General features: G+C 43.3%; 1 protein-coding gene, 1 non-coding gene and 2 pseudogenes across 2 annotated transcripts; 2 read left to right on the top strand and 2 right to left on the bottom strand.

Moving 5' to 3' along the window:
* The first annotated feature begins 147,019 nt into the window (after nucleotides 1-147,019).
* Trnas-cga (transfer RNA serine (anticodon CGA)) lies at nucleotides 147,020-147,094 on the top strand. Its single transcript has one exon. It is a non-coding gene; the product is annotated as a tRNA-Ser (tRNA).
* Nucleotides 147,095-172,171: 25,077 nt separating this feature from the next.
* On the top strand, nucleotides 172,172-172,289 carry LOC126105175 (5S ribosomal RNA; annotated as a pseudogene).
* Nucleotides 172,290-284,667: 112,378 nt separating this feature from the next.
* Nucleotides 284,668-972,209, bottom strand: LOC126138580 (uncharacterized). The gene is made up of 5 exons (XM_049915221.1): nucleotides 971,999-972,209; nucleotides 849,800-850,334; nucleotides 835,775-836,034; nucleotides 830,521-830,881; nucleotides 284,668-287,654 (listed from the first exon to the last, which is right to left on the bottom strand). Exons 1-5 carry the CDS (start codon nucleotides 972,197-972,199, stop codon nucleotides 287,593-287,595), a joined length of 1,419 nt encoding a protein of 472 aa, XP_049771178.1. The 5' UTR covers nucleotides 972,200-972,209; the 3' UTR covers nucleotides 284,668-287,592.
* Nucleotides 324,379-324,496, bottom strand: LOC126103504 (5S ribosomal RNA; annotated as a pseudogene).
* Nucleotides 972,210-1,153,433: the final 181,224 nt, after the last annotated feature.

Below are 1,153,433 nucleotides of genomic sequence, written 5' to 3'. Positions count from 1 at the left end.
CAACTTATTGTACACACGCTAGTAATTCAGCTTAACGGAAGTATTTCGACTTATTGCTACACGTGGTTTCATTGTGACTGTTGGTCGCTTCCGAAGATTACTACGATCCCATTAATATTACCTGCCTGACATTTAATTCTCCCCACAAAAGTTCCTGAAATAGAGAAATTATTATTTCAAACTACTCTTAAATATTCCACATGCATACCATATCTCCACTCTTTTGTCTTTACGGAGCACAACTAAGACAGGTCTTAACAGCACAAGATCCAGCGGCAGAATGCTGAAACATGGCCGTTCTTCAGGTTCTCTCGCACCTCTGTCGAAGTGGGGGAGCACCTTGCTACCGTATTGGTCAGCCACATTTCAGGCACTCAAAGCTCAGGTAAATTTCATCTCTTTGGTCCCACCAAAGGTGGCCAAAGGATCGTCTCAAAGATGATCATATATTCACATTCACTATCTGCAGTTAGCAGACGACCATACATTCATTCATTTCACAGATCTCACCAAACTGGATGTAGGGATTTACTTTGTGGGAGTGCACATGTGATCAATTAAATAAATAAATTGTCATTCTTTCCCACACTGGTATCTGGCTTCGCTGTATTAATTGAAATTGAGTTATTTCACAAAAAAAGTGTTGTTCTGACAAAAATAATGAAGTATGTTGTACCTATTTTCAATGTCGGTCGGTACTGTACCCTTTCAACTTTTGACACTCAATAACAAAATATTTAATTCTTGGACATATTGAAAAGACGATCATTAAAATCGTTATCTCTACACATGAAAATTTTTTATCACAGGAAACAACGATTATTAAAAATCCACATTAGCTCATTTAAATCTAGGTTGTCATAGCTGGTCAATACACTGAGTTGGTGGAGAATAAATTTACTTTTTGAACCAACGAAAAAACTCATGTACTCAATGTGAGGGTAGGTTAGTATCCTAGCTTTTTATATTCAATGGTCAAAACATACGCAAGTTGGAGTGAGTAAAGTCTAGAATCAACATTTACTATGGCCTAATGCATGAGAATACTTTACCAAGTGGCATCTGCAACGGCGTTGTCTCCGTGCTGGATCTGAAATTCTAATTCCGTACTCTGGCCTTGACTGAATTCACCCAGTCACAACTTTCCCTAGTCGAAATAATGGCTATTGCACACTTGCTATGGGTTGGAGCGACGTGCACAATTTGTTTGTCCGCAAAAATTCCCGCAGGAATAATTAACTACCGCTTTGCTATCTGTTGCCACAATGCATGAGGTACATCGTCCTCACTTCATAGAAAGTAAGACTCTCAACGCCTTCGCTTATTTCCACACACCTGTGCCTCCACCGCGAGACAAGAAAGAGGGAGATAGAGATGTTATCTCTCAAAATGCTTTTATATAATGGGGATCTCCCCTCCGTGTCGCATCTGCGTCGCCAAGTATGTCTTCAGACGATCGCTGTCTTGCTAGAGGTGAATATCCCTTCTGTGCTGAAGCTCGCCGTTCTCTTGCTAAAAGAGTGTTTTACGATATCATTAACCACCTGCTCAGTTCGTCCCCAAAATGCATTTCACTTCAACTTGTTTGTTCATGCCAGTCCATATCCGTAGAGGTTGTTTTGTTAGTTTTCGGTACATGAGAGTAACTGAACTGCAATTGCCTTTTTTATATAATATAATAATTATTTTCTGAGGATCTCATACTGTATCGTCTTGTCGTTATGGATCAAGTTCATGTAAGGTCCGTAAAATCCGGACGCCTTCCAAGGTGCATAGCACTCAAAAAGCCTTTAACGCAAACAAAAGAAGGTGAAAGGATTGCAATGGGTACAGCAATATCAAAACTGGAGTGTGCAGCAATGATCCAAGGTGTTATTAAGGGAAGAATCTGAGTCTGAAGTATTTGCAACCCATTGTCGAATGTTTGTTCGTCTATTTCGTGGAGAACCTCTGAAGAGTCAGTGTGTGACATCTACTGTGAAGTGTGGTGGAGGATCGGTCTTGGTGTGGGAATGTTTGGCGAGTGATAAAGTCAGCGATGTGAAAATTAATGGAACACCAGCGAAGGAAGGTGTAACACCGATTTTACACCTATTTTGTATCTGTATCGGTATTTCTATATCAATATGTAGTGTTACTTATACTGGGTGTAACAAAAAGGTACGGCCAAACTTTCAGGAAACATTCCTCACACACAAATAAAGAAAAGATGTTATGTGGACATGTGTCCGGAAACGCTTAATTTCCATGTTAGAGCTCATTTTAGTTTCGTCAGTATGTACTGTACTTCCTCGATTCACCGCCAGTTGGCCCAATTGAAGGAAGGTAATGTTGACTTCGGTGCTTGTGTTGACATGCGACTCATTGCTCTACAGTACTAGCATCAAGCACATCAGTACGTAGCATCAACAGGTTAGTGTTCATCACGAACGTGGTTTTGCAGTCAGTGCAATGTTTACAAATGCGAAGTTGGCAGATGCCCATTTGATGTATGGATTAGCACGGGGCAATAGCCGTGGCGTGGTACGTTTGTACGGAGACAGATTTCCAGAACGAAGGTGTCCCGACAGGAAGACGTTCGAAGCAATTGATCGGCGTCTTAGGGAGCACGGAACATTCCAGCCTATGACTCGCGACTGGGGAAGACCTAGAACGACGAGGACACCTGAAATGGACGAGGCAATTCTTCGTGCAGTTGACGATAACCCTAATGTCAGCGTCAGAGAAGTAGCTGCTGTACAAGGTAACGTTGACCACGTCACTGTATGGAGAGTGCTACGGGAGAACCAGTTGTTTCCGTACCATGTACAGCGTGTGCAGGCACTATCAGCAGCTGAATGGCCTCCACGGGCACACTTCTGCGAATGGTTCATCCAATAATGTGTCAATTCTCATTTCAGTGCAAATGTTCTTTTTACGGATGAGGCTTCATTCCAACGTGATCAAATTGTATATTTTCACAATTAACATGTGTGGGCTGACGAGAATCCGCACGCAATTGTGCAATCACGTCATCAACACAGATTTTCTGTGAACGTTTGGGCAGGCATTGTTGGTGATATCTTGATTGGGCCCCATGTTCTTCCACCTACGCTCAATGGAGCACGTTATCATGATTTCATACGGGACACTCTACCTGTGCTGCTAGAACATGTGCCTTTACAAGTACGACACAACATGTGGTTCATGCACGATGGAGCTCCTGCACATTCCAGTCGAAGTCTTCGTACGCTTCTCAACAACAGATTCGGTGACCGATGGATTGGTAGAGGCGGACCAATTCCATGGCCTCCACGCTTTCCTGACCTCAACCCTGTTGACTTTCATTTATGGGGGCATTTGAAAGCTCTTGTCTACTCAATCCCGGTACCAAATGTAGAGACTCTTCGTGCTCGTATTGTGGACCGCTGTGATACAGTATGCCATTCTCCAGATCTGCATCAGCGCATCAGGGATTCCATGAGACGGAGGGTGGATGCATGTATCCTCACTAACGGAGGACATTTTGAACATTCCTGTAACAAAGTGTTTCAAGTCACGCTGGTACGTTCTGTTGCTGTGTGTTTCCATTCCATGATTAATGTGATTTGAAGAGAAGTAATAAAATGAGCTCTAACATGGAAAGTAAGCGTTTCCGGACACATGTCCACATAACATATTTCCTTCTTTGTGTGTGAGGAATGTTTCCTGAAAGGTAGCCGTACCTTTTTGTAACACCCTGTATAGAGTGTTGTATATGTCATAGAAATTCTTTGACCATGTATACATATTTCACTTCTTGAACGATGTTATTTAAATTGTGCTCGTAGATTTAAATAACTACTTGAATGATTATTATACAGCATAAAGCACTGGAAATGACTTGGTCCATAGTTAGAGTAGGTAGGGCTGAATGTAAGAGATGTGGGGAAGCCCTGCAGCTACGGAAGTAGCCTGGCGGAGTGGAGAAGATGAGGTTGGCGCGCCTGTGGCAACTCGTCCTTTGTGGTGGGTAAGGAGTCTGGGCTGAGCGGTGCTGTGGTTAACATCTCGCTAGCAAAAGCGGATCATTGTGGCTCATATTCTTTGGAGTTCTGAGGACAGAGGACCTTAAGAGCAGTATGTATGGGCCTTGGTGCTACAATTATCATGCCATGGTTTTTGGCCCTGTAAAAATATAATTCCGACCCCAAGAAGATCTGTAACAGGGCTAGGCCAACAGTACTGCCACGACTGCATCGCTGCATGTAAACATCCACTGCAAATTACGCCACCACCTCCACAGCCTTCCACAAAATTGTTTATATTTGGCTCTCTGTAAGTAGACCAGGTATTTCTGAAATTTGGGTGATTTTAATATTAATTGTGGTGTTGCTAAAACCTCTATCTTACACCAGTGATTTTCCCAAATCATAAACCTGGTCAGGAATCCTATCCTATCCTAGTGAATTTAATTCCGATTGTCCTAATTTATAATGGAAAGACATATTAGGCAGCTGTAAAAATAGTTATGATTGCTTTATAATGTGTGGAGTCGTAGTGTTTAAAGTTAAGTTTTACAGTTTGAGGAATACTCCATTTCCAGTGCACTTTTAAATCAATCTGCAGTCATTTTATTAAATAATTTTCCTTAATTGAAAAGCTGCCTGAAAATAGTAAAGTTGTTAGTTAAAAGAACAATAATACTGATCTGAAGTGAAAAAGATAATTAATTGTTGCATTTTTCTGAAGTGAAAAAGATAATTAATTGTTGCATTTTTCTGAAGTGAAAAAGAGAATTAATTGTTACTTTGATCGGAATTACAAAGTTTTATCAGTCTTCATTTCATGTAAGAGCTTTAAAAAGCTACAGCTCCCGTAGCACATTTGCTGATCACCTTATAGCCAACAATCGCCACCAAACCACAATAGAAACAGACTTAAGAATGCTAAAACCCAGCCAAAGGCTATACAGCAAACTAGCTGTTGAGGAAAACTTCCATATACAGAAGGCAATAGCAGAAGGAAAACAGGTCTTAAACGAATACACTACACTCTGCAAGAGCACACTATTTAACACATTAAAGGAAATTTACAAATAAAAACAGCACAAACAGATAAAGTCTACACAGACGCACACACACACACACACACACACACACACACACACACACACACACACACAGGAAAAATAATACACCAAAATCTGCGAAGACGCACCATTTACACACAAAAGGAATAGCATATAAAAGACAACACACACAGTTAAGGAAGCACACAGAAAACACACACACACACACACACACACACACACACACACACACACACACACACAAAGATAAAATTCAAACAAAATTCAAATTTGGCGCCGAACTCTCTGGTGAACAAACGAACACTGACTGGGCTTGGACACACAACAAACCACAAGCACACTGTGTTCTGGTGTAGTGAAAAAGTATTTTGTGGAAAATACTTGTTATAGTTATGTATGCATCACAACATCTCAGCATGACGTGGAGAATGGAAGCGCTTGCCCCACGAAAACGTAAGTAAATACGAAAATAGGCGCGGGAACATCGCGAAAAGCTAAATTACATTCTAGAAGATAGTGTTAACTCCCAGCAAAAAGCTTTCTCATCAACATCGTTTGGTTACAGATGACAAGCTACCTGCAGTAATTAACACAAAAGTGATCCAGAAAATTCATGCACACCAAATGTAAAGGTATTTACAAAAAGAAATGATCTGTTGTTTAAAGTAAAAATGCACATAATTTTACAATCATTTAACAAAATATTCACATTACAGAATAAATAAAAAAACGAAAACCCACTGATGATGGCACAGTGGCGCCGAAACATGTTTGGGTACTGAGAAAAACGGTGTTTTGCATAACTGGCGGACCTCACATCCAAAAAATTTTAACTGCAAACACGGCCAATACAAAGAGCTGCATATCAAAAGATGGAGATTAATAAGTAATGCTACAACTTGCTTTTGCGCTGGGAGAACGTCCGTTCCTGACTCGCCTGTTTACGGTTGGTTATATTCTGCTGGAGTGTTGTTCTGTTCCCATTAGGTTACTTCACGGTCACAACTTTCTCAAAAATTCCTCGCAGAGGTTTAACGTTATCATCGGTTGCCCTTTAAAGTGGTGGGTGTTACCGTTACAAAGGATGTCACTTGATACTAATGAATAATGCAGTTCCATCTGACAAGAGACTTATTGGTCATGGGTTTGTTTTGCAACTGGGTAATGATCCCAAACATGATTCAAAATTGTACAGAGGGTATATAAATAGGACAGATAAATATGGGGAACTAAAGAATATGATTTAACCAAATCGGTCAATTGACTGAAGTTCCATTGAACTCCTATGAGATGATCTTGACAGAGAGATAAGAAAAGTAAGGTTATTTAATGTTGAAGATCTATGGAACAATTTACAGACGTGTTGGACTGCAATATTGAAAAAAAAAACCACTACAAAATCTAATATCCAGAATGCAAACAGTTTGTGTAGCTGCTTTGAGGGCAAAGGGTGGATTCTTTGGAGAGGCTGAAACTTAAACTGTATTGTATTGCACTTAATGAGAGAAAGAATACTTATTTTATTGGTCTGTTTAGTTTTTACAAGTTGTGTCTACGTTGAACCAAAGTATTTAGTTCTTATCATGGGTGACCGAAAACTTTTGACCAGTAGCGTAGAATTTTTAGCGAGGCTGATTTGTATGTAATTATTTACGTGGCAGCTTTGTTCGTATTTCGTAATTCAAATTACTTTACTTCTACCTTGACAGTTTAATTTCCTAGTGGTTCGATATAATTTACCAACAATACGTGTTCTCCACTTTTCATTTGAAAGTGTCCCACAGTACGTTTCCTTTTTTCCGGCGTAAGTACTACACTCCTGGAAATGGAAAAAAGAACACATTGACACCGGTGTGTCAGACCCACCATACTTGCTCCGGACACTGCGAGAGGGCTGTACAAGCAATGATCACACGCACGGCACAGCGGACACACCAGGAACCGCGGTGTTGGCCGTCGAATGGCGCTAGCTGCGCAGCATTTGTGCACCGCCGCCGTCAGTGTCAGCCAGTTTGCCGTGGCATACGGAGCTCCATCGCAGTCTTTACCACTGGTAGCATGCCGCGACAGCGTGGACGTGAACCGTATGTGCAGTTGACGGACTTTGAGCGAGGGCGTATAGTGGGCATGCGGGAGGCCGGGTGGACGTACCGCCGAATTGCTCAACACGTGGGGCGTGAGGTCTCCACAGTACATCGATATTGTCGCCAGTGGTCGGCGGAAGGTGCACGTGCCCGTCGACCTGGGACCGGACCGCAGCGACGCACGGATGCACGCCAAGACCGTAGGATCCTACGCAGTGCCGTAGGGGACCGCACCGCCACTTCCCAGCAAATTAGGGACACTGTTGCTCCTGGGGAATCGGGGAGGACCATTCGCAACCGTCTCCATGAAGCTGGGCTACGGTCCCGCACACCGATAGGCCGTCTTCCACTCACGCCCCAACATCGTGCAGCCCGCCTCCAGTGGTGTCGCGACAGGCGTGAATGGAGGGACGAATGGAGACGTGTCGTCTTCAGCGATGAAAGTCGCTTCTGCCTTGGTGCCAAAGATGGTCGTATGCGTGTTTGGCACCGTGCAGGTGAGCGCCACAATCAGGACTGCATACGACCGAGGCACACAGGGTCAACACCCGGCATCATGGTGTGGGGAGCGATCTCCTACACTGGCCGTACACCACTGGTGATCGTCGAGGGGACACTGAATAGTGCACGGTTCATCCAAACCGTCATCGAACCCATCGTTCTACCATTCCTAGACCGGCAAGGGAACTTGCTGTTCCAACAGGACAATGCACGTCCGCATGTAACCCGTGCCACCCAACGTGCTCTAGAAGGTGTAAGTCAACTACCCTGGCCAGCAAGATCTCCGGATCTGTCCCCCATTGAGCATGTTTGGGACTGGATGAAGCGTCGTCTCACGCGGTCTGCACGTCCAGCACGAACGCTGGTCCAACTGAGGCGCCAGGTGGAAATGGCATGGCAAGCCGTTCCACAGGACTACATCCAGCATCTCTACGATCGTCTCCATGGGAGAATAGCAGCCTGCATTGCTGCGAAAGGTGGATATACACTGTACTAGTGCCGACATTGTGCATGCTCTGTTGCCTGTGTCTATGTGCCTGTGGTTCTGTCAGTGTGATCATGTGATGTATCTGACCCCAGGAATGTGTCAATAAAGTTTCCCCTTCCTGGGACAATGAATTCACGGTGTTCTTATTTCAATTTCCAGGAGTGTATTTTATAATCGAATAGAATCGAGGCAATGTGGTATATATTCGTCATAAATACACGTTGAAACGACAAGGAAAATCAATTATCGGAGATTGAGTCTGTCGTCGAACTTCCGATGTGAAGAGGGTCAGGAGAGGAAATTCAAGCGAGTGACGCGATTAACGGCTGCCCGTCCGATGCGTGACATCGCGTATTAAAAGTACGCGTTGCGCTACCAATCTGAGTGCACAATCGGACGGTATAGTAATATTAAAAAATTGAATCGGTGTGTATGCCTGTAATTCTTCCCTCCACTTGTCAATATATATTTAGCCAACTCTCGCAGTCCACTGCACTTTTGCCATCGTCTCTTTTTCGAATTTTCGAGCACCTGTATCCCTAACCTGCATGTCATCGAGATCCGAGAAACGTGCTTCGGCTTTAACATTTGTTGCTGGAACAGTTAAACAACGGAAGCTTACTGCTTATTTATAGTCCAGAATTAATCGAAGACTTAGAATCAGTTTTCATACAGGAAGAAATTCAATGAACACACCTGGCAATGTCTTCTACTTCGTATACCGAGTTTCAAAGGTCACCGCTATGTAATAACTCTTTCTTCACCACTTCATATGTGACAATTAGAAGAAGATTTGTAGAACTGACGGGATTCATCTCCCGGCCCGATCCGAATGACCTTACAATACCTGAAAACGCACGAATGCACGAATAGAAAACTTATCGTTATCGACGCTACAATACCCAATACTGTCTGCCAGATTACAAAAAAGGGGTGTTACTGTAGATACAGCCTTCGAAGCGAGCCATTAGGATAACATCTTTTATTCTTCAAAAGACTGAGGATGGAGAGCTCACCTTTCCTGAAGACAGCTGGAATGGTACGTCGAGTTAACGCTACCTTTCTCGTAACTCGTGACTCACGAAGTGTCCATTGGGCCGCTTTTCAGTTTGTTTCTCTGAATCATAGATCATTGGCTTATCGAAGAAGCCCATCTGACTTTAGTTTGAAGGAGCGTTAGAGTACCTGAGAGTACCTGACGACCCACTTTTGCTTCTGAAACTGCTTAGCAGCCGAAAACCATTCGTCTAGGCAACTACCGTAGTCATGCACGACTTCGTCCACACCGGTATTCACAGTCGGTTCTAATTGGCGCCTGTTCTTCGAAATATAAACTCCATTTGCCGAAAAGTGTTGTCATAGAATATGGGTTGCTTTTGTAAGTAGGCTGTTTATGTTTTCTTTATGTAAGTTTGATGTTTATGTTTTCTTATTGGCAACGTTACGTAGCGCTCTCTGTGGCTGTGCTGTGTGCAGTATGTGGCTAGTTTGCATTGTTGTCTGCCATTGTTGTCATGAACTGCTATAGCTGGATGCGAACAGCGCGTAGCGCTGGGCAGTTGGAGGGGAGCCGCCAGCAGTGGTGGATGTGAGGACAGAGATGGCGGAGTTTGAAATTTGTAAAAATTGATGTCATGAGCTGCTGTATATATTATGACTATAGATGAATATTAAGGTAAATACATTGTTTGTTCTCTATTAATATCTTTCATTTGCTAACTATCCCTATCAGTAGTTAGTACCTTCAGTAGTTTGAATCTTTTATTTAGCTGGCAGTAGTGGCGCTCGCTGTTTTGCAGTAGCTTGAGTAACGAAGATTTTTGTGAGGTAAGTGATTTGTAAAAGGTATAGGTTAAAGTTAGTCAGGGCCATTCTTTTGCAGGGATTTTTGATAGTCAGATCGCGTTGCGCTAAAATTATTGTGTGCCAGGTTAAGCACAGTCTTGTACAATTGTTCTAAGTGGACGTTTCATATGTATAAATGTTCAAAGGGGACGTTCCACTTTCATTGCGAAATAGTTTATCCTAGGGAGGAGGGAAGAAAGGTAAAGGTCTCATCGACGATGACATCATTAGAGATGGAGCAGAACCTTGGGGTAGGTGGGGGCCACGTCCTTTTGAAGGGAACCATCCTGGCATTTGCGTTTAAATTATTTAGTGAAACCACGGAAAACCCAAATTTGGCTGGACAGTCTTTAGAACCTCCTCCCTCCAGAATGACAGACAAATGTGACCCTACATTCGTCAGTTAAGTACTTACCTAGTTACATGGTTCATAGATTGAAATGACGTGGAGTCAGTCAATTTATAGGTAACGTGTAAATCACTATCTCCGGTGAATAACTACTTTCTTACCATTTAAATGTTTCTAAATGACACTCTGGCCCAAACTTAACATTAATGAACATATTATTTTTCAATTCTACTTTTGAAACTACACTCGAAACTAGTTTCTTTACATGCTGTCAGTTTTTAAATAAAAATTAGTCTATGGGATTGAAGGAGTTGTCCAAAAGAAGTGATATTAGATTAGATTAAAAACCTGTCAGACATATCATGTGATTGGGCAAGTGATCAGAATTTCTGTTTATACGTATTGAACTCCTTTCTGAGCCCCTGATAAGTTCAGTAATTGGCAATAAACGTAATTTGTTTTTCTTCTATTGTTGTAGGTATGGACATCACTGTTCTTCTTAAATTGTGATGGATTATTTATGACGAATTTCACTGGGGAATATGTGCATAATGTATACATAATGTGAAGATATTAAAATACATACTCCTTGAAGGGGCACTAACCAGACCACTGTAGGTAAATGTATCTATCTTACTGCTCCCTTTTGTGCAATCAGTATTTTATTTCTAGGTGGTGAGTTACCCCAGAAAATTAGGCCTTAAGACATTATTGAATGGAACCATACAAAATATGTTACAACTTTGATTCGCTTCTTTTCAAGACTAGCGATAATATGAAGAGGAGAAGTAACAACTAAACTCTTTGATGAGCTCAATGATGTATTTCTTCAACTTCAAGTTTTCATCAGCATGCACACCCAAAGATGTCGAGCATTATATTCTGTTTACCCACTCCTGTTCATGTCCTACATCAATAGATGCCATGAATCTATTTGCTGTACAGAACTGAATATAGTCTTTTTCCTCGAGATGAAGGGAAAATCCATTATCAGAGAACCACTTAATAATTTTTTGACAAACATAATTAAAATTTTTTCGCATTTTTGCTCTCTAATGGGGTTTATTATAACTCTAGTACCGTCTGCAAAAAATAAAAGTTCTGCTAATGAATGTCCAGTGAAGTGCACCATAAATAGAGTCCTATGGGGCTCCTTCCATGACTTGTCCCCAGTCACTAAAATTTTCTTCCCTTCCAACATTATTTCATCTATTCAGCACAATTTTTACATTCCATTCGTTAAATATAATTCATATCAGTTTTTCGTAAAGCAGTTACTGCCACAAAATTTAAGTTTTCCTAAGAGAGTAACGTGTTCTACACAATCAAATGCCTTGCAAAGACCACAAAACCTGGGAACATTTCATTATTTAATGCTTGTAACATATGGTGAGTGAATATACAAATGGCATACGCAGTCGAGGAACTCTTCTGGAATTGCAACGATAATGTACTAAGTGAATTGTTTCTACTTAAAGGTGAAATTCCTTTTTAGTGTATTATCTTGTTCGAATACTTTCGAAAACCCCCCATGAACCATGGACCTTGCCGTTGGTGGGGAGGCTTGCGTGCCTCAGCGATACAGATAGCCGTACCGTAGGTACAACCACAACGGAGGGGTATCTGTTGAGAGGCCAGACAAACGTTTGGTTCCTGAAGAGGGGCAGCAGCCTTTTCAGTAGTTGCAAGGGCAACAGTCTGGATGATTGACTGATCTGGCCTTGTAACAATAACCAACACGGACTTGCTGTGCTGGTACTGCGAACGGCTGAAAGCAAGGGGAAACTACAGCCGTAATTTTTCCCGAGGGCATGCAGCTTTACTGTATGATTAAATGATGATGGCGTCCTCTTGGGTAAAATATTCCGGAGGTAAAATAGTCCCCCATTCGGATCTCCGGGCGGGGACTACTCAAGAGGATGTCGTTATCAGGAGAAAGAAAACTGGCGTTCTATGGATCGGAGCGTGGAATGTCAGATCCCTTATACGGGCAGATAGGTTAGAAAATTTAAAAAGGGAAGTGGATAGGTTAATGTTAGATATAGTGGGAATTAGTGAAGTTCGGTGGCAGGAGGAACAAGATTTCTGGTCAGGTGACTACAGGGTTATAAACACAAAGTCAAATAGGAGTAATGCAGGAGTAGGTTTAATAATGAATAGGAAAATAGGAATGCGGCTAAGCTACTACAAACAGCATAGTGAACGTATTATTGTGGCCAAGATAGATACGAAGCCCACACCTACTACAGTAGTACAAGTTTATATGCCAACTAGCTCCGCAGATGACGAAGAAATTGAAGAAATGTATGATGAAATAAAAGAAATTATTCAGATAGTGAAGGGAGACGAAAATTTAATAGTCATGGGTGACTGGAATCTTGGTTTAAGAATCATGATAGAAGGATGTATACATGGAAGAACCCTGGAGATACTAAAAGGTATCAGATAGATTATATAATGGTAAGAAAGAGATTTAGGAACCAGGTTTTAAATTGTAAGACATTTCCAGGGGCAGATGTGGACTCTGACCACAATCTATTGGTGATGACCTGTAGATTAAAACTGAAGAAACTGCAAAAAGGTGGGAATTTAAGGAGATGGGACCTGGATAAACTGAAAGAACCAGAGGTTGTACAGAGTTTCATGGAGAGCATAAGGGAACAATTGACAGGAATGGGGGAAAGAAATACAGTAGAAGAGGAATGGGTAGCTTTGAGGGATGAAGTAGTGAAGGCAGCAGAGGATCAAGTAGGTAAAAAGACGAGGGCTAGTAGAAATCCTTGGGTAACAGAAGAAATATTGAATTTAATTGATGAAAGGAGAAAATATAAAAATGCAGTAAATGAAGCAGGCAAAAAGGAATACAAACGTCTCAAAAATGAGATCGACAGGAAGTGCAAAATGGCTAAGCAGGGATGGCTAGAGGACAAATGTAAGGATGTAGAGGCTTACCTCACTAGGGGTAAGATAGATACTGCCTACAGGAAAATTAATGAGACCTTTGGAGATAAGAGAACCACTTGTATGAACATCATGAGCTCAGATGGAAACCCAGTTCTAAGCAAAGAAGGGAAAGGAGAAAGGTGGAAGTAGTATATAGAGGGTCTATACAAGGGCGATGCACTTGAGGACAATATTATGGAAATGGAAGAGGATGTAGATGAAGATGAAATGGGAGATACGATACTGCGTGAAGAGTTTGACAGAGCACTGAAAGACCTGAGTCGAAACAAGGCCCCCGGAGTAGACAACATTCCATTGGAACTACTGACGGCCTTGGAAGAGCAAGTCCTGACAAAACTCTACCATCTGGTGAGCAAGATGTATGAAACAGGCGAAATACCCTCAGACTTCAAGAAGAATATAATAATTCCAATCCCAAAGAAAGCAGGTGTTGACAGATGTGAAAATTACCGAACTATCAGTTTAATAAGCCACAGCTGCAAAATACTAACACGAATTCTTTACAGACAAATGGAAAAACTAGTAGAAGCCGACCTCGGGGAAGATCAGTTTTGATTCCGTAAAAATATTGGAACACGTGAGGCAATACTGACCCTACGACTTATCTTAGAAAATAGATTAAGGAAAGGCAAACCTACGTTTCTAGCATTTGTAGACTTAGAGAAAGCTTTTGACAATGTTGACTGGAATACTCTCTTTCAAATTCTGAAGTGTGGCAGGGGTAAAATACAGGGAGCCAAAGACTATTTACGATTTGTACAGAAACCAGATGGCAGTTATAAGAGTCAAGGGACATGAAAGGGAAGCAGTGGTTGGGAAGGGAGTGAGACAGGATTGTAGCCTCTCCCCAATGTTATTCAATCTGTATATTGAGCAAGCAGTGAAGGAAACAAAAGAAAAATTCGGAGTAGGAATTAAAATCCATGGAGAAGAAATAAAATCTTTGAGGTTCGACGATGACATTACAATTCTGTCAGAGACAGCAAAGGACTTGGAAGAGCAGCTGAACGGAATGGATAGTGTCTTGAAAGGAGGATATAAGATGAACATCAACAAGAGCAAAACAAGGATAATGGAATGTAGTCAAACTGAATCAAGTGATGCTGAGGGAATTAGATTAGGAGATGAGACACTTAAAGTGGTAAATGAGTTTTGTTATTTGGAGAGCAAAATAACTGATGATGGTCGAAGTAGAGAGGATATAAAATGTTGACTGGCAATGGCAAGGAAAGCGTTTCTGAAGAAGAGAAATTTGTTAACATCGAGTATAGATTTAAGTGTCAGGAAGTCATTTCTGAAAGTATTTGTATGGAGTGTAGCCATGTATGGAAGTGAAACATGGACGGTAAATAGTTTGGACAAGCAGAGAATAGAAGCTTTCGAAATGTGGTGCTACAGAAGAATGCTGAAGATTAGATGGGTAGATCACATAACTAATGAGGAAGTATTGAATAGGATTGGGGAGAAGAGAAGTTTGTGATGATGATGATGATGTTTGGTTTGTGGGGCGCTCAACTGCGTGGTTATCAGCGCCCGTACAATTACCCAATCTTTGCTCAGTCCAATTTCGCCACTTTCCTGGATGATGATGAAAGGATGAGGACAACACAAACACCCAGTCATCTCGAGGCAGGTGAAAATCCCTAACCCCGCCGGGAATCGAACCTGGGACCCCGTGCTCGGGAAGCGAGGACGCTACCGCGAGACCACGAACGGCGGACAAGAGAAGTTTGTGGCACAACTTGACCAGAAGAAGGGATCGGTTGGTAGGACATGTTCTGAGGCATCAAGGGATCACCAATTTAGTATTGGAGGGCAGCGTGGAGGGTAAAAATCGCAGGGGGAGACCAAGAGATGAATACACTAAGCAGATTCAGAAGGATGTAGGTTGCAGTAGGTACTGGGAGATGAAGAAGCTTGCACAGGATAGAGTAGCATGGAGAGCTGCATCAAACCAGTCTCAGGACTGAAGACCACAACAACAACTACTTTCGAAAATGACGTAAGTAAGGTTATTTGGTGATAATTCTTCTTCGCCACCCTACACATCGTACGGTTCACATAATTTTCCTTCATCTCATAAACGTTTTCTGTGGTGTCCAGCCAAAGAGTTCAGTTTTTTACATTATCAAAATGTGCACTGTTTCAGTGACAAGTATATGCCTGTAATTCCAATCTACAGTCAAAATGAAAATGTGTCTGCCTATTAGCTAGGTAGAGTGGGTACAGGGTCCCTGCAGCTGCGCTGATCTTTTCTCAAACTTCCGCTGTTTTCCCAGCTCTTCAAACACTGTGCGGATGCCAGAATGACGAAGAGTGCTTAAAGTCGGATCATGATGACACATTTCCAATCATTGATGAAGGATACAAAGACGATGTCCAAGACATCCTCCAAACATTCAACAAAATGCACAAGAATATTAAATTCACTTGTGAACAGGAAATGAATAACACCATTAACTCCCTGGATTTAACCATCTGCAAACAAGATAACAAATGTGTCTTCCAGATTTACAGGAAACCAGTTAACGCAGACATAAACATACATGCTTCCTTCTGCAACCCCAACATGCAGAAACTAGCAGCTTACCGCTCACTGATCCAGAGAGCTCTAAAAATTCCACTGACTGATGAGAGCCTCCAGAATGAAGTAAATGTCATGAAACATATAGCTGAAACTAATGGGTGCAAACCCACATTAATAGACAATTAAGGTAAAAAATAAAACAAATGAACAAAATAACTACCAAGGACAAAATAAAACACTAACAACATGTATCACGCATCTCGGTAACATCTCCTAAAAATTGCCAACATCTTCAAGCCACCCAAAATAAGAATTGCATTCCAAACAAAAACTAAAATTTTCCAAAGACATCCTCATAATTTAAAAAGCAGTCTAGATAAAATTTCATTCTCTGGCATGTATAAAATCATATGCAGTACATGCCCAGCTCAATGCACAGGTCAAACAGGCCATAATTTCCACACCAGATTCAAAGAGCATATCGACGTCGTCCGATACAACACACCATACAAATGTGCAATAGCCGCCCTCGTGAAAGATACAGGACAGCCATTGGATAATGTCGAAAACAACCTTGAAGTACTATATACACGGAACACAGGACACAAAATGTCTCTATATGAAATGGAAATCCATATACATAGCAAGAAACTTCGGGAATATCTACTCAGCGACAATATTGAAACAGGCTCAACCAACTATTTCAAAAGCTTTGACAAAATACTGAAAGAAGTCTCATAATTTACAGTTTCACAGCGCAGCAACTAATGACACCACTCCTATTCATATGTCAATAAGTTCAACCTATAATACAAAAGCATAATCTGTTGTAATCTTTTTATATATAAGAAATTAACATAATAATTGAAGTGTACCCATATCTATAGTCAAGTGCAGCCCATTAACATTCTTTAAAACAAAAGGAAAACATATTTACGTATATAACCATTTAATCATTATTTTTGTATCAATTGTTACAGCACATTCAGACTTAAAAATGTGTACATAATATAGTAACTGAACTGCGCACATTTGAATATTCTGGTGGAACCCATTCATGTTTTTTAAAAAAGGAAAACATCTGTAGAAACCATTCAATCTTTTATCTCTGTATTCAATTCAAACAAACATATGTGCAATTTGTATAACACCTCTGAAGTGACATTATAACCGTAATGTGCAGTGGAGAGGACGTACATCAGGCAACAGTATACAGACTTTTTACATTTCTACCGTCCTGTCAGTAAGTCATTTTTCTAAATAAACAATTTTTATCATTAGCAAAAGATGCAAAATAACCTACTCTGCTCTTGGTCCGTAAAAAGGCAGAGACGTCCTTACTCTTCACCAATACCAGACATGTTAACAATTCTCCACTGAAACTAATGGTGTGAAACACATAGTGACTGAAGCAGGAATTATTTATTTGTATGGATCTTATGAGGTACATTCTTCACAGAGAAGATAAATCTCCCCACAACTCTTAATCGTATGCAGTCCAGCGTTTTTATTTCACACTGTAAGTTACATGTGGTCGTTTATTTTATCTAACTCTCAGCGAAGAACCTCAAGAATATGAACTATTTCACTCATTCTATATTCTTATATTCAGGAGCAACAATTAGCAGTAATAGGGGTCCCAGAAGATAAAGTGACAAGCTTTTAGGATTTGGTATAAAAACAGCTACTAACTATTTGCTTGACGACATTTTCAAGAATTTATTATTTCTTGCCATTACCGCTTTCGAATTTCTTGTTTGTCATCAGTTGGCTACATAATATTTGTAGGGCGAACTGTTAATCACCTGTTGAATGCTGTTTTAACAAAATCTTAAAATACAACCATGGAAACCTCAAATATCAACTGACAAAATGCACTGATGTGCAGTACTTAAGGACGACAGAAACTTTCGCATGTGTCACTGCCAGGGGAGGACAGCTCGATGAAACTTGAACCTTACGTAGAAAGAACTAGGACTGTGTATACAGAGGGTAACTGAGAGAACTACGCAATGAGACGAACAGAGACGACACTTTTCTTCAAAGACAATAATTATCCTGAAATCATCGCGATTTATAATGCTCCCCTGGACATTGGAGTACGGTTCTTGACAGGGCGTGTGACCATCAAGGCCGGCAGTGCCTGCTGTACAAAGCACGCCCATGGTGGCCACAGGGCTGATTAGGAGTTGTTGTGGCAGGGGGTTCCAATCCTCCACCAGCGCGTCTGACAGCTGGTGGACGGTCGTTGGTGCATGCGGAGGTGTTGCAATAAGTCTCCCCAATGCATTCCATTCCCATACGTGCCCGTTGGGATATAAGTAGAGGGAACGAGCAGGTCATTCCATTCACTGAATATTCTCTCGTTCCAAGAGCTTACCTACCTGCGTTGTTCGATGCGATCGGGCGTTGTTAAACATAAAACTGAAGTCACAGCTGAATGCACCCTGAAAAGAAGCACGAGAGGAACGCGTACAGTATCACAACATTGGCCGATCAGTGTACTGTGTCCATAAATTTGGAGGTTAGTACTCCCAGGCAATGTTATGCGTCCCCAAACCACAACACATGGACAACCAAAACGATAATGCTCGAACATGTTCCTGGGTGCATCACGTGTTCGCGCCTCTCACCTTATGGGGGTACGTCCAGAATCACTATTCAGACTGAATCTGCTCTCATCCGAGAAGAGCATGCCACCACTATTCCTCAGTAGTCCAGTCCTCATGCTCTTGGCACCATTGCATTGACATGGGTCACTTCTTGCCTGCTGTAGAATGTAGCTGTCACCTGCTGCTGTTCTTGATCAAGATCGGCCATCTCCTCTCCTTCAGACAGCAGTGTCTATGGATCGGACCATTCCCCATGCACGTTAAACAAGGCCACTGGCAATATCAAACTCCTAGGCTACACTCACCACACTTCGTCTTTCCAGCAGTTTCCCGAGGGTTATACCCTTTGTGAAGTCAGCCGGAAGTTGCCTCCAGGCCACGTTGTGATGAAAAACACCACCACAGTGCACCGAACCGCTCGCTTATTAACACAAATTGTCTTTTCCCGTTCCTTCAAATGCCTCGTGTTATGGGGCAAACCCCATTTGGCGCTATAGTCACGCTGACCTCACGTTGTGATTGGTAAGTTGCTTGATCCCGGAGAGGGGACTAAACAGCGATGTCATCCGTCCCAGCGGATTAAGGAAGGATGTAGATGTAAGTCGGCCGCGCCCTTTTACAGGAACCATTCCAGCATTTGGCTGAAGCGATTTAGGGAAACCACTGAAAACCTCAATCACGATCGCTGGACGAGTGTCTGAACTCCCGAATTCGAGTCCAGTTACAGGGTTTAGGTTAGCATCTCACTTTTGTAGATCAGAAATGGAGAAAGGAGGAGTTGCCACATTCATCAGGAACTGTCATAAATTTAAGAACATAGACATTCATAAATTTTGCCTAGAACAGCATATGGAAGCATGTGCAACAGAATTAGATTTTCACAAAAAATCTTTCATAATATTAAGTGTATATCGAGCACCTGCAGGTAACTTTAATCTGTTTGTAAACCACCTTGAAGCTGTACTGGCCCATTTAACAACCAAAAACAAAGAAATAGTGGTTGCTGGTGATTTCAATGTAGATTTCCTTAAAGACTCTCCCAATAAGAACTTATTTGAGTTAGTAACACTATCATTCAACTTAATTCCCACAGTAAAGTTCCCCACTAGGATAGCCACTTGCTCACAAACAGCCATTGATAATATCTTTATAGAAAAGTCAAATGAACAAAATTATATTACAAAACCAATAGTCAATGGCCTCTCAGACCATGACATGCAGTTCCTTCTGTTAAATGTTAATACTGAACAGGATATAAAATCTGTTAAATCTGAGCTCAAGAGGGTAATCAGTAAGCCAAAAATTGATTATTTTAGGACACTCCTCAGAGACATTCACTGGACTGATGTTTACAGTGCTCATGGCATGAATGAAAAATATAACATTTTTGCTAATAAAGTGCTTACCTTATTCGAACACTGCTTTCCCCCAAAACTTACCAAGGTTAGAGCAAAGTCTACAAAGAAGCCATGGATTACTCGAGGAATAGGGGTATCTTGTAAAACCAAAAGAAAACTGTATCTGTCAATCCGAAACATTTCCAATGTTGATGCTACAGCACATTATAAGAAATACTGCAAAATATTAAAGACTGTAATACGGATGTCAAAGCAAATATATTACAAGGAAAAGATAGTCATATCAGATAACAAAATAAAGACAATATGGGATATAGTGAAGGAGGAGACTGGTAGAACCAGACATGAAGAGGAACAAATAGCATTAAGAGTAAATGATGCATTGGTGACAGATGTGTATAGTGTTGCAGAACTTTTTAACAAACATTTTATAACTGTTACTGAAAAGATGGGGTTGTCAGGTTTGGTAGATGCTGCTATGGATTACCTTAGACCGACATTTCAAGTAACTTCCATAATATGAATTTGACCCTCACTACCCCAACAGAAATAATGTCCATCATAAAATCTTTAAAATCAAAAACATCTAGTGGGTATGATGAAATATCAACAAAGTTAATTAAAGAATGTGATTCTGAGCTAAGTAACATATTAAGCTATCTGTGTAACCAGTCGTTTATCAGTGGAATATTTCCTGAATGGCTGAAATATGCTGAAGTTAAGCCACTGTTTAAGAAGGGAGATAAAGAAATAGCATCAAATTTCCGTCCAATTTCACTGTTGCCAGAATTCTCAAAAATTTTCGAAAAAGTAATGTACAGTCGTCTTTATAACCATCTTATCTCAAATAACATACTGTCAAAGTCACAGTTTGGATTTCTAAAAGGTTCTGATATTGAGAAGGCTATCTACACTTACAGTGAAAATGTACTTAATTCATTAGACAAAAAATTGCAGGCAACTGGTATATTTTGTGATCTGTCAAAGGCATTTGACTGTGTAAATCACAATATCCTTTTAAGTAAACTAGAATATTACAGTGTAACAGGAAATGCTGCAAAATGGTTCAAATCTTATATCTCTGGCAGGAAACAAAGGGTGTTATTAGGAAAGAGACATGTATCAAGCAATCAGGCATCATCCAACTGGGAGTTAATTACATGTGGGGTCCCACAAGGTTCCATTTTGGGGCCCTTACTTTTCCTTGTGTATATCAATGACCTTTCATCAGTAACATTGCCAGATGCCAAGTTTGTTTTGTTTGCCGATGATACAAACATTGCAATAAATAGCAAATCAAGTGTAGTCTTAGAAAGATCAGCCAATAAAGTATTTGTGGACATTAATGACTGGTTCCTAGCCAATTCTTTGTCACTAAACTTTGAAAAAACACACTACATGCAGTTCAGAACTTGTAAGGGGTGTCCCAAGAGTATATGTCTAACATATGATGACAAGAAGATAGAAGAAGTGGACAGTGTTAAATTCTTGGGATTACAGCTTGATAATAAATTCAACTGGGAGGAGCACACCACAGAACTGCTGAAGCGTCTTAACAAATCTCTGTTTGCAATGCGAATTTTGTCAGACATAGGGGATATAAAAATGAAAAATCTGGCATACTATGCTTACTTTCATTCCATAATGTCATATGGGATTATTTTTTGGGGTAATTCATCAAGCCAAGCTAAAGTTTTCCGGGCACAAAAACGTGCAGTAAGAATTATATGTGGTGTGAACTCAAGAACATCCTGCAGAAGCCTGTTTAGGGAACTAGGGATACTAACTACAGCTTCCCAATATATTTATTCCTTAATGAAATTTGTCATTAAAAATATATCACTTTTTCAAACCAACAGCTCAATTCATGGAATCAATACTAGAAATAAGAATAATCTTCACAAGGATTTAAAGTCACTTAGTCTTGTACAAAAAGGTGTGCATTATTCAGGAACACACATTTTCAATAACTTGCCAGCAGCCATAAAAGCTTAACAACCAATGAAATTCAGTTTAAGAGAAGCCTAAAGGATTTATTGGTGGCCAACTCCTTCTACTCCATTGATGAATTTCTTAGTAAAACCAACTGATTTGTATATAAGTACAACATAACTTCTGCACAATTTCAGTGCAGTAATGTGTTCACTGAAAATTTGTGTGTGTGTGTGTGTGTGTGTGTGTGTGTGTGTGTGTAAGTATAATCTAACTTCTGCACCATTTCAGTGCAGTAATGTGTTCACTGAAAATTTGTGTGTGTGTGTGTGGTTGTATGTAAGTATAATCTAACTTCTGCACCATTTCAGTGCAGTAATGTGTTCATTGTAAATAAGTATTTCAGTAGTTGTATTACATGTTTATTACCTTATAAATAAATAAAAACTTTTTTATTTTAAATTCAGTGCATTAGTATTTGTAAAATGACTCTTAGTGTTCATTAAAATATGACGATCATTCCACTTGGGACCTGTGGAATGGTACATTAGCTTATTTGTTTTAGTTGTAAATATTTGTCATGTATTGTTGTTTTTCTGACATGTTCCACATCCTGGAGGACCTCCTCACTACGGATCAATTGGAATGAAAGTAATTCTAATCTAATCTAATCTAACCACTGCGCCATCCGCCTTTGGTAGCTCAGTGTTCAGCGCGACGGAATGCCATGCCTAACGGCCCTGGTTCGATTCCCTGCTGGGTCGGAGATTTTCTCCGCTCAGTAACTGGGTGTTGTGTTGTTCTTATCATTATCATTTCATCCCCATCGACACGCAAGTTGCCGAAGTGGCGTCAACTCGAAAGACTTGCATCAGGCGAATGGTGTACCCGACGGGAGGCCCTAGCCACACAGCATTTCCATTTACCACTGCGCCACCTCGCCCGCCATGTGACGTCCGGCTTGCTGTACACGACAGGGAGACCTGTCCTGCACCACTTTCATTCATTTCCACCGAGTAGTTAATATGTTACTTTACCTAGCTCATCCTGAAGTTTTACAGCACACTGTAGCTTGACGAACTTTTATTACATTACAAATCAGTGTATGACGTTTATAAAAAATATACTCGATCTTCTTGCCCCGGCCGGCCGGTGTGGCCGACCGTTACTAGGCGCTTCAGTCTGGAACCGCGCGACCGCTACGGTCGCAGGTTCGAATCCTGCCTCGGGCATGGATATGTGTCGTGTCCTTAGGTTAGTTAGGTTTGAGTAGTTCTGAGTTCTAGGGGACTGATGACCTCAGATGTTAAGTCCCATAGTGCTCAGAGACATTTGAACCACTTTTCTTCTTGCCCCGTTAAATGATAAACAACTCGAAATTTCGACAGTAAAGTCCATCTTATTCGTGACGAGTAACAAATACCGAGCGAGGTGGAGCAGTCGTTAACACACGACTTGTATTCGGAAGGACGACGGTTCACATCCGCATCCAGCTATCCTCAGTTAGGTATCCAGTGTTTTATCCTAAATCGCTCCAGACAAATGTTGGGATAGTGTCTTTCAAAGGGCACGGCCTATTTCCTTCCCCATCCACGAACAAACAGTACTTGTGCACCGTGCCTAATGACCTTGATGTCGACGGAATCTTCAACTCCAATCTTCCTTCCTTTTTTTTTTTAATAAGAAAATGTCGTAGCTGTAGTTTACAGTTTTCCCGTGATTCATCGGCCAACGTCGTCATCACGTCACGCTGCAATTCCGACAGACAAGTGTTGCCGGCTTAATAATAATAATAATAATAATAATAATATAATCAGTCATGATTAATAAGAGAAAATTTTTGAAATATTGGAATATTTTTTGCCGCCTTTTACGAGAACCTGGAAACTATTACTGTGGTCAGCCAGAAAGCGATGGAGAACATGCTGACCGTAAGTCCCAGTCTGCAAGTCCACAATTTTGTCCTGCCCCATGAAAGAAATGTATCTATTCTCTATTTGCTCAGCGGGATCAGGACTATAGTTATAAATGAAGATTTTGAGTTCTAATTGATACATATATTTGGTAAAGTTTCACACCACAACATTGTAATATTCATTATGTTCATACTGACAGTAAATCTCTTAATCCTAAACGGCACTATGAGCAGTTCAGAAGCGACCTCTACGGTAAGTTCCTATTAAATTGTCTTTTGCCCTGACTTCTGATATTCAAAATAATTGTGGCACTACTATCAGTGAACTGGGCACACTCGCTCGCCTCTATATTTCTCCAATGATACAGCGCTTGTTTCGCTACATCACCCCGTATTTCTTTTTGTGAAAATTTTTATTTTTAAACAAAACTAAATATTAGAAACAGGGGATGTTATTATAGCTGACCTCCTGACTTTTAGCAAAATTCCTTAACCCTATACTTACAATATAATTGTACATATATACATAGGAAAAATGGCATTGTGGACTTTTACAAATCATCTACATGAATTACATAGAAACATGAAATAAAATTTTCGATAATTACAAAATTTTTTTACATAAATTTTTCAGTCTTTACCTGAAAGAGAAAAACACAAAATTTTTCACTTTTCAGTAGTCACATATTGAATCACAATCGTAGGCACCAATATGAGTGTCCGAACCACACTTTCACTAAATCATTTGAAGTAGGGGGTGGGACTTTACTTCTCCATTACATTTTATTACAAGAAGGGGAAAAGGGGGGATTAACTGTAGCTCGTGCCGTCCTAGCTTCCTTCTCCACTACAGCTTGCAGGCTGCCTTTCATGAAGCTTCTATGTGCCTGAGAAACAGGTGACGTAGCCTAAGCTTCTGTTCTCAGCTTACATCTAAGGGAGGACAAAACACATTTTATAATCTATTTTCCTGCAATAGTTCCAATAACTGAGATGTTTCCAGAAAGAATTATTGGCAATAAGTTGCATCAGAAAAACTTGACTTTCTACTTCATTATTAAGCCTGAATCACAAACTGTGGAGGTTCGTTTTCTTTTATACCTGAGCCATAACTATTTTTTACTGAAGGTCAATTTATTGTCTTAAACAGCGACGTCTTGGGTTAGTTTGCAATTTGTTTTATTACTTAGATGTTGCTTTACTTAGAAAATTGAGGAACCTTTGTAAGTTTTTCCTTCATTTGGCTTCAATTATCGTATGTATTAGTATGCTAAAGAAATCATTTGTGTTGCAGCAGTTACTTTGCTACATCATTAGAAAGCTGTTTTTATTGTAACCTATCAATTTAACGATCTGCATTTCATAACAATTTCGTTTATTTCTATTTTATTGTCTGTATTTATCGGTTAAATGACCATCTGCCTTAAGCAAGACTACGCGTTTCTCAAACCTTTTCACGAGACATGTGGGAATTACTTATCAACATTTTCACCTTTTTACCATACATGTAAGCCTACTGACTTCATTTCTCCTATTTCTCCCCATTTTCATTTAAACATATCTTTCGACGATTCTCTCTGTATTTTACCTCCGTCATCCTACTGACATTATTTACTTGCACATTTGGTGTGACCCTCACAGCACTCCCACACATATCCTTTAATTAATATTAAAACGCTTGGCTGGCCTCTAATGGCACCAAATTATTACTTTCTTTTACCTTCAGACAAACTTATTAAATTGTACAGAGACCATTGGTTCAGATTTTTGAAAATTTCAGCTTTAATAATTTCTCTTAATACAAAGTGTCTCTCTATTTTCGTAAATACTGACCTTTTTTATACGGATTTTATTTGTTACTTATATACTTTAGCCATGGTTTTTATGTTATTGGTGCTGAAAAGTTAGCCATTGTTATTTAAAACTTTATAATTTACTGCTGCAAACTAACTGTCACATTCTTTTCTAAGTCCTCATTTGGGTATAGTCATGTTCGGCAATCACTCTTATTCACTAGGAAGACACTACAAACTAATAGCATATATACGACATGAAGACATACATTCCTTGCTTACTATGAAGAAGGGAAAGAAACTTGAAAGGGAAATAACGTTTCATCCAGCTGTACGCCAAACCCTGTATCCGCCAAAGGGTGGCAGACTCCCTACGGTAACAAGTTACCGTAATTTTTAAATTTCTGCAGATGTCCAATATTTCGTAGACCTAGTTCTATTCCATGCGGTATGCGTTTGCATGAGGCTTACTTATTACCCTGAATAAACATGCATAAACTTCTTTGTTTTTTCTGAAATTTTCTTAGATTTTTATTTAGTTTTGATCAATACTAGTTCACCAATGCTAAAACTAGTAGAGAAAGCTTATGCGTCATGCCTTCTTTTTCTGTCCAAGGCTCTTTTACGTATGTTTGCCCTAGCATGTGTCTTCTTCCCGTCTAAAGAGCTCTGAGTCTGGACTGGAAAATCAACCATGCCTGAAATGGTGTTAGGGGTTCCTGATTAAACATTAGTTCACACGAAGCAAAACCTGTGGCATCGTGTTTAATATTCCTTAATTCTGCTCTTTGTTTATCAGAAATTTAATTTGTTGACTGTATCTTTGCTTCTATTTCTTCTAGGATAAAGCTCCTTTCTGCATTAGTATCTTGCATATTATTACTGAATTCAGTATCTCCCTGTAAGTATCCTTTATTCCTCACCACCCTAATAGACAGTTTCCAGGTATAATTATTACTGACTATATAACTTCCTATAAAAGGGTCTTTTATTACCTGAGAGTCAGGTAAGGTTAACACTAAGTTGTTCTGGTCAAAATCAATCCTTCCCTGATACTTTGTTAAGAAATCTGTACATATTAATATCTCAACACTTAAAACGAGTACAATTAATCAAGGATGATCTATCATCACGTCACCTCTACCAATGGGTATCAAAACTTCGTGCTGTGCTGGTCTAGAAACTTTTACAGTAGCACCTGTTATTTTCAAACCACGTACTTTCATGGCAGTTAATTCAAAAGCACTTGCTTCACTGCCACTGTCAAGAAGACAATGTACTGTTACTCCTGAGATGTTAGTTTTTATAATAGGGTGAGTTATTTTACTCTGAACAGGTTTCTCATAAACATCTTCTAATAAATCCTTCTCAATTTGTTTCCAGCTAACGTAGTTTTGTTCAGTTGCAAGTACATTCACACTTAAATTCTGGGGTTCATCAATCTCTACATTTTTAGCTGCCTTTTCCAACCTGTCCACCAATTTTAAGTCAAAGCACTTGACGACTCCCTCTGCTTCCGTTTGCTGCACGTCAGCTAAACTATTCTCCACCTCTGAGCAACTGCGTCCCTGCGCAACATTCCCATCTATAATACAGTGTCGGTTTCTACAGTTTGTGGCAACTCAATACAGCTATCAGGTTCCTTGACCTCATTACTATTGCTACCCCCTTTATCCATCACTTCCTCCCCTCTAAAACCTTGCAAAACTGACTCTTCTTCCCTTACCGCAACTTACGCCTTCATATTGCTATAATTATCGAAGATGTAAGCCTTTATTTCATCTTCGTCCCTAATGAATTTAAACCCGTTAATTTCTTCCTCCCTATTAGCTATAGCGTTTTCTTTCTCTTCCTTGACCCATTTTTCCAAAGAGTCCAAAATGCTGTTAATTATATTATGGGAGTGGTTTAACACATCACTGGTACTGTCTGCTCTAATTTCATCATCCCTGTTTTCTGTTTGCGCGTATTAGCTGACTGTGGTCCGTTTGTTTGTTACTGGCTGTGTTACTGTTTCCGCCTTGTGAGCACCAGTTTCCTCATAGACGGCATTTAGTTTCCCATACGCGGCCTGTTATGTTCATTTGATACAGAATCAGATGGGGTAGCATTTTGCTCTCCATCTTGTCTCTACGGCACATTATCTACACTTCTGCTTTCGTCATAATAACTGTTGCGAAAGCGCAGTGACTGTCTACCCTCTCTTCCTCTATGACGGCCTTAATTACGATAATTAGACCTTGCATTCCGAATCTCCACACTTCTAACATTCACGTTCCCACTGTCATTATTTGCGTTGTTTACATGATTGTTAAAAGACCTGTTATTATTTTGCATCTGCTCCTCAGCAGCAGCTACTCTTTCTACTTGCTCTAAATATTCAGTGAACCTATCCACATTGCCCTTAGGTGCGGAAATGATTCTTTTCTGCCAGTACCAAGGCAGCTTACCTTCTAGTCCCATGATAATCATTTCCGGTTTCATCTTTTCTGTCAGATGTGACAGCCGTGAAACCCACTTCCTAGGGAACTATTTTACTGACTCACGTCATGGAGCAAAAATTTTACCACTCCAAAACTCTCTTAAAACATCGTTTTGTTTGTTGTATCACCAGTTCTCATTAAGAAATGCAGATCATAAAAACTTTTTGCATCTTATAATTACGGCAGCTGAACACCGCAAAGCATCTCCTCACAAATGACTTCTTATGAAAGAAATTTTCTCCTGGTCTGCCCATGCGTTAGGCAAAACATCCTGAAAATCATTCAAGGACTCTAATGGATGAATTTGTTTGTCTGGATCGAAATGTAAAGACTGGCAACATCCGATGAAAGCGTCGTCAACTGAAGCTACATGCTGTACAGAAGTTTATCTATTTTGTATGTTGGTAATATTAGTATTTAGTTCTTCAACTTGTGATTCTACTGCTTCCACTCTGTCAGAGAATCTTTTATCAACATCTTCACAAAATTTAGCACAGCCAGCTTTCATTTTCTTAATGTGTTTCTGACAAGCATTTACTTTAATATCTACTTCCTCAAATCGATCAGAGGAAAATTTGGATTCGTTGCCTATTCTTTCTGCCAGCCTCCCTTCCAGACGTTCATCTGCGTATTTGAAATATTTTCGAACTTAGTCAATTTCGCTTTTGAAAGTGCTATGCAGTTTATTTAACTGTTGCCCTACTTTGACTTGTAGATCATGATGGTTATCATCAATTTTATAGTTTAAACTACTCAATTTTGAGGTCATTTCATCTTGTAATGCTTTATTACATGACTCAATCTTACCACTTAACTGTTTAATATTGGATTCCGCCTTATGGTTCAGTTCTTTACTACATCTACATCTACATCCATACTCCGCGAGACACCTGACGGTGTGTGGCGGAGGGTACCTTGAGTACCTCTATCGGTTTTCCCTTCTATTCCAGTCTCGTATTGTTCGTGGAAAGAAGGATTGTCGGTATGCCTCTGTGTGGGCTCTAACCTCTATGATTTTATCCTCATGGTCTCTTCGCGAGATATACGTAGGAGGGAGCAATATACTGCTTGACTCCTAGGTGAAGGTATGTTCTCGAAACTTCAACAAAAGCCCGTACCGAGCTACTGAGCGTCTCTCCTGCAGGGTCTTCCACTGGAGTTTATCTATCATCTCCGTAACGCTTCCGCGATTACTAAATGATACTGTAACGAAGCGCGCTGCTCTCCGTTGGATCTTCTCTATCTCTTCTATCAACCCTATCTGGTACGGATCCCACACTGCTGAGCAGTATTCAAGCGGTGGGCGAACAAGCGTATTGTAACCTACTTCCTTTGTTTTCGGATTGCATTTCCTTAGGATTCTTCCAATGAATCTCAGTCTGACATCTGATTTACCGACGATCAACTTTATATGATCATTCCATTTTAAATCACTCCTAATGCGTACTCCCAGATAATTTATGGAAGTAACTGTTTCCAGTTGCTGCCCTGCTATATTGTAGCTAAATGATATGGGATCTTTCTTTCTATGTATTCGCAGCACATTACATTTGTCTACATTGAGATTCAATTGCTAATCCCTGCACCATGCGTCAATTCGTTGAAGATCCTCCTACATTTCAGTATAATTTTCCATCGTTAAAACCTCTCGATATACCACAGCATCATCCGCAAAAAGCCACAGTGAACTTCCGATGTCATCCACAAGGTCATTTATGTATATTGTGAATAGCAACCGTCCTACGACACTCCCCTGCGGCACACCAGAAATCACTTTTACTTCGGAAGACTTCTCCCATTGAGAATGACATGCTGCGTCCTGTTATCTAGGAACTCTTCAATCCAATCACACAATTGGTCTGATAGTCCATATGCTCTTACTTTGTTCATTAAACGACGGTGGGGAACTGTATCGAACGCCTTGCGGAAGTCAAGAAACACGGTATCTACCTGGGAACCCGTGTCTATGGCCCTCAGCGCGAGCTGGGTTTCACACGATCGTCTTTTTAGAAACCCATGCTGATTCCTACAGAGTAGATTTCTAGTCTCCAGAAAAGTCATTATACTCGAACATAATACGTGTTCCAAAATTCTACAACTGATCGACGTTAGAGATATAGGTCTATAGTTCTGCACATCTGTTCGACGTCCCTTCTTGAAAACGGGGATGACCTGTGCCCTTTTCCAATCCTTTGGAACGCTACGCTCTTCTAGAGACCTGCGGTACACCGCTGCAAGAAGGGGGGCATGTTCCTTCGCGTACTCTGTGTAAAATCGAACTGGTATCCCATCAGGTCCAGCTGCCTTTCCTCTTTTGAGAGATTTTAATTGTTTCTCTATCCCTCTGTCGTCTATTTCGATATCTACCATTTTGTCACCTGTGCGACAATCTAGAGAAGGAACTACAGTGCAGTCTTCCTCTGTGAAACAGTTTTGGAAAAAGACTTTTAGTGTTTCGGCCTTTAGTCTGTCGTCCTCTGTTTCAGTACCATTTTGGTCACAGAGTGTTTGGACATTTTGTTTTGATCCACCTACTGCTCTGACATTAGGATTTTCTGCCAAGTCAGTACATAGAACTTTACTTTCGAATTCAGTGAACGCCTCTCGCATAGCCCTCCTCACATCACATTTCGCTTCGCGTAGTTTTTGTTTGACTGGAAGGCGTTGGCTATGTTTATGTTTGCTGTGAAGTTCCCTTTGCTTCCGCAGCAGTTTTCTAACTCGGTTGTTGTACCACGGTGGCTCTTTTCCATCTCTTACGATCTTGCTTGGCACAGACTCATCTAACGCATATTGTACGATGGTTTTGAACTTTGTCCACTGATCCTCAACACTATCTGTACTTATAACAAAACTTTTGTGCTGAGCCGTCAGGTACTCTGCTTTTTGTCACTTTTGCTACACAGAAAAATCTTCCTACCTTTTCTAATATTTCTATTTACGGCTGAAATCATCGATGCAGTAACCGCTTTATGACCGCTGATTCCTTGTTCTGCGTTAACTGTTTCAAATAGTTCGGGTCTGTTTGTCACCAGAAGGTCTAATATGTTACCGCCACGAGTCGGTTCTCTGTTTAACTGCTCAAGGTAGTTTTCAGATAAAGCACTTAAAAAAATTTCACTGGATTCTTTGTCCCTGCCACCCGTTATGAACGTTTGAGTCTACCAGTCTATATCCAGCAAATTAAAATCTCCACCCAGAACTGTAACATGGTGGGGAAATCTACTCGAAATATTTTCCAAATTATCCTTCAGGTGCTCAGCCACAACAGCTGCTGAGCTAGGGGGCCTATAGAGACATCAAATTACCATGTCTGAGCCTGCTTTAACCGTGACCTACACCCAAATTATTTCACATTTCGGATCTCCGTCAACTTCCTTCGATACTATTGCACTTCTTACGCTATAAACACGCCTCCCCCTTCACTGTCCAACCTGTCTCTGCGGTATACATTCCAATCTGAGTTTAGAATTTCATTGCTGTTTACATCTGGTTTCAGCCAACTTTCTGTCCCTAGTACTATGTGGGCATTGTGACCGTTTATTAACGAGAGCAGTTCTGGGACCTTTCTATAGACGCTCCTGCAGTTTACTATCAGTACATTAATACTGTTATTCCCTATTGCATTTTGACTACTCCTACCTTGCCGCGTCTCTGGAGGCGTCTTGTCGGTCCTAGGGAGGGAATTCTCTAACCTAAAAAACCCACATGTGCACTCCACACGTACTCCGCTACCCTTGTAGCCGCTTCCTGCGTGTAGTGCACGCTTGACCTATTCAGGGGGACCCTACATTTCTCCACACGAGAGTGGAGGTCGAGAAATTTGCACCCCAGATCTCCGCAGAATCGTCTGAGCCTCTGCTTGAAGCCTTCTACTCGGCTCCAAACCAGAGGACCGCGATCGGTTCTACTACATTCAACTTACATTTCAGTTCTTTATTACTATCCTTTAGTACTTTACGACGCGATTCAATTTTAGCAAACAGTAATTGCATGCAATTTGGTGTCTCTACATTGCCACTTGGCATTTCCGCTGATTTTAAAGGAGTTTCTTGCACTTGGCTGAATCTGAGACATATTGAACTCAGTTTCATGATCTGATAATGTTATTAATTCTATTTTCTCCTTTTTGACCTCTAATTCAACTACTTCCTCATCATAAAGTGGTTCTAACCTTGCAGTATCATTGAAATTCAAATCAGATTCTACTTTTGACAAGTCACCCTTCGATTTTCGATTTATTGGCTCGACGGAACCATCCTCATTAAATTCAGTTTCAGATTGTGAGCATTAATTGTCAGAGACTGGTTCTATCTTAACCTTCTCACAGTTCTCCATTTTTAGGGCCTGTTAGCAGCAACTAACAAATACTTTAAATATTCTTGACTTAACTTAATTGCTGGACCTCGACGAATGGTGCCGGCGCGGTGTACCGGCAAATGTGATGCGACGCGTTGCGACGTAATGCAGACAGTAGCAGCAGCTGTGGCGGGTATCGCTTACTGCAGTAGGTTCAGGAAGGGGACTGGCCACCGGTGGGCGCGCGCAGCAGCTTGCAGGTGTATCGCAGGTCCACGCAGCTCCCTGATGACGCACAGTCCTTTTCGGACCTCAGTGCCGGTGGCAGCCGCAATCTAGTGTCGTCTTCTTCCATCCTTCCATCACGATCAAGGTTACTGTGGCTAACACTCTCAGTTTATGTATCACACTCGCGAGTAAATATTAGCATTGTTCTCGCACTGGTTTCTGCCTATTTCACTTCGGTATCCTGTTAGTGCCTACCTAGTTCCTTGTTTTCTACCGATCACTTCTAGTATTCAGTTTCCCGAACGATGCACACCACGTGTGGCATGGTGGGTTAATAATAATAATAATAATAATAATAATAATAATAATAATATAAGCAGTCATAATTAACAGGAGAAAATTGTTGATATATTGGAATATTGTCCACCGTCTTTTATGAGAGCCTGTAAACTATTTCTGTGGTCAGCCAGGAAGCGATGGAGAACATACTGACCATAGTTCCCAGTCTGCAAGTCCACATTCTTGTCTAGCCCACTGAAAGATATGTTTCTATTCTCTACTTGCTCAGCGGCATCAGGACTATAATTACACTCCTGGAAATTGAAATAAGAACACCATGAATTCATTGTCCCAGGAAGGGGAAACTTTATTGACACATTACTGGGGTCAGATACATCACATGATCACACTGACAGAACCACAGGCACATAGACACAGGCAACAGAGCATGCACAATGTCGGCACTAGTACAGTGTATATCCACCTTTCGCAGCAATGCAGGCTGCTATTCTCCCATGGAGACGATCGTAGAGATGCTGGATGTAGTCCTATGGAACGGCTTGCCATGCCATTTCCACCTGGCTCCTCAGTTGGACCAGCGTTCGTGCTGGACGTGCAGACCGCGTGAGACGACGCTTCATCCAGTCCCAAACATGCTCAATGGGGGACAGATCCGGAGATCTTGCTGGCCAGGGTAGTTGACTTACACCTGCTAGAGCACGTTGGGTGGCACGGGATACATGCGGACGTGCATTGTCCTGTTGGAACAGCAAGTTCCCTTGCCGGTCTAGGAATGGTAGAACGATGGGTTCGATGACGGTTTGGATGTACCGTGCACTATTCAGTGTCCCCTCGACGATCACCAGTGGTGTACGGCCAGTGTAGGAGATCGCTCCCCACACCATGATGCCGGGTGTTGACCCTGTGTGCCTCGGTCGTATGCAGTCCTGATTGTGGCGCTCACCTGCACGGTGCCAAACACGCATACGACCATCTTTGGCACCAAGGCAGAAGCGACTCTCATCGCTGAAGACGACACGTCTCCATTCGTCCCTCCATTCACGCCTGTCGCGACACCACTGGAGGCGGGCTGCACGATGTTGGGGCGTGAGTGGAAGACGGCCTAACGGTGTGCGGGACCGTAGCCCAGCTTCATGGAGACGGTTGCGAATGGTCCTCGCCGATTCCCCAGGAGCAACAGTGTCCCTAATTTGCTGGGAAGTGGCGGTGCGGTCCCCTACGGCACTGCGTAGGATCCTACGGTCTTGGCGTGCATCCGTGCTTCGCTGCGGTCCGGTCCCAGGTTGACGGGCACGTGCACCTTCCGCCGACCACTGGCGACAACATCGATGTACTGTGGAGACCTCACGCCCCACGTGTTGAGCAATTCGGCGGTACGTCCACCCGGCCTCCCGCATGCCCACTATACGCCCTCGCTCAAAGTCCGTCAACTGCACATACGGTTCACGTCCACGCTGTCGCGGCATGCTACCAGTGTTAAAGACTGCGATGGAGCTCCGTATGCCACGGCAAACTGGCTGACACTGACGGCGGCGGTGCACAAATGCTGCGCAGCTAGCGCCATTCGACGGCCAACACCGCGGTTCCTGGTGTGTCCGCTGTGCCGTGCGTGTGATCATTGCTTGTACAGCCCTCTCGCAGTGTCCGGAGCAAGTATGGTGGGTCTGACACACCGGCGTCAATGTGTTCTTTTTTCCATTTCCAGGAGTGTATAAATGAAGATTTTGAGTTCTAGTTGACACATATATTTGGTAAAGCTTCACACACACAACATTGTAATATTCATTATATTCATACTGACAGTAAATCTCTCTATCCTAAACAACACTGTGAGCAGTTCAGAAGCGACCTCTACGGTAAGTTCCTATTAAATTGTCTGTCGCCCTGACTTCTGATAATCACGTTAATCGCCACAAGAGTGGAAAATAAGTATCACCATTTGCCACGCGGATATGTTAACTTCTTGGGATGGCACACAAACAGTTATTTCTGTGAAATCTAAGCGATCCAGGACGGCGTACAGTCCTCGTGAGTTCACTTTCCATTATTACTGAAAATATGCTCTGACGTCATCCGAGGCAGCGCGCACTCTGGCGTTTGACTGACGCGGATCATACAGTGGCTGGGCGCAAAGTGAAGCCTGGTCTTGCATCTCGGGCTGTATTTATATACAGGGTGTTTCAAAAATGAGCGGTATATTTGAAACGGCAATAAAAACTAAACGAGCAGCGATAGAAATTCACCGTTTGTTGCAATATGCTTGGGACAACAGTACATTTTCAGGCAGACAAACTTTCGACATTACAGTAGTTACAATTTTCAACAACAGATGGCGCTGTGGTCTGGGAAACTCTATAGTACGATATTTTCCACGTATCCACCATGCGTAGCAATAATATGGCGTAGTCTCTGAATGAAATTACCCGAAACCTTTCACAACGTGTCTGGCGGAATGGCTTCACATGCAGATGAGATGTACTGCTTGAGCTGTTCAATTGTTTCTGGATTCTGGCGGTACACCTGGTCTTTCACGTGTCCCCACAGAAAGAAGTCACAGGGGTTCATGTCTGGCGAATAGGGAGGCCAATCCACGCCGCCTCCTGTATGTTTCGGATAGTCCAAAGCAATCACACGATCATCGAATTATTCATTCAGCAAATTAAAGACGTCGGCCGTGCGATGTGGCCGGGCACCATCTTGCATAAACCACGAGGTGTTCGCAGTGTCGTCTAAGGCAGTTTGTACCGCCACAAATTCACGAAGAATGTCCAGATAGCGTGATGCAGTAATCGTTTCGGATCTGAAAAATGGGCCAATGATTCCTTTGGAAGAAATGGCGGCCCAGACCAGTACTTTTTGAGGATGCAGGGACGATGGGACTGCAACATGGGGCTTTTCAGTTCCCCATATGCGCCAGTTCTGTTTATTGACGAAGCCGTCCAGGCAAAAATAAGCTTCGTCAGTAAACCAAATGCTGCCCACATGCATATCGCCGTCATCAATCCTGTGCACTATATCGTTAGCGAATGTCTCTCGTGCAGCAATGGTAGCGGCGCTGAGGGTTTGCCGCGTTTGAATTTTGTACGGATAGAGGTGTAAGCTCTGGCGCATGAGACGATACGTGGACGTTGGCGTTATTTGGACCGCAGCTGCAACACGGCGAACGGAGACCCGAGGCCGCTGTTGGATCACCTGCTGCACTAGCTGCGCGTTGCCCCCTGTGGTTGCCGTACGCGGTCGCCCTACCTTTCCAGCACGTTCATCCGTCACGTTCCCAGTCCGTTGAAATTTTTCAAACAGATCCTTTATTGTATCGCTTTTCGGTCCTTTGGTTACATTAAACCTCCGTTGAAAACTTCGTCTTGTTGCAACAACACTGTGTTCTAGGCGGTGGAATTCAAACACCAGAAAAATCCTCTGTTCTACGGAATAAACCATGTTGTCTACAGCACACTTGCACGTTGTGAACAGCACACGCTTACAGCAGAAAGACGACGTACAGAATGGCGCACCCACAGACTGCGTTGTCTTCTATATCTTTCACATCAATTGCAGCGCCATTTGTTGTTGAAAATTGTAACTACTGTAATTTCGAAAGTTTGTCCGCCTGAAAATGTACTGTTGTCCCAAGCATATTGCAACAAACGGTGTATTTCTATCACTGCTCGTTTAGTTTTTATTGCCGTTTCAAATATACCGGTCATTTTTGAAACACCCTGTATGTGGTGCAGCGGACGGCCAAGGGAACACCTGCGTTCATCCGCCCAATGCCCACAGTAGCAGCTTCTAAACGGCCGCTTTCTCGGACCCATAATATTTTATAACACTGTTTCATATTAATTTAAAATATTCCTAATTTTTGTATGCAAGTAGTTAAGTTCGTTAAAATCACAAAAAAATTTTAGCTTGCCTGCATTTAAAATTTGCCACCTAGAATTTTCAGAACGAATCTGACAGTACAACCTGATCTCTGAACGACAACTTTAAGAGACCTTGTATTTGTTATTATTTACATCCAGGCCTTGAAACTTATTATAGCTCTATTATTTAATCTGTTTCATCACATACTGTAACCAAAACTTTCTAGCATTAATATAACAGATACTTAATCTACCACAAATAAGGACATTTTAGTTACAAATTTATTTTCTGCGTATTGCTCAAAAACTAGTAGAGGTAGCTCAATGGGGTTACATGATTACTGTTTTTACCTTTAACTGAAGCTTCATACAAATTTTCATATTTCTAAGTCTAATACGAGGCGTATTCCGAAAGTAAGGTCCAATCGGTCGTGAAATGGAAACTACAGTGGAAATCAAAAGTCTTCTATTTGCCATAGCTACACCTTATAGCAACATAGTCGCCGCTCCGTCTGAAACATTTGTCGTAGCGTTGTACCAAATTTCCAGTACCCTCGTCATAGGAAGCAGTCGCCTGCACTTTTAGCTTATTCTCTACGCAGATCTGCAGTTCGTTGTCTGTGCCAAAACGTTGACCTCAGAGCCAGAGGTTCATCACAGCAGAGATGAAAAGAAGTCAGAGGTTCACCACAGCAGAGATGAAAATCAGAGGAAGCAAAGTCTGGGCTGTGTGGAGGGCGATCAAACACTTCCCAACGAAAACGAGGCAGGGTGTCCTCATTGCCCCTGCAGACTGCGGCCAAGAACTGTCGTGAAGAAGGAAAAGCATGACAGTTATGATGTGTGGGCTGCATCGAATCAGGCGAAATCTCTCACGGGCACTCTTGTACTTGGCGTGAGACATTATTTTCTAGGTGTCTTTACGTGCTCACTGTGCGCTCAGAACTGAAACCACATACGTGACGCGATCATTGGACATACTAGAGACGTTGTCCTACACAACTATGCAAAGCTTTATCGGATTTTCACTATCATTTGCATTTCGTGACCAATCGGACCTTACTTTCGGAATACGCCTCGTATTTAGCGGCTTCAAGTTTTCTCAAAAATGCGCATTCTGACCAAAATATTTCTTTAATCATGCTGAGACTTGTACCAGTTAGTTTTGACATATATCTGCACATTATGACAAATTTTTGGGTTTTTAGCTTTATTATTTAGCGCCTCTTATTTTTTACTTCAAATGATGTATTTTAAGGGAAAAATATTGACCTTATTATTCTGAGGTTTGACAGTTTACAAGTTAATATATTAAAGCACATGCTAACAGAGTTTGGAAAAGCAAGTTTATCTTTTAATTCAATTCTTAAATTATGGTCCAATATTTGTGATTCCATTCTTAAATTATGGTGCAATACTTGTGTGCTACTGTAGTGGGACGCGAAATTGAAGCGTCACCCATCTACCAGTGTCAGCCCAGTTTGCAGGTGAATATAAGTTTAATTTAGTGTTTTGTTTAGGTATTTTTTGTAATACACTCCTGGACACTCCTGGAAATTGAAATAAGAACACCGTGAATTCATTGTCCCAGGAAGGGGAAACTTTATTGACACATTCCTGGGGTCAGATACATCACATGATCACACTGACAGAACCACAGGCACATAGACACAGGCAACAGAGCATGCACAATGTCGGCACTAGTACAGTGTATATCCACCTTTCGCAGCAATGCAGGCTGCTATTCTCCCATGGAGACGATCGTAGAGATGCTGGATGTAGTCCTGTGGAACGGCTTGCCATGCCATTTCCACCTGGCGCCTCAGTTGGACCAGCGTTCGTGCTGGACGTGCAGACCGCGTGAGACGACGCTTCATCCAGTCCCAAACATGCTCAATGGGGGACAGATCCGGAGATCTTGCTGGCCAGGGTAGTTGACTTACACCTTCTAGAGCACGTTGGGTGGCACGGGATACATGCGGACGTGCATTGTCCTGTTGGAACAGCAAGTTCCCTTGCCGGTCTAGGAATGGTAGAACGATGGGTTCGATGACGGTTTGGATGTACCGTGCACTATTCAGTGTCCCCTCGACGATCACCAGTGGTGTACGGCCAGTGTAGGAGATGGCTCCCCACACCATGATGCCGGGTGTTGGCACTGTGTGCCTCGGTCGTATGCAGTCCTGATTGTGGCGCTCACCTGCACGGCCCAAACACGCATACGACCATCATTGGCACCAAGGCAGAAGCGACTCTCATCGCTGAAGACGACACGTCTCCATTCGTCCCTCCATTCACGCCTGTCGCGACACCACTGGAGGCGGGCTGCACGATGTTGGGGCGTGAGCGGAAGACGGCCTAACGGTGTGCGGGACCGTAGCCCAGTTTCATGGAGACGGTTGCGAATGGTCCTCGCCGATACCCCAGGAGCAACAGTGTCCCTAATTTGCTGGGAAGTGGCGGTGCAGTCCCCTACGGCACTGCGTAGGATCCTACGGTCTTGGCGTGCATCCGTGCGTCGCTGCGGTCCGGTCCCAGGTCGACGGGCACGTGCACCTTCCGCCGACCACTGGCGACAACATCGATGTACTGTGGAGACCTCACGCCCCACGTGTTGAGCAATTCAGCGGTACGTCCACCCGGCCTCCCGCATGCCCACTATACGCCCTCGCTCAAAGTCCGTCAACTGCACATACGGTTCACGTCCACGCTGTCGCGGCATGCTACCAGTGTTAAAGACTGCGATGGAGCTCCGTATGCCACGGCAAACTGGCTGACACTGACGGCGGCGGTGCACAAATGCTGCGCAGCTAGCGCCATTCGACGGCCAACACCGCGGTTCCTGGTGTGTCCGCTGTGCCGTGCGTGTGATCATTGCTTGTACAGCCCTCTCGCAGTGTCCGGAGCAAGTATGGTGGGTCTGACACACCGGTGTCAATGTGTTCTTTTTTCCATTTCCAGGAGTGTATTTTGTAATGATTGTGAATTTCCTAAAGTTTTTGTATTTTTTTATGTTTCATGTACGGAGAGGAAATTGCTGGCCACTATACGTCGCGGGTCGACAGCCAAAGAGCAACAGAAGATCCTGGAACCGAGTTGTTGCGTCGTGCTTCTAAAAATTAAAAAATGAATTTTTTTGTACTCTTTTTGTACAACAATGACGTCATAGGGAGCTTAATCTTATTGAAAATGTCAGTCCTAGTTTGTCGACGTTCAAGTTCACATCTGTATGTAGGAAGGTAATAAAATAGTGGATGCTACTAAAGTTGAAACACGTGTTCTGAGGATTTATTTATGAAGAATTATGTGAATTGATTAATAATATATTTGACAAGATTATTGAATTCTGACAGCGTTCATCGCAACTTTGAATCTCCAAGGTTTATTCAATATGTGATTCTGATATCGATTAAATCAAGATAACGTGTGTCAATATAATTTCTTAGGAGAAACAAACGAAATTTAAATTGAAAAAAGTTTACGCAAACCGATTGGCCCGTGTGCTGTAATTCTTTGCATACGACTCAACTGATGTTTTACAGTTTCGTTCAAGAACCATTCTGAGACAATTTAAAAAGAATAGAAATAATTTTGAAGTGGGTTGTAACTGACGTAGGTGACGAAGTCTGCACATGGTCATATATCAAAAGAAAATCGTTTATAAACAAACCTATACGTCGTTACACTACACCGTGGCGACCTTATAAACAGGACTTGTGTGCAACTAAGGCACACAGGTACGAAACAAAACATCAAGAGTCCTTCGGAAGTCAACGCGAGTTCTCGTGGAGCCTTCACCAGCCAGCGGCGACTTCGCGGGTGTGGGCATCTGACGGAGCGCAGCCGAGCAGTACGGTCACGCAGTTATTCCACGAGAAGGCGCATCTGTTGGGCAGCAGCTGAACGCTGCAAACCCCGACAACCTTTTTCTCCCTAAACTAACAGGCCCAGTACGTCAGCTGCGGGGCGTTCCTCCGGCTGGTATTAGAGGTGTTGCTGAGGGCTTCGCCTGTCTACGGCGGTGCCGGGGGTGGTTGCAGACAGAGACATCTCCGGTGTTCGACTCAGCGTCCTGCCGGTTGCGGAAGCGGGGTCGCAGCATCTCAGCGGCTGCAGCGACGGCTGTTACTTCTGCAGCCCATAGCAGCACACTGATCACCGAGAACTATAAACTACAATATTAGTGTCCGGTGAGTATGTTTCAAGTTGGAAGTGGAGTGTTGTACATAGGGAGTGTGCTTTTACAGGATTGTTGATTACAAGTCTGCGTGTGTAACTAGTTAATATCTTACAATAATGTCGGGAAGTGAAATGTCAGACGACGAGCAGTCTATGTCCGATAGGAGCATGAGATCCCTTTTTAGGGCGATTGCTAAATTAAAACAATCTAACGAAGAATCCATTGCTAGATTAAAAGAGGAACTAAAACAGGAATTAAAACAGTCTAACGAGGAATCTAGTGCTAGATTAAAAGAGGAACTAAAACAGGAATTAAAACAGTCTAACGAGGAATCTACTGCTAGATTAAAAGGGGAGCTAACAAAATCTACAGTCAGGCTACAGGAATATCTTAATGAAACCAGTCGACAATTAAGTGATAAAATAGAAGCTTCTAAAGTTGAAATGCAGGAAAAACTAGTAGGACTTAGTAATAAGATTGCTGGTAATTGTAAAAGGTTAGAAGAACATATCCAGGAATCGCGTGAGGAAAAAGCTCGTATGCGAAATGATATTACTGACTTAACCGAGAGACTAGATAATGTCAATATCTTAGTTGTAAATGAAATACAGAAAAATAACGATATGTTACGAGATGAACTTTCTATGCAAACAGAAACTGTTCGTAGAGAGTTATTAGAATCTATTAAAGAGGTCTCTACCAAACCTGTAGAGATTTCTTCAATAGATAATGTAGAATTAGAGACATTCACGCATCAAGTAGCAAAAGATCATACTGAAATAGAAAACATGAAATTTTTAATTACTGAAATATGCAGTAACCTTGAGACCTCCAAAGATAATAACATTGACGAAGGTACAGAGCGTTCACATCGTGAACATAGTGAAGAATCGATATTAGCTAACCGCGTATCCAATACAGAAATGAGAATACAGGAAATTACTAAACGGTTATCGGAATTAGATAATAATGAAAACATTTCAAGTAGTAGAAGTAATAACGTAATCAGAGACAACAGTCGCATCGTGTTTGCTAGCTCGAACGACAACAATATAAATAAAGAAATCATGGCAAGCAAATCCGACGCAACTCCGTCTCTGCAATCTAAACAAAATCCAACTATGTTTCTCGCAAAATGTTTGGATGATATAACGACAAATTCAAATGTGGCAAGTCGATTTCCTGCATTCAAACCAGGAGGCGAACTTCACCCTATAATCTTTATAAAAGCTTTTGAAACTTCATTATCGCCTAAATGGAGTAATGAAAAACGGATTCAATTTGTAATAGGACATTTAGAAGCAGAGGCTGCGGAATGGGCAGTACTGCATAGAACTGAATTTAGGGACTGGGATGATTTTGTTAAGCAGTTTAAACAACATTATTGGTCAAGAGGAAAACAAAAACACTTAACTTTAGAGTTGTTAGACCCTCCTCCATATTCTAAACGGTGGAGAGGTTATAGGAATTATTTCGAATGGCATTTAAACCGTGCTAAATTAATTGAAGAACCAATTATTGAAAGTCACCTAATACGAGTCCTAATTAGTAGGTTACCGTATTATGTAAAGGAAATAATGATAGAAAGAGAATGGTCACAACCTTGCGAATTATTAGGATATTTAGAACAGTTAGATATACTTAACAGAGAAAGGGAAGACGAGAAATTTAGATTTGGTAGAAATGACAATCCTCGAAATAATAATAATTCAGAACCACGAAAATTTAACAACAACAATCACAGCCGGTTTTGTTATATAAAACGTCAATCCAAAGATAAAGAGAGCCAGCAAAATCGTGGTAATAACTCTAAAATGCGGGAATTACGCAATAGCAATAATTTCGAAATATCACCCTCAAAGTAATTTAGTAGAAAGAGTCATGAAAGAATTAGGACGATTATGTAGAACTTATTGTGCACATCAACATACTCGGTGGGACTAATTAATGCCTGAATTCCAAAAGACATTAAATGAATTGCCTCACCTAACGACGGGATTATCACCTATAGAAATTTTAGGCAAACGAATTATAGGTGAGCCTTTACTAGCTGCTCTACCTTGGCCACCAGTAAATGAGATCCAACAATGCATCCCAGACGAAAAAATTTGCGAACAGATTGTTAAAAATGCCGAACGGAGAATTAAAAGTTATAATCAACATGCTATAGAACCCTCATTTCAGGTAGGAGATCTTGTGTTAGTACGATCTCATCCTAAAAGTTCTAAGATCGGTAAGGAATGTAGAAAATTCTTCTTTATCTTTGAAGGTCCATGTGTTGTACATAAGATTGTACATCCCAAAGCGTTACTTCTTATGGAACCATCATCAGGTGTAATTAAAGGATTATATAGTGTTGATCAAATGAAACCCTTCATTCCTAAACAAGTTAATATTTAGTATATGTTACACACGGAAGAGCGTTCATAGTTTATTCATGTGAAGTTTTTCGCGATAGTTACGTGTTATTTTAAAGAAATAATAGAAAGCTTAAACAAGGGTTCTACTATAATCTACTGGTACTTCAAAAGGAGAAAGATAACAAAAGGGGGGATTTATATGGAAGAAATTTTGCTATTAGGTCAAAAGGAATTTTGTATATTTTTATATTTACTCGGATAGTAGGAACCAAAGGGGATGGTTAATAATTTTAGGGACCAGGGGCGTCCAGAGCTATATGGCTCACAAGAATATAGCAGAGTGCCTTTAATAGAGGTTTGTAATAGTGTTAATATAGAACACACCAAACGGGACTCTCTCGCTTGTTTCTCCTAAATAAATTGCCATTACCCAAGAAAGTGTCCGAAGGTAAAGAAAGCCGTGCCGAGATTCTAAAGAAAGTTTTGCTTGATTTCTTCTTGACCTCTGGTATAAATAAGGCATTAGGGAAAAGAATGACGTAAAGTAAATAGTACTATTAGTTATTGTGAGAAACTTATTAGTAATATACATTTTTGGAAAGAATAACTCTAGTAAATGAATAAACTAAAACTAATTTATCACAATTTGAACGCTCTGTCCTAATGTAACAACGTTAAAGAACGTACTAAATTAGTATTTACTAGCAACTATTAATCGAAAAGGAGTAATCTCCATATATTCGGTAATGAATTACTATAATAGCACAGTTAAGAGTAAATGACAAATAGTCACAACCATATCGTAGTAAAAGGATTAAATCTATCTAAGAACAAGGACTCTAGATTACGTAAAATGTGAGGAAAATGTATTAACAGTTAAATATGGTGTATAGAAAAAGTTTTATTTTCGCTTAAAACCTGACAAACTGAGCTTGTGGGTGGGGTAAGTAGTGGGACGCGAAATTGAAGCGTCACCCATCCACCAGTGTCAGCCCAGTTTGCAGGTGAATATAAGTTTAATTTAGTGTTTTGTTTAGGTATTTTTTGTAATATTTTGTAATGATTGTGAATTTCCTAAAGTTTTTGTATTTTTTTATGTTTCATGTACGGAGAGGGCGGCGCAACGAACGGAGATAGCATCTTCGCTGCCGCGACCAGAGAGGAAATTGCTGGCCACTATACGTCGCGGGTCGACAGCCAAAGAGCAACAGAAGATCCTGGAACCGAGTTGTTGCGTCGTGCTTCTAAAAATTAAAAAATGAATTTTTTTGTACTCTTTTTGTACAACAATGACGTCATAGAGAGCTTAATCTTATTGAAAATGTCAGTCCTAGTTTGTCGTCGTTCAAGTTCACATCTGTATGTAGGAAGCTAATAAAATAGTGGATGCTACTAAAGTTGAAACACGTGTTCTGAGGATTTATTTATGAAGAATTATGTGAATTGATTAATAATATATTTGACAAGATTATTGAATTCTGACAGCGTTCATCGCAACTTTGAATCTCCAAGGTTTATTCAATATGTGATTCTGATATCGATTAAATCAAGATAACGTGTGTCAATATAATTTCTGAGGAGAAACAAACGAAATTTAAATTGAAAAAAGTTTACGCAAACCGATTGGCCCGTGTGCTGTAATTCTTTGCATACGACTCAACTGATGTTTTACAGTTTCGTTCAAGAACCATTCTGAGACAATTTAAAAAGAATAGAAATAATTTTGAAGTGGGTTGTAACTGACGTAGGTGACGAAGTCTGCACATGGTCATATATCAAAAGAAAATCGTTTATAAACAAACCTATACGTCGTTACACTACACTACACACGTGTGGTAAGACCCTATGGGACTAAACTGCTGAGGTCATAGGTCCCTAAGCTTCCACACTACTTAATCTAATTTAAACTAACGTACCCCAAGGAACACACACACACTCACGCCCGAGGGAGGACTCGAACCTCCGACGGGGTGAGCCACGCGATCCGTGGCAAGGCCCCCCCTAGACCGCGCAGTTACCCCACGCGGCTTGTGGTGACGTAGCGCTACTTGTAGTGAACCGTACGTCCAGGCACACTCGCTCTGCACTGTATTTCTACAATGATACAGCGCCTGTTTCGCCACAGTGTGCCTAGCGAAAGCGATGGAGGCCATCGTGGAAAACTTCAATTTTTATAGTAATTTGACGCCAGAGGAATATCTGACTTGGCGAGAACATTTATTGAAGAAACTTGTGGCGAGAAACTTCTCTCCCACACAACGTATGATGCTCAATAGGCAAAGAAGGTCAGGGAAAGACCAAATTTTTGAAAGGAGATACGAAACAGACGCAAGGTCGTGATCTGTATCATATCACAATGTATGATGCAGATTCAGTCATTGAATGTTGGAAACGATAGAGCTGTGGGCATAGTAGATGAACTCAGGCAATGATGGAACGGGTGGCGTACGTCGGGGCGCTCGTGTTCATTACTGCCGGAAAGTAATGATCAGCAATTACAAGAGAAGCACGTACGACACTGCTGGTTCCTGTGATTGTCCATCGTTGTGCGGAAAAAGAGTCAACTATCGCACTCCCGCTCACCTTTATTCGCCCAGTGAGTCGATCTTCCTGCCAAAAGACAGTTTTGGACGTTTAAATTTCAGCAAACCCCATTTTGCAGTTGCAGTCTTCTGGGTACAATTTGTACACGTAGGTCAGCCGCCATTACTAGAACTGATACGAACAGAGCAAAGTTTAAGGCCACTTTCAGCAGATGCTTGATCTGCTGACTCTACATCTACATCCACGTCATTACTCTGCTATTCACAATAAAGTACCTGGCAGAGGGTACAATACAATGTTCTGCATGCTGACTTGTAGAGGCGAAGTAGTCTGAGGACCCATGATAAAAAAAAGTGCAACTATTTTATACTACTTAGTGTTTTGGTATGCTGTTGTTGACGACTTAACAAAAAAAGCGCATTATCAAAAAGTTTAGATTCTGGGACGTGTGACGCCCAGGTGTCGTAAAATGAAATTTCCGGGAATTACCTTATCCCAGCTATAAATTTGTATGCACTGTTAGCAACATAAATTGTTGATGGAAATAGTCAGCAAGCACCTAGTTGGGACTAATACTGTCAGTAACCTTCCAAAGGTGTCAAAAAATGTTTATGGTGCAACCGTTGTTCTACTCTTTGAAACCTTTGTCTTCGGCTTCGGTTCTCATCATCTATATAAATAAAAATCTAAATGTTCGTTTGTTCAAAATCGTTTATCTCCGAAAGTTCTTGACCGATTGCTTTGAAATTTTGACACAATATTGAATTCTAATACAGGCGTGCTTTTAGGCACCTATTCCTTCAATAGTTGACACACATACATATACACACACACACACACACACACACATACACACACACACACACACACTTTCGTTTATCTCCGAAAGTTCTTGACCGATTGCTTTGAAATTTTGACACAATATTGAATTCTAATACAGACGTGCTTTTAGGTACCTATTTCTTCAATAGTTGACACACACACACACACACACACACACACACACACACACACACACACACACACACACACACACACACACACACACACATATATATATATATATATATATATATATATATATATATATATATATAGGGTGATACAAAAAGGTACGGCCAAACTTTCAGGAAACATTCCTCACACACAAAGAAAGAAAATATGTTACGTGGACATGTGTCCGGAACCGCTTACTTTCCATGTTAGAGCTCATTTTATTACTTCTCTTCAAATCACATTAATCATGGAATGGAAACACACAGCAACAGAACGTACCAGCGTGACTTGAAACACTTTGTTACAGGAAATGTTCAAAATGTCCTCCGTTAGCGAGGATACATGCATCCACCCTCCGTCGCATGGAATCCCTGATGCGCTGATGCAGCCCTGGAGAATGGCGTATTGTATCAAAGCCGTGCACAATGCGAGCACGAAGAGTCTGTACATTTGGTACCGGGGTTGCGTAGACAAGAGTTTTCAAATGCCCCCATAAATGAAAGTCAAGAGGGTTGAGGTCAGGAGAGTGTGGAGGCCATGAAGTTGGTCCGCCTCTACCAATCCATTGGTCACCGGAGCTGTTGTTGAGAAGCGTACGAACACTATGACTGAAATGTGCAGGAGCTCCATTGTGCATGAACCACATGTTGTGCCGTACCTGTAAAGGCACATGTTCTAGCAGCATAGATAGAGTATCCCGTATGAAATCATGATAACGTGCTCCATTGAGCGTAGGTGGAAGAACATGGGGCCAAATCAAGACATCACCAACAAAAAAATGGTTCAAATGGCTCTGAGCACTATGGGACTCAACTTCTGAGGTCATTAGTCCCCTAGAACTTAGAACTAGTTAAACCTAACTAACCTAAGGACATCACAAACATCCATGCCCGAGGCAGGATTCGAACCTGCGACCGTAGCAGTCTTGCAGTTCCAGACTGCAGCGCCTTTAACCGCACGGCCACTTCGGCCGGCACATCACCAACAATGCCTGCCCAAACGTTCACAGAAAATCTATGTTGATGACGTGATTGCACAATTGCGTGCGGATTCTCGTCAGGCCACACATGTTGATTGTGAAAATTTACAATTTGACCACGTTGGAATGAAGCCTCATCCGTAAAGACAACGTTTGCACTGAAATGAGGATTGACACATTGTCGCCCCCGCCCCGACCCTCGTCATGACCCTCCCCCGAAGTACGTCCATGATTATTCCCGTGCCGACTGGAATGCCTACCGGGATACCCTCTCCACCCAGGTCGAAGGCCACCCCTTCACCTACCACCACCCTGACGATGTTACCCACGCCGCCTCTTTTCTCCAGCAGACCTTGTCTGAGGCTGTGGAGGCCCACGTCCCTACTGTCGCCGTCCACCCCCAAGTCCTACCTTACCCCCACAGGCCGTCCTCCTCCTCCTCTGTGAATCCCGCCGTCTCTACCGTGCCTTCCTCCACACGCGTGACCCGGACACACTACGACGCCACCGGCAACTCCAGCGACACATCCAAAATTTGCTCGCGGCTAAGAAACGCCGGGACTGGCGACAGACATGCACCCGTTTAAATGCTACCCTACCTATAAATTCGTCCAAGTTCTGGTCAGCCTTCCATAGCCTTACCGGAACTAAACCCTCCCTGTACTATCCTCTTCTCCATGATGATCACCCCATCCCTGACACCCTTAGTAAGGCCAATCACTTTGCCTCCTACCTCTCCGATGTCTTTACCATTCCTGACGATCCCCAGTTCGATTTCTCCCTCTTCCCTGATGTCCGCGATCGGACTGACACCTCTGTCCCTCCCCTCGCACCTGGTTTCCAGTACTTGGACAACATTGCACACACAGAACTCAATGCCCCTATCACCGTACAGGATCTCATCGCTACACTCCGCACGAAATGCAACATCGCTCCTGGTCACGATCGTGTCACCTACTGCTGCCTTCGTGAAGCTCCTCACTCCTTCCTCTCCACCCTGGCCAGGCTCTACAATGTAGTCCTGTCCACCGGCTACTACCCCGACCTGTGGAAAAACTCCCATATCCCGATGTTCCTTAAACCCGTCTCCTCCTACCGTCCCATCAGCCTTACCTCAGTCTTCAGCAAGGTCCTGGAATCCATCCTCACCCGACGCATCCACCAGCATCTCCGCCAGCACCGCCTCCTTCCTGTTACCCAGTGTGGCTTTCGGCCGTCCTTCTCTTCCGATGACCTTCTCCTTCACCTCACTCATCTCCTTTCCGAACAGCTTAATTCCCGTCGCTCTGCAATCCTCCTCTCCCTGGACCTCGAACATGCCTATGACCGCGTATGGCATTCTGGTCTCCCCTTCAAGCTCCACACCTTCGCCCCTCCCATTAACTACGTCCGTCTGATCGGATCCTTTCTCTCCCACTGTCCTTCCTACGTCACCATCCATAACACGGATTCCTACACTTTTTTTCCCTCTGCCGGTGTTCCCCAAGGCTCCGTCCTCTCCCCCCTTCCGTACCTTTTGTATACGGCGGACATGCCGCCGCCGTCACCCCCCGTCCACATTCTCCAGTTTGCCGATAACACCGCCTTCCTTGCTCTTGCCCCCACCCTGCAGCGTTCACAACACCTTCTTCAATCCCATATTGACCGGTTCACCGCCTGGTGCAACCAGTGGTTGCTAAAGGTCAATCCCTCCAAAACCCAGGCGATCATTGTAGGCAATACCACCCCTTCCTTCCGCCTCCTCGATTTCTATCTAATCATCTATAGCCGTCCTATCACCCTCACCCCCACCCTTAAGTACCTTCGCGTCACCCTCGACCGTCGCCTCTCCTGGACCCCCCATCTCCGGACAACCCAAGCCAAGGCACGCTCCCGACTCCATCTCCTCAAGCTCCTTTCCGGCCGTACGTGGGGTCTGGACCCTCCACCATACTCCACACCTATAAATCCCTCATCCGCCCTATCCTTTGTTACGCCCATCTGGCCTGGATCTCCGCCCCCCCCTACCTTTTATAAATCCCTTCACATCCTTGAACGCCATGCTCTCTGCCTCACCTATTGCATCCGTCTCCCCTCCCCCACGCGGATCCTCTATGACCTCATTCCATTCCCCCACCTCCTCCTTTTACTTGAAAGGATACGGATCCTGTACACCTCCCATAAACTCGATCCTCTTCACCCGCTTGTCTCACCCATCCTCTCCCACCCCCACCCGCTGCCGCGCCTATATTCCCACGTCCCACCTGGTCTCTATCTCTCCACCCTCCTTACCCTCTCCCAAGGTGGCTTCCACCAGCTCCCCCTCCCTGATGATGTCCTCCTCCCCTCCATCTACCCCCCTATCAACTTTGATCCTCCCCTCCCACTTCCTGTGTCTTTTCCTTTGGGCACCCTCCCTCCCTTCTCTCTCCTTTTCCCCCCATCCCCCCTCCCTCTACCCCTCTTTCCCTGGGCTTCCCCTCCCCTTTCCTCCCTTCCCCCTATCTCCCCTGCCCGTGGCATCTCTGCTCTCCCCTCTCCCCCCCCCCCCCCCCCTCCTCTCTTGGCAGGCCGCCGGGTTCGTACACGATCAGTGGACATTCGCGCGCCGGAGATCATCGCCATCAGTGTCTCATGTGTGTGCCTTCGTTTTGTGTTTAGTGTTCTTTCGACGTCACGCCACCATTGTTTACCTGTGCCGTCGCAGTCGTCCGTGTTTTGTGCGCCGTGTCAAAAGGTTTTAGTGTTTTTTCTCGTCCAGCGTGAACGGCTTCATGTTTCTTGTTTTTCGTGACTACAGTTTTTGCCCGTCATTTTTATTGTAGTATCTGTACCACCTTTGTGTCATGTTTTTTGGACCACTCGCGGCTGAAGAGCAGCGTACTATGCTGCTGACAGCCCACCTTTGTATAAGATGATTAAAATAACAATAAAGAAAAAAAATGCGTTTGAACATATTATTTCGGTTGTTCCAATGTGATACATGTACCTTTGTGAACTTATAATTTCTGAGAACCCATGCTGTTATAGCGTGATTACCTGTAAATTCCACATTAATGCAATAAATGCTCAAAATGATGTCCGTCAACCGCAATGCATTTGGCAATACGTATAACGACTTTCCTCTCAACAGCGAGTTGTCAGGTGTTCTCGGTCGATTACGATAGCAAATATCCTTCTACTTTCCCCACAGATATAAATCCGGGGACGTCAGTTCCGGTGAACGTGTGGGCCATGGTATGGTACTTCGACGAACAATCCACCTGTCATGAAATATTCTATTCAATACCGCTTCAACCGCATGCGAGCTATGTGCCGGACATTCAACATATTGGAAGTACATCGCCATTCTGTCATACAGTGAAACATCTTGTAGTAACATCGGTAGAACATTACGTAGGAAATCAGCATATATTGCACCGTTTAGATTGCCATCGATAAAATGGGGGCCAATTATCCTTCCTCCCATAATGCCGCACCATACATAAACCCGCCGTGGTCGCTGATGTTCCACTTGTCGCAGCCATCGTGGATAATCCGTTGCCCAATAGTGCATATTTTGCCGGTTTACGTTACCGCTGTTGATGAATGACGCTTCGTCGGTAAATAGAACGCGTGCAAAAAATCTGTCATCGTCCCGTAATTTCTCTTGTGCCCAGTGGCAGAACTGTACACGACGTTCAAAGTCGTCGCCATGCAATTCCTGGTGCATAGAAATATGGTACGGGTGCAATCGATGTTGATGTAGCATTCTCAACAGCGACGTTTTTGAGATTCCCGATTCTCGCTCAGTTTTTTCTGTTACTGATGTGAGGATTAGCCGCGACAGCAGCTAAAACACCTATTTGGGCATCATCATTTGTTGCAGGTAGTGGTTGACGTTTCACATGTGGCTGAACACTTCCTGTTTCTTTAAATAGCGTAACTATGCGGCGAACGGTCCGGACACTTGGATGATGTCGTCCAGGATACCGAGCAGCATACATAGCACACGCCCGTTGAGCATTTTGATCACAATAGCTGTACATCAACACGATATCGACCTTTTCCGCAATTGGTAAACGGTCCATTTTAACACGGTTAATATATCACGAAGCAAATACCGTCCGCACTGGCGGAATGTTACCTGATACCACGTGCTTATACGTTTGTGACTATTACAGCGCCGTCTGTCACAAAGCGAAAAAAGTGGTTCAACCAAAACATTCATATTTCTTTACGTAATACACGATATGTAATAAAAAATGGGGGTTCCTATTTTTAAAAAAACCAGTTGATATCCGTTTGACCTATGGCAGCGCCATCTAGCTGGCCACCCATAGCGCCATCTGGTTTCCCCCTTCAAGCTGACAAGTTTCTTTCTTTGTAGTTTTTTCGTTTGACGCTTATTTCGTGAGATATGTGGCCCAGTGACTATCAATGGACCACCCTGTATATTGTGTGTATTATATATTGAACCAGAGGCTTCGTCCCGCCGTAGCCCCCAGTGGTTCACAACCCCACAACAGGCCACAGCAGTCCACGCACCTCACCGCCGCCCCACACCGAACCCTGGATTAGTGTGCAGTTCTGCCCCCAGTGGACCCTCAGACGGACGCTGGAAGCGTGACTGAATCGTGTTCTTGCGAATGCGAGTCCAGTGTGCTAGCCACTATACTATCCCGCTCGGTGAGGGAGGGAAAAGGAAATGGACAGAAGGGTGGGAGGAAATGGACATAAAAAACAGGAAGGAGGAGATGGACAGAGAGAGGCTGCAGGAGGTGGGGGGAGAGAGAGGGGAGGGGTAGAAGATGGATAGAGAAAGGGGGGAGAGAGAAGGAGACAGGAGGAAATAGAGAGGGAGGGAGAAGAAGAGAGCAGGAGGAAATGGAAAGAGAGGGGAGGAGGAGAAGATGGGCAGAGAGAATGGGAGGAGGTGATGGACAGAGAGATGGAGAAGGAAGAAGATATGGAAAAAGAAAGGAGGAAGTGTAGATGGACAGAGACGGAAACTGTGTTTTCCCTTTTCTTTCTTTATCGCTGGCCGTGGTGGCCGTCCGGTTCTAGGCGCTTCAGTCTCGAACCGCGTGACCGCTGCGGCCGCAGGTTCGAATCCTGCCTCGGCATGGATGTGTGTGATGTCCTTAGGTTAGTTAGGTTTAAGTAGTTCTAAGTTCTAGGGGACTGATGACCTCAGATGTTAAGTCCCATAGCGCTCAGAGCCATTTGAACCATTTTTTTCTTTCTTTATCATTTAAGCAGACTGAGCGACAGCAAAGCATAGCCAAGTAAAGCTATTATTGTTATCAAAAAAATTAGAAAACATAATTTCTTTTCTACCTGGACACTCAGCACAGGTGAAGCTGAAAATCTCTCGCTCCTAAGTTCTGTTCTTTTTCGTTTTTTTTTCAGTTCTAAGCTTTTTATTTACGCAGTACTTTTTTCGAGTTTCATTGTTCAAAATATTCGCGATTATCAACAAACATATATTGTTAATGTAATCTTATTTTTAACACTTAGAATGTAATATTGTTGTGATTGACAACATTCCTTACAATGAACATCATTTGAATCCAAGTATACAGACTAGTTCGTTAAACTTTTAATCAGTCATTGGGAGCGCGACAAAGTAATACCATCCCACAATATAAAACGGGAGAATAACAGTTTTGATAAGAGCTATAACTATCATAATCTGAAGGCGAACTGTGAAAACGGTTCTAGATGGTATTGAATGTCGTGGACGGGCACAATTTGGTGCTAAGATTGAGTGCAACGCCTGCAATATTAATAATGACTCTAATGGTTTGGTTCGTTGTTCCGATAGTAGTACTAAGTAATAGTAATTTTAATTGACATAGCCAACATGAAAAATAACAATTTGGATGGATATGGGCGTCGGAAACGCACAAAGATACAGTGACCTCCTACATTGCACGAAGAAGTGGGATAGTTGTTTCGTAGCCCACTCTCTGGTTTTCACGTATTCACAGTGTGTGATGTTTAGCCTCACATTCGAGAGAAAAAGGAAAAATGGCTGTCGACAATACTGATAAATTCTGAAAATATAAAGTGGCACTCAAAAAATGTAATGCATTTACCTGTGGAAGGAGAAGTTTCTCAGATTCTAGAAAACTACAATAGGAATACTGGACAAATGGTGTATTGCTCACTGAATAAGAAGCAGCCAGCTGATAAAATAGGAGCCGTATTTGACAAATTGAGAGTAGAACCCGTTCTCAATTGGTGCTTGCTGACATTTTTTATCATTAATTTACATCGTTAATAACGTATAAAATTTATGAGGCTATTATAAGTAGTTTTCGGACATCATATTTTATGACTCGTTTGAAAGTACGTGAGCGCTACATGTCAGAATCCGAACTTTAAGAGAATGGGCTTTTTTTTTGTTCAGACGTAAATAACACATTTTGAAACACTGACTAGTGTAAAACAGTTGCATGTTTTCATCACGAGCCCCCATGTTACAATGTTGTCGCCACCCTTGCGGAGGCCTGTTCCTCCCTTGCTGCGACGATTACTAGAGATACTATCATGCTGGCATTTCCATGTTTGTTGTATTTCGTTTTAGTCCTACGACAGGTCTACACCTACATCATACTCTGCAAGCCACCTAATGGTGTGTGGCGAAGGATACTTCTCGTACCACTAACCGATCCCCCCCTACCTTGTTCCGCTCGCGAATTTGGTGTAGTAAGAACTATTGTCGGTAAGTCTCCGTGTTGGCTCTAATTTCTTGAATTTTCTTGTCGAGGACATTTTGCAAGATGTGTGTAGGAGGAAGTTTGTTCAAGTGTGTGTGAATTCCTAAGGGACGACTGCTACGGTCGCAGGTTCGAATCCTGCCTCGGGCATGGATGTGTGTGATGTCCTTAGGTTAGTTAGGTTTAAGTAGTTCTAAGTTCTAGGGGACTGATGACCACAGCTGTTAAGTCCCACAGTGCTCAGAGCAATTTGAACCAACTTAAGGGACGAAGCTGCAGAGGTCATCGGTCCCTAGACTTAGACACGACTTACACTAAGCTTATGCTAAGAACAACACACATACACACACACACACACACACACACACATATACACACACACACACACATGATCGAGGGAGGACTCTTATCTCCGGCGGGAGCGGCCGCGCAATCCGTGACATGGTGCCTCTAACCGCGCTGCAAAGTACTTTCCCGAAATTTCAAACGCCTCTCTTCTAACGTCCGCCAGTGGAGTTTGTTGAACATCTCGGTAACGCTTTCGTGCCGACTAAATGAACCTGTGACGTAACGAGCCGCTCTTCGTTGGATCTTCTCTACCTCTTCTGTCAGTACTGCCTGGTTAGGATGACAATACTAAAAATCGGTCAAACAAGGGCCTTATAAGCCACTTCCTTCATGGATGAGGTACATTTCCTTACGATTCTTCCTGTGAACCTGAGTCTGGAGTCGGTTTGCCCACTGTTTTATGTGCTAATTCCTCTCACGGTAACTCTACATAGTTAATCCTAGATATTTTATGGTAGATTCTGTTTCGAGCAATTTCTCATCAATAGTGCAGTTGTGCAGTAGTGGATTTCTTTTGCTATGTACGCGCAATGCTACATTTATTTACGCTCAAAGTCAACTTCCAGAGCCTGCACGATTCATTTATTCTCTGCAGCTGATTCTGCAAATCGACGCTGTCTTCTGGCGTTACTACTTTCTTACAGACAACCGCATCATCTGCGAACAGCCTTAGAGAGCGTTCGACGCTTTCTACCAGATCATTTACATACATTGTAACAATAACTGTCCCATCGTAGCTCTTTGGGATACTCTTGAAATTACATTTACAGCTGTCGATTTTGTTGCATTAAGAACAACGTATTGAGTATTATGTGCAAAGAAGTCTTGCAAGCAGTTGCAAATCCACTCCGATGCTTGATAAAGACGTATTTTTTCACTAAACAGTAGTGCGGGGCGGTGTCAAATGCGTTTCTGAAGCCAAGAAACACGACATCAACCTGAACGCCGTCGTTTACAGCGCTGTCGATCTCATGGAGTAACAGGTAATAATTGTTTAATTATTACGTTCCAGGGATATTTGTCACATGTCTCATCAATGATAGTTATGTTCAATGTCAAAAAGTACTGTAGTTGGACGACAAATCTTATTTAGGAAACAGTATATTCTACAGTATTATCGGGGTGAACAAAGCAAATAAAAAATACACCTAGACGGAGAATCGAATTCACCACTTCAAGTATTCTCTGTACTCAGTTTACTAACTGTACACCAGACTTACATTGTTTTGAACGGAAATACTTGCCATACATGTGATTACAGTGTTGCCAAACATCCATTATCTGACGTCCATTTTCTACGGAAGAGATGCACGAGACGAAATTTTTGTTCAAATCATTTTTTTGATGCTGCTAGTAGTCAAGGGATCACGCTGTGACGTCCGTGTTCGCGAATTTCACTTCGCCAGGTATGTACAAAGAAGGAAAAAAAAAAAAAGAATTCATCCCGACTCCGAACACCATTTCACACGTGACGGAATGAGAACAGAATCACATAATAGCAATGCAGTTCACTTGAGCTGCCACGTGTGGGTGAAGAAGATTACTTCCGCCGCTTTACCACACACACACGCACACGCACATACACACACAAGTGTGGTGTATTTGCGAGAGAGGATTATGGTCGGCCTGGTCGGGCCGGAGAACGCGCCAGCTGCGCTGCTTGATGGACCGCCCTCGGCTTCTGGTACAGAACGCGGCAGTCAGCCGAGCGGCAAATATTCTGCTCGTACAAAAGCGACGGATCTGCACAGCGCGCAGCTTTTACGAAATACGCAGTGCCCATCACCGCACACACACGCACACACACACACACACACACACACAGAGTAGTTGGAAGAGCGCGCGCTGTTCAACACCAGCTGGCAGGTAAAAGCTTTGACGCAGCCCTTTGTTCCGACAGCACGTTGGCAAGCCCACTGGTCGCAAAACGCAGGGGTGATGTACCGATTTTCGCCTCGACTCGTTTCATCGGCACATTAACATGACGCTATCCTGTATTATCCAAAGAGACGTGCACACAGACACGCGTAGCTCTTTGGTCTAGCAGACGAGTGACATCTCCACCATAATTCCCTCAGAATTCCCTCAGAATTCGGCATGGCAGTGTGCCCCAGCTACTCTTGTTCTTGTATTGGTTCTGCTCATGCACATGGTCCCAAATTGATGTTTCACATCATGCTGATGTCTTGGTGAGATTTCGCTGTACTTCAACAAAACAAATTCGTGTTGTAAATGGATGAGTTGTCTGGCGTTGCTGGACTGACCATCTTATTGATAATGGTACTATCTCCACATAAACAGTCACTCGAAAAAGGCTTCCTTTTGTGCACATCGCTGTCACTAACACTAATAAAAAAGGAATTTTTGACATAAACCATCTTGATCGGAACCATTGTATTGATATCTGTACAGATGGGGCTGAGGAAATGAGTGGTAAAACGGCAGGAGCGGTATCGCTAGTAAAAAGAAAAGCAGTTCTAGCCATTGTATCCTGTTCACACAAGCATTTGCTATAAAGATGCCACCAAATGTAAAAATAATCAATTATGTTAAATCACTCCTTATTCAGTGCCGATTGCTTTCAGTATTGATTAAAGATAAGAGAAGCAGACGTTAAATACTTCTGTGTCACATCGAGTTTAGATGGTTATGCCGGGCTAAGATCTTGACAAAATAAAAACACAAGCATATGAGAATGTTTCCAAATCTGAGTACGAAGTGGCCTGAAGAGTTATCAGTCATCATTTCATTTGACTCAAGATTTGATAGAAGCATTACTAGTTAATGCTATGTTTGTGTAGGTCCATGCAGAGTTATGCGTTGTGTATTGTTGCTGATAACGATCTTTGTAAAGAGTAACGTACGTAACGTAGTGCCACCACTAAATTTGGGCCGTACCGTGCTTCTAATAGCTGCTCTACTGCAGCCGCGTTGTACACTACTGGCCATTAAAACTACTACACCACTAATATGACGTGCTACAGACGCGAAATTTAACCGACAGGAAGAAGATGCTGTGATATGCAAATGATTAGCTTTTCACAGCATTCACACAAGGTTGGCGCCGGTGGCGACACCTACAAGGTGCTGACATGAGGAAAGTTTCCAACCGATTTCTCATACACAAACAGCAGTTGACCGGTGTTGCCTGGGGAAACGTTGTTGTGATGCCTCGTGTAAGGAAGAGAAATGCGTACCATCACGTTTCCGACTTTGATAAAGGTCGGATTGTAGCCTATCGCGATTGCGGTTTATAGTATCGCAACATTGCTGCTCGCGTTGGTCGAGATCCAATGACTGTTAGAGAATATGGAATTGGTGGGTTCAGGAGGGTAATACGGAACGCCGTGGTGGATCCCAACGGCCTCTTATCACTAGCAGTCGAGATGACAGGCATCTTATCCGTAGGGCTGCAACGGATCGTGCAACCACCTCTCAGTGCCTGAGTCAACAAACGGGGACATTTGCAGGACAACAACCATCTGCACGAACAGTTCGACGACGTTTGCAGCAGCATGGACTATCAGCTCGGAGACCATGGCTGCGGTTACCCTTGATGCTGCATCACAGACAGGAGCGCCTGCGATGGTGTATTCAACGACGAACCTGGGTGCACGAATGGCAAAACGTCATTTTTTCAGATGAATCCAGTTTCTATTTACAGCATCATGATGGTCGCATCCGTGTTAGGCGACATCGCGGTGAACGCACATTGGAAGCGTGTATTCGTCATCATCATACTGGCATATCACCCGGCGTGATGGTATGGGGTGCCATTGGTTAAACGTCTCGGTCACCTCTTGTTCGCATTGACGGCACTTTGAACAGTGGACGTTACATTTCAGATGTGTAAGACCCATGGCTCTACCCTTCATTCGGTCTCTGCGAAACCCTACATTTCAGCAGGATAATGCACGACTTCATGTTGCAGGTCCTGTACGGGCCTTTCTCGATACAGAAAATGTTCGACTGCTGCCCTGGCCAGCACATTCTCCAGATCTCTCACCAATTGAAAACGTCTGGTCAATGGTAGCCGAGCAACTGGCTCGTCACAATACGCCAGTCACTACTTTTGATGAATTGTGGTATTGCGTTGAAGCTGCATGGGCAGCTGTACCTGTACACGCCATCCATGCTGTGTTTGACTCAATGCCCAGGCGTATCAAGGTCGTTATTACGGCCGGAGGTGGTTGTTCTGGGTACTCTGGATCTATGCACCTAAACTGCATGAAAATGTAATCACATGTCAGTTCTAGTATAATATATTTGTCCAGTGAATACCTGTCTATCATCTGCATTTCTTCTTGGTGTAGCAATTTTAATGGCCAGCAGTTTATAAACCATGGACAACTGACAGGCGCTGAGGCAATGGTACACCGACTTCGTCAACAGGTTTGTTTACCCACCACTAGGCGGGCTGGGTCATGCCTCGCAGTCCGGGCGATGTAGCATAAATGCAGCCCAACTGTAGAATACTCCTGGGGGTCTCTACATTAATGAGCCACAGGGGTGGTGATAAAAAACGTAGCACTAACCAGTCTAAATACCCGTTGATTTGAGCAGAGATAGGTAAAGTCTGGCAGCGCCCATCAGTCTCCACCAGGTTATGGGTCAACAGGCAACTGACGTCAGATGGACCTGTACGACCAGCAGACCAGCACCCAGTGCTCAGTCCACCGCCTGTGGAGCTGCCGCCATGCCACGGACGAGCAGCTCCTTGTCTCTCCAAAGTATTGTGCAGAGCGGTGCAGTCCTCTGCGATCCACTACTTGGGACAGCCTTCCAGCAACCGCCGACGTTGCATGCAGAAACGGGCTCTTCTTCCTCTGGCACTTACCACATGCCGTCGCATTGTGCGAACTGGTGGGTCACACATTGCTGAGCAGACAAAAAAGTGTCAGCAACGCTGAATCCTTACTACTTGTAACTCCTCCATGAAAGAACTGATTTACATCTCTGCAATACGAATGTTGTAGCACAAGTTGAATAAAAGTACTGTAGTCTTATTTTGAAAACCAATCTACACATCACCTCGGTTCCGAGAGTTCCGGAACCTGTACAGAAAAATGGAATAGAGATCAACATAAACATCATTTCCATCCTTTTTATTGCTCATGAAAACCACACATTGCAAGTTGTACCACCATACAGCGAGATCTTCAGAGGTGGTGGTCCAGACTGCTGTACACACCGGTACCTCTAACACCCAGTAGCACGTCCTCTTTCATCGATACATACTATCCCGAAGTTCACCAAGGCACTGTTGGTCCAGATTGTCTCTCTTCAACGGCGACTCGACCGTAGATCCCTCAGAGTAGTTGGTGGGTCACGTTGTCCATAAACAGCCCCTTTTAATCTATCTCAGGAATGTTCGAGAGGGTTCATATATGGAGAACATACTGTCCACTCTAGTCTAGCGATGGCGTTATCCTGAAAGACGTAATTCACAAGACATGCACGATGGGGCGCGAATTGTCGTCCATGAAGACGAATGCCTCGCCAATATGCTGCTCATATGGTTGCACTGTCGGTCGGAGGATGGCATTCACGTATCCTACAGCCGTTACAGCGCCTTCCATAACCACGAGCAGTGTACGTCGGCCCCACATAATGCCACCCCAAAACACCAGGAACGGGGTCCCGGGTTAGATTCCCGGCAGGATCAGGGATTTTCACCTGCCTCGAGATGACTAGGTGTTTGCGTTGTCCTCATCATTTCATCATCACTCATAAAAGTGGTGACATTGGACTGAGCAGCAGTTGGGAATGTGTACGGGTGCTGATAACCATGCAGTTGAGCGCCCCACAAACCAAAACATCATCATCATCATCATCATCAAAACAGCAGGGAACTTCCACCTTGCTGCACTCGCTGGATAGTGTGACTAAGACGTTCAGCCTGACCGGGTTGCCTCCAAACAGGTCTCTGACGATTGTCTGGTGGAAGGCATATGCGACACTCATTGGTGAAGAGAACGTGATGCCAATCCTTAGGGGTCCACTTGGCATCTTGTTGGGCTCATCTGTACCGGGCTGCATGGTGTCGTGGTTGCAAAGATGGACCTCGCCATGGACGTCTGGAGCGAAGTTGCGCAACTTGCAGCCTATGGCGCACAGTTTGATTCGTAACACGACGTCCTGTGGCTGCACTAAAAGCATTATTCAACATGGTGGCGTTGCTGTCAGGGTTCCTCCGAGTCATAATCCGTAGGTAGCGGTCATCCATTGCAGTAGTGACCCTAAGGCGGCCTGAGCGAGGCATATCATCGACAGTTCGTGTCTCTCTGTATCTCCTCCATGTTCGAACAACATCGCTTTGGTTCACTCCGAGACACCTGGACACGTCACTTGTTAAGAGCCGTTCCTAGCACAAAGTAACAATGCGGTATTGGCCGTCTAGGCATGGTTGAACTACAGACAACACGAGCCGTGTACCTCCTCCCTGGTGGAATGACTGGAACTGATCGTCTGTCAGACCCCCTCCGTCAAGTAGGCGCTCCTCATGCATGGTTGTTTGCATCTTTGGGCGGGTTTAGTGACATCTCTGAACAGTCAATGTGACTGTGTCTGTGATAACAATATCCACAGTCAACGTCTATCTTCAGGAGTTCTGGGAACAGGGTTGATGCAAAACGTTATTTTATGTGTGTATTTGCCAGTATTGCTGTGGTAACACAATTAACAGATCACTAGTTTCGCCAACTTGTATTGCCACCCTCAGATCCATAAAACTAGTCACTGGTACTTGTATCATATAATCCTTACACCATTCTGTCACATGAAGACTACACAATATACATAAAAAATCGAGACATCACAGTGACCAATCACAAGCCATGTGTTTCATCCTTCAGACGCGTTCGTCTAGCCAATACCACCATCCCCACCTCGCGCTATATCTCAACTTTTACACTGCACTACAGTAAAATACCCTGGAGGTTTCGTGTGTGGCGACCTACAGTGGAACGATCACATGAAACTAATTGGGAGAGAAGCAGATGCCAGGATGAGGCAGGAGGAAGAATCGGAACAACATGATCATATGGAACTCGTTGTGAGAGACACATATGCCAGTTGTGACGGAAGAATTCTTACGACATGTGACACATCCATGAAGGAACTGGTCCTCAAAACACTCGTTCAGCGTTCACTTAATGAAAGCAATTCTTCTGGTGGAGACTGTATATCAATTAGGCTCCATTCAGAGTACGCTGATGCATTAGCTCCATACTTAACAATCATATATAACCGTTCGCTCGATGAAAGACCATACCCAAAGACTGGAAAATTGCGCAGGTCACACTAATATTCAAGAAAGGCAGTAGGATTACTCCACTTAATTACAGGCCCATGTCACTAACGTCGATATGCAGCAGGATTCTGGAACATATATACTGTTCGAAAACTATGAATTACCTAGAAGAAAACGGTCTATTGACACACAGTCAACATGTGTTTAAAAAACATCGTTCTTGTGAAACACAAGTAGCTCTTTATTCATAAGAAGTGTTGAGTGCTATTAACAAGGGATTTCAGATCGATTCCGTATTTCTGGATTTCCGGAAAGCTTTTGACACTGTACCACACAAGCGGCTTGTAGTGAAATTGCGTGTTTATGAAATATCGTGTCAGTTATGTGACTGGAGCTGTGACTTCCTGTCAGAGAGGTCACAGTTCGTTGTAATTGACGTAAAGTTACCGAGTAAAGCAGAAGTGATTTCTGGTGTTCACTAAGGTAGTGTTATAAGCCCTTTGCTATATAAACGATTTGGGAGACAATCTGAGCAGCCGTCTTAGGGTGTTTGCAGATGACGCTCTCGTTTATCGACTAATAAAGTCATCAGAATATGAAAACCAATTGCAAAACGATTTAGAAAAGATATCTGAAGGGTGCGAAGATTGACAGTTGATCCTAAGTAACGAAAAGTATGAGGTCAGCCACATGAGTGCTAAAAGGAATCCGTTAAACTTCGGTTACACGATAAATCAGCCAAATCTAAAGGCCGTAAATTCAACTAAATATCTAGGAATTACAATTACGAACAACTTAAATTGGAAGGAACACATAGAATATGTTGTGGGGAAGGCTAACCAAAGACTGCGTTTTGTTGGCAGGACACTTAGAAAATGTAACAGACCTACTAAGGAGACTGCCTACACTACGCTTGTCCGTCCTATTTTAGAATATTGCGGCGCAGTGTGGGATCCTTACCAGATAGGACTGACGGAGTACATCAAAAAGTTCAAAGAAGGGCAGCACGTTTTGTATTATCACGAAATATGGGAGAGAGTGTCACTGAAATGATACAGGATTTGGGCTGGACATCATTAAAAGAAAGGCGTTTTTCGTTGCGACGAAATCTCCTCACGAAATTCCAATCACCAACATTTTCCTTCAAATGCGAAAATATTTTGTTGACGCCGACCTACATAGGGACAAACGATCACCACGATAAAGTAAGGGAAATCAGAGCTCGTAGGGAAAGATATAGGTGTTCGTTCATTCCGTGCGCTATACGAGATTGGAATAATAGAGAATTGTGAAGGTGGTTCGATGAACCCTCTACCAGGCACTTAAATGTAATTTGCAGAGTATGCATGTAGATGTAGATGTAGTGTAGGGCCCATCCCAAGTAGGACAGGTATAGAAAACAGAGAAGACTCAAAGGAGAGCGGTGCGTTTCGTCATGGGTTAATTTAGAAAGAGAAAGACAGAGAGGGAAAGGGAGAGAGAGAGAGAGAGAGAGAGAGAGAGAGAGAGAGAGAGAGAGAGTTAAGGATATGCTTATCAAAGTCCAATGGCAGACTTTACGAGAGAGGCATTGTATATCACAGAGAAGTTTACTATCTAAGTACTGAAAACGTACACTCAAAAGAAGTTTTGGGCAACGTATTACTTCCTTCCACACACGTCTCGTATAATAACGGCGACGAGAATGTGAAAAAAATGAAAGCTGTTATAACTGTAGGCTTCCACGGCCAGTATTTGCATCGTTTTCGGATTTTGTTTGACGGGCAATCGGCCATTGTTTAAGGATTATTTCTGTGCCTAGCGTTTCGTTATCCCAAAGACAGGAAGGGTAGATAAGTACGAGGAGTATCGCACAATCACCATAACAGCTCGTGCATGCAGAACAATGGACAAGAAAATTGTGTATCTCTTAGATGGGGATCAGTTTGGCTTTCGGAAAGGTAAGGCCACCACAGAGGCAGCATTGGCGTTAGGACTGATAATAAAAGCAAGACCGAAGGAAAATTAAGACACGATCATAGGATTTGTCGATTTGGGCGTTCGTCAGTGTAAAATGGTGCAGGATTTTCGAAATTCTGCGAAAAATAGGAGTAAGCTGTAGGGAAAGATAGGTAATATACTGCCTGTACAAGAGCCAAGAGAGAACAATAAGATTGGAAGAGCAAGAACGAAGCGCTCGATTAAAAAGAGTGCAAGCCAGGGATACAGCCTTTAATCTCCACTGTTCAATATATACATCAAAGAAGCGGTAACGGAAATAAAAAAGGCTCAAGAGTGGGATTAAAATTCAGAGTCAAAGGCTATCAAAGCTAAAGTTCCATGAAGGGATTTCTATACTCAGTGAAAGTGAAGAAGAATTACAGGACGTGTTGAATGAAATGAACGCTGTAATGAATAGAGAATATGGTTTGAGAGTAAATCGAAGAAAGAGGATAGTAACTAGGAGTTGTAGGAATGAGATTACCGATAGTTTCAACATAAGAATTAGTGACCAATAAGCAGAGGAAGTTAAGGAAGTCTGCTGCATAGAAGGGAAGTAACACATGATGGTCGAAACAATGATGACATAAAAAGCAGACTAATATAGGAAAAGAGGGTATTTTGCAAAAACAGACATAATGTCTTATGGGATAACAGCAATCAGTGATTTTAAGCAACATTATAAAAGAGGTATTCCTGGCTAACAGAATTCTGCTAGAATCGAACATCGGCCTTAATATGAAGAAGAAATTTCTGAGAATGTACGCTCGGAGCACAGCATCACATGGTCATGAATTATGGAAAACCGGAAAAGAAGAAAAATCAAGCGTTCGAGATGTAGTGCTACAGAAGGATGTGGAAAATTTAATGGACTGTTAAGGAACGAGGAGGTTCTCTACGGAATCGGTGGACAGGGGAACATATGGAAAACACTGCCAAAAAGGACAGGTTGGCGGGAGATGTGTTAAGACGTCATGGAATAACTACCGTGGTGCTAGAGATATTTATAGGCTGCAAAAACTGTAGGGAAAACAGAGATTGGAATACATTCAACAAATAATTGAGTGCGCAGTATGAAAATGGTACTCTGAGATTAAGAGGTTAGAACAAGGCAGGAATTCGTGACGGGCCACATCGATCCAGTTGTCAAAAGACTGATGACTCCAAAACAAACATTTCCTCTACTATTGCTGGTGGCATATCAGAGGCTACAGAGACTAAGATAACAGTTTTAAACGTTAGCAATCTCCGCAAACCGAACTGTTTATACGCAACCACGCAACTCTCATGTCGTTACGTCATCACAATTCTGCCCATAAAACAAAATACATGGAGGACGTAAATGGGAGATCTTAAAGAGGCCGACGGACAGTGGCAGTGTCCGCAAATGGAAGAAGAATGAGGAGAAATGATATTAAGAGGTATCAGGAGTAGCTACGGCACACGCACGCTGTAAGGTGGCTTTGGGAGTAAAGGTGAAGTTGAAACGGGCTGTCAGTACACAATTTAATTTCCCTAGAGGCTGCCGAGTTTACGTCCCATCCGGTGGAGGTTTCATCATCAATAGTTTCACGTGCTCTAAGTTCATGGGTCACTACGGAGAGGTTTGCCTCTTAAGACAGGATTAAGGTACACAGTTTGGTGATAAGCAACTTTACGACACCACCTACCTTACCCCTGCCTACCAAACACTGACGACGAATGTTTTTATTCGCTACTAAGGTTTGGGCACGCCATCTTTGAGTCGAGGGCCGCCGAACATAAATACGCTAACAACTTCGCCTGCCCTACAACCGACATATCATTTGGCACCCCGCCCTCACACTTCAGTAGAGTTCCCTTGAGCTTTTGGTAATACCTTTAAAAATGAATTTAAATATAGCTAGTGATAGTGGAAATAGGTTGTATTTTTTTCTTTTAATCCGTTGTTGTTTGTTGGAACTTCCCCACACCCTGGGCTGATAGTACGTTTAAGTACACGTCATGACGTCGACAAAGTTTGTCGGAAGACCACAACGCATCCCGCTATCTCAGGCTGATTAACGAAATGTCTAAAGTCGCTTTGGATTTTGGAGTGGTGATATAGAGAACCTTCGTACATCCGTTTATGGATTACGTCGTTACTTCAGACAAACTTGAGAAAGGTACCAAAAAAGAGTAGGTGGATGGGTGAGTCGGTGGGGGGGGGGGGGCTAAGGATGAAAGGAAGGGAACGAATGTGGATGGAGTAGATGAGGTGGTAGTAGGAGAAGGAGGAAGGAGTGGGAAAGGGTTGGAGACCATTTCCGTGGAAAGAGCGTGGAGATTATGGCGTTCATTTTCGTTGCTCCTCTACTTGTCTGGAAAATAGCCAACCTAAAACTCATTATTGAGACTAGAGTCGTTTCACTGCGTTGCACCGCACATAGGGGATATTATATTCGTTCTTGTATCGATCGAGATGCAGAAACGCTTACGTCAGAAGAAGTATGAAGAGAATAATGAGAAAATTCAGATTGTAGTGTGTTGCCCAAATGTTACATAAAAGCTATCTCTCATGGGTACTGAGACGCTTATTTCTTGATTTCAGCTACTAGGTGAATTATATAAGGTGATCCAACACAAATAATGTGAAAACTGTTTTTTTTTTTTGTATTTGTTGTTATGTTTGTTACAGCTTTGCAGTGATCGGTGGCGTAGCAATGAATGGTAGGGAATGAAAGTTTCGAATGCAGTGCTCGTGTGCTGCTTGTCACAGTGACGTCGATGAAATACGTACGTGATGTTAGGAAAAACTCCTCTTGCAGTTGGTAAAATTTTTGTTTATTAAAACACAACCGGTTTGGCGGCTTCAGGCATTATCATCAGGTGAACCTACATGGTAAAAAGCAAAGCACAGTGTCACCATGTTTAGTGGATTTTAAAACTAATAAATGAATGCCTAAAATATAAACACAACAAAAAAAAAAAAAAACCATAGGCCTACGCTCCTCGTCATAATTCGCTGTTCAGAGAATATCATCAGTACTATGGCGAGCGAAAGGTAAAGAAGACATGCTCCATTCTTTAAAATATGCCTGCAACTAAAAAGAAAAAAGAAAATATTTACAACGAGAGGACGCGAAATTTTTTTAAAAAAATAGGCTGGATCAGAGATAAAGAATTGGTACTGATAACATGATTAGATGCGGCACATGCAAATTACTGTGTGGAAAGTATCAGGTGGCAGTGATTTACCAGTGTGACAGCAGGGCAGTTGAGAGCTGGACAAGGCAAAAGCGTCTCGCACGAACGACAAAGAGAGACTAACTGGCTGGCGAAACGGAAGCGAACCACGTGGACAGTGTGTCGTCACATAATTATGACTAGGAGCGCTGGGTCGCTATCTTTACAAGCGACAATAATACAGAATTTAAAATCCAACAAAGGTAGTGACACTGCACTTTGCTTTTTACGGCGTGCCGGCCGGGGTGGCCAAAGGGTTAAAGGCGCTACAGTCTGGAACCGCGCGACCGCTACGGTCGCAGCTTCGAATCCTGCCTCGGGCATGGATGTGTGTGATGTCCTTAGGTTAGTTAGGTTTAAGTAGTTCTAAGTTGTAGGGGACTGATAACCTTAGAAGTTAAGTCCCATAGTGCTCAGAGCCATTTGAACCATTTTTTATCATGTAGGTTCACCTGAAGATGAGGCTTGAAACCGTGAAACCGATCGTGTTTTAATAAACAACAATTTGATAAGCTCAAAGCGAGATACTTCCTAGCACCATGCCTTTCAACGGCTGTGGTGTGGCGGAATATAAAACATTGTGTGATAAATACATACGAGTAACGCTGCAAAGTAACATGAAATGGAGAAAGCACGTAGGTTGGGTTCTAGCGAAAGCGAATGTCGGCTTCTCTTTATTGGTAGAACTCTAGGAAAATGACCTCATCTACAAAGAAGACCACTTGCAAAACACTTGTACGACCATTTTCTGAGTCCTGCTCTAATTTTTGGGATCTGCACCACGTCGATTTAAGGAAGACATCGAAATACTTCAGAGGCGTTGTGGGGCGGCGGGTGGAATGATTTTATTAGATGTTTCTCTTATCTATGCTGTTTGCTGTTCACAACACCGGCTCTCTAACTACAATATTGGCAACCAGAAAGTGATTAGCAAAACGTGAAGCCTGTAATTAGAATTCCTAGTGCCCACTTCATCTGAGAAATACATTTATAGCTACAGCTTATAGCTCTGAGGAATTAGGAGATTGTCTGGGATTCATAATAAAAAAAAACCATTCTCTCTAAAATGTTCACTATATTGTGAAAGTCACAGACCAAAAAGAATCCACACAATCCAACTACCAGAGCAGTTCAGAGTCTAATGCGCTGATGCAACTATAACTGTTCAAATTAAATGTTTAAGTGAATGCTCGCCATAATTTGATGATAATGTACATCAAACGCCACGCTAAATAATGGTAGAATGTCTGTCCCACGGCGGCACGTGAAAAAACGACATACACAAACTGAAGATAGATGATTAAAGTCATCCCAGAATTAACACTTCACTCGAAAACGATTTCATGGTTACGCGTATTCCGAGTAACTTATTACGGCATCTGAGGCTGTTTATAGCAATGATACCGACGCGACGCGACTCCTGGCACAGGTGGTGCGCTAATCAGCGTCTGGTGAGAACTGAGGCCTTTTTTTTTTCGCACAGCGTTCTTATATATAAAGCCGCCGTGCGGACGGCTAAGGGAACACCTGATCAAATCCGCTCTCCCGACTAGCCGCTGGGCTAGTAATGCACCACTTCAAGTTATCGAATAAATCATTGCTTCCTTTGCTGATGGCCGATGAAGCTCTCAATTTAAATGTGCAATCAGCACACAGGTAAGTAATCATAATAAAAATCTGACATGGCTAAGTCAAATTTTGGGCGAGAGAATTAATTTAATTACACTACACGCAGTAGACGAGCTCTGAACTTGCCCTTTGGAGATACGCTATCGCTATAGTTTTATAGTTATTCAGTTAAAACTTCTCAGATCTTTATGATTATAGCGGATCTCCCTTCTACTTAAATTTAAACATCCTAGCCTTATTTATTCGCATACTTAATCTATGTTGCTTCCTTAACTTTTACGACAAAAACCAGAAAATCATGAATTTCAACTAAAATTTTAATTTGTGAGATCCAGAATATTGTTTCTCCTAAATTATTATGAAAAAGGAATCTAAATATAAATTTTTAAGTTTCTAGCTCTTTTCTGTTGCGCCAATGATTTTTACAGAAAAACGTCCAAATTTCGAAAATGGTTGAAGTTATTGAACTGATATTCAACACATATTGATTTAGTATTACTCCTGACATGCTAGAAACGTTTCAGGTTATTTACTTGATTTTTAAAGTATTGCGCAACATTTATGACGTCAGAGCTAGTTACAGCGGACTTGGCTGGCATACAATGGAAAGACTGATGTGAATTTTATAACGCGTGAGTATGCTGCTTCCCTACATCACCCTCTACTTCATTTTTTTTTGAATGGAAATGGAAAAAAAAAATTAATTACAAAAAGTGAAGAAAGAGTACAGCTTAACTCCCTATGAAAAATTAAAATTTAAATGTAAACATATAGAAATATTAAAAGAAAATCTATTACCTACTTCAATTATTTAAATTGCTGGCATGTTCACTGCCTCTTAATAAGCAACATTATCGCTCAAAATTTAAGCAAAATCAATGAAACACTTTGGCATACATATTGCCTTAGACAGACAAACACATAAAATATGTAAAATTATGAAAAGCTTAAATCCATTAAATACATTTTTACATACACAAATTCCAAGAAAATAATACAGTTACTCATGGTACATAAACAGATAATTATATCTTAGCAGTCTTTTCTAAACCTGATAGAAAATTTCACATATCATGACAATTTCATTTTTACACACGTGGTTGTAGCAACTGTGGCTGGCGTTCTACACTTCCATTCACAAGGGTAGAGGGGGGGAATTTGCTTTGGGTTGCGTCCTTCACGTTCCCTCTAAATTATGTGGGGAAAGGGGAGGGGTCACTGTGAGTTGTGTCCAAGTCACTCCACGCTTTCACGCAGCTACCAGGCTGCCATTATCTGGTTTGTCCTGTAGAACAAACAAAAAGAGTGCCTCAGACTCTGTTCACTTAATATCTAAGGGTGGGTCACAATGAAATGGACATATATACATTTTATCTTTCAATATGTTACTGGAACAAAGTTAACAGAACTTTTTCAATTTTACTTTCGCGGTTACTTAATTGTCATAAAATCGGTCAACAAATGGCTCAAAACGCCATTAGTCACGTACCAGAGAAAATTTATGCTCAAGGCATACAATCATAATTCCTATTTAATCTCAATTTATTATTTCTGGGCCGGAACACTGAACCAATGCTCAGTAAAAATCCCTCATCATTTGTATTTTATTTACTTAGCTTACTCATCTTCGATTACCTTATTCTTAGAGATAGTATATTTGATTAGTAGTTGTCTTCTCAGCTTCTTTGTACATGTGAGTAACTTGTGGTAATAGTACAGTCCTGAGTGTTCAAAACACACTACGTTTAGTTGACTACTAAATCAACTTATTGGTCCTCTGCTGCTGTGTCAGTTCCACATCTGCAATTATGTACTTACTTCATCGAAGTGTATTTATGCTGAGCTATAAATAATGTTTCACGTCTGCCATTATGTTACTCAATTATGTTGCTAGTGTATGTACTTATTTAACACTCACTCTATTAACATTTAACGCATAGGATAGCACATTTATTTCATATCTATAGTTTATTGCAGCTGATCAGTTTGCTCACGTGGCAATCCATTTCCACTCAATCGGACGCTGAAAACACAGGTAGTCTCTCTCGACCTACCACTAAAGTGCATTAAGTATTTATGGACGAGCGTAATGCTAAATTCCTTAAACCTATAGGACACCATGAGCTGCCCTGTCTCATCTAACATAAGGGTACCTATGGTCGCATTCACGCCTCCAGCTCATAACCTCAATACATGTAGGTGTGTCACCGCACACCCAACACCAAACTAATGGCCAGCTCCAACCTTATAAATATTTCAGGGACGTGCCCTTCACGTCTCAACCACAAACACTACTCAATTCTATTACACTGCCATTCCTTGCTACACAAGGTGAGTTCATTCTTACAACTTATCTGCATACTTATCTGCAACCTTATAAATATTTCAGGGACGTGTCCTTCACGTCTCAACCACAAACACTACTCAATTCTATTACACTGCCATAGGTCAGTTGCTATAATTCCCGCGTCATCACATAGCTCCGCACTACCAGATAACCCATCAGCTAACAGATTGTCTTTCTCTTGAATATATCTAACTTCAAGGTCAAACTGCTGGAGATACAATGACCGTCTTACCAAACGAGCATTCCTCAACTTACAGGTCTTTAAAAAGGTCAACGCCTTATGGTCACTGTAAACAATTATCTTGTGACCTAACAGATACTGCTCAAATTTCTGTACCCCAAATACAATTGCCAATGCTTCCAGTTCTGAGATGCCATAATTTCTCTCTGCTGCCTGTAAAGATCGACTTGCAAAAGCTATAGTCTTGTGCACTTCTTGTTCGTTGTCTATTTCTACTTGGAATACCTCCACAGCTATACCATAGCCACTAGCATAAACAGACATACAGAATGGTTTTTCAAAATCAGGATGATGTAAAATAGGACTATTAATTAAAGATTGTTTAAGCACCTCTAACGCCTGTTGGCATTCTGCTCCAAACCCAAGGGGTATTCTTTTTCAGCAGGAGGTGAAGACAGGGCGCATTAAAAGCCTGATTACTAACAAAACGCCTGTAGAAGCCGAAAAGACCGAACATCAATCTCAACTGCTTCTTGTTTCTGGGAGCCTCAAATTTTTCAATGACTGCTAGCTTGCCTGGGTCAGGCAGAATACCTTTTCCACTTATCATATATCCCAAGAAACCTATTTCCTCTTTAACGCACTCTGTCTTTTCAATCTTTAGTTTCATGCCACCTCTCTCAAAAGCCTCTAACACTTCCTCTAATAAAACTATGTGTTCTTCCCAGGTAGGAGTTGCTATTAACAGATCATCTACGTAGACTGTTATTTTATTACTTAAGGCTGGTCCTAAAACATGGCACATCACACGTACGAAGGCACAAACAGAGATATTAAGTCCGAAAGGTACCACACGGTATTGGTAACAAACTCCTTCGTACAAGAAAGCTGTGTACTTCCTTGAACTTTCCGCCAGTGTCAAATTCCAATATCCACACGTGATGTCCATAGAAAGAATTTTACTCCCCGGAACTTTTGCAATAACTCGCCCATGTTCTGCGATCTATCACTTTCCCTAACCACTATTTCATTCAATCAACGAGCGTCCAAGACCAATCTGACGCTCCCGTCTCTTTTTGGTACAACAACAACAAGGGGATTATTGTACTCACTGACCTCTTTTTCAATCACGCCCCACTTTAGCATTCTCTGTATCTCCTTTCGAACCGCCTCCTTCCTAGCTACATGTATTTGGTATGGCTTCCTGAAAAACACTTGGCCAGGTTTCACCTTTAATTGACATTCATAACCTTTGACCACACCAGGTCGATTTGAAAATACCTTATGATGCCTTTTTAAAACCTGTCTCAGTTCTTCCTTCTGATTAGCTGAAATTTTATCGATTTCCTGCAATTTAGCTTCTATTTTATCCAAAATAATTGATTCTTCTATAACTGTTCAAATTAAATGTTTAAGTGAATGCTCGCCATAATTTGATGATAATGTTCATCAAACGCCACGCTAAATAATGTTACAATGTCTGTCCTGCGGCGGAACGTGAAAAAACGACATACGCAAACTGAAGATAGATCATTAAAGTCATCCCAGAATTAACACTTCACTCGAAAACGATTTCATGGCTACGCTATCCCGAGTAACTTATTACGGCATCTGAGGCTGTTTATAGCAATGATACCGACGCTACGCGACTCCTGGCACAGGTGGTGCGCTAATCAGCGTCTGGAGAGAACTGAGGCCTTTTTCTTTTTTCTTTTTTTTTTTTTTTGCGCAGCGTTCTTATATACACTCCTGGAAATTGAAATAAGAACACCGTGAATTCATTGTCCCAGGAAGGGGAAACTTTATTGACACATTCCTGGGGTCAGATACATCACATGATCACACTGACAGAACCACAGGCACATAGACACAGGCAACAAAGCATGCACAATGTCGGCACTAGTACAGTGTATATCCACCTTTCGCAGCAATGCAGGCTGCTATTCTCCCATGGAGACGATCGTGGAGATGCTGGATGTAGTCCTGTGGAACGGCTTGCCATGCCATTTCCACCTGGCGCTTCAGTTGGACCAGCGTTCGTGCTGGACATGCAGACCGCGTGAGACGACGCTTCATCCAGTTCCAAACATGCTCAATGGGGGACAGATCCGGAGATCTTGCTGGCCAGGGTAGTTGACTTACACCTTCTAGAGCACGTTGGGTGGCACGGGATACATGCGGACGTGCATTGTCCTGTTGGAACAGCAAGTTCCCTTGCCGGTCTAGGAATGGTAGAACAATGGGTTCGATGACGGTTTGGATGTACCGTGCACTATTCAGTGTCCCCTCGACGATCACCAGTGGTGTACGGCCAGTGTAGGAGATCGCTCCCCACACCATGAAGCCGGGTGTTGGCCCTGTGTGCCTTGGTCGTATGCAGTCCTGATTGTGGCGCTCACCTGCACGGCGCCAAACACGCATACGACCATCATTGGCACCAAGGCAGAAGCGACTCTCGTCGCTGAAGACGACACGTCTCCATTCGTCCCTCCATTCACGCCTGTCGCGACACCACTGGAGGCGGGCTGCACGATGTTGGGGCGTGAGCGGAAGACGGCCTAACGGTGTGCGGGACCGTAGCCCAGCTTCATGGAGACGGTTGCGAATGGTCCTCGCCGATACCCCAGGAGCAACAGTGTCCCTAATTTGCTGGGAAGTGGCGGTGCGGTCCCCTACGGCACTGCGTAGGATCCTACGGTCTTGGCGTGCATCCGTGCGTCGCTGCGGTCCGGTCCCAGGTCGACGGGCACGTGCACCTTCCGCCGACCACTGGCGACAACATCGATGTCTGTGGAGACCTCACGCCCCACATGTTGAGCAATTCGGCGGTACGTCCACCCGGCCTCCCGCATGCCCACTATATGCCCTCGCTCAAAGTCCGTCAACTGCACATACGGTTCACGTCCACGCTGTCGCGGCATGCTACCAGTGTTAAAGACTGCGATGGAGCTCCGTATGCCACGGCAAACTGGCTGACACTGACGGCGGCGGTGCACAAATGCTGTGCAGCTAGCGCCATTCGACGGCCAACACCGCGGTTCCTGGTGTGTCCGCTGTGCCGTGCGTGTGATCATTGCTTGTACAGCCCTCTCGCAGTGTCCGGAGCAAGTATGGTGGGTCTGACACACCGGTGTCAATGTGTTCTTTTTTCCATTTCCAGGAGTGTATAAAGCCGCGGTGCGGACGGCTAAGTGAACGCCTGATCAAATCCGCTCTCCCGACTAGCCGCTGGGCTAGTAATGCACCACTTCAAGTTATCGAACAAATCATTGCTTCCTTTGCTGATGGCCGATGAAGCTCTCAATTTGAATGTGCAATCATCCCACAGGTAAGTAATCATAATAAAAGTCTGACGTGGCTAAGTCAAATATTTTGGGCGAGAGAATTAATTTAATTACACTACACGCTGTAGACGAGCTCTGAACTTGCCCATTGGAGATACGCTATCGCTATAGTTTTATAGTTATTCAGTTAAAACTTCTCAGATCTTTATGATTATAGCGGATCTCCTTTCTACTTAAAGTTAAACATCCTAGCCTTATTTATTCACCTACATAATCTATCTTGCGTCCTTAATTTTTAAGACAAAAACCAGAAAAAACATGAATTTCAACTAAAATTTTAATTTGTGAGATCCAGAATATTGTTTCTCCTAAATTATTATGAAAAAGGAATCTAAATATAAATTTTTAAGTTTCTAGCTCTTTTCTGTTGCGCCAATGATTTTTACAGAAAAACGCCCAAATTTCGAAACTGGTTAAAGTTACTGAACTGATATTCAACACATATTGATTTAGTATTACTCCTGACATGCTAGAAAAGTTTCAGGTTTTTTACTTGATTTTTAAAGTAATGCGCAACATTTATGACGTCAGAGCTAGTTACAGCGGACTGGCTGGCACACAATGGAAAGACTGATGTGAATTTTATAAGGCATGAGTATGCTGCTTCCCTACAGCGTGTTCCTAGATTTGTTACCGGTAGCGTCGGTCAAAGCACAGGTATTACGGAAATGCTCTGTGAACTCAAATGGGAATCACTGGAGGGAAAATGACGTTCTTTTCACGAAAGACTGTTGAGAAAATTTAGAGGATCGGCACTTGCGACAGACAGCAGAATTATTCCACAGCCTCTCACGCACATCTTGCGTAAGGACAAGTTAAGAGAAACCAGGGCTCTTAAGGAAGCACATGGATAGTCGTAAGCCCCACTCCTTTTGTGAGTGGAAAAAGAAACAGAATGTCTCACAGTGGTACAAGGTAGCGCCCTTCATGCGACGTGTGGTGGTTTGCGTCGCATGTATGTAGATGTAGCTGAATAGAAAAGGAATGAAGTGATGGTCGCAAGCAATGAAACTTTAGAATGTGTGTTGATCCATGTTTTCAATTGAATTATATAAAAGAGAATTGCGTAGGGACTTCAGAAAGTAAGGCATACATGTCTTCCCACACATAGATCATTGCACAACAAGAGTTGGTCATTGTCAAGAGATAGTACATGGTTTCTGTTTACTGCAGATATAGTTTTGCTGTGGTACAGATAACAGATTTTCTCTAGTGTGGAGGTGAAAACGTTAAAGTACGTGGGACAGTGCAATTCTACTGGGAGAAACCTCTAAATTGCACACGGATTCGCCAGGAAATTCTAGCTATATATGGACCAGACGCAGTGTCCCGTCCAGCTCTCGTGAAATCTTGCAAACAAGTTGACGAAGGCCGCACACACTTGGCTGATGCTGATCGAAGCCTGTTGGTATGGGCCATAGAGGACAATATCCATGCAGCCAAGGAAGAAAGTCTGGGGAGAAAGAAATTTTCTAACGATGAAGACGTTTATGCTGCGGTTCTCGAATGGCTCCATGACCAAGCAGCGTATTTCTGTCGTCGAGGAATTGATTGACAGAACAATCCGACAGTTGTTTACAGAGACTTGGTGGCATTGTTGCAAAATAGCGTTACTGGTGACAGGTAGATGCGCAGACGTCAGGGGACGTGTTGGGAGAGTGGTAGTGGTGGGGGCTGCGGGAAGGAGCTGTAGGGGAAAGGCCGAGCCCTGGAGGGACAGTGCCGTTCTAACCTGAAGCTTTCATTCACTTTTCTTTGTAAATATTAAGTAGAGTCCCTCCACGCCCACACCTGCATGGTGACCATTCAGAAAGATCTGTCACCTCCGCTTTGATTAGTATCTAAAAAGAATTCCACCTAACATGCAATGATTTATCTTCTCCTGGCTTGTTAACCATTTGTAACTCTCAGAAATGCGCCATGAGTGGCGAATGTTGAGTAAAACCCACACCTTTTTCTTGCCGTCCTGTTAAAATTTACTTCTTTTGCCAAAATATAGCGGAGTTTACACTATCTCACCCCACAAACATGTGCAGACTCAACTGCAGAAGAATCCTGAAACAGTGGTTTATTAAGTGAAGAACTGAGGAAAACTAAGGTCAGTATCTTATGAAAAATGCACATCCTCCATACAAAATAAATGTGTAATATCTTGTTGTTCCAAAACCCGTAGCATTTCTTGCTTCACCAGCTATCGATGACCCTTAAAAATTATATTCTTTCATCGAAAAAGTCTGTGGTTAGTGGAATAACACGTTATAATGAAGTTATGTATAATAACGATACGGAAAAAACACTCTCCTTTTTGCATGCTACCATTTTCCAAAATCTCATTCAGGTATCTCAGACCGTTTATGAAATATCAGGAATGTTGTGGATATTTCACTCTAGCTTTATCACTGACTAGGCGCGATCTCAAATGAGTGTGTTACGGCAGCTAAATTTTCTCGTGATCGGTGACAGATAGAGACCTCCATCCAGGTCTAAAAAAAAGATTAATACACTCCTGGAAATTGAAATAAGAACACCGTGAATTCATTGTCCCAGGAAGGGGAAACTTTATTGACACATTCCTGGGGTCAGATACATCACATGATCACACTGACAGAACCACAGGCACATAGACACAGGTAACAGAGCATGCACAATGTCGGCACTAGTACAGTGTATATCCACCTTTCGCAGCAATTCAGGCTGCTATTCTCCCATGGAGACGATCGTAGAGATGCTGGATGTAGTCCTGTGGAACGGCTTGCCATGCCATTTCCACCTGGCGCCTCAGTTGGACCAGCGTTCGTGCTGGACGAGCAGACCGCGTGAGACGACGCTTCATCCAGTTCCAAACATGCTCAATGGGGGACAGATCCGAAGATCTTGCTGGCCAGGGTAGTTGACTTACACCTTCTAGAGCACGTTGGGTGGCACGGGATACATGCGGACGTGCATTGTCCTGTTGGAACAGCAAGTTCCCTTGCCGGTCTAGGAATGGTAGAACAATGGGTTCGATGACGGTTTGGATGTACCGTGCACTATTCAGTGTCCCCTCGACGAACACCAGTGGTGTACGGCCAGTGTAGGAGATCGCTCCCCACACCATGATGCCGGGTGTTGGCCCTGTGTGCCTCGGTCGTATGCAGTCGTGATTGTGGCGCTCACCTGCACGGCGCCAAACACGCATACGACCATCATTGGCACCAAGGCAGAAGCGACTCTCATCGCTGAAGACGACACGTCTCCATTCGTCCCTCCATTCACGCCTGTCGCGACACCACTGGAGGCGGGCTGCACGATGTTGGGGCGTGAGCGGAAGACGGCCTAACGGTGTGCGGGACCGTAGCCCAGCTTCATGGAGACGGTTGCGAATGGTCCTCGCCGATACCCCAGGAGCAACAGTGTCCCTAATTTGCTGGGAAGTGGCGGTGCGGTCCCCTACGGCACTGCGTAGGATCCTACGGTCTTGGCGTGCATCCGTGCGTCGCTGCGGTCCGGTCCCAGGTCGACGGGCACGTGCACCTTCCGCCGACCACTGGCGACAACATCGATGTACTATGGAGACCTCACGCCCCACGTGTTGAGCAATTCGGCGGTACGTCCACCCGGCCTCCCGCATGCCCACTATACGGCCTCGCTCAAAGTCCGTCAACTGCACATACGGTTCACGTCCACGCTGTCGCGGCATGCTACCAGTGTTAAAGACTGCGATGGAGCTCCGTATGCCACGGCAAACTGGCTGACGCTGACGGCGGCGGTGCACAAATGCTGCGCAGCTAGCGCCATTCGACGGCCAACACCGCGGTTCCTGGTGTGTCCGCTGTGCCGTGCGTGTGATCATTGCTTGTACAGCCCTCTCGCAGTGTCCGGAGCAAGTATGGTGGGTCTGACACACCGGTGTCAATGTGTTCTTTTTTCCATTTCCAGGAGTGTATTACGGTTTGTTGTGTAAGTTATTTCTAACATACGTAAGACAAAGACTTTAAAACGAAAGTAAATTACTCGCTCGTATTAAGCAAGGATATGTTGGAAATGCATCCTTTCGTTGTTCAAGGATTTCTGACTCTTGCTGACTCTAGCTTAGGAAATCGTCCATTACACTTTACGGTTCCCTCTGAGAAATGACGAATGTTAAAGGTCATCTAAAGTGCGTGAATTTGATTTATATTCTTTCTCTTTTAATGTCCCACAGAGATAAAAGTCGCAGGGGTCAAATCGGTGGAACGAGGGAGCAATATGTTGCTAGTGAGACGCGAAGTGTGTCCTGAAATAAGACACGAATTTCGAGTAATGAGAAGCTGGCTGTCTTTGCCGGCAGAGTCCTGCAGAAAGGTCGCGAAAGTACGTACTCTCTCAGTTAACTGCCCAAAATAAAGGCCGCAAAATGTTTTCCACGTACCTCTCACTGTTAATTATTTCCTGAAAAAAAAGGCCTTTTATTCTCCCACCGCTAATAGCGCACCTCACTCCCATGTTTTAATCATGCAGGTGTTCCTCGTATATTACGATATGCTTTTCAGAAGTCCAGTAACTGTTATTTTGTGAATTAACATACCCACTTTAATGGAACCTTGATACGTCTGGAAAAAGTTAGGTTGGTTGGTTGATTTGGCGGAGGGGACCAAACAGCGACGTCATCTGTCTGTCGGATTAGGGAAGGATGGGGAAGGAAGACGGCAGTGACCTTTCAAGGGAACCATCCAGCATTTGCCTGAAGCGATTTAGGGAAATTTTGAAAAACCTAAATCAGGATTGCCGTACGCGGGTTTCAACAGTCGTCCTCCCGAATGCGAGTCAAGTATGCTAACCGCTGCGCCACCTCGCTCGGTGGAAATTAGGTGAGAATCAATTTCTCCAACATGCAACCTATTCAAAATCCATTCACAAAACCCAAACCTTTTTATAGGGTCATATACTTTAAGTTCCCCCACTGCAGTTATTTTATAGGGCTGTAACTTGAATAACTTTGCAGCTATCTGAACAGGGCCATAGCAGATTCCCATTTCTCAGAAAGCCGTCCAGTAGTAACAAAAGTTTATTCCGTATGTCGTTGTCTATATTTCTGTAAAGAACACTCGCATTCACGAAATTTATTTACCAATCGATGAATGACACTGCGATTAGCAGCTGAACAACAGGAAATTTCTTTCGAAATAAGCTCCTTATTGCACATGCTGAATCTTTACACGTGTATGGATTATACACGAGTACTCTTAGGCGAATAGAATACTTGTATTTCCCCATTTCATGTGAAACTTCTGCGCAAGCATTGGACACAAACAATCATCTCGCTGCGGTGGCGGGAACAAAATCCCCGCCAGCGCCGCCGCCGGCCGGATGTCGGCGGGGAAAAGAAAATCCCCGCCGGGAGGTTGTGTTGACGGCTGATTACCCTGTATTACGAAGTACAATGAAGAGCCAGAGAAACTGGTACACCTGCCTAATATATTGTAGGGCCCACGCGAGCATGCACAAGCGCCGCGACAATACGTGGCGTGGATTCGACTAATGTCTGAAGTAGTGCTGGAGGGAATTGACACCATGAATCCTGCAGGGATACCCATAAATCAGTAAGAGTACGAGGGGGTAGAAATCTTGTAACAACAACGACTCTGTACTATTGTACATATAAGTAATTATTTTCATCTGATTTTACGATAAACTTGTGTAATTGATGTTCTGATTTCATTTCTTTTTGTTTCATGCCATTATGTTAAGAAAACTGTAAATAAGTTTCAATGTGAATATTAATGTTTATGTCAAAGGTCAAGTGATATTGTATAGAACTGAAATGTAACAAACGTTGAAACTGTTGTAAGATGTTTAAAATTGTAACTGTGCGTCTGGTCCATACGCAGACAATGTGTTAGGATATGTAGAATGCAAAACGTCGGGTGAATACCCGGTCTGTCAGGGAGCGGTAAAAGGTGGATGGCAGGCGAACGCGGGAAAATGCACGCGGGCACTGCACGGCACAACGGGCAGAGTTGTAGTTGGAGTTTGGCACTGGTTTGAGCAACACCTTCTGGAGAGAGGAGGCTCTCCTGGAAGACGTAGGTTCACTGAGCTTCGGGTATGCCGTTCCAACGCCCACACAGCATGGCAAAATTCCATAGGCACTAAATGAAAAAGTATAGCGACGCTAAGAAGAATTAAAGTGTCGATACGTCAAGAGCCATAGCTGTGGTTGTATGTGTGCTCTGAGCCTCGCCATCTTGCAGCCCGCCAACCGCCGCATCGATACCCTTTAGTACGGTATTCGTATGGATCAGAGAGTGAACTGTGTTTGTTTGGTGCAATAATAACCTAAATTTTACCAGAACTTTTCCATCATTTAATTATTTTCACAACTAACCAAGACAGGGTCCTTTCCAAACGTTGTGCAATCCGAGTGTCCCGAATGAAAATTAAAAATTGTGTTAATAATAATTATTTGCAGAACGAGCTATATTAGAATGGTGTTTAAAGAAATGTTTTGTTAATGAACCAGTAAATGAATAGCGAAGGTCTAACGAAGTCGAAAGATAACTTTAGTATTGATATAGTAATGAAGTTTATTATTTCGAGACAGATTTAAAGGCATTTAAATGAGGAGTAAATAAGATGAAAAGAGTAGTAACTTATACACTGGAAATCTTGAATCATTTCTTTAAATACAACGATCATAACAGTTTCAAGGTCTCCCCCCTTCATTCATTTGAATTCTGAAGTGTGCTAAATTGGTTTGAGCAGCAAAAGTTAAAGTTAATATAAAAGCCAAAATTTATCAGTTTTTTATCTTTATCTAAATTGACATTTTGTGTGTGGCATGAAAGTACAATTTCTAGGGTAACCTATGCCCGATTTTAATCAGATTAATAGACAGTATAAAGTTTTGTAGTAAACATAATAGTGTAGTATTATGTATTCATGAATTTTCATATCAGTACAGAACGTGAAACTATCAGTTCAATAGATTTTCTGGTTCTAAAATTCTACTACATTATGCAGTATTACAACTTGTTGTTTTGCATGAATATATACCAACTTGTACAGGGAAGAAGCTCACATAATGCCAAATTAGGCTGGCGACCGTATTATTGTCACGTTGGTAGCGTCTTCTGGTTTGCTTTTGATCCATCCTGACGTGTGATTGCATTTCGAACTTACTTGACGTATCATTGTTATTACAGAGTGGATGTAAGTCTGATTTGACTCCATTCAGGTATACGCGCTCGATATCTATGCGAAAATCCTTTCTCATAAGGTGAATCCTGCTCACTTACCATAGCACAGGCTTTAACGAGTACTGTGTCAGGGATTACAGTCTCTTCTGAACAGCACGTTACAAGGCATCCCAGATATGCTCAATGATGTTCATGTCTGGGAAGTTTGGCGGCCAGTGAAAGTGTAGAAAATCAGATTAGTGTTCCTGAAATCACTCTGTAACAATTCTGGACACGTCAGGTGTCACATTGTCCTGCTGGAATTGCCCAAGTCCATCTCAGTGCACAATGGACATGAATGGATGCAGGTGATCAGAAGGATGCTTTCATACATGCCAGCTGTAAGAGTCGTATCTAGACGTATCAGGAGTCCCATATCACTCCAAGAGCGCACGCCCCACATTACAGAGCCTCCACTAACTTGAATATTAGCCTGCTGACATGCAGGGTCCGCGGATTCATGAGGTTGTCTCCATACCCGTACACGCCCATCGGATAGATGTTTCCAGTCATAAACAATGCAATGTCGGTGTTGAAGGGCCCAGGTGAGGCGTAAAGCTTCGTGTCGTGCAGTCATCAAGGGTACACGAGTGGGCCTTCGGCTCCGAAAGCCCATATCGATGACGTTTCGTTGACTGGTTCGCACGCTGGCACTTGTTGATGGCCCATCACTGAAATCTGCAGAAAACTATTGAAGGCTTGCACTTCTGTCACGTTGAACGATTCTCTTCAGTCGTTGTTGGCCCCGTTATTACAGGATCTTTTTCCGGCCGCAGCGATGGCGGAGATTTGATGTTTTACCGGATTCACGCTGCAATCGTGAAATGGTCGTACGGGAAAATCCCCATTTCATCGCTGCCTCGGAGATGCTGCGTCCCATCGCTAACAATAACGCCACGTTCAAACTCACTTAAATCTTGATAACCTGCCATTGTAGCAGCAGTAACCGATCCGTCAACTGGGCCAGATACTTCTTGTCTTATATAGGTGTTGCTCACCGCAGTGCCTTATTCTTTCTACATATCTCTGTCGTTGAAATACGCATGCCTATACCAGTGTCTTTGGCGTTTCAGTGTAGTTAGTGATGTAAATCAACGGCCAGTCATCTTGGGCCGTCATATCTATATGCAAACAGTTTGTCTGAAGCTTATGAAGTAGACACGATTATCTGCGAAATTCTAAAATATGTATGCTACTTACAGTCAAAGTGAATTGACCCTTGAAGATCAGACAATTGTATAGTATACTAGTGGTCAGCTAGCTAGAGTTGCAGGTTACCTATCTAACAGCTTCCAGGGGTAAAGAAAGTCTGACTTTCAGTATTTCGTATAATCACTGTTCGAATATAAAAATTTAAAATATCATAAGGGATCATTGAGAAGTATAATTTTACATGAAATGTGGATTCAGTAGGTCAGATATTTAAGTTAGAAACTGTGCGAATGTCTTGAGGCAGCGCAACAGAAGGCGCGCGGATTACCCAGACTCTGTTCATAATGAGCACCTTCCAACAAACTTTACACCAAATTTCACTTTTTCGAAACTTTTTCTCGCTTTAAATGTTTTACATTCTTAACATTCAAATGGTTCAAATGGCTTTGAGCACTATGGGACTCAACATCTGAGGTCATCAGTCCCCTAGAATTTAGAACTACGTAAACCTACCTAATCTAAAGACATGACACACATCCATGCCCGGGGCAGGATTCGAACCTGCGACCGTAGCGGTCGCGCGGATCCAAATTGAAGCACCCAGAACTGCTCGGTCGAAGTGGCCGGCTCTTAACGTCAAATATACGATGCATTACCTCAGTGGTATTGCAACGAGCCGCTTTGTACTCGGGAGTTCCTTTCGTTAAGGAATCGAGTGTGGGAAGTTACTGTTGAAATTTGATCGCCGTACATCGTGTTCCGATAGACCATGAGATGACAGCTGTTACCGTTCCTTTGTGCAGCAGGGATGACACGTTCAACACTATTTATAGCTCTCATATTCTTTGCAGTCGCTTTTGGTGTTGCGTTACGTCAGCTACAGGCTCCTTTGTGGTGTCGAGACGTTCCTTTCCTCCACGGCACGTTTACTTTCAACATTTTACTGGCGTATTTAAGCGTATTCTAAGTTCGGCCTGTGACTTTCCAGAGGATTTTTTTTTTCAGAAATTCAGCACAGACATAGGAAAAAACTGATTGACGTGAAACAAAGCTTGCGTCATATGTACACGACATCTCGTAAACAATCATGTGGATTCTGGATTGTGATCATAATACATCTCATAAAGGGCATCATGGTGTGTAGAGCGGTGGCACGTTATAAACAGGAAAGAAGATGCAGAACAGCGGATGTCGATTTTTCGTTCCCTCTGTGACACGTACAAGTCTAATGATTACTTGGTATGCATATGAGCACCTGGTATCGTTCGCGATACTTATAAATACAGTAGAAGACGTCACTTCTACTACATACAGAATACAACCGAAGTAATATAAATTTTGTTTCACTGTTTTAATGTTTTGTTGCTGTTGAGGCGTCCGGCAAAATTTTTATATAAATCAAAGTTACAATGTCTGGAAACGTCTGCTCTTACTAGACGAATTTTACATTGTCGTTCTAGGTAGTTAAATGGAGAGTTTTTTCACGCTGTATTTTTGAAGCAAGTTGCACAAAAATCTTATTCGCTTTGATTGTACATGAATGTGTGTTCCGTCTATGCAACTAAATGAAAGGTTTGTTTTTTGCCATCGTGTTTCACTTCTTTTAGTTATGAGTCATCTTCAGTGGACTATAATATATGATTTTTTTTCAAATAATAAATGTATTATGTAGAATTTCCAATATGTTACTATGTTGCGTTTTGTCATCTTTTTCTCTTGTTTTTCGGATTAGAAACAACTTTTGTAGCACAAATTTCGTGATTTTAAATTGTCGTCTGGTGTTACTTACGTTGTTAGTCCATATGTGTGGTCCTGGAGAAGTCTTCATTCGGTCCCCATGCTCCATCTGGCCGATTTCCGGCGTTTTTCAGCCACATTTATTACAGCACATCACTTATACTTTTCATTTTGTGTGTTTAAAGCGTGTAGTGTTGCCAATTGTCGCAGTGTATGTTGATGTTTAAATTATTTTGTGTATGTGTGTGTGTGTGTGTGTATGTGTGTATAGACGATAATTTAACATCACGAAATTTGTTCTACAGAAGTTGTTTCTAATCATAAATAAAACAAGCGGAATGCGTATGGCAGGAAACAGACTGCCTTTCATTTACGAGGTGCCTTCAAGTTCTAAGGCCTCCGATTTTTTTCTCCGGACTGGAAAGAGATAGAAACATGCGCATTGTTTTAAAATGAGGCTGCGTACATTGTCAGTATGCCCCACAGATGGCAGCACCGTACAGCAGATGGAAGTTTACCGCCAGCGGCGAGAATGAGAACTGTTTTAAATACTTAAAATGGCGACGTTTTCCTTACTTGAACAGCGTGCAATCATTCGTTTTCTGAATTTGCTTGGTGTGAAACCAATTGAAATTCATCGACAGTTGAAGGAGATATGTGGTGATGGAGTTATAGATGTGTCGAAAGTGCGTTTATGGGTGCAACAGTTAATGAAGGCAGAACATCGTGTGACAACAAACCGAAACAACCTCGGGCTCGCACAAGCCGGTCTGACGACATGATCGAGAAAGTGGAGAGAATTGTCATCGCCTCCAGAGTTGGCATTTCTGTGGGTTCTGTGCACACAATCCTGCATGACGACCTGAAAATGCGAAAAGTGTCATCCAGGTGGGTGCCACGAATGCTGACGGACGACCACACGGCTGCCCGTGTGGCTTGTTGCCAAGCAATGTTGACGCGCAATGACAGCATGAATGGGACTTTCTTTTCGTCGGTTGTGACAATGGATGAGACGTGGATGCCATTTTTCAATCCAGAAACAAAGCGCCAGTCGGCTCAATGGAAGCACACAGATTCACCGCCACCAAAAAAATTTCGGGTAACCGCCAGTGCTGAAAAAATGATGGTGTCCATGTTCTGGGACAGTGAGGGCGTAATCCTTACCCATCGCGTTCAAAAGGGCACTACGGTAACAGGTGCATCCTACGAAAATGTTTTGAAGAACAAATTCCTTCCTGCACTGCAACAAAAACGTCTGGGAAGGGCTGCGCGTGTGCTGTTTCACCGAGACAACGCACCCGCACATCGAGCTAACGTTACGCAACAGTTTCTTCGTGATAACAACTTTGAAGTTATTCCTCATGCTCCCTACTCACCTGACCTGGCTTTTTCCAACAATAAAAGACACTCTCCGTGGTCGCACATTCACCAGCCGTGCTGCTATTGCCTCAGCGATTTTCCAGTGGTCAAAAAAGACTCCTAAAGAAACCTTCGCCGCTGCCATGGAATCATGGCGTCAGCGTTGTGAAAAATGTGTACGTCTGCAGGGCGATTACGTCGAGAAGTAACGCCAGTTTCATCGACTTCGGGTGAGTAGTTAATTAGAAAAAAATCGGAGGCCTTGGAACTTGAATGCACCTCGTAGTTGCATAGAAGGAACACACCTCCACGAATTTGGAAGGAACTAAGTAACGACGGACAGTGAAAAAAACGACGGCCTTTGTCTTGCTCCTTGAAGCACCCGGCATCTGCTTATCACCGACTCGCTGCCGGCGGACGACTGCTCCAGAGGCGGGCGGTGCTCCGCAAGTGTCTTTTTTAAGAAACAGCTGTAAGTTAACTATTACTAATTTAGCCTCTAAAATTACCCATTAAAGCTACCCTTCACTTAATATTCAAAAGGAGACATCTAACAGTTTTAATGAAAGAGAATAATAATAAAAAGTGAGAGATAGAGAGAAAATCGAAAGAACAGAAAATACTAGGGAAATTTGCCATTATTACAAAAATGTATCTGGGAAGCGACAAATACCATCACAGATTTTTAGTGATTTCAGTTGCCAGGACACTCATCGTCTAGTTGCTCTTTCATATAAACTTCAGAAACAGCGTGAATGCGAAGCCAAGTAGAAGGCGTAGTGCAGTATTTCCCATTCCACTACTGTGGTGATACTGAACATCAGGGCTCCCTTTCAAACTCGACTTTGGTTCCGAAGACAACTCTGCTTAGAAAACGAAGACAAACTAACGGCCTGTTGGAAGTACGAGGGTTGTTTTTTAAGTAAGGGCCGTTCGCGCGTATAGTCCCGTAGTTCGCGCGGACGCCGTAACAAGCCACCGCGCCACTTGCCGGCATCCTTCCCGTTCACACTGATGCAAGTTGCAGCTCTGTAACTGACGTGTACGCATCGCTGTGCTACTGTATAATGTTTACGATTATTGAATCGCCCGCCGCGTGTGAGATACGGTCAGTGATACGTTTTTTGACCGCGAGAAGCCTATCAGCTGCAGAAATTCATCGTCAGTTAACAGAAGTTTATGGCTTGAATGCAATGAGTGAAGGTAAAGAGCGTCAACGGGTTGGAGAGTTTAAAAATGGCCGTCAAAACGTCCATGACGAAGAACGCTCAGGCTGGCCCTCTGTGATCACTGATGATTTAGTGGCTACGGTCGAAACAAAGATTCGTGAGGACAGAAGATTCACAATTTCCACTCTTTCTTTGGAATTTCCACAAGTTTCAAGATCGGTTTTGTACAAAATTGTGTCTGAAAACCTAAACTTTAAGAAACTTGTTCTCGGTGGGTACCCAAACTCCTCACAGAGGACTACAAAGGGAAGAGATTTGCCACTTCATTGGACTTTTTGATTCCTTACGAGGAAGAAGGGGATGACATATTGAGTCAAATTGTCACTGGAGATGAAACATGGGTATCCCATATCACTCTCAAAAGCAAACGACAATCGATGGAATGGCGACACACAACCTCACCCATCAAGGTCAAAGCCAAACAGACGCTGTCAAAGCGCAAGATTATGGCAACTGTGTTCTGGGACCGGCGCGGTGTTTTGCTAGTGGACTTTATGCCACGAGGAACAACAATCTACTCAGATGCCTACTGTGCAACTTTAAAGAAGCTCCGCAGAGCAATTCCAAACAAAAGGCGCGGCATGCTGACAAAAGGAGTTTTGCTCCTGCACGATAACGCTAGGCCTCACACCTCTCAAAAGGCTCGGGATTTGATTGATTCTTTTGGCTGGGAAGTTTTGGACCATGCACCACACAGCCCTGACCTTGCACCTAGCGATTTTCACCTTTTCCGGTACCTGAAACACCATCTTGGCCGGCAGCGCTTCAATGATGACGATGAAGTGAAAGCGACCGTGAACTCTTGGCTGTCGGAGCAGGCGGCCGAATTCTTTGAAGAGGGAATTAAAAACTTAGTTGTACGGTATGACAAGTGCTTAAATAAACAAGGCAACTATATAGAAAAATAGGTAAAAGTGTGTAGAATCAGAAAAAAAAAGTTTTTACAAAAGTAATTGTATATTTAAAAAAAAAAAAAAACGGTCCTTACTTAAAAAACGACCCTCGTAGTTCCCTGCATTCCTATTCTGGTATTGAGCCCATCACCTTCTCTAAAGCACGTTTCCTTTAAACTTTTTATGGGAGTTTTTAAGCATCGTGTAAGTCAAGGCTGTTATTGTCCTAGAGGAAAACAAAATTTTATACAATCACGTATTTTATAAAAAGGCACTGATGTAAAACAAAGCTTGTTTAATAGATACACAACATCTTGCAAACCATATATCCAAAAAGCAGGAACATTCTGTCTTCCTGGATTCCCGCAAGGCATTCGATACTGTACGTTATCGGCTACTAAGAAAGATAAGATCACACCGACTGTTCTGAAATATGTGATTGGCTCTACAAATATTCGACGGACGGGACACAGACACCGAAAAGTTTCAGATTATGTAATGTAAGACAGAGATTTCGAAACCAGATTATAAACTTCAAACCATTTCCAGAAGCGGATGTGGATTCTGACCACACATTATTGATTATGAACTATTAACTAAAACTGAGAAACTGCAGACAGATACCTGTATAAACTAAAAGAACCAGAGTTGTTGAGAAGTTCAAAGAGAGTATTAGGAAACAATTGACACAGGTGAAACGACTACAATACATGACGAACAGGTAACTTCGATAGGCGAAACAGTGAATGCTGACTACGTGAAAACCGCAGGGACTTTAGGAGAAAAGAGAAGCAGCTGTACGCTGTTGGAAGAGAAGTGAGTAGTAAGGAAAGACAGGAAGGATGAATGATGGAAAGAATGCGTAGAATAGCTACACCTGCGAAATAAAGACAACGTTGTAGAGGAGGAAGTAAATCAAGACGAGATGGGAGATACTGTGAGTAAAGTTTGACAGAGTATTGAAAGACTTAAGTCGGAACAAGGCCCTTGGGGTAGACGACACATTGTCAGGACTGCTGAGACCGTTGAGAGAGTCGTCCATGATAGAACTCTTCTATATTGTGTGCAAGATGTATGAGACAGGTGAAAGACCTGCTGGCTACAGGAGAACGTAATAACTCCAGTTCAAAAGGAGGTAGGTGAATGTTAACGGACCATCGGTTTAAGAAGTCATGGTTCAAAATACTAACACGAATTATGTACAGAAGAAAGGAAGGACTGGTTCTGGGGATATTTACGAACACGTGAAGCAATAATGACCCTACGACATACACCGATGTGCCAAAACATTATGACCACCTGCTCAAAAGCGTGTTGTTCCCCTTTTCAGAAGAAGTACAACAGAGATCTTGCTCGGCATGGATTCTACAAGTCCTTGACAGGACTCCAGAAGTACGTGGCACCAGATGTCTACGTAGAGGTCAAGTGATTCCCTCAAGTTACGGGATGGTGGTTTACGCACACTCAGCTAGCGCCCGATATGTATTCCAGTGGGTACAAATCAGGCCAGGACATCAGTGTGAGTTCTCTGTAGTGCCCTACAAACCTCTGTAGCACTATTCTCACCTCGCAACACGGACACTTATCCTGCCGCAAGATGTCATCACCGTTTGGGGAGACTTCACGCATGAAGCGATGCAGGTGGTCCGCAAAAATATTCACATAGTTCACTGCCGTCGTGATGCCTTCGATTACCACCATACAGATGCCATGGAAGTACATCTCTGAGTACCTGACAGCATAATTCTGCCCTCAGCGGCCTGCATTGTGGCGCGATGCATGTTTCGTGCAGCCATTCGCTTGGATGACAGCGTGTAAGGACCCAACCATCGACCTGGTGTAACAAGAAATGAGATTCATTCGACAGTCGACACGTTTCCATCGATTCATGGTGAATACTAAGAGATGATGTGCCTACTGCAGTCATAACTGGTTATGTCGTTGTGTCAACACATAAAGACGTAGGGTCATGTGATACGGAGCTCCATGTTCAACACTCGGTGTGCTCCGAAACACTTGTGTCTGTACCAGCACTGTGCTCTGTCAGCAGATCCACCACAGATCCCTGCCTGTCTTGGATTACACAGTGGGGTGTCCTCAGACCTCTACGTTTTGTGATGAGATATGGTCGTCCAATACCTAATCGTTATTTCGCCATCCTTCAACCACTTTCCGCGGGTGCTCACGGCAAGCGTACGCCAACGGGCGACCGGATTCGGCATTTCACTGATTCTCGTTTACAGCAGCAGCGCCACAACAATGTACCCTTTCTCAAAACCGTATATCAGTGGATTTCCGCATTTGCGTCCCGTATCTTCGCTATAATGACTCCACATTTGTCCCTCTTTCGCTTACTGCATCAAGTGCCTGCAACACTACCAGGAGTCATTCAACGTTGCGGTGGGCAGTCGTCATAATGTCTTGGCTCATTACTGTATCTTAAAAGCTATGTTAAAGAAAGACAAACCTACGTTTGTAGATCATAGCGTGTAGGCTTTCACGGCCGGCATCTTAGCCCGGAAGTTTTAATTACTACGTTTGTAGAATTTATTGTGTTTTTGTCCCACTGTATTTTATTTTTCCTTTGCGTACTGTAGGGAAGCAGCATACTCACGCCTTATAAAATTCACATTAGTCTTTCCATTGTGTGCCAGCCAGTCCACTGTAACTAGCTCTGACGTCATAAATGTTGCGCAATACTTTAAAAATCAAGTAAATAACCTGAAACGTTTCTAGCATGTCAGGAGTAATACTAAATCAATATGTGTTGAATATCATTTCAATAACTTTAACCAGTTTCGAAACTTGGACGTTTTTCTGTAAAAATCATTGGCGCAACAGAAAAGAGCTAGATACTTAAAAATTTATATTTAGATTCCTTCTTCATAATAATTTAGGAGAAACAGTATTCTGGATCTCACAAATTAAAATTTTAGTTGAAATTCATGATTTTCTGGTTTTTGTCTTAAAAATTAAGGAAGCAAGATAGATTAAGTAGGCGAATAAATAAAGCTACAATGTTTAACTTTAAGTAGAAGGGAGATCCGCTATAATCATAAAGATGTGAGACGTTTCAACTGACTAACTATAAAACTATAGCGATAGCGTATCTCCAAAGGGCAAGTTCAGAGCTCGTCTACTGCATGTAGTGTAATTAAATTAATTCTCTCGCCCAAAATATTTGACTTAGCCATGTCAGACTTTTATTATGATTACTTACCTGTGTGCTGATTGCACATTTAAATTGAAAGCTTCATCGGCCATCAGCATAGGAAGCAATGATTTATTCGATAACTTAAAGTGGTGCATTACTAGCCCAGCGGCTAGTCGGGAGAGTGGACTTGATCAGGCGTTCCCTTAGCCGTCTGCACCGCAGCTTTATATGTAAGAACGCTGCGTGAGAGAAAAAAGCCCCAGTTCTTTCCAGAGGCTGATTAGCGCACCACCTGTGCCGGGAGTCGCGTCGCGTCGGTATCATTGCTATAAACAGCCTCGGATGCCGTAATAAGTTACTCAGGATACGCGTAACCATGAAATCGTTTTCGAGTGAAGTGTTAATTCTGGGATGACTTTAATGATCTATCTTCAGTTTGCGTATGTCGTATTTTCACGTGCCGCCGTGGGACAGACATTCTACCATTATTTAGCGTGGCGTTTGATGAACATTATCATCAAATTATGCTGAGCATTCACTTAAACATTTAATTTGAACAGTTATACAGTAGTTGCATCAGCACATTAGACTCTGAACTGCTCTGGTAGTTGGACTGTGTGGATTCTTTTTCTGTGACTTTCAGAATATAGTGAACATTTTAGAGAGAATGGTTTTTGATTATGAATCCCAGATAATCTCCTAATTCCTCAGAGCTATAAGCTGTAGCTATAAATGTATTTCTCAGATGAAATGGGCGCTAGGAATTCTGATTACAGGCTTCACGTTTTGCTAATCACTTTCTGGCTGCCAATATTGTAGTTAGAGAGCCAGTGTTGAGAACGGCAAACAGCATAAATAATAGGAACATATAATAACAATTAATTTCCACCCAGCACCCCACAGTACACTTGTAAGCGAACGTGTAACACCTACATAGATTGGAGGTAGGTTTATACTATGTAAATGTGTATCTATAATTATGAAGTGTTTGTTCTCTGTCAGTTAAAGTCATTGATTTGTGACAGGAAATATAAAGTCTGTAATGTATGTATGGTAAAAGCTAAATGATGTTTATAATAATGAAATTTTATAATATATGTATGTTCATAAAGAAAAATTTGTTTATTGGAAGCTGGTTCATGCTTAGGGAACTTGTATTGTGAAATATAAAAACTGTAGGGAAGTCCCTCTGCAACGGAAGTGGCGTGGCGCGAGGTAAAAGGTGGTTTTGGCGGTCGATCTAGGTGGCTCCTTGGTGGGAACAGGAGACAGTCAGTGGCTAGCCGTTGCACGGTAAACATCGAGGGTGCCAAGGGAGGCATTTGGAAGTTGTTTTGGTATGGAATTTTGCCTCTGATGTGGATTCTGCTGTTGCAAGGTGCCCTTGGCAATGAGGAATGGCTCTAATACGATCAAAAATCCGTCGCCAAGAAGAAATAGTAAAGAGCATTCAACTTCAAGAGCCCCGAGTACAGTTAGTCTCCACGTCGCTTGCCACCACTATTTCGTCACTGCTCCACCAACTTCAGGCACACAGATATGTATTGTAGCATGGACCACTTAATTTGTGTGAGTGTTTTCAATAATAATCCAAGTGCTATAAACCTGTGTTTTGAACCCTAACATTATCCTAATCACGAACCGATGCAGGATCCCCTCCTAAGTGTGCAGAAAACCCAGTATCCTGTTTCCAACAAAATAGTGATTTTTTTTTTTTTTGTATATTAAATGTGCCAGAATTCAGTGCCAGAGTGTGTAAATGTTACTGTCTAAAATACCTGCTTCACAGGTGATAAAAAGGGCACGTAAGTTTAAACTTATTTGAAATAATCGAGCTCACTGTTGAGTAAATTGCTTTAAAGGATTAAAACAAAAATTATTACGAGTGGGGCTAAGCATTAATTTTGGTTGAATTGAACCAAAGAAATCATAGAGTTTGGCTAGTGAGACAGTGTCAGTTTATGGGTCCCCATTATATTCTTCTCTTATTAGAAAGATAAATGGAATATTGTCACTGCTAAAGAAATCTGATGCATTTCCATAAATGAGAATATAAACAATGTAATTGTAATATTATTTAATTTTATGTGTGGTATTTGCATGTCAGTCAAGTCAGAAATCTTTTCATGGCCAACTTTAGTTCAGTGTTTCCTGCAGTAACATCCCAGTACTCAATCAGGTGATGGTAGTAATTGCAACTGTTATTATTATGAGTGGGGTACAATCTTGCTTTCTATGATTACTGGTTTGTGCATTAATAGTAACTACTGCTGCCCACAGCTTAGATCGCCCTGTACTCGTGTATATCCATTGTGCTATTCAAAGGGAGTCTTAACGAAAGTCACTACGATAGCTAATATTTAATTTCCTTAAACATAATGTTCCAAATTAATATGCCTAATTAGGCTGACGACCGTTTATTGTTTCATTTGTATGAACTTTTCTACTTTCATGAAACCCCTAAGTTAAAGCCTGTGTAGTTTTTCTATTAATTGCATTATATATCGAAATTACTATCTGATACTTTCATCCGTTAGACACACGAACGGTTAAAATCAAAAATCCTCCCAGAGTGTAACACTGGTTAGTATTAGTGTTCTAAACCGACCGATTCCACTTGTGACCGATTCGCCTTTTTGTTTCAAATGTTCAAAACGTGTGTAATCGACTCATTTTTAGTGTTATGTAGCAGGGAAAGGAATGCTTTCTAGCTAAGACCGTGACAATATTTACCTGGATGACTCGCTAGTATTGCTTAATATGAAAGTAATAACTTTCAGTGTAATTTCTGTACCGTTCTGTAGTGTTGGCCGCGCTACGGAAAGTGAATCCGTTTAGCTGTGGAATTTCGGCCCCCCACGAGTGTACCACTACCTGGCGGGACTGCCTTACAAAAAAGAATGACCTTCGTCCCTCACGCTGACCAACGTGTCGCTCCTCAGAGTAATCCAGCTTTTAGTTCGCTCAGTAGAACATTTTCATTAAGACTGCACAGCATTACACTGTTATTATTAACATTAACAACAATCTCTAACACAAATTTTGATACGTGTTTCCTAACAGACTACTATTATTAGAAAGGCACATATTTATGTTTTTAACTTCTATCCAAAGCGATGTGTGGATAATGGAGTTGCATTTGCTGTATTGGTCTGCCACACAAGATATTACATACACAAAACTTTATATGGCCTACATGGATTTGGTTTTATCCGCACCCCTGTAGCAAACAGCTTGCATCTATATAGCCTTACCTTACGGCAGATTCACTGAAAGAAAACTATATCTACGGAGATTGTTTTGGTCGACAGCTTTGATGCAGCTATTTCAATACTTTATTTGAGTTTATCTTTAAAACTGCCAGATGTAAATTTACTTTAACGACTTTTGTAGCAATAATTTTACTTGGAAATAGGATGGAAGTAGACTGAGATATTCTGTACGGGGTTTAATGGCTGCCATCTTTACTTTGAATAATTACATAAAGTGAATATTCTGATAAAGCAAATTTGAAGGTAAGAAATCTCATTAAGTTGAATTTCACAATGACATATTAACGCTTCTACACTTGTTGTCTCTTCAATTTAAAAGTAAACAACTATTATTGGAAGTTACTTTGATATGACACTGCAAGAATGTTGTAACACCAGTCACTAAGATTTCTTGGCCGTGCAGAATGATGCGAAATTTACATTTAATAAAATGGGCAGGGAACTTTGGATTGTTATATGACTTTTGGACAATGATTCTGACAATTAATTTTAACACAAATATGTTAGAACTTTGGCAAACCATGGGGTTGTCTGTAACATTCTCATATAGTGCTACAGACTGTTAATACGAAAATGTCTTGCCTCGTTCGTTGCAGTCGTATCGGAGTTTGCTGTATGAAAATCTGGATAGCCTCTTCAAGTCTCCTGTGATGGAATTAATTAATAACTACCACCCACTTGCAGTAGCCTTATTAACTTGCTATAACATTGGATCCATATTTAATCATATATAAAAGCAGTGGGATATTCTTGCTTTCCGACACAATATAGCCTGAGACAACTTCAGGAACTATAAACTATTGCCACACCAAATATTAAGCACGTTCACTCCGAATTGTTATTGCTTAAGGACCACATCGCCAGATATGGTATGCCTCGATACGTACTCCGTCTAGGCTCGACTGCAACTCCCTGGTTTTCCGTTCTTTCCTCCTTTGCGGTGCTCGCACCAAGGTTATCCTAAAGACTGGTGGTCGAAAACCCATAATGGGTTCCCTGCCTTTATGATTTCATTTGGTGTAACTGAATTATATGTTCTAATACCTTTAGAATGTTACATTCAGTACATTTATAGCTTACATTCATTTCTATATTTTATTTTCCATAAAATTATTAATTTTCATGAAATACTCTCTCCTTCCAACGAACATTTATCACAGACATTACACTTGTGCTTACTGACGTACTTACCCCTAGAAACACCAAGCACGGGCAAAAATTGCCCGTACAGTTCTATTTTTTAAAAATGTCATGGCAAATATCCTTCTATGTTCTTAGGTCTTTTTCTATTTGTCTGTTACCTTATAATATACACTGTGCTGTACGATTCTATGGTTAAATTTTTATAATTGCAAGTACAAAATAGGAATTTTACGGTCAAGGGCACATTTTGCCCGGGGTTGGTACTCCACGCGACAATAATTCTTATTATCTTCCCTACAACCACCAAGCATGGGCAAAATTTGCCCGTACGATTTTCTTTCTTTTATTCAGCTGGCAACCTCGAAAATGAGTTTTACAGTGGTTTGTTGAGCGTCTAATTGTTGAGTTTCACTTTCATTGTTGATTTTAGACTTGCCATTATTACTATTAGCAGTTTGTCACAGTAGAGCGACGCCTTTATTGCAAAGTAGACTTTGTAAGATGAGTTATAGAGGCTTGAACGACGCAGAAGTTCTTACAGAACTGTTACTCGACGACGAATTATCAGATTGAAGTGATTTTGAGTCAGATCATACAGAAGTAGAAAAGGATTCCAGTGAAGAAGCGGAGGACAATGAAGAAGAAACATACCATGCAGGTAACGCTCCAAATAAATATGTTACAAGTTCTGGCAGAGTGTATCTTGCAGAAGCTCCGAGACATAGTAAAAGGGATTTTGCTAACATAGTCCGTGAACGTCAAGGAATAAACAGTGCTGGGAAATTAACAAGCACATGTGAATCATTTAAAAAAAAATTCACTCCTGAATTAGTACAGAAAATACTTGACCATACAAAAGAAGAAGCTGAAAGAGAAAACTTATCTCCTGTTAGGATTCTGAAATATATGCATTCATGGGAATTTTAATTATAATGGGAGTTTACCAGGACACCAATATTTCTTTATCTGATTTATGGTCAAATTTATTGGGAAGAGCGATTTATAGAGGAGCTGTGGGTAAGACAAGAGCGTATCAGCTATTGAAAATTCTTCGCTTTGATGATAAACGCACCAGGTCAGAAAGACGTGTATGTGACAAATTTGCGCCGCTGCGTGAAGTATTTGAAGCATTGAATGGAATATCCCATGGTACTTCAGAAGTGGACCTGACAATACAATTGATGAAATGTTGTGTCTTTTCAGAGGTCGTTGTCCTTTCGAAGTTTTCCTCAAAGACAAACCTGGAAAATATGGAATATTAGTCAGAATGCTTTGTAGTGCAACTGAACGATACATAATAAAAATGGAAATGTATGCTGGAAAAGACAGTAAACCTGCCAGTAAACGAGGTCCTCTTGAGATTGTGAAGAGACGGGTGGAGTCAATAAAGAATACAGGCTACAATGTCACTACTGACCGCTTCTACACTTCTGTGGAGTTGACGGACATTCTCTATCAAGACTACAAACTTACCTTGGTTGGGACACTCAAATCAAACAGAAAATATGTACCGCAGGAACTTAAGACAACAGCAGGCAGAGAGCTGTATTCCTCCAGATTCGCATTCACAGACCCATTTTCTAAGAAGTCGCCAGTAACAATTGTCTCTTACAATACAAAGGAAAAACCAAAGAAAAATCTGTTGATGTTGTCTACACAACATCGTAATGCAGGAGTAGAAGTTGATACACCAAAAAAGAAAACACACATAAACCTGTACTATAATTCTACTAAGGGAGGAGTGGATGCCGTAGATCAAATGGTTAGGACATACTCTACGAAAAGGGGTACGAGAAGATGGCCACTGTCAATGTTCTACAGGCTACTTGATATAGCTGCAGTTAACTCATACACACTGTTCAAGATGAATGTGCCAAAATGGAATGAAGGGAAACCAAACGCCAGAAAACTGTATCTCCATGAATTAGGCCACAAACATTTGAAACCATACGTAGAAGAGCGAGCCCTGGATTTGAAAGGACTCCAGTTGCTAACTATTTGCGTCTTGGGGGAGATCCTAAGAAATAAACTAGAGGTAAACAAAATTGCTACAAATAAAGAACCAACTAGGAAAGCAAGGTGGTACTTATGCTTGAAGAATGCAAGTAACCAGAGAGCAAGAGACAACATCACTAAAACCAAGTTAACATGTGGAAGGTGTGGGCGCCATATGTGTAAGACTCATTTAGAATCAACCATTTTGTGTGCAGGAGGTAAATGTCATCTGTAAGTGAAAATATTCTCTCCAAGTGAAAAGTGTTTTCCGAGAGTTTTCAATGTACAATAACATGTATTTTAGCAATTGTTTTCATTTCTGATTTTGAAACTTTCTCTCAGTGACAATGCTGTATTATTCATTTAATAGATTAAAGAGTGCATAGAAACTTTAGACAGCCTTTGTATTCAATTACAAACCTTCTTATCTTGTTTACACAAACTTTTATTGACCAAGATTTGACCATTCTTGTTTGTTATATTCACCCTATGAGTGTTAAAAAATTAAGCTTTCAATTATGTTGTCACTATTTCCTGTTAAACTAATATCTCAATGGAAACAGAATTACATAAAATAAATACATATACAACAAATTACAAGATTTACAATTTTTTGTAACACAGGTAAAATTTGCCCTTGGTTGGTGCTCCGTGTAACCTAAAATACCTTGGTGTTTCTAGGGTTACAGAGGTTTCCTTAACTGTAATATTTTGTACAAGATCGATCGTCTTACTGTCTCGATTTTCGGTCGATACTGTTTAATTGAATAAAAATTTTTAGCCATTAAATTTGAATTTAATTTAACATCACAACAGGCCGTGTAGTTTGCTATCTGTAATACATCATTTTCCTTGTGTTTACAAATAATTCACTGCAAGTAACAGTATAATAACATCTGATCTCTTAGAGAACCACAAAAAAAACCTCAGCTCTCCTGTATTTCATTATAGTACTATTACCACCGGTTTGGGCTAGGTGGTGCAAGTGTCAAGAACAACTGAATACACCGAATGCATTATTTAATGACAAGCAGAATTGATTAAAATGTATGTAATCACATTTTCAAGGGGAAGGTCTAACTTACATTATTAAAATAACAAACGAATATAAAATTTGCGAATAACATTTGGAGATAACAAAAAGTAAAGTGCGAGCTAAAACAATGTCAGTCACGGAACTGCTGAAAGGAAAAAATTTGCAGGCATCTAAAGGGATCTTACATCGTGGCTAAGGTCATCAGAACCTGAGTGAAGTAATACTGCTACCAGAGTATTATGAGGTTACCATGGTAAAATATACAAAAGCGTCAATAAATGACCAAGAGTTTCACCGGAACGCTCTCTACCCTGGAGCACACATGTTCACGTGTTCCTAAGCCGTGTCCACCATACTGATCCGGTCTTGGCATATTAGGGTATCAATCTGTTGAAACGTCCCCTTAGAGAATTTATACACGACTGTGCTTAACCTGACACACAATATTATTTAGCGCAACGCAATCTGACTATCAAAAATCCCTGCAAAAGAATGGCCCTGAGTAACATTAAACTATACCTTTCAGAAATCACTTACCTCACAAAAATCTTCATTACTCGAACTACTGCAATACAGCGAGCGCCACTACTGCCAGCTAAATAAAAGATTCAAACTACGGAAGGCACTAACTACTGATAGGGATAGTTAGCAAATGAAAAATATTAATAGAGAACAAACAATGTATTTACCTTAATATCATCACAAGTCATAATATATGTAATTTCAAAACTCCGCCATCTCTCTCCCCACATCCACCACTGCTGGCGGCTCACCTCTAACTGCGCAACGCTACGCGCTGTTCACATCCAGCTGCCGTTGCCTAACACTACAATGGCAGACAACAATGCAAACTAGCCACAGACTGCACACAGCACAGCCAGTGATTTTCATACCCAGCGCTACGTAACGTTGCCAATAAGAAAACATAAACAGCCTACTTACATAAAGAAAACATAAACAGCCTACTTACACTGTTCACGCATTTTATTCGTTTTACATCCTTTTGCCTCCCATCAGTTTTCCCTTTTTTTCTTTCCCGTTTAGATTATTTTCGGTTCTGGCACGATTTTTAACGGGCTGACGCCTTATCTGTATGATTTTTATTCTTATTTTATCCCCTGTTGTGACAATTGATGAATTAAGTTTCTTCTGCTACATTTTTACGTGAATTTAGACGTATAGTATTATTGGCATGCGTGGCTACACTGTTTAAAATTATGCATCATTGCCTTAGCGTTTGTTAAATAAAAAAATCTTCTGTTCTATTCAGATGATCTGCAAATGCCTCACAAGGGCGAGAAGTGTAATTGATACTAATAAAAACGATTTTGCAAGCGAGACAGTCTGTATTCAGAAAATATCATAAGAGGTTGCTGTACCATACAGCCAATGATGGAAGGGATCCAGTGATAATATTATTATCACAATATTTCCACCAGGAAGGTCGGTGCCCTTATAGCGAGGCGGCTCCTCTCATCCACGACAGTTGTATAGTGTTTTCATCTCGGCACGTCCTCAGTGTGACCGCCGTCCCATGTTGAAGACACGCATCGTCCCCCATTTATTTGAACATAAAATACATTATTTGATAGGAATAGCTTATAATATTTTTACTATCGAATTTCACCTGTCTGATAGTGAAGACATGCATATGGTTCGCCTCAACCTTCTTTGGGTGAGTAAATTATCAGGAGCTGTAATTTTGGTAAAGTTTTTGACAGTGTTGACTGGAATTCACTCTTTGAAATTCCTGAGACAGCACGTATAAAATACAGGCAGTGAAAGGTCATCTACAACCTAACAGAAACCAATCTGCAGTTATAACAGTTGAATGACATGAAGTGGAATCAGTAGTTGAGACGGGGTGAGACAGATTTTAGTCGATCGGTACGTTGAGCGTGCTGTGAAGAAAGTCACAAGGAAATTTAGAGAAGGAAATAAAGTGCTTGCAAAAGAAATAAAAACTTTTTTGATGACATAGTTTTGTCAGAGACGGCGAAGGACATGAAATAGCAGCTGAACGGGTTGGATAGTGCCTTGAAAACTGGTTGTAAGATGAAGTACAACGGAAGCAAAACACGGGAATTGGAATGTAGCGGAGTTAAATCAGACGATGCTGAGGAAATTAGAAAATGAGACAGAGAAAGTAATAGATGAGTTTTGCTCTTGGGGCAGCAAAATAACTGATGAAGGCAGAAGTAGAGAAGATATGAAACGCAGATTGGAAATAGCAAGCAAAAATTTCTGAAAAGGAAATTTATTAAACGTTGGATATGAATTTAAGTGTCAGGAAGCTTCTTCTGAACGTATTTACCTTCAGTGTCGCCTTGTACGGAAGTGAGATACGGACAATAAACAGTTCGAGTAAGAAGGGAAGCTTTTAATACTTGGTGGGCCGGCAGCTGCGACCGAGTGGTACTAGGCGCTTCAGTCTGGAACCGCGCGAGCGCTACAGTCGCAGGTTCGAAGCCTGCCGCGGGTATGGATGTGTGTGAAGTCCTTAGGATGGTTAGGTTTAAGTAGTTCTAAGTTGTAGGGGACTGATGACCTCAGTTGGTAAGGCCCATAGTACTCAAAGCCATTTGAACCCTTTTGAATACGTTGTGCTACAGAGGAAGGCTGAAGATTAAGTGGGTAGACTGAGTAACAGTTGTAGACCTAGTGAATCGGGATGAGGAAAAATAAATGCACGGCACAAAAGAAGGGATCGGTTGACAGGACCCATCCTGAGGCATCAAGGAACCGTCAGTTCTGGAGTGGAGTATGGGAGGTAAAAATTGTAGAGGGGAACCCAGACTCCAATACAATATGCAGATGCAGAGTTGAAGACGCTCGCACAGGACAGAGTAGCGTTTAGACTTTCACGGGACCAGTCTTCGAACAGAAGAGAACAACAACACACATAAACAATTTATCAAACAGGATCAGCAGTAATATTAGATTATTCGCTGACGATGCACTCGCGTAGAAGTAAGTGTCGTCTAAATATCGTCGTTTGACAATTGTAATGAGTAGTGGAAAGACATGAATTTACACTTGGTATAATGAATGACAGCTCTCTCTCTAAATGGGGGTAAACGCAAGATAATGGTTATAACAAAGAAAAAGAACCTAATGGTATCTGATTACAGCATTAGTGATGAACATCTCCAGAACTGCACAAGATACAGATATTTAAGGATTATACTAATGGATTATCCTAATAATTTTATTCTTAGTGGATAATGAATAAGGTATGGATTTCTAGTTATTTCGATTTAATTGTGAAATGATACAATTTTTGGTTCCCTTTCATTTTTCTGTTGTTTAGGCGGCATCGGTCTAATTACTGTCCTCCGCAAGATCTTGCTTAATATTAAGATTGTATCCTGAAAGTTATTACATTTTGTGCCGTCACTAGACGTCACACAACTGCCAACGGGAGCGCCGCTACACCAGAGCCTTTCGGAGCCAACGTGAGAAGTCGACCACTAGAAAACAGAGTGTTGTTGCTGGTAGATTTGGGGGAGGGGACCAGACAGCGAGGTCATTGGTTCTATCGGATTAGGGAAGGATGGGGAAGGAGCTGCCGTTTCAAAGGAATCATCTTGGCATTTGTCTGAACCGATTTAGGGAAATCAGGATGGCCAGACACTGGTTTGAAGCGTCGTCCTGCAGAATGAGAGTCCAGTGTGCTAAGTACTGCGCCACCTCGGCAGAATGTTGTGGAGAGATCGAACAGTAAGCAGTGGAAGACACGCTTGGGCAGCCGTTGGCTGACGGACGGCTGGCAATATGAGCGTGTCGTTTGATGGCTGCACGTACGCAATGTCCGGTGCGATTTCAGCAGAGCTTTCTGTACTGTGCGCTTACTGGATTGTATAGGCTGCGGTTAGCCTGTGAGCTGTGTGTGTGTGTGTGTGTGTGTGTGTGTGAGTGTGTGTGTGTGTGTGTGTATGTATGTGTGTACACATGATTTGCATACATCTGTCGCCAAGCCGTGGCGCACGTTGTAAATCTGCCTGTTGCACGGATGGTATCGATTTTGAAGGAGGCAGACGGAAGTGTTGTGTGTGTGGAGTGTATATGCAATATCTCTGTGTGAGCTTGAGTGAGTTAATTCGCACTGCTGTTAAATGATTATGTGAATGACAGATCATGCATGATTTTGGTACAAGGTTTGAGTTGGACAACAGATTTATGTAGCGGTACTCAGTGAATCAAATTGTGTTTGCCTTGCTGATGCATGAGCATCTGGGCAATATACTTTTCAACATATGTCAGACATCATGGTAGTTCTAATTACTTGCCAGTGTGTAATTCAGCAGGGCTTTGGGCTCTGTTAACTAAAGCATTGGATATTTTGTGTACTGTAATGTTATTGGCTCTCTGCTTTTATTTATGTTTAGTGTGACAGTGTAAATTTAGGCAACGGCCTTGCCGCAGTGGCTACACCGGTTCCCGTGAGATTATCGAATTTAAGCGCTGTCGGGCGTGGTCGGCACTTGGATGGGTGACTATCCAGGCCGCCATGCGCTGTTGCAATTTTTCGGGGTGCACTCAGCCTCGTGATGCCAATTGAGGAGCTACTCTATGGAATAGTAGCGGCTTCGGACAAGAATACCATCTTACGACCGGGAGTGCGGTGTGCTGACCCCACGCCCCTCCTATCCGCATCCTCCACCGAGGATGACACGGCGGTCGGATGGTCGCAGTAGGCCACTCGTGGCCTGACGATGGAGTGTGACAGTGTAAATTTACTCTCTGTTTGTAATTTTTTTTATTATTCTTGCTTTCATTCTTTAGGGATTTCTCAGTCACCGTGGGCTTCAATTCTTTACTAGTGACAGCCTTGCCGCAATCGAAACAGCAGTTCCCCTCAGATCACCGAAATTAAGCGCTGTCGGGCTTGGCTGGCACTCGGATGGGTTACCGACCGGGTCTGACAAGTGCTGATGGCAAGCGGGCTGCACTCAGCTCTTGTGAGGAACTACTTGATTGGAAAGCAACGGTTCCGGTCACGACAACTGACATACTGCCGGGAGAGCGATATGCTGACTGCGTGCCCCTCCATATACGCATCCGGTGACGCCTACGGGATGAGGATGACCTGGCGGCCGGTCGGTACCGTTGAGTCTTCACTGCCTGTTCAGACGGTGCTTGTTTTACTGACTCTTGCATTTGGATTTTATTGTGGAAGCATTACCCTGCTACTAAAACTTTGTCTTATTTTGGTTACACAGGTGACTGACATAAAATTAAAACCATTTTATTGAAGTTTTGTGAACTTGTGTTTTATCTAATTATGAATTAAACTGTTGAAAGCTCAATCAAGGCCGACAAATCCCACTAGGATCTGTACACAACTGCACACTTTAGTATTATCAGACGGTGAATCTGCGACCACAGTGAGAACAAAGAATGAAATAGTTGACTTTAATACATATTTACGATATGATTTTAAATCAAATAACGGACATTTTTATACACTACTGGCCATTAAAATTGCTACACCAAGAAGAAATGCAGATGAAAAACGGGTATTCATTGGACAAATATATTATACTAGAACTGACATGTGATTACATTTTCACGCAATTTGGGTGCATAGATCCTGAGAAATCAGTAACCAGAACAACCACCTCTGGCCGTAATAACGGCCTTGATACGCCTGGGCATTGAGTCAAACAGAGCATGGATGGCGTGTACAGGTACAGCTGCCCGTGCAGCTTCAACACAATACCACAGTTCATCAAGAGTAGTGACTGGCGTATTGTGACGAGCCAGTTGCTCGGCCACCATTGACCAGACGTTTTCAATTGGTGAGAGATCTGGAGAACGTGCTGGCCAGGGCAGCAGTCGAACATTTTCTGTATCCAGAAACGCCCGTACAGGACCAGCAACATGCGGTAGTGCATTATCCTGCTTAAATGTGGGGTTTCGCAGAGATCGAATGAAGGGTAGAGCTAACACACCTGAAATGTAACGTCCACTGTTCAAAGTGTCGTCAATGCGAACAAGAGGTGACCGAGACGTGTAACCAATGGCACCCCATACCATCACGCCGGGTGATACTCCAGTATGGCGATGACGAATACACGCTTCCATTGTGCGTTCGCCGCGATGTCGCCGAACACGGATGTGACCATCATGATGCTGTAAACAGAACCGGGATTCATCGGAGAAAATGACGTTTTGTCATTCGTGCACCCAGGTTCGTCGTTGAGTACACTATCGCAGGCGCTCCTGTCTGTGATGCACCGACAAGGGTAACCGCAGCCATGGTCTCCGAGCCGATAGTCCATGCTGCTGCAAACGTCGTCGAAGTGTTCGTGCAGATGGTTGTTGTCTTGCAAACGTCCCCATCTGTTGACTCAGGGATCAAGACGTGGCTGCACGATCCGTTACAGCCATGCGGATACGATGCCTGTCATTTCGACTGCTAGTGATACGAGGCCGTTGGGATCCACCACGGCGTTCCGTATTAACTCCATGAACTCACCGATTCCATATTCTGCTAACAGTCATTGGATCTCGACCAACGTGAGCAGCCATGTCGCGATGCGATAAACCGCAATCGCGATAGGTTACAATCCGACCTTTATCAAAGTCGGAAACGTGATGGTACGCATTTCTCCTCCTTACACGAGGCATCACAACAACGTTTCACCAGGCAACGCCGGTCAACTGCTGTTTGTGTGTAAGAAACTTTCCTCATGTCAGCACGTTGTAGGTGTCGCCACCGGCGCCAACCTTGTGTGAATGCTCTGAAAAGCTAATCATTTGCATATCACCTGTCGGTTAAATTTCGCGTCTGTGGCACGTCATCTTCGTGGTGTAGCAATTTTAATGGCCAGTAGTGTATTAAGTTCGACTATAAGCCGGACCTTACTTTTGGATGTAATTTTTCGAAGAAAAAAGTGCGTCTTATGGTCTGTAAAATACGGTATGTGTGTGTTTCATGTCGTCCATCATCTCCTGTGATTACTCCTGTCGAACAATGTCTCCCTTCCTTAGCGATTTCCAAGCAGCGCAGAATATTGTTCCAGAGTTTGGAGTCCTTACCGAGCAGGCATGACAGTCATTTCACAGAAGCGCTGCTGGAGTGGTAACTTACGGAAATGCGACAGAAACGCCCGGCGAATCTAAATGGGAATACATCTGATGAAGACGAAGTGGTTCTTACGAAACTCTGCTGAGTATAGTTGATAATAATTTGAATTCGAGGATTTCTTTGGGCCTATTATGCTGCAACCAACGTATATCTCACTAGGGATCCTGCGAATACTGTAAGAGAGGTTAGCGCTTGCAGTATGGAAATGGAATGGAGAAGAACATCGAAAATACTGGTAAGATGTACCCTTCGCTATGTACTGCACAGTTGCTTGCAAAGTATTTACGTTAATGTTATGTAGATGGAGAAAAAAGTAATTGAAATGAAAAATATTGCTTAGCATTTTGATAAACATTGGAAGTGTTTTTCCTGAATATTTCATGGAATATAGTTCGAAACAACACGAGATTAGCTTATGGTTTCGCGCTTTTTGAATGCGGACGTTAAGGCATTAGCCACATCGCGTGTGCTGAGCAGAACCTTGCGCGCGCACAAGGAAAAGCTGCGCATGCCAGGAGTTATCGTGTTTTACATTTTTGTTGCTGGCGTAACCGTTTCCTGCTAGTAGAGATAAAAAGCCTTGCGAATTATTTATCTCTTAAGACTTGTTGCCCGTCAGCTGACTGGCTCTGACCACTATGGCTCTGAGCACTATGGGACTCAACTTCTGAGGTCATTAGTCCCCCCGTCAGCTGAGCCCGTATGTTATATTAACACTTAAAACCTCCTTTGCCCTGCCGTCCACTTTCTGACGTCATGAAGGCTGTCAGTAACCACAAATTCGTACTGAGACTTTTAGCCTACAATAAACATATTGCTGCAGTGTTCTCAGATACAACCATATCATGAGAATACAATCTTCAGCCACTTGAATTTCTGTGGAGACAACTTATTGCCTGTAATTTCGTACACGCTTGCAATGCGTGTGCCTTGGTGTTATTCATGGAAAAATCCGCGGAAGCAGAGTGTGTGCAACATCCACCGACAAAATTTCCAAGGTTTTACAGGGATATTTTCTGAATATTTTCGTATTAAGGAAACGGCGCTCTGCCGTGCCTCATGACTGAGTACTTGCATTTCGTTCGATTTCTTTCCCCATTTTATCTTTGTGTGTATAGCACTCAAAATACCTGCACATCAATGCAAATATCGGCGATGTATTCTTTGTGTCTTGTTTCGAAACAAACTTGTTGCAGTCTCTTGTTGCATTCATTTGCTGTTGACAATGGTGATACTCACGTTACAGTTCGTCCTCAGGCTCGGAATCCGTAATGCCCGCCTCTGTCTCTGGTTTATTTTTCCGACAGTGTTAGTTGGAAACTAACAATGGTACACAGTAGTATGCGTGGGTTAGGTTTACTGATGAATAGTTGGTCGGTATGCAACTCGTCAGGAATCTGTACATACGCTGGGATGACAGAAGTCATTGGTTGCCTTCTAATATCGTGTCGGACCTCCATTTGCCTGGCGTAGTACACCAACTCGACGTGGCATGGACTCAACAAGTCGTTGGAAGTCCCCTGCAGAAATACTGAGCCGTGCTGCCTCTATAGCCGTCCATATTTGTGAAATTGTTTCCAGTGCAGGAACTGACCTCTCGGTTATGTCCCAAAAATGTTCGATGGGATCAATTTCGGACGATCTGGGTAGCTAAATTATTCGCTCGAACTGTCCAGAACCTTCTTCAAATGAATGGCGAACAATTCCGACCCAGTGAGATGGAGCATTGTCATCCATAAAAATTGTATCTTTGTTTGGGAACATGAAATTCGTGAATGATTGCAAATGATCTTTCAGCAACCGAACCATAACCATTTCCAGGTAATGATCAACGTAAACACAGCCCAAGCCATTACTAACCAACCATCAGCTTGCGCAGAGTGCCTTGTTGACAACTTGTGTGGTTTGCGCCACACTCGAACCCTGCTACCACCAGAAATCGGGCCTCGGTTGACCAGATCACGGTTTTCCTGTCGTCTGGGGTTCAACCGATATGGTCACGAGCCCAGGAGAGGCACTGCAGGCAATGTCGAGCTTTTAGCAAAGGCGTCAGTCATATGCTGCCATAGCCCATTAAAGCCAGGTTTCGCCGCTCTGTCCTAACGGGAACGTTGGTCGGACTCCCAACATTGATTTCTGTGTTTGTTTCACGCAGTGTTGCTTGTCTGTTAGCACTGACAACTCTACGCAAACGCTGTTGCTCTCGGCCGTTAAGTGAAGGCCGTCACCTACTGTGTTGTTTGTGATGAGAGTAGATGTTCTCGGCACACTCCTGACACTGTGGATCTCGGAATATCGACATCTCTCACGTGTCCTATGAGTCTAGCTCCAACTACCTTTCCGGTCTGAAAGTCTGTTGGTTACCTTCTAGTGGCCATAATCACGTGGGAAACATTTCCACATCAATCACCTGAATACAAATGACAGCTCCGCCAATGCAATGCCCTTTTATATCCTGCGTACGCGATACTACTGCCATATGTGTATTTGTCACCTCAATGTAATGGAACAGCCGGCCGTGGTGGCCAAGCGGTTCTAGGCGCTCAGTCCGGAACCGCGCGACTGCTACGGTCGCATGTTCGAATCCTGCCTCGGGCATGGATGTGTGTGATGTCCTTAGGTTAGTTAGGTTTAAGTAGTTCTAAGTTCTAGGGTACTGATGACCTCAGATGTTGAGTCCCATAGTGCTCAGAGCCATTTGAACCATTTTGTAATGGAACAGCAGCGCAATGACGTTACGCTCACCTGTTCCGACAGCGGCGGCAACTTCTTCACTGTCTGTACTTCTGCGTGTTTATGTGAGAACCGCCAGACACCGCACCATTTCGCATTACAATGCAAGTTAGACGCCATGCGAGGAATGGCTGAACAGTGGACGGGGAAGAGAATGTGTCGTATGCTATTCGTGACAAACTGTGCCACCAACAATAGGCCCTGCACACAAGCAAGCAACTGTTCTGACGATCTTAAGTGACGAACAATTGCACCCGCACCACCCACAGAAGATGCGGTCAATGCAGCCAGAGGACTTCCTATTTCGAGAGCAATTTACAAGCTGATTCCTAAAGCGACGTGCAGTAATTCACAATGTTCCTGCGTTCGTGTTGTTTACAGAGGAGGCCATGTTTACAAGACAGCGAAATCTCAACAGCTATGTACAGGATGACGAAAACCCACACGTACTGGTGAGTCGATCCTGTTGTTGTTGCCGTCTTTAGTCCGGATGCCGGTTTGATGCAGCTGTCCATGCTACTCTATTCTGCGAAGGCCGCTTCATCTCAGACTAACAAATACTACCTGTTCTTTAGTCATCAGTCTTGTGACTGGTTTGAAGCAGCGTCCCACGAATATCTTTCCTGTGCGAACCTCTTCATCTCAGAGTAGCACGTGCAGCCTACGTCCTCAACTATTTGCTGGATGTAATCCAAACTCTGTCTTCAAAAAAGGGTTCAAATGTCTCTGAGCACTATGGGACTTAACATCTGAGGTCATCAGTCCCCTAGAACTTAGAACTACTTAAACCTAACTAACCTAAGGTCATCACACACATCCATGCCCGAGGCAGGATTCGAACCTGCGACCGTAGCGCTCGCGCGGTTCCAGACTGAAGCGCCTACAACCGCTCGGCCACATCGGCCGGCTCTCTGTCTTCATCTACAGTTTTTGTCCTCTACAGCTCCCTCTAGTACCACGGAAGTCATTCCTTGATATCCTGTCGCAGGTTCGAATCCTGCCTCGGGCATGGATGTGTGTGATGTCCTTAGGTTAGTTAGGTTTAAGTAGTTCTAAGTTCTAGGGGACTGATGACCTCAGACGTTAAGTCCCATAGTGCTCAGAGCCATTTGAACCATTTTTGAACCTTGATATCCTAACAGATTCTGTGCAGAACCTCCTCATTCCAGCCGCGCGGGGTGGGCGCGAAGCCTTGCAACAGTTCCCGCGGCTGCCCTTGTCGGAGGTTCGACTCCTCCCTCGGACATGGGTGTGTGTCTTGTCCTTAACGTAAGTTAGTTTATGTTAGATTAAGTTGTGCGTAGGCCTAAGGACCGATGACCTCAGCTGTTTGGTCTCATAGGAACTTACCACAAATTTCCAAAATTTACCTCATTGCATACCTTATCAGTCCACCTACTACCCAACATTCGTCTGCAGCACCACGTCTCAAATGCTTCGATTCTCTTCTGTTCCGATTTTCCGACAGTCTATGTTTCACTGCCATCCAATGCTGTGCTCTAAAGGCACCTTATAAGAAATTTCTTTCTCAAATTCGGTCCTATGTTTGATACTAGTAAATTTCTGTTGGCGAGGAATGCCGTTTTTGCCAATGCTAGGCCGCTTTTCATGTCTTCCTTGTTCCGTCCGTCATTGGTTATTTTGCTGCCTAGGTAACAGAATTCCTTAACTTCATCTAGTTCGTGACCATCAAACTCGCTGTTATCATTTCTGATACTTCTCATTACTTTCGTCTTTCTTCGATTTACTCTCAACCTGTTTTCTGCATTCAGCCCTTGGCTTACCTATACAATTTTAGCCCCTGCACTTTCCTTTAATACGAAACTGAAGATTCCTTGATGTCTCAGAATGTGTCGTACCAATCGATCCTTCTTTTCGTGGAGTTTTACCACAAACTTCTTCTCTTCAGTTCGACTCAGCACAGTGGTATCTGTTATACGATCTGTCCAGTCAACCTTCAGCATACGTGTGCAACACCAAATTTCAAAAGCTTCTATTCTATTTGAATCTTGCAGTGCTCCGTCCCTTAGACAGGTATCAGGTTCATCGCTATTGGAATATCCATTCTGCCAACACTGATAACTCTAATTATTTTTGGTCGTTTGGTCGCTGGACTCACCCCGTGAAATAAAGGAATTTATTCTAAACGGAAACCATTGACCCATCTGACACTCGCGAAGTCCGTCCATAACGATCGTCGAACCGTAGTGAAAACAATTCATAAAAATCATTAAGTACAGAGACTAGATATAAACATAGCCTAACATCACACAAAGATTGCGGCGGCCAATGAAAAAGAAATGACGGCACGTATACCATGTAACACCTACAGGTCGAGAGACCACCTATTAAAGAGACTTGGCAATATAAATTAAAAGTGATAAGAATTTTATTCACATCCTTCAGTAACGGTCCATGCTTCTACGCTTTGAAAAGTAGGGTTTCGTCTATTATGTGTATAAGGTGTGCGAGAAAAGTAATGAGACTGTGAAGACTGCGAGCTTTCTGGCAGCCCTGTGCTGTTCTCCTTGTGTAGGCCGGTGTGTTCGTCCCTTCCAGAGGCTCAGTCCTAGTTTCGGCTCAGAACAGCCACCACGTGTTTCTTGAGAGAGCCAATCAGTGAACTTGCTTTTGTTGTGTGTGTGGTGTCACCGCCAGACACCACACTTGCTAGGTGGTAACCTTTAAATCGGCCGCGGTCCGTTAGTATACGTCGGACCCGCGTGTCGCCACTATCAGTGATTGCAGACCGAGCGCCGCCACACGGCAGGTCTAGAGAGACTTCCTAGCACTCGCCTTAGTGGTACAACCGTCTTTGCTAGCGATGGTTCACTGACAAATTACGCTCTCATTTGCCGAGACGATAGTTAGCATAGCCTTCAGCTACGTCATTTGCTACGACCTAGCAAGGCGCCATTACCAGTTACTATTGAGATTAGGAATAATGTACCCTCAAGAGCGATGTTCACCATTTACGGATTAAAGTTAAGTATTCCAGCAGCAACGTACGTTTTTTGCTAAAGTCTAATTTCCTTGACCTGTTCCAGACCTCACGCCAGCCTGCGTGAGCTAAAACGCGTGCCTTTCGGCTTCCTCTAGTATACCGGGTTGGCTCTCTTGCCAATCCAGTGTGTTACGGAAATGGAAAAGCAGAATTTAGAGCAACGTTATGCCACGAAGTTCTGTGTTAAAATTGATGAACCCGCGAGTGTCACCTTCGAAAAGTTGAAACAGGCCTATGGGGAACATTCCATATCAAGACCACAAGTTGTACGATGGCGCAAATCATCGTTGGAAGGCCGAGAACACCTTGAAGATGAACCTCGCTCAAGGAGACCTTCAGCTTTAAAACCCGACGAAAACGTCGAATGTTTGCGTGCTCTTGTGCGATCAGACCGGAGTTTGACAATTAAACACTTTCACCGAACATCAAATTTTGACCGAAGATTTGCACATGCGAAAGGTTTGTGCCAAAACGGTGCCGAAGAACCTTACGACTGAGCAGAAGGATGATCAAAGAAACGTGTTGCGTTGAGCTTCTTGAGACGGTTGGCATGACCACGAATCGTTCATTCGTGTGATCGCAGCTGATCCTGGATTTTTCCGTACAATGCTGAGATAAAGTGGCAAAGTGAGAAGTGGCACACGTCATCGACGGAAAAAAGCTCAAATGAGCAAAACAAAGATCAAAATAATACTGATTTGCTCTTTTGACAATAGGGATATCGTGCATTAAGAATTAGTTTCTCCAGGACAAACCGTCAACCAAGTTGAAACGTCCCCGTAGAAAAAATTTATGAATTACTGTGGTGATAAAGCTCTTACATTATTTGATTTTCAAACAGCCGAGCAGAACTGAACGTACTCAGACATTTCGCTCTTTACTTATTCTGATCAACACTAAACTGACACACTATATTTTTAGCGCAACGCAATCGGACTTCGAAAAATCCCTACAAAAGAATGGCCCTAACTAAGAATAACCTATACCTTACATGAATCACTTACCTCACAAAAATCTTCGTTACTCGAACTACTGCAATACAGCGCGCGCCACTACTGCCAGCTAAATAAAAGATTCTAACTACTGAGGGCACTAACTACTGATACGCATAGTTAGCAAATGAAAGATTTTGATAGAGATCAAACAATGTATTTACCTTAATAGTGTTCAAAAGTCATTATATATATATATATATATATATATATATATATATATATATATATATATATATATCAGTTCATGACATCCAGTTTTACAAATTTACTGTCTCTGATGGACATACGTTCAGATCATCCGCTCTCAAAACTCCGCCATCTCTCTCCCCACATCCACCACTGCTGGCGGCTCACCTCCAACTGCGCAACACTACAACAGCAAATTCCAACAATGCCACCCAGCCACAGACTACACACAGCACAGCCAGTGATTTTCATACAGAGCGCTACGTGGCGGTGGCGTTACCAATATAAGAACCTAAAGAGCCTACTTACAAAGTAAGAGGCTGTTCGGAAAATGGTTCAAATGGCTCTAAGCACTACGGGACTTAACATGTGAGGTCATCAGTCCCCTAGAACTTAGAACTACTTAAACCTAACTAACCTAAGGACATCACATACATCCATGCCCGACTCAGGATCCGAACTTGCGACCGTAGCAGCAGCGCGGTTCCGCACTGAAGCGCCTAGAACCACTCGGCCACAGCGGCCGGCCTGTTCGGAAAGTAAGGTGTAATTGGTCGCAAAATGGAAACTACTGTAAAAATCAAAAAACGTTTGATTGATAGCAGTTAGCTACACCTTCCAGCTACTTGTCTACACAGTCGCCGCTCCGGCGTAGACAACTGCCGTAGCGCTATATCAAATTTTCAATACCCTCGTCATAGGAGGCAGCTGCCTATGCTTCCCGCCCATTCTTTAAACTGGTCTGAAGCTCGTCGTCTGTGACAAAACAGTGTCCTCGTGGCCAGCGATCGATGTGAGCAGAGATGAAGCTCAGGGAGAGCCAATGAGCGGGATGTATTGTGTGTGATCAAACACTTTCTATCGAAAACGCCTCAAGAGCGTCTTCATTGCCCCTGCGTGGTGCGGCTAAACTTCTCGTATAGAAGGAAATGCGTGATAGTTATGTTACGTGGGCTGCATAACATCAGGCTAAAATTCTCACTCGGTCCTCATACTTGGCAGGAGACACTATGTATCTAGACATCTTCACGTGCTCACTGTGCACTCACAACAGAAAAGATCGACGTGACGCGATCGACATGCATACTAAAGACACTGTCCAGAACATCTGTGCAGACCTTCACTGGATTTTCACTGTGGTTTCCATTTCGCGACGGATCAGAGCTTACTCTCCGAAAAGTCCTCGTATTTTACAAAGACCTCCTTGAAAGGCTCAGGAAACTGGTGCATCGTGAGAGACCTGTGGACGCTGCATCATGACGACGCCCCATGTCACACGACCAGTTCCGTCAGGGAATTTTTGACCTCAAAAGGCATTCCTGTTGTTCTACAGGCCCCATTCACCTGATTAGAGTTCTCGTGACTTTTTTCTTTCCCCGAAACCGAAAAACATATTAAAGGGGCGTCATTTTGGGACTCTGAAGAGCATTCAAGAGAATGTGAAAGTCACGTTAAAGGCCCTACCAGTTGAAGCCTTTCACCGTTGCTTGCAACACTGGGAACGACGATTCCGCCCATGTAGTAGATAGTGTCGGAAGTTCCATGCGGCTTTTCGCGGATGATGCTGTAGTATACAGAGAAGTTGCAGCATTAGAAGATTGCAGCGAAATGCGGGAAGATCTGCAGCGGATAGGCACTTGGTTCAGGGAGTGGCAACTGACCCTTAACATAGACAAATGTAATGTATTGCGAATACATAGAAAGAAGGATCCTTTGTTGTATGATTATATGATAGCGGAACAAACACTGGTAGCAGTTACTTCTGTAAAATATCTGGGAGTATGGGTACGGAACGATTTGAAGTGGAATGATCATATAAAATTAATTGCTGGTAAGGCGGATGCCAGTTTGAGATTCATTGGGAGAGTCCTTAGAAAATGTAGTCCATCAACAAAGGAGGCGGCTTAAAAAACACTCGTTCGACCTATAATTGAGTATTGCTCATCAGTGTGGGATCCGTACCAGATCGGGTTGACAGAGGAGATAGAGAAGATCCAAAGAGGAGCGGCGCGTATCGTCACAGGGTTATTTGGTAAGCGTGATAGCGCTACGGAGATGTTTAGCAAACTCAAGTGGCAGACTCTGCAAGAGAGGCGCTCTGCATCGCGGTGTAGCTTGCTGTCCAGGTTTCGAGAGGGTGCGTTTCTAGATGAGGTATCGAATATATTGCTTCCCCCTACTTATACCTCCCGAGGAGATCACGAATGTAAAATTAGAGAGATTCGAGCGCGCACGGAAGCTTTTCGGCAGTTGTTCTTCCTGCGAACCATACGCGACTGGAACAGGAAAGGGAGGTAATGAGAGTGGCACGTAAAGTGCCCTCCGCCACACACCATTGGGTGGCTTGCGGAGTATAAAGGTAGATGTAGATGTAGATGTATAGCTGCCCAAGGGAACCACGTGGAAGGTGGACAGTATTGTTGTTTGATAAAAAAAAAATATTGGTAGCTAATAAATCGGTCTCACACATCTTTTATTTATATTGTCTAATAAACGGTAACAAATCAAGTTTAATCTAGCCCCCATACACTCCCAGTTCTTCCTGGCAACTTGTAAAATCCACAAACTACCCGTCCTCCAGTTTTCGGTCCATCCGAACTACTTGCTCCCACCCACAAATGAAACCTTAGGAGCCGGCCGGGGTGGCCGAGCGGTTCTAGGCGCTACAGTCTGGAACCGCGCGACCGCTACGGTCGCAGGTTCGAATCCTGCCTCGGGTATGGATGTGTGTGATGTCCTTAGGTTAGTTAGGTTTAAGTAGTTCTAAGTTCTAGGGGACTGATGACCTCAGAAGTTAAGTCCCGTAGTGCTCAGAGCCATTTGAACCATTTGAAACCTTAGGAAGTGACTTCGTAGACTTTTCCGGCGTAATAATTCTCGAAACTGCAGAAAGTTTACTACAGCATTTTATCTTCGACAGTGAGCGATGTGCCTCTTCGTTCCTTGGCGCACTGCTATCCCCGCCCTCCGGGCCGCTTCCGACTCCCCACGCCGCTGTCACCACTTCACAGTTACGTAGTTACAGTCCGGACCAACACTCACTTCCTTCTGTACTCTTTTCACTACTGTACTCTCCGGTACACTACTTATGGCTCCTGCCCTCTTTTGATTAGCTGTCTCCTAAACAACAACAGCGACGAGGACTCGTTGGTCACTCAGTTCCTGCTATCCCCCTGCCTCTCCTGCTCCTTCCAAATGAAACCACAGCTATTACTGTGAACAGCAAACCAAAACTTCTTAGCTACCGAAAAACCTCCATTCTGGGTTTGGAAACAGTCTTGGAACTGCCATAACGATTCCAGGGGTCGCAAGGTGCCGTGAGAAACCCTTCCGAGAACGGTTTAACTTGGCTGTGTCTGGCGTTTGACAGGTCCCGAGAGACCTCCATTCTATGTCTGCGAAATAGCTTCGGAGTTCCCACAGCCGCTATGGTTTCACAGCAACTGCAGGGGTCGCAAGGCGTATTGACAAACGTTTCTAAGAACGAGTTGGCCACTCGTCCTCAAGCGAACGGGCAACCCTCACTCCATCGCCAGAAGCCGTTCTCAGGCAAGATATTCTCCTTTCAGCAGAAGCAGAATGTTTCCCACATTCTCCCTTTGACTAAAGTATGACCAATAACGAGCTTATCTCCATCTTGAGATCGTAGCCCCACTCAATCTGAACTGCTATTTGTTCACGTTTCACTTCTGTACAAGCTACATTCCAGACATATATCTTCAGAAAAGACTTTATGTTAGATGTTAACAAATTTATAGTTTCCAGAAGTGCTTTCCCAGTTTTGGAAAACCTGCATTCTACATCCTCTCTACTTCGTCAGTTATTTTGCTGCAAATCTCCTGTACTATGTTTAGCGTCTTATTTTCTAATCTAGTTCCCTTAACACCGTCTGATTAAATTCCACTACATTCCATTAACATTGTTATATTTTTCTTGATATTCATCTTACAACCTTCTTTCAAGATACTATCGATTCTGTTGAACTGCTCTACAAAGTCTTTTGCCGTCTCTGACAGAATTGCAGTGTCATGTGAGGATATACATTGAACGAATTGCACCACAAGCCACTAGTGGTAGTGCTCCTTGTCTACGAACGGTCCAGTCAGCAGACATGGTACTGATGTTCGTCTTCTTCTGGGGCGCACGTGAAGAGAGAGTTCAGTCGATGCACGCATGGACCTGCTTGCTAGAGATTGTCGCTGCTGCGGATGCGGTGCACTAAACTCCTGAGATTCTTGAGCGTGTGCGACGACGGTGGTTTCGTGGCATACTGGTCGACATGTTGGACCAAACGTCAAAGTGAATGCTTCAGCATTTGTTAAGTACTGTATTCTGCACTGACAGAGCAGACTGAAGACATTGCGATGAAAGTATACTTGTTTCGTCTGAGGGCTGTTGCATCACTCTGTGTTCGTGTTGTTTGTTTTGGTGATCGCATAATACAGGCTTTTTCACTTGTGTGAAGGGATATTTACAGAGCCAACGGTAAATGAGGTGGTGTTGTTGTGGTATTCAGTCCAAAGACTGGTTTGATGCAGCTCTCCATGCTACTCTATCCTGTGAAGCCTCTTCGTCTCCGAGTAACTACTGCGACCTACATCCTTCTGATCCGCTTACTGTTGTCAACTCTTGGTTTCTCCCTACGATTTTTACCCTACACCCCCCCCCCCCTACCATGCGTCCCTCCAGTACTAAATTAGTAATTCCTTGATGCCTCAGAAAGTGTCCTACCAACCAATCCCGTCTTCTATTCAGGTTGTATCGCAAATTTCTCTTCTCCCCAATTCTGTTCAGCACTTCCTCATTAGTTACGTGATCTACCCATCTAATTTTCAGCATTCTTCTGTAGCACCACACTTCAAAATCTTCTATTCTCTTTTTATCTAAACTGTTTATCGTCCATGTTTCACTTCCATACCTGGCAACACTCCATACAAATACTTTAACAGAGGACTTCCTGACATTTGAATCTATACTCGATGTTAACAAATTTCTCTTCTTCAGAAACGCTTTCCGTGCCATTGCCAGTGTACATTTTATATCCTCTCCATTTCGTCCATCATCAGTTATTTTGCTGCATAAATAGCAAAACTCATCTACTACTTTAAGTGACTCATTTTCTACTCTAATTCCCTCACCATCACCTGATTTAATTTGACTACGTTCCTTTATCCTCGTTTTTGTTTTGTTGATGTACAGTCGTGCTCAAAAGTATCCGAACGACCTGAATTGCATTTCGCCTGATTCGAATGCAACCCACATAACGCAGCTGTCTAGCAGGTCCTCTAATCGCCCCTCGGTACAGTCGTTTGACTATTGAAAATGGTTCCAACAAGTCACCACTAGAAAACAATGCTCTGTATTGCAATAACTGATGTAAAATAATACCAAAGTACTACAAATATCAGGGAACATCTTATCACAGATAAGACGGCCCTTAAGACTTGTAAGCTCACATTTATTACAATAAATGACATACCTGAAATGTTACCACTCTAATTATTACGTCAGATAGGTAATTCACGTAGTAAGTTCGTCGTATTCATGATTTCCTCTTCAAAGTAACATACCGTACTTATTATTTAACACAAAATGACATTAAAATTTTAAGTTATTCACGAGCAGCTAGTTGAGAATATGTATAAACTTCAAAGGACACGACGAACCGTCTCATTCTGCATATGGATTCAAACCTAGGTCATGCAGACTAAGCAACGATTTCGTAACTGAGGAAGCTAAGTCATTTCAGTCTAGGCATACAGAGAGTGATATACCTCGATTTTAGACAGTATCAGTTAGAAAATATCAACTTTAAATTACATAACGTAAACATTTTTAACGGACGCGAATTCCTACAGTTCGTGCAGTGCAAAAGAAAAGCTGTAACTGTCTGTCTGTCAGAAGTCTAGATCCGGCCATATGCATTCTCTCACAGCACTGTGCAATGCTGAAGTTCTGGAGGGCTTGTTGTTGACTTCTGGAGACGTTGTAGCTATGTGTCAGCTAGTAGCGTAATGGTAAGCGTCGCGCTCTGTTGATAACACGTCGTGAGGCCGGATCTAGACATCAGACAGACAGTTACAGCTTTTCTTTTGCACTGCACGACGTTTTCAACAAACAGATAGCGCAATAGAGTAGCTCAAGTCGAAAGGAACACTTCCTATTTAAAATTATGCATCCTACAATATTGGCAGTTCTGTGTAGGTGGCAGTTACGTGATTTTATTTCGGTGATTACAAAATAGAGTCGAATGTATGCACTGGGTAGCCGAGGCAGCTAGTTCATGGCGATTCGGTCAACCAAGTAAATGAATGTACTGAACATGCTGCAAACCACTACAGGGAGCCTGTGTGTCAGAATTCTCATGCAGTGTGGCGCAACATTGTTATGATAGAAAAATGAGCGCTAGAGAAGAGAATTTGGTGGTCTCTTGGGTTGATGCTAGGTTCATATACTTATGGTCTGGGTTCGATTCCAACTTCTGCTGATGATTTTTGATAAGGAGAGGCAGATTCTGTTCTCTTCTGGCTACGCCAAGTGAAGAAGGTATAATGGCATTGAGGTCTGACATTCACGTTAAACATGATATTCCTTCTCTACCAAGTAGACGTTAGGTTGAACCACAATAAAGTGAGAAGTCGCGACACGTAGAAACTCTATCAGCAGTAACCTTTCTTATATTAGTTATTTATTTCTAGTGACGAAACAAACGCTATGTAGGGTCACAGGACACTTATTTCATCTCTTATTTGAGCTTCTGTATGTCGCCAAAATTGGTTCTGAACTGGGAATGCAACTCAGACCGCCCTTAACGTGGAATTTGATTCCTTCGTGACCATACAGCTCGACTGCAATTTGTTGTTTGTTCAAAACTGCAGATTCCTCAACATCTCCACATATTGCGCGTGAAAGGGTTCGAATCCTGGCCCGGCACTAAATTTTTCATTATGTATTATCAAACTCTAGCATGAGAACATCTATCTGCTGGTGGATAATAATTTTGATTTTTAATGTATTTTTATTCGTTCTCAACACTAGCGGTATCTGACGTTTTTGAGTGCCAGTGAGACACAGAACTGTTTGCGAGATCACTGTAAGTTCAAGGATGCTATTCCGAGCTGCTGGTGGAGAAAAATTCGGTACCTGACGTCTCTTTGTGTGCAGTCAACAACGATACGTGTGGCGTTCGATTCCCAGTCAGCACTGAACTCTTCGTCATATTATTCCTAGTTCAAACATGCTCACATGTCGCTGCTGGTGTAACAAACCCATTTTTAAAGTTCGTTTTCTCTGCAATATAGCAGTGATAGGTGCCAGGTTGGAGTCCTGGGAAAGAAAAAATTAATGTTTCGTCTCGTCATTTCAGTTAACACATCTAGCTACTGCCGAGGAAACCCGATATGTCACAGTTGATTGTGCTTAGGTGACAATCCAATTAGGCTCTGGGTTCGAATCCCTGTCCAACACAAAGCTTTACCTCACGGCATTTCAAGTAAGTTACTTGTGCAGAAGCAATATTTAACATCTCTCGTAGTTCGTTAACAAGAACAATAGATGCTGGGTAGGAATTCGCGTCCGTTAAAAATGTTTACGTTATGTAATTTAAAGTTGATATTTTCTAACTGATACTGTCTAAAATCGAGGTATATCACTCTCTGTATGCCTAGACTGGAATGACTTAGCTTCCGTCAGTTACGAAGTCGTTGCTCAGTCTGCATGACCTAGGTTTGAGTCCATATGCAGAATGAGACGGTTAGTCGTGTCCTTTGAAGTTTATACATATTCTCAACTAGCTGCTCGTGAATAACTTAAATTTTTAATGTCATTTTGTGTTAAATAATAAGTACGGTATGTTACTTTGAAGAGGAAATCATGAATACGACGAACTTACTACGTGCATTACCTATCTGGCGTAATAGTGAGAGTGGTAACATTTCAGGTATGTCATTTATTGTAATAAATGTAAGCTTACAAGTCTTAAGGGCCGTCTTATCTGTGATAAGATGTTCCCTGATATTTGTAGTACTTTGGTATTATTTTACATCAGTTATTGTAATACAGAGCATTGTTTTCTAGTGGTGACTTGTTGGAACCATTTTCAATAGTCAAACGACTGTACCGAGGGGCGATTAGAGGACCTGCTAGACAGCTGCGTTATGTGCGTTGCATTCTAATCAGGCGAAATGCAATTCAGGTCGTTCGGATACTTTTGAGCACGACTGTACATCTTATACCCTGCTTTCAAGATACTGTCCATTCCGTTCAACCGCTCTTCGAAGTCCTTTGCTGTCTCTGACAGAATTACAGTGTCATCGGCGAACCTCAAAGTTTTTATCTCCTCTCCTTGGACTTTAATTCCTGCTCCAAATTTTTCTTTTGTTACCTTTACTGCTTGCTCAATGTACAGATTGAATAACATCGGGGATAGGCTACAACTCTGTCTCGCTCCCTTCTCAATCACTGCTTTCTTTTCATGGCCCTCGACTCTTACACCTGATATCTGGTTTCTCTACAAATTCTAAATAGCCATTCGCTCACTGTATTCTACCTCTGCCACCTTCAGAATTTGGAAGAGCGTATTCCAGTCAACATTGTCAAAAAGCTTTCTCTAAGTCTACATATGCTATAAACGTAGATTTGCCTTTCCCTGACCTATCATCTATGGGAAGTCTTAGGATCAGTATTGCCTCGCGTGCTCCTACATTTCTCCGGAATCCAAACTGATCTCCCCCGAGGTCGGCTTCTACCAGATTTTCCATTCCTCTGTAAAGGATTCTTGTTAATATTTTGCAGCCGTGACTCATTGAACTGATATTTCTATAATTTTCACACCTGTCAACACCTGCTTTCTTTGTGATTGGAATAATTACATTCTTCTTGAAGTCTGTGGGTATTTCGCCTCTCTCATACATCTTGCTCACCGTGTAGAAGAGTTTTGTCATGGCTGGCTCTCCCAAGGCTATCAGTAGCTTCTACTCCCGGATCCTTGTTTCGACTAGGTCTTTTAGTGCCTTGTCAAATTCTTCATACAGTGTCATATCTGCCATTTCATCTTAATCTGCGTCCTCTTCCATTTCCATAAAATTGCCCTCGAGGTAACAAACGAAAAAAAATCATAATTACATCGATACTCTATAACGAGTCATTTGCGACGGTACGTTTACTGCTGAGGTACTGGAGCAATGCATGACTCCATTTAAAGAACTCGATGTAGTCATAGGGTCGAGCCTGGCAGGTGTGTCCAGCAGCTAATTTGCTGCAGATAATAACCTGCAGCTGTGATCCTGTAGTCAGATAATCTGTGCATCGGCTAGAGTTGTGAATTAATAAAATACACAGCAATAGAGAATGAAAGCTAAATGAACAATTTAATAACAAGAATTCTATCCTAATGTCTTAATTGGTGTAGACGACAGAGAATTATGTCCAATAATATTTATTCAAGAAAAGGACATCTCCAACAACGGAAAATGATTCTACAATATTCAGTAAATATACGGACAAAAATACCCTTGCAGTAAGGTTACATTGAAAGTGTTACGAGAATGGTCACAAAATCCCCAAACTAAGCAGTCATCAAAGATGCGTGTAAACTAAGTTCATTTTGTCATCGCACTGTACGAAGTATTCATCAGCTCAAAAAGTTCAGAGTTCAACATGATGATTCACAAGTTAACATAAAGGGTACAAAGAGGAGTAACACATACTGTGTCTGTCCTCAGTTCCGTAGTATAAGCGGAGTACATTCGTGTCTCTCGTGAATTAGAGTCCCTTCAAAACTTATAAACTTATTGTAGCGATCGTTCACCCCCCAGAATCAGTCACTTGCACCACTGAATCACGCACGTTACCATAGGCAGTTTGCCTTCTTCCAGAATCACTCTCTTGAGTATTTCACTCGGAAAGTCCCAGTGTGCCGGCCGTTGCAGCCGAACGGTTCTAGGCCCTTCAGTCCGGAATCGCGCTGCTGCTATGGTCGCAGGTTCGAATCCTGCCTCGGGCTTGGATGTTTGTGATGTCCTTAGGTTATTTAGGTTTAAGTAGTTCTAAGTCTAGGGGACTGATGACCTCAGAAGTTAAGTCCCATAGTGCTTAGAGCCATTTGAATCATTTGATTCCCGGCCTCCACTTGACTCCAGCAGTGTTTCGCCTATGCCCAACTCTCATTGGCTGAAGGCCATCCCCACCAAGAATACATCGTTCTCAAGCCCTACAGACAATATTTGATTCACTTGAACACTTTGCCGTACTGAACTATATTTGACAATAATATTTAAATAAAATAAATGTTACCATCATTCGGTTACATTCATGCCATTTAAAAAAATATAAGTTGTGGTTGGGTCATAAGCAAATAATCCGCCATTCATGCGCAAGTGTGCTCACGATAAATGAGAACAGATTGTCATTATATATTATTTAAACAATTATTTATATGTTCCTGACAGAAGCGTCTTTTGGCTCACCTTACAGTTGTGGTGTCCGCTTTCAAATGCGACAGACCACTTTTAAATTAGTTTTTTAGTAGCACTTGCAAGCAACATTTAAATAGAGTTACTAGCGAAGTAGTGAACTATTCATGAACTAAAACACAAGTATGACAGTATGAGGTACTGACGCTGTATTCACTAGCTGTGTAAATGTGGAGAATGCGATGTTCTGACAAACATTTGCGCTATAAAAAATATCTTAGAGACGTAATAAATCAATAAATGATATAGATACAGATAAGTAGTTTTCAGCGACGACAGCTATAGTGCAGTGCTGTCATCTGAAATAATGTTTGTTGAAATTGCATGAAGCCATTAAAAGTTGTTGATTCAGAGGGTCATTCTGAAAATGTTGATTTGATGTGAGATATTAACTTCTGTAGTTTTAAAGACGATGAAGTATAATTGAGTCCATGGGTGCTCCTCATTTTTCTAAGATCGCAAATTTATTTAGACTCTCGTTAATATTTGATGTGAGTTATTGTCGAATCTCAAAGAGATTCGCCATCTTTAAGAGTGTCTGACACTGCGACGTTTCTTGGAGCAATGCGAACATCAGCCGTCCAAATTGCCAGCTCTAGGGTTTTCTCCACGTGCGCTCCTTTCCTGAAGCACGTGGCTCGTCTGGAGCTGCATGCATCAATTCTAGGCGACCGATAAGCTCGCCTGCATAAGCGTAACGCTACATCCCAGAATAACAGAACAAATATTTACAAATTATTTTAAAGAGGTACTGTCATATTTACATCAGCGATGAACAATAATTAAATATAATTGAGAACAAAGATGTATGTAGGTTAATTATCAAATTTTTGTAGTGTAAGTACGTTAAAAACATCAACTGTATAGTTATACAATAGCTTAGCTCGAAGGTAATGTGGTCATAAAATAGCGAAAAATCTTTTATAATTTATTCTACATTGAAGCACCAAAGAAACTGATATAGGCTTGCGTATTGAAACACAGAGATATATAAAGAATCAGAAGAAGGCGATGCGGTCGGCGCAGTTGTTAGACCCTAACTGCTGCTACAATGGCAGGTTATCAAGATTTAAGGGAATCTGAAAGTGGTGTTAATGTCGGAGCACGAGCGGTGGGACAGGGGTACCGGTGAAGTGGAGATTTACCCGTACGACCATTTCACGAGTGTTCTGTGAATATCAGCAATCCGGGAAACATCAAATCTCCGACATCTCTGCGGTCGGAATATAGATCCTACAAGAACGAGACCAATGACGACTGAAAAGAATCGTTCATTGTGACAGAAGTGCAATCCTTCCTCAAATTGCTACAGATTTCAATGCTGGGCAATCAACAAGCGTCAGCGTGCGAACCATTAAACAAAACATCATCAATGTGGGCCTTCGGAGCCGAAGGCCCACTCGTGTGCCCTTGATGACTGCACGACAGAAAGCCCTAAGCCTCACCTGGGCCCGTCAACACCGACATTGGAGTGTTGATGACTGGAAACATGTTGCCTGGTCGGACGAGTCTCGTTTCAAATTGTATCGAGCGGATGGACGTGTACGGGTATGGAGACAACCTCATGAATCCATGGACTCTGCATGTCAACAGGGGACTGTCAAGCTGGTGGAGGCTCTGTAATGGTGTGGATCGTGTGCAGTTGGATTGATGTGGGACCCTTGATACGTCTAGATGCGACTCTGACAGGTGACAATTACTTAAACATCCTATCTAATAACCTGCATCCATTCATGTCCATTGAGCATTCCGATGGACGTGGGGAATTCCAGCAGGACAATGGGACATCCCACACATCCAGAATTGCTACAGAGTGTCTCCAGGAATACTCTTCTGAGTTTAAACACTCCCGCTGACCACGAAAGTCCGCAGCTCGTGGTCGTGCGGTAGCGTTCTCGCTTCCCACGCCCGGGTTCCCGGGTTCGATTCCCGGCGGGGTCAGGGATTTTCTCTGACTCGTGATGACTGGGTGTTGTGTGCTGTCCTTAGGTTAGTTAGGTTTAAGTAGTTCTAAGTTCTCGGGGACTGATGACCATAGATGTTAAGTCCCATAGTGCTGAGAGCCATTTGAACCATTTAACCACGAAACTTCCCAGACACGAACATTATTCAGCATATCTGGGATGCCTTGCAATGTGCTGTTCATAATTGATCTCCACCTCCTCGTACTCTTACGGAATTATGGACAGCCCTGCAGGATTCATGGTTTCAGTTCCCACAAGCACTACTTCAGACATTATCGAGTCCATGCCACGTCGTGTATGGCACTTCTGCGTGCTCACGGGAGCCCTACACGATATTAGGGAGGTGTACCAGTTTCTTTGGCTCTTCAGTTTCTGGTAATTATATGCTCGTTGTAGGAGGAAGGACATACATGACGTAATATACCACTAAAGAATGGTCAGTAAAGTAAGTTACATTGCGCCTACTATACATACAGAAATGAGTTGTACCTATGTTAAAATCACAAGCGACACTAATGTGTCCAATGTATAATGCTTCCGTTTTATATGCTTGAAAATTGCCTGACGCCGAAATTGTAGAATTTCATATGAAATAAACATAACCGCAGCTGAAAGCATCATGAAATCATTCGATAAAATTCCTTACTTTTGTCAGTGGCTAAGCAAATACTGAGTCGCAACGCTGCACAATTTCTCTGCTTTCAATGGCTCCGGTAACAAAGTTCAATCGCACACCAACTTACCTCTACACCTGCAAATTTTATTTAATAAAATCCTCATGTCTTATTCGCTCTCAGCTTTAAATGCAGTTAACGTTAATGCAGTAGATTCTTAGAATTCTTAAGTGAACGCATCCGGAGGCATCTGGGACATGGAAGGTTAATTTGAACAGAGACAAGGGGAGAGCAAATAAGCTCATAAGATTTTCAAATGTTCAGTAATTGAATACAAAATGCTACTATTTCATGTACAAATACAATCCAGGGGACCATGTGTCTTTACATTGCTATAGCTGTCTAGTATGGCTTGGAGTGAGCAGTGATTCTCTACCAGAGATGGAGGTGAGTGCAACAGAAGAATGTTTTTCATGAAGCAAAAAACACAGTCGTCTACGCTGCTATTGATGGTCCCCAGTGTAAGCGGCTAATGCTCCGACTCGGTGTCTCATGGTGTGTTGACCTCAGAGCCCGGCTCCGTCAGCAGAAGTGCAGGCTGTGCGCTGTCACTGCTTCTGTTACAGGACTGACCTGCACCTGGATGGCTAGGCATCGGCCGTTGTCTCCGTGAATACGGCAGATCTCGTCTCGCCCTGATAGCAGAGGGAAACCTCGGAACATGTGAGGATGGTTGAACCCCAATGTCGTAATCCTATGAAGCCGGCAGAGTGCTGAACTGTCCAAGGACATGGGTGGTCAGGTGCAGGACAGAGGTTCGAGACCCGGTGACGGTAGTGACGGCAGCGTCATTGGTATGGTGCTGATTAGCGCAGGTTGGATGTCATCCTACTGCCCAGCTCCTCGACGACGATGGAACGGCCCTGACGGCTTAAATCAGGGATGGCCAAGAATTCGGCTCGCGAGCTGTGCCTTGTCACGAGTGCCACAGCACCCAGCCGGCTGACACACTTCCCCCACCACCAAGCCTCACTGTCCGAGCTCAAGGTGGAGGAAGAACAGGAAACTGCGAACGCCCCCGCACTTGTCGATGCACTCGCTTACAACTTGGTTAAATATTTCAACAAAATAGTGTAAGTAGGCTGTTTAGGTTTTTATATTGGTAACGCCATGTAGCGCTCTGTATGAAAATCACTGGCTGTGCTGTGTGCAGTCTGTGGCTGGTTTGCATTGTTGTAATACTCGCCATTGTAGCGTTGGGCAGTTGGCTGTTAACAACGCGTAGCGTTGCACAGTTGGAGGTGAACCGCCAGCAGTGGTGGATGTGGGGAGAGAAATGGCGGAGTCTGTGTGCAGTCTGTGGCTGGTTTGCATTGTTGTAATACTCGCCATTGTAGCGTTGGGCAGTTGGCTGTTAACAACGCGTAGCGTTGCACAGTTGGAGGTGAACCGCCAGCAGTGGTGGATGTGGGGAGAGAAATGGCGGAGTCTGTGTGCAGTCTGTGGCTGGTTTGCATTGTTGTAATACTCGCCACTGTAGCGTTGGGCAGTTGGCTGTTAACAACGCGTAGCGTTGCACAGTTGGAGGCGAACCGCCAGCAGTGGTGGATGTGGGGAGAGAAATGGCGGAGTTTTGAAATTTGTAAGACTGGATGTCATGAACTGCTATATATATTATGACTTCTGAACACTATTAAGGTAAATACATTGTTTGTTCTCTATCAAAATCTTTCATTTGCTAACTATGCCTATCAGTAGTTATTGCCTTCAGTAGTTTGAATCTTTTATTTAGCTGGCAGTAGTGGCGCTCGCTGTATTGCAGTACTTCGAGTAACGAAGATTTTTGTGAGGTAAGTTATTTGTGAAAGGTATAGGTTAATGTTAATCAGGGCCATTCTTTTGTAGGGATTACTGAAAGTCAGATTGCGTTGCGCTAAAAATATTGTGTGTCAGTTTAAACACAGTCATGTATAATTTTTCTAAGGGGACGTTTCTATAGATCAAAAACAAAACAAATTTTCAGTATTATTTAATTACACTACTGGCCATTAAAATTGCTACACCAAGAAGAAATGCAGATGATAAACAGGTATTCATTGGACAAATATATTATACTAGAACTGACATGTGATTACATTTTCACGCAATTTCGGTGCATAGATCCTGAGAAATCAGTACCCAGAACAACCACCTCTGGCCGTAATAATAGCCTTGATACACCTGGGCATTGAGTCAAAACAGAGCTTGGATGGCGTGTACAGGTACAGCTGCCCATGCAGCTTCAACACGATACCACAGTTCATCAGGAGTAGTGACTGGCGTATTGTGACGAGCCATTTGCTCGGCCACCATTGACCAGACGGTTTCAGTTGGTGAGACATCTGGAGAATGTGCTGGCCAGGGCAGCAGTCGAACATTTTCTGTATCTAGAAAGGCCCGTACAGGACCTGCAACATGCGGTCGTGCATTATCCTGATGAAATGTAGGATCTCGCAGGGTTCGAATCAAGGGTATAGCTACGGGTAGTAACACATCTGAAATGTAACGTCCACTGTTCAAAGTGCCGTCAATACGAGCAAGAGGTGACCGAGACAAGTAAGCAATGGCACCCCATACCATCATGCCGCGTGATACACGCTTCCAAAGTGCGTTCACCGCGAACTCGCAAAACGCGGATGCGACCATCATGATGCTGTAAACAGAACCTGGATTCATCCGAAAAAAATGACGTTCTGCCATTCGTGCACCCAGGTTCGTCGTTGAGTACACCATCGCAGGCACTCCTGTCTGTGATGCAGCGTCAAGGGTAACCGCAGCCATGGTCTCCCAGCTGATAGTCCATGGTGCTGCAAACGGCGTCGAACTGTTCGTGCAGATGGTTGTTGTCTTGCAAACGTCCCCATCTGTTGACTCAGGGATCGAGACGTGGCTGCACGATCCGTTACAGCCATGCGGATAATATGCCTGTCATCTCGACTGCTAGTCATACGTGGCCGTTGGAATCCAGCACGGCGTTCCATATTACCCTCCTGAAACCACCGAGTCCATATTCTGTTAACAGTCATTCGATCTCGACCATCGCGAGCAGCCATGTCGTGATACGATAAACCGCAATCGCGATATGCTACAATCCGACCTTTATCAAAGTTGGAAACGTGATGGTACGCATTTCTTCTCCTTACACGAGGCATCACAACAACGTTTCACCAGGCAACGCCGGTCAACTGCTGTTTGTGATTAAGAAATCGTTTTGAAACTTTCCTCATGTCAGCACGTTGTAGGTGTCGCCACCGGCGCCAACCTTGTGTGAATGCTCTGAAAAGCTAATCATTTGCATATCATAGCATCTTCTTCCTGTCGGTTAAATTTCACGTCTGTAGCACGTCATCTTCGTGGTGTAGCAATTTTAATGGCCAGTAGTGTATTCTTGGCGCACAGAAGACTTAATTTTTATCTGGTTCAAATTGTCAGCATACAGACAACTGCAGACAGTTTCACAGATTTATCCACTCAGGTTGCCACATAATCGTGACTTATGTAGTTTCATAATCGAAAACACGCGTTTCACACAGATACAAGGAGTCCCATTTATCTTGACCACCCTAAATAACTGTTTGTCCAGATGCAAATTTCAAAATGTTTCAAGCAAATTAATATTCTTTAGCCGTCAGGGGGGCGTCTATCAGCATGATTGCCTTCGTTGTATCTTTGATTTTTACAATGATATGAACAGCGGTATGACTTTTTAAATGGCACCCTGTACTTTTTATTTGGTCAATTCATTTCCTCTCCTAAAGACCCATTCAAATTGTATCACAGTGTACCATTCAATGAAACACAACGTTATTAATTACACAACACAAGATTGACTTTCAGCCCGGGATCAGAAATTCGTCCACTTGCTGGAGTTGTCAGAAAACAAATGAAAACCAAGTAAAAACATAACACAAAATGGACTTTGACTGTCCTGTACCACTGCCCAGGAGTAGAACATTCAATGGTGCTCAAAGTGGTGACCCTGGACACCGAGACACTGGTGCACTCGTCGAATGAAAGGATTATTCTGTAGGGAGCACATTGTGCTCATGTGGGAGCGATCTAGGTGGTTGTAGAACAATAAACCTAGCTTGCGCTTGTGTGTGATGGAGACAACATTTATAAGGACATCTCTCTTGGACCCCTATGTGCTACTTATGACAATTTTGTAAGGCCGGCGTGTTATAGGCAACTATTAACATCACCATTGTCTGCTTTGATGTTGTAAACTGTATGTGTCCTAAGATCCGATGATGGCGGCTTTAGTTTCGCCGAAACCGATAATCATGGAATAAAAAGAATTCCTGCGATCTTGGCTACCACTTTATTGTTCTAGAAAGGATTATTTACTGCTTCCAATGTTGCCTGCCGAAGAGAATTACAAGCAAGCACGATACGTTCCTACATGTCCTCTGAAGTTGTTGAAATATCGCGATAGACAATGTTTATAATGCATTCCCAAAGAAAAAAAGTCCAGAGAATGTAAATCAGGAGACCTAGCAGCCCAAGTAACTGTTCCACCTCGACCAATCTATCCGGCCGGATACCTTCGGTTCAGAACACGACGTGCACGCAAGGCATTATATGCTGGACAGCCATAGTGCTGATACCACATAAGCATTCTGGTTCCTAGCGGCAATTTATCCAGAAGAGGAGGAAGAATTCGTCTGAGGAAGTTGGCATACGCCGTGCTGTTTAGACTACCATTGATGAAATAAGGGTCAATAATTGTAGTGCCAAGCATCCCACACCAGACGTTAACTCTCCATTGACGCTGATGTTCCTTCTGTCTGAGCTATCGTGGGTTGTCGCTGGCCCAATAATGCATGTTTCTTGTATTTTTCTGTCCTTTGTTTGGGAAGGAACATTCATCGGTAAACAGAACACTGGAGAAGAAGTTCGGGTTGGCGAGGATTTGTTGCTGTGCCCGCTCACAGAACTGTACACGATTCTGGAAATCATTTCCATGCAATTCTTGACGTAGGTGTGCGTGGTAAGGATGGAACCGGTGACGTGTAAGAATACTATGTACACTGGTTCTAGAAATGCCAATCTCATGTTCAAGCTGTCGTGTGCTCACATGTGGATTCGTAGCAACGGAAGCGAGAACAGTAACTTCGGCAGCTTCGTCTGTGCGAGTGCTACGACGATTGCGTTGGGTGGGTTGAAACTTCCCGTTTCCTGAAGCATCGCAACAAGAAGAGAAAACATCCGTCGCGAAGGTGGGTTCTTGTCAGGATAACGCTCTCTATACAGTTCCGCTGCCTGCGTAGCGTTTCGCCTACCTTCAACAACAACAACAACAACAACAACAACAATACAAGAAACGTTATATGGATGCAGTTTGTAGGAAGGACAGCCTTTATTGTATGCCTGCTCTACACAACAGTATTTAAAAGGAGTAAACTACTGTGCTAAATGTACCAGTACATAAGACAACAGTATTGCAATTACTGTTCTGCTAACTTACATTCCCCATAGATGAGTAGCATTTCTACCTTCTATTCGTTTGTGTACGTTCTACTCACACAACTCTTCAACTGACGATGGTTGTCGGAATGACGGGTGTGCATTCTACTATTGTCCTCTGTCAACGTCAGCACGTGGATGTTTTCCATTACCACGAGTACCTGCACTAAGCGCAACGTCAGTGTTGTGGTATGTAAATGGTTCAAATGGCTCTGAGCACTATGCGACTTAACTTCTGAGGTCATCAGTCGCCTAGAACTTAGAACTAATTAAACCTAACTAACCTAAGGACATCACACACATCCACGCCCGAGGCAGGATTCGAACCTGCGACCGTAGCGGTCGCTCGGCTCCAGACTGTAGCGCCTAGAACCGCACGGCCACTCTGGCCGGCGTTGTGGTATGTAATTAATAACGTTGTTTTTAAGTGAATAGTGCAATGTGATACATTTTTGTGTAGGTCTTTAGGAGAGGAAATGAATTACCGAATAAAAAATACAGGGTGTCATTTTAAAAAGTCATACCGCTGTTTATATCTTTGTAAAAAACAAAGCTACAAAGCTGCGACACGCACACCCTGCACGCATGGAATCTGGCGCACTGTGGTTGGCCCTGGTTTAAATGTAGCTGTCTGAAGCTGACTACTTGGAAGGATCCACGTACCTGGGTCTAACGGAAATGTCTCAAACACGGGCAAGTGTCTGAGTCCCGACTGTTGTCGTGTGGTAGTGGGTCGAATGGCAGAAACGTCCTGAAGAGTGATTAGTGTCCCAGGACATTGACGCAAGGTAATCAAGTAGCACGGAAATGCCTCGCTCCTTCTAAATTGGCTGGTCAACACTGCAATTAGGGGAGTAGTTATGAATGTCCTAGATTTGGTGCATGGCTGTGGCTGTAGCTCATGCCATTACATTACCATCTGGGTACCACAAAAAAAGTCACCACAATTAACATAAATACCTGAAATACCAAATTGTTCAAATGGCTCTAAGCACTATGGGACTCAACATCTGACGTCATCAGTCCCCTAGAACTTAGAACTACTTAAACCTAACTAACCTAAGGACGTCACACACATCCATGCCCGAGGCAGGATTCGAACCTGCGGCCTGAAATATCATTTGATGATCAAAAAGAGGAGTGAACTTCGCAACTTGAAACTTTGGATGACTAAAACAAAAGTGGGTATTGATCCCATAAGTTCTGGAAAGGTGAATGCGTGAACTTGACCTTAAATTTCCCAAGTTAAACTAGACTACAAACTATATGGCAGAAATAAATCTAATGTAATATAATATGAAAACCAAGTAACATACAGTCACGTAAATGCAGCTCGATCTAACGACATCCCACCATAATTCAGAAAAAAGTTAGATGAATAAGTCGAATCCACTATCATAAGACAAAGCATCTATAATACAATATAGAACAGCCACGTTGACTGCAAGGCAGCAAGCAGAAGGCAAGGATATCTTTGTCGGCCACTAGGCCCTGCAGACCGATTCTGCCGTCAAGCTTCCGAATTAGTAAAGCCCCATCAAAGCTCAGACGACTTGTTAAGACATGTCTAACAGTTCCCACCCAGCCGAGGAGTAAGGTACTAAAGATCTTTGAGATGGACAAGTGCCTACCGACGCACACACGAATACGCGACATGAAAGGTGTCTAAAATGAAACGTCTCTCAACGTGAACGGGATGAAGTCAGACATTATGCTGGAAGTAGGCATGGCATTCGAACGCAGGAAAGGCGAGATATGTGTAATTCCAACACATGATCACAGCCAAAACTTAATTTACCTAAGCATGGGGCACTTCATCTCCGAGGTCGTCCAGGCACACTTGTCTCCGAGTCAAAAGCGTTTCGGCAGTATACAAGTTCGTGTAAAACTCGAGAGCCAACTGTGGTGGACAACAAGTTGTCGAACGAGGTGATTTGAAATATTTACTTCTTTATTTCCCATCTTATGTAAGGTTTTCCATCTATCTGCTGTGACGAAGCATGCAAACTACTACAGCAAGATAAGTATGATATACTATAAATCCAGAATACGGTCTGTTGTTACAAAAATTGCAACATAATATTTTACTGCTATTCCTGTTTCCAATTTATCTTGGTATCACCAGACTCAGATGTGCATATCCACAGCAATCAAAGCTGAATCTCTCTAGTTAACTGTGAAATTTAGTATGATTCAGACTGTGTGTTATTTTAAATACAATTTCTCTGACTGAATACACCGAGCGAGGTGGCGCAGTGGTTAGCACACTGGCCTCGCATCGGGAGGGTGACGGTTTAAACCCGCGTACGGCCGTCCTGATTTAGGTTTTCCGTGACTTCCCTAAATCGCTTTAGGAAAATCCCACGATGGTTGCTCTGAAAGGGCACGGCTGACTTCCTTTCCCATCCTTCCCTAATCCGATGGGACCAATGACCTCGCTGTTTGGTCCCCTTCCCCAAATCTATCGGCCAACCAACTGACTGAATATATGACCCTGTCTGACTAATGTTGAATAGAGAAGCACATCTGACTGATACTGACTACAAAAATACATCTGACTCACACTGAATACAAAAGCATATCTGACTGATGCTGAGTATAAAAGAACGTGTGAATAGTAACGCAGCGGACTCAAAAAATTGTATCTGACTATAATGATTGTTGCAGCTGACTTATTATTTACACGGGACGGCACTAATTTATTATTGTTTATACGGGGTGTTCAAAAAGTCTCTCTGCAGTGCCGTATGATTGTTAGCCGAGCGTGCCGTATGCCGCAGTGAATATACCGAAATGAAACTCGGTGAAATACAAGTAATTAATTTATTGAATATTCATTTTTACTTACAAATTTTCACATTAAATGTTGAAAGAGTCCCCCCTGTTGTTCAATACACAATTCAATTCGTCTGTCATGTTTCCAAACACAAGCTGTAACATTTCTTCTGTAACAGAAGCAGTGAAAGTGGATATTGCAGTTTTCAATTCATCGTTGGATTTTGGACGGTTTTTATAGACAGTTGCTTTCGCTGCGACCCAGAAGAAAAAGTCAGGTGGTGTTAGCTCAGGCGATCGTGGAGGCCAAAGTCCCTGTGAAATTATGCGATCACCAAAAACGTCAGCAAGCAGTGACATTGAAACGCGAGCAGTATGCGCGGTTGAACCATCTTGTTGAAAGTAAACGTTCAGTATTTCACTAAACACAAGTGCTCCTATGAATGGGTACAGAATATGACTGCAGTATCGTTGTGCGTTTATTGTTTCGTTGAAAGATACAGGACCCACAATCCGACGTCTAGAATTGCAATCGAAACTCCTATTTTCACAGAATGAAGTGGTTCCTCATGGATACACAATGGATTGGATTACTTCACGAACGAGAATTTTGCGAGTTCATGTACCCGGAGAAACGAAAGCACGCCTCATCAGTGGAAAACGTTTCATTAAGAATATCCCTTCCATTTTGTTGAACGAAATTTTTGAACCATTGACAATAATGCAGTCTCTTGCCATGATCAGTGTTTTTCAGTTCTTGCTCGACTGTCACTTTGTATGGGAAAAGTTGTAATTTTTTTCTTACAGCTGTGCGGGTCGTTCCGGCACTAACATCGATTTCCTGGGCGAGTTTTCTTACTGACTTGTTCGGACTCGTGAACATTTTATCGGAAACATCGAGTAGTTTATTCTCAGACAAAACGCTAGGACGACCACTACTCGGTGCATCTGTCTCTGAACCCGTACTTCGAAATTTGTTAATCAAATCTCGCACCGTATTGCGATGTGGAAGTGTTGTCTCCGGGAAAGCTGAATTAAATGTTTGACGAACTGAAACTGTGTATTTACAGTCAGCTTTGAACACTTGTTCGACAAAAAACACACGTTCTTCAACGATTAGCATTTTAACAGTGACAAAAACGAAATAAACGAACAAAGGAACTGAACTTAAACGTTCGCGTCATCACTTAACGACACACACCAACGATACTGCTGACGCTGGCTGAGATAAACGAAACGTAGAATGTTGGGAGAGTCCACTTGAAGGGAAGTAACGCAGGCAGGCGAACAATCATACGTCACGCGCGGTTAACAATCATACGGCACTGCGGAGACACTTTTTGAACACCCCGTACAAGAGCATACACCAGATGAAATTTCTGATGGCACAAGGACGACCTATACCAGGTGTTTTATTATTCTGTACCTCACCAGATCAGAAACGTTCCAGCAGCCATGTGGAGTTAGCAGGCAAATTGACGCTTGCCTGTAATTTTGTTTGCAGAGTGCTTGACACTGGCAACTAAGCCTGTAAGAAAAGCGATGCTACGGCTACCATGCCTCGCGGCAAATGGTCGTCCAGTGGACTTGCTTGGTCCTGACCACGTGTTTTCTAAAACCTTGAATCTCTTAATGCATGTCTTCTCATACTATTTCTCAGACCGTAATAATAATTCAATCTTCAGAGTGGTCAGTTTTAATAAAAATAATCGCAGTTACGAACAGACGACATGTGATGAAAGAAATGCGAAACAATTCTGCATAACACGTGAGTCAGACACAAGAAAAGGAAAATATGAGTGCATTATTCACATGCAACAAATTTACTTGCGTATTACTACGAGATAAAAGCGCACATGTTCCTCACATCTAGCACACTATTCGCCCTAAGACAAATCATGTAGGTTAAACGAGATCTCCATTACCAGACACACCAAGTCCATTTTTCATTTAGACAGCACATAAAAAAAGTGGACAAGTGCTAATAGGACTGGAGCTGTGAGGGTTGCGTACAAACTTGATTACATGTACTGATAGTTCATCTGTAGGTTTTGATGAGTTTGCGAGTATCAAAATACGTGACATAAATGGCCATATCTTTTGATTGCTTAGAAGCTTAATTTTTTTGCGCCGTCACTGGATCGTAGACCTTGCTATGTGACATAAATTTCAACTTCTTACGTCTTCCCCTTCCTGAGAAAAGGGAGTCTTAACAGACATACAGAAAGACAGACGGACAAAAAAGTGATCCTAATTTTAAGGGTCCCGTTTTTACCGACTGAGGTCCGGAGTTCTAAAAAATGGATTTAATAACAGTAATTACACGACACGAAAAATACAGATAATACTATACGTCAACTATTTAGATTCTCCGTCTCAGTCTACACAAGTGTGTGTCAGAAAGGCTTCTGTTCCCCACAGTTAGCAAAATAAAAACACCTAGAAATTGAATTAAATAACCACAAATACCTACGCAGCATGTGATAGCAAGCGTGTTTCGTACAATCGCAGGGATCCGGGCCTAATAATCAGTACCTGGTAACACAAAGGTCCTCGTGCTTACTAACCACCACGTGGTACGCAAAATCTTGATTTTACAAAACTTACTTTCCAGCATGTTACAGGCATACCACAAATAAGAATCTCCAATTAACGACAGTCAACGACTTGTTACGCCAGCTTCAAAACATTACACGTATAGAAACGAAACTATGCAAGGCACAACATTTATGTAATAAAAGAGCAAGGAAATGTAATCTGGAACTACTTGGCTGAGGGCGTTGTGTGGTCTGACGGAGAAACTGTTTTGACGGAGAAATGATTTTAATTATCAGCTTCATGGGTCAGTTTACGAAACTACTATCCAAATAGGAAAGGAGAATGTAATGACAGAAGTAATCGAGAGGTAAATCCGTCTCGTTTAAGCAAGAAACACTTACAAGGAGAGGTATGCAGCTGTGCGATCGACTTTTCGAAGGCAAATATACGATGATGTAGGTTAAAATCCCAGGTATCACACCCTGCAACCATTCACTGTGGTGGGCCGTCGTTTCCGAGTAATTGACGAAAAAAATTCCGGAATTTTGCGTGACACGCAGTAGCATTAAAACGTATGGCTCAAAGAATGTGGTTGTGCCGTGTGATCGGTTGAATAATAGCTTCACATGCAAGAGGTTGTGGGTTCGAATTTCGTCAGCTGCAGTAAGATTCTTTTATTTTTAAATCTGCATCTACATCTACACTTATACTCTGCAAGCCACCCAACGGTGTGTGGCGTAGGGCACTTTACTTGCCACTGTCATTACCTCCCTTTCCAGTTCCAGTCGCGTATGGTTTGCGGGAAGAACGACTGCCGTAAAGCCTCCGTGCGCGCTCGGATCTCTCTAATTTTACATTCGTGATCTCCTCGGGAGGTATAAGTAGGGGGAAGCAATATATTCGATACCTCATCCAGAAACGCACCCTCTCCAAACCTGGACAGCAAGCTACACCGCGAAGCAGAGCGCCTCTCTTGCAGAGTCTGCCACTTGAGTTTGCTAAACATCTCCGTAACGCTGTCACGCTTGCCAAATAACCCTGTGACGAAACGCGCCGCTGTTCTTTGGATCTTCTCTATCTCCTCTGTCAACTCGACCTGGTACGGATCCCACACTGATGAGCAATAGTCAAATATAGGTCGAACGAGTGTTTTGTAAGCCACGTCCTTTTTTGATGGACTACATTTTTTAAGGACTTTCCCAATGAATCTCAATCTAGCACCCGCCTTACCAACAATTAATTTTATATGATCATTCCACTTCAAATCGTTCCGTACGCATATTTCCAGATATTTTACAGAAGTAACTGCTACCAGTGTTTGTTCTGCTATCATATAATCATACAATAAAGGATCCTTCTTTCTATGTATTCGCAATATATTACACTTGTCTATGTTAAGGGTCAGTTGCCACTCCCTGCACCCAAGTACCTATCCGCTGCAGATCTTCCTGCATTTCACTGCAATTTTCTAATGTTGCAACTACTCAGTATACTACAGCATCATCCGCGAAAAGCCGCATGGAACTTCAGACACTGTCTAATGTGTCATTTATATATACTGTGAAAAGCAATGGTCCCATAACACTCCCCTGTGGCACGCCAGAGGTTACTTTAACGTCAGTAGAGGTCTCTCCATTGAGAACAACATGTTGTGTTCTGTTTGCTAAAAACTCTTCAATCCAGCCACACAGCTGGTCTGATATTCCGTAGGCTCTTACTTTGTTTATCAGGCGACAGTGTGGAACTGTATCGAACGCCTTCCGGAAGTCAAGGAAAATGGCATCTACCAGGGAGCTTGTATCTAATATTTTCTGGGTCTCATGAACAAATAAAGCGAGTTGGGTCTCACACGATCGCTGTTTCCGGAATCCATGTTGATTCCTGCAGAGTAGATTCTAGGTTTCCAGAAATGACACGATACGCGAGCAAGAAACGTGTTCTAAAATTTTACAACAGATCGATGTCAGAGATATCGGCCTATAGTTTAACGAGTCTGCTCGACTACCCTTCTTGAAAACTGGAACTACCTGTGCTCTTAGATTTGACTTTGATCATTATGTTTGTTCAATTAATTGGTTTAAATGTATTTTTTTTATTCTTTTGTCACATTACTTTAATCACCTCATGAACGTTTTTCATTTTCTTCATTTTCTCTTTAAATAATTCTTTTTGCAATCGTAAGTTTTGTGAATATGATTGTGATTATATCTGTCTGATAAAACATTGAGTTATTTGAAAATTCCGATCTCTCAGTTAAGAAAAGATCAAATAATCTATTTGTATTGACTGTGCAGTGGAGTGATTAATATATTTTTCGTTACCAAATGTGCAATATTTCTTGTATGGTATTCGTCATATAGACATTTAAAACATAACCTATATACCTACTGCACTATGGACAAAATCACGCAAATGAAGATTAAAATGGAAGCAGGGTTCATAAGTATAGCGAAATTCGAACAAAATTAGAGATAGATATAATGAACGCGATAATGTGCAGGTAAAAACAGGGTGATAAATCAAAAGAAATAAAATAAAATTGATACATAAAATTAATTAAAAACAAGATTGAAAGTGGGAAAAGAATGACAGAAGGAAAAATGAGAGCAAATGAAGAAGTTGATACTATGATTAAAATGATGTGACAAAGGAACGGATATAAAAACCTACACTTAAATCAATTAAATGAATAAAAATAATGATAAAGTCATTTCCATAAATAATAAGAAAAAAACTTCAGTGGACCTGACGTGAATCCAATTCACAACCTCTTACATGTGAAACTATTATCCTACCGATTACACCAGAGAACCAAACTAACTAAGCCACCTTTTTTAATGCTACGGAGTGTCACACAAAATTCCGAATTTTTTTTCTTCAGTTACTTGCAAATGAGGGCCCACCAGGGTGAATGGCTGCAGTGTGTGATATGTGGGATCTTAACCTGCATGACCGTTTAGATGGTTTCAAAAAGCCGATAGCACCGCTGGGGACTTCTCCTTGTTAGTCCAGCTACTCCAGCAGCTGCGGCGAGGTCCACCTCAAATTGTAACTCTGGACATACACTATGTGATCAAAAGTATCTGAACACCACAAAAAACATACTTTTTTTCATATTAGGTGCACTGTGCTGCCACCTACTACCAGGTACTCCATATCAGTGACCTCAGTAGTCATTAGGCATCGTAAGAGAGCAGAATGGGGCACTACGTGCAACTCACGGACTTCGAACGTGGTCAGGTGATTGGATGTCACTTGTGTCATACATCTGTACGCAGATTTCCACACTCCTAAACACCCCTACTTCCACTGTTTGCTATGTGATAGGGGAGTGGAAACGTGAAGGGACATGTACTGCACAGAAGCGTACAGGCCGACCTCGTCTGTTGACTGACAGAGACCGCCGACAGTTGAAGAGGGTCGTAATGTGTAATAGGCAGACCATCACACAGGAATTCCAATCTGCATCATGATCCACTGCAAGTACTCAAATGGTTCAAATGGCTCTAAGCATTATGGGACTTAACATCTGAGGTCATCAGTCCCCTGGACATAGAACTACTTAAACCTAACTAATCTAAGGACATCACACACATCCATGCCCGAGGCAGGATTCGAACCTGCGACCGTAGCAGCAGCGAGGTTCCGGACTGAAGCATCTAGAACCGCTCGGCCACAGCTGCAAGTACTATGACAGTTAGGCGGGAGGTGATAAAACTTGGATTTCATGGTCGAGCGGCTACTCATGACTCACACATCACACCGGTAAATGCCAACGACGCAGCGCTTGGTGTAAGGAGCGTAAACATTGGACGACTGAACAGTGGAAAAGCGTTATGTGGAGTGACGAACCACGGTACACAATGTTGCGATCCGATGGCAGGGCGTGGGTATAGTGAAAGCCGGGTCAACGTCATCTGCCAGCCTGTGAAGTGCCAACAGTAAAATTCGGAGGAGGTGGTGTTATGATGTGGTCGTATTTTTCATGGAGGGGGCTTGAACTCCTTGTTGTTTTGCGTGGCACTATCACAGCACAGGCCAACATTGATGTTTTAAGCACGTTCTAGCTTCTCACAGTTGAAGAGCAATTCGGGGATGGCGATTGCACCTTTCAAAACGTTCGAGCACCTGTTCATAATGCACAGCCTGTGGCGGAGTGGTTAAACGACAGCAAAATCCTTGTAATGGACTAGCCTGTACACAGTGCTGACCTGAATCCTATAGAAAACCTTTGGGTTGTTTTGGATCGCCGACTTCGTGCCCTGCCTCGTCGACCGACATCGATACCTCTCCTCAATGCAGCACTCCGTGAAGAATGAGTGTTCTTCCCAAAGAAAGCTTCAAGCAGCTGATTGAACGTATGCCTGCGAGAGTGGAAGCTGTCATCAAGGCTGAGGGTGTGCCAACACTATACTGAATTCCAGAATTATCGATGAAGGGCGCCACGAACTTGTAAGTCATTTTCAGCCAGGTGTCCGGATACTTTTGACTCGCCGCACTGTTCGAAGAACTCAATACTAGCCTGCGGGTGTGCGCAGAGAACGCTGGTTAGCCCGGCTAGTCAAGGTGCAGCAGTGCCTATACAAACGGAACGTAGTCTGCCTTGTCTGCAAACTTCCTCATTCGATTTTAAAGAGCTGTTCTGTGAAAGTATGTGATCCTTGCACATTTTATATCGTTGTTCGTCAGCTTCACGAAGCACTGCCTACCACTTCATTAATGATCATAGTTATTGCGATATTTAGAGAATACATACCCCACTGCACGAAATTCGAATAGTGCAAAAAGAAAAATAGGAATCGCTATGCATTTGCCTTCATTTGGTGCGTCTTACATCATACATTGCTGTTTATTAAATGTAGCTAAAACATTGCATTTTCCTTTAAACTGCCGGCCTTAGTGGCCGAGCGGTTCTAGGCGCTACATTCTGGAACTGCGCGTCCGCTACGGTCGCAGGTTCGAATGCTGCCTCGGGCATGGATGTGTGTGATGTCCTTAGGTTAGTTAGGTTTAAGTAGTTCTAAGTTCTAGGGGACTTATGACCTCAGCAGTTGAGTCCCATAGTGCTCAGAGCCATTTGAACCATTTTTTTCCCTTTAAACTGGTGATCAGATTTATATCTGCCCACAATCTCGACTAAATTGATTGTACATAGCGCGTTTACGTCCGCTCGCGTCTGCGTATCTCATAAACCATTCGAGATATTGAAACCAGATTTTAGAAAATGATAGCATGCAAGAGGAGAATATTTTGCTATGTGGTTAGCCTGTAGGACTTTCCTATCTGGTGCTATATATGAGTATCTGCAGACTTTTTCAGTGGAACAACGTAATTTTGAAGGGGTAATTTACAGCTGGTGAAATGAGAATTAATGTGGCTTCGCAACAACATAAGCGAAGAAATTTTAATTTAATATTGAGAATGTGATTTTTCATAAGCTATTGACCTGAGTTGTCCTGAGCTACTCGTTTAATAAACAACTGTTTCATGATTCTATCGTAATTGTAACTGCATTAGCATGTTAGGGAGGTAACATTGTGTAAATTTCTCCTTATTCTGGCTGAAGAAGCAAATTTAAACATGACAACGATAGAAATGTAGGCGTTACTCGAATTTCGCCACTGACGACGCTTCTCTGAAAGTAAAAAGCAAATCTCAGTGGAATCCTATAACCCAGTGTGATTTTAATAACGAACAGCTGGTACTGAAACTAGAAAAATATTTTCTTTCCACACCTCAACGATATGAGAAATATGAAAAAATTCACACCAAACCGCATACCATCTTTTCGATCATATGAATGAAGGACTACACATATTCATTTCATGTATCTTCTAGTTATGCAGCGATATTGATAATCTATTTTTATCTTGACGAGGAATCGATAGGATTCTCTAGGCTGTGAGATCTGCAAAAATTATTATTCTGGAGCCAAAAAGGTGCATAGTTCTGATCGTTATTAAAACTGTCGCTTCCTTTTATCAGTCGCTTGTAAGTGCACATCAAAATGGAAATTGACAATGACTTTAACGGATCTAAAGATACTTGAGGTGAAACTGTTCGGGAATTCACTTTGAATGGTGATTGGAACGCATACGAAAAAAATGGCTCTGAGCACTATGGGACTTAACATCTATGGTCATCAGTCCCCTAGAACTTAAAACTACTTAAACCTAACTAACCTAAGGACATCACACACATACGAGGGTTGCCCATAAAGTAATGTACCGCATTGTTTTTTTCTCAGCTATGCTACGAATGCGAAACGTTAGGTATGTATTATTTGAAGTCTCCTAAGTGAATGCACCAAGTTTCCGTCGGTTCCGACAGATAGCGTAGCTGCAGGACAGTTTCAAAATGGCGTCTGTAGGTGATGTACATTACAAGAAACGTGCTGTCATTGAATTTCCCACTGGAGAGAAAGAAACTGTGGCGAATATTCACAAATGCTTGTGAAAAGTGTATGCAGCATCTGCTGTTGACAGAACTACAGTTATTCGCTGCGCGGTGGGCGACGTATCTTGATGTGATTCACACAGTGAAACACTGACTCCGCCACGAGGACAAGGATTGGTACCCGACAGGGCAGACACGTCCTTGTTTCGTACTGGGGGGAAGGCCACGAAACAGAATGGTGATCACGTGGAACAGTAGGGTGTGTAGATAGAACACCATTCTTTCGTGTGTGTGTAATTCTCACTATGTTCAATAAACGATAGTTGAAGAAAAAATGCGTTGCATTACTTTCTGGGCAACCCTCGTAGATGGTGCACCCTGTGCTGTGAATCGTTTTCTTTTAGATCATTCAGGTAGAGAAATAAAATCCTTTGGCAAGTTTCAGTCCCCAATGTTCATTACTAAAAATACGCTGGGTTACAGGATATGGTCTAAATCACAGCGGAAGATTTATTTGCTCCAGACTTCTTACCTTTCTTCTTCTTCTTCAGAGAAGCATCATCAGTGGCGAAGTTTAGCTAACACCTATGTTTCTCTTGCTGCTATATTAAAATTTGTTTCTTTTGTCAAAACACGTCGGAGTTTACATAAAGCCATCTCACTGACATGGTAATACAGTTGCAGTTGCGACAGAATCACGAAACGGTAATTACAAAAAGAGGCAACGAGCTGAGTAATGAGAGCCAAGTATTCACAAAAAAGAGAAAGAAATTGAGAAGTAACCTTTAACTGACCTGGGGTTCGGAAAAAAATGTTAATGTAGCGTTAAGCCAACACAACCAGCCGGTAGATCTCAGGTGTCTGTGTTAAATAGTTTCTTTTTCTTTATTTTATGAGTGTTTATTGGCAAATGTCAGCAGACGTTTTGATACTGACATTGCTTACAGCAGTGACTGGCTGCCCTGGAGCGTGGGCGAGTTACAGTGCAAGGCTCATCGAGGGCACTTGTGAAGGGACGTGGGAGTCCCGCGGCACCTTTAAAGGGCAGAGAGCCAAGGGCTACGGTTGCCCAGCGCGCCTTGTGACTGACCGCTGTGCAGCAAATGTGATGTTTTTCGAATGGGCAGAAATATGCTCTGTACCTGGAACGGCATACAAAATCTGCAGTTGCGGCCCGTTACGATCCACTCAGCCTTGCAAGGCCAAATGAGAAGCTTGAGAGCAGTCCCTTTTCGAATACTCACGAACGGCACTGCCGATTTGATAATTTGTCGTCTGTTGCCTGTGACTTGTAGTAAAACATTTAATAATTCTGCGAAACGACAGGCTGCAGTTTTATATTTCAACTTCGGCCCCAGGCTAGAGTGTCATATATGTAACAGTACAGTAAAAAAAGGAATACTGAATCTCAGCTCTATTTGCACTTTTCCTGAAGGGCTTTATCCTGCTACCGGAAGATAAAAGTGTTGCCAGTGAAATTATCCTTTTTCTGCAAGTGCATATCCCTTTTACCATCACTGTAGGAAAGGGCTTGATTCTTTTATCTTTTGGTTAATAAAGTCTGCGAAGATAGAAAAAAGGTTTGCACCGCCACCAAATGATTTTCATAGTTACCTGAATTAATTTCTTTCTGTATTCATATCTTGAAATTGTGTCTGCCAGTCCATTACAGCAAATGAACTTGAGAAGTGTATTTCTTCTCAGCTTCCTGTAGACCGCCGATAACAGCTCGACATTACAAAGCATGATTAATTTTATTTGAAAGAAAACAATACTCTTAAATTACTTCCTATACTTTCTTTGAGATCCAACTATAATAATCACATGCTGTTGTCTCAGAGAACAGTACAGAGAAAAAAACAAAATATTATTTTACATTTAACATTACACTGAGGTGACAAAGGTCATGGTATAGCGATATCCACATACACAGGCGGTAGTAGTGTCCTGTACACAAAGTATAAAAGGCCAGTGCGTTGGAAGGGGTGTCATTTGTACTCAGGTGATTGATGTGAATAGGTCCCCGAGGTGATTATGGCCGCACGAGGGGAATTAACAGACTTTGAACGCTAAATGGTAGTTAGAGCTAGAAGCATGGGATATTCCATTTCGGAAATCGTTGGGGAATTCAGTATTCCGAGATTCAAAGTGTCAAGAGTGCGCCGAGAATACCATATTTAAGGCACTACCTCTGACCACGGCAACGCAGTGGCCGACGGTCTTCACTCAACGATAGAGAACAACGCCGTCTTCGTGGAATTCTCAGTGCTAACAGATGAACAACACTGCGTGAAATACCCGCAGAAATCAGTGTGGGACGTTCGATGAACGTATCCGTTACGACAGTGCGGGGAAAATTGCCGTCAATGGGCTCTGGCAACATGCGACAGACGAGCCATTGCTAACAGCACGATGCCTCCTGCAGCGTCTTTCCTGGCCTCGTGACCCTAGTCGACTGAAAAACCTTGGCCTGATCAGATAAGTCTCGATTTCTGTTGATAAGAGCTTACGGTATAGCTCGAGTGTGGAACAGATCTCGTCGACTGAAAAACCGTGGCCTGATCAGATAAGTCTCGATTTCTGTTGATAAGAGCTTACGGTATAGCTCGAGTGTAGAACAGATCCCGTCGACTGAAAAACCGTGGCCTGATCAGATAAGTCTCGATTTCTGTTGATAAGAGCTTACGGTATAGCTCGAGTGTAGAACAGATCCCGTCGACTGGAAAACCGTGGCCTGATCAGATAAGTCTCGATTTCTGTTGATAAGAGCTTACGGTATAGCCCGAGTGTAGAACAGATCCCGTCGACTGGAAAACCGTGGCCTGATCAGATAAGTCTCGATTTCTGTTGATAAGAGCTTACGGTATAGCTCGAGTGTAGAACAGATCCCGTCGACTGGAAAACCGTGGCCTGATCAGATGAGTCTCGATTTCTGTTGATAAGAGCTTACGGTATAGCTCGAGTGTAGAACAGATCCCGTCGATTGGAAAACCGTGGCCTGATCAGATAAGTCTCGATTTCTGTTGATAAGAGCTTACGGTATAGCTCGAGTGTAGAACAGATCCCGTCGACTGGAAAACCGTGGCCTGATCAGATAAGTCTCGATTTCTGTTGATAAGAGCTTACGGTATAGCTCGAGTGTAGAACAGATCCCGTCGACTGGAAAACCGTGGCCTGATCAGATAAGTCTCGAATTCTGTTGATAAGAGCTTACGGTATAGCCCGAGTGTAGAACAGATCCCGTCGACTGAAAAACCGTGGCCTGATCAGATAAGTCTCGATTTCTGTTGATAAGAGCTTACGGTATAGCCCGAGTGTAGAATAGATCCCGTCGACTGGAAAACCGTGGCCTGATCAGATAAGTCTCGATTTCTGTTGATAAGAGCTTACGGTATAGCTCGAGTGTAGAACAGATCCTGTCGACTGGAAAACCGTGGCCTGATCAGATAAGTCTCTATTTCTGTTGATAAGAGCTTACGGTATAGCTCGAGTGTAGAACAGATCCCGTCGACTGGAAAACCGTGGCCTGATCAGATAAGTCTCGATTTCTGTTGATAAGAGCTTACGGTATAGCTCGAGTGTAGAACAGATCCCGTTGACTGGAAAACCGTGGCCTGATCAGATAAGTCTCGATTTCTGTTGATAAGAGCTTACGGTATAGCTCGAGTGTAGAACAGATCCCACGAAGGCACAGACGCAAGCTGTCAACAAGGCACTGTGCAAGCTGGTGGTGGGATGTGTGTACTTGGCTGTGTGTACTTGGAGTGGACTGGGTCCTATGGTCTAAATGAACCGATCATCCAAGAACGAGATTTTCGCTCTGCAGCGGAGTGTGCGTTGATATGAAACTTCCTGGCAGATTAAAACTGTGTGCCGGACCGAGACTCGAACTCGGGACCTTTGCCTTTCGCGGGAAAGTGCTCTACTGGCAGAAGTAAAGCTGTGAGGACGGGACGTGAGTCGTGCTTGGGTAGCTCAGTCGGTAGAGCACTTGCCCGCGAAAGGCAAAGGTCCCGAGTTCGAGTCTCGGTCCGGCGCATAGTTTCAATCTGCCAGGAAGTTTCGAACCGATCATTGACTGGGAATGATTCTGCTCGGATACTTGGAGACCATTAGCAGGCGTTCATGACCTTCATTGTATGGATGACAGCGCGTCTTCTCACTCGGCCGCAATGGTTCGCGATTGGTTTGAAGAACATTCTGGAGAGTTTGAGAGAAAAATTTGACGGCCGAGATCACCATTTCTAGGACATAACTGGCTGGTCAGTTCGTGCACAGAATTTTGCACTGTCAACATTTTCGTGATTATGGACAGCATGGCTCAGTATTTCTGCAGGGGATTTCCAATGACATCTTGACGACACACCACTTCGAGCAGCTGCACTACGCAGGGAAAAAGAAGGTCCGACACGACATTGGGAGTTATCCCGTGACTTTTTTCACCTCAGTGTATGCCCCCCCCTTCTGCATTAACAGTTTTACAAGAGGCTCTATCTACATTATTTTTAAAAGATTGAAACGTCCCCTTAGAACGAATTATACATGACTGTACTTAAACTGACACACAATATATTTTTTTTTAGCGCAACGCAATCTGACTTTCAGAAATCCCTACAAAGGAGTGGCCCTGACTAACATTAACCTGTACCTTTCACAAATCACTTACCTCACAAAAATCTTCGTTACTCAAGCTACAGCAATACAGCGAGCGCCACTACTGCCAGCTAAATAACAGATTCAAACTACGGAAGGCACTAACTACTAGTAGGCATAGTTAGCAAATGAAAGATTTTAATAGAGAACAAACAATGTATTTACCTTAATAGTCATAATATACATATCGCAGTTCAGACATCTATTCTGTACTCAAAAATCCGCCATCTCATTTCCCACATCCACCACTGCTGGCGGCTCACCTCCAACTGCGCAACGCTACGCGCTGTTCACATCCAGCTGCCCAACACTACAATAGCTGACAACAATGCAAACTGGCCACAGACTACACACAGCGCAGCCAGTGATTTTCATACCGAGCGCTACGTAACGTTGCCGATAAGAAAACATAAACAGCCTACTTACATAGCCTACGTACATAGCCTACTTACAAGATGTCTTTTGGTTTTCAAAGATCTAGGTTCACAAAAATATTATTCTTTGTATCACAGTTTATTCCTATTAGTGTCTTCGTAAGTATTCCGCTGGCTTACGTTACTTAGGGAGCCCATACAGAGTGTACTTCACGCCGTCACAAGTATTTCACAGTCTTACTCTGGCTGAACCTTCGGCGATAGATACACAGCGAATGATTATCATTATCTGCCCACAATTATCCCTTGAACGAGCGTACTTGTATCCGACACGACGCGGGTGATTGTTGGTGATGCGGAAGCTGAATGGTCAAACGAAAGTTCTTACGCTCGTCAAGTACACACAGATATATGGTACCAGCCCTTCTTGACACTTGTAATAATATAACAATGTTCGTAAAAGTTAATTTATAGTTCAAAGTTCTCACTCGTACGAGCGTGCGCGTAACCGTTGCGACGCGGCTGATAGCTGATGATGCGGAAACGCGATGACCGCACGCATTTGCTCACGCCCGCTACAAGACACTGGCACTTGATTGCTCTCCTTTGTGGTAAACTGTTTTACCGATTCACATTAGTTTCATTCTGGGAGACCAAACACGACGCGGATGATTGATGTTGTACGTTACGACACGCAAACGGGCGGATACTCAGATACGTTATCGGCTGCACAGCTCATTTTTAATTTTTTCTTGACGCACTTTTCACTGAATCCACTTCCATATCTCATTACTTCACAATAATAGCAATTTCAGCCACACTTGAACTTCTATAATAATGCCTATCCCATGCATAGCTACCCACAACACAACATAGCAGCTCCGTGTCCCTTGTTCGACTCTGTAAAAGCTGCCTCTCGCAAAGATACCCCGCAACCAAGCCAGCGATATGACAATACCCTTACAAGGTGCAATGAAATAATTGTGTGCCGACAGTACCAGTCCATCGCAAGCTACTTGATAGAATAAGTAGTGTGACTGTGGCAAGCTGGTGAAGTGGGGGGCCGGCCGGAGTGGCCGTGCAGTTCTAGGCGCTACAGTCTGGAGCCGAGTGACCGCTACGGTTTCAGGTTCGAATCCTGCCTTGGGCATGGATGTGTGTGATGTCCTTAGGTTAGTTAGGTTTAAGTAGTTCTAAGCTCTAGGGGACTGATGACCTGAGAAGTTAAGTCCTATAGTGCTCAGAGCCATGGGAACCATTTTTGATATAATTGCACTGAAGTGTACATCAACACAACAACCTGTTCATAAAGCGTAAAACGTAGCGTGTTCGCCTGTGAGATGGGATTGTTAGCAGTGTAAGTAGGCTGTTTATGTTTTCTTATTGGCAACGTTACGTAGCGCTCTGTATGAAAATCACTGGCTGTGCTGTGTGCAGTCTGTGGCTAGTTTGCATTATTGTCTGCCATTGTAGTGTTGGGCAGCGGCAGCTGGATGTGAACAGCGCATAGCGTTGCGCAGTTGGAGGTGAGCCGCCAGCAGTGGTGGATGTGGGGAGAGAGCTGGCGGAGTTTAAAAATTTTTAAGACTGGATGTCATGAACTGCTATATATATTATGACTTTTGAACACTATTGAGGTAAATACATTGTTTGTTCTCTATCAAAATCTTTCATTTGCTAACTATGCCTATCAGTAGTTAGTGTCTTCAGTAGTTTGAATCTTTTATTTAGCTGGCAGTAGTGGGGCTCGCTGTATTGTAGTAGTTCGAGTAACGAAGATTTTTCTGAGGTAAGTGATTTGTGAAAGGTATAGGTTAATGTTAGTCAGAGCCATTCTTTTGTAGGGATTTTTGAAAGTCAGATTGCGTTGCGCTAAAAATATTGTGTGTCAGTTTAAGCAAAGACTTCTATAATTTTTCAAAGGGGACGTTTCATATGTCGAGCCTTAGTCTAGGATACCTCACTGGAATCTTCTGAATTTTTTCTTGTAGTTTGTGTAATTAGTGTAGCTATTGTTTATTGCTAGCGCATAATTATAGAGAGAATTTCTTTTGTAGTTGCAGCCTTGCATTGTTGTACAGTAAAACAGGTGTGGCACGCATGTAGATTTGCACCAAGTATTGCGCAGCTGCAATTAACTAGATATTATTTTCAGTGCTATGTTAATGTGTTCTCTTATTTTGCTCTTCAAATTGTGCTTTTCTGTGTTGTCGTGTGAAATATTGTGACAATAATGGTGTGTGAAAAACGTAATACTAGGCTCCAAAGTAAACTGAGAAATGACAGTGAAGACGATAGCAGTGTGTTAGCCCCACCATGTAATGAACTAACTAATATTCAAAGCAGTAATTTGGTAACTGTGCATAGGGAAATGGAGCGGGCGTCAAATAATGGAGTAGACAGTGAAACAGGTAGTGAACAGGGAAGCATTATCGATCAATCGGTCGGCAACAGCTCGCCTCAGGAATCGGGAATGACAGAATACAATATTGCAAATACTGTAGACTCAGGTTTTGGGTTCTCACCGTTTTCTCAAATGAGACAAGACACATTTTCCGCTTGTCAAAATGTGAATGTTGCCGGTGCAAATTCACTGCCGAAAAGCACTGAGGAACATGTTTCAGACACCAGTGCATTGTTATTACAATTAATGCAACAAATGGGACAAAAGCTTCAAAAGTTAGACTCAATGGAACAACACCAGAGGCAAACATAGCAACAGTTAGACACAATGGAACAAAAGCTTCAAAAGTTAGACTCAGTGGAACATAAGCTTGAACAAACACGTGAAGATTTAACTACTGAGTCACATAACATTGAATCGAAATGTCAAAAAGTCTGTAATGACGTAAAAACACAAATTTGTGAGCATTTTCAACCTATTTTTTCGCGGCATGAAAATGCATTACAGAATCACGAAGCAGCCATAAAAGAACTGCAAACTATTGTTCATGAAAATCATGAGACCTTGCAAGCTAAAATTGACTCAGTTGCATCTACCAATCTGGTTACGCAACTTGCAAAAACTCAAGAACACTTAAAGGACACAGTAGATACTCTGAAAATTGGTTCAGAAAGACACATGGAGGAAATTAGTTCATTATCAGAGAAAGTAGTTGAACTTTCGAATCAGCTAAATAATTTATCTACGAAGGTAGATGATAATCTGAATGACACAAAACCAGTAGTCTTTAATGACACAGAAGAGTGCCAACAAATTAGGAAATTCAAACAAAATCAGAATCAAATTAATACGCAACACCAAAGAGAAATCCGGGAAGTACAAGATCAGCTGACACAGGTAATACAAGAATTACGTATTTCAGAGGCCACTCGCGCTCCAACACGGGAAGAGGGACATAGAAATACGGAACAGCCACAAAATAATAACTCAGGGCACTTCAGAAATTATGAAAGAAATTGGCAAGGTACACCGAATTTTGAGATGGAACCGCCAACACGACGTAACAATGACCGATATGCTACTCAGCGACACAATGATTTTGACTATAAGCTGTTCATTACTACACGTAAATTCAAAACATTTAAGAATTCTGCCAACGACATTCATCCACAAGCGTGGCTCCATCAATTCTCTCATTGTTTTCCTCCCAACTGGTCATTGGAGCACAGGTTAGAATTTATGTGTGGCTACTTGGAGAATGAACCAGCTGTAAGAATGCGATCGGTCATTCACGATTGTCACAGTGAAGGAGATTTTTATCATGCCTTCCTCTCAGCATATTGGTCTCAAGCTACACAATACCGAGTAAAACATAGCATCATAATGATGAAACATTTCGAACAATCTGAATTTTCCAGTCTTGTGAAATATTTTGAAGACATGTTGCACAAGAATCAGTACCTTTCAAACCCATACAGCCCTTCAGAACTCATCCGCATTTGCTTAATGAAATTGCCTGAACATTTAAGAAATATTATTTTGGCAGGACGTTGCAAAGACGACATTGAAGCTTTTCAGGGACTGTTACAAGAACTGGTAATTGACACTGACAATCGCAGAACGCGAAAACAGGAACACAACAATTACAAGTCACATCCGTCACAATTCCGTGACGACAGAAACAATAACTGGACTCGACAATTCTATTCTGACAATGTAAATCGTGACCAAAAGAGACACCACCCGTATGACAACCACTGGCAGAGTAATAGTTACAGAGAGAGATCGCATTTCCGTAGTAATGAATATGACAGAGACACTCATAGAAACAGACAATTTGGCAACCAGAACAATTATTATCACGGGAGACAGAATAACTTCAGACGCAACGGTCCACCATGCAGTGATAATTCAGGGAGAAATTCTCCACCACTTAACCGACAAGAAAGAAACTACAGAATCTACCGATATGACGACAGACGATATGATCGTAACGGCAGACCTGAACTGCATCAGAACTGGCGGGATTTAAACAGGGCAGGGCCCTCTCATCACGGTGAATTTGTAGAAGTTAGGTCTCCTAATCCCAGTAACGACACGCGCCAACAAAGAAACAGACAATGACTCGCACCGCAGGCAGCCACTTGCGCCCGCTGGCTCAGGGAAAAATAACATAGACGCTAACCTTGAGCAAAATTCCAGTATTCTTTACGGACGAATACCACATGATAATTGCATTCAAGTTGAAACTCTGCATACTGAGAAGAGCAAAGGGTTACACCACATCTCACATGTAAAACCGTTTATTGAGAGATAAACTGTTTTTTAATTTAGTTTTTGCTATAAAATTTTTCACTTCACATTACTAGTACTCTTTGTCACACTTACAAACTGTTAACATGCAACTACGTTTTAAAGCTAACTAACTATCCAGTCAAGAACATAGGTAACTTAGACAAGTAATTGCGAATGCATTGTTATTGCGAACAGACGACACAGTGTTGTTATTTATACATTCTTCCTTGTTAGTTAACGATTACGTAACGAATATACGGCTTACATACTTAGAACATATACCGGCACTGCTAATGAGATTTTAATGCAACATTTTGGTTTACTTGAAAATACATTCTGAATTAAAGTACTTTCTGAGGGATACCAGATGACACAGTGGTTGGTTTATGTGACAGCTACACGATTATATCACGACGTTACAAATGAGTGACAATTTACAATGTTGCTTTTGCGGTGTATCTGTTTTATATCTGCACAGTTATTCTGAATTCTTCTGTAAAGTAAAACATGTTTTAGTAGTAACTTTTGTGGTATAGCTACAAGGAGACAGCCTTTTCCGTAGCACAACAATACGTTACAGCACAGTACTTTCAATCACAACAATAAGCGTAATAACTAAGATATCTATATGCAAAGCGTTTCACTTTTGTTTATCATGAGGTAAGTACATTGGCTTCTGCAGAACTTAGCTTTCGGAGGAAAATAAATACGACACTTCCACAGAGATTATCTTACAACAAGATGCACATTTAGCGCTACAGGACACGCATTTCAGTGATTAATTTTGTACTTAAAACATTTATTTTTAAATATTTTTGAATTACAAAGAAAGTTTTCCGTGATACATTTCATTCCATTGCTGTAATCTGTAACACCTGAGGGTATAATTACATTAATCCTCAGGGGGGTACACGCTTACTTTGTGTACCATGTGTTTGGCAAGCACAAGGAGCCCTAGCTAATATGGTATTTGCTTATACAACTTTACACATTGGTACCATATTTCTCTAACACAAAATTACACAGCTATCTGATTATTCAACTGAGAGACAAACATTTTTTTTTCTACATCAGTGACAGATGTTTACGTAATTACACCGTTGGATAACTTCACACTTACGAAATTGTATTTTGTCTGTACTTTGTGAACTGTTCATATTTTTTCGGACCCATTATGATACTATGAGAGCTTTGAATGATGTATTTGGTATGGGATCATGATTTTTAAAGTATGTTTGAGGTAGATGACACTATTGAAATGAGCAGAGAATTTTTTTTAGGTTTTGACATTATTGCAGAAAGCTACGACGTTTTTGAGATTTGACTGAGGTGTTATGATGTTATTATTACGACGACGATGTGTATTATGCTGCTGAGGTATGTTTATGATCAATATGCTGATGCTATATGAGTTATTTGATTATGCTACATATCTGTTATGATGAAATATTGAAGAAGTGTTGACGAATATGTATATGTGTAATAATGTAAGGAATAATGAGTAGTGGTTAGGGACTCTGGTTTGTGAAAAAGGTTGTTGGAAACCAAGAATCGTACTTTAAGAGTTATGAAATGTATGTAAATGCGTGAATGTATTACAATACCGACGAAAATTTTTTGGACAATGTTATATTCATAGGATTTTGTTTCTACACATTTGTAACGCAAATTCTTGACCTGTAAAATATTTTTATATGAGACTGTCACTGTAGCGGAAACTGCTGTCGTAAATATTTCAGTAAGAACGTTAAGTGACCACCTGCACGTAATGCGTCGTGGGCACCCAGCTGTGTCAGACGCCTGGAGAACAAGCCATTAGGGTGTGCCTTTTCAGAGGCACAGGTAGAAAAAAAAAGGGAGGCCCTTATCCTTGCTACTGACATTCCTTTGTAGAAAGCATCCCAAATACGACATGCTCAAACTTGAAAACATATGATTACACTGTGGAGCTCGTAATTTATGATTTACTGAAATGCCTAATGAAATGACGAGAAATATGTTATGTCTATACACCTGATTATGACTACTGTCTTTATAGTTGAGAGATTTTTTACTACCTTATGAAATGCCATATGGCTAATGAATGATGTTTCATGCCTTCCTTTGTACATATTTTCATTTTTTTTAATATCTAGTTTCTAGCTGCACTGCAGCATTGGTTAAAATAGAATTTTATAGATGTACTAATATAAATATTTTCTGTCTACAGATCCAGTAAATACTAATTTTGTAATACATTTTCCAAAAATGGGGGAGCACAAAGACATTTCCCTTCACAGGAATTGCATACGGATTTTTCTTTTCAACTACTTGGTAATTTTTTTTTGTAGAATAACTTCTTGTGGTGCACCACTTTAATTACATAGACATTAAGATGTGAACATACATTTCCCTTGTCTGCATTATTGTCTTTAGTGTAATGTTTTTTTCTGCTTGAGCTATGTCATGTTTAGATATAAGTTATTTCATTTGCTGCGGCTGTTAGCCAGGCATAGTGTTACTGAATTTGACCTTGTGTTACTCTGCTAAGCCAGTTTACTACTGATTTATTTTTCTTGCTTGCTGCTCATTGCCTTATATTAGTTGTAATATTGTTGCTTACTTTGCCAATTTGAATTTTTTTGTCATTGCTGTTCGTGTTAATTGTTTTGTGCTGCTGCATTGCCTCGTCCCTTAGTTTAACATCTGAGCTCAGTAGATTTAAGTTAGCTTAAGAGGGGGTAGCCTATAAGAGAATGAGTTGCGATGAATTTGAAGAAATGCACTGAGAGATTATACGAGAAAAATACAGAAAGCCTGCTTGGATAGGATTTTTTTGGCTGGAGCAAATATCGAAATAAGACGAAAGATCTATGGAATGAAGTTTTGTGTTGGACTGCAGTACCAAATGTTACACTGAAAACAAACCCTGTCCTTTCCTTTTGTGTTATCCCACTATGTGTTTGTGTACCTTTGTGTATTTATGTTCTTCCTGTCTTTATATGTTTATATGATAAGACTTATGTTGTAGAATTTTTCTAATACTCAGCTACATGAACTATGATGAGGAATACTGTTATCCTCAAATATAATTGGCATTAATAATATGTTATTTATCTTGTAAATATGCTTAGACATTATTTATTCTGTTTTGTTTTGATGCTTATGTGTAAAGTTGATGTTTCAAAAGTTATTCTGATCGTTTATGTATTTACTTGTCTCATAATTCCTGTAACATTGATGTATATGTTTATTTCTATTCTGTTGTAAAGCCTGTACCACAAATGTTATCTGTATTGTTATGTTCTTTAATGATATATTTTGTACCTTTGTAATTGTATTCTCATGTTATAATATTGTAATTGACACCAGTTCATCAAATTAAGTAACTTGTAAGCATTCATTTCACTGCACACATTTCTGTTGGTCATAGTAATGCACAATATGTGAGAAGTTGGGACTGTTAGTTTTTGCACGTGTGTTAATAATTCAGCAAGGGACTGGATAACAGCATTGCGGGTTCTAAGGACAATTCCAAAAACTTTGTGAGTGCACAAGTGGTGGTTACGGACTTGCTATATTGTCCGCAAGACTCTTCGATGGTGATTGTGCACCTGCACAGTTGCAACAGATGGCTGCTGGCCGTCTCTACAAGGACTACAGTGGGTCTGCATCTTTGATGGCCCACCATTACCATTATTTCTACCAGGACTGCAGTGGGTCTGCACCTCTGGTGGCCCACCAATACCGTAATCTCTAACAAGACTACAGTGGTCTGCTCTGTGATCACCTACTTACCAATATTCTTCAAAACGTCGAATGACTCTGCTGTGGGTTTGCTCTGTTGTGGCCCATTACCTGTCAGCATGTCAAGAGTCAGCACTGTCTTTTCTTCAAGATTGCATGGAAATCCACTACTTCCGTGTGCATTGTCTTTTACTGTTCAGACTTTGAGAAAAGAAACGGCAGTTTCACTGTGATGAATGATCAGGACTATCTTTATGGACTGTGAGAAAATTTTAGCTTTTGACCAACATTGTATCAATAAGTGTGTGCATTTGATTTCTTTGTTATTGTAATTATGAAAAATTTTATCAAATCATTATTGGCCACTGCCCCTAACAATTTGTAAAATTTTTTGTGGGGAGCATGGGGGCTATGTAAGTAGGCTGTTTATGTTTTCTTATTGGCAACGTTACGTAGCGCTCTGTATGAAAATCACTGGCTGTGCTGTGTGCAGTCTGTGGCTAGTTTGCATTGTTGTCTGCCATTGTAGTGTTGGGCAGCGGCAGCTGGATGTAAACAGCGCATAGCGTTGCGCAGTTGGAGGTGAGCCGCCAGCAGTGGTGGATGTGGGGAGAGAGCTGGCGGAGTTTAAAAATTTTTAAGACTGGATGTCATGAACTGCTATATATATTATGACTTTTGAACACTATTGAGGTAAATACATTGTTTGTTCTCTATCAAAATCTTTCATTTGCTAACTATGCCTATCAGTAGTTAGTGCCTTCAGTAGTTTGAATCTTTTATTTAGCTGGCAGTAGTGGCGCTCACTGTATTGCAGTAGTTCGAGTAACGAAGATTTTTCTGAGGTAAGTGATTTGTGAAAGGTATAGGTTAATGTTAGTCAGGGCCATTCTTTTGTAGGGATTTTTGAAAGTCAGATTGCGTTGCGCTAAAAATATTGTGTGTCAGTTTAAGCACAGACTTGTATAATTTTTCAAAGGGGATTTTCAACAGGAAGACGGATAGGAATGTGCAAGGCGAATAACGATCTTCGTGTTCGCAGCTCGTGATCTAGTGGCTAGCGTTGCGAACTCTGGATCACGGGGTCCCGGGTTCGATTCCCGACCGGGTTGGGGATTTTCTCTGCCCGGGGACTGGATGTTTGTGTTGTCCTCATGATTTCAAAAAATGGTTCAAATGGCTCTGAGCACTATGGGACTAAACGTCTGAGGTCATTAGTCGCCTAGAACTTAGAACTAGTTAAACCTAACTAACCTAAGGACATAACACACATCCATGCCCGAGGCAGGATTCGAACCTGCGAACATAGCGGTCTCGCGGTTCCTGACTGCAGCGCCTAGAGCCGCACGGCCACTTCGGCCGGCTCATCATTTCATCCTCATCATTCGTGACAACGCCTAGAGTGGACTATGAAAAAATTGGGACTTTATACGGGCACTGACGGTCGCACAGTTGAGCGTCCCACAAACGAAACACCACACAACAACAACGACCTTCGTTGCTACACCGGCGATCCAGATTGCGATTTTTAGCCGGTTTCCCACGCTTGTTTAAGCATATTCCGGGCTGGTCCCCATATCTGCCTCAGGAAATGCGATACATAAATATCTAAATACGAGCACACACAGAACAAAGCCTACACAATTCATAACTAGGGGGCGCACAAGTCTTCCATTCCTTACGTAACAGACGACAGCGGGGACAGGAACTGCTTCAGGTCGCGAAGTTAAAAATAAAACAAATTTGCCAGATCTTGAGAACAGAAGACCCCGTGCTAGACGTGACTAACACTGCGAATAACAAAAGTTTAAAATTTGTCTAACCACATACTGAGAGTGAATCTTCTCTGTGGACCTGAAACCTGGTTGGTAGGTTGTCAGAGAGCGCACAGGATAATGTTAAGATTGTGGATGAGGCCGTAAACAGTTACTGTGAATTGCACAATCAAACACACAACTTTATTTTCCTAAGAACCACTTATTTAACATTGGCTTAAAAGATCACAACTAAACAATACGGCTGAGGGCCTGGCTTGGAAATCAAAAGCGATGAAAAATAGAAGGTAAAATTTAAAAAAACCATGCAATGAAAATAATTAACGGCTGAAGGCCTACACTACATGTCTGAAGGACAACTATAATTAAGGCACGTTATTAAACAATTTTTTTAAGCAAGAAAATTTCTTTTTAAACTACAACAGCACGGCCGAAACATGATTAACTTATTGCACGGCTGAAGGCCACAAACAAATTTGAAACAACAGCTGAAGGCCTGAACAACAAGTTAGATAAATAATTTAGAATAAACCCCTTGCTCCTTATTAAAAAAAATTCCTTTAGAGAAGGCCTTATTAAGGGGTTCACACAAATTCTTAGCTGAAGACCACACATAACACAAGGAACAAGCAACGGCTTAGAGTCTGGATTACAAACAATTTCAGACAGAAAAATTTCTAAGAATTAAAAAAAAAATTTCTAAAACATTGCCCAAAATTTTAATTTAACACAGCTGAAGGCCTTTATGTAAAATTTCAAAAAACTGGATTAATACACGGCCAAAGGCCTCACACAATACTTCAACTAAAATGAAAATCACAATTTAAAACAAACAGAAGAAGTGGTGCTCAGATGTGTTCCAAGGGCCAGTCTGGGAAGGTAGCTCAAACGTAAGGTGAGGTGAGACAGGCAGCCAAGAGCTGAAGTTAGGTAATCCGATGGCAACCCAAACTAGGGACGGCCCAAGGATCGACTAACAATTTAACCATTCACTTCCGTACGACCAACGACACGATGATGGAGAATATCGGCCGAGGTCGAGAATACGAACAGCACTACACCTCCAGAAATTGGCGTCTAAAAACAGCCAGGGGAACAATAACCACTCTAAGCAAATATGGACCAAGCAACATAAAGGGCTGTCGAGCTACACGCCATGCCGGACAGCAACAACATGACACGGAAAAGGCACAAAATGGTTCAAATGGCTCTGAGCACTATGGGACTTAACTTTTAAGGTCATCACTCCCCTAGAACTTAGAACTACTTAAACCTAACTAACGTGAGGACATCACACACATCCATGCCCGAGGCAGGATTCGAACTTGCGATTGTAGTGGTCTCGCGGTTTCAGACTGTAGCGCCTAGAACCGCTCGGCCACCCAGGTCGGTGGAAAAGGCACACTGCCTACAAACTACGCTAACGACCAGGGCAGGTAACTGGAGCGTTAACGGCCACAGGACAGAAAATACCGCTGGAACACTTCACTGATAAGTAAAAGTGAATTTTTACAATTAATCACAACATAGGAAGACGGCTGCAAGATTTCGCTGACTCGAACACATCGTATGACGCTGCTAGCCCAAACGGCCAAGGGGTAACAGCCAGCAAATGGACGAATAGATGTCACAATAGTTGAGGTTTCATAACAGATTAACTGAACTCTCAACTTCAGCGTCCAGGTTCAGTGGACAACGAACTTGTCGCTCTCGCAGATAGCGCCTCACGATCCGACAGCGCGTGCTCACTGCCAGCGGCCCCGGCCTCGCCGCCTGCCGTGGAGACTTGCTTGCTGCTCCGTCCCAACCGATCCACTAGCACACGCACCACCATCCGGAAATACTAGTGGTCACAGTACTAGTATCGAGAAGCGCTGCTGCTGCCACCCAAGGAGGCAAGCCAGCAACTTGGTTACGCCAGTAAGGAAGGAAGAAACAAGACGCCTCCTGATGTAAAAATGCCAGAGAACCAATGGCATGAACACTAGCCATACACGGCTCAGGATCATTTAACAGTTTTAATGTAGTTTTACATGTACTGACAGTGCCTATCTTGGCTACAGGTTTTTTTATGTATCTCTTAGCAGTTTAAGAAAACAGACACATCTGATGATGATCTCATAGACCGAAACCAATGATAAAATAAAAGATAAAAAACTGCGTTCAAAGGCAGTTTTGGTTCCAAACAATTTGTGTCTATGAAAATATCTTCTCAACAACGAAAGAGACAAATATGCGATCACCAAAACGGACATTGTTAAGTGTTTTCGGGCATGGCTTTCACTTGGACGAGTCACCGTCGATTCTACCGAACACTATTGGCAAGCGGGGTGCGCTCAGTCCTTGTGAAGCCAACTGAGGAGCTGCTTGACTGAAATGAAATGAAATGTCGTGTGGCTGGGGCCTCCCGTCGGTTAGGCCGTTCGCCTGGTGCAGGTCTTTCGATTTGACGCCACTTCGGCGACCTGCGCGTCGATGGGGATGAAATGATGATGATTAGGACAACACAACACCCAGCCCCTGAGCGGAGAAAATCTCCGACGCAGCTGACCACTCAGCTACCGGGGGCGAGAAGTAGCAGCACTGGCGACGAAGACTAACATACGGCCGGGAGAGCGGCGTGCTCAGCGTGTGCCCCTCCATATCCGCAACCAGTGAAGCCCGAGATCTGAGGATGACACGGTGGCCGGTCGGTACCTTTGGGCCTTCACGGCCTGTTCGGACGGAATTAAAAAGAGGACAGTACAAATTAGAGCATCGCATCAAACCTCACAAGGGAACCTCCCCATCGCACCCCCCTCAGATTTAGTTATAAGTTGGCACAGTGGATAGCCGTTGAGAAACTAAACACAGATCAATCGAGAAAACAGGAAGAAGTTGTGTGGAACTATGAAAAAATAAGCAAAATATACAAACTGAGTAGTCCATGTCCAAGATATACAACATCAAGGAGAATGTGAACCCGGGAGCGCCGTGGTCCCGTGGTTAGCGTAAGCAGCTGCGGAATGAGAGGTCCTTGGTTCAATTCTTCCCTCGCGTGAAAAGTTTACTTTCGTTTTTTTGCAAAGTTATGATTTGTCCGTTCGTTCATTGACGTCTCTGTTCACTGCAATAAGTTTAGTGTCTGTGTTTTGCGACCGCACCGCAAAACCGTGCGATTAGTAGGCGAAAGGACGTGCCTCTCCAATGGGAACCGAAAACATTTGATCGCAAGGTCATAGGTCAACCGATTCCTCCACAGGAAAACACGTCTGATATATTCTATACAACACTGGTGACGGCATGTGCGTCACATGACAGGAATATGTTGTCAACCCACCTAACTTGTACACTTGGCGAATGGGTAAAAAGATTCTTCTACCTTGCCCGATTTAGGTTTTCTTGTGGATGTGATAATCACTCCCAAAAAAGTGATGAAAACATTAGCATTTGTCACATGAACTGAAAAAAAAAGTTAAATTTTGTACCCGATGGAGGGCTTGAACCCACGACCTCTCTGTCCGCAGCTACTGACGCTAACCACACGACCACGGCACTCTTGATTTGCTCTATCCTTGTTGTTGACTATCTTGCACATGGACTACTCAGTTTGTATATTTTGCTTATTTTTTCATAGTTCCACACAACTTCTTCCTGTTTTCTCGATTGATCTGTGTTTAGTATCTCAAGGGCTATCCACTGTGCCAACTTATAACTAAATCTGAGGGGGGTGCGATGGGGAGGTTCCCTTGTCAGATCCAAATGCCTGCCATTCGGGCCGGACAGGCATCGTGACTTCAGATCCAATGAAGTTTTTGATCTCATTGAGATAGGCAGTTTCGCCGTTAGCATGAACCGGTACACGTGTCTGCAGTCTTTGTAGTTCCCTCACGCTACTGCATCCCTTTGTAGCGATACTATTGAAAACGGATTTCGCATAGAAGTGCTGAAAGAGGTCCGCAAATTTCCAGACACGCGCTTCGCATTCTGAATGGATCCACGGAGCCACTCCTTCTCGTCAGTGTAACGTTCGTCGTCATGCTTTTTCGGTGCATAATAAAGAGAATGCTTGTGAGATGTCAGTTTGCGGATGTAAATTAGATTTGAAAAACACTCCCTAACAGTGCAGGAACATGATATTACTACAGAGATCGAGATTTTGAGATCAAATAGTGCAATCTTCGAAAAATGAAAGGCCCAAATTGATAAGGAAAGTATTCCATCGTTGTAAAATGGCATAATCCTAGTAAAATTAAATAGAGCGTCTAAAAAAGGTGACTGCTTACCAAACACTCGTGCCTATCATCTCCGAATATTTCTCAAGTTTTTGGGATCCATACTGTATAGCACTAACAGGGGATAGTGACGTAACCTTAGAACTGGCTCATCCAGCGTTCTTCGTACACCGGTGCAACTTGGCATTTTCAAGTTAATTAGTCGTTGCCACCGGTGAAAGAAGAGATAAATGAAAACAATAATTATGTAAGTAAACATGAATTTTTAATATACCACTTTTTAAATCACAGTAAGAAGTATAAACTAATTTTCCCTAGACGCACAAAGATTCCTAACCTCATACAGATAGTACTGAAAATTTGTGATTGTGTATTTTTAATAGTTGTGAAAATACAGGGTATTTGATAAAGAATATACGTCTTACAGTATGTTATTTTGTCCATACTATCGATCGCTGCCTCTCGGCTCGGCTAGTGGAGGAACGAATACGTAGTCTAGTTTATATTAATAGCCGTTAGATGTCACTTGTCTTCTGTTTTGCTTCGTAATCGTCATATGTTTAAAATGGCTTCTCGGCAGCATGAATAATTTTGTTTTCTCTATTTTGCGAAGTGAAATTCCGTGATCACAGCGCAAAGACGTTTCAGATTGAGGTACCAAAATGATCCTCCGAATGCGTGGAACATTCGCAGATGGTATCGACAGTTTCTAGATTCAGGGTGAGTACGTAAAGGAAAGAATCCTGACCGCCCTCGTGTTCCTGAAGAAAACTTTACATGAATTCAAACTGCTTTCCAACGTAGTCCTTCAAAATCAACTCGTCGTTGGGAGTTACAACTGCCTACAACAACAATTTGGCGTGTGTTGAGACGTCGGTTGGTTATGAAGCCGCACAAGTTGCAGGTGTTACAAGCTCCGCGTCCTGATAACAAACGCAAACGTGTCGCATTTTGTAACGAGATTCTTGATGCTATTGACAATGATAACACTTTCACACAACGCATCGAGTTTAGTGATGAAGCGACTTTTCACGTTAGTGGTCAGTTAAACAAACACAATGTTCGAATTTGGGGCCTACAGAAACCACATGCAGCCATTGAACATGTACGAGATTCGCCCAAAGTCAATGCGTTTTGTGCGATATCCCGATCATCTGTTTACGGCCCATTCTTCTTTGATGGAAACACGATTAACGGTCAGCAGTATCTCGCTATGTTACAAAACTGGATGTTTCCGAGGCTGCACGAATACAAATTCATTTTTCAACAAGACGAGGCACCCCCTCACTGGAGTCGACAAGTGCGTGAATATCTGAATGCTGAATGAAACTCTACCGAACCGTTGGATTGGTCGTCAAGGTGCTGGCGACTTGGCATGTCTCAGGTGGGCTCCACGGACACCGGATTTGACACCCTCTGACTTCTTCTTGTGGGGTTTCGTTAAAGACAACGTCCATGTACCACCAATCCCACAGAACCCGGAAGAGTTCAAGAACCGGATGCGTAGTGCCAGGGAAACATCAGTGACGGAGGACATACTTACCCGAGTGTAGGAGGAATTTGAGTATCGATGTGATATTGTTCGTGTCGCTGAAATGGGGACGTATTGAACATCTGTAATCTGAACTTGAGACGTTCGTAAATATGTGTGTTAAGTTTCACATTCGTATGTCTTCAAATTTAGTAAACATATGCGTTTGAAAAACGTACATTCTTTTTGAAACACCTTGTACTTTAAAGATCTAAAACGAAAAACGTGGGGTACACGCAGTAGATAATAATGAGGAAGTGCACTATTCATGCACCAGTTAGTGAGTAGTGTAATAGTAGGGGGGGGGGGGTTAATTATTCACGTATCAGTTATGCATTGCATGCACCCAAGTTTATCGTTTTAAATACTACAAATATTTTCGAAGTTATTCAAAATTCACAACGACAAACATTCAGGACTACTTCTATGGGGTTAGGAACCCATATGGGGCTAGCAGAAATTATTTTATACTATTTAGTCTCATTTGAAAACGTGGTATATTAAAAATTATTTTTATTTAAATAACTATTTAATGTTTTTAACTCTCCTGTGCCTGACTTTTTTCAAAACACTTTGATGAGATTTCGACAGAGAATGTGGTAAGTATCAAGTTTATTTCAGTTTCTCTTCACCTGACTCATCCAATATGCTGCTCCCTCCTACGTGTATCACGCGAAAAGAGCGGAAGGGAAAAAAATGAAAGATTCAAGCTCACATGGAGTTTGATCAACAATCGTTCTTACTGCGAAACGTTTGCGACTGGAACAGGGAAAGGGGGAAATGGCAGTGGTTCAAAATGGTTCAAATGGCTCTGAGCACTATGGGACTTAACATCTATGGTCATCAGGCCCCTAGAACTTAGAACTACTTAAACCTAACTAACCTAAGGACATCACACAACACTCAGTCATCACGAGGCAGAGAACATCCCTGACCCCGCCGGGAATCGAACCCGGGAACCCGGGCGTGGGAAGCGAGAACGCTACCGCACGACCACGAGCTGCGGACGAAATGGCAGTGGTACACAAAGTACCCTCCGCCACACATCGGACAAGAAAGCGAGTTAATATTGCTTGGCTATCCAGTTCCGCGCTGTGTTTAAAATGTCAAGTCCCTTTCTCGTCGAGAGCTGAGAGTGGTGAACAAAGTGCCCTCCACCGCACACCAGACAAGAAAGCGAGTCTGTGTTGCATTGCCGCCAAGTTCTGAGCACCATTTATAATTTCAGGTCTCTAGCTCATCGGGAAGTTAGCTTAATGTCAGTCAGACAGTTGCTCCCGATGAAGCCGATGCAGGTAATAATCGAAAGCTCGAGGGTTTACTCTGAACTGACGCGGCAAGAAGTCCGAGAACGCTTTACACAAAAATGTCGTAGCGAAAGACGTCATTCTCAGTTTAAAATCACCTGCTACATTTGTACTGAAGAGGCAGTCAAGAAAGCTACCTGACGTACCTCGTAAAGGCGGTAAAAAACTATAGAACTGGAATGGGATTGAATTCCAGTGTTTCAGAACATCGGAAAAGTATTTTCTAAGCGAGTTACTAAACTTGTTCACCTGTACTTCCTACTCGTAAGGCGGCGGCGGGAGGGATGGGTGGCGTTTGTGGTAGCCAGGGGGGGGGGGGGGGGGGAGAGGAGGAAGAGAGGGACGCTTATTTCTTCCTATAAAATTCAAAATGAGAATCAAATTGGCAGGTGTTCTCAGTTGCGAAGTAATAAATGGCAGCAATAGCTTCGAAATTTGCAGTGAAAGTGCCAGGTGAGGACATAATCAGCTGTTGAACGACCATGATAATCTGACAGCAGGGAGATCTCTCGGTTTGTGGACGACTAAGCTGCCTTTCTTATGACGTCAAGAACTTTACCCTGTCTGCCTCGAAGAGCGTCTATGCGGAAATACTGTGCTGTGGTTGTCGTTGCTGCGACAGCAGCATCACCATACCGTCATCGTACTGTCCTTCTATTGCATTCAGTGCATCTCATATCGGCAAACTCTTCACGAATAAACATGTCCGTACCGCTGTGTATCACTGTTAAAATATAGCTAACATTGCCAGAAAAACAAATCCGAAACACAACCGAACAGCACTAAACGCAAGCTCAAGAACAAAGAACAGTATGGGCATTACTTTTGTCGAGAGCATGTATCGTGCATGAAGGGAACAAGTTTGGCTCAAATGGCTCTGAGCACTATGGGACTTAACTTCTGTGGTCATCAGTCCCCTAGAACTTAGAACTACTTAAACCTAACTAACCTAAGGACATCACACACATCCATGGCCGAGGATGGATTCGAACCTGCGACCGTAGCGGTCGCGCGGTTCCAGACTGTAGCGCCTAGAACCGCTCGGAACAAGTTTGTTTTCAAACAAGAAACACAGAGCTTATAGTCGAAGGCTGCTCTGTTGTGTGGTTATTTTTAGTGCAGCACAGATACAAAGATAAATGGCGGAAACAAATGAAATGAAACTGAATTACTCTGGAAGAATCCACGGCAGACTACGAGGCACGTATACTAAACTACTCAGAAAACAACCCAAAATCAAACTCCGAAATTTTCTGTCTGGAGTTTGGGATGGCCCTGTAGAAAGACTTGCTGGGAGACTCAAAGCGGAGTAGGTCTGTGTCACTGCAAGTAGGAAGAATATTTCAAGTCGCAGCTTTTCACAGAGGGTGTTTGTCACGCAGGATGGCTGTTTTGTTTCATCCATAGCCTGAGGTTACCCGTGCTGAAACCACGAACATACCACCAGCCATCAGAAAAATTGTGCGCCTACTATTTACAACATAAACCACGCGCAGCTAGGTATTCATGTTAAGCATATAGTCTTTTCCTGATTACAAAACTTTATTTCTAAGGAACTACGCCAGGTACAGCTACGTAACTTGTTTAACTCATAAAGCTCTTTCATAGATACATTTCTACACATGCTCCGTTCGTTGCCCGTAGTACGTCTAGGCGATAATCAATTTCTCTCCATGTCTTTGCCAACATCTTTCCGTCACCGCCTCTGTATCATCTCGTATTCGAGCCGTAAGGGTATACACATTACGAACTGGTGAACTGAACACTTTATTCTTAATGTAATCCCACAAAAAGTCAATAGAGCTTATGTCGGGCTACGGTGATCGACCATTTCTGCCTATCCGTCAGTCCAGAAAGGTCTGTACAGAAAGAAATGGTGAACAATAACCATCACTGTGGGTGCACCATCTTGTTGAAACACTACCAACCGTTGAAAGTCCTGTAACTGAGGTGGAACGTGAAGTTCCAGCATTTCCCGGTAAATTGTTGCCGTAATTGTACAGTCAATGAAAGGTGTAATAATTGTAGTTGTGCATTAAGCCACGCCTTTCCGAGGCCCTTCCCCTTGCTGAAGGCTAGTTCTAGACCTACTGTTGGCTAACTAGGCCTCTCACAGCTTCACCGCCGGCCATGTGGCCGAGCGGTTCTAGGCGCTTCAGTCTGGAACCGCGCGACCGCTACGGTCGCAGGATCGAATCCTGCCTCGGGCATGTAGGGGACTGATGACTTCAGACGTTAAGTCCCATAGTGCTCAGAGTCATTTGAACCATTTGAACAGTTTCACCAAAGCCCAGTTAGCCGCCACTTTTCGGATTTCCTAAAGGGCCTTCACGACTACGCTATCGGTCCCGGGTCACTTAAAGTTCCCACTGTATTCCTCTGTACCCATCCCCTTCTTTGCGGCGTTGCCAGCCTCCCATGACTTGGACGAGGGATTAGTCTTCCGAGAGTCCTAGGAAGCAGACGACCAACAGTTTGCCCACTTTCTAATTATTAAGTTAGCTCCGACATGAGGCATTCACAATGATGCACTCACAACTACACAGGACACTGTTCTGATCGCGTCCGGCCGAAGTGGCCGAGCGGTTCTGGAACCGCGCGACCGCTACGGTCACAGATTCGAATCCTGCCTCGGGCATGGATGTGTGTGATGTCCTTAGGTTAGTTAGGTTTAAATAGCTCTCAGTTCTAGGGGACTGATGACCTCAGCTGTTAAGTCCCACAGTGCTCAGAGCCATTTGAAACATTTTGTTCTGACCGCAACTGACATCTGCAACGTATTGAGGACATTGCGCAGGTGTGAAGTAGGGAGTGGTTCCAGCAAGTAATTGGTGTGCATTGTCACCTCTCTTGTTCTGTGTGGTCTGTGATGAGATAATGAGTAAGGTAGAAAAACTGGGGAAGACAAGGCGAGAGCACTGGTGTTCACAGATGACTTGATGATCTGGGGAAGCAGGGAGGTGGAGATTCAGTAATAGCTGGATGCTTAGGAAGAGACTGTGAGACAGTACGGAATGAAACTTAATGTGAGCAAATGTTACAACTACGAAGAAAAATAGGGCAACTAGCGGAATAAGGATTGTAGGTGAATAAGTGAAGATGGTAGAAAGTGCAAGTATTTGGGAAGTGTGATAGAGGAAAATGGAAGAAATGAGGAGTGATTAGTGTACGTGGCAGACAGGCAGAAGCAATCCTACGAAGTGTCAGAAGTATTGTTTGGAACAAAGACGTCCCACAAAAACACAAAGAAGTAATAGGAGTTGCTACATCCCAATATTGACGTATGCACCTGATACATAGATAATCAAGGAAAGAGGTTTAAGCAGATTACAGGAAAATGAAATGAAGTTCCTCAGAAGTAAGACAGGAGTAACAAGGAGAAATAGAACGAAAAATGAGAGGGTAATGGAAATAGTGAAATTGGAACCGTTACGGAGCAGCGTAGAAATATCAAGACTAAGATGGCATGGACACTTAATGGAGAACAAGAGGATGCCCAAGAAGATACAGAAAATGGAGCTGCTGTGACCTACCCCCTTCTTCCTAGTTGCAGCTATTGTCCACATTAGTCTTTTATGAATATTTGAGAGGAGTGAATATTACTATAAACTTTCTAGTTTCCTTATTTTTTCACGTAGAGCTGACTGCGGCTCTACTTGTCTAGGAGTCTGATTCTTGAAAATTCTCACATTCTGGGTCCTCATGGTTGAATTGATGTAAATAAATTTGAAGATCGTTGTTGCAGAATTTTTGTTGTAACGTTAATATATTTTGTCACATTTTAGTATATCATATAGTCTTCTGATTTTTCGCATTAACAAAGTCGAAATTACATTGTTCGCACAAAATACAAATATACGTCGGATCATATCAGAGGCTTGCTTACTACTGTGTCACTCAACGGAAATAACAATATTTCAAAGGATTTATAATTTTTCCTGACAAATGAATTTCTACTGGTTTCGATTATTATTTCATAAATTAATCCAGAAATAAACATAAAAACAGTACTTGAATGCGTAATTAATAATAGAAATTTTAAGTGTGCTAAGTAATTCCTTTTCATAAATTTTAGCTTGCAATATAACATACTGTGAAATTATATAGAAGTTATCAGGAAAGTAGCTTATATAATACTGACCAGTCCAAAATTCGAAAAATGATACTGGTGTCGACAACTACTGTTGAGGAAAAGTAATGCTAGAGGATGATGTCCCGTTACAATGCGAAGGAAACGACCAAGAGAAAGACAAACGGGCAAACCCCTGTAAGTGTGGTTTGTATGCTGTGCAAAATTCGTCGAATAATCTCTCCTATTTATGAAGAAAAGTGTACGTATAGTAACAAATGCATCCAATATTATGTGAAAAAATGATGATATTTCAAACATAGGAAAAACAAAATTGTTACGTTTTTGAACCTCCACTGCCGAGAGTGTGAATCCTGAATCCTTTCTGGTCATGCTGACAAAGTTTTATGAATTTGTTTGTGAAAGTATAGACAGTGGAAGTTAAAATGTCCTGTGGTGCCTCTCCTGCTCCGTGTTGGCCCGTTTGACGTCCTACCCCCCTTAACCACTGCGCCACCTCACTCGGTGATTTAGAATTGTGTCTGAGCGCCTGTTCTAGTTAGTATTCACTGAAGCAGCACCAAATTAAATAGGAGGCCGAATTTCTCAGAAGGATGGACGTGTGTTGCGGCGCAGCCAGGGTGACAAGGAAATCCGGGACGCGGTTTTCCCCTTACCTTCCTGAACGCTCGCAGCCGGCAGTGAAGCCGACACGCAGAATGCGTCACGCGTTGCGTCAAAGCCTGGCACGGCTCTCGTAAAGAGAACGTCGACGCAGCAACACAGCAGCCGGCGCCGCATTCCTTCGGTGCCAGACAAGCAAACAAACGAGTCACCGGGGCGTTGTTTCCACGCTCCGCTGGCGTCACCAGCAGGCAGACGTTGGAGCAGTCGGCGACCGTGACCAGCCCGCGGCGGCCGAGCTGCAGGAGCTCCACAGCCCCCTGGGCAGCCGGCCCGCCACCTGCACGCCGAGATCTAGAGTTTGGGAGGCCGTGCCGAACCGCCCCGGAGCTGCCTCTCAGCGCTGCTGTCTTCGCAGGCCACTGCCAGACGGACCTCGAGGGTTTTATCCCCCTCCATTGTTATTTCATCTCTCCCCCCCCCCCCACACTACATATGGGAGGGGGGGGGGCTTGGCTGTCAGAGGTACATTATTCCAATCTTCAGCCAAGAGCTTTCGTACAGAGATAACAAATACACTCCTGGAAATTGAAATAAGAACACCGTGAATTCATTGTCCCAGGAAGGGGAAACTTTATTGACACATTCCTGGGGTCAGATACATCACATGATCACACTGACAGAATCACAGGCACATAGTCACAGGCAACAGAGCATGCACAATGTCGGCACTAGTACAGCGTATATCCACCTTTCGCAGCAATGCAGGCTGCTATTCTCCCATGGAGACGATCGTAGATATGCTGGATGTAGTCCTGTGGAACGGCTTGCCATGCCATTTCCACCTGGCGCCTCAGTTGGACCAGCGTTCGTGCTGGACGTGCAGACCGCGTGAGACGACGCTTCATCCAGTCCCAAACATGCTCAATGGGGGATAGATCCGGAGATCTTGCTGGCCAGGGTAGTTGACTTACACCTTCTAGAGCACGTTGGGTGGCACGGGATACATGCGGACGTGCATTGTCCTGTTGGAACAGCAAGTTCCCTTGCCGGTCTAGGAATGGTAGAACGATGGGTTCGATGACGGTTTGGATGTACCGTGCACTATTCAGTGTCCCCTCGACGATCACCAGTGGTGTACGGCCAGTGTAGGAGATCGCTCCCCACACCATGATGCCGGGTGTTGGCCCTGTGTGCCCCGGTCGTATACAGTCCTGATTGTGGCGCTCACCTGCACGGCGCCAAACACGCATACGACCATCATTGGCACCAAGGCAGAAGCGACTCTCATCGCTGAAGACGACACGTCTCCATTCGTCCCTCCATTCACGCCTGTCGCGACACCACTGGAGGCGGGCTGCACGATGTTGGGGCGTGAGCGGGAGACGGCCTAACGGTGTGCGGGACCGTAGCCCAGCTTCATGGAGACGGTTGCGAATGGTCCTCGCCGATACCCCAGGAGCAACAGTGTCCCTAATTTGCTGGGAAGTGGCGGTGCGGTCCCCTACGGCACTGCGTAGGATCCTACGGTCTTGGCGTGCATCCGTGCGTCGCTGCGGTCCGGTCCCAGGTCGACGGGCACGTGCACCTTCCGCCGACCACTGGCGACAACATCGATGTACTGTGGAGACCTCACGCCCCACGTGTTGAGCAATTCGGCGGTACGTCCACCCGGCCTCCCGCATGCCCACTATACGCCCTCGCTCAAAGTCCGTCAACTGCACATACGGTTCACGTCCACGCTGTCGCGGCATGCTACCAGTGTTAAAGACTGCGATGGAGCTCCGTATGCCACGGCAAACTGGCTGACACTGACGGCGGCGGTGCACAAATGCTGCGCAGCTAGCGCCATTCGACGGCCAACACCGCGGTTCCTGGTGTGTCCGCTGTGCCGTGCGTGTGATCATTGCTTGTACAGCCCTCTCGCAGTGTCCGGAGCAAGTATGGTGGGTCTGACACACCGGTGTCAATGTGTTCTTTTTTCCATTTCCAGGAGTGTATGATACAAAAATAAAAATTTGAGATCTGTTTACATTTTAGGTTACGAAGATTAATGATGGACAGCTAAAAGGGCGAAAAATATATATAGTTTAAAAAAAAACACAGTTGCGATGAGGTGATTTTCGTCTACTTAACATCTGAAGGGCAACGACCTTGCCTCAGTGGATACACCGGTTCCCGTCAGATCACCGAAGTTAAGCGCTGTCGGGCGTGGCCAGCACTTGGATGGGTGACCATCCAGGCCGCCATATGCTGTTGCCATTTTTCGGGGTGCACTCAGCCTCGTGATGTCAAGTGAGGAGCTACCTGAGCGAATAGTAGCGGCTCCGGCCCGAGAAAATCATCATAACGACTGGGAGAGCGATGTGCTGACCACACGCCCCTCCTATCCACGTCTTCAGCTGAGGATGACACGACCGTCGGATGGTTCCGATGGGCCACTTGTGGCCTGGAGACGGAGTGCTAACATCTGAAGCATCTGCACTGGGTAGAAAAGTATTGTGAGAGGAGAGAATATGTTCCATAGAAGCTGAGGTGTGTGGGTAACCTGGGGTCTATCTATGATAGGTAGAAGGCGAAGCAGTCAGTGGAAATACAAACGGTGGGAAGGACAGAGGGTTAGGAGGAGTGGTAGCATGTGGGGGGGGGGGGTAGTGATACCAGAAGAAAGGGGTAGGGGTGGGTGTGGAGGGAAAAGAAGAGATGAGCCCTGATATGCAGTAGGATGGGTGGGGAAGGGTTAAGATTGGGAGGAGGGATACGTATCAGGGCAGATCTCATTGTCTTTGAGAGAGGGATATATATATATATATATATGTGTGTGTGTGTGTGTGTGTGTGTGTGTGTGTGTGTGTGTGTGTAGGGATGGAGGGATATGGATATGTTTGTGAAAGTGTGGCCGCCGACCAAGGTTGCTGATCAGGGCGAGACACTGGGGTTATCAGTATCTAGTTTACAGAAAGTATAGGAAATGCGGAAGTGTTCTATATGTATGAGGAGGGCAGAGTTCTTGTCCAATGACATATATGAACAATATAGACTGGCCAAGGAACCACCATACTTAAAGCCAATTGAAAATGTAAGCGCCATGTTTTCCAGCATCATCCTGACTGATATAGTCCTCTGCTAGCACGGAGTCTAACGTTTTCGTTATTCTTACAGTAACATTTGCTAATGCCAGTCGAGAGTTTTTTTGGTATTTATTGTTTGTACCATACATTTCAGGAAATAATTCCCAAATATGAGCAGCATATTTCGTGTACTAAGACATCTTACTCATGATGTTTGTGATTTGCGAGATGCTCCATTACTCAGGCGACCGTAATGTAAACAAGCGCATATGTTAACCCTATACAAGGTGAACATAAATGCAATCGACAAATTGCAGGGGCAGATTCCTGACTGGAAATGGAACATGTACTGGAAATAGTTGGTTTGCGTGTAACGACAACAAATGTTCAAATGAGTGTGAAATCTTATGGGACTTAAGTGCTAAGGTCATCAGTCCCTAAGCTTACACACTACTTAACCTAAATTATCCTAAGGACAAACACACACACCCATGCCCGAGGGAGGACTCGAACCTCCGACACGACCAGCCGCACAGTCCACGACTGCAGAGTCCTAGACCACTCGGCTGACCCCGCGCGACGTAAAGACAACAAATTGTCCTGAAACACAATACGGAGATGCATAGCATCCATGTCACAACAGATGTTCAAAGTGCTCTTCATGGGGTGCAGATTGATGATGCCAGTTTTGGTAAAGGTTGCTTCGTCGGTAAAGAGGACTGATGACATAAATCCCATAAAGGTAATGGTGTGGTGCAAAAACCATCAACAAAATCCTTCGCATAGGGGGGAAACCCTCTGCTGATAAGCCTTGCACTCAGACGGCACGGTAGCCCAGCGTGTTCTGTCAGAGGGTTAGCTACCCTCTGTAATAAAAAAACTGAGTGAAAAGATCAACGAACGACATGAACGTTTGTCATCAGACGACCGCCCGAACAAATTCAACGAACAATGTAGAACAAAATGTAATAAAAAAAAGTGGCTAGCGTTGCTACCTCCGGATCACGGGGTCCTCGGTTCGATTCCCGGCTAGATTGGGGATTTTCTCTGCCCAGGGACTGGATGTTTGAATTGTACTCATCATTTTGTCATCATCATAATCATCATCATTAGTGACAGTGGCTAGGGTGGATTGTCCAAAAAATTGGACTGTGAAAAGCTGGGACTTTGTACAGGCGCTGATGACAGTGCAGTTGAGCGCCCCACAAACCAATCCATCACCGTCATATTCAACATCATCATCATCATTGTACGTGATAAGAGTAGTAGGGGGTGTCATCCAGAATACACATGATTGTACTTTGGCTTACACCTTGTTGGCCAGCCACTTGCCTGGAGCTTGTACTAAGGCTCATGCCAATATCCTGTAAAACCTGATCCACTGAATGTGGTGCGTAGGCACCCCGGTGATCCCGGTCGCCTACAGTGGACTGGATGGCCGAGTGGTGACCTCTCCAATTATCAGGATGCTAGCAAATGGCTGTAAATGCGTGAGAAACGTCAAAGAAACATTATTAATTCATAACACCTTCATTCCTGCCGAGTACGATGTGGCTTGGTGATATCAACGACCTTCCCCAGTCCTCGCTGACTCGTAGCGATGACACCAGCTCCGAGCCGCACCAGTCTTGCTAGCGCAGCGCCGCGTGCTGTGACGTAGCGGAGGAATGTCCTTACTTCGGCCGTGCGTGAATGGCGGCGCCCGGCTGAGCGGCCGGCTCGGCTGCGGACAGCAAGCTGCTGCGCGTGAGGCTCTGGGTTGGAGTCCCGACGCTGTCGGCACGAGAGGCGTTCTCGTACTGCGGAGTCCCTGTCTTCTTCCCTGCTCCTCCGGGTGGCTCGTCCGCGGTGGACGGGCGGAACGGACTACAGTTCCCCAGCGTCGTCGGCTCACCCGGTTGTGACGGCGGATGCACGGGGCCTAGGCCCCGCACGATCTCGACGACAGCTCACTGATGTGGTCAGCATTGGCGGCGAGTGGGTCTGCCGCGATGTCTGCTAATCCTGGGTTGATGATTGACAGCGGCGGAAGAGAGGACCAGAGCTGGTACTGTCCCCTCACGTCTGCTGCTGGATGGGTCGCCCTTAGTGCAACATCTCCTTAACAAAGATTAACATATCGATCACCAAGCTGAGCGCTACGCAACGACCCCGTACACATCTGACTGCAAGGCCAACTGCGAGTGCGAGTGTCTTGTTGCTATCAAAGCTGGCGTATTTAAAGGAAGCACGAGCGACGTCCTGACGTCATGCTCGTTTGTAATGAGCGCATTCGTTCCACTTATAGTGCTGACTTATCTGTCGTACTCGCCCCTTAGGTGTTCTTGCGACAGAGTTACGTGTTGTTACGGCAGACTTGCGCGAAGTTGTGAAATGCAGTACAGCTGACGCTATACCTCTGTCTTGCACTCTACGAAAGTCTCCGTCCAACACAAACCCACGTGCTAAGCAATTCTCTCTCGCCTGTTGTGTGTAACCAGGCCATTGCCGCTGCGTGACGACACATTCCATACATGCGCAATCCTCTTACCTCTTGGCTAACTTGCTGAGTCTGGCTCTCGGCATAGGCAACGAAACTTTGACAATATTTCCAAGGACTCGTTAATAAACGTTGGGTTCTGGCGAGGCAATATGTGTGGAGGTTCCTCTGGATAATAGAAGATAGGCTGTTTCACGTTAATCATTGTTGTACCCGTGAAAGTAGCTGGTAGGTGAAAATGCTTCCGCACTATTTCACATCTAGTACCATTAATCAATAACCCACTGCCCAGCAATTCAAGCTTGGATATATCTGTCAGTCTACCATTTTTGTAACAAGTGGCAACTACGGTCTCTAGTTCGAACACAGAGTAAATTCAATGTTCCCCAACTTTCTGAAATTTCGGTCTCGGAAGTAACACCTTCTTTTCGCATTCTAAGGTTCCCATATTCCCCAAGAACAACTGCATCTTACACGAATGATTGTGGGTTGCCACCACCTTTGCTGGACAAATAAAAACACTTCCCCTGAAACAGTCTGTCAAATCTTTCTTAGACATTACCACATGAGCACTCCTCCGTCTTGACACTAACAACACTTCCAGAGTTTGCACTTGCACCCACTTCCCAAGTGCACCCATCTAATTGGATATGGGTGTACTGTATAACACTGGTACCGCGAATTGATACCCATCACTGGTAATTGCACTTCTACGTGTATACTCGCCTGATCCATAATTACTCTCACTTTAGACATGCGTTAGAATAACGGTAAATTCCGCTTCGCCGGAGGCACGACATGATGCACTCCTTCCGAGAACTCTTTCTGCGCTTTCAGCAACGCCTTCAGCATCTGATCTGGACCTAACAAAGTGGCACTCAATTGCCTACGCACTGCGTGATGCATAGCTTCATATAACGCTTCCAATTCGACACGCGCATCATCCATCCTGTCTGCTAATGCCCTCAATAAAGCTGCTACTTGTATTTTCCCGTCTATTCGGCTCAATCTCGCCTGTATAGCCTCTATATCCCCATTCAACACTCTCCTGGTATTTGCTGCATACCGTTCCAGGTCTGACCTCAACTCCCGCACTGTTCCAGTGACATTCAATTTCCCCTGCTCCATGTTACCTACACGTGTCGTGTGCCAATCCACTTTCGTCTTTGTGTCCTCCGCCAACTCCTGCACCACGTCTAAAACACACAAATGACAAGTAAAAACAACACATACCCTATTACCTAAAAACAATAAATACGACATGTTCCTCCCCGAGGACACTTAATCTACTTATCCCTAGACCTAAGTGCGTAAGGAACGTTCCTCTGCTGTTCTTTTAGCTTCGGTACCCTCACACCCTTTGTTACTGCTGGAGGAATCTGCGGTAACGCATCCACTGCGCCCTTAAACGGCTTAATCCTACTCACATGAACTACTGACGACTTGGTTGGTAACTGCAACTTTACTTTCACTGGAGACACTATTTCATTTACCTGATACGGTCCAGAATATTTCGTCAAAATCTTCTTCGTTTTACCCTTCGGAACATCAGGATTAGGCAACAATACCCATTGACCAATTTTGTATTGCGGCAGTTTACCTGTTCTTTGCCCAATACTCTCTTTTTTCTCCAAAGCTTTAGTATTAGCACGCCGTACGCTTTGCCAAATCTCTCTCAATTTCTTGGCGAAATTCTTCACTGACTCATCCTGTGAACCTACCTGAGGTATGAGCACATCAAATGATAATGGCATTTTCCGACCATAAATTAGCTCATACGGAGAGAGCCCCGTTCCTGTATGAACTTTCGCGTTATGTGATTTAAATACACATCCCAATCCGTGTGTTCTGAATTTACGTAATGACTAATCATCTTAACTAACGTCCTATGAACCCGTTCTGTTCGACCATTCGACTGAGGATGAAATGGGCTTGTCCGCAATTTCTTAACTTTCAATAAACGGCATAACTGCTTCATCAGCTCCGACATAAAGTTACTACCCTGATCTGTAATTATAGTATCAGGCACACCATACTTCAGCAACCAGTTATTTACTAAGGCTTGCGCAACAGTGCTTGCCTTCTGATCTGGAATAGCTACCATTACCAGGTATCGGGAAAAATGATCTAATATTGTTGATACGTATCGATTACCCACTTGGGTCTTGTTAAATGCTCCGATTACGTCTAATCCTATGAATGCGAACGGACGATCCGCTTCCGGTAGTGTCTGTAACTGAATTTTCTGATGACTTACATCTGCTCTCTGCGCACACGGTATACAATTTTGCACATACTACTCTACATCATTGCGACGTGTCTTCCACCAAAACCTTTCAGCTACCCGTCTAGCAGTCGTTCTTTTACCACCATGACCCCACAATACATGGTCGTGCACTTGTTTCAGCACTTCTTTCCTCAGCGTCTCCGGTACTACGACGCGTAGTCCGCACTTCGTCTTCCTGCAAAGCAACCCATCCTGCATTTCAAACTGCGGTTGCGTTCGGAACAATTGACACTCTCTGTCAGTGGCTTGCGCCTTTATCCACTCCTTCTCACTTACGCCCACAACTTGTACAGCTGCTATTTTTCTACTAAGCGCATCTGCATTCGTATGTTTTACCCCTGGTTTGTGAATTACCTCGTAGTCAAATTCACTTAGTTTCAGTGCCCATCTCGTTAAACGACTCGAAGGATCTTTCAACCCCAACAACCACTTCAATGCTGCGTGAGCTGTAATCACCTTGAACTTACGCCCATATAAATAACAGCGAAAATACGAGATACCGTAAATCACTGCTAACATTTATTTCTCTGTAGTTGAATAATTCTTCTCTGCCTTATTCAGTTGCCTAGAAGCATAAGCCACTGGATGTTCCTGTCCATTAACCCTCTGAGAAAGAATACAACCTACAGCAATATTACTAGCATCACAAGATAGTATGAACTCTTGTTCGAAATCAGGAAGTATCAAGACTGGGTCTGATGTTAGTATCTGTTTGAGCTTCTCAAATGCCTCCTGACACTGTGCTGTCCATTCAAACTTAACACCTTTCTTTAACAATCTCGTTAATGGATGTGCAATTTCCGCGAACCCCTTTACATATCGTCTGTAGTAATTATATAAACCGACATATTGCTGAACTTGTTTAGTGGTCTGTGGTACTGGAAAACCACGCACAGTCGACGTTAGACGAGGATCCGTTCTTACACCATCCTGACTGACAATGTGCCAAAGATGAGTCACTTGCGTCTGAGCAAACTGACATTTCTCGACATTAAGCGTAAGATTTGCCGCTCTTAGCCTACTAAATACTTCGTTCAGTCGTTCCACATGCTCTTCTATATTACGCGAAAAAGTAACAATATCATAGAGGTATACCATAGCAACCTTCGGTTTCAGTCCCCGAAGCACACCATCTAACAGACGCTGGAAAGTAGCAGGACCGTTTTTCAACCCAAATGACATTCTGCGATACTGAAAGTGACCAAGGCTTGTTGTAAAGGCCGTCTTCGGTCTATCCTCGGGACTTACTTCTACCTAGTGGTACCCACTCTTTAGATTTAGTGTCGAAAAATATTTACACCGACCCAGGTTGTCCAATGTTTGCGTGATGTTCAGTATTGGATACGCATCTGTTACAGTTCGTGCGTTCAAAAAACGATAGTCACAACAAAATCTATACTTTTTAGTACCGTCCAGTGACTTCTTAGGAACTACCACTATGTTGTCAGACCACGGGCTTTCACTGTTCTCTATAATACCGTCCCTTAGCTGTCTTCCACTAGTGGTTGTAGGTGTTTCGCTATCCTGTATGGTTTTCTATAGACCGGCGGATATACGGTGCTGTGTAATAGGAGTTGCTGGTAATGGACCTTCTGAATTAAACAAATCTAAATACTCTAATAACAAAGCTTCCATAGCTTTCCGATCACCATTCTCCAAATGACGAATCTTATCACGTAGTACAGATGCCTTGACGGTTTGCTTGACGATATAATCACCTTGGGATTCACCTATATCCTCATCGTCGAGTATTTCCAAACTCGCTACCACTAAACCCTTTGGGACATCCACTTCATCTGTCCCATAATTATCTACACTGACCGGAATCATCAGTTCCCCATTTATATCCGTTACGCGCGCAACGCTCCTCCTAATAAAACAATCCATTTCATTCAATGCTTCATTGCTCTGCAGTGGCTCCACCACACACAGTCTCTGCTGTGGTACATCGGTACCTACTGACAACCAAACTAACTTCCCTGTACCCGAAGGCACTTTGACATGCGTAATCATCTTCAATGCCCTTGTACGCGGTTCAATTGGTGACATCTTAGCAACAGATGCAACTCGCGACGTAGAAACATTTGCAGCTGTTGTACCCATTGAATAAAAGTTTCCACTAAGTTCAACTGTACGCTGTGAAAGATTAATTTTGGCATGGTGTTTATCGAGGAAGTCCAGTCCGAGAATCACAGAATACCCTTGTCCCACAGTTGGCAACACTTCCATTTGCTCTCTGAACTCTACAGTTCCAATCTTAAAAACGAACTGTGTTGTACCCGATGATTGCAACTCATTATTCCCTACTCCACGTAATCTATACCTAGGAGTACCTAGTCTTCTCCTACCCACGAGGTCTAGACTAGCAACAGATACATGTGCCCCTGTATCAATCAAAAACTTACACCTGTTATTCCTTACAACACCCATCAAGCAACAATCCGTCTCTATTCCAGTTTTCACCGTACTTCTGCTTACCGGGAATGTCTTCCGACGGACGAAACACTCCCGTTCCCGTTTAATGCTTTTTCCTGTTTATTCCCGTTACAATTCTGCTTACTACGACACTCATTCGCCTTGTGACCGTAGGGTTTACAAGCATAGCACTGCGGCTGTCTGCATTGAGCCTTCACGTGACCTTTCCTCCCACAACGGTAACAATTCCTCTCGGACACAAAGATGCGTTTATCATTCCGAACCCTTGTTGCAATGTCTACCTCCTGCAGATGCGTTGCACTAGGCAGTGCTGTAGCTAAATCCCCAAGATTCTCCATCCTAACCCTAAGAGAAAATTCTGCAGGAATTCCCCTGAGGAATACATCAGTAGGGGGACAACCTTCGCGCCACCCCACTCTCCATTGTTGCCAAATTTATTCAAGATGGCGGCAATGACATCATCCAAGATGGCGGCATGTAGACTTGGTAACACCGCATGATGTCATCCAAGATGGTGGCTTTTGGCGGGAGAATAGTCCAATTGTGCTACCTCCACTAGCCTAACCTCAAGAAAAAATAGCGGTAAGTTTGAATTTTGGTGGGAAATAGTCCAATTGTGTTACGTCCACTAACCTAAGCCTCCAGAAGAAAAAAATGGCGGGAAGTTTGAATTCCAACAGGATAATGCATGCAAAGACCGTACTTGTCTTTATTATTATTATTGATTATCATTCATTAAAATTTCATTATCATTCATTATCATTTATTATTATAGGCCTACCTCCACTAGAAAATTGCACCAAATTCAAATTCCAATACGATTTTCTCTCGAAAACTGTACTTCTATATATTATTATCATTTATTATTTATCCAAGATGTCCGATTTTCTCGGTGAGAAAGCCATTCTCCTTACATCCATAACAAAACTCTATCACGCGGTCAAATCCCCAACACCATAATTGATCACATGTGCGAGCTTTCTCCGTCACTTATCTCTTTTCACAGGTAGCCTATCATAATCGCGTCAAATAATAAACTGCAATTATAGTAACGTAATTCACATCCTTTGATTTTGCAGGGGGGAAGGGACTGAAGACTTTATTTCAAGCAGTACGGCCATCACTTGTTCTCCAACTCAGTCAGCACACACATCTTTGATATCGCAGTGCAGTCACCACGACGTCCGCGCTCCAACTGAATTAGTTCAAATCCTCGTCACCCCTGGCCAGACACTGCCTACGCCTGTCACGTGAGGCGGCCGCCCACTAGCGATGGGGGGACGAGCCCAGCGATCGCTCCCACGTCGTAAACATGTTTTCGCTGGACATGTTGGAACTTGTCGAGTTTGACGTCACAGCATCCCCTTGTCTGCTCACCACGTGTATTCCTCGCATCCGCATGTTTCCCGCCAAAATTGTCTGCCTCGGAGCTGAATCACACAACGGTCGGCCGTTCCCTGAGAAGTCTGAACATGCAGATACCGACCTCACACAGCCGTTCGCCATGTTTCCTTGTGCGATCGAGAACGCAGTGCTACACTTTTGGTGGCAAACTTAGCTCGACAGTGGAATCCGCCATGACTATATAACAGCACGTTTGGACCGCACTAGAACGCCCACTACTTGACTCGCTCTCGCGCGCTCATAATAACTGTACAATCACTATGCCACCGCCCCGCTTACGTCACACACCCTCCATACACGCGACGGACATAGCCTCCTGAAAATACCTGGAAAATGACTCTTTATTTCAAACATTACCGTCATGCAGGTGTCTTCCAACTGACTTCTCCATGCTCACACAGTGAAACTGCAGAGCGCAGCTGACGTACGTGCGGCCGGCTGAGCCCGCTTCCTGGCCGGCTGACGTCAAGCGGTTTACGGTGCCCGCACAGTACCCACGGCCAGTGCGCCAGGTAGACGGCGGCGAGCGGCGCCACAAACGATCTGGCTACGTAAACATGCTCACCCGCTGCGAGGGATACGTTTGGCGCCAGAGTTTGACCGACAGTGGAATCCACCATGACCATATTAACTGCGCGTTTGCTCATCGCGAAAACGTTTGCTAATTCACTCTCACCACACCGCTATATTAAATAATTCAATTTACAATTTCATATACGTATGCAAACGTGTTCAACTCCCTAATTTCAACTACTTTTCGAGAACCAGACCACCACCACCTCCTCCTCCTAGGAACCAGCGCCAAGTTTGAAATCTGCCAGTAAACAAAGCTCACTTGCGCTTCCGCCACCAACGTAAGAAAATTGTTTCAAACTAAGCCACCAGCACTCAACCTCTTCCTACACGTTTCTGGTAAACGGAATGTTTTTTCTACCGAGTTGGAAACTTCCTTGACGTCACAACGCGCGATCGACCACGTGGCTCTGTCAGACAAAGAACGCTCTCACTAAGTTAATTGATCACCTGATTCTCATTATTCAGCCCACATGCATCGATTATGTAATCCAGGATTTTGGCGAAAACACACGTCCGTACACATGAGCCATCGCGCGCACCTAGCTTAGTACCTCCGCAAGTGAATGTAACAAAGTCAGCGTCACTATTTAATTAATCTGATCAATTAATTAACCTCCCTGATGCGGAAAACTGCCACGTCCACCTAGACTTGGAATCAATTTTCACCACTGCCACACCCACCTGGACTTGAAATGAAATAGTTAAAGTCTCTACCAACCACCACGTCCTTTTTACCGACCCATGTTCGTGGGCTAACATGTACTAATGCTTGCTTCCGTTTACTAACGTGCACTAACGTGTACTAACCCACATTAACTTATGTCACATTCTGTCTATACAAATAAGCCAAGCTTCAATTCTGATGGTCAGTTCGTGTTTCGCTACCAAACACAAGAAAATTGTGGCAAACGAAGCCACTAACCTAAGTCACCTGTGGTGACTCAAAATCGTCTGCTTTGCCTCTCTCACACACTACGAGCTCGAGACCACCCACATCACAGTCTGGACTTTTATACTAGCGTCGGACATACTCCTGTATAAATATTCTAGCTAAACTATGACCCTAATACCGTTGTTCAATGCACACGGTCTAGCACATGGCCAAAGCACCCCCCTCCCCCCCCCCCGCCCCCAGTACCTAAGCCGAGAACATTGCTCGCCCCATCTTTAGTTAACCGCTGAGAGACGGAGATATGCAGCAATTACATCCCTCACGCTCTCGTAGCTACTCACCTCAGCAATTCGATCTAACAAACCCTCCAAGTAGAAAAAATAACAACCAACTCGAACTCTATCATATTCTATAGCGTCCCACAAATACTTAACGTACATTTTATTTACGCATCGACTATACCTATCAATCTCATACAAAAAACACTAGTTCTGATATACCTGGTGTCATGTTGCACAGTCGGCAGAAACGCAAACTGCTCCTAATTTCAGTGCACAATATCAAACTGCTCCTAAATAATGCAGTACACATGACTGTAAACACCATCAGTACTCGTAATCTGTCCAAATAACGCACAGCAAAGTTACCCAACAGATGCGCGCAATCAACCTGTCCCACATTAAGTCACACGTCCGACAGCTCACAATTCGTTCAAAGGCCTCTGTTCGACCCTTCAAACATGTCTTGATGACAGCCTCCTTCACACCTAACACCTGAGAAATTCATATCACCTACACGCCGAACATGACTGTCCAAGCCAGGCCACGCTAGTCGTCTGTCACCGTCCTAACTCAGTGCGGTCCTACACCCATGTTAAGGCCACATTCCATTGCTTGCCGGCCTGTAGGCGACACATCTCCACCTTAACGTCTGTTGTCAGAAGAGCCGAGAGCGAGTTCACACACACACACCGTCCGCACACATTCCAGTGCTTGTCTCCCCTCTCAATCTGAAACGGTCATTTGAAAATTAAAGAAAAAAGCAGCCCAGTCAGCCTCTCCGAAATTGTATAGTACCCCCAAAAATAGTTAACGCTCGCTTTCGTGTTTTCTAAGCTTATTTGTAAATTCAAATTCTTACTCTAACAGAACTTGTTCACCAAAATAATACTGAATGCGCTCCCCACCTCCTACCTTTCCAGCTCTCAACATACGCAAATGTTCTCAACCCTCCTATATCCCAGGACAACCGATTAATCATTCTTATTCCTTCTTATCGAATTTACTGGCCTAATTTCCTAAGGATCCGTTATCGAAGTACCATCCTGCTTTTCTTTCTGATGCTTCCTGTGCTTATTTTTACAGAGATCGCTAAATTACCTCCACAGCCCCCCCCCCCCGCCTCAATCTACACACACACACACACACACACACACAAACACACACACACACACACACACACACACACACACACGATCATCCTCTCTTCTCATCCCATAACATAAGCAATAGTAACTTTACAATCCATTATATACAAACCCTACACAATGTAAGCCACATTAACTTTACAATACCCACTACATGCCCCAATTCTCTCAATTCCTAAGGAAGCACTGTGAACCTGCTCTTTCTTTCTACACACGCCACACTCAGCGATAATCAGCCCTTCTGCATCAACGGACGTAAGTCCCTCTCAGAACTGTTCCACAAATTCGGCGATCGCTTCCCCTCAACACAAATGCGTTATTCTCTCTGAAACGTCCCCTTCGAAAAATTATACCTGACTGTGCTTAAACTGACACACAATATTTTTGGCGCAACGCAATCTGACTTTCAAAAATCCCTACAAAAGAATGGCCCTGACTAACATTAACCTAAACCTTTCACAAATCACTTACCTCACAAAAATCTTCGTTACTCGAACTACTGCAATACAGCGAGCGCCACTACTGCCAGCTAAATAAAAAATTCAAACTACTGAAGGCACTAACTACTGATAGGCGTAGTTAGCAAATGAAAGATTTTAATAGAGAACAAACAATATATTTACCTTAATAATCATAATATATACAGCAGTTCATGACAACCAGTGTTACAAATTTCAGAACTCAGCCATTTCTCTCCCCACATCCACCACTGCTGGCGGCTCACCTCCAACTGCACAACGCTACGCGCTGTTCACATCCAGCTGCCGCTGCCCAACACTACAATGGCAGACAACAATGCAAACTAGCCACAGACTGCACACAGCACAGCCAGTGATTTTCATATAGAGCGCTACATAACGTTGCCAATAAGAAAACATAAACAGCCTACTTACATCTCTTCTTCTTCCTTGCCTGCTCGCTTTTTTTCTACAAACTTATCCAGACTCATAGACTACAAGAACACACCAATTTTTTTTCTAACTACAGTATCCTTTAAACCACTGAATAACTAGAAACAAACAGACCAAAAAATTATATTCGCACTCTCGAATACCGAAGTCGTTGATCTCATTATACTTATACAGTTAAATCTTACGATCGCGGCCTCATTTGATTGGCATTTCACAATGAGCTAAGTATCGGAAATACACTCTCTTGACCGCTGTTACTCTGGAAATATCTCTACCGTTCTTACGACTACCTCTCTACTCGTCACATAACATAATCAATATTAACTTTACAGTGCAGTATATACAAACGCTACACAATGTAAGCCACATTAACTTCACAATACAGTATATACACATTTGACACAAAACAGTGCACTTATCCAGTATATCTCTACAGCATGTAAAAAAACTATCCTATCCCTACAGTGTCTATATGCAGCAATGCTCCCCAATCCTAGGAAAGCACCGTCAACCTGTTCTCTCTGCAGACCCAACACTCAGAGCTAATCTTCCCTCTTATATCAGCGGACCTAAGTCACTGTCAGAACTCTTTTTTACAAATTCGGTATCGTCCCCTCCTCAGCACAAACGCCTTACTGTCTCTCCTTCCTTATCTGTTCGCTTTTCTACAAACATCCTCAGACTTATAGACTGCAAGAACACATGTACTTACTCCATAATATTACACCATTTTAGATGTACTTCTCAATATCATGCACTAGGCTACACCCTACCGATCACTAGTTCATCATAATTCCCAAGATATAGACTTCAAATTAATTCTCTACTAACGTCGAACTTTAGCTATTTGCAGCATGCTGTAAACCACTGACTAACTAGAAACAAACATACGCAAAATGATATTTCTACTCTCGAATACCGGTCTCAGTCATGTAACATTTTCGAGATCTTGGCTATAATTTACACGTCAACTAAGGTCTGTCCCAGGTCTAGAGAACAGACAAGCATGTATCCAACACACCACAATCGATCTTCACTCAGCTAGATAAAGGAAGCAAATGTGGCAGAAGTAGTCAACGGAACAATCTACATCCCATCTAATAACACTTCAACCCAAATCAATCATCTTCTCAAATTCTGTCTTGATCACCAAAGCCGCCAAACACATAATATTACTTCGTTATTCGGTCGTCTAGAGGACATCAAAGTTTGCTCTTACAGATCCATACACCCCAACAGGTCTCTGCATTCGGACAGCTGCTCCAGTTATTTATTATCATTTATGTTCATTTATTATTATTTATTATGATTTATTATTTATTATTATTTATATCATGTTACCTAACAAAAATGGCTTCAAGGTCAACTGTGTTTAGCTCCTATGACAACCACCAGAGTGCTCTGTCATCACGTCAGTTGATTACGCAATTACCATTATTCAAGACGGCTGCACCCAGTGCGAAACGTGTCACCTTTCCCGAACCTGCATGCTACATTAAAATTCCAACTTGGCTTTAGTCACACACTACACATCATTCAGCTGATCCCATTTCCAGAGCTTTGCGCACCTGATACATGCAATTTAAGTCGGAGAAAGACATATCAGGTACCTTCTGCAGCCTGTCTACAAGCAGAATGACCTCAGTTACTGCAACAGGACCTTGTCTTGACCGTTCGCCTGAAATTCAAGCGCCGCCGGCGGCATGTCAAAGCCACACATATGTCCATCTAAACAGCCGTCCACTAAGCCCCAGGACCAGCATGCCGTAGTGGGCTCTCTCTCTATACCTGCTCTCCAGCTATTGTCTAACGACATACACTGTACAGACGGATTCCTGAATAGCGCAGATCTCTATCCTCCTCTGTATCTCCAACTCGACATGTAAACAGTGTCTCCCGCAGCCAGCAAACCCGTCGTCATTCACGTTGCGCCGACAATTCTGTCAAAACTCACTTTCTAAGCAAAGATGAGTATTCATTTAGATCAAATAGACAAACATAACTCCAAGCAGAAGTTATATATATGATTAAAAAGAAAAAAATGACCTCAATTTAGATTATCCGACATTTATTTACGTGTCCTAATGATACAGTCGTAGATGGGTCGTGTCATCAGTGCCGTTTGTTGCATTGTAAAATGTTAATTACATCCGGAGATATTGTAACCTAAAGTTGATGCTTCAGTACCACTCCTCCGCTGTTCGATCGTGTGTATCGGAGAGCACCGAATTACGTAGGGATCCAAAGGGAACGGTGATGGACCTTAGGTACAGAAGAGACTGGAACAGTACATTACGTCCACATGCTAACACCTTTTTATTGGTCGTTTTCATTGATGCACATGTACATTACCACGAGGGGTGAGGTACACGTACACACGTGGTTTCCGTTTTCAATTACGGAGTGGAATAGAGTGTGTCCCGACATGTCAGGCCAATAGATGTTCAAAGTGGTGGCCATCATTTGCTGCACACAATTGCAATCTCTGGCGTAATGAATGTCGTACAAGCCGCAGTACATCTGATGTAATGTCGTCGCAGGCTGCCACAATACGTTGTTTCATATCCTCTGGGGTTGTAGGCACATCACGGTACACATTCTCCTTTAACGTACCCCACAGAAAGAAGTCCAGAGGTGTAAGATCAGGAGAACGGACTGGCCAATTTAAGCGTCCTCCACGTCCTATGAAACGCCCGTCGAACATCCAGTCAAGGGTCAGCCTAGTGTTAATTGCGGAAGGTGCAGGTGCACCATCATGCTGATACCACATACGTCGACGCGTTTCCAGTGGGACATTTTCGAGCAACGTTGGCAGATCATTCTGTAGAAACGCGATGTATGTTGCAGCTGTTACAACACGCAACTGAACGTCGGAGGTTTCAAGCGTCAACTTTAGGTTACAATATCTCCGGATGTAATTAACATTTTACAATGCAACAAACGGCACTGATTACGTATTTGTTTATATGTTCAGATGTGCTAACAAAACTAACGTGGTTCTATTTAAAAACAACGTAGGTTTGTGTTAAAAAACATACTTCCGTGCATTTTTGTATGGTTTGTATTAAACAATTACACTAGCCCCTCTCCTCACGTTCGGTCTGTGGAATCGGTTCGTCAGTATTTGATGTGGTTTACGAAATATATCCATCTACATCTACATTTATACTCCGCAAGCCACCCAACGATGTGTGGCGGAGGGCACTTTACGTGCCACTGTCATTACCTACCTTTCCTGTTCCAGTCGCGTATGGTTCGCGGGAAGAACGACTGTCTGAAAGCCTCTGTGCGCGCTCTAATCTCTCTAATTTTACATTCGTGATCTCCACGGGAGGTATAAGTAGGGGGAAGCAATATATTCGATACCTCATCCAGAAACGCACCCTCTCGAAACCTGGCGAGCAAGCTACACCGCGATGCAGAGCGCCTCTCTTGCAGAGTCTGCCACTTGAGTTTGTTAAACATCTCCGTAACGCTATCACGGTTACCAAATAACCCTGTGACAAAACGCGCCGCTCTTCTTTGGATCTTCTCTATCTCCTCCGTCAAACCGATCTGGTGCGGACCCCACACTGATGAGCAATACTCAAGTATAGGTCGAACGAGTGTTTTGTAAGCCACCTCCTTTGTTGATGGACTACATTTTCTAAGGACTCTCCCAATGAAACTCAACCTGGTACCCGCCTTACCAACAATTAATTTTATATGATAATTCCACTTCAAATCGTTCCGCACGCATACTCCCAGATATTTTACAGAAGTAACTGCAAACCAGTGTTTGTTCCGCTATCATATAATCATACAATAAAGGATCCTTCTTTCTATGTATTCTCAATACATTACATTTGTCTATGTTAATGGTCAGTTGCCACTCCCTGCACCAAGTGCCTATCCGCTGCAGATCTTCCTGCATTTCGCTACAATTTTCTAATGCTGCAACTTCTCTGTATACTACAGCATCATCCGCGAAAAGCCGCATGGAACTTCCGACACTATCTACTAGATCATTTATATATATTGTGAAAAGCAATGGTCCCATAACACTCCCCTGTGGCACGCCAGAGGTTACTTTAACGTCTGTAGACGTCTCTCCGTTGATAACAACATGCTGTGTTCTGTTTGCTAAAAACTCTTCAATCCAGCCACACAGCTGGTCTGATATTCCGTAGGCTCTTACTTTGTTTATCAGGCGACAGTGCGGAACTGTATCGAACGCCTTCCGGAAGTCAAGAAAAATAGCATCTACCTGGGAGCCTGTATCTAATATTTTCTGGGTCTCATGAACAAATAGAGCGAGTTGGGTCTCACACGATCGCTTTTTCCGGAATCCATGTTGATTCCTACATAGTAGATTCTGAGTTTCCAAAAACGACATGATACTCGAGCAAAAAACATGTTCTAAAATTCTACAACAGATCGACGTCAGAGATATAGGTCTATAGTTTTGCGCATCTGCTCGACGACCCTTCTTGAAGACTGGGACTACCTGTGCTCTTTTCCAATCATTTAGAACCTTCCGTTCCGCTAGAGACTTGCGGTACACGGCTGTTAGAAGGGGGTAACGTTAGGTGACTCACCCTGTATACTTAAACACAAACCAATGATACCCATATTCCAACGCACACCTTGTCCTCGTAATGAAGCACACTGGCCAATCATGTGACAGCATGTTTTCCTAATTTCAATGTCATAGCTAAACCATACCTACTCTACTTTGCAAGTATCATTGCGAGCATTGATAGACGACTGCTCAGTACGTCCATCCACACTTAATTCTCGAACATATAAAAACGACCAAAGTATACCAGACAACGATATACATATTTCTAAGACCTCGCGCATAGTACTCGATCAATCTCTCTGCCTATGGCGGTCACAGAGCAATCTCGCCCTCTTACGTTAAAAGACCATCCTCACTTCGGCGTTGACCACTCTACCCCGCAACGTCGCTACCCAATTAATCCTCAACCGAGCAGAGGAATATAGCTACACTTCACCTCTCTTGTCTGAATAGAGCTTTCCTAGGCCTAACCCCTCCAAGTGCACTACATTTCTCGAGATGTACCCAAGTGTTGGAGCTTAGCACACCATATCGATCTATAGTAACAGATCTCAAAGTGCCTTAATTTAATAGCATACAGTTAAGAAGAAGAAGAACGGAGTGATATTTATACACAACGTAGTTCGACACATATTTACGTAAATCATCCAATCTATCATGTGTAAAGTACTGTAGCTGCATATGGCTAGAACGCAGGCTATATCACGTGACTAAAGCATCCAGATAGAACACTGGAAAAAAATCGACCTTCAGCAACTTGTCTTTCTCCAGAATAAATGAGTCAACGTTTAAATCCTACTTAGTTACAGCTCTGTTTCAATTGATCATCCCGTACACTCTCTGTTATCCTTTAACACAGAGGTGAGTAAGTTTATACGTGAATGATTCTCTGTCCTCCTCAAAAGAATCAAATACAGTATTCAACTCGCGTGTATCACTGCTACCTCAGTAGACATACACTATAATACGAACTCAATGAGAAAAAATTGACCACCTTCCTCAGTCCGCTCCCTCCGATGTCGTCGTTTTCCTGCATTCCTCTTGTTGCAGCATACTTGACTCCATGTACAAATTCCCCCCTGCGAACCAGAAGATAAGCAAGTACGTTCCCATTTTCACCGCATTTTGGTGTATATTAGGTTAGTTTATATCTATGCGCGAATCAGTTTTCGCATTTCTTTCGATTTTATGTCAGATCCATCCATGCGACCGCGACATAAGTTATCGTTCTGTGTTCTAAAATTGTCTATAAATGTAACCATGGCGTATCCAGTCACCTCCACATTTGGAGAGCACTTGCTCTGTTCTCTGCATCTCTTTGCACATCACGCTTCGCGGACGGCTCCCAGGACCGGCGATAGAGTAGGGTTAACGTTTGAATGTGGATCCGCCGCGAGTTATATGCAGAGCGGTGTTCGAATTGCTGAGGTGAGTAGCTACGAGAGCGCGAGGGATGTGATTGGTGCATATCTCCGTCTCTCAGCGGTTAACTAAAGATGGGGCGAGCAATGTTCTCGGCTTAGGTACTGGGGGTGTGCTCTGGCCATGTGCTAGACCGTGTGCATTGAACAACAGTATTAGGGTCATAGTTTAGCTAGAATATTTATACAGGAGTATGTCCGACGCTAGTATAAAAGTCCAGACTGTGATGCGGGCGGTCTCGCGCTCGTAGTGTGTGAGAGAGGCAAAGCAGACGATTTTGAGTCACCACAGATGACTTAGGTTAGTGGCTTCTTTTGCCACAATTTTCTTGTGTTTGGTAGTGAAATACGAACTGACCATCAGAATTGAAGCTTGGCTTATTTGTATAGACAGAATGTGATATAAGTTAATGTGGGTTAGTACACGTTAGTAAACGGAAGCAAGCATTAGTACATGTTAGCCAACGAGCATGGGTCGGTAAAAAGGACGTGGTGGTTGTTAGGGACTTTAACTATTTCATTTCAAGTCCAGGTGGGTGTGGCAGTGGTGAAAATTGATTCCAAGTCTAGGTGGACGTGGCAGTTTTCCGCATCAGGGAGGTTAATTAATTGATCAGATTAATTAAATAGTGACGCTGACTTTGTTACATTCACTTGCGGAGGTACTAAGCTAGGTGCGCGCGATGGCTCATGTGTACAGACGTGTGTTTTCGCCAAGATCCAGGATTAGATAATCGATGCATGTGGGCTGAATAATGAGAATCAGGTGATCAATTAACTTAGTGAGAGCGTTCTTTGTCTGACAGAGCCACGTGGTCGATTGCGCGTTGTGACGTCAAGGAAGTTTCCAACTCGGTAGAAAAAACATTCCGTTTACCAGAAACGTGTAGGAAGAGGTTGAGTGCTGGTGGCTTAGTTTGAAACAATTTTCTTAGGTTGGTGGCGGAAGCGCAAGTGAGCTTTGTATACTGGCAGATTTCAAAGTTGGCGCTGGTTCCTAGGAGGAGGAGGTGGTGGTGGTCTGGTCCTCGAAAAGTAGTTGAAATTAGGGAGTTGAACACGTTTGCATACGTGTATGAAATTGTAAATTGAATTATTTAATATAGCGGTGTGGTGAGAGTGAATTAGCTAATCGTTCTCGCGATGAGCAAACGTGCTGTTATATAGTCATGGTGGATTCCACTGTCGAGCAAACTTTGCCGCCAAAAGTGTAGCACTGCGTTCTCGATCGCACAAGGACACGTACCGAACGGCTGTGTGAGGACGGTATCTGCATGTTCAGACTTGCTCAGGGAACGGTCGACCATTGTGTGATTGAACTCCGAGGCAGACAATTTTGGCGGGAAACATGCGGATGCTTGGAATACACGTGGTGAGCAGACAAGGGGCTGCTGTGACGTCAAACTCGACAAGTTCCAGCATGTCCGGCGAAAACATGTTTACGACGTGGGAGCGATCGCTGGGCTCGTCCCCCCATCGCTAGTGGGCGGCCGCCTCACGTGACAGGCGTAGGCAGTGTCTGGCCAGGGGGTGACGAGGATTTGAACTAATTCAGATGGAGCGCGGACGTCGTGGTGACTGCACTGCGATATCAAAGATGTGTGTGCTGACCGTGTTGGAAAACAAGTGATGACCGTACTGCTTGAAATAAAGTCTTCAGTCCCTTCCGCCCTGCAAAATCAAAGGATGTGAATTACGTTACTATAAGTGCAGTTTATTATTTGACGCAATTATGATAGGCTACCTGTGAAAAAAGATAAGTGACGGAGAAAGCTCGTACATGTGATCAAATATGGTGTTGGGGATTTGAACTTGTGATAGAGTTTTGTTGTGGATGTAAGGAGAATGGCTTTCTCACCGAGAAAATCGGACATCTTGAATAAATAATAAATGATAATAATATATAGAAGTACAGTTTTCGAGAGAATATCGTGTTGGAATTTGAATTTGGTGCAATTTTCTAGTGGAGGTAGGCCTATAATAATAAATGATAATGAATGATAATAAATGATAATGAATGACAATCAATGATAATGAATAATAATAATAAACAAAAGTAAGGTTTTGCAGCCATTATCGTGTAGGAATTTGAATTCGGATGGAATTTTCTAGTGGAGGCAGGTCAATAATAATAAATAATAATAAATGATATTAAATAATAATAGATGATAATGAATGACATTGAATGATAATGAATGTTGATAAATGATAATGAATGATAATGAATGTTAATGAATGATAATCATTAATAATAAAAAAGACAAGTACGGTCTTTGAATGCATTATCCTGTTGGAATTCAAACTTCCCGCCATTTTTTTTTCTACTGGAGGCTTAGGTTAGTGGACGAAGCACAATTGGACTATTTTCCAGCCAAAATTCAAACTTCCAGCCATTTTTTCTTGAGGTTAGGTTAGTGGAGGTAGCACAATTGGACTACTCTCCCGCCAAAAGTCGCCATCTTGGATGACGTCATCCGATGTTACCAAGTCTACCTGCCGCCATAGTGGATGACGTCATCGCCGCCATCTTGAATAAATTTGGCAACAATGGAGAGTGGGTTGGCGTGAAGGTTGTCCCTCTACTTACATCGAGGGCTCTGTTTTCTGCCTCTCATAATAATACACGATCCGCATCAGGATTACCCGATAATTCATAGGTCTGCGAATTAAAATTCCGTGTCCTATCTGAAAAAGACTCCACTGTCTCATTGAACTTCTGTGTCAAATTAGCTAAGTTCTCCCTAAAAAATCTTGCACTGTTCTACTTACGATATCTTTGTCGTAACCCATCTGCCAATTCTTCAAACGTGCTCGCCTTACTAAGCGTTTCATGGTACATCACGAACGTCTTGGCTTCCCCTGCAAGTCGCAAATTTGCCATACGTAACGTAGTTACGTTCGACCAATTGCTCATTGCAGCTGTTGCCAAAACATCGTTAATGATCGCTGTGACATCCTCTGTTGTTTTACCCGAGAAAGGCGTGATCAGGTTAGCTACTGAAGGATATATCGCAAGGTTGGACATTGCTACTGACTTGCACTCACTTGAACCCGTTTGCGACTCTTGCGCCGAACGCAAGGTTTCCATTTGCGTCATTAATTCTACATGACGTAACTTGTGCTGCGCATTCTTTTCTAAAAATTTTGAGACTTGCTCCGTCAGAGCAGCTATACTCACTTCTGTACTAACGGATCTTGTTTCCAGCATGATTTGTGCAAATTACCAACAACTTACTCTATACTGAATTTTGCTCCTCAGAGCAATAATTACACTAGCTACTCAACAACTTTGTCACAGTTGAGCACTACACACAAGAAGAAAAACAAGACTCACAATGCACAACTAAACAAAATTAATCCTTCCGCCTTGTTATTGCCCAGCGACACTCTCCACAACTGTGCGTTGCGTGACCAAACCGTCTACAAATTGAACATTCTACTGGTTTAAACTACGTGCATGGCTCCCCATGCCACGTTAAATTACACACAGTACATCTGACTGGTACCAAGTACGTTTCCCAACTGTTTCCCTTGACTCAGACAAATCTGCTGTTTCCGCAGGTCTCACAAAGTGCACTCCCAACAAAGAACGTGCATCCATAGTCATTAACAAAAATCGCCTGTGCACTTACCACTACACCAAATCTGTAGGCGGTGGGCGCGAGGACTTCTGACACCAAATCTGTAGGCACCCCGGTGGTACCGGTCGCCTACGGTGGACTGGATGGCCGAGAGGTGACCTCTCCAGTTATCGGGATGCTAGGAAATGGCTGCAGAAGCGTGAGAAACGCCAAAGAAACATTATTAATTCATAACACCTTTATTCCTGCCGAGTACCATGTGGCTTGGTGATATCAACGACCTTCCCCGAGTCCTCCCTGACTCGTAGCGATGACACCAGATCCGGGCCGCACCAGTCTTGCTAGCGCAGCGCCGCGTGCTGTGACGTTGCGGAGGAATGTCCTTACTTCGGCCGTGCATGGATGGCGGCGCCCGGCTGAGTGGCTGGCTCGGCTGCAGACAGTAGGCTGCTGCGCGTGGAGGCTCTGGGTTGGAGTCTCGACGCTGTCGGCACGAGAGGCGTTCTCGTAGTACGGAGTGTACTCTATTCCACCCTGTCTTCTTCCCTGCTCCTCCTGATGGCTCGTCCGCGGTGGACGGGCGGAACGGGCTGCAGTTCCTCAGCGTCGTCGGCTCACCCGGTTGTGACGGCGGATGCACAGGGCCTAGGCGCCGCACGATCTCGACGACAGCTCACTGATGTGGTCAGCATTGGCGGCGAGTGAGTCTGCCGCGATGTCTGCTAATCCTGGGTTGATGACTCACAGCGGTAGAAGAGAGGACCAGAGCTGGTACTGTCCCCTCACGTCTGCTGCTGGATGGGCCGCCCTTACTGCAACATCTCCTTAATAAAGATTAACATGTCGATACCGAGCTGAGCGCTACGCAACGACCCAGTACACATCTGACTGCAAGTCTAACTGCGAGTGCGAGTGTCTTGTTGCTATCAAAGCTGACGTATTGAAAGGAAGCACGAGCGACGTCCTTACGTCATGCTCATTTGTAATGACCGCATTCGTTCCACTTATAGTGCTGACTTATCCGTCGTACTCGCCCCTTGGGTGTTCTTGCGACAGAGTAACGTGTTGTTACGGCAGACTTACGCGAAGTTGTGAAACGCAGTACAGCTGACGCTATACCTCTGTCTTGCTCTCTACAAAAGTCTCCGTCTAACACAAACCCGCGTGCTAAGCAATTCTCTCTCGCCTGTTTTGTGTAACCAGGCCATTGCCCCTGCGTGACGACACTTTCCATACATGCGCAATCCTCTTACCTCTTGGCTAACTTGCTGAGTCTGGCTCTCGGCATAGGCAACGAAACTTTGACAATATTCCACGTTTCCAACTCTTTACTATTCCGCGACACTACAGGTGTACACACAGTCTGTCACTTCCATGCATGTTCATCAGTTTGAGAGGACCCATGATCACACAAACGCGCAGAACGGAATTGAAATGTTGTGTGATGTGGTTCGTGTCTGTGAGGGTACATGTTTTGGTATAGCGGAGCTGCCTCTCGACAGTTTTATCTGCATTGCTTTAGATGAACACCAATTTAGCTTGATCCCGACATGAATAATACCGGAGCATTCTTCTGCTTACGGAACGCTGCGTCAATCACACAGCCTGCAACACACAAGGAACACAAGCAGGTGGTAAGAAGAACTATCATTCGTCAGTACCATCTACCGTGGCAACCATGCATTTCCGGGCACACGTTCGTAGGACCTTTTTTCCTCCATTTCCTGTCAGGAATCCGTCCCTGCAGTTTGTCAGTTTTATTAATGTTCATCCTGTAGATACTGACAAATTTCTGTACAACGTCTCAATGTAGTTATTACAACTTTCACTTGGTTGACGTTCGGCCTGTATCACACTAGGGCGTTCTGTCTTAATATCTATCAAGAAATTTATTTACATGGGTCGTTACTATTTATAGAGAAAGCAGACGATAGTAGTAAATAAACATTGTAGTATGTGATCCGAAGCCGTAATTATCATCGCTGCTAAGAAGAATCCAATATTTATGGGCTAGATATTTTCGTTCTAGTGTCATGCTTTTTCTGTGTGGCTTTCAGCATTTCTAATGGGAAATGCGACTGTCGTGTTCCGTGTCACACTTACCTTAGGATTTTTATTTCTCAGAAAAGAGCACTAACAATACCTCTGGGACGAGAAGAGCAAGTATAAATACACAGAGTAGGCCACCAATTGTTCCAGCCTTAACGTTGGTTATGCATCGTTGTGTTAACCTTTGTTTTTCAAAGCAATTCTGTATAAAAAAGAAAAGACTAGCTTAATTAGAGTTTGTATATGTGCAGAGTCCATAAGTCCATTGTTGTTATCGTTCAAAACGTAACTTTACTCTCGACAAACAGGCGTATTGTCAATAGACTAAGACACACTAAATGCAGTAGAGAGGTGTACTTTAATAAAGTCGACTTACTGTCATTGCAGAGGCACATGATGTTCCAGAAAATATGAAATTTGGCAAATACGACAGTTATGTACAAAAAATGTAAGAAGTGAATATATGCTGGTACTTAGATGAAATATGTTCCAACTGTTTCACTGCTACTATTAACACAACTGTTCACTCCACATACACTGGACATGATTAATGTTCAGAAAAAACACTTTTAAATTATATTTCGATCGAAAAACATGTGATTTTCTAGGATTTGTTGTATTCATCCAACTCAAATATTAGGTGTGCTTCACGCTACAAAATATGGTGGTGAGTGTTGCCTGCTGCTGCCGTCCAGAGAGCTGTAAGTCACACATTGCCTCTCTATGTTGGTGATGCACCTGTTTGGTTTTGGCAGCCAGCTGTTGACTCAACTCCTGGTGTGTCAGCAACGCCGAGCCACCACGCCGTCGCCCAGACAGCGCGGCAGTGCAGCGTGGCGAGGTGGACGCCTGGCCACGGTACGTGCAGCATGGACGCCGCTGGTCGACGCCGGGCCGCGCCACCAGACAAGGGCGTGCACCTGTAACTGCTGTAGCCTTTCGGAAAAATTAAAGAGTCCACATGCGCGACGTCTGTCTTCGTGTAGCTACCTTCTCCTCATGCCGAACTCCCACGGCAATTGCCAACTCGTCGAAACCACAGTGCCCCTTGGGAAAGCCACTACCGTTACGACCACCACAAGAACGGCTTTTCCATCCTGCTGATGCGATCATTGCACCCCTTACTCACTACAGAAAACAAATGAAAGGTAACTAAACGTAAGACATCTTACTCTTTTTATGTCTCAGATGAAACTAAATGGTTCCAGACACCTTTTCAAGTCTGAAACTTCTAAGGCTTATATATACACAGACTGACGAAACGAATAAAAAATTTTCCCCAGACCAGGCACTAGGTAGATGCACTAACTACTCTGCCACTCTGGTACAGTGGCTTTGTGCAACTGTATGGACTACCCTAGCACCCCTGCCTTCTGAATCCAAATTCCCATTTATACTTGAGCCCATTTGGTATTCACCCTAAACTCGAACAACGTTGCACAGGCTCTGCCTAGTGAGCACAGACCCTTGATTCGAATCCCGGCCTCGGTACAAATTTTCATTTGTCACTTCTGTCAGCGTATACATTGTGACGACTAAAGTCATGGGATAGCTATATGCACGTTTACAGATGGCGGTAGTTCCGCTTACATAATATATAAAAGCGGAGTGAAGTGGCGAAGCTGGCATCGCTCCTGGGCATGACTGTGTCACCTACTGCCATCTCCGCAAAGCTCCCATTTGCTTCTTCACCATCCTGGCCATGCTCTATACTATGGTCCTGTCCACCGGCTACTACCCCGACCTGTGGAAAACCTCCCGGATCCTGACGTTCCCCAAACCCACCAATCCACCCTCTGATGTCTTTCCTACCGTCCTATGAATCTCACCTCAGTCTTCAGCAAGGTCTTGGAGTCCATTCTCACTCGACGAATCCACCAGCACCTCCACCTGCACCACCTCAAATGGTTCAAATGGCTCTCATCACTATGGGACTTAACATCTGAGGTCATCAGTCCCCTAGAACTTAGAACTACTTAAACCTAACTAACCTAAGGACATCACACACATCCATGCCCGAGGCAGGATTCGAACCTGCGACCATAGCAGTTGCGCTGTTGCAGACTGACGCGCCTAGAACCGTTCGGCCACCACAGCTGCACCACCTCTTCACCTCCACCCAATGAGGCTTCCAACCCTTCTTCTCTGGCAATGACCTTCTCCTTCACCTCACTCACCTCCTCTCCGAACAACTCAATTCCCGTTGCTCTGCTATCTTCTTCTCTCTTGACCTTGAACGCAATTACGACTGTGTATGGCTTTCCAGTCTCCTCTTCTAGAGCGAAACCTTTGCCCTTCCTATTCATTACGTCTGTCTGATCGCCTCCTTCCTCTCTTATCGCCCTTCCTATGTTACCATCCACAACACCGATTCCTACACCTTCTACCCCTCTGCCAGTGCGCCCCAAGGTTCCGTCCTCTCCCCTCTTTTCTACTTTCACTATATGGCAGACATGCCATCACCCCAACCCCCCATCCACCTCCTCCAATATGCCAATGACACTGCCTTCCTTGCCCTCACCACCACCCTTCAACCCTCCCAACACCTTGTCCAATCCCATCTAGACCAGTTCACTGCTTGGTGCAACCAGTGGCTGCTCAAGGACAATCCTTCCAAAACCCAGGCAATCATTGTAGGCAAAACCACCCCTTCCTTCCATATCCTGGATTTCTATCTTACCATCTATGGCTGCTCCATTAACCTCACCCCCACCCTCAAGTACCTTGGCGTCACCCTTGACCGCTGCCTTTCCTGGGCCCTCAATCTGCAGACAGTCCAAGCCAAGGCACGAAACCTTCTCTGTCTCCTCAAACTCCTCTCCGGCCGAACATGGGGTCTGGGCCCCTCCACAATCCTCCACCCCATCCTTTGTTATGCCCATCCCGCCTGGATATCCGCCCCTCTGACCTAGTATAAGTCCCTTCAAATCCTTGAATGCCATGCACTCCGCCTCGCCTATCACTTCAATCTCCCATCTCCCATGTGGATTCTTTAGGACCAGATTTATTTCATGCACCTCCTCCTTTCCTCGAACGGATATGGATCCTTTACATCTCTCACAAGCTTGATTCTCCCCCCCTCTCCCACTTGTCTCTCCCTTGCTATCCCACCCCCACCCGCTGCTGCGCCTGTACTCTTGCATCCCACCTGGTCTCCATCTTTACACTCTCCACACTCTTTCCTGAAGTGGCTTCTGCCAAGTTCCCCTTCCTGATGATGTCCTCGTTCCTTCCATATGCCCCTCCTATCAGCTCTAATCCTCCCCTTCTTTTCCTTCCCCTTTTCCTCCAGGGCTCCCTCTCTCCTTTCCTCCCTGGGCTTCCACACACGATCCTGCCCTCTCCCTCCCTTTCTCCCATTGGCTTCTTCCCCCTCCCCCTTCCTTCCTCCCTGCCCGTCTCCTGCACCCAGTGGTAGCCCCCCCACCCCATCTCCTCAGTGTGTTCAGTGTGCCGAAGATCATCACCAAGTCCGCCGCTCGTGGTCTCGCGGTAGCATTCTCGCTTCCCGAGCACGGGGTCCCGGGTTCGATTCCCGGCGGGGTCAGGGATTTTCACCTGCCTCGAGATGACTGGGTGTTTGTGTTGTCCTCATCATTTCATCATCATCCAGGAATGTGGCGAAATTGGACTGAGCAAAGATTGGATAATTGTACGGGCGCTGATAACCACGCAGTTGAGCGCCCCACACACCAAACATCATCATCATCATCATCATCATCATCACCAATGTGGTACAGTGTTCTCTTCGTCGGTGCATCAGTGTTCTTCTTCAGTGTGCTCCATCGTTCGCGTGTGAAACTGTTTGTCTACATTTGTGTGCACGGCTGAACTTATTTGTATAACCAGTGCCTTCTGCAAACGCCTTCACGTCATTTCTTATGTATGTCTCCTGTTTTTACCATTCATGTATATCTGTTTTTCTGTCTCCATGTTTACTGTGTGTTTTTCTGTGGCCGAAGAGCGGCGTAGATGGGCCGCTGCCGGCCTACCTTTTGTAAGGTATTAGAATAACGATAAAAAAAGCGAAGCTGTCATTCGCACAAAGGTGATTCGTGTGAACAGATTTACGACGTGATTATGGCCGCGCGACGGGAATTAGCAGACTCTGTACGCGAAATGGCAGTCGGTCCCGAGATCCACAGTGTCGAGAGTGTGCCTAAAACACCAAACTTCAGGCGTTACCTCTCACCACGGACAACGCAGTGGCCAAGGGCTCTCACTTAACGACCAGTGGCGTTTGCATAGGGTTGTCAGTGCTAAAAGACAAGCAACACTGCGTCAAATAAGCACAGAAATCGGTGTGGGACGTATATCCGGAACGACAGGGCGGCGAGTTGTGGCGTTAATGGGCTGTGGCAGCAGACGCCGACACGACTGACTTTGCTAACACCACGACATCGCCTCTCCTGGACTCGTGACCATATCTGTTGGACACTGGACGACTGGAAAACCGTGGCCTCGTGGGAGGAATCCCTATTTCAGTTGCCGGCCGAAGTGGCCGTGCGGTTCTAGGCACTGCAGTCTGGAACCGCGAGACCGCTACGGTCGCAGGTTCGAATCCTGCCTCGGGAATGGATGTTTGTGACGTCCTTAGGTTAGTTAGGTTTAACTAGTTCTAAGTTCTAGGGGACTAATGACCTCGGAAGTTGAGTCCCATAGTGCTCAGAACCATTTGGACCATTTTGAACCTATTTCAGTTGCTAAGAGCTGTCAACAAGGCAATGTGCAAGCTGTTGGTGGCTTCATAATAGTGTTTGCTGTGTTTGCATGGAATGGAACAGGTTCTCTGGTCCAACTGAACCGATCTGACAGAAAATTGTTATGGTCAGGTACTTGGAGACCATTTGCAGCCATTCACGGACTTCATGTTCCCAAACAACAATGGCGTGTTTATGGATGACAATGCGCCTTATCACCGCGCAGCAATTGTTCGCGACTGATTTCAAGAACATCCTGGACAATTCGAGCGAAGAATCTAGCCACCTAGATCATCCGACATAAATCCCATCGAACATATATGGGACATAATCGAGAAGTCAGTTCGCTCACACCATCCTGCACCGGAAACACTTCCACAATTATAAACGGCTATAGAGGCTGCATCGTCCAATATATAATCACCATTCAAACTATCACAAAAATTACAACAAAAAAGTCGAGATGCTGTGTTTCCAAAAGCCGCACAGCTGTATGAGAGTGCTTTATTCTCAAGTACCGGTTTCACGTTGATATAGACGCACTTCAGCTTTGTCTGCAAGAATACAAGTCAATTTGTGAATTTTAATGAAATGGTAGAAGTACAAAACGTAGACAACGCCGGCAGTCTACAAAAAACAGCGACTCACAATAGATCTACTTGCATAATGTAGGCGAAAAAGTACGGAGTCTCAGAAAACGGGAAGTTATCCGCGTTAAGAGTCAAACAAGATTGGTGGGCTGTCATGGTAAAATAAAGTAGAAATTACCCACAAGACATTTCTCGACAGTGTTCAAAGCATGACTACTGAATGAGATTGCGGCTTTTTTGTTATAATTTGTTTCTAATTGTTATAATTTTTATGATAATTTGAATGTCTAGTGAGTGGTTATTCAAAATTACTGAGATGTGGTTGCTCTCCCCAGAAATATGTTTCTGTTTTCGGGAGAGTTACAGCAACTACTTATAATTCTTTTGCTGAAATTTGATTTATTTCTGTCAGATAGCTAATGTACTTAACCAAACTGAGTAAAAAATCAGTTTAAATAAAATTTCTTTCAATTTTAGTTAGGGTGCTATAAACGTTCAAAATTTTTTGTATGGATGCAGTTCCGATAGATGTTCTGGCGGCAGAATGTTTATTTAAGTGAGATGTTCAAATGAGTGATCGTTTGCCTGAATGAACAACTTATTGCCGCTTCTAAACGTCTTGTGGAAGATATGTAAAGTTTCTGGCGTCATGGAGCAACAAACTTCCTCGATGCACTGTTTGAAATCATCTTTGGTTGTGGGTTCGGTGACATAAACAGCATTCATTTAATACTCCCACAAAGAGATATGCGCTGATGATAAATCGGTTGACTCTTCCGGCCGTTCCCGAGGATCACGGCATACTAAGAATCTTCGAGGAAATCTCTCATTCAGTTCTTGCACAATATCAAGTGCAGAATGGGCTGGTTGACCACTGTGCTGCATCCATATACGGCCTCCAACGTGTAGCTGGTATTTTCAAGAATAGCACGTGAACTGTCGACGGTAAGAGCTCCGTACGTCTCACGTATCACACTAACGGTGAAGTACTAGGTGCATTCAAGTTCTAAGGCCTCCGATTTTTTTTCTAATTAACTACTCACCCGAAATCGATGAAACTGGCGTTACTTCTCGACGTAATCGCCCTGCACACGTACACATTTTTCACAACGCTGACGCCATGATTCCATGGCAGCGGCGAATTCTTCTTTAGGAGTTTTGACCACTGGAAAATCGCTGAGGCAATAGCAGCACGGCTGGTGAATGTGCGGCCACGGATACTGTCTTTCATTGTTGGAAAAAGCCAAAAGTCACTAGGAGCCAGGTCTGGTGAGTAGGGAGCATGAGGAATCACTTCAAAGTTGTTATCACGAAGAAACTGTTACGTAACGTTAGCTCGATGTGCGGGTGCGTTGTCTTGGTGAAACAGCACACGCGCAGCCCTTCCCGGACGTTTTTGTTGCAGTGCAGGAAGGAATTTGTTCTTCAAAACATTTTCGTAGGATGCACCTGTTACCGTAGTGCTCTTTGGAACGCAATGGGTAAGGATTACGCCCTCGCTGTCCCAGAACATGGACACCATCATTTTTTCAACACTGGCGGTTACCCGAAATTTTTTTGGTTGTGGTGAATCTGTGTGCTTCCATTGAGCTGACTGGCGCTTTGTTTCTGGATTGAAAAATGGCATCCACGTCTCAACATTGCTTGGCAACATGCCACACGGGCAGTCGTGTGGTCGTCCGTCAGCATTCGTGGCACCCACCTGGATGACACTTTTCGCATTTTCAGGTCGTCATGCAGGATTGTGTGCACAGAACCCACAGAAATGCCAACTCTGGAGGCGATCTGTTCAACAGTCATTTGGCGATCCCCCAAAACAGTTCTCTCCACTTTCTCGATCATGTCGTCAGACCGGCTTATGCGAGCCCGAGGTTGTTTCGGTTTGTTGTCACACGATGTTCTGCCTTCATTAAACTGTCGCACCCATGAACGCACTTTCGACACATCCATAACTCCATCACCACATGTCTCCTTCAACTGTTGATGAATTTCAATTGGTTTCACACCACGCAAATTCAGGAAACGAATGATTGCACGCTGTTCAAGTAAGGAAAACGTCGCCATTTTAAGTATTTAAAACAGTTCTCATTCTCGCCGCTGGCGGTAAAATTCCATCTGCCGTACGGTGCTGCCATCTCTGGGACGTATTGACAATGAACGCGGCCTCATTTTAAAACAATTTGCATGTTTCTATCTCTTTCCAGTCCAAAGAAAAAAAAAATCGGAGGCCTTAGAACTTGAATGCACCTCGTACTGTGCACGGATAGTCTCATCTCCAAGGATTCCGCAGCGCATGTTAATGGACCACGTCCTTTGACAATCGATACGACGTCTTGTGGGCCAGCAAGTGCATACTACGACGTTTCATTGACCCATAATGTGAGAAATTCCTGTTTTTGCTGACGACAAATAAAATATTAAATTCATCACAGAATGTAACACCATTTAAGGCGTCAAGAGTGAAATTACTGTCTCCATTTTTGCAGAAAGTAACTCTCCACTCGTTGCCATGCTTCTACTGTGTCACTGATATATGCTAAGTGTGAAACTTACGACAGTGTGGATTTGGTCATGCAGTTACAAGGTTGATAAAGTGGACTGCAGTTACTTCTTGTAAACTGGCATGAGGATCGTGCTGAAAAACACTAAGACATCCTCACTTCTTGCTGCTCATTGTCTGTTATCGCCACGTCTGCCCAAACTGCAGGCAACTCAAAGTCGGTATTCAGCACGCAAGAAGGTAATGGCGCTCTTCGATTAGGATATCTCACAGCATAAGCGTGGCTGCTTCTTTTGCGTCAGAAACAGGTCAGTGAACTCGTTGCATGTGTATGCCTTCGTTATTTCACGTCAAAATCCGTGTCAGACTGTATCTCTTTTATCTGTACAGTCCAACAGCCCCTGTGTACTTCAGTGTAAGGATACATTCATGATCTAACCGAACACCGCTTCAGTTTTTCGAGAAAGCTTGTCTGCCTGTGACGCAAGCGACTTTACATCTCTTCCGCAGGTGCAATGATTTGTGCAGTCAGGAAAACGGGCATTCGTTTAAACGCTTCACTTAAATGAACATTCCAAAACTAGAAATCCTTTTTCACACAGTACTTTATGTACAGTATGTTGCATTACACCCCTAAAACTTTGAACGATTCTACCTGATTAACTAAAACTGATAGAAACTTCATTTCCATTGATTTGTGGACAGTTGGCTGAAATATCTCAGTCACACGATAAAATATCATCTTTTATTACAAAAGTTCTAACTCGTTGCTGTAACTCTCTGGACAATGTCTAAATCTACACTACTGGCCATTAAAATTGATACAACAAGAAGAAATGCAGATGATAGACAGGTATTCACTGGACAAATATATTATACTAGAATTGACATGTGATTACATTTTCACGCAGTTTAGGTGCATAGATCCTGAGAAATCAGTACCCGGAACAACCACATCTGGCCGTAATAACGACCTTGATACGCCTGGGCATTGAGTCAAACAGAGCTTGGATCCCGTGTACAGGTACAGCTGCCCATGCAGCTTCAACACGATACGACAGTTCATCAAGAGTAGTGACTGGCGTATTGTGACGAGCCAGTTGCTCGGCCACCATTGACCAAACGTTTTCAATTGCTGTGAGATCTGGAGAATGTGCTGGACAGGGCAGCAGTCGAACATTTTCTGTATCCAGAAAGGCCCGTACAGGACCTGCAACATGCGGTCGTGCATTATCCTGCTGAAATGTAGGGTTTCGCAGGGATCGAATGAAGGGTAGAGCCACGGGTCGTAATACATCTGAAATATAACGTCCACTGTTCATAGTGTCGTCAATGCGAACAAGAGGTGACTGAGAAGAGTAACCAATGGCACCCCATACCATCACGCCGGGTGATACGCCAGTATGGCGATGACGAATACAAGCTTCCAATGTGCGTTCACCACGATAACGCCAAACACGGATGCGACCATCATGATGCTGTAAACAGAACCTGGATTCATCCGAAAAAATGACGTTTTGCCATTTGTGCACCCAGGTTCGTCGTTGAGTACATCATCGCAGGCGCTCCTGTCTGTGATGTAGGGTCAAGGGTAACTGCAGCCATGGTCTCCGAGCTGATAGTCCATACTGCTGCAAACGTAGTCGAACTGTTTCTGCAGATGTTGTTGTCTTGCAAACGTCCCCATCTGTTGACTCAGGGATCGAGACGTGGCTGCACGATCCGTTACAGACAAGCAGATAAGATGCCCGTCATCTCTACTGCTAGTGATACGAGGCCGTTGGGATCCAGCACGGCGTTCCGTATTACCCTCCTGAACCCACCGATTACATATTCTGCTAACAGTCATTGGATCTCAACCAACGCGAGCAGCAGTGTCGCTATACGATAAACTGCAATCGCGATAGGCTACAATCGGACCTTTATCAAAGTCGGGTACGTGATGGTACGCATTTCTCCTGCTTACACGAGGCATCACAACAACGTTTCACCAGGTAACGCCGGTCAACTGCTGTTTGTATATGAGAAATCGGTCGGAAACTTTCCTCATGTCAGCAAGTTGTAGGTGTCGCCACCGTCGCCAACCTTGTGTGAATGCTCTGAAAAGCTAATCATTTGCATATCACCGCATCTTTTTCCTGTTGGTTAAATTTCGCGTCTGTATCACGTCATCTTCGTGGTGTAGCAATTTTAATGGCCAGTAGTGTACTACGAATACGTTCATTAGTCCGCAGAAAGAGCAACGGTTCTTACTTTTACCTATCTAAATAAATATTGCTTCCATGTATTATATTATAACTTACAGAGAAAATCACCTAAGCTGAATCGCTGCGTATGTTCTATGAGTCTACTATAAACTCACGCCAGTGAGGTAGGGCTACAGCTCTGTGTGTCTCTCTTCCGACCTTTCTTCGTGAGAGCAACGACTTGCGCGGTTTTCCTGACAATGCGTCCCCAGTAAGAACGAAAAACTGAACTCTGTTAAGTTCTTTCATCCAGCCACCTGCAGCAGATAGAGGCAGGTACTTCCGCTCTGGAAAACTACAACGAGTGATGGGAAACATGTTTACTTTGTTACAGGTCGCGCAAAATAATGCGGCGCCGGTGCAGAAACATATTCTTATTTTGAGGACTGGGCGAGTCAATAGAGCTATGGACGGAGGCGAACAACATACTGTGAGTGAAGTGCCCAAGTAGCCAATAACAATGGAATTTTATTTAGTCTAAGTAAGGAAAAACATTGACAGGTTCTTGAAACGTTCAGTCTGATAGTTGGTCACTGGCGTAGTGAAGTGTCCTAACAGGTAATCGCTGTATTGGAAGGACCTAACGGGCAGCCACTGACATTGCACGGGGATGCTTGTCTGTAGATGATGTCCATACTGACAGTGTCTTGTGAGGCAGTGAGCTCAGAGAGGAGTCGGAGATGAAGCCCCACGGAGCGGTGAGTTGCAATGGACCCTGTTGGATGGATAGCTAGGCGCTGCCAGCGTAGAGGACGGAACGTAGAGGGCACTCGGAAGAACTACTCTGATGGACCGCTGGGTATGCCCAGCATAGAGCCTGGAGCCTAGAGTGCGCTTAGCGAAAGAATTCCGATAGAGGGCCCATTAGACGTAGTCGGTACAAAACCTGCAGTGTGAACTGACTGCACAGTGGTCAGGCGGCGATCTAAATACCAGACTGGCGGAAGGATACTTCCGGAGGCACGCGACTCGCAGAAGCGAGGCAGTACTATCATGCAGTGCTGTTTGTGGCGATGCTTGTGCCTCTAGCGTCAAAGATAGTGCCACACGGTACCATGGCGGCTGCTGGAGACATGGTTGTAAACAACCGCGCGTGTTTGTATGTTGCTGCGAACTGTTTTCGTCTCAGCTGCAGAGGAAGTGGCGTTAGGGTGTTGGAGCTGCAGGAAACCGCAGTAGATACTTGTTTGATTGGTGGTTGTGTCGCCAGAAGTTATTGAATAGTTTGCGTAGCCATGTCAAAGGAGATGTGGCTATCGATTGGAGGTGGCGCCCTGGAGTCAGGGAGGTGGTCTCTGGGATGTATACTTGTGACTTGGAGGCCTGAACCCATTTAGCATTGGCCAAACGCAGGTGGTTTGACTGTGGCTGCGGCAGATGGATCTACACTCATGCTCATAAATTAAGGATAATTGCAGAATGTGGTGCCACACAACGTGGCACTACACAAAACTGGCGCTAATAGCATAGGTACATAGGGAGCACACACGACACAGATCTGTAAGTCCACGGTATTGGTGATAAGTTTAGGAAACCGTCGAGAAACAGATGCTACCAAACGCCACTGTTTCCTGCCCATGTACCTCGACATCAATACGGGATAAGATCACATGCACACGTATACAGGCCGCACAATGGGCTGGCATACTCTGTATCAGGTGATAGAGCAGCTGCTGGGGTATAGCCTCCGATTCTTGCACCAGGGCTGTCGGAGCTTCTGAAGTGTCCTAGGAGTTTGAAGACATGCAGCGATATGTCGACCGAGAGCATTCCAGACGTGATCGATGGGGTTTAGGTCTGGAGAACAGATAGGCCACTCCATTCGCCCAATATCTTCTGTTTCAAGGTACTCCTCCACGATGGCAGCTCGGTGGGGTTGTGCGTTATCATCCATCAAGAGGAAGGTGGGACCCACTACACCTCTGAAAAGGCACACATACTGATGCAAAATGACCTCCCAATACACCTGACCTGTTACAGTTCCTCTGTCAAAGACATGCATGGGTGTACGTGCACCAATCATAATCCCACCCCACACGGTCAAACCACGACCTTCATACAAGTGCCTTTCAAGGACATAAGGGGTTGATATCTGGCTCACGTCAGATGAAAACCCGGCGAGAATCACTGTTCAGACTATACCTGGACTGCCGACCGGTGTGGCCGTGCGGTTCTAGGTGCTTCAGTCTGGAACCGTGTGGCCGCTATGGTCGCATGTTCGAATCCTGCCTCTGGCATGGATGTGTGTGATGTCCTTAGGTTAGTTAGGTTTAAGTAATTCTAAGTTCTAGGGGACTGATGACCACAGATGTTAAGTCCCATAGTGCTCAGAGTCATTTTTTTAAATACCTGGACTCGTCCGTGAACATACCCTGGGACCACTGTTCCAATGACCATGTACTGTGTTCTTGACACCAGGCTTTATGGGCTCTTCTGTGACCAGGGTTCAGTGGAATGCACCTTGCAGGTCTCCGGGCGAATAAAGCATGTCTGTTCAGTGTCTGTAGACTGTGTGTCTGGAGACAACTCTTCCGGTGGCTCCGGAAAGGTCCTGAGCAAGGCTACCGGCAGTAGTCCGTGGCCATCTGCGGGCAGTCATGGTGAGATATCGGTCTTCTTGTGGTGTTGTACACTGTGGGCGTCCCGTAGTGTAGCGTTTGGACAAGTTTCATGTCTGCTGGAATCGTTGCCATAATCTTGAGATCACACTTTGTGGCACACGAAGGGCCTGAGCTGCAACCTGCTGTGTTTGACCAGCCTCCAGTCGCCGTAGTATTCTACCCCTCATAACGTCATCAATATGTGCTCTTTGAGCCATTTTCAACATACAGTCACCATTAGCACGTCTGAAAACGTCTGTACACTTTTTCCCTGCACCGTACTCTGACATGCACCCATACACCTCTGTATGTGGACTGCTGCCAGCGCCACCGTGCAACGACCGCAGGTCAAATGCACCGCATGGTCAAACCCCGAGGTGATTTAAACCCGCAAACCGCCCACCAGAGCGTTGTTTTACCGTGTATCAACATTATCCTTTCGCCGGCCGGAGTGGCCAAGCGGTTCTAGGCGCTACAGTCTGGAACCGCGCGACCGCTACGGTCGCAGGTTCGAATCCTGCCTCGGGCATAGATGTGTGTGATGTCCTTAGGTTAGTTAGGTTTAAGTAGTTCTAAGTTCTAGGGGACTGATGACCACAGGAGTTGAGTCCCATAGTGCTCAGAGCCATTTGAACCATTATCCTTAATTTATGGGCATGAATATAGATCGGAGGAGAATTGGGTGGAGCAAACCTGAAAAAAGAGAGACGTGCTGGGTTGTTGTATTGGAAGGCCGAACTGGTGGCTGAATGCAGGGAATGAGAGGTGGTCTGGCATGCCCAGGTCTGCGACGTAATTTCCAGGAGCGCACAACTGGAAAACCATGGAAGTCCTGCTGATCGTCTGAATGGGGTGTTCAGAGAAGCAACTGTTGCAGACTTGTATGACACGAAAAGACCCTATGGTCACAAACGGTGCTACTTGCACGAGGAGTCCTGGAGAAGTGACCAGGCAGCGTCTCGATCTTCAGAAGGCTTGTTGCATTTTGCTACTCTGAAAACAGCGCAAAAATATAATGTTTGTGACCTGTCCAGGAGAAAGGAGTGCGGTTTGCTAGAAGCGTTTTAGATCACGCGGGATGTGCAGAAGGGACCTGAAAGAATGGGTCGCAGGCAGCAGTAACCAGAGGTGGATAGCCTGCTAGAGCCAGACTGGAAACATGTAGGATAGGACGTGACACTAGAGAGGATGGTGCCACTGGAAGTGACGCTGCTGGTGGAAGTGACGGTGTCACTGGAGTCGATAAAGCAATTGGAAGCGATGGCGCCACTGGAGAAGAGCGTGCCGCTGGAGACGAAGGTGCCGCTGGAGACGAAGGAGCCTCTGGAGTTGATGGTGTCGCTGGAGATGCAGATTGCTGAGTTCAGACTTCTTGGGAAAGGGCAGCTTCCGCAAAAAGGACCCACTGAAGGAACAGAGGAAGGAAGGAAATGGCGTGGGGAGTGGATGGATGGGAACTTGAAGAGGTGCTGGACCAGAGGGCGGGGAAAAGCCGTGAGGTGGCGGAAGCGCCGAAAGCTTTAATTATATAGAGCGGAAAGATGTCGAGGAGTGATGCGGAGGATGTAAAACACATAAAATAGCGAGGAGTGGCGTGGAGCATGCCTCGGAATGTGTGTTGTGTCGAGAAGCGGCCTGGAGGGCACCGCAGACTGCGTAGGGTGCGTATGTGCACTCGGAAAGTGAGAAGGAGGATCGATAAAAGTTGAGGGAGACATCTCACAGTACGATTGTTTCACTGAAGCACGAAAATTGTCAGAATAAGCACTGAATGGGTTCCCAGAGTGGACATAGCTAAGGATAGGTCTACATTCACGTTAAGGAACTGAAGGACCAGAATAAGCTGACAGAAAAATCAAAGGAGACAGTGAGCGTTGAGAGCACGTGTATAAAGAGAATAAATATTAGCAACAGTCCAAGGCTGTGCACGGGTATGGAAGCAGAATAGTATGAAAGCAGAAAAGTATGAGACTCTGACAGTCTGGACGCTAATTGTGATGTCGTCAGTCATACGACCACACCGCCACCTGAGAGATCGATTCGCCGGATGCGATTCTCTCGATACACGGAACAGAAGAACGGCTGTGTTAGCAAAAGAGTACACAGCCAGTCGCAGTGCTTATGCTCGCCGCGAGGCGCCGCTAGGCCACTTCCTGTGCAGCTGGAGAGTAGTGTAGTTTTGCCAGTCTACAGTTCGTAGCCGCGCTCAGTGGTGAGCCAGCGCCGATGTTAGTCATCGTCTACAGCTCAGTCATTGCTGCCATCAAGTCTTTGTAGCTCGGTTCCAAGTTAGTCTTCAAATTCACCGGATTCGACATTCAAGATTACGAGAAATTAATTCGTCACTGCAAGACTTGTAAATTATGTCATTCTACAGACGCTTAGTCTAGTCGCGTCTTCTATAATTGTCAACCAACTGATCATGGACTACAGCAAAGTTAAGTAATAAATACTTTCTTATTTTGTACTCCTGCTAATTAATTGTGTTTTCCTGTTGTAGCTACCAAGCAGTCTTGGCATAGTAGGACCCACGTTTCCACCTCCTTGGCTACCTCATATTTGCCACCTCATGTTGATGGACTCTATTATGGTGGAAGATCGAGAGTCATCACTAAGCATTGGGTAGACATAATGCCCCAGTTAAGTGTCATTATCTCTATTGCAGCGGGGACGAGAAAGTTGATCCTTTGGCGATGCAAACTCTGAATAAACGTTGCAAATTTTGCTTCTCATTGTCATTGTAGGGACAAGGAAGGCACAAACGTTGATCCTCGTTCCCGTTGTAGTGTGACAAGGAATGAACAAACGGTAACACTCATCGTCTTTCTAGTATTCATGACCGATGGGAGCAACACCCCATGATTGACCACCTCTGGTTGCCAATAACAGTGGAATTTCAATGAGTCTAAGTAACAAAATGTAGGAACACTTTCTGGGAACGTCTGTCTCCATTACTTAGTTCTGTCTGGTAGTTAATCATTGAAGCATTGGAATGTTCCAGCAGGTAATTACTGGATTGCGAACTGACTGCATAGCGGTCAGGCAGCGACCTAAATACCTGTCTGGTGGAAGGATACCTGTGGTGGTACATGACTCGCGGAACTGAAGTGGTGCCACGGTGGAATCTCGGTCTGTGGTGATGCTTCTGCCTCCATCAGCGAGGCTGGTGACACGTACCAATTGCTGCTCGTTTTGTTGTGACAACCCAGCGCGTGTGTTGCTGCGGATTGTTTACGTTTCAGCTCCAGAGAAACTGGCGTTAGGGGCCAGAGCTTGACCACCTGACGTTCGCAACTAGGCAACTGTATGGTTGGGGCTGTGTCGCCAGGGGACGTAGCAGATTCCTTCTTGTTGCTCCTAAGGGCGGCAAACTCAGGTGACTGTCACCTGACGACCTTCACAGTCTGTGCTTTCTCATTGTTGTCTCTCTACTGCACTACGCTGTAGTCTTCACATTTTATAGGTGTTGCGAGGTGCCGGGGCAAGCAGTGTATTTAACATTAAATTCTTCTAGAATCTCCATATGTAAATGATCCTCTAAGCCTATTCTAACTCCGACTTTTGCTGTTGCACATGGATTAAAAAATATACGCGAACTGACTGTAATCAACCCTGCAAGTGGAGTAGAAAAGAGTTTGGAACCTGCAATAATTTAATTTGATAAATAAGTTAAATAAAGGAGGGTTTCATTAACGTAGTGAGAAATGATGGGTTGCTCTACCGATTAACAGAATGAAAGTTCTGTCCAAAATAACAATATGATTTATTAAGACTAAACACAAAATAATAAACAAAAACACATGAAACATTTATAATACATCAAATTGGCTCAAATTGGATACTCAATCAAGCGCTATGAAGGTGAAGTTGTCCCTAAACTAGATTGTGAGGTTTAAGACGAAGTGGTATGTGGAGCCAATTCCTTGCCACTCAAATCTTAAGAGAGACACACAGCTAACCCAACATTAATTGCTGCTACTCAAGACAGAACGAAGTTAAAAAAAGATGAACAGGCGTGCTCTGCTGAGCTCTGATTATCACCTAGGAAAATCCCTATCTGCCGGTGCTGCGGACATACATTACCAAACTGTCTTCTTAACTGCCAGAACACGATCTGGCGTACCGGAGGCGATGGCTGGTTGCTTCGACGTCCTCGACCGAAAGGCCAGAGCCGACTACCTAGAGCACCCGTACAGGCCGAACACACAACATTCCCGCCCCCACGACAGTGGCCGTGGTTAAACGTTCCAATCAGCAACTTGAAAACCGGCGGAAAATTCCACTGTATTGCCGGAGCACTACCATTCCACCAATGGAGATTCTTGGCGCCAATTTCTGCGCTGATTTTGCTACGTCACGGAGCTATGTCCTGAGCAAGCCAATCACAGTTACTATTTTGCAGAAAGCGCGGGAATTTTCCCGCCACAACTGCCTGGGTACACAAGTCATTCCCACGCCTCGCTGGTAGCCCCCCCCAGAAAGTGTTTTCGCTAAGTTTCTGCGAAGTAACGGAACCTCTAACCCAGCCGCTACTTCAGACCCCTCCGGGCGTGTCTTTTGACAATGTCGGCGTCTGCAAAGCATTCACTCGACTTTCTCACACCCGTCGGCTTAACCCTTTCCAGATCAGCAGAGCCCGCCTGTCACCGGACCACCCGGGTGACGAGAGACACTGCGTGGGAAGTCCGCGTGTGAAGGAATAGCGACTTTTCACTGCATGCATTTAGAGAGGAAAATCGTAAGATAGAAATATGAGAGGGGGCTCATGCCTCCTCTCAGTGTAAGAAAATTTCAAAGTCAGGCATGTGTGATTATAGGTGATGCCAGTGAATTTATTTTGGAAGAGGCACACGATGAAACGGAAGTCTCTTTAACATGTGGTTGAGTGGTTTACAGGAACTACTAGCTACTCCACTTACTCGGTAAATGGCGGGAGGTGTAAATGTAGCTAAAAGTACTTTCCAGAGCTTTCCTCCGTTGAAAAGATACGGAAGAACGAGAATAAAAAATTTTTCAAGGGGTTGACACACAACTTGCAAGTGATACATGTTTTTTTGTTTTACGTTTTCAGTAGCTCAGCAAGCGACATTGTTCGCTATGCTGCCTCTTTCTACCCCCTTTTCCTTCCGGCAGTGTGTTGTCGACCTTGTTTGGCTTTAGTTGATCCTTTGTTTATGTGACTTTTTTTCAGTACTGTAGTCCACGGATATGTCAAAACCGCACGCAGTGAAAATCTCACCCAGCCAGAAATCGATGAAATTCGCACTCAGTTTTGCTGGAAGCTACCTGCTCAAGGGCAGAGCCTACCTGCGCCCCCGGGAGTTGTCATCCACTGGAAACGATGCCTGCGCGGCGCGTCCTGCCTGCACTGGAGAAGTCCACGCCCACTCAAGTGGCTGACCGCTTGGCTGGTCACTGTCAGTGTGAGTCTAACTTTCGGAGTGTTCGACTCGTTCGCCTTTCGTTCGATATGGAACTGTCAACAACCACCCATGGTAAACCATGTGCCCACTACGATGGTTACTCGTACATCGTAGAGAGAACCAAAGCAGATGGGACTGTGGTATGGCGCTGTTCGAAACATAGAACAACATATTGCCGAGGAATGCTTAAGACCAAAGACTGTATCGTGCTTAGTTCAAACGAGCATTAATGTAGGGCTCCGGACTCTCGCTTTGAAGTAAGAAAGACATTAAATCAGGTGAAGAAGAGATCACGAGAGGAAGAGACTTCGATTTCTAAAATATATACCGAAGAGATAGGCGGCTTGCACAATCGAGGGTATGATTTTGTTACCGAAATGCCAGAACAGCAAGTAATAAGGAAGATATTATACATGCACTAGGCCAAATCACACGGCAATCAGAAAGAGCCAGAAACACGACAAGAAGTTAATCTTCAAGCAAAGTTACTAACCATGAATGATGGCAGCAGTTTTCTCTGAAGTGATCCTTTGAAAATAAGATCACAGTTTTTAGCGGAAAAGCAGGAAGAGTGGCTCTAAAGACTAAAAAGACTTTTTATGGATGGGACCTTCAAATGCTGTAGCAAGAAATTTTAACAAATATATACTAGAATGAGATTTTCACTCTGCAGCGGAGTGTGCGCTGATATGATACTTCCTGGCAGATTAAAACTGTGTGCCCGACCGAGACTCGAACTCGGGACCTTTGCCATTCGCGGGCAAGTGCTCTACCATCTGAGCTACCGAAGCACGACTCACGCCCGGTACTCACAGCTTTACTTCTGCCAGTACCTCGTCTCCTACCTTCCAAACTTTACAGAAGCTCTCCTGCGAATCTTGCAGAACTAGCACTCCTGAAAGAAAGGATATTGCGGAGACATGGCTTAGCCATGTTTCCAGAATGAGATTTTCACTCTGCAGCGGAGTGTGCGCTGACATGAAACTTCCTGGCAGATTAAAACTGTGTGCCCGACCGAGACTCGAACTCGGGACCTTTGCCATTCGCGGGCAAGTGCTCTACCATCTGAGCTACCGAAGCACGACTCACGCCCGGTACTCACAGCTTTACTTCTGCCAGTACCTCGTCTCCTACCTTCCAAACTTTACAGAAGCTCTCCTGCGAACCTTGCAGAACTAGCACTCCTGAAAGAAAGGATAATGCGGAGACATGGCTTAGCCACAGCCTGGGGGATGTTTCCAGAATGAGATTTTCACTCTGCAGCGGAGTGTGCGCTGATATGAAACTTCCTGGCAGATTAAAACTGTGTGCCCGACCGAGACTCGAACTCCGGACCTTTGCCATTCGCGGGCAAGTGCTCTACTATCTGAGCTACCGAAGCACGACTCACGCCCGGTACTCACAGCTTTACTTCTGCCAGTACCTCGTCTCCTACCTTCCAAACTTTACAGAAGCTCTCCTGCGAATCTTGCAGAACTAGCACTCCTGAAAGAAAGGATATTGCGGAGACATGGCTTAGCCACAGCCTGGGGGATGTTTCCAGAATGAGATTTTCACTCTGCAGCGGAGTGTGCGCTGATATGAATCTTCCTGGCAGATTAAAACTGTGTGCCCGACCGAGACTCGAGCTCGGGACCTTTGCCTTTCGCAGTCAAGTGCTCTACCATCTGAGCTACCGAAGCACGACTCACGCCCGGTACTCACAGCTTTACTTCTGCCAATACCTCGTCTCCTACCTTCCAAACTTTACAGAAGCTCTCCTGCGAACCTTGCAGAACTAGCACTCCTGAAAGAAAGAATATTGCGGAGACATGGCTTAGCCACAGCCTGGGGGATGTTTCCAGAATGAGATTTTCACTCTGCAGCGGAGTGTGCGCTGATATGAAACTTCCTGGCAGATTAAAACTGTGTGCCCGACCGAGACTCGAACTCGGGATCTTTGCCATTCGCGGGCAAGTGCTCTACCATCTGAGCTACCGAAGCACGACTCACGCCCGGTACTCACAGCTTTACTTCTGCCAGTAGGCAGACTATTCAGGCAGACTTCGGAAGTCCAAAGTACGAAACAAACTTCTATCCGGTGGCTTTTGCATCCTTACCAAACAAAACAAAAGAAACATACAGCTTTCTTTTCCGCAATGTTGCGGATAATGTACCAGAATGGATATCTAATAATGTCACAGTCATTTCCAATCAACTGCGATTTCTGAGCTAAAAGTTGTGATGCCGTCGGTTCAGGTGCATGATTGCCATTTCCATATGAAGAAATCTCTCTGGAGGAAAGTGCAAGACTTGGAACTTACTTGTAAATACAGAGAAAACGAAGAAGTAAGTCTGCAAAGTCGCATCTTTGCTACTCTGGCGTTCCTTCGACCAGAAGATGTCTGCTATATAACTGGCTGGTGATACATTCACAAGTACCGGATATCGCCAAGATTTCTGTTTTCGACTATTTTGTAGATAGATGGTTGGAAAATCACGAAAACTCGATCAGTCTTTGGAACTGCATCAGACGGCGCCATCGCACCACCAACGCTGCAGAAGGTTGGCACAAGAAAATTAATAATCTCCTCTGAAAAACGAATCCTAAAATTAAAGACGTGATTGAGTGTATGAAGACAGAAACAGAGAACTCGACATGTACATTAATGAGGTCAGAATTGAGTATGGAAGGCAAACGAAAGAAAACAACTTATGCGAAACTTGATGAAAGGCTGGGAAAAACAGTAGAAAAGAATGAAGAGAGTGGTGACATCAAGGCTTGTTTGAAAGATATCTCTTATATCAAAAAATTTGAATGAAGCCATATGTTAGTGTTGGACGATATATATGAAAAGGATGCACGAAATGTAAATACTCATAGTAACTTACAAATTTAAAAATAAAATAAAAATTAAAAAAAGTACATACAAAAATAACAAATATTTAAAAAGTACTAGCTAAATGGCAAGATCAAACTATCATTTAGACGCGTTTAAAATCAAAAACGTCTAAATGATAGTTTGATCTTGCCATTTAGCTAGTCCAAAGCCTGGATAAACTGTGATGGGAGTCTGTTTATTACGAAAAATCCATAGACATAACATTATCACTCCCTATAAGAAACGACGTGTCATGTATGGAGTACCATGACTGACTGATTGATATTTTTTTATTTTAAATACAAAATTTTCACATATGGACTGTATCGGCCAACGTCGTCCATCTCCATAAAAAATGTTATATATATAGGGTGGGCCATTGATCGTGACCGGGCCAAATATCTCACGAAATAAGCGACAAACGAAAAAACTACACAGAACGAAACTTGTTTAGCTTGTAGAGGGAAACCATAAGGCGCTATGGTTGGCCCGCTAGATGGCGCTGCCGTAGGTCAAACGCATATCAACTGCGTTTTTTTTTAAATAGGAACCCTAATTTTTTATTACATATTCGTGTAGTACGTAAAGCAATATGAATGTTTTAGTTGGACCACTGTTTTCGCTTTGTGATAGATGGCGCTGTAATAGTCACAAACATATGGCTCACAATTTTAGACGAACAGCTGGTAACAGGTAGGTTTTTGAAATTAAAATGCAGAACGTAGGTACGTTTGAACATTTTATTTCGGTTGTTCCAATGTGATACATGTACCTTTGTGAACTTATCATTTCTGAGAACGCATGCTGTTACAGCGTGAATACCTGTAAATACCACATTAATGCAATAAATGCTCAAAATGATGTCCGTCAACCTCAATGCATTTGGCAATACGTGTAACGACATTCCTCTCAACAGCGAGTAGTTCGCCTTTCTTAATGTTCAAACATGCACAGACAATTCGCTGACGCATGTTGTCAGGCGCTGTCGGTGGATCACGCTAGCAAATATTCTTCAACTTTCCCCAGAGAAAGATATACGGGGACGTCAGATCCGGTGAACGTGCGTGCTTCGACGACCAATCCACCTGTCATGAAATATGCTATTCAATACCGCTTCAATCCCACGCGAGCTATGTGCCGGACATCATCATGTTGGAAGTACATCGCCATTCTATCATGCAGTGAAACATCTTAAGTAACATCGGTAGAACATTACGTAGGAAATCAGCACACATTGCACCATTTAGATTGCCATCTATAAAATGGAGGCCAACTAACCTTCCTCCCATAATGCCGCACCATACATTAACCCGCCAAGGTCGCTGCGCTGATGTTCCACTTGTCGCAGCCATCGTGGATTTTCCGTTGCCCAATAGTGTATATTATGCCGGTTTACGTTACCGCTGTTGGTGAATGACGCTTCGTCGCTGAATAGAACGCGTGCAAAAAATCTGTCATCGTCCCGTAATTTCTCTTGTGCCTAGTGGCAGAACTGTACACGACGTTCAAATTCATCGCCAAGCAATACCTGGTGCATAGAAATACAGTACGGGTGCAATCGATGTTGATGTAGCATTCTCATCACCGACATTTTTGTGATTCCCCATTCTCGCGCAGTTTGTCTGCTACTGTCGTGCGGATTAGCCGCGACAGCAGCTAAAACACCTACTTGGGCATCAGCATTTGTTGCAGGTCGTGGTTGACGTTTCAAATGTGGCTGAACACTTCCTGTTTCCTTAAATAACGTAACTATCCGGCGAACGGCCCGACACTTGGATGATGTCGTCCAGGATACCGAGCAGCATACATAGCACACGCCAGTTGGGCATTTTGATCACAATAGCCATACATTAACACGATATCGACCTTTTCCGCAATTGGTAAGCGGTCCATTTTAACACGGGTAATGTATCACGAAGCAAGTACCGTCCGCAATGGCGGAATGTTACGTGATACCACGTACTTATACGTTTGTGACTGTTACAGCGCCATCTATCACAAAGCGAGAAAAGTAGTCCAACTGAAACATTCATATTTCTTCAGGTACTACACGAGTGTGTAATAAAAATGGTGGTTCCTATTTACAAAAAACGTAGTTGATATCCGTTTGACCTATGGCAGCGCCATGTAGCGGGCCAACTATAGCACCATCTGGTTTCCCCCTTCAAGCTAGACGAGTTTCGTTCTTTGTAGTTTTTTCGTTTGATGCTTATTTTGTGAGATATTTGGCCCGGTCAGTATCAATGGACCACCATCTATATGTAACGTAAAGTATATGACATGCGTTGTCGCATAATGTGCGAAGATGGAGGCGTCCTGCGCGTTTGTAGCGCTAGGTGTGACGTGAGAAGCCGTGTACAGCTAATTTCACCTACACTCCTGGAAATTGAAATAAGAACACCGTGAATTCATTGTCCCAGGAAGGGGAAACTTTATTGACACATTCCTGGGGTCAGATACATCACATGATCACACTGACAGAACCACAGGCACATAGACACAGGCAACAGAGCATGCACAATGTCGGCACTAGTACAGTGTATATCCACCTTTCACAGCAATGCAGGCTGCTATTCTCCCATGGAGACGATCGTAGAGATGCTGGATGTAGTCCTGTGGAACGGCTTGCCATGCCATTTCCACCTGGCGCCTCAGTTGGACCAGCGTTCGTGCTGGACGTGCAGACCGCGTGAGACGACGCTTCATCCAGTCCCAAACATGCTCAATGGGGGACAGATCCGGAGATCTTGCTGGCCAGGGTAGTTGACTTACACCTTCTAGAGCACGTTGGGTGGCACGGGATACATGCGGACGTGCATTGTCCTGTTGGAACAGCAAGTTCCCTTGCCGGTCTAGGAATGGTAGAACGATGGGTTCGATGACGGTTTGGATGTACCGTGCACTATTCAGTGTCCCCTCGACGATCACCAGTGGTGTACGGCCAGTGTAGGAGATAGCTCCCCACACCATGATGTCGGGTGTTGGCCCTGTGTGCCTCGGTCGTATGCAGTCCTGATTGTGGCGCTCACCTGCACGGCGCCAAACACGCATACGACCATCATTGGCACCAAGGCAGAAGCGACTCTCATCGCTGAAGACGACACGTCTCCATTCGTCCCTCCATTCACGCCTGTCGCGACACCACTGGAGGCGGGCTGCACGATGTTGGGGTGTGAGCGGAAGACGGCCTAACGGTGTGCGGGACCGTAGCCCAGCTTCATGGAGACGGTTGCGAATGGTCCTCGCCGATACCCCAGGAGCAACAGTGTCCCTAATTTGCTGGGAAGTGGCGGTGCGGTCCCCTACGGCACTGCGTAGGATCCTACGGTCTTGGCGTGCATCTGTGCGTCGCTGCGGTCCGGTCCCAGGTCGACGGGCACGTGCACCTTCCGCCGACCACTGGCGACAACATCGGTGTACTGTGGAAACCTCACGCCCCACGTGTTGGGCAATTCGGCGGTACGTCCACCGGGCCTCCCGCATGCCCACTATATGCCCTCACTCAAAGTCCGTCAACTGCACATACGGTTCACGTCCACGCTGTCGCGGCATGCTACCAGTGTTAAAGACTGCGATGGAGCTCCGTATGCCACGGCAAACTGGCTGACACTGACGGCGGCGGTGCACAAATGCTGCGCAGCTAGCGCCATTCGAGGCCAACACCGCGGTTCCTGGTGTGTCCGCTGTGCCGTGCGTGTGATCATTGCTTGTACAGCCCTCTCGCAGTGTCCGGAGCAAGTATGGTGGGTCTGACACACCGGTGTCAATGTGTTCTTTTTTCCATTTCCAGGAGTGTATATTCGTGCTTAACCCTGTACTTTTAGTTAGTATGACAAAGCATATGCTGATCCACGGCTGTGGATCATATTTTACTTTGTGTTTATTTTAAAGAATTCTTTGTCAAGTAAAGTGGTTATTTATTTAAATTCTGTGTCTGTAAATTGGTTTCTCTGTTTTCGATTGTAGTCTCTGAAGATATAATACTAAGTAAAAATCATCTAACAGAAAAAATGATCACTTCTCATAATAAGTAATGTGGCATTACGAATCTTATTCGTTCATCACTAGTCCCCTTCACCTGTACACCACGTAAAAATACGTTTACACGGACTGGCCGGCAGTGTTGCCTGGCAATATCACGGCCACACGAATTACTGCCAAATGTACGGCCACATTGCCGGCCACTGTCGCTCTGCAATGTTTGCGGCAAAACGTTTCTGGGCCAAATGTGTTTACATAAGCGACGCTACGGCGCGTAATGAACAAAAGCAAGATAGTGGGTGTGAGTGGAGCTCTCCTACATTTGCATTCTACAAGGAAAAAAATTACCAAAAACAAAAGAAATAGGACATGCCTCTTTTTTTAAAGCAGGCTAACTGCTTCCGAAACTTTAGCTTGTTAACTGATACTGGGAACATACCTTTTCTAGGATACTGAAATTCGATTTCGAATATATCGTTTAAAAGTAATTCTTCCGAGAATTGGTAAAACCAGTACCACTATTATCTACTATATAAGAGTTACAACCGTTCACTTTTCGGCTAGTGGAGGTTGACACAGAGGTCTGATATTCCTCTTTCAAGAGCTGAAAAAAACACATTTTTAAAAGTTTAAACCAGAGCTGTTAGTTACTTAGTGTTGGCTGACAAGTTTCGGGTTTTGCCTATTTTCAAATGCCACCTGTTACAGAGAATAAAATATGAAATGGGTCGATGCTCGAATGTGGATAATATAGCCTATCATTAGTAGTATGGTTCATATGGTAACTACTTACGTATTTTGTATTTAGGATGTGTTTGGCGTGGACAGCTCTATTTATGTCGTAACACTTACATGTATCTCAGATCTGTGTTAAAATATGTCACAATTGTAGTTACACCTTCCTGTATTATGTTAACGTACCTGCATAATATGCATACCCAGCATGCTTACCCAGCATGATGTGATTCACGTGACAACGATATTTTATATACAATGAAGAAGTTCCTCAATGAATTATTTATCGTAAACATTATCATAATTTTGACACATGTTGATGCAACGAATTTTATTATGTCTTATATAATCTTTGATGTATTTAATTTACTTCGCGATTGTATTAAGATCAATGACTGTATCCAATGTAAGACCGTGTTCCATTACATCACAGTTATACAATAAATATTTCATTTCCTTTCAGCGCTATTTGAAAGCAAACATATTGTTTAATTTGCATTTCAGTGAAATATACATACAATAATATTCTGCTGTTATAATTCTCACTGTGTAGATTGCGATTCATATGCTGATTAAGGCACTCTTGAAGGTTTCTGTGAATTGTTTGTAGTCGCGCATTTGATGATTAATGCATGGTGGAGTGTCTTTCATGTGCTGATTAAGGTGCTTTGGTGCTACGGAAATTTTCTATGGTTTTTGTGCTGCTCGATTCTGTTTGTTTATGTAACATTTGCTCTGGGAGCTTAGTCCTGTGAATATAGATTTGTACAGGTATTTCTTCTAGCATGTCCATCAATTGGCCTTTGAAGCCATCTGTAAAGTAGTGAAATTTCTCTCGATATCTTTAATGAAGTGTGTATTATTCTCAGAGGTGCATGCTGAAAACTGAAAGGTTATTTTCGGCCGGTCGGTGTGGCCGAGCGGTTCTAGGTGCTTTAGTCTGGAACCGCGCGACCGCTACGGTCGCAGGTTCGAATCCTGCCTCGGGCATGGATGTGTGTGATGTCCTTAGGTTAGTTAGGTTTAAGTAGTTATAAGTTCTGGGGGACTGATGACCGCATATGTTAAGTCCGATAGTTCTCAGAGCCATTTGAACCATTTTTTTGTTGTTGTTATTTTCGTTTCCGTTTATGTATCCCGTATATATCGTTTTAAGGTTACCTGGAGTTCAACGGGCTACATATCTACATCTCGCTTTCATCGCGTGTCACTCTTGATCTACAATGCGAAGGAAGTTGCGATTTAGTACCAACATTAACTAAAACTGTACAAGGAAAGCTATTTAATTATCTGTTTCAGTTTAAGAAATACGACGTTCTGTATAATAGACGGTTCACTCTGGAAGAATTTGGTGAACATAGCTCAAATCATTGTGGAGATATATGTACTTAATGTCCTGAAAATGTAGTTTCGTGAAAATGAGAAAAGACTGTTCACAATGTCTTTGACTCACTGTATGCCTCTTTCAGAACATTCCATTGGCATTATTCTTCCTGGCCAGCTGCTTCTTCATCCTCTGTGGACTTTTTCATAAACCTTTTCCTTACTGTGGACCGTTAGTGCTGACTTTCGCAACCCTTTCAGCTTTAACTACTTGCTGATAATCTACAACACAGCTATCATGTTATTTCCTGGTTGGATGCCTAGTTTGTCCATTAGTTTTGTCTTGCTAATTACACCATCATTGAAACAGATGACAATCCAACAAAGACTGTTTTTGGTTCTCTTTGTCACACGCAGTTGTTGAAACTCTCATTAGTGTTTGGTGTACGGCCATGTAGACATCTGCTAAGTGATTTTGTACCTGCTAGGTCCCTGTATATTGGCTTTATTGTTTCCATGCCTGTCGCAGGCAAGAAATGTTTATGGTGATATTCTTTGCTTGTCGCACGAGCGTGGCTGGTTCGCAGGCATTTGTTCAAAGAGAGTTTAAGACCAAATCAACAACTGAAAAGTAGCTAAAAAATACATTTTTTGAAAAGGGAGAAATTTGTCTGTCAGATGGTGACAAAAATATGTTTTCGAATATTTCAGTCATTTCACGTCCAGGTCCCCTTAAACGTCCGTCTGTCCAACGTAGGCTTTGTTACATTCGTTGCATTCTTTTTTTAACTGTCAGAATAGTTACATCGTCATGTTATGGCTACTTTATAAATGATGTTGGTGTCGAGTGTGTTTCTGTCAAAACTGCGAGAGTGCCTGCAATAAATAAGCCAGTGTAATCCAATAAGAACAAATTCTCCACTGTATTTAAAATATCGTTGTCACATGGATCACATCATGCTGGGTAATGATGACACAACAATTAAAAATAATATATGTTATGCAGATACATTAACATAACGCGGTACAGTAAGGTGTGAATACAATTATGACACCTTCGAACGCAGATTGAGGTACATTCAAGTGCGGTGACATAAATAAAACTGTCCACATCAAACGCATCCTAAATACAAAAAAACGTAAATAATTACAATACGAACCAAATTATTTATGATACCTTTATTATCTACATCAGCACATTCACTCGTAACAGATTTTACGCTCTGTAAGAAGTGGCTTGTGAAAATGGGCTAAGTCCGACACTAGTCAACCAACAAAAATCATTAATTAGCTACTGCATCGTAAATGTTTAAAAACGTCTTTTATTCCACATTTTTGAACTGCCAGGCGCGACGCACAGAAAAATTTTATATCTTTTAAGTTCATTTGTCATCCATAAGCTTCTTGGTAGAAGGCATTTGCAATGCTTTGGTGGAAGGGCTCAAGGAATTTATCAAAGCAGTAGACCAGAATTGACCAGAGTTATAGGGCGTGGAAAGTAATGTACAAAACCATCGCAATAAAATAATAACAGTTGGCAAATTGACGACCATTTAAAACACCTGATGAAGCTTCAAAAATGTAGACTAAAATTTTTGTTCAGTGCTGCAGATCTTCTAAAACGATAGCTGTGAGAATGTCCTTTTACGGAACTCGCTCTTTGTAAACATTAGTTTCTGTTTCTTTCGCTCTAGTTGTAGATCTATTTACCACGTTCATAGATTTCTCGTTGGTTGCCTCATTTGTCCAATTTTACATACCTGTAGCTGCTTCTGTATTCTTGGAGCAGTGGTTCGTGTAATTCATTAGATGAACCTAATCTCCAAGGACGAAATAATGCTGTTTCGCGTGACTTGAAACAGCAGCGCTGTCGGCTGAGGAAGAAGAAGGGAGGCTAAGAGTGAAAAGCAAACACATACAGACAAGAACTGAGACGGATATGGCCTGAGCATTGAGGCGTTACAGCAATGTTGCTGGCAACACTGTTGTGACCACACATTGCAGTAAAATAGGGCCTTCGGCTCTCCTAAAGTGCGCGTCATTTATGACGGCGGCGGAGTTTAGGTTCGTTCTGCGCATCTGACGTCACCAAACACAGTCAGCCAATGAACAGAGAACGACGTTGCCAGAGCTCGACTGCAGTGCAGAGCACGGACGAGTGTCTTCAGTTTTAGAAACGTTCAGTCATAAATAAAGTAATTGAACAAAAGCAATGTCTTGATAGCAGACTTTCTTTTATAGAAAGTTTGGAAAAAGCATTCTTTATACCAATTGCTTCATATTCTATTAATTAATTAAACCAAACAAGCAATAAGCCTCCTAATTCAGGCGATAGCAAGAAAGGTGTTTGTATCATTCTCACTAACCGCTTTTTCGCAATAAAGAACAGCGGTAATTGTTTATTTCCTATTGTATTTCGACGAAACTTGAGTAATTCATAATCATACCAACAGTTTAAAGTTTAAATGGCTCTGAGCACTATGGGACTCAACATCTTAGGTCATAAGTCCCCTAGAAGTTAGAACTACTTAAACCTAACTAACCTAAGGACACCACACACACCCATGCCCGAGGCAGGATTCGAACCTGCGACCGTAGCAGTCCTGCGGTTCCGGACTGCAGCGCCAGAACCGCTAGACCACCGCGGCCGGCTCATACCAACAGTGTTTGTCGGTATTTTGCGTGATATTTTAAAGTCCTCCAGGAGATGTATCGAATGATGAGCTGTGTTAGCGTAATGGTTAAAGTGTGTGGGTGCTAAGCAAAAGGTTCTGGGTTCAAACCTTGATCAGTGCTTAATATTTTCTTTATTTAAAAACAATATCGAAGTGTCTTACTTCATGAATTTTATTCTTTTGAATGTAATTTTTTGAAATTTCTAGTGGCAACTAAAATCGACCATACAGAAAGTATACGCTATGGACTTTTACGTCTGCAAACTCTTAAAAATTTCGTGCAATGGTTTTTTTTTATTTGGCCTTTGATTGTGTACTCAGTTTAGCCATTGGCAACACATAGGGACAATGTATACATAATTGAATAAACAAATTCAGAAATGCATATTTTCGAGAATGAAAAGCTTAACTGTTACAGTTTTGTACATAATGTATTAAAAAGTGAATTGAATTGAAGTGGAAAATAATTAAAAGTGTCTTGGCTTACAATTCACACCAATTCTGAAATATCTTCATCAGCAAGACATATTTATAAAATCCATACACCATTAAAACCTACAGATTGTAACCAGTACTCTTGATGAAGGTAACTATCACTTTATATAGACGAACGTCTTTAGTAGACAAAAGAGAAGAAGCTGATTGAGGAAGATGGTAGCTCATACTCAGCAATGTCTTCAGAAAGACCAATCGTTCACAGTCAAATTTGGGGCACATAAATAAGATGTGGTTGACATCAGCTTCCGACTCAGGATCACACTCACATGCTGGTGAACTGTAAACGTTAATCCGATGTAGATGTTGTGGGAAAGAGGCATGATTGAAGCGGAGTCTTATGATGGTAGAAATCGTGGATCGGTCCAGAATGATTTACTACATCTAATGCTGCACAATAACTGCGTTGAACATCGAAACAAAATTAAGTTGTTTATGGGGGGAAGGTATCAGTCAAGAACATACGTAAAAATCAAATTTTTGGGCCAAATAGGTTTTGTGAAATCGAATGACAAAGTGTGTCAAAGCAGTCGAAACACCACGTGTCTGCACAGGCGAGCAGTGCAATGATGACAAAATCGCGCACATCGCGGAATGCGGGGAGCACGTCTCTGTAGCAGGGGGCAATGCGGCCGTGGTGGCTTTACTTCATAAACTGCGCGCTCCCCCGTAAACGTAAGTTTGCGAACTATACTATGGCGCTGCTTCTCTTGGTGTGTACAACTGGCAACGCAGCAATATCCAGCGTCTGAGCGGGCATGCGCGAACCGCCAAGATAAAAGAATTGAACTATACCTGCCGAGAGGCAATTCTACCTGCCGGGTGGAGATCGGACGGAGAGATTAGAGGACCTTCCCTCGACCTTTTATGGGTGAGAATTTCACTGGGTGCGAATTTCAAACGGTGCGAATTTCAGGACACCGTAGTCTACATCTGTCGAATCACTGGACGTACTGACATAACCTGTTAGTACAATCGTTTGCAGACTCATTCTGTCTAGCTTATTTTTTTCTCGTACTTAATGTCTCTTTCGCGTGGTGGTTGCTCAGACCAGTGTCTCCACCACTATCCATGTCCCCTCTCCTACCGTGCCGCCTGCGTAGATGTTGACTTAGTTACTGTGTGCGCGCTCTGCGGTGGTAGTACTGCACAAAAATGCTACACATATACAAACCACAATATACAGAAGAGAGCTACATGCTTCATGGTAAAATGACGCTTGGTTCCCGTGAAGTGACATTTGCCGAATTAACTCCGGAAATTTGTTGGCAGATAGTAGGTAGATCAAATGCAGACAGCAGTGACTTAAATGATATTCTCTTAATAGAAGGGAAAGCGAGAATATCATTGCACACGTAAGTGTGAATGAAAGTGAAGAAGTGAGTGTATTTAGTGGCGTGGAGGTTGTCGATAGCATGGATGTGAAGGTGAATGTTGGTCATGAGGATGTGCGTGTGCAACCGACATCACAGAATCGTATCTTACCCTCACCAGAGCAACACAAAGTAGCCGGACAACTTAAGGTAAATGCAATTATTATTTAATTATTTGTTTTACTAGATTAAAGTCCTCCCTCGGTAGCTGAGTGGTAAGCGCTACATAATGTCAATCCAAAGGCCTGGGTTCGATTCCCGCCTGGATCGGAGATTTTTCTCCGCTCAGGGAGTGTTGTGTTATTCCAGTCGCCATTATTTCATCCCCATCGAAGCGCAAGCCGCCGAAGTGGCGTCAAATCGAAAGATTTGCACCCGGCGCACGGTCTACCCGACGGGAGGCCCTAGTCACACGACATTTACACCTTTTTTTACTAGATCAAAAATAATTTTTATTAATTTCCTAAAGCGTTTCGGCAATAGGCCATCTTCAAAAGAATATCAAACAGACTGATACTGTGCCACGTCTGCACTTGTCGATAGTCGCATCAAAGGGCAATGTCCTCTCTTCGGGTTGGGACGCTCCTGACGTTATTTGGCGCCGTGGTCGTCGGTGATGAAGGGTTTGTTGACCGGAGAGGGACAAGCCAGAAACGTGGAGGGCGAGGCGTGGCTGGTGGGCCGAGAGAAATGGCCGTTAACAGGTGATGTGCTTGCAGCCCTGCTCAAACAGCGTTATTGCCAAAGTATGTGCTTGACCGGAAAACGTGATAACTGCATTTGTGGCGATATAGCCACGTACGAAGTCTACGTCTGAATTAAGTTATGATTCTACTGTGCCCGTGCTGAGAGTTTATGAGAGGAGCCTCTTGGAACTCTTCGCCGCGTTTGTCACGATCTATCTCTTGTGAAATATGGCTCTGAGACAAGGTACTGAATTTAACAGTGATCAGTCCTTTGTAATGAGTCAATGGTATTTTAGAAGGAACAGTGAAGGCATCTTTATAAGGGACCAAAGTAATCGACTGGTGTTTCTCTAATAGCAGTCTGAGGCTACGACCTCATTACGTGTGCTTGCATATTGTTTGTTAAGCGGATGAAATGTTTCCAGTGTGTCACATACGCCTGTTTTATGTTAATGAACCCCCCCCCCCCCCCCCATGAACCATGGACCTTGCCGTTGGTGGGGAGGCTTGCGTGCCTCAGCGATACAGATAGCCGTACCGTAGGTACAACCACAACGGAGGGGTATCTGTTGAGAGGCCAGACAAACGTGTGGTTCCTGAAGAGGGGCAGCAGCCTTTTCAGTAGTTGCAATGGCAACAGTCTGGATGATTGACTGATCTGGCCTTGTAACAATAACCAAAACGGCCTTGCTGTGCTGGTACTGCGAACGGCTGAAAGCAAGGGGAAACTACGGCCGTAATTTTTCCCGAGGGCATGCAGCTTTACTGTATGATTAAATGATGATGGCGTCCTCTTGGGTAAAATATTCCGGAGGTAAAATAGTCCCCCATTCGGATCTCCGGGCGGGAACTACTCAAGAGGATGTCGTTATCAGGAGAAAGAAAACTGGCGTTCTACGGATCGGAGCGTGGAATGTCAGATCCCTTAATCGGGCAGGTAGGTTAGAAAATTTAAAAAGGGAAATGGATAGGTTAAAGTTAGATATAGTGGGAATTAGTGAAGTTCGGTGGCAGGAGGAACAAGACTTCTGGTCAGGTGACTACAGGGTTATAAACACAAAGTCAAATAGGGGTAATGCAGGAGTAGGTTTAATAATGAATAGGAAAATAGGAATGCGGGTAAGCTACTACAAACAGCATAGTGAACGCATTATTGTCGCCAAGATAGATACGAAGCCCACACCTACTACAGTAGTACAAGTTTACATGCCAACTAGCTCTGCAGATGACGAAGAAATTGAAGAAATGTATGATGAAATAAAAGAAATTATTCAGATAGTGAAGGGAGACGAAAATTTAATAGCCATGGGTGACTGGAATTCGAGTGTAGGAAAAGGGAGAGAAGGAAACGTAGCAGGTGAATACGGATTGGGGCTAAGAAATGAAAGAGGAAGCCGCCTGATAGAATTTTGCACAGAGCACAACTTAATCATAGCTAATACTTGGTTTAAGAATCATGATAGAAGGTTGTATACATGGAAGAACCCTGGAGATACTAAAAGGTATAAGATTATATAATGGTAAGACAGAGATTTAGGAACCAGGTTTTAAATTGTAAGACATTTCCAGGGGCAGATGTGGACTCTGACCACAATCTATTGGTTATGACCTGTAGATTAAAACTGAAGAAACTGCAAAAAGGTGGGAATTTAAGGAGATGGGACCTGGATAAACTGAAAGAACCAGAGGTTGTGCAGAGTTTCAGGGAGAGCATAAGGGAACAATTGAAAGGAATGAGGGAATGAAATACAGTAGAAGAAGAATGGGTAGCTCTGAGGGATGAAGTAGTGAAGGCAGCAGAGGATCAAGTAGGTAAAAAGAAGAGGGTTAGTAGAAATCCTTGGGTAACAGAAGAAATATTGAATTTAATTGATGAAAGGAGAAAATATAAAAATGCAGTAAATGAAGCAGGCAAAAAGGAATACAAACGTCTTAAAAATGAGATCGACAGGAAGTGCAAAATGGCTAAGCAGGGATGGCTAGAGGACGAATGTAAGGATGTAGAGGCTTATCTCGCTAGGGGTAAGATAGATACTGCCTACAGGAAAATTAAAGAGACCTTTGGAGATAAGAGAACCACATGTATGAACATCAAGAGCTCAGATGGAAACCCAGTTCTAAGCAGAGAAGGGAAAGCAGAAAGGTGGAAGGAGTATATAGAGGGTCTATACAAGAGCGATGCACTTGAGGACAATATTATGGAAATGGAAGAGGATGTAGATGAAGATGAAATGGGAGATACGATACTGCGTGAAGAGTTTGACAGAGCACTGAAAGACCTGAGTCGAAACAAGGCCCTCGGAGTAGACAACATTCCATTGGAACTACTGACGGCCTTGGGAGAGCCAGTCCTGACAAAACTCTACCATCTGGTGAGCAAGATGTATGAAACAGGCGAAATACCCTCAGACTTAAAGAAGAATATAATAATTGCAATCCTAAAGAAAGCAGGTGTTGACAGATGTGAAAATTACCGAACAATCAGTTTAATAAGCCACAGCTGCAAAGTAGTAACCCGAATTCTTTACAGACGAATGGAAAAACTAGTAGAAGCCGACCTCGGGGACGATCAGTTTGGATTCCGTAGAAATACTGGAACACGTGAGGCAATACTGACCTTACGACTTATCTTAGAAGAAAGATTAAGGAAAGGCAAACCTACGTTTCTAGCATTTGTAGACTTAGAGAAAGCTTTTGACAATGTTGACTGGAATACTCTCTTTCAAATTCTAAAGGTGGCAGGGATAAAATACAGGGAGCGAAAGGCTATTTACAACTTGTACAGAAACCAGATGGCAGTTATAAGAGTTGAGGGACATGAAAGGGAAGCAGTGGTTGGGAAGGGAGTAAGACAGGGTTGTAGCCTCTCCCCGATGTTATTCAATCTCTATATTGAGCAAGCAGTAAAGGAAACAAAAGAAAAATTTGGAGTAGGTATTAAAATCCATGGAGAAGAAATAAAAACTTTGAGGTTCGCCGATGACATTGTAATTCTGTCAGAGACAGCAAAGGACTTGGAAGAGCAGTTGAACGGAATGGATGGTGTCTTGAAGGGAGGATATAAGATGAACATCAACAAAAGCAAAACGAGGATAATGGAATGTAGTCGAATTAAGTCGGGTGATGCTGAGGGTATTAGATTAGGAAATGAGACACTTAAAGTAGTAAAGGAGTTTTGCTATTTGGGGAGCAAAATAACTGATGATGGACGAAGTAGAGAGGATATAAAATGTAGACTGGCAATGGCAAGGAAAGCGTTTCTGAAGAAGAGAAATTTGTTAACATCGAGTATAGTATTTGTATGGAGTGTAGCCATGTATGGAAGTGAAACATGGACGGTAAATACTTTGGACAAGAAGAGAATAGAAGCTTTAGAAATGTGGTGCTACAGAAGAATGCTGAACATTAGATGGGTAGATCACATAACTAATGAGGAAGTATTGAATAGGATTGGGGAGAAGAGAAGTTTGTGGCACAACTTGACCAGAAGAAGGGATCGGTTGGTGGGACATGTTCTGAGGCATCTAGGAATCACCAATTTAGTATTGGAGGGCAGCGTGGAGGGGAGACCAAGAGATGAATACACTAAGCAGATTCAGAAGGATGTAGGTTGCAGTTGGTACTGGGAGATGAAGAAGCTTGCACAGGATAGAGTAGCATGGAGAGCTGCATCAAACCAGTCTCAGGACTGAAGACCACAAACAAAACAATGTTAATGAAATTACTGCGAGTGAGATACAGATGAGGGCACGGTCTGTGCCAATGAACTCCATGTAACGCTGCTTCTGTAAAGGGAAAACATTCTGTATACACGTCGTACGCTGCTGAATTACTGGGCAGCATAGTGGCAGAGGTTTTGGCGTGCTGCAATAGAAGAGATGCATTATTTTGTATTCATTTTAGATTTCTGTAAATTATGCTGTAGAAGGGGTTCATCTACTGAGTTCTAACCTAGATCAACTGAGCAGTGGATTCCATGATTGTGGTTTGTTCCAGAGAGGAGACAACCCAAGATGATTGCATTAAGGTCTTGCAAAAGTAATACAGGGTTTTTCTAAATGACGGACTCATTTTCAAATATTCGTATGTATTCAAGAACAAACCCAAATGAACAACCTTCCTAGCAATGAAGACAGGAAGTTTCAAGGTTTCTGGCGGGCGGTGGTGCTTCCAGATGCGGCTGGTAGAGTTCGCGCGGCAATAGGGCCGCCATTCTGTTTCACTGTAGTTGTGACTGAAATGGCGACTGTGGAGCAGAAGGTTTTCGGTGTTCTTGAGTTCGCTAAAATGAGTCGCAAATTGCAGTGTAGCGGGCATTTCGTACCAAATTCGGTACTCAACCACGAACTCGCAAAAGCATTAGCCGTTGGCGTAAGCAATTTAAACAGATTGGGAGTGTGTCCAAAGGAAAAAGCACAGGCCGACCGCGATTATCTCTAACGGATTCAAGAAAGTTTTCAATTGATATCTAAAATGATGAAAAAGAACTTTGAAACTTCCTCTTATCATTCGTATAAAACTTGTTCATTTCGGATTTTTACTTGAGTAAATACGAAATTTTGAAAATGGGTCCATCATTTGGAATAACCCTGTAGTTTATTATTTTGTATTCGTTGCTATATTATACAAGTTAATGGTTGGAAACTGTTTTTTGATAAGATTTTGCTGCAGCAATTCAATTTTTAGTAGCCTTTTCCCGTCAATCATTCTCATATTAACTTGTAGACATTGCGTTGTACTAGTTGTGTCTTTGATACTTGGGGTCACTATCAAGTAATTTGATCAATAAATTTGATCTTATTTTGTACTCAATCAATAGACTCCACGAGTAATTATTTTGCGCCCAACTCTCTGCTACCATAACAATACAAATTATTTGATTAATTCCTAGAAGAAATTTTCACTCAGCAGCGAATCGTACGCTGGTAAATGTTGTCGGTAAAAATCACATGAATTTGCACTTAAGATCTGTACCGAAAACACTGACGTGATATTTTCCGTCGGCCAATGTAATAGCCTTATGAAGACGACCATTGGTCGAAACGTGCCAACATAATTAATAAAATAATCGTGCCTCAGACAGCCATACAATTAAGAGTTTTGAGTGGAGGTGTAACCGCTGTATCTAATTTTGCGTTCATGCAATATAGTTCCAAAACGCCGTGATGTTTCCTTTGAGAAGGACAGTACACTGTGTTGCCGACAGGCGAGCATCCATGCAGAGAGAGGCGCAGACGGCAACAGGCACTGTAGCGTCGGTTAGTTACCTGGGCCGAGGTGTGCATCAACCTGCGCCGGCAGGTAATTGATCGATTACCTACCCCAAGGGATTATCCCCTAGTCGCAAGCCGCAAATGGCCTCCCTCGACACTGTATTACTGAAACGTACCCCGGAAGCGGCCGTAGCGGAGCAAGAGCTGCATCAGTAAATTACAGTACTGCTTTAGTGAAGTATGAAGGCAACAACAAAATGTATTATAAAAACCTGGGAAGATTCAAATTTGATCATCGAAAGTATATAGAGCGAATTCCGTATAAAATCTCGTATCTCACAGCTTTGTCCTTTGGTGGAATAATGTTGTTTATTTACTCGAGTGAGAAACAAATACGATACATCGTTATTACCATAAAAAGCAGAAAGAATGCATAATCAATTTACACTACTTTTGACTAAGAGCTTGTTACTAAGATCGGAGTCGCTAGCAGAAGATATTCTGTGTAATATGCAAGGCACAGCTGACAGTCTGCTACATGCTCCATCGTCTGTGGTTTTCCGGAGGCAAAGTGGGTGCTGTCAACGCGGACGAACGAAGACTGTTGAGTGACTTCCACACGGTCCAATTCTGTTCGTGCCCAGGTGGGAGGGATTTACATTTACATTTACATTTACATTTATACTCCGCAAGCCACCCAACGGTGTGTGGCGGAGGGCACTTTACGTGCCACTGTCATTATCTCCCTTCCCTGTTCCAGTCGCGTATGGTTCGCGGGAAGAACGACTGTCTGAAAGCCTCTGTGCGCGCTCTAATCTCTCTAATTTTACATTAGTGATCTCCTCGGGAGGTATAAGTAGGGGGAAGCAATATATTCGATACCTCATCCAGAAACGCACCCTCTCGAAACCTGGCGAGCAAGCTACACCGCGATGCAGAGCGCCTCTCTTGCAGAGTCTGCCACTTGAGTTTGTTAAACATCTCCGTAACGCTATCACGGTTACCAAATAACCCTGTGACGAAACGCGCCGCTCTTCTTTGGATCTTCTCTATCTCCTCCGTCAACCCGATCTGGTACGGATCCCACACTGATGAGCAATACTCAAGTATAGGTCGAACGAGTGTTTTGTAAGCCACCTCCTTTGTTGATGGAATACATTTTCTAAGGACTCTCCCAATGAATCTCAACCTGGTACCCGCCTTACCGAAGAGAAGGGCCAGATAGAACTTTTCTCTAGTCGAGAAATCCACAATTATTGTTTCGTTGCTGTAGCTTTTATTTTTAAGGCTGATCTAGTCTCGAGGAAACTTCTTCTGGACTTCCATCTTGCAGTTGCTGCAACGAACCCATGTAATGGATGAGTTTCCCGATTAGTCCGATTTGTCCTCTCCGCGTTGGCAACTACTTCACGACGAATGCCTGGTGGGACTACACCTACCGGCTGGTAGGGTTTTACGAGTTGTGTAGGTTTCGAGCATCCTGTAACAAACATACAACTGTCGTTTAGCGTCTCATGTCTATGTACCAGACTGGCCAGCCATATTCTGCAGCCTGTAACACATTACTCGTGCCGTCGTACTCAGGCTGTATTGTCAAGAACCCCGTGAAGGATTCTGCTTCTGGGCTCCACCATTATTGTCGTACCCTCGCAGTGCTGTTTGTACGTCAGATAACGATGCAGAGTGACTCCAAAATATTTTGGGTGGGGCGTATTTACTAATTGTTTCCCTTGCCATGAGGTGCTAAATTTGCGATGTGCTCGTCTGTGCTTAAGATAGAATGCAAACAGCTGGGTTTTGGCTGGTGCTGGTAAATCATCGAGTAGAACAGAAGTGATATCTAGCGTTCGCAAGGTAGTGTCATAGGCCCTCAGCTATTCCTGATTTACATAAATGATCTAGGTGATAATCTGAGCAGCCCCCTTAGATCGTTTGCAGATGACGCTGTAATTTACCGTCTACTAAAATCATCAGACGATCAATTCCAATTACAAAATGATCTAGAGAGAATTTCTGTATGGTACGAAAAGTGGCAATTGGCACTAAGCAAAGAAAAGTGCGAGGTCATCCACATGGCTACTAAAATAAATCCGATGAATTTAGGGTATACGATAACTCTCACAAATCTAAGGACTATCAATTAGACTAAATACCTAGGAATTACAATTATGAGCAACTTAAATGGGAAAGACCACGTAGATAATATTGTGGGCAAGGCGAAACAAAGACTGCGCTTTGTTGGCAGAACACTTAGAATATGCGACAAACCCGTTAAAGAAACAGCCTACATTACACTTGTCCGTCCTCTGTTGGAACATTGCTGCGCGGTATGGGATCCTTACCAGGTAGGAGTGACGGAGGACATCGAAAAAGTTCAAAGAAGGGCAGCTCGTTTCGTGTTATTGCGCAATAGGGGTGAGAGTGCGACTGATATGATACGCGAGTTGGGGTGGCAGTCACTGAAACAAAGGCGGTTCTTTGCGGCGAGATCTATTTACGAAATTTCAATCACCAACTTTCTCTTCCGAATGCGAAAATATTTTTTAAAATATTTTGTTGACACCCGCCTAAGTAGTGAGAAATGATCATCGTGATAAAATAAGAGAAGTCAGAGCTCGAACGGAAAGGTTTAGGTGTTCCTTTTTCCCACGCGCCATTCGAGAGTGGAATGGTAGAGAAGTAGTATGAAAATAGTTCGATGAACCCTCTGCCAGGCACTTAAGTGTGAAATACAGTGTAACCACGTAGATGTAGATGTAGATGCAGAAGCTTCCTGATAGAGTGATAGACACTCCATTATGACAAAGCATTTGTCAGGCGTGCTTGTACGTGTTCAAAAGATTTCCGTCGTTTCACTGATGCCAGATCGTCAGCCGATGCCTGCGCGTGGTGCTGCTACATAGATACGTTGGCTAGAATTATAGATACTGAACGTCAGAAATCCAGAAGCAATTCTGTGACCAAAATAAACACTGTTTATTAATATCAGAGGATATTAAAAATACCAAAATCGGAAGGAAAAAGCAATAAGCGCAAACGTGCTATTTACTTTTAGTATAGACCCACAGAAAGCAGTACTATAAAACTGAAAGATCGTCGTAGCACAAAAAAGATTCCAGGATCTGTAGACAGCCAAGAACTTTGCAATGGAAGGGACGTCACAGAGTATAGGGGTTGCACAGAAATATGGAAATACTGCGAGAAATACGTGCTTGAGCGTGAATGAGATGGCAGCCAAGCCTGCAGGTTGTTGCGTTGTATCTGACCACGAGCGGCCTGTCACGATGTCCCCGATACGTTGCTAGTAACACTCGTGGTAAGGGCAGTGTTCTGTGTAGCTGTGGGTAGGTTATGTCAGAGATAAATGAATTCGAACGTGTACAAATTTTTGCTAGTCGTATGGTGGGTGCTTCCGTAACCAAGGGGACCGATGTGTTGGTGTTTCAAGAGGCATCGTATCGAAGGTTTAGACCGCATACAGAGAAAGCGGAAAAAAATAATCCGCTATGTCACAACGCGGACGGAAGTACGTTGAGTGATCGTGACAGACGGTCATTGGAGGATTGTGACGAAAAATAAGACATCTTCCGTAGCCACTGCAGAACATAATGTCACACTCACGAATCCTGTCAACATCAAAACAACACGAAGGTGAGCTTAGGAAGCAAGGCGAGCTGGAATTGCAAAACGACACATCAGTGCTACAAATGCCCCCTTCAACAGGTACCGAAGCCATAAAATTTGCTGCAATAGAAGAAAGCAATTTGCTCCGATCGGCCTTTTTTACACTTTTCCAGCTTCTGGCCAAGGGTACGTCCCAAGAGTGAAACATGGCGGAATTTCGGTGATAATTTGGACATTGATTTTTGGACAACATGGTTGTGGAGATGAAGCAGCGATTAGTATGATTAATCAATTATGCAAAAACTGTCTTAATAGCATTTATTATTATTATACCGCCAACCGGTTTCAACCCGAGTAGGGGTCATCTTCTGGTTTCCTGCGTTATGTCGACAGGAGTGACACCACCAGCAGTCGACCAATGGTGTAAACGCCCAGAAGATGACCCCTACGTCGGGTTGAAACCGGTTGGCGGTATAATAATAAATGCGATTGAGACTGTTTTTGAATAACTGATAATTTGGACAGCCATATCATGATATTCATTTGGAACTATGGTTACTCTGCAAGGTCACTTTAGTGCTGAGGATTATGTGATCAGTCTGATTAATCAGGTCCGTCTCATCGTACACTATTTTTTCTCCGGTGGTACTTCCGTATTCCAAGACGACGGAGCCCCTGTTCAGACAGTTCGGATCGTCTAGGACTCGTTCTGTGAGCACGTGGATGAACAGTCGCATCTCCCCTGGCCAAGAAAGTCACCAAATCACAATATCATTGAGACTCTGCGGTCTATTTTGAAGAGAAGTGCCTGATCGCCGTCCACCTCTATCTTCGTTAGATGAGCTTCGCTATTATCTTGCAGGAAGAATGGCATAAGATTCCCTTGAAAACCACAGAGGATCTGGAAGCTGTTATGAAGGCCAACGGTTTTCCTAAAACGTATTGGGCATGGTAAGGCGTTGAGTTTCCATATTTTTTTCGTCCAGCCTCTATAGCTGAGCTGTCTGGCGCTGGACACAATTCGTGAGCAGACAGACAACTCTGTACTCACCGTCAGGTCAACGTAGGCGAGCAGTATCTCTGTCCAGAGTGAATTCCTAATTAGTGTCCCAAATAACCCATAAATGTGTTAGTAATGGTTGAGTTAGCTAAAAACAATCTCACTGCATTAGTGTGCGTAACTGGCTTTCGGACCCCGGCGGTGGTGAGTATTTTTGCTATACTTTTCGTTCATTACCCCTAGACATGGAGAAGCCTGCTTGAGCTCTCATTGTAGAATCGGAGCCTTCTCAGCCGAAGCAACAGGAGAGCTGCTGGCGGGGCGAAAAAGTCCTAATTGAGAACATTTGAAGTGGGACTTCCATTTCCGGGCTTTCCCTTACCACCAAGGGAAGCCTCCAGGAAACCGTGGCCTAGACAAAATGTGTGGAAGTCTTGTGTATGCGTAAAAGTATTTGTTTCGTGTGTGGCGGTACTGTGCAGTAGGATGAAAGAATGAGATCAGTTGGTTGAGTCGAGCAACCAACAACAAATAACAACTTAGAAAAATGTATATGGTAAAACACTTTATATCGCTCCAAAGGGCATCACAACAAACACCTTTCGTAAGTGTAAAGATACATAGTTCACTAGCAAAATGACGCCACTTGTTAAGAATTTAAGGAGATCGAAAACCATCTAAACGTCGTTCTTAGCAGAGCATTTTTTTAAAAAAATGTACAGCTTAATGACAGTAAAATGAAATATACCAGAACTTCACAATTTTAAAAATAAAATATTGAAAAGCTTCCGTTTTATAATGAACTTAGTCAGTTATGTGTTTGGATCCTGTAGAATCTCTCACAAAACACCCACCTAGTTCCACGCAACGTGTTTGTATCGCATTTTTGTCTAAACAGTCAGTCAACAAGTGTGCATACAAGCTAAATCAGAATTACGTAAATCAAAATTAGCCATTACTGAGCTAGTTAGCTCAAACAGTTCTCTGTTAGAGGCAAGCCACAACAACATGTAATAAACCAAGCCAGTACCCTCACTGGGAAAACTGTCATGAAAGATTTTAAATTATTGAAAACCATTAATTCAATAGGTTGCACTTACTCACATGCAACGGAAACTTAATTCCTTACCTGATCACCAATGGGCAGCACACCTCACAACAAGTTACTAGCTTTGAACGAAGAAAGCCGTTGAGTCACTACGGCTGAGCAAGGGCGGAGACAGAGTAGTGCCCACGTAAGCATTCAACAGGCGTTCCACCGTCTAGGCACTTGGAATCCACAATTAGAGCCAGCCCAGGATACGGTGACCGATGAGTAGTGACAGATCTTTGTCCCAAGCGGTAGGGGGCACATTCGTTTGTTCGGAAGAGGAAGCTGACAGTGTTTGCCCCCTTTCGGCTGGTTGGCGATGACGTAATCGAGGCGCTCGCCCTGAAATGCTTCTCACATTACAGAAACCATTCTCTAAATAATTTAATTTTTGCGTTACTTATGGCCCCAACACTTCCCTGACTTTTAGAAGTTCAGGAAGCCAGGGGAAGACTACTCCCTCCCACAAAATTACCAATCCTCGCTCAGCAGAAATCGCCAATGACACCCTAAGACCGGAGCAATTCGGCTTTAGGAATCACCACTCAACGACACAACAACTCCTCCGCGTAATCGAACATATAACACACGGCTACAACATGAACAAAGCCACAGGGGCCGTGGTCCTGGACATTGGAAAATCTTTCTACCTTCTCTGGCATAACGACCTTATATGAAAACTAAGCAAAACTGGTTTCCCGGCTGGACTCATATGTCACATACACTCATACCTCACGAACAGATGTTTCAACACTGACGTGAAAGGCAAACAATCAACACAACACGGTATCCAAGTTGGAGTACCCCAGCAACACAAAACACGACGTTAGCCATCTATGCAGATGACACAGCCATCCTTGCGCAAGATTGGAAACCGTCGACCATTAATTCAGACGGCGCTCAAAACTGCCGAGCCTTGGTTGGAACGATGGCGTACTAAAGTAAACGTCGCAAGTGCAAGGCAGTTCTGTTTACACGCAGACCGAAACTACTGCGCAAAAATCAACACAGTAGACAGATAACACTATATACGCGCCCAATACGTTTCCGAGAGAAAGTCGGATATCTCGGTGTCTGGCTGGACCGGAATCTTACATGGGGGACCACATCGAATACGTTGCCAACAGAGCGCACGCGAGGCTCAAACAACTCTACCCAATGCTAAACATGGAATGTACACTGAATACGAGGGTGTCGAGCTCCATATACACTCGAACAATCCTCTTATCCTCACTCTGGGAAACTACGATCAGAACCATAGGTGGAAGCACAAGCGGCCAAAGACACTACTAGCTATAACATAACTACCTATGGCAAGCTAACATACACCAACAAGCGACAAACATCGGCAAGCCCCTGCGCATCAGCAACGTTGACTGGAAATACCAGCTGCTATTAAACCCGACCAACAGGCTACAGCAGGGAAACGGACGAACTCGCCCACTGACGCACAAACAAGTCGCTCACATCACCCTACACTGTGCATCTGATATATGACCTATCGGACACAAAACGATGATGAACCTAACTGTTACAGGTGCGCTGACGCTGACCGAGAGATCAACACCGGCACCCAGCGGCAGCCGCCGAGCAACAGCACCGCACGTCAGAGGTATCGACATGCATGATATCCACTACTAACAAAGCCTGTCCTTGCATGACCTATCGCAGGCAGCAACACATCCGCTACTACTTTTACCACCCGACCTATCTACCGCAGAGGTTTTCTCCCCTTGGCTCTTGCCTGCCTCTTTTTTTCCTCTGCTCTTCAAACCGCTGCCCTTCGTTCGATTTTCGACCCTATCATCTCCAGTTGAGCGCGTGTTATTGGATAACCTAAACCAGACGTACGCAAACATCGCAGTACCTACACCCTGCGACACCTCACTTTAGTGAAAGCTAACGCTTATGCGGAGATGGCAGTAGACCTTTTGAGTTGGCCATCATGCCGGTGTGGGCGCTGAGGGGTTCCACCTATATATATATATATATATTAAAAAAACTTATAGCTTTATATGTCAGCTTCATGATGATATGCCCATGAGTTCGTTAATGGTCGTAGTTCAAAAAATGGTTCAAATGGCTCTGAGCGCTATGGGACTTAACATCTGGGGTCATCAGTCTCCTAGAACTTAGAACTACTTAAACCTAACTAACCTAAGGACATCACACACATCCATGCCCGAGGCAGGATTCGAACCTGCGACCGTAGCAGTCGCGCGGTTCCGGATTAATGGTCGTAGTTATTGTGATATTTCCGTATAAGTAAGATACTACATTAAATTTGAAAAAGTTTGAAATGAAAAATTGGGGTCGCTATGATTTTCGATTTGTTGCACACCACATAATATGTTTCTCTGTATTAAATTTAGCTAACATATTGAATTTTTTTTTTAGATTTTAGTGTAGGTCTCAATCTGTCACCAACCTCGAGGAAATAACATATTGAATTTTTTTTTAGATTTTAGTGTAGGTCTCTATCTGTCACCAACCCTGAGGAAATTGTTCTGATGTAACACACTGATTTTCGATCGCGCGATAAACCCAGAGTGAAATATCCACAACATTCCTCATATTTCATAAATGGTTTGAGACATCGAAATGAGATTTTGTCAAATAATAGTAAGTATAGAGGAGAGTATTTTACCATACGGTTTTTTTACAAAACTTCATTATCTACTGTGTTATTCCACTAAATACAGACTTTTTCGATGATAGAATGTAGTTTTGAAGAGCGATAGATAGCTGGTAAAACGAGGAATGTTGTCGATTATGGAATAACATAAGTGAAGACATTACACGTTTTCTTAATGTACCGAGGATGTGCTTTTTCTTGAACTATTTACCTTCCTTTTCCTCAGTTAATAAACCAATGGTCCAGAATTGTCTCGCAGTTGCGACTGCACAATGCGTTAGTGAAGTGACAGTAAATTTCGCTGTCTTCTGGCAAAAGAAGACAATTTTAACATGGCAACAAGAGAAACATGTAGGTTTTACTCATAATTCGCCACTCATGAAGCTTTTTTGAAAGTTACAAATGGTTAAAAAGCCAGACTAAAATAAATCACTGCTTTTGTTGCATTTTTGTCGGAATTCGTCTTAGATACTAATCGAAGCAGAGGTGACAGATCTTTTTGAATGGTCACCTTGTAAGCGTGGACGTCTAGGGGCCCCTATTAATAGTTACAAAAATGTGATCTTAGGCTTTAGTTTGGAGCGGTACTTCCCGTCCACCGCTCGGCATTTCCTGTACAGCATCTGCCCGTAACCCCCACCAATACCGCTTTCCCCCCACGTGCCCTGCCGACTGCGCATCCACTGGCCAAGTTTTTCTGCGTGCCTTCTACTTGCAGGTCTCCAAAAGTCAGAGTTCACAGCCAGATCTGCGTGCTCAACACCAGAGAGCGCCAGGTGCCCCAAATCGCAGAGTGCGGACTCCGCCCGGTAGGACGGGGAACTGTCGGCTTCGATGTCTTCATTCAGTCCGACCTGCTAGGGATCCCATACACTCAAGAGTACTCAAGAAAGGGTCGCACAAGTGTCCTATATGCTACTGCTTTACAAATGAACCAATAAACCGTTGTCAACCATTTGCCTACCTTACTACCGTCGTAACGTGCGCGTTCCATTTTATATCACTTTGCGTCGTTACGCCTAGATATTTAATCGATTGGACTCTGTCAAGCATCACGCTACTAAAGCTGTATCCGAAAATTACAATATTTATTTCCCACTCATCTGCAGTAGCTTACACTTTTCTACATCTAGGGCAAGCTCCCGTTCATCACATCAGATAGTAACTTTTGCCTCCTAGTGTTACTGAACGACTACAATTCAGTGCACAACAGCGACAACCGCTGATTGCTGCTCACACTGTCTGTCAGATCATCGATGTATTTTTGTTTTCGAGTCATCAGTCTTCTGACTGGTTTGATGCATTCCACCACGAATTCCTCTCCTGTGCCAACGTCTTCATTCCAGAGTAGCACTTGCAACGTACGTCCTCAGTTATTTGCTGGATGTATTCCAATCTCTGTCTTCCTCTACAGTTTTTGCTCTCTACAGCTCCCTCTAGTACCATGAAAGTCATTCCCTCATGTCTTAACAGACGTGCTGCCAGCCTGTCCCTTCTTCTTTTCAGTGTTTTCCACATATTCCTTTCCTCTTCGAGTCTGAGCAGAACCTCCTCATTCTGTACCTTACTAGTCCATATAATTTTCAACATTCGTCTGTAGCACCTCATTTCAAATACGTCGATTCTCCTCTGTTCCAGCTTCCTCACATCCCTCGTTTCACTGTCATACAATGCTGTGCTCCAGACACACATTCTCGGAAATTTCTTCTTCAAATTAAGGCCTATGTTTGCTACTAGTAGACTTCTCTTGGTCAGCAATGCTCTTTTTGCCAATGCTAGTCTGCTTTTGATGTCCTCCTTGCTCCGTCCATCATTGGTTATTATGCTGTATATGTAGCAGAATACCTTAACTTCATCTACTTCGTGATCACCAATTCTGATGTTAAGTTTCTCTCTGTTCTTATTTCTGCTTCTTCTCATTATTTTCGTCTTTCTTCGACTTACTATTAGTCCATATCCTGTATTCCTTAGACTGTTCATTCCATTCAGCTGATCATGTAATTATTTTTCACTTTCACTCAGGATACCAATGTCATAAGCGAATCGTATCATTATATCCTTTCGCCTTGAATTTTAATTCCACTCCTGAACTATCTTTATTTCTGTCACTGTTTCTTCGATGTACAAATTGAACAGTAGGGGTGGAAGGCTACATCCACATGTTACACCCTTTTTAATCCGAGCACTTCGTTCTTAGTCGTCCGCTCTTATTATTCCTCTTGGCTCTTGCACATATGGGATATTACTCGTCTCTCTGTATAGTTTGCCTCTATTTTTCTCAGAATTTCGATCATCTTGCACCATTTTACATTGTCGAACTTTTTTCCAGGTCGGCAAATGCTATGAACGTATCTTGATTTTTCATTAGTCTTGCTTCCTTTAACAACCCCAACGTCAGAATTGCCTCTCTGGTACCTTTACCTTTCCTTAATCGAAACCGATTCTCATGTAACACATCCTCAGTTTTCTTTTACATTGATATATTACACTTCCCTATGGCACACCTGACGATGCCGTTCCTTCTGATGAACAGCCTTCGGCGAGGGCAACATACTGGATTCTGTTACCTAAGGAGTCTTCGAGCCGCTCACATATCTGGAAAGCTAATCTGTATTCTCATACTATCGTTAACAATCGATAATGGTGCACCGAGTGAAATGCTTTTGGGAAATCTAGGAATATGGAATCTGCCTCTTTAGATTCATCGACCATTCTCAGGATATCATATAACAAAAGGCCAAGCTGAGTTTTGCGCGAGCAATGCTTTCTAAATCCGAATTGATTTGTGAACAGACACTTTTCCGCCTTCGGCAAACTGATTATATTCGAACTCAGAATATTTTCACCAACTCTGTAGTAAAACGATGTTAGGGATATTGGTCTGTAAATTACCGGTTCTGTGTTCTTTTACCATATTTATACGTAGCAGTCACCTGCGCTTTTTTCCAATCGCTTGGGATTTTGCGCCATGCGAGAGATTCGCGAATAATGCAAGACGAGTAAGGCTCTAATGCCGTAGAGCACCCTTTGTAAAACCGATTTCCAATTCGGTTTTACAGAGAGACCTGGCGATTTACTTATTCCAACTCTTTTAGTTCCTTATTTAGGCCAGGGATGCCTGTTACTATGTCACCCATACGGGAGTCAGTGAGACAGTCGAACGACTTGACGTTAGTACTATCCTCCTGCCTAAATGATTTCTTAAATACGAAATTTTAAACCTTCAGTTTCCCTTTTGTTGTTTTCCGTTACCCTTCCAGACATACTGGATAGAAGCCTTACAGCCACCTAATGATTTTACTGAGGACCTGAATTTTCTCAGGTTCTGGGCAAGAAGTGTTGTTAAGACATTACACATAAGCTGTTGCATGCTTCGCGCATCGATATATCTACAGATGCAACTATTTCTGTTAATTTTCGCCTGTCGTCGTTTGCGGGTTCTCCTTTGAGACGAGACTGCAACATTCTCTGCTTTCTCAGCATTTTCGGAATTTTGTTATTAAAACGCGGTGTGTCTGTTCCGTGTAATATACTTACTCGGTACATACTTCTGCAGAGTGTGAGTTACAATCATTTTCAGCTTCACCAGTATTTCCTCTGTCCCCATCATATTGGAAATAAATGACGGCCATTCTTTGTGTAAATGGGATGCTAACAACTGCTTATCTGCTCTTTCTAGCAAAAAGAGTCTCCTGCAATTCTTAACCATAGTCATAGTCCCTGTCTGTACACAGACACTGTCAATAACGCCAGGCCTATTTCTAGCTACAAAATCTAAAATGTTTGCATTGAATGTGGCCAGTCAAGCTAACTGGTTGGGAGAGTCTTCCAAAAATGTGCAAAAAACTACTTCGCAAGACGGTCTCTCCTTACCAATTGCAACAAGTTTATAGAATTTCAGTCTGTGTTGCTCTGGGCTTTCCTACGCTGCTGTCACCTACGTCTCCACCTATGATTTCCGTACCAGTGTTGAGAGAAGACAAGTTACTCTCTCATCTATTTTTGTATATGGAAAATTATTAAAGATTTTCTTACAACCTCACGCACCTTGAGTGAGACTCTAGAAAGTTAACGGCCTGAGCAGACGTTGATGGAGCCTGATAGGGCGCTAAAAGCATGAGGTATTTTTATGATTCTTAGCTCACAGAAACAGCATGTTGGAAGAAATTGGCTATGAACCCATTCCTCAGTAAATCTTGCCAGACAGATCCACAGCTGCACAGGGCAGACAGAGCAGCCCCTAGTTGAGACAGGTCTTCAGCAGAACAATGCCGGGCTACCTGCCCTGGCGCCAGTGGAAGGCTGGGCTGGGGGCGACGGACTGAAGGGACACGTCTACACAGTGGAGTCATAAACCAGGCATTGTGTGCAGAGCCAGGCGTAATAAAAATTCACAAGTTTTCGTGTTCACCGATACTGCAAATAGGCCTGTGACCCACTTCCATTGGCCGCCTCATTTGTATAAGAAACTTGGGAGTCTGAGAAACGTTTAGAGATAGAATCTTTATTACACCTCATAGCTAGGACTAACATGCTCCAAGGCACAGGCGATTTAGATAAAGATCTTTAAATTGTATCTGTTCACTTGTTGCTGTGGGAAGCGACACAACTTCGGAGAAAACCATCTCCCCCCTCCACGAAAACTTAATAAAGTTAGTGATGGGCGGTTTTGTTTTTTTTTCAGGTACGCAGGTTTCTTAACTGTTGCACTGGTTCGCCTTGAGTTTGTGCTGTCGTGTAGAAGGGGAGATTTAGCGCCTCTAAAGCCCTGTTATTTCTCTCAAGATGGGGTGAAGGTGGTGTGTCGTTTGTGCATTTTGCAGGAAAACGTTTATTTATTTATTTATTTATTTTATCTGGAGAGGTGTGAAGTACTCGGGATCTGGACTTCAGTCTGGAAGCATCTTCTGGTCGAAGCTCTAGCATATGTGGTTGGTGCTTGTGGCCTGTCGTAAGACTGACTTCACTTGTGAGTAGTTGCACTGAGGAGCCTGTGGTGAAGTTCTTACTGTGCTGACAGTATGACTTCAAACGTCTCGGACTACTCGTTTTCTGAAGACACACTTATTTGTTTTTGGTTTACCAGTCTCAACGTTTGGTATCCTTGTGTGCTCTGTCGTATAAGTGAGCCAAGTTGCTCCTTGGTACGACCAGCGAACGGGTGTGTCACACACTAAAATTCACCATGATTTCAAGGCTCTGATAGAGAGTGAATTACGATCCGTCTGCCTGATCGCTAGACCGGGAGATTTTGGCATTTCTTTCATGGCCGCGATCGATTCACAGATGTCGCCTCCGCGTCTCGCCACTGCCGCACACTTCTCACCAGCTGCAATTTACATCGCCGCACGAAGCAAACGGGGTAACTTACTGCTGCTTCGGCCTTATCAGGACGTACAGATCTCAGTCGCCACTTGCTCTCAGCTGCAACTATATTGAGAAACGTCTGTAGATTATCAAAGTCTGCTCAGCGTCGGATCAATTCAGATTGCGATATCCACATTTTTAGGACCAGAGTACTTGACTCACTTCTGCCACCTAGTATCTTGTCCATTGTTCTCTTAACCCAACTGTTATGTTGTTTACAGTATTCAATCAATAACTATAATTTATGTCTGTTTTTTCTTTTGAAAAATAAATGCTGTTAGTAAATTTTACTAGTTTCTCAATCATTTTTATAGTCTGCATCAAGGGATAACTTTCGTTGTGGCGTCCCATGCTAGGATAACATACATTGAGGTGTCCCATGCCAGGATAACGTTCAGTGTCTTCCGTAAGTCTATAGGAAATTCCTCTTCTACGTAGCAGTTCTATTAAAACGACTAGTTTCATACAGGAACAATACTATGTAGCACATTCTATGTTTATCTCCTCCTCGCAGAGACTTTAGTGTTGCCTGTTTTTTGTCACTGACGTGCACGCATGCACGCAGACGCACGAACGCTTAGTACATACGTTTCGGTCTTCGCCTGCTGCGCATACAGGACGACACACTTGAGAGAGTGTACGCAGGTTCCCATTGTGTGCTACGATTTTTCTTTCATGATCCACACACACGATGAAGGATGAGTAACTGGGTCAGCGAGCACGCTGCTCTATTCGTGCGTGCGCCTTTGATCTCCTCCGCCATTGGAAACCCGTAACGCGCCGTTACGTTGCACGTCAAAACGCGAATAGAACTTGCTAACTATTTATATGCGACGTATTTCAGAACCACACTGCTGTTTTCCACATTCTCTCACTGCCCGAATAATGCAACGGACGTTTCACGGAAGGGTGTTGAATTACTTCCATTTTTTTATTAATTTAGACAGCCATTACAAGCCCTTTGTAGGCATATCAATAAACGTTCTACACTGAAGAGCCAAAGAAACGGGTACACCTGCCTAATATCGCGTAGGATCCCCCCGCGAGCACGCAGAAGTGTCACAACACGACGTGGCATGGACTCGAGTAATGTCTGAAGTAGTGCTGGAGGGAATTGACACCATCAATCCTGCAGGTATGTCCAGAGATCCGTAAGAGTACGAGCGGGTGGAGATCTCTTCTAAACAGCACGTTGCAAGGCATCCCAGATATGCTCAATAGTGGCGATAGGAAGTGTTTAAACTCAGAAGAATGTTCCTGGAGCCACTCTGTAGCAGTTCCGGACGTGTCTGATCTCACATTGTCCTGCTGGAATTGCCCAAGTCAGTTGGAATGCACAATGGATATGAATGGATGCAGGTGATCAGACAGGATGCTTATGTAAGTGTAACCTGTCAGAGTCGTATATAGACGTATCAGGGGTCTCATATCATCCCAACTGCACACGACCCACGCCAGTACAGGGCCTCCACCAGCATGAAGAGTCCCCTGCTGGCATCGAGAGTCTATGGATTAACGAGGTTGCCTCCACACCCATACACCTTCATCTGCTCGATACAATTTGGAACGAGACTTGTCCGACCAGGCAACATGTTTCCCGTGATCAACAGTCCAATATCGGTATTGATGGGCCCAGGCGAGTCGTAGAGCTCTGTGTCATGATGTCATCAAGGGTACATGAGTGGGCCATCGGCTTCGAAAGCCCATATCGAAGATGTTTCGTTGAATGGTTGGCACGCTGGCACTTGTTGATGATCTAGCATTGAAATCTGCAGCAATTTGCGGAAGGGTTGCACTTCTGTCAGTTTGGACGATTCTCTTCAGTTATTGTTGGTTCTGTTCTTGCAGGATCTTTTTCAGGAAGCAGTGATGTCGAAGATTTGATGTTTTACCAGATTCCTGATATTCACGGTACACTCGTAAAATGGTCGTACAGGAAAATCCGTACTGCAACGCTACCTCGGAGATGCTGTGTCCCATCGCTCGTGCGCCGATTATAACACCACGTTCGAACTCACTTAAATCTAGATAACCGGCTGTTGTAGCAGCAGTAACCAATATAACAACTGCGCCAGACACTTGATGTCTTATATAGGCTTTGCCGACCGCAGCGCCGTACTCGGCCCTTTTATGTACCTCTGCATTTGAACACGCATGCCTATACCAGTTTCTTTGGTGCTTCAGTGAGTATGTCTGTGTAAAACCAAAAGGGTATTCAAAAAGAAGTATCACCTAAAAAAATAGAGGTACGTTATCAATAGGCTTGTAGGATACTCGTTCGACTAATTCTTTATTATTGTTCATCGCTGTGGCGCCCTTAGGTGGCAGGAATCATTGGAGAGACAGAGAAATTGCAATAAGAGTAGCACGGAATCGCTTAGTAGGCGAGAAAGCGTCACATGTATGTTCGTCGAACCTGAGTGGTGGACACTACATTCCGAGGCTGGACGATCCGACAAGAGTCGGGCAACATAGTACTGTGTCTCACACACCGTGCGAAATGCCCATAGCAGCATCATAAGTTCTCGAGCTCATAGAAAGCATTAGCGACGCTTGCTCTTCCCATGCATCATTTCCCAACTGCATTATGGGGGGGGGGGGGGGGGGGGGGGCGGCGGGTGTTATGTGAAGAACAGATTAAGATATACAGGATGTTACAAAATGATACCGTTAAAATTCTAGGGGTTGTAGAGGGTGTTGTGAGGAACAAACTGAGGACAGGAACCCATGTCCAGAAACGTCAAGCAACGACACCTCAGTGTGTCGAATTTACAGCCGCCAGCGCTTGCCATAAGGCCACCCCTTCCGCAGTAAAAGTGACTCTGTACGCTGACTGATCGTAGGCGGAACGTCTCGCAATGTTGTTTCTGGTTTAGTGATTGCGAGTAATTGCCACGATCAGCTGTGGAGAAGATGAAGCTAGCTGCTGAGTTCACAAATCATGTCTCCTACAAATGCGATGGTCTGTTGCCTCGGTGGATGACAGTTTTGGACACGTGTTTCCACCCGCAGTTTATTTTTCTACTGGGCCACTCTAAAAATCTCCAGTGTGTACAGGAGAAACAATGCTGATGGAAATCTGCGTCTGAAATCGTCGTTAGCCGGCCGGAGTGGCCGAGCGGTTAAAGGCGCTACAGTCTGGAACTGCACGGCCGCTACGGTCGCAGGTTCGAATCCTGCCTCGGGCATGGATGTGTGTGATGTCCTTAGGTTAGTTAGGTTTAAGTAGTTCTAAGTTCTAGGGGCCTTATGACCACAGCAGTTGAGTCCCATAGTGCTCAGAGCCATTAGATATCGTCGTCCACTGAGGCAACAGAGCATCGCATTCATAGGAGACAAGGAATTTCTGCTTAGCAGCTAGCTCCATCTTCTCCTCCGCCAATCGTGACAGTCAGTCGATCACTGAGCAACAAACAATATTGCGAGACGTTGCACCTACGGTACGTCAGCGTTTGGTGCCGAAGTGGTGGCCTACCCACAGGCGCCGGCGCCTGAGGCTTTGGCACTCTGTAGCGCCGTTGGATGACGTTTCTGGGCACGGATTTCTATCCTCAGTGTTTTCCTCGGGACACCTTTATAATCCCTTTAAAATTTGTCGATATCATCTTGTAAGACCCTGCAGTTAAAAAGAAGTAGAACTAAATGTTAGGCCACCATAGCTGCTTAACATAGTAAAGGCGTACTGCTTAATATCCAAAGTGATATTTTAACAGAACTTTGTTAACGGAGTAACGTGCAATTAATACTGGAAAAATAAATCAATAGAACGAAAAATCAGTCCAAGCGGCAAATATTTTATTTTTCATTCGATGACTAGTTTTGGGCCGACACATTTTCAAATCAACATAAGAAAGTCAAAAATGACATTTACAAATATGTCAAAAATGTCGGCCCAAAACTAATCATCGAATAAAAAAAAGTTTGCAATTTGGACTTACTTATCGTTCTATTGATTAAGAGAAGATGCTGACCCAAGTTACTCCGACGTGCCGGAAGTTCGTAAATAATCTACAACATTTTTACGCTTATTTGAAACTTCTTCATGAGCACCTGTTGGAAGAAACGCATCAAAAAGAATCACTGAAAATAATAATAATGATGATAATATTAATAATAATAGTTATCTCCAAATTTATTTTACACACAAAAAAAGTTTTGCGTCACCTCGGGTTCGAGAGTTCGGGAACCTGTACAGAAAGCTGTAATAGAGATCAACATAAACATCATTTCCGCCCTTTTTATTGCTCTTGATTACCACACATTGCATGTTGTACCACCATACAGTGAGACCTTCAAAGGTGGTGGTCCAGATTGATGTACACATCGGTACCTCTAATACCCAGCAGCACGTCCCCTTCGTCCTCTTGCATTGATGCATGCCTGTATTCGTCGTGGCATACTATCCACAAGTTCATCAAGGCACTGTTGGTTCAGATTGTCCCAGTCCTAAATTGCGATTCAGCGTAGATCACTCAGAGTGGTTGGTGGATCACGTCTTCCATAAACAGCCCTTTACAATCTATCCCAGGCATTTCCGATAGGGTTCATGTCTGGAGAACATGCTGACCACTCTAGTCGAGCGATGTCGTTATCCTGAAGGAACTCATTCACAAGATGTGCACATAAAGACGAATGCCTCGCAATATGCTGTCGACGTGGTTGCACTATCGGTTGGGGGATGGCATTCACGTGTCATACAGCCGCTACGGCGCCTTCCATGACCACCAGCGGCGTACGTCGGCCCCACATAATGCCACCGAAAAATAGCAGGCAACCTCCACCTTGCTGCACTTGCTGGGCAGTGTGTCTAAGGAGTTCAGCCCGACAGGGTTGCCTCCAAACACGTCTCCGACGATTGTCCGGTTGAAGGCATATGCGACACTCATCGGTAAAGAGAACGTGATGCCAATCCTGAGCGGTCCATTCGGATGTTGTTGGGCCCATCTGTACCGCGCTGCATGGTGTCGTGGTTGCATAGATGGACCTCGCCATGGACGTCGGGAGTGAAGCTGCGCATCATGCAGCCTATTGCGCATAGTTTTAGTCGTAACACGAAGTCCTGTGGCTGCGCGAAAAGCATTATTCAACATGGTGGCGTTGCTGTCAGGGTTCCTCCGAGCCATAATCCGTGGGTAGTGGTCATCCACTGCAGTAGTAGGCCTTGGGCGGCTTGAGTGAGCCATGTTATTGACAGTTCCTGTCTCTCTGTATCTCCTCCATCGCTTTGGTTCACTTCGAGACGCATGGGTACTTCCCTTGTTGAGAGACCTTCCTGGCACAAAGTAGCAATGCGGAGGCGATCGAACCGCGCTATTGAACGTCAAGGCATGATTGAACTACAGACAACACAAGCCGTGCACCTCCTTCCTGGTGGAATGACTGGAACTGATCGGCTTTCGTCTAATAAGCGCTGCTCATGCATGGTTGTTTGCATCTTTGGGCGGATTTAGTGACATCTCTGAACACTCAAAGGAACTGTGTCTGTGATACACTATCCACAGTCAACGTCTGTCTTCACGAGTTCTGGGAACTGGGGTCATGCAAAACCTTTTTTGATGTGTGTATTTATTTATTTATTGTATGATAACAGGAGAAAGGACTAGACACACGATTACAACAAATACGTCCATTTTTATTTTTTTATTATATTTTTTGTAAGCATACGTCTAGTATTTTCTCCTGTAGACACCTGTCTACAAACAAATATGTTAAAAAGTATAACAGTACAGACATATACATTTCTGTGCGTCTGCTTGTGGTTTCATGCACGAAAATCGACGCTACTTAAGGGGAACCAGAGACACTCTGAACCCACTCAGGCGTCGCGTCCACGTCACCAGGGAGGGCCTGACTTAATAGCCGGTGGTGAGATCTTCAGAGGACCAACAATTGCGGGATGTAACGCAATACCACTGACCAGGGAAACGGACGAAGAAAACAGTGGCAGCGAAAGCGGAGAAGAAGGGCTTCAGTATGGTGTACCTGGGCATTTAGGGAACTTTAAAAGGGAAGAATGGTCTGTTTAGTCTACAAAGAAAACCAGTCTAAGAGAAGAACTTCTCGACAAAAAATCTCCTGGTCCTCCATCACTGGCAAGGAACTGCGTCTCTTCAGTTCCGAGGTATCGTATACGATAACTGCAGATTTTACTTTTTTCCTCCGGCGCGTACGCAGGTAAACATTTTGTGGCCTGTAGTATCACGTACGATACACATCGCGCTTGGCACAGCTCACTTGTTCATCCTTCTGCCGAGCCCCACGAAGTGGCGGCACAGATTGCAAACCGGATTCTGCAATTGCACCCTACGTCTCCGCGAAATAAAGATGAAACCATGTCTTTTTCTAATAACAAGTGTTTTCACTTGCTGTACAGACATTCCTCATTTACCGAGTGAGGTGGCGCAGTGGTTAGCACACTGGACTCGGATTTGGGAGGACGACGGTTCAATCTCGCGTCCGGCCATACTGATTTAGGTTTTCCGTGATTTCCCTAAATCGTTCCAGGTAAATGCCGGGATGGTTCCTTTCAAAGGGCACGGCCAACTTCCTTCCCTAATCCGATGACCTCGCTGTCTGGTCTCCTCCCCCAAAACAATCCAACCCAACATTCCTCAGCTAATACCTGTCCACAAATTAATTATGTCTTTTTCCATTATTGAATCAGCAGGCTTCTGACTTCTTTGAAGTGGCCAGCCACAAATTCATTTCCTGTGCCAATCTCTTCATCTCGGAGTAGCATTTGCAGTCTACGTTCTCAGGATGTGTTCCAGTCTCTGTCTTCCTCCCCAGTTTTTCCCTCTACTGCTCCCTCTAGTACCATGGAAGTTATTCCTTGCTTTCTTAACCGGTGACCTACCATCTTGTCCCTTCTTCTTGTTAGCGTTTTCCAAATGTTCTTTTCCTCACCGATTCTGCGGAGAACCTCCTTCCTTATATTATCATCCACCTAATTTTCAGCATTCTTCTGCAGCACCACATCTCAAATGCTTCGAGACTCTTTTTTCCTGTTTTCCCACAGTCCATATTTCACTACCTTCCAGCGCTGTCCTCCAAATTCGCAAAATCAGAAATTTCTTCCTCACGTTAAATGGTTCGAATGGCTCTGAGCGCTATGGGACTTAACTTCTGAGGTCATCAGTCCCCTAGAACTGAGAACTACTTAAACCTAACGAACCTGAGGACATCACACTCATCCATGCCCGAGGCAGGATTCGAACCTGCGACCGTAGCGGTCGCGCGGTTCCAGACTGTAGCGCCTAGAACCGCTCGGCCACACGGCCGGCCCTCACGTTAAGGTCTAAGTCTGACAGTACTAGACTTCTCTTGCCCAGGAAAGCCCTTTCCGCCAGTGCTAGTCTGGATTCGAACCTGCGACTATAGCAGTCGCGCGGTTCCGGACTGAAGCGCCTAGGACCACTCGGCCACTGCGGCCGGCCAAATGCAGGTTCAAATACGTTAGCTATTAATTGCAAAAATAGGCAAACTTGACATCTGTCGTTTACAGCGCCTTTTACCACAAATGGGAAACAAATGGATTGAGAAAACTGTACTTTCTTTTTACGTAGAATCCAAATATGTAATGAAATGAGGAGGTTCCCATTTGAAAAAACAAAGTTGATTCTGCCCATGCATAAAGGTTGGTTGGTCATGATCAGCTGTAGCAGAGACAGATGTCCCCTTTACTAATATTAACATTTCACCTAGAACCTTTTTTCGCATACGATACGTCGTTTCGAGATGTGTAGTTGTCTCAAGTAAAACAAACACCGTTTGTGTGGGGTTGGCCCATCGTTTTGCTAAGGCTTAGGTTTCTGTCACGTAAGCGACAGCGGAAGCCTGCCTCGGACGTGAAGTAATGAGGTCATCTGCGCAGCCACAGCAGCTCTGCTCTCCCACTGGGGCGACGATGTCGCGGTTCTCGCCGCCCCGCTGTGTGGGGCTGTGTTGTGGGGTAACTCCTCGGCACCCCCTATCGGCAGGTAGCCCCTAATGGAAATTCGCCGGGCCAGGCCGAACTGACCCAGTTGCACCACCCCTTGCGCTAGCAGTGGACTGTGTCTCGGTTTTACTTAGTTAGGCCCAGTAAATTAATTGTGGTGCAGTAAAGTGTAAATAAGTGTATGAATGTAAAAAAAGAAGTTAAGAGAGAGGGAGAACTGGAGATTGTTAACAATAATCTCGGTATATATTAAAAGAAAAACAGAAGGTATGAAATCAAGGAGCTGGTCAACTTTTTGAAATGTTCCTCACTGAGAAAGAGTACCATAATTTGACTCATTCACATCAGAGAGAGAGGTTACAGTTAAGACCCACAGAGGTTGGAAATAACTGCCTAGGTACCACATATGAGATATATGCTACCATCCTGTCACGTTCCCCTCATAATTGCTTATTATTTTTGCTTCTCTGACTCTTATACTACAGTTTTTGTGTATGTTACGGATTCCCTTTCAGTTCCTGTATTTCATCTCTGATATCTATGCCATTTCAAAGAAAAGCGGAAGCACTGAGTTGTCCATAGGCACACACAAAAGTAGGAAAACGTGCCAGCTTTCAGAGTATGATGAGCTAGAGTAAAACACACACACACACTTAGTGTATTCATCTCTTGGTCTCCCTCTACGATTTTTACCCTCCACGCTACCCTCCAATACTAAATAGGTGATCCCTTGATGCCTCAGAACATGTCCTACCAACCGGTCCCTTGTTCTAGTCAAATTGCGCCACAAACTCCTCTTCTCCCCAATTCTATTCAGTACCTCTCCATTAGTTATGCGACCTACCCATCCAATCTTCAGCATTCTTCTGTAGCACCACATTTCAAAAGCCTCTATTCTCTTCTTGTCCAAACTATTTATCGTCCACGTTTCACTTCCATACATGGCTACGCACCATACAAATACTTTCAGAAACGTCTTCCTGACACTTAAATCTATACTCGATGTTAACAAATTTCTCTTCTTCAGAAACGCTTTCCTTTCCATTGCTAGTCTACATTTTATATCCTCTCTACTTCGACCATCATCAGTTATTTTGCTCCCCAAATAGTAGAACTCATCTACTACTTTAAGTGTCTCATTTCCTAATCTAATTCCCTCAGCATCACCCGACTTAATTCGACTACATTCCATTATCCTCGTTTTGCTTTTGCTGATGTTCATCTTATATCTTCCTTTCAAGACACTGTCCATTCCGTTCAATTGCTCTTCCAAGTCCTTTGCTGTCTCTGACAGAATTACAATGTCATCGGCGAACCTCAAAGTTTTTATTTTTTCTTCATGGATTTTAATACCTACTCCGAATTTTTCTTTTGTTTCCTTCACTGCTTGCTCAATATACAGATTGAATAACATCGGGGAGAGGCTACAACCCTGTCTCACTCTCTTCCCAACCGCTGCTTCCCTTTCATGTCCCTCGACTCTTATAACTGCCATCTGGTTTCTGTACAAATTGTAAATAGCCTTTCGCTCCCTGTATTTTAACCTGCCACATTCAGAATTTGAAAGAGAATATTCCAGTCAACATTGTCAAAAGCTTTCTCTAAGTGTACAAATGCTAGAAACGTAGTTTTGCCTTTCCTTAACCAATTTCCTAGATAAGTCGTAGGGTCAGTATTGCCTCACGTGTTCCAACATCTCCAGGGAATCCAAACTGAACTTCCCCGAGGTCGGCTTCTACCAGTTTTTCCATTCGTCTGTAAAGAATTTGCGTTAGTATTTTGCAGCTGTGACTTATTAAACTGATACTTAAAACTTCCGGGCTGATAGGCCGTGGTAGAAGTATAAAACACTCTCCTGACGCTTTACCTCCGAGGATGTCTCCCGCAGTCGGAGACGAAACGTCAGGAGAGTGTTTTATACTTCGACCACGGCCTATCAGCCCGGAAGTTTTAAGTGAAGACAATACCGGCCGTGAAAGCTTACATTGTATTATTAAACTGATAGTTCGCTAATTTTCACATATGTCAACACCTGCTTTCTTTGGGATTGAAATTATTCTATTCTTCTGGAAGTCTGAGGGAATTTCGCCTGTCTCATACATTTTGCTCACCAGATGGTAGAGTTTTGTCAGGACTGGCTCTTCCAAGGCTGTCAGTAGTTGTAATGGAAAGTTGTAGACTCCTGGGGCCTTGTTCCCTGTTTCGACTTAGGTCTTTCAGCGCTCTGTCAAACTCTTCACGCAGTTTCCTTTAATTTACGTCTATGGTCACAATCTTTTCTGCTTAAGATTGTGACCATAGACGTAAATTAAAGGAAATTTATTACATACACGGGTCACTGTGTTTTTTCGCGACGACGTCGCAGCTTGTGAATCTTCACACAGTATCATATCTCCCATTTCATCTTTATCTACATCCTCTTCCATTTCCATAATATTGCCCTCAAGCACATCGGCCTTGTATAGAATCTCTATATACTCCTTCCACCTTTATTCTTATAAATATATATACTTCTGTCCCAATATGGTGCTGGCAGAACTACCGATATACCTGCCACCTTCAGTCCTGCACTCCTAGCTGGCAAACCGACCGCCTCCCTCCGAATCTCTAGCTACCGACCCTCTCCCCGTCTTCCGCCTCTCTCCCCCCCCCCCCCCACCCACACGACGCTGCACCCACCACAACCACTCCACCTGCCAGGAAATGAAGCATTGGCACTGTTAGTCCAGTTGGCAACATGTATGGTCAGATGCATATGTATGTATGCATGCATGCGTGTGTGTGTGTGTGTGTGTGTGTGTGTGTGTGTGTGTGTGTGTGTAATTTACTCTAGCTCATCAAAAGATAACTCCAAAAACTAGCAAGTTTTCTTTCTTTCCTGTGAGCATATTGATAACTCAATGCTTCAGTTTTTCGGTGAATGGGCTCTTTTAATCCAAAAGTATTTACGTTATACAAGCACTTTTCCAACAACATTTAAATTCAAGGAATGTATTCCAGTCAACACTGTCAAAGCCATTTTCTAAATGTGAAAAGTTGTAAACGTAAGTTTGTTCTTTTCCAGACTACGAAATGTGCGCTAGAACACTCCTCAGAGAAAAATGGAGCTGATGAGAGTGCGTGTTGATAAGGTTACGAAAAGACATTGATCACTATTTCGTGAGTCCCTTCGTCTAAACGAAAACAACTTACAAGTATAAGAAACGCTTAAAAACGCATTTGAAGTGAGTTAGGCGAAACACATCATATAGTCCTTTGTGCATTTCTCCTTTGGGCTATTCCAGGACAGAAATGCTTCCTCGAATTTCCTGTACAGAATTTAAAATCTCCCTAACAAACTTCAGCAAACACAACTCACTTGCCTTCATTTCCTATATTCATTGCAAAACCCTACTACTAGCTTTCCAGTCAGAATTATCAGATAACGAATGTTCCCCGGCGTATTAAGTGACGGTATAGTCCTCCCTGTCTACAGCCACCCATATTGACAACAGATCACAATCACATCAATATACGAACGTGTTCGGCACTGTTTATGGTGCCCGGTTATCGTTTCATTGCCGTAAATAACATTATTTTAAGTTGGGAGCGATTATTCGGGTTATCTAACTGAATGTTAACATAGCGAGGCGTTTCTCATTAGGTCAAGCCCATTTGCAGTGACATAACTACACGTGGCACTCTGCAATGCGGGGGACGTACTCGCTGTATACAGATGGGCATGTCGTCGTTAATTGCCTTATCGGAGGACGCGGCGGTGCCGGCTCGCTTCATAATGAAGCTGTTCGGTCGCCCATTAGCCTCGTAACGCGATCGGCGTCGCCTTTAATTGACCCCCTGGTGGGACTCGGGGAACGTCGGATTGCGTCTAGCACTGCGGTTATCGATTAGGAGTTACAAGACAACTTGTAACAAACGATACACCGAAGAGGAGCCGTAAATGTGCCCCAAGAAACTGCATAAAAACCAGCCGAATAAAGAGATATTAAAGCAGCAGGTTTTGTAACTCTTCTCACAACTCATTAAAGGATTGCGATTGACGAATGTTTACAGTTAGTACATCCATAACAAGAGAGACAAATATCGAAGCGATATTGCAAGGCCTGTGCTATTCCGAACTACAATGTAAATTTCCGTCGGACATGGATGTACTTCTTCTTCAGTAGCCCTTCTCCACACTTCTCGGTTATTTGCTGCTCTTTTCCACCCCCGACTCCCATACTGGTGATATCCATTATTACCTCGTCGATCCATCTTATTCTAGGTCTCCCTTTTCGCCTACCTGAATGGATCACACCTTTCATCATTTTCTTTGGAATTCTATCCTCTACCATTCTCTCCAAGTGTCCTAGCCATCGTATTATCTTTGATTTAACAAATTTTACGATGTCCCTGCCTTGTATAACTCTTGTAATTCGGCACTGTAGCGTATTCTCCAGCCTTCTTCCTCCCTTATTGGCCCATAGATTTTGCGTAGTACTTTCCGCTCAATGATTCTTAGTGCATTTTTATCGTGTTCTGTCAACGTCCATACCTCTGACCCGTATGTGATAACTGGGTGGACTAAGGAATTATATATTAGCAGTTTAGTTAGTCTTGGAACAAGGCTATTTTTGAAAGGTTGCATATTTGCAAAGTAAGCTCTGTTTTCTGCTTGTATTCTTTCCCTTATAGCCTTTCCAATACTGTTATCCTTTGTTATTAGGGTTCCCAAGTAGTTAAAAGAGGACACTCCTTTGAAGCTTTTCCCATTGATGTTTAGGTTTTTAGGGGTTCTTCTGGCCTCAGATCGTGACATTACCATATATTTTGTTTTGTTTTCATTTACTATGAGGCCAATTTTTAAGGCTTCTGTTTCCATTGCCCGGTATGTTCCTAGGAAGGTATTGGTATTTCTTCCTACTATCGCAATGTCATCAGCGTATTCACATATCTGGCTAGTTTTCATAAATATGGTGCCTCTTTTGTTGATTTTATTTACTACACTATGCAGGGCTATATTGAATAGGACAGTGGAGAGACTATGACCTTGCTTCATACCTTTATTAAAGTCAAAGCTTTCAATTGTTCTGCTAAGCACCTTTACTTTTTCTCCTGTCTTTGTCATTGTCTTTCTGATTAGTCTTATCAGTTTAGCACATATACCAACTTCTTTCAGTACTCTGTATAGTTCTTGCCGATTTATGCTGTCAAAGGCTTGTTTGAAGTCGATGAATAGGAAATGCAGATCTATATCATATTCATAGAACTTTTCCATCATTTGTCTTATCACAAATATTTGATCAGTTGTTCCTCTGTCTGGTCGAAAGCCACACTGATATTCCCCTAGTATTCCTTCTGCACATTTCTGTATCCTTTCGTTTAATATACATGTGAAGATCTTATAAGCTGTGCTTAGGAGTGTTATACCTCTATAGTTTCCACATGCCGTTCTGTCCCCTTTCTCATAAATTGTGATTATTATTCCAATTTCCCAATTATCTGGCATAGTTTCTGTTTCCCATATATCTTATATTATTGTGTGCAGTCCCTTTATTACAGCCTCACCAACAGTTTTTATTAATTCAGCAATTATGCTGTCTCCCCCAGGGGCTCGATTATTTTTTTGACTTGTGCACAGCCTGGGAGAGCTCTTGCGGTGTTGGCTTTCTTGCTTCATTTGTTTCATTGTCTACTTCCAGCTCCACTCTTTCCTCCTGTGCGGCTCTCTTCATCCTCTGGGCTGGTGCTTAGTGTACCTTTGAAATACGCTGCCCTTCTTCCCACTATCCGTTCTTCCTCCCTTATCATTTTCCCATCTTTACTGTAACAGGCCATTATTTTTGGTTGGAATCTATTCTGGAACTTTCTTATTTCACTCTGCTCCTTTAATTCTTCTAGTTCTTGAAATTTCTTCTTAGTCCACTCTCTTTTCACGTGCATGCACTGCACTATCGTATTTATCAGCCGACACAGGGTAAGCGCTTTCAAGTTAAAATGTCTCCCCTGTACGGTAATATACATAATGGACGTACGAGTACAAGACGTAGACACATGGTTGACGATAGACACATGGTTGACGACTTCCTGATAATTGGGTCTATCCCTGAGTCGTCCTCGGATAGCCAAATGGTAAGGCGGCGGCTCCCGATCAGCGGGAAATCTCGGTTAGAGTCCCGGTGTGGCACAAGTTTTCACTGTCGTCATTCCGTTATACAGCTGACAGTTGTCTATATTCGAAACTGCGAAAATACACTACTGGCCATTAAAATCGCTACACCACGAAGATGACGTGCTGCAGACGCGAAATAGAAACGACAGGAAGAAGATGCTGTGATATGCAAATGATTAGCTTTTCAGAGCATTCACACAAGGTTGGCGGCGGTAGCCACACGTACAACGTGGTCACTTGAGGAAAGTTTCCAAACGATTTCTCATACACAAGCAGCAGTTGACCGGCGTTGCCTGGTGAAACGTTGTTGTGATGCCTCGTGTAAGGAGGAGAAATGCGTACCATCACGTTTCCGACTTTGATAAAGGTCGGATTGTAGCCTATCGCGATTGCGGCTTATCGTATTGGGACATAGCTCCTCGCGTTGGTCGAGATCCAATGGCTGTTAGCAGAATACGGAATCGGTGGGTTCAGGAGGGTAATACGGAACGCCGTGCTGGATCCCAACGGTCACGTATCACTAGCAGTCGAAATGACAGGCATCTTATCAGCATGGCTGTAACGGATCGTGCAGCCACGTCTCGATTTCTGTGTCAACAGATGGGGACGTTTGCAAGACAACAACCATCTGCACGAACAGTTCGACAACGTTTGCAGCAGCATGGACTATCAGCTCGGAGACCAAGGCTGCGGTTATCCTTGACACTGCATCACAGACAGGAGCGCCTGCGATGGTGTATTCAACGACGAACCTGGGTGCACGAATGGCAAACCGTCATGTTTTCGTATGAATCCAGGTTCTGTTTACAGCATCATGATGGTCTCATGCGTGTTTGGCGACATCTTGGTGAACGCACATTGAAAGCGTATATTCGTCATCGCCATACTGGCGTATCACCGGTGTGATAGTATGGGGTGCCATTGGTTACACGTCTCAGTCACCTATTGTTCGCGTTGACGGCACTTTGAACAGTGGACGTTACATTTCAGATGTGTTACGACCCGTGGCTCTACCCTTCATTCGATCCCTGCGAAACCGTACATTTCAACAGGATAATGCACGACCGCATGCTGCAGGTCCTGTATGGGCCTTTCTGGATACAGAATATCTTCGACTGCTGCCCTGGCCAGCACATTCTCCAGATCTCATACCAACTGAAAACGTCTGGTCAATGGTGGCCGAGCAACTGCCTCGTCACAATATGCTAGTCAGTACTCTTGATGAACTGTGGTATCGTGTTGAAGCTGCATGGGCAGCTGTACCTGTACACGCCATCCAAGCTCTGTTTGACTCAATTCCCAGGCGTATCAAGGCCATTATTACGGCCTGAGGAGGTTGTTCTGGGTACTGATTTCTCAGGCTCTATGCACCCAAATTGTGTGAGAATGTAATCACATGTCAGTTCTAATATAATATATTTGTCCAATGAATACCCGTTTATCATCTTCATTTCTTCTTGGTGTAGCAATTTTAAATGGCCAGTAGTATATTTAATGTAAATATCGAAGCTTCTAAGATCACACTTAATTACTATTGAAACACTAATCCCCACCAGAAGATTAGGTCTAGTAATAAAAGAAATGACACTTTCCGAAATACAGTAGGCAAATCAAAGAACTACATATTACGATGATGATAGAAACTGGGAAACGGGGCAGTCATTCGGTGAACACAAAGCAGAGTACTCTTTAAATTGTAAGCTCATCCTTGGGTAACGTTCAAAGTCATATGCAACCCTGATCCTAACTATAGGAAAAGAGAAAGTGATAGGACATGTGCTAAGGCATCAAAGAATAGATGGTATTAGTGGGAGCCTTAGGCGACAAAAGCTGTAGGGAAAGAACAGATGTTGGAATATACCTAACATTAAATCGAGGATATTGGTCGTAACTTGGTACACAAAGATGAAGAGGTTGTCGCAGAAGAGAAAGTGATGTAACAGGTCGCATCAAACCACTCAGAAGACTGACGACGCAAAAAAAGCAGTATATGAGGCGATGAGAAAGTTTCCACACTAGCACTCTGCTTACATGTCGGTGCTTGTATACCTGTATCAGAATAGCGCTCGGTCGCACGTATGCTGCAGCAACGGACTCAATGAAAAATTTTTGATCGCCCCCTGTATTTAGGTAGCTTTCCAATAACGTAGGAGGGTTTTAGTGATGAATCACAAGTCATAAATCCAAGACTGAAAGCCCATACTCTGCAAAACTCTTGCCGGCCTGTGTGACCGAGCGGTTTCTAGGCGCTTCAGTCTGGAACCGCGCGACCGCTACGGTCGCAGGTTCGAAACCTGCCTCGGGCATGGATGTGTGTGATGTCCTTAGGTTAGTTAGGTTTAAGTAGTTTTAAGTTCTAGGGGACTGATGATATCAGATGTTAAGTCCCATAGTGCTCAGAGCCATTTTTGCAAAACTCTTATTCACCGTAGGAGTACTTTAGGAACACTTTAGTAAGCGATGGAAGTATAATCAAGCGGCATGAATGGAATAGTAACAGTACTTCCAAGTAATGTGCATTTGCTGTGTAGCAACAATTGTAACTCAATTAAACGAGCTGCGAAGTAAGAGAAACTGTTAATTGAAAGAAAACTAAGTTTCATTTCCTTCACCCTGATTTGGAACCTCCACGTTTTTTAGGAAACTAGTTTTCTATTAGGCCATATTAGATATCTTTCCCCCTTCCTTATCGCTGACTAAAAATTTTAAAATATAGTACTTTTCCGTTGTATGTTTATTATTAATATAACTATTGTTATTATCATAATTGCGAACATTCTGGAGCTTGCATTTCATTGTTCTATTGCCCTGATTTTTTTAAACGTATACAACACAAAATTCTAACTGAATAAAACTCAAATAAGTAAGGAATCTACAATAATTTGAACTACCACTAACTTTAATGAGATTTTCACTCTGCAGTGGAATGTGTGCTGATATGAAACTTCCTGGCAGATTAAAACTGTTTGCCACACCGAGACCCGAACTCGGTACCTTTGCCTTTCGAGAGCAAGTGCTCTACCATCCTTTTTTTCCCTACATTGTGTACGGTGTTGTTCGTTGTGTTTGGTCTCGGCGGATGTCACATGACATCCGTTCAAGTTGATCGTTGATTCCTTATTCAGTTTTTTTATTACAGGAGGCCACCGCCTCTCTGACCGAACACGCTGAGCTACCGTGCCGGCAGTCTCATTTTATTCGTCATTGTTCGCTGTATTTGTTCGAGGAGCGCGTCCCGTGACGCTTGTTCAAGTTCATCGTTCATCCACTCACTCAGTTTTCTATTACAGAGGGTAGTCCATCTGAGCTATCCAAGCACGACTCACAAACCTTCCTCACAGCTACAATTCTGCCAGTACCTCGTATCCTACCTGCCAAACTTCACAGAAGCTCTTCTACGAACCTAGCAGATGGTAGAGCACTTGCCCACGAAAGGCAAAGGTCCCGAGTTCGAGTCTCGGTCCGGCACACAGTTTTAATCTGCCAGGAAGTTTCATACCACTAACTTATTTCACTCCCCACTCTTTGTTCTTCAAGTACTTCAAACTTAATATCACTCCCTTTAAACTAGATGATAGATGCCGCTGACGCGATTTTCTGAAATAAGAATGAATAAAATAATTTTTATGAAATCATAGGTTGTTTTGTAGTTACACCATGACTACCTTTAAAAACAGAAGATAGTGAGCCAATCACGAAATTAAATTCACATAATGAAAGGCGTGCATGCATGTTTGTAAAGAAGCATCGGCTGCTCTCATAGCTATAAATATGACATGACATTTTTAGTGATGTGTAATATTAAAATATAGGACAAATAAGCTTATAACTCTGACTCAAAAAATATCTATGAAGTAAAACATGCCTGGATAAAAATACTATGTCAAGATCGCAAATTTTCTTTAGTGATTACCCTTTTCGGCTCATTACTGAGTCATCTCCATATTAATTTACAGTGTTGTTCAGTGTGTGACACTCTTGATGCATCGTAGTATATCTAAGTCACTCTAAAATTAAAATAGTAGCTGGTTATATAAATTGACACAGTTAATCACTAATCAAATGTTGTTACAATGTCCATTTTACCACATATTTGTAGAAACAGTCGACAGTAATGATAGCTGCATCGCCCATGAGAGGATGTAAACAAGATATCATTTCCAATATCCACAGTCTAATATTCATATCAGCCAACTGACAGCTGTCACACAGACGCATCCTTGTTCTTGATATGAATGTTGGAAATAATATATTGTTTGCAGCCACTCATGGGCGATGCATCATCATTAATGTCGATCGTTTGTACATATGTGTGACGAAATGGGCATCCTACGAGGCATGTTTTTTAAGTAACGTTTTGAAATTAAAAAAAGATGTGCTAAGAAATCTCAATAATTTCATTTTTACATGAAAGTGTGTATTTTAATCTACTTTTCTACATAATTTACGTCCATATTGAGGCACTTGTCATAACTTTGTACCAGTTTTTGAATACCCTCCTCATAGAAGTCTGCCGCCTGACTTGTTAACCACTGCATCACCACTGTTTTGCCTTCGTCATCGTCTTAAAGACGCTGACCGCCCAGGTGTTTCTTCAAGTGCAGGAACAGATGGAAGTCACTGGGCGCAATATCAGGGCTGTACGGAGGATGATCTAGAGTTTCCCATTGAAAATATGTGATGAGATCTTTGGTCTGATTCGCCACATTGTCTAGCAGCAAAACGATGCCCTTGCTCAACTTACCAAGTCTTTTGTTCTGAACTGAATGGCGCAGATTGTGCAATGTCTTACAGTAAGCTGCTGCATTGATTATCTCACTAGGAGGCAGAAATTCCACAAGCAATACTCCTTTTCTGTCCAAAAAAAAGTGTACATAATTTTCCGGGCAGCAATTGTTTGCTTAAACTTCACTTTTGTGGGTGAATCTGAATGGCATCATTCCATGGACTGTTGCTTTGATTATGGTGTGACGTAGGCCACCCATGTTTCATTGCCCGTAACAATTTGGCTTAAGAAATCATCACCGTCGTTGTGGTACCGCTCAAGGGAAGTCAATGCACTGTCTAAACGTTTGGTTTTGTGCACATACGTCAACATTTTCGGTACCCAACGTGCTCACAATTTTCGGTAATTCACCTGCTCGGTCACAATGCCATACAAAACGCTACGATAAACATTAGGAAAGTCATCCCGCAAGGAGGAAATCGTAAAGCGTCTGTTTTCTCTCTCCTTATTGTCCACTTCCTGCACCAAACTTTCATTAACGATCGAAGGATGTCAACTCCGTTGTTCATCATGCACATTTGTGCTGCCGTCTTTAAATGCTCTCACCCACTTTCTTACCATTCCATCACTCATAATGTTTTCTCTGTAAACTGCGCAGATCTAACGATGAATATCGATCGCTTTTAGGCCTTTAGCACTAAGAAATCCTATAACAGCCCGTACTTCACAGTCGGCGGGACTCACGATTATCGGAGGCAGCGCTGCGGCCGCGGGTACTTACTTAAAAAACACGCCTTGTAACAGCACTTGATTAATGCTGTTTGAGGTGACCAACAACGATTTTCATTTTAGAGTGACTTAGCTCCAAAATATACAACGATGTGTAATGAGTGACACACACTCTACTATAACGTGGATTGATCTGAAGATGGATCAGTAATCAGACAAAACGGGTAGGCAGTAAATAAAATTTGCGAACTTGACTTAGGTTTTTTTCCCCACAGCGAACTAACATCCCACAGATACTCGGGCTCACATGTGGTTCCTCTTCGTCGAAATGTCTTGGCTCCAACTCGTCTAGGGGTTGAACCGCACGTGTCGCATTAACGCCCTAAATTAGACACTTGTGACCCTTTGGTTAAATTGTCTGGTTGATGGCAAGTTTGCGAAATACAAAGGCAACATAACACATAACAACAGTAATAATAATATCGGGAGCTAAATTAACGACCCATAAATGATGTAGGCCACACAGTTGCGATTTGGTTAGAATAATGTTTATTCGGGACGCAAACTAATAGCGAAAGTGGTCGTATTTAGCGTTACTGTTACAGTCGAGCGCTTATGTATTTGACACGTTTCGATCAGTCACAATCTGATTGCAAATTACAAGCTGGATACTCCACCCTGTTAACTACGCGAAAAGTTAAGAGTTCACACCAGGCGCGGGGCTGCTCACCGTTCAGAGACTAAGTCCTGCGACACCACACAACGCGAAATTTTCCAAGTCCTTCCTAGCTGCCTAAAGACCGACCGTCCGCTTTCGCATCTGCATCCGAACTGTACCCTTTGGTGTCTCCAGCCGAACTGTCCGCTTTCGCATCTCCTCCAGCACTGTCCCCTTTGGTGTCTCCACCTGAACTGTCCGTTTTCGCGTCTCCATCCGAACTGCACCCTTTGGTGCCTCGGCCAGAACTGCCCTTTGCTCGTCTCCGACTGCGTTTCCCGCGCGCCAAACATCTTCGCTCAACTGACTAGTGCAGTTCCCTTTCTGAAGCCGTTCATCTGATTGGCTGTAGCATATTCTACATTACTTTGCGTTTTAACATATTTAAATAATCAAAGCTTGACCACTTTCACGTTCTAAGTTAAGTAACAATAATATCCATTGTTAAATTCCTTTACATTAAACCAACACGATTTCCTTCTTAAATTTGAATGTCACGGCCAGTAGCCTTGCACCAATGTGCTTTCTGATAAATAAATAAAGAACAAAGGTAACGATTACGCACTAAACTTTGCAACAAATTTTCTATTACCTAATTATTCAAAAAGGTGTCATGCTGTTATCGTTCAATGTGTTTTGTGTGACGGAAATGATGATCTGAAGCCTAACTGTAAATACTGATAATTTAAGTATACTGTATTTTTTAAACAAATAAAGTTACAGAGTTGATATTTGCAACGTTTGTCATTTTAATGATGTGCTTCTATGTGAAATGTCGATCGTTAAGATCGACCAAAGTGTTCAGATTTTAGCATTTAGGTCTTTGTTACAAAATTTGTGAATTTCACTTTGAGAATAAATCCTAAATATTATAGATATGATCAATATTCATGTTTTATTGGGATCACCATGAAAATTTATGGAGGATAGCAGATTAAAATTACTGTGGCTTCATTCTCTGCATTACTTCAGAATTAAATAGTTTTCATAAATGTTCCCCTTTATGGCCGATCTTAGGTCGGCCATATTTAACACTGCTACGTCTCCTTCGCCACAAATGGCTTCTACTGGGTTTCCCTATGACGTATGTTCTCGTCTGTCTCACTCACACACTACAGCGCTTAGGCCTCAATAGACAATAGACGCTTGTGAATTTCCCCCATCTCGTGGTAAATTTGTGCCCTTCGAGGCACTTGGTCCCGGACGACAGGGTTCGTTTCACAGTTGCTGAAGGCTGACTCTTTCGGCCATATACTTAAATGAGAGCGAAATGCTCGTTAACTCATACCACACATGTTTTATATCAACAGATCGCGTATCTTCCCACTGACAATGTCAAGAAATAACATCTATGAAGTAATCACACATCATGCACTTTCAAATATCCAATGGAAAGGAGAGAAAAAAAGGCCAGCGTATCTTATAATAGTACGCAGTACATGAACGAATACTTAACCTCGAGAGTGATGCAGGAAAATGGGTCAGCAATAGTACAGAAAACAGGTTTTTGTGAATATGAGTAAGCCTCCTGCTTACTTGCATGGCATCCAGCTGTAAAATGGAACAGTCTGCCCATTTATGTGCAGTTAAGGACAGTGTGCAACAAATATTTAATTAGCTGATAGAAAAATCATTTAATAGAGACTTATCAGACGAATTATGGCGAAAATTTGGTAACACGGTACTACCCCATGTTTTCTATCAATGTCCTGTGTTGCAGGATGTGACGTAGTCTTAGCCTGCAATGGTCATGCTGTTACCGATGCGGCACCACTTTCCGAGTTCTTATTGTTTCGCATTTTGTGTTGTCATCTATGTACGATCCACTTCGTCGTTATAGACTGCTTCAAATTAACAATTTCAGATTCCTCTTTCAAACTTACATCTCGTACACAACTCCTTACACCTGAAAATTATCTAATTTGTTGGAAGAAAGCATTCGTTTGTAGAACACGTATAACAGGACATTCTCCATAGTAAATATTTTTAATCTATTGCACAGTTCCTCATCTTTGTGTTTCAATCAAAAGTCAGTCCCATATTGAAGAAACGAGCGTTGGGGGCAAAAGCAGTAATCCAGAATTTGCGTTCTGGATATGGTCTAGTGGAGGTGGTTTGCCTTCCTCTGGCCTGTGAAGAAGTGTGAAATGTTTATATGTATTGTGTAAATCACTGTGATGGGCGATTATACAGTATAGTACTGAGACAGTAAATCCAGTGCTGGCGAACTGCTCTTCTCTCTCCTATGGCATCAAGGATTCCACCAAACTTAACATATCCATATGATGGATCGGTCACCATCAACAGTGTTACATGTGGTCACTCCATGAGACACTGTTAAAAGATTTGGGAATTAGCCAAAGACCTCGAGGCAAAAGAAGCCGCCATCTGCCTTCTACTTTCTTGCCAAATACTAAGGATGAAAATTTCATCCGCTCCTGGGATTCAGGCCAGCTGCCCACAAGTTGAAAGCATTTGCAAAAGTTTACATTAGCTATGGTTGAGGGTATTTTGATGTTTGAGTGATCATAATTCTCGTATCTGCAACTTCTTATTATTTTTTGTTTGTTTGCTTGTACCACAAGTCGAATATTGTGCTACATATATATTTATCCCTTTGAAAGTTTTTTGTTCTGGAAAAGAGTAACAACCATGACACTGGTGCCTGTAGCTCTGGAAATTGTATTGCAGTTGTCATTATTACTTTCAGTTCATATGTTCTTTGTTGGACATATGTTTTGGCAAGTCTGAGGATGTTATGAACTTACCTTTTATGTTTTAAGCAGAGCTGAGGATATTATGGGCTTACCTTATGTTGAATTCTCTCATGTGTTATTTTCACTTAGTAGTCACAGGCTGCTTGCTTGTTGCTCTAGTTTTCTTGTTCCTCGTACATTATCTGTGGCTTTCTCATTTCGTAATTATGATAGAGATAGCAATACAATAACTTGTTGGCTGCATTAATGTCCACACTTACATAGTAGAGTACTGCTTACAGTAACAAGTATCTGTTGCAGCATTTGAATCCATAGAAAAATTTCAAGATACCTTCATTACTGTTTATTTTTCTATCCACAAAGCTATGCCAGAACTGGTATTCTAGTGTAATGACAACCTGGTCAACAAAGTGAATTTTATAATTTTTTTGTTTTGTTGTAGGCAACCGATTGGGTACTTTGACTAACAGAATATGTCTAGAATACTTACTGATTATGCTTTCCGATAATCATATCTGACAGAAACACCTCTGGATTCAAAACTCAAGAATAATTTATGACTTATTTCTTTCAGCTATGAATTGAAGATGGTAAATATAAGGTTTATGATTATGAAAGTGTGTAGCAATACTTACCAAAATAAAACTTTTACACTATCTTGTCAGGACATACTTTATCCTCATATATATATATATATATATATATATATATATATATATATATATATATATATATATATATATATATATATATATGTGTGTGTGTGTGTGTGTGTGTGTGTGTGTGTGTGTGTGTGTGTGTGTGTGTGTAAGGTTTATATGTAGATGTGGTAATCTCTTACTTAAGAAATACTCTCTGAGTGTGGTATAATATGTGAGTTAAATAATATCCCATAAAAATGATAATATAAATTAAGATGATCTTGGTGGTGTACAATAATTCAGGAATAGATGTCTTATCATTTATATGTCTCAGCATTTAACTTGATATTTGTTGTATCAAAATGATTCCTAAACGTCCTCTGCATTAACAAGGAACATCACCTACTGCCCCAAAGTATGTGCTCTGTTAACATTTTCTAGCATTTATTGCCCTATTTTCTAGTATCAGTTTTCTCTTGGCCCATAGTTTCTACATTGTTTATTTGATGATAAGCTGATTGTAATGTTTGTGTTTACTAGCCATAATTATTTTTGTCTTATTATGATACAATAATTTGTAATAGAAACTATTTGGGATGTAGGTGATTTCTGTTATACAGAATAATTACAGTATAAATATACACTGAGGTTTAAAATCTTAATAGATTAGGTTAAATGATGAAGAATGACATAATTTTAAATTATACAGATTACAAATTAAAACTGGCTTTGAAATAATAGGTCTAGAGTCAGAGTAGTGGTATGGTTGTTTATTTATCATGTTACATCTTACAAAGACTTTTAAAAGTTTTTATTTTTTTTTTTTTAAATAACAACAACGAAATTATTCAACAGCAAAATGTAATATCCCACAACCATTGTGCAGATAATCAATGTAACCTATGACATTTATTCAGTACCTAAGTTTTCACAGTCAACGTAATCCTATGATCAAGCTTTATCTGAACACATCATATGTATAATTTTCTATAAAGTTTAACATCAAATTTGATGAAAATATTTTAGATTTCGTTTTAAAGTAACAAGTGTTCTTTCTTCCAACAATAAAGAGCTTACGATTATGCTTGTAGTTTTATTCTTGAAATTAGAGACTGTGAATTAAATATTACACATCACTTTCAAGTTTATAATATGAATATAGATCAAAAATATATAAAGTGGCTATCATTACAAACATGAGTAATTGAGGAACACATTTATCACATAACTATAATAGATTCAAGTATCATCATTGATGCACTAATTCATATTGAATAGTTTCAATAACTCTGTTGCTAAACAGTCAATAAAAAAGTCAGGACTTCCATGAAATTTACAGCATTTAAGGAATGTATACCTGAAAAAGTCCACCATCTTTTTTTGTTGTCTTAGACAGCAACTGAAGTGAAGTGTAAGATATCATCTCAATTAGGAAATTGTCAAGGAAGAGGAAAGGGTTGGTAAGGTTTGTGAGATAGCAGTTATTTATAAAAGTGTTTATAAATTATTATGGAAGTTACATCAGCACCAGATGATATTTGTTGCCACAGGTTCCACGTATTAAATCATAAGAAACAGAGGGATGTGAAAGAACTTCTTAAATATTTGACATGTCTACCAAACAGACGGTTTGACTTATAAGTAATTAAAGGTTACAGGTAGATACATGACTACAGTTTACTTTTGTAACTTCTGACCTTGTTGAGCATCATGTAGGATAATACTTCTTTTTTAGTTTGTACCCATAGAGGTCGCTCTGTTGTGTACCTGAAGCCTCAGTCCTGAATGTGGCTTCATTAATTTTTAATGATATAATGTGGAAATGTTCTGTAGATTCCTGAGCCTGGTGGGTGGAAACTGATTAAGAGTAAGTATTACTTCTTTCCTCAGTTTTAATAAGGAATAACGAATTAAAATAATTTTAAAATATTGATTTACGATTTTAGTTTTCGTTCTGCCCAAATGGAAACTTGCTTCATTTATGCTACCTTTGTCGTAGATGATAAAAGTGAAGTGGATTTTTGACAAGTGAATTATATTGGATACAAACTGTTAGTTGCACAAATGTATTCATTATCTTTAGACGGTGGAGACCTCGTTGTCTATCTTATGGTGACAATTCTGCCAATAATGACCTCAATGGGTGACACAGTGTAACAGAAAAAAAGGAGCTGTCATTTCTGAAATGTCTGTTGTTACTTACAAGAGATGCAACAACTTATTAGGCTATAAGAGTTACGTATATAAATATACATACACATCCGAGCAGTAATGTATGAGGAGTGTTATCTGATTAAGTGTTCTTTAGTTTAGTATCTTTCGGTTAGTAGTTAACCTACAGCAAAAGATTTCCAGACTCAAGGCAGATATATGACTAAATTTGAAACAGAAGTTTGACGATGCTTGTCTTATTTGCAGTGTTAACGTTAAGTAAAAGAATATTATACTACCTGCTTCTAACTTGGAATTTGTGTCTTGTGTTAAGCCACTAAACTAATATGCTCTGGTACACAAAACATTTTCGTCACATAGGACATCACAGTTTGTTTCATCTAAAGTAAAGACTAAATTGTTGAAGGAAATTAATAGTAGCTGAAGATACTAAATGAAGTACTAAAAGGAAAATTTAGAATAGGAAGACATAGGAATAGTTGCTATGTGTGTCTTACATAGACAACAAGATTTGCCATCTACATAAATCTTCTCTGTGGCCTGTTGCTTTTCACTGGTGATTAGAAATCACTGCTCATGCATGGTCTCCAAGTACTTCATTAATGCAGGCAGAAAGATGCTACAGAGGTCTGTCTATTTTTGCACACCTTTGACCATCCAATAAACCTTGAAAGCGATGTAAAAGTACTAAGCTCATCATTCAGAACATGTAGCGTAAATTTATTGTAGACCCAAGTTCTAGTCATATTAAACATCAGATAAAGTTTTGTTCTGTGAAAGAAATATAGCTGTAACAAATCTTATCACTTTCTGCCTACTGATTTCATGCTCAGACACTGATACTGGGAAGTAAAGGGCAGTCTGTAATGGCATGGTTCGTATAATCAGTAATCTGAACCAGTAATGTCTATCTTGAGGAGGAAGTTTCCGTTATCGTTGAGATACAGATCCTAAACTCGCTCTTGCCGTCATTTCCAGGACAGGTGAGGAGAGGACTTTCATGTTTTCTGGATATCAACAATGCTTTGGCTGTGGCTATAAATTATCATAAAGACAACAATAAATGAGCAGGGAATCGACACTTGAGCTCTGCTGGTCATCAGTTAGACGTTTGACTGCAAATCTCAACATTTCCAGTGAATTCAATCTCCATAAATAACTTCCTAAAAATAACTAGTGATAGATACAAATTCTGCTTCTGAATGTTTTAATATAATCTGATATCAATAACGACTATTCATATGTGTTAGACAAGAAAAGTCTCAATTTACTAAACATGTAGCTTTTCTTTACATTTAGGAAGACTTGGTTTGTTATAGATCTGTCATTTAAAATGTGAAAAACCAAAAAAGGGCAAACAGTTTAAGTGCATGTTCTCTATTCATTTCAGTGCTTTAATAAAGGGAGGTAAAATTGTAGAATGAGACCATGGTTGGAGAAGTATTAACCAGTTCACATGGATGTATATAGCAGCAGTTACACAGTTTGCAGAAAAAAAGGCATTTGCACTGGACAGACTAGGCGAAGATTTACATTAAAGAAATAAAAGTAAATCTACAGTTTTGCGAAATTTTTTTGCAAGTTATATGTATGTATATATATATTGGAGGTTCAGTGTTTAGGATTTGGAGATAATGTTCGTCTTCCGTGATAAGAAATGAAAATTTACCCATTATCTTTGCTCCTATAGATTATATTAGGATAAATAAATAATTTTACCCAACCATCAGAGAAATATCGAGATTTATCTTCAGACTTCTCATTGAATCATGCCGGCTATGCAGAATTACAACATTTCATCTCTGTTTTATTGGAGGTTACCGTTTCTTAAGTAATTCAGCAGTAAAAAAGACAGGTTTCTCAGTCAAAGTAATCGAGGACTCTAAAGATCTAATTACTAAAATTATTTTTTTTAAACAATGTTGCTTTCATTTTGGACAATACATTTGAAACGGGTTATTGTTGATACATGTGGCATATACATGTGGAATACTACAAAATTTATACTTTATCATTATTCTTACACTTTATATAACATACATACAGAGCAATGTAAATAGAAAATTATTTCTACAACAGTCATATAAAAATATTGCCAGGTGTCAAGTTTAACTAGTAGTAAGCAAGATACTACAGGTAACTCTGTGCTTGTCTAAATCACAACTATATTGTATTTTTTTGTGCAGGTAAGAAGACACTTTCTTTTGTTAACAGTTGTTAATCATAATAATAATATTAATAACAGTAAATATTATCATTACAGATAGACAGAGAGAAACAGAGAGAGAGAGAGAGAGAGAGAGAGAGAGAGAGAGAGAGAGAGACAGACAGAAGGAGGACAGTAACGTTTACAAAATCTTTCCCTGGATATTCGCGAACGCGAACGGGGCACGGCCCAATCGGGCTGGCGTTCCGTTAGCGCTGTCACCGGGTTTAGAATTGAACGCCTTTCACCTCGTGTATTAGCTTAACAACACCAACTACTGTATTTAGATTGTTCGCATTAGCTTGCAGTCTAAGTAAACTGGTACAGTCTTTTCGCTGGCACCAGAAATCTCCTCTCTTCTGTGTTGTCAGTGCTCTAAGGATGCGCTGTTGGGCTGTAAGCGTTCCTTTTTGTTATTATTTTTCCCTTAGAAAATAGTGCTACAGAGCGCAGAGTTTTGAAACAAGCGTATTAAAATGTTCTACGTAATCGGAGAAGTAAAAGTACACACTCGCACTATGTTGTATGCTTTCATGTTCCTAGAAACAACGAAGTCATAACTAGACGGCAATGAGAAACATACGTGTTACACAGCACGAGAATAACGCCTTTATAGTGCTAATATGTTATTAGATTTGATGGTTATGAGGCTCTGTTTCACCCAACAAAATTGCGATGTACTGAGAGACTAAAAGGCAAAAGCAATCAATAATTCGAAATTCTATACGTAACTTTTCGTTTTCGAGTGTACGGCTATTCAATTTTGCAGTTACTTTTTCTTTTTGATCAATGCAGCCCCAACTACGCCACCAGCGGGTGCAGACTCTTCAGTGTGGAGACTGTGTTTGCGGTATCTGAAGCATGAGATGCTGATGGCAGTTCACAAACAACTTCCGCTAGTGTTCTCTTAGTTGATCGTGAAACCCTGTACACTTGAGGGTGAGTTCATTACCTGTGTAATTTTAGTGGTCAGATGGAATACTCTCCCAACAGACGATTTTGTCCACAGAACCAGTGGAAGCCTACAGACGTCGCAAAATTATTAGAACAAATTTAAATTTAAGCTAAAAGATGCTTAAAATGACTGAATATGTTTTTAAGCAGTTCACTGGTTGACTGATTCGGATGGTCATATTGGTGTATGATATATTTTGTACTTTTGAGAATGAAAATACGGTCCAAGTAGGCTGTATCCTTTTTATTGTCTGTGCGATCGGCCAGTTTCAACCTTGGGCCATTTTAAGCACGTATTTGAAGCTTCCAGCTTCATTTTACACTATACTATATCGCTGGTACGTGTGGACAGGAATACGTCTTGCTTCTGTGCGTTTGTCGCCCAAAAACAATTCCATATTGTACACGGTTACGCTTATTAGTTAACACAAGTAGCTGTATTCCTGTCCACATGTTCCAGCGATGTATCACAACGTAAAATGAAGCTGGAAGCTTAAGATACACGCATTAAAATGGTCCAAGTTCGAAATTAGCCGATCGCACAGATGATAAGAAGAATATAGCGTACTTGCACCACGTTTTCATTCTCAAAACACTCTGGGGCTCTGTACCCCGCACAAAAATAAAGCTTTTAAAATATTTTGTGTTTGGCAACATTGCAATGCGCTGGATATTAGTGTACGCTTTGTTTCGTTCATCAGGTGTGCTTCAGCGATGAAAGTACCTGTTCGGGCGCGGAAGAGGCCAACCAAAATATGATACGAAGGTTGCGACAGTGATTCGATGGCTGCTACATACAGCAAACCGTGAGACACCCGTGCTATTATGGTGTGGAATGTTAAATCATGGCATGGTTGTGGCGGGAATTTACATTTTGGCGGGGACTATGAGAGCCGATCAGCACTCAAAACTGCTAAAAGCAATACTGATGCTCCAAACGGATCCGTGGTTTGGGGGATAGGACTGCATTTTTATGCTGGGTGCGGAAGTCAAAACAATCTTCAGTCGAATTAAAAGCAAAGGTAGTAACATTAAGAGTACAACGGGAATGCCACTGTTAAATGCAGAGGAGACAGCGGATAGTGGAAAGAGTACATAGAAAGCCTCTATGAGAGGGAAGATTTGTCTGATGTGATGGAAGAAGAAACAGCAGTCGATTTAGAAGAGATGGGAGAGCCAGTATTAGGATCAGAATTTCAAAGAGCTTTGGAGGATTCAAGATCAAATGAGGCAGAAGGGACAGATAACATTCCATCAGAATTTCTAAAATCAATGGGGGGAGTGGCAGCAAAACGACTACTCACGTTGGTGTGTATAATGTACGAGTGTGGTGACATACCATCTAACTTTCTGAAAAATATCATCCACACAATTCTGAAGACTGCAAGAGCTGACAAGTGCGAGAATTATCGTTCAATCAGCTTAACATCTCATGGATTCAAGTTGCTGACAAGGATAATACACGGAAGAATGGAAAAGAAAAATGAGGATGTGTTAGGTGACGATCAGTTTGGCTTTAGGCTTTGTAAAGCCACCAGAGAGGCAGTTCCGACGTTGCGGTTGATAATGGAAGTAAGCTCAGAGAAAAATCAAGACACGGATTTGTCGACCTGGAAAAAGCGTTCGGCAATGTAAAATGGTGCAAGGTGTTCGAAATTTTGAGAATAACAAAGGTAAGCCATAGGGAGAGACGGGTGATATACAAGATGTACCAGAGCCAAAAGGGAAGGATAAGAGTGGACGACCAAGAACGAAGTGCTGGATTTGAAAAGGGTTTAAGACACGGATGTAGTCTTTCACTCCTACTGTTCAATCTGTATACCAAAGAAGCAACGATGGAAATAAAAGAAAAGTTCAGGAGTGGGATTAAAATTCAAGGTGAAAGGATATCAATAATATGAGCCGCTGATGACTTTGCTATCCTGAGTGAAAGTGATGACGAATTACGTGATATGCTGAATGGGATGAACAATCCTATGAGTACAGAATATGGACTGAGAGTAAATCGAAGAAGGACGAAAGTAATGAGAAGCAGCAGAAATGAGAAAAGCGAAAAACTCAGCATCAGGATTGATGGTCACGAAGTAGATGAAGTTGAGGAATTATACTACCTAGGCAGTGAGGGACGGAGCAAGGAGGACATCAAAAGTAGACTAGCACTGGCGAAAAGGGAATTACTGGCCAAGAGAAGTATAGTACTATCAAACATAGACCTTAACGTGGGGAAGAAATTTCTGAGAGTACAGCATTATGTGGTAGTGAAATGTGGAGTGTGAGAAAATCGGAACAGAAGAGAATCGAAGCATTTGAGATGTGGTGCTGCAGACGAATGTTGAAAATTAGGTGGACTGATAAAGTAAGGAATGAGGAGGTTCTGCGCAGTGTCGGAGAGAAAATAAATATTTGGAAAACACTGACAAGGCGAAGGGACAGGATGATAGAACCTATGTTGAGGCCTCAGGGAATGACTTCCATAGTACTAGAGGGAGCTGTAGAAGGCAAAACCTGTAGAGGAAGACAGAGATTGGAATTAACGCAGTAAATAAATGAGGACGTAGGTTGCATGTGCTACTCTCAGATGAAGAGGTTGGACAGAGGAATTCGTGGCGGGCCGCATCGAACCAATCAGAAAACTGATGACTCAGAAAAAATAGTGCTTCTTTCCATGGGGAAATAGAACTCTGGATTTCCTTTTTTTGTACCAGAACGGCACAGAGATAGTTTAATAATTTTTTCATACTGCGGGGCCACAGTCATAATATATTTGTTTAAAGTCAGTATCGCCATTAGACTGTTGTTTATAATTATACTTACACAATCACGATTTCGGCTTCAAAGTGTCGTTATCAGCACTTGATAAAGGCGCTTTGAAGCCGAAATCATGATTGTGTAAGTGAAAATGTAACACTGTAAATAAACAACAGTCTAATGGTGGTACTGGCTTTAAAGAGACAGAGGTATTTGATTGCCCTAGGAATAGAGAAAGGAGCAAAGACGCTGATGAAATTTATGGGCTGTTGGCTGTGGTCAAGAAAAAGATGAAACACACCAAAATAATAAGTGATCTGCTTATTTCTAAGGTCAGTCAAATCTGGTTTGAGGATTATGAGGTCAAAAATACATGCTAAACCCTAATAAATTGGATGTTAAGACGAATCCGGTCTCTCATTCAGTCTAAAGGGGGCATACAGAGTATTGGAAAATAAGTTTTAATCAACTGTCCATGTAACACATAGGTACGTCAATAAATTATGAAAATCCAACTTAATTTTAATAATTTAGTCACGTCTGTAGATTCTAATGTCCCATCGACGAGTCGGAACCGAAGATCAGATCACGGAAGTGTTAACCTGCGAATCGGTGGTGACCTTCATACTCTGGCCATTATCTGCATTGAGTTTGAAAAACGTAAATCTGGATAGCTCAAAGGCGATTTGAAGCCTTATTCTGCCGCATGAGTGGCCTTAACCATAGTTCGCGTCGTTCGTCTGACTTCTGATTAAACTGTCAGAAAAAATGCAGTACGAATGTTCATTTTTGAATAGAAAAGAGAATAAGTGACTGCTGTCTTCGGGCAGGGATCATCCTGAGAGAAATTTGTTTCATTGATGGAGGAATATTGCACTTGCTGCTAGTGAAAGGTGAAGTTCCTTGCTGTCAGCAACATTCGTTTTGAATATTGCAGATTAATCCATGTACGGATCAATGCGATCGCTAAATAAATATTGAAACTAACTGACTCATTTGCCTTTGTGGTATTTCTATCAAAATTAAGCTTTTATCATTTTCTATGAAAAGTTACAACTCGACAACATGGCACTACTGTTCAGTTTTGTTTCTGATTTCAATCCGTAACTGGGCGGTTTCGAGAATATCAGTTAGGTTTTTTTAAATTTAGGCCTAAACGCTAGACTCATTTTTTAAAATTTTGCGGACGTTTACGGAGAAGAAACTAAAGTTTTCTAGGAAGCCTGTTTTTCTTAGTTTTTGCAAAAGACGGCAAATACTATCTATTACAGGGACAATTCACAACGTTGTTACTTAAATCTTAGAGACGTCGTTTTGCTTCTTTGTCAGTATACCAGTGTCTGAGGTAATGTTATGAACCCCGTCATTCTCCAATGTTCCTCCGAAGTTCAAAATAAAGTGAAAGACAACCCTTACCCTACACGTAACTGAAAAGTGATGATCGTCAGAGATTTAAATTTTTTAAAATCTTCTTTGGTTGCAAGACAAATGACAGAACTGGATAGGCCTCTCCCAAATTCTCTTCGCAGCTCGCCTTGTTATTTAGTTCAGCAGTCCTTGACTATTCAAAAGGTCATTGCGAGAACAGATTCCATAAAAATGGAGTAACGTAAAAAGAAATGCGCCGTTAAGGGTCGCAGCAGGGTGTGAATATGAAATATATCCTTCGTGTAGTGGTATAAAACGGGCTTAAAACATTTGGTTTAGAATCCTTTCCTGTCCAATGTTCTGAAACTGCCTAGACCCTACATAAGTAAATTAAACTCACACCACGAAACAGTTGTAGAGTTGCATTTTGACTATAATGTCCCGTTGTCAGTGTCGCTACAGACATGAAAGCTAATGCAAATATACTGCATACATTACTAGAATGAGCAGCCTCAATAATTCACAGACGGTGTGGGATGAAACAACAGTTTACACAAACAGAATGGCGAGTAGTCTGTCGTATGACAAATAGTGATTTTTCTATCGAAAGAAATATATTGATGATGGTATGATTATTTAAAATGTAATGTAAGATGTAATATTTTACTAGAATTGTTTTTGAATATACGAATAAGCTGCTATGATATAACGATTGTTGCTATGTGGATCGAAATGCTTTCCAAAAGTGTGCCAGTGATGTGCGAGAAATGAAAAGACCAGCGTAGGAGGAGCGGGGAAGAAATATTAAGGTTGCCCATATCATGTGAGATGTTGTGTGTATTTCTGGCGTAATATTTGTTGACTAAGTCAAAAAAGTGAAATAAAGAGTTAATAATGTGCCCTCCATTCGTTCTATTACACTACATATCTTTATCCTAGGTTTTTGAAAGATACTCAAAAGGAAAATGTTACACTAGAAATCCATCCATGTCTCATTATTCCAAGATGGGCTCCCTTTGACAAAAGTCCCAACTAATAAATTTTGTTTTACAACTATTTCCCAATCCAACGTTTTCACAGCTGGGAGTTTATTTACCCAACATCCAAGTTATCTGGAACTGACTATAAAGATCGTAGAATTCTATAATGCCACGTCAGTCTACACTGGAAATCTAATGACACAGACGAACCGATGTTTGTGTGCATGATGGATGATCTGTGATATATGCGGGTTAATTAACGTATCTGAATGGTATTTCACACACTTTAGCACATACACGGGTGTAAAAGCTAACCTCAATTATTTGTATCTGGAACACAGATATAAGCACAAAATACTGTCAAAATGTCCCATTCCTCTCTCGACAAGTTTCAGCCAAAGTTCTTGGCAGGCCCCGAAATGTTGCAAAGTAGATGTTCCAACTAGGAATGTTGGCTAATTGTAATTAATACATCTTCCCTCCATGTAACGAAGCTATGCCAATGAAAATAAAGGAATGATCTTTCAAAACATTTCGTTCCAGTGACGGCTGGTGGGTATTGCGCTTTCGTTAAGTTTGTCGGGATTGGTCAGTTTAGGCGTCAGCCAGATTGAATTTAATCTGTTGTCGACAAATGTATCATATTAGGCAGTGTTTGTTTAGCTAATGAATCTCTAAAACTTAATGAAAAAAGTAAATAAATTCCTTTGACTGTTTCCAAATGATTTTCAAAATCGAACAATCAGATACCACACATAGCTCGTCGGAATTCATAGTGAGTATGTGAGCAAGAATCGAAAGACTGTCGATCTCTCTAAGGACGTAGCGACGAATGTGTGCGAGATTGTTTCCACGGAAAAGCGGGTGCAGAATATTTTTCTCTTCGCTAGAAATGCGAGCGGCCGAGGCGAGCCCGAACCGGGTGGAGGCGGTAAAGGCTAAAAGCGGTTCCGACAGCCATTGTGTCGCCTCCTCCATGTTTGCGAGCCCATGCGAGAAAGCACTCCGTGGTCCCGCCTCTTAGACCGGATCAATAAGTTCTTTAGGGAAACTGCCTTCCCACCTGACTGACGTATGCCCCAAATGGCGTCACACTCTGCTCTCCCTCACCGCCTCTGAGCATTTATTCCTTTTCCCTCTTCCGTCGGGACAGTGATACGGTTTGTCACCCCTCCGGGAGAACATGCAAGGAAATGTTTCCTGAGGAACTACGCAGGAGGGACCGATGACCGTAGCAATCTGGTCCCTTCAATACCACAAACCAAACAAAACCAACTACGCAGGGCCAATGTGCGTTAAAAACAAGTACATCATTCGGTGTGTGCACCACGGTATTTTCAACTCTCAAGGCCCGAAATGCTTCAGACCAATATCTTCCATCAGTAGCCGTTCTATCAGCAGTAGTACCAGAACGTACGTTAAAAAGTAAAAGGTTAAATCTCCAACAGCATAAAATTTCTTTTGCAGTATTTGCCGGCGAGGTTAGTAATAAACAATTATACCTCTTTAACCAGTCTAACTACACATCCTACGCAATTAACTGTACCCACAGACAAAATAATTTTTGCAGTAGTTGTTCGAAGGTTTGAAGATGACCATTACTTGAAACGAAACTGGTAACCAACAAATGTTTTGAAATTACAATGAAATCTATACCTTTAGCTGCTTGCAGGCGTTGACAAATATCAATGGGAACAGTTGAAAATGGGGCCCCAACCGGGACTGCTTACGTGGCAGACGCTCTACCCATCGAGGAAACAAAGGACTCTGCGAGGGATGGGACTTATCTCTGGCACGCTCCCCGTGAGACCCACACTTCCAACTTTCTGTCCACACACTGCATTTGTAGTGCCCCTGCCCACTATACTCATTACTCGCGGCAGTCAATCTACCGATTCCAGTAACAGTTTGGGCAATGTGAGTGCATCCGCACTGAAGAAGATCATTGGCCGGTAAGCCTTAGATGAAGATGGTATCTGTCCTTTCGGCATGGCCGAAAGAACAGATACCATCTTCATATTCGTAACAATTTTCTTTGTGATCGAGCCGTGCTGCCTTACAAGCAAATTAAGATTATGGCGATTTGATATCAATAATCATATAGCTAATGGCTAATGGCCTTTAATCAAGTTTTCACAATGACATAGCCCAGAGGAGGAGCATGTAGTCGAAATCGAAACAATGTAGAAATAAATACTTCAGTATTTAATTGAAAAAGAAATTGGTGTTAGGAGGCTAGAAAAACAGTGTTCAGAAACCACCTAGACCCAGTTATCGAAGTACTTAATTTAAACAGTGAATAGTTAGATAACAGGAAGTACGAAATTTTATCTGAAAGAAAAGATAAAAATAGGTCTCTATTAACATAACTGTGAGTAAACGTAGTATGAAGCACTTTCTGCTTTCTGATTATTAACGTAGCAGAAAAACATAAAATATGTTAGTAATATTAGTTCGGTCTCACTCAAGGAGCTTCAGATTCTGATGCCGATAATACAGTCCGAATAACAGGACACTGAGCGCATAATTCACAAGTGCTATTGGTTAAGTAAATGTATAAACTTAAAGTATTTTTCACAATTAGTGACACTACCTATTTCACAGCTATTTGTTCTACTGTTTGCATGACGTAACATAGTTTTACGCAATGATGAGCCAAAAGAAAGGTGGATCCTTGACTCCCGACAACAGCTAATGATATAGAGGCCACCTTAACGTGAAAAGTTTTTCGTTCTTGAAACCATTGTTTGATAATTAAAATTACGTACTTGCAATGGAACTATATCTATAGGTTGGTTTAACACATATCGCACTGGTCTTTGGAAAAAATATAACATTTCACAAGATCTATTTAACTCCGAGTATACAGCTAAGCAAACAGAAATGAAGAGCAATATTGTGTCTCAGGTTTGAATAGCAATACAGTGTTACTGAACTTGTAGCGTGCTCCGTCATACAAGAAACAGCGTTACCGAGACATGGTTTTTGAGGCATAATAAACGCCATTTGTTGTCTCCGTGTTAATTCTAGACGACTCATAAGTCTGAAATTGATGCTAATTTAAAAACTTAAGTCATTAAAAGTTGCATACTAGCTAGAAATCATGTGATCTGCGAACTGCAAGAAAGTAGATAATGGAACTGAATAATTATTAAGTAATAATACAACGAAGTGTATGACGGTGGAACAACAGGACAAAAATGTATAATGTAAGGACAAAATCACCAGTCTGTTGCTTTCGCCACCACCATACATTCGGTGCAAATTGGTTTTCACAGTGGTTGATCTGTGAGCGTCTTGAACTTGCTACGGTTAGACCACGACACGCTATTTCTCTCGATGCTACAACTGTGACCCATCACACTAACTGACGCTGCAGTCCTTAGCCATAACTACGTAGAATTTCCAGGCATCGTGGTTTATTGGTTGTATGTAAGATACTGTCAGCTGCTGTGTGGATTGCATATCGAGTTTCCTCTGTCTCCATGGCCAGAGACATCATCTCTGCGCTGTCAGCTGACGGTCGCATTACTGCTAACACTTCAGCCGAATCGGTCCTTGAGATGTCTGTCTGTGGACTGTAGTAACAAGCGCTACAAAACTGAGCATTTCCTTTATACAGTAGGAACAGTTGCGACTGGGGAGCACTGACAAACACTTCCACTCTTCGGGTGCGTATCGTCCGTGAGACGTATGTGTGCTCTAAAACACGAGTCCGGTTTGTGCGATGTGTTGTACTACTCAGTCTTCTGCGAGAAAGAAACTGGCGCCCGCGCTCATTTCTCTCGCAAGATAACTGAAATCTGCACGAAGTCCCTTTCATGATGAACAGAAAATACTGTCTTCTCATTTAACTCAAACACAGCTGGAACTCTGTGCAAGACGATATGGCTAATCTCTCCCAGTATGGGACACATCTGGTCATAGAAATGTCACAGCTTTCTGCACTGAAGTTCACTTACCACTTCTTCCCTTAAGACCACCACTTTGAACTGACGATTATCATTCTGCACCTTTTACCGTACTGTGGATGTGTCATTTATTGTATGGGATAGTGCAAAATGATAATTATTGTATCTTTTTCACCCTGTAACAAAGCAAGAAAAATGCTTTCAATTTAAGTCTCTTTCAAAGGCTAAGTACTCTGACAACTTTTGTGGAATTTCCGAAACAGCGAGAAACGAATTGAATTGAAACGAAACGTCCATACCTGATAAAGCGAAACTTATACGGGCAGGCGCCTTGTCTCTAAGAATGATGAGGATTCTTTTCGTGAAACATGATGCATGCACACACAATTCTACGGGGATGCTTCTGTCCGTTTGTTCTCGATATGTACACACTGAAATTTATGAACGCAACAAGTCTTAACCACAAGTTCGACATTGTCGGTGTTGGCATACAGAAAGTGGCTTCAAGTCTCAAAGGAGTACTTTCTGTGATACACGCCTGACTTTGCGCAATATTTCTCCACAGTTGTGGAATACATTGTTTTATGTGTGTGTGTGCACCCGTTTGAGGACTATACCCAGACAACGTACTCTGGTGGGATGTTCTCTTACAACTGAGCCATCTAGAGAGGTTTCAGGAAGAGATTCACCGACTGAATACGCATTAATCTGTCTCGTTTGAGATTCGGCTCAGCTTCTCGAAGCAAATCTACGAGAGTAGGGAATAAAAAAAGGCCCCGCAAAAAAGGTAAGAAAAAGTCGTGGATTCAGTCGCTTAACAGCTCTGAAGAGGATGAAAGTCCACTGCACTCTTACAGGATCAGGAGGTCTAGTCCAAGAGCAATAAAATTCAGCAATTTTTGCGGCTGGGGAAAAAATACCATACAACAAGGTTTATTCTTGGGTCCACTTTTGTTTCCTCATACAAGATGGGCCACTTAACTTTGTCTCTTCAATTGCGAAGAAAAGAGAGGGCTGGGAACAGATCGTAATTGTGAATAGGTCTGTTAGTCGCTTCGGAGTGCTTTAGTTGGAGCAACACTGCCCACGGAGGGTACCCGTCCAGATCTGGCCCCAGTTTGGTGCACACGTTTTTCATTCGCGGTACAGATTCAACACCACCGAATACTTCGCCAAAAAGGGAAAGAACACAACTATACTTCGGAGGAGTAATGACGGGTGGCACACGGTGCTCAGTGTGACGGCTCAGCGGTGGTTGTCACGATCACTGATGGGGCCGCAGTTGGCAGAGTCCTCGAGAGGAACTGCTTTCGAAGTTCACTGATCGGCAGCTCCCTGGTCTGCCACCACCGTCAGCTGCTGAGGCGCGCCTCCCATGTCGGGAAGAGCGGAGTTCAGTGGTGGGTGTGGTTGGTCACGTTGCACGGGCGCTCGTGCTGTGCGTGAGCCCCCGAAGCTGCAACACAGAAGGAAACAGCGCGTATTAAGAGGTGCCATTGTTCCTATAACACAAAGTATGTGAGGTACACTGAAGCGCCAAAGAAACTGGTATAGGCATGAGTATTCAAATACAGAGATATGTAAACAGGCAGAATACGGCGCTGCGGTCGGCAACGCCTACATGACACAGCAAGTGTCTAGCGTAGTTGTTAGATCGCTTACTGCTGCTACGATGGGGTTATAGTGAAAGAGGAGACTGGTAGAACCAGAAAGGAACAGGAGCAAATGGCATTAAGGCTAGATGACACATTAGTAACCGATGGGCATGTTGTTGTTGTTGTGGTCTTCAGTCCTGAGACTGGTTTGATGCAGCTCTCCATGCTACTCTATCCTGTGCAAGCTTCTTCATCTCCCAGTACCTACTGCAACCTACATCCTTCTGAATCTGCTTAGTGTATTTATCTCTTGGTCTCCCCCTACGATTTTTACCCTCCACGCTGCCCTCCAATACTAAATTGGTGATCCCTTGATGCCTCAGAACATGTCCTACCAACCGATCCCTTCTTCTGGTCAAGTTGTGCCACAGACTTCTCTTCTCCCCAATCCTATTCAATACTTCCTCATTAGTTATGTGATCTACCCATCTAATCTTCAGCATTCTTCTGTAGCACCACATTTCGAAAGCTTCTGTTCTCTTCTTGTCCAAACTATTTACCGTCCATGTTTCACTTCCATACATGGCTACACTCCATACAAATACTTTCAGAAACGACTTCCTGACACTTAAATTTCTACTCGATGTTAACAAATTTCTCTTCTTCAGAAACGCTTTCCTTGCCATTGCCAGTCTACATTTGATATCCTCTCTACTTTGACCATCATCAGTTATTTTGCTCCCCAAATGGCAAAACTCCTTTACTACTTTAAGTGTCTAATTTCCTAATCTGATTCCCGCAGCATCACCCGACGTAATTTGACTACATTCCATTATCCTCGTTTTGCTTTTGTTTATGTTCATCTTATATCCTCCTTTCAAGACACTGTCCATTCCGTTCAACTGCTCTTCCAGGTCCTTTGCTGTCTCTGACAGAATTACAATGTCATCGGCGAACCTCAAGGTTTTTATTTCTTCTCCATGGATTTTAATACCTACTCCGAATTTTTCTTTTGTTTCCTTTACTGCTTGCTCAATATACAGATTGAATAACATCGGGGAGAGGCTACAACCCTGTCTTACTCCCTTCCCAAGCACTGCTTCCCTTTCATGTCCCTCGACTCTTATAACTGCCATCTGGTTTCTGTACAAATTGTAAATAGCCTTTCGCTCCCTGTATTTTACCCCTGCCACCTTTAGAATTTGAAAGAGAGTATTCCAGTCAACATTGTCAAAAGCATGGGCATAGTGTGGCAAATCTATCTAACAAGTACTTTATATCCGTTACTGATAGAATGGGATTGTCAGGATCAGTAAATAATGCCCTTGAATATCTGAAACCAGCCTTTACAAATAGCTTCAGGCACATGAATATGTCATTCACTTCACCAAAAGAAATAACTTCCATAATGAAATCTTTAAAAACAAAGCATTCTAGTGGTTGCGACGAAATATCAACAAAATTAATTAAGGCATGTTCTTGTGAGTTTAGTACAATTCTAAGTTACTTGTGTAACCAGTCAATTATAACTGGGACATTTCCTGACTGGCTAAAATATGCAGATGTTAAGCCTCTATTCAAGAAAGGGGATAAAGAGATACCATCAAACGACAGACCGATTTCACTTCTGCCAGCATTCTCAAAAATTTTAGAAAAAGTAATGTACAGGCAGTTTCTGAACCATCTGACCGCAAATAACGTATTATCAAGAACACAGTTTTAATTTTTGAGGGGTTCTGATATCGAGAAGGCTATTTACACCTACAGTGAAAATGTACTTAATTCATTAAATAACAAATTACAAGCAGAAGGTATTCTGTGATTTATCAAAGGCATTTGACTGTGTAAACCACAACATCCTTTTAAATAAATTAGAATTCTATGGTGTCACGGGCAGTGCTGCAAAATCGTTCAAGTCATACCTCGCTAACAGGAAACAAAGGGTGTCAGTGCAAGGGACTAGTGGATTAAGTCATCAGTCATCATCAGAATGGGAAGAAATTACATGTGGTGTCCCACGAGGATCCATCTTAAGGCCATTGCTTTTCCTTGTGTACGTTAATGATCTCTCATCAGTTACACTGCCAGAAGCAGAGTTCGTTTTGTTTGCAGATGACACAAGTATTGCAATAAATAGTATGTCGAGTGATATTTTCATGGATATTAATAAATGGTTTAAAGCCAATTCACTGACATTAAACTTCGAAAAGACTCACTATATGCATTTCAGAACCTGTAAGAGGTTTCCACCCAGCATATGCATAAAGTATGAAGAAGAGCAGATAGGAGAGGTTGACAATCTTAAATTCCTGGGATTTCAACTTGATAATAAATTAAGTTGGGAGGAGGACACCACAGAACTGCAGAAACGCCTTAACAAATCTGTAAAGTTGGGAGGAGGACACCACAGAACTGCAGAAACGCCTTAACAAATCTGTATCTGCAATTCGAGTGTTAGTAGACATAGATGACATAAAAATGAAAAAGCTTGCATACTTTGCCTACTTTCATTTCATAATGTCATACGGCATAATATTTTGGGGTAACTCTTCATGTCAAAAAAAAGTTTTCAGAGTCCAAAGGCGTGTAATACGTATTATTTGTGGAGTAAATTAGCGGACATCCTGCAGAAGCCTCTTCAAAGAACTGGGTATACTAACTACTGCCTCTCAGTATATTTACTCCTTAATGAAATTTGTCCTAAATAATATATCTCTTTTTCCAACAAATAGCTCAGTTCATACATACAATACCAGGAACAAAAATGATCTGCACAAGGACTTAAAAGCACTTACTTTAGTTCAAAAAGGCATCCACTACTCAAATACAATTATTTGCCAGCAAACATAAAAAATTTAGTTACAAATAAAGATCAGTTTAAAAGGAGCCTGAAAGACTTGTTAGTGGACGACTACTTCTACTCCATTGACGAATTTTTTAATAGAAACAAATGATGTATTGTATATATTCATACAAAAATATATGTTCATAAAAAAAATTGACATGTTCCACATCCACGAGAATCTCCTCAGCACGGATTTATGGAACGAAAAACTAATATACTCTAATCCCCATGAACCTACTATGCTGTCATAGTAGGAGGAGAGGTGATACTCCTACGTGGCGCGTCCCAGGTGGCGGATAGGGAAGTCCTCACCGGTTTACTGGCGGACTTGAGTGAAATAAAATAGCTCTCGCGGACCAAACACACCCTCTGCGGTTAACAACCGGAGTTGTAAATCGGAGCTTGCTCCAACTAAGGTTGACAACCTTCGACAGTCAAAAATGGAAAGGTCTTTTAGGAAAAAATTTCCACCGTCCTGGTCAAAAAGGCAGGAAAAGGCTACATCGGATTCGGTGGGTAGTCAACTAGAAGATAGCAACGAATCGGAGCGTTTGTAACCATCCAAATGCACACTAAAACACAAAAAGAAGATTAAACATGAGCAAATAAATTATATAGCAACACACAACATAAACTCACTACTTCAGACCGGAAAACTCAAGGAGCTCACAGATGAACTAAATAAACAAAACATTTTAATAACAGGGATCCAAGAAATGAGAAACACCACAGAGGACCCGTTCGAATCACAAGGATACAGAATTTATAATGGGAAACCAGGACCGAGGGCAATGAAACAATGTCCCCAGTTTGGAACAGGGTTTTTAGTAAACATAAAAATAATAGATTCAGTAACGGATTTCCAAGCAGTATCACCAAGAATTGCGACTCTAAGCTTTAAAACAATGAATAAAACCTATACAATAATAAATGCTCGTGCCCCAACAAATGAAAAAAATTGTCTAACAAAAACAAAGGAAGAGGTAGATAAATTTTGGGACCTTCTAGAACAAACTGTGAACAGAGTAAATAAAAAGGATGTAAAAATCTTATTGGGAGATTTCAATGCTCAATTGGGAAAAGAAAGGAAATATAAAGATATAATTGGAAAATGGAGTCCACATAAATTTACAAACAAAAACGGTCAAAGACTTGTAGAACTCTCCAGAGAACACAACCTTATATCTAAATCAACATACTTTAAGAGGAAGCCAAGTAAACTTAAAACATGGAAACATCCAGACTGGAGGAAGGGCGAGTGGCAGCTAGACCATGTCTGTATGGACAAAAATTTTCATAAGGAGATCCACAATGTTAAAGTACTGAGAGGAGTAGACACAGGCTCAGACCATTATATGGTTAAAATTAAAATCAAATTCACACCATTAAAGAAGAGGACCGGAAAAACTAATAAAATAAAAAGGAGGTTTGACCCACATCAGCTAATTAAAAATAATAAGTACCAGCAAATAACACAAACCATCAAATTAACAAATGATCTAGAACAACTAGTGCCTAATCTTAAAAAAGAAGCAGAGAATCTAGCACCCTTGAACCCACAAAGTAAACATGCATGGTGGACATCAGAATGTGACAAACTCCATGAAGATAGACACCAAGCATGGTTAAAGTTTCAAACACATAAAACTGAAGAAAATGCCATCAACCTAAAAAATGAAAGAAAAAAATTCACTCAAAATATTAGAAGAATCAAGAGAGGATTTCATAAAGATATTATAATGTCTATAGAAGGTAATCATCATAAAACCAACTCCAGGAACTACTACAAAATCTTTGGGAAACAACTACAACAATATGAGGCCCCTACACTAATACTGAAAGATGAAGATGGAAGAATGACACACAGTAACAAGGAAAATGCAGAAATCATGGCAAAAGCATTTTACAAACTTCTGAATTGCGAGGAACCCAAAGAACCCTTACAAATCAACATAAATATCCCAATAAAAACCAAACCTAACAAACTAGACCCTCCAACTTTCCAAGAAGTAGAAGAAATTCTTAAAGAACAAAAAAATTATAAGGCATGTGGAGAAGATCAGGTTTTTGTTGAAATGTGGAAATATGCAAGTGACACAGTCAAGACCTCCTTACACATGGCTCTAACAAAAATTTGGGTAACAGAACAATTTCCCGAACATTGGACCACAGCTATCATCCACCCACTACACAAAAAGGGAGATAAGAGCAACCCAGATAACTACAGAGGAATCTCTCTCCTAGATTGCACATATAAAATTCTATCCAAGATCCTATATGAAAGAATCAAGGAGCAATTAGAACAGGAGTTAGGGGAATATCAGGGAGGTTTCAGACCATGGAGAAGCTGTGCAGAGCAGATAATTAGTTTAAAATTGATTATGGCATACTACAAGAAACGGAACAAACCTCTGGCAATAACATTTGTCGATTTTAAGAAGGCATATGACTGTCTCCACAGACCTTCAGTATTAAAAATTTTAAGAAATCTAGGACTCCATCCAAAACTAATTAAAATAATACAACTCACTCTAACCAACACCAAATCAAAAGTGAAGTTTAGAGGAGAAATTTCGGAACCATTCCTCATAAAAACAGGCTTAAGACAAGGTGACTGCCTATCACCATTACTTTTCAACTGTGCACTGGAATACATAATGAGAGAATGGTACAAGGACAATCCAAAGATAAGAATTGGAAGTGCAAAAGATGATATTAGCTTAAACTGCTTGGGATTCGCTGATGATCTTGCTCTCCTAGCCAACACCGTTCAAGAAGCCAGGCAACAAGTGAAATCACTACAAGAAATAGCAGAGAAAGTAGGCCTTAGAATATCATCTGAAAAAACGGAGATTATGCTAACTGATCCACCACTTGCAAACAAAATTACAATAGGAGAACAGGAAATCAAAATTGTTGCTAAATTTAAGTATTTAGGCGAAATAATAACATACAATCTAAATGAGAAGCCATCATGGCAAAATAGAATAAAAAACTGAACTATGCAAATTACATTACCAAAACTACATACAACAAAAAAAGCCTATCTATAGATGCAAAATCAAAACACTATAAAACAGTTACACAACCAGAAATAACGTATGCAGCTGAAACTATCTTCAAAACAACTAATACAGCAGAAATTGACAGAATACTAAAAATAGAAAGAAGAATAATTAGGACATGTATAAATAAACAGCATAAAATAAATGGACATTGGAGAATAGCATCAAATGAAGCAGTATATAAGAAAATAGAACCAGTCATGAGCACAATCAGGAAGAAATGCATCTCATTCTTTGGACATCTGTTGAGAACTCCAGAAAACAGAATTAGTAAAAAAAAAAATACAAAAATTGTGGAATAGCAAGAGCGACATTAAATGGATCACAGAAATTAAGGAAGATATAAAAGAACTTCAAATCACAGTAGATGACCTAAAAAACAAGACAGAGAAAACCAGAATACTGCAAGACCCGCAAACCAGACTACAAATGAAAATCAATAAAAGGAGTACAGGAAGAGTTGTCTCAGATGAAGAAAGAAAGAAAATATCTGAAAGAATGAAGAAATATTGGGCAGACAGAAGAGCAAAACACCTTTCATATAAGAATAGCCTCTAATAATTATATTACCTAAATATATTAAGTTATTGTCGAACCAAATTGTATCCATTTGTAACAACTTGTTTAGAACTTTGTATTTTTGACTACAGTGGTCCAATGAAGGCCATAAAATAAATAATAATAATAATAATAATAATAATAATAATAATAATAATAATAATAAAATACTCTAATCCAATCTCAAAATCTAATCATGGCAGGTTATCAGAATCTGAGTGAGTTTGAACGTGGCGTTATAGTCGCCGCACGAGCGAAGAGACACATCACCGAGGTAGCGGAGAGATGGGGATTTTCCCGTACGACCATTTCACGAGTGTACCTTGAATATCGGGAATCCGGTAAAACATCAAATCTTTGATATGGCTGCGGCCGGAAAAAGATCCTACAAAAACTGGACCAATGGCCACAACAGGCAATCGTTCAACGTGACCGAAGTGCAAACCCTTCTGCAAATTGCTGCAGATTTCAATGTTGGGCCGTCATCAAGTGTCAGTGTGTGAACCATTCAACGAGACATCATGGATATGGGCTTTCAGAGCCACTCATGTAGCCTTGATGTCTGCACGACACAAAGCTTTACGCCTCGCCTGGACCCGTCAACACCGACATTGGACTACTGATGACCGGAAACATGTTTTCTGGCCGGACGAGGCTCGTTTCAAATTGTATCGAGCGGATGAAAGTGTACGGGTATGCAGACAACCTCATTAATCCATGGACCCTGCATGTATCAGTATATGAGGGTATGTTTGGCATTATGGTACAGTTGTTACAGTGTGGTAGGCCTAATATTGCGTGGGCGTACTGACATCCAAATCTTTGAACACGGCACACTCACTGGTGAACGTTTACGGTGAAACGTAGTCTGTAGTCCTTCCCCATCTGCTTGTATTAAGGGATGTATTTCGCCCTTTTCAATTTTATGGACACCCGTGCGCGACCACATCAAACTGTACAGGCGGAGAACCTCTTGGAACGTAAGAATATTCGGCGAAATGGACTGGCCTGTCTGTTCCCCATCGAGTACGTGTTGCATGCGTGGAAAGGAATAAACATGTACCAACGACCATACAGCAGTTGTTAGCCGGTCTCTGTGGGCGAGCGGTTCTAGGCGCTTTAGTTCGGAACCGCGCGACTGTTACGGTTGCAGGTTCGAATCCTGCCTGGGCATGGATGTGTGAGATATTCTTCGGCTAGTTAGGTTTAAGTAGTTCTAAGTTCTAGGGGACTGATGACCTTAGCTGTTAAGTCCCATAGTGCTCAGAGCCATTTGAACCATTTGAGCAGCAGTTGTTAACTGCGCTGGTTGAGGAATGGAACTCCTTACCAGTATTGTGCCCAGAATGAGAATACATTAAGAGCATGCATTGCCTTCCGTCATCCACCCTATTAAGGACCACGCCCCGGCTTTTCGAACGTCCGGGGGGCCGTCATGAATCACGAGGACTTCATTGTTATTATTGACTCCAGTAAGAAGGTGTCATTTCTGTTAATGTCATTGCGTATTTCTTTCGGTTATATCCTGTACCACGCCTTAGTAGTTATTTTTATTGCGGTGCATGTTTCATCGAACTACGTTACTTGACAGTGTCACATCGTGCAAAACTTATCTCAGTCCATCAGATTTCAACACAGTGAAGTTTTTCTAGTTAGCTTCGTACTTTGGACAAATAATATAAATCGTGATGCTAAATAATCACACAATGCAAGAAGAACAGGAAAACCTTGAGATTTTGAAAGAATTGAATCCTGGGATGCTCTGCTTTGTACGAGGGCTATCTACAAAGTACGTTACGTTTTGGAATTAAAAATAAATAAAGTATTGGAATTTTTTTTTATTATTTACAGATGAAAGCCACACTTAAATATTACTTTTCTACATAGTTGCCATTTAAATTAAGGCACTTATCGTAGCGATGGACGAGCTTGGAAATTCCTTCGTCGTAAAATTCGGCCGCCTGCGCCTTCAACCACGTGGTTACCTCTCCTTGAAGCTGTGCGTCGTCATCAAAACGCTGCATAGCCAACCACTTCTTCATTGCTGGGAATAAGTGGAAGTCGCTCGGTGCCAAGTCGGGACTGTACGGCGGATGAGGAAACAACTCCCACTTAAAAGATTCGAGAACTTCACGAGTGGCATTTGCCGTGTGGGCCCGGGCGTTGTCGTGAATCAGCAAGATCTTTGAGCCCAACTTTCCCCTGCGCTTGTTTTGTATTGCTCTTCTGAGGTTGTGCAGAGTTTCGCAATACCTTTGAGAGTTTATTGTAGTGCCTCTTTCCAGAAAATCCACAAAAATCACACCTTTTCTGTCCGAAAAGAAGAGGTAACCACGTGGTTGAAGGCGCAGGCGGCCTAATTTTACGACGAAGGAATTTCCAAGCTCGTCCATCGCTACGATAAGTGCCTTAATTTAAATGGCAACTATGTAGAAAAGTAGTATTTAAGTGTGGCTTTCTTCTGTATATAATAAAAAAAATTTCCAATGCTTTATTTATTTTTAATTCCAAAACGTAATGTACTTTGTGGATAGCCCTCGTATATACTTTCGTTCATTTTACTGAGTCTGATATCAAATTTCGGCTCTAAATAGCTTTTGGCATGTTGAAAATAATAATAATTTTTCGCGTAAGCGAATATCGGCAGGCATCCAATAACACCTGATTACATGCTTAGCGGTACGCTTCTGAAGTCTTTCCCATCGTCTATACATGTGGCGATGGTATTACTTCGCCATGCAGAGAGGGATGAAAACGTGTGAAGTCTGTTTCGCGGAATGATTCGCGCTATAAAGGTAGAAGAGAAAATAATTCCGAGTGGGAAAGAATGCTATCCCTCGAGTGCTCTACTTTGGATTCGTTATTGGGAAGCCATTTCTGGGGAAGCGAATAGAAAATGTGACTGAAAAGTTCTGAGAAAGCGCAAAGCGTGTACACTGAAGAGCCAAAGAAACTGGTGCACCTGCCTAATATCGTGTAAGGACCCCGCAAGCATACATAAGTGCCGCAACACGACGTGGCATGGACTCGACTAGTGTCTAATGTAATGTTGGAGGGAACTGATGCCATCAAACCTACAGGGCTGTCCACAAATCCATAAGAGTAAGAGGAGTGGAGACCCCTTATGAACAGCACGTTGCAAGGCATCCCAGGTATGCTCAATAATGTTCATGTCTGGGGATTTTGGTGGCCAGCAGAAGTGTTTAAACTCAGAAGAGTGTCCCTGGAGCCACTATATAGCAATTCTGGACGTGTCGGGTGTCGCATTGTTCTGCTACAATTGCCCTAGTCTGTCGGAATGCACAATCGACATGAATGGATGCAGGTAATCAGACAGGATGCGTACATACGTCTCACCTGTCAGAATCGTATCTAGACGTATCAGAAGTCTGATATCACTCCAACCGCACACACTCCACGCCATCACAGAGCCTCCACCAGCTTGAACAGCCCCGTGCTGACATGCAGGGCCTATGCATTCGTGAGGTTGTCTCCACACCCGTACACGTCTATCCGCTCGATACAATTTGAAGCGAGACTTGTCCGACGACGCTACATGTTTCCAGTCATCAACAATCCAATGTCGGAATTGACGGGCCCAGGCGAGGTGTAAAACTTTGTGTCGTGCAGTCATCAACGGAACACAAGAGGGCCTTCGCCTCCAAAAGCCCATATCGATGAAGTTTCATTGAACTGTTCGCAACGCTGGCACTTGTCGATGGCGAGCATTGAAATCTGCAGCATCTACATCTACATCTACATGGATTATCTGCAAATCACATTTAAGTGCCTGGGAGATGGTTCATCGAACTATCTTTACAATTCTCTATTATTCCAATCTTGTATAGCACGCGGAAAGAACCAACACCCATATCTTTCCGTACAAGCTCTGATTTCCCTTATTTTATCGTGGTGATCGTTTCTCTCTATGTAGGTCGGTGTCAACAATACTTTCGCATTCGGAGGAGAAAGTTGGTGATTGGAATTTCGTGAGTAGATTCCGTCGCAACAGAAACCTTCCTTTTAATGATGTCCAGCCTAAATCCTGCATCATTTCGGTGACACTCTCTCCTATATTTCACGATAATACAAAACGTGCTACCTTTCTTTGAACTTTTACGATGTACTCCGTCAGTCCTACCTGGTAAGGATCCCACACCGCGCAGCAATATTCTAAAAGAGGACGGACAAGCGTAGTGTAGGCAGTCTCCTTAGTGTTCTGCCAATAAAACGCAGTCTTTGGTTAGCCTCCCCCACAACATTTTCTATGTGTTCCTTCCAATTTAAGTTATTTGTAATTGTAATTCTTACGTATTTAGTTGACTTTACGGCCTTTATATTTGACTGATTTATCGTCTAACCGAAGTTTAACGAAATCCTTTTAACACTCATGTGGATGACCTCTCACTTTTCGCTATTTATGGTCATCCGCCAATTTTCGCACCATTTAGATATCTTTTCTAAATCGTTTTTCAATTTGTTTTGAGATTCTGATGACTTTATTAGTCGGTAAACGACAGCGTCATATGCAAACAACATATGACCGCAGCCCAGATTGTCTCCCAAATTGTTTATATAGAAAAGCAACATCAAAGGGTCTATAATACTACCTCGGGGAACGCCAGAAATCACTTTTGTTTTACTCGATGACATTCCGTTAATTACTACGAACTGTGGCCCCTCTGACAGGAAGTCACTAACCAAGTCACATATTCCATAAGCATGCAATTTCACTTGAAGCTGCTTGTGTGGCAGTGTCAAAAGCCTTCCGCAAATCCGGAAACATGGAATCGATCTGAAATCTCTTGTCAACAGCACTCAACACTTCATGCGGAAGGGTTGCGCTTCTGTCACGTTTAACGATTTTCTTTAGTCGTCGTTGATCCGTTCTTTCAGGATCTTTTTCAGGCGTCAGAGGCATCAGAAATTTCATGTTTTACAGGATTCTTGATATTCACGGTTCACTCGCGAAATGGTCGTACGGGAAAATTGCCACTTCATCACTATCTCGGAGATGCTGTGTCCCCTCGCTCGTGCGCTGACTATAAGACCACGTTCAAACTCACTTTAATCTCGATAACCTGCCGTTGTAGCAGCAGTAAGCGATCTAACAACTGCGTCAGACACTTGTTGTCTTATGTAGCCGTTACCGACCGCAGCGCCGTGTTCAGCCTGTTTACATATCTCTGTATTCGAATACGCTTGGCTATACCAGTTTCTTTAGCGCTTCAGTGTAGGATGTACAGTAATTAATGGCGTAAACGCATACAGTTGAAAGTACACGGTACTAGAAGCCAAATAAGTCTGAGTAAACATAGTCCACAAGCGGACCGTTGCGAGATATTGCGGATTTGTGGTTACCAGTGACTGCGGAACATGAACGTCATCCCAGTTAGGAAAAGTTAACAATACTGTATAATATTTTTTAAAATTTTTGTAGAGATGTGCAGTTGTTTTGAATGAAGACGACAAGAGTTACAAGACCGTACCCGTGGTTAAAGAAGGTGTTCAATGTGTCGTCCTTATACCCGAATACAGCCTCAAACGGTTTCATTCCAGAGCATTCCGAGACGGCACTCGTGCACTATTAGCCATTACGTGAAAAAGTAGAATACTTGTCTTCTAACGGAGATTGCATCGGAATCTTGGTGTTTCTCAGTAAGACGAGAGACTGTGTGAGTAGGCTGTTTAGGTTTTTACGTTGGTAACGCCACGTAGCGCTCTGTATGAAAATCACTGACTGTGTTGTGTGCAGTCTGTGGCTGGTTTGCGTTGTTGGAATTTGCTATTGTAGTGTCGGGCAGTTGGCTGTTAACAGCGCGTAGCGTTGCGCAGCTGGAGGTGAGCCGCCAGCAGTGGTGGATGTGGGGAGAGAGATGGCGGAGTTTTGAGAGCGTACGATCTGGACGTGTGTCCATCAGAGACAGTAAATTTGTAAGACTGGATGTCATGGACTGATATATATATATATATATATATATATATATATATATATATATATATATATATATATATATATATATATATATATATATATATATATAATGACTTTTGAACACTATTAAGGTAAATACATTGTTTGTTCTCTATCAGAATCTTTCATTTGCTTAGTATGCCTATCAATAGTTAGTGCCTTCAGTGGTTAGAATCTTTTATTTGGCTGGCAGTATTGGCGCTCGCTGTATTGCAGTAGTTGGGGTAACGAAGATTTTTGTGAGGTAAGTGATTCATGAAAGGTTATTGTTAGTCAGGGCCATTCTTTTGTAGAGATTATTGAAAGTCAGATTGCATTGCGCTAAAAATATTCTGTGTCAGTTTAAGCACAGTAATTCATAAATTTTTCCGAGGGGACGTTTATACTGGACTGCCCTCTGCAGGGAGAATCATTAAAGATTACCACTTCCTCGTGGTCTACTGTTATGAAGAAAGCAGAAACTCAACTGGTCAAAAATGGGCAGAGAACGTAGAACACATTTTGCATAAGCGAAGCAGGTATTTCGTCACTAGTAAGCGCCCATATCAGTACGGCAGGACATGGATTTGAACGCTGTCAGTCGGAAGTATGTGTTCACTGGCTAAGCCAGTAATCCAGTACACATACAGTAACATTGGAGCTGGCGATCGACCATTGCACCAACACATGCTTTAGGAGGCGTCAGTGACCCAGGGTATTGCAGCCTTTCCAGTTGGAGCCGCTTGAGATTTAACAAGAATTACCGAGCCAATGTCGACGATATTGTACTCACAGAACATAAGAGTGTAATAAGTACACTATGAAATACCGGATGATTGTAATTAAAGTGCAGTTTCTCACAGAAGTCCAGTATGGTATGCAGCGAAACGTATAGCAGCGAAACGTGATAATATTGAAACGCTTTAATGCGGAACTGATTTACTCTAGGAAATTATTAGTTCCAGCTTTTACCACCAGGTGCAAATCTGGCAATGTGAATGCAGAAAGACGTGTGGAAATGTTTACATACATATTCAGTTAGGAACAGGATGTGCGCAGAAAAAATCAAACAAGTGAGAGGAGCGTAATGTCGAATTTATTATTAACCTCCGCTTACACAATCTGTTCAGTATGAGGACCAGAGACGTCGATGAGATGATGTACAGCGCCAGATTAGCATCTAGTGGCCAAACTTGGAACTAATTTTCTTCCAGCGCAAATCGGTTCAGCATTAACGCTTTAGCACGTCCACCAAGTTTCTCTGCCGCACGAGCATTACAGCCTTCAACGGACCTCCGTGAGATGCTGCACTTTAATTAAACCACTCCGAGTTTTGATGCATGACTCGCTGAATATAGATGAGAAATTTGCTTTGAACACAGAAATTTTTAAGAAGATTTAATGGCATACAATGTAAAACGTTAACTTCGTCGAGAGAGCATGGCAGGAATATGGGCACCGACCGACCGCCGTGTCATCCTCCAGCAATGACGTCATCTGGATACAGTATGGAGGAGCGTGTCGTCAGCACACCGCTCTCCCTGCCATTGTCAGTTCTGGTGACCTGGAGCCGCTAATACTGGGCTAAGTAGCTCTTCAATTGGCCCCACGAAACTGAGTGCATCCCGTTCCAGTCCTCCCTCGCAGGAAAACCGCCTGCCAGTACTGGGAATCGAAGCGGATCCCTCGCATGCCATTCAGATGTGCTGACCACTCAGCAGTGAAGTGGACGCTCATACAGTATAGCCCCAGTTAAATTACATTTTCATGTTGTAATATAAAAATTTTGCAACGGACATGTCGTATAATTTCCATGAAATGTTACACGTTCCACGAATTATCAGTTTCGTACATCTGTGCTACACGTCAGTGATGCTATAACGGTTTTACTGTAGGAGATGCAATACTTGCACAAAGAAAAGTAGATAAGCTTTTGAGCCCGCATCTCGTGGTCGTGCGGTAGCGTTCTCGCTTCCCACGCCCGGGTTCCCGGGTTCGATTCCCGGCGGGGTCAGGGATTTTCTCTGCCTCGTGATGGCTGGGTGTTGTGTGCTGTCCTTAGGTTAGTTAGGTTTAAGTCGTTCTAAGTTCTAGGGGACTGATGACCATAGATGTTAAGTCCCATAGTGCTCAGAGCCATTTGAGCCATAAGCTTTTGAATAGCCGAGAAACATTTAAGCTGTGGTAATCGGTCTTCTTGACCAATTCAATGTAGCGACAAAGGTTTATGAAGACTGCAACTGCGAAATAAACAGTCCTTACGGATTACCAGCGAACCAAGGACAATCAGGATGCTACCATCCGTCATAAAATGGAAGATGCCGATGTGTCTGAGTCACAGTGTCATGTCCCGTCACTTGACTTTGACGCTGACCAATAGCGCTACAGTAGCGAGTAGCGTATGAAGTTGTTCATTAGCTGCTGGAAGGATCTGAAACTCCAGGAATTCTCGGCGCGCTTTGAATATTACCCCTGATCTTTCAATTCCTTCAGTCAGCTGACGTCGTCAACAAAGATCTGGCATACACTGTAAATCCGACAAATAAATACATAATGAACCCATTGGTATGTAATACACTCACAGTACACCAACATTACAAACGTGGTTGCTGTTGGAATAAAGTCAACGGACAGCATTGGTCCGAACGGTATAGGTAATACAAATTTTGACAGCTGCGGTTGTTAATTTATTTAACAAGCCATCTTCAGACTTTCCACTACAACAGTATTACGAGTAAGAATAAAACACGACATCAGCGAATTACGTCAAAGTTTACGTAGCGCGTTGTAACGGGTCATCCTTCTCTAGCATTACTTTTCCTCAACAGTGATTGTCGATACCAGTATTATTTTTCGAATTTTCTATAGGTCAGTATTATCTCAGCTGCTTTCCTGAAAACTTTCATATAATTTTATACGTAGTATGTTATATTTCAAGCTAAAATTTATGAATCGTATTAATTTGTTTTGAATGTTATGATCGGTAAGTACAAAGTTCTGAATGTACAGTTAAATTATTTTTTTTAGAAAATTTTGAAATTACGAATTATTTGGCACACTTAAAATTTCTATTACCAATTACGCCATCTAGAACTATTTACTACGTTTATTTCTGGATTAATTTATGAAATAATAATCGAAACTAATAGAAATGCATTTGTCAAGAAAAATTGTAAGCCCCTTGGAATGTTGTTATTTCCGCTGAGTGAGACAGTAGTCAGCAGGCCTCTGATGTGATCGGAAGTATTTTCGTACTTAGTGCAAACAATGTAATTTCGGCTTTGTTAATGTGAAAAAACAAAAAACTGTAACACATACTAAAATGTGACAAAATATATTAACGTAACAACAAAAATTCTGCAACAACTATCTTCAAATTTATTTAGATCAACTCAACCATGAGGACCTAAAATGTGAGAATTCCAGCTTCAAGATCAGACCCCTAGACAAGAAGAACTGGAGCCAATTCGGAAGTATTTTCGTACTTAGTGCAAACAATGTAATTTCGGCTTTGTTAATGTGAAAAAACAAAAAACTGTAAGACATACTAAAATGTGACAAAATATATTAACGTAACAACAAAAATTCTGCAACAACTATCTTCAAATTTATTTAGATCAACTCAACCATGAGGACCTAAAATGTGAGAATTCCAGCTTCAAGATCAGACCCCTAGACAAGAAGAACTGGAGCCAATTCTACGTAAAAAGATAAGTAAACTAGAAAGTTTATAGTAATCTTCGTTCCTCTCAAATCTTCATAAAAGACTAATGCGGACAACAGCTGCAACTAGGAAGGAGGGGGTAGATTACAGAGTAGGAATATGCTGGTGTGCAGAACTGAAGTACTACAGTACCTTTCGCGTGGAGCCACTGCCAAGTAACCTATCTCTATGAAACTCTAACCATTCATAGAACGAAATCCTACAGTATAGTAGAGAAGTTCGCTATGAGACAAACAGAAATGATTCTTCCATTTACCGGGATTAGTGGTGGACCCATGGATATTACAACCTGGCGGACATGGTTCTTAACGGAGTGTGCGTGTTATCACCATGGGCGCCAGTGCATGCTCTCCAATGTGCTCCCGTGCTGACCACAAGGTTCGCAAGGAGTCTTGCGGTAGGTGTTCCATTCCTTCACCAGTGCGGTTGGTAACTACTGGATTCGCCTTGGTCATCTGGATGTTGTGAGTTAACGAGCATTTCGCTCTCATTTAAGTATGTGGCCCGAAGAGTCAGCCTTTATGATTGCTTGCATTTTTCCAAATTTTATATTAGGCTACACTTAAGGTACTGAGAGTCGTTTCTTTCGTAACGAAGCTTGAGTTACAGTCAGTTATTTATGTAAATGACGACCTCATGTAACTTTGCTTTCAAAATTTATTACTTTCAGAATACAAGTAACTACAAACTCAGTGGTTTCTGATGCATACATTTTCTCGTGAAATGTCGCGTTATGGCAAAGCGTGGTAACAGAATGTTGCTTTTCTACAACACAACAGTTCACGAGAAAATAAGTGAATCAGAAAGCGCAGAGTTCGCTTTTACTTATTCTGAAATACTAAGGTTTGAAAGCAAAGTTACATGAAGCTGCTGCTTAAATAAATGACTCACTATAACTGCAACTTTGTTAATTAAGAAATGACAATATTCTGTTGCTACGCCAGTGATTATTTGCTTAACTTTCTTGGCATTAGCTTTCTTAGGATTCTAACTATTCATTGCCCTAGTCGGATGGCGACAGTTTAATTATCCCTCTTTCTTTGACAATTAGTAGTAGTAGACGTGGTATCATCCTCTCCTCCCGGCCGGCCGCGGTGGCCGAGCGGTTCTAGGCGCTTCAGTCCGGAACCGCGCTGCTGCTACGGTCACCGGTTCAAATCCTGCTTCGGGCATGGACGTGTGTGATGTCTTTAGGTTAGTTAGGTTTAAGTAATTCTAAGTTCTAGGGGACTGATGACCTCAGATGTTAAATCCCATAGTGCTCACAGCCATTTGAACCATTCCTGTCCCCCCTGTGTGGGGGGAGATTGCATTAAATTCCACCCATTTCGAAAATATTATCAATGTATAGATTAGGTTTAGAGTAGATTGTTTATTCAGAAGGTTCTGTTGTACACTTTCCTCCTACTAACCAGTGTAATTTTCCTTGGCTAACGGTAGCCTTACTCATTGTAAAATTTCGTTAGGCATTCGCGATCAAGGTCATTTATACTGCAGTGCAATAGGCCGATTACAAAGTGGGAGGTTACACCTTTTACTTCCCTCTTTCTGCCGTCTTCCTTCCCTCGGCAAGTAGATCACCGAACATCGAATTTTTTTTCGGCACCCTACACGTTCGCACATTTGTTGCGAAATTACGTTTCCTGAGTTCAGATGTACACAATAAATGCTGAGAGCGGGATTTATGAGCCCGCCAGGGAAGGTTATGCTATTACGGCGCCCTCTGCAGAGAGGCCGTGAGCCAGAGGCGGTTGTTTATCGCTGGCGCCGTCTGTTTTGCGTCCGTGCTCGGGAATTCTGGCTGCAGCCGCCGGTCCTTGGAGAGGCTCCCGGGCTGGAATGCATTGTATATGTTAGCGCGCTCTCGCTTATTTGTGTGTGTGTGTGTGTGTGTGTGTGTGTGTGTGTGTGTGTGCACGCGTGTGTGTGCGTGTGTGAGTCCTTAGCGAGCGAGGGGCGCGGCCGTCGCGCTGATATATGGAACCTGTCTGTCGGTATCAGCACGTTCCTCCCCCCCCTCCCCCCCACCCACCACCGTGAGCTGAGCTGTTTATATGGAAACTGGAGCGGGCGTTGCCGCCACGGCCGTGAGTTACGGCGGACTGCCGTGTCCAATGGCTCGTCGACTTCTTCACATTTCTCTCCTCGGCTGAACGTAAAATGCTATCTTCCTTACACCTTCCTCATAAACGTTCGGTGACCCAAAATTTGTCTGCACACCAATCGCTAGCAACCGGACGAGATGACGCAGTGGCTGGTCACTGGTACCTCATTCTGGAGGACGCTGGTTCAGATCCCCGTCTGGCCACACAAAATGTTGTTGTTGTGGTCTTCAGTCCTGAGACTGGTTCGATGCAGCTCTCCATGCTACTCTATCCTGTGCAAGCTTCTTCATCTCCCAGTACCTACTGCAGCCTACATCCTTCTGAATCTGCATAGTGTATTCATCTCTTGGTCTCTCTCTACGATTTTTACCCTCCACGCCTCCCTCCAATGATAAATTTGTGATCCCTTGATGCCTCAGAACATGTCCTACCAACTGGTCCCTTCTTCTCGTCAAGTTGTGCCACAAACTCCTCTTCTCCTCACTTCTATTCAGTACCTCCTCATTAATTATGTGATCTACCCATCTAACCTTCAGCATTCTTCGGTAGCACCACATTTCGAAAGCTTCTATTCTCTTCTTGTCCAAACTATTTATCGTCCATGTTTCACTTCCATACATGGCTACACCCCATACAAATACTTTAAGAAACGACTTCCTGACGTTAAATCTATACTCGATGTTAACAAATTTCTCTTCTTCAGAAACGATTTCCTTGCCATTGCCAGTCTACATTTTATATCCTCTCTACTTCGACCATCATCAGTTATTTTGCTCCCCAAATAGCAAAACTCCTTTACTACTTTAGGTGCCTCATTTCCTAATCTAATTCCCTCAGCATCACCCGACTTACTTCGACTACATTCCATTATCCTCGTTTTGCTTTTGTTGATGTTCATCTTATATCCTCCTTTCAAGACACTCTCCATTCCGTTCAATTGCTCTTCCAAGTCCTTTGCTGTCTCTGACAGAATTACAATGTCATCGGCGAACCTCAGAGTTTTTTTTCTTCTCCGTGAATTTTAATACCTACTCCGAATTTTTCTTTTGTTTCCTTTACTGCTTTCTCAATATACAGATTGAATAACATCGGGGAGAGGCTACAACCCTGTCTCACTCATTTCCCAACCACTGCTTCCCTTTCATGTCCCTCGACTCTTATAACTGCCTTCTTGTTTCTGTACAAATTGTAAATAGCCTTTCGTTCCCTGTATTTTACCCCTGCCACCTTTAGAATTTGAAAGAGGGTATTCCAGTCAACATTGTCAAAAGCTTTCTCTAAGTCTACAAATGCTATAAAAGTAGGTTTGCCTTTCCTTAATCTTTCTTCTAAGATAAGTCATAAGGTCAGTATTGCCTCATGTGTTCCAACATTTCTACGGAATCCAAACTGATCTTCCCCAAGGTCGGCTTCTAACAGTTTTTCCATTCGTCTGTAAAGAACTCGCGTTAATATTTTGCAGCTGTGACTTATTAAACTGATAGTTCGGTAATTTTCACATCTGTTAACACCTGCTTTCTTTGGGATTGGATTTATTATATTCTTCTTGAAGTCTGAGGGTATTTCGCCAGTCTCAAACACCTTGCTCACCAGATGGTAGAGTTTTGTCAGGACTCGCTGTCCCAAGGACGTCAGTAGTTCTAATGGAATGTTGTCTACTCCTGGGGCCTTGTTTCGACTCAGGTCTTTCAGTGCTCTGTCAAACTCTTCACGCAGTATCGTATCTCCCATTTCATCTTCATCTACATCCTCTTCCATTTCCATAATATTGTCCTGAAGTACATCGCCCTTGTATAGACCCTCTATATACTGCTTGCACATTTTTGCTTTCCCTTCTTTACTTAGAACTGGGTTTCCATCTGACCTCTTGATATTCATACAAGTGGCTCTCTTTTCTCCAAAGGTCTCTTTAATTTTCCTGTAGGCAGCATCTATCTTACCCCTAGTGAGATCAAACTGTACATCCTTACATTTGTCCTCTAGTCATCCCTGCTTAGCCATTTTGCACTTACTTTTTGACGTATTACTTCTTTATTACTAACTGTGTTCGCAACTGATTTTCCTGACATTATCTACAAACAACACTGAATGTACCTGCAGAGTTATACCACACATAGTTGGAGAGATATGACGGCATAAACGTTGAGATACGTGAAAAACAATTAGGTTGGTACAAATAGGTTTGTAGCGTTTTTCCATAAGTTTAATAAACACAACAGATACACATAATAGAGACTTAAGTCATCAATAATACATTCTCCATCACTATTTTCAACAGTCATCCAATGCTGGGGTAACTTTTCGATTCTGCGACTGTAGAAATGACGTGGTTTTGTGGCATTTTTTTTAAGGAAACCAAGTTCCTTGAAAGTTTTTGATGTTCCTGAGCAACAGTCGTACAATAGTATTTTATCTCAAACTTAATTACTTGAAAATGGCATAAAAGGCCGAAACCTGGGTCATAATTTAATAAACAACAATACTGTCAAATGGCGGTGTGTTCGCTTAAAAATTATTTTGCGACTGTTGATCAGTAACATCAAAAATCTTCAAGGAACTTCGTTTTCTTACAAAAATGCTCCTCGACTCACCCAGTCACTTGAAAATGGCATAAAAGGCCGAAACCTGGGTCGTAAATAAATAAATAACAATAAAATCAAATAGCGGTGTGTATATTTAAAAACTGCTTGAAGGTTGTTCGATTGAGAGCGGAGAAAGTGAAAATCTGAGGGCGCAAGATTAGGTGAATAAGGTGGGTGCGGAATGACTTCCCAGCTCCTGCGTAGTGTTTTTTGTCAGTATAGCAGAATGTGGGCGTGGTTTATCGTGAAGCAGTATTACTTCACGCAGTCTTCCTAGTCGTTGTTCTTGGAATGCGTCTGGAAGACGACTCAGCAGCGATGGCTGCGGCTCGTCGAAGGAATTCCTAGAACTCCACACCGTTGCCGTTCCACCAGACGCATAACATTATCTTTTGTGCATGAGCCCAGGTCACATCGTCGCTGTTCCACCGGATGCATAACATGGCCTTTTGAGGATGCGCGAATTCATTGTGCGGGGAATTGCTGCTTTATTCGGACTTCATCACTCCTTTTGTTTTCCTTATGTTAGCGTAAAGACAGCATTTCTCGTTACCAGTAACGATACAGGATAGAAATGTGTTGTTCACGAGCCAATGGATGACGAACGAGCAGATATACACACATAGCCACTTGCTGATTTTGTGATTTTGCCCTAGAGCATGCAGTACCCATACACCCGATTTTTGAACTTTCCCCATTGCATGCAAATGTCGCACGATTGTGGAATGTTCTCAGTTCATCACATTTGCCAGTTCCCGAGTACACTCTAGTGCACCGTTTTGGATTAAGGAGTTTAAACGATTTCCATGAAACCCTGGAGGTCTTCCTCAAAGTTATGTCAAAATGATCCTCCTTAAAACAAGAAAACAATTTTCTTGCACTCCTGCGTTTAGTGTCGTTATCCCCATACGCTGCGCAAGTGTTTCTGGTTGCCTGTACTACTGTCACCCCTCTATTGAACTAACAAAGAAGAATATGTGATGCATTTGCCACTTCATTGTAAGTAGGCTGCTTAGATTTGTATGTTGGTAACGCCACTTAGCGCTCTGTATGAAAATCACTGACTGTGCTGTGTGCAGTCTGCGGCTGGTTGGCATTGTTGGAATATTCGCTATTGCAGTGTTGGGCAGTTGGATGTGAACAGCGCGTAGCGTTGCGTAGTTGGAGGTGAGCCGCCAGCAGTGGTGGATGTGGGGAGAGAGATAGCAGAATTTTGAGAGCGGACGATCTGGACATGTGTCCATCAGAGAGAGTAAATTTGTAATACTGTATATCATGAACTGACACACACACACACACACACACACACACATATATATATATATATATATATATATATATATATATATATATATATATATATATATATATATATATATATGTATATACGATGACTTTTGAATATTATTAAGGTAAATACATTGTTTGTTCTCTATCAAAATCTTTCATTTGCTAACTGTGCCTATCAGTAGTTAGTGCCTTCAGCAGTTAAAATGTTTTATTTAGCTGGCAGTATTGGCGCTCGCTGTATTGTAGTGGTTTGAGTAACGAAGATTTTTGTAAGGTAAGTGATTCGTGGAAGGTATAGGCTATTGTTAGTCAGGGCCATTCTTTTGTAGGGATTACTGAAAGTCAGATTACGTTGCGCTAAAAATATTGTGTGTCGGTTTAGTGATGATCTGAAAAAGTAAAGAGAGAAATGTCTGAGTACGTTCAGTTCCGCTCAGCTGTTTGAAAATCAAATAACGTAAGGGGTTTACCAGCACAGTAAAATAGAAATGTTTCACATTTTCTAGCGTACCTAGTTCCATTCACTATCTCCGAATAACAATACGTAAACTCAAATAGCAACAGTGAACTATATGTAAAAATGTCAATCGGTAAACGGGAATATCAACATGCATCAATCTTTTGCTTCAAACGAATCTCAAGGTACCCAGAATATACTCATCCAGTGTTTGATAACGAGAGGAGTTAGCGGCCTTCAAAGACCTTTAAACCTAATTTCAAACTTTTCTAAACTTTCTCTTACTTACTCTTTTCGTTTGCCAGTTTTGCTTTTGACTTGTTGGTTAGTCTATGTAAATATACTAAACTAATAAAACCAATGAAAGTAGCATTTTGCGTCTTCAACAGCAAACATTTTACATGCTTTCCTTAAAAGGTATAAATCGATTTTTTAAAGAGCCAGATGTTGGGGGTGAGCGGATTCACCCATAAAACAGTAGGCGAAGTTGCATCTCAAATCCTAATTTAGGGATATTACGTGAAGTAAATCCACACTTCAGTTACATGAACAAAACTCAAATGACTCTTTCCACAAAGAAAAATACATTTAGGCTCCCGACTGTTGTTATCTGACGTTGCATCCCTGATTCTGTTTCAAAAAGCATTTAGAACTGGTTTTATTAAAACTGCCAACTGCATAGTTCCGCCCTTCGGCACATATCACGACAGCTCGCGAAGTCAAACGACACAACAATCGATTTTAGCTAATTACAGAATACTACATGTGAGCTTTGTAATTAATGTCTTGCCTGCAGCGGGACTGAAATAAACATAAAAGCAAAGCGGAACTCGTGACACTGTCAAGCTAAAAACAAAAGAGAACGAACACGTATTTCGCATTGTAGCGTTATTCGCTGTTCCAGGCGTCACAACTGGTAGTTTCTGCACAAAGAGAATACTACAAAAAATCATTTTGTTAGATTATTATAATGCCTTTTTGTAAGGGTCAGCACCTTTATCAAACAACACAATGTGTTCGCTTCTTTGATTCTTATGCGTCATCGTGTGAAACAAAATAATTGACAGTAATCCCAGCCAATGATCAGTTACACTCCACTCTCGATTCTTTAAACTATCGAACTTCCATGTACAAAACAGCTTCAGATTTATACACTCCTGGAAATGGAAAAAAGAACACATTGACACCGGTGTGTCAGACCCACCATACTTGCTCCGGACACTGCGAGAGGGCTGTACAAGCAATGATCACACGCACGGCACAGCGGACACACCAAGAACCGCGGTGTTGGCCGTCGAATGGCGCTAGCTGCGCAGCATTTGTGCACCGCCGCCGTCAGTGTCAGCCAGTTTGCCGTGGCATACGGAGCTCCATCGCAGTCTTTAACACTGGTAGCATGCCGCGACAGCGTGGACGTGAACCGTATGTGCAGTTGACGGACTTTGAGCGAGGGCGTATAGTGGGCATGCGGGAGGCCGGGTGGACGTACCGCCGAATTGCTCAACACGTGGGGCGTGAGGTCTCCACAGTACATCGATGTTGTCGCCAGTGGTCGGCGGAAGGTGCACGTGCCCGTCGACCTGGGACCGGACCGCAGCGACGCACGGGTGCACGCCAGGACCGTAGGATCCTACGCAGTGCCGTAGGGGACCGCACCGCCACTTCCTAGCAAATTAGGGACACTGTTGCTCCTGGGGTATCGGCGAGGACCATTCGCAACCGTCTCCATGAAGCTGGGCTACGGTCCCGCACACCGTTAGGCCGTCTTCCGCTCACGCCCCAATATCGTGCAGCCCGCCTCCAGTGGTGTCGCGACAGGCGTGAATGGAGGGACGAATGGAGACGTGTCGTCTTCAGCGATGAGAGTCGCTTCTGCCTTGGTGCCAATGATGGTCGTATGCGTGTTTGGCGCCGTGCAGGTGAGCGCCACAATCAGGACTGCATACGACCGAGGCACACAGGGCCAACACCCGGCATCATGGTGTGGGGAGCGATCTCCTACACTGGCCATACACCACTGGTGATCGTCGAGGGGACACTGAATAGTGCACGGTACATCCAAACCGTCATCGAACCCATCGTTCTACTATTCCTAGACCGGCAAGGGAACTTGCTGTTCCAACAGGACAATGCACGTCCGCATGTATCCCGTGCCACCCAACGTGCTCTAGAAGGTGTAAGTCAACTACCCTGGCCGGCAAGATCTCCGGATCTGTCCCCCATTGAGCATGTTTGGTACTGGATGAAGCGTCGTCTCACGCGGTCTGCACGTCCAGCACGAACGCTGGTCCAACTGAGGCGCCAAATGGAAATGGCATGGCAAGCCGTTCCACAGGACTACATCCAGCATCTCTACGATCGTCTCCATGGGAGAATAGCAGCCTGCATTGCTGCGAAAGGTGGATATACACTGTACTAGTGCCGACATTGTGCATGCTCTGTTGCCTGTGTCTATGTGCCTGTGGTTCTGTCAGTGTGATCATGTGATGTATCTGACCCCAGGAATGTGTCAATAAAGTTTCCCCTTCCTGGGACAATGTATTCACGGTGTTCTTATTTCAATTTCCAGGAGTGTAATTACTAAACAAATGAGTTAATATATAAACCAAAGCACTGAAATCCTCTATATATACACGGGAGAACTTTCTGACAAATGGTGCATAGATTCAAAGTGTTTATTTTAGGCCTGATCATAGCTTTCATTCCATTATTTTATGGGGCAGTAGGCGAGACAAAGTTTTGAAACGGACTGGAATAATGTTTAAGTCTGTTATAAGTCGGTAATTGCTTTTGAATGTGAGCAGTAGTATCTTCGCCTTCTATTCTTACTGCATCCCAGTTTTTCTAAGAATGTCAAACTTGTTCCATTTTACGTTGTCAAAGACGTCAGAAAGACCTTACATTAACATATAAAGAGGTTTTCACTGATTTGGTTTATACATTAACTCATTCCTGAAATAAATAGACGTATCAATCTGTTTTATACATGGGAGACGGTTTCTTCAAATAATCGAGGGTGCAGTGTTACTTGTCATTGGTTAACACTACGGCCTCTTGTATTTTCTTTCATAGGAGGACGCCCAAGAAACTTGTTAAAAGATTGTGGTGCTTAGTGTCACGTTAGGTTCGTTTATGAGTAAATGAATATAAGACAGTAAGTCAACATTGCATAAAGAAAAAAAAACCATAAAATTGGTATCGTCAACTTCAGTTAACCTATGTAGGTAAACTAAACTCTAGAATAAATCTGCAAAAAATCATTCCGAAAACTTCACTTTACCTATACATCCAGAATGAAGAATTTTTTCATGCCACACCCGTTTGGCCTTTATTTTTTGAAAGGCATCATCAGTGGCCTGAAATATACAGGGTGGTCAGAAGTAGTTTGGAAAGCTTGTAAGGGTGTTGCATTACAGGTTGTGCTGAGAAATAATTGTTAAGTAAGAATGAGCTTTCGAGTTCATTAATATTGAAACTTTATCAATCAGACCGTCGCGCAAGCAAATTCAAGAGACACGCCAGAGATGGTGTAAACGTGTTCATTGTTTCGTTTCCTGAAACCCAACAAGAGAGCGATACAAAAACTGGATATGGGACGGTAATAAGGATCGATCCCGAATCAAACGCCGAGCAGTCTCGTTACTATCATCTACGGTATGCGAACAACTGACACTAAATGTGTCTGGCGGGCCGCTTATATACTGAAGCGACAAAGAAACTCGTCTAAGCATGCGTATTCAAATTCAGAGATATATAAGCAGGCAGAATATGGCGCTGCGGTCGATAACGCCTATATAAGACAACAAGTGGCTGGCGCAGTTGTTAGACCGGTTACTACTGCTACAATGGCAGGTTATCAAGATTTAAGTGAGTTTGAACGAGGTGTTACAGTCGGTCCACGAGCGATGGGACACAGCATCTCCGAGGTAGCGAAGAAGTGGGGATTTTCCCGTACGACCATTTCACGAGTGTACCGTGAATATTAGGAATCCGGTAAAACATCAAATCTCCGACATCACTGCGGCCGGGAAAAGATTTTGCAAGAACGGGACCAACGACGACTGAAGAGAATCGTTCAGCGTGACAGAAGTGCAACCCTTCCGCAAACTGCTGCAGATTTCAGTGCTGGGTCATCAACAAGTGTCAGCGTGGGAACCATTCAACGAAACATCGTAGATATGGCCTTCGGATCCGAAAGCCCACTTGTGTGCGTTTGACGTCTGCTTTACGCATCGCCTGGGCCTGTCAACTCCGACAATGCGCTGTTGATGACTGGAAACATGTAGCGTGGTCGGACGAGTCTCGTTTCAGATTGCTTCGAGCAGATGGCCGTGTACGGGTTTGGAGACAACCTCATGAATCCATGGCCCTGCATGTCAGCAGGGGACTGTTCCAACTGGTAGAGGCTTTGTAATGGTGTGGGGTGTGTGCAGTTGGAGTGATATGGGACCCCTGATACGTCTAGAGGCGACTCTGACAGATGAAACGCACGAAGCCTCCTGTGTGATCACCTGCGCCCATTCATGTCCATTGGGCAATTCCAGCAGGACAATGCGACACCCCACACGTCCATAATTTCTCCAGAGTGGCCCCAGGAACACTCTTCTGAGTTTAAACACTTCCGCTGGCCACCAAACTCCCCAGACATGAACATTATTGGGCACATCTGTGTTGCGGCACTTCTGGTGCTTTTGGTGGGGAGGGGGGAGGAGGTCAATTCTACAAAATATTAGACAGGTGTACCAGTTTGTTTGGCACTTTAGTGTACTTGGTCGCCCAATGGTTTGATTAACTCACTTGAATGCTAATTGACTTGGAAACGTCTTAACGTATTTAATTTTTTTCTTAACAATTATTTCTCAGCACAGCCTATCCAGCAACAAACACTCTTACAAGTTTTTCAGGACGTTTCTGGCCACGCTGTATACCGTATGTATTTTTCAGTGTACTATTTTGTTTAAATACTAGGCACAGGCATGTTAGAAATAGTTCTGGCACTTACTATAATATAATAGTCCGAAATTGTACTTACACTAATATTTATACAAGGTATTTCAAAGACTTCGTGACCATTATATAGGGGTGACAGATCACGTGATAGGGAACAACTTTTGTTAAAGAAAAAATGTTCCCTGTGTAAGTAGGCTGTTTAGGTTTTTTATTGATAACGCCACATAGCGCTCTGTATGAAAATCACTGGCTGTGCTGTGTGCAGTCTGCGGTTGGTTTGCATTGTTGTTTGCTATTGTAGTGTTGGGCAGTTGGACGTGAACAGCGCGTAGCGTTGCGCAGTTGGAGATGAGCCGCCAGCAGTGGCGGATGTGGGGAGAGAGATGGCGGAAGTTTAAGAGCGGACGATCTGGACGTGTGTCCGCCAGAAAGAGTAAATTTATAATACTGGACAGCATGAACTGATATATATATTATACTATATATATATATTATACTATTAAGGTAAATACATTGTTTGTTCTCTATCAAAATCTTTCATTTGCTAACTATGCCTATCAGTAGTTAGTGCCTTCAGTAGTTAGAATCTTTTATTTAGGTGGCAGTAGTGGCGCTCGTTGTATTGCAGTAATTCGAGTAACGAAGATTTTTGTGAGGTAAGTGATTCATGAAAGGTATAGGTTATTGTTAGTCAGGGCCATTCTTTTGTAGGGATTTTTGAAAGTCAGATTGCGTTGCGCTAAAAATATTGTTTGTCAGTTTAGTGTTGATCAGAATAAGTAAAGAGAGAAATGTCTGAGTACGTTCAGTTTTGCTCAGCTGTGTGAAAATCAAATAATGTAAGAGGTTTATCAGCACAGTAATTCATAAATTTTTCTAAGGGGACGTATCACCTGTTCCTTCCCAGCGGTGTTAGGTGCCGTTTAAAACTAATTATACCACTCAGAGGTGCCAAGGCATAGGCACTCTGTGTTATTCATGTGCATTGTGTGTTGCCTATCATGCAGTGAGTGGTTTGCTCGTCGAGACAGGTGGTAGGCCGCGCAAAACTCAAGTTCCTGATTCACTTCTAAAATATGTTTCTCTGCTCAGAGACACTCATTCTTATGACTTTCTTGTTAAAAATCGCTTTATCGGTTTACTAGAGTAGGAAATATACTGCGCAGTTGGTTAGTGCAGCCTGCTAGTTCGGTGAAATATCTCGTCGTCCAGGGAGCCTCGTGTTGGAGAGAAACGTCTGCGAAAATTTTGTCTCTAGCAAAAGTTGATCCTCATGACGTGACCTATCACTCATACAAGTTCGTCGCAAAGACTTCGAACCACCCTGTATATTTCAGGCCACTGTGTAAGAATGTAAGCGAAACGCGTTTAGTATGATAAAATTAGTTTTGAAATGACACATCAGGGACTTTACTAGTCTCATACAGATAAGATTTTATGTATATAGACCGAAGCGGCGAATGAAAATCTGTACCAAGCCAGGAATCGAAGCAGGGTCTTCTGCTTCATGCAATTGCCTGAACCGCTTTGCCAAGGTGGGTTAGTGGCTAGCGCACCAGCCTAGTAAGCATGAGATCTGGGTTCTATTCCCGGCCTTGTTACAAATTTTCACTCGCCGCTTCACTCTAGTTTTATTTGGTTGCTCATGGAAGGACCGCATGTGATAAGTCTGAGCTTAATATTACACGCTGCTGAAGACGGCTAGAGAACAATTGTCAATGAACTTATAAGTTGTTTTTATTTTCGTGTACTTCAAAAAAATGGTTCAAATGGCTCTGAGCACTATGGGACTCAACATCTTAGGTCATAAGTCCCCTAGAACTTAGAACTACTTAAACCTAACTAACCTAAGGACATCACACACACCCATGCCCGAGGCAGGATTCGAACCTGCGACCGTAGCAGTCCCGCGTTTCGTGTACTATCTATACAATTTTGACCTTAAAGGTTGGGGACACCAGCTGTAGTAATGACAATATTTGAAATGGGAAGCGGATATAGTGAAAAGTTACAAGCCATCTGGCTTGCACCCTTTCCTTAATAAGCTAACGCTATCTGATCCTTGTCAAGACTGGAGATATGCGGAACGCGTGATTTTCATCACTTTATTTAACAGTGATTACCGTACTTGATTGTGCGTATTGTATTTGCTAAAAGTGCAGGGCTTTTCTGTCTGAGTGTGTGTCGCTTCGGCCACGGGAATTCGTGGGAACCTTGCAATGCGTTTCTCCAGGAATTGCGGAACGGTGAAGACACACAACACAGCGAGTAACGGGGCAGTCTGCTCGCCATTCAGAGGATTGAATCCCTGGCTTACAAGGGCGGTAGGGCCACTCGAGTGAGGTTTGCGTGATTCTCATGTTACTCAAACCAGGACGTGATTCTGGGTGTTGTGGCGTTCAGTACTGTCCGCTACCCGGGTAGTGTGTCTAAGGAATAGAAAAGCAAGTGAAATCACTCAACAGAGGAAAGTCCAGTGGACCTGACGGGATACCAATTCGATTCTACCCAGAGTACGCGGAAGAACTTGCCCCCCTTCTAACAGCCGTGTTCCGCAAGTCTCTAGAGGAACGGAAGGTTCCAAATGATTGGAAAAGAGCACAGGTAGTCCCAGTTTTCAAGAAGGGTCGTCGAGAAGATGCGCAAAACTATAGGGCTATATCTCTGACATCGATCTGTTGTAGAATTTTAGAACATGTTTTTTGCTCGCGTATCATGTCATTTCTAGAAACCCAGAATCTACTCTGTAGGAATCAACATGCATTCCGGAAACAGCGATCGTGTGAGACTCAACTCGCTTTATTTGTTCATGAGACCCAGAAAATATTAGATACAGTCTCCCAGGTATATGCCATTTTCCTTGACTTCCCGAAGGCGTTCGATACAACTCCGCACTGTCGCCTGATAAACAAAGTAAGAGCCTGCGGAATATCAGACCAGCTGTGTGGCTGGATTGAAGAGTTTTTAGCAAACAGAACACAGCATGTTGTTCTCAATGGAGAGAGGTCTACAGACGTTAAAGTAACCTCTGGCGTGCGATAGGGGAGTGTTATGGGACCACCGCCTTTCACAATATACATATAAATGACCTAGTAGATAGAGTCGGAAGTTCCGTGCTTCGCGGATAATGCTGTAGTATACAGAGAAGTTGCAGCATTAGAAAATTGCAGCGAAATGCAGGAAGATCTGCAGCGGATAGGCACTTGGTGCAGGGAGTGGCAACTGACCCTTAACATAGATAAATGTAATGTATTGCGAATACATAGAAACAAGGATCCTTTATTGTATGATTATATGAAAGCGGAACAAACACTGGTAGCAGTTACTTCTGTAAAATATCTGGGAGTATGCTTACAGAACGATTTGAAGTAGAATGATTATATAAAATTAATTGTTGGTAAGGCGGGTGCCAGATTGAGATTCATTGGGAGAGTCCTTAGAAAATGTAGTCCATCGACAAAGGAGGTGGCTTACAAAACACTCATTCGACCTATACCTGAGTATTGCTCATCAGTGTGGGATCCGTACCAGGTCGGGTTGACAGAGGAGATAGAGAAGATCCAAAGAATAGCGTTGCGTTTCGTCACAGGGTTATTTGGTAAGCGTGATACCGTTACGGAGATGTTTAGCAAACTCAAGTGGCAGACTCTACAAGAGAGGCGCTCTGCATCGCGGTGTAGCTTGCTGTCTAGGTTTCGAGGGAGTGCATTTCTGGATGAGGTATCGAATATTTTGCTTCCCCCTACTTATACCTCCCGAAGAAATAACGAATGTAAAATTAGAGAGATTCAGGATCGCACGGAGGCTTTCCGGCAGTCGTTTTTCCCGCGAACCATACGCGACTGGAACAGGAAAGGGACGTAATGACAAAATGGTTCAAATGGCTCTGAGCACTATGCGACTTAACTGCTGAGGTCATCAGTCCCCTAGAACTCAGAACTACTTAAGCCTAACTAGCCTAAGGACATCACACACATCCATGCCCGAGGCAGGATTCGAACCTGTGACCGTAGCGGTCGCGCGGTTCCAGACTGTAGCGCCTAGAACCGCTCGACCACTCCGGCCGGCCAGGTAATGACAGTGGCACGTAAAGTGCCCTCCGCCACACACCTTTGGGTGGCTTGCGGACTATAAATGTAGATGTAGATGTAGCGGGTTTGAGTCTTGAGGGCTGGTCCACCGCCTGACAACATTTGGAGAGAACTCACTATTCTTAAAGTGGTCAGGCCTGCTGCGGTGGCTACGATACCTGATGGAGTTCCCGTCGCGTTCGCTTGGCGTGTTGGAAATTCTGAGTTGTACAAACAACGACTTGTCACGCCTATTGCCTCATCAACAGACGGGAATTTCAGCAACAAACACTGAGACGAGGGTGTGACCTGGTTGGTCCTCTACTTGATATATTCCGTTGTGGGGGAATTATTTGACATTACAGTTTCACGCCAATCGACAGAAGTGAATAATATTTTGCCTGACTGCTACTTGGTGCCGTCCTGGCGCAAACGGGGGAATCGGGTGTAGGGATGCACGGTCGATAACACTTTTGGATCGGTCGTCTTAGAGTAGGCTTCAGGTGCTCTGTCACTGAGGGGCAATCGTTCTTGCGTTCTGCGCTGGGAAGTCACCCCGGCGACTTAGGACGATCCGCAGATTCCGGGATGGTGCAGATCGCGTGCAGATCACGTCCGTCAAAGCGACAGGGGATTGGTGAGCATACTGTGCAGCACCGGATTGTTAGGTGACGGTTTGCCGTTTTATAAGGGTACACCGACGCCACCGTACCTTTACGTTCCACATACGAAGATAGATTCTTTTTATTTTAGTTCGGACGACCAACCACTGTATACTAAAATTCAGATTCGTGGGATTTATTCACGTCATTGAGGGCATGTGCAGTTTGAGTCCATTATTCTTCCCCGGACATCATACTTGTGTTGATTAACTGTCTGCGATGTTAGATTCTTGTTGTCAGTCTGTTGGTCTTCTTGTGTACCAAGGTGAAGTTTGGCTATAAATCGCCAGCTTATTTTGATTTGAATTTCATTTACAGTAGGCAGTTTTCCCTTCATCTCGATTTTCAATATCTGGTGCTTTTAAAACATAGTTACTAATTGATTTTATAGCAATTCCCAGCCTTAGGATCTCATGTTAGTGCCAAATTATGTTGAATTTTCTCATTATGTGAGTATTGGAGGGCGATCCGATTTAATCATTAAAAGCCATTCAAAAGTCAAGATCGCACAAAATACTTTTGTATTCAAGACAACCGGTTTCAACAATCTTAGCTGTCATCTTCAGGTCTTAAACTATTATAAAGAAAAAAATCGAGGTTCAGCCAGTGACGGATACAGAAAAACCTCAAGGAGGGGGCGCTAAACGTATCTTGAGCTGCCATTACCTTTACCGTAATAAAAAATAATCAAGTCACATACAAAGTTTAAGAAAGTTTTATTTAAACTTATTATATACATATACGAGACAATGCCATCTTATAATATAAAAAAGTTACAATTGTGGTTCTCTTCCCGTAAATGATGAATTCTATGCTCCTATTCTTCCTGGCAAACTGTTTAATTACATGGTCAATAGGAAAATCAATGTCAGGGTGAGTGTTCAACAGAGCTAAGCCATTACGTGGATCCTCCTCCATTGTCGACCTCAGCCATATCTTTGTACGCCGCAGTGTTGAAAAACTTCTTTCTATTGTAGCAATAGATGCAAGTAGACAAGCGAATATTTTGTACAGCGTGTGCAAAGTAGGATAGTCAGATCTAGGACAAACAGACAACCCTTGCATAACAGAACCACGATTGTTATGGGCGTTTATGCTCGTTTGCTTGTACCGACGAATCTCTGCCAGTAATCTCTTTTTAATCAGAAAGAGTGATTCTTCTTCAAAAAACGGTAGTTCAGTTAAGCACTGATTCAATTTATGCGCCAGATCATTATCGTCATGTTTCAGTAGCTGTGAGGGCAAAAGTATGTTGAATTTTACATGATAATGCTACATAGGAAAGTACAACTACTCGATAACTCGATTCAGTCGAGTCGACTGACAAAAGAAACGAACGACTAGCGTGCGGGCCTACTGGCGGGGGCGACGCGGGTGGCAATGGTGGGAGCCCCACAAGAGGGGGGAGGGCGGAGAGGGGGGGGTTGCGCCCCGCCCCCCCCCCCCATATGTATCCACTACTGGGTTCAGCGTAAAATGAACATGCTTTATTACAAAAAAATCTTTCAGACCTGAAGGTGACAGGTAAGACTGTTGAAACCAGTTGTCTTGAATAAAAAAGCTTTTGTGCGATCTTGGCTTTTGAACGGTTTCCAACAATTCAGATAAAGTATTTCCATTCTGTTAAGGGTGTCAACATTCGGTCTCAAGGGGTGTGTCGGAGGCTGGATAGTCTCTGACTCTAGTAACGACATCTAAATTCACACATGAGGTGTACTGCAATATTTATTCGGAAATTCCTCTACGATACAGCGTATTGATACTTGTACATTAGCAGAGGCTTTCAAAACATTGCAGTTGCAACGCTGCATCACAGCATACGCCACGCTTTCCCCTGCATTGTCACCGCGCTGTCAGCGACTTTCGAAGCGAGTAAACACGCAACTGGTGGAATTTCCCCTTGTTTACCGATGCTCCTGCGGGGACTGCGGAGGGAAACGGCACGATACGAGTATCCGGAGGGAAGCGGAGGCGGAATGCCGCTAACTGGAAATCACGTGACCGGGATAGAGGGCGAGAGTGACGGGGCGAAGCGGCAGCCGATAGATAAGCCTGCCGCGCACGTGGCCTCAGCGGCGCCGACCGTTGCTGTCTGCGCGACGGGCCGAGCTATGCCCCGCGCCGAGGAAATGCGGCGCGCGCAGGCCAGATAGAACGGCGTATAATCGGCCCCCGGGCTGCCGTCGGCTGCGTAATCCCTTTCGGCGTTCAGCACAGCGGCCCTAAAAAAAAAGGCTGCAAAAAAAAAAAAACGGGCAACGTTGCGAGCAGCACTTTACGTGTGCAGCGAAGCCATCCATGTGAATTATTCCCGTCTGTAACACATCACGCGATAATCGGTAAATTGTTTCCGTTCCGTCGCGCTTTGGTCCACTTTCTAGTGCAACCCGATTTTTTTTTAATTTTCTGCTCGTCTGCCCTTGCCCAAACACCACGCAGCACACTTAATCTCTCTTCTTTGTTTCCATCGCGCACAATAAAAATTATGATTGGCGTTGAATCGGTTTGACCGAATCGATGGACATGCGTGTCTACGCGAGTCTGAAGTACTCCATAAAGAAATCTTCGAAATTTGCTTCTAGTGTGATACCATCTCGCACTTTTGTCTGTTTTGTGCTAATAATTTCATGTCTATTAAAATACAGGGTTATTACAAATGATTGAAGCGATTTCACAGCTCTACAATAACTTTATTATTTGAGATATTTTCACAATGCTTTGCACACACATACAAAAACTCAAAAAGTTTTTTTAGGCATTCACAAATGTTCGATATGTGCCCCTTTAGTGATTCGGCTGACATCAAGCCGATAATCAAGTTCCTCCCACACTCGGCGCAGCATGTCCCCATCAATGAGTTCGAAAGCATCGTTGATGCGAGCTCGCAGTTCTGGCACGTTTCTTGGTAGAGGAGGTTTAAACACTGAATCTTTCACATAACCCCACAGAAAGAAATCGCATGGGGTTAATTCGGGAGAGCGTGGAGGCCATGACATGAATTGCTGATCATGATCTCCACCACGACCGATCCATCGGTTTTCCAATCTCCTGTTTAAGAAATGCCGAACATTATGGTGGAAGTGCGGTGGAGCACCATCCTGTTGAAAGATGAAGTCGGCGCTGTCGGTCTCCAGTTGTGGCATGAGCCAATTTTCCAGCATGTCCACATACACGTGTCCTGTAACGTTTTTTTCGCAGAAGAAAAAGGGGCCGTAAACTTTAAACCGTGAGATTGCACAAAACACGTTAACTTTTGGTGAATTGCGAATTTGCTGCACGAATGCGTGAGGATTCTCTACCGCCCAGATTCGCACATTGTGTCAGTTCACTTCACCATAAAGAAAAAATGTTGCTTCATCACTGAAAACAAGTTTCGCACTGAACGCATCCTCTTCCATGAGCTGTTGCAACTGCGCCGAAAATTCAAAGCGTTTGACTTTGTCATCGGGTGTCAGGGCTTGTAGCAATTGTAAACGGTAAAGCTTCTGCTTTAGCCTTTTCCGTAAGATTTTCCAAACCGTCGGCTGTGGTACGTTTAGCTCCCTGCTTGCTTTATTCGTCGACTTCAGCGGGCTACGAGTGAAACTTGCCCGCACGCGTTCAACCGTTTATTCGCTCACTGCAGGCCGACCCGTTGATTTCCCCTTACAGAGGCATCCAGAAGCTATAAACTGCGCATACCATCGCCAAATGGAGTTAGCAGTTGGTGGATCTTTGTTGAACTTCGTCCTGAAGTGTCGTTGCACTGTTATGACTGACTGATGTGAGTGCATTTCAAGCACGACATACGCTTTCTCGGCTCCAGTCGCCATTTTGTCTCACTGCGCTCTCGAGCGCTCTGGCGGCAGAAACCTGAAGTGCGGCTTCAGCCGAACAAAACTTTATGAGTTTTTCCACGTATCTGTAGTGTGTCGTGGCCATATGTCAATGAATGCAGCTACAGTGAATTTATGAAATCGCTTCAATCATTTGTAATAGTCCTGTATATTTTATTGTTTGTTTTACGTTTCCTGGGCACATTTATTTTGACGAAATGGCGAGTTTCGATCAATATTTGACCATGTCGTCTGCAGAACGGTGTGGGTTGGACCGAAAAGTTTCCAGTACCGATATAGCTTATAAGCACTCCGTCTTCAGGGCACAAGTGGCCCATCGGGACCATCCTACCGCCGTGTCATCCTCAGCTGAGGATGCGGATAGGAGGGGCGTGTGGTCAGCACATCTCTCTCCCGATCGTTATGATGGTTTTCTTTGACCGGAGCCGCTACTATTCGGTCGAGTAGCTCCTCAGTTAGCATCACGAGGCTGCGTGCACCCCGAAAAATGGCAACAGCACATGGCTGCCCCGATGGTCACCCATCCCAGTGCCGGCCACGCCCGACAGCGCTTAATTTCGGCGATCTGACGGGAACCGGTGCATCCACTGCGGCAAGGCCGTTGCCGATATTGCTTATGCTATCCCCTTATTTGTGATCTGTTTTCCATTATATTTAATTTCGTGTTTTATTCAGTGTATAAATGAACTGTGAATTCTGTTAAAATGTGAAAACATTTAGCTTAACACGGTGATACGCTGCTTGATACTGCGCAGCCAGAGGTAATATACCAAATATTATTGTAACCATGGACGCAAAAAATGAAGGAAGTTATCTTTTCATCACAACCTCGAAGCTGCCATCCGCCATCTTACATAGCCCAGAACGTTAGGTACACCGCATTTATACCTCCATGATTCACCGCCGTGATGTTCTGAGGCATCAAGGAATCACAAATTTAGCATTGGGGGGCAACGTGGAGGGTAAAAATCGTAGAGGGAGACCAAGAGATGAATACACTAAGCAGATTCAGAATAATGTAGGTTGCAGTAGGTACTGGGAGATGAAGGAGCTTGCACAGGAGAGATTAGCATGGAGAGCTGCATCGGACCAGTCTCAGGACTGAAGACCACAACAACAACACATACATGTGCTTTACTTCCTTTCTGAACAAGACTTTGGCCGAAAACTTTCGTGAACACTCTTTTTGTCCTGCTTCCCTGTTGCTCGGTGTGTGAGTAGCAATCTATCCGCTACACGGAATTCCAACTCGAAGTTTTTTGTAAGCAGTCCTCTGCACTTCAACAAGAGAAATAATGTACAAAATTACAATACCAGAAGCGAAAAATGACGTTAATTACACCACATTACGTTTGTGTGCAGCACGAACAGTGGCTTCCAATGCTGCAACCAGAAGTTTTGTCCATTTACCCAGTGATTCAAAAAGGCCTGACAGACAGCAGAAAAAATTTTGAAACTATACTGAAAATCTATTATTGGAATGTGTAAATGGTGATGGGCAGGAATTACTGACGAACGTCTGTCTGCCTTTAACTTAAAAAGAAGACGTGACAAACTATCAGCATGGAGGCATATATACAAAAAACGATTGACGTTAATATAAAATGATCCGTTTCATACCATTGCGATTATCGTGCAAATGCCACATGAAAGATGAAACTAAGTAATCACGGTATGGACTTATATACTTTGAAAACCTCCAAATGAAATTCAGAAGTAACATTAAGTAGATGATTGAAGCATACGTACATTTCTACTGTGATGTATTTTATTATTCTTGAAAAAGTGACAGAGTTGCTGGCGAGAAATATCCTGGGAAAAGAAGCAGAAGCCTATTGTTGGAAAGATAGGCCTGTATGTTACACAGGTTAGGCTATCATCACCAAAAAAATGACTTACACATATTTTAAAGAAAAATATTGAGTCTACGGCATCTAAGCGTTTGAGACCGTTCCCTTAATCAGATTTGCACAACGCTGAAACATGTTTTAAAAAAATATGTAGTTTTTTACCCTGTAAATTACTACTATTGGTCACACACTGAATGACTCACCATGATGAATGATTTCCAAGTCAAAAGACGTGTAAACTGCAGTGAAACTAACGCACTGGCAATCTAATAAAATAAGAACTCTATTCTGCATGGAGGTATCTCTCCGTGCATTTCCGTTTCGCTGACATTTTAATAATCATTCACTTTGTTGACATGCACAGGATACTACAGAATGCCTTGCTTCTTTCGTCATTGCACACGTTTAGGGCCTAGCTAAGCCCACGTAGGTAAGTTTTTTGCAAACGAGAACATTAAAAATGTTGTTCATACGTGTTTTGAAAGCTAAAAATTTGGCGAACAAGAAGCAGTACCAGTAAGGAAAGAAGCATTGATTTCGGAGTTCCAACTCTATTTGCTATCGATACAAATACAGTAGAAGTGGAATTAAATGGATTACGAAAGCATGCTTTTCACATCACTCCCTTCTCTCCTCGGTTGTTCGAAATATGTCAACAAAAAACAAGTAACACTGACAAGAGCAAATATGTCGCGTTACTAGAGCGAATACGCATTCAAGAAAAGAACAAGGTTCCAGATTGCATTCCTGGCACTATGTTATTCATGCAAGCACTGTAAGTTGTAGCATTTAAAACGGTCGTTGCGTGCACACGACAGAAATGATGAAAAAGAAACAATCATAAACAATAATCTGCAAATATTTTAGGCTGTTTAAGATGGCGGCAGACCCCGCCATCTCTGGCTTCAAAAGAACGTACTGCGTAAGTCTACAGCGCCATCTCCCTTCATTGTTTTTACCTCCATGATTGCAAAAAAAGCGTTGCGCTCTTTGGAGAAGGGAGAAGATGTACTCTGTTATTTTTTCATATTAATAGAGAGAGGACTATAGCGAATTGGGACTAATAGAGTCTGATATTTTATGGTGATACTGAACGCAACTTCAGAATGCATTTTTGGGCGCAGATCTTGTCAAATTTGTAATTGACAGAATTACGTCCGACTTTGGATGACTTTTGAAATTCTATTGTGACTAATTAAGTTAGGGATTAGTTCTACTGATTTTAAGAATACACTATGTGATCAAAAGTATCCGGACACTTGACTGAAAATGACTAACAAGTTCTTGGCGCCCACCATCGGTAATGCTGGAATTCAATACGGTGTTGATGACAGCTGGCCCGCTCGCAGGCATACGTTTAATTACGTTCTCGAAGTTTTTTTAATGTTTTGAACATGGATGTGATCAGCAACTGTAATTGATTACAATGTTACAAATTTCCAGCCAGCCGGTTGCAAATAGAATTTAAAATTCTTTAACTAGTTTTCAACGCCAACTAGGGACGCCTTCTTCAGAAGATACTGTTACCTTACCTAACAATATCACAGGAAGGTACAATAATAGCAAGCAGGCATTAGAACAAACACTTAATGTTTACAAATTAAATTGCATAAAAATACTCACATCTGGATAAAAGGAAATTTGAGCGACGTCACTCTACCCAAAACACTAAAGCCACAATTAAGACATTTTCCACCTGAATACATAATAGGTATAGTTAAAATTTTAAAACAATCTATAAATATGCTACTAAGGGCACTACAGTGGTATAGGACACGAGTAAGTAACAGCGACTGCGCGAGCAGGCCGTAGCAAATGACGACGTGAACATGATACAGCTCGAGCCATCTAGTAGCACAATTTACAAAGGTGTAACAGCATCTATACGAAATTAATATAATAGTGATTGACAAATTAACAGGATGTAAATCATAAAAGCAATGGAGAGAGAAACAGTATTTAAGGGCCTAACAGGGAAGTGGAGAACCAACATTAGCTATCAGACATTTTTAAGTAACGGCTTTAAGCCATTGAAAAAAAATTTTTTTACGCGACTGCAGTTGTTCATTTAATATGATGCCAACATTCAGAAAAAGATGTTTGAAGATCTGTAACTCTTCCATAATGTTTAGTCTAAAGCCTTTTCTTTAACAGTGCAAAACTCCGATGTCATGAAAGGTTGAGTTATGGATGTTAGAATCATTTATCCCCAAAAGATGCTCCTCGTATCTAGCAGAGAAAGCACGACCTGTTTGGCCTACGTAACAGGCTTTACGTGTGCCACAACTGATTTTATACATTCCTGAATTCTGGAGGGGAGACCGTTCTGATTTTAAATTATGTATAAGGTTGCTATGCAAGCTGTTTTTAGTAGAAAAGGCTCGATTGCGGTTATATTTGTTCCCGAGTAATCACTGAATCCTGTAAGATACTGCCCGCATCTCGTGGTCGTGCGGTAGCGTTCTCGCTTCCGACGCCCGGGTTCCCGGGTTCGATTCCCGGCGGGGTCAGGGATTTTCTCTGCCTCGTGATGGCTGGGTGTTGTGTGCTGTCCTTAGGTTAGTTAGGTTTAAGTAGTTCTAAGTTCTAGGGGACTTATGACCACAGCAGTTGAGTCCCATAGTGCTCAGAGCCATTTGAACCATTTTTTTGTAAGATACTGGTCCTATATACGAAATGGAAAAATATTTTTTTTCTTTTCGTCAACTTCATTATTAAAAGGAGTGTTGAGAGTAGTAATTCTGGCTTTGGTCTTATTTCTGAAGATTTTTATCTACTATAGTCTGGAAGGTTTCTTGGGGAATGGCAGCCCATTCTTCACGGAGTGCTGCACTGAGGAGAGGTATCGATGTCAGTCGGTGAGGCCTGGCACGAAGTCGCCGTTCCCTAAAGCGTGCTTTAGGATTCAGGTCAGGATACCGCACCGAGCGATGTGGCGCAGTGTTTAGTACACTGGACTCGGGAGGACGACGGTTCAATACCGCGTCCGGCCATCCTGATTTAGGTTTTCCGTGATTTCCCTAAATCGCTCAAGGCAAATGCCAGGATGGTTCCTTTGAAAGGGTACAGCCGACTCCCTTCCCCATCTTTCCCTAATCCGGTGAGACCATGACCTCACTGTTTGGTCTCATCCATCAAACAACCCAGCCCTACCCAGGATTCCGCGCAGGCCAGTCCATTACAGGGATGTTATTGTCGTGTAACTACTCCGCCACGGGCCATGCATTATGAACAGGTGCTCGATCGTCTTGAAGGATGCAACCGCCATCCCCGAATTACTCTTCAACAGTGGGAAGCAAGAAGGTGCTTAAAGCATCGATGTAGGCCTATGCTGTGATAGTGTTATGCAAAACAACAAGGGATGCAAGCTCCTTCCATGAAAAACACGACCAGACCATAACATGACCGCCTCCGAATTTTACTGTAGGCACTACATACGCTGATAGTAGACGTTCATCGGACATTCGCCATACCCCCACCCTGCCATCGGATCCCCACATTCTGTACCGCGATTCGTCACCCCACACAACGTTTTTCCACTGTTCATTCGTCTAATGTTTACGCTCGTTACACCAAGCGAGGCGTCGTTTGGCATTTACTGGAGTGATGTGTGGCTTATAACCAGCCGCTCGACCATGAAATCCAAATTTTGTCACCTCCGACCTAACTATTATAGTACTTGCAGTTTCTCCTGATTCAGTTTGGAATTCCTGTGTGATGCTCTGGATAGATGTCTGCCTATTACACAGTACGACCCTCTTCAGCTGTCAGCGGTCTCTGTCAGTCAACAGACGAGGTCGGCCTATACACTTTTGTGCTATACGTGTGCCTTCACGTTTCCACTTCACTATCACATCGAAAACAGTGGACCTAGGGATATTTAGGAGTGTGGCAATGTCGCGTACAGACGTGACAGAAGTGACACCCAATCACCTGACCAAGTTCGAATTTCGTGAGTGCCGCAGAGCGTCACATTCTGCTCTCTCACGATGTCTAATGACTACTGAGGTCGCTGATACGGAGTACCTGGCAGTAGATGGCAGCACAATGCACCTGCTGTTCAAAGGCTAGCCAATATATCACTCAGTATTAGGGGCGTAAATGCAACCGTTCACTATCAACCCCCTCTGCAGATGAACCACGTGTAAAATAGGTAGTGAATGAGCCCGAGTACAGTTGCATTCTGATGTGTCCTTCCGTAAGGATATGAGTGGCTGCCTAAACAACCACATAGATCTGAAGATCATGAAATACATAAGTGTGTGCTGGGGGGAGGGGGGGGGGGGGGCATGTACCGTGGGCGCTGATCTGCAGGCAAGATGGACGCCATCCTTTACAGAGCCGAGCCGCTTCCTCGTTCATTCCTTACAGAGCTACAAGAACGAGCCTGTCTAATATCATGATGCACGAATTCCGTCACAGATTCCCAGCACAATAAACAAGGCAGCGGTATCGGCGCAAGTCATTTCTCGCCAGCTCTCACAAGGATTCCCCTTGCTCCACAATTGAATCACAATAACAGTTTACCGCTTGTCTGTGAAAAAAGAGAACCCAAAATGGCTCGTTGGTTCTGCATTTTGTTTTACACGACAGAGTCATTGTTATACACTCGTTAGAATATAGCCGTGCTATGTTGTAGGTGTATACGTCCATCTTTGTGACCCAAACGTATTATCGGAAAATGAAAATACAATTTTCTGAGGCTAGAAGAGAGGGGAATAAAGTCATTAAATTTCAGGGATGAAAAGACATACTCTCCAGGATTGGGACCTTCTCAAAGTCTGCGTCACGTGCAGTCACAGTGATGCGAACTCTGCATTCCAGTTGCCAGTGCTACACGAAAATGTAGCGAACTGGAGAGTCCTAGGCTGCTGAAAGTTGATTTTACCGGCCAATCTGAGGATGATTTCGAGAGATTTTCCACATAAGTGTAGTCGTGTATTGGCTCCAGACTTTACCTAACCTTGTCAAGAAATGTATCCTTGAAAACACATTTTGTCCACTTTCAGTTATGCCTCTCCATACTAGAAAATAGAAGTCATGAAAGTAATGCAGTAAAACGTGAACTAAACTGAAGTTTTAGAGCAAACCAAGTGTTATATTTATTTATTTATTTATTGTTTCTTGGGACCAAATTTAAGGAGAAGTCTCCATGGTCATGGAACGAGTCAATACATGAAATTATAACACGATAGTAGAAACAGATAAAATGAAATATAAGAAACATATTCAGGCGACAATTCGTAAGTTAAAATAAAGAAAATCAACAATGTAACACTGGAATTTGCTTAATTTCTCAGTTCGTCCAGGAGCTCCTCGACAGAATAGAAGGAGTGAGCCATGAGGAAACTCTTCAGTTTACACTTAAAAGTGTTTGGGCTACTGCTAAGATTTTTGAGTACTTGTGGTAGCTTATTGAAAATGGATGCAGCAGAATAGTGTACTCCTTTCTGCACAAGAGTCAAGGAAGTGTATTCCACATGCAGATTTGATTTCTGCCTGGTATTAACTGAGTAAAAGCTGCTAACTCTTGGGAATAAGCTAATATTATAGTTGTTATAGATTACATCAAGATTGAATAAGACTTTTAAAAAGTTTATTTCCTTTCTCTTTCGCCTCCAGAGGTGTTAATGTGCTGTTTCAGCGTAACATTACGAGAGTGTATTTTGCAGAGTATCTTGTATGTTTTATGTCATATCTCGTGGGATACCCTGGATTTAATCGTGTTAGGATGTAATTTCAGATTTTTATTGTTGTTGTCTTGTTGGTGGAAGGTTCTGCCGCTAGGATAACTCCTATCGTTGCTCAGGGTACGACCGATCGTCTGTGATGGCTTTATTATCAGCGGAACGATCTTCGGGGGAATACTAAGTAGATAACTATCAATCTTTTGATATTTAATAGGTTTCGTTCACTTCATGCCAAATTTAGCTTTTGGGCACTAGCGTTTCCAAACTCACAGAGTCAGCTTATCGTATTTCTACAGTAATACAATAATTTATATAATCTGCTGCAGATGTTTTCTGTGTATGTAATTGAAAATGTGAATGTTGAAAAGTCCTTAACCTCTGTAAAATGGTATGAGTGAATGAAGGCTTTTTCGTAGGAATTTTGTAACTGCGCTCCAATAAATTATCACTAAAACCGCGTTCTATCAATTGAATTCCAATTTGAATACCTTCGCAAGGTGTATGTGATTTTATATGTTTAGCGAAGCTGTGCTGCACCCGAGCCTAATACACAATTTTCTATACCACAACCATGCGCGAAATGAGGCACACTATACAAGTACAGATTGAAACTTATTTATTAAAAAAACCAACAAAAAAAACACTTCTATCTTTGTGGCCATGCATATTAAAGTTCACAAAGAAATCCGATCTGGATAAATAATAATACCAGACATTCTTCTGAAATGAATATGCTCGCCATGCTATTAAGTTTATCAGTGTCTAATGCACTCAAGTTTTTAGTCACAGGTCTGCCCAATATGCCACGCGGAATTACTGTCTTTTCTCATACACAAAATTACTTAAAAAATCCATACTTTCTGAAAAAAAACACACTGGAAATAAATATGCCTTCACTTTAAAGCACTTTTGCCGGCCGCTGTGGGCGAGCAGTTCTAGGCGCTTCAGTCCGGAACCGCCCTGCTGCTACGGTCGCAGGTTGGAATCCTGCCTCGGGCATGGACGTGTGTGATGTCCTTAGGTTAGTTAGGCATCAGTAGTTCTCAGTCTAGAGGAATGATGACCTCAGATGTGAAGTCCCATAGTGCTTAGAGCCATAAAGCACGTTTGAGGCATGTAGCACAACTAAAACCAACTTCCTTCGGAGCTCGTACTACACACGACCGTACCATTGAAAGGCTGGGCTCCGGCTCCTTTAGACTGCTGTAAGCATTCTATATCTCCAAGAGAAAAGACGCGAGACGAATACTCCGTTCTGATTGGCCTGTTTTCTTTAAGGCCAATAGAAAAACATTATTCTCCCGTGTTAGACCGCGCTTTTCATGACCAACTGCTCAACAAATAACACACTTTCGAACGGTAGTTTTTCTCGAAATAGATATTAAATATACTGATATTTTGTTTCTACTGTACGTTATTAACTATTTTCATTTGCACTCGAATTAGGTTTCCTTTTACCATAAACTTACTTATCATATTATGTATGATACAAAATTCCCCGACATACAACGTTCATCAGTAGAACAATGATCTACATATTTACTTAAGACCACATTCACGCACCATTCACACTACTAAAAGCACATACAAAAGTGTACAAACATAAATAAACAAAACAGCCTTCAAGAAATAAACAGAGCAATTCACAAAAACCTTCTCTTCACCTGTTTCTCGAATGTCTCTGATCACTAATGTGCTCTAGCTGATGAAAATTAGAACTACATACTCGACTGAACCCGTTTCAGACCGTCTGTCACTGTGCACGCATGAGTCATTCTCCCGATACGCAGGCTCTAGACAGGGGCGATATAAGGCGTCAGGCCTCAGGTGTTAGAGCCACATGTTCAGGGATATAGATTTATACTTCATTCCGAATGACGAGCAGGAAATGAACCAACATTTTTTGTCCAACAGTGATAAAGCTGTCTAACCGTAAAGTGGTTGGCAATCCAACTTAAAATAGAGCAGAATGGAGGGAACGTGATCTCGATACAGAAAAATAGATTTATTACCTCAGTACTCTGGTTTTGATTACTTAAACTGACTTTATAGGCTTTTAAATACAGTAAATGCATAATTAATTTCTTATCAAAGTACCTGACTGAAACACTGATTTCGTCGCAGTTTAAGTGCATTTACAAGTATATTAATTCAGGTTAAGTAATCGATACCAGGGTAATGTATTGAGGCAATAAATCCATTTCCTGTATCGGGATGAATGTTCCCTGCATTTTGCTCTATTTTAAATTAGACTAACTACCTCTTGACGGTTAAACAACTTTTATCGCAATTGGGCAAGGAATGTTTAGCCATCTACTGCTTATCACTTGGAATAAAGTATAAATCTATATCCCTGAACATATGACTCTAACGTCGCAAAATCAGTTGGATCAGAAATAACGATTTATCCTGCAGCTGAAGCGGTCTTGTTCATAATGGTCTAGTGCAAATCATTTGTCTCAGTTTTAATATTATGTTTACTGTCCCTTTTATGTTTTGGGGCTTGTTCTACCACTTGGATTTTAACTGTTCTTGTAATCATTACTGCATTCTGCCCTGACTGAGTAAGCGGAGGTCTGTTACTAAATACGAGGGTGAGTCAAATGAAAACCTTAAACACTTTTAAAATATTATTTATTGTGCAGAAGTGGTACAAAGCTGTAACACTTTTCAAAATAATCTCCCCCACGCTCAATGAAAGTCCTCCAGCGCTTACAAAGTGCATAAGTTCCTTTAGAAAAAATTCTTTTGGTAGTCGGCGCAACCACTCATGCACCGCGTGGCGTACCTCTTCATCAGAACGGAACTTCTTTCCTCCCATTGCGTCTTTGAGTGGTCCAAACATATGGAAATCACTTGGGGCAAGGTGTGGTGAGTATGGAGGTTGAGGAAGACACTCAAAATGCAGGTCTGTGATTGTTGCAACTGTTGTACGGGCAGTGTGGGGCCTTGCATTGTCATGTTGCAAAAGGACAGCTGCTGACAGCAATCCACGTCGCTTTGATTTGATTTCAGGCCGCAGATGATTTTTTACAAGATCTGTGTATAACGCACTGTTGACAGTGGTCCCTCTAGGCATGTAATACTCCAAAATGATGCCTTTTTCGTCCCAAAAGAGAGTCAGTAAAATCTTCCCTGCTGATGGTTCTCTTCGAAACTTTTTTGGTTTTGGTGATGAGGAATGGCGCCATTCCTTCGTGGTTGGTTTCCGGTTGGTGGAAGTGAACCCAGGTTTCATCCCCAGTAACGATTCTTGCAAGGAAGCCATCACCTTCTCCTTCAAAGCGCCGAAAAAGTTCTTCACAAGCATCAACACGTCGTTCTCTCACTTCAGGAGTCAGCTGCCGTGGCACCCATCTTGCAGACACTTTGTGAAACTGGAGCACATCATGCACAATACCGTGTGCTGACCCATGACTAATCTGTTAACACGCTGTAGTGTCATTCAGTGTCACTCGACGGTTTTCGTTCACTATGGCTTCAAACTGCTGCAATGTTCTATGGAGTCACAACTCGTTGTGTTGACCTGGACGAGGAGCATCTTCCACTGAAGTCATATCATTTGCGAACTTCCTAAAAAAAATGGTTCAAATGGCTCTGAACACTATGGGACTTAACGTCTGAGGTCATCAGTCCCCTAGAACTTAGAACTACTTAAACCTAACTAACCTAAGGACACCACACACATCCATGCCCGAGGCAAGATTCGTACCTGCGACCGCAGCGGTCTCGCGGTTCCAGACTGTAGCGCCTAGAACCGCTCGGCCACTCCGGCCGGCTGCGAACTTCCTACACCATTCGTAGACTTGCTGCTGTGACAAACATGCATCACCGTACTGAACCTTCATTCGTCGATGAATTTCAATAGGTTTCACACATTCACTACGCAAAAACCGAATAATAGAACGCTGTTCTTCCCTGGTGCAAGTCGCAAGTGGGGCACCCATCTTTATATTGATACTGCGACGGTATGTCTGCATCTGCACTATGCTGCCACCTACAGGCCATTCTGCACACTGTTTGTAGCACGCTTACCAAGTTACTGGATAACGGAGCGAAATTTCGATTTAGTATTACAAATTTAAGGTTTCCATTTGACTCACCCTCGTATTTGCTTCTCTGCTGATTTTTAAGTTTTTTATGAAGGTTCTGAATTTATTATAAACTGAAAATTCAAGCATGTTGGTAAAATAAAATGTTAAAATTGATATTCACTCACGGCTCATCCGAGCCCTACGACTTCCCTGCTATAGAAGAGAGAGCGAGAGTATCAATGGGAATTTCGAAACGTAAATAATACCCTTCAGTTAGAAGTAACAATCGATATTGCAACAAAGTATACATTAATTAATTTAAAAATAATAGAAACAGATGTCAGTTGGTTCTGGCAAACAACTTACATCTCAAGCAGTTCGTCGTTTGTCATCTACACATCGATTCTTCTCCTGCTGTAGAGAAATTTCTTTCTTTTTTTAAAAGCTGTTTGGGAATTCAGACGCAAGTGGCGGTGTACTTGGCAAAATGTAATCACAGCCGAGGAGTTCGACAGCGAAAGAGCGTGGGGTTGGGAGGGGGTGGTGGTGGGAAAGAAAGGGGTTGTTAGGAGGGGGTGAGGAAGCAAGGAGTGCAAGGGGGGCGGCGCTCCGCCCCTCGCGGCGGGTAATATTTCATCGCGCCGGCGGGACCTGCGACGCAGAACAATGCGGGCCGATTTTTCATCCCGCGCAGACGGCGGCGCCGCCCCCGCAGCGGCGGCCGGCACGTGTTTCACCCTCGCAGCGCTGACCCCGCCGCCGCCGGCGCGCTTGGCCCACGCGGGAATCCCCGTGTTGTCTTTGGGGGCTGCAGCCGCCACCCCGCCCCCGCATGCCTCGCGAGCGTGCCGCCGCTGCCGTGTCTGTCGCAGAGCCCCGGGGGCCGTGCCTGGCCTACTTCCAGCCTCCCCCCTGTCTCTGACGTAGCCACAAAGCCACAAACGGGGTGTCTCCAAATTGTTTCGAACCTCTCATATAAATTAAATGATCGATTATCTGTTACTGAAGCAAAGTCGATCACAACACCTTGCAACAGGGTCTCTGACCCTAAACTGATATGTATTAAATTCTATTTCTGTCATATAATGTGCTGACAAATGTCATGGGATAGCGATATCCACATACAGGGTGGTCCATTGATCGTGACCGGGCCAAGTAACTCACGAAATAAGCGTCATACGAAAAAACTACAAAGAACGAAACTCGTCTAGCTTGAAGGAGGAAACCAGATGGCGCTACGGTTGGCCCGCTAGACGGCGCTGCCATAGGTGAAACGGATATCAACTGCGTTTTTTTTTTTTAAGGAACCCCCACTTTTATTACATATTCGTGTAGTACGTAAAGAAATATGAATGTTTTAGTTGGACCACTTTTTTCGCTTTGTGATAGATGACGCTGTAATAGTCACAAACATATGGCTCATAATTTTAGACGAACAGTTGGTAACAGGTAGGTTTTTAAATTAAAATACAGAACGTAGGTACGTTTGAACATTTTATTGCGATTGTTACAATGTGATACATGTACCCTTGTGAACTTAACATTTCTGACAACGCAGGCTATTACAGCGTGATTATTACCTGTAAATACCACATTAATACAATAAATGCTCAAAATGATGTCCGTCAACCTCAATGCATTTGGCAATACGTGCAACGACATACCTCTCAACAGCGAGTAGTTCGCCTTCCATTATGTTCGCACATGCATTTACAATGCGCTGACACATGTTGTCAGGCGTTGTCGATGGATCACGATGGCAAATATTCTTCAACTTTCCCCACAGTAAGAAATACTGGGACGTCAGATCCGGTGAATGTGCGGGCCATGGTATGGTGCTTCGACGACCTATCCACCTATCATCAAATATGCTATTGAATACCGCTTCACCCGCGCGCGAGCTATGTGCCGGACATCCATCATGTTGGAAGTACATCGCCATTCTGTCATGCAGTGAAACATCTTGTAGTAACATGGGTAGAACATTACGTAGGAAATCAGCATACATTGCACTATTTAGATGCCATCGATAAAATGGGGGGCAATTATCCTTCCTCCCATAATGCCCCATCATACATTAACCCGCTACGGTCACTGATGTTCCAATTTTCGCAGTCATAGTGGATTTTCCGTTGCCTAATAGTGCATATTATGCCGACTTACGTTACCGCTGTTGGTGAATGACGCTTCATCGCTAAATAGAACGCGTGCAAAAAATCTGTCATCGTCCCGTAATTTCTCTTGTGCCCAGTGGCAGAACTGTACACGACATTCAAAGTCGTCGCCATGCAATTCCTTGTGCATAGAAATATGGCACAAGAGCAATCGATGTTGATGTAGCATTCTCAACACCGACGTTTTTGAGATTCCCGATTCTTGCGCAATTTGTCTGCTACTGATGTGCGGATTAGCCGCGACAGCAGCTAAAACACCTACTTGGGCATCATCATTTGTTGCAGGTCGTGGTTGACGTTTCACATGTGGCTGGACATTTCCTGTCTCCTTAAATAACGTAACTATCCGGCGAACGGTCTGGACACTTGGATGATATCATCCAGGATACCCAGCAGCATACATAGCACACCCCCGTTGGGCATTTTGATCATAATAGCAACACATCAACACGATATCGACCTTTTCCGCAATTGGTAAACGGTCCATTTTAACACGGGTAATGTATCACGAAGCAAATACCGTCCGAACTGGCGGAATGTTACGTGATACCAAGTACATTGGTGACTATCACAGCACCATCTATCATAAAGGGAAAAAAAGGGGTCCAACTAAAACACTCATATTTCTTTACGCACTACACGAATATGTAATAAAAAATGGGTGTTCCTATTTTAAAAAAACGCAGTTGATATCCGTTTGGCCATCTAGCGGGCCAACCATAGCGCCATCTGGTTTCCCTCTTCAAGCTAGACGAGTTTCGTTCTTTGTAGTTGTTTCGTTTGAAGCTTATTTCGTGAGATATTTGGCCCGGTCACTATCAATGGACCACGCTGTATACAGACGGCTGTAGTATCGCGTTCGCAAGGTGTAAAAGGGCAGTGCAGAGCCAGAACTGTCATTCGTTCTCAAGCGATTCATGTGAAAAGGGTTCCGACGGTATTATTAACAGACTTTGAACGAGGAAATAACCGCAGAAATCAATGTGGGACGTACGACGATCGTATCCGTTAGGACAGTGCGGCGAAATGTGCCCTTAATGTGCTATGACAGCAGACGACCGATGCAAGTGCCTTTGTTGACAGCACATCACCTGCAGCGCCTCTCTTGGGCTCATGAGCATATCGGTTGGACGCTAGACAGCTGGGAAACCGTGGCCTCCTCAAATGAGTCCCGATTTAAGTTGCTTAGACCTGATGGTAGGGTTCGAGTGTGGCGCAGTCCTGACGTAGCTGTGGATCCAAGCTGTCAACAGGGCACTGCGCAAGCTGGTAGAGTAGGCTGTGTTTACATGGAATGGATTGGGTTCTCTGCTCCAATGGAACCTATCCTTGACGTTTCTACCAATAAGTGTGTGCATTTGATTTCTTTGTTATTGTAATTATGAAAAATTTTATCAAATCATTATTGGCCACTGCCCAAAACAATTTGTAAAATTTTTTGTGGGGAGCATGGGGGCTATGTAAGTAGGCTGTTTATGTTTTCTTATTGGCAACGTTACATAGCGCTCTGTATGAAAATCACTGTCTGTGCTGTGTGCAGTCTGTGGCTAGTTTGCATTGTTGTCTGCCATTGTAGTGTTGGGCAGCGGCAGCTGGATGTGAACAGCGCGTAGCGTTGCGCAGTTGGAGGTGAGCCGCCAGCAGTGGTGGATGTGAGGGGAGAGATGGCGGAGTTTGAAATTTGTAAAAATTGATGTCATGAACTGCTATATATATTATGACTATTAAGGTAAATACATTGTTTGTTCTCTATTAAAATCTTTCATTTGCTAACTATCCCTATCAGTAGTTAGTGACTTCCGTAGTTTGAATCGTTTATTTAGCTGGCAGTAGTGGCGTTCGCTGTATTGCAGTAGTTCGAGTAATGAAGATTTTTGTGAGGTAAGTGATTTCTGAAAAGTATAGTTTAATGTTACTCAGGGCCATTCTTTTGCAGGGATCTCTGATAGTCAGATTGCGTTGCGCTAAAAATATTGTGTGTCAGTTTAAGCACAGTCTTGTATAAATTGTTCTAAGGGGACGTTTCAACTGGAAATGGTTAATACGATATTTAAGTGCCTGTGTTCTTTCCAATTACGATGCGATGTTCCTTCAGACTTGCATTCGGAATGCATGTAATGTCGTATTTATCCGCCAACACCGACGTAAACCCCAGCGAAAATTAATGGGACATAAAGAAGTCTGTTCGTGCAGAAACTCTTGCACCGGAAACACTTTTACAATTATGGACGGCATTCGAAGCAGTATGGCTCATTATTTTTGCAGGGGACATCCAACGACTTGTTGAGTCAACACCACTTAGACTAGCTGTGCTGCGCCCATCAAAAAGATGTCCGACATGATATTAGGATGTATCCCATGACTTTTTTCACCTCAGTGTACGTAAGGCATGGTTTTAACAACAACACGACATTGCTGATTGCTTGCTGATAGATACCATACAAGCCTTCTGAAATTGTATTTTCAGATCCCTGTAAGAAATCCATTTTTCGAGTGATTTAACCAGATAAATCCATTAGCCCATATACTGCTTAGCATGAACTGAAAATATATAACAACTACAGATCAGTATGGCATAACAGGTTTCATTGGGACCTACCCTTCTCGAGTAATGACAAAGGGATCGGTTGTAGAATATCAATATGTTTTCAAAAGTAGAGGTCATTCAAGTAATGTTAGAGGACAAACAATAATGTTTTATATATATGCAACTGTTATTCAGACACACCATGTGCATTACTATTAATAAAATATTAATCACAATATTAGATTCTCCATAACTTTGGAAACTTGGCTGTCTCGCAAAATCTAAGATTAGTTTTGGAAGTCTGGTCCTACTTCAACCGCCGGCCGAGCGTTTCTAGGCGCTACAGTCTGGAACCGCGCGACCGCTACGGTCGCAGGTTCGAATCCTGCCTCGGGAATGGATGTGTGTGATGTCCTTAGGTTAGTTAGGTTTAACTAGTTCTAAGTTCTAGGGGACTGATGACCTCAGAATTTAAGCCCCATAGTGCTCAGAGCCATTTGAACCTACTTCAACCCCCACAAACCAACCAACCAACTAGTTCTGGAATCAGTACAACAATGCCTTTAAGATGACACACTTTACATACCATTTAACAGTAAGTCTAAAGTTCATAAAAGTTACATTTGTTTCATTTTCCTGGCAGGACAGGTCGTGGAAGCAATAAGTGACTCAAATATTGTCGCACCAATACAAATGACAGTCTTTTCACGTTTTAAGTATTATAAATTAAAATAGTATTGATCGGCGACTCCATGGAGTTCTGTGTACACAACGAACATATATCTTAAATTAAAAGGAAGGTCAGCGTTGGCCGTAATATTGATGTTTTATTGATAGCAGAATCGATTTTCGATCACTTAGTGCAGCACAGAAGATGATAGCTAACTGATTGAAAATCGATTCTGCTATCAATAAAACATCAATATTACGGCCAACGCTGACCTTCCTTTTAATTAAAATAGTGCTTGCCACCAGTCAGTTTAATTCTTCTATAAAGTACATTTTTGTGACCTCACATCGGATAATCTGCTGAGGCGAGGCATGTCTATATACAGATTTTTAAGGGACGCCACAACAGTTCTGAGATGACGTTGAGGTTGGTCATTAAGACCTCCAGCACTTTATTTTTTTGAAAGCTTGACAAAATTAAGTTGGCAACATTGAAAAATGGCCAGTGTTTGTTATTGTGAATAAACTACTTACTTTGAATAAATATTTCGACTTATTACTTGATGTGCGGAACACAGCACATTTAGCACAAGTGAACTCTGAAACAAATCTCCTGAAACGGACTGAAGCAAGTTTAGTTCGTCTTTGTTGTCGATGAAATCCAAAATATACGTCAGTGGCATAATTAATGGGGGGGTGTCAGAATTTAAGGACTCATAATTTAGCTGGTTATGAATCTTAAGCGATAGGTAACGCCACACCTTTTCTTCTGCATAAGCCAATGAAGTGCGGAAGACTTTCTTCGATGCAACTGCGGGGGAAATTCACGCACATTTTTCGCCAGCAGAAATCGTCAATCACTGGCAGTCGGTCTATGGTTGAAGACGTGTAAGTTGCAAAAACGGGGGAACAAACTGAGCTGCAATTATGCACGAAATTCTGCCAAAAGCTTGGCAATATATGAGTGAAAACCATTCGAAAGATTCAGCGGGGATGGAGCATTTGTATGGAGTGACAATTCTGCAGATAGACACTCCTGTCAAACATGGAGCTGTTGCTGGTATGAGTGATTTTTCACAGGTGCAGACACACTAAGGAGTCTAGCACTGCTCTACAGCATGCTCTATTCTATTCCATGTCTTCAGATGGAGGGAGAATGAATGGATGTAGCTGCATATCCTGCTGCAGTGATTTTGTGTTTGGTGTCCATCCACACATGTTTTAACTCGTAGTATCTGTCAAGGCGAAAGCTACAAAGATTCCCTAGAGCAGGCATAGTCTTTGAGACAGTCTTGTCGATCTTCATAAGTGAATATTTTACAGAATGCGAGAGACATTTAGCTGACTGTGTCATTTCCCAGGAAAAACACGAGAAGGTAGTTTCAATCTGTCCTCCATAAAACTTACTTGTTATAATTACAAAGCAGAATGTATGTACATATACCTGGGCTCTATTCCCAAATCCCTGTATTGATTACATCAAATTTGGCACAGAAACAGCAGCCTTCACAAGCACCAGCGCTATGGGCTTATGACCACTAGCTCCAATAGGAATGGAGATATAGACAAAAACGTGTTTTTGAGAGCCCCTGGCTCATAGACTGCCTGCATGTCAGGTATATTGTGTAGGTATAGTATCAGCCTGCTAAACCAACCTGCTTTGCTAGGCAAGAAACAGTTCTCTTTTCCTGGCATGTAGGATGCCCTGCATCACAGTTGTGTTGTGTTGGATTGGTATTGGCCTGCTTTATCGACCTGCCTGTATGACAAGCAAATGAAAGATTTTTGAGTCCCTGATATGTAGCCTGCACTGCATGACAGGTGTGTTTTTGTAGTATTATCTGCCTGCTTCAATGAACTGTTTTGCAGGGGCTACATGTGGCAATGAGCATGGCTGGGGACAGTGTGAGATGGATAGAGGAAGCAATGGAGGGGGTGGGAGAAGGAAATGGACAGAGGGAGAGAGGAGGAAGAAGAGATGCATCAGACAGGTAGAGGGGTAATGGAAAGATGTAAAAAGACAAGGGAGAGATGAAGAGAGGAAGAGGACATGGTAAGAGGGAGGGGGGAGGAAGATATGGTCAAAGAGAGTAGGTGGAGGAAATGGACAAAAAGCAGGGAGGTAGAAATGCGGAAACAGAATGTGTGGGAGAAAGAGGTGGGAAGACAGAGTGAGGAAGAATTGGACACAGACAGAGGGGAGAGGTGTGTTCAATATATGTGTCAAATGCATATGCAAACAAAGTTGTGGGGAAAACACTAGTTTAAAATATTCACAAGAATGCCATTGAGTCTGAGGTGCATTGAACTTCTTTTCAGTATTTGCATAGTTTGTAATGTTTGCGTGCTGATCCCGGCAGAGGTTCGGGTCCTCCCTCGGACATGGGTGTGTGTGTTTGTTCTTAGGATAATTTAGGTTAAGTAGTGTGTAAGCTTAGGGACTGATGACCTTAGCAATTAAGTCCCATAAGATTTCACACACATTTTTTTGTAATGTTTGTGACATTTCCCACTTCACTATGATTTCTGTGTGTAGACCACACAGGTGAGAAATGATTAAGTTTCCATCAGTCTTAAGTCTTTTTAAAACCTCTACAGAATTATCATCAGTCTTAATTGCTGACTTCTTTCTTCTTTTCCTATCAAAACTTGAAATTAATCGGACGGACTGGTGGCTGTGGTATTCTGCGTCTTCTCGAAGATGTTTTGCTAATGAGTAAACATTTGGACGAACCTTTGTTGCTCATGCATTTTTCCTTCAGTTACATCCTTCAGAGATGTTAGTGTAATGGCGCCTTCCTCTGTGATTAGATATATCTCTTGGGACACGCTTGTTGGATTTCCCTAAACCGTTCCAGGGAAAATACCACGACGGTTCCTCTGAAAGGGCGCAACCGATTTCCTTCCCCGCCCTTGAAATATTCCTAGCTTGTGCTATGTTTCTAATGACACCGATATCGATGGGACGTTAAACTCTGCCTTCTCGTCGTTTCTTCTTTCGCCTTCGTGATGCTGTGCGCCGCAAACGCTTGGATCTGTGGGCAGCAAAACACTGGAGCACCATCTGCACAATGCTCACTCCCATTCTGCGCATATGATTCAGGCTTTCCTCGCTAAACAAGATTCCTGTGGTTAGTCAGGTTCCCTACTTCCGCGTAACAGCTCTGTGCCACTTTTGAATGTTTCAAAAGCTGAAAATGCATCATGGCTTAAAAGATGACAACATTCGAGTAGCAACGGTCCAGCTGATAAACATTCCAAAAGATGCGTTGCAGAAGTATGTCCAAAAATGGGAGAAGCGTTGGGAGAAGTTGTATGCATTACCAAGGAGACTACGCAGAGGGGGATGAGGATTCTGTACAGCCCAAATCAATAAATATATTTCTACCAACCAAACATTCGATACTTTCTTAACACATCTCGTTGACTGTACACTCAAACTGAAAAGCGATCCCCAAACAGAATATATTTATTCGCTTCCACACTGATAATTGATTTGCGAAAGAAGAAAGTACAGAAAAGTTCAAGGAGAAAGAAAAATCCAATAGTAAAAACCACTTAGGAACGGATTAAATACACTGAAGAGCCAAAGAAACTGGTACACCCTCCTAATATTTTGTAGGGCCCTCGAGAGTGCGCAGAAGTCCCGCAACACGACGTGGCATGGACTCGACTGATGTCTGAAGTAGCGCTGGAGGGAACTGACACCATTAATCCTGCAGGACTGTCCACAAATCCGTAAGAGTACGACGATGTGGAGCTCTCTTCTGAACAGGACGTTGCAAAGCATCCTACATACGCTCAATAATGTTCATTTCTGGGGAGTCTGGTGGCCAGCGGAGGTGTTTAAACTTAAAAGTGTGTTCCTGGAGCTACTGTGTGACAATTCTGGACATGTGGGGTCTCGCATTGTCCTGCTGGAAGTGCCCAAGTCTGTCGAAACGCACTTGACATGTGTGGATGCAGGTGATCAGACTGGATGCTTACGTATGTCTCACCTGTCAGAGTCGTATCTAGACGTTTCAGCGGTCCCACATCACTACAACTGCACACGCCCCACACCATTACAGAGCCTCCACCAGCTTTAACAGTCCCCCGCTGACATGCAGGATCCTTGGATTCGTGAGGTTGTCTCCATACTCGTACGCGTCCATCTGCTCGATTCAATCTGAAACGAGATTCATCCGACCAGGCAACATGTTTCCAGTCATCAACAGTCCAATGTCGGTGTTGACGGGCCTAGGCGACGCGTAAAGCTTTGTATCATGCAGTCATCAAGGGTACACGAGTGGGCCTTCGGCTCCGAAAGCCCATATCGATGATGTTTCGTGGAATGGTTCGCACGCTGACACTTGTTGATGTCCCAGCACTGAAATCTGCAGCAAATCGCGGAGGAGTTGCACTTCTGTCACGTTGAACGATTCTCTTCAGTTGTCGTTGGTCCCGTTCCTGCAGGGTTTTTTTTCCGGCCGTAGCTATGTCGGAGACTTGATGTTTTACCGGATTCCTGGTATTCACGGTACAGTAGTGAAATGGTCGTACGGGAAAAATCCCCACGTCATCGCTACCTCGGAGATTTTCAACGCAAAGCAAAGTGCGGAACGGTAGAAAGAGTACGCTGAAGGGGTAGGAACTGTCTGATTATGTTGCAGAAGAACAAATGGGAGATGACATGGAAGACATACGAGACCAAGTATTAGAGTTTAACCGAGCTTTGGTGGACTTGAGATCAGATTAAGCAAACAGTTTCGTTGTTGTTGGTGAATACTTCTCGAGTTATCAGCCGAGAGGCGGCGTCGTCTTGTCGCAACGTTTCAATGAGTTTCGCACCCATCATCTTCGGCGAAGTCAGAAGATGATGTTTACGAAACTCATTGAAACGTTGCGACAAGACGACGCCACCACTCGGCTGATAACCAGAGAAAAATTCATCAGTGGATTACGCCGAGAAAGACTGAAATCGCATAGTTTCGTTTTTATTGACTTTATCTCATTAAAAAACAAATACCAACAAATCATATATCAGACATATTTTTGGTTAACTAACGTGTAGCAACACAGGCATTGGTTTCCTAAATCTGCCTACTGGTTGACACTGCGGACAAATATTTAGCAGCTTGCGTGGGCAGGCCATTTCTCTCGATTTGTTTCCACAGCGCCTGCAGTATTGACATTTATTTATATTCTGTTCAAACAGATCGACGTTTCAAAATAAACAGTCACGATATCTGTGGGGAGTTATTTGATTTTGGTAACAGTGGGAGCTAGCTACATTTCAACTCTCTTGCTTATTTCGTGAATATTCATAAAGGAAAACAAATGAATAAAGCACGTCTTTCTGGATTAGAGACAATGATGAAATTGGATGACTCCAAATAAAAGGGAGTATCTGTGCCGAACAGGACCTAATTTCAACTGTCAAGGTATTCGTCGGGCCTTGTATAACGACCAGGTCTTGAACAAGAGAGCGCAAGCGAAGACGGGGAAGGAATTCGGACTTGTTCTTTTTTAGAGGAACTATTCTGCCGTAAGTGATCTAGGCATGAGAGGAAATTGACGAGTGAACGGAAATTCGAGCTCGACCCCATCGACGACGATGATTTTAGAGACTGTACCTGTTTGACAGCTCCGTTGGAGAGAGGGGAGGGGAGTGTTGACACCTTGTGCCCTGTCCGTGAGAAAATTAATTACGATTTCCGGCCTCAGTCTCGACAGCGTAAGACAGTCGAGTTCAGCCTACGTTCTAGATCGATTCAGTGACAAACTGAGGAGGTGGACAGGGGTCGCAACACCGAATGCAAATGTTTCTTATTAAAACATTCATGCATTACAACCAGGAACTTTCATATTGCCGAGAAGAACCTTCACAAAAGTACGGTTCCAGCCAAGAATTGACTAACCATAAGGAAAACACTGACGAAGGGAAACAGGCATTTTTAGTAAATTACTGGAAAAACAGTGGTTTCAGATTGGTGATCAACCTTCTGTGAAGTTAGTCTCATGCTACTCCCCAAATAAAAGAATTTAGCAGAAGCATTTATGTTTTTACGTTTATCAATTTCCAAGTTTCTCAGCTGACTCTCTCAAAACAAAACAGCATGAGCTGTAAGAGTCTCACAGTTTGGTAAGAAAGTCCAGAAATTACACACTATTTTTAAGAGGCGTAGTTTCCAGTTGCATGCATGACGGCTTGGCCGCATGAATGGGACTGTCGCGTGACCGGAAATATCCCAGGTGTTAACGGAGGCATACATTCCATACTGACCGCCACCTGCTGCCAACAGCAAATCCTGCGCGGCTCCTGAGACTGCACGCGGCACTGCCAAGCTACAGCACGTTAAATAAGAGAAGACGTAAAAGGAAAATAATAGTCAGAATGACTCACCGACCTTAGGCGTACGTGACTGAAATTCAGCATTCTCCTCACTAGCCAATGATTCAAAAGCTGTCTTCACAGTCGCAGTGCTCGGCGAAATTCTGACAATGGTGATTGCATATTTCGATTTAATATTAGGTAAATTATGACGGTCTCGAAAAGTTGACAGTTTGTTGCACGGGCATCCGCACAAGCTTTTTCAGGGAGTTAGTTAATTTTTAGAAACGCCATGTCAAGAGAACTAAATTTTAAAGGTGACACAAAAAACACATTATAGAGAACTTTCTGCTATCTATGTCGTACGAAGGGGAAAAAAACTCTGTAATCCAGTTTTCAGAAAGCAAGCGGCCAGTGCCCCCTCTTGTGGTTTGTTGCTACTTTAGTTCGTCGTAAATAACTGTATGGAACATCTCAAACTTTTTCACGAATGCTTTTCAATTCAGTACGCCTCTGAATTGTAGTTTCTTGGGCTTTAAAGCACTGTACTAAGCACCTTGAAATAAACAAATTATTATTATTATTACATTATTATTATTATTAAATAATTTGCCATATTTAATCGGTTTTCAGGTTCGCCTGCTATGTTGACACCATTTTTTTTTATATAAGCTGAAACATATTTCAGCAACTTTATGGCATCATCAAAGTCTGTTTTTTACTAAGTTCTATGAAATGTAAACATGTTTTCAGTGAAATATACAGTAATGTACAAAGGATCCTAAATAATTCAACACTGTAGAAAAATTAAGGTAATGATAGAAAAGGCAAAATCAGTTTTTAGGTTTAATTATTCCCTTGGCTTGGTTCAAAAGGGCCGGCCGCGGTGATCTAGCGGTTCTCGGCGCGTAGTCCGGAACCGCGCGACTGCTACGGTCGCAGGTTCGAATCCTGCCTCGGGTATGGATGTGTGTGATGTCCTTAGGTTAGTTAGGTTTAAGTAGTTCTAAGTTCTAGGGGACTGATGACCACAGACGTTAAGTCCCATAGTGCTCAGAGCCATTTGAACCATTTTTGGTTCAAATGGCTGTGATCACTATGGGACTTAACATCTATGGTCATCAGTCCCCTAGAACTTAGAACTACTCAAACCTAACTAACCTAAGGACATCACACAACACCCAGTCATCACGAGGCAGAGAAAATCCCTGACCCCGCCGGGAATCGATCCCGAGAACTCGGGTGCGGGAAGCGAGAACGCTACCACGCGACTACGAGCTGCGCACCAGTTATTCCCTAAAACAAGTTCATCTTTTACAGAACTCAGTAAGAATACCCATTGAAGAGTCACAAGGGTGCTGAAACATGTTTGTGTTCTTTTTTGATAAGGCACTACTGGCCATTAAAATTGCTACACCACGAAGATGACGTGCTACAGACGCGAAATTTGACCGACAGGAAGAAGATGCTGTGATATGCAAATGATTAGCCTTTCAGAGCATTCACACAAGGTTGGCGCCGGTGGCGACACCTACAACGTGCTGACATAAGGAAAGTTTACAACAGATTTCTCATACACAAACAGCAGTTGACCGGCGTTGCCTGGTGAAACGTTGTTGTGATGCCTCGTGTAAGGAGGAGAAACGCGTACAATCACGTTTCCGACTTTGATAAAGGTTGGATTGTAGCCTATAGTGGTTGCGGTTTATCGTATCTCGACATGGCTGCTCGCGTTGGTCGAGATCCAATGACTGTTAGCAAAATATGGAATCGATGGGTTCAGGAGGGTAATACGGAACGCTGTGCTGGATCCCAACGGCCTCGTATCACCAGCAGTCGAGATCACAGGATTCTTATCTGCATGGCTGTAACGGATCGTGCAGCCTCGTCTCGATCCCTGAGTCAACAGATGGGGACGTCTGCAAGCCAACAACCATCTTCACGAACAGTTCGACGACGTTTGCAGCAGCAAGGACTATCAGCTCGGAGACTATGGCTGCGATTACCTTTGACGCTGCATCACAGACAGGGGCGCCTGTGATGGTGTACTAAACGACGAACCTGGGTGCACGAATGGCAAAACGTCATTTTTTCGGATGAATCCAGATTCTGTTTACAGCATCATGATGGTCGCATCCGTGTTTGGCGATATCACGCTGAACGCACATTGGAAGCGTGTATTCGTCATCACCCGGCGTGATTGTGTGGGGTGCCATTAGTTACACGTCGCGGTCACATGTTGTTCACATTGACGGCACTTTGAACATTGGACGTTACATTTCAGATGTGTTACGAGCCGTGGCTCTACCCTTCCTTTGATCCCTGCGAAAGCATACATTTCAGCAGGATAATGCACGACTGCATGTTGCAGGTCCTGTACGGGCCTTTCTGGATACAGAAAATGTTCGACTGCTGCCCTGGCCAGCACGTTCTCCAGATCTCGCACCAATTGAAAGCGTCTGGTCAATGGTGGCCCAGCAACTGGCTCGTCACAATATGCCAGTCACTACTCTTGATGAACTGTGGTATCGTGTTGAAGCTGCACGGGCAGCTGTACCTGTACACGCCATCGAAGCTCTGTTTGACTCAATGCCCAGGCGTATCAAGGCCGTTATTACGGCCAGAGGTGGTTGTTCTGGGTACTGATTTCTCAGGATCTATGCACCCAAATTGCGTGAAAATGTAATCACATGTCCGTTGTAGTATAATATATTTGTCCAATTAATACCCGTTTATCATCTGCATTTCTTCTTGGTGTAGCAATTTTAATGGCCAGTAGTGTTCATTTGTTTGCGTAACTGGTGGACATGAAACTCAGTAATTTTCTCTGTGAACACGGCTACTGTAAGAGCTTCAGAACAAAGTAATTGTTATTGTTATTCACATTAAAATTTCTTATCATTATTTGTGTATTAGAGCATTTTGTTTCAATTTCTTCCATAATGGATGCAGCTGAATGCAGCTGAGAGAATGTCTGTCTAACATGTACCTCAATAGAAAAAATCGCCCGAAGTTGCAACTGAAGGTACTTTCTTTAGAACACGACCGGTTTCGGGCTCATGTCCATCCTTAGGCAATTACTTTCAATTTTGCCTATACACGTTCGATGTTGGAGTTTACTATTTAATATAAACAGCAAATTATGTGATGTTGACTAAGGAGAAGCAAGTGAAAGCAGATAAAGTGAAAAAGTCGCAAGTGTTGAAAAAACAAAATGCTTGCAAGTGGATCGAGTATCCGTATTATTATTTAAAAGTGACTGTTTTACATGTCATTATTTCACAATATGGCTCAGCAATCGTGTGATAATTTTCGTTCTAACTCTAATCTCTTTGAGCATTATTTTTGTATTCGAATGTAAAGACGTTGCATGCTGTAAGTACATGATTCATCCTCACATTTTCGTATTTTGACCTGGTGCTTCAACTTACTGCTTTGCAGTAAAATATGAAGTTTTTCACTCACTGTCTCATTTATTTCAATTTATTGTAATGTACCAGACATAAGTAAGAACATTAGTATGTTCAACTCTTGTCAGTTTCACCACGTTCGATGGTTCCACATACATCTCCATAGTCTCACTAATTTGTCCTTTATGCTAAACATTTACCTCCAACGAAACTGAATGTGGGTATAAGCTCGAAACCTGTTGTGTTTTCGCATTCGGGAGGACGACGGTTCAATCCCGCGTCCGGCCATCCTGATTTAGGTTTTCCGTGATTTCCCTACATCACTCCAGGCAAATGCCGGGATGGTTCCTCTGAAAGGGCACGGCCGACTTCCTTCCCAATCCTTCCCTAATCCGATGAGACCGATGACCACGCTGTCTGGTCTCCTTCACCAAACCAACCAACCAACCTGTTGTGTTTCAAAATAGCCGCCTTCAGCTGTGGATGGTGGCGCATCTTCTTCAACATTACCCCTTAACATTTTGTGTATTTTATTGTTGTTATTATTCGTTGTCATCTGTGCCATATTGAAAGTGAGAGCGATGAAAATTTGTATTTTGTTTTGAAGAGGAGGGGAAAAATGGTTCAAATGGCTCTGAGCACTATGGGACTTAACTTCTGAGGTCATCAGTTCCACAGAACTACTTAAACCTAACTAACCTAAGGACATTACACACGTCCATGCCGGAGGCAGGGTTCGAACCTGCGACCGTAGCGGTCGCACGGTTACAGACTGTAGCGCCTAGAACCGCTCGGCCACCCTGGCCGGCAGAGGAGGGGAAAGGCAGCTAGGAACAAATAGTGAGAATCCCAGTCTGGGGTTACAATAGTCTGAAACCCCAAATCGAGACACCCTGAACAGATTGATCAGCATGCTTTAAGGATGGTTCGAGTGCGAATCTCGACAAGAGAGGAGGCTAAGGTAAGCATTCCTGACGTCATATTATATATAGCAGTGCTAGAATGCATTTTTGTTTCAAATAAAAAATAATGATTGACACACCCTTCACCTGGACCGCGGCCCAGGTAATCAGTACTAGGTCACGATATTTCTTCGTTTTAAGTAAGAAAGTATTGTGTTCTTATCGAGATCCGAACTAATCCCTTAATAACCGCCGAATGAACTGTTGTTAGTTTAGTGTGTTATCCTGTCAAATAGCTATATTCCGTGTGAAACAAACTGAATAAAAAATATTCATAGGTTTGTTGGTTGGTTGATTTGGGGGAGGGGAGAAAACAGCTAGGTCATCGGTCTCATAGGATTAGGGAAGGATGGGGAAGGAAATAGGCCGTCCCCTTTCAAAGGAACCATCCCGGCATTTACCTTAAGCGATTTCGGGAAATCACGGAAATCCTAAATCAGGATGGTCGGACACGGGTTTGAAAAGTCGTCCTCCCGAATGCGAGTCCTGTGTGCTAACCACTGCTCTACCTCGCTCGGTAACATTACATACATGATTCATAACTATGCTACTCGAGGTTAGCAAACACATTGTCACACCACGTCTTTTAATATTATCGAACACTGTGCTACTGTTATCACCACTAACACCGCACATTTATCAATAATTTTCAAATTGTTAATGGTACCAGTGATGTGAGTTTTTGCATTTACATTTTGTCTACTTTCAGCATTAATAAGCGTAATTTGGACTCCTCCATTCTACTGGTCAATGTAATGAACAATAATGGGCATCCTTTTAATATCCTCATGGTTGCTAGCGTGTATCGAGACACCAACAAAAGGAATTCATTGTAAATCTTTCATGAGGCAGTCTGCTGAATGACGTGCTAGGACTAAATTTACTATCGCTTCAGTTTTGGTTCATCCATACAGTATTTTGGATGATATGGAAGAGCAAGGGAAAATTTCTTTCAGTAGCTCGTAGTCGATACGTTTATAACTGCCGAGGTGTGACACGCTACTATAATCAAGAGTGCCTTTAGCGGCACTTCCTTTAGTTTCCAGTTCACTACTGGGTTGTACAAAAAAATTAGTTTCTTTACTTCATGAACTTGCATCGCTAACACACTTCATATGTTTCTTAGATTTCTAGGGCATTCCAGGTCGTTTCCGTCTTGATTTGATATTGAATCATAGTTCCCTGAGCAACAAACCGTGCATTCTGCTTCCTATTGTTCTCATCCAGGACGAAAGCTTGGATATTTTTCTCGGAGTGTCTCTGCAAATGTGCATTTCCTCTTGTGCATGATGAGAGATTATCAAATTATCTTAAACAAAAGCGAAACAAAGAATGAACTAAACGCACTGTTCAGCTATATAAAATCTTAACTTATGAAGTAAAACAATGTGCCGTAAAAATCATGAAACCGTTTTTTCACCTTATCTAATAACATGATTTATTGGGTGATAAATATGTAATTTAGAGGAGATGGATCTTGTTGAATACACTAGCTTGCTAAACATCTATGTATCGCACAAAAATAATCTGTTAAGTGAAAGCTCCGGTCGTAGGTTCGAATCCTGCCTCGGGCATGGAAGTGAGTGACGTCTTTAGGTTAGTTAGGTTTTGTACACTACTGGCCATTAAAATTGCTGTACCAAGAAGAAATGCAGAGGATAAACGGGTATTAATTGGACGAATATATTATACTACAACTGACATGTGATTACATTTTCACGCAATTTGGGTGCATAGATCCTGAGAAATCAATACCCAGAACAACCACATCTGGCCGTAATAACAGCTTTGATACGCCTGGCCATTGACTCAAACAGAGCTTGGATGGCGTGTACAGGTACAGCTGCCCGTGCAGCTTCAACATGATACCACAGTTCATCAAGAGTAGTGACTGGCGTATTGTGACGAGCCAGTTGCACGGCCACCATTGACCAGACGTTTTCAGTTGGTGAGACATCTGGAGAATGTGCTGGCCAGGGCAGTAGTCGAACATTTTCTGTATCCAGAAAGGCCCGTACAGGACCTGCAACGTGCGGTCGTACATTATCCTGCTGGAATGTAGGGTTTCGCAGGGATCGAATGAAGGATAGAGCCACGGGTCGTAACGCATCTGAAATGTAACGTCCACTGTTCAAAGTGCCGTCAATGCGAACAAGAGGTGACCGAGACGTGTAACCAATGGCACCCCACGCCATCACGCCGGGTGATGACGAATACACGCTTCCAATGTGCGTTCAGCGTGATATCGCCAAACACGGATGCGACCATCATGATGCTGTAAACAGAACCTGGATTCATCCGAAAAAATGACGTTTTGCCATTCGTGCACCCAGGTTCGTCGTTGAGTACACCATCGCAGGTGCTCCTGTGTGTGATGCAGCGTCAAGCGTAACCGCAGCCATGATCTCCGAGTTGATAGTCCATGCTGCTGCAAATGTCGTCGAACTGTTCGTGCAGATGGTTGTAGTGTTGCAAACGTCCCCATCTGTTGACTCAGGGATCGAGACGTGGCTGCACGATCCGTTACAGCCATGCGGATAAGATGCCTGTCATCTCGACTGCTAGTGATACGAGGTCGTTGGGATCCAGCACGGCGTTCCGTGTTACCCTCCTAAACCCACCGGTTCCATGTTCTGCTAAGAGTCATTGGATCTCGACTAACGCGAGCAGCAATGTTGCGATACGATAAACTGCAATCGCGATAGGCTACAATCCGGCCTTTATCAAAGTCGTAAACGTGATTGTACGCGTTTCTCCTCCTTACACGAGGCAGCACAACAACGTTTCACCAGGCAACGCCGGTCAACTGCTGTTTGTGTATGAGAAATCGGTTGGAAACTTTCCTGATGTCAGCCTGTTGTAGGTGTCGCCACGGGCGCCAACCTTGTGTGAATGCTCTGAAAAGCTAATTATTTGCATACCACAGCATCTTCTTCCTGTTGGTTAAATTTCGCGTCTGTAGCACGTCATCTTCATGTTGTAGCAATTTTAATGGCCAGTAGTGTAGTTCTAAGTTGTAGGGGACTGGTGAATGTTGTGTGCTCAGTGCCATTTGAACCATATTTTTGTTAAGTGAAAATTGGCCGGAAGGCGAAGTATCGCAGCATAGAAGTCACAGCTATCCCTAATTCAAAGGGGAGATGGCGTTATCTATGCCGAGCACTGATGTTAAGTAAAGCCTGTCCGCCATCTTGGTGAGTCTTAGAAGTCCGCTTCTCCGTTAAAGCACTGTGTTAAACATCCTCTTAGCGTTAATGCGTTGAATTTAAAATCAGTTCTGAGTACGTACTTTAAAACAATGTACTTTCGTGGATGAATACTCATCATTAGACAGTTGGAAACTTATTTTCTTCGCACCAATTCTGACTCGTTGAGCACTGTGTACGAGGTGTGTGAGAAAAGTAACGAGACGGAGAACACCGCAAGCTATCTGGCAACGCTATGTTCCTCCATTAGTAAAGAACGGTGTGTTCACCCCTTCCAGTTGCTCAGCCCGAGTTTCAGCCTGATTTTTGAGAGCCCCATTAATGGAATTGTGTTTTTATTTGTTTGTTACTAAAATGGAACTGAGGGATTTAGAGTAACGTTATGCAGCCATGTTTTGTGTTAAACTTGGGGAATTAGCGAGTGTGACCTTTCAAAAGTGGAAATAGGCCTGTGGGGAACATTCCTATTTAACAGTACAAGTTTTCGCTGACACAAACCATTTTTCGGAGGCCTAGAACACGTTGAAGACCTGTGGGTAACATTCCTTTTCAAGAGCCCAAGTTTTTCGCTGGCACAAATGATTTTTGGAAGGGCGAGAGCACGTTGAAGATGAACCGCGCTCAGGGAGACCAACTTAAAAAAAAAGTTGGTAAAGGATTTGTTCCTCCATGATAAACTGTCAACCACATGTTTTACAAATATTTCCTCTTTCAAGACTCAGGAAAAGAGGGAATCAAATGAGACCGGACACTGCAGACAAAAGGATGCTGAATCACGAAAACGCCCCATGTCACACACCCACTTCCACCATGGAATTTTGGACCTCAAAAGGCATTCCTTCAGTTCCTCAGCCCCCCTCCTCTCCTTTCACCTAATTCCTTGTAACTTTTTTCTTTTCCAGAAATTGAAAATGGTTTTAACAGGACGTCATTTTGGGACTCTGGGGGACATTCAAAAGGACGTGACCGACATGTCAAGTCCCTACCAGTTGAAGCATTTCAGCGCTGCTGCCAAGATGGAGAGCAACGTCTCTGCCTGTGTATAGCTACCGAAGGGAACTGCTTTGAAGGAACAATATTTTTGTTTGAAAGTAATAAAATCTTTAGTAGATAAAAATCAGTCTCATTACTTTTATCACACACCTGCTAACTGAAGCAAAACTGCCCCACGTTCTATTGTTGTTTTAACCTCCTGAGGCCCAAAAGGGTTTTTCTTTAGTTTCATTTAGAATATACTCTTTTTGGGGCCAGATATGCCCAAAATACATATTAAAACAGAAAATTTTTCTTGCAATTTACTTTTTTCAGAATGGCTGGTACAGTATACTGAACTTCGGGTCTCAAGCATTGCTTTTGTGCGTAGTCCAGTATACTGGACCGTGGGCCTCAGGAGGTTAAGTGTCATCGAAGAGCAGTACTGCAATACGAACAATTCACTAAAACTCACCAATATGGTGGAGGCAGGCTTCACCTTTTAGATTTAAGGACGCCTCCCAATATTCTAACCGCCCTGCTCTAAGCTAAGCTAAGCTAAGCTAAAAGACCGAAACATCGATTGTAAGCAATATAGATCGATATTTTCGGATTTACTAGCGTCAACAGATCAATCGTAAGCAAATAACAAATGACGTAATTTTATAACCGAAGTACGAAACTTTGAGAGTGGTAGGTCTGCTGGTTGCGGGGTTGCACGTGAAATACATACGTCGCAGGTTCGAGTCACGGTCTGGTACGGTTTTAATCTGCCTGAAGTTTTCAAAAACGATGCCGGCCGGAGTGGCCGTGCGGTTCTAGGCGCTACAGTCTGGAGCCGAGCAACCGCTACGGTCGCAGGTTCGAATCCTGCCTCGGGCATGGATGTGTGTGATGTCCTTAGGTTAGTTAGGTTTATGTAGTTCTAAGTTCTAGGCGACTGATTGCCTCAGAAGTTAAGTCGCATAGTGCTCAGAGCCATTTGAACCATTTTTCAAAAACTATGTTGTTGTTGTTGTTGTGGTCTTCAGTCCTGAGACTAGTTCGATGCAGCTCTCCATGCTACCCTATCCTGTGCAAGCTTCTTCATCTCCCAGTACTTACTGCAACCTACATGCTTCTGAATCTGGTTAGTGTATTGATCTCTTGGTCTCCCTCTACGATTTCTACCCTACCAATGCTAAATTTGTGATCCCTTGATGTCTCAGAATGTGTCCTACTAACCGGTCCCTTCTTTTTGTCAAGTTGTGCCACAAACTCCTCGTCTCCCCAATTTTATTGAATACTTCATCATTAGTTATGTGATCTACCCATCTAATCTTCAGCATTCTTCTGTAGCACCACATTTCGAAAGCTTCTATTATCTTCTTGTCCAAACTATTTATTGTCCACGATTCACTTCCATACATGGCTACACTCCATACAAATACTTTCAGAAACGACTTCCTGACACTTAAATCTATACTCGATGTTAACAAATTTCTCTTCTTCAGAAACGCTTTCCTTGCCATTGCCATTCTACATTTTATATCCTCTCTACTTCGACCATCATCAGTTATTTTGCTCCCCTAACAGCAAAACTCCTTTACTACTTTAAGTGTCTCATATCCTAATCTAATTCCCTCGGCATCACCCGACTTAATTCGACTACATTCCATTATCCTCGTTTTGCTTTTGTTCATGTTCATCTTATGTCCTCCTTTCAAGACACTGTCCATTCCATTCAACTGCTCTTCCAAGTCCTTTGCTGTCTCTGCGAAATGAAAATAAAATTCATTTGATCTTATATCCCAAAAATAGAAAAGAGTTGGATATTAGCAGGAATGAGTAAAAAAATGTATTCTGACGTTACATTAACCGCTGAAAAATGCGGACATGCTCCGCATAAACACGAACGTATTGTTACTCTATCACAGCCCCCTCAACGTGCCCGCATCTCGTGGTCGTGCGGTAGCGTTCTCGCTTCCCACGCCCGGGTTCCCTGGTTCGATTCCCGGCGGGGTCAGGGATTTTCTTTGCCTCGTGATGGCTGGGTGTTGTGTGCTGTCCTTAGGTTAGTTAGGTTTAAGTAGTTCTAAGTTCTAGAGGACTTATGACCACAGCAGTTGAGTCCCATAGTGCTCAGAGCCATTTTTGAACCCTCTCATCGTAGCCGTTGCCTGGAAACGCGCCTGGCGGAATGGCCACCGCGAACAGCAGGTAGGGGCCACGTGGTGTGGTCACGTCGCGCCATGCGCGCACGCACACACACACACATACACACACACACACACACACACACACAACTAGCTGCGCGTTGGCAAGTGGGGCTGTGCGGAGCTCCGCTGTTTGATGAGGTCGCGGCGCGCGGCCTGCGGTTTGCCATCCAATATTGCGCCAGTCGTCTGGCGCCAACCGCAGGCCACACAAACAACGCGCAACTGGCGCCACTGCTGGTCACGCACTACATTTGCCGACCTCAAAACTTCGAAGACGAACACCGATTAGGGTCGTAACAAAATTGTGTTGGTATCAGGATCACGAACCTAACATACACCGAAGCGCCAAAGAAACTGGTATAGGCATGCGTATTCAAATAGAGCTATGTAAACTGGCAGAGCCGCGCGGGATTAGCCGAGCGGTCTGTGGCGCTGCATGCATAGACTGTGCGGCTGGTCCCGGCGGAGGTTGGAGTCCTCCCTCGGGCATGGGTGTGTGTGTTTGTCCTTAGGATGAGATTTTCACTCTGCAGCAGAGTGTGCGCTGATATGAAACTTCCTGGCATATTAAAACTGTGTGCCCGACCGAGACTCGAACTCGGTACCTTTGCCTTTCGCGGGCAAGTACTCTACCATCTGAGCTACCGAAGCACGACTCACGTCCGGTCCTCACAGCTTTACTTCTGCCAGTATCTCGTCTCCTACCTTCCAAACTTTGCAGAAGCTCTCCTGCGAACCTTGCAGAATTAGCACTACTGAAAGAAAGGATACTGCGGAGACATGGCTTAGCCATGTAAAGTTTGGAAGGTAGGAGACGAGATACTGGCAGACGAAAGCTGTGAGGACCGGGCGTGAGTCGTGCTTCGCTAGCTCAGATGGTAGAGCACTTGCCCGCGAAAGGCAAAGGTCCCGAGTTCGAGTCTCAGTCAGTCTCACAGTTTTAACCTGCCAGGAAATTTCATGTCCTTAGGATAATTTAGGTTAAGTAGTGTGTAAGCTTAGGGGCTGATGACCTTAGCAGTTAAGTCCCATAAGAGTTCACACACATTTGAACATTTTTGAAACTGGCAGAATACGGCGCTGCGGTCGACAACGCCTATATAAGACAACAAGTGTCTGTCGCAGTCGTTAGATCGGTTACTGCTACTACAATGGCAGGTTATCAAGATTTAAGTGAGTTTGGTATCGTCAACTACAGTTAACCTATGTAGATAAACTAAACTCTAGAATGTCAGTGAACGAATAAATCTGCAAAAAATCATTCTGAAGACTTCACTTTACCTATACATCCAGAATGGAGAATTTTTTCATGCCACACCCGTTTGGCCTTTATTTTTTGAAAGGCATCATCAGTGGCCTGAAATATACAGGGTGGTCAGAAGTAGTTTGGAAAGCTTGTAAGGGTATTGCATTACAGGTTGTACTGAGAAATAATTGTTAAGAAAAAATGAGTTTTCGAGTCCATTAGTATCGAAACTTCATCAATCAGACCGTCGCGCAAGCAAATTAAAGAGACACGTCAGAGATAGGGCAAACGTGTTCATTGTTTGGTTTCCTGAAACCCAGCAAGAGAGAGATACAAAAACTGGATGTGAAACGGTAATAAGGATCGATCCCAAATCAAATGCTGAGAGTCTCGTGTACTATCATCTACGAATGGGAACAACTGACACTAAATGTGTCTGTCGGACCGCTTATATACTGAAGTGCCAAAGAAACTCGTCTAGTCATGCGTATACAAATACAGAGATATGTAAGCAGGCAGAATACGGCGCTGCGGTCGACAACGCCTATATAAGACAAGTGGCTCGCTCAGTTGTTAGATCGGTTACTGCTGCTACAATGGCAGGTTATCAAGATTTAAGTGAGTCTGAACGTGGTGTTATAGTCGGCGCACGAGCGATGGGTCACAGCATGTCCGAAGTACCGATGAAGTAAGGTTTTTCCCCTACGACCATTTCACAAGTGTACCGTGAATATCAGGAATCCGGTAAAACATCAAATCTCCGACATCACTGCGGCCGGAAAAAGATCCTGCAAGAACGGGACCAACGACAACTGAAGAGAATCGTTCAACGTGACAGAAGTGCAACCCCTCCGAAAATTGCTGCATATTTCAATGCTTGGCCATCATCAAGTGTCAGCGTGCGAACCATTCAACGAAACATTATCGATATGTTCCGTCAACACCGACACTAGACTGTTGATGTCTGGAACATGTTGTCTGGTCGGAAGAGTCTCGTTTCAGATTGTATCGAGCAGATGGAAGTATACGGGTATGGAGACAACCTCTTGAATACATGAGCGCTGCATGTCAACAGGGGACTGTTCAAGCCGGTGGGGCGTGTGCAGTTGGAGTCATATGGGACCCCTGATCCGTCTGGATACGACTCTGACAGGTGACACGTATATAAGCATTCTGTCTGATCACCTGCACCTATTCATGTTCATTGTGCATTCCTTCGATCTTGGGTAATTTCAGCAGGACAGTGCGACGCCCCACACGTCCAGAATTGCTACGGAATGGCTCCAGGAACACTCTTTTGAGTTTAAACATTTCCGCAGGCACCAGTCTTCCCAGGCATGAATATTATTGAGCTTATCTGGGATGCCTTGCAACGTGCTGCTCAGAAGAGATCTCCACTCCTCGTACTCTTACGGATTTATGGACAGCCCTGCAGGATTCATGGTGTCTGTTCCCTCCAGCACTACTTTAGATATTAGACGAATCCATTCCACGTCATGTTGCGGCACTTCTGCGTGCTCGCGGGGGCCCTACACGATATTAGGCCGGTGTACCAGTTTCTTTGGCTCTTCCAAGTATTTGTAATTTATTAATTAAAGTTTCTGTTAAAGCTGCAAATGATATTTTTGTTAGTGACTAGTTTCGAGCTTTTCGTTTATTCTCAAACCATTGCCTATACTAGAAGATACAATGTTATCAATAAAACATGAAATAATAACATTTTGTGTGCACGGATTGCAGTACTATAATAAATATTTTGTGACATACCTGTATTTGTGATGTTTCATTGCACTTAATACATTTGTTTTTACATCAGATCAATATCACAAATGTTACTTAACTGTATTACTGTTGTCTTGGTACATTCAAAACTCGACAGGTATTTTTAGTTTTAGACATAAAATTTGACAGGCGCTTTACAGCTTTTATTCTGTCCCCATATGGTATGTCTTTTAGGTATCATAAAGTCGCAACTGAAAACATAGATACTGTATTTGTAGAGGTCTCACAATCAGTCATCGTTGAACAGCAAGTCAGTTAGGGTTTAAACTCGGAAATAAAACTGTAAAAACCGAAAAAAATTATTATGCATGTGGTGCGTATAGACTAAATTGTGTAGTCCAAATTGGTCGGAAGTAGATACAAGCAACAAGATTGCATTTGGCCATCATTTGTGACGCACAAAACATACAGTGAGTGGGACTGACAGTACTATGAAAATTCTACACGTGGAACCTAGAGGAATGAAGTTAGAAGTTCTTGAAAATTTGAAAATATACAAACGGAAAATGAGGGAGACGCACAAATTCATAAGCGAACAGTCCGAATTTAAATACAATAATTTTTTCCTCTTTTTGAAAATGATTAGTGATTCAGTAAAACAGTTAGCTTATGACATATCAGTTACATTATACAACATTAATACTTTTTCCATAGGTGAAGAACGCCACATTTCGTAGTTATGTGGAACAGTTATTTGGTGTAAAGAAAATTTATTTCAATTGACATGAAATAAGTTTTCTTTACACGAAATAACTTTTTTTTTACCCTTACTACTTCATTCTAAAACTTTACCTGTTGAGTAGAAGGAGCTGTCATTCAGAATTTACGAGGGTTGCAACTCAAATAGTGACAACTATTTATTAACAACCGATACAAAAGAGTTACATGTTTGCACCTGTTTCTGTGCTTCAAAGTGGTCACCAGCGTTGTGTAGAACCTGTTGCCAGCGATATGGAAGGTGTAGCATACCGTTAGCAGAGCCTGTTCTGTTGATGGTGCGAATGGAGCGGTCTAAAGTTATGGTGATAGTCGTGTACGGCTGTGATGCTGTTATCCTAACGCATTACGTTCCTCCACGGCAGACTGTCAATACACAGTACTACTGTTCGTTTTTGGAGCATCACCTGCGACCAGCTTTGCGAAAGAAGCGGCGACACTTTCTGCGCAAACCACCCATCATTTTGCACGACAATGCACGGGCGCATACAGTTCAAGCTGTGGCTGTTCTGTTCTGTCGATGGGACTGGGAAGTACTGTACCATCCACCATACTCCTCGGACTTAAGTCCTGGTAACTTTGATTTGATTCCAAAGATGAACGAACCACTTCGTAGCATTCGCTTCAGAACTGTTCCAGAGATTCGACAGGCAGTAGACCACTCCATTCGCACCAACAACAGAACAGGCTCTGCTAACGGTATACTACGCCTTCCACGTCGCTGGCAACGGGTTCTACACAGCACTGGTGACTACTTAGGACAGTAACAGGAGCAAACACGTAACTCTTTTGTATCGGTTATGAATAAATAGTTGCCACTATTTGAGTTGCAACCCTGGTATTTTAATTTGGTTTTAAAATCTAGTTGTCAGACTTTTAATGCTATTTCGCAAATGACGAAACATTTTTGTGGCAGCATGATTCACTCTTTTCTGTGCCAAAGTCAGATTTAATCCAGAATAGTGAAGATCATCCTTTCCTCTAGTGTTGCAGCTATGCACTTTGCTATTATTTATGAATTGGGATGGGTTATTAACAACAAATTTCATAAGTGAATATGTGTATTGCGAAGGCACTGTGAATATCCTGAGCTCCTTAAACAAATATCTGCAAGGTGATTCCGGGTGGGCTCCAGCTATTATTCTGATTACACGCTTTTGTGTAATGGATAATTTTTCTCTTAATGACGAATTACCCCAAAATATGATGCCATATGAAAGCAACAGACTTCTGTTCAGAGTCTATATTTATCAGTGGTGTTATGCCATTTACTGTAGACAACTGTATATACTGTGCTTCCTCAAAATTTAGTGAGAGTCCATTTGCACAGAACCACTTATAATTTTCTGAAAGACGTTGTTTAAAATTTCCTCAGCTAATCCTTATTTGTTGGGTACGATTATTATTCTTGTATCATCAGCAAAAAGAACTAAAATTGCATCTGCAAGAACTAGCTTTGCACTTATAGAACAGTGCGATAATGTCTGAGGTATTTACCAATGCAGCATCTATGTATCTGATTGTGACATTATGATCTCTGAGAGACAAAGCTTATGAACATGCAATAAATAAGCGAAGAGGCCTGTCAAATATTTGAGTCTAAACAACTAAAGACGCTTGTCGAATTTGGAATGTATAAAAACAACAGTACTACAGACAAGTAACGTTTGTTATTTTGACACAATGTAAAAAGCAACGTATCGTGTACAGAAAATGATACAAATGCAGGTACGTCACAAAAGGTTTATTGCGCTGGTGTAATCTGTGTACACAAAATGTTTGTGTTTCATTTATTGCTAAGAATGAACGAAAAGTTCGAGACCAGTCACTAACAAAAAATTATTTGCAACTCTGGAGGGTACTTAAGTAATAAACTACGAACGCCGATTTTCTGAATTACATAGTCCACCTGAATCGATTTAGCTAACCCGATCAAATTTATATTTTCCAAGCGTCAGCTGTTTTGCACGAATGTAAATCATCTCCTCGATTTCGTCTGTAAAACCCCTTTTACATGGTCGTTTGTTTGTCTCAGCTGACTGCTCGAGACAGATGAGTCTACCGCAGCGCCCCTGGCGTTTTATTCCCGCACTGATTGAGAGTCTCATCTGTTTTGTATGATCATTTTCGTGTAAACTTCAGCGCCAAAAGCTGTGAGAGCTACCTGCTGCGCAGTTTAGCACCTGAATGACGAAATTAGGTATTGAGGCAGTACCGTATTTACGAAAAAATTGAAATGTTGTAAGGAACTATAGGAACGAGCAATGGTAATAGAGTTTACTAACGACGGAAGCAAATGACTTAGCAGATGTCCTTGCCAAAGATCTTGTGCTAAATTCCCTACAATCCGGAAAACTGAAAGAATGGGAAGCCTGTCGTTCAAACATTTCAGAACATGCACATTTGCTTGCTCGAGAAAATATATATTTGCAAACTCAGCGAACAATATACAGAGCGCGGTAAATAACGGCTTTTTGATTTATAGTTTGTATCTTGTTTTCTTACTATTCATCAAATAATATCTAAAATTATTTTACTGGTCAAATGAATCTGACTTTTTCACTGTTGAAATAATTTTCGTTAAAACACTCTTTTCTATTTACGTTCTTTTTTATGCATAGGTCAGGCTCTTTCTCTGCAGAAGGTAAAGACCTTCATACTTTCAGATATTTCGTCTCTCACGTAGGAGAAAAGAAGTATATTAAATACCAGAACCTCCTGAAACCCTTTCATTGTGTCACGAAAACAAACCAAAGAACACAACAGAGATTAAGCAGAAGATCAATTTCTGTAATAGGAGTGAGTTGTGCCACAATAACTCAACTTCCGCTGTTAGTAGACGCTGTCTAAATCCCCTGTTTTTGTTCAAATGGCTCTGAGCACTATGGGACTTAACATCTGAGGTCATCAGACCCCTTGACTTAGAACTACTTAAACCTAACTAACCTAAGGACGTCACACACATCCATGCCCGAGGCAGGATTCGAACCTGCGACCGTAGCGTTTGCGCGGTTGCAGACTGAACCTGTTTATGTTCATGCGCAGCGTGCATCATACTCGGAAATTTAGAACTCCACACTCGGCATAATCTTCAGATAATTAACGACATAGACACACTCGCGACGTGATTGGCTGTTGATTTACACACAGGCGCAAAGGCGTACGTATTTCGAGTAGTCGATTTTGATCAGAATATCGCACTGCGTAAACTGGTCTGAAGATGAAGCGAGGCTATGACTATTTCCGTAATAATTCCTACCGAAGACAAAGTACAATTTCCGTAAAGATGTCACTGAAATCGTTCAGCGGAGGATACTGTACAAGAAGGAACTTTATTCACGCCAAGTAACGCGAATGCGGCTAGCGTTCATCGGAGATTAAGGTATCGTTAGTGAAAATACACTCCTGGAAATTGAAATAAGAACACCGTGAATTCATTGTCCCAGGAAGGGGAAACTTTATTGACACTTTCCTGGGGTCAGATACATCACATGATCACACTGACAGAACCACAGGCACATAGACACAGGCAACAGAGCATGCACAATGTCGGCACTAGTACAGTGTATATCCACCTTTCGCAGCAATGCAGGCTGCTATTCTCCCATGGAGACGGTCGTAGAGATGCTGGATGTAGTCCTGTGGAACGGCTTGCCATGCCATTTCCACCTGGCGCCTCAGTTGGACCAGCGTTCGTGCTGGTCGTGCAGACCGCGTGAGACGACGCTTCATCCAGTCCCAAACATGCTCAATGGGGGACAGATCCGGGTAGTTGACTTACACCTTCTAGAGCACGTTGGGTGGCACGGGATACATGCGGACGTGCATTGTCCTGTTGGAACAGCAAGTTCCCTTGCCGGTCTAGGAATGGTAGAACGATGGGTTCGATGACGGTTTGGATGTACCGTGCACTATTCAGTGTCCCCTCGACGATCACCAGTGGTGTACGGCCAGTGTAGGAGATCGCTCCCCACACCATGATGCCGGGTGTTGGCCCTGTGTGCCTCGGTCGTATGCAGTCCTGATTGTGGCGCTCACCTGCACGGTGCCAAACACGCATACGACCATCATTGGCACCAAGGCAGAAGCGACTCTCATCGCTGAAGACGACACGTCTCCATTCGTCCCTCTATTCACGCCTGTCGCGACACCACTGGAGGCGGGCTGCACGATGTTGGGGCGTGAGCGGAAGACGGCCTAACGGTGTGCGGGACCGTAGCCCAGCTTCATGGAGACGGTTGCGAATGGTCCTCGCCGATACCCCAGGAGCAACAGTGTCCCTAATTTGCTGGAAGTGGCGGTGCGGTCCCCTACGGCACTGCGTAGGATCCTACGGTCTTGGCGTGCATCCGTGCGTCGCTGCGGTCCGGTCCCAGGTCGACGGGCACGTGCACCTTCCACCGACCACTGGTGACAACATCGATGTACTGTGGAGACCTCACGCCCCACGTGTTGAGCAATTCGGCGGTACGTCCACCCGGCCTCCCGCATGCCCACTATACGCCCTCGCTCAAAGTCCGTCAACTGCATATACGGTTCACGTCCACGCTGTCGCGGCATGCTACCAGTGTTAAAGACTGCGATGGAGCTCCGTATGCCACGGCAAATTGGCTGACACTGACGGCGGCGGTGCACAAATGCTGCGCAGCTAGCGCCATTCGACGGCCAACACCGCGGTTCCTGGTGTGTCCGCTGTGCCGTGCGTGTGATCATTGCTTGTACAGCCCTCTCGCAGTGTCCGGAGCAAGTATGGTGGGTCTGACACACCGGTGTCAATGTGTTCTTTTTTCCATTTCCAGGAGTGTATTTGGGGGTCGTGCGTAAAAGCAATATAATGCCCCCCCCCCTCCCATACCGTAACACCTGCACCAGCAAAACGATAATGTTTCGGGGTACATTATGTGGTCCCACGTCGCACCATAGCATGGTACATCCAGCATTGTCGAAGATGATTGTTTTGGTAGTCTGATGTCATAGTGTGCGAAGGCATAGTGTTGCGTGAACGTATTGGCGTCCAAATATTTGAACACGGTACAGTCACCAGTCAATGTTACTGTGACACTGTGCTCGTTCCCCACATGCGTCTTCTTGGCCTGCATTCGGCCCTGGCCTCATTTTTATGGATGACAGTGAGCGGCCACATCGTACAGTGCACGTGGTGCAGCTCTTGGAACGAGAGAATATTCGGCGAACGGAGTAGCCTGCCCATTCACCCGGCGTGTGGGATGCATTGTGGAGACGTACTGCACACGTCCACATGCACCAACGACCATGCAGCAGTTTTCAACCGCGCTGGTGGAAGTATGGATCGCCTTACCAACTTTTTGGCCAGCATGGGAGCACACTGCAAAGAATGCATTGCCGTTTTCGGTGACCACGATGTTCTGCCTTTTGTACTGTCCAGGGCACCATCATGAACCATGGTGACTTTTGCAATATACTGTAGGAGTTATTTGTATGTATGGTTTAAGTTTCATCGAACTTGTTTGAGCAGTGCAGTGGCTCACGTTGGTACTGTTTGTAGGTTTCCGTCCTCTGTTGGAGGCCAGGCCGGATAATTTAGATGACATGGTTGCGGTTGTTTGTTTTCTTCTCGTGTTGACTGGCGCCACTTGGTTTCGTAAGCTTTGCCTGTCTGCTAGTGGCAGCAGCGGCGGTTATCGAAATGTAGCAACTGTGGCCCTGTCTTTGGGGCGACATCGTGGTTCTTCCGGGTCGTGTCAGTGTGCAGTTCAGCTGGGGACTCAGGAGGCGCCAGGTCATCGCAGTGCCAGTACACGCCGGGACCGCTGGCAGCGCGCATGGACTGCCGGATGGAAAGGCTCTGGTGTTCGACCTCGTCGTAAATCGGATCCAGCAAGCTTTAGGTTGAGTGCGTTTGGATTCGAGTAGAGAAACCTCCACCTTTGTGAGATGTTGCGATTCTCGGTGGGGACTTGGGTTCGTGTTGCTGCTCGTAGTGTTGCCAAGGCGAAGAGCGGCGTGTGGAGTGCTTGGTGAAGGCGGAACTGATTAGCTTTCCTGGACGTCTAATAAATATTTATTGCGTTCAGTTTGTTACTATTTGTTAATTTCAACCAGCGGTATTTTTCGTGCCTCGTGGCTGCTAACGCCACAGTTACCTGCCCTGGGGGTTAGTGTATGTAACGACAGTTTACGTTTCCTCGCCTTGCCGTTGCTGTCCAGTGAGGCGTGTAGTTTTGACAGCTTTCTCGATTGTAGGTTGGCTGGCGATTCTTCTACTCTGGTGGTAATGATTCCTTTTTCTGTCCGGGCGCTCTAAGCACAGTATTCTGCGGATGGAGTCCAAAATGGTTCAAATGGCTTTGAGCACTATGCGACTCAACTTCTGAGGTCATCAGTCGCCTAGAAATTAGAACTAATTAAACCTAACTAACCTAAGGACATCACACACATCCACACCCGAGGCAGGATTCGAACCTGCGACCGTAGCGGTCGCTCGGTGCCGGACTGTAGCGCCTAGAACCGCACGGCCACTCCGGCCGGCGATGGAGCCCACACCGCCGTTTCCGACTTTGCCGTATTTTTACATCTTTGCATTTGGTTTACTGGACACCAGATAGTCTCAGCAAGATTATCATTCGCCATTCGTTAGACTGCCACTAGTCTGATTTACTATCTTGTAAAGAGAATGCAACTCTTTTCTGTCTCTGTCTATCTCATCGCTAGCGAAAGTGGTTTTTTTATTTTTTTTTTTTTTTGCTGGAAATTTTTTTACATAATTCCTATTCTTGGCTTGATTGTGCTACCAAGTTTACTGTCATTTTCTCTCACCAGTTTGGTGATCAGTTGCTTGTCCTTTTACATTAACCTTTGCTGTTGTATTTGCTGTTTTACTGTATATTTTTAAAATTTTTTTATATAATTGCCATTTTTGGCGTTACAGCAGGTTTAAATGGTTGTGCTACCAAGTTTACCATCATTTTGCCTCAGCCGTTTGGTGATCAGTTGCCTGTCTTTTTACATTAACCTTTGATATTGCATTGCTGTTTTACGGTGTGTTTGTTAAATTTTTTATAATTGTCGTTCTTGGCGTTAAAGGCCTTCAGACGCGTGGCCGAACGGTTAAAGACGCTACAGTCTGGAACCGCACGACCGCTACGGTCGCAGGTTCGAATCCTGCCTCGGGCATGGATGTGTCTGGTGTGCTTAGGTTAGTTAGGTTTAAGTAGTTCTAAGTTCTAGGGGACTTATGACCACAGCAGTTGAGTCCCATAGTGCTCAGAGCCTTCAGACGCGACTGTGGTTACTTGCCTTAAAATTCTAATTGGGATCACATTGGCTTGTTTTTAAAACATTATTTGCTGTGTCTGTATTTTATGCTCATTTGGTAAATTGTAACGCACTGAAAGCACTATTAATTACACAGCTCACACGCCCGGGTTCCCGGGTTCGATTCCCGGCGGGGTCAGGGATTTTCTCTGCCTCGTGATGGCTGGGTGTTGTGTGCTGTCCTTAGGTTAGTTATGTTTAAGTAGTTCTACGTTCTAGGGGACTGATGACCATAGATGTTAAGTCCCATAGTGCTCAGAGCCATTTGAACCAGCCAATTACACAGTTGTTTATTCTTTCACTAATAACGTGTAGTATCCAGAATGAGATTTTCACTCTGCAGCGGAGTGTGCGCTGATATGAAACTTCCTGGCAGATTAAAACTGTGTGCCCGACCGAGACTCGAACTCGGGACCTTTGCCTTTCGCGGGCAAGTGCTCTACCAACTGAGCTACCGAAGCACGACTCACGCCCGGTACTCACAGCTTTACTTCTGCCAGTACCTCGTCTCCTACCTTCCAAACTTTACAGAAGCTCTCCTGCGAACCTTGCAGAACTAGCACTCCTGAAAGAAAGGATATTGCGGAGACATGGCTTAGCCACAGCCTGGGGGATGTTTCCAGAATGAGATTTTCACTCTGCAGCGGAGTGTGCGCTGATATGAAACTTCCTGGCAGATTAAAACTGTGTGCCCGACCGAGACTCGAACTCGGGACCTTTGCCTTTCGCGGGCAAGTGCTCTACCAACTGAGCTACCGAAGCACGACTCACGCCCGGTACTCACAGCTTTACTTCTGCCAGTATCTCGTCTCCTACCTTCCAAACTTTACAGAAGCTCTCCTGCGAACCTTGCAGAACTAGCACTCCTGAAAGAAAGGATATTGCGGAGACATGGCTTAGCCACAGCCTGGGGGATGTTTCCAGAACGAGATTTTCACTCTGCAGCGGAGTGTGCGCTGCCATGTCTCCGCAATATCCTTTCTTTCAGGAGTGCTAGTTCTGCAAGGTTCGCAGGAGAGCTTCTGTAAAGTTTGGAAGGTAGGAGACGAGGTACTGGCAGAAGTAAAGCTGTGAGTACCGGGCGTGAGTCGTGCTTCGGTAGCTCAGTTGGTAGAGCACTTGCCCGCGAAAGGCAAAGGTCCCGAGTTCGAGTCTCGGTCGGGCACACAGTTTTAATCTGCCAGGAAGTTTCAACGTGTAGTATCTTTATTTATTGCTGAGTCTGGAATTACGGTTTAAAAAAAAATGTGTATACTTGCAAGATGGAACGAATGGTAACTGATTACGGCCCCGTCCACAATCGTAACCGAATCCTGCCTTCCTTGACTACCAGGTTTCATTGTTACTTGGTACTGACACATCATGCGTAAGTCGGTTGCGTCCTCTTTTTTTGGGCACCAGTGTACACAGAGTGATGCAGCTGATCCTACCGGCCTTGGTGGCCCAGCGGTTCTAGGCGCTTCAGTCCAGAACCCCGCTGCTGCTACGGTCGCAGGTTCGAATCCTGCCTCGGGCATGGATGTGTGTGATGTTGTTAGGTTTAAGTAGTTCCAAGTTTAGGGGACTGATGGCCTCAGCTCTTAAGTCCCATAGTGCTCAGAGCCAATGGAACCACTCAGCTGATCCTACCTATGGGTTGTATAGAACTCGCAACGCTTTCAAAAACCACACGCGAAATTTTCATGTTTTCCCGCTCGCTATGCACAAACTACTGGTCCTACAGAAAAAATGAACAGGACCTTTTTGTAGGAAATTTAATGTATCTGGAGGCCACAATTTTCGGTTTATTCAAGGAAAACGCGTTTGAACGTCACTTTTGCAAATTTTTCTTGGATAATTCGAAATTACGGGTTCTGGCGAAAATGTATAACAGTGCAATCTCTGGGAACTTCCTACAAGACTTCCTACAAAAAAGATGATGCTCATGTTTTTCTGTAGGACTAACGACTTGCGCATAGCGGCCGAGAGAATATGTAAAGTTAGTGCTCAGTGTTTGAGGGCGTTGCCGGTTGCATACAATCCATACAGGGTGTTACAAAAAGGTACGGCCAAACTTTCAGGAAACATTCCTCACACACAAATAAAGATAAGATGTTATGTGGACATGTGTCCGGAAACTCTTAATTTCCATGTTAAAGCTCATTTTAGTTTCGTCAGTTTGTACTGTACTTCATCGATTCACTGCCATGATTTCATACGGGATACTCTACCTGTGATGCTAGAACACGTGCCTTTACAAGTACGACACAACATGTGGTTCATGCACGATGGAGCTCCTGCACATTTCAGTCGAAGTGTTCGTACGCTTCTCAACAGATTCGGTGACCGATGGATTGGTAAAAGCGGAACAATTCCATGGCCTCCACGCTCTCCTGACCTCAACCCTCTTGACTTTCATTTATGGGGGCATTTGAAAGCTCTTGTCTACGCAATCCCGGTACCAAATGTACGTAGAGACTCTTCGTGCTCGTATTGTGGACTGCTGTGATACAATACGCCATTCTCCAGGGCTGCATCAGCGCATCAGGGATTCCATGCGACGGAGGGTGGATGCATGTATCCTCGCTAACGGAGGACACTTTGAAAATTTCCTGTAACAAAGTGTTTGAAGTCACTCTGGCACGTTCTGTTGCTGTGTGTTTCCATTCCGTGATTAATGTGATTTGAAGAGAAATAATAAAATGAGCTCTAACATGGAAAGTAAGCGTTTCCGGATACATGTCCACATAACATATTTTCTTTATTTGTGTGTGAGGAATGTTTCCTGAAAGTTTGGCCGCACCTTTTTGTAACACCCTGTATACTGTATAGGAGCAGCTGAATCACCCCCCCCCCCCCCCCCCCCCATACGTTGAGAAGATAATGATCCCAAACTTTTATATTGGGAACGTAAATGCAACGAGACGACGTTGCAGGCTATAAAAAACAGTATTGCTTTGTTTATAAGCGATACATGACACACGCGTAGCGTCATTTCCAGTTTTGCAGCGGATATCCCGGCGTACGGCCCAACCTCCGGCAGAACAAATTAGTCCGCGACCTGGGAGGACATGTCAACATTGTCGGTGGCGGTGGGACATGCGATCCGGCTTTCATCAGTGGGGAAACACAATTACTGGGTCGGCCGCGTGACAGTTTGCCGATGCTACCCCCCCACCCCTTCCCCCTCCACCCCATCCGCGCGCCCTCCGACGTCTGCCACGTCGGACAATTGGACAATTGGCTTGGCGAGACGGCCGCTCGTGGCGCTCCTCTGGCCAGCGGACGTAAACGGAACTGTCAGGAGCCGCAGTTGGTGGTGGGGAGGGAGAGCGACTGTGTGTGTGGGGCGGGGAGGGGGGGGGGGGTGCAAGAATCGGCTCGTCTGTCGTGGTCGTCGGCAGATGGTCGCTACGGCCGAAACGTCCACTTCCCTCACGACTCACGAGCAGGAGCGCGTCTGTGTCACTTTCGCTCGCCATCGTTAAGCAGAAACGTAACTCCTGCATTTGCGAATTCTACCGTTTGGACTCTGACACACGACAGTTCTCTAGAACAGAGTACTCAGTGTGTTCTTGCTCAAGATATGTACTCCGTATAGTGCATCCGGAATTCCCTTTAATTTCACAATGATGATACATTTTTGTGTAAGTTATACAGGGCGATCGCAGTTTGCTGTTAAAACTTCTAGAAGAGAGTGAGCACAAAGTTCACTGAGGCGCCAAAGAAACTGGTATAGGCATACATATTCAAACACAGAGATATACAAACAGGAATTATAGGGCTTTGCGGTCGGCGACGCCTGTATAAGACAACAAGTGCCTGGCACAGTTGTTAGATCGCTTACTGCTGCTACATATGGCAGGTTATCAAGATTTAACTGAGACTGAACGTCGTGTTATAGTTGGCGAACGAGCGATGGAACATAGCACCTCCGAGGTAGCGATGAAGTGGGGATTTTCCCGTACGATCATTTCACCAGTGTACCGTGAGTGTTAGGAATCCAGTAAAACATCAGATATTCGACACCGCTGCGACCGGAAAAAGATCCTGCAAGAATGGGACCAACGACGACTGAAGAGTATCGCTCAACGTAACAGAAATGCAACCCCTCCGAAAATGCTGCAGATTTCAATGCTGGGTCATCAACAACTGCCAGCGTGCGAACCATTCAACAACAAAACATAGATATGGGCTTTCGGATGCGAAGGTCCACTCGTGCACCCTTGATGACTGCACGACACAAAGGTTTACGTCTCTCCTGGGCCCGTCAAGATCGTCATCCGAGGGTTTTTTGTTTCCTGGTCGGATGAGTCCCGTTTCAAATTGTATCGAGTGGATGGACGTGTACGGATATGGAGACAACCTCATGAGTCCATGGATCCTGCATGTCAGCAGGGGACTGTTCAACCTGGTTGAGGCTCTGTAATAATTTGAGCCGTGTGCAGTTGGAGTGATATGGGACCCCTGTTACGTCTAGATACGACTCTAACAGGTGACACGCACAAAAGCATCCTTGACTACCAAAATCCATTCATGTCCGTTGTGCATTCCGACGGACTTGGGCAATTGTAGCCTGACAATGCGCCACCCCACACGCCCGGAAATGCTATAGAGTGGCTCCAGGGACACTCTTCTGAATTTAAACACTTCCGCTGACCACCAAACTCCCTGGACATGAACACTGTTGAGCATATCTGGGACGCCTTGCAACGTGCTGTTCTCCCACTCCCTCGTAATCTTACGGATTTATGGACAGCCCTACAGCATTCATGGTGTCTATTCCCTCTAGCACTACTTCAGACATTAGTGGAGTCCATGTCACATCCTGTTGCGGCACTTCTGCGTGTTTGCGGGGGCCTTACTCGATATTAGGGAGGTGTGTCAGTTTCTTTGGCTCTTCAGTGTATTTTGAATAGGAATTCATTTTCGGAAAAGTACCGTTTCCGTCCTACGACGGTTTCAGTTCAGACGTGTAACGCGTCCACGTCTGCTGCTGGTATGCAATAGAGTAGACAGGATGACGTGTAGTATGCTAGTCGGTCAACTGATGGGCCATTAACCTCTGACTTACTGCGAGACCTATTCAGTGCCTTGCGTCTCCGATACAGTAGACATGGTTCGGTACACGTTTTCGGAATACGCAGATATGCTCCTTCAGTATGGCCATACTCGAGGTACCGGAAGAGTTGCTACTTGGCTGTAGCACGAACGTTTCCCGTAACGTAACGCGCCATCATACAAACGTTGAAAGGTGGCTACACTGAGTCACAGCGCCAGAGATTGCGCCAAAGAGTATGATTCCGCCGCCTCCTCTGGGCAGTAGTGGTTCAGAGGTTGCCGTGGGCAGCGCTTGTTGAGAGGATGTCTATAGCAGTACTAGTTGAGAGCATGTCGTGTGCACTTGTTCTGTTCGGCGAGATAACAGATGCTGTTCGATTGGGGATGTTGTAATTATCACAGTGTATTTTTCGTCAATATACAGGGTTATTACAAATGATTGAAGCGATTTCACAGCTCTACAATAACTTTATTATTTGAGATATTTTCACAATGCTTTGCACACACATACAAAAACTCAAAAACTTTTTTTAGGCATTCACAAATGTTCGATATGTGCCTCTTTAGTGATTCGGCAGACATCAAGCCGATAATCGAGTTCCTCCCACACTCGGTGCAGCATGTCCCCATCAATGAGTTCGAAGGCATCGTTGATGCGAGCTCGCAGTTCTGGCACGTTTCTTGGTAGAGGAGGTTTAAACACTGAATCTTTCACATAACCCCACAGAAAGAAATCGCATGGGGTTAAGTCGGGAGAGCGTGGAGGCCGTGACATGAATTGCTGATCATCATCTCCACCACGACCGATCCATCGGTTTTCCAATCCCCTGTTTAAGAAATGCCGAACATCATGATGGAAGTGAGGTGGAGCACCATCCTGTTGAAAGATGAAGTCGGCGTTGTCGGCCTCCAGTTGTGGCATGAGCCAATTTTCCAGCATGTCCAGATACACGTGTCCTGTAACGTTTTTTTCGCAGAAGAAAAAGGGGCCGTAAACTTTAAACCATGAGATTGCACAAAACACGTTAACTTTCGGTGAATTGCGAATTTGCTGCACGAATGCGTGAGGATTCTCTACCGCCCAGATTCGCACATTGTGTCAGTTCACTTCACCATAAAGAAAAAATGTTGCTTCCTCACTGAAAACAAGTTTCGCACTGAACGCATCCTCTTCCATGAGCTGTTGCAACCGCGCTGAAAATTCAAAGCGTTTGACTTTGTCATCGGGTGTCAGGGCTTGTAGCAATTGTAAACGGTAAGGCTTCTGATTTAGCCTTTTCCGTAAGATTTTCCAAACCGTCGGCTGTGGTACGTTTAGCTCCCTGCTTGCTTTATTCGTCGACTTCCGCGAGCTACGCGTGAAACTTGCCCGCACGCGTTCAACCGTTTCTTCGCTCACTGCAGGCCGACCCGTTGATTTCCCCTTACAGAGGCATCCAGAAGCTTTAAACTGCGCATACCATCGCCGAATGGAGTTAGCAGTTGGTGGATCTTTGTTGAACTTCGTCCTGAAGTGTCGTTGCACTGTTATTACTGACTGATGTGAGTGCATGTCAAGCACGACATACGCTTTCTCGGCTCCGATCGCCATTTTGTCTCACTGCGCTCTCGAGCGCTCTGGCGGCAGAAACCTGAAGTGCGGCTTCAGGCGAACAAAACTTTATGAGTTTTTCTACGTATTTGTAGTGTGTCTTGACCATATGTCAATGAATGGAGCTACAGTGAATTTATGAAATCGCTTCAATCATTTGTAATAGCCCTGTATATGAAGGCAACAAAAATTTTTTATTTCAAATTTCCTAAATAACAATGCCTCTTGGTCACAGGTTCAGTCAACAAAGCATCTGGCTTGTGTTCATGTATTAGACTGTAATTCTGGTCTCTATGTGCAATTATAGTATTTCTGGTTTTTAATTACTTCATTGTAAATGGTGTTTAAAATATCTTGTCATATTGAGGAAGAACCGTGCCAGATACGTGTACGTTGAATCACACTTCCACACACAGAACAGTTACACTTGTGCTTTGTTGTTTCGTAGCTTTTATAATTGCTGGGGATTTAATTAATCAATTGCGTTAACGGAAATTTCCTTTCATTCTTTATTGTTATTCTATGCAATCAGATTGCGTAGTAATACTACTCAGGGCCAACCGGTTACGTCTCAGTGTAGCCACCTTTCAACGTTTGCCCAAGTAACAAGAAACAGGTACCTTCACCGCTAAGAGACAGGATTGTGGTACTCCACGGCAACGCCGCACGCCCAAATCTGAACATGATATACTGCATCATGTACTTGAAGAGAATTCCTCAACGATTACTCTAACAATTGTGCATGCAATACGTGTCAGTCACAGTATCATCTGGGACGCTCTGCGTGAACAACAATTACATCTGCGCCACTTACAAAGGGTACACGCTATGGATCCAGCCGATTTTCCACACGGCTTGCCTACTGCACGTGTTTCCTGGACCGCTTCGTCGACACACCCCTGTTGCAATGTCGAGTTCTGTTCACAGATGAATGTAGGTTCACAAGGGACTGTGTTCTGAATTCGCGAAACAGCGATGTCTGGGCAGACGAAAACCATCGCGCCACGCATGTTCAGGGATCTCAGCACCGGCTTGGTATTAATGTGTGGGAAGGTATTCTGGACGGTCAAGCTGAATGGTCCTGCATACTTGATCTTCCTACAAAACGTATTGGACCCGTTCTTGGAAGTAGTGCCACTGAATGTGGAGCAGGAACTGTGGTTTCAGCATGATTGTGCACCACCTCACGTCACACGTGAGGTTTGGAGACAACTCAACAGACGATAATCTGAAAGACGGATAAGCCGAGGTGGTCCAACCGCGTGGTCGCCACGATCGCTATATTTAACTCCTATGGACTACTTCTTGTGCGTTCGAATGCGAAGTTTAATTTACTACTGTAGAGACAGACGAAAATCTGCTGGCTCGAGTTCTGGCCGCTGCAATAGAAATGGCAGGCACACCAGATATAATGGAAAGTGGCTACCAGGGCATGCTTCGTAGGCACAGTGTCTGTAACAACACTGGTGGCCAAAACATCGAGCAGCTGTGTAATGCATCACTACTATTCTGTACATACAGTATGCTGGGTTCTTTTTTGTTTTGGAATAATGTAAACAAGTAATATTTAAGTGTTAATTCAAACAAAAGTGCTTAAGTGATGAATGGATGCCGGCCGCGGTGGCCGTGCGGTTCTAGGCGCTCCAGTACGGAGCCGCGCTGCTGCTACGGTCGCAGGTTCGAATCCTGCCTCGGGCATGGATGTTTGTGATGTCCTTGGGTTAGGTAGGTTTAGGTAGTTTTAAGTTCTAGGGGACTGATGACCACAGCAGTTGAGTCCCATAGTGCTCAGAGCCATTTGAACCATTTTGATGAATGGATATTTTGTTATGGTTCCTCTCGAACTATTGCCTAATAATTGTACTGCGTCACGCGTAATTCAGTCGCTGAAGCATACGTGGACGAGTTAAACATCTGAACTGAAACCATTTCAGAAGGGAAACGGGACGTTCTCGGACATAGTTTCCTATTCAAAATATTATGTAATCACTCCTGTCTGCAAGTCATAGAAATCTGTAATGAGAATTTCCGGACACCCTGTATTACAGTTGGAAAGGTACGTTGAAGGCTCCTTCGAGGGGCATGAACTGTCTGACGAAGTGATACAAGAAGACATGGGAGTCGATATGGAAGATTCAGTATTTAATATAACTTTGAATGACTTAGGAATTTCTAAAATTGTAAGGTGTCAGGCAAATCCAACACCTTCCATGAAAACCCTGACATGATAAGCAAATCCAGTAGTATGTCACATAGCTCCGAATAAATCGTGACATTAAATTAACCAAAGTAATACGAGTAACGAGTGAGCAAATGGAATACCACAGACTAACACAAGAATGCCTAAATGCATGTCATACCTTCCCACTGTGAGACAGACGCAGTTCCGAGGGGAGAAACGAGAACGGAAGCCGAGAGCAGAACCGTGTTAAACTGGAAGGCTCTACGATAAGGGACGGACACCCACGTCACCAGCTAACCGCTAGGACCACACCCCAGCCGCAAGTTTTAGCGTGAGATTTTTTCACGTCTCTGTTACGTCAGGACCACCCCCCCCCCAACCCATGTTAAAAGATAGAGCCCTCCAGAAGAACAGTATAGATCTTACGATAACACTAAAAGGACCACACCAGCTGCAAGTTTTAGCGTGAGACTTTTTCGCGTCTCTGTTACGTTGCAAACTTTAAAAACATTGCCCCACCACGAAAAGTATAATGTTTCTCATTGGATAGACAGAATTTTTGTAGGCGGAGCTTAAGGTTAACATTGAGACCCTGATTGGTCAGATGAAAACACAGCCAGATAGTTTTTTTAAACCAACTTCGGTAAATTGTAGTAAGGAGAAGTTAGGAGGGAGAGTTGCTTCCGAGACGGCGAGATGTGAGGACTTTCATCTGTTACACCCCCTTTTTGCGTAATACTAGTGTCGATCGTCAATTAAAGCTCATGGTGTTCACATTTGCCACTTGAAGTAAAAATCTGAAATGCGATGATTTTTCTGTTATATAGTTATTGAGAAGCCACATCAGCCACTGTAATTTACGACAAGTTAGATAAGTAATTAAAGGTAATTGAGGGTCACTGTAGACCATTTTGATAGTTTTCTCTCTTGTGAAACTTAATTTAAACCTAGATTATAGATGTGATATGGCATAGGTCATCCTTCGATCCACTGTAGAATTTGGAAACCCACTCAGGGAACATTCGTTCACATTTTTGTTGAACGCAGTTGGTTTTTATCATCCTGTATTAAAACATTTCCTTTTATCAATAGTGCAATTTATAAACAATGTTTTGTGAGTAGAATAAAATTTCCAATCGTAAACTTGACTGCTTTTTCGACGTTATTTTACCAGCTAACTAAAAATAGGAAAGCCTTGAACCCCTTCCACTAAATTTAGTTAGTATTAAGATCCTTTTACAGGGAGTGCAGTGGAGGTGACGCTGAAATCATTAAGTATTTGGTTATATCATCGCTAGTCTCACTGAACTCTTCTGAACTCTACATGTCATGTGTGGTCTGGCGTCTCCTTACCAGCAACAGGTCGCAGGTTCAAACTAGTCAATTCCCTAAAAAACACGCTCAGAGCGTCGTTGCGCGAAAGTGGTAGGGAGACACGATATAGAACTAACAGACACCACACAGAATGTTAGAAAATCGTTGGGGTGATTGGCAACCAAAAGACTATCCACACAGTCACGCGCAGGTAAGTGCGAAAACTATCGTACGATCAGGTCATGAGCTCATGCTTCAAAGCTACCGACAAGAATAGTATTCAGAGGAATGGAGAAGACGGGTAGACCACTACCTGCATTACATCCAAGTTCAAGTCCCTTTTGAGCACACAGTTTTAACTTGTCACAATATGCAACGTATCTACATTAGTAAATGTTTAAAACGAACACGAGGTCCCTCTGTCTAAGTTTCCCATTGCCCAGCTTCTGACAGCAACAAAAAAATTAATTTTCAGTATATCACGTAATTGCTGACCCAGTTTAAAAATTGAAAACGCTGTAGTAATCTACTTATTAAGAATCCATTATTGGTCACAGAGTACTTAGAGACTTCCAACAATCATTGCATTTACATTTACATCTACATCTGCATAGATACACCGCAATCCACCGTACGGCGTGTGGCGGAGGGTACACCGTACAACTACCAGTCTGTCCACTCGTAAATGGAACGAGGGAAAAACGTCTAATATATGCATGCCTATGAGCCTTAATTTCCTGGACCTTAAACGCAACATATGGTGGAAGCAACAGAATCGTTCTGCGGACAGCTTCAAATGCCGGTTCTCTAAATGTTCTGAATAGTGTTTCTCAAAAACACCATCGTCTTGCCTCCAGGGATTTCCAATTGAGTTCCTGAAGCATCTCTGTAACTCCTGCCTGTTGATGGAACCTACCAGTAACACATCTAATAGTCTGCATCTGAAACGCTTCGATGTCTTCCTTTGGAAATTTGTGTTAAGTTCCTATGGGACCAAACTGCTGAGGTCATCGGTCCCTATGTTTACACACTACTTAACCTAACTTAAACTAACTTAAAGCGAAGGCAACACACACACACACACACACACACACACACACAACCTATGCCCGAGGGATGACTCGAACCTCTGACTGACGGGGGGGGGGGGGGGGGGGGCGTGCGTACCGTGGTAAGACTCCCAAGACAGCGCGCCTAACCCGCGTGGCTGTCTTCCTTTAATCCGACCTGGTACGGATCCCAAACACTCGAGCAGTACTCAAGAAAAGGCTGCACTAGCGGCACTCCTTTACAGATGAAACAATCTTCCATACAATTATCCTAATAAACCGAAACCTTCCCTACCACAATCCTCACACGCTCGTTCCATTTCGTAACGCTTTGCATCGTTACACTCAGATATTTCAAGGATGTGACTGAGTCAAGCAGGAAACTACTAATTCGAAAATTACGGGTTTGTTTTTCCTACTCATACGCATCAATTTACATTTTTCTTCTACATTTAGAGCTAGCTGCCATTCATCAGTCCAACAAGAAATTTTGTCTAAGTCAACATGTATCTCCCTGTAGTTACTCAAATTCTACACCTTACCGTACTCCACAGCGCCATAAGCAAACAACCGCAGATTGCTGCCTGCCCTATCCGCCAAACCACTTACGTGTTGTAAGTAGGCTGTTTAGGTTTTTATGTTGGTAAACACCACGTAGCGCTCTGTATGAAAATCACTGACTGTGCTGTCTGCAGTCTGTGGCTGGTTGGCATTGTTGGAATATTCGCTATTCTAGTGTTGGGCAGTTGGATGTGAACAGCGAGTAGCGTAGCGCAGTTGGAAGTGAGCCGCCTGCAGTGGTGGATGTGGGGAGAGAGATGGCGGAGTTTTGAGAGCGGACGATCTGGACGTGTGTCCATCAGAAAAAGTAAATTTGACTTTTGTGCACTATTAAGGTAAATACATTGTTTGTTCTCCATCAAAATCTTTCATTTGCTAATCAGTAGTTAGTGCCTTCCGCATTTAGAATCTTTTATTTATCTGGCAGTATTGGCGCTCGCTATACGAAGATTTTTTTGAGGTAAGTGATTCATGAAAGGTATTGGTTATTGTTAGTCAGGGCCATTCTTTTGTAGCGATTATTGAAAGTCAGATTGCATTGCGCAAAATAAATAAATAAATAAATAAATTGTGTGTCAGTTTAGTGCTGCTCAGAATAATTAAAGAGGGAAATGTCTGAGTACTTTCAGTTTTGCTCAGCTGTTTGAAAATCAAATAACGTAGAGGTTTTCCAGCAATGTCATTTATAAATTTTTCTAAGGGGATGTTTCAGTGTATAGAGAATAAGAACACACTCCTATTACACTTCCCTTGGGCACTCATGACGGTATCTTTGTCTACGTATGATGAACGCCCGCTGTCTGGGTCCTATAACTTCAGAAGTCTTGGAGCCATTCACATATTTGTGAACCTAATCAGTATCCTGGTATCTTCTTTAACAGCCTGCAAAGGGGCACCATGTCAGATGATTTCCGGAAATCTAGAAATATTGAATCTGCCTGTTACCCTACATCCATATATCGCAGTATATTATGTGAGAAAATGGCAAACTGAGTTTCGCACGAGCGATGCTTTCTAAAAGCAAGCTGATTCGTGCGCATAAGCTTCTCGGGCTCAAGGATTCTGCAGCAAACCGATTTTAGGGATATTGGCCTGCAGTTTTGCGGTCGGTTCTTTTCCCATTCTTATATACACGTGTCACCTGCATTTTCTTCCAGGCGCTCCGGACTAAGCGCTGGGCGAGATTCGCGATAAATGCAGGCTAGGAAGGGGACAATGACCTACAGTACTCTTTGAAAAACTGAACTGGGATAGCCTCCGGACCTGGTGACTTGTTTGTTTATAACTCTTTCAGGTGTTTCTTTACACCATGGATGCTTATTACTATGTCGTCTGTACAGGAATCTGTTCGCTGGTCGAACGACGGTTATTTCTACGATTCGCCTGCCTGAAAGATTTCTTTAATTTAATTTTAAATTTCGGCTTTTGTTTTTCTGTCTTAAACTGCGACAAGACTAGTCAACAAGTGACTGGATAGTGATTTTACACAGGGCCGCAATTTTCACGGGTTCTCTTCCAGATCTTTTGCTAAAATATGACGGTGGTAGTAGTTGTATGCTTGGCGCTTACATCTTCCCACAGACGCACGAATCTCTATTGACATTTGCCTCTCGTTATTTGCACGTTATCTTTTGAACTGAGAGTGCAACAGCCTCTGTTCCCCCAGCATTTTCCGAATCTCGTTATTAAATAAATTTCCTTTACTTTACGTTTATGGTCACAAATTTTTCGGCAACAGATTACCTGTTTCGGTCCATAATGAGCTAGTGTACTGCAGCCATAATGGCATCATCAAATGTTAAATGCAAAATTGTGGGATCTTTGTCGTCCTTAATCCACTTACTAGGCATATAACTCTCCAGCACACGATTTACATTCTGCATCAAAAATGGTTCAAATGGCTCTGAGCACTATGGGACTTAACATCTGAGGTCATCAGTCCCCTAGAACTTAGAACTACTTAAACCTAACTAACCTAAGGACATTACACACATCAATGCCCGAGGCAGGATTCGAACCTACGACCGTAGTGGTCGCTCGGTTCCAGACTGAAGGGCCTATAACCGCTCGATCACACCGGCCGGCCGTTCTGCTTAAACTTTGTAAATAATTCCCCTACGTTCATCTTACTGGAACCAAGTGATATCAGTTCTCTGTCTAATGTCCTAACTACTGCTTATCTGATCTATCTAGAAGAAACGCTTGCCTAGCCTTCTTAAGAGATTTATTAACTTTCGTATCCATAGTAGCTACAATGACACAGTGATTGCTAATCCCCGTCTCTATTGGCGCCAAGGATAAGGTTCGGCCTGTTTGTAGCTACAAGATCTAATATATTCCCATTGCGTGTGGGCTGCCGAACTAGCTACTCAAGGCAGTTTTCACAAAACGTGGTCAGATGGGTTCAAAGTATTTAGAAACTTTTTCTCCCTGAGACACTCCCCCCCCCCCACCCCCCCAAACACACAAAACACTGAAGGAAGAGCAGTTTATCGTTTACTGTTTTACCTAGTTTTAGTCTAGAGACTTATTGTAGAATCACGTGAACGAATATGCTCTTCAGACCGCCCCAAGCAGTTCCCGCCATTTTCTACGGCTTTTGTTCTTGTCAGTCATGAGGATGTATTTTACGCAGCATTTATAAATATTTCGCAATCTACACTTTTATGCAGAATGAGATTTTCACTCTGCAGCGGAGTGTGCGCTGATATGAAACTTCCTGGCAAATTAAAACTGTGTGCCCGACCGAGACTCGAACTCGGGACCTTTGCCCTTCGCTGGCAAGTGCTCTACCATCTTTTTTTTTCACTTTTTTCTTTTCTTTCTTTCTTCTTTTCTCTTTCTTCTTTTCTTTCCTTTTTTCTTTTTCTTCTTTCTTCTTTTCTTCTTTCTTTTTTTCTTTCTTTCTTCTTTTTTCTTTTTCTTTTTCTTTTTTCTTTATTAAAACAACCATATATGTACATAAGCACAAAAACAGAATATTGAAGTGCTGGAACTGATTCAACACGAATTGTATCCTACAATACACTGAAGAACACATTTCAATATAGTGCCATTTGTAAGCTTACAAAATAGAACATAAATAGTAGCCTCTTCAGTCCAGACAGAGACATAGATCCGAAACGCAAACATGTATATATAATTGATTGTCTTAACTGAAATGACAGTTCTGTCATTTGATTCATAACCGTCCAAACTCAAAGTCATTTGGAGCACACAAACGGATAACAAGAGATGCACAGGTACATAAATTAATGAAAACGTCATAATGAAGTTAACTACACCATTGAGAAGTCGGGAGTAGTCCTAGGAACTGGTATAACCCCTTACTCGTTGTGTATTTTGTTCGCTACATAGTCTTGCATGTGATTTGTGCCATTTCCGGCATCGAGAATTACCCTACGCCTTGTTTTTCAAAAATTATGTCCAACATGTTAGCAAACATCTTCCTGAAATTTGGGTAACGTTTCATCTTCCAGCGTGCCGTTTTCATGTAAGCCTCGAAACTAATGAGATTATCTTCACTATTGTGGATGATGATATATGTCACAAACTGTCCTAACATCCACATCACGGTGTTGTTCTTGGTGTTCGCGTCCGGCCAGGGCAGGATGTCGGTGCAGTGGCTGGCTGGGCTGCTGCGGGTAATCAGGCCCAGCCTCTGCTGCACCCATTTCCAGTTAATGAGATGACCGCCACAAGTGAAGCGATGGCGTAAGGTGTCGACCAGGCCACAGCGGACGCATTTATCACTGTCACTTAAACCGATTCTATGCAACCTTTCATTAGTGGGTATAACATCGTTTACCACTTTATACCATGTGGACGCCACTTCAGCAGTGTGGACGGTTAAACTTATGTTGCCCCAAACTGCCTTCCAATGAACACTCGGGTATTTAAGTTCAATAGGATTCCGGACTATTGGAGATGTCCATCTTTTTAATAACAGGTGCGTCGTCGGTACATCCTGCGTGAAATAATGTCCATCAATATAGCTTACTTCAAGAAAAAACTGCTTGACATGTAGTAGTTTGTAATGTACGAGTATTTTACCTACATCAATGGGTGGATGCGTATCGGTGGGTTGTAAGGTTCGGAAGAGCCAAATGGTTACGCTGAGAGGTTCCTTGTCCAACAAATGGGTGATTCCTTTAATATATAACGCAGTACACTTTCGGTTAATGTCAGGCATGTTTAGTCCGCCGGCCTGTCTGGAAGACGTCAGCGTGGTGTATTTCACTTTGAACAGATGCCCTTGCCAGATAAATCTATTAGAGAGTTTCATCACTTGTTTGGCCTGCATCTTGGGGACTGGAAATAGTTGGGCCATATAGTACGCTTTACTGAATATATAACTGCTGAGGAGTCGTATGCGTTGGAGAATGTTAACGGACCGCCAATTGTTTTCATAGATGGCACCTTGCATTTTATTGGTGACCTGCTTCAAATTTTTTGCATTCATTTTTAGCGGGCATTTGTCGATAATCATCCCCAGAGTGGTGTGGTTTTCGACACGCTTCGCCCAAGGTATAATAACTGCGTCGAATCCTCGAATGTTGACAAAGGTGCATTTACCGGCGTTGATTTTAGCACCGGAAGCACGACAGTACTCGTCTACCGCGGTCTTGAGGGTTGATACGTCTCCGTCGTTGCGCAGTAACACTCCGACGTCGTCGGCGTAAGCACGAACCACGAAGGACGTCCCGGCGATCGAAAGGCCTGCAAGTTTGTCATGAATAGAGCGTAAGAGCGGCTCGAGTGATAAAACAAATAACATCATGGAGAGAGGGCTCCCCTGCGGCACTCCTCTTTGGACCTCGATGGATTGAGTAAGCTGTCCATTTACACTGATTCTGGTTGTAATGCCCGTGACGAAATGTTGCACGACATTTATAACCCGTTGCTCAAAACCACACCGCTGCAGTAGCTGTAGGAGGTACTCGTGGCGGACGCGATCAAAAGCCTTGCAAAAGTCGATAAACATCAATGCGAGATTCACGTTAGTGACTGACGCTATGGCTATTACATCTCTATATTCCGCAAGGGGCGTCATAATAGTGCGACCAGGGATGCATGATTGATGGTTGTGAATCACTTGCTTCATTAACGGAGACAATCTGCTGTTGAGTGCTCTGGCGAAGGTTTTGTAATCAAAATTGAGTAAAGTAATAGGTCGGAAGTTATCTAAGGTTTTTCGGTGTTTGCTTTTTGGTATCAATACAATTCGGCCTTCCTTCATTTCGGCCGGCACGTCACTCCCTCGCATCACTTCATTGAGAACATCTGTAAATGCGTGTCCGATTATGGGCCAGAAGCGCACATAAAATTCCCGTGGCAAACCATCAGGGCCAGGGGATTTATTTGATGGCGAGCCAGAAATCAGTTCAAGGACTTCGTCTGGAGCAAAATCGTGTACGACCGCCAAGTTGTCCGCAGGCGTGACTACGGTGGGCAGAGCACTCACGATATCGCCGCCGTCATCACCATATGTATCGCATTGCGAGTACAGATCCGTGAAGTACCGGTAAACTGCAGTAAGAATATCACTCTGTCGGGTCAAACGGAGTCCATCATCTGTGTCCAGCTCCCCGATAAAAGCTCGCTTGCGATGGGCACGATGTTTTATGAGGTGATACAGCGATGCAAGTTCGTCCTCTTGAAGCGATTTTGCTTTAGATCTGATCTTCAGTCCTTCAAGCTGCGTTCGCTTTACCATCTGAGCGACCGAAGCACGACTCACGCCCGGTACTCACAGCTTTACTTCTGCCAGTATCTCGTCTCCTACCTTCCAAACTTTACAGAAGCTCTCCTGCGAACCTTGCAGAACTAGCACTCCTGAAAGAAAGGATACTGCGGAGAAATGGCTTAGCCACAGCCTGGGGGATGTTTCCAGAATGAGATTCTCACTCTGCAGCGGAGTGTGCGCTGATATGAAACTTCCTTTCTTTCAGGAGTGCTAGTTCTGCAAGGTTCGCAGGAGAGCTTCTGTAAAGTTTGGAACGTAGGAGACGAGATACTGGCAGAAGTAAAGCTGTGAGTACCGGCAGTGAGTCGTGCTTCGGTAGTTCAGATGGTAGAGCACTTGCCCGCGAAAGGCAAAGGTCCCGAGTTCGAGTCTCGGTCGGGCACACAGTTTTAATCTGCCAGGAAGTTATACTTTTATGCTTTATAATAAATCGAAGCTGCTTGGGATGTATTGCTAAATCGTTACGTACAGAATTCAATCATGAGTAAAGTGCCATAGATTTTTTTAGAACTATTTACGTAACAAGTGAACAGTTAAGCTGCACTCCATCTACATCTACATCCACGTAGAAACTCAGCAAGATACCATACTGTGCCTGGTGGAGGGTATCACGTATCGCTACTACGTCATTTCCATTCTTGTTCCACTTGCAAATTGAGCCAGGGAAAACCGACTATCCATAACCGTCCTACGACACGTAATTTCTCCTCTTATGTTCATGTCTCGGGAAAAGTACGTTAGCTGCAGAATCACTCATCTGCAGTCGGCCTGGAATTCCGGTTTTCTAAATTTAAGCAGTAGTGCGTCGCCAAAAGTGCGTCGCATTCCCACCAGGACTTCCCATTTGACTTCGCGAGGCATTACTTAAACTGCTGCCTGTTCATCCATCTTACCGATATTAAATCTAGCAGCCCGCCTCTGAATTGTTTCGATGTTTTCCTGTAATCTGACCTGGTGCGGATTCGAAGCACTGGAGCAGTAGTCAAGAATGGGTCTCACCAGCAGTCTATATGCCGTCTCCTTTATTGTCCCATTAAGACGAAGTCGAGGATTCGTCTTCCCGACCACCAACCTGAGGTGCTCGTTGCATTTAATATCACTTTGCAACGTTACGCCCAGATACTTAATTGATGTGACCGTGTCAAAGAGCACATTACTGTTGCTGTATTGGAACATTACAGGAATGTTTTCCTACTCATTCGAATTAACTTATATTTTTCTACATTCAAAGCAAGTCGCCATTCACCGTCTTGTATCTTGAAACAGAAGAAGGTCTTTTGTCATGGAACATTTGATGCTTGAAAATGAACTCAGTTTCAATATTGTCGTAATAATTTTACCTGCTCGAAATTGGAAATTTGTGGTACATTCCAATAGCTTCCTTTTCAAAATATATGTAGCTTGTAATTGGTTTTTGATAACACTTTTCTTTAATTGGATTTCACTTACTGGTTACTGGTGTTTAGTACAGTATTAATATAATAGATAGATCATTAAAATGACAAGATTTTTCTCGTTTGCGAAACTTAAAATTCAATCGAATATTTGTTGCATGGTACATGACTGTGTTGTACCTTGCAACATTTTTACATATTTGGAAAAATCATAATTTTTGGAGCACTTTTTGTCATTTCAGGAAAAAGACCGCAGCACATGAAGAATGAATGCCAGTATTTAGAGGAGGAATAACAGAATGTATTAAACTTCTATTACTGTGCTGGCTGCAAGCGAAGGTCTAAGTGTACCAAGCTGCAACACTCTCCACCCCTACACCTGTTTTTCATGCTGTAAAACACCAGCATCAGGCATAACGTTTCAACTTATTACTTCTTTACTCATAACTGTGTTCGCAACGCTCAGTCTATAAACCGTATTCACATATACCAGTGAATACGAAATTTTGTCCTTGTACGACAAATAAATAGTTCGGGAGAAATGACTTCCTAAAGATTCAGATACGTGAAAAACTATGTTTTCTTAAAATGGAGCGCTATTTCCGCAGACTATATTCATACAGTGTCTGATGATGATAGGACTTATCGATTTTCAAGAAACCTTAAATATAATTTCAAAACTTCTCTAAATTTTTCCTCGCATGCTTAACGTCAGATGTTTAATAGTTTAACTCTTTTGTAAATAATCAGATCTCTAAAACTGTTTTATACATGGGAGTACGATACTTTAAAGACTCCGGAGTTTGTGGTCCGTTACTGGTTATGGAAGATCTGACTACGGTTAAGGCCGAAACGTGTCATAAGGTATAACAAACACATCGTGATACAGACAAAAGCGGAGTGTGACTGAGTTTCTCATTAAAAAAAAGAAATCGTCGAACAGATGCACTCAACTATAGGCCTCTATCAATCATTTAAGTCTGTTGTAGAATTCTTAAACACGGTTTATGCACAGAACGTATTATCACCTTCTTGGAGACCAAAGAACCTCTCCTTTACGGTTGAGCAAACATCTACTTCACTCTAAAATAGTTTTTTATGTGTTCCACAGCTCTGATAAATCTTAGAAATCACGCATTAGAACACGAGAAACTGCTGTAGGACTTGCTTTTAATTATATGAGAAATTTCGGTCAGAGACTATATTTCTGTATGATTCGCTATTAACAAAACTTTGTACGTATTACTTGTATTTTAGTTGAATTTTCAATCATTGTTTTTACTGTGCTGTAGATCATAGCTTTTCATAAGTAAATGAATAATAGTAATAATAATAATATACAAGCTTCCGGAATATCAGACGTGCTTTGTGACAGAATTGACTAGTTCCTAGAAAATAGGACAGATACTGAAAACGTCAAGTTGAAACCTATATAACCACGCAAATATTCACTCTAGTTTCGATACTAGTAGCTTTTAGTGCTATTTCCCTCTTCAGCCTCGAATTAGTTGCTGTGTTGGACGGGTTTAGCTGATTCGTTTCATGTGTGGCGCAGCCAAAAATCATTCAGGTTAATCACACCGACCGCACACACCTGTCGTAATATATCCGGAAAGTTTCTTTACATTTAGTACGAACTCTGAGCACAGAAATTCTCCACCTCTTCCCTCCACAATTCTTCTCCACGCCCTAGTCGTGAACCATACTGCGCTGTGGCTCGTCTTTCCGTTAACACGTGACATAAATAAAATCGGGCGAGCAGGTCTCGGTGGCCAACAGTTGCTGAAAGCCACTAATGGAAATCCGTGAATTATCAAAGTGGTCAACTTTGTCCCGGAAAACCGTTTTCCGTCTTCCTTTCTCTCTCTTTCGCTCTCTCTCCCTTCCTGCCCCTCTCTCCCCTTCGTCGAGTTGCAGCGGATATTTTTTTCCGCGCGCGCCAGGGGCGTAGCATGGAAGGGATCAAAAAAAGCGGACAAAGCCGCGTTGTTTCGCGAGCTTTATTGTTCGTCCCCGCGGAATACGCGAGGCTGCCGTTGCGGTGAAGCATTTCATCCACCCGGCTGGGTTCGCAGCTGCTCGATTATTAACGGAACGCCGAGGTGTGGCTCACAGATGCTGCGGAATTTTTCGTGCGCAGTTGCTTCATTCATGAATGTATTTATATCTCGTAGTTTGTACTCAGTTTCTAAAAACCGTTGGGGGATACTGAACGGGCAATCCAGTATGTGAAGAAAAATTACAATCTAACGATCATGCGGGATTGGAAAGCGATAATAGGGGAAGGAATAAAAGAATGGTTGTGGGAGAATATGCGCTCAGTAGTAGGAATAAGAGACGGGAAAGACTGAGTCCTGCAGTAAATTTCAGCCAGTAACAGCGATTACACTTTTCAGCTATCACAAGAGGCGGAGGTATACCTGGAAAAGACCTGCAGACACAGGAAGAATCCACCTGGGTTCCATCAAGGCCAGATAATCAGATACTGGATTGCATGGCGCATCCTGGAGCAGATAGACTCGGCTCACAGATGAGTGATCACTGAGAGTAGCCGGCCGCAGAGGCGGAGCAGTTCTAGGCGCTTCAGTCTGGAACCGAGCGACCGCTACAGTCGCAGGTTCGAATCTTGCCTCGGGCATGGATGTGTGAGATGTCCTTAGGTTAGTTAGGTTTAAGTAGTTCTACGTTGTAGGGGACTGATGACCTCAGATGTTAAGTTTCATAGTGCTCAGAGCCATTTGAACCATCTGAACTAAGAGTACACTGAATAAGAGAAAAGACCGGAAGAATCAAGATGGAAAGAAGTGGGATACTGAAGTACTGAGGGATGATCAGATGAGTTTGATGTTCTCTAAGACTCTAGAAACTGTGATGATGAACACCACAGTATGCAGTTCTGTTGAAGAGGAATGGATATCTCTCAAAAAAATAAATCACAGAAGTTCGGCAGACACCAGAAATTAAAGAAATGGGAAGTGCCGGGAAACCAAGGCCAAATGGCTACAAGAAAAATGTGCAGAATTCGAAAAATAAACAGACATTCGAGAAAGACTGATTTTTTTTTTTTTTGTAATAACGTCGAAAAGAACATTCGATGAAAGTGGAAGCAAGGTGCAAAAAGTACACTCAAGGCTCCTACCAGGGGGAGGAACTACCTGATGATGTGACAGAAGAAAAAATGTATACACAGAACGTAAGAGATCCATTAATAGAGTCAGAGTTTGACGGAACTTTGGAAGACTTGCTTTCGGATAAGGTGGAAGCGATAGACAACATTCCTTCGGAATTTCTAAAATCATACGAGTAAATGGTAACCCAACGACTGTTTAAGTTGGTGTGCAGAATATATGAGACTATAGACATCTAACTTACGGAAAAATATCATCCATCTATATCCACATCGACGTGACTACTCTGGAATTCACAATTAAGTGCCCGGCAGAGGGTTGATCGAGTCACCTCTACCGTTCCACTCTTTAATGGACCGTAGGAAAAACGAGCAGTTAAATCTATTCTTAGCGAGCTCTGATTTATCTTATTTTATCATGATACACTACTGGCCATTAAAAATGCTACACCAAGAAGAAATGCAGATGATAAACGAGTATTCATAGGACAAATACATTATACTAGAACTGACATGTGATTACATTTTCACGCAATTTGGGTGCATAGATCCTGAGAAATCAGTGCCCAGAACAACCACCTCTAGCCTTAATAACGGCCTTGATACGCCTGGGCATTGAGGAAAACGCAGCTTGGATGGCGTGTACAGGTACAGCTGCCATGCAGCTTCAACACGATACCACAGTTCACCAAGAGTAGTGACTGGCGTATTGTGACGAGCCAGTTGCTCGGCCACCATTGACCAGACGTTTTCAGTTGGTGAGAGATCTGGAGAATGTGCTGGCCGGGGCAGCAGTCGAACATTTTCTGTATCCAGAAAGGCCCGTACAGGAACTGCAACACGCGGTCGTGCATTATCCTGCTGAAATGTAGGGCTTCGCAGGAATCAAATGAAGGGTAGAGCCACGGGTCGTAACACATCTGAAATGTAACATCCGCTGTTCAAAGTGCCGTCAGTGCGAACAAGAGGTTGCCGAGATGTGTAACCAATGGCAACCCATACCATCACGCCGGGTGATACGCCAGTATGGCGATGACGAATACACGCTTCCAATGTGCGTTCACCGAAATGTCGCCAAACACGGATGCGAGCATCACAATGCTGTAAACAGAACCTGGATACATCCGAAAAAATGACGTTTCGCCTTTCGTGCACCCAGGTTCGTCGTTGAGTACACCATCGCAGCCGCTCCTGTCTGTGATGCAGCGTCAAGGGTAACCGCAGCCATGGTCTCCGAGCTGATAGTCCATGCTGCTGCAAACGTCGTCGAACTGTTCGTGCAGATGGTTGTAGTGTTGCAAACATCCCCATCTGTTGACTCAGGGATCGAGTCGTGGCTGCACGATACATTACAGCCATGAGGATAAGATGGCTGTCATCTCGACTGCTAGTGATTCGAGGCCGTTGGGATCCAGCACGGCGTTCCGTATTACCCTCCTGAACCCACCGATTCCATGTTCTGCTAACAGTCATTGGATCTCGACCAACGCGAGCATCAATGTCGCGATACGATGAAACGCAATCGCGATAGGCTACAATCCGACCTTTATCAAAGTCAGAAACGTGATGGTACGCATTTCTCCTCCTCACACGAGGCATCACAACAACGTTTCACCCGGCAACGCCGGTCAACTGCTGTTTGTGTATGATAAATCGGTTGGAAACTTTCCTCATGTCAGCACGTTTTAGGTGTTGCCACCTGCGCCAACCTTGTGTGAATGCTCTGAAAAGGTAATCATGTGCATATCACAGCATCTTCTTCCTGTCGGTTAAATTTCGCGTCTGTAGCACGTCATCTTCGTGGTGTAGCAATTTTAATGGCCAGTAGAGTATTTTCGCAGTTGGTGACTGACATTTCACGAGAAAATCCTGCCACAGGGCAAGACACTTTTTTTTTTTAAAGATTGTCACTCATCATGTCCGTGGTACTTTCTCTCTGGCTTTTTTTTGTTAAATGTTCAAGTGTGCGAAATTTTTAACAATGTTGAGTAACATGGGTCATACAGCTTGCGGTAGGCATCTCAACATTTCCCAGTTTTATGTAACTTTATTGCATAATCTACATGTTATGGAAAGGTCGCTACAGTCTGGAACCGCGCGGCCGCTACGGTCGCACGTTCGAATCCTGCCTCAGGCATGGATGTGTGTGATGTCCTTAGGTTAGTTAGGTTTAAGTAGTTCTAAGTTCTAGGGGACTGATGACCTCAGCAGTTAAGTCCCATAGTGCTCAGAGCCATTTAAACCATTTGGAAAGGTCGACGTTAGGATAACAACAACATTATGAAAAGGGTATATAGAGGAGGCAGACAGCCGCAGTAGCCATGTGAGAGTTGTGGTTGTTTGAATGTGTGTTTCCAAAGAAAAACTTTTTGGTCAGAAAGCTGAAACGTAAGCAGTATTTTCAACGCCTCCTCTATGTGCCTTTACTTTTCATAATGATTTCCGTCTTTGGTAGCAGACGGCACTGTTCTGGCGCTTTTATTTGTTGTGTGATTTATCTTAGTTATAGTGCTGTCAGTTAATTATTGGCACATGGTCTTTGTTAAAAAAAAGTTCAAATGTGTGTGAAATCTTATGGGACTTAACTGCTAAGGTCATCAGTCCCTAAGCTTACACACTACTTAACCTAAATTATCTTAAGGACAAACACACACACCCATGCCCGAGGGAGGACTCGAACCTCCGCCGGGACCAGCCGCACAGTCCATGACTACTGCGTCCCAGACCGCTCGGCTAATCCCACGCGGCCACATGGTCTTTAACAAAATTAATAAGCTCACGATGGATGTTTTGTAGAAAAGGAATTGTTAAAATAAGCATAGCTTGTGTTACGTACTTGACGGCTTATTTGTTAATTTTAATAGGTGGTAGGGTCCCGTTCTGCCAAGTTGAGGGAAAGTCTGTCACGGTAACAGATAAACACATAAGTCGTCAAATATGTATGAGAAAGCCGCTTCATTTTCAGAAAACATTAATCGTGAGTGTTGTTAATTTCTTCAAAGATTCAGTGCCACTAACATACTAACAACCCTACGTACATGTTGCCAAGGATGTTTCACCTATGCTGCGGAAGTTTCGATGGGAAGCCGTTACACGTTCTCCTTAGACATTGGTGGCCGCCGATTTTCCTCGGACGAAGGAGTGCACGCCTGTGTACAATCATGGTTCTGTAAGCAACCGAAAATGTTTTTGCATCATGGCATTGACCGACTTGTTTCATAATGGTATAAATGTATTAACAGTTATGGCGATTACTTTTGAAATATTAGTTTACTTACTTTTTTCCCACCTGTCTTTTTCTTTTGACTGCCCCTTAGAGTAAGGTTGTACTGGGGTTCGCATTCGGGAAGGTCGGAGTTCAAATCGCCCTCGGACCACCCGGATTTTCCGTGATTCCCGTAAATCACTAAAGAAAAATGTCGTGGTGTTTATTTTGAATAGGTTAAATCCGATTTTAACAATAATAAGTTTATTGCAGCCAAATAGCCATACAAATTCAATGTACAGTGATAATAATAAGATAAATTAGAAATTTCACATATTGTGATTTGCATAGTCACTTATTGTTCGTGTCCTTTTGGTATAGAACTCTATACGGCAACGTTTGCAAATTTGGTGACACAGTTTACACTTACACATTTCGTTTGGTTCATGATATGACGTGTTGTTGCAAATAAGGTGGTGGAAACCATGGACTGCTAATCTGGTGATCACGCGTCTCGTTTCGAAGTTTTCCTTTGTCCATGTTCAGTCAATCATGGCACCTGTGCTGTAAAATTCTAGAGGTATATCTTCCCTTTTTTTCCTCCAATGTTTTAAGTAGACTTTCCAAGGCGCTGCTATTGGGTAGCATCAGGGTTGTCCGAAGGTCTTCAATGAGGAAGGGTTCCCTCGCCAGCAGGTATACAAGTCTCGATCGTGTTATTTTGGACACTCCTATTGTTTCTTTATATAGGTCGCCTTCGCTCTTTCTAGTGTTGTTAGGTTGTTCACTGTAAGATGTGGTCCAATAATTTCTATGCCGTACGTCAGTATTGGGAAGATTTTGGCTCTGAATAGTGGCATTGCTGTCTCTAGGCTAAGGGATCTGATGTATTGTTTTTCATGTATTGTCATTATTGCTTGCATTGCTTTCTCTGTTACATGTTTTGTGAAACATTTTGCAGTTGTTTGTGTTGTGACCCCTAGGTACTTGTAATCCGGTACAATCTTCAGTTTTCTTTCTCGTATAAAGAGCTCAGCTGATGCAGGTGTTCTTCCTCCATTTGCCGGCCGGTGTGGCCGTGCGGTTCTAGGCGCTTCAGTCTGGAACCACGTGACCGCTACGGTCGCAGGTTCGAATCCTGCCTCGGGCATGGTTGTGTGTGATGTCCTTAGGTTAGTTAGGTTTAATTAGTTCTAAGTTCTAGGCGACTGATGACCTCAGAAGTTAAGTCGCATAGTGCTCAGAGCCATTTGAAAAAAATCAAAATGGTTCAAACGACTCTGAGCACTATGCGACTCAACTTCTTAGGTCATAAGTCGCCTAGAACTTAGAACTAATTAAACCTAACTAACCTAAGGACATCACACACATCCATGCCCGAGGCGGGATTCGAACCTGCGACCTTAGTGGTCGCTCGGCTCCAGACTGTAGCGCCTAGACCCGCACGGCCACTCCGGCCGGCGAGCCATTTGAACCATTTTTTTCTTCCTCCATTTCTGAGTACCATCATTTCTGTTTTCGCCACATTTATTTCGAAGCCGACATACCAATTTTCCATATCGTTTATCGCTTCTTGTAACTTTGCCATATTCTTTGCACCTATTACAATATCGTCTGCATATGCATATGAGACTACTCCCTCCCTTTGGGGTATTCTTACAATTTCTTCAGCTGCAAGGATAAATAGCAGAGGACGCAGTGGGTCTCCCTGTAGTACTCCGTTTCATTGGAGTATCGGCTCCGATAGGGAGAGATTGTCTGATATTCTTACTTCGTTCCATTGCAGTATTGCGCTTATATTTCGTGTCCAGATGTTTTTTCCCAGGGTTTCCTGTAGATTTTTGGTCATTAATTTTCTGTTTATGAAGTCAAAGGCTCTTGTAAAATCTATGAATACTACATAGAACTTTTCTCTGTCTTCAAGGGCTTCCCATACGCTCTTTAGCAGGAGTTCTATTGCTGTCAGAGTTGATCTTCCCTTTCTGAATCCCATTTAGCTTTCGGGAAGGTGTTCGTCGATTATTTGCTTTATTCTTTCTGTTATTATTTTTGTGAACGCTTTGAAAGGTAAGTTTTCTAAGGCTATGCCTCTGTATTTGCTAGGGTTCGTGGGGTCTCCTTTCCCTTTATAAAGCACTTTCACTGTTGACTGTCTCCACTGTTCCGGAATGGAGGCTGTTTCTATTCACTTATTGTAGAGTTTTGTCCACATTGGCGTTGGTATTTTGGCAGTGTCTTTCAGATATTCGCTATAAAGTCTGTCAGGTCCTGCAGCTTCTTTACTCTTGGTGCTGTTAATGGCATCTTTGATCTCTTCCGTGGTTAATGGGATCCAATTCACAGTTGTTTGCCGCATTGTATCCTCTCTGCCCTCCGGTCTCTCTCTTAGTCCTTACTTATTCAGTACGTTGTCGGAGTGCGTTTCCCATATTTTCATGTCTATGTAATGTATTTCCGCTCGGTTTCTGGGGCGTAGCACAATATATGGGTTTTTTGAGGCTTCCTCCACTAGTTTCTTTCCTTCTTTTCCTTTAGAGTTTTCTTATAGATACTTCGTTTTTCGGCGTAATTCCTGAGGAGTTTAGGGTTCTCTGCGCACTGTTTTAGTTAATGTAGGCTTCCTAGTACATCTTTTCTCAGATTGTAACACTCTGTGTCGAATCATTTTTTCGCTCTTCTTTTGTATACGGGTTGGCGGCTTGTCTTAGGAGTTCTGCTATCGCTTCTGTTGCTTCCTATAGTCGCGAATTGTCTATTAACATTTCGATTTGTTTTATATGATCGGATTCTGCTTCCATTTTCCCGACGTCTATTGTTCTCGAGAGTGCTTCTTCCTCCTTTTCTTGCGTTTCTCGCCATGCTCCTTGGATATTTATTTCCAGATATTCTACCCCCGTTCTTTCCCGATCCGATCTCGTGATACGACTGCAATGAACTTGTCTGAGACTTCCTTTTACGTACGAATTTTTTGTGCGTTTCCTTCGCGTTTCTGATGAGCCTAGTGGCAGGTGTAGTTTGAGATGCATGACACGACTTTCCTATTAGCTGTGTGGGCGGCGCAGCTACCTGAGTTGCACTTATGGTGCATGCTGAGTGTGCTCCACGGCAAGCTCAACAGTTCCATTTCGCTCCGCCATCACCCAGTGGCCAGGGGCCCCGCACAGAGATGCGGTGTAATGAGCATCCAGCCCTGGGCCTGACGCTCAGTTAATTTTAACTGCAAAGTGGAAGTCCGCCGAGGAGGGCCACAGCCGGAGGGGAAGCAGGCCGCGGTGCTCAGTTCGGCCGATGTGAGCCGCCTCTGTTCCTTCCGTAGCACAAACAGCATACGTGAATGCAAGTCCGCCCCTATAACTATGTAACGACTATTACATTTGTTCTGCGTCTTGTCTAAAATAACACGCTTCCGTGGACAAGGTCACTAATAGGATGGTTCAAATGGCTCTGTGCACTATGGGACTTAACTGCTGAGGTCATCAGTCCCCTAGACCTTAGAACTACTTAAACCTAACTAACCTAAGGACATCACACACACCCATGCCCGAGGCAGGATTCGAACCTGCGACCGTAGCGGTCGTGTGGTTCCAGACTGCAGCGCCTAGAACCGCTCGGCCACTACGGCCGGCCATTAATAGGACTGTTGATGTTTTTACAAACATCGGGGCTCCGTTATATGGATATCTTAAAGAAACTATCACTATTAGCTCCAGAAATATAGAGATAAAGTATCGATATATCGACGAAAAACATCGACGTTCCGGTCCATTAAAATATCGGCTTCCTACTGCAAATATACAGCCGGTTTAGAATTGTATATTTACATATAGATTTATTATTAGCTATTCTGCACTTCAACAAACTTGCATCCTGCCTATCCACCTCAGAGCAAAAAACGGAATGAAAACGATGCACGTTCAGGCTTGGCGATAACCACTTTGCTAACAATGGCAACTGCATGTAAGTGGCACAGTAAAAGGTGTCAGATAGGTCAATTGTTCAGTTTCATCCCATAGCGGATTTGTCTGGACCATTTCATGTTGACTTCCCTGTTTTTTCGGATTTCTGCCAACGCCTGCGACCTAGCAGTTGCAGTGTCAAAATTGCTCTGTGGAGGTAAGAAGGTTACAGCTTCTGTTGGTGGCGCCGAGCGCCGATTACGTCAGAATTTCCCCTCGCACGTCTCCGTCGTCCGCAAAGACCAAATTTATCATTTAGATTCTTGTTCACCATTTTCAGAAACTGTTTTTGAATAATGCCGATGTGAAGAAATAGCAAACTAGTTGCTTCAAAATTGTTTTTCAACGTAAATGGTGTGCTATTTCTTCACAACGGGGAACTTGTTATTGCTCTCAAACTATCATCCCCCCCCCCTTCCCCAGTGCAATGGGACTATTTCTTTTGCGCCACAGATATTTGCTTCACACGGTTAAAGAGGAAGACTGGACGCGTTGAAAGCTCAAAAAGTACTAAGACTCCTTCACACAGTGAAAGTAAAATTATATTATACTGCAATTTCAAAAGATCAACTTCGAATATGTATCGAAAATTATGAATAATTATAATATAAAATAAAAATGTCGCCAATCGATATTGCCATTTTGATATCGTTCTATAGTTAAAAAAGGGTGAAGATATCGCCGAAATACAGACATCAAAAAAAGTTTTGCATCACCCCGGTTCCCAAAACTGCTAAATATAGACGTTGACTGTGGATACTGTCTCACAGACACAGTCCTTTTGATTGTTCAGAGATGTCACTAAACCCGTTCAAAGATGTAAGCAAACAAGCATGACCAGCACCTATTACACGGAGGGGATCCGACAGCCAATCAGTTCCACTCATTCCACCAGGAAGGAGGTATGTAGTTCAACCATGCCTAGACGGCCTATACTGCGATTCGATCGCGCCCGCATTGTTACTTTCTGCCAGAAGGGCTCTCAACAAGGGAAGTGTCCAGGCGTCTCGGAGTGAACGAAAGTGATGTTGTTCTGACGTGGAGGAGATACAGAGACACAGCGCCGGCTTTAGGGTGGGGCGACCCGGGCGGTCGCCCAGGGCGCCGGGGCCCAAGGGGCGCAACATACTAAACGCATGTAAAAAAAATAAATAAATAAATAAAATTACAATTTACAATCACCCATTTCGCGAAACTAAAATATTATTCAGTCTCATTCAACATACGTCGCTAATCTCACGAATGCGCGATGAATTCGGGGTAGCAGAAGAGAAATCATGCTGAATGCAATCTTCGTATTGTCTGCAACCATCCATGTTTGACGCGGGCTAGCACGGGCTCTACCAAAGCGCCTCTCTTATTTGTTTCAAGAACTGCAACAAGGAAGAGCCCATGCAGCCGCACCATCTCTCGTTCACAACAGAAACTACCGGTCGGACTGACAGAAAATATAGGTTTATGGCTTACAGTTATATTAAATTCAATAAAAATATGGTACCCAATTCAAAATTAGTGTTTTTTCGTTACACATATTACCTCCTATATATAAAAATCAATTGTTGTGTGTTAGTCTCACCAAAACAAAGAAATGGCTTGACCAATTTGAATAATTTTTGTTTGTTTTGTTCGCTTTAGTACAGGGGTGCTTCAGAAAAGAAAAGAAATATTTGGGATATACGAGCCTGTTTCAACCAAAACAAATTTCTGGAGTTTTTGTAGATGTACAGTGCAGTACTACGCAATATTTTTAGACAATTTCCCAAAACGTGAATGCCCAAACAATATATCACTACTATCCTGACTGTTACGGCAGCGACAGCAGCATGCTGGACTGACGTCACAGGCTACACAAGACTCACATGGAGCGTCTTAGCGGGCTTTCAGATTATTTGGATTTCATTTCCATTTAAAAAAATAATTCTCAAATTTACGATGGAAAAAACCATGTTATGATCATAAGATGACGCCATTAACCACTTCAGACGATTTCTAGAAAACAGTCAAATACCGTGTTGCAAAGCACTGCCAGGTTCGCTATTTATACAATAAAGGGCGCCAACTGGACGACTCGCCCGGGGCACCTGGATGGCTAAGGCCGGCCCTGCAGAGACACAGGAACTGTTGATGACATGCCCCGCTCAGGCCGCGCAAGGGCTACTACTGCAGTGGATGACCGCTACCTACGGATTATGGCTCGGAGGAACTCTGACAGAAACGCCAACATTTTGAATAATGCTTTTCGTGCAGCTACAGAACGTCGTGTTACGACTTCAACTGTGCAAAATAGGCTGCATGATGGGCAACTTCACTCCCGACGTCCATGCCGAGGTCCATCTTTGCAGCCACGACACCATGCAGCGCGGTGCAGATGGACCCAACAACATGCCGAATGGACTTCTCAGGATTGGTATCATGTTCTCTTCACCGATGAGTGACGCATATGCTTGCAACCACACAATCTTCGGAGACTTGTTTGGATGCACCCCGGTCAGGCTGAACGCCTTAGATATACTGTCCAGCGAGTGCAGCAAGGTGGAGGTTCCCTGCTGTTTTGAGGTGGCATTATGTGGGGCCGACGTACGCCGCTGGTGGTCATGGAGGGCACCGTAATGGCTGTACGACAAGTGAATGCCATCCTCCGTCCGATAGTGCAACCATATCGGCAGCATATTGGCGAGGCATTCGTCTTCATGGACGACAGTTCGCGCCCCCATCGTGCATATCTCACGAATGACTTCCTTCAGAATAGCGACATCGCACGATTAGAGTGGCCAGCATGTTCTCCCGACATGAACCCTATCGAACATGCCTGGGATAGATTGAAAAGGCCTGTTTATGGACGGTGTGACGCAGCAACCACTCTGAGGGATCTACACCGAATTGCCGTTGAGGAGTGACACAATCTGGACCAACAGCGACTTTATGAACTTGTGGATAGTATTACACGACGAATAAAAGCAAGCATGAATGCAAGAGGACGTGCTACTGGGTATTAGAGGTACCGACGTGTACCGAGCGAGGTGGCGCAGTGGTTAGCACACTGGACTCGCATTCGGGAGGACGACGGTTCAATCCCGTCTCCGGCCATCCTGATTTAGGTTTTCCGTGATTTCCCTAAATCGTTTCAGGCAAATGCCGGGATGGTTCCTTTGAAAGGGCACGGCCGATTTCCTTCCCAATCCTTCCCTAACCCGAGCTATCGCTCCGTCTCTAATGACCTCGTTGTCGACGGGACGTTAAACACTAACCACCACCACCACCGGCGTGTACAGCAATCTAAACCACCACCTCTGAAGCTCTCGCTCTATGGTGGTATAACATGCAATGTGTAGTTTTATGACCAATAAAATGAGCGGAAATAATGTTTCTGTTGCTCTCTATTCTAATTTTCTGTACAGATTGCGGAAAGCACGCAAACAGTGTGACGCAAAACTTTGTTGATATGTGTATACTGATATTTTGCAAAAGTGTCGACGGATCGGTGTACCGATATTTTATCTACAGCCCTAGTCACTAACTCACGGTTCTGCGGTGTCACTCGGCTCCAAGTTGGCAGAAAATTTCACCGCCAGTGGAGGAGAGATTGCGAGATAAAGCTTCCGATCATCAGACTGCGCCAATGTCCTGGGCTAAAGTCCAACCGTGTCCAGAGTTTTTCACGGCATCAGGGCATATAACAATGTTGATGGTAACGCACGTGTTGACGCACTGGTGTCATTCAGGAAGCGAAAGCTACGTTTTCAAAAGACATAGTATTAGACGTTCGTTGTACAGATTACTTATTTCACAATGTCTTTCTGTAAAATATTGTACGTGACTGTGGATCCCATTCACAAGAATATACGTACAAGGCTATGTGTCGGCATCGGGTTTCGACCCTCCCTTCCACACTGCACTGTACAAGCATTCACCGCAGTCATCACAAGAAACAAATACTGAACCGTTAGTAAGAGGTCGGATGAAGCCAACAGCAAAAGACGTCCACCAATAGCCAGGTGAAGACAGCAGTGCAGGATTCCCGCAAGGTGTCCTCAATGCTCATGTCCTGGGTACAGAACTGACTTTGAATTCTATTACTGCGAAATGTTCCGAATAATAGTAAAAATACGCCACTGTAGCAAACAGAAATTTTCCCAAAACAAATAACTGCTAAAGTGCATACATGTACTGCCATCTTTGATTTTTCCCGTAACTTGATATTTAGTAATCACTTGCCCCCCACTCTATGGTGTCCCTTCCGCTATTGCTCCTATCTGCCTGAAAAGAATCGCACTATTCTCATATTAAAATAACTTACATGAAGGCTGCTGGGCAACTGCCGAAATTTCGACACGTGAATAGGTAGCGCTAACTTCTGTTATTTGATTAAGGACAGAGCAGATCCTGGGAAGAATTTACGGAAAAAGCTTCACATCTAAGTTTTCTTTAATTTGCGTCTATGGTCACAAACTTTTTGTTAACAGATTACCGGTTCCGGTCTTTAATGTCCATTATCAGATCTGCAGAAAAAATGGGAAAAACATAAATACACTCGCAAATTGTATACAGCTTAAGAACAAAAAGTTTGTGACCATAGATACTTACAACACAAACATCTTGTGGCGACTGTACGGCAGCTTGTTTTAAACAGTAGTACTACCGACAACATGATTCGTGCATGTGATGTTATTTATATGTATTTGACGATGCTGGTGCCAATTCCGCATTTAACATTTGACGATGCCACTATGGCTGCAGTATATTAGGACTTTGTTTTTATGATACAGATATGCATCTTCATATTTTAAGTGCACAAATGTAAATTTTGTCAGTACTACTTTTCACTATGGCCTGTGTATTGTTCTTAAGCTGTATAGAGTTTGCGAGTGTATTTATGTTTTTCCCATTTTTGCTGCAGATCTGATGATGGTCATTAAAGACCGAAACCGGTAATCGGTCAACAAAAAGTTTGTGACCATAGACGTAAAAAAAAGGAAATTTATTACATATACGGGTCACAGTTTTTTCACGACGATGTCACAGCTTGTGAAACATTCACATCTATTTATAAGCTCATATGTCAGTTTAGTTCTCGGTAACTTCCTCAACAACACTATCCCAGTACGGAAACTGCACGCTAGAGTCTGTGTGTCCAGCAACAGAGAAACAGGGGGCTTTTGTAGATTTTTTGGAATAACAAAAACCTTTGCCTCAGAATGTGGTACTTACGACAAGTTACGAACATTGCTCTTACTGTTTACTGTATTTTCAGAGACGCTCACTGTGTTGGCTAATGGTTGTCATGGTGACTTGTTGTGACACACGAGGGTTGAGTTTTTGACGGATTTTGTGCTTGTAGAAGGTGTCTGCGGGACGGTTTCAATGATCCCGAAACTGACTGATTGTAAGTTAATCGTTTTTCAAAGAACGCAATTACATGGTCAAGAGAATGATTGTAAGTTCATAATTTTTTCAAAGAACACAATTATATTGTCATGAGAATTGCATAACAGACGTCAGATGGTGTTTCGTTTTGCTCGCAGACAGCACTATTTTTGGATTTAAAATCACAGTTTCGTTGAACAGCATTTTGTTTTTAAGTATACTTCTTGATGTTCAACTCTGCATTACATACGGTGCGAAATATTTTCGTGTTCTAGTCACAGCATTTTTTAATACACAAAACGCAAGTACTCTGTATAATACATTAATTCCTACATTCACGTGGTGAATATTAGGGGGGTATATTTCATGAGGTGTTTCCTGACAGGAAAAGAAATCAAAGAGTTGGTATGTGAAAATATAATGAAATGGACGATGAAACTGCAGTACCGTTGCAGCACTCTCGACCGAAGAAGTGATCTTTGGCAGAGATGGCATAATGAACTTCCACAGTAGTCATCGGTGGGCTGTATATCATCCTCGGGGAATGACTGAATCGTCGCGTGAACAATTATTTATTGTAACACAAAATCTTAATGGACTACTTATGTAGAATTTCTGAGGAACAGTTTGCGTCTTTTGCTGGAAACTGTGCCTTTGGAAATACGATAGGGCGGGTAATGAGCACTATGTATAATGAAGCATTATCTTGCCCAGGAGATGGGACAGGATGAGGAGACCCTCGTGCCTTGACTTTTCCTTGTGGCGTAGACTGTAAAGTGTTGTGTACGCTGACACAGTGGCTGAGGTTCAGACCTACGAACAGCGTGTTCGTGTAGCTGCGAGGCCATTCGGCTACAGCCCTAGAACATGCGAAAGGATGAGAGAGTCCGTGATGCGACGTGAGAAAGCTTGCACTGCGTATCATGGCAGCCTCTTTGAACACCTCTTGTGACACAGAAGAAATGAATACCATGTTATGGGAAAGGTGATGCACCAGCACTAACAACGTTATTGGAGACTCACGGTCGATTTCCGGATATACGTTGGTATGATCTTCTTTGTTCCTTTTGCGTGCTGGGAGTCACCTTCTGAAGTTTGTCCTCTTACTCACCTTGTACATTACTTTGTAAACTTCACTATTTTGAACACAGCTGTACTACAGCGACGGTTACAGAACAGCACGAATAAATGACAGCCAACCAGTTGTAAAAAATTGCGGCTTTCAATAACCTTGGCCAGTGTTTCGATTGATCCAAACCCGTCTACTTCAGAAGGACAGACCTGCTACTACTGTTTTCAATTTGATGTCCATATATTTGAAAATGGCCTTAGATACCTTGGCAGGCAGGAACTTCAATATTTTGAACATGGCTACACTACAGCAACGGTTACAGAACAGCAGAAGTAAAGGACAGCCAACCAGTTGCAAAAATGGTGGCTTTCAAATGATATTGACCACAGCTACGATTATTTGAAAACCACCTTTTTTTGCAACTGGTTGGCTGCCCTTCATTCCTGCTGTTCTGTGACCATTGCTGTAGTGCAGCCATGTTCAAAATATTGAAGTTCCTGCCTGCCAAGGTATCTAAGGCCGTTTCCAAATATACGGACATCAAATTGAAAACAGTAATAGCAGGTCTGTCCTGAAGAAGACAGTTTAGATCCGTCGAGACAGTGGTCAAGGTTATTTGAAAACCATCATTTCTTGCAACTGGTCGGCTGTCCTTTATTCCTGCTGCTTTGTAAACTTTTACGTAATAAGCAATGCCCTTAGGCAAGCTGATACTTCATGGTTCGTGCTCATCAGTGCTTCAATAATTTCTCTGTTTTCCATTGACAGTTTCCTACACATAAAACAGACGTGTCCTACACCGTATCGTCATCTTCCCTGATGAAGCCATTTTGGGGGATGCACGACGTTCATTACGAACAAATGTTTCTTATAGCATCTGTGAATATATGTAAGTAGGCTGTCTAGGTTCTTATATTGGTAACGCCACCGCCACGTAGCGCTCTGTATGAAAATCACTGGCTGTTCTGTGTGCAGTCTGTGGCTGGTTGGCATTGTTGTAATACTCGCCATTGTAGCGTTGGGCAGTTGGCTGTTAACAGCGCGTAGCGTTGCGCAGTTGGAGGTGAGCCGCCAGCAGTGGTGGATGTGGGGAGAGAGATGGCGGAATTTTGAGAGCGGGCGATCTGGACGTGTCTCCATTAGGAAGAGTACATTTGTAATATTGGATATCATGGACTGATATATAAATATTATCACTTTTGAACACTATTAAGGTAAATACATTGTTTGTTCTCTGTCAAAATCTTTCATTTGCTAACTATGCCTATCAGTAGTTAGTGCCTTCAGTAGTTTGAATCTTTTATTTAGCTGGCAGTAGTGGCGCTCGCTGTATTGAGTAGTTCGAGTAACGAAGATTTTTGTGAGGTAAGTGATTTGTGAAACATATAGGTTAATGTTAGTCAGGGCCATTCTTTTGTAGGGATTATTGAAAGTCAGATTGCGTTGCGCTAAAAATATTGTGTGTCAGTTTAAACACAGTCATGTATAATTTTTTCTAAGGGGACGTTTCATATGGCGACCCTGCCAGGATACGAACCTGGAATCTTCTGATAAAAATTTTTGGAACATGTAGTTGTCGAGTAGCATTTCCTTTACGAGACCTCTTGTTTTATGTGCAAACGTTGATTAAGTTGCAATATCAAATTGTCACTGGCATTGATACCTAAGTCGGATATAAATAATTTTACTGTGCCTACACAACACTGACTCACGGACTTCTAGAAATTATAACGTTTGCGAACAATTTAAGAAGCCCTGTGCCGTGAACTGATTCTAAATACAAATCGAAGCCTCAGCGTTCAGTATGCACACACGAGAACTGGCCGTCCAGTTGGCTGCCTCTCGACTGCCAGTCGGCTTTTGTGGAATTTATTTCAGCAGGAAGTTGGAACTTCTTGCCTTACGGCGCCAGCGTGAATACAGATGTCCGGTCTAGGCTGATTTATGCGCAAAGTCTGCCTTCCCGTGTTCCGGCAAAAGGGTGATAACGAGTTGGAAGTTTGCGAGTTTCTCAGAAATTAGCTTTTACAGTTAAGTGCCCAGGCATCGGTATCACTTATTTGTAAGAAACGCCATATGTAGTGAGGTGCTTACAATCTTATGGAATTAATGGTTTTGTAAAGTTTGATACTGTATCGTGACTGAGAACTCTGCCACCGTTTGGTTCTCTAGAAAATGTTTAGTTCAGCGGCAAATAAATGGCACAAATATTATGCTTACTGATTTCGAATCCATATAGATATTAATACACAGAGATTAATAACGTATTATAATATCATAACATACATAATATTATATATAATAATGATAGATAATTATAATAATTAATAATTGAAATTTTGGTGTAATCTGGACAGAAACTGGCAGTAAAAGTACGCTTCACCAACAGAAATCTAATGAAAAAGGCCAAAAATAATTACGCTACGAAGTAAAAGGTCGTTTAGTTAGTTATCTAGTTTTCCTGGGAACCATCTGGGATATAGTGTAGCAGTGGTTATCAGATGCCGGCCGGTGTGGCCGAGTGCTTCTACGCGCTTCAGTCTGGAACCGCGCGACCGCTACGGTCGCAGATTCGAATCCTGCCTCGGGCATGGATGTGTGTGATGTCCTTAGGTTAGTTAGGTTTAAGTAGTTCTAAGTTCTAGGGGACCGATGACCTCAGATGTTAAGTCCCATAGTGCTCAGAGCCATTTGAACCATTTTTGGTTATCAGATTCCTTGAGGGTATGTCCAAAATATTTACTGACAACGCGCATATTCATCAGCACCGATTTCGTCCAAATTTATTGTTTGTGTAGGGCTTGACAGAAGTCTGAACTCCAGACGGCCAAGCATTAAGAGAGAAAAAAAAATATTTGGTGCGCGTCGTTCGATGCATCAGCCATTTATGGTAGCCTATTTGTCGTCAGGTGGCGGCTGGCGAAGCAGAAAGAGTGTAGAACAGTAAATCTGTGGTCATGGGGTCGAGTCCCTTTGTGGAACCCAATTTTTTACTTTCAGTTTTTACGTTACTTTCACTACAAGCAAACCGAATTAACGCTCGGTATATTGCATTAATTAATAATTTTATAGAAGTCATGAAAATAAAAGGCAAAGACCAATTTGGGAATGTAAGTAAACTTCCAGTAAGGTGTTGTAAGACGTACACAAGAGCTTCAAGTGTAACATTATATTCATTTATTACTTCGTAGACAACAGCTCCATGGGTAACATTAGACTCATTTATTACTTTATAGCTGATGTTTTACATTTGCTGAGTTTATATTTGTCGTAAAATATTACAACCGTCTTTCTCTATATGTTATTCATCATTGAATTTAGTATTATTCTTATTAGTGAAGTGCAACCAGCGGTATTTTCTGCCTTGTGGTCGCTAACGCATCAGTTACATGCCTTGGAGGTTAGCGTACTTTCCCGCCAGTGTAACTTTCCTCGCCGTGCTGATGCTGTCCGACCATAATCACAATGATTGCCCCACACTACAGCAAGTGTGAGCTATGTACTACCTCCAAACATCACGTTCCACTGCAATGCCTAGGCGACGTGCATGGCGACGTCGCTTGCGGCGCAGCGTTCCTGTCTATCGTGCTTTGACGGCTATAGACATTGACTTAGCTGGACAGTTTAACAAGCAACAACTGATTGGAGGTCCGAATGTGTTTCGAGGCCTCCGTCTGAACTTCACATGTGATGTACAAGCTCTGTTTGGAGGTAGTACATGGCTCACACTTGCTGTAGTGTGGGGCAATCATTGTGATTATGGTGGCCTTGAAGCATTTCCAGATGCAAACATTTTATGTTGGAAGACATGGAGTATAGCTGAGACAACAGGACTCTTAACTAAAGTTCCATATGGCACACTTGTTCCATCTATGCCATTTGTGTTGAGTACCAGAAGAAAGAAAAAATTAAATGCAGACGAGTATCTGTTTATATGGGCCAAAGTGGGGAATGGAAACTGTAGTTCGACAGCATCTTGTATTGTACTGTGCATAGTTTTTGGGAGGTCTACCTTGGTTCTAGTGTTTCCTTCGGCCTTGGTGTTTCCTGAAGGCGTAGTGCTGTCTGTCTCTTCGCCCTTGCCTAAAAATATTCCATCGTTGTACCAGTGATCGGACGTTAGGCGCATTGGTTAGTTGGTCGGTCGGCGCTTAAGCTGCCGCTAGCCATTTGAACCATTTGGACCTTAGTGGGTCTTTTACATTTTCTAAGTGTCCTGCGAATAAAACGGAGTCTTTGGTTAGCCCTCCCCACAACACTTTATATGTGTTCCTTCCAATTTAAGTTGTTCGTAATTGTAATTCCTAGGTTCAAATGGCTCTGAGCACTATGGGACTTAACTTCTGAGGTCATCAGTCCCCTAGAACTTAGAACTACTTAAACCTAACTAACCTAAGGACATCACACACATCCATGCCCGAGGCAGGATTCGAACCTGCGACCGTAGCAGTCGCGCGGTTCCAGACTGTAGCGCCTTTAACCGCTTGGCCACTCCGGCCGGCGTAGAGGGAGACGAAGAGATGAATACACTAAGCAGATTCAGAAGGATGTAGGTTGCAGTAAGTACTGGGAGATGTGGAGGCTTGCACAGGATAGAGTGGCATGGAGAGCTGCATCAAACCAGTCTCAGGACTGAAGACCACAACAACAACAACAATGAAATATCGAGAATAAATTTGTCTAGGTAACATATTTAAGGTATTAACATTGCATAATCGCAGGTTAATGTAAGCGTGGGATACGTCGTTGCAAATGAGAAATTCTGGTACATTAATAACCTGTGTATCCACCGGAAAGTTGAATGTAAGCATAGAAACGTGCATGCATTGTTTTGAAAAGGTGCCGGATGTCAGTTTGTGAGATGGAGTTCCACGCCTGTCACGCTTGGTCTGTCAATACCTCCTCATTAGTTATGTGATCTACCCATCTAATCTTCAGCATTCTTCTGTAGCACCACATTTCGAAAGTTTCTATTCTCTTCTTTTCTAAACTATTTATCGTCCATGTTTAACTTCCATACATGGCTACACTTCATACAAATACTTTCAGAAACGACTTCCTGACTCTTAAATCAATACTCGATGTTAACAAATTTCTCTTCTTCAAAAACGCTTTCCTTGCCATTGCCAGTCTACTTTTTATATCCTCTCTACTACGACCATCACCAGTTATTTTGCTCCCCAAATAGCAAAACTCCTTTATTACTTTAAGTGTCTCATTTGCTAATCTAATTCCCTCAGCATCACCCGAGTTAATTCGACTACATTCCATTATCCTCGATTTGTTTTTGTTGATGTTCATCTTATATCCTCCTTTCAAGACACTGTCCATTCCGTTCAACTGCTCTTCCAAGTCCTTTGTGTCTCTGACAGAATTACAATGTCATCAGCGAACCTTAAAGTTTTTTTTTCTTCTCCGTGGATTTTAATACCTACTCCGAGTTTTTCTTTTGTTTCCTTTACTACTTGTTCAATATACAGATTGAATAACGTCGGGGAGAGGCTACAACCCTGTCTCACTCCCTTTCCAACCACTGCTTCCCTTTCGTACCCCTCGACTCTTATAACTGCCATCTGGTTTCTTTAAAAATTGTAAATAGCCTTTCGCTCCATATATTTTACCCCTGCCACCTTTAGAATTTGAATTTCGTTATACTACATTAATTATATTTTAGTGCAGTGATGTTTTTCCATCGTCTACATCTCATCATTGCAAAATGTGGTTCTCAGTAGCTTACTAAGGTAGAATGAAAAATGAACGATCCCGGGCCGCCGCATATTTCCCAAGGACCCATAACGTTGACTTCCCACTGAAGCCCTTTGCGTTTCAACGGCAGTTCGTGTGAATTCCGCCGTTTTAAATTCCTTTCCGTGTTGCCCAGTGGGAATCGTCTCTAATGCCGGATGTGTGTGGCAAATGGAATGCGATTTCTCGCTTCGTATCCAGTGCACACATGCAAACCTCCGTCAGCTGTACTCGCGGCCCAATTGCGCCGCTATCGACAATTGCCTTGCAGCCACCGCCGCTCGCGTCGACCCAATAAACGCCGTCAGTTGTTAGGGAGGCAGGCAGTCATGCACGACTGGTCCTGGCGCATGCGCAATGGAGCGTGAGGTGGACTGCGGGCGGCGGCGGCGGCGGCCGTCCGACCAACGGGAAACTCGTTCCCGGCTGACGTCATAGGGGGTTGGGGGGGCCCTGCCTTCCTACAAGCACTGGTCTTCCCTTGTCACTGTTCTACCATGCTGATTAATCGAAGAGCATGTTTCCGACAATACGTATCTCCAACACCTGACGAATTTTAAGAACCACAAACTCAATCTTTAACAATACAAGTGTTTGGTTGGTTATTTATTGAGATAAATAAAAAAATAACGTAACCAATCAATAAAATTTAAATTTCACATAAATGTACGTCTGAAAGAAAAGACAGCGGTGACTATTCACAGCTGTACGAAACATTTCGAATTGGTTGGTATAAGCTGTACTAGGTATAGATCGAGTACCTAAGACAGCCGAGGTTAAGGTATTTGAAACATTCCCTTAGAAAAATTTATAAATGACAGTGCTGGAAAACCTCTACGTTATTTGATTTTCAAACAGCTGAGCAAAACTGAAAGTACTCAGACATTTCTCTCTACTTATTCTGATCAACACTAAACTGACACACAATATATATATATATATATATATATATATTTAGCGCAATATGAATCACTTACCTCACAAAAATCTTCTTTTCTCAAACTACTGCAATACAGCGAGCGCCAATACTGCCAGCTAAATAAAAGATTCTAACTACGGAAGGCACTAACTACTGATAGGCATAGTTAACAAATGAAAGATTTTGATGGAGAACAAACAATGTATTCAGTCTTACAAATTTCCTTTTTCTGACGGACACACGTCGAGATCGTCCGCTCTCAAAACTCTGGCATCTGTCTCCCCACATCCGCCACTACTGGCGGCTCACCTCCAACTGCGCAACGCTACGCGCTGTTCACATCCAACTGCCCAACACTACACAAGCGAATATTCCAACAATGAGTCCAACCAGCCACAGACTGCACACGCCACACAGCACAGTCAGTGATTTTCATACAGAGCGCTACGTGGCGTTACTGACATAAAAACCTAAACAGCCTACTTACAAATTGGCGGTCCTGCGATTAAATTTCGAAATTTATTAACCAACGGTGTCGAAATATACCCAGTCCTGGGCATTTTCATTTCTTTAACTGTTTCAGCTATTTTTCTTTATTTAACGTATAAGTGTTTTTCCATAAGTTTAATAAACACAGCAGATACACGTAACAAAGACTTACGTCATCAATAACATATTCTCATTCACTGTTTACAACAGTCTGCCAAATCTGTGGTAACTTTTCAATTCCGCGACTGTAAAATCACGTAGTTTTTTGGCGAAGAACCCGCCGAGCTATGTTCGGAACGCATTTTCATCCACAAAGGAAGTTCCTTGAAGGTAATTCGATAGGAGAGCAGAAAAGACGAAGAGATGAGGGCGTAATATCAAGTGAATAGGGTGGCTGAGGAATGATTTCCCAACCCAACTTCTGTTCAGTGCTTTTGGTCAATGTGGCAGAATATGGACGGGCGTTATCTGCGAGTAGCATCACTCCACGCGGTCTTCCTGGTCGCTGCCCTTGGTATGCATCTGCAACACGGCTCAGTTTGTAAGCGTATTGTCATATCGCTGGCTTAGCTGTGGGCTATCTTTGTGGGCAGCCGCGTCTGTAGAATCGAGCATGGGACACTAAACTGTTATGTTGTTTAGTGGATAGCTCTGCATGTAAGAAGCATTGTTAGTATGGAAGTTGAAGTGTTGTTACAAGTGCTATTACAGCAAAGTGATGAAGTATGGAAGTGATTCAGAGGAAAGTGCGTCAAGATGTAATTAAAAATGAACAGTGCCGCCGATAACGTATTTGTGCATCCTCTCGTTGCGTGTCGCACAGCATCGATCAAAAAAATGTTCAAATGTGTGTGAAATCTTATGGGACTTAACTGCTAAGTTCATCAGTCGCTAAGCCTACACACTACCTAACCTAAATTATCCTAAGGACAAACACACACACACACACCCATGCCCGAAGGAGGACTCGAACCTCCGCCGGGATTAGCCGCACAGTCCATGACTGCAGCGCCCGAGACCGCTCGGCTAATCCCGCGCGGCAGCATCCATCATCCGCGCCGTGTTCGGTCTCCCAGAATGAACTGACGTGAATCAGTAATACTATTTACCACAAAAGAGAGCAGTCAAGTGCCAGTGTCTTGTAGCGAGCGTGAGAACGTGCGTTCGATCATCGCGTTTCCGCATTATCAACAATCAATAGCGCCGCGACGGTTACGCGCACGCTCGTACAACTGAGAACTGCGAACTGTAAATTTAACTTTGTGAACAGTGTTAAAATTTATTTCTAGTGTCAAGGAGGACTGGTACCAAATATCTGTGTGTGCGTGACGAGCGTAAGAACTTTCGTGCGACCATTCAGCTTCCGCATCATCAACAATCACCCGCGTCGTGTCGGTTACGTGCACGCTCGTCCAAGTGATATTGTGGACAGATAATCATTAAGATTGTTAATTGGGATGAACATTTACGACTTAGAGTGTAAACAGTGCAACCTGTCATTTCTTATCGTCTCAGAATATACACTCCTAAAATGGAAAAAAGAACACATTGACACCGGTGTGTCAGACCCACCATACTTGCTCCGGACACTGCGAGAGGGCTGTACAAGCAATGATCGCACGCACGGCACAGCGGACACACCAGGAACCGCGGTGTTGGTCGTCGAATGGCGCTAGCTGCGCAGCATTCGTGCACCGCCGCCGTCAGTGTCAGCCAGTTTGCCGTGGCATACGGAGCTCCATCGCAGTCTTTAACACTGGTAGCATGCCGCGACAGCGTGGACGTGAACCGTATGTGCAGTTGACGGACTTTGAGCGAGGGCGTATAGTGGGCATGCGGGAGGCCGGGTGGACGTACCGCCGAATTGCTCAACACGTGGGGCGTGAGGTCTCCACAGTACATCGATGTTGTCGCCAGTGGTCGGCGCAAGGTGCACGTGCCCGTCGACCTGGGACCGGACCGCAGCGACGCACGGATGCACGCCAAGACCGTAGGATCCTACGCAGTGCCGTAGGGTTCCGCACCGCCACTTCCCAGCAAATTAGGGACACTGTTGCTCCTGGGGTATCGGCGAGGACCATTCGCAACCGTCTCCATGAAGCTGGGCTACGGTCCCGCACACCGTTAGGCCGTCTTCCGCTCACGCCCCAACATCGTGCAGCCCGCCTCCAGTGGTGTCGCGACAGGCGTGAATGGAGGGACGAATGGAGACGTGTCGTCTTCAGCGATGAGAGTCGCTTCTGCCTTGGTGCCAATGATGGTCGTATGCGTGTTTGGCGCCGTGCAGGTGAGCTCCACAATCAGGACTGCATACGACCGAGGCACACAGGGCCAACACCCGGCATCATGGTGTGGGGAGCGATCTCCTACACTGGCCGTACACCACTGGTGATCGTCGAGGGGACACTGAATAGTGCACGGTACATCCAAACCGTCATCGATCCCATCGTTCTACCATTCCTAGACCGGCAAGGGAACTTGCTGTTCCAACAGGACAATGCACGTCCGCATGTATCCCGTGCCACCCAACGTGCTCTAGAAGGTGTAAGTCAACTACCCTGGCCAGCAAGATCTCCGGATCTGTCCCCCATTGAGCATGTTTGGGACTGGATGAAGCGTCGTCTCACGCGGTCTGCACGTCCAGCACGAACGCTGGTCCAACTGAGGCGCCAGGTGGAAATGGCATGGCAAGCCGTTCCACAGGACTACATCCAGCATCTCTACGATCGTCTCCATGGGAGAATAGCAGCCTGCATTGCTGCGAAAGGTGGATATACACTGTACTAGTGCCGACATTGTGCATGCTCTGTTGCCTGTGTCTATGTGCCTGTGGTTCTGTCAGTGTGATCATGTGATGTATCTGACCCCAGGAATGTGTCAATAAAGTTTCCCCTTCCTGGGACAATGAATTCACGGTGTTCTTATTTCAGTTTCCAGGAGTGTAGTTGTTCATACCAGACGTAGAACAGTGTTGTGCTTTGACGTTGAGTGGTTCCCCTAACTTGCTTGCATATTACATACATAATTTCAAGCAAGCCAGCAGCAGTGTGGAGCACAAAAATACGACCGCCGCGGGATTATCGGGTACGTGGTGTGGACAGGGCGCACGGTCAAGAAAAACAGAAACGACAACCGGTTTAAGGTACCCCCGCGCCATTTGTACCCCCGGGCATGTTACAAGTTGATGACAATAAATGTCAGCAGTGATGGTTACACGTCTTCGTAGCGCTTCATAGTACACAACACCTTCACTGTTCCACCAGATGCGCAACATTCTCTTTTGAGGATGCGTGAAAGTCGTTTTACAGGGAGTTGCTGCTTCCTTTTTGCTCAACCATTCCCTTATTTTCCTTCTGTTAGCTTAAAGACACAATTTCTAGTTGCCAGTAATGATACGGGATAGGAATGATCACGAGTCGGTTCATCACGAGCAAGCAGAGATGCACATATGACCACGTGCATATTTTTGAGATTTTGGCTCAGAGCATACTCATACACCCGATTTTTGAACCTCTTCCATTGCACGTAAATGTCGCGCGATGGTGGAATGATCACAGTTCATCGCATTTGCCAGTTTTCGAGTACACACACACACACACTCTCTCTCCCCTCCCGCACAGGCCATGGAGGCCCAAAGGTAACGACTGCCGGCCGTGTCATCCTCATCCCACAGGCCTCACTGGATACGGATATGGAGGGCCATGTGGTCAGCACAACCCCCTCCCGGCCGTAGGTCAGTTTCCGAGACCGGAGCCGCTACTTCTCAATCAAGTAGCTCCTCAGTTTGTCTCACAAGGGCTGAGTGCACCCCGCTTGCCAACAGCGCTCGGCAGACCGAATGGTCACCCATCCAAGTGCTAGCCCAGGCCGACAGCACTTCGGTGATCTGACGGGAACCGGTGTTACCACTGCGGCAAGGCCGTTGGCTTGCGAGTACACTGACAATAGGTAATTGTGGATTAATGCGTTGAAACGATCTTCATCAAAACTCGAAAGCCTTCCAGATCGTGGAGAGTCACTAACGTCAAAACGATGCACCTTAAAACGAGAAAATAATTTTTTCGGCGTGCTCTGTCCATCGACATTATCCCGACAAACGGCGCAAATGTTTCTGGCTTCCTCCGGTGCTATCACCCCTTTGCTGAACCTAAAACTGAAGAAAATGTGGGAAATGTTCCGATTTCTCCACTTGGCACTCCATTTCCACAGCCCCACTCACAGTCTCCAAATGAAGAAATGACAATACGTATCTAAACCTAAATATTTGAGAAGGAAGCTCGACGAATGCGGGGCGCGAGATGGCCAGATGATGGTACTGGGTCCGGTAGCCAGTAGGCAAACTAAAAACGTCCGACTATAACTAAAGCAAATAAATTTTTCAGACCTAATATATTTGGCGTCATAGATTATCAACATTATTGTTGGTTTGTTATTTTCTCTTCTGCCTTTAACCTTTAGTGCAGGCAAATCATACATCTTTTGATTTTGCTGAGGAAGAGTTGAATATGTGACAGTAATATGCGAATATGGAGCATGTGCCTTTAAGTTTTGTAGCTGAATATGGTAGGTTTGTTTTTAATAAGTATACTCTTCGAGTTAACATTTTTGGGAGGCTATTTACATTCTTTTGGGATTTTTATTAAGTTTTGTAAGTAGGCTGTTTAGGTTTTTATGTTGGTAACGCTACGTAGCGCTCTGTAAGAAAATGACTGACTGTGCACTGTGTGCAATCCGTGGCTAGTTGGACTCATTGTTAGAATATTTGCTTGTGTAGTGTTGGGCAGTTGGATGTGAACAGCCCGTAGCGTTGGACAGTTGGAGATGAGCCGCCAGCAGTGGTGAATGTGGGGAGAGAGATGCCAGAGTTTTGAGAGGTTACTACAAGCGGACGATCTGGACGTGTGTCCGCCAGAGAAAGGAAATTTGTATAGATGGTTTTCATTAATTGATAGATATATATGATGACTTTTGAACATTATTAAGGTAAATACGTTGTTTGTTCTCTATCAAAATCTTTCATTTGCTAACTATGCCTGTTAGTAGTAAGTGCCTTCAGTAGTTGGAATCTTTTATTTAGCTGGCAGTAGTGGCGCTCGCTGTATTGCACTAGATCGAGTAACGAAGATGTCTGTGAAGTAAGTGATTCATGAAAGGTATAGGTTGTTGTTAGGCAGGGCCATTCTTTTGTAGGGATATTGAAAATCAGATTGCGTTGCGCTAAAAATATTGTGTGTCAGTTTAGTGACGATCAGAATAACTAAAGAGAAAACTGTTTGAGTACGTGGACTTTTGCTCAGCTGTTTGAAAATCAAATAACGTAAAAGGTTTACTAACACAGTCATTCATAATTTTCGTAAGCGGACGTTTCCGTTTGCTATTTCATCTTTTGTTTTTATCTGGCTTCGTGGTACTTGGCCATACTTAAGTACAATTAATTGATATATTTAGTTTGGAAAAGATGCTTTCCATTATCTTTAATTTTTAAAATTTTCTCTGTTGGTTTAAAGATTTTGTTGATTTTATTTTGAGAATATTTTGAAGCACTGCAAAGTTAATAAGAGTTAAACTTCTAATTTAATATTATAAAAACATATACTTTTCGTGATCTAATTAACTATTGTTTAAATGTATTGGTGGCAAAGACATCAATGAGAAATCACGATTATGCTCCCCCTTAAACCACTGTGACGCTATTTCGCCCTTGTGAAACCGCTAGTCATCCTGCTTGAAGATACTACGGCCGCCGGGGAAGGTATCAAACATGGAGGGAAGCAGGTGGACCACAATTGTCTTCTCGTCGTTCACGGCTGTGATGATATCTTCGAGTACCAGCTCAGGTCCACAGAACCCCGTGCGAATGTCTCCCATAGTCCCATAGCCTAATACCGCCTCCATCGGCCTGCGTCTTCGGAACGGTAAGTGTTTCCAGCAGCAGCCCGCCTGGATGACGGCATATCGGTATGCAACAATCGACTTGATGTAACAAGAAACGTGTTTCAGTTTTCAGTCATGCACGGTCGTATCTCGATGGTCCCGTGCCCACCGCTATCGTAACTGACGACACGGTTGTGTCAACAGGGGGTCGCCTGAAGTAGAGCCTCATGCTGAACTACAGGGTGTTTCAAAAATGACCGGTATATTTGAAACGGCAATACAAACTAAACGAGCAGCGATAGAAATACACCGTTTGTTGCAATATGCTTGGGACAACAGTACATTTTCAGGCAGACAAACTTTCGAAATTACAGTCGTTACAATTGTCAACAACAGATGGCGCTGCGGTCTGGGAAACTCTATAGTACGATATTTTCCACATATCCACCATGCGTAGCAATAATATGGCGTAGTCTCTGAATGAAATTACCCGAAACCTTTGACAACGTGTCTGGCGGAATGGCTTCACATGCAGATGAGATGTACTGCTTCAGCTTTCAATTGTTTCTGGATTCTGGCGGTACACCTGGTCTTTCAAGTATCCCCACAGAAAGAAGTCACAGGGGCTCATGTCTGGCGAATAGGGAGGCCAATCCACGCCGCCTCCTGTATGTTTCGGATAGCCCAAAGCAATCACACGATCATCGAAATATTCATTCAGGAAATTAAAGACGTCGGCCGTGCGATGTGGCCGGGCACCATCTTGCATAAACCACGAGGTGTTCGCAGTGTCGTCTGAGGCAGTTTATACCGCCACAAATTCACGAAGAATGTCCAGATAGCGTGATGCAGAAATCGTTTCGGATCTGAAAAATGGGCCAATGATTCCTTTGGAAGAAATGGCGGCCCAGACCAGTACTTTTTGAGGATGTAGGGACGATGGGACTGCAACATGGGGCTTTTCGGTTCCCCATATGCGCCAGTTCTGTTTATTGACGAAGCCGTCCAGGTAAAAATAAGCTTCATCAGTAAACCAAATGCTGCCCACATGCATATCGCCGTCGTCAATCCTGTGCACTATATCGTTAGCGAATGTCTCTCGTGCAGCAATGATAGCGGCGCTGAGGGGTTGCCGCGTTTGAATTTTGTATGCACAGAGGTGTAAACTCTGGCGCATGAGACGATACGTGGACGTTGGCGTCAATTGGACCGCAGCTGCAACACGGCGAACGGAAACCCAAGGCCGCTGTTGGATCACCTGCTGCACTAGCTGCGCGTTGCCCTCTGTGGTTGCCGTACGCGGTCGCCCTACCTTTCCAGCACGTTTATCCGTCACGTTCCCAGTCCGTTGAAATTTTTCAAACAGATCCTTTATTGTATCGCTTTTCGGTCCTTTGGTTACATTAAACCTCCGTTGAAAACTTCGTCTTGTTGCAACAACACTGTGTTCTAGGCGGTGGAATTCCAACACCAGAAAGATCCTCTGTTCTAAGGAATAAACCATGTTGTCTACAGCACACTTGTACGTTGTGAACAGCACACGCTTACAGCAGAAAGATGACGTACAGAATGGCGCACCAACAGACTGCGTTGTCTTCTATATCTTTCACATCACTTGCAGCGCCATCTGTTGTTGAAAATTGTAACTACTGTAATTTCGAAAGTTTGTCCGCCTGAAAATGTACTGTTGTCCCAAGCATATTGCAACAAACGGTGTATTTCTATCGCTGCTCGTTTAGTTTTTATTGCCGTTTCAAATATACCGGTCATTTTTGAAACACCCTGTATGTTTCCGCCTCCACCAGCATTATACATTGTCGTCAGATCCGCCACAGATCGCTGCCTATCTGTCCTGCCTTACACAGCGGGTAAACCTCCTACTTTCACAATCTGTAACGAGACTTGGACGGGCAGGGCACATGGTAAACAGTGTAATGTTGGAAGATTAAAGCCGACGACGACGTCATTAGAGGTGGAGTGTATTCTCGGAGTAGGGTAGAAAATCGGCAGTTCGCTGTTTAAAATATGAATGAGGCGTTCGCCTTGATCGATTTACCGAAAACACGGACAAAATAAATTGGGATGGTCAGACGCTGACTGGAACTACGTCCTCCTGAATACCAGTCCAGTGTCTATCCTGCTGCTGCGCCATGTCTGTAGATTTCAGGGCGCAAAATCGCTCCGCCATAATGTTGGCAAGAGCACAATACATTCTGTACGTCTACATCTACATCTACATGGATAATCTGCAAATCACATTTAAGTGCCTGGCAGAGGGTTCATCGAACCACCTTCATAATTCTCTATTATTCCAATCCCGTATAGCAAGCGAAAAGAACGAACACCTATATCTTTCCGTACGAGCTCTGATTTCCCTTATTTTATCACGGTGATCGTTTCTCCCTATGTAGGCCGGTGTAAATTTTCGCGTTCGGGGGACAAAGTTGGTGATTGGAATTTCGTGAGAAGATTCTGTCGCAACGAAAAACGCATTTGTTTTAATGATGTCCAGCCGAAATCCTGAATCATTTCTGTGACACTCCCTGCCATATTACGCGATAACACAAAACGTGCTGCCTTTCTTTGAACTTTTTCGATGTATTCTGAGAGAGGACAGACAAGCGTAGTGTAGGTAGTCTCCTTAGTAGGTCTGTTACATTTTCTAAGTGTTCTGCCAATATAACGCAGTCTTCGGTTAGCCTACCTCAAATTTTCTGTGTGTTCCTTCCAATTTAAGTTGTTTCTAATTGTAATCCCTAGGAATTTAGTTGAATTTCCGGCCTTTAGATTTGACTGATTTATCGTGTAACCGCAGTTTAACGATTTCTTTCAGCACTCGTATGGATGACCTCACACTTTTCGTTATTTAGGGTCAATTGCCAATTTTTGCACCATACAGATATCTTTTCTAAACCGTTTTGCAGTTTGTTTTGATCTTCTGATGACTTTATTAGTCAATAAACGATGGCGTCATCTGCAAACAAACAAAAAGGGCTGTTCAGATTGTCTCCCAAATCGTTTATACAGATAACGAACAGCAAAGGACCTATAACACTACCAGAAATCACTTCTGTTTTACTCGATGACTTTCCGTCAATTACTACGAACGGTGATGTCTCTGACAGGAAATCACGAATCCAGTCACATAACTGAGACGATATTCCAAAAAAACGCGGAATTTCACTACAAGCCTCTTGTGTCGTACAGTGTCAAAAGCCTTCCGTAAATCCAGAAATACGGAATCGATCTGAAATCCACTGCCAATAGCACTGTATTTGATAATGATGCAAATGTAGCACGTCTTCCAATCAAGAAAACTGAGCATCGACACGTTGTCCAGTTATTCTTTCGAATTTTTCTATTATTTACTTCTGTTCACAAGTACTCATGCTACTGTTTCAAAACGGTCTCGTATAAATGCGAACTCAGACCCTAACAGAGAGTTCTTTTCAATGACACAGACACAGAAGTCAGAATAAGCACACTGTGAAAAATGTTACCATGTTACGCGAGATAATACCAAGCTATCCTCGTTTGCCGCTGGATGGCCTAACTGCTAACTACGTCAACGCTAGGCAAAGTGCGTTGCAGTAGAACCGACTTTAAAACAGAGACAAATATTTTTCAGCGAAGGGATCCAATGAATAAATAAAAAACGCAAATGAATGCGATTGAAATAACCCCTTATTCGTATTCATCTCTGACTGCCGGATTAAAACCGGCTTGCGCCACAGGGGGAATTGATCCTGGATTTACACCCACGGCTAACTGCGACCGCAAAAGGGATAATGTCAGAGTACTCTGTTCTGGCTGCCAGAACTGCATTGGCAACGGCAGTATAATTTTTATTCCACGTAGTGTTTATTGGCCAATTGTATGAGTCCTTCATAGTTTCTGTATATGCTCCAGTTATACAATTGTGAAATGCTTAAACGTGACTTCACTGTACAGCCATCTGCCTCTGTTAATAAACAAATTTGCCATTTGAACCGTTGTTATAGGTTGAAACGACTCAATGGAGTCGCTCCCCAAAGCTGTTGCCAGTGACTGTGTGTCACAGACACCTTCCATGTCTTATTTCACTGAATGTTTCTCGCACTCCCTCGAGGAGGCTGAGCAGGACGCATTAGACGGGTACATGTCTGACGCCAGTGTAGGTTGCCGTTTGTGAACGTTACCCAAGGATCAAGTTGAAATTTCATGTCATAATTAAATTCTGTAGATATACACTACTGGCCATTAAAGGTGCTACACCAAGAAGAAATGCAGATGATAAACGGGTATTCATTGGACAAATACATTATACTAGAGCTGACATGTGATTACATTTTCACGCAATTTGGGTGCATAGATCCTGGGAAATCAGTACCCAGAACATCAAACTCTGGCCGTAATAACGGCCTTGATACGACTGGGCATTGAGTCAAACAGAGCTTGCATGGCGTGTACAGGTACAGCTGCCCATGCAGCTTCAACACCATACCACAGTTCATCAAGAGTAGTGACTGGCGTATTGTGACGAACCAGTTGCTCGGCCACCATTGACCAGACGTTTTCAGTTGGTGAGAGATCTGGAGAATGTGTTCGTCAGGGCAGCAGACCAACATTTTCTGTATCCAGAAAGGCCCGTACAGGACTTGCAACATGCGGTCGTGCATCATCCTGCTGAAATGTAGGGCTTCGCAGGGATCGAATGAAGGGTAGAGCCACGGGTCGTAACACATCTGAAATGTAACGTCCACTGTTCAAAGTGCCGTCAATGCGAACGAGAGGTGACCGACATGTGTAACCATTGGCACCCCATACCATCACGCCGGGTGATACGCCATTATGGTGATGACGAATACACGCTTGCCAACCGCCACAATGTCTAGCTTTCGCAGTCACGAAAATGAAAGAAACTGCCTCCTAACTGACATTTTTACCCTCTGTCACGCGAATACTGGACATCTCTGATTCTTTTAACTTAAGTGTATGTCATTTTAGTGAAACAGCGGTTGGTTTGTCACCTTGCGCTCTGAAGAATTTATTGTATATGCCATGAAGCATTCAGGAAAAGATCTACATCTGTGCAACATTTCCTTTGTGACTGACTTCTAGTGCCACAAGGGAACATTTTTGGAAGAAAAAGTCGTAGCAGTAAACATGGGACATTTTCCTCATTGAAATGAAATCACATTTGAGTTTCATCACAGTTATTTATTCGCATTTATAAGCTTTTATGAATACACAAGTACAGTTATCGGTAATTCGTAAAAATACCTTAAGGTGAAATCTATTAATTTACCTTCGTCGTACTCTAAACGATATAACTCATTTTTCGCAGAGTGCGTTACTAACGGCGGCGTCAGAACTAGAACCAATCCCTGTTATTTACACGATAAATAACAATAAGAAGACAAAGCGGTACAATGGTTTAAGGACGGTGCGGCTAGGCGAAGATTATTTTTTAAGCAAAAGGTTGGCCGGCTAGGTACACGTAATAAGAAGAAATAGAAAACTGACGGTTGTTGTCAAAAGGACGAAAAACTGCATTTCCATTCAGGCCGCACCTAAGCACTGCATCGTGTGCTGATGAGGTTTAGTTGCAGTGTCTGCTAAATAACGTAAACTCTAAATCGCATAGACTTCAGTCAGGTGACTGTAGAATAAATTGTGGAGTGTATTCGGTGCTTTATTTGAGATGGATTAATTCAACATTCATAATTTTGTAAAGCGAAAGGAAAGCAAACACTACATAAGGTGTAGACGAATAGGAATAAACAGCGTCAACCTCACTTCAGCGTTCATGTGTTTGTATCTATTTTCATAGGATTATTTACGATCGTGTTCAGTTTTTCTTTTCCCTTCGTTGTGTCCCATTTTTCCAACGTTATTTAATCTTGACAGCCATCTTGATGTAATACGACATGGTGGACGCTCTGCCAGCGTCCGCAGCAGTATTATTCATTTTCTAGAGGAAAATAATCCAATGAAACTCCACACTTTTTTCCCGGACTTTATTTGCACAGCGGGCATACTGGCGCATCGTACAGCTTTGAGAATGGAAATAAACTCTCCAAAACGGATATGCAAATGAGTTCGGGAGTAGAAAATGTAGCTGTTTCGTCCATTCTTCTCCTCTTCAGTGAGATTCTTTTTGTCTTTCCACCGTAAGTACCACTCATCATGTTTTCCTCTTGCCACGGTACCACGCAACAGTTGATATTTCATTCATCATAGACCGTCATTTTCTCGTCCTTAACCTCGTATGTTATTTCAGTCCAGGTGTTAGTGAATCCCTGGTTACTGCCGCGTGGCTGCCGTCCCAAGCGGACACGTAAACAGGTTGTTAGAGAAGGAATGTCTCTGTGTGGGAGGAGCTACTGGTATTTTTAACGATTCGGACAGGCGTTTCTCTTTACGTAAGTGTGATCCATGGAAGAAGCAAATGTTCTCAGGCAAAAATTACAGAAAAGAATGAAAAGTATAACGTTGTATGTGCTAGCTACGAAATACAACGTTGTATATGCTAGCTATGAAATTTATTAATGCGTCTCCCCCATGAAACTACTAAACGTGTAAAGAATAAAATGAAGGAATACCAATGAAAACATATTACTACTGTAATACTATATGAATTTCTGTTTCTGAAATCATTGATTTGATTAAACTCACTGTAGTGATGTTTGGCTAGACATTTTTCCTAAAGAGGCCAAACGGAAGGGAGCTCCGTATATCTTTTTCTGTAACAGAAACGAAACGTGTACTTCATTTATTCTCGCTATACTTAGTCGTGGCCGGCCGGAGTGGCCGTGCGGGTCTAGGCGCTACAGTCAGGAGCCGAGCGACCGCTACGGTCGCAGGGTCGAATCCTGCCTCGGGCATGGATGTGTGTGATGTCCTTAGGTTAGTTAGGTTTAATTAGTTCTAAGTTTTAGGCGACTGATGACCTAAGAAGTTAAGTCGCATAGTGCTCAGAGCCATTTGAACCATTTTGAACTTAGTCGTGTTTTATCGTCTGGCTGTTGTAAAGTAAGCATCCATGTTTCTAAATACCGCATATTCGACTTAAATAGAGACTGTTGTTATAACTGTATATGTCGAATTTATTTAAAATATTATACGTGGTTGAATTTCAAGAGGGAAACGCTTCAAAAGCTAACGAATGGCTTATAGGTTGATGCGCATATTTTGGTCAACAATGAGAAATTTTACAAGGAATGGTGAAGAAACCAGTTGTAAGAGCACACAAAGAAACTTATGCTATGACACAAACAATAACGAGAGCATGTAGACTTTCAACATTTTAGTGTTCGATTTATAACGAGAATACAGAACGCGTTGAAGTGGCAATTATGCGGTGGCCAATTCTGCGGTACGCTGGGTAAACATGGGGTTTTAATAGAACGAGTTAATTAATTGCTAATTAAATACAAGCAGTTCTATGCTGTAGTACCAATTACTACCATACAAAAAAAGGGGACCAATTGCGGGATGGACTCGGACTCTGTGGGTGCCGTACAAACTTATTTCTGTATATAGATAGTTCATTCACCCCGTGAATCGAGAGTCTGGACGATGTTCGACTGTTATCGATACAAATAGTGGCAAGATATCGACCCTGGGATTTCCAAGACTTACGAGAATATTTTAATTCTAGGTTTCAAGTTAAAGTTTTTTGTATAATTTTTTGCGTTTGTTATTGTAGTTTTTCATTTATTTTATTAATTCTGGAGTTATAATAAAGTGATACGCTAATTAACAACACTGATTGTTTAAACTTTTTTAAATTCGTTATTAATTAATGTTTGAGCTGGTTGAATCCAAATTTAAAGATCAGCGAACGTAATTATTAGCGATCGCTTGCGCTCGGGTATCATTTAAGTTTTTAGATTATAACAATTATTGCAATTTAATCACGATATAAACTGGCTAATAGATACTGACGCCCGATACTTCACTTCAAAGTACTTTAGAAATTTAGTTGGTTCAAATGGCTCTGAGCACTATGGGACGTAACAGCTCAGGTCATCAGTCCCCTAGAACTTAGAGCTACTTAAACCTAACTAACCTAAGGACATCACACACATCCATGCCCGAGGCAGGATTCGAACCTGCGACCGTAGCGGTCGCGCGATTCCAGACTGAAGCGCCTAGAACCGCTCGGCCACCCCGGCCGACAGAAATTTAGTCCAGCGACTTAAATTCCCGTCGAAACTAGAACTAGATTCTTTTGCTAAACAAAAATTACCCAAAGTTACAGTCCGCGAAACGTGTAACTATAGCACTGGTATCTTTAAAGCGAGAGTGATTAGATATTTACAAGATCGGAGCAACTACGGCGTCACTTTCACTAACAATCAGGTGTGACTGCGGTCATACGCGGGTTTAGTAGTTCCTGTGAAAATCGAAAATTAATCATCATCATCATTTGTCATCATCATCATTTAAGACTGATTATGCCTTTCAGCGTTCAGTCTGGAGCATAGCCCCCTTATAAAATTCCTCCATGATCCCCTATTCAGTGCTAACATATTAAAATAATTACTTGAGTATTAATTTTGAACTAAATTTGTAAGTTATGACTGAAAAATGAGTGAATAGTATGGGATTGTGTATCAAAGTTGGAATAAATGTTTTCGCTAACAGCATTAGCTTTTGTAGTGCCTTGGTTTATTAATGGTAACATGCCTTTGAAGGACGGATATAGTAAAATTTCATGCTGGTCTCAGTTTTAAAATCTGTGTTGAAATCTCCTAGAACAATCAGACGAGAAATATAATCGTTGCTTCTGTTATTGTAATCACTTTTTCTATGCAGTCTCTAGCAATATCAGTTAGACATTGTAGTGACCTCTGAACAGCAACAAAATGCGCATCGAACAATTCAAAATGTACACACTCAAAATGGCCGATTGCAATTCCTGGGTTATCTGAGCTGTAGCACTTAGATGATCAATCTATCACAGCCTCTCTACATACGCAACAGACCACAACCTAGATTTGCATTAGCTAATGCCGTCCATCTTCTCTGCACATCTCACCAAAACCATCAAGTCTAAAAGTGTCACTACGACATTCCCAGGTTTAAACAAATACTGCGGCACGGGAAGAAAAAGTGGTAGGATCTGTGATGTTAGGCAAAGCGACCATAGACCTCAGTATGTGACATAAATTTCTGCTTGATATGTCTACGCGTTCCTGAGAAAAAGAGACATTAACAGATGGATAGACAGGATACCAAATAACAGAATTTTTTTTTTTTTCGTGTGATATAGTTACAGATTTTACATCCTTGCATATGTCCTCTAACCACCCCTGCTTAGCTAATTTGCACTTCCTGTCGATCTCATTTTTGAGACGCTTGTATTCCTTACTGCCCGCTTCATTTACTACATTTTTACATTTTCTCCTTTCATCAGTTAGATTGAATATCTCTTCTGTTCACCAAAGATTACTAATAGCTCCCTTTTTACCTACTTGATCCTCTGCTCCCTTCACTATTTTATCTCTCAAAGCTACACGTTCTTCTTCTATTGTATTTCTTTCCCCTCTTTATGTCAATAGTTCCTCTAATGCTTTCTGCAACCTCTGCTTCTTTCAGTTTATTCAGGTCTCATCTTCTTAAATTCCTACCTTTTGCAGTTTCTTCAGTTTTAATCTACAGTTCATAACCAATAGATTGTGATCAGAGTCCACATCTGTCCCTGGAAATGTCTTAAAATTTAAAACCTGGTTCCTAAATCGCTGTCTTACTATCATATAATCTATCTGATACCTTCTAGTATCTCCAGGGTTCTTCCATGTATAAGCCTTCTTTCATGATTCTTGAACCAAGTGTAGCTATGATTAATTTATGCTCTGTGCTAAATTTTACCAGGCGGCTTCCTCTTTCATTCCTTACCCCCAGTCCATATTCACCTGCTACTTTTCCTTCTTTTCCTTTTCCTGCTATCGAATTCCAGACCCCCATGACTATTAATTTTTCGTTTCCCTTAACTATCTGAATAATTTCTTTTATCGCATCATACATATCTTCAATCTCTTAATCATCTGCGGAGCTAGTTGGCATACAAACTTGTACCACTGTGGTAGGCGTGGGCTTCGTATCTATCTTGGCCACAATAGTGCGTTCACTATGCTGTTTGTTGCAGCTTACCTGCATTCCTATTTTTTTATTCATTATTAAACCTACTCCTGCATTACCCCTATTTGATTTTGTACTTATAACCCTGTATTCACATGACCAAAAACCTTGTTCCTCCTTCCACTGAACGTCACTATATCTAACCTTAACCTACCATTTCCCTTTTTAAATTTTCTAACCTGTCTGTCAGATTCAGGCATCTGGCATTCAACCCTCCGATCCGTACAACGCCAGTTTTGTTCTCCTGATAACGACGTTCTCTTTCGTAGTCCCCGCCCGAAGATACGAATGGGGGACTATTTTACCTCCGGAATATTTTACCCAAGAGGAAGCAATCATCATTTACCTATACAGTAAAGCCGCATGACATCTGGAAAAATTACGGCTGTAGTTTTCCCTTGCTTTCAGCCGTTCACAGTACCAGTACAGCAAGGCCGTTTTGGTTAGTGTTACAAGGCCAGATCAGTCAATCATATAGACTGTTGCAGCTGCAACTACTGAAAAGGCTGCTGCCCCTCTTCAGGAACCACACGTTTGTCTGGCCTCTCAACAGATTCCCTCCATTCTGGTAGCACCTAATGTGCGACTATCTGTGTCGCTGAGGCACGCAAGCCTCCCCACCAACGACAAGGTCCATGGTTCATGGGGGTCATGTATCACTAGGGGTAAGATAGGTACTGCCTACAGGAAAATTAAAGAGACCTCTGGAGAAAATGGAACCACCTGTATGAATATCAAGAGCTCAGATGGAAAACGAGTCCTAAGCAAAGAAGAGAAAGCATAAAGGTGAAAGGCGTATATAGAGGGCGATGTACTTTAGGGCAATATTACGGAAATGGAAGAGGACGTAGATGAATATGACATGGGAGATATGATACTCCATGATGAGTTTGACAGAGCACTGAAAGACTCCAGTCAAAACAAGGCCCCGGGAGTAGCCAACATTCCATTACAACTACTGATAGCCTTGGGTCAGCTATCCAAGACAAAACTCTTCCACCTGGTGAGCAAGCTGTGTGAAACAGACGAAATACCCTCAGATTTAAAGAAGAATATAATAATTCCAATCCCAAAGAAAGTAGATGTTGGCAGGTGTGAAAACTACGGAACGAACAGTCTTAAGTCATGTTTGCAAAATACCAACATGAATTCTTCGCAAACAAATGTAAAACTGGTAGAAGCCGACCTCGGGAAAGATCAGTTTGGATTCCGTAGAAATTTTGGAACACGCGAGGCAGTACTTGCTCTACGATTTATCTCAGAAGATAGGTTAAGGAAAGGCAAACCTACAATCTAGCATTTGTAGGTGACAGGGGTAAAATACAGAAATCTAAAGGCTACTTACAATTTGTACAGAACCCAAATGGGAATTATAAAAGACGAGAAGCACTGAAGGGAAGCAGTGGTTGGGAAGGGAGTGAGGCAGGGTTGTAGCCTCTCCCCGATGTTATTCAATCTGTATATTGAGGAAGCAATAAAGGAAACAAAAGAAAAATGTGGAGTAGGAGTTAAAATCCATGGAGAAGAAATAAAAACTTTGAGGTTTGGCGACGATACTGTACTTCTATCAGAAACAGCAAAGGACCTGGGAGAGCCGATGAACGGAATGGACAGTGTCTTGAAAGCAGGATATAAGATAAATATCAACAAAAGCAAAACGAGGATAATGTAATGTAGTCGAATTAAATCAGGTGATGCTGAGGGAATTAAATTAGGAAATGAGACACTTAAAGTAGTAGATGAATTTTGCTATCTGGGAAGCAAAATAACTGATGATGGCTTAGTGGAGAGTGTATAAAATGTGGACTGGCTATGGTAGAAGAAAAATTTGTTAACAACGGGTATAGAAATAAGCGTCAGGAAGTCCTTTCTAAAAGTATTTTTATAGAGTGTAGCTATGTATGGAAATGAAACGTGGCCGATAAATGGTTTAGACAAGAAGAGAATAGAAGCTTTCGAAACATGGTGCTACAGAAGAATGCTGAAGATTAGAGGGTAGATCACGTAAATAATGAGGAGGCACAGAATAGAATTGGGGATAAGAGGAATTTGTGGCACAGCTTGACTAGAAGAAGGGATCGGTTGGTAGAACACGTTCTGAGGCATCAGGCGATCACCAGTTTAGTACGGAGGGAAGCGTGGACGGTAGAAATTGTAGAGGGAGGCCAAGAGATGAATGCACTAAGCAGATTCAAAAGGATGTACGTTGCAGTAGTTACTCTGAGATGGAGAGGCTTGCACAGGATACAGTAGCATGGAGAGCTGCATCAAACCAGTCCCTGGACCGAGGACCACAACAACAACATAATTACAGATTAACAATTTTCGAATTTTTTCCTTTACTTGAACTGTGACACCTTTCTTGTTTCCAAATTCCATGATTACAGGTCAAGGGGATTTACCCTATACGTGCCAACTTTGTTATCTGAGAGTAGGAATTGCAACCTACGTCTTCATTTATCTACTGGATGTGTTCTAATCTCTGTCTTCCTTTAAAGTTTTTAGCCTCTACAGTCGCCTCTAGTACCATGGAAATTTTTACCTTTTTTATTAACAGATGTCTATCATTCTGTCCCTCCTTCTTTCAGTGTTTTCGATACATTCCTTGCTTCGCCGATTCTGCAGAGAACCTACTCAATTCTTGCCTCATCAATTCACCTAAATTTCAACATTCCTTTATGGCAGCACATCTCAGATGCTGCGATTCTCTTCTGTTCCACATTTCCCACAGTCCATGTTTCAGTGCGATACAATGCTGTCGTCAAAACGCACATTCTCAGGATCATCTTCGTCAAATTAATTCCTACAGTTGGTACTAATAGCAGATTTCTCTTGGCCAGTGATGTCCTTTTTGCCAGTGCTCGTCTGCTCTCTGTGTCCTCCCTGCTCCGTCCATCATGACTGCTTTGCTGCCCAAGTAGCAGAATTCCTTAACTTCCTCTACTTCGTGATCTCCAATTCTGATATAATGTTCCTCGCTGTTGCAATGTCTGGATAATCTCATTACTTTTCTGTTTCAACAATTCTTCATTCCATTGAACAGATGCTATAATTCTTCTTCGCTTTCTCTCGGGAGAGCGAACCTTTCTTTTATTTCCGTCATTGCTTCTTCGATGTATAGACTGAACAGTTGTAGCAGGAGACTACATCCCCGTCTTATAGCCTTTCCAATCCGAGCACTTTGTTCTTGGTCTCGTTTTAAACAACTATATATATATATATATATATATATATATATATATATATATATATATATATATATATAAGGAACTGTGTGTATTTGTTTGTTTGTAATTCATACAAATCTAAAATTTTATTCCGATCTTGATGAAATTTTGGTCACTTTACCTTCAAGACAAGAGGAAGATCGCTTCGTAATCTGACTTGAAACACACAAATATATTTAATATATGAAGGCCCTTTTGACTTCAATTTTCTATACCGTTCCCTCATGAATATTTGGGTGGACATAGGCTATATATACCATTTGAAGAAAATTAGTACGCCTGGAAAGATGACGTCGATTTCGATCCGATGACGACGTATGCCACCTGGGGGATAGCGGAAGTACTGGTAATGGTTTCAACGTCGTCCGCCAACAGATAGCGTAGTGGCACAGCCACCAGAGCGCAATCCGTGTCCACCGTTCAACAGAAAATGCTGACAACTACAAGGATCAGTGCTATGCAAACATGTGAAGCAAGCAGGCACTCGCACTTCCTACAGCCAAATGAGCCAGTTTGAAATGGATCAAATTGTGGCATTTGGAGTGGCGGAATGGTCCTTTCGGAGAACTGCCACACAAGCTGGACGTGCTGCGTCAGTTACGCAAAGATGCTGGTATCAGTGGTCACGTGAACATTCTGATACCCGTAGACGAGGTTCTGGACGTCGGAGCAGCACAGATACCCGCTAGAACCGTCGTATTGTGAGGGCAGCAGTGGTAGATCGTACAGCTGCCACGGCACAGATAAGAGGGCTTGCGAGCCAAGACGTACCAACACGAACTGTCGCGAACTTACACTCCTGGAAATTGAAATAAGAACACCGTGAATTCATTGTCCCAGGAAGGGGAAACTTTATTGACACATTCCTGGGGTCAGATACATCACATGATCACACTGACAGAACCACAGGCACATAGACACAGGCAACAGAGCATGCACAATGTCGGCACTAGTACAGTGTATATCCACCTTTCGCAGCAATGCAGGCTGCTATTCTCCCATGGAGACGATCGTAGAGATGCTGGATGTAGTCCTGTGGAACGGCTTGCCATGCCATTTCCACCTGGCGCCTCAGTTGGACCAGCGTTCGTGCTGGACGTGCAGACCGCGTGAGACGACGCTTCATCCAGTCCCAAACATGCTCAATGGGGGACAGATCCGGAGATCTTGCTGGCCAGGGTAGTTGACTTACACCTTCTAGAGCACGTTGGGTGGCACGGGATACATGCGGACGTGCATTGTCCTGTTGGAACAGCAAGTTCCCTTGCCGGTCTAGGAATGGTTAACGATGGGTTCGATGACGGTTTGGATGTACCGTGCACTATTCAGTGTCCCCTCGACGATCACCAGTGGTGTACGGCCAGTGTAGGAGATCGCTCCCCACACCATGATGCCGGGTGTTGGCCCTGTGTGCCTCGGTCGTATGCACTCCTGATTGTGGCGCTCACCTGCACGGCGCCAAACACGCATACGACCATCATTGGCACCAAGGCAGAAGCGACTCTCATCGCTGAAGACGACACGTCTCCATTCGTCCCTCCATTCACGCCTGTCGCGACACCACTGGAGGCGGGCTGCACGATGTTGGGGCGTGAGCGGAAGACGGCCTAACGGTGTGCGGGACCGTAGCCCAGCTTCATGGAGACGGTTGCGAATGGTCCTCGCCGATACCCCAGGAGCAACAGTGTCCCTAATTTGCTGGGAAGTGGCGGTGCGGTCCCCTACGGCACTGCGTAGGATCCTACGGTCTCGGCGTGCATCCGTGCGTCGCTGCGGTCCGGTCCCAGGTCGACGGGCACGTGCACCTTCCGCCGACCACTGGCGACAACATCGATGTACTGTGGTGACCTCACGCCCCACGTGTCGAGCAATTCGGCGGTACGTCCACCCGGCCTCCCGCATGCCCACTATACGCCCTCGCTCAAAGTCCGTCAACTGCACATACGGTTCACGTCCACGCTGTCGCGGCATGCTACCAGTGTTAAAGACTGCGATGGAGCTCCGTATGCCACGGCAAACTGGCTGACACTGACGGCGGCGGTGCACAAATGCTGCGCAGCTAGCGCCATTCGACGGCCAACACCGCGGTTCCTGGTGTGTCTGCTGTGTCGTGCGTGTGATCATTGCTTGTACAGCCCTCTCGCAGTGTCCGGAGCAAGTATGGTGGGTCTGACACACCGGTGTCAATGTGTTGTTTTTTCCATTTCCAGGAGTGTATTATCAGCAGTGGGACAGCTCTAGCCTGCCTTCTACTAGCGCCACAGCACGAGTGGTGCCGTCAGAAGATCACTTGGGAGATGAGATGGTGCGCCGTGGTCTTCAGCGATGAAATTAGATTCTGCCTGCAAGCAAGTGATGGTCATACGACGTAGACCAGGTGCGCGCTGTCTGGTAGAGTAAGTTCGTCCAAAACACACTGGCCCCTCCTCAGGCCTTTATGGCCTGGAGTACGATAAGCTACAACTCTCATACAAATTTCGTGTTTCTGGAGGGGATACTAATCAGCCCTTGGCACGTGCAGAATGTTGTTAGACCCATTTTTCTGCCTTTCTTGCAACAGAAAGATGATGTGTTGTTGCAACAGGGTAATGCTCGCTCACACACTGGCCGTGGGACAAAACGCGTGTTCTCCAGGACGTGCAGCAACTTCCCTGGCCAGCACGATCTCCGGACGTGTCTCCAATCGAGCACCTGCGACGTATGATGGGGTGAGAAGCTACTCGTGCGATTCGTCAATCAACAACTCTTGCTGAACTACGCGAACAGGTCGAAAAATACTTGACCAATTTACTTCAAACTCCTACATTCGGATAAAGCAATGAAGGATATCAATGAAAAATTAAATGCATAACAAACGAAATATGTCGTGGTAAACCGAATGTAATTCTCATGGCGGCAATAAATTACAGCGACAATGATGATGAAGTCCCATACTGCGTAACAGAGCTTAGGGGGCGATGCGGGAGACCGGCACCGCCGTACTAGGCAAGGTCCTTGTGGAGGTGGTTTGCCGTTGCCTTCCTCCGACCGTAATGGGGTTGAATGATGATGATGATGATGATGATGATGAAGACAACACAACGACACCCAGTCATCTCGAGGCAGGTGAAAATCTCTGGCCCCGCCGGGAATCGAGCACTGGACCCCGTGCTCGAGAAGGGAGAACGCTATCGCGAGACCACGAGCTGCAGACACAGAGAGAATAGTACTACAAGCGTCACTACATCGCAGCACGAGCAGAAGCTCGAAAATTTGACAGAAACGTGATTGAAAAATCTTATTTTTTATTAGTTGCCTATTACATATGACCTACAACCTAGAAAATATTTTAGTCCATGTTTCAAAGTTATTTTTATTATCAAAATCCGCAGCGCTGCACTAATGGTAAGACAGGCTGTAGATATAGTACCAATAAGAGTCACTAGATCGCGGGCCGATCAAAAGATCGAACAGAACCCGAGTGTTTCTAGAAGTGTGAACTAAACTGTTCGAACAGTTCGAGTCGTGCTCGAACACAGCCCTCCTAGAAACAGTGAAAACTGAGCTGAAAGAATAGAACGTCGTTTCTCCAAAAGCGCAATGAGATACGTATCGCGTAAAATGTAACACAGTTAGCGCAACTAATCATCTTTTCGTACAGTGTATTATTAGACTCAAAATATTTTTTGCAGAAAATCAAATTTATTTAGGCATATTATGCATTACAAATATATTACTTTAATTTCTAGGTTAAGAAGGGATCAAAACTTAATCTATGCTGGAACTGTTATTACTAAACCTTTGCTTTGAAATTGGTGTATATTTGCAAAAGTCAGAATCAGAAGCCTGGCACGCAGTAGTGTCATATATGCCATTCAATTTAAAGCGATTTCGGTTTCCCATGCGGCTTGCATTTGATATCAGTATCAACAAGGGGCAGGGCCAGTCACTTTGTGTGGCAGATATTAATCATCCTGGGCAACGCCGGCTACTGCAGCCAGTATTGTACGTTGTGATGTTTTCGGCTGTGTACAATCTCCAGGAATGGTCGATGAGAGGATACGGAACAGAAAAGATCTAATGAACTTATAGCCGGAAATGCATGGTTTCCGTCCTAGAGACCACTTATTCAATCATGCTTTGTTACAGAGACTGCGGTCTAATATGTCCTGTACCTTGCAGCCACTGTTACAGTATGCATGGTTTCCTCCTAGACGGTTGTACTGTACCTCATACGGCATGTCCTAGCGCACTATCCTACCATAGTAATTGATTATGTTGTGTGTGATTCACTTTTCTCGCTGACTCACCTTGTAGTGGATGTGATACAGCGTTGTACACAGTGGTTCCGTATTCGAATCGACAGCTTGCCGACATGGTGTTTACTTATGGAAAGACAAATGCCCATGGACGGCGGGCAGTAAGGTTGTATCAGGAGATCTATCCCCACCGACAACAACCACAACATTTAAATATTTGCAACAGTGTTTCGCCGTTTGTCTCAGACAGGGTCGTTTCAAAAAGCAATAAATCATGTGAGAAGTACCAGAAATGTTGGGACACCAGGATTGGAGGAATATATGATTAGCACTGTGGAATCCGACTTCCGTGTCAGTTCCAGGCAGTTGGCTCACCAGTGCAGTGTAAGCTAGATGACCGTGTGGAACATTCTCCATGACAACTGTTGCTACCCTTGTCACTTACAACCTGTGCAGGACTTATTAGCGACAGACTTTTCACATCGGGAGCAGTAGTTTCTTCACCAGGTAACCACGATTCCGGGTTTTGTGTCACCCACCTTGTTCACAGATGAGGTCGCCTTTACGCGGAGTGGTATCTTCACCTTTCATAACAATCAACTGTGGGACAGTAGCAGAACCCCCTTGGTATGGCGACAGCGAATCATCAGCATCGGTGCAGCTGGAGCGTGTGGGCCGGTATAATTGGCGTCCGTATTTGGGGACCACTCTTCCTTCCACGTCGCCACCGGCCGGAACAATCGGCGTTTCTTGCTGGTGACTCTGCCTCCCCTGCTAGAAGAAGTGCTATTGATGTTTCGATGGGTTTCAATAAAACAATACCAATCACCGTTCTTTAGGTTTTATTTTTAGTCTACCAGTTTCGACGATACACCACGTTATCTTCAGGCCTGCTTCAATCGAGTAACCTTCGTGTTACAAAATACAGCAGCACTTTTTGATGTGTTGGCAAATGTGCCAACACCTTGTAGATAGAGGAGGCCGAAATGCACGCTATAATCTAACGTAGACGGGCGTGAGGTCTGGAACAGGATACGTAATGAATGCTATAAAGAAAAGTACGTAGCTGCTGAAATACTTAACTTTTAATCCATCATTTGCATAAAGCATTCTTGATGATTCAAGTGAGACTCTCTCTAGATATGGTTAATGGCGCCTTGCTAGGTCGTAGCCATGGACTTAGCTGAAGGCTATTCTAACTATCTCTCGGCAAATGAGAGAAAGGCTTCGTCAGTGTAGTCGCTAGCAACGTCGTCGTACAACTGGGGCGAGTCCTAGTACGTCTCTCTAGACCTGCCGTGTGGTGGCGCTCGGTCTGCAATTACTGACAGTGGCGACACGCGGGTCCGACATGTACTAATGGACCGCGGCTGATTTAAAGCTACCACCTGGCAAGTGTGGTGTCTGGCGGTGACACCACACTTTTAACTGGTTTCGTAACGATTATTACGGGAATGCGTGCTTCTTGGACAATATAAATAACGGAGATTGGTATTGTTTTACTGGATATTGACCAGCAGTAGCCCCATACTCCAGACAGAAGGTGGAGTTATAATCATTTTTCGGAGGGTTATCTGCCTGCTAAAGGTTGGTGCTCCAGCGCACTTCACCGTTAGCGTCCGGACGCTTCTCAGTCGTGTCTTTCCGGTCGATGTATCGGACGAGAGGGTCCAGTTGCATAACCTGCTCGTTCACCGGATCTCAACCCGTGCGATTCCTGGTTATGGGGCCATCTCAAAAGCATCATGTATGCACAGCCCATTACAGACGTGGAGACACTGCAGCAGCGTATACATGCTGCCTTTCACACAGTTCGGATGCAGCCCGGCCGATGTGAACATGTGAGACAGAACATGCGATATCACGTACGCTCATGCGTTGAGGTACATGAAAACTGTTTTCAGCACATACTGTAACTTTGATGCATAGTACAGCGCCCATTAGACAGCAGTCTTTGTAACAAAGTATGATTGAATAAACGGTCTCTAGCATGGAAACCATGCATTTGCGGAGACATAAGTTCATTAGACTTTTTTCGTTCTGTATCCTCTCATAAATCAATCCTTAGAGTTTGTACACGGTGGAAAAATTACTCTGTATATTACGCGTCTTATCCTATACCTTATCACCATTTTCCACAAAATTTCGAACATCTTGCACCATTTTACACTGCTGAACGCTTTTCCCAGGTCGACAGATCCTACGAATATTTCTCGATTTTTTTAGACTTGCTACCGCAACTGCAGAAGTGCCATATTTTGGTGCATTTACCTTTCTTAAACCCAAATTAATTGTCATCTAACAGATTCTTTTCCGTTCATCTACACGTTATTCTTAGCAGCAACTTGGATGCATGAGCTGTTGAGATGATTGCTATGATTATTCTCGCACTTGTCGGCTCTTGTAATCTTCGGAATTGCGTGGATGATATTTTTCCGAAAGTCTTTGGTATGTGCCCAGTCTCATATTTCCTACACATCATCGAGAATAGTCGTTTTGTTCTCAGTTCCGCTAATGATTTTAGAAATTACGACGGCATATTATCTATCCCTGCTGTCTTATTCAGATTCTTCCAAAGATCTTTTAAATTCTGATTCTAATACTGGGTACCCTATCTCTTCCTTGACGATTTATGTTTCTTCTTCTATCATGTAATCATATAAGTCTTCTCCCATGTAGAGAACTCCCAATGTACTCTTTCCACCTACCCGCTCTCTCCTTTGTTTTTAACCATGCATTTCCCATTCTTTTTATATCACCGAAGTTTGTTTTCACTTTTCTATATACTGATTCAGTCCTTCCGACAATAGTTTCGTTTTCGATTTCATTACATTTTTCGTGCAGCCATTTTACCTTAGCTTCTCTGCACTTCGTTTGTATTTCATTCCTACGTGAGTTGTATTTCTGTATTTCTGAATTTCCCTGTACATTTTTTGTACTTCTTTCTTTCGTCGATCAACTGAAGTATTTCTTCTGTTACGCATGGTTTCTTCGCTGTTACCTTCCTTGTACATAATTTTTTCTTTTCAACTACCGTTATTGCCCTTTTTAGAATGTCCATTTATCTTCATCTGAACTCCTTACCAAGCTACCCATTATCGCACTATCTATAGCCTCAGAAAACTTGAGTCGTATCTCTTCATTCCTTGGAGCTTCCGTACCCCACTTCTGTGCAGACTGATTCTTGTTTACTAGTTTCTTAAACTTTAGCCTACTCTTCATCACTATTAAACAGTAATGTTAGTCTATATCTGCACGTGATGCAAATCCGTAATAAAGTTGTGAACATTCTTCTTCTCCGAAATGAACAAATGTGAAGGACAGAGGTAAACACGGTATCACGCGACATCTCTAGAAGGAGGATGGGAGAGATCTGGAAAAAACTACATGAGCTCAGGAACGACCGCGATGCCTTCATCGAGCTCTGCAGATCAACAGATTGCAATGTGGAATTTTCGGCTAGTGGTGGCTCAGGGTTAAGAGAAGCCGAATCCACTACACAAAAGAACATCGGGAAACCGAAACAAGCGACTCATAAGGATATTATTTTGTCGTGTGCGCTAACATGACTCTTTTGTTTTTTGAGTAACCAGTCTTCTGACTGGATTCATGCGACGGGCAACGACTTCCTTTCCTGTGTTAACCTCTCCACCTCAGAGCAGCGTTCATATCCAACATACTCAGTCATTTGTTTGGTATACTCCAGTCTCTAACTTCCCTTCAGTTTTTAACCTTAAAGCTCCTTCAAGTACCAGGGAAATTATTCCATTAGATCTTAACACATGTCATATTATCACGTCCCTTCTTCTGGTGGACTTATTTTCAACCATAATACCCCCTGTAGTAGTGAAATATAGACGTTTACAACGAATACAACTGGCGACTGAAACAATGAAAATATGAGGAGCAGCTGCGCTGTAGAATATCAGAACATATTCTGAGCTTAAACTTAATGCATGTCCTCGTCCATGCCAACCAGCAAGGATTCCGGAAACGTCCATCATTTGAAACCCAACTCGCACTTTTCTCACAAGATTCGTGAAAGCTATGTATCAAAATATTATTTACCGATATCCGAAAAGTGTTTGACTCCGTACCGTACCCACGCTTATTATCGAAAATGTGGTCCTATGGGGTATTGAGAGAAATTTGTGAGTGAGTTCAAAAATTTCTTGATAAGGAATTATGAACAGATGTAGAGGTAACTTCAGGCCAGCCCCACGGAAGTGTGCTGGGACGCTTTCTGCTCCTTTTGTACGACAATTACCTTGGAGGCAGTAGTAGTAGTAACTTGAGACATTTCGCAGATCAGGCAGTTTCCTACAGTGAAGAACTGTCGGAGAAAACGTGCAGTCGGATCTCAATAACATTTCAAAACAGCACCAGGATGGGAAACTTGCTTTGAATGTTCATAAATGTAAAACTGTGCACTTCACAAAACGAAAAACCTATCCTATGACTATAATACCAATGAGTCACAGTTGGTATTGGCAACTCACACAAATACTTGTGGGTAGCACTTTTTAGGGATACGAAACGAAATTATCACATAGGATCATGTTATTGTTAAACCAGGCAACACACTACGCTTTGTTGGTAGAACAGGAGGAAAATGTAGTCAGTCTAGAAATTAGATTTTTTGCAAATCTCTTAGTGTGTCCAATCGCAGAATATTGATCAAGTGTGAGGGACCGTACCAAAATGGACTGAGAGGGGACATTGAACTTATACACAGACGAATAGCACGGTGGATAACAGATTTGTTTGATTCGCGAGAGAGTGTCTCAAAGATGCCGAAGAATGGGAGGTTCTTGAAGACAGAAGAAAGGTATCACGAGGAAGCCTACTTGTGAAGTTTCAAGAACTGGTTTTAAATGATGACCCTAACAACATTAAACCCTCTACTTACCAGACAGATGGGGGCCGTGAGAAGAAGATTAATTTCAGTGCCCACAGAGGCATTTAGGCATTTCTTCTGCAGTCGATACTAGGGATGGCGGTTCTCGCTGAAACAACCGGTTTTCGGCTATACAGTTTTTTATAGCACTCCAGTTTAACCTGATTGTTTCTGAGATAACCGATTTTTGGTTTTTTATTCCTATAATTTCCTGCTACGAACGTAGAAATCGAACAAAGAATGAAAAAATTTTGACTTTCTCATTTACAAGGTAAACAGAATCAAATTTTAAATTCAATAGGCAAATAAAAGAAAACTTAGTCCTTGTAACATTCGTTGCTTTTCCTGAAAAGTGATCAGTTGTTGAATACTACCAAAAATAGCCGATATTATCCTCGTGATTCTAATTTCTTGTACTAAAAAATCGCGCTGTAATCAGAGGTCATACCATTATTTGAGCATTACGAATAGCCAGTGCTACATGGAGAAAAGTGAGGTTGAAGAATTCTGTTTTTTGTTTTAGTTTGTCCGTTTTCAGGGGCTACAAGCAGGCAACGGCGTATTATGTAGATACAGGCAGGAGATCGGCTACTCTCTGTTAAAATTATATACTGCGAATGGATGAAATGTTAAGTTTTTAAATTGTTACTGTTCCCATAATTTTTTTCTCTTTAATTCTTTCATAGAAATGGTTGACACATCTATAATCTTTTAAATGAATTGGAGCATTGTAGTTCATTGTTACATCACTTCGTTGAAATGTTTCCCGACTAGGGCTGGTGTCGTTCTGCAGGGCAACATATGTCCGGCGACGACAGGGAGAAACTACCGTACAGACGAGGCGCGGGCAAGTCTTGCGCCCTGCACGAACACGCCTACCTTATTGCTATTAAAATGGCACTGACCGCTTTCCCCTTTTCCTATAGTAACGCAGTATTTCAAACTAAAGTCTATTTTACGAATAAAAGTTATTCCGTTTTTTAAAGGAAAGGTTTATTTAAAAACATAAAATTATAGCACTGCTGCTATGGCTAATTTTATTCGGTTATTAGTAAAAAGTTAAAAAAAAACACTTGTTACTATGGTTATCATTTAGCATTCAACCGCGATTCTTATACATATATTTTAACAACGCGTTTCAGGAGACAATGCTCCCATCATCAGGTTGTAAAATCTATGTCATGAAATTAAACAGTCTAAAAAGTGTTGAGTGGTACTTAAGTAAATAAATTAGTGAAATCAAAGTGAAGTAGAAATTAGAATATAAATGAAAAACTTGGTTTAGTTTAGAGAGTTACATACTGGCAAACAGCGGGCAGAACAGCAGAACAGAAGAGACAATGACCGTGAAGTCAGCAAGTTCCACATAAGCGGGCGCTGTCGATTCAGGCGTCAGGGCATCGCCCGACCGGCTCACGTGTTTCTCCAAATGTAACAGTTCCTGTTACTAAATGTAACACTTCTGTCACTAAATGTAACTGGGTTTTCTCTTTTGATGCTGTCAATTGTCAGGATGAGCATTCTAAAGCATTCTGTCAGGGTGAAAATATTAAGTAAATTAACTTTTCACTCTTAACAACATGTGGCCAGGGTGGGTTCTTCCTTGGCTCGGGTATGAGGTAGAATGAAACAGCATTTTTACATAAGATAACTTTTATTGAAAGTTTCGTACAACTGTATCTTACTGGACGTTCTGGTTCGGAGAGCGGCAGCCGTGTCGTTTGCGTAGCCTTCTGCTGCGGCAGCGGCGGCGTCTGATTACGCGTGGCAGTGTGTATCTCGTGTCGCCGTCTCGCCCAGCTGGCTGGAGACGCGCAGCGCGAGGTGGCCCGTTTAATTATTGCGAGCGAAGTCGTGCATCGGATGGTGATACCTTGAATGTGGCGTCCCAGTGTTTCTCTTCTCTAAGCGGCCGCGTGTGTTGTGCGTCGGCCAGCGGAGCGGCGCGGCGGGGGAAGGCCAGTGTCCCGGACTCGAACAACGGACTCCCGCTTGCCAGTCTTCGGCTGTCAGATCTTCATCCCAGCTCACAGGTGACTGCTGATGTGAGGCCGTCTCCTTCCCGTCCTCACGAGTCACCCGGGTACGTAAAATCAGACTTCAAATACCTTTTCACTTCTGTCTTCTGGCGCTGAGGCTGCTGCTTGCTATTCCATTACAGCGGCGGACTTGGTGCGTCTATGCATGATGTAGTCTCTTCTTGCATGACGGTCTTCAGCACCGAAACTGACTTAAAACAACTGCTACGCTTCTTCACTTCTTCGTCTTCTTTATCGCTCGTCTCCGTCTTCGTCTCCGTCTTCGTCTCGTCTTCGTCTCCGTATCCGTCTTCGTCTCGTCTTCCTCTGTCGGGCCCACTGCGTCTCGCGTATTTATTCACTTCAGTTTACTGGAGGTGAACGACTTCACGGTCATGGCCTCTTCTGTCACGTTGAAGAGCTTCTCGAAGAATCTTCTTAACGTCGGTCATTTGCTCTTGGAATGTAGGCGAGGGCCTTTGATCACACGTGGCGACTGAGAAACACGTGAGCCGGTCATTGCCTCTTCTGTCACGTTGAAAAGCTTCTCGAAGAGTCTTCTTAACGTCGGTCATTGGCTCTTGGGATGTAGGCGAGGGCCTTTGCTCACGTGCGACAACTGAGGAACACGTGAGCCGGTCGGGCGATGCCCTGACGCCTGAATCGACAGCGCCCGCTTATGTGGAACTTACTGACTTCACGGTCATTGTTCTGCCCGCTGAATGCCAGTATGTAACTCTCTAAACTAAACCAAGTTTTTCATTTATATTCTAATTTCTACTTCACTTTGATTTCACTAATTTATTTACTTAAGTACCACTCAACAAAAGACAAAATACCATCACAAATAGTTGGGAAGTCCATAGAATAAAACAGAATTAAAAGTATATTGGACTGTGGGTCCTCGTCTTACATTGAAGTTGTTGACACCAGTCGATGGCCGTCCCATAGCTACCAAATATGCTGTCGCACTGTGCCGGCTCGGGAGCTGTTGTGGACTGACGTGCCTAGGTGTTATGGCGTGGTTACAGCCGTGTGCTTGACGGTAACGCTATGCTATTGGGCGCCTGATTTCCTTATTGCATTGGTCTGCTATTGTTAGTCTCTCGTCACTCCGTCAGTGACATGCTACAAGTTTAAAGTCGCATACCTACCCTAAAATAATTCTAAAAACCCGCTAAAAAATCTCATTTCTTTAAAATTATCTTGTGCATTTAGAATATTGCTTTGTTTCTTTTCATGGATAGCTATCTCGAATTCCTCTAGTAAATCAAGTTTCCTCCCTTTCTTTTCTACATGCAATATTTCTACGTTGTCTTCTATACTATTAAGGGGATGGCCTGCTTCATATATATGGTTCGCAACAGCTGATTTGTCAAAATTTCCTAGCCTGAATGCATCTTTATGTTCTTTATACCGGATCGCGAATGATCTTCCTGTCTGCCCTATATATTTTGCATCACAAGTTCTGCACTGAATCTTATAAACTCCCGATCTTTCAAACTTATTTCTCTTCTCGCCAATATCGTGCTTAAGGCTATACCTCACTAGGTTATTAGTCTGAAAAGCTATTTTAACATCGTATGGCTTAAAAATATTTGCTATCTTTTGTGAGACTGTTCCGTAGTATGGCATCGCGATAATCTTCACTTTCTCTCCATCAGGTTTATTCCTTTTGCGCTTATTACTTTTCCCTAACAGTTTTTTAACCATATCTATTCCGTAACCGTTATTCATCGCTATTCTCTTAACGGTATTAATTTCAGTCTCCCTATCTTTTTCGCTCATAGGTATATTGACTGCCCTATGCACGAGACTACGGAAAGCAGCTTCTTTATAAGCCTGCAGATGGCATGAATCATTCGGGATCACGGCATCAGTCGTAGTTTGTTTTCTATAAACGGAGAACGCATGTTTGTTGCCCTGCTTTTTTATATTCGGGTCCAGGAACTGTAAACAATTGTCAGTTTCATACTCCACGGTAAATTCTATTTTATTATGTGCGTCGTTGAACTTTTTTACTATTTCCTCAATGTCCTCACGGGAACCATCGACAACTAACAGAGTGTCGTCTACATAAAGTTTGTAATAAACAATTTTATCCATAATGTTATCGTCAGAATTTAGAACTTTATCTTCAAGGTCATTGATAAAAATGTCCGCCATAGTTCCTGAAATACTGGACCCCCATGGCTAACCCATCGTCCTGAATATAGAATTTGTTATTAAACGTAAAATAATTAAAACTTGTAATGAGCTGTAGGAGTTCAATAAATTCAATTGTCTCTTGCGTTGAAATTTTACCGTATTTAAAGAAATTTCTCTTAATGATTTCTATAGTTTCGTTAACCGGAACACTGGAGTATAAGTTCTTAACATCCAACGAAACCAAACGAGAAGTGTCAGTGACTGGAGTATCTTTAATTTCACCTATCATGGTCATACTACCACGCACCGAATAGTTATTTTTTATACACGTAAGTCTTTTCAGAATTTGGTCCAACAATTTCGTTATTTTATATGCTGGACTATTTCGACCGTTAACAATTGGACGAACCGGATGCAGATCTTTATGTATCTTCACCTGTGATCTTAATTTGGGGGCCGTTGGATTCATGATAACACATCTTCTTTTTTCGGCTTCTGTCAGCAGGAAGTGTGTGCGTTTAAGAACATTTTTTAGGTTTAGTTTGGAAATTGGCTGGAGGAGGAGGAGGAGATTAGTGTTTAACGTCCCGTCGACAACGAGGTCATTAGAGACGGAGCGCAAGCTCGGGTAAGGGAAGGATGGGGAAGGAAATTGGCCGTGCCCTTTCAAAGGAACCATCCCGGCATTTGCCTGAAGCGATTTAGGGAAATCACGGAAAACCTAGTCAGGATGGCCGGAGACGGATTGAACCGTCGTCCTCCCGAATGCGAGTCCAGTGTGCTAACCACTGCGCACCTCCCTCGGTTGGAAATTGGCTGTTATGTCTTTCGGAATTTCCGTAATACTATTTTCGACAAAAAACGCTAAGGTCTTCGAAACGTACGTAAGAATCGCGGTTGAATGCTAACAGTGATAACCAGTATAACGACAACTGCTACCTCGACTCCATAATGGATTATATTAAAACTTGTAACTATGACAGAGACCAAATACCGAAAAAATTCCGGTTATTCGGAACTAAAATACCGGTGTCAGTTTTAACTGATCAGTTCTTCTCATACGCGAATGGAACGGGAATAAGCCCCAGTAACTGGCACAATGGAACGTACCTTGTGCCATACACTTCAGAGCGATTTGCAATTACGTAATGTACCTGCAGACGTGCATCCGGTGCGGCGTTTGCGGTCCGACAGCTTCAGAGCCGAGGAGCAGCGTGGTCAGGTCGAGGAAGAGGCGGCGGCCCCCGGCCAAACAGTTGTTCCCAAGCAGCCGGCCGCCGCAGATTACGTCGGGGAACTCGGCACAGGGCTGGCTCGTGGCGGAATGGCCGCACCCGGCTCCCGTAATGAGCCGGGGCAGGAGACCAAACTAAAGAAGATGGGGGAGGGAGGGGGAGGGGAGGACTTTGTAGGGGGTGGGGGGGGGGGGAGTGGAGTGGTTCCAGGAGTTTGCCAGAGAAAAGCTAGGGGTGCGGACAGCGAAGTGGAAGTGGTTGCCACCTTATACAACAGATACAACAGTGTGGTCCAGATCGTAGGGGTCAACATCATACGGGTTGGCCAGGAAGCACCTCTACCCTAGCAGTTATCTCATTTTCGCTTTAAACATCCGTGTTGTGTCTAGACAAGACAGCCTAGACACAATGAGAGGAGCCGAAAGGCACGCGCTTAAACTCACGCAGGCTGGCGTGAGTCTGAAACAGGATACGTAATGAATGCTATAAAGAAAAGTACGAAGCTTCTAGAATACTTAACTTTAATCCACATTTGTAGAACATCGCTCTTGATGATACATTAATAGAATCTCAATATCAATTGAATACGGCGCCTTGCTAGGTCGTAGCAAATGTAGCTGAAGGCTATGCTAACTTTCGTCTCGGCAAATGAGAGCGTAATTCTCAGTGAACCATGGCTAGCAACGTCGGCTGTACAACTGGGCTGAGTGCTAGTACGTCTCTCTACACCTGCTGTGTGGCGGCGCTCGGTCTGCCATCACTGACAGTGGCGACACGCGGGTCCGTCGTATACTAGCGGACCGCGGCCGATTTAAAAGCTACCACCTAGCAAGTGTGGTGTCTGGCGGTGACACCACAATCCGTATGTGCTCCACCCTCATCCCTGCATTGCTTGATGCTACTCCATGTCCTCCTGCTCATCCATTTTCACATGGAGGTGCATTTTTCTCCTTTTAACTCCAGTTTCTGCAGAACGCTTTCTAACCGACTTCAGCATTACGATAGTGACTAACGCCGTAACTTCAGCACCTGTGTCTCTTCGGGTTTTATAATTAACTGTGGCCAAGCCTTCTAAGTTTACAAACCGTGCCCAGTGGAATAATTATTTATTGTTTTTCTGATACTTGTCACATTATTTACTGTATGTTTAACTTAACATGCTGCTTCGCGTTTCTAGCATGTTTTACTGATCGTTACTCGTTCATGCATATATATATTACTTATGAACCATGGACCTTGCCGTTGGTGGGGAGGCTTGCGTGCCTCAGCGATACAGATGGCCGTACCGTAGGTGCAACCACAACTGAGGGGTATCTGTTGAGAGGCCAGACAAACATGTGGTTCCTGAAGAGGGGCAGCAGCCTTTTCACTAGTTGCAGGGGCAACGGTCTGGATGATTGACTGATCTGGCCTTGTAACACTAACCAAAATGGCCTTGCTGTGCTGGTACTGCGAACGGCTGAAAGCAAGGGGAAACTACAGCCGTAATTTTTCCCGAGGGCATGAAGCTTTACTGTATGGTTAAATGATGATGGCGTCCTCTTGGGTAAAATATTCAGGAGGTAAAATAGTCCCTCATTCGGATCTCCGGGCGGGGACTACTCAGGAGGACGTTGTTATCAGGAGAAAGAAAACTGGCGTTCTACGGATCGGAGCGTGGAATGTCAGATCCCTTAACCGGGCAGGTAGGTTAGAAAATTTAAAAAGGGAAATGGACAGGTTAAAATTAGATATAGTGGGAATTAGTGAAGTTCGGTGGCAGGAGGAACAAGACTTCTGGTCAGGTGAATACAGGGTTATAAATACAAAATCAAATAGAGGTAAAGCAGGAGTAGGTTTAATAATGAATAAAAAATATAGGCGTGCGGGTAAGCTACTACAAACAGCATACTGAAAGTATTATAGTGGCCAAGATAGACACGAAGCCCACGCCTACTACAGTAGTAAAAGTTTATATGCCAACTAGCTCTGCAGATGATGAAGAAATTGATGTAATGTATGATCAGATAAAAGAAATTATTCCGATAGTGAAGGGAGACGAAAATTTAATAGTCATGGGTGACTGGAATTCGAGTGTAGGAAAAGGGAGAGAAGGAAACATAGTGGGTGAATATGGATTGGGGGACAGAAATGAAAGAGGAAGCCGTCTGGTAGAATTATGCACAGACCATAACTTCTTGGTTCAAGAATCATAAAAGACGGTTGTATACATGGAAGAATCCCGGAGATAGTAAAAGGTATCAGATAGATTATATAATGGTACGACATAAATTTAGGAACCAGGTTTTAAATTGTAAGACATTTCCAGGGGCAGATGTAGACTCTGACCACAATCTATTGGTTATGAACTGCAGATTAAAATTGAAGAAACTGCAAAAAGGTGGGAATTTAAGGAGATGGGACCTGGATAAACTGAAAGAACCTGAGGTTGTACAGAGTTTCAGGTAGAGCATTAGGGAACAATTGACAGGAATGGAGGAAAGAAGAATGGGTAGCTTTGAGGAATGAAATAGTGAAGGCAGCAGTGGATCAAGTAGGTAAAAAGACGAGGGATAGTAGAAATCCTTGGGCAACAGAAGAAATATTGAATTTAATTGATAAAAATAGAAAATATGAAAATGCAGTAAATGAAACAGGCAAAAAGGAATAAAAACGTCTCAAAAATGAGATCGACAGGAAGTGCAAAATGGCTAAGCAGGAATGGCTAGAGGACAAATCTAAGGATGTAGAGGCACATGTCACTAGGGGTCAGATAGATACTGCCTACAGGAAAATCAAAGAGAGCTTTGGAGAAAAGAGAACCACTTGTATGAATATCAAGAGCTCCGATGGAAACCCAGTTCTAACCAAAGAAGGGAAAGCAGAAAGATGGAAGGAGTATATAGAGTACATACAGAGTATACAAGGGCGATGTACTTGGGAAAATATTATAGAAATGGAAGAGAATGTAGATGAAGATGAAATGGGAGATACGATACTGCGTGAAGAGTTTGACGGAGCACTGAAAGACCTGAGCCGAAACAAGGCTCCGGGAGTAGACAACATTCCATTAGAACTACTGACAGCCTTGGGAGAGCCAGTACTGACAAACCTCTACCATCTGGTGAGGAAGACGTATGAGACAGGTGAAGTACCCTCAGGCTTCAAGAAGAATATAATAATTCCAATCCCAAAGAAAGCAGGTGGTGACAGATGTGAAAATTACCGAACTATCAGTTTAATAAGTCACAGCTGCAAAATACTAAAGCGAATTCTTTACAGACGATTGGAAAAACTGGTAGAAGCCGACATCGGGGAAGATCAGTTTGGATTCCGTAAAAAATTTGGAACACGTGAGGCAATACTGACCTTACGACGTATCTTAGAAGAAAGATCAAGGAAAAGCAAACCTACGTTTCTAGCGTTTGTAGACTTAGACAAATCTTTTGACAGTGTTGACTGGAATACTCTCTTCCAAATTCTAAAGGTGGCAGGGGTAAAATACAGGGAGCGAAAGGCTATTTACAATTTGTACAGAAACCAGATGGCAGTTATAAGAGTCGAGGGGCATGAATGGGAAGCAGTGGCTGGGAAGGGAGTAAGACAGAGTTGTAGCCTCTCCCCGATGTTATTAAATCTGAGCAAGCAGTAAAGGGAACAAAAGAAAAATTCGGAGTAGGTATTAAAATCCATGGAAAAGAAGTAAAAACTTTGAGGTTCGCCGATGACATTGTAATTCTGTCAGAGACAGCAAAGGACATGGAAGAGCAGTTGAACGGAATGGACAGTGTCTTGAAAGGAGGATATATGATGAACATTAACAAAAGCAAAACGAGGACAATGGAATGTAGTCTCATTAAGTCGGGTGATGCTAAGGGAATTAGATTAGGAAATGAGACACTTAAAATAGTAAAGGAGTTTTGCTATTTGGGGAGCATAATTACTGATGATGGTCGAAGTAGAGAAGATATAAAATGTAGACTGGAAATGGCAAGGAAAACGTTTCTGATGGGTAGATCACATAACTAATGCGGAAGTATTGAATAGGATTGGGGAGAAGAGAAGTTTGTGGCACAACTTGACCAGAAGAAGGGATCGGTTGGTAGGACATGTTCTGAGGCATCAAGGGATCACCAATTTAGTATTGGAGGGCAGCGTGGAGGGTAAAAATCGTAGAGGGGGACCAAGAGATGAATACACTAAGCAGATTCGGAAGGATGTAGGTTGCAGTAGGTACTGGGAGATGAAGAAGCTTGCACAGGATAGGGTAGCATGGAGAGCTGCATCAAACCAGTCTCAGGACTGAAGACCACATCAACAACAAAGACAAAATATCTTAGTTTAAATTCCCTTGCTGTTTGTTCACTGTCCTGATACGGGTGGTGCGAGGTCAGAAATCTACGTCCAGTGTCGTCTTCTGCTCGCTTGTAGCTGCGTCTCGTTGTTGTCATTGGCACACTGCGGTTTTAACACACACTTTATACAGGGTGTTACAAATAGGTACGGCCAAACTTTCAGGAAACATTCCTCACACATATATAAAGAAAAGATGTTATGTGGACATGTGTCCGGAAACGCTTAATTTCCATGTTAGAGCTCATTTTAGTTTCGTCAGTATGTACTGTACTTCCTCGATTCACCGCCAGTTGGCGCAATTGAAGGAAGGTAATGTTGACTTCGGTGCTTGTGTTGACACGCGACTCATTGCTCTACAGTACTAGCATGAAGCACATCAGTACGTAGCATCAACAGGTTAGTGTTCATCACGAACGTGGTTTTGCAGTCAGTGCAATGTTTACAAATGCGGAGTTGGCAGATGCCCATTTGATGTATGGATTAGCACGGGGCAATAGCCATGGCACGGTACGTTTGTATCGAGACAGATTTCCAGAACGAAGGTGTCCCGACAGGAAGTCGTTCGAAGCAATTGATCGGCGTCTTAGGGAGCACGGAACATTTCAGCCTATGACTCGCGACTGGGGAAGACCTAGAACGACGAGGACACCTGCAATGGACGAGGCAATTCTTCGTGCAGTTGACGTTAACCCTAATGTCAACGTCAGAGAAGTTGCTGCTGTACAAGGTAACGTTGACCACGTCACTGTATGGAGAGTGCTACGGGAGAACCAGTTGTTTCCATACCATTCTAAGTAGGCTGTTTATGAAACTTCCTGGCAGATTAAAACTGTGTGCCCGACCGAGACTCGAACTCGGGACCTTTGCCTTTCGCGGGCAAGTGCTCTACCAACTGAGCTACCGAAGCACGACTCACGCCCGGTACTCACAGCTTTACTTCTGCCAGTACCTCGTCTCCTACCTTCCAAACTTTACAGAAGCTCTCCTGCGAACCTTGCAGAACTAGCACTCCTGAAAGAAAGGATATTGCGGAGACATGGCTTAGCCACAGCCTGGGGGATGTTTCCAGAATGAGATTTTCACTCTGCAGCGGAGTGTGCGCTGATATGAAACTTCCTGGCAGATTAAAACTGTGTGCCCGACCGAGACTCGAACTCGGGAGAAGATATCGTCGTCGTTCAAGACAGACCATGTATAAAATAATAGAAGACGTTGAAATGACAACATCGGCTGCTGACAAGAAGAAGAATACTATAAAGTCTGTTGCAGCACATTCATTACTTGATGGACCAGCAGTCTTCTGTGGATGCAGACTGAACTTCAGTATAGACGTTAATGATACGTTCACCCATGGCAATGGTTGGTTAACTGTCGCAATTGTACGAGGTGGATCAGGAGTTCCAAATGTATCTGGGCTTGAGAGCTTTGTAGACCGAGCTTTGTAGGTCCCGAGTTCGAGTCTCGGTCGGGCACACAGTTTTAATCTGCCAGGAAGTTTCATATCAGCGCACACTCCGCTGCAGAGTAAAATCTCATTCTGGAAACATCCCCCAGGCTGTGGCTAAGCCATGTCTCCGCAATATCCTTTCTTTCAGGAGTGCTAGTTCTGCAAGGTTCGCAGGAGAGCTTCTGTAAAGTTTGGAAGGTAGGAGACGAGGTACTGGCAGAAGTAAAGCTGTGAGTACCGGGCGTGAGTCGTGCTTCGGTAGCTCAGTTGGTAGAGCACTTGCCCGCGAAAGGCAAAAGTCCCGAGTTCGAGTCTCGGTCGGGCACACAGTTTTAATCTGCCAGGAAGTTTCATATCAGCGCACACTCCGCTGCAGAGCGAAAATCTCATTCTAGGCTGTTTATGTTTTCTTATTGGCAACGTTACGTAGCGCTCTGTATGAAAATCACTGGCGGTGCTGGGTGCAGTCTGTGGCTAGTTTGCATTGTTGTCTGCCATTGTAGCGTTGGGCAGCTGGATCTGAACAGCGCGTAGCATTGCGCAGTTGGAGGTGAGCCACCAGCAGTGGTGGATGTGGGGAGAGAAATGGCGGAGTTTTGAACTTTGTAAGACTGGATGTCATGAACTGCTATATAAATTATGACTTTTGATGACTATTAAGGTAAATACATTGTTTGTTCTCTATTAGAATCTTTCATTTGCTACCTATGCCTATCAGTAGTTAGTGCCTTCCGTAGTTTGAATCTTTTATTTAGCTGGCAGTAGTGGCGCTCGCTGTATTGCAGTAGTTCGAGTAACCAAGATTTTTGTGAGGTAAGTGATTTGTGAAACGTATAGGTTAATGTTAGTCAAGGCCATTCTTTTGTAGGGATTTTTGAAAGTCAGATTGCGTTGCGCTAAAAATATTGTGTGTCGGTTTAAACACAGTCACGTACAATTTTTCTAAGGGGACGTTTCACCATGTACAGCGCGTGCAGGCACTATCAGCAGCTGATTGGCCTCCAGGGGTACACTTCTGCGAATAGTTCATCCAACAATATGCCAATCCTCATTTCAGTGCATATGTTCTCTTTACGGATGAGGCTTCATTCCAACGAGATCAAATTGTAAGTTTTCACAATCAACATGTGTGGGCTGACGAGAATCCGCACGCAATTGTGCAATCACGTCATCAACACAGATTTTCTGTGAACGTTTGGGCAGGCATTGTTGGTGTCGTCTTGATTGGGCCCCATGTTCTTCCACCTACGCTCAATGGAGCACGTTATCATGATTTCATACGGGATACTCTACCTGTACTGCTAGAACATTTACCTTTACAAGTACGACATAACATGTGGTTCATGCACGATGGAGCTCCTGCACATTTCAGTCGAAGTGTTCGTACGCTTCTCAACAACAGATTCGGTGACCGATTGATTGGTAGAGGCGGACCAATTCCACGGCCTCCACGCTCTCCTGACCTCAACCCTCTTGACTTTCATTTATGGGGGCATTTGAAAGTTCTTGTCTACGCAACCCCGGTACCAAATGTAGAGACTCTTCGTGCTCGTATTGTGGACGGCTGTGATACAATACGCCATTCTCCAGGGCTGCATCAGCGCATCAGGGATTCCGTGCGATGGAGGGTGGATGCATGTATCCTCGCTAACGGAGGACATTTTGAACATTTCCTGTAACAAAGTGTTTGAAGTCACGCTGGTACGTTCTGTTGCTGTGTGTTTCCATTCCATGATTAATGTGATTTGAAGAGAAGTAATAAAATGAGCTCTAACATGGAAAGTAAGCGTTTCCGGACACATGTCCACATAACATATTTTCTTTCTTTGTGTGTGAGGAATGTTTCCTGAAAGTTTGGCCGTACCTTTTTGCAACATCCTGTATACCTTTGCACTGCTAGCGCTGCGAAGTGCCGTCTGTGAGTGGCTATCGCACGTTGACGTCGAAAGCAGACGGTGGTCCCATTAATGTAAGTGAACCGTGTAGGAACACCCAGATCAGGCGGCCGAACAGTTCCAGACAGGGACTCCCGCCCATAATGCAACACGATGATTTCGGTTCGTCACAAATATCCAACAGTAATGAAACAGATTTTAGACATACATACGACATTCAAAAGGAGACATCACGGCTTTCGGTTTTTGTTGATATTTATGTTAAGCGAAGTTCACATCTAAAGCAGTTCGATACAACTCTCAAAATTTCATGAGGAAACTGACTTCCATGTTTTACTGAACGACTTTAATGCCCTAAAGTAAGATCGCTCTATCTTGATGTTGCGAAAGTTTACTTGCCTGCCACATGGGCAGCCTGGCTTCAATTCCTGGCCATGCTAAATTTTTAAACAAATACGCATGTTTTATATGCATTTCCGGTATTTGCACAAAGATGAAATAAAATTAACTGGTAATGTTTTTCTTTAACTGAAACACACTTTACTATCAATATTTTATAAATCATTTGTATAACAATTATTATTTGCAACGGAAACGATTTTTGTGAGTCATATGTGGTTAGAAATAAAGAGACGTGCGTTTTTCATAAAAATTACAGTTAGATATGCGTTAATTGGCATATATTAGATGAATTTTATATTTAAATTTAACTGAACGAGAAAAACTAAAAAATTATGACTGAAACGAGACTCGAACGAGCGATTACGAGTGATCAGCGCTACCGATTTCTTTTCCATCTGCATGTATATTCTGTATGTTTGCAGGTGGGGATAATCAGCCGCCAAATAATTGTTAAAATTCATGGTGAAGCCTACAGCAGTCATTTATTTTGCACAATTCGATACCAGTTTCGGTCAGTGACCATTATCAAGCTTAACTGGCATTAGAGCAGCTAACCGTGATTGACCGAAACTAGTAGCGAATTGCGTAAAATTCATGACAACTGAAGGTTCCACCACGAATTTTAACAAGCATGCATTTCAGCTTCATGAAAATGCTCATAGAACATGTTCCTCTTTTTAAAAATTTACATCAGCCGGGAAACGAATTCAGACTGCTGCAGCGATGTCGGAAATTTGATGTTTTACCTAATTCCTGATATTCACGGTGCGCTCGTGACGCCGACTATAACACCACGTTGAAACTCCCATAAATCTTGATAACCTGTCATTGTAACAGCAGCAGCCGATCAGACAACTGTGCCGCACACTTGTTGTCTTATATAGGCGTTGCCGACTTGTAACACCATAGTAAGATATTATGTAATTTTTTCTTCTGTTTAATTATGCTTTGCATAAGTTCTTTGATATGTTGTACTATGTTTTCCATTTACTGACTAATTGCTTTGGTTGTATTCAGAAAGGGATGATTTTGGTTAAATAATTTTGTATTGAGAATGAGATTTTCACTTTGCAGCGGAGTGTGCGCTGTTATGAAACTTCCTGTAATGAAACTTCCGGACCGAGACTCGAACTCGGGACCTTTGCCTTTCGTGGGCAAGTGCTCTATCATCTGAGCTACCCAAGCACGACTCACACCTCGTCCTGACAGCTTTGCTTCTGCCAGTATCTCGTCTCCTATCTTCCAAACTTAACAGAAGTTCTCCTCAAGCAGAAGAGCTTCTCCTGTATATACTTACACAGTAAATGTAAGTTACTTATTGTCAAACTAAGTTGTCATCTCACAGTAAATATAACAACGTTGTATCCTCTAGCTTGATAATAGTAACCCTCTGTTGACGGTAGATAAATGAAATAATAAAATAAATGAAACCAATATTCGGGTTTCGAGAAAGGGACGCAATAGTTTGAGATCGCGATGCTAGCCGGTGTGCGTCCAAATGGGCTGAGGCTATCACCCACTAAAGTGCACCTAAAGTACTTGGAAAAGTTTGGCGGTCGTTTTCTCAGAAACGGTCAAGTATCTACGGATAAGTCAATACAAGTGCGTCGTTTATTTTGGCCCCTCTTCCACTGAGCGATTTTTTTAGGAAATCGTAATATGGCACTTGCCGTGTTCTCCTCGTAAGTGCAGAGGGACAGGAAAACATTTTTCAGCATTGTATTCTCCTTGCAGCAGGGGAACACTTTGGTGACAATGACTGCATCACTAATGCGATAGAAGCTGTCATAAAGCAGCATCTGCGAGGCATTGGTTTGTGGAAAGTAACGTTCCTGAAACGGACTGGTCTTACCGGAGGCGCTACTTGAATGCAATGGAACACGTCTAGAATGAGCCAGAATGCCGACTTCGCTTCATACTACGGCGTCCAACATCACTACCTTTGCTGATTTCGGCTCTTGAGGAAGGATGGGCAGGCGTTTCTTCACAGACATTCAAACACCTCACTGAAAATGTTCCCTGCACAGTTCAAGCAAGACGAAGTGTGGACACTCCCCTTGTTAATGTCTACTAATAGATGTCCACATACTTTCGACCAGATACTGTACTTACCGGAATGTGTTCATGTACCATAATGTTTGTCAGCAAACGTCCTCTGTGGTATTAAAATCTGACAGGCACAAACGAAATAGTAGGGCAAAGCTATCTGTACTGTACCAGGTCCTAATTTGTACAACTGCTACAAAATTCGTACCTGTTGTAGTATATGACGTTTAGTGAGTTCAGTGTGAACCATGTGCTTCTTGGAGCCGCATTGTCAGTTATGAGTTCTGCTTGTTGAGGAGCACATCGTCTGAAGACAGCGCTAGCTTTTTTGTAGTTATGATGTATGTACATGGAGGAGAGAATTACCGTTGTATGGTAAGGAGTAACATAATGTTTTATTTGTAGGTGAATATACATGAAATAACCTTAGTTTCAGGCAGTCAAGAATCTATATTAGTTGTGATTCGTTTGTAGGAAACTGAAAAAGAGAAAATGGTGACGTTGTCTATAATGTACCGCTACAAGTTTCTGATGTTGTCCCGGTACAGTTTAAGGAACTTGGTCGTATAGCGAGCTTTAAAAAATGCGTTCAGCATTATTACTATAACATAATGTTTACAACAGGATATAGTGAATTTTCTAATGGGTTCTTTACCCTAAGTTATTAATTAAACTATCATTTTATGTTACAGTGTGGAATGAGAAGGGTGTTGTGGGAAGTGAAGCATAGATGAATAGCATTTTGCTCTATCAGTGCAGTATAGCGAAATGGAAATCATGTATTAAAGAGGCGTGTTCAAAATAAGATTAAAAATGTACATGGGTGCCTGAAAGTTTTGGGCTGCAGAAAAAGATTTTCCAGCGAAGTTCAAAATGAACTGGAAGAGCACATTCTTACATTTGAGGAGATGAGGTTCAGTTTATGCATGTCTGCGTTAAGAAAACTTGCGACGACGTTGCAGGAAGAAATTTATTGTGCCACAATTTTGACACAGAGTAAACTAAGGCAGGTAAAAAGTGGGCTACGAGTGTCCATCCAAGAAATATCACCGAATCCGAGGCACCCGATGAAAGTTCCTAGCGAAGGCAAGGACCTTGTGAGATGCCTTGTAGCACAAAAAAAAGGAAGCAAAGGAGAAGGAACCTAAAACGATAGCTTCACGTCTGGAAACAAAGTTTTGGAGACCATGCGGGGAATCCACCGCAAAATTCAGTCAGTGAACAGAGAAATGGTACTGCGAGTTGTGCGAGGAAGATAGAATGGAAAACATGATCGTATGCACGAGATGCAAAATGTGGATTCACGAAAGTGTGCGGGGTTGGCGGAAGGTGTGACAGTGATGTAAGAACTAAAATATGGAACATCTCCTTGAACTTCCGCTAATACGTATCTTCAAGCTGAGGGACACAGTTTACAAGGGTATACACAGTTTATACACCGACTAGCGCAAACTAGGAAACCAGCTTGCTAGTTTGCACCATTTACAGATTTTTAGAAAATTAAGAGTACTGAGTTCATTTTTCTCAGAATTTCCGTTCTTTAAATGAGATGCCAGTAGCATGTTTTTACAAAAGAATATGAAGCCATTTTGACTATTTTTTGACCGTGACTGCTTCAAAAATATGTAAAGGTTCCTAACTACTGCTACGAGACACAAAATTTGTTAACTAATGTATTATTTATTTATTGTGCAGTAAATACCTCATCATCAGGCTATGTGGCATTACAAAAACAACTTCACTATAGGATCATGAAAAGACAGTTTAACATTTACTTGATACTGGTTCAAATGGCTCTGAGCACTACGGGACTTAACTTCAGAGGTCATCAGTCCCCTAGAACTTAGAACTACTTAAACCCAACTAACCTAAGGACATCACACACATCCGTGCCCGAGGCAGGATTCGAACCTGCGACTGTGGCGGTCGCGCGGTTCCAGACTGTAGCGCCTAGAACCGCTCGACCACTCCGGCCGGCTTACATGATACTGCTGTGAAATTGTTTTTGTAATGCCATATAGCCTGATGATGAGGTATACCCACGAAACATGTCGCACAATAAATAAATAATACATTAGTTAACAAATTTTATGGCTGGTAGTTGTAGTTAAAACCCTTTACGTACCTAGACATCTTCTTACACTTGGGAATGACATTGTTTAAATAACTTTGCAAGTTACTGTTTAGGTTACAATAAGTGAAATATCAAAGTGGTACAATTTAGGGCTCTTGTTGTTGTGGTCTTCAGTCCTGAGACTGGTTTGATGCAGCTCTCCATGCTACTCTATCCTGTGCAAGCTTCTTCATCTCCCAGTACCTACTGCAGCCTACATCCTTCTGAATCTGCTTAGTGTATTCATCTCTTGGTCTCCCTCTAAAAGTTTTACCCTCCACGCTGACCTCCAATACTAAATTGGTGATCCCTCCATGTCTCAGAACATGTCCTACCAACCGATCCCTTCTTCTAGTCAAGTTGTGCCACAAGCTCCTCTTCTCCCCAATTCTATATAATACTTCCTCGTTAGTTATGTGATCTACCCATCTAATCTTCAGCATTCTTCTGTAGCACCACATTTCGAAAGCTTCTATTCTCTTCTTTGTAAGTTAATGTTTAGGTTACAGTAAGTGAAATATCAAAAGTGGTACAATGTAGGGCACTTTCCTCTAAAACATATAAAGACTTGTAGGTAGGACGGGCTTTTCTCCCTTTACGGCGAAACGTGACATAGACTGCGGAGGGAGGCCGTTATGATGGCTCGTACAAACTGCTGCCCGCTTTTGCGTTTATCGGGGGCCCGCTTCTCGCTGGCCGACAGGCGCCAGAAAAGCGATTTCCTCCCTCGTTTGGGGGCCGCTAGACGCCGCCATCCACCGCTCCGTACAAAGCGGCTGCCCGAGCGAGCGCCGGCAGCTGCCCAGCGCGCGTGACGTGGCGCGCGTGTGTCAGCGCGTGTGCGTGCGTGCGCGCGCGCCCGCTATCGACGCCGCGCAGCGCCGCCGGCGTCAGTGGGCCACGCAGCGCGGTGCGTGAGGCGCGTATCGATTCTGCGGCGAGCGCTGCCGGCCGGCGACTTTGATTCGGATGAGCCGGCGAGCTCGTGGGCCGGCGGCCGCTGGAAGCTGCCGCGCGACGGCGACGTCGGGGGTACGGCGGCTGGACCCACACCAGCGGTCCGGCGCCGGGTGGTCTCTGCACTGCTCTCACGAGGTTAACTTCGGCTACGTACACACCATGCTGAAAGGCTCAGAAACACTACGTGTACCGTCCACCATAAATGTGAACCACCCAGAAAGGGAGGAGGGAAACGGAGTGAAACTTCACCGCTGAAGAGTGTACTTGACGGTATTTAAGTGATTACACAATCGAGTCAAATGTACAAACAAACGACTTGGCAGCAAGAGCCCACTTATCAGTGTGACGTCACACCTACTCTCCATACACCGATTCAGCAGGGATGGGTGTCACAAACTCATTGTAGCATCCCATGAGGAATAATGTCCCACAACTGCTGTAACTTGTTCTTCATATCGTGGATACTGGTACTGGGACTGGGTTGAAAGTTGAGCCATTGTCGAGTCCCTGCCCAAGTCCAGATTGCCAATTTACACTACTGGCCATTAAAATTGCTACAACAAGAAGTAATGCAGATGACAAACGGGTATTCATTGGACAAATATATTATACTAGAACTGACATGTGATTGCATTTTCACGCAATTTGGGTGCATATATCCCGAGAAATCAGTACCCAGAACAACCACGTCTGGCCGTAATAACGGCCTTGATACACCTAGGCATTGAGTCAAACAGAGCTTCGATGGCGTGTACAGGTACGGCTGCCCACGCAGCTTCAACACGATACCACAGTTTATCAAGAGTAGTGACTGGCGTATTGTGACGAGCCAGTTGTTCGGCCACCTTTGACCAGATGTTTTCAATTGGTGAGAGATCTGGAGAATGTGCTGGCCAGGACAGCAGTCGAACATTTTCTGAATCCAGAAAGGCCCGTACAGGACCTGCAACATGCGGTCGTGCATTATCCTGCTGAAATGTAGCGTTTCGCAGGGATCGAGTGAAGGGTAGAGCCACGGGTCGTAACACATCTGAAATGTAAGGTCCACTTTTCAAAGTGCCGTCAGTGCGAACAAGAGGTGACCGAGACGTGTAACCAATGGCATCCCATACCATCACGCCGGGTGATGACGATGACGAATACACGCTTCCAATGTGCGATCACCGCGATGTCGACAAACACAGATGCGACCATCATGATGCTGTAAACAGAACCTGGATTCATCCGAAAAAATGACGTTTTGCCATTCGTGCACCCAGGTTCGTCGTTGAGTACACCATCGCAGGCGCTCCTGTCTGTGATGCAGCGTCAAGTGTAACCGCAGCCATGGTCTCCGAGCTGATAGTCCATGCTGCTGCAAACGTCGTCGAACTGTTTGTGCAGATGGTTGTTGTCTTGCAAACGTCCCCATCTGTTGACTCAGGGATCGAGACGTGGCTGCACGATCCGTTACAGCTATGCGGATAAGATGCCTATCATCTCGACTGCCAGTGATACGAAGCCGTTGGGATCCAGCACGGCGTTCCGTATTACCCTCCTGAACCCACCGATTCCATATTCTGCTAACAGTCATTGGATCTCGACCAACGCGAGCAGTAATGTCGCGAAACGATAAACCGCAATGGCGATAGGCTACAATCCGACCTTTAGGAAAGTCGGAAACGTGATGGTACGCATTTCTCCTCCTTACACGAAGCATCACAACAACGTTTCACCAGGCAACGTCGGTCAACTGCTGTTTGTGTATGAGATCTCGGTTGGAAACTTTCCTCATGTCAGCACGTTGTAGGTGTCGCCACCGGCGCCAACCTTGTGTAAATGCTCTGAAAAGCTAATCGTTTGCATATCAGAGCATCTTCTTCCTGTCGATTAAATTTCGCGTCTGTAGCACGCCATCTTCGTGGTGTAGGAATTTTAATGGCCAGTAGTGTAGTAGTGTTGGTACGGCATGTGTGACGCAATCAGGACGTTAATGATGCTGGGAATGTGTGATTACCTCAGTGAACCTTTATAAAGGAGATGAGAGGGAGTAGAATCTCTTTGCTACTTAAGGCGGTGAAAGCCGTGAAGGTACAGCTGACAATTTCTTGTAACAAGGGCGATGAGACAGGTTTTAGGCAGTGCTGGTCTGCCGAAGTGCTAAGGTACAACTTCTCACTTAAACCAGTTTATTTGACCATTACTATAAAACATATATGGGATGTCAGGCCCTTTATCCCTTCTTCTGGATACAGTTTCCTCCAAGTCCCTACAGGCTCCGCCAGAAAGGTCTTCTCGCGTGCTTCTCGTATTTTATCACTATCAATAGAGACAAGTGTCTTTGCTACAACTTCTTCTGCTAACTATTCAATCATCGGCCCTTTGGCGTAATTCGCACGAACTAGAGGACAAGTACTAAACAGTGACTTGTTCCTACTAACAATGAAACCCTATACGACAACTATATGAGACAGAGACCGGCTGTCTCTGTTCAATTCTATTCAGGTGAAAAGGTAAAGTTGCTACTTATGTAACAGTTGCAGTTGCGTCCTCCCGAGTACCATCATCTTCTCGTGGCTGAAGTCTTTTTTCCTGCCATCCGTAGCGGCTGCTGCCTCTCGATGCTGCTCGCTGTTGCGCTCAATTGTGCTCTCTTCAACTTCTGCGCCGACTCTGCTTTTCGTTGCTCCTGGATGCCCTTTATATACACACTTTGTAGGCCTGCCGCAGTACCTTGCATCCGCTTTCCCCTAGCTTACTTTTCTGTCTTCCAGAATATTCCGTCACTCTGGCCCTACACTGATTTCCTCTCTCACGTAAAGATCCGGGGTGGAATATTCGTACTCGCCCTGCAAGATCCGGGAGGTTTACTGTTCGTCTGTTTACTGCTGGTTACACTTTCCCTTGTCGTATGCTCGCTCAACTGCGACTCGCCACTTGAGAATTACTGGTTCAACCTTTACACTACCGTTCATTATATCTTTGTGAGCTCTGGAGCCCTGGCGTGTCCCACACGTGTCCTATCAAGGACAGATCCCACTGACCAAGGGTGTATCATAACATCAAACAGAAAGTTCATGCTGACATGCAGCGTGTGTGGAAGTGCATTATCGTGTTAAAATATGGGATTCATAGTTTGCAGCAGAGAGGCAAGTTTCCGTCAGACGCCGACAGTATTTGTGCGGGATCCGCTGGACCCAATGGTGCGTGCACACTGAGCCATATCTGCAGTGGCTCTGGACTACGAGCGCCCTCTGCCACCGAGATACAGGACGGCCGACGGCAGCCAGACAGACCACCCACACTTGGAACCTCTTCGTTAAAGGACGCTGTGCAACTGCAGCATCATCGTTCATGATTAGCTCAGTAAGCCTCCGCCTTATTGACATTGTGATGGCTGCACTCTGTTCCTTGCTGCATTATTTGAAATAAGTCTTTGTACACGTTTAGCAAGTAAATCTTCTGTTTACTGTGTTAACTTGTTCGCTGACCATTTCTGCTCCTTTCCAGCTTTCCTACATTGGCAGTTGCCATACCAATCTGTAACTCACCTCTCCTTATCATTGTGTACGAAGTCGCACACAGTGCCAGGAAATTTCGGGTGACAGGCCAAACATAAGGGTGCAGAATGACCGACCAAGCGTGCAGGAAGACTCAGTGACACAGGCAGTTCATTGATTGGTTCTCGGATGGTAGTCGCGGTTGCGATGTGCATGGTGGGCAATACTCCTCCTTTCTGGTGGTCAATCGAGATCCTGATAACGCTGGTCTTACGGTTCCATGGAGTCCAGTATCGGCCCTCTGTCACATCCGAAAGCCCCACAAATCTGAATCTTCGACCAGTCGGCCAAATGGAGACCCACAAAGACGTCACTTTAAAACTTAGTCACATGCTGATAACGCTATCTCAAGCGAGTACGTGGTGTCTCCGTGTCCTTCACATTGATCACTCAACATCTGACGATGTTCACACTCTTTGTATTCCCTATCAGGTCATGTAATAACACTAAACACAAACAACAATGCACTCTGACGGCCATTCATCCTATCTGCCGATGGTAGGTACGTGAACGAAGTTACTTTATTGACATCGGACCATGTCCCGCGTGTGCTTCACTTTTTACAACAGGCAGCGTATTTCAGCTCCTGGTCAGAAAACCGGCGTAATTATGAACTTCTAGTTATTACCAAGTAACCATAAATTACAGGTTTAAAAAGAAAAAAAAACGAATTACGTTCTACATACAGTGAAGAAAACTGAGTATCTCGAGGATATCTTACATAACGATAGGTTCGTCTATAGGAAACGTAAAGACCCCAGAACGGCACTTCTGACATTGGAAGCAAGGCTTAAAAGAAAATCAAACTTCATTGGTCTTTTCGACCTAGAGAAAGCGCTCGACAATGTAAAATGGTTCGAAATTCACATGAAAACAGGTTAAACTCTACGCAAAGACTTGCAATATAATATATGTACAAAGATCCAGACGGGAAAACAAGAAAAGAAAACCATGAAAGGATTAGAAAGGTTATACGACAGGTCCCTCGTGATTAAGATAGTCATCGAAGAAACAATGACTGAAATTAAAGAAAGGTTCAGGAGCGGGATTAAAATTCAAGAGGAAAGGTATCAGTGGTAAGATAGCTGATCACATGGCTATACCCCGAGTAAGTGAGGAAGAATTGCAGGAAGTGTTGAACAGAACGAACATAGTAATCATCACATACTATCGGCTGAGAGTAATCCGAGCAAAGAGAAAAGTAATTAGGGGCAACTCAAATGACGCGGTAAACTTAACTCAAAATTAAGCACCACACAGCAGACGAAGTGAAAGAATTCCCCTACTTTCGAAGCTAAAAATCACATGACGAAGCAAATCAAAAATAGAATTGCCCGGGCAAAAAGAGAGATCACCTCGGGCCACGGCAGGTAACGGTTGAAAGAACTCTGACAGCACAATGGTACGTCACGGACATCCTGTGTTCTCGTGTGTTTCCTCTCAAGCGACTGAATTGTGGCACTATTTTTCTGCAGAATAATGCTCATCAATACATGACACGTGTCTGTATGAACTATGGCCAGAAAAATCGCTGAAGTTCCCGAAAGAACATGTCTGGCACAGTCATCATGCCAGTATCCTGGGTATCAAGGACTTGTTACAGCAGGATGGGCCATCCTTCGTCACGGAAGGATACAACGACTTTACGACGCCCTTCACAACCGAATCAGCACATGCATCTATGCCAGAGGGGTGCAACCTCAGTCTTATAAGTGAGCTCATACGGCTAAGTTCTTTGCAAATTCACTCGATTTTGTAATCGCTGCAATGACATCGCATACTCTCTCGACCTATTTGTAGGCGCTTCACTTTCTTCCTCAGGCATTTTATGTAACGAGTTTGCGCTCAATTTTCTTTTCCTTAGCCACAGTGCCCAATCTGTATAAAGTAAAATATTTTGTTGGTTAATATTGTGTAAGAAGTTACACAATCTTGTTTTTGGTGTGGGATCACTGTCTCGTATAATTTTTTGACTGATGTCGTTTCCTCGTGTTTTTTGTATAATATTCGTGGCAACTGGCCATGCTGTTGAAGGTGTCATTGATTCGACAGTAAAATTAGTCTCCTCTGTGAGAACCTGACAACATACTGGGGATTCAAATAACTTTTTTTTTTTTAGCCTTAATCTGCAACGAAATTTGATAAAGTTAACCCAACCAAAGCATACTATTGACTCGGAAATTCATTTATGGTATAGAAGTATCTATCAAGTTTAAATGATTTCCCTTTGTTTTTAAAACCTTATCTACCTTTAATTCACATTCGAGGTAGTCAGATATTATGGCTACACACTGTATTGTAAAGCTATGGCCGGCCGATGGTGTCCGAGCAGTTCTAGGCGCTTCAGTCTGGAACCGCGCAAACGCTACGGTCGCAGGTTCGAATCCTGCCTCGGGCACGGAGGTGTGTGGTGACCTTAGGTTAGTTAGGTTTAAGTAGTTCTAAGTTCTAGGGGACTGATAACCTGAGATGTTAAGTCCCATAGTGCTCAGAGCCATTTGAACCATTTTGTAAAGTTATGAATACTGGAGATTATTTTTGTTCCAAGTGCTATTTTTATGACTGCTGCTATAATTTTCAAATCGTCCTCGATTCTTCACAACAAATTTAATCTGAGAATAAATGTGTTTTGTGGCTGTTGCTAGTTTTCCTAATTTCCTGAACATTTACCTATGTGAACTTCGAGTCGGACACCTTGCACTATCTTTACTGCAAGTTCCTATGCAATGTGTCTATGTGTAGAACTGCCGCATACATTTTTTCCATACGACATTAAATAACGAAAATATGCTAAGTACGATAATTTTCTTGACGTTTTCATTACTATGATATATAATTACAAGTAGACATTTGAGAAGAACAGTAATGCTTGATTACCAATTCAAATTTTGATCAATGTGCAACCCAAGAAATTTGTACAGTCAGTTTTACGTAATATGTTTTCCTTGTGCTGAATTATTCCCGAAGCTGAGAAACTTACTGAAATATAGGCCATTCTGTGTTACGATATTTGTCTGTGGTAGAAATCTGTCTCTTTACAGATAATTTGAGTGATTATCACCGTACATTTCACATCCTTCAGACTTCCTCCTCAAGAAATTACTAATACACATCCGGCTACGTCGGATTTGGTCTCTCTCTCTCTCTCTCTCCCTCTCTCGCACACACACACACACACACACACACACACACACACACACAAACAAACAAACAAACACAAACACACCTGTAAAGTGTGTAATGTGAGCACGTCGACGACGGGATGTGCCTTTTAACAGTATGGTGGAATATCTCCATAAAGAGAAATAGTGATGATACTATCTATGTTCAGTGGGTGACATGTAAACACGTAGAACGTAAGGCTCAAATGGCTCTAAGCACTATGGGTCTTAACATCTGAGGTCATCAGTTCCCTAGACTACGTAAACCTAACTAACCTAAAGACATCACACACATCCATGCCCGATGCAGGATTCGAACGTGCGACCGTAGCAGCTTCGTGGTCCGGACTGAAGCGCCTAGAACGGCTCGGCCACAGTGGCCGGCAGAACGTAAGGTGCAAATGCTACTCTGAATGAAGAGGTTGGCACATGAGAGGAATTCGTGACGGGCCGCATCACAACCATTCAGAAGGTTAGGTACGATCATGTGTGTGAAATGATGAAGTGGTGAAATTTGGTGCTAATGCAATACTTTACACGATACATGAACTACTGAGCTGCAGCCATTGTTTCGCATGGCTCGACAGCTTAATGTTCAAAGCGTCGTTAAACCCGAAGGTGACATCGCAGGGCATCATGATTTTGTAGCGTTACAGAGGAAGGTTGAACATACTTATGAAGCAAACTTCTAACTTAACCGTCGCAGTGGGTGGGAATTAGGGGGTTTGGAAAAAATTATACTTTAATTCTGTTGCGCAGTGTATATGTATTAAAAAAAGTAAAGTTTCAAAATTATCACTACTGCCTCGTTTCGTACATATTCAGTCCAGTGCTGCTTACTGTATCTCATCGCTGTAACCTTCATGTCTGAAAGTTCACTGAAATTCGTTAACGTTAACCATGTAGCAACGGCGAAGTTCTCCTGTCCAGGAGCGGAGGATGGGTGTGCCGCCGGCACGACAGGCGTGCTGTTTGAGTTGCATAATGAGCAGGCGCTGTCCCGTACATCACAGGGAGTGTGTCCTGCAGGCCCCGGGCAGGGCAGCGCGGCACGACAGCGCAGGCTTCCGAAAGTCGATGCCGTCTTCTGCGCAGTTCTCTCGTTCCAAAGCGAATAAAACAGTTACTCCGTAACGCCACACAAAATGGCTGTTTATTTTACAGGGCGTGGGCGGCGGTTTCAGCTCGCTAATTGCAACGAAATTCGTTGCGCGGTCCGAACAGCGTTTTTTTCCACAGAAGCTTTTGTATGTTTACCCGTAAGTTCCTGTGATTCACTGTACGGATTTGTGTACTCTTGCATGTATAACTCTGCCTTCCGTCATCGATGCATGATAAGCCATTGTTGCCTGCTACAAATACCACAAAAAAACATCACGAATGCAGAAATGTCAGCGCGCTTGTGCCTTGTCACTAGCTGATCGCAATAAGAACTTTATTTCAGGTGTACAGCGTAAATCTCTAAAGGGTTACTGTTCTATATTTCTGAAGCTCCGCACAAGGATAAAACAACAGCCAAATGAAAGACATCCAGTTGTCAGGAATTATCCAAGCGTCTCTTTTTTCTATACGTCAGTAGGTACAAAAGATAAAAGCTTCATTTTCCATTGTTATTATGATCCGAAGGTTGCGGAATACTGGTGCTGGTGCTAAAATAGGACTAACTTAAATTCTTTCATCTGCCAGGAAGTTGCTGGAACTCTTTCAGAGCGAAACGAAAGCACACTAATATAAAAGTCTTTAGAGATACTTAACAAAAGTAATAACTACCGGAATTTTGTTTTTTAAACCCAGTCTCCAGCAACCGAAGTTCTTTTTGAAAGCTAAAGTTTTAGCTATCGTGTTCCATATTCATTTTAGGTGTCACAGTCGCATTTCTGACCTTATCGTCGTTTTCAAGTGCTCGATATCGTGATATCATGCCGATGTACATGCAAAACATTTTATCCCTAGCACACGTAAATATTTTGAGCAAGAGTTAAAGGTTGTCTATATATATATATATATATATATATATATATATATATATATATATATATATATATATATATATATATATATATATATATATATATGGACAAAAGATATATAAAATTTATATATTTAAAGACGGGAAGGTTATTGAGAAAAGTGTATGATATTCTTTGAGATTATTTTTGTGATGTGAGTTTTTGTCGTAGATTTAAAACTCTTTTTCGAATAACAGAAAAAAACAATAGCATCCTACGGCTGAATGTTGGATGTTGTTGTTGCTCGTTGTGTTGTTCTTGCACTTAATGTGGCTGGATCCTGAACGCACATTTTCAGATAGGCAAAAGTTTATGAACAGAGCATACTTGGTCGGATGGTGGGGAATAGCAGTATTTATTAGCTTATAATTCTTTTATGGCGGGGTACTAAGAACTGACGGTCAAAGATTATGAAACAAATCAGTACATCACAATGTGTTCGTTGCTCACAACCCTGCACGATATTTTCTTATCACCCCATTAAAGATGGAAATACGAATTTCTTTCGTATTTGTTAAGCAACATATATGTTTTAAAGGATTGAATTTGTAAGTAGGCTGTTTAGGTTTTTATATTGGTATCGCCACGTAGCGCTCTGTATGAAAATCACTGGCTGTGCTGCGTGCAATCTGTGGCTAGTTTGCATTGTTGTCTGCCATTGTAGTGTTGGGCAGCTGGATGTGAACAGCGCGTAGCGTTGCGAAGTTGGAGGTGAGCCGCCAGCAGTGGTGGATGTGGGGAGAGAGATGGCGGAGTTTTGAAATTTGTAAGACTAGATGTCATGAACTGCTGTATATATTATGACTATTAAGGTAAATACATTGTTTGTTCTCTATTAAAGTCTTTTATTTGCTAACTATGCCTATCAGTAGTTAGTCCCTTCAGTAGTTTGAATCTTTTATTTAGCTGGCAGTAGTGGCGCTCGCTGTATTGCAGTAGTTCGAGTAACGAAGATTTTTGGTGAGGTAAGTGATTTGTGAAAGGTACAGGTTAATGTTAGTCAGGGCTATTCTTTTGTAGGGATTTTTGAAAATCAGATTGCGTTGCGCTAAAAATATTGTGTGTCAGTTTAAGCACAGTCACGTATATAATTTTTCTAAGGGGACGTTTCAAATTGTAAGAACCTAAAAACCTTTCATTAGATGACCGGAAAAGGTAAAAAGTACACTAACAGAAAAATCAACATCCTCAACAACACGGTCATTTTATTGACAAGTAACGTGACGGTAAAGTTACAGTCATAGTGTAGTTCCGCCCCCTCCCCCTTCTATCTCTCTCTCTCTCTCTCTCTCTCTCTCTCTCTCTCTCTCTCTCTCTCTGACAGCAAACCAAGCGTGTATTGTCGCATGCAAACGTTCGTAAAGTTATCGAATGACTTCCTGTGAGCGGCTGTAAAAAGCATTTTCCGCCTTTTATAGGAATTCGGCAGTGGCTCTAGTAGGCCCTAGAGGGCGGGTAAATACCAGCTTCATCATATTTCACACGTTTTCAACTGGTGAGAGACCTGGTGATCTGTCTGGCCAATGCAGTTGTTATACACCACGAAGAACACGTTACGTCAGAGCAACATTACCTGGACTTGCACTGTCCTGCAGGAAATGCAAATAGTCTTCCTGTCGCAAAAAATGGCAGTAGCACGGTAGTGTCTGTGAAATGTAGCGGACACTGGTAACTTTACCCTGCAGGTACAACGAACGTGACCGTGAGTTATATCCATGAAGCCTGGGATGGCACTTACTTGTCATGGGCGAATGCGTTCCAGAATAGACCGCTCGCCAGATCTACACCGAAACACGTGTACGTCCGTATCTCGCATATGGACAGGACTTGCTGCCATCGCTGAAGGCGACAGAGCATCATTTAAGTCTCCAGTCGACCCTTTGACGACTCCAGAGAAGCCATGCTTGGCGGTGTCGTGTTAATGGTAGCCTGGCCTGATTCTCACGTACTTTTAGTCTTGCTGCAAGCAAACGGGTCCCAATGGTCCCTGATGAAACAGCCGGTGCAGTATATGCCCGGATTTATTCCCTGGATGATGTTCGTTCTGCCACCGCTGCCGGTGCAATGCATCAATCTTGACGTACGTCCACACTACGCCCAAGCCCAGAGCCTGGTCTACAGGTGTGGCAATGTTCCACAGGCCGCTGTTGAAAGCAGCGACACACGACCGGAAACATTGGGCCCAACATGTGTAGCAATCCGTCGATTCGTCCGTCCAGCTTCCCACAGCCCACAATGCGACTCCGTCCATGTGACTGAAGCTGTTCAACAAGAATACGTACTCGTCGCTGGGACATGACTGCAACCTACAATTAATGTTGCAATTCACTGTTTACCTCTAAATTTGGCATAGTTACTTCCTGCAGAGTCAAAACACAGACAGACTTCCTAAGCGTTCAAATGGTTCAAATGCCTCTGAGCACTATGGGGTTAACATCTGAGGTCATCATTCCCCTAGAACTTAGAACTACTTAAACCTAACTAACCTAAGGACATCACACACATCCATGCCCGAGGAAGGATTGTAACCTGCGACCGTAGCTGTCGCGCGGTTCCAGACTGAAGCGCCTAGAACCGCTCGGCCACACCGGCCGGCTCCTAAGCGTCATCTGGTCGTTTTATGGCCATGACAAATGAATCACTACCACCACGGTCCCTCACCATGCACATTTTGTGGCCTGGTGCCACTGAATACAATCCTCGAGGCCGCTGCATTCTTCTTTATGACAATGTGTAAATAAATACAAATATGCCCTGCGAATTTTGACACGCGTATTTTTCATTTATATTCTAATACTGCAAATTTCGTACATAGCACCAAGATATTCGTATTATAAATAGTATTCGCGATATCGACTGTCTGCAGTTTGTTAATGTTGACTGCTGTACCCTCTTTCTTACCTAAAAGATCACAAGTTTGTTTGACCGACGACAATGCGGTGCCGAAACGGTGAAAATCCTAGGAGTCTAGGAATACATCTCAGTCCTCTAGGAATACCTTGGGTATTAATAAACGCTTCAGCTGTATTTGGGCCTTAATTACTGTACCACTACCAGTTTCGTGGTGCTAAAAGCCATATCTTCACGTGACATATGATTTAAACATGATAGCGGAAAAGTTCGGAACCTTTTTTCCCAATAATTTCTCTCCGTTAAAACAAAACACCGCTAAAAGACGCTATGTCATGGATTAAAAACTGCCAGATTATAATATAGTTCAATGACAGACCACGCACCAGCGTTCCGTGTATGCGGTCCCATATAGATAGGAGAAGCAATCACTGTGGTCCGATTTGTTTTGGACGCATCCACTATACTGGAATCTGGCAGTTTTTAATCCGTGACATAACGTCTTTCAGCGGTGTATTGTTCTGACGGATAACGAGTGTTGGGAAAAAGATTCCGAGTTTTTCCGCTCTAATGTTTCAATAATATGTCACCTGGAGATGTGGCTTCTACGGCCGCGAAAAAACTGGTAGTGGTACAGTAATAAAGGACCAAGTACACCTGAAGCGGTTATTAATACTCAAGATGAATACTCATAGATGTGGTTGCCCACCTACAAGGTTGTCTGTTCTAGGAATATAGACTTCGTGATCAAAAGTATCCGGACAACCCCAAAAACATACGTTTTTTGTGTTAGGTGCATTGTGCTGCCACCTACTGCCAGGTACTCCACATCAGTGACCTCGGTAGTCATTAGACATCGTGAGGGAGTAGAATGGGGCGCTCCCGTGAACTCACGGACTTCGAACATTGTCAGGTGATTGGGTGTAACTTGTATCATACGCGAGATTTTCACACACCTAAACATTCCTAGGTCCACTGTTTCCGATGTGATAGTGAAATGGAAAAGTGAAGCGACACGTACAGCACAAGAGCGTACAGGCCGACCTCGTGTGTTGACTGACAGAGACCGCCGACTGTTGAAGAGGGTCGTAATGTGTAATTAGCAGATATCTATCCAGATCACCACACGGGAGTTCCAAACTGCTTCAGGATCCACTGCAAGTACTATGACAGATAGGCGGGAGGTGAGAAAACTTGTATTTCATGGTCGAGCTGCTGCTCATAAGCCACACATCACGCCGTTATATGCCAAACGAAGCCTCGCATGGTGTAATGAGCGTAAGCATTGGACGATTGAACTGTGGAAAAACATTGTGTGGAGTGACGAATCACGGTACACAATATGGCGACCCGATGGCAGGGTGTGGGTATGGCGAATGCCCGGCGACCGTCATCTGCCAGCGTGTGTAGTGCCATAGTAAAATTCGGAGGCAGTGATGTTTTGGTGTGGTCGTGTTTTTCGTGGTGGGGGCTTGCACCCCTTGTTGTTTCGCGTGGCCCTATCACAGCACAGGCCTACATTGATGTTTTAAGCACATTCTTGCCTGCTACTGTTGAAGAGCAATTCGGGGATGACGATTGCATCTTTCAGCACGATCGAACACCTGTTCATAATGCACGGCCTGTGGCGGAGTGGTTACACGACAATAACATCCCTGTAATGGACTGGCCTGCACAGAATCCTGACCTGAATCCTATAGAACACCTTTGGTATGTTTGGTACTCAGACTTCGTGCCAGGCCTCACCGACCGACATCGATACCTCTTCTCAGTGCAGCACTCCGTGAAGAACGGGCTGCCATTCTCCAAGAAATCTTCCACTACCTGATTGAACGTATGCCGGCGAGAGTGGAAGCTGTCATCAAGGTAAGGGTGGGCCAATCTCATACTGAATTCCAGCATTACCGATGGAGGGCTCCACGAACTTGTGAGTCATTTTCACCCAGGTGTCCGGATACTTTTGATCAGATGTTGTATCTCAGTCCTGTAGGTATACTTCCGTTGGGAGGCATTTAAACTCGCGATTGCAACAGGAATAAACCCAGACATGTGGTGGAACATTACTTCACAGTGGTTTGCAGCTTCTTATGTAGATATGGAGCTCTCTCATACCAGCCTCAAAGATTTTCACCTAGTACGAGGGCAGTTCAATAAGTAATGCAACACATTTTTTTTCTCGGCCAATTTTGGTTGAAAAAACCGGAAATTTCTTGTGGAATATTTTCAAACATTCCCGCTTCGTCTCGTATAGTCTCATTGACTTCCGACAGGTGGCAGCGCTGTACGGAGCTGTTAAAATGGCGTCTGTAACGGATGTGAGTTGCAAACAACGGGCAGTGATCGAGTTTCTTTTGGCGGAAAACCAGGGCATCTCAGATATTCATAGGCGCTTGCAGAATGTCTACGGTGATCTGGCAGTGGACAAAAGCACGGTGAGTCGTTGGGCAAAGCGTGTGTCATCATCGCCCGAAGGTCTAGCAAGACTGTCTGATCTCCCGCGTGCGGGCCGGTCGTGCACAGCTGTGACTCCTGCAATGGCGGAGCGTGCGAACACACTCGTTCGAGATGATCGACGGATCACCATCAAACAACTCAGTGCTCAACTTGACATCTCTGTTGGTAGTGCTGTCACAATTGTTCACCAGTTGGGATATTCAAAGGTTTGTTCCCGCTGGGTCCGTCGTTGTCTAACCGAAAACCGTAAAGAGCAAAGGACAACCATCTGTGCGGAAATGCTTGCTCGTCATGTGGCTGAGGGTGACAATTTCTTGTCAAAGATTGTTACAGGCGATGAAACATGGGTTCATCACTTCGAACCTGAAACAAAACGGCAATCAATGGAGTGGCGCCACACCCACTCCCCTACCAAGAAAAAGTTTAAAGCCATACCCTCAGCCGGTAAAGTCATGGTTACAGTCTTCTGGGACGCTGAAGGGGTTATTCTGTTCGAAGTCCTTCCCCATGGTCAAACGATCAACTCTGAAGTGTATTGTGCTACTCATCAGAAATTGAAGAAACGACTTCAGCGTGTTCGTAGGCACAAAAATCTGAACGAACTTCTCCTTCTTCATGACAACGCAAGACCTCACACAAGTCTTCGCACCCGAGAGGAGCTCACAAAACATCAGTGGACTGTTCTTCCTCATGCACCCTACAGCCCCGATCTCGCACCGTCGGATTTCCACATGTTTGGCCCTATGAAGGACGCAATCCGTGGGAGGCACTACGCGGATGATGAAGAAGTTATTGATGCAGTACGACGTTGGCTCCGACATCGACCAGTGGAATGGTACCGTGCAGGCATACAGGCCCTCATTTCAAGGTGGCGTAAGGCCGTAGCATTGAATGGAGATTACGTTAAAAAAAATAGTATTGTGTAGCTAAAAGATTGGGGAATAACCTGGTGTATTTCAATGCTGAATAAAACAACCCCTGTTTCAGAAAAAAAATGTGTTGCATTACTTATTGAACTGCCCTCGTATTAATGGATTATTCCTTCTGTTATGGGAGGAAAATAGACATATTAATAACCTAAATACAACTTATTAATGTTCAACAATAATATTTATTAGTTCGTTATGAACCGGCTTTCGGCTTCTTAGGCCTCGTCAGAAAACTTTATGCTGAACAGATAGTTCACACAGCTTCGCAGACACGTGTCACATGTCTTTCTATAGCATTCTCTGTACAACTATGAATTGTCACTGAATTTGTGCGGACTATCCGTTAAGCATGAAGTTGTCTGACGATGGCCTAAGAAGCCGCAAACTGGTTCATAACGAGCTAATAAATATTATTGTGGAACATTATCACGTTGTATTCAAGTTATTAATTTTCATCTAGGTTGTGTTTTGTGGAATTTTGACGTATGTTTAATAACACCAACGAGGAATGTTAGAAATGATTCATAGCTGTGGTCTCTACATAATAGCGTACCATCGCTTTATGCTCCAATGAGAGAATTACGAAATTAAACGAAATTAATTTCAGTTTGGAATGAAGGCAACTTCGAATAAAGACGCAATAAGCCTGCGGGCAGAATTCGCATATTCATCCACCACAGTGAGCAAGAGAGTGACAAACGATCTGTCACGGTTTTAGAATTATAGCTTCCCATTTATTCCCAAATAAATATTTTTTTAAATTAAGCGATATAAAGTGGGTTTCTCGGTGACGCGCTACCACATGCAATTTCCGGAGGAATACGCTGGGGAAATTTATTTTCGAAGGCTCGGCTGCAGCGGGTAATAATGACGGAGCCGCAAAGTTTCAGCGCGGTGCAGTAGACCAGACTACAGGGTAGTCGGCACTTTGTCAGGCCCAGTAATTGGCGGCGACAGGGCGACGCGTAGTTCAGCGGTGGCCTCCCGCAGGCTGAGGCGACGCGGCGGCGGCCGCCTTTGATGTGTAAGTATCGGATAATTCGTGCAGCCAAAGCGGCGACTGAGAGACGCTAATAACGTCTGTCGCCAGATTCCACGTCACCGTAAACCGTGGCCGGGTGACTGATCGCTTTGCTCAGGGAGCGCCGGCGAGCCAGTTGTTTACGTTCCCGATAGTGTCTACGCTTTTGGTGACACAGAGAGCGTACCCGTTGAAAGTTAAGCTCTGTTGTCCACAAAAACTTTAATAAACCTTTTATCCCTCGTCCATCACGGTACCTGTACTTGTCAGCCTTCATCAGAGGAAATATTTAAACATTTCTTAAAACAAGATATTTTTACAATAGCGATAGAGGAAACCGCCTTAAACTCGTTCTCCCGCCCCTCTCTCTAAAGCTGATCACTGTTCTCTTGGCTCTGTATTCTCCTGAACTGTAGTGTCCCAAGAAATAACAAAATGAATCTGTCCAATATGCAGGGTGGAACAGTATAAGCGCAGATATTTTTATATGTGGTATGTTAACGGGGGAAAGAAATACGGTAGAAAAAGAATGGGTAGCTTTGAGAGAAGAAATAGTGAAGGTAGCAAAGGATCAAGCAGGTAAAAAGACGAGGGCTAACAGAAATCCTTGGGTAACAGAAGAGATATTGAATTTAATTGATAAAAGGAGAAAATATAAAACGCCGTAAATGAAACAGGCAAAAAGGAATACAAACGTCTCAAAAATGAGATCAACAGGAAGTGTCAAATGGCTAAGCAGGGATGGCTGGAGGACAAATGTAAGGATATAGAGGCACATGTCATTAGGGGTAAGGTAGATACTGCCTACAGGAAAATTAAAGAGACCTTTGGAGAAAAGAGAACCACTTGCATGAATATCAAGAGCTCAGATGGAAACCCAGTTCCAAGCAAAGAAGGGAAAGCAGAAAGGTGGAAGGACTATGTAGACGATCTATACAAGGGCGATGTTCTTGTGGTCAATATTATAGAAATGGAAGAGAATGTAGATGAAGATGACATGGGAGATATGATACTGCGTGATGAGTTTCACAGAGCACTAAAAGACCTAAGTCGAAACAAGGCCCCGGGAGTAGACAACATTCCATTAGAATTACTGACAGCCTTGTGAGAGCCAGTCCTGACAAAACTCTACCATCTGGTGAGCGAAATGTATGGGACGGGCGAAATACCCTCAGACTTCAAGAAGAATATAATAATTCCAATCCCAAACAAAGCAGGTGTTGACCGATGTGAAAATTACCGAACTATTAGTTTAATAAGCCACGGCTGCAAAATACTAACACGGATTCTTTACAGACGAATGGACAAACTGGTAGAAGCTGACCTCGGGGAAGATCAGTTTGGATTCCGTAGTAATATTGGAAGACATGAGGCAATACTGAACCTACGACTTATCTTAGAAAATAGATTAAGGAAAGGCAAATCTACGTTTCTAGCATTTGTAGACTTAGAGAAAGCTTTTGACAATGTTAACTGGAATACTCTCTTTCAAATTCTAAAGGTGGCAGGGGTAAAATACATGGAGCGAAATGTTATTTACAATTCGTACAGAGACCAGATGGCAGTGTAAGGTGTCAGGCAAATCCAACACCTTCCATGTAAACCCTGACATGATAAGCAAATCCAATAGTATGTCACATATCTCCGAATAAATCGTGACATTAAATTAACCAAAGTAATACGAGTAACGAGTGGGCAAATGGAATACCACAGACTAACAAGAATGCCTAAATGCATGTCATACCTTCCCACCGTGAGACAGACGCAGTTCCGAGGGGAGAAACGAGAACAGAAGCCGAGAGCAGAACCATGTTAAGCTAGAAGGCCCTACGATAAGGGACGGACACCCACGTCGCCAGCTAACCGCTAGGACCACCCTCCAGCCCATGTTAAAAACCAGAGCCCTCCAGAAGAACAGTATAGATCTTATAACACAAAAAGGGCTACCCAGCCGCAAGTTTTAGCGTGAGACTTTTTCGCGTCTGTGTTACGTCAGGACCACCCCCAGCCCATGTTAAAAGATAGAGCCTTCCAGAAGAACAGTATAGATCTTACGATAACGTTAAAAGGGCCACACCAGCTGCAAGTTTTAGCGTGAGACTTTTTGGCGTCTCCGTTACGTAGCAAGCTTTAAATCAATGCCCCACCACGAAAAGTATAACGTTTCTCATTGGATAGACAGAATTTTTGTAGGCAGAGCTTAAGGTTAACATTGAGACCCTGATTGGTCAGATGAAAACACAGCCAGATAGTTTTTTTAAAACCAACTTCGGTAAATTGTAGTAAGGAAAAGTTATGAGAGAGTTGCTTCCGAGACCACAAGGTGAGCGGAGCTGTGCTGTCCGCCGCCCCCTGACGAACACCAACAAGGTAATGAACGCACGCGATGCCGCATAACAGCGCATAAAGCTTCACTCAGAACCGCAGAAGTCTCATCTGTTACACCCCCTTTTTGCGTAATACTAGTGTCGATCGTCAATTAAAGCTCATGGTGTTCACATTTGCCACTTGAAGTAAAAATCTGAAATGCGATGATTTTTCTGTTATATAGTTATTGAGAAGCCACATCAGCCACTGTAATTTACGACAAGTTAGATAAGTAATTAAAGATAATTGAGGGTCACTGTAGACCATTTTGATAGATTTCTCTTTTGTGAAACTTAATTTAAACCTAGATTATAGATGTGATATGGCATAGGTCATCCTTCGATCCATTGTAGAACTTGGAAACCCATTCAGAGAATATTCGTTCACATTTTTGTTGAACGCAGTTGGTTTTTACCATCCTGTATTAAAACATTTCCTTTTATCCATAATGCAACTTATTAACAATGTTTTGTGAGTAGAATAAAATTTCCAATGGTAAACTTAACTGCTTTTTCGACGTTATTTTACCAGCTAACTAAAAATAGGAAATCCTTGAACCCCTTCCACTAAATTTAGTTAGTATTAAGATTCTTTTACAGGGAGTGCAGTGAAGCTGGCGCTGAAATCATTAAGTATTTGGTTACATCATCGCTAGTCTCACTGAACTCTTCTGAACTCTACACGTCATGTGTGGTCTGGCGTCTCCTTACCAGCAACAGGTCCCAGGTTCAAACTAGTCAATTCCCTAAAAAACACGCTCAAAGCGTCGTTGCGCGAAAGTGATAGGGAGACACAATATAGAACAGACAGACACCACGCAGAATGTTAGAGAATGGCGACCCTGCAGGATGGTAAAATACCATGATTGAAGGTCGACCACATGCCTAACTAGGTCAGAAAAATATCCTGTTAAAATTTTTTTTTGTAATAAAAAAAAAGTTTTTTGAAAGGCATAAATAGTTGAAAACAGTAGCTGCAGTGATAGATAGTGAGACATTCTAGCAGAGACAATAGCATAATTAAGTTATGAATTTTAAAAATTGTTAGAATTAAGTTTTCTTCTCAATGCAAGCGCACAGGTGGCGGATGCATCGTTGACAAGTTGGTTCTGACCCAACAAGTAAGTGAATGGATTGTCAGTCTTGGGTATAATAAGTTTCAAGTCGTGTGAACAAAAAGTTTATGAAACGCGTGAGATCGTATGAGCGCATGTTGAATCGAAGTAGGGCGCGTGAATTGCTTTTAAAACAGAAAATAAGGGATTCGGAAAGATTAGCAATGGCAGATCGAGACCCTGACCGAATTGAGGTAGAGACCCAGCATGCAAATGGACAGAGAATAGAGGACAGTACAACAGACGATGCAGTATCGCGAGAAACAGGCCATATAACACACCATAACGAGGATAATGTACGTCAAGGCAGAGAAAACATAAGTCAGCATACGACAGAGGAGCAGGAAAGTAGAGAGACAGTCGATGAGGATTCTGACTTGCGTCTTGAATACGTAGAACCCATAGTACAAGTAATCAGAGCTCCCTCACCACAGAGTACAAGGAATGCGAGCAGAAACGTGTCACAGCACAGTTCAATGCAATCGGTTGCGAACCAACACTTGGGCGAAAACACAGAGCGTAGGACGTCGGAAGAAAACGCAATAGGACCCACCAATCTGGCAGAATTATTACAACAAATTACAGAAACCATGACAAGGAAAAATAAAGACATAGCGAACCAAATTCAAATTCAGAATGCAGAAACCACGAGACAAATGCGTGCGATTAAAGAACAAAACAAAAAAATTAAGTTACATCTAAGTCATATTGAAGACGAGGCAAAATAATCTCGAGAAGTGATAGGAAACTTAATAACAGGTCACAATCAATTGAGAACAGACATTGACAAGGTACAAGCGGCCGTACAAACATTGCGTAATGACACTCAGGACGAGATCAAAACATTACGTAATAACACCCAGGGAGAAGTCAAGAAACTAGAGAGATAAACGAAATTACTAGACAAGCAGCAGGTACAGCGCGTGAAGTTGTTGAAAACAGTGTGTTACACAAACGTATCACAAAAGCAGCGCTGAAAAGATATGATAACGGCATAGTCAAAATAGAAGCGCAAACGAAGCGACAATTTCAGAAATTGCGAACACAGTTGTTGCAAACCATTGAAGAGCGTAGTGAACAGGATCGAACAAGCACAGAGTCTGCAACCACATCCGTATCTGTAACAGCACCGGAAAAACAAGCAATTAACGAAGATATTACACATTTGCGATTCCAGTCACAGGCGGAGAATAACATACGTGAAATCAGACAGCCTGCACAGCAACAAACACGTTTCGAAATGCTTGATGAACAAACGTCATCACAAACACATGCGGAAGCACAAATGTATGTTTCAAAACAGTATGGATCGTGCAATGAAGCAGCAAGGTTAGCCAGACAAGATACCGAACCAATGCCTGACAATGGAAAGCAAGGTCGCGAAGAGTCCAGTGCAATGCATTCAGCTACACGTTCACAACCGATGGAAGAAAATTATTGCGTACCACTCCAACGATACTACGCAAGGGTAGGCGAAAGTTACAGTGGACAATATCCAATGGATCTACCACAACCGGAAAGAACGACGGGAGAAATGATCAGAAACAAAAGTGGCGAAGAATCGCGAATTTCATATGGAACTATGACGAAGTACGACAACGATCATTTCCTCACAGTCAGAAAATTTCAACACTTTCGAGAAGGAAACTCATTACATCCACGAACTTTTATTGATAAATTCCGAGTTGGATCACCAGAACACTGGACGCTAGCACACAAATTAGACTTTATATGTGCACACATGTCAGGAACAGTCGCAGAAACCATGCAGAATGTTGCAGCGACATGCCGATCGTACGAAGATTTCAGAGAGAAGTTTCTCTCACGATATTGGTCCAGCGAAGCACAGAACAGAGCGAAGTACGAATTATTACAGAACCCATATTTTGAAAATTCGGGAGAGAAGAGTCCCGCGAAAATTTTCGAATTAATGGCAAAGAAAAATCAATGCCTAGATGTACCATACAGTGACGGAGAGTTGATTAAATTATGCGCGATGAAGCTACTATTGAAATACCAGCAATCATTAGTAGGTCGCGGAGGCAATGACGTAGAAGCATTTAAAGGTATTCTAAGGGAACTAGAGTTCATATTTTCGGAAGATGACGCAAGAAAAAGACGAAGCGCACGTGAAAACGAAAGCAAAAAGCAGTGGAATCCACAAGACACAGTACGAAGAAACAATAATTACGAACCATGTGATAACTTCGCACCAAGAAACGACAATAGATTTCAACAAATAACCGGTTATGGATTTAGAAGAGAATATGGCAATAACTATAATTCACCCAGGAACGGCAACAACTATTACAGAGGGAATAACGACAACCGGAACGGGTACTGGAGAACCAATAGATCGACAAATTATCAACAAAGAAACCACTATCAACAAGCTGAACAAGAAAAGAGAATACAGATAGAAGAGGTGGAGGTAAGACCACCAAACCCCGATAAACGTTCGAATTGACAGCTAAGCGCCCATGACAAAGAGAATGACGCACCGACCCAAGACAATTGTTGGTTCAAAATGGCTCTGAGCACTATGGGACTTAACTTCTCGGGTCATCAGTCCCCTAGAACTTAGAACTACTTGACCCTAACTAACCTAAGAACATCACACACATCCATGCCCGAGGCAGGATTCGAACCTGCGACCGTAGTGGTTGCGCGGTTCCAGAATGTAGCGCCTAGAACCGCTCGGCCACCTGGGGCGGCGGATAGGTTGGTAGGGCATATTCTGAGGCATCAAGGGATTACCAATTTAGTATTGGAGGGCAGCGTGGAGGGTAATAATCGTAGAGGGAGACCAAGAGATGAATACACTAAACAGATTCAGAAGGATGTAGGTTGCAGTAGGTACTGGGAGATGAAGAACCTTGCACAGGATAGAGTAGCATGGAGGGCTGCATCAAACCGGTCTCTGGACTGAGGACCACAACAACAACAACAACATAATATGTTAATATCTGCACGCATCAGTGTGTTGCTGCTTTTTTTCTGTGTCGAACATTCTTCACACATGCGAGACACACACTTCACGATCTGCAAGGCCGTACTGTAGCATTTAGTGGACTACCCCTGTCCGTAGACACTAACCGTTTTACGTCCACGCGTCTACACTGTCACACCTGACCTACTGCCCAGGGGAAAATAAACATTATTGGCTTGCTTTTGCCACATGTACTTGGAGGTACTGATCAACCTAAAAAACGTACGACTTGTAATGGCTGTAACTATTAGTTTGCAATTGACGTAAATACTGATGAAATTTTGTTCAGTACACCGTCCTCAATCACCAGTGGAAATATGTGCACTTATACCCGTTTCGTACTATATATATTTGGTTGTCTCATAAGCTCGTTCATTTTGCTCGCGCTTTCCGCCTGTAGCGCCTGCAGACCCTGCACCCACCGTGTTCCTCAGGATAACAAAGTTGCCTAGCAGCGCCTACTACGTAGACGTCGACTACCTGACCGACAATGGATAACCCAGTGTGTGTTTGTGCATGGTCTTGGATGGGATACCATGAATGTTTGTTTACAAGCTATGAAAGCAAAAACAAACATTTCCATCATATGCTGTTTTCCTATCTTAAGGGGAAAACCGCCTCACAATGCTGACAGGAGATTTATGTTGTATATGCTGCATACGGGACGATTCAGTAACTACTCGAGCATGTCAAAAATGGTTCAGTCGATTACGAGCTGGGAATTTTGCCCTAACAGACAAACCTCGATCTGGACAGCCAACGTTTACGGGCGTGGAACGGCTTAATGACAAGATAGTCAACAATCCATGAATCACAGCGCGGGTGTTGGCATTGGAGCTCAATGTCGCTCGTGCTACTGCAGCCAGGAACTTGAGGAAGCTGTGTTACGTAAATATTCGCGGTGTATGGGTTCCTCATGAATTGAGTATAGCGAATTTGACTCAGCGCGTGTAATTCCTTATTGAGATACAATCAGAATGCTGTTTTTATGGAGCGGCTGGTAACTGGAGATGAGAACTGGATCGTGTATAACAACGCCCGGAAGAGTAAATCGTGGCCCAAGGAAGGCAGTTACCACTATCGGTTCATGAAACACGGCTGGGTCCGAGGAAGATTCTACTATGCATTTGGTTTGACTGCAAAAGAATCCTGTATTGCGAACTTCTTCCGAATGAGACTATCATTTGCGAGAAATATTGTTCGCAGTTATATCGTCTCAAAGCAGCCACTGACGAAAAACGACTGCATGACGTCGTATTTTACCAACACCGCCAGAGCGCTTACCGCTGTGGTGACCCTTCAAAGCTGCTTTCTTTTGAGTGGGATATATTACCCCAACCGCCGTATTCGTCAGACATTGCCCACTCCGACTACCGTCTATTCTGTTGCCTGGAGAATTTCCTGAATGGCAAATGCCTCACCTTCTTGGAGGACTGCAGACTGAACCTCGAAGAGTTCATCGACCTGAAAACCCCCATATCGTGGAAGAATGGCATTTACAAGCTTCCAGAGAAATGGCAATATATTGTCGACAATAATAGTGTAAGCTGCAGGAAATAAAGAGTTTGTTTACAAAACCGATTCGACTTACTTAGCTATGTTGTGGACGACCTTGTGTGTGAAGTGAGTAAGCAGACAGTGCGGCAATTACTCTGTCGTAGCTGTGCTGCGTGGAGGTGTCTTCCCAGGCGTTATTTGTAAATCCACTGTAAGAAATGCGGCCGAACTTTTGTCATAGCCCAACAGTTATTGTTTCAAGATGAATCTGTCGAACAATACAGAAACAAAATATCTCGTATTTTTCAAATGTCGTGCACTTACTTGTCACGACATTAAGACTGACGAGATACTGTGTGTCTATCTTGCTATTTTTTGGTCCATAAGACATTGTGCAACATGTATGTGAGTGTTTGAAAATGACGCAACACCGAAACACGAGAGGTTCAACGAAGTTAATAAACCTGTAGTTTTTGTAGCGTGGTGCTATTGTAGCGTAACTAAAAGACCGCGACATCTCACAAAGTATTTATGCAACGTAACTCTAGTGGAACTAAGTGTAAATGGTAGATTGTGCTTCTGTCACACTGTGACGGAGTTCACAAGCTATCCACTCCATTTGTTACTTACCAGTTCGCCACTACGTATTATGAGGACGTAAAAGAACGTTGTGCTACATTATTCATTATTTCTACTAGATATTGATAGATAAACCTTCGAAACTATATGCATGATTGAATGTCAAGCTATAAAGTTAATGGCTAAACCGTTTTTTAGATATATTTTTATAATATTATTTGATTAAAAAATGTAGGCTATGGTTGCGTAAACTGGACCACCCCTGCAGTTGCTTCGACGGGAATCCTTATTTTTTTTATGTGTAAAGTCTGCCTGGTTTAGATCACTCTCTTACTGGCTGGAAATGTATTGCAGATTAGAAGAGGATAGCGAGAAAGGTTGATAAAAGACAGAGAATTCTGTCAGAAATGACTAAAGCTACATCTACATCTACATATCTACATATATACTCCGCTAGCCACCAAGCGGTGTGTGGCAGAGGGCACAATACCCGCGCCAAAGTCATATTTCACCCCCCTCCCCCCTTTCTGTTCCATCGCGCGAGGGAAAAACGACTGTCTCAACGCCTCAGTACGAGCTCTAATTTACCTTATCTTTGAATGGTGATCATTGCTCGATTTGAAAGTCGGTGGTAATAATATAAGCTCTACATCCTCGGCGAAGTTCGGATTTTGGAATTTAGTGAGCAGCCGCTTCCGTTTAGCCCGTCGTCTATCTGCAAGTGTGTCCCACTTCAAACTTTCTATGAGGTTTGTAACGCTCTTGCGATGGCTAAATGTACCAGTCATGAATCTTGCCCCTCTTATTTGGACCTTCTCAATCTCTTGAATCAGACCCAACTGGTAAGGGTCCCATACAGACGAACAAAACTCTAAGACAGGACGAACTAAAGTATTGTAAGCAATTTCCTTTGTTGAAGGACTGCATCGCTTCAGGATGCTACCAATAAACCGAGTTCGCCTTACCCGCTATTTGTGTAATCTGATCATTCCATTTGTCATCATTTCAAATAGTCACACCCAGATACTTGATTGATGTTACCGCTGCCAAAGAATGCGCATTTATTTTGTACTCGTACATTACTGGTGATTTTCGCCTTATTCTACGCAGTAGGTTACACTTACTAATATTGAGAAATAACTGCCAGTCATTACACCACGCATTTATTTTCTGCAAATCCTCATTGATTCGTTCACAACTTTCGTGTGGTATTACTTTCCTGTAGACTACAGCATCATCGGCAAACAGTCTAATGCCACTGTCAGTACCATCAACCAGATCGTTTATGTAAATCGTAAAAAGCAGCGGACCTATTACGCTGCCCTGGGGCACACCTGATGTTACGCTTGTTTCTGTTGAAGTCACCCCATTCAGGGACGACATACTGCTCCCTGTCTGTTAGAAAACTTTCTGTCCAACCACATATGTCATCAGATAGACCGTAAGCGCGCACTTTTTGGAGCAAGCAACAGTGCGGAATTGAGTCGAACTCCTTTCGAAAGTCGAGAAATATGGCATCAACCTAAGAGCCGGTACCTAGAGCCTGTTGTATCCCTTGCACATAGAGGGCAGCTGTGTCTCGCATGACCACTGTTTCCTATAACCGTGGTGGTTGATGCAGTTCAGGAAAAGAAGGCGCATTCTGAAAAGGACAGTAAACAGTTTAATTCTCCGAAAACAACACTTCGAGATTTTCTAACATGAAGTGCGGTTTATATGAGGATGCAGCAAAAACAAAAAGTGGCTGACGTACAGTTTTGGGTAAAGATCTTGATGAACAGCTGGTTTACTATTCTCTGGCTATGGAAGTGCCTTCCTTTCAGCTTACTCGTAATGACTTGTAGACTTGCGAAGAATGAATGTGCAGTTGGGAGGGCCAAATAACACTGAACACCCTTTCAAAGAAACTCTTGGGAAAAAGTGGGTTAGTCTTTTTCTTAAACGCTGAAAAAGTAGACTGTTCAAAAAATGGTTCAAATGGCTCTGAGCACTATGGGACTTAACTTCTCAGGTCATCAGTCCCCTAGAACTTAGAACTGCTTAAACCTAACTAACCTAAGGACATCACACACATCCATGCCCGAGGCAGGATTCGAACCTGCGACGGGAGCGGTCGCGCGGTTCCAGACTGTAGCGGCTAGAACCGCTCGGCCACCCCGGCCGGCAGTAGACTGTCAGATAGAAAGCATACAGGAACAGCCTGTAGCAGAGCCCTTGAGTTCAGCAAAGAAAACACAGACAAATTCTTTAGCCTCATGGAAGATACTATATTACACTTGCTTGGAGACTAGTTCGTTCCTCTGATTCAATATCTTTTTCCTATTTTGTTTAGTGTTATTCTGATTATTTTTAGAAGGGTTCCGATTTTGTGAACTATTTTCAAACTGGCTAACTGCAAGGCTTTTTAAAATAATTTTTTTCCTAATTATACACAATATTTTCTAAGAGTAAAATGTAAAGAGTGCATAAAATTATAAAGCAAATATTACAGGCTTACAAAACATAGTTCTGTAATGTTTTCTATTTTTTTGAAAATAAAAATATAGTAGGGATCCGGATTATGGGCATTTTCCTCTGTAACTGAAATAGGAAAGTGTTTGGTTGCGAGACACGCGTGAGTTGCTAGGTTTGCTATGGTGAAGTTGGTCGGGGAACGTGAAGTCAACTTGCCGGGACGGCAAGTATAACGTTTCGTGTGAGCAAAAAGTTTTTTGCTGAACATGGGACAGAAAAGATTGCCGCGGTGTATGTGACGTGTCGAGAGCCGTGGGGATGATGCATCTACAGCTGCATGACTATTCTGCTATTTACACTTGAGTCCTTGGCAGAGAGTTCGTAGGATCACTTTCAGATCATTTCTCTACCGTTTCACTCTCAAACAGCACCTGGAGAAAAAATGAAAACCTAAATCTCTCCATGTGAGCTCCCATTTTTCTTGTTTCAAAGCGATGGTCATTATCGCTATGTAGGTGGAAGTTAAAATTATTTCGCGTTCTGTGGAGAAAGTTGGCGACTGAATTTCAGGAAAAGATGTCGTACCAACGAATAACGCATTTGTTTTAATGATTGCCCGTATCATATCAGTGTCACTCCCTACCCTACTACTCTTGTTCACATTTCAAAAGGCGTTCAGAGTACATCTTGTTTAATAGGAGTGAATGAATGCCAACATATTTTACGATACGATTATCGCTATAGAGTTGCCGTAAGCAACTTATAACAACCACGTGGGCGATGTTTCGTAATTACTATATAATCTACTTTGATGATGGTTATTAGTCGGTTTGTCAGCCAAAGTCAAAATTACATTATGGTCGTATTATAGTCGCAGAATTTCGGTTAGTTGGATTCCGCGGAACACACATTTGAATGTTAATGTGAATAACTGCCAGCTGGTAATTCGAAACGTATTCTGCCTATATGGGCACTCTTAATATCGTATTCTCCCTTAATAGCGTCTTATACTCCCTCTCAGTTTATCAGTGCCTTTTGTAACGATAGTAAATAATGTATGAGTTCGCGAGGGTTTTACTTTCAGTAACTGACGACCATGTATAATGTGATTATGTGGCTTTAGGATTTGTCTGTGTATACCTATATTGTCCGTAAATGGCACTCCAGTTACCTTTTACAGTTTGACTTATAGTGTGTAAACTGATTTGTACCAGGTGTTTTTGCGATGGAACGACCCAAACATCATTTACCAACCGCCTCAGCATGCGTCCTTCTCTCCTTTCATAGTGCTTACCCGGAATATACGAATGAGGCAGCACAAGTGTTGTACATTAGAACTGGAATATTGGTTCCCTAATCTTACCCAACAAGGGTTTTCATCGAAAGATTTACATTCAGATTCTCTCAGAATATCGTTTATGCTCTGATAAGGGCCATTCCTATCTGTTACGTCCCTGGCAACACATCTTTGCTAGCGTTTCATGTCTGCTATCATGCCTAGCCGACAAGGTTCCCAAACGCTGGAGCCGTATGCTAGCACTGGTCACACTAAAGTCTTGGGGGCCGTTTCCCTTACAGGCACACCGCACTTTCTCAGAAACCGTGAAATGTCGTTTTATGAAAAGGCAACTGTCCAGAGCAAATATGACCCGGAGAAGCTGCAGGCGATTATTGGAAGACAGACAACACATGTTCCAGAGAATCATACATACATATCATCCATCTCTATCCGTTTCAGATAAATCAGCCTATCGATGTAGGTATAATCTCCCGCAACGCTTTGTGGAAAGGTACATAAAATGATTGATTGCTGTTATCTGTGCACTTGAATTATATGTTTCACAACAATCATGCTCTGGTTTAAGATTAAATGTCTGCATTTGAAATTTTCCCATCTTGATCCGTTTCTAAATAAAATGACATTTTTCACGCATCCTAAAGATGTCTGTTTGTCAGAGGTGTCATTTGTGAATTACACGAAAACTGCAGAACATTAGACTCGCTCATGTTTAATACCTGCTGCGCCAGACGCATTATGCCGGTTGCCAGAAAGTCTGCAATAGTACGGCATATGTGTGAAGAACATCGGGTGAACTATGCATTTGGAAATACGTTTTTATTCATTCTGCTAAATGGCATTCTCGGTGGTTCATCTGTGTACAATAATAATAATAATGTACGAAATATTTCAAAAAGCTTTCTTCGTTTTTGATGAGGATATTTACGTTATGTTACCAGTTTATGTCACCACGCTCAGAGGAGCATTTTTATTTTGAGGCATCAGTCTACTGACTGCCACGAATTCCTCTCCTGTCCCAAACTTTTCATCTCAGAGCAGCACTTGCAACCTACGTCCTCAATTATTTGCTAAATGTATTCTAATCTCTGTCTTCCTCTATAATTCTTACCTTCTACAGCTCTCTCTAGTGCCATGGAAGTTATTCCCTGATGTCTTAACAGATGTGCTATCATTCTGTCCCTCCTTGTCACTGTTTTCCATACAGTCCTTTCCTCGGCTATTCTACGGTGAATCTCCACATTCGTTACGTTATCAGTCCATCTAATTTTCAACATTCTTCTCTAACACGACATACACCAAATACTTCGATTCTCTTCTGTTCTCGTGTTCTGCAGTCCATGTTTCATAAAATGCTGTGCTCTAATCGGACATTGTCAGAAAGTTTTTCGTCAAATTACGGCAAAATGGTTCAAATGGCTCTGAGCACTATGGGACTTAACTTCTGAAGTCATTATTCCCCTAGAACTTAGAACTACTTAAATCTAACTAACCTAAGGACATCACACACATCCATGCCCGAGGCAGGATTCGAACCTGCGACCGTAGCAGTCTCGCGGTTCCAGACTGTAGCGCCTAGAACCGCTCGGCCACCCCGGCCGGCAATATTAAGGCATATGTTTGATAGTAGTAGACTGCTCTTCGCGAGGAATGCCTTTTTTACCAGTGCTAGTCTGATTTTTTATACCCTCCTTGATCCGTTCATCATGGCTTACTTTGCTGCCTAGGTAGCAGGTTTCCTTAACTTCGTCGTCATCATCATCCCCGATTATGACGTTAAATTTCTCGATCTTCTCATTTCTGCTGCTTCTCATTACTTTCGTCTCTCTTCGATTTACTCTCAATCCGTATTCTGTCCTCATTAAACTGTTCATTCCATTCAACAGATCCTGTAATTGTTCTTCACTTTTACTAGGGATATCAATGTCACCAGCGAATCTTGTCACCGATATCCTTTCACCATGAACTTTATATCACTGTTGAACCTTTGTTTTTTTAAAACGATGGGACACGACTTCAGATACTTTACTGATCTCATAGAGACACGCTTTTATGTGTCTGTATATATATATGTGATTCTGTTCGTGTGTGATTTTTACCCTCCCCGATGCCCTCCAATGCTAAATTTGTGATCCCTTGATGCCTCAGAACATGTCCTACCAACCGGTCCTTTCTTCTTGTCAAGTTGTGCCACAAACTCCTCTTCTCCCCAATTCTATTCAATACCTCCTCATTAGGTATGTGATCTACCCATCTAACCTTCAGCATTCTTCTGTAGCACCACATTTCGAAAGATTCTATTCCCTTCTTGTCCAAACTATGTTTCACTTCCATACATGGCTGCACTCCATACGAATACTTTCAGAAACGACTTCCTGACAATTAAATCTATACTCGATGTTAACAAATTTCTCTTCTTCAGAAACACTTTCCTTGCCATTGCCAGTCAACATTTTATATCCTCTCTACTTCAAACATTGTCAGTTATTTTGCTCCCCAAAATAGCAAAACTCCTTTACTACTTTAAGTGTCTCATTTCCTAATCTAATTCCCTCAGTATCACCCGACTTAATTCAACTACATTCCATTATGCTAGTTTTGCTTTTGTTGATGTTCATCTTATGTCCTCCTTTCAAGACACTGTCCATTCCGTTCAACTGCTCTTCCAAGTCCTTTGCTGTCTCTGACAGAATTACAATGTCGTCGGCGAACCTCAACGTTTTTATTTCCTCTCCGTGGACTTTAATACCTACTCCGAATTTTTCTTTTCTTTCCTTTACTGCTTGTTCAATATACAGATTGAGTAACATCGGGGACAGGCCACAACCCTGTCTCACTCCCTTCCCAACCGCTGCTTCCCTTTCATGCCCCTAGACTCTTATAACTGCCATCTGGTTTCTGTACAAATTGTAAATAGCTCCCTGTATTTTACTCCTGCCACCTTTAGAATTTGAAAGAGAGTATTCCAGTCAACATTGTCAAAAGCTTTCTCGAAGTCTACAAATGCTAGAAATGTAGGTTTGCCTTTCCTTAATCTATTTTCTAAGATAAGTTGTAGAGTCAGTTTTGCCTCGTGTGTTCCTACATTTCTGCGGAATCCAAACTGATCTTCCCAGAGGTCGGCTTCTACTAGTTTTTCCATTCGTCTGTAAAGATTTCGCGTTAGTATTTTGCAGCTGTGACTTATTAAACTGATAGTTCAGTAATTTTCACATCTGTCAACACCTGCTTTCTTTGAGATTGGAATTATTATATTCTTCTTGATGTCTGAGGGTATTTCGCCCGTCACATGCATTTCGCTCACCAGATTGTAGACGTTTGTCAGGACTGGCTCTCCCAAGGCTGTCAGTAGTTCTAATGGAATGTTGTCTACTCCCGGGGCCTTGTTTCCACTTAGGTCTTTTAGTGCTCTGTCAAACTCATCACGCAGTATCATATCTCATATTTCATCTTCATCTACATTGTCTTCCATTTCTATAATATTGTCCGCAAGATCATCGCCCTTGTATAGATCGTCTATATAGTTCTTCCACCTTTCTGCTTTCCCTTCTTTGCTTAGAACTGTGTTTCCATCTGAGCTCTTGATATTCATGCAAGTGGTTCTCTTTTCTCCAAAGGTCTCTTTAATTTCCCTGTAGGCGGTATCTATCTTACCCCTAGTGAGATAAGCCTCTACATCCTTATATTTGTCCTCCAACCATCCCTGCTTAGCCATTTTGCACTTCCTGTCGATCTCATTTTTGAGACGTTTTTATTCCTTTTTGCCGGCTTCATTTTCTACGTTTTTATATTTTCTCCTTTCATCAATTAAATATTTCTTCTGTTACCCAAGGATTTCTACTAGCCCTCGTCTTTTTACCTACTTGATCCTCTGCTGCCTTCACTATTTCATCCCTCAGAGCTACCCATTCTTCTTCTACTGTATTTCTTTCCCCCATTCCTGTCAATTGTTCCCTTATGCTCTCCCTGAAACTCTGTACAACCTCTGGTTCTTTCAGTTTATCCAGTTCCCATTTCCTTAAATTCCCACCTTTTTGCAGTTTCTTCAGTTTTAATCTACAGTTCATAACCAACAGATTGTGGTCAAATTAAACATCTGCCCCTGGATATGTCTTACAATTTAAAACCTGTTTCCTAAATCTCTGTCTTACCATTACATGATCTATCTGATACCTTCTAGTATCTCCAGGATTCTTCCATATATACAACCTTCTTTTATTATTCTTGAACCAAGTGTTAGCTATGATTAAGTTATGCTCTGTGCAAAATTCTACCAGACGACTTCCTCTTTCATTTCTGTCCCCCAATCCATATTCACCCACTATGTTTCCTTCTCTCCCTTTTCCCAATCTCGAGTTCCAGTCACCCATGACTACTAAATTTTCGTCTCCATTCACTACCTGAATAATTTCTTTTATCTCATCATACATTTCATCAATTTCTTCATCATCTGCAGAGCTAGTTGGCATATAAACTTGTACTACTGTAGGCATGGGCTTCGTGTCTATCTTGGCCACAATAATACTTTCACTATGTTGTTGGTAGTAGCTTATCCGCACTCCTATTTTTTTTATTCATTATTAAACCTATTCCTGCATTATCCCTATTTGATTTTGTATTTATAACCCTGTATTCACCTGAGCAAAAGTCTCGTTCCTCCTGCCACCGAACTTCACTAATTCCCTGCCTTTCACCCTTTTTAATCTGAGCACTTTGTTCTTGGTCTTCCTGCCTTATTGTCCGTTCTTAGTTATTGTACATATTGCATTTACCCATCTTCCCCTGTACGCGTTAAGTGGCAGGAATACGCGATTTTGATTGATTGCAGAAATGCTCGTCGATCCGTGCAATGACCGAAAACCGTCAGGCTGTAACGCCGGAAATGCATATCCTTCTATTTCCATCTATTGTACTGTGGATTTTTCCTTATTTTGTTACCTGAAGATATGACATTTCTGTGTCTTTATATTGTAATTGTTTTACTATTTGTATATATATATATATATATATATATATATATATATATATATATATATATATATATATATATATGCATTTACGTCGATGTATAATTGGTTTGTTTTGTAAATATAATTTGTATTTTTACGCTGGGTCTTGCCTAGGGAAAACTATGCTATCGAACGAATACATCGATAGGTCTTGTGGAGAACCAAAGTGTTTAGGACCTTTGGTAGTATTAACTCTGCCGCGTGGAGCGCGGGCACAGCAGACAGAGTATGGCTGAGGAGGGCGGTGGAGCAGGTGTGTTGTGTGACGCTCCCGCGAGTTGCCGCGCTTTCGGGGTTTGGCAGCATGTAATTGCGCGCGACTTGCTATGATAGTTTCTGACACGGTGTCGCGGACGGGAAGCATTAGCTGGCGCACATCAAGAGCCCGTTTCGCCTGGTGACCGTGTCGAGAAGGAGGCGCGCCAACATCCAGCTTCTGCAACAGCGACCCCCGACAATGAGTGACTGTCACCACCTCCTCGATCGACGGCTTCAAACCTTCAATCAACCAACAAGGAAGACTGGAAGCACGTAAAGTTTTAGAACTGTATGGCAGACCTCAGCTTTTAAAACTATTGCATCACAAAAATACAGCAACTTAGCATGAACCTTTGTTGCTCATTGCCCCAATTGCATTACCAAGTAGGGTCCCTTCCTTTTCTGGAATGAACCCGAGTGTCGTTGAAATTCAAACGCCAGCATTAAAGTAATATCATTCCATTTCACTACTTTAATTTCAAAGTTCAGTTAAAGTATTCATAGCTGGCTACAATACTTAGATTACACAAGCACAAATTAAGAGTGCGAGTTTTGTTACCATATTTTAGCTTACCTGTGACTGCAGCTCAGCTTGGTACGTACTAAATTTTACTACTGTTAATTGTTCAGAATAATCTAATTAAAGTTCAAAGTTAAATCTCTTATTTCTAAATTGCGTAGATTCAAGTAGCTTTTGAAATGATTGTTGAGGTAGCCCAAGATTAACCTTATTTTACTGAATTTCGTAGTGCTTCAGAAACAAAGTTCACTATTAATTTCAGTCACTAAATTAACTTTCAATTTTCGGGTTTTATTAATTCTTTTTCTAAATTAAGTCAGAGTGTAGCGAAATTTATTACTTCTGACAAACATTCAGTTTTCACACAACACGTGTCAACCTTCAGTTGCCACGCTTTTAGTGCTAAATATATGTGCATTAATCTTTCATTTTCAGTTATTATAGTAGTTGTCCATAGGACTGGCGACCGTAATTTTCCCCAAATCTCAAATATCTAACTAACGCCAATTAATTGTTAATGTAACGACCGCACATTTACTTTCTATGTTAATTTTACCCTTTTCTCAAAATTAATTTCCACCAATTTCATTTGCATTTTTCCTTTCATTTAGATGTAACCCTTTCCTCCCTCTTTACCGACAGATTAACTTCGGTGACGATTGATTTTCCCAAATTTCCGTTAGGTGCACGCGGTTTAATTTTTCACTATCATTAAGGTCGATAAGTGAGGGGGAGGTTACAAGGCGTCCATCGGAACCCGTCTAGAGCAACAAAGTACGAGTACCTCTTGTTGTGAGAAAATAAAGTTGGTAGATTGAGATACGCGGATGCAAAGGAAGTTCAGTTCATCTACGATTGAGATCGCGTACAAGCCTGTCGAGCGACGAAATCTTGAATATTGTTCGTGTGTCTGACATTGTTTTCGAGCCGTGTTAACGGAAGAGACGAAACAGATTCCAAGAAGGACTTCGCGATTAATCACGAGATTGTTTGCGTGAGTGCGCCATTTCCGTGCGCACCAGCAGGAGACATTTCGAGGGAGACGCAATGAATGACGGGAAACTGTAGCCTTTATACTCGGCAAGCGCTCGTTCCGAGCTGAAATAAGAAACTTTATTTCCTGTCACATGGAATGACAATTGCAGTTTAATTAGAGAAATTATTTTTGCTTGCTTGCTTGTGTCTTACACTACCTTATAAAATTGGAAATTTTCCTCCTGAACTATATTATACAGGGTGAAAAGTATTGAAACCGACAAACTCTGGGAGGTTGTAGGGGACATCAAAACAAGTATTTTTTTCCTAATGTCATTTTTTCCTATGAGGATTATTTAAACCGGTGGAGGCCGTATTACGCTCTTCAGTTGTTAGAGGGCGTATTGCACTCTTCAGTTGTAGGTAACTGCTGTCTACCAGTGTAGTAGTGCATTGTCTCTGTTTACTAATGGAGCGATACACCTGGTTTGAGGACACTGATATGATTGATGCGTACTACGTAGGGCACCACAACGGACGAGCTGCACAGCTGGTTTATCAACAACAATATCCTAATCGCCGCATCCCGCATCATACGACCTTCGCTGCTGTGTACCGACGTCCGCGTGAGACCGGGTCATTTAGCAGATTACCTGGACAGGGACGCCGTCGCATGGTAAGAACGTTTCAATTTGCCCGCATCTCGTGGTCGTGCGGTAGCGTTCTCGCTTTCCACGCCCGGGTTCCCGGGTTCGATTCCCGGCGGGGTCAGGGATTTTCTCTGCCTCGTGATGGCTGGGTGTTGTGTGCTGTCCTTAGGTTAGTTAGGTTTAAGTAGTTCTAGGGGACTGATGACCACAGATGTTAAGTCCCATCCTAAATCAGGACGTTTCAATTTGAGGAAGCTGTCTTGCAGCACGTGGAGCGGGATCCTTCAATCAGCACTCGTGCAATTGCACGTAACATGGGGACGCATCAGACGAATGTAAGAACATTCCTTCGAGAGCAATTGCTACGTCCATTTCACTTACAGCGTGTCCACAACCTGGAACCAGTTGATTATCCACCCAGAGCACAGTTTTCGCAGTGGTACCTGGAACAGTGTGAAATGCATCCCACATTTCCATCCTCTGTGTTGTTTACCGATGAAGCAATGTTCGGGTGTGATGGAGTCTTCAACATGCACAATTAGCATGTTTGGAGTGAGGATAACCCACATGCCACAGTTACTAGCGCTCATCAAGTGCGGTTCTTCCTTAATGCGAGGGTCGGTGTTGTTCGGGACTGTTTAAATAGGCCGTTTCTGCTACCTAGGCCATTAAATGGCAGGCACTAGTACAATTTTCCCGCCAGAGCATTGCCAGAATTGCTGGAAGACGTCCCGCTCCCTACAAGACAACGCATGTGGTTCCAACATGACGAGGCGCCGGCACATTTCAGTCGTCGTGTGCGTCGATTCCTGGACCGACGGTTCCCAGAGACGTGGATTGGATTGGAAGAGATGGTCCTGTACCATGGCCTGCTCACACACCAGATATGTCCCCTCTGGACTTTTTTTGTAGGGAGTGATGCGCAACCTTGTTTAAGAAACTCCTGTTGCTTCAGAAGAGGATCTGGTTGTCCGGATAGTAGTAGCAGCAGGAACAATTCAGGATACTCCTGGGGTTTTTGTCCGTGTCAGACAGAACATGATCCGACGGTGCAACCTTTTGTTTACGTGTCAATGGAGGCATTTTTGAAAATCTACTGTAATTGAAATTGGGTTGTGTTAATGTGTTGCCTCTTGGTTATAAAAAAAGGGAAAAGTGTTTGTTGGTTTAATTAATTTGCCGACAGAGAAATCTTCCTCTACCGGTTTAAATACTCCTCATAGGAAAAAATGACATTAGGGAAGAATATTTGTTTCGATGTCCCCTACAACTTCCCAGGGTTTGTCGGTTTAAATAAAATGGTTTAAATGGCTCTGAGCACTATGCGATTTAACTTCTGAGGTCATCAGTCGCCTAGAACTTAGAACTAATTAAACCTAACTAACCTAAGGACATCACACACAACCATGCCCGAGGCAGGATTCGAACCTGCGACCGGAGCGGTCGCTCGGTTCCAGATTGCAGCGCCTAGAACTCCACGGCCACTCCGGCCGGCTCGGTTTAAATACTTTTCACCCTGGGTGTATTTACGAGCGCAGATTCGGCTATTGTGCCATTGTTAAGTAATAATTCGCTGTGGAGTGTGGCAATGCATCTTCAACTATTTACATACCTTACACTGATGAAGCAAAAAATTACCTATGACCCTTGCACACTGTGACGTTGAATGGTGCGTGGGTTATTGCAGGTGCGTGACGCAGTAAGGAAAGTGTGTAAGCTAAGGAATAGTGGGAAATCATACTAGCGACCATATGGGCCACAGATGAGGAACGGCACAGACATAAGTTACTGTTTAGGCTTATCAGTTACGAATATTTAAGTACCCGTAACTGTTTGTTTGATGTAAATACGGAAAATTGCAATCAGTCACTTTCTTGAAACAGTTATTTATTCCATGAACCAGTTTTCGAACCTTTTCAAGATCATCTTCAGATGGTGTATAGCTATTTCAAAGCGTAACAAGATGATGTGACATGCTGTAATGCATCGCCTTGGTTATTATTTATATGCTGACTTGGATCCAAAAGCTAATTTTGTATTGATCGCAACATGTGGGCTGCTTTTGTTGTTGTTAATATCCATCTGTCTGCTTCCATTGTGGTGGACAATTGGTACCACATCACTTACTTGTACACAACACGTATGATGAGCACAAGACATTCCTAAAAGCGAGAACAAGAGAAGTGTTGATAGTCCTACTTCTAGCGTTATCATTACTATTCTCTTCACGCTCTCCCGTTTTCTACCATTCTCTTCAGACCCGCTTCCCATTATGTCTTCCATCATCTCCTTTCTCTCAGTCTCCTCTCATAAACTAGATCTTCCAAAGCGTGTGCTAGCAAGCATTACTGTCTTAATGAATGTCCCATCCAGCCCTTCTTCTACATCTACATGTACAGAGATACTCCGCAAGCCACCGTAGGTGCGTGGCGGAGGGTACACTGCATCACTACTTGTCATTTCCCCTCCTGTTCCATTCGCAAATAGAACGAGGTAAAAACCACTGTCTGTACGCATCCGTATGAGCCCTCATTTCTCGTATCTTATCTTATCTTCGTTGTTATTACGCGCAATGTATGTTGGCGGCAATAGAATCGTTCAGCAAATTGGAAATTTGTGGTAAGGACTATGGCACCAAACTGCTGAGGACATCGGTCCCTAGGCTTACGCACTACTTAAACTAACGACAACACACACACACCCATACCCGAGGGAGGATTCGAACCTCTGACAAGAACCGTGACAAGACGCCCTAGGCCGCTCGGTTACCCCGCGCGGCAATCGTTCGGCAGTCGGCTTCTAATGCCGGTTCTCTCTTTCTTCCTCTTATAATTTGCAGCTGTCTAATATGGAGCCTGTAAATTGCCTTTCTATTTACTACGTCATACCATACAGACAATCTAAAACAAATGAAGAACGTTTTTAGTGCTCGCGGTTGCGCCACAGGAAACACATTAGTTTTTTGTGTGCATAAACTGCAACACTGTCAGTGATGATTGCCTGTAATTAACATTAAAACTCCTACGTAGGTCATATTGTGTTAAAAGGCGGAAGTTCGCAATAAAATTTGTTTGCTGCCAGCAAAATTTCTGTATTTTACCACGTGTATTGGTCTAAATAAGCCTGTAATGTTGTTTACTGACAAAAAACGTGCTTTGAAAATTTTAGTAGTGTGTTTTGCTTCTTCATTATTGCGTTCTGCGATATGTGTAAAGTTCCCCCATAGGCGTGTAAACTTGCCCCATGCCCGGAGAACATTTAGCACTCGACTTGAGCCTGTATAAAAATAGTTTTCACTCAATCGTAATGTTGAGCTTGAAGTAGTTACACCAAGCTACACTTTATTAACCATGTTATGAGACTAAATAATTTTAAACGCCATACATGAAATCAATAAAATGGATGAAATTCCGAAAATAAATGCGCATAAATGTGCCACGGTCTTCCCTAAACCACACCGTAGCATGTACAGCTACAGGGTGTTTCAAAAATGACCGGTATATTTAAAACGGCAATAAAAACTAAACGAGCAGCGATAGAAATACACCGTTTGTTGCAATATGCTTGGGACAACAGTACATTTTCAGACAGACAAACTTTCGAAATTACAGTAGTTACAATTTTCAACAACAGATGGCGCTGCGGTCTGGGAAACTCTATAGTACGATATTTTCCACATATCCACCATGCGTAGCAATAATATGGCGTAGTCTCTGAATGAAATTACCCGAAACCTTTGACAACGTGTCTGGCGGAATGGCTTCACATGCAGATGAGATGTACTGCTTCAGCTGTTCAATTGTTTCTGGATTCTGGCGGTACACCTGGTCTTTCAAGTGTCCCCACAGAAAGAAGTCACAGGGGTTCATGTCTGGCGAATAGGGAGGCCAATCCACGCCGCCTCCTGTATGTTTCGGATAGCCCAAAGCAATCACACGATCATCGAAATATCCATTCAGGAAATTAAAGACGTCGGCCGTGCGATGTGGCCGGGCACCATCTTGCATAAACCACGAGGTGTTCGCAGTGTCGTCTACGGCAGTTTGTACCGCCACAAATTCACGAAGAATGTCCAGATAGCGTGATGCAGTAATAGTTTCGGATCTGAAAAATGGGCCAATGATTCCTTTGGAAGAAATGGCGGCCCAGACCAGTACTTTTTGAGCATGCAGGGACGATGGGACTGCAACATGGGGCTTTTCGGTTCCCCATATGCGCCAGTTCTGTTTATTGACGAAGCCGTCCAGGTAAAAATAAGCTTCGTCAGTAAACCAAATGCTGCCCACATGCATATCACCGTCATCAATCCTGTGCACTATATCGTTAGCGAATGTCTCTCGTGCAGCAATGGTAGCGGCGCTGAGGGGTTGCCGCGTTTGAATTTTGTATGGATAGAGGTGTAAACTCTTGCGCATGAGACGATACGTGGACGTTGGCGTCATTTGGACCGCAGCTGCAACACGGCGAACGGAAACCCGAGGCCGCTGTCGGATCACCTGCTGCACTAGCTGCGCATTGCCCTCTGTGGGGCCCGCATCTCGTGGTCGTGCGGTAGCGTTCTCGCTTCCCACGCCCGGGTTCCCGGGTTCGATTCCCGGCGGGGTCAGGGATTTTCTCTGCCTCGTGATGGCTGGGTGTTGTGTGCTGTCCTTAGGTTAGTTAGGTTTAAGTAGTTCTAAGTTCTAGGGGACTGATGACCATGGATGTTAAGTCCCATAGTGCTCAGAGCCATTTTTTTGCCCTCTGTGGTTGCCGTACGCGGTCGCCCTACCTTTCCAGCACGTTCATCCATCACGTTCCCAGTCTGTTGAAATTTTTCAAACAGATCCTTTATTGTATCGCTTTTCGGTCCTTTGGTTACATTAAACCTCCGTTGAAAACTTCGTCTTGTTGCAACAACACTGTGTTCTAGGCGGTGGAATTCAACACCAGAAAAATCCTCTGTTCTAAGGAATAAACCATGTTGTCTACAGCACACTTGCACGTTGTGAACAGCACACGCTTACAGCAGAAAGACGACGTACAGAATGGCGCACCCACAGACTGCGTTGTCTTCTATATCTTTCACATCACTTGCAGCGCCATCTGTTGTTGAAAATTGTAACTACTGTAATTTCGAAAGTTTGTCTGCCTGAAAATGTACTGTTGTCCCAAGCATATTGCAACAAACGGTGTATTTCATCGCTGCTCGTTTAGTTTTTATTGCCGTTTCAAATATACCGGTCATTTTTGAAACACCCTGTATATTCTGTAAGCTGCCCTATATTCGATGGCGCTTGCGTGTCACGATGTTCGGGCGCAGAACGTGCTTTGTGCTCCCTGCAACAGACGGACGGTAATTTTGTGCATCTGTTCTTTTGCCCTTTTCATAAACGGGCATAGCGTGTGCTTTTTTAGGTCACAATGTATTGCTCCCTGCGCGAGATACTCGATAAACACGATCCACGACAACGACTGATTTCGAAATGAATGTAATAGGAATCCCGTCGAGGCCCAGCGCTACGTCTGCTTTGTTTCAATTGTTTTTCAATACTGGGAGTTTCTTATTACAGTATCGCCCAGTTGTTCGTGAGGCAGTAAATACAGCCGTACGGTAGACGGATCGTCGTGCGCTAAGGCATTTCCAGATACACAATTTAATATTTCGGCTTTCTGTGTTTTATTCGCAACCCGACTCATCTACGAGAGAATGAACTTTCGGGTTCAAAATAATAATTTAGCACATTTACACTAATTTTTATATTTGGCAATACTTCATTCTGCAAATATTACATTTTGGATCTTGTAATGGTACTTGAATTACGTAACCATTACGGAAGCTCAACTCAACCTCTCGATACCAGCAATATTCTACTGTATTTCTGTAAAGTAGTTGACATATTTCTGAGACAACATTCAGATTTGATTTCATTAATGTAGAGGTACTTTGATACATCGATATGTTTATGTTGCAATGATATTATTCTTATCTATATTCTTTCTTTTGTCACTATGATCTTTGACGTACTTGTAACTCTTGATTTTTGGTCGCGTAAGCGGTTATTAGTTAGAGAGTAGGACCTTGAGAAAGTCAAGTCTTGGACGTCATGTTGGAAAGACGCATATTGTAGCCAGTTTATAAAATGTGAACTTTAACAGTGAGGAAGATATTTTCAAGTATGTTTTGTATTTTGAAGCAATAAAAAAGAAGTGTAACTTAAATTCGGAGTGCTGATTACTTTTTTACATCACCATTGTCCTGCAAAAGTGTAATCTTCAAGAATTGTTTGTGAAGCGCATCTACAAAACTTTTGAATATAGCAGAATAAAACCTAGGCCTCTTTGCATCCGAGCTTGGAATCATCACCACCTAGATTTTCGACGATTGAGCCATGATTTTACAACGAGACCAGCGTGGGAAACACGAAAAGATGAGTGCCTGGTTTATTCATCCTTACATGAAATGACTTTATTAACGGTGCTCTAATGACACCTGACACATAATAACTTTGTTGTTGCCCGAAAATGCAGTATTTAGCAGCGTGAGCAACACCACAATCATTATTAAATTTTGACCTTTGTTGTGGTAGGGTTGTTAGAATCTCCACTCTACCAAATACAGTGTCAGAAAAAAATAGCAACAAAAATATTTAATGCGGAATAATGACACTTCGGGAATACATTTATGTCGGTAATGTGTTTAAGTGATTAACACTGCAGGATCACAGGTTAATGTAAGAGCGAGATAAGACATTGCAAATGTGAAAAAAAAAATTGTATTAAGTTCCTATGGGATCAAACTGCTGATGTCATCGGTCCCTTGGCTTACACATTACTTAATCTAACTTACGATAATGACAACACACACACCCATGCCCGTGGGAGGACTCGAACCTCCGACGGGCGCAGCAAATGTGAAATTTTGGTACATTAACAACCTGTGTAACCGCCAGAACGTTGAATGCGAGCACGCAAACGTGCATGAATTGTGTTTTACAGACGGCAGATGTGAATTTGTGGGATGGAGTTTCACGCCTGTTGCCCTTAGTCGGGCAATACAAGAACCGTTAATGTTGGTTGTGGATGAAGCGGGAATTGTCGTTCGATGACGTCTCATATGTGCTCGATTGGAGACAGATCTGGTGATTGAGCAGGCCAAGGTAACGTGTCGACGATCTGTAGAGCATGGTAACTTACAACAGTTGTACGTGGGCCAGCGTTATCCTGCTGGAAAACACCTCCGGGAATGCTGCTCATGAAAGGCGGTACAAACAAATTTGCAGTCGGGGTGCGACGGATAACGACGAGAGTTCTCCTGCTGTCAAACGAAATTGCGCTCCAGACCATAACTCCAGGAGTAGACCCATGGTGTCTGGCACTCAGACTGGTTTGTTGCAGGCTCTCAACTGATCTCCTTACCAACAAACGGCTATCATTGACACTGAGGCAGAATCAGTTTTCACCAAAATACACGACAGACCTTCATCTTGCCCTCCAGTGAGCTCTCGCTTGACACCACTCAAGTCGTAAATGGCATTCGATTGCGCTCCGTGGCACGCACGCTACAGGGTGTCTGGTTCAGAGCTGTCGTTGAAGTAACCGATTTATAACAGTTCGTTGTATCGCTGTGGTGCCAATACCTGCTCAAATTGCTGCCGGAAATAGAGTACTGTGCGACAGAGCCATAAGCCGAACACGATGGTCTTCCCTCTCGGTGGCGCTGTGTGTCCGTGCGGAGCGCGCTCATCTTGCAGCCATTCATTCTCTGACCACCGCTACCAGGAATCATGTACAGTGGCTACATTTCTCCCAAGTCTTTTTGAAGTATCGCAGAAAGAACATCTAGCTTCTCATAGATCTATCACACCATATTGTCCAAACCCAGTGAGGTGTTTATAATGACGTCTTTGTCACCATAAACGCAGTCTTGACTGACATCAATTCACCACATCCAGGCAACATCAACCGATGGAGTATACACTGGGATGTCTATAGGTTTATTCCAGGGGGGGAGGGGTGTACAGAAAGTCGTGCGAAATACTTTTGAACACAGTTTTCTGAGAACTTTCTTAACCAGCTAGCTCGTCACACTACACGCAATGGAAATATCTTAGACCTCGTAGCTACAAATGGGGTGGTGGATCTTATCGAAAAAGTCGGTTCAGAAACGGCGATTACCGATCATGATGTCATTATAGCAACTATGATTAAGAAAGTTAGTAAATAAGTCAAGAAGACTAGGAGAGTGTTTCTTCTAGATGGAGTAGATAAGCAGTTATATTAGCATCTCTCTTATATTACTGAACTGGCGTCACATAGTTCCAGCAAGATGGATGTAGAGTAATTATTGGCAAAGTTTAAGTAGATTGTAAATACTGATCTGGAGAGTTATGTTCCTAGTAAGTCGATAAAGGATGGAAAAGACCCACCATGGTTTAATAACGAAATTCGGAGGATGCTGAGGAAGCAGAAGCTGTTGCACTCTCGGTTGAAAAGGGAAAGCGCAAATGACGACAAGTGAAGGTTAGTAGAGATTCGTGTGTCTGTGACAAGACCTGTGCGCGAAGCATTCAACAACTATTATCGTCACACCTTATCAAAAGATCTGTCAGAGAACCCGAGGAGATTCTGATCCTTCCATTTAGCCACTTGTTGACCAGTCTGGTGTGGCAGTTGAAGATAGGAAAATGAAAGCCGAATCTTTAAATTTTACGTTCAAGAAACCAATCACACAGGAGAATCGCAATAGCTTACCGTCATCTGACCATCGGACAGCCTCCCGTATGGACGATATAGTAACAAAAATCCGTGCCATAGAAAAACTACTGAAAGATTTGAAGGCAAATAAATCACCAGTTTCGGAAATCGATTTTACAAACGGTACTCTACGGCCTTGGCCCCTTACCTAGTTAGCATTTTTCTTGAATCTCTCGCCCGACACAAAGTCCCAAGCTCCTGGAAAAAGCCGCAGGTGACTCCAGTATATAAGAAGGGTAAAACAACGGACCTGCAAAATTACAGACCAATACCTCTAACTTCGGTTTGTGCAGAATCTGTGAACATATTCTTAGTTCGAATATATTAACTTTCTTGAGACCAAGAAGCTTATGTCCACGAATCATCATGGTTTTAGAAAGTATCGCTAGTGCGAAACACAGCCTGTCCTTTTCTCACGTGATATACTGAGAACTGTGGACGAACGGCAACAGCCGGCCGGAGTGGCCGAGCAGTTCTGGGCGCTACAGTCTGGAACCGCGAGACTGCTACGGTGACGGGTTCGAATCCTGCCTCGAGCAGGGATGTGTGTGATATCCTTAGGTTAGTTAGGTTTAAGTGGTCCTACATTCTAGGGGACTGATGACCTCAGAAGTAGAGTCCCATAGTGCTCAGAACCATTTGAACCATTTTTGGACGGGAACAGGTAGATTCCATATTTCTGAATTTACGGAAAGCATTTGACACGTCGTCCCATTGCAAGCTGTTAACGAAGGTACGAGCATACTGAATGAGTTCATAGATATGTGAGCGGCTCGTAGTCTTCTTAAATAATAGAACCCAGTGTGTTGTGCTCGACGGCGAGTGTTCATAAGACCCAAGGGTATCGCCAGGAGTGGCCCAGACAAATGTGATAGGACCGCTGTTGTTCTCTACATACATAAATGATTTGGCGGACAGGATGGGTAACAATCTGAGGTTGTTTCCTGATGATGCCGCTGTATACGGTAAGGTGCTGAATTTGAGTGACTGTATGAAGATACAAGACAAGACAAAGTTTCCAGTTGGTGTGATGAATGGAAGCTAGCCCTAAATGTTGAAAAATGTAAGTTAACGCGGATGAGTTGGAAGAACAAACCTGTAATGTTCGGATACAGTATTACTAATGTCCTGCTTGACACAGTCAAGTCATTTAAATACTTGGGCGTAATGTTGCAAAGCGATATGGGATGGAATGAGCATGTGAGAACTGTGGGAGGGAAGGCGAGTAGTCGACTTCGGTTTATTTTGAGAATTTTAGGAAAGAGTGGTTCACCTGTAAAGGAGACCGCATATAGGGCGCTGATATCACCTATTCCTAAGTGTTGCTCGAGTGTATGGGATCTGTACCTGGTCGGGTTGAAGGAAGACACCGAAGCTATTCGGAGGCATACTGCTAGATTTGTTACCGGTAAGAAACTTCCTGGCAGATTAAAAATGTGTGCCGGACCGAGACTCGAACTCGGGACCCTTGCCTTTCGCGGGCAAGTGCTCTACCAACTGAGCTATCCAAGCACGACTCACGCCCCGTCCTCACAGCTTTACTTCTGGCACACAGTTTTAATCTGCCAGGAAGTTTCATATCAGCGCACACTCCGCAGCAGAGTGAAAATCTCATTCTGGAAACATCCCCCAGGCTGTGGCTAAGCCATGTCTCCGCAATATCCTTTTTTTCAGGAGTGCTAGTTCTGCAGGGTTCGCAGGAGAGCTTCTGTTAAGTTTGGAAGGTAGGAGACGAGATACTGGCAGAAGTAAAGCTGTGCGGGAGTCATGCTCGGGTAGCTCAGTTGGTAGACCTCTTGCCCGCGAAAGGCAAAGGTCGCGAGTTCGAGTCTCGTTCCGGCACACAGTTTTAATCTACCAGGAAGTTTCATATTAGCGCACACTCCGCTGCAGAGTGAAAATCTCATTCTGTTACCGGTAAGTTTGAACAACACATAAGTTTTACGGATATGCTTTAGGAACTCAAATGGGAATCCCTGGTGGGAAGGTGACGTTCTTCTCGAGAAAAACTACTGAGAAAATTTAGAAAACCGGCATTTGAGGCTGAGAGCCGAACAGTTCTACTACTGCCAACATACATTACGTGTAAGGACCACGAAGATAAGGTACGAAAAATTAGGATTCATACAGAGGCATATAGCTAGTCGTCTTTCCCTCGTTCTATTTGCGAGTGGATCGGGGAAGGGAATGACTAGTATGATGCTGGGTACCCTCTGCCATGCACCGTACGGTGGCTTGTGGAGTATCTGTTTGGATGTAGATGTAGAGTTTCTCTGGACAACATTCAAAAGAATGTGACAGACGTGTTAAAGGCCCTACCAGCTGAAAGTGTTCAGCGCTGTTATCAAGACTGGGAACAACGATCCGCTGATGTATAGCTGCCAAAGGGAACTATTTTGAAGGAGACAGTATTGTTGTCTGAAAAAAGTGATAACTTTGGTATATAAAAAAATCCAGTCCCATTAATTTTCTCCCATTCCTCGTAGGTGGAAGTTCTCAGAAGGGGAAAGGGGTTTATCGGTGGATCGAGCTGGCTTTGGAAGGAGGAAGATCGATGGTTGTGGGGAGAGAGAACGGACGCATGAAAACGGAAGGAACGTGGGCTTGTGGGGTAAGCGGGGCGCTAAGCGAATACGCCGGTGTTTACATGATGGAAGTTACGCTGGGAAGAGCGGTTAGCTTGGTGCACGGAGGAAGTAAGAGGCACGGTGACCCACAGCCGACGTGTCTCAAGTGTCCAGATACGTGACATGTTAAGGCAGCTGTTGAGTTAACGGAAAATTTGCAAAAAGCACTGTCAATGGCGGTAATATAGCCTCATCATCTCGATCGAACATTGACTTAACGGTGCATCGGTATCACGTTGATTGTCCTTGTGTTTACAGTCATCTCTTCTGTAGATATTGCAGCCTTTAATTTAGTGATTAAATAGTTGCTTGAGCCTGTTGTGCTAGAGAGATTGATGAAGTGTGGGTCATCACTAATTACGGAATTATTTGATGCTCATTTGTGCCTGGTTGTTTATTAAGCACACTGTTGAAAGCTGTTTTCGGAGACTGTAATGGCTGCAGTCGAAGCTATTTGCCTTCTAAAAATCGTCTTTGTTTGTGGTCCTCAATATTAAAATGTTTGAGGTGTGAGAGCTGACAGTGTCTGGTATTTATGTGGACTGAGCTAGACGGATGGAGACATCTGGAACAGCAGTCGTGACACAATCAGACGTTCCATTTCTAACTCTATCAGAACCAGTATTAGTGAACAATAAGATCATTTGGCTACCATTGAGCCTTTTGCAAGACCTAAACAGCATTTATTGATTCACTTGTATATTCTAATGAATTTAAAGTTGTTGCAGTTGATTTGGATATGCATTTCCGCTTCGTGAGTAATTGTGGAATGGGAGCAGTTGATAGCTGGATTCAGTACGAGTAAGGTAATTGAAATTTGTTGGGAAGAACACTAATTGAAAGTGAAGTTAAAAGCTTCTGGGTTGTCAGTCACATCGACGTTTCGACCCCTAGGCAGGGATCTTGTTCTGGATCTTCGGTAAAATGAAATGAAATGATCGTATGGCATTGTTGGCCGGGAGGCGCCATGCGGGGAAGTTCGATCTTCGGTGTCCACTGCTGACTGAACACTGTTAGAGACCAGTATCGCTCTCTCTTATAAAGGCGAGATTTCTCGCGCTTGTGCAAAATAAGTGAGATTAGTGGGCAAAATTCTTATGGCTACCATTGCTGGGCCATCGTTATTGGTTAGAAAGGGCTTTTCCCGCACTTATGCTGGAGATGAGTTATTGGTTAAGATTTCTTCTGGTGCTAACGATCAGCTATAACACTGGGTAGAAGCGAAACTGACAGAGCAACAGAGAGGAAACGTTTACCCGAAGTATTGTTGTCCGCAGAAGTGACTTCCAGGTCGTTGTTTGTGTTGCTCGCACGCCGCGGCTGCGTATTCACTTCCTCGATGGAGGGGAACCACGTTGCCAGAAACCTGTAGCCGTCCTCTCTGTTAGTCACACGCGTTCTTAGAAATTTTGAGACGCTTTCCAGACTTCCCTTCTATACAGCACACGTACGTTGTTCAGACAAATGTCAAGGCCATAGTCCTTGTGATGTTCCGCTACCGCTGATGTCACACCCTGATTCAGCCGGGTGTGGCGGTCGTGTTCCTTAATACATTGCTTAGCAGTTCTCCTCTTTTCCCCTATACGCACTTCGCCGCAGCCACACTTTATTTCATAGGAGCCCGCAGTCTGGAGGCAGTTGGGTGCACCTGGTTTTCGTCGGAAAAAGTCTTTTATTTTGCTTTGACAGAAGAAAGAGGCCTGACCACCATTTTTAAGGCTCCAATCCCTCAGTCGGTAAAAACGGAACACTTACACGATCGCTATATTGACTGTCTGTGTGACTGTTAAGAACCCTTTTTCTCAAGAAAAAGTCAACGTGACTCGTTGAAATACATGTCACATACTGTGGACTATGGGCCCTTGACGGTGTAAAAAATTGAAAAGTTAGTGCAATCAAACTTTACCGCCATTTATATCAGACATCTTAATATTAGCAAACTCACTCACAAAAATCCATAGATTACTTCCCTTGGGCCTAGAATCTTGAAATATGGCGAAAAGGAAGGTTTCACAGTACAGCCAAGAGAAAAATCCTAAAACTGTAAATTTGAAATTATATCACACGAAAGAAAAATTTGTCATTTCTTATCTCACTATTTGTCTGTCCGTCCGTCTGTTAAGACCTCTTTTTCTAAGGAATGGGTAGACGGATCAAGTGAAAATTTGAGTCACATACTGATGCCTATGGTCCTTTGGCGTTGTAAGAAACTGAAGCTTCTAAGTCAATGCAACCAAACGTTAGGTCATTTAGGTCACACATTTTGATGTAATATGACTCATCAAAACCTATAGGATACTTCCCGCTGGCTTTGAAACATTAAATTTGGCAAGAAGCATGGTTTCACAGTACAAATAAAGGAAAAAAATTCTAAAACTGTTAATTTGTGTTTGTATCACACGAAAAAATTTATTTCTTTTGTCATTTTTTATCCGAAATCAAGGTTAAACTTAAAGCGATCAGTAGCTTAGTCAGACCAGTCAGCAAATGTTTGTTTCACGTACAGCTTGAAACGCTATAGCTGCATGCAGTAGTCGCTCCTGGATGTCTGATGACGCATATCAGCAATAAAATCATTCCTGGGCTGATGTTTGACTTTTACCATCGCGACCGAGTCAGCCTGAAAGCAGAAATGATAGTTATAATAATGGTCGCCTGCCTCATGCTTGATTTATGTCAAATTTAAGTTATTAACATTAAAACGTTCTCGAAAATCTTGGAATAACTGGGACTGCCATCTTGCCAGTATCAATGCCGATAGCATGCAAAAACTGTCTAGATTATCGAGTATCAGAATGCCTGAATTGTCTGTAAACATAATTAAATTTGCACGGGACCTTCACTGCGCAAGTCCTACTTGCACCTGGTCAACTGTTTTTCGTTAGAATTCTGCTTATGCGTTCAGTGAATAATTGAAAGACTTGCCAATCAGTATTGGTATGGTTGTAGCATGACTTTTTATAGTACTGGTCTCCTTAAAGGAATAATTTCTTTAGAAGTTTTTACTCTGTATAGGATAATTGTATTGAGTGCTGTTGTCGGGTTAACTGTGACGAAGTTTGGTGATTACGTAATTTTGAGGAAACGGGTTCAGCAATGAAAAATAAATATCCAGGCCGTCTAGGAACCGTTCGTACACCTGACAATATCGGAACTGTTCGAGCTACTATCATAAGAAGCCCACATTGTTACATCCGTCGTTATGTATCATCTTTACAGCTGCATATCCAAGTGTTCCAAGAATATTGGTACAGCACTTGCATTATCATAGAAAAAAGTTGCAAATCGTCCTGGAATTGAATCGCGACGTTCACATAATACCTTATTCTCTGAATGAATAGAGTGTTCAAAGAATATTGGTACAGGACTTGCATTATCATCCATGCAAGTTGCAAATTGTCCTTGAACTGAGACGTAGCGATCACCTAACGTGGCGGTAATTCTCTGAAGTAATGGCTGAAAAGATTAACGATGACAGTGAGTTTGTTAACTAGCTGTGGATGTCGGACGAGCGCTTTTCCATCTTAATAGTTTGTTAATAAACAAAATTTTCGTTATTTGGCACAAGAAAATCGTACTCAGCTACATCAACATCCACTGGACAGTAACAAAGTTGCCGTGCTGTACACTGTGTATCGTACTTTATTATTTTGAGGACGAGAATGACTTTGTGATTACAGTAAGGTGCTTCACTATGCTCGAAAGTCTTGTTGCACAAGAAGTAGACACATTTCCACAAATTTTTGACATTGGCTGGTTTCAGCAGGACGGATCAACGTCACCCACAAATCGAATATCGATGGCTGCTTTACGCCAGTTATTTGGCAAATTTACAATATCTAGATATTGATATTCCATGACTTTCCAGAGCCCTTGAACTGTCAATCTGTTACCGTGCGAGTTCTTCCTGGCGGGTCATCTTATGAGCAAAGTGGATCGCAGTCGATAGGCTCCAACAAAAGAATTGAAAACTAAGATCTGAGAAGCGATTGTCGAAATTGACGAACTATGCACAATTTATCTTATAAAGAGCCTGCAGGAATGTTTGCGCTAACCTAGAGCTCATCTGCAAGATGTCTTGTTCAACAAATAAAGTTACATTATCTGTTCTGAAACTACATGGTTTGTTCCATTAAATGACATACATAAATTTAATTAAAATAATTTTTCTTAACAATATTTAATTTTTATAGTTCCCCGTTTCTATGAATCAGTCTGTAAGAATGACAAGGCATCCAGTTCTATGGATTGCGGGTGGCATACCTTCAAGTTGAGAGTAAGGGAAACCTTACAGGCTGTATTGAGAGGTGGCGGGGGGGGGGGGGGTGGAGTGGATAGGCGAAGCGCAGAATTCTTGTTAAAGATAATCGAATTACGCAAGGAAGTTATGATAAACAGGGAAATAGAGAACGGAAACCAGCTAAACCTCAGTACTGGGTGCATGTCTGCATTTACGCTCATGGCATGGCGTACCACACTGTCTTATTCTACTGCCCAACTGCTTCAGATTTTTTCCATACAGAAGAAGGTTGCTGCTATTGGAACTTTAACACATAAAAGCATTTAGGTTCTATTTTTATTTATTTTCGAAGTATATTTTTCTGAAGATGCCTTGTGAATGGTTTCTGTGCCCTTTGCAGTATAATACTACAATATCATCCCCGAATCTAAGCATTTTTATATTTTTACAGTTCTGTACCTCGATCGTTAAAAACTGAATCCTTAATGGATCACCTTGTTGTCCGTCCGTGTGTCTGTCTGTCTCAGGAATGGGTAGACACATCAAGTTGAAATTTATGTCATATATTAAGGTCTATGGTCCCTTAGCGGCGTAAAAAATTTAACTTTCTAAGTCAATGCAATCGAAAGATATGCTCATTTATGCCATACATTTCGATAATCGCAAACTCACTCACCAAAACCTATAGCACACTTCCCGTTGACCTAGAATTTGGCAGGAAGCAGGGTTTCACGGTACATGTTTTCGAAAATTGTTAATTTGTAGTTATATCATGCGAAAAAAATATTTTTGGTCACTTGCTATCCCACTGCCTGTTCGTCCTGTTAAGACCCTTTCTTCTCAAGAATGGGTAGTCATATACCCTTCCTGTATCGATTTCGATAACAGGCAATAATCACCGATATTCCTGGGATGGATGAACTGTCTGTATGCATAAAACTAAACTCCGTCCGAAAAGGCCTTGGAAGGCCCAAAGATTCCGACCGGCCGCCGCGTCATCCTCAACCCACAGGCGTCATTGGACGCGGATATGGAGGGGTGTGTGGCCAGCATGTGATCTGACGGGAAATCGGTGTTACCACTGCAGCAAGGCCGTTGGCGTCTGTATACATAATTAAGTTAATATGGAACCCTCCATGGGCGAGTCCTACTAGCGCTTACTCAGAATTATTTTCTATCTATAGTTATTCCTTCAACATACGTAAATTTATGGTATCCTCAAAGTACACACGGTGTTTCAGGAGAGATGGTCGCTTTTCAGGGATAAGATAGGAATGATCATTCGAAAAAAAAAGTAAACATGGGCTCTAAAACGCATAGCTTAAGAGCTATGTGCAATTCTTGGTCTTCGATACTGTCAAAAAAATCTCTTCTAGTACAAGCTTTTTGCTTTCCATGTTTTTGAAATGGTAGTATGGACCAAAAGAAGAAAAAAGTGTCCAATAAACTTGTGCTCTAAAATGCATACCTTAAAGGTTATGAGTACCTCTTCATTAGAAGAGTTGTGTTTCAGGGGTTTGAAGATGAACAAGTACTTTTTCATTCCTATAGAGCTGATCGTTTATTTTCCCCACTGGGTGGCCCAACTCATTGAGCATTAAAATTTGCACCTTTGTAGACCACTTTATATTGTCGAAAGCCTTTTCTAAATCAATAAACCCTGCAGATAGTTGTTTATTAATTCTGAGTATTTTTTTCACACAGTGTTCTGAAGCTAATTATTGTTTCCCTAGTTCCTCCATATTTCCTAATTAGAAACCTACCTTCGGAGAGGTTTTGATTAATTTTGTTTGATATTATGTTGCTTTGATCTTCGTCAGAAGAGCTGTAAACCTCGTATTATATTCCATTTGCCTCATGGTCGAACGTTTTGTTTAAACAGATTAAAAAATCCGGATGACACGCGAAGAACACAGCGAGTGTGGGGACGTCTGTTGTGTCGCACGTGTCCTGCGTGGAGCCCAAGAGGCGGCAACAGCGGCGCGCTCCGCTGAGGTCTTGGGGTCGATACCGGCCGCTGCATTCGGGACGCAGCGCGCTGGGGGAGCCTCTGGCCTGGCCTTGATCTCGTCTCGAGGCTAGGTCTCTGGCTGGCGCTTCTCAGAGGAGCCACAAAAGCGTTTGCTAGCGCCTTCTTCTACTCCTGTTTTCTAATTACTGGCACGGAGTTAATGGCCTTCTTTTACTCGGCAATGCAGAAACAGAAAATTTTTGCGATAATGCAATTTCTAATAAGATTTATTATTTTACTCGTAGCTGTAATTTTCAGCAGCTGTAGTGTATATTTCAGAATAAAATTCAGTCGTCAGTTACAAATATATATTTTATTTTGCTTTAGTGGTTTCAACAAATTACTGTGTCATCTTTAGAAGCCCAGAGAATGACGGATATTATAAATTTTTAGACCTTGGCTATACAATTACTTGAAATATAAGAATTATATTACAGAAACTAACCTAGTACTGGTTCAGCAGACGTCAATATCTTCTTCACAGAAGCATAATGCCACGAAGTGTCAAAAAAAATGTACGTATTGTGAGTGATTACTGTGAACACAGATTGACGTTATAAGTAACTGAATCACATCCATGTTCATATTAGCACATAGAAAAGCGCAATATATATACGTAATATACTTCAACCATGGCAATATAATTATAATGTACAAAAGGTATGGACTAATTTTCACGTTTTATAAAAGAAGCTATGCAATCAAAATACTGTCAATTTTTAATGCAAGTTAATGATTAAAAATCTTTTAAATTTGTATTGGAATGTTTATATATTTCAGATTCTTCTACGTTCATCTTTTAGCACTTGTCAACTATATTCAAAAATTTTATGTTAAACAAGGATGGATAAGAAAGGAAGTGTTTCTCCATTTTGAGATTTTCTGTAAAGGTTGACATATATGAATTATCACAGTCTTTGTTGAGCAAGTGCTCACGAAAGCGGGTCTTATGAGTCCTCCCTGTCTATTCTGTATATAAAAAAACAATATATATATATATATATATATATATATATATATATATCCCACATTTGAGAAATTTGTCAGTTATAGGTTTATCATTACGAGTGAAGAGTACCTTCGTGGCATTATTTGTGGTGAAGGACACATTGATGTCATACTTTAAAAGTTGCCTATACGATATGAACTGTCACCTGGAAACGGGATAGTAGAGTGTTTCATAACAGTAAGGCCTTTTCTATTGAGTGAAGAGGAATTCATGTTCTTGTTGGTTTTTTTGTAAAGTTTTTGGATAATTATTGCTTGATATCCTTTTTCGTTTGCTTATACTTTAAGTTATTAAGTCCTGTCGCAATAGCAGAAGGGGTTAGGGGCACCTCAACAATGCGGCCGAACATGGAGTGAAAGAACGGTACCATGTGCTTAAAGGGGCGACAAGAGTGCGCATGAACGATATCTGTTGTTCTGGGTTTCCTGTAAATGCAAAGGTCATTTTACCATCAACTGAACATAGTTTCAAGTCCAAAAAAACTGAGTTCATTATGTTGGTTTTCTGTTTCAAACGTAAATTTAATTTGGACAGCATCTATTATAAAATGTGAATACTAACGCATCCCTTTTATACATTAGAATTATGTGCCATGATCTTTTTCAAATGTATTACATAAACTACTTATATGTACACATATCTGATTCAGTTACTGTAAATTGTCAGTCTGTGTTTACGACAATCACATACAATTTATACACCTTTGGACATATGATAGCATTGTTCTTCTGTGAAGAAAATATTAACATCGGCTGTACCAATACGAAGTAAGTTTCGTAATATACTTCTTATACTCCACATAAATGTATAACCAAAGTCTAATGATTTAAAATATCGCTAATTTTGTAGGCTTCTGAAGATGACAAAACCTGTCGAAACCAGTAGAGCGTAATAAAAATATTTGTGCAACTGAAGACTGGATTTTATTCTGAAAGGATAATAAGATATTCAATATCATTCGAACATTTTGAGATAAAGTTTTGAGGCAAACATTTCATGTCGTTCACAATTTTCAGTGTTTACAAATAAAATATTGTCTGTGGTTTATGCGTATTCTGTCACTATGTTTATCACAGATTTTTTACTAATGTGAAGGATTTTTTTAGGTGTAATATAATTTGTGAAAGTGTTGTATAGTTGCTGGTCCCTGTACATGTTCTATAGAATTGTAAAAATAAGCAAGGAAAATCTAGAGGGAAGTCCCTACGAGTTACGGAGGTATAAGAGCGCCAGTGGAAAACATGAAAGGCACGTGGAGAACGCTCCAATTCAGAACAAAACACCAGTCAGCAGTCAGCCGTCACAGTGGACACGTCTCGCACCCCCCTTTTTTTTTTTAAGTCCTCACTCTTCTGACTGGTTTGATGCAGCCAGCCACTAATTCCTCTCCTGCGCCAACCTCTTCATCTCAGAGTAGCACTTGCCACACCAACGTCCTCAAATATTTGCTGGATGATGTACTTCAGTCTCTGTCTTTCTCTACAGTTTTTACATTCGACAGCTCCCTTTAGTATCATGGTGGTGTTATCTCTTGGTGACCTAACAGATGACCTGTCATTCTGTGCCTTCCTCTTGTCAGTGTTTTCAACAAGTTCATTTTCTTTGCGATTCTCCGCAGAACATGTTCATTCCTTAGCTTATCAGTCGCCTAATTTTTAACGTTCTTCTGCAGCACCACATCTCAAATGCTTCGATTCTCTTCTGTTCTGATTTTCCCACAGTCCATGTTTCTCTACAGTACAATGCTGTGCTCCAAACGTACATTCTCAGAAATGTATTCCTCAAATCAAGGCCTATGTTTGATACTAGTAGACTTTCCTTGGCCAGGAATGCCCTTTTTTACCAGTGCCAGTCTGCTATTGACGTCCTCCTTACTCTGTCCGTCCTTGGTTATTTTGCTGCGTAGATAGTAGTATTCCTTAACTTCACATACTTCGTGACCATCAAGTTAAATAAAATTTAGGAAGGGGTGTTACTATAGGAGGGAAAGGTTTTAATTGCACGCCATTTTGGCTCTCACGTTTACGTAGGTCGATGGTTGTGACTGGCCGAGACAGAGTTAGTAGACATCGACCACTACACGATATGACAACGCGTACTTACAAGGGAACCTCCCCATCGCACCCCCCTCAGATTTAGTTATAAGTTGGCACAGTGGATAGATCTTGAAAAACTGAACATAGATCAATCGAGAAAACAGGAAGAATTTGTGTGGAACTATGAAAAAAATAAGCAAAATATACAAACTGAGTAGTCCATGCGCAAGATAGGCAACATCAAGGATAGCGTTAGCTTAGGAGCGCCGTGGTCCCGTGGTTAGCGTGAGCAGTTCCCTCGAGTGAAAAGTTTAATTTATTTTCGCAAAGTTATGATCTGTCCATTCGTTCAGTGACGTCTGTGTTCACTGTAATAAGTTTAGTGTCTGTATTTTGCGACCGCACCGCAAAACCGTGCGATTAGTAGACGAAAGGACGTGCCTCTCCAATGGGAACCGAAAACATTTGATCGCAAGGTCATAGGTCAACCGATTCCTCCACAGGAAAACACGTCTGATTTATTCTATACGACACTGGTGACCGCATGTGCGTCATATGGCAGGAATATGTTGTCGACCCACCTAACTTGTACACTTCGCGAATGAGTAAAAAGATTTTTCTACCTCGCCCAATTTAGGTTTTCTTGTGGATGTGATAATCACTCCCAAAAAAGTGATCGCATCGGACGGACAGATAATAATTGTCTGAAAATAAAAAATTAAAATTTTTACTCGAGGGAAAACTTTAACCGAGCACCTGTCGTTTCGCAGCTGCTCACGCTAACCACAAGACCACGGCGCTCCTAAGCGCCCGCTTTCCTTGATGTTGTCTATGTTCGCATGGACTACTCGGTTTGTATATTTTGCTTATTTTTTTCATAGTTCCACACAACTTCTTCCTGTTTTCTCGATTGATCTGTGTTCAGTTTTTCAAGGCCTAGGCACTGTGCCAACTTATAACTAAATCTGAGGGGGGGTGCGATGGGGAAGTTCCCTTGTTAGTGTTAAACACTACAATCAAAATGGCGAAAATTTCTTTGCCACGATCCCTACAACACGTCGAATACTGGGTAGAAATAATGTTCCAGTTTCATCAACCACGAAAAAAATAAACAAAGAATTCCGAAGTATCGGTTCAGTTGTTGTTGTTGTTGTTGTTGTTGTTGTTGTTGTTAAACACACGACGCGAGCTCTTTGTGATCGTTCAGAAACAAGCATCGTGACAGCGACAGGGTGGCCGTGAGTTGAGGGACCTCCATTCATGGTTGTGCAGAGTAACTGGGCATTCTTCGTCGTATTCTCAGGAAAGATTTTCATCTACATACTTGCAAAATCCAACTGATTCAACAGCTTTTACTGATAGAACAACTTTTACAGACAGACCATGCACACCAAAGAGAGTTTACCAACTGAATCACTGAACAAGAAGAAATGTATGCCTATTTTGTGGACAAAATAGTCTTCAACGACGAGTCCCATATTCAACTAGATGGCTTCTTTTACAGGTAAAATTGACGCATTTGGGTCACAGAAAATCCGCGAGTGAATAAAAGAATAAATGTATCTCTTCGTGTCACTTTTTGAAGTGCATTGGGGTCTGGAGATGTCAACGGTCCACTTTTCTTTAAAAACTAGGCAGGTACTCCGTTAACGGTAATTGTGGAACGTTATAGCTACATGATAACGCAGTTATTTGTGCGTTAATTGGAAGGAATTGCTTTTCAAGATATGTTCTTATAGCAGAATGATGCCATTTGTCGCACCGCCAGTGAAACATTGACGGTCTTACGTGAGTCTTTTCACGCCCGTGTCATCTCCCGCTTTGCTGACATCATCTGCAGGTAGATCTTCCGAAATTGCTGTGTCAACAAAACACTCCGACATTCATGCAAAACCGTTATAGAATATTTCGGCAGAAGAGTACGCGTGTGCTACAAAAGCTGTGGCTTACATTTACCTGATGTGCTGTTCCATACAAAATTCCGAAATGTCTACATTATAAATCAGTAAATTCTACAATACTTTGCTACAAAAATGTGAATGTCATATGCCGTTGTTGGCTGTTGTATCCCACTGGGTGCGTTCAGATGCTTGTCGGAAAGTGTGTTCTTCCTCCTAGCACATTGGTCCCTTTCCTTGTGGATATGTGAGACCTGCTTCGTATGCAAAGTTAAAATCTTCTGGGTTGTTAGGCCGCGTCATATTTCCTTCTAAAATAACCGACATTTCGATCCCACTGCTGGAATCTAGCAATAGCGGAAACCGAAACATCCTGAAGAAGTTCCCAGCAGAGGGGTCGAAACGTCGATTATTTTAGAAGGAAAAATGACGCGACCTAACAACCCAGAAGATTTTAACTTGAGTGACAACGGCCACGAAAGCCTGCAGACTTACATAAAACTGCTTCATGTGTGTTCATCACGGATTCGCCCCGTATGTACAGACATTTACAGGCGCCGGAGCCTGTACCTCTGACGCCCGGTAGCAGCATCGGATGACGTTTGCAGACATGGGTTCCTATTCAAAATATTATGTACGCACGTCCACGAGCAAGTCCTAGATGTTTGTAACGCGAATTTCCGAACATGCTGTGCACGATTTCTAACTTTGATACTCGGTTATTATGTTAAACTTTTAACGTACTGTTATACCTCTTAGTGAGTGGATTATGACGGCGTTTAAATTTTTAAATATGGTCAGTATTAACCGTAATACTGGAACTAAATGTTTGTTCCCCCTGGAAGCCATTAGACAGGCACCCCTACAACTGGAAAAGGGTGATAGTAATATAATCGTAGATTGCGGAACTATGGAGGCAACTAAACGGGGAATACGTAGGTGGTATATTCTTTTTTTTTTTAGGTGTTCGTGGCACAATGTAAAAGTTTAAAGCTACTCTGGCCGACGGACTATATATGTTTATGTAGATGTATGGTCAACATCGAGTTGCAGAGTCTCCGGTGGGTGGAGGCCTGGCGCTCTGAGAGGAGTGGGGCAGAGAGGTAGGGAGTCGGGGCTGATTGGTGGTGGGGGTGCCTGATTGGTGGTGGGAGGTACGGATGCTGTTATGGCCTGTTGTCAATAACCCGAGGGCCGTTATTACACGTCACCTGGCACACAGTTTGAATATCAATACTCGTGCATTGTCTGGGGCCCCCCTTCTGTGTTCGACTCTAGCCGCGTAGGTCATCCACACTATTGTCCACAGCTCACTGCTAACCCTGTACCCAACACGGTGTATCTCCGTAACGCAGTGAACTGTATAATTCTCCTGCCGAAATTGTCACACTTGTAACGTGGAGACCTTACATAAGTGATACTTCTAAGATAAAAACGAAGATGAATGCACTGATATTTATGGCCAGGACACGACGACGAGCTCAAGTCAAAGAAGTGTGCCCCCCATGTACTGGACTCTTCCGAGATCAGTCTGGTCTCAAGGACGTATACGCACCGGACCCATTCTGTCCACGCCTACAAATGCTCGCCTTGTTTAGGTACGTGACGATGTAATATTTCACGTTTATTTTTGAGACACCAATGTAGGAACTGCAATTTTATTACGATATAATTTATTACGATATATAACAATGCAGCTATACACATTTCTTAACTCTCTGATCGAGTGGTTGTGTTTCACTCCGCGAAGACGTAGACATTATGAGAGATAAGTTCTGGTTAATTGTCCATAGCAGATTGACACCTCTTGTAATGAGCTCAGCCTCCATTCTGTGAAAGCGTAATATGATTAATTGTTACTGCGGCGTCTAACGTATTTAGCACACAATTAGTTTATGAGAGTACTCGTTGGCAATCGACAACCTACAATGCTCTAAAGAAAATTAAAGGAAAGGTCACTACTGATCCCCTCATATTTCGCAGAATAAGCCGCCATCCGGTGGCGAGGTTGCGCAGAAAGCATACTGTTCTCGTATCTCGTGATTTAAAGATGCACGGTCGTAATAATAGCATCAAAGGGACTTTAAACTTAACATAATATTCATTTATTAAATCTCAGACGACGCACGAGAACCACCACTGAGTATCAGAATGGAAGAACCTGCGTATTAATTTATGTTAACGCGAATCTGAGAGATAGAACACCCCTTAATCAACAGGTTTATGGAATATTATTCTGACACTGAAAAATATATTTCGCTGGAAAGAGCAGAAAGCCACTGATTATAAAGTCGCTCGATTGGCATACGAATGGAATACGAAATCTTAACGGAAATTGTGGCCCCATTCCCCTACCTTAATGAAAAGGTGCTAAACTTCTGTATTGTCGTACAGTATGATAATTCTTCAAACTGGAAAACTGAAATCAGCGTTTCGCTTAATACAATCGCCCTGAGTTCGAAGAAGATTTATACAGATAGAAGGAATGCAGTCGATGGCGACTACGTAGGATGCGCATTGTATGAGCCTGCAGGAAAATTACTGAACCCTATACTCACCGCGTAACGAGGAAACATCCTGCTGTTCGGAAATCGTAGGACTGCACAGAAAGCAGCATGGCAATGCTAACCGATTCACTAAGTAAATTGAAGAGCCTTAAAGAACCAAAATGGAACAAAAGTATTAATTATAGGTATTATTTTAAAAAATCGCTGTAAATAAGAGAGCAGGATTAGAAGTTCAATTTTTTGTGGCTACCATGGCACAGGGTCCTCTTTTTGTAATGAAACAGCAGACAACTTTGCCAAGTAAGCAATAAATTTAGGCTAAATCGTAACTGAGGCATTTCCTTGCCAAGAAATTCTGAGTTTAATCGATGGGAAAAGAATACGATTCGAGCAAGATGACCGACCTCGTCATTATCTCGTTGCATTACTCGATTCCTGATTGGAAGCACACATAACAACGGTAACGTCTATGCTGTTTAATCATGTCAAGATTTCCAACGTATCTATTCCGAACAGGACTGAAGGAATCTGCATTTAGAGGTTTATGCAATAAAGAAAGGCGTGAACTGTCTACTATTTTCGTGCACCAGATACAAGAGTGATGTCACGTTTCAACCATGGATATATACCCCGTTTCTTTTGGAAACAGCAGTTAACGAAGTGCACAGTAGAGTAACCATTGCAAATATCACAGAGGACCACCATACAACAGGCACGCCTCAGGGCCGAAATTGAAGTAACAATGAACTAACTAAAAAAACATGTAGCCACCTGCTTATAAGAGATGCTGGAAGTCGTGGCCATGGGCATCCAGGCATCGCTGACTTTGTGTGATGACGTTGCCAGCAACACGCTGCAATCCTGCAGGCAGGCGTGATGTTGTTAATTTCTTTAACTTTTTTTTTTTGAGTCATCAGTTCAAATGGTTCAAATGGCTCTGAGCACTATGGGACTTAACATCTGTGGTCATCAGTCCCCTAGAACTTAGAACTACGTAAACCTAACTAACCTAAGGACATCACACACATCCATGCCCGAGGCAGGATTCGAACCTGCGACCGTAGCAGTCGCGCGGTTCCGGACTGAGCTCCTAGAACCGCTAGACCACCGCGGCCGGCCATCAGTCTTCTGACTGTCTGAAGAAGCGGCCCGTCACATATTCCTCTCCTGTGCCAACCTCTTCATCTCGGAGTAGCACTTCCAACCTACTTCCTCAATTATTTGCTGGATGTATTCCAATCTCTGTCTTTCCTTAAAGATTTTGCCCTCTGTGGCTTCCTTTAGTACCATGGAAGTCATTCACTGATGTCTTAATGTAAGTCCTATCATCCTATTCCTTCTCCTTGTCAGTGTTTACCACATGTTTCTTTTTCGTCGATCCTCATAAATTTCTCCCTCATATTAAGGGCTATGTTTGATACCAGTAGACTTCTCTTGGACATGAATTCCCTTTTCACCAGTGCTAGTCTGCTTTTGATGTCCTCTTTTCTCCGTCCGTCAATGGTTATTTTGCTGTCTAGTTAGTAGAATTCCTTAACTTCATCTACTTCGTGACCATCAACCCAGGTGTTAAGTTTCTCTCTTTTCTCATTTCTGCTACTTCTCATTACTTTCGTCTTCCTTCGTTTACATTAAATCCACATTCTGTAGCCATTCGACTGTTCATTCCATTCGGCAGATCATGTAATTCTTCTTAATTTTCACTCAGGATAGCAGTGTCATCAGCGAATCGTATCATTGATGTCCTTTCACCTTGAATTTTAGTTCCACTCCTGAACCTTTCTTTTATTTCCAGCATTGCTTCCTCGATGTACAGATGCAACAGTAGGGGCGAAAGATTACATCCGTGTCTTACACCCTTTTTAATCCGAGCACTTCGTTTTTGGTCGTCCACTCATATTATTCGCTCTCAGCTCTTGTACATAATGTATATTACCCGTCCCTCCCTATAGCTTTCCCAATTTTTCTCAGAAGTTCGAACATCTTCTACCGTTTTATACTGTCGAACGCTTTTTCCAGGTTAACAGATTCTATGAACGTGTCTTGATTTTTCTTTAGTGTTGCTTCTATTAGCAACCGCAACGTCAGAATTACCTCTCTGGTGACTTTACTTTTCCTAAAGCCAAACTGATCGTCATCTAATAGTTCCCTACTAATGTTCGGTTTAAGATCGCCCATTGTGCGAACATTGTCAGCATACTCTTTCCTTTTTTAGTGTGTCCTGCAAATAATAATAAAATCACACGATGTTATGCCAGGGATCTTGCGGGCCGGAGATTTCTCCTAACCAGTTTGTCTTCAGGGAACACGTTAGTGATGTGGATCATACTTTAGGTGAATGTGTCAGTGGTTTCTACATCTTTTTAATATACTGCATACAACTTCTCTGCATCTGTTAATTGTATATAGAAAGAGTCAAAGGTCTCTAGATATCTAACACTGTTTAAGCTGTAATTGAAAAATATGGGACCAATAATGCACATACCGCACAATGCACGCCAAATATCTGTCTGCTCTGAGTGGAGAGGTTCTTCATGCAGAATATGTGGGTTGTCCTGCGACCAGTAGCTGCAATTCTGGGATTTTACATACCACGACAAATGAAAGCAGACCCAATCTGACATGAAGTAAACCATGGGGTCCAAGTTGCCGTTAGCAATTGATGTTAACAGCCATTTACAGTAGTGAAGTCCTTTCTTCCTGATCCTGAAATTTCAACTCTTGCACCAACGTCACACGATATTTTTTAGTAAATGATGGCACGTTGTACGAGATACACCAACCTTCTTTGATAACATTCTCACCGCCCTGTTGGGACTTTTCGTAACGTCCACGCAAATTCTCACTGCAGGTCGCCTTTTCCTCTGCACATTCTGAACGGACCCTACAGCCCTCCATTTCTTGTACAGATCTTGATAGTGCCGGTCGTGGGGAGTTTGCTAGCGTAATACTTCGTTTGAAACATTTCTTTACATTCCTTGATGAAGCCTGTCTTTATGTAACACTCCACAATATCAATTCGCTGTTCTAATGCAAACTGCCTCATTTTTGTAACAACTCAACAATACATGTTCTCAGAACAACTGACGCACGAACACACAGCTGCACTCAACTTTCTGATAGAAGGCAGCGTAGCCATCTTTCGAGACAGTGTTGCCACTTCACAAACAGTTTAACTACAGATGACTAACCGGTACGTGAAGGATATGGTATTATGTAGGACAGCCTGTACTATGTAGGGAAAAAAAAACAAAAAAAAAAAAAAACAGAACGTTCCGTCTCCCTCATCGGAGCTTCTATGTTGGTTACTAGTGACTGAAGTAAAATTTTGTTTCCGCTTTAGTTGGCACACAGGAGTGACGTCATTTGTTTTCAAAACTCGAACGCAACTAGCCGTTGTCTGTTGCTGACGTCCACTATTGTTATCACCCCAATGGTGGAATGCTGCTACACGTCTCAGACGTGCAAATATGAATAGGAATGAGATTAAGCAGATGATTAAGATGAGATTAAGCAGTGCATATAAAAAAAATCCGGTCTCTTAATGTTGTAACTTGTTCCAGTCTTCCTGTAAAACTTCGTATGTTTTATGAGTTTTTATTACAAACTGTGGTGTAGTCAGAAGAGTTGTCGTCAAGAAGACAGTCTAAATATTTCATTCAAATATGCACATTGCTTTTGAGCTTACTGTGTAACTGATTCAATCACACGAAATTAGTAAGCGAGCTGGGTGGAAACGCCAGCCAGTGACAGCAACTGTGCAAATTTGGAGAGATGTGGCTGCATATGTTGGCACTGGCATTCTGTATTTGATGTATGAGGCAGGTACACTGAACGGTTCGCGTGGTTCCTGCTGTCGCAGTATGTGCAAACGGTGAAGTCTGCGGTCAGAGGGAACTCTGTGCTATTTGGAGAGTTGACGCACGGTAATATTACGCGGTACGATTGGTTAAAACTGAATTGTAGAGCTTTCTGCGATTATCTCTAGTACTGTGTCGTTTCAAAAGAAAGAAGAAAATGACGACTAGGAAATGTTAGATCAAGGTGGCAGAACGAATTTGAGTCAGGCGTATTACTGTAAAAGCTTCTTCCCATTCCCTTGGAACGAACAGTTGCATAGTGTACTATAATTTACTTATTTAAGAAGAAGAGTCCTCGACTGCGAAATATTTCTCCGCTTGAATCTTGTTTGACGATCTCAGTCCATGCCTTTTTTCATTAGATTTTTTCTCTCATTATGTCCGGTGTCTGACGTAGGTTTCTTTTGACAAGAATGCCCTATTTTCCTGCGTTAGTCTGCTTTTTATGTCCTCCTTGCTTCGTCCGCAACGAGTTACTTTGCCTCCAAAAATTCCTTAACTTCACCTACTTCGTAGTCAACAATTTTCATGTTATGTTTATCGCTAATATCCTTATTGCTTTTGTCTTTCTTCGGTGTACCCTTAGTCCGTATTCTGCACTCGTTAGGTTGTTCATTCTGTTCAACAATGTTCATTGATACCCTTTCACTCTGAATTTTAATTCCATTCCTAAACCTTCCGTTTATGTCCGTCATTGGTTCTTCGATGTGTAGAGTGTACAGTGGAGGTGAAAGTCTGCATCCCTGCCTTACACCCTTTCTGATCCGAGCACTGCAACTACGCTGACGTGCATATTTTGTAATGAAATTGGTGTCTCTGATGTCCGCTTTGGCATGTCACAAGAACGAGGTCTCTCCATCTGCTTTATAAGATGTCGTTGGTGCTCACAAACAACGTTAACTAAACAATCACTAGTAAATCCATGCATCCATGCATGACCTGTTGTCTGGCGACAAACTTCACTGCCTGTTTTAACAACCTCCGAAACTGCCCCGTGCCACTTTTCTTCCGCTCTGTCCTTAACTACTGCCCATGAGGAACATTAATATACAGTTTTGTAGATCAGACCATTTGAATGAGTATTCGCACCAAGGCGTAGGCCTGTGGGAAACATCAGAGACTCACATCCCGTGAAGTCTCGATAGCAACTAAGTGACAGTAGATAATTACGTGAGTGTCACAATGGAAATGTGGACGAGGAGATGCCCCATTTCTATTAGAAAAATAGCACTACGTCACAAAGGCAAGCAGCACAGTGAAAACCAGCATGGAATCCGAAAACATGAATCACGTGAACCCAACTCGCACTTTTCTTAGGTGACTTGTTGAAAGTCGTGGATAAAGGCAGTCAGGTAGTAGCATTATTTTTTGATATCTGAAAAACTTTTGACAGTACTGCTTCTATGCTTATGAGAAAAGGTACGATCTTATGGCGTATCAAAGGAGATTTGTAACTGGACTGAAGGTTTATTGGTAGAGAGAGCGCTGCACATTATCTTGGACGAAGAGGCATCAAGAGTAGGAGTGGTAGAAGTAACTTGGCTGTACTTCAGCGAAATGTGTTGAGTGACTTGCTGCCATTATTATATGTTAATGACTTTCACGCATGACAGAGGTATCTACACTGAAGCGCCAAAGAAACTGGTGTACGCATGCGTATTCAAATACAGAGATACAGTATGTAAACAGACAGAATACGGGGCTGCGGTCGGCAACGCCGAAATAAGTCAGAAAGTGTCTGGCGCAGTTAGATAGGTTATTGTTGCTACAATGGCAGGTTATCAAGATTTAGTTGAGTTTGAACGTGGTGTTATACTCGTAGACGGCGCACGAGCGATGGTACACATCTCCGAAGTAGCGATGAAGTGGGGATTTTCTCGTACGAGCATTTCACGAGCGAACCGCGAATATCAAGAAACCGCTAAAACATCAAATCTTCGACATCGCTGCTATCGGAAAAATATCCAGCAAGAACGGAACAAACGACGGCTTAAAAGAAAATGGAACAAATGTGAACGCTTCCGCAGATTGCTGCAGGTTTCAGTGCTGGGCCATCAACAAATGTCACCGTGCGAACCATTCAACGAAATATCATCGATAAGACCTTTCAAAAAATGGTTCAAATGGCTCTAAACACTATAGGACTTAACATCTGAGATTATCAGTCCCATAGACTTAGAACTACTTAAACCTAACTAACCTAAGGACATCATACACATCCATGCTCGAGGCAGGATTCGAACCTGCGACCGCAGCAGCAGCGCGGTTCTAGGCTGAAGCGCCTAGAACCGCTCGGTCACAATGGCCATCGATAAGGCCTTTCGGAGCCGAGGGTCCACTCTAGTACCCTTGATGACTGCACGACACAAAGCTTTACACCATGCTTGGGCCCATCAACACCGACATTGGACTGTTGATGACTGGAAACATTTTGTCTAGTCGGGCAAGTCTCGTTTTAAATTGTATCTAGTGGTTGAAAGTGTACGGATATGGAGACAACCTCATGAATCTATAGACCCTGTATGTCAACAGGGGCTGGTCAAGCTGGAGGAGGATTTGTAATGGTGTGGGGCACTTGCAGTTGGGATGATATGGGGCCGTGATACGTGTACATACGACTCTGACAGGTGACATGCACGTAAGAAGCCCGTCTGATCACCTGCATCTACTCAGGTCCATTGTGCATTCCGCCGGACTTGGTCAATTCCAGCAGGACAATGCGATACCCCAAACATCCAGAATTGCTGCGCAGGGGCCCCAGGAACACTCTTCTGAGTTTACACTCTTCCGCTGGCCACCAAAATTCCCCAGCCATGCACATTATTGAGCATATCTCGGATGCCTTGCAACGTGCTGTTGCACCCCCTCGACATTGACACCCCTGCAGGGTTCATGGTGTCAACTCTCTCCAGCAGTACTTCAGACATTAGTTGAGTCCATACCACGTCGTGTTGCGGCACTTCTGCGTGCTCGCGCGAGCCCTACACGATGTTAGACCGGTGTATCAGTTTCTTTGGCTTTTCAGTTTATAATGAAGTAGTGCTTGAAAACAAGTTGCAAAAACATTCAGTCGGATCCTCATAAGACTAAAAAGTGGTACAGCTGGCTGCTGTGGCCGAGCGGTTCTAGGTATTTCAGTACGGAACTGCGCTGCCGCTACGGTCGCAGGTTCGGATACTGCCTCAGGCATGAATGTGTGTGATGTCCTTAGGTTAGTTAGGTTTAAGTAGTTCTAAGTCTAAGGGACTGACGACCTCAGATGTTAAATCCCATAGTGCTCGGAGTCATTTGAACAATTTTTTGAAAAGTGGCACAAAGATTAGCAACTTGCTTTAAATGATGAGAAATGTGATACTGTGCAGTGCTGAAAAGCAGTTAGCAGGGGTATGAACCTCGCATAATGACAGTGGCCAGTAAAGAGGGTAGAGAACTTCGGGTCACTGGTTGGATAATAGTAACGTTCTATCAGTCTAGAAAGGACATTATGTTGTGCACGACTTAGTACGCAATGGTAACGGGAGGTGGAGTACAGAGTGGTGTGTAAGAAAACTGGACAGAAGCAGAAATGGTTAGCGAGCATGTTAATGCAGCAAACAGAAGATTTTTGTTAAAGTGTAGGTCTGCCAGACCCAGGGCAACAGCTGTTGGTGTGTGATAGAATCTTGCAATTCAATTCCCAACTTCGCGACGTATTTTGGATGGTATCGATACGTGACACTACAGATTCCTTACAGGACGCTCTTACGACCAATCCTAGAATACTGCTCAGATGTGTGGGACTCGTACCAGATAGAAGGTAACAGAGGACATTAAACGTACACAGAGAAGAGCTGCAGGAATTATCATGATTTTGTTTGATTTACAGGTCTTACAGAGACGCTGAGGAGACTGCACTAGAATGGCAAGCACTATATTTAAATGGCGACTCTAGCTATGTACTACAATCCCCGACTCATCGCTCTCGCAGAGGTCGTGAGGACAATATTAAACTAATTTCAATACGCAAAGTCATTCTCCCGCGCTACCTACATGAATGGAACAGAAAGAAATACTGCTATCTGGTATTCTCTGTCACCCACTTCACAGTAATTTTCAGAGTATGGATGTAGATGTATACGTAGAACTATACAGCATCACACTAATAAAAATCATCTGCAACAGTGACAAAAGGTTGACGTTTTATAAAGTACAGCGCTATCTCACAAACACGAGGATTTTAATGGAAAAAATATTTCGAAAAATCGTTTCTAATGACACTTTTGACTTATTTCCATCCTTTCACCCATATATTTTCTTGAATAAGGAATATCTTTGTATCTTTGAAAGCATCGAAATCGAGTGCGACGACTACGAAAAGAAAGAAATAATAGATTTCTAGAGTTTGAGCAAGGGTGTGAGCAAGTGAGCTCTGCCAATAATACTCATTAACGTCTCATTGCCCCCTGATACTGAGTTCAAGATGCTGCTTACCATTCTCTCGGGAGTATTTGGTTATTTTTCGTGTCCAGGAGATGGAAGTATTGCAATACCAGCACAGTATTAACAACATTCAGAGATCAATTAGATACAATGTATGAACTGTAAAATGTAAACTTTCATGGCCGGAAATGTCCAATTAATAAAATGTTCCCGGCTATCATGCCGTAGTCGAATGGATTTCACATTAAAACCCGACGTGAAGGGTGAAGGACATTTTCAAGCGGATTGTAGCTTTGTTGAGTATCCGATTCGCACCTGCCAGGTGTGAATCAACAAAGCTACGATTCCCCTTGAAAATGTCCTCCGCAGATGGGGGCGAAACGTCGGGTTTGAAGGTGAAATCCATTGTACCACGGCATAATAGCCCGGAACATTTTATTGAGTACGAATTACAGAGAAAATTCAACAAAATACAGACAGAAAACTACAGAGATTAACGTGTACAAAAATAATTTATTAAATACAGCCAGGAAGATAAAAAAAAACAAATAAACAGCATGATAATTCACTTGATGTTCTGAGGAGGGCCCAGTATTCGGCGGTTGTGAGTGCTGTTTTGTTAGCTGCAGCAACATCACTTGTAGTCCATGTACCCAGCAGGTACCTGCGGACTAACACGAATTGTTTGTGCTGTCGATCACCATACTGCCAAATTTCGTCATCACCGCTGAGATCCCATTTTCTGAGGTTGACTTAGTATCGGGACACTCCATTTCTCAGTCTGTCCAGTGCCTTCCACGTCACGTAAGGCTGGAGCTCATCCGTCTCTGACGTTTCTTTGGAGAGCCTCTGGCAAAGAGTTCCGCTAGGCGAGTTCCGGGAAATGAATGAGTTGCTGTACTTGTCTTTCTCGATATGAGCCTTGGTCGCTAAGGCTCGTATTCAAACAATGTATGTCTGGGATCAGCGTCCTGTTTGTTCTTCTCCACTTGTGAAGCTGCTTTCCGTGAACATCTGGTAGTGCGGTACCCGTAATTTGCTATAGTTCACTGACCGTAGCTGACCGCGAACAGTCTGTCACAATGCGTCCTGTCTCGTTCAAAGCTGGATAAACGTGTCTGACAAGAAAAAAATTTCCTGAGACGGGTGCAGAGGAGCATAGTGGCAAGGCAATCAGTACATATAAAATGAGGTTACGAAAGTCATGAATACATCCTAATGTCGTGTTGGACCTGCTTCTGCAAGACGCAGTGTAACAACTCGATGTGGCTTGGACTAAACAAGTCTTTGGAAGTCCCCTGCAGAAATATTGACGATGCTGCCTCAATAGCCGTCCACAGTTGCGGAAGTATTGCCGGTGCAGGATTTTACGTCCTGTAAATGTTCGATGGGATTCATGTTGGGCGATCTGGGTGATCAAGTCATTCGATCGAATTGTACAAAATGTTCTTCAAACCAATTTCGAATAATTGTGGCTCTGTGACATGATGCGTTGTCATCCATAAAAGCCGCGCGGTCTAAGGCGCTGCAGTCATTGACTGTGCGGCTGCTCTTGGGGGAGGTTCGAGTCCTCCCTCGGACATGGGTGTGCATGTTTGTGCTTGGGATAATTTAGGTTAACCGGTGTGTAAGCTTAGGGACTGGTGACCTTAGCAGTGCCAAAGATTTTACAATTTTTTTCATCCATAAAAATTCCATCTTCAGGCCAATCGCGAACAGTTGTGACCCGGTAACACGACATTGTTGGTTGGGAACATGAAGTCCATGAATGGCTGCAATTCGTCTCCAGGTAGCCGAATATAACCATTTCCAGTCAATGATCGGTTCAGTTGGACCAGAGGACCCACGCCAGTCAGTGTAAACACAGCCCACACCATTATGTAGCCACAACCAGTTTGCAAAGTGCTCTGTTCCCAATTTTGGTCCGTGGCTTCGTAGGGTCTGCGCCACATTCGAACCTTACCATTAGCTCTTCAACTGAAATCCGGACTGAAGTGACAAGACCACGGTTTCCCAGTCGTCTAGGGTCCAACCGATACTGTGACGCGCCCACGAGAGGCGCTGCAGGCGATGCCATACTGATGACAAAGGCACTCGCGTGGGTCGTTTGCTGCCACAGGTCATTAACGCCAAATTTCGCCGCACTGTCCTAACGGACACTTCGTCGTACTTCCTACATTGATTTCTGCGGTTATTTTACCTAGTGTTGCTTGTCTGTTAGCACTGACAACTCTACGAAAACGCTGCTGCTCTCAGTCTTTAAGTGAAAGCCGTTGGCCACTACGTTGTCCGTCGTGATAATGCCTGAAATGTGCTGTTCTCGGCACACTCCTGACACCGTGGGTCTCGGAATATTAAATTCCGTAACAACTTCTGAAATGCGTCTAGCTTCAACTACAATTCCGCATTCGAAGTCTGCTTTCGTCGTGCGGCCATGATTACGCCGGAAACCTTTTCATGTGAATCACCTGAGTAGAAATGACAACTCTTTCGAAGCACTGCCTTTTTATACCTTGTGTACGCGGTACTACCACCATCTGTATGTGCGCAAATTGCTGTTCCAAAACTTTTGTCTACTCAGTGTATGGTGGCAATATGTAGATGCGCTTTGCAGTTCGTTTGTAACGTAGGGATTCTTTACCTCTCACCATGGACAACATGTACTGGCTATGCAAATGCGTCAACGAATTAAGTGGATGGAAGCCGCACTGTGTATTCGCACCGAGGTGATTCGTGGGCGAGAAGTGACTTCAGGGCCCGGCCAGATATCGAGACCGCAGCCCTGTCGTCGGCAGTGAAAGTGAGTGGGGCGGTCGATACGGCGGAGGCGGCGGCGGCGTCGTGTCCGGCCGGGGCGGCGTCCCTCCACCCCCACCCTATACTCCGCCCCCACAGCCGCCGCCCTAATTGGGTGGCGGCCGACGGGAACGGCCTGCGGCGGGCACTCCGCCCCCATATGCGGCCCCAAGCTGCCGCCTGCACTGGCCGTTACCTCAGCCAACCAACACTCTCTTACACACCTCCTAGGAGGATATACCGAGCGAGGTGGCGCAGTGGTTAGCACACTGGACTCGCATTCGGGAGGACGACGGTTCAAACCCGTCTCCGGCCATCCTGATTTAGGTTTTCCGTGATTTCCCTAAATCGCTTCAGGCAAATGCCGGAATGGTTCCTTTGAAAGGGCACGGCCGATTTCCTTCCCCATTCTTCCCTCACCCGAGCTTGCGCTCCGTCTCTAATGACCGTGTTGTCGACGGGACGTTAAACACTAATATCCTCCTCCTCCCTCCTCCTCTAGGAGGATACGAGAGTGTCACATCTGACGTTGCATACGAGCGATACGCAGTGTGTAGGCAAACGATTCAATTCAAAGGAATGTTCAAGCAGTCTCCGGTGAAGCTGATTCCAGGGGCGTCAACGTACAGAATGCAAGAGGATCCATTGTTAAACGCAGAGGACAGGTGTAAGGAATTCACTGAAGGTCTCTACGAAGGGAAGGAATTTTCAGATGACGTGATAGGTAAGAAGACATTGGGGGATCAATTAGCAGTCAGAGTTCAACACTTCTGATGACAGCCGGCAAGGGTGGCCGAGCGGTTCTAGGCGCTTCAGTCTGGAACCGCGCGACCGCTACGGTCGCAGGTTCGAATCCTGCCTCGGGCATGGATGTGTGTGATGTCCTTAGATTAGTCAGCTTTAAGTAGTTCTAAGTTCTAGTGGACTGTTCACCTCAGATGTTTAGTCCCATAGTGCTCAGAGCCATTTGAACTTCTGATGACAATATTGGTGAAAAGTGTAGATGACAACCGATCGAAGTTTCTAAAAATGTTGATGAGGTATCAATCAGTAGCTCTTCAAGTCTGATTTCTAGAATCGATGAGAATGGACACATACTATCCGACTTGGAAGAACAGCGTCCAAGAAATCTTGAGAATATCACACATACACTGATGGCAAAAAGATCGCAACACCAAGAAGGAGCTGTCCGCAATAAACGAAAGCTCGTAGTCATGTTTCTACATCTGTAAGATCACGTCTGTTCAAAATTCGCACTGGTCACATACGAATGACGCTGCTGTGGCGCTAGTAGCGCCTCTGTGAGGCTGCAAATCAGGATTGTTTTAAATACACGATGTAACGACCGTGAACAGGTGAATTGATGTTAGTCAATAATGCCTTTAAGGCGGCAAAGACAACATTACCAGCACCTGACAGAGTTTGAACAAGTGCGTGTAATAGGACTTTAAGAAGCTCGATGTTCCATCTGCGATATTGCAGAAAGGCTTAGGCAGCAATGTAGCCACTGGGCATTTTTTCTGGCAGCGGTGGACACGAGAATGTATGGTCGAAAGAAGACCGGGCACAGGACGATCACACGGCATTACCATCGTGTTCTGCATATGGCTCTGGTGTATCGTACTTCATCTGCAGCAGGAAAGCAATTTGAGCAGCATCTGGTACCACAGTGACACAATGAACTGTTACAAATAAGTTACTTCAAGGACAGCTCCGAAGCAGGAGCAATGTAGCGTGCATTCCACTGATCCCAAACCACCGCCTTGTGCGACTTCAATGGTGTCAAGCGAGAACTCACTGGTGGGCAGGGTGGAGGTCTGTCGTATTTTCTGGTGAAAGCTGGTTCTCTCTCGGTGCCAGTGCTGGCTGTGTGATGGTTACAAGAAGACCAGTTGAGGGCCTGCAATCAGCTTGTCTGCGTGCTGGACGTACTGGATCTGCAACTTGAGTAATGGTCTGGGGGGCCATTTTGTATGACAGCAGAAGCGATCACACGCGTCTTGCCTGTAAAACTGCTCGTCAGCAGTTTGGTGATTCGAGGTGTTGTCTGCCGTTCATGAACATCATTCTAGAGGGTATTTTCCAACAGGATAACGCTTGCCCACATACTGCTATTATAACTAAACATGGGCTACAGAGTGTCGACATGATGTCTTGGCCTTTTAGATCACCAGATCAGTCTCCAATCGAGCAAATGTGGGACATCATCGACGACAGCTCCAGCGTCATCCACATACAGCATTAACGGTCGCTGATTTGGCCGACCGAGTGTAATAGGTATGGAACTCGATCCCACGAACGGACATCAGGCACCTGTACAACCCAATACATGCACGTTTGTATGCTTTTATTAAACATTTTGCCGGTTACATCGGTTATTAATGTACCATTTGCAATGGCTTATCTCGAGCTTACATTAACCTACGATCTTACAATGTTAATCGCGCAAGTATGTTACCTAGAACAAATGTACTATCGAAATTTCATTACTCTACATTAATTACTTTCTGACGTTGCGATTTTTCACTTCATTTTCTATATGGTAGATCGAACTCATGTAGATACACTTTAAAACTGGCTACACAAACCATACGCTTTGAGATCACAATGGGTGTGGGTTGAGTGTATAGTACAACGGTTGATCAACAAATGGCAGTAGTGTTGAGACGAGCTGATGTCAGTGTAGAAAGTGAGGCCATGGCGCAAACCCGACTGACTTTCAAGCAGTGAAAGAGCATTCTCAAATGGTACTGGAAGTTCGAGAACATCAGTGAAGTGCAACGACGTTGGAGGCAGGAATATGGAACTGAACCACCAACACGCGTGACCATCGCTCGCCTTCGCGTTAAGTTCGAAACTGCTGCGACAGTTATGGATATGCATAAGGGAAGTTTAGGCCGATGACGAGTCCTCTGCTCACGTGTTGGATGCATTCACATGTTCACCACAGAAATCAACACGACAATGTGCACGTGAAACAGGCGTGAGTGGGGAAAGCGTAAGTTGTATTTTGCGCAGAGTAAAATGCAAAGTTTACATTCCGCAATTGTTAAACTCATTGAATGAAACCGACCAAGAGAGAAGAAGTCAGTTTAGTGAAAGGGTCCTCGCGCAGGCTGACGTGATGCTACTTTTCTTTCCAAAGTGGAGCGGTATGATGCTGCATTGTTTAAAACTACATGGCACGGTAAACAGGCATAACTGTGTATACTGGACCCCCAGAAATCCTTATATTCTCATATATTTATATAGAGCGTGCGGTCAATGCTTCGGGACTTTAATGTCCAGTGCACGCTATCATCAAAAGGGCTGATTGGAACATTCTTTTTCGAAGGTACGATTACTGTCACGAACTACCTGCAGATGCTGGACTCATTAATTTTACCATCCACTTGTGCTTCGTTTTGTGAGGACGTTTTTCTTCCAAAAACACGGCGCTCCACCCCATTTGCATAAGGGCGTGAGCGCCTATTTGCACACCAAAGCATCAGGTCACTGGACTGGACAAATGGGTCCCAGTGAGTATCCAGCACGTTTCCCTGATTTGACCCCACATGATTTTTTACTTGTGGGATACTTTCGAGAAGGTAGTGTACTGCATGGAGCCATGCACATTAGCAGACCTGCACCACGTAACTGAAACGGCTTATCAAGCAATTTCTGTAGCTGTTCTGGAAGATGTGACCTGGAATGTACGACAATGCGCTCAGAAGTACAGATATCAATGCTGTGGAACGAGTTATTTCACATTCACAACGAAAATTAATTTGAACATACGATTACGTTCTGAATTATTCTAAGTTTTTTTCTATTTTTGCTTTTGTTTTTGGTTACAATTTTTCATTACTGTTCTAATAAAGTCATGCTATTCTTTAGAACTGTTCTTTATGTTTGGGGTTGTATTTAGGGCATAAATAATTATTTTAAACTGGTATCGATATTCTAGTTCTAATGTGACTCTTGAATTTTTCCCGGAGTAAAGAATATTCGTTGAGGTTTCAGGATTGGAGCCAGGTGACGTCGATTTATTGCCACGATATTTCGGTTAACAACCATTCATCCATCTTCAGGTCAGTGTCTGGCTAAACACTCAGATGAAAATGACTGAAACAGAAGTGATTTCTGGCGTTCCCCAAGATAGTGTTATAGGCTCTTTGCTGTTCCTTATGTATATAAACGATTTGGGAGACAATATTAGCAACCGTCTTAGGTTGTTTGCAGATGATGCTGTCGTTTATCGACTAATAAAGTCATCAGAAGATCAAAACAAACCGCAACACGATTTAGAAAAGATATCTGAATGGTTCGAAAATTGCCACTTGACCCTAAATAACGAAAAGTGTGAGGTCATCCACATGAGTGCTAAAAGGAATCCGTTAAACTTCGGTTACGCGATAAAACAGTCAAATATAAAGGCCGTAAATTCAACTAAATACCTTGGAATTACAATTAAGAGCAACTTAAATTGGAAGGAACACATAGAAAATGTTGTGGGGAAGGCTAACCAAAGACTGCGTTTTATTTGCAGGCCACTTATAAATTGTAACAGATCTACTAAGGAGACTGTCTACACTACGCTTGTCCGTCCTCTTTTAGAATACTGCTGCGCGGAGTGGGATCTGTACCAGATAGGACTGACGGAGTACATCGAAAAAGTTCAAGGAAGGGCAGCACGTTTTGTATTCGCGAAATATGGGAAAGAGTGTCACTCAAATGATACAGGATTTGGGATGGACATCATTAAAAAAAAGGCGTTTTTTGTTGCGACGGAATATTCACGAAATTCTAGTCACCAACTTTCTCCTCCTAATGCGAAAATATTTTTTTGAGACCGACCTACATAGGGAGAAACGATCACCACGACAAAATAAGGGAAATCAGTGCTCGTGCGGAAAGATATAGGTGTTCATTCTTTCCGCGCGCTGTACGAGATTGGAATAGTAAAGAATTGTGAATGTGCTTCGATGAACCCTCTGCCAAGCACTTAAATGTGATTTGAAGAGTATCCATTAAGATGTAGATGTAGATGCAGAATGGTTTGTCAGCTTAAATATCGTGGCAAAGGGCGCAATTATAGAATTGGAGTTGTCAAACTGCTCTAGTAAATTAAAAAAAAACTAGTTCTTTTTGTGATCGTCATTCTCCTCCGGTAACTTCCGTGATCTAGTCATACAAACGTTACATCCTGTACTTTCGTCGCCTAACACATGTACTGCCACCGGACTTTCAGCACGCTACTTCTGATATTTGACTGTCCAATTCAATTTCTTTACCGTTTCACTTCCACCTTACGCTTCTCATTCTCTACAGATTCGATTTAGCAGAGCCTCTGAACTCGATTCGTCGGACACATTTTTGCCATCAGACCTCTCAGCCCCACGTTTCGAGGCGCTTTTGCGCCATGCGTCTTCTGTTTCGTGACCCAGTATTGATGTAATCCTATCACCGCCAGCGGTGCCAGTTGAAGCTGATCCCTTCGGGAACACCTGCCGTGGTCGCCGAATCGTCGCCTTGTGTCTGAGGCAGCAGATATCGTCCAAAGTGGTCTTCCGAGCGAATGAACCGCAACGTCGTCTTTAGGACTGCGGATGTAGGACGGGGTGCAGAACCCTACTGGGGAGCGAAAGACAAGAGAGAGAGAGAGAGAGAGAGAGAGAGAGAGAGAGAGAGAGAGCTGCAGCAGTTCCAGCAGAGCCATTCGGCTGGAGAAACCGTGAAGACGGCCCAGCACCTCATAAAACACGAGCCGTATCTGCCTCGTCGCCTCGGGACAGAATATTCCGAGCAAATACGGCTCCTTGTCGCCGGAGAAACGGGGAGAGCCGAAACGGCCTAAGGCGTTCTTCCCGCTGAAACGTATTCGAATTGTGTTGGTTATGTTGACTGAGAGATTTTCATAACCTCTAACATTAATTTTCAAGTTCGATCTCAACCATCGACAAGAATAGATGATATTACTATGTTTATCTGTATATTATGTAATTGTTGTTGTGGTCTTCAGTCCTGAGACTGGTTTGATGGAGCTCTCCATGCTATTATATCCTGTGCGAGCCTCTTCATCTCCGGATAACTATTGCAAACTACATGCTTGTGAATTTACTTACCGTATTCATCTCTTGGTCTCACTGTATAAGTTTACTCCCCACACTTCCTTCCAATACTAGACTGCAGATCCCTTGATGTCTCAGAATGTGTCCCATAACTGATTCCTTCTTTTCGTCAAGTTGTGCCACAAATTTCTTGTCTCCCAAGTTCTATTCAGCATGTCTTCATTAGTTACATGATCGACCCATCCACATTTCGAAAGCTTCTATTCTCTTCCTGTCTACACTATTTATCGTTCATGTTTTACTTCCACATATGGCTACACTCCAGACAAAGACCTTCAGAAAAGACTTCCTAACAGTTAAAATCTACATTCAGTGTTAGCAAATTCCTCTTGTTCAGAAATGCTTTTCTTGCTATAGCCAGTCTACATTTTACATCCTATTTCTGCCATCATCAGTTATTCTGCTGCCCAAATATCAAAACTCGTCTACTGCTTAAAGACTCTCGTTTCCTAATCTATTTCCCTTAGCGCCAACTGATTTAATTCGATTACATTCCATTATCCTTGTTTTACTTTTGTTGACGTTCATCTTGCATCCTCCTTTCAGGACAGTGCCCATTCCGTTGAACTGCCCGTCCAAGGACTTTTTGTCTGGCAGAATTACAATGTCATCGGAAAACCTCAAAAGTTTTTACTTCTTCTTCTTGAACCTTAATTCCTATACCAAATTTTTCTTTGGTTAAACGGTTCAAATGGCTCTGAGCACTATGGGACTTAACTTCTGAGGTCATCAGTCCCCTAGAACTTAGAACTACTTAAACCTAAGGACATCACACACATCCATGCCCGAGGCAGGATTCGAACCTGCGACCGTAGCGGTCGCGCGGTTCCAGAATGTAGCACCTAGAACCGCTCGGCCACTCTGGCCGGCTTCTGTGGTTATCTGTACTGCTTGTTCAATGTGCGGATGTAATTAGATATTTAAGTTTTGTTTCTACCTCCTTCATAAATGTTCAGTCGTTGATGTAAACATCAAATCTAATGGAACTACTCACCACCAGATACTCTGTTTTTGTTAGACTCGCTCTGTAGCCTCCATTTGTCATATTACTGAGGTAAACGTCGTATCATGAACACGAAATCGTATTCATTTTGTGCTAGAATGGTGTGATCATCAACAAAACTTAACGGTAACACCTGTACATCACTATCAATAATTCCCGTTGCACCGCAGCTGTTCTTCCATCTTCTTATAGCCATTTCTACCTATAAACTGAACAAAATAGATGAAAGTGGACTGGGTAATGCAGAAGTAAAAAACAGACTGCAACAAAGCAGGAAAGTAATTACGTACCTCAATTCTCTTTGGTGGAACGAGAAGATTTCTTACAACAAGAAAAGAGTGACTCGGCTGATGGTTGAATATGCCTTATGCTATGGATCAGAAATATGGATTTTAAATGCTGAGCACAAAAGGAAACTAACACCTTTGGAAGAGGTTGTTTACAAAGCAGAGCAGAATATCAACAACCAAGAAAGAAACTCACGTAAGACCTAGAATGAGGGCAAATGAAAGACTGATGGGCAGAACTGAATCAAAATCGTTATAGTGGTTCAAATGGTTCTGAGCACTATGGGACTTAACATCTGAGGTTATCAGTCCCCTAGAACTTAGAACTACTTAAACATAACTAACCTAAGGATATCACACACATCCATGCCCGAGGCAGGATTCGAACCTGCGACCGTAGCGGTCGCGCGGTTCCAGACTGAAGGGCCTAGAACCGCTCGGCCACACCGGCCAGCAATCGTTATAGTGGTATGGGAATATTGTTGAGAATGTCAGATCATCTGTGACTAAAGGAAATTTTCGGATGGCAACCACCTGACAGACGTAAGTACGGCAGACATCAACCACATCGCGGTTTGCGCAAGGAGGATGCCCTAAACAGAGAGAGTTGGTAGAAGGTAACAGGAATGCAGCAAAATATTGTTATGAATTGATATTTGTATTAATTAACCCCTCAATAATAATAGTGATTAGATAGCCAAAAATTTTGTTTAAACAGTAAGAACGTTTTATAACACGTAGAGGAAAGTTACCTAGGACGAGGAATGTTTTATGATGAGACACAAATACGAGGTGCATTCAAGTTCTAAGGCCTCCGATTTTTTTTCTCTGGACTGGAAAGAGATAGAAACATGCGCATTGTTTTAAAATGAGGCCGCGTTCATTGTCAATACATCCCAGAGATGGCAGCACCGTACGGCATATGGAATTTTACCGCCAGCGGCGAGAATGAGAACTGTTTTAGATACTTAAAATGGCGACGTTTTCCTTACTTGAACAGCGTGCAATCATTCGTTTTCTGAATTTGCGTGGTGTGAAACCAATTGAAATTCATCGACAGTTGAAGAAGACATGTGGTGATGGAGTTACGGATGTGTCGAAAGTGCGTTCGTGGGTGCGACAGTTTAATGAAGGCAGAAAATCGTGTGACAACAAACCGAAACAACCTCGGGCTCGCACAAGCCGGTCTGACGACATGATCGAGAAAGTGGAGAGAATTGTTTTGGGGGATCGCCGAATGACTGTTGAATAGATCGCCTCCAGAGTTGGCATTTCTGTGGGTTCTGTGCACACAATCCTGCATGACGACCTGAAAATGCGAAAAGTGCCATCCAGGTGGGTGCCACGAATGCTGACGGACGACCACACGGCTGCCCGTGTGGCATGTTGCCAAGCAATGTTGACGCGCAACGACAGCACGAATGGGACTTTCTTTTCGTCGGTTGTGACAATGGATGAGACGTGGATGCCATTTTTCAATCCAGAAACAAAGCGCCAGTCAGGTCGATGGAAGCACACAGATTCACCGCCGCCAAAAAAATTTCGGGTAACCGCCAGTGCTGAAAAAATGATGGTGTCCATGTTCTGGGACAGCGAGGGCGTAATCCTTACCCATTGCGTTCCAAAGGGCACTACGGTAACAGGTGCATCCTACGAAAATGTTTTGAAGAACAAATTCCTTCCTGCACTGCAACAAAAACGTCCGGGAAGGGCTGCGCGTGTGCTGTTTCACCAAGACAACGCACCCGCATATCGAGCTAACGTTACGCAACAGTTTCTTCGTGATAACAACTTTGAAGTGATTCCTCATGCTCCCTACTCACCTGACCTGGCTCCTAGTGACTTTTGGCTTTTTCCAACAATAAAAGACACTCTCTGTGGCCGCACATTCAAGAGCCGTGCTGCTATTGCCTCAGCGATTTTCCAGTGGTCAAAACAGACTCCTAAAGAAGCCTTCGCCGCTGCCATGGAATCATGGCGTCAGCGTTGTGAAAAATGTGTACGTCTGCAGGGCGATTACGTCGAGAAGTAAGGCCAGTTTCATCGATTTCGGGTGAGTAGTTAATTAGAAAAAAACATCGGAGGCCTTAGAACGTGAAAGCACCTCGTAGTTGCTACAGCGCCACGCTATTAGGATCGTGCGTTAAATTAATCAGTGGAAATTACACTGGCAGACAGTATCATAAATAGAGACAAGGGGTACCGTATAAGTAAAATTTGGCGTCCTGTATTACGTGACAATAAAAAAAAAGTCGTTCCCTCTACCAGTAGAATGTATTGACATTGGCACTCAACAGCGCCTTCCGCGGCGCATAGAAGGACCGCGCTCGAAAAATCACAACGATGACTCGAAATCCACCTCACTCTCTCTACTTCCTGGTGTAACCAATGGCTCCTTAAGGTTAACTGCTTCAAAAACCGGGTACTGTGATGCCGCGGTGTATGGCAAGGTGTCGAAGTTGAGAGACTGTGGGAAGATAAAAGCACTGGCAGCACTCCGTCTTCAGGCCACAGGTGGCCCATCGGAACCATCCGACCGCCGAGTCATCCTCAGCTGAGGATGCGGATAGGAGGGACGTGGGGTCAGCACACCGCTCTCCCGGTTGTAAGAGGTAGGGTATGCGCTACCTGAGATATGTAAGCTATAAGAGAATCTGAGACCAAAGAGCAGTGTTGACTGCAGTACGAACTGTGTAGCAGTAGCAGTAAGTTGTTAGTAGCGAGCAGTCGCCTGTCTGCGCTTGTCAGTCCTGTGTGGTGTATCGTGTTGGCTGGGCCGGTCGCGGTGCAGCGATGCCGGAGCCTGAGTATTATTGTATAAGGTAAAAAGGCAGCCTTGCGCATATCTAGTAATATTATGTAAACTCACATGTAAATCTTTTAAAAATGTCCTAATAATAATCTTTGTCTAATTTCTAACAAGCATTCATTTCAATTTAAAGAATTTAATATTTTTTTAATGCATGATCATTCCGATTGTTGCAAAAGAAAAATCATTTGCTTCCTTTCATAAATAATAAATGCTTAGGCCAGCATTGCACAGAGCTGTTACGGGAAAAGCTATTGTAAGAGCAGATAGTTGCCGACTTTATCGAGGTGAGAATTTTTGCTTTTTATTCAGAATGACCTTACAGGGCCATGACGCAGCACTGCTGTCGTCCAAATGTTACCAGGTTACTGAATTTATTTTTTATTACCAGGTTTAGGAATTTTTCTGTTTCGAGCATATATTAAATGAGAAAAGAATTTTGTGGATACATTAAATGGGAACCAATTTTGTTCAGAGGTTACACAAAAAATAGAATCATATTATTATTATTATTAATTAATTTTTTTTGTGAGGTTACACAAAAATTAGAATCATTAACGAAATAAAATTTAAAGTTATTTCGTGTGGGGAGGTTACACGGTCATTATGGTGGTTTTCTTTGACAGGAGCCGCTACTATTCGGTCGAGTAGCTCCTCAATTGGCATCATGAGGCTGAGTGCACCCCGAAGTAGGAAGATAAAGGGTGACAATTATTGAACTATACGTAATAAAATCGTCATAACTTCTGAACAGTTTGGAAGGCAGACCGACTTAACAACCGTATGAAGCACGAGCTCCATAATCGAGTGTCTGGTCTCATATTTTGTAAAGAGAATATGATAACTTCTACAATATTATTTCAGTGGCACAGGGTGGCGCACCAAAAATCGGCCCGAGTCCTAGACTGCTCACTGTCACCCAACAATCGTCATCTGTTGTTTCGAAGTTGTTGTCTGCATTAGCTTATTTGTTGTTTCTTTACTGCCAAATTATTACACATTTATCTATTGCGCACATAGTGGACAACAAATCGTGCGTAACTGGCGAGCTGTCTGTAGTCAGGGCCGGTTTTTCGAGCGCCACCTTAATATTATTTCACTGCAATCAGCCATAAAACGCTATAGTTGGCTAAACAAGAGGTTTTGCAGAATCACGGAAATTACTTCTACAAGTGTGTACTCCAGGGGGGAGGCAAGTACCCCCTCTTGGCGCCTTCCATCCTTCAGTCACCTATGCTACTAATTTTCAGCTTTACCATGCACAAATGAACAGTGAATAAGTAAAAATGAACGGTTCCCAAAAAAGGAACGATCACCAGTGAACTAGTTCTCAAGGATGAACGAGTTTGCCCATCTCTAGTTCCTTCGCTCTAAGTTTGTACTCGCGTCATTAAATACAAAGAATAAATTGTTCGAAGAAATTTCGAGAGCAAAATTATTTTCAAGTATTATTTATTTTTGTTGTGAACTTTGTTCTGAGGTCATCAGTCCCCTAGAACTTAGAACTACTTATACCTAACTTACCTAAGGACATCACACTCATCCATGCCTGAGGCAGGATTCGAACCTGCGACCGTAGCAGTCGCGCGGTTCCAGACTGTAGCGCCTAGAACCGCTCGGCCACTCCGGCCGGCTGTGAACTTTGTGATTAACGCTAAATTACTGCGACAATCATAGCTACCCTCGTATTCAGTTGTGTGTTTTATTTACTGTTTTCTTCGCTGAAACGCTTGCCGCCAACAGTACTCTTTAAATATTTGTTTGTGGCTTTTTTAACAAGGAACACAAAACTTAACTATCAAAACATGAATGATATTTTCCACAATTGGCCTCATCAGTATACCAGAGTCAAACTTGAGAGTGTCGCGAAAACCAGATGGCGTCATTAAATATACACGAGTATAGGAATATGTTTTACAACAACAATGAACTACAGTAAGAGACGAATCGTGAAGTATTAAACACGTGGGCTCGCCGTCTCCGCGTAGCATCTACTGTGTATACGACGCGGCTCTCGTATGAACTAAAAGGAGTTGAGCAGAAATACTGAAGAATTTTAGCGTGTTGGAAGATGTGCGAATTGTCTAACATGTCGTAAATTCCTATGTCGACCGTGTCACTAGAAACCACTAGGTAAGTAAGAAGTTGGAACTGAAACGTCGAATACTGCTGTTAATACAGCGAAACTGCCTCGTCCACACTTTAAGTAAGTTATACGCTTCCAACTAACGTCAATATACGGTTTCAAGCCTTTCTTATGCAATTTTAGATACCGAACAGATTACCGTGCAACAGGAAAAAAAATGGTTCAAATGGCTCTGAGCACTATGGGACTTAACATCTGTGGTCATCAGTCCCCTAGAACGTAGAACTACTTAAACATAACTAACCTAATGACATCACACACATCCATGCCCGAGGCAGGATTCGAACCTGCGACCGTAGTGGTCACGCGGTTCCAGACTGAAGCGCCTAGAACCGCACGGCCACACCGGCCGGCAGCAGGAAAAAGCATCTGCTAATAATGTAGACTACATCTATATACATTTAGAGATCAATGGAAAGGTTAGGAAGAACTATTATTTTCCACAAAAAAGCGTGAGAAATGACTTAGTCTACTGTTCATAACACTGGTGCAAGTGTAAGAAAGGCGAGGATGAAAACGGGCCAAATCCTCTTTAATGAACCGGCGTCGCACTGACTTTGTCTGACAACGAGACAAAAGACGCCTTAAGGAGTCACCTGGTGCGCGGGCAGTCTTTTGTTTCTGGGCCGTTCCAGCCCGTCGCTGTTTGCGAGGAAGGCGGCGGCTGTTGCTATGTGATACACGCTACCCAAGCTTGCTCCCACATGCTGTCACTCGCAACAACTACAGTGAAATACGTGCACAAAAGTGTATGACAAAATGTTAGGGAAAGCTTCTAAAGTTTTGTAGATAAATAAAAGAATGTAAATATCATTCGATGGTTACTTTATAGTGGTTATAAAAACCTGTGTATATCACTAAACAAACATGGTACTGGTATGTATATTACTAAGCGACAGAACACAGTACAAAAATTATATTTTCAGTATTTTACGTCAGTACTAACCGATTTTAAACATGTAAACAGCTGTCATAATCTACTGGTCAAGAAGTGTAATCACATGTTAACATTTTAACGCAGTGAGACAACTATTACTGTTAGAAACAGCGTGTTTGAATTCAGGCAGCTTAGCTGATGGCGCACAAACACTACTTCATACTTCTAGTATTTAAGAACGAGAACAATTGGCTACTTGCAACAAACTTTACTTACCATTTCGAAACTTTGCGAAGCTTTATAACGCTGACAATTCCCACAAAATAGTGAAAGGGAAAAAAAGTTTATCGCTTATTACAGTTTCGCTGTTCACGCAACAAAACTTCAGCATCAGACACGAGTTTTTAATTTATTATTTCATTATTATTAACTCTAATCGCAACACAGTTTACAGACAGTATCCGCATGTGTGACTGAATGTGCCTGCAAAATTACATCATTATACGACACATAGTGCGACTGGTATGACGTCATTCATACTTAGTTGCGTGAAAAACTAGCTTCTACTTAAAATTGCGCCCTGTAATTACTTGACTATTCGCTACACACTTAGCAGACAGTATCGACAATACCACTGAACGTAGTTGCATAATTATATCATCGTACAGAATGTAGTTCGGGGGATATGACGTCATCAAAGTTGAAATGTGTGCGAAACTTGCTGCTACTAACAGTGGAGCGCAAAGTACCAAGACTATATTCATCCACTGTCTCATAGTGTGAGCACTTAACGACTTTCAACGTTTAAGCATAATTTCAAACCTTTTCTAAACTTTTTCTAGCATACAGGCATAAGTTAAATGTTTAACATTTAGCTCATTTTTCAAGCTAATCAGATTTTTGAAGCTGATTTATACATGGTAGTTTTATTCCTTAAAAAATCACCGGCCTACTGGGAATTTTATTATAACTATTTATGAACTACAATTTTGTTAACCTTTCATTTGCCACAGTATTAAAATTTTTGAGAAAAGAGCCTTATTTTAATGTTTATTTTCCGAAAATTGCCTCTTCGTCAATGTAATAAGTCTGTGTATAAATTTACTTTTATTTATAAAAAAGAAACCCAAAGTATCCCATATAAGCAATCAAATGATTCAACTGTCTAAAATATTACATTATTTGTTTGTATACTGGATCATGGGGCAGTAGTTCCAATTTTAATGTGCTAAAAGAGTTAAGTGTTCGTAAAATGAATGCTGTATACCTGTGTCACTTGACATAAACATAGTCAGTCACAGAGTTAATTGAGAGAGCTTAATTTGCATGACGTTTGTACTTATTTTTGTGTCCGTCAGTTAACGTTGAGCTGTATACTATACTTTCTATATTGAAAATTTAGCAGTGTTTTTACTTTGATGGGCAGCACGAAAATAAAAACCACCGCAAATTGAAGATACAAGAGTACTGCACACATTTAGGAACTAGAGCCACTTGGCATTTTCAGTTACGGGAAAAACAACGGCAAATGGTAAAATATTTTTGAGAGCACTTGTTACTAATCAGTACCCACAAAATATTCGGATTTTATTCAAACTGATACTGAACTGACATGTCTGTGCGGAGAACTAAACTGTGAGTTTGTTCTGTGGGGAGCACACTATTTTTATGGCGAAAGAGAGGAGCGGGGTGGCGTGATACCCTCGTACTCTCGCTAGATATGCCGATGTAGTGAGAGTGGTTTTCCTCCGCCCATCACCAACTCCAGCACCTACTTATCGAACTAACATACAAGAAGACTATTCCATTTCCCCTTCTTTCATCAAACCCAAACTGCAATTTCTCACTCCCTGAGGTTCTGGTTTTAACTGCCCGAAAAAACAAAGCGTTCAGAAGAGGATGAGGAAACGAAATGAATCTTCACGTGTTGACAAAGTATGTGATGTTGTTTCAGTGACTACAATATCGAGTCAAATTTATATAGAACTTGGCGATTTGAGCCCAGTCAACAGTGTGCTGTTTCACCATGTCCGGTCTGCACGCACGCACTGATTTCTTGGGAGGCTGTCAAAAAGCCCTAGTTTCCTCTCCTGGGGCACGCTGGCCCACAGCTGTAGTAACTGGTTCCTTTGTATCCTGGATACTGAGCGCTGGGGACAGGGTTCACGGTCAGGCTGGTCCCACACATGTTCTACCGGAGACACATGTGAAGATCTTGCTGGCCAGGGCAATGCTTCGACATCACGCAGACAGTTCATATAGCAAAATCGCATGTGTGGTGAGGGAGCATTGTCCTATTGAAAAATCACACACTGATGATGTACCGCTGTCATCAGAGTTGCCTCAGTCACTACCAGCCGCGATCTGAAGTCATACCTGATAGCAGCCCACACCATGACATCAGGAATAACACCGCTCTGCCTGCAGAAAGAATGGAAGAGTAGGACCCCTCCCCAGGTCCCCGCCATATTTGCCGACGATAGTCATCTGGGGTAGTTCAGAATCACGATTTATCGCTAAACACATTGCGCTGCCGTTCACCAGGAGTCCATGCTTTCTTGTCACGGTACTAGTCCACACACAGCCGCTTTTCTCTTGCAGGGAGTCTACAGGGTTATTACAAATGATTGAAGCGATTTCACAGCTCTACAATAACTTTATTATTTGAGATATTTTCACAATGCTTTGCACACACATACAAAAACTCAAAAAGTTTTTTTAGGCATTCACAAATGTTCGATATGTGCCCCTTTAGTGATTCGGCAGACATCAAGCCGATAATCAAGTTCCTCCCACACTCGGCGCAGCATGTCCCCATCAATGAGTTCGAAAGCATCGTTGATGCGAGCTCGCAGTTCTGGCACGTTTCTTGGTAGAGGAGGTTTAAACACTGAATCTTTCACATAACACCACAGAAAGAAATCGCATGGGGTTAAGTCGGGAGAGCGTGGAGGCCATGACATGAATTGATTGCTGATCACGATCTCCACCACGACCGATCCATCGGTTTTCCAATCTCCTGTTTAAGAAATGCCGAACATCATGATGGAAGTGCGGTGGAGCACCATCCTGTTGAAAGATGAAGTCGGCGCTGTCGGTCTCCAGTTCTGGCATGAGCCAATTTTCCGCGGGCTACGCGTGAAACTTGCCCGCACGCGTTCAACCGTTTCTTCGCTCACTGCAGGCCGACCCGTTGATTTCCCCTTACAGAGGCATCCAGAAGTTTTAAACTGCGCATACCATCGCCGAATGGAGTTAGCAGTTGGTGGATCTTTGTTGAACTTCGTCCTGAAGTGTCGTTGCACTGTTATGACTGACTGATGAGAGTGCATTTCAAGCACGACATACGCTTTCTCGGCTCCTGTCGCCATTTTGTCTCACTGCGCTCTCGAGCGCTCTGACGGCAGAAACCTGAAGTGCGGCTTCAGCCAAACAAAACTTTATGAGTTTTTCTACGTATCTGTAGTGTGTCGTGACCATATGTCAATGAATGGAGCTACGGTGAATTTATGAAATCGCTTCAATCATTTGTAATAGCCCTGTATTACTTGTGAAGTGGTTAAGATGTGCTTGGTGCACAGTATGCGGATCCTCCTTTCTTATGCTCAGACGTCATCGACCACAAATTTGGCGACGAGTATGCCTGCCCTCACTTTCCTACGCAGTCCAACGTAGGGGAACTGTCACACCCGAATGACCCACAAATCTGGATATTCCACTATTCGACATCCTGCCCAAATGAAGTGGCCCCTTTCTAAATCTATCAGTTGTTCATAAAGCTGTCTCTCGCGAATACGTGGCACCTCTGCATCTACGTCTACATACACACTCCGCAAACCATCTTACGGTGCATGGCGGAGGGTACCTTGTACCACAACTAGTCATTTCGTTTCCTGATCCAAACGCGTGTGTGAATTTCTAAGGGACCAAACTGCTGAGGTCATCGGTCCCTAGACTTACACACTATTTAAACTAACTTATACTAAGAACAACACACACACCCATGCCCGAGGGAGGACTCGAACCTCCGGCGGGAGGGGCCGCGCAATCAGTGACTTGTCGATTCTAACCGCGCGACCACTCGGCGCGGCTTTCCTGTTCCACTACTAAATGGTGAGAGGGAAGAAACGACAGTCTAAAAGCCTCTTTATCAGCCCTAGTTTCTCACATTTTAACTTCGTGGCCATTATGCAAAATGTACAATGGCGGGAATAGAATCGTTCTGCGTCCGGCCTCAAATATCGGTTCTTTAAATTCGTGCCATAGTGGCTTGCGAAAAGAGCATCGCCTTTCCACCAGGGATTCAAGTTTCAGTTCATGAAGCATCGCCTTAATATACTGAAGAGCCAAAGAAACTTGTAAACCTACCTAATATCGTGTAGGGCCCCAGCGGACACGCAGAAGTGCCGCAACAGGATATGGCGTGAACTCGATTGATGTCTAAAGTATTGCTGGGGGGAACTGACTCCATGAATCCTGCAGGCCTGTCCATAAATCCGTAAAATTACGACGGGGTGCAAATCTCTTCTGAACAGCATGTTGCAAGGTATCCCAGATATGACCAATAGTGTTCATGTATGGGGATTCTGGTGGCCAACGGAAGTGTTTAGACTGTTTCTCAAGCCACCCTGCACCAAATATGAACGTGTGGGGTGTCGCAAAGTCCTGCAGCAATTGCCAAAGTCCGTTGGAATGCGCAATGGACATGAGTGGAAGCAGGTGATCAGATAGCATGCTTACGTACGTGTCACACGTCAGAGTCGTATCTAGACGTATCAGGTGTCCCATAACATTCCAAACGCACACTCCCTACACGATTACAGAGTCTCCAACAGCTTGAACAGTTCCATGCTGAGATACAGAATCCATGTATTCATGAGGTGTCTCCATACACATACACATCCATCCGCTCGATACAATTTGAAACAAGGTTCGTCCGACCAGGCAACATGTTTCCAGGCATCAACAGTCCTATGTCGGTGTTGACGGGCCCAGGCGAGGGGTAAAGCTTTGTATTGTGCAGTCATAAAGGGTATACTAGTGGGCCTTCGTCTCTGGAAGCCCATATCGATGATGTTTCGTTGAATGGTTAGCACGCTGACACTTGGTGATGGCCCAGCACTAAAATCTGCACCAATTTGCGGAAGGGTTGCCCTTCTATCGTGTTGAACGATTCTCTACAGTCGTCGTTGGTCCCATTTGTTGCAGGATCTTTCTCCGGCCGGAGTGATATCAGAGATCTGATGTTTTACCGGATTCCTGATATTCACGGTAACCTCGTGAAATGGTCATACGGGAAAATCCCCACTTCATCGCTACCTCGGAGATGCTGTACCCCATCGCTCGCGCGCCAACTATGACACCACGTTCAAACTCACTTAAAATTTTGATAACCTGCCATTGAAGCACCAGTGACCGATCTAAAATGTGCGCCAGACACTTGTTATAGGCCTTGCCGACCGCAGCGCCGTATTCTGCCTGTAAACATATCTCTATATTTTAATATGCATGCAAATATCAGTTTCTTTGGCGCTTCAATCTACTTGCGTGCTGATCAAACCTACCGGTAACAAGTCTATCTGCACAGTTCTGAATAGCTCGGATTTTCTTTAAACCGACCTGCCGGAGATCCCAAACACTTAAAGAGTACCCTGGAATGGGTCACAATGTCGTTCTATACAGCGTCCCCTCTTGGAAGAGCTACACTTTCCCAAAATTCTCCCAACAGAACGAGGTCGAGCATTCACCGTTCTCTGTACCAATCTGAGGTGCTCATTCCATTTCGTATCGTTTTGCAACGCTTGCCTAGATATTAAATCGAAGAGACTGTGTCAAGCTGCACCCTGCTAGCGCTTTATTCGAACGTTACAGGATTATTCTGTCCCATAAATCCGCAATAACTTACATTTTTCTATATTTACAAGTTGCCACTCATCACACAAACTAGAAATTTTGTCTAAGGAATCTTGTGTATTCCTACAGTCACTCAACTGCGACACATTTCCATATTGCACAGCGTCGTTTGTAAACAGCCGTAAATTGCTGATCACGCTGCCAGGTAGGACATTTATGTATAAAGTGGATGAAGGCGGTTCTACCGCACTCCTGACGATATCTTGTCTCTGATGCACACTCGCCGTCGTGGATACCTGGATCTGTTACTGCTATAACCAGGAATAACACAATAACCTCTTCAGTCTGGTTTATTAAATCACAAATCACTTTTTAACAATTATGTTAGCCAAGCGTCTATCCAGGCTCACACTCAGAAGTAATGCAGAATTAAAGTTTGGTTATACCAATGTCCGAATGTGCATGGTGGGGTGCACGTTCCGTAATTATTCCCAAGTCCAGTGAAGTTCAGTCTCTCCAAGTGAAGCCGCAAGATTTTCCGCCGAGCAGCCAGGTAACCTCGAGTTGTGCGGCGAGTCATCCACAAGCAGCTGGAACACGGCGTACTGCACTTCCCGATGAGAACTGTCGTTTGCGGCGGCGGCCGGGTTTATATAAGGCTTGCTAGTTAATGGAGCCGTCGGCTGGGGTAGCTGTTTTCCAGGGAAAACCAATCGCAATGTTTCCTGGCGTAGCCAATTGCTGTGTGCTGACAAACGCGCGCGCGCGAAGGTGGCCAGCGATGGTAGCCGCGAGCCGCCCGGAGAAGTGCGGCCAGCGATGTATTTCTTGGCCACGTAAGGGAGTGTGCGTGTGAAGACGGCCAGCGATGGAAGCAGCGGCCCGCCCAGAGAAGTGCGGCCAGCGATGTATTTGGCGGCCGCGTACTGGAGCGCGTTGTTCGGTGTTTGTTAGAAGTGGTGTATACCACAGTTACTTAAAAACCCTTCGAGTTATCCATATATCTGGGAACCGAAACTGTATGCTCGGGCCTTTGTCTGCAAAGGAGAACCGTGTCAAATGCATTCCGGAAATTTAGGAATACGGAATCTGCCTGTTGCTCTCCATCCGGGGTCTGTAGGATTTCATGATGAGAAAAGGGCAGGCTGAGTTTCGCACGATCGTCACTTTCTGAACCCATGCTGATTTGTGGACTGAAGCTTTTCCATCTCAAAGAAGTTTATTACATTCGAGCTCAGAATGTGTTCAAAAATTCTACAGCAAGCTGACGTTAAGGATATTGTTCTGTAATTTTGGGGGTTTTCCGTTCTTAAATACAGGGGTGACCTGCGCTTTTTTGGGACTATTCACTGGTGGGTTCGCGATAAATGCAAGCTAAGTAAGGGGCAAATGCCATAAAGTACTCTCTGTAGAACCGAACTGGGGTTCCATGTGGACCTTGCGACTTATATCTTTTCAACTCTTTCAGTTGCTTTTCTGCGCTAGGGATGCGAATTTCTATGCCCTCCAGGTAGTAGTCCGTATGACAGTCAGACGACGGTATGAAACTTCCTGGCAGATTAAAACTGTGTCCAGGACCGAAACTCGAACTCGGGACCTTTGCCTTTCGCGGGCAAGTGCTCTACCAGGAAGTTTCGTATCAGCGCACACTCCGCTGCAGAGTGAAAATCTCATTCTGGAAACGACGGTATGTTTGTACGATCCCTGCCGTGAATGATTTCTTAAACCTGAAAATTAAAACTTCAGCTTTGCTTTCGGTGTCTTCTATCGCCATCCCAGATTGGTTGACGAGTGACTGAACAGAAGCGTTCGACCCGCTTAGTGATTTTACGTATGACTAGAATATTCTCGGGTTCTCGGCAAGACCTTTCGCTAAGGTACGACGGTGGAGGTTGTTGTTCGCGCGTTGATCCTCTATATTCTTCCATGTCCTTCCCAGTGATCACTCAGCATCTGACATCGTCCGCGTCTCTTACCTACCCTACCAGACTTTGTAACAACACTAAACATCTCTAATGCACTCTGGTGCAGAGTCTGTCACAGAGAATCGCAGTTCTAATCATTTAGGTACCCGCCGGTGGTAAACATGTGTACGACCATGTCTTCCAGGCACTTTAACTTTTTTCTCAGGCAGTGTACATTACTAAATTACAAAAACAGTCAGTTGATCCCAGTTGCAAATTGCCCACTAACAGCGGCACCAAATAGTTGATTTTCAGTATGAACATATAATTATTGACCGAATTTGACAATTTAAAATGCTGTCATAATTTTCTCATTAAGAGGTACTGTAAAGTAATATTAGAAACTAAGTAGCCCTGTAGGCCTTGAGACAATTTATCGAAACTACATTCATCCACTTTTTCATAATAAGTGCACTTAGCAACTTCCAACGAACTTTACACATAATTTACAACCTTTTCGAAGCTTTTCCTCGCTGACTGAAAGTATAAAAGTTTATCACTTACTACATTTTATCTGTTCATGAAGCAAAATTTCAGCACCAAGTCTGACGTTTTAGTTTATTATTTCTTTCATACTAGCTCTGTTTGCACAACATTTTACAGACAGAATCTATGTATACCAATGCCTGTACCAGCATAACATGACACATAATTTAGGGGATCACGACATAAACCGCGAGATTCGGGAAAACTGACTTTCCTTAAAACTGAATTTTTTATACGCGGCAGTTCAAAACTTCAAGGAATCGGTAGTGGAGAAAGGGCGAGGCGTTACTGGCTATTGTATAAATGAGAAATTTAACAAATGTAACAGTAATCACATATCAACACAGATCTGTCCAAGTTGTACAACGTGCATCACTAAGTCTACCTTTGCAAGTTTGTGACAGCAGTGATGTTACAAACACGTTTATTTAAAAGAGGATGCTGCCCATAATTTATAATATGACCTCTGCCATAGAATCAAACGCATGCAGTTCGCATGCCCTGAGAAAACGAATACGTGCCATGACTCACGGAAACTAATCGTCAATAAAGTGCTGTCCCTAAAAGCAGCCTGTGGTGGTAAATAATTTCTTCACACCTTCTGTCTCATACACTTATCATGAAGTTTGTGAGAGTTTTTTGTTTTCAATGAAAATATTGTCATGCTACTTTCTTTATTTCCAGCTTAGGTCAGGGGTTTCCAAGCGTTTCCTTTGATGAAGCACTTTGACAATACTGGCACTTTTGACTTTATTCTTAAGGTTAATAAAACTTTAAAAATGAAAAGAATATTTGCATTTAATTGATTACTTCAATTTTAAATCAGAACTAATAACATAGTAACCACAATAAAATTGTAAAAAAAATTAGTCTCATCAGAATGTCGAAAAAAGTCATGTTATTAATAGTTTTCCACGTAGAACTTCCCATGGAACATTAGTGTTCCGCGGAACACAGGTGGGGATACCCTGCCTTAGATTAATAATAAACGGCAGTTGCAGTAAGGAAACACAGTCAACACGAATTATACGTTGTGGTTTGCGGACGCACACAACAAAATATCTTCACTAACATGCTGCTAAATAACAGCACTTGCAAAGTCGGTAGAACAGACTTAAAACTTTCTTGCTCAGGCTGTCAAAAATAACTACAACTTTGACGAACGAGACGAATATAACAGAGTTGTAGGATGGACTGTTGTGTACAACAGTGGCTTCAGATGAGTGTTGGAGGTTGCTGAAGCGTCGGAGCATCGATCGTTTCTTTTTCCTTTCCGTTATATTAATATCAGCATCTGAGAGGCAGTAACCACGGCTTCCGAAGTTTGTTTTGTCTTCGGTCCCGCAGAGACAGCATCATTTGAAATGACGTTCGAGCGAAATCGACAATAGTGTTCCCCGCGCTACAGTCAGGCGCTATTCAACTGTCTGGCCCAGCTCTAGCAAAGACCTTGCGACGGGAAGAGATGCTTATCGCCCTCGTAGCTGACGTATCCACGTGGCAGCGTCTCATCGCTTCGCCTCGCCGCGTCTCGCCCCACTCCCCCCTCTCTCCTCCCAACCGTTCGCTCTAAAGATACGCCGCAGAATAATGAGGTCGCCGTAGCGCCGCTGGGGGCGAAATTCCGCAGAGGGAAACAGTCGCTCTAGGTGCGAATAATGCCAGAATAACCGCTACCTCTCCTTTTTCTCTGCGGCACAAAACCAGGCACGCTGCATCTACAACGAAAGATTATTTTCCACTAGGTATACAATATTATCAATTCGACGCCATCTGGCTTCACCACAATGAGAACAAAAAAATCACGTTCCTAATCGTTAATGTCACAGGTGCTGTCTCACAACCAGTTAGCGTTTTTAGTTGCTCTGTCGCTAATCGTGGCGGTGGGGTAACGGCCTGCAACGTTGTCTCGTAGCTCTTCGTGGAATCTGCCGTGATTTCCTTTGTCAGTAGCCACTTAAATGGACATGGACCATCACTGTTATTGCTTCTTTCGTGCTAGAGGTCTGCTAGATCGTACTTGGGACTTTGCGTTACGCAGTCAGCAGCCAAGTCTTAGGTTTACTCTTCGTGTTACAGACCCTGACTTTGATGATACTGTTTTAAAATGGTTTGAGGACTGTTTATGAACTGATTTGGATTGGATAGTTACAAAGAAATTGAAAGTGAACATAATTCAGAATCGGAACGGTGTGACAATGAAGACAAGTTTGTTTTGCCATCAGTGGATTTCCTGAATGAAACAACTGATCAAAGTGATGAAGACAGGAGTGTAAAGACTGAATCTTTAGCTAAAGTTTCTGCTAGAAATATATTTGGTCGAATCGAATATCGCTTGTCGTCAAAGCGTCTTCTCAAGCGAACACATGTTCGAGAGCATAACATCATTCGTTTGGCCAGCCGCTGTGGCAGAGCGGTTCTAGGCGCTTCAGTCCGGAACCGCGCTGCTGCTACGATCAAGGTTCGAATCCTGCCTCGGGCTTGGATGTGTGTGATGTCCTTAGGTTAGTTAGGTTTAAGTAGTTCTAAGTTCTAGGGGAATGATGACCTCAGAAGTTAAGTCCCATAGTTCTCAGCGCCATTTTTGAACCTGTCAAAAGCCTGAATAACCACCTTTTGCAGTGCTGTGGCCAGCTGCGCTACGCTTCTTGGTGATTTTGTGGCCACGGGAGTATGGCACATTCGTCCGGGTGCTCTTCGAAGCACACACGTACAGTGTGAGCTGTGTGACACGCTGCGTTGTCCTGATGGAAGATGGCATCGTGCCGAGGAAAAACAAACTGCACATAGATGAGGACGTGGTCTCCAAGGATAGCTACTTACTTGCGTTGATCCAGTGTGCCTTTCATAATAACCTGGGCAGGGAATGCCCAGGGGCAGGGAATGCCACGAATACATTCCCCAGATCATGACGCTCCCTCCTCCGGCCTAGACCCTTCCGATTATTTTTACAGAGTTTTGATTAAGACGTTTGGTGCCGATGGAGCAAAAAATCGTGATTTGAAAAGGCCGCCTATCGCAGCTTAGTATTGGCCTGTAAATGCCAGCCTTCATCGTCGATGAACAGCAATCAGCGTGAATGCGTGAAACAAGCGCCTGCTGCGGAGGACCTTACGCAGCAGCGTTGGCTGAACGCTCGTTGAGGAGACCCCTTGGTTCTTCAACAACTCAACAGTTCCACGTTTGGCTAAAAACTGTCTACAGCCAAGCTCGAATAAACACTTCTTGATTTTCTACAACCGGTCCAAATTTTTAGGTTCCAAATGTTTTATTTCTGACAAACCTTTGTATATGTCCATTATAATTATCCGGACTGTTATGCCGTGGTCGGTTGATGAATTATGTGTCAATTCTCAACGTTTCGTCCCCGTCTGCGGAGGACATCTTCAAGGAGGTCTGTAGCTCGATGGAAGGTCCAACACATCCACTGGCTCGCTACTGACTACCTCTAAATTCCGTGTCCGCGTGCTCCCGCGCCGAAGCATGACGTCACGTGTTTTGAAAACGTCAGTGCAATTATCAAGACGTTAGCGGACAGAACTAGAAATATTTGTGAACCTGAGTTACTCGACGCTGAGTTGGAACATCTCCACAATGCACAAATGAAGAACGGATATTCGTCCGCCGAAATAAAACGTGCGTTGAGACAGCCACGCAGAAATCATAGTGACGTACAGGCTACTGCAAAATCTAAGGTTTTCCTGTCGTTTGTTAAAATGTAACGAAAAGAAGAGGGAGGATCTTGACGAAGCGGAATGTTACCGTAATTTACAAGCCCACCAGGAAGATACAGGAGTACCTTAAACCTGCCAAGGACGCTCGCAAACCATTGGAGAAAGCTGGAGTGTATAGGATCTCATGCAGCTGTGGAGATGTTTATGTGGGTACCACTAAAAGAACTGTTTCAAAACGTTTGGAAGAGCACAAGGGCAATTGTAGAAGAGGAGAAACGGAACGATCAGCTGTTGCGGAGCATCGGATATTACGAAAGGCTCTACAGGGAGGCAATCGAAATCGCCAAACACCCTAATAATTTCAGTCGAAAGGAGGAGGGTTTGAAATTAAACGGTATATGTATGCCGGTGCTGAAGAAGATGTGTACCACCCGTTCACTACTGGGTGAAGACAACGACGATCGACGGCGACGGACAGCGGCCAATTTCACTGACGTTTTCAAAACACGTGACGTCACGCCTCGGCGCGGGTCAGTAGCGAGCCAGTGGGTGTGTTGGACCTTCCATCGAGCTACAGACCCCCTTGAAAATGTCCTCCGCAGACGGGGATGAAACGTTGGGAATTGACACAGAATTCATTAACCGCCCACAGCATAACAGCCCGAATAATTATAATGGACATGACATTTCCGGCCGTGAAAGTCTACATTTTAGTATTAAACCTTTGTATAATGTGCTACATATTACCCACTAATATGACACCTTGGCATGAGGTTCCAACTCACAATGAATACTTCATTTTTGAAGACCAGAAAATGAGGGCAAGTGCTAGCGGAAACGGTTGCCGAAAATAAATAAATATTTATGCGAACTCGGCTATAGAAAGCTTTTTACCAAGTGAAACAGATCGCTCCTTCTCATTTCTCAACAAGAGAAAATTCAGCCAAAGTTGCACGTCTATTCGCGTTTACGCATCTCCGCAGCCGTCGTTGACCACTGTCGTGTGTGGCCCGTGCTGTTTCACAGTTGACTCGGCGCCGATTTTGGGTAGCGCCAGTTTGCCACCCACCGTACACTTTAACCACAGCGGTGCGCGGACAGTTAAAATCTTAGCAGTTTCAGAAATGCTTCCATCTTCGGCCGAAAGCCAATGATCGTGCCCTCTGGATGTCAGATACACTGCTCTGTTTCCCCACCAAACAAGCTTTATATTCGCTCGACTGCTAGCGCTGCCATCTCCCGACTGCGAGTGGTTATAGCACACTGATTTCGAATATAGACAGCAATGGACCGTGCATTTACGCTGAGCTTCAGCTGTTGTCTCTGCAACTTTTCCTGCACTTGGCTAGACTCTTCTGGTGTTGGTTAGACACTGGACTCGCATTCGGGAGGACGACGGTTCAATCCCGCGTCCGGCCATCCTGATTTAGGTTTTCCGTGATTTCCCTAAATCACTTCAGGCAAATGCCGGGATGGTTCCTCTGAAAGGGCACGGCCGACTTCCTTCCCAATCCTTCCCTAATCCGATGAGACCGATGACCACGCAGTCTGGACTCCTTCCCCAAACCAACCAACCAAACAATCTTCTGGTGTTGCAACTTCTCCGTGTTAAAAACGGTCAATCAGAAACAACCTGAGGAGTACATTTTAATCTGGTGTATATGTGGAGGTAGCCTATCACAGATCGCTGCTATTAGAGACATTATACCCTGAAGAGCTGAAGAAACCGGTACACCTGCCTAATATCTTGTAGGTCCCCAGGGAGCATGCAGAAGTGCCGCAACACGATGTGTCTTGGACTCGACTAATGTCTGGAGTAGTGCTGGAGGGAATTGACACCATGAATCGTGTAGCGCTGTCAACAAATCCGTAAAAGTAAGAGGGGGTGGAGATCTCTTCTGAACAGCACGTTGAAGTCATCCCAGATACGATCCATGTCTGGGGAGTTTGGTGGCCAGCAGAAATGTTTAAACTCAGAAGAGTGTTCCTGGAACCACTCTGTAGCAATTCGGGACGTGTGGGGATCATATTGTCCTGCTGGAATTGCCCAAGTTCGTCGGAATCCACACTGGACTGGAATGGATGCAGGTGATCAGACAGGATGTTTACGTACGTGTCAGCTGTCAGGCTCGTATCCAGACGTATCATGGGTCCCATATCACTCCAACTGCACACGCCCCACACCGTTTCAGAGCCTGCACCAGCATGAACAGTCCTCTTGCTGATGTGCAGGGTAAAGGAATTCATGAGGTTTTCTCCATACCCGTACACGTCCATCCACTCGATGCAATTTGAAAAAAGGCGACTCGTCGACCACGCAACATGTTTGCAGTCACTAACATTACAAAGTGCGTGTTGACGGGCCCGTGCGAGGTGTAAAGCTTTGTGTCATGCAGTCATCAAGAGCCCACTAGTGGGCCTTCGACTCCGAAAGCCCGTGACGATGACGTTTCGTTGAATGGTTCGCACGCTGACACTTGCTGACGGGCCAGCACTGAAATCTGCAGCAATCTGCCGAATGGTTGCACTTCTGTCACGCTGAACGATTACCTTTGCTCGCCGTTGGCCCCGTTCTTGCACGATCTTTTTCCGGCCGCAGTGATGTCGGAGATTTGAAGTCTAACCGGATTCCTGATATTCATAGAACGCTCATGTAATGGTCGTACGTGAAAATCCACACCTCAATACTACCACCGCTCGTCCGCCGCCTACAACACCACGTTCAAACTCACTTAAGTCTTGATAACCTGCCATTGTCGCAGGAATAACCGATTTAACAACTGCGCCAGACACTTGTCTTAAATAGGAGTTGCCAACGCAGCGGCGTACTCTGCCTCTTTACATATCTCTGTATTTGAATATGCATGTCTGTACCAGTTTCTTTGTGGCTTCACTGTGTATTTTGCATTTGGCCAGCTATCGCAAAAGCGATAATGTCTTGCAAACCGCATGGCCACAAAAAACCTGCATTATCATCCAAATTCAGGTATAATGTGGCCACAAACTCCGAGTTTGGAACAGCTCTCTTTTCACTGCATCAGAGGCTGTTTCACTGCTCTAGTTCTAGGCAGCCGCATCTAGAGGTGTTCCACTAGAGATAGCGGAGAAAGTGCCCCTACTGAATTGGAAGGCGGTCATTAAGACGTGAGTGCCGCAGCGAGGACATTCTCCGAAGCGTGTCGCGCTTCTGCGGCTGTTTCTACACGGCAAATACGTGACAGGTTTTACGTCTTCCTCCGGCCGCGAGCTACGACTATGAAGTGAGGTCACCAGGGATCTGGTCCCAGAGCAGCGAAACACCTCTCAAACAAATGCATGAATACTACACAAATTAATCCTAAAATTCCTGAAAAAAGATGGATAAGTGCTAGAATGTAAATACTACACTACTGGCCATTAAAATTGCTACACCATGAAGATGACGTGCTAGAGACCCGAAATTTAACCGAAAGGAAGTAGAGGCTGTGTTATGCAAATGGTTAGCTTTTCAGAACAGTCACACAAGTTTGGCGCCGGTGGCGACACCTACAACGTGCTGACATGAGGAAAGTTTACAACCGATTTCTCATACACAAACAGCAGTTGACCGGTGTTGCCTGGTGAAACGTTGTTTTGATGCCTCGTGTAACGAGGAGAAATACGTACTATCACGTTTCCGACTTTGATAAAGGTCGGATTGAGGCGTATCGCGATTGCGGTATATCGTATCGCGACATTGCTGCTCGCGTTGGTCGAGATCCAATGACCGTTAGCACCATAAGGAATCGGTGGGTTCGGGAGGGTAATACGGAACACCGATCTGGATCCCAACGGCCTCGTATCACTAGGAGTCGAGATGACAGGCATCTTATCCGCATGGCTGTAACGAATAGTGCAGCCTCGTCTCGATCCCTGAGTCTACAGATGGGGACGTTTGCAAGACAACAACCATCTGCAGGAACAGTGCGACGACGTTTGCAGCAGCATGGCCTATCAGCTCGGAGTCCATGTCTGCGGTTACTCTTGACGCTGCATCACAGACAGGAGCGCCTGCGATGGTGTACTCAACGACGAACCTGGGTGCACGAATGGCAAAACGTCATTTTTTCGCATGAATACAGGTTCTGTTTACGGCATCATGATGGTCGCATCCGTCTTTGGTGACATCGCGGTGAACGCACATTGGAAGCGTGTATTCGTCATCGCCATACTGGCGTATCACCCGGCGTGATGGTATGGGATGCCATTGGTTACACGTCTCGTCACCTCTTGTTCGCATTGACGGCACTTTGAACAGTGGACGTCACATTTCAGATGTGTTACGGCCCGTGGCTCTACCCTTCATTCGATCCCTGCGAAACCCTACATTTCAGCAGGATAATGCACGACCGCATGTTGCAGGTTCTGTGCGGGCCTTCCTGGATACAGAAAATGTTTGACTGCTGCCCTGCCCAGCACATTCTCCAGATCTCTCACCAATTGAATACGTCTGGTCAATGGTGGCCGAGCAACTGGCTCGTCACAATACGCCAGTCACTACTCTTGATGGACTGTGGTATCGTGTTGAAGGTGCATGGGCAGCTGTACCTGTACACGCCATCCAAGGTCTGTTTGACTCAATGCCCAGGCGTATCAAGGTCATTATTACGCCCTGAGGTGGTTGTTCTGGGTACTGATTTCGCAGGGTCTATGCACCCAAATTGCGTGAAAATATAATCACATGTCAGTTCTAGTATAATATATTTGTCCAATGAATACCCGTTTATCATCTGCATTTCTTCTTGGTGTAGCAATTGCAATAGCCAGTAGTGTACAATGCTGTTCCTGGTGCTAAAAAATGATTGCATTTTACTCTATTTCATGGGGACGTCTTAAAACAATTCTTTTTTTGCTACAGATCACAGAACAATTCAACAGTTCCCACATTTTGCAGTCGAATACGCTTGAGGGCAATGCCTGTATCTTCCATTTTGGCCCATTCTTTGGCCAGTGACCAGAACTGTAATGTTGCACATAATTCGCTGCCAAAGGAAGTGCTGTTCTCTTTTTCTTCTAGACTTCATGACCACCCAGAAGTCGAAGTCAGTCTTCCTCTTCCCAGAAAATATAAGTCCATTTGCAATATCCCAGGTAAGACCAGACTAACACATAGCAACCTCACCTTCAAGACTTCCTCTTTGCTTTTATAAAGTTCTCGTTGCAAAAGGAAAAACATAACCACAAAAACGAAAGAAACTGCTACACTGGTAATTGGTGCTCACGCAACCTGGCACAGTACCTGCTAAAGATGCACACAATTCAGAAAGCTTTTCACCAGAGACAGCAGAGTATCGTTGTGTATGAAAAGTTGCTGCAAGCACCCTCGCCCTACCGAGGACGAAACTCACAACATGTTGCAGAAAACATTTCGCAAGTTTGATGTTGCTTGAGAGTAACTTTGGCAAATAAAGAGTTAAAATGCAACTAGCGTAACAAAAGAAAGACAGTGTTAAAGTAACGCTAAACTGCCTCAAATATTTAAAAGTTTTTAGATGTTTCCAATAGTTGTCTGTCGGAAATTTCATTCGTTGTGACACATGTGTGTCTATTGCTTACCCAAAAACTTAATTATTGAATGTAATCAAGCTATTATCTGAACTGGTCGTGGCCCTGACTTTTCCCCTCACTTAATCACACTGTAAAACACGAACAAAATAGCATAAATTTATCCTCTACAACATGTAAATACAAAGTAAACAAATTTTGTAAAGCATTTTAATAAAAATATAATTTAAGTGAGAACACGTCTTTGCAACGGTAATTATTTACGCCCCAGCAGAATCACAGAAAATGAAACGTATCAGTAAGGAAAAAAAAAATCACTCTTATATTGGTGCCACCACAATCACGCGACATTCATTTGTGGGCAACCATACTATACTAATAAATAAAGAAATAGAACAAAATAAATAGAACAGCGCCCTCTGCGTAAGTGCAGTGTAGTGACAAAATGTACATGGTAATTCTTGTGAACAAGCTGCCGGGTACAAAGCAACATAACGATTCACCAAGTAATTTTGTGACCGTAAAACTGTAAATTGATTTTACCTAATTACTGAGGTGATTAAATACTGAATTAAAAATGGCTCACAATTCTGATTAAAATCCAGGGCAGGTGAAAGGTTTTCGTTCGGGACAAAATATTCCATACCAGCAATAAACAACGCTAAAGTTCATTTACAGCATTACATTCTCAAGTGTAATATGCATGAATGTAAGAAGTGGTCAGTATACAAAACTGACTGTGGCCTGACAGTGATGTGGCAGTTCTTCAGCATACTGCTGTAGCTGTTGACACGTGGAAATATGTTTCCAACGCCTCCAGTTTCTTAATGAACAATTCTAAACTTCCTTCATCGTGTTACTCCTCTTCCAGTAACGGTGTGGGGCCAACGGCCTTGCCCGTCAGATCACCGTAGTGAAGCGCTGTCGGGCTGGTCTAGCACTTGGGTGGGTGAACATCCGGTCTGCCGAGCTCTGTTGACAAGTGGGGTGCTCTCAGCTCCTGTGAGGCAAACTGAGGAGCTGCATGACTGAGAAGTAGCGGCTACGGTCTCGTAAACTGACATACGGCTGGGAGAGCGGTGTGGTGACCACATGCCCCTCCATATTCGTATCCAATGACGCTTTTGGGCTACGGATGATACAATGACCCGTCCGCACCGTTGGTCCTTCATAGCCTGTTCGGCTGGAGTTTAGTTTTAGTAATGGTATGGGTATTTGCTGTACACAGTCAATCCTCCTCAGATGATCATTTACGAATTTTGAGCTCTCCCTCACATCTCCGTTCTTATACATAGCTATTCGTACTGCAGCCAGTCCGCCACGGAACTAACATTTATTCCAAAAGTGACCACTCGCAAAATAAGTGTTGTTGTTTACAAAGACTTTCCATTGTAAAAGCATTAATTGCGTTACAGTACTTTCGTGACAAATGATTCCTCATATGGAAACATTCAAGTAAAGTTCTTCTCCTTCTTCTTCACCACGTATTAGGCAAATTGCCTGTTACGGTATCCATCTCTTGCATGATCTTGCTGTACCTGGAATCTTTCTCCACCCATCCGGTCTCCATGTTCCTTCCATTTTCCCCTATTGCCCTTTATTTTCTCGTTTAGTTTATATATTCCTAAATGTTTCCTTATATCTTCATTTCTTTTGCGATCTTTCCTTGCACATCCAATCTTCTTAGAAATATCATTTTTTGAGCCTGTAGTCTAGTTTCTTTGAGTCTTGTTGTTGCCCATGCTTCACTTCCATAAGTAAGGGTTGGTACTACTATTGTTTTATAAAATTTGAACTGGATTTGTTCTCTGGCTTTATTTTGCAAACTTTTTAGAATGGTTCCATCTTTTGGTACCTTCTTATTTCTCCAGCACTGATTAAATATAAGAAGAAGTCTTAGATGCAGGAACAACTCGCCATACTTCCACAGTTCCTTATTAATATCGTTTAGCCTTTATAGCTTTTATAGTTTCCGCCAGTTCTCTCATATCAGTATTGTCCAGGCCTTTTTTGTAATTTAGTTCAGGTAATGTCTGAATTAAAGTAACATATGTTTCAACTAGTTACATAAACAGCCAACAAACGACACCACAGGCTTTTCAAGAAGCCTACAAGCACAGGGAATGTAGAAAATATAGCTCAGAGAAAAATATTATCTATATGTGTAGCTTTAATATTACAGTAGCTTTTTCACAGTTAACGCCAGTTGTAAGAAAATAAAATTCTCGGAAGGTTGGGTCTGAAGTACACACACAAATTTGTATTTATTCACTTACTTACGTGTTCTGTAGATGTTTTGAACGATTTTTATTGACATTATGTGAAGCAAGTCAACAGGAAAGGTATATGTGATTAGTTTCAATCGATGGCGACATGCTGCCCATTTACAAGCCCCTAAATGGCGTGCTGGCCTAAATTTAACGTTAATGAACATATTATTTTTGAGTCTTACTCTCGCATCTACACTTAAAATTCTGTTAAACGCAACAAGTTTTTGCACAAAAATGGGAGTGGCCTAGAAGAAATGATTTTACTCTAAGTTTAAACTTGCTTCGTTACCTGTCAGATATTATATATATATATATATATATATATATATATATATATATATATATATATATATATATATATTGTGAAGCTACATTTAAAACGACTAATACGTTGAAGGAAGTCCGTTGTGAACACTGCGCCTTACTGTTATTGCTGTCGTTTGTGCAATCAACACGTTCTTTGTAAATGATTAACTACCCTAGAATTTTATTTCCCAACTCATTATTGATTGTAAATATGCAGAATATGTTTGGAGGTTGAGATTGGTTTGTTTCCCTGACTGGCAATTACACGAACAGCAAAAGTAGCTGAACTTAAATGTTTGAGCATCGCAGTAGTATGTTTCTCCCAGTTAAAAGATTTCAAAGATTTCATCAGTATGTGCAATAAAAAGTGGGAAAAATCTATCCTGTTTACTGACTGCTATTCATGTGCGTCGATTGCCATTACAATGTTTGTTGTCCAGAGTTAAAAGTGGTGTGTTTTCTCAGAACTGCTGGGATGCTGTTTCGGAACAGAAGTCGATTTTCAGAGAAATATTTAATAATTCTTTGGAACACATATTTAACCTTTTCTTTCGTTGCTTTCTCTGATGGGATTTTTTATAAGACTTCAGTGCAGTTAAAGAAGTGGTGCACGTTACCTTCCGCCACGCACCATACGGTGGCTTGCCGGGTATGTATGTAGATTTAAAGTGGCTTATTGAAGAAGGTCGCAGGTATATAGTAGCGAGCCAGGATTAGCATTGGACCTTCAACAAAACTCCAATTCCCCCTTACGCAAATGGGTCGAAACGTTTCAGTACAAAATTCATTCGAACGCGGCATAATAGCCCGAAAAAATTTGAGCAAGTGTGACTGTTCCGCAAGTAATAGTTTACGTTTCACTATTAGTATCGTCTGCAAAACGTACCAATTCTCCTTGATCAATGTCAAATGGAAGGCCGTTTATAAATTATATGAAAAGCGGAGCCAAAATTGAACCGTGTGGGGCTCCCCTAGTGTGAGTGGGTCATCGCCTGGCGCAGGGCGCGGCGCCTGCGAGGCGAGCAACCAGCCACGCACCCGCCCGGCCACTTGTTGCCGGCCGCCCGGACGCCCTGACCCAGCCGCTGACGTCATTGCGAGCCGCGCCTGGCCCCGCGGCAGCCACAAGAGCAGATCCGTAGCTCGGCCGGCCTGCCCCAACCCGGCCAGGCGCTGGGCGCTGCGCGTGCCGCGCGGCACTGAAGCTCCCGGCTAACCGCGCTCAGCAGCGTTTCTTGTGACACAGCGAGTGCCCGACAGCACCAGGCTGGCTGGGGCTTATCAGCCTTCAGGCTGGATCGATGCACCCACCACAAATTCCTCTCTCGTGCCAACCTCTCGATCTCAGAGTAACACTTTCACACTACGTCCTCGTTTATGAGATGAGTGTATTCTAAGAGGGCAAGAGTATTTCAACCGTTAAAAGCAGGTGAGAGAGCGGTTGATTGGATGAAGTACGTTGCACTCTTCTGCGAATGGGAAGAAATGTGTAATGGAGAAACAGTGGAAGAAATGGGAGTTAATATGGAAGACGTAGGGGATCCAAAGTTCAAAAAGGGTAACGCGGAAGCACAGATACTCCTTTGAAATTTCTAAAATCTACATCTACATCTACATGGATACTCTGCAAATCACATTTAAGTGCCTGGCAGAGGGTTGATCGAACCACCTTCACAAGTCTCTATTATTCCAATCTCGTATAGCGCGCGGAAAGAATGAAGACCTATATCTTTCTCTACGAGCTCTGATTTCCCTTATTTTATCTTTGTGATCGTTCCTCCCTATGTGGGTCGGTGTCAACAAAATATTTTCGCATTCGGAGGATAAAGTTGGTGTTCGTAATTTCGTGAGAAGATTCCGTCGCAACGAAAAACTCCTTTCTTTTAATGATTTCCAGCCCAAATCCTGCATTATTTCTGTGACACTCTCTCCCATAACACAAAACGTGCTGCCTTTCTTTGAACTTTTTCGATGTACTCCGTCAGTCCTATCTGGTAAGGATCCCATTCAGCGCAGCAGTATTCAAAAACAGGACGGACAAGCGTAGCGTAAGCAGTCTCCTTAGCAGGTCTCTTACATTTTCTAAGTGTCCTGCCAATAAAATGCAGCCTTTGGTTAGCCTTCCCCACAACATTTTCTATGTGTTCTTTCGAATTTATGTTCTTCGTAATTGTAATACCTACGTATTTAGTTGAATTTACGGCTTTTAGATTAGACTGATTTATCGTGTAAGCGAATTTTAACGAGTTCCTTTTAGAACTCATATGGATGACCTCACACTTTTTGTTATTTAGGATCAACTGACACTTTTCACACCATTCAGATATTTTTCTACATCTTTTTGCAGTTTGTTTTGATCTTCTGATGACTTTATTAGTCGATAAACGACAGTGTCATCTGCAAACAACCGAAGACGGCTGCTAGGATTGTCTCCCAAATCGTTTATATAGATAAGGAACAGCAAAGGGCCTATAACACTACCTTGGGGAACGCCAGAAATCATTTCTGTTTTACTCGATGACTTTCCGTCAGTTACTACGAACTCTCTGACAGGAAATCGCAAATCCAGTCACATAACTGAGACGATATTCCATAAGCACGCAATTTCACTACGAGCCGCTTCTGTGGTACCGTGTCAAAAGCCTTCCGGAAATCCAGAAATACGGAATCGATCTGAAATCCCTTGTCAATAGCACTCAGCCCATAATTGGTGGGAATGGAAATCAATAGAATTTCTATATTGCTTTGTAGAACCTGTGAAACATCCACTCAGACTTTCCAAAAACTATAATCTACATTTAGATTATACATAATCCCAAACACAACAGGAAGAAATAAGTGCGAGAGTTATCTATATTGCAGACAAGAGTAGTACGGGTATATACAAGAATGGAACAGAAAATTAAGAATCCCTTACGTGAGGATCAGGTAAAGACATGAGAGGAACAGTTCCTACGTTGCTGTTGACAATGGCAGCAAAATTTAAAAAAAATCAATACAATTCGTACGAACTCTGGTCTTATAAAGCGTTTTCGAAAATGTAAAATGGTGCAAAATGTACGAAATTCTCAGGAAATGAATTGTACAAGAACTAGGAGTAAACGATAAGAATGGAAGACCATGAAAGAAGTGCTCGGAATAAAAGGAGTGTAAGACAAAGATGTAGTCTTTCGCCTCTGCTGCTCTCTCTATACACTGAAAAAGCTGTTATGGAAATAAAAGGAAGGTACAATAGCGGAACTTGCTCATGATTTCGCTATCTTCATAGGAAGTCCGGAAGAACTGTAGGACCCTTCAAATAGGATTCCATGTGTAAAGACGACAGACTCTGAATTGAGAGTAAACTGAAGAAGGACGGAAACAATGAAAAGTAACAGAAAGAGATTAGCGACTCGCTCAACATAAAGAGTGGAAACCACGAATTAGACGAAGTGAAGAAATTCTGCAACTTTAGGAGAAAAATAACATATGACGTACGAAGAAAGGATGACATGCAATGCAAGCTAGGACAGGCTAAGAGGGCATTCCTGACCAACAGAATTCTGCTAGTATCAAAGACAGGGCTTAATTTGAGGAAGAAATTTCTGAGAATGTACAAGAAGCAAAGAAGTGTATGGAAGTGATTAAGGATTGTGGACAAAACAGAAAAGAAGAGAATCGAAGCGTCTGGGATACAGTGCTGTAGAAGAGTGTTGAAAATTAGGTGGACAGGCAAGATAAGGGCTGAGAGGAACACGTGAGAAAAAGAGACAGCATGATAGGATATGTGGTAAGACGTCATTGAGTAACTATCGTCGCACGGAGGTCGACGGAGGTCTAAGAGGGTAAAAACTACAGTTGTTTTGCCCTCTATAGGTTCCTCTAATGCAATGGAAGTTAATACCTGGTGACTATTCGAAAATATCTTGATCGCAGTTTATGAATCTGGTATCGGCCTTAATAACTCATCATCGGACCAGTATCTGGTTACGAAAGCAGCACGTAAAGTCGCCCTCTAGTGACCATCCGTGTCACTTAAAATCAACTGCGGTATAGTTCATTTGGAGGAACTACGATGATCGTTAGCTGATAACCTGCTGTGTTATTTTCGGAACAAATTTCGGTTTCTGATATTTAGTCTTTAGAGTCTAAATAGGTTATCACTCAAATCTACCAAATGCGATGGAAATATTTGTGTGCGAAAAATTATTTTTTAAATGGGTCGCGTGCTATAATTCGACAGCCTTAAATTTCATTAAACATGCCCTATCATCTTACCCCTTCTTCTAGTCAATGTTTTCGATATATTTTCCTTGTCGATTGGACAACCCGTTCTTTCGTGTCTGCCCACCTTATTGCAACATTCATCAGTAGCACCACATCCCAGGCACTTTGGTTCTTTTCCGGTTTCTCCATTGTCCATACAATGCTCTGCTCCAGCAGTGCATTCTTAGAATTTTCTCCCTGCCCATTAATGCCAACGTTTGACAGTAGTGGAATTCATTCAGCGAGATATACTATCTTTGCCTTTGCTAGTGTGCCTCTTACAACTCCTTGCTTCGTCGGTACTGCGTTATTTTTCCTTCACTTCGTCTATGACATGGCCCAAATTATGATGTTGAGTTTGTCGCTAATCCCATTTGTGCTCCTTCTCATTGCTTCCGTCGTCTTTCTTTGATTTATTCTGTGTGTATTTATTAGTCTGCATACAGCAGGTGCTGTATTTCTTCCGCGCTTTCACTAAAGACAGAAATGTTATTAACGAATTTTATAATTGATATTAAGGAGATGGAGACTAGTGTTTAACGTCCCGCCGACAACGAAGTCATTAGAGACGGAGATCAAGCAAGGATTAGGGAGGGAATTCGGCCGTGCCCTTTCAAAGGAACCTTCTCGGAATCTGCCTGAAGCACGCGAGTTTGAACCGTCGTCCTCCCGAATGCGAGTCCACTGTACTAATCACTGCTCTATCTCACTCGGTTTGATATCATTTGAACATGAAATTTAATGTCAGTCATAAAACTTCTATTTTATTTCCTTCATTTCCTCTTGAATTTTTAATTTGAGCAGCTTCTACTTTATTGCTATTTTATTCTTGTGTGGTTCAGGGCGAGGATGCGCTGGCAGAGTTACAGTGCCACACGGCAGGTGAGAACATAAATTATAAACATATTCCAAAACAGTTTCTAAACTAATTTATAAATATAACATATGTTCATACTTTTAAAATTATTGAAACGGATATTAGTATAGTGAATATTTTAAGTAAAATATTCTTATTTTCCTTAAAATATTTAATTGACATTATTCGTCTTAATTACGCTGTTGGGCTGGCTGTGAGCGGTTTTTGAGGGGAGTTGTCGGAGGAAGAATGTTTTGGAATATATGTCACGTCAATTTTATGGCGAAATCAACGAATAATGTGCCGAAATCGATGAAGTTACCATAGAAGAATTGTGGAGGAGGATTTCGGATTGAAGGTGGGAAAGGGAATGTGGATAGTCAGGTAGTGAGAATGCGGACAGTGGTGCAAGGGATGAAGATGAGTCCTGACATACACAGAAAGGAGTGTATTCTGTTATAGCAGGAAGGCCGGGGAGTATTCTGAGCTGGTTTTGTGATCAGATAGATAGGACGCGGTTGAAGTTTCGTTGGGACAGCACATAAAGTTTGAAATGTCCCCTTTTGAAAGTTATAAATGACTGTGCTGATAAACCTCTTAAGTTATTTGAATTTCAAACAGCTGAGCAAAACTGAACGTACTCAGACATTTCTCTCTTTACTTATTCTGATCAACAGTAAACTGACACACAGTATTTTTTTTATCTGACTTTCAATAATCCCTACAAAAGAATGGCCCTGACTAACAATAACCTATACCTTTCACGAATCACTTACCTCACAAAAATCTTCGTTACTCGAACTACTGCAATACAGCGAGCGCCAATACTGCCAGCTAAATAAAAGATTCTAACTACTGAAGGCACTAACTACTGATAGGCATAGTTAGCAAATGAAAGATTTTGATGGAAAACAAACAATGTAATTACCTTAATAGTGTTCAAAACTCAGTATATACACACACACACACACACACACACACACACACACACACACACACACACACATATATATATATATATATATATATATATATATATATATATATATATATCGGTTCATGACATCCAGTCTTACAAATTTCCTTTTTCTGGCGGACACACGTCCAGATCGTCTGCTCTCAAAATTCTACCATCTCTCTCCCCACATCCACCACTGCTGGCAGCTCACCCCCCAACAGAACGCTACGTGGCGTTACCAACATAAAAACCTAAACAGCCTACTTACGAGTTCTAGTTGTATTGGAGGTGGGGTGGGCGGGAGAGATTGGAGGAAGTGTTGTTGTAAATGCGACGGAGTACGTGTGTTGATAACCAGGGATGAAGCAGCAGGGTCGTTCTTGTATGTGTATGGCAGAAAGACTGAATCCCTGCCTTAATCCCTGTTTAATTCGAAAACCCTGTCTCACTGTCTTCCGTTCCCCGCTTGGTTCTTGTTCACGTACACCCGTCTTTCTCTATAGCTTAAACCTACGTACGTTGCAGATCGTGTTCTGTAGTAGCTTGTTGCGGGCCGACAGCAAGTTATTTCCCTATTAGGCCAACGTTAATCGGCGCTTCCAGGGAGTCCACTGTGTCGATTCCAGGAAGCACGGCGAGTGCCGGCTGGAATGCAGGGCAGCCAACCACGCGGTCCCCGGCGGCTGAAGCATGCGGCCGCCGACCTCGCTGGAGGCAAATCTGCCGGTGCCACCTCAGGCACGCCCGGAACTCCAGCTCAAAACGGGCTGGAACGAGCCTGCTCGCTTCATACGCCCCTTAACGCCGCGCTGATGCTCCTCTGCCGCCGTAGAAGACGCTTCGAACGGACGCAGTTTTTCGAGAGTACTTGACATGACTGCCACAATGTTAGGTCTCACATTCCTTGACACGACATTCCTCTCAATAACTCTCGGCTGAAATTTTTTTTCTAAGGTGCGCTACACTAAATGAAAGACACGCTCATGCACACCAGCAGCTGCTGCATAAACTTTACTGAAATGTGCTAACAGTTTTGGTTTATATGGCCCATCCTCAGCACTGGAGAAAAAGTCGTTTTAACATTTTGCTTTCTGATGTATTCAACATAACCGACTTGACACTTTATCAGGTAGCCGTACATCCGTGTTTTATTGTACGCTGTCAGGTAAAGCAGGCAGAAGGAGAGGAGGAAACAAAATTCCGAAGTCGAGTTAGATTTACAAAGAACGCGACAGCATGGCTCCACCTATCAGCATGACGTCGCAACTCACCTTGTCCTTAATGCACGAACTGGTTGGATTAGGAAGACTTTTATAAAGACATTGTGTCTGCTCCTGTGGCAAGCTGGCCCACTAGTGTTATAACCGGTCTTTGAAATCGATAGATATAGGCACTGGGATGAAGTGACGTCCAAGCTGGTACCACGCATGTTCTAACAGGGACAGATCTGTGGAACGTTCTGGTCACATAAGCTATGTAGACGAGCATTGTCCTGTTGAGGAAAGGCACCACGATGCTGTAGTGTGACGACTCAGGATGCCCGTGACGTACCGTTGTTGTGCCGAAGTTCCCTCAATAACCCCAGCCATGACATGAAGTTATACCCCATTGCTCCTGACACCATGACACTAGAACTAACATCGCTGTATTTCTCCAAAACTTTCCAATTATGGGACCCCTCCCAATGTCGCCGCCACACTCGGCAACGATGGCCATCGGGGGCATTGTAGAACCGCGGTACATGTCGAACACAGTGTCATGCCATTTTACAACAATCAGTGCCCCACAGTCACAGCGTCCGCAGCTCGTGGTCGTGCGGTAGCGTTCTCGCTTCGCACGCCCGGCTTCCCGGGTTCGATTCCCGGCGGGGTCAGGGATTTTCTCTGCCTCGTGATGACTGGGTGCTGTGTGATGTCCTTAGGTTAATTAGGTTTAAGTAGTTCTAAGTTCTAGGGGACTGATGACCATAGATGTTAAGTCCCATAGTGCTCAGAGCCATTTGAACCATTTTGAACAGTCACAGCATCGATCCAAATACAACCGTTTGTCTTGTGGTGTTAACGGCAGACTGGACATGGGACGGTAATGAACTGTTCCAGCTGACGCCAGTCTCCGAGCCAACGGTCTGGATTGACACAGACTGTTGCACGGGGTCCATTATTTGTTCTCCGATGGTATGTGCAGATGCTCAGCATATGGGAAAGTCAAAGCAACCTTCGGTCAAATTAAAAGCTGGGGTGATAACATTAAGAGTGTAACCGGTTTTTCATTGTCAAATGCAGAGGAGAGAGAGCAGATAGGTTACACTGAACGCCTCTACGAGAGGGAAGATTTGTCTTATGTGACAAAAGAAGAAACAGGAGTCGATTTAGAAGAGACTGGGGATCCAGTATAAGAATCAGAATTTAAAAGAGCTTTGGAGGACTTAAGATCAAATAAGGCAGAAGGGATAGGTAACATTCCATCAGAGTTTTTAAAATGATTGGGGGAAGTAGCAACAAAACGACTATTCATGTTGGTGTGTGGAATGTATGAGTCTGGCGACATACTATCTGACTTTCGGAAAAGTATCATCCACACAATTTCGAAGACGGCAAGAGCTGACAAGTGAGAATTATCGCACAATCACCTTAACAGCTCATGCATCCAACTTACTGACAAGAATAACATACAGAACCATCAAAAACAAAATTGAGGATGTGCCAGGTGACGATCAGTTAGGCTTTAGGAAAGGTAAAGGCACTAGAGAAACAATTCTAAAGTTGTGGTTGAGAATGGAAGCAACACTAAAGAACAATTAAGACACGTTCAAAGGATTAGTCGACCTAGAAAAAGCGTTCGACGACGTAAAATGGTGCAAGGTTTTCGAAATTCTCAGAAAAATACGGGTAGGCTGTAGCGAGAGGCAGATAATATACAAAATGTGCCAGAACCAAGAGGGAATAATAAGAATCGACGACCAAGAACGAAATTCTCGGATTAAAAAGGGTGTAAGACAGGAATGTAGTCTTTCGCCCTTGCTGTTCAATCTGTACATCGAAGAAGCAATAATGGCAATAAAAGAAAGGTTCAGGAGGGGAATTAAAATTCAAGGTCAAAGGATATCAATGATACGAATCGCTGATGACATTGCGATGCTGAATGAAAGTGAAGAAGAATTACACGGTTTGCTGCAAGGAATGGACTATTTAATGACCACAGAATATGGATTGACAGTAAATCGAAGAAAGACGAAAGTATTGAAAAGTATCAGAAATAAGAAGAGCGAGAAACTTAACATCAGCGTTGATGGTCACTAAGCAGATGATGTTAAGGAATTCTACCACCTAGGCAGCAAAATAAGCAATGACGGTCGGAGCAAGGAGGACATCAAAAGCGGACTAGCACTGGCAAAAAGGGCGTTCCTGGCCAAGAGAAGTCTACTGATATCAAACATAGGCGTTCATTTGAGGAAGAAATTTCTGAGAATATGCGTTTGGAGCACAGCATTGTATGGTAGTGAAACGTGGAATGTGGGAAAAAGCAGAACAGAAGAGAATCGAAGCATTTGAGATGTGGGGCTACAGAGGAATGTTGAAAGTTAGGTGGACTGATAAGGTAAGGAATGAGGAGGTTCAGCACAGAATCGGAGAGGAAAAGAATGTGTGCAAAACGCTGACAAGGAGAAGTGACAGGATGATAGGACATCTGTTAAGACATCAGGGACTGACTTCCAGGGTACTACAGAGAGCTGTAGGGGGCAAAAACTGTAGAGGAAGACAGAGATTGGAATACAGCCAGCAGATAATTGAGGATGTAGTTTGCAAGTGCTACTTTGAGATGAAGAGGTTGGCACAGGACAGAAATTCGTGGCGGGCTGCATCAAACCAGCTGATACTGATGGCTCAAAAAAAAAAAAAAAAAAAAAAAAAAAAGGGGTGCACATCTGGGGTTCTACAGCCAACCACAAATATTTTCCCACGAAGTCACTGAACACCTTGTCTCACACTAGGATGAATGTATTAACAGTTATGGCGATTACTTTTGAAATAATAGACAGTTCACTTACTTTCTTTCCATCGGTCACGTTTTCATATCACTTATACAGTGTGATTCAGTTTCCCACTACCTACAGGCTTTATGCAATCCGCAATGCCGTCAAAAAGCACGTCCGACATTTTAATATTCTCCTGCTCGCTATGTGCAAACTATTTGTCCTACAGAAAAAATGAGCTAGATCTTTTCGTTGAAAATTTAATGCAGTTAAATTTTGTAGTGTGATACGTTTTCGTTGGTGGTAACAATTTTCGAATCATTCAAGAAAAACGTATAAAACTGACCTTCAAACACGTTTTCTTTGAATAAAACGGAAACCGTCACCTCCAGCGAAAACTTATACCTGTGCAAAAAGAAAACTACATTAAATTTCCTTCAAATGGCGGTGTTTATTTTTTCTGTAGGGCAAAAGAATACGAAATTCTTGCACGGTTTTTGAAGGTGTTGTGGGTTGCATAAACTCTTAATCATCCTGTATGTGTGAAATATATGTGACGTATGCATCCGCGAGTAAAGTTGCGGGAATAAGGCGCGTGTCTGTACGAGGTATCATCAGAATGTCCATAATCCAATTTTCAGATGAAGTCCTTGTATATAGAGAAGTCAAAATCCTTAAAAATTGCAGAGAAATGCAGGAATACTTACAGAGGTGTGACTCTTTGGGCAGATATCGTGTCAATGGCTCTGAGCACTATGGGACTTAACTTCTGAGGTCATCAGTCCCCTAGAACTTAGAACTACGTAAACCTAACTAAACTAAGGACATCACACACATCCATGCCCGAGGCAGTATTCGAACCTGCGACCGTAGCGGTCGCGCGGAATTGATGAATAATCATTTGAAACAGCGATCTATTACTATCTGGTAGTCACAATACTAGGGAAAAAAAAGGATAGAGAAGGGTGAGAGAAACTTGTTGCATAAAATGAACCCTGTGTGACTGATTCTCTAAACATATGTCGGCGATGCCTTAGAATAAGCTGTAACAGCTACATCTATATCTGGTATCGTTTATTCTGTCTCGTAACTACGGAAAACCTGTCTGCAGTGCGTGTTTGCTAATACAGGTTTATTACGAGAGCAGGCTAAAAAATAGTGCCTCAGAATTTTTTCTTAAAGCTTTATAGATAAAACAAACTTTATTAACTTTCTACGTCCTTATTCTTAGTGTTTACATATTTATTGCTCAAAATAGTCACCCCACCCCCCCTCCGAAATGTGAATTATGTATAGTATACATTCTTTTTAGAGGCTTTCCACTCGGAGCGCACAGTACATGATTACTGTGTCTCTAGAAGTCTTTCCATGTAGCATAATACGATATGTTCCACCTGGCAAGACGTTAAGAGAAATTAAGGCTCTTAGGGAGGGATATGGACAAACGTTTCTCCCTCGCTCTATTTGCGAGTTGTACAGGAAAGAAAATGACTAGTAGTTATACGAGGTTCCCACCCCCAAGCTCTATTCGGTGGCTCGTGGGGTATGTATGTAAATGTAGGTGTAGCTGTTCAAGTAGCATGTGCTTTCAAATGAGGGGACTGAAACGAGACAACACGCACCGATGGAGCACGTAATGCAGATTAAGTCAAATCGCGCAGAAAGCTGCATTCAGCAACAGTACACATAGACAGGTGACTTCATTTACCTCACACTTTTCTTGTTTGCTCGTGCGGAAGGGATTTGGGAGCACGCTGCATTGAAACGGAACCCTTGTATCGTATAAACACACGGGACTCCCCCACTAACAAACAAGCAAATGAGCTAGGGTAACGGACCGTTTTTCCGCTGCCTGGAGCTTCGTCTGTGTGTGTGTGTGTGTGTGTGTGTGTTTGTGTTTGTGTGCCAGAGAAATACCAACTTTTAATTAAACGCTGGACTTCAAACCAACCATGAGGAGGCAGGGAGGGGGGAGGGAGAGGGAGAGGGGAGAAATTCTACCGGCTGATGGTGCGTGGGTGAAGCAAGAGGGGTTGGGGGGGGAGGGGGAGGGGGGGGGAGGGGAGTGGTCGATGACAGACGGGTAGTGCAGAAGGCGGCTCGGCGCGGGCGGCTACCGCACTTCCATTTCGCAACATCAAACAGACCGTAAGGAGGGAAGCCGCCGGAGGCAACAATCATAGCAGTAATTCTCTTTTGGTCTCCAGAGAAAGAAAAAATGCTGTTCTTCGAGTTTGTAGCGTGTTTCCTTTGCGTTCTTTCTTCCAAGACCGCAGGTGCAGGCAAACTCGCAGCTTTCTCGAGCCAACTGCTTCTTCCACTTTGTGGATGTCGGATCTCAAATTGCTCCCCGTAAGTCGTGTTTCCCCGACGTTATGATAAGTTTCCTTCATTTATACACACGGTATTCTGCAGCTGTCACGTGTCTATCGAGCATCACCATGACTAAACTTCGACATGTGCTGCACAGGACTTATTTTTAAAATTCTGACGCCCTTTCGTGTCGTGTTTTGCTAATGTTTGTTTTTAATGAAGTGATGCACATACTAACGCACAGGGTGAAAATTATTCAAACTGACAAACTCTCCGTGTTTGCACGGGACAGCAAAAAAAGTATTTCTCTCTAATAACAAATTTTCCTGTTGGCACTTTTTAAACCGGTAGTTTTTTCTGGGTGAAAATTAATTACATTAGCAAACTCTGGGAGGTCACGTAGGACAATGAAATCAGTTTTTCTAATGTGTTTTCTTGCGACATAAAAATGTGAGACCAAAGATTTTTAGTTCTGTATTACCGAAAGACAACAACATTAGCACAATACAACTACTGTAATTACAATGACTTCATTGACTTGTAAACAGTCATGTTCTTTCTAACATGGTCAAAGGCTGTAGGAGTGTCCTTCGTTCCTGCTGCTGCTGCTGCTGCTATCCGGGCAACCAGATCCTCTTCCGATTCAACAGGAATTTTGTAAACAAGGTTGCACACCTGTCGTCACACAAAAATGTCTTCAGGGATGAAACAGGAAATCGAGCAGGGCGTGGTACAAGACCACCTCTGCCAAACCACTTTACTAAAATCTGTCGGTTCAAGAATCGACGCACAGGACGACTGACATGTGCCGGCTACCGGTCATACCGGAGCCAAATACGCTGTCTTGTAGCGAGTGGCACAACATCCAGCAACTGTGGCAAGGTCGTGGCGAGAAAACTAATATAATGCGTGTCATTTAATGGCCTAGTTAGGAGATATGACGCATTTAAACAGTCACCAAGAACATATGTCCAAACATTCACGTAGAACTGCCACCGATGTGCGCGAGTAAATGTGGTTTGTGGATTAACTTCCCGCAAAGCGTGCGAATTGTGGATCCCATTACGCACGAACGTTGCTTTATCTGTAAACAGCACAGAGGATGGAAATGCGGGAAGCGTTTGACACTGTTCCAGGTACCACTGCGGAAACTGTGCTCTGAGTGGACAGTGGTCTTGTTCTAGGTTGTGCTCACGCTGCAACTGAAATGAATGTAACAACTCCTAATGAAGGACGCTGCTTACATTCGCCCCAACTTATGCACAATTGCACGAGCGCTGAGAGCGATTACGCCCTTTTCCGGATTAAAAAGGACTCACATGTGATTATGACATTAGAGAGAAATATTTGTTTTGGACCCGCCAGGTTAGCAGAGAGCGCTAATGCGATGCTTCCTGGACTCGGGTAGGCGCGCCGGCCCCGGGTCGAACCCGCCCGGCGGATTACCGACGGCGGCCGGTGTGTCGGCCAGCCTGGATGTGCTTTTCGGCGTTTTTCCACATCCCGATAGGTGACTACCGGGCTGGTCCCCACGTTCCGCCTCAGGTACACGACTCGCAGACATCTGAACACGTTCACACTACTCCATGGATTACACTAGCCGCAGACAGCTGGGGTACACTACTTCCGTCCCGGGGGGTACGGGATGGCGGCATGAAGGGCACCCGGCCACCCCTTCAAACTACCCTTGCCAAATCCGTTCCTAACCGTGCCGCCCCTGCGCAGCCGCGGGACGAGGCACCAGCGAAAGAAAGAGAAATATTTGTTTTGGCGTCCCGTGCAACCTCAGAGGGTTTGTCGGTTTAAATAACTTTCACCCAGTACATATACAGTGGCTTATTTTTAGAAAATATCCTACAGGTTGTTCAGATCACCTTGAGTAAATGGCCGTTACCGGTCCGCCATGAACATTTTAAAAACAAGTTATGTATTTAATGTGATAAGTATTCGGCTCAGTCACAGCATATACGCAGTATGTTCATATAATTTTCAATATCATTCGTGGCCGCGCGGGTTAGCGTGGGGCGCCTTGTCAGGATCCGTGCGGCTCCCCCAGTAGGAGGTTCGAGTCCTCCCTCGGGCATGGATGTGTGCGTTGTCCATAGCGTAAGTTAGTTTAAGTTAGATTAAGTAGTGTGTAGGCTTAGGGACTGATGACCTCAGCAGTTTGGTCCCATTTTAAGACCTTACCATAAATTTCCATTTTCCAATTTCACTCGAAAAATTAATTTTAGTACTTAATTTGTTTAATTGCGTGTGTATGTTTGGAGCCCTGGTTCTCACATAAATCTCCACACCACCGTACCCTAGACGCCGCTAGGGAATCCGAAACGAACTGAAGTATCCCACGGTAAGTCTTCTGTATCTGATGCGAAACACCGCTGCAACAATGCATGCTCAGATGATTGAAGTGTACGACACGACACGACATCGTATGATACAATGATCGGGAGCCGCAGGTGCTTCCACTCTGCCCAAGAAAGATTGAACGACGGCCGCTGTGGCCGAGCGGTTCTAGGCGCTTCAGTCCGAAACCGCGCTGCTGCTACGGTCGCAGATTCGAATCGTGCCTCAGGCATGGATGTGTGTGATGTCCTTAGGTTAGTTAGGTTTAAGTAGTTCTAAGTCTAGGGGACTGATGACCTCAGATGTTAAGTCCAATAGTGCTCAGAGCCATTCGAACCATTTTTTGAAGTGGCGGACGACCTACAGGGTGGACTAAAATATGGAAGCGCAACATGTGTCCGTGCTTAAAACGGAGTACGAAAACTGTTGACATTTAAAACTGCTTCCAGTAGTCTCAGAATGGATAAATACAGGCCCTCTATGGTGTTCAAGGGAATCTTACACCATTCTTCCTGCAGAATACTGGCAAGTAAAGGGTAACGGTGATGGAGGTGGAGGTGGATGACGACAACGCACCCTTCTCTCTAAAGTAGACCACAAAGGCTTACCAATACTAAGACTTGGTAACTGGTGGACCAGGAGAGATGCGACAGTCCATCTTCGTTCTCACAAAACAAGTCCTGAACGATACGAGCTGTGTCAATTGGGACCCTGTCATCTAGGAACACAGCATCACTATAAGCTAACAGACACTGTACAATAGCATGGATCTAATCAACCAAAATGCTCACATAATACTTGGCAGTAATGCGACCTTGTACAGTAACCGTAGGGTCCGTGGAATGCCACGATATGGCTGTCCTCACCAAGGTTTCCTGTTACGGGCTTTTGTGTCACTGATGAATCGTTTTCGAATTCTAATAGCTCGCCCTGCAATTCCCTACTTGTTTTGGTGCTGACATACTTTGCGAGTGCGACATTCAGTTCTGCAGCGACTTTTGCAACTGTCGTCCCCTTATTTATCCTCACAATCCTCTTCAATGACCGTCCTTCACAATCGCTCAACACGCACTTTCGTCTGTGACCTAGCAGACGGTATTTCTTCGGTTTCGCCTGTATGCGGTATAAATCTTCGACAATGTGCCTCTTGAAACATGAAAAGAAGCACTTCGGCTACCTTACTTACGGGAGGACTCACAATATGAACGCCAACAATCTCCCCCCCCGCATTTTTGGAATCAGTTAGCTGAGACATTTGCGTTCACAACTACACAGAACGCTGCTCTGGCCACGAATGAGACTTGCAACGTACTGAGGACATTGGCCAGGTACCGTTCGTGCTCAAGTACGACAGAGAAATCTGCAGGCTAGCATCTGCATTTACGTTCAAGCATGTATTTCTTGGGGTGTTCCCGTAATTTTGTCCAACCACTACATCTGTCAAGAATCGGGAATTCCAAGAGGCCCTGGTGTTCCAAGGCCAGCGTATTACAATCGAGGCGATATGGGAGTAAGTGAAAATCAGCTGCGGTACAGTTTTCAACATCTTGTTCGATATTTTGAACACGCTGAAAGTCGGCGGCCTCTGGATTCTACTACAGCTGACACCCATTGGACCATGCTGGGATTATTGTTGCCATGCAACGTAAGAGATCCAGCGAATTTTGGCCCGCTGCATACGATTCTGTTCATCGCACATGAAAACGGTTGTGGACGACAGGTTACGTTCGGGCCCTGAAGATGACATCATGTGGTGTGGAAACTGGTAGCATGTACAGGGTTATTACAAATGATTGAAGCGATTTCACAGCTCTACAATAACTTTATTATTTGAGATATTTTCACAATGCTTTGCACACACATACAAAAACTCAAAAAGTTTTTTTAGGCATTCACAAATGTTCGATATGTGCCCCGTTAGTGATTTGGCAGACATCAAGCCGATAATCAAGTTCCTCCCACACTCCGCTCAGCATGTCCCCATCAATGAGTTCGAAAGCATCGTTGATGCGAGCTCGCAGTTCTGGCACATTTCTTGGTAGAGGAGGTTTAAACACTGAATCTTTCACATAATATCACTGAAAACAAGTTTCGCACTGAACGCATCCTCTTCCATGAAATGTTGCAACCGCGCCAGAAATTCAAAGCGTTTGACTTTGTCATCGGGTGTCAGGGCTTGTAGCAATTGTAAACGGTAAGGCTTCTGCTTTAGCCTTTTCCGTAAGATTTTCCAAACCGTCGGCTGTGGTACGTTTAGCTCCCTGCTTGCTTTATTTGTCGACTTCCGCGGGCTACGCGTGAAACTTGCCCGCACGCGTTCAACCGTTTCTTCGCTCACTGCAGGCCGACCCGTTGATTTCCCCTTACAGAGGCATCCAGAAGCTTTAAAATGCGCATACCATCGCCGAATCGAGTTAGCAGTTGGTGGATCTTTGTTGAACTTCGTCCTGAAGTGTCGTTGCACTGTTATGACTGACTGATGTGAGTGCATTTCAAGCACGACACACGCTTTCTCGGCTCCTGTCGCCATTTTGTCTCACTGCGCTCTCGAGCGCTCTGGCGGCAGAAACCTGAAGTGCGGCTTCAGCCGAACAAAACTTTATGAGATTTTCTACGTATCTGTAGTGTGTCGTGACCATATGTCAATGAATGGCGGTACAGTGAATTTATGAAATCGCTTCAATCATTTGTAATAGCCCTGTATTAAGAAGAATAAACGACGGTAGCTTCAAATACAGCTGCTGGTTTTGTTATCATTATACAAGCACTCAGCCAAAAAGTCCGTCAGGACGAGGTGCCAGCTGCAATATTCCAACTGTATAAGGTCGACTCAGGTGCCTTCTATAGCCGATTAGGCACAATGGACGAATACTGGGTTTTCCGCTATTAACCCAAGACAAAGGAACAAAGGTAACAAAGGAAAAACGGTGAAGACCTTTCCATCATCCTTTAAGGGGATGGTACACAGTAAACAGTGGTGTACGAAAAAGTATGCTCTGTAAAACGTAAAAAATGAATTCTTCTGCAAAGCACTGAAAAATTACACCACAAGGTATCAGTGTCTAACGAAGATAGAAACCATACACGTGCTAGCAGACGGTATTTCCTGATGCAGACGAAAACCGAAGCAGAAATTACCACCAATGATGATGCTTTACTTCAATAAAGCGAAAAGCGGCGTGAGAAAAAAAAGGCATTTTCTTGTAATTGAATCGACGAAACAAAAATACCCTCAGTAATAGTTAATGTATTTCTTATGAAACCCTTCTGATACACCAACCGTCGGTGATGCAGTGGTTAGCACACTCGACTCGCATTCAGAAGGATGATGGTTCAAAACCCGCATGCGGCCATCCAGATTTAGGTTTTCTGTGGTTTCCCTAAATAACTGCAGGGAAATGCCAGGATGGTCTGTTTGAAAGGGCACGGCCGATATCCTTCCCTATCCTTGACACAATCCGAGCTTGTGATCCGTCTCTAATGGCGTCTACGTCGACGGGATAAAATCAGTCTGCCTTCCTTCCTTTGATACATTATTAATCAATACGAATATTCGTGATTGTGTATCGCAATCTCCATCTGAGCTGTATAGCTTACGCGCTTCATTCACGATAGATAATTCTTTAATTGGTAGAGTACGTCGTGATGTCCATTAAACCAGTGGAAATTGATTTTGCAATACTCAGTTGTCTTTCCAACAAAAGTTTGTCCTCTTTATACGTATTAGTCGCACTAGTAGTTCGAATCATTGTTTTCCCGACGTAGTGAACTCTTGTCCATGTTGTTGATGTTTCAGTATGTCGCCAGTGATATGACGCCATAGTCGCCATGTTGTTTTCATCGTTTGCCGCATGTTAACTACGGCGCTGGTCAATGCCGCCGGCAAGTATCGTAATTTACTCTTTTATCCGAATGTCTCGTGAATAGCATCCGGTCACTTATTGGTGGACGTTACTAGGGGGCGCGTTCACCCTTCCCCTTTATGACGCCTAGATCTCTGCTGGGGACTGAAGTGGTTCCTTTCGTGCAGCTCATCTGGTTTCCGGGGCGATGGTATTTTTAAAAGCACACTTCGAAAGGATCCACTTCAACGGCAGTGGAACAAAAAATGCTTTACTTTCCAAATCTATTCACCAATTCTAATTTTGACTACTTTTCTTAAATTTCCTCTTTAACTATTTGTACATTTCCTTTCATTTAATAAAGTGAAGTCGGTGTTGGTTATCGGTATGTTTGGTGACGCATGACCGTGTAAGTTAATTAATATTCTCGCACAGGAAAATGTTTTTAGAAAAGATTACCGGACTTCATATTAAAATTCAGGCTTGACTTCCAGTAATAAAATGGCTATCGACAGAACATTAATGGAGCTCAATCGTTCGCCACCAGACCGACCCCCTCCAACTTAATTAAAGGGGCCGAAAAGTTATTTTCTTCAGTCAGTCAACGCAAAGAGATCAATTAGCTCACTGAAACAGCACAGTCTGGAATCAAACACAATGTTATTATTCATGAAAATGATACAATGCGGTGAACTTACAGTTGCAGCATTCAGCGATCGGGAAGGGAAGAGGGAATAACTAAAACAATCTTCAACGTTTGTTCTCATATTTTTACATAGATAATTTTTACTTGAAAACGTGGTTGACATAGCGTCGCTGTATTTCGCGTACTTTGCTTTCTTACCGCTGTTTAGGACAAGTAGCTTTACATTGCTTTCAATAAAAATAAGATTACATTATGGATATTTTGAGTAATAATCACTACACATCAGCTGATAAATAGGAATTTGCTTAAAAGTACTGTTTCGTAAGATACCAACGTCCATAAAAGATACACTTTCAGTAAGGTGTCTGAAAGTCTGTAATATGTCTGGAGAAATGGTAGCCCATTCTTCCTCAAGAGACGAAATGAGAGAAGGCAGTTATGTTGAATTCTGGGGTTTTCCAGAGGTGTTCCACTGGTTGGGACCCTGGGCCGGCCAGTCCATTTCAGGAGTGTTGTTGACCACAAACCATTGCCTGGCAGATGCTTTGTCTCGGGGTGCATTGTCATGTTGGTATAAGCAGTTATCGTCTCAGAACTGTTCCTTTTGTGATCTCAATACAGAATGCTGTATCCGCAGCTCGTGTTCGTGCGGTAGCGTTCTCGCTTCCCACGCCCGGGTTCCCGGGTTCGATTCCCGGCGGGGTCAGGGATTTTCTCTGCCTCGTGGTGACTGGGTGTTGTGTGATGTCCTTAGGTTAGTTAGGTTTAAGTAGTTCTAAGTTCTAGGGGACTGACGACCATAGATGTTAAGTCCCATAGTGGTCAGAGCCATTTGAACAGAATGCTGTAAAATGTGTTGTACTCTTTCGCGCTTACCGCTTTCTTGAGCACACTAAGGGGACCTCACCCTAACCACGAAAAACACTCCTGCACTTTAACACCAGCTTCTCTGTACTTCTATTGGCAGTACACGTAATGACGGGCAGCATTCTACAATCATTCGACACACGCAAATCCTTCCATTGGATTGGAATAGGGCAGAGCGTGCTTCATCACTCCGGATCATTCGTTCCCAGTCATCCAATGTCCAACGGCGTCGCTGTTTGCACACCACCAAGCGTGGCTTACCATTAACTACAGAAATGTGTGGTCTATGAGGAGATGCTGGACCACTGTAACCCATTCTTTTGAACTCTCTGCGCACAGTTATTGTGCTAGCTGGACTATTAATAGCACTTCGGAACTCACGAATTATTACTTCCACAGATTTCACGCAGTTTTTACATCCACTTTCCGAAATGCCCGACAGTTCATGCAGTACCTGAGATCTTCTTGTTCTTGGTTTAGCTGTTCCTTCACGTTTCCACTTCACAATAATGTCACTGATAGACGATTCTAGTAGCTTTAGAAACGGCTGGAATGTCCCTAATGGATGTGTTACTCAGTTGACACCCAATGATTAGTCGACATTCGAAGTCACTGAACTCATCTGACTGAGCCCATCTGCGGTTACTGGTTCTCCACTGACAACACATTACTCCCGGACCCTTTTCACACGGTCGAGTCCGTCTCTCGCGACATCTAGCGGTGGAACCGCTTTGCATAGCGTTGACCCAGTACTGTTTCATGGTTTGTACTTGAGGTTTTGGAGATGTCATTTAAGGCTTTACACTGAACAGCCAGAACATCATGACCGATGCTCACCGCGACCTTGGATGTCCGCTTGCATAGCGTTGACCCAGTACTGTTTCATGGTTTGTACTTGAGGTTTTGGAGATGTCATTTAAGGCTTTACACTGAACAGCCAGAACATCATGACCGATGCTCACCGCGACCTTGGATGTCGCCTGGTGGTGTTGCGGTCACGTGACGCGGTAAGGGAAACATGTGAGCGGAGAAGAGACGGATGGCGGATCACCCTAGCAAAGATATGGGCTGCAAATGGGGAAATCCTTTGAGATAAGCGACTCTGACAAGGGCAGATTATTACTGCGCAGAGCCTGTAGATGAGTATCTTGGAAACGTCGAAGCTGGTCGAATGTTCACGTGCTACTGAATCCAGTACGTTGTCCTCGATGGTGAGTGTTCATAGGAGGTGAGGGTATCATCTGGAGTGCCCCAGCGACGGGTGGTAGGTCCGCTGTTGTTTTCTATCTACATAAATGATGTTTTGGATAGGGTGGATAGCAATGTACGGCTGTTTGCTGATGATGGTGTGGTGTACGGGAAGGTGTCGTCGTTGAATGACTGTAGGAGGATACAAGATGACATCGACAGGATTTGTGATTGGTGTAAAGAATGGCAGCTAACTCTAAATATAGATAAATGTAAATTAATGCAGATGAATAGGAAAAAGAATCCCGTAATGTTTGAATATTCCATTAGTAGTGTAGCGCTTGACACAGTCACGTCGATTAAATATTTGGGCGTAACATTGCAGAGCGATATGAAGTGGGACAAGCATGTAATGGCAATTGTGGGGAAGGCGGATAGTCGTCTTCGGTTCATTGGTAGAATTTTGGGAAGATGTGGTTCATCTGTAAAGGAGACCGCTTATAAAACACTAATACGACCTATTCTTGAGTACTGCTCGAGCGTTTGGGATCCCTATAAGGTCGGATTGAGGGAGGACATACACTCCTGGAAATGGAAAAAAGAACACATTGACACCGGTGTGTCAGACCCACCATACTTGCTCCGGACACTGCGAGAGGGCTGTACAAGCAATGATCACACGCACGGCACAGCGGACACACCAGGAACCGCGGTGTTGGCCGTCGAATGGCGCTAGCTGCGCAGCATTTGTGCACCGCCGCCGTCAGTGTCAGCCAGTTTGCCGTGGCATACGGAGCTCCATAGCAGTCTTTAACACTGGTAGCATGCCGCGACAGCGTGGACGTGAACCGTATGTGCAGTTGACGGACTTTGAGCGAGGGCGTATAGTGGGCATGCGGGAGGCCGGGTGGACGTACCGCCGAATTGCTCACCACGTGGGGCGTGAGGTCTCCACAGTACATCGATGTTGTCGCCAGTGGTCGGCGGAAGGTGCACGTGCCCGTCGACCTGGGACCGGACCGCAGCGACGCACGGATGCACGCCAAGACCGTAGGATCCTACGCAGTGCCGTAGGGGACCGCACCGCCACTTCCCAGCAAATTAGGGACACTGTTGCTCCTGGGGTATCGGCGAGGACCATTCGCAACCGTCTCCATGAAGCTGGGCTACGGTCCCGCACACCGTTAGGCCGTCTTCCGCTCACGCCCCAACATCGTGCAGCCCGCCTCCAGTGGTGTCGCGACAGGCGTGAATGGAGGGACGAATGGAGACGTGTCGTCTTCAGCGATGAGAGTCGCTTCTGCCTTGGTGCCAATGATGGTCGTATGCGTGTTTGGCGCCGTGCAGGTGAGCGCCACAATCAGGACTGCATACGACCGAGGCACACAGGGCCAACACCCGGCATCATGGTGTGGGGAGCGATCTCCTACACAGGCCGTACACCACTGGTGATCGTCGAGGGGACACTGAATAGTGCACGGTACATCCAAACCGTCATCGAACCCATCGTTCTACCATTCCTAGACCGGCAAGGGAACTTGCTGTTCCAACAGGACAATGCACGTCCGCATGTATCCCGTGCCACCCACCGTGCTCTAGAAGGTGTAAGTCAACTACCCTGGCCAGCAAGATCTCCGGATCTGTCCCCCATTGAGCATGTTTAGGACTGGATGAAGCGTTGTCTCACGCGGTCTGCACGTCCAGCACGAACGCTGGTCCAACTGAGGCGCCAGGTGGAAATGGCATGGCAAGCCGTTCCACAGGACTACATCCAGCATCTCTACGATTGTCTCCATGGGAGAATAGCAGCCTGCATTGCTGCGAAAGGTGGATATACACTGTACAAGTGCCGACATTGTGCATGCTCTGTTGCCTGTGTCTATGTGCCTGTGGTTCTGTCAGTGTGATCATGTGATGTATCTGACCCCAGGAATGTGTCAATAAAGTTTCCCCTTCCTGGGACAATGAATTCACGGTGTTCTTATTTCAATTTCCAGGAGTGTAGAAGCAATTCAGAGGCGGGCTGCTAGATTCGTTACTGGTAGGTTTGATCATCACGCGAGTGCTACGGAAATGCTTCAGGAACTCGGGTGAGAGCCTCTAGAGGAAAGGAAGCGTTCTTTTCGTGAATCGCTACTGAGGAAATTTAGAGAACCAGCATTTGAGGCTGACTGCAGTACAGTTTTACTGCCACCGACTTATATTTCGGAGAAAGACCACAAAGATAAGATGAGAGGGATTAGGGCTCGTACAGAGGCATATAGGCAGTCATTTGTCCCTCGTTCTGTTTGGGAGTGGAACAGGGAGAGAAGATGCTAGTTGTGGTACGAGGTACCCTCCGCCACGCACCGTATGGTGGATTGCGGAGTATGTACGTAGATGTAGGTGTAGATGTACTGTCTTGAGCATCTACGGAAAGAGGTAGAAGGACAGTGAAACTACCACTAGGCGTTAATAGTTGGACATCCACGATCTTCACAGAACGCGGAGTTCGGAGGCTTCTTTGCCCTGTAAAGTAGGATAGATGGTGATCTCTGTCCAAAGAGCACAATGTGGTGCAGGTACAAGTGTTTCGGAAGACACCCTTCGTCATACATTATTGAAAATGGAACTCTCCAGAAGAAGACCCCTACGTCTCCCCATGCTCATCAACGACATCAACAATTATGACTGCAGTGGGCTCGGGACCATACAAGTTGCTGACAAGGATGACTGGTAAAGAATTTTGAGGATCTGCTAGATGACCACCAGTTTTGGGTTTGTGAAAGGTAAAGGCACTAAAGAAGCAGATACACGTTACGAATCGTAATGGAAGTAAGAGTGAAGAAAAATCAAGACTCACTCATACGATTTGTCGACCTGGGAAAAGCGTTCCACGGTGCAAAATTCTGCAGGATGTTTGAAATTCTCAGCAATTCAGGTGCAAGATACAGGGAAAGAGTAGTATACCACACGTACAAGAGTAGAAAGGGAAGAGTTAGGATGAAACATCAAGAACGAAGTGCTGGATTGAAAAGAGTGTAAGACAAGGATCTAGTCTTTGGCGGCTACTGTTCAATCTGTACGTTTAGGAAGCACTGGGCACGCGACCTTTGGCATTCGACCGTCTATCACTGAAAACGTGGCAGCTCTTCGGATGAAACATTTTTCTTGCTACACCAGATTGATGATCGTCTCCATAAACGCCATCATCGAGGCGAACGGCAGCTGCAGACGCGCACCGCGCCACGGATGCAGGCTGGTGGGAGCAGCATTATGCTACGGAAAATATTCTCCTGCGCTTGCATGGTACATGTGTTAGCGATCGAAGACATCATTTCAGCTGCAGGCTAACTGCATCTCTTCAGGCTTGATGTCTTCCCTGACGGCGATGTCATCTATCAGCTATGTAGCTGTCCCTGTCTCGAAGCCAGAAACGTGCTACAGTGATTTGAAGAGCATGATAATGTGAAATCAAGTTGATGTTTTAGCCGCCAAAGGGGCCTGATGTGAATCTGGTGGAACCCATCTGGGTCGCTGCCGGGGGCGCTATCTCCACGCACATGTATCAGCGGCCCGATATTTACCGGACTTACATGACGTGTGTGCACGTACCTGATGCCCATATCACCACAAACCTACCAACAAATTATAGACTCGATGGTACGCAAAATAGGTGCCGTATAGATACTGCCCTAGGAAAATTAAAGAGACCTTTGGAGAAAAGAGAACCACTTTCGTGAATATCACGAGCTCAAATGGAAACCCAATTCTAAGCAAAGAAGGGAAAGCAGAGAGATGGAAGGAGTATATAGAGCGTCTATACAAGGGCGATGTTGTTGAGGACAATATTATAGAAATGGAAGAGGATGTAGATGAAGATGAAATAGGAGATGTGATACTACGTGAAGAGTTTGACAGAGCACTGAAAGACCTAAGTCGAAACAAGGCCCCGGGAGTAGAAAACATTCCATTAGAACTAGTGACAGCCTTGGGAGAGCCAGGAGTAGCAAAACTCTACCATCTGGTGAGCAAGATGTATGAGACAGGCGAAATACCCTCAGACTTCAAGAAGAATATAATAATTCCAATCCCAAAGAAAGCAGGTGTTGACAGATGTGAAAATTACCGAACAATCAGTTTAAAAAGCCACTGCTGCAAAATACTAACACGAATTCTTTACAGACGAATGGAAAAATTGGTCGAAGACGACCTCGGGGAAGGTCAGTTTGGATTCCGTAGAAATGTTGGAACACGTGAGGCAATACTAACCGTACAGATTAACTTAGAAGATAGGTTAAGGAAAGGCAAACCTATGTTTCTAGCATTTGTAGCTTTAGAGAAAGCTTCTGAAAATGTTGACTGGAATACCTCTTTCAAATTCTGAAGGGGCCAGGGATAAAATACAGGGAGCGAAAGGCTATTTACAATTTGTACAGAAACCAGATAGCAGTTATAAGAGTCGAGGGGCATGAAAGGGAAGCAGTGGTTGGGAAGGGAGTGAGACAGGGTGTAGCCTCTCCCCGATGTTATTCAATCTGTATATTGAGGAAGCAGTAAAGGAAACAAAAGAAAAATTTGTAGAAGGAATTAAAATCCAGGGAAAAGAAATAAAAACTTTGAGCCTTGTCGATAACATTGTAATTCTGTCAGAGACAGCGAAGGACTTGGAAGAGCAGCTGAACGGAATGGACAGGGTCTCGAAAGGAGGGTATAATATGAACATCAACAAAAGCAAAACGAGGATAATGGAATGTAGTCTAATTAAATCGGGTGATGGTGCCGGAATTAAATTTCGAAATGAGACACTTAAAGTAGTAGATGAGTTTTGCTATTTGGGGAGCAAAATAACTGATGATGGTCGAAGTAGAGAGGATATAAAATGTAGAATGGCAATGGCAAGGAAAGCATTTCTGAAGGAGAGAAATTTGTTAACATCGAGTATAGATTTAAGCGTCAGGAAGTCGTTTCTGAAAGTATTTGTGTGGAGTGTAGCCATGCATGGAAGTGAAACGTGGACGATAAATAGTTTGGACAAGAAGAGAATAGAATCTTTCGAAATGTGGTGCTACAGAAGAATGCTGAAGATTAGATGGGTAGATCATATCACTAATGAGGAGGTATTGAATAGAATTAGGGAGAAGAGAAATTTGTGGCACAACTTGACTAGAAGAAGGGATCGGTTCGTAGGGCATATTCTGAGGCATCAAGGGATCACCAATTTAGTATTGGAGGGCAGCGTGGAGGGTAAAAATCGTAGAGGGAAACCAAGAGATGAATACATTACACAGATTCAGAAGGATGTAGGTTGCAGTAAGTACTGGGAGATGAAGAATCTTGCACAGGATAGACTAGCATGGAGAGCTACATCAAACCAGTCTCTGGACTGAAGACCATAACAACAACAATAGAGTTCCAAAGATGGACCAACAACCTATTAAGCAGGTGGTCATGTTCTGGCTCGTCAGTGCATATCTGCTCCCGGTTGGTGTACATACAGGTAAACATGCAAGGTCAGTAACGGTTATACCTGTCGGCCGTGCAGATGCGGAATCGATGCAGGTGACGTCAGCGGGTCGGCCGTGCATCGCGCATCGCGCCTGCAGGTGCCAGGCGGGGTCGACGGCCGGCCACGCGGCTCGCTTTCAGCAGCGCCCACTCCAGGACTCCAGGGGCCCCTTCCAGCGTGGCCTAGGCCGGGTAGCGGTGCCTAGCGGGACCTCGAGCGCAGCCGCGGGTGCATCCGGGCGCTGCCGGAGGGAGCCCAGCTGAATCCAGGTGTCTGCCTATGGTGTTCACGTCTAGAGTGTACGAGGGCGGTCCAAAGGAAAGCCTTAATTCTTCAGTATCACGCATACGACTCACTCCAGTACTAGAGTTTAATTGAACGTTGGAATACTTGCGATTAAATAAGGAGCAAAACATAGATAACATTGTTTCAGAATTCCTAAAGTCATTGCGCGAAGTGACACTCAAACGAATATTTAAGTTGGTCTGTAGAGATCAAGTGATCCACAGAATCTGGAATGTAGCGAAGGTAGGTAAGTGTCAAAAATGCCGCACAATCTATTTTCAGGAGGTGGCGACCCACAGCTCGTATAATACATTGATGAAAAAAAATGATAAAAGCAGTTAATGTAGAGTAATGAAATTTCGGGAATAAATTTCTGTAGCTAACATATTTAAGTGATTAGCATTGCAACTAGCTCTTTATGCACATGAAGTGTTGAGTGATATTGGCAAGGGATTTCAGATCGATTCCGTTATTTCTGGATTTCCGGAAGGGTTTTGACGCTGTGCCAAACAAGTGGCTTGTAGTGAAATTGCGTGCTTATGGAATATCGTCTCAGTTATGTGACTGGATTTGTGATTTCCTGTCAGAGAGGTCACAGTTCGTAGTAATTGACGGAAAGTCATCGAGTAAAACAGAAGTGATTTCTGGCGTTCCGCAAGGTAGTGTTATAGACCCTTTGCTGTTCCTAACCTATATAAACGATTTGGGAGACAATCTGAGCAGCCGTCTTAGGCTGTTTGCAGACGACGCTGTCGTTTATCGACCAGTAAAGTCATCAAAAGATCAAAACAAACTGCAAAACGATTTAGAAAAGACATCTGAATTATAGGACCTGGTGAATGGAACGAGCAGTTCAATGAGAACAGAATATGGAGTGAGAATAAACGGAAGAGAGACTAAAGTATTCAGGAGTAGCAGAAATGAGATTACAACCCGTAGTGACCACGAAGCAGAAGAATTCTGCTACCTCATAAGCAAAATAACCAAAGATCTTCAAAGAAGGTCACAGTCAAACAAAGCAGTCCTGGCCAAAATAAGGCTGTTGGTGTCAAATATAGGCCTTTCTTTATATGAAGAAGAAAGTACTGACAATGTAAGTTTGGAGCTCAGCATTGTACATTAATGAATTATGAGCTGTAGGAAAAGTGGCGAAGAAACGAATCGAAGCGTTTGAGATGGGTGCTATTGAGAACTGCCGAAAATTAGATGGACTGATAAAGAGTGAGGAGGTTCCCTATAGAATGGGTGCAGAAACGAACATATGGAAAACAATGATAGAAGTGGAGGCAGGATAATGCGACCTGTGTTGACACATCAGGGAATAACGCTTCCCCAGGGAAGCGTCCTGGGACCTCTGCTGTTCCTGATCTATATAAATGACCTGGGGGACAATCTGAGAAGTTCTCTTAGGTTGTTCGCAGATGATGCTGTAATTTACCGTCTAGTAAGGTCATCCGAAGACCAGTATCATTTGCAAAGCGATTTAGAAAAGATTACTGTATGGTGTGGCAGGTGGCAGTTGACGCTAAATAACGAAAAGTGTGAGGTGATCCACATGAGTTCCAAAAGAAATCCGTTGGAATTAGATTACTCGATAAATAGTACAATTATCAGGGCTGTCAATTCAACTAAGTACCTGGGTGTTAAAATTACGAACAACTTCAGTCGGAAATACCACATAGATAATATTGTGGGGAAGGCGAGCCAAAGGTTGCGTTTCCTTGGCAGGATACTTAGAAGATGCAACAAGTCCACTAAAGAGACAGCTTACACTACACTCGTTCGTCCTCTGTTAGAATATTGGTGTGCGGTGTGGGATCCTTAACAGGTGGGATTGACGGAGGACATCGAAAGGGTGCAAAAAAGGGCAGCTCGTTTTATATTATCACGTAATAGGGGAGAGAGTGTGGCAGATATAATACGCGAGCTGGGATGGAAGTCATTAAAGCAAAGACGTTTTTCGTCGCGGTGAGATCTATTTACGAAATTTCAGTCACCAACTTTCACTTCAGAATGCGAAAATATTTTGTTGAGCCCAACCTACATAGGTAGGAATGATCATCAAAATAAAACAAGAGAAATCAGAGCTCGAACAGAAAGGTTTAGGTGTTCGTTTTTCCCGCGCGCTGTTCAGGAGTGGAATGGCAGGGAGATAGTATGATTATGGTTCGATGAACCCTCTGCCAAGCACTTAAATGTGAATTGCATAGTAGTCATGTAGATGCAGATTTAGAGGGCTCCGTAGAGGGTAAAGTCTGTAGGGAAAGGTAGAGCCTGGAATACATCGAACAAGTAGGACGTGGGGTGCAAGAGCTACAGTGAGATGAAGAGGCTGGCACAGGAGAAGGATTCGTGGCGGGCAGCATCAAACCAGTCACACATTCTGCTGCTTCGAAGTGCATGAATAACACGCGAGAAAAATTCTTTTAGTTATGGGTGCGGCCACTCATGCACCGTGGTTTTCAGCTCTTCATCGCTTCTGAAATGCTTGCCTGCCAGCGCTTCTCTGAATCGTCCGAAGTCATTCGGGACGAAGTGTAGTAAGATCGGTGTTCGATGCAATGAAATTTCATAATTGCATTTACGTTTATATTCCACAAACCACATCCCGGTGTGCAGTGGAGGGTAATTCTGGCATGAATATCTTTTCTTCTTGGTTCTGTTTCATTCACGAAACATACGTGTGAGAAAGGATTGTAGATAAGGCTCCGTGTGGTAACTTCTCTATTGAATGTTCTCATGTTGAGAAACCAGAAGGAGCGATCTGTTTTACTTGGTAAAACATTTCTAAAGCCAAGATCGCATGAATTTTTTTTTAAATTTACAACAAACTATTTCGACAGATATAGCTGTCTTCTTCAGGTCTTCAAAAGTTGTTGTTGTTGTTGTAAAACGTGTTCATTTAGAGCTGCAGCCTCACGCCAAGTTGGCATGTTAGTGGATAAACTGTAGCACATTATACCTTGTTCCTTGTACGCAGTCTAAGGTGGATCTTCAGCTAACGTAAACAGGTGTGGTGCTACGCATTTTATTGTGTACTAATATTTTTCCGACGTAACAATTATCTGCGATCGTTACGTATATGGAAATGACCATGTGCACGAGGTACTTTTTGATTTTAAGTGTTTTATTTAAATCTCTGTGTAAATATACTACACTTTATCCGCTAACATGACAACTTGGTGTGAGGTACCAATTCGATATGAATATGTTTTAGAACAAAAATTTTTGAAGACCTGAAGATGACAGCAAAAACTGCCGAAACCGTTTCTTGTAAACAAGGAAATATTCAAGCGAGCTTGGTCTTAGAGAGTTGTACCAAATTTCTCAATTTTTTCCGTAGTGATCATAACGCGAGCATATTTGGGGGCAGTAATGAGTCATTTCTCTGGAGGTAAATTCTCGAAATTTCAACAGTTAGCCTCACCGTGATGCTCGATGCCTCTCTTGTAGTGTCTGACACTGTGGTTAGCTGGGAATCTTTGCAGTGTTCTCCCGCCGAATACAGGGTCTGATGTATTTTATGGCAGTTGCTGTTCCCAGTACTTTATCGCCTACAGTGTAGCCGGCCGCCGGCCGGAGTGGCCGAGCGGCTCTAGTCGCTACAGTCTGGAACCGCGCGACCGCTAGGGTCGCAGGTTCGAATGCTGCCTCGGGCATGGATGTGTGTGATGTCCTTAGGTTAGTTAGGTTTACGTAGTTCTAAGTTCTAGGGGGCTGGTGACCTCAGAAGTTAAGTCCCATAGTGCTCAGAGCCATTTGAACCATTTTTGTAGGCGGCCGGTGTAGCCGTGCGGTTCTACGCGCTTTAGTCTGAAACCGCGCGACCGCTACGGTCGCAGATTCGAATCCTGCCTCGGGCATGGATGTGTGTGATCTCCTTAGGTTAGTTAGGTTTACGTAGTTCTAAGTTCTAGGGGACTGATGACCTCAGATGTTAAGTCCCATAGTGGTCAGAGCCATTTGAGCCTACAGTGTAATTGATCAATAGTAAATATCTTCTACTACTTAATACGCACTGCGTTACATTTTGGTTACTCTCAGGGCCAACTGTCTTTCTCTGGACCAACTGCCGATTCTCTGCTGACCTTCCTGCATTGCAATCTTCTTCAACAACATCGTCCGTGAATAACTTCACGGCGCCTCCAGTGTTATGGTTAAGTGCGGAATTTTCGGGTTTCTGTGAAAAGCTATGGAGCGATTACGTGCTAGAAATTTCCGTTTCAGGTTTCACTGCACTGCACACGGTGGCAGCCACTCAAGGAAAATTTTCGGCAGTTGATTTAAAAAATTTATTTCAGAAGCCCAGTCTAATCTTTATAAGTTTACTCCTAGAGCAACTTCCGCTGTACCTACGTTCCACAAGTTGCTTTTCTTTCAAAACCGAGGCAGTTCTGTCCAGTTAAAGCTGCTGACAAGAGACGGCCTGAGGCCCCTGCTGAAACTGTTAGCGAGTTCACGCCATTGGTTTTAGCCAATAGCGTGCGTGGGATACAGGTCATGTGTGTGGACGCTGGAGTTTTCTGCTGTGTGGAACGCAGTTGCCTCTCTCTCTCGTAATCCAGACCTCGAGCAGAACAGACGTCTTTTCGAAAAGCAGAGCCAGAGGCACCCATGTTTCGTCTCCTGTGGTAACTCCGTCCAGAAATCCACTACTTTCCCCCTTCAGACTAAGCAAAACTTCTTCACAGGCTGCGGCGCAATGATCTGTCCCTTGCATCAGTCAACTGACGCGGCACACTTATTGCAGAAATTTCACTGAATTATAGTACATCATGGACAATATTGTATGCTGAACCAAATTCCAAAATATACTGAGGTGACAAAAAGTCGTCGTACAGCGATATACACATACTGGGTGTTACAAAAAGGTACGGCCAAACTTTCAGGAAACATTCCTCACACACAAATAAAGAAAAGATGTTATGTGGACAAGTGACCGGAAGCGATTAATTTCCATGTTAGAGCTCATTTTAGTTTCGTCCACCTACGCTCAATGGAGCACGTTATCATGATTTCATACGGGATACTCTACCTGTGCTGCTAGAACATGTGCCTTTACAAGTACGACACAACATGTGGTTCACGCACGATGGAGCTCCTTCGCATTTCAGTCGCAGTGTTCGTACGCTTCTCAACAACAGATTCGGTGACCGATGGATTGGTAGAGGCGGACCAATTCCATGGCCTCCACGCTCTCCTGACCTCAACCCTCTTGACTTTCATTTATGGGGGCATTTGAAAGCACTTGTCTACGCAACCACGGTGCCAAATGTAGAGACTATTCGTGCTCGTATTGTGGACGGCTGTGATACAATACGCCATTCTCCAGGGCTGCATCAGGGCATCAGGGATTCCATGCGACGGAGGGTGGATGCATGTATCCTCGATAACGGAAGACATTTTGAACGTTTCCTGTAACAAAGTGTTTGAAGTCACGCTGGTACATTCTGTTGCTGTGTGTTTCAGTTCCATGAATAATGTGATCTGAAGTAATAAAATGAGCTCTAACATGGAAAGTAAGCGTTTCCGGACACATGTCCACATAGCATATTTTCTTTCCTTGTGTGTGAGGAATGTTTCCTGAAAGTTTGGCCGTATCTTTTTGTAACACCCTGTATAGAGATGGTGGTAGTATGGCATACGCAAGGTATTAAAAGGGCAGTGCAATGCTGGAACCGTTATTTGCATTCAAGTGATTCGTGTGGAAGGGTTCCGACGTGATTATGGCCACGTGACGGGAATTAACAGACTCTGAACGTGGAACAGTAGTTGGAGCTAGACGCATGGGGCCTTCCATCTCGTAACTCGTTATGGTATCCAGTGTGCCGAGAATACCACATTTCAGACATTACCTCTGAGCGCGGACAGCGCAGTGGCCGACGGTCTTCGCTTAACGACCGACAGCAACGGCTTTTGCGTGAAGTCCTCAGTGCTGACAGGCAAGCAATACTGCGTTGAAAAACAGAAGAAATCAATGTTGAGCGTACGACTAGCGTATGCGTTAGGAGAGTGCGGCGAAATTTGGCGTTGATGGGCTATGGGAGCAGACGACCGACGCGAGTGCCTTTGCTAACAGCACGACATCGACTGCAGATCCTCTCCTGGGCTCGTGACCGTATCGGTTGGACCCTATATGACTGGGAAGCCGTGGCATGGTCAGATAAGTTCCAGTTTCAGGTGGTAAGAGCTGATGGTGGAGTTCAAGTGTAGCGCAGACCGCATGAAGTCATGGACACAGGTTGTCAACGAGGCCCTGGGCAAGCTGGTGGTGACTCCATAACGGTATGGGCTGCGTTTACGTGGAATGGAACTGGTGCTCTGCTCAACTGAACCGATCATTGACTGAAAATGGTTACGTTCGGTTACTTGGAGGCTATTTGCAGCCATTCATGGACTTTATGTTCTCACTACAATGCGCCGTGTCACCGGGCTTCAACTGTTTGCGATTGATTTGAAGAATATTCTGGACAGTTCGAACGAATGATCTGGCCACCCAGATCGCCCGACATAAACCCCGTCTAACATTAATGGAACATAATCTGAAGGGCAGTTCACTCACAGAATCCCGCACCGGAAACACTTTCGCAATTATAGACGGCTACAGACGCAACAGGGTTCCGTTTTTCCGCAGGAGACTGTTCAAAATGGTTCAAATGGCTCTGAGCACTATGGGACTCAACTTCTGAGGTCATTAGTCCCCTAGAACTTAGAACTAGTTAAACCTAACTAACCTAAGGACATCACACACATCCATGCCCGATGCAGGATTCGAACCTGCCACCGTAGCGGTCTCGCGGTTCCAGACTGCAGCGCCTGGAACCGCACGACCACTGCGGCCGGCCCAGCAGGAGACTGTCAACGAGTTGTTGAGTAAATGCCACGTCGAATTGCTGCATTACGATGTAACAGATTCCAGTATGAATTAGTGGTACGGATCTTTCGACGAGCGAGCGGTTATATGTGATTGCTAAGTGTGGACTCTGAGAGGAAGCTGACTGGTATACAGTCTGGACATGCCTTTACGAATTATTTTAGCTTCTTTGCTACAACGAGGATATCTGCTCCTACGTTACTCCTGTTGGCAGCTGTTAAATAGATTCGAATAATGCAGCTATTTGTAAGTATGACCTGTTCACGAGATATTAACAACTGTGACACTGTGATTTTCTGAAGTTATTTAGTTTCGATAACATACAGCTCAAATGTCAGTAAACTTACTGAAAATCAAAAGAAAGCTTGAATTATAAATGTTTCTAAAATTTTGGAATTTATATATTTCATCAGTAGATCAATTGAATTATAATTTCTTATGGAAATACTGTCGAAGAAGTACACATTTAACATGAGACCCACCTTACGTACGAAGTACTGCGGAGAAAAATGACTGATAATGCAATGAAAATAAATTCGAGGTACAATTTTTCAGCATATCTACCAAAACAGATATTTACTTTAACTTGTTCATTCTCTGGGGGCAGATAACAACTGCAAGTTTATCACTCCTCTGAGGAGCCTCGACCAACGCTGGCAATTACATGTTCAATGATTGGAGTACATATACTTAGGAAGGAAAACGCGCTTCCAGTAAGATATTCACTGTAAGTAAGTACAGAACAGACAGATTACGATCGATCACTGTTATATACCACACAGCTATGGGAAAGGAATCAATGTGCTGCGAATACACAGAAAGATAGATCCTTTATCATTTAGCTACAAAATAGCAGGTCAGCAACTGGAAGCAGTTAATACCATAAATTATCTGGGAGTACGCATTAGGAGTGATTTAAAATGGAATGATCATATAATGTTGATCGTCGGTAAAGCAGATGCCACACTGAGATTCATTGGAAGAATCCTAAGGAAATGCAATCCGAAAACAAAGGAAGTAGGTTACAGTACGCTTGTTCGCCCACTGCTTGAATACTGCTCAGCAGTGTGGGATCCGTACCAGATAGGGTTGATAGAAGAGATAGAGAAGATCCAGCGGAGAGCAGCACGCTTCGTTACAGGATCATTTGGTAATCGCGAAAGCGTTACGGAGATGATAGATAAACTCCAGTGGAAGACTCTGCAGGAGAGACACTCAGTAGCTCGGTACGGGCTTTTGTCAAAGTTTCGAGAACATACCTTCACCGAAGAGTCAAGCAGTATATTGCTCCCTCCTACGTATATCTCGCGACGAGACCATGAGGATAAAATCAGAGAGATTAGAGCCCACACAGAGGCATACCGACAATCCTTCTTTCCACGAACAATAAGAGACTGGAATAGAAGGGAGAACCGATACAGGTACTCAAGGTACCCTCCGCCACGCACCGTCAGGTGGCTTGCGGAGTATGGATGTAGATGTAGATGTAGAAGGGCGGTAAAACTACTGTGAAGTTGAGAAGTAGCAGTTTAACAGAGTGGATATCCCTCTGGGGAGAGTAAACTGCCTGCAGTTTGCCGTTTAATAGTCAGTTTCGCACTCCCGCGCTTATAGCATTCAATAAAACCACAGAAACGATTTACTGAGAATTCGTAAACACGGGGAACAAGTCGATGTTTGGATTCGAAGTGTCGAAGGTTATGACATCCACGTAAGAGCTGCACTGGAAGAGTTAGCAGCCTCTATTAAATCCACTGGCCTTTAGTTCTCGAAAGAGAAAGATAGAAATTATTTTTACAAACAGTCCCGGATAGTGTTTTTCAATGTAAACTTATGACACTTCGGTTCGCCTCCTCCGTACGAGGAAAATTAATTAATCACTAGCAGTTTTTCCTGACTTGTGTTGAAGCTAGGATGAGCAGAACAGGTAATCATTTCCATCCGGTGATTTCGTCTTTCGCATTACGTTTCGTGCACTATCTACGAACTTGTAAATACCGGCAAAGAGGAAAATTTTCGGTTGGTCGTATATTGCGCTTAAAATGTTTAGTAAGATGTTTCTGTGACTGCTGAAATATAAATAAAAACATGGAGCAACCAGTCACTAAACTTAGTTTTAATTTAGGACACGTTTCGGAACTCGTATACTACAATCGATGGCAGCTCCGCTGTTCAGATAATGAGTCTAAGTGCAACACTAGAATTACCATCTGGTGAATAAGAAAGGCCTACGAAAGGCGACGTAAATAAAAACTTAATGTTTAGTGCGTGGTTACCTTCTGTTCTTTCATATTTTATATTTATTGTACAGCGTCGTATTCACCGTAATTTGATGAAAAATACGACGACTACATAAGGAGCATCAGTAGCACGAAGAGAATACCGTCGGTAGAGATTAGACCTGAATTAAAGGCCAACTGGTCCAGCATTGAACACAATTAACCAGTTACGTTATATTCTGCTTTATAGATGACCGTCCCCTTCAGCTTTCCTGTTAGAGAGCTCGGATTAAAAAGGGTGTAAGACTGGGATGCAGACTCGCTGCCCTACTCTTCAGTCTGTACATCGAAGAATCAATGACGGAGACAGAGGGACGTATCACGACTGGGACTCAAATTGTATAGAAATGAACGGTATACTGAGATGGAGGAGTGACAGGATGATAGGACGTTTCTAAGATACCAGGGAATAAGTTGCATGCTGTGATTCTTGAAATTTTCACGGTAAAAAGAGTATTCAGTGAAGATCCGGGATTGTAGCCGGATGACGTCGACTTCTTGACGAGATGTTTCGACTGACAACCATTCATCTATCTTCACGTGAGTGTTTTACGTTGGAGATTGCTTGTTCACGTTGCTAACTTTATATCAAAACATGGCGCGGAGTAGCATGCGCAAAGGCTTTCTGAGCGACTTCTGTCGAGTTTCGCGCCCTCTTCGAATATTACTCCATCTATGGCGCTCAGTTATTAAGGAATCGGTGGAAATACGTTTGGTGTAAGATCTTATTAATCGAGATGGTGGCTTTCTATTGGATTAGATGTGGGACCCGATGATTCATGTAATATCTGCAGAAGGGAAACATTTTACGATTAAAAAGACATGTAGCGACAGCTAATTTCATTAATTCGACATCTGATTTTTAACTCCGCAAGCTCGCATTACGACAGAGAGCGCGCATGCGCCATAGATGGAGCAATATTCTAAGAGGGCGGGAAACTCTACAGAGGTCGCTCATATAGCGGCTGCCTATGAGCATGCGTCTCCGCGTCATTTTTTGGAGCAAAGTTAGCGATGTGAAAAAGCAATCTCCAGTGCTAAACAATCACCTGAAGATGGTTGAACGGTAATCAGCCGAAACATCGTAGCCAGAAGTCGGTGCCATTCGGCTGCAATCCCGAAAAATCCCGAAACTTCACAGAGTAACTTACGAGCTAATAGAGGGAAACGTAAAGTTTGAAAACTGTACGGAATGACAGTGATTAGAAAATAGCGAAGTGCTACTATTAGGTGAAGTCCACCTCCGTAGCTGAGTGGTCAGGCGACTGTCATGCGGAAGACCCGGGTTCGATTCTCGCTGCTGTTAGTGATTTTTGCTTGGTGGGAGGAATGGACCGAAGTGCAGTTAGCCTTTGGAGATCAGCTGAAGAGCTGTTCGACTGATTGGCAGCGGTTCCAAGACTAAAAAACCCGATGGGGGTTGGGCCCCATTTGTGTAACGAAAACAGTCTGTTTCTCATTGGGAGGTTTTTCACGGCACTCTTGAGCAACGTCATTACGTGGTGGAACGTTCTCTTGTTCTGATACAGGCTTGAATTCGTCGTTACCTATCATCGATGAGACTATAAAGCCAGCCCTTGTCCAGATTGTCTTACTCTTCAATAGAAATTGTGCGTAAGTCACGCAAAATAGGCTGTCGTCCTCGAGGTCCCAACATAGTTCGTATCGATCGGTCCCGCACATGTTCAATTAGATTCGTGTCCACGGAACATGCAGGCGACTCGAATCTGGTATTCTAGCATGCTGAAGGAACGTGTTCGCGAGAACAACACGCGAGTTGCATCCACCGAGACAAATCATCAAAATGTTGGCTATGGAGTCGCACTAGGGTTGCAGAATCTCGTCCCTCTACATCTACATCTACATCTACATCCATACTCCGCAAGCCACCTGACGGTGTGTGGCGGAGGGTACCTTGAGTACCTCTATCGGTTCTCCCTTCTATTCCAGTCTCGTATTGTTCGTGGAAAGAAGGATTGTCGGTATGCCTCTGTGTGGGCTCTAATCTCTCTGATTTTATCCTCATGGTCTCTTCGCGAGATATACGTAGGAGGGAGCAATATACTGCTTGACTCTTCGGTGAAGGTATGTTCTCGAAACTTTGACAAAAGCCCGTACCGAGCTACTGAGCGTCTCTCCTGTAGAGTCTTCCACTGGAGTTTATCTATCATCTCCGTAACGCTTTCGCGATTACTAAATGATCCTGTAACGAAGCGCGCTACTCTCCGTTGGATCTTCTCTATATCTTCTATCAACCCTATCTGGTACGGATCCCACACTGCTGAGCAGTATTCAAGCAATGGGCGAACAAGAGTACTGTAACCTACTTCCTTTGTTTTCGGATTGCATTTCCTTAGGATTATTCCAATGAATCTCAGTCTGGCATCTGCTTTACCGACGATCAACTTTATATGATCATTCCATTTTAAATCACTCCTAATGCTTACTCCCAGATAATTTATGGTATTAACTGCTTCCAGTTGCTGACCTGCTATTTTGTAGCTAAATGATAAAGGATCTATCTTTCTGTGTATTCGCAGCACATTTCACTTGTCTACATTGAGATTCAATTGCCATTCCCTGCCATTCCCTCTACCGTAGAGCAGTGAGACTGACCTCAACAACACGCTAATGTTGAACAATGATAATCGCAGAGAACGTGTTTAGAGACAACTCGATAATGTTTAACACCTCCAACATTGTTGTGTAACAGTGCTGTGGTGGAGTGATGTTCTGGGAGTGGTCCCATGTAGAGTTGAGGCGAGGCGCCTTATATCGCTACTGTCTAGAGCCTGTGTATCGGGAGAATGACTCATGCGTGCACAGTGATAGATGGTCTGAAATGGGTTCAGTCGAGTACGTGGTTCTAATCTTCATCTGCTAGAGAACAGTAGCGGACAGGACTAAACAGAAAGAATTATAATGTAATTAAGAATTTTGACCATCAGAGTCCAGTAGTGCACAGAGACATTCAAGAAACAGGTCAAGAGAATGTTTTTGTGAAGTGTTCTGTTTATTTCTTGAAGGCTTTTTTGTTTATTTGTGTTTGTACAATTTTTATATGCTTTTAGTAGTGTGAATGATGCATGAATGTGGTCTGAAATAAATATGTAGTTCATTGTTCTACTAATGAACGCTGTACGAACGAGTGTGAGAAAGTTTTAAAATAGTGTGATTGCAGACGACGGCGAATTTTGTATTATAATATGTAAAGTAAGTTTATGGTGAAGGAAAGCTAATTCGAGTGCAAATGAAAATAGTTAATAACGAAAAGTATAAACAAAGTACCAGTATGTTAAATATTTATTTCGGGAAAAAGTACAGTTCGAAAGTGTGTTATTTGTTGATTGGTTAGTCATGAAATGCGCGGAATAACGCGGGAGAATAACGTTTTTCTATTGGCCTTGGAGAAAACTGACCGATCAGAACGGAGTACTCTTCAAGCGTCTGTTCTCTTGGAGATAAAGAATGCTTACAGCAGTCTAAAGTAGTCGGAGGCCAGCCTTTCAATGGTACGGTCGTGTGTAGTGTGAGCTCCGAAGGAAATTATAGTTTGACGGTTTTAGTTGTGCTACATGTTTCAAAAGTGTTTTAAAGTGAAGGCATATTAATTGCGTTTTTTTTTTAAAGTACGGATCTTTGAAGTAATTTTGTGTATGAGAAAATGCAGTAATTCCGAGTGGCATATTGAGCAGATCGATGACTAAAAATTTGAGTGCATTAGACACCAATTAACTTAATAGTATGACGAGCGATTTCGTTTAGGAACAACCCCTTGCTTAGTATCTGTTCAGATTTCGGGAAATACGTTACCATAAACTTGCTATCGTCAATGAAAGGGTTTGTACAGGACTGAGTTAGGATTAGCACGGGCTTGGCAGTAAACATGTACTACTTAAGGTTCAGAATATACCGAAGTTTTTCCACTATTTCCACGTTTCATTTAAAATTAAGACCTTTTCCAGATTCTTAGAACAGATACGTTCTATGCAGCCTGGTCCCAGTTGCAGTGCAGTAGATTTCTGCTCGGCTTTCCTACCGGCGGTCTGCTCCAACGAGTTCGCAGGTAGGTGCAGCTAAGAGGACGAAAAGGAACCGCGCCGCTCAAGTGTCTCTCCAGAACATCACTCTAGCACAGCGTCGTTGCACAAGTGGGACACAGCTGCTGGAGGTGTTCGATATTATCGGATTACCTCCAAACACGTCGTCTGCTATTATCATTGTTCAACATTAGCTGGTTGCTTCCAAACACGTTGTCTGCGATTATCAGGGTACAAACAAAGAAGGAGATCAGTGCTTAAGTTTTTGTGTGTCCATCCTTCTGACTGGAGGTTTAGGAGACTTCGGCCGTTCACTAATGTAATAAAATGGAACACCTACAGCCGTCCTTACGATGTTATTTATCATGTGGCTACCAGTTTCGGTGCTTCAGCACCATCATCAGTTCTTAACTGACGATGAGAGGGTTAAATACAATCGTATACAAGATTTATCAGTGACGAACATCTGTCTACATCTACATGTACATGGATACTCTGCAAATCCGATTTAAGCGCCTGGCAGAGGGTTCATCGAACCATCTTCACCGTTCTCTATTATTCCAATCCCGTATAGCGCGTGGAAGGAATGAACACCTATATCTTTCCGTACGAGCTCTAATTTCCCTTATTTTATCGTGGTGATCGTTCCTCCCCATGTAGGTCGGTGTCAACAAAATATTTTCGCATTATGAGGAGAAATTTCGTGATTGGAATTTCGAGAGAAGATTGCGTCGCAACGAGAAACGCCTTTCGTTTAGTGATGTCCAGCCAGAATCCTGCACTATTTCTGTGACACTCTCTCCCATATTTCGCGATAATAGAAAAGATGCTGCCTTTCTTTGAACTTTTTCGATGTATTCCGTCAGTCCTATCTGGTAACGATCACACACCGCGCAGCTGTATTCTAAAAGAAGACGGACAAGCGTAGTATAGGCAGTCTCCTTAGTACGTCTGTTACATATTCCAAGTGTCCTGTCAATAAAATGCAGTCTTTGCTGAGCCTTCCCCACAACATTTTCTATATGTTCCTTCCAATTTAAATTGTTCGTAATTGTAATAGCTAGGTATTTAGTAGAATTTACGGCTTTTAGATTAGACTGATTTATCGTGTAACGGAAGTTTAAGGAATTCCTTTTAGCACTCATGCGGATGACCTCATACATTTCGTTATTTAGGGTCAACTCCCACTTTTCGCACCATTCCGATATTTCGTCTGAGTCGTTTTACAGTTTGTTTTGATCTTCTGATGACTTTATTAGTCGATAAACGACAGCGTCATCTGCAAACAACCTAAGACGACTGCTCAGATTGTCTCCCAAATCGTTTATATAGATAAGGAACTGCGAAGGGCCTATAACACTACCTTGGGGAACGCCAGAAATCACTTCTGTTTTACTCGATGACTTTCCGTCAGTTACTACGACCTGTGACCTCTCTGAGAGGAAATCACAAATCCAGTCACATAACTGAGACGATATTCCATAAGCACGCAATTTCACTACGAGCCACATGTGTGGTACAGTGTCAAAAGCCTTCCGAAAATCCAGAAATACGGAATCGATCTGAAATCCCTTGTCAATAGCACTCAACACTTCATGTGAATAAAGAGCTATGAATTGGTTTTCACAGATTACCTGTAACAACGATGTTGTGTCTCCAACCAACAACTGCATTGATCATGAAAATGAAAATTTGTTAAGTGTTAATTAACACATATTTGATCACTGTTATATTTAAATGATTTAGGTATTCGATCTGAACGGAAACGAAACGAAACAAAGAATGACAAAAATGAGACTTCAACCGACGATTCAGCGATTACGTCTGGAGCACTACCGATTTTTTCCATCTTTGTGTATTTTGCGCTTCATGGGAATGTTCGTAGAACATGCACATTTGGTTAAAAATTTACGTCACTTGGAAATCGAACCCATGCTGCTCCCTTGGTAGGCAAGAATTCTACCAGAGAACTACACTGCTTGCGGAAAACTCGACTATACTTCACGACGTTAAAGATGCTCGGAGAATTTCGAAGCCGATCTTCTCCAGAATATTTGAGAGTTTCACCACTGATGGCTCAAATGGCTCTGAGCACTATGGGACTTAACATCTGTGGTCATCAGTCCCCTAGAACTTAGAACTACTTAAACCTAACTAACCTAAGGACATCACATACATCCATGCCCGAGGCAGGATTCGAACCTGCGACCGTAGCAGTCCCGTTCACCACTGATATTTGAGTTCTTATCTTCACATACCATACATACAAAAAAATTATAAAAATCCTGCTGCTGTGTAGTCTCCTTCTTAGTGTTATTCCTGGACACTTGCATAGCGTGAAATGCCGAAGATGTTCACCATATACCTTGCAATCAGATTTTAACGGGTCTTTCTTTTTGTTGTAGACATTACCTAGAATTTCTACATGGTGTCTCAATATATGTCTTGAAATTTATGTAATGAGTGTCTAACCTACGAGGGCTATTCAGGAAGTACGGAACGTTTTGGCATTAAAAAAACTAAGTACAAGAAATACATTTTATTATACACATCTGCTAGAGCGACTGACGTACTACTTTTCCACATAGTCACCAAACACATTGAGGCACTTATCATAGCGATGGACAAGCACTGAAAGACCTTCGTCGTAACATTCTGCCGCCTGAGAGTTCAGCTAGTGAGTCACGCCCGCCTGTTCCGCGTCGTCATCGAAGCGCTACCTTGCAAGCCAGTTCTTCATCTTGGGAGACAAGTGGAAGTCAGTTGGTGCAAGATTGGGGATGTAGGGCGGATGAGGGAAAATTTCCCATTTGAATGAATTAAGGAGTTCTTTAGTGCGGTTTGCCGTGTGAGGTCGGGATTGTCGTGCAAAAACAAAATTTTGGACGTCAGCTTTCCTCAGCGTTTGTTTTGAACTGCTCTTCTTAGGCTGTGCAGAATTTCTGGTTGCTCCACATTCGAAAAAACCGATAAGAAGCACACCTTGCCTATCCCAAAACACTGTCGCTATCAGCTTCCTCGCTGACAGGTTTGCAAACATTGTCTTGGTTTTTGGGGGGACCTTGTGTGGCCCCACCCCATGGACTGTAATTTTGTCTCGCAATTGACGTGTTTCACCGAAGTCTCGTCACCGGTTACGATTCGATCCAGTAATGAATCACCATGTTTGTGGCAGGCCTCAAGAAATGTCAACCTTGTCCCCATTCGCTGTTCTTTATGGTGCTCTGTAAGCATTTGGGGGCACCCATCGTGCACAAAATTTGTGGTAGCCTAGCTTTTGAGTGAGAATTTCAAACAACAAAGTCCATGAAACTTATGGGAAATAACGCGAAAGCTCCGTTATCGTGAAGCGACGGTTTTCACGATCGTTTCATCAGCTTTAGCGACAGGATCGTCAGTCACAATGCTCTTGAGTCCACTCTTCTGTTCATCATGAACTTTGCTTCGGCCATTTTTAAACCGAATGTACCATTTCCGGACGAAACATTGACTCATTACGTTGTTTCCGTACACTTCGCACAGTTCACGATAAATTTCTATAGGTTTTAGGCTTTTTGCCAACAAAAACCGTATCACAGACCGCACCTCACAACTGGCGGGATTTTAGATTGCAGCGCACATTTCAAATTCGAATATCGTAAAAACCAGACGCACAGAGACGTTCCAGCTGTCACGGACGGATACCAATATATACGCTATCGGCGCGCACCTAGCGGCGTATTACGAAAACGTTCCCTACTTTCTGAATAGCCCTCGTATATTGTGCCTGAGATATGTAACCTTTCCAGAAAATGCTAGAGTAGCACTGTCCATGGATGACACATGTCCATCAACACAGCACACGAGTGAAAAAAAAAAAAAAAATTAAGTTCGTCTACTCGTCGAGTTCTCTTGTGGTCGAAGCTTTTTTCATCATCAGTTTCTAACAGATTTGTTGCGGACCGGCACAAATTCCTCTCTTGTGGCAACCCGTAATTCTTGCACTTACCGCCTTTCATTTTTCGTTGGATGTATTCTAATCACTGTCTTCTTCTATGGTTCTTCCTTTCTACAGCAACCTTAGGCACTTTGTAACTTATTCTTTGATGTCATAACACATATACTATTTTGCTGTCCCTTCTTCCTGTCAGTGTTTACAATACATTCCTTACCTCATTGATTCAACACAACACTACCTCTCTCCTCACCTTATCAGTCCACCTAATTTTCAACATCTTCTGCAGCACCCCTTCTGAAACGCTTCGATTCTCTTCTTTTCTGGTTTTCTCGCAGACCATGATTCACTACCACAAAATGCTGTGCTCCAAACGTAAATTCTCAGAAATTTGTTCATCAAATTATGTTCCACATTCGGTACTAGTAGACTTCTCTCGGCCAGGGATGCCCTCTTTCCCTGTTGTAGTCCACTTTTTATGTCCTGTTTGCTCCGTCCGTCTTGGTTATTTTGCTGCCTAGATTTCAGAATTCCTTAGCCTCATCTCTTCATCTACTTCGTGATGACCAATTTTGATGTTAAGTTTCTCGCTGTTGTAATTTCTGCCACTAATTATTACTTTCTTCTTTCTTCAACCATATTCTGTACTGATTAGACCTTTCATGCCATTCAGCAAGTCCCATAATTCTTCTTCACTTTCACTGAGTAGTGTCATCAGAGAATCTTATCATCGATATGTTTTCTCCTTGAATTTTAATTCCTCTCTTGAATCTTTCTTTCGATTCCGTCGTTATTTTTTCGATGTATAGATTAAACGGTACGAGCGAAGGGCCGCACCCTTGTCTTACAGCCTGTTTAGTTCGAGCACTTCTTTCTTGCTCTTCATTGTTACTACTCGTTCTTGCTTCCTCCACATACTACATATTACCCATGTTTCCCTGTAGCAAACTGCTATTTTTCTCAGAATTTCGAACATTTTGCTCTATTTTACATTTTAGAAGGCTTCTTCCAGGTAGACAAATCCTAGGAACATGTCTTACTTTTTCTTCGGGCTTGCATCCGTATTCAGTGCAATGTCAGAACTGCCTCTCTTGTGTGGCTTTGCCTTTCCTAAAGCCAGACTGATCATCGTGTAACAGTTGCTCAATTTCCGTTTCCATTATTCTCTATATTATTCTTGTCAGTATCTTGTTAGCCGTGAGGCTGCGAGCTCTTAAGCTGCTTGTGCTATAGTTATCGCTCGTATCTGCTCTTGGTATTTCCGGAATTGAATGAATGCTATTTTTCCCGAAAGTCTGATGGTATGTCTTCAGTATCATTGTTTGTACATACCAACCGAAATAGTCGTTTGGTTACCCCACTTCCTACAATGATTGTAGGAAGTCCTAACGAAAAAAGACTGCTTGTCTTCTAAAGCTTTGTTAAAGGTTCACCCTATAATTCGATACCCTCTGTCTTCTACATCGACTATAATTTCTTCTTCTGTTACCTTATCACACAAGTCCATCTCGTAGAGGCCTTCGTGTAGTCGTTCCATCCGTCAGCTGACTCGTTTGCGGTTAACACATTAGATTAGATTAGATTCAGTTTTCGTTCCATAAGCCCAAAAATGAGATGATCCTCGTGAATATGGAACATGTCAGAAAGTATAACATATAAAACATAAAACATTTCAATATAATACTTTCTACCCTGTTCATTTGTCAGGAGATCGTCAAAATAGGGGAATAAATATACAGTAAACTGGAACAGCTAACATTTACAGAACTAGTACGCTGCCAGAATGAAACATTGTTATACACTATTAATAAATTCATCATACACAAAATACACAATCTTGACTGTTGCGACCAAGTGCTGTCAAAACTGAAATCTAACAGACATTTTTACTTAAGCTGGCCTAACAGTCTCTGTTAAGAGTAGAAGGACTTGCCTATCAAAAAGTCTTTCAATCTCTGTTTAATCCGTGCTTTATCTGAAACCAAGTTTTCATTGGTTGCTGGCAATTTATTGGAAATATGCGTTCTTGAATATTGGACCCTTTTGGACCAAGGTAAGTGAATTTAGGTCTTTATGTAGATTGTTCTTATTCCTAGTACTGATACTATGTATTGAGCTACTGTTTAGAAATAGAGATATATTACTTGCAACAAATTTCATTAAGGAGTAAATGTACTGAGATGCAATGGTTAGAATACAAAGTTCCTTGAACAGGTTTCTACATGATGTTCCTGAATTTACACCACAAACAATGCAATTCCCATTGTACTCCTAAAACTGGTCAAAGGTAACGAGGCTGTACTCGTAACCACCTTTACAAGTTCTAAATCAGGTTATCAGAGGTGATGTAACTTGGCAAGTGAGCTGTTACTACGTTAATGCCTTATACTATCGCCACGTTCGTTTCGCTTCCCGTCCAGCAGGTCGGACGCGGAAGCTACTGCGGCGGCAGAGGTATTAATTATTCGTCCCAGGCGGCAGAAGTGGCGAACCCTAATTAACACGGCTAATGACTATTAATGAGGAGTAATTTGGCGCCCCCGTGGCGTGCCCTCCGAGCCCAATTCCAAGAGCTCGTAGAGTGAACGCGATCGTTCGGAAGCACTGATGGCCAAATGGCCGAAGCGGAGCGTAACGTAGCAGCGCTGTTGCTGCGCGTGAAACGGAACAGTGAAGGTCTGAGTGAACGTTGATGATAATGCGGAAGGTAATTTTAAGTAACAGTGAGGTTTCCAGATTGAATTTGTCACTCTGTAGAGGAGTGTGCGATGATATGAAGCCTCCTGACAGATTAAAGCTTGTGCCGGACCGAGATTCGAACTCAGGACGTTTTTCTTGTGAGTGTTCTACCAACTTAGCTATTCAAGTGCGGCTCACTACCCGTTTTTATGGCTTCTCTTCCCCCAGTATGTCTCCTACCTTCCACACTTCACACAGAATTTCTCCTGCGGAACTTATGGGAGAGGCAAGTTCTCTTTATCAGACAGACCTCAGTGCAGGCAGCCTCACATAAAGGGCTTCAAAGAACGGTACGCGCATATCGTCGTTGTTTCAGGTCGCTGCAAAGTGCTAAGCAGCGTGTGTCTTTGGTGCACGGAAAGCCGGAGACAAGGGACCACCTCGCTCGCATATCCTGGCACCTCTGCGAGCACGCCATTACTGTTCTTGTTGATTGCGAACCGGCTGCGAAAATCACCGACCTTTTGCAATGCAAATAAGGCGCGCTGTGTAAACGGTCACAGAGACAGCTATAGTGAGAGCATAATGTTCCCGTAGCCGCTAACGTGGAAACGAAATTACTGAATACCGATTGTGGCTGTAATCTGTCGAAGAACAGTTCCTGAGCCATCACTATTTGAGTTTGAAAAAGAGACCCCTGACAGAAAAACGTCGATGCAAGTTATGACGTCGTTGTGAAATCTACTGGAGATATTGTTTTTCTGCGCACCTTATATAAGACGTCCTTACCATCAAAAGACAATCTATGAATTTGGCAATAGGCTCCTCTCCTACCTATGTTATGTCATTCTGTTTCGCATCTGCCTAATTTTCGCATCCAACACGCTCAAGAGTTCGTGAGGGATATACAGATCTTCTCATTTTTGCTCTCACAATTTTTTTCCTTTCCACTTCTCATTCCATTGCTAAGTTAACAACTAATTGACGCCTTAGTTAATATCCTATTAACTCTCTCCTTCTTTTCATAAGTGTTCTCCGTGTACTGCTTTTCCGCCTGTTCTTTTCTAATACCGTTTCGTTTGTTAGTTTAACTGCTCACGTTTCCAACATCTGCAGTTATAATGATTTCACTTTCTTACTGTCCGATTTGTCTACGGGCAGTCATTCCCTTTACCGTACGGTGTCCGGTGGTGCATGTGACCTGTCGAAGAATAGTTTCTTAGACCGTCACTCTTTCAGCTTGCAAGGAGAGTCCTGCCGCAGAAATATGTGCATATTGGCTAAAATTTCGTTGTGAAGTCTGCTACAGAGTGTTTTTCTTTTCTGTACGGCCTGTATAAGATGTTCCTACAGCCCAGTCTATGAATTTTGCAAGAGGCTCCGCTTCAACCTAGGTTATGCAATGTGTTTTCCATATCCAACGTCCTCAGAAGCTAGTGAAAGAGATACAGATAGTTTAATTTTCTCTCACAATGCCGACCGGTGTGGCCGTGCGGTTCTAGGCGCTTCAGTCTGGAACCGCGTGACCGCTACGGTCGCAGGTTCGAGGAGGAGGATATTAGTGTTTAACGTCCCGTAGACAACGAGGTCATTAGGGACGGAGCGCAAGCTCGGGTGAGGGAAGGATGGGGAAGGAAATCGGCCGTGCCCTTTCAAAGGAACCATCCCAGCATTTGCCTGAAGCGATTTAGGGAAATCACGGAAAACCTAAATTAGGATGGCCGGAGACGGGAACAGGTTCGAATGCTGCCTCGGGCATGGATGTGTGTGATGTCCTTAGGTTAGTTAGGTTTAAGTAGTTCTACGTTCTAGGGGACTGATGACCACAGATGTTAAGTCCCATAGTGCTCAGAGCCATTTGTACCATTTTATCTCTCACTATTGTTTTCCTATCCATCGGTCGTTGTATTGTTACAGCAACTACTCACAGACGTCTTAGTTAATGTCCTGGTAACCTGCTTCCTCTTTTGACTACTTTCCGCGCCACTTTTTAGTGTTCTGTACCGCAAGCGGTAAAAACTGAAATTTCATAGGACCACTTCGTTGTCTGTCTTTCCCTACGACTATTAGGAGCCCTTTTTCTCAGGAACGGGTAGCCGTATAAGGTTCAAATCTGTGTCGTAATACTAAGATCTGCGGTCCCTTGGCGGCATAAAAACTTTAACCTTTTAAGTACATGCAGCCAAAAAATACGGCTATTTAAGTCAAACATTTTGACATATTCAATTTTTGTAGTCCTGTCTTTCTCAGTTGCGTGTAATATTACGGTATACTGATAATTTTTACTTTATGGACCATCTGACTACAACTGAATGAAACACAATTTTCGTGACATACAGGTTTCGCCTTTATATTCTGCAAGGCATCTACAGTGGCCTATAATATGTACGTATTTTTGCTATTTAGGTTACATTTTGGTCAATGTACAGTTCTGGTGGATGGTTTTTGCTATTATGTAGTAATATTTTGAACTGTTCTTACCGGTTGCGTGGACGATTTTCTACATATTACGTTCCTGTTGCATTTTTTTGGACCAAAATGAACCTAAATAGCAAAATTAGGTACATATTCCAGGCCACTGATGCCTTGCAGAAAATAAAGGCGAAACGCGTACGGCACGAAAATTGTGTTTTATTCAGTTGTAGTCAGACAGTCCATAAAGTAAAAATTATCAGTATAACGAAACATTTTGACGCTCTCAAACTCGCATATTAAAATCTATGGGGTATTCCCGTTGACCTAGAATCATGAAACATGGCGAGCAGCAAGGTTTCACAGTACAAGTAGAATCCGAGAATTGGTAATCTGTAATTATATCACACGAGAAAATTTTTTTTTGCGTATATTATCCGACTGTCTGTCTGTCCGTGTGTTAAGATCTTTTTTTTCTCAGGAACTACAAAAGCAAATGCTAATGTACACCTACAGTTTGAACTCAAAATTAAAATACTGTTGAAAATCTTGGAATTTCTGGGACCTATGTCTTACCGGTATCAATATTGATAACAGGCAATTACTGAGTACGAGTCCACCATGCACTTGGTCAATAACGTTTTTCGACCTCCTCTTTTGGAGAGAAAAAAAAAGACTCATGAGAATCCCGTCGATGGAATCTGAACGGTGTCATCCGACATCCTCATAGAACCACTGAAAAAAAAAAAAATCGATAAAGAAACAGCGCGAAAGAAGGACGGGAAAATAGGGCTCGCGTCGTTGCCTTCGGTGCAGAAGCACCTGTGTTCGGTTCCTGGGACCTCCACACTTTGTTTCTGACGTAGGGAGGTCTGGTAAAGGGTTCACTCAGTCTTTGTGAGTTGCTTGAATAAAGAAGCAGCGACAGCATCAGGATTCATCCACTGGCAATAACAGCGGGAAGGATTGGCAGAAATGCCGATAACGTGTCCCACAGTCACGTATCGCTTCTCTTACTGCTTTGCAGGCAGCAGTCTGCGTGTTGGAACATGCGTATAGCCTAATTCGTGAATGGTTTTTAGGTTTTACCATTTCATTCGCTAGTTTACCTGTTCAATGTTTAACGTCGACAATTGAAATGTGCCGGCCGGTAGGGCCGTGCGGTTCTAGGCGCTTCAGTCTGGAACCGCGAGACCGCTATGGTCGCCGGTTCGAATCCTTCCTCGGGCATGGATGTGTGTAATGTCCTTAGGTTAGTTAGGTTTAAGTAGTTCTAAGTTCTAGGGGACTGATGACCACAGATGTTAAGTCCCATAGTGCTCAGAGCCATTTGAACCATTTGAACCAATTGAAATGATTTCACTTTCTTACTGTCCGATTTGCCTACTGGCCGTCATTACAACTTCGTACACGTGGGTTAATTTTTCAAAAAAGTCTTCTCGGCTTGTACAAGGGTTGCCCAGAAGGTAATGCACCGCATTTTTTTCTCAGCCGAAGACAACGCTACGAATGCGAAACGTTACGTGTGTATTATTTGAAGTGTACTGAGTGAGCGCGCGAGGTTTCAGTCGCTTCCGACAGCGCAGCTGTAGGACAGTTTCAAAATGGCGTCTGTAGGTGATGTGCGCTGCAAGCAACTTGCCGTCATTGAATTTCTCACTACAGAGAAAGAAACTGTGGGGAATATTCACAAACGCTTGTGCAAAGTCTATGGAGCATCTGCTGTCGACAGAAGCACAGTTAGTAGCTGGACACGGAGGGTGAGGTCATCAGAAGGCGGTTCGGCGGAGCTCCACGGTTTGCAGCGGTCTGGGAGACCATCCACGGCTGTCACACCCGACATGTTACAGCGAGCTGATGCTGTCACTTGTTTGAGCCATTAAAGGATGCCATTCGTCGAACACATCTTGAGAACTATCAGGAGGTGATTCACACAGTGAGGCACTGGCTCCGCCACCAGGAGAAGGGTTGGTATCGACGGGGCATACACGCCCTTGATGGCGCTGGAGGAAGGCCATAGAATGGGATGCAGATTATATGGAAAAGTAGGCTGCGTGGATAGAACACCATTCTTTCGTGTGTGCAATAAAGAATTGTTGAAGAAGAAAAAAATGAGGTGTATTACTTTCTGAGCTACCCTGTAGATCAAAGTTTGACAACCCGGTAGATTTGTTTAGATGATGAAATCTGCTTTCGCTGTATCAAACGTCTCACCATTCTACCAGGCTCCTGCTGATCATAATCTTTCTTCGCTGATAATATTTGAAAGTTCATCAGAAAAAAGATACTAACTTCCAGCGTACTGGAGTACTTGTATATTTGAAGTTTGTAGAATACTGCAACATATATATATAATAGAGATGTTCCCTGTATCGTGATAGGCGCTCCCTTCCCGAGGTTTCCTTACGACAGCGGGAGGAGTAGACATCCAGTTACCTGTATGCTCTGTAATTGCTCGTTTGCACATCGCTAAATGGGTATGTCTGTTATCTTGCTGACGATCTGGTGTGTATATCTTGAAATGATACGTTCTGTATTTTTGATGTGGGCTTAATAATTTGGTATCAGTTATTGTACATTACTGTAATTTTTGTTTTTTGTTCTGTAGGTTGATTTAGAAATGGGTCCCGACCCGAAACTAATCATCTAGTCAATGAAACTGAAATTTGCAACTTTGGCTGTTTTCCCGTTGTACTGGCAAAAAATATAGCACGCAGGAAATAAAGTACAGATATTTGGTGGGGTAACCGAGGCAGCTGTGTAACTGAAAATGTATCGTTTCGGCTCTCATGCGACTAAGTAATTAATTGACTTCGTTTACTCCTGTTTTATATCTGGAAAAGACAATACACTCGCCTCTTTCATTTGCTGCCATACCCCATTAACGCCAAATTTCGCCGCACTGTCGTAACGGATGCGTTCGTTGTACGTCCCACACTAATTTCTGCGGTTACGTCACGTAGTGTTGCTTGTCTGTTAACACTGACAACGCAAACGCCGCTGCTCTCGGTCGTTAAGTAAAGGCCGCCGCCCACTGCGTTGCCCCGGGTGAGAGGTGATGCCAGAAATTTGGTTTTCCCGGCACGCTCGTGACACTCTGGATCCCAGAATAGTGAATGTTGTTCAACTGGTATATTAGGAAAGGCACTGTGGAATTTAAAGAGGATATGGAAGAGATAAAAGTGGAAATCAAAATGATGAGGTTTGCTGTTGAAATAGCTGACGTTAGGAGAAACGATGGTAAACTGCAAAATACTTTATGAAAAATGAAGAAGATCTTGAAAGAAACGTATGACACGAAAATTAATACAAATACGTCCTAAATTATTGATATGCAACTGCTGACATTTCACAGAGGACTTTAGAGATAATGATACACCATCTTGACCCCTACTTACTTTAGAAAGTAAAATCATCTCAGATGACAAAAGTTCAACCCAAAGAAACAGGAAGATAGCACAGGCAAAGGCAGCCTACCGAAAGGGAAAAATGCTGCCTACACCGAGAAACGTAAATGTGGAATAAAGGAGATTTGTTACACCTTTCGGTGGAGCGTGGCCTTGTGTGGCACAGAAACGTGGGCTAATGGCCCATGTGAGAAGAGTCAATCTAGACCACGCTTTCCGAAACTGTTAGTCTGACGGAACGCTTTGAAAATCCTACTACTTTGATAAAACACACTGTTTATTTTGAATGTTAAAAAATTGAGAAAAACTTGTTTTATTCAGTGACTTCTTTATTTTTAAATGATAACTAATAACACAGAAATCACAATAAAACTAAAAAACTATTGCTATCGTCAAAATGTCCAAAGAAAAACACACCATGGTATTAACAGCCTTTTGCTGAGCGCTTACTCACTTCCCGCGGAACACCAACGTTCCCCTGAACACAGTTTGCGAAACACTCGTATAGAGGTACTTGAAATATGTTGCTGGAGGACGGTGGAAAATATATCGCAGACGGCAAAGTTCACAACTTCTCAGAAGGATAAGTGGAAAGAGATCTCTGCTACCAACAGAATTGAAAAGAAGAGCTCAATTAATTAGGAACCTCTTATCAGCGCTGTAGCTCTCTAATTACGGTGTTGTAATGGTTCAAGGCAAGGCAGGAAAAGGCAAAACAAGACTGAAGTAATCCAAACAGATCAGAGATGATGTACGAACAAGTTCATACGAAAAAATGAAAAGACTGACATGGGACAGAGAAGTGTGGAAAAGCAGGTGTGCTACCAGCCAATCTTAAGAGAAATACTTGAGAAGAAGATAAAGTGCTCCAACTCTGCTCCTTGAGCCATAGATTTAGTAATAAGTTAATGCTGCGAAACGTTAGTCCCCTGTGGTCAGAATTGGAAGATCACATCGCTAGATCGGATGACTAATGAAAACGTAATAAATAGAATTAATGACAAAAGAAAATTATGGCTTGAGTAACAGAAGTAAACCCTAAGGCATCAAGGAATATCATACAACGTAACCTTTCACGGCCGGTATTGTCTTCACTTAAAACTTCCGGGCTGATAGGCCGTGGTCGAAGTATAAAACACTCTCCTGACGTTTCGTCTCCGACTGCGGGAGACATCCTCGGAGGTAAAGCGGCGAACTGCGAAGAGAACTCGACGAAGCGCTGATTATATAGGCAGTACAGAGGGCGCCACAGTCGATCACGTGGCGTCGGCTATGAGCTTGTCTCTGGTAATGCCAACATTCTCGATTGAAAGTAATCGATCGTCACGCTTGCGGTGCAACGCTGACATCCAAATTTTATCCAGTTTGACACCTTCGTCTTTCCTGTTAAAATTATTACCATGTTTATCAATCTCGATAGCCTCTCTATACAAGCGTGCATAATAATGCGAGGTTTTTGATATGACGCTCGTCTCGCTGAATTTTATTTCATGATCACCTTCCTGGTAAACATGTTCCGCTACGGCCGATTTATCCGTGTGACCCAGGCGGCAATTCCTCTTATGTTCAACAAGACGGGTGTTCACACTTCTCTTTGTGGTACCGATGTAAACCTGTCCACAACTACAAGGAATTTTATATACCCCCGGTGTAGCCAAAGGGTCTCGTGCATCTTTTGCCGACCTTAAAAATTCTTTTATTTTTCTGGTGGGTCTGAAAATAGTTTCCACCCCATACTTGCCTAAAACTTTCCCAATGCGGTCTGTGACCTTACTTATGAACGGAAGAAAAACTTTGCCCTTGGACGACTGTTGTTCGTCGTTACTCCTGATTCTCTGCCTAGAGCGAAGTGCTCGATCTATATCCTTGCTAGAATAGCCATTCTTCACGAACGTTGACCGTAGATGTTCAGTCTCATCTTTTAAATAAACAGGTTCACAAAGTTGGTACGCCCTGTCTACCAAAGTTTTCATTACACCTCTTTTTTGTCTAGGGTGGTGGTTTGATTCTTTGTGTAGATAACGATCAGTATGTGTGGGCTTTCTATGCACCTTATGGCCCAACGTTCCGTCCCGTCGTTTAATCACAGACACATCCAGGAAGTTCAATTGCCCATTCCTTCCGTCTCCATAGTGAATTGGATTTTCGGATTAACGCTGTTTAAATGTGTCAGGAAGGCATCCAACTCCTCTGCTCCGTGTGTCCATACTACGAACGTGTCATCGACGTAGCGATACCATCTGGCTGGTCTCTTACTGGCTGTCTGCAACGCCCGTTGTTCAAAAGTCTCCATAAATAAGTTAGCCACAGCAGGACTGAGAGGACTGCCCATAGCCACCCCGTCAATCTGTTCATAAAAGTCATTATTGTATTGAAAGTAGGTTGTGGTGAGGCAGTGTCGGAATAATGCCACAATATCGGTAGGAAAAATATCCGCTATGCATAAGATTGCTTCGTTTACCGGAATCATGGTAAATAATGACACAACGTCAAAACTGACGAGGATATCATCCGGGCCCACGCTCATTTCCTTTAACTTGTCAATGAAATGAGCTGAATTTTTAATATGACTGTCCGTCCTACCAACATAAGGCTGCAGCATTGAGGCAAGGTGTCTAGCTAACTCGTGTGTTGGTCCGCCTATAGCGCTGACAATTGGCCTCAACGGAATCCCAGGTTTATGACTTTGGGTAAGCCATAAAGTCTAGGTGGATATGCTTCTGTTTTACAAAGCAGCTTCTTATTGTCGGAGCCAAATGAAGACGCTTTCACCAGTCGATTTGTCATTCTTAAAATCTTCATAGTCGGATCTTTCTGGAGTTTTTTGTAATTGGAGGGAACTAAAATGTCATTGATTTTCCCATGATAGTCCTCACTGTTCAGTATGACAGTGGCATTACCCTTATCGGCATTAAGAACAATAATGTTTTTATCTCCATTTATATCCCTCAGCGCCTTCCTTTGAGCCTGCGACAAATTAGTTTTAGGTGGCTTACACGTACGTAAAATCCTAGCCGTTTCCATCCTAATTACGTCAGCGGACTGCTGTGGCAGCTGACGGATACCGGCCTCAATATTTGCTACAATATCCTCTGTGGGTACGTTTTGGGGCGTCACAGCAAAATTGCCTCCTTTCGCTAGTACAGAAATTTCAACTTTTGACAAATCTTTATCAGACAGGTTAATAACAGTTCGAGAATTGTCCTCAACTGAACCTCCAGAAATGTTGTTCTGTAAGTTATTGAACTTCTTCTTCTGCCTATTTGCTGACATTTCTGCACTAACTTCCATAGTTTTGAATATCAGACAGTCAATCTTATTCCAATCACAACACTGCATAGTATTACTAAGAAACAAGTGGAGATGAAAAAGTTTACTGCTGGTTACCGCCAGTGTTCGCCGCGTCCGATGAATCCTCTCACGTAGCATTGCAGACTCCATCCGGTTGTAAATACGATGTGCCTGGGCCGAGCGAAACATCCTCTTCACCTTCAGAAATTTCGGAACCGTCGAAGTGTCCCTGCAGCGTAACAGGAAGGTGAGGGTACACAGTTGTTGAGCTTTCTTCTTGCGCATTCATTCAAATCGTCGAACCGATGCTGACATATCCTCCCCGTAAAGGCGTTTGATCATACAATGTAAGCTTTCAGGGCCGGTATTGTCTTCACTTAAAACTTCCGGGCTGATAGGCCGTGGTCGAAGTATAAAACACTCTCCTGACGTTTCGTCTCCGACTGCGGGAGACATCCTCGGAGGTAAAGCGGCGAACTGCGAAGAGAACTCGACGAAGCGCTGATTATATAGGCAGTACAGAGGGCACCACAGTCGATCACGTGGCGTCGGCTATGAGATTGTGTCTGGTAATGCCAACATTCTCGATTGAAAGTAATCGGTCGTCACGCTTGCGGTGCAACGCTGACATCCAAATTTTTATCCAGTTTGACACCTTCGTCTTTCCTGTTAAAATTATTACCATGTTTATCAATCTCGATAGCCTCTCTATACAAGCGTGCATAATAATGCGAGGTTTTTGATATGACGCTCGTCTCGCTGAATTTTATTTCATGATCACCTTCCGGGTAAACATGTTCCGCTACGGCCGATTTATCCGTGTGACCCAGGCGGCAATTCCTCTTATGTTCAACAAGACGGGTGTTCACACTTCTCTTTGTGGTACCGATGTAAACCTGTCCACAACTACAAGGAATTTTATATACCCCCGGTGTAGCCAAAGGGTCTCGTGCATCTTTTGCCGACCTTAAAAATTCTTTTATTTTTCTGGTGGATCTGAAAATAGTTTCCACCCCATACTTGCCTAAAACTTTCCCAATGCGGTCTGTGACCTTACTTATGAACGGAAGAAAAACTTTGCCCTTGGACGACTGTTGTTCGTCGTTACTCCTGATTCTCTGCCTAGAGCGAAGTGCTCGATCTATATCCTTGCTAGAATAGCCATTCTTCACGAACGTTGACCGTAGATGTTCAATCTCATCTTTTAAATAAACAGGTTCACAAAGTTGGTACGCCCTGTCTACCAAAGTTTTCATTACACCTCTTTTTTGTCTAGGGTGGTGGTTTGATTCTTTGTGTAGATAACGATCAGTATGTGTGGGCTTTCTATGCACCTTATGGCCCAACGTTCCGTCCCGTCGTTTAATCACAGACACATCCAGGAAGTTCAATTGCCCATTCCTTTCCGTCTCCATAGTGAATTGGATTTTCGGATTAACGCTGTTTAAATGTGTCAGGAAGGCATCCAACTCCTCTGCTCCGTGTGTCCATACTACGAACGTATCATCGACGTAGCGATACCATCTGGCTGGTCTCTTACTGGCTGTCTGCAACGCCCGTTGTTCAAAAGTCTCCATAAATAAGTTAGCCACAGCAGGACTGAGAGGACTGCCCATAGCCACCCCGTCAATCTGTTCATAAAAGTCATTATTGTATTGAAAGTAGGTTGTGGTGAGGATAAAATTTGGATGTCAGCGTTGCACCGCAAGCGTGACGACCGATTACTTTCAATCGAGAATGTTGGCATTACCAGACACAATCTCATAGCCGACGCCACGTGATCGACTGTGGTGCCCTCTGTACTGCCTATATAATCAGCGCTTCGTCGAGTTCTCTTTGCAGTTCGCCGCTTTACCTCCGAGGATGTCTCCCGCAGTCGGAGACGAAACGTCAGGAGAGTGTTTTATACTTCGACCACGGCCTATCAGCCCGGAAGTTTTAAGTGAAGACAATACCGGCCCTGAAAGCTTACATTGTATGATCAAACGCCTTTACGGGGAGGATATGTCAGCATCGGTTCGACGATTTGAATGAATGCGCAAGAAGAAAGCTCAACAACTGTGTACCCTCACCTTCCTGTTACGCTGCAGGGACACTTCGACGGTTCCGAAATTTCTGAAGGTGAAGAGGATGTTTCGCTCGGCCCAGGCACATCGTATTTACAACCGGATGGAGTCTGCAATGCTACGTGAGAGGATTCATCGGACGCGGCGAACACTGGCGGTAACCAGCAGTAAACTTTTTCATCTCCACTTGTTTCTTAGTAATACTATGCAGTGTTGTGATTGGAATAAGATTGACTGTCTGATATTCAAAACTATGGAAGTTAGTGCAGAAATGTCAGCAAATAGGCAGAAGAAGAAGTTCAATAACTTACAGAACAACATTTCTGGAGGTTCAGTTGAGGACAATTCTCGAACTGTTATTAACCTGTCTGATAAAGATTTGTCAAAAGTTGAAATTTCTGTACTAGCGAAAGGAGGCAATTTTGCTGTGACGCCCCAAAACGTACCCACAGAGGATATTGTAGCAAATATTGAGGCCGGTATCCGTCAGCTGCCACAGCAGTCCGCTGACGTAATTAGGATGGAAACGGCTAGAATTTTACGTACGTGTAAGCCACCTAAAACTAATTTGTCGCAGGCTCAAAGGAAGGCGCTGAGGGATATAAAAGGAGATAAAAACATTATTGTTCTTAATGCCGATAAGGGTAATGCCACCGTCATACTGAACAGTGAGGACTATCATGGGAAAATCAATGACATTTTAGTTCCCTCCAATTACAAAAAACTCCAGAAAGATCCGACTATGAAGATTTTAAGAATGACAAATTGACTGGTGAAAGCGTCTTCATTTGGCTCCGACAATAAGAAGCTGCTTTGTAAAACAGAAGCATATCCACCTAGACTTTACGGCTTACCCAAAGTTGATAAACCTGGGATTCCGTTGAGGCCAATTGTCAGCGCTATAGGCGGACCAACACACGAGTTAGCTAGACACCTTGCCTCAATGCTGCAGCCTTATGTTGGTAGGACGGACAGTCATATTAAAAATTCAGCTCATTTCATTGACAAGTTAAAGGAAATGGGCGTGGGCCCGGATGATATCCTCGTCAGTTTTGACGTTGTGTCATTATTTACCATGATTCCGGTAAACGAAGCTATCTTATGCATAGCGGATATTTTTCCTACCGATATTGTGGCATTATTCCGACACTGCCTCACCACAACCTACTTTCAATACAATAATGACTTTTATGAACAGATTGACGGGGTGGCTATGGGCAGTCCTCTCAGTCCTGCTGTGGCTAACTTATTTATGGAGACTTTTGAACAACAGGCGTTGCAGACTGCCAGTAAGAGACCAGCCAGATGGTATCGCTACGTCGATGACACACGGAGCAGAGGAGTTGGATGCCTTCCTGACACATTTAAACAGCGTTAATCCGAAAATCCAATTCACTATGGAGACGGAAAGGAATGGGCAATTGAACTTCCTGGATGTGTCTGTGATTAAACGACGGGACGGAACGTTGGGCCATAAGGTGCATAGAAAGCCCACACATACTGATCGTTATCTACACAAAGAATCAAACCACCACCCTAGACAAAAAAGAGGTGTAATGAAAACTTTGGTAGACAGGGCGTACCAACTTTGTGAACCTGTTTATTTAAAAGATGAGATTGAACATCTACGGTCAACGTTCGTGAAGAATGGCTATTCTAGCAAGGATATAGATCGAGCACTTCGCTCTAGGCAGAGAATCAGGAGTAACGACGAACAACAGTCGTCCAAGGGCAAAGTTTTTCTTCCGTTCATAAGTAAGGTCACAGACCGCATTGGGAAAGTTTTAGGCAAGTATGGGGTGGAAACTATTTTCAGACCCACCAGAAAAATAAAAGAATTTTTAAGGTCGGCAAAAGATGCACGAGACCCTTTGGCTACACCGGGGGTATATAAAATTCCTTGTAGTTGTGGACAGGTTTACATCGGTACCACAAAGAGAAGTGTGAACACCCGTCTTGTTGAACATAAGAGGAATTGCCGCCTGGGTCACACGGATAAATCGGCCGTAGCGGAACATGTTTACCAGGAAGGTGATCATGAAATAAAATTCAGCGAGACGAGCGTCATATCAAAAACCTCGCATTATTATGCACGCTTGTATAGAGAGGCTATCGAGATTGATAAACATGGTAATAATTTTAACAGGAAAGACGAAGGTGTCAAACTGGATAAAATTTGGATGTCAGCGTTGCACCGCAAGCGTGACGATCGATTACTTTCAATCGAGAATGTTGGCATTACCAGAGACAAGCTCATAGCCGACGCCACGTGATCGACTGTGGCGCCCTCTGTACTGCCTATATAATCAGCGCTTCGTCGAGTTCTCTTCGCAGTTCGCCGCTTTACCTCCGAGGATGTCTCCCGCAGTCGGAGACGAAACGTCAGGAGAGTGTTTTATACTTCGACCACGGCCTATCAGCCCGGTAGTTTTAAGTGAAGACATCAAGGAATAGATCTCAATGTGTGCAATAGTTAGGATGACGGGACGGGGAGGGTAAAAATTGTAGAAGGTAGCAAGGATTGAGTGAAATTCAAAATGGTGTAGGTTGGAGTGGTATTAGTGTTCATCAGAGACAAGGCTATCGTCAGGAGTGCACAAGGAAAGAGCGAAAGGCCTGCTATTATTCTCTGTATATATCAATGATCTGACGTGCAGGGTGAGCAGCAATTGCTTGCTGACGATGCTGTGGTGTACGGAAAGCTGTCTTCGTTGAACGACTGTATGAGGATATCAGATGACCTAGACATTATTTCTAGTTGGTGTGATGAAGGGCAGTATGCTTTAAATGCAGATGAGTAGGATAAACAATCCCATAATTTTCGAATGCAGCTTTCGTAGTGTGTTGCTTGACACAATGATGTCGATTAAATATTTGGGCGTAACGCTGCAACGCTATTCGAAATGCAATGAGCACTTAAGGGCTGTATTAGGAAAGACGAATGAACAACTTTGGTTTACTGGGATAATTTTTAGGAAAATGTGGGTCATCTGTAAAAGAGACCACCTTCTTGAGCACTGTTTGACTGTTTGGGATCCCCAACAGGGAAGCAATTGAGAGTGAGCTGCTAGATTTGTTACCGACAAGTTAAAAGAACACCCAAGTATCACACAGACGCTTTGGAACTCAAATGGGAATTCCTGGAGGGAAGACGACGTTCTTTTCGAGGAACACTATGGAGAATATTTGGAGAACCAGCATTTTAAGCTGACTGTAGAACGATTCTGCTGCCACTAGCACAAGTTTCGCCTAAGAACCACGAAGATGACAAATTAGAAATTAGGGCTCATACAGAGGCATATACACTCCTGGAAATGGAAAAAAGAACACATTGACACCAGTGTGTCAGACCCACCATACTTGCTCCGGACACTGCGAGAGGGCTGTACAAGCAATGATCACACGCACGGCACAGCGGACACACCAGGAACCGCGGTGTTGGCCGTCGAATGGCGCTAGCTGCGCAGCATTTGTGCACCGCCGCCGTCAGTGTCAGCCAGTTTGCCGTGGCATACGGAGCTCCATCGCAGTCTTTACCACTGATAGCATGCCGCGACAGCGTGGACGTGAACCGTATGTGCAGTTGACGGACTTTGAGCGAGGGCGTATAGTGGGCATGCGGGAGGCCGGGTGGACGTACCGCCGAATTGCTCAACACGTGGGGCGTGAGGTCTCCACAGTACATCGATGTTGTCGCCAGTGGTCGGCGGAAGGTGCACGTGCCCGTCGACCTGGGACCGGACCGCAGCGACGCACGGATGCACGCCAAGACCGTAGGATCCTACGCAGTGCCGTAGGGGACCGCACCGCCACTTCCCAGCCAATTAGGGACACTGTTGTTCCTGCGGTATCGGCGAGGACCATTCGCAACCGTCTCCATGAAGCTGGGCTACGGTCCCGCACACCGTTAGGCCGTCATTCGCTCACGCCCCAACATCGTGCAGCCCGCCTCCAGTGGTGTCGCGACAGGCGTGAATGGAGGGACGAATGGAGACGTGTCGCCTTCAGCGATGAGAGTCGCTTCTGCCTTGGTGCCAATGATGGTCGTATGCGTGTTTGGCGCCGTGCAGGTGAGCGCCACAATCAGGACTGCATACGACCGAGGCACACAGGGCCAACACCCGGCATCATGGTGTGGGGAGCGATCTCCTAGACTGGCCGTACACCATTGGTGATCGTCGAGGGGACACTGAATAGTGCACGGTACATCCAAACCGTCATCGAACCCATCGTTCTACCATTCCTAGACCGGCAAGGGAACTCGCTGTTCCAACAGGACAATGCACGTCCACATGTATCCCGTGCCACCCAACGTGCTCTAGAAGGTGTAAGTCAACTACCCTGGCCAGCAAGATCTCCGGATCTGTCCCCCATTGAGCATGTTTGGGACTGGATGAAGCGTCGTCTCACGCGGTCTGCACGTCCAGCACGAACGCTGGTCCAACTGAGGCGCCAGGTGGAAATGGCATGGCAAGCCGTTCCACAGGACTACATCCAGCATCTCTACGATCGTCTCCATGGGAGAATAGCAGCCTGCATTGCTGCGAAAGGTGGATATACACTGTACTAGTGCCGACATTGTGCATGCTCTGTTGCCTGTGTCTATGTGCCTGTGGTTCTGTCAGTGTGATCATGTGATGTATCTGACCCCAGGAATGTGTCAATAAAGTTTCCCCTTTCTGGGACAATGAATTCACGGTGTTCTTATTTCAATTTCCAGGAGTGTAGATAGCGCTTTCCCTGGCTAACTTTGACAAAGAAACAGGAAAGAAAATGACTACTAGTGGTACGAGGTACCCTCCGCTACGCACCATACGGTGGCTTGCGGGGTATGCATGTAGATGTAGTAATGCAGAGATTTAGGGCCTTGCAAGGATGGGTTCGTGTGGAGAGTTGCAACATAGCAGTCTTCGAACCGTCGACGAAAACAACTAGAAATGCTTTGTTAGAGATCACATTTCGGTCTGTATTAGTTGTTTGAAATATTGCAGATTTTATTTTACTACTTTATTTCAAAATTAGCGTGAAGTGGCACCGTGCGCGAATATCTAGAAACGAATATTCCCGTTTGTGTAAGTAGTCTCCCATATAGAATTTTATATTGCTGAAGGTTTGCAATCTTTTTTTACCCTATGTGTCTGTGGTGAATACGTTATACGTTCTTCTTATTGTGTGGCTGGAGTTAACTCTGCAAAGGAAATTATTGTTTTTTATGTTGTCTTAAAAAGAAAAAAATATAAACGTCGTTTTACGACTTCGAGTGGTGATCCTCTACGTTTGTTCGGTAGCGGCATTCCACATCGCATCTGCCACTGTAGCGAGAGCGGCTCCAGAGACTGGAAAAAGCCTTTCAATAGCGGTCGGTCCCCGTCTCCAGCGCCTTTTACGTCTGCCTGCCTGTGAGTGAAACGGGCGTTGGGATGCCCAGGTCACGTTACGTAAACACTGCTTTCCTTTCTCCTCTGCCTCGAGAGAACAACAACAAATGCTCTCCTTACAAGACGTTCCTGAATCCGTGCACCCTCGCTATACACTCTTCCAAAGCAATTCTCCGTATACATGCAACATTTGATCTGTTGCTTCTTCAATGTCATACCAGTGGAACATTTCGATTAAACTATACATATTATAAATTAAAATCCCCTGCTGCATTTCAAGGCTGATCTCAGAAACTAGTGTGGGGATTTTGATACGGTTTTAATTAATACATGGACTAACTCACGAGGTATGTTTGTGTATATAATTTACTGCATGTCGTCCGGCTGCTGTAAATGTTAAATACGAGTATCAGACGAGATTTGTGATTCGATACAGTACTGCCTTGCAGATAGACCCCTGTTATAAATTCCAAACGCAAATGAAAATGCGATTTCTGATTGAGAAACTAGCTGCGCAAGTTTTTCGTTAGATAAAAAGCGTAGACGATGGTTTCCTGATATATTCTGCGCACTTGTGCAGGAATACTAATGAGATACACATCCGCATTCAGTACATTTCATGCCAGTATGGCGCTCGTTGAGCGCCTTCTTCATGTTGCTATAGATGTAGTGTTTTAAACGCCTAGCAGCAGGTGATGAAGCTTCGTTATAAATATTTGGCTCGCATGTTGGAGGAGTGACTATCAAAAGCCATGCAGATTTAAGCTTTCCGTTATCCGTGTATCGATTAAGGTGAATTTTTCTATGGGTCCACTGGAAAGGAGGCAGCCCATTGCCTTCCAAATCTTGCCATTTCCTTCGCTAATGAACTCGTCGGTGACTGGCCGTTAAACCATAATCTTTCTTTATTGACGGCGTGAAATAAAATTAGTAAAACAGTAACATAGTGCTAGTAAAGGAGATCAGATATTACGTAGCGTAGAGTCGCCTGAAATGGAGACATCTGCAATCTCTATCTCCTCAAAAACGAAGAGAAGGAACAGGAACTCACTTTACCTCCGTTTCCTAGGGGAACTTGTCTGTAGCCGCCCCGTATTATTTCAGCACAAAAGCAGGAGTCCTTAACAGCAGAATGTAATTCCAGAACCGGTATACAATGAAACCAATAACTGCAACGAACGTAAAGTTCTCTAGTTTCAAGCTCTTCGTGAAGACGCGGCATTTCAAAGAGATTCACTAACATCTTCTCTCGAAGTAAATGTCGAACGTACTAGGCTGGAAACCCGACAAGTTTGCTATCATTCAACTCTCCAGTGGACAACAAAGTTGCGAAAGTTGTCTGCCATTGTATGTCATTGTGGATCACGTACGTCTTCAATGAAGTATTAATCACTTCTGCATTTTGACCATACTTTTTAAATACGTGTCAGCGGAAAGATTACATTTTAGTGCTCCACGAATGCTCAGCCTAAGGTTTCGTATGTACAATATAGACTAACTGTATCGCCAACGACACTGTTTCATTTCTCTTCGCGATCCCAGTACAGAAACAGTAATTTACATATAGATAACATGTAAGGAAAAAGAACTGGTTGCATGAGAAAATGATTTCAACATTCCAGAATGAAATATTCACTCTGCAGCGGAGTGGGCGCTGATATGAAACTTCCTGGCAGATGAAAACTATGTGCCGGGCGGAGACTGTGGCCAAGCCATGTTCCCACAATATCCTTTCTTCCAGGAGTGCTCGTTGTGCTAGGTTCACAGGAGAGCTTTTGTGTAGTTTGGAAGGTAGGAGACCAGGAACTGCAGCTGTGAAGACGGGTCGTGAGTCGTACCTGCGTAGCTCAGATGGTAGAGCACTTGCCTGCAAAAGGCAAAGGTCCCGAGTTCGAGTCTCGGTCCGGCACACAGTTTTAATCTGCCAGGAAGTTTCGATTTCAACATTAGCTCCGTATTCTCTGGGTAAGCACATCATTATATCAAAGACCCGGCCGGGTTAAAAGTATTACCGCGTGTGGCGGTAATACAACAGGCTGAAAAGACGGCTGAGATTCGGATGGAATCCGCGCGACGAATTAACGAACGTAGTTTGGTACACCAACCACGCTGTGTGAGGTTTTTAAGCGGCTATCCACGCTCTTGTAGACAAATGCTGGACCTATCTACAAATTCCGCCTCAGAGGATACGGTACACATACAGCTGAAATACGATAAGACATAGAAGCAAAGCTCACACGTTACACACACAGATGGTGCACGTCTCTTTCCCCCTTCGGTTGCCTTGACGACTGTGGCGCCAGGAAGGCCACAGAGTTAAATAATAAAACGAAAGTTGCCAAACTTGAAAAATCGGATCCCGTACAAGACGGGAGAAACGTATTCTCACAGTCCCTCCTGGATTTTGCATATCGCTCGGTGGTTGTGTATACACTTTTCAAAAGAGCTATACATATTTCCAAATTACTCACCAATAGTCACTACGGACGTTCCTTTTGTCTTTATGTAGGAAGGTGATTGTGTACATAATGCGAACTAGTTCGTCGTTGCCACTCTGCCTCATCAGAGGCAGTGCAAACACGGCTTGTAAACAAACGCAGTACACCACAGTTGAGTTCTTGTCAATGGTTGGTTGGTTGATTCGGTGGAGCGACCAAACATCGAGGTCATTGGTCCCATCGGATGGGGGAAGGATCGGGAGGGAAGTCGGCCGTTTCCTTTCACAGGAACCATCCCAGCACTTACATGATGTGATTTAGGGAAATCACGAAAATCCTAAATCAGGGTGGCCGGACGCGGGTTTGAACCACGTCCTGCCGAATGCCAATCCAGCGTCCACTGCGCCCCGTCGCTCGGTCTTGTGAATGCGCAGGTGTCCGTGTGCCTCGTAGTGCAGCATAGTGTCTAAATCATCATATTGATGGTACGAAACATGAGACAAGTTGACGTTGCAAATATTGTTCGCATTAATTAAAGTGTTGTCTCTAGACGGTGGAAAAAGTTCCAGGAAACGCATTCACTGGCGGATCGAGACAGCGAAGGCCGTCCAATCAAAACTACAGCAGCTCAGGGCCGGTATGTAACAATATCTGCACGGAGACACCCTACTAATGGCTCTAAGCACTATGGGACTTAACATCTGCGGTCAACAGTCCCCTAGACTTAGAACTACTTAAACCTAACTAACCTAAGGACATCACACACATCCATGCCCGAGGCAGGATTGGAACCTGCGACCGTAGCAGCAGCGCGGTTCCGGCCTGAAGCGCCTAGAACCGCTCGGCCACAGCGGTCAGGGAGACACCCTACAAAGAAAGCGAATACTCTGCGCCGCGCCCTACAAAGAAAGCGAATACTCTGCGCAGCGAACTTCGAGAAGCCACAGGGGCTATCATAAGTACCCAAACTGCGCGAAACAGACTTCATGATGGGGCGTCGTACAGCTGAAGACTTCTCAAGACTCCACCAATCCGTCCACATCACAGAGGTGCTTATGTAAGATGGGTTAGAGAGTAGAAACATTGGACACGAGAAAAATGGACCAAAACGCTGTTTAGAAACGAAATGCGAATAGACTTGCGTCCTGATGACAATTCTGCTCGCATATGGAGGCGAACAGAGGAACGCAATCATCCCTCAATGACCGTAGAACGTCACCAGCAATCCAGCGGTTCAGTCGTATTCTGGGCAGGTATCATGTATGACCGCCGCACGCCGCTCGTTCCAATTGAAGGCAGCATGACTGCTGCAGTGTATGAAAACAACATTCTCCGACCCATAGTCATCGGTTTTGCAGAGATCGTAGGCGACGGGTTCACTCTAAAGGATGATAACGCCCGACCTCATTGCGCTCGCAGTGTGTGTCGGTATCTGGCAGCACTTAGTATCCGAAGAATGGATTGACCAGCACGTTCACCGGATTCGAATTGCATAGAGCAAGCTTGGAGCTTGCTCAAAAGAGCGATTTCTAGTCGTCAATATCCTCCATTAACGATTGAAGCTCTCAGGAATGCTGCAATTGAGGACTGGGATAATATGTCTCAAAATACCTGCAACGAGTTGGTACTGAGCATGGCCCGTCACATTCAAGAGTACCTGAGGGATCGTGGAGGACTTACACGTTACTGAACAGAGAACTGAACCAAGCATTTTATATTTTTTTGTTTTTTTAAATAATGTTCCTTTTTCTTTACACAGTCGGTTCAAAAAGAACATATAGCGTAGTTTTCCTTTGCGTAGTGTTCTGTGTTATCAAAATATACGGTATAAGACATCATTCTTATTTCAAGATACGAGAACAAATTATATGCTTAACCTCTTTTGATGGGTGTACTGTGCTGTCATAATTACGTGTTTCCCAGATCGAGCAACACCTAAAGGAACATCACAACGTGATCCAAAATGCGTAATATTAACAATGTGTTGACTTTTCTCGTTATGAAATCACATCATTGACACAGCGAAACGGGAAAGTTATGCATTTCAGCCGCCATACCATTTTTGTTTTGCAGCATTGTCACAGAAAGACCAAGACTAGAATTATGTTTTTGCCCACTGTAAGAAATGTCTTCAGCGTAGTCGTAACTTTTTTTTTTAAAAAAAGAAACTGTTTATTTTATCATTAGTATTCTCGTATAGAACCTTGAAATGCGGGCAGCCACAGCCGTTAAACATCATAATGAATGGAAGTAAAATGAACTGCAAGTCAGCTGTAATTTGTGATTTCTTTATTGCCACAACCGGTTTCGGTGCATTAAAACAGCATCCTCATCCTAACGCGACACTGTTTTCACCTGAGGATGCTGCTTTAATGCTGCGAAACCGGTTGTGACAACGACGAAATCACAAAACTACATCTGTCTTGTGGTTCGTTTTACTTACATTCATTAGTACTCTGTTGTATACAGAATGCTATCACATGTGCTGCGTGAGTATTACTACACAATTCACGTGCACTGGAAGATACTTCGCGAAACTACTGACAAAACTATTCCATCTGATACGCAAAATGTATGGAGCAGGCGAAATAAATTCAAGCTTTAAAAACACTGCAACATATTGTATTCCAAAGAAGGCATATGCTGACAAATGTGTACATTACTGTGCAGAGTGATGAAATGCAAATTTACATTTATAGCATTTGTAGATTTACAGAAAGCTTTGAACAATGTGAAATGGAATACACAATTTGAAATTCTGAAAGTAGCAGGTTAAAGTAGAGGAATGAAAGGCTATCTACAGCTAGTGCAGAAACAAGACAGCGGTTATCAGAGTCCAGGGGCATGAAAGGGAAGCAGTGGTTGAGAAGGAAGTGAGAAAGGGTTGTAGCCTACCCCCGATATTATACAATCTGGATAGAGAGTTTGGAAAACTTAGGTAAAACAGGCAAAAGCCTTAGATCATTTTAACGTAACGGATACGTTATACGAAGAACACCAATAAAAAGTAGAACAACGCAAGCGAAATAAATCAGGTGATGTCGAAGGAATTGGATTAGGAAACGAGACACTAAACGTGGCAGATTAGTTTTTCTGTTTTGGCAGCAAAATATCTGATCGTGGTCGAAGTAGGTGAGCGTAAAATGTAGACTGCAAATAACAGGAAAAGCGTTTCTAAAAAATAATTGACATGTAATGTAGATTTAAATGTTAGGAAGTCTTTTCTTAAGGTATATGTGTGGATTGTAGCGTTGTATGCTAGTGAAACATGTGCTAAAACAGTTTAGAAAAGAATAGAAGCTTCTGAACTGTGGTGTCGCAGAAAAATGTTGAAGCTTAGATGCATTGTTCGAATGACTCATGAGGAAAAACTGAATCTAATTGGAGAAAAACGAATTTCTGGCACATCTAGACCAAAAGAAGGGGTCGGTTGGTAGGACATTATCTGAACTATCAAGTTCTGGTCAGTTTTATAATGGAAGGGAGCATGGGAGTAAAAAATTGTCGAGGGACACTATCCTGGAATACAGTACACAGATTTAGGTAGTCGCAGGTTTCAGTAGATACGCAAAGACGAAGGATACAGTACCATGGAGAGCTGCGTTAAACCAGGGGAAAAAAACACGGAAGATATATAGCGCAAGCAGAACAGAGATGAAGAATGTGGCAGCTATCTCAGTGACATGTATGACATGTAGTTCTGCTAGGTTCGCAGGGGAGCTTCTGTTAAGTTTGGAAGGTAAGAGACGAGGTACTGGCAGAAGTAAAGCTGTGAGGTCGGGGCGAGAGTCGTGCTTGGGTAGCTCAGTCGGTAGAGCACTGCCGGGAAGTTTCATATCAGCGCACACTCCACTGCAGAGTGAAAATCTCATTCTATGACACGATGCTCACTCCATCTGATTTGACAGCGGAACAAATGCTTTATGTGCTTATTGACCACGAATCATTGCCAATACGTGGTAGAAAACGTGAAAGTCAAGGGAAAACTTCACCTATGTGAAAAATTCTACCTCTCTGTACGTCACGATGGAAAATATGACTAGAAACCACACTCATTTGAAAAAAAAAAAAAAAGCCGGCAATTTCTTATTCTTATGAAGACATACGAGGTGCGGCTAGAAAAAAACCGGACTGATGCTGGAAAAAACATTTATTTACAATTATTTACAATTTCATGTTATCTCCTTCAATGTACTCTCCTCCTCGGTCTCTACACCGCTCCATACGAATTTTCCAGTGTTCATAGCAATGCTGCAGATCATTTTCGGTAAGTCCATACATTACTTCCGTCGCTTTTTCTTTTACTGCTTCAACAGTCTCAAATCTAGTTCCTTTCAAAGCTGACTTGACTTTAGGGAAAAGAAAAAAGTCACAGGGGGCCAAATCAGGTGAGTAGGGTGGATGATCTAAGATGGGAATGTTGTGTTTTGCCAAAAACGTCTTCACTGACAACGCACTGTGAGCTGGGGCATTGTCTTGGTGAAGGATCCATGACTTTTTTCTCCACAAATCGTTCCGTTTTCTCCGTACTCGCTCACGTAGGGTAGCCAGGACGCTAATGTAGTAATGCTGATTCAATGTTTGTCCCTCTGGTACCCAATCAATGTGCACAATCCCTTTGATGTCAAAAAAAAAAAAAAAAAATACAATCATCATTGCCTTGAATTTCGATTTTGACATTCGTGCTTTTTTTTCGTGGAGAACCAGGAGTTTTCCAATGCATCGATTGGAGTTTAGTTTCGTAAGTAAAAAACCACGATTCATCGCAAGTAATAACATTTTGTAAGAAGGTGGGATCACTTTCAATGTTTTCCAGGATGTCAGAACAAATCATTCTTCGGCGTTCCTTCTGTTCAATTGTGAGACACTTTGGAACCATTTTTGAACACACTTTGTTCATGTTGAAACTTTCATGAAGAATCTGCCTAACACTTTCCTTGTCAACTCCTGTTAACTCAGACACTGCTCTGATTGTTAAACGGCGATCTTGTCGAACAAGTTTACCGATTTTTTCAATGTTTGCATCAGTTTTTGCTGACAATGGTCTGCCAGTGCGAGTGTCATCACTGGTGTCTTCGCGGCCATCTTTAAATCGTTTAAACCACTCAAACACTTGTGTTCGCGATAAACAATCATCGCCGTACACTTGTTGTAACATTACAAACGTTTCACTTGCAGATTTTCCTAGTTTGAAACAAAATTTGATGTTAACACGCTGTTCTTTCTGTACACTCAACATTTTCCGACGCACAGACAAAACGTCAACTACTTAAAACAGACGCCATGGGCAGACTGAGTGCAGGAGGCAGATGAAACTCGAGCAGTAGGCGGAGCGAGAGTCACGTGACAGGCCACGCGACTTTCAGCCTTATTGCATTCGTTTTATTGTTTCACCAGTACTAGTCCGGTTTTTTTCTAGCCACACCTCGTACTATATAGCATCCATGTCTTATATCCTTTCCAATGCAAGCACTTCGTTCTTGGTCTTCCATTGTTACTTTTCCCTCTGGGATTTTGTACATATTGTATGTTATACGTCTTTCCCTACGGCTTACACCTAGTTTGCTAAGAATTTCGAATATCTTTCCCCATTTTATATTGTTGACGGCTTTTTCTAGGTCGACCAATCTTATGAATGAGCCTTAATTCTTCTCAAGTGTTGATTTTGTTCTTCATTTGTGAGGCCATAATGTCCGTACTTGCTTTAAAATTTCTAAGGGTATTTTCGTTCCATCGTTACAACTACAAGAAAATGCGTGTTTTCCTCACCAGACGCGTTTCGCTTTATTGAGGTAAAGCCCCATCAGTGGACTGTAATTAAAGATATTTACAATTTGATTTGTTTTTAATGTCGAAAAACAATTCGTTGACAATTTGCTGGTTTTTACATACGGTGATTTCTGTTTGGTTTCTTACGTTTTTCACAGCACACTTTTTCGTACACCATTGTTTACCATTATTTTTATACTTAGAAGTGTGTATATTGTTTTGTAGTGTTGTTAATGTAACATTACCAGTAGTTTGACTTTGATCTGCACTATTTTCGTTAATTATATGTGTGTTATTCTACGTAATTATGATGGTGTGTATTTACATTCTGTATTATTTATATACTATGTAACTGTAGTGAAGGAACAGTGATGGAATGTTCCTTTTTTGTGGCCAGGTTCGGGAGGGCGAAGGAGAGATGAGTGGATTTAACTGCATAGTAGTGAGATGGAAAGTGAGTTTGAGGAAAAGGTGAGGTGGAAGAAGTGAAATGAAATTGGTGTGGATTGGGTGCGGTGAGGAGGAAGGGGGTGGCTTGGCGGGAGCGGTTGAAGGATGGAAAATGAAAAAGAAAAGAGCCCTATCCATCCTTCAACCTCTTCCACGTAAGCCCTCCCCCCCCCCCTCGACCTAATCCCTGAACCAGCCTCCCATCCGACCGCCCCCACCAAACGCTACCCCCACCCCACCCCTAATTTCACTTCACTTCTCCCACCTCAGCTTTTCCTCCAACTCACTTTCCATCACGCTTCTATGCACTTATGTTCAGTCATCTTTGGTTCTCCCTCGCCAACCTCTTCACGAAAAAAGAAACACTCCATCACTATTTCTTCATACTGTTACACAGTATATAAATATGACAGTATATAAATACACAGCAACATAGTCAAATAGAATAACACACATACAATTAACTAAAAAAAATCTATATGTCAAAGTGAAACTAGCGGCAATGTTGAATTGGCAATACTACAAAACACAATACACTCTTAGAAGTATAAAAGTAAACGGTAAACAGTGGTGTACGAAAAAGTGTACTTTGAAAACGTAATAAATGCATAGTTCTGCAGAGGAGCGAAACATTAGACTACAAGTATCAGTGTCTAATGAAGAAAGGCTTCAAAGACGTGCTAGCAGAAGGCATATCTTGATGTAGGCGAGAAAATAAGCAGAAATCACCGTATGTAAGAAGCAAGAAATTGTTAACGAATTGTTTTCGATCTTAAAAACAAATCAAATTGTAATTATCTCTAATTGCAGGCCACTGAAGGTGTATTATCTCAATAAATCGAAACGCATCTGGTGAGGAAAACATGCATTTTCTTGTAGTTATAACGAAGGAACGCAAATACTCTCAGGAATTGTTGCTTTTATTATTGCGTGCAACATCAGAAATGAGTCTCTGGTGCCCTTACCTTAAATGGGCTTTAATTCGTCTCTGAGTTTCACCTCAGAGTTCGCTATAGGATTCAGAAGTGGGGGGTCTTGCTGGACACACCTCACGATGGATATCTGCGAAAAATCCATCCTCCAGAGCGGCCCTTGTGGACAGGCGTTATCTCTCAGAAAAAGGAAGTGTGGGCCAACCGCACTTCTGAAAGTTCACAAGTAGATGCAATTTGAAAACTTTGTACTTCTGGACGTTAACACACCACGGATAATGTGAAGTTTGGTACTGCCACAAAGTACTAGGATTGTTGGTGGCAGGAACTGTAAACATTGTGACCCCGCACTTGTATCGATTCGGTAACCAGCACGAACCACAAATTCGGTTAATCCTGCCTAATCCGGGCGTATTTTGGCCCGTAGCTCATGGCGTGACGCGGGCGATAAATCAGCCACCCCCGCGGCAGCTCCGAAATAGACGGCCTCGGTGCCACCCAAGCCAGCGGGCAGTCCGTCCCCTCTCCCCTTCCCTCTCTGTCTGTGCACCGATGTCTGCCGTCGACACGCCACGTTCCCGTTACCAGTCCGGAGGACGGCCTGCGAGTCGCACCGACAGTCTGTGTACGCATACTGCTGAGGACTGAACCAAGAACCGTTCAGCGCTTCGACATTTTAGTCCCACTGTGTTATGCAGCCGTGGCGCTTTCCGCAGGAAAAGAAGTATCTCACTATAGAGGGTGTTAAGGGATTCAGTACAGATACTGTTACTGAGAAACCCGACGTCAGCGTTAACGTCATTTGCAAACGAATGGTTATAGTTATTACGAGCAATATGTTTATATGTTTTTAGGTTGGTTAATATCGTTGACAAATCCTTAACGTTTATTTTCCCCTAGGCAGTAGGTCAAGAACTGAAGTGTGCCCACATGGACGCAAATTGGTTAGTCTATATCGACAGGCGCTGTCCACTTCGTGGTGCAGTTACGACTGTGCAGAAAACATCATGTAGTAAATTATGTGACGTGTTTGCCGGAAGACTGTTACACTCAAGGAAAAAACAAGTAACAGCCGAAGTGGGTACATACGAGAGCACAATAGATGTACCTATATCCCTAACACCCTGTATAGTCTCCACGATCCTGCTAACCGTTGGCGGGCCGATACAGAACGAATTGCTCCAGCAATCTAATTCAGAATGTTTTCATTCTTCGTGAACGATGGCAATTTTCCTTCGTGCTATGTGAACACTGTGTCGTTAATGAACACAAAAGAAAAAAAAAAGTTACTAACTGCGTCAGAAGTAGACTGGTACGGAAAACTTAGGGACGAAAGTAAATGTCGCATGATGTGTCACAAGTGTCATAGTTCAATGAAACTTGGAACGTTCATAAAAGGAACTGCTACAGTATGGTACACAATGTAACTGAAAGAAAACACAGCGAGACGAACAGAAATAACACTGAAGTCAGCGTGATTCATGGTGATCCCCAGCAAAGTAAAAAAGGCGGGACATGATTGTCAGTACATCTACATCTAAATTTATACTTCGCAAGCCACTCTACAGTGCGTGGCGGAGGGCACTTTACGTGCCACTGTCATTACCTCCCTTTCCTGTTCCAGTCGCGTATGGTTCGCGGGAAGAGCGACTGCCGGAAAGCCTCCGTGCGCGCTCGAATCTCTCTAATTTTACATTCGTGATCTCCTCGGGAGGTATAAGTAGGCGGAACCAATATATTCGATACCTCATCCAGAAACGCACCCTCTCGAAACCTGGACAGCAAGCTACACCCCAATGCCGAGCGCCTCTCTTTCAGAGTCTCCCACTTGAGTTTGTTAAACATCTCCGTAACACTATCACGCTTACCAAATAACCCTGTGACAAAACGCGCCGCTCTTCTTTGGATCTTCTCTAACTCCCCTGTCAACCCGGCCTGCTACGGATCCCACACTGATGAGCAATACTCGAGTATAGGTCGAAAGAGTGTTTTGTAAGCCACCTCCTTTGTTGATGGACTACATTTTCTAAGGACTCTCCCAATGAATCTCAACCTGGCACCCGCCTTACCAACAATTAATTTTAAATAACCATTCCACTTCAAATCGTTCCGTACGCATACTCCCAGATATTTTACAGAAGTAACTGCTACCAGTGTTTGTTCCGCTATCATATAATCATACAATAAAGGATCCTTCTTTCTGTGTATTAGCAATACATTACATTTGTCTATGTTAAGGTTCAGTTGCCACTCCCTGCACCAAGTGCCTATCCCCTGCAGATATTCCTGCATTTCGCTGCAATTTTCTAATGCTGCAACTTCTCTTTATACTACAGCATCATCCGCGAAAAGGCGCATGGAACTTCCGACACTATCTACTAGGTCATTTATATACATTGTGAAAAGCAATGGTCCCATAACACTCCCCTGTGGCACGCCAGAGCTTACTTTAACGTCTGTAAACGTCTCTCCATTGAAAACAACATGCTGTGTTCTGTTTGCTAAAAACTCTTCAATCCAGCCACATAGCTGGTCTGGTATTCCGTAGGCTCTTACTTTGTTTATCAGGCGACAGTGGGGAACTGTATCGAACGCCTTCCGGAAGTCAACGAAAATGGCATCTACCTTGGAGCCTGTATCTAATATTTTCTGGGTCTCATGAACAAATAAAGCGAGTTAGGTCTCACACGATCGCTGTTTCCGGAATCCACGTTGATTAATACAGAGCAGATTTTGGGTTTCCAGAAATGACATGATACGCGAGCAAAAAACATGTTTAAAATTCTACAACAAATCGATGTCAGAGATGTAGGCCTATAGTTTTGCGCATCTGCTCGACGAACGTTCTTGAAAACCGGAGCTACCTGTGCTCTTTTCCAATCATTTGGAACCTTCCGTTCCTCTAGAGACTTGGGGCACACGGCTGTTGGAAGGGAGGCAAGTTCTTTCGCGTATTCTGTGTAGAATCGAATTGGTATCCCGTCAGGTCCAGTGGACTTTCCTCTGTTGAGTGATTTCAATTGCTTTTCTATTCCTTGGACACTTATTTCGATGTCAGCCATTTTTTCGTTCGTGCGAGTATTTAGAGAAGGAACTGCAGTGCGGTTTTCCTCTGTGAAACAGCTTTGGAAAGAGCTGTTTAGTATTTTAGCTTTACGCGTGTCATCCTCTGTTTTAATGCCATTATCATCCCATAGTGTCTGGATATGCTGTTTCGATCCACTTACTGATTTAACGTAAGACCAGAACTTCATAGGATTTTCTGTGAAGTCGGTACATAGAATTTTACTTTCAAATTCACTGAACGCTTCACGCATAGCCCTCCTTACGCTAACTTTGACATCGTTGAGCTTCTGTTTGTCTGAGAGGTTTTGGCTGCGTTTAAATTTGCAGTGAAGCTCTCTTTGTTTTCGCAGTAGTTTCCTAACTTTGTTGTTGAAACACGGTGGGTTTTCCCGTCCCTCACAGATTTAATTGGCACGTACCTGTCCCAAACGCATTTTACGATTGCCTTGAACTTTTTCCATAAACGCTCTACATTGTCAGTGTCGGAACATAAATTTTCATTTTGATCTGTTAGGTAGTCTGAAAACTGCCTCCTATTACTATTGCTAAACAGATAAACGTTCCTCCCTTTTTTTATATTCCTATTTACTTCCATATTCAGGAATGCTGCAACGGCCTTATGATCACTGATCCCATTTTCTGCGCTTACAGAGTCCAAAAGTTCGGGTTTGTTTGTTATTAGTAGGTGTGTGATCTCCGCGGACGACATTGCAAGTTCTGCAGCATGCTCCCTTGTTGGCCACGAGGTTCGTAACGAGTTCTTGTGGTAGTGCGTTCATTTATCGACCATAGCGGTTGACACCTGTTAGATCGTCGTTGATGAAGGTGAACGTGCTGTGTAGTACGTCTCCCCAACGCATCCATAAAAATCAGATCTACATCTACATGGATACTCTGCAAATCACATTTAAGTGCCTGGCAGAGGGTTCATAGAACCACCTTCACAATTCTCTATTATTCCAATCTCGTATAGCGCACGGAAAGAATGAACACCTATATCTTTCCGTACGAGCTCTGATTTTCCTTATTTTATGGTGGTGATCGATCCGCCCTATGTAGGTCGGTGTCAACAAAATATTTTCGCATTCGGAGGAGAAAGTTGGTGATTAGAACTTCGTGAGAAGATTCCGTCACAGCGAAAAACGCCTTTCTTTTAATGATGTCCAGCCCAAATTCTGTATCATTTCTGTGACACTCTCTCCCACATTTAGCGATACTACAAAACGTACTACCTTTCTTTGAACTTTTTCGATGTACTCCGTCAGTCCTATCTGGTAAGCATCCCACACCGCTCAACAGTATTCTAAAAGAGGACTGACAATCGTAGTGTAGGCAGTCTCCTTAGTAGGTCTGTCACATTTTCTAAGTCTCCTGCCAGTAAAACGCAGTCTTTGGTCAGCCCTGCCCACAACATTTTCTATGTGTTCCTTCCAAAGTAAGTTGTTCATAATTGTAATACCTAGGTATTTAGCTGAATTTACGGCTTTTAGATTGCACTGATTTATCGTGTAACCGAAGTTTAACGAGTTCCTTTTAGCACTCATGTGGATGACCTCACACATTTCGTTATTTAGGGTTAACTGCCAATTTTCAGCCGGCCGGAGTGGCCGAGCGGTTCTGGGCGCTACAGTCTGGAACCGCGCGACCGCTACGGTCGCAGGTTCGAGTCCTGGCTCGGTCATGGATGTGTGTGATGTCCTGGATTAGTTAGGTTTAAGTAGTTCTAAGTTCTAGGGGACTGATGACCTCAGAAGTTAAGTCCCATAGTGCTCAGAGCGATTTGAACCATTTTGCCAATTTTCGCACCATTCAGATATCTTTTCTAAATCGTTTTGCAATTTGTTTTGATTTTCTGGTGGCTTTATTAGTCGATAAACGACAGCATCATCTGCAAACAGCCGAAGACGGCTGCTCAGATTGTCTACCAAATCTTTATACAGATAAGGAACAGCAAAGGACACATAATACTGCCTTGGGGAACGTCAGAAATCACTTCTGTTTTACTCGATGACTTCCGGTCAATTACTACGAACTGTGACCTCTCTGACAGGAAATCACAAATTCAGTCACGTAACTGAGACGATATTCCATACACACGCTATTTCACTACGAGCCGCTTGTGTGGTACAGTGTTAAAAGCCTTCCGGAAATCCAGAAATACGGAATCGATCAAAAATCCCTTGTCGATAGCACTTAACACTTCACGCAAATAAAGAGCTAGTTGTGTTTCACACGAACCATGTTTTTTAAACCCATGTTGACTGTGTGTCAATAGACAGATTTCTTCGAGGTAATTCACAATGTTCGAACACAATATATGTTCCAAAATCCTGATGCATATCGACGTTAACGATATGGGCCTGTAATTTATTGGATTACTGCTACAACCTTTCTTGAATATTGGTGTGACCTGTGCAACTTTCCAGTCTTTGGGTACGGATCTTTCGTCTAGCGAATCTTTGTTAAGTATGGAGCTAACGCGTCATCATACTCCGAAAGGAACTTAATTAGTATACAGTCTGGAGCAGAAGACTTGCTTTTACGAGTATTAAGTGATTTAAGTTGCTTCACTACTCTCAGGATATTTACTTCTACGTTACTCATGTTGGCAGCTGCTCTCGATTCGAATTCTGGAGTATTTACTTCATCTTCTTTTGTGAAGGCATTGCGGAAGGCTGTGTTTAGTAACTCTGCTTTGGCAGCACTGTGTTCGCTAGTATCTCCATTGCTATCGCGCAGAGAAGGCAGGTCCAAAAGCACCACTGGAAAGACGCATATGGGGAAGGAGTATAGCGTCTCAATAACTTTGACCGGTATCTTCCGAGATCTGAAAGCCAGCATGCCCATGCAACATTATGGCTACCAATACCATAACTCCCGGACCACCTAAACGACGACTTCCGACGATGTTGGTAGTTTGGTTGACTTGGGGACCAAAAAGTGAGGCCGTCGGTCCTATCATATGAGGGAAGGATGGGGAAGGAAGTCCGCTGTGCCCTCTCAAAGGAACCATCCCGAAATTTGCCTGAAGCAGTTTAGCGAAATGACGGAAAACCTAGATCAGGGTGGCCGGATGCGGGTTAGAACCGCCGTCCTGCAGAATGCGAGGCCAGTGTGCTAAACACTGCGCCACCTCGCTCGGTAACGATGTTCCTGGATGCATTATAATGTTCCTATCTCTCGCCATATAAGACTACGTGCAGCATTGTTGAACATGACTGGTAACTGGAAGTTTATGGCTACTGCTACTACTATTCAAAAATTCGCATGTCTTTATGATCGTTTCTTCATTATTAGTAGACGTTGTAAGACGTGTATATTTCTATTGTCTATTGTCAAACCACAATTTATGAAAGATGTTTATATTTTATTAATAGTATTAAGTAGGAATAATTAATATTTGTCATAATCGAAATAACTGTGGTAGCAGGGAGTGTCTGCACCAAAGTATTGTTGGCGGGACAGGCCGCACATTGATATAATTTTAAAAAGGGCGGAAGAGACCGCGTATGGATACATTTTAAGAAAAGAGCAGGAAAGACCACGCATTGATACATTTTGCAATGGTAGCAGTGATTGTCTGGACCAGAAAGCATTTTTGATGGGAGAGACCGCACTTTAGCGTTCGTAGGAAGTCAGTAGTAAGCGAGATGTGAAGCGAGTCGGTAGCAGGTCTGAAGCGAGAGGTTGACAGGAGCGGTGTGCCTGCCAAACACCAGCTACGATGTACAAGAGATTATAAACGGATGTACGGAGACATCAGCTAACTATTATCATAAGAGGAACTAATATTATTGAATTAATTTTTTGAGAAACTCAAGACTACTGAAGGTTGCTGTTGTTGTGGTCTTCAGTCCTGAGACTGGTTTGATGCAGCTCTCCATGCTACTCTATCCTGTGCAAACTCCTTCATCTCCCAGTACCTACTGCAACCTACATCCTTCTGAATCTGCTTGGTGTATTTAGCTCTTGGTCTCCCTCTACGGTTTTTACCCTCCACGCTGCCCTCCAATACTGAATTGGTGATCCCTTGATGCCTCAGAACATGTCCTACCAACCAATCCCTTCTTCTAGTCAAGTTGTGCCACAAACTCCTCTTCTCCCCAATTCTATTCAATACATCCTCATTAGTTACATTAGTTATGTGGTCTACCCATGTAATCTTCAGCATTCTTCTGTAGCACCGCATTTCGAAAGCTTCTATTCTCTTCTTGTCTGAACTATTTATCGTCCATGTTTCACTTCCATACATGGCTACACTCCATACAAATACTTTCAGAAACGACTTCCTGACACTGAAGTCAATACTGGATGTTAACAAATTTCTCTTCTTGAGAAACGCTTCCCTTGTCGGAGTTCGATGTATCAGTCAGATGGCGATCCAGTAACAGTAAAAAAAAAAATGGTAAGGAACAGTTTTGGGTTATTGCAGGTAACGGCTGAGGGCCACGACGACGACACATTCTATGTTTCGTAGAAATAATCAGAAAATCACTTTTAATAAGAAGCATTTAAATTTGTATGGGAAGATTGAGAAAGAGGATTAATTTCGAAGGGAAGATTTCATTTGTTAATATTAAGCAAGAGATAGAAATCCTAAGGGAAGGTTTCATAGGTTATTGTAGAAGGGAAGGTTGCGTAACAAAAGAGGTATAGTCTGTCTGTAAACTCAAGAACGAGCAGCGCTTTTGGTGGGAGAAGGGGCCTTTCCCGGAAGAACGCTGCCACCGGCCTACAGGGGCACCCAAAATCTGTTGCACGTTACCTGTATAGCGGTGTAGATCGGCCTGTAGTGATATACGTCATTTCTGTTCGTGAGATCTTAGTTGCCAGTGTCAGTCAGTTAACTTTGTACGCTTACTGATATACTTCGATATCCGGAAGTGATGGATAATCGTCTAGCACTGCAAGAAAAAGTGCAGAATACAAAGAAGAAGAGGTATTTGCGGAGTAACGAGCGTTCGACCGTCTCTAATGTTATTACAGCGTGTATTAAAGAGGCGACCCAGAAAGAACTATTGGCTAATATTACCAGTCCAAATATCAAAGGGCTGCAATTTATGCAAACGTCAGCCTGGTCCAATAGAACGCGAGAAGAAGCCGCATGGTTTAGTGGAATCGCCAAGAAGGAAAACTAATAACCTTGGGACGAAAACGATCGTTATAGACAGTTTGAAAATCACGGAAGACCTTTGATGCTTATGGAACACTAAATCTCTATCTCGGTCACTATTCACCTGATTCTGAGACATATTGCTCGAAATATGTGCACAATAGCTATTCTAAGCATTGCTGAAATTTTCTTCGAAACATGTGCAGCGATTCTGGACTTCTAAGCAAGAAGCTTAACGTACGAGGTGCGTTCACATATTAATTTTCATTTTTTGGTAAGAACTTTATTTGTTAATCTACAGCAATGTTATCTTCTTCGATATATTCCCCATTACATACTATACACTTGTACCAGTGCTTTTTCCAATTCCAGAATTTTTTTAGGAACTGTTTCTTCCGGATAGTTTATAGGTCCCTTAACTGTGCATTTTTAATCTCGTCCATGCTTATAAAACTGCTGTCCTTTAAGGCCTGCTTTGAAATGTTTATACCAATTGTATGTCCTTGGTTCACTCATAACAGGCTCACCAAAAGCAATATTTAACATTTCTAAACATTTCATACAGTTTATTCCATTCCTGGAACAAAATTTAATACAGATTCTCTAATCTGTTTTTATACAAAACAAATAATCCTTGATGCTACCAAAACATACGTAACATTTTTGACAGTTGACTACAGAGTAATTACCCAATATGCATTACATTGTACACATACTTTTCAGACATGTTTACGAAGACAGTAACAAAAAAGTAGTGCAAATCGGACTAATACAACTAACAAAATTATAAATTTTGCTTACTTTTTAAACACTCTTCGTGTTGCAAGTCCTTCAAAGAAAACTTTTATCTTTTAGTATAAACACAAAGTAAGAACAAGCCTTAAATTCTACAGATTGATTGCATAATGTGGGGTTCGTTTTAGAGAGAGAAATATAGGAATCGTTAGCGCTAGGATTTCACCCTGAACAAGTCCCGCCCACTCACCCCCGGTTTTCCCGGTCTTTGTTCGTCGCCTGTGCATCGTTTCAGTTGACCCACGTGGTTTGCCGCGTTCGGCTGCACTTGGAGTGAATGTTAAATTAATATCTTGCTACGTCTTGAATTTTGCCAGATAGTTAAAAGACGCGTTACAAAAAACGTGCACAATTAGTCTCAGCTGCCAGGTACTTCCACAGCAAACGTAAGAGAAAACAATTTAGCACTGAATTCTTTAAATACGAGAATCAGTATTCAGATGAATAGCCTATGAAGAAACATACTTCTATGTGAGAAAATGCACCCAAAGCTAGAACAGGAAAAACCTACCCTTAAAGAATAGTTTGCTTGGAGAAAGAGGAACCTCTGTACACTTGACTCTTAACTTTCAGAACTCAGACAGTGTATGTGAAACAAGCACCAATGTTCACTATACTTCCAGATGGCATCAAAATTACTTTGTTCTTGATAGATCGATCCAAGCTGTTTTTGCATGTTATTCACTGAACAGTTTTGTTGAAAAGTTTTAGGGGTGGAAGAAGAACTAGCACAGCATGAAGGACGTTTTAGAGCAGTGAAACACTGCAGCATTTATTTCCTCCATAACTGCTCTGTGACAAACATACACATCACCATTATTATGGTTTGAATGACATTTACGAAATTAATAAATTTTTTGGTTAAAAACAGACAGGACAAAGACTAACGACACTTTAATTCCCTGAGACGTTTCCAACAGCATATAGGACGCAAATCACACAGAAACAGCCACAATTCTTTATAACCTCGTTTATAATGCGCAGGTATGGCATTGGAAGAATTTACAAGTTAAAATTCACCAATTACCCTTGCAGATACTAACAAAATATGGCATATAAGCAAATATCTTACTGCTTTCATTAGGCATTTCTACTTTATGGCGTTCTTATATTCTTTAATTTTCGTGAGCTACTATGAGGGCCTACATAAACAAAACGACTTTCACTTATTTCTATATAACGTTGATTTTAGACAACAGAGTTAGTCGACTGCATCCGTGGCTTTACTACCGACATGACAGATTCAAGACCATTGTTTTCGCACTCTACCTTTGCTCTGCTGTTTCCCTCAAATAAACGTGTTATAATAAGTGAATTAGTTAATGAAAGTTTGTCCTTATTGCCCTTAAATAACATCGCGTTATTTTTTGTTTTCTATTACTGGCGATGCTTTCAATTCTCTATAAACACTTTTATTTCTTTAATAATGCACATTCATATTATATTACTATCCAGAAAAACTTAAATTTCTTATCATTACTGAATCTCATCACAATGTAACATGTTGGACTGTGATGATAACAACTTTGATGTAGCTTCCAGTTTGTGGAACCGGCGACTGTTTAGGGGAGGGGCTTACACCATGGATAGAAGTGGAGGGGGGTGAATGGGCGGGACTTGTTCCGGGTGAAATCCTAGCGCTAAGGGCACGTGAGAAATATACAATACATTCACACGAACAGGCATTCGGTTCTATGTTTGTAGTATAATCCTGACTTCCATTCTTATCTTAGATTATTTACTCTGTAATGTTGTGTTTCGGAAGAAGCTATCGTTTTTTGTATTCCTTATGGTCTTAATGAATTTGTCTAAAAATGAACGCAGCTGAGACGTATCCGTGCACGGCGTCGCCACAGATTTAAAGCGCGCGCCGCCGCAGGGCCGGTACTACGTTGTGAAACAGCCTGTAGAAGCGCCTCGTGACGTATCTGGGTTGGCAGAGTGGGGACTCGCTCGCTCGCTCGCTCTTCAGTTTACCGACAGACTAGAGGAGACGGGAAGCTTTCAACGTTATAATAGAGCATCGATTGTCTTTCTCAAATCTAGGAAGACACGATCCACCTGTTAACTTGCATCTATAGTTTGTAGGTCTAAATTCTGGATGTCGTGAGTTTTCCTTCTCAGGCAAAGCTGATTAGCGCTGATGTGACTACGGGAAACAATGCAAAACAAATGACTGGAAAGGGTTTGGGGCGACAGGAACTCCGTCGCGGAATCTCTCGCGAAGCCTGCAAGTGGTTCGTGCAGTATTCAGCGAACAGCGGAAGTTGGCGCCCTCGCCGGCAATGTAATCTGGCGGAAGGCAACTCCGCGGAAGTGGTGGGCGTCTCCCCGTGCTGCGCGCTGCGGAAGCGGCCGGTGGGTAGCGGCCCCCTCTCTGTGTCAAGGTCGCGCGAGGCAGCTTTCTCCAGGCGCTACGAGCTCCGCCAGCGTGTAAGGTGACTGACCGGCCAGGACTGTCCGTCGTACGCCGAGCATAGAGCCGGGTTTTCACAAGTACGAATTACTTACACGCACGTCCACCCGCGACTACCCTTGCATACAAGTTAGTGTTACCACACTCCGAAGTTGGAAACGCTACTTTCGCGACTTTTAAGATGTTCTTGGAGACAATATTATCGAAATGGAACAGGAGGTAGATGAAGATGAAATGGGAGATACGACACTGCGTGAAGAGTTTGACAGAGTCGAAACAAGGCCCGGGGAGTAGACAACATTCCATTAGAACTACTGACAGCCTTGGGAGAGCCAGTCCTGGCAAAACTCTATCATCTGGCGAGCAAGATGTATGAGACAGGTGAAATTCCCTCAGACTTCAAGAAGAATATAATAATTCCAATCCCAAAGAAAGCAGGTGTTGACAGATGTGAAAATTACCGAACTATCAGTTTAATAAGTCACAGCTGCAAAATACTAACGCGAATTCTTTACAGACGAATGGAAAAACTAGTACAAGCCGACCTCGCGGAAGGTCATTTTGGATTCCGTAGAAATGTTGGAACACGTGAGGCAATACTGACCCTACGCCTTATCTTACAAGAAAGATTAAGGAAAGGCAAACACACGTTTGTAACATTTGTAGACTTAGAGAAAGCTTTTGACAATGTTGACTGGAATACTCTCTTTCAAATTATGAAGGTGGCTGGGGTAAAATACAGGGAGCGAAAGGCTATTTACAATTTGTACAGAAAGCAGATGGCAGTTATTAGAGTCGAGGGGTATGAAAGGGAAGCAGTGGTTGGGAAGGGAGTGAGACAGGGTTGTAGCCTATCTCCGATGTTATTCAATCTATATTTTGAGCAAGCAATAAAGGAAACAAAAGAAAAATTCGGAGTAGGTATTAAAATCCATGGAGAAGAAATAAAAACTTTGAGGTTCGCCGATGACATTGTAATTCTGTCAGAGGCAGCAAAGGACTTGGTAGAGCAGTTGAACGGAATGGACAGTGTCTTGAAAGGGGGGTATAAGATGAACATCAACAAAAGCAAAACGAGGATAATGGAATGTAATCGAATTAAATCGGGTGATGCTCAGGGTATTAGATTAGGAAATGAGACACTTAAAGTAGTAAAGAAGTTTTGGTATTTGGGGAGCAAAATAACTGATGATGGTCGAAGTAGAGGGGATATAAAATGTAGAATGGCAATGGCAAGGAAAGCGTTTCTGAAGAAGAGAAATTTGTTAACATCGAGTATAGATTTAAGTGTCAGGAAGTCGTTTCTGAAAGTATTTATATGGAGTGTAGCCATGTATAGAAGTGAAACATGGACAATAAATAGTTTAGACAAGAAGAGAATAGAAGCTTTCGAAATGTGGTGCTACAGAAGAATGCTGAAGATTAGATGGGTAGATGACATAACTAATGAGGATGTATTGAATAGAATTGGGGAGAAGAGGAGTTTGTGGCACAACTTGACTAGAAGAAGGGATCGGTTGGTAGGACATATTCTGAGGCATCAAGGGATCACCAATTTAGTACTGGAGGGCAGCGTGGAGGGTAAAAATCGTAGAGGGAGACCAAGAGATGAATACACTAAGCAGATTCAGAAGGATGTAGGCTGCAGTAGGTACTGAGAGATGAAGAAGCTTGCACAGGATAGAGTAGCGTGGAGAGCTGCATCAAACCAGTCTCAGGACTGAAGACCACAACAACAACTCGTGGCAGCTCTTTAATAATATTGAGTATGGCAACTGAATGTGAATAAGTTTCAGCCTAGTCGAAACTTTAATCCATTTCTATTCTAGCTCCAGGCCTTTATAATTATGCAGAATATTTCATTCTGAACGGGTAGTTGTATGTTTTTTTATAAGTGTTTCATTTTACTAATAGTTACTTTGTTCAACCAGAAATTAGAAATGGTGTGCGAACTCTGCTTAGTCTCAATTAGAAATCGTATTTTGAAAGGATAATGTGCGTGTGTTCCTGTTCTTATATTATTTATTCTTCTGTTTCGTTAGTTTCGTCGGCATTCCGTAATTTCCATCTGTTTGCGCATGCGCCTTTGTTTGCTCAATCCCAAGTGTTCGTCTTTGTTTTGGAAAACCTTCAGTTCTCGGAATCTATTTCATCTCACCATTAATCATCGATAATTTACTTACATGGGTAGTTCGTCCTACGGATTAACCTACTTTTCGGAATTTTTGTATTTTTTCTTGGTCTGACTGTGTGGCTTGTGCAACGTGTCTGAAAAACTAACAAGCCTTCAGCCCGTTGGTTTTCGTTTTTATTCTGTAGTTGCAGGGCTTAACTTACATTGCCTTCACGTGTGTGCTGTCTTTTACAGGAATTCCCGATATGATATGCATTTCTTTTCCACGGCTAGAATTTTCCGTATTTTGCTTTAGGTCTGCGAAGCAAATCTTTTAACGACCACCTATGTTTGTGGTGCATGTTGCAGTTCTTCCAGTTCCTTTTCTATCTACTCTGGGGTGCTGGTATGAATTTAAAGTGCGTTTGTGTTTCCTTGAAATAATTTCAATTTTGACAGTTGTTTTTATCACTATATTTGAGATGTAACGGAGTCATTAGAAATATTTTTTTTCAACAAATGCTTCAATTTGCTGTACAACAATGAAAACAGGAAATGGCCACATTTGTGTACTTGGTGCATAGTAATTTTACATGAGAGCAAACATGGTGAAAACATAAAGAAACCAAAAAATGCGATAAATGATGACAAAATTCAAGTGACAAGAAATTGTTCACAGCATGTATTGTGGAAGAACTCCATACATTCTGGGCAAACCTTGCATTTTTTGAAAATGTATCTTGTTCTTGTTTTTCAATTTTTATCTCTGCACCTAGAAGGATTCTTACATTCCTTTTTTTCAGGGTAATGGGCTATTCCATCCAGTCTTATATCTGCAGAACATCCAGTGCGTTGCCTTTTCCTCAAGTGAGCATGATCAGGGGTGTTTGATGGTCTGTCATGCTTCCTTTGCAGGCTTCCAAGTTCTATAACTGTTCTAGCAACTGATGCCTTGAATTCCACAAAAGAAATATTTCTTTCAGTGTCTTTCAGAATCCATGCATTTACAAGTGCAACATTATAAAAGTAGAAAAATATTCTCAAATAAAACTTCTTGCTCTTCATTGTGTGAGGGTGGTGTGCATCCATCCAGTCAGTCATGTCAAGCTACAGCATATAGTCTCTCTATATCCATGCGGGCATTGTTCTTCACATCCCATGTTTTGACAGTTTCAGTTGGTGTCCCCCCAGCAAAGGCAGATACCATGCGGACAATGTTTCTATACAGCCATCGCACAACTGTAATATTGTCATTAGAAGTAGCAATAGACATTGAATCTCGACCTGATTTCATGAGAGCTTTGCTGTTGGTCAATTTACTCTCTGCACCCTTCAGTCTGTTCGATCTTATGGTTCCCAATACATGAATTTTCTTTTGCTTCAGATACGAAAGGAATGAGATTGTTGTATATAAATTGTCAAGAATGATCTTGTGATTCTTTTCCTTCTAGCCCCTGGTACAATCTTACGACAGTGTTCCAAATAGGACCAAAGTCATGGCTCAGTGTGTTATTCTGTTCCTGCCTTTCCCCTTGGTACATCTCAAAAAATATCACGTATCCATCTGAGCTAGAGCGTACCCATGCTTTGAATTCCCACTTTTTGGGTTTAGACTTTATATACTGTTTTGCCCTGCTTCTACCCTAGGAGGGGATAATGATTTCATCTATAGATTGATATTCAGTAGGTGTTACTGTCCCTAAAAATCTCTTGCAGTATGTCCAAAATGGGTTTCACCTTCACAAACATGTCAGTGTTGTTTTCAGGGATTTGGTCATTGTCCACAAAATGTAAATACGTTATTATTTTCTCAAATCTCTTTAGTGACATAACGTCAGCAACAAGATCCATTCTCAAAGAGCTGGGTTACTTGACCAGTACATACCATGGTTTTGGTACTTTATATATGTCATAATCAAATTAATCGCTAAGAAGCAATTAATTTCACTTACTGAGACAGAGAAATTGCATTCACCATTTGAAAAAAGCATATCGTATTGTGTGTCTAACTATCACGTCCAGTGCTTCAGGAGTGAACATGTTGCAGTAGTTAAAATATGGTGTCTTTTCTACTGAAGGATCACTATTACTTTTGTAAACGCCACAGAATGCAGGAAAGTTACCAACGAAGTCGTTGTCCTCGTTTGGATTCCGTGTAATACGCGAAGATGTTGGAGAATTTGAAAATGAGGAACTTGAACTTGTAGTTGCACTATTGGTCTGTTGTTGACTGAATTGCGCTATCAACAGCTAAATCACCACTAGCAAAAATGTCATCACCAGCATCGTCATCAGGAATATCACTGTCACTATCAGTTGTAATTACGTCCAAATCATAACAGTTGGCATCATCAACAGAATCTAAAATGAGTAAAATTTCCTCTGGGCTCAATGTTTTCCTTCGATTCATTTTAATAATGTTGGAAGAGAAACTGTAAAATAAATGAAAGTAACGAAATGACAAAAACGGTGCTTTATAATTGAGACTATGGTGGTTACGTTGTACTCGTATTTCAGTTTATGTTACCTATTGCAATGTGTCCACAAATGTGTACGTTTGTAAACACTCGATTTATACAAAATAGTTCCCAGATATCATTGATTCAACAACAACATCATGATAATAAATGTTCACAGCACATAATAAAAAATTGTAGACGAAAAATTCTCCTGCAAAAAAGTGTAAATTATAATTTCAAATGCATGTACTGAACAACAGGCAGTTGCTGACTGTCCACAGAAATAAAAACATCTCTCTCCATAACAGTCAGAGATAATGAACTAGGGAGAGGGTAGCCAACTAATGGTAACACAATGGCCACATATGTAACCACTGCCCATTACAGGACCTCATTTTCTTTAATATATTCAGCATAAGGTTAATGGCAACATATGTGCCAATATCCTTGAAGAGGTTATGAGGCTCTAATGATTTACAAACCCATTAGGCGACGTATCTGTTTATTTGTCGCACTCAGGTGGTTATTTAAAACAGGAACCAGCGACCGTTATGATTTCATATAAATGTGCACTGCTTTTCTAATTTGATTACGTAAAATAAATGTTAAATCTAGTTCAAATTAAATTTAACTGTCAATGTTTTAGCCCACACATCCCAGCCTCTGTTTAATAGGAGACTTTCTACAGCATTTGTCCCTTCTGAAATTCATGCTGGGCTGTTTGTTTAATTGCTTGCTAAGTAACGTTTCAATTTTGTAAAGTAGATTCCCTATGAGTGCCTGACAGAGAAGGGAATGCAAACTCCCGTTTGATGAGACAGCGTTAACCTCAGTGGAAAATTAAAATAATTTATTGTTCGCTGAATTTTACTAGATTGGTGGTGAGTTCCTATGGGACCAAACTGCTGAAGTCATCGCTCCCTCGGCTTACACACTACTTCATCTAACTTAAACTAACTTACGCTAAAGACAACACGCACTCCGGTGCCCGATGGAGGACCCGAACCTCCGATGGAGAGAGCCACGTGAACTGTGGCAAGACGCCCATGCCCGCGCGGCGAATTTTAATAGCCGCAGTTCATTATTTCCACAGATACCCTTCATAACCTACACCGATGTCGTTGTTTGGTCCACCGAGGATGTGCAGTGTTAAGTGCCACCGTAGGCAGTGCCCTTTCATCGAGTATCCTGACATCCATTGCACGCGGCTGCCTCTCGTAGCGTCCACTCTAAAACTGATTGAGACAGAACTGCATTCACGGTCAGCAGCAATAACTGTCTGGTTTGAAACCGGTTGTTATTGACACAGCATGTCATTCGTCTACTGTTAATGTCGGTTAGGCATGAAGTTATAATTTATAACTTCCTTCTTGCTAACTGCATTTGCAAACACACTTTCTAGAGAGTATCCACTCATACCACTGAAGGTACTTAATTATGCCATTGTACGACACAGTTCAAGAGATATGCCATAAATATTGAGATGCTTGAAACTAGCGTGGTACGAGCTTCAGTTTAAAACAGAACACAAATTACGCATATTTTACTCACGCAGTGTTTGGTAATGAGATCACTTAGCGATGTCCAAAAGAATTTCAAACATTTTCTCTACTTTTTCTCGCTTACATGCTTAACGTCAAATGTTTAATATACTAACGCATTCACAAATTATCTCGAAGTCTGAAACCTTTTTATGCACGAGAGTTCTATTCTTTAAACCATCGGGGGTTTGCTGGTCTCGCACTAAGTAAAGTGATTCTACCCGAACCAAGTACACTGTTATTATCAGAAGACTGTAAATTGTATTCTGAATAATAAAGATTTGAAACAGACAGTTTATGCACAGTTTTGGAGATTTCATTTATTCAAAGAAATGTGTGTGAATTCTTGAGGGACCAAACTGCTGAGGTCATCGGTCCCTAAGCCTACACAGTACTTAACCTAACTTAAACTAACTTACGCTATGGACAACACACGTATCCATGCACTTTCATTAATTCTAGTACATGTTTAGTGTATGGAATATAAAACAGAAAAAGAAACAAGTACTTGCGGAGTGGGATTATATTAAGAGGAGTCAGTTCACCTTGCTAGTACCTTACACAAGGTATGCACTGTCGCTGTCACAGAAGTGTGTTAGCCGTCACTTCCGTCTGTTACCATTGCATACAAAGCAGCCACGTAACTGTGCATTATAATGTGGGTTGCAACAGCGACAAAAGGAAGTGGAATTTTAAACCACGATCCTCGCAACCAAAATATTGCCCCTGATGCCAAACTTGCCTTTATTAACATGCCACTATCACCCTTTCTTTATTCCCATTATTAAGGCGTAATTATGTTACGAAGGGTTTATCTATATCTGCGAATGATTATTATAACTATGCCATATATCTCGAAATCAACAGCACCTTGAAATTCTTCGTTGAAGACACTTGTCTACAGGCAAGTATAGTCACTGGATGGTTAAAAAAAACGACGAACTAATGTACAGAAGGTAAGTTACACACTTCGTCCTACGCTAAGACCACTGTGCAACAAGAATGGCGCCTTCGCAGACGAGAGTACGTATGCCGGGTTTCACAGTTAACATAGCATAAAAAATGTATACAGGGTGTTACAAAACGGTACGGCCAAACTTCCAGGAAACATTCCTCACACGCAAAGAAAGAAAATATGTTATGTGGACATGTGTCCGGAAATGCTTACTTTCCACGTTAGAGCTCATTTTATTACTTCTCTTCAGATCACATTAATCATGGAATTGAAACACACAGCAACAGAACGTACCAGCGTGACTTCAAACACTTTGTTACAGGAAATGTTCAAAATGTCCTCCGTTAGCGAGGATACATGCATCCACCCTCCGTCGCATGGAATCCCTTATGCGCTGATGCAGCCCTGGAGAATCGCGTATTGTATCACAGCCGTCCACAATACGAGCACGAAGAGTCTCTACATTTGGTACCGGGGCTGCGTAGACAAGAGCTTTCAAATTCCCCCATAAATGAAAGTCAAGAGGGTTGAGGTCAGGGGAGCGTGGAGGCCATGGAATTGGTCCGCCTCTACCAATCCATCGGTCACCGAATCTGTTGAGAAGCGTACGAACACTTCGACTGAAATGTGCAGGAGCTTCATCGTGCATGAACCACATGTTGTGTCGTACTTGTAAAGGCACATGTTCTAGCAGCACAGGTAGAGTATCCCGTATGAAATCATGATAACGTGCTCCGTTGAGCGTAGGTGGGTGGACGAAACTAAAATGAGCTCTAACATGGAAATTAAGCGTTTCCGGACACATGTCCACATAACATGTTTTCTTTATTTGTGTGTGAGGAATGTTTCTTGAAAGTTTGGCCGTACATTTTGTAACACCCTGTTTAATAACAATCCATTTTACACTGCTACTGCTTGACAGTTGTTAAGGAACAGAGACATTGCTAGAGAGAATTAATTACGGGCAATAACGGACGACATTAAACACAGTACCTACGTAATAGAGGTAGAGTGCAATATTTATAGCGAAGAATGGTTGAGATGTCACCATCGGGAAAGCAGGATAACATACATAAATAACGTTCATGTTTGATACAGGTCAGACCCCCACCGTAAAGGTCGATGTGAGACTCTCAGTAGGGAATATGCCCTCCTCGGGCACTAATACATGTTTTGCAACTGTTAATTCGTAGTCGCTCCCAAGGCGGTTTTAAGATCATGCACGGTTCGGAGAGAGGTTGTTCGTTTGAGAAACACGTCTGCGTCCGAGGCGTGCTTTATAGGGCTTAGGTCCGGGGAGTACACAGTCTATTCTATACTCCCAATATATTCACTTTCTAGTGTGTGTGACACCATAGCGGTCCTGTGTGCGTGGGAATTATCGTTCCTAAACAGAAAGTCTGGACCAACCGCACCCCTAAACAGATGGACATGATCCAGAACAGTCTTCTTGCAGTACTGCTGTGCAGTAACGGTGCTTTGCCCAAAGACATGCAGCGGTGTTCAGCCATTGTGCATAATGCCTGCCCACACCATAACGCCTACGCCATACTGATGACGTTCATGAAAGTTCTGTGGTGTGTAGTGCGTTCCTCTTTCTGTCCACACCCGCTGGTGCCCAGAATCATTTGCCATTTTGACGTGGGATTCCTCGGAGAACATCACTTTGGACCACTGTTACCGACCAAAACCAACAAACGCCGACGAACTCTTCCTCCACGATGGTGTGGTTGAAATGGGACTCATTGAACAGCATATAAACCAGCGTTACTTAATAGCTGCAAAATGGTTGCCGTAGAGACACGTGTACCGGAAGCGGTTGCAAGGTCTGCAGTGATCGGTCTAGAAATGAGATCTCTCTTCCTTTTCGCCACTGGGGTTACGTACCGATCTTCTTGCGGTGTGGTATCATCTACGACCACCGGCATCACCTTCGAAAAGCATTTCCACCTTCAGCGGCATTTTATAATAGCAAGATGACCCATTTCAACAGACCAACTGCTGTGGCCACACTAGTGACACTTTCGACCGGCCTCCAGCGGTGTATCTTCTCGTCTACGGTCCTAAGCGCTCTAATGATATCTTGCTGACATGGTGCCGTGCCTCGTGGAATTTTGCACTTATCGGTTCCAAAAGAACCTCCGTAGAACACCGTTCTTCGTGAGCTGTCGAATGCACACGGGAGCGTTCGTGCACAAACTTCGCTGCAGTTAACACGTCCTACCTTCTACATTTCCAGATTGGTCGGGTCTTCCGTATCAATTGTCGGTTGTTCCGTTGCAATTAGCGCTTGTTCCTTAGCAAAAGTCAGTTGTTCCTCAGCAATTGTCAAATAGTGTGTACGTCAAAACAGTTCGTTGATGCTGAATTTACCATGATAAATATGCACCTACCGTAGCTAAAACAGGATTCTGACACACAGTACATGAAGAAAGAAAAGGTGGACATTCAAGGGAAACAGCGATGTGTGTGCACGGAATGGACAGCACTTCTATCTTCTGTGAAAATAAATTTCACAAAAGCGAGCGTTTTAAGAAGCCTTCTGCATTTTGTGGGAAGACTTACACGTTTCGCTTACCATCCTATGGTGTTTACATGTGACTTAATCTTCTCATATGCAGCTTCAATCTGTTTTTCCCCCCAACGTCAGACGATAATCGATGCTTCTCGAAAGTCCTCTTCAAAATATAGTATTTCATTATCATGTGAGATCTTCAGGAAGCTGAAACGATTGTTAACCGGAAAGCAACAAGGGCTTAGTCAGCTGAACAGCAAGTGACTACGAGGGCTTCTCACAGCGCTTGCCCTGTGTAAAATTTGTTTCCAAGAGGAGGTGGGAGTGCTATTCTTTCCGTGTAGATACATCGCTGTTTGCGTGAAATGTGCTCCTTCAATTTCCTCGTGTACTGTGTGTCACAAGCCAGTTTCAGCTACATAAGGAGCATATTTGTCACAATAAATTTATTATCAACGAAGATTTTTGACATATAAAATGGTTTGTTAATAAAAAATTATATTTTGTTAACTGCGAAAAATAAATTAGTATTGTTAAAACAGTGTCATTCCTCTTTTATACAAGCAGATTTAAGCACAAGACGCTTGTGTAACTTTTACGAATGCTACATTTTTTATCAGCAGTGCTAATATGTATCCTGCGGATATTTTAGGAAGTGATATAGGTAATTTGAATATAGTGTAAACTGCAGAAGTGTGAGAATTCCCATATAAGATACCATAAATGATAGATAATTTTGTTTATTTTCGACATATCGACTCCATCATTATCTTTGGAAATGTTTCTCAGTATTACCGTCTTTGGTTGTCTCTAGTGAGAATGTGTACAAAAAATGCATGTCGTTCTGAATTTAAGTGATACATCGCAATAAAACACCTTATTCCTCCCAAAAATCGAACATCTTCCTTCCTTGCTTCCTTCCTTCGTTCCCTAATAAAACTGTGTCGTTCTTGTGAAGGTACTTTTATTAGATGTTGGTGTAGTTGATTTCAGTTTTTAGTGAACTGTAGTTCCGAATTCCAGCAGTTTGTGCAGTACTAGTCATCGACTGTGTTTTTCCCTGTGACGGATTATCTTTGCCCCTATCCCCCTCCTAAACTGCTGATGAAAAAATCGTTAGCTGATGACAGTATACATTATCAGGTTGACTAGACTTTTCGTATTTAGATAATTTTGCAACGCAAACATTGAATTTTCTTGCACTGCTGACGCATTTCAGAATATTATTCCCATGCAATTCTTGATGTAGGTGTACATGTAAGAATGGAACCGTTGACGTGTAAGAATACGATGTACATTCGTTTTAGGAATGCCGATTTCGTGTTCAAGCTGTTGTGTGCTCACATTTGGATTCATAGCAACGGAAGCTGTAACGCCGGAAATGCATATCCTCCTATTTTGTTACCTGAAGATATAACATTTCTGTGTCTTTGTATATTGTAATTGTTTTACTATTTGTGTATACACTCCTGGAAATTGAAATAAGAACACCGTGAATTCATTGTCCCAGGAAGGGGAAACTTTATTGACACATTCCTGGGGTCAGATACATCACATGATCACACTGACAGAACCACAGGCACATAGACACAGGCAACAGAGCATGCACAATGTCGGCACTAGTACAGTGTATATCCACCTTTCGCAGCAATGCAGGCAGGCTGCTATTCTCCCATGGAGACGATCGTAGAGATGCTGGATGTAGTCCTGTGGAACGGCTTGCCATGCCATTTCCACCTGGCGCCCCAGTTGGACCAGCGTTCGTGCTGGACGTGCAGACCGCGTGAGACGACGCTTCATCCAGTCCCAAACATGTTCAATGGGGGACAGATCCGGAGATCTTGCTGGCCAGGGTAGTTGACTTACACCTTCTAGAGCACGTTGGGTGGCACGGGATACATGCGGACGTGCATTGTCCTGTTGGAACAGCAAGTTCCCTTGCCGGTCTAGGAATGGTAGAACGATGGGTTCGATGACGGTTTGGATGTACCGTGCACTATTCAGTGTCCCCTCGACGATCACCAGTGGTGTACGGCCAGTGTAGGAGATCGCTCCCCACACCATGATGCCGGGTGTTGGCCCTGTGTGCCTCGGACGTATGCAGTCCTGATTGTGGCGCTCACCTGCACGGCGCCAAACACGCATACGACCATCATTGGCACCAAGGCAGAAGCGACTCTCATCGCTGAAGACGACACGTCTCCATTCGTCCCTCCATTCACGCCTGTCGCGACACCACTGGAGGCGGGCTGCACGATGTTGGGGCGTGAGCGGAAGACGGCCTAACGGTGTGCGGGACCGTAGCCTAGCTTCATGGAGACGGTTGCGAATGGTCCTCGCCGATACCCCAGGAGCAACAGTGTCCCTAATTTGCTGGGAAGTGGCGGTGCGGTCCCCTACGGCACTGCGTAGGATCCTACGGTCTTGGCGTGCATCCGTGCGTCGCTGCGGTCCGGTTCCAGGTCGACGGGCACGTGCACCTTCCGCCGACCACTGGCGACAACATCGATGTACTGTGGAGACCTCACGCCCCACGTGTTGAGCAATTCGGCGGTACGTCCACCCGGCCTCCCGCATGCCCACTATACGCCCTCGCTCAAAGTCCGTCAACTGGAGCTCCGTATGCCACGGCAAACTGGCTGACACTGACGGCGGCGGTGCACAAATGCTGCGCAGCTAGCGCCATTCGACGGCCAACACCGCGGTTCCTGGTGTGTCCGCTGTGCCGTGCGTGTGATCACTGCTTGTACAGCCCTCTCGCAGTGTCCGGAGCAAGTATGGTGGGTCTGACACACCGGTGTCAATGTGTTCTTTTTTCCATTTCCAGGAGGGTATATGCATTTATGTCGATGTATAATTGGTTTGTTTTGTGAATATTATTTGTATTTATACGCTGGGTCTGGCCTAGGGAAAACTATGCTATCGAACGTATACAACGATAGGTCGTGTGGAGAACCAAAGTGTTTAGGATCTTTGGTAGTGTTAACTCTGTCGCGTGGAGCGTGGGCAGAGGGGGTGTCTGGCTGGAGTAGTGCAGTGGAGCAGGTGTGTTGTGTGACGCTCCCGCGAGTTGCCGCGCTTTCGGGGTTGGGCAGCATGTAATTGCGCTCGACTTGCTATGATAGTTTCTGACACGGTGTCGCGGACGGGAAGCATTAGCTGGCGCACATCTAGAGCCCGTTTCGCCTGGTGACCGTGTCGAGAAGAAGGCGCGCCAACATCCAGCTTCTGCAACAGCGACGGCCGACAATGAGTGACTGTCGCCACCTCCTCGATCGACGGCTTCAATCCTTCAATCAACCAACAAGGAAGACTGGAAGCACGTAAAGTTTTAGAATTGTATGGCAGACCTCAGCTTTTAAAATTGTTGCATCACAAAATTATAGCAACTTAACATGAACCTTTGTTGCTCATTGTCCCAATTGCATTACCAAGCAGGGTCCCTTCCTTTTCCGAAATGAACCCGAGTGTCGTTGAAATTCAAACGCCAGCATTAAAGTAATATCATTCCATTTCAATGCTTTAATTTCAAAGTTCAGCTACAATATTTAGATTACACAAGCACAAATTAAGAGTGCGAGTTTTGTTAGCATATTTTAGCTTACCTTTGACTACAGCTCAGCTTGGTACGTACTAAATGTTACTATTGTTAATTGTCCAGAGTCATTTAATTCAAGTTCAAAGTTAAATCTTTTATTCCTAAATTGCGTAGATTGAAGTAGCTTTTGAAATGATTGTTGAGGTAGCCCAAGACTAACCTTATATTATTGAATTTCGTAGTGCTTCAGAAACAAAATTCACTAGTAATTTCAGTCACTAAATTAACTTTCAGTTTTCCGATTTTATTAATTCTTTTGCTAAATTAAGTCAGAGTGTAGCGAAATTTATTACTTCTGACAAACTTTCAGTTTTCACACAACACGTGTCAACCTTAGTTGCCACGCTTCTAGTGCTAATTATATGTGCAATAACCTTTCTTTTTCAGTTACTATAGTAGTTGTCCATAGGACTGGCGACCGTAATTTTCCCCAAATCTCAAATATCTAATTACCGCTACTTACTTGTTAACGTAACGGCCGCACATTTACTTTCTTTATTAACTTTACCCCTTTTCAAAATTAATGTCGACCAATTTCATTTGAATTTTTCCTTTCATTTAGATGAAACCATTTCCTCCCTCTTTACCGACAAATTAACTTCGGTGACGATTGCTTTTCCTAAATTTCCATTAGGTGCACGCGGTTTAATTTTTCACTGTCATTAAGGTCGATAAGTGAGGGGGAGGTTACAAAGCGAGAATAGTGACTTCGGCAGCTTCGTCTGTGCGAGTGCTATGACGATTGCCTTGTCGTGGGTTGAGATTTCTCGTTTCCTGAAGCGTCGCAACAAGAAGAGAAAACATCCGTCGGGAAGGTGGGTTCTTGTCAGGATATCGCTCTCTGTACAGTCCCGCTGCATTATGTCGATGCTGTTTGTAGGAAGGACAGCCTTTACTGTATGCCTGCTCTACACAACAGTATTTAAAAAGACTAAACTACTGTACTGAATCTACTCATACAAAAGAAAACAGTATTGCAATTACTGTTCTGCTGACTTACATTCCCCATAGAAGGGTAGCATTTCTACCATCTCTTCGTTGGTGTACATTCTGCTGACACAACTCTTCAACTGACGATGGTTGACGGACAGACGGGTGTGCGTTCTACTTATATTAACATTTGCCCTCTGTCAAAGTCAGCACGTGGATGTGTTCCATTACCCCGAGTACCTGCACGAAGCACTGGGAGCGTCAAAGTCCATGTTGTGTTACGTAATTAATAACGTTGTGTCTCAGTGAACGGTACACTGTAATACATTTTTGAGTAGGTCTGTAGGAGAGGAAATGAAATACCGAATAAAAAGTACAGGATGCCTTTTAAAAAAGTCATACCGCTGTTCATATCTTTGTAAAAAACAAAGCTACAAAGAAGGTAATAGGCAATCATTCTGAGTGACGTCCCCATGACGGCAAAAGAATATACAGGGTGATTCAAAAAGAATACCACAACTTTAGGAATTTAAAACTCTGCAACGACAAAAGGCAGAGCTAAGCACTATCTGTCGGCGAATTAAGGGAGCTATAAAGTTTCATTTAGTTGTACATTTGTTCGCTTGAGGCGCTGTTGACTAGGCGTCAGCGTCAGTTGATGCTAAGATGGCGACCGCTGAACAGAAAGCTTTTTGTGTTATTGAGTACGACTGAAGTGAATCGACGACGGTTGTTCAGCGTGCATTTCGAACGAAGTATGGTGTTAAACCTCCTGATAGGTGGTGTATTAAATGTTGGTATAAACAGTTTACAGAGAATGGGTGTCTGTGCAAAAGGAAAAGTTCTGGACGGCCGAGAACGAGTGATGAAAATGTAGCACGCATCCAGCAAGCAAGAATTGGCTGTTCCCTCAGCTCGAACAAGAAGCAGAACAATTCATATTTCAGCAGGATGGAGCGCCACCACATTGGCACTTATCTGACCGTAACTACCTGAACATCTACTATCCGAGGCGATGGATCGGCCGCCAGGCAGCCCGTAACAGAGCACTTCATCACTGGCCTCCAAGAAGCCCTGATCTTACCCCCTGCGTTTTTTTCTTATGGGGGTATGTTAAGGATATGGTGTTTCGGCCACCTCTCCCAGCCACCATTGATGATTTGAAATGAGAAATAACAGCAGCTATCCAAACTGTTACGCCTGATATGCTACAGAGAGTGTGGAACGAGTTGGAGTATCGGGTTGATATTGCTCGAGTGTCTGGAGGGGGCCATATTGAACATCTCTGAACTTGTTTTTGAGTGAAAAAAACCTTTTTAAATACTCTTTGCAATGATGTATAACAGAAGGTTATATTATGTTTCTTTCATTAAATACACATTTTTAAAGTTGTGGTATTCTTTTTGAATCACTTCGGAGTGCTGGAAAACTTCGTTAAAGGAGGAAGGAAAGCATCTTGCTTTCGACTAACGAGAGGAAAATCCCAGGAGCGAGCGTTGTACGCACAGTATATGAACGAGGAATCTGTTTTCCTTAATGTTGACTTCACATGGATGTTAAGCCTTGAGGAGGTGGACACATCAAGGATGAAACGGACGGAAATAAGATTGCGTCGCTGTGCACGTGATCCTGGCTAACCGCCCTTACAAGGCCGGATCAGGGGCGTGGGTGTTTTGTTAGATGCGGAGCAACCGGTTCCAGGTGCCTCTTTGTTCCTTAGCAACGTACGAAAAATCCATTTTTTGGGCGGACGGTTCCTTCAACGGGCGTAAAAAACATCGATGACAAGAAACGCAACGGCAAAATCGTGAAGGATGTTGTGTAAGAAAGAGGAATAAAGAACCATACAGGGAGACCGTAGGAATACGGCGTAAAATAATGTCGACGGCACGTCTTCAAATACATTTGGAGGAAGCTCAGCAACAAAAGGTTCTCCATATTAACAGGTGTAACTAGTTACAACGACGTGGCTTTCGTGGACACTACTGCACTACACTCTCTACAGCTCGAAGTATTCTTTTAAAGCAAGAGCAGTTAAAAGCAGCAGGTTGTTTGTGTAAGGGAAAATGCTCAGATTTCCCCCGTGTCCTCGTCAAGAAGGAGAACACGCTGAACGGTGTTGCAGAATGTACTCGTTGTACCAGCTGCCTGGTGTCTCTCCAAACGACATATGCGTTTCGAACTGGGGCTGTTGGTAAATTAATGATATATGGATATTTGTTCCAAAATATATCGATGTGTATTGGGGATATATTTTCCCCACCTGTTTCGATATATAGACATCGAGACTGGAATATAAAGTGCCGATATCTTCATTGTATATTTTTTTCGTAGTTTTCGGTAAATATTTGAAATTGTTCTGTTGAAATTACTTTCACTGTATGAAGGTGTCTTAGAGCTGTTTCAGCTTTCATGACGTCCAGTCTTTATCTTCGACTGTGTGAAGCGAGTATATGTGGCACAGAAGTCCGATTCCACTGGCGGGTGGCTGTGTGGATGGAGTCACAAGATTTCCGATGTGAAGAAATGGAACACGAGCTGTGTTAAAAACAATTTCTGATGCAACAAGTGTGCTATTTCTTCACATCGACGTTCTTCAAAAACAGTTGCTGAAAATAACTAAAAAAATCTAACCGATAAGATTGGGCTTTCCGGTGAGCGGAGACGTGCGAGGGGACATGCTGACGTCATCAGCGCTCGGCGCTACCAGCAGAAGTTGCGAAGTTCAGCTTCACCGCACAGATTTGTCACTACAACTACTAAGTCACTGGAAAAAAAAAGAAAAAAAAGGAGGCAAGGCGATATGAAGTGTTGCGGACAAGACCGATATGTGACGAAACCGAACGATGGACAAATCGTACGTCTTTCACTGTGCCATTTACGTATAGTTCCTATTTTTAGCAAAGTAGTTACCCGCCAAACATGTATGTGCATCGTTTTCCTTTCAGTTTTCTTCTAAGGGGGATAAGCAGGCTGCTAGCTTGTTAATGTACAGAATACCTGATAATAAAACAAAAAATATACAGCTGTAAAACCCTCAGAATATCTACAATGTGCAGCCAATATTTTTGTAGGCCGGTTCGTCTATACTATTTCTGTCGATATATCGTTATATCGATACTATTTCGATACATCCATGGCACGACAATTTTTGAGATATCGGTATATCGGATTACCGCTAGTTTTAAAAATATCAACAATTTTAAGTCGAACCGTAAGCCATACAGGACTGAATTAGTGTGAACCTTCATAATACTGACAAATAACAACATCTAGTTTCGTGAATTCATTGTTAGCTTGTAGACAGAAGATAATTTCCTTTCAAGTTTATCATTGATGATGCTACAATTCAGTTAATTAGGAAACTGAACCGCTGCGGCGAAATAATGTGGATAATAAAACAGTCGCATTATACTGTCGAACACGAGCGAAAAATTATTCGGCCTATTCGTTTTTCGAAAAAGACGGTATCACATACCTTGATACGATAGAGAGTTGAATTATTCCACACATACGTGAACACGCCAAAAACTTCATTTATCAACAGGTGAAGCACAACAGTACTGTAATCTGCAAGCAGGAGAATTTCTTAACAATTGTTTGCTACGACAATGGATCGAGTGTAAAGGGAATAAGACCAGTTGCCTACGAGGTTGCTTGATCTTTCGGTATGCAATTTTTTTTTTAGTGTGTGTTTATGGAAGACTTTCCTATACGTCTCACCTTCCAACAAGTTTGGGTGAACAGCCAGCAGTGAATGCAGTAACTTCAGACATTATCGTAAATGTACGGGCGAATTAGAACTTCTAGATGCTTGCCGTGTGTGTGCAGTGGAGAGTACATTGAATTTCTCTGAAATGTGAATGTAATTTTGATCCCGGATATAACTGAAAAAAGTGTCGCAGGGTAGTTTGTTCATGGATGCTAAAAATACACGCTCTTAAATCTGGACAGATTTATGTTTGAATTTCCCGCCACATCGTAGTTCCGCCGGAGGTCGCAACTGGCGTTTTGAAGCCATAGTCATCCAGTGAACAGTCAGAACTTCAAAATGGCCGCGATGTTAGGGACAACAAGTGCGGAGCACAACCGAATACACTACTAGCCATTAAAATTGCTACACCACGAAGATGACGTGCTACAGACGCGAAATTTAACCTACACGAAGAAGATGCTGTGATATGCAAATGATCAGCTTTTCAGAGCATTCCCACAACGTTGGCGCCGGTGGCAACACCTACAACGTGCTGACACATGGAAAGTTTCCAACCGATTTCTCATACACAAACAGCAGGTGACCGGCGTTGCCTGGTGAAACGTTATTGTGATGCGTCATGTAAGGAGAAGAAATGCGTACCATCACGTTCCCGACTTTGATAAAGGTCGGATTGTAGCCTATCGTGATTGCGCTTTACCGTATCGCGACATTGCTGCTCGCGTTGGTCGAGAGCCAATGACTGTTAGCAGAATATGGAATCGGTGGGATCAGGAGGGTAATACGGAACGCCGTGCTGGATCCCAACGGCCTCGTATCACTAGCAGTCGAGATGACAGGCATCTTATCGACATGGCTGTAACGGATCGTGCAGCCACGTCTCGATCACTGAGTCAAGAGATGGGGACGTTTGCAAGATAACAAACATCTGCACGAACAGTTCGACGACTTTTGCAGTAGCATGGACTATCAGCTCGGAGACCATGGCTGCGGTTACCCTTGGCGCTGCATCACAGACAGGAGCGCCTGCGATGGTGTACTCAACGACGAACCTGGGTGCTTGAATGGCAAAACGTCACTTTTTCGCATGAATCCAGGTTCTGTTTACAGAATCATGATGGTCACATTCGTGTTTGGCGACATCGCGGTGAACGCACATTGGAAGCGTGTATTCGTCATCGCCCTACTGGGGTATCACCCGGCGTGATGGTATGGGTGCCATTGGTTACACGTCTCGGTCACCTCTTGCTCGCATCGACGGCACTTTGAACAGTGGACGTTCATTTCAGATGTGACACGACCTGTGGCTGAACCCTCGTTCTATCCCTTCGAATTCCTACATTTCACCAGGATACTGCACGACCGCATGTTGCAGGTCCTGTACGGGCCTTTCTGGACACAGAAAATGTTCGACTGCTGCCCTGGCCAGCACATTGTGCAGATCTCTCACCAATTGAAAACGTCTGGTCAATGTTGGCCGATCAATGTGCTCGTCACAATACGCCAGTCACTACTCTTGATGAACTGTGGTATCGTGTTGAAGCTGCATGGGTAGCTGTGCCTGTACACGACATCCAAGCTGTGTTTGACTCAATGCCCAGGCGTATCAAGGCCGTTATGACGGACAGAGATTGTTGTTCTGGGTACTGATTTCTCAGGATCTATGCACCCAAATTGCGTGAAAATGTAATCACATGTCAGTTCTAGGATAATATATTTGTCCAATGAACAACCGTTTTTCTTCTTGGTGTAGCAATTTTAATGGCTCGTAGTGTATTATCGAAAGTCTTCGCGCTGAGCTTTCGCCCACTGAAACAGTTCGATTCTTCGGGTACCCGAGATCTACTGTTTACGATATTGTTGCCAAGTATAAAGCTTCGGAGAAGTCTGGGGAAGTTCCTCTAATCCGTCGAGGAGTCCTCATTCGAGGAAACGCGTGCCGGGAACTGCGGCAGTCATCCAAAATGCTCAGGCGCTGGTTTCTAATGACCGGGGCATTCGCTGAGGAAATTGGTGTCAGTACTGAATGTCAGCGAGCGAATAATGCGTCGGATGGCACAAGAGGACCACATGCGAGCTATTTAGTCCAAAACTGGCTCTTGGACAACGTTGATATGTTGTGGACCAAGGAGTTCTATCCCCCGAATAGTCTGGATTTGAACCTCCTCGACTACTATGTTTGGAACGTAATCGAAAGAGTTATCAATAAGTCGAGTCACAATTATGTCGCATCTCGCACCGCTTTCGAAGCAGCATTCGCGAATGTGGACAGCACTGAGTACGTGCGATCGCTTGAGATCAAGATTGGAGGCGGTCATTGCTGCTGCACGGGGTTGCATTTTCATTTGTATTTTGTTTTAATAGATATTGATTTTTTAAAAAAGTTTCATTTGTCAAGATTTAATCCTTGCGCCCTGTATATCCTTATAAAATCGGATGGATTTTTTGAAAGTGATAACTTGTCACATGAGCAAGATAGAATCACGAAAAATCTCTATCTTCTTTGTTGTAGAATTTATGGACTGGCGGAACAGAATTAATCGTCTTATAATGCTGTGTAGGTGCTGGTGTGCGCGTTCTCCAACAGTCTCAGCATGACGTTATACGTGTATGGACCTTCATTACGTGGGAGGGCAGTTAATTACCTGGCACAGCGAACTGGAGACCCGACCCGAATGACAGTAACTTCGTGTTTACGTCCGAGAAACAGGGATGCACCGCTGGTAACAGCGCACATTCCAATACGCAGGGTAGGCAAGACACAACAGGCCCAGGAAAATATTTCGTGCACCTTAATGCAGGCAACCTAGCTAACCAGCTGTACACGGGTTGGCTTATGTAAGTCGGGTTACCTATCTTACGGTAAATGAAATATTTTCCGGGCGAGTTTCATTTGCTCATCCTATACGTGCAAGTAGAGCGCTGCCACAAACTACGCGCCTAGACGCCGATGGTCCACATAGCGAAACAACTGAACGCTGATGAGTACTTTGATTCGACAATACTCCTTGCACACTGCTATTGTGACATCAACATTTACAGTCTAATGTGTCTGAATAAACCACTGACCTTTCTGAATCCGATGCTCTATTCATCTGTTAAAATGAAATTTATGGATTTTTTGAAACTATATCATCTCATTCGCAAGTGATCGACCGTTTTTCTGACACCTTTCCAAAGCAGTACGCATGGAGCGAACAACTTTTCTCAGAATTTTTGTGCTGGCCTTGAGGTCCAGTTCTATGCAATAAGAGCTCTGAAGTCTTCTTTAAATTGATATTAATTTACTATATTGAGAACATCGCAGAAATTGCTGCATAAGAAGATATTTATCTGTATCTTCAATTAGATATTTATTGTGTACACTTAGCTTCTTCTTCTTCTTTTTCTACTTCTTTTTCTGTTTCTTCTTCTTCTTCTTCTTTTGGGTACTTTCTTGAATCTGACTCCACTTGGCATCATGTCCCAAGTAATTTGCACACAACTGAATTATTCAACTTCTAACGTGTTGCTTGCAAGTTCCGTCGTATTTTCCTTCAGCACTATCAGTGCTTCCTCCTTATCGTCGTCATTAGATTTAATGAAACAAACAAGTTTTCGAGGAGCCTGCAAAGGCATCACCCGCGGTCGCATTTCGTGTTCAGTTTGAACCTTGGATATGTATAGGGTTGAAACGATCATGTGACTCAGGGCAAAAAGTCGAGTTCTGTCATACACAATGTGGAATGGGACCGACAGTTAGATATTCGTCTTTTACTGCTGAAAACAGTTGAACGACTTGTAATAATACAGTTACACACGTAGTACTACAGTTAACCTAATTTCTCCGAAATTCCCAAGATTAATACGACGTTTATCGTTCTTACATGCGGCCACGTGAAAGGATAGCAAACAGTTGGAAACGCCGTATTGCCGCCGGCATAATTACAGTTCATCAGTGAATTTTTGTTTTTATTTCACTATGAGTCATTTAGTTCACCTTTTCCACGGTATAGAAGAAGAAATATCAGTTTGATAGGAAGCATTTAACTTTCTGACGATTCCTCAACAATGTGAATGAAATGTTTTATTATACTTTTATAAGAAATTAGATACATTTCTATCGACACAGAACGGTTTTACACGAAATAAGCGTTTCCGATCTACGTCTTTTGCTTAGTGCAGTTCAGGAAGCCTAAAATACTACAAAACGTTGAGTACAGAGAAAGCTCTTGTAGTGAATTAGATATTAATATTGTACTGTCTCAAAATCTTCGCCATTCATCGAGCTTTATATCTGAGTAGCCGTAACCTCATCAACAGGTCTAGCAGAAACAATGTTCAGTACCAACTTTGGAAATGTGTTTCGGAAGATAGTGGGACGCGACAGGGTACTACGCATTGCTTTTGTTAGATCTGATGATGAGGCTATCCCGAAGTGCGTAATGATAAATAATGGCTCTACAAGTATAATGAAATAAGTTTGCTGATTAGCTGTGTGTAGTTGTTTGGTTAATTCTTCCTGATCAAACCAATAGCGCAAGCCTTTCTTCTTACTTCAACAGTGAAAAAAAAACCGTAACCAGTTTTGAGACAACGAAAACACAAGTTATGAAACTGAAAAGACAACAGAGAAAAGGAATGGCCTTGCAGTTAAGATTCTGAAAATTTCTGCACATATTTTTTCAATACTGATATACGAGGGCAGTTCAATAAGTAATGCAACACATTCTTTTTCTCGGCCAATTTTGGTTGAAAAAACCGGAAATTTCTTGTGGAATATTTTCAAACATTCCCGCTTCGTCTCGTATAGTTTCATTGACTTCCGGCAGGTGGCAGCGCTGTACGGAGCTGTTAAAATGGCGTCTGTAACGGATGTGCGTTGCAAACAACGGGCAGTGATCGAGTTTCTTTTGGCGGAAAACCAGGGCATCTCAGATATTCATAGGCGCTTGCAGAATGTCTACGGTGATCTGGCAGTGGACAAAAGCACGGTGAGTCGTTGGGCAAAGCGTGTGTCATCATCGCCGCAAGGTCAAGCAAGACTGTCTGATCTCCCGCGTGCGGGCCGGCCGTGCACAGCTGTGACTCCTGCAATGGCGGCGCGTGCGAACACACTCGTTCGAGATGATCGACGGATCACCATCAAACAACTCAGTGCTCAACTTGACATCTCTGTTGGTAGTGCTGTCACAATTGTTCACCAGTTGGGATATTCAAAGGTTTTTTCCCGCTGGGTCCCTCGTTGTCTAACCGAACACCATAAAGAGCAAAGGAGAACCATCTGTGCGGATTTTCTTGCTCGTCATGTGGCTGAGGGTGACAATTTCTTGTCAAAGATTGTTACAGGCGATGAAACATGGGTTCATCACTTCGAACCTGAAACAAAACGGCAATCAATGGAGTGGCGCCACACCCACTCCCCTACCAAGAATAAGTTTAAAGCCATACCCTCAGCCGGTAAAGTCATGGTTACAGTCTTCTGGGACGCTGAAGGGGTTATTCTGTTCGATGTCCTTCCCCATGGTCAAACGATCAACTCTGAAGTGTATTGTGCTACTCTTCAAGAAATTGAAGAAACGACTTCAGCGTGTTCGTAGGCACAAAAATCTGAACGAACTTCTCCTTATTCATGACAACGCAAGACCTCACACAAGTCTTCGCACCCGAGAGGAGCTCACAAAACTTCAGTGGACTGTTCTTCCTCATGCACCCTACAGCCCCGATCTCGCACCGTCGGATTTCCATATGTTTGGCCCAGTGAAGGACGCAATCCGTGGGAGGCACTACGCGGATGATGAAGAAGTTATTGATGCAGTACGACGTTGGCTCCGACATCGACCAGTGGAATGGTACCGTGCAGGCATACAGGCCCTCATTTCAAGGTGGCGTAAGGCCGTAGCGTTGAATGGAGATTACGTAGAAAAATAGTGTTGTGTAGATAAAAGATTGGGGAATAACCTGGTGTATTTCAATGCTGAATAAAACAACCCCTGTTTCAGAAAAAAAAGTGTTGCATTACTTATTGAACTGCCCTCGTACAAGTACGCGTATCACCAGTTCGTGATATTTATACAGAAATAAATAATCTCAAACAGAAGGACATTCGTATCTGTATGGTAACGATATCAGTCCTTAGCTTCAGCCTGTAAATTCACTTACGTCATCTCGAAAACTGCGTTCGCAAAAACTTCTGTGGAATATTAATTCCTCTCGCATGTCGTCCGTACTAGTAGCACTGTCGAATCGAACGCTGCCCGAGAGTTCGCTCTCATAACGAAAAGGCTTTGATGAAAATACTGCAGTTACGAGAGACATCATTTTAAAAGTATCCCAGTAGTCATCTCCAAACTGATGCTGCCTCTAATAATCTGACTGTGACGTTGTATTCGCTATAGCGACGTCATCACTGTGGTGTATATATCGTATCACGTCTAAGGTAACAACGCGCACCACTTCGAACTGGAACACGGCTGTACATAGTCACGTGACCATGTTACGTTCCACTATGTACTGGGCCGTGGCATGCTCTGTGGTGGCGTAACGCGTCGGCTCGTCAGCGCTGCTGCGTGGCTACATAACCCGGCCAAGCCACAGACCCGTAGCCCGCGCGCCGCGACGCAACTCTCTCTCTGTTTACCAACACTGCGCATGCGCCCTGCGCGCTCACAGCTCGGGGCTCACAGCGCGTGACGAGTCGGTGGAACCGCGGCCTCTGTTTGCTGACGTAACGACCATTAGTGCTGCAGTTCCTCCGCGTGGGAAGCGCGGACTTTCACACGCGCGGTTTTGCTGCCAGGTGTTACCGGCGAAAGAGGTTCCGTGAACAAGCAAGAAACAGTGTCATAATTAGAACGTGAGAATGATGTTATGCAGCTCTATCTTTAGAGTTGAGAGACAACTATGTGTTATTTTGGATTACATCAGTTGTAATTTTTCTCTTCGTTGCTGGCGAATCTTCCGGGTCGTATGGTTGTGACCCATCAAACGTTTTCTATTCCTGACATTTCATCCAGAGCAACACTGGACATCTCCCGAGGAGCTCATGGTTCCGTTGGAGAGCGACATAAACAGCATGAAAGTAGGGTGTGATTGGCAGAGATAATCATTGTCAAAGAGAAAACGTGTCTGTTGATTCCGTAGAGATAGGGTTCACGTATCATTAAGTTTAACAGCTTCATCATTCTTTAAAATTGTATCCTTGTTTATGCGGAAAAACTGCTACAATCAGCTCTAGAAAACGCTAGTTCAAAATGGTTCAAATGGCACTCAGCACTATGGGACTTAACTTCTGAGGTCATCAGTCCCCTATAACTTAGAACGACTTAAACCTAACTAACCTGCCCGAGGCAGGATTCGAACCTGCAACCGTAGCAGTCGCGCGGTTCCGGATTGAAGCGCCTAGAACCGCTCGGCCACCTCGCCCGGTTCGCGGAATGGTAGTTGGACCTATAAGCATGGCACGTTCCATTATGGAAATCGTTAGGGATTTCAGCAGATATCTACATTATCAAGGATCTGCCGAGAATACCAAATTTCAGGCAATATCTCTTACCACGGACAACTCAGGGACCGAGTGAGGTGGCGCAGTGGTTAGCACACTGGACTCGCATATGGGAGGACGACCGTTCAATTCCGCGTCTAGCCATCCTGATTTAGGTTTTCCGTGATTTCCCTAAATCACTCCGGCCGACTTCCTTCTCCATCTTTCCCTAATCCGATGAGACCGATGACCTCGCTGTTTGGTCTCCTCCCCCAAACAACACAACCCAACAACTGTAAGTAGGCTGTTTATGTTTTCTTATTGGCAACGTTACGTAGCGCTCTGTATGAAAATCACTGGCTGTGCTGTGTGCAGTCTGTGGCTAGTTTGTATTGTTGTCTGCCATTGTAGTGTTGGGCAGCTGGATGAAAGAAAGGAAGGAAAATATATTTGCTTAACAAGAGTGATAGGGCACAAATCGCAGAATATCTGAGTGACCACCATCAAACGTTCATTTCTGAGGAAGAGGATGTGGAACAAAAATGGAAAAAAATTCAGAAACATCGTCCAGTACGCCTTAGATAAGTTCGTACCGACTAAGGTCCAAAGCGAGGGGAAAGATCCACCGTGGTATAACAATCATGTACGAAAGGTACTACGGAAACAAAGAAAGCTTCATCATAGGTTTAAGAGTAGTCGAATCATAGCTGATAAGGAAAAGCTGAACGAAGCGAAAAAGAGCGTAAAGAGAGCAATGAGAGAAGCATTCAACGAATTCGAACATAAAACATTGGCAAACAATCTAAACAAGAACCCTAAAAAGTTTTGGTCATATGTAAAATCGATAAGCGGATCTAAATCCCCTATTCAGTCACTCGTTGACCACGATGGCACCGAAACAGAGGACGACCGAAGAAAGGCAGAAATACTGAATTCAGTGTTCCGAAACTGTTTCACTGCGGAAAATCGTAACACGGTCCCTGACTTCAGCCGTCGCACGGACGCCAAAATGGAAAATATTGAAATAAACGATATCGGAATTGAAAAACAACTGCTATCACTTAGTAGCGGAAAAGCATCCGGACCAGACGAGATACCCTTAAGATTCTACAGTGATTATGCTAAAGAACTTGCCCCCTTTCTATCAGCAATTTATCGTAGATCGCTGGAAGAACGTAAAGTACCTAGCGACTGGAAGAAAGCGCAGGTCGTTCCCATTTTCAAGAAGGGTCATAAATCAGATGCGAATAATTATAGGCCTATTTCGCTTACGTCAATCTGTTGTAGAATAATGGAACATGTTTTGTGTTCTCGTATTATGACGTTCTTAGATAATACAAATCTCCTTCATCATAACCAACATGGATTCCGCAAACAGAGATCATGTGAAACTCAGCTCGCCCTATTTGCCCAAGAAATTCACAGTGCCGTAGACACTGGCGAGCAGATTGATGCCGTATTCCTGGACTTCAGGAAGGCATTTGATACGGTTCCGCACTTACGTTTAGTGAAAAAAATACGAGCTTATGGAATATCGGACCAGGTTTGTGATTGGATTCAGGATTTCCTAGAAGAAAGAACACAACATGTCATTCTTAACGGTTCAAAATCTGCAGATGTAGAGGTAATTTCGGGAGTACCGCAAGGAAGCGTGATAGGACCTTTATTGTTTACAATATACATAAATGACTTAGTTGACAACATCGGTAGCTCCGTGAGGCTATTTGCAGATGACACGGTTGTCTACAAGAAAGTAGCAACATCAGAAGACTCGTACGTACTCCAGGAAGACCTGCAGAGGATTAATGCATGGTGCGACAGCTGGCAGCTTTCCCTAAACGTAGATAAATGTAATATAATGCGCATACATAGGGGCAGAAATCCATTCCAGTACGATTATGCCATAGGTGGTAAATCATTGGAAGCGGTAACGACCGTAAAATACTTAGGAGTTACTATCCGGAGCGATCTGAAGTGGAATGATCACATAAAACAAATAGTGGGAAAAGCAGGGGCCAGGTTGAGATTCATAGGAAGAATTCTAAGAAAATGTGACTCATCGACGAAAGAAGTAGCTTACAAAACGCTTGTTCGTCCGATTCTTGAGTATTGCTCATCAGTATGGGACCCTTACCAGGTTGGATTAATAGAAGAGATAGACATGATCCAGCGAAAAGCAGCGCGATTCGTCATGGGGACATTTAGTCAGCGCGAGAGCGTTACGGAGATGCTGAACAAGCTCCAGTGGCGGACACTTCAAGAAAGGCGTTACGCAGTACGGAGAGGTTTACTATCGAAATTACGAGAGAGCACATTCCGGGAAGAGATGGGCAACATATTACTACCGCCCACATATATCTCGCGTAATGATCACAACGAAAAGATCCGAGAAATTAGAGCAAATACGGAGACTTACAAGCAGTCGTTCTTCCCACGCACAATTCGTGAATGGAACAGGGAAGGGGGGATCAGATAGTGGTACAATAAGTACCCTCCGCCACACACCGTAAGGTGGCTCGCGGAGTATAGATGTAGATGTAGATGTAGATGTGAACAGCGTGTAGCGTTGCGCAGTTGGAGGTGAGCCGCCAGCAGGGGTGAATGTGGGGAGAGAGATGGCGGAGTTTTGAAATTTGTAATACTGGATGGCATGAACTGCTATATATATTATGATTATTAAGGTAAATACATTGTTTGTTCTCTATTAAAATCCTTCATTTGCTAATTATGCCTATCAGTAGTTAGTGCCTTCTTGTTTTAATGCTCATGTGTGAAGTTGATGTTTCGAAAGTTATTCTGATCTTTTATGTATGTACTCATGTCATAATTCTTGTAACACTGATGTATATGTTATTTCGATTCTTTTGTAAAGCCTGTACTACAAATGTTATCTGTATTGTTATGTTCTTTAATGATGTATTTTGTACCTTTGTAATTGTATTCTTATGTTATAAAATTGTAATTGACACCAGTTCATAATATTATTAACTTGTAAGTTCCATTTCACTGCACACATTTCTGTTGGTCATAGTATATGGACAATATGTGAGAAGTTGGGACTGTTAGTGTTTACACGTGTGTTAATAATTCAGCAAGGGACTGGATAACAGCATTGCTGGTTCTAAGGACAATTCCAAAAACTTTGTTGAGTGCACAAGTGGTGGCTTATGGACTTGTTATCTTCTCTGCAAGACTCTTCGATGGTGATTGTGCACCTGCGCAGTCGCAACAGATGGCTGCTGGCCATCTCTACAAGGACTACAGTGGGTCTGCATCTTTGATGACCCACCAATACCATTATTTCTACAAGGACTGCAGTGGGTCTGCGCCTTTGATGATTCATCAATACCATTATTTCTACAAGGACTGCAGTGGGTCTGCACCTCTGGTGGCCCACCAATACCATACTCTCTACCAGGACTACAGTGGGTCTACTCTGTGATTACCTACCTACCAATCTTCTTCAAAACTTCGACTGACTCTGCTGTGGGTTTGCTCTGTTGTGGCCCATTACCTGTCTGCACGTCAAGAGTCAGCACTGTCTTTCCGTTGGAAGGACAACACTACTTCTTCAAGACTGCATGGAAGTCCACTACTACCCTGTGCATTTTCTTTTACTGCTCAGCCTTTGAGAAAAACACTGCAATTTTACTGTGATGAATGATCAGGACTGTCTTTATGGACTGTGAGAAAATTTTAGCTTTTGACCAACATTGTATCAATTAGTGTGTGCATTTGATATCTTTGTTATTGTAATTATGAAAAATTTTATCAAATCATTATTGGCCACTGCCCAAAACAATTTGTAAAATTTTTTGTCAGGAGCATGGGGGCTATGTAAGTAGGCTGTTTATGTTTTCTTATTGGCAACGTTACATAGCGCTCTGTATGAAAATCACTGGCTGTGCTGTGTGCAGTCTGTGGCTAGTTTGCTTTGTTGTCTGCCATTGTAGTGTTGGGCAGCTGGATGTGAACAGCGCGTAGCGTTGCGCAGTTGGAGGTGGGCCGTCAGTAGTGGTGGATGTGGGGAGAGTGAGGGCGGAGTTTTGAAATTTGTAAGACTGGATGGCATGAACTGCTATATATATTATGGTTATTAAGGTAAATACATTGTTTGTTCTCTATTAAAATCTTTCATTTGCTAACTATGCCTATCAGTAGTTAGTGCCTTCTGTAGTTTGAATCTTTTATTTAGCTGGCAGTAGTGGCGCTCGCTGTATTGCAGTAGTTTGAGTAACGAAGATTTTTGTGAGGTAAGTGATTTGTGAAAGGTACAGGTTAATGTTAGTCAGGGCCATTCCTTTGTAGGGATTTCTGAAAGTCAGATTGCGTTGCGCTAAAAAATATTGTGTGTCACTTTAAGCACAGTCATGTATAATTTTTCTAAGGGGACGCTTCACAACGCAGGTCAGCGATCGAGAGCAGCGGACTTTGCGTAGAGTTGTCAATGCTAGCAAACAAAACTGAGTGAAATAGCAGCAGAAATCAATGTGGGACATACGACGAACGTGTTCGTTAGGACAGTGCGGCGAAATCTGGCTTTAATGAACTGTGGCAGCAGACGACCGACTCGAGTCCCTTGGCTAAAAGCACGACATCGCCTGCAGCGTCTATCCTGGGCTAGAAACGTATGGGTTGGGCCTTAGACGACTGGGAAACCGTGGCCTGGTTGGATGAGTCCAGATTTCAGTTGTTAAGAGCTGACGGTTCGAGTGTGGCGCAGATCGCACGAAGGCATGGAACCAAGCTGACAACAGGGCGTTTTCCAAGATAGTAGTGGCTCCACAGTGGTCTGCGTCGTGTTTATATGGAATGGACTGGGTCCTCTGGATGTTCGGTTACTTTTCAGCCATTCATGGACGTCATGTTCCTATAGAACGGTCAAATTTTTATGAATGAGGGTTCGCCATGTCACTGGGCCACAAATGTCCGCGAATGGCTTGGAAAACATTCTGGACAATTCGACTGAAAGATTTGGTCTCCCAGATCCCCCGACATGAATCTCATCGAACATTTATGGGACATAATCGAGAGCTCAGTTAGTGGACAAAATCTAGCACTGGAAACACTTTCGTAATTATGGACTGCTATTGGCACAGAGGGCAAAAGGAGATCTCACACGATATTAGGAGGTATCCCGTGACTTTTATCATCTCGGTATTCATAGAATACATACTTTAAATTATGAAAATCGTTAATTACTAGCACAATTATTTGTAAAGCAATAATTTTACCGATGTCATGAGAAAGCAAATGGAAAAAGAAAGATCCTAGATTCATTATTATTTTGCAGTCATTAATATTTTTCCAATAGTATGTAAATTAGGGAAAGATTATAATAATTTTCTACTTGTAATATCAAAAATACTATAGTGCCATACACATAAAATTGTCCAATGTGTCACTGTGAGTGAGCTATTACGCATTAACCCATTCCGCCATCTTGTTTTATGTGCTGTGGGCAGAAATTCGAATTTTCTAACAACAGCAGGCTGCAGGGAGAGGGAGACTATGTTTGTTTCATGTATGTATATATATATATATATATATGTGTGTGTGTGTGTGTGTGTGTGTGTGAGTGTGTGTGTGTTATGTCCATGGACCTTAAAGAATAAAACAGCAAATCTGTTTTCCAGCAGCATATAACAAAATGTCAGCAATGTGGAAAAAAGCAATAGCTTCATTTAAGACCTATTTTTTCGGAAAATGCAAGTAACGTACTACTAAAACATCCTGACTGATTGCAAATGACAAACTGAAGCAAACTATCAGTTGTATTGCAAATGTCAGACAGCTACACAAACAGAATTATGTGATGCTAACAAGGGAACCTCCCCATCGCACCCCCCTCAGATTTAGTTATAAGTTGGCACAGTGGATAGGCCTTGAAAAACTGAACACAGATCAGTCGAGAAAACAGGAAGAAGTTGTGCGGAACTATGAAAAAAATTAATAAAATATACAAACTGAGTAGTCCATGTGCGAGATAGGCAACATCAAGGAGAGTCTGAACGCGGAAGCGCCGTGGCCCGTGGTTCGCGTGAGTAGTTGCGGAACAAGAGGTCCTTGGTTCGAGTCTTCCCTCGACTCAAAATTTTACTTTCTTTATTTTCGCAAAGTTATGATCTGTCCGTTCGTTCATTGACGTGTCTGTTCACTGTAATAAGTTTGGTGTCTGTGTTTTGCGACCGCACCGCAAAACCGTGCGATTAGTTGACGAAAGGACGTGCCTCTCCAATGGGAACGGAGAACATTTGATCGCAAGGTCATAGCTCAACCGATTCCTCCACAGGAAAACACGTCTGATATATTCTATGCGACACTGGTGACGGCATGACAGGAATATGTTGTCGACCCACCTAACTTGTACACTTAGTGAATGGGTAAAAATATTCTTCTACCTTGCCCGATTGAGGTTTCCTTGTGGATGTGATACTCACTCCCAAAAAAGTGATGAAACCATAAGAGTTTGTCACATAAACTGAAAATAAAAAATTAAACTTTTCACTCGAGAGAGGACTTGAACCTAGGACCTTTCATTCCGTAGCTGCTCTCGCTAACCACGGAACCACGGCCCTCGTTGACGCCCATTGTCCTTGATGTTGCCTATCTTCACATGGACTACTCAGTTTGTATATTTCACTAATTTTTTTCATAGTTCCACACAACTTCTTCCTGTTTTCTGGATTGATCTGTGTTCAGTTTTTCAAGGCCTATCCACTGTGCCAACTTATAACTAAACCTGAGGGGGGGTGCGATGGGGAGGTTCCCTTGTATAACTGCCGATATCATGATCTCAAAACCATATAAATTATCACGCAAAATTTCTTTACATGTAATGTGACAGAAAATGAATGAACACAATGACGATGGTCAAACTTTACCAATACATGTTTATTCAATTTATGTTTATTCAAGGCACAAACATACACTCCTGGAAATGGAAAAAAGAACACATTGACACCGGTGTGTCAGACCCACCATACTTGCTCCGGACACTGCGAGAGGGCTGTACAAGGAATGATCACACGCACGGCACAGCGGACACACCAGGAACCGCGGTGTTGGCCGTCGAATGGCGCTAGCTGCGCAGCATTTGTGCACCGCCGCCGTCAGTGTCAGCCAGTTTGCCGTGGCATACGGAGCTCCATCGCAGTCTTTAACACTGGTAGCATGCCGCGACAGCGTGGACGTGAACCGTATGTGCAGTTGACGGACTTTGAGCGAGGGCGTATAGTGGGCATGCGGGAGGCCGGGTGGACGTACCGCCGAATTGCTCAACACGTGGGGCGTGAGGTCTCCACAGTACATCGATGTTGTCGCCAGTGGTCGGCGGAAGGTGCACGTGCCCGTCGACCTGGGACCGGACCGCAGCGACGCACGGATGCACGCCAAGACCGTAGGATCCTACGCAGTGCCGTAGGGGACCGCAACGCCACTTCCCAGCAAATTAGGGACACTGTTGCTCCTGGGGTATCGGCGAGGACCATTCGCAACCGTCTCCATGAAGCTGGGCTACGGTCCCGCACACCGTTAGGCCGTCTTCCGCTCACGCCCCAACATCGTGCAGCCCGCCTCCAGTGGTGTCGCGGCAGGCGTGAATGGAGGGACGAATGGAGACGTGTCGTCTTCAGCGATGAGAGTCGCTTCTGCCTTGGTGCCAATGATGGTCGTATGCGTGTTTGGCGCCGTGCAGGTGAGCGCCACAATCAGGACTGCATACGACCGAGGCACACAGGGCCAACACCCGGCATCATGGTGTGGGGAGCGATCTCCTACACTGGCCGTACACCACTGGTGATCGTCGAGGGGACACTGAATAGTGCACGGTACATCCAAACCGTCATCGAACCCATCGTTCTACCATTCCTAGACCGGCAAGGGAACTTGCTGTTCCAACAGGACAATGCACGTCCGCATGTATCCCGTGCCACCCAACGTGCTCTAGAAGGTGTAAGTCAACTACCCTGGCCAGCAAGATCTCCGGATCTGTCCCCCATTGAGCATGTTTGGGACTGGATGAAGCGTCGTCTCACGCGGTCTGCACGTCCAGCACGAACGCTGGTCCAACTGAGGCGCCAGGTGGAAATGGCATGGCAAGCCGTTCCACAGGACTACATCCAGCATCTCTACGATCGTCTCCATGGGAGAATAGCAGCCTGCATTGCTGCGAAAGGTGGATATACACTGTACTAGTGCCGACATTGTGCATGCTCTGTTGCCTGTGTCTATGTGCCTGTGGTTCTGTCAGTGTGATCATGTGATGTATCTGACCCCAGGAATGTGTCAATGAAGTTTCCCCTTCATGGGACAATGAATTCACGGTGTTCTTATTTCAATTTCCAGGAGTGTATTTCCATAATCAGATATTAGGAAGCAAACATGGACAAAAGTGAGCTCGAAATACAAGATGAACCTTTAGACGTCCGCCGCTTAATGTATAAATGCATAAATAGTAATTTCCTGTCTGCGAAATTAAATTTTGTTATGAGAAGCAGTAATTTTCCGACATGAAAGTTAGCTTTGCGGCTAATGAAATAAGAGACTGACTCCAACAAAGCGCAACCTGAGGAGTGTTGTTGACAGAGTACCACGGGTGTAATAAATTACGCTGCTCTAAAGTCACAGGTTATACATTACGTTGAGAATAGGTGTCTGATGGTAGTAGAATGGTAAAATAATCAAAAGTAATACGAAAACAATATTTTATGATGAATAAATCCTCTCCAGTTGTACTTGACAAACCCTTTATTTGGATAAAATCGTACGCACGACTCAGGTATCAGGATGTAAAGCCCATTTTCAGGAGCTTGATGTGTATGAGAAAATCATCTGAAAATGATAGACATCCTGAAACCTGGGTCGTGTGTACGATTTTATCCAAATAAAGCATTTGTGAAGTACAATTGGAAAGGATTTATTCATGATGACAAATTTTAGCAAGATTTGATATCCCTCAAAGAGTGTATTACAACGAAAATAATAGATTGGTCATGGACAAAGTTTGTAATGTGCAAATAAAGGAAGATGGCATTATTCAAAAGCAACATTATGATAAAGCATAGTTCTTTCATACTTTCATAGACAGGAAATGTGAACAATAGGGAAAACAGAAATGAAAGAAACCTTTGATATGTGATGTAACATCACATCTCTGTATTTGAATATCCATGCCTGTACCAATTTTTTTTGGTGCTTCATTGTATATCGAAATGGAGGATTCTAAACACCATTCGATGCTGTATTATCGCCATGTCTGCTTGCCGCAATTTTAATAATGAACGGGAGAGGGACGGAGCGAGATAGCTGTACCAAAGATACTGCTATCAGCAACCGCAGGAACAGGCAACTCACAAATGGCGCCACTGTAAAATTTTCTTCTACCTAAAGCTTCTCTCTTCATTCCTGTAGACTATATAGTGTCGAGACTGCATTTTATAAAGTAAAAAGTACGCTGCGCATCGAAATTAAAAGTTCACTGTTTTGAAAACCCCTCAGTTTCTCCCACTGCGACGTAGAAATTCTAAATTTGACTCGAGGATGCCTACAACAGATGAACTGAAATATAAGAAGCGAGAAGCCTTTGCCGAAATTGAGACTGGAGGAACGTTTACGCAAAAAAAATGTAGTTCATCCTCAAGATGCCATCTTCAAGTAGTGAATTATTTGATGTAAAACTGCACGGTTTATACTACGAATGACTTAAATAAATTTATTTGAAAACTTTTTTTAATAACAATATTTAATTTTTTTTATTTCCCCTTTCTCTGAATCACCCTGTATTTCATATATTTATGGGTCCATTACAAATAGGTGACAAAGTCATATGATAGTGTTAAGCATTCATATAGATGGCGGTAGTATCGCGTTCACAGGGTACAAAAGGGCATTACGTCGGCGCAGCTGTCATTTGCACTCGGGTGACTCATGTGAAAAGCTCTCCGTCGTAATTATGGCAGCTCTAAGGGAATTAACAGACTTTGAACGCGGAATCGTGGTTAGACATAGATGCATGGGACATCTATTTTGGAAATCGTTAGAGAATTCAATATTCCGAGGTTCACAGAGTCAAGAATGTGCCGAGAGTACCAAATTTCAGACATTACTTCTCACTACGGAGAATGTAGTGGCCGACAACCTTCTCTTAACGACCGAGAGCAGCGGCGTTTGCATAGAGTTGTCAGTGTTAATAGCCAGGCAACACTGCGTGAAAAAACCATAGAAATCAACTTGGGACCTATGACGAACGTATCCGCTAGCACACGGCGGCGAAATGTGGCGTTAATGGGTTAAGGTAGCAGACGAGCGGCACTTTACTAACACCACGACATCGCCTGCAGCTCCTATCCTGGGCTTGTGGCCATATCGGTTGGATCCTAGACGACTGGGAAACCGTGACCTGGTCAGATGAGTTGCCATCGGTGTTTGCAAAAGTTAATGAAAAGGCTATGTATGTAAGGATAATTGATCTTTTTAAATCATACGATTTGCTATCAAATGTACAGTCCGGCTTTAGAAGTCGTTTAACAACTGAAAATGTATATTCGCTTTTCTCTTTATGGTACTGGATGGGCTAAACAAAAAGTTTCGAACGCTTGGCGTATTTTTTGATTTGACTAAGGCATTTGATTGCGTTGATCACAAAATATAGGCCCAGAATTTGGACCGTTACGGAATATGGGGAGTGGCTCACAATTGGTTCACCTCTTCCTTTAGCAACAGGCAGCAAAAGTTCATTATTCACAATGCTGATAACGGCTGGGAGGTGGGATCTGAGTGGAGTACTGTCAAGTGGGAGATGCCCCAGGGATCAGTGTTGGGGCCGCTCCTGTTCCTTATTTATATAAATGATATGCCCTCTAGTATTACGGGTAACTCTATTTCTGTTTGCTGATGACACTAGCTTGGTAGTAAAAGATGTTGTGTGCAACATTGGCTGGGTTTCTAATAGTGCAGTACATGACCTCAGTTCATGGCTTGAAGAAAATAAACTAACGTTAAATCACAGTAAGACTCAGTTTTTACAGTTCCTAACACACAATTCAACAAAACCTGAGATTTTAATTTCACAGGATGGGCATATGATTTGTGAAACTGAGCAGTTCAAATTTCTAGGTGTTCAGATTGATAGCAAGCTGTCGTGAAATGCCACGTTCAGGATCTTGTTCAGAGACTTAATACTGCCATTTTTACTATTCGAACGATATCAGAAGTGAGTGATCATTCGACACAAAAATGTCTACAGTGCTTATTTTCATTCGCTTACGTCGTTTGGAATTATATTTTGGGGTAACAATAGGGAGGTTCGGGCAATAAGTGGTGTGAGTTCACGAATCTCTTGTCGACCTCTGTTCACGAGTTTCGGTATTTTGACATTGGCCTCTCAATATGTATATTCCTTATTCTCGTTTCTTGTTACCAATATTAGTTTATTCCCAAGAAATCAAACCTGCATTTGGATCGGACTTCCTTAACTCTTGTGCAAAAATGTGTGCAGTATACTGCTCCATCCATTTTCAGTAAGCTGCCACTCGAATTCAAAAATCTTAGGAGTAATCCACGCGGTTTCAAATCGAAGCTAAAGAGTTTCCTCATGGGTCAGCCTTCTATTCTGTCGAGGAGTTCCTTGGAAAATTAAGCTGATTCTTCTTCTATTGTTGATAGCGTTTACTTAACTTATGGACTGACTTTTTCAGGTTGATGAACATTTATTTTTATCTGTAATTACTTTTATGTTGTAATTTCATGTACTGACATGTTCCATGACCACGGAGATTTGCTCCTCAATTTGGTCCTACGGAACTTGACGGGTAAATAAATAAAATAAATGAATGAGTCTCGATTTTAGTTGTAAAAGCTGTTGATAGGGTCCGAGTGTTCCACAAACCCCACGAAACCATGGACCCAAGTTGTCGGTAAGGCAACGCTCAAGCTGGTGGCGGCTCCATAATACCGTGGGCTTGGAATGCTCCAACTGATCCCATCATTGTCTGGAAATGGTTATGTTCGGCTACTTGGAGACCATTTGCAGCCATTCATGGATCTCATGTTCCCTGTCAACGGCCATAATTGGTCGCGACTGGTTTGCAGAACATTCTGGGTAACTCGAGCGAATTATTTGGTCACCCAGATCGCCCGACATGGATTCCACTGGCCATTTATTTAACATAACAGAGAGATCAGTGCGTGCACAAAAACTTGCACAGGATACACTTCCGCAATTATGGACGGCTATAGAGGCAGCATGGCTCATTATATTTGCTGGTGACTTACAACGACTTGTTGAGTCCATGCTAGGTCGAGTTGCTGTATTATGCCGGTTAAAAGAAGGTCCGACATATACACTACTGGCCATTAAAGTTGCTACACCACGAAGATGACGCGAAATTTAACCGGCAGGAAGAAGATGCTGTGATATGTAAATGATTAGCTCTTCAGAGTACACAAGGTTGGCGCCGGTGGTGACACCTACAACGTGCTGACACGAGGAAAGTTTCCAACCGATTTCTCATACACAAACAGCAGTTAACCGGCGTTGCCTGGTGAAACATTGTTGTGATGCCTCGTGTAAGGGGGAGAAATGCGTACCATCACGTTTCCGACTTTGATAACGGTCGGATTGTAGCCTATCGCGATTGCGGTTTATCGCAACGCGACACTGCTGCTCGCGTTGGTCGAGATCCAATGACTGTTAGCAGGATATGGAATCGATGGGTTCAGGAGGTTAATACGGATCACCGTGCTGGATCCCAACGGCCTTGCATCACTAGCAGTCGAGATGACAGGCATCTTATCCGCATAGTTGTAACGGATCATGCAGCCACGTGGTCTTCCTGGCGCCAAAGTCGTCAAGGCAACCGAAGGGGGAAAGAGACGTGCACCATCTGTGTGTGTATGGTGTAAGCTTTGCTTCTATGTCTTATCGTATTTCAGCTGTATGTGTACCGTATCGCCGGCCGTTGTGGCCGTGCGGTGAAGGGCGCTTCAGTCTGGAACCGCGTGACCGCTACGTTCGCAGGTTCGAATCCTGCCTCGGGCATGGCTGTGTGTGATGTCCTTAGTTTAGTTAGGTTTAATTAGTTCTAAGTTCTAGGCGACTGATGACCTCAGCAGTTAAGTCGCATAGTGCTCAGAGCCATTTTTTCGATCCCTGAGACAACAGATGGGGGCGTTTGCAAGGCAACAACCATCTGCACGAACAGTTCGACGACGTTTAAGCAGCATGGACTATCAGCTCGGAGACCATGGCTGCGGTTACCCTTGACGCTGCATCACAGACAGGAGCACCTGTGATGGTGTACTCAACGACGAATGGCAAAACGTAATTTTTTCGAATGAATCCAGGTTATATTTACAGCATCATGATGGTCGCATCCGTGTTTGGCGACATAGCGGTGAACGTACATTGGAAGCGTGTATTCGTTATCGCCATACTGATATATCACCCAGCGTGATGATATGGGGTGCCATTGGTTACACGTCTCGGTCACCTCTTGTTTGCATTGACGGCACTTTGAGCAGTGGACGTTACATTCCAGATGTCTTACGACCCGTGGCTCTACGCTTCATTCGATCCCTACGAAACCCTACATTTCAGCAGGATAATGCACGACCGCATGTTGCAGGTCCTGTACGGGCCTTTCTGGATACAGAAAATGTTCGACTGCTGCTCTGGCCAGCACATTGTGCAGATCTCTCACCAATTGAAAATGTCTGGTCAATAGTGGCCGAGCAACTGGCTCGTCATAATACGCCAGTCACTACTCTTGATGAACTGTGGTATCGTGTTGAAGCTGCATGGGCAGCTGTACCTGTACACGCCATCCAAGGTCTGTTTGACTCAATGCCCAGGCGTATCAAGGCCGTTATTACGGCCAGAGGTGGTTGTTCTGGGTACTGATTTCTCAGGATCCATGCACCGAAATTGCGTGAAAATGTAATCACATCTTAGTTCTAGTATAATATATTTGTCCAATGAATACTCGTTTATCATCTGCTTTTGTTCTTGGTGTAGCAATTTTAATGGCCAGTAGTGTATTAGGAGGCACCTCACGACTTCTGACACCTCAGAGCATTAATTCCGCTTTCCATTTTCCGGAAAGGAGAGAATACTGTGCCCAGAGAACTACCTACAAGACGTGCTCCAGACATTCAATTACCCTCCCTCGTGCTCGCAGTAATCTCACTACGTGGCGCCTTGATACAGGCAAAAGCTCTCTAGCTGCACTCTTCGGCTCCGCGTCGATTTCTCCTACCACGGAACGTTGCGGCCTTGGCATCACGCAACGGCGGTCAGGAGGAAATGTGCTGGTGGCCACGGGGGCTGCCTTTTCGCCACGGAAGCTGCGCCCTTCACAGCGGGGAGCTTCCGGGATCTACGGCAGATCGTGCAGCGTAGCCTTTCGGGTCCCCTGTCTTTCGCGTTGCGTTCCTACTACGTAACCCATGTTTTGCGTCTCGCTGTTGCAGATCGGCAGCTCAGGTATATGGAAGCATGGGGAGCACATTCCGTACATGCAACTTTTCTTAAATTGTGTGCTACGCGCTAAATAGCAATTTTGTCGTGTTTTTTGCTTTTCTAACAACGGAAGCAAACTGTCAGCGTTAAATTAGCGTGCAGCATGGGAAAGAGCAACCGCAATAAGAGAAGAAGACGACAGAACGGCCGGAAGCGTCCACCGTAGAAAAACTGGAGGAGCCAGAGCCGCAGAGTAGACAACAACAGAAAGGAGGAGAAGTTTCATATCGTGAAAAGCACCGTCCGGATGTGTGCCTGGTTTTGATCAGTTACACTGGAGACGACTGAGATTCGATTAGATTACACTCACTTTTCGTTCCACGGCCCCAAAAATTAGATGATTCTCGTGAGTGAGGAAGAAGCCAGAAAGTGTTATATAAGACATAAAACATTTCAATATAACACTCACTTCCCTAAACATTTGTCATGAGGTTGTCGAAATATATCAATACACTACAGTAAACTGGAACTGCTGATATTTGCAGAATTAGTACAGTGTCAGAATGAAACATAGTTATGCACTTTTAATAAATTTATCACACACACAAAACATCGAATCTTGACTGTTGTGACCAAGTACTGTCAGAACTGAAATCTAACCGACATTTTTGCTTGAGCTGGTCTAACAGTCGATGTTAAGGTATTCATCTATATAGTAGAAGTTGCCTACCAAAAAGGGTTTCAAACTCTGTTTCAACTGTGCTTTATCTGAAACCAAGTTTTTAATGGTTGCTGGCAATTTATTGAAAATGTGTGTTCCTCAATATTGGATCTCTTTTTGGCCCAATGTAAGTGATTTTAGGTCTTTATCTAGATTGTTCTTATTCCTCGTATTGATACTAAGTATTAAGCTATCGATTGGGAACATAAACATATTACTTGCAACAAATTTCATTAAGGAATAAATATGCTGACAATCAGTGGTTAGAGTACAAAGTTCTTTGAACAGGTTTGTACATGATGCCCTTGAATTTACGCCACAAATGAGTCATTACATGAGTTTGCACGCCAATAACTTTTGTTCTGTTTGAAGAGTTACCCCACAATATGATCCCATATGACACAGTAGAATGAAAGTAAGGAAAGTGCAAATTTTTTATATTTATTTCTCCTACGTGAGACATCAGTCTCACTGAAAATACAGACTTGTTTCGGTTCTTCAACAATTCTATGCCTTGCCCTTCCCAACTGAATTTATTTTCTACTTGTAATCCCAGAAATTTAACATTGTCAACCTCTCCGATGTCTTCGTATGTTATACATATGCTGGAAGTCTCTTACAGGGTATGAGCTGCATACGTTCAGTCTTTTCAAAGTTTAATGACAGAGACCTTCGACGATCTGCTGACGAACTTAGATACTGGCCAAAGATCACACACCGGAGATCCAGACATTCTCTTTGAATAAGCTGTATATCGTGAGGACTACATCACTGAAGACACAATCAGGGCAGTACCTCAGAAGTAGACAGCTAACGTGGATGTTCGACGTGGAAAGAGTGCGTCAAACACCGCTGAAACGCGGGTTTGATGCCACAGTGAAATTTCACAATCGATCAAGTAAGAAGAACCCACCGTTGGTTATTGTGGCTGCACAGCTGCCGGAAAACGCGGTTTTAAGAAGATAGAAAAAGTTTTCGTAGTGAAGAACCTCGCAGGCTTCGATATTAAGACTGTACCTCTCCCAGCAGCATTTGACATTAAATCGCAGTGTTTTAAATGTCAAGAGAAAGGACAAGTGGCAAAATATAGCTAAAATCGAGCCAAAATGCGTCAGGCGTGCTAGCAGTCATGACATCCGAAAGTGTGCGCAAAAGGAAGAAGATGACATATCGTGTGCCCTCTGCAGGGGCTTACACCTTGCGAGCTGGCGTGGCTGGAAAGCCTTCAGATCCTGCTAAAACATCGGGGATAAAAACACAAGTTAACGCAGAAGAAATTGGCGAGAAGAAGAGGAGGCGAAGAAGATGCTTGAAACGCTTGACATCAACTCCAGAGGGGACCAAAAGCAGCCCTCCCTCCTTTTTCCCTTTTCCCCGCCGACAAGTGACAGTGCAGGGGGAAGGGGGTGGGGGCGGAGGGAGACCAACTGTGCAGAGTCGGGGCAGACAGTGCAGAGGTGCCGAGGAGAGAAAGTCGCTGCAGTGACTGCTGGCAGCGCAAAACCTGAAGACACGGAACCTGGCATGTAGTTCCTATTGAAAGGTCGAAGCATATGAGGATGCGGCAACGATGGGACTTTACAGCCAGCTTGAAGCCAGATTCCTAATTAGGACTGTTGAGGTAATTCAAGCCGCGGTGAAGTCAACGAAATAGCGCATTATCAGTCCTAGTCGAGGTTTTAGCGAAGGTTTTCCTTTGACTGTGAGGCAAATGCTGGGACTTCCATCTCCTCCTCTGCCCAGCAAAGGCTATACTCTCCTCCCCATTCCAAATACAAAAATAAAGAGAGTCCCCACAGAATAACGAAATATTCTCTTGCCCAGAAGAAAGTTTTGCTTCGAAAATGGGCCAGCCATCCATCTCAGGGAAGGAATATACACGGCCGAAAAAAAAAATTGTACACCTGGAAAGACGACGTCGACTTTGATCTGATAGCGACAGATGCCATCTGACGGATAGTAGATGTAATGATTTCGAGGTCGTCCGTCAACAGACAGCGTAGTGGCAAAGCTACTAGAGCGCCATCTGTGTCTACCCTTTCAAAGGAAATGCTCACAGCCAGCAGACTCAGTATTTGTGCAAACGTGTGCAAGCAAGCAGGCAACCACGTCACGGAGATGCACTTGTGCTTCCCACAGCCACCTGAGCGAGTCTGTAAGGGTTCAAACTGGGGCCTTCCGAGTACCGGGCTGGTCCTTTCGGGGAACTGCCATACAAATTGAATGTGCTGCGTCAGTTGCGCAAAGATCATCGTATTGTAAGGGCTGCAATGGCAGATCTCACAGCCACCACAGCGCAGGTAGGAGAGCTTGCGAGCCCACACGTGTCAGCACGAAGTGCTGCAAACCCTTTATTAGCAATGGGGTATCGGGAGCGCACACCTTTAGCCCGTCTTCCACTGACACCATCTACTCTACTCTGTAGGAATCAGCATGGGTTTCGAAAAAGACGGTCATGTGAAACCCAGCTCACGCTATTCGTCCACGAGACTCAGAGGGCCATAGACACGGGTTCACAGGTAGATGCCGTGTTTCTTGACTTCCGCAAGGCGTTCGATACAGTTCCCCACAGTCGTTTAATGAACAAAGTAAGAGCATATGGACTATCAGACCAATTGTGTGATTGGATTGAGGAGTTCCTAGATAACAGGACGCAGCATGTCATTCTCAATGGAGAAAAGTCTTCCGAAGTAAGAATGATTTCAGGTGTGCCGCAGGGTAGTGTCATAGGACCGTTGCTATTCACAATATACATAAATGACCTGGTGGATGACATCGGAAGTTCACTGAGGCTTTTTGCGGATGATGCTGTGGTGTATCGAGAGGTTGTAACAATGGAAAATTGTACTGAAATGCAGGAGGATCTGCAGCGAATTGACGCATGGTGCAGGGAATGGCAATTGAATCTCAATGTAGACAAGTGTAATGTGCTGCGAATACACAGAAAGATAGATCCTTTATCATTTAGCTACAAAATAGCAGGTCAGCAACTGGAAGCAGTTAATACCATAAATTATCTGGGAGTGCGCATTAGGAGTGATTTAAAATGGAATGATCATATAATGTTGATCGTCGGTAAAGCAGATGTCAGACTGAGATTCATTGGAAGAATCCTAAGGAAATGCAATCCGAAAACAACGGAAGTAGGCTACAGTACGCTTGTTCGCCCACTGCTTGAATACTGCTCAGCAGTGTGGGATCCGTACCAGATAGGGTTGATAGAAGATATAGAGAAGATCCAACGGAGAGCAGCGCGCTTCGTTACAGGATCATTTAGTAATCGCGAAAGCGTTACGGAGATGATAGATAAAGTCCAGTGGAAGACTCTGCAGGAGAGACGCTCAGTAGCTCGGTACGGGCTTTTGTCAAAGTTTCGAGAACATACCTTCACCGAAGAGTCAAGCAGTATATTGCTCCCTCCTACGTATATCTCGCGAAGAGACCATGAGGATAAAATCAGAGAGATTAGAGCCCACACAGAGGCATACCGACAATCCTTCTTTCCACGAACAATACGAGACTGGAATAGAAGGGAGAACCGATAGAGGTACTCAAGGTAACCTCAGCCACACACCGTCAGGTGGCTTGCGCAGTATGGATGTAGATGTAGATATCGACGTACAGAGCATGGCTGGTACCGCCAAACGATCACTCAGTAGATCAAATGGCGCGCCTTGGTCTTCAGCGATGAAAGCAGATTCTGCCTGCACACAAATGATGGTCGTTTCTGCGCACGACGTAGATTTGCCAACGATGTCTCGTAGAGTAGACTGCATTGTGTGCAACACACACTGGCTCTACCCCAGGCCTTATGGTCTGAGGTGCGACCAGGTTCAAGTCTTGTTCACCTATGGTCGTTTCACCTGTGGTCGTTTGCGGAGGGGACGATAACCAACGCTCGGTACATGCAGAATCTTATTATACCTGTTCGTCTGTCCTTTTTGCAACAGGAAGGTGATGTTCCAGCAGGATAACGCTCTTCCTCACACTGCCCTTTAGTCACTGTGCTCTGCAACACGGGCAGCAACTTTCCTGGCCAGCACGATCTCCAGACTTGTCTTCAATCGAGCTCGTTTGGGATGCGACGTGTCGAAAAGTGACTCGTGCGACTCGTCAACCAACAACTCTTATAGAATAACATGAACAGGTCGAGCAGGTGTGACATAACGTATCCCAGGATGGCATAAACCGTCTATACTACCGCCTGGATGCCAGAGTCAGAGCCTGCACTGCCTCCTGTGTAGGCTACACCTCGTTACTAGTTCGAATGTTGAGGCATCGGTCGATACCTGGTACCTCAGAACAGCTTGTACTATTGATCTGTAATTGTACTCGTTTCACGTACTCTCTGTGCACCGTTGGAAAAACAAATCTTGAGTGAACTGGAAACATCTAAAAGGATGTAAAGCCGCGCACGCCGAGCGTAATACATTGACACAATACACGCCAATGACCACGACATGACTACAAGTTTCTGAACACTTAACAGTGGACATTAATGAGGGGTGTCTTTAAAGTCAGTACCGCCATTACACGGTTGCTTATTTACCGTCTAACATTTATACATAAACAATCATGATTTCGGCTTCAAAGTGCCATTATCAAGAGTTTTAAGTGTTAAAAATTGCCTAAGATGGCATACTGTCTTATTAAAATACACTATTAGACAAGATGGTGTACTCAGTAATGAAACAAAGCAGCAGGCTCTGCCAGAAATATCGAATCTTAGACAATGTGGCTAATAGTGTATTTTAATACGACAGTATGCCATTTTAGGCAATTTATAACACTTTAAACACTTGATAATGGCACTCTGAAGCCGAAATCATGATTGTGTAAGTGTAAATGTTAGACTGTAAACAAACAATAGTCTAATGGCGGTACTGACTTTAAAGGAATATATTATGACTGTGGCCCCGCATTATGAGAAAGTTATTACATGAGGGGTGTGTCCAACCATCGTCTTTCTGACGAACTGTGCTGGGGATAGTCCAGTACAGCGTCTGAATCTCTGTGTAGGAATGGTAGACCATTGTGCCTCAAGAGCCGAAGGCAGACATGCTAATGATGACTGCGATGGGGTCTGGAGTGAAGTCGTCGCTATAACTCATTCCAAGTGTGTTACATTTGGTTCCGTGTCAGGAATGTTATTGTCCAGAAACCATTGCCTCGCACATGCTGCTTTATGACAGGGCGCAGTGACATGCTGATACAGTCATCGTCTTCGAATCGTTTCTCTCTACTGTACGCAGTGCTCAATGCTGCCAAATGTGCTCATAATCTTCCGCATTTGGTGTTTTCTTACGCCCTAACCAAGAAAAACAGACCCTCCCGTAACACCACCTTCTCTGTACTTCACAATTCGCTACAAGTGACGACACGTAACATTCTCGAATTATTCGCCAAACCAAAACCCTTCCACCGGATTCTCATAGGATACAGCGCAATTGATCACTCTAAATCACTCCTTTCCAGTCAATGACTGAGTGGTGTCGCTTCTTGCATCGCCTCAGGATCACTTAGCCTTCACTACACAAACGTGCAGCTTATAAGAGGCCAATCGATCATTGCAGCAAATTCTTAATACCCTACGCACAGCCACTGCATTGGCTCTATAGCTGGTAACACTTTAGAACTCACGAGTGACTCCATTCTCTGATTTCATGGGATTTTTACCCCCCACCCCACCCCCCTCCGCCCTGCAGCAATGCTTGACGGTCTCTGCCCGGCAGTATATGAGGTCTTCCTGGTCTCTTTTAGCCGTGGCTGTTCCTTCGCATTTTGAGTTCGCAATTACAACAACTTGGGCTGCTTTAGAAGGGTTGAAGTGTCTCTGATTTATGTGTTAGGCAGTTGACATCTAACGACCAGTCAACGTTGGAAGTCTTGATCTCTTCTGATCGACCCATTCAGCTGACAACACAATACGCCCCGCCTTCTTTTATATTGGACGGGTCCGCCTCTTGTCACACCTAGTGCTCAATTCTGGATTACATAGGGTGTCCGGTTACTTTTGATCAGGCGACACAAAAACATACTCACATATAAAGATTTTAATTTTTTTATGCAGCAATGATCAACGTTGTCCCAGTATCTTTCCCTGGTTATCAGGAGAATGCTGGAACCCGAAATGCCAACACATAATATTAATATACAGGGTGATACAAAAAGGTACGGCCAAACTTTCAGGAAAGATCCTCACACACAAAGAAAGACAATATGTTATGTGGACATGTGTCCGGAAACGCTTACTTTCCCTGTTAGAGCTCATTTTATTACTTCTCTTCAAATCACATTAATCATGGAATGGAAAAACACAGCAACAGAACGTACCAGCGTGACTTCAAACACTTTGTTAAGGAAATGTTCAAAATGTCCGTTAGCAAGGATACATGCATCCACCCTCCGTCGCATGGAATCCCTGATGCGCTGATGCAGCCCTGGAGAATGGCGTATTGTATCACAGCCGTCCACAATACGAGCACGAAGAGTCTCTACATTTGGTACCGTGGTTGCGTAGACAAGAGCTTTCAAATGCCCCTATAAATGAAAGTCTAGAGGATTGAGGTCAGGAGAGCGTGGAGGCCATGGATTTGGTCCGCCTCTACCAATCCATCGGTCACCGAATCTGTTGTTGAGAAGCGTACGAATACTTCGACTGAAATGTGCAGGAGCTCCATCGTGCATCAACCACATGTTGTGTCGTACTTGTAAAGGCACATGTTCTAGCAGCACAGGTAGAGTATCCCGTATGAAATCATGATAACGTGCTCCATTGAGCGTGGGTGGAAGAACATGGGGCTCAATCAAGACATCACCAACAATGCCTGCCCAAACGTTCACAGAAAATCTGTGTTGATGACGTGATTGCACAATTGCGTGCAGATTCTCGTCAGCCCATACATGTTGATTGTGAAAATTTACAATTTGATCACTTTGGAATGAAACTAAAATGAGCTCTAACATGGAAGTTAAGCGTTTACGGACACATGTCCACATAACATCTTTTCTTTATTTGTGTGTGAGGAATGTTTCCTGAAAGTTTGGCCGTACCTTTTTGTAATACCCTGTATACAAAGATGGTATCTGTTCTTTCGGACATGTTCGAAAGAACAGATACCATTTTCGTATAGTTAAGGTTAACAGGCCATTGCCCTTCTTCTTCTGTACAGATGCACACGCATTGCCCGAACTCTTACGGGACCCGGTAAGATTGTCTGCCGCGAGTAATGAGTGTAATGGGCAGGGGCACTACGAATGTAGTGTGTGGACATTAAGTTGGGAATGTGGGTCTCGCCGCGAGCGTGCAAGGGATAAATCCCTGCAGTCGCACTATCGCCTGTGCCCTCGGTGGCTCAGATGGATAGAGCGTCTGCCATGTAAGCAGGAGATTCCGGGTTTGTGTCCTAGTCGGGGTATACATTTTCAACTGTCCCCGTTGAGGTATATCAACGCCTGTCGACAGCTTAGGGTCTTGATTTAATTATCACAATATTAATATAGTCAGAGATTTACTCTCCTATTCTGGCATATATAAAGTTATATGTCGAAATTTCTCAAAATAATACGTAGGCCAAACGGGCGATGAAGAACGGACTAATGCAAAGAGCCTGAGTTGTTTGACACTGCACAACAAATAAAATACACATGGGACAATTTCAGCAAACACCGATAATGAATCTGAGGTTCTGAACCAGTTTGACAAATAACTCGTGATCAACTCGTAGAAAACTGGAAATATTCATAGATGATAAAAAGTATCAACAAAATCAACTAAATACAAAATAGACTTTGAATGATTAAAACCTTTCCTGAAATTCTCCAGTCTGTTATTTAACGTATCACAAGATAAAAGACACAGGCGTATATTAAAAGTACTAGACATTGTGTAATATGCGTTTATTCTGGGTCATTGCAACTATCATAATTCATTTCATAGTCATTACGATCACTACAAATTACCACGGGTGATGCTCAAAGCACTGATTAGTTTTGTAAATATATTCAATAAGTATAGGGGGAAAGTTTCCGTTTGAGAGCGTTGCTGTGGAGTACATGCAACGTACCGCGACCCCGATGCGGAGGCAAGGGATTAGTGTAGCATCCGTGTAGTTTCAAAGTGCGTGCGGTAAAAGTCTTTGCCTGTATCAACAAGATGGAAGAAGGTGCCAACTGAAATGTCTTAGCAGGAATTTCTGCACAATATATTCTACTTTGTGTTGTGTTTCAAAAATGTACAGTATCACTATAGTTAATAAAAGTCAAATTTGCGTAATATCTGTAGTGGAAAACAACATTTTGTTGAAATAAGCTTAAATTCACCTATCACTCTTCTAACGTAGCGAGACTGGCCGCCTGCAGGTCTGTTAACTCAGTTAGTTCACAGTTGGTATTATTTACTCATACTGGAACTTTAGACGCTCATATCATTTCAGTACTACCCGTCATATTGAAATTGTTATGTGTATCTGTGAAAACCTGGTCCGATGTAAGAGAGCGCCTGACGATCCAAATCAGATTAGCTTAAATAAATACACAAAATAAATACTAATTAAATATACAGCCTGATTCGCCGAAGTCTCGCATTCGAACTGACTCATTTCACAAAACTCAGCGAAAGGTATCGCAAACGCCTTGAACCAAACCCGCTGTTTGATGTTAAATGTGAGGGGATACTTTGCTAAATGTATTCTGCGGTATCTGTCGAAATCAAATGGGATATACAGGATAAAACAACTTGCAGGATGGTAAATTGTCATAGAATCCACAAAAATGTTTCTACAAAAAGACATACCATAGGTGCTCTTTTCGTTATCGTTGTTGCTATAACAATAAAATGAGAAAATACATCGAACATCTGTCATTTATTGTGAGACTCATGTTTCCATTTTGTAGAAACTACCGCAAAGTAAAACATCCTTGTTTGTTGCAGACGACGAACTGTATGAAAGTGCTTTGAATATTTAGTAGACAAACAATAAGAAAGAAGAAGCATATGTGATGTTAAGGTATATATTTTTGCTGAAAATTTTTATGAATCTGATGATCATAATTCCAATTTGTATGTTTTCTGCACAATTTTCCGTTTTATGGTACAATGAAGAGAGGCCCAATGACGCAGGCGTAATATCAAGGAAACTCGTAGGGAGTAACAGTGAACGTGCCTGCTCCCGTTGTAACTCCTCGAAATGTATTTATTACTAAATTTAGCTTTATGGCTTTAAACGTTAACGAACTTCCAAAGTTCTTCGCCGCAGTCTTTAGACAACTGCTACCCGGAATTAACAAAATATTTCGGACCTCGAAATCGACAGTCGCGAGCCTTTGATGTCGGCCGTTTCTTGGGCTGCCAATTAACGCACCCCTTCTGCCGCAATAATTGCCGCTGCTGGGCAGTAATTGCAGTGACGAGACTGCGAGGCTCCAAGAGGAACGCGCGAAAGTTCTTTATGGCAATCGAGCTGCAGCGAACGGCGCTCAGTTAGCTGGCAGAAACGTCGACCGCTGGTACACTGTTAGGTTCGCCTTAATGCAGCAGCGAAACTGCAATATCTCTGCAGAAGCAGATTAACGAGTTTGCAGACATGACTGTAAACCTAAATACCAAGAGATCTTCACAAAGCAGCAACCTGAATGCCAACGGCGTCCGTCTCACAAGGAACCCCTCGAGTGTGACGTCACATTTGAAAGCATTGTGTTTATAATTACGACAGGAAAATTATTAGCTGCTAATGACTCACCACGTGCACCAAGAGGATGACAGAAAATGAGCGTCCTGGAGGTGCAGAGATCAATCTACTATGGGATGTGTATATTACGCTTCACAAAATGAACATCGCCGACATTCAAGAAATGATCAAAAGAAACCATTAACTTGCACCATGAACATCGACACTTAAATCTATACTCGATGTTAACAAATTTCTCTTCTTCAGAAACGCTTTCCTTGCCATTGCCAGTCTACATTTTATATCCTCTCTACTTCGACCATCATCAGTTATTTTGCTCGCCAAATAGCAAAACTCCTTTACTACTTTAAGTGTCTCATTTCCTAATCTAATACCCTCAACATCACCCGACTTAATTCGACTACATTACATTATCCTCGTTTTGCTTTTGTTGATGTTCATCTTATATCCTCCCTTCAAGACACCATCCATTCCGTTCAACTGCTCTTCCAAGTCCTTTGCTGTCCCTGACAGAATTACAATGTCATCGGCGAACCTCAACGTTTTTATTTCTTCTCCATGGATTTTAATACCTACACCGAATTTTTCTTTTGTTTCCTTTACTGCTTGCTCAATATACAGATTGAATAACATCGCGGTGAGGCTACAACCCTGTCTTACTCCCTTCCCAACCACTGCTTCCCTTTCATGTCCCTCGACTCTTATAACTGCCATTTGGTTTCTGTACAAATTGTAAATAGCCTTTCGCTCCCTGTGTTTTACCCCTGCCACCTTCAAAATTTGAAGGACAGTATTCCACTCAACATTGTCAAAAGCTTTCTCAAAGTCTACAAATGCTAGAAACGTAGGTTTGCCTTTCCTTAATCTTTCTTCTAAGATAAGTCGTAGGGTCAGTATTGCCTCACGTGTTCCAGTATTTCTACGGAATCCAAACTGATCTTCCCCGAGGTCGGCTTCCACTAGTTTTTCCATTCGTCTGTAAAGAATTCGTGTTAGTATTTTGCAGCTGTGGCTTATTAAACTGATTGTTCGGTAATTTTCACATCTGTCAACACCTGCTTTCTTTGGGATTGGAATTATTATATTCTTCTTGAAGTCTGCGGGCATTTAGCCTGTTTCATACATCTTGCTCACCAGATGGTAGAGTTTTGTCAGGACTGGCTCTCCCAAGGCCGTCAGTAGTTCCAATGGAATGTTGTCTACTCCGGGGGCCTTGTTTCGACTCAGGTCTTTCAGTGCTCTGTCAAAGTGTCTGTTTAAGTGCTCTGTTTAAGTGTCAGGAAGTCATTTCTGAAAGTATTTGTATGGAGTGTAGCCATGTATGGAAGTGAAACATGGACTGTAAATAGTTTGGACAAGAAGAGAATAAAAGCTTTCGAAATGTGGTGCTACAGAAGAATGCTGAAGATTAGATGGGTAGATCACATAACTAATGAGGAAGTATTGAATAGGATTGGGGAGAAGAGAAGTTTGTAGCACAACTTGACCAGAAGAAGGGATCGGTTGGTAGGACATGTTCTGAGGCATCAAGGGATCACCAGTTTAGTATTGGAGGGCAGCGTGGAGGGTAAAAATCGTAGGGGGAGACCAAGAGATGAATACACTAAGCAGATTCAGAAGGATGTAGGTTGCAGTAGGTATTGGGAGATGAAGAAGCTTGCACAGGATAGAGTAGCATGGAGAGCTGCATCAAACCAGTCTCAGGACTGAAGACCACAACAACAACATGAACATCGAATGAAAAATGGCGCGCCTCAGCGATTGTAAAGGTGCGCACCACAGAGATCGAAGGCGAACTCTTTGGGAGTTACAAACAGTGAAGGATTTTCTGCTACGTATCATGCGTATAGAATCACGTTGGTGTAGCGGGCTGATGAGAACTGATGCAATGTGACGCCCTGCAACCGAATGCGAAACAGACAGTCGCGGAGCTCGTCGTGAAACTGTCTATCCTTTAAGGCGTAGCTCTATATAGTGCGATAGTATGTTCTATAGGCACCGCAGAATAAACACCCAGAGGCTGAGTTTATCCTGTGGTTCCAGGTCGCGCACTTTTCAGCATGGATAGTTTGCTGTAAAGGAGTATGATTGCTGCACCCATATCCGGAATCAAGCAAGTTGTTTTGACCAGGTATTAGCCAAACGCAGTGGTCATACCATAGCTGTAGTTCTTTTCGCCCATTTTCGTACTCTTGCTTGCCGTGACGTAAATATTCCCACTTGCCCTTCGAAGATCGCAAACACGAGAATTAATCGTAGTGGTAGAAAACCTCCAACTTCTCGCAGCGCAATAAATAACTTTCCTGCCAACTTACTAGCCAGATTCACACTTGGCATAATTGTGTACGAGTGCTTTGAGGCACTGATGTCAGTTGATGTCGATATAACTCTCTTGCTACCTTTAATTTCCAGGGGTCCTTTCATATGCATTGCTTCTTCAAGTCCCGACTGGTCAGAGTTGAAAGCAAACTCCCTACTGAACAATGGGAGAAGTCTGTTTATCTTGTGTACCAATGTTCGGACTGATACCGCAGTTAGCTATGCATCGTACAGTTGACGCTTGGTTTGAAATTTCGTTAGCTTACGTTTTCCAATTTCTTAGCACTGTTTGTAGTTAAGCAGCTATCCGCTACTTCTCTTGAAATCAATGCAATCTATATCGCGTGCAGTTTGAGGTGCATAAAGTATTAGGCATTATCATGTACATGCTGTAAATTGTATCGAGCATCCTTTAAACACGCAAACACCAGTTTTTGTAACAAGTGCGCTTAGTCCTCCCTTGAGTATCCGCAATTTTTCTTACGTAATACACGGTAATATTGCCGCGGACTTATTCGAAGTGTGTTAATAACTGATTCTTTTACTATGCTGTGGATGATCTTACATGTCCGTAATTGTGTTTAGTACCTGATCTTTGGATAACGATTGTCTTTTACTACGTTTCACTGCAGATGGGATTTGTGACTCTCTGTCCGACAAGGATGATGAATTACGTGGCTCGACACCCTGTTTCAGTATCACTTTCACTTGTTACGCACGTATCGTCGTCATTGCAATCTTCATGTACGTTGTCCGCGCAGTCGAGCGCATACGACACCACACTTTCCACTGACTCATCTAGCAGAAACGCTAATATTTCATCCCGCACTTTTTTCTCACTCTGCGAAATTCCTTGGGTTCCTTTCTGACGAAATGTCAACTTCGGCTACCGTTATTGTAGATATAATGCAATGTTTTCTTCATTTATCGTTGCCATTGTTCTGCTTTGTACTAACACCACTAGCACTGTAGTACTGTTGTGTGCTGCTTGTCGACTAAGCAGTTCAACTAAGCTTCGTACCGTCATGCTGCGCTCACCATTGGATACCTCCAGTCCCGTCCCATGTTGCCATTATCAGGCAATATTGTAGTGGCATGATGGACAATATGTGGGATGTCGAATGCCGTAAACATCATTGGCCTTTAGCCACCTCACACTCAAAGGGTTCCTTGTTAGAATATGCTGCAGGCAAGTGAAAACTTATCCTTTGCAGTGTGTCTTGTAGTCATACTTACACTCATTGAAAGAGATATCAAACACGGTTTACTAGATTTTCCTGCGACCGTTAGGTCGTGATCCCGTGCATAGTCCTCTGGCTAACGTTTCGTCTCTGGGTGCTGCAGACATCTTCAGACGTTACAAAGACTCAGCAGTTTACAAGCTTAACATCAGTAGGCTTCATAGGCGTGAACCGCGGCCTAAATGCCGTAATAACCACCAAGCAGACACATACACATACACCGGCCCAGAAAGCGTTCGCTGTATGAGTTTACCTGAAGTTGATTTATCTTTTTTTGCTACACACGACATGAACTATAACTGTTTTCAGTGCACACAGTAGAGGAGGTTGAGATGAACAGTTTCATACCAGGCAGTTGTGGCCAGTCAAGTCGTGAAACGGCCTCACTATGCTGTCCAAAAACCACCTGAGGTACAGCACAGGCGCCACACGCGAGAGTTTCAATGCTGTCCCGCTCTCTTCGTTCAAAATACTAGCTCCAGAGAGAAAATGAATACCACAATTTTTGTAAGACATTTAATACGGTATAATTTTATGCTCGAATGCGTGTTCGCTAGAAGAACAACGTAAAAAGTTACCTTCAAACGCACCCCACCGCACACTGATACCTTCCACACCCCCTTCCTTCTCTTCCCCCCCTCCCATGCTACGTCAGGATTTTTGGTAGGTCCATGACACTCCCTGCTACCACTGTACAAAAATTTGCAACTACACAAATTATTTCCCATATTCGACTTTTTCTGGTCTTCGTTAACTGGGCTCCTAATAGCACTGGATTAGTCAACTATTGCGTTAACATCATTAATCGAAACTTTCCCGTAAGAATAATGAAAGGAAAACGATTTGTGTAAACGTTAAGCAAAAACTAATTAGTTTTACAATTCGATCATTACTTTTACAATTCTATCTGAACTCATCGCTTATAAGCATAGTAGATTCTTAGTAAAAAGGTTACACAAACAAATCGATTTATGTGGCAATTTTTTACTGTTAAAATTCACAAAATTTGCATAAACGTCAATTTTACAATTTGTAAGTGCACGACTAAGCTACTTGTATAATAGCAGGTTATTGAAGACCAAAAAATGTCAAATACAGATAATTATTCGTGCAGTAGCAAAGTTTTGTATAGTGGTAGGAGAAGATGTCATGAACAGCATACTAAAAATCTTGACTGTTGGAGGGTAGAGGGAGGGGGGGGGGGGTAAGGGTGCACTTGAAGATCAGTTGTTTACGTTTTTCTTGAGTAGCTCTAAAATCGTGGCCAAAACAAAATAAAAATATACTAAACTTCCGACAAAAATTTCCTGTTCATTTCTTCTCTAGGAGTAACAGTTCACGCGAAGAGAGAGAGAGAGAGTATTGAAAATGTCGCACCACGCGGATACACTGTTCATATGGTTCAAATGGCTCTGAGCACTATGGGACTTAACATCTGAGGTCATCAGTCCTCTAGAACGTAGAACTACTTAAATCTAACTAACCTAAGGACATCACACACATCCATGTCCGAGGATTCGAACCTGCAACCGTAGCAGTCGCGCGGTTCCGGACTGAAGCGCTTAGAACCGCTCGGCCACCGGAATCGGCCTACACTGTACTTTAGGTGGTTTTTGTAGGCTAGTTCCAGGTAGTTTTTCAAGTTAATAGACCACAAGTGCTCTATATGCAATTGTTCGTTTCGACTTACACCACTGTGGTACGTTGTAAAAAGTTATCGTGAAACTCGACGAGAAATAGAAATGGTGTGCCATGTGTCTTTTCTGCAGGTGCCTGCTGTAAGAACTTCCACTGGTACAGGCAGATAAGCAGGTCTAGAGGGCTTTCTGACGACGTTTCCGCTAGCTGGCTTAGAGCAGCGGCTTAACGACTGCTCCTGGGAGCGCTAACTCTGAAACAGTTACCCTGAACAAGAGGGCTTGCAATATGAGGGGAATTTTCCCGTCACTGCAAAAACTCACGGCCAGGTGACTTACAAAAAGGAACAGTGATATGTGGCCGAGGCTGGATATCTTCAGAGTTTTGCGAAAATGCGCACCCATCCTTGAAAAGTGTTATTAACAGTTCTGAGGCAGGTAGTTGGTTGGTTTCATATTGGTGAGGAATGGGAAACAGGTAGTTATTGAAAGTGATGAAAAAAGATCAGAAGAAAGGACAAGAGAGAGAGAGAGAGAGAGAGAGAGAGAGAGAGAGAGAGAAATATGGGAGGGAGGGAGTAATCGACAAGAAACTGAGGGTGATAGTGAACTGTTGTGCTTTTGTGTTTGTGGGTGGCAATTATAATGCGGGTGAAGTGGTGAACGAGCAAGCAGCCACTCCGGCGACTAAACTATAAGAAACTGGACCGTTTCACCTGTATATGACGAGTGGAATTCGGCGAGTGGGGAGGAAAGAATACGGAGGTGCTCTGGTGAATCCGTGAATAAAGTGACAAAGAATCTGCCCGCTAACGTTTCGGTAACAGACTGTATAAGACTGCAGTATTACTTTAGTAAATTTGCAGTGCTGTGATGCCTTTGCTAAGCTTAACTCTAATTCCCAGATTGTACAAAGACTCCATTTACAGCCAAATTAATAACTATAATTTTTTACTTCGTTTTTTATTCGGGTGTTTCCTCCCCAGTAGTTACTTCAAGTGTTTTTTAAACACTTTATTGTTGCCAATCTCGTCTTCCCGCATTTCACCGATCCAACGAACGAACCAAAGGTTTTAGAGCGTGTAATGGACAGAAAGCCTAAGAAAGTCGGGAAGGTTGATAGCCCTTGTCTCACGCCATTTTGAATGTGAGCCTGTTGACTGTAATGTACAACCCATCAGGTACTCACGGAACCGTATAGCAGTAGGGTAGTTTACATCTGTCATGGGGACTATGACCGATACCTAAAGTACTCGGGATAGAGTGCGAGGCGGGAAATAACTACCACCTCCCACGCCTGGTTGGTCTCCCCTAATGAAAATCGAGCCGATTAACTCTTCACTGTTAGCTGCCTAAACGACGGGGTAACCCAAGCTGTTTAAAGTTCTCGCAATGGCTGTACAGCGATCATAAGTATCCTACGCAGCATGGGCATCGAAGTTCTTTTGTAACAGTTATGTAGTCACTCTGAGTTGGACGAAACTCAATTAAATGTTTTAATAGTTTTCAGACGAGCATAATCTTAGAGTGTTGTGAGGAATGTTACAGGATATACGTCTTCCTTGCGAAACTGAAACGCTAGAATATGACTACCGGCTACAATTTTTTCCTTGCCCCTTGCACTAATACGAGGGTATGATGAAAAGTAATACCTTGGCATTCTTTACGAGTATATGAAAACTTTTATAACTTTATAAACAAAAAATCTGGTTCGCATTCAACATCTTTTTTCTTCGTGTCTTCATGCCTTCTAGCGTGTAACACGGCGGTGTGTAACGTAACTACGTCAGTGTACGAGACACAGCGTACTGTAGTCGAGTTTCGAATTCAGAGAGTTCGCCCACACGTGTAGCACCCAATCGTTCAGCATGACAATGGCAGACCACACGCAACAGCTGTGACATCCGCAACACGACGACGACTTGGGTTCATTGTCATCGATCATGTTCCATACAGTCGCGAAATGGATCCATCCGATTTTCAACTATTTTCGAAACATTAAAGAAAACCTTCGAACGCTTTATTTTGATAGTGGCGAAGCGGTGCAAGCAGAGGTGTGCTTGTAGCTCCGTCAACAAAGTCAAACATTCTACATTAACGGTATCAACAAAGTGGTCTCTCGTTGGGAGAAATGAATTAGTCGTCAGGTTGACTATGTTTGAGATATAAGTACGTAGACACAAAGAATAGAGATGTAGAATGCTAATAAAGTTTGTTTTATTTAAAAAAAACTAAGGGTTTTCCCATAAAATTCGAAGGCATTATTTTTCAGCACGAGTATTTCATGCATTACGAGGGCTCTTCGGAAAATAAGTTCCGATCGGTCGCGAAATGGAATTCGTTGTGAAAATCAAAAATGTTTTAATTGCAACAGTTAGCTTCGGCTTCCAGTTATTTCTGTACATAGCCGCCGCACCGACTTAGACATTTGTCGTAGCGTTGTACCAACTCTCCAATACCCTCGTCATAGAAGGCAGCCACCAGTGCTTTCCGTCACTTCTCTACGCTGGCCTACAGCTGTGCCAAAATGTTGTCTTTATAACCAGCGGTTCATGTGAGCAGAGATAAAACTTACGGGAAGCCAATTACGGGCTGTATAGTGGGTGCTCAAACTCTTCCCATCTAAAACGCTGCAGGAGCATCCTCATTGCCGCTGCACTACGGACGAGAAGTGTTATGAAGACTTAAGCGCATAACAGTTATATTATGTGGGTTGCATGACATCAGGCGAAATCTCTCACTAGGGTCTCACACTTCGCAGGAGACACTACTTTCTAGGCGTCTTTACGTGCCCATTGTGCACTCAGAACTGAAAAGAGCGACGTAATGCGATCGGCGGGCATGCTAGACACCCCCCCCCCCCCCGACGTATCTGTGCAAAGCTTCACCAGATATTCATTATGGTTTTCATTTCGTGCCCGATCGGACCTTACTTTCCGAACGGTCCTCGTATGTCGGCTGTGACCTCTGAATATCTCCAATACTAGTGGACTTTCGTTTATTTTGTTACTTAGAGAGTCCGCCTTCTATGTTTGTCCCGTTTTGTAAGACGTTGCCGAAAAATATAGGGAAACTAAGACAGACCACATCCAGGTGTGAATCATTTTCCTTGACATTTATTTTCGTTTCCTCCATTTACCACCTGTCTCAGATCTCCATAAGCCTTTTAACAGGTAGTACAATACATATGACCCTGTTTAACTGTACCTTCCTCTCCAGAGAAACTCAGACAGACCTCATCCAGGTGTGAATCATTTTCCTTGACATTTATTTTCGTTTCCTCCATTTACCACCTGTCTCAGATCTCCATAAGCCTTTTAACAGGTAGTACAATACATATGACCCTGTTTAACTGTACCTTCCTCTCCAGAGAAACTCAGACAGATCTCATCCAGGTGTGAATCATTTTCCTTGACATTTATTTTCGTTTCCTCCATTTACCACCTGTCTCAGATCTCCATAAGCCTTCTAACAGGTAGTACAATACATATGACCATGTTTAGCTGTACCTTCCTCTCCAGATGGCTTGCACTAATGGCCACCTTGTTTAATTTTTTCATCACTTGTAATTTTCAGGCTCAAGAAATCAATCGTCGAGCTGTGCATCCGGTAACCACAAGCAACAAATTTCTCTGAGTTAGAATCAAGTCGCCACTCTCCCCAAATGCCGAATTAATGTGCTTATGATTTGCAGCCAGAGGCCTGTCGGTAAGTTAATGCAGAAAACAAAACAAATAATAAGCAGTCTGCTTCTGAACGGCCCGTGAATATATCGCTGCCTATACCGGCTGCGTCGTGTGCCGCGCCTTGGTGAGTCGTTGCTCGGAGCGCCGTTAATTTCCGGACCCGCAGCTGGCTCGGACTTGGAGAGTGCTGACCCTGTTGTGGGTGACACGGCAAACAGGGCCTCGCTCCGTGTGTGCGCATATCTCACTACCCACAGCACAGCACACAGCTGTTCCAAAGCTCTTCTTTCTCACATCCGGAACGGATTTAGTAACGCCGGGAACATTAACTATGTTCAATACCTCAACACGTATTCGGCGCCTTAGCAAGGACGATACACTGTGGCCACAAGTCATGGTGAGGCGTCGGATTCGATGTAGGCCAACACTGTCGGGTGCAGAAGTCTTTGTGGTAAGGTCAAGGTGGGAAGGGGTCCTGGCACCCCACATTCAGATCGGTGCCCATCTGACTCACTAGTGGACATCACCAACTTGACAATGTGCGAGTTGTGGCACCCTAAAAATATTCTAAGTTCGGACTTGGCGCAGCCGCATGGGTCGCTCGGCAAGCCAGGGGTCGTCAGCAACCACGTGGTGCCAAACGTTATCCGGAGCAAGAGGGGTAGCCCCAGCTCGTGGTCCAGACCGAGCGCGTGGCTGGGAATTCCATGTTGACGGTTTGTTGAGGACTGTGCTTTGTGTCGGTGAAAGAGATTTGTATGACGGGAGTGCCAAAGATGGCGGACTTTGTGAAACCATAATGGCAGACATTTCACTGGTTCATATAGAAATTAATAATAGCCAGGGGAATCATGATATCTTAAAAAGAAACATGTACATTACCCTTCTTTTCACGAAAATTCTGATGGTGTAATTAGATTTTCAATACCTTTATTAATTGAAAATTTAGTATCTGACTGTAAATTATACAATAACACCCAGCAACGAATTTCCAAAATCTAAATAGTTCATCCGATTTTCTCGATCGATGACTCATTAGAAAGCTATTGTTGTTGTTGTTGTAGTTTTCAGGCCAGAGACTGGTTTGATGCAGCTCTCCATGCTACTCTATCCAGTGCAAGCTTCTTCATCTCCCAGTACCTACTGCAACCAACATCCTTCTGTATCTGTTTAATGTATTCATCTCTTGGTCTCCCTCTACGATTTTTACCCTCCACGCTGCCCTCCAATGCTAAATTTGTGATCCTTTGATGCCTCAGAACATGTCCCACCAACCGGTCCCTTCTTCTTGTCAAGTTGTGCCACAAACTCCTCTTCTCCCCAATTCTATTCGATACCTCCTCATTAGTTATGTGAATTACCCATCTAATCTTCAGCATTCTTCTGTAGTCTAAACCTAAACTGGTATGAATTACAGGAATGTAACTTGAATAGTACATGTGTTATTGGAGGTCAAAGTGGCCAATTACTATTGATCGCGTCAGGCCATAAGTACTCCACAGTTACACGAAAAAACGGTAACAGCATGATTATAAATATATTTATTCGCCTCTGTCTTTGTTTATATCCGGGATATACTATTCGTGAAGAAATTGGTCAAATATTTACTGTGTTTTCAAATGGTGCACCATGGGACTTAACATCTGTGGTCATCAGTCCCCTAGAACTTAGAACTACTTAAACCTAACTAACCTAAGGACATCACACACATCCATGCCCGAGGCAGGTTTCGAACCTGCGACCGTAGCAGTGGCGCGGTTCCGGACTGAGCGCCTAGAACCGCTAGACCACCGTGGCCGGCTTTACTGTGTTTTAGAAAGCACAGACACATAAGGCTACTGGCCTACTTTTGCTAGCTATTCCTTCCAAATATGTTTACTTGATTTGTTTACGTATTTAATAATGTGTGTTAGACCGTGTTCATGGTCCAGCCGTAGTTAGTCATTTAAATGCAAATCCAGTATTTCGTATGTGTTTCAACATGTTTGTGGGGCTGCGTTGGCTTGGAGACATGGTGGGAGCGCTCTAGCCAATCACAGCGCTCGTTACTACGTTAGGCGACTACCGAGGAATGGAGAGACTGTATGGAAGTGGGAGAGGAGTATCGGGTCACAGAGGACACAGAGAGTGCTAGACGGGAAAACGCAACAGATGATCGCAGGAAATACTTGGTTGGGCGGTATGCGCGAGGTAGCGCGAGATCTTAGTGCCGAGTTGTGCACTTGTGAGATTTCCGTGGCTTCTGCAGTGAAGACGTAGTATGCGTTTAGAAGTGAATATCTCGCGAGCTATTGTGTTGTTCACAACTGGTCACATGAAGTAAGAATCTATTGTTTCCCTGTTATTCAACTCATATTTTATTTTATTGCTGGACCATCGACACCAATGATCGTATAGCATTTATTGGCCGGGATATCCCCTTCGGTGAGTGGCCGCCGTATTGCAAGTCTTTTTAGTTGACGCCAGTTCGGCGACTTGCGTGTCAATGATGATAAAAATGATGATGAAGGACACACAACACGGAGTCTCCTGCCGAGAATCGAACCCAGGCCTCCTTGCGTGGTAGGCGCTAACGCTACCGCTGAGATATGGAGGCGGACATCTAATGAGTCCAGAATGAGATTTTCACTCTGCAGCGGAGTGTGCGCTGATATGAAACTTCCTGGCAGATTAAAACTGTGTGCCCGACCGAGACTCGAACTCGGGACCTTTGCCTTTCGCGGGCATGTGCTCTACCATCTGAGGTACCGAAGCACGACTCACGCCCGGTACTCACAGCCTTACTTCTGCCAGTAAAGTTCGAGTCTCGGTCGGGCACAGAGTTTTAATCTGCCAGGAAGTTTCATATCAGCGCACACTCCGCTACAGAGTGAAAATCTCATTCTGGAAACATCGCCCAGGCTGTGGCTAAGCCATGTCTCCGCTATATCCTTTCTTTCAGGAGTGCTAGTTCTGCAAGGTTCGCAGGAGAGCTTCTGTAAAGTTTGGAAGGTAGGAGACGAGATACTGGCAGAAGTAAGGCTGTGAGTACCGTGCGTGAGTCGTGCTTCGGTAGCACAAATGGTAGAGCACTTGTCCGCGAAAGGCAAAGGTCCCGAGTTCGAGTCTCGGTCGGGCACACAGTTTTAATCTGCCAGGAAGTTTCATCTAATGAGTGTTTAGCAGTAATAAACGGAATTCTTAAAGGTACTTCTGCTATCGTGCTCACCTTTTAAAGTCTTTAAAAATAGTACCTGCAGATTTTATTTAATTGCAATCTTTCATTTATAAATTTCTACGTTACATTCAAAATTCGCAATTGCCAAGTGATAGGAACATTCGACCATTCGATTCACGTGTATATTCATATTGTATACTGTAATGTAAGTCTCGCACAGTCATTACACTCCTGGAAATTGAAATAAGAACACCGTGAATTCATTGTCCCAGGAAGGGGAAACTTTATTGACACATTCCTGGGGTCAGATACATCACATGATCACACTGACAGAACCACAGGCAACAGAGCATGCACAATGTCGGCACTAGTACAGTGTATATCCACCTTTCGCAGCAATTCAGGCTGCTATTCTACCATGGAGACGATCGTAGAGATGCTGGATGTAGTCCTGTGGAACGGCTTGCCATGCCATTTCCACCTGGCGCCTCAGTTGGACCAGCGTTCGTGCTGGACGTGCAGACCGCGTGAGACGACGCTTCATCCAGTCCCAAACATGCTCAATGGGGGACAGATCCGGAGATCTTGCTGGCCAGGGTAGTTGACTTACAGCTTCTAGAGCACGTTGGGTGGCACGGGATACATGCGGACGTGCATTGTCCTGTTGGAACAGCAACTTCCCTTGCCGGTCTAGGAATGGTAGAACGATGGGTTCGATGACGGTTTGGATGTACCGTGCACTATTCAGTGTCCCCTCGACGATCACCAGTGGTGTACGGCCAGTGTAGGAGATCGCTCCCCACACCATGATGCCGGGTGTTGGCCCTGTGTGCCTCGGTCGTATGTAGTCCTGATTGTGGCGCTCACCTGCACGGCCCTGTGTTCCTCGGTCGTATGCAGTCCTGATTGTGGCGCTCACCTGCACGGCGCCAAACACGCATACGACCATCGTTGGCACCAAGGCAGAAGCGACTCTCATCGCTCAAGACGACACGTCTCCATTCGTCCCTCCATTCACGCCTGTCGCGACACCACTGGAGGCGGGCTGCACGATGTTGGGGCGTGAGCGGAAGACGGCCTAACGGTGTGCGGGACCGTAGCCCAGCTTCATGGAGACGGTTGCGAATGGTCCTCGCCGATACCCCAGGAGCAACAGTGTCCCTAATTTGCTGGGAAGTGGCGGTGCGGTCCCCTACGGCACTGCGTAGGATCCTACGGTCTTGGCGTGCATCCGTGCGTCGCTGCGGTCCGGTCCCAGGTCGACGGGCACGTGCACCTTCCGCCGACCACTGGCGACAACATCGATGTACTGTGGAGACCTCACGCCCCACGTGTTGAGCAATTCGGCGGTACGTCCACCCGGCCTCCCGCGTGCCCACTATACGCCGTCGCTCAAAGTCCGTCAACTGCACATACGGTTCACGTCCACGCTGTCGCGGCATGCTACCAGTGTTAAAGACTGCGATGGAGCTCCGTATGCCACGGCAAACTGGCTGACACTGACGGCGGCGGTGCACAAATGCTGCGCAGCTAGCGCCATTCGACGGCCAACACCGCGGTTCCTGGTGTGTCCGCTGTGCCGTGCGTGTGATCATTGCTTGTACAGCCCTCTCGCAGTGTCCGGAGCAAGTATGGTGGGTCTGACACACCGGTGTCAATGTGTTCTTTTTTCAATTTCCAGGAGTGTAGATCGATTAGTGCTGCTACAATGGCAGGTTATCGAGATTTAAGAGAGTTTGAACGTGGTGTCATAGTCGGCGCACGATCTATGGGACACAGCATCTCCGAGGTAGCGATGAGGTGGGGATTTTCCCGTACGACCATTTCACGAATGTAAGGCGAATATTAAGAATCCAGTAAAACATGAAATCTCCGATATCGCTGCGGCCGGAAAAAGATCCTGAAAGAACGGGACTAACGACGACTGAAGAGAATCGTTGAGCATGACAGAAGTGCAACACTTGCGTACGTTGCTGCAGATTTCAATGCTGGGCCATCAACAGGTGTCAGCGTGCGAACCATTCAAAGAAACATCATCGATATGCGGTTTCGGAGCCGAAGGTCCACTGGTGTAATCTTGATGACTGCACAACACAAAGCTTTACGCCGTCTGGGCCGTTGACATCGACACTGGACTGTTGATGACAGGAAACATGTTGCTTGGTTGGACGAGTCTCGTTTCCAGTTGTATCGAGCCGATGGACGGGTACGGGTATGAAGACAACTTCATGCATCGATGGACCCTGCATGTCAGCAGGGGACTGCTCAAGCTGGTGGAAGCTCTGTAATGGTGTGTGGCATGTGCAGTTGGACTGATATGGGAAACCTGATACGTCTAGATACGACTCTGACAGATGACACGTACGTAAGCTTCCTGTCTGATCATCTGCATCAATTCATGTCCATTGTGCATTCCGACGGACTTGGGCAATTCCAGCAGAACAATGCGACGCCCCACACGTCCAGAATTGCTACAAAGTGGCTCCGCTCTTCAGCGTTTAAACACTTCCGCTGGCCACCAAACTCTTCAGACATGAATATTATTGAGCATATCTGTGATGCCTTGCAACGTGCTCTTCAGAAGAGATCTCCACCCCCTCGTACTCTTACGGATTGATGGACAGCCCTGCAGGATTCATGGTAACAGTTCGCTCCAGCACTGCTTCAGACATTAGTCGAGTCCATGCCACGTCGTGTTGCGGCATTTCTGCGTGCTCGCGGGGGCGCCACGCGATATTAGGCAGGTGTACTAGTTTTTCTGACCCTTCACTATATGATCTTAAATAGCGTGAAAATCTTAGAAGGTTTTGCAGTTTGTGAACAACATAAAAATTCTATTAATTAAAAACAAAACAAAAATATCTGTAGGCCATTAATTCTACGCGAGTGAAGCAGCGGGCCCTAAGTTAGTGCAGTATAAGAATGTTCAGTGTAAAGATATTTCTGGCGTCAGTTACAGGTTAGAAAACGCGACGCAATGAAACATACATTTTAACAACGTGAACAAGGTATTTCACAAACCCCTTACTCATCTCGATGTACAGTACTGCGCTGAGGGGGAGAGCGAGTGACAAAGAAGAGGTGCACGGGAAAGTTTAAAAGACGTACTTTCAGAAGGTCATAACTGCGTATTGTCAGAATTATGGCCGAAATTTTCAAATGGAACCTATTGCTTGCAAGTGTGCTTTTTTACTCTGTAAATATGAGGTCAGGTTTGTGATGTTTGCTTGCCAGAGTTGATCGGGGGCCGCTCCGTGTGGCTCTGTAGTGGCGACGTGGCGTTCGTCCATATGACACTGTCTTGTGACCGCCCACCCCTGTGGTGTGGTCCACTGAAACTAAGCAAAGTGTGATAACCCCATTTCCTACAACTCTACTCCTTAGATTGCAAATAGTTCCTTTTTTCTTGTTAACTGATTCTTCCGTCCCATGTTTTTAACAAATTATCGTCCCGGGTTCGATTCCCGGCGGGGTCAGGGATTTTCACCTGCCTCGAGATGACTGGGTGTTTGTGTTGTCCTCATCATTTCATCATCATCCAGGAAAGTGGCGAAATTGGACTGAGCAAAGGTTGGGAAATTGTACGGGCGCTGATAACCACGCAGTTGAGCGCCCCACAAACCAAACATCATCATCATCAAATTATCGTCGAAGGGGTTACAATACTTGGAAACAAAATTGGAAAAGATGTTACTCATCTACACTGAGGCACGAGCACAGAATATATGTCATCTTCGACAGTGCGTCGTTACCGCAATTAAAAAGATAAAAAACTGAAGAGTGGATAAATATAAATGTAGGAAACAAGCACAATTATTGACAACAAACTCGAAAATCAGAGCCTACACAACCATTTAAATTTAATTAAAATCCCAATGAAATGAAATTAGTTCTTGACAAGATTTAACAACAGATTATGTGGCGTAAACAGGCAGTCACAATAAAATAAACATAGGAAAATGGAGAAATAGAAAGAAATGGACAGTCTGGGAAGCATTTAGCAAACTATGAGGATTAAGTAATGTCGTTCCCTTTGATCCTGCACTCGAGAATGAAGCAAGGAAGAAACGACTATCTAGATGCTTCCACTATAGTCTGATCCTTACCCGAAATGTATGTTGGCAGGCTTCTTCTGAGTTTCTGAGTTTTTGCCCAGGAGTTCCCATGTGACTTCAAGTAGCATTTCTGTAACACGCGCTTGCAGATAGAACCTACCGGTTACTTAGCAGTACGCATCTTAATTGCTTCAACGTCGTCCTCAAATCTGACCTCCAGGTCATCCCAAAAACTTGATCGAGACTTAAAAGTGCTCTGAAAGTGATCTTATTTGTTCAAGGTGCGTCTGCGAATTTCGTTGAATAGTCTCAGAAAATAAAGCAAACAAGAGTAACGAACAAAAGACCTTTATTGGTCTTCAAAGTAATCACTGTCAGCTATAACAAACTTCCTACATCGGCTGTAAAGCTGTCGGAAACGCTCAGAAAATTCCCCTTGTGTAATCGTTCGAAGCTCTGTGGTCATGCGTTGTTGGACATCTGCATGATTACATTAGATGAGAGATGAGACATCCACATCATTACAGCAGATGAGACCTGGCGCTACTGATACGATCTGGACACTAAGCGGCAGTCAATGAGATGTGTTCTTCGTCCTCCCCGCTTTTCTCGGGTAGAAATTCACGATGACTCAAGCCGCTGATGTCGAAACACGTGACCAACCTCATCTTAATATTGGATTTCATCAATCAGCTTGCTTGGGAGGTGGAATGCTACCTTGTCTCAGGAAGCCGCCACACTCGCCGAAGATGGTCGCCTGGGATAGTACGGAACACAGTGCAACGTCATTCATAGGCATTCAGTTCCTCCCAGTCACGGTATCATCTGAAATGCAATCGTATGTCGCCTGGTATTCAAGTCAGCATATGCATGGGACGATAATATCCAAGTCAGGCTGTTGTTAATCTCCGACTAATGGCGCAGAAGGACACAGAATGTTGCAGGGAATCCATTACGTGCTCTCCGATGGCGGGGACAGAGTTGGAGGGGAAACGAAGACCCTCAGTGACGCCCCTTTTAATCTGTGTCAGGTGCTGGTAACGCTGCCTCACACTGGTATGGGGCATCTCCCTCGCAGTGATCACCCTGCCACGACAGTTAACTGATATGTACACCAACAGCGGTCCAAAAAATATCCGAGTAACAGTGACGGAATAAGTATGTTTATCAAAGATTAATAGCATGTCTACTCTGATGCGGACTGAAACAACCCACAAAATAAGTCTTTTTTTAAAATAGGACAATAATGCTTCTGGTGGCTGAAGGCCAGTTGGATTGTCATGGTGTCTAAATTTAACACACACACTTTATTAACTGCAAAATTCTATAGGATGCTCGGCGTTAAAGTACAGATTCAAGGAACGAATTTTAAGTCACGAAGGAAGCAAATTTGTCTAAGTGCAGTGTGTAGCCATTTGAAAGTTAAAGAGGGATAAATTTACAAGTCCTCAAGTCTACCAAAACGACAAAATCCCCTTCTTCTTGGGCGAGGAGACCACGAACATTCCACTCCTGGCAACTCCAGGGGTCGCTAAATCAGATGTGAATGGCATTGACGTCATGGAGGTGGCTCTCGAGTGAGAACCCTGATTGATGGAATCCTTGTGGAATCGACGCCTGCCCCTGCCACTAGGATTCAGCGAAGCCTATTTTCTATTCCATGCCTTGCAGAAGAGAGTAGCTCTGTGCGGCCTGCGGCCTGTATTGACACTTAGGCTGTCTTCTGGTTGACAGTCACAGCACGGGTCTGTACCTTACGGAAAAACTGGCCCCTGTGTGTTAGGCCTTTTCGAAGCGCAGATGCGACGTTGATTGCCGATACTGCAGGCGTTAAGCCTCGATTGAGCAGTAACAACACTAATGCACTCTGGTGGCCGTTTCTACCTGTCACAGAGAACTGCAACTGTAAGCCGTTTACATACCCGCCGATGGTGTGGATGTGTGCAAAGTTACATAGACATTCGTCCTTATCGTCTGGATCCTCCGTAAGAATTCGTCCACCTTCGAAATTAATGCTCTGTGCTACCAGTGCTATGTCATCAGCATAGATGAATTTAGTTGATATTGTGGTTGGTAAATCACTAATGTATAAATTGAATAGTGATGGAGCTAAAACAGATCCATGTGGTAGTCCATTATTTAGTTTCCGTTTGTGGCTTTTAGAGCTGCCTAGAAAAACTTCAAATTGCCTTTCACTAAGCATGCTGGATTTAGATCAACAATTTCTCGACTTGGTACAATTTGCAGTAACTTGTATATCAGTCCCTGTCGCCAGACAGTATCATACGCGGCTGTCAGGTCGATGAAGACAGCTGTTGATTTCAGATGGCCTTCAAAACCTGCTTCAGTATGGGTAGTTAGGGCAAGAACTTGATCGGTGCAGCTGCGTCCTTGTCTGATGCCAGCTTGTTCAGTAGGGGTAGCAGCCTCGATGAACGGTGCTATTCTGGTTAGGAGGACTCGTTTCTAAAGTTTGAATGTACAATTGAGCAGTGCTATAGGGCGGTAGCTTTCAGGGCTGTCTTCAGGTTTGTCAAATTTGAAGATGTCAACTTGCTTTAAGACCTGGAAATTGATCCTAAGCACATCAAAAACTGAAGTCTCTTGTTTCCATCTAGCGAATAGTGTTGCGAACTACAAACCAAGAGTTCTGCTCAATGGGCAAACGTTGAGGTACAATCCTTTCCCAGAATACATCGGAATCACTCTAGATACAACCCTGAGCTACAAAGAGCACATCACCAAGCTTTCTCATAAAGTTGTTGCAAGGAACAACATACTACATAAGCTCAGTGGCACCACCTGGGGAACCCCTGCTGACTGCGTTTAACTGGCATCAGTCTTGTATACTCTGCTGCCGAGTACTGTGCAGCGGTCTGGTTGGAAAGTGTACATGTAAAGAAGGTACACACAAAAGTTAACGACACAATGCGCTGCATTACTGGTTCCATCAAATCAACCTCATGCCACTGATTACCTGTACTAAGTCACATCCCTCCACCTCACCTAAGGCGGAAACAAGCTCAACTGAGGGAGGCCAAGAAAATCTCTGCATCACCCTCTCTACCAATGTACCAGGAATTCTGTCATCCGCCACAGCAACGATTGCGATCAAGAAGACCAGCAAGTGTTACTGCAGGACAACTCATCGCGGATGGTTTTGATCTAAATGAAAGCTGGAAGCGTGAATGGTCAACAAAAACATTGGGGACAAGAACCCATCACCTTGATCCCATAAAGAAGCCAAAAGGTTTTGACCTACCGAGGAACCTTTGGTGCCGCCTCAGCAGGTTAAGGACTGGACATGGTTGTTGTAGGTACGTCAGGTACAAATGGGGCTGAATCAGTACACCAATGTGTGAATGTAATCAAGAAGAACAGACAATTGAACATTTAGTCCAACGCTATCCACTTCATTCATACCCTGGAATTCCCGGTGACTTGTTCACTCTCACACCCAGCTTAATTAACTGGTCGAAAAACACGGACTTTAAGGTTTAATCTTGTCTAATATCGTATGTATACTGTACAAAATCATTTGCCTTATACAGGGTGTTTCAAAAATGACCGGTATATTTGAAACGGCAATAAAAACTAAGCGAGCAGCGATAGAAATACACCGTTTGTTGCAATATGCTTAGGACAACAGTACATTTTCAGGCAGACAAACTTTCGAAATTACAGTAGTTACAATTTTCAACAACAGATGGCGCTGCGGTCCGGGAAACTCTATAGTACGATATTTTCCACATATCCACCATGCGTAGCAATAATATGGCGTAGTCTCTGAATGAAATTACCCGAAACCTTTGACAACGTGTCTGGCGGAATGGCTTCACATGCAGATGAGAGGTACTGCTTCAGCTGTTCAATTGTGTCTGGATTCTGGCGGTACACCTGGTCTTTCAAGTGTCCCCACAGAAAGAAATCACAGGGGTTCATGTCTGGCGAATAGGGAGGCCAATCCACGCCGCCTCCTGTATGTTTCGGATAGCCCAAAGCAATCACACGATCATCGAAATATTCATTCAGGAAATTAAAGACGTCGGCCGTGCGATGTGGCCGGGCACCATCTTGCATAAACCACGAGGTGTTCGCAGTGTCGTCTAAGGCAGTTTGTACCGCCACAAATTCACGAAGAATGTCCAGATAGCGTGATGCAGTAATCGTTTCGGATCTTGAAAATGGGCCAATGATTCCTTTGGAAGAAATGGCAGCCCAGACCAGTACTTTTTGAGGATGCATGGACGATGGGACTGCAACATGGGGCTTTTCGGTTCCCCATATGCGCCAGTTCTGTTTATTGACGAAGCCGTCCAGGTAAAAATAAGCTTCGTCAGTAAACCAAATGCTGCCCACATGCATATCGCCGTCATCAATCCTGTGCACTATATCGTTAGCGAATGTCTCTCGTGCAGCAATGGTAGCGGCGCTGAGGGGTTGCCGCGTTTGAATTTTGTATGGATAGAGGGATAAACTCTGGCGCATGAGACGATACGTGGACGTTGGCGTCATTTGGACCGCAGCTGCAACACGGCGAACGGAAACCCGAGGCCGCTGTTGGATCACCTGCTGCACTAGCTGCGCGTTGCCCTCTGTGGTTGCCGTACGCGGTCGCCCTACCGTTCCAGCACGTTCATCCGTCACGTTCCCAGTCCGTTGAAATTTTTCAAACAGATCCTTTATTGTATCGCTTTTCGGTCCTTTGGTTACATTAAACCTCCGTTGAAAACTTCGTCTTGTTGCAACAACACTGTGTTCTAGGCGGTGGAATTCCAACACCAGAAAAATCCTCTGTTCTAAGGAATAAACCATGTTGTCTACAGCACACGTGCACGTTGTGAACAGCACACGCTTACAGCAGAAAGACGACGTACAGAATGGCGCACCCACAGACTTCGTTGTCTTCCATATCGTTCACATCGCTTGCAGCGCCATCTGTTGTTGAAAATTGTAACTACTGTAATTTCGAAAGTTTGTCCGCCTGAAAATTTACTGTTGTCCCAAGCATATTGCAACAAACGGTGTATTTCTATCGCTGCTCGTTTAGTTTTTATTGCCGTTTCAAATATACCGGTCATTTTTGAAACACCCTGTATCAACTATATATTGTATAAACTCACCATACGATTAAATAGATCGTCTGGATGTTTCACCTCTTTTTTCTTTAGCCAGGCAGTGTTTATAAGTGCTGTAGAGAAAATAGCGAGACGAGTGAGACCTTGCTGAGGTTGCACATCAAAATAAGGGAGGTTGAGAGTGACCGGCTCAGAGCAGCCGCCATCTAGCTGAGGCAGTGGCTCGCACCGCCACCCCGGCATAGGGGTCGCGCCACCGGCTGGGCTGACGTAACGTGGTTTGCGCACGGCGTCTCTTAATGCGATTTGTGCGCCCATAACGCCGCCTCCGGCGCCTCCCGCACCAGCGCGCTACGCTTCGGAGAACCGTGCTGCGCACTCTACTGCTCTCGACAAACTGCTGGAGCATTCTGCCGCGCAATAAACAACCCCGTCAAATGGCATATCCCAAGAGGTCAGGCGATTGTAGAGGAAACGCAGTGTACGTAGTTTGGCACAACGAAGTTTTGGGTCGGTGCATAAGTCAGTGCCGTTCTCCAGTGGGTTGGCGTCACTGCATCGTGAAGCCTTCATTCTTAGTTAGCGAATGTGAGCTCGTGAGTTGCTAACAGCTCGTTTTCACCATTTTCGAAGATAATCAGCACGGAGTGTCAAGCAGAGAAAAAGAAAACTTTCAACACATTTAGGTTTTCTAATATGATAAAGAACGTAGCGCCGCAGAAGCCACGAGAAGAGTTTTTAGTATGTACAGAAGGGAAGCATTTACCGAAAAGACAACACGGAAATAGTTTTCTCGTTTCCGACAAGGAAATGAACCATTTTCTCTAATACCTCACATTTTTGGTAAAAACAGGCTAAATCAGTTTATTCCCAATAATTCTAGTCAAACAACGCGGGGATAGGCACAAATTACGGAATTCGGTCAGACAACCACTGTCCGCCATTTGTATTCACTGGATAAAATGCAAAAATTGCGTACATGGGTACCACGTGTTTTAAACGACACCATCAAAAATCAACGAATAACCACACGTTCGTCATTGCTGGCCCATTTCCGTCTGAACCTAGGCACAAGCGATTCCTTTGGAACACTGTTACAGGTGACGAGAAATGGAGCCTGTATTAAAAAAGATAAGACAATGGTTCAAAATGTCCCGCTCGAAAGTTGGTTTACATCCTAAAAAATCATGGTGTGCGTTTGGTGGAACAGAAATGGCATTCTTCAACATGGACTGCTACCAAGAAATAAAATAATAAATCCTACAGTGTATACAAAATAATTAAGGCGACTCCCTATTGCTACTGAAAACAAAACCCCTGATAAACCTGTGTCGTTACCTAACAATAACGCACGCTCGCATACTACCAGAATCACCGCAGATGCGAATCGCTGCGCACTGTATCAGGGTTGTTATTGGGTATTATATAGTATTATAATATAGTATATTTTATATTAATAAAACAAAATCACGGCACTGTAAAAAGGTACTGAACCAATAATTATCAGTTGTTACTCAGAGGTGTTCTGATTAAAAAGGACGTAAGGCAAACCATTCAATTTCTATGCCGAAGAAGCAATGGCGAAGATGAAAAATTAAGTACTGCGGTTAAAATTCAGTATGGAAGAATATCAATGGGACTACCTTATAAAAGAATTGTAGGATCTGCTGACTGGAATGTACATTCTTATGAATACATACTATGCACTGAGAGGAAAACAAGCAAAAATGAAAGTAATGAGGAGTAGCAGACGTGAGGTTAACGATAACCTTAACGTCAAAATAGGCGACGAAGGAAGGAGTTCTACTACCTTGGAAAAAATAAATAAATAAATAACGCTTGACGAAGGAAGGAGGATGCAAGGCGCAGACTAACAGAAAGAGGGATATGGAGGTAGAGAGTATGTCATGCTAAAACTAATCTACTAGCTTCAAATATGGGCTTTAATTTGGGGAAGATATGTCGGAGAATGCTTCTCTGGAGACAGCATTGGACGTGAGTCATACAATGCGGAAAAAAATGTAAAAGAAGAGAGCCGAAGCATTTGAGAGTGGTGATACAAAAATATGTTGAAAGCTAACTGATAAAAAATGATAAAATCCTCCGCAGAATGGGCGAGGAGTATGTGGAAAATGTAGACTGACAGGAGGTATTTTAGGGCATCAGAGAATACCTTCCATGGTACTAGAGGGAGACGTAAAGGGCCATAGACTTAGGGAAAGACAGAAATCGGAGGATATCCAACAAACAAGTGAAGACGTTGGATGTAAGACATACTCTGAGATGTAAATGCTGGCACAGGAGAGGAAGATAAATCAGAACCCAACTACGGTCACCCTTTCCATAGATTTGTGTAGGAGATACCCAACACCTTTGACCAATTTCTACAGGTTTCTGTAGGACATACATCGCTGATTGTACTGTCTTGATGTCTTCTCGGGATATTCAGTAATGAAACTGCTTTTCTGACGCTTTTATAGCACGTGTGGCTCGGCTTGCCGAAGATTCGTTCTCGTTTCCTGGCGACTGACAGCAACATTGTAACATTCATTAGTCTTCCAGAATGTATGTTACTTTTGGTCACGGAACCTAAGGAACACAGTGATAAAACTATGGGTAGAAGATTCCTACACAAAAATTCCAACTTCGCCCAAACAATTGAGCAAGTACGTCCACACGATCTTAATGTGTACCTCCGTCACTTGAGCTGTTGTTGAAAGGGCGTACTCATTTTCAAATCGTTTTTCTCTTGTTAATCGTGGTTTTGAGAATAAGGGACTGGAAAATTGTTAGCAGCGTGGTGCTTTCCCAAGATTCATGCTCCCAATCCTGCAAACGTTGCGGACAAGTATGAGATATGACCAAGGACACTGTCTGGAGATGCCTAATATTGTCGACGGTAATTAATTCAGCATTCCGACTACCCACCCTGTGGATCGACTTTTGCGTGTCTATTTTGCATTAGACACCTTGGCTGGAAAACATACCTCACCAACATATGTCTCAAGGATCTGGAAGTAAGTCATAGAAGCACGTTTTAATCGAAGATAGGTACTTTCGGCATTTGTCCTCTGGAGTTAGCCATTTTCGACTTTTACAGGCTTCTTTCGTTTCCGTCCTCCGGTCCTTTGCTTCCTGTAAGCATGTTTCTCAACGCTGACTTTCCTCTCCTTCTTCTTTCGGGCGGTTCCCAGTTTAAAATCGTCCTTGTCAGCCTATAGTTAGGCATCATCTGCACGTGCCTGCACCACCGAAGCGCTCTTTTCTCCCATATTTTTATTATGGAGCACTTTATCTCCATTCGGTTCTATACCTCTTCGTTTCATATCGTATCTTACCTCGTTAACTGCAGACATCTTCTGTACAGTCCATTTCCACTCTTCTAATGTTCTCCGTAATTTTCTTTGTGCCACATCTCAGCTCCATGTTGAATTATGTCCTCCAACACACTGTGGAATATTGTTATTGTTATCTGCAGACACTTTCTCATACAGGCCATTTCCATTGTTCTAATATTCTCCCTAATTTTTTTTGAGACCACATCTCAGCTCCACGTATAATTACGTCCTCCATCAACAGTGAAATATTCTTTTCGTCGTGTCCTACCGAATATTATTATTCCGTATTATCCTATGCAGCCCTTTACTAGCTCTCTTCCCCGTTGCTATTCTGGAACTAGTATCCTTATCACGTGTATCGGAGTCATATTGGCCCTAAGCATTTTTATCTTCTGTAGGATTTTATTTCTGCTTCCGCTGTATCAATTTTCACCAAATCCTATCCCAGACACACACAAACTCAGCCCTGTCTGGATTTATTCCCAAATCCCATTTCCTGTACTCTTCTCTAGGCTTTCTCAGCATGTATTCCATATCCTCTTCATCATGAGAGAATTGGTCGTTCACAAATAAAAGAGAGTGGAGAGTATCGTCACCAGTCTTTATTTTCATGCCTGAGCGTTTCCTGTACGAGCCATTCAGCGCCAATTAAAAAAAAATCTTAAAAAGAATTGTTGACATTACACATTGTTTTAGATCACTTTCATCGCAAATACTTCGGGTAATTTTGTTTCCTATTTTAATCATTACTTTTGTGTGCTTCTATAGCTTCTTCGCCACGTAAACCAATTTTTGTCTCATATTAACCCTTATCGTTACTTCCCATAAGCCATGCGGGGTAGCCGTGCGGTCTAAGGCGCCTTGCCATGGCTCGCGCGGCTACCCCCGTCGGAGGTTCGAGTCCTCCCTCGGGCATGGGTGTGTGTGTGTTGTCCTTAGCGTAAGTTAGTTTAAGTTAGATTAAGTAGTGTGTGAGCCTAGGGACCGATGACCTTAGTAGTTTGGTCCCATAGGAACTTACCACAAATTTCCAAATTACTTCCCATAATTTTATTTTACAATCTTTGTCATACACTTTCTGCAGGTCGACAAAGGTCACGTATATGCTTTTATTTTTATTTTCGCAGTTTTCCAATAACCGTCTGATACAGTGAATGTTATGAAGGAATGATCGTCCTTGCTTAAAACCACTTTGTTTTTTACTTAAACCCGACACATTCTTTTCTATTTACTTGTCCAGAATACCGGGGGAAAACGTAGCTGTTCTGAAATAGCACCTACCACTTCAGGTGCAGTAATGCAAAATGTCACGCACCTTAACCATACATTAAAATATAAGAAACATGTAACTTATTTATTCTGACATGATTATGGCACATTTTCTTGTATTTTAATTCATTTAATTAGTTATTTATATTAGTTAATTATTCAAAAAAATTCTTCCACTGGACATATGATTGTATGCAGTACATTTGATTGTTGAGTTTCATGGCCTATTACAACTGTGTGGTACAAATTTACGAATAAAAGCGTATACATACGTTCATCTATTATGTTATATTCGAGTAAAACTGAAAACTACTAACAACAGCTTGACATCGGCAGAAGCACATTTGCCTTAATGTTACATATAGTTTTAATGATATACAATATGTCTTTTTGAGCAACTTATATAGTTAACATGATATTTTTTATAATAGTACATTTGTTCTACTCATTGTACAGGGGCCTCAAGATGGCATCAATGTAATGCAGAAACTGGTAGCACATAAGTTCATAAAATGAATTTCTACAATACATACGGCGGTTGGTAAATTATTGAATCAAGAAAGTCCGCAGTAGCGTTCTCTCTTCCCGCGCCCAAGTTAGATTCCCGGCGGGGTCAGGGATTTTCTCTGCCTCGTGATGACTGGGTGTTGTGTGCTGTCCTTAGGTTAGTTAGGTTCAGGTAGTTCTAAGGTCTAGGGGACTGATGACCACAGATGTTAAGTCCCATAGTGCTCAGAGCCATTTGAACCATTTGAATCAAGAAATACATGCCAGCCGTTGTCCCACGGTCCATAATGGATCAACGAAGATAGCAGAAATGTTTTAAAATGTAGATGAAAGACTTTTCTCTCCAACAACTCGTTCTGTACCGTAGGGGAATACTCGACTATAGACAGTTAATCATTAAAATAATTGTGTAAATGGCTAGGATATAGCCGTATAAGTATAACTTTATTTTTTTATTTACTTATATATAAGTGTTCCATGTTCTGTTGACACGCCCGACACCATAACGTTCATCGTGAATGTTAATACACGGAAAAAGTAACTAATTATAGTCTCATGGAATATTGTGAAACTCCATTCATTGCCAGTGCCTACTGCATCTTATCCACTGGTAGAGAGACATCAACCAGCCAACGGAAATCAGATCGCTTTTGATCCGATTTGAGGAGGCTTGTATCGCTGCAGCTCGCTACGGAAGAGGAACGAAAAACGGGAGAACGGAAGGTGTTATTTGCAGTATAAAGAATTTTCTGCAGCCCTACGTAACGATTTGTGCCAGAGCTGATCTGGCGTTGCGAAGACTATCGTGGTGTCTCCTCGCCCAGAAGATCGTCTGCGGAATAACGACAGCATAAAGCCACCTCCCTTATCAGCAAAGCCGTAACTGACTCGGGTTTTAATGTCTCCCGGCGGCATTTCACTACCGAGCAGACTGAATGACTCTGTTTACGATATATGCTGCTGGAACTGTTACCAGAAAGGTAATTCAACGAGTAACAGTACGAAATGGTTCTCCTGCTTTCAACCATTTTACACTTTCATATTGTAGAATACATATCGATGACAACTAGATATGAATCAGATTTTGATGACAATATTAAGCTCTATTGATTTAGGTTTCCTGATTAGCTGTACATCGCGATGTAAGTGTCCTTAGACGCCAACAATACATCGACAGGTCGAGTATGACGTTTAATGCCTTATGTATTGAGGTAAGAGTCCTATCGCGAAAAAAACCCCTGTTGTAAAGAAATTAATACCAGTGAATCTGTCTTTGGCACAGGAAGGATTGAAATACTCAGCTATAAAACTCTCTATTAACCTATCCGTTGACATAAAATGATACAGAGACGATGTTTTCTAATACACTGTCCTTACAATCTTTTGGTCAAACGGCGACTATGGTCATTATGAAATACAGGAAATGTAATCAGAGTTGCGAATATGGACAACCATCAGCTACATAATAGAATTACGAAAATGAAAATTTGTGCCGGACCGGGCCTCGATCCCGGATTTACCGCTTATCGCGTGCCGTCGCCTTAGCATTTGGCTATCCGAGCATGACTCAGTCAAATTGGAATATTCAATGTACGAGTACTGATAGTAGACACATGGCTGACGACATGTGGGAGTCTGGATCTGGCTGTAAGCCGTGCACGGATAGCCAAATGATGCCGGCACGGTAACTCAGCGTGTTTGGTCAGGAGGTTCGCTGCCTTCTCTAATAAATAAAAACTGAGTTAAGTTGCTCCGGAAAGGCTCAAAATCATGAAAAGTTCAATTTTTACTTTTTTTGCGTTTTCTGAATCTGCAGACTATTACCTTTTAATAGATATATAATTTATTCAATTCCGAAGACTACAACTATTTTTAAATTTTTTTTGAAATGTGTTCTACATGGGCGTGACCCACTGTGGCGCTGTTAAACTGCTGTCAAATGGTGTTATTATTAACGTCCGTGTTCATCAGGTACATTTTAGTGATGTGAGATAAAGTATGTGTTGTGGCTAACCTATTTTCAGAGACTTTGCAGCACCTGAACTGTTGAAAAAGTGTATTCACGGAAAAACTCAAACCCCCAATGAAAGTGTAAATAGTGTTATATGGTCGAGAATCCCCAAGACTGTATTTGTTGGAATAGAAACACTTCACTTTGGTGTGTATGATGCTGTTGCGACTTTCAATGATGGCAACATTGTAAGGTGCAAGGTATTTAGAAATATGGGAATGAAGATAGGTTCTAACATGGGACGAGCGATGCTTGCTTTAGACAAGGAACGCCTTCGGGCTGCAGACAGGGCTGTAAAGAGTCTAGAAATACAAGCAAGAGTAAACAGGAGGAGGAACAAGAGGAAGCTGGAGGAGGAGTTTGCAGAGGATGAAGATAATCCATCCTATGGACCTGGAATGCACTAAAAAGTTAATCAAATCTTTGTCGCTCGATTCCCAAAACTTTTATTTTCTCATACTAATTACATGTTTTCTAAGGATCTTCCAAACATATTTGTTTCAAACTTTCAGTAAATGTTACACAGTACCTTCTGCATAATTTAACAAAGCCTTTTTCCAAAAAACTGTATATTTTTGAATATATAAATAAAAAATTGCAAAAAAATGTTGTGAATTTTCATTACAATAGAAAAAAAATCATCTTTAATAACTAAACTAAAATTTTGTAAAATCCCTGTGTTAAGTTGTAGCCCATATTCCAATAAATAATCTGTAAAAAGTTCAACTTCCTACCTCAAATACTTTGTGAGGAAAGATGTAATTTATAAGCGTTATTTTAACATTGCAAGTATAGGGCGTTCCGGAGCCCCTTAATGGATCGACGATGAACGTGAGCAGGCGTCGTGGGACGTCCGCTCCGAACGTATAGAACGAATAATGACGAAGAAAATGATATGAAAAAAATGATGAGACGACCGCTTCCGATAAGCGGGATATCGAGGTTCGAGCCCCGGTCTGGCACAAGTTTTCATTGTCGCCATTCCATTATGGAGTTCATGGTTGTTCATATTCGCAGCTGCGAATACATTTCCTGTATTTCATACGGGCTGCAGTCGCCACAGTGCGTGTTTTTAGGACATGCATGCTTGTCAGAAGGAACTTTGCATCGTAATTCGTTATAACACAGGCACTGCAATATCGTATTTATTGCAATGTGCGGTGCCGTATATCGTACCGCCTCACGGAGAACCGCACCGTAGAGAGCTGGACAGCAGCAGCAGACGTACATCAGAGGCGGAGGCCTTCTGCTGGCGCGAGAACATGAAGTGGGCTCGCTGCTCGCCGTGGCGGGGTGTTGTTGATACGGCAGGGCACGGCAGGCGCCGAAAGGCGACGCAGGCGCAAACCAGCCGGGCCTTTGAGATAGCATCGCGAGGCGCGCCAGCCACTCTGCAGGATTACACCCGGCTCCACAGCGCCAGACACGCGGACGACTTAAGTGGGGACGCCCGGGCGCGAGGAAACCTTCAGCTAGCTGGCTGGATAGAGATGTCTACACCGTATACAGATTACGCAGGTTCTGCAGCTACGCTATACGATCAAAAGTATCCGAACACTGCTACTTAACACTGCTACGTCTCACGAGATGTGGACCCCGCTCCGTAACAGGAGGCGGGAGTGTAGTGCAGTCGGTAGACAAGCACTTAACAGCAGAATGGGTCACTCACGAGAACTCAGTGACCTAGTATGTGCAACAGTCACTGGAAGCCGCCGCAGAAACGAATCCACCAGCGACATTTAAACCCTTCTGACGCGGCCCCTTTCGACTATTGGTGATGTGGTGATTCATAATTTGAAACGCGAAGGGACAACCAGAACTACACCAAACGCAGGCGGACCTCATGTCATGACCTACGTCTGGAGGGTGTCCGTAAAAAATCACATCAAGTCAGCGGAAGGGATCACTCGTGAGTCCCAAAACGCTGCTGGAAATCCTCCAGCTAACATAATGATTGCTTGTCGCGAGTTAAAAAGAATGGGGAAAAATAGCTGACCGTAATCAATCATTCATGATAGGAAACACAGTCATAGCTCAGTCACTCCAAAATGATTCTGAAATTTTACTTGTTACAATGAAATCAGGCGATGATTCTTCTTCTCTGTAGGCTCGTGCTTTGCGGCAGTCTGCTATCTGTACAAATAAAATGCCTCGTAATTTTGGGAGCGTTGTATAATCAGTCGGGAAACCTCAGATCAAGCGGATATTTGGCTTTGATGAAGTTTAACCTTCCGAAGAAGTAATGGAGCTCTTGGATTATTAAATGCAGGTTCGTGTCCAGTCTTTCGGAAGTCCCTTCTGATTAACAACTACGCAATATATCGATAAATATCATTAATTCCCAAATGTCACATACACACCTTTTATTTGAAGGAGCCATCTATATATTTTTCCTTTTACTCGTACAGTTCGTATCAGTTATCTTCTGTGATAAATCTCAATAATCAGATTACAGTTCTTCCAAACCAAGCTTAGGCTAATCGGCACGGAGAAAATCTCGGAAGCTCCCTTCTTTTTTTTCTAACAACCACCAGAGAGAGTACTACATAGAATACTTATGCGCTCATGGCATAGCTATTGTATGAAACTATTTTGCGCATGGATTCTGCGAGTATGAAGATAGAAAATTTGTAAACGTCATTCAAGGGTAGAATTGTATCAGAATAATTCATCGAATATAAAGAGATATTACATCAACACTAAGCATCGCTTGAGACGGTGAAAACAGAGATGCCACTGGACAGTGGAAACTGGAAACGACTGAATTGGACTGATGAATCACGCCTTACGTGTCGCAAACGGATGGAGAGGTTTGGATTTCGAGAAATCTTGCAGGAAACTACTTACCGTCATGTGTAGTGCCAATAGTGAAGTAAGGAGTTGGTGTTACATTACTGGGGGTTCTTTTCCTGGTTAACGTGTGGTTCCCTTATTATGCTTAACAAAATGCTAAAATGTGGAGAGCTATGACCACGTCTTATAGCATTGTGTACTGCATACTGTAGACGAACAGTTCGGAGACGATCATTGTTTTTATCGGCGTGACACTCCATCCCGTCGTGAGGCAGCATCTGTGACGCAATTTTTGTAGACGACAACACTCCTGAAATGGACTGCCCTACCCAGCTGCATTGATCATAGCGTGCGCCCTGACAGCCGTTGCCTGAAACAATGCATAGGGATTATACAAGGCCCGATCCGGCACAAATTTTAGTTTTCGTCATTCTATTATGCAGCTGATGGTTGTCCATATTTGTAACTGTGATTACATTTCCTGTATTTCATAACGACCGTAGTCGCCACAGTGTCTGTGCATGCACGACCGAAGGAACTTTGTACCATAATTCTTAATAACACAGGCACTGAAATGTCGTATTCATCCGCCGACACCGGGCAAGCGACTTTCAAGTAAAATGTGTCCCTTGCACGTGAATATACATAGTGAATGTATGAGTATAGGTTGTAGACACATAGTTGATGATATATGGATGTTTGGGTCTGGCCTGTCTGGTCGGATAGCCATATGGTAAGGCGAGCGCTCGCGCTAAGTGGGAAATCCAGGGTTCGAGACTCAGTTTTGTCCAAATCTTCACTTTCGTCATTCCATTATACAGGTGATGGATGTTGATAGTCGCAACTGCGGACACATTTTCCTGCGTTGCTATAAAGGTCGCCGGACGCAGCATTTATCTGTGCGACACAATAAGTTAGAACACAGTGATACCGAAGCAAGGTGCAGTTTTAAAACGCGATTTAATGTTCCGAGCGACACGATGCGAAAGTTGTCAGCCAAAATCCAACGGACAGGCTGCGTGGCAGATGATGTAGCAGGGAACGTTGGCCCCAGGTAAACTGTAGTTACTCCTGAGAGCGTCGTCCCAGTTTCTGCAATTATTCAGCAAAATCCAAGGAAATCAGTCCGAGGAACTGCAGCTTTGACTGAAGCGTTGCAGCACGCTGAAAATACCAAGACAGAGTGCAATTCATGTTTCCTTCGAAAATCGGAAACCACCAGGCTATAAATGAAACGAGCTATGCGCCAAAGAGCTGATTTTTCTAACCAGATTCTCACAATGACTGATAATGAAGGATTTGATGTCATCTACATCTCGTTTACAGATGGAGAACGCTTCCAGCTGAACAGACAAAACTGGCGATTATGGGGTTCCGAAAATCCCCATTTGTATGAAGCGAAACCATTATACGCTGATACGAAACTTCCTGGCAGATTAAAACTGCGTGTCGGACCGAGACTCGAACTCGGGACCTTTGAATTTCGCGGGAAAGGGCTCTACCAATTTTTTTTTAAATTTTATTTTGGTCGTTGTGGGTCGTTGTATTTGTTCGGAGTGGACGTCCTATGACGCTTGTTCAGGTTCATCGTTGATCCATTAACTCAGGTTTTTTTTTTTTTTTTTTTTTTTTTTGTACACAGGGGGCAGCTAACCCTCTGACCGCACACGCTGAGCTACCGTGCCGGCAGCCAACTGTACTACCTGAGCGAGCTACCCAGGTACGACTCACGACCCGTCCTCACAGCTTTACTTCCGCCAGTACCACGTCTCCCATCTTCCAAACTTCATAGAAGCTCTAGTGTTTCGCAGCAGAGCTTCTGTGAAGTTTGGAAGATGGGAGACGAGGTACTGGCGGAAGTATTGCTGTGAGGACGGGTTGTGAGTCGTACCTGGGTAGATCAGTTGGTGCTAGGAGAGAACGACTGAAGTGAAAGAGTTCTAAGAAATGAAAAGAAAAAAAGATAAAAAAAGAAAAGATAAGATAAGAAAGAGAAAAGTAAAAACAAAAAAACAAAAAAGTTGGTACTGCACTTGCCTGCGAAAGGCAAAGGTCCCGAGTTCGAGTCTCGATCCGGCACTCAGTTTTAATCTGCCAGGAAATTTCGAAACCAATGTATTCTTCCAAAGTTCCTGCGTGGGCAGCAATATGTAACAGAGGCACTATCGGCCCGTTTTTCACGAGAGAAACGATCACTAGTGATCCTTATGTTTCAAATTTTGGAACAATTTGCGGCTACACAGAAAGCGCTGGAGGATCGACCACGCCAGTGGCTCGTGCAAGATGTGGCCCGACCACATCGCACCGAACAGGTCTTTCGCTTTCTAGATGAACACTTCTGGAATACAGTCATTTCGTTGGATTACACCAAATTTACTGGCGCAGAGATCGATTTGCTCCCATATTCACCCGATCTGACTCCTTGGGACTACTGTTTGTGGCGCACATGGTGGGGCACTTGTCTACCGGAACCATCCCACAACGCTATCCGAGCCTCAATCGCCGATCTGTGTGGCATCTGAATCCATTTCCGTTGAGGCACCACACGATGTGATGGCAAATTTCATTGCTCGTTTACCCCAAACCCGTACAGTAGGTGGCGGACATTTCGAAAAGACAGTGGTGTGATAGCAAAGACTGCTGGCAAGAGACGCGTTTAATTAAGCACGCTGATACTCTACGAGCTGGACAACGTACAGTGGCATCTTTTAGCAGATTTTCTAACTATTTCGAAACTACCGTATAACTTCTGTATAAAATTCTTATAGCTTTTACAATAAACACTCGTTTTGTTCAACCCATTTATTAATACAGGGCTATTGCAAATGATTGAAGCGATTTTATAAATTCACTGTAGCTCCATTCATTGACATATGGTCACGACACACTACAGATACGTAGAAAAACTCATAAAGTTTTGTTCGGCTGAAGCCGCACTTTAGGTTTCTGCCGCCAGAGCGTTCGAGAGCGCAGTGAGACAAAATGGCGACAGGAGCCGAGAAAGCGTATGTCGTGCTTGAAATGCACTCACATCAGTCAGTCATAACAGTGCAGCGACACTTCAGGACGAAGTTCAACAAAGATCCATCAACTGCTAACTCCATTCGGCGATGGTATGCGCAGTTTAAAGCTTCTGGATGCCTCTGTAAGAGGAAATCAACGGGTCGGCCTGCAGTGAGCGAAGAAACGGTTGAACGCGTGCGGGCAAGTTTCACGCGTAGTCCTCGGAAGTCGACGAATAAAGCAAGCAGGGAGCTAAACGTACCACAGCCGACGGTTTGGAAAATCTTACGGAAAAGGCTAAAGCAGAAGCCTTACCGTTTACAATTGCTACAAGCCCTGACACCCGATGACAAAGTCAAACGCTTTGAATTTTCGGCGCGGTTGCAACAGCTCATGGAAGAGGATGCGTTCAGTGCGAAACTTGTTTTCAGTGATGAAGCAACATTTTTTCTTAATGGTGAAGTGAACAGACACAATGTGCGAATCTGGGCGGTAGAGAATCCTCACGCATTCGTGCAGCAAATTCGCAATTCACCAAAAGTTAACGTGTTTTGTGCAATCTCACGGTTTAAAGTTTACGGCCCCTTTTTCTTCTGCGAAAAAAACGTTACAGGACACGTGTATCTGGACATGCTGGAAAATTGGCTCATGCCACAACTGGAGACCGACAGCGCCGACTTCATCTTTCAACAGGATGGTGCTCCACCGCACTTCCATCATGATGTTCGGCATTTCTTAAACAGGAGATTGGAAAACCGATGGATCGGTCGTGGTGGAGATCATGATCAGCAATTCATGTCATGGCCTCCACGCTCTCCCGACTTAACCCCATGCGATTTCTTTCTGTGGGGTTATGTGAAAGATTCAGTGTTTAAACCTCCTCTACCAAGAAACGTGCCAGAACTGCGAGCTCGCATCAACGATGCTTTCGAACTCATTGATGGGGACATGCTGCGCCGAGTGTGGGAGGAACTTGATTATCGGCTTGATGTTTGCCGAATCACTAAAGGGGCACATATCGAACATTGTGAATGCCTAAAAAAACTTTTTGAGTTTTTGTATGTGTGTGCAAAGCATTGTGAAAATATCTCAAATAATAAAGTTATTGTAGAGCTGTGAAATCGCTTCAATCATTTGTAATAACCCTGTATATGGAATAAAAACAGCCATCAATTGCGGAATGTGGTAGTCAAAAGCTCTTGCTCTAGGTTTCAACCCATACAAATGGGCCTTCTTCAGAAGTCTTTATAACCTACGGCTAGAGCTTTTGACTATTACCTTCTGCAATTGGTGGTTGTTTTTATTCCATATATTAGATTTGGACAGTTGCTGCTGCAGCCATGCTTTAGATTATATCATGTATAACTCCTAGTTTTCGAAAAATTCAATTTTGGAATCAGGGACATCTTCGCTTGACACAATGTACGTTGCGTATTTAATTACGAGATATTTAATTTTGAAATCAGGGACTCTTTCGCTGGGCACCTTGCAAGGAACGTATTTAATCGAGACTGTAATGACATATGGCTCTCCTTCCAGTTTAAAAAACAATTTCGATATGTACACAGTATATTTATTTGACCTAAAATATACCAAACACAAACTGGCCAGCAACTGTGATTTTTACTGAAAACTTTTTCAAATATGCGCTGTGTTGAACTTAATTTCGAAGTATCGCAATAACTATGGGCAACAGCGGAAAGAAAACCAGTCCGTCATCAAGCTAGGATATCAAACTTTAAGAAGCAAGAAAAAGAAAGAAAATGACTTTTATTTATTTATTTCTACTGAAGATTTTCCTCAAAACTGACTGAGAAACATTTCACGAATCGCAAAACAGTGCTTTTTAAATTTTTACCGAGGAACTAACTACAGAAGGAGACTAGCATTGCTTCAAATACACTAAACATTTTTTCTTGAGTCACATCAAATGACATAAAATTTCCTTCCCCGTGTGTCGTACGATATATGGGGGTTGGAACTGTAATAGTGGCAATTATTTATTTACAGCACGTACAAAATAGATACGTGTTTCAAAGTTTTACTGACCTTCAGAGTAGCCACCAGCATTGTGTATAACCTGTTGCCAGCGATGTGGAAGTCGTAGGATACTCTTAGGAGTGCCAATTGTGTTGACAGTTCGAGCGGCGCGGTCTATTGCCCGACGAATTTGTAGCAGTTCCGAAGCGAATGCCATGAAGTGTTTGCTTCAGTTAAGAAATCGAGTTGAACTCACGAGGGCTTAAGTCAGGGGAGTGCAGCAGGTGGTAAAGCACTTAGTAGCCCCATCAGTCAAACAAATCAGTAACAGCTTGCACTGTACGTGCTTGAACATTGTCCTGCAAAATGATGGTCAGGTCTTGCAGAAAGTGTGATCACTTCTGCCTGTAAGCTCGTCGTAGGTTGTGTTCCAAAAATGAACAGCATAGAGACAGAAGTGATGGCACTTTCTGCAGGACGTGATCATCATTTTGCAGGACAATGCTCAAGCACGTACAGTGTAAGCTGTTACTGATGTGTTTGGCTGATGGGGCTGCTAAGTGCTATACCACCTACTGCACTCCCCTGACTTAAGCCCTCGTGAGTTCAACTCGATTTCTAAACTGAAGCAAACAGTTCATGGCATTCGCTTCAGAACTGCTACAAATTCGTCGGGTTATCGACGGCGCCGCTCGAACTGTCAACACAACTGGTACTGCTAAGAGTATCCTACGACTTCCACATCGCTGGCAACGGGTTATACACAATGCTGGTGACTATTTTAAAGGTCAGTAAAACTTTGAGACATGTATCTATTTTATACGAGCTGTAAATAAATAGTTGCCACTATTAAAGTTCCAACCCTCGTAGCTGCGTGGAGCAAATAGCACTCCGTATTGAGCCGGGCTATGCGACAGAGAATCGTGTCGCCGTTGTAGCGCTGTCGTCTCAGTGCGAACCAGTCGCTTCAACTACATTTCTACGCGCCCCACCAATCAGGGTTGCTTCTGTGTCGTATCGCGAGTCGCATGGGGTCAAGCGTGGCACGTCGTGTTGCCTCAGTGAGAACCACGCCTAACTTGAGAAACAGACAGGCCTTCCAGATCACAGCCGCTACGAAGAAACGTTCACAAAGGGATCACAGATGTCCTACAGACCTTATTAAGAATTAGGTTCTTCCTGGATTATACAAAAATGAGATGTAGTAATGACTTTTGAAGTGGCACAGGGTCGAGCGTTAGCATTTCTACTTGTGACTGCCAACATCCACATCTACAGGGTGTTTCAAAAATGACCGGTATATTTGAAACGGCAATAAAAACTAAACGAGCAGCGATAGAAATACACCGTTTGTTGCAATATGCTTGGGACAACAGTATATTTTCAGGCGGACAAACTTTCGAAATTACAGTAGTTACAATTTTCAACAACAGATGGCGCTGCAAGTGATGTGAACGATATAGAAGACAACGCAGTCTGTGGGTGCGCCATTCTATACGTCGTCTTTCTGCTGTAAGCGTGTGCTGTTCACAACGTGCAAGTGTGCTGTAGACAACATGGTTTATTCCTTAGAACAGAGGATTTTTCTGGTGTTGGAATTCCACCGCCTAGAACACAGTGTTGTTGCAACAAGACGAAGTTTTCAACGGAGGTTTAATGTAACCAAAGGACCGAAAAGCGATACAATAAAGGATCTGTTTGAAAAATTTCAACGGACTGGGAATGTGACGGATGAAAGTGCTGGAAAGGTAGGACGACCGCGTACGGCAACCACAGAGGGCAACGCGCAGCTAGTGCAGCAGGTGATCCAACAGCGGCCTCGGGTTTCCGTTCGCCGTGTTGCAGCTGCGGTCCAAATGACGCCAACGTCCAAGTATCGTCTCATGCGCCAGAGTTTACACCTCTATCCATACAAAATTCAAACACGGCAACCCCTCAGCACCGCTACCATTGCTGCACGAGAGACATTCCTTCCAAAGGAATCATTGGCCCATTTTCAAGATCCGAAACGATTACTGCATCACGCTATCTGGACATTCTTCGTGAATTTGTGGCGGTACAAACTGCCTTAGACGACACTGCGAACACCTCGTGGCAAGATGGTGCCCGGCCACATCGCACGGCCGACGTCTTTAATTTCCTGAATGAATATTTCGATGATCGTGTGATTGCTTTGGGCTATCCGAAACATACAGGAGGCGGCGTGGATTGGCCTCCCTATTCGCCAGACATGAACCCCTGTGACTTCTTTCTGTGGGGACACTTGAAAGACCAGGTGTACCGCCAGAATCCAGAAACAATTGAACAGCTGAAGCAGTACATCTCATCTGCATGTGAAGCCATTCCGCCAGACACGTTGTCAAGGGTTTCGGGTAATTTCATTCCGAGACTACGCCATATTATTGCTACGCATGGTGGATATGTGGAAAATATCGTACTATAGAGTTTCCCAGACCGCAGCGCCATCTGTTGTTGAAAATTTAACTACTGTAATTTCGAAAGTTTTGTCTGCCTGAAAATGTACTGTTGTCCCAAGCATATTGCAACAAACGGTGCATTTCTATCGCTGCTCGTTTAGTTTTTATTGCCGTTTCAAATATACCGGTCATTTTTGAAACACCCTGTATATACTGTAAACCACTACGAAGTGAGTGGTAAAGGGTGCATCCCAGTGTACCACGTATTAGGGTATCTTTGTATTTCCAGATGGCTCAAACGGCTCTAAGCACTATGGGACTTAACATCTATGGTCATCAGTCCCTTAGACTTAGAACTACTTAAACCTAAGTAACCTACGGACATCACACACATCCATACCCGAGGCAGGATTCGAACCTGAAACCGTAGCAGCAGCGTGCTTCCGGACTGAAGCGCCTCTAATCATTCGGCCACAGCGGCCGGCCTTTGCGTTTCACTCACGTATGTAGCGCGGGGCGAATGACTGCTGAAATGTCTCTGAATATGCTGCAGTTAATCTCGTCGTCGACGTCCCTATGGAAGAGTTACCCAGAGGGCAACCGTAAACTCGTACACTCCTCTCTTAATAGGGGTTCTTGAAACTTTGTAAGTAGGCTTTCGCAGGATGATTCGCTTCCATTTTCAAGTGTCTGCCAGTTCAAGTTTTTCAGCATACCTGCGACGGACGCTCTCTCGTGGCTCAAACAAACCTGTGACCATTCGCTCTGCCTTTTTTTTAACTCGTTTAATCTCTCCAGTTATTTCCATTTCTCATGGGCGCAAATACTTGAGCAGTACCCTGCGATGAGTCGCACGAGCATTTTGTAAGCAGTTTCCTTTCTAGACTGATTACATGTATCCAGTAACTTAACAATGAACTGAAGGACTACTATCTGCTATATCTACTACAGAGCCTGTGTGATCATTCCATTTTATAGCCCCACGAATTTTTATACCTAGGCATCACTACGAGTTGACTGATCTCGCTTGTTGCTTATCGATATCCTAATATCGTAGTTCTAGGGTACCATATTTCTTAGATTAGTGAAGTGCACACTTTTACATTTCTGGACATTTAAATCAGATTTCAAATCCCTGCAGCACTTTGAAATTTTATCAAGATCTAACAAAACTAGTCATTCTATATCGCAATCAGTTGTTAACTTGTACCTTTTGGTAAGTGCAGCAAATTCCTGTACCGGCTCCACGCGTCATCAGGGGATTAGTGGTCGGAATAGGCGATGTCTGTCTGAAACCGGTTACCTCGAGAAAGAAGTAGTATTTACAATCTGCACTGACTTGTTTTTGTTGCGTTTCTTTAGAAGATCACGGTCGTTCCAATATTGTAACCGAGATCTGTCTAAGTATTTGTGCTGCTTTTTCTCAGGTAGTCTTTTATTATAAGTAACTGCATTTTCTATAAAAAAATTGACTTTACTACTCACTTACATACCATTAAAATACAACGAGGGAAGGTCAGGGACCCAGAACACTTCCCTGAGGACTGGATGGTGTTTCTTCTACATCCGTTGTTGATTCAATATCCAAGATAAAATGCAGCATTCTCCTCACTAATAAAATACTAATTTCAAACACAAATTGCCCTTGCTGCCGCATGTTATCGTACTTTTATTAATGACCGCTGATGTGGTACTGAGTCAACTGCTTTTCAGGACGGAAGAAATACAGCATCGATTACTTCGACGAAGTCGTGTTGGAATATCGCGAGTTGATTTTCGCATGGTTGATGTTTTCAGAACCCGTGATGGGTCCTTAGCTAGTTGTTTGTACCTAGTAATATATGAACTGCACTGATTTTTAGGAGCACTTCAAATTGTGAGACTTTACCGCGAATTCTTCGACACTTGAATAGCAAGATTTTAATACTCTCACTTGGTAAAGAGATTTCTTTAATTCTTACATTTGTACTTCGGTGTCTCGTATTATAAGTAACGCGTTGTTATATGCTTCACATATATTGAAAATTTTGGTAAGAACCGAGGCGACATAATTGTGACGAGGAAACCCTGTCCAGAAACCTTTGTAAGTAGGCTGTTTATGTTTTCTTATTGGCAAAGTTACGTAGCGCTCTATATGAAAATCACTGGCTGTGCTGTGTGCAGTCTGTGGCTAGTTTGCATTGTTGTCTGCCATTGTAGTGTTGGGCAGCGGCAGCTGGATGTGAACAGCGCGTAGCGTTGAGCAGTTAGAGGTGAGCCGCCAGCAGTGGTGGATGTGGGGAGAGAGGTGGCGGAGTTTTGTAATTTATCATGAACTGCTATATATATTATGACTATTTAGGTAAATACATTGTTTGTTCTCTATTAAAATCTTTCATTTGCTAACTATGCCTATCAGTAGTTAGTGCCTTCCGTAGTTTGAATCTTTTATTCAGCTGGCGGTAGTGGCGCTCGCTGTATTGCAGTAGTTCGAGTAACGAAGATTTTTGTGAGGTAAGTGATTTGTGAAAGGTATAGGTTAATGTTAGTCAGGGCCATTGTTTTGTAGGGATTATTGAAAGTCAGATTGCGTTGCGCTAAAAAAATATTCTGTGTCAGTTTAAACAAAGTCATGTATAATTGTTCAAAGGGGACGTTTCACCTTTAATTCACATGTGCAAAATAATGTACTCAAATAGTTTCTTTGTGATGGTTCCATAGATGCATCTTGTCAAAAGAAGTAATTTTTTGACATTTGAATGTTTTTTTTAATTTGAAATAAAGCTTTATTTGATATGCGATTGGTTAATTTAACTTTCTTGGAAGTTCTCGTGCATAATCAGACTAAAAATTCGTTATACGATTCTGTTTCTCAACATGTCATCATATGCACATGTTGACCTTTCCATGCCGTGTGTGGCCATGAATCGTTGACAAATGGAAGCATGTAACGTAATTTGGTGTGATATTTTTGAATAATGCTCAAGACAAATTAATCGCAACTTAAAGTGTTTATTTTGAATAAAAATAACCTCACGCAGCAATATGACTTCATGTAATGTATATATTCCAGTTCACCGTTTCTTCAAACATCACTGGGAAAATGATAATTAGTTCAGATTTAACGAACTAGCCATCTACAGGTATCTAATTCAGTTGGTCGCAAAAACAGACATCTCTTCTGAAGACACAGAAAGGTATAAGTTACTTTCAAAAACGCTGATTATGTCTACAAGCATTAACAGCAGCCGGCCGGAGTGGCCGAGCGGTTCTAGGCGCTACAGTCTGGAACCGCGCGACCGCTACGGTCGCAGGTTCGAATCCTGCCTCAGGCATGGATGTGTGTGATGTCCTTAGGTTAGTTAGGTTTAAGTAGTTCTAAGTTCTAGGGGACTGATGACCTCAGAAGTTAAGTCCCATAGTGCTCAGAGCCATTTGAACCATCTGAACCATTAACAGCAATTGTTGAGGCGTTGGGGTATCCTGTAGGAGCAGAAGGCCACTGCAGCTTTCGTGGGAGATGAACTAGAGAAGAAGAGATTATCCTTCGCAGCCAAGCTCATTACAAGAGTACGTAGTCATACTTGGATAATCAAATTACAGAAAGTGCTCAGAAATAGATCCATCTATCAATGGAAAAGTTCTAGCACCAATAGACGTCATTCCGATACTAAAATACACCCATGTGTATCAGAATTCCGCCGATAGCAGATACTATCTGAAAAACAAGATACCTAACAATGCGACACTTGCAGTTCAATTGTGAAGTTCTGAACAGGTTATGCACTTGGCTGCTCAGGCGTATTCCTTACAACAACGCAGATACTTTTCAAGGAAAACACCGGCTGAATGGGCCTTGAAGCTAATATAAACCGAAGCCTCTGCATTACACGTTCCCGTAATCACCACGGAAAAAGCGTGAAAGTCAGACCTTGAGTATTTCCTTAACTGGAACCTTGCTCGCAGATAACGCAGGATATCCTGGTATTTTCTTTTACAGTCTGTGCGCAGTTGTGATGGCAGCCATGTCTCCTGAAGAGGTGATAGTCATATCGCTTATTAGCACCCATCGCCTACTCGTTCACGGCGTGTGTTAACGCGCGAAAGAAACCGCGCGAAAGAGCGTACTTGGTGTTTTATAGCACATTTTACTGCTCAAAAGAAGAATTTAATGTTTTCAAGCTGGTAATATTAAACTCGTTGTTACTGAACTAGTGTGTGTAGTGTCTCTGTTTGTATGTCTATGAAGAACACTATCTCTATCGGCGTCGACGATCCCCACAGCGTACGTAATTTCGTACACGTAGACAAGTTACTCTTGTGATGGAGAAGCAGCTGCCGACTCCGACGGTTGCCTGTAAAATTCTTGAAATGTAAGATAAAGAAATCTTCTATAGAATCTGCTCGAATTGAACGCTGCCATTCGCATTTGGTCATTCGATGATTGTCTGCGATTGAAATGAGTTCTTTTTATCAGAGAAAACTTTCTCTATGCTTTGACCGTGTGAGAGAAGAAGGTTCTACCACAAACATCGACCACCAAATGTTCGAAGTCCTATACAAGCTTGTAGTGCATAAATCCTTTGATAAAAATTAAATACGCGCAATTACCTTTAAAATGTAACAGACTGTATTCCGGCCGTTACTAAACTCCACATTAACATTAAATAGTGCTTGTGAATCTGAAAAACACAAATTAGGTAATATGGCGGATAACAATGACTGTTTCATTGTACACATGTTCTATACGTCCTCTCATTGTCGTGTCCCGTAACAAAGTCCAGTCACATTCCGATTTTCTCACTTTTCTTCTCTCGCCAAGGAACAACACGACTTCACAGAATAACTGTTTCACTCGCGCAGGCGAAACGCACCTCCTCGCGATATGTATTCACTTTAAACCGAAAACATTAGGAAGGTCGTTCAACTGATCACTTCCCTCGGCCAGCGCGGGCCTGCAGAGGAGAAGAAAATTCTCCCACTGTAAACTTACATGAGCCGCGCAGGATTAGCCGAGCGGTCTTACTGATCACTTCCCTCGGCCAGCGCGGGCCTGCAGAGGAGAAGTAAATTCTCCCACTGTAAACTTACATGAGCCGCGCAGGATTAGCCGAGCGGTCTTGGGCGCTGCAGTCATGGACTGTGGGGCTGGTCCCGGCAGAGGCTCGAGTCCTACCTCGGGCATGGGTGTGTGTGCTTGTCCTTAGGATAATTTAGGTTAAGTAATGTGTAAGCTTAGGGACTGGTGACCTTAGCAGTTAAGTCCCATACGATTAAAATAAAATAAAAAATATAAAACTTACATCACTTCCTTCGGCCAGCACGGGCCAAGGGTTATTACAGGTGCGAGGTGAGCCTGCTGAGGAATTTAAAACGCCTCCAAATATTTTCAGAATTAATTACGGACGAAAACAGTTATTTTTATCTGCTATCATTGCTCACTCCTTTAATTAGGAAAAATAAGAAATGCTGGCACCCGTTTCTTGCTATTATCAATGAAAATGAAACAGCACTGAAGGGACAACAAACAGAGATACAAGGTATATGTTATCTTAAATTTTTAACTTGTAAATTTGGCTGATACTTGTAGGCGCACTTGGTGCAAAGTAGCCAGGGTGGATAAAGTCGTAACAGCACATGTTTTACCCTGGACAGTCCTGCTGCCTGCCGAGAAGTGCTCAGACTCAAGACAATCAGTGCCTTGACTGATGTGTCAGTGAATTTGACAGAGGAAACTTGTTCCTTTATTTTTTGGTAGAAACTTTTCTGATTTTCAGTCTTCTTATGTAGGATAAGTCATTTACATTATTACTGTTATCACATTCATACGTAGAGCAATATTTTTCTACTATCTCACTTTTTAAACGACGGCTTTTGACACTAATATAGTTCTTTGTCGTTTCTTTCGGTTCGATATTTTCATCTGTGAAATGGCGTTCGATAGGGAAAAGTGGCCACGCTACTTATTAGGAAAAATGGACAAGGTATTCACACCAGTAAGAGTTATTTACTTCCATATATCACGCATAATGCTACAGATCAGACCGAGTTATAAACCCTTACATATATATGCCAAGCTACTAACCGCCGTTTTATCCATTTGTGACAATTTTTAATTAATTAATTTATATAATTTAAATCTGTCTCTGTTGTATTTGGCCTAATACAAAAATTCGATTGAAAACCGTCTGCTGCAGCCGCATGGTACTGTTTCAAACGCTAAAGTAACAAGTTGTCTTGAAACTGTGGGCGGAAATCAGAACAAAAAATATGGGGAGCTGTTGGAAAGCATTGGCCACATTACCCCCTAGATATCTCTTCAGAAAAATGCATATAGCACCTATACATTGTTTCTTTTTCACTTAATAATATTTGGTGTGCTCCCTCATATAGCTTCAAACGTATAAGAGGCAGTCAAGCTTCTATCAGTAACCACGCTTTAGTGAAAACTCACTTTGCCTTAGAGTGGCCACTTTGAATCACCTTCCCCTATAGGTTGTCATCGGACGGTCCTGACTTGGATGATCTCTTACTTCTCTCCTTCATTTTAGGTCGGCGTTCTTAGACTCCTTGAACAAGTCATATTTTGAGGAATATGTTCCCCTTAAATTCATTAGCAGTCTTCTCCTTTCTATTACTCATGACCAAGGAGGGGCAGAGGAAAACACCTCTCCCGTTCACCAGGAAATAAACAACTTCCCAAGAGGCACTTGTATCCTGCTTCATCCCGCCCACACTCCATACACACACACACACACACACACACACATACACACACACACAGACAGACACACATACACATACACAATTCAGAACATGGATTGGATACTGACGTAGCGAAAACAGCAAGTCTTCTTGCAGCTGTAAGCGCCAAATGACTCTGGCTTCTGACAGGTTCCAGTAGCGTTGCGTTTCACATTCAGTTCGCGACGTTATTCTCTCATGTAACCACCTAATGTTAAAATATACTAAAATTCGAATATGGAAAGTATCGCATGTACCTGAAGGTCATTTGCCTGTCAACAAACTCTCGTCGAACCATATCCTCTGCGTTAAATAAACTTCAGTTAGTAGGTAAGTATTAAAAGTGTAAAATTAAATGTTTGGAGAAGGATAAACACAGTTTGTCAATAGTTTTGTGTTAAATGCGCATTAATTCACCTAAACCGAGGGACAATGGAGATTTAAGCCTATGAAACGCGTAGGGAAATAAATTATGGGACTAACAACTACCAGAATCACAGCAAATAATGATAGCCTATTCACACAGCAGTCTTAGTCCTTCCACGTGTTCCTTTCTTCATCGGTTCTGCGATCTGATGTCAGCGGGCTTAATTTTCAGCACCCCACTGCAGCACCATATTTAAGATGCTTTTATTCTTTTGCTCCCCTCCCAGTCCGTGGTTCACTTCAGTACTACGCTCTGCTCCGGACGCAAAACCGCAGAAATTTTGTTTCTTAAGTTAAGTCTTTCTGTTTGGTCCTAGTGAACTTCTTTTGTTCCTCCTAACAGCTCTCAAAATGCGTAATGGGAATTTAGGAACACCTTGCACACCTCTGACACTGCAGGTTGTTTTAGATGAAATAGTTATGTATGAAATATTATTACTGAAATACGTTTGCATACATTGAAGAGCCAAAGAAACTGGTACACCTGCCAAAAACAGTGTAGGCCCCCTCGAGCACGTAGAAGTGCCGCAGTACGATGTGGCGTGGGCTCAACTAATGTCTGATGTAGTGCTGGAGGGAATTGGCACCATGAATCCTGCAGGGCTATCCGCAAATCCGTAAGATTACCACGGGTGGAGATCTCTTCTGAACAGCACGTTGTAAGGCATCCCAGATATGCCCAATAATGATCATGTCTGGGGAGTTTGGTGGCCAGTGGAAGAGTTTAAACTCAGAAGAGTGTTCCTGGGGCCCCTTTGTAGAAATTATTGACGTGTGGGATGTGGCATAGTCCTCCTGGAATTACCTATGTCCATCGTAATGCACAATCGACACGAATGGATGCAGGTGATCAGACAGGGTGTTTACGTACGAATCATCCATCAGAGTCGTATCTAGACGCATCAGGGGTCCCATATCACTCCGACTGCACACGCCCCATAGCACAAAAGAGCCTCCAGCAGATTGAACAGTCCCCTACTGACATGCAGATTTGTCTCCATACCCGTAAACGTCCATCCGCTCGATACAATTGGGAACGAGACTCGTCCGAACAGGCAACACTTTTTCCAGTCATCAACAGTCCAATGTCGGTGTTGACGGGCCCAAGCGAGGCATAAAGCTTTGTGTCGTGCCATCATCAAGACTATACGAATGGGTCTTCCGCTCCGATGATGTTTCGTTGAACCTTTGGCAATTTGACCCTTGTCGACGGCCCAGGGTTGAAATCTGTAGTAATTTTCGGAAGGGTTGCACTTCTGTCACGTTGAACGATTCTCTTCACTCGTCGTTGGTCCCTTTCTTGCCGGATCTTTTTTTCAGCAGTAGCGATGTCGGAGATTTGATGTTTTACCGGATTCTTAATATTCACTGTAACCTCGTGAAATGGTCGTACGGGGAAGTCCCCTCTTCATCGCTATCTCGGAGGCGCTGTGTCCCATCGCTCGTGAGTCGACTATAACAAGACGTTCAAACTTACTTAAATCTTGATAACCTACCACGGTAGCAGCAGTCACCGATCTAGCAACTGCGCCAGACACTTGTTTTATATAGACGTTGCCGACCACAGCGCCGTATTCTGCGTGTTTACATATCTCTGCATTTGAATACACATGTCTGTACCGGTTTCTTTGGCGCATCAGTGTACGAGGGTTACTCGGAAAGTAAGGAACGATCGGTCGCGAAATGGAAACCACAGTGAAAATCCGATGAACTTTTGCACAGGTGTGTTGGGCAGTGTCTCTAGTAGGCCTGTCGATCGTGTTACGTCGTCCTTCTTAGTTCTGAGCACACAGGGAACACATAAAGATACCTAGAACAGTAGTGTCTCCCGCCAAGTACGAGGGCCTGATGAGAAATTTCGCCTGAAGTTATGCAGCCAACATTACATAACTGTCGTGCGTTTTCTTGTTCAGGAAATTTCTCAGCCGCATTCAGCAGGGGCAATGAAGATGCTCCTGCATCGTTTTCAATTGGAAATGTTTGATTACTCCCAATACAGCCCACAATTGTCTCCCCCTGAGTTTCATCTCTGTTCACATGAACCGCTGGCTATGAAGACAACATTTTCGCACAGACAACGAGCTGTAGACCAGCGTAGAGAATTGGCGGAAAGCACTGGCAGCTGCCTTCTATAACAAGGGTATTTTAATGTTGGTACAACGCTACGACGAACGTCTAAGTCGGATCGGCGACTATGGAGATAAATAGCTGGAAGTTGTAGCTAAATATTGCAAATAAAACAGTTTTGATTAGCACTGTGGTTTCCATTTCGCGACCTATCGTTCCTTACTTTCCGAATAGCCCTCGTAGATGGTAATTTTGTCTCAGCAAGACTTCAGTCTGGTATTGGACCTTTAATATTACCTGGATGTACAAAACTATGAACCCATTAAATTCATTACATGTTTTAAGATAGTGGTAGTATTTGATTACAGTAGTATTGAAACACAATGAGAACGCATTACATGAAATAAACAGTTGAAATATTGATGTATTCCAGTAAGTTATCCTAGAGTTATAGTAAATGTGTCTCGTATAAAGCCAAATATCAGAATACATTGGATGCGTATGGACAAGGTACACTGATTTGCTTAAGCTACGTGACATTATGAGAATGTTCAAGAAACTACATTAACAGATGGTAGGAGATAAGGAGATAGAATCAGATTACGAAGCGAACTTCGGAAGGAAGAGGTGAGAAACGGCCTACACACCGACAGATGCTATTTTGGAAATAAAATTATATCAAACTGAACATTTAGGCAGATATACGATAATTTTAAGGCACTCTGTAGATAAAGGAAGAACTTAACGGTATGTAAGGGGAGAGTCTTATATCTTTTCCCTGTAATAGAACTGTAGCATATTTTTTGTACGTTTTCCCTGTAACAGAAATGTAAGATATTTTTTATTTCATTTTTAGATGTTGGCATTTACTTTTTATGTCTTGCATTCTTTTTCTGAAATAAAAACAATTACCGGTACTCCGGAAAATTATTGTTTATTTTCCAAATGTGAAATCATGTCACAGAGTACAACAGTGGTCATGTACCTAGGAACAAAAACTCTTTTGAAATTTAAAAGCGTTTCAATCGGGGAAATATTATCAGTAGTGTATTTAATCAACTATCTGTTACATTGTTACTCTGCTACACGCCAATAAGCCATAAGTGAAATCAAATTAAGCAGAAGTATTAGCAAAAACCAGTTACGAGTTAGATAGACTTTGAAATAGAAACTGTTGGAAACCAACCCAAAGTTTCATTTACAAGGCGGGTGAAACAGTTAAGACGTTAAAGAAACTCAGTTCATTTGTAAGCATCACCAGTTCCATCCTACCCTGCATAAATCATTTGCAAGTATTCTGCACGACATAGCTAAAGATGTGACTGTGACGATAGCCATGTTATAAGAACTAGCATCTGCTTCCACCGAGTGTGTTTCATTATTCAGAAGGAGAACCTTGTTCCACCCCGTGTTGTGTTTACTCCGTCTGCTCGCTTTGCTGCCATGTATATATTTCTTTAAGATGGTTCCACACAACTCCGCCTTCCCTCTAGAGCACCCTTCCGCTCCTTCCTGGCGCTTTTAAGTATGCATGCCGTCCCTGTGTCGTTCCTGAATTCTGCAACAGTAGTGAATATACTATGGTGAGCACCTTCAGCAAGAGAGCCTCTGAGATCGGCACACGCTACGTCTGCTGAAAATGTTTTTCCAAATACAGTCAGTGCAATGGAACTGACCGAGTTCATCTGCTTCCTTACACTGACAGAGACATTGTTCACCTCACATTTTGGTCACACGTAAACAGTCAAATATCACGGAACGGTTAACATCGGTGCACACTGGGGACAGACCGAAAGAGTTTGCTCTGTTGTTAACAGACGAGATTAGTGTTCTGGAAGATGGACGGTCTAATCACCATCCAGGCACACTGATTTACGTTTTCTGAGGTTTCAGATATCACTTTAGGTAAATGTCAAGGTGGATCCTACCATTAGGTTATTGCTGATTACCTCTTCCACCATTCTCTCACAACATCTGGCGTACGTAAATGTATGTACAGTGTACAGGGTGGTTATAAGTGGTTATAATTAAACTATTGCTACTTGAGGGGGTCCCCCTGAGAAACGTGTGGTCGTAAGGTAATGAAACTTTGTGGAAGAGAAACAATGAATAAATTATTTAAAGAAACGCATTTTAATTTCCACACCAGAGCATAACATTTGCTAATAGCGTACGTTACAAACGTTGCGACAGCCTCTAACCGCACTAGAGATGCTCTACTTCCCCCCGAAACATCAGATGTCGGATGTTGGCTGCTGCGACACACCCAGTACACTGCTAGAAGGTCGCATATTGTATTCACCATTCCAGCCAAGGCAACAGTAACTTCACCAACAATCTGTGGCATAATTGGCCGTCAGTCTCTCCCAGGAGCTACTACCAAATAGTCAGTTAGTTCCAACTTCCGAGTCATTTTCTTCAACCCCGTTTTCCTTTAAGGCGTTGAAACTCGCAAAGAGCGGCAGCATCGTTGTTGTTTCGATGAATACAGACAAGATATCTGGGAGGCGCGAAAAGTGGCAATTGTTCCCACATAATGAAAAGTGTGAAGTCATCCACATGAATATTACAAGAAATCCGCCAGATTTCGCATACACGATAAATCACACAAGTGTAAAGGGCGTAAACTCGGCTAAGTACTTAGGGATTATAATTACGAATAAATCAAGTCAGAACGATCGCATAGATAATGATGTGGGGAAAGCAAGGCAAATACTGCAATTTATTGGCAGAGCACTTACCAAATGTAACAGTTCTACTAAAGAGACTGCTTACTCTACGCTTGTCCGCCCTCTTCTGGAGTATTGCTGTACGGTGTGCGATCCGCATCAGACAGGACTGAAGGGGGGCATCGAAAAAGTTCAAAGAAGGGCAGCTCGTTTTGTATCATAGCGAAGTAAGTGCCACGGATATGATACACGAGTTGGGGTGGCTGCGTTTTTCGCTGGGGCAGGTCTTTCTCATGAAAGTTCCGTCACCAGCTTTCTTCGCAGAGTGTGAAAGTATTTTGATGGCGCCTATATGCATACAAAGAAATAATCATCACAATAAAATAAGAGAGATCAGAGCTCGCATGGAAAGTGTTCGTTTTTCCCACGCGCTGTTCGAGAGCGGGACGGTAGAAAAGTAGCTTAAAGATGGTTCGATGAACCCTCTGCCAGGCATTTAATTGTGAATTGCAGAGTAATTATGTAGGTGAAGATTTAGATAAATCAGCTCTACGAGTAACGCTCTGCTCACCTTGTCCAGAACAATGTTGACTCTCTGCAACTGTAATGCACACTGTTGCTTTCGTTTCAAGTCCAGGTCGCCGTACCAGTACTGGGGCCTAACGGCAAGTAATGACACTAACATTACTAATAGTTAAAAAACTGTAGTGGAGAGTCAGAACATCATTCCTATAATGGTTAATGATCTGCAATCAGACTAAGATGGCAGCAAAAGGTCATTATTCACAATGTTAATAACGGCTGTTTGTGGGGTCTGAGTTGTGTACTGTGAAGTGGGGGGTGCCCCAGGGATCAGTGTTGGGGGCACTCCTGTTCCTTATTTATGTAAATGATATTCCCTCTAGTATTACGGGTAATTTTAAAATATTTTTGTTTGCTGATGACACTAGCTTGGTAGTAAGGGATGTTGTGCGCAACATTGGCTCGGTTTCAAATAGTGCAGTATATGACCTATGTTTATGGCTTGTAGAAAATAATCTAACGCTAAATCATAGTAAGACTCAGTTTCTACAGTTTCTAATAGACAATTCAACAAAACCTGACGTTTTAATTTGGGCATATGATTTGTGAAACTGAACAGTTCAAATTTCTGGGTGTTCAGATAGATAATAAGGTGTCGTGGAAAGCCCATGTTCAGGATCTTGCTGGAAGACTTAATACTGCCATTTTTACTATTCGAACGGTATCAGAAGTGAGTGACCATTCGACACGAAAATTAGTCTACTTTGCTTATTTTCATTCGCTTATGTCGTATATAATAATATTTTGGGTTAACGCTTCTCATTCTAAAACGATATTTTTGGCTCAGAAACCGGCGGTTCCGGCAATAAGTGATGTAAGTTTACGAATCTCTTGTCGACCCCTGTTCACGAGTCTGGGTATTTTGACATTGGCCTCTCGATATGTATATTCCTTATTGTCGTATCTTGTTACCAATATTTGCTTATTCCCAAGAATCAGCAGCTTTCACTCGTTTAATACTCGGCAGAAATCAAACCTGCATTTGGATCTGACTTCCTTAACTCTTGTGCGAAAAGGTCTGCAGTATACTGCTGCATCCATTTCCAATAAGTTACTACTCGAAGTAAAAAATCTTAGCAGTAATCCACGCGCTTTCAAATCGAAACTGAAGAGTTTCCTCATGGGTCACTACTTTTATTCTGTCGAGGAGTTCTTTGAAAAATTATGCTGATTCTCATTGTATTGTTGATTGTCTTTACTTAAACTTATGGACTGACTTTTTTCAGATTCATGAACATTTATTTTTATCTGTTATTACTTTTATGTTGTAATTTCATGTACTGACACGTTCCATGACCTTGGAGATTTGCTCCCCAATTTGGTCCTACGGAACTTGATGTGCTAAATAAAATAATAAAATTAAATAAAGTTGAGGACCCATAAGGTAAATAATTTCCCGTTAACACTGGCTCAAGGAACAAAACTGTAATCATAACGAACCAGTGTATACGAATTTCATTTTGTTCTTAATATACAGGGTCAAACTGCAGGAGATGATGAATGAGAAGATGAGTCGCAAGAAAGGTCACACAGACACATGGCTGCAAATGCGTTCCAACGGAGGTACACACAAACATAAAAGATCATTGGCAGAGTGGGTTTCAGTGATTGAAACCACACATGAAAGCAGGCAAGTGGGGATGTTCGCCTGTACCGGTGAATAAACTCCACACTCAAGAGCGTAAAAACGTTGTCTACGGAAACTGGCACTATTCGTGTCATTCACAATACACGCCGGCTTTGTTACGCACGGACTTGCCTCTGCGGCGGCATAGACTACATGCGTGACGTTTTGAGTGTGGACCTAAAATACTAGTACACTCATAAAATTTCCACTTGCCTGCTATGTTCTCGCTTGTGATTTCGGTTTACGAGACTGAGACGATAAATAAGTCGCAAACGCTAGAATACCACACATTGTTTGGGCGCTGATGACCATGCTGTTTAGCGCCCGAAAACCTCAAACCACACACACACATAAATTTGGCACCTATAGGTATTTAGAAGGTGGCAGCACATGTCGCATGGAAGGTAGCCCATGCACAGTATTCTGCGGCCAATGGTTAATGATCTGCAATCAGACCAAGATGACAGGTGCGCTATGAGTGTGTACCCGACTAGAACTTCCTTAATGAGTGTGTACCCGACTAGAACTGTACGATTTTTGTAAGCCGAGGACTGCCTGCAGAGCCCGTCCGTAGCGAATTCCTGCCGTATATGGTTAGAACTGTATTCCATGGAAATTTGTGTACGATGGGATGCACAAATACAGTAAATCCCAAGAAAAAGGCAGAAATAATGATTGTCCCGGCTGTCCAGGAAATCCGGTAATGGCACATCGTTTACTCGTCTAGGGGTATTTGCTACCCCCATGACACATCAGTATTGTGGGTTGCAGTAATGTAAGGGGCCAAATAAACTTGTACTATTCCAAGAATCACTCGTAAGATGCTAACGCTGCCACAAGAATTCTATTCTGCAGATTTTTAGGGCCTTGTCGAATAATATTTATTTAAGTTTACAAGGGGGTATGGTGAAAAGGAAAGTAAATTTCAGACTAATACATGTCGATCTGATGTTCATATCCGAGTATTACTAAACTACCTACTACACCGATGACTAGCCAAGCCAGAATGAAATAAGATGCAAATTAGGAGACGCAAAAATGTCATTTTTCGATAAGCGAAGTCTACTAGAACGAGTATAGGCCTCAACTTGAGGAAGAAATTTTTGAGAATCTACACCTACACTCCGCACTGTACGGAAGCGAATAACGGGTCAATGGGCAATCCGAAAGACAAGAGGCTCAAAGTGATTGAGAAGTGATGTTGTAGAAGAATGTTGAAGATTAACATGAAATGAGGAGGTTCTCCGCAGAGTAGATGAGGAAGAAATATGTAGAAATCTTTGACAAAAAGAAGAGACAGCATAGTAAGTCAAGTGTTAAAATTTCAGGGAAACCTACATTGTATAAAAGAGGGAGACATTTAAAAAAAAAAAAATTATCTGTCTTCTGTCTGGCTTGATGAGGCCCGCAACGAATTCCTCTCCTGTGCCATCTTCTCCATCTCAGAGTAGCATTTTCAACCTGCGTCCTCAAGTATTTGTTGGGTGTGTTCCAGTCTCTGTCTTCCTCTATACTTTTAACCCTCTAAAGCTCCCTCTAGTACCATGGAATTCATTTCCTCGCGTCGTGTCATCCTGTCCCTTCTCCTTATCAGTGTTTGCCACATATTCCTTTCCTCTCCGATTCTGCGCAGAACCTCCTCATTCCTTACCTTATCAGTCCATTTAATTTTCAACATTCGTCTGTAGCACTACGTCTCCAGTGCTTCGATTCCCTTCTGTTCCAGTTCTCTCACATTCCACGTTTCACTAACATTCAAAGCTGTGCTCCAAACGTGCATTTTCGGAATTATTACCTTCAAATGAAGACCTATGTTTGATACTAGTATACTTTTCTTGATCAGGAATTCCCTTTTCGCCAGTGGTAGTCTGTTTTTATGTCATCCTTGCTCCGTCCGTCATTGGTTATTTTGCAGCCTATGTAGCATAGTTCCTTAACTTCATCTACTTCGTGACCATCGATCCTGTTATTACGTTTCTCGCTGTTCTCATTTCTGTTTTTTCTCATTACTTTCGTCTTTCTCCGATTTCCTCTCAATCCATATCCGGCCCTCATGTAATTCTTCTTCAGTATCACTGAGGACAGCAATACCATCAGCGAATCGTCTCATTGACATCTCTTCGCCTTGAATTTTAGTTCCATTCCTGAACCTTTCTTTTATTTCCATAATTGCTTCTTCGATGAACAGTGGGGGCGAAAGACTCCATAGCTGTCTTACACCATTTTCAATCCGAGCACTTCGTACTTTGTCCTACACTCTTGGCTCTTGTGCATATTGTACATCACGTGTCTGTCCCTATAGTTAACCCCTATTTTCCTCAGAATTTCGAACATCTTGCACCATTTCACATTGGCGAACACTTTTTCCAGGTCGACAGATCCTGTGGACGTGTCATGATTTTTCTTTAGTCGTGTTTCCATTATCAACCGCTACGTCAGAATTACCTCTTTGGCGCCTTTACCTGTCCTAAAGCCAAACCGATCAACACCTAACACACCCTCAACTTTCTTTTCCATCCTTCTGCATATTATTCTTGTCCGCAACTTGGATGCGTGAACTGCTAAGCTGAGTGTCCGATAATTCTTGCACATGTCAGCTCTTGCAGTCCTCGTAATTGTGTGGATGCAAAAACTATAGGAAAATCCAGAGACTGGAATGGATGTAACAAATAACTGAGCACATTGGGTGTAACCGCTGCTCTGAGATGGGGTCATTGGCACACGATAGGAAATCGTGAAGTGAAGCACCAGACCACAGTGACAAAGAATGGCAAGGAAGAAAAAGTACTTAGAGGAAAAATGAAAGAATAGTCTCGACAAAAAAAGCTCTGTTTTCTTACATAGTACGTCGTATTACACTGCTTTGAGCTATTGTTCATCACATAAGGAAACTATGGCAGCAAATCTGTTTACAACAATAATATGGATGCGCATTGTAGGCTACTTGACGACATGTTAACGGCGGCAATGAACGAAATCGTTGCTCCATAAAAGAGTGGCCTTTTCATGTCTCGCTTTGTTCCACGGTGCAACAACGAGCTCAGTGTTGTGGCGAATGGCGCATGAACGATGAGAAACCACGCGGCACTCTTCTCGTCAAGTACTGAAGCTTCTGCACATTAAACTCACTTTCTTGTACTCACAATTAACAAATTAAATATTTGAACAACACTAACCATCCCTCCTTCTCCCTACCGTACAGCCGCACCATCCCCGTCCAGTCTCACGTTGGAGCTGTATATGACGAATCGTAGACTCGAGACACATTGGCTGACTCGTTCCTTCGTAGAGGCATGTAGATATCATTAAGGAGGAGTTTATGGAGAAGGGTATGGAGTAATTTCAGTAGTTAATGAAAATGTCTGAGGTTTCGGAACGAGTGAAGGTATTCATTACCACAGAGAAGTAGTAAACGTTACGGAATGCTACAGCCGGTATTAAGACCCGAGAGTCACCAACGACCTATTACAAAACACATTCATAAACGTGAAATAGTAGATGTAAAAGAAGTATGGACGCCCTTTCTTGCCGCGGTACGCTGATACATGCTGTGTTACTTTTTTTGGTGTTAGGCTGACTGAAACAATATTCCGTGTCGCTTTTTTCAACACTGCTTGTAATGTTTTTCAGGTACCTAGTAAGAGGGTCCTCCATGTCTTTGCTTTCAAAGCAATATTGCGTCAGGTTTCCGGGAAGATAGGACGCGCAAGGGAATATGCTTGCATAGTTGAGTTAGGAATTTTATGGCATACAAAATCTCTGTTGAACACGTTTGAATAATTGTTCACTGCGGAAATTCTTCCAGGAAAATAATGAATGAGGCAGAGACAAGAGATACGGAGGCGGCTTTATTACAATGAAAACGTCACAGATGTGTTCAACATACAGCAATGACATATGCTGCGAAAGATGGGTAGCATTTCTCGAAAGTGTTAAAACACGAGATTTCCGAAAAGGCATATTGTAGGGAAGGTCAAGAAACTAACTCGTGTGTGTCTGCGGTCGTAAAATCAGAGAATTTTTGGATAGTCTGGAGGAGCATCTACAGCACTTATTCTGCGAAATGTAGTAATAAGAGAAAAAAACAAACTCTCTAATACTACATACCACGTAGTGATATGCGGAGTATAAATGTTGACATTCTATTAGGTACAAGTATTGCGAGTGGGGCTGTACTTGCGAAAACCTAAGTCAGAGCGGGAGAAGACGAACTCCTGCCCAACAGAGCATGGCTCATCGTCGACTGCACCGCCTTGCTCGGTGAATCCGTCGACAGGAACGTGACCAACTTTTCATTGTGGGAGTCTTACCTTCATTTACAGATTCAACGATAGTTCTCAAATAATCGAATGCTTCGCCGACATCGCCAGGTCGTAATATTGAGCTAGTTCTAGATAAGTTTCGGATCGAATTGTTGAAGGCGTGTTTTTTAAGTAAGTACCGTTTTGGAATTTAAAAAAAAAGTGCTAAGATATCTCAATAATATTATTTTTACATGAAAGCCTGAACCTTAATCTACTTTTCTACATAATTTCCGTCAATATTGAGGCACTTGTCATAACGTTGTACCAGTTTTTGAATACCCTCCTCATAGAAGTCTGCCGCCTGACTTGTTAACCACTGCATCACCACTCTTTAGACTTCCTCATGGTCTTGAAGAACAAGTGCAGGAACAGATGGTAGTCACTGGGCGCAAGATCAGGACTGTATGGAGGATGATCTAGAGCTTCCCATCCAAAAGATGTGATGAGATCTTTGGTCTGATTCGCCACATTGTCTTGCAGCAGAACGATGCCCTTGCTCAACTTGCCAAGTCTTTTGTTCTGAACTGAACGGCGCAGATTGTGCAATGTCTTACAGTAAGCTGCTGCACTTGTAAGTAGGCTGTTTATGTTTTCTTTATGTAAGTTTGCTGTTTATGTTTTCTTATTGGCAACGTTACGTAGCGCTCTCTGTATGAAAATCACTGGCTGTGCTGTGTGCAGTATGTGGCTAGTTTGCATTGTTGCCTGCCATTGTTGTCATGAACTGCTATAGCTGGATGTGAACAGCAGATAGCGTTGGGCAGTTGGAGGTGAGCCGCCAGCAGTGGTGGACGTGGGGAGAGAGATGGCGGAGTTTTGATAATCTGTAAGACTGAATGTCAATTATGAATATTAAGGTAAATACATTGTTTGTTCTCTATTAATATCTTTCATTTGCTAACTATCCCTATCAGTAGTTAGTACCTTCAGTAGTTTGAATCTTTTATTTAGCTGGCAGTAGTGGCGCTCGCTGTTTTGCAGTAGCTTGAGTAGCGAAGATTTTTGTGAGGTAAGTGATTTGTAAAAGGTATAGGTTAAAGTTAGTCAGGGCCATTGTTTTGTAGGGGTTATTGAAAGTCAGATTGCGTTGCGCTAAATAATATTGTGTGTCAGGTTAAGCACAGGCTTGTATAATTGTTCTAAGTGGACGTTTCACATGTAAAATTGTTCAAAGGGGACGTTTCAATCCATTGCTGTAATCTGTAACACCTGAGGGTATAATTACAATAAACCTCAGGGGGGTACACACCTACTTTGTGTACCATGTGTTTGGCAAGCACAAGGAGCCCTAGCCAATATGGTATTTGCTTATACAACTTTACACATCGGTACCATATTTCTCTAACACATAAATTACACACCTATCTGATCATTTAACAGAGAAACAAACATCCTTTTACTACGTCAGTGACACATGTTTACGCAATTACAGAGTTGGATTACTTCACACTTAAGAAATTGTACTTTGTCTGTACCTTTTGCACTGTTCATATTTTTTTGGTACCATTGTGATACTATGAGAGCTTTGAATGATGTATTTTGGTATGAGATCATGATTTTTAAAGTACGTTTGAGGTAGATGACACTACTGAAATGAGCAGAGAATTTTCTTTAGGTTTTGAAATCATTGGAGGAAGCTACGACGTTTTTGACATTTGATTGAGGTGTTATGATGTTATTTTTACGACGACGATGTGTATTATGCTGTTGAGGTATGTTTATGTCAATAAAATTCTTGACCTGTGAAATGTTTTTATATGAGACTGTCACTGTAGCGGAAACTACTGTCGTAAATATTTCCGTAAGAAAGTTAAGTGACCACCTGCACATAATGCGACGTGGGCACCCAGGTGTGTCAGACACCTGGAGAACAAGCCTTTTCAGACGCTCAGGTAGAAAAGAAAGCCATTAGGGTGTGCCAGAGGCACAGGTGGAAGAGAAGGACAAAGAGAGGCCTATACCCCTGTTTATGACATTCCTTTGTAGAGGGCATCGCTAATGCGACACGCTCGTTACTTGAAAACATATGATTTTTGTAATGCGTTGTGGGCACACAGCTGTGTCAAACACCTGGAGAACAAGCCATTAAGGTGTGCCTTTCATCGCTAATGCGACACCCTCGTTACTTAAAAACATATGATTACTCGCACTTTGTGCTAATTATTGAAATGCTTATGAATTGACAAGAAATATTTTTACATCTGCACACCTGATTATGACAAGTGTCTTTCTACGAGAGTTGAGAGCCATTAACTTATGAAATGAAATGTCACATGACTACTGAATGATATTTTTATGCTTTCGTTTGCGTAATTGCTTATTTCATTTGATGTCTGGTTTCCAGCTGTGTTGCAGCATTGCTTTTATAAAATGAGATGCATTTGCTAATGTGAACTCTTTCTGTCAACAGATCTATTAAATGATAATTTTGTAATCCACATTCTTTAAAAAAGGAGCACTTGGAAAGGAAAGAACAATAAGAAGTAACTAGTAACAGTAACACTTAATTTTCTTTTCAGGTACATGGTAATATTTTTTTACAATCAGTTGTTATGGTGCACCACTTCAATTACATAGACATTAAGATGTGAATATGCATTTCCCTTGTCTGCATTGTTGTTTTTACTGTAATATTTTTTCTGGTTGCGCTATGTCATGTTTAGGTATAAGTTGCTGCTGTTTGCCAGGCATAGTGTTATTGAATTTGACTTTTGCTAATTTATGCTGCTAGCTTTGCCAATTTGCATTTTTTGTCATTTCTGTTTGTGTTGATTTGTTGTGATGCTGCATTGCCTCGTCCCTTGGTATATATATCTGAGCTCAGTAGATTTAAGTTAGCTTAAGAGGGGGTAGACTATATAAGAAACTGACTATGGAGAATAGGTAAAGAATGCATTGCGAAGAAAGATTTGGGCCCCAATGAGTATTGTACAATCAGAAATAATTATTTTGAAAGAAAGATGAATAGAATACAGGAACGAGGTATAGGTAGGATTTTCTTGTAAATAAATGATGAGGTAAGCAATATGTGAACATATAAATACAGAAAGCATGCTTGGATAGGATTTTTTTGGTGGAAACAAATGTTGAAATAAGACGAAAGATCTATCGAATGAAGTTGTGGGGTGGACTGCAGTACCAAATGTTACACTGAAAACAAACCCTGTCCTTTCCTTTTGTGTTATCCCACTATGTGTTTGGGTACCCATGTGTATTTGTGTTTTTCCTGTCTTTATGTGTTTAGCTGATGAGAGCTATGTTGTAGAATTTTTCTAATACTCTGTTATTTTCTTTGTAAAGATGCTTAGACTTTATTTATTCTGTTTTGTTTTAATGCTCATGTGTGAAGTTGACGTTTCAAAAGTGATTCTGATCTTTTATTTTTGTACTCATGTCATCATTCCTGTAACACTGATGTATATGTTTATTTCTATTCTTTTGTAAAGCCCCTATTACTACAAATGTTATCTGTATTGTTATGTTTTTAATGATGTATTTTGTATCTTTGTAATTGTATTCTTATGTTATATAATTGTAATTGACACCAGTTACTCAAATTCAGTAACTTGTAAGCATTCATTTCACTGCACACATTTCTGTTGGTCATAGTATATGGACAATATGTGAGAAGTTGGGACTGTTAGTGTTTGCACGTGTGTTACTAATTCAGCAAGGGACTGGATAACAGCATTGCTGGTTCTAAGGACAATTCCCAAAAACTTTGTGAATGCACAAGTGGTGGTTATGGACTTGCTCTATTATCCGCAAGACTCTTCAATGGTGATTGTGCACCTGCACAGTCACAACGGATGGCTGCTGGCCATCTCTACGAGGACTACAGTGGGTCTGCATCTTTGATGGCCCACCAATACAATTATCTCTACAAGGACTACTGTGGGTCTGCATCTCTGGTGGCCCATCAATACCATACTCTCTACCAGGACTGCAGTGGGTCTGCTCAGTGATGACCTACCTACCAATATTCGTCAGAACTTCGAATGACTCTGCTGTGGGTTTGCTCCATTGTGGCCCATTACCTGTCAGCATTTCAAGAGTCAGCACTGTCTTTCCGTTGGAAGGACAACACTACTTCTTCAAGACTGCATGGAAATCCACTACTTCTATGTGCAATTTCTTTTACTAATGAGACTTTGTGAAAAACAAAAACTGTAATTACTATTATGATGAACAATCTGGACTGTCTTTATTGACTGTGAAAAAAATTTTAGCTGTTGACCAACATTGTATCAATAAGTGTGTGCATTTGATATCTTTGTTATTGTAATTATGAAAAATTTTATCAAATCATTATTGGCCACTGGCCAAAAACATTTGTAAAATTTTTTGTGGGGAGCATGGGGGCTATGTAAGTAGGCTGTTTATGTTTTCTTTATGTAAGTTTGCTGTTTATGTTTTCTTATTGGCAACGTTACGTAGCGCTCTCTGTATGAAAATCACTGGCTGTGCTGTGTGCAGTATGTGGCTAGTTTGCATTGTTGCCTGCCATTGTTGTCATGAACTGCTATAGCTGGATGTGAACAGCAGATAGCGTTGGGCAGTTGGAGGTGAGCCGCCAGCAGTGGTGGACGTGGGGAGAGAGATGGCGGAGTTTTGATAATCTGTAAGACTGAATGTCAATTATGAATATTAAGGTAAATACATTGTTTGTTCTCTATTAATATCTTTCATTTGCTAACTATCCCTATCAGTAGTTAGTACCTTCAGTAGTTTGAATCTTTTATTTAGCTGGCAGTAGTGGCGCTCGCTGTTTTGCAGTAGCTTGAGTAGCGAAGATTTTTGTGAGGTAAGTGATTTGTAAAAGGTATAGGTTAAAGTTAGTCAGGGCCATTGTTTTGTAGGGGTTATTGAAAGTCAGATTGCGTTGCGCTAAATAATATTGTGTGTCAGGTTAAGCACAGGCTTGTATAATTGTTCTAAGTGGACGTTTCACATGTAAAATTGTTCAAAGGGGACGTTTCACACTGATTGTCTCACTGTGAGGCAGAAATTCCACAAGCAATACTCCTTTTCTGCCCCAAAAAACTGTGCACGTCATTTTCCGGGCAGAAATTGTTTGCTTAAACTTCACTTTTCTGTGTGAATCTGAATGCCGCCATTCCATGGACTGTTGCTTTGATCCTGATGTGACGTAGGCCACCCATGTTTCATCGGCAGTAACAATTTGGCTTAAGAAATCATCACCGTCGTCGTGGTACGCTCAAGGAAAGTCAATGCACTGTCTAAGCGTTTGGTTTTGCCCACATCCGTCAATATTTTTGGTACCCAACGTGCGCACAATTCTCGGTAATTCAAGTGCTCGGTCACAATGCCATAAAAAACACGACGAGAAAAATTAGGAAAGACATCCCGCAAGGACGAAATCGTAAAGCATCTGCTTTCCCTCACTTTATTGTCCACTTCCTGTATCAAACTTTCATTAACGACCGAAGGACGCCCACTCCGTTGTTCATAATGCACACTTGTAAGGCCATCTTTAAATGCTCTCACCCACTTTCTTACCATTCCATCACTCATAATGTTTTCTCCGTAAACTGCACAGATCTCACGATGAATATCGATCGCTTTTAGGCCTTTAACACTAACAAGTCTTATAAGAGCCCGTATTTCGCAGTCGGCGGGACTCACGATTATCGGAGGCATCTTAAACACTCAGTACACAACGTAAACAAGGAAGAATCAGACTGTAATGGCGTCAGTGCGTAGATTAAGGTACAGGCTTTCATGTAAAAATAAAATTATTGAGATATCTTAGCACGTCTTTCTTTCATTTCAAACCGGTACTTACTTAAAAAAACACGCCTCGCAACATCAGGCCATTGTGATTAAAAGGGGTGGGAGATTTGAGGGCCGAAAATGTATTAAATATTTATACATTGTGTTGAAATAAATTCCAAACTCCTTTGCCAATCCTTAATGTGGACTGGCGTAAGATACTGTCTATGCGTTGGCCAAACTGGCAATGGTGAATGAGATGATACAACTGGTTCTGGGTGCAACGTTGCAAAGCGATGTGGCGTAGAACGAGCATTTGAGAACTGTAGTACATCTACATCTACATCTATACTCCGCGAGCCACCTTACGGTGTGTGGCGGAGGGTACTTATTGTACCACTATCTGATCCCCCCTTCCCTGTTCCATTCACGAATTGTGCGTGGGAAGAACGACTGCTTGTAAGTCTCCGTATTTGCTCTAATTTCTCGGATCTTTTCGTTGTGATCATTACGCGAGATATATGTGGGCGGTAGTAATATGTTGCCCATCTCTTCCCGGAATGTGCTCTCTCGTAATTTCGATAATAAACCTCTCCGTATTGCGTAACGCCTTTCTTGAAGTGTCCGCCACTGGAGCTTGTTCAGCATCTCCGTAACGCTCTCGCGCTGACTAAATGTCCCCATGACGAATCGCGCTGCTTTTCGCTGGATCATGTCTATCTCTTCTATTAATCCAACCTGGTAAGGGTCCCATACTGATGAGCAATACTCAAGAATCGGACGAACAAGCGTTTTGTAAGCTACTTCTTTCGTCGATGAGTCACATTTTCTTAGAATTCTTCCTATGAATCTCAACCTGGCGCCTGCTTTTCCCACTATTTGTTTTATGTGATCATTCCACTTCAGATCGCTCCGGATAGTAACTCCTAAGTATTTTACGGTCGTTACCGCTTCCAATGATTTACCACCTATGGCATAATCGTACTGGAATGGATTTCTGCCCCTATGTATGCGCATTATATTACATTTATCTACGTTTAGGGAAAGCTGCCAGCTGTCGCACCATGCATTAATCCTCTGCAGGTCTTCCTGGAGTACGTACGAGTCTTCTGATGTTGCTACTTTCTTGTAGACAACCGTGTCATCTGCAAATAGCCTCACGGAGCTACCGATGTTGTCAACTAAGTCATTTATGTATATTGTAAACAATAAAGGTCCTATCACGCTTCCTTGCGGTACTCCCGAAATTACCTCTACATCTGCAGATTTTGAACCGTTAAGAATGACATGTTGTGTTCTTTCTTCTAGGAAATCCTGAATCCAATCACAAACCTGGTCCGATATTCCGTAAGCTCGTATTTTTTTCACTAAACGTAAGTGCGGAACCGTATCAAATGCCTTCCTGAAGTCCAGGAATACGGCATCAATCTGCTCGCCAGTGTCTACGGCACTGTGAATTTCGTGGGCAAATAGGGCGAGCTGAGTTTCACATGATCTCTGTTTGCGGAATCCATGTTGGTTATGATGAAGGAGATTTGTATTATCTAAGAACGTCATAATACGAGAACACAAAACATGTTCCATTATTCTACAACAGATTGACGTAAGCGAAATAGGCCTATAATTATTCGCATCTGATTTATGACCCTTCTTGAAAATGGGAACGACCTGCGCTTTCTTCCAGTCGCTAGGTACTTTACGTTCTTCCAGCGATCTACGATAAATTGCTGATAGAAAGGGGGCAAGTTCTTTAGCATAATCACTGTAGAATCTTAAGGGTATCTCGTCTGGTCCGGATGCTTTTCCGCTACTAAGTGATAGCAGTTGTTTTTCAATTCCGATATCGTTTATTTCAATATTTTCCATTTTGGCGTCCGTGCGACGGCTGAAGTCAGGGACCGTGTTACGATTTTCCACAGTGAAACAGTTTCGGAACACTGAATTCAGTATTTCTGCCTTTGTTCGGTCGTCCTCTGTTTCGGTGCCATCGTGGTCAACGAGTGACTGAATAGGGGATTTAGAACCGCTTACCGATTTTACATATGACCAAAACTTTTTAGGGTTCTTGTTTAGATTGTTTGCCAATGTTTTATGTTCGAATTCGTTGAATGCTTCTCTCATTGCTCTCTTTACGCTCTTTTTCGCTTCGTTCAGCTTTTCCTTATCAGCTATGATTCGACTACTCTTAAACCTATGATGAAGCTTTCTTTGTTTCCGTAGTACCTTTCGTACATGATTGTTATACCACGGTGGATCTTTCCCCTCGCTTTGGACCTTAGTCGGTACGAACTTATCTAAGGCGTACTGGACGATGTTTCTGAATTTTTTCCATTTTTGTTCCACATCCTCTTCCTCAGAAATGAACGTTTGATGGTGGTCACTCAGATATTCTGCGATTTGTGCCCTATCACTCTTGTTAAACAAATATATTTTCCTTCCTTTCTTGGCATTTCTTATTACACTTGTAGTCATTGATGCAACCACTGACTTATGATCACTGATACCCTCTTCTACATTCACGGAGTCGAAAAGTTCCGGTCTATTTGTTGCTATGAGGTCTAAAACGTTAGCTTCACGAGTTGGTTCTCTAACTATCTGCTCGAAGTAATTCTCGGACAAGGCAGTCAGGATAATGTCACAAGAGTCTCTGTCCCTGGCTCCAGTTCTGATTGTGTGACTATCCCATTCTATACCTGGTAGATTGAAGTCTCCCCCTATTACAATAGTATGATCACGAAACTTCTTCACGACGTTCTGCAGGTTCTCTCTGAGGCGCTCAACTACTACGGTTGCTGATGCAGGTGGTCTATAGAAGCATCCGACTATCATATCTGACCCACCTTTGATACTTAGCTTAACCCAGATTATTTCACATTCGCATTCGCTAATAACTTCACTGGATATTATTGAATTCTTTACTGCTATAAATACTCCTCCACCATTGGCGTTTATCCTATCCTTGCGGTATATATTCCATTCTGTGTCTAGGATTTCGTTACTGTTCACTTCCGGTTTTAACCAACTTTCCGTTCCCAATACTATATGCGCACTATTTCCTTCAATAAGAGATACTAATTCAGGAACCTTGCCCTGGATACTCCTGCAGTTTACCAATATTACGTTAACTTTTCCTGTTTTTGGTCTCTGAGGACGGACGTTCTTTATCAACGATGATAATGTCCTCTCTGGTAAGCCGTCAGGTATTTTATCGTTTCGCCCAAGGGGGGGTCCCTCTAACCTAAAAAACCCCCGTGTGCACGCCACACGTACTCTGCTACCCTAGTAGCTGCTTCCGGTGTGTAGTGCACGCCTGACCTGTCTAGGGGGGCCCTACAGTTCTCCACCCAATAACGGAGGTCGATGAATTTGCAACCATTATAGTCGCAGAGTCGTCTGAGCCTCTGGTTTAGACCCTCCACACGGCTCCAAACCAGAGGACCGCGATCGACTCTGGGCACTATGCTGCAGATATTAAGCTCAGCTTGCACTCCGCGTGCGATGCTGGTTGTCTTCACCAAATCAGCCAGCCGCCGGAAGGAACCAAGGATGGCCTCAGAACCCAAGCGGCAGGCGTCATTCGTTCCGACATGTGCTACTATCTGCAGCCGGTCACACCCAGTGCGTTCAATAGCTGCCGGAAGGGCCTCCTCCACATTACGGACGAGACCCCCCGGCAAGCACACCGAGTGCACACTGGCATTCTTCCCCGACCTACCCGCTATTTTCCTGAGGGGCTCCATAACCCGCCTAACGTTGGAGCTCCCTATAACTAATAGGCCCGCCCTCTGTGACTGTCGGGACCTTGCCGGAGAATCGGCCACTGGCCCAACAGGCGAGGCATCCTGTGGTGGCTCGGAAACGATGTCATCACCACTAGGAAGCACCCCGTACCTGTTGGAAAGGGGTAAGGCAGCTGCCACGCGGCCAGATCCCACCTTCGCCTTTCGGCCAGGCACGCGCGAGCCCACCACTGTCCGCCATTCACCCTGGAGTGATGGCTGACCGGTAAGATGCTCACTGCCGGAAGACGCAGCGACATCAGGGGTTCCATGTGATTCCAAGGCCACAGAAGTAGGCATAGGTCTCACCACAGTTGCCCCAACGCCACTACGAGCCGACGCCTGCGCCTCGAGCTCGATGAGCCTAACAGACAAAGCCTCCACCTGCCCCCGAAGAGTGGCCAATTCTCCTTGCGTCCGCTCACAACAACCACAGTCCCTACACATGACTATGTTTACCCTACCCTATACGGTGACAAATTCCCAAGATAATCTTCTGATGAGCTACTCTGATAATCAAGAAACACTCACTGAAATACGAGACGCGAAAACTACGCTAGGTTTTCCCAGAAAAACTATTTAAAAGCTAAGCGCAGCAAATAAGTACAAAAACGCTTTATACAAACAGTACTCGCTGCTGCTGGTCCTCTCGCTCTGGCTGTCTCAAGACAACTGCTGATTCAAGTGACTAGTGGCTAACGGCCGCGAAACAAACAAAAGACGGTTTTAGGGCGCTTTCTGTTCTAAACGATCAAGAAAACACTAAGAAATCTAACACGAAAACTACGTAAAGTTTTATCAAGAACTGTTAGTTACTATGCAGAGCAGATAAACACAAATAGAATCCCTTCCTTAGTGGAAGGTCGTAAACAAAATGCAAAATAAACGCTTTCTACAAACAGTACTCGCTGCTGCTGGTCCTCTCGCTCTGGCTGTCACAAGACAACTGCTGATTCAAGTGACTAGTGGCTAACGGCCGCGAAACAAACAAAAGACGGTTTTAGGGCGCTTTCTGTTCTAAACGATCAAGAAAACACTAAGAAATCTAACACGAAAACTACGTAAAGTTTTATCAAGAACTGTTAGTTACTATGCAGAGCAGATAAACACAAATAGAATCCCTTCCTTAGTGGAAGGTCGTAAACAAAATGCAAAATAAACGCTTTATACAAACAGTACTCGCTGCTGCTGGTCCTCTCGCTCTGGCTGTCACAAGACAACTGCTGATTCAAGTGACTAGTGGCTAACGGCCGCGAAACAAACAAAAGACGGTTTTAGGGCGCTTTCTGTTCTAAACGATCAAGAAAACACTAAGAAATCTAACACGAAAACTACGTAAAGTTTTATCAAGAACTGTTAGTTACTATGCAGAGCAGATAAACACAAATAGAATCCCTTCCTTAGTGGAAGGTCGTAAACAAAATGCAAAATAAACGCTTTATACAAACAGTACTCGCTGCTGCTGGTCCTCTCGCTCTGGCTGTCACAAGACAGACAGGGAAGGCGAATGGCCGACTTCGCTTTATTGGTAGTATTTTAGGAAAGAGTGGTTCACCTGTAAAGGAGACCGCATATAGGACGCTGGTGCGACCTATTCTTGAGTAGCGCTCGAGTGTTTGCGATCCGTATCAGGTCGGGTTTAAGGAAGACATCGAAGCAATTCAGATGCAGGCAGCTAGATGTGTTACCGATAGGTTCGAACAAAACGTAATACGAGGATGCTTCGAGAGCTCAAAATGGAATCCCTGGAGGGAAGGCGACTTTCTTTTCGAGAAACACTATTCATAAAATGTACAGAACCGGCATTGGAAGCTGACTGCCGAACGCCAACCTACAGAGCTCGTAAGGACCACAAAGGTAAGATACGAGAAATTAAGGCTCATACAGACAGTCGTTTTTCCCTCGCTGTAATTGCTAGTGGAACAGGAAAGGAAATGACCAGTAGTGGTACAGGGTACCTTGCGCCACGCATCGTATGGTGGTTTGCAGAGTGTACATATAGATATACACTCCTGGAAATTGAAATAAGAACACCGTGAATTCATTGTCCCAGGAAGGGGAAACTTTATTGACACATTCCTGGGGTCAGATACATCACATGATCACACTGACAGAACCACAGGCACATAGACACAGGCAACAGAGCATGCACAATGTCGGCACTAGTACAGTGTATATCCACCTTTCGCAGCAATGCAGCCTGCTATTCTCCCATGGAGACGATCGTAGAGATGCTGGATGTAGTCCTGTGGAACGGCTTGCCATGCCATTTCCACCTGGCGCCTCAGTTGGACCAGCGTTCGTGCTGGATGTGCAGAGCGCGTGAGACGACGTTTCATCCAGTCCCAAACATGCTCAATGGGGGACAGATCCGGAGATCTTGCTGGCCAGGGTAGTTGACTTACACCTTCTAGAGCACGTTGGGTGGCACGGGATACATGCGGACGTGCATTGTCCTGTTGGAACAGCAAGTTCCCTTGCCGGTCTAGGAATGGTAGAACGATGGGTTCGATGACGGTTTGGATGTACCGTGCACTATTCAGTGTCCCCTCGACGATCACCAGTGGTGTCGGCCAGTGTAGGAGATCGCTCCCCACACCATGACGCCGGGTCTTGGCCCTGTGTGCCTCGGTCGTATGCAGTCCTGATTGTGGCGCTCACCTGCACGGCGCCAAACACGCATACGACCATCATTGGCACCAAGGCAGAAGCGACTCTCATCGCTGAAGACGACACGTCTCCATTCGTCCCTCCATTCACGCCTGTCGCGACACCACTGGAGGCGGGCTGCACGATATTGGGGCGTGAGCGGAAGACGGCCTAACGGTGTGCGGGACCGTAGCCCAGCTTCATGGAGACGGTTGCGAATGGTCCTCGCCGATACCCCAGGAGCAACAGTGTCCCTAATTTGCTGGGAAGTGGCGGTGCGGTCCCCTACGGCACTGCGTAGGATCCTACGGTCTTGGCGTGCATCCGTGCGTCGCTGCGGTCCGGTCCCAGGTCGACGGGCACGTGCACCTTCCGCCGACCACTGGCGACAACATCGATGTACTGTGGAGACCTCACGCCCCACGTGTTGAGCAATTCGGCGGTACGTCCACCCGGCCTCCCGCATGCCCACTATACGCCCTCGCTCAAAGTCCGTCAACTGCACATACGGTTCACGTCCACGCTGTCGCGGCATGCCACCAGTGTTAAAGACTGCGATGGAGCTCCGTATGCCACGGCAAACTGGCTGACACTGACGGCGGCGGTGCACAAATGCTGCGCAGCTAGCGCCATTCGACGGCCAACACCGCGGTTCCTGGTGTGTCCGCTGTGCCGTGCGTGTGATCATTGCTTGTACAGCCCTCTCGCAGTGTCCGGAGCAAGTATGGTGGGTCTTTTTTCCATTTCCAGGAGTGTAGATGTAGATGTAGAAATACACTCTCCTTCTAACGCAATGCTTGCTTTGTTTAACGTGCATTTATTTTGCAACAAAGGCGGCACATTTTCTTTCACTTCAGCTATTCCGAACTCCCCAGTTTTGATGGTTGTCGCTAATTTCAGTTCTGCTGTTACTCAGTAACTTAAAAGGTATACAGCCCATACAACAAGTGGGAAATTGGAGAATTCAGCTAGTGCCGTCGAATTACTCCTCACCGTCTCCAAAATTCGACTCTATACACTCATCACCATCATTTTTCCGCTATGTTAGCCGCACCTTTGCATCTCCATTTTCCGCGACCCTTTGCCTACTCCTACTATTATGCTGTACCTGTGCTGCCCGGCACATCATTCCGAGTGTCACATCTCTTCCTCCTTCGCCTCGTTTTCTCTTCCACACTCACCTCTAATGATGATTCTATAAGCTCCCCTTTCCTTGTTAATACATACCCAACACAGTTTCTTTTCTTTCTTTTCACTACGTTCAATAACTGCCTTTGTTCTTCCAGTCTTCTCAGTACTCTTTCATTTTTCACTCAATCAATCCAAGTTATTCTACACCATGTCCGTACGCCAAAACTCTCCAGCGTTGCTCTGTCTTTCTCCTCACTGTCCACATTTCAGCTCTCCAAATTGTCTACCTAAATGGTTATATCGTATGTCATCCATTGTCTGTTCGGTTAGTGTAATGATTATAGATGGTTGAGCCGTGGCTTTGCATTAAACCTTGGTTGCTATTTTGTGATCAGTCTCCCGCAGTTATCGCGATTATGCTGCTATCCTCTCTCTCCGCGAGTGGCAGCAGCAGCGTGTATCGATATTCGCACCCTTGTACTATCTTTGGCGTCGTGCTTATAGTTTCCGGCTTTGCCGTGTGTGGGCAATTGGTTGGTTGGCGTGGAGCAGCGAGGAAGTCTCCGTGGCACATGTCTGACTGGGGGCCGCTGGCGGCGTCCACGTGCGGTCGGAGTGTGAGGGGCTGTTCCCATTGCTACGAGGTCCGCGGCTCACCGATCCCGGACACAAAAGCTGCGTCTTTACTCAATCTACCAGCCAGCCCCAACTGTTCACACTCTGGCGTTTGAATTTCGTTGTGGGCTGTTAGGCAACAAAGTGTGTTTTCAAGTTGGCGAAATTCTAGCCGCCCTCCTGTGGACTTTAACTTAACTTGATTATTTTGAATTGAAGTGCACCAGCGGAATCTTCTGCCTTGTGGCCGTCAACGTTCCGGTTACCTGCCCTGGCCGTTGACGTAAATTCAGGCAGTGTATTTTCCTCGTCGTGTTGTGACCGTTCAGTATGTTTGACAGCTGAATGTGTAACTCGTTGTGGGTGCCGATACCTACTGCGTTGTTCCATTGAACTCCCTGTTCTGTGCTGGTCGGGTGAAGAGGAAGTTATACTGTCGCTTGGTTCGCTGACTGTCTGTCGGTTGGGTTGCCGTCGCATTGAGCCGATTTTAAATTAAAGTTGTTTTGCCCTTAAGGCGTGAGGTTGTTTGGGCTTTCAGCCTATTTTAGAGAAATGTTTTAAGATGAGGCCTTCTGCCATTTAAAATTCAAATTCTTGTTTTGGGTGCTAAGTGATTGGCCTTCAGCCGGTTTTAAATTAAAGTTGTTTTGCCCTTGAGGCGTGAGATTGTTTGGGCTTTCAGCCTAATTTAGAGAAGTGTTTTAAGATGAGCCCTTCTGCCTTTTAAAATTCAAATTCTTGTTTTGGGTGCTAAGTGATTGGCCTTCAGCCGATTTTATATTGAAGTTGTTTTGCCCTTGAGGCGTGAGACTGAATGGCGCTTTTAGCCGGGAATTAATGTTTGGCTTGCTCTGTTTTTAATGTTTTCTTTTTTCTTGTAATGTTTGTCAAATGAAAAAGTAGTATGTTAGAGTGCAAATGACAGCCACTGATTTTGTCCCCTTTCCACAAATTAAACTATCTGTTCTGTCCTGCGGGTATAGCTCATGTTAGTCATGTAACATTTCTTTTTGTGCGGTTGTAAACTGATGGCAGCTGGACAATTATACGATATTACAGTAAGTTAAAGAAAAAAATTTCGCTTTATCGTATACTAGGTCTTTCATTTCAAGCCGTTGCTACCAGTCTGGGTTCACCTAATTGATTCTGTTGTGTCATTTATTACAAGTTCGTCTATTGCAGTTTGACCACATTTGTTGATATTTATGTAACATTTTATTTAGTGATGGTTGTAAACTTATTCCTTCCAACTTACATTTCATTTGTTGCCTATCACGGTTTTTTATATATATTGTACCACGCCGGTTATTGGTTGCAAATGTCTTCTGCTTTGATTGTTGATTAAAACTATGTCTGTAAAGTCGTTTACGATGTTACCTAACGACACACATTTCGTGCTATTAGTACATGAGTTTCTCTTCCATAAAAGTAGCGTAAGTGTATTTTTGTCAAGTTGTTCACAAGATGCTAACATATGCTTAATCGCAGTGCATAGAAGTTTGTAAAGTTACTCTTTGACTTGGTTTCTACGGTTAATGCTAGCGCCACCTACTGCCCTTCGTTTACCTCTTTGACAGTTTAATCGCCACACTCAGTTTGGCACTGGTTCTATTCGAAAAGACAACGACACTGTCAAATATGCCTACATGAGATGAGATTTGTGTTGCCTTCAGTCTATGTGGTGCTTTAGTGAAATTTGTACTTTAGTTTTATTTTAACGTAAGTACGATACTAATTTAAATTTCTGTATATTGTAATACTTAAATGGATAGTTACATATATATTTTTAATCATTAATTTTCTTGTACACTTCATTCCACAGCTTCATTCCGATGATATTTTGAAACGCGTAACGCTTAAAAAAAGATTGTGCGATCGAGACCTTTCTATATTTCAGAGTTGTGCCTTTTATTTCCCCCTGTGGTCGAGACAGTCTAAGAAGATCTCTGGAAGCTCAGTGCTCTGCTGCCAACTTTCGACTGCGAAGCGCTAATGGCAGCAGGCAGAGACAGTAGCCGCATACAGAGCTGTGATGACACTGAGGTGTTGCAAGAAAATGCAATACCAACAGCCGTCCTTATGTTGTCATTCATTGTGTAGCTACCAATTTCGGTGCTTCAGTGCATCATCTTCAGGCCGTAGTTGACGCTGAAGGGACCATCACGATCCACATACACGATGCATCAGTGGCCGACAACTGGTTTACCCAGAGTACCTGTAACTGTAATCTCATCTCTCCAGCCGTCATCTTTCAACTGGCTGGAGAAACATAAAAAAAAAAAATACACTGAGTTGCCATAGAGATGTTTGCAAAATTATGTTACGTTATTGCGTTATGGTTTGAGGTAGGTCCGCGAATCTGCCTCGCCAGCCCTCTGCAACTGTCAGGAATCAACTTAAGGCGACTCGACTACAGTGCCATTATACGGGGTGTTCAAAAAGTCTCTCCGCAGTGCCATATGATTGTAAGCCGCGCTTGCCGTATGCCACAGAGAATATACTGAAATGAAACTCAGTAAAACAGAAGTTATTATTTTATTAAATATTAATTTTCCTTACAAATTTTCACGTTAAATATTGAAAGTGCCCCCCCCCCCCCCCCCCCGTTGTTGAATACACGATTCAATTTCTTCTGTAACAGATACAGTGAAAGTGGATATTGCAGTTTTCAATTGATCGATGGATTTTTGACGGTTTTTATTGACAGTTGCTTTCGCTGCACCCCTGAAGAGAAAGCCAGATGGTGTTAGGTCAGGCGATAGTGGAAGACAATGTCCCTAGAAATTGCTATCCGAACTCCTATTTTCACAGAATGAAGTGGTTCCTCATGAATACACAATGGATTTGCAGTACTCCACATTCGAGAATGTTGCGAGTTCATGTACCAGGATAAATGAAACCACGCCTCGTCAGTGAAAAACGTTTCATTAAGAATATCCCTGCCATTTTGTTGAACGAAATTTTTGAACCATTGGCAATAATACAGTCTCTTGCCATGATCAGTATTTTTCAGTTCTTGCACGACTCACTTGTATGGGAAACGTTCTAATTTTTTCCTTACAGCTGTGTGGAACGTTCCGACACTAACATCGATTTCCTGAGCGAGTTTTCTTACTGACTTGTTCTGACTCATGGACACTCTATCGGAAATATCGAGTATCCTCAGGCACAACGCTACGACGACAACTTCACGGTGCATCTGTTACTGAACCCGTACTTCGAAATTTGTTAATCAAATCTCGTACAGTATCGTGATGTGGGAGTGTTGCCTCCGGGAAAACTGAATTAAATGTTTGACAAACTGAAACTGTGTATTTACCGCCAGCTTTGAACACTTGTTTGACTAAAAACATACGTTATTCAACGGATAGCATTTTAACAGTGACAAAAACGAAACAAACGAACAAAGGAACTAAACTTATACGTTCACGTCAACACGTAACGACACACACCAACGACGCTACTGACGCTGGCTGAGATAAACGAAACAGTGGAATGTTGAGAGAGTCCACTTGAAGGGAAGTAACCCAGGTAGGCGAGCAATCATGCGGCACGCGCGGCTAACAATCATACGGCACTGCGGAGAGACTTTTTGAACACCCCGTACTATACACCATATTCTACTTTACTTCGCTTGGCCGATGTTGCTTGCGTCACTTAAAACGTCCTCTTTGCAGCCACGTGAGGCTACGGCGTCCTTACATCACAGACGACTCTCTTACGTCACGTGCGGGCAGCTATTGTGTTTACGGAACAGAGGAGCTCCGCCTTTCACCCAGAGGAACTGTGCAGCTCGGAGTTCCGCTGACGGCCGCGTGTAACTGTGCTTAACTGCGGAGTGGCACGCTGTGGAGGCTGCGTGCGTGCCAGCTCGCTTCCTGCGTTTTGTGGACACGGCACGGTCCAACGCTCTGCTGGACCCCATCCGGCCTCCTGTTTCCCGCCGCTAACTTGGCCTCGTTGTGTCACTTTGGCCTAAAACCGGAAGCACCAGGCGTGTCACAACATTAACACTACACTGATGCGTCCGTTTACGGTCGATTTTCTAATTTTAGGTTTCTTCCTTTACAGTCATCTACAGTTCATACAATTTCTGATCTTTAGACTTCAAAATTTCTTTGAACACTTATTAGCTGGTTTACGTAGGGCGGAGACGACATTTTTTTGGGAAAATGGTGCCTCACAGTTTCTATACATTTGAAAAAATGTTGCTTCACTCCGGAATCGCGCTGCTGCTACGCTCGCAGGTTCGAATCCTGCCTCGGGCTTGGATGTGTGTGATGTCCTTAGGTTAGTTAGGTTTCAGTAGTTCTAAGTCTAGGGGACTGATGACCTCAGATGTTAAGTGCCATAGTGTTTAGAGTCATTTGAACCATTGAAATATGCTGTCTTACCGCGTTGAGCTGCTGGTACAATATTTTTTTTACACAACCTGTTTCACTCGTGTGTCCATCATCAGGCTCATAAAAGTATTCACAGCATCATGTTAGGCAAAATAAAAAATCACTGTCGTCAGATGATAAAACCATTCTCCTGCGAACCAGGAGAGCTTCTGTAAAGTTTGGAAGGTAGGAGACGAGATACTGGCAGAAGTAAAGCTGTGAGTACCGGGCGTTAGTCGTGCTTCGGTAGCTCAGATGGTAGAGCACTTGCCCGCGAAAGGCAAAGGTCCCGAGTTCGAGTGTCGGTCGGGCACACAGTTTTAATCTGCCAGGAAGTTTCTTTGTCAATATTATTTCTCAACCAGGTCAGATATATTTCACCTTGTCCTACTAACATTATCTGCCTTACATTTTTCCCGGTAGTGCCCCTGTGTATGATAAGTTAATTACTCCTCGACATCTTAACACTATTCACACCTAGCAGATTCTTCTATTGGAAATGGTTTTCTACACCGGTCTTTCCTCGTAATTTATCTCTAGTACTTCAGCATTTTATACGTTCTCTCCATATGTTTTATCACGCCTTTGTGTAGATACATTTAACATGGTCCATATGGGACGGCAGAGACGATAATACCCATTCTATGCCGATACGTTAAATATTCATTCCTCCTGCTGAATCCATTTTGGGATGGATGTAGTATTCACGCAACAAGATAATAATACGATTCGGACATGCTTATTTCGCGTATTATGCAATTTTGTATGACACTCTCAAGAGTACTGCAGCTCTAGATAAGACAATAATCAGTCACATTTATGATCACTGAAAGTCCTGAAAAAATGTTATGACTACACTGAAAAGAGAAGTGTGACAACTCAAACAGCATGTGTGTGCGTGATCTGCCGGTGTCGCCATCTTCTGTCGCCGAAATGTGCCTGTCCGTTGTGTAGCGCATGCAGATTAACACTTTCAGACCGAAAATTTCTTCGCCTGATGATATTATCTTTATTGTGCCTGCAGCGTTACAAAAGTATCTGATTTTATTGTAAGTGTTGTCATCTTTGAAAAACTGTGTGTGTTCACATTATAGGGTAGATAACAGGTGGAATTTACCTTACTGAATATACGACATATACAACAGAAAGAAAAAAAATACAGAAACGCTTTTATGGCGAGTTGACGCCGTAATATTTTAGTTATCTGTCATTTTTAGTGGCAGGTCGTTGATATCTATTAAGGAAAGCAACGGAGCCAGAACGGAACTCTTTGGAACTCAGCCCCCTCCCCTCTATTTTAGATGACCCCAGTCACATTCAAACGTCTTCCCTCTTTATTGACACTTGGGGAACACGTTATGCTCCGTACATCCTACATTTGACAAGAGATAATTAGGAAGTGACCCATTCTGAGATTTTCCCTAATCCCCTAATGTTCCAACTTAAGAAAAACTATATCAAATACCTCACAATCAAATGCATTTTCTTTACTTATCGTTTAACCCTGATACTGTCACACAAACAAAAGAATAAACTTCATTTTCTGTGGATGTCCCCTTCCTGAAATCGTCTGCAAACCTGACAGAAAATTATGTGAGCTACGATTTATCACCACTCCCCAACATATTGCTTTTTCGGAAAACTTTTGAAAACACTGCAAAGAACTTATGCATATTTACCTGCACCAATAAAATTTTGTTTTAAATTGGCACCTATTGACAAGAAGTGTTTATTAAATATTTTGTACAAGTCTGGTTGATCACTGACACTTCCATTCTGATTGAAGAGAAATGTAATACAGGTATACTGAGTACCTACTTTCGGCCCTGAAACCTTCTCACAACTGACCATATAGTTTTGTAATCTTTTATGAGAACTATTTACTCTCTTGTCGCAATGCATTGTTTTAGCCTGTCTGATGACATTCTTCAGCATTTTGCAGTATCGTCTGCAGTGAAATTCTGCTACCGTCCTTCGTATTATGATACAACTTCCGTTTCCTTCTACATGATATTCTAACGTCTTTTGTTGTTTAAATAGGTTTCTTATCGGTCCTGCAATTTTTTAATGTGAAGGAGCTATCAAACAACTTGATAGAGGTTTGAAGAAATTTATTATATTTGTCGTTCGGGTCATCTGTATTGTAGACTCCTTGCAGAGTTAGTCCTTCGAGAATGGCTTTAAATGTCTGCTCTGCAGGTGGAAACATAACTCTAAATCTTTTGCTCACTGCTATGGGCTATGATTCTACCATGATTGCGTTAAGCATTACTTCCTGTGAATGTTCTGACAGGCGATTACTAACTTTTCTCACATTGTTTCTTTCAACTGGAGAATAATCTATGAAGACAGTGTCTGTTGTTTTTCTGAGCTATAATTTGGAAGTATACTGTCTGTACCAGGTTGCAAGATTCAAGCGAGTCCATTAACATTCCATTCTCTGGAGTATCAGTCGAAAAGTTTAGAATGAAATCCCCACACAAAACCAAGAAACACAAAGGCAGAAACTGATTGCTCTCATCCTCAGTATAAAAATGACCTCACTGTCGATGGCCCTGGCACATGAAAGCTTGTTTACTATGCTTACTTTTACTCTATTATCTCGTATGATGACATATTTTGAGGCAAATGTTTGCGTTTGTAGCAGAGGTAAAATACAAGGAGCGAAATGCTATTTACAACCTGTACAGATACCAGACAGCAGTTATAAGAGTCTGGGTTGCATCAAAGGGAAGCAATGCTTGAGACGGGAGTGAGTCAAGGGTGTAGGCTATCCCCGATGTTAATCAATCTGTACACTGAACAACAGTAAAGGACACCAAAGAAAACTTTGGATTAGGAGTTAACGTTTAGTGAGAAGAAAAAAAAAATCGATGATGGCCGAAGTAGAGAGAATATAAAGTGTACGCTGGCAATGGCAAGAAAAGCGTTTCTGAAAACGTGAAATTTGCTCACATCGAAAACTCATTTAAGTGTTAGGAAGCGTTTTTGAAGCTATTTGTGTGAAGTGTAGCCATGTATGGAAGTGAAACATGGCCGATAAACAATTTAGGCAAAAAGAGAACAGAAGCTTTTGAGATGTGCTACCAAGGAATACTGAAGATTAGATGGGTGGATTACGTAACTAATGGGGAGGTACTGAATAGAATTTGGGAGAAAAGAGATTTGTGACATTACCTGACTAGAAGATGGGATCGGTTGGTAGTACACATTCTGAGACATCAAGGGATGGCCAACTTAGTACTGGAGGGAAGTTTGGGGGATAAAAATCATCAAGGGACACCAAGACATGAATAAAATAATCAGATTCAGAAGGATGTAAATTGTTGACGTTATTCGGAGTTGAATAGGCTTACACAGGATGGAGTGGCATGGAGAGCTGCATCAAACCAATCTTCAGGATGAGGAAAACAACAAGAATAAAACTGTGCGCATACCAAGATTACCGTTAGAAAGAAAAAGATGAACGGAATGATGTTTGCTGTCAGCACGTGAATCTCGTGTAGGCCGTTGTCCATGTGCCTTTGAATTCTAATTCTGCCATCCCTGTACATATATTGCATCATGGAATTTATTATGACAATACTGACTCACTCGGAAGAAACTGCAACATTTCTTGAGCGAACACTAGATGGAAACTGTAAAAATTGAGTGATAAACCCGGCCTTAGAATTCATGTTGAAAATTTTTCAAGTAGCAAACTTTTCCTGTAACATATAGTAATTCCTCGTAGTGGTTGAGAACTTTTCTGTGTAATGTGCGGGAAGCCACCAAGCACGGAGGGATAAAGCTGATCCGCAGTATTGTTCACGTAGCCCATAGTTGCCACGGTGGATTCGTTACGACCACAGGTCCCATGGAAGCGCAAGGTAATATCCTGCAGTGGCCTGGGTATCTGGGGTAACGTAGTGTTACCAAAAATCGTAATTAATCTGATGAGACAGCGTGTTTTCAGTGATCCGCAGTGCATCCGTGATGATTCTCAGCCTACCGCAATTGTAATTGAAGATATCTTTGGATCAACGTCGTAACAAGGAGGGGCCGTCTGCTGCAAGGTTGTATTTTGCAGTCTGGCGCCATATCTTCGGGAACGCGAAGGTGATTTCCTGGAAGCAAAGCGACATTCTTTTCGAGGAATACTATTGAGAAAATTTAGAGAACCGGTACTTGCGGCTGGCTGCAGAACAGTTCTACTGCCGGAATGGTAAATTTCGCGTATTAATTACGATGGTTAAGAGACATTGGGACTCGTACGAAGGTATGTGGACGGTCGTTTCTCCCTCGTTCTATTTGCGAATGGAACAGGAAAGGAAATGACTCGTTGTGGTGCAGAGTACCCTCCGCCATGCACCGTACAGTGTATGTAGACATAGATCTTCACTCATGCTCATAAATTAAGGATAATGCTGATAAATGGTGAAACAACGCTCTGGTGGCTGGTTTGTGGGTTCACATCACCTCGGGGTATGACCACGCGATGCATTTGACCTGCGGTCGTTTGATGGTGCCTGTCAGAGTACGGTGCAGAGAGTAAGTGTGCAGACGTTTTCAGACGTGCTAATGGTGACTGTGTGTTGAAAATGGCTCAAAGAACGCATATTGATGACGTTATGAGGGGTAGAATAATAGGGCGCCTGGAGGCTGGTCAAACACAGCAGGTCGTAGCACGGGCCCTACGTCTGCCACAAAGTGTGATCTCAAGATTATGGCAACGATTCCAGCAGACAGAAAAAGTGTCCAGGTGCTACGGTACGGGACGTCCACAGTGTACAACACCACAAGAAGACCGATATCTCACCATTAGCGCCGGCAGAGGGCCACGGAGTAGTGCAGGTAGCCTTTCTCGGCACCTTACTGTAGCCACTGGAACAATTGTCTCCAGACACACAGTCTATAGACGACTGAACAGACATGGTTTACTCGCCCAGAGACCTGCAAGGTGCATTCCACTGACCCCTGGTCGCAGAAGAGCCCGTAAAGCGTGGTGTCAAGAACACAGTACTTGGTCATTAGAACAGTGGTCCCCGGTTATGTTCACGGACGAGTACAGGTATAGTCTGAACAGTGATTCTCGCCGGGTTTTCATTTGGCGCGAACCAGGAACCATATGCGAACCCCTTAATGTCCTTGAAAGGGACCTGTATGGATGTCGTAGTTTGATGGTATGGGGTGGGATTATGATTGGTGCACGTAAACTCCTGCATGTCTTTGATAGAGGAACAGTAACAGGTCAGGTGTATCGGGACATCATTTTGCACCAGTATATCCGCCTTTCCAGGGGTGCAGTGGGTCCCACCTTCCTCCTAATGGATGCTAACGCACGGCCCCACCGAGTTGCCATCGTGGAGGAGCGCCTTGAAACAGAAGATATCAGGCGACTGGAGTGGCCTGCCTGTTCTCCAGACCTAAACCAAATCGAGCACGTCTGAATGCTCTCGGTCGACGTATCGCTGCACGTCTTCAAACCCCTAGGACACTTCAGGAGCTCCGACAGGCACTGGTGCAAGAATTGGAGGCTATATCCCAGCAGCTGATAAACCACCTAATCCAGAGTATGCCAACCGTTGCACGGCCTGTGTACGTGTGGTTGGTTGTTTCGGGGAAGGAGACCAGACAGCGAGGTCATCGGTCTCATCGGATTAGGGAAGGACGGGGAAGGAAGTCGGCCGTGCCCTTTGAAAGGAACCATCCCGGCATTTGCCTGGAGCGATTTAGGGAAATCACGGAAAACCTAATTCAGGATGGCCTGACGCGGGATTGAACCGTCGTCCTCCCGAATGCGAGTCCAGTGTCTAACCACTGCGCCACCTTGCTCGGTGTGTGTACGTGTGCATGGTGATCATATCCCATATAGATGTCGGGGTACGTGCGCAGGAAACAGTGCCGTTTTGTAACACATGTGTTTCGGGACAGTTTTCCCAACTTATCACCAATACCGTGGACCTACAGATCTGTGTCGTGTGTGTTCCCTATGTGGCTATGCTATTAGCGACAGTTTTGTGTAGTGTCCAGTTGTGTGGCACCACATTCTGCAATTATCCTTAATTTATGAGCATGAGTGTAGATTGTGCTACGGATGAGTTGAAAATGAGGGGATACGATTGTGTAGACTGAAATGTTTGCGTAATCGTTAAATATTTGTAAGTCGTGAGATGGGCATCTTTGGTCCTTTATGAAGCGAATTTAAGGACTGATGGGCTAATGAATATTGATGACGACGTGAGAAGTAGCAGATTTCATAAGAATGTGATAGGTTCCTTTTTGTTGTTTTCACAGATGGATGGTTTCTGCAAGTGTTGCCTAATGTGTGTGTTGAGAGAATAAATGATTGTCCATTGCCTATGTTCCGCTTAAAAACTCTCCTCAGCGCGTCACGTTCTCACCACTTCATCAGTCGGGTTTCAGTGTCACGGTGCCCAGGGCTCAGAACCACAGGTGTTGTACTGCAGCCTTTAATACCGTCACTGACTATTTTTCTATCGACCGTTCATGACGTACCTCCTTTAAAACAGGAATGGGTTATTCACTAACGGTGGCGTCTCGTTTTCCAAGCGGTAAACAGCGCAGCGATGACTCGTTGTCGTGCTTCATATTACAGGTTCTGCTGACCTGGACGTACGAGACGCAACTATTACTCATCTCACCTGTCTGCGATGACAACATCAGCACTGCGACTTGCTAACACGTGCGTGTAACATTTCCGCTGGAACCTGTCCAGAGTAATCGGTAGCGGTTTAGCGAAACCTGTTTCAAGTTCGTGGACTGCGACCTTGGTGTGGCTCGTGCTCTTGTTTCTCTCGCCGAGAGGACTTTCACAACGTTCCTAAGGCGGCAGCACCTCGAAAGGCCAACCAACTTCGCTCTAGTCAGCTCAAGTAACGGAAGTTACCGTTCAGATGGGTGTAGTGCAGGGCTGCTGTTCCTCACCGCAGTGTTAAAAGCTGACAGGTGTGTTGTTGTGTCCGATGCAGCTATCCATGCTGGTCCACCCTCTGGGATTCTCTTCACCTCTGCGTAACTGCTGCAGGCTACCTACATCTCAAATCCGCTTTCTGTAGTCTAGCCAAGTCACCCTCGACAAATTTTACCCCGCCCCCCGTGTCCGCTCACTCCATTACTAAATTGACTACCCCTTTTTGCCTCAGGATATCTGCTATCAACCGACCTCTCCTTTTAGTGCAGTTGTGCATAAATCTCTTTTCACCCCAACCACATTTGGTACTTCCACTTTAGTCATTCGATGTACCCACCTAAACTTCAGTATTCTTGTGTAGCACCACATTTCAAAAACTTCTGCTCTCTGTCCTTGTCTGCACTGTTTCACTTCGGTACGAGGCCCCACTCCAAACACCTTCTAGAAGGGCTTCCTAACACGTACATTTATGCTATCAAAGTTCTCTTTTTCAGAAATGTTCTTCTCGCTATTGTCAGTGTGAATTTTATATTCTCTCTACTTGTGCCTTCATCAGTTATTTTGCACTCCAAATAAGGAAACGCATATACTAATTTTTATGTCCCATTTCTAATCCAGCTCTCTCAGAATCGCCGGATTTAATTCGATTACAGTGCGCGACCCTTGTTTTACTTTTGTTGATCTTCGTCCTACCACTTCTTTTCGAGACACTATCTGTTCCTTTCACCTCCTTTTCCAAGTCATTTAACGCTTGTCACTGCGTAACAATGTCATCGGCAAACCTCAAAGTTTCTTTATTTCTTCTCCCTCAACCTTAATTTCCTTCCGAAATTTTCCCTTGGTTTCCTTTATAGTCTAGTAGAAATACAGATTTAATAATGTAGGGGATGGGCTAAAACCTTGCGTCACTCCCTTCCAACTACTGCTCTCGTTTCATGCCTCTTATAATTGCAGTCGGGTTCCTGCACAACCTGTATACACTGTTTCACTCTTTTTGTTATATTCTTGGTACCTTCACTATTTCAAAGAGTTTTTCCAGTCAATTTTGTTAAAATATTTCGTACAATTACATATTCTATAGACATAGGTTTGCAGTTTTAAGACAAGTTGTAGGTCGGTATTTCTCGTGTGCTCCTAAATTTCTCCTGAATCCAAACTAACCTCCTCAAGATCGCCAGCCACGAGTTGTTCCATTCTTTGGAAAATAATTTGTGTAAATACTGTGTAACCACTGTTAATTGAACTGATGGTTCGGTAATATTCACAACTGTAAGCTGCTGCCTTCTTCGAAATCAGAAGAAGTTCAACATTTTGAAACACTCAAAACAATAGGTGAAACAGAAATCAATGGGAAAAACTTATTAGTAGAGGGAACAGCTTATTGGTACACTATGTGATCAGAAGTATCTGGACATCTGCCTGAAACCAACATACGAGTTCGTGGCGCCCACCGTCGGTAATGCTAGAATTCAGTATAATGTTGCCTCACCCTTAGCCTTGATGACAGCTTTCACTCTCGAGGGCATACATTCAATCAGCTGCCGGAAGGTTTCTTGGGGAATAGCACCCCATTCTTCACGGAGTTCTGCACTGAGGAGAGATATCGATGTCGGTAGATGAGGCCTGGCACGAAGTTGGCATTCCAAAACATCCCAAAGGTGTCAGGTCAGGACTCTGTGCAAGCCATTCCATTACAGGGATGTTATTGACGTGCAACCACACCACCACAGGCCGTGCATTATAAACAGGTGCTCGATCGTGTTGAAAGATGCAATCGCCATCCCCGCATTGCTCTTCAACAGTGCGAAGCAAGAAGGTGCTTGAAGCATCAATGTAGTCCTGTGCTGTGATAGTGCCTCGCAAAACAACAAGGGGTGCAAGCCCCCTCTATGAAAAATACACCATAACATCACCACCTTCGAAATTTACTGTTGGCACTACACACGCTGGAAGATGACGTTCACCGGACATTCGCCATACCCACACCGTGCCATAGGATTACCACAATGTGTACCGTGATTGGTCACTCCACACAACGTTTTTCCACTGTTCAATCGTCCAATGCTTACGTTCCTTACACCAGAGCGTCGTTTGGCATGTACTGGCGTGATGTGTAACTTATGAGCAGCCGCTCGACCATGGAATCCAAGTTCTCTCCTCTCCCACCTAACTGTCATACTACTTGCAGTGGATCCTGATGCAGTTTGGAATTCCTGTGTGATGGCGCGGATAGATGTCTGCCTATTACACATTACGACTCTCTTCAACTGTCGGCGGTTTGTGCCAGACAACAGACGAGGTTGACCTGTACGCTTTTGTGCTGTACGTGTCCCTTCACGTTGCCGCTTCGTTATCACATCGAACATCACAGTGGACATAGGGATGTTTATGAGTGTGGAAATCTCACGTTCAGGCGTATGGCACCCAATCACATGACCACGTTCGAAGTCCGTGAGTTCCACGGAGCGCCACATTCTGCTCTCTCACGATGTCTAATGATTACTAAGGTCACTGATATGGAGTACCTGGCAGTAGGTGGCAGTACAATGCACCTAATATGAAAACCAGCCGGCCGCGGTGGCCGTGCGGTTCTGGCGCTGCAGTCCGGAACCGCGGGACTGCTACGGTCGCAGGTTCGAATCCTGCCTCGGGCATGGGTGTGTGTGATGTCCTTAGGTTAGTTAGGTTTAAGTAGTTCTAAGTTCTAGGGGACTTATGACCTAAGATGTTGAGTCCCATAGTGCTCAGAGCCATTTGAACCATTTATGAAAACCATATGTTTTTGCGGGTGTCCGGATACTTTTGTCCATATGGTGTATATGTGCCACCGCATTGCTGACGCTGGAACAGATAGTGGAATGGCAAAAGTAGTAGATGCAGTACAGGTATAGAATACTGCACACGGCGTACCATGTAATTATTACTGACGTTTGATCCTGCTCGGGCGCGGCACATGGTTTGCACACGTTTTGTTCTGGGGACGAGATGGTCGCGCGGCTGGTTGGTGGTTGTAGAAAGGACATGGCGGAGACGCAAGACAGGGCCTGCATGTGCTTCTGTCAAAAATTTAACACTCGAGACGTGATATCAGGTCCGCCCGGTAGCGAGCACAAGTTATAGACGTATTCTGTTCACGTACGTGAGAACTGTTATAGATACAGAAAAGCACAATACATTCAATACATTGTGCTAAAAAAGGAAGGAAAGACGATTCTGTTGATGCGTTGATTTCTCTCGAGGTGTATATTGCAAGATAAAGCACCGACCAAATTTCTATAACTGAAATTTAGTAAGTAATTGACAACTTTTACAATTTTTTTTACACAGAGGAGATTAAGCTATCAATTTGCAGCATTCATCAGTGCGCTTCAACTGAGCTATTCACGAATTTCATAACGAAATTAATTAACCTATGAGAGACATCTTAATTGAATATTTAAGTAAAACATATCATTTTATCCAAGACAGTTATACTAATAGCAAGGCAGTATGTGTTGAGACGCGTGATTATATACCAACTACACTACTTAGTCTGTAAGATTTATACTTTTAATTGTCTTTTTTCAGTTAAATGTTTATATATTTACTTAATTTGGTCTCTAGCTAGAAATCAACTCCGATTGTGCCAGTGCATAGGGCAGGCAAATTCCTGTGTAGTTATGGGAAGACACCATGAACTACAATGCTGAAAAATATTAGTACATCATTTAGAGGTTTCCAAGTCTCTCAATATTTATTGGTGGAACAGAGTATATGAAGTACATGAAATAATTACATTAACATATCCGAAGCACTAGTGGCCCTGGGATACCACGTATCGACCTATGCTGAAACGCCTATGTTAGTACGTGATGCAGCCTCCAAATGCGCACTGCAGGCGCTGACTCTAGCATCCAGTCGATCGCACAGCTACCCTGTACTGCCCTGGGATACGTTACGCCACACCTGCTCGACCTGTTCACGTAGTTTTGTAAGAGTTGGTTGATGAGTCTCACGGATCACTTCTCGCCCTATCGTATGCTACACGCGCTCGATTGGAGACGAGTCCGAAAATCGTGCTGGCTTTCGAAGTTGCTGCACGTCTTGTAGAGCACGCTCAGCTCAGCTCCACATCACCTTCCTGCAGGAAGAATGGCAAAAGAACGAGCCTAACGGTGTGCTGTAAGTACCGAGCGCCAGGTAGCGTCCCGTCTAAACTGGTTGATTTGGGGGAGGGGACCAAACGGCGAGGTCATGTTTCCCATCGGATTATGGGGGGATGGGTTAAGGGGCTCCGGAAAGGCTCAAAATCATGAAAAGTTCAATTTTTACTTTTTTGCGTTTTCTGAATCTGCAGACTATTACCTTTTAATAGATATATAATTTATTCAATTGCGAAGACTACAACTATTTTTAAATTTTTTTTTGAAATGTGTTCTACATGGGCGTGACCCACTGTGGCGCTGTTAAACTGCTGTCAAATGGTGTTATTATTAACGTCCGTGTTCATCAGGTACATTTTAGTGATGTGAGATAAAGTATGTGTTGTGGCTAACCTGTGATGGTTCAATATATATCGCTGGTGTGATTGTCGATTGTTTCATGTTTATTTACTCTGTCGTTATCTCGAAAATATTCGTAATTAATTCTGTTTCTTGAGTCTCTGTTTTGTTGAAGTATAATAATGAGTAAAAGTAAAGTTGCTGTTGCGACTTTCAATGATGGCAACATTGTAAGGTGCAAGGTATTTAGAAATATGGGAATGAAGATAGGTTCTAACATGGTACGAGCGATGCTTGCTTTAGACAAGGAACGCCTTCGGGCTGCAGACAGGGCTGTAAAGAGTCTAGAAATACAAGCAAGAGTAAACAGGAGGAGGAACAAGAGGAAGCTGGAGGATGAGTTTGCAGAGGATGGAGATAATCCATCCTATGGACCTGGAATGCACTAAAAAGTTAATCCAATCTTTGACGCTCGATTCCCAAAACTTTTATTTTCTCATACTAATTACATGTTTTCTAAGGATCTTCCAAACATATTTGTTTCAAATTTTCAGTAAATGTTACAGAGTACCTTCTGCATTATTTAACACAGCCTTTTTCCAAAAAACTGTATATTTTTGAATATATAAATAAAAAATTGCAAAAAAATGTTGTGAATTTTCATTACAATTGAAAAAAAATCATCTTTAATAGCTGAACTAAAATTTTGTAAAATCCCTGTGTTAAGTTGTAGCCCATATTCCAATAAATAATCTGTAAAAAGTTCAACTTCCTACTTCAAATACTTTGTGAGGAAAGATGTAATTTATAAGCGTTATTTCAACATTGCAAGTATAGGGCGTTCCGGAGCCCCTTAAGAAAATCGACAGTGCTTTTTCGAAGCGACATCCCGGCATTTGCCTGAAGCGATTTAGCGATATGACGAAAACACCTAACTCAGGATGATTGGACGCAAGTTTGAACTGTCGTCCTCCCGTATGCGAGTCCAGTGTGCTAACCACTGCGCCACCTCACGAGAGTTGTAGCTTATCGCATCCAAGACCATAAGCCGGCGGTGGGGCCAGTGTGTCTTGGACGAATGCGCTCTACTAGACAGCGCTCACCGGGTCTACGTCGTAGGCTCAAATGACCATCACTTGCGTACAGGCAGACTCTGCTTTCGTCGCTGAGGACTACGGCGCGCCATTCCATCTTCCAAGTGATCCTCTGACGGCACCAGTCGAGCTATTCACGTCGATGCTGTGGCTAGGGGTGTACACGCCCGCAGTCCCACTGCTAATAAGCAGTTCGCAACAGTTCGTGTCGACACATCTGGGCTCTTTATCTGTGCTCTGGTAGTGCGATCTGCCACTGCCGTCCTTACAATCTACATCTACATCTACATAGATACTCTGCATATCACATTTAAGTGCCTGGCAGAGGGTTCATCGAACCACCACCACAATTCTCTATTATTCCAATATCGTATAGCGACAGGAAAGAATGAACACCTACACTACAGGGCATTAAAATTGCTACACCACGAAGATGACGTGCTACAGACGCGAAATTTAACCGACAGAAGAAGATGTTTGTGATATACAAATGATTAGCTTTTCAGAGCATTCACACAAAGTTGGCGCCGGTGGCGACTCCTACAACGTGCTGACATGAGGAAAGTTTCCAACCGGTTTCTCATACACAAACAGCAGTTGACCGGCGTTGCCTGGTGAAGCGTTGTTGTGATGTCTCGTGTATGGAGGAGAAATGCGTACCAACACATTTCCGACTTTGCTAAAGGTCGGATTGTAGCCTACCGCGATTGCGGTTTATCGTATCGCGACATTGCTGCTAGCGTTGGTCGAGATCCAATGACTGTTAGCAGAATACGGAATCGGTGGGTTGAGGAGGGAAATATGGAACTCCCTGCTGGATCCCAACGGCCTCGTATCACTAGCAGTCGAGATGTCAGGCATCTTATTCGCTTGGCTGTAACGGATCGTGCAACCACGTATCGATCCCCGAGTCAACACATGGGGACGTTTGCAAGAGAACAACCATCTTCACGAACAGTTCGACGACGTTTGCAGCAGCATGGACTATCAGCTCAGAGACCATGGCTGCGGTTACCATTGACCCTGAATCACAGACAGGAGCGCCTGCGATGGTGTACTCCGAACCTGGGTGCACGAATGGCAAAACGTCATTTTTTTCGGATGAATCCAGGTTCTGTGTACAGTATCATGATGGTGGCATCCGTGTTTGGCGACATCACGGTGAACGCACTTTGGAAGCGTGTATTCGTCATCGCCATACTGGCGTATCACCCGGTGTGATGGTATGAGGTTACACGTCTCGGTCACCTCTTGTTCGCATTGACGGCACTTTGAACCGTGGACGTTACATTTCAGATGTGTTACGACCCGTGGCTCTACCCTTCATTCGATCCCTGCGTAACCCTACATTTCAGCAGGATAATGCACAAACGCATGTTGCATGTCCTGTACGGGCCTTTCTGGATACAGAACATGTTCGACTGCTGCCCTGGCCAGCACATTCTCCAGATCTCTCTCCAACTGAAAACGTATGGTCAATGGTGGCCGAGCAACTGGCTCGTCACAATACGTTAGTCACTACTCTTGATGAACTGTGATATCGTGTTGAAGCTGCATAGGCAGCTGTACCTGTACACGTCATCCAAGCTCTGTTTGACTCAATGCCGAGTCGTATCAAGGCCGTTATTACGCCCAGAGGGGTTGTTCTGGGTACTGATTTTCAGGATCCATGCACAAAAATTGCGTTCTAGTATAATATATTTGTCCGATGAATACCCGTTTATCACTGCATTTCTTCTTGGTGTAGCAATTTTAATGGCCAGTAGTGTATATCTTTCCGTACGAGTTCTGATTTCCCTTATTTTATCTTGGTGATCGCTCCTCCCATTGTAGGTCGGTGACAACAAAGTATTTTCGCATTCGGAGGAGAAAGTTGGGAGTTTCGTGACAAGATTCCTTCGCAACGAAAAACGCCTTTCTTTTAATGATGTCCATCCCAAATCCTCTATAATTTTTCCGACACTATCCCATATTTCTCGATAATACAAATCGTCCTGCCTTTCTTTGAACTTTTTCGATGTACTCCGTCAGTCCTATGTGTTAAGGGTCCTACACCGCGCAGCAGTATTCTAAAAGTGGACGGACAAGCGTAGTGTTGGCAGTCTCCTTAGTAGGTCTGTTACATTTTCTAAGTGTTCTGCCAATAATAGGCAGTCTTTGATTAGCCTTCCCCACAACATTTTCTGTGTTCCTTCCAATTTAAGTTGTTCGTAATTGTAATACGTAGGTATTTAGTTGAATTTACGGTTTTTAGATTAGACTGATTTATCGTGTAACCGAAGTTTAACGAGTTCCTTGTAGCATTCATGTGGATGACCTCACACTTTTCGTTATTTAAGGTCAACTGCCACTTTTCGCACCATTCTGATATTTCTTCTAAATCGTTTTGCAGTTTGTTTTGATCTTCTGATGACTGAGTTAGTCGATAAACGACAGCGTCATCTGCAAATAACCGAAGACGGCTGCTTATATTGTCTCCCAAATCGTTTATAGAGATACGGAACAGCTAGGGGCCTATAACACTACTTTGGGGAACGTTACAAATCACTTCTGCTTTACTCGTTGACTTTCTCTCAATTACTACGAACTGTGACCTCTCTGACAGGAAATTACATATCCAGTCACATAACTGAAACGATATTCCATAAGCACGCAATTTCAATACTAGCCGCTCGCGCGGTACAGTGTCAAAAGCCTTCGGAAACGGAGAAATACAGAATCGATCTGAAATCCCTTGTCAATAGCACTCAGCACTTCATGTGAATAAAGAGCTAGTTGTGTTTCACAAGAACGATCGTGGCGGGCGTGTGTACTGTGTGGACATCCAGACTCTCACCTAAGGGCGTGAGGATGTTGACGTGACCACTGGTTCCAGCAGCGTTGCACAACTGAACTAACATGTCCAATGTGGTTGCAGTTCACCGAAAGGACGAATGGGGAGTTATTATAGCGAAGACACCGACCGCAAATGCTCAAATCCATTGATATAGACGCTTTTGATAAAGGGCACATTGTAATGGCGCTGCGGCAGGAAACGAGAATCACTGAAAAGGCGATGGCGTACTACTAAAGTGGTTGAAGGATAGTGGAATAACGCGTAGGCTGTATATTAATGGACGACCACGTATCGTCACAAAACAAAGTAAGAGCATATGGACTATCAGACCAATTGTGTGATTGGATTGAGGAGTTCCTAGATAACAGGACTCAGCATGTTATTCTCAATGGAGAGAAGTCTTCCGAAGTAAGAGTGATTTCAGGTGTGCCGCAGAGGAGTGTCATAGGACCGTTGCTATTCACAATATACATAAATGACCTGGTGGATGACATCGGAAGTTCACTGAGGCTTTTTGCAGATGATGCTGTGGTGTATCGAGAGGTTGTAACAATGGAAAATTGTACTGAAATGCAGGAGGATCTGCAGCGAATTGACGCATGGTGCAGGGAATGGCAATTGAATCTCAATGTAGACAAGTGTAATGTGCTGCGAATACACAGAAAGATAGATCCTTTATCATTTAGCTACAAAATAGCAGGTCAGCAACTGGAAGCAGTTAATACCATAAATTATCTGAGTGTACGCATTAGGAGTGATTTAAAATGGAATGATCATATAATGTTGATCGTCGGTAAAGCAGATGCCAGACTGAGATTCATTGGAAGAATCCTAAGGAAATACAATCCGAAAACAAAGGAAGTAGGGTACAGTACGCTTGTTCGCCCACTGCTTGAATACTGCTCAGTAGTGTGGGATCCGTACCAGATAGGGTTGATACAAGACATAGAGAAGATCCAACGGAGAGCAGCGCGCTTCGTTATAGGATCATTTAGTAATCGCGAAAGCGTTACGGAGATGATAGATAAACTCCAGTGGAAGACTCTGCAGGAGAGACGCTCAGTAGCTCGGTACGGGCTTTTGTCAAAGTTTCGAGAACATACCTTCACCGAAGAGTCAAGCAGTATACTGCTCCCTCCTACGTATATCTCACGAAGAGACCATGAGGATAAAATCAGAGAGATTAGAGCCCACACAGAGGCATACCGACAATCCTTCTTTCCAAGAACAATGGAACAGAAGGGAGAAGCGATAGAGGTACTGAAGATACCCTCCGCCACACACCGTCAGGTGGCTTGCGGAGTATGGATGTAGATGTAGATAGAGGTCAGAGGATTTCGCACAGTGTAATCCAGGACAGGCTGCGCTCTGTGGCAGATAAGAGTAAAATGCTGGTGAAGGCTCACGTGTTTCGGAGCACACCGTTTCAAGGTCATTGTTGAACATGGAGCTCCACATCGACCGACCGCTACGCGTTCCTGTGTTGACCCAACGACATCGTCAGTTACGATTGCAGTGGGTACAGCTTCAATGTGTTTTCACCGTGGATCCACAGAAACATGTCTGCTATCCAATGAATCGCATTTCTTGTTAACCTAGGTCGATGGTTGGGCCCTTACATCCAGGAGAATGGTTGCACGGAACATGCTCCATGTCGCAGATGCAGGCCGGTGAGAACAGAATCATGCTATGGGGAACATTGTTCTCTTGTGGGACCCACGACAGTGCTCGAAGACGCCATGAGAGCAATGAACTAAGTGAACACTATTGCGGACCACCTGCATCCCTTCATGATTGAAGTCTTCTCTGATGGCGATGACATCTTCCAGCAGTATAGCTCTCCTCGACACAAGGCCACAATCGTGCCGTAGTGGTTTGAAGAGCGTGATAGTGAACTCGCATTGATGTGTGAGCCGGCAAATGTCCCTGATCTGTACCCACTGGAACATACATCGGCCGTCAGCTGTGTGCCCACGAACCACCGTCCTGCAATTTGAGGAAATGGTGACCTGTGAGTAGACTTCTGGTGCCACATACTTCTGGAAACCTATCAAGGACTTGTGGGATCCATGCCAAGCAGAATCGTTGCTGTACTCTGTTTGAAAAGTGGACCAAAACGCTGTTAAGTAGTGGTCATAATGCTTTGGCGTATCGGTGTTTAATGTAACGTATTTATCATTAATCGTCTCGTGGGTATTCTATAATATCTGGGTTAAGACAGCTTCATTAAAAAAAGTAATTGCATGTTTTTGGCCCACAGAAATGAGTCAGTTGGTATATTTCACATATTTTCATTCGCTGAAGTCCTTCATTGTACACTCCTGGAAATGGAAAAAAGAACACATTGACACCGGTGTGTCAGACCCACCATACTTGCTCCGGACACTGCGAGAGGGCTGTACAAGCAATGACCACACGCACGGCACAGCGGACACACCAGGAACCGCGGTGTTGGCCGTCGAATGGCGCTAACTGCGCAGCATTTGTGCACCGCCGCCGTCAGTGTCAGCCAGTTTGCCGTGGCATACAGAGCTCCATCGTAGTCTTTAACACTGGTAGCATGCCGCGACAGCGTGGACGTGAACCGTATGTGCAGTTGACGGACTTTGAGCGAGGGCGTATAGTGGGCATGCGGGAGGCCGGGTGGACGTACCGCCGAATTGCTCAACACGTGGGGCGTGAGGTCTCCACAGTACATCGATGTTGTCGCCAGTGGTCGGCGGAAGGTGCACGTGCCCGTCGACCTGGGACCGGACCGCAGCGACGCACGGATGCACGCCAAGACCGTAGGATCCTACGCAGTGCCGTAGGGGACCACACCGCCACTTCCCAGCAAATTAGGGACACTGTTGCTCCTGGGGTATCGGCGAGGACCATTCGCAACCGTCTCCATGAAGCTGGGCTACGGTCCCGCACACCGTTAGGCCGTCTTCCGCTCACGCCCCAACATCGTGCAGCCCGCCTCCAGTGGTGTCGCGACAGGCGTGAATGGAGGGACGAATGGAGACGTGTCGTCTTCAGCGATGAGAGTTGCTTCTGCCTTGGTGCCAGTGATGGTCGTATGCGTGTTTGGCGCCGTGCAGGTGAGCGCCACAATCAGGACTGCATACGACCGAGGCACACAGGGCCAACACCCGGCATCATGGTGTGGGGAGCGATCTCCTACACTGGCCGTACACCACTGGTGATCGTCGAGGGGACACTGAATAGTGCACGGTACATCCAAACCGTCATCGAAACCATCGTTCTACCATTCCTAGACCGGCAAGGGAACTTGCTGTTCCAACAGGGCAATGCACGTCCGCATGTATCCCGTGCCACCCAACGTGCTCTAGAAGGTGTAAGTCAACTACCCTGGCCAGCAAGATCTCCGGATCTGTCCCCCATTGAGCATGTTTGGGACTGGATGAAGCGTCGTCTCACGCGGTCTGCACGTCCAGCACGAACGCTGGTCCAACTGAGGCGCCAGGTGGAAATGGCATGGCAAGCCGTTCCACAGGACTACATCCAGCATCTCTACGATCGTCTCCATGGGAGAATAGCAGCCTGCATTGCTGCCAAAGGTGGATATACACTGTACTAGTGCCGACATTGCGCATGCTCTGTTGCCTGTGTCTATGTGCCTGTGGTTCTGTCAGTGTGATCATGTGATGTATCTGACCCCAGGAATGTGTCAATAAAGTTTCCCCTTCCTGGGACAATGAATTCACGGTGTTCTTATTTCAATTTCCAGGAGTGTATTATTTGCACGTTTTTATTTATTCTTTGACGTAAACAGTATTACAGTTTCATTTCGGAAGTTCATCAGCGCCTACAGACTACTTACACTTATTGGACAACAACTGTCTGCAGACCTACATGACAACTAGAGAAGCTTTTAGGCGAAAGCATTTTTAATTATAGTAGCAGTATACAGTAAAGCAAGGCGAGGCAGTTATTGTTTTAACTATCTATATTTCTCGCGTTTTCTTTCACCGGAATGAGCTTTTCTACTTCTGAAGAATAAATTGACAAAATGAAATCCGGCGTTCCTGTTTAACTATGTACAAAACCGGTTGTGGATAGTCGGTATCATTCCTCTCTCTCTCTGGTACACACATTTTGTAAGCCGAAGCTCCCCCAGTTCCCAATGTTGTTCCAGAAACTTCCTTTCTAATTTACAAAGTTATATTAACTCCACAGCTCGTTATGTACAGCGTTTCAGTCATTTAACTATATGAGAAAAAACGTAAATTAGTTACAAACCATAGCGTGTACACACTTTATTCAATATTCAAACGTCACTACAAATATTCGGATTTTGGTTGCGATATGTTCGAAACGCCTGTTATCATTGGCTGTGATGCGGCGCAGACGAATAGCGAAATTCTGCTGACCCTCTGAAGTGTCGAAACATCGATGCTGACGATATTCTGAATGGCTGTTTTCAACTCAAAAATGGTTTTGGGGTTATTGCTGCACACCTTGTCTCTAATATAGCCCCCCAAAAAAGGAGTCGCAAGTGTTCAGAACCGGAGAATATGGTGGCCAATCAAGGCACACGCCAGTGGCCTCTGGGTACCCCAGAGCCAGAATGCGCTCCCCAAAGTGCTCCTCCAGGACATCAAACACTCGCCTGCTTCGATGGGGTCGAGCTCCGTCTTGCATGAACCACATCTTATCGAAATCAGGGTCACTTTGGATAATGGGCATGAATTCATCTTCAAAACTTTCACTTACCGTTCAGTAGTCACCATGCCGTCAAGGAATATCGCACCGATTAGCCCGTGTCTGGACACTGCACACCACACAGTCACCCGTTGAGGGTGAAGAGACTTCTCGATCGCGAAATGCGGATTCTCAGTCCCCCCGGATGGGCCACTTTTGCTTATTGACGAACCCATCCAAATGAAAGTGGACTTCGTCGCTAAACCAAACCACACTGCGCATACTAATTCCCATCATGGCCCTCGGGCAACCGTGCAGTTTGTACGTCCTAACGCAAGCCGTTCAGCAGCTATGACGATTTTATTTGATATAGTTCAATAACGATCACACGATAAAATAAGGGAGATCAGAGCTCGCACGGAAAGATACAAGTGTTCATTTTTCCCGCGCGCTATACGAGATTGGAATAATAGAGAATTGTAAAGGTAGTTCGATGAACCCTCTGTCAGGCACTTAAATGTGATTTGCAGAGTATCCATGTAGATGTAGATGTAGAATAATTATCACCCTATGTCAACATCGTTTGGTAATTGAATTTCTGTTACATGTACTTCTATTGCCCACTGTGTGGTGCGAACTTCTTTGTACATCTCCACCTAAAGCTACAAGCAAGCACCGCATAGAAACCCCTTCATTCTGCGACACGTTTCCCAGTACTTTCTCTGACGCCGGGTCTAGAGCCGTTTTACGGAACTGCTTTGCAGTATTACATCTCATCTGCGTTTTTTCAGCATGTAGAATGACAACTTCACACGTGCGACTTTATGGTGCTTTTCTCGTTTCGCGGACGCCCAGCGTTTTACAACCTTACACGCTCATAAACGTCAGTCGAAGCCATAAAACGTCTACGACCCACAGAAACCAAGCCCTTCAGCAGAGCAATGCACGGACTGTCCACTACTGCACTTGCTTTCGAATCAAGAGCTCCACTTTGATGAACTGCGGATGTCGCCTAGTCGGCGCTCCGAATTTTCGTCTCACTGTACCTTGTGTAACACACGTCTACGGTTACGTGCACTGTTACGTGACTGTTATATGCTAAAAATTTACGCACTAACGGCAGTACCATACGTATGACTGAAATGAGCTTTATTTGAGGAAAGATAATTTTTGTACTTACAGGCAGATGCAAAAAGCAGGGTGCATCAGAATTAACAGGGAAAACTGACGTAGGTGTAACTATAAGATATTAGAAGAGAAAGGTTACCAGTAAACATGGGTCCGCAACATAGCCGATAGTGAAATGATTTAACTACGATGTGTAGCTACGAGCTGTCGCGACTTCTGTACGAAACATTGGACAAGTATATAAGGAGGGCAAAAGAACCCGCAAAATTACAGACCAATTTTCTTAACGTTAGTTTGCTGCAGAATTCTTGGATATATTCTCAGTCCGAAAATAATTAATTTCCTTGAGACCGAAAAGCTTCTATCCACAAACCAGAACGGTGTTGGAAAGCATAGCTCGAGCGAAACTCAATTTGCTCTATCTTCACGTGATATCCTGCGAATCATGGATGAAGAGCAACAGGTAGATTCCATATTCCTAGATTTCCGAAAAGCATTTGAAACGGTGCACCACTGCAAATTGTTGACGAAATTCGGAGGATTAGGTTCTCAAATATGCGAGTGGCTCGAAGACCTCTTAAGTAACAGAACCCTGTCTCTTGTCCTTGACGACGCGAGTTCACTAGAGACAAGGATGTCGTCAGGAGTGTGATAAGACAGCTCGTGCTCTCTCTACGTACACATAAATTATCTGACGGACAGGGTGTTCAGCAGCCTGTGACTTTTTGCTGATGACGCTGCAGGATACGGGAAGATGTCGACGTTGAATGATTGTAGGAGGATGCAGGATAAGTTAGGCAAAGTTTCTGGTTGATATGATGAACGGCGGCTTGTTCTAGGCATAGAAAAGTGCAAGCTAATGCAGATGAGTATGGCAAAAAATTCCGTAATGTTCGAATTCAGCGTTAATAACGCTCTGTTTGACACAGTCATGTCGATTAAATAGGTGGCGTAACATTGCAAAACGATATGAAATGGAACGGGTACCTAAGGACGGTGGTACGTAAGGTGAATGGCCAACTTCGGTTTGTTCACATCTACATCTACAGCTACGTGATTAGTCTGCTATTCACAATAAAGTGCCTGGCAGAGGGTTCAAGGAATCACCTTCAAGCTGTCTCTCTACCGTTCCACTCTCGAACGGCACGCGGGAAAAACGAGAACTTAAAAAATTTTTTTGTGCGAGCCTTGATTTCTCTTATTTTATCGTGATGATCATTTCTCCCTATGTAGGTGGGTGCCAACAGAATGTTTTCGCAATCGGAGGAGAAAACTGGTGATTGAAATCTCATGAGAAAATTCCGTCGCAACGAAAAACGCCTTTGTTTTAATGATTACCACTCCAATTCACGTATCGTGTCTGTGACACTGTCTCCCCTATTTCGCGATAATACAAAACGAGCTGCCCTTCTTTGTACTTTTTCAATGTCATCCGTCAGTCCCACCTGATGCGGAACCCACACCGCACAGCAATACTCCAGAATAGGGCGGACGAGCGTGGTGTAATCAGTCTTTTTAGTAGACCTGTTGCATCTTCTAAGTGTTCTGCCAATGAATCGCAGAAATGGTTTGCTCTACCCGCAATATTATCTATGAGATCGTTCCAGTTTAGGTTATTTGTGATTGTCATCCCTAAGTATTTAGTTGAATTTACAGCCTTCAGATTTGTGTGACTTATCGTGTAATTGAAATTTAGCTGATTTCTTTTGGTACTCATGTGAATAACTTCGCACTTTTCCTTATTCAGGGTCAATTGCCACTTTTAGCACCATACAGATAGATATCTTATCCAAATCATTTTGCAAGTCGTTTTGATCATCTGATGACTTTACAAGACGTTAAATGACAGCATCATCTGCAAACAGTCTAAGACGGCTAGTCAGATTGTCTCCTATGTCGTTAATATAGACCAGGAACAATAGAGGGCCTACAGCACTTCCTTGGGGAACGCCGGATATTACTTCTGTTTTACTCGATGACTTTCCGTCTGTTACTACGAATTGTTACTTTTCTGACAAGAAATCACGAATCCAGTCGCACAACTGAGGCGATATTCCGTAGGCACGCACTTTGGTTAGAAGACGCTTGTGAGGAATGGTGTGGAAAGCCTTATGGAAACCTAAAAATATGGAATCGATTTGACATCCCTTATCGATAGCACTTATTACTTCATGAGTATAAAGAGCTAGTTGTATTTCAAAAAAATGATATTTTCTGAAAGCGTGATGACTATGTGTCAATAAAACGTTTTCTTCGAGGTACTTCAAATGTTCGAATACAGTATATGTTCCAAAGCAGAGAATCTTAGGGTAGTGTAGCTCGTTTATACAGGAGATCGCGTATAGAACACTAGTTGGTGCGATCCATTCTTGTGTACTGCACGAGTGTCTGGGGTCCCCCGGTGATCGGATTGAAGGAAGACATCAGAAGCAAATCGAAGGCGAGATGGTAGAATTGTTGACGGTAGATTCGATGAACACGCGAATACTAGGCAGAGCCTTCGTAAACATAAATGGAATCCCTAGAGAGAAGGTGACGTTCTTTCCGCGGACCACTATTGAGAAGATTTAGAGGATCGGCATTTCAAGGCCGCTACAGAACGATACCACTGCCACCAAAGTACATTTCCTATAACGACCTGGAACATAATATGAAGGAAATTAGGGCTCATACGAAGGCACATACACAGTTGTTCTTGAGTCTTTGCATTTGCAAATGGCACGGGAAAGTAAATGTCTAGTAGTGGTCAGGTTGCCCTTCGCCATGCCCCATTCGGTGTCTTGTGGCATGTGTACGCAGATGCAGATGTAGATGTATTGTATTTAGTGTATCTGAAATGTAAACTTTCCGACTAAATCCCTATATAACTGGTCTGAAATTTTACCTATGGTCTATCGTTGGGGAATATAGTACAGGGTTGTTGAAGCACCGCCATATTTTGCTACTGATGTTAAATACGTGGCGATACGTACAACCTAAAATGTGTGGGTCGAGCAGGCCCTGTAATTAGGCCTACAAGTTCATATGACGTGAAACCTATGAGTTTTTCTGTCTTGTGCCATATCAGACTTTCACGTACAGGAATCCTGTTGAAACGCTTAGAGAACGGGAGCAGCGAAGTGTACAGCCTCTTCACGACACAGGAGATAATACGACGGTGTTTCAAAGAATTCGGAACTCGCTGCAAAGACGAGTGCCATTCTCTATCCATATATGAGGACAATACGTGCAACAGCTCCTTTATCACTTTCAAACGAGCAGAAAATTTTAAAGTGTAACGTACTGAAGTAGTACTGTCTTTATTGTTAAGATAGGCCATGAGTAAAACTTGAGACAAATTAGATGGCTACTTACGCTTCAAATACGTCTGTACTTACTGGGACAGTATTTCACACTAAGGTCAGTTCAAATGGCTCTGAGCACTGTGGGACTTAACGTCTGTGGTCATCAGTCCCCTAGAACTTAGAACTACTTAAACTTAACTAACCTAAGAACATCACACACATCCATGCCCGAGGCAGCATTCGAACCTGCGACCGTAGCGGTCGCGCGGCTCCAGACTGTAGCGCCTAGAACCGCTCGGCCACTCCGGCCGGCCACTAAAGTCAGTGACAGCTCCTAACCATTCACTCGCAGCTACCTTGCAGAACCTGAGATTACTGGAACATTTTTTGTTCTATTATCGTACATTTTCAATAATGTACATTTTCTCCACTACTTATGATACAACGTGTATATGTTTACTCGCAGGACATCTGTTAATTTATGTTAAAGTGGACTTGGGTAAAACTACATATTTAGAACCAGTGTCACTTCAGATGATGAGTAGAAATAAAAGTAAGAAGTAAATTTGTATTTTAATCATCGATTCACTCTAAGTTTGGTGTTTATAACGATAGCTACCTTGACTGTGTAAAGACGAGCGTATGTAATTTACGCTACTTACTGTCGATGAAAACGATACGTTTACACTACTATTTGAAGTATATAAGAGACCGCCGCAAGGTATCATCAGCCCTCTTCAGTATCGTACGTATGCCTGTTAGTACTCAGCCTCTCTCTAAGTGACTACAATGTATTATGGATTTGGATAGAGGCCAGGACACGCTAGATTGTGACTGATCTGCCTACACATACTGAGTTAAGTAAAATATTTTTAGTTAACTGTTGCTGTGTCTCCCAGTATCTCCTATCTGTGTATAGAACTCAAGCATCACTAGACAATACAATATCATCATCATAGTTTACCTCATTAATGGGCCTTTAAGGCCTACAGCAGAGTACAAAAGAAAAAAAACCATACTACAAAGCAAAAAGCACGCACATTATAAGAGATTATAAAATAACACTTTCCAAAAAGCACAATGGAAAATCCTGGTAAGTTCGAGCAGGACTCGCACATCGAGGGTTCCTTAAAAACAAATATATACATACTTCATTCATCCCGAGCACCGAGAATTTCGGCGATTTTTTCCTATTACCGATATCGAGAATGTCAGGATCCCAAAATATATGACATAAATGGTCGTATGTTTTGATTGCATTGACTCGGAAACTTAAAGCTTCTACACTGCCAAGAGGCCATAGACCAAAGTACGAGCTCTGTTCAAAAAATTACTGAATTTTGTCTACAAAATTCTTTACGCTAACCTTTTACTTATTGTGCATGGTCCCCTTCGGAATACTCTCCTCCGCAACACACATAGCGCTCCCTTCGCCGTTTCTACTTCCAGAAGCCATCTTGGTACACTTCTAGCTGGGCCGCGCGAAACACCGTCCGCGAATTTTCTTTATCTCGTCTATCGTTGCAAATCTTCGTCCTTTCAACGGAGTTTTTAACTCTGGAGATAAAAAAAAAGTCTGCATGGGCCAGGTCTGGTGAGTACGGAGGATGAGGCAGCACAGTGATTTCGTTTTTTGTGCAACAGTCACGTAGCAAAAGGGATGAATGTGGGGGTGCGTTATCGCGATGCAAGAGCCAGGAATTTTCTCGCCACGTTTAAGGCCGTTTCCATATCACATTTTCTCACAGGCTTTGTAAAACTTTCAGGTGGTACCATCGATTAACAGTTTGTCCCTGAGCGTACAATTCATGATGAACTAATCCTTCAAACTCAAAGAAAACGCAAACAAAACATGGCTTTGACATTTCAGCCGACCTGACCAGCCGGTTTTGGTACTGGAGAACTTTCCCTGACCCATTGTCAAGATTGAACCTTGGTCTCAACATCATAACAGTAGACCCACGTGTCATCATCAGTTACGATTTTCTTAAGGAACATCTCGTTCTCATTTTCGCGATCCAAAAGCTCTTCAAAGATTGCGAGGCAGACATCCTTCTGATCTTGACTCATGAGCCATGGGACGAACTTGGCGGAAACACGATGCATTTGAAGATGCTGTGCCAGGACACCATTACAAGATCCAACTGAAATATTACACTTTTCTGAAATCTCTCGGACTATCAGTCTTCGATTGCCATGTACAATTTCGTTGACGTTCGTGACATGAGTATTGTCGGTAGACAACAAAGGGCGTCCTGAACGAGGGTCATCTTTAAGTTCTGTCCTGCAATTTTTAGCCGGCCGGAGTGGCCGAGCGGTTCTAGGCGCTACAGTCTGGAACCGCGCGACCGCTACGGTCGCACGTTCGAATCCTGCCTCGGGCATGGATGTTTGTGATGTCCTTAGGTTAGTTAGGTTTATGTAGTTCTAAGTTCCAGGGGACTGATGACCACAGAAGTTAAGTCCCATAGTGCTCAGAGCCATTTGAACCATTTAGCAATTTTTAAACAGTGCGAACCCTTGGTAACACAGAGTACGGCTTAAGCACTCATCACCGTAGGCTTCCTGCGTCATTTGGTGTATCTCTGTAAAGGTTTTCTTCAGTTCACGCAAAATTTAATGCCATATCGAAATTCGCATGCTGTGCGACACAACGCTCTACTCAATACAGCACTGAACAATAACTAATAGACATACAACAATGAAACTTCCGACAGTTACATATTGAACACAGGCGTGCGCAGGGATGCCAACCGCTTTCCGCTCCATCACGTCACTGGCGCGAAATTACGAATTTTCCGGAATTTTTTTGAACAGACCTCGTATGTGACATACATTTCAACTTCATATGTGTACCAGCAATTGAGAAAAAGGGTTTCCAACAGTCAGCGAGACAGACAGACAAAAAGACAGACGGACAGCAAAATGATCCTATAAGGGTTCCATTTTTTCCGATTGAGGTATGAAACCTTAAAAAGTAAGTCAGTCCGTCACGACGGCGGAGATATTTACTGTAGATGATAGTCCATCATTTTTGGTCTGTGGCTCCATCTTCCAGCACTATCGGCTCCTCTTGGTTAAGGACTGTGAGTCCTCGATCCTTCCAACTCGTACTTGAACGCCCTCTTGAGAGTTTTCCAGGAGGCTGAGAATGGAGGACTCGGTATGGAAGGAATCCACCGTCTCTAAAGATGAGACCAACCCACTGTAGCCACATATGTCCTAACGTTCGGCCAAAGACTGACTTTCCAAACCGTTGGTACACTTCTTTCATTCTTCTTTCCCATTTACCTTACACGATGCTGTAGACAGGTAAATACCTAATGTGCTAGATGATCTGTTTTGCTTTCGGAAAGGTAATTGTGATGTTGCGGTTAATAATAGAAGCAAGACTAAAGAAAAGTCAAGACACGTTCATAGGATTTGTCGGTCTGCAAAAAGCTTTCGACAATGTAAAATGGTGCAAGATGTTCAAAGTCCTGAGAAAAATAGGGATAAGCTATAGGTAGAGACGGGTAATACACAATATGTACAAGAGCCAAGAGGGATTAACAGTGGACGACCAGAACGAAGTGAACGGATTAAAAAGGTTGTAAGACAGGGATGTAGCCTGATCTATCTGTACAACGAAGAAGTATTGATGGAAATAAAAGAAATGTTCAGGAGTGGAATTAAAATTCAAGGGTAAAGTATATCAATGATACGATTCGCTGATGATCTGCTGAGTGGAATGAAGTCTAATGAGTTCAGATTATAGGTTGAGAATAAATCTAAGAAAATCGGAAGTAATGACAAGTAGCAGAAATGACAACAGCGAGAAACTTAACATCAGGACTGATGGTTACGAAGTAGATGAACTTAAGGAATTCTGTTACCTGGACAGCAAAATAACTGATGGTGGACGGAGCAAGGAGGACATAAAAAGCAGACTAGTAATGGTAAAAAGGGCATTTCTCGCCAAAAGAAATCTAGTAGTAACATAGGCCATAATTTGAGGCTGAAATTTCTGAGAATGTACGTTTGGTGCACAGCATTGTATGCTAGTGAAACATGGATTGTAGGAAAACCGGAATACAAGATAATTGAAGCATTTGACATGTGGAGCAACAGAAGAATGTTGAGAATTAGGTGGACTGATAAGGTAAGCAATGAGGAGGTTCTGCGCAGAATCGGAGAGGAAGGGGATGTGGGAAACACTGACAAAGACAAGGGACAGGATGATAGGCCATCTGTTAAGACATGAGGGAATGACTTTCATGGTACTAGAGGGAGCTGTAGAGGACAAAAGTTGTAGAGGAAGACGGAGACTGGAATACATCCAGCAAAAAAAAAGTTGTAGTTTATTGTCAGGACAATACACCAAAATCCAATATTCCTCTTGGTACGCACCAATATGCACGAAAAGTACTGTGCGGTATTCAGTGTTCCTTACAAATAAATAAATGTCACGTGGCTTCCAGCCTTTCAGCCTTTAGATTCGACTTCAGCAGCAAGCATGTCGGTTTCTCTAAAATTCTCTCTCACTGTGTCTCATGATACTGGAAGAATTCCATTCCAGAATTTCGAATGACAGAAAAAGGTAACCAAAGCATTGGTATTTGGTATTAGTTTCGTTTGGAGGCACTCTGTAAACTGTAGCAGTCTTAATCAATCATTTTTCGGGAGTGTACCCGCAGAAAATTGTTTCATTTTCAGATATTTCGACTGATAATTGTGCAGCTGAAATCAAGGCATGTTGGTGACTGAACTAAAACTACTTGAGGTAAATATACTGTGGCTTAAATGACACACCAGATCAAATTGCTAGATGCTGCAACGATTTATTCGTTTGCTTTTCTCGAGGCAGCTGTTTACTTGCCTATTTCATTATCAGCTAAAGTTCGAGCACCGTAACGCACCATTCGCCATGCACCGCTGTGGTCTGCCTATGGGCGTATCGGTTCCCACAAGACGGCAGAAATATCGTTTACGTGAACCATCGTGTATAGTTTTAATAACACTTACTAACTGATGTTGCACGGTACTGTTCCCATAATATTCTTTAATATTGTGCAAATTCGGTGAATAATGTACCTGCAATACACTTAACGGTCAAACGCCAGTAACGAAATTGCAATCATATTAATGTCCTCTTAATGTCTGCAGTCTTAATACGTTGCTTTCCCCTGAGCGGGGAGTGTAAAGTTTCCGGTAAACTGCGCATACCTCTACACGCTCTGATACTTGTCACATCCTCCCGTCAAGTGCCTCTGCGAGCCAGCACGCTTTCACATTACCTGTATACCGCGGGTGGGAACAGCGACTAACACACCCAGAAAAAAAAAAAAAAAAAAAAAAAATATATATATATATATATATATATATATATATACTGCTTCAGTCTCGAGTCGCAGTATTTTATTTTTCCTAGTGGAAACCGGTTTCGGTACCACTTTATGTAGTTAAAATAATTCTTTAAGAAACATTTACAAAACGGTTTTCTTCTTTCATAATGAACGTATGATACAGAGTGTAACCGTAAAATGTATAGGCAGCCAGTTACTCCCGGCGCACAGTCAAGTTGTGCACTAGAGGTAAAGGTCAGTGTTATGGTTTATATACCGGGTGGGCCAAAAGTCACTAAAAACATTATGGTAATCTTGCTTGCGATAATTGTAAATACAAGCACCAGAGCACACTGCTATGTTTTCAGATAATTACTGATCCGAATAGCAGAGTGCACTGGTATTACATCACATATCTCTAACATTGTTCTTTTTTTTATTCTAGCCTGTTGTGAAGATGTTAACTAATGAAGAAACAGTTTTCGCTTTAAAAACGTAGCAAGGATGGCTACAATTTAAATAAAGGAGTGGTATAGTAATTTCAACACCGTTCAGGCTACAAGGAAAACTGTCTTGAGGATCCGTGGTGTGAAGAGTCTGATCGAGGTGGTCCCACATATTTGAAAAAAGTGCTTCTGCAGCGGATTGCCACAGGACAGGTAGGCCATCAATGAGTGACCAAGTTGAAAGTTTTACAAGCGGTTATCCAGAGCTGGTTGGTTGATTTGAGGGAGGGGCCCAAACGGCGAGGTCATCGGTCCCATCGGATTGGTGAAGGATCTGGAAGGAAGTCGGCCGTGCCATTTCAAAGGGACCATCCCGGTATTTGCCTGAAGCGATTTAAGGAAATCACGGAAAACCTAAATCACGATGGCCGGACGCGGGTTTGAACCACCGTCCTCCCGAATGCGAGTCCATTGTGCTAACCACTGCGCCACCTCGCTCATTTTATCCAGAGTTATAAAAAGTCTATTCGTAGGTTATCTCTCGAACAAGCCATTTCTAGAACTTCTTTGGGGAAAATTTTACATAGAACAATCGAGAATTTGAAAGAAGCTATTTACAATGTTTTTGAAAACCTTGATCCTAATAAACGACTGTGTAAACTAGAGTGCTTAACCTACCCTGATCGTCAGACGAAAGGAAGATGGAAAACAGTTCGGGAAAGAATGTTGTAAATTACCCCGTAGCTTCAACAAAGTACTCAGTCATTTCATATTTCCAATTATTTCTTTTGTATTCAATTGGGTTACAATTAGTAGTGACTTTTGACCCACCCCGTACGTGCATATAGCAGCTAGAAGAGACGAAGACTGCCCTTTAAGTACACAATTTCTTTTTTCTTCTTAAAGAAGAGTCACAGCCTAAAAGGTACCTAAAAAACATGAAATGTAATTGCAGTCGCGGAGAAAGTCTTGGCATGCTTTCGGCGAGTGTAGCAAGCAGACTCTTTCACTCCTCCAGATAAGCAGGTTTTTAAGATTATTTTTTCCTAGGGCTAAGAGGCAACGCTGACGCAGCGAGATCTTTCAGCGTATTGCAATAGTGGTTCTTTTTAAAATACTTTTTTACTGATAAATAATAAACAAACATTATTCGAAATCTTTGTTACTTATACGGTCAGTTGGTATCTCGGTCAACATATGAACTCGCGAAACAGCATCTCTGGACAAGAAACGACTACAAGGTAACTCTATTCACGGGGGTCGTCCATTTTTGAATCTACGTTAGTAGGAGAGGGTCGCAGTAATACTATTTTACGTAAACTAAGGTCGATCTGAATATGCCGAAACAATCTTTACTTACTGTTGGTTTCTCAGCTCAAAATAGTTTGGGATACACCAGTATAATGTTGACGCCACCGAATTGGGTCACCTTGTATATGACAGTAAAGTTCTGGGGGATACTCAAAGTAGTGTCTCTCGCTACGGCAATTCGTGCAAGGATATTAATAGAATCCATCTTTGGTTATTTTAATCCCAAGTGGGCCGCAGAAGAGAGAGAGAGATGAAACTTCCTGGCAGATTAAAACTGTGTGCCCGACCGAGACTCGAACTCCTGCAGGAGAGCTTCTGTAAAGTTTGGAAGGTAGGAGACGAGGTACTGGCAGAAGTAAAGCTGTGAGTACCGGGCGTGAGTCGTGCTTCGGTAGCTCAGATGGTAGAGCACTTGCCCGCGAAAGGCAAAGGTCCCGAGTTCGAGTCTCGGTCGGGCACACAGTTTTAATCTGCCAGGAAGTTTCATATCAGCGCACACTCCGCTGCAGAGTGAAAATCTCATTCTGGAAACATCCCCCAGGCTGTGGCTAAGCCATGTCTCCGCAATATCCTTTCTTTCAGGAGTGCTAGTTCTGCAAGGTTTGCAGGAGAGCTTCTGTAAAGGAAGGTAGGAGACGAGGTACTGGCAGAAGTAAAGCTGTGAGTACCGGGCGTGAGTCGTGCTTCGGTAGCTCAGATGGTAGAGCACTTGCCCGCGAAAGACAAAGGTCCCGAGTTCGAGTCTCGATCGGGCACACAGTTTTAATCTGCCAGGAAGTTTCATATCAGCGCACACTCCGCTGCAGAGTGAAAATCTCATTCTAGAGAGAGAGAGATCTTTGCATCTTCGACTGCTGTAAGAAGTGTGCCAGACCGAGTTTAGCGACCAATCATCAGCTGTCAAAGCCAGACGCCGTGGACCAGATAGACGGCTGGTGCGCCAAGGTCGCAGCCGGGCCGTGACACAGTGAGACAGCCAGCTGCATTCCGCTGTCTCTCCGAGCTGCAAATGTGAAAGGGCTCCCGCGTTACGCAACCCAAACCCCCGTCGCTGCGCGTGGTGTTCAAGACGCAGGTAGCGCCGGCTCTGAATGGCCTGCTGGTAAAAAGATTACACTCTGTCTCCACCGTCCACACCGTGAGGACAGTTATCTTTGTTGTGCTCTGAAGCCCAATACGATGTAGCTCTCCCCATTCTGGCAAGTGTCTTCATCACTACATGATTTCTGCAAACTTACACCCGTTCGGACCTGCATACTACCCTGACCTCTCACACTAATGTCAAAAGTCCGAATAACCACCATATGTAGCGCGGACAGCTGCGAGCCGTGAGGTTTTGGAAAGCACCAGCAGGGATGGTTGGCTTGGGGTGAGGACCAAACAGCGAGGTCATCGGCCCCATCGATAAGGGAATGATGGGGAAGGGTCGGCTGTGCTCTTTCAAAGGAACAACCCTGGAATTTGACGGAAGCGATTTAGGAAAATCACGGAAAACCTGAATCAGGATAGCCTGAGTAGGAGTTTGAACCTTCATCTTCCTGAATGCAAGTCCAGTGTGATGACCACTGCACCACTCCTCCAGGACCAACAGGGATGTGGAGCCATGCCCACTCCAATGCCTTGGTCAGCTGCACTACGTTCCTCTGTTGAGGATCCATGGTGTGAAGAGCCTGATCGAGGTGGTTCTACATATCCTGTATTGGTTTTAATCGGGGGAGTCTGTAGGCCAGCGGAGTCCGGCAGACACATCCTGATGTTCTTCGAACCACGCAAGTACACTGGGAGCTGTGTAATACGTTGCATTGTCCTGCAGGTAGATGCCATCGAAAAATGGCTCTGAGCACTATAGAACTTAACATCTGAAGTCATCAGTCCACTAGACTTAGAACTACTTAAACCTAAGGACATCACACGCATCCATGACCGAGGCAGGATTCGAACCTGCGACCGTAGCAGTAGCGTGGTTCCGGACTGAAGTGCCTAGAACCTCTCGCCCACAAGGTCCGGCAAACGCAATCGCGCCGAGGACAAACAAAATGCGTGTAGAGGTGGAGGTGGTCCCCAAGGATACATGAATACTTCTATTCATCCAGTGTGCCTTCCAGAATGACCAGATCATACAGGGAATACCACGCGGACGGTCCCCAGACCGTAATGTTCCCTCCTTTATTTTTGTTATGGTTTTAGGGCGCAAAACTGCTACGGTCATTAGCGCCCGGTCTGTGACTTAGGAAAAGCTAAAAAACGAAACTGGAATCCAGCAGCAATGGGAGGAAAACTCAAAAAAGTGGGGAAACTAAAAACAGAAGGAAAGCTTAAAAAACCACTATAGAAGGGGGGTTGTTTGTCCCCAAAAAGAGCTTCAAATTACTGACGTCATCTCACTGGCACTAATGAACTCGAGAACGCGATCGGCTGATCGTGTGTCATCTGCTAAAATGGAAGATACTTCAGGCGACAGCTGTAGAAGGGTGCGTAACGGAGTAAAATAGGGGCACTCAAGTAAAAGGTGTCTTACCGTCCACAGTTGAGAGCAGTGGGGACAGAATGGGGGAGGATTGCCGCTTAAAAGATGACGATGGCTAAAAGGACAGTGCCCTATCCGGAGTCCCTCCTGCAGCCTGTACCCTCCTGACGATTGTTGCTGTGTGTCTGCTTCCAGACCGATAAAGGATAAAACGTGATTCATCTGAAAAGCCCAGCTGTCACTATTCCTTGGAAGCCCAGTTCCTGTATTGACGCGCAAATTCCAGCATTCGCCGCCAATGAAGAGCGGTCAGCACGGGTGCATGGTTCAAATGGCTCTAAGCACTACGTGACTTAACATCTCAGGTCATCAGTCCCCTTGACTTAGAACTACTTAAACCTAACCAACCTAAGGACATCACACACATCCATGCCCGAGGCAGGATTCGAACCTGCGACCGTAGCAGCAGGGTGGTTTCGGACTAAAGCGCCTAGAACCGCTCGGCCACAGCGGCCGGCACGGGTGCATGAACAAGGCTCCCATTGCGGAGGCCCAATTGCAGAATCACTCGCTGAATGGTTGTTGGCCGGCCGCGGTGGCCGAGCGGTTCTAAGCGCTTCAGTCCGGAATCGCGCGACTGCTACGGTCGCAGGTTCGAATCCTGCCTCAGGCAAGGATGTGTGTGATGTCCTTAAGTTAGTTAGGTTAAAGTAGTTCTAAGTTCTAGGGGACTGATGACCTCAGATATTAAGTCACATGGTGCTCAGAGCCATTTGAACCATTTGAACAGTCGTTGAGGAGGCGCCCCTTGGTCGCCCCTTGGTTCATCTGTGTGTTCAGTTGCTAAACAGTTTCACGTCTGTTCGTACTTACACATCTCTGCAGTCGTCGTTTACCATGTGACCCGTGATGCGAGACAGTTGCTTCAGTGCCGGTTTTGGTTAGCACTATTTTGCAATGCACGTTGTACTTTAACTATGGCGGCACGCGAACAATTTACAAACTTAGCAGTTTAGAGAATTCTTCCATCTTTGGCCCAACAGCCAATGATCACGTTGTTTTGGACGTCACATAAATCACTCCCTTTCCACATTTCGATAACGATTGTACTGAAACTTCCTGGCAGATTAAAACTGCGTGCCCGACCGAGACTCGAACTCGGGACCTTTGCCTTTCGCGGGCAAGTGCTCTACCATCTGAGCTGCCGAAGCACGACTCACGCCCGGTCCTCACAGCTTTACTTCTGCCCGTATCTCGTCTCCTACCTTCCAAACTTTACAGAAGCTCTCCTGCGAACCTTGCAGAACTAGCACTCCTGAAAGAAAGGATACTGCGGAGACATGGCTTAGCCACAGCCTGTGGGATGTTTCCAGAATGAGATCATTCTGGAAACGACTGTACTGTTTTCCGCGTCCCCGGAATCATTTTATATAATCTCTGCTACCAGCGATGCCATCTGCTGTCTGTGAGTGGTTATTGCACATTGATTTCGAACATAGGTGGTGGTCACGTTAATGTGACTGTACCGTGTATATCCAAGCGTTTGTCTCCCTCTAGACAATTTCCCTCTCCTCACTCTTGACATTTCCTTCCATCATCGGATTAACGGTTCCTTTCTGCCTCAGGTCGTCCGTTCCTTTACTCAAGTTCTACCACAAAGCTCATATTCATTGACAGAATATTTAATCTCTGTGACTCTGAACATAGTTAATGGTTCCACTTCCCCAGAGTTATGTCCCACGTTTCAAATCTTCTCTACTAGTCTCTGTAGCTCTTCATTAGTTATCCGCAAACTCGAAAATTACTTGTCAGAATTCAAGGTTTGATAACTAATTCAAACGATAATTTTTTGTTACTTAGTAAAACTGGTATTTTTTGGTACAGAGCACAGGGTTTCTAAAGTGGAAACATAAGAATAGAAACACGTAGTTGAGATACATCCTTACCAGGAATGGGAAAAACATTGGATAATATGATAATGAACTTATTTTACAATAAAAGTAAACCCGTCCTCAACCTGATGGCTCACGTCAACACCGCAGTATTTTTCCAGGCATGGTTCCATTAGAAGTGATATGCCGAGCGCCCTCACGATATCAGAACTGTGATTTCCAGTCCGTTATAGACACGTCTACAGTAAACGCAGATTGCCAACCACAGTACAACTTGACATTGTTCGCGTTAACAAAAAGGACTGCCAGAGATGAAGAGAGAGATGTATAACCAAAAAGCGAGAACCGAATGAGGAACGAACTTTGTATTTGTAGTCTGTTGTTCACCCACTAAGCCATCGAACCGTGTAGCCACACTTTTTTTTCATAGAATTAGATGGTTCATGGTGTGGGTTCCTGTAGTTATGTCCTAGTTCATGAACCACGGGCAACGTACGAGTGGCCAAGTAAGTGGTCCCGACAGTCGGGATTCCAGTTACTTTGGAATAAGGCTGGACATCTCGGACATATTCTGAGTCGTGGTCACCTTTGTGCTCATACGGCAAAGACTACCAAATCCACCGGTTAGTCCCTCAGCCGTTAGGGGTAAAACCCAATGGGACTCGGGGCAAGTAAGGCTAGCAACCTGCTTCCCTGGTACTCTAAATATGATGCTGGCAATAATCAGAGCAAAATGCCTCGGACCTTTGGAGGTGACGGAGTCCCACCTCTAACTGACAAACCAGGGACTCCTAAGATACGACTTGGCAAACAAATGGTAATGAGATGGGGAGCTATTAATATCAATGGGGGCTACTCTGGGAAGAAGGTAGAGCTGGCAGAGGCTGCAAGTAAGATGGGGCTGGACGTTTTAGCTGTTAGTGACATTCGGGTAAGGGGTGAGAAAGAAGAGGAAGTGGGAGAATACAAGGTCTACCTGTCAGGAGTCAAAGCAGGAATAGCACAATGGGGTGTAGGGCTTTACATCAGGAAAGAAATGGAACCCAGCGTAGTTGCAATAAGGTATGTAAACGAACGACTGATGTGGATAGATTTCACAGTGTCTAGCAAGAAAATTAGGATTGTGTCAGAATATTCGCATTGTGAAGGGACAGATCAAGATAAGATGGATAGTTTTTATGAGGCACTTAGTGATGTAGTTGTTAGAGTAAAGGACAAGGACAGTGTTCTGCTCATGGGTGATTTTAACGCCAGGCTTGGAAATCGAACAGAAGGGTATGAAAAGGTTATGGGTAAATTTGGAGAGGATATGGAGGCCAACAGGAACGGGAAACAACTCTTGGATTTCTGTGCCAGTATGGGCTTCGTAATCACAAACTCCTTTTTTAAACATAAGAACATTCACCGGTATACTTGGGAGGGCAGGGGAACCAGATCTGTCATTGACTATATAATAGTCCGCCGCTCGTGGTCTCGCGGTAGCGTTCTCGCTTCCCGAGCACGGGGTCCCGGGTTCGATTCCCGGCGGGGTCAGGGATTTTCACCTGCCTCGAGATGACTGGGTGTTTGTGTTGTCCTCATCATTTCATCATCATCCAGGAAAGTGGCGAAATTGGACTGAGCAAAGATTGGGTAATTGTACGGGCGCTGATAACCACGCAGTTGAGCGCCCCAAAAAACCAAACATCATCATCATCATCAGACTATATAATAACAGATCAGGAATTCAGGAAGGCTGTGAGGGACACACGTGTATTCAGGGGATTCTTTGATGACACTGATCATTATTTAATCTGCAGTGAAATTGGGATTGTGAGGCCGAAAGTGCAGGGGGTCAGGTCCGTATGTAGGAGGATAAGAGTGGAGAAACTTCAGGATAAGGAAATCAGGCACAAGTACATAACAATGATCTCAGAAAGGTACCAGTTAGTTGAATGTAGTCAATTACAGTCATTGGAAAAGGAATGGACAAGGTACAGGGACACAGTACTAGAAGTGGCTAAAGAATGTCTTGGAACAGTAGTGTGTAAAAGTAGGATGAAGCAAACAGCTTGGTGGAATGATACAGGCAAGGCAGCCTGTAAAAGGAAAAAGAAGGCGTATCAAAAATGGCTACATACCAGAAACCAGGTAGACAGAGAAAGTTATGTTGAAGAAAGAAACAAAGCCAAACAGATAATTGCAGCATCGAAGAAGAAATCGTGGGAAGACTTTGGAAACAGGTTGGAGACTATGGGTCAAGCTGCTGGAAAACCATTCTGGAGTGTAATTAACAGTCTTCGAAAGGGAGGTAAGAAGGAAATGACAAGTATTTTGGACAGGTCAGGAAAATTGTTGGTGAATCCTGTGGATGCCTTGGGCAGATGGAGGGAATATTTTGAAGAGTTGCTCAATGTAGGTGAAAATGCGATCAGTAATGTTTCAGATTTCGAGGTAGAATGGGATAGGAATGATGATGGAAATAGGATCACATTTGAGGAAGTGGAAAATATGGTCAATAGATTGCAGTGCAATAAAGCGGCTGGGGTGGATGAAATTAAGTCAGAACTCATCAAATACAGTGGAATGTCAGGTCTTAAATGGCTACACAGGATAATTGAAATGGCCTGGGAGTCGGGACAGGTTCCATCAGACTGGACAAAAGCAATAATCACACCTATCTTTAAACATGGAAACAGAAAAGATTGTAACAACTACAGAGGTATCTCTTTAATCAGCGTTGTGGGTAAAATCTTCGCAGGTATTGTTGAAAGGAAAGTGCGAGTATTAGTTGAGGACCAATTGGATGAAAGTCAGTGTGGGTTTAGGCCTCTTAGAGGTTGTCAGGACCAGATCTTTAGCTTACGGCAAATAATGGAGAAGTGTTATGAGTGGAACAGGGAATTGTATCTATGCTTTATAGATCTAGAAAAGGCATATGACCGAGTTCCTAGGAGGAAGTTATTGTCTGTTCTACAAGATTATGGAATAGGAGGCAAACTTTTGCAAGCAATTAAAGGTCTTTACATGGATAGTCAGGCAGCAGTTAGAGTTGACGGTAAATTGAGTTCATGGTTCAGAGTAGTTTCAGGGGTAAGACAAGGCTGCAACCTGTCTCCACTGTTGTTCATATTATTTATGGATCATATGTTGAAAACAATAGACTGGCTGAGTGAGACTAAGATATGTGAATACAAAATAAGCAGTCTTGCATATGCGGATGACTTAGTTGTGATGGCAGATTCGAGTGAATGTTTGCAAAGTAATATATCAGAACTAGATCAGAAATGTAAGGACTATGGTATGAAGATTAGCATCTCCAAAACGAAAGTAATGTCAGTGGGAAAGAAATATAAATGGATTGAGTGCCAAATAGGAGGAACAAAGTTAGAACAGGTGGACGGTTTCAAGTACTTAGGATGCATATTCTCACAGGATGGCAACATAGTGAAAGAACTGGAAGCGAGGTGTAGCAAAGCTAATGCAGTGAGCGCTCAGCTACGATCTACTCTCTTCTGCAAGAAGGAAGTCAGTACCAAGACTAAGTTATCTGTGCACCGTTCAATCTTTCGACCAACTTTGTTGTATGGGAGCGAAAACTGGGTGGATTCAGGTTACCTTATCAACAAGGTTGAGGTTACGGATATGAAAGTAGCTAGGATGATTGCAGGTACTAGTAGATGGGAACAATGGCAGGAGGGTGTGCACAATGAGGAAATCAAAGAAAAACTGGGAATGAACTCTATAGATGTAGCAGTCAGGGCGAACAGGCTTAGATGGTGGGGTCATGTTACACGCATGGGAGAAGCAAGGTTACCCAAGAGACTCATGGATTCAGCAGTAGAGGGTAGGAGGAGTCGGGGCAGACCGAGGAGAAGGTACCTGGATTCGGTTAAGAATGATTTTGAAGTAATAGGTTTAACATCAGAAGAGGCACCAATGTTAGCCCTGAATAGGGGATCATGGAGGAATTGTATAAGGGGGGCTATGCTCCAGACTGAACGCTGAAAGGCATAATCAGTCTTAAATGATGATGATGATGATGATGATGATTAGACACATTTAACTCCCATTCTAATGCTTTTGTAGAGGACTAACATCATCTCTTCGATCATTTATTAATATTCTTACGATTTTGTTCGTCTAATGCAAACAGATGCAGGCCCTTCTTTCATGGTGCATTCGCGTTTCACTTCTTTTTATTTGTGAAACATGTTTAGCGGTCTAAAATACAGTCTCTATACATAGTAACCGCGTTCGATAACGAGTTCGTGTTTTCTACTGTATTACTGTCTTATGTTGTTGTGTTGTAGGAGAGAAACAATTTTCCGTAGCACAAGTTTCGTGATGTTAAATTAATATTTGTTTATACTTACGATCTGCGATGTTATTAGTAAACATCTCCTGTTCTGGAGTTGTATCATTTGCGTACCCAGGATGCTTTATTTTCAGAGTTTCACGAACAAATTACGACTTAAAACCTCTCTTCCACTTTTTTGGCTTGTTTTGTTTACTGTATGTAGTGCTGCTAGCTGTCGCTTTGTTTTTCATTCTTCTTTTGTTTGTGTTGTTGTGCCTGTGTGTAGTTTGATACGTATTCTTTTGTGTGTGTTTTTTTAGGCTAGATTTGTTATACTTCTCTGTTTTCTATTGTTTTAGTGGCTAACTTGATCATTTCATTCAGCCATCCGCCATAAATAGAGTGACATCTTGTATAAAATGTGTATTTGTTTTCTATTAATGGGCGAATAGCAATTTTCCTTGTCGTAAAATTTTTCTTGTCGTAAAAGCTGCGTAATCACTTGATCTACCACCTAGTTTCTTATTTTCGACCACTCGGCGGCAAAATCGGATGCCTCTGACCCTATACGAATTGCGTCGGATGGGAGTTTCACCTGAACAAAAAAAGGCTCTCTTTCTTTTGATGCAACGTTGTTTAGGAGCTGACACTGCAGCACACGGAGTTTTCATCCCTTAGTAGATTCATCAAATATCACTTACGGTTCTGCAATTGTAATATCAAAGTAATAATTTCAGTCCCCAAGAACGCGAACCCTGACAGGTGTAAATATTACCTAAGCATCAGTTTTATAGTCATGCCTGCAAATTCCGCCATGAATTATTTACAGAAGAATGGAAAGTCTGGTGGAAAGAGACCTCGAGAAAGAACAGTCCGATTTCAAAGAAATGTAGAAGCATCTGAATCAGTGCTGATCCCTATCTTAGAAGATAGGTTTAAGAAGGAAAAAAACCTACTATTATAGCATTTCTAGAAAGTTTTTGGCAGTGTTGGCTCTGGACTACACTGATTGAAAATCTGAGGTAGCAGGGATAAAATACAGAAAAGGAAAAATTACCTCTAACTTACACAGAAACAAAACTGCAGTTTTAAAAGCCTAAGGACATGAAATACAGGCGCTAGTTGAGAAGGGAGTGAGGCAGGGTTGCGGCTGATCTCCCAACTTATTTTAATCTGTACACTGACCAAGCTGTGATGGAAACAAATTTTGGGGAGGGAAGTAGAATTAAGGAAGAAAGAATAAAAACATTGAGGTTAGCCGATGGAATTGATAGCGCCTTCAAAAAGGGTATAAACATCGACACGGTAAAACATCTACAACAGTAAAACAAGAGTACTGGAATAGAGCCAAATTAAATCCGGCGATGATAAGGGCATTAGATAAGGAAATGAAACACTAAAATTAGATGAGCAGTAAAACAACTGATGATGGTTGAGGTAGAGAGCACATAAAGTGCAGACCGGTAATAGAAAGAAAACTTCTTTGGAAAAGAAGTATTTATTAAAATCAAATATAAATTTGAATCTTAGGATGTCCTTCTGAATATATTTGTGTAGTACAGAAGTAAAACTGGGACGACTAGCAGTTCAGAAAAGAAGGGTGTAGCAGCTTTTGCAATGTTGTGCTACAGGAGAATGCTGAATTAGATCACTAATGGCGAGTTACTGAATAACGCTGAAGAGAAAATAAAATTTTTGGTACAACTTGACTAAAAATAGGGTTCGATTGGTAGGACTCATTCTGAGGATTCAAACAATCGTTACTTTGGTATTACAGGAAAGCGTGGAAGCAAAAATCGTAGCAGGTGACCAATCACTGAACACGTTAATCAAGTTTCAAATGTGTGTTGCAGTACTTATGCGAATGAGTATCAGCTTGTACGGCGTTCACCAGCGAGCAGATCTGCAGCAAACCAGGCTTCAGACTAAAGACCACAACAACAAATGAATTCATCAGAAATCATTAACAGTTTCGTAATTCTAATAACATGCATTTTGTCATGTACGTGATGTGTGGTTGTAAGAGTTTAGTTTTATATAGAAATATGTAATTTTGGTAATATTTTGGATGTCGCGCGTAAAAGTAAATCTTAATAGCATCTGAGTAATAGCGGGCAACATCTCTGCCAAAGAGGTTGCGAAGGAGTTGTATCTTGATGCAATAAGATGTGTTTAGGCTGTGCTGTGTGCCGGCAATAATTTTCTTATATTATTTTTCATTGATGGAGAAATATTTTCTAAATTCATTCAGAAGACTTTACTGTATGGCGCATTTGCCGAGACATCCAAGTGTAATAGTTAATTTTGTCAGGGATTTAGATTTTTATGATAAGATAAAATGCGAAATTTACTGATTTTTCTTCATAGATGGATACCATACGTGTTTGCAAGAAAGTAAAGAGAATTTGTTGAGGTTTTTCCACTATTAATGTAAAGTGAATTTTTTAATATTTCAAGTTTTAAAATATTTTATCTTAGTGATGTAAAGTTTTGTTAATAAAGTTACTTTACTGTTTTCCCATCAATCAGCATTCATCTCTTTATTTCAAGTTTCACATATATAATTTTGTTTTCCCGAGTTCCTCAGAACAGAAGAGTAATTGAAAATGCTCACTGCAGTAACGAGATTTGTTGCACATCGCGTTGCTAGTAGTTCCAATTTTTATTTTATAACTAACATAGCAGCAGAAGCCGCAGTAGTTTGAAGATAGCAGCAGCACACCATATATTCGTTGTGCAAACAGATAGGCCATTTCTAATTTACGTGTGATGCAAATAACATTTCAACAGCGACCTGCTTCTCAGATAGGGCATTTTTGATAGGTATTCATATTTCATATTTTTCTCGCAGTCAGATTGCTTGTATTACTGCTAATAAGACATTTTCCTTTAATTCGATCGACCACGCTGTACTCTTTTAGTGAGCATTTGGTACACAATTTAATATTGAATTTTTGGTTAACTTCTGAGTTATTCAATCGACCACGCTGTACACTTTTAGTGAGCATTTGGTACACAATTTAATATTAAATTTTTGATTAACTTCTGAGTTGCTGGCCACTATTCTAGAATTAAGATTACTCATGAACGTAAGAATGAGCTTAATTGTTTCTCTACTTAAGAGTTCAACGTCGCATTACCACACAGCCAAAATATCGGGAAATATAACTATACATTTCCACACAACAAAAGCAAATTAGGCACACGCTGTACTCGTTTAGTGAGCATGTCGCATTACCACACAGCCAAAATATCGGGAAATATAACTATACATTTCCACACAACAAAAGCAAATTAGGCACACGCTGTACTCGTTTAGTGAGCATTGCGGTACACAATTTACTATTGAATTTCTGATTAACTTCTGAGCTGCTGATCACTATTCTAGAATTAAGAGATTACTTATGAACTTAAATATGAGCTTAACTGTTTCTCTAATTAAGAGTTCAACTTCGCATTACCACACAGTCAAAATACCGGGAAATATAAATATACATTTCCACACAACAAAAACAAATTAGGCACCTTCATGGTGTAAAGTTTTAGTTCGGTTTCAGACGCTCCTCCTTGTGTTGTCGTTTACAATATATTCCATGGTCGTACCAAAGCTGTGTGGTTACGCCATGCAGTACAGCGATGATCACTCATAGCGAAGCAGTTTTCCTCGTTTCGCTACGAGGAAATCTGTATCCGCCCAACAGCAGAGTGAAAATTTCCACAAGTTACTTCGACAACTTTTTTGTTTTCCTTTAGTCACGCGGAATTCTGACGCCAAGTGTTACTTTAGAAGCATGTTTCAAACTTACCGAATTTCTCTCTTTAGAAAACACTGAGTAATTTTTAGTAATTTCTCAGCCTGAAAGGGGAGCCACAATCAGATTAACAACGAAAAAAACCACACACAACAGAAGAACTGGTAGAAGTGAAATTCCGCGTGAACTGCAAAATTTGAAAAGCGTCTTTCGTTGCAGTCTAACGCGGTTCGTGCGCTGCCCGTCGTATTATCATTCAGTGTGGCAAACTAAAGATTTACCACTTTCAGGCGTGCGAGAAGCAGTACTTTGAATTATCAGCTTCAGAACAATAATCAACAGGAAAAGGCATTTCGACGAGACTTAGGCTCGGAACTGTGCCAGGTGCTCGTTACTATATTACAAAATAACGTGCTTTTGAAAGATATTGAGCATGTGAATCAACAGGTAAGTGATTACTTAAAACATTGAAATTTTAATTTATTGCGCTGAGTCCATTACTCCTTTCTAAGTAGCGAGTATGAGTTTATTTTTCAGTCCAAGGGAGGTTACACCTACACCTACATCCATACTCCGCAAGCCACCTGACGGTGTGTGGCGGAAGGTACCTTTAGTACCTCTATCGGTTCTCCCTTCTATTCCAGTCTCATATTGTTCGTGGAATGAAAGGTTGTCGGTATGCCTCTGTGTGGGCTCTAATCTCTCTGACTTTATCCTCATGGTATCTTCGTTAGATATACGTTGGAGGGAGCAATATACTGCTTGACTCCTCGGTGAAGGTATGTTCTCTAAACTCCAAGAAAAGCCCGTACCGAGCTACTGAGCGTCTCTCCTGCAGAGTCTTCCACTGGAGTTTATCTATCATCTCCGTAACGCTTTCGCGATTACTAGGTGATCCTGTAACGAAGCGCGCTGCTCTCTGTTGGATCTCCTCTATCTCTTCTATCAACCCTATCTGGCACGGATCCCACACCGGTGAGCAGTATTCAAGCAGTGGGCGAACAAATGTACTGTAACCTACTTCCTTTGTTTTCGGACTGAATTTCCTTAGGATTCTTTCAAAGAATCTGTCTGGCATCTGCTTTACAAACGATTAATTTTATATGGTCATTCCATTTTAAATCACTCCTAATGCACACTCCCAGATAATTTACGGAATTAACTGCTTCCAGTTGCTACCTGCTATATTGTAACTAAATGATAAAGGATCTTTCTTTCTATGTATTCGCAGCACGTTCCACTTGTCTATATTGAGATTCAATTGCCATTTCCTGCACCATGCGTCAATTCGTTGCAGATCCTCCTGCATTTCAGTACAATTTTCCATTGTTACAACCTCTCAATATACTACAGCATCATCCGCAAAAAGCTTCAGTGAACTTCCGATGTTATCCACAAGATAATTTATATATACTGTGAATAGCAACGGTTCTACGAGACTCCCCTGTGGCACACCTGAAATCCCTCTTATTCGGAAGACTTCTCTCTATTGAGAATGACATGCTGCGTTCTGTTACCTAGGAACTCTTCAATCCAATCACACAACTGGTCTGATAGTCCATATGCTCTTACTTTGTTCATTAAGCGACTGTGGGGAACTGTATCAAACGCCTTGCGGAAGTCAAGAAACACGGCATCTATCTGGGAACCCATGTCTATGGCCCTCTGGGCGCGAGCTGGGTTTCACGCGATCGTGTTTTTCGAAATGTGGACAAGTGGACTGTACAAGGTCGCGTTGAAAGGTAATGCCTCTGAATTTTTTTGTGAAAACTGTTAAAGCTATCTAAATGAAACAAACATTATTGACGTACTACATCTTTATTCTTCATGTATACATGTTTGCAGACCTCTGGCGTTTTGAAACGAAACTATGTCGGTGCGTGAGAAACAGCGTCACGTAAACGAGTTTCGAATTCGAAGAATTCGTCCACATATGGAACACTCTCTTCTTGAGTATGACGGTGCCAGGCAACACAAGAGCGTTGCGTCATCTGCAACAGTCCTGTGCCTAGGATTGACTGTCGTCTATCATCCTCCACATAGTTCCGATTTTCGTCGGTTTCCAAAAGCTAGAAAACACCTTCGAGGACTTCAGTTTCACAGTGATGAAGCGGTGCAGGCACAGGTGAGATTGCGGTTCTGGCGACAAAGTCAAGCATTCTGCATGACTATTTCAACAAACTGGTCTCACGTTGGGAGAAAGAAATGTGTTCGTCGCCAGGGTGACTATGTTGAGAATTAAATGTGTGGACATGTGGAAGTATAAAGATGTAGAATGTTAATAACATTTGTTTTATTTAAAAAGCTTTAAGCGGTTTCACATAAAATATACGGCGGCATTACTTTTTAGCAGCGCCTCGTAATTTACAAGTATCAAGTTTTTGGATCTTTTTTGTTTATTCGTCGAAGTAATCTACAGGCTCTAGTGGCGTTGTCGCAACGAAACGACACAGAGAAACAAACGCGTGACCTCACGGTTTGAAGGGGAACAACACTGCAGCAATCCTTGCTCAGTTCGTGTGGAAGTGTACAGTAACAATGCACCATCATATTATGAGAATGGTTAGGTGCGCAGACGCTTCCAGTATGGCCAAACATGTGTGGATGAGGAAGAACGGTGTGCCAGGCCATCTCTCTGTGAAGAATGGAATGGGAAATGGGAACAGGCTCCAGTGCTCATTGTTAGACCAGTGTACCACAATCGAGGCGATAGCGAAAAAACTGGGAATCAGTCATGGCTCAGTTATGCACATTTTGTGCCTGACAAAGTTCGTCTCTTACTGGGTTCCTCGACTAGTTACACCCATTCGAAGAGACCGCCGAACCAGGGCAAAAGGTAGAAATATTGCATCTGCGCCAGGTCATTGCGTACGACTTTCTTAGCTGTCTAATCCCCGTGGAAGAGTGCTGAGTGTACCGGCGTGACTGACCGCTGCGGTACTTCGAGATCAATCTGAAACCGTCATATAATACCTTTGTCTAGCTAAGCGAGCACGTCCTTCACGTCCCGCGACGGGTGAAGCGCGCGCCCTCCACCGCACCAACTTAACTGCGTTGCGCATGAGCGCTCTCTCGCTCGTTGGCCCTCCAAGGGCAAGTGTTGTCACACCACATTGAGTCCGTAGCCCAAAAAGCGTTACAATTATTAAACAACCTTACCTCCATAGGCCATAAACGATTTCCCCTTCCACCACACCTAATCAAGTTATACCATAATACACTCCTGGAAATGGAAAAAAGAACACATTGACACCGGTGTGTCAGACCCACCATACTTGCTCCGGACACTGCGAGAGGACTGTACAAGCAATGATCACACGCACGGCACAGCGGACACACCAGGAACCGCGGTGTTGGCCGTCGAATGGCGCTAGCTGCGCAGCATTTGTGCACCGCCGCCGTCAGTGTCAGCCAGTTTGCCGTGGCATACGGAGCTCCATCGCAGTCTTTAACACTGGTAGCATGCCGCGACAGCGTGGACGTGAACCGTATGTGCAGTTGACGGACTTTGAGCGTAGGCATATAGTGGGCATGCGGGAGGCCGGGTGGACGTACCGCCGAATTGCTCAACACGTGGGGCGTGAGGTCTCCACAGTACATCGATGTTGTCGCCAGTGGTCGGCGGAAGGTGCACGTGCCCGTCGACCTGGGACCGGACCGCAGCGACGCACGGATGCACGCCAAGACCGTAGGATCCTACGCAGTGCCGTAGGGGACCGCACCGCCACTTCCCAGCAAATTAGGGACACTGTTGCTCCTGGGGTATCGGCGAGGACCATTCGCAACCGTCTCCATGAAGCTGGGCTACGGTCCCGCACACCGTTAGGCCGTCTTCCGCTCACGCCCCAACATCGTGCAGCCCGCCTCCAGTGGTGTCGCGACAGGCGTGAATGGAGGGACGAATGGAGACGTGTCGTCTTCAGCGATGAGAGTCGCTTCTGCCTTGGTGCCAATGATGGTCGTATGCGTGTTTGGCGCCGTGCAGGTGAGCGCCACAATCAGGACTGCATACGACCGAGGCACACAGGGCCAACACCCGGCAACATGGTGTGGGGAGCGATCTCCTACACTGGCCGTACACCACTGGTGATCGTCGAGGGGATACTGAATAGTGCACGGTACATCCAAACCGTCATCGAACCCATCGTTCTACCATTCCTAGACCGGCAAGGGAACTTGCTGTTCCAACAGGACAATGCACGTCCGCATGTATCCCGTGCCACCCAACGTGCTCTAGAAGGTGTAAGTCAACTACCCTGGCCAGCAAGATCTCCGGATCTGTCCCCCATTGAGCATGTTTGGGACTGGATGAAGCGTCGTCTCACGCGGTCTGCACGTCCAGCACGAACGCTGGTCCAACTGAGGCGCCAGGTGGAAATGGCATGGCAAGCCGTTCCACAGGACTACATCCAGCATCTCTACGATCGTCTCCATGGGAGAATAGCAGCCTGCATTGCTGCGAAAGGTAGATATACACTGTACTAGTGCCGACATTGTGCATGCTCTGTTGCCTGTGTCTATGTGCCTGTGGTTCTGTCAGTGTGATCATGTGATGTATCTGACCCCAGGAATGTGTCAATAAAGTTTCCCCTTCCTGGGACAATGAATTCACGGTGTTCTTATTTCAATTTCCAGGAGTGTAGTATATTAACGTCAGTAGTGGGTTACGGATCGGGAGTCTGGGCACAAAAAAGTTCACGAGGGTGGTGCCTGCCATGGCAGTGTGAAGAGTGCAAAGAAACATGCTTTTAAGATCCATAGGGGCGTACAGAACATCTCCAGGAAGTGCACTGTTAATAATAATGGGGCTCTGTCCTTTAGATATAAAAATACGAGAACAAGCAGCATGGTATTGGGTTAAGAAGGGGAACAACGCGAAAATAGAGAACATCCTGGGAGCACTGGTAAGGGACAAGGGAGAAATACGTAGAAGGGGCGAGGACTTATGGCAGCAGTCTTGGGAAATAGAAGAAACCGGCAGAAGAACCTTTGGGTTCTTGCCAAATGTAAAAGAAAGGCTAGGGGTGAAGTACTTCGAGCCAACGCGGCGTCTAATACACTTTCTCACTGGTCATGGGCCCAACCCGACATACTTGTGTCGGTTTGGGAAAAAGGCTACACCCGAGTGTGACTGTGGTGCTTCGGAGGGCACTCCCGACCATGTGGTTTATGAGTGCCCCCTTTTCGATGATGTAGCAGAGACACTAAGACAACAGCTTCCACATAACAACACATATGACCTATTAAGAGATGAAGGAACTTTTGAAACTCTAAACAGACTGGCAAATGAGGTATCACGAAAAGTACTGACTGCATACTTGAGGGACTTTCACGATTAACGACATATACCGAATGTGTCCAATTATCCTGATCCTATACCGCCTGTGCGTGGACAGGTCGACTTTTCAGTTTCAATCCGCCACGTGCAGGACTAGGGGGACCAGGGTACACTAATTAAGACTAAAGCACCGGAATTGATGTAGGTTAGTACAGTAGTTGTAGCTTTAGATATAGATATTAAGTTAGGAACCTGCAGCGACAAACAATCTTGGCCTGCCCAGTGTCAGGGGCACGCTCATCGGGATTAGCTCGATGAGCAGGGCCTAAAGTAGTAGGTTTATATCTACGCTGACACACCTGTAACGCTGCAGGCAGTTAGGAATTAACAAGTAGGAAGAAACTAACAATTAGCAAGTAGAATAGATTAATAGCTGTAGTCTGCCTATTATCCTGTAGTATCCTGTCTGTAGCTCACAATAATAAACGTAGTACCATATAATAATAAATAGAACTAGCTGCTGAATATCTAACATTGTAGAATAGTTATGACCCACTAATCACTAAGGTGGTGGGATCCTTTGTATAAATATTATTATTGATGTTGAATAAAGAATTTTTTTTTTTAATGTGTTGTCACACACGTGGTACGTGGATGCTGTGGGCATTTGCAGAAGTGGAATATGACTCTCAGCAGGTGTGCGATTCTGTGTTCTACCAACTTACACCCCCGAGAAGCACGTCAATCGGATTTCGAGGAATACAGCACTGGAAGTTTGTCTGCTATATTTGTCTACATAAGTCAAGGGCAAAGCGAGATTAGTGACCCATAGTCATCGGTGTTTGTTGGAATTATTTGGTGAGCAACTTCCTATGTTGGCTGCACGAACAGTTATTCAGAGCTGTCCGCTGTGCCGTAAAGTTCTTTAAACTGTGTGTGTTGTAAAATTTTGTATTTATGCGGAGCTACAGACTCCAGACACTTAATAAACGTAAACATGGTCCTTAGTTAGCTGTAATCCGATGTTTATGCAATCGTGCGATTAGCCTTCTTTCCACTAAGCGTAATTGTCAAGCACATTTGTAACATCTGTACGTCATGTCACTTTCAAATTACTATTAATTACAAGTAGAAAATAGCCACGTTCCGTAGTTTTACGAAATGATCCACATTACAGCGACATCTTTTAAGATCGTATTCTGAAATCTGCTCGATGTACATGGTTACCTTGTACGTAGAGCAAAGTTCAGAAAACGACGGAATATGGCTACTTTTTACTTGTAATTGAGAGTAATTTGAAAATGACATGAAATACAGGTGTTACAAATGTGTTTGACAATAAAGCTTAGTCGACATCAGCTAACCGAACGATTAAATAAACATCACGTCACAGCCTACTGAGGACCATGTTTATGTTTACTACGTGAGCGTTGTGTTCTTTTAAATGTGATTTAACCCAGGATTCATTCCAAGAGTTTACCCGTTCCGACTTGACTAACTTACATTGTGATAATGGGTCATGCCTAGCTCCTCCTGTCGGATATGAGCCCTGTTGGTAATTTATGGCTGTTTTAACTTAAGGCTTGAGGGCCCTCTTGTTTAAGTTGTATTTATACATTCTTTTATAAAACTATCATGCGTTGTCAAAAGCTAAAACCACGCTAAGTACATTGCCACAGTTTCTTTTCGTTGAGATTTGCATTCTGCTTAATTCCATTTTTGATTATTTGTCCCTTGTATTTATACATTCTTTTATATAACTATGACGTGTTATCAAAAGCTAAAACCAAGCTAAGTACATTTCCACAGTTTCTTTTGGTTGAGATTTGCATTCTGCTTAATTCCATGTTTGATTATTTGTCCCTAATATCGAGATCTTTAAGATGAAAACCGATAGCTATTTGTAAAAGCTTAAATATTTTTCATCTGATTTACATGAAGGTCTTTTTTACTTATTTATTATTATTGCTTATTGCCTGTTGCTTTCTGCGGCGTTAACTGATGTTTTAAGCAAGTGTTCATGGACGCTTTTAACTGCAATGTCTTTCTGTCTGTTCAAGTAGTACCTTAATTCATACTGCATCTTACGGATTTATTTTGAAACAAAACCACGTGATTGAGGTGAAGCTGCACGTAAGCTCATGATTTGGAAAGTCAAATTAACATCCATTGAATTTGAAATGCTAAATTTTTTTTCCGAGTTTTTCGGTATCTAGCTTGTCAAATTCCACATATTAAAAATTAGTTACTAAACAAATATTTTGTACATGACATGTATTTTGTGCGCTGGCGTCTTACCACTGCCACCTCCTCGCTTGTTAAAGATTTCAGTGTCACAGCAAACTAAGAAGCCGAAACATGGATTCACCGCCAACGATAAAATACAAAGATTTATCATCACAGATAGTAATACTGAGTGTTCTTTCGACTGACATGATATGGTGCTAATTGGTTATGTTGGTAAAGAGCAAACCATCACTTGGCATATCGCCAAAATCTCCTGGCGAGTTTGCGGGAGGCTGTTAAGGCAGAAAGGAGTCTAAGTGGGTGTTTTGATTCGAGAGCAACAGCCCAGTTCATTCTGCACAGGACTCGAACACTGTTTATTTAGGGCTTCAACTTCTGATTCAGTCCCTTATTCTACTGATGTGCTATGCAGTGACTCATTCCTCTAACACAAATGGAGAATAACTACGCAGCAGGCGTGTCCAGAATGACGATGATTCGATTATCTAGGGAAACATTTCCTAATTGCAGACTCTGCAACCAAAGTCGCGGTCAGGGCATCCATCTCTGGGGAAAAATGAGTCGCATTGGATATGTAAAGAAGGACTAACACCATAGCCATCACCAACTTTCATGATCGCTGCTTGATTTGTAAAAGAGGAATGTCAGGTTGAGGGTCGAAAAAAGTCGACTTTATTTTGTTATGGAATTCGCATGTACGAGTATATACACTTTGAAGAATTATTACCAAGAATATTATGGGCGATCTCCAAAAAGTAACGACTCTCTGAGCGTTTGAAGCCGAGTGTGCACAACACAAAACGCTATTTCCAGAAGTCGCTATCGATGTCATCACCCCTATTCATACCGCTTTTTAGTAAACTTGATTTGCTGGAGTGTTATTTGTGCGGTTTTACTCAAAATGTTAACGAAAGTTTCAATAGTCGCATTTGGAGATACGCTGCAAAAAAAACATCCAGCCGAAGCGAAATTGTCAACATTCCTTCAAATTTGGACGTATGTGAATTCAGTGTAGGCCAGACTGCATTAATGTACGTGGCAAACGCCCTTTAAATCAAAATCGACGATGACACGCTCCAATTCTGTGAAGGTAGAGGCGCCAGCGGCGATGCGGTCAGTTACGAAAAGGGCTTTGAGGACGAAAATCAGGGCTTATCAGGTCAAAGTAGCAGACAGTGGCCATCCACTAGCAGGGGCGATAGTTATTATGGACCAGGGGTCAATGATTTCCCGTAAGTTTCAAGCTTTGTCCCTTTTTTATATGATAAATACTTGTCACACTTTAAACACGTTTTTCTCAAAACCAGTTTTGCGGCATAGTTCTCGTCGGCCACGCTGCAAATTTTCATACGGTTTCAATGGATTTTGGTCTCCTATGAAGCAAATGTAATTCTCATCAATTAATTGTACCCGACGTTTTTTACGTTGGTATTCAGCACTTTTTTCGACCAAAAAGGAGGGGTCCAGTATCTATAATTTCGCCACACTTTTTTCTTTTTTTTCCAAACCTCTACGTTGAACTAAAATTACAGTTGTAAGGATCAGGGTGATATGATAATTTCATGTTTCAGATAACCACAACAGTAGTCTACCTCCATTCAGTACTGCCTCTGGAAAATCGCAATTACACAGTGAAGATATTAATATTTTTTGATAAAATGCCCATAAAAACTTTAATGTATGCTTTATTCGTTGCAGAAAATCCCATTTGTCTGCTATAGTCCAGTAGGGAGGAAAGAAATCCTGAATTTGCGCAATGTTTTCGCCCGTCACCGTGTCGTTCCCCCTTAAAGGTAATGGTTGAGGTTCAATACTATTGTCATATTTCTAAGTACGCCGTATGATATAGATTGACTCTTACATACAAGCTTACTGCAACCAGCCAGTTGTTACAATGCTGTTTATTTATTTAAACAGCGCCGTTACCGGTTTCGAACCGACAGGTTCATCTTCAGACGGCCAGTCAATGTTTTACATTAGCTTTCGCCTTCTGTTTCCCCAATAGACGAAAGTTCCTTCAGGTGGTGGTGGTGCCCTACAACCGAACCAAGATGTGAGGCAATGTCTTTGTAACTGTAATTGTGCCTCACAACGATTTCAAGTGATGGAAACAAATTGTTAAACATGTCCCCTTTAATAATTATTAAACATCTTCCCTTTAATAATTTGTTTACATGGCTTAAAATCGTTGTGAGGTACAATTACAGTTAAAAAGACATTATCTCACATCTTCTTTTGGTTGTAGGACACCGCCACCTCAAGGAAATTTCGTCGACTGGTAAAACAAAAGGCGAAAGCTAATGTAAACCGTGAAATAGCCGTCTGAAGATGAACCTGTTTAAATAAATAAATACGAGGCGTATTTTTTAAGTAAGTACCATTTTGAAATTAAAGAAAGACGTGCTAATATATCTCAGTAATTTTATTTTTACATGAAAGCCTGTACCTTAATCTACGCACTGATGCCATTACAGTCTAATTCTTCCTTGTTTACATTGTGTACTGAGTGTTTAAGATGCCTCCAATAATCGTGAGTCCCGCCGACTGTGAAGTACGGTCTGTTATAAGATTTCTTAGTGCTAAAGCCCTAAAAGCGATCGATATTCATCGTGAGATCTGTGTAGTTTACGGAAAAAATATTATGAGTGATGGAATGGTAAGAAAGTGCGTGAGAGCATTTAAAGATGGCCGCACAAATGTGAATGATGAACAACGGAGTGGGCGTCCTTCAGTCGTTAAGGAAAGTTTGGTGCACGAAGTGGACAATAAGGTGAGAGAAAACAGACGCTTTACGATTTCCTCCTTGCGGGATGACTTTCCTAATGTTTCTCGTAGTGTTTTGTATGGCATTGTGACCGAGCATTTGCATTACCGAAAATTGTGCACCCGTTGGGTACCGAAAATGTTGACGGATGTGCACAAAACCAAACGTTTAGACAGTGCATTGACTTTCCTTGAGCGCTACCACAACGACGGTGATGATTTGTTAAGCCAAATTGTTACGGGCGATTAAACATGGATGGCCTACGTCACTTCAGAATCAAAGCAACAGTCCATGGAAGTTGAGCAAGGGCATCGTTTTGCTGCAAGACAATGCCCGTCCGCATTTGGCGAATCAGACCATAGATCTCATCACATGTTTTCGATTGGAAACTCTAGATCATCCTCCGAACAGCCTCGATGTAGCGCTCAGTGACTACCATCTGTTCCTGCACTTGAAGAAACACCTGGGCGGTCAGCGTCTTCAACACGATGATGAAGTCAAAACAGTGGTGATACAGTGGTTAACAAGTCAGGCGGCAGACTTCTATGAGGAGGGTATTCAAAAACTGGTACAACGTTATGACAAGTGCCTCAATATTGACGGAAATTATGTAGAAAAGTAGGTTAAGGTACAGGCTTTCATGTAAACATAAAATTATTAAGATATCGTAGCACATCTTTTTTTTAATTTCAAAACGATACTTATTTAAAAAACATGCCTCGTAGCATTATAAAAAGTGGCTGGTTCCTGTAATCTTCTGTGTAAGTCAACCTGGTGAAAGGGTACAGTACCACCCGACATTGAAAATAGGGACAGCATTCTTCGTCATTCTTGTCAGAACGACATATTTTTTGTAATAATAACTCAATTTCACTTAATACACCGAAGCCGGATACCAGTGTAGGAAAGAAGGACTATTTATTTATTTAATTGATCACATGTGCACTCCCACAAAATAAATCCCTACATCCAATTTGGTGAGACCTGTGAAATGAATGAATGTATGGTCGTCTGACAACCGCAGATAGTGAATGTGCAATATATGATCATCTTTGAGACGGTCCACCAAAGAGATGAAATTTACCTGAGCTTTAAGCGCCTGAAATGTGGCTGGCCAATACGGTAGCATGGTGGTCACCCACCTTGAGGGAGGTGCGAGATGACCTGAAGAACGGCCATGTTTCAGCACTCTGGCGCTGGATCTTGTGTTGGTAAGACCTGTCTTAGGTGTGCTCCGTATAGACAAAAGAGTGGAGAAAATGGTATGCATGTGAAATACTTAAGAGTAGTTTGGAATAATTATTTCTCTATTTCAGTAACTTTTGGGGGGAGAATTAAATGACAGGCAGGTAATATTAAGGGGATCGTAGTAATCTTCGGAAGTGACCAACGGTCACAATGAAACAACGTCTAGCAATAAGTTGAATTACTTGTGAGTGCTAGTACTAAGTTGAAATACTTCCGAGTGCTAAAGTTAAGCTGAATTACTGGCGTGTGTACTTCCACGTGGTGAGTACTGTGTGAGTCTCAATCTGTGTATGAGACAAAGGATAAAGAGAAGTACTGGTCCAAGGTATCAGTTGAGGACTCGCGTGTGTGACGAATATGATCTTAATATTACTTTGCGTGTTACGTTTCCGTGTGACGCTAGATTCAAACTCTAATACTCTGAGAGTGAAGCAAGGTGAGTCAGCCGTCTATTCAGCAACGCCACTTGGCTTGCATTGCACAGGAAGACGTGCATATATCCTCCAGAGTTCGTAGTAGGAAAGAAAAGTTACGAAGTGGGGCAATGTCGTGTGAAACTGGGATGAATACTAATTGAAGTGGGAAAGCGGAAAGTGAAGTGATTCTAACGTTGTGACTTTTCTTTGTGGTGTATTGTATGTTGCCAGTGTGATGTATTTCATGTAATTTAAGTATGTGTGGTTTGCATGGGAGAGTAGCAAGATAGGTCCAGAGGCAGTGGGTTATGCATGTTCCTTTTTGTACCGCTCGGTCTGGAGTAAATTTGGGTGATGATGGGTGTGAGAGTCGAAGTGTGAGACGTAGCAAAAGATCCACCATCCTATCCAGAAAGTGCACTGTAGTGTTAGATAATTACGAGACCATAAGATAGAGAATCACCAATGTAAAGCCATACCCACTGGGCGGAGTTTCTCATGTGTAACTGTTGTATAAAATGTAATGGTGTGTTTAGTTTATCTTTGAATCATAATAGAATTTATCTTAATAAAAAAGATAGTGAAAAGAAATAGATTGGTGGCCTTGTTCTTCGCATAGTTTGTAGTCATGATATCCAGAATTTATAATATGTGCGCGATTCATATTCAGTGCGATGGCCACGTGTTGATCAAAGCCGTTGGGTAAGAAAGAAAATGTGGTATTGCCAGTGCGTAGTGAACAATCAGAGTTGTGTAAATTACTAATAGTCAGATGTGCATTATCCGTTTCCATATTCAAACAGGAGAATAATTTGTAGCTTAATTGTGGGTACTAGAGCTCATAATCAGTCACTGATGTAACTCGATCGAGAAATAAGAATGAATCCACTCGCTTGGCAGACCACTCATCTTGCAGGCCTGACTGCTTGATGCCACAGTATGAGCAAGGCATGTTGGTGCCTCTCACTATATTTTGTACACAGCCACGGAATCAGTTTTTGACAAAACAGCACGCAATGTGATGTTACATAAATCAGACAACTTGGGCTGTACGACGGTTGGAACTGGTATATCCTGATGAAACATTTTGAGTGCCTTCAGCAGCAGACCACTCCAAAAAGTAACAAAAACAGTGGGCCACATATCGTCTGCCATTTGAGCCCAAGTTAATCGTTGGTATGCTAGATCTGGCCCAGTGTTACAGGGAAACGGTCAGAGCGACGGAGACAAAAGCGAGTGAGCGGAGCGCCCGTGTACTCACTGCAGAACTGGATGAGCAGCATGAGGGCGAAGCCGAAGGCGATGGCGGCCAGCTGGAGGATGCCGGCGTTGTCGGAGGAGCGCTCCCGCTGCAGCACCTCGAAGAAGACGACGTAGAGCAGCGTGCCGCCGGCCATGGCCTGCAGGACGGCGGCGGCCGGCGTCGTGACGCTGCCCTGGCCCAGCTGCTCCAGCACCAGCCCCAGCCCCACGCCGAACGGCGTCACCGCCGCGAACACCGCCATGTACAGCAGCACGAGCGGGCCGCGCGTCTCCGCCGCCACCAGCTTCACGCCCACGCAGAACGTGATCACCAGCTTGTGCATCGCCACCGCCGACACCAGGATCCACATGTCGCCCACCTGCAACCGACACCCACCGCCCTCTTAGCTGACCCACTTCCCTCCACTGCCGCGTGCGTACCAGGTCTATTCAAACAAATTCGGAACCTTGCCCACAACATTTTTCTACACTTTGAAACACGTATATTGTGTGGCGAGGATGGTGAGGCATAACAATCTTTGACCAGAGAGTAATAGCGAGCCGCGAGAGTAAGCAGTTTGTTGCGAGATGCAGTAGTAGTTAGTAGCGAGCCACGAGAGTAGGCAGTCGGTTGCGAGTTTACAGTGCAGTTGCACGTAAGCCGTCAGTGCTAGTAGCGCGCGAGAGATAGTCGAGTTGTGTGACGAGTCGGCGGACGCGGACATGGCTCTGGTCAAGATTCAGGACGAGGTATATTTTTAAATAAGCTTTGCGCTCAGCTAATAATGTATTGTAATGGATCTCAAGTGTACTTAATTTCTTTAAGAATCGCCCCAATAATAATTTGATTTCAAACTAAGCATTTTTAACAAACAAACCTTTTTTTGCAATAATATTTCCCTTGCATTTCCTTAAAGAAAAGTTTCCCTTAAATTAAAAAAAAATAATACTTACGATGCATTTCCTCCAAGCCGTGGCCAACAATAAGAGCAGAACTTTGACATGCAGTTTCGAATGAGGTAAGAAATTAATTATGATTTTTTTTTTACACAGGGCCAAAGACCGATATTTCGCTTTAATTGAAATTTCATTATCACTGAGATTTTCTTATCACTGAATTGACTTTGATTTTTGTTTGTTTGTGAGGAACTTATACTTGGGTCAGATTGCTAATTTTTGTCTAATGGTCATTGTCATTGAATTTATTTGCTGGGAGGTTACGTTAGGTTGTATTCTTGTTAACATTCAAATTATAGTGTTTCTACATTTCTGCAGGGAGGTTACAACTTATCTTTTACTAATTGTGCACCGCCTCCTTCTAAATACTCTCCCGCACAGCTGATACACGGCTCCCAAGCCGCTTCCACTTCCGGAAGCAGTCTTGGTACGCCTCTTGCTAGATCGTGCGGATTGCCGTCTGCGAATCTTCTTTTATCTCGTCTATTGATGCAAATCTTCTTCCTCCCATGTTCGTTATCGAGTATCAGTCCCGCATGGTAAATATTTTATGAACCAGTTCGCTTTAGGCGACTCTGTATTTGGGCGCAACCGTACAGGGGACTCGTCTTGTAAAGACTGGATACAAAATTCATTGCCACAAAATCAAAATGAGCTTCAGACATACAACACATATCCATAGCAAAAAAAATCCATCTCGAAATACACAAAACTCAGATACTACGAGATACCCGCCAGAGAGTCTTTACAACACACATTTTAAACAGAAAGAGGGACATTGGAGAAATCCAAAAGACAGGACGAAAAGTAATCAGGAAAATTTTGGATCCGAAATATAATGAAGTTGGAACATGCAGACTACGAGCAAATAGAGAACTTCATGTCTGCTAAAGTGTATTTCTATAAAGCATTGGTCTTAATTTTCGGCAGAAATTTCTGAGAATAGAAAATACATTTCCTTTAACTAGACGGGCACTAAATTATTATATACATTTTAATTTTTTTTAACACAATCACTTTTTTGTCACACAGTCGTAGTTGCTTTTGCTTGCAATAGCCATCTTCAGATTTTGTAAAGACAAGGTCGTTTGTAGTCAACCTTAACGCTTCGACACGTGTTAACCGCTGGCCACGGTGGCCGAGCGGTTCTACGCACTTCACTCCGGAACTGAGCGACTGCTAGGTTCAAATCCTGCCTCGGGCATGGATGTATGTGATGTCCTTACGTTAGTTACGTTTAACTAGTTCTACGTTCTAGGGGACTGATGACCTCAGATGTTAAGTCCCATAGTGCTCAGAGCCATTTGAACCATTTTGAACAAGTGTTAACCAAATCCGTCTTTTAGGATCTGAAGATGGCCGTTGTGGCGGAAATCAGTTATGACTGTGTCACAAAATGTTATTGTGTCATAAAAAAATAGTTTTCTGAGATTGAGCATCTGCAGAACAGAAATGTAGGCAAGTGAAGCATGAACTGTGAGGGAACCCGAGAATATGACACCTGAACTGTTTAAGACATGGAGATATAGAACGATGCTGAAAATTAGGTGTACAGATAAGATAAGGAGGTTATGAGCAGAACAGGGCGAGTACAAAAATATGTGGAAAGTACTGACAAGAAGAAGAGACAGGATGGTAGGACATATGTAAGACATCAGGAAGTAGCTTCAGTAGTACTAGAGAGCCCAAGCTTGGAATGCATCCAACAAATAATTGAGGACATCGAATGAAAGTGCTACTCTGAGATGAAAAAGTTGGCACAAGAACAGAATTTGTGGCGGTCTCCATCAGATCAGTCAGTAGACTGATGCCACAAAAAAAGTATACCAATATTTATTTGGATACGAAAAAACTCATGCTAAAGTTCTATGGCCATATTAAAAGATTGTAATCAATCAGATCAACTTGGCAAGTTGTGGAATTTTCAAAAGCAACAGTAAAGCTAAAATTGAAATAATAAAATGGAATGATGCAGTAAAAAAAGACCCATAGGAAGTAGGAATAATGAAACTTGGTGAAGATGAAGTGAAAAGATCGATTAGTAGGCGCCGGGTCAAGTGCGTCTATCACGAGAGAGGCTAGAGACACACCCACAAGCAACACGCTGCCAACGCCCTCTCGACAGCATGTATTTAGACTGGCGCCGCTGACTGGAGGGTCTCACTCAGTCATCCAGTTTTTCGTCTATCAGTTTACTTGCAGATCGGGTTTAGTTTGTCACAGGCTACGACAGTACATAGCGACCAGATTATTGACCATAGTGGGACTGGTTTACCTCAATCCGAATTGTTCTTTAGTAGCAGTGAGAGAACAAAATTTGTAATAGCAAGATTACCGATTTTGACACTACATCATCTGACAAGAGGACTATTACTGATGAGCTTGTACAAAAAAACAATGACTATCTTCAAGTTAAGTAAATGTTTCCGGTTCAGGTAAATAAAGAACCGTATTAATCCACGTGTGCATTTGTGTTGCAGAAAGAGGATATCGGCTGCCCATAACAACACTGTCTGCCTTGCTTCCTTGCGGTACAAGAAGCTTCACTGGTACATTAAAATGTAACAATTTTAGGCAGAAACTTCGTCACTGGACATTTGGCCTTATAAAGAAACTCAAGAAGAGCAGAAGAATTTTGTCGAAAGGAGCCGATTCTGAGGGAATGTAATTAATACGGGCACAGGGAACAAACAAGAGAAACATTCCAGAAATGCCCCTTGTTGTACACCGTGCAGTTCAGTAGGGCTGAAACGTGAATAATAAAAATAATCTAAGGCCACTGCCGCAGGCTGCGCCACAGTGCCCCCCCCCCCCCCCCCCCTCTGTTAAGTCTGCTTACACAGCCGGACGCTGATACCTACACTACTGGCCATTAAAATTGCTCCACCACGAAGATTACGTGCTACAGACGCGAAATTTAACCGACAGGACGAAGATGCTGTATTATGCAAATGATTAGCTTTTCAGAGCATTCACACAAGGTTGGCGCCGGTGGCGACACCGACAACGAGCTGACATGAGAAAAGTTTCCAACCGATTTATCATACACAAACAGCAGTTGGCCGGCCTTGCCTGGTGAAACGTTGTTGTGATGCCTCGTGTAAGGAGGAGAAATGCGTACCATCACGTTTCCGACTTTGACAAAGGTCGTATTGTAGCCTATCGCGATTGCGGTTTATCGTATCGCGACATTGCTGCTCACGTTCGTCGAGATCCAATGACTGTTAGCAGAATACTGAATCTGTGAGTTCAGGAGGGTAATACGGAACGCCGTGCTGGATCCCAACGGCCTCGTATCACTAGCAATCGAGATGACAGGCATCTTATCCGCATGGTGTAACGGATCGTACAGCCACGTCTCGATCTCTTAGTCAACAGATGGGGACGTTTGCAAGACAAAAACCATCTCCACGAACAGTTATACGACGTTTGCAGCAGCATGGACTATCAGCTCGGAGACCATGTCTGCGGTTACCCTTGACGCTGCATCACAGACAGGAGCGCCTGCGATGGTGTACTCAACGGCGAACCTGGGTGCACGAATGGCAAAACGTCATTTTTTCGGATGAATCCAGGTTCTGTTTACAGCATCATGACGGTCGCATCCTTGTTTGGCGACATCGTGGTGAACGCACATTGGAAGCGTGTATTCGTCATCGCCATACTGGCGTATCACCCGGCGTGATGGTATGGAGTGCCTTTGGTAACCCGTCTCGGTCACCTCTTGTTCGCATTGACCGCACTTTGAACAGTGGACGTTACATTTCAGATGTGTTACGACCCGTGGCTCTACCCTTCATTAGATCCCTGCGAAACCCTACATTTCAGCAGGATAATGCACGATCACATGTTGCAGGTCCTGTACGGGCCTTTCTGGATACAGAAAATGTTCGACTGCTGCCCTGGCCAGCACATTCTCCAGATGTCGCACCAATTGAAAACTTCTGATCAATGGTGGTCGAGCAACTGGCTCGTCACAGTACGCCAGTCACTACTCTTAATGAACTGTGGTATCGTGTTGAAGCTGCATGGGTTGTACCTGTACACGACAAGCCATCCAAGCTCTGTTTGACTCAACGGCCACGCCTATCAAGGCCGTTATTAAGGCCAGAGGTGGTTGTTCTGGGCACTGATTTCTCAGGATGTATGCACCCAAATTGCGTGAAAATGTAATCACATGTCAGTCATAGCATAATATATTTGTCCAATGAATACCCGTTTATCATCTGCACTTCTTCTTGGTGTAGCAATTTTATTGGCCAGTAGAGTATGTTGTTACGACGGTCACTGTAGTATGTCACAGCGCTATCACTCACCCCCTTCTCGAGGCCGACGGCGAGGCCCTCGAATATGGCGTGGAAAGAGAGGGCGACGATGGTGAAGAGCCAGCGCAGCGAGCACGACGAGCTGGCGCGCCGCCGGCCAGGCGTGCCGGGCAGCCCGTCCCCGGGGGCGGCGCCCGGGGGCGGCATCGGCCCGCCTCCCTGCGCCCCCAGGCCGGCCGGCGGCCCGAACGGGAACGCGCTGTTGACGCGCACGCCCGCGTCCAGCAGCGACGACTGCTTGTCCGTGATACCTGCCGACAAGGAGCGCCGGTCCGTCAGCGGGCAAAGCCTGGGGCGACGGCCTACAGCAGGGGTTCACAACAAAATTTTCTCGAGGCCCCCTTCATCGAGCATGATTGGTACCTTGTCATATCACAGCATCAAGTACCTAAAAAAGTCTTTCTATGCGTTTTCTATTTTTGGTACTTAGAAAAAACATTTATATTCATTATTGAAAAAATATTGAGCTTAAAATTCTTTCAATTTAGCGATCATTGTTGTTGTTAAATTTTTGTTTATTGTTCAAAATCTTTGTCTTCAAATCTGGGTGTTTAGTATGACAAATGCATTATCTTCCTCTTCATCTGTAGGCCTTTCTCGTTTTAACGAACCACTTTCTAACCAACGGTCCATTTTTAACTACGCGAACTGTAGCTTCCCCAAAAAGCAACGCTTTACAAACACTACTGTTTTAATACAGAATATCGAATACGTAAACAATACGGTCTGTGAAAGCACTGGAAATAAATTAACAATGGCCGATTGTCGTCTGAAATGCGAGTTTCTGTGCAAAGTGACTGTCAGTTGTCAGCTGCCAAGAGGCAGCGCGCGCAGTCTACAGGCGTACAGCAGAACTATTTGCCTCTGTCTAATTCTAGTTTTGCCCTAGAGTGTGCTAGTGTCAGATGGCTCTAGGAAGACGTTACACGCAGAAGTTGGCGTTCGCTAAAGCTCTGCTCATGGAGGAAGCGGCCAAAACTAAAAATCTGTTACAATACGAAATGTATTTAATATATTTTTATTGTAATAGCATCTAGCGGATCCCTCTGGTATGGCTCGCGGACCCCTGGGGGTCCGCGGACGCCAACCTGTTGGAAACCGCTGGCCTAGAGTAAGGGGCAGGCAGCGCGCTGGCAAAATAACTTGGCGTTGAAGGGGAGGCGACAAACGGTAGTGGTGGAGGCTGCGCTGTGGAGGATCACTGCACAGTAGGGGACGTGCATGTTGGAAGGTGAAGCCCACTCACACACGTGTGTATCGCTTGACTTGGAAGCTGCTGCTAGCGAGCCTGCAAACTATTGTATTAACACATTAGGATGTGATGTCCAACGTCAACATTTTCTCACTAGAGTACAGAAAAAGAAAAATTCGCACAAACAGAGGATAAACCAAATGAAAACCAGATCGGCCGCACACTGCCAGAACAATCTCGTAAAACAGAAACGGGGTGAAAATATAGCATAGTGGTCAATCTCAATTACTACAATACTGAAAATATGTCATGAGGAAATCAGTTCAGTCCTATGATAACCATTTTGGCAATACTATCTAAAAATAAACTTTCTTCACCTCCTTCTGCATCTTTCCAAAGTAGTTAACTACTGCTAACAAAATGCTTTCAATTTCCCCGGGGGTTAAAATAACAAAAACTGTTCTCTCTCAACTGCAAATTCTGCACAAAGTTCTATAAAACGCAGTAATATGGCCTGGATATTTTTCGACCACATATCTAAAATTACATGTAACTAGTTACCCACAGCGGCTGTGCTCTCGCTGCTCTCACAGCCATCGAAAGTCAAAATCCTGCAATGTTCACTCGGTAAGACAGCTTCGAGGAACACTTCCAACTCATAAACCCGTGGTAGATATTGAAATATATTGTACCACGAACTCAAAACATGGGTCACACTGTTCGGTCTTGAACTATCATATATTTGTCGCAATCATTGGTTGTGACTCTCCCACCTATACCATGTGATCAAAAGTATCCGGACACCTGGCTGGAAAGTTCGTGGCACCCTCCATCGATAATGCTGCAATTCAGTATGGTGTTGGCCCACCTTTAGCCTTCAAGCCAGCTTAAACTCTTGCAGGCTTACGTTCAATCAGTTTCTGGAAGGTTTCTTGGTGAATGGCAGCCCATTCGTCACGGAGTGCTGCACTGAGGAGAGGTATCGATGTCGGTCGGTGGGGTCTGGAACGAAGTTGCCGTTCGAAAACATCCCAAAGGTGTTCTGTAGGATTCAGGTCAGGACTCTGTGCAGGCCACTCCATTACAGGGATGTTATTGTCGTGTAACCACTCCGCCACAGGCCGTGTATTACGAACGGGTGCTCGATCGTGTTGAAATATCAATCGCCATCCCCTAATTGCTCTTCAACAGTGGGAAGAAAGAAGGTGCTTAAAACATCAGTGTCGGCCTGTGCTGCGATAGTGCTGCGCAAAACAACAAGGGGTGCAAGCTCCCTCCATAAAAAACGCGACCACACCACAACACCACCACCTCCGATTTTTACTGATGGCACTACACACGCTGGCAAATGACGTTCACCGGGAATTCGCCATACCCACAACCTGGCATCGGATCGCCACATTGTCTACCGTGATTCGTCACTCCACACAACGCTTTTCCAATGTTCAATCATCCAATGTTTACGCTACTTTCACCAAGCGAGGCGTCGTTTGGCATTTACTGGCGTGATGTGTGGCTTATGAAATCCAAGTTTTCTCACCTCCCGCCTAACTGTCATAGTACTTGCAGTGGATCCCGATGTAGTTTGGAATTCCTGTGTGATGATCTGGATACATGTCTGCCTATTACACATTACGAGCCTCTTCAACTGCCGGCGGTCATTGTCAGTCAATAGACGAGGTCGGCCTGTACGGTTTCGCGCTGTACGTGTCCCTTCACGTTTCCACTTCACTGTCACATCGCAAACAGTCGACCTAGGGATGTTTAGGAGTGTGGAAATCTCGCGTGAAGACGTATGACACAAGTGACATCCAATCACCTGACCACGTTCGAAGTCCGTGAGTTCCGCGGAGCGCCACATTCCGCTCTCTCACGATGTCTAATGACTACTAAGGTCGCTGATATGGAGTACCTGGCAATAGGTGGCAGCACAATGCACCTAATAAAAAAAACGTATGTTTTTGGGGGTGTCCAGATGCTTTTGATCAGTTAGTGTAGCCTGTTGAAGTCATGGACATATACTGTCAGAGTAGTAATTACTGAGTTGAGTTACTTGGAGCATAAAGATGTAAAATTCACCGTAAAAAGAGGCTGCTAAACTTTACACATGTGGCCAGTTTCTGTCAGTTAATATTAATCCATCCTAATACACTCCTGGAAATGGAAAAAAGAACACATTGACACCGGTGTGTCAGACCCACCATACTTGCTCCGGGCACTGTGAGAGGGCTGTACAAGCAATGATCACACGCACGGCACAGCGGACACACCAGGAACCGCGGTGTTGGCCGTCGAATGGCGCTAGCTGCGCAGCATTTGTGCACCGCCGCCGTCAGTGTCAGCCAGTTTGCCGTGGCATACGGAGCTCCATCGCAGTCTTTAACACTGGTAGCACGCCGCGACAGCGTGGACGTGAACCGTATGTGCAGTTGACGGACTTTGAGCGAGGGCGTATAGTGGGCATGCGGGAGGCCGGGTGGACGTACCGCCGAATTGATCAACACGTGGGGCGTGAGGTCTCCACAGTACATCGATGTTGTCGCCAGTGGTCGGCGGAAGGTGCACGTGCCCGTCGACCTGGGACCGGACCGCAGCGACGCACGGATGCACGCCAAGACCGTAGGATCCTACGCAGTGCCGTGGGGGACCGCACCGCCACTTCCCAGCAAATTAGGGACACTGTTGCTCCTGGGGTATCGGCGAGGACCATTCGCAACCGTCTCCATGAAGCTGGGCTACGGTCCCGCACACCGTTAGGCCGTCTTCCGCTCACGCCCCAACATCGTGCAGCCCGCCTCCAGTGGTGTCGCGACAGGCGTGAATGGAGGGACGAATGGAGACGTGTCGTCTTCAGCGATGAGAGTCGCTTCTGCCTTGGTGCCAATGATGGTCGTATGCGTGTTTGGCGCCGTGCAGGTGAGCGCCACAATCAGGACTGCATATGACCGAGGCACACAGGGCCATCCAAACCGTCATCGAACCCAGCGTTCTACCATTCCTAGACCGGCAAGGGAACTTGCTGTTCCAACAGGACAATGCACGTCCGCATGTATCCCGTGCCACCCAACGTGCTCTAGAAGGTGTAAGTCAACTACGCTGGCCAGCAAGATCTCCGGATCTGTCCCCCATTGAGCATGTTTGGGACTGGATGAAGCGTCGTCTCACGCGGTCTGCACGTCCAGCACGAACGCTGGTCCAACTGAGGCGCCAGGTGGAAATGGCATGGCAAGCCGTTCCACAGGACTACATCCAGCATCTCTACGATCGTCTCCATGGGAGAATAGCAGCCTGCATTGCTGCGAAAGGTGGATATACACTGTACTAGTGCCGACATTGTACATGCTCTGTTGCCTGTGTCTATGTGCCTGTGGTTCTGTCAGTGTGATCATGTGATGTATCTGACCCCAGGAATGTGTCAATAAAGTTTCCCCTTCCTGGGACAATGAATTCACGGTGTTCTTATTTCAATTTCCAGGAGTGTAGTATTACCGATTATTCTCTCGAGCATATTATAGTTGATAGCTGATGGTTGGAGAGATAACATCACAGTTACAGGTAGTCTGCGTAAACCAGTTATGTTGGCCACTGATTAATCGTGTATGAGGATGGTGTTAACCCGTTCAGCATCAGCTAAGGCCTGAAGATGGTGCACTGAAGGACCGAAACTGGTAACCATACAATAAATGACATGGTAAGGACGGCTGTAGGTGTTTCATTTTATTACAACAGTGAGCGGCCGTAATCCCTCATACTTCCCGTGACAAGAATGTACATGGAAAAACAGATGACATTTAGTCAGTCTGATTATATGTCCCTCTTCACTTAGGATGTTCTGTCAGGCTTAACCAAGCCCATGTTATTTGTCCCATAATCGTAGATATAATTCACTTACTCACCGGACTGTCAACTCTGACGTTGTATACCCGACTTCGCCGGCTACGGTCGCAGGTTCGAATCCTGCCTCGGGCATGGATGTGTGTGATGTCCTTAGGTTAGATAGGTTTAACTAGTTCTAAGTTCTAGGGGACTATTGACCTCAGAAGTTGAGACCCATAGTGCTCAGAGCCATTTGAACCATATACGCGACTTCCGTGGTACAAAGTCTAATTGATTCATCAAAACATCTCAAATCGCAGTTTTGCAACCACGGCGTGGGCACTGCATCTGACACGCACGACGTAAGCTAACTACGACTGCTCTACAATGACGTTCTCGCTGTCAACAGAGGCAACTATTGATACTGCTTCAGTACAGTGCACTCGTTAGCAATGTTTTCACCCTGCTTCTGTATTCTCTACGTTGCGCTATTAGAACAGTAATTGGTTTTTGCAACCTATTCAATCCCGGATTAATGGGATTTCTGTTTCCTAGTTTGCCTCCTCCAATACACAATCTAATGACATTTCATAAAATCGCACATGTCTGAATACCAAGATCGTTCTCTGCATCTACAGTGCATGAAGTCTGCACGCTATGCGGAAAAAGACAGCGACGAGGATGCTTGTAGCGTGCAGTTCGGCGGTCACAGTCATCTAACTTCGGAACAATGGGCGCTCGCGACGTGAAATCGATTCCCCATACGGGCCAAGTTATTTTTAAATGCCTTTAATTTATTTGCAAGGGATCAGTGGAAATTTATGGATGTCAGAAATCGTGGAGACAGTAGGTTTAGCCAGTCCGCTGCAGGGAGCTGTGTCTATGCCACGTGACCGCCGGCAGCGAAGGTCGATTGCGTTCGAAAATGGCCGTAATAATAGTATTCAGAACAGGCAGAAGTCAGTTCTCTTCAGACAGCCACTCATTCGCTACGCCACCGTCTCCTCACCACCGCTTCCAGGAGTGCTAGTCCAGATAGGTATGCAAAAGAACCTCTGTGAAATTTGACATGTAAGAGAACAGGTACAGGTAGAAGTAAAGCTGTGACAGCGGGTCAGTGGATCACTTACGGAAAAGCAAAGTCCCCGTCCTCGGCTCCTGATAGGGCACACAGTTTTAACCTCCAGGAAGTTTGACATCAGCGCACGCTCCACGACTTAGTGAAAATTCATTCTGAATACGTGAACAGTATTGCAGAAACACGCATCCCTTCAATGTCGATGTCTTACTTGATGGTATAGGCATCTTTCAACAGGATAACTGTTCGTGTCACAAGGCTAGAATCGTACTGAAGGATAATAATACACTGTCTTTGATAACCTGGGCAGCAAATTCACTTTATCTACACCTGATGGAACACATCTAGGACATTATCGGTCGCCGGATCTGCGCCCGCTATTCAGCTGCTGCTCGTAATTCACGAGAATTGCATGATTTTTTCGCGGATATCGGGTGCCACATACAGGGCGCTGAGAGAAAACTATGCAAACACCAAAAGCACAACGAATTGCTACGCTTAATACGGTTGAGGAAACCCGTTGGCATTCAAAATAGCTTCCAGTCGTCTCGTAATTGATAAATAGAGGTCCTGTATGGTTTTCAAGGGAATCTTATACCATTCTTACTGCAAGATATCTACTTCTACATCTACATACATACTCCACAATCCACCATACGGTGCGTGGCGGAGGGTACCTCGTACCACAACTAGCATCTTCTCTCCCTGTTCCACTCCCAAACAGAACGAGGGAAAAATGACTGCCTATATGCCTCTGTACGAGCCCTAATCTCTCTTATCTTATCTTTGTGGTCTTTCCGCGAAATATAAGTTGGCGGCAGTAAAATTGTACTGCAGTCAGGCTCATATGCTGGTTCTCTAAATTTCCTCAGTAGCGATTCATGAAAAGAACGCCACCTTTCCTCTAGAGACTCCCACCCGAGTTCCTGAAGCATTTCCGTAACACTCGCGTGATGATCAAACCTACCAGTAACAAATCTAGCAGCCCGCCTCTGAATTGCTTCTATATCCTCCCTCAATACGACCTGATAGGGATCCCAAACCCTCGAGCAGTACTCAAGAATAGGTCGTATTAGTGTTTTATAAGCGGTCTCGTTTATAGATGAACCACATCTTCCCAAAATTCTACCAATGAACCGAAGACGACTATACGCCTTCCCCACAACTGCCATTACATGCTTGTCCCACTTCACATCGCTCTGCAATGTTACGCCCAAATATTTAATCGACGTGACTGTGTCAAGCGCTACACTAACAATTGAGTATTCAAACATTACGGGATTCTTTTTCCTATTCATCTGCATTAATTTACATTTACCTATATTTAGAGTCAGCTGCCATTCTTTACAAGAATCACAAATCCTGTCCAAGTCATCTTGTATCCTCCTACAGTCACTCAACGACGACACCTTCCCGTACACCACAGCATCATCAGCAAACAGCCGCACATTGCTATCCACCCTATCCGAAACATCATTTATGTAGATAGAAAACAACAGCGGACCTACCACACTTCCCTGGAGCACTCCAGATGATACCCTCACCTCCGATGAACACTCACCATCGAGAACAACGTACTGGATAGTGGCAAGTTCAGGTAACGATGATGGATATGGACAGCGATCAAACACCTTTCTGTCCAAAGTAGACCATAAGGGCTCAAAAATATTGAGATCTGGTGACTGTGGCGGCCAAGGGTGATGCACCAGTTCATCCTCTTGTTTCAGGTATCCATCAAAGTCCGTATGTGCTCCGTCCGAAGGCTGTTCCTTCGTTGTCAAATATAAAGCTCTTAACCTGGCGATAGAGTCATTCCGGACTTCCCACCGTCTTTCGGATACCTGAAACGCTTTCTACATCTACATCTACAACTACGTGATTACTCTGCTATTCACAATAAAGTGCCTGCCAGAGGGTTCAACGAACCACCTTCATGCTGTCTCTCTAGCGTTCCACTCTCGAACGGCACGCGTGAAAAACGAGCACTTAAATTTTTCCGTGCGAGCCCTGATTTCTATTATTTTATTGTGATGATCATTTCTCCCTATGTAGGTGGGTTCCAACAGAATGTTTTCGCAATCGGAGGAGAAAAGTGGTGTTGGAAATTTCATGAGAAGATCCCGTCGCAACGAGAAACACCTTTGTTTTAATGATTGCCTCTCCAATTCACCTACCATGTCTGTGACACTATCTCCCCTATTTCGCGATAATACAAAACGAGCTGCCCTTCTTCGTACTTTTTCGATGTCATCCGTCAGTCCCACCTGATGCGGATCTCACACCGCACAGCAATACTCCAGAATAGGGCGGACAAGCGTGGTGTAAGAAGCCTCTTTGGCAGACCTGTTGCACCTTCTAAGTGTTCTGCCAATGAATCGCAGTCTTTCGTTTGCTCTAGCCATTATATTATCTATGAGATCGTTCCAATTTCGGTTATTTGTAATTGTAATCACTAAGTATTTAGTTGAATTTGCAGCCCTCAGATTTGTGTGACTTATCGCGTAATCGAAATTTAGCTGATTTCTTTTAGTACTCATGTGAATAACTTCGCACTTTTCTTTATTCAGGGTCAATTGCCACTTTTCGCACCCTACAAATATCTTATCTAAATCATTTTGCAAGTCGTTTTGATCATCTGATGACTTTACAAGACGGTAAATGACAGCATTATCTGCAAACAATCTAAGACGACTACTCAGATTGTCTCCTATGTCGTTAATATAGATCAGGAACAATAGAGGGCCTATAACACTTCCTTGGGGAACGCCGGATATGACTTCTGTTTTACTCGATGACTTTCCGTCTATTACTACGAACTGTGACCTTTCTGACAGGAAATCACGAATCCAGTCGCACAACTGTAGGCACGCAGTTTGATTACAAGAAGCTTGTGAGGAACGGTGTCGAAAGCCTTCTGGAAATCTAAAAATATGGAATCAATTTGACATCCCCTGTCGATAGCACTTATTACTTCATGAGTATAAGGAACTAGTTGTGTTTCACAAGAACGATATTTTCTGAATCCGTGCTGATTACATGTCAATAAATCGTTTTCTTCGAGGTACTTCACAATGTTTGAATACAGTGTATGTTCTAAAACCCTAATGGAAATCGACGTTAGTGATATAAGCCTGTAATTCAGCGCATTACTCCCACTTCCTTTTTTGGATATTGGTGTGACTTGAGCACTTTTCCAACCATTAGGTACGGATCTTTCTGTGAGCTAGTGGTTGTATATAATTGCTAAATATCGAGCTATTTTATCAGTATACTCTAAGAGGAACCTGACTGGTGCATAAATTATCACTCTATCAGCGTTTAAGTCAACATTTTTAGTCTTAGTGGCTATTTCGCTTGCTTTAGCGCAATGAATGTCTCACAGCCTTAAGTTACCTACGGTTGTTTTCGGTGTCTCTAGAGACCAGTGAAGGAGATTTTTCGGAATGTGCCTTAAGTAAATAAACGCTCTATGAACTAAGTATAAATAGAGAGCACGTAACAATTCTCTCTTAAAAGTTCTGCAGAGAACAGGTTACCATGGACTTTCTAAAGCCGTTCTGGCTAAGAAAAACTTCAGGGACACATTACCATACTGCTAACCTTTTGCGGTGTGGGTAATTAAAATGCAACGTGAATGAAAGGAGAGCTAGCCTTGGAAATTAAGCTGTACGCAGCTCATAATAGGTTTAGGAAATTTTTTCCACACAAATTCAGACATCACTTATTCTTCTGTCTCATCTTGAAACTGTAACACTTTGTTCTCAGACTATTATGATTTGCCGGGAAAAACATGTATGCTGCAAGATAAAAAAAAAGACGCACCCTGAAAGAATAATCTGATTATGTGCACAGACAAATAAATGATTACATTTTCAGACTAATTGAATGATTTATTCAAAAGAAAGAGCGTCACAAATTGAGCAAGTCAGTAGCGTGTTGGTTCAGCATTTATTCGGCTTGGCATTGATTGACAGAGTTGTTAGATTTCCTTCTGAGGAATATCGTGCCAAATTCTCTGCAATTGGTGCGTCAGATCGTCAAAATCCCGAGCTTGTGGGGGGGCCCTGAGCATAATGCTCCAAAGGTTCTCAATTGTGGTTAGATCCGGCGAATTTCTGGCCAAGATGGAGGTTGGCAAGGCGAACACAAGCAACAGAAAAACTCTCCCCGTCTGCGGGCGGACATTATCTTGCCGAAATGTAATCCAAGGATGGCTTGCCATCAAGGGCAACAACACGGGGAGTAGAATATCATGGACTTACCACTGTGCTGGAAGGGTGCTGCGGATGACAACCATTTGGGTCCTGCTATGAAATAAAATGGCACCCCATATCATCAATCATGGTTGTTGGGGCCCCATAACCGGCGATAATCAGGATGGTATCCCACCGTTATCCAGACCCTCTCCAGGCACTTTTTCAGTGATCATCGGGGCTCAATTCAAAGTGGGACTCAACCTGAAAGCAATTCTACTCCAATCAATGAGATTCCAGGCCTAAGATGTGTCTGGAGACGCTCCAGACAGCGGTGGGATTCCAACCGGCTGTAGCCCGACATATGGTCCGAAAACCAGGAGTAATGTTCTGAGGTGCCATTCCTTTTACAGTAGCACCCCTTCGGTTGTCGACCGCGCCACCTTTACAGCACACCCTTACGTCGACATTCCGCGCCTCGTTTTGTTGCTTTTCATGGCAAGCAGTCCTGGGATTACATTTGTGCAAGATAACGCTCGCTCGAGCAGGCAAAAATTTCTGCTGATTGCCTTCGTGCTTGGCATGCCCTACCTTGACCAGCAAAGTCGGTGGGTTTCTCCCCAACTGAGGTTGGTTGGAGTATTATGGACAAGGCCCTCCAGCCAGCTCGGGATTTTGACGAACTAACGTGCCCGCTGGACAGAATTTGGCACGATATCCCTCAGAAGGACATCCAAAACTCAATCAGTCAATACCAAGTTTGCACAAGTGCCAGAGCTGGACCAACGCGTTACAGACTTGCTCAATTTTCATGAAAATGTAAGCATATGTTTGTATGTACATCTACAAAACATCTACTGATTTCCGTCCCACTCGGGTAACTCCTTAACTCCTTCGTGGTGTGTTGTCTTTTTTTTCTTGCAGTGGTATACACTACTGGCCATTAAAATTGCTACACCACGAAGATGACGTGCTACAGACGCGAAATTTAACCGACAGGAAGAAGATGCTGTGATATGCAAATGATTGCGGTTTATCGTATCGCGACATTGCTTCTCGCGTTGGTCGAGATCCAATGACTGTTAGCAGAATATGGAATCGGTGGGTTCAGGAGGGTCATATCCAACGGCCTCGTATCACTAGCAATCGAGATAACAGGCATCTCATCCGCATGGCTGTGACGCATCGTGCAACCACGTCTCGATCCCTGAGTCAACAGATGGGACGTTTGCAAGACAACAACCATCTGCACGAACAGTTCGAAGACGTTTGCAGCAGCATGGACTATCAGCTCGAAGACCATGGCTGCGGATACCCTTGACGCTGCATCACAGACAGGAGCGCCTGCGATGGTGTACTCAACGACGAACCTGGGTGCACGAATGGCAAAACGTCATTTTTTCGGATGTATCCAGGTTCTGTTTACAACATGATGATGGTCGCATTCGTGTTTGGAGACATCCCGGTGAACTCACATTGGAAGCGTGTGTTCGTCATCGCCGTACTGGCGTATCAGCCTGCGTGATGGTATGGGGTGCCATTGGTTACACGTCTGGGTCACCTATTGTTCGCATTGACGTCACTTTGAACAGTGGACGTTAAATTGCAGATGTGTTACGACTCGTGGCTCTGCCCTTCATTCGATCTCTGCGAAACCCTATATTTCAGCAGGATAATGCAAAACCGCATGTTGTAGGTCCTGTACGGACCTTTCTGGATACAGAAAATGTTCGACTGCTGCCCTAGCCAGCAGATTCTCCAGATGTCTCACCAATTGAAAATGTCTGGTCAATGGTGGCCGAGCAACTGTCTCCTCACAATATACCAGTGACTGTCCTTGATAATCTGTGGTATCCTGTTGAAGCTGCATGGGCAGCTGTTCCTGTACACGCCATCCAAGCTCTGTTTGACGCAGTGCCCAGGCGTATAAAGGCCGTTATTACGGTCAGAGGTGGTTGTTCTGGGTACTGATTTCTCAGGATCTGTGCACCCATATTGCGTGAAAATATAATCACATGTCAGCTGAAAGTTTTCGAATGAGAGATCTAGTTATTTCAATTTACCTTTACAGTTCACGACGTATACCTCGTGGGAACAGATGCTTTACTACTAGTTCCTTTCAAACTGGAACAAAGGATCCATCCTTCAGACTTTCTCAGCGAAAATGGTTGTTATATGTTTTTGAGTTTACTTAGTCTTCACTGAGAATTGAAAATGTCCTGGACACCTGATAACGTCAACTAGATAAGTCGTCAAAATATCGTGTACAGAGAAAGTGACAACTCGGATGAAAACCCAAAAATTTGCATGTATTGCCGACAAACATGTGGCCTTAACTGACGATATAAATGTTAACGCAGTTCGCACAGGTTGGATGACACTTCAAGAATGCCGCAGCCACCGGACCAGCAATACGATTCACCACCTCAAGAAGTAATCAGACTCATGGGTGGAAGAAGGGGAACCAAGAATGCTGTGTAGTAGATCTGTAGAATTGTTGGTTTCCCTTCTTCCAACTTTGAGTTTGATTGTTTCTTGTGATAACGAGTCGTGTTGCTGGACCGATCGTTGCGGCAGCTGCCTGGTACTGGAACACTGCTGGCAAAGCGCGCTGCAGGACCACAGTCCGTCGCAGAGGTTGGCTGAATTTCCACAAGCCGTTGTACAACGCTGTGCTTCCATGGTCAACTGCTTGACCAGAGGGGCTACACTGTCACGACATAGCTGTGCATAGCGACTATAAATATTCGCCACTCGGCCATTAGAATTCACACGATGACTGCTTCCAGACTTCAGACTACAGCTGATTCTGTCTCCACGGTCCTACGTGCGGGCCAAGCAGCTATGTAGCTCCAGCTTCAACTACCAGCGTCATCAGCCAGCTGTCACTAGACCTCATGGCTTCTGATCTCAAGCCGGTGGCGCCAAGGGAGGATCTCCTACACGGTGTCTTGATCTGGCACTACGAGCTTCTCCGAGCACCCAGAAGAGTTGTCGCCAGTGGTGGCATTGGTGGAGAAACCCCCAGAGGAGGTTCAGGGGCGTCTTGTCGTCGGGTCCTTGTTTTACCTTTCTGTTCCTTCAACTGCCTCCACTACTTTCGCATCAGTGAATTCATGAGTGGGTGGAATTGACAGGCGGCACCAGGACCCCACGTCCGGGCCCCGCCAAAGCTGCCCCCGCTACCTCATTACAGGCCATTACATTTCCTCTGGAGCACACTACTGTCTCACCTTCGCAGTGGAATCTAAGGTCCAGAAGCTATAAAGGAACAAATTCGACACGATCCCAACACGTTGCGTGAAAACGACAAGTAGGAAACTAGTCGAAACGTTGTATGAACGGGATGCCGTGACTCATAACCCGAGAAGATTGTATCAGAGTAAGATCATTGTCCATGAACGGCAAAATTTCTGGTTTATATAACATAGTCGTTCGGGACCTTTGTCAATAAAGTTATAGATGAAAGAAGTAAGTCATCGATCCACTAGTTTGCTAGACATGAACAGATTTCCACAGTGTGCAGACTGCAGGATCTTGCACTGAATAGCCACGAATCACACCTACACACAGCAGTTTTACACTAACGCTTCTTGTGTCCCAAAGCGAATGAACACGTCTGCCCTTAAGGAGAAATCCCACCACTACCGCTGTCCCCTCCCCTGTCTGAGTAGCTACGGGACAGGTTATTTCGTGCACAGTGTGTCTGGCAGCCGGCGCTGCGAGTGGAGACTCACCTATAGCGGACTCGGTGCGGATGAGCCCCTGGGTGGAGACGTTGCTGCCGCTGCCGCTGCCCGCGGTGGCGCTGGCGGCGGCGGTGGGCGGCAGCTGCAGCTGCAGCGGCACGGGCAGCGGCGACGGCGGCTCGCGCGCCGCGGGCGCCGGCGTAGGCGGCACCGTGCCGTCGCCGCCGCTGCCGCCCCCGCCGCCCACGGCGCGGGCGGGCCGGCCGCCGCGGCGCGAGCAGCGCAGGCTCATGGTGCGCGTCAGCACCGCCTCGTCCGCCTCCTCCTCCTCGTCGTCCTCGGCGGCGGCGGCGAAGTCTGCGATGGCGCCGCTGTCGTGCGCCGAGCACTCGGCGCTCTGCTGGTGCTGCTGGCGGCGCCGGCGCTTGCGGTCCTGCCGGCTGTCCAGCAGCAGGTGCACCAGCTCCTCCACCAGGTACACCGTGAAGAAGCCGGCGCAGAACGCCAGGTCCGCCAGCGGCAGGCCCTCGCGGCTCTCCCACAGGTAGCCGCAGCTCTCCAGGTCCCTGAAGCTCTCGCGCACCTGCCCGACGCACGCGTTTCTCACATGTTTTACCGTCAAAATTTAACATAAATAATACACTCCTGGAAATTGAAATAAGAACACCGTGAATTCATTGTCCCAGGAAGGGGAAACTTTATTGACACATTCCTGGGGTCAGATACATCACATGATCACACTGACAGAACCACAGGCACATAGACACAGGCAACAGAGCATGCACAATGTCGGCACTAGTACAGTGTATATCCACCTTTCGCTGCAATGCAGGCTGCTATTCTCCCATGGAGACGATCGTAGAGATGCTGGATGTAGTCCTGTGGAACGGCTTGCCATGCCATTTCACCTGGCGCCTCAGTTGGACCAGCGTTCGTGCTGGACGTGCAGACCGCGTGAGACGACGCTTCATCCAGTCCCAAACATGCTCAATGGGGGACAGATCCGGAGATCTTGCTGGCCAGGGTAGTTGACTTACACCTTCTAGAGCACGTTGGGTGGCACGGGATACATGCGGACGTGCATTGTCCTGTTGGAACTGCAAGTTCCCTTGCCGGTCTAGGAATGGTAGAACGATGGGTTCGATGACGGTTTGGATGTACCGTGCACTATTCAGTGTCCCCTCGACGATCACCAGTGGTGTACGGCCAGTGTAGGAGATCGCTCCCCACACCATGATGCCGGGTGTTGGCCCTGTGTGCCTCGGTCGTATGCAGTCCTGATTGTGGCGCTCACCTGCACGGCGCCAAACACGCATACGACCATCATTGGCACCAAGGCAGAAGCGAATCTCATCGCTGAAGACGACACGTCTCCATTCGTCCCTCCATTCACGCCTGTCGCGACACCACTGGAGGCGGGCTGCACGATGTTGGGGCGTGAGCGGAAGACGGCCTAACGGTGTGCGGGACCGTAGCCCAGCTTCATGGAGACGGTTGCGAATGGTCCTCGCCGATACCCCAGGAGCAACAGTGTCCCTAATTTGCTGGGAAGTGGCGGTGCGGTCCCCTACGGCACTGCGTAGGATCCTACGGTCTTGGCGTGCATCCGTGCGTCGCTGCGGTCCGGTCCCAGGTCGACGGGCACGTGCACCTTCCGCCGACCACTGGCGACAACATCGATGTACTGTGGAGACCTCACGCCCCACGTGTTGAGCAATTCGGCGGTACGTCCACCCGGCCTCCCGCATGCCCACTATACGCCCTCGCTCAAAGTCCGTCAACTGCACATACGGTTCACGTCCACGCTGTCGCGGCATGCTACCAGTGTTAAAGAGTGCGATGGAGCTCCGTATGCCACGGCAAACTGGCTGACACTGACGGCGGCGGTGCACAAATGCTGCGCAGCTAGCGCCATTCGACGGCCAACACCGCGGTTCCTGGTGTGTCCGCTGTGCCGTGCGTGTGATCATTGCTTGTACAGCCCTCTCGCAGTGTCCGGAGCAAGTATGGTGGGTCTGACACACCGGTGTCAATGTGTTCTTTTTTCCATTTCCAGGAGTGTATTTTGCATTATTTGTCAATAAAACCACTGATCAACATAACAGTATTCAATATCCAGATCTGCAAAGTGTTGCAGCATCCCGATACGACGTCTAGGTGTGTTGCTACTGTCACTGCTCTTGTATCGATTGTAAAGGCACCCCTGACGGGCAAATGAAACTGTAACATTCCAGCGACGTTTTTCAAGTCTCAAACATCATGTAGACTGCAGCGACTAAATAAAATTTGGGCGAGGGTCACGATTCGAACCCACCTAACGAGGCACATGCGCTAGCCACTAGGCCATCCTAGCACACATTTCTAGCATGCCTTGCTCCTCAGTCGACATTCCCATGCACGCCACAGCCTCAAGGCTTGAGGAGAGAGACATGCTAGGATAGTCCACGCAGTCGGACAAAGCCCTGCGCCAGGGTGCCATAATGGAGATCTGGGTTCAAATCCCGGCCTTGATACAAATTTTCATTCGTTGCTGCAGGATGACTTCACTGTTTGGTCCTGTCCTTCAAATCAATCTCTCTTTCTCTCAATTACTTTGACACAAAATGTATATAATATATAATTGACACAAAATGTATAATTGACAAAAATGGGGATTTGAAACCTGAAATTTTTCGTCGAATTAAACTGGGTTGGAGGGCATACGGTAGGAATGCAACAGTTCTCAAATTTAACATGCCAGTCTGCATAAAGAAGAGAGTTTTTGATCAGTGCGTCCTACCGGTTTTAACGTACAGGTGTGAAACTTGGACTTTAAATGAATTTTTCAAAAGGAAACTTAGAACTGCTCAGAGAGCTAAGGAAAGGTCAATGTTAGGTCTCACTAAGAAAGATCGACAGAAAAGTGAGGACATTCGAGCAATAAGAGGAGTAAAAGACATTGTAGAACGGGTTAAGACTCTAAAATGGCAGTGGGCAGGAGTCCCAAAGGAGAAAGAAGACCACCAGAGAGACCACTTGATCGCTCGGATAAGGAACTCAGGAAAGTTGCGGACTTCAACTGGCAGAAGATAGCAGCGGACAGAGATGTATGGAAAAAGCTCTTAAAAATGTATTTAATAACTTAAAGAGGCTACATCTTGAATAAGCTGAATTAGCTGAACAATAAATAAATAAATATATACAATTCTTGAGACGTAAAAGGTCTCCTGAACAATGTACTTTCATTTGATTCCCGGGTGTCAGGCAGGATCCCCATTTCGATCAATGCTGGCATGCTATTCCGATATGGTTGGAGAGTCTGCGCAACGCTGTATAGTATTCCGTACAATTGTCCAAAGCCGCTGCGCCAGAATTGTGTAGTGGTTGACGCATCTGTCTAACGAGCAGGATCCCCTGACGTCGTTCCCAAGCATACACACTGTTGGACAGAAGATTAGTAATTACGTGCAGGAATAAAATTTCCTTAGCATTTGCCAGGTACGCAACGACGGCATAATCGATATTAACACTGTAAGTTCCAAAGTACAAACTGACAGGGAGCTTATTAACTTACAGGTGCGAGAGAAGACGCCAGGAGACACCTGATTCAGTGATTAGACAACGGTGGCAAGCGGACGTAACACTCTTCCGTTACGAGACTACTTGTGGCAACTCTAGCTAGAGATGACACACGAACGCCTTGCAGACTAGAAACTTTGCATAAAGGACGGCCTGAAGTCTTGAAGCTAAACGTTAGGCCAGCCAAGAGCGATGGTGGGCTCAGACTATAAGAGCACATTCCGTCACCCGAAAAGGGGGGGGGGGGATGGAATAATATCATCGACTGGTGCAAAATCCTCGCCTCCCTTCCACTCAGCCGGCCGTTGTGGCCGAGCGATTCTAGGCGCTTCAGTCCGTAACCGCGCTGCTGCTACGGTCGCAGGTTCGAATCCTGCCTCGGGCATGCATGTGTGTGATGTCCTTACGTTAGTTAGGTTTAAGTACTTCTGAGTCTAGGGGACTGATGACCTCAGATGTTAAGTCCCATAGTGCTTAGAGCCATTTGAACCATTTTTGAACCTTCCACTCACTCTGAGTCAGGCCAACCCTACTGCATCACGGATACCGATGGAGGATCAGCCCTACTAGCTGCAAGATGACCTGGTGAATGCAACGAAGTATCTACAACCACCACCAGTTTGGAGTCCACCGCTACGAGTACGCTATCTGTATGTGGACAGAACTTAAAGTCACAACAGTGACTTACCGAGGATGATAGCCGGGGTGATCTTCCAAGAATGAAGAACCAATCTGCCCACCAATGAACTGTTTAACATGGGAGCATTAGTCACAACAGTGACCTACCGTGGATGAGGACTGGAACGATCTTCCATGACTGAAGAACCAATTTGCCCATCTCTGAACTGTTCAACATGGAAGCATTAGTCACAATAGTGACTTACTGGGGATGAGAGCTGGGAAGATCTTCCATTAATGAAGACCCAATCTACGTGTATGTGAACTGTTCAATATGGAAGCAGAGCGCCTATGCCATCATTCCTGCCAATACCAGTACCACCTATAGGTTGCCCTTCATGTCGCTGCTCGGATGTGATTTGACTGGATTGTTTTGGGGAAGAGACCAAACAGCGAGGTCATCGGTCTCATCGGATTAGGGAAGGAGGGGGAAGGAAATCGGCCGTGCCCTTTCGATGGAACCATCACGGCATTTGCCTGGAATGATTATGGGAAATCACGGAAAACCTAAATCAGGATGGTCGGACGCGAGATTGAACCGTCGTCGCTGCTCGGCCTTCCACAACTGACAACAGGTGCATGCAGATTTCTGGGGCAGAGCCTAATTGGAGCTCCATGCAATGAGAGCACTGAGTCTCAGGCAGACGTCCACAGCCAAGGTGAACTGCAGTGAGGCGCCGGTCGCCGGACCCTCCTACGGCAGGTCCGAAGCACTGACCCCCAACAACGCCAGAGCCCAGGTGCTGATGTGCTGCTCTGCACCTGTGTGCAAGTCAGGCTCAGCTAGGACTGTGCTAGGCAGCCCTGAGAAAAAGACAGATTGGTTGTAAAACTCTTGCTAATAAATTGTTGTTAATTTAATGATATCCCGTTAGTCCAGTGCATTCCACAGCGCTCCATCATCGCACCTCTGCTTGTCTATCCTACACTCACAAGGGAGACTAGCATCAGGCGGGCTCCTATAACGCAGTTACCATAAGCGCTACCAATGTGCAGAATACCGCACTTGAAAGGGTTGCATGATTTCAGTTAAAAGTAAAACACGAGTCTGTGGAATAGTATCTACGACTTTTCACTCAAAGGAACTGTGGACTGAGTGTTCCAGAATCGAAGTCGGCACTCGAGTAGGCAACAGAAGGATAGGTACAGCATCCATAGGAGACGATTGTTGTTGTTGTTGTTGTTGGCCGGCCGCGGTGGTCTAGCGGTTCTGGCGCTGCAGTCCGGAACCGCGGGACTGCTACGGTCGCAGGTTCGAATCCTTCCTCGGGTATGGGTGTGTGTGATGTCCTTAGGTTCGTTAGGTTTAAATAGTTCTAAGTTCTAGGGGACTTATGACCTAAGATGTTGAGTCCCATAGTGCTCAGAGCCATTTTTTTGTTGTTGTTGTTTTTGTCGTCGTCGTCGACGTATTCAGTGCAAAGACATGGTTTGATGCAGCTCTCCATGCTACTTTATCCTAAGCAAGCCACTTCATCTCCGAATGAGTACTGCAACATACATCCTTCTGAATATACTTACTGTATTCATCTGTTGATCCACCTCTACGATTTTTGCCCACGACTCTTCCCTCCAGTACTAAATTGGTGATCCCTTGATGTGCCACAATGTATTCTATCGACAGATTCCAACATGTCCTTTAGTCAGGTTGTGCCACAAATAGCGTCGCTAACAGGAGTGGTACCAGTGTGCTGAAATTTTCTAGTCAATTTTGAAGTATTTTTAACAAACCAATTATGCTAATGAGAATATTCGTGTATTTAATTGTTACACAGCTACTTTTTATGTCTTATTCTATCACGAACATATAATTGATGACTGAATAGCAGTTGCTATGGGAAAGCGTGTTTGTAATGCTAGCCATTGGGTTATTACGTTAGCTTATTAGTTAACATTTATAAAGCTGGTTTTAACGATCCCCATATCCATAGGGTATTTAAATTGCTATTTTTAGAAGTTTACAGTTAAATGTACATACGTTTTTTTAAAAGTGAACGTTCAGATCTTAGCATACGATATGTAAGTCGCTCCCCTTTGTCCGGCACTGACGAAGTGCGGCTCATGCGCGCCCTCTTTCACGCTGCTTAACCCGCTGTTGCTCAACTATCAGCAGCGGTTTTGCGACTGGGATCAGCACACCTGTTCCAAGCGTCATCGTCATCATCAGCCGGATGGGTGTCGGAACATCATTTTAACGTATATTCTTTGTACTCTTTTCTGAGTTCCATATGTAAATGAGTAGTTATAATTCTTATCTTTACAGTGCACTATCTGAAGACGGCCTATTACTAAAGGCGAAACTCGTCATATTCTTAACAAATGGCTGTGTGACCGAGGCAGTTTCCTTACTAATTTTACTTAACTGACAGGCCGCTGTTTCCCGATAATGTTATCTGAAACAGACAATTTTGTCGTTACTCTTTTAGAAAAATCTGGACTCATTGCAAATAAATTTATCTGGATGCGTCTCAGCCTGTTTTTTCGTTCTATATACACTCCTGGAAATGGAAAAAAGAACACATTGACACCGGTGTGTTAGACCCACCATACTTGCTCCGGACACTGCGATAGGGCTATACAAGCAATGATCACACGCACGGCACAGCGGACACACCAGGAACCGCGGTGTTGGCCGTCGAATGGCGCTAGCTGCGCAGCATTTGTGCACCGCCGCCGTCAGTGTCAGCCAGTTTGCCGTGGCATACGGAGCTCCATCGCAGTCTTTAACACTGGTAGCATGCCGCGACAGCGTGGACGTGAACCGTATGTGCAGTTGACGGACTTTGAGCGAGGGCGTATAGTGGGCATGCGGGAGGCCGGGTGGACGTACCGCCGAATTGCTCAACACGTGGGGCGTGAGGTCTCCACAGTACATCGATGTTGTTGCCAGTGGTCGGCGGAAGGTGCACGTGCCCGTCGACCTGGGACCGGATCGCAGCGACGCACGGATGCACGCCAAGACCGTAGGATCCTACGCAGTGCCGTAGGGGAGCGCACCGCCACTTCCCAGCAAATTAGGGACACTGTTGCTCCTGGGGTATCGGCGAGGACCATTCGCAACCGTCTCCATGAAGCTGGGCTACGGTCCCGCACACCGTTAGGCCGTCTTCCGCTCACCCCCAACATCGTGCAGCCCGCCTCCAGTGGTGTCGCGACAGGCGTGAATGGAGGGACGAATGGAGACGTGTCGTCTTCAGCGATGAGAGTCGCTTCTGCCTTGGTGCCAATGATGGTCGTATGCGTGTTTGGCGCCGTGCAGGTGAGCGCCACAATCAGGACTGCATACGACCGAGGCACACAGGGCCAACACCCGGCATCATGGTGTGGGGAGCGATCTCCTACACTGGCCGTACACCACTGGTGATCGTCGAGGGGACACTGAATAGTGCACGGTATATCCAAACCGTCATCGAACCCATCGTTCTACCATTCCTAGACCGGCAAGGGAACTTGCTGTTCCAACAGGACAATGCACGTCCGCATGTATCCCGTGCCACCCAACGTGCTCTAGAAGGTGTAAGTCAACTACCCTGGCCAGCAAGATCTCCGGATCTGTCCCCCATTGAGCATGTTTGGGACTGGATGAAGCGTCGTCTCACGCGGTCTGCACGTCCAGCACGAACGCTGGTCCAACTGAGGCGCCAGGTGGAAATGGCATGGCAAGCCGTTCCACAGGACTACATCCAGCATCTCTACGATCGTCTCCATGGGAGAATAGCAGCCTGCATTGCTGCGAAAGGTGGATATACATTGTGCATGCTCTGTTGCCTGTGTCTATGTGCCTGTGGTTCTGTCAGTGTGATCGTGTGATGTATCTGACCCCAGGAATGTGTCAATAAAGTTTCCCCTTCCTGGGACAATGAATTCACGGTGTTCTTATTTCACTTTCCAGGAGTGTATTTCGAAATAAAGAGCTGATGTATGACTTGTTGGGGTGTGTAATTTACTTGTGGAAACTACGGTCTACATGAAGTTGTTTTCGTTACTAATGTTTGTAAATGACTGATTCTTTCCTGAGGGAATGCTTTCTAACAACTTTAAGCGTGGTGTCGACAACCACAGAAGTAGGGTATGTACCACGTATTTTAGCTTGCCGCCTTTTTGTTGCCTTAGCACGCAATCCGTAGCCTATCATACAGTCAGCAGTAATCAGACACTTGTGCAGACGGCAAGTTTATGCAATAAGCAGTGGTGAACAGAGACGTCGGGTTCGCGCCACTACAGTAGTCAGTCCTCTGAGTTACTTAAATGCTTCAGGTATAAGGTTTTTTACGAAGCTAAATCTGTCGTAATTGCTCTCGTCCCAAGTCCATCAAGCATTGTCGCCAAGGAATACAATACGCCAAGCAGTAGCTACATTCTTAATATAACCTCACTGGTTGCACGTCTGTGCTTCAATTAAAATGCCAAGAACGTTTTTCCTTTTCTCCTTATGAGTGTGTAGGGAGGATCAGTTACATTAGGAAAAGCGGATGCTAATTAGTTCTGGACAATATACAGTGGTGTGCAGAACCTAAGGTCGAAAGTAACTTTCGGATGATAGCTTGACGTAACTTGGACCACACATAGAAAGTATATTATAGAAGGTAACTGAAAGAATACTTTTATTTAAAGAGAATAATTGCACTGAAGTCACCGCGATTTATGATGGTCCACCGGAAATTACAAAAGGCGGGAATTGGTTCTTAACAGGGTGCGTGATTATCACCCACGCTGGCCACAAAGTTCTTGTGGCAGGGCGTTCCACTCCTCCACCAGCGCGGCTGACAAATCCTGGGTGGTCGCTGGTGTACGTGGAAATGCGGCAGTATGTCTTCCCACACGTGTCCACGTATCCCGTATGTGCTCAGTGGGTTTCAACTCGAGGTAATCAGCAGGCCAGTCCACTCGACGAATGTCCTCTTTTTTTCCACCTGCACAGTTGATGCGCTGACACGTTGTTACCTATAAAAATGAATCCACGACCGAATGTACTGTATCTGCGGCAGCAGAGACAAAACTCGAACAATATTCCGCAATATGCTTTTATTGGTCAAAATCAACAACGTTGCTGATGGTGACAATGTAGTCGAAACAAAACACAATTTAGGCAAGAAACAAAGTATGGATCCTGTTGTAATGGAGAATTCGAACGTTTTTACAACACAACTTTTAGTGATGTGAATCTACATGGAAATGACATAATTACAACGAAAAGTCACAGTCACAAATCCAATAAGAATTTCCTACTAGAGACAACAAAAGATAACTTCTAAATTTCCCACAAGAGTCCATCGTAACACACATACACTTAATTCCAAGTTCTGTTCTGATGTAGAAGACGTAGTCTTCCGTAGAGACGTCCTTGAGGTCGGTTTTCGGCGTGAACTGACGTCCGGTGCTGGTTCTAGCCTTTAAATAGTAGTGGTCAGCCAATCAGATGTTGTTGTAGTAATACTTCCTGCAGGCCATCTCGAACTCCCTCTGTAGGAAGTAGTACGCGGAATGTCTGTTTCCAAAACATCCGATGTTTACCATTGCTTACGCCTTTGGGCATAGGATACCCCGGTCCTGTGTCATGTTAGATGTGTTGCCGGCCTGCAGAGGCTACCTTGGTAATGGCGTAACAGATCCCACTTCGGATCTTATAACAGAAGAATAACAAAATAAAATGTCTTCCTCGCGAGTCTCTCACTCCAGAAAGTCCACAAAAAAAAAGACGGAAACAAAACTACTACAAAGTGGTCGGCACAGCATTAACACAAAGCTGTCCAGGGAGTCCACATCACCATTACACGACACCCTTGAGTCACAGTCCGAAGCTACCACTCCTGACTACCCGGGACTAGCAGCAGACGAGGCCGGGGTAGCAAATCGCTGAAAGTCCGGGTGGCTTGTCAAACTGCCCTCTGGCTTTTTTTTTCCCTCTAGTAGGTTAAGGTACAGCGTCACCGGCAGATCTCGGTCTTACTGTCTCGATGGAACTGTAAAATTGCCCGATCCTACAATGACATCATCCCGATGACATTATTAGAGTCCACGTTTTAGGTGTGGCGGTGGGACTTGATGTCTTGTGCCACCCTCTGATAGTGTAAATTCAAGGTAGCAGGCAATAAGGAACACAACTAGGTAGGTACTGATTAGAGTCCTGCATGACCGAGTAAGCGAGCACAAAATACGAGGTGGGGCGAGCACACCCTAACTGGATAGGCTACCCGCACTAGTTCTTGTGACCGAGCATAGAAGCCGTGACCGAATACGTAGCACATAACTTCAAACACATTACACGTGTTATTATCCGTGTGAACCTGCAGCGAGTACGGGCTTCTTATTTGTGGCGTGTCTCTCTCTGTAATCATGCAACGCGAGGAAGTCAGTGTAGTAAGACGTAAGATTGAAACCAATGTCTACACATTAAAGAAACGGGAAGGTCTAAAAAGCCAAGTATGGAGTACATTTCTGTTGGTTGTAGATGAAAACATTGCGTGTACTGGGTACGTATCGTGCATAAACTGCTCCACTTTATTGTTTTTCCAGTCGGGAACCACTCATTTAAAGAAACACAGTTGCAAGAAACCTCACAAAGATCGTTTCTTTGGCCGTCCTTCCGTTATCTTAATATGCTTGAAATAAGTGAAAAGCAGGAAATCCTTAACAATGTGCGACAAATGTGTGCTACGTACGTAGTTACAACATTCAATCATTAACATAATCGTTTTTGCATAATTAGTGGAAAGTGTATTATAGAGAAACGGGAATGTTGTGAGTCGTGTAATATTTCATTAACGTAAAACATCTCGTTTTTATGGGAACGGGGGTCGGGTTGTTTGGGGGGAGAGACCAAACAGCGAGGTCATCGGTCTCTTACGGGAATGTTTCGATGATTTCCATATCAGTTTTGTATTACTTGTCTCTTTTGTTTATTATCATAGATCCTTCAAGTACTGTGTCATCACCACCCAGAAAGAGAGCTCGTTTCAAGGAATGGAGGAACAACAGATCATCCGCAGCAGATGAAGTAGATCTGTACATTTTAATGCACCCCGGAGATGATGATGACATCTTAAAGTGGTGGAGCAGACATGAAACAGATCTGCCAGGTTTGGCTGCAGTTGCAAGACGTATTTTATGTATCCCAGCAACAAGCGCACCTAGTGAAAGGTGCTTTAGTGAAGCCGACATGTTACTAACAAATCGCCGCAGCCAATTAAATCCGGAACGCGTTAGTGATTTCCTGCTGATCAACAATAACTATAATTTTGTTTATGTTGCAAACAATTGAAACGTATGACAAGTTATGTCTGTAAATGTTTAATGTTCTTTGCATGCTTTCTTTATGAAGATGGTTGTCTTCTAGATTACAGGGAAAGCACTTATTTAATGTTTCCTATGAATGAAAGGAAAAATATCTCTTTTGTTTGGAAATGAGACTCGTCTTCTATCCGCGGTTGTATTGAAATATCATTTTACTTTTCAAGTGCTTTATGAATTTAGCTGTGTCACGTACCCGTTCTTGGAAATGTTACTTTTGTATTAGAAGAGAGAGAGAGAGAGAGAGACGTTGGATTTGTACAGTACAGTACAGTGCAGTGCAGCGAGCCGGGGCGAGGCGAGCTGAGACGTCAGCGGTGACCGGTCATGCTCGGTTATCCGCGTGTCCGGAATCCGGACAACAGGCATGGGGCGAGTACGTGACCGAGCCGAGTCGTGTGGGGCCGGACACGAGCGGCTCGGTCCCCCCGTCAACAGGCGAGCCGTGACCGGTCAAACATGGAGCGTTGCAGCACTCTAGTACTGATACTGGTGGACGTATTATGGACGTCACATACTGAGTGGCCGTATAAAGACTGACACCTTATTAGTGGCAGTAACAGGGCTGTCGTTAGCCATGGTCTGAATCTGATTCCTCGAGGATGGTGAGAGGAACAAGGTGGTGGTGCCAGTACTGGGGAGTCGGGGTGCCAATATGAGGTAAGCCGGTGGCCGTGTCGCGCAGGGCATCCACTTTGTCATAGAGACGCCAAGCCTTCTCTCGAATGGACGTCTTTAGAGTTACCGTGTTTGTTTCATCACGGAGCGTAACAACCCTCGTGAAGGGAGGAGCATGCAGGCTGCGTCGAAGCACCTTATTCTGCGGGCGCTGGAGTGTCTGCATCTGGGAGGCACAAACAGTGCCTCATGCAGAGAAGCTGTAGGTGAGGGAAGTGTGGACAACCATCCGGTACAGTCGGAGCTTCGTTTCCAAGTTCAGTTCCCTGCCGTTGAAGAGTGGGTATAACGCTTTTATCAGCTTCTGTCCTTTTTGGGTGACATATTTTGAATCTCGATTGAAGAGCAGTTTTTTTATCCATCAGGGCACCTAGATATTTGGTACCCGGGGACTATGGGTCCCAGACCCCTGCAATAGTGATGTTGTGGCGCAGAAAGTAGACTGCCGTAGTTTTAGCGGCATTGAGGGCACTCTTGTCTGATCGACAGCAGATGGCAGTCGGGTCCACCTGCCTCTGCAGGCGAGCAATGAGCTGGTCCGTGTTGCAGCTGATCGAATAGAGCACGGTACCGTCGGCGAACTGCGCCTGGTGGTAGTGTGGGATGACTGACATATCATTAACATAAAGAGGATGGGAGACAACAGAGAGCCTTGAGGGGTACCCATCGACATATGATGTAAGCTGAGCGTTGTCCTTGCTGAGTAACCAAGAAGGTTCTGTCGTGGAGGAAATTATCGACGATCTTGACATAGATGTGGGGGATGGTCGTTGGTGTCAGCATTTTGTACACAAGATTGTCCTGCCATATCTTGTTGTACACGTTTCGCAGGTCCAGGGAAACCGATAGCGTCGAAATGGCTGAGTAAAAGACCCTGCTGACATGCTCTGTGGTCCTAATAAGTGGGAAGCGAATCCGAACTGTTCCGGACAGATCGTCCCAGCCACCGCCAGAGGCTCGGAAAAGTGGTGGAGGATCAAAGATTTTAGGACCTTTACCATGGTATTCAGAAGGCTAATGGGCCTGTTGTTAGTACCTGCTGGCCGGCGATGGGCTGGCTTATAAGGCCGGTTGGCGGATTCATCTTCTGGGACTATTTTCGATCACCACGTCACTGGCGTGGGAGAATAGTCCGCTTGTTTATCGCGACCTCTGGCGAAGCTGTCGATCCGCAGTGCTCGGGTAGCGGGCCCTGCCGGCCGTTGGCAGAGACGCGAGGCTGTGTTATCATCTCCGGCAGCGACCTCGGTCGTACTGTAAACATCTGCTTTGGTTTCACTCCCTGTGATGACGGCATCCCGCATCTATAATCCGTCATGCGGGATGCCGATATCGCATGCGGACGGGACGGACGCTGCAGAATGCGCCATTCTAAAGACAAGGTTCCTGGGCGCTTGTTTTCCCACCCTCGCCGTATGAGGGTACGTCCAGAATCACTATCCGGACTGTATCTGCTCTCATCCGGGATGAGTACGCGACCCGACTCCTCGTTGGTCCTATCCCAATGCTCTTAGCACCGGCGCAGACGGTGATGCCGATGTGCGGGTGTCAGAGGAGAACAACGTACCGGTAGTCTGGAAAAGAGACCGACACTACGCAGTCGCCGTGCCGCTGCGGAGTGTGGGATTGCGTGCCTTGCAGACCTGTTAAATGTGGCTGAAATTGCACCTGCAATTTGCCGTGGGTCCCTTCTTGCCTGTTGCACAGTGTGTCAGTCACCTGCTGCTGTGGTTGACCGTGCCGGACCACTTCCTCTCCTTTGGACAGAAGTGCCAGTGGTTCACAAAACACCCCGTGCACGTTAAACAATGCTGTGAGCAACACCAAACTGCTGTGTTGTCTCCGAGCGATGTTATAATGACGAACAAAACCAAAATGCACCGTAACTGCTCACTGATTGACACACACTGTCTTTTCTCTTTCCTACAGCTACCTCGTGTTGCACTATACTTAGGTTAAACTCACGCTATGCGTCGTCCAACCTTCTGTGAGCGACTGCGGCGTTCTCTTTCACTTTTATCAGTCCATCCGAGTAGTTATTATATTATGTCACTCTATCTACCTCGTCCTCCCATGATGTTTGCCAGTCGTATTCTTAAACAAAGAGCAATTATGGACACTATAAATATTTGTGAGGTAATACAGAATGTTACGTAATAGAAGTGTAAATGAAGTCCCTTCAGCCCATAAAAAAGTGATTATTTAACTTCTTAAACAACTATTGCTCATTTATTGGAGTGGTATCTTTGCAATAGTTCATGGTTAAAATGGCTATTAATGTCTTGCAAAGTTTATGAAAAAAAGGAAAAAAATGTGCTTGCATACTTAATTTTTTTTATTAATTCTTGGATTTAAACTAAAAAATCTTGTTAATGAGTTTGAGTGAATATACAGAAACAATGTTGAATTTTTGTCCCTTCATGACTAGCGACCGTGTTACTGTATTTAACAAATATGTGGTTTTTCCGAACCAAAAATCGAAGAGTAAGGTGGTACAGTTTCTTGTTCTACTCTTAAATTACGAAAAGCGACTTAGTGGCTATCTCAGTCATTAAAGTAATGACTGAGGCAATAAGTGCCGTGCATGTGCAAGTGTAAGAGGGCTGTTTAGGTTTTTATATTGGTAAAGCCACGTAGCGCTCTGTATGAAAATCACTAGCTGTGCTGTGTGCAGTCTGTGGCTGGTTTGCATTGTTGTTGGCCATTGTAGTGTTGGGCAGCTGGATGTGAACAGCGCGTAGCGTTGCGCAGTTGGAGGTGAGCCACAAGCAGTGGTGGATGTGGGGAGAGAAATGGCGGAGTTTTGAAATTTGTAAGACTGGATGTCATGAACTGCTATGTATATTATGATTTTTCAACACTATTAAGGTAAATACATTGTTTGTTCTCTATTAAAATCTTTCATTTGCTAACTATGCCTATCAGTAGTTAGTGCCTTCCATAGTTTGAATCTTTTATTTAGCTGGCAGTAGTGGCGCTTGCTGTATTGCAGTAGTTCGAGTAACGAAGATTTTTGTGAGGTAAATGATTTGTGAAAGGTATAGGTTAATGTTAGTCAGGGCCATTCTTTTGTAGGAATTATTGAAAGTGAGATTGCGTTGCGCTAAAAATATTGTGTGTCAGTTTAAGGACAGTCATGTATAATTGTTCAATGGGGACGTTTCACAAGGTGATAATAAAAAAGACCAATTTTACATCCACTAAACGCTCCGAAATAATACGATTCCTTTGATAATAATCTACACAGTTGTTTGGAGTACCTTGCAGATGTTTCGCTGGGAAGCTCTTATATATCCTCCATACTGTCCCGACCTGTCCAGGGCCATTTACATATTTTTCGAACCCAGAAGAAAGACATACGTGACCGTAGATTTGCTTCGGTCGAAGAGGCGCACGCCTGCATACAATCAAGCTACCGTAGGCAACTGCAAACATTTTCCCATGAAAACAGTGTCCTATCACACAGTAGGGTAAATACAGGGTGAGTCTCTAACTATTGCCACCTAGAATAACTCCGGAAGTATGGTAGCAGCTGAAAAGTTTGTGGAACAAAAGTTACATGGGAAAACGGGGGGAAAATTATTGAGACGTTTGTTTCTGTGCTCCCGTATATATTCTTCAGTCATATTGCTTAAAACGGAGTTTTTTTGTTTTTTTAATTTCTGCACTTCGGCATTTCACTGTACGCCTTACCAAGTATCCATAATCTTATGCACGGAAATCAATTGCAATGTTGTGGTAAACAGATTTTTTTTCATCGTGTTCAAAGTTTTATAAGACTTTAATAGAATGCTAAGCGTATCGAGACACCATAGGATACAATAAATATATAAACCAGGCATCCTGCACTGATACGTAGATGTTGATGTGTCTGAGCGCTTTGAGGTTCCTAACCCGACCTTCATGCTACTTTTCATCAATTTAAAGGCAGCTACTCTCTATTTTAGGGGACACTCTACCCTAAAACTACAATTATTTAAAAAATGGCTAATTCACATCTTTATACTGTTTACTCTTCGATCCCAACACTGTTTCGCTGTATTAGAATTACAAGTATATTTAAGAAATGTTTGAATCAGTGAATGTCTTAGGGGCTGTGGCACACAGAAAGATGCCATTTTTTTTTTATTTCTGTCACCATCAAACAGAATCACCTTTACTCCGGCCTTGGCATAAACTGAAGCTGGGGAAAACAATCTGCAAGATTTCCAGAAAAACTGAAGCGAAACAATTGACAGCCAGTCGTTGGTAATCAGTTACTTTGCCTGTTAACTCTGCAATTTCAATTTAGGGAATTCAATGAAGTCCTGTACAGTTCAGTCAACGAGCTCCAAGGAAACAGGCATTGGTTTACCACCAGATATTCCTACCACTGCACTGCTCAAGAAGACTATTCAGAAAATTCAAGGCATAGGCTATCCTTAGCTTGAAATTACAAGAACAAGCCTGATATAAGCAAGAAGGGAAAACATTATGGTGTCGGTGAATTTTAATTAGTATGTGTCTTGTAGCAACGTTCATATTTTGATAAAATGTTAAAATCCATTTTATCATAAGATTGTTTTTCTACGCTCAGTGGCAACTTATTTATCATAAATATTAACCATTTGTTTTTCTACGCTCAGTGGCAACTTATTTATCATAAATATTAACCATCTTGGATGAAATTTTTGCTGGAAGTACTCTTGATCTGTTTACATACTTGTACGCATTAATATTATTGAAAAAGTAATTTCTTTATTCTACCATCACATTCACTTATCGATAATTTAAGAAAATTTAAGGCTGACATTTGAAATAAACACTGAAAACTAATTATTAATATTTGTCATAAAATGAAGGCACACAACCTTTGAACTATGTCTTGTGAATGTACCTACGCAAACTGGCATGTGAAAATTGTGGTGTGAGTACCAAATGTTGGTTTTTAAGAATGCGATTAGAATAATTTAAAACTCGAATCCTAATTGAGGTATGGACTTCAAAACTTGGGTGTTCCTACAATTTTTGATAATATACATTATTTTAAAATTTGGTTGCTATCGGCAAAGGAGAAGAAAAATTATCTTTCTGGTTGGAGTCTTCCCTCTAACAACGCGTCGTGTAACTGTATGTCGTATCTAAGGCTAGGCGCAAATTGAGAAGCGTACAGCACGTGTGACGTGACACGACACTACAGAGCGACACGCATGTGCCGCACGGTCGCACGGTTGCAGCGCATATTGCGACGCGTACACCATACTTCTGCGCTGACTGAACCGAAGCGCGAGCAACCTCTTATCTTTCTCAAACGATTTTACAGAAACTATTCTCTGAAAATATATGATTTTTGCCTTACTTGTAGCGTTATATGTCAGCATCGTGACGAAGTGCCGATCACCTCGCTAATGACCATTCTCATTGTGATGTACACTTTTTAGTAAGACACTACGGAAAACTCAAAAAGTTTGCAACGAAAATTAGGGGTCGCTATGATTTTGCGTTTGGTGCGTATTACACCATATGTTGCTGCGTATGAAATTTAGCTAACATGCTGAATTTTTGTTTAGACTTGGGAGGAGATCTCTATCTGCCTCCGATCTCGAGAAAATGGATCCCATGTAGCGCGCTCACTTCCGATCCCACGCCCGCGAGAATGAAATACTCGCAACATCTCTCGTATCTCCTAAACTGCTCGAGACATCGAAACGAAAGTTAGGCGAATGATAGCACACAAGGAGGAGAGTGTTTTGCCAATTATTAAACACACGGAACTTTCTTATCTATGGCGATATATCACTACTTATAATTCTTTTTTTATTTATTTCACTCCAGTGACTGTAAATTTTTAAGAGTTATCGACAGCTAGCGAAACAAGAGCTTCCTAGTATGAAAATAATGATGAAATTTCTTCTTTTATGTTACTGCAAACCGATACTACGAGGTTTTTCGTAAGCTATTGAGCTATGTGATTGCCAATTACTTGTTTAATGAGTCCCTCCGTTTCGGAATTCTGTCTCAATAGCTGATGTGAGATGAGTTTGGCAAATAACATTGTGACAAAGGAAGTACAATTAAACCAGTCACCAAGAGAAATGTGGCCTTTACTCATAAATGGTGATGCTTTTTCGAATGAGAAAAGGTTAACAACTCACACAAAAACAGATTGGCAATTCTGTTGGAATTTTGGTGGAATCCCCGTAACCCATCGTATTTTTAACACTGAGCGACTCGACTGGATACTTACCAAAGGATTTTATTCCTTCTCTTGATCTGAGCAGTATTAAAATAATGACGAGCGTTCCTTCAGGCGGAATGATAGGCAAATGCCAGATACTGTTTACTCACCTAGTGCTTGCCAAACTGACAATGCGTGATCGCGAATAAAATAGTTGTTATTGAGAAAAATAAACAATTGATTTGTCGCACAAGACAATGGTCAGTGTATTGTCAGCAGCGAAGGATAATGCGCGCGACAGGAATGCACAAGCTAGCCATGTGTGCCTTGTGAGATGGAATTCGAAAAACATTGTCATGAAAGTAGATCTGCCTTTGTCAGCAGCACATTTCAACAAATTAAATATATCTAATCATAACACTCTTTTAGGATATTCCTACTTTCGTAATGATACCGACCATTTTCTTCATTTGTGTAGCCTGTTGTTGTATAATTAGTTTATTAATTTTGATAATGTCCATGCAATAATTGAAATGCTTTTTCTCATCACGGCGAACTAATTAAAACATTGTTATTTGTGACTGCATTTCGACTGTTTCTAGCTTGCAGTGGAAATACACTCCTGGAAATTGAAATAAGAACACCGTGAATTCATTGTCCCAGGAAGGGGAAACTTTATTGACACATTCCTGGGGTCAGATACATCACATGATCACACTGACAGAACCACAGGCACATAGACACAGGCAACAGAGCATGCACAATGTCGGCACTAGTACAGTGTATATCCACCTTTCGCAGCAATGCAGGCTGCTATTCTTCCATGGAGACGATTGTAGAGATGCTGGATGTAGTCCTGTGGAACGGCTTGCCATGCCATCTCCACCTGACGCCTCGGTTGGACCAGCGTTCGTGCTGGACGTGCAGACCGCGTGAGACGACGCTTCATCCAGTCCCAAACATGCTCAATGGGGGACAGATCCGGAGATCTTGCTGGCCAGGGTAGTTGACTTACACCTTCTAGAGCACTTTGGGTGGCACGGGATACATGCGGACGTGCATTGCCCTGTTGGAACAGCAAGTTCCCTTGCCGGTCTAGGAATGGTAGAACGATGGGTTCGATGACGGTTTGGATGTACCGTGCACTATTCAGTGTCCCCTCGACGATCACCAGTGGTGTACGGCCAGTGTAGGAGATCGCTCCCCACACCATGATGCCGGGTGTTGGCCCTGTGTGCCTCGGTCGTATGCAGTCCTGATTGTGGCGCTCACCTGCACGGCGCCAAACACGCATACGACCATCATTGGCACCAAGGCAGAAGCGACTCTCATCGCTGAAGACGACACGTCTCCATTCGTCCCTCCATTCACGCCTGTCGCGACACCACTGGAGGCGGGCTGCACGATGTTGGGGCGTGAGCGGAAGACGGCCTAACGGTGTGCGGGACCGTAGCCCAGCTTCATGGAGACGGTTGCGAATGGTCCTCGCCGATACCCCAGGAGCAACAGTGTCCCTAATTTGCTGGGAAGTGGCGGTGCGGTCCCCTACGGCACTGCGTAGGATCCTACGGTCTTGGCGTGCATCCGTGCGTCGCTGCGGTCCGGTCCCAGGTCGACGGGCACGTGCACCTTCCGCCGACCACTGGCGACAACATCGATGTACTGTGGAGACCTCACGCCCCACGTGTTGAGCAATTCGGCGGTACGTCCACCCGGCCTCCCGCATGCCCACTATACGCCCTCGCTCAAAGTCCGTCAACTGCACATACGGTTCACGTCCACGCTGTCGCGGCATGCTACCAGTGTTAAAGACTGCGATGGAGCTCCGTATGCCACGGCAAACTGGCTGACACTGACGGCGGCGGTGCACAAATGCTGCGCAGCTAGCGCCATTCGACGGTCAACACCGCGGTTTCTGGTGTGTCCGTTGTGCCGTGCGTGTGATCATTGCTTGTACAGCCCTCTCGCAGTGTCCGGAGCAAGTATGGTGGGTCTGACACACCGGTGTCAATGTGTTCTGTTTTCCATTTCCAGGAGTGTATGTTGTTCACATGATTGTAGTACAGTGTGTCGTATTACATTATTACATCCATATCAGAGTAATCACAGTGAAACTTCTATACTTCATATCTTGGACGCTTTTTACCAGATGCACAAAGGGATTACACCTGTGGAGATTATCTCTTTCTAAATTTTTGTAACAGATCCTACAGATACGCTAGCTTACTAGGCAGCGAGAAGATAACCTTGCTTTACTTTCCTGCCTTGATTCTTAATCACATGATTTTATAATATTCCTTGCTTCCTAATTCACTACCCTCTGTCCCTTCTTGCGACCTGAAAACATCTCGGAGGCATATGGTGCAGTTCCAGCGGCCAATGGCTCATCAGTTGCTGAAGTATACATTTTTCTTGACAGAAGAAAAACAAAACAAAACTAGTTCTAAGTTCTAGGGGACTAATGACCTCAGAAGTTGAGTCCCATAGTCCTCAGAGCCATTTGAACCATTTTGAACCATACAACAGCAGGCTACACAAATGAAGAAAATGGTCGGTATTATTACGAAAGTAGGAATATCCTAAAAGAGTGTTATGATTAGATAAATTTAATTTGTTTAAATGTGATGCTGACAAAGGCAGATCTACTTTAATGGCAATGTTTTTCGAACTTCATCTCACAAGGCACACTTGGCTAGCTTGTGCATTCCTATCGGGCGCATTATCCTTCGCTGCTGACAATACACTGACCATTGTGTTGTGCGACAGACCAAGTGTTTATTTTTCTCAATAACAACTATTTTATTCGCGATCACGCGTCAGTTCGGCAAGCACTAGGTGAGTAAACAGTATCTGGCATGTGCCTATCATTCCGCCTGAAGGAATTATTTTAATACTGCTCAGATCAAGAGAAGGAATAAAATCCTTTGGTAAATATCCATTCCAGTCGCTCAGTGTTAAAAATACGATGGGTTACGGGGATTCCACCAAAATTCCAACAGAATTGCCAATCTGTTTTTGTGTGAGTTGTTAACCTTTTCTCATTCGAAAAAGCATCACCATTTATGAGTAAAGGCCACATTTCTCTTGGTGACTGGTTTAATTGTCCTTCCTTTGTCACAATGTTATTTGCCCAAGTCATCTCACAGCAGCTATTGAGACAGAATTCCGAAACGGAGGGGGACACTAAACAAGTAATTGGCAATCACAGAGCTCAATAGCTTACGAGAAACCTCGTAGTATCGGTTTGCAGTAACATAAAAGAAGAAATTTCATGTTTATTTTCATACTAGGAAGCTCTTGTTTCGCTAGCTGTCGATAACTCTTAAAAAATTACAGTCACTGGAGTGAAATAAATAAAAAAAGAGGTATAAGTAGTGATATATCGCCATAGATAAGAAAGTTCCGTGTGTTTAATAATTGGAAAAACACTCTCCTCCTTGTGTGCTATTATTCGCCAAACTTTCGTTTCGATGTCTCGAGCAGTTTAGGAGATACGAGAGATGTTGCGAGTATTTCATTCTCGCGGGCGTGAGATCGAAAGTGAGCGCGCTACATGGGATCCATTTTCTCGAGATCGGAGGCAGATAGAGATCTCCTCCCAAGTCTAAACAAAGATTCAGCATGTTAGCTAAATTTCATACGCAGCAACATATGGTGTAATACGCACCAAACGCAAAATCATAGCGACCCCTAATTTTCGTTGCAAACTTTTAGAGGTTTGCGTAGTGTCTTACTAAAAAGTGTACATCACAATGAGAATGGTCATTAGCGAGGTGATCGGCACTTCGTCACGATGCTGACATATAACGCTACAAGTAAGGCAAAAGTCATATATTTTCAGAGAATAGTTTCTGTAAAATCGTTTGAGAAAGATAAGAGGTTGCTTGCGCTTCGGTTCAGTCAGCGCAGAAGTACGGTGTACGCGTCGCAATATGCGCTGCACCCGCGCGACCCGTGCGTCACGTGCGTGTCGCGCTGTAGTGTCTTGTCATGTCACACGTGCTATACGCTTCTCAATTTGCGCCTAGCCTAAGGCTGCGCCGAACCTAATTACGGTCATCCCTCTGGAGGCAACACGTTGTCTGCACTTCTCCTGCGCTAATAGCCGGCAGTGCTGAGCTACGTAACGACGTCTGACCGACCCATTTTACCGCGAGCGCTCACAACCCACGGGTCTGGTGAAGTTGGCACTTGCCATACAGGGACGCACATGTATATTACCATGAGGGGTGAGGTGCACGTACACACGTGGTTTCCGTTTTCAATTACGGAGTGGAATAGAGTGTGTCCCGACATGTCAGGTCAATAGATGTTCAATGTGGTGGCCATGATTTGCTGCACACAATTGCAATCTCTTGCGTAATGAATGTCGTACACGCCGCAGTACATCTGGTGTAATGTCGCCGCATGGGCACATCACGGTACACATTCTCCTTTAACGTACCCCACAGAAAGAAGTCCAGAGGTGTAAGATCAGGAGAACGGGCTGGCCAATTTATGCGTCCTCCACGTCCTATGAAACGCCCGTCGAACGTGTACCTCACCCCTCATGGTAAGGTACATGTGCGTCAGTGAAAAAGACCAATAAAAAGGTGTTAGCATGTGGATGTAATGTACTGTTCCAGTCTCTTCTGTACCTAAGGTCCATCACCGTTCCCTTTGGATCCCTTCGTAATTCGGTGCTTTCCGGTACACACGATCGAACAGCGGAGGAGTGGTACTCAAGCGTCAACTTTAGGTTACAATATCTCCGGATGTAATTAACATTTTACAATGCAACAAACGGCACTGATTACTTATTTGTTTATATGTTCAGATGTGCTAATAAAACTAACGGTGTTCTATTTTAAAAAAACGTAGGTTTGTGTTAAAAAAACATACTCCTGTGCATTTTTTTATGGTTTGTATTAACCAATTACACTAGCCCCTCTCCTCACGTTCGGTCTGTGGAATCGATTCGTCAGTATTTGATGTGGTTTACGAAATATAGCCAGCGGTAATGTTAGGTGACTCACCCTGTATACATGGGGTCCATAAAGTCCGTTTACACCTTCAAAATGTTGTTACAGTGGCAGTTGTTGTAATATTTTAGCAACATTTCTTTAATTGTAATCAGTGTTTACTAAAGTTTTTACTACAAAATTTTTTGTTTCAGGTACTCTGTTGATGGAAGGAATTGAACCTCTATAAAATGGTAACTCCTCAAGAGAAGGCACAATGTGTGTCCTGGTTTATTGAGACAAAATCGGGTGTTCAGGCACAATGAAACTTCAAAATGAAGTATGGAAGAGTTCCCCCATCGCGCCTTCAATCCGTGCATGGCACAAAAACTTTATGGAGACAGGGACAGTGTTGGATTAAGGGAGGAGCGGGCGACCAAGAAAATCCGAGGAAAACATCGATCGCGTTTTAAACGTCTTCACTCGTTCACTTACAAAGTCCATCCGCACTGCTGCCAGACAGTTGCAACTACCACGTTCAACTGTGCATAAGGTCCTCCACAAGAACTTGTGGTTGTACGCTTACAAAGTGCAACTGCTTCAGACACTTGAGCCAAATGACAAGCCAAAACGGACAGAGTTTGCACTCAACATGCTGGAACGCCTTTCGGAGGATGAAGCATTCCTCAAGAGAGTTTGTTTCAGTGACGAGGCAACTTTTCATGTTTCTGGGACATTAAACAGACACACTGTGAGAATATGGGGATCTGAACACCCCCCATGTGACCAGTGAGCTTCACCGGGATAGTCCAAAAGTAATGTACAGTGTGAAATCATGTGCAACCGAATAATTGGTCTACTTTTCTTCAACGAGTCAGCAATTATTGCAGATGTTTACCTCGATCTTCTGGCCGAATATGTTGCACCACAATTGACTGACTTACAACCAACTATAATTTTCCAGAAAGATGGTGCAGCATCACATTGGGGACTGAATATTCGTCGGTTCCTCAATAAAACATTTCCAGGCAGATGGATTGGGAGGGCTGGGACAATTCATTGGCCACCGCGTTAGCCAGATATCACTGCCTTGGACTTTTTTTATCGGGGCATGTAAAAGACATCGTGTATTAGACACAGATACGGGGCGTTGCTGACTTGAAGCAAAGGATTCGTAAAGTCACTGCTACCACTGATGACGCTATGCTACAACGAACATGGCAAGAAATCGAATATCGTGTTGATGTGCTTCGTGCGACTGAATGCGCCCATATAGAGGTATATTAAAATCTGTGAAAAAAGCTTTTATGAACACTAATTACAATAAAAGAAATGTGGTTAAAATATTTCAGCAACTACCGTTGTAATAAAATTTTGAAGTTGTATAGGGACTTTATGGACACGCTGTATATTTCTTTCGGAGTCCTTGATAGCTACACCATAGTTCTAGAGTCATCTGCACAAATTTTTAATAGTTCTGCGGAATTACGCGAAAAAAATTGTAATCACACTTACGAATACTTGACTAGCTGTGAAGCTGATATACGGCTTTCGAGAAATATACAAATTTAAAAAGTTTTGGTATATATGCTATAGTTCTAGAAATCTCTGTACTAAATTTGAATAGTTTTGCCGAATTTCGTATAGAAAACACTACTAACACGGAAATTTTAATGGTGTACAAAAATATTTATGAATTTGCTGAGGTAAAATTGTGATCATAGTTCTGAACAGCACGCCAACAGTTCTTCAGAAAACCTTAATGACTTTTTTGTGCAGATAATAGATAATTGAAATAATGAGGGACCCTTTTTCGCTATCGAAAATATACGAAATCGCACTAGAGTTCTGATGAGGGTTCCGATGACGGTTCTGGATAGCACCCCAAGAGTTTTATCGAAAAACTTAATGTAGTTTCTTGTGAAGATAATAGTTTATAACTGCAATAAAATGGGATCCGCTTCACTAACATATAGCGTTTCGATCTGAAGTTGAAGTTCGTTGCCCTAGTTGTGATCGGTGCATGTAGGTACAAGTCGGTACACATCGTGTTGACTGTCGTTATGTATCCGAGCGCTGACAGTCTCTGCAGTATAACGGTAGTTGACATTTTTTCGTCTACTTATTGCATCGTCTTACAACAACTTTAATTTAACTTTTGATATTTCTTATTACAGTTAAGTACAGGATTTAAAGATAGCTATCTCTACAATGTGTTTTCACGAACTCCTGTTACTTCAGTACTCAATACACACTGGGATTTTCCAACATTTAGGAAGAAGTACTTTTTTTTTCACGGAGTTTAGATGCGTCATACAATTCAAGCGGCTTTTAGACCTTCATACATTCATTGCCGGGGTTGTAAAACGGAGATTGGAGTAAGATCTTCTTCTCGTAGGGGTGGAACAAGAATGACTCACGCACTTAAATCAATTAATTTACTTCAGCTCAAAAGACACACACTTATTGGAGCCCCAGTCATCAACAATCGGAAATCATCTCTTCGAAGAGAAGATGAATGCTTTCGTGCTACAGCTGACGGATAGTGTCGTTTGGCGAAGATAACTCTGAGCAAAATTTTTGATGCGAAGAGTGATAGACATAGATAGACAGCGAGAGAAAGATATATATATATATATATATATATATATATATATATATATATATATATATATATATATACTCCTGGAAATGGAAAAAAGAACACATTGACACCGGTGTGTCAGACCCACCATACTTGCTCCGGACACTGCGAGAGGGCTGTACAAGCAATGATCACACGCACGGCACACCGGACACACCAGGAACCGCGGTGTTGGCCGTCGAATGGCGCTAGCTGCGCAGCATTTGTGCACCGCCGCCGTCAGTGTCAGCCAGTTTGCCGTGGCATACGGAGCTCCATCGCAGTCTTTAACACTGGTAGCATGCCGCGACAGCGTGGACGTGAACCGAATGCGCAGTTGACGGACTTTGAGCGAGGGCGTATAGTGGGCATGCGGGAGGCCGGGTGGACGTACCGCCGAATTGCTCAACACGTGGGGCGTGAGGTCTCCACAGTACATCGATGTTGTCGCCAGTGGTCGGCGGAAGGTGCACGTGCCCGTCGACCTGGGACCGGACCGCAGCGACGCACGGATACACGCCAAGACCGTAGGATCCTACGCAGTGCCGTAGGGGACCGCACCGCCACTTCCCAGCAAATTAGGGACACTGTTGCTCCTGGGGTATCGGCGAGGACCATTCGTAACCGTCTCCATGAAGCTGGGCTACGGTCCCGCACACCGTTAGGCCGTCTTCCGCTCACGCCCCAACATCGTGCAGCCCGCCTCCAGTGGTGTCGCGACAGGCGTGAATGGAGGGACGAATGGAGACGTGTCGTCTTCAGCGATGAGAGTCGCTTCTGCCTTGGTGCCAATGATGGTCGTATGCGTGTTTGGCGCCGTGCAGGTGAGCGCCACAATCAGGACTGCATACGACCGAGGCACACAGGGCCAACACCCGGCATCATGGTGTGGGGAGCGATCTCCTACACTGGCCGTACACCACTGGTGATCGTCGAGGGGACACTGAATAGTGCACGGTACATCCAAACCGTCATCGAACCCATCGTTCTACCATTCCTAGACCGGCAAGGGAACTTGCTGTTCCAACAGGACAATGCACGTCCGCATGTATCCCGTGCCACCCAACGTGCTCTAGAAGGTGTAAGTCAACTGCCCTGGCCAGCAAGATCTCCGGATCTGTCCCCCATTGAGCATGTTTGGGACTGGATGAAGCGTCATCTCACGCGGTCTGCACGTCCAGCACGAACGCTGGTCCAACTGAGGCGCCAGGTGGAAATGGCATGGCAAGCCGTTCCACAGGACTACATCCAGCATCACTACGATCGTCTCCATGGGGGAATAGCAGCCTGCATTGCAGCGAAAGGTGGATATACACTGTACTAGTGCCGACATTGTGCATGCTCTGTTGCCTGTGTCTATGTGCCTGTGGTTCCGTCAGTGTGATCATGTGATGTATCTGACCCCAGGAATGTGTCAATAAAGTTTCCCCTTCCTGGGACAATGAATTCACGGTGTTCTTATTTCAATTTCCAGGAGTATATATATATATATATATATATATATATATATATATATATATATATATATATATATATATATATATACAGAGATAGAGATATACTCGAAGCGAGACGGAGTACTAAGAGCTTGGAATTTGGAGTTGTTTGTTCTCTCTGCTTACTAGAACGTGTCCCAACATATGGTTAATTTCCTAAATAAATATTTTTGTGTGCCTAATTAACATTTTAAATTATTTAATTAAAGTTGTAAAGAATATCTGGTACAGCACAGCAACAACACGTAGCATTAATTTGATTCTTTTATCCCGGATGTTGTTTTGTCTTTAATAAATGTCATGGATGAAAAGCCTTGTATTCATCTGTATGTCAGCTCAAAGAGATATAGACCTATACAACCATGTGAAAATGTTCTTAGTTCCAGGAAATGTTCACTGCGTCATTAAGGCCAGAATTTAATTATGACAGAATCATTTTCATACGAAAAAAGCTTATCGGATTTCATTTTAAACAATTAAATTGTTTTTAAGCTGATCAACTCTATTTCTGTATCTGTAGGAATCTGCATTATATATTTCTCATTAACTGAAAATAGGTTTAAAATTTATGAAAGCAATTTTCAAATGACCCTTGCAATATCTGCGTTTTCCAATATATTTGGTCACATTTCTGTTATCCGCAACACGTTCACTCTTTTCTATCATTTATGTAGCTTGACTCAAATTCTCATCTTATAACTGAGAGATGACAAGTTTAAATATAATTTTGACTGGACTGATGCTTTTGCCTTCAAGTTTTAAATTTAGTCTTTTAGATGGCAACTAACTTCAACTAAAAATGCCAAATCAGATTGCTTGTTGGCATGTCACAGAGTTCTTTTTTTAAGTAGTGCATTTTATTGTTCTAAAAAAATCAAAACAGCATTTTCCATGTTGAAAAATGCATTCAGAAACTTTCCTTTTAAAATACTGCGCCTCACAACGGAGGACAAGTTCACCATACGCCAAATCCGAAAATTCATAGTACCCTCAGGCTTCTATGTAGTTAATGCTATAGCTCTATGTTTAGTCAAGTATTCCAGAACCGGTGGGATAACATGCTGCATATTTTAGGTTTCAAGGATTTTCCGCACAGTGTTTAATGCAGTAATATATTAGTACAGGAAGATTTAAGAAGTTTTTGAGCACACTTGCAGTGCTGTTGATCCACCCTATCGTTGAGGACTCTCCGTCAATACATACATTGGTGACGTTACTATAATCTACTTTTAAATTTTAGTAGGCAAAATTTTACTATTTCGAACATTTCTGATCCTCTTATTTTAGCATGCAGTGAATCCAGACTGGAAAGATCTTCGAAGACATTAAAATTAACAACAGTTCCAGTTATAAAAATGGTAAATTGGGCAACATCGTGTATCACCGTTGATCATTCCAAAGCTAGAGGAAAGAAAATACAAGAATGGAAAAGCTCTTACAAATGCTGAGTTAAGTCCTGAGAGAGTTCCTCGTTTCGTCTTGTAACTGTCTGTCTTGATAAAACATTTTATTCCACTTTCATGTCAATACTTGTATTATAAAGATCACCTGCAAAGATTTGGCGACAGATTATAACAGTCGAAGAGATGATTTCCGACTACTGATAATTGGTGCTCCAATAAGTGTGTGTCTTTTGCACTGAAGTAAATTAACTGATTTAAAAGCGTGAGTCAGTTATTTTTGCGCCGCTCCTTAGTGAACAAGATGCTACCCCTATCTCTGTTTTATAACCCCGGCAATGAAGGTATGAAGTTACAAAAGGTGCTTGAATTGTATGACGAATCTGAACTCCTCTGTGGAAAATAGCGTAAGTCTTCCTAAATGTTGGAGAATCCTAGTATTTAACGAACGATGAAGTAAGAGGAGTTTGTGAATGCACGTTATAGAGATAGCTATCTTCAAATCCGGTACTTAATTGTAGCAAAGAATATCGAATTAATTTAAAGTTGATGCAATACGACGTAATAAGCAGCCGAAAAAAAGGCACCTACCGGTAGATTGCTGAGGTAGTCAGCACCCGGATACATAACGACAGTTAACACGATGTGTGCCGACTTGTACCTACATGCACCTCTCACTAATAGGGCAGCGAAGCTCAGCTTCCTATCGAAAAGCTATATTTTAGTGACGTGGACCCCACATTACTGCAGTTATAAGCGACTATCTTCACAAGAAATTACGTTAATTTTTCGATAAAACTCTTGGGGTATTATCCAGAAACTGCACAACTCTTGGGTAGCTATTCAGATTTGTGATTACCATATTACTTTCGCAAATTGATAAACATTTTTTTTAACTTTAAAATTTCCCGATTACGAGTGTCTTCCTTGCGAAATTCTGCAGAACTACCCAAAGTTAGTACAGAGAACTCTAGAACTATAGCATTTCTACCAAGGACTCTGAAAAAAAATTTATATTTCTCGAAGGTCGTCTTCCAGCTTCAAAGCTAGTCAACTATTCATAAATGGGGTGATAATTTTTTTTCGCGAAATTCTACAGAACTATTTAAAGTCTGTGCAAAAAACTCTATAACTAAAGCATACCAATACAAACTCCGAAAAAAGTATATTTCTAGAAAATCGGTAGCAAACTTCAAAGCGGTCTAGAATTGTAAAAATTTTGTTTCAGGAAGTTCTACGGAACTATGAAAAATATTTACAGAGAACTCTAGAACTATAGAATATCTACCAAGAACTCTGGAAAAAACCTGTATTTCTGGAAAGTCAGGTAACAGCTTCACGCAAGTGTGGAAATGGGTTCCTCGTTATTGCAGTTATCTCAGAGTATTATCTGCACCAAAAAAATTTCGGTGCGATTCTCTGTAGAGCTCTTGCAGCGCTATTCACAATTGTGGTTATTATTTTTTCCACAAATGTAGCAATTCAATTGGCTCTGAGCACTGTGGGACTTAACTTCTAAGGTCATCAGTCCCCTAGAACTTAGAACTACTTAAACCTAACTAACCTAAGGACATCACACACATCCATGCCCGAGGCAGGATTCGAACCTGCGACCGTAGCGGTGGCGCGGTTCCAGACTGTAGCGCCTTTAACCGCTTGGCCACCACGGCCGGCCACAAATGTAGCAATTATTTTTTCTACAAGATAAAATTTTACCCAGATTTTTTTCACAACTACTCAAAATTTATACAGACGACTCTAGAACTATGGTACACTTACCAAGAACTCAGAAAAAATTTTTCTTCAAGGTCGGGTGCCAGCTTCGTATGCCTGAACGCAAACGGCGAACAAGCGTGAGCGCTGTTGCTCGCCTAGCCACATTATCAACCGGCCTGCTGTAGTCACCAGTTTCTAGAAATTAGTTTTAATACAGGGTGAAAGGTAGCAAAACTGCGACCAGTCACTTCTCATGACAATTTACGTTATCTTTGCCAGTTTCATGCTGGTTTGCTTATCTTCTAGCGCAGGGAAAATGTATGGATTTAATGGCTTGTCATTTGCCTACGCTTCCGCTACAAATATTTTGTATTCGGTGTCCGTCCACACAGATTTTATTTCGAAGAACCTCTCAAGGTGGATGCTGCGATTATTCCTTACAAAAGGCTTGGCTTCTGAAATCGCCTCCACAATCTTCATTAAAGAATATTTTAGAAATTTCAAAAGACATTTCACCGACTTTGTGTCGTTTGCAGGGAACGCCACGAGAAGGTAGACTCTTTCCGTCCCCAACTAAATTTATTTACAATATTTGCAAGATTGTCAATGATTACATTACACTACTTTTCAACATTATAAAATGGTTCTGACGTTTTAGTCGTCTGCGTAACTTCCGTGCAAGGACCACACAAGTCAGAAATGACTTTAAGGTTCCGTCAGTTCGAAGTTTCTTTAAAGCCTTTTCAACCCTTTCGTCACTCTTCACTGTTGACTTATTTCTTCAATTCCCATCAAAGTTTAAAATTAGCTGGTCAGACTGGTGTCCGTGGTTTTCTGCACCTTCTCGGAAATTTGTCGCTGATGAGTAAACATTCCGATGAACATTTGATATTAATGTATTTGTTCTACGGTTTCATCCATCTGAGACGTTATCAATGCGATGGCCCCTTCCACAGCACTTTTATATCTCTCTTGGCACGTGTTCGTTGTCGAGCCACTGGTCCACTAAATACTCATAGAAGTCCCGATACTTTGGGTTTTCAGGCGTGTTCTCCAGAGTACACAGCCAACCATCACCCAACATTTCCGGGGGAAGATGTGCTAGAGCAGAAAACACTGTTATGTGACAGTGTATTTCCTCGTTTTCCTTGTAGACTGTAATGAAACCGCAATATTGAACTTGATTCCACAAACACTCATTAAAATTATAACGGCAACCAGTAACGTCTGTTCCAGGAAACAAACTGTTAGCTGCTTGGACGATGGCAATTTCGAAGTCCATCACCAGAGATGCATGGTTACATCCAGGCACGTTAGTTTTAAGAGCTTTAAAAAATAAAAATAAAAAAGTCCATATGTTTCTCACTTTTTATTTGGCAACAAAGAGTAAACAACCGGAATGGTTTTTGTTTCCTCCCAAGAAGTATAAAGGCCGGCGTGGAGTGTAAACAATCGTCCAAACTGCTTGCTCGAAGTCTTCAACGTTCCATCCACAAATTCGCAATTTGATAAACACGCTTGTCCCTTTTCAGTGGAAAACACTGGTATTCTGTCATTCAGTGTCCTGTTAATACCTGCAAGTAAAATATTGCTAGCATCATTCATCACTAAATTATTTTCTTGGAAGAATATTCCTCCAGAATAGGTGGGACCTTGTGCAGTTCCCATATATTTTCGCCTAATGCGATGTAACGTTTGTTTCGCACTTCTGCTTGACGATAACGATCTTATCAAGTCGTAGCCTCGACTGAAGAGCCACCCTACTTCTTCAACATAAACTGATGAAACTGTAGCGTCCGTTTCTTTTCTTCGCTTCTTTGCGCTGACAAAATGTTTTCGCACTACATTTGCTGCTTCTTCAGGAATGAAAACATGGCTACATTGACCTAAAACTGTGTTACTTTTTGTGGATGATCTTCCTTTGCATTTATTGTTTTTGAAGTTTACAGAACGCCAGTAAGTCACTTCTCGTTTGTTTGTACAGCCCATTAAATACCAATTCCTCTTGTAAATCAGCAAATGCTTCGCTTAGGTGCTCTCAGTGAACTCCATTATCTCAGCACTAAAACACGCAACACTACTTGCCAGTCAGAGGTCAGCTGCAGTCCTGAACTCTGGGAGAAATCCGCTCACACTACCTGTTGCGGAGACAAGGAATTGTGTGCAGGAAATGGGCTGTGGCCTCCTCCAGAAGACGTCACAGGTCGCGGCGGACAGACCGGAGTATCCTACTTCTGGAACACCCTGTCCACTACCTACAGTGTCCTTGGCTTTACAAGTGTCGCTCCGTACAAGTGTTGCAAATTCTTATAAAGCAGCTTCACCTGGTGAACTCCAAAGGGGGACGGAATCCGCACGCACTACCACTGCTCCGTCACGGTGTTACACATTCAATAATGATACCACCAGCATATTGCTCCAGAGTATCTATTAATGACTGATCGATTAAATTCCGGAGATTAAAAAAAAATAGAGATACAGGAAATGTGTTAGCAGTTGCAAATACAGGCGACCTTCGCCGTGTAACAGAATAACGACAATGAAAATTTGTGCCGCACAAGGACTCGAACCCGGATTTTCCGCTTCACGCGAGCGGTCGCCTTAACCACTTCGGCTATCCGTGCAAGACTCTCACCCAGACCCAAACTTGCATATGTCGTCATTCATGAGTTACAACCTGCACGCGTACACACGTTGTATACGGGGCGGGGGGAGGGGGCGGCGGGAGGAGGGGTAGCACTTTAATTGAAAGTCGCTGCTTGGTATAGGCAGATGAATGGGATATTGCAGTGCCTGTGTCGTGTTAAGAAGTACAATGCAATGTACTTCTTAACAACGCAGGCACTGCCGGCCGGTGTGGCCGAGCGGTTCTAGGCGCTCCAGTCCGGAACCGCACTGCTGCTACGGTCGTAGGTTCGAATCCTGCCTCGGGCATGGATGTGTGTTATGTCCTTAGTTTTAAGTAGTTCTAAGTCTAGATGACCTCAGATGTTGAGTCCCATAGTGCTCAGAACAATTTGAACCATCTGAACACAGGCACTGCGATGTCGTACGGCAAAAAAATAGATGGATCTCAACTTGCCCTCCTCCAGCAGTAGCAGTGTCTGCCTGAATAACAAAAACACCAAGGAAACTACGAGAAGCGGCAATAGGAAACAACAACAGCAACAATAATGAATTCAGTTTCTACAGAGACAACGAGGCTCAGCAACCTAGCTCCGTTCGATGTCGTTGGTGGAAAATGGTTCAAATGGCTCTTAGCACTATGGGACTTAACTTCTGAGGTCATCAGTCCCATAGAACTTAGTACTACTTAAACCTAACCAACCTAAGGACATCACACACATCCATGCCCGAGGCAGGATTCGAACCTACGACCGTAGCGGTCGCGCGGTTCCAGACTGTAGTGCCTAGAGCCGCTCGGCCACTCCGGCCGACTCGTTGGTGGAGAGGGTCAGACATATCTACACTGATTGCGACTGCATTTAGGATTATTGCCACTACCCTTATCGGTTTCTTTCTTAGGCTGCTACTGAAATTTTCCCCCTATCACAATTTTCCCCTCTTATGTGTCCCAATAGTTTCATCTGTTTTGGAAATTTGTGAGCTTTTGGTGTTCTGCTCTCAGAAATGTTAAGCTGTAGCCCCTAGGCTGGATAGGAACTCGTCTAATATTTTTAGTTGTATTACTGAAAAACAAGGCGACAGTAGAAAACTCGATTACTTACTAGAAAGTACAACGGTATTAAAGTGGGTAAAAGAAGGTAGAGGGATACGTGTTGATACTTCATTCCTGAACAACCATTCGTTTTCAAATAACTTCCTGGAATTCAGCCAGGTAAGGCTTTCAGCGAAGTCGATATTTCGGCGGGAGAACACACCGCCATTTTCAAGGCAAACTGCAACGGACAGGCGAAGTACATGCAAATTTGAAACCTCGGTTCTCGGACTGAAGCAGGAAAGATAAGTCACACACTGAACACTAGTGCCACCAAAGATGACCAAAGTCAGAGCTATCGATAGTGAGACTACGATCTCGCAGGTGAGGTAGCATTGACTCTGTCCCTCTGTTTTTTCACAAGAGAGAGAGCCGGTTTCCAAACAGAGTTTAAACAAAACCCTCCATCCCTGTTAACGAGGCTGCTTGCTAATTTAATCTCAACTGCCTCCTTAATAAAACTGTCCCAATAGCTGGACGTGCATGTCAATATCTCGGTGTTATTATACAACATGGGGTGACCAGTATCCAAGCAATGTTCGGCAATAGCAGATCTACTTGGCTGCTATAATCGTGTGTGCCGTTTATGCTCAGTACATCAGTCATCCACGATCCTGATAATTTGACCAATATATGCCATGACGCAGCTACAAGGAATACGATATACACCCGCCTTACGCAGACCAAGACCATCTTTAACAGAACTCAAAAGCGCTCTAATTTTAGATGGAGGTCGGAAAACACATTTCACATCGTATTTCCGTAAAATACGACCGATCTTGTTGGAAGTGTTTCCTACGTAAGGCAAAAAGGCAGTAGACTTAGGCGTCGACTCAGAATTACCATCAATCACCCGATGTACAGTTGGTCGATAGCGGAACGAACGTTCAATCTGTCTATCACTATAACCATTTTGACGAAATGTAACTTCAAGATGGGACAGCTCAGCTGGCAAAGTCTCAGCGTCAGAAACGACATGTGCCCTGCGTACCAAGGTACGAAGTACCCCTTCACGATGAGCCGGTTGGTGACAACTAATACCCTGTAAGCACAAGTCGGTGTGAGTGCGTTTCCTGTAGACTGCATGTCCCAATGATCTGTTAAAGATGATCTTGGTCTTCGAAATACTTGTAATGCTAGTTGTATGTACTGTGTGTGTATGTAAATAGCATCGAAAATTTCGTCTACAAAAAACACGAGAAAGCGTTCTAGCAATCCAGCACAGTCTTATTTGAATATGCCAATGACGATTGCACCCTACACTTGGCAAACATTAAGAGTGGTACGCAACACGATTGGAAACGAGAACAAGGAGAGACGAATAGAATATGTGAAAGAATAGACCTTATCCGTCGAAGCAGAAGGACACATGGAGAATATGAAAGATTATTCCTGAAAACAAAAGAAGACTGGCAAGACAATGCAACAGATGGGTTCTGCGAAAGGTTGTTGTCTTACTCTTGAAGTAAATGTGAGAAGAAGAAGAAGAAGAAGAAGAAGAAGAAGAAGAAGAAGTTAAGCGAAGAAGTGGAAAGGAAGAAAAAGAAGTTTTTCATGCATCTCTTCTGTTCTATTTTCATCCCATTATGGGCAAGAATTTCTTTATCTGGTCCACGCAGAAGTGCATAATATTCTTACTCAAGTAACGATTGAAAATCTTGTGTGATGAGGTTACAATAATTTCGTGTCCTCTGTGGGCCTGAGCAAGTCTTTCAATTAGAAGCCACTTCGTCTAGTTGGGTGTCCCCTAATTTACCCCAGTATCTAGCCAGAGGACGATGACACATAGTTTTATCGTGGAGTCCGAACCACTCTTCAAAGCATTGAGAGCTGAAGGCTAGATCAAAAGCAGACGGAAAATTTCCGAAGTCCGACCTGTGTTCGATCCCTCGAACTCTCACCTACCATACACGCTCTTAGCTGCTAGACAACGAGATACAATGTTATGAAGTTAGAAACTATCAATTTTGTGTAATCATTGTCCTGTAGTTCAAATAAAACTTTCAAGTCCTTAGTCCGATTTCGCAAATGTGTGTTCGTTACTACCACGTGAATGTGGCAGAGAACATTTGGGTTAATTGTTTACAAACGACTCAGATTAGTTTATACGCTGTGATACAAGTAATGTCGTTACAGGGCCAAACAGAAACAGATGGGAACTGAGAATAATTACCGAACGCTATTGGTATTAACGTATTTTTACTTTATCGTCCTCTATAAATACTCACGAAAGCACTGGCTTAACTTAGAATAGGATTTAGTTCGATGTATTTAGGCACGCTACACTTCAGGTGGAATTCTCTCAGGAGAGCACGATCTATTGCATGCCGTTCTGAGCGGTGGAGTTCCCTATTAAGCGTTACCCCTGTGGCAGGTGGCGGATCGGCGTTAGCCGAACCAGACAATATAGAAACGGTTTTGGAAAGAATTCCAAGAAAACTATTGCGCAATTTTTCATTTGAAACTAGTATGGCAGTAAGGTTTGATCGGAGAGCAGTGCACAGCCGGCCGCTGTGACTGAGCGGTTCAAGGCGCTTCAGTCTGGAACCGCGCTGCTGCTCCGGTCGCAGGTTCGAATCCTGCCTCGGCATGGATAAGTGTGTTGTCCTTAGGTTAGTTAGGTTTAAATAGTTCTAAGTCTAGGGGACTAATGACCTAATGACCTCAGATGATAAGTCCCACAGTGCTTAGAGCCATTTGACCCATTTGAAGCAGTGCGCAAAGTGGAGTATTACAAAGCAGCTGCAGTGTAGTGACTGACTTATTCAGACACTGTTGCCCGACTTTAGTGCGGCTACTGTCTACCGCAGGCCGGCCGGGGTGGCCGAGCGGTTCTAGGCGCTACGGTCTGGAACCGCGCGACCGCTTCGGTCGCAGGTTCGAATCCTGCCTCGGGCATGGATGTGTGTGATGTCCTTACGTTAGTTAGGTTAGCAGTTCTAAGTCCCATAGCGTTCATAACCATTTGTCTACTGCAGTCTCTGTATGACTGAAAAGCGTCATGAAATGTTAAATGGTCTTTCTTGTCGAAGTTTCGATTTCAGTTAAGAACTACGCAAGAGCACGCACCGCCAAAAGTGTCTATGAAAATATACCTGTTAAAGAGGCAGAACTCATACCAAACCACATCCGTAGGAATCAAGATTCTCCCAGCACTCTTCGTTGAGGTAGAGGCTGGTTTTCAGAAATGAGAGAAGCCAGCGGTCGTATTCGTTGATCTGATGGCTGCGAATGATGCTGTTAGGTGGGAACGTGTCATACTGGAGTCATCCCAAGAGTAAAAATTGGCAGTCTCGCCAATAAAACGCTCAATGACCAATGTTTCTAAATACTAACGCGCAATAAAATAACTTCGCATATGAAGCTAAACAGTGCAATGTCACAAGGATCTGTTCCGACCCCTCTCCTGTTCAGTTTGTACACATCATATACGTCTGAAACCATGTCAAGAACGTTTGGGTGTGGTGACGGTTGAGCATTCGCAATGAGATATAAAGATCTTGAAGTTACCGAGTCTGTTGATCAATAATTTACCAACTACTGATGAATATTTCCGCAATTGGCGGTTGCAGCCGTGAAGCTAAGACAGAAGCCTCAACGTTTTACCTAAACAACAAGCTGGCCAACAAAGAGCTCACAGGCTACATTGAAGGAAGGCTACTCAGACATAGCAAGACCCCCAAGTGTCCAGGGAATCACCCTTAACAAATGATCCAAATGGCTCTGAGCACATGCGACCTAACTTCTAAGGTCATCAAAGGTCATCAGTCGCCTAGAACTTAGAACTACTTAAACCTAACTAACCTAAAGGCATCACATACATCCATGCCCGAGGCAGGATTTGAACCTGCGACCGTAGCGGTCGCTCGGCTCTAGACTGCAGCGCCTAGAACCGCACGGCCACTCTGGCCGGCTCACTCTTAACAGACCGCTCAGCTACAAACTACAACTATTAAGAACAGCTACCAAAATAAAAACCCGATATAACATTCTCCAGAAGCTACGTGGCTCATCATCTGCATCGCCCCGCAGCATTTCAGCTCTGACGTTGGTGACACTGTTGCGGGATTTCGCTCCCCTGTCTCGATGTATACTAGTCACATATGACTTGTTGACACACAACTGAACCATACTACGCGTCTCATAACTGGCACTAATTGATTTACTTCTACTTACTGCCTACTCAAATTGAGCCTCCCTCTCTGTGGCAGGTAAGTGCACGTCTTTTTTTAAAAATGTTTTTTGTGTCACAAGTCTTCTGATTGGTTTGATGCGGACGGCCACGAATTCCTCTCCTGTGCCAACCTCTTCACCCCAGAGTAACACTTGCAACCTACGACCTCAATTATCAGCTAGACGTATTGCAGTCTCTGTTTTCCTCTACAGTTTTTGCCCTCTAGTACCATGAAAGTCATTCGCTGATGTCTCAACAGATGGCCTGTTATCTTGTCCCTTCTCCTTACCAGTGTTTTCCACATACTCCTTTCCTCTCCGATTCTGCGCAGAACCTCCTCAGTCCTTACCTAATCAGCCCACCTAATTTTCAATATTCGTCTGCAGCACCACATCTCAACTGCTTCGATTCTCTTCTGTTACGATTTTTCCACATTCCATGTTTCACTGATACACAATGCTTACCTCCAAACGTACATTATCAGAAATTTCTTCCTCAAATTAAGGGCTATATTTGATACCAGTAGATTTCCTTTGGCTAGGAATGTCCCTTTTGCCAGTGCTAGTCTGCTTTTGATATCCTCCTTGCTCCGTCCGTAATGGGTTATTTTGCTGCCTAGGTAGCAGAATTACACTCCTGGAAATTGAAATAAGAACACCGTGAATTCATTGTCCCAGGAAGGGGAAACTTTATTGACACATTCCTGGGGTCAGATACATCACATGATCACACTGACAGAACCACAGGCACATAGACACAGGCAACAGAGCATGCACAATGTCGGCACTAGTACACTGTATATCCACCTTTCGCAGCAATGCAGGCTGCTATTCGCCCATGGAGACGATCGTAGAGATGCTGGATGTAGTCCTGTGGAACGGCTTGCCATGCCATTTCCACCTGGCGTCTCAGTTGGACCAGCGTTCGTGCTGGACATGCAGACCGCGTGAGACGACGCTTCATCCAGTCCCAAACATGCTCAATGGGGGACAGATCCGGAGATCTTGAAGGCCAGGGTAGTTGACTTACACCTTCTAGAGCACGTTGGGTGGCACGGGATACATGCGGACGTGCATTGTCCTGTTGGGAGAGCAAGTTCCCTTGCCGGTCTAGGAATGGTAGAACGATGGGTTCGATGACGGTTTGGATGTACCGTGCACTATTCAGTGTCCCCTCGACGATCACCAGTGGTGTACGGCCAGTGTAGGAGATGCTCCCCACACCATGATGCCGGGTGTTGGCCCTGTGTGCCTCGGTCGTATGCAGTCCTGATTGTGGCGCTCACCTGCACGGCGCCAAACACGCATACGACCATCATTGGCACCAAGGCAGAAGCGACTCTCATCGCTGAAGACGACACGTCTCCATTCGTCCCTCCATTCACGCCTGTCGCGACACCACTGGAGGCGGGCTGCACGATGTTGGGGCGTGAGCGGAAGACGGCCTAACGGTGTGCGGGACCGTAGCCCAGCTTCATGGAGACGGTTGCGAATGGTCCTCGCCGATACCCCAGGAGCAACAGTGTCCCTAATTTGCTGGGAAGTGGCGGTGCGGTCCCCTACGGCACTGCGTAGGATCCTACGGTCTTGGCGTGCATCCGTGCGTCGCTGCGGTCCGGTCCCTGGTCGACGGGCACGTGCACCTTCCGCCGACCACTGGCGACAACATCGATGTACTGTGGAGACCTCACACCTCACGTGTTGAGCAATTCGGCGGTACGTCCACCCGGCTTCCCGCATGCCCACTATACGCCCTCGCTCAAAGTCCGTCAACTGCACATACGGTTCACGTCCACGCTGTCGCGGCATGCTACCAGTGTTAAAGACTGCGATGGAGCTCCGTATGCCACGGCAAACTGGCTGACACTAACGGCGGCGGTGCACAAATGCTGCGCAGCTAGCGCCATTCGACGGCCAACACCGCGGTTCCAGGTGTGTCCGCTGTGCCGTGCGTGTGATCATTGCTTGTACAGCCCTCTCGCAGTGTCCGGAGCAAGTATGGTGGGTCTGACACACCGGTGTCAATGTGTTCTTTTTTCCATTTCCAGGAGTGTATTTAACTTCATCTACTTCGTGACCATCAATCCTGATGTTAAGTTTCTCACTGTTCTCATTTATGCTACTACTCATTATTTTCGTCTTTCTTCGATTTACTCTCAGTCCATATTCTGTACTCATTAAACTGTCCATTTTATTCAGAAGATCATGTAATTATTCTTCACTTTCGCTCAGGATAGTCATGTCATCAGGGAATCGCATCGTAGTTCTCCTTTCACCTTGAATTTTAATTCCACTCTTGAACCTTTATTTTATTTCTATCATTGCTTCTTCGATGTACAGATTTAACACTAGAAGCGAAAGACTACATCCCTGTCTTGCATCCTTTTTAAACCGAGTATTTCGTTCTTGGTCGTCCACTCTTATTATTCTGTCTTGACCCTTGTACATATTGTATATTACTCGTCTCTCCCTATAGATTATCCCTATCTTTCTCAGAATTTCGAACATCTTGACCCATTTTTCACTGTCTAACGCTTCTTCTAGGTCGTCAAATCCTGTGAACGAGTCTTGATATTTCAATAGTCTTGCTTCCATTGTCAACCGAAAGGTCAGAAATCCCTCTCTTGTGCCTTTACCTTTCCTAAAGCCAAACTGATCGTCATCTAACATATCCTCAGTTTTCTTTTCCGTTCTCCTGTATATTATTCCTCTCAGCAGCTTGGGTGCATGAGCTGTTAAGCTGATTCTGCGATAATTCTCGCACTTGTCAGCTCTTCCTGTCTTCTGAATTGTGTACATGATATTTTTCCGAATGTAAGATGGGATGTCGCCAGACTCATACATTCTACACACCAACGTGAATAGTCATTTTGTTGCCACTTCTCCCAATGATTTTAAAAATTCTGGTGGAATGTTATCCATCCCTTCTGCCTTATTTGATCTTAAGTCCTCCAAAGCTGTCTTAAATTCTGGTTCTAATACTGGATCCCCTATCTCTTCTAAATCGACTCCGGTTTCTTCTTCTATCACATCAGACAAATCTTCCTCCTCATAGAGTCCTTCAATGTACCCTTCCCAACTATCCACACTCTCGTCTACATTTAACAGTGGAATTCCCATTGCACTCTTAATGTTACCACCCTTACTTTTAGTGTCACTGGAGCTTGTTGTGACTTTCCTGTATGCAGAGTCAGTCCTTCCGACAATCACATCTTTTTCGATTTCCTAACTTTTTGGTGCAGCCATATCGTCTTAGCTTCCCTGCACTTCCTATTTATTTCATTTCTCAGCGACGTGTATTTCTGTATTCCTGAGTTTCCCGGGACATTTTTGTGCTTTCTTCTTTCGTCGATGAACTGAAGTATTTCTTCCGTTGCCCATGTTCTCTTCACAGTTACCTTGCTTGTATCTGTTTTTCTTTCCAAAGTATGTGATTTACGTTTTTAGAGACGTCCATTCTTCTTCAGCTGTAATACCTACTGAGCTTTTCCTCATTGCGGTATCTACAGCCTTCGAGAACTTGAAGAGTGTCTCGTCATCATTTAGTACTTCCGCATCTCACTTCTTTGTGTATTAAATCTTCCTGACTAATCTCTTGGACTTCAGCCTACTCTTCATCACTACTACATTGTGATCTGAGTCTATATCTGCTCCTGGGTACGTCTTACAATCAAGTATCTGATTTCGGAATCTCTGTCTAACCATGAGGTAATGTAAATGAAATCTTCCCATATCATCCGGCCTTTTCCAAGTATACCACCTCCCCTTGTGATTCTTGAACAGAGTATTCGGTTTTACTAGGTGAAATTTATTACAGAACTCAATTAGTCTTTTCATTCCTTGTTCCAAACCCATATCCCCCTGTAACCTTTTCTTCTACTCCTTCCCCTACAATTGCATTCCAGCTCCCCATGACTATTACACTTGCATCTCCCTTTATGTTTTGGATTACTCTTTCAATACCCTCATACACTTTCTCTGTCTCTTCATCTTCAGCTTGCGACGTCGGCATGTATACCTGAAGTATCGTTGTCGGTGTCGGTTTGCCGTCGATTCTGATAAGAATGACCCTGACATTGAACTGTTCATACAAACGCACTCTCTGCCGTACCTTCCTATTCATAACGAATCGTACTCCTGTTTACCATTTTCTGCTGCTGTTGATCTTACACTATACTCATCTGACCATAAATCCTTGTCTTCTTTCCATTTCACCTCACTGATCCCTACTATATCTAGACTGAGCTTTTCCATTTCCCTTTTCAGATTTTCTAGCTGCCCTAGCACTTTCAAGCTTCTGACATTCCAAGCCCCGACTCTTAGGACGTTATACTTTCGTTGATTATTCAATCTTTTTCTCATGGTAATTTCCCCCTTGGCTGTCCCCTCTCGGATATCCGAATGGGGTCTATTCCGGAACCTTTTTCCAATGGAGAAATCATCCTGACACGTTTTAAATTACAGGCCACAAGTCCAAAAGATACACATTATGTGTCTTTAATATGCAGTGGTACCCATACAGAGCTGAATAGGATGCAGACTGTGTCGCGGCTTCTGAGTACCTCTGTATTCAACTAGCAGATAAGAAGTTACAATTGCCTGTCCAGTGATCCGCAATTTAGATAAATTTACAAAGAATTGGGCAGCGTGAACGCACTTATCAGTATGGGATTTGCACAGACTGTGGCGTGGATGCATTCACTGGTTCGGTAGCGACGGGGGACATAGAGCCAGCGTATTCTCCTCAGAGGCAGTCTGACCGACAATTCTTGTAACAGATTCTCGGATTTTGGCACTGGGACGGATTTGATCTCGAAGATCGTCCCAGGCATTCTACTGCGGCCATATGATGATATTACTGGCCACGGGAATACGTCAGCATAACGCAGACAGTTCATAGAAATCCGTTTCATGTCTGGACGGGCACTGTGCTGTGAAACTTCACCGTGGATAACCATCAGCTGTTTACTTTTATGCTTAGTGCTACCATTATCAGTCTGTCAGCTGTAAAGCCCCACCTCATCACAAATCTGAGCATTGTGCTAATGAAAACTGGTACTACGTTACTCTGGCGTGAGAGGTACCGCTTAAGGACGCAGGGCGTCTGTGATGGGCCGACGGGCCGTCTGAGTTTCCTCAGTCACTACCACCGCGTCACACCTGACGACTCCGGACACCATACAGGCTCCCAGTTAGATGCCATTTTCCTTGACTTCCGGAAGGCGTTCGATACAGTTCCGCGCTGTCGCCTGATCAACAAAGTAAGAGCCTACGGAATATCACACCAGCTGTGTGGCTGGATTGAAGAGTTTTTAGCAAACAGAACACAGCATGTTGTTATCAATGGAGAGACGTCTACAGACGTTAAAGTAACCTCTGGCGTGCCACAGGGGAGTGTTATGGGACCATTGCTTTTCACAATATATATAAATGACCTAGTAGATAGTGTCGGAAGTTCCATGCGGCTTTTCGCGGATGATGCTGTAGTATACAGAGAAGTTGCAGCATTAGAAAATTGTAGCGAAATGCAGGAAGAGCTGCAGCGGATAGGCACTTGGTGCAGGGAGTGGCAACTGACCCTTAACATAGAAAGAAGGATCCTTTATTGTATGATTATATGATAGCGGAACAAACGCTGGTAGCAGTTACTTCTGTAAAATATCTGGGAGTATGCGTGCGGAACGATTTGAAGTGGAATGATCATATAAAATTAATTGTTGGTAAGGCGGGTACCAGGTTGAGAGTCATTGGGAGAGTCCTTAGAAAATGTAGTCCGTTAACAAAGGAGGTGGCTTACAAAACACTCGTTCGACCTATACTTGAGTATTGCTCATCAGTGTGGGATCCGTACCAGATCGGGTTGACGGAGGAGATAGAGAAGATCCAAAGAAGAGCGGCGCGTTTCGTCACAGGGTTATTTGGTAACCGTGATAGCGTTACGGAGATGTTTAACAAACTCAAGTGGCAGACTCTGCAAGAGAGGCGGTCTGCATCGCGGCGTAGCTTGCTCGCCAGGTTTCGAGAGGGTGCGTTTCTGGATGAGGTATCGAATATATTGCTCCCCCCTGCTTATACCTCTCGAGGAGATCACGAATGTAAAATTAGAGAGATTAGAGTGCGCACGGAGGCTTTCAGACAGTCGTTCTTCCCGCGAACCATACGCGACTGGAACAGGTGGTGGTGGTGGTTAATGTTTAACGTCCCGTCGACAACGAGGTCATTAGAGACGGAGCGCAAACTCGGGTTAGGGAAGGATTGGGAAGGAAATCGGCCGTGCCCTTTCAAAGGAACCATCCCGGCATTTGCCTGAAACGATTTAGGGAAATCACGGAAAACCTAAATCAGGATGGCTGGAGACGGGATTGAACCGTCGTCCTCCCGAATGCGAGTCCAGTGTGCTAACCACTGCGCCACCTCGCTCGGTCGACTGGAACAGGAAAGGGAGGTAATGACAGTGGCACGTAAAGTGCCCTTCGCCACACACCGTTGGGTGGCTTGCGGAGTACAAATGTAGATGTAGATGTAGACATGAGGCCAGCAGTGACACAGCTATCCTGTCCCAAAACGGTGAAAGAATGAAATCTGTCCCAAAGTGATCACCACACCTTCCCGACGGCGGTCACCTGCTGTAGTGCAGAACTGCGGTTCACCATTGTATGCGATGCTACATTATTCATCAGCAGTCCAGCCTTTTCCAGTGCCCTCTCCAGACGCAGCCGTTTGTGTTGTGGCATTCACGGCAGCCTACAGACGGGGCAGTAATTGCGTAGCCCGCCTGCCGCCAGTCTCCCACCAGACGTGTGGCATGACACAGAATGTTGCAGGGAATCAATTAGTTCTCGCATAGCAGGCCCAAAGGTGAAGCGGTTACGATGCGCTTGGGGCGCAGTACGGCGATCCACCCTTGTGGTGGTCAGACGTGCTCGTGCGGAAACTTGATGACGAGTGTGACTGTTCTCACGTTCCCACGCTGTCCAACATCGGGCACTGTCACATTTGAACGCCCCATAAACTTGTCACTTTGAGACTATATCACGTGGTGGTAGCGCTACGTCTACATCTACATCTACACAAATACTCCCCAATCTGTCATACTGTGGAAGGTAGACCGTACCACTAGTAGTCATCTCGTTTCCTGTTCCACTCGAAAGCAAGGTGAGGAAAAAACAGCTGTGTACATGCCTCCGTATGAGCCCTAATTTCTGTCATCTGATCTTCGTGGTCCTTACGCGCGATGTATGTTGGCGGCAATAGAATCGTTCGGCAGTCACCTTCGGATGCCGGTTCCCAAAATTTTGTCAATGTTCTTCGAAAAGAATGTCGCCTTCGCTCCAAGGATTCCCATTTGAGTTCCTAAAGAATCTACGTAACATTTACATGTTGATCGAACCTATTGAAGCCTGTCGTGGTGGCCTAGCGGTTCTAGGTGCTTCAGTCCGGAACCGCGCAACTTCTACGGTCGCATGTTCGAATCCTGCCTCGGGCACGGATGTGTGTGATGCCCTTAAGTTAGTTAGGTTTAAATAGTTCTAAGTTCTAGGGGACTGAGGACCTCAGATGTTAAGTCCCATAGTGCTCAGAGCCATTTGAACCATTCGGACCTAGCGCTGACAAATCTAGCAACCCGCCTTTGAACTGCTTCGATATCCTCCTTCAATCAGACCTCGTACGGATCACAAACACTTGAGAAGTATTCAAGAATAGGGAGTTCCAGAGTCCCATATGGGGTCTCCTTTAAAGATGAACTAAAATTCTCCAGTATTCTCCCACTAAAACGATGTCGGCCATCCGCGTTTCCTATAAAGTTCGCACACGCTCGTTCCGTTTCATATCGCTTTGCAAAGCTACGCCCAGATATTTAAACTACGTGACTGTGGTAAGCAGTGCAATACTACTGCTGTACTCGGATATTATAGTTTTATTTCTCCGGCTGATTAGCATTCACTTACATTTTACCACATTTAGAGCTATCTGCCATGCATCACATCAACAACAAATTTTGTCTAAGTCGTCTTGTATCTTCCTACAGTCACTCAGGTTCGACACCTTACCGTACACCACAGCATCATCAACAAAAACCACCGACTGTTGCCCACCCAATCCGTTAAACCATTTATGTATATACAGGGTGTTTCCGTGTGAGCGTGCAAAAATGTAACAGGACATAGAGAATGCTCCACCGAACCGAGCACAAAGAGATATGGAAGTAGACTTGCCTACCGCTTTGTCCAGCATTACTGTTTTCCAGCTTATTTACAACTAACTTGCTTACAGGTTTATGTGTACTGCGCAGTTTATTTTCACGTACATTATTTCCTTCCTACAAGGAAATAAGGAATACGAACCTGTTTACTAGGAAGTCATGATATGCAGGTTTTGTTTACTTTACTTGTCCATAAGGTGGGTCTGTTGTATTGAATTTATATTGTCCCATGACCGACCGTGCTATGAATCACCGATACACCCATTCATTACTGAGTGTTATTCAAAGACAAGCAGTACAATACGATGGAGGAGTACTTTGGTGTCACCGCCAGACACCACACTTGCTAGGTGGTAGCCTTTAAATCGGCCGCGGTCCGCTAGTATACGTCGGACCCGCGTGTCGCCACTGTCAGTGATTGCAGACCGAGCGCCGCCACACGGCAGGTCTAGAGAGACGTCCTAGCACTCGCCCCAGTTGTACAGCCGACTTTGCTAGCGAAGCTACACTGACAAATACGCTCTCATTTGCCGAGACGATAGTTAGCATAGCCTTCAGCTACGTCATTTGCTACGACCTAGCAAGGCGCCATTACCAGTTTATGTTGATATTGTAATTAATGTATCATCAAGAGCGATGTTCTCCAATTATGGATTAAAGTTAAGTATTCAAGCAACTACGTACTTTATTTACTAGACTCAACTCCTTTAAGCTGTTCCAGACCTCACGCCAGTCTGCGTGAGCTTGAACGCGTGCCTTTCGGCTACCAGTCATAGTGGATTGGCTGTCGGGCCAGTCCACTACAAGTACAGTACAGTTTCGCAGAACTCAATGACATGCATCTTGTGGATGAGGAAGTACGATTCAATGCTCTCAATGCTGATAGGCTGTACAGGGAACGATGTCCTAAAAGGCATCATGCACCACGACGAGTTTATTTCTCTTGATCGACGAATGCGGTAGACTGGCTCATTGGAGAGTAGAAACGAGGACGTGGCAACGTGAGGACCACTCGCACAGCCGAGTTTGAAGAGGAGGTGCTGCACGTTTTGCAGCGGACCCCACCACAAGTACTCGTCGTATTGCAAGTGAAATGGGTCCTGCACATACTAGCATGTGGCGAGTACTCCGCGAATAACAATTATACCCATATCATCCACAATGAGTCCATGTAGTGTTTGTGACTAACTTTGCATCAAGGGTCGCATTGTGTCTGTGCTTGCAGGATTCTTCGACAAGACTTCCTCCAAATCGTGCTATTTACTGCCGAGGCCTCATTTGATCGTGATGATATTTCTAACAGGAAGAATAGCCATATATGGGATGAGTAAAAACCTCACGCCGTAGTTGAGTCACGCTATCAAGTACGTTTTGCTATGAATATCTGGCCCGGCATTGTAGGTGATGATGACATGGGGCCATAACTTCTACCCGGCCGTCTAAATGCCCACCTGTATTTGACATTTGTACAAAGAGTTCTACCTGAGTTGTTGGAGAAAATACCCTTGGCTGTTCGTGAGAGGATGTGGGTACAACTTGACGGTGCACCGTCTCACTTCAGTGTGGATGTCCGCAACCATCTCAGTGCTGTATTTCCCGGCCGTTGGATAGAAAGGGAAGATCCTATTTAATTGCCTGTAAGGACACCTGACCTAAATCCCCTTGATTATTTCCTATGTGGATACCTAAAGTCACTCGTGAATTAGTTGCCAGAATTCTGGCTGCCTGTGATGTGATTCAAAACAAACCAGGGATATTTGTCAATGTGCGCCAGGATTTTGTTCGCCAATGTCGTGCTTGCGTTGCGGTTGGCAACAAATTCGGAGTCGGCGTGGCCGCACGGGCCGCATGGCGGGCGCAGACCGCTCCGAAGGCCGACCACGTGGTGCCGGACGTTGGCCGAAGCAAGAAGGGTCCAGCCACGTGGCTGGCAATTCCATAGTGACGCTATGTTGACGAAGGAGACATGCCGGGACTGCCAAAGATGGCGGACTCCGTGAAACCATAATGGCAGACATTGAAACGTCCCCTTTGAACAATTATACAAGACTATGCTTAAACTGACACACAATATTTTTTTAGCGCAACGCATTCTGACTTTCAGAAATCCCTACAAAAGAATGGCCCTGACTAACATTAACCTATGCGTTTCACAAATCGCTTACCTCCCAAAAATCTTGGTTACTCGAAATACTGCAATACAGCGAGCGCCACTACTGCCAGCTAAATAACAGATTCAAACTACGGCAGGCACTAACTACTAGTAGGCATAGTTAGCAAATGAAAGATTTTAATAGAGAACAAACAATGTATTTACCTTAATATTCATCGAAAGTCATAATATATACAGCAGCTCATGACATCCATTTTTACAAATTTCAAAACTCCGCCATTTCTCTCCCCACATCCACCACTGCTGGCGGTTCACCTCCAACTGCGCAACGCTACACGCTGTTCACATCCAGCTGCCCAACACTACAATGGCTGACAAAAATGCAAACTGGCCACAGACTACACACAGCACAGCCAGTGATTTTCATACGGAGCGCTACGTAACGTTGCCGATAAGAAACCATAAACAGCCTACTTACATAGCCCCCACGCTCCCCGCAAAAAATTTTACAAATTGTTTTGGGCAGTGGCCAATAATGATTTGATAAAATTTTTCATAATTACAATAACAAAGAAATCAAATGCACACACTTATTGATACAATGTTGGTCAAAGGCTAAAATTTTCTCACAGTCCATAAAGACAGTCCTGATCATTCATCACAGTGAAACTGCCGTTTCTTTTCTCAAAGTCTGAGCAGTAAAAGACAACGCACACGGAAGTAGTGGATGTCCATGCAGTCTTGAAGAAGTAGTGTTGCCCTTCCAACGGAAAGACAGTGCTGACTCTTGACATGCTGACAGGTAATGGGCGACAACAGAGCAAACCCACTGCAGAGTCATTCGACGTTTGAAGAATATTGGTAGGTAGGTCATCACAGAGCAGACCCACTGTAGTCCTGGTAGAGAATATGGTATTGGTCAAATGAAAGATTTTAATAGAGAACAAACAATGTATTTACCTTAATATTCATCAAAAGTCATAATATATACAGCAGCTCATGACATCCATTTTTACAAATTTCAAAACTCCGCCATTTCTCTCCCCACATCCACCACTGCTGGCGGCTCACATCCAACTGCGCAACGCTACACGCTGTTCACATCCAGCTGCTCAACACTACAATGGCTGACAACAATGCAAACTGGCCACAGACTACACACAGCACAGCCAGTGATTTTCATACCGAGCGCTACGTAATGTTGCCGATAAGAAAACATAAACAGCCTACTTACAACATTTCACAGTTCGTACAGAAATTAATAGTAGCCAGATGAATCATGATGCCTCAAAAAGAAACATGTACATTACCATTATTTGCACGACGATTCTGATGGTGTAATCAGATTTTCAATATCTTTATTAGTTTAAAGTTTAGTAGCTGATGGTAAATTATACAAGCAAATTTCCAACTAAACGGGTCATCCGATTTCGTCGATCTACGTGTATTTAGAAAGCTATTAGTGTAAACCTGAATTGGTATCAATTGCAGGCATGTAACTTAAATAGTACATGAGTTATTGGAGGTCAAAGTGGCCGATTACTATCGATCGCGTCAGGCCATAAGTACTCCACAGGTAACACGAAAAAACGGTAGCAGCATGCTTGTGAATATATTTTATTCGTCTATGTCTTTGTTTATATCCGATATATACTATTCATGAAGAAATTGGTTAAATATTCACTGTGTGTTAGAAAGCACAGAGACCTTATGCTCCTGGCGTACCTTTTGCTTCTTTTCTTTTGATAAATGTTTATTTAACTGTTTATGTATTTAATAATGTGGGTTAGAGCGTGTTTATGGTGCAGTTGTGGGAATATTTGTTTACTTTCAAGTTATCTAAATGTAAATCCAGAATTTTGAATGTGTTTCATTATGTTTGTGAGTGGGCGTTGGCTTGAAGACAGGGCGGGAGCGCTATAGCCAATCACGGCGATCGTCTCCGGGGAGGGCACGAGGTAGTTATGAGCAGTGCGGTAGTTCGGGGGGAGGACGACACACGGCACGGGAAGTGCTGGACGCGACGGCGACGGACGCGGAGTCGGCGGAAGGAATTGGAGAGTGGAGCGGTTTGCGCGTGATCGCGAGACATAGGAAGGTACTTCTGACAAGGGAACCTCCCCATCGCACCCCCCTCAGATTTAGTTATACGTTGCACAGTGGAGAGGCCTTGAAAAACTGAACACAGATCAATCGAGAAAACAGGAAGAAGTTGTGTGGAACTATGAAAAAAATAAGCAAAATATACGAACTGAGTAGTCCATGCGCAACATAAGCAACAGTAAGGATATTCTGAGCTCAGGAGCGCCGTGGTCCCGTAGTTAGCGTGAGCAGCTCCGGAGTGAGAGGTCCTTGGTTCAAGTCTTCCCTTCGAATGAAAAATTTATTTATTTTCTTTATTTTCGCAAAGTTATGATCTGTCGGTTCATTCATTGACGTCTCTGTTCACTGTAATAAGTTTAGTGTCTGTGTTTTGCGACCGTGCGATTAGTAGACGAAAGGACGTGCCTCTCCAATGGGAACCGAAAACATTTGCTCGCAAGGTCATAGGTCAACCGATTCCTCCACAGGACAACACGTCTGATATATTCTATACGACACTGGTGACGGCATGTGCGTCACCTGACAGGAATATGTTGTCGACCCATCTAACTTGTACACTTGGCGAATGGGTAAAAAGATTCTTCTACCTTGCCGATTTAGGTTTTCTTGTGGATGTGATAATCACTCCCAAAAAAGTGATGAAAACATGTTTGTCACATGAACTGCAACAAATGGCTGCAACAGTTTCACAGTCGCACAGTTTTCCCTGTGCTCTGTCAAAACATATGTTTTTAACGCTTTCAAATTTTTCCGTGTGTAGACCGTCAAATCCTGCATCTGTCCAAGCAAATCTGAACATGTCCTGGAATTTTGCAGAGCGAAGTTGATTATGTTTGAGTGCCTTAACTTTGATAATAGTCTGAAAATAAAAAATTTTTTACTCGAGGCAGGTTTGAACCAAAGACCTTCCGTTTCGCAGCTGCTCACGTTAACCACGGGACCACGGCGCTTCAGAGGTCACTGTGTCTTTGATGCTGCCTATCTTGCACATGGACTACTCAGTTTGTATATTTTGCTTATTTTTTTCATAGTTCCACACAACTTCTTCCTGTTTTCTCGATTGATCTGTGTTCAGTTTTTCAAGGCCTATCCACTGTGCCAACTAGTAATTAAATCTGAGGGGGGTGCGATGGGGAGGTTCCCTTGTGAGTGCCGACTTGTGCACTTGTGAGATTCCCGTGGTTTCTACAGTGAAGACGTAGTACGCGTTCGGAAGTGAATATCTCGCGAGCTATGTTGTTGTTCATAACTAATTATGTGAAGTAGGAATCTATTGTTTCCCTGTTATTCAGCTTATATTTTATTTAATTGCTGGACCACCGACACCAGTAAGTGTTTTCCAGAAATATACCGCATTCTCAGAAGTACTTCTACTGTCGTACTCATCATTTAAAGTCGTTACGATAATACCTGCAGATTTTATATAATTGCAATCTGTCATTTATAAATTTATGTGTTACATTCATAACTCGCAATTGCCGAGTGATAGAAACCTTCGACCATTCGACTCGTGTGTGTATTCCTGTCGCGTACTGTAGACTCAGCAGTATTTGGCCTGTAATGCGGCTACTACGTATCCCAGCCCCTAGACAGCGAAACCAGCCAAAACTTTTAATATTGCAACGTTGAGTCGGAGGGTGCGTAGTTATTAGAAAGCCCGCAAGTTTCAGCATATTTCGTAAGATACAGTACAAATGGCTGGTTTATTGCATCAGTGATGGTATTTGCAGTTAACTATAACTAATGTAAAAAAAAAAGGTAGACAGTAGTGTGATTTTATTGCCATTATCCCCTTCTGCGATCCCATGTTTCCTGCCTCAAATTGTTCAATGGAGCATCCTCTATGCCTCCCTAAATGCCACGCTCTCACGGAAGCACCCCGTAGACAACAACGGCGGTTCTGTCGCACTTCCCTGGGGCACTCCTCACGATGTACTTGTCTCTGATGGACACTCGCCGTCGAAGTCAACATACTGGGTTCTATTTCTAAGAGGTCTTCGAGCCACTCACATATCTGTGAAGTTAAAAGGTAGGAGACGAGATACTGGCAGAAGTAAAGCTGTGAGGACCGGGCGTGAGTCGTGCTTCGGCAGCTCAGATGGTAGAGCACTTGCCCGCGAAAGGCAAAGGTCCCGAGTTCGAGTCTCGGTCGGGCACACAGTTTTAATCTGCCAGGAGGTTTCATATCAGCGCACACTCCGCTGCAGAGTGAAAATCTCATTCTGGAAACATCCCCCAGGCTGTGGCTAAGCCATGTCTCCGCAATATCCTTTCTTTCAGGAGTGCTAGTTCTGCATGGTTCGCAGGAGAGCTTCTGTTAAGTTTGGAAGGTAGGAGACGAGATACTGGCAGAAGTAAAGCTGTGAGGACTGGGCGTGAGTCGTGCTTCGGTAGCTCAGATGGTAGAGCACTTGCCCGCGAAAGGCAAAGGTCCCGAGTTCGAGTCTCGGTCGGGCACACAGTTTTAATCTGCCAGGAGGTTTCATATCAGCGCACACTCCGCTGCAGAGTGAAAATCTCATTCTGGAAACATCCCCCAGGCTGTGGCTAAGCCATGTCTCCGCAATATCCTTTCTTTCAGGAGTGCTAGTTCTGCATGGTTCGCAGGAGAGCTTCTGTTAAGTTTGGAAGGTAGGAGACGAGATACTGGCAGAAGTAAAGCTGTGAGGACTGGGCGTGAGTCGTGCTTCGGTAGCTCAGATGGTAGAGCACTTGCCCGCGAAAGGCATAGGTCCCGAGTTCGAGTCTCGGTCGGGCACACAGTTTTAATCTGCCAGGAAGTTTCATATCAGCGCACACTCCGCTGCAGAGTGAAAATCTCATTCTGGAAACATCCCCCAGGATGTGGCTGAGCCATGTCTCCGCAATATCCTTTCTTTCAGGAGTGCTAGTTCTGCATGGTTCGCAGGAGAGCTTCTGTTAAGTTTGGAAGGTAGGAGACGAGATACTGGCAGAAGTAAAGCTGTGAGGACCGGGCGTGAGTCGTGCTTCGGTAGCTCAGATGGTAGAGCACTTGCCCGCGAAAGGCAAAGGTCCCGAGTTCGAGTCTCGGTCGGGCACACAGTTTTAATCTGCCAGGAGGTTTCATATCAGCGCACACTCCGCTGCAGAGTGAAAATCTCATTCTGATCTGTGAAGTTATTCCACATGCTCGTACCCTCTTTAACGCTCACACGAGGACTCGGCATCTCCGTGGCCTTTATAGTGATCACCCAACATCTGACGCTATTCAGGCCTCTTATATACATATACGACAGCGTGTGCGTGCGTGTACGGATTTACATTGACTTCCTGTCATTTCTTATTGTGCTTCACTTTTTTTTTAAATTGAGAAGCGTATTTAGTTAAGACAACGTCAAAAGTACCCTCGGCCGCTCACTGAACATCGATCTGCACGATACAGTCTTCGCAGGTGCAGTCCATCCGCCAGCTCCGTTCACCACTTACGAGTCCGCCATTGTCCGCGCATTCGACGGCAGCTCGAATCGGACTTTCGGACTGGCGATTAATTCATGCCACGTCTGCAGTAATTTTGCCCCCGACAGCCGGCCGTCTGCTCGGTCCTTTGTTCACCTTCCATCTGCTTCCTTCATTATTTTACTGCACGGAGAATGCTAAATCAGGCAGTTGCTCTAACGGCTGCGGTGAATTTCATTCCAGTTTCGCTATGTTTACTTCAAATGAGTTGTATCTGACTAGCCCAGTATTATGCAGGCCAATTTTATCTAAAACTATACATTTAAAAATTAATTACCTTTCCTTCTTTTTCAGTTTCATAAATTTACAAGCTTCTACGTTACGTTGGAGGACCATCACAAATTGTAATAGAATGGCGGATATAGGAAGTAATACATCATGAAGTTTATTTCAGACTGAACGTCCTGCTAGAGGTAGGCAACCATCACGACAAATATATAAAAATGACTTAAATGCTTGTTGGTTGTTGAAGAACTCTCGTAGCCTTTTTAGGTGATCTTTTATTTCCACAATCACAACATGTTTCGTGCCCAGTCCATCATCTGGAAACCTATCAGTAATCAAAATTAGCGATTAAAAACTCTTCCCGTAATACAAATGCAAGCATACACAATAGCAAGGTTCAATTACGTACAAAAATAATAAAGAAATAGAAGTTGTCGAAACAGGCAAAAAATGTATGTATCATGCACAGTTGCAAAAGCTCACGAGGCAGCTATAAATGCCGCACATCAAGAAATGCGTGTGGTGTATCAGGTGCAATAACCATTCACTCGCACGTACAGAAACAAAATGTACCAGCGACAGAGTGGCAGGTAATGTGTGCCGTCGCCGTTAGCTTGGGCTAGCAGAGTGCCAGATGGCGGAACCGCCAGTATCATACGAAAATTTAAGAAAAGTTGTGTATCAAGAGTAGTAAGAAGAAAGTAAAGCCCAAAGACATAAACGTGTGCATGATACGGCAGCAACTGTTACTGTACATATTTGAAAATTACAGCATATTAAAAGAATAAACTCCAGATTCCGACAAACGTCACCGAACGTTTGGTGTATTACACAGTGGCCGCGAAGAGCGCACCGGTTTTACTTCCAATGGGAATTGAAGAAATTATCAGAATTGTGAAAAAACCGATCTCTTGTTCCACTGACCTGCTCATTAAGTAATCGGTCATGGAAGCACCGTTCCATGTACGAAAATTTCTAGGTCTTAAAAAAAAATGTTACAGGCTCGTGAAGGGGCCGCGGGAAAGAACGAAGAAGTTAGAGATGCTGCTATGATGTATGTTGGCCCACCCTCTCTGAACATAACTAATGAGTTTAAAACCATAAACACCTTTATTCCTACAATGAAGAAACCGTAAATTGTTTTACATATCACAGAGCTAATGGTTGCACTAACGTAAATAAGCTCCTAATGCACTACAACAGCCAAGATAACCGTGTTCTCTGTATTGCGTTCTGAATTCCATCCCAGTGTGTCCGATGTTAAACTTGTCACAAGCTTCACACTTAATCTTATAGACCCCCTCCCCCCTAACCGGCTGCTCTGTACTATGACTGAGAGGCTTCCCCAATTTGGTAACAGCGTTAAAACCTACCACCACGTTATGCATTTTAAACTCATTACTAATCTTCAGAGAGGGTGGGACAACATACTTCACAAGCAGCATATCTAACTTCTTCGTTCTCTACTCCGAGCCCTTCATGAGTCTGTGACAAAATTTTTTCAGCCATTTCCCTAATATCACTTTCTCTGAGTCCATTTCCAATCCCTGTCTGTACAGTGGTGGCTATTTACCTAGCGGTGGCCTTCTGGTCAAGCGCAAATTCTTTTAACCTGTGGAACATTAAAGGCAAAAAGGCTTTCTTCTGCGATGGGGGTTGATTAGAATTCGCAGCAATAATGACATCTGCTGTTGTCGTCTTACGAAAAACCTCGTATTCTAAACACTAGGCATTCCTACTTATCCATAAATCCAAAAAGTTAAGAGAACCCTTACTTCAAACTCCATAGTGTAGTTTAAATTATGGTGTAAAGAGCTAAAAATTCCTTGTAGCCTGAGTTTCTCGTCCTTACTCCCACTAAAAGCGACGATTATATCGTTGTTATAACATTTTTGTAGTACAGTTGTATTAACTAGCTCATTCTGCTTTGTTAGGAAAACAAGATTATTCCGATCCAGCTCTAAAGCTTCTGTTGTCTGATAGTTAGTGTATTAATCATTGATATCCAAGGACAACAAAATACATTCACTCGATAGCCAAAGGTCATTAACGTAATGTTTTTTAAGTAATGGACAGTGTCCAATGTACATAGTTCTTCAATTTTATTTTGACTGAAGCTGTTGCTAACCACCGGGCGGATACATTTTTCTTTTTTATGTAACTTAACCAGTGACGTTAAAGTAGGCATTTTGGGACTCATCATTAGCACACTACTCTTCTCTCTTTTGGTTTTCAACAAAACGTCGGCATTATTAATTACAGATATCATCACACTTATGAATTTAGGTAGCGGATTTTTAACAACCTCCAAAATACCATTATCATTAAAGGAGTTCAAAGTCTTGCTGTTACTAATGTAATGATTAGTCGACCGAAACTGATTGTTCAGCTAAAGATTCTTTGACCAGCTCAAAGCGGTAATCATGACATTTTTCAAATATGAGGTGAGTTAATTTTTCAGACTAGCAAATGGGAGGTTTCAATACCCAAAACATCGCCCATGTAGTCGACGTCAGTGTGTGTAGTAATCATACATTCTGAAATAATGTGTACTTATTATGTGTAGTGCGTATAGTGACTAGAAGTTGCGATATGGATGAAAGCGAGTTCGAGTCTCAGTCCGGCACACAGTTTTAATCTGCCAGGAAGTTTCAAATCAGCGCACACTCCGCTGCAGAGTGAAAATTTCATTCTGTAGCATTAGCCTTTTATATTATGAAGTTTATATTATCAAGTAACTTCTTTCTAAAACAACATTGTATACTTGGGATAAGCCGAATATGGCCATCCTCATTTAAATTTTCCTTGGTTTCTCTAAATTACTTCAGACAAACGCCGGGACTGTTCCTACTGCTACTATAAGACGATATAGAGTGAAGCTACAGATACAGTACAGTAAAGCAGTTTTGTTTCAGACAAGGTTTAACAACCGACAATTTTTTATTGTCTTTTCTCTGTAAGGCACTGTCGTATTAAACAGAAAGTTGCGAGCACAAGGTGTCTTCAGTGATTTAGCTAATGTGTTTGATTATTGATTATTAGAATGGTTGTGTTTTTAAAATGTCTGCACCTTTCATTACAATGTCCTTCAGATATGGATGCATGTCTGTAGGGACTGAAACTGTTTTGACGATTACAGCTGTTGTAAATTTTACGAAATGGATTCGCAAATTGCGAATACGCTGTACAATTTATTGTTGGCAGATGAAAATTTCTGCCAGACCACGACTCGGATTTTCCGCGTTAATTACTTCGACTACCCGTGCACGCCTCCCGCGCCCACACAAATCTCCACATGTCACGTTGTCCATATAAGCTCCGTGCGTGAATGGAACGGTTATAAAAAGCCTGATCACAGGCACAGTGTGGCGTATCCTCTGCCACGCACTTCGCAGTGGTTCCCAGAGTACAGACGTAGATGTAAATGTTATATTGTAGATTAATGCATACTTATACTCGCAGCTTGTCGTCCGCATAGGATTCGTGTACGTTTTATTTTATCTATCGTTACATTTCTGACGCTAATTTCATGAACTAACTCATTCCATAACCATGGAGATTCGCTCCTCCATTTGATTCCACGGAACTGGAGCAAAAATAAAGAAAAATAAAAGAGAGAAGGACAACTGTGAGAAAAGATGAGAAGAACAACAATTCGAATCTGGGAAGGGGTTGCAGGCAGAACCTCACAACGAACCCATCAGTAACAGATTACTGGAAGCTGAATTTAATTCTCGATTTTCCATGCGTCGTTTACCCGTGACAGTATACCACAGACAACAAAGACGTCCATGATACAGAGCCAGTTCGGACAATGGACGGCCTTCCGTGGTGTCCAGCGGTGAGTCTCTCTTCTGTCTGTGGTGACCAGATAATCACCGACGTAGACCAGGCGGATGTTCACAGGAAACAGCCATTATCGAGACTTGTACCTCTCCAAGTCCTGCAATCGCTATCTAGGGAACTAAGGCATATGACGAAAGGACTGCTTTGGTAACTGATAAAGGGAGACTGACTCCCGACCAGTATATGTCGTGAATGGCAAGCTTTGTTGCCGTACTTTCTACGACCAGGATACCAATTGGCATTTTACAGTAGAATAATGCAAGACTCTATACTGCAGTATCATTCATCCGAAAAAGAAACACTTTTACAAGGATATTGGACATGTCGTGGTATTATAATTTAAGAACAATAGAAATATACAGTGTATAAAAGAGGATCTTACAGGCCGAGCAGGTCTAGTTTGACAAGGATGGGGCACTCATCAAAAAAAATGGTTCAAATGGCTCTGAGCACTATGGGACTAAACATCTGAGGTCATCAGTCCCCTAGAACTTAGAACTACTTAAACCTAACTAACCTAAGGACATCACACACATCCACGTCCGAGGCAGGATTCGAACCTGCGGCCGTAGCGGTCGCGCGGTTCCAGACTGAAGCGCCTAGAACCGCTCCGCCACACCGGCCGGCGCACTCATCAGTGATGAAAATTTCCATAGTAGACAAACGTGGTGCCGAAGCCCTAAAACCTGGACTATCTAGTAAGTGAAGATAGTCATGTGATCGGATGAATCTTGCTTCACAGTTTCCAACTTCTGGTCGAGCTTATCTCTCAAGAGTGAAACAAGGCGAGATTCAGTGATGATTTGTACAGCCACATCGTGGTATTCCATGAGCCCCAATGTATCTCCGCAAGGATGCATTTCTACTAAGGATTATATGGCCATTTTGGCCGATAAGGACAATTCTATGACACAACGTTCGTCTCCGAATGGTGACTCTGTGTTCCAAGGCTACAGAGGCCCGGTTCACACAGCTCGCATCGCCCAGAACAGGTTTTCTGAGCACGAGGATAAATTTAGCATCTCCCCTGGCCACCATATTCACGAGATTTCTATAATATTGAGCCCTTGTGGTCTACTTTGGAGAGAATGTTACGTGATCAGTAAGCACCTCCATCATCCTTACCTGAACTTGTAGCTATATTGAAAGAAGAAAGTTATTACATTCTCTTGAAAATCATACAGGACCTGTTTGTATACATTCTGAGACAATTGGGAGCTATTTTGAGTGCTAGAGGGTTGCTTACACCGTACTTAGTGTCTCGTTTTTTGGCTTTTCCATGTTTTGTCCAGTCCTCTGTATTACACTACTGGCCATTATAATTGATACACCAAGAAGAAATGCAGATGATAAACGGGTATTCATTGGAAAAATATACTAGAACTGACATGTGATTACATTTTCACGCAATTTGGGTGCATAGATCCTGAGAAATAAGTACCCTGAACAACCACCTCTCAGCGTAATAACGGCCTTGATACGCCTGGGCATTGAATCAAACAGAGCTTAGATGGCGGGTACAGGTACAGCTGCCCATTCAGCTTCAACACGATACCACAGTTCATCAAGAGTAGTGACTGGCGTATTGTGACGAGCCAGTTGCTCTGCCACCTTTGACCAGACGTTTTCAATTGGTGAGAGATCTGGAGAATGTGCTGGCCAGGGCAGCAGTCGAACATTTTCTGATCCAGAAAGGCCCGTACAGGACCTACAACACGCGGTCGTGCATTATTCTGCTGAAATGTAGGGTTTCGCAGGGATCGAATGAAGTATAGAGCCACGGGTCGTAACACATATGAAATGTAACGTCCACTGTTCAAAGTGTCGTCAATGCGAACAAGAGGTGACCGAGACGTGTATCCAATGGCACCCCATACCATCACGCCGGGTGATACGCCAGTATGGCGATGACGAATACACGCTTCCAAAGTGCGTTCACTGTGATGTCGCCAAACACGGATGCGACCATCATGATGCTGTGAACAGAAACTGGATTCATCCGAAAAAATGACGTTTTGCCATTCGTGCACCCAGGTTCGTCGTTGAGTATCCCATCGCAGGCGCTCCTGTCTGTGATGCAGCGTCCATGCTGCTGCAAACGTCGTCGAACTGTTCGTGCAGATGGTTGTTGTCTTGCAAACGTCCCCATCTGTTGACTCAGGGATCGAGACGTGCCTGCACGATCCGTTACAGCCATGCGGATAAGATGCCTATCATCTCGACTGCTAGTGATACGAGGCCGTTGGGATCCAGCACGGCGTTCCGTATTACCCTCCTGAACCCACAGATTCCATATTCTGCTAACAGTCAATGCATCTCGATCAACGCGAGCAGCAATGTCGCGGTACGATAAACCCCAATCGCGATAGGCTACAATCCGACCTTTATCAAAGTCGGATACGTGATGGTATGCATTTCTCCTCCTTACACGAGGCATCACAACAACGTTTCACAAGGCAACGCCGGTCAACTGCTGTTTGCGTATGAGAAATCGGTTGGAAACTTTTCTAATGTCAGCACGTTGTAGGTGTCGCCACCGGCGCCAACCTTGTGTGAATGCTCTGAAAAGCTAATCATTTGCATATCACAGCATCTTCTTCCTGTCGGTTAAATTTCGCGTCTGTAGCACGTCATATTGGTGGTGTAGCAATTTTAATGGCCTGTAGTGTACTTAATGACTATCTCGATACCCAAACCAGTTGCAGGTTGCCTACCTAACAGATTGAAGGGGCAACAAAAATTTGATATTTAGTATTCCACACAAATAGCTGTTATAATTTGCCGATTAAGAGGTATTACGTGAAGGGTTCAATACAGTAAGACAATATTACAATTGCGAACTGCGTATATGTCTTGAAGTATTGTCACTCATGGCACGCATCCCAGACTGTAAACATACGTTATTAGAGAATGAGAACAGTTAGTGACCTGCAACAACCTTTACACATAATTTCAGGTCTGTGCGAAAATTTTCCCGCTGACAACACTCACAAAACGACGACAGGAAAACAGTTTGTCGCTTAGTATATTTTCACTGTTACGCAGTAACATTTCAACATCAGGTATGACGTTTTAATTTTTACTCCTTTACCAGTAACTGTATTCGCAAAACATTTTGGAGACATTGTCCACATCCATAGCCAAACGTACCTGTAAAATTATGTAGTGGTGCGACATATGTTCCAGGAGATATGACCTAAAAAATATTGAGATGCGTGGAAAACTGCCAGTAGATCAGGAACGGAAGAGGGCCTATAACACTTCCTTGCGGAACGCCAGGCATTAATTCTCTTTTAATCGACGAATTTCCGTCAGTTACTACGAACTGTGACGTTTTTGGGAAAATTCGCCAATTTGGTCGCACAACTGCTACGGTACTGCATAGAAACGCAGTTTGATTAGAAGGTGCTTGTGAAGGATGGTGTCAAAAGCCTACTAGGAGCCTAGAAATATGGGATCAATTTGAGATATATTTGTTGATAGCACTTATCACTTCGTCTGAATAAAGAGCTAGTTGTGTTTCACGAGAGCGATGTTTCCTGAATCCGTGTTGACTATGTGTCACTAGATCGTTTTCTTCGAGGTAATTTGTAATGTTCGACACACAGTATATGTTCCGAACGTCTACTGCAAATCGACATCAGTGATACGGTTCTATATATTCAACGGATGTGAAGCTGCATCATGGTCCGCAATCCGTCTCTAAATGTAGTCTCCTGTATAACTGGTTGCATAAGTAAATTCGAAGTTAGGAGACGGGGTACTGTCTCCTAGTAAAGAACTGTGGTGTCCGAGAAACTTTCTGATTCAGGACAACCACATCTTTATTTGATTTGAAATTTAGTTTAGTCAATGTCTGAAGTATGGTCAGAGTCATCTCTGAAGAAAGCCCTATCGAGGAAACTTATTTAACTAGAGCCGAGGATTACGTCCATACGTGTGACTAATCCTCTAATACGGACGGAATGAATATAACACAAAAGCTAGAGGGCTGTCAGAGGCAATTGCAACTGGCAGTAGCCCTTTCAGAGAATTACCTCTGGGATAAAATGGTAGTTTGGACGGACAGCAAGCTAACGCATTCGGATTAACACTCTGAGCGAGCAGCAATCTCGTATACAGGCATGCAGTACAGTCGAGAGAAAAACAATTTTGCTGCTGTCGTCACATCATCTTCAATAAAACGTTACAGGATATGTTTTATAAACAATGTCACGGCGCCGTCACATACCCGGAAATTTCCAGTGTATTTATATTAGTACAAAGCTTTGAACCAGCTACTGTTAATGACCATACCGAAAGCGTTTCATACTTGTTGACCTTCTCTGTTTCTTGTTGTTTGTATTAAAACTGTTTATAAAAACATACAAAATATGTAGTCCATCGCATGGCTATCATTAATATTTTGTCCAGTGCCTGACGAAAAAACGTACGAAAATAGGAGTATGACCATGTGACATAGTAGATTGCAAAGTAACGAGCCAAATAGTTGTGGTGCTTGAGGAAATAGCTTCGGCATAACTAGAATGGATACATTGTTACGTATTCGAGAGAGAAGCTGCAGTATAACAGTCACACATGAATGCTGATATATCTTGGATACGTATTTGTGATGATGGGTAACAACGAAATATGAGAAATATTCATTAACTGATATATACTCATTTTGATGGTAGTAATTAACTGTGTATAAAGAACGTGTAAATCCCGAAAGCAATTATGAAATCTACTGTACTGAAGACGTGGTATATGATTTGATAGGAACTGTGGCCTGTAACCAAAACTGTTTTACGATGTTCTCTCTTTGGCAAAAGATTTCGTAGTCCTCCATTCGGATCTCCGGGAGGGGACTAGAAAGACGGACCTGAGCATAAGAAAAAGAGTGAAGACCAACGAAAGGGTACCATTATACAAAATCTGAAAAGGGAAAAGCAAAGGCTGAAACTGTATCTAATACAGGTCAGTGAAGTGAAATGTATTTGAGATTTATGATCAAATAAAAATAAGGAACTAGCAAAAACATTAGAGAATGGTATAAGAGGAGTAGCATTCGTTGTTAATAGGAAGGTAGTGTAAATAATGAGTTAGTGTGAACAGTTTAGCGAGAAGACTATTCTCATCAGAAACCAAATAAACGCCATCAAATGTAGTTCTATTATACATGCTGACGCCACAAGCAAATGCTTTTGGTACACCGTTCAAGAATTACAGCAGGAGAAAGGGCACTTGGAAAAGACCAAGAATCACGGAATTATATCAGTTGAATTATGTCATAGTACAACAGAGCTTCCGAAAATCATATATTGGATGTAGGTAAGTGCGAAGAAACTGCGGATAACGGAAGGAATATTTCAATTAGTCGACGACAGGAAGTAAAACACAACTGTTCAGAAAGAGAAAGTACACAGTAATATAAGTGAATTAGAAATACAATCAACGGGGCAAAAGTGACGTAGCAGCAGGAAAAATTTAAGGCTATTCAAAAAGAAATTATTGTTTGAATGACACATTTTTCAAACAGAAAGGTCAACTTACTTTCGGAAAATTTAAAAGCATATCCACCAACCTTGTGGTTGAAAAAGTTTCTACTGTAAATGCAGAGAGGAGAGCAGATAAATGGAAAGAGTGCATAAAAGGCTGTAAGAGAAGAAGGAAATGTTTGCTAACTTAACAAGAGAAGAAGTGGGTGTCGATATGGAGGACTCACTTGATCTAGTATCGGAGTATGACAGAGCTTTGTAAAACTTGTGATCAAGCAAGATATGGTAGTTCAAATGGCTCTGAGCACTATGGGACTTAACATCTGTCATCAGTCCCCTAGAACTTAAAACTACTTAGACCTAACTAATCTAAAGACGTCACACACATCCACGCCCGAGGCAGGATTCGAACCTGCGACCGTAGCGGTAGCGCAGTTCCAGACTGAAGCGCCTAGAACCGCTCGGCCACACCAGCCGGCCAGATATGGTAGTATTTCGTTAAAAATTTCTGAAATAACTGGGTGAAGTGGGAACAAGTCGACCTAGAAAACGATTTGGACAGTGTAAGTGGTGCATGATGCTACTAATCATCGGAGAGGTAAAGACTGGTGTCGTACAATATGTACTTGGACGCAGAGGGTATAATAAAAATGTAAGTCTAAGAGTGAAGTGCTCGGAATAAAAAGAAGGAACGAAATTCCTACGGTGATTATGTACAAATCGTATACACGTTATTTATATTTAAAAATGGGTCTCTGGACACAGAAAAAGTTTAACTAATTTTATCGTTGATGATGCAAGGGTTAAATACACAGGGCCTAACTTTAAGGCGAGAAAGTCCACCACAGCACACTCAGGCAACTTCGGTAGACTGAATGTCAGGATGAAATAATGACTTCTAGAGCTCACTGTCGGTCCTTTTGATGAGGTTCTGAACTTTAGTGGCACATTATTTTTCCAATTCCTTCTGGATTTCCCTTATCTATTATATCAATAATGGCTAGCATTTTACAAATCCTTTACAACAGTTTAGCCCAGTGTGTTGCACAATGTTGAAAGCATATTCTCCAAGTAGTTTGGCATTAACAACTTGTTTCTTTGGGTAGCTTTCAGTGTCTCGATCAGCAGTGTACCAACACTCAGCCCGTAGACAGATGTAATTCGCCTTCTATAGCCTTGTGAATACAGAAAGACGACAATTTGTCAGATGGACCTTCTACACATTTAACAACAATAAATACATAATTTACCACAGAATATGGTTTATTATCATGACTCATTGTTGGTATCACTCCGGCTTCAGTTCCTTCTTCTTATGTTTGCCCCTGAGCGAACTGGGTGGATTCCGCCATTGGCCTATCAGTCTATTTGCATGTGTCTACAATGAAGAGCCAAAGAAACTTGTACACCTGCCTAATACCGTGTAGGGGCCCCGAGAGCAGATGTGCCGCAACACGACGTGGCATGGGCTCGACTAATGTCTGAAGTAGTACTGGAGGTAATGGACACCATTAATCCTGAAGGACTGTCTATAAATACGTAAGAGTACGAGGGGATGGAGATCTCTTCCGAAAAGCACGTTGCAAGCCATCTCAGATACGTTCAATAATTTTCATGTCTGGGGAGTTCGGTGGCCAGCGGAAGCGTTTAAACTCTGAGGAATGTTCCTGGAGCCACTCTGTAGCAATTGTGGATGTGTGGGGTGTCGCATTGTCCTGCTGGAATTGCCCAAGTCCATCGGAATGCTCAATGAGCATGAATGGATGCAGGTGATCAGACAGGGCGCTTACGTACGTGTCTGCTGTCAGAGTCGTATCTAGACTTACCAAGGACCCATATCAGTCCAACTGCACACTCCTCACACCATTACAGAACCTTCACCAGCTTGAGCAGTCCCCTGCAGACATGCAGGGTCCATGGATTCATGAAGTTGTCTCCATACTCGTACACGTTCATCCCCTCGACATACTTTGAAACGAGACTCGTCCGAACAGGCAACATGTATCCAGTCATCAACAGTCCAATTTTGGTTTTGACGGGCCCAGGTGAGGCGTAAAGATTTGTGCCGTGCCGTCATCAAGGTACACGAGTGAGCCTTCGTTCCCGAAAGCCCATATCGATGATGTTTCGCTGTCCCTTGTTGACGGCCCAGCATTGAAATCTGCAGCAACTTACGTAAGGGTTGCACCTCTGTCACGTTGAAGGATTCAGTTCAGTCGTCGTTAGTCCCGTTCTTGCAGGATCTTTTTCGGTCCGCAGTGATATCGGAGATTTGATGTTTTACCGGATTCTTGATAGTCACCTTACACTCGTGAAATTGTGGTAAGGGAAAATCCCCACCTCATCGCTACCTCGGAGATGCTGTGTCCCATATCTCGTGCGCCGACTGTAACACCACATTCAAACTCACTTAAATTTTGATAATCTGCCACTGTAGCAGCAGTAACCGATCTAACAACTGCGCCACACACTTGTTGTCTTATATACGCCTTGCCGACCGCAGCGCCGTGTTCTGTCTGTTTACATATCTCTGTATTTGAATACGCATTCCTATACCAGTTTCGTTGGCACTTCAGTGTATCTGCATGTACGAAAATGTAATGCGAATCGCTATATGGGTAGGTCACGAACTCAGGCACTAATGTAAAGTAATTCACTACATAGCGCGTTACATTCTGAGAATCAAGATTAAAGAACAAGGAAAAAAATCTTTCTGTAGAACTGATTTTTAGCTAGATGACACCTACATATGCACTCACAACTTTGTACCTGATTTCACTCTTCAAGATTCCATATTCTAACTTGTTGTCTGATTCTTACCAATGAAACGGAGTGTAGACATCCAGGAAGATAAATTGTCAGTAAACATAAACCACCGTGGTGTCACATGTTTGACTGCTGTAATTCGAGAGAGCCTTATATACAGTCTTCGATGAAGTCAATATTTGTTATGAGTATTAAAATCATTATTTAATAACAAACTCTTTTCAACTTAACGTTATAAACGTGACGTCATTTAGTTAATGCATTATCATCATTGCACAGCCTTGGAAAAAAGCGAATTTTAATTCGGAAAATTTTATCTTGTTTATTTACACGAACGATACAGCCTAAGTGCTGATTTTTAAGCGTCGACGCTTCGGCGACGCCCTCCTAAGTGCTGCTTTTTAAGCGTCGACGCTTCGGCGACGACGTCTTGGCCTGCAACAGAGGGCTATGTGTGGACAATAAGACACCACTGTCTACGAACTCACTATTCAATGAGAGTCAATTTCTTTCACGTCCAACCAGTATGGAGCAAACAATGTGCTATTTTTGCAGAAAAAAAAAGAAAATTCAGGAGATTAACGTCGTCCAGCGCATCTCGTACTCCGACGGAAAGTAGGCGCTTGAGGCCACACAGCCGCCCACTTCCGTGAAGTCTTTTGTCTCAGCATCGAAGCAGTCCCTACAGAAGAGTAAAGTTGGCACCCAGACTTCGACATCTGAGCCGAGCACTTCAACCTGCACCTGAAAATGTGGTTGCTTCCGACCTGCACAACTAGTCCGACAACTGAGGTTTCCTACCACTGAAATAACAGCGGAAGCGGGACCTAACGCTCACAGTAGAAGAGCACTAACAAGATATTCATGTTAAATCAACCCCTCGCCCCCTTGATTACAGTCACCCCACCGCAGGGGAACAACACAGGAAAACTTCACCATTCAAATGGCTGCCATACTTTAGTGGAACTTGAGTAGGCTCATGACACGTGTGGAAGAACTTCGTCTTTTGCTTCAGGGTAGACCAATGTGATTATGTCTGCAGCAGACACATTTCAAATTCCCTGTCGCCGCTGAACTACGAGGCTACATTTTCAGATATAAAAGGACCTCAGCAGAGAGAAAGTGGCTGTGTCAGTAAACAACGCCTTCCACTCGTCACTTCTCTCCATCACAACTGGCCTACAAGCAGTCGTTGTACCAGAGCACGTGTGTCACAGATCGACCATATGTTCCCTCTACCTGCCCCCCCCCCCCCCCCCCCATACGATGTGCTGCACCAATGGAAGTCAACCTGGTTCCCACCGCCCACTAGTAGGGGTTCCAGATTGCATGGTGCGCGGCCGGTGGTAGTGGTTTTAAAAACATGTCAACTACATTTTCATAAAATTTTGACACAGAATTTGGCAAGTGATTATTATTATAGGCTTTAACTTTCATTAACTCTACTTTATTAATTTACAAGGATTGCGCAGACAATATGCACCGCATTTTTTTTCTCCGCTGAAAACAATGATACTAATGCGAAACGTTACGTATATATTATTTGAAGCCTCCGGGGAGTGAGCGCGCCAAGTTTCCGTCACTTCCGATAGATAGCGTAGCTGCAGGACAGTTTCAAAATGGCGTCTGTGGATGACGTACGTTACAAGCAATTGAACTTCTCACTGCAGCGAAAGGAACTGTGGGGAACATTCACAAACGCTTGTGCAAAGTCTATGGGGCATCTGCCGTTGACAAAAGTACAGTTAATCGCTGGGAACGGAGGCTGAGGTCATCAGAAGGCGGTTCGGCGGAGCTCCACGATTTGCTGCGGTCGGGGAGACCATCTACGGCTGTCACATCTGACATGTTGCAGCGAGCTGATGTTGTCATTCGCGAGGACAGACGCAATATGACTCGGCAGATGGCGTTGTGCCTGTCCATCAGCAAAGGAAGTGTGGGTGCAGTTATCCGCACTCTTGGATATTCAAAATTGTGTGCAAAATGGGTCCCGCGTTGGACCAAAAAGCACAGAAAAAACATTTGTCTTGTTTTGTTACAACATTTTGAAGCTGAGGGCGAGACATTCTTGTCCCGTATTGCGACAGGTGATGATATCTGGATTCACCATTTTGAGCCCGAAACATAACGACAGTCGATGGAATGGCTCCATTCCCGCTTCCCACAGAAGAAAAAACTCCAAGTGACTGCTTCCAAAAATGTTGAAATGGCTCGAAGCACTATAGGAATTAACATCTGAGGTCATCAGCCCCTTAGACTTAGAACTACTTAAACCTAACTAACCTAAGGACATCACACACGTCCATGCCCGAGGCAGGATTCGAACCTTCGACCGTAGCAGCAGTGTGGTTCTGGACTGAAGGCCCTAGAACCGCTCGGCCACAGCGGCCGGCGACTGCTTCCACCGGTAAGGTCATGATCACCGTGTTCTGGGACTGTGAAGGTGTGATTCTCATTGATTTGATTCCAAGAGGCAGTACCATTAATTCACAAGCATATGTCAACACATTAACAAAATCAAGACGCGCTTCCGGCGACTTTGGCGCCACAGCAACCCAGGAGATATTTTGCTGCAGCACGATAACACTCGGCCCCACACAAGTCTGAGGACTGGTGAACCCACTGCAAGATGGTGTTGTCCTATCCACCTTACAGTCCTGACATGGCCCCCTCGGCCCATACATGGGCCATTAAAGGATGCCATTCGTGAAAGACATTTTGAAGACGATTAAAGATAATTTTATTCAAAGACAATAATTAGACTGAAGTCACCGCGATTTATGATAGTCCCCTGGACATTACAAAAGGCGGGACACGGATCTCAACACTTTGCCGTCCGGCGACACCACAGTGGTGTCGTGTGCATAGTACCGCACAGTGGCCGGTAACAGTACTTTAATATCTTTATCATTCTGCTGGTGTTTTGTTTCGGTAACAATACGTTACACGGGTCAACAAGTTTTTTGTTTTTATAAGAACTTGTGCTCTTTCACCATGGCAGACGAAAGAGACGATACGATTATTTACGATGAATGCGCGGACGTCTTGTCTGACGTTCCAGACGACTTGGCCGATTGGGAAGAAGACATTGGATATCAAAAAAATGAAAGTGAAGCAGAATCGTCGGAAGATAGTGAAATACGTCCAAGAAGAATTCGGCGAACGTTACGGTTGCCAACTGATTCGGATTAACCAGACGAAGAAGACAGACTATGATTTACCGAAGACCAATAATAAATTTGAAGGATCTCCGGATCCACACATATTTCCCAAAGATACACAGAGCGCCGTGGATATCGTAGAATTATATATTGGGAATGATCTACTTGAATATATTAGCAACGAAACCAACAAGTATTTCAGTCAAAATTTCAATAGAAGGAAACTGGATCGATGATTACTGGTCAACGAATCCGTTGAGAAGGTGGTTCACAAGGCCAAGGGCTGGTATTGTTTCGCGTTGGAGGAAAGCCGTAGAACGGGATGGAGATTGCGTGAAAAAAAAAGGTGTGTAAATAAAATACCATTCTTTGTCCATCCAGCTGTGCCATACAGAAAACCAGTGCTTCACAGTATTGGTTGAAAACAGTCTTGGTTGCAATTTTAGTTTTTATTTTTCAAATACGCGTCTCACATTATTTAGGCATCTTGATGTTGATCTACATAGAAAACAGAGAACAAATACATCTGTTTAAGAATCGCGATCGCCTTGTGCAGACTTGGATAACCTAAAAGCATGTATAAACAGACAGATACTGAAAGGGGGATCACCAATTTAGTATCGGAGGGCAGCGTGGAGGGTAAAAATCGTAGAGGGAGACCAAGAGATGAATACACTAAACAGATTCAGAAGGATGTGGGTTGCAGTAGGTACCGGGAGATGAAGAAGCTTGCATAGGATAGAGTAGCATGGAGAGCTGCATCAAACCAGTCTCAGGACTGAAGACCACAACATCAGCACTGAAAGATCAAATACCTTATTTTGGTAATTCTTAGAACGATCCTTTAGACAGTGTTGCCAAAGGGCATCGTCGAATACATCAGGCCAACACCGCCTTCGTTGAACTCAGTAAAAACTAGAAATATAAAATAGTAAAAACAGATAAGAGAATTCACCAGTGATCGGACACTCAGAAATGCAATCATATTGCCGAAGCCTTATGATAAGGCCTTACCTTCCTAGATGGACGCGAGTGAGTCCAATACCCGCATAACACGTTCCCGTTTACAGGAGATAGTAACAGAATAAGCTAGGGCTCAGGTAATAAGCATTATGCACCACAGCGTTGTGTGCTAGTACTTGTCACGGTACGTCACATAAATAGACATTTGAAGGGGAAAAGAAGTTTTTGTTGTGAGACGTCTGAATTATAAATTATTTGAAGACTGTGTACGTGTGCGCGATTTATAACAAATAGTAAAGAACGTAAGTTATTACTATCAAAACACAAATATCGATGTAATTAACAAAACACAATTTTTTTGGTATAATCTCTGTGTAACATAGGCCATGAAGATCAGAGACAGTGCTTTGACTGAACGAGCTCTCCTATTTTGTTTCGTCTAGCGGCAGGCCGCCATTGTATTGCTGTCTGATAATTAACGTAAGTTTTACCTGTATTTTTGAAAAATATAATAAAATTGTTATTAGAAAGTGTGTATTATTGACTTAGTTGTCACCTCTCATGACTGCAACCATTAATTATAATTAACAAAATTTTTACAGAACTTCGTAGTGAGGGGAATTCATCTCCCCTAGCAGGATATAGTCGGCCATTACGCTGATTGTATTATTTAATTAAAATTTCAAGTCATGATATTAAATGTAAATGCGAGAGACTTCTCAGTTTTGATCTTTCATTAATTTCGAAGTTAAAATTAATTTCAGTTACCAAAATTCACAGCACTGAATGAGTTCAGTATGTTTCATTTTGGCCGGCTAACGGCAGACGAGATTCTCTCCAGTTTTGCCTTGCAAATAGTGAACAAGAAATATTGAGAAGCATTACATTCCGCAATATCTCAGTTAATCTTTATGTAATTTGGTACATAAACAACCAGTAGCCCCTGAGACGCGCCGGCCGAAGTGGCCGTGCGGTTCTAGGCGCTGCTGTCTGGAACCGCGAGACCGCTACGGTCGCAGGTTCGAATCCTGCCTCGCGCATGGATGTGTGTGATGTCCTTAGGTTGGTTAGGTTTAACTAGTTCTAAGTTCTGGGGGACTAATAACCTCAGAAGTTGAGTCCCATAGTGCTCAGAGCCATTTTAGCCCTGAGACCCATATTAATAATTACAGTTTGCGTAAGAATGCGCATATTTTCTTTTCTAAATAGCAGCGCTCACACAAACTATTTATTAGAAGGCGGTGAGTCGCGCGCTGTGTTTAAAAAATATTATATCGTACGTACTTCAGGGCAGCCGATGTCAATACGAGTGTTATCGCGCTATACGTTAATTAAAAGTCTCATGTTTTTTTTTCCTTTATTGTAATTTTAATCACCTATACAGGCGGGCTGGCAGCAGCACATTACGCTGCTCTTCAGCCTTAAGTGGAACAATAACATGACAGAGAGGTGATACAGACAATACAAAAAACGGCGGGCAAAAAATGGAGATACAAAAAAAAAACAATAAACATGAAGCCGTTCACATTGACGATAAAAACACTAACACTTGTGGACACGGCGCACAAAACACGGAGAACGGCGATGGCACATGTGAACAGTGGAGTCGTAACTGCACGAAACACAAAACGAAGCACACACACGAGATACTGATGGCGATGATCTCCGGCGCGCGAATGTTCACTATGCGTGTGCGAGTCCGGGGGCCTGCCAAGAGAGGAGGAGGAGGAAGGGGAGTGGGAGAGCGAGAGGGGAGAGCAGAGATGCCACGGGCAGGGGAGAAAAGGGGGGAGGGAGGAAGGGGGAGGGGAAGCCCGGGGGAAGAGGGGTGGAGGGAGGGGACGTTGGAAAAGGGAAGAGAAGGGAAGGGAAGAGAAGGGAGGGAGGGTGCCTAAAGGAAAGGACACCGAAAGTGGGGGGTGGGGCAGGTTCAAAGTTGATAGGAGGGGTAGATGGAGGGGAGGAGGACATCATCAGGGAGGGGGAGCTGGCGGAAGACACCTTGGGAGAGGGTAAGGAGGGTGGAGAGATGGAGACCGGGTGGGACGTGCGAATACAGGCGCGGCAGCGGGCGGGGGTGGGAGAGGATCGGGGAGACGAGCGGGTGAGGAGGATCGAGTTTGCGGGAGGTGTACAGGATCCGTATCCTTTCAAGGAAAAGGAGGAGGTGGGGGAAGGGGATGAGATTGTACAGGATCCGTGTGGGGGAGGGGAGACGGATGCGATAGGCGAGGCGGAGAGCATGACGTTCAAGGATTTGGAGGGATTTATAAAAGGTAGGGGAGGGGGCGGAGATCCAAGCCGGATGGGCATAGCAAAGGATAGGGCGGATGAGGGACTTACAGGTGTGGAGGATGGTGGAGGGGTCCAGACCCCACGTACGGCCAGAGAGGAGCTTGAGGAGACTGAGTCGGGAGCGTGCCTTGGCTTGGATTGTCCGGAGGTTGGGAGTCAGGAGAGGCGACGGTCGAGGGTGACGCCAAGGTACTTAAGGGTGGGAGTGAGGGCGATAGGACGGCCATAGATGGTGAGATAGAATGTCTCATGCTATCCCACAATATTTAAAGCCACCCCAACCAAAATCATAAAGTATAGAATTATAAAAATAAAAATATACACTTACACCGTGATATACTGTCACCTAATACAGAATCACCTGAATAGATGGCGCTGCCTCGTTCTAGTTATATATGATACGTAAAATCTGTTTAGGTACTACATCCGTGCATTACATTTATAAAGTTTTAGTGGCTATGTATATCCAGTTTACGATCTCTCATTCGTACCGCAACTGCGCGGCAGCGCCACCTATTGAGGTGATTTCTGTATTAGGTGTCAGTATTAGCACACGACGCTGTGGTGCATTATGCTTACTACTTAAGTCCCATCTTATCCTATTACTCGCTCCTGAGAACGGGAACGCGTTATGCAGATCTTGGAGTCACTCACGTCCATCTAGGAAGGTAAGGCCTTATCATAAGGCTTCGGTAAAATGATTGTATTTATGAGTGTCCGATCACTGGTGAATTCTCTTATCTGTTTTTGCTATTTTATTTTTCTAGTTTTTACTGAGTTTAACGAAGGCGGTGTTGGCCTGATGTATTCGACGATTCCCTTTGGCTACACTATCTAAAGGATCGTTCTAAGAAATATCAAAATAAGGTAGTTGATCTTTCAGTATCTGTCTGTTTATACATGCTTTTAGGTTATCCAAGTCTGCACAAAATGTATTTGTTCTCTGTTTTCTACGTATATCAACCTGAAGATGCCTAAATAAAGTGAGACGCGTAGTTGAAAAATAGAAGACTAAAATTGCAAACAAGACTGTATTCAACCAATACCATTCTTTTGTTTGTGTAGTTCTCATTGTGTTCAATAAAGAATTGAAGAAAAAAATGCGGTGCATTAATTTCTGGGCAACCCGCGTAATTAAGTAAAGTTTCTCCCTACTTTATAAATCACCATTACTGTGAAACCGGTGGGCGGTTAGAAGACTTTACAGAGATACAAAAGTGGACGGTGAGTAAAGAAAGGATGACTACCCCCGTGCTACAAGTAGAGGCTCTCTGTGACTTCCTTACTCAGATCCTCCGCCCCTTCCTCATCTACGGTGATTGTAATGCACGCAGTGTGTTTTTCGGCTCTGCAATCATCTACCGCAAGAGTAGAACAGCTGAGAGCCTTCTCATGTCCGTGTTTGTTGAACACGGCGCACAGCACGCACTCCCGCAGTGTAACAGGATCGTCCGCCGCTATCGACCTCTCGGTGTGCTTTCTCGAACACACCGGTCCATGGGGAAGGGTCAGTGGCGTCCACTCAAGGGATCGCTTACTGATCTGGACTCATCTGACGGAGTGGTGCCCGAGTCCCGAAAGGAAGCCGCCACGGTGGGTGGTCAGTATGCAGAATGGACGCTCTCCGTAAACCCTGCTGTCTTTGAACAGTGACGGCGTTCAGGAGTGGACGGGTCATGTTACCGAAATACACTACTGGCCATTAAAATTGCTACACCAAGAAGAAACGCAGATGATAAACGGGTATTCATTGGACAAATATATTATACTAGAATTGACATGTGATTGGATTGTCACGCAATTTGGGTGCATATATCCTGAGATATCAGTGCCCTGAACAACCACCTCTGGCCGTAATAACGGCTATGATACGCCTGAGCATTGAGTCAAACAGAATTTGGATGGCGTGTACAGATGCAGCTGCCAATGCAGCTTCAAAACGATACCACAGTTCATCAAGAGTAGTGACTGGTGTATTGTGACGAGCCAGTTGCTCGGCCACCATTGACCAGACGTTTTCAATTGGTGAGAGATCTGGAGAATGTGCTGGCCAGGGCAGCAGTCGAACATTTTCTGTATCCAGAAAGGCCCGTGCAGGACCTGCAACATGCGGTCGTGCATTATCCTGCTGAAATGTAGGGTTTCGCAGGGATCGAATGAAGGGTAGCGCCACGGGTCGTAACACATCTGAAATGTAACGTCCACTGTTCAAAGTGCCGTCAATGCGAACAAGAGGTGACCCAGATGTGTAACCAATGGCACCCCATACCATCACGCCGAGTGATACGCCAGTATGGCGATGACGAATACACGCTTCCAATGTGCGTTCACCGCGATGTCGCCAAACACGAATGTGACCATCATGATGATGTAAACAAAACCTGGATTCATCCGAAAAAATGACGTTATGCCATTCGTGCGCCCAGGTACGTCGTTGAGTTCACCATCGCAGGCACTCCTGTCTGAGATGCAGCGTCAAGGGTAACCGCAGCCATCGTCTCCGAGCTGATAGTCCGTGCTGGTGCAAACGTCGTCGAACTGTTCGTGCAGGTGGTTTTTGTCTTGTAATCGTCCGCATCTGTTGACTCAGGGATCGAGACGTGCCTGCACGATCCGTTAAAGCCATGCGGATACGATGCCTGTCATCTCGACTGCTAGTGATACGAGGCCGTTGGGATCCAGCACGGCGTTCCGTATTACCCTCCTGAACCCACCGATTCCATATTCTGCTAACAGTCATTGGGTCTCCACCAACGCGAGCAGCAATGTCGCGATACGATAAACCGCAATCGCTATAGGCTACAATCTGACCTTTATCAAAGTCGGAGACGTGATGGTACGCATTTCTCCTCCTTACACGAGGCATCATAACAACGTTTCAGCAGGCAACGCCGGTCAACTGCTGTTTGTGTATGAGAGATTGGTTGGAAACTTTGCTCATGTTAGCACGTGGTAGGTGTCGCCACCGGCGCCGACCTTGTGTGAATGCTCTGAAAAGCTAATCATTTGCATATCACAGCATCTTCATCCTGTCGGTTAAATTTCGCGTCTGTAGCACGTCATCCTCGTGATGTAGCAATTTTAATGGGCAGTGGTGTAATCCTCCATGCCACTGGAGCACCCGCTCTACCGTCTTCGAGCCAGCTGCAAAAGGCAGCCTGTCCCTTGATGGAGCGACGAATACTGCTGCGCGGTGAGCAGCACCTGCACAGCTCTGCGTGGGTTCAAGCGTCGACCAACTGATGGGAATCTCGCTGACTTTCGGGTAGCGAGGGCAAAGTGTCGCCGAATTACTAGAGACAGCAGAAACAGATAGTGGCAACAATTCCTCACCACCATTTCACAAAACTTACATACACTTATACACTACCGACATCGTCGGCGCGGGGGCGACCTGTAGTATTATGAACACTGAATAAATTTCGGGCAATCAAGATCGCTAAAATCTTTTATTCATATAGATTACCGGTTTTGGTAATTACCTGTTGCCACCTTCGGATCTGCCAGAGGAGGGACCAAAACTCTAATGCACAGCAATTAACATAGCAGCACACATGATAATTATATCCATGATTTTCAGTACAAGGAATAACAACATGCCTATGTTTACATCATTACACAATTTTATCCTTCATTGCAGTTAGTGGTGTTATAATGTATGTCCATGTTGGTATCGTGAGCTATACTTGAAGTCAGCATGTCAATTTTAAAATACCAGCTACGGACACATACGTTACTGCGCCATTACAAGTGCTCACATTCATCGCCATTTTACAACTGACATATAGCCGGGTAAATATTCTTAATGATACATAAAAATATCAGATGGCGCAACTGTACCACTAATCGATATTATCATCATTGGAGTAAGGCATGGGTCTACTATTCCACGTAATTACATATCCCTAAATTATTGTCGCAGAATAACATTTACTGTAAGCCAAATCAGTGTTCTACATTTTTACAAAACTGTCCCTAAAATCCTTTGCAACATCCATACAACATACTTTAGACATAAAAAGCTTTTTATATCATTTTAGAAAATTGTTAGAAAACTATTTTAGAATTTTTTATTAACATTTTATAAAAATTCTTAAATTTTTTTTACCAAATTTGTCTTTATACAAAATCATTGACAATATGACAACCTATAACGACTTAAAAGCTCTATGTACTGCTAGTTGTAACATATGTGTGATAATGACACCATTAAATGGATACAGAAAGTGTTTAAGTGGTTATATGTTGTCGTATTGTATATGATTTTGCGTAAAGAACAATTTGGTAAAGAATTTGTAAACATTTTTTTACGTTTTTCCAAAAAAAATCAAAAAATTCTAAAATGAAAAAAGTTCAAAGAATTTTTATGTATAAATTATGTTTTATGAATTTTGCACATTATTTGTTATAATAATAATAATTTAGGCTAGCCTTAATCCAATGTGAGATTAAAATATCGATTCGTACTACCACTGCACCAGTTGATGTACTTGCGTATCATTAAGAATGTTTACGCTGGGATCTGTTGGTTGTGAAGTATTGATGAATGGCAGCACTTGTAATCGGCATAATAGCATGTGTGTACATAGCTGTTATGTTAAAACTGACATGTCGACTTCTGGTATAGCTCACGATACCAACACGGACATACATTGTACAGAACCACTTGCTGTACTGAAGGAGAAGATTGCATAATGATGTAAACACAGGTATGTTGTTACTTCCTGTATTGAAAATCATGGATATAATTTGTGTGCTGTTTTGTTAGCTGCTATAACCTAGCTTTTCGGTCTCATCTTTTACAGATCCGAAGATGGCAACAGAGGATTACCGAAAACGGTAATCTGCCTGAGTAAGTGATTTTACCGATCTTGGCAGTCGAAAATTTATTCATTGCTGACTAAAATTACAATCTTATGCGAGACCGTCGGGAGGATTTCTGGGAGAGAAGGATGGTGCCCAGTGACTGCTGTAATAGAGAAACGCAGTCCCCACGCAAAAACCACGTGACATTGCCTAGACTATAGAAGCCTATTTTACGACAGATATCATCATGTCAGGACTCACCTATCCGGCGCTACGTCAGTGCTACAAAAGCGCTTCGCAATTAACTACTGCGGATTGAAGTCAACTGTATATGATTAATCAAAATTTGAACCATACCGGTACTCGAAACAGGATTTCTTTCTTGTCGAGGGCGGTCGCCCTAAGCCCTTCGGCTATATCCAAGGGCGCCTCCGGGACCGACGCAAACTTCCAAATATCACGCGGTTCACAACCCTTACACTCGTACATTGCGGGATTCCCGCACAGGGAGAGACGAATATTTTGATAACATTAACTGAATTTTCCGTCCGTGCTTGGTAGAACATGGTAATAATATTATAAAGGGAAACTCTTCCTAACGTTCTGCAAAATTATCGTTATTTGGTCACTAACAGACTTTCGGCTTCTCAGGTCATCTTTAGGTGTCGGGAACACAGATAAATATTATCTGCGACTTACACAGATATTGTTAATACAGAAGATACAAAAACGACAGCGTTTACACGGGAAAACATTACAATAACTACAGTAACTAGAAAATGGGAAATCAAATTTTTTATGTGGATTTACATTTAACGGATGATGAAAACAAAGATGAATTTACAATTTGAATCTAGTATTTGTAACGAAAACTTAATTTAATAAGGAGGAAAATAGAAAGGAACATTTAACACTAGATGGGCATTCTGTGTCGTATATTTGTTGTTTTCCATTATTTCCAGGAGGGTCATCTTTCTGCTTTCCTTGACACAACGTAAAACTACACATTTTACATCAGATAAATAACTTTATGCCAAAAGATGATCAGCAAAAGTTTAACGATTCTTCCATAATCGCCATCTTCTCTCATGTTCACGTAGCCCGATTGCCACAGCTCAGCTTGACTGACCAACACACACTGTTTCATATTGTTTGCAATTAATTTTTTGCACAGCATTCCGTTCCAAGGGTTACACTACGTCTTTACTATTGAATAAAAATTATGAAACGTTATCAGTATTGTAAAATGCAGGTCTGTAGTTTAACGTTTTGCAAGATTGTCTGAAATGTTACCAATATATGGAATTCTGCACCAGGTTTTGTAACTACTGAGTTATTGCTGTTAGCCAAAGTATAGAAGTGGTGTAATTTTATTTATTCCCTTTTTTCGTATAATATTAGGAATCAAGGCAGAGCTATAGCCATAGCTACAAACGATTTATTTGATGGTTTGTAGTTCTGTTTGAAAGGCTGATTTGGATAATGGAACAGATTTGAGGCGATGCAGCATTGAGTGGAAAGCTACATTTTTGTAGCTGTTTGGATGCTGGAAGCTAGCTAAGTTTTTTCTTTAAATGTTAAATATGTGTTTTCTTATACCAATATCAATATTGAGGTCCAAGAAATTTATAGAAGAGCCTCCCAGGTCCATTGAGAACTGAATTTTCTTATGCTGTGGGATTAAATGTTGCAGTGATGTATTTAATTGTCTATCTATATCTGTTCCATTATCTGACTCAGGCTTTCAAATTCATTGATAATATCCTGAGAAAAAAGAAAATTAATAAAATTACACCGCTTCTGTACGCTGGCCAACAGCACTCAGTAGTTACAAAACCTGGTGCATATTGTCAACCTTTCAGACAATCTTGCAAAAACGTTGAGGTCTCTCAACTACAGTCCGGTATTTTATAGTGTCAGTAACATATCAGTTTTATTCAGTAATAAAGACAAATTGCAGACCTGGGCACAGATTGGTATATATAAAATCACTGGCAAGCAGTATGAGAAAGCATATGTTGGCCAATCAGGCAGAGCTGGGGCAATAAGGCTTCGTGAACATGAGAGCAACTAGAGATTTGCTGATCATCTTTTAGCAGAAACCAGCCATACGATGCAAAATATGAAGTTTTACATTCTGTAAAGAAGAGCAGAAAGTTGACACTATTGGAAATATATGACATAGAATAGCAGCCTAGTATTAAGTGATCAGACACATTTTCCATTTTCTCCTTTGTTAAATTACGTTCTCGTTACAAATACTAGATTCAAACTGTGAATTAACCTTGCTTCTCTCCATTTATAAAATATATATAGACGTAAAAACTTTGTTTCTTCTTTTTTTATTAATGTAATTATTGTAATGGTTTCCTAGGCAAACACTGTCATTTTTGTATCTTCTGTACAAATAAGATCTGTGTAAGTCGCGCATCATGTTTCTAAAGATATTCGTCTGTATAAAGTGATTGTCAATTTTGTTAAGAGTAAAGGGAAAATCCTCTAGGATTCATATTTTTTTTATCTGTATCAGTTATTATTAAATTTAAGAAGTAGTATGAATTGATTACATAAATATGTCTAGTTTACTTATCAGTCTGCTTTTTAAACGTTTGTTGTGGTAAAAGCTTGAGATTTCCATTCTGTAAATATGCATTTTTGTATTTTCTTTGTACAGTTATGTATTCTGTGTAAACATGTGTACTCGATGGCTGAACAGAGTACAGTCTGTGGAGGCGAAAAAAAAAAACAAACAAACAAAAGTCTTGTTAATCAGTGTTCGTGATATTCAGTTATCACCTGACGATGGACTGAGAATCCCAAAGCCGGTTCTTGACCAAATAAATATAATTTTGCAGAACATTAGGAAGTTTTATGTTTTCTAGTATTATTAAATATTTTTACCGTCATTTCGGCCGCCGAGGCTTGAATACATCACTGACTGTTACAGTGCCTCTCTTTATACAGTGCCCGTCTCTTCACATTACAATGACCTTTAGACACGCGTGCGTGTCTGGAGGAACGGATACAGGTTTGTGGACCCCGTGACGCATGGAAGTTAGGGTCGGTCATGTAGCCGTGCTCAACAGAAGAGCTTTGAGCGACCGCTCGAGATGAGCGGGAAATCTGGGTCCGAGTGCTGGCCCAGCACAGACTTTCATTTGTCAGTAACAGGTGACATCAATCCGGATTCGCAAAATGAGTATCAATTTTTTAGCGTTTACCACAGCTGTAATCGTCAGAACAGCATCTGAACCTCCATACATGCACGCATATCTGAGAGACATTGTAATGCGAAAATTACAATAAGAACCCATGTAAAAAAAGTACAGATTTTATTCATATTTACTGTGATATTACAACAGCTGTTCGATATGGCAACCATCATGTTCTGTGCACACAGTGTATCTGCGACGTAAGTTCACACGAACCCTGTCCAACCTGCGTTGTGTATGGTTAATCACTTCTGCCGCAGCCATGATCCGTGCAACCAGATCTATCTCCCACTGGACAGAGGTTCCGTAAACAAGAATCTTCATGTGGACCCTCAAGAAAAAGTCCAAAGGGGTTAAATCTGAGGATCTTGGTGGCCAAGCATGTGGTCCACCTCAACCGATCCACCTGTCCACGTAGACTATGTTGAGATGGATTCGGACGCAGGCTGCAAAATGTACTGCCGTTCCATCATGTTGTTGTTGTTGTTGTGGTCTTCAGTCCTGAGACTGGTTTGATGCAGCTCTCCATGCTACTCTATCCTGCGCCAGCTTCTTCATCTCCCGGTACCTACTGCAACCCACATCCTTCTGAATCTGTTTAGTGTATTCATCTCTTGGTCTCCCTCTACGATTTTTACCCTCCACGCTGCCCTTCAATGCTAAATTTGTGATCCCGTGATGCCTCAGAACATGTCCTACCAACCGATCCCTTCTTCTAGTCAAGTTGTGCCACGAACACCTCTTCTCCCCAATCCTATTCATTACCTCGTCACTAGTTATATGATCTACCCATCTAATCTTCAGCATTCTTCTGTAGCACCACATTTTGAAAGCTTCTATTCTCTTCTTGTCCAAACTAGTTATCGTCCATGTTTCACTCCCATACATGGCTACACTCCATACAAATACTTTCAGAAACGATTTCCTGACACTTAAATATATACTCGATGTTAACAAATTTCTCTTCTTCAGAAACGCTTTCCTAGTCATTGTCAGTCTACATTTTATATCCTCTCTACTTCGACCATCATCAGTTATTTTGCTCCCCAAATAGCAAAACTCCTTTACTACTTTAAGTGTCTCATTTCCAAATCTACCTCCCTCAGCATCACCCGACTTAATTCGACTACATTCCATTACCCTCGTTTTGCTTTTGTTGATGTTCATCTTATATCCTCCTTTCAAGAAACTGTCCATTCCGTTCAGCTGCTCTTCCAGGTCCTTTGCTGTCTCTGATAGAATTACAATGTCAGCGGCGAACCTCAAAGTTTTTATTTCTTCTCCATGGATTTTAATACCTACTCCGAATTTTTCTTCTGTTTCCTTTACTGCTTGCTCAATATACAGATTGATTAACATCGGGGAGAGGCTACAATCCTGTCTCACTTCCTGCCCAACCACTGCTTCCCTTTCGTGTCCCTCGACTCTTATAACTGCCATCTGGTTTCTGTACAAATTGTAAATAGCCTTTCGCTTCCTGTATTTTACCCTTTCCACCTTCAGAATTAGAAAGAGAGTATTCCAATCAACATTGTCAAAAGCTTTCTCTAAGTCTACAAATGCTAGAAACGTAGGTTTGCCTTTCCTAAATCTAGCTTCTAAAATAAGTCGTAGGGTCAGTATTGCCTCACGTGTTCCCATATTTCTACGGAATCCAAACTGATCTTCCCCAAGGTCGGTTTCTACCAGTTTTTCCATTCGTATGTAAAGAATTCGCGTTAGTATTTTGCAGCCGTGACTTATTACACCGATAGTTCGGTAATTTTCACATCTGTCAACACCTGCTTTCTTTGGGACTGGAATTATTATATTCTTCTTGAAGTCTGAGGGTATTTCGCCTGTCTCGTACATCTTGCTTACCAGATGGTAGAGTTTCGTCAGGACTGGCTCTCCCAAGGCCGGAATGTTGTCTACTCCCGGGGCTTTGTTTCATCTCAGGTCTTTCAGTGCTCTGTCAAACTCTTCACGCACTATCGTATCTCCCATTTCATCTTCATCTACATCCTCTTCCATTTCCATAATATTGTCGTCAAGTACATCGCCCTTGTATAGACCCTCTATATACTCCTTCCATCTTTCTGCTTTCCCCTCTTTGCTTAGAACTGTGTTTCCATCTGAGCTCTTGATATCCATACAAGTGGCTCTCTTTTCTCCAAAGGTCTCTTTAATTTTCCTGTAGGCAGTATCTATCTTACCCGTAGTGAGATAAGCCTCTACATCCTTACATTTGTCCTCTAGCCATGCCTGCTTAGCCATTTTGCACTTCCTGTCGATCTGATTTTTGAGACGTTTGTATTCCTTTTTGCCTGCTTCATTTACTGCATTTTTATATTTTCTCCTTTCTTCAATTAAATTCAATATTTATTCTGTCACCCAAGGATTTCTACTAGCCCTCGTCTTTTTACCTACTTGATCCTCTGCTGCCTTCACTACTTCATCCCTCAAAGCTACCCATTCTTCTTCTACTGTATTTCTTTCCCCCATTCTTGTCAATTGTTCCCTTATGCTCTCCCTGAAACTCTGTAAAACCTCTGGTTTAGTCAGCTTATCCACATCCCACCTCCTTAAATTCCCACGTTTTTGCAGTTTCTTCAGTTTTAATCTACAGTTCATAACCAACAGATTGTGGTCAGAGTCCACATCTGCCCCTTGAAATAATCTGTCTGAAACCTGTCAGTATGGTTCCATCATGCTGGAACCACAATTCGTGCCGAATGTCCAATGGCACATCTTCCTAAAACTCCGGCAGCGCTTGCTGCAGAAATATCAAGTAAGTGGCACTCGTGAGGTGGGGAGGATGGATGTATGGCCCTGTTACACGACCATCGTCGGATATTTAAGCCGAAGGTGTCCTGAAATTTTCCTGTACATGTGGCTTTTGGGTTTTCTTGATCCCAAATGTGGCTACTTCGAGTGTTCGAAGCACTTTCCCCGTTGAAATGCGCTTCGTCGACGAAAAAAACTCAGCTTAGAAACTGAGGAAAATCCAGGCCACGGTTTGAAAATCAAATACAGAAATTGACACGTGCACAAAATACCCCCGGGAGCATGGCATGTATCTTCTGAGGATGATATGGGTGGAGCTGCTGTTCATGCCGCTCGCGCCAGGCAGCCGAATGAGACACATGTGACTCACGCGCAATGACTCGAGTACTCGTTGATGGGTGTTCTTCAAGTGGATGAAGACGTTCGTCTTCAAATACAACAGTGCGCTACCTTTTTGGACCACCATAGTTTGCTGCATCACTTGTGAACTTCCTGCTTCCCTGCAGGCACTGTTCTACTCCCTCCAACATGGGATGAGATTGAGTCACACGATGAGGAAAATACTCGTCACATAGATGTTGAGCTTCTCATCCATGACGGTGAACTTCACCGCAAATTTAGAACGTATCGGTGTACTTTGCGAACGTGTACTCAGGCATCCTGTTGCTGCAGTACTGGTCACCGTAATGTCAGCTGACGCATCGCGAGGAAGCATGAAATCGAGGAAAATGGAAACAGAGGTCATTACCTGACGTCACCTCATCGTACCGTTCATGAATGTGGATAGGCGAAGTGCGTAAGAAACATATACAGGGTGAGTCACCTAACATTACCGCTGGATATATTTCGTAAACCACATCTAATAGTGACGAATCGACTCCACAGACCGAACGTGAGGAGAGGGGCTAGTGTAATTGGTTAATACAAACCGTAAAAAAATGCACGGAAGTATGTTTTTTAACACAAACCTACGTTTTTTTAAATGGAACCCCGTTAGTTTTGTTAGCACATCTGAACATATAAACAAATACGTAATCAGTGCCGTTTGTTGCATTGTAAAATGTTAATTACATCCGGAGATATTGTAACCTAAAGTTGACGCTTGAGTACCACTCCTCCGCTGTTCGATCGTGTGTATCGGAGAGCACCGAATTACGTAGGGATCCAAAGGGAACGGTGATGGACCTTAGGTACAGAAGAGACTGGAACAGCACATTACGTCCACATGCTAACACCTTTTTATTGGTCTTTTTCACTGACGCACATGTACATTACCATGAGGGATGAGATACACGTTCGACGGGCGTTTCATAGGACGTCGAGGACGCATAAATTGGCCAGCCCGTTCTCCTGATCTTACAGCTCTGGACTTCTTTCTGTGGGGTACGTTAAAGGAGAATGTGTACCGTGATGTGGCTACAACCCCAGAGGATATGAAACAACGTACTGTGGCAGCCTGCGGCGACATTACACCAGATGTACTGCGGCGTGTACGACATTCATTACGCCAGAGACTGCAATTGTGTGCAGCAAATGATGGCCACCACATTGAACATCTATTGGCCTGACATGTCGGGACACACTCTATTCCACTCCGTAATTGAAAACGGAAACCACGTGTGTACGTGTACCTCACCCCTCATGGTAATGTATATGTGCGTCAGTGAAAACGACCAATAAAAAGGTGTTAGCATGTGGACGTAATGTGCTGTTCCAGTCTCTTCTGTACCTAAGGTCCATCACCGTTCCCTTTGGATCCCTACGTAATTCGGTGCTCTCCGATACACACGATCGAAGAGCGGAGGAGTGGTACTCAAGTGTCAACTTTAGGTTACGATTTCTCCGGATGTAATTAACATGTTACAATGCAACAAACGGCACTGATTACGTATTTGTTTATATGTTCAGATGTGCTAACAAAACTAACGGGGTTCCATTTAAAAAAACCTAGGTTTGTGTTAAAAAACATACTTCCGTGCATTTTCTTACGGTTTGTATTAACCAATTACACTAGCCCCTCTCCTCACGTTCGGTCTGTGGAATCGATTCGTCAGTATTTGATGTGGTTTACGAAGTATATCCAGCGGTAACGTTAGGTGACTCACCCTGTATAGCGCGACTGAGTAATTTCCTTGTAACACGGAAACGAATCGTTTGCGGACACGGTTCCGATGTATAACTTGATCTATTAACTCCCCTATATAACCTCTAGAAGTTTGTAACATGAACTGTGAAACATCCTCTATATGATGAACACTAAAGGCTGTACACAATCTCTTAAGGTATTCCCGAAGTAACTTTTACATCCGACAATTACACACAGATAAGAAATACATGCAAGTCCTGAATCTAATCACAAAACTGTTCCGATACCCCGTAAGTTCGTATTTTGTCCACTACGTGACAGTACGTAGATCCATCAACTGCATTCCGAGAGCCGAGATATAATGCATAAATTGGGGCACATTTAATCGCTGTTGTTCCGGTCGAATAAGGCACGAATAACCAATTTTAGAAAGCAACTGGAATCCTAAACCTATGTCACTTAACAGGAATCTGAACATCCGTTCTCGCCTATAACATGAGTCGAGCATCTTACTAATGGATCATCTCATTCAGTAAGTGTTTACCTAACTACGCTCCACAAGAATTGTTTGTGGAACCCACATTCATTCCTATAACACAGATTTTCGTCTAATCGTGCATAATACTTATACCAAAATTGTACAACAGATTGAAGTAAATGACGTAGGCCTGTAATTACGTATTGTATGGTCAACAAACCCTCTGGAAAAGAGAACCACAGCTGTCATTCTGCATTTTCTGGCATACTTTCCAGTCTTACGTCACTTTTTCAATGACGGAAAAAATCGTAACATCAAAAAGTAATTGGTCTAGAGTACTGAAATTTCCGGAATTCATTTGTCTACGTAACATATGGCCCACTCCAAGATCACAGGTTAACGTAAGGATGAAATAAGCTAATGCAGATGTGAAATGCTGATACATTAATAACCGGCGTTTCCGACAGAATGTAAGCATGCAAGCAAACGTTCATGCATTGCGTTCCGCAGGTGTCGTATGTTAGGTTGTACTTCGTCGGTCAATACATGTACCGTTAATGCTGTTTGTGGATGACGCTGGAGTTGCCGTCCGATGATGTCTCATAATGGAAACCGATCTGGTGGTCGAGCAGGACAAGGCAACATGTCGACACTCTGCAGATAATGTTGGTTTACAACAGCGGTTTGTGGGCAAGCGTTATCCTGTTGAAAAACACCCCTTGCAAAGTTGTCCGTGAATGGCAGTACAATAGGTCGAATTGATGTAGAGATTTGTGGACAGGATGCGTGGGATTACGACGAGAGTGCTCCTACTGTCACGAAGTCGCACCCCAGACCATAGCTCCAAGTGTAGGTTCAGTGTGTCTAGTACATATACAGGTTGGTTGCAGGCCCTGAGCTGGACTCCTCCGAACCAATCTACGGCCGTCACTGGCACCGAAGAAGAACTGGCTTTCATCAGAAAACACGACAGATCTCCACCCTGCAATCCAATGACCTCTCGCCTTATACCACTGAAGTCGGAAAAGGCGGTGGTTTGGGCTCAGTGGAATGCAAGGTAAAATACTTCTGGCTGCAAGCTATCCTTGAAGTAGCCGATTTGTAACGGTTCACTGTGTCACTGTAGTGCCAACTGCTGCTGAAATTGCTGCTGTAGATGCAGTACGATGCGCCAGACCCGTATGCCGAACACAATGGTCTTCCCTGTTGGTAGTTCCACGTGGGCCTATAACACGACCTCGTTCAAACTCAGTAATGTGTTGATAATGGCGGATTTATCGCCTTAAAGAAATTTCTCACTAACAACAACCCATCGCGTCCCATCTCAAATGTGATTAACGCTCACGACCGTCACAGCGTGTATTTAAAGTAAATATGATTTGCATCCTCATATGCGACTGACACGAAATGTGAATGACATCAAATTTCAAATATAGAAACAACGCCTGCCACCTGTCTTTAATGTCGCACAACTCCCTCTTGGTGTTGTCATTCTTTTCCGCCATTGTATATCAAGTGTAGGGCACCGCCATGTTCAAGCAATTTGCTTTACTTTTTTGGATTTAAGAAGCTTGAAAGGGTACAGTACCGCCCGACATTGAAAATAGGTACAACATACTTCATTATTTTTGTCAGAACAACACATTTTTTTGTAAAATAACTCAATTTCAATTAATACAGCGAAGCCGGATACCAGTGTGGGAAAGAATGACAATTTATTTATTTAATTAATCACATGTGCACTCCCACAAAATAAATCCCTACGTCCAGTTTGGTGAGATCTTTTGAAATGAATGAATGTATGGTCGTCTGCTAACCGCAGATAGTGAATGAGAATATATGATCATCTTTGAGTCGATCCTTTGGCCACCTTTGGTGGGACCAAAGAGATGAAATTTACCTGAGCTTTGAGCGCCTGAAATGTGGCTGACCAATAGGGTAGTAAGGTGCTCCCCCACTTCGACAGAGGTGTGAGAGGACCTCGAGAACGGCCATGTTTCAGCACTCTGCTGCTGGATCTTGTGCTGTTAAGACCTGTTTTAGTTGTGCTCCGTAATGACAAAAGAGTGGAGACATGGTATGCATGTGGAATATTTAAGAGTAGTTTGAAATAATAATTTTCAGGAACTTTTGTGGGGAGAATTAAATGTCAAGCAGGTAATATTAATGGGACTGTAGTAATCTTCGGAAGTGACCAACGGTCACAATGAAACCACGTGTAGCAATAAGTTGAAATACTTCCGTGTGCTTAAGTTAAGCTGAATTACTAGCGTGTGTACAATAAGTTGAAATATTTAAGAAATAGCGTGTGTACCATAAGTTAAAATATTTAAGAAATGGCGTGTACAGGACTTGAAATTAGAGACGAGTACTTCCATGTGGTGAGTACTGTGTGAGTCTCAAACTGTGTATGAGACAAAAGATAAAGAGAAGTACTCGTCCGTGGTATCAGTTGAGGACTCGCGTGTGTGATGAATACGTTCTTAATATTACTTTGCGTGATATGATTCCGTGTGCCGCTAGATTCAAACTCAGAGAGAGAAGCAAGGTGAGTCGGCCGTCTATCCAGCAACGCCACTTGGCTTGCATTGCACAGGAAGACGTGCAAATATCTCCAGAGTTCATAGTAGGAAAGTAGAATTACAACGTGGGGCAGTGTCATGTGAAACTGGGATAAATATTAATTGAAGTGGGAAAGCTGAAAGTGATAGTGTTGTGACTATTTAGTGTTTGTATTCCCTGTCGTAGTGTGGTGTATGTCTTGTAATTTGGGTATGTGTGGTTTGCATGGGAGAGTAGCAAGGTAGTTTCAAAAGATTAGTGGGTTATGCTTGTTCCTTCTGTACCGCTCGGTCTGGAGGATAGTTTCGTGATGATGACTGTGAGAGTCGAAGTGTGAGAAATAATAAAAGATCCACCATCCTATCCAGAAAGTGCACTGTAGCGTTAAATAATTACGAGACCATAATATAGAGATTCACCAATGTAAAGTCATGCCCACTGGGCGGAATTTCTCATGTGTTATTGTTGTAGGTTATAGAATTTGTATGTTTAGGTTAGAGAATTTATCGGAATAAATAAGATAGTGAAAAGAAAAAGATTGGTGGACTTTTCCATTGAATTGTATGTTGCCATAATGTCCCGAATTTATAATGTGTGTGCCATTCATATTCAGTGCGGTGGCCACGTGTAGACAAAAGCCGTTAAATAAAAAAGGAAAGAAAATGTGGTATTGCCAGTGCGTAGTGTACAGTCAGAGTTCTGTAAATTACTGATAGTCAGATGCGTGTTTCCGTTGCGTATTATTCATACAGGAGGATAATTTGTAACTTAATTGTGAGTACGAGAGTTCATGGTACTCGATAAATAAGAATGAATCCACTCGCTTGGCAGACCACTCATCTTGCAGGCCTGACTGCTTGATGCCACAGTATGAGCAAGGCATGTGGGTGCCTCTCAAGCTGAAGACACTTTCTTTTGAAATTTCACGTTGTTCCCCCTCGCGATAAAAAGCAATGCAGGTAACTTGACGTTTCAGATGTTAAGTAGGAGGGAGGTCATAGCTTTGCGCGTTAAGCAGGTGAAAAACGTCGCAATTTTCTTCGCGAGCGGCGCAAAAGCTTGCGACTTTCCGCCGCTCTTGTTGCAGCGAAACTCACGCGAGACACTGCTAGGGACCGCATTGCAACGGCTCCATCACTGCAGTCAGCGACAGATGAAATTTTTCTCGATAACTCCACGCAGCCGTTGACAACACAAATCGTCATTTTCTGCTTACAGAGAAATGTGTGCACGCCGTCTCCTCTTATTTGCGTCTACACATAACTCCGCTACAACTTGAGCAGCACAATCCACACACTCTTACTGTTCCAAGCACGTATGGACAGAGGGGGAAACGACTGTCTATGCTCATGTATGCGATCTCTCTCATCTTACTCTCGTGGTTGTGCGACTGTGGCAGCAGAATTACTGATTCCTCTATGTTGTACACCGATTCTATATTGAGCTTTCACGAGAACAACGTTGTCGCTATTCATGATGTTCGTGTTCGTAAACTGACAAACAGCCAGGAGAGCGGTGTGCCCCTCCATATCCGTATCCAGTTACGCCTGTGAGCTGAGGATGACACGGCGACTGGTCGATACCGTTGGACCATCCAAGACCTGTCCGGACGGAATTAGGTAGCATAATGAAACGATTCCTCAATAACTTTAACAGATGTGATACAGCGAAGGAAACTCGTGCATTCCTGGTATCGTCCTCTGGATTTGCGAAATATGTTTTATCTGTATCGACACACAGTTCCTTTCAAACTTTTACATTTTTTCCACCCGTGTCATATGTCACAGTTGCAGCATTTATTCCCAATTCCTCTACTGTCTTAATGATAATCTGAAGCAAAATACTAATCATAACTTTGTCGACTTCGTAATAAACCGGTTGCTTCCACAACTTACAACTTACAACTTACAACTTCAAACTTGAACGCTAAATTGTGGACCGAATGCTACAGTATGTCCTTCGACGTATCGTAACATATGCGAACATCAACGTTCATTTCGTCAAATGTCAAAACTGCTAGTGTCTCTTGGGTAGCAAAAGGTTTTGACCTAGCCTTCAATAAACATAGAATATCTTCGAGCGCATGTGGTCTGCATTTAAATTCCTTTGTCTATTTCTGAAATGCTGCACAACAAAGGTACTTTTCGCTTTTGCAAACAAGGTTTTGGCGATTGAGTTCTTAGAATAATGAAGGACAATGTTCTCTGAATTCCACTTTACCTTTTTGCTTCCGTTCAACAGACATCGTATTTGCGGCGCTGTGAAACATTTTGTCAACACATTGCTCACACTTCTGTGTAATTTGGTTTTTTTCCTCAGCGTCAGATGAACTTTTTGCCCACTTTAATGACAGAACACGGTGAAGAGCATTTGCTTCACTACGTAAGACTAAGTTCAATCTGGACCCTCAGTTCCTTAAGTTCTAAATCCTTAATGACTGTTTTACTGAGTTCATGAAGGGGATCATCAGATATGTGTGGTCTGGTCGACTTGCACTCTTTTTCGGTAACGCATTTTGTAAAGTCGCCAAAGCTCGATTTTGCAAATTTCTTGCTTCGCAGTGTTGTCCAAGACTTCCAGCTCTCTAAGGTATGAATTTTATTTTCTCATTATTAATCAAATAAATAATAGAAAAAAGTGATATAAGTGACACAAATCGCAGCAACAGCTTACTCCAATACAGTTTAAAGATAAATTTGCCACTAATCGAGAGGTTTTGATCTCACAGCCTTCAGCCTGTCAAGGACAGATCTTATCAAGTGTTATTCTTAATTCCTTAGAATAGCACGTGAAATGTGCAGATTTAAGAGCTCAGTTGCGAGTTGTACTATATTCTTACATTGAAATAGTTAACACTTCTTGAGAACACGGAAAAAAATATCGGCTAATTACACGAAAAATGAAGTATCCGGTAGCAATAGCTAATAAACCTGAGCAATATAATTTAGTTATTTCCTACACGATGTAACGAGTCATTCACTAACGCTCCGTAATCCAATTCCGCGTGAAAAAGTATTAAATTTATATGAATTAATTTATTTTAAGGTGGATTTTGTGTTATAACTATTCTGAGTGTTATTTACGTACTGACTTCTTGTCGTTCAGCTTACATCTCTGCTATCTGTAATGTCTTCCACACTCCAGTTCGTAATGTTTACGATGGAGACTGGTGTGGGTACTAACTTTTTTCTTGAAGGTAACCCTAGAAGTTCGTTTCTCACATCTCGTTCACAGTCTTCGGAACGAAAACGAAATGAACGCACACGTGCAGTATTCATATTCACTTTCCGCGCTTTTGCCTCGAACTATCCATTCATGTTGCAAGTACTCATCTTTGGAAAAACCATCTCAGATAACAATTATAGGAAGACTTGGTGTCTGTTCTTTCAGCCATGTCCGAAAGGACAGACACCACGTTTTCATATAACTGACTGATTTTCCTAGCTGGGAAATGGATTCACCTCCATCATTGCGGATGTACAAATACGTCCGACTTCCTGCATCGATCTGAGAGTAGCGAAGCTGCGCCGGGTAGCCGCGTGGTCTTAGGCTCCTTGTCACGAACCGCGCGGCTCCCTCCCACAGAGGTTCGAGTCCTCCCTCGTGGTGGGTGAGTGTGTTGTCCTTAGCGTAAGTTAGTCTAAGTTAAATTAAGCAGTGTGTAAGCTTAGGGACCGATGACCTCAGCAGTTTGGTCCCATCAGATCTTACCACAAATTAACAAACTCAGAGTAGCGAACATGGAGGGAATGAATAGGGACAGCGGGATGGCAATGTGGATCGGCCGTCAGACGTGGCGAGATAGTCCGCGCAGTTGGGATACCACGGTGTCCCGGGTGGCGCAGTGGTAAACGCACCTGCCTGGTAAGCAGGAGATCCCAAGTTCGAATCCCGGTCCGGTACATCTTTTCGTTCGCCGTTGCTGATTCCGTGTGATGTTCTCACTGACGGCAGTTTGAACAGTGGACGTTACATCTGAGATGTGTTACGACCCGTGGCTCTACCCTTCATTCGATCCCTGCGAAACTCTACATTTCCGCAAGATCTACATCTACATCTACATCCATACTCCGCAAGCCACCTGACGGTGTGTGGCACCGTGGCAACTTGCACGACCGCATGTTTCAGGTCCTGTACGGGCCTTTCTGGATGCAGAAAATGTTCGACTGCTGCCCTGGCCAGCTCATTCTCCAGATCTCTCACCAACTGAAAACGTCTGGTCAATGGTGGCCGAGCAACTGGCTCGTCACAATACGCCAGTCACAACTCTTGATGAACTGTGGTATCGTGTTGAAGCTGCATGGGCAGCTGTACCTGTACACGCCATCCAAGCTCTGTTTGACTTAATGCCCAGGCGTATCAAGGCCGTTATTACGGCCAGAGGTGGTTGTTCAGGGTACTGATTTCTCAGGATCTATGCACCCAAATTGCGTGAAAATGTAATCACTTGTCACTTCTAGTATAATATAACAGTCCAATGAATACCCGTTTATCATCTGCATTTCTTCTTGGTTTAGCAATTTTAATGGCCAATAGTGTACAAAGTAATTTATGTTCTGTTTAGTCATTGCCCTTTAACTAATAACACCATGTTGAATATCAAATATTGTTTTTGTAAGAAGAGTGTTAACAGGGTGTTTGAAAATGGTATATGATCGAAGTAGTGCTTCATTGCGAAAAAGAACTAAAAATTATCAGTTGTAGGCTACATGGTGTTATTTGAGAAATTCACGACTCTTAGTTCAAAGAAAACAGAGTTTTCCGTGTGCCTCAACTGCCTAGACGTCTAGGCAGTTGAGACACACGCGAAACTCTGTTCTCTGGCACCTACGCTCAGCAGTCAAACTGCAGCGATGTGAACGACTCGCATTACGTGGGTGCGTCCTCCCTATCGAGCGCCACAACAACGCACCACCGCCAACTGACCTAGGCCACAGAGTGCAGCGCGCCATCTGATGCGCATATCGAACACCACTAATGCGTGTCCCCAGCTTCGCGCAGCTGCCGGCTGGTAATGGCCGGCTCAATCGACTGCGTCCTAAAAGTCCTGCGGACCGTAAGCCGTTTAAACTGAGTGATTTACTTGTTTGCCCGACTGAGCGCAGAATACGCCGCAGGACGCTTGGCTGCGGCTTTGTGTTTCCATTAACAGAATGTACGTTGTGTGGCCCACAACCTGGTAACAAGGCTTTCGTCTTCACGTGCCTTCGGCGTCTTGCGCCTCAGTTCGTTGGTTTCTTATTCTGGCGGCTTACTCTTTGGCGTTTAAGTGACGAATATGCGCTTGTTGAAAGAAAAACGAATGGGATGATTTTCTAGGATAAATGATATTAGCTATAAAATTATCAAAATTACGTAGTACTTGGGTGACCAGATTCAATTGTTTAAAAAGGAGGACAAACAGCTTCAAAAAGGAGGACAAAGGAAGAAAAAAGAGGACACATCAAACGGGTCACCTGCAGTTGACGATACCACCCGTCAGCTTTGGACAAGTCACGTGACTGCCGGGAATTACCGGTAAAACTAGTAGTTAATTGTTCCTGATGGTCAGGTGGTAGTTAAATGAGCAATATAAAAAAAAATTAAAAACATTCATTGTGGTGACAGTGTGGCGTCAATTGTTTTGTTATGTCAGCAACACGGAATTGTTTACAAAGCGAAAACCGTAAGACCATTTACCTCCCTTCATTCGACGCACCGCTACCAACATCTACAATTCAAGCAGCAGCTGACGACATGTAAACTGCACTTTAACCTTCCGAATACAAGTAAATTGAATGACTATGAAACAATGAAATAAAACCATGACAGTTAATCTGTCGAGTTATTTCTTACCTTTATTGCCCACTGAGACGTACGAATCAGCTCCACATATCTTACATTCCGCTTCAAATTCATTTCTCCCTTTCTTAAAGCCGGATATTTACAGGAAAGGACATCAGAAAATGTACTCTTTCGTTTAGGCATAGCCAAATATTTTACGTAACTCACTCGGTTAAAAAATTACACTCACAAATCACACTTGCACTACAGGAAGCCAAGCCAATACAAAGCGAAGATACGAAACGAAAATTTTAAATAATCGGTATTTGCATTCGCTTACAGGTAGATCAACGGTAACATCGACGATCCTGGTGCCACCTACTAACACCGCCTTCGCGCGTGTTTATCACGAAAGCTGTGCCAATACTTAAAATATTTAAGGAAAGAGCAATAGAACGGGACGAATTGTAAATTTAACTGTATTACGCTCAACTTTCCGAAAAAGCCGGACACTGTAAAACTCCGCCCGGACCCCGGACGAAGAGCTAAAAAGGAGGACATGTCCAGATTAATCCGGACCTCTGGTCACCCTACGTAATACGAAATTGACAAAATGATGGAATTATACTACCTTGGAAGCAAAGCAACGCATGATAGACTAGCGAAGGCTGAGACAGCATTTCTCACTAAAAGAATTGTACTAGTATCAACCGTAAGCCTCGACTTACGGAAAATTTTCTGAGAACATATATTTGGACTGTGAGAAATCCGGAAAACGAGAAACTAAAAGAGTTTGAAGCGCAGTGCTACAGAAGGCTGATGAAAAGTAGGTGGAATGATAAGAAATGAGAAGGAAATACATGGGGAACACTGACTAGAAGAAGAGAAAGGACGGCTGGACATACCGGGTGATCAAAAAGTCAGTATAAATCTGAAAATTTAATAAACCACGGAATAATGCAGATAGAAAGGTAAAAATTGACACACATGCTTGGAATGACACGGGATTTTATTAGAACAAAAAAAAAAAAAATCACCCCATATTGCTAGACGCGTGAAAGATCTCTTGCGCGAGTCGTTTGGTGATGATCGTGTACTCAGCAGCCAATTTCGTCATGCTTGGCCTCCCAGGTCCCCAGACCTCAGTCCGTGCGATTACTGGCTTTGGGGTTACCTGAAGTCGCAAGTGTATCGTGATCGACCGATATCTCTAGGGATGCTGAAAGACAACATCCAACGCCAATGCCTCACCATAACTCCGGACATGCTTTACAGTTCTGTTCACAACATTATTCGTCGACCACAGCTATTGTTGAGGAATGATGGTGGACATATTGAGCATTTCCTGTAAAGAACATGATCTTTGCTTTGTCTTACTTTGTTAAGCTAATTATTGCTATTCTGATCAGATGAAGCGCCATCTGTCGGGCTTTTTTGAACGTTTTTTTTTTTTTTTGTTCTAATAAAACTCCATGTCATTCCAAGCATGTGTATCAATTTGTACCTCTCTATCTACATTATTCCGTGATTTATTCAGTTTTCAAATTTATACTGACTTTTTGATCACCCGGTACTTTAAGACGTCAGGGGATAACTTCCGTGGTACAAGAGGGAACCATAGAAGAAAAAATAAATGGGGGAAGAGAGGGATTGTAATATATCTGGCAAATAATGGAGAACATTGGGTAGGTGACAGAGAAGCTGGAATTAGTGTAGGGTCAGTACACAAGATACGTCATATTTCCCGCTTCTCGTATGTCAAAGACAGTTCGAAGGAAGCAGAACATGGATTACGCAACGAAAATGTTTAGAATGTGCACGGGTAAGGGAGATGAGACTTCAGCCATCTGATCGCAGTGGAAGATTGTTGGATTGACTATTATTTCCGGTTCAAATGGTTCAAATGGCTCTGAGCACTATGGGACTTAACATCTGTGGTCATCAGTCCCCTAGAACTTAGAACTACTTAAACCTAACTAGCCTAAGGACATCACACACATCCATGCCCGAGGCAGGATTCGAACCTGCGACCGTAGCGGTCACGCGATTCCAAACTGAAGCGCCTAGACCCGCACGGCCACACCGGCCGGCTTATTTCCGGGAAACGGACCTTACACGTAGATTCATTTCCCTTCAACAATGAAGCACTACTGTTCTGTGAAGGCTATACTGACTTTATTTTTAGATTGTCCTTATCAATTTCTTCCACCCCGTTTGAAATCTGAGATTAAGCAAAAGAGGCGACGAAAGACTTCGAAAGTTATGCGACGAATGCATGCGTCCGATCTCAATGCTCAAGGCACCTTGTCCTTTTTCTTCACTTCCAGGATTCAAAACCTCGGCGTATCTTCCTTACTCGTCAGATCTAGAGTCTAGCGTTTTCAAGCCTTTTCGAAAAGCTTACGAACCACTGCGTGGAGAACACCACTGACCGATAGATGATTCTACGGTGGAGGAGGTTTTCCAGAGCCAAAGGGAAGACGCATTCAGCAGGTTGTGATTCGAAGGGGAAATAGGAAAAAAAGAGACTCGAAGATGTGGTGCCACAGAGGGAGAGTGAAAATTAAGTGGACTGATGATAGAAGAAAAGAGGTGCTGCGTATATTCATCGAGGAAAGATACTAGTGGAAAACACCGGCTAGAATAAAGAGACAGGATGATACGTTAGGTGTTGAGACATCGTGGAACTGATTCCACTGTACTGGAGAGAACCGTAGACTATAAAAAATGCAGGGGAAGATTGGAATACATCCAACAAATGATTGAAGTGTTTAAGTGTAAGTGTTACACAAGAGACGTAGAGGCTGACACAGGAAATTGTGGCGAGCCGCATCAATGTAGTCAGAAGACAGACGAAAAAACTGTTTTTCTCACAAGGCTGAATGGGTGCCTTTCGAGAATTTCCCAATGCACAGAATTTTGTAGCGTTTACCCAAAATCATCAGGAAGAAATCCAAGTAACGGGAAAGCAAAGTATCTTCTTCGGACTTTCTGAAATCCATTTAACCATGGTCTGTAATTGCCACCAACTTTTAAATGACAACGGCTGCAGAAGCGGAAACGCCTTTGGTCATGGGCTTGTTCATAAAATAACTTTTTTTCGGTGCTTGGGGGGTAGTAAAAGATATGTTTAACACGGGAGGTAAAGCACAGCTAACATCTCTGCTGAATATCCATGACCTTTTCGGTGGTTGTTATAGTTCCTGTATTGTTACTGTACAGGAGTTTCATCACATTTTTTTAAAAGGTCACAACCAAAGCGCATGTGCGGAGCTCTATACGGGGAACACATTCCTGTGTTGACGAAAGATGAATTTTAAGAAGATAACACATGCTGTAATGTGCGAAGGCAGGTCATACCTTGCATCGTGCAATGCACTGCTGTAATGACATTGACTTTGACATTAAATAGAGTGCATCCTACGCAACAATGGTTACTGTACAGGTATTGCTACGGATAGAAATACGTGTCAGGCTGATGGAATGTCAATAACGCCTCGTTTCTGGGAATATTACAGTTACAAAAGTCTTAGAAAAACAGGGGTAAACTATATGGAGAGATGGGTAATACACCCATCGAGTAAAACAGAAGTGATTTCAGGCGTTCCCAAAGATAGTGTTATAGGCCCTTTGCTGTTCCTCATCTATATAAAGGATTCGGGAGACAATCTGAGCAGCCGTCTTCGGTTGTCTGCAGATGACGCTGTCGTTTATCGACTAACAAAGTCATCAGAAGATCAAAACAAACTGCAAAATGATTTATAAAAAATATCTGAATGGTGCGAAAAGTGGCAGTTGCCCCTAAATAACGAAAAGTGTGAGGTCATCCACATCAGTGCTGAAAGGAACTCGTTAACCTTCGGTTGCACGATAAATTAGACTAATCTAAAAGCCGTAAATTCAACTAAATACCTAGGTATTACAATTACGAACAACTTAAATTGGAAGGAACACATAGAAAATGTTGTGGGGAAGGCTAACCAAAGGCTGCGTTTTATTGGCAAGACACTTAGAAAATGTAACAGACCTACTAAGGATACTAAGGAGACTGCCTACACTACGCTTGTCCGTCGTCTTTTAGAATACTGCTGCGTGGTTTGCGATCCTTACCAGATAGGACTGACGGAGTACATCGAAAAAGTTCAAATAAAGGCAGCACGTTTTGTACTGTCGCGAAATATGGGAGAGAGTGTCCAAGAAATAAAACAGGATTTGGGCTGAAAATCATTAAAAGAAGACGTTTTTCGTTCCGACGGAATCTTCTCACGAAATTCCAATCACCAACTCTGTCCTCCGAATGCGAAAATATTTTGATGACACCGACCTACTTAGGGCGGAACGATCACCACGATAAAAGAAGGGAAATCAAAGCACGTACGGAAAGATATAGGTGTTCATTCTTTCCGCGCGCTATTCGAGATTGGAATAATAAAGAATTGTGAAGTTGGTTCGATGAACCCTTTGCCAGGCACTTAAATGTGATTTTCAGAGTATCCACGTAAATGTAGATGTAGATACAATACGTACAAGAGCCAAGAAGGAATAATAAGAGTGGACGACCAAGAACGAAGTGTTCGAAACAAAAAGGGTGTAAGACAGGGGAGTAGCCTTTCGCCCCTACCGTTCAATCTGTACATCGAGGCAGCAATGATGGAAATAAAAGAAATGCTCAGGAGTGGAATTAAAATTCAAGTTGAAAGGATATCAGTGATACGATACATTGATGACATTTCTATCCTGAGTGATGGTGAAGAAGAATCACATGATCTGCTCAATGGAATGAATAGTCTAATGAGTACAGATTATGGACTGAGACTATATCGAAGAAAGACGAAAGTAATGAGAAGTAGCTGAAATGAGAACAGTTAGAAAATTAACATCAGGATTGATTGCCACGAAGTAGATGAAGTTCACGAATTCTACGATCTAGGCCGTAAAATAACCAGTGACGGACGGATCAAGGAGGACATCAAAAGCAGACTAGCAATGGGAAAAAAGTCATTCACGGCCAAGAGAAGTCTACTAGTATCAAACATTGGCCTTAATTTGAGGTAGCAATGTCTGAGACTGTACGTCTGGAACACACTATTGTATGGTAGTGAAATATGGACTGTGGGAAAACCGGAACAGAATAGAATCGAAGCATTTGGGATGTAGGGCTACAGACGACTGTTTAAAATTAGGTGGACTGGTCATGCGAGGAATGAGGAGGTTCTGCGCAGAGTCGTAAAATAAGGTATTTGCGGAAAACACTGACGAGGAGAAGGGACAGGATAAAAGGATCCGTTAAGATATCAGAGAATGACTTCCATGGTTCTAGAGGGAGCTGTAAAGGGCAAAAACTGTAGAAGTAGACAGAAATTGGAATACATCCAGCAAATAATTGAGGACGTATGTTGCAAGTGCTACCCTGTGATGAAGAGGTCGACACAGGAGAGGAATTCGTGAAGGGCCGCTTCAAACCAGTCAGAAGACAGATGACTTAAAAAAAAAAGTATAAGACTGTTTACATATGGCGTCCACTGCACACATTTTCGTCTCTGGAGGTGTTTTTCAGTGCATAGGCAAGTAGCGACAGGTCATACGATGGATCGTCAATCTGAATTTCCAATGCTGCTGGGCGCGCGTGGAAGGCGTTTTAATTCTGTTATTTCACTCGTGCCTGCTGCAGGCGGTGACTTCTCAGATGCGAGCGTTTGGCCGTCGTGAACACCCGAGCGCGTTTGTTCTAAATAAAGCGCGTATCTCTCCTATTCCTTTTGTGCTGGCAGTAGTACAATAGGTGTGGGATATTCCTGTAATTCAGTGATGTTCAGTTTGTGTACATACTCGTACAAGTCTGCAGTAACGTTCCGGCTTGGACTTTATTTCCTGCCATTGTGCACTACTTCCGTGTGGTTAAAATTAAACAGTGTTACGGGTGCTGCAGTGCGGGCTGCATACATCGCAGGACGCTGAAACATCGTACGTATGTTCGTTAATCGGAGAGCTCACGGTGTATGCTGAAAAAACGATATCTCCACTTTGTGACACCAGGCGAAAATAGGCGATGTGATCAGTGAGAATGCGGCGTAAAGTGCAGGAGAAGGGAAGGAACGATCAAACACTGGAAAATTGCTCACACCGATACCCAAAAATGGAAGTAGGAGTAATCCGCTGAATTACAGGCCTATATCACTAACGTCGATTTGCAGTAGGGTTTTGGAACATATGCTGTATTCGAACACTATAAAGTACCTCGAAGAAAACGATTTATTGACATATAGTCAGCAAGGATTCAGAAAATATCGTTCTTGTGAAACACAACTAGCTCTTTATGCTCATGAAGTAATGAGTGATATCGACAGGGGATGTCAAATTGATTGCATATTTTTAGATTTCCAGAAGGCTTTCGACACCCTTCCTCACAAGCGTCTTCTAACCAAACTGCGTGCCTACGGAGCATCGCCTCAGTTGTGCGACTGGATTCGTGATTTCCTGTCGGAAAGGCCACAGTTCGTAGAAATAGACGGAAAGTCATCGAGTAAAACACAAGTAATATCCGGCGTTCCCCAAGGAAGTGTTAAAGGCCCTCTATTGTTCCTGGTCTATATTAACGACATAGGAGACAATCTGAGTAGCCGTCTTAGATTGTTTGCTGATGATGCTGCCATTTACCGTCTTGTAAAGTCATCAGATGATCAAAACGACTTGCAAAATGATTTAGATAAGATATCTGCATGATGCGAAAAGTGTCAATTGATTCTGAACAAAGAAAAGTGTGAAGTTATTCACATGAGTACTAAAAGAAATCAGCTAAATTTCGATTACGCGATAAGTTACACAAATCTGAAGGCTGTAAATTCAACTAAATACTTAGGGATTACAATTACAGATAAACCTAAATAGGAACGATAACATAGATAATATTTTGGGTAGAACAAACCAAAGACTGCGATTCATTGGCAGAACACTTAGAAGGTGCAACAGGTCTACTAAAGAGACTGATTACACCACGCTTGTCCACCCTATTCTGGAGTATTGCTGTGCGGTGTGAGATCCGCATCAGGTGGGACTGACGGATGACATCGAAAAAGTACAAAGAAGGGCAGCTCGTTTTGTATTATCGCGAAATAGGGGAGATAGTGTCACAGACATGATGCGTGAATTGGAGAGGCAATCATTAAAACAAAGGCGTTTTTCGTTGCGACGGGATCTTCTCATGAAATTTCAATCACCAGTTTTCTTCTCTGACTGCGAAACTATTCTGTTGCCACCCACCTACATAGGGAGCAATGATCATCACAATTAAATTTAGAGAAAGCAGGGCTCGCACAAAAAAATTTAAGTGCTCGTCTTTCTCGCGCGCCGTTCGAGAGTGGAACGGTAGAGAGACAGCTTTAAAGCGGTTCAAATGGCTCTGAGCACTATGGGACTTAACTGCTGAGGTCATCAGTCCCCCAGAACTTAGAACTACTTAAACCTAACTAAGCTAAGGACATCACACACATCCATGCCCGAGGCAGGATTCGAACCTGCGACCGTAGCAGTCACGCGGTTCCAGACTGTAGCTCCTAGAACCGCTCGGCCACACCGGCCGGCTAAAGCGGTTCATTGAACCCTCTGCCAGGCACTTTATTGTGAACAGCAGAGTAATCATGTAGATGTAGATGTAGACACATGATAACGGAGGTTATGGCCCGTTTATTAGGATATGGTCACAAGCTACATGTGCTCAGTATGGTGTCCCAGCTCAGAAATGTGCTGCAGCCAAAACGCGGCATGGTCGATCGTTGCTAGAAACGTACCCTGTGTAACCATTGTGACATATCATAGTATGTCATCCTTCAGACCAGGAAGATTCCGGATACATTCCTGACAGACACCAGCTTTCAGATATCCCCACAAACAGAAGTCACATGAATTAGGCTCGGGGTCCGGAAGGCTACACAACTTGATATTGCCTAGAGATGACGCGGTCGTTACCGAAGGTTTCTCGAAGCAGATCTTTCACCTAGCAAGCGATATTTGGTGCCAGCCACTAAATTAAGCTGGAATCACGTATTGTACACCGAAGTCCTTATAACGTGCAGATGTCACTGTACACCCAACAGGCACGCGAGGTGTTATTTCCTGGAAGAAAAACGGACCGAGAATGAAGGAGCTTGTGAAACCTCACCACACAGTCACATAAGCTGAGTGTGGTGCGTGTTCTTGCACAACATGTGGCGGAGCAGAACGCCACATGCGACGGTGTATTCACGGCACCGTGCACAGTAAAATAAAACGCATCGAGAATTAAGGAGCTTGTGAAACCACACCACACAAGCTGAGTGCAGTGGATGTGCCTTCACAATATCTGGCGGAGTAGACTGTTCTTTCTACATCTACATCTACACATCTACATCTACCTATATACTCCGCTAGCCACCAAGCGGTGTATGGCGGAGGGCTCTATTGCCGCCAAAGTCATATTCCCTCCCCCCTCCCCCCCCCCCCCCCCTGTTCCACTTGCGGATCGCGCGAGGGAAAAACGACTGTCTGAACGCCTCAGTGCGAGCTCTAATTTCCCTTATCTTTGAATGGTGATCATTGCGTGATTTGAAAGTTGGTGGTAATAATATGTGGTCTACATCCTCGGCGAAGATCGGATTTTGGAATTTAGTCAGCAGCCCTTCCGTTTAGCACGTCGTTTATCTGCAAGTGTGTCCCACTTCAAAATTTCTATGAGATTTGTAACGCTCTCGCGATGGCTAAATGTACCAGTCGCGAATCTTGCAGCTCTTCTTTGGACCTTCTCAATCTCTTGAATCAGACCCAACTGGTAAGGGTCTCATACAGACGAACAATACTCTAAAACTGGACGAAGTAACGTATTGTAAGCTATTTCCTTGGTTGAAGGACTACATCGCTTCAGGATTCTACCAATAAACCACAATCTAGAGTTCGCCTTGCCCGTTACTTGTGTAATCTGATCATTGCATTTGAGATCATTTCGAATAGTCACACCCAGATACTTGACGGAAGTTACCGCTTCCAAAGACTGGGCATTTATTTTGCACTCGTACATTGATGGGGATTTTCACCCTCTTATATGCAGTAGGTTACACTTACTAATATTGAGAGATAACTGCCAGTCATTGCACCACGTATTTATTTTCTGCAAATCCTCATTGATTTGTTCACAACTTTAGTGTGATACTATTTTCCTGTAGACTACAGCATCATCAGCAAACAGTCTAATGCCGCTGTCAATAATATCAACCAGATCGCTTATGTAAATCGTAAAAAGCAGTGCCCTGGGGCACACCTGAAGTTACTCTTGTTTCTGTTGAAGTCATCCCGTTCAGGACGACATACTGCTCCCTGTCTGCTAGAAAACTATCGATCCAACCGCATATGTCATCGGATAGACCGTAAGCGCGCACTTTTTGTAGCAAGCGACAGTGCGGAATTGAGTCGAACGCCTTTCGAAAGTCGAGAAATATGGCATCAATCTGGGAGGCGGTATCTAGAGCCTGTGGTATATCATGCACAAAGAGGGCCAGCTGTGTCTCGTATGACCGCTGTTTCCTAACGACGTGCTGGTTTCCTTGGAGGAACGAGGCACATTCTACTCTGCACGGTGCCTCGAATGCACAGATCTCTCGGGTATGGGGAGCAGAACCCCAGATGCGACTGTTCTGTGGATTCACGGCACCGTGCAGAGTAAAATGTGCCTCGTTCCTCCAAAGAATATTCCCCGGCCACATGTCATCCATGTCCATGGTTGCCAAAAAACGAAACGCATTGTCAGGGCGCTGTAGCTCATCTTGGAGTTCATTTGGTGGACATTCTGAATCTTGTAAGGATACCAGTATAAGATGCGCCGCAAAATCTTTTGAACTGCTGACCACGGAAGAGACAATTCCCATGTCAGAGCTCGAGCACTGGATGCGTGATTTGAGGTATGTGCTGCACTGTCGGCTACTCCTACAGCAACTTCATCAACAACTGCCATGGAATGCTGCACCACCTAATTCACCTGTTTCTTCAAATTTCTTGATCATTTTCTTTAATCCAGTTACTGACGTAAAGACTCTTTGGAGCTGTTCCTGTCGGCGATATTCCCACAATGTAGCGCTGCTATTGCTGCCTTTAGGATAAAACAACTTTATCAACAGTGCAGGGTCCTTCACCTCAGTAGCACACCGGTTAATGAATATACCTACAGTGTCTCAGCTCCCTGCGCCGCGAGGGGTAGCCGCGTGGTTTAGGGCGCCTTGTCACGGTTCACGCGGCTCCCCCAGTAGGAGGTTCGAGTCCTCCCTCTGGCATGGCTGTGTGTGTTGTCCTTAGCCTAAGTTAATTTAAGTTAGATTAAGTATTTCTAAATTTTTCAGCTCCCTGCAATGTATGCGGCAACTTGAAAGAGGTCAGATGGATAAATATGCGAGGCTTAAATAAACGATAAGAGCATTGTGGCTCAGTTTGTTTACATTACAGTCATAAATTACACTCGTATGAACATTAGAAATAGTAGTGGTCAGTTAAGTGAAATTGAAAGAAAACAATGCTTTCTGGTCAGATGAATATAGGGTAATATCAACAGCAGCAAAAAATGCTATAACGGGAGGAGAATTCGTTAAGAATAAGAAGGTACGGCAGAGAGTGTATTACTGTGATCAGTTCAGTGACAGGGTTGGTCTTATCAGAATCGACAGCAGACCAACACCGACAACTATAGTTCAGGTATACATGCCGACATCGCAAGCTGAAGATGAAGAGATAAGAGAAAGTATATGAAGGTATTGAAAGGATAATACAATACGCAAAGGGAGATGAAAATCTAATAGTCATGGGGGACAGGAATGGAGTTGTAGGGGAAGGAGTAGAAGAAAAGGTTACAGGAGAATATGCGCTTGGGATGAGGAATGAGAGAGTCGAAAGACTAATTGAGTTCTGTAACAAGTTTCAGTTAGTAGTAACGAATACCCTGTTCAAGAAACACAAGAGGAGGAGGTATACTTGGAAAAGCCCGTGTGATACGGGAAGATTTCAGTTGGATTACACCATGGTCAGACAGAGATTCCGAAATCAATTACTGAATTGTAAGGTGTACCCAGGAGCAGATATAGACTCAGATCACAGTCTAGTAGTGAAGAAGAGTAGGCTCAAGTTTAAGATATAAGTCAGGAAGAATCAATACGCAAAAAAGTTGGATCCGGGAGTACTAAGGAATGACAAGATACGCTTGAAGTTCTCTAAGGCTATAGAATAAGCAATAAGGAATACCTCAGTAGGCAGTACAGTTGAAGAGGAATGGGTTTCTCTCAAAAGGGCTATCATAGAAGTAAGGAAGGAAAACATAGGTACGAAGAAGGTAACTGCGAAGATAACATGGGTAACAGAAGAAATACTTCAGTTGATTGATGAAAGGAGGAAGTACAAAAATGTTCCGGGAACTCAGGTACACAGAAATACAAGTCGCTGAAAAATGAAATAAATGGGAAGTGCGGGGAAGCTAAGGCGAAGTGGATGCAGGAGAAATGTGAAGACATCGAAAAATAAATGATTGTCGAAAGGACTGACTCAGCATACAGGAAAGTCACAACAAGCTCCGGTGACATTAAAAGCAAGGGTGGTAACATTAACAGTGCAACGGGAATTCCACTGTTAAATGTAGACGAGAAAGCGGATAGTTGGAAAGAGTGCATTGAAGGCCTCTATGAGAGGGAAGATTTGTCTGATGTGATAGGAGAAGAAACAGGAGTCAATTTATAAGAGGTAGTAGATCCAGTATTAGAATCAGAATTTTAGAGAGCTTTAGAGGACTTAAGATCACATCAGAATTTCTAAAATGACTGGGGGAAGTGGCAATTAAAAGAGTATTCTCACGCTGATGTGTAGAATGTATGAATCTGACGACATACCATCTGACTTTCGGGTAAATATCATCTACACTATTTCAAAGACTGCATTTGCGAGAATTATCGCGCAATCAGCTTAACAGCTCATGCATCCTAATTGCTGACAAGAATAATAAACAAGAGAATCGAACAGAACATTGAAGATGTGCTAGAGGACGATCTGTTTGGTTTTAAAAAAGGTGAAGGCACGAGAGAGGGAATTCTGACTTTGCGGTTGATAATGGAAGCAAGACTAAAGAATACTCAAGACACGTTCATAGGATCTGTCGACCTGGAAAAATCGTTCGACAATGTAAAATGGTGCAAGATGTTCGAAATTCTGAGACAAATAGGTGTAAGCTATAGGGAGAGAGGAGAGTATCCAATATACACAAAAAATTCTGAGACAAATAGGTGTAAGCTATAGGGAGAGAGGGGTAATATCCAATATACACAAGAGTCAAAAGGGAATAATAAGAGTGGACGATCAACAACGAAGTGTTCATATTAAAAAGGGTGTAAGACAGGGATATAGTCTTTCACCCCTACTGTTCAATATGTACATCGAAGAAGCAATGATGGAAATCAAGGAAAGGTTCAGGAGTAGAATTAAAATTCAAAGTTAAGATATACCAACGATACGATTCGCTGATGACATAGCTATACTCAGTGAAAGTGAAGAGAATTACATGATTTGTTGAATGGAATGAACAATCTAATGATTACAGAATAAGGAATGAGAGTAAATCGAAGTAAGACGAAAGTAATGAGAAGTAGCAGAAATGAGAACAGTGAGAAACTTAACATAAGGATTGATGGTCACGAAGTAGATGATGTTAAGGAATTCTGCTATCTAGGCAGAAAAATAACCTATGACGGACGGAGCAAAGAGAACATCAAAAGCTGACAAGCAATGAGAAGAATTGCGATCCTGACCAGGAGAAGTCTACTAGTATCAAAGAGAGGGCTGAGACGTGTTACAGAACTCAATTAGTCTTTCTCTTCTCTCATTCCTCGTCCCAAGCCCATATTCTCCTGTAACCTTTTATTCTACTCCTTCCCCTACAACCACATTCCAGTCCCCCATGGCTTTTAGATTTTCGTCCCCCTTTATATACTGTATTACCCTCTCAATCTCCTCATACACTTTCTCTATCTCTTCATCTTCAGCTTGCGATGTCGGCATTTATACCTGAACTATCGTCGTCGGTGTTGGTTTGCTGGCGATTCTGATAAGAATGACCCTGTCACTGAACTGTTCACGGTAACACACTCTCTGCCGTACCTTCCTATTCATAACGAATCGTACTCCTGTTATACCATTTTCTGCTGCTGTTGATCTTAGACTATACTCAGCTGACCAGAAATCCTTGTCTTCTTATATTTCACTTCAATGGCCCCTACTATATCTAGATTGAGCCTTTGCATTTCCCTTTTCAGATTTGCTAGTTCCCTACCACGTTCAGGCTTCTGACATTCCACGCCCCGACTCGTAGAACGTTATCTTTCCGTTGATTATTCAATCTTTTTCTCACGGTAACCTGCGCCTTGTCAGTCCCCTTCCGGAGATCCAAATGGGGGACTAAAGAGAAGAATTTGCCAGTTTGTTGCAGCTGCCCCTAAGGTAAGTAAATTGCACGACACTGTGCTGAAATCTCATCCGGTCTACCATTGATTTTCTCATCATTTTCAATATGTAAATACTGGTAAATAGTGTCTCGACGAGAAATGTATCGATGAGGCTCGTCTGTACTAGGCCTCTCAAGTTCTCCAAGTTTGACTTTATGTGTTGGGATATTTACAAGCTTTGGTATATTCCAAACCTGTTGACAGTATCAATGATATCTGGGTGTAGGTCTTAGATCACTCTTGGGTTTGGGGTAACGTCCTCGGTGCCGAGTTCGAACCTCGCCGCTGATTAAATTTTGAATAAAGAAATCATCAGCAATGGCCTGCGATGACTTCCTGCATAAGGAGTCACTCTCGTTCTGCCAACGGCTCTGTCAAGGAGGACGGAGTAGCGGACAGAGGTTCAGAGCACTCTCTTGTCCTTGGGGTGGAAGAATTGCAGTGATCTACGGCAGTAGGATAAAAGAGGCAATGGAAACCACTTCACTAAATATACATAATGTGTATCCAAAGAACAGGCCGTCCTGCAATTGAAAAAGTGTCATGATGGTCTCTCCGTTGGCAGAAGATTCTATACTACTCTCCCATTCGGATTTCCGGGAGGGGACTACTAAGAGGGAGATGACCATCAAAACAAACTGAATAACCAACGAAAACATAATGTTCTATAAGTCTGGGAAGTGAAGCGTCAGAAGTTTGAATATGGTATGGAAGCTAGAAAATCTGAAAAGGGAAATGCAAAGGCTTAGTCTAGATGCAGTGAGTGTCAGTGAGGTGAAATGGGAAGAAGGCAAGGTTTTCTGGTTAGACTAGTAAAGTATAATTATCAACAGCGGCAGAAAATGGTATGACGGCAGTAGGAATCGTTATGAATAGTAAGGTAGGGCAGAGAGTGAATTTCTGTGAACAGTTCAACGATAGAGTTGCTCTCATCAGGATCGACAGAAAACTCACGCCGACAACAATAGTTTAGGTATACATGCCGACGTCACAAGCAGAGGCTGAACAGAGAGCCAATGTATATGAGGATACTGAACGGGTAACTCAGTACGTGAAGGGAGATGAGAATCGAATAGACATTGGAATGCGGTTGTAGGGGAGAGAATACAAGGAGTGGTTACGGAAAAATATGAGGTTGGTAGTAGAGACGATATAGAAGAAAGACTAGTTGAGTCCTGCAGTGAATATCAGTTAGTAATTAGCGAATACTCTGGTCAAGGATCATAAAAAGGAGGACGTGCACTTGGAAAAGACCAAGAGATACCGAAGGATTTCAGCTGAATTACTTCATAGTCACGCAGAGGTTCCGAAATCAGATATTGGATTGTAAAGATTATCCAGTGGCAGATACACCTTCGGATCACAATTTAGTAATGAAGAAGAGTAGGTTGAAATTTAAAAGACAAGTCGGAAAGAATCAGTGCGCAAGGGAGTGCGATACGGAAGTACTAAAGAATGAAGAGACACGCTTGAAGTTCTCTGATGCTGTAGATACTACGATGATGATTAGCTCAGCAGGCAGTTCTGTGGAAGAGGAATGGACGTCTCTAAAAACGGCAGTCACGAAAGTTGGAAAGAAAAACATAGGTACAAAGAAGGTAATTGGCAAGAACCCATGGACAACAGAAGAAATACTTAGATGATCAACGAAAGAAGGAAGAACGCAAATATTCATGGAAATTTAGAAATATGCAAATCATTCCGGAACGAAATAAACAGGAGGTGCAGCGAAGCTAAGGCGAAATGGTTGTATGAGAAATGCCAAGAAATCGAAAAAGAAATGATAGTAGGAAGAACTAATTCAAAAGTCTAAACAAACTTCGGTGAAATTAAAGGCAAGTATGGGTACATTAAGACTGAAAAGGGAATACCACTGTTAGATGTAGAGGACAGAGCGGATAGGTGGAAAGCATTCACTGTCCGCCTCTATGAAGGGGAAGACTTTGTCTGCGACATGTTAGAAGAAGAAATGGGAATCGATAGGGCAGAGAAAGTAGAAAGGTGATTCAGTATTAGAATCATAACTTAAAAGAGTTTTGGACGACCCAAGATCGGATAATACAAAAGGGGTAGATGACATTCCATCAGACTTTCCAAAATCATTGGGGGAAGTGGCAACAAAACAAGTATTCACGTTCCTGTGTAGAGTGTACACTGGTGTCCAAAATTAAAGCAACAAATGGAAATTTTTCAAGATTGTGTTAATTTTGTCACAAAACAGGATAAATAGATGATAATACAGTAGAAACAATGTAAAGAATAAAGAACATAAACAACTGCAACATGCATAAAGGTAGACAAATATGTTGTTCGTTTTTTCCAACTTAAAGGATTTGCACACACATTCCGACAACAGGTTAATGTGCTCAGTATGGGGTGTGACTACTTCTGGCAGCAATACCGGCCTGACATCAAAGGGGCATGCTGTCGATGACGTCAACAATCTCATGGTAAGGCAATGACGCCCGTTTTTCTTGCAGAGCTGCTCTTAAGTCTTGTAGATTGGTAGGTGGATGCTGACGTGACGCATCCCACTTCTCGAGTGCATCCCCGACATGGTCTATGAGATTCAAATCGGGAGAGCGAGCAGGCCACGCCATGTGTGCAATATCTTCTGCTTGCAAGAAAACATCAAGCACCTGTGCTCTATGAGGTCGGGCATTATCGTCCATCAGTACGAAGTCTGAGTCAACAGCACCTCGCAACTACCGCAAATGAGGCCCCAAGGTCTCATCACGATACCTTACAGCAGTGAAACCCAGCCGATTCACCTGCAATCTCATGAAGAGGTGTTCGAGTGGGCCGGCCGGGTGGCCGAGCGGTTCTAGGCGCTCCAGTCTGGAACCGCGCGACCACTATGGTCGTAGGTTCGAATCCTGCTTCGGGCATGGATGTGTATGATGTCCTTAGGTTAGTTAGGTTTAAGTAGAGCGAAGTGCTAGGGGACTGATGACCTTAGCTGTTAAGTCCCATAGTGCTCAGAGCCATTTGAACCATTTTTTTGTTTGAGTGGTCAACATAATCCCTGCTCACACCATTAGAAATCTCCCTCGATGTCAGTCTCTTTCCACAATGTTTGGATCCCTAAATCGCGTTCCACGTTTTCTCAAGATTCGAATCCGTGGAGAATCACTGTCCAGACCAAATCGGAACTCATACGTGGAAAGAACATTGGCCCTATTAGACCATCCAGGTCCAGGTCGGCATGTTGACAGCTCCACTCAAGACGTTCCCCTCTGTGAAGATGCGTCAGAGGTACACATACAGCAGGTCTCTGACAATAAAGATCACTCTGCCGAAGCCTTATGTATGCCGTTTTCCTCGATACAACACGTCCAGTGGATTCTGCGAGGTCAGATGCCAGTTGTCGTGCAGTACTAAGGTGGTACCGTCGTACCTTTACAGCTAAATAAGGGTGCTTTCTTTCTGATGTCACACACGGTAGGCCTTGGCCTGGTCTTCGGGACACAGTTGCATTGTCTATAGACTGTCCCTCATTTGAGGAACAACAGAACGATTCACATTAATCCATCGGGTCACATCAGTTTGCGACCGTCCTGCTTCCATTCTTCCTATGGCCCCCCACCGCAGAGAGTCTGGTAGGCGTCTTCTCTATGCCAAACCGCAACGTCTGTGACCGTGTACACAGCGGTTGTGGATGTGGGACTACCCAGAAAACACTACCTCATTTGATAGGTGCTCTGACGTCATCGTTGGCGTCGCTGCCCGTTGACCGGACTGCCATCTTCCGTGCAGAACACGATCGTACGGACATCTGTTGACAGTTTGTATAATTATATTGTGAATCAGACAAAGGACGAGGAAAAAGCGGTTTGTTGCTTTAATTTTGGACACCAGTCTATAAGTCTGGCAGTATACTACACTCCTGGAAATGGAAAAAAGAACACATTGACACCGGTGTGTCAGACCCACCATACTTGCTCCGGACACTGCGAGAGGGCTCTACAAGCAATGATCACACGCACGGCACAGCGGACACACCAGGAACCGCGGTGTTGGCCGTCGAATGGCGCTAGCTGCGCAGCATTTGTGCACCGCCGCCGTCAGTGTCAGCCAGTTTGCCGTGCCATACGGAGCTCCATCGCAGTCTTTAACACTGGTAGCATGCCGCGACAGCGTGGACGTGAACCGTATGTGCAGATGACGGACTTTGAGCGAGGGCGTATAGTGGGCATGCGGGAGGCCGGGTGGACGTACCGCCGAATTGCTCAACACGTCGGGCGTGAGGTCTCCACAGTACATCGATGTTGTCGCCAGTGGTCGGCGGAAGGTGCACGTGCCCGTCGACCTGGGACCGGACCGCAGCGACGCACGGATGCACGCCAAGACCGTAGGATCCTACGCAGTGCCGTAGGGGACCGCACCGCCACTTCCCAGCAAATTAGGGACACTGTTGCTCCTGGGGTATCGGCGAGGACCATTCGCAACCGTCTCCATGAAGCTGGGCTACGGTCCCGCACACCGTTAGGCCGTCTTCCGATCACGCCCCAACATCGTGCAGCCCGCCTCCAGTGGTGTCGCGACAGGCGTGAATGGAGGGACGAATGGAGACGTGTCGTCTTCAGCGATGAGAGTCGCTTCTGCCTTGGTGCCAATGATGGTCGTATGCGTGTTTGGCGCCGTGTAGGTGAGCGCCACAATCAGGACTGCATACGACCGAGGCACACAGGGCCAACACCCGGCATCATGGTGTGGGGAGCGATCTCCTACACTGGCCGCACACCACTGGTGATCGTCGAGGGGACACTGAATAGTGCACGGTACATCCAAACCGTCATCGAACCCATCGTTCTACCATTCCTAGACCGGCAAGGGAACTTGCTGTTCCAACAGGACAATGCACGTCCACATGTATCCCGTGCCACCCAACGTGCTCTAGAAGGTGTAAGTCAACTAACCTGGCCAGCAAGATCTCCGGATCTGTCCCCCATTGAGCATGTTTGGGACTGGATGAAGCGTCGTCTCACGCGGTCTGCACGTCCAGCACGAACGCTGGTCCAACTGAGGTGCCAGGTGGAAATGGCATGGCAAGCCGTTCCACAGGACTACATCCAGCATCTCTACGATCGTCTCCATGGGAGAATAGCAGCCTGCATTGCTGCGAAAGGTGGATATACACTGTACTAGTGCCGACATTGTGCATGCTCTGTTGCCTGTGTCTATGTGCCTGTGGTTCTGTCAGTGTGATCATGTGATGTATCTGACCCCAGGAATGTGTCAATAAAGTTTCCCCTTCCTGGGACAATGAATTCACGGTGTTCTTATTTCAATTTCCAGGAGTGTATCTGACTTCCCGAGAAACATCATCCACACAATTCTGAAGACTGTAAGATCCGACAAGCGCGAGAATTCTTGCACAATCAACTCAACAGCTCACGAATCCAAGTTGCTGACAAGAATAATGTACAGAAGTACGGAAAAGGAAAATGAGGATGTGTTGGATGGCGATTACTTTGGCTTCAGGAACGGTAAAGGAACCAGAAAGGTAATTATGACGTTGCGGTTGATAACGGAAGCAAGACTGAAGAAACGTCAAGAAACATTCATTGGATTTGCTGACTTGGTAAAAGCTTTCGACAATATAAAATGGTGCAAGACGTTGACATTCTGAGAAAAATAAGGGTAAGCTATGGGGAACGACGGATTAGGTGCGGTATGTTCAAGCGCCATAACGGAACAATAAGAGAAGAAGAACAAGAACGAAGCACTCGGATGAAAATAGGTGTAAGGCACGTGCAGCAAATAATCGAGGACGTAGGTTGCAAGCGCTACTCTGAGATGAAGAGTTTGACACAGGAGAGGAAATCATCGCGGGCCGCATCAGAGCAGTCAGAAGACTGGTGACTCATGAAAAAAAATTAAAAACGTCATTGATCTGGAGACGTTTTGAAACCTGCCCTCACATGACGGTAGCCATATGGAACATCGTAAAATGTTTGTCCTCAAGTGCATGTCTGCAGCTTCGATTCTCGGGGCCTCTCGCTATAATGTGTTCAGGTCCTCGTCTTCTTCCACTTCTTCTTCTTCTTCTTCCTCTTCTTCTTACCTTTCCTGGTCTTTATCCCATATCTTCACGAGGTCGTTAAGCTAATTTTAGGATTTCACAATGTTAATGGTAGAGGGGGGCCGGAAGCCCTTTCTGTCGCCACCCCTTTCACCCCTGAGACGGAATCTGTGTACCCGAACTGCCTCCATTTAGTGTTTCCCCACATTGAAGAGAGCGAAAGTTTGTTACATGTTTGTGAATCATGTGACTGAGGCACAAGCGGACGCCAGCCCGGTGTTCACCTAGTCGGAAGTGCGAAACAGCCTAAGCACCGCATCCCGGCTTGGCGACACTTCGGCATTCATCGTTAATCCGCCGGGAGCTTCCGAATCGGAACCGGAGCGCCTCCCCGCATCCCGGAAGTAGAATACTAACGTGCGCGACTATCAGGGCGGGTCGTCGAATAGGTGAAGCTACTGGCTCGGGGCCTACGTTTGTTAGGATTACTTGTTTGTTTCATTCTTCACTAGACTCTCCTCTCCTTTGTACCTGCAACAGACATCCTGTATAGGGCAAGTTGCTCAATACATCCCCTTTATTTCCTGAGGCGCTCGACATTTCGAACGATTTTCTGTACATGAAAGCACACAGACATAATTTTGTTGTTCGTTTATTCGCTTCGTTTTCGTAACAATCGACAACCTGAGGCGAGTATGACTTCTTTTAAATGGATCTGTGTACCTTTTAACGACAGTTGAAATCTCTGAGAAAGACAACTGCAGTGCTATACAGTTGTCAATGATGACGTAGAAAGTTTTACAGGAGCATCCGAGGACAGTGGAGCAGAACTGAAGAAGGCTAGTCGGCCAAAATCGGCTACTGAGTTGCAAATACAACCAGGTGTGACTCCCGTGCTGGGCCCTGTCGTCATATAAAGCCCTTCGAATGTTCACTTGTTCCATGGATTCATGAGCTTGTCTCCATACCCGTCCATCCGCTCGATACAATTTGAAACGAGACTCGTCCGACCAGGAAACATTTTACCATTCATCAACAGTCCAATGTTGATGTTGACGGGCCCAGGCGAGGCGTAAAGCTTTTTTCTCGTGCCGTCTTCAAGGGCCTTGGACTCCGAAAGCCCATATCGATGATGTTTCGTTGAATGGCTCGCACGCTGACACTTGTTGATGGTCCAGCATTAAAATCTGCAGCAATTTGCGTAAGGGTTGCACTTCTGTGACGTTGAACGATTCTCTTGAGTCGTCGTTGGTCCCGCTCTTGCAGGATCTTTTTCCGGCCAAAGCGATGGCGGAGATTTGATGTTTTACCGGATTCCTGATATTCACGGTACAGTTGTGAAATGGTCGTACGGGAAAATACCCAGTTCGTCGCTATCTCGGAGATGCTGTGTCCCATCGCTCGTGTGCCGTCTATAACACGATGTTCAAAATCACTTAAATCTTGATAACCTGGCGTTGGAGCGGCAGTAACCGATCTAACAACTGCGCCAGACACTTGCCTTATATAGGCGTTGCCGATAGCAGCACCATATTCTCCGTGTTTAAGTATCTCTGTATTTGAATACGCATGCCTATACCAGTTTCTTTGGCACTTCATTGTATGGACACTGTAATGTAGCAGACCGAGACACACCATAGTGAAGTGACCGATACCGTAATTAAGATACTACACGATCCACATTTTGTTTCGTTCACGAACATGGAAGTTTGTGTGTTCGTCCCATTGTATACGTCCATTACTTGTAAAATGTCACCACTTATTGAAATTTATGTAATGTTTTATCGAATATATAAAAACTTAAATCGAATGCGATGTGAAAATATTAATATTTACTGTTACACTCGTAACTTCTGACAATGGCTATTACAGTAATCATAACTACTTAATGATACAATGTGATTCAAATATTACCAATTACCTGTCCTGTAATAGGCCAGTAATTACGAAATAACGTTGGAGTATTGTTGAAGCCTCTAATATATCAATTTTCAAACTTATATGTTACACTTATATTATTCTAAGTAATCAATCTATGTGTAGTGTTCACTTTGTTCACCAGACTGCATTACAATTAATCCCAAGTAAAATTCCTTGACTGCAGCTTTTTTAAATGTTGTAAATTCAACAATAGTTGTAAAAATTCTGATTGTTTGGTTATGTAAATACCTGGACGCCTGTACCGATGCAGTCATATTAGAGTGTATTATCTTAAGGTCAGTCCTAGACTGTTTGATTTTGCGGAAAATTTCTTACATGAGTTATTCAGAAAAATTTATGAAGTGTATCAAACTTCAAGTGAAAATTCAAACTACGTGTTCGGGTTTTCCTTTGGAATGTCGGAAAATACCTCATGCTCTAGGAATCTGGACTATTTACGCTTTAAGTCAATGTGCAACTTGACCATACTACTGATGAATAAAAGACAAGTATCGTTAACATGAATTTTGTGTTAGTGCTATGCAATTCTTTCTCGCGTCAAATGCTTGGTTTTAATCAATTAACTAAAGCAAAAAACGGAGTTATAAATCCCAAATTCAAAACTATAAACAATTTAAATAGTCTTCCTAAGCACCTACTCATACACTATACACTAGAAGTGAGCATATAATTTAGTTTCATTTACAACAATTGTAACTGACTCTGTAACTGTGTCGTATAGAAAAGGGCAAAAAGGAAATTCGCATTATCTCAGCAGTGAAGGCTCACGTTGTAGCTGCATTTAATGAAGCAGTCTGCCGTGGGAAACCTTCTTGGCCGTGTTTTGATCGTAATAGCCGATTTCGGCCGCTTTGCTCTTCCAGGTTTTCCACATTCTCGGATGCTTTTGCGAAAAGTGGCAATGGGAACATTAACACCTGTTGTATGACTGTACTCGTGTTTTCAAGAGCTTAGAAATTCTACGATAATGACGGACGCTGAATAAATGAATTAAAATTTGTGCCGCGGCTACGGCTCGAACCAGGGTCTCCTTGCTTACTAGGCAGGAATGCTGACCATTGCAACACCACAGCACTATGGCCGAAATTGCTGCACGGACTACACCAATCCAACGCCCTTACAAATACCGTTAATAAGTACACCGTTCCATTCAAAAGTATCTCGGTTGATACAAAAGTTAAGAATATTAAACACAGAAGTACATACGCATCGGCGTACTATTAACTGCCGAAAATTACAACTCCGTGAACCGAAATCACGAAATAAGAAGGGTGTCTAAGTGACAGCTGCTGCAGAAGCCTTCACTCGCTTGATTTTCAGACTGATCACTGGCTTATCTTTCATCACGTATAGTATCTTTCGATAGAGTTATGAAAAGGATTACCTGACACATTTTATATATTTATTACACGATACCAACAAGCTCAAAATATTATTTCAAGTTTAGTACAGTTTTAATAATGTGCATAATATGGGTTTTATTTTTTTAAATAACCTGATTATTTATCATATATTACATTTATTTTGAAATGTATTTAATGTTATTTCCATTTGAAGTCATCAACATTACAAAATTGATACTCATAAACTTTGAAAATAAGTCCAAAAAGATCATTAATAAGTAAGTCATTCGTTAGGTAACAAATTTTCGTTGGTGTATACACGATTTTCATTCTTCTTGGTTGGTAATCGCAAATCATATGATGTTGGCGAAGGTGAGAAGTAAGTGGTACAAGCTGCCATGTTGAACAGTTGCAATTACATTGTACGCTTGGAAATTACTTCAACTTATTCTGTCTGATGAAATTTGTGAGTTTACGCATTGATGTACTGTTTCCCTTGTGTAAACCTTATTTTTGAAGAGAAAAGAAGATTGTGATCTGTGGAACAGTTGTGACCGACTATAATGAAAAAGTTATAAGTTTGAAGGCAATGTCGAAACATCAAAAGTGCGGTATGTGACGGCAACAAATCAGCAAGTGAATATGTTTTAACCACACACTGTTTTTAGCTGAAATCGAAACCGGGATCATATTAACTAGACGCAAAATTATTCTTTCCACGAGCTACGTGTTCGTCGAGGAGTCACAACAAATAGATGAGCAGTATTTTTTTTTATTTTACAACCTTCTTTCTTACTCATTATGTTTGCACTACCCAAACATTGTTATTGCTAAAAAAAGTGGACTTGTTTAAACAATAACTAAGGAAATTTCTCAAACTGCAAATTTAAATGTTTTGTGCAATAATAGAGGGAAGGGTCTCAGCAGGGTGTGGGGTCGTTGTGAATTTCCTGAGGGGAGTCGTTTTTCTACGTAGGCTGTTATTACATTTCGAAATAAACATTTTATTTCCTAATGTAGCGATTAGCTAACTACGAACCCTTGGTCATTATCATGTTGCATCACAGCAAGAATTATAACGCAAATAGGAACTTGGGATGGCATCCTTAACAAGGATGTCGCACAAATATAGTTGGTAAGGGAACAACTATTTCAGACGTGATGTCCACAAGTAAAATGGGAAAAAAAGCAACCTTGTGCTGGTTTTGTCACTACGCCAGCATACAGTGCATAGTGAAACGTTGGTGTAACTATATCTGTTCCCATTTTAATAGTTAGGCTAACACACGTTTGTAGTTAGTATTTGTAGTTGCTACTTCAGTTGTGATTTATCACGCAGATAAGAAAAAAATTTCCATATTTCGCAAATGAATATTCTATTTGTGTCTTTCAAATGTGTATTGCCCACCCATGCTAGGCTTTTTCAGTGGCTTATGATATAAAGGAAATATTTAATTACATATATTTTGATATGAGATCTGTAACAGTTCTTTTCAGCTACCATAACTTTTCATAAACACACTCACACACACACACACACACACACACACACACACACACACATAGTGCCCCATCAACCAACCTCCTATGATAAAATGTGATCTATATATCGAAAATCTGTACTGGGTTCACGTAGTACATACAGTGGGACACAGAAATACATGAAAACGACATAAAATGAATATAAGTGTAAAAAAAACACGATCAAATGCAGGGTGTCCCAGGAGAAATGTTTAATATTCAGGGATGCGAGATAAACGCTAATTTGAAGCATAAAGCTTCATATGGACAAGTTCCCAGTTCCGAATATTTTCCGAGACAGAATACATTTAACATATATTTATTTTTGAGCTAGTGGTGCGCACGTGTGTCTTACCCACCCAACCTCTTTGAGGTTTTATTCTAGCCCAACCTACCTCATTGCTTTCAGCCTCTTTGCTCGGGATGTCTTTGTTTATGGGTTTGTGTGAACTATGGCGTGTGAAAACGAAAGGTGAATACGCGAGACGAATGCACGATCGCGCCATGGGCGCTCCTGCCCTCATTAGTGAACATGTACAAACTCTCAGACAACCAACACAACATGTTCTCCCAAGAGTGCACATGTGCACTGCAGTTGACAGTGGGATATTCGAATATCTATTGTGAACTGTAGAACAGCTGTAATGTGACGTGTCCGATTTTGTTTAGTGGTGAATGCATTAAAAATACGTGTTTTTCAACTGATAGTTTGTAAAACAAATGTTGTTATGTTTACTAAAAGCTATAGATGTGTACAGGTGTGTAAGTCAGGCAACGTATTGAATAATACAGAAAATAAATGACAATATGCATTAAATGTGTTCTATCTCGGAAACCATTTGAACGGGGCATATTCCATATGAAGTTTTTATTTCAAATGATGGTTTCTGTCATATCCTCGAATACTGACGAGTTCTCCTCGGATACCCTGTATTCGCAAACAGATAATTAAATAGTTAGTCAAGCATCACTATAGATATCCTAGCAAAATAAGTATAATTAAATAATTTTGTTTATATTACAGACCAGTGAAAGTGCCTAACAGGAACAGGCGATACATATTTGGTACACGCAGTTAAAGCCTTTAGTTGCAAAAGACAGGACTTTTCTAATCTATATGATAAAGCATAATTGAGGCATCTTTATGTCTTGTATTCTGGCACAGAGACAAAACCCTCTTAAGGATTGCAGTTTTGTTTTCCATTTTTCATATGCACTTCTAGTATGTGATAGTTGTGGTTATGCGAAGCCCTTATTACAGACATGACTTGTGGCTACAGACACCATAATTTTTGGTGTGATGTAGCTTTATAATGCCCAAGCGGGATAAATTCGATACTTGCTAAACCGTAAATTAAAGGGTTCATTTTAAAAAATCACTTTTCATCGAAAAATGACTTGCCTCAAGAAACGGAGACTGTTTATTAGAATACATTGTATTGTTAGTAGTCAGTACAGTATCACTACTTGTGAGAGGTGTTTATTCTGAATTCGTGCAGGTGTTGATACCTCTGGCTGCAGGTAGCCATTTAACTATATGCCATTTAACCTTCGTCTGTGCTAATCCGCACAGGTTGCCCGAACTCTCAAGGGAATCGTCACCTTAGTGGGAGCGAGTAATGAGTTGATGAGCAAAGTATCTATTAGGAATATTACGTATGTAGATTGTAGACAGTTGGGAATGTGGGTCTCCCGGGAAGCGTGCAAGGGATAAGTCCCTGCAGACGCGTTATTCATCTGTGTCCTTGGTGGCTCAGATGAGTAGAGCATCTGCCATGTAAGAAGATCCCAGGTTCGAGTCCCGGTCGGTGCACACATTTTCAGCTGTCCCCATCGAGGTATGTCAACAACACCTGTCGGCAGCTGAGGTTTTCAATTAATTATCATTTATTGTAAAGAAGCTGCAGGTGCATCAATGGTATTTGTTCTTTCGAGAACAGTTATTATCTTCATATATAATAGTAATGGTTGTGAGAGATGTTTATTTTGATGTCATGCACCTCTGGCTGCAGGTGTATGAAGGTGGCAGTGAAGAGAAGGACGCTGTATAATAGGAGCGGTAGTGAGAGATGTTTATTTGGAAGTTGCCCAGGTGTCGGTGCCTCTGGCTGTAGGTGTATGAAGCTCGTGAAGAGGAAGACTCAGTATAATAGCTGTGGTAGTGAGAGATCTTTATTTTGAAGTTGTGCATGTGTTGGAATCTTTGGTTGCAAGCGTATGAAGGTAGTGATGAGGAGGACGCAGTATATTAGCAACCTGTAGTTAGGAATGTTTATTTGAAATTGCGCGGGTGTTGGTACCTCTGGCTGTAGGTGTATGAAGCCGGTGAAGAGGAAGACGTACCATAATAGCTGTGATAGTGAGAGATATTTATTTTAAAGTTGCGTAGGTGTTGGTATCTCTGGTTGGAAGAGTATGGATGTAGTGATGAGGAGGACGCAATATATTAGCAACCTGTAGTGAGGGATGTTTATTTGAAATTGCGCACCTGTTGGTACTTCTGGCTGCAGGTGTTTGAACGTGGCGTTGAGGGGGACGCAGTACAAAAGCACTGGTGGTGAGACGTTAATTGTGGAGTTGTGCAGGTGTTGGTACCTCTGGCTGCAGGTGTATGAACGTAGCGATGATGGGGACGCAGTATAATGGCACTGGTGGTGAGAGGTTGATTATGGAGCTGAGCAGGTTTTGGTACCTCTGGATGTAGGTGTATGAAGCTGGTGAAGAGGAAGACGTAGCATAGTAGCTGTGATAGTGAGATATGTTTATTTTAAAGTTGCGCAGGTGTTGGTATCTCTGGCTGGAAGAGTATGAAGGTAGCGATGAGGAGGACGCAGTATATTAGCACCGGTAGTGAGGGATGTTTATTTGAAATTGCGCAGCTGTTGGTACTTCTGGCTGCAGGTGTATGAACGTGGCGGTGAGGGGGGCGCAGTATAATAGCATTGGTGGTGACCGGTAGTGAGGGATGTTTATTTGAAATTGCGCAGCTGTTGGTACTTCTGGCTGCAGGTGTATGAACGTGGCGATGAGGGGGGCGCAGTATAATAGCATTGGTGGTGAGAGGTTAATTATGAAGTTTGCAGGTGTTGGTACCTCTGGCTGCAGGTGTATGAACGTAGCGATGATGGGGACGCAGTATAATAGCACTGGTGTGAGAGGTTAATTATGGAGTTGTGCGGGTGTTGGTACCTCTGGTTGCAGGTGAATGAAGGTGGTGAAGAGCAGGACGCCGCCGCCGAAGCAGAGCAGCAGCGAGACGAGCAGCTCCTCGTTGCGGGCGCAGAAGCCCAGCCCCTTGGCCGGCTGCAGCTGCGGGGGCGGCGCCACCGTGGCGCGCAGCAGCTGCGGCAGCACCCCCGCCAGAAACGAGCCCAGCCAGAGGCCCAGCATCGCCGTCAGCTTGCCGCCCCACAGCGAGCCGTCCCCAGCCGCCGCCGCCGCCGCCGCCCCCGCCGCCCCCGCCGCCCCTGCCGCCGCCGCCGCCGCCGTCGACGCCACCTCCGTCAAGTTCTCTCCCAGGAAGGCCATCGCGTGCCACACACTGCGCTCGTCAGGGTACCGACCCCAGCATCACCTACGACCGCGATCCCGTCCGACTCCACTGCCGGTCCGTGTGCTATAACTCTTCGACGAGCGTTCTAGTGTTACTCAGATCGGCACAGCGCGCCACTCGACAAACGGAACTGCTCTTCGTCGCGCCAACAGTGCAGCGAGAGAATTTTGCTGCGGTCATACCCATGCACAGCACCTGTACACGCGAAGCGCCCAGGTAAAATTGGTCCCGAAACTCAACCCTGTGGAAGGTGTTAATATTTAAACGAATTAAGTGACGCTAATACGTACACTTTGCCTATTTAGTTCAGAGGGCTGCGGTGAAAAACTTCAGTGAAGAAATGAAGTCTGGCCAGACTTCTTGCACCACACTTAGAGACTTTGTCAGTGGCTCGGTCACGTAAGACTCAGCGTCAACTCCAGATGTCAGTTCTTCTTTACATCCGCATCCAAAATTTGAGCACTTATGTTCGATTCAGGTTCTACAATTGAAATGTTGCCACCGTGGTGCTTATCGAATGCAGAAGCACCCAGTCGTTGGCACCTGTTGATTCACTCAGCAGTTAGTAATTTACGGTGTGTACAATCGTGATTGTGATAGATGCAAAGCAGAGTCTGTCCGCACTTTTATCATAATGCGTAGTAGTTACTAGTAAGACCACTAGGGGATCACTGTGAAATCAAGCAATGATAAGAATTCTTCGTAACACTTGTTTTGGTGTGGTTTATCGATGGTCGTAGCGACGTAATGTCGGAATCTGTTCGAGGTGTCCTCCAAGAATAAGGAACGCCTTCCAAGGCTTTAACTGTGGCATCTGTCACAGGGATGCCTGTTCGCTACCGGTGCGACTTCACCGGAATGGTACTGACGAATCCTCCAGTAACCTTTAACCGTATCTGCTGCACCGGTCTGCAGCAGGTGTCCGAACGCGTCGACGCTGGAGGAGCGGTGGTGTCCGCGCGCGGGCGAGTACGAGTGTTGTCCGGTGTGGACCGCGAGGGACTGGCGATAAACGGGAGCTAGCGGCGAACTAGGACGCGCCCGAGCCGCGGCGACTTTCGCTGCGTCACGTCGGGCCGGCGGGGGAGGCGCGACTTTCGCGGAGGACGGACTGCTGCGAGCGCAGTGGTCGCCGCCGGAACGCAGCCGGGCCGGCCGGCGCGCATGCGCAGCGCCGCGCTCCCCCACAGTAGCCGCCCTTGGCCCCGCTGTGCTACCTGGCCGCCGCCGACAGTTTCCGCGTCGCTACAGACACTGTAAACACGCCCAGTCAGCACACTCCTCTCGGTAGAAAACTTACTGGCAGGTCGACACCGGGATTCGAACCTGGTACCTTGCCAGTCACGAGCAATACACTTCTCGACCGACTTATTCAGGCACGACGAACGACGGTTTGGTTCTTTTGCTAAGCCGTTTTTGACAACAATCACTTATTTTCCCTTTTAATTCACTTTTCGCCCTGATGCGAGTATGTGCACTACGCGCGAATCACTTTTTCCTGTCCTTCACTGGCATTTCTTCTGTATAAACCATATCCCATAGACACTGAACATCAAATACCGACCTGCTTGGACGCTCACATTCCGAATCTGCCTTACAGCATATTTCTTAGAAGTAATAATAATAATAATAATGGCGTGTGACGAGGGCCTCCCGTCGGGTAGACCGCTGGCCTGGTGCTAGTCTTTCGATTTGACGCCACTTCGGTGACTTGCACGTCGATGGGGATGAAATGATGATTATGACAACACAACACCTAGTCCCTGAGCGGAGAAAATCTCCGACCCAGCCGGGAATCGAACCCGGGTCCTTAGGATTGACAGTCTGTCGCGCTGATCACTCAGCTACATGGGGCGGACTTTTCATTGAAGTGTACCACACTTATCGATTATCACAGTGACTCTTGACACATTCACAGGTTTTCGTAGCCCCAGTTTATATGAGTGAACCCTGCGACAGGACAGAGTGTTGTTTTCTAATCGGCAGTTTTACTACGCTCTCATTATTGCTAAGTGAGAGTTACATCGAATTCCCTTCAAGAATTTTGTGCCAGGCAATACCACTTCCACTGGCTAAGCCGAACTCGCCATCCAATGGACAGTTTCCCAGCACACTCGACTGCAAAAGTGGCAACTTTGAGCGAACGAGCATCTTTCCAGCCAGTTTCGTACTTTGACATTGGACCAAAATTCTAAAGGTATAATCTAAATGAAAAACACACAGAACAGATTCCTTAGCTTCTTGACAACGTCTTCTCTTAGTGAATAGTTCTCGTCGCTGGAAACGAACTCTCATTAACTATGATGCAGAATAAACGCATTGCTGCAGTTACGGAAAACATTCACTAAGTTTCTCACTGCATTGACTCCGGTAGTTTGCTAAGACGCGCGTCTCAGTAGGCCAGTAGTTTCTTGTTTATCCCACCTTGACAGAGACTTCGCAAATTTTATGACTGTGACGACTTCCTTGAAATTGAAAGGCACTGCCCTCAGTCATCACACGACTTTATTGATGTCAGTGAATAGAGTTCCCATAAAAAGGTACATGTATAATTAAGCTTCCAAGCCTAATGAATTTAGAAGGAAAGTGGTGGTTATTCAGTATCGATAAGTAACATCGCTTGCTTCTTCTTTTGTGCATCTGAATCCTACATGAAGCCCAATATTGGTTGAATATTGTTGCATTTATTAAAAGGGGTGTGTGCTTATTTATGGCGAAATTAATGTATTTTTGACATTAAGTATAGGGCGAAAAATTCGAAGCACTGCACTGCATTTCAGAGGACACGTTCGGCTGCTGAGGCCAACATCAAGGGATCTGACGTATTGCGTGTCGGAGTTGCGTCACGCCGTACGGAACCACGTGTCCCGACCGTGCCTGTCCTGTCCACCGAACGCGGCGCGGAAGGCGCGCGACCGCTTCGCCACGCCACGTATCCCCCCTCACCCCGCGAGCAACTTCGGCTCGACCTCCCTGCTCGGCGGCCGGCGCGCGACTGCGGCCGATCCGCTTGTCGGGGTCCCGCTGCCCCCACCACCGGCACCTCGCGTCCTCCCCTCCACCGCAGACGGGCACACGGCGTCTCCCAGCACAGCAGCCTGTAACCACCCTTCAAATCAAATCAACAAGATGTAATAGAAGTAATAAAAGCACTGAAGAACAAGAAAGCAGCAGGACCCGGTAATATACAGGGCTATTACAAATGATTGAAGCGATTTCATAAATTCACTGTAGCTCCATTCATTGACATATGGTCACGACACACTACAGATCCGTAGAAAAACTCATAAAGTTTCGTTCGGCTGAAGCCGCACTTCAGGTTTCTGCTGTCAGAGCGCTCGAGAGCGCAGTGAGACAAGTGGCGCCAGGAGCCGAGAGAGCGTATGTCGTGCTTGAAATGCACTCACATCAGTCAGTCATAACAGTGCAACGACACTTCAGGACGAAGTTCAACGAAGCTCCACCAACTGCTAACTCCATTCGGCGATGGTATGCATAGTTTAAAGCTTCTGGATGCCTCTGTAAGGGGAAATCAACGGGTCGGCCTGCAGTGAGCGAGGAAACGGTTGAACGCGTGCGGGCAAGTTTCACGCGTAGCCCGCGGAAAATTGGCTCATGCCACAACTGGAGACCGACAGCGCCGACTTCATCTTTCAACAGGATGGTGCTCCACCGCACTTCCATCATGATGTTCGGCATTTCTTAAACAGGAGATTGGAAAACCGATGGATCTGTCGTGGTGGAGATCATGATCAGCAATTCATGTCATGGCCTCCACGCTCTCCCGACTTAACCCCATGCGATTTCTTTCTGTGGGGTTATGTGAAAGATTCAGTGTTTAAACCTCCTCTACCAAGAAACCTGCCAGAACTGCGAGCTCGCATCAACGATACCATCGAACCCATTGATGGGGACATGCTGCGCCGAGTGTGGGAGGAACTTGATTATCTGCTTGATGTCTGCCGAATCACTAAAGGGGCACATATCGAACATTTGTGAATGCCTAAAAAAACTTTTTGAGTTTTTGTATGTGTGTGCAAAGCATTGTGAAAATATCTCAAATAATAAAGTTATTGTAGAGCTGTGAAATCGCTTCAATCATTTGTAATAACCCTGTATACAGGGTGTAAACGGCATAAGGCGTCAGAATTATACAGATGGTACATCTCGGTGTGCTTGACAAAAAAGTCTAATGACATTTTCTTCTATCATGTACTTTATTTTTGTATTATTAGAACCTAATGTTCGTAGGATAGATAGTATACGCGTTTCTGTTTACGTAGTCAACCGACACTACACGGCGTACCGAGCTTATTGCCTACAATGACGGGGCGGCCAGAGAAAGGCAACGAACCGACCAGAGGATTGAAATCATTAGACGTGTACGACGATCTGGTGTGATAATCAGGTGGTACCGAAAAAAGGAATGTAAACGGTTTTTGGGTTGTCAAGAATGTGTAATTCGCTTTACGTGAATTGAATACAATCAGTCTGTTTCTCAACAAGTCCATAACGAAGTAATGACAAGCTAATTTATGTATTTATTTATTTATTGTTCCGTGGGACCACATTAAGGAGAAGTCTCCATGGTCATGGAACGAGTCAATACATGAAATTATAACACGATTGTAGAAACAGATAAAATGAAATATAAGAAACATATTCAGGCGACGCGTCATTAGTTTAAATTAAGAAAATCAAGAATGTAACACTGGAATTTGCTTAATTTTTTAGCTCTTCCAGGAGCTCCGCGACAGAATAGAAGGAGTGAGCCATGAGGAAACTCTTCGTTTAGACTTAAAAGCGTTTGGGCTACTGCTAAGATTTTTGAGTTCTTGTGGTAGCTTATTGAAAATGGATGCAGCAAAATACTGCACTCCTTTCTGCACAAGAGTCAAGGAAGTGCATTCCACATGTAGATTTGATTTCTGCCTAGTATTAACTGAGTGAAAGCTGCTAACTCTTGGGAATAAGCTAATATTGCTAACAGCAAACGACATTAAAGAAAATATATACTGTGAGGGCAATGTCAGAATTCCCAGACTAATATCAAACACAATGTATTTCCATTAGTACAAATTCAGTCAATCACCAAGTAGATAGTTGTGCATTAATTATAATCATCTGTTTCACCTTTTTACGGCAATGCCATAACGAAAACTAATTTCACATTATTTCTCTTCTGTACAACAACATCGTAACAAAAAGAAAACCCATTACTTCGTTTCCTCTTACACCAATACTACAATAAATGTTCGAAATGACCACCATTCGCTTCTACACATGCTTCATTACGGCGAACCCAGTTTCGTCGCACTCGTTCACACACATGCACATTGGCCTTTATGGTATTGGCAGCATCTAAAATCTTCGGCGTCAATTCGTCCACATTATTTACGGACTCAGCATAAACAAGTTCCTTCATATGGCCCCAAAAGCAAAAATCCAGTGGATTTAAATCAGGGCTGCGTGCTGGCCATCGACATAGACCCGAACGCCCGGTCCATCGTCCTGGAAATCGACTATCCAAAAATCTGCATTCTCTGTGACCAATGTGGGGTGGTGCACCATCGTGGAGGAACCACATGTTATGACGTATGCCTAACGGAATGTCTTCTAACAACGTTGGTAACAATGTTTCCTCTAGAAACGTTCGGTAATAGTTACCAGTCAAACGTGCAGGTAAAACATAGGGCCCAATAATGTAATTATCGAGCATACCCGCCCACACATTTACGGAAAATCGTCGCTGAAAATGTGTTGCCACTACGTGGCGAGGATTGTGTACACTCCACGTGTGCATGTTACGGAAATTAGTTATTCCGTCGCGAGTGAAACACGCTTCATCTGCGACGAGTATTTTGTTGACAAAATCATACTGCGCACTGTGTAACAAAAACCACTCTGATCATTCACGTCGTGACGGGAAATCTTGTTCTTCCAATGCTTGTACGCGTTGAATGTGGTAAGGCCGCAGACGCTCCTCTTGCAAAATGCGATGAACGACAGTGTGCGATATACCCACGTGGCGGGCGATGCTTCTAGTACTCTGAGAAGGATCCTCCTGGATGCGGTCCAGAATTCTTTCCTCAGCTTCCAATGTACGATCGGCGCGTTGTGGGCCTCTGCCTTCTGCGCGGGGCAGTAAAGAGCCAGTATCTCTCCATCTAAGGAAATTAAATACGTGCTCGTCAGTTGTATTCTGTCATGATGTAACAAAAACGGAAAGCGCATCAGAACAGAGGATACGTTTCACATGCGGACGAAAATTTACAAAGGTGCAGATAACTACTGTACTTTATTAAGATGTAAAAGCATAATAATCACATACAGGTAGAGAATTACAATGACACAAACCTTTGGTGCACAGCAGCAAATGTCTTTCGTGCAGGAAGTCGCAGTTGTGGGAAGCGTTCTCGATAAATTCGACAGCTGCCCTCGCAACAACTTTTGCCTCGCCACAAATTAAATGCATATCGCATAGTTCAGCTATAGTAAATCTCCTTTCCATCCTAACAGTTAACAGAGTTGCAATAACATCTGCACAGGCTACTCGCCTACTGTCGTCGCTCGGTGTATTACAATGACGCAGCCACTCAGGCCGCAGTTGCCTATGTGTTTACGATTTACGCTCGCGATGTCAATACGCGCAGCGGGCAATAACAGGAACCGATTGCTTACTTACGTGCACGGCCAAGTATCTACTTTTCCAAAACCATTATCCTGAGACGAACGGTTTTTTTTTTTTTTGAGACAACCGTAGGGAATACGCAAACCTGTTACTAGACTTTTTTGTCAAGCATTGCGAGATGTGCCATCTGTATAATTTTGGCGCCTGATACCGTTTACACCCTGTATAATGAACATAGAAAAGATGCCAAAGAGGTCCTCCAACATGTATGGATCAAATGAAACATTCCCTTAGAACAATTATATAAGACTGTGCTTAAACTGACACACAATATTTTTAGCGCAACGCAATCTGACTTTCAAAAATCCCTACAAAAGAATGGCCCTGACTAACATTAACCTATACGTTTCACAAATCACTTACCTCACCAAAAACCTTCGTTACTCGAACTACTGCAATACAGCGAGCGCCACCACTGCCAGCTAAATAAAAGATTCAAACTACGGAAGGCACTAACTACTGATAGGCATAGTTAGCAAATGAAAGATTTTGATGGAGAACAAACAATGTATTTACCTTAATAGTGTTGAAAAATCATAATATATACAGCAGTTCATGACATCCATTTTTACAAATTTCAAAACTCCACCATTTCTCTCCCCACATCCACCACTGCTGGCGGCTCACCTCCAACTGCGCAACGCTACGCGCTGTTCACGTCCAGCTGCCCAACACTACAATGGCAGACAACAATGCAAACTAGCCACAGACTGCACACAGCACAGCCAGTGATTTTCATACAGAGAGCGCTACGTGGCGGCGGCGTTACGAATATAAGAAACTAAACAGCCTACTTACACAAACTATTCAACAAACGCTTGGAACTTAGAAGGATGCCGACCCAATGGAGACACTCTAGAGTAAAAGTTCTTTACAAAAGTAGAGGAGACCAAACGGACACAAACAAGTAGAGAGGCATAGCCCTCGAAAATACTCAGTTCAAGATGTTTTCAGAGATAATTACACAAAAAATCAAAGCCTGTGTGGACAGTCATCTCCCAGAACAACAAATGGGCTTCAGATCTGGAGAATCAACACTTACGGCAATCAGGCTTCTTCTAAACGACATCGGCGAAGCGCTACAAAAGAAACAAATGTTCTACAAAGTGTTCATAGACTTTACCAAAGCCTTTGACCTACTGGAAAGAGATGTCATTGTCCGAAAACTGAAAATCACAATGGGAGAAGATAGCGTATTGACAAGAATAATCAAGTCAATCCTGGAATACATCTTAATCACAATATCAGACAACCTCTCTTTTCCGAACCTCATTCAGCAAACGAACGGAGTCCTACAGTGTGACCCGATGAGCCCTTTGCTGTACATTCTTGCCATTGAAGAAGTATTGCGAACTGGAGAAAATGAAGATGTACGCGTATATACATATGCTGACGACATAGCCGTAGGTTCAACAGATATACAGAAGCTGCAGAAAACCATTGAGAAAATAGACAAATGGTGCAGTGAATACAAACTAAACATAAACATAACAAGGACAGAAATGGTGATTCTCAGAAAAAGGAGGCAAAACACCCAAGAATGCGGAAATCAACATCAGAGGACAAGAAATAAAAATCTCATCAGACTTTAAATACCTAGGGGTGACATTGCAACCAACAGTGAAATGCTTCACAATACATACAACAGAGCGTACAGCCCAAGCAATAATAGCAATACAGGACATCAAAAACATCCGCCTACTCAGTCTAGAAACGGCCATGAAATTATTCAACGCAAAAATCTTGCCAATCCTGGCCTATGGGATCGAGGTTATATGGGACCACCTGACAGAAAAAAATCTAGAAACACTAGAAAAGGTAAAATCTACTTACCTGAAGAGAGCACTAGTTCTCTCAAAGACAACAAGATCTGGATAAGTGTACCTGCTAGCGAGAGAGACATTCGTAGTTGAAGACATCGAACTTCGATATATGATGCCACACACCAGGGCTTCCAGAAATCAACTGAAGATCATGGAGGACAAACGAGAAAAAGTATGGCCAGTGTTCTATGGCACCGAAGCAATGACGAACCGCTCATGGACAGCACCAAACTTTGAACTGTGACATGTCATAACTAGATTTTCTATTCACGGCTTTCATCATCTAATCTGCAAAAACAAAACTTGTCACGACCCAATCACAACATGTGTATGTGAACTGTATAACGAAGCCTGTGAATGATATCACATAGAACTGTGCAGTAAAAGAGTGAAATCGATAAATTAATATGCAAAAGTGTAAAATGTAAATGTAAAATGTTAAGCAAAGTAACTGTATGTGGCTATTTGGCTGCAATTTTATTAAATAAAAAATAAATCAACTAGCGCACACAAGCTGGAAATGTTGATTGACTGCCATATCATACAATGTTGCATGCGCAGGCCAAATCAGAATAAAAAAAATTAGAAACACTGTCGTAGAGGAACACAGTCATCGTCTTTTAATTTAATTTGTTTATTTATTTATTACTATACAGGGCGATTCAGAAAAGTTCATCCGATTTACCAAGACTAAATTTGCTACATGAATGGCGAAATGCATTTATGAAAAACTTACAAACGGAAGTAGCTTTGCATGGTGTTTCATTGCCAAGTAACATAGCTTGATGAAACTCGAAACGTACATAGGAAGAACTGCTACACTATAGTATTGTGCACGCAGGAAACCCTGACTGGTAGATGCACAGCTGGCAGGGCACCTGTGGGGAGGGCGGTAGTGGCGGGGGCTGCGGGCAGGCGCTGTAGGGGAAATGCCGAGAGCTAGAGGGGATGCGCCTTTCCAAACTGGAGCTTAGACTCACATTTTCTGTAAATATTAGGCGGGGCCCCTTCAAGCCCACACCTGCATGGCGACCATTCACAAAGATCTGTCACCTCTTCTTTGGTAGGTGTTGTTGTTGTTGTGGTCTTCAGTCCAGAGATTGGCTGGATGCATCTCTCCATGCTACTCTATCCTGTGCAAGCTTCTTCATCTCCCAGTACCTACTGCAACCTACATCCTTCTGAATCTGCTTAGTGTATTCATCTCTTGGTCTCTCTCTACGATTTTTTCCTTCCACGCTTCCCTCCAATTCTAAATTGGTGATCCCTTGATGCCTCAGAACATGTCCTACCAACCGATCCTTCTTCTAGTCAAGTTGGGCAACAAACTCCCCTCCTCCCCAATTCTATTCAATACCACCTCAATAGTTATGTGATCTACCCATCTAATCTTCAGCATTCTTCTGTAGCACCACATTTCGAAAGCTTCTATTCTCTTTTTGTCCAGACTATTTCTTTTCCATGTTTCACTTCCATACATGGCTACACTCCATACAAATACTTTCAGAAACGAATTCCTGACACTTAAATCTATACTCAATGTTAATAAATTTCTCTTCTTAAGAAACTCTTTCCTTGACATTGCCAATCTACATTTTATATCCTCCCTACGTCGACCATCATCAGTTATTTTGCTGTCCAAATAGCAAAACTCATCTACTACTTTAAGTGTCACATTTCCTAATCTAATTCCCGCAGCATCACCTGATTTAAGTCGACTACATTCCATTATCCTCGTTTTGCTTTTGTTGATGTTCATCTTATATCCTCCTTTCAAGACACTGTCCGTCCGTTCAGCCGCTCTTCCAGCTCCTTTGCTGTCTGTGACAGAATTACAATGTCACGGTCGAACCTCAAAGTTTTTGTTTCATCTCCATGGATTTTAATTCCTGCTCCGAATTTTTCTGTTGTTTCCTTTACTGCTTGTTCAATATACAGATTGAATAACATTGGGGATATGTCTCACTCCCTCCCCAACCACTGCTTCTCTTTCATGCCACTTGACTTTAACTGCCAACTGGTTTCTGCACAAATTATACGTAGCCTTCGGCTCCCTGTTTTTTACCCCTGCCACCTACTGAATTTGAAAGAGAGCATTCCAGTCAAAATTGTCGAAAGCTTTCTCTAAGTCTGCAAATGCTAGAAACGTAGGTTTGCCTTTCCTTAATCTGTCTTCTAAGATAAGTCGTAGGGTCAGGTGTTCCAACATTTCTACGAACTCCAAGCTGATTTTCACCAAGGTCGGCTTCTACCAATTTTTCCATTACTCTGTAAAGAATTCGCGTTAGTATTTTGGAGCTGTGACTTATTAAACTGATAGTTTGGTAATATTCACATCTGTCAACACCTGTTTTCTTTGGGATAGGAATTATTATATTCTTCTTGAAGACTGACGGTATTTCGCCTGTCTCATACATCTTGCTCACTAGATCGTAGAGTTTTGTCAGGGCTGGCTCTCCCAAGGCTGTCAGTAGTTATAATGGAATGTTGTCTACTCCTGCGGCCTTGTTTCGACTTAGGTCATTCAGTGCTCTGTCAAACTCTTCACGTAGTATCATATCTCACATTTCATCTTCATCTACATCCTCTTCCGTTTCCATAATATTGTATAGACCCTTTATATACTCCTTCCAGCTTTCTGCTTTCTATTCTTAGCTTAGAAATGGGTTTCCATTTGAGCTCTTGATATTCATACACGTGGTTCTCTTTTCTCCAAAGGTCTCTTTAATTTTCCTGTAGGCAGTATCTATCTTACCCCTAGTGACATATGCCTCTACATCCTCACATTTGTCCTCTAGCCATTCCTGCTTAGCCATTTTGCACTTCCTGTCGATCTCATTTTTGCCTGCTTCATTTGCTGCATTTTTGTATTTTCTCCTTTCATAAATTAAATTCAATATATCTTCTGTTAACCAAGGATTTTTAGTAGCCCTCGTCTTTTTATCTGCCTGATCCTCTGCTGCCTTCACTATTTCATCCCTCAAAGCTACCCATTCTTCTTCTAATGCATTTCTTTCCCCCACTCCTGTCAATCGTTCCCTAATGCTCTCCCTGAAACTCTCTACCACCTCTGGTTCTGTCAGTTTACCCAGGTCCCATCTTCTTAAATTCCCACCTTTCTGCAGTTTCTTCCATTTTAATCTACAGTTCATAACCAATAGATTGTGGTCAGAGTCCACATCTGCCCCTGGAAATGTCTTACAATCTAAAACCTGGTTCCTAAATCTCTGGTTTACCATTATATAATCTATCTGAAACCTTCTAGTATCTCCAGGGTTCTTCCATGTATACAACCTTCTTTCATGATTCTTGAACCAAGTGTTAGCTTTGATTAAGTTGTGCTGTGTGCAAAATTCTACCAGGCGGCTTCCTCTTTCATTTTTTACCCCCATTCCATATTCACCTACTAGGTTTCCTTCTCTTCCTTTCTCCTACTATCGAATTCCAGTCACCCATGACTATAAAATTTTCGTCTGCGTTCACTATCTGTATAATTTCTTTTATCTCATCATACATTTCATCAATCTCTTCGTCATCTGCGGAGCTAGCTGACATATAAACTTGTACTACTGTAGTAGGCGTGGGCTTCCTGTGTATCTTGGCCACAATAATGTGTTCGCTATGCTGTTTGTAGTAGCTTACCAACACTCCTGTTTTTTTAATTCATTATTTAACCTACTCCTACATTACCCCTATTTGATTTTGTATTTATCACCCTGTATTCACCTCACCAGAAGTCTTGTTCCTCCTGCCACCGAACATCACTAATTCCCACTATATCTAACTTTAATCTATCCATTTCCCTTTTTAAATTTTCTATCCTACCTGCCCGATTAAGGGATCTGAAATTCCAGGCTCCGATCCGTAGAACGCCAGTTTTCTTTCTCCTGATAACGACGTCCTCCTGAGTAATCCCCGCCCGGAGATCCGAATGGGGGACTATTTTATCTCCGGAATATTTTACCCAAGAGAACGCCATCATCTTTTAACCATACATTAAGGCTGCATGCCCTCGGGAAAAATTACGGCTGTAGTTTCCCCTTGCTTTCAGCCGTTCGCAGTACCAGCACAGAAAGTCCGTTTTGGTTAGTGTTACAAGGCCAGATCAGTCAATCATCCAGACAGTTACCCCTGCAACTACTGAAAAGGCTGCTGCCCCTCTTCAGGAACCACACGTTTGTCTGGGCTCTCAACAAATACCCCTCCGTTGTGGTTGCACCTACGGTACGGCTATCTGTATCGCTGTGGCACGCAAGCCTCCCCATCAACGGCAAGGTCCGTGGTTCATGGGGGAGGCTTTGGTTAGTATCTAAAAAGAATTAGTATCTGAAAGGAATTCTGCTGAAGATGCAGAGATTTATTTTCGCCTGGTTTTATTACACATTTGTAAATTACAGAGTAGTGCCACGAGTGGGCAATTTTTAATAAAACCTACACATTTCTCTTGTTTCCTTGTTAAAATGTGCTTCTTTTGCGAAAACTCAGTGGAGTTTACACAGTCTCACCTCATTAACATGTTGTGCAGACACAATCGCGAGAGAATTCTGAAACAGTCGTTTATTAATTTTTTAAAGTGAGGAACCAGATAAAAGTAAGGTCAGCAACTTATGAAAGAGCACATCCTCGGTACAAAATACAGATGTAATGACTTCACTGATGTTGTTCAAAAACGCCTAGCATTTCTCGTTTCACCAGCAATCGATGGCCATTGAAAAGTAAGGTTCTTTCTTTATCGGAAAAGTCTTGTGTTACTGGAATAACACGGTAGATAATGAAGTTGAGCATAATAACCATACAGCAAAATACTCTCCTCTTTGTGTGCTATCATTTGCCAGAATCACATTTCCAGCTCAGAAACAGTTTATGAAATTTTTGGTGCGATCCCAAATGAGCGCACTATGTCAGATCAATTTTCTCGACATTTGTGACAGATAGACATCTCTACCCAACGTTAGAGGAAAATTAAGTATGTTAACTAAATTTCGTATCCAGCCACTCATACATATTACGTAATATGTACCAAACGCAAAATGATAGCGACCCCTACTTTTCATTGCAAGCTTTTTCGAGTTTCTTGCAGTGTCTTACTTCCACATATGTATCACAATAACTACGACCATTAACGAAATGATGGGCCACCGTAATGAACCTGACGTATAAAGCTACAAGTTTTTTTTTACCAAATAGTTTATGTAAAATCGTTTCAGAAAGACTGCAGGGCGTGTGCATCGATTCTGTCATCGCCGACTGGCCGAAAGGTGGCAAAGGTTTGTCGGCCTCCCCTTGTGAACAAACTCTTCCAGCTCTTTGGGCGAGAACTGGTCACTGTGCATTGACCACCGCGTCCTGTTCATCCTATACTGAAGTGCAAGTAAAACGATGCGAGTTCGACAGAAATGACACTTTTATTCGAAGACTCTTCCACCTCTTTGGGCGAGAACTGGTCACTGTGCATTGACCACCGCGTCCTGTTCATCCTATACTCAAGTGCAAGTAAAACGATGCGAGTTCGACAGAAATGACACTTTTATTCGAAGACAATAATAACACTCACCTCATCTGTGATGGTCTACAGCACATTATAAAAGGCCGGACGTGGTTCTTAACAGGGTCTGTCACCACCATGGGCAGCAGTGCATGCTCTGCAATGCGCTGCCACGCTGGCCACGAGGTGCGTAAGGAGTTCATGTGGCAGGGCGTCTCATACCTCCATCAACACGGTTGACAACTACTGTACGGTCATCGGTGCATGCGGACGAGCCGCAATACGTCTCCGTCATGGACCCCACGCGTGCTCAATGGCATTTATGCCGGAAAACGGGCAGGCCAGTCCATTCACCAAATATCCATTCACTCCAAGAGCTCCTCAATCTGCGATCCCACATTGTCATCCACAAAAATGAAGTCAGGAGGAAATCCACCTCTGAAAAGACCCACTGGGGGAGAAGTGTAATGTCAGAATAAGGTTGACCAGTGAGTGTACCGTACTCAAAGATATGGCCCATGCAACATTATGAGTCCCGACACCATAACGCCTGCACCACCAAAACGATCACGTTCGGCCATGTTCCGGGTGCGTTACGTGTTCCCGTCTTTCGCCATTTTAGTGCACTTCGTGAAAAACTACTGAGATTGAGTCTTGTCTCATTCAAGAAGAGCACGCTACCCCATTTGTAACCTCCCCCTCACTTATCGACCGTAATGACAGTAAAAAATTAAACCGCGTGTACCTAATGGAAATTTGGGAAAAGCAATCGTCATCGAAGTTAATTTGTCGGTAAAGAGGGAGGAAAGGGTTACATCTAAATGAAAGGAAAAATGCTAATGAAACTGGTGGAAATTAATTTTGAAAAGGGGTAAAGTTAATAAAGAAAGTAAATGTGCGGCCGTTACGTTAACAATTAACTAGCGGTAATCAGATATTTGAGATTTGGGGGAAATTACGGTCGCCAGTCCTAAGGACAATTACTATAGTAACTGAAAAAGAAAGGTTATTACACATATAATTAGCACCAGAAGCGTGGCAACTGAAGGTTGACACGTGTTGTGTGAAAACTGAAAGTTTGTCAGAAGTAATAAATTTCGCTACACTCTGACTTAATTTAGCAAAAGAATTAATAAAACCGGAAAATCGAAAGCTAATTTAGTGACTGAAGTTAATAGTGAGCTTTCTTTCTGAAGCACATCGAAATTCAGTAACATACGGTTAGTCTTGGACTACCTCAACAATCATTTCAAAAGCTGTGACTTCTGAAATTTTCCCGGCGTATTTCTTCTTCTAATAATTTCCGGGTATGCAGCCGGATCCCGTCGACGGGATCCGGCTGCATACCCGGAAATTATTAGAAGATTTCAAAAGCTACTTGAATCCACGCAATTTAGAAATAAGAGATTTAACTTTGAACTTGAATTAAATGATTCTGAACAATTAACAATAGTAAAATTTAGTACGTACCAAGATGAGCTGCAGTCACAGGTAAGCTAAAATATGGTAACAAAACTCGCACTCTTAATTTGTGCTTGTGTAATCTAAATATTGTAGCCAGCTATGAATACCTTAACTGAACATTGAAATTAAAGCAGAGAAATCTAATGATGCTGGCGTTTGAATTTCAACGACACTCGGGTTCATTCCGGAAAAGGAAGGGACCCTGCTTGGTAATGCAATTGGGGCAATGAGCAACAAACGTTCATGCTAAGTTGCTGTAATTTTGTGATGCAACAATTTTAAAAGTTTGAAAAGCTGAGGTCTGCCATACAGTTCTAAAACTTTACGTGCTTCCAGTCTTCCTTGTTGGTTGATTGAAGGTTTGAAGCCGTCGATCGAGGAGGTGGTGACAGTCACTCATTGTCGGCCGTCGCTGTTGCAGAAGCTGGATGTTGGCGCGCCTTCTTCTCGACACGGTCACCAGACGAAACGGGCTCTTGATGTGCGCCAGCTAATGCTTCCCGTCCGCGACACCATGTCAGAAACTATCATCGCAAGTCGAGCGCAATTACATGCTGCCAAACCCCGAAAGCGCGGCAACTCGCGGGAGCTTCACACAACACACCTGCTCCCCTCGCTGCTCCAGCCAGACCCCCTCTGCCCGCGCTCCACGCGACAGAGTTAACACTACCAAAGATCCTACACACTTTGATTCTTCACACGACCTATCGATGTAATCGTTCGATAGCAGTTTTCCCTAGGCAAGACCCAGCGTAAAAATACAAATAATATTTACGAAACAAACCAATTATACATCGACATAAATGCATAAATATATATATACAAATAGTAAAATAATTACAATATGTAAAGACACAGAAATGTCATATTCAGGTAGCAAAAATAAGGAAAACAAATTTATAGTACAATAGATGGAAATAGGAGGATATGCATTTCCGGCGTTACACATTCCTCATTTGTGCGCTTCCAGCGCTCTCAGCAGCGTCACAAACAGTGCGCTGATGTGCGGTTGTCAACGGGACGCAGCGTACTGGTCGTCGGACAAAGAAACCACCCCCATGCAGTCGCTGTACCACTGTGAAGGATGAGACTGTGTCTCTTGCGTTCCTGTTAAATGCGGTTGCAGTGGCACCTGCTGCTTTACGTCCGTGCCCTCTCGCCTGTTGTACAATGCAGCAACCGTCCACTGCTTCAGTTGACCGTGGTCGGCCATCGCCTCTCCTTCGGACAGCAATGTCTGTGGTTCTGAACTCTCCGCCGGCCGATGTGGCCGAGCGGTTCTAGGCGCTTCAGTCCGGAACCGCGCGACCACTGCGGTCGCAGGTTCGAATCCTGCCTCGGGCATGGATGTGTGTGATGTCCTTAGGTTTAATTAGTTCTAAGCCTAGGGGACTGATGACCTCAGATATTAAGTCCCATAGTGCTGAGAGACATTTTGAACGCTCCCCATGCACATGAAATCAGGCTGTGAGCAGTAGCAACCTCTTGGGCCGGACTTGCCACATTTCGTCCCTCTTCCAGTTTCCTGATGACTCTTTCCCAAGTCAATTCATCCAAGAGTTGTCTCCGGGCTATGTTGAAATGGAGGACACCACCACACTGCACCGTAGCTGCTTGGTGACTGACACACACCGTCTTTTCTCGTTTCTTCAACTGCTTCGTGTTGCGGGGCCAGCTCCATTTGGCACTATAATCATGGCGACCTCGCAGCATGTGACGTCCAACTTCCTGTGCACTTACATTTATGTCCACCAAGTACTCACAATCAACATCGATTTAGAAAACATCATTCTTGTGTAACACAACTAGCTGTTTACCCACATGTCGTGTTGAGTGCTATTGAAAGGGATTTCAAATTGATTCCGTGCTCCTATATTTACAAAAGCCTTTTGACACTGTACAAAACAAGCGGCTTATAGTCAAATTGAGTGCCGATGGACTATCGTCTCAGTTATGTGAGTGGATTCCTCGTTTACTGTCACAGAGTTCGTAGTGATTGACGGAAAGTTATCTAGTAAAACAAAAATGATTCCTCGCGTTCCCCAAGGTAGTGTTATAGAACCTCTGCTGTTCCTTATCTATATAAACGATTTAGGAGACATTCTGAGCAGCCGTCTTAGCTTATTCGCACATGAAGCTGTCGTTTATTGTCTAGTAAAGCCATCAGAAGATCTAAACAAACTGCAAAACGATTTAGAAAAGATATGTGTATCGCGCAAAAATTGGAAATTTGTAAGTAGGCTGTTTATGTTTTCTTATTGGCAACGTTACGCAGCGCTCTGTATGAAAATCACTGGCTGTACTGTGTGCAGTCTCTGGCTAGTTTGCATTGTTTTCTGCCATTGTAGTGTTGGGCAGTTGGCTGTGAACAGCGTGTAGCGTTGGCAGTTGGAGGTGAACCGCCAGCAGTGGTGGATGTGGGGAGAGAAATGGCAGAGTTTTGAAATTTGTAAGACTGGATGTCATGAACTGCTATATACATTATGACTTTTGAACACTATTGAGGTAAATACATTGTTTGTTCTCTATTAAAATCTTTCATTTGCTAACTGTGCCTATCAGTAGTTAGTGCCTTCAGTAGTTTCAATCTTTTATTTAGCTGACAGTAGTGGCGCTCGCTGTATTGCAGTAGTTCGAGTAACGAAGATTTCTGGTGAGGTAAGTGATTTGTGAAAGGTATAGGTTAATGTTAGTCAGGGCCATTCTTTTGTAGGGATTTCTGAAAGTCAGATTGCGTTGCGCTAAAAATATTGTGTGTCAGTTTAAGCACAGTCCTGTACAATTTTTCAAAGGGGACGTTTCAAATTGAACCCAGATAATGAAAAGTGTGAAGTCATCCACATGAACCGTAAAAAGGAATCCGTTGAACTTCGGTTATGAGACAAATCAATCAAATCTAAAGATCGTTAATTCAGCTAAATACCTAGGAATTACAATTACGAACAACTTAAATTAAAAAATGTTGTGGGGAATGCAAAAAAAAGATTATGTTTTATTGACAAAACACCTAGAAAATGTAACAGATCTACTAAAGATACTGCCTACACTACGCTTGCCCGTCCTCCTCCTGAGTACTGTTCCACGACGTGGGTTACTTACCAGATAGGATTGACGGAGTATACCGAGAAAGTTAAAAAAAGATGGAATGTCACGGACATGATACAGCATTCTGGGTGGACATGAGTAAAACAAAGGCGTTTCTCTTTGCTGCGCGATTTTCTCACGAAATTTCAATCAGCAACTTTCTCCTGCGAATGCGAAAATATTTTGCTGTCGCCGACCTCCATATCGACAAACGATCATCATGATAAAGTAAGGGAAATCAGAGATAGCACGGAAAGGTAAAGGTGTTCATTTTAACCGGCCGCTGTTCGAGAGTGGAATAGTAGAGAATTATTGTCAAGGTGGTTCGATGAACCCTCTGCCAGGCACTTAAGCGTGATTTGCAGAGTATCCATGTAGATGTAGATACACTTATTATATTTTGTTAATATGTCCAATACGTCTCCGTAGCTGAGTGGTTACCGCGGATGAGTGTAATGTGGAGAACTCAGGTTGCATACCCGTTACAACCAGGATTTTTCATTGGTTGGAGGACGGGTACAGGATGAGGCCAACTGAGGAACTACCCGACCGATTAGTCCGGTTTCCAAGGTCACAGGACAGGAAGAGCGGTGTCTGACCCCATGCTCCTCCATACCGCATCCGATGACGCCATTGCTCGAGGATGACACGGCCCGATTAGCCTGTGTAGGGCCAGAACGCGGGACTTTACCTTTTACCTTACTTTAACTATCTCGCTCTTGAGTTTTGCAGAGCGGTGTAACTTGTCTGCACCCTAACCTTATGTGGAAGTGGATCGGGGATGCTGAAGGATACAAACGAGGATAGCTTAATGGACATGGGGTTATAGAAGAACGCCAAGATTAGATGGGATGTCGGATAACTATTGAAGAATTGGGAAAGAACGAAATTTATGCCACAAACTAACTAAAGGAGTAAATTCGACTAGCAACGAACGTGAACACGTGGTCCGTCCACCGTTGCAAAAGTCTTTCAAATAGTGGTTTAACGTGACATAGTACGTGAATTTCGTTGAAATTTGACATTTTCTGTTTGCTGCTCCATAATGTACTTTGGACTTTCATGAACATTTTGGTATATAATACAGGGCTATTACAAATTATTGAAGAGATTTCATAAATTCACTGTAGCTCCATTCATTGACATCTGGTCACGACGCACTACAGATACGTAGAAAAACTCATAAAGTTTTGTTCGGCTGAAGCCGCACTTCAGGTTTCTGCCGTCAGAGCGCTCGAGAGCGCAGTGAGACAAAGTGGCGACAGGAGCCGAGAAAGCGTATGTCGTGCTTGAAATGCACTCACATCAGTCAGTCATAACAGTGCAACGACACTTCAGGACGAAGTTCAACGAAGATCCACCAACTGCTAACTCCATTCGGCGATGGTATGCGCAGTTTAAAGCTTCTGGATGCCTCTGTAAGGGGAAATCAACGGGTCGGCCTGCAGTGAGCAAAGAAACGGTTGAACGAGTGCGGGAAAGTTTCACGCTTAGCCCGCGGAAAATTGGCTCATGCCAGAACTGGAGACCGACAGCGCCGACTTCATCTTTCAACAGGATGGTGCTCCACCACACTTCCATCATGATGTTCGGCATTTCTTAAACAGGAGATTGGAAAACCGATGGATCGGTCGTGGTGGAGATCATGATCAGCAATTCATGTCATGGCCTCCACGCTCTTCCGACTTAACCCCATGCGATTTCTTTCTGTGGGGTTATGTGAAAGATTCAGTGTTTAAACCTCCTCTACCAAGAAACGTGCCAGAACTGCGAGCTCGCATCAACGATGCTTTCGAACTCATTGATGGGGACATGCTGCGCCGAGTGTGGGAGGAACTTGATTATCGGCTTGATATCTGTCGAATCACTAAAGGGGCACATATCGAACATTTGTGAATGCCTAAAAAAACTTTTTGAGTTTTTGTATGTGTGTGCAAAGCATTGTGAAAATATCTCAAATAATAAAGTTATTGTAGAGCTGTGAAATCGCTTCAATCATTTGTAATAACCCTGTACATTAAAATCAGACAATCGTGATACTTCAAATAATATTTTGAATGTTGACGTGTGACTCAAATTTCGCTGCTACACATATACTGCCACAGTTGAGCAGTGTTGGCCATATCAAGCAAGGTTGCTCGCAGTTACTGACTATTGCAAATACTCAAAGAGAATTCCTGCTTCCGTACATAATGCTGCTACACTGAAGTCCGTACCATTGATACAAGTGAAAGGGTGCTGCAGTCCCCTTTCATTATCATTTAATTGCTTTCCAGTGATACAGAACTCTCTGGCATGCGTGAGTGAATGAATGTGGGTGTGTTTCATTTTGCTCTATGGTGGTTTAGTCTGCTGCAGAGAATCAGCGGTAGTCGTACTGAATGGCCAACCCTTATAGTTTTCAGGTAGGGAAAGAGGTTTGCTCCCCTTGTGTGAAAATTACCGGTGTTAGGTTAGTGGCGGAAGCCATATCTGTTGGTTTTCCTGGCCACGGGGTCGCGTGGGAGACGTTGGAGAGTATGAGGGAGTCAGTCTGCTTCCAGCTTGCCGAGGGTCTGCAGCCGAAGTCTCTTCGAAGAAGGGTGAGTTGATTTAACCGCGTCGCGCGTTGTCTCTTAGCGAGAGAGGAGCTGTCAGGTTTTGGCCTCGCGTTTCAACTTATAAAGATAATTTTGCTGCATCGCAGTAAGGTATGCAAGGCTTCTGAACACTTTGAGTTTGATTCCTAATGCAGACTTGACTTTGATCAATAAGAAGAACGTAGCAAAAAGGTGTTGTATATGTTGAAGATCCCTCGGTTCAGTGTGAATGTTTGTGTGCCTGCAACTGCGTGTGTATACATTTTAATCTTTCTGAGTCTTGGCAATTTTTGCCTCTTTGTGAATTTTCTTTGTCTCATTACTCTATGTCCGTTGGAAACCACCCACATGGGTTAATATTAGAGTTTTTTTGGCCCTCTGCCATTATCCTTTGTCTATTGAAATGTGTCCTCTGTAGAATGTTAATTGTTCGCGAGTGCGTGGTTTGATGTTACTAAAATTTGTTTCCGCGAACCACTTGGGCACACGAGGCTGTTGTGGTACGTATAGCGTTTCACGAGCAATTGTTACCAGGCAACAACAGTCGTATAGATGCCTTAGATCAATTTTTAAGGAATAAATAATTTTACTTCCAATATTATCCAGTGTACCGATATTACGTCTCTGTTACCTACGCCATTTACCTTGTAATTTCCTTGTTTGCCCATCCATAGCGTTTCCACGCGCACAGGTTCAACAATTAGTATTCCCTTTTTATTTAAACAAATGCTTTAGAGTAGATCTTGTTTGCAGGGATGCTGCTGCTAGCTGCTCTTATGCACAGTGTTCGCGAACTCCTTACTTAATGTTAATATTTGATTAACGTGAACAATGCCTGGATCATGTTAATAATTACATCCCATTCTTTATGAATGACTTTATAATGAATGTTCTTTTATCAGTTTTTCTTATGAATAAATTAGGTAATTTTCCGACTCAGCCGAACCTCGTATTTCTCGTGTGGCTAGAGTTGGTGGCGACCCAATCTTTTACGTTGACTTCAATGTCAGACCGAATTTTCTTATCCAAAGTGTGTTTCACGCACCTTACGCATAACTTACATTTATTCACTCTACTTACACAAGAAGCACTCCAAAAATTCCTCAGCCCTCCACACAGTCTGGAAAAGAGCAACATGCGTCTGACTCTCCTACTATCGTACTAGAAATATCACCACCGGTACGACAAGTACACTCCTGGAAATGGAAAAAGGAACACATTGACACCGGTGTGTCAGACCCACCATACTTGCTCCGGACACTGCGAGAGGGCTGTACAAGCAATGATCACACGCACGGCACAGCGGACACACCAGGAACCGCGGTGTTGGCCGTCGAATGGCGCTAGCTGCGCAGCATTTGTGCACCGCCGCCGTCAGTGTCAGCCAGTTTGCCGTGGCATACGGAGCTCCATCGCAGTCTTTAACACTGGTAGCATGCCGCGACAGCGTGGACGTGAACCGTATGTGCAGTTGACGGACTTTGAGCGAGGGCGTATAGTGGGCATGCGGGAGGCCGGGTGGACGTACCGCCGAATTGCTCAACACGTGGGGCGTGAGGTCTCCACAGTACATCGATGTTGTCGCCAGTGGTCGGCGGAAGGTGCACGTGCCCGTCGACCTGGGACCGGACCGCAGCGACGCACGGATGCACGCCAAGACCGTAGGATCCTACGCAGTGCCGTAGGGGACCGCACCGCCACTTCCCAGCAAATTAGGGACACTGTTGCTCCTGGGGTATCGGCGAGGACCATTCGCAACCGTCTCCATGAAGCTGGGCTACGGTCCCGCACACCGTTAGGCCGTCTTCCGCTCACGCCCCAACATCGTGCAGCCCGCCTCCAGTGGTGTCGCGACAGGCGTGAATGGAGGGACGAATGGAGACGTGTCGTCTTCAGCGATGAGAGTCGCTTCTGCCTTGGTGCCAATGATGGTCGTATGCGTGTTTGGCGCCGTGCAGGTGAGCGCCACAATCAGGACTGCATACGACCGAGGCACACAGGGCCAACACCCGGCATCATGGTGTGGGGAGCGATCTCCTACACTGGCCGTACACCACTGGTGATCGTCGAGGGGACACTGAATAGTGCACAGTACATCCAAACCGTCATCGAACCCATCGTTCTACCATTCCTAGACCGGCAAGGGAACTTGCTGTTTCAACAGGACAATGCACGTCCGCATGTATCCCGTGCCACCCAACGTGCTCTAGAAGGTGTAAGTCAACTACCCTGGCCAGCAAGATCTCCGAATCTGTCCCCCATTGAGCATGTTTGGGACTGGATGAAGCGTAGTCTCACGCGGTCTGCACGTCCAGCACGAACGCTGGTCCAACTGAGGCGCCAGGTGGAAATGGCATGGCAAGCCGTTCCACAGGACTACATCCAGCATCTCTACGATCGTCTCCATGGGAGAATAGCAGCCTGCATTGCTGCGAAAGGTGGATATACACTGTACTAGTGCCGACATTGTGCATGCTCTGTTGCCTGTGTCTATGTGCCTGTGGTTCTGTCAGTGTGATCATGTGATGTATCTGACCCCAGGAATGTGTCAATAAAGTTTCCCCTTCCTGGGACAATGAATTCACGGTGTTCTTATTTCAATTTCCAGGAGTGTAGTTCCTGAAATACCTCTTCCTCCCATACGGTCTGAAAGAGAGCAATATACATCTTACTCTAGCGCTACACTTCTAGAAATACCACACAAACACAGTAGAAGACGTCAATCTGATTTCGATTTTAATAAGTATACTGTCAATAGTTCAGTCGTCACTAACAAAAATATTTCTTCCAGTGAACGCCAGATTAAAAATCTGCCGAATGAAACTGCTGATGTCCTTCCTACAGAAACTACCGACTTATGTGAATTTAGCGAAACTGGCGAATCTAATACTAAAGTTCATATAGAATCAGGCGCAGCACCTACTACCAAACCACTACCTGCATCTGGCGCTACACAACAACACGACGACACGATAGACACGGAATCCGAATGTGGTTCGTCAGTATCACATTCCTCGGTGACAGGTGCGCTACTGGCGGAATATATTCATTAAGATTACTTCACGTCTTCAAAAGAATTCAAAGCCTTATAGAAAGCGACAAGGAATCGGAAAATAATACTTCCGATTGCAAAACAGTACACTAAATATTTTGTAGCTGTGGAACAATTAATTGATAAACAACTTACAAAAGACCAAAGCAATGGGCGAACGTCTTCACCTGCAGCGATTGTTAAGTGAGATTAAAAAGGAAACGGCGACTAAATGAGATACGTGTTCGTCACCTCTGTGTTCGAGAAAGTACAATGCAGTAGCGTTGATACGTCCGAAATAAATAGTGCATAAAGCAAACAGAACTCTGGTTATCACTATTGGCAAAATCAAATACAAGTCAAACTACTTGTTCTCTTCAAAAACCAATCAAGTGCATATAAATAAATCTACAGTGCTCCAGAGCTGCAACAGCTAACCTAATGCAACTCATTGTGCAATATTAAATTAGCACTGCTTTCATACAAGAACCAAACCGTAGGTGCAATCACTAGAGGATACAAGATAATTAGCGCAGGTGACACAAGGAAAAGGGCAGCAATACTGATAGCCAAAGAAGATATTGATTCCGTAATGATCAGCCACTTGTTCGGCGAAGATGCAATATTTGCAGAGACAGTAAAAGTAAACTTGCGATTTTTCATATCTAGAGTGTCCTTAGATATCACGACAACAGTACTGTTCTATCACTGAAATAGCTGTTTGCTAGGTTATATAACTTTGTAGGACATTCCGATTCTAGTAGCGCTTTAAGGACACTGGTCCACCAAGCTGCGCCAAAAGCTCCCTGGACATCACGACTGACCGATATTACACACTGTCCTTGTGATATGCTTTCCTCTACGAAGTTCTTAACAGCCAACAATGTATTGACAGTCCCATTCTGTGTAGTAAATCGATACTGATTGTTGTATAGGACATTCTTAGAGAGGACATGATGCATAATTCTGTTAATAAATAGTTTTTCCAGTACTTTTCCCTCTGTATACAGAAGGCTGATGGAACGAAATTTGGACACTTCCTAAGAAAAACTGACGAAGTGACACCATACAATAAAAGAGTTGGTTTAGTAATTACTATGGAATGCGATGCAAGATCAAGGATGTGACAAGATATAGTAACAAGCTCCGGAGGAAAGGAGACGGAAGAATTAATCTGTACCTACTGAACGAGGAGAACCATGGACCAACTTTTGAAAACAGTAAAGGAAAGAGCAATATTGATTTATCAATTGTCACCTCTTATCTATGCCAATGGACGTGTGCTGAAGAAGAGTGTTGCTCCAACCATGAAACTATCACTTCTAGCGAAGGAGTGTGCTCAACAGCATACGCTGGAAGCTAAATTCAAACTAAAACATTTATTGTTAGAGACGAAACCCTGAGAGACTTTGATGGGCACTTGTTGGAAGATCTTACCCAGAAATATTTACCAAACACGGACTTACACAACTTGAAAGAAACAGACCAGAATTTGGCAACAAAAGTTCAAGCGGAAACAAATACTGAAACTCTTGTCACAGAATTTGAAGAAGTTATAGATACTTCTTGGAGTAAAGTGTTCAAGATACAACATGAGCTGAAGTACAGAAGTGGAAGAAAAAGTTGTGGACATTTGAATTAGCTGCAGAGCGAAAAAGACCAACTCGTTAAGGTGAATTCATCAAAGGACAAAGAACAGCGAACAGCTGAGAGAGCTTCGAAGCCAACAATATTGTAAAGAGAAGAAGGAATACAACACAGCTATACAGAAATACTGCAGCTTAATCCCAACAAATAACACTTGGAACGCAGTCTATCGAATCGCATCGGAAAAAATCGGAAATAATGCTCCCATGACAACGCTAAGGAAAACTGACAGCACGAAAACAACGGATTTAAACGAAACCGCCAACTATATGCTCGAATATTTTGTGCCTGAGAACGATTACACTCAAGACATGTAGTACCATAAACTAATAAGATCTCAAATGTCACTGCCGGCCGTGGTGGCCGAGCGGTTCTAGGCACTTCAGTCTGGAACCGCGCGACCGCTACGGTCGCAGGTTCGAATCCTGCCTCGGGCATGGATGTGTGTGATGTCCTTAAGGGTTAGGTAGGTTTAAGTAGTTCTAAGTTCTAGGGGACTGATGACCTCAGAAGTTTAGTCCCATAGTGCTCAGAGCCATTTGAACCATTTTTCAAATGCCACTACGCTCAGTAGCTCGGTACGGGCTTTTGTTGAAGTTTCGAAAACATACCTTCACCTAGGAGTCAAGCAGTATATTGCTCCCTCCTACGTATATCTCGCGAAGAGACCATGAGGATAAAATCAGAGAGATTATAGCCACACAAAGGCATACCGACAATCCTTATTTCCACGAACAATACGAGACTGGAATAGAAGGGAGAACCGATAGAGGTACTCAAGGTAACCTCCGTCACACTCCGTCTGGTGGCTTGCGGAGTATGGATGTAGATGTAGATGTAGGTGCAGATGGAATGATAAAGGATGTAGCTTTGACACAGACAAAAATAGAAGAAATAATAACGAACTTGCCTGAAAAAAAAAAAGACTCCTGATGAGAATGGTGTTACTAGTAAGATTCTATGTCGATCGTATAGCGTTTTTCCCCACTATCTTACCGCTTTATATAACAGTTGCCTTGGCAACGGTTGCTTTCCGAGATTGTGAAAAAGAGCTCAAATAGTACCCATTCTCAGACCTGGTAAAGAAAACAGCATGGAAGTGTCCAAATTTCGTCCCGTTCCTGACAAGCCTTTCTGGATATCGTGAATACCATTAGATCACCCGTGAAACAGCAGTTGTTTAGGGAATGATATACGCGTCGGATGTGGATATACTAATGGTGCAGGAAATTTACATTCCTGAGTTCCAGGAAGTAGATGGATACATCTTCTACACCTCGCCGCACTCGCACTGAACTTTCGGATCAGCTAAATAATTTATCAACGAGGGTAGATGATAATATGAATGACACAAAACCGGTAGTCTTTAATGACACAGAAGAGTGCTAACAAATTTGGAAATTCAAACAAAATCAGAATAAAATTAATACGCAACACCAAAGAGAAATCCGGGAAGTACAAGATCAGCCGACACAGGTAATACAAGAATTACGTATTTCAGAGGACAATACGAGAAGAGGGACATAGAAATACGGAACAGCCACAAAATAAAAACACGGGGTACTTCGGAAATTATGAAAGAAATTGTCAAGGTACACCGAATTTTGAGATGGAACCCATTGCTTCCCTCCTCAGGGGAGGCAGTGTAATACTAGTAATGTTCTCCTCACAAAGATTAGTATACGCTCAATAGTAAATGCTTGATGGTCTGAAGTTATCAAACAATTGAAATTCCTGCATGGCAGCTGTAAATCTCTATATATACATATCGATTAATGATACTTAAAATATAGAATAATAGAGACTATCGCAACTGTGAAATTCACACCAATCAGTCACAAAGTAAACATATCTTAAATACAAAACTATATATCTCCTTACACATATTAACATGATAAATAATGTAGGCTAGTTACTGACTGGAAAGTCTCATTACATAGACAAAGAATTTCAATCTATATTATCTATCTATATATATATATATATATATATATATAATATTATATTATCTATATTATCTATATCTATATTATCCTGTCTCTCTGTGGCAGCTCAATGAACAATGCACAATGATTTGAAATACCTAGATCTAGACAAAATTTATACACATCTTCATATACATAGTTAGTTAGAACATTGTCAATGCTCGTTGCTGATTGCCCATTGTCGATCGTATAGCGTTTTTCCCAACTATCTTACCGCTTTATATAACAGTTGCCTTGGGAACGGTTGCTTTCCGAGATTGTGAAAAAGAGCTAAAATAGCAACCATTCTCAGACCTGGTAAAGAAAACAGCATGGAAGTGTCCAAATTTCGTCCCGTACCTGACAAGTCTTTCTAGATATCGTAGAAGAAACATCCACCTTCTCGTAGCCCTATAACACGACTTCGTCCAAACTCAGTGGGGTGCTGATAATGGCGTCTTTGTCGCCTTAATCGCATTCTTTACTAAGATTATCTCAACAGATCGAATCACTAACGTAGGTAACGGTCACGTCCGTTACAACGTGTGTTTGAAGCAAATCTGATTTGGATTCTCATGGTGTTGTCAGTAACGCCACTCTTCTGCGACTGGTGCGAAATTTGAATAGACGTCGTCTTACAGACGCTGGAAGACGGCTAATTTTGTTTACGTCGCACAACTCCTTCTCGGTGAAGCGATTCTATTTTCCATCACCGTACATGATTAAGCCGGCGTGCACGAAACGGCTGAGTGCTGAGTATACAGCACGAGCGATCATTCCGCGGCGAAAACTCGTCCGCACCACTGCTACACCAAAGGCAAAACTGCCGACTGAACTACCCTAGGGCGAATCACGGCGCGCCCTCAGAGCTTTACTTCCGGCAGTGCCCCATATCCTTCCTACCTTCCAGAACTCACAGAAGCACTCTTGCGAAATCTGCAGCACTAGCACTCCTCGAAGTTTGGAAGACAGGAAATGAGGTACTTGCGGAAGTATAGTTCTAAGGATGGGTCGTAAGTCGCGCTTGGGTAGCTAAGTCGGGCAGTTGCCGCCCTCACGACTGTGGCCGCTTGACCGTGGTGTCTGGTGCTCGCTGATGAGACAACGCAGCACGCTCGGATGTGGCGGGAAGATGAAACGCCCGTCTTACGTGTCGCGGACTCCACTCTCACGGTACCACCCCGTCGACAGATGACGTCCATGACGATAAAATAGTGATAGATTCGTTGATCGTGCTGACTGTGGCCTTTGTGTCGGAGTGTCGCGAGTTGCTGCCTTCGCCTGACACGGAAGGTTGCACAAGAAAGTAAAGATCTCGAAAGTGCCGTAAGCGGAGGCACAGAGCAAATTCAGAAGAGGTTGAGAGCCAGCCGCCGGAGAACAAGGACTTCAGCCGCCAAGACGATGCCCATACAGAGGCGACCGCCACCGGGTGCAGCTTGGCAACACGGAATGGGACTGAGGAAGTTTCGGACGTACTCACAGCTGAGCGATCAGATATCAGTACCCGAGTCGGCAACTGCCTTTCACATGGCGCATTGCGGACACCCATCCCGTGCCCCGAGGAGACGATGCAAACAGTCTTACGTCAACAGGGCCCGCGCGGCTGGCGCCGGCATTTTAGGAACAGTTCCGGCCGACCTGTTGGGAGTGTCCAATGGTCAAGATGCAGCTTGACACTCAATAGACTTCTCAGACCTAATGGCCGGCCGGTGTGGCCGTGCGGTTCTAGGAGCTTCAGTCTGGAACCGCGTGACCGCTACGGTCGCAGGTTCGAATCCTGCCTCGGCCATGGATGTGTGTGATGTCCTTACGTTGGTTAGGTTTAAGTAGTTCTAAGTTCTAGGGGACTGATGACCACAGATGTTAAGTCCCATAATGCTCAGAGCCATTTGAACCATTTTTCAGACCTAACGGAAAACTTGCAACCCACAGTTCGACGAAAGGCTTTCGTACCGCCACAATTAACCTCAATATGATTGGAACAACGGTGAAGATCCATTTGCTGCGAGAGATGCTTCGTGCTTCGGTTACTGGCTTTGCTTTATTGTAAGAAATTAGTTTCGTGTCCTTCTCCGACTTCTATGGTTATGTGACGTATGTTATATGACACCGTATGATCAGACTGTCAGTGGTTCTGTTATATCATGTTATGTTAACCGGGAAACTAGATGGAGAGGCTTCGTCTCCGTCGGAGCCGCAGTGGTCCGCAACCCCACGACGACTGCCGCAGTCCACTTCACCCCTCCACTGCCCCACACCGAACCCAGGGTTATTGTGCGGTTTGGTCCCCGGCGGACCCCCCAGGGAATGTCTCACACCAGACAAGTGTAACCCCTATGTTTGCGTGGTAGAGTAATGGCGGTCTACGCGTACGTGGAGAACTTGTTTGCGCAGCAATCGCCGACATAGTGTAGCTGAGGCGGAATAAGGGGAACCAGCCCGCATTTTACGAGGCAGATGGAAAACCTCCGAAGAACCATCCAAAGACTGGCCAGCTCACAGGACCTCGACAGAAATCCGCCGGGCGGACGTATATGACACCGTGTGATCAGACTGTCAGTGGTTATGGTATGTTATGTTAACCGGGGACCTAGAAACGACGGAGAGGCTCCGTCCCCGCCGCAGCCGCAGTGGTCCACAACCCCACGACCACTACCGCACTCCACCCCTCCGCCGCCCCACACCGAACCCAGGGCTATTGTGCGGTTCGGCCCCCGGTGGACCCCCAACCGGGCGGGCTACTGTCAGTGGTACGGCAATGCCCTCGCTTCAGGCAGGCGACTGGAGATCCCGGCGCTGTGTGCGAGGTCTGTTCAAAAAATTCCGGAACTTTCTCCGCAACATTTTTCTAAATTCACCATTTACTTATTGTGCATGATCTCCTTCGAAATACTCTCATCCACATTGATACACCACTCCCAACTCCGTTTCCATTTCCGGAAGCAGTCTTGGTATGCCTCTTGCTGGATCGCGCGAAACGCCGTCTGCGAATTTTCTTTTATCTCGCCTATCGTTGAAAATCTTCGACCTTTCAATGGAGTTTTCAACTTTGGAAATTAGAAAAGGCCTGGAGAGTACGCAGGATGAGACAGCACAGTGATTTCGTTTTTTGTGCAACAGTCACGCACGAACAAGATTGAATGTACGTGTGCGTTATCGTGATGCCAGAGCCACGAACTGTCTCGACACATTTCAGGCCGTTTCCGTCTCACATTTTCTCGCAGGCGTCTCGGTAGTACCATCTATTAACAATCTCCATGAATTCATATTGTAACATATCACCCCGGACTACAAAAAAAAAAAAAAAAAATGATGGTCTAATCCTCCAAAGCCAAAGAAAACTTCGCCGGCCAGTGTGGCCGTGCGGTTAAAGGCGCTTCAGTCTGGAACCGCGTGACCCTACAGTCGCAGGTTCGAATCCTGCCTCGGGCATGGATGTGTGTGATGTCCTTAGGTTAGTTAGGTTTAATTAGTTCTAAGTTCTAGGCGACTGATGACCTCAGAAGCCAAAGAAAACTTCGCCGGCCGGTGTGGCCGTGCGGTTAAAGGCGCTTCAGTCTGGAACCGCGTCACCGCTACGGTCGCAGGTTCGAATCCTGCCTCGGGCATGGATGTGTGTGATGTCCTTAGGTTAGTTAGGTTTAATTAGTTCTAAGTTCTAGGCGACTGATGACCTCAGAAGTTAAGTCGCATAGTGCTCAGAGCCAAAGAAAACTTCCAGCATCGCTTTGACACTTGACCTGACCTGACGAACTTCTTTTGGTCTTGGAGAACCTTTCACCATCCGTTGTGAAGATTAAACCTTGGTCTCAACTTCATAACCGTAGACGCAGGTCTCATCACCAGTTACGATCCTCTTAAGGAATATCTCGTTCTCATCTGCGCGAGATCCAAAAGCTCTTCACAGATTGCGAGGCGAAGATCTTTCTGGTCTTGCCTCATGAGCCGTGGGACGAACGTGGCGGTAACACGATGCATTCCAAGATGCTGGATGCCTTATCAGGATTTGATGACATGACCCTATTGAAATCTTACATTCTTCTGCAGTCTCTCTGACAGTGATTCTTCGACTGGCACGTACAATTTCGTTGACTTCCTGAAATGAGCATCGTCGATAGATGTCGAAGGGCCTCCTGAACGAGGGTCGTCTTCAACTTCCGTCCCGCCATGTTTAAAGCCGTGTGAACCATTCGTAACACCGAGTGCGGCTTAAGCACTCATCGCCGTAGGCTTCCTGTACCATTTGATGTGTCTCTGTAGAGATTTTCTTGAGTTTCACTCAAAATTTAATGCAAACGCTTTGCTCCTCTAACTCTGCCATCTCGAAATTCGCAAACTATGCGACATAACGTTGTTCTCAATACAGCACTGAACAATAACTAAAAGACATACAACAATGAAATTTCCGGCAGTTGCACACTAAGCACAGGAGTGAGCAGGGGTCCCAACCGCACTACGCTCCAACACACCATTGACGCGAAATTATGAATATTCCGGAATTTTTTGAACAAACCTCACACACATATTACACAGGTCTGCAAAATTTTTTTTTTCAGATGCATGAGATATTTTTACAGAACTATATGTTTTAGAAACTTCCTGCCAGATTAAAACTGTGTGCGCCGACCGAGACTCGAACTCGGGACCTTTGGCTTTCGCGGGCAAGTGCTCTACCATCTTTTTTTTTTTTTTTTTTTTTAAAATCTCATTTCGTTCGATTTTGTTCGTTGCATGTGCTCGGGGCGGACGCCGTAAGACATCTGTTTAAGTTCGTTGTTGATCGATTAGCTCAGTTTTTTTTATTACAGAGGGCTGCTAACCCTCTGACCGAACACGCTGAACTACCGTGCCGGCAAAAGACGGTAGCTCAGATGGTAGAGCGAGCACTTGCACGCGAAAGCCAAATGTCCCGAGTTCGAGTCTCGGTCGGCGCACACAGTTTTAATCTGCCAGGAAGTTTCATATCAGCGCACACTCCGCTGCAGAGTGAAAATCTCATTCTATAGGTTTTAGAATGCGCTGATTTCAGAAGTGATGTCCATTTTTTTCTATCACATATTTTTTTCAAACACAAAAAATTGGTAAAAGCACTCGTTTATTCAAAATAATCAAACATAATATTTTTTTACAACCAATGAAATAGTATTTTGAGACATATAGCAACAATATTATACTTATTAATGTTTTTTTATGAAACCTTTTATTCTTTTCCTTGATACTTCGCCAAGTCCTTTTTCGATTTCCATCTTTAGTTTCCCGCTTAAGCATCCAACAGTAGTCAGCAAGCATGGTGACATCCCAGCTTCAGTTGAACAGTGGTTCTGTAGTATTTCCCAAAAACATTCGCACTACATCCTTGAACGATACCCAAGCATATTTTTCCTTCTCATTCAACTTTTCCACAGAGAAGGTGTCGGTTAAAAGTTTTCTTATGTCGGGGTCAATGAAAACTCCCTCTTTCAACTTTGCTTCAGACAGCTTCGAGAATTTTGTACATAGATATTTAAAACAGTTCCTATCCTTTTGCAGCGATTTTACCAATTGTTTCATCAACCCCAATTTGATATGGAGAGGGGGCAACAAAACCTTTTCTGGTGGTACTGAAGTAGTATTGATAATATTTTTCTCTCCAGGATTTAGAGTTTCTCGGGGTGGCCAATCACTTTTAGTCCAGTGCTGTTCTCTGAAGCTACTATCCCACAAGCATAAGAAGCATGGGTATTTAGTATAGCCTGCCTGCTGGCCCAAAAGCATCGTGAGTATTTTGAAGTCTCCACAAACCATCCATTGATGGTCCTGATATCTGATTTTTCCAGGATAATGTCCAAATCGTTATAGTTTTCGTCCATATGCACAGAATGTCCCATCGGAAGCGATGCAAATTTATTTCCATTGTGCAATTATACGACTTTAAGACTAGTTTTGGGTGAATCGATGAATAGGCGCCATTCATATGAGTCATACTGCATATCAAAGAAATGCATGAGTCCTTCCGCATCATTGCAAAAAACTAAATTTCCTTCCGTTGAGAAAAACTGGGTGAATTCTTTTTCTCGGTGTCTGTACCGTGAAAATGAGGTGCCAGATGATAAAAGGTTTTTATTTTTTAATCTGGAACCTAAAAGTTCGGCTGCATCTTTTGAAAGATCTAAATATCTTACTAGACCATTGCGCTCACTTTCAGAAAATAGTTCTGGCCTTTCACCTTCGTCTGAAGAAAACTCTGAGCTTGATTCACCCTGAGGAGGTAACGTAGCTTCGACCTCCAACTCACTCGAGTATTCATCCAAACTGGAATGTGGCTGTGGGATAGGTATTTGAGAGCTATGGGGCACTGGACGTATAGCTGAGTCAAGGCTAGGATAACTAATGCTTCTTTTGTTTTTTGAATTGGATCCCTTTACGTCAACTGAACAGAAGTAGCAATCAGTGGTATGTTTTTTCTGCTCACGCCATGTCATAGGAATTCCTAATCGAAATTCATTTTCCTTACCCTTAAACGACAAACGAAGATCTTCTTCACATCTTCTACACACCTTATGTGGGGCCCATTGTTTATCTTGATCACCAAGTTACTTTAAAGTAGGCAAAATAAACTTTCCTCACAAAATTACTGATGTTTCTCTGTTCACTTTTAATAGTGTTTTCACCACAGACATAACAAAAACTATTTGGAGAAATAACACAACCTCTTGCATCCATGTCTAGACAGAAACAACAGCGCTGTTCACTTGAATAGCAATATGTCCACTGACTGAGCAAAGATTGGATAATTGTACGGGCGCTGATAACCACGTAGTTGAGCGCCCCACAAACCAAACATCATCATCATCACATATGTCCACTGAGAGTTTCTCCTCATTTCATGCGAGATACAAATCGTCATTTGAATTGTCGCAACACTACTGAACTGAACAATAAAGATTGTTTGCATTTGCTTCTGGCGCCCAGGAGTTCACGGTAAAACCTGAAAGTGGTAACAAAGAATAGTTAACATCGTATTTTTTTTAAATTTAAGTTTATTTTATCAATTATAATTGATATAATTTTTAATAATTATTAAATTAAAAAATACTTAGGTTTATTAATAATGAACATAAATACCGCAATACACGTAAAACCTATGTCATAGAATTTTTTGAATATTTTTGCTGTTTATGGGAGAACAAAATCCGTAGGAAAATGTTAAAACATCCTATGCAGTTTTTTAGTCTCTGACCTGTGTTATTAATGTGTATGCTCCATCGGGAACCGATAAACGCAGCGAAAGTTCGCACTTCTACTCAGAAGGTGTCACCACCCTCCTTCTTGGTCGCTACAATCACTATATCTTCGGCGATGATTTTAACGTTGTGCTCCATCCAAAGACCAGGTCCCACACTTTTCGATTTGTCAAGAATTTTGGATACTGGTTCGAGACATCCATCTCATCGCTAATTGGGAGAAAGTGCAAGGTGACCACCTGGGGCACACAATTCTCACCAGTCACTCGGTCAGTCGTCTTGAACGTACAGGGTGTTTCAAAAATGACCGGTATATTTGAAACGGCAATACAAACTAAACGAGCTGCGATAGAAATACACAGTTTGTTGCAATATGCTTGGGACAACAGTACATTTTCAGGCAGACAAACTTTCGAAATTACAGTAGTTACAATTGTCAACAACAGATGGCGCTGCGGTCTGGGAAACTCTATAATACGATATTTTCCACATATCCACCATGCGTAGCAATAATATGGCGTAGTCTCTGAATGAAATTACCCGAAACCTTTGACAACGTGTCTGGCGGAATGGCTTCACATGCAGATGAGATGTACTGCTTCAGCTGTTCAATTGTTTCTGGATTCTGGCGGTACACCTGGTCTTTCAAGTGTCCCCACAGAAAGAAGTCACAGGGGTTCATGTCTGGCCAATAGGGAGGCCAATCCACGCCGCCTCCTGTATGTTTTGGATAGCCCAAAGCAATCACACGATCATCGAAATATTCATTCAGGAAATTAAAGACGTCGGCCGTGCGATGTGGCCGGGCACCATTATGCATAAACCACGAGGTGTTCGCAGTGTCGTCTAAGGCAGTTTTTACCGCCACAAATTCACGAAGAATATCCAGATAGCGTGATGCAGTAATCGTTTCGGATCTGAAAAATGGGCCAATGATTCCTTTGGAAGAAATGGCGGCCCAGACCAGTACTTTTTGAGGATGCAGGGACGATGGGACTGCAACATGGGGCTTTTCGGTTCCCCATATGCGCCAGTTCTGTTTATTGACGAAGCCGTCCAGGTAAAAATAAGCTTCGTCAGTAAACCAAATGCTGCCCACATGCATATCGCCGTCATCAATCCTGTGCACTATATCGTTAGCGAATGTCTCTCGTGCAGCAATGGTAGCGGCGCTGAGGGGTTGCCGTGTTTGAATTTTGTATGGATAGAGGTGTAAACTCTGGCGCATGAGACGATACGTGGACGTTGGCGTCATTTGGACCGCAGCTGCAACATGGCGAACGGAAACCCGAGGCCGCTGTTGGATCACCTGCTGCACTAGCTGCGCGTTGCCCTCTGTGGTTGCCGTACGCGGTCGCCCTACCTTTCCAGCACGTTCATCCGTCACGTTCCCAGTCCATTGAAATTTTTCAAACAGATCCTTTATTGTATCGCTTTTCGGTCCTTTGGTTACATTAAACCTCCGTTAAAAACTTCGTCTTGTTACAACAACACTGTGTTCTAGGCGGTGGAATTCCAACACCAGAAAAATCCTCTGTTCTAAGGAATAAACCATGTTGTCTACAGCACACTTGCACGTTTTGAACAGCACACGCTTACAGCAGAAAGACGACGTACAGAATGGCGCACCCACAGACTGCGTTGTCTTCTATATCTTTCACATCACTTACAGCGCCATCTGTTGTTGAAAATTGTAACTACTGTAATTTCGAAAGTTTGTCCGCCTGAAAATGTACTGTTGTCCCAAGCATATTGCAACAAACGGTGTATTTCTATCGCTGCACGTTTAGTTTTTATTGCCGTTTCAAATATACCGGTCATTTTTGAAACACCCTGTATCTAGTCTCATATGATGTTACACGTCGAACGGCGGCCACTTGCCTTCTCAGACCATAACACCTTCATATGCCAGTCACTGTACAGCAAAAATGTGTATGGAGCAGTTGTGGTATGTGGAAGATGAATGTGGCATACCTCCAGAACCCAAAATGCCGTCAGATTTCGGCCGACGCGTTGGCCCACAGCGAAACAAGTCTTCCACGATACCCTTCAACGTTGGCATGGTGGACGGAATGTGCGAACTCGGCGTCCGCCTGCTTAGCTTGGTTACAATGTGCTTGCCTCCCATGCACTGGGCTGGGGTTCGATTCCAGGCTTGGTCGGTGATTTTCTCCGCTCGTGGACTGGGTGTTGTTTTGTCCACATCATCATTTCATCCTCATCGTCGGCCGCAAGTCGCCCAGTGTGGCGCCGAATGAAATAGCTCTTGCGTTTCACGATCGAACCCGAATGGGACATCCCGACAAACAACGCCAAACGGTCATTTCATTTCATTTGAACGAAACCGGCGTTCCAGCGGGTACTGATGCAAATGGAAAGAGCATCGCCGCATACCATCGTCATACTTTGCACTTTTATTAAAGGATGCTTCGCGAACTCGCATCCCAACCGCAGTCACCAGGGACAGATGACAAACCGCCAAACTCAAGCCAACATGTTCTCTCTTAGACGGAGAAAATTTGAAAGGGTCATAGTGCTGTCGCGGCGTCAAAACCTATCGACCGGCGAAATCTCATCCATCCACCGCATCGTGCCTGATAGCCGTCGCCGTCGACAACAGGACTTCGCTTTGCTTGATGGTCGATCCTTAATCACCCAGGCAACCATTATAAAGCCTTTGGAGACCATTATCGACGTTTTTACCAGGAGGAGAATACGGAGGTGGAGGACGATAACGATATTTTGCAGCACGTGTCGCGCCCCCTCGACGACACAGAAGCATCGTCGCCTTTAGAGGACATTACGCAGGTCGATGTTGAGGGCGCGCTAGGTAAGGGTGCACTTAGCAAGTCGCCCAGGCCAGGCAAACTGCCGCTCAAGTTCTATGCACTTTCTGTACCCTGTCGATGCCACGTTGGATCACCAAGTACCGAGAGCTGATGTCCCACAGCTTCTGGGTGCCCTCTGCTTTCGTAGATGTACTACTCATCCCGATACACAAGGCTTCAAGAGGTCATTCGATCGAGGACTACCGCGTGATCACAATGTTAAATTCGGACTAGAAGATCTTTGCCCAGCTCCTGGCATCGCGCATCAAGAAGGTCCTGCTGAAACGTCCCCTTTGAACAATTTTACATGTGAAACGTCCACTTAGAACAATTATACAAGCCTGTGCTTAACCTGACACACAATATTATTTAGCGCAACGCAATCTGACTTTCAATAACCCCTACAAAACAATGGCCCTGACTAACTTTAACCTATACCTTTTACAAATCACTTACCTCACAAAAATCTTCGCTACTCAAGCTACTGCAAAACAGCGAGCGCCACTACTGCCAGCTAAATAAAAGATTCAAACCACTGAAGGTACTAACTACTGATAGGGATAGTTAGCAAATGAAAGATATTAATAGAGAACAAACAATGTATTTACCTTAATATTCATAATTGACATTCAGTCTTACAGATTATCAAAACTCCGCCATCTCTCTCCCCACGTCCATCACTGCTGGCGGCTCACCTCCAACTGCCCAACGCTACGCGCTGTTCACATCCAGCTGTAGCAGTTCATGACAACAATGGCAGACAACAATGCAAACTAGCCACATACTGCACACAGCACAGCCAGTGATTTTCATATAGAGCGCTACGTGGCATTACCCATATAAAAATCTAAACAGCCTACTTACATAGCCCCCATGCTCCCCACAAAAAATTTTACAAAATATTTTTGGGCAGTGGCCAATAAAGATTTGATAAAATTTTTCTTAATTACAATAACACAGATGTCAAATGCACACACTTATTGATACAATGTTGGTCAACAGCTAAAATTTTCTCACAGTCAATAAAGACAGTCCTGATCATTCACCACAGTAAAACTGCCGTTTCTTTTATCAAAGTCTGAGCAATAAAGACAATGCACACGGAAGTAGTGGATGTCCATGCAGTCTTGAAGAAGTAGTGTTGTCCTTCCACCAGAAAGACAGTGCTGACTCTTGAAATGCTGACAGGTAATGGGCCACAACGTAGCAAACCCACAGCAGAGTCAGTCGACGTTTCGAAGAATATTGGTAGGTAGGTCATCACAGAGTAGACCCACTGTAGTCCTGGTAGAGAGTATTGTATTGGTGGGCCATCAAAGATGCAGACCCACTGTAGTCCTTGTAGAGATGGCCAGCAGCCATCTGTTGTGACTGTGCAGGTGCACAATCACCATTGAAGAGTCTTGCGGATAATAGAGCAAGTCCATAACCACCACTTGTGCATTCACAAAGTTTTTGGGAATTGTCCTTAGAACCAGCAATGCTGTTATCCAGTCCCTTGCTGAATTATTAACACACGTGCAAACACTAACAGTCCCTACTTCTCACATATCGTCCATATACTATGACCAACAGAAATGTGTGCAGTGAAATGAATGTTTACAAGTTACTTAATTTGATTAACTGGAGTCAATTACAATTATATAACATAAGAAAACAATTACAAAGATACAAAATACATAATTAAAAACATAATAATACAGATAACATTTGTAGTAATAGGGGCTTTACAAAACAATAGAAATAAACATATACATCAGTGTTACAGGAATGATGACATGAGTACATACATAAAAGATCAGAATCACTTTTAAAAATTCAACTTCACACATGAGCATTAAAACAACACAGAATAAATAATGTCTAAGCATCTTTACAAAGAAAATAACAGAGTATTAGAAAAATTCTACAACATAGCTCTCATCAGCTAAACACATAAAGACAGGAAAAACACAAATACACAAGGGTACACAAACATATAGCGGAATAATAGAAGGAAAGGACAGGGTTTGTTTTACTGCAGTATTTTCAAAACTTTCTTTACTTCTCGGAGATCTCCCTTCATTCATCATTATTCCCAAAAAGTCCTATCTATACCTCCTTCCTGTATTCTATTCATATTATTTCTGATTGTACAATACTCATTTGGGCCCAATCTTTTTCATATCACTTCGCATTGCATTCTTTACCTATTCTCCATAGTCAGTTTCTTATATAGTCTACCCCCTCTTAAGCTAACTTAAATCTACTGAGCTCAGATATATATACCAAGGGACGAGGCAATGCAGCATCACATAACACAGTTAATATAAACAGCAATGAAAAAAAAACGCAGATTTGCGAAGCAAGCAGCATTAAGAAATTAGCAAAAGTCAAATTCAATAACACTATGCCTTGCAAACAGCAGCAACTTATACCTAAACATGACATAGCGCAAGCAGAAAAAATATTACAGTAAAAACAACAATGCAGACAAGGGAAATGCATATTCACATCTTAATGTCTATGTAATTAAAGTGGTCATCTTAATGTCTATGTAATTAAAGTGGTGCACCATAACAACTTATTGTAAAAAAAATATTACCATGTACCTGAAAAGAAAATTAAGTGTTACTGTTACGAGTTACTTCTTATTGTTCTTTCCTTTCCAAGTGCTCCTTTTTTAAAGAATGTGGATTACAAAATTATCATTTAATAGATCTGTTGACAGAAAGAGTTCACATTAGCAAATGCATCTCATTTTATAAAAGCAATGCTGCAACACAGCTGGAAACCAGACATCAAATGAAATAAGCAATTACACAAACCAAAGCATAAAAATGTCATTCAGTAGTCATGTGACATTTCATTTCATAAGTTAATTGCTCTCAACTCTCGTACAAAGACTCTTGTCATAATCAGGTGTGCAGATGTAAAAATATTTCTTGTCATTTTGTTAGGCATTTCAGTAAATATCATAAATTTTTAAGTAATGAGGGTGTCGCATTAGCGATGAAAGGCACATCCTAATGGTTTATTCTCCAGGTGTTTGACACAGCTGTGTGCCCACAACGCATTACAAAAATCATATGTTTTCAAGTAACGAGCGTGTCGCATTAGCGATGAAAGGCACATCCTAATGGCTTTCTTTTCTACCTGAGCGTCTGAAAAGGCTTGTTCTCCAGGTGTCTGACACACCTGGGTGCCCACGTCGCATTATGTGCAGGTGGTCACTTAACTTTCTTACGGAAATATTTACGACAGCAGTTTCCGCTACAGTGACAGTCTCATATAAAAACATTTCATAGGTCAAGAATTTTATTGACATAAACATACCTCAACAGCATAATACACATCGTCGTCGTAAAAATAACATCATAACACCTCAGTCAAATGTCAAAAACGTCGTAGCTTCCTCCAATGATTTCAAAACCTAAAGAAAATTCTCTGCTCATTTCAGTAGTGTCATCTACCTCAAACGTACTTTAAAAATTATACTCCCTTACCAAATACATCATTCAAAGTTCTCATAGTATCACAATGGTTTCAAAAAAATTATGAACAGTTCACAAAGTGCAGACAAAGTACAATTTCTTAAGTGTGAAGTTATCCAACGGTGTAATCACGTAATCATCTGTCACTGACGAAATAAACAAGTTTGTCTCTCTCAGTTAAATGATCAGATAGCTGTGTAATTTATGTGTTAGAGAAATATGGTACCGATGTGTTAAATTGTATAAGCAAATACCATATTAGCTAGGGCTCCTTGTGCTTGCCAAACACATGGTACACAAAGTAGGCATGTACCCCCCTGAGGTTTATTGTAATTATACCCTCAGGTGTTACAGATTACAGCAATGGAATGAAATTTATCACGGAAAACTTTCTTTGTAATTCAAAAATCTTTAAAAATAAATGTTTTAAGTACAAAATTAATCACTCAAATACGTGTCCTGTAGCGCTAAATATGCGTCTTGCTGTAAAATAATCTCTGGGAAGTGTCGTAGTTATTGTCCTCCGAAAGCTAAGTTCTGCAGAAGTCAATGTACTTACCTCATGATACACAAAAGTGAAATGCTTTGCGTATAGATTTCTTAGTTATTACGCTTATTGTCGTGGTGAAGAACGTACTGTGCTGTAACGTATTGTTGTCCTACGGAAAAGGCTGTCTCCTTGTAGCAATAGCACAAAAGTCACCACTAAAACATGTCTCACTTTATAGAGGAATTCAGAAAAAACTGTGCAGATATAAAACAGATACACCGCGAAAGCAACATTGTAAATTGTCACGCATTAGCAGCGTCGTGATAAAATCGTTAGCTGTCACATAAACTAACCACTGTGTCATCTGGCATTTCACAGAAAGCACCTCAAATCCAGAATCCACTCTCAAGCAAACCAAAATGTTGCATGAAAATTTCATTAGCAGTGCTGGTATATGCTCTAAGTATGTAAGCCTAATAGTCGTTACGTAATCATGCAACTAACAAGGAGGAATGTATAAATAACAACACTGTGTCGTCTGTTCGCAATAACAATGCATTCGCAATTACTTGTCTAAGTTACCTATGTTCTTGACTGGATGGTTAGTTAGCTTTAAAACATAGTTGCATGTTAACAGTTTCTCAGTGTGACAAATTGTACAAGTAGCGTGAAGTGAAAATTGCAAAGACTAAGTTAAAAAGCAGATTATCTGTCAATAAATGGTTTTACATGAGAAATGTGGTGTAAACCTTTACTCTTCCTAGTACGCAGAGTTTCAACTTGAATGCAATTATCATGCGGTATTCGTCCGTAAAGAATACTGGAATTTTGCTCAAGGTTAGCGTCAATGTTATTTTTCCCTGAGCCAGCGGGCGCACGTGGCTGCCTCGGCTGCCTGCGGTGCGAATCATTGTCTGTTCCTTTGTTGGCGCGCATCGTTACTGGGATTAGGAGGCCTAACTTCCACAAATTCGCCTTGCCCAGAGGGCCCAGCTCTGTTTAAAGCTCGCCAGTTCTGATGGAATTCAGGTCTGTCGTTATGTCGGTAGTTGACATAGTTTCTTGTTTGTCGGTCATGTGGTGGAGAATTTCTCCCGGAATCGTAACTGCGTGCTGGACTGTTGCGTCTAAAGTTATTCTGTCTCCCTTGATAATAATAGTTTTGGTTCCCATATTGTCTGTTTCTCTGATTGTCTCTGTGATAGTCATTACCGCGGAAAGGTGATCTTTCCCTGTAACTATTACTACTCTGCCAACGGTTGTCATACGGGTGGTGTCTATTTTGGTCACGATTTGTGTGGTGAGAATAGCCTTGTCGCGTCCAGTTATCGTTTCTGTCGTCACGGAATTGTGACGGATGTGACCTGTAGTGATTGTTTTCCTGTTTTCGCATCCCGCGACTGTCTGTGTCAATTTCTAATTCTTGTAACAGTCCCTGAAAAGCTTCAATGTCGTCTTTGCAACGTCCTGCTAAAATAATATGTCGTAAATTTTCAGGCAGTTTGATTAAGCAAATGCGGATGAGTTCTGAGGGGCTGTATGGGTTTGACAGGTATTGATTCTTGTGCAACATGTCTTCAAAATATTTCACAAGACTGGAAAATTCAGATTGTTCAAAGTGTTTCATCATCATGATGCTATGTTTTACGCGGTCTTGTGTAGCTTGAGACCAATATGCTGTGAGGAAGGCATGGTAAAATTCTCCTTCACTGTGGCAATCGTGAATGACCGATCGCATTCTTACAGCTGGTTCATTCTCCAAGTAGCCACACATAAATTCTAATCTGTGTTCTAATGACCAGTTGGGAGGAAAACAATGAGAGAATTGATGGAGCCACGCTTGTGGATGAATGTCGTTGCCAGAATTCTTAAATGTTTTGAATTTACGTGTAGTAATGAACAGCTTATAGTCAAAATCATCATGTCGGCGAGTCACATATCGGTCATTGTTACGTCGTGTCGGCGGTTCCATCTCAAAATTCGGTGCACCTTGCCAATTTCTTTCATAATTACCGAAATGCTCTGTGTTATTATATTGTGGCTTTTCCGTATTTCTATGTCCCTCTTCCAGTATTGGGGCGCGAGTGTCCTCTGAAATACGTAATTCTTGTATCACCTGCGTCAACTGATCTTGTACTTCCCGGATTTCTCTTTTATACTGTGTATTAATTTGATTTTGATTTTGTTTGAATTTTCTTATTTGTTCATAGTCTTCTGTGTCAGTGAAGGCTACGGGTCTTGTGTCATTCAGATCATCATCTACCTTTGTAGATAAGTTAGTGACCTGATCCGAAAGTTCAGCTACTTTCTCCGATAGTGAACACATTTCCTCAGTGTGTTTTTCTGAACCAAGTTTCAGAGTGTCCATTTGTGTTGAAATCGAATCTACTGTGTTCTTTAAGTTTTCCTGAGTTTTTGCCAGTTGCGTAACCGAATCGGTAGATGCAACTGAGTCAATTTTAGCCCACAAGGTCTCATGATTTTCATGAACAATGGTTTGCAGTTCTTTTATGGCTGCTTCGTGATTCTGTAATACATTCTCATGACGCGAAAAAATAGGTTGGAAATGCTCACAAATTTGTGTTTTTACGTCATTACAGACTTTCTGACATTTCGATTCTATTTTATGTAACTCAGTAGTTAAATCTTCACGTGTTTGTTCAAGCATATGTTCCACTGAGTCTAACTTTTGAAGCTTTTGTTCCATTGTGTCTAACTTTTGAAGATTCTGTCCCATTTGTTTCTGATTTTGTACAAGCGTTGTGTCTAACTTTTGTAGCCTTTGTCCCATTTGTTGCATTAACTGTAATAACAATGCACTGGTGTCTGAAACATGTTCCTCAGTGCTCTTCGGCAGTGAATTTGCACCGGCAACATTCACATTTTGACAAGCGGAAAATGTGTCTTGACTCATTTGAGAAAACGGTGAGGACGCAAAACCTGAATCTACAGTATTTGCAAAATTGTGTCCTATAATTTCGGATTCATGAGGCGAGCTGTTGCCGACCGATCGATCGATAATGCTTCCCTGTTCACTACCTGTTTGACTGTCTACGCCATTGTTTGACGCCCGCTCCATTTCCCTATGCACAGTTACCAAATTACTACTTTGAATATTAGTTAATTCACTACCCAGTGGTGCTGATAAGCTACGCTCGTCGTCACTATTATTTCTCAATTTAGTTTGGAGCCTAGTGTTACGTTTTTCACACGCCATTATTGTCACAATATTTCACACGACAACACAGAAAAGCACAACTTGAATAGCAAAAACAAGAGAACACATTAACATAGCACTGAAAATAATATCTAGTTAATTGCAGCAGCGAAATACTTGGCGCAAAGCTACATGCATGCCACAACTGTTTTACTGTACAACAATGAAAGACTGCAACTACAAAGGAGATTCTCTCTACAATTACGCACTAGCAATAAACAAAAGCTACACTAAATACACAAACTACACGAAAAAATCAGAAGATTCCAGCGAGGTATCCTAGGCTAAGGGTCGACATATGAAACGTCCCCTTAGAACAATTGTACATATGAAACGTCCACTTAGAACAAATTATACAAGCCTGTGCTTAACCTGACACACAATATTATTTAGCGCAACGCAATCTGACTTTCAATAACCCCTACAAAACAATGGCCCTGACTAACTTTAACCTATACCTTTTACAAATCACTTACCTCACAAAAATCTTCGCTACTCAAGCTACTGCAAAACAGCGAGCGCCACTACTGCCAGCTAAATAAAAGATTCAAACCACTGAAGGTACTAACTACTGATAGGGATAGTTAGCAAATGAAAGATATTAATAGAGAACAAACAATGTATTTACCTTAATATTCATAATTGACATTCAGTCTTACAGATTATCAAAACTCCGCCATCTCTCTCCCCACGTCCACCACTGCTGGCGGCTCACCTCCAACTGCCCAACGCTACGCGCTGTTCACATCCAGCTGTAGCAGTTCATGACAACAATGGCAGACAACAATGCAAACTAGCCACATACTGCACACAGCACAGCCAGTGATTTTCATATAGAGCGCTACGTGGCATTACCCATATAAAAATCTAAACAGCCTACTTACACTGCCACTAAGCCCTTTAATGGAAAAAACTACACAAAGAGGTGAGTCCAACATGCCACTAGTGGATGTATGGATTTGATAGCTTTCGCCACATCTTGTTGCCTTCGAGCTGCTGTGATCTCAATTGCCGGCCGGTGTGGCCGAGCGGTTCTAGGCGCTTCAGTCTGGAACCGCGCGACCGCTACGGTCGCAGGTTCGAATCCTGCCTCTGGCATGGATGTGTGTGATGTCCATAGGTTAGTTAGGTTTAATTAGTTCTAAGTTCTAGGGGACTGATGACAGCAGTTAAGTCCCATAGTACTCAGAGCCATTTGAACCATTTTTTTTATCTCAATTAACTTCGACCATGCTTTCGACAGAGTGCACCAAAAGTTTCTTATGTCAGTTCTAGCCCTCCTGGGCTTCCCATCTGACTTCCTCGAAGTAATTTTGCCCCTCTTACGCGGAGCATCATCACATATGCCGGTAAATAGACTTACGACGGGTTCCTTGCCAAAGCCTGGTTTGATTCGACAAGGATGCCCACTATCCATGGTTTCTTACGCAATCGCACTAGAACCGCTCCCAGGAGGGCTGGAGGGCAGATTTTTGGGAATTATATTGAGAGGCCACACCTTCTACTGAACAGCGTATACTGATGACGTTCTACTGCTAGTCCGATCAGGTGAGGTGCCCCCCGTGTTTGAATGGATCAAGCGATATGGATTGACGGCGAGAAGCCATATGAATGTAGCCAAGTCGGCGGCGATGCGTGTTAGAAGAAGTCTGCAGGAGGGCTGCTTGACGCCCCTCCCAAAGGTGGATGCGATCAGATATTTTGGTATTACATTTACACGAGGTGTGCGTCTCATGGCTGCAGGCGATACGCACAGAAGTCCAACCGAGCTAGGTGGTGCAGTGGTTTGCACACTGGACTCGCATTCGGGAGGACGACGGTTCAATCCCACGTCCGGCCATCCTGATTTAGGTTCCCGTGATTTCCCTAAATCGTGTCAGGCAAATGCTGGGTTGGTTCCTTTGAAAGGGCACGGCTGACTTTCTTCTCCGTCCTTCCCTACTTCGATGACACTGATGACCTCGCTGTTTGATCTCTTCCCCCAAACAATCCAACCCAACCCCCACATAAGCCCACCAGAACCTACTTCGGCGCATGGACCTCCTACAGTGTGTCAATATCTTAACTTTAGTCTAATGACCAAATTGATACACATGGCTCAGGTTCTCCCACTAGCTACAGCGGTGGCACGCAGACTACGGCTGGATTCTTGTTTAACGTCCGCTACGACACCTTCACCCTCATTCAGCCTGAAGGTGGACCAGGACTTACAAACGTACTAGTGTGGACTGCAGCGTTATATTTGTGCACAATGATGAAACTGACTTCACTTACGGCCAGTCTGTTGGAGGAACTGATGCCAGCTTCTACGGTTACGTACATCGCTCCCTCCCGTTTTCTACATATCGGTATTCATACTCGAATATAGTTTTGTGCACACTGATCTGCCAGCCACTCGAGCTCCGAAGGTGAGAAACGTCTATCGTCTGCTACTGAGAGTATCTCTCACAATGTGATTGAGTGTAAGATCCCGGCCACACTATGGCCGGCGGTGCGGCGAACAATCCAACACCTCATCCTCCCTACACGGGTACGAGCAACGTGGTACCATGTGGTCAACAGGAAGTACCGCAAGTTGCACGGTATTGGGCTGGCGGATTCTCCACTCTGACCACAATGTCATATCCCGGACACTGACGAACCCCGTTTAACAAGTGGAACAGCAGTTGTCGTATGGGTGCTGGTGCAGAAGATCCTCGTCTGTTATGACCTTGGTGCCGCGTCTCACACGGTTGACTCCCGGCTCAGCCTATGCCTGCAGGATACTTACTTCCCGACCACGAAGACTCACGCTATCACGTGGTTTGAAGGCATGTCCATGTATTACGTATTTAGCGATGATGAGAAGACGGTTGTTGCTAATTGACAGTATCTCCAGAATAAACACAGTACATTTGAGCACATTCCTCGCTGTCAACAACTCTTCGCAAACTATTTTTGAATTGATTCTTGAGTTTCTCCCGGCGCATTTGATAATCAAAATATCCACGGGTGTGCTGCCGGTCTATAGTGTCCAACGGGCACAATATTTCGGCGATCATACATGTCGCCATCATCAGGTGAACTGAATGACTGAGCTCCTGTGAACGAGCCGGCACGGAGATCCGTACAGGTTGGATGAGTCAGATATCATGGTGAGTTTTTACGTCGTTTCCTTGTTTACGAGGCTACCCCTTCGAGAGTCACTAGAATTGATTAGTCAAAAGTTTGACGAGAAGACCACTGAACTTTTTAGGCATGTCTTGACTTCCACGTATTTTCTTTTTAATGGAGAATACTACGAACAAACGGAGGGAGTCGCCATGGGTAGCCCACTCTCACCAGTGGTAGCGAATTTGTACATGGAGAACTTCGAGGAGGAAGCCCTGTCGTCATCCGTATGGAAACCTACTTGCTTTTTCCGTTACGTGGACGACACGTTCGTCATCTGGCCACATGCTATGGATAAACTCCTTGACTTCCTTACACATCTAAACTCCATACACCCCAACATCAAATTCACTACGGAGACTGAAACGGAGGCTAAATTACCCTTCCTTGACGTCTTGGTCAAGAGAAGGGCTGACGGCAACCTAGGTCATGGGATGTATCGGAAGACAACGCACACTGATCTGTATTTGCACGCAGATAGCTGCCACCACCCTTCACAGAGGAACGGGGTACTTAAAACTCTAGTACATAGGGCGCGCACTATCGCTGACGCAGAGAGTCTGCCCCAGGAATTGGAACACCTGAGAACTGTATTTCGAAAAAATGGGTACTCAGAGTGGCAGATTCAACGTGATCTCCGCCCAACCACTGCAGCACAACCTGTTGAGATGGATGAAGTCACGAGGGAGGAGGTAGGCACTGCATTTATTCCATACACAGGCGCACTCTCGGGGAAAATCGCCCGCATTCTGAAGAAACACCAGGTCGGAACTGTGTTTTGTCCTCCAAATAAAACTCGTGCACTGCTGGGGAGCGCCAAAGATGACCTCGGTTTGAGGAAGGCCGGCGTGTACCAGATTCCGTGTCAATGTGGCAAGTCGTATATTGGTCAGACGATGCGTACCGTCGAGGATCGATGCCGTGAACACCAGAGGCACACTCGACTGATGTATCCGAGCAAGTCGGCGGTCGCTGAACATTGTGTGTCGGAAAATCACGCCATGGAGTATGACCGCACGAGGATTCTGGTACAGACGTCGAGATACTGGGACAGCGTTGTTAGAGAGGCCATCGAAATTCGCACCAATGACGACCTCATAAACCGTGACTGTGGCTATAATCTTAGCAAGGCTTGGGAACCAGCGATTGGGTTAATCAAGAGTAAATCGAGCAAACGTATAGTTGTGACGACCACGGCGGACAGAGCCATCACACCGACGTCATCTCAGACGCCGTCGCAATCTGTTCCACCGCGCGACCGTGGCGCGGGGCGCGGACGGCGGAGGGAGCGCGCCGCGGGCGGAGGGTATTTAAATCGGCCGCCGCCGCGACCGAACCCAGTTCCCTCTGAGCAGCCATAGCGTACGGATCTCCGTGCCGGCTCGTTCACAGGAGCTCAGTCCGTCAGTTCACCTGATGATGGCGACATGTATGATCGCCGAAATATTGTGCCCGTTGGACACTATAGAACGGCAGCACACCCGTGGACATTTTGATTATTTTTTAATTGTCTTCATAGCCCACTCACAGTTGGGTTGCACCGGGCAGAAGATGACCGCTGTGGTGGAGACTGACACGAGGCAAAATGGTTATCGGCGTGGTACCAACGAACGTTGGCTGCAGATGGGAAGCGCACATGGAATAGCGTGCTCGATTTGTTTTTCATCATTATTTTGATTTCCTTTGACCGTGTGCAATATAACTGCAGGAACTTCCATTCTCTTATGTGTTATCATGTGTTTTGAGTTCAGCTGTGTGATGGAAGGTGGACGCACGAAGTAAAGGCGGTTAGAAAAAATTATGTTCATTAATTTGTTTACAACAAACAGAAACAATTTGTATTACAATTGTTCACTCGATTTCGACGCTGAAGAACAGAACAAATAAATAAATACAAATGAAAACAAAGTAAAAATAAGAAACATAATAAATAAGTTAAAATAAAATAGGAGGATGCGTTCGAGGACGGGAAGGGGAAGGCATAGAGGGCAGACCTCGGGTTTCCACCCCTGTAATTTAGAAAAATAAAAAAAAGTCGGTAGAGCACTTGCCCGGGAAAAACAAAAGTCCTGAGTTAGAGCCCCAGTACGTCACACAGTTTCGATCTGCCAGGAAGTTTCATATCAGCGCATATTCCGCTGCGGAGTGAGAATATAATTACGTAAAAAATATTTTTGTGTATGTTGAGGGTTAATAGCAATCAAGGTGCATCAGTATTTTCCATGCATGGATAATGGGGATTTTTAAATTGTTTTTATTTCTTTTAATTTCTTGTGTTGTGGTACATTTCTACAATTACTTTAACTGAATTTTGTAATTGTTGAGCAAGTTGTATGGGTATATCCATTTCACTCTATAAATTTATATTATCTTAAACTGAATTTGAATATTTTCGTTTCTTTTAATGGGAGTTTTTGAAATCAAAGTGTTATGCGTTTTGAAGAAAACTATCGTACTTACCTCAGCCTAGCCCTACCATTCACTTATTGTGTCCTAGGTCTCATTGCTTGGCCCTGAACTTTAAGTCCGTTTCCAGATTTCAGTTAGCTTCCTCTGCTGCTTGCTCAGTAGACAGTTCGAATAACACGGTAGACAGATTACTGTCCCGTCTCACTCCCTCACAATAGCTGCCCCTCTTTTGTATCCTCCGACTCTTACAAACTTCTGTCTGATTTCTGCACGAGTTGTACATAACCTCACTGTATTTTATACCTGATAACTTGTCGTGTGGGAGAAGTTGTGGCATGCGCTTATAAAGTTTGGACTTCAAACAAAACCTAGTATCATTGCTAAAGGTCTGAATGGAAGAAGATTTTCGCTGTGACAGACTGAAACAGACAAGGTTATATCCTGTCACCTAAGCTCTACAACGTCTGTGCACAGTAAGGTATCAGAGTGCGCACTGGATGGCTGGAATCGTGGAATTTCAATTGGCGGTAGGAAAAGCAACAGTCTATGTTTTGCTGATTATGCTGGCCTCATTGCAGGAACTGAGGCAGAACTTAATGACCTGTTTTTCAGAGTGAAGACTATCAGTCTGAATTTTAGTCTAGAGACAAACGTGAAAGTAATGGTTATGAACCGACAAGGTTGAGATCACGTTCAACCTACAGGCTACTTAATGAATCTGGAGGCAGTGGATGTTTGTGACTATCTAGTTCCTTTGAATAATGACACAGGAAGTTATGATAAAGAAAAAAAAACGACAAATTGTCGTTGGATGAGCCGCAATAACGAAACTCTCTGTAACGCTACTGTACTATATTTGGAGCCGTAAGATGCTGGTACCAAAATAAACAGTCTAAGGCTGACAATAAATCTGCTAACAATTTCAGAAGAAAGAAAATCTTTCCAGCGCTCCAGAAGTATCAGATCACTTTCTATACCAGAGGTCTCCAAACTACGGCCCGCGGGCCGAAACCGGACTGCGAGGGCCGGCAAACCGGCTCGCGTTAGCTGGCCGGACAGCCCCGGTACCCGGCCCGCCAAATATTCGACGTGGTACCTATACTGCCAACAATTGAGTTTCGAGGCCAATCGCAACCAATACACCACGACATTGTCGGAGCTGTATCTTTACAAAGCGGAAGGTCATGGTTAAACTTGTGGCTATCCACAATAAACAGACAGACCATTCTCTGTGCGATAGTGAAAAAAAAAAGAATGGTTAACAGACTAGTTTGGCGAAAACGTTTTAAGTAAAAAAATTCTTTGCATTTTATTCTGCTCACGAGTCTGGTGCAAGTCTTTCAAATGGACGCCCCTTCGGCGACTAGCCTTAGTAATCAATCATTATGGAAGATGCTTCTTAAGCGAGTTTTCACTTTCTTTTGATTACGTTGTAAAATACACATAGCAAGAAAATCGTATAAAATATTTTTATTTAGAGGCAATTTAAAGAAAATACAATACCTGGTGCACATAATGATATTGGCTATTTTAGTTGTAACTGATGTATAAAAATAACTGTAATTAATTTATATCTTGAAAACTCACAGTGTTAGGGTATTCACGTAAAGAAATTTAACATCTTAGTGATAATTAGTGACTTTTATGTAGCTGTAACTTTCCTTCCATAATTACCTCCAGTAGTGGATCAAGTTTACTGTTAGAGATAATCATCAGCGACTTCAAATGCTCATTACTTAATTTTGATCTGTAAATACTTTTTGCATGTTTCATTTTGGAGAAAGTTTTTTCAGGCAAATAAGTAGTGACAAAAGCGGAAAAAAATCCACGGGCAAATTTATGTAAATTTGGAAACTGTGTGGATGGAAGACACTTATAAAATTCCAGTAATGTTGACTTTGAATGTTTTTCTTTAAAAAAGTCGCTACATTGCATATCAATAATTTCAAACCGAAGTTCTGCGGGTAACGCTTATATATCGACGTCAAAGGGATTTTGAAATATAAAGATATCGTTTGAATTTTGTATCGATATCTGAAAAAAGTGATTCAAAATTAATTTTTAAAGCGCCCAAATCTTCAATTGCGAAAGTTACAGGAAACGGAATCTCAGTTTACTGACTGAATGTTTGGCATATATTAAAATGCGTGAAGCATACTTTGTTCAACTGAGATTGAAACAAAGCAATCTTTTGTCGAAAGGACTTAACATGCGTGTATAAATCAGGCAGAAGCTGGTTTTCACCTTGCAATTTTAGATTTAGGTCATTCATATGTTTAGTTAAGTCTGTATAAAATGCTAGCTTCCATCACCACTCACCGTTCCGTAACTCAGCCAGAGGGCGATTCCTTTCGTTCAAAAAAATTTCAGTTACTGTTCGGAGATAAAAAAAAGGGTCAGAACTTTACCGCAGCTAAGCCAGCGCACTGCAGTATAATATGGCAAGTCGCTTTCCTCAACATCTTCAAGAAACTCGCGGAACTGGCGATGACTGAGTCCATGGGGTCTGATATAATTAACAACTGAAATAGCTGGCTTTAAACTTCTGACATATCTAAATGTTTTTCACATAAAGACTGTTGGTGAATAATACAATGCACTGCTAATGGTTTTGAGCCACCGTCATTTTCTACGGCCTTAGAAAGGAGAGCAACAACACCTTTATTTTTCCCACACACGTTTTTGCCACCATCAGTTGTAATACATTTTAATTTCTTCCACTGAAGATTGTTTTTCTGAACTGCCCTTTCAATTCCTTTAAAAATATCTTCGCCCCCTCGAATAAAATGTAGTACTTGAGCAGTATCTGATACATCTGTTGACTCATCCACATCCAAAGAGAACCAGTCTAAGTCTTGATTTTTGTCACGCAGTTGTGCTGATATATTTTGTGCAATGTCATCTATTCCTCGAGCCACAGTGTTTGCGGACAAACTAATGTTATTAAATAAATTAACTTTTTCTGGGCACATTTCTTCTGCTGTTGCAATAATGCAGTTCTTAATTAATTCACCGTCTGTAAATGGCTTACACTGTTTCGCTACTAAATGAGCCACACGAAAACTAGCACGAGTTGCTGTATGTTGTTCACCATTTACTTTCTTAAACAGCGACTGCTGGGCTTTTAGCTGGTGTTTCAGAAACTCATACATTTCTAATCGTTCGCATCCTGTAAACTTGGAGTAATTCTGAGAGTGCTTAGTCTCATAATGACGTTTTATATTGTATTCTTTGAAGACTGATATCGCTTCATTGCAAATAATACACATTGGTTTGTTGCTTGACTCCACCAGGAAATATTGACATCCCCACTGCTCTTTAAAAATTCTACATTCACTGACAACCTTTCGATTCTTTTCCATATTTGTACAGAACTTTACAAAAGATTGTAACCTGAAAATAAAATTGTGCTATTTAATACTAATAAAACTAGGGAGCAGTCTGCCTAAACAAAATGCAATGAATTTATTTTTAAGGTACTTTAATTACTAAATTAAATACTCACAATTACACTGTAGTTCCACTAAAAAATTCAGTGAAAAAATACCCAAGTCGTGCTATACGTATTTCGATTTTCAGATTTTCCTTGTCTCTTCTAATTCAAACTTTGAATTGTCCCACACTTCGTCGTCTCACCTACTAGTACAGCGCATAAAACACTAAAAAAACTAGTGAGACACTCGCAACATAGACACAATCACTTAACAGAACTATCAAATATATGCTCTGGCTCTGCTACTCGCTACAAGACTACACTCCTGGAAATTGAAATAAGAACACCGTGAATTCATTGTCCCAGGAAGGGGAAACTCCATTGACACATTCCTGGGGTCAGATACATCACATGATCACACTGACAGAACCACAGGCACATAGACACAGGCAACAGAGCATGCACAATGTCGGCACTAGTACAGTGTATATCCACCTTTCGCAGCAATGCAGGCTGCTATTCTCCCATGGAGACGATCGTAGAGATGCTGGATGTAGTCCTGTGGAACGGCTTGCCATGCCATTTCCACCTGGCGCCTCAGTTGGACCAGCGTTCGTGCTGGACGTGCAGACCGCGTGAGACGACGCTTCATCCAGTCCCAAACATGCTCAATGGGGGACAGATCCGGAGATCTTGCTGGCCAGGGTAGTTGACTTACACCTTCTAGAGCACGTTGGGTGGCACGGGATACATGCGGACGTGCATTGTCCTGTTGGAACAGCAAGTTCCCTTGCCGGTCTAGGAATGGAAGAACGATGGGTTCGATGACGGTTTGGATGTACCGTGCACTATTCAGTGTCCCCTCGACGATCACCAGTGGTGTACGGCCAGTGTAGGAGATCGCTCCCCACACCATGATGCCGGGTGTTGGCCCTGTGTGCCTCGGTCGTATGCAGTCCTGATTGTGGCGCTCACCTGCACGGCGCCAAACACGCATACGACCATCATTGGCACCAAGGCAGAAGCGACTCTCATCGCTGAAGACGACACGTCTCCATTCATCCCTCCATTCACGCCTGTCGCGACACCACTGGAGGCGGGCTGCACGATGTTGGGGCGTGAGCGGAAGACGGCCTAACGGTGTGCGGGACCGTAGCCCAGCTTCATGGAGACGGTTGCGAATGGTCCTCGCCGATACCCCAGGAGCAACAGTGTCCCTAATTTGCTGGGAAGTGGCGGTGCGGTCCCCTACGGCACTGCGTAGGATCCTACGGTCTTGGCGTGCATCCGTGCGTCGCTGCGGTCCGGTCCCAGGTCGACGGGCACGTGCACCTTCCGCCGACCACTGGCGACAACATCGATGTACTGTGGAGACCTCACGCCCCACGTGTTGAGCAATTCGGCGGTACGTCCACCCGGCCTCCCGCATGCCCACTATACGCCCTCGCTCAAAGTCCGTCAACTGCACATACGGTTCACGTCCACGCTGTAGCGGCATGCTACCAGTGTTAAAGACTGCGATGGAGCTCCGTATGCCACGGCAAACTGGCTGACACTGACGGCAGCGGTGCACAAATGCTGCGCAGCTAGCGCCATTCGACGGCCAACACCGCGGTTCCTGGTGTGCCCGCTGTGCCGTGCGTGTGATCATTGCTTGTACAGCCCTCTCGCAGTGTCCGGAGCAAGTATGGTGGGTCTGACACACCGGTGTCAATGTGTTCTTTTTTCCATTTCCAGGAGTGTACATAGCTAAACTTATTGTTGCGCTGCTTGAAATAACAATGCGTTGACATACTCTACCTCTGTTGCGTCTTGCAGTAATAGTGTTGCTAACAATGATTTTGAGATTTCGTTAACTTTACAGGACGCTTTCGTGAAGAATGTGCAGTGACATACTTTTTTGTCGGTGAAATTCGCCAGAATAAAATACGCCAGAATTTCGGTCAGGTACGTCCACCAACCAAAATTATGTAATTAAATAAAAATCGTAGTTCGTTTCAGTGCTAGCTATTCCCACAACCTTAGATTTTTGCGATTTCATCTTTCCTTTAGCCTTACATTGTGGTGATCATGGAGTGATAGGGTGCTTTAATCCCACTAGGTAGATCTTGGCCCTTATGACTTCGTGGAGGAGTCAATGTGGCCCGTGGACTAAAAGGTTTGGAGACCCCTGTTCTATACAATAAAAAAACGACAGTCAAAATAAATCTCACTTTAACTTTATCCTGCATCCATAGCTCGCCAAATCTTTCAGTAAGCTGTTTGAAACAGAAAAAATTAGATGGTGGAGCTGCAAAACAATAATTAACGGCTGTCCAGATTTAGCCACAATGATGAAATAACACAACCCTAACGATAATAATTATCACAAAAAGTATAACAAAAAAGAAAGGTCCATTTGCGGGGTCAGCATGCAGTACAATAGCAATTTCGTCAGGTGGATGACAACTTCATATATTTGACGGCCATAGCGTGTAACAAGAAGTTCAGTAGGACGACTTTAAATCAATTATCTGAGAAGCACAGGCCTCGAGCTAACAAAATTCGTGGCCGAGTTTCCATTCATCAAGGTGCTTATAAGAAACTGCTCCTAATTATGAGTGTGTAGCGTCTTTCGAACGACCACACAAGCCGGGACTAAAAAAAAAAAGAAGTCTCAAGGAATTTATACGGGCGCAAGACTGATACCTAGCAGTAAGACGGTGTATAAAATAATAACCTTCAGAAGGCAAACGACAATTAATCAAAGAACATAAACAGAAAATTTCAAGGCGCTCTAACTGCAGTCTAATAACAGACCTCTATCATATATATATATATATATATATATATATATATATATATATATATATATATAAAGAACAAACAAGCGTCCACACGCTTAACACGGCGTCGTTAAAACGACTAAAAATAAGTACTAGTTAATCGTAAGCACCCCAGCAGCAGACCAATTTCCAGGCAGAGTGACATACTACTATCTATACAGAAAGCCATATTCCGAAAAAAACCTTTTTTTTCCATACACTACAAGAGAAATTTGCCAAAACCAAATACTAAGTAGAAAAACTCTTACTCTCTAGCGACCAGTTAACACACAACAAGATAAGTGGTAAGATCTGATACAGAAAGTACCTAATCCGCTGTGGGAGTCCTTGCTCAATGAAGCTCCTCAAAATTCTGTAGGCATCAACGTTCGTCGGTCGCGCCATTTAAATAGAAGCCGCCAACCTCAAACAAACATGAGCTTTCTGCCAATTGTACAGTAAAACAACTGCAACACATACACATAAAGCCAGTTAAGGAACAAGAGTAACACAGGTACACTCCCGCTCGCTGTTGAACAACGAACACTCAGCAGAATAAAGGAGTTACAACCGTCGTATGACTTACCACACAGTTCACTCAAGGCACACGACCGGGATCAAATACGAATAAGATACAGCAGAATTACCAACTAAACAGAAATATAAAACTGAAAGGCTAGTTCTAAAAGTACGTTCAGGCTCAGATTCAAGAAATGACCAAGTTTTAGTACTTGCTAACCACAGGCCAAAATAGAAAGTCTCCTCCCGAAAATGAGGTGGTTAGTCCGCTAGCAAAATAATAACTCCTCCAGGTAACTCCGGTACATATAGCCACACGGTATGATTGCTTCGATGCCTAACTGCTCCTGTTTCCAACGGCTGCCGCCAATGCCAATATTTAACTGCCTGCAACACAGTAGCACCTTCACCACATATACTGGGCGCGTACAGACGTCCACTTGGCGTCGTAACTCCCCTACCCAAAACCACCCTCGTCTTCAGTACACTTTACTTTACCTGTAGCTTTCCTGTCCTCAGCAGCAGCCGCTGCTCCGCCAAAGATAAACTCACGGCTGGCGTGAACGGTACACTCAATATCAAAAGCCACGAAGATCCGGGTGGTGGAATTATTAGTGCTCTGCGTGTCTTTGTACGGCCGCGAGACATGGACTCTGAAAGGAAGTGGCAAGCGCCGAATTAGTGTCTTTGAAGTGTGGTGTTGGTGGAAGATGTTACATGTACCACGAACAAAAGAAAGAACGAACGTTTCCGTTATACAGGGTGCTCAAAAAATGTCTCCGCGGTGTCGTTTGATTGTTAGCCATACGTTCCGTATGCCGCAGTGAATATACCGAAATGAAACTCAGTGAAATACAACTCATTAATTTGTTGAATATTCATTTTTACTTACAAATTTTCATATTAAATGTTGGATGTGTCTCTCCTGTTGTTGAATACACAATTCAATTCGTCTAATCATGTTTCCAAACACAAGCTGTAACATTTCTTCTGAAACAGAAACATTGCAGTTTTAAATTCCAATTCATCGATGGATTTTGGACGGTTTTTATAGACAGTTGCTTTCGCTGCACCCCAGAAGAAAAAGTGGTGTTAGGTCAGGCGATTGTGGAGGCCAATGTCTCTGTGAAATTATGAGATACTAAAAACATCAGCAAGCAGTGACATTGAAACGCGAGGTGTAAGCGCGGTTGCACTATCTTGTTGAAAATAGCCGTTCAGTGTCTGACTTTTAACACACGTTCTCCTGTGAATGGGTACAAAATATCACTGCAGTATCGTTGTGCGTTTATTGTTTCGTTGAAAGACATGGGACCCACAATCCGACGTCTAGAAATTGCAATCCAAACTGCTATTTTCACAGAATGAAGTGGTTCCTCATGAATACACAATGCATTTGCAGTACTCCACATACGAGAATTTTGCGAGTTCATGTACCCAGATAAATGAAACCGCGCCTCATCAGTGAAAAACGTTTCCTTAAGAATATACCTTCCATTTTGTTGAACGAAATTTTTGAATCGTTGACAGTAATGGAGTCTCTTGCCTTGAACAGTATTTTTCAGTTCTTGCACGACTGTCACTTTGTATGGGAAAAGTTCTAATTTTTGCCTTACAGCTGTGTGGGCCGTTCCGACACTAACATCGATTTCCTGGGCGAGATTTCTTACTGAAGTGTTCGGACTCATGGATATTTTATCGGAAATATCGAGTAGTTTATCCTCAGACAAAACGCTAGGACGACCACTTCTCGGTGCATCTGTCACTGAACCCGTACTTCGAAATTTGTTAGTCGAATCTCGCACAGTATCGCGATGTGGGAGTGTTGTCTCCGGAAAAACTGAATTAAATGTTTGACGAAATGAAACTGTGTATTTGCCGCCAGCTTTGAACACTTGTTCGACTAAAAACACACGTCCTCCAACGCTTAGCATTTCAAAAGTGACATAAACGAAACAAACGAACAAAAGAACTAAACTTAAACGTTCACGCCAACACGTAACGACACACACCAACGATTCTACTGACGCTGGCTGAGGTAAACGAAAAAAAATGGAATGTTGGGAGAGTCCACTTGAGGGGAAGTAACCCAAGCAGGTGAACAATCATACGGCACGCGCAGCTAACGATCATACGACGCTGCGGAGAGACTTTTTGAGCACTCCGTAGAAGTACAAAATATCAGTGCTAAATAACATCTATTCAGTCTTTTTCTCATGGTCACCTCCCTTTGGCAGTTCCCTCCTGGAGATCCGAATGGGGGAATATTCCGGAATCTTTTGCCAATGGAGACATCGTCATGACTCTTTTCAATTTCAGGCCACATGTCCCGTGGATACATTTTATGTGTCTTTAAAGCAGTGATTTCCGTGACCTTCTGCATCTTCATGCCGTTGATCATGATTCTTCTGCTCTCTTTGACAAGGCAGTTGGCAGAATTAGGTTGACTTCTTATGACGGAAGTCTTCGGCCGCCAATGCTGATTAATAGTAATGACAATTTAAGCGGTGGCGGGTTGTGAACCCGGGACCGAGGCAGTTTTGATTCCAGATAAAAGACGCTACCCCTAGACCACGGTTGGAAAATGAAGTAAAGGAATTTTGCTACATAGGCAGCGAAATAACCAATGATGGACGGAGCAAGGAAGTCATCAAAAACAGGCTAGCACTGGCAGAAAGAGCATTCGCCGCCAAGAGAAGTCTACACCCTTAATTTCAGAAAGAAATTTCTGAGAACGCACGTCTGGAGCACAGCATTGTGTGGTAGTGGAACATGGGCTGTGGGAAAACCGGGACATCTACATCTACATCTACATGGATACTCTGCAAATCACATTTAAGTGCCTGGCAGGGGGTTCATCGAACCACCTTCACAAGTCTCTATTATTCCAATCTCCTACAGCGCACGCAAAGAATGAACACCTATACCTTTCCGTACGAGCTGATTTCCCTTATTTTATCGTGATGATGGTACCTTCCTGTGTAGGTCGCTATCAACAAAATATTTTCGCATTCGGAGGAGAAAGTTGGTGATTGGAATTTCGTGAGATGATCCGTCGCAACGAAAAACGCTTTTCTTTTAATGATTTCCAGCCCAAATCCTGTATCATTTCTGTGACACTCTCTCCCATATTTCGCGATAATACAAAACGTGATGCCTTTCTTTGAACCTTTTCAATGTACTCCGTCAGTTCTATCTGGTAAGGATCCCACACCGCGCAGCAGTATTCTAAAAAGAGGACCGACAAGCGCAGTGTAGGCAGTCTCCTTAGTAAGTCTGTTACATTTTCTAAGTGTCCTGCCAATAAAACGGAGTCTTTGGTTAGACTTCCCCACAACATTTTCTATGCGTTACTTCCAAATGGTTCAAATGGTTCTGAGCACTATGGGACTTAACATCTGAGGTCATCAGTCGCCTAGACTTAGAACTACTTAAACCTAAAGACATCACACACATCCATGCCCGAGGCAGGATTCGAACCTGCGACCGTAGCAGTCGCGCGGTTCCGAACTGAAGTGCTTAGAACCGCTCGGCCACCGCGGCCGGCCGTTACTTCCAGTTTAACTTGTTCGTAATTGTAATACCTAGGTATTTAGTTGAATTTACGGCTTTTAGATTAGACTGATTTATCGTGTAACCGAAGTTTAACGAGTTCCTTTTAGCACTCATGTGGATGACCTCACACTTTTCGTTATTTAGGGTCAAACAGAAGAGAATCGTAGGATTTGAGATGTGGTGCTACAAACGAATGTTGAAAATTAGGTGGACTGATGTGGTATGGAATGAGGAGGTTCTGCTCGGAATCTGAGAGGAATATATGGAAAACACTAACAATGAGAAGGGACAGGATGATAAGACAACTGTTAAGACCTCGGGGAATGACCTACATGGTTGAAATGGTTCAAATGGCTCTGAGCACTATGGGACTCAACTGCTGTGGTCATTAGTCCCCTAGAACTTAGAACTACTTAAACCTAACTAACCTAAGGACAACACACAACACCCAGCCATCACGAGGCAGAGAAAATCCCTGACCCCGCCAGGAATCGAACCCGGGAACCCGGGCGTGGGAAGCGAGAACGCTACCACACGACCACGAGATGCGGGCCGACTTTCATGGTACTAGAGGGAGCTGTGGATGGCAAAAAATTTGGATGAAGACATACAGCAAATAATTGAGGATGTGGAAGACTGAGTACTGAAAAAAAAATAGCATAGCTCGATGAAACCTGGACCATACATAGAAAGAACTGCTATAGTACGGCACAGAAGGTAACTGAAAGCGACGAAAAGATTTTTTTTTCAAAGAAAATAGCTACCCTGTAGTCACCGTGATTTATGGTGATCCTCAGGAGAACGGCGAGACTTTGACCTTAATAGAGTGTGTGATCACCACAGACGACAATACATCGTGTGCAATGTATTCCCATGCTGGACACAATGTTGGTAAGGAGTTATTGTGGTAGAGCGCTGCATTCATCCACTAACGCTGTTGCTGGATGTTCGTTGGTGCATTTAGACGTGTTTCAGTACGTCTCCCTAACACATGTTCGATGCCGTTTAAGCAGCGAGGAAGGTCAGGCCAGCCAACCTGCCGAATACCCTCTCGTTCCAAAGGCTCCTCCACCTGCGCTGTTGGGTGCGGCAGCGCATTTCCATCCATAAATATAAATTCCGTGCCGAATGCGCTCCTATAAGACGCACCTGGGGAAGGAGTACGAGGAGCGTTTGAAAAGTCCGTACAAAAATAAAAACTACTTACGTGTTTGGGGTAAACCTTTTTATTTTTCGACATAGTCTCCTTTTGGACTTATACACTTCGTCCAACGCTGTTCTAATTTGTTGGTCCCTTCTGAGTAATAGGAATTGTCCAAGTCTGCAAAATAGCTATTAGTTGCTGCAATCACCTCCTCGTTTGAGTAAAATCTTTGTCCCCTCAGCCATTTCTTCAAATTGGGGAACAAATACTGGTCCGGGGGAGCCACGTCTGGAGCTGTGAAACTAGTTGGAATGCTATTTCCATTAATTTTTCCACCACAACTGCTGAGGTATGTGCTGGTGCATTGTCGTGATGGAAAAGTGACTTCTTTGCGGTGCAATCGCCGGCGTTATTCTTGCAGCTCGGTTTACAAACGGTCCAATAACGATGAATAATATGCACCTGTAATAGTTTTAATCTTTTCAGATAGTCTATGAGGCTTATCCCCTGCGAATCCCAAAGACAGTAGCCATAACCCTTCCTACCTTTTTTTGGTGAAGATTATCCCTTGGTAACCCATTGTTTAGATTGTTGTTTGGTCTCAGGAGTATAGTAATGTAGCTATGTTTCATCCACAGTGACGGAACGACGCTTTAAGTCCTGAGGATTCTCCTGAACAGCTGCAAACCATCCTTGCAACACTTCACACGATTCCATTTTTGGTCAAGAGTGAGCAATCGCGGAACCCATCTTGCGGATAGGTTTCTCATGTCCAAATGTTTATGCAAAATATTACGTACCCGTTCATTCGAGATGCCCACAGCACTAGCAATCACACCCACCTTAACTCTTCTGTCACTCATCGCCATATCACAGATTTTATCAATGATATCTGGAGTCGTAACCTCCACAGGGCGTCCAGAACATTCAGCATCAATTGTGCCCATATGGCCGATCCGAAAATTTTGAAATCACTTATAAACTGTTCTAATCGAAGGTGCAGAGTCACCGTGATGTTTATCAAGCTTCTCTTGAGCCTCATGAGGCGTTTGGCCTTTCATAAAGTAATGTTTAATCACCACACGAAATTCTTCTTCGTCCATTTTTTGACAGTCACTCGACTTCCTTGATTCACACAGCCAGCCCCCCCCCCCCCACCCTCCCTCCTGAAGCCCCCACTCCTTCGCTTGGGACCAGAGAGGAAGATATAACAATAAAGAAAGAAAAAAAAGAACGAAATACAGGAAACGAAAGATTGTTGCCAAGTACTAACAAGGAAGATCATTCAAGTCCTGGTTCTCATTTAGTCGTCGCGTGGCAGGTTATTACTGTTTCTTGGCGGTGCAGACGTCTCGAATGGGTCCAGCACCCGCAGTACTTTGCTTGCTGAACTCCTCGGGGCCTCAGACACAGGGAAGAGCGCCAGTCGCGGGGCCACAGTGCTAATCCCCCCCATTAGGGCAGGCGGCTGTCATCTCTCCTAGGTTTTCTGGTGCCTCCCTCTCGCCTTGCCGCCAGCGCCCTTAATCCCAGCAGAGACCTCGCCGGCGGGGGAAAAAAAGGAATAGCGCCGCTGCGTCTGCAACTCCCAGCTCGCTGCCATTCTCCCGTCAGCGAAGCGCAGTAAAGGTAAGCGCCTTAAACTGTACCCCCATCCGGCTTACTGCGAGAATACGAACTGCTTACATTAAATTTCTTCGCGAGTCAACATTTCGGTTTGTCAACAGCAAAGCTACAAGATCGCCATTCGAAGTATGCAGTGATTTAGAGCGCTGCTTTATTTCTTCAGCTTGCATCAAGCGAACATTTCAAGCTGCCGTGCATATCAACTATGACATGTTATCGTGAGTACTAGATACAGGGTAACAATTACAGAACTATATACTGGGTGATCAAAAAGTCAGTATAAATTTGAAAACTGAATAAATCACGGAATAATGTAGATAGAGAGGTACAAATTGACACACATGCTTGGAATGACATGGGATTTTATTAGAACAAAAAAAAATACAAAAGTTCAAAAAATGTCCGACAGATGGCGCTTCATCCGATCAGAATAGCAATAATTATCATAAAAAAGTAAGACAAAGCAAAGATGATGTTCTTTACAGGAAATGCTCAAATGTCCACCATCATTCCTCAACAATAGCTGTAGTGGAGGAATAATGTTGTGAACAGCACGGTAAAGCATGTCCGGAGTTATGGTGAAGCATTGGCGTCGGATGTTGTCTTTCAGCATCCATAGAGATGTCGGTCGATCACGATACACTTGCGACTTCAGGTAATCCCAAAGCCAATAATCGCACGGACTGAGGTCTGGCGACCTAGGAGGCCAACCATGACGAAAGTGGTGGCTGAGCACACGATCATCACCAAACGACGCGCGCAAGAGATCTTTCACGCGTCTAGTAATATAGGGTATTTTTTTTTTTTTGGTTATAATAAAACCCCATGTCATTCCAAGCATGTGCGTCAATTTTTAACTCTCTATCTACATTATTCCGTGATTTATTCAGTTTTCAAATTTATACTGACTTTTTGATCACCCAGTATATAGTTCTGTAATTGTTACCCTGTATCTAGTACTCACGATAATATGTCATAGTTGATATGCACGGCAGCTTCAAATGTTCGCTTGATGCAAGTTGAAGAAATAAAGCTGCGCTCTAAATCACTGCATACTTCGTGTGGCGGTCTTGTAGCTTTGCTGTTGACAAACCGAAATGTTGACTCGCGAAGAAATTTAATGTAAGTTTTCAACTTCATACTGACTTTTTGATCACCCAGTAAAATAAAATCGTCATAACTTCTGAATGGGCTGCGTTATTACGACGTTCAGACTGCACGGTTGGCCACAGGGGTTGATGGGAATTGGTATGCGCATGCGCACGCGCCTTGTTGTTTCATTTGCATGGTTTCGTCAGTCAGCAAATTTGGCGCATTTGGGGGACTGAGGATCCGCATTTCGCGATCGATAAGTCTCCTCATCCTCAACGAGTGACTGTGTGGTGTGCAATGTCCAGTCATGGAATAATCGGCATGATATTCCTTGATGGCTCGGTGACTACAGAACGGTAGCTGAAGGTTCTGAAAGATTATTTCATTCCCATTGTCCAATGTGACCCGATTTCGACAGGATGTGGTTCATGCTCGACCCCATCGAAGCAGGAGAGTGTTTGATGTCGTGGACGAGTACTCTGGGGTCCGCATTCTGTCTCTGGGGTACCCAGAGGCTACTGGCGTGGGCCTCGATTGGCCGCCATATTCTCCGGATCTGAACACATGCGACTCCTTTTTGTGGGGCCATATTAAAGACAAGGTGTACAGAAATAACCCCAAAATTATCGCTGAGCTGAAAACAGCCATTCAGGAGGTTATCGACATCATCGATGTAGCGACACTTCATCGGGTCATGCAGAATTTCGTTATTCCTCTGCGCCACATTCATCACCAAGGATGGCAGCCATATCGTACATGTCATAAGCTAAATCCGAATATCTGTAGTGACGTTTACATGTTGAATGAACTGTGTACATCCAATAGTGCTTAGAGCCATTTAAACCATTTGAAAGTGCGTACATGCCGTAGTTTGTAACTAATTTACGTTTTTTTCATAGAGTTCAATATCTGTCACTCTGTACCTTCAGCAGAAGTAGAACCTGTCGGAGGCGAAACCAAATGAGGATCATGGTCTGTTTAGAAATTGATGTATTTGTAGTGTAACCTCCCTGCAGAATTTGATGAAATGTCTATGTTAATGAAAACGTGCCAGAATATTAACTCCCCACAAAATATCGTTAAGGGATGAAGATTGATCATTAACCCACAATAATAGTAATTAAATAATGAATCGTGAACCGTATGTAACATCTGAACAGAAATAATTAAACCTGATAAATTTTATAAGGACAGCAGCGCTGACCTTCGGCCCTGTATTCAGAATAGAAAAAAAGCAAAAATTCTTACCTCAATAAAAAACTGCATCTATATCTGCTCTTAATTGTAGATTCTACTACACAGCTTCGTGCAATGCTGGCTTATATTTAATTTTGATTCTTGGAGGAAATGCGTAGGAAATATTCTTTAAATTGCAATGAATGTTTTTCTTTAAAAGAGTTACTTTATAAAAAAATTATTATTGGGGCATTTTTTTTGAACAAATTAATTACAATTAACATACATTATTAGATTTGCGCAATGCTGCTTCATTACCTTCTATAACAATATACATCGTCCCGAACCGTGACCAGAGTCGCGAGAAGAGCACGCCGCCGACGCATGCCAACGCCCGCTCAGTACAATCGTCCACTCGCTATTACTGTCGACTGGCTGCTACCTCTCCCGACTCGCTACATACAACAACTGTTCCTGCCGACTCGCTACGTGCTACTGTTCCTGCCGACTCACTACTCGCTACTACTGTCGTCTCGCGCGGTCAAGCGCAGACTAGCAACGATAAATAACTCTCTCGTCAGAGATTCTGTCATGCCTCGCCATCGCTGGTAATGAATACATACGTGTTTCAGTAGTGTACATTTTGTTAAAAATGAATAATACAGATGTAATGTCTGAAGGAATCAAGTATTTATAATGTGTTTACTCTACGCTCTAGTAGCTGTAATTTGCATACATACAGATACAGGTGAGTAATTTAGAATACGAATCAGCATTTGGCACAAGAACTGTCACGTAGAGTGCAAAGAAGTAATAAAAGACAGAGTAAGAAAATTACCATTTATTTTATACTCCTGGAAACAAAGCTGTACAGTTATAATAACAGTTACTTTCGTATTCTTGATATGACAGTATTTGTAGATATTATTTGCGAAAGGATCTAGGAAGACATACTGTGTTCGAACATTATGATTTACTTCGATGGTTACGGTCTCTCGACACACAGTCAGCACGGATTCAAAAAATATCGTTTCTGTGAAATACAACTAGCTTTTCATTCACACGAAGAAATTATTGCTATCGAGAGGGGATCACATATTTCCACATTTCCGTATTTCCAGAAGGCTTTTGATACCGTTTCTCACAAGAGACGTCTAGCTAAATGCGTGTCTATGGATTATCGTCTCAGTTGTGCGACTGATTCTGAGATTGCCTCTCAGAAAGGTCACACAGCACGTACGAAAACAGAAGTGATATCCAGCGTTCCCCAAAGAAGTGTTATAGGCCCTCTGCTGTTCCTAATCTACATAAAAGATTTAAGACATAATCTGAGCAGCCCTCTTAGATTTTTTGCAGATTATGCTGTCATTTACCGTCTAGTAAAAGTCAGGAGAAGATCAACACCAAATATGGCAATGACTTAGAAACGATATCTGAATGGTGCTAAAACTGGCAAATATCTCTCAATAAGGAGAAGTGTGAGCTCATGCACATTAGTACAAGAAGATATCCGTTAAATATCGTCTACACGATAAATCACACAAATTTAAATGCTGTCGATTAGACTAAATACCTAGGAATTACTATGGCGAACAATTTAAACTGGATAGCTCAGATAGATAATGTTGTGGGGGATGCAAACCAAAGACAACATTTTACTGAACACTCAGAAGATGCTACAGGTGTATTCGAGAGGCTGCCCACACCACGCTTGTTCGTCCTTTGCTAGAATGTTGCTGTGCTATATGGGGTGCTTACCAGATACGACTGATGGAGGACATAAAAAACGTTCAAAGAAGGGCACCTTGCTTTGTACTGTCGCGAAATAGAGGGGAGAGTGTCGCGGATATGGTAAGCGACTTGGGATGGCAACCATTAAAACAAAGGCTTTTTCGTTGTGACGAGATCTTTTCACGAAATTACAATCACCGTCTTTCTCTTCTCAAAGTGAAAATATTTTATTATCGCCAACTTACATAGGGAGAAATGATCATCATAATAAAATAAGAAAAATCAGAGTTCGTACAGGAAGTTTTAAGTGTTCATTTCTCCCTACGTTGGTAGAGAGTGTAGCGGTACAAAAATAATCTGAAGGTGGTTCGAAGAACCCTCTGCTAGACACTTAACGGTGAATTGCAGAGTAGTCGTGCAGAAGTAGATATAGATGTATTGTAGTACATGTTTTCATTCCTTTATTTTACTGAAATTCACAATAATGTCATTGAAATCTGTTTCATTTGAAACTTTTCTTTCATCTGATAAAACGCACAGATTGGCTAGTCGTTTATCTAAGAGTGAAGATAATTTTTTGTTAGTTTCAGTTTAGAGAAACTCTCACATGGTACGCAAATGGTCCAGAAGTATCGGATTGTAGTCTTGTATGGGTTAATGATTCAATAAAGTCCCATTTAATTATAAACTGAAGGATTTCTTGGACTGCACATCTAGCAGCAACGTCCAATATCGTATCGGTAGCACGTAGATACCTACGCTTCCTTTTTATTTTCTTGCTGCACCTGGTCCTTATCAGACCCATCGTAAATTTCTACCAGATTCTACAGTGATACAGTCAGAGCGTTTCATGTATAATAATTGCGTCTAACAAGAACTGGTTATCATTCTACAGTTTACAAGTTTCATGAAACGTTTTACAAAAGTTTTGAATCTTCTGAAAACACCTTGTGAAATTGCTTTGACCTGCTGACAGATAAGCAATTACTTGTGTTTGTATTATGCATAGCATAATAACGTAGAGGTTTTCCAGCAGTGCCGATTATAATTTTTCTAAGGGGATGTTTCAAAATACAGAGTAAGAAGGGATGACAGTGCTCTCACAGCATGTTTGCCTGCTTAGAAATTTCTATTTTTGCAACGTCAGGTAGAAATTTAAAAGTATAATTGACCTTAAAAGTTTCGTACGAGAGAGAGAGAATGGTCATTATAGAAATTATGATGGGTTATACAAGGCACATCTGAGAAGTTCGGTGAATCGTCTCAGAAAATAAAGAAAACAAGTGTAATCGCCATTAGCTACAACATATTTCTGACATTGGTTGTAAAGCTATTGGAGACTGTCAGAAACGCTTCTTGTGGAATCAGTCGAAGCACTGAGGTCTCACGTTGTTATACATCCGCATTGTTACAGGAGATGAGACCTGGTGCTTCCAGTACGATCCACAGACGAAGCGTCAGGAAACGGCATGGTTTTTACCGTATTCCCCTCTTCCCTTGGTCAGATAGTCATGATGGCTCAAGCCGTTGTCCAAAAATTCGATCAACGTCGTATTAATGATGGATTTTGTTGGTCGACTTTTCGGAGTTGGAGAAGACGACGGATACCATGCCACTGATTGACGCTTGATCTTCGTATCTTATTGGTGGCGCGAGGTCTCACCTCCCGTAATGACGCGGATGTCCAACAACGCACGGCCACGATGATTCCACAAGAAGCATTTTCAGACAGTTTCGAGCAACTTCAGAACCGATGTCACAAGTGTGTTGTAGCTAACGCTGATTAGTTGAAGGCCAGCAAAGGTATTTTGCTTGTAACTCTATAGTCCGATCCACGAATAATAGCGGTTCGCGCCTGTCGAGGCACGGACGGGAATGTCATTGTCGACGATTGCAGGCGACAGATGCGGTATGCACATGCTCTTGCTCTCCGCTTGAAGGAAGCGTATATCCCGCAAATTATGTCTCTCGCTTGCTTATGCAGAATTTACCACTTACCACCACCGTCAGCAATGACAACTCGCAACAAATGAAATATAAATGCACTAAACAACTCGCTACGGTCACGTTTAATGCTCCCATTAGCTACGGAATTCAGAGTAGAGCGCTCAGAATACTACTGAACCCTCATTGGCTGTCGGAGCATGCGTGACGTAAAAGCACAGAACAAGCCTGATCTCGTTCGTGACTCCAACTATAGTTTCCTTTATTTTCTGAGAACATTTGCCAAACTTCTCAGACACACCTTGTATATAAATGTGATCAGATGATTTGTGGGCTGATGATTAACTTGTGCCGGCCGGAGTGGCCGAGCGGTTTATAACACTCCCTTAACTGCTGCTACTGTACCATAACCTCAAAGCTAGAAACAGGTTATGACATAAGACAATTTTGTAAAAGCAACTATGGCACAAAGCAACAGAACAGTGTTACCCTCTGAGAGGAATTTTGTTATGTTGACCGTGTTGTTCCTAATGGAGATGGCTTATCGGAAATGAAAGTCAGAATTACGTTAATATTGGAATAGTGACAAACAAAATTTCGCCTAGCTATGCTGTTTATAGAATAAAGGGAAACGGTCGCCAGCCTAAATAGGCAAGAGAAAGATTAACGTTCTCGTTTATGAAAGTAGGTATAAGTAATTATAATAGGCAAACACAACCTGGACTTAGCCACACGCGAGTGCAATGAACTCTGACACACATATGTTTTAAGGTTGAAGCTAACAACTGGAGCAGCACAAAAAATATTTGCAAAATTATAACACGTACAGAAAAGCACTATCACACTCAGGGTTTACACAAACTGAATGGTCTTTATACTGTTAATATGCCCACAAGAGAGATAAACACTTAGTGATCATGAACATATAATTTCCTACTATGCAGTTTTCTACTTTTTACTACAGCGAAACACAAAGTTGACGAAATTGCAAGAAACTGATTCACCTTTTAGAATTTACCACAGACAACAACGTGATCATTTACTTTATAAGCCTCAGTCTTAAGAACTTTTAAGTTTGAAGTTGGTAACAGCACTTTAGTAAGCAGTTTTACTAGGAAAATTATTTCAACAAGCATAATTAACTTTAACTTTCTCTTTACTATGTTCAAAGGGCATCAATTTGAACACTAGGTATCAATGTACTTTCAGTAAGGACACTCGGTAATCACTTTACTTCAAACGGAGAGGACCCTGAGAGGTGTTATGATGAGGAGTAAAATCAAGGTAGGTACATAAATTCAGATATGAATTACCTTATATTTCAGCACACTAACACATCCATTAGGCTGATCCTTCACTGTACATCAATATAGTATTACGTTACAGTGATTGCGCAACGTGGTGGCAACTGCATGTTGGTAGGTGGGATTGCAGGTAGAATTGCCGGACTCTATCATATCTTCGTGGCGATGATTCATACAAATTCCAGAATAGTTCCAGCTATTTATCCATCCATCCGAGGCCTTGGAAAGAAGCAGGAAAAGCCTCTCTCTGACTCATCACAATATGCACCTTTATACTAGCAGTGCACGGACTCGTAGCTCGTCTCCGACGACTAGCTCGTCTCCGACTGCTGCTCGTCTCCGACTGACTATCAGTTCCACCTTTTCCACCTAGGCCAACCACAATTTGCGTGCGCTACACAGTTCCGTTCCCGAGGGGAACCACTACACCTTTTACATACAGAATAACTAAGAGCCCTAAGTGAGGATCAGCAGTTTACATAACAGCAAACAAATACATTAAATAGAACAGAACATTTGCACATACTGACATCTCTACAAAAAATTATTCACACAAAATTACAATCATATACAGTAAGTTTTGTTCCCTCCAAATGGGACAAAGAATATAAATTGCAGATACACTACTTTGCATAGAAACAAACCACGACATCAAAGTTTTTAACAAAGAAAAGAGTACACAATTTTATGTTATCGATTTAAACACATTTACAGAAGATCAACAATGTGACATTAAATAAAGCAAAAGCAAAATAAATCCATACAGCATAAGAGCTGTGGTGTTACACATGCCCCATGTTTCGTTGAAGTTTCCCATCAGGGATACTTTAAGGAAACATCCATAACACATAAGTGGTGCTGGTTGTGAGAAAAAAAATTATTCCATCCAACTTCAGTTGGGAGAAAAAAAATACACACCTTACAAACATACAGTATATACACTAAGAAATTGCATACATTTCTTCCAAAAGATTTTCAAAGTAAAACATCTAAAGCAATTTTCAATTTCACACTGGTTTAAGGAAACTAATTTTGCATCATTACACAAGATATCTTTAAGCATGTTCTTTTCATACACATACAGTTCAATTAATAGGCAATCAGTACAAAATTAATCTGCATATTAGTAGAATATGGTATATCCTTCAAATAAAATAAAGAAAATACACATATACAATAGCACAGAACATTTTTAACTTAACAAAACAGAAATTTGTCTTTAAATATTTTTAAAGAAGGTAAATATTCACAGACACTCAAGCATACTCATGATCACAGTACATTTTACGAGATTCAACAATTAATGTAATATTGAAAATTTCAGTTTGCATCCAGATATGCACAATTATTTACACAAACAACTATGAGAACCTTTTTCCAACTGATTCTTTAAATACCAAAGTAACTTTGCAAGGTTGTTTCAAAATAATTAACTTTAAAGCTGCTCTTCATTAATAGCAGTCCAAAATATTTGTTGCACATAAACACACTAATCTATTCAGAACTTATCTTTAATCATCACTGCTGTGTTTTAAAACAAGGCAGTCCAAAACTTTAATTTACACCAGAAAACCTAGTCTCAAAACATCAATAACTATTTGAACAAGAATGCATACGTATTTTGTAATAACTTTTCACTGACTTCAATAAGAATAGTCAGTTCATAACACATTGGTCAAAAACCCTAACTTACTTCACTGCTTGCCTCAGCATAATCAGTTCATGTTACTCATTCTGCCCGTTATTGGTTTAGCAGTCTTTTTACATACACATTTAGACACAAAAACACAATTTAGATTAAGAACACACAAAAAAAAACACATTTTTAAATTAATTCACTGCCCCATCCTCTAGGTTTGGTAGTTCGTGACCACTTATCAACTTCTTGCCCCACAATGGCAAGCCCTTTGGCTACTGCTCACATAGCATATTTTGTAGTCCTTAGCTTCAGGACCACAGCATTCTTATTCTTTTGTCTTGTTTTGCTGCCCAACAACATATTTTTGAGCAGTTTATTGTCATCATCTTTAAGCTTTTTCATCATTATGTCACATCTTTGGTAAAATTTGCATTAATGGTATAAAACATTAAACCTGCAACTTTGAAACAGTAATTAGACACTGGTAACAAAACCATTTCTTTTCAAATGACACAATCAGGTAAGATATACATTAATCGAGAAAGAATTAAATGTCATATTCAGGATCAAGTTAGGATAAAGTATTTTTACTACTCATTTGTCATTGCTTTTCCACACACAGTTAGGTCATTACATACATCAAGACCAGGACAATAATTTCATATCTTATTGCAAGTGATTTCTGCCAACCCTTTGTGGTACTAGACACATACATCTCACTTCTACTTTACACATATTTGTCAGGTTCATCTCCTCAGTTTCAAACACATATACAGTTTTTCAACACCATATTTGCCCCTTTCTTTTTCAAAAACATTTACATTTAATTATATTATGGCATTTATTTACCTTTTTGTTTTCAGTAACCTATTCTTTTCTCATCTATTTTTCCCTTTACTTTTCCATTACATTTTCTCTTTACAATACCCACTATGCTTCCATTATTCTTTGCCATTTTCTAGTGTATCCAATGTAATTATTTATTTACTTATCCACAAACAATACACAATATCTTACATCATTGCCACACTATTCAATACACTCTGATAGAGAAGAAGGAAGGAAGATAGTAAAAGTTCTGAATGATGAAGAGGAAGGTTGGCAGCACGAAAAGAAACGGAAGTAGTGCTAGCAACAACTCGGGTCCCTGGTGCTCGTCAGGCACCTGACAATGCAAAGAGTGCATTGCCCCCTGAGGGTTAACAACCCTCATCTGAGGACATGTATCTTCAAATACACAACATAGTGTAAACATAAGCCCTTTCTGAATTTTAAGTATATTAGAAATTAATTATTGTCTAGTGGACTTCTTTGCACTCTCGTTAAGTTACCATAATCATAATTATTCATAAAGTTTTCAAATTTTTCACTCTACATGCCCCGTATCTTCATAATTAGACTGGCAACAGTTAGTATTCAATTGAAAATAAACATTTCCTAAGCAAAGTCAAACAGTACACTATAGTAAATAAGCAACAACCTCCCACAAGCCTCAAGATCAACAAAACAATAATCCACTTTCAGGTAACACTCAGATATAATAATAATAAAGTCATGCATTATATTAACAACATATATACAAATACAGCAGCCTGCCCCCCGCCTCTTTATTAACCAGGCAGTCTTTTATGGTTCATAAAACAGATACTAAGTCTAGTGGCTTTTTAGGCCTCCTATCTTCTACATCTTTCACTATGCTATTCAGATCTTGCCAACGTTTTGTTTCATCAGGTGGCTTTTTAGGTTTTGGAATTTCAAAGTCTTTAGCAAGGTACAACATTTCCTGTTCTGCTATTATTTTATCAGGTGGTTCTTTTTGTTCCTGTGCCTCACACTTACTCAAAACATTAGTTAAAGCTTGCCCCAATATAGTGTTATCATGAGGTTCTTTCTGTTCCTGTAATTCACACTCTTTCAAAACATTTGTTAAGGCTTGCCCCAGTATAGTATCATCTGGAGGTTCCTGCAAACTATGCCCCTGTGTTACATTACTGAATAATTCATTCGGTTTTGGCCCAGTTTTACTTTCTGTATCTTGCCTTGGAAAAATGTCACTAATTTTCTCATACCCTCTTTCAGTAAAAGTATATTCACTTTCATTTACACCTGAGAATTCATCTTCACTGGAGTCATCACTACTCTTTTCCTCACTATCAGATTAACTTAAGTACTCGACTTTTGAACAATAGGGAAAGTTATTATATTCATTCTTATCTGTATTCATATATCCTTCATCGTCTGAACTATCGCTAGGTTCTATTTCGTCAACAGATTCGAGCAATAAGGCAACTTTTAAACAGTAAGGCAGATTATCACTAGATGTTTCAGTCACTTCGTTTTCCGACTCATTTTCTACACAATGCACATCGTTTGGACAGTCAGGCACTTCTGTTACATCACTTTGAACGATTTCAGCCTTAACTTCATACTTAGTATAATCGTCACATACATCAATAACTTTCATTTCATTTTCTTCCATGCTGTCATTTTCAGGTAATCGTGCGAAACTCTTACTAGGCCCTTCTGCATCAAAACTATTAAACACCTTTCCATCAACAATAATTTCATCTGCACTGCTCATAATGTCATGATTACTAACGTCCTCCTGTACCTCATTTTTACCTATTATTAATTGTGCACACGTCTTTTGCGTGACATATTCTACCTCCCTTTCCTCTTTATTCATCACAACCTCCCCCACATCTACATCTTTTACCTCATACACGTCATTAACAGTACAAATGTTCTCCTTTTCACTCGCCTTTTCTGGCTCCCTTTTATCCTTTAATGAAGTCTTTTCGCACGATTCCGATACCGAGTTATCTTTATTATATGACATATTAATTTTATTTTCATTTCTACATTCATCTACTACTGAAACCGGCCATCGGAAGTGTCCGATCCCGCCTCTGCTGTCTCTCTCTACGGCAGCCATCCTGTTCTGACGTCTGCCATTTGTGTCTGCTGCCAAGTCCAATGTACGCTGCTCCGGCAACCGCTGGCCCGAGCACGAACGGTCACGTGACTTCGCACTGGGAACGCCACTATGTATCACTCCGCGCCCGTCTTTCATAGGCGCGCCCTTAACCTTCCCGCCCCGTAGTTTACATCTTTCCTTCTCGAATCTAATATTTGGCATCTTTTCTTTGGGCCCAAAACCGGTTTCCGCGTGAATCCGGCCCGTAACACACGCGGTTTTTAGTTTTCCATTTCGTCTGTATTTTGGGAATTCCGTGCCATGTATCCTCAACCGCGCATAGTATAATTTCCCCTCCCTCTCGCACGACCTCTTTGAATCGCGTTTACACGAAATCTATCATTTTCATGTCGTTCAGCTTGGTCATTACTTTCTCGCGAATGATTGTTGTTATTATGGGGACGGGACTCGCGATTTCTTCGCCAGTGATCTTCATCCTCTACCCTTTCCAAGAATGCAGAAAAACTTCTGTGGGTACCTCCAACATATCGTTTCGAATCCTCAGGCAATTTCTGCCAAAGAACCCAAACGATCTCGGCTTCAGTTCTTCTTGCTTTTAAATGTATCAGTTTTCTATACCATGATTCGCAGAATTCTTTCATGGTTTGCCTACCTCTTATGTCATACAACCTGGCCATTAGAAATTCACGCCACAACTGGTCTTGTTTTTGTTCTGACCAGTATTCGTCAATAAATTTTTGTTTGAAGGTTTGAAAAGACATCTGGTTAGTATCAAGATTCAACCCCCACCTTTTTGCTTCTCCCGTTAATGCACTGATTACAACATTAATTTTTTCCTGGTCACTCAAATCTTCAGGAAAATTTCTTTTGCAATTCTTTACAAAATCAAGGGGGTGCCAGCCGTTATGTCTCTTTGCTGGGTCGAATTTTTCCTCGCTCTCTAATATTTTACTGAAGGGAATTTTTTCAGTAAAATGTGTAGGTACTGATTGTATTTTTCTTTCCAAGTCATACACTTTGCCTTGGATTTGTGAAGCGTTATGTTCACACTTCTTTTCGCAAGTAACAAGCTGTTTGGTTAATTCTCTACTTGTTTCTGTTACAGATTGTTTGATCTGTGCAAATTCCACGTTACATTCTGTTTGTATTTCGGATTTAATACCGAATACCTTTTCGTCAACCTTAGTACAGACTAAGGGTTCAATTTGATCTTGAGTTTTAATTACTTCAGAGTCAAATCTTTCGTTAATGTCATCAATTTGTCCTTGTACATTGGCAATATTGCCATTGATGACGTAATTTCGCTTTTAATACTTTTGATTTCATTACTCACTGTTCCTACCCTTGAGTTGACTTCTTCAATTTGTTTACTAAGTCCTACATTTTGTTGCCCCTGTGCTGCGATTTGTGCATTAATATTGTTACTGTGTGCTGCAATTTGTGCCTTAATATTGTCATTTTCTGCTGCATTTTATTGCCCCTGTGCTGCAATTTGTGCCTTAATATTGTCATTTTGTGCAGACAGTATTCTAAGCAAGTCAGTCAGATCTAGTGTCTTTTCACTTTTAGATTCTACTGCCTTTTCGTGTTCTGATCCTACACCCCTCTCTGGTTTTGGTGATTCAAACATATCCCTCGATACATCAGCATAGCCACTGTCTTCGACAACATCGCCTACATTGTCTTGCTTGGTACGCGCTACACACATAGCTTCGATCTGTTTATTAACGTCTGCGTGATAACGTACGTAATTTAACTCGCGCGTTATGCCATCTGTTGGTGTGCTGCCTGAACTGCTCTCGGTTGCATACTGCTCTCGCGTGTCTACATTTATTTCTAATTTCCTGTCCATTTTAGCTATTATTAAGTACTGATACCTTTTATTTTTAATTTAAACTGAACTTTCACTACTAGTTCTGTCAACTAATGTACAGGTTCGTGCCGCTGGACGTTTTATGTTCACTCTATGTTTGTAAAATGCTAACTACTTATAATTTTTTCCGTCTGTAGGTGCAACTGAACAACGTCCTGTCACGCGGCGCCACGTATAACACTCCCTTAACTGCTGCTACTGTAACATAACCTCAAAGCTAGAAACAGGTTATGACATAAGACAATTTTGTAAAAGCAACTATGGCACAAAGCAACAGAACAGTGTTACCCTCTGAGAGGAATTTTGTTATGTTGACCGTGTTGTTCCTAATGGAGATGGCTTATCGGAAATGAAAGTCAGAATTACGTTAATATTGGAATAGTGACAAACAAAATTTCGCCTAGCTATGCTGTTTATAGAATAAAGGGAAACGGTCGCCAGCCTAAATAGGCAAGAGAAAGATTAACGTTCTCGTTTATGAAAGTAGGTATAAGTAATTATAATAGGCAAACACAACCTGGACTTAGCCACACGCGAGTGCAATGAACTCTGACACACATATGTTTTAAGGTTGAAGCTAACAACTGGAGCAGCACAAAAAATATTTGCAAAATTATAACACGTACAGAAAAGCACTATCACACTCAGGGTTTACACAAACTGAATGGTCTTTATACTGTTAATATGCCCACAAGAGAGATAAACACTTAGTGATCATGAACATATAATTTCCTACTATGCAGTTTTCTACTTTTTACTACAGCGAAACACAAAGTTGACGAAATTGCAAGAAACTGATTCACCTTTTAGAATTTACCACAGACAACAACGTGATCATTTACTTTATAAGCCTCAGTCTTAAGAACTTTTAAGTTTGAAGTTGGTAACAGCACTTTAGTAAGCAGTTTTACTAGGAAAATTATTTCAACAAGCATAATTAACTTTAACTTTCTCTTTACTATGTTCAAAGGGCATCAATTTGAACACTAGGTATCAATGTACTTTCAGTAAGGACACTCGGTAATCACTTTACTTCAAACGGAGAGGACCCTGAGAGGTGTTATGATGAGGAGTAAAATCAAGGTAGGTACATAAATTCAGATATGAATTACCTTATATTTCAGCACACTAACACATCCATTAGGCTGATCCTTCACTGTACATCAATATAGTATTACGTTACAGTGATTGCGCAACGTGGTGGCAACTGCATGTTGGTAGGTGGGATTGCAGGTAGAATTGCCGGACTCTATCATATCTTCGTGGCGATGATTCATACAAATTCCAGAATAGTTCCAGCTATTTATCCATCCATCCGAGGCCTTGGAAAGAAGCAGGAAAAGCCTCTCTCTGACTCATCACAATATGCACCTTTATACTAGCAGTGCACGGACTCGTAGCTCGTCTCCGACGACTAGCTCGTCTCCGACTGCTGCTCGTCTCCGACTGACTATCAGTTCCACCTTTTCCACCTAGGCCAACCACAATTTGCGTGCGCTACACAGTTCCGTTCCCGAGGGGAACCACTACACCTTTTACATACAGAATAACTAAGAGCCCTAAGTGAGGATCAGCAGTTTACATAACAGCAAACAAATACATTAAATAGAACAGAACATTTGCACATACTGACATCTCTACAAAAAATTATTCTCACAAAATTACAATCATATGCAGTAAGTTTTGTTCCCTCCAAATGGGACAAAGAATATAAATTGCAGATACATTACTTTGCATAGAAACAAACCACGACATCAAAGTTTTTAACAAAGAAAAGAGTACACAATTTTATGTTATCGATTTAAACACATTTACAGAAGATCAACACTGTGACATTAAATAAAGCAAAAGCAAAATAAATCCATACAGCATAAGAGCTGTGGTGTTACAGGTTCTAGGCGCTGCAGTCTGGAACCGCGCGACCGCTACGGTCGCAGGATCGAATCCTGCCTCGGGGATGGATGTTTGTGCTGTCCTTAGGTTAGTTAGGTTAAAATAGTTCTAAGTTCTAGGGAACTGATGAGCTCAGAAGTTAAGTCCCATAGTGCTCAGAGCCATTTGAACCATTTGATTAACTTGTACACAGAAACTGTATTTCATTTTATTCTTGCTTACGAGTCCGTTAATTGATATTCCGACATCAAGCCCGCCTATAAATTACGTAAACTTGCATATAATAGAGGTCAGCATTCCGTAGGCAAGCCAATGAAGTAAGAATAGGTAAACAGATTGATATATTGGCTTTGCATTTAGTTTTTGTTGGTGGGTTCACTTTCATCATACAAGGCACCTAAACAGTTTATATATTTTAAGGTTCTTTTGTTCGTTGACAAGGCCAAAGCTGCTGTATCTAACATGGATCTAAAATATTGTAAATACTGACATTGTAAAAAAACTAAACTCTTTGCTATGCAAGCTATTATTCAATGAAATGCTTTAAATTGCTTTGTGGCTGCTGCTGTGGAAAAAGACATCAAATATTTTGTAATATTTGAAACGCGTAATGGCTGCTGATTGCTGCATAGCATCGATGTTCTGTTTCCTGGCGACACGGCAGCTATAAATTGCTAGAAATCGTTTAAATGTTCCGAACATTGACATGAGGGATCGGAAGGTTACTTTCAATAATAAGAAGCCTGACATTTCACACATACATTAACAATTACAACATACACACCTCCTCAACGTAAATGACTCTTTCTCGAAGAACAGCGAAAAGTAAAAAGTGAGCCAGGCAGGAGAGATAATGGCTATTACGACCGAATCCTTTATAGAACGAGAAAAGATATTATTATCTATTATTTCAGTTTTCAGTGATAGTAGATGTGTTGTTTACGCAATGTCTCTGATGAAAAGTAATTACTGTACACTTCAGACATTTTAGTAGTAAGTTACAAAAGTCACGTAGTCGTTAATGTCCAAATGTGGAGACGTTATAACGGTAGTACATCTCTCCATCGCTTTTTGGCGTGATCTTTGTAACTATTCAGTTTCACGAGTGATTTATGAATGCAGAAAGCTGTATTATAAGTAATAGATTCTTTAAAACACGACGCTTCGTTCTTGTTCATACGCTCACTGTTAAACAAATGCCCGCTGGAAAGAGGTTTCTCCTGCAGAGATAGCATTCGCATCTTGGTATGACCGCCCCTCACAAGGGTTGCGGCAAACATATGATAATGTGTGACGGATGCAGGAACGAGGATAAAGCACAGCCATTCGTCATCGGGGAGGTTCGTTCTCATACTGCAAAGCAGCAGACCAGAGAACGAAATGTGCGAGCAAAGATTTTGATAGAGCACGTCGTTGCTACGAGGATATTTTGTGGACTGCGCTGAATTCTCCTATCTTCCTATGTCGGTCACGTAAGTGGAACGAGTACGTTCTGCGGTGCCAAAGTAAACCATATAGATTGTAAACACGTTCATATTCAGAATGGTTGATGACATATGTTTGCTCGTGTAACTGACAAGCGAAATGTTTGGATGTTACGAGTTTTAATGGAGGCTACGTGATTAACTGATTTTCAAAGATTAATTGGGTAATTTTCTACATGAAAGTATTTTATGATCTAAAATTAACTACAAGCCGGCCGGAGTGGCAAAGCGGTTCTAGGCGCTTCAGTCCGGAACCGCGCGACCGCCACGGTCGCAGGTTCGAATCCTGCCTCGGGCATCGATGTGTGTGATGTCCTGAGGTTAGTTAGGTTTAAATAGTTCTAAGTTCTAGGAGACTGATGACCTCACATGTTAAGTCCTATAGTGCCTAGAGACATTTTTTAAAATTAACTACAAGAATTTTGTGCCTTGAAAGGGGAGTGTCCGATTTGCCATCTCGATTTTCAATAAATTTTGACCATAATAGTGAATAAAGTTTCGAATCTGATAAATGTACTCAACCTTCATAATATCAATGTAATCATATACTTTGTAAATCTGTATTATGAAACCAAAGATGTTACTGTCATACCGTAGCAGTGAGTCAGTGTGTGTTAAACAGTCTGACTATTTGCTTCTTTTAGAAGGATGAAAGAGCCGGCCGCTATGACCGAGCAGTTCTAGGCGCTTCAGTCCGGAACCGCGCTACTGCTACGGTCGCAGGTTCGAATCCTGCCTCGGGCATGGATGTGTGTGATGTCCTTAGGTTAGTTAGGTTTAAGTAGTTCTAAGTCTATGGGAGTGATGACCTTAGATGTTAAGTCCTATAGTGCTCAGAGCCATTTGCATCATTTTGAGAAGCATGAAAGCTGGTCTGCCGTGCAGTGGAGGCAAAATTATTTACAAAGGGTTTTTAATAATTTTTTCTGGGGAATATTTTGTGGAAATGAGATTATATGAAGCAGGAATGTCAAAAGAGGAATTTTTAAGGTGTGTGTATTGTGTATATTGCACCGGGGACCTAGAAATGACGGAGAGGCTTCGTCCCGCCGTAGCCCACAGTGGTCCACAACCCCATAACAGGCCACCCGCCCCACACCCAACCCAGGCTTATTGTGTGGTTCGGCCCCCAGTAGACCCCCAACGGGAACGTCTCATACCATATGATTGTAACCCCAAATGTTTGCGTGATAGAGTAATTATGGTGTAAACGTACGTGGAGACAGTGTTTGCGCTGCAATCGCCGACGTAGTGTAACCGAGGCGGAATAAGAAGAACCAGCCCACATTCCCCGAGGCAGATGGAAAACTGCCTAAAAACCATCCACAGGCTGGCCGGCACACCGGACCTCGACACAAATCCACCGAGCGGCACGCCTTCCCGCTCGGGAAGCAACGCGTTAGACCGTGCGGCTAGTCCGGCAGTCTAATTTTTAAGGTAATTTAGTATATATATGTAACTGTGTAATTTCTAGTCGTTGGAATATTGTGTATCGTTGAAGCTTAATGGCTGCCCGGGATTAGCCGAGCGCTCTGGGCGCTGCAGTCATGGACTGTGCGGCTGGTCCCGGCGGAGGTTCGAGTCCTCCCTCGGGCTTGGGTGTGTGTGTGTTTGTCCTTAGGATAATTTAGGTTAAGTAGTGTGTAAGCTTAGGGACTGATGACCTTAGCAGTTAAGTCCCATAAGGTGTCACACACATCTAAACATTTTTTGAAGCTTAATGTATAAATTATATAATGCAACATATGGTTTAGTCTTATAGTTGAAACAAATGTTACGGGAAGTAATTATACACAAGAAAGTTATTAAGAAATGTTTTGTTGATTCATGCATTTTGTCATATGATGACATGGCTGGAGGCCGTGGCTATTATTTGGAAACAAATGTTGATAGTTTTGAGACAACAACCAGCCACAAATTTATTTTGAGTTCCTTTATTCAGAAGGTACCATTACTGGTTTCGAATCATTGCAATTCATCGTCAGACGGCTTACATGCTTTCATTAAAACATGTGGTGCGTTTTTTATTTATTACTTATCCTAAAATATAAATAATACATAATTATAAGCACGCCACACAGATGGTTGCGTTACAGATTTGCACTGGGATGTGACTTCCGTGAAATATCGGTCTGGAGTATTTGCTTTCATAGTTTTCGTCCAACAAATGATGTTCGTAGTTTTCACCACATTCACAACGTTTTGTTGGTTTGTCTAGTTGTGTGAACTTTATGAAAGGGTGTTTTGTTGTTATGGCTTAGTGAAACGTAGTTTAACTTCGAGTATTTGTTCTCATTTATGATTCGTTTTTCATTCTTTATCTTCATGAATGTGGTTTTGTATACTCGCATTGCCCAGAAGCATTTTTATAAAAAGTGATAAGGATCAGTCTTGCATTGGATATGGCAAGTACTCTAAATCAAAATTAATTTTTGATAGTTTCATCGTTATCTTAATAGTAACAGGCAGCAGAACGGGCGAGCGTTCCGTTCGCACAGATAGGTCAACAAATGTAATTATCATCAAAATTCATGTCTACTGTAAGGAACAGTTATTGTCGGAATGTATTTGTGAACATCTCAAATCAGTTCAGAGGTTTCCTATCAGTAAAAGATTTCAGGAAAGTGCTATCTTGTAAGCTTTCAAGCAGTTTATCAGAAGGACAGGTGCGATAAATGTGAAATTCATTTTCCTGTGTAATTAGAATAACTGTTCTGGTACAGTGATTCTTTGCTAAGCAAAAGATACAGATTAGCAATATTCAGGGTCAACAGTTCAATCTGTATCATTTAGTTTTGCGGTCAAACAGCATATGTAAATTAAATTGAAACGGATAGCTTTCTCGCAGGCGAGATGTACTCGCTAATCTGGATTTCATAGTGGGCAGTGTGAGCTTCAGAGAGTTCTGTTGCCCCGCACGAAGAGTTACGTACCAATATCAAAATAATTTTTATGCATTTATTAGATTCCAAACAACCGTTTACAAACAAAATTTCAGCCTTCGGCGTAATGCTTCGTATTACGCTATTTCATTGCTACGATATCAATCGACACTTCCTTGCATTACTCATGATCTATGATACGATTCCGTGGCATGCAAAACTGAAAATGAATGTTTTCTTTATCTCAATGCCAATGCTTTTTGAAATGAGTAAGCTTTCCGTTCTAATAGACGAAAATTTAACTTGCTTTAAACTGTAGCCTTGGTTACGAGATCTTAAAACAGTCTAGTTGTGAATTATTTCGTAGTTTGCATAATGTTAACACAAACGGAAAATGGAGAGCATTGTTTCAAGAAACAGAATTTTTACCAACTCTTCATATTCAGTATTGTATGGACCGTATGAGCAGGTTCTTCAATATTCTTTCGTAGAATTCATTCCAAACAGTTATATTCGATGATGTTTTTTGTTTTTAGTCATCAATCTCCTGACTGGTTTGATGCAGCCCGTGACTAATTCCTCTTCTGTGCCAACCTCTTCATCTCAGAATAGCTCTTGAAACCAACGTCCTCAATTAGTTGCTGGCTGTATTCCAGTCTCTGTCATCCTCTACGCATTTGTCCTCTATAGCTCCCTCTTTTACCATACAAGTCAGTCCCTGGTGTCTTAACAGAAGTCTTATCATACCATCCCTTCTCCTTCTCACTGTTTTCCACATATTCCTTTCCTCTTCGATTCTGTGCACAACCTCCTCATTCCTTACGTTATCAGTCCACCTAATTTTCAACATTCGTCTGTAGCACCACATCTCAAATGCTTCGATTCTCTTCTCTTCATGAGCATGCTCATGCCGTCACATTCAAACTGCTGGACACTAGCAAAGAACAAACGTGAAGGACAAAAGTAAAATTCACTTGATATGTGACTGTAAAGTAACATAGCTCGATAAAAACTTGGAACATACATAGAATGAACTGCTACAGTATAGTACAGATGTAACTAAAAAAATACGAATGTATGAAAAGAAATGACACTTTTATTCAAGGGACAATAAGTACACTGAATTCATCTCGATTTATGATGTTCCCCTGGACATTACAAAAGACGCGACATAGTTGGATTTTATTCAAAGAAATTGACTTTACGAAAATATTATTTTCTTGGTCTACACAGCTTAATCTGTGTTGTGTGTGAATTGTATCCTGATAGCAGTTTTAGAAATGCTTTAAATTGTTAAACTGATTAACTCTGCACTGGCCGCCCCTCCCACCATATCCGACATTTGGGAAACTGCGTGCTTCAGAGGAATTTTTGTCAGTGTGTAGGCTATTTTCTTTCGATATCTCTGGCTGACATCTATATTTTCGCCTGAAAATTTCCTAGCATGTTTTTTCTTTACGTTTTGACAATACTAACCTTTATGTGGAAGTCAAGATTTATGCATAAATGATGGTGGGAAAATTGTGTTTAGGAAACGGAGATATCATGGAAATCGATTTACCAACAAAAAAAAGGAAGCAACTCGAAATGAAGAACATAAGCTCTCAACTCAGCATCAAAACATGGGACAGGAGAATTGTACAGGTGCATGAATGATGTTGATATGGATTCCACTGGATTCACACTTATTGATTTAGAGCTTCTCTGCCAGGCTATAAAGTTTTCATGTACATGTGTTAGCTGTAAAAATACGGAATGCATGATTGTTGTTTGAGAAAGAAGAGTGGGAATAAATTGGGATTTTAAATTAATTTGTAATTCGTGTGGCTATGAATTTTCATTTTCCTCCTTCGAGAAAACTGTCACTGGTACCTATGAAAGCAATTTTAGGCTATCATATGTTCTGAGATTCCTTGGACAGGGCAGGGAAGGAGGTAATTTATTGTTTGGTTTTCTGCATATGCCTCCACCTTGTGCAAGGTGTGAAAAAATAAATAAATAAATATCTGATGCTGTATGCGATACTGCCAAAATTTCTATGAAGTAAGCAGTGGAGGAATTGGTGGAAATAAACCAAAAAGAAATAAATCCTGGGGTAGATATTCGTGACAGTGAATCCACTATAAATGTTATTGACCTGTGTATGTCTGTAGGTGGGACCTGGATGAAATGGGGTAACACATCTCTGTATGGAGTTGCATCTGTTATTGGTATTGACTCAGGTGAAGTTTTAGATGTAGAAATTATGTCTAAATACTGCCACCAGTGTGCAATAAGGAAAACGTCCAACAATGAAGACAGTGAGAAACCGTGCAGTAGCATGCTCTAAAAATTATAGTGGCTCAAGTGGGGGCATGGAGGCTGCTGCAGTTGTGAGGATGTTCTCCAGATCTGAGGACCAGTATGTTGTTAGATATACTAAATACCTCGGTGATGGGGACTTCTCTTCGTTCAAAGCTGTAACAGATAAAAATCCGTACAATATAACAATAGAAAAGTTGGAATGTGTTGGCCACATCCAAGAGAGGTTTGGTGGTAGGCTTCGTCGCTTGCTGAAAGAGAAGAAAGCTGAAGTACTTGAGGATGGAAAACCACTAGGAGGAATAGGCAGGCTTACTATAAAAGAAATCGATTCTCTTCAGTTATTTTATGGGAGAGTTATCAGGAAGCGCACACATAATTTAGAGGCAATGAGGCGTGCTGTGTGGCAATTTTTTTCCACAAACTATCCACTGATCAAACACCAATGCACAATCTGTGTCCGAAAGTCGATTGGTGTAAGTTCAACAACAGAAATGAGACATATTTACATAAACACTCATTACCAGATCCTGTTATGAATGCAATTAAGCCCACATTCAGGTTTATTGAAAACCTTGATTTATTGAGGAAGTGTCTTCATGCAAAGACTCAAAATGCAAATGAAAGCCTCAATAATTTTATTTGATTAGATGCTCAAAAAGGACATTCTGTGGACTTTAAGTACTCAAAATAGGCGGCATTTTTATGTTACAATAAGGGAAATAATGGCAGAATTGAAGTGCTCAAGAGAGTTGATATAGATCCTGGCATGTTTACAACAAAAGCATTTTACACCATCGACGAGAGCAAGGTCAAGAAACGTAACAGATCAGTGTCTTACCTGCAAATCCAGGCCAGGCAGATTCGAAGAGGAGAGAAGAGAAACCTGGAGGATGAGGAGTATCAGTATGGAGGATTTTAAAATTGAGGTAAGCTTATTGCATGTAAAAGTTTGAGAAGAAAATCTTTGAACCTCTTTTTCTCTGTTACATTTTTTATGTTATTAGAAGCCTTTTCTCAAATAGTATATGCGCTAATGCCATGAAATTTTGAGGAACTGTTCGCAATGTGTTTATATATCCCTGAAACTAAAAAATACGAGATCCGGCAATTACATTATGATTTTTAGATGATTGTATGTAGAAAAAAGTTAATTTTGGATGTGTAAAACTAAAAACTCTGTTAATGATACAATATGTACCATAAATTAATAACAGTAGTTCAATGGTATCATAACTTTCTCAGGACATTACAATAAATTTTTTAGATTAATTGCATGATTAGAATCTGAGTTATGGCTCTTTATATAAAAACAGCAAAGAACTTAAAAATTCAAATCTCTGGCAAAATATTAATCCTGCATATTTTATTATATTTTTCCGTTAAAATACAGCTGTTTTCCTTTACACATGCAAAATTTTAGATTTGTACATTAATATATATGGCTGTAATGTTTTTTTAAATAAATCGCCCCATAATAGGGTTTGTGACCACCATGGACAGAAATGCATGTTCTACAACGTGCTCCGATGCTGGCCGCAAGGTTGGTAAGAAATTAATCCACCAGCACGGTTCACAACTGCTGGAATGTCGTTGGTGCATGCGAATGTGGACGTGGTGCAATGTGTCTCTGCAATGCGTCCCATACAGTGGTGTATCGTGGTGGGTAGAGTGGGGGGTGTGATGGTGGCCGTAGAACGGATGAAGTGGTAGCCTGTATGATGCCGAGTTCAATGTCGGTAGTTTGTGGAGTACACCGTTGGCTTTGTTCTTGATTAGTGAAGATATGTTGTTTGTCAAAGTGTACCCCCCAGATACCGAAATACAAATTAGAGTTTTATGTGTTGTTGATTTTATTGCCGAGTGTCTTTGTAGTGATTCTTTGAGCATTATGTATGCTTTGTGCTGCTATTTTGAGTGGATAATTGTTGTGTTGGATATAGCACGCCACTGACCTTGTTTTCCGACATTGCTCATGTGTTGTCTCGGAGGATATTGTACGGAGTACAGAGTGCAGTGAGATTACGGTTGCTGATGTAAACCTTGAAACTGTTCACAGAAACGAGAGAAATGTGCTAAAATTGAAACGTAAGCACCTGGGCATCACTATTGCGGTGTAAACGCTTCCGAGTAGAGTTCTCGTACCAGGCACTGTCATCATATGCAGCACGAATAATACAAACAGGAAATGAGACAACTGGGAACTCTACAAGGATGAGAATGACGAAGCGGACTCACGTCATTTACTAAAACTATTTACATATTAGCGCTGTTCTTTACGAACTGCCTGTTCTACCTGTTCTCTCATTTCACGTTAGATTTTTACTAGATAAAACGGTGAGTGACTAGCTGCTGAAAAGCAATGGTTACCTTCCTTGTAGAATTTAAAATGTATTTGTGGTTGTTGTCCAATGAATTGTTTCTTCTCATTTAAAGACACCTTTTTTCCACAGCTAAGTACACGATTCTGATCTACATCTACATCAGTACTTCACAAGCCAATTGATTGTGTGGGGCGGAGGGTGCTTGTGGTGGCACTATCTGATCCGCCCGTCCATGTTCCATTCCCAAATGGTGCATGGACGAAATGGTTATCGGTAGACATCTGCATTAGCTCTAATTTCACAATGTTACTCGTTATAATAATTTCACAAGACATATGTGAGAGGTCATAATATGTTGTCCGATTTTCCCCGTAATGTACTCTCTCGGAGCTTGTTGAGCATCTCTGTAACGCTGTCTCGCCGACTAAACGATCCTGTGACGAAACACAGTGGTATCCGTTGTATCTTCTCTGTCTCTTCTAGTAGTTCTACCCTGTAAGAGTCCCAGAGAAATGAGCAATACTGAAGAATCGGTCGTACAAGAGTTTTACAAGTCACTTCCTTCGTGGATGAGTTACATTTCCTTAATAATTTATGGAAATCTCTGTTTGGAAATTACGAATTATTTAGGAATAAAGGAGATGACTCACCGACAGGCAGAAGCAGTGCATCGTCGATAGACACACAAACGAAAGGTGTAGAGCTTGGCTAGCTTTTAGAACGTACGTCCTTTTCCTAGCTGTAGAAAAAACAACCACACACACACTCACATGCACATGTCCAGCTACCTATAATGTGCTCAGTTGACAGCCAGCTCTTTACTGGTCCACAGTGAGTATACTGGGGTGAGGTGGGGATGTGCGGTGAGGTAAGGTGAGGGATGGAGGGAGGTGAGAGGTGGGAGACAGGGAGGGGATTGGGGGAAAGCCTCTAGCGGCTCGAGGGACTATGGGGAGTCATCTGTGGGCTACCTAGGGGTTCAAGTAGAGGGTCAGGTGACAAACGGCTGGGCACACCATTCCATAGGCTAGGGAGTGAGATAACAGCATACAGCTAGATGATGTGGGGACACAATTTGGACAGGGGTACTGCAGCAGGTTATGATGCGTATAAACACTCACATGCACACCTCACACACACACACACACACACACACACACACACACACACACACTATTGGGTGGGGAATGGGGGCAGAGAGGTGGGGCCACTGAGCTACCTTCGGTTTAGGCCAAGAAGGTTATGGAAGCAAAGGATATGTTATAAGGATAGCTCCCATTTGTGCAGCTCCGAAAACCTAGTGGTGGGGGAGGTTTCAGATGGCACAGGTTGTGAAGCAGCCACTGAAATCTCGCATGTTGTGCTCTGCTGCATGTTGTACCACCGGGTGGTCCATCTTGCTTTCAGCAATAGTTTTGCGGTGGCCATTCTGGTTGACAGCTGATTGACTGTCATACCAATGTAGAACGCTGTGCAGTGGTTGCAGCAGAGCTGGTGTATAATATTTCTGCTTTCATAGGTGGCCTGGCCTCTGATAGCGTAAGGTAATCTTGTGACAGGAATACAGTAGGTGGTACTGGGTGGGTGGATTGGGCAGGTCTTCCAACTGGGTGTTCCTCAGAGATATGATCGCTGCGGCAGGGGATTGGGGGTAGGAGTGTAATAGGGATGGACTAGGATGTTGTGGTGGTTGCGTGGGTAGTGGAACACCACTTTGGGAGGGGTTGGAAGTATCTTGGATACGACATCCGTCATTTCAGGTCATTACGATAATCAAAGTCCTGACAAAGGGCATAGTTCAGTCATTCCAGTCTGAATGGTATTGGGTGACAAGGTGGGCGTTTCTTCATGTTCGGTTGTTGGGATGGGTGTGATGAAGTGTGTGTGTCAGGATATGGCACAGGAAATAGATTTGTGAAGTAGGTCTGCAGGATATTGTCTGTGTGTGAAGGCCTTTCTGAGGCAAGGGAGTTTTCATCGGTGTAAATGCATATATCATGGGTGGGCAGGCTGTATTGGAGGAATTTTTTGGTGTGAAAGTGGCCGCAGCTGTCATAGCGCAGGTACTGGTGGTGATTGGTGGGTTTGACATGAACCAAGGTGTGGATGGAGCCATCTGAGGAGACCAACATGTAGGAAGGTGGCATGATAGTTGGAGGAGGAAGTGGATGAAAGAGAAGATGTTGAGATTGTGGAGGAATGAGGATAAGGTGTCCTAGCCTTGAATCCAGATTATAAAGATGTAATCAGTAAACCTGAACCAGACTAAGGGTTTAGTGTTTTATGAACCTAGGAATGTTTCCTCTAGGTGCCACATGAAGAGGATGACATTGGAGGATACCATGTGGGTGCTTATTGCTGTGCCATGAATTTGTTTGTATACCTTCCCTTCAAAGGTGAAATTGTTTGCATATGGAGATAGATTTGTAGGTGTGCAAGTTATGAATTCGTGGGTTTGGAATATGCAGGGCTCTGGGAGAGGTACTGTTCAACCATGTCAAGGCCATGGGCATGAGGGACGTTGGTGTGTGTATAGGGAGGTTGCATCAACAGTGGGTGGTAAGGGTATACTCCCTCTACCTACACCTCCAACCTAGCCCGCAGACAGCTACCCACTCATTCATGAGTTGCTAGACGCTTCCCCAACCCTTCTCCTGCCTTCCACCTCCCACCTCTCACCCCTCCCCGTTCCACACTCCCACCTCATCCTAGTACACTCACTGTGGTCCAATACAGAGCTGGCAGTCAAAAATTGGTTAAAGTGGCCTTGAGCACTATGGGACTTAGCATCTGAGGTCATCAGTGCCCTAGAACTGAGAACTACTTAAACCTAACTAACCTACGGACATCACACACATCCATCCCCGAGGCAAGATTCGAACCTGAGACCGTAGCGGTCGCACGGTTCCAGATTAAGCGCCTTGAACCGCTCGGCCACATTGGCCGGCACACAGTAATGGACCCATCGCACTTCCTCCGGGTATTCATGTAATTACCTTTACATCTGTCGATTTTGTTCCATTAAGAGCGACGTGTTGAGTTCTGTCTGGAAGGAATTCTTGAATCCAGTCGCAAATCTGGTCCGATACTCGGTAAACTAGTATTCTTTCACGAAACAGCTGTGTGGGGCGGTGCACAATGGCATTCTGAAGTCTAGGAACACAGCACCAAGTTCAGCGCTAATGTTTACAGCACTGTGGATATCGAGGAGGAACAGAGCGAGCTGAGTTTCGCAAGGTCTCTGCTTTCGGAAGCTGTGCTAATTTTTATGGAGAATCTTAAACGCAGGTGCGAATCGGCAACCGTATAAATCTGAAGAGGTTGGAAAAATTAGCCAACCAGTTGCAAACCAAAGATTTATTTAGCCCCTGACCTAGGTTTCGATATTTCTAAAAATATCTTCTTCAGAAGGAGTGGGTGATGTAACAAGGCGCACTCCTTCTGAAGAAGCTATTTTGAGGAATATCGAAATCTAGATCAAGGGCTAAATAAACCTTTGGTTTGCAATTGTTTGGCTGATTTTTTAAACCTCTTCATTTTTATGGAGAAGATTTTCGTTCTCTAAAACCGTCATAGTTCTTGAGCATAAAACGTCCTATAAAAGATTGACGTCAACGTTATAGCCCAACAATTATGTCTTCAGACCCTTCTTGAAAACTGGAATGGCCTACGTTTTTTTTTTTTCGAGTATCTAAGCACCCTTCTTTTCTCGGGTGAACTGCGATAAACTGCTGCTAGAAGGGGAGCAAGTTCTTTCGCATAATCTCTGCATAATCTTACAGGTATCTCATCTGGTCCTGAAGCCTTTCCGCTACTACGCAGTTGTCGTTACTTTTATATTCCTCTATCACTTATCCAAATATTTGCCATTTTGATGTTCGTACGATGATTGAAAGGATGGACTGTATTGCGACCTTCCGCGGTGAAACCATTTCGGAAGACCGAATTCATTACTTGGGCATTCTCTCAGTCATCTTCCGCGTCGGTGCCAGTATGGTCTCCCAGTTAGTGAATAGATGACTTCGGTCCGCTTACTGATTTTACGTAAGACCAAATCTTCTTAGGGTTTTTACTCGGATCAGTTGACCAAGATTTATTTCAGCATCATTGAACGCGTATCTCATAGCTCTCCTCATGCTAATCTTCGCTTCGTTCAGCTTTTGTTTGTCAGGTATGTTTTGACTTCTCTTAAATCTGTGATCAGATGAAGCTCTCCTCGTCTACGTTACAGCTTTGTGACACTTTTATTAAACCACGGCGGGTCTTTCACATCGATTAAGACCTTACTGTACTCGAAACATACTTGTCTAAGGTATACAGAACGATGCCTTTGAATTTTTTTTCCATTTGTGCTCTAAGGCATCGTTCTCAGCACTGAATATTAAATTTTGACTACTCAGATGTTCAGCAATTAGTAATCTGTTATTCTTGCCAAGCAAAAATATTTTCCTACCTTTCTTAACGTCCCTTGTAATACCTGTTGTCACAGATGCTATCACTCTCTTATGGCCGGCCGCGGTGGTCTCGCGGTTCTAGGAGGCGCGCAGTTCGGAACCGTGCGACTGCTACGGTCGCAGGTTCGAATCCTGCCTCGGGCATGGATGTGTGTGATGTCCTTAGGTTAGTTAGGTTTAAGTAGTTCTAAGTTCTAGGGGACTGATGACCACAGCAGTTGAGTCCCATAGTGCTCAGAGCCATTTGAACCAACTCTCTTATGATGGCTGATACTCTCGTGTACGTTAACTTTTACGAAAAGTACGAGCCTGTTTGTAGCTAGGAGGTTCAAGACGTTACCTTCACGAGCTGGTCCTCTAACTACGTGCTTGTTGTAATTTTCGGACAAGACATCCAGAATAGTAGCACACAGATCCTAGTTTTTGGCGCCACTTTTGATCACATGACTCTCTCAATCTATAAATGGCAAGTTTAAGTCGCCCACTATTGCAACAGCATGATCAGAAAACTCATTCACGAAATTCTGCAAGTTCTTTCTGAACAGCTGTACAACAACAACTCCTGGCTCAGGCAGTCTATAAAAGCATCCGATTACCATATCTGACCCGCCTTCTTTGCTTAACTTCGCCCAGATTAATGCACATTAGAAACTCATTATAGCCTCACTATATATCGTCGAATTCCTTACTGCAGTAAATACGTTGCCTCTTTCAGCGTCCCACCTGTCCTTACGATAAATATTCCAATGTGAATTTAGGGTTTAGTTGCTATCCGTTTCATGTTTCAACGAACTTTCTGTTGCTAACACTATCTGGGCATTATTATCTTTAATAAGAGAATTTAGTTTTGGGACCTTACCAGGAATGCTCTTGCAGTTTACTAATATCATACACTGAAGTAAAAAAAAAGTCATGGAACAGCGATATACACATATACAGATGGCCGTAGTATCCCGTACACGAGGCATAAAGCGGCAATACACTAGTGGAGCTGCCGTTTCCACTCAGTTGATACATGTGAAACGATTTCCGACATGGCTATGGCCTCACGACGGAATGGCACTTAGAGCTAGACGCATGGGACATTCCATTTCGGATCTCGTTGGGACATAGAATATTCCGAGATCCACAGTGTCGACAACATGCCGTAAATACCAAATTTCGGGCATTATCTCTCACGACGGACAACACAGTGGCCGACGGGCTTCACTTAACGACCAACAGCAGCGCCTGCCGCACAGCCCAAAGAGATTAAGAAGACGAACTCAACGCCACCGCTAAGACGCTGTTCTTATGTTTTTGTAACATTAATTGTCGTGGGTTGCTTTCTTGTTTCGTTGATAAAAGTTTTGAAAAAAAATGAATATACACATGCTAATTAGCTCCACTGATCAGAACGTAATCAATCTACTACCAAAAGTAACTGGACTGCATTTTACATCATCACAATGAAAAGAAATCGTAATTAGATTTTTTACGCTTTCTCGAAGCGATTACTGAACCTGTAATTTTAGGAAAATAGAAACCACTATATTCTCTAAAATATAATTACCTATTCGTTTTCCAAATTCAAACATTTTTTTTTTTTTGCTGCAGTCTACATTTACTTTGTCATTCTATGTTTACTTATGTTCCAGATGCGTTTCGTCTTTTACATTAAGGTTTTGTCAGTGAATTTAACCTGAAATAATACAGTTTTGCTTTTATATATGATCATTATATGATAGAAAACTTTTCACAACGAAATTTTTACATAAATAACTACTACTTACAGTTATTTGTTTTTCCGGTGGAAATATGCGCTTCTTCTCATCTGGTCATTGGCTAGAGGTCACCTGTCTCTTTATATAACATCGACAATTTTACCCGTTTTATTTCGTAAACTAACTACTATGGAACACCACTACTAGTCTGACACTAACCGCACTAACTGAAGTTTTTTCTCACAAGAACTATTAGGGATTTCTGTCGTGACTGTATGTTGACTTGACCTCTCTTTTCTTAATTGTTACTTAATTGTTGCCAGCCTAACGAAGTAAATTATGCAAAACGAATGACTGTTCGTATATCGTAAAAAGGTTGTGGGGGGGGGGGGTTAGATTTTTTGTTCAGAGTTTATTTAGAGGGGATAACGAAAGAGTAAAGGGATATTTTTTTTTTTATTAGAGGTGGAGCCCCTCCACGCCCACACCGGCATGATGGCCAACACAAAAGGTCTACTGCCATCTCTGCATAAGAGTTAGTATTCACTAAAGTGAGGTGTCGCAGGATGTGGGTACTGCGATGTTTGCGTACGTCTGGTTAGGATTAACCATTAATACGCGTTCATCTGGAGATAGATTGGTCGAAATCTTACGAAGGGTAGCGGTTTGAAGGGCAGAGGAAAAAAAGTGCCAAGGCAAGAGCCAAGGGAAAAAAACCTCTGCGAAATTTAGGTCGGGCGGCAAGAGCAGTAGCGGTTGTTTTGCTGCCTGCGATAGGTTGTGCAAGGATAGGCTTTGTTAGTAGTGGGTATCATGCATGTCGATACCTTGACGTTGTGCGTTTGTGCTGCTCGGCGGCTGGCGCTGGGTGCTGGTACAGAGTCCTCGTTCAGCGTCCTGCAACCTGCAACAGTTAGGTTTGTTATCGGTCTTGTGTCCGATAGGTCATATACCGGAGGCACAGTGTGAGGCAGTGTTGGCAGATTGTTCGTGCGTCTGTGGGCGAGCTCGTCGGTGTCCCTGCTGTGGCCTGTTGGTCGGCTCTAATAGCAGCTGGTAGTTGCCAGTCAGTGTTGCTGATATGCAGGGGCTAACCGACGTTTGTCGCTGTTTGCGTATGTTAGTTTACCATAGGTGGTTATGCCCTAGCTAGCAGTGTCTTTGATCGCTTGTGTTTCCACCTGTGGTTGTGATCGTAGCTTCCCAGAGTGAGGATGAAAGGATTGTTCGAGTGTCTCGAGTTCCTGTATAGTCGTGTGGCGTGTTTCTTGAATACTTCCTTGAGGGTATCAAGGCGGTATTCATGGTGAAGATCCACGGTGCGTGTGTAGGGATAGGAGATACATAGCATTATTCTGATGGTCAACTATTGGACTGTTACTCTGCTATTTTATCTGTTAATGTGAATAATAAGTTGTTTTCCATGTACTCTATGTCACTGGTAATTCAAACGTGTTTTTCTCTGAATCTGTTTTCGTGAATTTCTTGCAAGATCGGCTATTATCCCGCGCGGTCATAGGCGCCTTGACACGGTTCGCGCGGTTCCCCTCGTCGGAGGTTCGAGTCCTCCCTCGGGCAGGGCCATGTGTGTGTGTGTGTGTGTGTGTGTGTGTGTGTGTGTGTATGTCCTTAGCGTAAGTTAGTTTAAGTCAGATTAAGTAATGAATAAGCCTAGGGACCGATGACCTCAGCAGTTGGTTCCATAGGAACTTTCCACAATTAAAAAAAGTAAGCTGTTTATTAATTATATCGACATAAATTTTCTGTATGCGAATATCTTGGCATCAGCTGTGATAAGTATAGATGTACTACCTATTAGTGACACATAAAAACTTGTGCCAGAGCAGGACTCGAACCCGGATTTCCTGCTTATTGGTTCAAAATGGTTCAAATGGCTCTGAGCACTATGGGACTTAACATCTGGAGGTCATCAGTCCCCTAGACTTAGAACTACTTAGAGGTAACCAACCTAAGGACATCACACTCATCCATGCCCGAGGCAGTATTCGAACCTGCGACCGTAGCAGCAGCGCGGTTCCGGATTGAAGCGCCTAGAACCGCTCGGTCACAGCCGCCGGCTCCTGCTTATTGCGAGCAGTAGCCTTAACCACTTTCTTCTTTGTTTTTTTTTTTCCTGCCTTGACCGCCGCCATTTTTATTATTTAGTTAATTTACTTGTCGCCTTAATCACCTTTTTTATTTTTGTACAATAAAACTTTATTTTGTTTTTTAACAAAAAGGAATGTACAGATGAAAACGTACTATAGGTTCATACATTATGTGTGATCACCATCAGAATAACATACAATTACGATTAAATAGGGCGTCCTCCAGGCGAGAAATAATGAAAATCAGTGTGAGAAGAGTGACTGTCTAAGAGATTCACACCGATGTGCGGTAAGCATCCATAACAAACAACTGAAATAGAAGTAAAACGCCCTCGCGGCCAAAAAAAAAAAAAAAAAAAAACAAAATGGCTTACGCACGCCGCCAACTGTGGATAGATGTACTCGGAACCCCAAGTCAATAGAGCATGTTTTCTCGAAGAATATTCCATTTTGCCGGTACACTGGTCCAAGTCATGCTATTACATAAATTCAAATCACATTTTCATACCTGGGGCACCACAACTGCAGCGGAAAGGGGGGGGGGGGGGGCGAGTGATATGGTGTTGACGGTATAGACGATATATCGGTTTGTGCGTTATAAAGGTAAAGTGAACTTGCAGGAACGTCCAAATTTCAAGAACGCTCTTGTCTCCTTCATGAAACAGGTAAGTGATCGATGGACCTATTATCAAGTTCACTCCATTGGTTTTCGTCTGCTGGAAATAGATCTCATCTGGGAATAGAAGTGACATCAGTGCGATGGTGTAGGGAGCCCTTTGTAGAAGAAAGGCAAGCATTTTGCGAATCACCTGCCACACCCCTGCAGAAGATCCACACATTAGTCGATAATCACCCTTGTCCAGCGTGTGACACGGGTGTTCGGGGGGGGGGGGGGGGGGCAAAGCAGCGTGTGACACGGGGGGCAAGGCAGTGAATCTGTCATATTAATGGCATATAGACGAAGTTTTGTCATGTATTTCCCTTTAACAACGAGATACCAGGATGCACGAGTGCTCATGTCGAGGGGAACTTGGCACACACTACGTTAGAACACAGGCCATGCGATGATAGGGTATCAGCTTTCCACAACATTCCGAGCATGATCTCTCAGTATTGGCGAGAAACACACATGCCATAGGGTTCCTGTTACAAAGCACATCGGCATGGATATAACAGAATTTGTTGAAGAAGGTACTGACGTGTGAGAGAGAAGCAGAAATATGTGCTAATGCAACGGGCGCCACACGGGAGGGAGGGGCTAGTTCATCAATCAGGCTTCTCGTTAAACCGGTTCGGTGGCGGGTCCACGATTTAACCATCGTAATTAGAAAAAGAACAGCCGCTCTCGCAAGGACGTTGACAAGACCAACTCCGTCGTCTCGAGGAGGAAGAGTTAGCGTGTCGTAGCGGACACTGATGATAAGACTTGCGCTTACCAGATAGCCCAACGCCGCCTTCAGTCTGTGCGCTGTCGCCTTTGTCATCTGTAAAATCTGTGCCAAACTGGCTAGTCGCGACGCCAAATAAGTGTTAACAAAATCCTCTTGTTGTATCATGTCTAACTGTAGCCGGAGGTTGCCATACAGGTTGTGCGGATCACTTTGAGAGGTGGCATGAGCCCCCTCTCATATTTCTATCTTACGATTCTCCTCTCTAATTGCATGCGGTGGAAAGTTGCTATTCCTTCACACGCGGACTTCCCACGCAGCGTCTCTCGCCACCCGGGTGGTCCAGTGACAGGCGGGCTCTGACTTTGAAAGGGTAAGCCGACAGGTGTGAGGGAGTCGAGTGAATGCTTTCCAGACGCCGACATTGTCAAGAGGCACGCCCGCAGGTTCCGTTACTTCGCAGAAACTTAGCGGAAACACTTTCTGGCGGGCTACCAGCGAGGCGTGGGAATGACTTGTGCACCCAGGCCGCTGTGGCGGGAATATTCCCGCGCTTCCTGCAAAACAGTAACTGTGATTGGCTTGCTCAGGGCATAGCTCCGTGACGTAGCAAGATCGGCGCAGAAATTGGCGCCAAGAATCTCCATTGGTGGAATGGTAGTGTTCCGGCAATGGAGTGGAATTTTCCGCCGGTTTTCGAGTTGCTGATTGGAACGTTTAACCACGGCCACTGTCGTGGGGGCGGGAATGTTCTGTGTTCGGTTTTGTACGGGTGCTCTAGGCAGTCGGCTCTCGCCTTTCGGTCGAGGACGTCGAAGCAACCAGCCAACGGCTCCGGTACGCCAGATCGTGTCCTGGGAGTCAAGAAGTCAGTTTGGTAATGTATGTCCACAGCACCGGCAGATAGGGATTTTCCTAGGTGATAATCAGAGCTCAGCAGAGCGCGCCTGTTCGTCTTTTTTCTAACTTTGTTCTGTCTTGAGTAGCAGCAATTAATGTTGGGTTGGCTATGTGTTTTCTCTAAGATTTAAGTTGCAAGGAATTGGCTGCACATACCACTTCGTCATAATCCTCACAATCTAGTTTAGGGGCAACTTCACATTCACAGCGTTTGTTTGAGTATCCAATTTGAGCCAATTTGATGTATTGTTAATGTTTCATGTGTTTTTGTTTATTATTTTGTGTTTAGTCTTAATAAATCATATTGTTATTTTGGACAGAACTTTCATTCTGTTAATCGGTAGAGCAACCCCATCATTCCTCACTATGTTAATGAAACCTTCGTTTAATTAACTTATTTATCAAATTAAATTATTGAAGGTGCCAAACTCTCTTATACTCCACTGGCAGGGTTGATTAGAGTCAGTTCGCGTATTTCTTTTATCCTTGTGCAACAGCAAAAGTTGGAGTTACGGGGGGCTTAGAGCATCATGTACATATGTAGATTCTAGAAGAATTGAGTGTTAAATACACTGCTAGCCCCAGCACCTCGCAACTTCATAATGCCGTGAGGCCATTCGCTCTGTGTCATGTGTGAAGGTGATTCCCAAACACCTCAGCTTGTCAAGTTACGGCAGTGCTGCTACAATCCCTGCTGGAAGACCTCTGCCAACGAATATAGCACCAACTTCGTCAGATACACAAAGCTGTCCGCAGCAGTCCCATACCAGTTGATCCGTTACAGCACCTCTCACACTTCATCCCGCAATTGAACTAAGAACACCAGAACACCAGTTACATGACAAATGAATTTCATGCCCCCTCATTGTGATCGCATTCAGACGGCTCTGAAAACTACCTAATAGTGACTCAAGGATGATGGCATAAAGAAGCATCGACAGCAGACGTCCCTGGCGGACCGATCGCGTAATAGTAACAGGGCCAGCCAAAACACCTGTGACGTGGCGTCTCGGAGGAGTCACAAGACAATGTCTGTAAATGTACGGGGGAAGGCCATTCATCATTGCGTTGCCTCAGCAAACCCATGACTCACCCTATCAAAGGCGTGGTCGAGGTACATTGTCACTAAGGCGAGTGCGGCAGTATGCTGGCAGAGCTATGATGTCGCATTAATCACTGAGGCCCGTTTGAACGTTACTGTTACCATGAAAGCACGTTTGATCCGTAGAGATGAATTAAGGGACGACGCACCGAAGGCGGGCGGTAAGAATCCGGGTAAAAATGTTGAAGTCACAATTTAACGTGGTCAACAGCCGGTAATGTCCAACTCCCTGAGCTCCAGATGGCTTGGGGATCGGGATAAGCAGCACTTCTACGAATTCGGGAGGAAACATCAGGGATCACCAACTTTTGATACATCTCATTCCAGCGTCAAGCCATGATGATGTGGAATGAGCAATAAAATTCTAACGGAATGCCGCCATGGCCTGGGGATTTGTTTGCTACTCCCTTATGAAGAGCATCGGCAAAGTCATCAAGTGTAATCATCGCTGCAAAAATCTCCACAGCTTCCCCATCAAGAGTTCCCGTCTACGACTGGAGGGCGATATCCATTGCTGTGATGTCTTGGGCCTCTGTCACATATAACTGGTTGTAATGGTTCGAAAACGTGGCTGCGATATCATTCTGGGATGTCCACCGCCGACCACCTGGCATATTGAGTGCGGCCTCTTATGAATAGAATCGCGACTGTTCCCGTCGATTGGCCGTGCCCAAGAGATCATAAATAATGATGGTTCGAACACCATGGAAGGTCACAGCAAGAACCCTAGCTGATGGTAGGGAAGCCACTTCATCAATCCCAATACCTTGTTTTAGAAGTGTAGTTGTCCCACTGCCATTGTGTCCGCCCCCAGCAGCTGAGTGGTCAGCGTGACAGAATGTCAATCCTAAGTGCCCGGGTTCGGTTCCCGGCTGGATCGGAGATTTTCTCTGTTCAGGGACTGTGTGTTGTGTTGTCCTCATCATCATCATTTAATCCCCATTGACGCGCAAGTCACGGAAGTGGCGTCAAATCGAAAGACTTGCACCTGGCGAGCAGTCTACCCGACGGGAGGCCCTAGTGACAGACATTATTATTACTGCCATTGTCAGCACACAGCATGACACAAGCAACATAGCCGTAGATAGCCGGAAACATTTCTAGGCGAACGTCTTGCAGGAGGTAAATGTGTAATACAGTTGGAATGGCAGTGCCCTTCTTGGCATGTCTTTGGCTGGTCGTCATAAATTATAATGGCATGTGCATCCCTCAATTTGCAAGCAGGTCAGCACATGTTTTGTTTGCTCAATTCAGATCTGTCGTACCCCATTGAGAACTTGGTAGGTGGTAAACTGAGTTCGTTTTTCACCTGTACCGCTAATCACCTTTCCATATGAGGAGACTGCAGATATCATCATCTCTGAAGTGATCTCAAAAGGGAGTTGAAATACATGTGTCGTCCACAGTTGAACTAGCACTAGTTCCACAGTCATGTCACTGATGCGTACAGTCATGCATATATAGTCAAAGATCTTATCTTTAGTGTCAGTTTACATTAGCTACAAGCCATCCTCGTTCCAAGAAAATATAGCGCACAAAGACGGCTGGATCACGTAAACGAACTTGTGCGAGATGCAAAGTGAGAACTTAGACAAGACGTCCGTGCCGCTACGCCGCTGGATGCAAACTGTCCCTTCAGCTATTAGTACACGCTTCCCAGATTGACCAGAATTTCCATGTGTCACACTCAAGTTACTTTCCGTTAGGAATGGGGTGCCCTCTACGACTGTGATACGACTTTCAAATGATGCAGCACAGCAATAAGTCATCCTCTTCTTTCAGATTTTATTAAGCAAATCTAGCCGTTACCAGTTCACTATTTCATGGTCTCAATGCATGTCCCAGTACGTCAGTCTCCTGTTGTCTGGGCTTCTGTTGTTTGAACTAAATTTGGAAATTTGTGGTAACGTTTTATGGGACCAAACTGCGGAGGTCATTGATCCCTAAGCTTACGCACTGCTTAATCTAACTTAAACTAACTTAACGCTAAGGACAACACACACACCCATGCCCGAGGCACAACTCAAACCTCCGATGGGGGAGCCAAGTTTGAACTACCAGCAGCCCACCTCTGAATTGCCTTGGTGTCTTCCTTTAATCCGACATGGTGCGGATCCCAAACACTCTAGAATAGGTCGCACTAGCAGTCTGTACACGATCTGTTTTACAGATGAACCATATTTTTCTAAAATTCTCCCAATAAATTGCTGTCGACCATTTGCCTTCGCGGTCACAATCTTCACATGCACATTGCATTTCATATCGCTTTGCAACGTTTCTCCCTGATGTTCAAACCGAAGCCTGAACAACAGGAGACTGACGTACTAGGACATGCATTGGTACCATGAAATAGTGCATTGATAATGGCTAGGCACTAGCCGAAATCTAGATTTGCCTAATAAAACCTGAAAGAAAAGGACGACTGATTGCTGATCTATCATTTGAAAGTATGTCACACTGTCTGTATCTCTACATCATAGTCACCTCCACTCAACCCTTAATGCTCACAGTTTCAGTCTGTATTCCTGAACCAGTGAGAATGAGATTGTGTGGAATCGAGACCATGATATTGTCGCCTTGTACAAGTTTTGGCATGTAATATTTACTTGAATGTCCAAAATTTACTGAATGGGAACATCTTGGCTTCAGCTGTGACACATATGGATGTTCTATCTGTTAGTGACTTATGAAAATTATTGTTGGGCCAGGGTTGAAGACTGTGTGACGTATGGAAGTTTGGTTCGGAACAGGAGACAACTGCTCGTGATAAGCGGTAATCTGGGTTCAAGTCCCAGTCAGGCAAAAATTTTCGTATGCCTCTAACAGGTAATAAGTCTGTACCTATCACACCTGATGCCAAGATATTCGCATTTCAGCGCATTTATTTAGAATTAATTTTGAACAGCTGTCAATCGTCATTAATGTCTGTTCATCCAGACATGCAAGTAAATGTGTTTGTTATTGTTCATTCTGGTTTTCATGTCTTCTTATCTAGAGGTTGCCTTGTCGTTATATAAATGATACATAGGTGACAGATGTGTATAGTGTTGCAAAACATTTTAACAAACATTTCATAACTGTTACTGAAAAGATGGAGTTGGCAGGTTGTGTAGATGCTGCTGTGGAATATCTCAGACCAGACATTTCAAGTAACGTCCATAATATGAATTTCATCCTCACTACCCCAGCAGAAATAATGTCAATCATAAAATCTTTAAAATCAAAAACATCTAGTGGAATGATGAAATATCAACAAACCTAATTAAAGAATGTGATCTTGAGTTAAGTAACATATTAAGCTATCTGTGTAACCAGTCGTTTATGAGTGGAATATTTCCTGAATGGTTAAAATACGCTGAAGTTAAGCCACTGTTTAAGAAGGGAGATAAAGAAATAGCATCAAATTTCCGTCCAATTTCATTTTCGCCAGCATTCTCAAAAATTTTTGAAAAAGTAATGTACAATCGGCTTTATAACAATCTTATCTCAAATAACATACTGTCAAAGTCACAGTTCGGATTTCTAAAGGGTGTCCGCAGCTCGTGGTCGTGCGGTAGCGTTCTCGCTTCCCACGCCCAGGTTCCCGGGTTCGATTCCCGGCGCTTCAGGGATTTTCTCTGACTCGTGATGACTGGGTGTTGTGTGATGTCCTTAGGTTAGTTAGGTTTAAGTAGTTCTAAGTTCTAGGGGACTGATGGTCATAGATGTTAAGTCCCATAGTGCTCAGAGCCATTTGACCCAATTTTTCTAAAGGGTTCTGATATTGAGAAGGCTATCTACACTTACAGTGAAAATGTGCTTAATTCATTAGATAAAAATTGCAGGTAACTGGTATATTTTGTGATCTGTCAAAGGCATTTGACTGTGTAAATCACAATATCCTTTTAAGTAAATTAGAATATTATAGTGTAACAGGAAAAGCTGCAAAATGGTTCAAATATTATATCTCTGGCAGGAAACAAAGGGTGTTATTAGGGAAGAGACAAGTATCAAGCTATCTGAAATCATCCAACTGGGAACTAATTACATGTGGGGTCCCACAAGGTTCCATTTTAGGGCCCTTACTTTTTCTTGTGTATATCAATGACTTTTCATCAGTAGCATTACCAGATGCCAAGTTCGTTTTGTTTGCCGATGATATAAACATTGCAATAAATAGCAAATCAAGTGTAGTCTTAGAAAGATCAGCTAATAAAATATTTCTGGACATTAATTAGTGGTTGTTGTCACTAAATTTTGAAAAAACACACTACATGCAGTTCAGAACTTGTGAGGGGTGTCCCACGAATATATGCCCAACATATGATGACAAGCAGATAGACGAAGTGGACAGTGTCAAATTCTTGGGATTACAGCTTGATAATAAATTCAACTGGGAAAAGCACACCACAGAACTGCTGAAGCGTCTTAACAAATCTCTATTTGCAATGCGAGTTGTCTCAGACATAGGGGACATAAAAATGAAAAAGCTTGCATACTATGCTTACTTTCATTCCATAATGTCATATGGGATTACTTTTTGTGGTAATTCATCAAGCCAAGCTAAAGTTTTCCGGGCACAAAAACGTGCAGTAAGAGTTATATGTGGTGTGAACTCAAGAACATCCTGAAGAAGCCTGTTTAGGGAACTGGGGATACAAACTACTGCTTCCCAATATATTAATTCTTTAATGAAATTTGTCATTAAAATTGTATCTTTTTTTCAAACCAACAGCTCAGTTCATGCAATCAGTACTAGAAATAAGAATAATCTTCACAAGGATTTAAAATCACTTAGTCTTGTACAACAAGGTGTGCATTATTCGGGAACACACATTTTCAATAACTTGCCAGCAGCCATAAAAAGCTTAACAGCAAATGAAAATCAGTTTAAGAGAAGCCTAAAGGATTTATTGATGGCCAACTCCTTCTACTCCATTGATGAATTTCTCAGAAGAACCAACTGATTTGTGTGTATGTACAATATAACTTCTGCAGAATTTCAATGCAGTAATGTGTCCATTGTAAATAAGTGTGTGTGTGTGTGTGTGTGTGTGTGTGTGTGTGTGTGTGTGTGTGTTTGTGTGAGTACAATGTGACATCTGCACCATTTCAGTGCAGTAATGTGTTCATTGCAAATAAGTATTATAGTAGTTGTATCACACGTTTATTACCTTATAAATTAATAAAAACGTTTTTATTTTCAATTCAGTGCATTAGAATTTGTAAAATGATTCTTTCATATAGTGTTCATTAAAAAATGACGATCATTCCACTTGGGACCTGTGGAATGATACATTAGCTTATTTGTTTGAGTTGTAAATATTTCTCATGTATTGTTGTTTGTCTGACATGTTCTACATCCTGGAGAACCTCCTCACTACGGATCAATTGGAATGAAAGTAAATCTAATCTAATGTTTGAGATGCTCTGCAAATGTGGAATCGTTTCCCCCAAATTTCCATATCGAGTGTCCTTAGTAGACCTGGTGTTTTCCACGCCAATAGTTTAGAGGTAATATTGGTTCCATTTCGAGGTTTTCACGTTTCGTTTCCCACTAGTGTACTGGGCTGGTAAAGGTTGTCTCTCATCCTTTCTGCTGTATCCGTGCTGAGCCGCAGTGGGGCTGCACAAGTTGTAGTGCAGACGACCACCGCCGCTGGCGCTGCTGCTGCTGCTGCCGCCGTGTTGGCTGCCTCGTGTGTCACGCGGGGACACAAACTGGCGGCCACTCCCAGCCCGGGCAGATGCAAACAACGGCGCGGGTCTGCCTGCCGGCACACATGGTGGAGCACACACAATACCTCACCCCTCACAGCGGGACACAGGCCTCCCGTAACTTCCGCATGTCAGCCGCGGGCCGCTGCTTCCCTCCCTGCTCTCCTGCTCTTTGGCCATCCAAAAGTCTGCCGCCACGGCAGTGGGGCTTGCAAGTAGAACAAAAATGTTTGCGACACAGCGCCGGCCAAAAATTTTAATACTCTTGATAGCAATAAAGTATAACAGCAACTTTGTAACCTCCCCACAATAAAATATTATGAATAATATTCACAATTAGTGTAACCTACCAACAGAAAAGTTCCGAAACCTCCCAACAATAAAAAACATAACTATAACATTGACATTTAGCGTAACTTCCCAATAAATAAATTGCTAACCTATCAATAATAAAATGTGACTAATCTCTCAATAAAAAATTGTAGCTCACTTATAACCTTTCAATAATTGACTGTGAATTTAAACTGATAAATATTGGACGTCAGCAGTGCTGCGTCATGGCCCTGAAAGATCATTCTGAATAAATTGAAAATTCTTACCTCAATAAGGTCGCCGGATAATGCATATATATCTGCTCCTATAAGAAATTTTTCTGGCACAGCCGAGTGCAATGCTGGCCGATAGATTTGTCATGTATAAAAAGAAACAACTGATTTTTCTTTTCAATAATCGGGATGACCAAGGATTGCAGAAATTAGTAAATTATTTAAATTGAAATGAATGATTGTCAAAAGTTACTTTTTATGAAAAAGATTATTATTAAGAGATTTTTTAAACATTTTCATGGGACTTGATATAAAAATAGTACATATGCGCGAGGCTGCTTTTACCTTATACTACAACGCTCAGGCTCCGCCATCGCTCCCCACGACCGGCCCAGCCAACTCCACACACACGACTGCTCGCCAGCAACTACTTACTCCTACTGCTACACAGTTCCTACTGCATACAAAACTGCTCTTTGGTCTGAGATTCTCTTATAGCTTACATATCGCAGGCAGCGCGTGAGCAATCCATCGAAATTACATCTGCTCGAGTGCGCTAGCAACAAATTCCTTAATCATGGACCTCTTACAACTTGCTGATTGCTGGTTTCGCCTGACTAGCAACCATCCTCAGATCACGCTTATTAAAAAATCGGTATCTAAATAATGTTGGCCAAAACACCATTGCTACAAGTGTGGGGTGTGAATATTAAAAAGTTGGTCAAAGCACGACTCATAACTTTCTGTTGATGTTATACGTTAACAGTGATGCAGAAGACTTTATAGTTAGGGCAGCCACCTAGGGCAAAATGCTGACTTTGAACGCTGGTTCATCCCATTCTCATTTCTCGATCAGAACATGATTTTATTGCATCTGACGATGCAGCTAAAATGCTGCAGAAACTCTCGTGTTTATAACTAAAGTGCTTACAGTTGAAGTGGTCTTATCCCCAAAATGAGAAACCGTGATGTTTTGAGCAACTTCTTAATACTGACAAGCAAGACTTACAGTAGTGTTGTAGCCAAGGGTACACTTAAAGATGGGGCACAAAAATATGGAAATACCGTGGGAAATACATGCTTGAACATAAATGAATATGCTAGCTAAGCCTGTGGGTTGCGCTGTTGTGTTTGACTAGGAACAGCACCTGTGCAATGTCCTCAGTTGGTTGCAGCTGTGACCAGAATAGCGTTGTGTGTAGCACTGGAAGCTGCTGTATTAGAGCACAAGAGCATGTGAACACCCTCACGTTCGACACCTTGCAGATTTATTGGTTATTTTTCTTTGAACGATGTTAAAAGTAACATAGATGTTGCAATCTGAAAGATACGTCACTTAAATCTACCTTGCTAGTGTTCCTCTATACTTTGTGAAACTTGGCAACAAGGTCACGAGCGTACCTTCTGTTGCGCCCGTTTTGAGGAGCTATTGGGCATGCGCAACTCGCGTGACGTAATTGCCTTACAGGCCAAATACGTACTGAGTTGATAAGCAATGTGCACAGTTCATGATGTGCACAACTAGCCCTCGTCACTTAACTAAAAGTTCACGTCAGTGCAACTGCGGCAGACTTTTATCCCTGCTGACTATGCATAAATCCTGCTAGATGACACCACAGTCCTCAGATATGTTAATTCACTCACTATATACTGTAGTAAAATTAGATCGACATCAGTATTTGTTAAAGTTGTACTGGCAGTAAACCTATATTATGCGTTTCTGAATGAGTTATAGACTATTAAATTACGAATTTTTATCCATCTGAGGCGCTGAGAATCATAAGGGCCTAAAGCAAAACACTGTCGATTGTGAGATTGTAGCATTTATTCATACTTCTGAAATCTGTTGATCTTATGGTGAGTCAGGTTTATCCGTGCTGTAGGTCCACACTACGTACGTGGTAATTCACGAATAGCTGTATCACTGATTTCTCTGATATTCACTTAACTGTGAGATTGGTGGCGGTGTGGTTTAGGTCCTTATGGATCTCAGCACCCCATTTGTGTTCTAGTCAATTGATAATATCGGTAGGCGTTACTACTCGAGTGTAATCATTTCCACAAATGGCACTTTGCGTTTGCGGTTGGCTCTTTACTGTGCGGGAAATTTTTTTGGAAATTTGTGGTAAGTTCCTATGGGACCAAACTTCTGGGATCATCGGTCCCTAGACTTAAACACTACGTAATCTAACTCAAACAAACTTAAACAAACTTACGCTAAGGATAACACACACATCCATGCGCGAGGGGGGACTCGAACTTCCGACGGGGGCAACCGCGCAAACCGTGGCAAGGCGCCTGAGACTGCACTGCCACCCCGCGCGGCCTACTGTGCGGGAATCGGCTTTCGTGTGCAGTGCAAACACGAACTATGTCGAATCTGTTTTAAATGCTACATCGTGCCTATTGCGATCGTAAAAGCAGTGAGCAGACGTGCAGTGTGAGTGAGTCACTCGTAGGACAAGTGGCGTCAGATACCGCCGTGTATATTAGTTTCTACGCGATCTGGTAGAGGTCACTAGCTAACAGTCACTGCGTTGCAGTCAAAATACTGTCATTTTTATTTGCAGTTCAGTTTGCTTACATTTCTAATTGTGTACTAGTTACTATTATAGTTGAGCTTAGTTATGAGAATGAATGAAGGTGTGAAAGTTTTTATACTATACCTCGAAGTAACTGGTCTCTTGGTGAATATTCGAGAATGACGTGCGTGTTAGTCAAACGCAACAGTGAGTTTGTTATAAACTATTTCGTCAGTTTATGGTACTAGGGAAACGAGATATTATTTTGGTAGAGTAGTTTTGTTAAGAGGGAGTTAATTTTATATTTGTGCGTTTTCAAAAAATTTTTATATTAGTTTACTGTTCTGACTAAGTGACAAAATTTTGTTGGTTTTTAATATATGCGCTTGGTTGACCGGGTGTGATACTGCTTTCCGGTGTTTCTCTGCCAGTCAGAAATTAGCATATTCGCACATATTTTGTGCACTAGAAGCTTCTTCTGTGCAGAAAGAGGAGCGGAATCGAGGCTTGGGTTTCATAGTGATCACGCCTTTTGCTGTGTGCTCCGATGAAAATTATTAACATTGTGATATTTCGGTATCGAAATGTTTCAGAAGTGTCGTAAAGTGTGGGAGAGAGTTGGTTTAATGAACGGAGTGATATTTAGAATTTTGGTGACATTTAAAATGACTTAAATTCCACGTGGCGTGTTGCTCACTCGCGAACGTGAACATTTTGTTACGAGAGTCTGATTATAGCAGCATTTGAGCGAACTCTTCTGTAAGAAACAATCCGTTTGTAAACTTTCTGTGAAGAACAATTAACGATTACCATAAACTTGCCACGGTTATGAATGACGTGTGCGTGCGGACTTTCCAGACTTTGTACAGTTTAGAGTAAGGCTCGGTAGTAAGTGATGTATGCAAGCTTATCGCAGTAGAGTGAAATTTTGCGCACATGAATACTTTCATTTAAGTGCCGTCAACTCTCCGACGAAAATACAATTTTTGTAGCGACTTGTGGTTACTAGTGTACAACGGTTTTTTTCTATAGCTTTCTCCGCCTGAGAAACGCATTTCAGTAATTTCAAGGAAGCGTGCGTATGAGAAGTGATTCACTACAAGGTGAGTGGAACTTTGTACGTAGCAGAATCGCACCCGTCGCCACAGCCGTAGGTAAGTGATTTAAAACGTGGAGAAATTGATGGTGCGCCATTGGTGGGTGCTTCCGTAACCAAGGGGCCAGAAGCGTTTCGTGCTTCAAGAGGCATCGCATCGGACCCCATACAGAAAAACAGAGAAACGTCATCCACTAAGTCAGAATGCGGGCAGAAGTGTGTGTGGAGTGGTCGCGACAGACGATGGGTGAAGAGGATTATGACGAAAAATAAGGGACAACGCCTGCAAAAGTCACTGCAAAACTGGCACTCGCGTAGGCCGGTATTACACTATCAAATTTCTTTGTCAAGGATTTGATCAAAGATGTGATCAAATATTCCGTCAAATATATTTGACAAAGATCTTTTACGTAGTGCTAGGAAGGGTATTACACTGTCATCATATTTTTCGTCAAAGTTCAGGATGGCTGACAACAATAGCTTGTTATTAACCGCATCAGTTGCATGTACCACAATTGCACTGTGTGTACATGCGGAAGAGAAGCGGGGGAAAAAAGGAAACATACCTGGGTGAAGCCGTGGGTTTTACGACCACACGATAAAAGCATTCAACAAAACTTGTTACGTGAGCTTATAGCGGAGGACGTCAAGTCGTACATCAATTACTTAAGAATGGATGAGCACACATTTCTGTATGTGCTCAGTGAAGTGTATCCTCATATCACAAAGCACAATATTCACTTAAGAACTGCTACGTCTGCAGAAGACAGGCTCACCTGTAACACTCCGATTCCTTGCTACAGGAGAGGGTTAGGTCAGGTTAGGTTAGGTCAGGTTCCTAATCTATTATTGTATTCAGGGTGCCTCACGTTGTAAAGCGCCTCATCAGCTCCATACATCTCTATTAATTTTGTAGTTGTCAGCACACAACAATTGTATTTACCGGCAATGTTTATAAAAACACTACAGACGACTGAGCACTGCAGCGATGCTAGCGCTCCAGTGAACAGAAGACAAGCGACTTCTTTGATCAAATCTACAGCGAGGCCCTAGATTTGATCAAATATTGGACGACATTTGGCAAAGTTCCCTATTACACCATCAAATATCTTTCACAAAGATTTTTGACAAAGATATTTGACAAAGAAATTTGATAGTGTAATACCGGCCGTATCCTGTCAGCAGCAAAACAACACGAAGGGAGCTCCATAAGCAAGGAACTGCAGAGCGAGTTGGAATTCCGAAACCACATTGGATGATGCAAATACGCGAACAGGAAAACGTGGCTGCGAACGCAAAAAACCTGGAATATTGAGCAATGGAAGCATGTCATTAGGTCAGACGAGTCTTGTTTCAATCTCTTTCCAACTTCTGGCCTAGTTTACGTCCCAAGACTAAAATATGGAGGGGTCGGTGGTGATTTGAGCAACCATATTGTGGTATTAGATGTATCCTACGGTTCCTCTGATAGGTCGAATTATTGCCAAGGAATACTTGACCGTTTTGCCTGACAAGGTTCACCTCGTGGTACAATGTTTGGTCTACAATGCCCATGCTGTGATGCAGAAGACAGGGTCTCTGTTCACACAGCGTGCATCGCCCAGGACAGGTTTTCTGAGTGTCCGCCGCTCGTGGTCTCGCGGTAGCGTTCTCGCTTCCCGAGCACGGGGTCCCGGGTTCGATTCCCGGCGGGGTCAGGGATTTTCACCTGCCTCGAGATGACTGGGTGTTTGTGTTGTCCTCATCATTTCATCATCATCCAGGAAAGTGGCGAAATTGGACTGAGCAAAGATTGGATAATTGTCCGGGCGCTGATAACCACGCAGTTGAGCGCCCCACAAACCAAACATCATCATCATCATCATCAGGTTTTCTGAGGACGAAGATGAATTGTCGCATCTCTCCAGGTCAACACATTTACCAAATCTCTGAATTATTGAACCTTCGTGGTCTACTTTGGAGAAAAGGGTGCGTGAACGCTGTCCATCAGCATTACCTAAACTTGCCACTATTTTTCAGGAAGAATGCTATGAGATTTCCTCGAAAACCATGCAGTAAATGTATTTATCCGTTCCGAGACGACTGGAAGCTGTTTTGAATCCCAGCGGTTTTACTGTCCCTTATTATGCATAGTGATGTGTTGTATTTTTACTGTTTCCAAATTTTTGATACCACATACACGTATCAATTCCTTAGCAGTCATGGTCTGAGGATCGTTGCTAGTCACCTGCCACAGGTAATCCGCAAGTTATATTTGATTGCGATCATTAAAATTTTTAACAAACAATTAAGCTCACTGTCTCTCCTTCACCCAACGACGTCGAGGTTTACAAGCATAGTGACAGGAACAACTGAGTCGAAACAATCGAACCACTCGGTTGTTGGAAAACAATCGACTTATTTGGTTGCGGTTTTACGTATCGGTTGAGTTAGTCATTTACTCCTTTGAGTGGAACCAGTCTGTGGCAACAAACAAGTGAAAACAATCGAGCGAGTCGCTAGTAGTTTTCGTATCGGGTGGTTTGATATTCAGTCATTTCTTTCCTGTGAAACGAGTTTGTAGGACCAACCGCAAGAAAACCGTCTATACAGTCCGTTGTAGTCTTGCTTACTGATCGAAATATTAATGTTTTCTTTTCGAGTAAAACCAGTCTAATGTATGTAGATTCTGCCGGACAGTCTGAATGTGGTTTTTAAGCGGTTTCCTACACTTGTCTGGACCCATGCAGGGCTGGTTAACCACACACAGAATACTGACAAAGGATGGTAACTATTTTTCGCAGAAAAGTAGATCCAAAAAGTGGCAATATATTCTTCAAAAGTATTAAGTGATTAAGTTAAGTTACCAAACAGTTGGAGGAGGAGGAGAAGGAGGAGGAGGAGGTTAGTATTTAGCGTCCCGTCGACAATGATGTCATTAGAGACGGAGGCACAAGTTCGGATTAGGGAAGGATGGAAAAGAAAAGCAACCGTGCTGTTCCAAAGAAACCATCCCGGAATTTGCCTTAAGCGAATCTTTTATTTTTATTTATTTATTTATTTATTTTGTGCCCGACCGGAACTCGAATCCGGATTTCGCGAGCGGTCATCTTATGTTTTTGTTAATGGTTGCTTCACGTCTGTGCATGGCATGTTTGATCCTAGCTGTGTAATTAATGCAATTGTTCTAGTATGAGGTTTTCGGAAGGCTGATTGATATTCATTACGTAAAGTGAAGGTTGGAGGGGGGAGAAAAGAAACATTCATAAGGGGTTTATGTGAAATCAGTGACGAGTAAAAATGTTTGCATGAGCCAGGGTTTGAACCCAGGATCTTTTGGTTACCTTTTTTTATGCCCCTGGACAGGAAAGGGAGTCTACAAAAAAAATCTACTTGCAACCGCCACTTGTGTCCTAACAAAAGAAAATAAAATGCACCTCTTCAGGCGTTGGCACCTACCTACGCTTATCCCAAAACAACTAACCTATCACTACAAGGGTGTAGGAAAGAAAGAAAGTAGGGGGAAAGGACATAGAGGGTAGCGATGAAAATTAAAACAATTATGTACGGGCTTTTGTTTTTTTAGCTTATTTTATTGCATTTTTTGTTATTTTTTTCGTTTTTTGGATGTATATTTTTATTTTGTTTTATTTATTTATTTATTTTATGTTTTTTATTTTTTTATTAAATTTCAGTAGTCCATGTACCAGAATTGCAGGAGTCGCTAGCGCCCTCTGATTGACGGATCATCCAAACGTGTCTAATCGAAATTTTCATGGAGGTTACGTTTGTACTGCATTTAGAAACATCATGTCGGCGGAAAAGCATCAGCGTCTCATCGCTTGGACGTTGCAGCTGGAAGGCAGGTCATGGAAGGTGCTCCGTGGAAAATTGGAAAAGAACTGCTTGTTTCTGGGGATGCGAAGAAATGCACAGTACGGCCAATAACCTAGTTCTGAATTCCCATCGGGGCCAAAAAGGTAGCGGGCCCTATGACCGTGTATCTCATTCACAGCGTTAGTTTTTGTTGCGGAGTAATGAATTACATCTGGAAATAAAAGCATCAGGAAAGCGAGCCTCCAGACGTCAGACGATGGACCACATGAGTATCGCTGAGCCTCTGTGTCCTCCACAGCACAGTGAACACAGAGGGGTGTGACAGCAAGGCCGATGCAGTGCAAACGAAACTGGTTGACCTGTTTTCATTGACGGTGATATACCAGATGGACTGGACGCTGGTGTCGATATAACCAGCATGCACCGCTTCCACACACGACGGCGTATGCTATGGGGAAACTTGTGTTCGATGGGGTGTAACGCCGGAAATGCATATCCTCCTATTTCCATCTATTGTACTATAATTTTTTTTCCTTGTTTTGTTACCTCAAGACATTTCTGTGTCTTTATATATTGTAATTGTTTTACTATTTGTATATATATATATATATTTATGCATTTATGTCGATGTATAATTTGTTGTTTTGTAAATATTATTTGTATTTTTACGCTGGGTCTTGCCTAGGGAAAACTATGCTGTCGAACGAATACGTCGATAGGTCGTGTGGAGAACCAGAGTGTTTAGGATCTTTGGTAGTGTTAACTCTGCCGCGTGGAGCGCGGGCAGAGCAGAGGGGAGTTTGGCTGGGGTGGTGCAGTGGAGCAGGTGTGTTGTGTGACGCTCCCGCGAGTTGCCGCGCTTTCAGGGTTGGGCAGCATGTAATTGCGCTCGACTTGCTATGATAGTTTCTGACACGGTGTCGCGGACGGGAAGCATTAGCTGGCGCACATCAAGAGCCCGTTTCGCCTGGTGACCATGTCGAGAAGAAGGCGCGCCAACATCCACCTTCTGCAACAGCGACGGCCGACAATGAGTGACTGTCGCCACCTCCTCGATCGACGGCTTCAAACCTTCAATCAACCAACAAGGAAGACTGGAAGCACGTAAAGTTTTAGAACTGTATGGCAGACCTCAGCTTTTCAAACTGTTCAAATCACAAAATTACAGCAACGTAGCATGAACCCTTGTTGCTCATTGTCCCAATTGCATTACCAAGCAGGGTCCCTTCCTTTTCCGGAATGAACCCGAGTGTCGTTGAAATTCAATCGCCAGCATCATTCGATTTCACTGCTTTAATTTCAAAGTTCAGTTAAGGTATTCATAGCTGGCTACAATATTTAGATTACACAAGCACAAATTAAGAGTGCGAGTTTTGTTAGCATATTTTAGCTTTACTGTGACTGCAGCTCAGCTTGGTACGTACTAAATTTTAGTATTGTTAATTGTTCAGAATCATTTAATTCAAGATCAAAGTTAAATCTCTTATTTCTAAATTGCGTAGATTCAAGTAGCTTTTGAAATGATTGTTGAGGTAGTCCAAGACTAACCGTATTTTACTGAATTTCGATGTGCTTCAGAAAGAAAGCTCACTATTAAATTCAGTCACTAAATCAACTTTCAATTTTCCAGTTTTATTAATTCTTTTGCTAAATTAAGTCAGAGTGTAGCGAAATTTATTACTTCTGACAAACTTTCAGTTTTCACACTACAACTGTCAACCTTCAGTTGCCACGCTTCTAGTGCTAATTATATGTGTAATAACCTTTCTTTTTCAGTTACTATAGTAATTGTCCATAGGACTGGCGACCATAATTTCTCCCAAATCTGAAATATCTAATTACCGGTAGTTAATTGTTAACGTAACGGCCGCACATTTACTTTCTTTATTAACTTTACCCTTTTCAAAATTAATTTCCACCAGGTTCATTAGCATTTTTCCTTTCATGTAGATGTAACCCTTTCCTCCCTCTTTACCGACAAATTAACTTCGGTGACGATTGCTTTTCCCAAATTTCCATTAGGTACACGCGGTTTAATTTTTCACTGTCAGTAAGGTCGATAAGTGAGGGGGTGGTTACAGGGGTTTGACGCATATGTAATGTGTCATTTACGGTCTTTGTCTGGACTATACGTGGAAGGAGTAAGGAGTGCAGGATGTAACTTAATTCAAGAAAGAATTGCCGAAAGTGATAAATGGGGGGTGGAACGTCTGCTAACATGACTGCGGCTAACATGGAGACTGGCGCGTATTCATGCAAAAGCAGTCCAGTCAGCCTCGTCGGGCAGCGACGCCAGATTTTCAGTTGGGAGCTAACAACAAGTGCCATAAATCTGTCTGGCGCACGGAATAAGCCCACTCCGCCACGCTCCCGCGGGTGGGCAACGGAGGAATATTGAACTTTAAATAACATCCCGGTACAAACAAAGGATTCCATCGCCATCAACATACGACGTGCGAGGGTAATCGGAACTGGGAACACTTGTGCCACATGGGGGATGAGTGAGGCGTGGTAAACATTCACATATTGCACACGCTGTACAGTGTCGAGGGATCTAAGCCGGTGGTCCACAAGGCCAGCCCTGATCGTTTGGAGGAGACGTCTACTGTCGGTTGCCGCTGAACAATGGAGGTCATTCATAAAATCAATGCCCAAACAGCGGACGCTGGTGGCCACACTTAGAGGAGAGACATACACCCTCATCAAAGACCAGAACCTTCGATTCGGAAATGTTGAGAGAACTGCACGATGCGTCCCGATATGTCACCTCCCAAGTCACGGCAGCGCTAACATCGTCTTCGTTGCGGACTAGATCGTCAGCATAGGCTGTACAACAGAAGCGGTGCCCATGCAATTGTCAGGCCCACCAGACGTTGGCGAGGCCCTTTTAGTATGGGCTGTAATGCCAAAACAAACAGTATCGTGGAAAGTGAACAACCCTGTCGGACAGGAGCGCTCGATCGCTAGAGGCGCGGTGAGGCGACCACTACAGAGTATTCTTCAAGTCGCGCCGCTCAAGAGCCGCATTACCACTGTTACTATACTAGCTGAAATACTAATGGGTTGGAGGACCGATTTTAGAAAACTGTGGTCGACGCGGTCGAATGCCTGACTGAAGTCAAGCGATGCTAAAGCGCCAGGTAAATGTTGCGACTGAGGGAGCGCGATCATGTCCACGTAACGCAAAGGGCAGTATGGACGTTGTCATCACCCAGAGAAGTCTGATGAAGAGAATTGACGTATCTTGCTGCCTTCTTGAGTCGTGATGCCAACAAATGGGTAAAAATTTTCATGTCACTGTTCAGTAGAGTGACGGGCCCGTACTCACAGATCCATGATCGCCCATGTGCCTTAGAGACCTGGATGATGATCCCATCAAGGAAGGTGGCTGGGATCGTCATTGTGGGTGACATCAGTTCACGACGGATGATCGTCCAAGGACGTACCAAAAGATAGCTAAAACACTTGTAAAATTCGAGGCGGAGGCCATCAGTTCCAGTGGACTTGTTGGCAGCTTCCACCTTGATAGCATCTAGAACTTCAACGAGCTCTGGAGAGTTGGTAGTGTCGTAGCCGTCGGGGGAAATGGTGCCGATGACGAAGCGGCCGCACCGTCATTTCCAATGGGGAGTGCGGGAAGACAACAGGCGCTTCCTGAAGTGGCGCATCGGGGCTGTGTACGGCTGTGGCGTAGTTGTCTGGTAAAGAAGTGACCGTCGCTTTGCGAGCTGAGTCACTGGTCAGGACTTAGAGCAAACGTCCGCGGAGACAGTGGGACCCAGCATGGCCCTCTTGTCCGCAATCAGCACACGTCCGCGGCTGGCCACCATACATAACGATGGCTCGCACGCCACCTATCAGCAGGTAGGGTGGTACATGTTTGGAGAGTTCGATTTTGATTTGGCGGACACCATTCAACACGTGGTATGTCGTGAACGTCTGCCATTCTTCCGCGATGTGCCCCACTAGATTGCCGTAGGATCGGAAACCTTCGACGACCACGTTTCGTAGCACTTTGAAAGGGAGCTTCAAGACCCGAAATGTTGGAAGACAGAAACCAGAGTGATTTACCGTTACCTCTCCAATATTCCCATCAGAATGCTTGAATTTTAGTCCGTGTGCGTGTTGTCGAACTATCTCAGCACACGCTTCCTCCGTCGTCATCTTAATACAGACGATACTGCCAGTGACAGAGAAGTTGGAAATGAGAGTTCGGCGTCATGGGCCGGGAGGCAGCCTACGGGGCAGGTCTGGCCGCCTTGGTGCAGGTCTTATTACATTCGACGCAACATTGGGCGACCTGCGCGCCGGATGGGGATGAAATGATGATGAAGACAACACAACACCCAGTCCCTGAGTGGAGAAAATGCCCAACGCAGCCGGAGGACAGCAATCTGGTGACAGAGAAGTGAATACGTATAATTTCCTAGGGGTCCAGACGTAGATCTTCGCGAATGAATTGTTCAATTTCATAAGCGCGTGGTCGTGCATGTCCGGCTCGGATTGTTACTTTAAGTGTCGCTCGGTGGTAACAGTGCTCCATGAGGTGCAGTAGTAATGGCCGCTACACAACACGAAATACCGCGACGCGGAAGTAAATAACTGCGCTCGCTGTCCGGCGAGCGGAGCCGGTCCGCACGCTACCACGGCCGAAAGCCGACTGTGGCGATCACAGAAAACCTATATCAGGATGGCCGAACACGGGTTTGAACCGTCGTCCTCCCGAATGCTAGTCCCGTTTGCTAACTACTGCGCTATCCCTCTCGGTAACAATAATTAAAAATCAGTGACCGCCCTCGGTAGCTGAGTGGTGAACGCGACGGACTGTCAATGCTAAGGGCCCGGGTTCGGTTCCCGGCTGGCTCGGAGATTTTCTCCGCCCAGGGACTGGGTGTTGTGATGTTCTAATCATCATCATTTCATCCCCATCGACGCGCAAGTCGCCGAAGTGGCGTCAAATCGAAAGACTTGCACCAGGCGAGCTGTCTACCCGACGGGAGGCCCTCGCCACACGCCATTATTATTATTTAAAAATCAGTTGTTTCGCTATATGTTTTCTGTTCACATCGCCTCAGAATTTGCTGAAAGAGAATTATTTGTGATTAGTGCATACCGTGGGAAGACAGAGACATAGTTACAGTAAATTTAAATTAAAAAAGTAACTGTTCACTTATTTAAACATAAATTTATAATACTGCAACCGTTATTGAGCTTTTAAAACCAACTAAATATTGATTTTTAATTCCAGAAGTATGAAAATTGTGGTATATGTCTTAAAGTTCGTCAGCCGTAGTGTCATGAAACAACGCAAAACCAAGTTATAGATCAAGGAGAAATCGAAATTACTGTCTCTGGTCAATAAACGAATCTATGATCATACAAGACGAAACAGTGGAACGCTCGTTCCCTTCTCTGTATTTCTAAGTAACTAATCGTCGAGTTTGGCCCCTGTGCACAATGAAAACACCTTCACAGTGACAGCAACAGCTTAGGGATATAATAAGTTATTATTGTTGTGTGTGGGCTACCTCACCATGGATACGTTGCAGGACAGTAAGGGATCTTAAAATCTAAGTAACAGGTATTTATTTGCTCTTAATGATTCACTTAGTTCACATAACGTTAACACAGACCAAAGTTTTTTAAAAGCTCAAATGAAATTTCAAAATGACGATAACACTGTGGGTAGGTACCAAATTATATGAAAGACTACCAGTATATAGAGAAAACAGCAAGATCTCATTTGGGCAGCTCATAAAATCAAAGTTGACGAGAAGAAAGGAGGCCACAAATTACAACCAAGCAAGCGAGAGAAGTGGTGTAGCGAGCCGCTCAGAACGAGGATCGCGCTATCGCAGTTGTGACGCTGTAACACCGAAAATGCATATAAAAAACCTTCTGTCTCATCCAAAATTTTCGCCGTTTGATATTCGTTGATAACTTGCACTGTACTTTTGATTCTGAAGCTGTAAGCTATATTACAGAATGTATATGAACTTTATTGAAATATATCGATAGCAACGACGAAATGGTAGTAGCTGTGCCGTTGTTTATCTTTCAATATGGAAGTGTTTCTTGGGCGCTCAGGCAGACGCGGTGTGCAGCTAAGCTCGCACCAGTGTAGACGCGCCTGATTCGTTAACCCACGAGTATGGAGAGCACGGTGGGGGTGTACAGGCGGAGGAAGCTGCTATTCTACTGCCTGTCCCATAATTATCCGTAGCTCAGTAGCCGACTCGGGGTTCTCATCGAATAGCAGCAGCAGCAGTAACAACGGCAGCTCAACATTGTCGTCGCCTACATTCTTCGTAGTCCGCACTAGAGATGGGCAAAACTGTTCTTTTCAGAGATCGGATCAGAACTGTTCACTCCCCGAAATGAATTAGCTCTTTTTCATGACTCACCACTCATTTACAATAGAAAATAAATGGAAGGCACATTGCCCTTTAAACTTGGTTTATTCCAGTACTATACCTGTATTTTGATCTTATTTGATCCTATTTTGAAGTAACACAGATAATGAGTAAGAATTTTGTATTGTTTATTGAAATTTCCACGATATGACGAAGTTTTTGATTATTGATTTATTTTGCGCTATCGTGGTTTTTTGGGTGATCGGAAAATGTTGTAACTTGAGATTTACATTAACAATATATTTGGCTATAATGTATTAAAATTTCATTAACCTCATACAAATACATCGTAAGCCATATATTTTTAAAGTGAACGTTTCCTTCCGAAGACGCCTAAAATCGCAAAATCCGTACCAGAATAAGAAAAAAAAATATAAATTTGACTGTAAAACGAAAGTGCTGCATATAGCCTTACGCAGAATAAAACAAGGAAAATATTGGTGTATCACATTTTGCGATTCGTTTATCGGTTCGCTCGTAATTAAAGCGTAAATTCGAGTGTCCATAATAAAAATCCTATAGTAAGAGGAGTCATCAGGAACATAATCTGATCAGTTTAAACAAATAAAAATAAAATAGAAACAAATGATGTATACATAACATAATAATGTAATATACATAGTGGTATTACTACGAAGAACAATATCCAGTAGAGACGAACTCTGATGCAGAAGCACTGAGTCGAGCAGGTCGAGCCGCGAGCTGTATTACTGCGTGAGCTAAGACCGCAGAGACCAGAGTGACACCTGAGTCAAGAACGGTGGGGTGAGCGTTGAGTGGGCGAGTTCCGAGGGTGGGGGGAACGGTGAACGGCCACCACTCACCCGCTCCGAGACAAATCGTCCGTTCCCTTGCGAGCAGGTTGTTGCAAGTAGTTCCTATGTTATCTGCTAGGTGGCTCTCTGTCCTGCTGCTCGCATCAACTGCCCAGAGGGCAGGACGTGCGACTGAAACAATCGCCGACAGAGTGCGATGTGAAGTTAAGCTGCGCCAGACACTGCACAGTGCACACGGCAGACGACGCACAGAGACGGCACGGCATATGTGAAACACAAAATCCAATGGGGCACTGCACAATGCAGGCAGCCAAGGTAGAAGCAGGGCAGAGGCCGGCGCTGGCTGTGTTGTGTGGCGTGCACTGTGCTGTGACCAGAAGAGGCGCTGCTGATATGCTCCGTCTCTCTCTCTCTCTCTCTCTCTCTCTCTCTCTCTCTCTCTGCTGTGGGAAACGTTTGGAGCTACTGTTCTTTTTTTCTGAATCACTGATTGTTCACTCCTTTGAAAGATTCAACTCTATGAATCAGTTCAAGAGCGGATCCCCCATCTCTAGTCCGCACAGCTGCAATATCGTAAGACTGTTAAGTGAAAAATTATAAACTTACGTTAGCATTGTCTAGCAACATTTCTTTCACAAAGTATGAATAACTTGCATAATAACTAGCTGCAGTTAAAACTTGTAGGGCACCTGTGCTGTCATTATCCTCAGACATTATTACCAGGCACGGTCCCTTTCCTTTCCATGCAATCATCGAGTGTCGTAAGAATATGAAAACTGATTAACTATTTACTGCCACTTTTGCGTGTTTGCTAATGACCAGTTTCAGTATAAATTTTCTGCCTCAGCAACTGTTCATTCTTGTATTGCATAACAGAGGCTACTTTAGGTAAAGTAAAATTTCTCTGGAAAAACTAATGACTAAAGATACAGCAAAAATTAAGAGTATGCAATATCATTTATTCTGCTTTTAGCTTAGCGAGTGACTTCTGCTGGCTTGGTATGTATTTTACTGTCGTTATTTCAAAAGTAAAATAAATTGCTCATTTGTATAAAGTAAATTGAGTTCAATGTTTCAATAATCAAAAGTAAATTGCTTACCTTTAATTTCAGTTTTGCATTACGTTACAATGAGGCTACTGAATGTTATATTTTACATAACAAGGTTTAAGTTAAGCCGGTCATTTAATTAACCAGTAACTTCATTTAATTTTACTTTCACAATTTAGTATTTCAGAATAAAAATGCCGTGTGGCTAGGGCCTGGTACAAGTCTTTCGAGTTGACGCCACTTTGGCGACTTGCATGTCGATGGAGATGAAATGATGGTGATAAGGACAACACAACACCCAGTCCCTAAGCGGAGAAAAACTCCGAACCAGCCGGGCCGTTAGGTATGACATTCCGTCGCACTGACCGCTCAGCTACCAGGGGCGGACATTTCAGAATAAGTAACTGCAAAACTCTGTGCTTTCTGCTGATTCATTTATTTTCTCATAAACTGTTGTGCTGTGGAAAATCGTGACAAACTTCTCTTGCCACACCAGTGATTATTTGCTTTAATTCTTTGTCATTACCTTTCTCAAGACGCTGGAGATTCATTGCCCTAGTGGGCTGGCGACCGTTTAATTATCCCTTTCTTATTTAATGAGTGTTTTCTTTGTGTTACCAGTGATTTTTGTAGTAAATATTACTTGGCACCCTTTTTCCCCCCCTGCGCGGTTCGCGAACGATTGCACTACAATCGACCAATTTCAAAATCATCATCAGTTTCTAGCCTAAGTTAAAATAGATCCTTCCTTCAGAAGAGTCTGTTCTCCAACTAACCGGTGTTATTTTCCTTCGGTAACGATAGCCTTACTCACTGTATGATTTAATTAGGCATATGTGATCACAGTTAGTTATATCGCAATCCAATAGGCCGATCAAGAAAGGGGAGTTTACAACACGTTTTCAGAAAAATCAGCTAGAGTGCGCTCATCAGAACCAAACGGCGGCCGGGAGACGAATCACTCAGAATCTTCATTCAAAACCAAATTTTCACTTAAAATAAACAAATAAAAAAAACGTCCATGGAAAGGCCGACGTAATGTTGTCGCCAATGTGACGAATGAAAATATTTTACTAAAAAAAACCAAGTGAACGCAGTAGAAACATCCCGCTCTAAGCGTAAAAAATGCACATTAACAATCATAAGGTCTGTACGCCTCTGGAGCAGAGTGTCCTTGACTGGTGGGCCTTTCACACCAAGCCCAGTGGGGAGGGCTGCTCAGTCGGTTGGATAAGCCACAATTTCGGACCAAAAGCGACTGACTTTCCCACAATGGTCGAGCAGTGCCACGGCACACTGTCCTTTGATGTATGTAAAGGAAAGGCATATTGTGGCGACGGTAGCGGCTGCAAGGAATCCTCTGCCCTGAGCGAGGATCGGTGCCGGATAAAACACCCAAAAAATTACTTTCACTCCCTCTACTTTCATCGCTCCACTCGTGCCGCGAAAATTTCCTTCACAACTTTCACTATGTTCGTCCTTGGTATTGCCCTTACATGTACAGTGTTTTGAGAGAATAGCCATATCAATTACTTTGCAACTGCCTCCACTGGTAGCTGTCACAACTTCATTTAGAGATTTATGGCCTCTACGTTGCCATGATCCATCTAAAGCAACAGTTAAATCTCTGCAATTGCCATTATCTGACACAGCTTCTTCAACTGCTTTCTTCATTGTTGCTTGAGCAATATCTTCAGCAGAAGATCCCACCAATTCAATTTAAAACCCAAACTTGGTTGGTGGTTTTGGCAAGTTCATAATTCCACATAACATTGTCCCTGGAGCACTGCCCTTGCCAACGCAACGCAAGCCATACACTAGCCGAACATTTATATCATACGCCATCTTTCCACTATTACCACTACGAGGAATACTGTTAGAATTAGAAAACGAATCTTCTGCAAACACATTTATTACACTTCAATAACATTTTACATGCCAAACCAATGTCAGACGTTATTTTGAATTCCAGTCCTCTTTCGTTGCAAACTTGGCACAATACGTTATGTTTCAAAATATTAGAGAGCAACGAAATGTTAATTATTTCACTCACATCATTACTGTCACTTTCATAGTTTCCAAATGTTTCTTTGCTGGAAGTAGTTTTATCACATTCATTTAGATTAGTCGGAGAAGCAGTCTAAGAAGCATCTCCCTTCTAAACAACAAAAGAGTTCTTCTTCCACTCATTGAGCCTTTTCTTTAACACTCGATTGCTGAAACGGGGCATATTGACATCCACAAACCAACTACGTAAAACAGGTCGAGCAAAATTCGTCAAATACGCAAAATTGAACAGCTAAACAACACAGAGCAAACTCCACAAGTCAACACACACGGTATAGCGTCTATCTTTACAGATATGAACAGTCACTTGTCACAGAGATAAAGCCATACAACGTTGGAAAACAAAACACTGTCTAATTCCGCGAAGATACCCTGCTTGCAGCCAGCGGGCGGCGCCGTCCGAGGTGACACACCACGTCGCTGCAAACGTTTCTGCGGCGCGTCAACTCTGCAGCGCTAAAAAACACATTTAGAGTTCACTTAGAAGGGTGAAATTTGATTTGTTTTGTTCAGAAAATTCCAAATAATTTTATAATGAAACAAACCAAAAAACGTTAATTTTGTCATTTTCATCGTTCCTGCTCCCCTTAAATAAAAGACAACTTCGTGCAAGTCATTTTAATTGTGAATGACAATTACTGGGTCGTGAGCAGAAAGGAGTGTACTAACATCGACACTGTTAATTTTAAAATCGTCGAGACGCATATATTAAAAAGTGTGGCTGAGAGCGTCCCTCGTCTAACTCCTTCGTTTATTTCAGCCACATTTTGTATGCTGCCTGCTCCTCGAGGACTGCGTGGTGATGGTGGGTGGGGGGGGGGGGGGAGGGTCAGAGGTAGCTCCTATGAAAAGTCCCCTTAGAACAATTGTATACGAGACTGTGCTTAAACTGACACACAATATTATTTAGCGCAACGCAATCTGACTTTCAAAAATCCCTACAAAAGAATGGCCCTGACTAACATTGAACTATACCTTTCACAAATAACTTACCTCACAAAAATCTTCATTACTCGAACTACTGCAATACAGCGAGCGCCACTATTGCCAGCTAAATAAAAGATTCAAACTACAGAAGGCACTAACTACTGATAGGGATAGTTAGCAAATGAAAGATATTAATAGAGAACAAACAATGTATTTACCTTAATAGTCATAATATATATATAGCAGTTCATGACAAATTACAAAACTCCGCCATCTCTCTCCCCACATCCACCACTGCTGGCGGCTCACCTCCAACTGCGCAACGCTACGCGCTGTTCACATCCAGCTGCCGCTGCCCAACACTACAATGGCAGACAACAATGCAAACTAGCCACAGACTGCACACAGTACAGCCAGTGATTTTCATACAGAGCGCTACGTAACGTTGCCAATAAGAAAACATAAACAGCCTACTTACATAAAGAAAACATAAGCAGCCTACTTACACTCCTAGGCCTCGAAAAGCCACTCTATTAGAGGAGACAACCTCGCTGAAAAATAGTGAAGGATGCCCTACAAAACCCGGAGAGATGGATCCACAGTTGTAGTGAAGGCAACCATTTAAGGGGAACAACCTCCAAACAAAAACAGGTGTGTTTGAATACCTACGTGTAAAGACGGCAGCTCCACCACCTCCCCCGTCGGAGGTTCGAGTCCTCCCTCGGGCATGGGTGTGTGTTGTCCTTAGCGTAAGATAGTTTAAATCAGATTAAGTAGTGTGTAGGCCTAGGGGCCGATGACCGCAGCAGTTTGGTCCCATAGGAACGTACCACAAGTTTCCAAAAATCTTCCCCACCACCTAGAAATCCTAGCTACAGGCCGGTATCCTGTAATGGGGCAATTAAAATATTACTCGGACTCTCCAGAAGAAGCACGGAAGGCAGATAAATTGAAGATGATCTTGGCGCACAACAGCAACAAACTATATCTGCGTATTCTTCATTAGTGTGTGTACAAACACAGTTAATCGATGCTTTGTCGCTGATACTCTCTCAATCCGTCGCTCTGCTTCCCTCACAACACACTATGGACAACTGCGCATTCGACATTCTAGTTTAAAGGCAGAAAGTCATCCCAAGCAGAGTGGTTGAGAATAACGAGGTAGGTTGGGCTACAATAAAAATCCAAGGTTGGGTCGTTAAGAGGCTTACGTGTACGTCACTAACCCAAAACAAATGTACATTGAATGTTTTGTATCTCGGAAAGTATTCGAAATAGGACACATGTTCATATGAAGCTTTTTGCTTCAAATGAAAGTTCCTGCAGTACGCCTGAATATTGAGCATTCCTCCTGGAATACCCAGCATAACTGTCGTAACCGTCAAAGACTTGGCAGTCGGTTGTCTCATAATAATGGAAACCACTGGAACCCGAAGAGGGAGTGGAAAATACACTACTTGACAACTAGGAGCAACTGACACTTGGTAAGGAACAACTGCCAGAGGCTATGGAAAAGCTCATGAGCAGCGATTGTGGTACAAAATGTAGAGGGCAAGAAGTGTTAACTGGAGCGAAGTCTTTGCTCGGACGCTCTGTATGCGTTCGACAGTTCGTGCAGTACAGTGTTTGACGACGGCTGCCGTGGAACTGATCAATGCGACATTCCATGTGTTACGGCAACATACCTGCAAGAGATCATTTGAGTGCTTTCGGTTGTGGACGAGCAGTTGGGCGGTTCGAAGCCGGTCAGTGTCACTACTGTGGCACAGAAACGGATGTGTCCAGAGGTGTTATCTCGTGATTGAAAAAGGCGCCGAAGGTGAAAATCATATGTAAAAACATACCTGTTGTCAAAGACGGACCACCACACCGCAACAGGATGGGAACGTAGCCTCAGTGGCGAAAAGATACGTTCGTCTCACTCTTAGGCAGATCGCTGCAGACCTTGCAACCGCTACTGGTACACGTATCTCTGCCACAACCACTTCGCGGCGATTAAAGTAGGCTGTTTTGTATGCTCAGAAGCCTGTTAAATGTATCCCACTTCCACCACGCCATTATAGAGAAAAATCTCGTTGGTGTAAGGTGCTTATTGGTTGGGGTTAGGAACAGTGGTGCAGAGTGATGTTCTCCGACGAATCCCGCTTCCATGTGGTGTGACTGTTGCTAACAAGTACTGTCGAGAAAGAGGGGAACACGTTAAACACGACGGAGTGTTCAGGAACGTCATCAGTGTGGCGCAGGCGTTGTGGGAGGGGTAGGCATTATGCGCAATGGACGAACACCGCTGCGTATTTTCATGCGAAGTACCGTCACAGAACAGCGGTGTTGCAGGGATCACGTCCGTCTGTTTACGGATGCGGCAGGTTTCGACTACCTCTTTCTGGAAAACAATGTCCGCCCACACGGGACCGCTGAGGTGTCGGATATACTGGAAAGTTGAGATATCGAACGTATGTGGGGTGCATAGTAGAACCCTATAGGGCATGCCTGGGAGAGAAGCGTTTCTCGACGGACAGCCCCTTCCCGAAACGTGCAAGAAAATGCAAAACGTGCAATAGTGCTCGAGGAGGTAATATTCTTTACTGAGAATCCGATATCGATCTTTGTGTTGGGAGTCTGACCTATGCCAAACATGAACGTTATTTATGTCTGTTACCCTGCCTTCCCATGTGGTGAAGTTCGTACAATTTTTCTTTTTAAATATACCACTCCATCTACCTATATTACACGTGTACTATGTTACATGTCGTCCATCATTGCCTTTGACTATTCCTATCTGACAATGTCTCTGATCCTTGGCAAACGTCAAGCGGAGTAATTACAGTGCAAGTGCCAGCAGAGACCCGTTTCATTCGGTTGTTAAATTCGACAGCAAAACCCGAGTGAAAGAAAAATCAATCGACCGGCTATCGATTTTTAAAACCAGTCAATTGTTCCTTGACAACAAGCACTGTTTGCTCCGCGAGAGCTTGTGGCAGAGGATAATGTCTTCATTGCAAAGAAAATGCATGCAATAGGTGGGTGACGAAACACGAGCAAGCAAAGCGAATTACTCCTAGCAGAAATTTACATCTTATTATTATTTTATATACACACGACACGAAGTTTTGTTGATTTTGTGATAATAATTCAGTAAGCGTTAAGAGTTACGTTTCGACGTCAACTAAAATCTTTGTCTCGCTTTATGTGTTACCGTCGAGCACACATCGAATATTATTTTGTCATTAAACTTGAAGATTTAATATTTAAGATTTGCGGTAGCTGAATTCTTTGGTGAAAGTGATTCGCTGTAAGCACTTTACGTGACCAGTGTATATACAGAGTGTTGAATATTTGAGAGATGGCAGTAGCCATCGAAACAAGAAAAAGTCCGATAAACACGATAAACATGAGATCTAAAATGCATACTTTAGAGCTATGAGCATTTGACATAAAAGTTTCCTGCGTATCGCACCGCGTGATAATGTAAAACACTGTACTGGAGAAACCAACGTTTCGGCCACGGTTACTCTGGCCTTCTTCTCGGTCTACGTGCCTTAGCTGTTAGGAATCGCTGAATATAAACCACATCAGTAGTCCCAGAAGAAGGCCACTGTAATCGTGTCTCCAGTACAGTTTTTTTACATTATGACGCGGTGCGATAATCAGAAAACTTTTACGTCAACTGACTCTGGCCGCGAAATACAACGCAATGTGTTGTGCACTCGTTCAGGTTCACTATAGTCAAACACATCTCATAGATTTTAAGGTATGCCTTTTAGACATCATGTTTCTTTTTTTTATGGTTACTACCATCTTTCAAAATATTCGATACTTTTTGTTAGTTGGTGGACTACGTCATCTTCATTTTTCGATATTAAATTTGTCTCGATTGTACATTTATGATAGATGACTTCGATCGCCCAAACGATCATCTTGTGATCATTAAATTTGGTTACAGTGAATAACTCGTCACATTTAGTGCAAACACGTATTATGTTATTAAACCGAATTGCTGTCTAGAACCAGATGGTTTGAAAACGAATGCTTGCGAAGTTGAGAGTGGTCATCCTATGGTTACTACCATCTTTCAAAATATTCGACATTTTTTGTTAACAGCCGCCCGGGGTAGCCTTGCTGTCAGGGGCGTCTTGTCACGGTTCGCGCGGCTACCCCCGTCGGAGGTTTGAATCCTCCCTCGGGCATGGGTGTGTGTGTTGTTCTTAGCGTAAGTTAGTTTAAGTTAGATTAACTAGTGCGTAAGCCTTGGGACCAATGACCTCAGCAGTCCTTACAACAAATTTCCAAAATTTTGTTAACAGCCTGTGTAAGACGTAATTGGTTAAGATTGTGGACTACGTGATTTTAATTTTTCAATATGAAGATTGTCTTGATTGCATATTTATGATAGCTGGTTTCGATTGGCCAAACAATCATCTTGTGATGATTAAAATTTCGTTACAGTAAGTAACTCGACACACGTAGTACAAACACGTATTGTGTCATTAAACCGAATTGCAAACTGAAAATGAATGCTTGAAAAGTTGAGAGTGATCATCCTTACATAAATATGCGAAAACTTCATATTATACAGGGTGGTCCATTGATAGTGATAGCAGCTGAGTTTTTTTCTTTTAATAGGAACCCCCATTTTTATTACATATTCGTGTAGTACGTAAAGAAATATGAATGTTTTAGTTGCACCACTTTTTTCGCTTTGTGATAGATGGCGCTGTAATAGTCACAAACAAATGGCTCACAATTTCAGACGAACAGTTGGTAACAGATAGGTTTTTTCAATTAAAATACAGAACGTAGGTACGTTTGAACATTTTATTTCGGTTGTTCCAATGTGATACATGTACCTTCGTGAACTTATCATTTCTGAGAACGCATGCTGTTACAGCGTGATTACCTGTAAATACCACATTAATGCAATAAATGCTCAAAATGATGTCCGTCAGCCTCAACGCATTTGGCAATACGTGTAACGACATTCCTCTCAACAGCGAGTAGTTCGCCTTCCGTAATGTTCGCGCATGCATTGACAATGCGCTGACGCATATTGTCAGGCGTTGTCGGTGGATCACGATAGCAAATATCCTTCAACTTTCCCCACAGAAAGAAATCCGGGGACGTCAGATCCGGTGAACGTGCGGGCCATGGTGCTTCGACGACCAATCCACCTGTCATGAAATATGCTATTCAATACCGCTTCAACCGCACGCGAGCTATGTGCCGGACATCCATCATGTTGGAAGTACATCGCCATTCTGTCATGCAGTGAAACATCTTGTAGTAACATCGGTAGAACATTACGTAGGAAATCAGCATACATCGCACCATTTAGATTGCTATCGATAAAATGGGGGCCAATTATCCTTCCTCCCATAATGCCGCACCATACATGAAGCCGCCAAGGTCGCTGATGTTCCACTTGTCGCAGCCATCGTGGATTTTCCGTTGCCCAATAGTGCATATTATGCCAGTTTACGTTACCGCTGTTGGTGAATGACGCTTCGTCTCTAATTAGAACGCGTGCAAAAAACCTTTCATCGTCCCGTAATTTCACTTGTGCCCAGTGGCAGAACTGTACACGACGTTCAGAGTCTTCGCCATGCAATTCCTGGTGCATAGAAATATGGCACGGGTGCAATCGATGTTGATGTAGCATTCTCAACACCGACGTTTTGGAGATTCCGGATTCTCGCGCAATTTTTCTGCTACTGATGTGCGGATCAGCTGCGACAGCAGCTAAAACACCTACTTGAGCATCATCATTTGTTGCAGGTCGTGGTTGACGTTTCACATGTGGCTAAACACTTCCTGTTTCCTTAAATAACGTAACTATCCGGCGAACGGTCCGGACACTTGGATGATGTCGTCCAGGATACCGAGCAGCATACATAGCACGCGCCCGTTGGGCATTTTGATCACAATAGCCATACATCAACACGATATCGACCTTTTCCGCAATCTTTTTTTTTTTTCCTTTATTGGAATTTTAATCACCTATACAGGCGGGCTGGCAGCAGCACATTACGCTACTCTTCAGCCTTAAGTGGAAACAATAACATGACATAGAGGTGATACAGACAATACAAAAAACGGCGGGCAAAAAATGGAGATACAAAAAAAAACAATAAACATGAAGCCGTTCACGTTGGACGATAGAAACACTAACACTTGTGGACACGGCGCACAAAACACGGAGAACGGCGATGGCACATGTGAACAGTGGAGTCGTAAGTGCACGAAACACAAAACGAAGCACACACACGAGATACTGATGGCGATGATCTCCGGCGCGCGAATGTTCACTATGCGTGTGCGAGTCCGGGGACCTGCCAAGAGAGGAGGAGGAAGGGGAGTGGGAGAGCGAGAGGGGAGAGCAGAGATGCCACGGGCAGGGGTGATAGGGGGGAGGGAGGAAGGGGGAGTGGAAGCCCGGGGGAAGACGGGTGAAGGGAGGGGATGGGGGAAAAGGAAAAAGAAGGGAAGAGAAGAGAAGGGCAAGAGGGTGCCGAAAGGAAAGGACACCCGAAGTGGGGGGGCAGTGTCAAAGTTGATAGGAGGGGTAGATGGAGGGGACGAGGACATCATCAGGGAGGGGGAGCTGGCGGAAGCCACCTTCTGAGAGGATAAGGAGGGTGGAGAGATGGAGACCGGGTGGGACATGCGAATATAGGCGCGGTAGCGGGCGGGGGTGGGAAAGGATCGGGGAGATGAGAGGGTGAGGAGGATCAAGTTTACGGGAGGTGTACAGGATCCGTATCCTTTCAAGGAAAAGGAGGAGGTGGGGAAAGGTGATGAGATCATACAGGATCCGCGTGGGGGAGGGGAGACGGATGCGATAGGCAAGGCGGAGAGCATGGCGTTCGAGGATTTGGAGGGATTTATAAAAGGTAGGGGAGGCGGAGATCCAAGCCAGATGGGCATAACAAAGGATAGGGCGGATGAGGGATTTATAGGTGTGGAGGATGGTGGAGGGGTCCAGACCCCACGTACGGCCGGAGAGGAGCTTGAGGAGACTGAGTCGGGAGCGTGCCTTGGCTTGGATTATCCGGAGGTGGGGAGTCCAGGAGAGGCGACGGTCGAGGGTGACGCCAAAGTACTTAAGGGTGGGAGTGAGGGCGATAGGACGGCCATAGATGGTGATGTAGAAATCAAGGAGGCGGAAGGAAAGAGTGGTTTTGCCTACAATGATCGCCTGGGTTTTGGAAGGATTGACCTTGAGCAACCACTGGTTGCACTAAGTGGTGAACCGGTCAAGATGGGATTGGAGAAGGTGTTGGGAGCGCTGCAGGGTGGGGGCAAGGGCAAGGAAGGCGGTGTCATCGGCAAACTGGAGAAAGTGAACGGGGGGTGTCGGCGGCGGCATGTCCGCCGTGTACAAAAGGTACAGAAGGGGGGAGAGGACGGAGCCTTGGGGCACACCGGCAGAGGGAAAAAAGGTGTAGGAATCGGTGTTATGGATGGTTTCCGCAATCGGAAAACGGTCCATTTTAACACGGGTAATGTATCAAGAAGCAAATACCGTCTGCACTGGCAGAATGTTACGTGATACCACGTATGTATACGTTTATGACTATTACAGCGCCATCTATCACAAAGCGAAAAAGGTTGTCCAAATAAACATTCATATTTCTTTACGTACTACACTAATATGTAATAAAAATGGGGGTTCCTATTTTTTTTAAAAAGTTGATATCCGTTTGATCTATGGCAGCACCATCTAGCGGGCCAACCATAGCGCCATCTGGTTTCCCCCTTCAAGCTAGACGAGTTTCTTTCTTTGTAGTTTTTTCGTTTGTTGCTTATGTTGTGAGATATTTGGCCCGGTCACGATCAATGGACCACCCTGTGTACACGATAATACAGCTGATATTTCAAGAGGCGATAATAGAGAGTGATTCGATTAAAACTATCTAACACATGTTGTTCCACTGGCATTGGTTTCTAGAGATATATATGGTTACAGAGAGGAGTTGTCATTGCAGGTCTTGGTGCTCAAGTTCCAATGTATTATTCATTAATTTTTTTAAACACAATTCGTAAAGTTGTGCTTGAGTCTACATGACGGAACTTTTCAATTGTCGTTGTGATTGTGATAGACAGTCAGTTTAGCGAGCCTGTTGTCTTACCACGTCATCATTCTTTTTCTTTTGAGCCATCAGTCTTCTGACTAGTTTGACACGTATCGCCACGGATTTCCCTTCTGTCCCAACGTGTTCATCTCAGTGTGTGAATTGCTACGTACGTCCTCAATTAGTTGCTGGATGTAATCCAGTCATTGTCTTCCTCTACAGTTTAGACTCTAAAATTCCCTCTAACTAATAAAGTTACGCTACGGAATTAAATTTAACGCCATTTTGTTAATTAGGTGGCCCTAGCATTGAATTCCAAGTACCGTCAATTGCACAATTACTATCCGATTACTCTCATGAGAGGGACCTACTCATTATGAAATTAAATGCATTGCGCAGGTAAATAGCAATTTTATTACAGGTTGTGTGTGCGTAGATTAATAGAAAACATTACATTGTTTCATAACACACACTTTATTAACATTCAACCGGTACCTGAAATCGATCAGAAGACGAAGGGTCTGGGAAACCTATACGATAATGGTATGTTGGACAGTGATAATCCGCTTCCTAACATATTTATTAAATGCAGTAGAATCTGAGGAAAAATTGATCGTGTGAATTTACTTGAGTCATACGAAGCCCTAACTTCATTATCACCTAATCCGCCATTACTGCTGTGCGACCTTACCATAACTTGACCAGACGAGACGACCGCAGTCGTGTAGGTAGAGGTCACCAGAATTCCGATTGCTACTGGTCTAGTTGGGAACATCGCCTTCGCCATTCTCCAGTCACGTCCAAAAGCTCCCAGGCCCCCTGCATGCGAATTGACGTCAATAGAAGTCTGCACTCCAGTCTGAACGGAAGTCTGACGTAAAGCGAAGACATTGCTCTCCCAGCATCTGCTCTGTGAAAAAAAAAAAAAAAAAAAAAAAAAAAAAAAAAAAAAAAAAAAAAAAAAAAAAAAAACTTTGTCCTCCAGTGACAAGATTTTCCTCAGCTTCTGCCAATAGTATTTGTATTTCAACTCCCAGCAAAGATTGTAAGAGAAGCAGCTTCCAGTCCAGTGTCTGTCGGTTTGCTTTGTACCGAGAGTTCTGGACCTTGGATCTCCATCACATATGCACGTGTTACCGTCAGCAAATGACCGGACGTTTCGCATGGAAAAATACTAAAACAGCACTCTATTTTTTCGTGAGGTCTCAGGATGCTTCTTTCTGTCTATGAGTGGGGAAACTCCTTCCATCCCACTGTAGTCGCCTCTGCAACTGATGGTTAAAAAAATAGAAAAAAGAACAGGAAGCCCGTCGGAAAGTTTTACTTGCTTTCGGACAAGGGGAAAAGACAGGCGTCTGTAGAAATGGGCCCCCTTAGTCGCGTCTTCTGCGGAATCGCCGGACATCCAGCAACGCTCGAAACACAGGCCGTGTTTTCGTAGGAGAGAAGAAAAAAATTGTCACTCCTCCGCTGGGAAGATACTCCACGGCGCCGTCTTACTGGACGGCTAGTATTGTCCTTCAGCTGGCGACAGATGGCCCTGTCTGGGTCGTGATGTCACATCTGCATATATTTGCTGTGCCTCCCCGCTGTGCCATAGAATTGCGCGTCTTCGCCTCAGCGTACCAGGGTTGGGGCACGCAACTGTCCGCGCTTCGCTCTCACCACCCCACCAAAAATTGTGTTTCACAAGCGAAATCCGACCTCTACATAAACCCATATTGTTAATTAGAGAAGTAGGTGATCGGACCTTTCAATCACTGCAGTTATCCTCGTATTACATCAGAAAAAGATTCCTTTAGCCTGAACATGTTCTGTCGAATTATTAATGGCATTATCACATCAGAAAGAGAAAAAAATAAGACGAGCCAGGCCGTATATAAAATCATCTTGAACAAACAAAATTAGATACAATATATTTTACTCGAACATTTTGACGAAATTTGTGCGAAAGGAGTCCACTGGGGCACACTTGTATCTGGCACCCAAATATGAAAGAATATTAATGTAAACTAAACTCAGACTATGATATTATAAACGACGAATGTCTCTGATGGGCCTTATAAAGCGGATCTCTGTCTGTGCATGACCGTAGAGCCAAAGATACTGTTTTTGGTCTGAGACTGTAGTGTTGGAGTAAGACAGCGCTGAGCGCATAGTTGTAGGTAGCTGTCTGTGAGCGAAAGAGGATGGAGTAGGCAGTTTTTGTGGCGTGCTCGGTGAAGCCACCAAGTGTTAGATTAATGTACGTATGTCAATATTGTTGAACATGGAAGCAGGAGTCTTCATGCAAGCAAGGTAAATAATTATGATTTTTGTTTTGCCAGCGCGTTAGTATACATGAGTTGGTTGATAATTCTCAGTTGTTGAGTAACACCAGAATTTACTTAAACTGAGTGATAAAAAGGCTAGTTAGATATTGTACGTTTTCAATGTTTCTAAGATTTGTTAACAGAGCTATATGTAATTTGATGATTTGTATTTATGCTCGTTTAGTCAGATTAGATAATACTTGCTGTTTAAATCTCATTGTTTGTGGATCAATTAGTAAATTACAGTCTGCAACCGCGCGACCACTACGGTCGCAGGTTCGAATCCTGCCTCGGGTATGGATGTGTGTGATGTCCTTAGGTTAGTTAGGTTTAAGTAGTTCTAAGTTCTAGGGGACTGATGACCTCAGAAGTTAAGTCCCATAGTGCTCAGAGCCATCATCACCAATTAGTAAATATGATGTATGTTTCTGACCAATGTACTTTAAATTGCCAGAGGTTGTAAGAGGTCCGAGCAGATGTAATTTCGATGTATTGCTCATGCGCTGCCTGCGATATGCAAGGTAGAAGAGAATCGCTGACCAGAGAGTAGTGTTGACTCAGTACGAACTGTGTAGCTGTAGCAGTAAGTTGTTGCTAGTCTGCGCTAGTCTGCGCTTGTGTAGAGTCTGCTCTGGTCTGGTATAGTGTATCATGTTGGCTGGGCCGGTCGCGGTGCAGCGATGCCGGAGCCTGAGTATTATTGTATAAGGTAAAAAGCAGCCTCGCGCATATCTAGTAATGTTATGTGAACTCCCATGTAAATCTTTTAAAACTGTCCTAATAATAATCTTTGTCATATAAAGTAATTTCCAACAAGCATTCATTTCAATTTAAAGAATTTACTAATTTCTCCAATCCATGATTATTCCGATTGTTGCAAAAGAAAAATCAGTTGCTTCCTTTCATAAATGACAAATATATCGGCCAGCATTGCACAGAGCTGTGCCGGAAAAAGTTACTGTAAGAGCAGATAGTAGGCGACTTTATTGAGGTAAGAATTTTTGCTTTTTATTCAGAACAACCTTACGGGGCGATGACGCAGCACTGCTGTCGTCCAAAATTTACCATAATTTTTACTGTTGAGAGGTTACGGAATTTTATTCTGTTTTGAGGTTACGCTAAATGTGAATGAATTTTGAGCTTAGGTTAAAGTGAAAAGAATTTTGTAGCGAGGTTACAAATGAGAAGGAATTCTGTTGGGAGGTTACACTTGGCGGCAACCGGCCAGGATCGTATTCTTTGTGAATCTCTGACAAGTAGTCATAGATCTGCTCTTATTTACTTAAATGTAGATTGCATCTGGCGCAACGCATTTACTAATTTGTCACTCTTTCTTTCACAGATCATCGGCAATTTATTGCTCTTTGTTGTAATTGTGTTTGTTCCATTTTTGCTTTGACTTTGTTTCATTTTGTGCTTAATTTTGATTTGCGAAAAATGCTGCGAAAAACTGTTAACAGTACATCGCGATGTGCAATGAGTGAAATAGCCGACTCGAATAGTTTGACAGATAATACTAGCGACACTCAGTCTAATAGTGATAATCGCCTAGTTACAGATAATCAGTGCGTACCGACCACTAGTAATGATTTTGATCCTAATGATGTTGTTGTTGTGGTCTTCAGTCCTGAGACTGGTTTGATGCAGCTCTCCATGCTACTCTATCCTGTGCAAGCTTCTTCATCTCCCAGTACCTACTGCATCCTACATCCTTCTGAATCTGCTTAGTGTATTCATCTCTTGGTCTCCCCCTACGATTTTTACCCTCCACGCTACCCTCCAATACTAAATTGGTGATCCCTTGATGCCTCAGAACATGTCCTACCAACCGATCCCTTCTTCTGGTCAAGTTGTGCCACAAACTTCTCTTCTCCCCAATCCTATTCAATACTTCCTCATTAGTTACGTGATCTACCCATTTAATCTTCAGCATTCTTCTGTAGCACCACATTTCGAAAGCTTCTATTGTCTTCTTGTCCAAACTATTTATCGTCCATGTTTCGCTTCCATACATGGCTACACACCATACAAATACTTTCAGAAATGACTTCCTGACACTTAAATCTATACTCGATGTTAACAAATTTCTCTTCTTCAGAAACGCTTTCCTAGCCATTGCCAGTCTACATTTTATATCCCCTCTATTTCGACCATCATCAGTTATTTTGCTCCCCAAATAGCAAAACTCCTTTACTACTTTAAGTGTCTCATTTCCTAATCTAATACCCTCAACATCGCCCGACTTAATTCGACTACATTCCATTATCCTCGTTTTGCTTTTGTTGATTTTCATCTTATATCCTCCTTTCAAGACACTGTCCATTCCGTTCAACGGCTCTTCCAAGTCCTTTGCTGTCTCTGACAGAATTACAATGTCATCGGCGAACCTCAAAGATTTTATTTCTTCTCCATGGATTTTAATACCTACTCCGAATTTTTCTTTTGTTTCCTTTACTGCTTGCTCAATATACAGATTGAATAACATCGGGGAGAGGCTACAACCCTGTCTTACTCCCTTCCCAACCACTGCTTCCCTTTCATGTCCCTCGACTCTTATAACTGCCATCTGGTTTCTGTACAAATTGTAAATAACCTTTCGCTCCCTGTTTTTTTCCCCTGCCACCTTTAGAATTTGAAAGAGAGTATTCCAGTCAACATTGTCAAAAGCTTTCTCTAAGTCTACAAATGCTAGAAACGTAGGTTTGCCTTTCCTTAATCTTTCTTCTAAGATAAGTCGTAAGGTCAGTATTGCCTCACGTGTTCCAATATTTCTACGGAATCCAAACTGATCTTCCCCGAGGTTGGCTTCTACTAGTTTTTCCATTCGTCTGTAAAGAATTCGTGTTAGTATTTTGCAGCTGTGGCTTATTAAACTAATTGTTCGGTAATTTTCACATCTGTCAACACCTGCTTTCTTTGGGATTGGAATTATTATATTCTTCTTGAAGTCTGAGGGTATTTCGCCTGTTTCATACATCTTGCTCACCAGATGGTAGAGTTTTGTCAGGACTGGCTCTCCCAAGGCCGTCAGTAGTTCCAATGGAATGTTGTCTACTCCAGGGGCCTTGTTTCGACTCAGGTCTTTCAGTGCTCTGTCAAACTCTTCACGCAGTATCGTATCTCCCATTTCATCTTCATCTACATCCTCTTCCATTTCCATAATATTGTCCTCAAGTACATCGCCCTTGTATAGACCCTCTATATACTCCTTCCACCTTTCTGCCTTCCCTTCTTTGCTTAGAACTGGGTTTCCATCTGAGCTCTTGATGTTCATACAAGTGGTTCTCTTATCTCCAAAGGTCTCTTTAATTATCCTGTAGGCAGTATCTATCTTACCCCTATTGAGATAAGCCTCTACATCCTTGCATTTGTCCTCTAGCCATCCCTGCTTAGCCATTTTGCACTTCCTGTCGATCTCATTTTTGAGACGTTTGTATTCCTTTTTACCTGCTTCATTTACTGCATTTTTATATTTTCTCCTTTCATCAATTAAGTTCAATATTTCTTCTGTTACCCAAGGATTTCTACTAGCCCTCGTCTTTTTACCTACTTGATCCTCTGCTGCCTTCACTACTTCATCCCTCAGAGCTACCCATTCTTCTTCTACTGTATTTCTTTCCCCCATGCCTGTCAATTGTTCCCTTATGCTCTCCCTGAAACTCTGTACAACCTCTGGTTCTTTCAGTTTATCCAGGTCCCATCTCCTTAAATTCCCACCTTTTTGCAGTTTCTTCAGTTTTAATCTACAGGTCATAACCAATAGATTGTGGTCAGAGTCCACATCTGCCCCTGGAAATGTCTTACAATTTAATACCTGGTTCCTAAATCTCTGTCTTACCATTATATAATCTATCTGATACCTTTTAGTATCTCCAGGGTTCTTCCATGTATACAACCTTCTATCGTGATTCTTAAACCAAGTGTTAGCTATGGTTAAGTTGTGCTCTGTGCGAAATTATACCAGGCGGCTTCCTCTTTCATTTCTTAGCCCCAATCCATATTCACCTACTACGTTTCCTTCTCTCGCTTTTCCTACACTCGAATTCCAGTCACCCATGACTATTAAATTTTCGTCTCCCTTCACTGTCTGAATGATTCCTTTTATTTCATCATACATTTCTTCAATTTCTTCGTCATCTGCAGAGGTAGTTGGCATATAAACTAGTAGTACTGTAGTAGGTGTGGGCTTCGTATCTATCTTGGCCACAATTATGCGTTCACTATGCTGTTTGTAGTAGCTTACCCGCATTCCTATTTTCCTATTCATTATTAAACCTACTCCTGCATTACCCCTATTTGACTTTGTGTTTATAACCCTGTAGTCACCTGACCAGAAGTCTTGTTCCTCCTGCCACCGAACTTCACTAATTCCCACTATATCTAACTTTAACCTATCCATTTCCCTTTTTAAATTTTCTAACCTGCCTGCCCGATTAAGTGATCTGACATTCCACGCTCAGATCCGTAGAACGCCAGTTTTCTTTCTCCTGATAACGACGTCCTCTTGAGTAGTCCCCGCCCGGAGATCCGAATGGGGGACTATTTTACCTCCGGAATATTTTACCCAAGAGGACGCCATCATCATTTAATCATACAGTAAAGCTGCATGCCCTCGGGAAAAATTACGGCTGTAGTTTCCCCTTGCTTTCAGCCGTTCGCAGTACCAGCACAGCAAGGCCGTTTTGGTTATTGTTACAAGGCCAGATCAGTCAATCATCCAGACTGTTGCCCTTGCAACTACTGAAAAGGCTGCTGCCCCTCTTCAGGAACCACACGTTTGTCTGGCCTCTCAACAGATACCCCTCCGTTGTGGTTGTACCTACGGTACGGCTATCTGTATCGCTGAGGCACGCAAGCCTCCCCACCAACGGCAAGGTCCATGGTTCATGGTTCATCCTAATGATGAACAAACAAATTCAATTATGTCCACAGTAAATGTAACAATTGATGACGCGGCACGTTCCGATACAATGAACGCTGCCCAGTTTGACACGCCTGATTTGCAAAATTTGCATAGTGAACAGATGAGCAATGTAGTCAAAATACGTCAGATTTATTTGATTCTGAGGTAGTGACTAACAGTGCACATTCAACTGGCGAACCTTTTCAAGAATCAGAAAATGACCAAATGGTTACACAAAACGTGACAATTGCAGGTACGCCATCAAACAGCACAGAGAATAGAGTAGGTAATATTGGTATGGATCAAGTTATGGCATTATTGCTTCAACTTAATGAAAATTTCAAACAACAAATTAATGAATCGAACAAACAAATTAATGAAAAACTAGACAACAATTCCAAAGAGTCGATTGAAAAACTAGACAACAATTACAAACATTTGAATGAAAAACAAGATAACAATTTCAAACAGCTTAGTGAACAGATTACAGCCGTTGCCGTGCAGTGTCACGATACTAAAGAACAATTACATGAGGAAATTGAGGCTTGTGCTAGGAACAGTAGTGAAGAAATTAGATCTGTGGCTCAAGAATTAAGTAATACACATGCAGCCACAACTAAATTACTTAGTGACGAAATCAGTGCAGTCGCTAAACAATGTTCTGAAAACGCAACACAGTTACGCGACGAGTTTAAATTAATGTCAGCAGAACTTTCGCGCACACTGGATGCTAAAGTAGACGCGAAATTTGACCAACAGAACAGCGAAATTGATGAACGTTTTAATCACCACCTACAAAACAGTGAAACGCGTTACTGTCAATTTATACAGGAACAGAATAAAGTAAAGCAACAAGTCATGGGAACAATTACTGCACAGAGACAGGAAGATAAGCGTAAATTGTTTACGAAAGCAAAAACATACGTAGACAACAATATTGCTACAGTATCAGACGAAATCAAACAGTTGAACACCGAATTGCATGATGAAATTTCCGATCTTAAAACAAAAACAGATACACACACATTAGACTTTCAGACAATGACCAACAGACTTGAAAAGTTGGAACTAATACAGGATCCCGATGCCATCGAAGCAGACGTTAAAAAGTTGAACCAAACCACACGTAAAATATAAAAACAAATTAATGCTTGTGACACTAAAAACGATGATCAGATAAAAGCACTGACTGAAAAATATGATGAATTGGCCAGTCGTATTGACGTTATCGAAAGTAATAATGACACCAAATCAGACGATACGTCACCAGTTTCTTTTAATCAAACACCCGAATTCCAAAATTTACAGCAGACGATGAGTGAGATAGGTTCGTCTAATAATACATTACGTAGAAAATTGTCATGTTTCCAACACGAAGTGACGGAGAAGAAAAATATTTCAGCCTTTAACACATCACAGCATACGCCACTTTTCGAACATTAGTCAGACTCACACAGCCAGTATAATTTAGGTAATTTACAGAGAGTATGTGAGTTAGATACCGAACAGACACAGACAAACAGATTCTCAGGCAATCCTGAACCTGTTCACACATTCAGAGACGATAACGTTGATTATAAGCAATTTTTTTACGTAAAAAAATCTAAGGTACTTAATAATGACAGATCACAGGTACACGCTTTAGACTGGATACGACAATTTGCTTTTGTATTTTCATCAACTTGGCCTGTAATGCAGAAACTAGCATTGGACTGGATACAACAATTTGCTTTTGAATTTTCACCGGCATTGCCTGTAACGCAGAAACTAAAATTTATTTGCAGCGCGTAAGTGACCTCAGGGGATTCATTACACTTCGATGAATATGTGCCGTAGCGTGTACAGGGCCCTGAGCCGTAGTAGTGCTATTTCATCTTTAGTTTTCTGCACTGCTGCCTTCTCTTTTACTATCCTTTATATCTATCAAAACAGCTCGTCAGCTATCGATCTATCTGGAATTAGGAATGAATAAAGAAAAGCCGATATGACAAGTTTTACCTGAAAGTAACAGTTTTCATTAGACGCTCCCGAAATGACAAGAAATACCAGTATAATTTTAATAAGAGACAAAATTTTAATTATCAGTATCGTCAAAATTATCAGCAACAGGAACCACGTTTTGGTAACAATAGAGGTTTTTCCCAACAACAGCAACAAAACCAACCGGTTAGCATACCTAACCAACAATGCAGTCTGCAAGGTCAACCAAGCTTTAATGTTTCGCCGCCTACACGTATAGCGTCGGCCACACCAAATAGTAACGCACAGCAACAAGGCAATCAGTACGTACAGGGAACACACCATTTCAACTCATATCGCAATGCACCGTATAGATATGACTATCATGACAGACGTAAAAGTAATGAGCACAATTTTCAGCGTACGTTTAATAACAGTCGGTCTTACTAGCAACAAAATCATCCGCAACAACAAATTATCATGAATGAACCAGACAGTAGATATCATCCCGAACGTAATACGTCAGGACGAAATAACAGAACGGTACAAATAGTCGAAATGCCACAGCATCCTCCTGCAAATAATAGCACGTCAGATAGAATTTGACTAGATACAATACAGGTTGCATCTTCCAGCAACGCAAGCAATACTTTTGACACACAGAATATTGTTCACGAAAATGTTATTACTTTTGACGACATCCGAGACACTCTTTTGCAGGAAACACCACTTATTCAAAAAACCATTTCACACCCCTGTCATTTAAGTAAAGATTGGATCATCCAAAGTTTCAGCAGTAATCGATTCTGGATCACCTATGTCAGTTATAAATGAGGAAACTTTCAACGAATGTAACAAAGAGAATACCTATCCTACGCTACCATTAGGCAAAATTAAAGTAAAAGGAGCAGTATCTGGTAAAGGAGTAGATGTAAAATTACAGACACATTTATCATTTTGTATTGCAGGTCATACATTGAAAGGTGGCTACACTGAGTCACAGCGCCAGAGATTGCGCCAAAGAGTTTTATTCCGCCGCCTCCACTGGCAGTGCTTGTTCAGAAGTTGTGGTGGTTAGTGCTTTGCTGAGAGGATGTTGATAGCTGTACTTTTTGAGGCCATGTAGAGTGCAGTTGTTTTGATGGGCTAGACAGCAGATGTTGTTCGAATGGAGATGTTGTAATGATCAGAGTGGATTTTTAGTCAATATATATGAAGGTAAAAAACATTTTTTTAAATTTTTTTTTTAAATTTCCTAACTAACAATCCCTCTTGGTCACAGGTTCAGTCAACAAAGCATCTGGCTTGTGTTCATATATGAGACTGTAATTCGGGTTTCTATGTGCAATTATAGTATTTCAGTTTCATTTAATTAATTCAGTGTAAATGGTATTTAAAATATCTTGTCTTATTGAGGAAGAACCATGCCAGATGTGTACGTTGAATCACACTTCCACACACAGAACAGTTACACTTGTGCTTGTTGTTCGTAGTTTTTGTTTCGTAGTTTTATAGTTGCTGGGGACTTAATTAATTAATTGTGGTAACGGAAATTTCCTTTCATTCTTTGTTGTTATTCTATGCAGTCAGATTGCGTACTAATACTAGTCAGGGCCAACCGGTTACGAGACTTCGTAACCGGACAGTCAGCTACTAAAATTAAAAATATTTGCATTCTAAATAATTAAGCCCCCATGCTGTACTTTTTGAGGCCATGTCGTGTGCAGTTGTTTTGATGGGCTAGACAGCAGATGTTGTTCGAATGGAGATGTTGTAAAGATGAGAGTGGATTTTTAGTCAATATACATTTACTTCGGATTGTCCTTTGGAAATCTTCTGATAGTAAAATAGCAGACAGTAGTATTGTTGTAGTAATTTTTAGTTTAGTAATTGTAGTCTATATTGCATGTGTAGATTTGGTAATGAACATTTGTAGTTGTCTTGTCTTTCTTCTAATGGTATTTTTGCAGAATTTAATTTTTGATGTCTTGTATATGCGTTTGACAATTTTGTGCAATTATGAAGATTTCAATTGTTCGTTAATCGTGTTTGAGGGAAGCATTTCGTATAAATGGTATTGTTGGTGATAAAGTGTCATATTGTGTGTAATTTTCGTATAGTGACGAGTTTTGTATGTTTTGTAAATGATTACGCGATCGATGAAAAAGGCAAAAATGATGGATAGTGAGAATGACGAAATTGTTAACATGGCGAATTCGCCAACACAGGAGAACAGTATGATGAATAATGAAGTAGAAAACAATTTAATAAGCACGGAAAATAGTCCAGAACCAGTTCAAAACTTTTCACAATTAAAGAATTTTCAGAATACGAGATTAACGACAGAAGATTCTGGAATAGTATCGAACACAGATAGCTTTACAGCTATGACGAAGGAAGCTGGTTTTGCAGGAAATATTAGGGGCGAAAAGAATTTCGAACCAGTTAAAATGGAGCAGTTGATGGGTGCAATATTAAATTTGGGATCACGGTTAGGATCACAAATAGGAACAATTAAAACTGATATGGGAACAATGGAAACACGGTTAGACTCACTGGGATCACAGTTAGGATCTGAATTAAAAACAGTGGCAACACGGTTAGACTCACAAATAGGAACAATTAAAACAGAGATGGAAACAATGGAAACATGGTTAGACTCACGAATAGGGACATGTTTCAAAAACATGAAAGATGAATTAAAGAAAGAAATTAGAGAAGAAGTACAACCGATTTTGAATGCTGACAATAACAGATTAATTTCAATAGAAATTAGACAAAAGGAACAGGATAGAGAACAGGAAGAAAGAGATCGCGTGATAGTACAAAAATTTTCAGAGTTACATTTACAATGTGCACACGATAAGGAAGAAATATTTGAAAGAATCGAGGAATCAGTACCAATTGACAGAATAAATAACCTAACGCAACAGTATGAACAGTTAACTACTACATGTGTCAATACTGAAACCCGAGTCGCGACACTTACGGAAGACGTAAATAAACAGAAAGAAAAAAATAGGTGACTTATGGGAAAGAGTTGAGGAGATTTCAGATAAATTGACAAATCTTAGTTTACATGGGGACAGAGATTCAGATGATACAGCTCCATTGCCATTTGCAGAAACAGAAGAGTACCAGAGCATAAATAAACATGTTGAAAATCAGGGAAAATTTAATGAACGCGTTAAAAGGGAATTTGAGGCATTACGAATGCAAGTCAAACAAATTGAAGGCGAAATCGTAGGAAAATACAGCAGAAGGAATTTAGAATCACAGATAGCAGAGGGCTTTGAAGAAAGTAATTTGTTTCATTTACAAGATGCAAGAAGAGAGCGCCAGGCGCGCGTACTTGACAATAATCGACATTCGGACTGGGACAGACGCGGTAGGTCTTTGTCGCCACGAGGCGAAAACTTTGACTATAAACACTTTTTAACTGTTCGGAAATATAAGATCTTTCGCAATTCTAAGAATGATATACATCCAAGTTCATGGTTAGATCAATTTATGTACGCACTTCCACCAAATTGGCCACTAACAAGGGGAGGCCGCCAATTGTGAAATTCAGATTCCATTCATACTGCGCATAATAAAAGCTCATGGCCAGAGGTGTAATGTGGCAAAGTACCAAGATGCACTTCTCAGCCGTTGTCGAGAAAATCGACAGTTAAAAGAAACCGTTGTGGTGAAATACTCTCTACGGTTAATAATTTTCTGCAGCGTCGTGGCGCAGCGGTAAGCGCTCGGGCTCGTAATCCGAAGGTCGCGCCATGCAACCTTTTTTTTAGTATTTGTTTTTTGTAATTCAAATGTATATATATATATAATTCCCGGCAATAAGTTACAACAATTATGCATACAATAAGTTGTCGAAAGTCGTCTGTCGTGGAAAAATAATACTTGAAATAACATACAATATCACAAGTAATATTCAAGTGGATACAATTTATTGAAAAGTTCGGTATACACACGCACATAATTAATAATTAGTGACCAGAAGTAGCTGGAGTATCGCACGAACCAGAGTGATAGTTATCACAGAAACATGGAAAGCAGAAAACAGCACGACATCGAGCACATCTGATAAACGATGCGTTTTTACAAGAACAATTGTTTTTTAATTATCTATTGGGAAACACACCTGATTGACATTCTGAAAAACTGTTCTATCGTTCGTCAGGTTTGATGCATACCATGCGTATCGTATATCGGCAAAAATCGGAGAAGACAATTGGTGATGGACGATGGATTGGATTTTTATACAATCGTCTCTGTAGTTGATGTCACGGTTTCGCTCGATTAAAAAAGCACAATTTTGAAGGCGCTTGATCAAATTTTTTACCTGCCGGTAAAAATACACGTCACACGGTTGGACGAGAGGAGTGCACTTAGGAGGAATGAGTTTTATAGTGCACGTTGGTAACTTCTTATCGTCCTGGAACATCTCATCGTACTTCTTGGCGTACTCATCGACTTTTTTTCTGTACTCTGGGTCCAAACGTACCTGTGGACTCTTGGAGGCATACGAAAACAAGAGGCAAGACTCGTCCAGACATCGTGATTGAATATTGTACCCTGTTCACGTCGTGTCGGGTTACCAGGACAGCCTTTGACCCTTTTTCGGCGAGAGTTCTGTTGAACGTGGACTGGTACGGGCACCCTGACAAACAAAATATAAAAATATCGTTTATATAAGAAATATATGAAATCTGTGTTGTCTATCATATATCAGATTATGATATTCTATCATGTCATATGACATTTGTGAACAGCTCTTTACGTACCTGTTTGATCAGTATGAATTATGAAATCTTAGTCGAAGTTAGTTATCAACATTCGCGTCTCGATCCGAAATGTGTCCGCTGCGGCCAAAATTTCGTCATGGGTAGCCGTCTCTTTCCGGGAAACAAATTTTGTGATTTTCCGTTGCCGAATCCCATGCTTCTTTTCAAATTCGGTGACCCATGTTTTTGAAGCTTTGAAGTTGAAATCTGGGAACTGACTTACAGCGCCCAAGGCCCACTGCTGCACGTTTCTGGTGGTAACTTGCTGGACGTTTTGTCGAGCTTCTACGAAGCGATCATGCACCCATGAATCGATGGTACAATATTTATTTGCTACCGCCACGTTTGATTTGCTCTTCCCACCTGGATAAATAGCCGATATTTGTCAAACGAGAGCACCCCTTTTTTGTAGAGTTTTGAGACTCCAGCCTGGATGTTCTTTGGCCAGATTGACAGCTCTAATTTTGTAATCCAGAGAAATGTAGTCCTACCCTTTTTTTTTCTTCTCGTCCGACTCGTATTCGTCTGATGATTCGTTGGCAATGGGACTCGTTTCAACTTCTTCGTAGGCATTATTATCGTCGATTTCATTAATGTCTATCTGTTCCTCATCATGAAAGAGGGTTTTTTCGGCGAGCATTTGCAGCGTATTCTGCGACATTTCTTCCCCTATTACCATGGCTTATTCGTTGATTGATGATGACGGTTCTGCTGCGATGCGATTACTGTTACGAAGGAGGCTTTCAAAATACACCAACGCATGTTTCAATTGTTGTTTCGCCACTTCACTTTGTATAGAATCTTCTTAGATCACATCACTTCCATGCGAAGGGCCCGGATCGCTCTCCAATTGTACCGCCTCCATTTTTCCGTTTGTTTAACAGAGTGTACCAAAGCTCTCACGTACGCACTGATTTTCGACGATGTTATAAGTTGCGCTAGGGACCGCATCTACCTTCTTTCGAAGTTAGCAGGCAACTACGCTGTTATGCGGCGGCTCGTTTCGGCCCATTCGACATCTGTCCTTCAAGTGTAACGAGCGAGTAACGGAGTTAATATTTCGTACCTGCCACAGCAAATTTGTGTTCGTGGGGTCTCTATTCTAATTCGAACGTTTGACTTACACTATACGTATTCGTTTCGGAATATCGTTTCTACGTCTTCCATTAACTATACGTCGTAAACATTTGTGAACTACAACCTCGTTTGCGGAAAACATAATGATGTTCGAAGTCGCCAGTTTTTCCACGATAAACGACTTTCAACAACTTATTATATGCACAATTGTTGCAACTGTTTGCCGGGAATTATATATATATATATATATATATATATATATATGTGTGTGTGTGTGTGTGTGTGTGTGTGTGTGTGTGTGTGTGTGTGTGTATACATTTGAATTAAAAAAAACAAATACTAAAAAAAAAGTTGCATAGCACGCGAATCGACCCGGCCACCTTCGGATTACGAGCCCGAGCGCTTACCGCTGCGCCACGACGCTGTAGAAAATTATTAACCGTAGAGAGTATTTCACCACAACGGTTTCTCTTTAACTGTCGATTTTCTCGACAACGGCTGAGAAGTGCATCTTGGTGCTTTGCCACATTACACTTCTGGCCATGAGCTTTTATTATGCGCAGTATGAATGGAATCTGAATTTCACAATTGGCGGCCTCCCCTTGTAAGTCACAAACTGTAATTTATGTGTGGATATTTAGAAAACGAACCGGCGACGCAGATGCGCGCACTTATTAGAGATTGTAATAATTTAAATGATTTTTATCATGCATTTCTATCGGCATATTGGTCCGAAAACACGCAAGACAGAGTCAAACATAGTCTTATTATGCAGCGTAATTTTAAACAGTCTGAGTTCCGCACGCCAGCAGAATACTTTGAAGACATGATTCGAACGAATCAGATCCTTTTAAGACTTTGCTACAAGACTTTTAAGACTTTGCTACAAGAACTTGAGTATGACAACGACGACGTGACTTCTTGTAATTTTTACAGTAACGGTAATCACAATAGATTTTCAGAGAGAAGGGATAATGATCGGAACGGACGTTATATGGGTAATTTTGAGAATGACAGACGAAATAGACAGGACAATAGATACCAGCCTTATGACAATAACAGACGTTCTAACAGAAATTACACAGACAATTATTATAACGGAAATTCCTACCGGAATGATCAATCTACGGAAACAGTAATCGGTATCATCAAGACAGAAATTATTCATACAATAATAGAAATTCTTACTATAGAAATAACCAGGGTAGTAGATATAACAATAATTTCAGAAGTGACAGTCGAAATTACACAAGAAGCAGTCATGCAGATAGACAGGAAAATAGAAATTTTAATAACAGACACAACCAAGAATTTGCATCTAACAGACAGAAGGGACCTAATTGGCATCCTCCACATGACAGAACTTCAGAGAGACAAGTGCAAATCGTAGAAATTGATCCGCGAAATGACGCGAATAATCAAAGACGTGATGCAAACAATCGACAATGACTCGTAGCTTCGGCTTCTGGCAGCAATATAGACGGTTCAGAAAGTAATGACACTACGACTTTACACTACGTACGCCTGGAAGACATGAGAGACATTTTGCTAGACGGAAAGGAAAACAATGTAGACGCATTTTTACATCCTGTTATTGAAGTATGTGTGGGTAAGAATAAGTTCACTGCGGTTTTAGATTCTGGGAGCCCATTGAATGTTATTAGTGAATCAGTTTTTCGTATATGTGTAAGAACTATTGCTTGTCCTGTGTTACCTGTTTCTAAAACTACAATTCGAGGAGCTATTTCTGGAAAAAGTGTGGAAGTCAAACAACAGACCAACCTAAATTTCATTTGTCAAGGATACGAATTTTCTGCTAATTTTATTATTGTTCCACTACTCAATACACAAATTGTATTAGGTATGGAGTTTCTTTACACACATAAGGCAATTTTAAACTTTAAAGAAGGAAGTGTGAATTTGACTGTTGCCGGAATGCCGAAGTGTTTGAAATTTTTCGAGTGTTTAACAAAAGCTGAATCAGACACAAAATGTTTAAGGTTTCCTACTTCTGATGTTATGACGACAATGTGTTCATTCATGACAACGACAATAGATACAGAGACGCGATGGATGATATAATTAATAGCGAAGAATTAATTAATGAAAAGGTTAAGAAAGCTGAAGTACCAGATGACGTTGCAAGAGAAGAACTGCACCAAATATTGACTTCACATGCTACAGTATTTAGTCATCACACAGGAACTATACAAGGCTTACAATATTTATTTAAAGTAAAAGAACACACACCATTTCGAGGAAAAACGTACGCTATTCCTTTGGCTTACAGAGACAAGGTTATGAGTGAACTTCAATACATGTTAGAGCAAGGTATTATTGAGCCAGCAGTCAGTCCTTATACCAGACCATTACACGTCGTTCTTAAAAAGGATGGGTCAATTCGTTTGGTTCTGGATTCCAGACAGATAAATAATATCATCATTCCTGAAACTGACCGTCCACAAAATTTAGATGAACTTCTTCAACATTTCCATGGAATTAAAGTTTTATCCACGATTGATATGCGCGCAAGTTTTTGGCAAATAGAACTCCACCCTGATTGTAGAAAATACACTGCCTTTTTAGCCTTTGGTAACTGTTACCAATTTCGGAAATTACCGTTTGGACTTACTGTATCTTCAGCAGCATTCATTCGTGGTTTAAATGAAATTTTACCTGTTTATCTTCGTCACAATATCACTTCATATGTTGACGATATTCTTATTGGTAAACGTTCTTGGAGTGAGCACAACAAAATTTTGGATTCATTATTACGTATTTTTGCAAGAGTTGGCATTACAGTGAACTTAGAAAAATCTGAATTTGGTCGTTCTCAGGTGAAATTTCTTGGTCATATTATTTCTACAGAAGGTATTCTTCCTGATCCAGAGAAACTAGATGCTATTCGTAATTATGCTGTTCCTACCACAAAACGTGATGTTCCTAGTATCCTTGGTGTCTGTAATTTTCTTAGACGCTTTGTTAGATTGGACAATTTGGCCACACCTCGTTTATGTGAACTATCTGGAAAGAATTCTAATTGGTGTTGGGATGAGGAAGCTCAATCAGAATTTGAACAACTTCGTGATGCTTTAGTTGCTGCCCCACTTCTTTCACATCCGGATTTATCTAAAGATTTTTGTTTGGCGACGGACTCATCATACAAAGGCCTAGGTGCACACTTATTTCAAGAGATAGAAGAAAACGGCGTTGTAGTACAGAAAACTATTGCATTTGGAAGTCGTGTTCTCTCTAAATCAGAAAAGAATTATTCCATTACGGAACTTGAAGCCTTGGCTGTTGTATGGGCTTCCACAAAATTTCGCATATTTTTGTATGGCAGACATACTAAGGTTTACACCGATCATCGAGCTCTGGAATTTCTCATGTCAACAAAATTAACTCATGGAAGATTGTCACGATGGGCGCTGTATCTACAGGAATTTGATTTTAGTATTGTTTACACACAGGGTTCTTCGAATATTATCGCTGATGCTTTATCACGTGCACCTATGGGTTTGAAACAAAGTGCTGAGGAGGACTGCAAAGAAAACAATTATTGTTTGATGTATATTCAAGGTGTTGCGTTTGAAAATTTTATTTCGTCTTCGCTCCAGGACATCGCTAAGGACCAAAATAAGGATCCAATCTGGAAGGACATTAAGGAGAAGTGGAGGAGAAAGGAAAGCGTAGCGATTAGACAGTATTATTTAGTTCGCAATGGTATTCTTTTTAAACGAAAATCGGTCGACAACTCTGTTTGGTTGGTTTGTATTCCTGATGAGTGGGTTAATAAATTGATTTGGTATACACATTTCAGTTATGCACACTTTGGTCCCAGAAAATGCTTTCATAAATTACGAGAAAATTGCTACTTCAGTAATATGGAAAAACGTATTCGATCTGTTCTTGCCAAATGCAAATTATGTCAAAAGGCTAAGACGCCAACTATTTCTCACAGAGCACCATTGTTTCCTATCATTCCAGCGAAATTAAAGGACATGGCTGCAGTCGATTTGTTCGGTCCAGTGGTTCGTTCTACTAATGGTTTTGCGTACATTTTGGTAGCAGTGGAATTGACATCAAAATATGTGTGTTTTACACCTTTACGCAAAGCAACAGCTCATTCAGTATCTAACGCTTTCATCAAACATTTTCTTAAAGAAGTGGGACATGTTGATAAGGTTATATCAGATAATGGATCACAGTTTCGGTCTAAAATTTGGCTTCGTACTCTACGGCGTCATAAGATTAAACCAATTTTCATTTCACTTTTTCACCCTCAATCTAACGCTTCAGAGAGATGGATGAAGGAAATCAATAAATTGTGTCATCTTTATTGTCATCAGAATCACAGAACTTGGGATCAGAATCTTCATATTTTTCAAAACATTCTGAATGAACTCCCTAATGATTCAACTTCTTTACCGCCTATATTGATATTAAAAAATAAAGCACCGACAAATCGCATTTCTAAAATCGTTCCTTTTCCGCCTTCACGGAAACTGCAGCATTCTGAAGTTGTCAACCTGGCTCTACAAAGTATTGCATCTGCGACTGCTAGAAGAGAGAAATCAGCTAAACGTCCTGGTCGTTTAAAAACCTTGTCAGTTGCTCAAAAGGTGTTAATTAAGTCTCATCGTTTGTCTCACAAAGGAAAAGGCTTGTGTCGCAAATTTTTTCTGCTTTATAACGGTCCATATAGAGTTCGCAAAATTATTCATGATAACACTGTTGAAGTAGAAACTCTTAAATCTCGACGCTCTAAGGGAGTACATCATATATCGAACGTTAAAATTTTTGTGGAATGACATACTTTTGAGAGACTAACAGTTACATGTAAATACGCAGAGAATACAAGGATACCGTGCCGTGTTCCGGCGGCGGCACATACTCAAAGCAACAGTCAAGTCTGCGCGGCGCACAAGGCAGTCGTTGACCGTAAACAATTACTTCCTACGTCACGCGTACCTACAGCTGATCGAGCGTTCAGTGCGAATGCACTGACAGCCGTAAACAAATACATGGTCTAATTTCTCTGATTAAATTCAGTATAAAGCTATAGTGACTTGATAAATTATGTTATTAACGTTCAGTATTTTTCAGGATACAGTTGTATAAAATATTTAAGAACTTCAGGTTAATTCTGTGTGTGTCTGACGTTAAGAGGACTTGCTATCGAGAAAATATCAGGAAGAATGTAATTTCGAAGAAGAACCTAATAAACTAAAAAGGTAACTATTAATTGAGTTTATTTTTCAGGCAACATATTTCCACTTAGGTACGTACTTTAGACGTAATTTGCTGCTCGCGATTACGTGATTCATACTTCGTGTTAACTGATATTGACAATGCTTGATTAATGAACAGGGTTGTTACTTGTGTATACTATGCATCGCTTGGCTGCACTGCTTTTTCACTGAAGTCATATTTTTCTATTATGTGCCTGCTGTGCTTATTTATTTAAATTATAATTGTCACCTGATTAATTGTGCTGATGTGGATATGTATGTAGGTTACACTTTGTGATTTATCTGCTTGCGCCTTCATGTTTACTTATTAAGATTACATATGAACGTTTATTTGCGTATGCTGATATAATGCTAATGACCTGTTTATTATGTAAGATACAAAATTGCTGCCTTGCGTAAGGATTGCGTATTTACACATTTCTGTTTTGTTGCCATAAATATACTCTAATTTGGTATATAGAAATGCTGATATAAGGTGTACGAACATGGAGTTTAAGTCACACTATGGTATTAATTATAGATTGTTCGCTTGGCAGAGCCTCGTTGTAGGAATTGTGCTGCATCCACTTGTTGACATTCTGTTCTCTAGTGGTATATTTACTCGCTATTGCATGTTTTGCTTACGCTCAGTGCCTTATATTTTTAAGATAAGAAAATAAACTGCTATAATTCGATGAACGACATTAGTACAAGAAACTTCATAGAAGTCACATGAGCTGGAGGTTTTATGGAAGCTGTATAAATTTATGCTAATAGGAAGGAAGCTAACGACATGACATACCAACACTACGTTTAGACCATTGACAGTTATTACACTGCATTCTTCGTGAGCAATTGAAATAGCAAGTGACATTTGACATAAGAAATACTCCACATGTTTGCTTCTGTTTTGCCATGATTCTTAAGTGGTGTACACACTGTGAATTATTACTATCATTCACACTCCGTACTCGTACTTACTTACTGAAAGTTATTCGAACTAAAGGCTGTTAGAGGTCAGGTAAGCATTTCTTTTATTTAATGATGGACAAGGTAACCAAAATGTATTTTATAATTCATAATAAGTAGAAGATTTGGGTCAGATGGATTACACAGAGATTGTGTGTGGACATTGTGTCTTCGGATTGTATGGGATGATGAATTGAAGTTTGCACTAGGATTTTATCTGTACTTGTTCGAGGAGACTGACTAGAGGAAAGAGTTGTTATGGAAGTGAAATGATATTGGCGATAAGGTTTATATGTGTCGACGTATTGAAGAGGTATTATTGAGGTATTGAGATTGTGTGAAGTTGATGATTATTGGAGTTTTGGTGGACAAGGGGTAAGGTAAATGATATTGATGATAAAGTTTATATGTATCGACGTAAGAGATATTATTGAAATATTAAGATTATGTGATGCTGATGATTATTGGAGTTTTTGTGGATAAGAGGTAAAGTAAGTGAGGAGCATTTTTGTTGTTGTTGGTTTATATGGAACAAGGAGGATGAAGATGGCAGACTAGAACACTCAAGTGGAAGGAAGATTGTCTACACACACACTTTTCTTAAATCACTAAGCAATATATACTTTTTTTTTTTGGAGAGAGGAAGTATTTGCATATCTTGGCTCACTGACAGTTGTTCAGCAACCGTACATTCGATTTGGCTTGGCAAACATTGGTCTTGACATGATGACTATGACGTTGACTAACTGTTGTTGACTGTTATACATTGCTCCCACTACTACTTGATACACATGTCGAACATCAAATCTTTGACAGAATTGCATTTACACAGTTAACACTATTCAATTACACAGTAGTACTTAATGTGGATGAAAGGTGAGTGAGTGTGTTTTGTGTGTTTTCCTTTCCTAACCCCAAATAATTGGTACCGACTATCTCCTAAATATTATTTTACTTGTTGTTGTGGCTTGCACTGACACCCATAAATATTATAGGTTTACTGTTATTTGTGTATTGTAATAGTTAATATGACAATTATCTTATATCATTTGTGTGTTTATTATAATTTGTATGTTTAATGTAAGAGCATTAATAGTAATTTTGTAAAAGCAATTGTGTGTGCATTCAAACTGTTGTTCAAACCTGCACTTGTTCAACATTGATGGGTGCCACTTAGAAATGTTTAATTTATGCTAATGAACTCTGATGAACTGTCTAATTAGTGATAGTGAATATTATGAACTGTTACCAGCACTTGTTCAACATATTGGGTGCCACTTGGAAATGTTTAATTTCTGCTGATGATCTCTGATGGGCTGTCTAATTAGTGATAGTGAATATTATGGACTGTTACCTGCACTTGCTCAACATTGCTGGGTGCCACTGATGGAACTGCTTCTACTGAAATGATGTCACTTGTTGCTGTCTGCACCTGATCAACATTGCTGGGTGCCACTGATGGAACTGCTTCTACTGACATAATGTCACTTGTTGGTGTCTGCACCTGTTCAACATTGCTGGGTGCTACTAATGTAACTGCTTCTACTGAAATGATGTCACTTGTTGCTGTCTGCACCTGCTCAACATTGCTGGGTGTCACTAATGGAACTGCTTCTACTGAAATGATGTCACTTGTTGGTGTCTGCACCTGTTCGACATTGCTGGTTGCCACTAATGTAACTGCTTCTACTGAAATGATGTCACTTGTTGGTGTCTCCACCTGTTCAACATTGCTGGGTGCCACGGATGGAACTGCTTCTACTGACATAATGTCACCTGTTGGTGTCTGCACCTGCTCAACATTGCTGGGTGCTACTAATGTAACTGCTTCTACTGAAATGATGTCACTTGTTGCTGTCTGCACCTGCTCAACATTGCTGGGTGTCACTAATGGAACTGCTTCTACTGAAATGATGTCACTTGTTGGTGTCTGCACCTGTTCAACATTGCTGGGTGCCACTAATGGAACTGCTTCTACTGAAATGATGTCACCTGCTCAACATTGCTGGGTGTCACTAATGGAACTGTTTCTACTGAAATGATGTCACTTGTTGGTGTCTGCAACTGTTCAACATTGCTGGGTGCCACTGTTGGAACTGCTTCTACTGAAATAATGTCACTTGTTGCTGTCAGCACCTGTCAACATTACTAGGTGCCACGGATGGAACTTCTTCTACTGAAATGATGTCATGTTTTAGTGTCTGTGCCTGCTCGCTATTTTTGGGTGCCACTGTTGGAGCTGTTTAAATACTGCTGATGAAATGTTATGAGACTGCTATTTGCACCTGTTGTCCATTGCTGGGTGCTACTGCTGGAACTGTCAACTACTCTAAGGAGTGCTACTTGTTTATTGAACTATTGAAAGCATTTTATGTGAATATTTGTATAAACAGATTTTTTTGTGTATTTACTGTTTACGAAATGTTGTGAGACTCTTACCTACACCTATTCGTTATTGCTGGTGCCATTGATTCAATGACACTTGTGTAAACTATTATGTAAAATCACATGTATGAAAGCATTTGTATTCCTTACTGTATTTTGTATATTAGGTTATTGAAGGGTCAGTGCAAAGCCAAAATTTATTTAGTTATGTGATATTTACTTATTAATATTATCTTTTATTTTTGTCTGTATTTTTTTTGACGAATTTGGTGGTATTTTCATTACCAATGCTGGCAAAAATACCATCAAATTCTAGCCCGTGGAGGAGGGGCATATGAAAGGTGGCTACACTGAGTCACAGCGCCAGAGATTGCGCCAAAGAGTTTTATTCCGCCGCCTCCACTGGCAGTGCTTGTTCAAAAGTTGTGATGGTTAGTGCTTTGCTGAGAGGATGTTGATAGCTGTACTTTTTGAGGCCATGTAGAGTGCAGTTGTTTTGATGGGCTAGACAGCAGATGTTGTTCGAATGGAGATGTTGTAATGATCAGAGTGGATTTTTAGTCAATATATATGAAGGTAAAAAACATTTTTTTAAATTTTTTTTTTAAATTTCCTAACTAACAATCCCTCTTGGTCACAGGTTCAGTCAACAAAGCATCTGGCTTGTGTTCATATATGAGACTGTAATTCGGGTTTCTATGTGCAATTATAGTATTTCAGTTTTATTTAATTAATTCAGTGTAAACGGTATTTAAAATATCTTGTCTTATTGAGGAAGAACCGTGCCAGATGTGTACGTTGAATCACACTTCCACACACAGAACAGTTACACTTGTGCTTGTTGTTCGTAGTTTTTGTTTCGTAGCTTTTATAGTTGCTGGGGACTTAATTAATTAATTGTGGTAACGGAAATTTCCTTTCATTCTTTGTTGTTATTCTATGCAGTCAGATTGCGTACTAATACTAGTCAGGGCCAACCGGTTACGAGACTTCGTAATCGGACAGTCAGCTACTAAAATTAAAAATATTTGCATTCTAAATAATTAAGCCCCCATGCAACATTTCACTCAAATTTTTGGATTGTTCCCTTATTGACAACAGACGTTATTTTAGGTACGAATTTTCTGGTACAACACGACGCAATTATTGACTTTCAAAATTCTTATTTAATGTTAAAGGATGAAAATGTACAACTGGCTTTAGAATTTCAGCACTCTTTATCTACAGAAGAACAAACAATTAATCGTACAGAGGTCATTTCCGCATCAGGTAACATAGACTGCCATTCCACATTGTTCACAGAACGTACGTACACAACTATAATACTCCAGTCGAAGCCGACTATGACGTTATACAAATGATTTCTGATAAAGCTAAACAGAGCAGTGCAAATACAGACGAGGAACGCACTCAAATACGCAAAATTCTTTTACAGCAAGCTCCAGTTTTTGACAACGTCCCTGGTACTATGTCCGGTTTTATGTATGAATTTCAAGTTAAACAGCACGATACATTTAAAGCCAAACATTATCCCATTCCATATATTCACACAGAACAAGTTAAGAAAGAATTGCAAGCTATGCTTGACCAAAGAATTATTGAAGCGGCAGTTAGTCCGTACATAAACCCGCTCCATATTGTTAAAAAAAAGGATGGTTCACTTCGCCTCGTACTTGATTCGCGTCACATCAATGACATTATTATTAATGAAACAGATCGCCCACAGACACTAGAAGAACTTCTACAGAAATTTCATGGTACTGCAATTTATTCCACATTAGATTTGAAATCTGGATTTTGGCAAATTCAGCTCCATCCGGACTGCAGAAAGTACACGGCTTTTCTCTGTTTTGGTGACTGTTATCAATTTTGTAAATTACCGTTCGGTTTAACTATTTCTTCAGCAGCATTTATTCGCGGATTGAATACTAACTTCCGACAGAATTAAAAGACAGAATCACAACGTATGTAGACGACATTCTTATTGTAGAAGCTAACTGGTCTGAACACAATCTGATTCTTGAACAACTGTTACGAACTTTTCGTGCACAAGGACTCACAGTTAATCTTAGCAAATCGCACTTTGGCAAAACTTCTATAAAATTTCTTGGACATGTAATTTCAGCAGAAGGCATTGCGCCTGACCCGGAAAAACTTCAAGCTTTACGTGACATTACTGTTCCTACGACGAAGAAACAACTACGCAGCTTTTTGGGTTTAATAAACTTTTTTCGTAAATTTATTCATTACTCGGTAAAAACACTATTTGGTCCTGGGATAGCCAAGCACATTCTGAATTTGTCAATCTAAAACAAGCTTTGTTGAATGCACCACTTTTTTCACACCCAGATCTTACAAGAATTTTTTCCATTGCCACCGACAATTCTAACACCGCTTTAGGCGTACACATTTTTCAGGAAACTGAAGAAGATGGTTGTACAGTAATTAAAAACATCGCCTTTGCGAGTCGCATTCTGTCACCTGCTGAGCGCAATTATTCTGTTACAGAACTTGAAACATTATGTGTTGTATGGGCATTTACGAGATTTTGGCATTTTCTTTATGGAAGATATACGACCGTTTACACAGATCATAGAGCTATACAGTTCTTACTTTCCGCTAAATTTACACACGACAGATTAAGCAGATGGAAACTTTATTTACAGGAATTTAATTTTACAATTGTTCACATTCCCGGTACACAAAATATTGTAGCAGACGCACTATCCCGTTCTCTCAGCAACAAACAGCAAGACATCGCAACCAACTTCTGCAAAGCAAATTTTAGCGTCATGTATATTCAACAAGTTGCATTTGAAAATTTCATTTCGGCGTCATTACGAGACATTGCACAAGAGCAGAGCAACGACAACGCATGGAAAGAAATTAAACACCTTTGGCAAGATAGGAATAATGTTACCATTAGAAACCATTACACTGTACGCAATAATATTCTGTTTCGCCGCTCTCACCCTGACAGCAACAATTGGTTATTATGTATTCCTGACGAACTTGTTAACAAATTAATTTGGTATACTCATTTAAGTTACGCACATTATGGAGCCAGAAGATGTTTTCTTATACTGAGACAGAACTGTTATTTTGCCAACATGGAGAAACGTATTCGACGAGTTTTAGCGTCATGTAAAATCTGCCAGAAAGCTAAGTCAGACTTCACATATTCCTCCGTTACATCCCATTGTACCTGTTAAATTGAGACACATGGCCGCTGTAGACATTTTTGGTCCGCTTCCCAGAACTAATAGAGGTTTTTGCTACATCTTTGTCGCTGTTTAACTCATTTAGAAATTTGTTACCTTCACTCCGTTACGCAAAGCTACTGCTAAATCTGTTTCGAATGCATTTGTAAAACATTTTTTATTCCATGTAGGGCATGTATTGAAAATAATTTCCGACAATGGATCACACTTTCGATCTGCTATATGGACACGTATGGTACGAGCTAGAAACATTTCTCCGATCTATATATCCAGGTACCACGCTTCTTCGAACCCTTGTGAACGACTAATTAAAGAAATTGGTAAACTATGTAGAATATACTGCCATAAAAAACATATTGATTGGGACACACACATACTGTCATTCCAGGATGTAATTAATTCCATACCAAATGAATCTACTATGCTATCTCCGACTGTTATACTGAAAAATGTTTAACCACCTAACAAAATTAAAGAATTAGGATCCTTTCCTACATATCGTCGACTACGACACCATGAAATAATTGACATTGCGCTGAACAACATCAAACGTGCCGCAGAGCGCCGGAGAAGACAGCAAAAACAGGTTTGTACACGCCGTGACTTTGACATTGGACAGAAGATATTAGTACGCACACATTTTTTATCCAACAGAGGGAAGAGTAGATGCAGTAAATTTGAGCTTCTATACGCAGGTCCATATCGAATTCGCAGCATTCCTCACCCCAATGTAGTACACGTCGAAACTCTGAGAACCAGAAAAAGTAAAGGCAATCACCATGTCTCCAATATTAAACCCTTTATTGAATGAACATACTTTATGATTTATCACACTGTAATGCCATTTCCTGATTTTTATATGACCACTTATGCAATTATATTTATATGAATACTTACTGATGATTATCGTATTTTTTTTCTTGGCAAGTGCCCAGCAAGGTAAGGTTAGCAGGTCGCTTTTTTTGTCACTACACATCAGATAGTGCACATTTTTCCAGATAAACTTACACATATTATGACCACTTAAGCAGTTATATTTATGTGACTACTTAGTGATGATTATCATATTTTTTTCTTGGCAAGTGCCTGGCAAGGTAAGGTTAGCAGGTCGCTTTTCTTGTCGTTACACATCAGACCGTGCACATTTTTTCAGATAAACTTACATATTTTATGACAAATTATGCAATTCTATCTAGTGACATATTAATTTTATCAAATTCTTTCTCCATTAAAGTCTTCAACTCTCGCCTCTATCAACTACACAACATACAAGCTGAACACAAAGAAAGTCATTTCTTGTCGTTATATATCAGAGCGCGCACATTTTCCATTTTTCATGTATGTATGATTGTTTTCCTGTTTTGTTTGTATGCACTACGAAATCTTTAAGATATAACAAACACCAGTTGACTTTGACATTTTGCCTTATGATATCTCAACATCGTGACTATTTTACATTTTTATTTGCTACTACATTATGATACTCTGTGAACATTTTTGCACCTGAACACTGTCTATGTTTTTGACATAATACATTTTCTGTCATGCTGTGCTGTATGCTTAATTATATCACTAGAAACCAGTTTTTATTTAATGGGTATATGATTTAAATGCAAGATATTAATCCCTATTCATCATTTTCAGAAAGCAATAACGTGTAAAAGAAATAAATTAAACAAACCACAGTGGATTACTATGAAATGGGAATTTGACCTTCGGAATGAACGAAAGAAAATGGAATACCTAGTGGTGAAGAGTAAATGGATCAGAATTAACAAGCATTAACAAGAATATACTATACACATCGTATGATAGCAGTCTTAACTAACTAATTTTCTTTCAGAATACGAGGCGATTGATGCAGGCTGTCAGACAAGAACTACACATCTTAGTTTTAGTGATGAAATGTGCTAGAAATAAGAAACTCTATACTATGAATAGTTATATGAAGTAAATGGTAATATGAATAATGAATAATGAAGTGTCTTTTTGCAGATGATGATGAATGATGATGAATAGTTATATGAAGAATATGGTAATATGAATAATGAAGTTTTTCTTTGCAGGTGATGATAGTGATGAATTTTATATGGCCACTTAACACACCACTTTTAAGTTTTTCTTTGCAGATGAGAATAATGATGAAGTTTATATATTAGTTAAGAGATGCTATGTAGTTATTTAAGTATTTGTTGCAGTTCGTTTTGACAGTATGTCTTATGTCGCATGGTATAATGACTGAATGTTTTGGAAAGGACAGCTAGAGTATATACATATTGAGTACACGTTTCATTACCTGTTAATTCGAAGTTCACTACTTTTCAGCATAATATGCGATTCTTCTTTCAGCTGAATAATCCATTTTGTATTTTTTAAAGGAGAAGCTATTCATGAAATTAATGTGCTATAAGCAGTTAGTTATTAAACCTGTTGTAGTACTTGCATTTTTTTACCCATTTGTGTGTGTCATTCATGAATGTGATCACAAATACTCTACTTGTTTCATAACCTTGCTACAGCTGACTCATGACGAATGACGTTACTAATCCTTATTTGCAACAATAAGTCAAAAGCAAATATTTTCATCCCCCAGTAATTAATTATAGATCCCATCGCAATGCATTGCTAGCACAAAAAAATAGACCTTGAATAATAGTTACAGTGTGTTATATTTTAAATATGTCTTATGTCACTTGAATGATGAGTTCTGAGTAATACTGAATGATGTTTTCTAACCACAGACTTTGAGTAATAGTTATAGTGTGTTGCATTTTATATCTGTCCTATGTCACTTGAATGATGAGTTCTGAGTAATACTGAATGATGTTTTCTAACCACAGACCTTGAGTAATAGTTATAGTGTGTTGCATTTTAAATATGTCCTATGTCACTTGAATGATGAGTTCTGAGTAATACTGAATGATGTCTTGTAATAATGCATAAATACTATGCCAATAATTTCTGTAAATAATATTTTTTTTATACTCTATGCCAGTAATTAACTCTCATTTTGAATGATGACTTGTGTATAATACTGAATAATGTTTTATAAAACTATATGAATACTTTGTAACTGGCCAATGAGTGCCAATGATGACTATAATTAGATGAATTATGTAAATACTATGCCATTAATTAACTTTTGTTTTGAATGATGACTTCCAAATTATGCATAAAAATCATTTCTAACTGGCCAATGAGTGCCAATGATTACTATAACTAGAAGAATTACGTAAATGGTATGCCATTAATTAACTCTTGCTTTGAATGATGACTTCTGAACAATGCATAAATATTTGTAACTGGCCAATGAGTGCCAATATTTAGTGTAATCAGATGACTATGAATACTGTTCTGTAATACTCCATACATAGTACAGAAATGTTTAGTAACTAGGCAATAAGTGCCAACAATTACTCAATTCAGTTGACAGACTAGTGTAATTCTCTATGATGACTAGTATAAGACTTAATGTCCTTCACCTTCTGACCTAAATGCAATATCCGTTTGTCCTGTCCATCCTCATGATCATGGAACACTATATTTGGATTCTGCACTAATTCTACGTTGGTGAAAAAGTATCAATTCTGCAGGAGTGTGGTGTTGACACATCATGCTGTCCACCACCTTGAACGATGGAGATGTTATTATGGTCACACTGTTTGGTGTACCTAATGTACAACCAAAATGATAACATTGAATATTAATACGACATTTCAGTGTCTTGGCTACACTGATTCATACTTCAGGGAAGAGAACTTCAGATTGACTCACTTGCTGTTGTGCTTCTGTAGAAAGATATGGACTTTCAGTGCAGCTACGTGCAACCTACTGTGCTACAACCATGATGCAATCCTTCCCTTTCCTGTCCTAGTTCTTGTAAAATGGTAAAAAAATACTACAGTGCGTATGCATTTACGTCATTTGTTAATATGTTTTGTACTCATTGCGTATACATTTTGTCATTGCTAGATATGTTCTGTACTACAGTGCGTAGGCACTTTATGTCATTTGTTAATATGTTTTGTACTCATTGCGTATACATTTTGTAATTTCTTGATATGTTCTGTACTCAGTGCATGTGCACTCTCTTTCATTTCATGTTCTGCACTTATACATATATGTATATACTCTGTGAGTGTAAACTTAGTTAATTAAGAAAAATTTGTTGCTCATGGCAAGTCCAATTGACTCACCATCGCTGCCAAATTTTTGCCCCCCCAGTGGAGGGTTATGTAAGAAGTCCGAGCAGATGTAATTTCGATGTATTTCTCATGCGCTGCTGCGATATGCAAGGTATAAGAGAATCGCTGACCAGAGAGTAGTGTTGACTCAGTACGAACTGTGTAGCTGTAGCAGTAAGTTGTTGCTAGTCTGCGCTTGTGTAGAGTCTCCTCTGGTCTGGTATAGTGTATCATGTTGGCTAGGCCGGTCGCGGTGCAGCGATGCCGGAGCCTGAGTATTATTGTATAAGGTAAAAAGCAGCCTCGCGCATATCTAGTAATGTTATGTGAACTCCCACGTAAATCTTTTAAAAGTGTCCTAATAATAATCTTTGTCATATAAAGTAATTTCCAACAAGCATTCATTTCAATTTAAAGAATTTACTAATTTCTCCAATCCATGATCATTCCGATTGTTGCAAAAGAAAAATCAGTTGCTTCCTTTCATAAATGACAAATCTATCGGCCAGCATTGCCCAGAGCTGTGCCGGAAGAAGTTACTGTAAGAGCAGATAGTTGGCGACTTTATTGAGGTAAGAATTTTTGCTTTTTATTCAGAACGATCTTACAGGGCCATGACGCAGCACTGCTGTCGTCCAAAATTTACCATAATTTTTACTGTTGAGAGGTTACGGAATTTTATTCTGTTTTGAGGTTACGCTAAATGTGAATGAATTTTGAGCTTAGGTTAAAGTGAAAAGAATTTTGTAGCGAGGTTACAAATGAGAAGGAATTCTGTTGGGAGGTTACAAGGTTTTGAAAAGCCAAACTTAACTTGGAATATAATTACACTATAAAAATATGTGTTAGTAATTCACCACAATCAGTACCGCCTCCCTGTCCAGATTATATATGTTTCCAAGAAATTGTATTTTCTTTAATGTTCTCGTTTATGAGCCAAAAGAATTTCATGTGAATTTCAAGTATTATGGCCACCCTTTGCACACCCCTGAGACTTTAGCTAGCATTCATATTTTATGAGAGACCAGAATATATTGCGTTCCACCGTTGCTGCTTTAGAGACAAGACAATTTAATTTACTGTTATGTGCACGGGGACCAAAGTTATCAGTTCTGAAGAGGGCCAGAGGATTCAGTGCCTAAGGGGCAGAATGTATTTTGCAGTGACTGTATTTCTTTATTGGTATTGGGTGTCGCATCACCCAATCAATTCGTATAAAGTTTTTGCTAACAATAACTCAGAGTATGTACACCACTTGCATTTGCAACACGCTACACGATAATTCGAGTTTAGTATTCATTCCACAGTTCAGACATTCATTCAACGTAATCGTATAGTTTTCTTTTTAAAAGAACGGTACACGCGTTTCTTGTTCTACGTAGACCACTTCCGATAGAACACTAGATCCTCGCGAGCTCACAGGTACCACTGTCTGCTATGGAAACTGTTTACTTTGGCGACATGTCAGCTATGTTTGTTCTACAGTAATATAAGCGTTAGGGACGTGAGTTTGCATGTTTATAAAATAAACGTTGAAATCTGGTATGCGTTTGTTTTTAATTAATTACTTGTTGGCTGCACCGTTTCGCGACACATTGTCACTGACGCGAGCCGTACATCTACATATACAGGGTGTTTCAAAAATGACCGGTATATTTGAAACGGCAATAAAAACTAAACGAGCAGCGATAGAAATACACCGTTTGTTGCAATATGCTTGGGACAACAGTACATTTTCAGGCGGACAAACTTTCGAAATTACAGTAGTTACAATTTTCAACAACAGATGGCGCTGCAAGTGATGTGAAAGATATAGAAGACAACGCAGTCTGTGGGTGCGCCATTCTGTACGTCGTCTTTCTGCTGTAAGCGTGTGCTGTTCACAACGTGCAAGTGTGCTGTGGACAACATGGTTTATTCCTTAGAACAGAGGATTTTTCTGGTGTTGGAATTCCACCGCCTAGAACACAGTGTTGTTGCAACAAGACTAAGTTTTCAACGGAGGTTTAATGTAACCAAAGGACCGAAAAGCGATACAATAAAGGATCTGTTTGAAAAATTTCAACGGACTGGGAACATGACGGATGAACGTGCTGGAAAGGTAGGGCGACCGTGTACGGCAACCACAGAGGGCAACGCGCAGCTAGTGCAGCAGGTGATCCAACAGCGGCCTCGGGTTTCCGTTCGCCGTGTTGCAGCTGCGGCCCAAATGACGCCAACGTCCACGTATCGTCTCATGCGCCAGAGTTTACACCTCTATCCATACAAAATTCAAACGCGGCAACCCCTCAGCGCCGCTACCATTGCTGCACAAGAGACATTCGCTAACGATATAGTGCACAGGATTGATGACGGCGATATGCATGTGGGCGGCATTTGGTTTACTGACGAAGCTTATTTTTACCTGGACGGCTTCGTCAATAAACAGAACTGGCGCATATGAGGAACCGAAAAGCCCCATGTTGCAGTCCCATCGTCCCTGCATCCTCAAAAAGTACTGGTCTGGGCCGCCATTTCTTCCAAAGGAATCATTGGCCCATTTTTCAGATCCGAAACGATTACTGCATCTCGCTATCTGGACATTCTTCGTGAATTTGTGGTGGTACAAACTGCCTTAGTCGGCACTGCGAACACCTCGTGGTTTATGCAAGATGGTGCCCGGCCACATCGCACGGCCGACGTCTTTAATTTCCTGAATGAATATTTCGATGATCGTGTGATTGCTTTAGGCTATCCGAAACATACAGGAGGCGGCGTGGATTGGCCTCCCTATTCGCCAGACATGAACCCCTGTGACTTCTTTCTGTGGGGACACGTGAAAGACCAGGTGTACCACCAGAATCCAGAAACAATTGAACAGCTGAAGCAGTACATCTCATCTGCATGTGAAGCCATTCCGCCAGACACGTTGTCAAAGGTTGCGGGTAATTTCATTCAGAGACTACGCCATATTATTGCTACGCATGGTGGATATGTGGAAAATATCGTACTATAGAGTTTCCCAGACCGCAGCGCCATCTGTTGTTGAAAATTGTAACTACTGTAATTTCGAAAGTTTGTCTGCCTGAAAATGTACTGTTGTCCCAAGCATATTGCAACAAACGGTGTATTTCTATCGCTGCTCGTTTAGTTTGTATTGCCGTTTCAAATATACCGGTCATTTTTTAAACACCCTGTACATACACACTCCGCAAGCCACCGTTTGGTACATGGTGGTGGTAGCCTTGCGACACTGAGGGTCAGTTTCTTTCCTGTTCGGGTTCGATTCAGGGATTTTTCTCTGCCTCGCGATGACTGGGTGTTGTGTGATGTCCTTAGGTTAGTTAGGTTTAAGTAGTTCTAAGTTCTACGGGACTGATGACCATAGATGTTAAGTCCCATAGTGCTCAGAGCCTTTCCTGTTCCACGAGCAGAGCGAGGAAAACAACTGTCAGTACGCCTCTAAATGAGCCCTCATTTCTCTTTCCTCCGCGATCCTTACGCGAAACGTACTTTGGCAGCAGTAGGAATCGTTTCGCAATCAGCATTAAATGGAGATTCTCTAAATTTTCTCAACAGTCTTTTGCGAAAAGAACGTCGTCATCTCGCCAGTGACTCCTATTGGAGATCAAGAGACATCTCAGTAATACTTGCGTGTCGATCGAACCTACAGCCGACATATCTAACAACACGTCTCTCAATTGCTTCCATGTCTCCCTTTAATCCCACTTGGTGGGAGCCCAAACACTGCGGGAGTACTCAAGAATGGGTCGCAGTCGCACTAGTATTCTGTAGGCGGTCTCCTTTATAGATCTACATCTACATCTACGTGATTACTCTGCTATTCACAGTAAAGTGCCTAGCAGAGGGTTCAATGAACCACCGTCAAGTTGTCTCTCTTCCGTTCCACTCTCGAACAGCGCGCGGGAAAAACGAGCACTTAAATTTTTCGGTGCGAGCCCTGATTTCTCTTATTTTATCGTGATCATTTCTCACTATGTAAGTGTGTGCCAACAGAATGGTTTCGCAATCGGAGGAGAAAACTGGTGAATGAAATTTCATGAGAATATCCCGTCGCAACGAAAAACGCCTGTGTTTTAAAGATTGCCTCTCCGATTCACGTATCATGTCTCTGGCACTATCTCCCCTATTTCGTGATAGTACGAAACGAGCTGCCCTTCTTTGAATTTTTTCGATGTCATACGTCAATCCCACCCGATGCGGACCCCACACTGCACAACAGTACTCCAGAATAGGGCGGACAAGCGTTGTGTAAGCAGTCTCTTTAGTAGATCTGTTGCACCTTCTAAGCGTTCTGCCAATAACTCGCAGTCTCTCCTTTACTCTACCCACAACATTATCTATGTGGTTATTTGATATTATAATCCCTAAGTATTCAGTTGAATTTACAGTGGTCAGATTTGTGTGACTTATCTCGTAATCGAAATTTAGCGGATTTCTTTTAATACTGACGTGAGTAACTTCACAATTTTCTTTATTCAGGATCGATTGCCAATTTTCGCACCATACATATATCTTACCTAAATCATTTTACAGTTCGTTTTGGTCATCTGATGACTCTGCAAGACAGTAAATAACAGTATCATCTGCAAAAAATCTAAGAGGGTTACTCAGATTGTCTCCTATGTCGTTAATATAAATCAGGAACAACTGAGGGCGTATAACACTTCCTTGGGGAACGCCGGATATTACTCCTGTTTTACTCGATGACTTTTCGTCTATCAGTACGAACTGTGACCTTTCTGACAGGAAATCACGAATCCATTCGCACAACTGAGGCAATATTCCTTAGGCATGCAGTTTGGTTAGAAGGCGCTTGTGAGGAACGAAAGCAGTCTGGAAATCTAAAAATATGAAATCAGTTTGGCATCTCCTGTCGATAGCACTCATTGCTTCATGAGTATAAAGAGCTAGTTGTAGTACAGTATATGTTCCATAAGTGTTGAGTGCTATTGTCAAGGGATTTCAAATTGATTCCTTATTTCTGGATTTCCGGAAGGCTTGTAGTGAAATTGCGTCTTTATGGAATATCGTCTCAGTGACTGGATTTGATTTCCTGTCAGAGATGTCACTGTTCGTAGTAATTGACGGGAAGTCATCTAGTAGAACAGAATTGAATTCTGGCGTTCCCCAAGGTAGTGTTATAGGCCCTTTGCTGTTCCTTACCTCCATAAACTACTTAGGAGACAACCTGAGCAGCCGGCTTAGGTTGTTCGCAGATGACGCTGTCGTTTATCGACTAATAAAGTCCTCAGAAGATCAAAACAAATTGCAAAACGATTTATAAAAGAGGTCTGTATGGTGCGAAAACTGGCAAGTGACCCTAAATAACGAAAAGTATGAGGTCATTCACGTTAGTACTAAAATGAAGCCGTTAGACTTCAGTTACACGACAAATCAGTCAAATCTAAAGGCCGTCAGTACAACTAAATACCTAGAAATAACACTTACGAACAATTTAAATTGGAAGGAACACATAGAAAATGTTGTGGGGAAGGCTAACCAAAGACTGCCTTTTATTGGTAGGACACTTAGAAAATGTAACAGATCTACTCAGGAGACTGCCTACTCTACGCTTGTTCGTCCTCTTTTAGAATACTGGTGCACGGTGTGGGATCCTTACCAGACAGAACTGACGGAGTACATCGAAAAAGTTCAAGAAGGGCAGCACGTTTTTTAATATTGCTAAATATGCGAGAGAGCGTCACTGAAATGATAAAGCATTTGGGATGAACATCATTAAAACAATGGCGGTTTTCGTCGCGGAGGAATCTTCTCACGAAATTCCAGTCACCAACTTCCTCTTCCGAATGCGAATATATTTTGTTGGCACCACCTACGTACGGAGAAACGACACTGATAAATTAAAGGAAATCAGAGCTCGTACGGAGAGGTATAGCTGTTCGTTCTTTCCGCGCGCTATAGGAGATTGGAACAATAGAGAGTTGTGAAGGTGGTTCGATGAATCCTCTGCCAGACACTTAAATGTGATTTGCAGAGTATCCATGTAGATGTAGATGTACCGCTACATGGCAATAAAAGTGAAGTCCTCGGGCGTACTTGGAGTTTAGGAAACAGCTGAAAATCATATGGGGCCAAGTCGGGACGGTATGGTGAATGATTGATGACAGTTAATCCAGGGTGTCGGTTTGTTGCAAAGGTTGCAGCGCCTCTGTGTGGTCTGGCACTTTCATGCTGAAGGAGAGGGTGTTCAGTGAGTGAACGAACACTTTGAATTCGTGCTTTCAGTTATCTGCGGGCCTCGCAGTATCTTGCAGAGTTTATGGTGGTGTCCTTAGGCATGAATTCCAAATACACCACACGTTGAGCGTCCCAGTACACTGTGAGCATGGCTTTGCCTGCAGATGGCATGATACTGAACGTTTTTGACGTAGGTGATTCTCCAATGACGCTCTCTTCGTTTCGGGATCAAAATGCTGAACTGAGCTTCCACCAACCCTCACAATGTTTTTAAGGACACCGGCACCTTCTCTCTCAAAACTCAAAAGAAATTGTTGGAAGACGTCCAATCTTCTCAGCTTCATGTCAGGAGTGAACATTCGAGGCACTCACCGTCCACACATTCTTCTGTTTCACAGTGCTACAAAACGCTGACGTGATGTGCAACATTATCTGAGAGCTGTGTCTGTTTTCTCCAACGGTTTTCTCTGATGAGTTCATCACAGCTATTGCAACGAGTCTCGTCGTTTGCCGTACGCGGTCGTCCACTTCGAGCTCTGCCGCACATGTTTAGGTTGGTACCACTACTTTCCTTCATTACGAGCACGAAGAATCCAACGTCGCGCATTACTAACGTCGTTTCAATCATCACCGAACACAATTTCCATTCTTCTAGGGATTTCAGTTGGTTAGAGTCTCGTCTACAGCACGCTATTTTTCAAGCACCGACACAGTTACGTTACATACCGCCACGTTATGCCCCACAAATCGGAGGGGTGTAACTTGCATCAGCGAAGCGGGAAACTCGACCGAATTAGATTAGATTAGATTAGATCCAGTTTTCGATACATAGACCCAAAAAATGAGATGATTCTCGTGGGTGTGGAACATGTCAGAAAGTATAACACAAAAAACATAATACGTTTGAATATAACACTTATGACCCTGATCATTTGCCAGGAGATTGTCAAAATAAGTGAATACAATACAGTAAACTGGGACAGCTTACATTTACAGGATTAATACGGTGTCATAATGAAACATTGTTATGCACTACTAATAAATTTATCATACACAAAATGCCTAATATTGTCTGTTGTGACGAAGTGCTGTCAAAACAGAATTCTAACAGGCATTTTTACTTAAGCTGGCCTAACAGTCTCTGTTAGGATATTCATCTATAGAGTAGATGTAATTGCCCATTGAAAACTCTTTCAAACTCTGTTTAAACCGTGCTTTATCTGAAACAAAGTTTTTAATGGTTGCTGGCAATTTACTGAAAATGTGTGTTGCACCGCTTTTTGAACCAAGGTAAGTGATTTTAGGTCTTTATGTAGATTGTTCTTATTCCTAGTGTTGAAGCTATGTATTGAGTTATTGGTTGCAACAAATTTCATTAAGAAATAAATATACTGAGAAGCAGTGGTTAGAATACAAAGTTCCTTGAACAGGTTTCTACATGATATTCCTGAATATACGCCACAAATGATTCTTATTACACGCTATTGCTCGCTAAAATCTTTTGTTCAGTTTGATGAGTTACTCCAGAATATGATCCCATATGATATAACAGAATGAAAGTAAGCAAAGAAAGCAAGTTTTTTTATATTTACGTCTCCTACATCTGACACCATTCTCATTGTAAATACGTTTAGGCGCTTGGGCAGTTTTGTGGTATGCACTTCCCAGCTGAATCTATTATCGAGTTGTAATCCCAGAGATTTAACACTGTCAGCCTCTTCGATCTGCATATGTTATACACATGCTGGAAGGAAATCTCTTAGAGGTTCTGAAATACATGTAGTGGGTCTTTTCGAAGTTTAATGACAGTGAATTAGCTCTAAATGTCAGTGAAAATTTGATTAGCAGCTATTTCTAAATATGTACTGACTTGCTTCCTATTGCAACGTTTGTATCATCTGCAAACAAAACAAATTTAGCATCTGGCAATGTAACAGACGAGACGTCATTAATGTACACAAGGAAAAGCGATGGACCCAAGATGGAACCTTGAGGAACACCACATGCATGACATGTAATACCTCAACTGATATTGAGAACAGAATAAATAATTTGGAGGCATTAATTTTCAGCACGCACTCATAATTTATTACTGCTAAGCACTGATGAGTGTGTAATATACGTATTGTTATCTGTGCCATATTTAAGTGGCTTTGGAGTGACATCTCGTGGCTGTGGTGGGGGCCACGAACTGGGCAGCTACAGCGCAGGTGGTATCTGGCAGGAAAAGCACTAAAGAGCCTGCTACATATCTTGACTCTAGGCCACGGGAAGCACCCTGTAGATTTTGATGACTGAGTTCGCGAATATCATAATATGTGACATAAATGGTAATATCTTTTGACTGCATTGACTTAGAAGCTTCAGTTTTTATATCCCTAAGAAACTGTAGAGCATAATATGTGACATAAATTTGAACTTGATATATGCATCCATTCCTGAGAAAAAGGATTTTGAACACTCGTACAGACAGATAGCCAGAAAGATGGACAATAAAGTGATCCTTTATGGGTCGAATTTTTCCGGAGTGAGACATGAAACCCAAAAAAAATGAGTAAAGTTCTCGTCGTTGGAATCTGAGAGACGTCATATGACATCCACACAGAACTACCAAAGAATACGAAGAACAAACAAGAAATAACAAAAGAAAGAAAGAGGAGAAAAATGTATAGTGCGTGCCTGGAAACCGACAGGGTTTGTGATCGAATCCTGGTAGGACCACGGATGTGTCAGTCTGCCTTTTAAGCTCAATGATATAGAGATCCGCCAGAATCGTCACGTCGTTCGGATTCCACGTTAAATTTTAGGGCCCCTTAATCCACTAGGAAGTGGAGTAGGTTACTGAGACGCAATTCGCCAAAGTAGCGTCCAATAGAAAGGTTTGTACAGGGAAGTTGAGCCACACGAAATAATTGCTGTCAAAATCTGTACATCTACACACACTGAAGAGCCAAAGAAACTGGTACACCTGCCTAACATTGTGTAGCCGCCGCCTCCTCCCACACCGCACCGAGCACGTAGAAGTTCCGCAACACGACGTGGAATGGACTCAACTAATGCCTGAAGTAGTGCTGGAGGGAACTAACACCCTGAATCCTGCAGAGCTGTCCATAAATCAGTAAGAGTACGAGGGGGTGGAGATCTCTTCTGAACAGCACGTTGCAAGGCATCGCAGTTATGCTCAATAATGTTCATGTCTGGGGAGTTTGGTGACCAGCGGAAGTGTTTGAAATCAGAAGAGTGTTCCAGGAGCCACTTTGTAGCAGTTCTGGACGTGTGGGGTGTCGCAGTCCATTATAGACTCCTGATGAAAGCTAGCCCACGTTTGCTAGTAGCAAGGATCCCACAGTAAATGCGCCAAGGCAATAAAAAAATAGTCTTTTGCCAATCGTTGCGACTGAGGATGCCGGTAATTCAAAGGCATCGTTCAATATGCCCTAGACAACAAGCATGTTCCGAGTAAGGTTTTAAGGGATGGAAAAGATCCACCACGTTTTAATAGCGCTTCATCTCAGATTCAAGAGAAGTAAATACCGAGCTGACCAACAAAAGCTGAACTAAGCGAACATGAGTGTAAGGAGAACAATGAGAGAAGCGTTCAATAATTTTGAAAGTAAGACGTTGTCAACCGACCTGAGCAAAAACCCTAAGAGATTTTGGTCGCATGTAAAATCATCTGTTCATTCTCTCAGCGACCACACCGGCACCAAAACGGAAGATAACAGAGAGAAGGGCGAAATACTGAATTCGGTCTTCCGAAGTTGTTTCGCCGCGGAAGAACGTAACACTGTCCCTCCGTACAATCGTCGTACAAACGTCGAAATGGTAAATACTGAGATAACCGATCGTGGAACTAAAAAGCAGCTACAATTGCTCAGTAGTGGAAAGGCGTCAGGACCAGACGAGATAACTACAAGATTCTACAAAGATTATGCTGAAGAACTTGCTCTCCTTGTAGCTGTAATTTACCGTAGATCGCCTGAGTAACGAAAGATATCCAACGACTGGGAAAAAGCGCAGGTCATTCCCGTTTTTAAGAAAGGCCGTAAGACAGATCCATACAGTTGTAGACATATGTCGTTGACGTCAATCTATTGTAGAATTTTGGAACATGTTTTATGCTCAAGAATTATGACATATTTGGAAAATGAACATCTCCTGTATAAAAAACAACACGCATTTCGCAAACAGAGATCCTGCCAAACTCAGCTCGCTCCGTTCCTCCGTGAGATCCACAGCGCAATGGACAACGGCGCTGAGGTTGATGCCGTGTTACTTGATTTCAGTAAGGCATTTGACACGGTCCTGCATTGCCGTTTAATGAAAAAAATAGGAGTTTATGGGGTATCGGAACAGACTTGGATTGGATTTAAGACTTTCTTGCAAATAGAACTCAACAGGTCGGTCTTAACGGAACAAAATCGATAGATGTAATGGTAAATCCGGAGTACGAGAAGGGGGTGTGATAGGACCGTTACTGTTTATAATATATATAAATGATCTAGTAGAAAGCCTCGGATGCTCTTTAAGGCTATTCACACATGATGCAGTTGTCTATACCAAAGTAGATACGCCAGAAGATAGTTAGAATTAGGAGAACGACATGCAGAAAATTGATGAACGGTTCAGGCTTTCGCAGTTGTCTCTGAACGTAAATAAATGTAACATATGGCGTGGCGCATGCATTGGAAAAGAAATCCACTACTGTACAGCTACGCTATTGATAATAAACAGCAGGAGGCAGCGTCTGCCGTAAAATATCTAGAAGTATCCAGAGCGATCTTAAGTAGAGTGACACATAAAACAGATAGTGGGAAAAGCAGACACCAGTCTCAGATTCATCGGAAGAATCTTAAGGAAATGTAATTCATCCACGAAAGAAGTGGCTTATAAGGCACTTGTTCGCCCGATTCTTGAGTATTGTTCATCTATTTGGGATCCCTATCAAGTGGGATTGATAGAGGAGATAGAGAAGATCCAACGAAGAGCGGCACGTTTCGTTACGGGATCGTTTAGCTGGCGAGAGAGCGTTACGGAGATGCTTAACAAACTCCACTGGCACACGTTACAAGAGAGGCATTGCGAATCAAGGAGAGATTTACTATTGAAATTTCGGACAGAACTTTTCAAGAGGAGTCGGACAACATATTACTTCCCCCCACATACATCTCGCGTACTGACCACGAAAAGAAAATTCGAGAAATTAGAGCCAGTATAGAGGCTTACCGACAATCATTCTTCCCGCGCACTATTCGCGATTGGAACAGGGTTGGAGGGATCAGATAGTGATACCGAAGGTACCCTCCGCCACACACCATTAGGTGGCTTGCGGAATACGATGTAGATGTAGTTGTAATGTACCGTCGAAACTAGTCGTGTGATACAATGAAGACATTCTCAAGCTACAGCTGTGGTGCTATTTTTTCTCGTACACCACAAGAATAGAGATACGGTTTTCACATATAGATAGACTGATTTACGAGGACAGTTAGAGCATATAATTTATTGGCGCTATGCCAGACAAGTCTTTCTGCTGTAGATACTGAATGTTGTCTATGCGAAGAGGGAGCGGGTCACTAGTTCTTTTATAAGTACACTACAGGCCATTAAAATTGCTACACCACGAAGATGACGTGCTACATACGCGAAATTTAACCGACAAGAAGAAGATGCTGTGATATGATTAGCTTTTCAGAGCATTCACACAAGGTTGGCGCCGGTGGTGACACCTACAACGTGCTGACATGAGGAAAGTTTCCAAACGATTTCTCATACACAAACAGCAGTTGACCGGCGTTGCCTGGTGAAACGTTGTTGTGATGCCTCGTGTAAGGAGGAGAAATGCGTACCATCACGTTTCCGACTTTGATAAAGGTCGGATTGTAGCCTATCGCGATTGCGGTTTATCGTATCGCGACATTGCTGCTCGCGTTGGTCGATATCCAATGACTGTTAGCAGAATATGGAATCGGTGGGTTCAGGAGGGTAATACGGAACGCCGTGCTGGATCCCAACGGCCTCGTATCACTAGCAGTCGAGATGATAGGCATCTTATCCGCATGGCTGTAACGGATCGTGCAGCCACGTCTCGATCCCTGAGTCAACACATGGGGTCGTTTGCAAGACAACAACCATCTGCACGAACAGTTCGACGACGTTTGCAGCAGCATAGACTATCAGCTCGGAGAACATGGCTGCGGTTACCCTTGACGCTGCATCACAGACAGGAGCGCCTGCTATGGTGTACTCAACGACGGACTTGGGTGCACGAATGGCAAAACGTCATTTTTTTCGGATGAATCCAGGTTCTGTTTACAGCATCATGATGGTCGCATCCGTGTTTGGCGACGTCGCGGTGAACGCACATTGGAAGTGTGTATTCGTCATCGCCTTACTGGCATATCACCCGGCGTGATGGTATGGGATGCCACTCATTACACGTCTCGGTCACCTCTTGTTCACGTTGACGGCACATTGAACAGTGATCGTTACATTTCAGATGTGTTACCCTTCATTCAATCCCTGCGAAACCCTACATTTCAGCAGGATAATGCACGACCGCATGTTTCAGGTCCTGCACGGGCCTTTCTGGATACAGAAAATGCTCGACTGCTGCCCTGGCCAGCACATTCACCAGATCTCTCATCAACTGAAAACATCTGGTCAATGCTGGCCGAACAACTGGTTCGTTACAATACGCCAGTCACTACTCTTAATGAACTGTGGTGTCGTGTCGAAGCTGCATGGACAGCTGTACCTGTACACGTTTGACTCAATGGCCAGGCGTATCAAGGCCGTTATTACGGCCAGAGGTGGTTGTTCTCGGTACTGATTTCTCAGGATCTATGCACCCAATTTGCGTGAAAATGTAATCAAATGGTAGTTGTAGTATAATATATTTGTCCAATGAATACCCGTTTATCATCTGCATTTCTTCTTGGTTTAGCAATTGTAATGGCCAGTAGTGTAAATGCTGCGCCCCTCCAGGATAGTCTGTGCCTATCAGTGTCAGAGATGACTTGCTGCTAGTGTTTTTGGCTTGGGTTACCTACAGTCAAGGAGCAAGTGAAGCAGCGTTGGCAAGTGCGGACTCTCGGCAAGCAGTATAGCTGGCAGAGGAAGTGAACATACCGTCTGCTGGATTCGGTCGGCGATCACGCGGGCTGGGCTGTCTACTGCACTCACGGAGGTGCGACCACAGAGCGACGAGGGCATTGCCGAGCTACAGCCTGTCTGCCTGTTTATTTCTACACTCCTGGAAATTGAAATAAGAACACCGTGAATTCATTGTCCCAGGAAGGGGAAACTTTATTGACACATACCTGGGGTCAGATACATCACATGATCACACTGACAGAACCACAGGCACATAGACACAGGCAACAGAGCATGCACAATGTCGGCATTAGTACAGTGTATATCCACCTTTCGCAGCAATGCAGGCTGCTATTCTCCCATGGAGACGATCGTAGAGATGCTGGATGTAGTCCTGTGGAACGGCTTGCCATGCCATTTCCACCTGGCGCCTCAGTTGGACCAGCGTTCGTGCTGGACGTGCAGACCGCGTGAGACGACGCTTCATCCAGTCCCAAACATGCTCAATGGGGGACAGATCCGGAGATCTTGCTGGCCAGGGTAGTTGACTTACACCTTCTAGAGCACGTTGGGTGGCACGGGATACATGCGGACGTGCATTGTCCTGTTGGAACAGCAAGTTCCCTTGCCGGTCTAGGAATGGTAGAACGATGGGTTCAATGACGGTTTGGATGTACCATGCACTATTCAGTGTCCCCTCGACGATCACCAGTGGTGTACGGCCAGTGTAGGAGATCGCTCCCCACACTATGATGCCGGGTTTTGGCCCTGTGTGCCTCGGTCGTATGCAGTCCTGATTGTGGCGCTCACCTGCACGGCGCCAAACACGCATACGACCATCATTGGCACCAAGGCAGAAGCGACTCTCATCGCTGAAGACGACACGTCTCCATTCGTCCCTCCATTCACGCCTGTCGCGACACCACTGGAGGCGGGCTGCACGATGTTGGGGCGTGAGCGGAAGACGGCCTAACGGTGTGCGGGACCGTAGCCCAGCTTCATGGAGACGGTTGCGAATGGTCCTCGCCGATACCCCAGGAGTAACAGTGTCCCTAATTTGCTGGGAAGTGGCGGTGCGGTCCCCTACGGCACTGCGTAGGATCCTACGGTCTTGGCGTGCATCCGTGCGTCGCTGCGGTCCGGTCCCAGGTCGACGGGCACGTGCACCTTCCGCCGACCACTGGCGACAACATCGATGTACTGTGGAGACCTCACGCCCCACGTGTTGAGCAATTCGGCGGTACGTCCACCCGGCCTCCCGCATGCCCACTATACGCCCTCGCTCAAAGTCCGTCAACTGCACATACGGTTCACGTCCACGCTGTCGCGGCATGCTACCAGTGTTAAAGACTGCGATGGAGCTCCGTATGCCACGGCAAACTGGCTGACACTGACGGCGGCGGTGCACAAATGCTGCGCAGCTAGCGCCATTCGACGGCCAACACCGCGGTTCCTGGTGTGTCCGCTGTGCCGTGCGTGTGATCATTGCTTGTACAGCCCTCTCGCAGTGTCCGGAGCAAGTATGGTGGGTCTGACACACCGGTGTCAATGTGTTCTTTTTTCCATTTCCAGGAGTGTATTTCTCGCTGCCGTGTGCGGAGTAAGCATCCTGGTGGATGCTCTGCATGTCACGATCCAACAAAGGTGGATGCGGAAGTGACGGGACTATGCTGGCGTGATTCTCAGCCGTGCTCGCAAGACGATAAATAACCGCCACGCCAGCGATCGCCAGACTTGAAGTTATTGACCGTTCACAGTGCAGGTCTTGTAGACGCTACTTAGTCTGTTTTACTCTTTTACTGCTGTGGGATAGTACAGCAGTACGACAGGTACTTAAAGCGCGGTTCCGAAGTGTTTGAGCGGCGTTGTTTAGCAGACATTATAACTGATCAGTATTTCGGTGGCGTCGCTTGTCAGACATTGTGGCTGATCACGTATGAGATACGTTGTTTCGGGTAGTCACTGTGGGTCATTACAGATTTGTCCTCTTAGTTGTGTCTCTCCCGCCATGTTTATTCAAAAATGTTCAAATGTGTGTAAAATCTTATGGGACTTAACTGCTAAGGTCATCTATATCTACATCCATACTCCGCAAGCAACCTGACGGTGTGTGGCGGAGGGTACCGTGAATACCTCTACCGGTTCTCCCTTCTATTCCAGTCTCGTATTGTTCGTGAAAAGAAGGATTCTCGGTATGACTCTGTGTGGGCTCTAGTCTCTCTGATTTTATCCTCATGGTCTCTTCGCGAGATATACGTAGGAGGGAGCAATATACTGCTTGACTCCTCGGTGAAGGTATGTACTCGAAACTTCAACAAAAGCCCGTACCAAGCTACTGAGCGTCTCTCCTGCAGAGTCTTCCACTGGAGTTTATCTATCATCTCCGTAACGCTTTCGCGATTACTAAATGATCCTGTAACGAAGTGCGCTGCTCTCCGTTGGATCTTCTCTATATCTTCTATCAACCCTATCTGGTATGGATCCCACACTGCTGAGCAGTATTCAAGCAGTGGGCGAACAAGTGTACTGTAACCTACTTCCTTTGTTTTCGGACTGCATTTCCTTAGGATTCTTCCAATGAATCTCAGTCTGGCGTCTGCTTTACCGACGATCAACTTTATATGATCAGTCCATTTTAAAACTGTGGTGTCACCGCCAGACACCACACTTGCTAGGTGGTAGCTTTAAATCGGCCGCGGTCCATTAGTATATGTCGGACCCGCGTGTTGCCACTGTCAGTAATTGCAGACCGAGCGCCACCACACGGCAGGTCTAGAGAAACGTACTAGCACTCGCCCCAGTTGTACGACGACTTTGCTAGCGACTACACTGACGAAGCCTTTCTCTCATTTGCCGAGAGATAGTTAGAATAGCCTTCAGCTAAGTCCATGGCTACGACCTAGCAAGGCGCCATTAACCATATTCTAGAGAGAGTCTCACATGTATAATCAAGAATGCTGTATACAAATGATGGATTAAAGTTAAGTATAACCGCAGCTACGTACTTTTCTTTATAGCATTCATAACGTATCCTGTTCCAGACCTCACGCCCGTCTGCGTTAGATTATAGCGTGCATTTCGGCCTCGTCTATCTACAAGGTGTTGGCACATTTGCCAACACATCAAAAACACTCCTTATGACTAGTCCCCAGTAACTTATGGAATTACCTGCTTCCAGTTGCTGACCTGCTATATTGTAGCTAAATAATAAAGGAACTTTCTTTCTATGTGTTCGTAGCACATTACACTTGTCTTCATTGAGATTCACTTGGCATTCCCTGCACCATGAGTCAATTCGTTGCAGATCCTCCTGCATTTCAGTACAATTTTCCATTGTTACAACCTCTCGATATACTACAGCGTCATCCGCAAAAAGCCTCAGTGAACTTCCGATGTTATCCACAACGTAATTTGTATATATTGTGAATAGCAACGGTCCTACGACACTCCCCTGCGGCGCACCTGAAATCACTCTCACTTCGGAAGACTTCTCTCCACTGAGAATGACATGCTGCGTTCTGTTATCTAGGAACTCTTCAATCCAATCACACAATTGGTCTGATAGTCCATATGCTCTTACTTTGTTCATTAAACGACTGTGGGGAACTGTATCGAACGCCTTGCGGAAGTCAAGAAACACGGCATCTACATGGGAACCCGTGTCTATGGCCCTCAGAGTCTCGTGGACGAATAGCGCGAGCTGGGATTCACACGATCGTCTTTTTCGAAACCCAACATGATTCCTACAGAGTAGACTTCTAGTCTCCAGAAAAGTCATTATACTCGAACATAATACGTGTTCCAAAATTCTACAACTGATCGACGTTAGAGATATAGGTTTATAGTTATGCACATCTGTTCGACGTCCCTTCTTGGAAACGGGGATGACCTG

Source organism: Schistocerca cancellata, chromosome 1 (assembly GCF_023864275.1).
Source record: "Schistocerca cancellata isolate TAMUIC-IGC-003103 chromosome 1, iqSchCanc2.1, whole genome shotgun sequence".
Lineage (NCBI taxonomy): Eukaryota > Metazoa > Arthropoda > Insecta > Orthoptera > Acrididae > Schistocerca > Schistocerca cancellata.
This window is presented reverse-complemented; position numbering and strand designations above follow the sequence as displayed.

Excerpts from the sequence above, each read along its gene's own strand:
- LOC126138580 (XM_049915221.1), bottom strand. The coding sequence starts at position 972,199 with ATGCTGGGCCTCTGGCTGGGCTCGTTTCTGGCGGGGGTGCTGCCGCAG. Across the intron at positions 850,335-971,998 it reads TCATTCACCTGCAACCAGAG|GTGCGCGAGAGCTTCAGGGA; the intron begins GTACCAACACCC and ends TGCGTCGGGCAG. Across the intron at positions 287,655-830,520 it reads GCTGCTCATCCAGTTCTGCA|CTTCGGGGGCTCACGCACAG; the intron begins GTGAGTACACGG and ends TCTGTGTTGCAG.